The following is a 1153433-nucleotide window of genomic DNA, read 5'->3' as shown; positions in this document are numbered from 1 at the left end:
TCCCTGAGGGGTCCAACGGGGGCCGAACCGCACAATAACCCTGGGTTCGGTGTGGGGCGGCGGAGGGGTGAAGTGGACTGCGGTAGTCGTCGTGGGGTAGTGGACCACTGAGGCTGCGGCGGGGACGGAGCCTCTCCGTCGTTTCTAGGTCCCCGGTTAACATACAGTACAATATAGTACTAACATAAATGGCACATGCCTCGTTCGACCCCCATTATAAACGCTGTTCTTTTCTAAACACTTGGCCATCTGGAACTCCCACCTCTGAAACTTTCATTTCTGGACAAATCCATTTACCACAAAATTATACGAAATCGATGATGACAAGTAGGCACTGTACCCTTGTTAGGCAATAAATGAATATCATTTAGTCCCATTATGATGGTAGACGAATTATGGGCAAAGTTTAAATATAAATCAGGCTCAGGACAGGTATGTGCCGAATAATTGGATTAAAAACTGAAAAGATCCACCGTGTTTTTTTTTTTTCTCTTATGGGACTTAACTGCTAAGGTCATCAGTCCATAAGCTTACACACTACTTAATCTAAATTATCCTAATGACAAACACACACACGCCTATGTCCGAGGGAGGAACCGAACCTCCGCCGGGACCAGCCGCTCAGACCTTGACTGCAGCGCTTTAGTCCGCCCACTGTGGTGTAATAACGAAATTTGGGAAATGTTGAGGAAGCAAGGGTTGTTGTACTGTCGGTTCAAAAGAGAACGTGAAAATGACCATAGGCAAAACTTAGTAAAGATTCGTGCGTCTGTAAAAAGTTGGATGTGCGAAGCATACAACAGCTACCATCGTCATACGTTGGCAAAAGATGCTGCCGAAAACCCGAGAAAATTCTGGGCCTGCGTGAAATAGCTAAGCTGGTCGAAAGATTCCATACAGTCGTGGTGTCGCCATTGAGTGACCGTAGAAGGACATACGATGACTTACATAAAATTTCTAGTTTGTGTGATGAATGACAGCTATCTCTAAATATAGAAAAATCTGAAATAGTGCAGATAAGTACGAAAAAAATCCTGTAATGTTCAAATATCGTATTAGTAATGTGTTACTTAACACAGTCACGTCGATTAAATATGTAGGCTTAACGATTCTTCTCCCGTTAATTTACATTACGCGTAAGGATTATAAACATAATATCAGAGAAACTGCCGGCCTCGGTGGTCTCGCGGTTCTAGGCGCTCAGTCCGTAACCGCGCGACTGCTACGGTCGCAGGTCAGAATCCTGCCTCGGGCATGGATGTGTGTGATGTCCTTAGGTTAGTTAGGTTTGAGTAGTTCTAAGTTCTATGGGACTGATGACCACAGATGTTCAGTCCCATAGTGCTGAGAGCCATTTGAACCATCAGAGAAATTAGAACTCGTACGGAGGCAAATTGACGGTCGCGTTTCCCTAGTTTTGTTTGCGACTGGAACAGGAAGTTGTAAGAGGTACCCTCCGCCTAACACCATGCGGTGGCTTCCGGAATACGTATGCAGATGCAGATGTGGAGTTGCACTGCGAGCTGTAACTCCATTCATCAGTAATGTAAATCCCGTAACTGCCAAACGTAGTGCAGAAGCCGTGAAACTTGTACTACGGAGCGAAGGAAGAAAGACAGTTGGCCGGATTAGTATTGTTTTACACTGTTTCAAACTTCTGGCCGAGTTGCGTGCCAAGAGTGAAACATGGCGGGGATACGATGGTGAATTGGGGAGCCATATCATGGTATCGCATGGGCGCCCTGGGTGTTCTGCAAGGTCGCATTACTGTCAAGGATTATGCGACCATTTTAGGTGATCGGGTCCCTTCCAGGGTACAATGTTTACTCCCCAATAGGGATGCTGTGTTCCGAGAAAACACGGCTCAAGTTGACACAGCTCGCATAGTCCAGGACAGGTTTTATGAGCGCGAAGATGAATTGTTGAGACCACAGTTACTGGATCTCAGTATTATTGAGACTTTGTGGTGTACGTTGAAGAGAAGATAGGGTGATCGGAATCCACCATCACCGTTACCAGAACTTGCCACTATTTTGCAGAAAGAATTGAATAAGATTCCCTTGAAAACCATACAGGATCCGTGCTTATCGATTCGGAAACGACCGGAAGATGTTTTTGAATACCAAAGATTTTCCTGTATCGTATTGGGCATGGTGTCGCGTCCCAAGTTTGGGTTTTGCAAAGGGATTGAGCGACACGGTTCGTGAAAGGGATTTAGCCGGTTGACCTTAGTGAGAGGGAGACTTTGATCTGGCTAAGATGTTGAAATACCTGGTGTGAAAGCACAAGGCTAGGAAGTGGGTGGAATTAAACTCTTGCGAACGTCACGCAAGTTCTAGTTTATTTAAAAAGAAATACAGATCACCCTAACTGCGTAGTGATAGCACCTGCAGAATGGCCAAGTCTATTACAGAGACGGTGACTAACTTCACCGTTCCGACTGCTTGATAGAAGCTCTGCAGTAACTGCTGCCCACACTAGCACCCTACGTCAGAGTTCCGCGGCTACTGCCTAAACGCTCATCAGCGACTATTTCCAGCTGCCTGCCTACAGCCCGTTCCTCAACCAAAGTCGGCTGCTGCTATCCACACCGACTACTATCGCTACCGGGAGACGATATGAGAGCGCGAAGAGAAAGGGCGCGGAGCGGCGTGCTCTCGAGTTATGTTAGCGTTCCCCCTTCGACCCCGCCAGCGCTTGGCATGACGTAGCGTCGAAGGCAACTTGTGCTTATTTGCTATTGTTTAAGTACTAATTTCTTTATTTTTCTTCAGAAGCTGGGTGGAGGGATAGAAGTGTCTCTCCCTATATGGTCACGCACTGTCTCTTGAGCCCTTCATTGGCTTCTCATGACTTAATGCTGTCCCCACCAAGGGCCCTCTTTCTTTGTCTCTCCGCTCCCAGACTTCTCTCTCTAACCAGAAGTGCTTTCTGTTGATACTCTTAACTGATTGCTTATCACGGGTCCTTGCACAGAGCTTCTTTTGCATCTTTATAGCTTGGTGGCTGTTTGCTTTGTTATCAAGCGCAGCTGCCCGACAGTTCGAACTTCCGCCTCGGCTGACCCCTGTGTCACCCCCGGCGTCCAGCGCTATAGTTTTAACTCCTTCCTACGTACTATTCTCGGTGTACTGCCTGAAGACGACTGTAATTAGACTTAGCAATTCCTGCGGTTACAACAATGAAAATGTGTTGAGTTTTTGGTACTTCCATATTTTTGTCAAACCCTGCATAGTATAAAATAACTGCCGGTCAGCATTTAAATTTTGTATAAAGGGCTTGATATAGGTATAATTCCGTGCTCACTGCTGTTGTATAATTTAAAAAAAAAACTATACATTTCACTGTCGTTCGCTAAAAAGTTAAGTACAAGAAATCATACAGGCTATGAGTCACACGCGAGGAAGGCTGAACTCTTGACATTAAATAAGGGCATTATGCTTTTGCAATAAAATGTGTTTGTTCTCTCCAGTTGCCACCAAAAATTCCAAGCTTAAATGACACAGAAATAATCTGGTTCAAAAAAATGGTTCAAATGGCTCTGAGCACTATGGGACTTTACATCTATGGTCATCAGTCCCCTAGAACTTAGAACTACTTAAACCTAACTAACCTAAGGGCATCACACAACACCCAGCCATCACGAGGCAGAGAAAATCCCTGACCCCGCCGGGAATCGAACCCGGGAACCCGGGCGTGGGAAGCGAGAACGATGCCGCACGGCCACCAGATGCGGGCGAAATAATCTGGAGATTCTCGCAAAAAAAAAAGTTCGTAGTCGTAATGTGTCGGCTAAGAATCAGCGAGCGGTTCTAGGCGCTACAGTCCGGGACCCCGCGACCGCTACGGTCGCAGGTTCGAATCCTGCCTCGGGCATGGATGTGTGTGCTGTCCTTAGGTTAGTTAGGTGTAAGTAGTTCTAGGTTCTAGGGGACTGATGACCACAGCAGTTAAGTCCCATAGTGCTCAGAGCCATTTGAACCGTTTTTGAAGAATCAGCATTATAGTTGGTCACAGAAATGACACAAAATTTTCACAATTCTCACAATTTGTTAAAAAAACTGCCACTCTCTAGGAATTCTGTGGCTTAGATTGCGAAGAAGCCCACTTTTTCTTTTCTTTGAAAGCGGCGTCCGACCTCCCACTCTCTCTACTTTTTAGATACTCTCCAACCATCGTGTGTTCCACTCTCCTCTTCAGAAATTTGGTTAACAACCTATTTGGCCCCGACAACAGAACGTCACCCTGGCTTTTTTCAAAGCAGGTCCAGCCTTCCGCAAGTTTTTCAGTCCCATGGACCTGGCATGATGCTATCTGCCGTTCCGTCTGCCGGCACTCTTCTTTTATGACCAGAATCTGGCCTGTGTCCACAAACACAGCGGAGACCGCTTGACTGAACAGGACTAGGCGTAAAAAAATCCACATACCTTCCTAAGTTGCAGCTATTTATTTATTCCACATTGTGTGGCTCGTATGCTGCACAACTGTTTAGTTTCTACAAAAAAAGGTCAATGTGCTCCGCCAACGCGGCGGCTACAGTACAGTGATCAGTAGGGCGGTAGTCAAACCCAGGTGCAGGGTAGCTGCCCTCTGGCCGTGGTGGTGCTCTTAGAACTCGAGTCAGGCAGTCCCTAGCTGACCTCCACCTCGTAACCAACAGGACGGCCGTTGCAGCAATGATTTACCAGCCTAGGACAACACACAGGCAAAATACTCAAGTCATCGGATGTACATGTGCATCTACAATATTACTCTACAATTCGCAAGTAAGTGCCTGTCAGAGGGCTCAAAAAATGGCTCAAATGGCTCTGAGCACTATGGGACTAAACGTCTGAGGTCATCCGTTCCATAGAACATAGAACTACGTAAACCTAACTGACCAAAGGACATTACACACATCCATGCCCGAGGCAGGATTCGAGCCTGCAGTCGCGCGTTTCCGAACTGAAGCGCCTAGAAACGCCGGGCACCGCGGCCAGCATCAGAGGTTTCATCAAACTACCTTTAAGCTACTTCTCTACCATTCCACAATCGAACAACGCTCGGGAAAAAAGAACAGTTAAATATTTCCGTGCGAGCTCTGATTTCTCTTATTTTCTTATGCTGATCATTTCTCCATATATAGGTGGGGACCAACAAAATATTTTCACACTCTGAGGAGAAAGATGGTGACTGAAATTTCATGAGAGGGTCTTGCCGCAGCAATGTTTTAATGACCATCATCCCAATTCGTGTACAGATCCGTGGCACTCTCTCCCTTATTTCGTGACAATAATTACAGGGAAGTTATGAACACCCCAATCATCGGTGTCCCATTTGACTATATATCCTTGCCCACTGCTTGAATACTGATCAACAGTGTGGGATCCGTACCAGATAGGGTTGATAGACGAGATAGAGAAGATCCAACGGAGAGCAGCGCGCTTCGCTACAGAATCATTTAGTAATCGCGAAAGCGTTGCGGAGATGATAGATAAACTCCAGTGGAAGACTCTGCAGGAGAGACGCTCAGTAGCTCGGTACGGGCTTCTGTTAAAGTTTCGAGAACATACCTTCACCGAAGAGTCAAGCAGTATATTGCTCCCTCCTAGGTATATCTCGCGAAGAGACCATGAGGATAAAATCAGAGAGATTAGAGCCCACACAGAAGCATACCGACAATCCTTCTTTCCACGAACAATACGAGACTGGAATAGAAGGGAGAACCGATAGAGGTACTCAGGGTACCCTTCGCCACACACCGTCAGGTGGCTTGCGGAGTATGGATGTAGATGTAGATGTACTCGAGCAAGAGACAAAAATCTAGCTGAGGCTTGATCGGAGAGTGTATAACAGTAATAAAAGTAATGAAACGATGAATTTTATCATGATGTATTTCAAATGTTCCATTTGGAATCTCACAAAAATGAATTCAGCCGTAATTACAGCATATGGTACAGTGCTACAGATGCAAAACTGATAATGAGAAAATAATAGTAGGCACTTCAGTATACAGAAAGGTGTTCACTCTATATGAACTCAATTTTAAAAAATAACTTTGTCACTTCATACTTGATAAATCAGTTACCCATCATCTAAGCATATATTCGTAGGAAGAGCATATGCTGTGATATGCAAATGATTAGATTTTCAGAGCATTCACACAAGGTTGGCGCCGGTGGCGACACCTACAACGTACTGACATGAGGGGATTTTCCAACCGATTCCTCATACACAAACAGCAGTTGACCGGCGTTGCCTGATAAAACGTTGTTTTGATGCCTCGTATAAGGAGGAGAAATGGGTACAATCACGTTTCCGACTTTGATAAAGTTCGGATTGTAGCCCATCACGATTGCGGTTTATCGTATCTCGACATTGCTGCTCGCGTTGGTCGAGATCCAATGACTGTTAGCAGAATATGGAATCGGTGGGTTCAGGAGGGTAATATGGAACGCCGTGCTGGATCCCAACGGCCTCGTATCACTAGCAGTCCAGATGACCGGCATCTTATCCGCATGGCTGTAACGGATCGTGCAGCCACGTCTCGATCCCTGAGTCAACAGATGGGGACGTTTGCAAGACAACAACCATCTGCACGAACAGTTCGACGACGTTTAGAGCAGCATGGACTATCAGCTCGGAGACAATGGCTGCGGTTACACTTGACGCTGCATCACAGACAGGAGCGCCTGCGGTGGTGTACTCAACGACGAAACTGGGTGCACGAATGGCAAAACGTCATTTTTTCGGATGAATCCAGGTTCTGTTTACAGCATCATGATGGTCGTATACGTGTTTGGCGACATCGCTGTGAACGCACATTGGAAGCGTGTATTCGTCGTCGCCATACTGGCGTACCACCTGGCGTGATAATATGGGATGCCATTGGTTTCACGTCTCGGTCACCTCCTGTTCGTATTGACAGCACTTTGAACAGTGGACGTTATATTTCAGATGTGTTACGACCCGTAGCTCTACCCTTCATTCGATCCCTGCGAATCCCTACGTTTTAGCAGTCTAATGCACGACCGCATGTTGCAGGTCCTGTACGGGCCTTTCTGTATACAGAAAATGTTCAACTGCTGCCCTGGGCAGCACATTCTCGAGATCTGTCACCAATTAAAAACGTCTGTTCAATGGTGGCCTAGCAACTAGATCGTCACAATACGCCAGTCAATACTCTTGATGAACTGTGGTAGCGTGTTGAAGCTGCATGGGCAACTGTAGCTGTACATGCCATAAAAGCTCTGTTTGACTCAATGCCCAGGCGTATCAAGGCCGTTATTACGGCCAGAGGTGGCTGTTCTGGGTACTGATTTCTCAGGATCTAAGCACCCAAATTGCGTGAAAATGTAATCACATGTCAGTTCTAGTATAATATATTTGTCGAATGAATACCCGTGTATCTCTGCATTTCTTCTTGGTGTAGCAATTTTAATTGCCAGTAGTGTATTCCAGACCTCTACCGTGCATACAGAATGCATATAAAGGATGAAAGAAAACCAATTAAACATCAGAGAACAAAACGAATATCAAACTTAACAAACAAAGAACGGTCCCTGAATATGACCAAAAATAAAAGTTACTTGGTAATGACGACAAACAAGTTTAGCTGCGCCAGCTGCTTCTGACGTCCCACAGAATCACAAAATAGCTTTTCTCATACAAGCAAAAGCAGTGCCAAAACAAACTCTCCTTAGAAAGTTCCTCTAATTAAATCAGGCCTCGCCGATCCCAATCACTGGTAATGTGAAATGATGACAGAGAAACAAACAAATCAAAATAACACACTAACAAGCGTTTAATTTCAGACCAAAGCTACCAAGACAAAAATAAAATAGAACCCCACCGAGTCTGAAAATTCATCAGTAATAATACTAAAGGCGTATGAGACTCAGATGAAATAACAATGAAGAACATGCAGAAGTAACCAATTGTTATTGTTTTCCGAGTCCTTTGATATATTCCTCCCACCGTTCAGTATTCCTTTCTAATAGTTATGCACATATCTAAAGGTTTCCATTTTTCCTCCAGCCATAACGGCTTTGCATCTTTGTAGTTTCTGTGAATCTAATTTTGCCTGCATAATGTGCTGCATTTTTAAATTTTCTCCTTTCATAAGTTACAGTTAATGTCTTTTGTATTATCTCATTATTTATGATGGCTTTGTATTTTCCCTAGATTTTGCTCTGCTGCAGTACAGTATTTCAATCCTCAAAGATACCCATCTGTTTTCCATTTCATTCATCTCCCCTGTTTCAGTTTTACAGTCAGTCATAGCAAAATGCTCCATTTGAAAATCCCAATAGCCTTATTTCTTTCACTTATCCAGATCCCCTCTCCTCAATGTCCGATCTTAAAGGAATGTATCCAGCTTTCATCCGCATCTCATAACTAATAAATTAAGGTCAGAGTCCAGATTTTCTCCTGGAAATGTTTTGCATTTTAAAACGTGGCTTAGAAATCTCTGTCTGACTAGACATAATACACTACTGGCCATTAAAATTGCTACACCAAGAAGAAATGCAGATGATAAACGGGTATTCATTGGACAAATATATTATACTAGAACTGACATGTGATTGCATTTTCACGTAATTTGGGTGCATAGATCCTGCGAAATCAGTACCCAGAACAACCACCTCTGGCCGTAATAACGGCCTTGATACGCCTGGGCATTGAGTCAAACAGAGCTTGGATAGCATGTACAGGTACAGCTGCCCATGCAGCTTCAACACGATACCACAGTTCATCAAGAGTACTGACTGGCGTAGTGTGAGGAGCCAGTTGCTCGGCCACCATTGAACAGACGTTTTCAGTTGGTGAGAGATCTGGAAAATGTGCTGGCCAGGACAGCAGTCGAACATTTTCTTTATCCAGAAAGGCCCGTACAGGACCTGCAACATGCGGTCTTCCATTATCCTGCTGAAATGTAGGGTTTCGCAGGGATCGAATGAAGGGTAGACCCACGGGTCGCAGCACATCTGAAATGTAACTTCCACTGTTCAATGTGCCGTCAGTGCGAACAAGAGGTGACCGAGACGTGTAACCAATGGCATCGCATAATATCACGTCAGGCGATACACCAGTATGGCAATGACGAATACACGCTTCCAATGTGCGTTCACAGCGATGTCGCCAAACACGGATGCGACCATCATGATGCTGTAAGCAGAACCTGGATTCATCTGAAAAAATGACGTTTTGCCATTCGTGCACCCAGGTTCGTGTTTGAGTACACCATCGCAGGCGCTCCTGTCTGTGATGCAGCGTCAAGGGTAACCGCAGCCATGGACTCCGAGCTAATAGTCCATGACGTGGCTGCACGATCCGTCACAGCCATGCGGATAAGATGCTTGTCATCTCGACTGTCAGTGATACGTTGGGATCCAGCACGGCGTTCCATATTACCCTCCTGAACCGACCGATTCCATATTCTGTTAACAGTCATTGGATCTCGACCAACGCGAGCATAAATGTCGCGATACAATAAACCGCAGTCGCGATAGGCTACAATCCGACGTTTAGCAAAGTCGGAAACGTGATGGTACCCATTTCTCCTCCTGACACGAGGCATCACAACAATGTTTCACCAGGCAACGCCGATCAACTACTGTTTGTGTAGGAGAAATCGGTTGGAAACTTTTCTCATGTCAGCACGTTGTAGGTGTCGCCACGGGCGCCAACCTTGTGTGAATGCACTGAGAAGCTAATCATTTGCATATCACAGCATCTTCTTCCTGTCGGTTAAATTTCGCGTCTGTAGCACGTCATCTTCGTGGTGTAGCAATTTTAATGGACAGTAGTGTATATTTCACATCTCCTGGTCTCTTCCATCTGTTTAGTATTCTTTCTTGATTCCCATACCAAGTGCCAGCAATGGTCATATTGATCTCTGTGTAGAATGCTGTCAGGTGGCTTCCCCTTTCATTCCTTTACCGCAGTGAATGTTTTCCTAATATTTTTCAGCTGGCCGCTGTGGCCGAGTGGTTCTAGGCCCTGCAATCCGCAACCGAGCTGCTGCTACAGTTGCAGGTTCGAATCCTGCCTCGAGTATGGGTGTGTGTGATGTCCTTAGGTTAGTTAGGTTTAAGTAGTTCTAAATCTAGAGGACTGATGACCTCAGCTGTTAAGTCGTATAGTGCTCAGAGCCATTTGAACCAATTGAACCAAATATTTTTCATTTTCTCCCCCGCATAGAGATTCGAATGGAGGACTATTTTACCCCAGGAATTTTGTACACAGGACGATGCCATAGTCAATAAACCACGCAGGAGAGCTGTAAGTTTGCGTAAAATGTAGCTACTATATTTATCCGCTTGCTCTCAGCCATCTTCAGTACCAATAGGGCAATGCCACGTTGGCTAATGTTGAAAGTAAAATCAGACAATGATCCAGATTGTTTCTCTTGTAACTACTGAAGTGGCTGCTGCTCCTCACACATCCCTCCGATGTGGCTGCCACCTATGGTGCAGCTACTTACATTGCTGAGGCACAGGAGGCATCCTACTGCAATAAGATCCGTTGTTCAGAGGGGAGCAACCACACGTAATTTCACAAAGACATAAATCCGAGGCTATGTTGATACTTCAAACCCTTGAATACGATATAAATATTGGGTTGTGGGAAGAGAAGGAAATCCAACTCGAGTACATTTAAGACTGAAAGGTATTAAGACGCTATGGTTAAAGTGACTTGAATTGCATCAAAGACCAAAATTTTCAGTATGAAACAGTACTTTCAGGCAGCGAATATTGACGTAAAATTTCAGACTTGATATGATGCGATAATCTAGACACCGTAATATTACTCGTGGAGGGAAGATATGTTGTCGAGTGGTCGGGACATGGCAGCCTAAATCCAAGATCTAAATTTCATAAATATTTATACACCAATCGGACCAGCTTACAGAACAGAAAGTAGAGACTTATCCAGAGATAAAGTAACCAGACTACTCAACAGTTTACTTATTCAGATGCCGGCCGGTGTGGCCGAGCGGTTCTAGGCGCTTCAGTCTGGAACCGCGCGACCGATACGGTCGCAGGTTCGAATCCTGCCTCGGGCATGGATGTGTGTGATGTCCTTAGGTTGGTTAGGTTTAATTAGTTCTAAGTTCTATGGGACTGATGACCATACATGTTAAGTCCCATAGTGCTCAGAGCCATTTAAATCATTTTTGAATCACTTACTCAGATTAACATGGAGGGAGATTTTGATTATGTCTTGCAAAATTACGATCAGATCCCAAAAGTTAATTACTTCGAGGAATTCCAAATGTAAGTAGTGAGCGCACACAAAGCAATCGCGTGTAGTGAAATCCAATGTTAAGCGGCTTGAAGCTGCATAAAAAATATTCATCCCCCCCCCCCCCCCCCCCCAGTTAGGCACCACGCAATGGCAGCTTGGTGCCAACACCGACCGCAAGTGATACATTAGCTAGCCAGAATAAACGAGACAATGTCTGCCTACTTCGGTACGACAAGTGGTCAATGGCTAATGTAGAGGATCGGCAGTGAGGACGTGCCGGGTTTCCTGCTATCTTTCTCAGACGATTTTAAATAAACTATTCGGTAAAAATTTAGATTCTTTCTCACCTTGTAGCTTAATTCGTAATCTTCAGGTGAAGTACATACCATTCCTTTAATGATCATAGTTATTCTTACATTTTGCATTGATTCAGCACTGTGCGAGAAATTTGAATAGATTTCAAAGAAAAATTTGAGTCGCTAAGAGTTTACATTTGACATGTTAGATCACACACTGCTGCATATGAAACTTATCTAACATACTGAATTTTGCTTTAAACTTGGGAGGAGATGTACACGAGATGAACAAAAATATGGAAGCACCAAAAACACAACACATTACGATGCCTAACGTGGTGTAGGAAAACCATTGGCATTCAAAACAGCTTCAGCTCATCTCGATATGGATAAACAGAGGTGTTGTATGGTACGTGAGGGAATCTTATACCATTCTTCCAGCCAAATAGTGAAAATGATGGAGATGAATAGTGATCAAGCATCCATCTCTCCATAGTAGATAACAAAGGCTCAGTGATATCGAGATGTGGTGACTATAGTGTCCAGGAGAGATGCGACAGTACATACTTGTGCTCACAAAACCAGTCCTGGATTACGTGAGCCGTTTCGTCTTGGAACACAGCATCGCTATTGCAGAAAAAACACTCACTACATCGTGGGGTGGACTTGATCAGAAAAAAATGGTCGTATAATCCTTCGCAGTAATGCAGTTTTGGAGAGTACACCGTGATGCCCGTGGAATACTATGATATCGCTGCTCTAATCATCACCGAACCTCCACCATATTTTGCTCTTGGTACGTAAACTCCACAGGAAATTGAAATCAGTTTATAGGCAGATGACTTTCTTCCACTGCGCCATAGTTTGGTTGGTTTGTTAGGGTTGAAGGGACCAGACTACAAAGGCCATCGGTCCCTCCCCCCCCCCCCCCCCTCCCCTGCGCCACAGTCCAAATTTTATGGCTTGGGTACCACGTTTTCCTGTTAGAATCGTTTTCAACACCGATGAGTAGCATTGGAATTCCAATTCGCTCAATAATTCCCTGCTTATAGGCTCTCTTCGTGTTATTTTGGTGCTGACAAGGTTCGCGAGTGCGACATTTAGTTCTGCAGTGACTTTCGCAGTTGCTGTCCTCTTATTCTTCGACACTACATACTTCAATGACCGTCTGTCACGCTCACTCAACACACATTATGTGCATTATGATTTTTCGCATGATGTTTCTAACTTTTCCTGCTTGCCATATAAAATTTCAGTGTGGTGCCTCTTGAAAAATCAAACACCTTGATTACGGTACCTAGGTTACGGTAGCCATAGGTGCCATACGGGTACAAACAATTTGCCCACGTTCTAAGTCGTTTAGCTCTGACATAATGTGGTCAAAACTATCCAGAGCATTGCTCTGAGCAAGACTGACACTCGCAACGTATTGAGAATGTCCTAAACGCCTTGGAATATACTGCACCATATAAGAGGCACGTATTGTGTGCTGCCACCTCTCGAGGAGAACGTAAGTAAACAGCTCACATCAACATAATTCACAAAGCTGCTCTTTACCATCCTTCTCCAGCACGGCTCGAGCTGTTTATGTCGTAGCTCCACAAAGCCTACCCGGGTCTGGCGGTACAAATTTCGTCAATAAGAAGGTGCCTATCGCCGCAGAAAGCGCCGTTGTCAGGGCACTACTTCGTTATGCTACACCACGTTCCCACTCAGTGCTATGTCGGTGCCCTCCACTGGCGAGTATTTAGACTGCCACCGGGCCATGCTCTGGAATCTCACCTACTAATCGTCCAACAGAAAGCCTAAAACAGTTTAAGACTACTAACAGGCCGAACTTAAGGGTTACACCCTTCCACTATTCTCCACACCTACAAAATCCTGATCCGACACATCCGTTGTTATGCCAATGCTACGTGAATATCCGCACTACCAAAGTGCTGTAAGTCACTCCAGATCCTCGAGTTCGTCTCGCTTTCAGCATTTGTTTGGGTTCCCCCATATGTATCTTCTACCATCTTATCAAATTCCCACCCCTACTTACGCACACCGACCAACTCTGCATCTCCTATACTATGCATAAACTAAATTCTGATAACTTCATTATCTCGCCTCTGATCACCAATCCTGGTGTGTTGTCACACTTTCACTTACACATCCCTCCATCCCTACACCTATACACACTCCATACCCAATCTCAACGCAACGTCAGCCGACTCCCGCTCTCAGACAACGAGAGCAGCCCAGATATTTATTCCTCTTACCAACTTTAACCCTTCCACACCTAACGCACTCCACATCAGGGCTTCTCTCTCCTTCGCTTTCTGCACCGACCCCTATCCCTTTCTTCTTATGCCCATTCCACACACTAATACTCCGTCTCACCTTCTGTCTTTACCATAGTTTGTATTCCCATTATCTGCTTCACCTCCTACCTGTCATCTCCTTCGTTTCCCCATCTCCTTAGTTTCCCCATCTCCTTAGTTTCTCTTCGCAGAGTACTGTTTCACCCAGTGCAGGTCCTTCAGATGTTAAGGGAGAGTGCAGTGCGTCAGTGTTTTTTTCATAGAAGAAAATCACCTTATCGCAACCTTGTTTTTTTAAACTTTATATATCTTTCGGCTTTTTGGGTGTCCGTCATTAATCTTTTTAAATTGAAACGTAAACAATCCTCATATCTTTATTTTTGTATAATTTTTGTTTTCACGTTATGAACACTCTTGCTGAAGAGCGTAGTATTGTACCGCTGACAGTCCACCCCCGCCCATAACAATAAAGGAAAGAAAACCATCATGCGGCCAGTAGATAGCAGGTAGTTCTACACCACTCGAAAGCGCGGGCCACCGAAGACACGAACTTGACAACGCAGAAGGCATCGAATAGGAAAATCCGGGGTATGGACGTGGACTTCGGAAACGATTGTAGCACAGATTAGGCTGAAAAAATCATGGAATTAGAGGTCTCTGCCACGACCTCCAGACGCAAACGGAGTGACGCATTTATCACCAGCGAGGCACTTAAAACTTAAGCAGCAAGGGACGGCGAATTTGCGAAACCGCCGCAAAAAGAAGCAGTCAAAACCGAGAAGGCACCGTCAATACGGGTGCAAAATAACTTCACCGCCTTGCAAGACGGCGACTCTGGTCCAGCTAGCAACGTAGCAGCGTTATAGCAGCAGCAGCAGCAGCAAAGACACCACCAACAACAAACATAAAAGCAGCAGCAACAGCACAATCAGAAGATACCACCTATAGTTCTCCAGTATTCGGAAAGCTACACGAGCTTGTATGATTGGTTAAAGCAGGGTCTTCAACAGCCTTTCCCTGGCAATTAAACAAGTGGTTACAATCTTAAGCTGTTCTGCACTACTACCAGCGACTATGTAACAGTGATGAACATGGCGGAAAGCAATGGCATCCCACGCTACACGTTTCCTGCCACGAAAACGAATATCATTAAAGCAATTATAAGGGGAGTTCCAAAACCAGTGCCTCATGTTGAAGTGAAAGAAGCACTTAAAGAAATGGGCTTCGCCGCCTCGGTTGTCGACTATCACAGGGCTCCAGGTTCACAGAAGCAAACTCCATTGAGAGTGGTGGAAATGAGCGACTGGCGTCATTGGCCGGGAGTCCCGTTACGGAGCAGGTCCGGCCGCCTTGATGCAGGTCTTATTACATTCGACGCCACATTGTGCGACCTGAGGGCCGGATGAGGATGAAATGATGATGAAGACAACACAACACCCAGTCTCTGAGAGGAGAAAAACCCCGGCCCAGCCGGGAATCGAACCCGAGACCCTTAGGACTGCAGTCCGTCACGCTGACCATTCAGCTATCGGGGTGGACATTGAGAGTGGTAATTCTCTCTGATTCTGAAGGCCACAGGAAACTCTTCGATGTGACGCGCTTCTGCGAACTCATCGTCGCCATTAGAAGTTACGAACATGCAGAGGCTTCAGGTACGAGGGGCGCTAAACTGTGCCTCCGATGTGTGTGAAATGTAGCGGCGACCACGACAGTCGAGAACGCCCACAGTCAAAGAGAACTGTCACCAAATGCTGCAACTGCGGAGCCCAGCACCCAGCTAGCTACAGAGGCCGCATCGCACGCCTCTCAGTCCGAATACCATGCAGCCCCACAGACAGCTGCGTCAAGCAGCGACTTTGCGGCCTAACCTCCAGCGAAAAGTACAGCCAATCGTCCACCTGTCATGGAACGCCGTTCGGCTAGAATTCGGTAGGGATTCTAGCATCAGACTTTGTAAGGCGCCACATCCACCCGCTATCAGTGACAGAAGACACTCACCCCCAGTAAGGGCCTGCACTCAGAAGTACCGCCACACACTAACAGCCTCAGGATGTGAACAAACTATGATGCACCTCTCCGACACTGCGGAGGTAACACGCTCTCTCAAAACTGTCTTCGAAGAAGTCTCAAGACAATGACCAGCCTGCCGGCCGCGGTGGTCTAGCGGTTCTAGGCGCGCAGTCAGGAACCGCGCGACTGCTACGGTCGCAGGTTCGAATCCTGCCTCGGGCATGGCTGTGTGTGATGTCCTTAAGTTAGTTCGGTTTAAGTAGTTCTAAGTTCTAGGGGACTGATGACCAGAGTAGTTAAGTCTCATAGTGCTCAGAGCCATTTCTTGAATGACCAGCCTCATAGTTTCAGCATTCACTGCAGCGATAAGAAGCGCGATGCCAGTTGCCAGTGAACTAACGCAGACCGCACATGGCCAGATGCAGAGACTTCGCTATTGCAACCTGGAATGCCAATGGCATTTATTCGCACTTGATGGATTTCGGTAATTCCTACAGGATGAGAATATTGACATTTGTCTTATGTCTGGAAGTTATCTTAAGCCAGATTTGCGATCCAATGTCACAAACTGTACTTATTATCAGAATGATCGCTTCACCACTAGGGAGGCACAGCAGTTTATGTTCAGAACTGTCCGCAGCACAACCAAACACCGTCTCCGGCCCTCACCAACGTAGAACCCACGTCAGTCACTGTGGAGACCCGAGAAGGACCTGTAACATTCTTCATCGTCTATAGCCTACCTCGTGGACATCTCACATATGAAGATGCTGAATACCTGTTTCATCTCCGAGGAAAATTCTCAAAAGGCTCAAAGGGCTCAAAGCACTATGAGACTTAACATCTGAGGTCATCAGTCCCCTAGAACCTAGAACTACTTAAACCTAACTAAGCTAAGGACATCACACACATCCATGCCCGAGGCAGGATACGAACCTGCAACCGTAGCGGTCGTGCAGTTCCAGACTGAAGCGCCTAGAACCGCTCGGCCACACCAGCCGGCGGAGGCAAATGCTTTATCGCCGGTGACCTAGCCGTGAAAAATCCGATCCGGAACTCTAGGATGGCAACACGGAGTGTCCTGATTCTCCGACGTGCTAACGAAAGAGCCAATGCTCAATTGTGTGGTCCACTTGGACTCACAATTAATCCGCATGAAAGAGGAGCACCAAATGTACTGGACAGTGGTATCTTTAAAGGGATTCCAGGGTTCATCTCAGCAGAGGTTCCCCTCGAGTCACCTGACAGTGCTATTTTCAGCGATGCTCGAGGCCACCGCCAACATACTAAGATTCACCACTCTAGTGACCAACTGGGACAAATACCGACAGCACGTTCGCAATAAACTTGTAGAACACCCAGATAGCATTAACACGAGCGTCAATGAAGCAGTAACTCACTTCATCGACGCAGTCACGGAGGCAGTTCACAACGCCACTCCACCACAGCGACGTGGGGCAGGGTGAAGGCAGCAAACACTCCCTCTAGAAATTTTACAGATCATCAAGCAGGAAAACCAGCTGTCCAAGGAATGGTGCCTCACCAGATAGCGAGAGACGAAAGCTCTCATTAACCTCCTGCAACGCCAGACTAAAGCAGCCCTAACGGAACACCGCAACAAATGCTGCTCCGATACACTCGCGACGCTAGACGGGGGACGTTGTCTGCATCTTTAACAAGAGGGCCGCGACTGCCACCACTGAAAACGCCAGCTGATCAGGTGCACACACCTACAGACAGGGCGAATCACCTGGCTGATGCATTTGAAGCGAACTTCGACCTATGCAGGATCCAGTTAACCACTCTGACGTCCAGACGATTGATGAACGACTTAATGCCTTTCGTTCCGCTGATGGAGAAAACGCGAACAAGGAGCCATCGCAGAACCCGAAGTGCGCAACGCCTGAAAGGACTCCCAGCCAAGAAAGCCCTGGATCATGATGAAGAACTACGCCCGGAAGCCGTTGACTATCTCACCCGCACCTTCTCCAAGATACTGCGGCAGAGTCTACCCCACGACGTGGAAGCGAGCGGCCGTTGCCGCGGTTCCCAAACCCTGCGGGCCGGCCTGGATAGCCGAGCGGTTCTAGGCGCTACAGTCTGGAACTGCGTGACCGCTACGGTCGCAGGTTCGGATCCTGCCTCGGGCATGGATATGTGTGATGTCCTTAGGTTAGTTAGGTTTAAGGAGTTCAAAGTTCTAGGGGACTGATGACCTTAGAATTTAAGTCCCTAGTGCTCAGAGCCATTTGAACCATTTGAACCAAACCTTTCAAAAATCGGACAGATCCAAAGAGCTGCCGGCCAATAAGCTTACTACCAACAGTGAGCAAGGCCGTTGAGCACATTCCCCTTCACCGACTGAATCATCACCTTAACCAAGATGACATCTTACCTGCAGAGCAATTTGATGTCAGGCCTGGACACTGTACATCGCAGCAGCTACTCCGGATAGAAGAAGCCATACAAGCCTTCGACAACAGGAAATACTGTGGCATGATATTCTTAGACGTCATGCATGCATTTGACAGTGTATGGCATCGTGGGCTCTTGTTCAGGATTTACACAAAAGGAATGATGATCACTGTTGAAGCTACTCGCTGATTACCACGGAGGCAGAACCTTCGCCGTTAGGGCTCCTCGAGGTGAATCGTCACCTCTAGAAGTACGTGCAGGAGCACCTCCGGGTTCGGTAATAGGCCCTGTTTCTATAATGCCTATACCATCGACCTCCTTAGGCCGACACGTGTCGCCAATTATATCTATGCCGATGACACCGCACTCGTCTAGGGGAGAGGATGGGAGCTGTCAAGTGAAGACTACAAATTTCCTATACTAACATCGAACAATGGGCATGAGACTGGCGCATTCGAGGCTGATGGCCTTAGTTGTTTGGTCTCCTAAGGCGCTTACTCCGCTTCAGCACTATACTACATGAAACACATTGTTCATTTACGATTACTTCCAATTAATGTCCTATAGCACAAAAGGCAGTCAAATGAAAAAGGCACAGTTGGAAAAACGCAAGTAAACAGTTTATTATTTCAAAAGTAATCGCCGTAAGTGCTAATACATTTATCCTACTGTGAGACAAGACAGTCAGTACCTTCTTCGAAAAACGTTTGTGGTGTCCTACTCTAACAATACCACCACTTGCAAAGTAGGTTAGAAATCAGATTAATAATGTTGCTCACGCAGCATATGTTCGCTTTATCGGGCAACAACAAAAATATTGACTGTGGATGGTATTGTCAGAATGGAAACACTGAAGTCACTGTAAAAAGTTATTAACTTTTCCACTTACTTTGAATGGATTCCCACGTAGATTTTGTCGAAGTTGTTATGGCTCATCTTGTTGATTCTAGGGTGATTCCACTTTGACTGCTAGAAGGTTTAGATCTGTGCCTTAGCAATATTTAAAGACCTAACAAGTACGTTTTTCAGGAAATTGTTAATGATCAAACAATCCCAGATCAGAACAGTGGTATGGTAGAAATAACTTTTGACTTGGTATTCACGATCCACATTTTTATTAAACTTCTTGTAAATTCACATATACTACTTCTTAATTGTCACATCATCAAGGAAGCAGTTTTGTATCAATCTTCATATATTTAATTTCCACTTTAACCAAACGCCTGACTTTACTGTTCTTTTACAAAGCGAAATAACAACTTAACTTCTGCAAAGTAAAAGCCGGCCGCGGTGGTCTAGCGGTTCTAGGCGCTCAGTCCGGAACCGCGCGACTGCTACGGTCGCAGGTTAGAATCCTGCCTCGGGCATGGATATGTGTGTGATGTCCTTAGGTTAGTTAGGTTTAAGTAGTTCTAAGTTCTAGGGGACTGATGACCAGAGTAGTTAAGTCCCATAGTGCTCAGAGCCATTTGAACCATTTGCAAAGTGAAACAAAGACTGCTATGATCACATTCGCGTCAAGACGGTTACAAGTAAGTCAAAGATTATGACAGTCTCACAGAAATGGATACACACAAGAACCATATCACTGTAATATATCGATACCTCGGAGTACCTAAACGTTAATAAAACCAAATGTGAATATTGTCGGCCGGCCGGTGTGGCCGAGCAGTTCTAGGCGCTTCAGTCTGGAACCGCGCGCCCGCTACGATCGCAGGTTTGAATCCTGCCTCGGGCACGGATGTGTGTGATGTCCTTAGGTTGGTTAGGTTTAAGTAATTCTACGTTCTAGAGGACTGATGACCTCAGATGTTAGGTCCCATAGTGCTCAGAGCCTCTTTTTTGTGAATATTGTCAGAAAAATATGTCTGTTACTTCGCAGAAAAGTAGTACGATTTTACTGGTATCGAGAAATGGGGCTGGAGTGCCGTAACGGTCACGTAAATAAAGAACCATTACACTACGGAATCATAATGGTACTCAGGCGTGCACCTTTACGTTCGAACCGAGCGGGCTAGCACAGTGGTTAACACACTGGACTCGCATTCAAACCTGCGTCCAGCCATCCTGATTTACGTTCTGCGTGATATCGCTGTCGCTTAAGGCAAATGTTGGGATCGTTCCTTCGAAAGGGCACGGCCACTTGCCCTCTTCATCCTTCCCTAAGCCGAGCTTGTGCTCCGTCTCTAATGACCTCGTTGTCGACGGGACATTAAACACTAATCTCCTATTCTTCCTGGCAACGGCCTTGCCGCAGTGGATACACCGGTTCCCGTGAGATCACCGAAGTTAAGCGCTGTCGGGCGTGGCCGGCACTTGGATGGGTGACCATCCAGCCGCCATGAGCTGTTGCCATTTTTCGGGGTGCACTAAGCCTCGTGATGCCAATTGAGGAGCTATTCGACCGAATAGTAGCGGCTCTGGTCATAGAAAAACATCATAACGACCGGGAGAGCGGTGTGCTGACCACTTGCCCCTACTATCCGCATCCTCAACTGAGGATGAAACGGCGGTCGGATGGTCCCGATGGGTCACTTGTGGCCTGGAGACGGAGTGCCTCTTCCTCCTCCTCGCCTTCTTCCTTCTCTTCGGGGATCCAAAATTTACGGGAATCAAACGGAGAAAGATCGGGACTGTATTAAGGATGTGTAAGGGCTTCCCAGCGAAACTTCTGAAGCACAGTCGAAACGATCTGTCAACAGAAAGCCCGCCTGCATGTTGCCAAATTTGATTCTCGCATGTTGCAGAAGTTTCGTTGAGAAGCCCTTACTCATCCTTGATCCCTCCTCACGCGATTTCCATGTTTTTAGAGCCCTGAGGAAAGACATTCGTGGCCGTCGATTTGCTTGAGACGAAGTGGTGTACGACAGGATTCTGTAGGCGACCGCAAACATTTGTCCATCAAGGCGTTGGCCGTCTTGCCTCAGAGTGGGATAAATGTATTAACAGTTATGGTGAATACTTTTGAAGTAATAAACCGCTTACTCACTGTGTTTCCATCTGATTTGTTTTCATTCGAATACCCCTTATAGATATGAAAGTGTTTTGGGTGGAAATCGAAGACGGTGACATCTGATAGCAGAAATCATAAAACTGGCCCCGCCTTTTAAGTTAGCCCACCCAGACGAATAGTTCTGAGCCTAGATAATAATAATAATAATAATAATAATAATAATAATAATAATAATATTCGCCACAGTCCAGCAGAAAGTTGATCACCGAGAGATGTTTTTCCATCTACGCGAAATACGAGGGTTGTCCAGAAAGTAAGCTCCGATCGGTTGCGATATGGAAACCGCAGTGAAAACCAGAAATGTTTTATTTGCAACACTTAGGTATATCTTCTACCGACTTCTGTACATAGTCGTTGCTCCAAATTCGAGTGTTGTCGTAGAGTTGTATCAATTTTCCAATATCTTCGTCATAGAAAGCACCGCCTGTGCTTTAGGCCAATTATCTGCACTGGTCTGCAGCTCGTTGTAAGGGGTTCTTGTGAGCAGAGAGGAGACTCAGGGGGAGCCAATTACGGACTGTATTGTGGGTGATCAAACACTTCTCATCGGAAACGCTGCAGGAGCGTCTTCATTGCCCCTGCAGTGCGCGACCGAGAATTGGCATGAACAAGGAATTGCTCGACAGTTGTGTTATGTGGGCTGCATGACACAGGCGAAATCTCTAATCAGGCCCTCATACTTGATGGGAGACGCTATTCCCTACGCATCACTGCTCACTGCTCACTCAAAACTGAAAAGAGCGACACGACACGATCGATGGGCATACTAGAGACACTTCCCACTGCATCTGTGCAAAGCTTTACCGGATTTTCCCAGTCATTTCCTTTCCGCGATCGATCGGAAATTACTTTCTGGACAACCCTTATACTTCCCCAACGAATTTTGAACTGGCAGACTGTGCAGACCGCACATGGCGTGACGAGAGTGGTACTATTAACCTAGATAGACACTGAGATTTACGCATAGAGAACTCTCTCTCTCTCTCTCTCTCTCTCTCTCTCTCTCTCTCTCTCTCTCTCACACACACACACACACACACACACACACACACACACACACACATTGTTGAGACTTAGGTACAGCGTTCGTAAATTATGTATAGAACGACATTTGTGATGACAAAAAAATCAAACTTACTAACTCAATATCACATCGTAGGAGAGAATTATTCACTGTGTCATCGAGGCGATGATTTTTGCAGCATAATTTTGTCCTACTTCGGGAAGTAAGCGGAGTGTAAGAGAGGTGCCAAAATTTCTCGTGTTTCCAGGCAGGAACTATGTCAGCAGATGTTTCCGCAGCTCTAGCCTTGACCATCTTGGGCGTGGTCGTATTCTGCCGCTGCCCTTGTGGGCCATTTCAGACCATTTCACTCAGCACCGCGCTAATGAACAACGCTGCCGCTACCCTAGTAGACTATACTAGCTTTGTAATAAGTTCCATTAGAGAGAAAGCCACAGAAAAGTTTGTCAATGACACTTTTCAAAGAATTATTTAGCGGTTATTTGAAAAAAAAACGCCATGTTCAGTTCTGTACAGTAAATAGAGTAATACTAACAGTTCAAGTAGCATATGAACAGTGAGTGAATTGAGCAGAATGCTCCAAATTTTTGGATGTACATTGAGAAGCAAAAATATTGCCCGGCCCAAATAACTTAAAGAGTAAAAGAACAGAGCAATGCGCATGTTGAATATTACAAGGGCCAGTGTTTACATCGTCAAATAGAAGCAATATAATAGTTAGTATCTCGTATACATCGAGACGAATTGCAATTTAATTCATTATATAATTTCTTTTGAAAAACGTTGTTCGAGCACGTAGAAACAATAGAATATTTTCCGGTACGGTAGCTCAGCGTCTTCAGTCAGAGGGTTAGCTGTCCTCTGTCATAAACAGTCTGAGTGACTGGATTAACGATGGACTTGGGCGAGTATCATGGGACGTCTGCCCCGAACAAATGTAACGAACAAAATGAAATAAAAGAAAAAGAAGTTGTAATTTTTTTTCATTTAGACCTGTGCAGGTAATATTTTAAACCTTAATTCGTTACAAATAGTGCAGTTGTAAGCCTTTATAGCTTCCGCGTTGTTTCAAAAGATTCCACTTTATAATACTCTAATCTTTAAACAGACAAATGATCATAGGAAAAATACTGAAAGTGGATGTATTGAAGATGGAAATGCTGTGTGGCTAGGGCCTCCAGGCGGGTAGACTGTTCGCCTGGTGCAAATCTTTCGAGTTGACGCCACTTCGGCGACTTGCGTGTCGATGGAGATGAAATGGTGATGTTAAGGACAGCACCACACTCAATTCCTGAACGGAGGAAACCTCCGACCCAGCCGGGAATCGAACCCGAGCCGTTAAGTATGGCAATCCGTCGCGCTGAACACTCAGCTACCAGGGGCGGACAGTGGATGTATTTGTTGGTAATTACTTCGACCGCCTCTATAGTTTTCAGCTAAGAGAAACGTATTAGCTGACTGGCATACCTCATAGGCCTACTTCAAGATGGCTGATGTGAATATTCGCGAGCGAATAATTGCTTACTTGGAAAACGGTGTTAGTGCATCTGAGACAGGACATCGTTATGGTGTTCTGCATCTACATCTACAGCTTCATGGTTACTCTGATATTCACACTTAAGTGCTTGGCAGAGGGTTCATCGAACCATTTTCATACTACTTCTCTACCATTCCACTCTCTAACGGCGCGTGGGAAAAAGGAACACTGAAATCTTTCCGTTAGAGCTTTAATTTCTCTTATTTAATTATGATGATCATTTCTCCCTACGTAAGTTAGTGTCAACAAAATATTTTCGCATTCGGAAGAGAAAGTTGGTGATTGAAATTTCTAAATAGATCTCGCCGCAACGAAAACCGCCTTTGTTTCAGTGACTGCCACCGCAACTCGCGTATCTTATCAGTGACACTCTCACACCTATTGTGCGATAAAACGAAACGAGCTGCCCTTCTTTGCACTTTTTCGATGTCCTCCGTGAATCCTACCTGTTAAGGATCCCACACCGCGCAACAATATTCCAGCAGAGGATGGACAAGAGTAATGTACGCTGCCTCTTTAGTGGGTTTGTCGCATCTTCTAAGTGTTCTGCCAACAAAGAGCAGTCTTCGTTTCGCCTTCCTCACAATATTATCTACGTGCTCTTTCCAATTTAAGTTGCTTGTAATTGTAATTCCTAGGTATTTTGTCGAATTGACCGCCCTTAGATTTATGCGATTTATCGACACCCAAAATTTATCGGATTTCTTTTAGTACCCATGTGGATCACATCGCACTTTTCCATGTTTAATGCCAATTGCCACTTTTTGCACCATACAGAAATTCTCTCTAGATCATTTAGTAGTTGTAATTGATCGTCTGATGATTTTACTAGACGGTAAATTACAGCATCATCTGCAAACACTCTAAGGGGGCTGCTCAGATTATCACCTACATCATTTATGTAAATCAGAAACAGCAGAGGGCCTATGACACTAACTTGATGGAACGCCAGATATCATTTCTGTTCCACTCGATGATTTACCCTCTATCACTACGAACTGTGATCTCTCTGAGAGGGAAACATGAATCCAGTCACATAACTGAGACGATACTCCATATGCAAGCAATTTGATTAATAGTCGCTTGTGAGGAACGGTATCAAAAGCCTTCTGGAAATCTTCAAGGTGATTCATGGCGTTCGAGCACAGTATATGCTCCAATTTCCTTCTGCAAATTGAGGTCAGTGATATGGGTCTGTAATTCAATGGGTTACTCCTATTCCCTCTCTTGAATATTGATGTGACCTGTACTACTTTCCTGTGCTTAGAAATAGACCTTTCGTCAAGTGAGCGGTTGTATATGATTGCTAAGAAAGGCGCTATTGTGTCTGCATACTCTGAAAGGAACCTGATTGGTATACCAACTGGAACGGAAGACTTGCCTTTCTTAAGTGATTTGAGTTGTTTCGCAACACCTAAGATATCTACTTTTATGTCACTCATGGTGACAGCTGTTTTGGTTTCGAATTCTGGAATATTTACTTCGTCTTCTTCGGTGAAGGAATTACGGAAAACTGTATTTAGTAACTCCGCTTTAGTGTCACCATCATCGGTAACATTTCCATCGCTGTCGCGCAGTGACGGTACTGAGTGTTTTTTTTTTCCACTGGTGTACTTTACATACGACCTGAATCTCTTTGGGTTTTCAACCATATTTTGAGACAATGTTTCATTGTGGAAACTATTAATAGCATATCTCATTGACGTCCGCAATACAATCCGAGCTTCCGCAAAATTTAGCCAGTCTTCGGGATTTTGCGTTCTTCTGAATTTGGCATGCTTTTTCCGTTGCTTCTAAAACACTGATCTGACGTGTTTTGTGTACCATGGTGGACGAAAAAAGTTGGTTCAAATGGCTCTGAGCACTATGGGACTTAACGTCTGAGGTCATCAGTCCCCTAGAACTTAGAACTACTTAAAACGAACTAACCTAAGGACATCACACACATCCATGCCCAAGGCAGGATTCGAAGCTGCGACCATACCGGTTGCGCAGTTTCAGACTGTGGCGCCGAGAATCGCTCGACCACATGGTGGATCAGTCTCATCTCTTCTTAACTTATGCGGTATGAATCTATCTATTGCTGTCGATACTGTATGTTTGAATTTGAGCCATATCTGGTCTACACTTACTTAATTAGCTTGGAAGGAAATTTTATCTGCTTGTAAGGTGTCAGGCAAATCCAACACCTTCCATGAAAACCCTGACATGATAAGCAAATCCAGTAGTATGTAACATAGCTCCGAATAAATCCTGACATTGAATTAACCAAAGTAATACGAGTAACGAGTAAGCAAATGGAATACCACAGACTAACACAAGAATGCCTAAATGCATGTCATACCTTCCCACCGTGAGACAGACGCAGTTCCGAGGGGAGAAACGAGAACAGAAGCCGAGAGCAGAACCGTGTTAGCTGGAAGACCCTACGATAAGGGACGGACACCCATGTCGCCAGCTAACCGCTAGGACCACACCTCAGCCGCATGTTTTAGCGTGAGACTTTTTCGCGTCTATGTTACGTCATTACCATCCCCCAGCCCATGTTAAAAGCTAGACCCCTCGAGAAGAACAGTATAGATCTCACGGTAACACAAAAAGGGCCACCCCAACAGCAAGTTTTAGCGTGAGACTTTTTCGTGTCTCTGTTACGTTGCAAACTTTAAAAACATTGCCCCACCACCAAAAGTATAACGTTTCTCATTGGATAGAGAGAATTTTTGTAGGTGGAGCTTAAGGTTACCATTGAGAGTCTGATTGGTCATATGAAAACACAGCCAGATAGTTTTTTTAAACCAAATTCGGTAGACTGTAGTAAGGAGAAGTTAGGACGAGAGTTGCTTCCGAGATGGCGAGGTGAGCGGAGCTGTGCTGCCCGCCGCCCCCTGACGAACACGAACAAGGTAATGAACGCAAGCGATGCCGCTTAACAGCGCATAAAGCTTCACTCAGAACTGCAGAAGTCTCATCTGTTACACCCCCTTTTTGCGTAATACTAGTGTCGATCGTCAATTAAAGCTCATGGTGTTCACATTTGCTACTTGAAGTAAAAATCTGAAACGCGATGATTTTTCTGTTATATAGTTATTGAGAAGCCACATCAGTCACTGTAATTTACGAAAAGTTAGATATGTAATTGAAGATAATTGAGGGTCACTGTAGACCATTTCGATAGTTTTCTCTTTTGTGAAACTTAATTTAAACCTAGATTATAGATGTGATATGGCATAGGTCATCCTTGGAAACCCATTCAGGGAATATTCGTTCACATTTTTCTTGAACACAGTCGGTTTTTACCATCCTGTATTAAAACGTTTCCTTGGGCGAAAACACAGAGCGTAGGACGTCGGAAGGAAACGCAACAGTACCCACCAATCTGGCAGAATTATTACAACAAATTACGGAAACCATGACATGGCAAAATAAAGACATAGCGAACCAAATTCAAATTCAGAATGCAGAAACCACGAGACAAATGCGTTAGATTAAAGAACAAAACAAAAAAATTCAGTTACGCCTAAGTCGTATAGATGACGAGGCAAAAGAATCTCGAAAAGTGATAGGATACTTAACAACAGGTCACAATCAATTGAGAACAGACATTGACAAGGTACAAGCGGACGTACAAACATTGCGTAATGACATTCAGGACGAGATCAAAACATTACGTAACAACACCCAGGGAGAAGTCAAGAAACTAGAGAAACAGATAAACGAAATTAGTAGACAAGCAGCAGGTACAGCGCTTGAAGTTTTTGAAAACAGTGTGTTAAACAAACGTATCGCGAAGAGAATATGGCAATAACTATAATTCACCCAGGAACGGCAACAACTATTACAGAGGAAATAACGACAACCGGAACGGGTACTGGAGAACCAATAGACCGATAAATTATCAACAAAGAAACCACTATCAACGAGCTGAACAAGAAAAGAGAATACAGATTGAAGAGGTGGAGGTAAGACCACCAAACCCCCATAAACTTTCGAATTGACAGCTAAGCGCTCATGCCAAAGAGAATAATGCACCGACCCAGGACAATTGCAGCACCTTGAACAGAGAAGTAAAAATCTTATCACGAGAAGAGAAGAAGGAAGAAACAAATCCGCAGGGACCAGATAAAAACGAAGACAAGAAAATAACAATATCGTGTCGGGACGAAATTAATTGGGAGAATACTGACGAGGAAGATGAATTACCAGAGGCATGCACAACGAATGTAGGAGGAAAGGACAGAGAAATGAGTATTGCACAGCTATTTGAGAGGGAAAGCGAATTCAATGAGGACAATGCGCAGTCAACAGAAGCTAACAATAAGTTGCGTGTGTGCACACAACCCAACGTATATAATGAAGGAGGTTATGAAGCGATAGTTAGAGCATTTAGATGCGATTATGTGGAAGTAGCGACGAAGAAGAAGATACACGAGGATGAGGAAAAAGTAGAGGATGTTCAAGAAAGTGTAAATGAAGGAAGAAATAGAGAAGAGGAAATAAAAGAGAGAGCAGTAGCAGTCGAAGCTTATCCTACAGAAAGTTCGCATTCACAAGGGAAATGCCTAAAAAGACTCATGTATGATTCAGTGGAGGATTCGTTGACGCAAGAAGAAGAAGAACAGAACCAATCCTTTCAAATTCAACCAATTGTGAAGACCATGGTAAGGCATATCCCAGTCAATATTGTAATTGATAGCGGAAATGAACTGACTTCGATCTCAGAAAATTTATTCATGCAGTGTAATGCCAATGAGGAATTGCCAGTTCTGAAAACACGTAAGATTAAAGTAAGAGGTCCTATTAGAAACAAAGCTGCGGATGTTACGAGACAAACAAGGTTAACTCTTTCATGTCAAGGTCAAAAGACAGAAACCCACTTCGTGATTATACCAAAACTAACAGCAGTCTTGATTATAGGTACAGATTTTTTAAATGAGAGACGAGCGATAATAGGTATGGGGAAAGGTAGCGTAACATTCGGGAATGTCACACTTCTCTTTGAGCAAAAACTAAAATTAGAAGAAATACCAGTTATAAACAAACAATTAAGAATGACACAAGATAAAGAGGATGAAGAATTAGAGTGGTATGCACAAAAGGGGGAATCGCCTCAACTCATGTTAGAAGTTCATAAAGAAATCAACGAAAAAATGCAAGAAGTTCAAGGTATTTCGGAACACAGTAAAAGAGAATTAGATGGTATTTTACGAGATAAAGCAGAGGTATTTTACCTAAGACTGGCAGTATTAAGCACTTTCAGTACAAGTTTGAAGTAAAAACAGGCAAAACCTTTGGACTTCACCATGTGAGCCATATCAAAAAGTTTGAAGATTAATTCTATTACTGGTAAATAATCAGCACAATATTTCAAGATTATGTTGCAGATAAGATCGTCCAGAGAAAGAAGAATGAAGAGAGAGGAAGGTGGGAAAAAGAAAGTACTTACAAGAAAAGCAAAAACAAAAGTAACACCAATAGTACCATAGATTAAGGTGAAGGGATAAAGCGTAGATAGTCTAACAGCATGAAATACTAAAATGCTATACACCACGACACTACACAAAAATAAGAAAACAAATTTGAGGATTTTTGTAGAAAATAAGACTCAAAATATCGTAGAATTGTAACATGGAATGGGCGCCGAAATTTGTAAAGTTTTTTAAGAAGGCATAAAGCAATGTAGGTACTAGACATATGTTAAATGATTATAAGTAAAACTTTTTGTAAGAACCATTGTAAAAACTCCAACAAAGACCAGATGCAACGACCCACAAGTTGCAATGCGAGAAGTATCAAGAAAGAAAAGGACATAATTAGCAAGACACGATTCCTACAAGGCAGAAGCGTCGAGAGGAAGGAAAGGCCAGCGAGACCAACAGAAGGCCCTTGTATCGGAAGTGGGTCGTAAATCTATCCGCTAAGCGGAACACTGCTGGGACAGAACACAGAACCACAGGGTAGCGGAACCCTGCAGAGACACGACAGGACACCGAACGCCAGAAGGGTCTCGGAACGCCCCCACTCAGCGGAGCGAGCAAAAAACGGCCTGACGAGAAGACGGATTGGGCAATCTATCACTGGCAAAAAAAAATATGTGTAAAAATCACACTACTGCTATTAAACAGCACGCTGATGCACGAAACTGAAGAAAACTCCCACAAAGTAAATATGACACGCCCAAACAATTTATCAAACTGTTACTAGGAGGAGAACTTCAAAGCGACTAGTTATCAATAAATATTTCCATATCCTGAACAGAGAAGAAACCAAGAATCAAGGAAGAAGCAGGAAGAACAGAAGTAGAAGTTTCGCAAGACTGAGACCAAGGAAGAAGATGGGTGAAGAATAGACAACATACCTTTCCAAATCCCTATCCTATTGTAAACTAGTCGTCTGCGAAGTATTACAACGAAAAACGACCGCTTTCAGCGACACATAACGATGACTTTAATGCATACAAAGCCAGTAAACCACGAGATACTGCACTCACAGCTCCATTCCATTATAGGACCTCCACAACAGCAATACACACTTGCAAAGCCAACAAGGAACTACGAACAAAGCTGTACATCAAATACTTGCCCACATACATCTCCCTCAAGTCCATCAGCTCCATGCAAAAAACATTCGCCAATCTCATGCTTAAACATTCGTAGGATTGTGGGAATGTGGGAAATCAAATTACACTCCTGGAAATGGAAAAAAGAACACATTGACACCGGTGTGTCAGACCCACCATACTTGCTCCGGACACTGCGAGAGGGCTGTACAAACAATGATCACACGCACGGCACAGCGGACACACCAGGAACCGCGGTGTTGGCCGTCGATTGCCGCTAGCTGCGCAGCATTTGTGCACCCCCGCCGTCAGTGTCAGCCAGTTTGCCGTGGCATACGGAGCTCCATCGCAGTCTTTAACACTGGTAGCATGCCGCTACAGCGTGGACGTGAACCGTATGTGCAGTTGACGGACTTTGAGCGAGGGCATATAGTGGGCATGCGGGAGGCCGGATGGACATTTCCATTTATCAATAGTGCAATTTATAAACAATGTTTTGTGAGTAAAATAAAATTTCCAGTGGTAAACTTAATTGCTTTTTCGACGTTATTATACCAGCTAACTAAAAATAGGAAAGCCTTTAACCCCTTCCACTAAATTTAGTTAGTATTAAGATTCTTTTACAGGGAGTGCAGTGGAGCTGACGCTGAAATCATTAAGTATTTGGTTATATCATTGCTAGTCTCACTTAACTCTTCTCAACTCTACATGTCATGTGTGGTCTCACGTCTCCTTACCAGCAACAGGTCATAGGTTCAAACTAGTCAATTCCCTAAAAAAACCCGCTCAGAGCGTCGTTGCGCGAAAGTGGTAGGGAGACACGATATAGAACAAACAGACACCACGCAGAATGTTAGATGCTGTTTTAAATAGAAATATTTTGCGTTTATTTTTAGTGGTTTTGGTTGATATGATTTTGAGCCTCGCTACAATGACCTTGTGTTCACTAATCCCTGTATCCGTTTTGACGCTCTCTATTAGATCAGGATTATTTGTGGCTAAGAGGTCAAGTTTGTTTTTGCAACCATTTACAATTCGTGTGGGATCATGAACTAATTGTTCAAAGTAATTCTCAGAGAAAGCATTTAGTATCATTTCAGAAGATGGTTTCTGTTTACCACCAGCTTTGAACATGCTTCCACAGCAAAGAGATGGATTACATGATTAAGAGATAATGGTGAGGTAGTGATACGTCGAATAACTGGAAGACCACGAGCCTCTATACGGAGACAAAATGACGACTTGGTCACGGCGGCCCAGAATGCTCCTTTGACACTCATCCGGGATCTAAGGAGAGCATCACATTTCCCGGGCTCGTCTATAACTCCTCTCTAAAGATTAAAGGATCTTGGAATCAGGTTCCGTCGTGCTCTTATCAAAGAGCCATTGTCTGACGAACAGGCCATGTGTAGTCTAGCAATTGTGAGTTCCTGGGAAGATGTTTATCGAAGGAAAGTCATCTTCTCTGACGAGTGCACAACTGAGTTCGCGATCAGAGATCTGCCGTTGTTTGCAGCACAGATGGGCCACGGTATGACCCGCGGATCATGGCCACACACCCGGTAGGAGAGGACGCGTAAGTGTGAAATGTTGGGGCTGAATGTCTTACATGGGTGCAGGAACTTCAGAACGTATCAAAGGCAAGTTCAATTTAGCATGTCATGAACATTTTATTCAAAATGTAATCATCCCTGGAGCCCGACTTTGGTACCCCCGGAGGACGTCTCACTTACCAAAATGATAATCATCCATCAGACACTATTATTAGGATTCAAAGCTGGTTTCAAAGGAGGGAGAATATTTTTTCAATGCCTTCCGTGGCCTCGAAAGTCACCTGACCTCAGTCGCATAGAGCACGTATGGGCCCAACTTAAGAAGATTCTGCGGGACAACTGGTCAGAACCTCTCCCAGTAACTGTGAATGCCCTATGGGATTTGGTTCATTCTTCATGAGAGAGAATTGCCGTGGATGAGGACCTTTTCCATAGACTTGCCAATTCTATGTCCTGAAGGATCCAAGCTGTTCTTGATGCCAATGGCATGTGGTCAAAATACTGAAGCTATACGTGGCCTACTCTTCATTTCGTTTTATTTAAATTTTCAGTAAAAGGCCTACGTAGTTATTAGGGCAACAACATTAATTTCGAAATTTATTATTCATATTTTTATGGGAGGACAGATAACTATCAGCCTCGAAGGAAGATTAATTTTGGACATCAAATTCACTTGTAAACTGCACGAAAGGACTTAGAAAAATATGACAATCAGCTGATACGTTTCTCTCAACTGAAAAGTATGGAGAAACCAGGTAGCGTTCTAAGTATTTACAAATAAATACATCCGTTTTCAATATTTTTAGTATGTGCTTCGCCACGAATAGGTACAGGCTTGGATCTGGGGAATTGTTGTAAATCTCGCGCAACTATGGCTGGAAGGCATTAGTTAAGGGACCGACTAGCACATCAAATGGCAGGTGTGGGGGGTGCTGATATTTTGCAAACGACTCTGAGAGGCAGGTTTATGACACCGTTCGCAGGCTAGAAGGCACGGCCCGGCGGGAACTGTATACAAATGAGAAGTAATCAAGGCAGCCCAGGGTGCTGACGTGCTACGAAGAACCCATACGTTGTAGTCACAACAGCGCCTAGTGACTAGTGTGTAGGGACCGAAGCGGGCTGAGGAAAGCTGACGTTGTAATTATCAAAGAGCACACCACTTGTCCCCTAGAAAGGACCTACGTCAGAGGCCTAGGAAAAAGACGTATAAATAATCGAGCCCTGAGGCTCAAAGCACCCAGTCGTATCGCCAATTTGTCCGCATCTGGAACCGGAGAGAATGACGATTGTTTTAACTGCAGGCCAACCGCAACGACCTTTTGGTGATGGATATCGACGGCCAATCGGCCCGCTGAAGCTACCCCCAACCTCTACTGTATGGACGTGTAATTGTTGTGAAATGATAAGTAAATCAAGGCACTATGCTGTCGACAGTGGTTGATATTCATAACCGGGGACAGTTGAAAATGTGTGCCCCAACCGGGACTCGAACCCGGGATCTCCTGCCGGCCGGAGTGGCCGAGCAGTCTTAGGCGCTTCAGTCTGGAACCACGCGACCGCTACGGTCGCGGGTTCGAATCCTGCCTCGGTTATGAATGTGTGTGTCGTCCTTAGGTTAGTTAGGTTTAAGCAGTTTTAAGTCTAGGGGGCTGATGTCCTCAGACGTTAAGTCCCACACTGCTGAGAGCCATTTTAATCATTTTTTGAAGCGACACAGACCACTTGCGTTGTGAACACTAACACTTCAGAACTTGGGCATGCGCAGTGCTCTGTTATTGGACTCTAAATTATTTGGACCAGGGTATCTTTTTGCCTCTCACTGAACACACCACTCAAATATCTCTTATGGAATGATTTTCTGGAATAACTCACTACTTAGACCGATGGCCCTGGTAGTGTGGTCCCTTCAATCCCACAACCACAACTCACGACTTAGAAAGTATTGATTGCACAAACGTTGATGGTAAGAATAACATGTGGCATTCACCCGGCATCATGCAGGTACCTCTTAAAGTAATTAGGCATGTTAACTGCACCACAATACACATATTCGGCGATGGAATTTGTCACAATTATCCATCATGGGAAGAACAGTGATGTCTGCACTTACAAACCTAGAAGAAATAAGACATTCATTTTCTATTATTAAAGTTGTCAGAAACTCAGTAAGGAGCTTAGTAATCAGCAATAAAATTTTTAATCATTTTCCCAATAACATAAAATGTCTGACATGTAACAATGCAGGTTTTAAATCTAAGCGACAACTCCATGGACGAATTTCTATTAGAAAAAAACGACCCTTGGTTTTAAATGTGGTTGCGTGAGTAGGATTAAAAATTATGTGTTCATTAATGTTAACAATAATCATGAATGCGTATCTTCTAAACTGACTCGTTGCACATCATTTCGAGAAAAGAATTGTCCAAATGATCTATGGAACATGTAAGTAGTTAACTAACTATGTATGTCGTGGACTGAAATCACTAAGTCCTCGGTTTCTCAGAAAATCTTAACATGTGAGCATAATGAGTTCAAGCAAGTTTTTCCCTTTTTCAAGTATTCTATAGAAATCATCTGATAGGAAATGGATTGTTGGACCTCGATTCAGTACCTTGCAGAGGTAGTCGTACTTACCTCCTAAAGGAACACATAGTTGTTTCGCTAAATAGAAAGAAATATATTCCTCAAAAACGTGTGGAACAAGGCAGGTAGAAATTTAACAGGGAGGCCACGACCACCTAAAATGCTTCCACTGGTAAGAACTACCAGACATCACTGGGGAGGCAGGTGTGTTCCGAACGTCAGCTCTCCGTTGCACTAAGCGTTGAGCGTGATGTTGTTTGTGGGACATTAGGCATACCTCTCACTAACAATTATACATTTTGAGCTGTGGTACATTTTAAAACTACTGCTGTCCTAATTCAAGCTGAAAGAGCCGTATAGTAACAGTGCTAAAGCCGGCCAGAGTGGCCGAGCGGTTCTAGGCGCTACAGTCTGGAACCGGGCGACCGCTACGGTCGCAGGTTCGAATCCTGCCTCGGGGATAGATGTGTGTGATGTCCTTAGGTTAGTTAGGTTTAACTAGTTCTAAGTTCGAGGGGACTGATGACCTTAGAAGTTAACTCCCATAGTGCTCAGAGCCACTTGAACCATTTTTTGAACAGTGCTAAAGATAGAATCCTACTGCTCAAATGAAAAGAATGTGGCAGAGTTAGTTTCACCCTCCAGTGTCGTTTACCGATTAAAATAATTACCAAATCAACATAAATGCCATTTGGCCATAGAAAGGTTTCAATTAAAATATGCCACGCAAAACAAGTCAGTTTTACCTTAAAATATATTAGCGCAAGTTGTTTAATTGTCGAATGCTAAAAGAGAGGAAGTACTGAGCTGGTTTCATTTTGGTGCATTACTTGTAATAGACCTCCATTTAGTTTTCCTGTTTGGACGTCGGACACGAATGGAAGTCCTTGTCCTCACACACAAGAAAATTACTTCTTTTGTCAATACTGTCAAACTGAAAATGAATGAATATTTCTATCACTTTTTTTACTTTAAAATTCTATCTTCGTACAAAGTTGCAAAAATATACGTCAATTCCAGCAATACACTTAGACAGTAAGGTATTGGAGTTCTGGGACTTCCATAATAAACCACAGTAGTCCGGTACTGATAAGCGATTTCTTCTGCAGCAGGCTGACAATTGACTGTTGGTCTCCCAGTAAACTGTCAATGTTGTTGCACATGAAGGCAAGACTAGGCCCTATATGCCACATCTTCATTGAGACATGCTGAACTGTTGAAGTCAATATTTAGAACACAGTGTTCTTCGCTTCTATTTTTGCCACTATTTCCGATGAAACTAGCAATTAGTTTGACTGGGTGGAAATAAAATTTTCGTAATCAGCACTGAACTTTCTGCTAAGGTGTTTCGTTCCTTGCATTACGAGCAGTTGCTGCCAAAGCATATAATTATTTGAGGAGACAAAAGTATCCTGCTCCTCCTGTAGTCCACGGATTGTAGAAGATGTAACAATTTTGTATCAACTGGGGCAGATTTATTTAAATTCTTATCAGAAATATTTGTTCTATCGTCTTTTTAAAATTAACACAGATAGTCGGAAGTTACATCTGCTGATGTAATACTTTCAGGTGCTGATTTCCCGCAAGTTATTTGCGAAAGGGAAGCAGCCAAAACATTACGGCCTCTACGTCCCAATGCCTAGCAAGCTACTAAAAAGAACAATAAAAAGATCAAGAAGGAGCTAGACTATACATTGTAACCTTTGCTTGAGACATGGCAGCAAAACAATTGGAATTTTGGAATCTCGTCGGCTATTCACAAATAATATGTACACTCCTGGAAATAGAAATAAGAACACCGTGAATTCATTGTCCCAGGACGGGGAAACTTTATTGACACATTCCTGGGGTCAGATACATCACATGATCACACTGACAGACCACAGGCACATAGACACAGGAAACAGAGCATGCACAATGTCGGCACTAGTACAGTGTATATCCACCTTTCGCAGCAATGCAGGCTGCCATTCTCCCATGGAGACGATCGTAGAGATGCTGGATGTAGTCCTGTGGAACGGCTTGCCATGCCATTTCCACCTGGCGCCTCAGTTGGACCAGCGTTCGTGCTGGACGTGCAGACCGCGTGAGACGACGCTTCATCCAGTCCCAAACATGCTCAATGGGGGACAGATCCGGAGATCTTACTGGCCAGGGTAGTTGACTTACACCTTCTAGAGCACGTTGGGTGGCACGGGATACATGCAGACGTGCATTGTCCTGTTGGAACAGCAAGTTCCCTTGCCGGTCTAGGAATGGTAGAACGATGGGTTCGATGACGGTTTGGATGTACCGTGCACTATTCAGTGTCCCCTCGACGATCACCAGAGGTGTACGGCCAGTGTAGGAGATCGCTCCCCACACCATGATGCCGGGTGTTGGCCCTGTGTGCCTCGGTCGTATGCAGTCCTGATTGTGGCGCTCACCTGCACGGCGCCAAATACGCATACGACCATCATTGGCACCAAGGCAGAAGCGACTCTCATCGCTGAAGACGACACGTCTCCATTCGTCCCTCCATTCACGCCTTTCGCGACACCACTGGAGGCGGGCTGCACGATGTTGGGACGTGAGCGGAAGACGGCCTAACGGTGTGCGGGACCGTAGCCCAGCTTCATGGAGACGGTTGCGAATGGTCCTCGCCGATACCCCAGGAGCAACAGTGTCCCTAATTTGCTGGGAAGTGGCGGTGCGGTCCCCTACGGCACTGCGTAGGATCCTACGGTCTTGGCGTGCATCCGTGCGTCGCTGCGGTCCGGTCCCAGATCGACGGGCACGTGCACCTTCCGCCGACCACTGGCGACAACATCGATGTACTGTGGAGACCTCACGCCCCAAGTGTTGAGCAATTTGGCGGTACGTCCATACGGCCTCCCGCATGCCCACTATACGCCCTCGCTCAAAGTCCGTCAACTGCACATACGGTTCACGTCCACGCTGTCGCGGCATGCTACCAGTGTTAAAGACTGCGATGGAGCTCCGTATGCCACGGCAAACTGGCTGACACTGACGGCGGCGGTGCACAAATGCTGCGCAGCTAGCGCCATTCGACGGCCAACACCGCGGTTCCTGGTGTGTCCGCTGTGCCGTGCGTGTGATCATTGCTTGTACAGCCCTCTCGCAGTGTCCGGAGCAAGTATGGTGGGTCTGACACACCGGTGTCAATGTGTTCTTTTTTCCATTACCAGGAGTGTATTTATGAAATCCTGCGTGTCGTGACAGGTTAGCGTAGTTGTTCTGTAATGCACCCGCTATTGAAATAGTTAAGAAACTATAACACTACAGGAGGTTACTTATGTAGCAGTTTCACACCTAAAATTTTACCCCTTTGATATGATTTATAGTTGATCGTGTGTACCAAGGGAAAAGTAATCTGACTGTAATTCGTTTCCTGAAGGATTACCTATTAAAAGTAGTTCACCAGGTGTGCTAGAGGGGATTGAACCAAGAGCATTACAGCTGAAAGTTAAAGAAACAGTCATGTAAATCAAAGACGGTCACCAAACTAATTTGGCAAAGTGGTTTCAAGTAAATACACAGTAAGAAAGTAAACTAATAACATCATTAAACTCTACGTCAATGAGACATTTGCCTGCTATTTGGTTTCGAAAGAACATCAGCACATAATAATGTGTATTAGCAAAGTAACTAACCGTGAGAAATACACACATGCCTTTAAATGTATTGGCAACAAACTATTTGACACTAACGTACACTGCTTGCTATTTGCATCTACATCTGCGTGATTACTCTGCAATTCACAAATAAGTGACTGGCAGATGGTTTATCGGGTCATCTTTAACTTATTTCTCTACCGTTCCACTCTCGAAAAGCGCGCAGGAAAAAAGCCCACTTAAATCTTCTCTTACTTTATAACGCTGATCATTTCTCCCTATGTAGTTGGCGCTAACAAAATATTTTCACACTCTGCGGAGAAAGTTGGTGATTTAAATTTCATGAAAAGGTACTGCCACAACAAAAAACGCCATTGTACTCGATTGATCTGAGCAATAACGCAGGTCCTACCTCACTGACGGTCTAACCAACACTCTACAGTTTGTAAAGTATGATTGTAATTACAATGCATCACTTAACAGGGAGAATGCACCGATAATTGGGAGCTGAGATGTCCCTAAAAGTTCATTATTGATGAACAGCGATTTTGAAATAATTGTCAGAGTATTATACTAACTATGGTGGGCACTATTTGTTTTCATGGGAGGCATATAACCCTTTGAATTGTATAGGACGTGAGTGATGTCTAGGAATCCTCAATATGTTATAGTCTTGCTTACTGCCAGTTACATTTTAAAGTATTTTCAAGTTCTCTGATGTTTCTCGAACAATTAATGGACCTTGCAGAAACTTTCCCTGTAAAGTTACTCAGAAAAACTCAGTCTAGTGGGTCCCAGAAACTGTTCTGTCTACAGACTGGCTTTTGGACTAATACTTCCAACACGACACAGTAACAATACACACATAAACACAAAATACAAACAAAAGCTCTGTTACAAACCTGTAACGTAAATAAGATAGTTGTAGGCCTTTAAATGTTATGGCCTATGTGAAGTGCTGGACGAGCTGCTTTCATACCACCAATATGCTATAAGTCCGATCCCTGTTTAATTACACAGAATGGACTGTCCTCATAAAATAATGCAAATTTAAGAAAAATGTAATGTTTCAGAAGGGAAACGTCTCATTGAATGATAACTATTGCGGGAGACCCAATCAAGCATGAAAATGTTTGTGCCACACCACACATTGATATACACTCCTGGAAATTGAAATAAGAACACCGCGAATTCATTGTCCCAGGAAGGGGAAACTTTATTGACACATTCCTGGGGTCAGATACATCGCATGATCACACTGACAGAACCAAAGGCACATAAACACAGGCAACAGAGCATGCACAATGTCGGCACTAGTACAGTGTATATCCACCTTTCGCAGCAATGCAGGCTGCTATTCTCCCATGGAGACGATCGTAGAGATGCTGGATGTAGTCCTGTGGAACGGCTTGCCATGCCATTTCCACCTGGCGCCTCAGTTGGACCAGCGTTCGTGCTGGACGTACAGACCGCGTGGGACGACGCTTCATCCAGTCCCAAACATGCTCAATCGGGGACAGATCCGGAGATCTTGCTGGCCAGGGTAGTTGACTTACACCTTCTAGAGCACGTTGGGTGGCACGGGATACATGCGGACGTGCATTGTCCTGTTGGAACAGCAAGTTCCCTTGCCGGTCTAGGAATGGTAGAACGATGGGTTCGATGACGGTTTGGATGTACCATGCACTATTCAGTGTCCCCTCGACGATCACCAGAGGTGTACGACCAGTGTAGGAGATCGCTCCCCACACCATGATGCCGGGTGTTGGCCCTGTGTGTCTCGGTCGTATGCAGTCCTGATTGTGGCGCTCACCTGCACGGCGCCAAACACGCATACGACCATCATTGGCACCAAGGCAGAAGCGACTCTCATCGCTGAAGACGACACGTCTCCATTCGTCCCTCCATTCACGCCTGTCGCGACACCACTGGAGGCGGGCTGCACGATGTTGGGGCGTGAGCGGAAGACGTCCTAACGGTGTGCGGGACCGTAGCGCAGCTTCATGGAGGCGGTTGCGAATGGTCCTCGCCGATACCCCAGGAGCATCAGTGTCCCTAATTTGCTGGGAAGTGGCGGTGCGGTCCCCTACGGCACTGCGTAGGATCCTACGGTCTTGGCGTGCATCCGTGCGTCGCTGCGGTCCGGTCCCAGATCGATGGGCACGTGCACCTTCCGCCGACCACTGGCGACAACATCGATGTACTGTGGAGACCTCACGCCCCACGTGTTGAGCAATTCGGCGGTACGTCTACCCGGCCTCCCGCATGTCCACTATACGCCCTCGCTCTAAGTCCGTCAACTGCACATACGGTTCACGTCCACGCTGTCGCGGCATGCTACCAGTGTTAAAGATTGCGATGGAGCTCCGTATGCCACGGCAAACTGGCTGACACCGACGGCGGCGGTGCACAAATGCTGCGCAGCTAGCGCCATTCGACGGCCAACACCGCGGTTCCTGGTGTGTCCGCTGTGCCGTGCGTGTGATCATTGCTTGTGCAGCCTTCTCGCAGTGTCCGTAGCAAGTATGGTGGGTCTGACACACCGGTGTCAATGTGTTCTTTTTTCCATTTCCAGGAGTGTATTACCTTAGGTGTCATCTATCTACAAGAGGAACAACCGATTACTGTAACAATTTGGTTTACGTTTTATTACTGTAAAGCATCAACATGTGAATTACCCACTGAGGTAAGTATGTGCATATTTAACCAGCTAGGTTAGCCGAGAGCGCTAATGCGCTGCTTCCTGGACTTGGGTAAGCGCGCCGGCCCCGGATCGAATCCGCCTGCCGGTGTGCCGGCCAGCCTGGATGTGGATTTTAGGCGGTTTTCCACATCCCTCTAGGTGAATACCGGGCTGATCCCCATGTCCCGCCTCAGTTACACGACTCATTGACATTTGAAACACATCCGCACTTTTCCATAATTGACACTAGACACAGAAAGATGGGGTCCTGTGATTCCGTCTCTGGGGGTACAGGGAGGCGGCAGGAAGGGCATCCGGCCACCCTTTCAAATTAACATGCCAAATCCGATTTAACCACGCCAACCCCGCGAAAAATGCGGGACAAAGGCGCAAGCGATAGATAGATAAGTATGTGCATATTTAATAAATGGGCAATGGATTGTGATAGAGAAATCTAACCTTGGCACAGATGAATGAACACAGTAAAAGCATAATCACGAAGATAAATCGTGGATACGGCCATTGACTACAAGAATGGTCGATGTTTTAAAGAAATAACTTGTAAAAGTAAGTACACACACCAGCCGAATAACCAAAGTGCATAATGGAAGCAACTAACTGGCTGCAAACATTAAACCTGCACAATTAAACCCCGATGAAAGTTAAATAGCCTCTGTCACACTTTAATTCGGTGAGTGCATCGCAGGCTCATTCTTACCACTCACATACAGCGTGGAAGACAGCGGCTGTAAAGGTTGGAAATTCTGAAACCTCTGTATTCAGTACTAATATGGAGACATCCTTCTGTACGACAGCAAGTGTCATCTCACCCGCTGTCTGGCAGCAGGTGTCGTCTACTCTATAGTCTGGCAGCAAATGTCCTCTGACTTAACCCTTCCAAGCTTGGCTGTATCTACAAGTATAGGAACCATGGCAGCCAAATGCAGACGACTTTGAGTGTTCCGACCAATAATAATTTTGTAAATGAGTTAAAAAGATTCCCACTCCGGTGGATTTTGTAAATGAGTTAAAAAGATTCCCACTCCGGTGGATTTTGTCATGGTTAACCACTGATGGGCTGCAAGATGGGGAGGAAGGCAGAAAATCTCTCCCATTCCGTGACAGGTTCCTAACAATGGCGTCTCTAACGGCTTACACTTAGGCACACACGGGAATGTGCGTGTTCTACAGCCAGTCAGAGAAACGATAGCAAGAATTTCAACTTAACATTCTTTCATAGCGAGACTGCGGAGAAAAGGCAGAGCACACACTTCTGTTCTGGCGTCTGCACCTAACTTTACACATTATCTCTCCAAAAGGACTTCTTTAGACAACTCGTAGAATGGAATATTACACTGATGTGACAAATGTCATGGACAGCGATATGCATGTATACATGTGGTGGAAGTATCGTGTGCACAAGCCACAAAAGGGTAGTACATTGAGGAAACTATCAGTTTTACTCAGGCGACTCATGCGAAAAGGCTTCCGAAGTGATTACGATCGCACGACAGGAATTAATAGACTTTGAACGCAGAATGGTAGTTCGAGCTAGACGCATGTGACATTCCATTTCGGAAGTTGTTAGAGAATTCAGTATCCCGAGATCCACTCTGTCAAAAGTGTGCCGAGAATATCAAATTTTAGATATTAACTCTCACCACGACAACACAGTAGACGACGTCTTTCACTTAACGACCGAGAGCAGCGGTGTCTGCGTAGAGTTGTCAGTACAAACAGACATGAAAAAGTGCGTGAAATAACTGCAGCAATCAGTGTGGGAAGTGCGGCAAACGTATCTGTTAGGACAGTCCTGCGAAATTTGACATTATGGGCTTTGGCTACTGAAGACAGACGCGAGTGCCTTTGCTAACAGCGCGACGTTGCCCGCAACGTCTCTCCTGGGTTCGTAACCATATCGGTTGTGTCCTGGACGACTGGAAACCCGTGGCCTGGTGGAATTTGTTCCGATTTCAGTTGGTAAGAGTTGATGGTAGGATACGAGTGTGGCGCAGGCCCCTTGAAGCCATGGACCCAACTTGTGAACTAGTGCAAACATGGCTCAAGTGGCTCTGAGCACTTTGGGACTTAACTGCTGAGGTCATCAGTCCCCTAGAGCTTAGAACTACTTAAACCTAACTAACCTACGGACATTACACACATCCATGCCCGAGGCAGGATGCGAACCTGCAACCGTAGGCGTCGCGCGGTTCCGGACTGAAGCGCCTAGACCCGCACGGCCACCGCTGCCGGCTCAACTAATGCAAGCTAGTGGTGGCTCCATAACGGTGTGGGCTGTGTTTGCACGGAATGGACTGGGTCCTCTATGTTCGGCACTTGCAGACCATTTGCAGCCATTCATGGACTTTATATTCTCCAACCACGGTGGGATTGTTATAAATGACAATGTGCCATGTCACCCAGCCACAACTGTTCGCGACTGGTTTGAAAATATTTTGAGCAATTTAAAAGAATGATTTGACCACCCATTGAACATTTATAGAACATAATCGAGAGATCAGTTCGTGCACAAAATCTTGCACCGGCAGCACTTTCGCAGTTGTGAGGAGCATGGTTCAATATTTCTGCAGGGGACTTCCAACGAGCTTTTGAGTCCGTGCCACGCCGAGTTGCTGCACTAGACCGGTCACAAGGAGGTCCGATACGATACAAGGAGACATCGTATGACTTTTTTCATCTCACCGTATGCCAGTCTGAATCTTGAACCACCCAGAGTGCAGAGATGGAACGATGTGAATTCAAAACTGTCTACCTGCTCTGAAAGACAGTCCTCAGCTCTAAACATATTTACCACCTCTGCTGATCGTTCTAAGTAACCTTCTGTGTCGCTCGAGCCACCTAGAAAGAGCTCGCCAAGGGCGCAGAAAATAACAGGCCCCTTACCGTAATAAAAGGAAAGGAAGAGAAGACGTAACTAGCTGGACAGTGACTGAAAGTGTTGAATATTGTCTGTAGTTTTGATGCAGTGTTGAAGCATCGATTACAGTGTCGTGGAGATGTGCATATACCATTACAAAATATGTTGCAAGACACTTTGGGGATAAGCTGCCACGTAACACCTATATCTTATTTTCGGAACCACTGCTTTACTATGCAAAGTATAAGAACTTTGCATTGATTTTAATGTTAATTGAAATTATAATTAATTCGAATAATTACTTGAAATCAATAAAATCAGGTAAAAATTATTTAAACATATATTTGTTGCTGTACGTTGATTTAGGCATGATAATAACATGGAGCACTCCTTAGTAAAGTTTAATTAACCAACTGACAAAATTATTACTTCATAAAACTTAGCGGAAATTTTAAACGATATTGTTCATATAGCTCATCATTTATGAAAAAACTGAGAACATTTCAGTAACAGTAAAAGGAACTTGAAGATAAATGATTAAGGATAAATCAGGTTTCACGAGACAAAATTAAAACTAAAACACTTACTTTTTGTAGCGTTGGCAAGCTTCTGATCCGTTCGCAAAAATATAAAGTTAGTATCTACTTTTCCTGCAGATAATTGCAGTGGCGCTCTTCTGTGGCGTCAGAGAAAAGCCGCAGGATGCAATCACGACTCTTGATGTAATTATCTTCTTGGCCCCGGAATTACTTGTTTCTGTGCAACCCAATAAATCCCACGGTACAACGGCAAATAATAATGCACGTCGAAAACATATTTATTACACTTTGACTGCAATCTTTGCCTCGCTAAGCATTCAGGATGTAAGCTCGTTGGATGATGGTCACAGACTTATATGCTACAAAAGTTTCTCGTCCACCTTCGCGCCAAACAGCCCCTTCGCCGCCTAAGCTTTTTGGTTGCTCCAAGTCTTACATAATATACAATCTTAGAGTCCCTAAGCATGAACCAGTTATACATACAATGATTTATACATATACATCACATAAAATAGAGTTTAAAAAGGACATTTACAATAATGTTTCTGGTTATATAAAGTTACAGTGTTCGATTACGATAAGGAGGGATGAGATTTTGATGAGCTGGTAGAGATCCATGTAGGGAATGCTAAACGGATGCGGAAAGCAAAGTGGAGTGCATGACCTACACCCGCATCTACATCTACATCCATAATCCGCAAGTCACCCGACGGTGTGTGGCGGAGTGTACCTTGAGTACCTCTATCGGTTCTCCCTTCTATTTCAGTCTCATATTGTTCGTGGAAAGAACGATTGTCGGTATGCTTCTGTGTGAGCCCGTACCGAGCTACTGAGCGTCTCTCCTGCAGAGTCTTCCACTGGAGTTTATCTATCATCTCCGTAACGCTTTCGCGATTACTAAATCATCCTGCCGGCCGCGGTGGTCTCGCGGTTCTAGGAGCTCAGTTCGGAACCGCGCGACTGCTACGGTCGCAGGTTCGAATCCTGCCTCGGGCATGGATATGTGTGATGTCCTTAGGTTTGTTAGGTTTAATTAGTTCTAAGTTCTGGTCGACTGATGACCACAGATGTTAAGTCGCATAGTGCTCAGAGCCATTTTTAAATCATCCTGTAACGAAGAGCGCTGCTCTCCGTTGGATCTTCTCTCTCTCTTCTATCAATCCTATCTGGTGCGGATCCCACACCGCTGAGCAGTATTCAAGCAACGGGCGAACAAGCGTACTGTAACCAACTTCCTTTGTTTTCGGAGTGCATTTCCTTAGGATTCTTCCAATGAATCTCAGTCCGGCATCTGCTTTACCGACGATCAACTTCATATGATCATTGCATTTTAAATCACTCCTAATGCGTACTCCCAGATAATTTATGGCATTAATGCTTCCAGTTGCTGACGTGCTATATTGTAGCTAAATGATAAGGGATATTTCTTTCTATGTATTCGCAGCACATTACACTTGCTACATTGAGATTCAATTGCCATTCCCTGCACCATGCGTCAATTCGCTGCAGACCCTCCTGCATTTCAGTACAATTTTCCATTGTTACGACCTCACGATATACCACAGCATCATCCGCAAACTGACTGAAACGCCTAGAACCGCTTGGCCACTCCGGCCGGCGTACACGGGATGATCAAAAATATGGAGGCACCAAAACACAACACACTACGATGCCTAACGTGGTGTAGTAAAACCGTTGGCATTGAACGATTTGGAGTAAATATTCTTGCAACATTTGCATAGGAAAGGATGGGTTGGACGAAGGTTTTCTAGGTGTGGAGGACAGTGGAAGGGGATAATTCCCTAGGGCGGCCAGTTAGTAGTTTTAGTCTATTGTGAGCTTCTTGCTTGACAATTAGTAGGTTAGCTTTCCATGTTAGATGCCAGTTAACGGTTAATTCAAGATATTTTACTGTATTTATTAGCTAGATAGGTCGGCTCCTCCTCTTATTTTTTTAACATAAACAGTTGCTTCTACACTCCTGGAAATGGAAAAAAGAACACATTGACACCTGTGTGTCAGACCCACCATACTTGCTCCGGACACTGCGAGAGGGCTGTACAAGCAATGATCACACGCACGGCACAGCGGACACACCAGGAACCACGGTGTTGGCCGTCGATTGGCGCTAACTGCGCAGCATTTGTGCACCGCCGCCGTCAGTGTCAACCAGAGTGCCGTGGCATACGGAGCTCCATCGCAGTCTTTGGTAGCATGCCGCGACAGCGTGGACGTGAACCGTATGTGCAGTTGACGGACTTTGAGCGAGGGCGTATAGTGGGCATGCGGGAGGCCGGGTGGACGTACCGCCGAATTGCTCAACACGTGGGGAGTGAGGTCTCCACAGTACATCGATGTTGTCGCCAGTGGTCGGCGGAAGGTGCACGTGCCCGTCGACCTGGGACCGGACCGCAGCGACGCATGGATGCACGCCAAGACCATAGGATCCTACGCAGTGCCGTAGGGGACCGCACCGCCACTTCCCAGCAAATTAGGGACACTGTTGCATCCTGGGGTATCGGTGAGGACCATTCGCAACCGTCTCCATGAAGCTGGGCTACGGTTCCGCACACCGTTAGGCCGTCTTCCGCTCACGCCCCAACATCGTGCAGCCCGCAATCCAGTGGTGTCGCGACAGGCGTGAATGGAGGGACGAACGGAGACATGTCGTTTTCAGCGATGAGAGTCGCTTCTGCCTTGGTGCCAATGATGGTCGTATGCGTGTTTGGCGCCGTGCAGGTGAGCGCCACAATCAGGACTGCATACGACCGAGGCACACAGGGCCAACACCCGGCATCATGGTGTGGGGAGCGATCTCCTACACTGGCCGTACACCTCTGGTGATCGTCGAGGGGACACTGAATAGTGCACAGTACATCCAAACCGTCATCGAACCCATCGTTCTACCATTCCTAGACCGGCAAGGGAACTTGCTGTTCCAACAGGACAATGCACGTCCGCATGTATCCCGTGCCACCCAACGTGCTCTAGAAGGTGTAATTCAACTACCCTGGCCAGCAAGATCTCCGGATCTGTCCCCGATTGAGCATGTTTGGGACTGGATGAAGCGTCGTCTCACGCGGTCTGCACGTCCAGCACGAACGCTGGTCCAACTGAGGCGCCAGGTGGAAATGGCATGGCAAGCCGTTCCACAGGACTACATCCAGCATGTCTACGATCGTCTCCATGGGAGAATAGCAGCCTGCATTGCTGCGAAAGGTGGATATACACTGTACTAGTGCCGACATTGTGCATGCTCTGTTGCCTGTGTCTATGTGCCTGTGGTTCTGTCAGTGTGATCATGTGATGTATCTGACCCTAGGAATGTGTCAATAAAGTTTCCCCTTCCTGGGACAATGCATTCACGGTGTTCTTATTTTAATTTCCAGGAGTGTATATTAGCTTAGAGCTTATGGTCCGGCAGAGCAAACGAAAATGCACCCGTTTAACACCGCGTGAAGTCTGTTTGCAATTGACTGTTCGTTTTGAGCACGTGTGCTCTCAGCATGCGGCAGCTATGAGTAATACTGCTGACTCCTGGAGAGCAGTTCTTACACTTGTAGGACACTGACTGGCATGTCCACCCAAGAGAGGGCAGCACGGATATGCCTCGTATGATTCTCGAGATTCTTACTATTTTTCTTGCGACTCTCGAGCGAGATAACGTCCCATCCATAGCTGAACGTTCACGCTCACAGACGGCAATATAAGTAAACAGGTAGTGGAATCTGGTAACACTCGCCTGTCGGAGCCAGCATACATAAGACCGATAATTGATTGACTTATGCAGACTGTAAAGTCTTCAGCCTATAACCTAAATTAATATAATGTTTCAATTCAAATGGTTCAAATGACTCTGAGCACTATGGGACTTAGCATCTGAGGTCATCAGTCCCCTAGAACTTAGAACTACTTAAACCTAACTAACCTAAGGACATCACACACATCCATGAGCGAGGCAGGGTTCGAACCTGCGGCCGTAGTGGTCACGCGGTTCCAGACTGAAGCGCCTAGAACGGCTCGGCCACAATGTTTCAATTAAATATGCACATAACACAGTGCTGGCAACGCCCTAACTTTGCTTGTAACTTTTCGATTTGTTTGATAATAGACACACTACATACAACATATTTCTGGGAGATTCCAATACAAGTTCCATTACGGGTTTTGAGGTGTTGTATACGGGACTTAGTAGATAAGGTTTTGATAAGGAACTTAACGTCCGGTGAACTGAGAGCTCACGGCCCACCGAACATTGGCTGGAGTGAAGAAGCACGCTTCTGACGTTTGCTCTAAGTATAGCTATAGACATGGTACACATGTACCGTTTATTTTACCTTTCATGCGAGTCTCTTGCCCTTTTGGGCGTTCTGTATTTATGTTGGACCATGCCACTTTAGGTAGTTTGTAGTTTTAGTGTGTTCCGAAGGCGGCGTGGTTATCCGCACCGAAACCTAGGTCAACATCCGGTTTCTATTTGCAATCGAGGCGGATTCTTTATAATCATTAAATTATTCACGATTACTGACGCGCTGCAATGTTAAAAGTTCTCACGCTCAAGCTTAAGCGTTTTCTCCCACACCCCTCCCCCATCCTCCGACTACCTCCCACTCCTCGTTAACCAAAAAAATAATAGACTTTTCTTTGTCGCTAGAAGCTACTACTGCATGAATTTTCTTTGCTCTTTGAAGGTGCTCTATTTTAGTTCTGAGCTTTAATTTTCACAACGATCATGGTTCGAATCACAGTTCACGGAATTATCTGAGTTCTTTTATGTTTCTTCTAATGTTTCTAGAATTGCTAACGAAATGTCGAAATCATTCGAATGAATGTCCAAGAAATTAACCGATAAATAACACACATGTAAGTACTCAGGAGATGGAGGTGATTTGTATTGCATATCACGTTCTTCATATTTTATTTTTGCAAGGCTGAAAACATTATTTGGATTCTACATTATTGTCTAACTCTGAAACATACACAAAGACCGATGCTATTAGCAAGGATATACAAAGAAATCACAAAGAAAATGAATTCAGTTTTATCTCCAGTGTTCACACTTAGCCATACCGCCAACGCAACTGCTGATTGTTAAGAATATTAAATGAGTGGCAGAGTCGAGAAAATAGTAGATGTGAACATTTGTGTCATAGAAATTATCAATTGAAACTCAAATTCGCTATACAAATTACGATCGCGTTGTGCCATGTTATTTGTTTACCGATGTGCCGTCAACCATGAATATTTGACTGCCCTGTTGCACATGGGCTGTCTGCTACAGCTACAGCAGAGGTGCACAATTCTCCAATCACCTGGGGAACGACGAATTTATCAGTTACACTTTTGAAATACTTGCAGTGTGTCTTAGCAACTAAAATTATGACACTCTGTTTCTTTCGGTGGATTCTTCCTGTATAAAAATTTTCAGGGATGGTTTCGACATGTGTGACTGGACCAATCCCTTGTGAGAGTTGACGGGCTGTTGATTAATGGGTCAGCGTGTGACAAGAAGTGGCCAAAATTCAATGCGACCACAGGGATGCAGTCGCAGCTCCACGTCGGCAGAATTCTAGGTTCTGAGTGAAATAAAGTATTTATTTCAATTTCCATGCTGCATCTGGCCACAAACCCTCCCAGAATCCTCCGCCACTACCCATCCTACACTTCAGCTACCTCTGGGGCCAGCTACAATAGTTATAATAAATGCGATTATTATCACCCATATGATATTTACTTGTACACGGTGCATGTGTATAGTAATTTATTTGCAAGCCAGAAGTCATCAGTATAATTTTGCATATTAATAATGACTTTCTTTCTAACTACATGCTTTGGAAGAGGATGCAAGAGGAACCCCACATAATGAATCATATCCATGCACGTCAATGTCAAAATATAGAATTCTACTAAGAGTTCCAGCGGAATCTCTTGCTTTGAACAGGGCCTGAAACAGCTTCACGGTGAAGGCCTCAAATCACACAGTGATTGAAATGCACAATGATATCTTGCCTTTATGACTGTGCTTATGTATAGCTACATTTTCAAATACATCAGTGTTAGAGGGAAGAGCAAACTTACAGCACATTGTAATGCTGCACTTAGTGGCAAGGTGCAGCAGATCGTTTAGAATCTTGGAAAAATGCAAAAATGAGTAGACATGCATTTAGGAAAAGGATCAGATATCGATACTTTACCTTATTACAAAAGTGGGCAAGCAGTATCCTACTCCGAAGTGAAACTCTAATCACTGCATATGGTAATTCTGCGTGGGAGATCTAAACATATTTACCTTCACTATAACTATCAGAACAAACAGCAACTGCTGCTGGCTGATGGATGATCGTTCCAAAAATTTGGTATTTAATTTGTCAGTATTGTAGTGCATTGGATGAGTATACACGAATCTGCCACGGCCAGTGGGTGCAACGGCATGCGGTGGTGCATGGCTGAGAAAAGCAGTGGCATTGCTCTCACGCTCCTTTCTGTCACATTCAAACGTGGTGGATTAACATCAGTTTTGCAATCGGCGTGCACAAAGCCGGATTTACATTGTTTCTATTTGAACACCTGCAGTTCAAACTATTACAGGTGCAGGAAAGCATGATATGCCGTGTTAAAGAAATGGTTCAAATGGCTCTGAGCACTACGGGACTACGGGACATGTGAGGTCATCAGTCCCCTAGAGCTTAGAACTACTTAAACCTAACTAACTTAAGGACATCACACACATCCATGTCCGAGGCAGGATTCGAACCTGCGACCGTAGCAGTCGCGCGTTTCTGGACTGAAGCGCCTAGAACCGCTCGGCCACCGCGGCCGGCTGTCGTGTTAAAGAGAAGGTGAAAACGATTCTGCTGTTATGCAAACAAGCTCTGTAATTGATGTGTGAGGGAAGTTTCATTGCTGAGAAGATTTATTGAACAGAAATTTAATGATTAATTAATAACTTACACTATTCATTACACAAAAAAGATCAAGCTATCGAAATGGAACACTCGTCAATGCACATCGATAAAATTTATTTAGTTTTAGTGAGAAGTTTGGCTTTGATTAAGCGAGCAACAGAAAGCAAAAGAAAGTCAAAATAAAGAATGGATGAAACTGCAGTTGAAAATGAGGGCCTCAGAAAAGATTTCAGTGAACAGAACAAGAAAAAAAAATGTAATATCTTACAAGAGACTGGTATGCAGATTAGAGATGTAGAATGGAAATTAGCAGATCGAATTTATGTGGTGCGGAAGGATTTGCAGAAAATGGCAGATGCTGTGAGAAAAGTTTTCGATAATCACTGGCAATGCTGTAAGCTCCACGCTATGTGTTTCTGTATGAAAGTTAGCCCAAATTTACCTCCCACTCTATAAAAGTCTACGTATTTCCAAAACTACGTGCCCACAAAGTGTTATCCAACTTAAATTCGTATGCCAACCTTTAACTAAACAGAACCTAATTTGAATTCAGCTGTAACTGGTCTGAATAGAACTTATCTTTATACTAAATGCGTAACAGAGGCAAAACAATTATCTGGTCCCAACCAAAATTTCCACTTACCTCTCATCTTGTAAACATTGTTGCAGATTTCTCGAAAGCACAACAGCAAGCAGGCAGCGGATAAGCTAGACATCTATTCTTAAATAAAATGTCGACACAATATTCAATCTGTTGCATACCATATGGTGCAATGTGTTAATGCCTAAAGATAAACCTATAAACAGTAGAATGAGAAGAGTAACTATTCCTATGAAATGGCATTCCATGACACACTTCTAGAATGAAGTATTTATTCAGAAAGACAGTGTAAAACGTCTCGTGCTCTTCGCACATAACATTGGTCTGAAAAATATTATACTTAAAGCGAACAATGACTTAAAAAGGGTACAATGTTAACAGAGAATTTCAAACCAAACAGCTTCATTAGTTAATATGTTAATGAATGTCTCATGGAAGTGGGGGTGGTCTTTCTCTGGTGGTCAGCTTTGGGCAAGTGAACAAAGTTAACTATCTACCAATGATCATTTCTACAAATTATATGCGCAGTGCTATAGTCTTACCTTAAACTACTTCTCCTTAAAAAAATAGCATCATTCAAAATTTATATTCCTTTCACCTTTCAAAACGTACATCATGTTCATCCTTTCTGTCATTTATAATATAACTTCCTTTATCTAACGGATAGAATCACAAGTCAACATAGCACAACTAAATATGTCCATCACCTACCACACTTCAACTAGGAATGTATCAGACTGCGCGGGGGCAAACGCTGTGCCACTTCAAGACAAAAGATTATTTAACAATAATATAACTTGCTCTCTCTCTGACATCCACAACGATAAGTTACAAAAATCAAAAAGACATGCCCACTTCACAATGTCTCAAGTTGGGTTTGAAACTAGGTAGAATCACCTTCATTACTTCGTTCAAGCGGTGTACCTGGTTGAAAAAAATACACTGATGTAAATAAGAGGGTGAGGCATGGCGCCTTTGTATCGCTACTGTCTGGAGCCTGTATATCGTGAGAACGACTCATGCGTGGGCAGTGACAGATGGTCTGAAGCGGTTTCAGTCAAGTACGTAGTTCTAATTTTCATACAACAGAGTACAGTAGCGGACAGAGACATTCAAGAAACAGGCCAACAGAATGTTTTTGCGATTTTTTTCTGTTTATTTCTTGAAGGCTTTTTGTTTATTTATGTTTGTTCAGTTTTGTACATGCTTTTAGTAGTGTGAATGATGTATGAGTATGGTCTACAGTAAATATGTAGATCATTGTTACACTGACAAACGCTGTACGAGCTAGCGTGAGAAAATTTTGAGACAGTGTGAATCCAGACGACGGAGAATTTTGTATCATAATATGTTAAATAAGTTTATGGTGGAAGCTAATTCGAGAGAAAATGAAAATAGTTAATAACGTAACGTATAAATAAAATATCAGAATGTTAGATATTTAGTTCGGGAAAAGTAAAATCCGAAAGTGTGCTATTTGTTGATTGGTTAGTCATGAAAAGCGCGGACTATCGCGGGAGAATAATATTTTTCTATTGGCTTTATAGAAAACTGACCAATCAGAACGGAGTATTCTCCGTGCGTCTTTTCTCTTCGAGATAGAGAATACTTACAGTAGTCTGAAGTAGTCGGAGCCCAGCCTTTTAATGGAACGTTCGTGTGTAGTATGAGCTCCGAAGGAAGTTATAGTTTGCCGGTTTTAGTTCTGCTACCTGTCTAATGGATTAGACACCGATAATCTTAATAGTGTGGAGAGCATAAGAACAATCCGTGTTTAGTAGCTGTCCAGATTTCGGAAAATACGTTACCATAAGCCCCAGAAAGAAGCCGCGCCGCCGCAAGGGCTTCTGCGAATTGTTCATTTAAGAGATTTTTAGAAAGGTGTGGAAAACGCAACTTCCGGTAAAATTGTGGAGAATGTTACAGATCATCGCAAAATTCACTTAGTTACCAATTTGGAAGGTCGTTATGGCGCAAGGGATTATATCGCCAGGCCGAATTTTGAATTGGCTACCATCTTCAATAAAGAATATGTTGCTCTAGAGGTAGTCAAGTCTTTGATGGTGTTCACGAAACCCGTTTATGTTGCTGTGTACATGCTGGACCCATCCAAACTCCACGTGTGCCAGATCCATTATGAGTTTGCAGAAACTCATTTCACAGATCCAAAGCTACTTTATTTAGACGTAAGCAGCTTAATTTATTGGTTGAAGGTATGCAATTCCTATGAAGTAATCAGGTGTCACGCCGGCACATTAGACACTTCTGGATATACAGCCAATAATCCTTATGGCATAAAGCCTTCAAACAAAAGCATCATCGGTCTAATGAAAGACGAGGCAAGTGAGTCAGAGATTGTGGAAGTTTTTGGCCTTAGATCAAAAACATGCACAAACCAGAAAGTGACAGGTACTACCCTTCGACGGGCAAAGGAAGTGTATCGTACAGAGTCAGTGACTCTCACAGTTGATTACTTGGAATCTTAGAATGCCTGCTCGGTGGTGTTGACAGTTTTACACCTCCCTCTCCGCTTACGGTGCAACAAGTCAGCATTCAGTAGTGAAGACATGAGGTGCATACTGTATCACAGGTGACAATCCGCGTGTCACAACAATATGATAAGTAGGTCATTTTGTGTGTGTGTGTGTGTGTGTGTGTGTGTGTGTGTGTGTGTGTGTGTGTGTGTGTGTGTGTGAGAGAGAGAGAGAGAGAGAGAGAGAGAGAGAGAGAGAGAGAGAGAGAGAGAGAGAGAGAGAATGAGTATGGTTATACTGATAATATGGTGTCAATTACGTTGTAAATATAACATGTCATGTGTTATAACAGTCTCAAACTGTTGTACTTAAATCTGACACTGCAAAACCTGGTTAAAGATTTGATAACATGTATAAGTACGTCAACATATTCTGAGATTCTGGCTGAAGTGGTGAAGAAATATGATTGTGTCAACGTCACCTGCTTGACGGTATAAACTGTAGGTAACTTATAACAACAATTTGTTTGCAAAACAACAACAGTAAATAAGAAGAGTGCGCCAAGAAATGTAAGACAACTGAGTAAGATTTTCATGGGAAACTTGTACAATAATGTAGATATTGTATACTGAAAGATCTAGTCAAAAAACTTAATAATTTGTCGCCATACATCGTTGGTCTTATTTTACAACTTATACCATGACTCCTAAACCCTATCACAATAACTTATAAACTGATGTATTACCCTGTATTACTAGTTGTGAAAGTCAAATGTATGTGCTAAATGCAGTAGATGGTTAGTGGTGGATAAGCTGAAATATCTAGGGAGGTTGTCACGATATTAAGTGCCGTTCTCTCGATTCGTTTTGTTAGTGATGTTACGTTAGTGGAGTGTGATTTGTTGTGTACAAGTTTACTCCTTCAGATATCTTCAAATTTATTCTGAATGCTGTTAGTACTCTTTCTCAGTATCAGCAAGCTGATACTGAGAAAGTAAAGTGGAATTACTACATAAAGCAAATGCATATGCCTGCAACAGATTCATTGGCGGAGTCTTAAGGGAGTGTAATTCATCTGCGAAAGAAGTATCTTACAGAACTCTTATTCGATCGAGTTTTTGACAGTTACTCAGCAGCCTGGGACTTTCCCAGACTATATTACTAGTGCTGCACCTACTTGATCGTTTAATAAGCATTACTCTTATGGTAGATGCAATAAGAGCGAATCGCTGTGCATCTCGGAGACGTTTACTATTGAAGCTCTGAGCGAGTACGTTCTGTGAAACATATTACTTCCTTCCATATATGTCTCACAAAATGGCCATTACCATAAATTAGAGCTAATACGGAGGTTATCCAGCAATCAGTCTTTTCTTGCAAATGGAGCAGATATAAAATGCTACTATAAGGTGGCGTCTGGGCGCTACATATACAGGGTGTTACAAAAAGGTATGGCCAAACTTTGAGGAAACATTCCTCACACACAAATAAAGAAAAGATGTTATGTGGACATGTGTTCGGAAACGCTTAATTTCCATGTTAGAGCTCATTTTAGTTTGTTCTTCCACCTACACTCAATGGAGCACGTTATCATGATTTCATACTGGATACTCTACCTGTGCTGATAGAACATGTGCCTTTACGAGTACGACACAACATCCGGTTCATGCACGATGGAGCTCCTGCACATTTCAATCGAAGCGTTCGTACGCTTCTCAACATCAGACTCTGTGACCGATGGATTGGTAGAGGTGGACCAATTCCATGGCCTCCACGCTCTCCTGACCTCAACCCTCTTGACTTTCATTTATGGGGACATTTGAAAGCTCTTGTCTACGCAACCCCGGTACCAAATGTAGAGACTCTTCGTGCTCGTATTGTGGACGGCTGTGATACAATAAGCCATTCTCCAGGGCTGCATCAGCGCATCAGGGATTCCATGCGACAGAGGGTTGATGCATGTATCGTCGCTAACTGAGGACATTTTGAACATTTCCTGTAACAAAGTGTTTGAAGTCACGCTGGTACGTTCTGTTGCTGTGTGTTTCCATTCCATGATTAATGTGATTTGAAGAGAAGTAATAAAATGAGCACTAACATGAAGGAATGTTTCCTGAAAGTTTGGCCGTACCTTTTTGTAACACCCTATATAATAGTTTGTATAAACAGGAGGATTGTCTCCAAAAACTGTTGTCTTTCCTCAATGGAATGCTATATTAATGTCCATTAGTAGGCGTTTGGATTCTTTAGATGAGACATTGTATGTAAATTGTACATTGAACATCACTAAGCTGGAAGCAACTTCTTCCATAAATAGCAGAGACAGAATGGCGTTAGCAGTGGAAGTCTGACCCTGCACAAGTGATGTGTATACTGGTGGCGTCAGCACAGCATGGATGGATCAACCCACAGAAAATATCCTCTCGCAGTTTTGCTTCTTTATAATAACAACGTTATTACTGTTCATGTCCTATCGTAACGGTGGTGGTAGCGGCACAAGAATGGGAATCTGTTTAATTAGGGTAATTTAGCGATGTCTTGTGAGTGACCTGCATTGTGTGTACATTCCTTCTGTAGAAATGCATTACTTGGATTTCTTTTTTTTAATTTTCTGCTGTTATTTACAAGTCTAATACAGTTCCCTAGGGTAAGACCCCTTAAGGGCAGCCTTATAGTGACATAGTATATAGACCATTTTTGGGCCATAAATTACAGTAACTGCACTCTGAAATATGTTAACACACTGATACTCTGAGAACGAGTTCTGTATGTTTTATTTAAGAAGTTGTTATTCTACATTGGGAATGAAGGAACATAGTATTTAACTTCCCATTGACAGCGAAATCATTACAGATGGAGTACAAGCTCGGATGGTGTAAGGATAGGGAAGGAAATGGGCCGTGTTCTTTCAAAGGAATCATCCCAGCATTTACCTAAAGCGGTTTAGATAAATCATGGAAAATCTAAATCCAGATGGCCAGACATGGGTTTGAACCATCGCCCTCTCGAATGCGAGTCCAGCGTGCTGACCACTGCGTCGCGTCACTCTGTGCCTACATTAGCACTGTGCTTGTGGATGAGTGCTATATATAACTGAGATTTCATTCATCCACTGTAATTTAATAATGTCTGGGCAATCATGAAGTCGTTTTTATATGATATATTAATTACTATAATTTAACTGAGTCCACAAATCCGTTTATATGTCACCGATCTGGACTAGAGGGACAGGGAAAGAGTAGGAAGACGGTGACCATTGTGGGTCATAAATTATGGCCATTAATATAAGGATAAAGACAAACGATCATAAATTAAACAAAACAGCATAAGGGAGTGATTTGTTTACATAAGAAGGCTAGACCAAGTGATCAGTTTGTCGAAACAAGCATAACAATGTAGAACATTGAGGTAGAACCTACTGATCTCAACTACCGTTCGAATTTTCCTCCATTCTGGCTATGCCTATAATATAATTGCCCTTTAATGTACAGTGTTGGTTGCTTACCTACACTACCTCTGTGCTCTAACCCTCTTTCCTACATTATTAAAACTGCCTCACAGTTTGTTTTGAGGGCCTGCAAGACATAATACAGTAACAGAGTTACAGGGATACAGCAAGGTCGCTGCCTTCTGTCGCTCAGGTTGGACATGAGGACGTTATACCTCTCGACGGATAGCACATTTTCAGTGAATACTCGAATCATCCAAGGCACTCACAGTTAATGAAGTGTGTGTGTGTGTGTGTGTGTGTGTGTGTGTGTGTGTGTGTGTGTGTGTGTGTGTGTGTGTGTCTATTGATACACATCTGAAAGAACCTGTGCCCCCTCCAAGGGAAATAACAGTCCAATAGTTGCATAACGTGATATTTCGAGTCAAACTGGAAAGAGAAAAATTTATAATTTTGTGCGCTTGGATACTGACAGCATTTTCACATTGAGGGACTCATGTGAGAAAACAGTACCACGTAGAGAATTTTCTGATATTGTGGGGAGGCAAGGGATGGTTTGTGGCTTTTATCTGTCTACCTTTATACCATTTTTCCACTATCCGACACAGGGTGATAGACCCCATGGGGAGACAATTTCCTATCATCTAAGGTATTTGCGTAAACGTAGACTAAGTTTATTTTTCAGACGAGTGACACGTGGTAATAATCTGCAGCGTCGCAACAGTCTACTCTCACGCCGAGTCTTGGAATCTATTATTGCTGTAATTCGCAACACTATGGTACAATCTTCCATACGGTACGTCAATCTGTTATACAATGGAAATGGTTGAACGATGTGAATAATTTCGCCGCAAGAGCGCAAATGTGGGTTCCACGACTAAGTAGAGACCATATTTTGATAAAGTATGGTTAATACAGCGAAGATGTCCTCATAACTATGGACTATCAGACCAAATGTGATTGGATTGAAGAGTTCCTAGGTGACAGAACGCAGCATGTTGTTCTCAATGGAGAGAAGTCTTCCGAAGTAAGAGTAATTTCAGGTGTGCAGCAGGGGAGTGTCGTAGGACCGTTGCTATTCACAAAATACATAAATGACCTTGTGGATGACATCGGAAGTTCACTGAGGCTTTTTGCGGATGATGCTGTGGTGTATCGAGAGGTGTTAACAATGGAAAATTGTACTGAAATGCAGGAGGATCTACAGCGAATTGACGCATGGTGAATGGAATGGCGCCCGCATCTCGTGGTCGTGCGGTAGCGTTCTCGCTTCCCACGCCCGGGTTCCCGGGTTCGATTCCCGGCGGGGTCAGGGATTTTCTCTGCCTCGTGATGGCTGGGTGTTGTGTGCTGTCCTTAGGTTAGTTAGGTTTAAGTAGTTCTAAGTTCTAGGGGACTGATGACCATAGATGTTTAGTCCCATAGTGCTCAGAGCCATTTGAACCATTTTTTAAGGGAATGGCAATTGAATCTCAATGTAGACAGGTGTAATGTCTAGTATATGCTAGTAGATGCCACTTTCGCAGATTATCCGAAAGGTATTCGACACTGAGCCGTGGTGCGCCTTTTCTGGCACCCCAGCTCTTTGGCAAGACTGTCGATTACCCGGCTGTACTACGATCTTTGCCCCTGTTGTGGGCTGCCGGTGGGTATTTGCGGTAGTGAGGTTGGTCGTAGGACTTGCTACTAGGCGCTGGGACGTGCCTGAGGGGACGACGCAGCAAACACACGGGCGCGGCTAGCGATGGCGCGGCCGGTCTACCTTGTAAGACGGTCGCGAGTTTGTGGTGGGCCTGTCGGGTGCTGCTCGTCGCATTGCTTTGGAGCCCGTTTTCTCGGAGAGACTCGTCCCTCGAGACCATCTCGAACAATGCTCTCCATCGTATGTGTAAGAGGTTTTGGTGCCTTCCTTTCGTCAAACGATTTGCGTTGCCGAGAGTGTATTTATTGGTCGGTTGGTTCTAATGTCCGTATTGTCGACGTAAGAGCAGCCAGCAGAGTCTGTGTGACTGTATTCAGACCAGCAGTTACTATTTGCTTTGAAATCCGCTGGTTGTCGACTATTAAAAGTTAAAAGGCAAAGTAACACGCAGGCATGCGTGTGATTTTGGGTTATTGCCATCAAGCGACGTCACGGGTATATTGCTGGGAAAAAAAAAAATGCAACCACTTATTCTGTTATTAGTAAAACTTGTATTTGTAAAGCTAGTCATTTATATGTACTTCCTTATATAAATGCACTTATTGAATGCACTCACTCAACAGTAATTGGTTTGTGTATTTTGTTTATCAATTTCTTGAGGTATATTGATTGATGTTTGGTTGGTGTTTGCCGTGTCTTCTGCGCTCTGTTTGTGTTCCAGTTTCTGCGAGTTGGAGTACGTGGGTATGGCGCCACGTCCCGCTTAGGTGCACGGAACCTGTGCTGTGTCGTTTAATGGGAAGTGACTTCCGGTTGGGCCTTGGCGTTTAGGTGTTGTTTGGACGGCTGGTCTGCTGCTTCCGACACTGAAGTTAAAATTTGATGCAGAGGCGTTCCTCTTCTAGCTTTGCCGTCTCGAAATTCGCAAACTGAGAGACAGAACGTTCAATACAGCACTGAACAGTAACTATAGACACACAACAATGAAACTTCCGGCAGTTACACATTAAACACAGGTGTGTGCAGGGACGCTATTCGCATTTCACCCCAACACACCATTGGCGTGAAATTAAGAATATTTTGGAAATTTTTTGAACTGGCGTCGGGAATATGATGACAGACACAGCGGCAGATAGGGTTGCCTACAGGTTTATCAACTCTCTTTAAATGGGAATAGATAGTGTCCACAACAGAGTAAAAGAACCCCATAGCAGTCGATCACATGATCAGTGATAATCACCTAAAACATGTCCTATCATTTAAATATCTAGGGTAATAGCGTAAATCAATATGAAAAGTAACAAATAGGTGAAGTCAGCAGTGGTGAAGGGGAATAGAATGGACTTAGATTTTTTGGAAGGCTTCCGGAAAAGTTATTAGCATCTCTACCAGAAACCACAGAAAGACGTTATTGCAACTAATTATAGACTACTGCCCCAAGATTTACAGTCTGTGACAAATATGCTTGACAGTGAACTTCGAATGTATTCAGAAATGTACTGCTAGCGTCGTAAAAGTGTAGTACAGTCTTTACGAAACGGTGACAAAAATTCTCAGGAAACTGAAACGGAAATCTTTGGAAGGAAAATGACGTTATTTTCGTCAAACCCACTCACACAAATTTAGATATCCAGCATTTAAGGTGAGTGCAACTATGCTACTGACTGCGTTGTACTTCTAGCGCAGGCATCACTAGAACATGGGAAGATAGAGTTCCTACCGGGGCGCACAGTCTGGGGCAGATAGTAGCTATCACTAAGACGCTCCACAGTTCGCAATGTAGTAGTCTCATGATGCATGTACATGGAAACCGCAGGAAAAACTCTTCTTCACATATTGTGTTGTAATGAAAAAGCGTATCACTTTCTATTTTCAAATTCAGAGAACGAATTAATCTGACTAAACTAAGTGTATCCGGAAAGTGTAGAAGTACTTGAGCGATATGTGAAGCAACACGTCAGCTCTGCGTAATTCTGAACAGCATTCTCTATCTATCTGTGTGGTATATTACAGAGGACTTTAAAGTCAACATGCATTCTTACACAAGAGAGTGATAAAACCCTTTGCAAATGAGATTTACCTTGAATGTCACATCGACACCTACCACGAAGTTTTTATAAATAGCAGTGACAACTACCCGAAAGAACGAGAAGAGTGCATTTAGTACATGCCATTTATACCAGAGACAATTGCGTTGAATTTCGAGTAGAATATATGGCACAGTTTACTAACTCGGGTAATGTAGCTCTGCCTATTGTTATGGTTACATCTCCATTGCTTTCATTCACCATTCTCCAATGAAAACTCCATATTCATACAACATTTCGCTATTACAATTACAGTATCTTCGTGGAGGACGAGCTGAACTATCTTCATAGATTGCCTGTTGTAAAAACACCAATTATTGTAGTTTCACCGTGCGTTAAAGGTGAGTGAACTTAAAAGACTAAAAAAGTGCATTGTTTAAATAATAGATATTCATGTTTTTGTAGTTGTATTTATCAAAAAATTAAAATCATAAACCCTATAAAACAAGTAGAAGAAAATTTCCTTTACGAAACTTTCACCGAAAAATATACATTAAATGCGTTAAAACATTTAGGAACATTGCCATGAAGAAAGAACAACAATCGTACTTGCATATTTAGATTACAATATCAAAAAAGTGCATAGATACTGCTAATACTAAGGAAACCTGAGAAGATTAGTTAAAATAAGTAACGATGATTATTTCTTAAATAAGTTTTTCCTGTAGAATAAAACAGCATTATCTGTTTGTGAATCTACACGGACGAATCTTTATTTTTATTTTCAGAAATAATGCCCAAGTTTTCTACTAATTTTATTTCAAATGTTCTTTCTGAGATGGATCGGATTATTTCTGGAACAAGAATGTAGGTCACAAATTTCTGTTCACAGAACCTATCAGCTGTCCAGAAGGGCAGCAGGCTGATAGCCAAGAGACACTGCACCGCGATGTATCTTGTAACATCGCTTCCTTTCAAACTTTGCCGGGCAGAATCGATTTCCTCAGAACACAAAACTCAAGTCCCATCCATGCAGCCACACCAACCACGAGCAGGGCCATAATGACATAAATTTTGGCTGCGATGCACAGATAGTGGCTGTAGGAGAAGGCAACCACAAACCCAATGGACTGCCACAGTCGGAAGTTACTGTAAGCGGCATCTTCGTTGCCAGGGAACACTATGGCGTACAGTGCTGTGGAAACAAAACAGTTTAATTAGCCAATAAGATATCAATTTACATTTCATTGTGTTTTATAGAATGTATTATGTCTAACTTCACATGATATTAAGCAAAACGGAAGAGAGTATTGTGCTACACGATCGTGGCCAATTAGAGACGGCTGCCCATTGCCGATATGTCAAGAGGAGATCCCTGACAGCTGAAACGGGCTTGGCGCTGCCACTTCAACGAGCAATCACGTAACGCTATCTTGTTTAGATTTGTATAGCAACAGTGTTGCCACAGTGTTGGGCAGCTGTGGATTTGTGTTGCGGATGCTGTTTGCAGTTCATAGCTGGGAACAGCGCAGCTAGCTGTCTCCGTATAACTGAGTAGTAACCCCATCCGTTCTAACGCGCCGTGCTGTAACGCACGGATGTACGCTAGGAGCTGGGGCTGGGGATATCGTTTGATACCGTCTCTTCCGACTCCCCCTCCCACAAATATAACATATCGCCAGGCTAACTTTCAAAGTCCAACACGTGCATATGAATTTCACAATTATTTCACTAAAATTTTAATTTTCTTAATACAGGCTGATATAATTAAAGTTAAACTCTCAAAACACTGTAGAAATGATACAACTAGTCACAATGACGTCAAATAGCAACTGAATAATAATCACATAATACGTCAATTCGTGTTCAAAACCATAACTTCAATCCTGATCACGAACCGGTGCAGGGTCCTCATCTAAGTGCTACTGAAACAGAGTATGCTGATTTAAATGAACAATTCTGGCATTCGAGTATTTAAAAGTGTTTTTTGGTTTAAATTAAAAGAAGAAAAATGAAAAGTGAGAGAAATTTGGATGCTTTGTTTATAGACTACTCCAAGTGAAATTGTTAAGGTAGGAAGTTTAAGAACAAAAATTTAAAGATCAATCAATAGGAAAGTGAAAACGTTAATTATTTCTACGTCTACATCTACATCCATACTCCGCAAGCCAACTGACGGCGTGTGGCTAAAACCATAAAAGTTAGATAGGCTTTTGCTAGCGCCTCCTTAGTTTATTATAAAATATAGTAATGTAGTATTACAGTGCAAAATTGTGTAAATATTATTGCCACTAATACCTGCTTCACAGGTGATTAAAGTTCAAGTACATACAAATCTTTAATGAAAAGATTTACCGTAGTACTATTAGAATTGAAGTTATGCACATTTTCAAAGATAGTGTAGTTTTGGCACCCATCACGACTGGTTCGTTTTGAAGTTAATTAAGTCCAATGTTGTATTTTATTACCTTGCAAAGTAATTTAAGTGAATGGTTATCTTTTAGAGTTAGTTTTTACTATTGCCCACTTCCATATGACAGGATATTTCAATACACAGAGTTGTCGAATACGGGCAACGGAAAATCCACACGCAAATCAACCAGTACCACTTCATCCTGAAAAGGCCACTGTGTGGTGCGGGTTTACGGCATCGTTTATCATAGGGCCATATTTTTTCGAAGAGACAAGTGCTTCCGATCCTGTTACCTTTAGTCACTGTTAAGTACTCTGAGTGTCTTTTGCCCAACCACGTCATTCCAACTCTCTAACAGCGTATATGTGTGGATGCGATCATTTTTATGCAAAATGTCGCACCTCCGCACATTGCAGATTCAGTTAAGCAGCTGCTGAAGCGCCATTTCGGAAATGTTAGAATTACAGCCGCCATTTCCCTACCGCCCGGCCGTCCCAATCACCTGATCTTAATCCGTGTGACTCATGGCTGTGGGGCTATCTGAAAAAGTTGTGTTCAGTGTTACGATTGCAAACTTAGCAGCGCTGAAGGCACGCATTGCGCAACACATTCTGAGCGTGACCTCGGAAACACTTCGATCAGTAGTGGAAAATGCTGTTTCTCGATTTGAACTGAATGCAGAAAACCGTGGACAGCATATTGAACATGTTTTGCGCCAGTGACAAGGTAATTAATGATCCGCTTTGATTTTGAATGGTGCTTTTTATGCGGTTTTCGGCCTCAGGACAATTAAAAACCGATGTTAGTGATGTTTCTTATACGGTGTTTGGCCTCAGGACAATTAAAAACCGATTTTTCCCATCCGATGTAATATAACCTTGCCATGGAGGATGGGCTTACGTAACTAACAGTATCACACCTGTACACACATGCACACTGAGCAGTACTGTTTGTTTAACGCCAAAGGTATCCCTTAGGCATTGTTGTTTGATTCATTTGTCATTTGTAGTCACCCACTATTAAATTATGATATTTCGAGCGCCATCTATTACTAAATTTTGTAACTGTCTATTTTTCTTCTGCCATACGTTTTCCCCCTTATTTGATAATATTCCGTTGCAATTTGACATCATTCTGATCAGTGATGTTATTTCTACAGAGGTTTGGAAGATTAAAAAAGAGCAGAGAATTAGGGGGAAGTGCCTGGCTTTCGCGGACTATCTTGCCATTCTAACAAACAATAGAGTGGAAGCCAAAGCTGCATTGGAAAAACTACACTAAATCTCACAGAAAACTGGGCTACAAATCTCGTATGAGAAAATACAGTATATGGAAAACAACCCTGCAGACAATCTCCCCTTTGCCGGCCGCGGTGGTCTCGCGGTTCTAGGCGTGCAGTCCGGAACCGTGCGACTGCTACGGTCGCAGGTTCGAATCCTGCCTCGGGCATGGATGTGTGTGATGTCCTTAGGTTAGTTAGGTTTAAGTAGTTCTAAGTTCTAGGGGACTGATGACCACAGCAGTTGAGTCCCATAGTGCTCAGAGCCATTTAAATCTCCCCATTACTACTCAACACGGGAAAGTGGCACAAGTTGCCCACTTTAGACATCTGGGAGAGATAATCCAACCATCAGGACTGAACTCAGTAGCCAATAAAGACAGAATCTCCAGATTAAAAAAAGCATCTAAGCTCGCTTGGAATCAATATAATAAGAAATATACTTCTGTCAATGCGAAACTAAGGCATTATAACACGGTAGTCCAACCAGAAGCACTTAATGCTGCAGAAACTACAGTGATTCATGGTCATACTAAGATCAGAGAGACTGAAAAGGAGGAAAGAAAAATTCTGAGGAAAATATATGACCTAGTAGATAGTGTCGAAAGTTCCATGCGGCTTTTCGCGGATGATGCTGTAGTATACAGAGAAGTTGCAGCGTTAGAATATTGCAGCGAGATGCAGGAAGATCTGCAGCGGATAGGCACTTGGTGCAGGGAGTGCAGCTGACACCTAACATAGACAAGTGTAATGTACTGCGAATACATAGAAAGGAGGATCCTTTATTTTATGATTATATGATAGCGGAACAAACACTGGTAGCAGTTACTTCTGTAAAATATCTGGGAGTATGCGTGCGGAACGATTTGAAGTGGAATGATCATATTAAATTAATTGTTGGTAAGGAGGGTACCAGGTTGAGATTCATTGGGAGAGTCCTTAGAATCTGGTAAGCATGATAGCGTCACGGAGATGTTTAGCAAACTCAAGTGGCAGACTCCGCAAGAGAGGCGCCCTGCATCGCGATGTAGCTTGCTGTCCAAGTTTCGAGAGGGTGCGTTCCTGGATGAGGTATCGAATATATTGCTTCCCCCTACTTATACCTCCCGAGGAGATCACTAATGTAAAATTAGAGAGATTCGAACGCGCACGGAGGCTTTCCGGCAGTCGTTCTTCCTGCGAACCATACGCGACTGGAACAGGCAAGGGAAGTAATGACAGTGGCACGTAAAGTGCTCTCTGCCACACACCGTTGGGTGGCTTGCGGAGAATAACTGTAGATTTAGACCAGTGTTTCGGGAAGGAATTTGGATGAAGAGGCCAACTAGAGAGATTTACAAAGACATAAAAACAATAACAGACACCATTAGAAAGAGAAGGATGAAATTTTATGGACATATCAGCGAGATGACTAAAAGCAGGCTCACAAGAAAAATCTTCGAGATACTAAACAAGAGCGAAAACAAGACAAAGTGGATCACTGAAGTAGAAGAAGACATTTAAAGAACTGGAGATCACACAAGACAACATAAACAATAGAGAACAGTTTAGAAACAACATACAGAAACACACACTTAAACAAGAACATAAGGAGAACAGAAAGGGAAAAAGATGGTGGGAAGAACGTAAGAGAGAACACAGTGAATGTACGAAGAGAATTTGGGAAGAACGAAGAAACAAGAAGAAATCATAACTACTCAAGTTCAATTGCTCTCTCAAAAGGAAATAATCGAAAATAATAATAATATTAAATATACTCATTTGTTTACATCAGTGCTTAGTACATTGTTTTAGCATAATGTTCAAGAAATTGTATTTCAGGAGAGAAGGTTGCGTTTTCGCTAATAACCTCCGCGACAGACCTATGCTTCAAAATGAATGGAGACTCTAGCCAACCTTGCGTGTTGGGCCGTGTATTTGGTCAGAACGACGTCTGTGCAATGTCCACGTTGCACATGTCATTCGTGATCGGAACAGTCTTCTGTGTAGTTGTGAGTACATTTGTCGAGCAGACTGTTGGTGTTCGTACGATGTGACCGTGACACGCGGTTATTGAGGAGGACTGTGATGAAAAATAAGAAAACGACAGCTAAAAAAGTCACTACAGAACTGAATGCCGCACTCGCGAACCCTGTATCACCAAAACAACAGGAAGAGAGCTCCATAAGCAGTGAATAGCAAGGCGAGCCGCAATTCGAAAGCAAGTCATCAATGATGCAAATGCCCATAACAGGAGAAATGGAAGAAATTAATTTGGTCTTATGAGTCTTGTTGCACACTGTTTCCAGCTCTTAGCGGCGTTTTCGTCCCAAGATTGAAATATGGCGGGGGTTCGGTGATAATTAGGGTAGCGATATCATGGTATTCGACAGACACCGTGGTTACGCTCCAAAGTCGCGTTACTGCCAATGATTATGTGCTCCTTTTGTTCCATGGTACACTGTCCCTTCCTCAATGATGATACTGTGCTCCAATACGACACGGCGCATATTCATACAACTCGGGTCTTCTATGGCTTGTTTTTTGATCACGTGGATGAATTGTCGCGTCGTATCTCTTGTGGCCACGACAGCCACATAATCTCAATATTACTGAGCCTTTGCGGCCTACTTTGGAGAGAACGTTGCGTTATCGCTAGTCACCTCCATCACTGTTACCTCCATTTGCTAATATTTTGCAAGACGAATGGTATAAGAGTCCCTTGAAAACCATACATGACCTGTATTAATCCATTCCGAGATGAGTGGAAGCTGTTTTGAAAAAAATGGTTCAAATGGCTCTGAGTACTGTGCGACTTAACATCTGTGGTCATCAGTCGCCTAGAACTTAGAACTAATTAAACCTAACTAACCTAAGGACATCACACACATCCATGCCCGAGGCAGGATTCGAACCTGCGACCGTAGCAGTCGCACGGTTCCGGACTGAGCGCCTAGAACCGCGAGACCACCACGGCCGGCGCTGTTTTGAATAGCAACGGTTTACCTACACTGTGCTAGGCATGGGTAAGTTTTGGGTTTTTAGCTTTTCTATATTTTGACCACCCTCATGTAACACTGGAAAGGCATTCTTTAGAAAATTTGAAAGGTACCTTTGATTTAAGAAAATTAAAAGCTACAAACTCACACAACCCAGACAATTTGATAATTTATATGATATAAAATTGATGTGTTCACTCACTAGTAAGCACTACGATTATGAACAGGGGTCTGCTGTCTATCGTTATACAAGTGCTAAATTGGAAATTGCTGTTTCCCTCATTTGTTTCTGCCTACATTTGAGAAATGCAGTCCGTTTGTTTTTAAACTCTTTTCTTTATATCTACAGATAACTTACTGCGGTTTGCCAGTTCATCCTGTGGTCTCACGAATCATGTTAGATGTTTTGTTGACTGTCGGTACTATCAGCCTTGAAATTACGCTTATAGCCGGCTGAAATGTTACCTGTCAGGTCCAAATCTGATCCACTTGGCCAGCCCCTTACTTAAGCACCTTAAACGTGTCTAGAAATTTCTAGAATTCCTTGCCATTTTCGAGACGCTTTAGTTTTCATTCAATTTTATTCTACGACAGTTAACTGTGGAATTTAGAAGCTGACATATGTAAAAATGTAAACCCTTTTTATAAAATGTTGTGTGGAGGGACGGTCGTGACGAATATGAAACCCTTTCACGACATCGTTCACCCCTGCCTTCCCCTCCGCCGTGCACAGCGCTTGAGTGGTAAGGACCCCATAAGACACTCAAAATTTAGGGGAGCCTACCTGATCTGTGACCGCTAAAACGTCCGCCAGAACGTCGCCTAGTTTGGTCAGAGCTCAGAATTGTTTCAAAGGCGCGATCAGTCGAGTGTTTTTTAAACTAATCGGACCATTTCGGAGCAATGGCGTGGGTCATTGACTTGCTAAAAGTACATGCTACCTGCAGGGTGCTATCGATAAACCAACGGATTCACATGATCCGACGGTACACTCAGTTTCAAGTCTAGGAAATCAGCAGCACAGACGACGGAACCACCATGTGGTCCAACTAGCTTGGGCAGTGAGCTAGGCTCAAAACACTTGCGTCAATGTTCACTATGCAGGGATGACAAACAAAACAGTCAGCTGAACACAAATAGACTTCGATGGAATGCAGGAAGAGTTTTACAAAAATTAGTCTGTGCAAAACACACAGTTAGGCTGTCTTTTAGGAAAAGAACAGGTACATATTGTTTGCCGGCGTACACGATAGCAGATCTATCAGGTTCCGCCATCCCTTGTAAACATCCCTGCTGGATAATACATTCAGGCACCTGCCTTAACGGCGATGTGTTGGCAGATGGGCGCATCACCTCATGTTTTCGATATAATCACAGCCTGTCATTGCCAATGGCATTGCTGTGGTATTAACACCGGTTGCCGTCAGATTACAAAAGTTAAGCGCTGTCGGCCTTCGCTAGCACTTGGATCACGAAAGCTGAGAACGGCCGGGAAGCGGTGTGCTGACCACATCCATATCCACATCCAATGACGCCTATCGGCCTGCCATTTGCTTTTACCATGACGTATAGTGATTCATTAGTCCAAGATATTTTTCTATCTATTCCTGCGCCCGTTCTTATTTCTCTTTCCTACGATGTACTTTGAATATAGAGACACGAGTGGACTGCATTTTTTTTGTTTTATCTCATAGCGAAGAGGCTTCTTATAGGGTCCTTCAAAAAGTGCTCCAATTTTCATATATCATATTACGAATTTTAATTTTTCGGACATATTAACAAGATAGATACGGTTAGTTAGTTGGTTGGTTAGTTACGTGTTCCGTAGATGATTTGCACGGTTCTTCTATCGAAATGATTAATGAAATTAAAAATTAGATCGAGGAAAGTTAAATTACCAATACACTCGAATCCATGTATCTACAAAATTCATTGTAAAGATTGTGATAAGTTCTATATAGGTCAGACAGGCCGGAACTTTAATATCAGATACAGAGAACAGACTAGAAACACTGAACGCAACCCATCAACCTTCTTTCAACACCTACAGATAGAACAACATACCACAGCCAATGTAGAAAAAGCAATCCAAATTTCGCATGTAACACCTAAAGGTCGCTTACTCAATATTCTGGAAGAGGTCGAAATCTACACACATGCACACAAATATCCACAACAAATATTCAGCGAGCAATTAGATCTAAAACATAAACACTATATAGAAAACTTTATACAAATCATCCATCATGAAACGGATAAACAACCAAAGACATAAGCTAAGCCAAGGCAATAACATATTCATAGATAAAAATAAACAACACGGTAGCTAAGGGAAATCGATAAGTAACTGCTCTAGTGTAAACTTATAGTATCGTTGGTTGAACATCAAACAAAGAATTGTCACACACAACAAATAAAATTCAGGCTATAACTTCCAACAAATATAGCCTATGAAAGCTACGTCATAAAATAACTTTAAAAGACGTAAGAAAAACGCTTAACTGACGAACCATCGATGTTATAGGTAAGTTAAGAATTCCATAAATGTATGGTTGTCAATCTCATATATGACAAGTAGGCTACCGTCTGCTCTGGAAAATAATATGTAATAAAAACATTATTTTCAGATCGCCTGATGATGGCAATAGTGCTGAAACAGGCCTGTCGTGATTAAACAAACATCTCAAAAAAAGGAAGCAGCTTTTTGGACTTAATTCATAATGTCTTTACACGACTTACATAGAGCTGCAGGCCCATTGGATATAAAATATAGAGAAGAGTAAACTGCGCAGTCACCACGATTCTGCCGAATTGGAGAGGGTTGTGCCGATCGAAAAATGACGCACCGCAATACTAAATGAAATGTCACGCTGTACCGAGTAAATCTGAAAAGGAACGAGCAAAGCGGAGAGGCTGCATCGTGATCCACACACTCGGCCCATGTGAAGTTGGCACCTCGTAATTGGCTCTGATCTACACAAACTAACCTCTTGGAAAGATCACAAAAAGTACGAACTAGCGTATATTATAGTTTAATTCTTGTACTATTTGATGAGAATGTATAAACAGCATTCTCAGCAGAGCAACCCTTCTGTATGCCCTTTTGAGTACATTACTTTTTTGAATATTTTGGAAAAAGATGTCCGTAGGGAAACTGGACGATAATTGTTTAAGTCTGTCTTGTCACCTTTGTTGTGAAGTGGTTTAACAACTGCATATTTTAACCTGTCTGGAAAAATTCCCTGTGCCAGTTATGGATTGCATACATCATTAAGGACAGTATTTATTAAGCTGGAACAATTTTCAAGAATTATGTTTGAAATTTTTATAATTGTATTAATTTCAGTGAAGGATGTTGGTGCTACTTCTACTCACTTAAAGTTTTATGGAATGATATGTTTTTATGTATTCTCTTGCTTGTTCAACTGAACCATTTACTCTTATACTTGCTGCTACGTGTAGAAAGTGACTGTTAAACGTACTTGAAACTAGCGCATTATCTGTCGCGACATCATCATTCAGTTTAATTGGTTCAAATGGCTCTGAGCACTATGGGACTTCTGAGGTCATCAGTCCCCTAGAAAGTAGAACTACTTAAACCTAACTAACCTAAGGACATCACACACATCCATGCCCGAAGCAGGATTCGAACCTGCGACAGTAGCGGTCGCGCGGTTCCAGACTGTAGCGCCTAGAACCGCTCGGCCACCCTGGCCGGCTCAGTTTAATTGTTAAGGAATCTTATACACTGACTGGCTGTCCTATCTCCCATTTGACAATGTTTCATATCGTTTTAATCCCATTAGCCACATTCTTTATTTCCATCAGGACTGAATGCTTCTGGATATTTTAGTTACTTTCCTTGCTATGAAACAGAATTTTTGTAAATACATGTAATGTCAAATCTTGACTTACTCTATCTTTTACATAAATTTACCTCTTCCTCTTACATGAGATGTTAATTTCCTTAGTTATCCACAGCTTATTTTTTTAATGGTCTCCTAGATAATTTTTAGGAATACAATTTTGAAATATTGACAGAAATTTGGTAGAGAGTAAACTGAATCTGAAATTAACATCTCTTTCTATATACACTGTACCTCATCTCATATCACCCGTTTTAGCTTACTCTTAAAACGCTGTGTCCTGTTCTCATTAATAAGCCTCACTGTTTTGTATTAACCTGCCTCATACTTGTAAGATGCCATACCGTTTGTTTTCATTAATTGTGCATCATGATCAGATAGTCCCTTAACTACTGGGTATACATTAATTGTTTCAGACTGAGCATTGTGTATAAAAATGTTGTCAATCACTGTCCTGCTATTTGTGTTTCACACGATTTGAAAAGTTGGCTACTGAGATTAGCTTGAAACAAAATTTTACTGTCCGTATCTTTTAAGAAATCTGCACTGAAATCTCCACAAACTACTGTTTCTTCTTGTCTGACAGGTAGCTCATTGATGCGTTTAGATTTCTCATAAACAGTTGAAAGTATCTTGGCCGGCCGGTGCGGCAGTGCGGTTCTAGGCGCTTCAGTCTGGAACCGCGTGACCGCTACGATCGCAGGTTCGAATCTTGCCTCAGGCATGGATGTGTGTGATATCCTTAGGTTAGTTAGCTTCAAGTAGTTCTAAGTTCTAGAGGACTAATGACTACAGATGTTACGTCCCATTGTGCTCAGAGCCATTTGAACCATTTTTTTAAAAGTGTCCTAGAGGGGATCTGTAGACTTTTACAATTATCAGAGAAGTATTTTGCAGTAACGTGACCACCACCCTTTTCCACTTCAGATATGGAATGTGATGTCTCGCATATGACATCATCTACAGTGCTGTCACGCAAGAGCTCACTCTGTGAAATTCGCTGTGCCTGCCTCACGAGACTCCGCTAGTACTTCGTAAAATACACGTCGAATTTCTGCTATTAACTCGCGAATGCTGCGGAGTTCGTTGACATATACCAATGATTTAAGGTGACCCCAAAGAAAAAAAATCGCAAGTGGTTATGTCACACGACGTTGGTGGCTGTTCTTGTTCAACATTACGCGACAGGTCCAGAAACAACTCATGGAGCAACTCAATTGTTTCGCGGAAAGTGTGATAGGTGGCGCCATCCTGTTGAAACCACAACTCTAGAACGTCCATTCCATTTGAATGAGGGCACAAAAAAGTCTCTTATCCTGCGCTATCGGTTTTGCATTAATTGTCACAGTTTGTCCCACCTCACCTTCAAAACTTAAGAGCTCTTGATGCCGCCCACCCAAAAGCCACACCAAATTGTCACTCGTTGTGGACGCATTCCGCTCTCTTGTATGAATTTTCTGACCCACAGATATGGAAATTATATTTATCCACAAATCCATTTTAGTGGAAATGTGACTAGTCAAAAATTATGATGCTTCTCGAAAAATCTTCGTCTTCCTGTCGTTTTCTCAGAAACCAGCTGCTGCGGTAACTGAATTCCGTAAGGGAAATAATGGATATCATATCGGAGAATTCGCTGTACTGAAGAACATCCTACGCCCACTTCTTGGGAACAACGAAGAAACGCCCTCATTGGACTAACAGCCACAGCGTCACGAATCACAGCAATGTTTTACAGAGATCGACTACAACGAGAGCGCCCGGACCTTTAATGTTCACTATTGAAGCCGTTGCCGTTTTATTGAACTTTGCAACAACTCTGAACTGTTGAGTCACTCGATGCCTCACTGCGCCCTAGAGTCGTGCGAAAACGTCTCAAAATTGCTGCATCCGTTCTGATAAAATACTGTCACTATTATCACACGCTGAGTAGGAGTAAACGACTCCATGGTTACACACACAATGAAGAACTGCGTGAAATACAGAATGAAGCAACAAGAAAGGCAATAGCAGTAACCCACTAAATTACAGGCCCATACTATTAATATCGATATGCAGCAGGATTTTGGAACATATATTGTGTTCGAACATATGAATTACCTCGAAGAGAGCGGCTCATTGACACAGTCTACACCGATTTGGAAAACGTTATTCTTGTAAAACACAACTAGCTCTTTACTCACATGAAGTGTTGAGTGCTGTTGACAAGGGATTCGGATTATTCCGTATTTCTAGATACACGAGAGGCTTTTTTGACACTGTACCTCACACGCGGCTTGTAATTAAATCCCGTACTTGTGGAATATCGTCTCAGTTATGCGACTTGATTCGTGATTTCCTGTCAGAGAGGTCTCAGTTCGCATTAACGGACGAAAAGTCATTGAGTAACACAGAAGTGATTTCTGGCGTTCCCCAAGGTAGTGTTATAGGCCCTCTGGTGTTCCTTATCTATATAAACAACTGAGGAGTCAACCTGAGCAGCCGTCTTAAATTGTTTGCAGACGGTGCTGCTGTTTATTGCCTGGTAAAGTCACCAGAAATTCAAAACAAATTTCAAAAAGATTTAGAAAAGATATCTGTACGATGCGAAAATTGGCAACTGACCCTAAATAATGAAAAGTGTGAGGTCATCCACATGAGTGCCAAGAGGAATTTGACCCTCTCCCACACACTCTCTCCCACTCTCCCACTCTCCCACTCGCCCACTCTCCCACTCTCCCACTCTCCCACTCGCCCACTCGCCCACTCTCCCACTCTCCCACTCTCCCACTCTCTCTCCCTCTCTCTCTCTCTCTCTCACTCTCACTCTCACTCTCACTCTCAAAAAAACACACACACACACACACACACACACACACACACACACACACACACACACACACAGAGAGAGAGAGAGAGAGAGAGAGAGAGAGAGAGAGAGAGAGAGAGAGAGAGAGAGAGAGAGAGAGAGAGAGAGACTCTTCAATACATCAGTTACCTCTAATTAAATTTGGAATGTGTTTAATGTGTCCCTTTGAGATATAAATAAAATAAAACAATTATTTCTTGTAAACAAACAGTAGAGAAGCACTTTAGCCGTAAAACATCTGCGTTTTTATTCTTACACCCAAACATCGACTCATTTGCAATATCAGATAAGTTTTGGGATGCCAGCACTCTTATGCTTTGGCCTCTACGAGTAATAATAATAATAATAATAATAATAATAACGGCTACACCACTGCAATTTCATAACCACTTCTACAACCCTTTAGACCACATAACATCAACAGATACGAAGAAAGTAAGCTGGACAAAGAAAACACAACATGGCAAGCACCCGTACCATCCAACGCAGCCACACATCGATCAAGACGCATCCAGCATATGGCTACGAAAAGGCAATATATACGGTGAGACGGAAGGATTCATGATTACAATACAGTATAAAACGATAAACAGATATTACAGCAAGCATATTATTAAAGATCCCAATACCACAACAGATAAATGCAGACTTTGGAAACAACAAATAGAAACAGTAGCTCACATCACAAGCGGATGTACAATACTAGCAAATACAGAATACCCCACAAGACATGACAATGTAGCAAAAATAATACAACAACAACTTGCCATACAACATAAGCTAATAAAACAACACGTTCCCATATACAAGCGTGCACCACAAAATGTACTGGAGAATGATGAATACAAATTATACTGGAACAGAACCATTGTAATAGATATAACACCACCACATAACAAACCTGACATCATACTCACCAATAAAAAGAAGAAATTAACACAACTAATTGAAATATACATACCCAATAAAACAAATATACACAAGAAAACAGGAGAAAAAATTGAAAAATACATCCAACTGGCTGAGGAAGTAAAGGACATGTGGCATCAGGATAAAGTTGACAATATACCAATTATTCTATCAACTACAGGAGTCATACCACACAATATCCACCAGTACATCAACGCAATACAGCTACATCCAAACGTATTTATACAACTACAGAAATCTGTAATTATTGATACATGTTCAATTACCCGAAAGTTCCTAAATGCAATGTAACATATACCGTACAGTTAAAAGGAAGTCACGCTTGATCAAAGTCCGCGTCACTTTCCATATTTAACCAGATATAACGCCTGAGAAAGAAAAGAATACTAATCGTAATTCTGGCTTTTCTCTCTCATTATAGTGTCTCCATTTTTAGGTGTAGACTTCAATCTGTGTCACGACATTCACAACTTTCCTAGAAGTCTCTCTTGTGATTCAGGTAGTTTCACTGTACAGAGCGTCCAGTTCCAAATAATATCTTGTCTCCCACGTAATTTTCATTAGTGTATTCTGCAATTTGCAAGGAAAATTTGAATTCAACGTCTCGTTCGCGGAGAAATTATTACAGCCTACACACAGTTCAGTTTCAGATTGCAAGAATACATAGAAACTTTGTCTATTGAAGAAACCACGCTGAAACTGACTTGAAGTTATATTTTAATAACGAACAACGGACATCAGGATCGCCGTACCATGATCTGTGTCCAACTCTTTGCAAGTAGAAACTAATTTTGTTAACTTCTGCGACTTTACTGCTCATTCCAGGATTTCATTTATTCCCTGATGTCAGGGAAACATTTGTGACAGGACTATTAGTGCTTTAACTTACCACATCAGACACGAATGATCCCAATAATGTATTGTCAGTGATGGATAAGTCATCCGTGACTGAATCCTTTATTAGAAAACAGGATTTTCTGAGGAATGGTGTTCAAACTCTCGTCCGACTTCAAGTTTCTCTGAATCACTTGAGACGAATGACCACTAAATTCTATCATCCGTGCAACTCCTCCAGTGTTCTGTTATGAATGACCCCAATGTCGTTTGGAGCTTAGACCTTAAACATTTAACTTCCTTCGAAGGTGAATGATCTACAGCAAACAAAGTTATTTTTATTTATTGAGTTATTTATCGTGGCAAGATTAGCGCCATATCTTACCACCCATTCTACATATTTTACAATATGTTCACTTAATTCACATAACGACACACAAGTTACAAAAAGATATTTATTGTGCAATACAACACTTGGAAGCAACTGTAATATAAATAGTGAAACATAGTAATAGTTATTGGGAAAAAAGCAGAGTTTACATTAGTTCATGAAAAGTAGAACAACAAAAAAGTGACTTGAGTGACTGAGAAACGAAACGAGAGGAGTTTAAATGGAAGAAGATGAACCGATTTTCTTTACTGCTTGACAGAAAGAAAACTCGCCATATATGTTAATTTTTAGGGAAAAGTACGGGCTTTTGTTAAAGTTTCGAGAACATACCTTCACCGATGAGCCAATCAGTATATTGCTCCCTCCTACGTATATCTCGCGAAGAGACCATGAGGATAAAATCAGAGAGATTAGAGCCCACACAGAAGCATACGGACAATCCTTCTGTCCACGAATAATACGGGACTGGAATAGAATGGAGAACCGATATAGGTACTCACGGTACCCTCCGCCACACACCGTCAGGTGGCTTGCGGAGTATGGATGTAGATGTAGATGATGTTGACAAAACTAAATGCTTCTTCAGCCTCTCTCTTAAGAGCAAGAGGGCACCGAATTGTGTGCATAGTGCAGGGCAGCTTCTTACAAAGGTGTACAGCAGTAACAAAGACGTAGTTTGCGAATGTTTTTCTTTTATGGATGGGTATTAGGTAAGTGAGGCCTTGTCTTACGATGATGATGACGCGACAGGCGCCGGACCTTTTATGTGAGACACTGGGGCGAATGCACACTAAGAAGCCAATGAAGTAGACATGACGTATGGTAGATATGTAACATGTCTGGCCGTAACCATCCTTACTGCGCTTATGGAATACTGACATTATCAAATACATGGATGTTGCTGACGTAACGCACATGTATTGGACTACAGCTCAATAGCTGAGGTTAAGCAAAACGAGTGGTTGTACAGGCTGACACATCCTGTGAATAGGCAATGTTCGTGAATTTTTTCAAGTTTCCTGAGTGCGCGAGCAAAATTTCCGTTTCCTCCGATGGAAAGTGTAGCTCTAGCAATTATTCAAAACGGCGTTTGTAACTCTGTAACTGTAGCAGATTGCGTGGAAAAGTAGGGTGTGTAGAAAAGACATCATTTTTCATGTGTGTGGTTTCCAATGCGTGGATAACATTATGACCACTCATCCCTTAACACTTCCGAGCTGAGATACATACATAAAACTCTCCCCTGACGTTTCGCCTTCGACTGCGGAAGGCATCCTCCGAGGACAATGGGCGAACTGCAACGAGAGCGCGAGTGAGCGCCGTATATATAAGCCATCCAAAGGGCGCCGCTGTCAATCACATGAAGTCGGCTGTGCTATGATCTCTGATATTGCCAACTTTATCAATTGAAATTAATCGATTGTCACGCTGTTGCTGCAATGTTGACATCCATATCTTATCCAACTTAATGCCTTCATCGCCGGCCGGTGCGGCCGTGCGGTTCTAGGCGCTTCAGTCTGGAACCGCGTGACCGCTGCGGTCGCAGGTTCGAATCCTGCTTCGGACATGGATGTGTGTGATATCGTTAGGTTAGTTAGGTTTAAGTAGTTCTAAGTTCTAGGGGACTGATGACCACAGATATTAAGTCCCATAGTGCTCAAAGCCATTTGAATGCCTTCATCTTTTCTATTAAAATTATTGCAGTGTTTGGCAATCTCAGTGGCCTCACTGTACATTCGCGCATAATAATGCGACGTCTTTGCTATGACGGTCGTCTCACTAAACTTTATTTCATGATCACCTTCCTGAAACACCTGTTCCGCTACAGCCGATTTATCAATATGTCCGAGGCGGCAGTTCCTTTTATGTTCACCCAGACGGGTGTTGACGCTTCTTTTTGTTGTGCCTATGTAGACCTTTCCACAACTGCACTGAATTTTAGACACCTTTTGTAGCTGGAGGATGTCGTTTATCTTTTACGCATCTTAAACATTCTTTTATTTTCGTGGTGGGTTTGAAAACAGTTTACACATCGTACTTGCTTAAAAATTTTCCAATGCGATCAGTGACCTAACTGATAAATGGTAAGAATACTTTCCCCTTGGGTTGGCGTCGATCCTCGTCCGTCCTGGTTGTCAGTCTAGGGCGTAGTGCGTGATCTATCTCTCTGTTGGAATACACACTCTTCTTAAAAGGTCGCTCCACGGTGTTCAATCCCATCATCTAAGTGAGCTGGCTCACATATTTTGTGCGCCCTGTCTATTAGTGTTTTAATCACCCCTCTTTTATGTCTTGGGTGGTGGTTAGAATCTTTCTGCAGATAATGATCAGTGTGTGTGTCTTATCTGAAAACCTTACGACCCAATGATCCGCCCTCTCGTTTGACTACAATCACATCTAAGAAGTTCACGTGACCATCGATTTCCTTTTCCATAGTGAATTGAATTCTTGGATTAATACTATTCAGATGTAACAGGTAGGCATCCAGTTCCTCTTCCCCATGGGTCCTTATAACAAATGTATCGTCTACATAACGATACCATCTGGGTGGTCTTTTTCTAGATGTTTGCAGCGCCAGTTGTTCAAAGTTATCCATGAACAAGTTAGCCACAGCTGGACTAAAAGTTGCAGTTCGCCCACTGTCCTCGGAGGATGCCTTCCGCAGTCGAAGGCGAAACGTCACGGGAGAGTTTTATGTATGGATCATGGCATCTCAGCCAGGAAGTGTTAAGTGACGACAACACCTGCCCTGAAAGCCTTCATTCTATGATCATTATAACCATTGTCCACCGCGAGGTTAAATGATGCCTGGTGGCGCTGACGGCACGGTGACGTGGTGAGAGAAGTATATGAGCGTAGCAGAGACGAATGGATGATCATTCTAGCAACGATAAGTGGCGAAAATGGGGAAATCCGTCGACTTAAGACGGGTTGACAAAGGCCACATTGTTACGGCCCAGTTCCTGGGAGCGAGCGTCTCGGGAATGGCGAAGTTGGTCGGCTGTTCGGGTGCTTCTGTCGTGAGCATCTGTGGAAAGTGGTTTAAGAATGCTGAAACCACGGGTAGGCGATAAGAACACAGGGGTCAGAGGCTTGCCCGCTCTCCAAAGCGAGACAGGCCGCTGATCTGTGGCAGATCTGACAACAGAGTACAGTGCTGATGCAGGCACAAGTGTTTTGGAGCACACCGTTCAGCGCACAGTGTTGAACATGGTGTTCAGCAGCACAGGACCCCTACGTGTTGCCATGTCGACCCAACAAAATCGTCAGTTATGGTTATAGTGGGCGCAGGATCTTCAAGATGGGACTGCGGATCAATGAAATCGCGTCGCCTGGTCGGATGAATCCCGTGTATTGTTCAATTACATTCATGGTCGTGTCCTGATACGCCGTCATCCTGGGGAACAACTGCTCGAAACATGCAGCGCGCAACGGACAAAGACCGATCTGAGCTATATTAGGTTATGGGGGACATTCACCTGGGTGTCCATGGGACTTGGGGTTGTAGGCACCATGACAGCTGTGGACTACGTGAACATTATTAGGGACCACCTGTAACGCCTTATGCTTGATGTCCTCCTTAACAGCGATTACATCTTCCAGCAGGATACCTGTCCGTGTCACAAGGCCAGAATCGTGCTGCAGTGGTTTGAGGAGCATGATAGTGAAATCACGTCGATGTATTATTGTCTATCAAATTTGGATTATCTGAATCCGATGAAACCCAACCTATACGCTATCGGGAGCTAACTCCGCGTCCGCAAACCAACTGCCCTTAAATTACGGGCCTGTCAGTAGGATCTGGTGCCACAAACCTCTGGAAACCTATCAAGTGCGTGTCGAATCCGTGACACGCAGATCACTGCTGAATTGCGTTCCAGAATTGGACCAACACGCTTTTAAATAGATGGTCATAATGTTTTGTCTCTATCAGTGTATGTTACAAGATGCGTGCTGTCACTGAATTCATACCTGCAGAGACAGAAACTGTAGAGAGTATTCACAACGTTTGTGTGGAGTCTATGGTACCCGCGCAGTCGACAAGAGTGTAGTTGGTCACTGGGCACAGAGGGTGAGGCACAGAAGAAGGCTGTTCGGCAGAGCTTCACGATATGCAGTGAATGGGGAGATAATCCAAGCTGGCCCACGTGATATTTTGATCTGTGCTGACGTTCTTTGCAAAAGCATTTTCCGCCCAGCTGAAATTGTTATCCAAAGCTGTACCCAAATTCTTCACTGTTTTCTGATATGTTATTAAGATACCGACAACAAGAGCATGGGAAATTACTTGTGCCTTCTTCATATTTAAGTCAACCTCCCAGGTTAGCGCCTATCTGATGACTGAACACATATCATTCACATGAACGATGGCACTCACTGAAAGCTGGATGTTGCTCGGCATAGAAGTGATATTTTTTTGGAGGCCAGAGTCGACGAGATGTAGTTGACATACAAGGAGGACAGCCGCATCGCGAATGACCCATGCGGCTTCCATGACGTCTTTTCATTCCCACAGACAACACGCTACTGTGTTTCTCTAGCAGCTTTCAGACCACTGAAACGCACTATCTGAAAGTTTTATCTGTCGTATTTTTCTAAGCACCATGTCAAAGTTGACAGTATCAAATGCTGGGCCGCGAGGGGGAGCCCCTCGGTCTGGGGCGCCTTGCCACGGTTCGTGTGAGGTTCGAGTCCTCCCTCGGGCATGTGTGTGTGTGTGTGTGTGTGTGTGTGTGTGTGTGTGTGTGTGTGTGTGTGTGTGTGTGTGTTTAGTCTAAGTTTTGGTCCCATATGAAATTACCACAAATTTCCGAAATCAAATGCTTTTCTGAAGCCTAGCAGTGTTAATATTGTGGTCTGTCGCTTTCTATGACATGTTTCAGGTCATCTGTTACATTTATTAGTGCAGTGTTTGTGCTATGATGTTTCCGAAAACTGGATTTATATTTGTGAGGTAAGTTAAATTTGATTAAGTGTTCAGTCATTTGGAACAATATATTCCAGGGCTTTGTATCCTACAAATAATACTAATTCGCTCTAAACCTTTATGTGATTATTAGAGTTCATTATTCGGAATAGATCAGACCAAGATTTTCCATTGAGCAGCGTGTATTCCACTCACGAGAGAGAAGTCTTCGGAGGATGGTGCTACGCTATCCGCAACATTATTGACTACGCTAATGCTGGCCGGCGGGGGTGGCCGAGCGGTTCTAGGAGCTACAGCCTGGAACCGCGCGACCGCTACAGTCGCAGGTTCGAATCCTGCCTCGGGCATGGATGTGTGTGATGTCCTTAGGTTATTTAGGTTTAAGTAGTTCTAAGTTCTAGGGGACTGATGATCTGAGAAGTTAAGTCCCATAGTGCTCAGAGACTTTTTTTTTTTTTTTTTTGCTGGTATGTTCGATGCCTATCACCGCAGAAGAGATCTTTTCTCGTTGTGGTTACCTGTAACGTGTTTTAGGTGGAATGTGACAAGATTAGAGATACACTGATAAGCCAAAACATTACACCCTCTGCCCCCGGCGAGGTTGAGTGCCGCCTAGTGGCGTTAGGGGCATGTGACAGGATAACAACAGTATTTAAACGGAGCACACACGGAGGGGGTTCACCCTAGCAAAAATGTGGGCAGCAAATGGGGAAATCCTTTGGCAAAGGGTAGATTACTATTACGCAGAGCCTTTTAATGAGTAACTCGAAAACGGCGAAGTTGGTCAAATGTTGTAGTGCTGCTGTCGTGACATCTACGGAAAGAGTTAGGACAGTGAAACCACCACTAAGCGCTAAACGGTTGGACGTCCACGATTTTTCACAGAACGGGGGATTCGGATGCTTGTCTGCTCTGTAAAGTAGCATAGATGGTGATCTGTGACGACTGTGCCGAAAGAGCACACTGATGGTCCACGTACAATCGTTTCGGAGCACACCGTTCATCGTACATTGTTGAACATGGAGTTCTGCAGCTGACCATCCATACTTTTTTACATGTTGACCCAACGACATGGTAAATTACCATCAAAAAATGGTTCAAATGGCTCTGAACACTATGGGACAACATCTGAGGTCATCAGTCCCCTAGAACTTAGAAGTTCTTAAACCTAACTAACCTAAGGACATAACACACGTCCATGCTCGAGGCAGGATTCGAACCTGCGACCATAGCGGTGGCGCTGTTCCAGACTGAAGCGCCTAGAACCGCTCGGTCACAGTGGCCGGCCACTTATGTGGCACCTGCGGTAGCAATTGAAGACATGCTGACAGCTGCGAACCGCCTGCAACGCTTCATGCTTGATGTCTTCCCCGACAAAGCTGTCATCTTTCAGCAGTATAATTTCCAGTGTCTCAGAGCCAGAACGGTGCTACAGTGGTTTGAAAAGCGTGCAGTGAACTCACGTTGATGTCTCGGGCATTAGATTCACCTGACGTAAATCCTATGGACCCATCTGTGTCGCTATAGCGCATCATCTTCGCGTACACAAATCAGCGGCCTGTTATTTACGCGAATTACATGACCTGTGCTCAGACATCTAATGTCACATACCTCCACAAACCTACCAACAAACTCTCGGATCCGTGTTACTTAGGATCAGTTATGTATTTTGTTACAAACATGAACAAACAAGGTATTAAGCAGGTGGTCGTCATGTTTGGGCTTGCCAGTATACTAGCACTCTGGAGTTTCGAGTAGTCAACCTTTAGAGCTTCAGGATTTCCTTATTCTTTCATTGCCTAGCCTAATCCCGTCTATTCAAGCAGTCGGCATGTTCACCTCGATTTGGAATGTTAACTGTACAGGGTGACTGGATGTCATTCCTGTCACCACCCTTCCCTCCCCGAGGCGAGATGTGGGTATCAGTCCGGTATTCACCTGTTCGGATGCGTGTAACCGTCTAATAACCACATCCAAGCTGTCGGCATGCAGGCCCTCACCGTTAATCCGACGGACGGATTCGAAACGGTGCTCGCTCACTTCCCCGAACGATCACGTTTGGGTCAAAGTCACGATCTACACTGACGGAAAAATATCATAACACCAAAAAATAATACATTTGCCTAGGTAACATATCCAAATGATTAACATTTGTGAGATCACAGGTTAATGTAAGCGCGAGATAAGCCACTGCAAATGTGAATTGCTGGTACATTAATAACCGGTGAAACCGCCGCATTGTTGAACGCAAGTTTGCTTACGTGCATGCATTCTGTTGTACAGGTGCCGGACGTCAGCATGTAGGAGTGAGATCTCTGCCTGTTGTACTAGGTCAGCCAGTTCAAGGACGGCTAATGCTGTTTGTGGATGACGCTGGAGCGCACGGTCGGTTACAGCAGAGTTATGTGGACGACCGTTATCAAATTGGAAAGCACCCACTTGTGGCGGTACAAACCCCTGTTACTAGGTGAATAGGTCCAGTATTCAAGGATTGCTTTGTGGAGAGCGAGCGCGCGACATGGTGCGCGATTCGTGGAAGAGCGTGGCGCTCCTGCGCGAGATTTGAAACGATCGGTGTGATGTGTCTGCCGCCGGGCGTCCACGTGGCCCGCAGCTTGGGGCATTGTTTGGTTTTTCGCGCATTACGTGAAAACTATGTAACTTATGGTGAATAGCGACGCGGCAGTGCATTGTGGTCAGCAATATGCACCTTCTGAAAGATCGATCTTTATTTCAAGTCACGAGACGCAAAAGTTATAGTAACCTCAAAATCGGTTAATATCACGAATACTGAAAGATTAATAAAAATAGTAAATAACAACTTACAGTGATGAGTGAGCACTCATTAAAAACGTTTTGTCATAGCGGATAGTGTGTCGTAGTCATACGTTAAGATTCATAAACAATTAAGCCCGTAAAGAGCAATAAACAAAGTTTGATGAAAAATTGTTCATAAAATTCAATATTTTGGGTGGCATCACACGTATTTTAAACTAGTTAAGAAATACTATACACTTAACGTGCAATTGTTTCCATTGTTTGAAAATTATTATTAACATTTATCGCCCATAATTAATTAATTATTATAGATATGAAGATATTGAGCAGCGCAATGTGCAGATCGCTATAGATTGCGTCTAAAAACGGTGCTAAATGCAGTTCTATGTTGAAACTTTGCAGCACAGATGTAAACAAACAAATTTGCGCTAAGTGGCGAAATTTTACAAGAATTAAAACTTGATTTAAGGCCGAAAGAATAAGCCTAGAATTTAATGTAGCATATTAAATGAGATGTACTTTTAGCGCGGTTCCGATAGTGAACTTATTTCTGTCGAGGGATGTATGTATCAAAATTTGTAACCTTAACTGGTGAGATTGGTACTTGCATAACAAGGTGGGGGTTGATGTCGAGCCTATATAAGCGAGCGGCCGTCTTGGCCAGGGGTCAGACGTTTTGGAGGGTGGGTGGCGAGCAAGCCCATGTGGTCGTTTGAGAATTCTTTTTCCCGCCGATATATTTCGACAAAGAGTGCTGTTTAATAGTGCAAGTGTGCAAGCATGTATTTGGTGAACTGGAAGTGCTACGATTATTGGTGTGAGTACGATTTACGAGGTATACATCGTCGTAAGTGAACATATGGCGAACTGTGATTTAGCGCCAAAACTGTTGGAACAAAGAGGACAGTGGGATCTGTAGTTCTGTTCGAACTGATTAAGTAATTTTCGTTTATAGCAGCGTACATTACTGCTATTGGGGGCTCGAAGTCAATTTATTATTAAAGTAAAACCGTAAAACGTCTCACCAGTGCTAATTTCATTGTATGAAAGAAAAGGACAACGCCAATAAATAGTGATTGAACTGTGTCGAGAAAAACTGATTTTGCTCTAATAATCGCCTAATTTTTGTTCCCTAGCATAAGTCCTCACCCCCCCCCCCCCCCCCCCCCCCCCATGAACCATAGATCTTCCCGTTGGTGGGGAGGCTTGCGTGCCTCAGCGATATAGATAGCCGTACCGTAGGTGCAACCACAAACGTGGGGTTCCTGAAGAGGGGCAGCAGCCTTTTCAGTAGTTGCAGGGGCAACAGTCTGGATGAGTGACTGATCTGGCCTTGTAACACTAACCAAAAAGGCCTTGCTGTGCTGGTACTGCGAACGGCTGAAAGCAAGGGGAAACTACGGCCGTAATTTTTTCCCGAGGGCATGCAGCTTTACTGTATGGATAAATGATGATTGCGTCCTCTTGGGTAAAATATTCAGGAGGTAAAATATTCCCCCATTCGGATCTCCGGGCGGGGACTACTCAAGAGGACATTGTTATCAGAAGAAAGAAAACGGGCGTTCTACGGATCGGAGCGCGGAATGTCAGATCCCTTAATGGGGCAGGTAGGTTAGAAAATTTAAAAAGGGAAATGGATAGGTTAAAGCTGGATATAGTGGGAATTAGTGAAGTTCGGTGGCATGAGGAACAAGACTTTTGGTCAGGTGAATACAGGGTTATAAATACAAAATCAAATAGGCGTAATGTGGGAGTAGGTTTAATAATGAATAAAACAATAGGAATGTGGGTAAGCTACTACAAACAGCACAGTGAACGCATTGTCGTGGCCAAGATAGACACGAAGCCCACGCCTACGACAGTAGTACAAGTTTATATGCCAACTAGCTCTGCAGATGATGAAGAAATTGGAGAAATGTACGATGAAATAAAAGAAACTATTCACATAGTAAAGGGAGACGAAAATTTAATAGTCATGGGTGACTGGACTTCGGTAGTAGGAAAAGGGAGAGTAGGTGAATATGGATTGAGGGTAAGAAATGAAAGAGGAAGCTGCCTGGTAGAATTTTGCGCAGAGCATAACTTAATAATAGATAACATTTGGTTCAAGGATCATCAAAGAAAGTTGTATACATGGAAGAACCCTGAGATACTAAAAAGTATCAGATAGATTATATAATGGTAAGACAAAGATTTAGGAACCAGGTTTTAAATTGTAAGACATTTCCAGGGGCAGATATGGACTCTGACCACAATCTATTGGTTATGAACTGTAGATTAAAACTGAGGAAACTGCAAAAAAGTGGGAATTTAAGGGGATGGGACCTGGATAAACTGACTAAGCCAGAGGTTGTACAGAGTTTCAGGAAGAGCATAAGGGAACAATTCACAAGAACGGGGGAAAGAAATACAGTACAAGAAGAATGGGAAGCTTTGAGGGATGAAGTAGTGAAGGCAGCAGAGGATCAAGTAGGTAAAAAGACGAGGACTAATAGAAATTCTTGGGTGACAGAAGAAATACTGAGTTTCATTGACGAAAGGAGAAAATATAAAAATGCAGTAAATAAAGCAGGCAAAAAGGAATACAAACGTCTCAAAAATGAGATCGACACCATGTGCAAAATGGCTAAGCAGGCATGGCTGGAGGACAAATGTAAGGATATAGAGGCTTATCTCACTAGAGGTAAGATAGATACTGCCTACAGGAAAATTAAAGAGACCTTTGGAGAAAAGAGAACCACTTGTATGAATATCAAGAGTTCAGATGGAAACCCAATTCTAAGCAAAGAAGGGAAAGCAGAAAGGTGGAAGGAGTATATAGAGGGTCTATACTATGGCTGTATTTGAGGACAATATTATGGAAACGGAAGAGGATGCATATGAAATGGGAGATATGATACTGCGAGGAGAGTTTGACAGAGCACTGAAAGACCTGAGTCGAAACAAGGACCCGGGAGTAGACAACATTCCATTAGAACTACTGACAGCCTTGGGAGAGCCAGTCCTGAGAAAACTCTACCATCTGGTGAGCAAGATGTATGAGACAGGCGAAATACCCTCAGACTTCAAGAAGAATATAATAATTCCAATCCCAAAGAAAGCAGGCGTTGACATATGTGAAAATTACCGAACTATCAGTTCGATAAGTCACGGCTGCAAAATACTAACGCGAGTTCTTTACAGACGAATGGAAAAACTGGTAAAAACCGACCTTGGTGAAGATCAGTTTGGATTCCGTAGAAATATGGGGACACGTGAGGCAATACTGACCCTACGACTTATTTTAGAAGCTAGATTAAGAAGAGGCAAACCTACGTTTAGAGAAAGCTTTTGACAATGTTGACTGAAATACCCTCTTTCAAATTCTGAAGGTGGCAGGAGTGAAAAACAGGGAGCGAAAGGCTATTTACAATTTGTACAGAAACCAGATGGCAGTTATAGGAGTCGAGGGACAGGAAAGGGAAGCAGTGGTTGGGAAGGGAGTGAGACAGGGTTGTAGCATCTCCTCGATGTTATTCAATCTGTATACTGAGCAAGCAGTATTGGAAACAAAAGAAAAATTCGGAGTAGGTATTAAAATCCATGGAGAAGAAATAAAAACCTCAAGGTTCGCCGATGACATTGGAATTCTGTCAGAGACAGCATAGGACTTGGAAGAGCAGTTGAACGGAATGAACAGTGTCTGGAAAGGAGGATATAAGATGAACATCAACAAAAGAAAACTAGGATAATGGAATGTAGTCGAATTAAATCGGGTGATGCTGAGGGAATTAGATTAGGAAATGAGACACTTAAAGCTGTAAAGGAGTTCTGCTATTTGGGGAGCAAAATAACTGATGATGGTCGAAGTAGAGACGACATAAAATGTAGACTGGCAATGGCAAGGAAAGCGTTTCTGAAGAAGAGAAATTGTGTTAACATCGCGTATAGATTTAAGGGTGAGGAAGTCGTTTCTGAAAATAGATGTATGGGGTGTAGCCATGTATGGAAGTGAAACATGGACGATAACTAGTTTGGACAAGAAGAGAATAGAAGATACCGAAATGTGGTGTTACATAAGAATGTTGAAGATTAAATGGATAGATCACATAACTAACGAGGAGGTACTGAATAGGATTGGGGAGGAGTTTGTGGCACAACTTGACTAGAAGAAGGGACCGGTTGGTAGGACATGTTCTGAGGCATCAAGGGATCACAAATTTAGTATTGGAGGGCAGCGTGGAGGGTAAAAATTGTAGAGGGAGACCAAGAGATGAATACACTGAGCAGATTCAGAAGGATGTAGGTTGCAGTAGGTACTGTGAGATGAAGCTTGCACAGGATAGAGTAGCGTGGAGAGTTGCATCAAACCAGTCTCAGGACTGAAGACCACCACCACCACCACAACAACAACAACCTGAGTAGCCGGTCGGGATGGCCGTGCGGTTCTAGGCGCTACAGTCTGGAACCGCAGGACCACCACGGTTGCAGGTTCAAATCCTGTCTCGGACATGGATGTGTGTGATGTCCTTAGGTTGGTTGGGTTTAAGTAGTTCTACGTTCTAGGGGGACTCATGAGCTTAGAAGTTAAGTCCCATAGTGCTCTGAACCAATTGAACCATATCTGAGTGAACAATTAATTCTAAAATTATAACAAATGCGCGGGTGTGGAACAATGTACTAACGTAAGAACTTTCAGCATTGCAGCACGTCAGCAATCGTAAGTATCGAAATAATTATGAAAAATCCGCATCGATTGCACAAAAAGTGTCGTCGTAATTGCCGTCTGCTTCTTATCTGTTGTGCAGCGAGTTACATTAATTTATATATTAATTGTACACTCCTGGAAATGGAAAAAAGAACACATTGACACCGGTGTGTCAGACCCACCATACTTGCTCCGGACACTGCGAGAGGGCTGTACAAGCAATGATCACACGCACGGCACAGCGGACACACCAGGAACCGCGGTGTTGGCCGTCGAATGGCGCTAGCTGCGCAGCATTTGTGCACCGCTGCCGTCAGTGTCAGCCAGTTTGCCGTGGCATACGGAGCTCCATCGCAGTCTTTAACACTGGTAACATGCCGCGAGAGCGTGGACGTGAACCGTATGTGCAGTTGACGGACTTTGAGCGAGGGCGTATAGTGGGCATGCGGGAGGCCGGGTGGACGTACCGCCGAATTGCTCAACACGTGGGGCGTGAGGTCTCCACAGTACATCGATGTTGTCGCCAGTGGTCGGCGGAAGGTGCACGTGCCCGTCGACCTGGGACCGGACCGCAGCGACGCACGGATGCACGCCAAGACCGTAGGATCCTACGCAGTGCCGTAGGGGACCGCACCGCCACTTCCCAGCAAATTAGGGACACTGTTGCTCCTGGGGTATCGGCGAGGACCATTCGCAACCGTCTCCATGAAGCTGGACTACGGTCCCGCACACCGTTAGGCCGTCTTCGGCTCACGCCCCAACATCGTGCAGCCCGCCTCCAGTGGTGTCGCGACAGGCGTGAATGGAGGGACGAATGGAGACGTGTCGTCTTCAGCGATGATAGTCGCTTCTGCCTTGGTGCCAATGACGGTCGTATGCGTGTTTGGCGCCGTGCAGGTGAGCGCCACAATCAGGACTGCATACGACCGAGGCACACAGGGCCAACACCCGGCATCATGGTGTGGGGAGCGATCTCCTACACTGGCCGTACACCTCTGGTGATCGTCGAGGGGACACAGAATAGTGCACGGTACATCCAAACCGTCATCGAACCCATCGTTCTACCATTCCTAGACCGGCAAGGGAACTTGCTGTTCCAACATGACAATGCACGTCCGCATGTATCCCGTGCCACCCAACGTGCTCTAGAAGGTGTAAGTCAACTACCCTGGCCAGCAAGATCTCCGGATCTGTCCCCCATTGAGCATGTTGGGGACTGGATGAAGCGTCGTCTCACGCAGTCTGCACGTCCAGCACGAACGCTGGTCCAACTGAGGCGCCAGGTGGAAATGGCATGGCAAGCCGTTCCACAGGACTACATCCAGCATCTCTACGATCGTCTCCATGGGAGAATAGCAGCCTGCATTGCTGCGAAAGGTGGATATACACTGTACTAGTGCCGACATTGTGCATGCTCTGTTGCCTGTGTCTATGTGCCTGTGGTTCTGTCAGTGTGATCATGTGATTTATCTGACTCCAGGAATGTGTCAATAAAGTTTCCCCTTCCTGGGACAATGAATTCACGGTGTTCTTATTTCAATTTCCATGAGTGTATTATGATTCAAGAAGGATGTCTATGATTTTGTTCGATATGTCGTGCACTCTATAACTGATCGTACTGGCATCTTCCTTTATAGTACACTTCATTTTCCGAGAGCCCTTCCAGCAAATCTAAATATCAATGTCCTTCTACCATACTTAATACACTACTGGCCATTAAAATTACTATACCACGAAGATGACGTGCTACAGACGCGAAATTTAACCGACAGGAAGAACAAGCTGTGATATGCAAATGATTAGCTTTTCAGAGCATTCACACAACGTTGGCGCAGGTGGCGACACCTACAACGTGCTGCCATGACGAAAGATTTCAACCGATTTCTCATACACAAACAGCAGTTAACCGACGTTACCTGGTGAAGCGTTGTTGTGATGCCTCGTGTAAGGAGGAGAAATGCGTACCATCACGTTTCCGACGTTGATAAAGGTCGGATTGTAGCCTTTCGCAATTGCGGTTTATCGTATCGCGACAATGCTGCTCGAGTTGGTCGAGATCCAATGACTGTTAACAGAATACTGAATCGGTGGGTTCAGGAGGGTAATACGGAACGCCGTGCTGGATTCCAACTGCCCCATATCACTTGCAGTAGAAATGACAGGCATCTTATCCGCATGGCTGTAACGGATCGGGCAGCCAAGTCTCGATCCCTGAGTCAACAGATGGGGACGTTTGCAAGACGACAACCATCTGCACGAACAGTTCGACGACGTTTGCAGCAGCATGGACTATCAGCTCCGAGACCATGGCTGCCGTTACCCTTGACGCTGCATCATAGACAGGAGCGCCTGCGATGGTGTACTCAACGACGAACCTGGTGCACGAATGGCAAAACGTAATTTTCTCGGATGAATCCAGGATCTGTTTACAGCATCATGACGGTCGCATCCGTGTTAGCGACATCGCGGTGATCACCCGGCTTGATGGTATGTGGTGCCGCTGCTTACACGTCTCGGTCACCTCACGTTGGCATTGACGGCACTTTGAACAGTGGACGTTACATTTCACATGTGTTGCGACCCGTGGCTCTACCCTTCATTCGATCCCTGCGAAACCCTACATTTCATCAGAATAATGCACGACCACATGTTGCAGGTCCTGTACAAGTCTTCCTGGATACATAAAATGTTCGATTGCTGTCCTGGCCAGCACATTCTCCAGATCTCTCACCAATTAAAAACGTCTGGTCAGTGGTGGCCAAACAACTGGCTCGTCACAATACGCTAGTCACTACTCTTGATGAACTGTGGTATCGTGTTGAAGGTGTATGGACAGCTGTACCTGTACATGCCATCCGAGCTCTGTTTGACTCAATGCCCAGGCGTATCAAGGCCGTTATTACGGCCAGAGGCTGTTGTTTTGGGTACTGATTGCTCAGGATCTATGCGCCCAAATTGCGTGAAAATGTAACCACATGTCAGTTCTAGTATAATATATTTGTCCAACGAATACCCGTTTATAATCTGCATTTCTTCTTGGTGTATCAATTTTAATGGACAGTAGCGTAAAATCAAAGAACAATTCATATATGGAAGATCTCCGGATCTGTCCCCCATTGAGCATGTTGGGGACTGGATGAAGCTTCGTCTCACGCGGTCTGCACGTCCAGCACGAACGCTGGTCCAACTGAGGCGCCAGGTGGAAATGGCATGGCAAGCCGTTCCACAGGACTACATCCAGCATCTCTACGATCGTCTCCATGGGAGAATAGCAGCCTGCATTGCTGCGAAAGGTGGATATTCACTGTACTAGTGCCGACATTGTGCATGCTCTGTTGCCTGTGTCTATGTCCCTGTGGTTCTGTCAGTGTGATCATGTGATGTATCTGACCCCAGGAATGTGTCAATAAAGTTTCTCCTTCCTGGGACAATGAATTCACGGTGTTCTTATTTCATCTTCCAGGAGTGTATTTTTCTTACTTGTCACTTCTTCTTCCGTGTGGTTTTGCTTTAATTTTCGATTAGTAGTAATAGTATTCCATAGATTTCGTGTTTGAGCTGTAGTGCAGCAGCAGAGCAGTAGTGCAGCAGCAGTGCAGTAGGGAGTCGCATATTTAGCTTTCATATTTGTTTTGTAGTTTGATTCTTAATTTCTTTCCGACTGTGCGCTTGCATATTTAATTACATAAAATCCTTACGTATTCTAGTTTTGAGAGGAGTTATATTGGTTATTGATAGCTGTGAAGTATAAATTCGCGGAGTCGTTAGCTAGTTGTTTTGTTTCGGACAGCCAGTGCTTTCTGTTTATTTCGTAGAATCAGTTAACAGCAGACAGAGGCCAGTGCAGTTTCATCTGTGCTTCCAGAGTGACGTGTGCGAGCAGCAGTAGCAGAAACTAGTCGTATATTCAGTTTTTCGTATTAGTTCTGCAGGTTTAATTCAAATTACTTTGTGTGTTTATGTGCTTGCGAGGTGAAATTTTTCGAATCTTTGCGTATTTTCGAATTAGAAAGGGGTAGTATCAAATTTTAATAACGGTAGATTGTAACATCGCGTAGGCGGTTGTCATTTGTACTAAGACAGGGGCAGGATCGCATTGTAATATCTGTATAGTGGCGTAGTCGTGGTCATTTGATTGCTTAGTTCGTAAGTAATTGTTCTTATATCGCAGCTCAATCTGGCGCTGGTGACGCAACTGTGCAGTCGCATATTTCTGTTTTATTTGTCGCAACTCTATACGTCCAGATATTACCAGTAGGGTGGATAGGGTGTGTGCGTACTGTGTGCGGGCGCAGGAGGAACTGGCCGCGGTTCGCGAGCAGCTGAGCGTGCTGTTGGCCACTGTCAGTCGCCTTCAGGATGCTGCCTCGAGGTGCAGCGACAGCGGAGGGTCTGGCGCGTCGCTTGAGACAGCCCAGGTGTCGCTTGCTGCGTCCGCTGACTCAGCCGCCGAGGCACCTTCTAGTGTACGCGGCCGTTGGGGCCGCCCTCACCTCAGGGTGAGTGGCGGACTGCAACGCGTTCGCGCCGCTCGAGGCGGAGGCTCAATGAGGAGGCGGTCCGGCTGGCCTCGCCCGTTCATCCTGTCAGTGGGCAGGTGGCCAACCTTCAGCAGGGCCCGAGCAGACACACAGGGACAAAGACTTGCTGGTTAATGGGAGCTCCAATGTTAGGCGGGTGATGGAGCCCTTTAGAGAAATAGCGTACAGGGTGGAAAGAATTCCAACGTGCACTCGGTTTGTCTGCCAGGGGGCCTCATCCGAGATATGGAGGCGGCCTTGCCTGCCGCTATCGAGCGTACGCAGTCGTCTGCAGGTAGTTGCCCACGTCGGCACGAATGATGCCTGTCGCTTGGGTTTTGAGGCGATCCTCAATTCGTACAGGAGGCTAGCGGATTTGGTGAAGACTGCTGGCCTCGCGGGGTGCAAACAGACACCTCTATTTGCAGCACCGTTCCTAGAATGGATCCGGGTCCTTTGGTTTGGAGCCCAGTGGAGGGTCTCAACCAGCCGGCCGGTTTGGCCGTGTGGTTCTCGGCGCTTCAGTGTGGACCGTGTGACTGCTATGGTCGCAGGTTCGAATTCTGCCTCGGGCATGGATGTGTGTGATGTCCTTAGGTTAGTTTGGATTAAGTAGTTCTAAGTTCCAGGGGACTGATAACCACAGATGTTAAGTCCCATAGTGCTCAGAGCCATTTGAACCACTTGAGGGTCTCAACCAGAGGCTCTGTGACGGTCTTGGCTACAGATTTATAGACTTGCGCTGTTTGGTGGGGAATTGTAGGACGCCCCTTGATAGGTGAGGGGTGCACTACACAAAGGAAGCGGCTACTCGGGTAGCAGAGTACTTGTGGCGTGCACATAGGGTTTTTTTTAGGCTAGTCAGTAGTGCGAGGTGTCCTGAACACTCACCAGTCGACGTGCAGGCAGGGAAATCCGGACGCGCTCAGTGTAAAGACACTTCAGCTATCAAGATATTAGCAGTAAATTTTCATTGTGTTCGGAATAAAGTTCCTGAATGTACTGCCCTCCAGGAAGCGCGTGGCGCGCAAATTATTCTCGGGACTGAGACCTGGCTGAACCCTGAGATAGGAAGTTCTTAAGCATTTAGTGAGGGTTGATCCGTGTATCGGAAAAACAGATTAGACACCGTAGGAGGTGGTGTCTTCATTGCAGTTGACAAAAATATTGTGTCTACTGAAGTCGAAGTAGAGTGTGATTGTGAAGTTATCTGGACACGTTTAACAGGGCTAGGAGAAATAAAGTTAATTGTTTGGTGTTATTACCGGCCACCAGGTTCCACCGTGACAGTTCTAGAATCGTTCAAAGGGAGTCCACACTATGTATCGCAGAAGTACCCGGATCATGCTATATTAGTCGGAGGTGACTGCAACCTACTTAGTATAGACTGGGATGTCTGTGGATTCATTACAGGTGGTACAGACAAGCCGTCGTGTGAATTACTTTTGAAGACATCCGAAAACTGTCTTGAGCAGCTAAATCGACAGCCAACGCGTAATGGAAATATTTTAGATCTGATAGCCACGAACAGACCAGACCCCATCGACGATGTCAGTGTTGAGACGGGAATTAGTGATCATGATGTTGTCATTACGACTATGGTTACGAAAGTCGGTCAAGAAGGCTAGGACAGTATTCTTACTAGAAAGAACAGATAAGCAGTTGTTAGCATCCTACTTAGTAAATGAATCGACTTCATTTACTTCCGGTACGATGGACGTGGAAGAATTATGGGCAAATTTTAAACACATTGTAAATCATGCATTGGAGAAGTGTGTGCCGAAAAAGTGGGTTACGGACGGAAAAGACGCACCGTGGTTTAACAGCGCAATTCAGAGAATGCTCAGGAAGCAAAGACAGTTGCACTCGCGGTACAAGAAAGATCTGGAGAATGAGGACAGGCAAAAGTTAGTAGAGGTTCGTGCTGATTTATGCGCGAAGCATACAGCCACTACCACCGTCATACCTTAGCAAAAGATCTTGCTGAAAACCCAAGGAAATTCTGGTATTACGTAAAATCGGTAAGCGGGTCGAAGGCTTCCATCCAGTCACTCACTGATCAGTCTGGCCTGGCGACGGAAGACAGCAAAACGAAAGCTGAAATTTTAAATTTAGCATTTGAGAAATCTTTCACGCAGAAGGATCGTACAAACATACCGACGTTTGAGTCCAGTACACATTCCCGGATGGAGGACATAGTGACAGACATCCCTGGGGTTGCGAAGCAGCTGAATGGGTTGAAAATAAATAAATCGCCAGGTCCTGATGGGATTCCAATTCGGTGTTACAGAGAGTACTCTACTGCACTGGATTCTTACTTAGCTTGCATTTATCGCGAATCTCTTTCCCAACGTAAAGTCCCGAGCGACTGGAAAAAAGCGCAGGTGACGCCTGTATATAAGAAGGGTAGAAGGACGGATCCTCCAAATTACAGACCAATATCCTTAATGTCGGTTTGTTGCAGGATTCCCGAACATATTCTCAGTTAGAATATAATGAATTTCCTTGAGACAGAGAAGTTGCTGTCCATGCATCAGCACGGCTCTAGAAAGCATCGCTACTGCGAAACGCAACTCGCTCTTTTTTTCACATGATATCTTGCCAACCATGGATGAAGGATATCAGACGGATGCCATATTCCTAGACTTCTGGAAAGCGTTTGACTGGGTGCCCCACTGCAGACTCCTAACTAAGGTAGGAGCATATGGGATTGGTTCCCAAATATGTGAGTGGCTCGAAGACTTCTTAAGTAGTAGAACCCAGTACGTTGTCCTCGATGGTGAGTGTTCATCGGAGGTGAGGGTATCATCTGGAGTGTCCCAGGGAAGTGTGGTAGGTCTGCTGTTGTTTTATATCTACATAAATGATCTTTTGGGTAGGGTGGATAGCAATGTGCGTCTGTTTGCTGATGATGCTGTAATGTACGGGAAGGTGTCGTCGTTGAGTGACTGTAGGAGGATACAAGATGACTTGGACAGAATTTGTGATTGGTGTAAAGAATGGCAGCTAACTCTAAATATAGATAAATGTGAATTAATGCACACAAATAGGAAAAAGATTCCCGTAATGTTTGAATACTCCATTAGTAGTGTAGCACTTGACACCGTCACGTCGATTAAATATTTGGGCGTAACATTGCAGAGCGATATGAAGTGGGACAAGCATGTAATGGCAGTTGTGGGGAGGCGGCTAGTCGTCTTCGGTTCATTGGTAGACTTTTGGGGAGATGTGGTTAATCTGCAAAGGAGATCACTTATGAACACTAATACGACCTATTCTTGAGTACTGCTCGAGCGTTTGGGATTCCTATCAGGTCGGATTAAGGGAGAACATAGAAGCAATTCAGAGGCGGGCTGCTAGATTTGTTACTGGTATGTTTGATCATCACGGAAATGGTTCAGGAACTCGGGTGGGGAGTCTCTGGAGTAAAGGAGGCGTTCTTTTCGTGAATCACTACTGAGTAAATTTAGAGAACCAGCATTTGAGGCTGACTGCAGTACAATTTTACTGCCGCCAACTTATATTTCGCGGAAAGACCACAAAGATAAGATAAGATAAGATAAGATAAGAGAGATCAGGGCTCGTACAGAGGTATATAGGCAGTCATTTTTCCCTCATTCTGTGTGGGAGTGGCTCAAATGGCTCTGAGCACTATGGGACTCAATTTCTGAGGTCATCAGTCTCCTAGAACTTAGAGCTACTTAAACCTAACGAACCAAAGGACATCACACACATCCATGCCCGAGGCAAGATTCGAACCTGCGACCGTAGCGGTCAGGTGGTTCCAGACTGTAGCGGCCAGAACCGCTCGGCCACTCAGGCCGGCCGTTTGGGAGTGGAACAGGGAGAGAAGATGCTAGTTTTGGTACGAGGTACTCTCCGCCACGCACCGTATGGTGGATTGCGGAGTATGTATGTAGATGTAGATGTACCTGGTGTTTACCTAGGTTTCAGTGTGGGTAACCACGCCTTCATCAGAACAAATTTCAAACAGCTTGCCTAAATAGGCATAGTCAAAGGTTAAAATCAACACCTACAGCGGCAACACCCCATAATTATTTATTTTTTATTTTTTTTTTTTTTTTTTTTTTTTACAAATGCACGGTACATATGTACCAAGTCAACAATCTTACTTACCCCAACCCTGTGTGTGCTGCCTCGACCCAGCCAACGGCTCTCCACCGAACTGAGTTCATTTACTAATTGGGATGCTAACAACTGCTTATCTGCTCTTTCTAGTTGTACACGATCCAGGACGGGTCAATGTCGAGCGCGTCTATAAATACATCGCAGTCGTGTGATTCATGTGACCGGCAACTGATGGCAACACTCGCCCCTCCGATCATGGTTACCAATAGTGCTCGTAAGCAATTGGTATGGAGAGGTAGCTCTGTTAGCAATGTGGGGCATACATATTTAATAATGCATAAATCGTTGAATTAGGACGCCTATTTTCTATGGGTCCCAGTTATCATTCCTGCTTCGCAGTTCCTCCAAACAACCTCCAGAACTGATCATACTAGCTTCGTCTATGTTATTCCCATTATAGTACACAACAGCGCCCCACTTTAGACCAGTTACGAAGACATCGAACCAATTTGCATGCGTGCAGGCAGTTTTTTTTCCCGTGAGACATTTTTGAGAACGGTTAAATCGTAGATATGGGGGCAAATACGGCACAATCTTCAACAGCACACAAGTAATGCTACCTCGCACTGCCAAGATTATACACTGAGCAAAAACATCGGCGCAGGGAACAAGAACACAATGCACAGCTCGCACCACAAACTTCTTCACTTCCTCCAGTACACCGTCGAACCAAATGGGAGAATTTCGTGCTTAAAGCGATGAAAATTGTACTTAAGGAAGTGAATTTTGTTTCATACAGCTAGACTTCGTCTGGACTGCACATAAATGTCATGGTTCTAGCAGGATGTCTATTATTTCCTTCAGTATTTGTAGTCACACTTTGTAACTGATTGTACTAGCGTTTTGCTTTACAGTACATGAAATTTTCCGAAAACCCATGCAGCCAACTTAAATCTCCATCCACTTTTCCCGAAACTTATTGTGGTGTGCGTACTGTAAGACCTTCGGTACACACACCATCAGATTATTTGACTTGTCGCTCTAACGAAGTAAGCGAGTGTCAGTAATATGTCTCATGGTCTTATCGTGGCGTGTTTATCTTCTGCTGTTAGGTCAGACGACAGAAATGCCACTTTCACGCTTAGAGTAGAAGATTGACGGTGACCAACTTTAAACAGAACTTGATTAATTTTCACACACATTTATTAAAATAATAAAAAGCATAGATATTACGTAACTTGATTCTGGATGCTGTTTACGACTGACAATCTGAAGTTCCTTTGGTCTTGGTACATTAATCTTATTCTCACATATCTCTGATACTTTACAAAGTGTCTATTCATTTATCTTCATGGCTATGTACAGGAATGTGGTAATCTTATTAGGTGCAAACTGAAACTTGACTATAGACTGGTACAGACTAAAGCCAACAAAAGCAGACTGACTAATCGGAGGTCTGTACACTCTTTATAATAACTCGAGCGTTCAGTAATCACTGCGCGAGTGTGATCCGCGAGGATAAAAGGTTCTACGTTAGCAGCAATCTCATTGGCTCCGTTACATATTAATACGTGGATCGGCGGGAGCAGAATTTGGTCCGTCTCTAAGACAGCGCCATCTCGTAGTGCGGAGACGGACGAGCGCTGCGCCTGCGCTGTTGTGCTTAGCGGGGCGCGCTCTAGTGGGAAAGTTGTGTACGCGCTGACTACGCGGAACTATGTACACAACACTTATAGTGAATAACTATTAATATATTGAAACAGCTGTAGGGGACATTAGCAGACGGCGACATATATCGAAGTGCAGACGTGAGATCTCTACTATCATATACCGAACGCAAACGTCAGTAGCAGAACTGACCGCGCTTTAACCTGACTTGGAGTGATTGCCGCCGCAGGCTACAGTCGCTCCGCTAGTGCACGAGACACCAGCAGACGTCACTGGGGGCATCAAATACATCGGCACCTAATGAACGAACCGCACCGTATTGACATTCGAATGTCATGACTGCCTGAAAGCTGTAGGACAGACCGCGACCACATCACGATAGATCCGCGGCGCTCACACACCAAGTGGACAGATACGCTCTGTTAATAGTTATCCCGGCCACAGCAGTGCAGACAGCGCTACCAGACAGTCACTGTGTTGGAGAGTACCACTCTACGGATCAGAAAGTCTCGGTGTCTGATCCCTTGTCTGTTAGTCGTTGGGATTTTATCTGTCACCATTTCCTATGGCTCTGTTAGTGTTTATTCGTGTAGAGGCACGTTCTGTACTTATAAATCGTATCTCCTTCGTTAGTCGTACACTTTATAAATTCGGTAAGTCTGCTATAGAATCAGAAATAGGATACATCATACAGAAGCACATGGCATAGGATGCGTAACAAATACATGCGCATGAGAGTATTTTAGGCTATACAGTAGTTTCAGGTGCTCTGATGAACATTCGCCAAACGAAATGCAGGAATTGAAATGAAACAGCGTTAAGACTAAAGAAACTTCGACTGTCACAATTTTGTCAGTTAACTGTCGAAGTACCGGTATTCGTAAGAGAGTTCCCGAATTTACTGCCCTCCAGGAAAGTTCTCGATTCTTGGGACCGAGAGCTGGCTGAAACCCGAAATCGAAAATTCTGAGATATTTAGCTAGTCGTGTAACGAGTATGGGAAAGACAGATTAGTGGCCATAGGGGGGAGGGGGAGAGGGGGGTGTTGATTACAGATGACAAAAATATTGTCTCTATTGAGATCGAAGTTGAGTGTAACAATGAAGTCATCTGGTAGCGTACAACAGGTCTAGGAGAAACCAATTTAATTTTACCAGCCACCCGATTCCGCTGTGACGGTTCTAGAATCACTCAAAGAAAGTCTAAAGTTCTAAGGCGCTGCAGTCATGGACTGTGCGTCTGGTCCCGGCGGAGGTTCGAGTCCTCCCTCGGGCATGGATGTGTGTGTTTGTCCTTAGGATAATTTAGGTTAAGTAGTGTGTAAGCTTAGGGACTGGTGACCTTAGCAGTTAAGTCCCATACGATTTCAAACACATTTGAACATTTTTTTGTACTGGGCGCTTTTCTGAAGACAGACACGGGGAGGAATGGACACAGTGCGCGAAATGTTATCGCTGGGCTCACGGAGATTGCGGTGTCACAGAAGACAATTTTGTTTGCCCCGGATGTCGTAAATACAAACCTAAGTAGTGTGAAATGAGTGAAGGATAACAGAACTGAATGAACATGTAAAAACTGTATATTGATATGTCATATGACAACAACCCGTAAATACCCAGATCATGCAATACTAGTTGGAGGCGACTTTAATTTGCCCAGTATAGACAGGGATGTCTATATAATCATTGCGGGGAATACAGACAGACAGTCAAGCGAAATACCGTTAACACGTTTCCTGAAAATTGTAAGAAGATGAAACCCCTACAGCCGTCCTTATGATGTCATTTACTGTGCAGCTACCAGTTTCGGTGCTTCAGTGCGCAATCTTCAGGCCTTAGTTGATGCTGAAGGGATTATCACGATCCATATGTACGATGCTTCAGTGACCACCAACTGGTTTACGCACACTACATGTAACTGCTATCACAGTTACAGGTAGTCTGCGTAGCGCCGAAACTGGTAGCTACACAATAAATTACATGATATGAACGGCTGTTGGTGTTTCATTTTCTTACAGTAGTGAATGGCCGTAAGGCCCCAGACCTCCTGGCACAAGGAAAGATGTACAAAAACTTTTATGAAAATTGTCTTCAGCTAAAGCTCGGCAGCCCACAAGCAATGGAAATAATGTAGACCTTGTAGCTGCAAACAGGCCGTACCTTACCGACAATGTCAGTATAGAAAAGAGGATCAGAGATAATAATGTCATTATAGCAACTATGATTATGGAAGTTAATAAACCGGTCAGGAAGTTCATGAGAGTGTTTCTGCTAGAGAGAGCCAATAAGTGGTATAGCATCTCACTTAGAAAGTGAACTAGCATCACTTAATTCCAGTAAGATGGATGTAGAGGAGTTATGGGCAACCTTTAAGCAGATTTTAAATCGTGGTCAGAAGAATAACGTGCCTAGTAAGCGGATAAAGGATGGAAAAGACCAACCATGGTTTAATAACGAAAATCAACGGATGAAGCAGAGGCTGTTGGACTCTCGGTTGAAAAGAGAACGTTCAAATGAAGACAAGCGAAGGTTAGTAGATATTCCTGCGTCTGTGAAAAGATTTATGGGTGAAGCATACAACATCTACCACCGGCACCTTAGCAAAAGACCTCATCTACATCTACATCATACTCCGCAAGCCACCTATTGGTGTGTGTCGCAGGGTACTTTCGGCACAACTATCTGATCCCTCCAACCATATTCCACTGAGTGTCGATAAGCCTCTGTACTGGCTCTAATTTCTTGAATTTTCTCCTCGTGGTCAATACGCGAGATGTATGTGGGGGGGGGGGGGGGGGGGGGGAGTAATATGTTATTTAACTCCCCTTGAAAAGAGAGGTACCGCAATTTCTGTAGTAAAACTCTCCGTGATGCACAACGTCTCTCTTGTAACGTCTGCCAGTGGAGTTTGTTTAGCATCTCTGTAACGCCCTCAAGACAGCTAAACGATCCCGTGACGAAACGCGCCGCTCTTCGTTGGATATTCTCTATCAGCCCTACCTGATAAGGATCCCAGATAGATAAACAATACTCAGGTATCGGGGGACCAATCGCCTTATAATCAAAATATCCACAGGTGTACTGCCGGTCTACAGTGTCCAACGGGCACAATATTTGGGCGATCATACATGTCGCCATCATCAGTTGAACTGACGGACTGAGCTTCTGTGAACGTGCCGGTACGGAGATCCGTACGCTATGGCTGCTCAGGGGGAACTGGGTTCGGTCGCGGCGGCGGCCGATTTAAATACCCTCCGCCCGCGGCGCACTCCCTCCGCCGTCCGCGCCCCTTGCCACGGTCGCGCGGTGGAAGAGATTGCGACGGCGTCTGAGATTACGTCGGTGTGATGGCTCTGTCCGCCGTGGTCGTCACAACTATACGTTTGCTCGACTCCCTCCGTTTGTTCGTCATGGTTAGCCCACTCTCACTGGTGGTGAGAACTTCGAGGAGGAAGCCCTGTCGTCATCCGAATGGAAACCTACTTGCTTTTTCCGTTACGTGGACGACACGTTCGTCATCTGGCCACATGGTATGGATAACATCCTTGACTTCCTTACACATCTAAACTCAATACACCCCAACATCAAATTCACTATGCAGACTGAAACGGAGGGTAAATTAGCTTCCCTTGATGTCTTGGTCAATTGAAGGGCTGACGGCACCCTAGGTCATGGGGTGTATCGGAAGACAACGCACACTGATCTGTATTTGCACGCAGACAGCTGCCACCACCCTTCACAGAGGAATGGGGTACTTCAAACTCTAGTACATAGGGCGCGCACTATCTCTGACGCAGAGAATCTACCCCAGGAATTGGAACATCCGAGAACCGTATTTCGAAAAAATGGGTACTCAGAGTGGCAGATTCAACGTGCTCTCCGCCCAACCACTGCAGCACAACCTGTTGAGATGGATGAAGTCACGAGGGAGGAGGTAGGCACTGCATTTATTCCATACACAGGCGCACTTTCGGGGAAAATCGCCCGCATTCTGAAGAAACACCGGGTCGGAACTGTGTTTTGTCCTCGGAATAAAACTCGTGCATTGGTGGGGAGCGCCAAAGATGACCTCGGTTTGAGGAAGGCCGGCGTGTACCAGATTCCGTGTCAATGTGGCAAGTCGTATATTGGTCAGACGATGCGTACCGTCGAGGATCGATGCCGTGAACACCAGAGGCACACTCGACTGATGTATCCGAGCAAGTCGGCGGTCGCTGAACATTGTTTGTCGGAAAATCAGGCTATGGAGTATGACCGCACGAGGATTCTGGTACAGACGTCGAGATACTGGGGCAGCGTTGTTAGAGAGGCCATCGAAATTCGCACCAATGACCACCTCATGAACCGTGACTGTGGCTATAATCTTAGCAAGGCTTGGGAACCAGTGATTGGGTTAATCAATAGTAAATGGAGGAAACTTATAGTTGTGACGACCACGGCGGACAGAGCCATCACGCCGTCGCAATCTGTTCCACCGCGCGACCGTGGCGCGGGGCGCGGACGGCGTAGGGAGCGCGCCGCGGGCGGAGGGTATTTAAATCAGCCACCACCGCGACCGAACCTCCCCGCCGACCTCAGATCGGCAGCACAGCAGTCGCCTGTAGCAGCGACAGCCCCAGGGAAAACTGTCCCCCACCATGGATAGGAGACCTAATATACAAGGTCTCAAAATATGCGCGTTTAACGCAGACAACCTCACTCGCCAACCCATGGAGTTTAGAGAATTCATACAGGACGAAAACGTTGACATATGCCTAGTGGGAGAAACATTCCTCAAACCAGGACTAAGAGTTTCTGTACCAAACTACATTTGCTACAGAAACGACCGACCCACTCACGGAGGCGGGGGTCGCGGTATATGTCAAAAAAGGAATCAGACACCACCAAGTATACCCCCCAAATACAACAGAAATAGAAACGGCGGCAATCGAAGTGGCCACAGTAACTGGCCCCCTAACAGTCGTTGCAGTGTATCGCCCCCCTTCCCAAAGACTAGAAGAGGACGACATAGCTGCACTTAGCCGTATTAGAGGCAAACTGCTAATAGCAGGGGACCTAAACGCCAAGCACGCGGACTGGAACTCGAGACACCGAAACCAAGCTGGTCAACAGCTGCAACGACTCGCGCGCACACACCAGTTACAAATATGGGGCCCAGAGGAACCGACACACTTCCCAAAGAACGGAGGAAGACCGGACGTCCTCGACATAGCCATCACAAAGAATCTGGTGGGCTTTGTATCCGCGACATCGGTAAACAGAATGTCGTCGGACCACAATCTCGTGATCTTTGAGGTCGATATGGGAGAATGGCTCTCTATCCCACAACGGCATGCGACGTACAAGCGCATCAATAAAGAGCAATTCAGCAACGCAATAGCAACTGAACTTGCCCAGACCCCGCCTCCAACTGCAGAGACAGTAGAACAGGCACTAGACGACCTCACAAGAGCGATCCTGCAAGCTGCTGAGGGAGCCACACCGCCTCAAGCGGGGCCCCCCCGCTCCAGGCAACTCCCCCCGCACTTGCTTGCGCAAATACGGCACAGAAACAGGATCGCCAAAGAGTGGAAGCTCACCAGAAACAAGGTCACGCGGAGGCTACTCAATAGGCTACAGAGAGAGCTGAAAGCAGATCTCAATGAATACCGCAACCAACAATGGTCAGCAAGGCTCTCAGCTCTCAAACTAGAAGACAATAGTTTATGGCAAGCCACCAAACAGTACACAAAAAGACGCGCGAAAATGCCACCACTGCATGGCGAACGCGGACTGCAGTTCAGCCCCATTGACAAAGCTAACGCACTAGCCGACGTGTTCGAAAAACAGTTCAGACCAGCATAAGTACAGGACAGAGAACACGTTGCAACAGTCCGCCGAGAACTGGCCGCGTTCCTGGAAGCAGACGACGAAGATGACTACACGCCACTCTTCAGTACTGAAGACGTGGCGCAGTACATCAAGTCCCTGCCCACCAGGAAGACCCCGGGTCACGACCAGGTCACAAATGAATTGCTGAAACTCTTCCCGCCTCTGGCAATCACCCACCTGACCGATATAGTTAACGAACTGATGCGATCACAAAAATTCCCGGCGCAGTGGAAGCACGCAGAAGTCATTGCGGTCGCAAAACCAGGAAAAGACCCGGTGTTCCCGCAACACTATAGACCAATTAGTCTACTGCCTACCCTCAGTAAACTTTACGAGCGCCTCCTACTAACCCCCATACAGGACCATATCACAAGAGAGCAGATTCTGCCGAAATTCCAATTCGGATTCAGGCAAACACACTCCGCCCCCCAGCAAATTATGAGGGTGGTTGAAGCAGCTACGGACAGCTTCAACCGAAAGGGCTACTGCGGGCTTGTCTTGTTAGATGTAGCAAAAGCCTTCGACTCAGTCTGGCACACCGGGATACTACACAAGATGTACACCCTAGGCTTCCCCGGAAAGATCGTCAAAATCGTTAAAAACTATCTCTCCGGTAGGACTTTCTCAGTTAAGATCGATGGATCCCTGTCGACCAGGAGAAGAATCGGTGCAGGTGTGCCCCAGGGCTCGGTCCTGGGACCCATCCTCTACAGTGTCTACACTGCTGACATCCCTACGACTCAGCATGTACACACTGCACAATATGCAGATGACACTGCATTCTTCTCCTGCTCGACAAACAGGAACCTGGCTACAAGGCGTCTACAAACCGCCCTAAACAGGACGGAAAACTGGGCGAAGTAGTGGCGAATCACAATAAACACAGAAAAGACACAAGCCATGCTGCTCACCAGACGATACGGGAAACGCCGACCCCCAAGAAGACCCTACCAACTGCTGCGATTACAGGGGCAGAACTTGCCATGGAGAAATTCTGCGAAGTACCTCGGTGTCACACTTGATAAACGCCTGACATGGAAGTGTCACATAGAGGAACTTCGCAGAAAGACTCACGCCAGGATGCAGATCCTGTACCCTGTATTAAACAGCACCAGTTCCCTCGACCCCGCAACAGGAGTAGCGATCTATCGAAGTCTAATTCGACCGATACTGGAATATGCGTGCCCTGTATGGGGCTATGCAGCCAGATTGACGATAGATCGCTTACAGAAGGTCCAAAGCAGAGCGCTAAGACGGGCCTTACACGTCCCCACGCGCTTCCCCGCGGCGGACCTGCACGAAGCTGCAGACATAGAGCCACTAACAACACGATTCCGTGCCATGGCAGAAGTTTTCTACGCCACGGCACGGAATTCACAAAATGAGCTAATAAACACCCTTGGGGAATATGAACAGAATGGGGACAGATACAAAAGACCGAAGTCGCTACTCCTGCAGTAGCACAATCAGAAAATTGACACATCTCAAAAATCAGCTACGCACAAAAGCACAGCATTAAAAACAACACAAAAGAAAAGAGGAGGAAATGTCTAAATCCGACAACAACCTCCACCAACACCCCCCTCTAACAGTAGAGGACAAAAGAGAGAAGACACGACCGAACCCAGTTCCCCCTGAGCAGCCACAACGTACGGATCTCCGTGCCGGCACGTTCACAGGACCTCAGTCCGTCAGTTCACCTGATGATGGCGACATGTTTGATCGCCGAAATATTGTGCCCGTTGGACACTATAGACCGGCAGTGCACCCGTGGATATTTTGATTATCAAATACGCCGGGAGAAACTCAAGAATCACATCAATCGCCTAATAAGCTACTTCTTTCGTGGATGAGCTACATTGCCTTAAGATTCTTCCGATGAATCGGAGTCTTGTGTCTGCTTTTCCCACTGTCTGTTTTATATGGCCATTCCACTTAAGGTCGCTCTGGATAGCTACGTCTAGACATTTTACGGCAGACGCTTTCTCCAGCTGTACAGTAGTGGATTTATTTTCTTATGTATGTGAAATATGTTACATTTATTTACGTTCAGGATCATCTGCCAGAGTCTGCACTAGTCATCAATTCTCTGCAGGTCGTTCTGCAAATTCTTACTATCGTCTGGCGTTGCTACGTTGGTATAAACAACTGCATCATTTGCGAATAGCCTTAAAGAGCATCCGACGCTTTCTACTAGATCATTTATATATATTGCGAACAGCAACGTTCCTATCACACTTCCCTGTGGTTCTCGGGATATTACCTTTACATATGTCGATTTAGTTCCGTTAAGAGCTACATGTTGAGTTCTGTATGCAAGAAAGTCTTGAATCCAATCGCAGGTCTGCTCCGATACTCCGTAAGCTTGTATTTTTTCATTAAACGGCAATGCGGGACGGTGTCAAATGCCTTACTGAAATAAAGGAACACGGCATCAATCTGAGCGCCGTTGTCCACTGCGCTGTGAATCTCATGGAGGAACAAAGCGAGCTGAGTTTCGCATGATCTCTCTTTGCGGAATCCATATTGATTTTTATAGAGGAGCTGTTCATTTTCCAAGAATGTCTAAATTCTTTAGCATAAAACATGTTCCATAATTCTACAACAGATTGACGTCAATGATGTAGGTCTATAATTGTGTGGATCTGTCTTACGGCCTTTCTTAAAAACGGGAATGACTTGCGCTTTTTTCCAGTCGTTAGGTACCTTTCGTTGCTCAAGTGATCTACGATAAATTACTGCTATAAGGGAAGCAAGTTCTTTCGCATAATCTTTATAGAATCTTACAGGACCTCATCTGGTCTTGAAGCCTTTCCATTATTAAGCGATTGTAGCTGTTTTTTAATTCCGCGATGGGTTATCTAAATTTCTGCCATTTCGACGTTCGCACGACGATTGAAAGGAGGGACAGTGTTACAATCTTCCACTGTGAAACAACTTCCGAAGACCGAATTTAGTATTTCGGCCTTCTCTCCGTTATCTTCCGTTTCGGTGCCGGTGTGATCGCTGAGAGAATGCATAGATGATTTTGACGCACTTACTGATTTTACATACGACCAAAGTCTCTTGGGTGTTTTACTCAGGTCTGTTGACAACGTCTTACTTTCGAAATCATTGAACTCTTCTCTCATTGCTCTCCTTACGCTCATTTTCGCTTCGTTCAGCTTTTGTTTGTCAGCTAGGTTTTTACTTCTCCTGAATCTGAGATGAAGTGCTCTTCGTTTACGTAGCGCTTTTCTAACACGGCTAGTAAACCATGGTGGATCTTTCCCATCCCTTAAAACCTTACTCAGAACATACTTAGCCGGCCGCGGTGGTCTCGCGGTTCTAGGCGCGCAGTCCGGAACCGAGCGACTGCTACGGTCGCAGGTTCGAATCCTGCCTCGGGCATGGATGTGTGTGATGTCCTTAGGTTAGTTAGTTTTAAGTAGTTCTAAGTTCTAGGGGACTAATGACCACAGCAGTTGAGTCCCATAGTGCTCAGAGCTATTTTTGAACCAGAACATACTTTTTTAGGGAATATTGAACGATGCATTTGAATTTTTTCCATTTGTTCTCCACACCTTCGTCCTCGTTACCTAATATTTGATGCTGACTGCTGAGATATTATGAAATTTTTATCCTGTCACCCTTGCTGAGCTAACATGTCTTCCTACCTTACTTAACATTCCTTGTAGGATCCGTCGTCATAGATGCTGTCACAGCCTTATGATCACTGATACGAAGGCTGTCCAGAATGTAATTTCCTATTGATCTCGAAATGGAAACCACAGTGAAAATCAGAAATGTTTTATTTGTAACAATTAGCTACATCTTCGAGCTACTTCTCTACGTAGTCGCCGTTCTGACTTAGACATTTGTCGTAGAATTGTACCAATTTTCCATTACTCTCATCATAGAAGACAGCCGCCAGTGCATTCCACCAATTCTCTACGCTGGCCAACAGCTCGTTATCTGTGCCAAAATGTTGTCTTCGTAGCCAGCGGTTCATGTGAGCAGAGATGAAACTTAGAGGGAGACAATTACGGGCTCTATTGTGGGTAATCAAACACTTCCAATTGGTAACGAAGCAGGAGCATTTTCATTGCCCCTGCAGAATGAGGCTGAGAATTGTCTTGAAGAAAAAACCGAACGACAGTTATGTAATGTTGGCTGCATAGTTTCAGGCGAAATTTCTCACTAGGCCCTGCCCAACACATCTGTGTAAAGCTTTATCGGATTTTCATAGTAGTTTCCGTTTCGCGACCGATAGGAACTTACTTTCTGGACACCCCTCGTACCTTCCTCTACGTTAACTGATTCGATAAGTTCAGGTCTATTTGTTGCCAGGAGGTCTAAGATCATACCTTCACGAGTTGGTTCTCTATCTGCTCAAGGTAATTTTCGGACTAAACAACCAGAACAATGACACAAGATTCCCTGTCTCTAGCACCAGTTTTGATGCCATACCACTCCCAATCTATACGTGGCAAGTTTAAGTCACCCCCTATTATAACGGCATGATCAGGAAAATTACCAATGATATTCTGCAAACTCTGTCTGAAGCGCTCTACAACTACAGATCCTGACCCAGGTGGTCTATAAAAGCACCCGCTCACCATTTTTGACCGTTCTTTCATACTCAATTTCACCCAGATTAATACACATTCGGACTCCATGATAACCTCGCTAGACTTTATCGAATTTTTTACTGAAATAAACATGCCGCCACCATTGGCGACTAACCTATCCTTACGATAAACATTCCAGTCTGAACTTAGGATTTCGTTGTCATTGACGTCTTGCTTCGACCAGCTTTCTGTTCCAAGTACTATCTGTGCATTATGACCTTCGATAAGCGATACTAATTCTGGGACCTATCCTAGGATGCTCCTGCAGTTTACTAAAATCATATTAACCTTTTCTATCTCTGATCAGCGAGGACCAAGATTCTCTGAGGTCGCTGTCGCTGATTTAACAGGCAAATCGTGTTTGCTCTCAAGAGAGGGGTCCTCTAATCTAAGAAAGCCCCATGTGTACGCAACACGTACTCCGTTACCCTAGTACCCGCTTCCTGCGTATAGTGCACGAGTGACCTATTAAGGGGAACCCTACAATTCTGCACCCTATAGTGGAGGACGAGAAATTCGCAACCGATACCGTCGCAGAGCCGTCTAAGCCTCTGGTTTAGACCTTCCACTCTGCTCCAAACCAGAGGACCGTGATCAACCCTGGGTACGATGCTTCAAATAGACAGCTTAGCCTGCAGCCCGCGTGTGTTGCTAGTTGCCTTCACCAAATCAGCCAGCCGCCGAAAGGAGCTGAAGGTGGCCTCAGAACCCAAGCGGCAGGCGTCATTCGTACTGACATGTGCCACTACATGCAACCGGTTGCACCCAGTGCGCTCTATATCCGCCGACAGGGCCTCCTCCACATCACGGATGAGGTCTCCCAGCACACATATCGAATGTACACTGGAATTCTTTCTCGCCTTACCTGCTATCTCCCTGAGGGGCTCCATCACCCGCCTAACATTAGGGCTCCCAATGACTAGCATACCTACCCTCTGTACTTGTCCGGACTGGGCAGGAGAATCGACCGCTGGCCGAACAGGAGAAGCTTCCCGTGCTGGCTCAGAGTTATCATCAAAACTGGGAAGCACCTCGTACCTGTTGCTAAGACGTAGGCAACCAGCATCACGGCCTGCTCCCTCTTCCGCCTTCCGCCCACTGACACGCGAACCCACCACTGTCTGCCACTCACCCTAGAGTGAGGACGGACCGGTCAGATGTTGCGTATCGGAATCCGCAGCCACGTCCAGGCCACCAGGGGATTCCAGTGACCACAAAGGTGTCGCAGGTCTCATCACTGGCACCCCGACGTCACCACAACCTCGAGCATTAGCTAGAAGCTTGTCGACTGTAGCCAACGCAGCTTCCAGCTGTTTACAGACAGCAGCCAACTCTCCTTGGGCCCGCTCACAACAAGCACAGTCCCTAACCACATTGTACTGTGTGTAAAATACATATGAGGTCTCTAATGGTGAGACTGAGTTTGAAAATATACCAAAGGAAAATAAAGTAACACTAAAAGTTGGTGTGCAGATTTATCGCTGAACTTTGAGGCAGCAAGCTATTAAACAGAAATAAATTTTTCTACACAGAAAATTTACACTGGGAAGCCGCCCTACACAAGGATATGAACAAGACTTATGCAAAAACAAAATCTACGATTAATTTCTAACCACTAGTCTACACAGTAAAATACACAACTACAGTTCACTTCTTTGCAGAAGCACGAGAACAAAAAACAAAGACTAAATTAATTTACAGTTTGTCACACAAGTGCTGTTGCTGCTGCTCTGCTGCGTGTCCTCTCGGCTCGGCGGCTGCCGCTACTCTCTGTAGAGAACCCGAGAAAATTCTGATCTTACGCAAGATGGCTAAGAGGGTGTAAGGCTTCCATTGAGTCCCTTATTGAACAGTCTGTTGCGGCAGTTGAAGACAGGAAAACGAAAATCGAAGTTTTAAATTTCAAGATCAAGAAACCGTTCACACAGGATAATTATTCAAACACACCATCACCTTTTTATAGCTGCGCTACTTCAACATCAATACTATTTCAAGTTCAGAATCATGTTATTCAGTCACCTGGGTTGCAGCACAGTGAGCAACTTAGCACAGTAACGGTTCTCTTTGTCGTTACCCAACAGATACTAAACTGGCGCCCATGGTTTATAGATGTGAGTTAAGCTGCTATTTGCAACTTCTTTGTGCAGATACCACCCCCCCCCCCCCCCCTACACCAATAAACCATGGCCCTGGCCGTTGGTGGGGAGGCCTGCGTGTCTCAGCGATACAGATAGCCGTCCCTTAGGTGCAACCACAACGAAGGGGTTTATGTTGACAGGCCAGACAAACTTGTGGTTCCTGAAAAGGGACAACAGCCTTTTCAGTAGTTGCAGGGGCAACAGTCTGGATGATTGACTGATATGGCCTTGTAACACTAGCCAAAACGGCCTTACTGTGCTAGTACTGCGAACGGCTGAAAGCAAGGGGACACTACAGTCGTAATTTTCCCGAGGGCATGCAGCTTTACTGTATGGTTAAATGATGATGGCGTCCTGTTGGGTAAAATATTGCGGAGGTAAAATACTCCCCCATTCGGATCTCCGGGCGGGGACTACTCAGGTGGAAATCGTTATCAACATAAAGAAAACTGGCGTTATACGGGTCGGAGCGTGGAATGTCAGATCCTTTAATTGAGCAGGTAGATTAGAAAATTTAAAAAGGGAAATGGATAAGTTAAAGTTACATATAGTGGGAATTATTGAAGTTCGGTGGCAGGAGGAACAAGACTTCTGGTCAGGTGAATACAGGGTCATAAACACAAAATCAAATAGCTGTAATGAAGGAGTAGATTTAATAATGAATAAAAAATAGGAATGTGGGTATGGTACTACAAACAGCACAGTGAACGCATTATTGCGGCCAAGATAGATACGAAGCCCACGCCTGTCACAGTAGTACAAGTTTATATGCCAACTAGCTCCGTAGATGACGAAGAGATTGATGAAATGTATGATGAGATAGAAGAAATTATTCAGATAGTGAAAGGAGATGAAAATTTAATAGTCATGGGTGACTGGAATTCTATAGTAGGAAAAGGAAGAGAAGGAAACGTCGTAGGTGAATATGAAGGGGGTTAGTAATGAAAGAGGAAGCCACCTGGTAGAATTTTGCACAGAACGTAACTTAATCATAGCTAACACTTGGTTCAAGAATCATGAAAGAAGGTTGTATATATCAGGGATGCCTGGAGATACTGACAGGTTTCAGATAGATTATATAATGGTAAGACAGAGATTTAGGAACCAGGTTTTAAATTGTAGGACATTTCCAGGGGCAGATGTGGACCCTGACCACAATCTATTGGATATGAACTGTAGATTAAAACTGAAGAAATTGCAAGAAGGTGGGAATTTAAGGAGGTGCGACCTGGATAAACTGACTAAACCAGAAGTTGTACAGACTTTCAGGGACAGCATAAGGGAACAATTGACACGAATGGGGGAAAGAAATACAGTAGAAGACGAATGGGTTGCTCTGAGGGATGAAGTAGTGAAGGCAGCAGAGGATCAAGTAGGTAAAAAGACGAGGGCTATTAGAAATCCTTGGGTAACAGAAGAAATATTGAATTTAATTGATGAAAGGAGATAATATAAAAATGCAGTAAATGAAGCAGGCGAAAAGGAATTCAAACGTCTCAAAAATGAGATCGACAGGAAGTGCAAAATGGCTAAGCAGGGACGGCTAGAGGACAAATGTAAGGATGTAGAGGCTTATCTCACTAGGGGGGTAAGATAGATACAGGCCACAGGAAAATTAAAGAGATCTTTGGAGAAAAGGGAGCCACTTGTATGAATTTGAAGAGCTTAGATGGAAACCCAGTTCTAAGCAAAGAAGGGAAAGCAGAAAGGTGGAAGGAGTATACAGAGGATCTATACAAGGGCGATGTACTTGAGGACAATATTATGGAAATGGAAGAGGATGTAGATGAAATGGGAAATATGATACTGCGTGAAGAGTTTGATAGAGCTCTGAAAGACCTAAGTCGAAACAAGGCCCTGGGAGTAGACAACATACCATTAGAACTACTGATAGCCTTGTGAGAGCCACCCCCGACAAAACTCTACCATCTGGTGAGCAAGATGTATGATGCAGGCGAAATACCCTCACACTTCAAGATGAATATAATAATTCCAATCCCAAGGAAAGCAGGTGTTGGCAGATGTGAATATTACCTACGTAACTATCAGTTTAAAAAGCCACGGCTGCAAAATAGTATCACGAATTTTTTACAGACGAATAGAAATCTGATAGAAGCCGACCTAGGGGAAGATCAGTTTGAATTCCGCAGAAATGTCGGAACACGTGTGGCAATACTGACCCTACGACTTATCTTAGAAAATAGATTAAGGAAAGACAAACCTACATTTCTAGCATTTGTAGACTTAGAGAAAGCTTTTGACAATTTGACTGGATTACTCTCTCTCAAATTCTGACGGTGGGCAGGGTAAAATACAGGAAGCGAAAGGCTATTTACAATTTGTACAAAAAGCAGATCGCAGTTATAAGAGTCCAGGGGCATGAAAGGGAAGCAGTGGTTGGGAAAGTAGTAAGACAGGCTTATAGCCTATCCCCAATGTTATTCAATCTATATATTGAGCAAACAGTAAAGGAAACAAAAGAAAAATTTGGAGTTGGAATTAAAATCCATGGAGAAGAAATAAAGACTTTGATGTTCGCCGATGACATTGTAATTCCGTCAGAGACAGCAAAGGACCTGGAAGAGCAACTGAACGGAATGGACAGTGTCTTGAAAGGAGGGTATAAGATGAACATCACCAAAACGAGGATAATGGAATGCAGTTGAATTAAATCGGGTAATGCTGAGAGAATTAGATTAGGAAATGAGATACTTAAAGTAGTAAATGAGTTTTACTATTTGAGGAACAAAATAACTAATGATGATCGAAGTAGAAATGGTTCAAATCGCTTTAAGCACTATAGGACTTAACATCTGAGGTCGTCAGTCCCCTAGACTTAGAACTACTTAAACCTAACTAACCTAAGGACAGTACACACAACCATTCCCGAGGCAGGATTTGAACCTGCGACCGAAGTAGAAGCCCGGTTCCAGACTGAAGCGCCTAGAACCGCTCGGTCAAAACGGCCGGCGGTCGAATTAGAGAGGATAAAAATGCAGACTAGGAACGGCACGGAAAGCGTTTCTGACGAAGAGAAATTTGTTATCATCGAGTATAGATTTAAGTGTCAGGAACTCGTTTCTGAAAGTATTTGTATGGTGTGTAGCCATGTATGGATGTGAAACGTGGACGATAAATAGTTTAGACAAGAAGAGAATAGAAGCTTTCGAAATGTGGTGCTACAGAAGAATGCTGAAGATTAGATGGGTAGATCACGTAATTAATGAGGAGGTATTGAATGGAATTGGGGATAAATTTGTAGCACAACTCGACTAGAAGAAGGGATCGGTTTGTAGGACATATTCTGAGGAATCAAGGGATTACCAGTTTAGCACTGGAAGGCAGCGTGAACGGTAAAAATCGTAGAGGGAGACTAAGAGATTAATACACTAAACAGATTCAGAGGGTCTTACGTTGCAGTAGGTACTGGGAGATGAAGAAGCTTGCACAGGATACAAAAACAATAACAATTGTGTAGATAAGTATTTTTTACACTAAGAACCAGTATTTGTAGCTCCTCCTGTGCCATATGCTTCTACGTGATGCAGACTGTGTAACACTTCTGTTATTGTATATGCGATGCCTGTTCTTCCACAAAAAATAAGACACCACACAGTCACAGTCTGCGGCCACATATCTATATAATGAAACAGTAATACCAACGACAGCCGGCTGGAGACATTGTAAAAATTCAGCGGCGACGAGTAAAAATTTGTGCCAGACCGAGACTCGAACTCTGATTTCCTGTTGTACGCGAGCGACCACCTTAGCTAATTCAGAAATCCTAGCATGTCTCCCGTCCGATCCTAATTCCCAATCTGTGCACATACGCAGAACTCTATGATGTACCGAATGATGTCTCGTGCTCTGGACGATAGGGCTCAGCCTGCAGGGGCAATCACTCCAAGTCGTGCTTCCTCATGGCCAGCTGTGCTACGGATGGTCGCGAAATAGAGGAGATAGTGAAACAGACATGATACGTGATCTGAAATGGCACTCATTACAGCAAAGGCGTTTTTCATTGCGACGGTATCTTCTCATGAAATATCAGTCACCAGTTTTCTCCTCAGATTACGAAAACATGAGAAATGATCATCACGATAAAATAACAGAAATCAAGACTCGCTAAGAAATATTTAAGTGCTCGTTTTTCCCGCGAGCCGTTCGAGAGTGCAACGGTAGAGATACAGCTTGAAGGTGGTTCATTGAACCCTCTACCAGGCACTCTACTGCAAACAGCAGAGTAATCACGTAAATGTAGATGGTCGCGGTTAACCACACAATCGCTGAGTCCTCGCCTCTGCACATCGATGGGTCTTGGCAGTTTGCTGATGTACTCTACAGTTGTTTCCATATATGTATTGTTCTTTGATTTTACGCTACTGTCCATTAAAATTGATACACCAAGAAGAAATGCAGATGATAAACGGGTATTCGTTGGACAAATATATTATACTAGAACTGACATGTGGTTACATTTTCACGAAATTTGCGCGCATAGATCCTGAGCAATCAGTACTCAGAACAACAGCCTCTGGCCGTAATAACGGCCTTGAAACGCCTGGGCATTGAGTCAAACAGAGCTCGGATGGCATGTACAGGTACAGCTGTCCATGCACCTTCAACACGATACCACAGTTCATCAAGAGTAGTGACTAGCGTATTGTGACGAGCCAGTTGTTCGGCCACCACTGACCAGACGTTTTCAATTGGTGAGAGATCTGGAGAATGTGCTGGCCAGGACAGCAATCGAACATTTTATGTATCCAGGAAGACTCGTACAGGACCTGCAACATGTGGTCGTGCATTATTCTGATGAAATGTAGGGTTTCGCAGGGATCGAATGAAGGGTAGAGCCACGGGTCGCAACACATGTGAAATGTAACGTCCACTGTTCAAAGTGCCGTCAATGCCAACGTGAGGTGACCGAGACGTGTAAGCAGCGGCACCCCATACCATCACGCCGGGTGATCACCGCGATGTCGCTAACACGGATGCGACCATCATGATGCTGTAAACAGATCCTGGATTCATCCGAGAAAATTACGTTTTGCCATTCGTGCACCAGGTTCGTCGTTGAGTACACCATCGCAGGCGCTCCTGTCTATGATGCAGCGTCAAGGGTAACGGCAGCCATGGTTTCGGAGCTGATAGTCCATGCTGCTGCAAACGTCGTCGAACTGTTCGTGCAGATGGTTGTCGTCTTGCAAACGTCCCCATCTGTTGACTCAGGGATCGAGACGTGGCTCACGATCCGTTACAGCCATGCGGATAAGATGCCTGGCATCTCGACTGCTAGTGATATGGGGCAGTTGGGATCCAGCACGGCGTTCCGTATTACCCTCCTGAAGCCACCGATTCAGTATTCTGTTAACAGTCATTGGATCTCGACCAACTCGAGCAGCATTGTCGCGATACGATAAACCGCAATTGCGACAGGCTACAATCCGACCTTTATCAACGTCGGAAACGTGATGGTACGCATTTCTCCTCCTTACACGAGGCATCACAACAACGCTTCGCCAGGTAACGTCGGTTAACTGCTGTTTGTGTATGAGAAATAGGTTGGAAGCTTTCGTCATGGCAGCACGTTGTAGGTGTCGCCACCTGCGCCAACATTGTGTGAATGCTCTGAAAAGCTAATCATTTGCATATCACAGCTTGTTCTTCCTGTCGGTTAAATTTCGCGTCTGTAGCACGTCATCTTCGTGGTGTAGTAATTTTAATGGCCAGTAGTGTATTAAGTATGGGAGAAGGACATTGATATTTAGATTTGCTGGAAGGGCTCTCGGAAAATGAAGTGTACTATAAAGGAAGATGCCAGTACGATCAGTTATAGAGTGCACGAGATATCGAACAAAGTCATAGACATCCTTCTTGAATCACAATACACTCATGGAAATTGAAATAAGAACACCGTGAATTCATTGTCCCAGGAAGGGGAAACTTTATTGACACATTCCTGGAGTCAGATAAATCACATGATCACATTGACAGAACCACAGGCACATAGACACAGGCAACAGAGCATGCACAATGTCGGCACTAGTACAGTGTATATCCACCTTTCGCAGCAATGCAGGCTGCTATTCTCCCATGGAGACGATCGTAGAGATGCTGGATGTAGTCCTGTGGAACGGCTTGCCATGCCATTTCCACGTGGCGCCTCAGTTGGACCAGCGTTCGTGCTGGACGTGCAGACTGCGTGAGACGACGCTTCATCCAGTCCCAAACATGCTCAATGGGGGACAGATCCGGAGATCTTGCTGGCCAGGGTAGTTGACTTACACCTTCTAGAGCACGTTGGGTGGCACAGGATACATGCGGACGTGCATTGTCCTGTTGGAACAGCAAGTTCCCTTGCCGGTCTAGGAATGGTAGAACGATGGGTTCGATGACGGTTTGGATGTACCGTGCACTATTCTGTGTCCCCTCGACGATCACCAGAGGTGTACGGCCAGTGTAGGAGATCGCTCCCCACACCATGATGCCGGGTGTTGGCCCTGTGTGCCTCGGTCGTATGCAGTCCTGATTGTGGCGCTCACCTGCACGGCGCCAAACACGCATACGACCATCATTGGCACCAAGGCAGAAGCGACTCTCATCGCTGAAGACGAAACGTCTCCATTCACACCTGTCGCGACACTACTGGAGGCGGGCTGCACGATGTTGAGGCGTAAGCGGAAGACGGCCTAACGGTGTGCGGGACCGTAGCCCAGCTTCATGGAGACGGTTGCGAATGGTCCTCGCCGATACCCCAGGAGCAACAGTGTCCCTAATTTCCTGGGAAGTGGCGCTGCGGTCCCCTACGGCACTGCGTAGGATCCTACGGTCTTGGCGTGCATCTGTGCGTCGCTGCGGTCCCAGGTCGACGGGCACGTGCACCTTCCGCCGACCACTGGCGACAACATCGATGTACTGTGGAGACCTCACGCCCCACGTGTTGAGCAATTCGGCGGTACGTCCACCCGGCCTCCCGCATGCCCACTATACGCCCTCGCTCAAAGTCCGTCAACTGCACATACGGTTCACGTCCACGCTGTCGCGGCATGTTACCAGTGTTAAAGACTGCGATGGAGCTCCGTATGCCACGGCAAACTGGCTGACACTGACGGCGGCGGTGCACAAATGCTGCGCAGCTAGCGCCATTCGACGGCCAACACCGCGGTTCCTGGTGTGTCCGCTGTGCCGTGCGTGTGATCATTGCTTGTACAGCCCTCTCGCAGTGTCCGGAGCAAGTATGGTGGGTCTGACACACCGGTGTCAATGTGTTCTTTTTTCCATTTCCAGGAGTGTATTTATTTATAGTCCAGACGAAAATGTAGCTGTGGGACGCTAAATTTAGTTCCTTAGGTACAATTTTCAGCGATCTAAGCACAGGTTGGCCAATTTGGCATGACGGTGTACTGGGGCGTTTGTGTTGCTAGCTGTGCACTGTGTTCTTGCTGCTTGCATCGTTGTTACTGAACAACTTGTAGTCGTAACAGATGTGAGGTAGCATCACTTGTATGCAGGTGTCGATTGTGCCTTGTTTGCCCCCATATTTATTACCAAAACGTTCTCTGCAATTGTTTCAATGTCTTCGTTACTGATGCGAAGTGGTGCCCTGTTGCTTACTATAACTGGAAAAGCATAGAAGGCGTTATTATTATCAGTTTTAGAAGTTTTTTTGGAGTAATTGTAAAGCAGGATTGACAACTGGAATCGATCGAAAACAGAGGCGTCTTAATTCAACGGTCCGTTGTAGTACGTGTGCAGCATACTGTGTGTATTGTTTGTTGGTTGTTCGGGGAAGGAGACCAGACAGCGTGGTCATCGGTCTCATCGGATTATGGAAGGATGGGGAAGGACGTCGGCCGTGCCCTTTCAGAGGAACCATCCCGGCATTTGCCTGGAGTGATTTAGGGAAATCACGGAAAACCCAAATCAGAATGGCCGGAAGCGGGATTGAAGAGTCGTCCTCCCGAATGCGAGTCCAGTGTCTAACCACTGTGTGTATGTCCCACATTGTTAACAGAAGTACCTCACCATGCCAATCGCTTATGAACCGTGCATATGATGATCAAAAATTATCCTGGAGTCGAACGTCAGAGATAGATTGAAAACAGGCTTTCATAACCAATTGCCACGTGGGATTAGCCGAGCGGTCTCAGGCGCTGCAGTCATGGACTGTTCGGCTGGTGTCGGCGGAGGTTCGAGTCCTCTCCCGGACATGGGTGTGTGTGTTTGTCCTTAGGATAATTTAGGTTAAGTAGTGTATAAGCTTAGGGACTGATGACCTTAGCAGTTAAGTCGCATAAGATTTCACACACATTTAACCATTTTGAACATCATAACCAATTCCAGGCGGAGTGAGATTTCCTGCGAAAGACTTTCCAGAATAACATAGCTGTAATCAACAACGGGAAGTACAAATGTTTTTCCAAATTTGTGTGTTATGTCTAAATGGGAGAGCTATTTCTAGTTTTGTAGGTCATAGAGAGGTGCTGACACCTTCTTGCACACTGCAGCTATGTGCTCAGATTTTCATCTGTTATTGCTCCTGGACAATATGTCGAGAGAGAGAGAGAGAGAGAGAGAGAGAGAGAGAGAGAGAGAGAGAGAGAGAGAGAGAAGTTGATATTTGTCCCTATTAGGATTAAAGACGGTTTTGATTCCCGTCATTTCGGGCTAATGAGCCTAGAATGACTAACCAGGACCGCTTGTTTGAGCTTGAATGCTACATTCTATGTCCATTTCGATAGTGCACACAGTATTGAAATTTACCATATTGTCTACATTTGGAGGTCGACAGCATACATATAGTATTCACAGAAGGACAAAACCGATGACACATCGCTAAAGTACAACGAAAAGGTACAGGTCTTATTACCAAATCTTGAGGAATGCCTCATGCTACCTGTCTCCATTATAAATTTATGGGGCAGGTAAGGATGCACTACTGCCGAGACGTCAGGTATGAGAGAAATCATTAAACTTTACTAGGAGGGAAATTTTAGACTGCTAAGTTTGGCCAGTACAGTGTCGAATTATGTATTCGTTTTTCCCCCATTGTGCTCCACAAGCTGATGTTGCTCAAGTCTCGGTGTTGGTAATGCGTGCGTACGTTTTCGGCTGCAGCCCGATGGTATTACCGGTGTGGTGTGCCGCACCCAAATGCGGTTCTCTGAATCCCGATGGAACTTGTGATGGCGTCTACCCCCCGTGTCCTTTTTAGGCAGTGGCTTAACAAGTCCCTATTTACAAGCCTCAGGGAAGACACTTCTCGTTAAGGAGTAGTTGAAGATATCTGTTACAGAAATCAGTAGTGGGTTAATAATAAGCTTCATCACTTTGAATGTGATAACGTGGTTTCCAGTATATGATAATCCAATACGCGTGATGGCTTTTCGACGGTATTTGCAAGATTAAGCCAGAATTTCTAGGAGATAGCGTCGTTTATCTCCATGAAGTAATCAATAAGTATCTGTTTTGTTTGCAGTTAGAGAAACGTCAGTCACTTTTCATAACATAATTTCCGACATTTAAATGGTGACCAGGAGACTAATATCCTTCTCATCAAAGCACTTTAAGACAGAAAAAAAGGTTCAAATGGCTCTGAGCACTATGGGACTTAACGTGTAAGGTCATCAGTCCCCTAGAACTTAGAACTACTTCAACCTAACTAACGTAAAGGACATCACACACATCCATGCCCGAGGCAGGGTTCGAACCTGCGACCGTAGCGGTCGCGCGGTTCCAGACTGTAGCGCCTAGAACCGCTCGGCCACTCCGGCCGGCTAAGTCAGAGAAGGAAAAAACAACACCTTGAACGATTTGAGATAGGGCGTTCATATTCACAGGACATGTACCTGTGTTCAGCAGAAATGATTAGCATCTGAACCACGTCGGCCAGCGGGTTCAAGGTCAACATCGATATCGCTGCACACCACCACCTACTGGTAAAAGGTGCCAGCGGCTCTCGTTGTCTCTATTAACCGAAGGTAATGGATCAGTGTGACTTGAGGAAAAGTGCAGGATGCCTCGCATACGTATGCAGCAACCGTACCGTCAAATCAGTGAGTTTGAAAGAGGGCTCATTGTTGGCAGTAGAAAATGAGATGCATTCATCCGGGAAATTGTTACTCGTGTGGGACGAAGTGCTTCGGCAGTGCAACGGGTGTTTGCAGAATGGTTCACGGTAGGCTGTAGAACAAGACGAGGGGGGGGGGGGGGGTCAGCTCGCACCACCCAGACCACAGCCCGAGAACGAACCTCATCCGAATGACAATGCAGGACGGATCTGGCGCAACAGAGGAACAGTCTAACACGCCGTACACTATCATGGGTGACAGTCCGTTTATTACGGCATGGGTTGCGTGCACGTAGTCCATGTCTCAGCCTACCTTCGACGAATATGCAGACGCATGCTAGACGGCAATAGTGTATGGAACGACGTCACTGGGGACATAAATCAGATAGTGTATTCGGAAGAATCCAGGTTCTGTTTGTTTGAAAACTATGGTATCATTTTGGTTCGCCGCACATAAGAAGAACTGCAACACAGTGACTGCACTCGCACAAGGCATACAGCGCCAACTCAAGGCTTTATGGTGTGGGGTGTTATTGGGTACAACCACAAATCTCATTTGGTTCGTGTCCAGGGCACTGAACAGTGCCACCTACGTTAATGACATCCTGTGACCCGTATCCATACCCTTTCTACACAACACCCCAGACGCCAATTTTCAGGAGGAAAACGCATGAGCAAGTGTTGTTGCATGAACATGTCCTTCTTGGTGTCTCAGGATGTCATCCTTTTGCCCTGGCCGGCCAGATCACCACACTTTTCACCAATCGAAAAGGTGTGGGATATGGTGAAAAGACGGGCGTAGCCTTGTGACCCAGTGCCAATCACCACAGATGAAATTTGCAACAAGGGGAACGCAGCATGGATGGCTATACTACAGGCTATGGAAAAACTGAGAGAAAACTACTTTGGACGGCAACAACACTTGTGCCGTATCGATTAGCTAAGTTTCGCGACGGTGCGTTGTAGAAACTTTCATGCTCAACTGTAGTGCTCTTTGGCGGCAGTGATTAGGAAATTAACCAAACTAAGGCTGTTGTATAACATTTACCCAATGAGTGCATCCTTTATAAGATGGCATAGATTTGTGGTAGTTCCAATGACGCCTACTTTCTACTTCTACCGACAACTACCAATTAGCGTTAAAACAGTGTAGGTTCAAATGGCTCTGAGCACTATGGGACTTAACTGCTTTGGTCATCAGTCCCCTAGAACCTAGAATTACGTATACCTAACTAACATAAGGACATCACATACATTCATGCCCGAGGCAGGATTCGAACCTGCGACCGTAGCGGTCACGCGGTTCCAGACTGTAGCGCCTAAAACCGCAGGGCCACACCGGCGGGCAAACAGTCTAGGAAATGAGTAGAAATACTAATAGAATATGCTGCTTTAAACTAGCGCTTGACAGTTGTTGACCATTAGTTGAATACTGAAGGAGTAAGCTTTTGTCGAATGTTTTTTGTGCAACTGATTTGTTATAACAATAACCATTTGAAGTTTACGAACATGTGTGCAACTAGTGACGCAGGTACTGTGAGGATGACTTTCGTTCCCTAGAAAGGCCACATTTCCAAGGTGTAGCTCTCACCATGGAAATTCTTCTTAAAGAAACCGCGTACACATGTAACAGTTTCATCATTCAGTAGCTCGGCAGCATCATTTCATTGTATTATAGCTTCTTAGTATTGTCCGGAATTTGTTGACATGTACTCATTCTTTCCTTATGAGCTATGCATTGTTCACAAACACTAACATCCCGAATATTCTTGTTGTACAGATGTTAATTTTACATTTTTCGTCATACTGGTAGTGTACTTTATTTAATTTTTCTGCGATGTTGTCATTTTTAAAATTTTACTTCATTTTTAAATGTTTGTCTTTAACGTGTATTTATGTGGCAGCAATTCATTCCTGTAATGTCGCAAAGAACGAACAATGTAGTTGTCTCTAGGAAAAACGCACCGATGTTGCTCAAGAATGTATTAGCAAATGTTAATATACTGGTGGTTTTCTGATTATTTTCATTGTCACATCACTTATTGTTGTTCAGTTGTATCAGGTATGGGTACTTACATAGAGAGATTGTTATTTTGTATCGATATTGCACCAAATGTAATGTCCAGTTATGAAATATCGATATTCATTTTTTGGATTCGTGCTAGAAACTAAACGAAAATATTAAAGTGCATGCTCCAGTTGCCTCGACAAATGTTGAAAGATTTTATAACTGCCATCACATCTTGTCCAACACAACATACAACTCGCTTTAGAGAACTTCTGCACTGTGATTATTATACACTGCAATAGCTCTAAGATTTTTCAAAATTCGTATATCTTTTGCACATATTTAGTAAAGAACAATAGAGATTTAAATTTTAAATTACCATTTTTGTAGTTTCACTTCCAAGTTCGTATGAAGTTTTTCATTACACTAGCTCATTTTATAACACGCTATAGATATATTTCCTATTATTTTTACGCCTTTTTAGCGATAATTTCAGGTCGTTTTAGTGATAATTCTCCAGGTAAATTACGTCATAAAAATCCGGGCCCTGAACTGAACTGAAAGAATTGCCACTCGGGGCAATTACGCACACTGCCTCCCCCACCCTTCCTCCCCGCCATTTAAGCCCCTGGAAAACTGGGTTGGTGTGTGCCTCAGTATGTCTATGTTCATGTCTCTCATATGATGAGGTGCTCTTATTGCCACTGATATAAATGTTATTCCGATTGAATGGCAATCAGTGTGGTGATTTTTTGGTGGCCTATAGACGTCAATTAAACATTTCCGCAGGTGTTTCTTCGTTAGGGTTCAACGTGTGAAAGACCTTAGAACTCAGGTCAGAGTGTGTGTAAAAAAAAAAGTTCAGCACAAATTGCAGGACCAATTACTCACACATAGACGAAGAAACTATATTATATGAAAATTGGTCTAGAAACATTTGATTCCATGTTACAACTCATTTTCTCCAAGTCAATCATGGAGAAAACACACGAACAGAGCACACCAGCATACCACATGTAACTCTTTGTCATAGGAGATATTTAATATGCCCTCCGTCGGCATTGATACATGCATCATACTGCCGTCCTAGTGAATCTCGTATGCGCTGTTGTATCCCTGGAGTATTGCGTATGGTTTCGTAGCCTTTCATAACATGGTCACGGAAACTCAGAATATCTTTTGCTGGGGCTCCATTCACAATAGCTTTCGAATGCCTCCACAAATAAATGTCCAGTGGGTGTAGATCCGGAGAGCGTGGATGCCAGGCAATTTTTATCTCCACCTATGCTTCTGTTACCGTATCTGTTACGAGGCGTGTTTTTTTAAGTAAGTACGGTTTTGAAATTAAAAGACGTGCTAAGATATCTCAATAATTTTATTTTTACATGAAAGCCTGTACCTTAATCTAAGCTCTGACGCCATTACATTCTGATTCTTCCTTGTTTACGTAGTGTACTGAGTGTTTAAGACGCCTCCGATAATCGTGAGTGCCACCGACTGTGAAATACGGGCTGTTATAATATTTCTTAGTGCTAAAGGCCTAAAAGCGATCGATATTCATCTTGAGATCTGTGCAGTATACGGAGAAAACATTATGAGTAATGGAATGGTAAGAAAGTGGATGAGAGCATTTAAAGATGGCCGTACAAATGTGCATGATGAACAACGGAGTGGGCGTCCTTCGGTCGTTAATGAACGTTTGGTGCAAGAAGTGGACAATAAGGTGAGAGAAAACAGACGCTTTACGATTTCCTCCTTGCGGGATGACTTTCCCAATGTTTCTCGTATTGTTTTGTATGGCATTATGACCGAGCACTTTTATTACCGAAAATTGCGCGCAAGTTGGGTACCGAAAATGTGGACGGATGTGCACAAAACTAAAAGCTTAGACAGTGAATTGACTTTCCTTGAGCGGTACCACAACGACGGTGATGATTTCTTAAGACAAATTGTTACGGGCGATGAAACATGGGTGGCCTATGTCACACCAGAACAAACCAACTGTCCATGGAAGTTGAGCAGTGGCATCGTTTTGCTGCAAGACCATGCCCGTCCACATGTGAAGAATCAGACCAAAGATCTCATCACATGTTTTTGATAGGAAACTCGAAATCATCCCCCGTACAGCCCCGATCTTGCGCCCAATGACTACCATTTGTTTCTGCACTTGAAGAAACACCTCGGCGGTCAGCGTCTTAAAGACGATGAAGTCAAAACAGTGGTGATGCAGTGGTTAACAAGTCAGGCGGCAGACTTCTATGAGGAGGGTACTCAAAAACTGGTACAACGTTATGACAAGCGCCTCAATATTGACGGAAATTATGTAGAAAAGAAAACTAAGGTACAGGCTTTCATGTAAAAATAAAATTACTGTGGTATCTTTTTTAATTTCAGAACGGTCCTTACTTAAAAAAACACGCCTCGTGTATAGTAGCCGACAGACATTAACTCTAAAATGAGGAGCTGCTCCATCGTGCATGAAGTACATGTTTGTCGCACAGCTAAAGGCGCATCCGCTAACAGATCAGGCTGAACATGCTGTACGAAATTACGCTAACTTTGTCCGTTGAGCCTATGTGGAAGAAAGTGAGGCCCTATCGAATGGTCACCAACAATGCCGGCCCCAACACTGACAGAATCTTTATTGATGACTTGGTTCAACATTTGCGACAGGATGGACGTCTGCCCATACACGCCGATTGTGAAATTTACAATATGATCTCGCTGAAACGACGCTCATCTACGAACAGCACCGTTGCATTAAATTTGTGGTTGACTATTGAATAAACCATTCGCAGAAGAGTACCCATGCAGCAACTCAGCTGCTAATAGTGCCTGCAGACGCTGTAAATGGTATGGATACAGCTGCTCCTCCTGTAACACTCGCTAGACAGCCGTGTGGTCAACATTCAATGTTACAGTTACATGTTTTGTTCTGACACCAGGGTCGTTGTCAAATGCACGAAGAACTGCTGCCTTCCGTTGCTGTGTTCCCTTCGTTCTAGGCCTCACCAGCGCGAGTATCAAGCTCAAATGCCCGTTGTTCCCTGAGACAACGAACAGTGGCTTCAGACGTTTTCCTATCGGGGCACCTTCGTCCTGGAAATATCTCTCGGTACAATCGTTAGGGCGAGTGCCATTGCCGTCGGTTAATCCATACATCAAATGGGCGTCTGCCATTTCTGCATTAGTGTACATTGGCACTGCATGAGCCAAGTCTGTGATTAACTGTGCGTAGTAACCCGTGTGCTTGTAACTGTCGTACTGATCGCTGGAACAGTTTATCTGTAAACAAGCAATTACGTCAACAGGGACATGTAAAACAAAACACTGGCGCTGTACAACGTAATCAGACGTCACCAAAAGTGCATGTTCCCCACGGTTCTAACTATTTCTTCTCGTATGGTTTCCATGATTAATGAGTTGGAGAAAATAAGTTGTGACACGGAAGCAAAGTGTTTCCAGACCCAACTTCATCTAACATAATTTCTTCGTCTACGTGTGAGGAATGTGTCCTGCCATTTGTGCCGTCCACTTTTATTACAACCTGTATATGCACCGAGGACACCCATTTCTATTGCATGGCTTAACCCCAGAGGTATACAAAATCTCTTTCCAAGCCCGCCTGCCCTTTCCTCCGCCACAACCGTTGAAGCAGCTCAACCTGCCGCAACGGAGACGCAAGAATACTTGTATACTGAAGCACGGTGGTTAAAGCAGATCAGCTTGGATTTGTGCGAGCTTTCCAAACTTCACGGAACCAGGTCAGCCTGCTGCGAATGACAACAGGTTGTTCTATCGATCCAACGTGACAAGCCAGATATACATGAGCGTAGGTAGCTTCATTGCAGCTCATTTATCACAATGGCGAGAACAGCAAAATGAACAAACCAGACGTGAAGGAGACTGAGGAGGAATTGAGAATCGGGGAACGTATACCAGTCACGAAACAGAGCCTAAGTAATGCAAGAGAAAAATTCGTGTGTTTAAGAATGAGCTTCAAGCGAATCGGCACGTGTCTAGCAATGCAAGTTGTGTTAGTAGTTACTAAAATCTCATTCGGGAACCTCAAGTATGCTATACATGTTTGTAAATTTGACCAGTTGTTTCCTCACTCCACGAATATTTTGAAAGATGACAAAGCGGTAGCGGCTGACAAGTGTGAAGAAATGTGTGCCAAAGGTTGAAGCCATTTAGCAAAATACAGGCTTCCTAAATTTAGGGCTATCATTGACTGAAGTACGAAAAAAATGTGGCTCAGTGGATATTAAAGACCACACTCTGGTGGTATGCAAAGTAGAAGCTTACGATGAAAGAAAAGCTTCTTTCACAAATGTTCTTTTTAGATTAAGTTAGAATGAAAAGCGAACTCAGTGTTTGCTAAAATGCATTTTGGGAATTTAGAATAAACTGTTTAGGCCACTTAGAATTAATTCAGTGAAACCGCAATACACAGCTTGAAAAAAGTAATTAAAATTAGTATAATTGTGGTCATCTTTGGCTGAAACACGCTAAGGTTGAAGAAACTAGACTTTCGAAACCTTGCTTTAGTGGACGTTGCAGTGTAACAGATATCTTCAGGTTCTTAAGTACGAAGGATCTCGACTTTTCGAGATGGCACTGCCTATTACAGAAAATGTGTATTAGACGTGTCTGATGATAGTTAGACTGACAATAGCCGGATCTAATAGAGAAAGGGTGAAGTTTCAGGCAAAAACGTTCATTTTGAAATAAATAAGCAAAACCGAAATACGCGGAAAAGAAAAAAGGACAGATAGAATCCACCGTTCTCTGGCCTAGAAAGACCGGAAATGAATATATATTTCACTGAGACACGTTGTGTGATTTTCGGGTGAAATAAGACAATTCATCAAATTCCGAATCCTAAACCGAACACTTCATTCAAAGCGCACAGGATAAACTGCTACGCAGATTAGTACAGCGGGAAGACGGGCAGGGATGTAAGACTCCTTTGGACTGCTTGGGTTGGCATAGCTTGGCTTAAACACTTTGAAGAAAGTGCAAGTAAAGAAAATGAAAGCTTCTTGAATACAGCAATCACAAAAGAAAAATAACCAACACTCACTCAGCTTTTGTAGGAAAATCATCACAATGGACATAATACTATACCAGTCATCTAACCACCGCCGGCCGGAGTGGCCGTGCGGTTCTAGGCATGGATGTGTGTGATGTCCTTAGGTTTAATTATTTCTAAGTTCTAGGCGACTGATGACCTCAGAAGTTAAGTCGCATAGTGCTCAGAGCCATTTGAACCATCTAACCATCTACAGTTCCAAAAACAAGCAGATCTGAGATACATGTTCTACAGTCTGAACACAAAACCACTCGCTAAACACAGCTACAATAAGGAACTAGACGAAATAATACAAGTAGCAAAAGATAATCGATACAAAGAAGCTCCAGTTTTAAGACTGAATAAGAAATACATAAAAATGTAAAATTAAAATAAGAACACACAAGTCTTGGGAGCCACAATGCCCACAACACATCACCACCACCACCACCACCACCACCACCACCACCACCACCACCACCAGGGCGTAGCACAAAAACTCAACAGACAAGCTGGTACACACACACACACACACATTAGGAAACAAACTAACACACACAATTGTCAACATCTTTAAGAAACAAGGAATAAAATTAGCTTACTACAGCAATAAATCAATACAAAATGTCTAAGGAAAGAAGACTCTGATATACCGGGATATCAAAAAGTCAGTATAAATTTGAAAACTGAATAAATCACGGAATAATGTAGATAGAGAGGTACAAATTGACACACATGCATGGAATGAGATGGGGTTTTATTAGAACCAAAAAACTACAACAGTTCAAAAAATGTCCAACAGATGGCGCTTCATCTGATCAGAATAGCAATAATTAGCATAACAAAGTAAGACAAAGCAAAGATGATGTTCTTTATAGGAAATGCTCAATATGTCCACCATCATTCCTCAACAATAGCTGTAGTCGAGGAATAATATTGTGAACAGCACTGTAAAACATGTCCGAAGTTATGGTGAGGCATTGGCGTCGGATGTTATCCTTCAGCATTCCTAGAGATGTCGGTCGACCACGATACACTTGCGACTTCAGGTAACCCCAAAGCCAATAATCGCACGGACTGAGGTCTGGGGACCTGGCAGGACAAGCATGACGAAAGTGGCGGCTGAGCACACGATCATCACCAAACGACGCGCGCAAGAGATCTTTCACGCGTCTAGCAATATGGGGTGGTTCTAGTAAAACCCCATGTCATTCCAAGCATGTGTGTCAATCTTTACCTCTCTATCGACATTATTCCGTGGTTTATTAAGTTTTCAAATTTATACTGACTTTTTGATCACCCTATATATATATATATATATATATATATATATATATATATATATATATATATATATATATATATATACTCCTGGAAATTGAAATAAGAACACCGTGAATTCATTGTCCCAGGAAGGGGAAACTTTATTGACACATTCCTGGGGTCAGATACATCACATGATCACACTGACAGAACCACAGGCACATAGACACAGGCAACAGAGCATGCACAATGTCGGCACTAGTACAGTGTATATCCACCTTTCGCAGCAATGCAGGCTGCTATTCTCCCATGGAGACGATCGTAGAGATGCTGTATGTAGTCCTGTGGAACGGCTTGCCATGCCATTTCCACCTGGAGCCTCAGTTGGACCAGCGTTCGTGCTGGACGTGCAGACCGCGTGAGACGACGCTTCATCCAGTCCCAAACATATTCAATGGGGGACAGATCCGGAGATCTTGCTGGCCAGGGTAGTTGACTTACACCTTCTAGAGCACATTGGGTGGCACGGGATACATGCGGACGTGCATTGTCCTGTTGGAACAGCAAGTTCCCTTGCCGGTCTAGGAATGGTAGAACGATGGGTTCGATGACGGTTTGGATGTACCGTGCACTATTCAGTGTCCCCTCGACGATCACCAGAGGTGCACGGCCAGTGTAGGAGATCGCTCCCCACACCATGATGCCGGGTGTTGGTCCTGTGTGCCTCGGTCGTATGCAGTCCTGATTGTGACGCTCACCTGCACGGCGCCAAACACGCATACGACCATCATTGGCACCAAGGCAGAAGCGACTCTCATCGCTGAAGACGACACGTCTCCATTCGTCCCTCCATTCACGCCTGTCGCGACACCACTGGAGGCAGGCTGCACGATGTTGGGGCGTGAGCGGAAGACGGCCTAACGGTGTGCGGGACCGTAGCCCAGCTTCTTGGAGACGGTTGCGAATGGTCCTCGCCGACACCCCAGGAGCAACAGTGTCCCTAATTTCCTGGGAAGTGGCGGTGCGGTCCCCTACGACACTGCGTAGGATCCTACGGTCTTGGCGTGCATCCGTGCGTCGCTGCGGTCCGGTTCTAGGTCGACGGGCACGTGCACCTTCTGCCGACCACTGGCGACAACATCGATGTAGTGTGGAGACCTCACGCCCCACGTGTTGAGCAATTCGGCGGTACGTCCACCCGGCCTCCCGCATGCCCACTATACGCCCTCGCTCAAAGTCCGTCAACTGCACATACGGTTCACGTCCACGCTGTCGCGGCATGTTACCAGTGTTAAAGACTGCGATGGAGCTCCGTATGCCACGGCAAACTGGCTGACACTGACGGCGGCGGTGCACAAATGCTGCACAGCTAGCGCCATTCGACGGCCAACACCGCGGTTCCTGGTGTGTCCGCTGTGCCGTGCGTGTGATCATTGCTTGTACAGCCCTCTCGCAGTGTCCGGAGCAAGTATGGTGGGTCTGACACGCCGGTGTCAATGTGTTCTTTTTTTCCATTTCCAGGAGTATATATATATATGTGTGTGTGTGTGTGTGTGTGTCCTGATAATTGTTTCAACGTCGTCTGCGAACAGAGAGCGTAGTGGCGTAGGTACCAGAGCGCGGTCTACCCTTTAAGTGGGAATGCTCGCAGCCAGAAGGCTTAAAGAGGTGCCATCATGTAAGGTAAACAGGTAAGCATGCTACGGAGATGCACTCGTATTTTCTACAAACAACTGAGTGGGTTTGAATTGGGTCAAATTGAGACCTTCCGATCACGTGAAAATTTTCTCTCACTCAGAGGAGTTTCTGGACGCTCACGCAGCATGACAGCTTCGTCGTACTGTAAGGGCAGCGTTGACATCTACCACAGGGAAGATAAGAGGGCTTGTGAGCCCAGGTGTATCAATACCAACTGTTGCAAACTGGTTGTTAGCAGTGGCGCAATAGGCGTGCAGATCTCCAGTCCCCTTCCCACTCACGCCACAGCATCGACGTGCATGGCTTGACTGTGCCATCAGAGGCTCACTTCGAACAAGGAATGGCGCACCTGATATTCAGCGATGAAAGTAAATCCTGTCTGCGCGCAAGTGATGGTCGATTACGTTTGCAGCGTAGACTTGATGAGCACTGTCTCGTAGAGTGCATTCGTTCTGGACGCACTGGTCTCACACCAAGCCTTATGGTAAGCTGTAAATCTTTTTCACCTTTGATGTTTCTGGAGGGGACGCTAACCAGCGCACGGTACGTGCAGAATGAAGTTGGACACAGTATTTTTCCGCTCTTGAAACAATAACGTGATGTGTTGTTCCAATAGGACAATGCTCGCCTACACGTTGTTGTTGTTGTTGTTGTTGTTGTTGTTGTTGTTGTTGTTGTTGTCTTCAGTCCTGAGACTGGTTTGATGCAGCTCTCCATGCTACTCTACCCTGTGCTAGCATCTTCACCTCCCAGTAATTACTGCAACCTACATCCTTCTGAATCTGTTTAGTGTATTCATCTCTTGGTCTCCCTCTACGATTTTTACCCTCCACGCTGCCCTCCAACGCTAAATTTGCTACACACTTACCGTGAAACTCAAGGTGCAGTGCAAGACATGCAACAAATTCCCTGGCCAGCACGATCTCCGAATTTGTCTTCAATCGAGCACGCGCGTGATATGATAGGACGAGAAGTGACTCGTCAACCGTTACAGAACTACGTGAACAGGTCGAGAAGGCGTGGAGTAACGAATCCCAGGACAATATCTGCAAACAGTTCAGCACTGTCGCTGATAAACAAAGTAAGAGCCTACGGAATATCATACCAGCTGTGTGGCTGGATTGAAGAGTTTTTAGCAAACAGGGAATAGCATGTTGTTGTAAACGGAGAGACGTCTACAGACGAAGTAACCTCTGGCGAACCACATGGGAGTGTTATGGGACCATTGCTTTTCACAATATATATAAATGACCTAGTAGGTAGTGTCGGAAGTTCCGTGCGGCTTTTCGCGGATGATGCTGTAGTATACAGAGAAGTTGCAGCATTAGAAAATTGCAGCGAAATGCAGGAAGATCTGCAGCGGATAGGCAGTTGGTGCAGGGAGTGGCAACTGACCCTTAACATAGACAAATGTAATGTATTGCGAATACATAGAAAGAAGGATCCTTTATTGTATGATTATATGATAGCGGAACAAACACTGGTAGCAATTACTTCTGTAAAATATCTGGGAGTATATGTACGGAACGATTTTAGGTGGAATGATCATATCAAATTAATTGTTGGTAAGGTGGGTGCGAGGTTGAGATTCAATGGGAGAGTCCTTAGAAAATGTCCATCAAAAAGGAGGTCGCTTGCAAACACTCGTTCGAGTATCACTCATCAGTGTGGGATCCGTACCAGATAGGGTTGACGGAGGAGATAAAGAAGATCCAAAGAAGAGCGGCGCTTTTCGTCACAGGGTTACTTGGTAAGAGTGATAGCGTTACGGAGATGTTTAGCAAACTCAAGTGGCAGACTCTGCAAGAGAGGCGCTCTGCATCGCGGTGTAGCTTGCTGTCCAGGTTTCGAGAGGGTGCGTTTCTGGCTCTGAGCACTATGGGAATTAACATCTGAGGTCATCAGTCCCCTAGAACTTAGAACTACTTAAACCTAATTAACCTAAGCCCATCACACACATCCATGCCCGAGGCAGGATTCGAACCTGCGACCGTAGCAAGTCGCACGGTTCCAGACTGACGCGCCTAGAACCGCTCGGCCACCGCGGCTGGCTGGTGCGTTTATGGATGAGGTATCGAATATATTGCTTCGCCCTACTTATACTTCCCGAGGAGATCATGAATGTAAAATTAGAGAGATTCGAGCCCGCATGGAGGCGTTCCGGCAGTCGTTCTTCCCGCGAACCATACGCGACTGGAACGGGAAAGGGAGGTAATGACAGTGGCACGTAAAGTGCCCTCCACCACTCACCGCTGGGTGGCTTGTGGAGTATAAATGTGGATATAGATGTAGAATTGTACGGTAGACTGGATTCCACAGTCAGCGCCTGCACTGCTGCACTGCAAATACTAACATGGATGGTACCTCAGAACAGCTTGTTCTATTGATCTGTAATTGTAGCCATTTCATGTACTCCATATGCACTGTTGCAACAATAAAGGTTGAGTGAACTATAAACATTCTTCCGGCAGTGTATATATGCTACTGGTCACTAAAATTGCAACATGAGGAAGAATGAAAAATAAGTAAGTTCTAATTATTGTGCATATCAGCATAGTAGGAAAAGTACACGATTAAATTTGTAGGTGATTTGGACGTCTACAGAGTGCGAAAATTAGTACACAGAGCTGATACTTATAGCAGCAACCATTCCTTTAGTCTGGCTGGGCATCGAATCTATTTGAGCTTGGATGAAAGAATCGGGTGCAGTGCTCCATGCCACTTCAACTCTGTGCCAGAGTTCATCAGTCGCAGTCTATGACGAGCGGAGGTGTACTAGTCTCTCGGTAACCCACGACAACCGTCTTCAGTAGGCGAGAGATCTGGAGACTGTGCAGGACAGTGCACAGTCGAACACCCTCTCTATCGAAGCACGTCAGGAGGCACGGTCTATTCGTGGTCTTGCGTTATCTTGTTGACAGATGACTTTAAGGAGGTCTGGAAGATGTGTCACATATGTAGCAGCTACTGTCCAAATTTTGGGCTATGACAACCAGAAGCGTTAGTGTTTTGTACACATAGGCACCATATGTAATCACATAAGGTGGTGGGCCCGTATAACGGTGGCCAAGTTTGTTCTTCTCGAAGTCTTCAGATGCGGATACTTCCATCGTGATGGTGTAGGCAGATCCGGAACTCGTCTGAAAAGGCAACGTGGTCCCACTCCGGTGTCCAGTATTGTAGTTGAGCACATCACTGTTGGCGCACTTCTCTCCGCTGCCGTGTTGAGGGAATCCGGAACAATAGTCACGGTTCTGAGAGTCCGTAGTGAACCAGACGTCATTTCACGTCCACATGGAGATTAGTCTCGCTGTAAGCAAGCCATTTTCTGACTAAATGCGCGTGACGTTCCTGTGTGGTCAGAGGAACAATATAGTCTCCTCTCTCGCGCTGGTCTCTTGGAGCCCGTGAGATCCTGCAGGGAGTTGTGTATGGCTCTCCCGGAAACATCGATTTCATATTCATGTGACTGTCTGAGGATCCCAACCAAAGCGAGCAGCAATAATGTGGAATCATAAATCGGAGTGTTGACCAGCCGCGGCCCCGTCGATATCGAATTCCGACACCTGCTGGTAGAAATATCTCCTCACTCGAGAGTGGCCACTGTGACCGAGCGGTTCTAGTCGCTTCAGTCCCGAACCGCGCTGCTGCTACGGTCGCAGGTTCGAATCCTGCCTCGGGCATGAATGTGTGTGATGTCCTTAGGTTAGTTTGGTTTAAGTAGTTCTACGTCTAGGGGACTGATGACCTCAGACGTTAAGTCCCATAGTTCTTAGAGCCATTAGAAGCCACCTTACTCGAGAAATAATTCCATCTCCTCACAAACAACCAACATGGTGTTGCTATTTGAAGGACCAGTAGTGTATTAAGTTGTCTGAAGAGAGAAACCGCGCAAATGCAATATAAGAGCAGAGACAAAGGATTATCCTGAACATTCCCTTTTAATCTTAATAATTCGTGACTATACACGTGGTTGTCCAAGGTTTATGTTGTTCATTTAGAGACTGTTGTTCCATTGTTCCACACTATATTTACAGAATTGTAACAGTTTTGTTGGACCTTGTAGAGTTTCAGTATCCAGCATCATATCATAGACCTACGTTCTGTAATCTGCCCTCGCTACTCTTGGATGTAACCTCTGTTGGATGAGGACCTCTGACAATGTTTTAATGAAGAGTAAGATTTCCTGTCACAAATGTTATTCCTTATTACAGTCTTTCTGTTCCACCGGTTGGTCGTGTTGTTATATTTTGTTTCATTTCCTACAGCCGCTGTGATGAGTTTGTACATCAGTGGTAGGCGGGTATTCTTATATAATTTGCTGCATGCGCTATGGAAAGTAGTTACATCACAACAGAGCTCAGTCACACAGAAATCTACTTGTCCTTATTGAAAACATGAATTAACGCTGCTGTTAAGCATTAGTGCACAGGCGTCGGTTTTTTTTAACTACACAAGTTTATTTAATTTTATCGATTTCGGGGATTTCTAGTTCTCATATTATTTAATTCCTTCTGTAATCATATCCATTATGCCCAGGACCAAAGAAATACTGCAAATTGCATTTTGTTCCCATTTAGTTATATTGTTCAAGCTTTGAGAGTTCTAATTGTCTACCCAGAATTACTCTACCTCTTAAATGCGAGATAACTGACCTGGAAAAATCTCTATTAAGCCCGATCCTAAAAACCTGTTATGCTTACGGAACAATTGATTTGATTTGTATCTCCTAATTCTCTGAGCATACGCTACAAAGTTTTCATAATTTTTTCAGCAGCAATATTTCCATAATTACTTGTAGTAATATTATACGTTCGTTCATTATCCAGACCTTTGAAACTAGTTTTCATTGTAATACTAATGTCATTGATCCCTTCTGTTAAGAGGATTAAATCTTTGCGGATATTAGCGATACGGAAGGTAAGCCTCTTTACTCAAAGTGCTTCTTAATACCCTTTTCCACTGTATCTCTGCAGACGAGTAGATTCCATTTTCCTTAAACTCTGGTGACTTCTTATAGATCTCAAACCATATAGACACTTATTATTATTATTATTATTATTATTATTATTATTATTATTATTATTATTGTTTAATCAGTTTATACACCATTTAAACAAGGTTAGGTAGTTTTCTAATATTTATTTATTTATTTATTGTTCCGTGGGACTACATTAAGGATAAGTCTCCATGGTCATGGAACGAGTCAATATATCAAATTATAACACGATTGTAGAAACTGATAAAATGAAATATAAGAAACATATTCAGACCACAAGTCGTAAGTTTAAATAAAGAAAATCAACAATGCAACACTGGAATTTGCTTAATTTTTTAGCTCTCTCAGGAGCTCCTTGACAGAATAGAAGGAGTGTGCCTTGACGAAACTCTTCAGTTTAGACTTAAAAGTGTTTGGGTTACTGCTAAGATTTTTGAGTTCTTGTGGTAGCTTATTGAAAATCTATGCAGCAGAATACTGCACTCCTTTCTGCACAAAAGTCAAGGAAGTGCATTCCACATGCAGATTTGATTTCTGCCTAGTATTAACTGTAAGCTGCTAACTCTTGGGAATAAGCTAATATTGCTAACAACAAACGACATTAAAGAAAATATATACTGTGAGGGCAATGTCAAAATTACTAGACTATAGAGTAGGTGTCGACAAGAGGTTTTCGAACTTGCACCACACATAGCACGAACTGCCCGTTTTTGAGCCAAAAATACCCTTTTTGAATCAGAATAATTACCCCAAAAAGTAATACCATATGACATAAGCGTATGAAAATATGCTAAGTAGACTACTTTTCGTGTTGAAATGTCACCTATTTCAGATACTGTTCTAACGGTAAATAAAGCAGCATTTAGTTTCTGAACAAGATCCTGAACATTGGCTTTCCACAACAGCTTACTATCTATCCGAACGCCTAGGAACTTTAACTGTTCCGTCTCGCTTATAATATGCCCATTCTGTCTGATCAAAATATCAGTTCTTTTTGAATTGTGAGTTAGAAACTGTAAAAACTGAGTCTTACTGTGATTTAGCATCAAATAATTTTCCACAAGCCACGAACTTATTTCATGAACTACATTACTTGATAATGTTTCAATATTACACACAAGATCCTCGACTACCAAGCTGGTGTCATCAGCAAACAGAAATATTTTTGAATCACCTGTAATACTAGAAGGCATATCATTTATATAAATAAGAAACAGCAGTGGCCCCAGCACCGACCCATGGGGAACGCCCCACTTAACAGTGCCCCACTGGGACTGAACATCACTATCGCTCTCAATATTACGGAGAATTACCTTCTGCTTTCTGTTCTTAAAGTAAGAGGCGAACCAATTGTAAGCTACTCCCCTTACTCCATAATGGTCCAACTTCTGCAGTAATATTTTGTGGTCAACACAGTCAAAAGCCTTAGTTAAATCAAAGAAAACACCTAACGTTCGCAACCTTTTATTTAATCCGTCCAAAACCTCACAGAGAAAAGAGAAGATAGCATTTTCCGTTGTTAAACCATTTCTAAAACCAAACTGTACATTTCACAGCAAATTATGTGAATTTAAATGCTCCAGTAATCTTGTATATATAACCCTCTCGATAACTTTAGCAAACACCGATGGCATAGGAATAGATCTATAATTGTCAACATTATCCTTATCTCCCTTTATAAAAAGTGGTTTCACTACCGAGTACTTTAATCGGTCAGGAAACCGACCACTCCTATAGGAAAAGTTACAGATATGGCTAAGTACTGGGCTAACATACAAGAAGAATACTTCAGACTGGTTCTCTTACCAAACCAAAGTATGTTTAAGTGCCTCTACATTTAATATTGCTGTATTAAATGTTCGACACACATCAGTCATATTGTGTCTGATGAAATCAGAATTAGAGATGTATACAGAAAACATGCTGAACTGAGACTTGAATCTGACTTAGCTTACCTGCAGCATAGTAAGTAACATTTGCAAACACATCTCTCTTTCACAACGCTCCTATCCTCATACTTATTTTGCTCAAGCAGTCATAAATCCATTCTGCTGAAGACTATCTGATGACATAGCTGTTATTACTTAGGCTAATGAAGAGGCGGATATCCGTATTATTTCTCATTAATAAGGCTTAATGCTCCCCCCCCCCCCCCAATCAAGCCATGAACCATGGACGTTGCCTGTGAAGCGGAGGCTTGCATATCTCAGCGATAAAGCTAGCCGTACCGTAGGTGCAACCTCAACGGAGGGGTATCTCTTGAGACCCCAGCAAACGTGTGGTTCCTGAAGAGGGGCAGCAGCCTTTTCAGTAGTTGCAGTGGCAACGATCTGGATGATTGATTTTACTGGCCTTGTAACATTAACCAAAACGTCCTTGCTGTGTGGTACTGCGAACAGCTGAAAGGAAGGGGAAACTACAGCTGTAATTTCTCCCGAGGGCATGCAGCGGTATTCTATGACTAAATGGTGATGGCGCCCTGTTGGGTAAAATATTCCGTAGATAAAATAGTCCCCCATTCGAATCTCCGGACGGGACTACTCAGGAGGAAGTCGTTATCAGGAGAAACAAAACTGGCGTTCTGCGGATCGGAGCGTGTAATGTCAAATTCCTTAATCGGGCAGATAGATTAGAAAATTTAAAAACGGAAATGGATAGATTTAAGTTACACGTAGAGGGAATTACTGAAGTTACGTGGCAGACGGAACAAGACTTCCGGTCAGGTGAATACAGGGTTAGAAATACAAAATCAATTAGGGGTAATGCATGAGTACATTTAATGATGAATAAAAATTCGGAGCGCGGTTAAACTACGAACAGCTTAGTGAAGGCATTATTGTAGCCAAGATAGACACGAGGGCCACGCCTACTACAGTGGTACAAGTTTATATGCCAACTATCTCTACAGATGAAGAGATTGAAGAAATGTATGGTGAGATAAAAGAAATTATTCAGATAGTCCGAAAATTTAATAGTCATGGGGGACAGGAATTCAATAGTAGGAAAAGGAAGAGAAGGAAAAGTAGCAGGTGAATATGGAATGCGAGTAAGGAATGAAAGAGGAAGCCGTCTGGCAGAATTTTGCACAAAACATAACATAATCATAGCTAACACTTGGTTTAAGAATCATGAGAGAAGGCTGTATTCGTGAAAGAGACCTGGAGATACTGGAAGGTTTCAGATAGATTATATAATGGCAAGACAAAGATTTGGGAAATTGTAAGACTCTTCCAGATGCAGATGTGGACTCTGACCACAATCTATTGGTTGTGAACTGTAGATTAAAACTGCAAATAGGCGGTAATTTAAGAAGGTTAGGAAGGAGCACTAGGAAAAGATTGCCAAGAAATGGGGAAAGAAATACAGTAGAAGAAGAATGGGTAGTTTTGAGAGATGAAATAGTGAAGGCAGCAGGGTCAAATAGGTAAAAAGATGAGGGCTAGTAGAAATCCTTGGGTAACAGAAGAGATAATGAATTCAACTGAAGAAAGGAGAAAATATAAAAATGCAGTAAATGAATCAGGCAAAAAGAAATACAAAAGTCTCAAAAATAAGATCAACAGGAAGTGTAAGATGGCTAAGCATGGATGGCTAGAGGGCAAATGTAAGGATGTAGAGGCATATATCACTAGATAGATACTATCTACAGGAAAATTAAAGAGACCTTTGGAGAAAAGTGAAAAGCTTGTATTAATATCAAGAACTCAGATGGAAAACCAGTTCTAAGCAAATAATGGAAGGCAGAAAGGTGGAAGAAGATTACAGAGGGTCTATACAAGGGCGATGTACTTCAGGGCAATATTATTGAAATGGAAGCGGTTGTAGTTTAAGATCAAATGGGAGATACGATACTGCGTGAAGAATTTGACAAAGCAATCGAAGCCCTAAGTCGAAACAAGGCCCCAGGAGTAGAGAACATTCCATTAGAATTACTGATAGCCTTGGGAGACCCATCCATGGGAAAACTCTACCATCCGGTGAGCAATATGTATGAGACAGGTGAAATACCCTCAGACTTTAAGAAGAATACAGTAATTCCAATTCCAAAGAAAGCAGGTGTTGGCAGATGTGAAAATTACCGAACTATCAGTTTAATAACTCACGACTGCAAAATACTAATACGAATTCTTTACAGACGAATGGAAAAACCAGTATAAGCTGACTTCGGGGAAGATCAGGTTGGACTCCGAAGAAATGTTGTAACACGTGATGGAATACTGATCCTACGACTTATCTTAGAAGATAGATTAAGGAAAGGCAAACCTACGTTTCTGGCATTTGTAAACTTAGAGAAAGCTTTTGACAGTGTTGACGGGAATACTCTGTTTCAAATTCTAAAGGTGGCAGGGGTGAAATACAGGGAGCGAAAGGCTGTTTACAATTTGTACAGAAACCAGATGGCAGTTATAAGACTCGAGGGGCATGAAAGGGAAGCAGCGGTTGGGAAGGGAGTGAGACAGGGTTGTAGCCTATCCCCGATGTTATTCAATCTGTATATTGAGCAAACAGAAAAGGAAACAAAAGAATAATTTGGAGTAGGAATTAAAGTCCATGGAGAAAAAATTAAAAAATTGAGGTTTTCCGATGACACTGTAATTCTGTCAGAGATAGCAAAAGACCTGGGAGAGCAGATGAACGAAATGGACAGTGCCTTGAAAGGAGAATATAAGATGAACGTCAAAATAAGCAAAACGAGGATAATGGAAAGTAGTCTAATTAAATCAGGAAATTTGACACAAAGTAGTAGATGAGTTTTGCTATTTCGGGAGCAAAATAAATGATGATTGTAGAAGTAGAGAGGATATAAAATGCTGCTTGCAATGGCAAGGAAAGTGTTTCTGAAGAAGATAAGTTTGTTGACATCGAGTATAGATTTAAGTGTCAGGAAGTCGTTTCTGAAAGTATTTGTATGGAGTGTAGCCACGTATGGAAGTGAAACGTGGATGATAAATAGTTTAGACAAAAAGAGAATAGAACCTTCCGAAATGTGGTGCTACAGAAGAATGCTGAAGATTAGATGGGTAATAACTAATGAGGAGGTTTTGAACAGAGTTGGGGAGAAGAGGAGTTTGTGGCACAACTTGACTAGAAGAAGGGATCGGTTGGTAGAACATATTTTGAGGCATCAAGCGATCACCAATTTAGTAAAATGGTTCAAATGGCTCGTAGCACTATGGGACTAAACTTCTGTGGTCATCAGTCCCCTAGAACTTAGAACTACTTAAACCTAATTAACCTAAGGACATCACACATATCCATGCCCGAGGCAGGATTCGAACCTGCGACCGTAGCAGTCACGCGGTACCGGACTGAGCGCCTTTACCGCGAGACCACCAATTTAGTATTGGAGGGCAGCGTGGAGGGTAAAAATCGTAGAGGGAGACAAGGAGACAAATGCAGTAAGCAGATTCAGAAGGATGTAGGTTGCAGTAGGTATTTTGAGATGAAGAAGCTTGCACAGGATAGAGAAGCATGGAGAGCTGCATCAAACCAGTCTCAGGACTGAAGACCACAACAAAAACAACAACAACAACAACAACAACAAAGGCTTAATGGTTCAAATGGCTCTGAGCACTATGGGACTCAACTGCTGTGGTCATTAGTCCCCTAGAACTTAGAACTACTTAAACCTAACTAACCTAAGGACATCACACACATCCATGCCCGAGGCAGGATTCGAACCTGCGACCGTAGCAGTCGCACGGTTCCGGACTGCGCGCCTAGAACCGCGAGACCACCGCGGCCGGCAAAGGCTTAATGAAAAGCCAAGTTATCTCCTCAGCCTTTAGTAATCTTCGTTGATTTTAGACTGCAATTATTAATTGGTTATCGTTTCTCTTGTCTAGTTAGTAGCTTGTAAAAATAATTTAAGAAAAAATTATTCTACCGGCAGATATACTGTTGTGCGAACATTGCGAATAGTCTAGAAGGCACCAACCGTTTATTTGGACAGCCCAATGTCCGTCTGCTGCGCCGAGCAGTCCCGCTATGATGAAGTAGACTGCCGTGTGCGAAGCGGCCGGCTTCCAAAGCAGCATGGCAATCATTACAGCCAAGTGCGCCACGCCCACTACGCACACCAGGAGCAGGGAGCCGACCTTCTCCATCAGCCAGCCTGTGACCAGCGCGCCCCCAGAGTTCAGCAAGCCATACACAACGATGACGAAGCCAATCTGGGAGATACCCCACGCGCACGCGACGAAAGCCTGTAACACAAATAGTCACGTATGTGTATTTCCTTTGTTTCACTGTTATGTTTGATACGATCGACGTCACAAAATATTAACCCACAAAGCTATTATTTATCGTTTATTTATTTATTTCAACAAAGCGTATGACTCAGTGGTCAGAGATACATAATTCAACGTCACGAATTTATGACCTGTTATCCGGAAGCTCTAAACAGGTCGTACATATTCAGGAGTAACGGTAACACGCAGTGTTCAATATTACATACAGAGTATCCCAGAAATGTTGCGACCAACTCCTAGGGCAGGTGGAGCACATCATAAGGATTAATAATTGCATAGCAACCCATGGGCACGAACGCCAGGGTGGAGTGGTAGCGAAGTCTAAGGTTCACATGGCTCTGAGCACTATGGGACTTTAACATCGGAGGTCATCAGTCCCCTAGAACTTAGAACTACTTAAACCTAACTAACCTAAGGACATCACACACATCCATGCCCGAGGCAGGATTCGAACCTGCGACCGTAGCGGTCGCGCGGTTCCAGACTGAAGCGACTAGAACCGCTCTGCCACACCCACTGGTGGAAGTCTAAGATAGAAAAGAAAAAAAGACAGTGATTCATTTGAAGCATTTATCGGACATAATGAGTACACATGGTGTACGACATGAATACTGCTCTAGCATTACAACAAATGCTCAAAGTTTGCACCGTTACACGCCACGCATATCTCACACCGAGACTGAAGCGCCTAGAACCGCTCGGCCACAGCGGCCTGCAAAATTAAGACAAGAAAAGGCCTCTGTAACCTTAACCCGAAATGTTCCGAAAAAGATTTGTAAAAAAAAATTTGGACTTTATGGAAAATTATATATCAGATCCTACCGTCCCTGCTGAAGAAAGGAAAGGTTTTAAGCATATACTGTCTTACATAAAGTCAAAATCAACGAAACGATGGTTTGCTTCACGCAAAGTTGAAAACAGCTTCTTAAAAAAACAACCGTAAAATTCCATGTTGCAAAACTCGAGTTTGGAAACCATCAAAGTCGTTCGCAGATTTAAACGAACGCAGTAAAAGACTTAAGACAGAGCGATTGACAAACAGTTTTGGAGGCACAGAATTAACGTATGCCAGTCAAAAGAAGTTCCGTGAATCTGGAAATGTTGAGAATTCCAAAGTGGTTAAAGGTATTACTTCATCAACTATACTAGGAGCAAAATATGGTCAAGTATTAGATCTGAGCCATTGAGACTCAAAACAAAGAGGGCTTTTACATATCGAAACCTTATCAGTCTTTGGGCTATGTACTTGAGGACAATATTATGGAATTGGAAGAGGATGTAGATGAAGATGAAATGGGAGATAGGATGCTGCGTGAAGAGTTTGACAGAGCACTGAAAGACCTGAGTCGATACCAGGCCCCGGGAGTAGACAACATTCCATTAGAACTACTGACGGCCTTCGGAGAGCCAGTCCTGACAAAACTCTACTATCTGGTGAGCTAGATGTATGAGACAAGCGAAATACCCTCAGACTTCAAGAAGAATATAATAATCCCAATCCCAAAGAAAGCACGTCTTTACAGATGTTAAAATTATCGTACTATCAGTTTAATAATTCACAGCTGCAAAATACTAACACGAATTCTTTACAGACGAATGGAAAAACTGGTAGAAGCCGACCTCGGCTAAGATCAGTTTGGATTCCGCAGAAATGTTGGAACACGTGATGCAATACTGACTCTACGTCTTATCTTAGAAAATAGATTAAGGAAAGGCAAACCTACATTTCTAGCATTTGTGGACTTAGAGAAAGCTTTTGACAATGTTGACCGGAATACTCTGTTTTAATTCTAAAGGTGGCAGGGGTGAAATACAGGGAGCGAAAGGCTGTTTACAATTTGTACAGAAACCAGATGGCAGTTATAAGACTCGAGGGGCATGAAAGGGAAGCAGTGGTTGCGAAGGGAAAAAGACAGGGTTGCACCCTAACCCCGATGTTATTCAATCTGTATATTGAGCAAGCACTAAAGGAAACAAAAGAAAAATTCGGAGTAGGTATTAAAGTCCATGGAGAAGAAATAAAAACGTTGAGGTTCGCCGATGACATTGTAATTCTGTCAGAGTCAGCAAAGAACTTGGAAGAGCAGTTGAACGGAATGGATAGTGTCTTGAAAGGAGGTAATAAGATGAACATCAACGAAAGCAAAACGAGGATAATGGAATGTAGTCGAATTTAGTCGGGTGATGCTGAGGGAATTAGATTAGGAAATGAGACAACAGTAAAGGAGTTTTGCTATTTGGGGAGCAAAATAACTGATGATGGTCGAAGTAGAGAAGATATAAAATGTAGACTGGCAATGGCAAGGAAAGCGTTTCTGAACAAGAGAAATTTGTTAACATGGAGTATAGATTTAAGTGTCAGGAAGTCGTTTCTGAAAGTATCTATGGAGTGAAGCCATGTATGGAAGTGAAACATAGATGATAAGTAGTTTAGACAAGAAGAGAATAGAACCTTTCGAAATGTGATGCTACAGAAGAATGCTGAATATTAGATGGATAGATCACATAACTAATGAGGAGGTATTGAATAGGATTGGGGAGAAGAGGAGTTTGTGGCACAAATTGACAAGAAAAATGGACCAGTTGGTAGGACATGTTCTGAGGCATCAAGGGATCACAAATTTAGCATTGGAGGGCAGCGTGGAGGGTAAAAATCGTAGAGGGATACCAAGAAATCAATACACTAAGCAGATTCAGAAGGCTGTAGGTTGCAGTAAGTACTGGGAGATGAAGAAGGTTGCACAGGATAGAGTAGCATGGAGAGCTGCATCAAACCAGTCTCAGGACCGAAGACAACAACAACAACAACAACAACAAAACAACAACGACAAGAACAAAGCCAAAGAAAACCAGAAAAACTTTCTAAAAAGAAATATTACATTTTCTACTCTCAAGCGAAGGAAAGATTAGGCAGGTCCCCCAAACTGAAAATTGTGATGAACAGGTGTTCCCAATAAAAACATAGTTCATTGTCCGATGCATGGAGATATCGTTTGAATAATATATAGTATTGCAGCTAAGAAATAAAAAATCTAATGTAAATACTATAATTTTGTTTAATTTCATGTTAAAAATATTTAAATACATTATTACCCTACAAATATGTTCTATAAGGTCTCATAGTACAGAAAATACCAAATACTAATTTTTTAACAATGTTTTGCATGAAATACTCCTAGGTGCGGCGTACGACGTCGTTTACCACAATTCTCAATTCTTATAGTCTGCCCAACCTCCTCTAGAAGCTTGTCGCAACATTTATGGGACACACTGTATATAAATTACATTACCAGCAACTGTTTTTAATGCTGATGTAGAAGTAAAACAATTCAAAATGTAATCAAATGAAAACAGAAAAATAAAAGGAATTAATTCAAGTTCTCAGCGAATAACTCCCACCTTATATTACTAGGTATGTTACTGGAAGCTTCGTAAGAACTCGAGATTTGCCGAGTGACTGCAACTATACCCAGTTCTCTGTCTATTATTACTACACAATTATACATTGCCCAAACTGGTACATGCGTGACTCGCCAATCGTCGAGTCTATGCATACGCGTGTGAGTGGTGACCATTGTTTTTTTTCACAAATATGTATATATTTTAAAGTTTCTCTTGGTTTTATTTATATGTGCCTATTATTATCTTTAACGGAGCAAACACTTCTTATGATCTAGAGACACAATAGCGAATTCGGAGTCTAATTTTAATTAACAAAATAACGCGTGCTGCATTAACAAATGCAATATAATTTAAGGGCGAAATATCTGCTCCATTAAAAATAAAAAGACAAGGAGACCGATTATAATCTTTATTGTTTAAGTGTGTTTTAGAAAAAAGTATAAGGGTCCGGACTTTGGAACTCAAAAATCATAGAATTGAAGCAAATATTCTACGGAGTAAATCAAATGAAATCACGCTCAACTTTCTATCATCTGTAGCCGTCTTTGCAGTACTTTCAGCGAGTCTAACGGTAGCAGTACCTCAAGTATATCTTTTAGCGGAAATTCGAGGAACCTGTCTCAGAATTTCAACTGAAGAAAACTAAATTCATGACAAATTTTTAAAAAATTCACCAATATATGTAGAAAATCCGATAAGTGAGACAGACACAGTTAGTATGTTTAAATATCTTGGAAAAAACGTAATGAATTAGAGCGCTCAATGGTGGACGTAACAGTTACAAAATCAGGATAGCATACGGTTAACTAAAAAATTTACAAGGAGTGTATCTCTATAAATACGAAACTATGATGTTCAATCCAGAATGTTTGTATGCAGGTGAATGCTGAACACTGAACTACAAGCTGGACGGACCAGAGGTACTCTAAAGACGGATCGTTAGAAAATTAATGGACGCAATACAAACAAAACAGGATTAAATAATAAGACGCAATGAGGAGTTGTATACAGTGCGTTTCACAATTGGTATTGCAGAATTCTAGTGGTTTTAGAAGGGATTTAGCAGACAAGTCTTTGGTAAGGAACTCATATCTGGAAATGTAAAGTTTGCTAGTAAAATAAGTTCAAATGTTAGATTACTATTAAATCTCTCGTACACAAGCTGTTAATAGGGGTCCATCGTCGCTCCCTGTTGAAACAATGACGTTATATACCATGTTAGTCCGACGATAACGGTTCCGAGGAGGTGGCACATTTGCAACTAGGACGGTTGACTGTGGTACTCCACAGTATGTCTGTCTCATTGAACACAACGAGACGACAAGTCCTCGAAACGTTGTCCACGGTCCTGTAGAGTACGCAGTAAGTCTCCGCTGTGACGTACCGCGAAGCGGGAGATTTAAAAGTAATACGAACTTCAAACTCATTTACATCCAAACGGTACGTCTCCGGACATAAATTCCTTATCAGAACCTGACTGCTGAGTCTCCTCTACATGTTCTAGAATCTTTTAAGAGGTATTATGAAACGTCCTGTCTATACAGTATAAAATAATGAAGGAAATGGCAAAGCGAAGGTTATTCTTTTTTTTTGTGCATCTATACCGAATGGAAGAGGACACACTAAAACTGAAATATCGCTGTAGTTCTGCGAAGAGGAGTCGCCGATAGCACGTATCATAGAAATAAAGACTGAACTGGAAGCAAATGGCATCAAGTGATCATTGACAACATATAAGAACGTTTTCACAACTAAGACTCTGATTTGGAAGACTACCACGGGAGGAAAAATTAAGATAAGAACATTGACACAAAAAGCAAAAGGCGGTATGGAAAGGATGCAGTACCGGAAAAAAAGGAAACAACACGGGAAGTAGAGGGACTGAATCAATTGGGAGATCCCAGTCGGTCAATATAAACAAGAAGATGATAAAGTGTTGTATGAACAACAATAACAGCAGAAATAGAAGTAATAAAATAATAATAATAGCAATAATTGCGCTACGTACATCCACTATGAATTATCCCTGATTTCACGTTAGATTACTCGGAAAACTCCAGGAAAATACAAATCAGGATGACTGGACAAGGTGACAATCTTAAGTCGTGATTGCATGAAATTTCGCTTCAATAGCTTACTATAGCAACACGAGTAGTTAAATAATCATTTGGTAGGTAATCCTGCACCCAGAAAATCTTTCAAATTCAACTTGACAATATCAGCTAGTAAAACGCATAATTTTCTTAACGATAATTAGAGGCTTACTGGGATTTTTCGTATGTCGTTTGTTCGCCATTGGGTGTAGCAGTGTTTTGTCAAATTTATCTGTTATTCTACAATTATCCACCCAATGAATCTTTAGATTTTGTGTGATAGGCAGTTCAAGTAAAGTCGTGGGAGATACTGAACTAGCTGTAATTTATTTTCCAAGCTAATCCTGTATTTATTCATCAGAATCGAAGTCCATTTTTTATGTTATTCACATTCATGTCTTCTGGAACTGCTACATGGCATTGGTAATGGAAACACTCTACTCTAATCTGAACAGAAAATCTCCAGAAGTGCGACTATCGAGTGTTTGCAGAGTTACTCTGCGTCCTGTTTATGTTTTAAAGTCTTGCATTAGTAGATTCACGTTGAGTCAGGTGTTCCGAACGGCTGGCACAGTAGTACACACGACATTCGTCAGGTGAATGAAGAAACAGTGTATCTCTGTACAACTGATTTGTTTCCAAAAATTGGGAAGATAGTCTGATACCACAGATTTATGTTTTTCGCTGCATACCACAAAAAATAATTACAAAAATTAGAATACACTCTTGGAAATTGAAATAAGAACACCGTGAATTCATTGTCCCAGGAAGGGGAAACTTTATTGACACATTCCTGGGGTCAGATACATCAAATGATCACACTGACAGAACCACAGGCACATAGACACAGGCAACAGAGCATGCACAATGTCGGCACTAGTACAGTGTATATCCACCTTTCGCAGCAATGCACGCTGCTATTCTCCCATGGAGACGATCGTAGAGATGCTGGATGTAGTCCTGTGGAACGGCTTGCCATGCCATTTACACCTGGGGCCTCAGTTGGACCAGCGTTCGTGCTGGACATGCAGACCGCGTGAGACGACGCTTCATCCAGTCCCAAACATGCTCAATGGGGGACAGATCCGGAGATCTTGCTGGCCAGGGTAGTTGACTTACACCTTCTAGAGCACAATTCGGCGGTACGTCCACCCGGCCTCCCGCATGCCCACTATACACCCTCGCTCAAAGTCCGTCAACTGCACATACGGTTCACGTCCACGCTGTCGCGGCATGCTACCAGTGTTAAAGACTGCGATGGAGCTCCGTATGCCACGGCAAACTGGCTGACACACGGCGGCGGCGCACAAATGCTGCGCAGCTAGCGCCATTCGACGGCCAACACCGCGGTTCCTGGTGTGTCCGCTGTGCCGTGCGTGTGATCATTGCTTGTACAGCCCTCTCGCAGTGTCCGGAGCAATTATGGTGGGTCTGACACACCGGTGTCAATGTGTTCTTTTTTCCATTTCCAAGAGTGTATAAGTGCTTTACTAAGAACATTCTATTTGCCATACCAAGAAAGAGTGTTACTGAGCGCCGATAAGAATTTTTTTTACAAATTGATAGCTGGAAAGAAGGGAACAGCAGCAAGCCGCTGTTAACAATGCTATTTATTTACATAAATAGTGCTATTACCGGACCCAAATCGTCAGGTCATTCCTCAGACGACTGTTCACATTTATATAAAGTCTGGTGTTGTTTACTTTAATCGTTGCTTTTTTTTTCCCCAACAACTAATGTTCTTCAGATTTCTTAACAGGTAACAGCGCTATTTGTTTAAATAAATAGCGTTAAAACAGTGACTAATTATTGTTTTCTTCTTTGCATGAATCAGTTTGTATTTTGTACACAGCACCAGTCTCAAAAATTTCAGTTTTCGACAAAATAGCAGGAAGAAAGTTTTTGTTACAAATGCCCCTAATTGTGAGGCACTTCGTTTTATTTTTCATAATAGAAGTACAGAAATACAGTAATAAGTTTTTAACTAGTAGTCAACAAAAACCACTTCTCATATCTTTTAAATTTGGAAATTCCAAAGGAAAGAACTATTTGATACAAAGAGCGTGCATCGCCTACTGACGCACGTTGAAAGTATTTTTCCCTGGTTTGACATATGCATTAAATCTAGGGACATGTGGCAGAGTTCGGAGAACGCGATAGCTCTGAAAACGCGATTTGTAAAAATAAAAAAAAATATCACGAGGATGTTTTCCATTTCCACTCTTCAAATGTTATCTGTTCAGAAATTAATTACATTACGTGTCCGCCGTTTCTGAATGTATTTACCTGTCATCGGTACATTTCATTGATTCCATCTACCCTGATTCCACTCATTTCCATTAACTTAATTCAATTGCTAGGCAGATAATTAGCTTGCGCTCTGCCTCCGTCATTCGGCACGTGACCTATCTGTTATCTCTCCTAAAAGCTGGCAACGGTGGGCGATACACATTGGCTCGCTGTTTCTGCCTCTGAAATTATCTAGAATTTTTTTCACCTTTGCGCTCACAGAAGAGAACACCAGTACCGAACACCGACCACTGCTGATTTTGACCGCATTCTCCCTGCCAAGTATCAGAGTAATTGCTTATGGCGGTGAGTAAAAGCATTAGCAAACCTTTGACGGGACTCGACAATCAATGAAGCGTAGTAAAAGATAATCTGAAAAGAATAAAGAGTTTTGTTTATTATAAATGAAAATTAAGACTTACAAACAAAGGGCTGCTCACTAATTTGCGAAATCCGATCTTCACCGAGGATGTAGAGCATATATTATTACCACCAACCTTCAAATCTCGCAATGATCACCATTCAAAGATGAGGGACAATAGAGCTCTTACTGAGACGTTCACACAGTATGTATGTATGTAAATGTAGAAGAAAACCATTCTTGTTAGTTAGGATGTGATATTCGTTGAGTGTGAGGAAAACAGAGTTGTTCAGCAGAGACTGAGGAATCGACATTTTGTGAAAGTCATGGAAAAAAAGTATTTTACTATCACTCTGAAGTGATTTGATAAAAATCAGGACGAACCTGAATTAGCAATGAAGGAATGAAAGTTCGAGTATATCGTCTTCTCGAAGTCGAGTTTACTAGAGACTCAGAATCAGATAAATTATCCAAGAAAGGAAAAAGCAATTGGACGTCTCTGTATTCACCTCAAGTGATTTAGGAAAATCAGGTAGATACTACATTAGCACTGCAGGACGTGAAATTGAATGCCTTTTTTTCTTGAATACGAGAGGTTGTATGCTCAGCGAGATTTTGCACGGCCTTAATCAGGTCTGAAATCGATGCCTACAATTAAATAAAATGCCTACCTAGCCACTGAGACTATGGCAGCGAGTTTGTACAAGCGACTCTTAATTAAAACCACATATTTATCACCAGAAGAAAAAAATGAAATATCTCCCATCATCATTCAACCGTCAGAGTGGATTTCTTAAATAAATCAAGCTATAACATCCCTCTTCCTCCTTGCAGAAACAAATTTATACAACTTACAATCACGATATTTTTCAGTTTAAGATATTTAAATACGGACTTGTTTTAAACAAAAATACACGAGATACCAATTTTGTCTGAAGATATATATAAGATATCAATAATTAAAGAAGTATGAAGTATAAAATACTGAAATTATGACACTTACTGCAGAATACTCAGCTTCAACAAAAGCATAATCAATTCCAAGCCATAGGGAGATAGGTAAAATCAGAAGCATCTTCCGATCAACATGAAGTCTCAAGGTTGCTGTCACCTGAGACCAAACGCTTTTCTGCTCGTACCTGTAAAAGATCATTAAAAATCTCTGGAGCATAAATCAGCTGAGGCTGATATCAAACTAAAAAAATATTTTTGAGAAACGAATAACTTAACACATCAAGTATTTTCATCAACATTAGAAATATAACAAATGAACTAATGAATGACGCCTCAAAGTCTAACCTACGCGTTTTACAGTACTTTGAAATAATTGTCATCTGAGACAAAAATATTTTAGTTACTGACACCATACCAAAATTATCTTAAATAGGAACAAGAAAACGTAACTATTGCGAATATAATACAGTTAATTGCTTATAAGATCCATGGTAAAATTTAATAATACGTTGCATTTTTTTTATATTTATAGATGTTATATCATACTTGATTGTTAAAAAAGACGAATTATAAAATTTTATTTCATTTGTTGATGAAAAAAGGCAACAACAAGCATATTGCTCTACAAAGGCTGTAAACAGTTTTCGGACCTGCGTGTTGAAGTTCTGAGTGCCAGTTGATGTTACATACCTCTCATGTTGATCAATTCCAAGGAGAATAGTCAGCGCTGCGAGAACTATACAGCCGATGTATATATACATTATAATACTTATTTTGTCTTCATCTGGACGTGCCAGATTTGGATTGGTTTCAGTTTCGCCACTTCCTGGACAATAGTCTGCTCCGCATTGAAGCAGCTCTGATGATACGTTAGCACTCACACTGCTTGTCCCAGAATTTAACACTGAAAGCAAGAACATTTCAACTTAACATTTGGTAAGTACGTACGTTAACTGATTCACGCTTCATTTTTAAGGCTACATACTGAAGGCGCGTAATATGAGTGTCAGCGTGTGTTTGACCTCCAACCTAATCTTCTCACCCTCTGTGGAAAATTTTCTGTTCCTTATCTCAGCGAGCTCGAAAGAGTGATGTGAGAATTAGAAGATGCACAAAATAAAGTGGAAAACAGGATGCGAATAGACGTCAAATAAAAACACAGTAATAAAGTAATGTAAACTAAAATTTCTCAAAAACTGCAAGACAGAGGGTACACGTGAATGAAAGGAATTTTCTACCATTATCTACACTACTGACCATTAAAACTGCAACACCACGAAGATGACGTGCTACAGACGACAGGAAGAAGATGCTGTGATATGCTACTGATTAGCTTTTCAGAGCATTCACACAACGTTAGCGCCGATGGCGACACCTACAACGTGCTGACATGACGGAAGTTTCCAAACGATTTCTCATACACAAACAGCAGTTGACCGGCGTTGCCTGATGAAACGTTGTTGCGATGCCTCGTGTAAGGAGGAGAAATGAGTACCATCACGTTTCCGGCTTTGATAAAGGTCTGATTGTAGTCTATCGCGATTGGGGCTTATGTTATCGCGACTTTGCTGCGCGCGTTCGTCGATATCCAATGACTGTTAGCAGAATATGGAATCGGTGGGTTCACGAGGGTAATACGGAACGCCGTGCTGGATCCCAACGGTCTCGTTTCTCTAGCAGTCGAAATGACAGGTATCTTATCCGCATGGCTGTAACGGATCGTGCAGCCACGTCTCGATCCTCAGTCAACAGATGGGGACGTTTGCAAGACAACAACCATCTGACGAACAGTTCGACGACGTTTGCAGCAGCATGGACTATCAGCTCTGAGACCATGGCTGCGGTTACCCTAGACGCTGCATCACAGACAGGAGCGCCTGCGATGGTGTACTCAACGACGAACCTGGATGCACGAATGGCAAAACGTCATTATTTCGGATGAATCCAGGTTCTGTTTACAGCATCATGATGGTCGCATCCATTTTTGAAGGTTCGCAGGAGAGCTTCTGTAAAGTCTGGAAGGTAGGAGACGGATACTGGCAGAAGTAAAGCTGTGAGTACCGAGCGTGAGTCGTGTTTCGGTAGCTCAGATGGTAGAGCACTTGCCCGCGAAAGGCAAGGGTCCCGAGTTAGAGTCTCGGTCGGGCACACAGTTTTAATTTGCCAGGAAATTTCAGTTACGAAATTGTCTCGAATGAAAAACAGCCCACAGTTGCACTAAATTATGTTTATTTTTAACCTTGATCATGGTTTTTGCTATACCAATATAGCTTTCTTCAGAAATCAGACACACTTATAAACGAAAAATGTCTTAGCCCAGCGGCTGCATCAAGACCAATAAAATAACAAAGGTAGGGGCAGAGGACATACGGTGCAATATGTAATTTTACTTCTGTTCGAATCAGTGTTGAAGTGTTGACGTTATTTTATAGGTATTGACGCAGCCGCTGGGCTAAGAAATTTTTCATTTATTAGTGTGTATGACTTCTGAAGAAGGCTATATTATTACAGTAGAAACCATGGTCAGGGTTTTAAATGAACATAATTTAGTGCAACTGTGGGCTGTTTTTCATTCGAGATAAAATACTACAGATATATCAAGGAGGACTTATTTAAGATGAAGGTAATAAATCGTTAACTATTTCATGAATATTCATCACTGGCGTCTTTCAATGCCAGAAATAGCATTCACACACAAAATGCAACTGAATAAGATTTTACATGTAAATATTTTTATAGTTTTATATTTTGGCGGATAAGTAAAGCACTCTGTCTTCAGGCCACGAGTGGCCTACCGGGACCATCCGACCGCCGTGTCATCCTCAGAGGAGTATGCGAACAGGAGGGGCGTGGGGTCAGCACACCGCTCTCCTGGTCGGTATGATGGTATTCTTGACCGAAGCCGCTACTATTCGGTTGAGTAGCTCCTCGGTTGGTATCACGAGGCTGAGCGCACCCCGAAAAATGCAACAGCGCATGGCGGTCTGGATGGTCAGCCATCCAATTGCCGACCTCGCCCGACAGCGCTTAACTTCGGTGATCTCACGGGAACCGGTGTAGCCACTGCAGCAAGGCCGTTGCCTTTGGGGGATCAGTACTGTAGTTAAATGTCATCCACATTATTTTCTTGCACACACAGTTCGATTACATAGTTATCAATAGCAATTGCAAGCCGAAATAGCTAGCAGTCTGTAAGGGAATCTAGATAAAATTGTTGTCTTATTTAAGTCTGAATTTGGTGTTCAGCCAACAATATAGTTACTCGAAATGCCTTTTGACGCAAATGTTGATTCGGATAGAGATGTTCTTTCATTCAGAAAAATGAGCATTATTTATTAAATAAATGTCATATGATCCAGATGTGTGTCCGCTGCTTCCATCTGATAGATCGTTTTTCTTAGTAATTTTACGTTGGTGACATGTTTGCCATGTTGGTTTGTAGAGAGAGAGTGTGCTTCAAACATAATCACGTAACAAGTTGAAAGTGTTTCTCCAAAACAGAATTTACACTACTCAGTGGAGCGAAGAGGTAAGTATTTTCGTACTGAAGTCGGTTGCATAGTTTCATGTTCCAGGGATCATTTGCACTATCAATCGTAAAGATATGGACGAGACATTTTACATTCACATCACAAATTAATTTCCAAATATTGCTACATGCTGATCATTTACAAGCTTTTTTTATGTACAGGTGTGAGTTAGCATTTCCTTCCTAGTACATTTTAAACATTATAATAAAAATTGGCTACTGAGTAGTAGTAGTTGTCAAGGAGAAACTGCAGGATGGCTTACGAAGGCGCCCGGTTGGCGCCGCGTGTCGCGCCATGAGGTTGCCGGTTGTTGCTGCTGGCTCTGCAGTTCTCGGACACCAGTACTTCGTGCGTGCCTCCTACACTGTGCGACTGAGTGTACTGATATTTTCTTTTGCGTTTTTTGTCATGTTTAATCGCTTCAAATATTGTTGCTGGACGTCATTATTGCAGCTGAGCCGAGTCCGAGACTTTCCCTGCCCGTATGTCGTTGGGCGCGGTCCTGAGACAGGAACACCGTGCGCGTGTCTTCTATACTGTGCGACTGAGTGTTCGGGTATTTTGTTTTGAGTTTCCTATCCAGTTTCCAATCGATATAGTATACACAAAGGATCAACGAGTGTTTCTTGTGCTGAAGTATGCAAAAGCAAAATCGTTTGTGGAATGTCGGCTTGAATTCGTATCAAAATTTCCCAGTGTACATGTTTCCAATGATTCGATGATCCGCAGATGAGTGAAGGAATTTCGAGAGACTGAATTTGTGTTACACAACGAGGACCTAGAGAACCTAGCGTTTCAACCGAGATAGGGGAAGCCTTGGAAAGAAGTCCGAGAAAATCTCTGCGCCATTTGGCACTTCCGACTAGGGTGTCAAGAGCATCTGCTCACAGAGCAGAAATTGAAACCATACAAAATAACGGTAGTGCATCAACAGAGCAACTCAGATGCTGTTGCTCAAGTTGATCCTGAGATGCTTTCTGTTCTGATGAAGCATGGCTGCATTTGTCAGTGTACGTAAATTCTCAGAACAATCGACGTTGGAGCTCTGAACATCCTGAATGGTGCGGAAAGTGGCAGTTGACCATAATTAACGAAAAGTGAGAGGTCATCCACATGAGTCCTAAAAGGAACTCGTTAAACTTCGGTTACACGATAAATCAGTCTAATCTAAAAGCAGTAAATGCAACTAAATGCCGGCCGGAGTGGCCGTGCGGTTCTAGGCGCTACAGTCTGGAACCGAGCGACCGCTACGGTCGCAGGTTCGAATCCAACCTCGGGCACGGAAGTGTGTGATGTCCTTAGGTTAGTTAGGTTTAATCAGTTCTAAGTTCTAGGCAACTGATGACCGCAGAAGTTAAGTGGCATAGTGCTCAGAGCCATTTGAACCATTTTTTTTTTTCAACTAAATACCTAGGTATTAGAATTACTGACAACTTAAATTGGAAAGAACACATAGAAAATGTTGTGGGGCAGGCTAACCAAAGGCTGCGTTTTATTGGCAGGACACTTAGAAAGTGTAACAGACCTACTAAGGAGACTGCCTACACTACGCTTGTCCGTACTCCTTTAGAATACTGCTGCGCGGTGTGGGATTCTTACCAGATAGGACTGACGGATTACATCGAAAAAGTTCAAAGAAAGGCAGCAGGTTTTGTATTATCGCGAAATATGGGAGAGACTGCCGCAGGAATGATACAGGATTTGGACTGGAAATCACTAAACGAAAGGCGTTTTTCGTTGCGACGGAATCTTTTCACGAAATACCAATCACCAACTTTCTCCTCCGAATGCGAAAACATTTTGTTGACACCGATCTACTTAGGGCGGAACGATCACCACGATAAAATAAGGGAAATCAGAGCTCGTACGGAAAGATAGAGGTGTTCATCCTTTCCGCGCGCTATACGAGATTGGAATAATAGAGAATTGTGAAGGTGGTTCGATGAACCCTCTGCCAGGCACTTAAATGTGATTTGCAGAGTAGCCATGTAGATGTAGATCCTCATGAATTACATCAACAATCTCTGCATCATGTGAAAACAGGATTCTTGTGCAATTAGTGTGCAATTAGTGCACAATTAGTGGGGTAATCTTTTTCCACGAAACAATATGTTCTGACAGGTATGTGAACAATATACTGCATCGTTTTTCTGCGAGATCTAACCTCTAACGAAAATATATACGGTTATTTCCTGCAGGACAATGCAAGACCACACATCGCCATGCATTTATGACAGCAATACAATGTGTTTTTGATGACAGGATAGTTGACTGGCCTCCTAGTTCTCCAGATCTTAATACGTGTGATTTTTATGTTTGGGGAATGTTAAAAGGCAAGGTCTATTGCAACCAATCGCCATACGCTCTAAGAGGTGGAAGGCAGGGTTCGGCTAGTCAATTCCCACATTTCGGCAGCCGATATTCCCCGAATGTTTCTACATTCTACATTTATACTCCGCAATCCACCCAACGGTGTGTGGCGGAGGGTACTTTACGTGCTACTGTCATTACCTCCCTTTTCTGTTCCAGTCGCGTATGGTTCGCGAGAAGAACGACTGCCGGAAAGCCTCCGTGCGCGCTCGAATCTCTCTAATTTTACATTTGTGATTTCGTCGGGAGATATAAGTAGAGGGAAGCAATATATTCGATACCTCATCCAGAAACGCACCCTCTCGAAACCTGGACAGCAAGCTACACCGCGATGCAGAGCGTCGCTCTTGCAGAGTCTGCCACTTGAGTTTGCTAAACATCTCCGTAACGCTATCACGCTTACCAAATAACCCTGTGACGAAACGCGCCGCTCTTCTGTGGATCTTCTCTATCTCCTCTGTCAACCCGACCTAGTACGGATCCCACACTGATGAGCAATACTCAAGTATAGGCCGAAAGAGTGTTTTGTAAGCCACTTCTTTTGTTGATGGACAACATTTTCTAAGGACTCTCCCAATGAATCTCAACCTGGCACCCGCCTTACCAACAATTAATTTTATATGATCATTCCACCTAAAATCGTTCCGTACATATACTCCCAGATATTTTACAGAAGTAATTGCTACCAGTGTTTGTTCCGCTATCATATAATCATACAATAAAGGATCCTTCTTTCTATGTATTCGCAATACATTACATTTGTCTATGTTAAGGGTCAGTTGCCACTCCCTGCACCAACTGCCTATCCGCTGCAGGTCTTCCTACATTTCGCTGCAATTTTCTAATGCTGCAACTTCTCTGTATTCTACAGCATCAACCACGAAAAGCCGCACGGAACTTCCGACACTACCTACTAGGTCATTTTTATATATTTTGTGAAAAGCAATGGTCCCATAACACTCCCCTGTGGCACGCCATAGGTTACTTTAACGTCTGCACACGTGTGTCTATTGAGAAAAACATTGTGTTTTCTGTTTGCTAAAAACTCCTCAATCCAACCACACAGCTGGTCTGATATTCCGTAGGCTCTTACTGTATTTGTCAGGCGACAGTGCGGAACTGTATCGAACGCCTTCCGGAAGTCAAGGACAATGTCATCTACCTGGGAGCCTGTATCTAATATTTTCTGGGTCTCATGAACAAATAGAGCGAGATGGGTCTCTCACGATCGCTGTTTCCGGAACCCATGTTGATTCCTACAGAGTAGATTCTGGGTTTCCAGAAATGACATGATACGCGAGCAAAAAACATATTTAAAATTCTACAACAGATTCATGTCAGAGATATACGCCTATAGTTTCGCACATCTGCTCGATGTCCCTTCGTTAAAACTGGAACTACCTGTGCTCTTTTCCAATCATTTGGAACCTTCCGTTCCTCTAGAGACTTGCTGTACACGGCTGTTGGAAGAGGGGCAGTCCGCACCTCGTGGTCGTGCGGTAGTGTTCTCGCTTCCCACGCCCGTGTTCCCAGGTTCGATTCCCGGCGTCGTCAGGGATTTTCTCTGCCTCGTGATGACTGGGTGTTGTGCGCTGTCCTTAGGTTAGTTAGGTTTAAGTAGTTCTAAGTTCTAGGGAACTGATTACCATAGCTGTTAAGTCCCATAGTGCTCAGAGCCATTTTTTGAAGGGGGGGCAAGTTCTTTCGCGTACTCTGTGTAGAATAGAATTGTATCCCGTCAGGTCCAGTGCACTTCAATCTGTTGAGTGATTTCAGTTGCTTTTCTATTTCCTGGACAGTTATTTCGATGTCAGCGATTTTTTCGTTCGTATGACGATTTAGAGAAGGAACTGCAGTGTGGTGTTCCTCTGTGAAACAGCTTTGGAAAAATGTGCTTAGTATTTCAACTTTACGCATGTCAGTTCCATTATCATCCCAGAATGTCTGGATATGCTGTTTCGATCCACTTCCTGATTTAACGTAAGACCAGAACTTCCTAGGAGTTTCTGTCAAGGTGGTACATAGAATTTTACTTTCGAATTCATTGGTTTGATACTATTCTAGAATGCGTCACCTTCTCAAAAGTTTTCAAATATGTTAGTAGTGTAACAGGTCAGTTGTTATTGATGTCACTCCTATAACCTTTCTCATAGAGGGACTTAACAATGGCATGTTTAAACTTCTCAGAAAAAATACCATGAGTTAGTAATACGTTACATATTTCAGTGAATTCACTGAATACATGATTCCTAATGTATTGAAAAGATATCAGGCTGCTCTTGCCTTGACGTTGAGCACTCAATTGTCTATTGTATATTATATTTTGTATTGTAATATGCCAATTTTTTTATTCACTCAGTGTAATATTTATAGCAACAAACAACATTTATAAACCGATGCCTTAGTTAAAATACATAAACCATTTTGAAAGTCGTAATTTTGAATGTCATTTTTTCTGTTGTTATTGCAATTACGTAAATCGTTGTTCCTTTTCAAATGCATTGGATTATTTACAAAGAACTTCATGAGGACGTAAATGTATTGTGAAGCAGTAGTCAAAACGCCCACCTCTCAAAACAGATGTCTATAAGATGATCGTGGGTGAATGAACGTCACATATTATTCTTACAGTACGTTTCTCCGAAATGAAGTCGTTCTTAAAGATGAGTTACCAGGGAACATTATTCTTTAAGACATTAAGAGAAAATATGCACAATATCTCTACACACTGGTTTGTCTCTCTCACCAGGGTTTACAACGATTTGAACTGCACATCAAGCTGAACTAAGTTTTTTTAGGAGTCCAAGAATATGTGTTTTCCATGTTATATTCTCACCAACGTGGACACCTATAATTTTTGAATTTTCTGCTCTTTAATATTTCCTCAAAATATGTTACGTTTATGATTGGCGCAGTACGCTTAGATGTACAGAACTGAATATTTTCAAATAGCATATCACAATACTAATGTCAACTGCAAAAAGGAACAAATTCTAATTACAGGACGTATATACAGCCACTTCGGTTGCACTTTTTTTGTGCAGCCGAAGTGGCTGAATACAGGGTGTATCATAATTAAAACGCAAACAGTTGAAAGTACACGATACTAGAAGCAAAAAAGTCACAGTAAACATAGGGTCAAAAATGCACACCTTAAGAGGTACGAGCAATTTTTCATCTTCGATACTGAGAACCAAATCTCTTCTACTACAAGCTCTTTGCTTTCCATATTTTGGAAGTAGTAGTAGTATGGACCAAAACAAAAAAAATGTCCAGTAAACATTGCTCTAAAATGGATTCCTTAAAAGTAATGAGCAATTGTTCATTAGAAGAGTTGTGTCTCCAAGTAGCGAAGAGGAGCACGTGCTCATAGCTCTTAAGGTATGCATTTTAGAGCACATGATTACTGGACCTTTTTTTCTTGTTTTGATCCACATTACCATTTCGCCAAATTTGGAAAGCAAAGAGCTTTCAGTGGAAGAGATTTGCTTCACAGTGTCGAAGATGAAAAATTGCTCGTAGCCCTTAAGGTATGCATTTTCGACCTTATGTTTACTGAGACTTTTTTGCTTCTAGTATCGTCTACTTTCAACTGTATGCACTTACGCCATTAATTATGATACACCCTGTATACATACGTCCTGTAATTAAATAGCGTACGTGTGCTGGATCACAGCCAATCAAATCTTAAAAAAACTTCAGGGGCTAATTCTGATTGATGGGTGTTAGGCGGAAGATCGTTAACATATGTGAGGAACAATGGCGGATCTACGATGGAGCCTTGGGGAAAAACGTACGTTATTTATGACGGAAGAGTCTTCCCTGATTACATTGGCTGAATTACTAAGTACAGCTTTCTTAATTCCTTTGGTTAGATATGACATTTTCCACTGGTTGGCCATACAATCAGTTCCATAAAACCTCAGATTATCTAGAAGAGTATCGTTATTCACACAGTCTAATGCCTTCGACAGATCAAGGAAACCAGCAACCGGTGCTACTGTGTTCTTTACTACATGTAATTTTGTGAGTGAACTTGTAAACGGCATTCTCAGTAGAGCAACTCTTCTGAAATCTAAACTGTGATCTAGTGAGGATATTATTGTTGCTCAGGTGGTAAAGTATTCTAGAATGCGTCACGTTCTCAAAATTTTTGAAATATGTCAGTACTGTAACAGGTCAGTTGTTACTTATGTCTCTCCTATAACCTTTCTTATAGAGGGACTTAACAATGGCATGTTAAACCATCATCATCATCATCATCATCATCATCATCATTTAAGACTGATTATGCCTTACAGCGTTCAGTCTGGAGCATAGCCGCCTTATAAAATTCCTCCATGATCCCCTATTCAGTGCTAACGTTGGTGCCTCTTCTGATGTTAAACCTATTACTTCAAAATCATTCTTAACCGAATCCAGGTACCTTCTCCTTGGTCTGCCCCGACTCCTCCTACCCTCTACTGCTGAACCCATGAGTCTCTTGGGTAACCTTGCTTCTCCCATACGTGTAACATGACCCCACCATCTAAGCCTGTTTGCCCTGACTGCTACCTCTTATAGAGTTCTGGAAAAATGTCCTGTGTTAGTAATACATTACATATTTCAGAATAGATAGGGCATATCATATGAGAACATATTTTTAGTCCTCTGTTCGAAACACCATCAAATACACGTGAAATCTTATTTTTTGAGAGAATATATAGTTTTTTTAATTTCAGACAGAAGTTGATGACACATTCATACGACTAAATTTTATTAGAGTTGCTATCTCAACAAATAGATGTTATTTTCATTTGAACTGTTTGACTCTATATTATATGCTACGATTAAAAAATGATCATTAAACACATATGCTTCCTGTGACTCATTTATAGCACTTTCATTTAATTCGACAGACGTGTTATCCCGTTCTGTGGTCTATTGTCCTATCGCTCGTTTCACTACATATCATGTAGCCGTAAGTGTGTTGTCGCAATTACTTATTTCTGACAATGTGCAGGTTCCTTCATTGTTTTGATAACTTTTCTTAGTAATTTTGAGTAGTTTTTGCAGTATGCTGTTACTGCAAGATCTCTACTTGATCTTACCAGCATTTCAGCTGATACTTCAATCCCTCTAGTGATTCATGGTAGTTTACACGGCTCGTTACTGTCCTTTCGAATTAGCTTACGCCGAAAGTTATTTTCAAATAATGGTAATGGAATATATTAAATTTTAAGTCAGCGCTTGGTTCATTATAAATTTCATCCCAGGTCATCTCTTGTAAATTATTCTTAAAACATTTGTTTTGCTGTCGTTATTTATTCTGATTTCCACTGAAGAGTATCAATATCATAAAGCATTATCTTGTTTACCCTAACTAACTATACATTATAATTAGAGAGAGAGCATTTATTACCAAGTATGCAGTTATTTTCCTGTGTTGAGCTTCATAACAGGTAACATCTGTTAAGGAGCTACTCTTTTTCCGCATAAGGTACCACCACAGATTGCTGCTTGCTGCTGTCTGACATAGCACAGCAGGAATTCCCAATTTCTCATAAACAGTACAAAAAAGTTAACTATTTTTCAGCATTAACTCACAATTTTTCTTTAGGAAAGCAGTTCGCGTTCGTGCTTACTTGCACAATACATACACTTCGAAGTTTTTGCCTGAAGCACGTCTTCTCAACTAGCAAGGAGGTGTATTTTTCGCAAAAAGTCTCGAAAACGTAGAAAACAAACGTGAAACGTAAGCTATCTAACATAGCAGCGTTGGCAGAAAAAGTGATGAGTAGCTGCATCAACTTAAGAAGCAACGACAAACTGAAAAATCGTTCTAACACCAGTAATTTCAGTTTAGGATTACATTTTAGCTCCATAGAAAGTACAGTACTTTAGAGAAATCCTTATTAGTTGCAGATGAGCAACTGTGTTGGAATATCGGCTGTACTACCGAAGGTAAACAGCGGAATCAAAATCTACATGTGCTCTTTAGATATAACAGGTATAAGTTTAAAAAATATTCCTACAAGGGTTAGTATTGGTCAAAACTAAGAGGGCTGCCAAAAAAGTAATGCATAGCATTTTTTTTTCTCAGCCAAAAAAATGCTCCGAATGCGAAACGTTACCTATATGTTAACTGAAGTCTCCTAAGTGAGAGTGCCCAGTTTCCGTCACTTCCGACAGATAGCGTAGTTGAAAACAGTTTGAAAATGGCGTCTGCAGGTGATGTACGTTACAAGCAACGTGCCTCATTGAATTTCTCACTGCAGAGAAAGGAACTGGGGGGAATATTCACAAACGCTTGTGAAGAGTCAATGGAGCATCTGCTGTCGACAGAAGTGCCGCTAGTTGCTGGGCACGGAGGGTGAGGTCATCAGAAGGCGGTTCGGCGCATCTCAACGATTTGCAGCGGTCGGGGAGACCATCCACCTGTCACACCTGATGTAGCCCCCTCCGACATCCCCTTGTTAGGGCCATTAAAGGATGCCGTTCGTGGAAGAGGATTTGAGGACGATGAGCACTTGCTTCGCTACCAGAACAAGGATAGGTTCCGACAGGGCATACATGCCCTTGTTTCGCGCTGGAGGAAGGCCATAGAACGGGATAGAGATTACGTGGAACAATAGGGCGTGTAGAAAAAAACACCATTCTTTCGTGTGTGTACTTCTCATTATAGTCAATAAAGAATTGTCGAAGATAAAAAATGCGCTGCATTACTTTCTGGGCAACCCTCGCAGAAGAAAGTTCCTGTAACGATATGTCTGGAACAAGTACCTGTTGAGAGACGAGCCAATCTGCCCTTTCATTTCCATCTACATCTATATCTAAATCTATATGGTGACTCCGCAATTCACACTTAAGTGCCTGGCAGAGGGTTCATCGAACCATTTTGAAGTACTGCTCTACCATTCCGCTCTCGAATGGCGCGTGGGAAAACGGAATACCTAAATCTTTCCGTTCGAGCTCTGATTTCTCTTATTTTACTGTGATGCTCATTTCTCCCTACGTAGGTGGGTGTCAACAAAATATTATCGCATTCGGAAGAGAAAGTTGGTGATTGAAATTTCGTAAATAGATCTCGCCGCAAAGAAAGCCGTCTTTGTTTCAGTGACTTCTACCCCAACTCGAGTATCATATCAATGACACTCTCACCCCTATTGTGCGATAACACGAAACAAGCTGCCCTTCTTTGCACTTTTTCGATGTCCTCCGTCAATCCTACTGGTAAGGATCCCACGCCGCGCAGCAATATTCCTGCAGAGGACGGACAAGTGTAATGTAGGCTGTCTCATGAGTCGGTTTGTCGCATCTTCTAAGTATTCTGCCAACAAAGCGCAGTCTTTGTTTCGCCTTCCCCACAATATTATCTATGTAGTCTTTCCAATTTAAGTTGCTCGTAATTCAAATTATTAGTTATTTAGTCGAAGTGACAGCCCTTAGGTTTGTGCGATTTATCGTATACCCTAAGTTTATCCAATTTATTTTATTACACATGTGCATGACCTCACACTTTTCTTTGATTAGTGCCAGTTGCCACTTTTCGCACCATACAGAAATTCTCTCTAGATCATTTTGTAATTGGAATTGATCGTCTGATGATTTTAGTAGACGGTAAATTACAGCGTCATCTGCAAACAATTTAAGGGGGATGCTCAGATTATCACTTAGATCATTTATGTAAATCAGAAAGAGCAGAGGGCCTATGACACTACCTTTCGGAACGCCAAATATCACTTCTGTTCTACTCGATGATTTACCGTCTATCACTGAGAACTGTGACGTCTCTGAGGGGAAATCACGAATCCAATCACACAACTGACACAATACTGCATATGCACGCAATTTGATTAACAGTCGCTTGTGAGGAACGGCATCAAAAGCCTCCTGGAAATCTAGGAATATGGAATCGATCTGAGATCCCTTGTCGACAGCATTGATTACTTCATGGGTATAAAGAGCTAGTTTCGTAGCACAAGAACGATATTTTCTGAATCTATGTTAGTTATGTATCAGTAAGTCATTTTCTTCAAGGTGATTCATAATGTTCGAGTACAGTATATGCTCCAAAATCCTACTGCAAATTTCTTGAATATTGGTGTGACCTGTGCTACTTTCCAGTCTTTAGGAACAGACCTTTCGTCAAGTGAGCGGTTGTATATGATTACTAAGGTAGGCGCTATTGTGTCTTCATACTCTGAAAGGAACCTGGTTGGTATACCATCTGGACCGGAAGACTTGGCTTTCTTAAGTGATTTGAGCTGTTTCGCAACACCTAGGATATCTACTTTTATGTCACTCATGTAGACAGCTGTTCTGGTTTCGAATTCTGGAATATTTACTTCGTCTTCTTTCGTGAAGGAATTACGGAAAAATGTATTTAGTAACTCCACTTTAGTGGCACCATCTTCGGTAACATTTCCACCGCTATCGCGCAGTGACGGTATTGACTGTTTCTTGCCACTGGTGTGCTTTACATACGACCAGAATATCTCTGGGTTTTCCACCATATTTTGAGACGATGTTTCATTGTGGAAACTATTAAAAGCATCTCGCATTAACGTTGGCACTAAATTTCGACCTTCCGTGAAACTTAGCCAGTCTTGGAGATTTTGCGTTATTCTGAATTTGGCATGCTTTTTTCGTTGCTTCTGCAACAGTGTTCTGACGTGTTTTGTGCACCATGGTGGATCAGTCCCGTCTGTTATTAACTTATGCGGTATGAATCTATTTATTGCTGTCGATAGTGTATCTTTGAAGTTGAGCCATATGTGGTATGCACTTACATAATTAGCTTGGAAGGAATGGTGACTCTCTCTTAGGAAGGCGTCAAGCAGCAGTGGACCCTATAGACAGTGCTGCAGTTGGTCACCGCTCCCCTGGACACGTGCTTCAGCCATTCTTCAAGGTGAATCAATCACTGTTTCATATACACCTGGCTCCATTCGGACTGGACACATGCATTAGTCACACACTCCTGTAACGTCTGCACATGGTTGATGGGTTGTGCAGACACCAGTGCCTCTACCATGTTGACTGCCATATGGCCGCCGGCAGCCACAGCAGAGCAATACCCATGACACTGTGGCCTGGCCTGGCGTGGCAGTGAAACATCCATCACTATCTGTGCAGTGGTCATTCTGTTAAAGGTCCCCATAGCTATAAGTCCACCGGATTTATGTCCCACGAACGAGAAGGTCACGCTACTGAACCTCCTTGACCATCCATGAAACGTTTTGGCGAGGTGCTGCCTCCAACCCGCAGAAAACGGGGTATTGCTACGTCGTGTATAAACATCAGCCGTTGTCTTTCTGCAATGGTAAGTTTTTTCAGTAGAATAGGCAATTCATCACGCAGAAGTAATTGATGCACAGCACCTGTTAATCTGTCTGGTAAAGTATACTGCCCTACGTGTCTATCAACGACGGTTCGCACCCATACATTGCTCCTGAAGCGATCCTGATGCCCAACCTCCGTGATTGCTCGAGCATTTGCAACTTCGCACACTTAAGTGTAGTGGTGATTGTGCAATCTCTTGTGTATCATGGGTCATCTGCAAATAAAATACAGACATTGAACTGCGGATCTTCATGGGTAAGATGGCCCTTATCTCAAGAGGTATTGGCTTCCGGAAATAAAATTATAGAACTTTTATTCGAGTTTTGGCCAATATTACCTTCTGCAGGAATACATGACACATTTTTTGAAGACACTGTCCTTTTTATAATCATTTGCATATCACAGCATCTTCTTCCTGTAGGTTAAATTTCGCGTATGTAGGACGTCATCTTCGTGGTATAGCAGTTTTAATGGCCAGTAGTAATTTTCTGAAGTCACTATTAGCATAACTTAAGAGAGAGAAATAAGCTCGATTAACTGTCTGATCTTGAAGACTTCGGTTTGAAACCGGTAACAACGCTATTGTTTTAATAAACAGCTCTACAAGTGAATGGTTGCATTTTAAGTTTACAGCCTCGCCAGTTGTTTAAGAGCTCTAGGTTGTGCTTGTAATGGTATTTATAATTACCCAGAGACGAAATGAGATTTCCCCATACCATGGAGAAGAGAAATATCATGAAAAAGGAGCCGATGATGCGGTCGCGAGCAGTCTTGAGGTTGGCGCCGCTGGCGCGGCTGTACACGTCTGCGATGACGCACAGGTAGGTGCACTTGGCGCTCCACAGCGGCGCGGCCGCCAGGCCCATCAGCAGAGCGGCGGGAACCAGCGTGTAGGTGCGGGGGTAGAGCTGCGCGCCCATGTACGGCAGGTAGCACAGGATGCACACCGCCATAGTCCACTTGCAGCCGATGCGCCTGCAAAGCCAACACTCCTACAGCTGCACAAACTGACAGGCCGGGTACACAAGGAGGGGGGCCGCACTCACAAGGGGAGGCCACGACGTTTGGAACGCGGACTTACTTCACACTTCGTACACTCGTAGTACTCAATTAGGACAACAAAATGCGCAAGCAGTAGCGCGTACTTCTCAAGCGTTATCGCAAGACAATTTCGGTCGTCAAATATATGCATGTGGGTGGCTGTTTTTACCAGGAAGCGGTGGCAGCTGAGTGGGTAGCGTTCAAGCCCCGTAATCGCTGGATCGAGTCCCGTTCGTCAGTTTTATTTTTATTTTTAACACAGTTATTTTCTTAACTATCTACATTACAACTGATATAATGGGAAAAATACGTATTATTGGATGAACTGTTATTAAATTTACAATGTTATTAGGGAGTCTACAAATTTTTACTATCACAAATAATATAATATTTGTAACTATCTACATCCATACTCCGCAAGCCACCTGACGGTGGGTGGCAAAGGGTACCTTGAGTACCTCTATCGGTTCTCCCTTCTATTCCAGTCTCGTATTTTTCGTGGAAAGAAGGATTGTCGGTATGCCTCTGTGTGGGCTCTAACCCCTCTGATTTTACCCTCGTGGTCTCTTCGCGAGATATACGTAGGAGGGAGCAATATACTGCTTGACTCCTCGGCGATGGTATGTTCTCGAAGCTTCAACAAAAGCCCGTACCGAGCTACTGAGCGTCTCTCCTCCAGTCTTCCACTGGAGTTTATCTATCATCTCCGTAACGCTTTCGCGATTACTGAATGATCCTGTAACGAACCGCGCTGCTCTCCGTTGGAGCTTCTATATCTCTTCTATCAACCCAATCTGGTACGGATCCCACACCGGTGAGCAGTATTCAAGCAATGGGCGAACAAGTGTACTGTACCTACTTCCTTTGTTTTCGGATTGCATTTCCTTAGGACTCTTCCAATGAATCTCAGTCTCGCATCTGCTTTACCGACGATCAACTTCATATGATCATTCCATTTGTAAGGTGTCAGGCAAATCCAACATCTTCCATGAAAACCCTGACATGATAAGCAAGTCCAGTACTATGCCACATAGCTCCGAATAAATCGTGACATTAAATTAACCAAAGTAATACGAGTAACGAGTGAGCAAATGGAATACCACAGACTAACACAAGAATGTCTAAATGCATGTCATACCTTCCCACCGCGAGACAGACGCAGTTCCGAGCGGAGAAACGAGAACAGAAGCCGAGAGCAGAACCGTGTTAAGCTAGAAGGCCCTACGATAAGGGACGGACTGGACACCCACGTCGCCAGCTAACCACTAGGACAATGCCAGCTGCAAGTTTTAGCGTGAGACTTTTTCGCGTCTCTGTTACGTTGCAAACTTTAAAAACATTGCCCCACAATGAAAAGTATAACGTTTCTCATTGGATAGACAGAATTTTTGTAGGTGGAGCTTAAGGTTAACATTGAGACCCTGATTGGTCAGATGAAAACACAGCCAGGTAGTTTTTTTTTTTTAAACCAACTTCGGTAAATGGTAGTATGGTGAAGTTAGGAGAGGAGTTGCTTCCGAGATGGCGAGGTGAGCGGAGCTGTGCTGCCCGCCGCCACCCTCACGGTGCTTGAACACCGACAAGGTAATGAACGCACGCGATGCCGCATTTTTGAGCGCATAAGGCTTCACTCAGAACTGCAGAAGTCTCATCTGTTACACCCCCTTTTCGCGTAATACTAGTGTCCATCGTTAATTAAAACTCATGGTGTTCACATTTGCTACTTGAAGTAAAAATCTGAAACGCGATGATTTTTCTGTTATATAGTTATTGAGCAGCCACATCAGCCACTGTAATTTACGAAAAGCTACATAAGTAATTGAGGGTCACTGTAGACCATTTTGATAGTTTTCTCTCTTGTGAAACTTAATTTAAACCTATATTATAGATGTGATATGACATAAGTCATCCTTCGATCCATTGTAGAACTTGGAAACCCACTCAGGGAATATTCGTTCACATTTTTGTTGAACGCAGTTGGTTTTTTACCATCCTGTATTGAAACAATTCCTTTTATCAATAGTGCAATTTATAAACAATGTTTTGTGAGTAGAATAAAATTTCCAATGGTAAACTTAACTGCTTTTTCGACGTTATTTTACCAGCTAACTAAAAATAGGAAAGCCTTGAACCCCTTCCACTAAATTAAGTTAGTATTTAGATTCTTTTACAGGGAGTGAAGTGGAGCTGACGCTGAAATTATTAAGTATTTGGTTATATCATCGTTAGTCTCACTGAAATCTTCTGAATTCTACATGTCATGTGTGGTCTGGCGTCTCCTTACGAGCAACAGGTCCCAGGTTCAAACTAGTCAATTCCCTAAAAAACACGCTCAGAGCGTCGTTGCGCGATAGTGGTAGGGAGACACGATATAGAACAGACAGACAACCATGTATGTTAGACATTTTAAATCACTCCTAATGCGTACTCCCCGATAATTTAGGGAATTAACTGCTTCCAGTTGCTGATCTGCTATACTATAGCTAAATGATAAGGGATCTTTCCTTCTATGTATTCGCAGCACGTTACAATTGCCTACATTGAGATTCAATTGCCTTTCCCTGCACCATGCGTCAATTCGCTGCAGATCCTCCTGCATTTCAGTACAATTTTCCATTGTTACAACCTCTCGATATACCACAGCATCATCCGCAAAAAGCGTCAGTGAACTTCCGATGTCATCCACAAGGTCATTTATGTATATTGTGAATATCAAGGGTCCTACGACACTCCCCTGCGGCACACCTGAAATCGCTCTTACTTCAGAAGACTTCTCTCCACTGAGAATGACATGCTGTGTTCCGTTATGAGGAACTCTTCAATCCAATCACACAATTGGTCTGATAGTCCATATGGTCTTACTTTGTTCATTAAATGACTGTAGGGAACTATATCGAACACTTTACTGAAGTCAAGAAACACGGCATTTACCTGGGAACCCGTGTATATGGCCCTCTGAGTGTCGTAGACGAATAAGGCGAGCTGGGTTTCGACGTTTGAGATATAGGTCTATAGTTCTGCCCATCTGTTCGACGTCCCTTCTTTGAAACGGTTATTACCTGTGCTTTTTTCCAATCCTTTGGAACGCTACGACCTTATAGAGACCTACGGTACACCGCTGCAAGAAGGGGGGGGGGGGGCAAGTTCATTCGCGTACTCTGTGTAAAATCGAACTGGTATCCCATCAGTACTATCGACTAGTAAACGACCAAACGCATAAAGTGATACTGAAAATGTATGCTTGTTCGTGATTTGAAAAATCCCTTATACCTGGAAGGAGCCCGAAACTACTTGTTACCTCCAAGTTTTGACGGCTTTCGAAATATGTACAATTTGTCGTCGCTTTCGAAACTACGAGTACAATGGCAGGATGGTATTTTTCGTAAAAACATGGAAAACGTAAAGTTAAACGGCACCAGCTTCATAGAATAAATGCTGTTTCGGCATTCGGAAGGTCTTCTGAGGTTTCCCATGGAAAAACAAACTTAGTTAACATTTTAAAAACCCTCTCTTTCAGTCCATAATTTGGAAGCAAAGCATGCATAACGCAGCTTTTCGTCAAATAACGGCGCTGATAATTAATCATGCAGTATCGAGTGTATTTTAATAGCGTCTTCACGAGAAGCAATTTCTCGTTCTTTTACGATTAAACACGAACAGATTTGATGACACGGACAAGCATACATTTTCAGTATCACTTCATGCGTTTGGTCGTTTACTAGTCGATAGCTGGCCAGTGTGGCCAAGCGGTTCTAGGCGCTTCAGTCTGGAACCGCGCGACCGCTACGGTCGCAGGTTCGAATCCTGCCTCGGGCATGGATGTGTGTGATGTCCTTAGGTTTAAGTAGTTCTAAGTTCTAGGGAACTGATGACTTCAGATGTTAAGTCCCATAGTGCTCAGAGCCATTTTTGAACTAGTCGATAGTTATGAATATTATATTATTTGTGATAATACAAATTTGTAGACTGTCATATAACATTGTAAACTTAATAAAAGTTCATCCTATTACACGTATTTTTTCCCATTATATCAATTGTAATATAAATAGTAAAGAAAATGACTGTCTTAAAAATAAAAAAAAAACTGACGAATGGCACTCGATCCAGCGATTACGGGGCTTGAACCCTACCCACTTTTTTCAAATCTCTTTTTGCTCGTTTTAGTTCGTTGCATCTGTTCGGGGCGGAAGTCGCAAGACACCCGTTTCAGTTCATCGTTTATCCATTAACTCAGGGCTTTTTTTTTTTTCGGCTGCCGCCGCTTCATGGTAAAAATGGCCACGCACAGGTATATATTTGACGACCGAAATTATCTCACGACTTTCTCGGTAACGCTTGAGAAGCACACGCTACTGCTTACACATTTTGTTGTCCTCATGGAGTACGACGAGTGTACGAAGTTTGTAGTAAATCCGCGTTACAAACGTCGTGGCCTCCCCTTGTCAGATTACAAATATCTATGGAGTGAGTATTCACATGCGCAGTAAGCAGAGTTTCAAAACTACCATAGGATACCGTACACTATCATAAGTAAGCGTAGACTACGGTAGTGTTCCTAGTAGCATTGCTTAGTTAAGATCTAACCGCGTTACCGTATTCTACAGACTATAAGTTATACTTTTTTCTTTGAAAAATTGTCTCCAAAATTTAGGTGCCTCTCATAATCGAAGGTAATCTAAAAATATCGAGAGTTTGATTTAAAATTAAAACTGGTCATATATTAGATGCCTGTCGATTCCTATCTCTATCTGGCAACAATGGCTTCAACAGGCAGCATCAGTGTGCCGATGCGGTGAACATGAGTTGTGGGGATTCTCAAGTTTGCTAACACTGTCTCCCTCCTGTCCTGTCATCAGGAAGCTCAGAACACTGTCTAGCCTATGATGCCTCATTGCCGTCTACAGTGCCAGTAAACTTGAATTGAAAGTGACCTGTGTTATAGGTAACAGTAAAGTATTTTTCTTAGTAGCTAGTTTCGTAATGGAAAAAATAAAAAGTATTTGTCCGATTCGATCCATTATAAATGGTTCTGGAAGCCTTTGACTTTGAAAACAATAGGCTTATTTAAAAATAACTCATCTGCTACCAGTCACGATTTTCTTCATTTTATTTTTCGCACGACGCGTTTCGTGGAATGATTCCCATTTTCAAGACCGTTTTTTTGTGTTTGTTATGTCACTCCTATGTGATGCTGTCGATGTTTGGGATTCTGCTTCACTTCGTTGGCTTTAAGTTTTCTTATGGTCGAGTTGTGCGGACACTCACACACACTAAACATCACACACAACTTTTTGTACACTTCTAAACACCGAAAACATTTTACATAAACAAAACAGTTACACAGCATTATTCGATGCGGGCTATAAATTGAAAGTAATACCATATCTGGAAGAATATGGAAACAGAGCAACTGAATGGCATTCTGCTGCAGTCATGGACTGTGCGGCTAGTCCCGGCGGAGGTTAGAGTTCTCCCTCGGGCATGGGTGTGTGTGTTTGTCCTTAGGATGATTTAGGTTAAGTAGTGTGCAAGCTTAGGAACTGATGACGTTTGCAGTTAAGTCCCATAAGATTTCACACACACATTTGAACATTTTGAATGGCATTCTGGTCTTCGCCAACAGAAAAACCCATCCGCGATTGGTGGACTAGTAAAGAAGAACTGAAAAAAATGAGGAAGATTGAATGTGCAAACAGAGGAATGAAAGCAAAGTGGCCAAAACTAGAAAATGTATTGAAATACATTTAGGGAGGATTTACTTCACAATTGCAACCTCTTGATGTCTCGATAAATAAAAGATTTATAGGATAGCAGCAAATGGATGACAGATGAAACCTGACATGAATTCGTGCCGAAGAGAGCTTTAAAACCACCCACAATCAGGCGTGTGTGTCAGTGGATAAAACAGTCGTGGTATAAAGTGGGAGAAGACATTATTGTTAAATCTTTCAAGAAGTGCGGTATAATTAACGCTCTCAATGGCAGCTAATATCTTAAATATGAAGAAGACAGCGATGACGACGAAGAGGAGGGGGAGTGGGAAGAAGAAGAAGAAGAAGAAGAAGAAGAAGAAGAAGAAAGTTCAGATGACGATTTTAAAGGTCAGTTCGGTTTCATAAATTAAGAATTTTTTTAGTCTGTCTCTGCTACCCAATGATAAAAAACAGTAAAGATGTTCTTTTTTTTAAATAATTAGAAATTACGACGTTACGTCCAATAAGACGCACCTTATCGTCCGTAAAATACGGTGTCTGTAGGTTAAGTCTGTTGCACACCTATTGGTCGCTACCTGATCTCTATCACTTTGTTCATGTACGCGATCTTACTAGATTACTTTGAAAGAAGAAGCGATAAACCTTCCAAAAACTGGGTGGGGGTATATAAAGGGCTGCGTAATTTACTGAACTTTTTTGTTCTGCGTGGTTATCCTCCAGTCTGTTAATTAATAATAAACTGTATTTATAGCAAAATTTAAACTGAAAACGTATAATTCAGGTTTCATTTGAAAATTGCTGATTTGTAACGAAAGACAGACGGATGTTGTATTAAAAATAAAAAACAATACGGATTTATCACATAGCGCTAAAAAAGGCAGTTTTCTGAAAAAAGGTAAAATTAAAAAGAGCAAAACAAAAACTTATCAAACATCGCTTCAATACTTTGTCGAGGTTGTATAAAACATATTTTTATTATACATAAACAACTTTCACTCTTACCTTGAATCATGGTGATGAACTTTCTGTTCAGTAAAAAATAAGAATAATTGTACAGATTTTTATATATTTGTGCGTGTGAACTGTACTTGCATCCAAAATACTTGCTCTGGTTACATAACAGCACAGACGTTACGCGGTCAACTAAGTTTTATTACTTATAAAATACAATTTACATCTGGTAAGGATATAAAATACTCAACGATGTGTGGTTCTAATTATGTGCCAAACAAATAACAAAAAGAAGTCGTCAGCTCCCAATTTATCTCTCACACATTCAGTTGTGTTTCTTTCCCTGCCAATGTCACCAATACTACCGTTAATCCTGCTATGTATTGTATCACTTACGTACTGTACAAAAACCACCGAGACCTAGTTTTGGTAGAGCGCAGCTCTGGCAGTAAGACATTCGGCAGGTTCGTCAGGTGACGCGAATCCTGGTACAGGCAAGCGTAACTCGCGAGGAGGTAGCGAGTGGAGCTGTCTGCTAGATAGCAGACTGCAATTGGCGGAAAGACAATCCCCGAAGTAATCCGGCTAACAGAAAGGTAGCAGGTAGCCTGGAGAGTTACTGCAAATGGGTTTTACCCCAGCGCGTGGCCGTTGCTGGTTGCTCGTGGGGTGAGCGGTCCGGCAGGGAAACAATATGTACAATCTGAAGCAAGAAAGTTACAAAATACAAAATGATTCCCAATGAAAGATAAAAATGAGACGAAAAAGTGCGTCTAAACGCCCATTCGATAGACAGAATAGCACTTAAGATACTGAAGATGTAAGATTTGAAAATACCTATAGAAGTAAGAAACTAACTTATAAACGCCAGAAGAGATTTTAAAGAATGAAGTGTCCACAGATAATGCTAGAACAGCACTACTGAAATCCAGTTTCAGAATTTTTGTCAGTGTAATACGTTTTAATTGCAAGTCGAAGTGTTAATTGCGAGAACAAAAACATATGTGAACGCAAAACTATTCAAATCACTAAATTTAGTAAGAATTTGATTCATATCGTCATGCGTCTAAGATTAAAATACGATTTCTCCCACTTAAAATCAAAAAAGACAGCCAAGAACGTAATAAGGTATAACTCCACTACAGGCAATATTACAACACAAAATATAGAAAACGTTAGAGAAAAAAAGGAGACAACATAAAAAGGTGATTGCCATGAATTCCAGGTACAAATTACTGAAGCAGCACAGAAAAGTTTAGTATTGGCCAAGAATAAAAAGGAAACGTGGTGGAATGCTGAATGTGAAGAAGCATGAGAATAAAGAGCTCTTAAATGGAGAAGAACTCTTATAACAATTCAGACAAAAAAGGAAACAATTATAAAAAATAACCGAGTAAAATAAAAAGCCTTTGAATAATTTCAGATTATGAAAATACAAGAACATTTCGCCAGAAATAATAATAGAAACTTCTGTCCGACTTTTAAACATATAGTTGAAGAGTACCAACCAGCAAGTACTTGTTTTGAAGATGAAAATGAGAAGATAGGATTAAATTAATAAAGGAAATTGTGAAATAGTAGCAATAATTTTTACAGATTCAAAATCTGGAGAAATATTTCCCACCAAAAGAGCTAGAAATTCATGGGGTCATCAAAGCACTCAAAAACACCAAAGCAGGTGGTAAGTCATTTGAAATTAAAAACTGGTGTTAGACAAGGAGACAGTTTATCACTCTTTGCTTTTTAACTCCACTACAGAAAAAAACTGCAAGGATCTGAAATTTGGGCTAAAACCAATAATTCAGGGAAGGAAAGCAATTGGACTGAAAAACTGCTTGCTTTTCCAGATGATTTCCCAATGCTTTCAAAACATCTGACAATTGCAGTTATTCAGATAAATCATCTGGCAAGATAGCAAATGTAACAGATGTTAAAATTACAGCTGAAAAAACAAAATTCATTACAAATATAAAAAATGCTCCAAAATCAATAGAAACACACATAGGTAAAATAGAGCAAGTTTATTTTTAATGTCTTGGAGAAACTATACAACAGAATTAACTTAAAATAATTTGCGACGGACGTAAGGGTTAACAAAATGGAAAGAGCATAGGTTTGACAATGAATACTTAGAACAAGAAATGCATAGCCAGAAAAAACAAAACTAAAGTACCATACTGCAGTGGTACAACCAGAGTGTTTATAGGGATGTGAATGCCTCACGATGAACTATAAGTTGAACAGACTGTAAATATTTGAAAGACAGATTGTTCTAAAAATAGTGGATATGATACGAACTACAGCTAGTTGAAAATATAGTAGTAATGATGAGATCTTCAAAAATGTAGAGAAAGTATCAGGCCTAATGACTAAGTAAAGATTAATCTTATTTCGGACACCTCCACCAAATGAATGAGAACAGACCGACGAAACAAATAGTCTGGTATTTCTGGAAGAAGAAATCAATACTAGCATGTATTAGATGATTAAGATAAGAACTAGAAAGAAACATCATCAAGGAATTGAAGATAAACTTTTTTAAGAACAAAATACTTAACTTAGATGGTGTTCAAAGAAGAAGATATAAGAAATCCTGAACAACGTGGGAAGAAGAAAGCAAAAGACAACATGGGGAGAAAATGAGGTAGTACGGGTGAAACAAGGAAACAGCAACAAAGAAAGAAGAGGAATTAAATTTGTTATGTGATCTTGGTTGCTCAAAACGAAACTGAAAAGTAGTAGTGGCAGTACGTGGCAATATGAGACTGTAAACGGTCATAGTTATCTGTTAACATGTAAATTTCTTCATTTTGGTAATAATAAGTACTAGAAAATATAGATGAGTAAACACTGTTTAAGATGTAAATGGGAAACCCAAGAACTCTACCACACAATTTACGTGTAATATGTGTAGCAGCAGTATGTTAAACGCAAATTTTAAAATTTCTCTGCGACAGATTGCGTCGGCTCCAGTACAGTGGGCATGTCAGGTGTGGAGAGTTTGCTTTGCGAGTTGACCGAGGGTGGATGTATGGTTTGATGAACGGCATTTTGGTCGCAGTCTAAGTGGCAAATTTTCAGGAACAGTCTCTTTAACTTTAAAACTTTCTGCAGGATATCTGAAACTTCGCAAAGTTTCGACAGATAGCTTAAAAAAAGTTCAAATTTGTATGAAATCTCATGGGACTTAACTGCTGAGGTCATCACTCGCTAAGCCTACACACTACTTAACCTAAATTATCTTAAGGAACACACACACCCATGGCCGAGAGAGGACTCGAACCTCCGTCGGGACCAGCCACACAATCCATGACTGCAGCGGCCTAGACCGCTCGGCTAATGCCGCGCGGTGACAGGGAGCGTAGTGAACTCTGGGCAGAATGAAGTTTGGGCTAGTGAATTTTTCTATAGCTAGTTTCGTGGAATAACTCTGAGCAACAGTGCATTTGAACTAGACAGTTTTCCATCTACCTTTGTCAACTTCAGCTTTGAACAGTAAAGTGGTGTGCCGGACTATGTACTTTTGTAACCTAGCTAGTTATCATCAGTTGTTTATCTCACGAAAATTAAATAAAGGTTTAATAAACTTTGTTTTTATTACGGTATACTGATAATTTTTACTTACGGACCGTCTGACAGCAACTGAAAAAAAAAAAACACAATTTTAGAGCTATACGCGTTTCACCTTAATTTTCTGCAAGGCATCATCAGTGGCCTGGAATATGTACATTTGTTTATAACCTATAGGTACAGTGACGAAAATGTAAATTAAATAGCAATCATATGTACATATTCTAGGCCACTGAAGATGCCTTGCAGAAAATAAAGGCGAAACGCGAATGGCACTAAAATTGTGTTTCATTCAGTTGCTGTCAGACGGACCCTAATTAAAAATTATCAATATACCGTAATCTTACACGCAACTGAGGAAGACAGGACTACATAAGCTGAAACTTTGTCTTTAATTTCTGGTGCACCAAGGCTTCGCTGGGGGGGATGAACTTTTCTTCACTGATAAGAAGACATCTTGCGTCAGGTTTCTGTGGACATACTGATGCCCAGAGATGTGGCTTCCTCTAAGTGTTGCCTGTCAGATAGGTAAACCACTAGACAGCGCATCATGCACCCCTAGATCACCGTGCGTGACAATTTGCCCTCTGTCAGCAGCTCCACCTTTATAACTGACATGAATAAAGGACTGTTATAATGAGGAATATTTTACTGACGGTTCACCACAAGATTCCAGTCACCACCTGTAAGGATACAGGAATCATTATAACACTAACAATATCTTTATTACCAGGGTTAGTAAATTTAGATAATGCTATTATTTCATAAGTAGTGACATAAAGTGGACTTCGAGTAGGGTAGCCATATTAGCAGAACGTGTAAAAGCCTCGACATAATTGGAACTGCAAAGTTGAGTAATAATATATCGGTTATTTATAAAGCAAATGTTTATCTCGCATATTTATTTGTGTATTTGTATATCAACATCCTTATTGTTTCAGTGTTTTAAACCACGCCGGGTGACACGCCAGTACGATGATGAATACACGCTTCCAATGTGCGTTCACCGCGATGTCGCCAAACACGGATGCCACCATCATGATGCAGTAAACATAACCTGGATTCATCCGAAAAAATGACGTTTTGTCATTCGAGCACCCAGGTTCGTCGTTGAGTACACCATCGCAGGCGCTCCTGTCTATGATGTAGCGTCAAGGGTAACCACAGCCATGGTCTCCGAGCTGATAGTCCATGTTGCTGCAAACGTCGTCGAACTGTTCATGCAGATAGGTGTTGTCTTGCAAACGTCCCCATCTGTCGACTCAGGGATAGGGGCGTGCCTGCACGATCCGTTACAGCCATGCGGATAAGATGCCTGTCACCTCGACTGCTAGTGGTTCAAATGGCTCAAATGGCTCAGATCACTATGGGACTTAACTTCTGTGGTCGTCAGTCCCCTAGAAATACTTAAACCTAACTAACCTAAGGACATCACACACATCCATGCCCGAGGCAGGATTCGAACCTGCGACCGTAGCAGTCGCGCGGTTCCGGACTGAGCGCCTTAACCGCGTGACCACTGCGGCCGGCCCAAATATAAAGCTGGTATTTATTTGAGTACGAAATCGTTCGACAAATTGCTCAACGATTTCATATATAAATTATAAACCAGCCAAATTTTTAAATGGCTCAAGTATTTCGCTGTTGAGAAGATGTCATCACAAGGTAGAGTGCAACTTCTACTTCTTTTCTTCAGAGAAATGTGGTGGCTTGTGTACTTTGAAAATCTTAACCAGTGGCGCGTGAAGAAATCTGAGCTTTTGTAAATTAAAGTCAGTAACTGAGACCCATTATGTAATTTCTGATTACACACTGCTAAGTGACAATTTTTTTCATACTTTGTCTGAAATATTTTTATGATATTAACGTTAAATATTTTACCACCACAACAGATAAGTATCGTCAATGCTTAGCAGGTTAATTTTGATGATAAGTGCTGTGATACTAAAAGTAATTACTTATTTGTGAGTACAGGCACATTAATATTAGCCATTTCCGTGGATTTAAGTGCTCCATATTGAACTAACACCATATACGATCGTAACCTCAAAGGCAATTAAATTAAAATTACTAGGTTTCGTCTACGACCATTTGCTGTTAACATCTGTTTACTATTATTTAAACTGATTCGCGTGCTAGATTTCGAACTTTCACAGACAAAACAGACCGATAAGCCATCACATTGCTGAACATCTACTGCACGCGACTGTCTCCCGTAATTTACGAGTCAGATTGCCACACACGGTTAATAAATCAATCATTACGTCCTAATTAGGATAAACTAAATTGAACCGAACGGTGACATCACACACCACATCCACAGCCCACATCCAGCCAGAGGAACGCTGATTCGTCAGCAGCAAATTCACTCACCACTGTAGGGTCGCATCCCGACACCTACGCTATGTCATGAAGTGTCCGGACACCTGGCTGAAAATGACTTACAAGTTCGTTGCACCCTTTATCGGTGATGCTGAAATTCGGTATTGTGCTGCCCCACCATTTGTCTTGCTGACAGCTTCCACTCTCGTAGGCATATGTTCAGTCAGGTGCTGGAAGGTTTCTTGAGGAATGGCAGCCCATTCTTCACGGAATGCTGCACTGAGGAGAGGTATAAATGTCGGTCGGTGAGGCCTGGCACGAAGTCGTCGTTCCAAAACATCCCAAAGGTGTTGTATAGAATTCAGGTCAGTACTCTGTGCAGGCCAGTCCATTAGAGGGATGTTATTGTCGTGTAACCACTCCGCCACAGGCCGTGCATTATGAACAGGTGCTCGATCGTGTTGAAAGACGCAATCGCCATCTCCGAATTTCTCTTAAACAGTTGGAAGCAAGAAGGTGCTTAAAACACCAATGCACACCTCTACTGTGATAGTGCCACGCTAAACCACAAGGAGTGCAAACCCCCTTAGTGAAAAATGCGACCACACCATAACACCATCGCCTCCAAATTTTACTGTTGGCACTACATACATTGGCAGATGACGTTCACTGAGCATTCGCCATACCCACACCCTGCCACCAGATCGCCACATTGTGTACCGTGTGTCGTCACTCCACACAACGTTTTTCCACTGTTCCATAGGCCAATGTTTACGCTCTTTACGCCAAGTGAGGCGTCGTCTGGCATTTACTGGCGTGATGTGTGGCTTACGAGCAGCGCTCGACCATGAAATCCAAGTTTTCTCACCTCCCGCCTAACTCTCATAGTACTTGCAGTGGCTCCTGATGCAGTCTGAAATTCTTGTGTGATGGTCTGGATAGATGTCCGCCTAATACACATTACGACCTTCAACTATCGGCAGTCTCTGTCAGTCAACAGACGAGGTCGGCCCTTACGCTTTTGTGCTGTAAGTGTCATTTCACGTTTCCACTCACTATCACATCGGAAACAGTGGACCTAGGGATGTTCAGGTGTGTGAAAATCTCGAGTACAGACGTATGACATAAGCGACACCCAATCACCTGACCACTTTCGAAGTCCGTGAGTTCCTGCTGACAGCCCCATTCTGCTCTCTCACGATGTGTAATGACTACTGAGGTCGCTGACATGGAGTACCTGGCAGCAGGTGGCAGCACAATGTACCTAACATGAAAAACTTAGTTTTTTGTGGGTGTCCAGATACTTTTGATCACATAGTGCATATTTTTAAATGATGATCAGCTGGTGTTTAGAAGACCACTGACCACAATTATGCCTGCAATAAGTAATTTTTAGAAACTAACATAAAATTCACGTGGTATTGTGATAAGTGTGACATCCATTCCCTCATGTATCGCAAGATTTCTGTGGGACGTATGTTTACGCATGCAGATTACGTCACTACTATAGATAATCTTCAAAGGTAAAACGTATTTTGCACACGTGTGTCTTAAACACCTTAAAAATGTGCATCGGATACCTGGAACGAATGTGGCTCAACGCTTTGAAGACAGGCACTGATCAGCCAGAACATAATGACCTCCTTCATAATGACCGGTGTATCCACCTTTGGCACGGATAACAGTAGCGATGCGTCAGGGCATGGAAGCAATGAGGTCTTGCTAGGCTTCTGGAGGGAGCTGACACTACATCTGTACACACAAGTCACCTAATCCCAGTAAATTCCGGCGAGGGTAAGCAAATAGCTCTTATGCAACGTTCAGCCACATCCCAGATATATTCGATTGGGCTTTGGATCTGACGAGTTGGAGGGCCAGCACATCAACTCCAACTCGTCCCACTGTGTTCCTCTAACCACTCCATTACGATTCTAGCCTTGTGACGTGGTGCATTATCTTTTTGAAAATGCCACTGCCATCGGAAAACATGATCATCATGAAGTGATGTACTTGATGTGCAACCAGTGTACGACACTCCTTGGGTGTCATGGAGCTTTGCACGAGCTCTGCTGGACCCATGGGCGCCCAGGTGAATGTTCCACAGAGCACGATGGAGCCGCCGCCAGCCTATCTCCATCCCTCAGTACAGGTATCAAGGAGTTGTTCCCCTGGAAAACGACAGAATCGCGCCCTCCCACCTGCATGATGGAGACGGTATCGGGATTCATCAGATCATGCGCGCCCTGCCACTGCACCAACGTCCAGTGCCGATAGCCACCCACTACAAATTAAAGTCTTTCGGAAATGTTCTTCAAAACGCTTAAACTTCACTGTACGTGAGTTCACAAATAAATTACGAGCAAGTTCACATAACTCCATCCACAAGAAAATTTCCTAGCATTGCGACTGTTGTAGATATTTTCGGTTTTTTTGTCGTAAGTGTACTGCAAACTAAAAAAACTCATTCATCGGAAGTGATTCTCGTTTATAGCATCACCGGACGCTATTAACCTTTATTATGAAATAACATTAATTTTAATATGATACACTTAAAAACAATTTCATTAAGAATGTTAGCATTGGCACCATCTTTATTATATTACAACACATATGGAAAAAACATAACTCCGTTTGTGGATGTTGTCGTTTTGTAATAATATTTCATAAGCTGCGAATAACATAGTGTTTCACACCACAAAAGCAAAGTGCGCAAGAAAATCTTTCAGGACGAAGATAATTAAACAAGTGACTCATTGCAGTGCAAGTTCATTCTAGCCCCAGATAACGTGAACAAAGAAGCAGTTGTTGTGAGAATGTGAAACAAGGAACAGAAAGTGTCGACAGCAACGCGTTGGATGTGTCATTCTTAACCAAAACTGTCATTTACTTTATGTTAACCAAAGGGACAGAAAGTATCGTGTCCAAGTAACAACTATAATAGAATTGCTGATGATGCTTTGTTAATCAAAGAGAAAAGTGCACGAAGACTGAACTTTTCTACAAGAGACGACTTGAGACAGAGGAATCAAAGTAAGAAGAAGAGTACTATGTGGAGGGGGGACGAGAGAGAGAGAGAGAGAGAGAGAGAGAGAGAGAGAGAGAGAGAGAGAGAGAGAGAGAGAGAGAGAGAGAGAGAGAGAGAGAGAGGGGGGGGGGGGGGAGGAATTGGGACTTTATGCGGAATCAGTGACGACAGGTGAAAATGTGTGCCTGATTGGGATTCGAGCCTGGAACCTCCTGCTGTGATAGTTGGGGTTTGCATCCCACTGGGACGGGATGACGACACTCTACAATTCAGCCTCGAGTTACCAAAGTGTTTAAAATGACTCGAAGACGTCTTCAATTACATATAATTGGCATTTGTTAGCTGTGTAGGGGCTATTTCAAAACGGATCTGCTACGGAAGAAATGATTCAGTTTTCATCTAGAAATATTTAATTTATTTCATTAACTTCATTTCATCGAAATTAGTTGGCTTACTAAGGTTCAACGTTTTCAAGTTCACGGTGTTGTAAAGAGAGGAGTGTACAGTCTTCAAGCCTGTTTGTGCTCTGGTTGTACCCTATTTATGTGACCCTCAACTTTTTAGTTAAGCAAGACTCGATGAGCAATTATATCAAGAGAAAAGGTGTTAAAGGTGTTATTAAGCGTTTCCAGTAGTCTCGAAGATGAAATGAAATCACAGTTAGCGTTGTCCACTGAGTCAGATCCGGCCCCAAGTGGCACAATATTTAAAATAGCAGTCTGTTTTAGCAATCACTTCTCGATAATTTTCATATCGCTGTTATTATAGCCTAGAGGGATTGTTGCACAGAAATTCAGCCCCACCCTCACCTAGTGTAACTTCTTCTTACTTTGGTTCTTCTCTGTCTCAAGTTTTGTGTGACTGAAAAGCTCAGTCTTCAGGCGCTTCTTTCTGTTATTGGCTAAGCAGTATCAGCAGTTATATTTAAATCATTACTTGTCAATAGTACTTTTCATCCCTTTGGGTTTTACAGAATGAACTAGTTTAGCACCCGCTGCTTCAGTCAGGTACACTGCATGGTTAGCACAGACTTTTTTATTTCTCTTTTATCGAATTTGTATGTTGTGACGCCCATGGGTCACGTGTTAAGTTACATTCTGTGCAAATACTGTATAGAGTTACGCAAACTAAGATTCAAACAGGGTAGTAATATTTCATAAAACAGTTATTGTCCCTTCACTTGGCTACCACTCTTCGCAAAATTAAAGCGTTCCAACGAGTTTAATTTAATTTCATACAGCGAGCTAATGAAAGAAAGACAAATCCGATAAGTTTTTCTATAGTTATTAGCGCCAGTTTTACACCCAGTACTTAATCCTCTCAAACGGATATTGCTCTACAAGGAATCCAATTGAAACGTGGTACCTATTTTTCCATCAGTAATGATTAGTGTCCTTAGTCACCACAACAAAAATAATTTTATAAACGTATATTAGGCCCATTGAAACTTTCATATATTAAAGATTCCTTTCTTTTTCTACGTAATTCTGACAGGCTGATATGTCGTGGTGAGTGTTGAACAGCGTTCTTTGATTTAGTTCACAAATTGCAATACCAAACTTTTTCACGCTGATTAAGGCCATAGAAGCATGATCTTTTCGGAATGTTCTTCCGACAAAAAAGAAAAAGAACGATTATGGTAGCTTCTGAGTTCTTGCGATATTATTTCAATAGAAACTTTCACCCTGCAAAACGTATGTTCATTTCTAACTGAGAAGCCAAATACCATTTTTGTTAAATTCCAAGAACACGTTCAAACGATATTTAACGAACGCGGGACTTTCACTGCTCCAGATATCGATTTCGTTTTATGATACAGAATTTGCTGATAGCTAAATATCTGATTTCAGTAGTATTACAGAGATGAGTGAAGCCAGTGCAGATTCAATTTTTAATATTCTCAGACAGCATAAGCTGAGCACTGTGCAAAATTGTTTACAGTTCTGTTGGGAACAGCTTTGAAAAAAATGTTGAAATGTGTGTGAAATCTTATGGGACTTAGCTGCTAAGGTCATGAGTCCCTAAGCTTACACACTAATTAACCTAAATTATCCTAAGAACAAACATACATAATCATGCCCGAGGGACGACTAGAACCTCAGCACATTTCCTTTGATATACATAAAGATGACAATCATGCTTAAGAATGACATGTTCGACACATTACTCTCGGTACTTTTTGTTATTTGTTTCACATTCTCACAATAACAGTTTCTCCTTTCTTGTCATCAGATGTCATTAAACGTACACTGCAGTGATGCACTTGTTTAGTCACTTTCGTACCCTCCGCCACACACCGTCAGGTGGCTTGCGGAGTGTGGATGTAGATGTAGCATTCTCTCCTGCATAATAATTGGTAGTGTTGCGCCCGGTTCAGTTTTCTTGCTGACTCAGCTTGTAGCGGATGTGATACAGCGTTGTATACAATAGCACCGTATTCGAATAGAGAGCTTGCCGTCATGGTGTTTACTTATGGAAAGGAAATGTCAACGGGCGGTGGGCAGCAAGGTTGTATCAAGGGACGTACCTTCGCCGACAACAACCACAGCATTCAAATTTTGCAACAGTGTTTCTCCGTTTGTCTGAGACAGGGTCGCTTTAGGAAGCGGGAAATCATGATGGATGTACCAGAAATGGTCCGACACCAGACTTGGAAGAAAATCTGTTTGACACTGTGGAAGGCGACCGCCGTGTCACTACGTGCAGGGAATACTAGCAACAAACTTTCCACATCGGGAGCAGTTTAGTCACTGGTTTGTCCACCATTTGTGTCATCCATCTTATTCGTAGAAGAGGCCAGCTATACGTGGAGTGGTACCTTGAACTTTCATAACAGTCATCTGTGAGATAGTATGCTGAACTCCCATGGTATGGAGACAGCGAATCATCAGCATCGGTGCAGCCGGAATGTGTGGCCCGAGATAATTGACGACCGTATTTTGGGACCAGTCTTGGTTCCACGTTGCCTAACAGGCAGGAACTATCGGCGTTTCATACAGGGGACTTTGCCTCCCTTCCTGGAAGAAGTGCCATTGATTCGAAGGGTTAAGGAGCTGCTACACGATGCTGCTCCGGAACACTTAGCCGTTAACATCCGGATGCAACTCAATCGTATCTTTTCTTGTCGATGGATCGGACGAAGGAGGTCCAGTTTCGTGGCCTGCTTGTTCACCATATCTAAACCCGTAAACCCGTGCGATTTCTGGTTAAAGGTCCATCTCAAAAGTATCGTGTATGCAGAGCCCATTCCAGATGTGGAGACACCGGAGCAGTGCATTCGTGCTGCCTCTGACGCTGTTCCGATGCAGCCTGGACGATTTGAACATGTGAGACAGGATATGCCACAGCGCGTACACGCATGCGTTGAGGGACATGGAAACCATTTTCAACACATACTGTAACTGTTGCTGCATGGTACAACACATATTAGACCACAGTCTCTGTAACAATGTTGTTGTTGTTGTTGTGGTCTTCAGTCCTGAGACTGGTTTGATGCAGCTCTCCATGCTAGTCTATCCTGTGCACGCTGCTTCATCTCCCAGTACGTACTGCAGCCTACATCCTTCTGAACCTGCTTAGTGTATACATATCTTTATCTCCCTCTACGGTTTTTACCCTCCACGCTACCCTCCAATACTGAATTGGTGGTCCCTTGATGCCTCAGAACATGTCCTACCAGCCGATCCCTTCTTCTAGTCAAGTTGTGCCACAAATTCCTGTTCTCCCCAATTCTATTCAGTACCACCTCAATAGTTATGTGATCTACCCATCTAATCTTCAGCATTCTTCTGTAGCACCACATTTCAAAAGCTTCTATTTGTAGGGAAGCAGCCTACTTACGCCGTATAAAATTCACATCAGTCTTTCCAGTGTGTGTCATCCAGTCCGCTGTAACTAGCTCTGACGTCATAAATGTTGCGCAATACTTTAAAAATCAAGTAAATAACCTGAAACGTTTCTAGCATGTCAGGAGTAATACTAAATCAATATGTGTTGAATATAAGTTCAATAACTTTAACCATTTTCGAAATTTGAACGTTTTTCTGTAAAAATCATTGGCGCAACAGAAAAGAGCTAGAAACTTAAAAATTTATATTTAGATTCCTTTTGCACAATGACTTAGTAGAAACAGTATTCTGGATCTCATAAATTAAAATTTTAGTTGAAATTCATGATTTTCTGGTTTTTGTCTTAAAAATTAAGGAAGCAAGATAGATTAAGTAGGCGAATAAATAAAACTAGGATGTTTAAATTTAAGTAGAAGGGAGATCTGCTACAATCATAAAGATGTGAGAAATTTCAACTGAATAACTATAAAACTACAGCGTATCCAAAGGACAAGTTCAGAGCTCGTCTACTGCGTGTAGTGTAATTAAATTAATTCTCTCGCCCAAAATATTTGACTGAGCCACGTCACACTTTTATTATGATTACTTACTTGTGTGCTGATTGCACATTTAAATTGAGAGCTTCATTGGCCATCAGCAAAGGAAGCAATGATTTATTCGATAACTTAAAGTGGTGCATTACTAGCCCAGCGGCTAGTCGGGAGAGCGGATTTAATCAGGCGTTCCCTTAGCCGTCCGCACCGCGGCTTTATATACGTATAAGAACGCTGCGCGAGAGAAAAAAAGGCCCCAATTCTCTCCAGACGCTGATTGGCGCACCATCTGTGCCGGGAGTCGCGTCGCGTCGGTATCATTGCTATAAACAGCCTCAGATGCCGTAATAAGTTACTCGGGATACGCATAACCATGAAATAATTTTCGAGTTAAGTGTTAATTGTGGGATGACTTTAACGATCTATTTTCAGTTCACGTATGTCGTATTTTCACGTGGCACCGCGGGACAGACATTCTACCATTATTTAGCGTGGCGTTTGATGAATATTATCAAATTATGGCGAGCATCCACTTAAACATTTAATCTGAACAGTTATAGTTGCATCAGCGCATTAGACTCTGAACTGCTCTGGTAGTTGGATTGTGTGGATTCTTTTTGGTCTGTGACTTTCAGAATATACTGAACATTTTAGAGTGAATCGTTTTTGTTTATGAAACCCAGACAATCTCCTAATTCCTGAGAGCTATAAGCTGTAGCTATAAGTGTATTTATCAGATGAAGTGGGCACTAGGAATTCTAATTACAGGCTTCACGTTTTGCTAATCACTTTCTGGTTGCCAATATTGTAGTTAGAGACCCAGTGTTGAGAACGGCAAACAACAGCATTAAATAAATCACAGAAACATTTCACATTTTAATAACACCTATTTCCACCTGCCACCCCACATATTCTCTTCTTGTCCAAACTATTTATAGTCCATGTTTCACTTCCATACATGGCTACACTCCACACAAATACTTTCAGAAAAGACTTCCTGACACTTAAATCTATACTCGACGTTAAAAAATTCCTCTTCTTCAGGGACGCTTCAGTTGCCATTGCCAGTCTACATTTTATATCCTTTCTACTTCGACCATCATCAGTTATTTTGCTCCCACAATTCCCTCAGCATCACCTGAGTTAATTCGAATACAACACATTATCCTCGCTTTGCTTTTGTTGATGTACATCTTATATCCTCCTTTCAAGACACTGTCCATTCCGTTCAAATGCTCTTCCAAGTCCTTTGCTGTGTCTGACAGAATTACAATTCATCGGCAAACCTTATAGTTTTTTTTTCCTTTTTCATGGATTTTATTACCTACTCCGATATTTTTTTGTTTCCTTTACTGCTTGCTCAATATACAGATTGAATAACATCGGGGAAAGGCTACACCCCTGTCTCACTCCCTTCCCAATCACTGCTTTTCTTTCATGTCCCTCGACTCTTATACTTGCCATCTGGTTTCTGTACAAATTGTAAATAGCCTTTCGCTTCCTGTATTTTACCCCTGCCACCTTCAGAATTTGAAAGAGACTATTCCAATCAACATTGTCGAAAGCTTTCTCTAAATCTACAAATGCTAGAAACGTAGGTTTGCCTTTTCTTAATCTAGCTTCTAAGATAAACTGTAGGGTCAGGACTGGCTCTCCCAAGGCTCTCCCAGGGCCGTCAGTAGTTCTAATGGAATGTTGTCTACTCCCAGGGCCATGTTTCGACTTAGGTCTTTCAGTGCTCTGTCAAACTCTGCATTCAGTACCATATCTCCCATTTCATCTTCATCTACATCCTCTTCCATTTCCACAATAGTGCCCTCAAGTACATCGCCCTTGTATAGACCCTCTATATGCTCCTTTCACCTTTCTCCTTTCCCTTCTTTGCTTAGAATTGGGTTTTCATCTGAGCTCTTGATATTCATACAAGTGGTTCTCTCTTCTCCAAAGGTGTCTTTAATTTTCCTGTAGGCAGTATCTACCTTACCCCTAGTGAGATAAGCCTCTACATCCTTACATCTGTCCTCTAGCCATCCCTGCTTAGCCATTTTGCACCTCCTGTCGATCTCATTTTTGAGACGTTTGTATTCCTTTTTGCCTGCTCCACTTAGTGCATTTTTATATTTTCTCCTTTCATCAATTAAATTCAATATTTATTCTGTTACCCAAGGATTTCTACCAGCCCTCGTCTTTTTACCTAATTGATCCTCTGCTGCCTTCACTACTTCATCCCTCAAAGCTACCCATTCTTCTTCTACTGTATTTCTTTCCCCCATTCTTGTCAATTGTTCCCTTATGGTCTCCTTGAAACTCTGTACAACCTCTGGTTTAGACAGTTTATTCAGGTCCCATCTTCTTAAATTGCCACCTTTTTGCAGTTTCTTCAGTTTTAATCTACAGTTCATGACCGAAAGATTGTTGTCAGAGTCCACTGGAAATGTCTTACAATTTAAAACCTGGTTACTAAATCTCTGTCTTGCCATTATACAATCTATCTGAAACCTGTCAATATAACAATGTATGATTGAATAAATGGTATCTAGCATTGGAACCATGCATTTCTGCACTTAAGTTCATTAGACCTTTTTTGTTCCATATCCTCTCATCGATCAATCCATAGAGTTTGGGCAGGATGGCAAAAAAAAGCACTGTGTATTAGAAATTAGTTCAAATGGCCCTCGGCACTATGGGACTTAACATTTATGGTCATCAGTTCCCTAGAACTTAGAACTACTTAAACCAAACTAACCTAAGTACATCACAGAACACCCAGTCATCTGTATATTAGTGGTGTTGCCAATGCAAGCATTCATAAGGAAAACTCTCTTCAAGGATGTAATGGTAAAACGATTTATTTACTGATAAAACGTAATAGCATCTGTTAATTCTAAAAAATGATAATCGCTTTTGATGAACAAGTTTCTTAGTTTGCAGAAAGCTTAACAGAGTAAAACGAAAGTACCTACTATAGTTCCTGAAGGGAAGAACCGCCAAAATAATTTCTCCTGCTCTTTATTTATGATGTTCTAACTGAAATCGGTGCATCTGAATATCGTTCGTAATTAAATTACGCGTGAGATCTGAATAATTGTTATAGAAAAGCGTATAAAACTCGTTGGCCTACACTAGGTATTTCTGCTCCCCATCAGTGGCAGCCGGCGCCGGAGCGTCTTCGAAGAGCTATCTTCCCCAGCGCCAGCTAGCTGAAGAAACACGTCGACCCAAGCAGCTATGTGACTTACATTAAATATTCTGAATTAATCTCATTTAAGGGATGACTTAGAAGTAATAATTTATGTTTTTGAGTCCAAGATGCTCGTTCCAACGAAAACTGTGGCCTACTTCGCCATTTACTTTGCGAATTCTCCTCGTCTTATTTACGAGGGTCGGTCAAAAAGTAATGCCTCCCATTTTTTTCTACTTAAAAAAATTAAGTTAAGTGAAAAATTTGAATTTGGCGCCATTCCTCAAACCTTCTTCTGCAATCCACTGCAGTAGTAACTTTCTGTGTCAACAGGTGGCAGCACAGCAGAAGTTTGTAAGATGGCCGACATCGATGTTCGTTTGAGACAGCGTTGTGTGATTGAATTCTTGAATGCAGAAGGTGAAACGCCCATACGCATTCATGAAAGACTGAAGAAGGTGTATGGTATTGTGACAGTGGATGTCAGCACTGTTAGACGATGGGTTCGTCGTTGTAAGGAAGCTGAAGGGCAAACACCGTTGACTGACGAAAAGCGGAGCGGCAGGCCGGTGAGTGCAGTGACTCCACACAACATTCAGCAAGTTGATGACATCATTCGTGGTGACCGTAGGGTGACTGCAGATGAAGTGTGTCGCATTATTTCTCTTAGTAAAGGCAGTGTGATCACGATTATTAAACAATTGGGGTACTCAAAAGTTTGTGCACGGTGGGTTCCAAGAATGTTAACCGATCAGAATAAAGAGGCAAGGAAAACAATAGCCTCCCAACACTTGCAGCGCTTCCGTTTGGAGGGAGATGAGTTTCTGAAAAAAATTGTGACCGGGGACGAAACATGGGTGCATTTTTTTGAACCCGAATCAAAGAGGCAGTCAATGGAGTGGCGTCACACAAGCTCGCCGAGGAAGAAAATATTCAAAACTGTGCGATCGGCAGGGAAAGTTATGGCAACAGTTTTCTGGGATACAGAGGGTGTGATTCTGGTTGATTTTTTGGAGCAGTTGTTCAATACGTCACAACCCTCAAAAAACTTAAAGCACGTCTTCAGCGAGTTCGCCCATCAAAATCAATGGCAGATGTTCTTCTTTTGCATGACAATGCAAGACCACACACCAGTCGTCACACCTCTGACGAGATTGTCAAAATTGGATGGGAAGTTTTGCCTCATCCCCCATACAGCCCTGACCTGGCACCATCAGACTTCCATCTGTTTGGGCCACTAAAAGAAGCTCATCGTGGGATTCATTTTGAAGATGAGGAGGCCGTCAAAACATCCGTGCGTCAATGGCTTAGGAAGCAGAGCTGTGATTTTTACCGTGCTGGGATACATGCCCTTGTTCAAAGATGGACCAAAACTGTAGAGATGGGCGGAGATTACATTGAAAAATGACAAAATGATCCTCAATGTTGTGGTTTTCAACCTATGTAATTGCATTTAAATTTCCTGACAATTAAACGTAGAAAAAAAATAGGAGGCATTACTTTTTGACTGACCCTCGTATCTTTGGGACAACAAGGAAGCGCTGTTTGACGCAGTTTTATGTTAGCTTCGCGGTAGAGTGTTCGCCCTTCAAGCAAAAGATTGTTTTAGTTTTCGGTTCTAATCTCGCTAGAGACAAGATGTTTTACCTCTTCTGTATAAGAACTACTATCAGGCAGATGTACACTCAATAAAGAAATCCTAAGACAACTTTTCTCCCGTAAGTTTTTTCGCCACCTTGATTCTGCACCCTGTAGATCTGAAGGTGGAAACCTTGCTAGAAAGTACACTTGATAGTACCTGCTTCTGTCAATCGTATTGACGTAATTGTGGCACTCAATGGTTTGTTAGCGGGATTTCGCTATGTATCCATTCTTAATACTACATTTGCAAACTTTCTTAGTCCTGTAACGCTTCTTCAGTATGACTGTGGAATCAACGTATACATAGACCGTTTTCAAGCCTAAAGTGTGTATCAGAACGCTACGTCGTGACAATTTGGGATATTTTGTTCTATTAAAAATACTTTTTTCCTACAGTTACCGTGATAAGTTGTAATTCAATTGTATTAGTACAGTGCATACTAAACCGCGCTCTTTCGTTAGTACCAATATATGGTCTCACATTAACTAAAACAGCCTGACAGTGCACTGACAGTTTTTGGACTCAACATCTGTAGACGAAGTGTTAGAACCACTTAGTGTCCTTGCGTGTTATGCTGTATTAACAGACAGTACAGCTGTGCAGTTCGGCATAAGGATAAGACAAGTGATCTGGCGAATTCTGTCACCGGCTGTACGTGCAGCGCCTTGAGAAGCCTGGCTGTCCGCACGCCCCAACACCGCCCCCGACACTGCAGTCTGTCAGTCACAAAGTAATTTTAATCGGAGCGTAAGATAGCCTATTCCAGATTGAAATGCAAACCCCGTGCAGATTCGGAATAAGGCCAAGAAAAAGATGACTATTATGCCAGGTGAAAAGGATTCTTGTATTTCCCAAAGGGGAATATTTTTTTGAGGGCATTATTAGGGCCAGATCTGGTATTCGCCTTACAGCCAGGGGAAACCTTCGAACACATTGGCCAAATTTGCACGTCTTGCTTCCATGTTCCATCTTAAATACTTTATCTCCTCCACTAGTCAGAACACTTACAATTCGAGCTAACAAGCAGTTAACTTACCATGATTCTTGTATCATAAATCTTACATAAACCGAGCGAGGTGGCGCAGTGGTTAGCGCACTGGACTCGCATTCGGGAGGACGACGGGTCAATCCCGCGCCCGGCCATTCTGATTTAGGTTTTCCGTGACTTCCTTAAATCGCTCTAGGCATATGCCGGGATGGTTTCTTTGAAAGGGCACGGCCGACTTCCTTCCCTGTCCTTCCCTCACCCGACGAGACCGATGACATCGCTGTCTGCTCTCTTACCCCAAACAATCCAATCCAATCCAATCCAATTCTTACATAAAATTAAAACTATAAAACTGTACATGTAGGAATACTACATCTAACGATACCAAACACTAAATATGTATGATGCCTAATCTATTCTAAATAGGCAGTTGTAATGTTTCTATCATTATCAGCAAGTTTTACGTATAACTCTCTAACAAATAACAGCAAGTAATCATATGGGGTACCCACTTCATTGCATCTCTCCCCCTGCATTATGCACTGAATACTAATTATTGCCAATAATTGTATTTTAAGTGAGTTCTACAAATGCCATCAATGTTTACCAATAACAGTATGTTTAAATGTGTGAAATCTTATGGGACTTAACTACTATGGTCATCAGTCCCTAAGCTTACACACTGCTTAACCTAAATTACCCTAAGGACAAACACACACACCCATGCCCGAGGTAGGACTCGAACCTCCACCGGGACCAGCTGATAAAAGGAGTAACCTCTAACTAAACACAGACTCTAACCTATTTGGATAGGTTCATATTTGCTATACACTTGGGTCTTGTATTAAAGACTCATTAATGATAATTTTAAGAAAAATGCGCCTGGCGGCTAAAGAAATGTGCGTATATCTGCCTAATGAAATTACCGAGCGACCGCTACGGTCGCAGGCTCTAATCCTGCCTCAGACATGGATGTGTGTGATGTCCTTAGATTAGTTAGGTTTAAGTAGTTCCAAGTTCTAGGGGACTGATGACCTTAGAAGTAAAGTCCCATAGTGCTCAGAGCTATTTGAACCAATAATCAAATTACATCATAAGGTGGTTATTGATAAGCGTAGTCCATTAATACCTATCTGCCCGTTGCAAGTCATGTAGCGTGTGTTATTTTTACAGATATAGTCCTTTTAGTGTACTATTTCTCTGTCATAATGGGCATATATTTCACAAATTTGGACTTTGATTTCTGTTGCAGAGTGTGCTCTTTATTGTTAAATATATATTATGGTTGCGTTCCCAAGTCTTCATTATTACCCTAGGAATTATGAAACGTCAACATTTCCTTGTGTTCAAGTAAAGCGACCATCGTTACACGCGCCAACCGCTCTCGGCTTGAAAATACATGCAGTCCACTGGCTATTCGCTCACCACCCCGTCTGGGCTGCGTCCACGGCAGGTATACCGAGAAACTGCGCTGTGCATTCTGACTGCTGTTAGTCACTCCAATTTACCTAGCTGCGCTGCTTGTTTACCTCCACTGGAGCGCGCTAGTCTACCCTCGGATGGACACGCTCCCTTCCGACCGCCGAGAGCTAGAGAGAGAGAGAGAGAGAGAGAGAGAGAGAGAGAGAGAGAGAGAGCGAGCGAGCGAGCGAGCGAGAGAGAGAGAGAGCGAGAGAGAGCGCTAGTCACGTCACAGGCTGTTGCCATTTCTTTCTTTTTTACACAGAAGAGTACGGGATAGCAATCGTCATTTTGAGGTTTTATACTGAATTTGATAGTACTGTCGTATTGCGAAATGGCTTGCTGTCTGTAAGACAAATTTGGGAATGTCCAGAGAAACATCGAATTTCAAACTAATTGAAGACACTCTAGAATATATTTTTATTGATTTTTACACATTTCCCCCCCCCCCCCCCCCCACTCTCTCTCTCTCTCTCTCTCTCTCTCTCTCTCTCTCTCTCTCTCTCTCTCTCTCTCACACACACACACACACACACACACACACACTGGTCAATTGAACCTTATCTCAACATTCTCATGTAAAGCGTTTTAAGCTCACACTGGAATATCTTTAGCGGCAGCGTTCTCCCATTTTTATTTTCTGCTTCCATATTTGGAATTCCCGTTTATCCTCAGGGAAAACCAAAGTATTAATCATACAAACTTTCCCATGCCACTGATACTAGTAGAATAGTTTCCAGCTGTACTTCAAAAAACTTATATTAGTTTGGAAACTTGTATAATACAGAGGAAATGGCTTAGTCTGTTTTATGTAAATATTAACTGCAAATGAACATTGCTAGAAATGGATATACAACCGAGGAATTGGCTGGAAACGTACTCCCACACTACCTAATTTCTACAGCACTTTTGGGCAAAATCGAACTAGCCCGGAAAATATTTCATGCACCTAAAGATGGCAACTCATCTTACACCATCCGCAGCTGGTGCGAAAGATATAAGTTGGATTGCCTATCTTTAGGTGCATGAAATATTTTCCTTGCCTGTTTTATTACATGTCGCATAAACTGGCCTTTTGAGGTAACGCTTCCAGTTTCTAAAAACTCTATGTCAAAAATCAAGACGCCGGATCCGTTGCGCACCAAGTGTAATCGTTATAATATTCGAAAATAAATAAATTTTGTTATCTGCAGGTTTTGTAGAAATTTAAGAATTTGTGATTTCGAACCGCTGCAGGTTTAATTAAGAAGAAGAATCTATGTAACTGTAGCGGTGACGAAGTGGTGTAAGGTCCGCGTCCAAAAGACAGTCAGCTTACGTGAGTGTGCCTTCCAGTTGCATTTCTTGCCTTACTGTTTAGTCTTTGGCCAGGCAATAAGAACTGTCACTAAATTTGTATGTTGTTACTTTAAGAGAAATAATTTTTTTTTTGGGAAGAAGGTGAAGAAATTTATCAGGCATGTGATTAGTAACTTTTATGTCATGTGTTTCATCCTTGGTGTATACCGTGGATATTTTTCTGTTCTCACAGAATATGTGTTACGCAAGGTTATAGAAGACAGCCTGTTGATGTCCAAACATCAAATGTTAAAAACGTAATTACTATTGTGTCATTGGACGCCAACACACATCTTACAAGTCAGCTCTTTATGCTCCTTGCGTTCTATTTCTAAAACCATACATCAAAGGAACTAGAGACCATGAACCGATGAACTGCACTTCTACATCACGGTATAACATAGGCGGTATATTAATTTAACTAATCTGTGTACCACTCATTCGCCCGGGTTCGATTCCCGGCGGGGTCAGGCATTTTCTCTGCCTCGTGATGTCTGGGTGTTGTGTGTTGTCCTTAGGTTAGTTAGGTTTAAGTAGTTCTAAGTTCTAGGGGACTGATGACCATAGATGTTAAGTGCCATAGTGCTCAGAGCCACTTGAACCACTCATTCGAGGCTTGAAAAAGTAGGAGGAGATCAGGATTTTGTTTTACGCAGTTACTAGTCGTTAATTACCTTTCACTTCAGATGTTTTTTAATTATCAAGTTTTTAATGTCTGCTTCAAAACAATTCAGGCCCGGAGGGGTACAAGCTCGTCTGTTTTTGTTGTTGATTACCTTATTGTGCAAATTTTAATTTTTGCTGTGGTTCTCGTTTTTATCGATCTTTCATATGTAACGTAGGTCTTCATTAAAACAGTAAACCGAATAGTTGAATGAAAAAGAAATGAACGGAAGGTGTTTGTATCATCACAGACAGATCACAAGCTCAGCTTAATAATGGCTGTGCACGTAATCACCTATAGCCCACTCAAATAAACCGTGAAGACATTCACCTGAAGAGATTTAGGAAATCCACGCTAAAACTAAATCTGGATGAATGGTCAGGCACTTAATTCCAAATTTCCCCTAATGAGAGTGTGATTCCTCTGTAAGACTGAAGTACTCACACGAAAATTGTTAATCCTCTGGCCTGCTTATCTTTCAGTCTGATGATGGTTTCATTGTCGTATTTAATCTTCATAAACGACCGGAGGTACACTTATTTTTAAAATATTCTATTGTATATTTAGTATTCAGATGCTTTAAACACGGGGAAGCTGTGCAAATATCGTGGAAAGATGCAAAGGAACGTTCAGCAATAGCTGACTATTGACTACGAGGACACAATTTGTCACAGTTACGTTTTATTCTGCACAATGGCTGCAACAGATGCTATACTTACAAGGGAATGGTCGACTGCAACTTGTCCAACCTACCCCGAAATTTTTCGGGCAGTCAGAAATCAACCGTCAAAACTTTACCTGTTAAAGCGCATTGCAAGTATTTTTTTTAAGAGCTATTAATTTTTGCCGCACGAGGATTGCAAGTATTTTTTTAAGAGGCTATTAATTTTTGCCGCACGAGGAACCGCTTATAACGGCTGTTTGTCAAACCCTTCCTGCCTAGCGCTCGAATCGGCGAATTAGCGGAGGTAGCCGTGACAAGAGGACGTAGCGCCGCGAAACGCGAAACCCATTGTGCACCCACGTGAATTTGAAGCACTTAACCATACCAAAAATGTCTGAACTCGTTAACTTTTGGAATACGGAGGAGCAGATTAGTGTTCAAAGTCCCGTCGGCAACGAGGGCATCGAGGCAAACCGAATGGTCCAAGTTATTTCCTGTTCCTTCTAATATTCGCACAGTTTCTAGCGAAATCCCGACATCATTGGAATGAAAAAAAATGTTCAAATGTGTGTGAAATCGTATGGGACTTAACTGCTAAGGTCATCAGTCCCTAAGCTTACACATTACTTAACTTAAATTATTCTAAGACAAACACACACACCCACGCCCGACGGAGGACTCGAACCTCCGCCGGGACCAGCCGCACAGTCCATGACTGCAGCGCCCGAGACCGCTCGGCCTACCCCGAGCGGCTTGGAATGAACGTTCAGGAAATTAACTAATATGTAACTTCTGTAAGTATTAAGGAGACGTAGGTGGTTTCGATTGCTTAACATGTCATTTTATCTTTGTGGGGTTGAAAACATTAATTGGATGTCACATTACTGTGAAACTTCGGAACCTGCACAGAGATAGATGCTATTAGGAAGCATATACCAAGAAATCACAAAGAAACTCAATTCATTATTATCTCCATTGTTAACAATTAGCGATACCGCAAAGGCAACTGCTAATTAATGTAGAGATTTAATGACTTGCAAATTCGAGCGAACTTTATAAATTATGATTGCATTGTGGCATGTTTTCTGTTTACCAATATCCCACCAATCAAGGATATGGGCCCACTGCATTGTATATATGCTGTCCGCTAAGGTTGTGGCATGGGAGTATATTTCTCCAGCCGCCTAGCGAACTAGGAATTCGGAAAATTTCAACATTTAAAAAAATACTTTTTTGAGTGTTTTGACAACAGTTTGTTTTGGTGTATTCTTCCTGTATAAAAAGATTGTGGGCAGGTTTCCATACGTCGGATTGGACAGCTACTTTGTTAGAGTCCAATGACTGTTGGGTACGTTACTTGGAGCCGTGTCATTTCGAAGAGCAGTAGTGGACGGAAGTACATTTTGGTGCAAGACATTTCGTCAGCGTAACTTTTAGTTATCCATGGAATTGAATAAGATGTTGCTATATGATTACTATTGACACTTGTAAGGGAAATGGGTATACGATACAGTTTATATTAATGTATATTCACGTCTTCAGACATCTCTCTTAACCATAACCCAAGCGTACCAACTTTTCTTGTGACGTACTCATTGGAAGTGTTCTTTCGGACGTGTACGAAAGAAAAGACACCTCGCATTCGTATAACTCATTCGCCTCGATGAGCTATGAATCCACCACCTTCAGTGCGAATGCGCAATTATCTTCGACCTCCTGTGGGTATATCAAAGTAGCGAGTAAGGGGACACGGATGGGTCTGCGGATAGGTGGCATTAGGTGGGAATGTCGGTCGGCCGAGGGGCATACGAAGATAGTCCGCGAAATTGCGATAAACACTGTGTCCAGATAGCGCGATGGTTAATACAACTGCCCAACAAGCAGGAGATACTGGCTTCGAATCCAAGTCCAGTACTCATTTTCACTGGTCGCCGCTGACACCACATAAATCCCAATGCGGATGACAACATGAATTGCTTCCCTTTCCTTTCTCCCCTCGAATTCCTTCCCTTTCCTTTCTCCCCCTCCACCACCGGTTTATGTAATATGTACCACAGCTGCAGATTTCACGTGGTGTCTGTTGTTTTGGACGCGTCCGGAAAAAACAAACCACAAATTCATGTCGAATTAAACTGCGCAGGAGTTCTGACGCCTAGTAAAGTTTCAACGATTTTCTTGCTATCGCCTAAAATTAAGGGTAAGTCCCTCTGGAGATCAGAGACTTCCCTCTTATCAACTTACGAGTCCCACGACGTAAAACATGGTGTACTATGAGTGTGATGCTCCAAACATTGTATTACAGTAAGTCTTCATGCCGCAGGAGATAAGCATGCATCATTGGGCAGTGCCTGATATGAAGTCGAGGAAGGAACACATCTTGGAGTTCGAAAGAAAGTGCGCCATGGTCGAATAGTCGGTTTGACTGATGGCATCTTGTTGACGATTTCCAGATACTGCCTTTCCGACTAAGCCAACACACTCTTTGTCATTCATGACAAGTCAACCTGTTGTGGGACGGTAAGGTGAACTGCGGCTTTTTCCCGGTAGATGCTTTAGCTGATGTGTCAGCTTTCTCATTCCCCTTGATGCCCATGCGTCCAGGGACCCAGCAGTGTCCTGGACCATCTGATCTATCTTATCTGCTGGGAACATTTAGCCTGCAGAACACTAAGAGCGTCCATGCAGACAAGAAACTTCCCTCCAAGAAGTCTCACGATCTGTAACGCGTTTATGATCGTCCAGATCTGTGCATAACAGACAGAGAAATGTCTTGGTAGGCACATTTAATGATAAAATGTGAGAAGAGAAAAGAAAACCTGACATTGTAGCCTTACTTTGATACATCCGTGAAAACCATGTCCTGCTCGCGATACTGCGATAAAATTCTGTTAAAAGTGCGCTGGCGTAAGCTGACGCCAGCACACCAGGTGGCAAAGAGGTTGCGAGAAGATCGATAGAGACCAATGACAGAGTCGCAGGAAACATGACGCCAGCGCCCTCTCAGCCGCCAGTATTTATATCGTAAACACGGACCGGAGGGCAAGTCTGTCGCAGTCTCTCACACCGAGAGAGTTTCAGTCTGTCATCAGTCATATCCCAGTGGGGGTCGCAGTAGCAGTTAGCTCCGCCACAATTCAGAGACAGGCAGCACATAGCGACCAGGGGAGTATGCATAGTGGACTTTGTACTTCACCAGCAGTGAGGCTAACGTGGACTATTACAGAGAACTAGAACCAGAAGGACTATCTTAAGTTAAGCAATTTCTTATTCTTAGGAATAAAGAACCCAGTTTATATATGTATGCAGTTTTTGTTATAGAAAGAGGATACTGGCCACCAAACGACATCCTCTCCTTGCTCCCTTGGCACAAACCTTCAGAGACAGTGAGACAACACACACAAAAAATCGTTTTTAAAACTATAGGCGGAGTGGTGAGCTTGTTGGTTGGTTGGTTAGTTGGTTGGGGGAAGAGACCAAACAACGAGATCATCGGTCTCATTGGATTACGCAAGGACGGGGATGGAAGTCGGCCGTGCCCTTTCAAAGGAACCATCCCGGTATTTGCCTGGAGCGATTTAGGGAAAGCACGGAAAACCTAAATCAGGATGGCCGGACGCGGGATTGAACCGTCGTCCTCCCGAATGCGAGTCCAGTGTGCTAACCACTACGCCACCTAGCTCGGTGGTGAGTTTGTTGTACTCTGTGATGTCTAGGTTAAAAGTAGTCCCGTCAACCTCTGGGGAGGGCATTTGCTCCATCCCTGTTCAAGAGTTAGCATGTGTGTTACACCAGGTTGCTCGAAATAGTCCTTCGCACATACTGAAGAAGGCGTAGTAGCCCGGCGACTGGTAAGCCTTCGTCGTATGGGTTGTTCAGCCCCAATACCAACAACAGCCTAGTTGGAGATGGACTTCACTTTTTGTACATGTCGCACCATGAGCAGATCTCGCCGAATGGTAAGAGGCGGCTCACCAGCCTCTGCACAGAGGCTAGGAGTGTAATGCCTGCATGGTTGACAGCATCCTATATATTTAAATAGGAAGGCCTAGCCAAACTATGCAATATGCTGCCGTTGTCAAGCCACGTGCAGTTCTAAAGAAAGTGAGCAGACTGGTCTGATCTGTTCTCCAATTCTTACTCTAAAGACATTTTAAAATGTTTAGAGACTTCGGATACATTCGTTGTAGATCATGGACGTAACCATGTTAACATGTACTCAAAAGTGAGGCTCAAGAACCGCACTGAGGTGTTAAAATCCAAGATGGTGCTCCTCAGTTGGGGCTCTGGGAAGGTAAAAGATTGACACGAACTATTAAAATGCATACAAACAGCTTTTCCTTTAGTGAACTTAAAACCAGTTGTACCAGCCGAATCCTATAAGCTCTTAAGCTGCTGTAGTTGATCTACACCTTTCGTGAGACTGGAGAAGAGCAGAATTGCGAAAAGTCGACTTATGATCCTCTGTACGGTCTTTCCTACACAGTTATCTGGAGATAACATGTTCTTTCCTGAGTTGAGAAGTGGTATCAGAATCGCCTCCCACCACGGATCCGGATAATAGCATTCAGCCCGTAAGGTCACATGGCAAAAAATTAGTCATCCCCAGAAGTATTTTTTAGTACCGTGTAATTCCGCCCCTGTACTTGATAATCGCCCGGATTCGGTTAGGCAATGAGTCCACAATGTGATGCAGGTCTATAATGGAGGCGTCCGGATTTTCAAATCGTAATATACGTCCGTTTTCACCTAAGTACAGAGCGTCAACGTAGAATTTATTTCCTTGACCTCATTACATATTAAAGGGTTAACTGATACTTTGTATAACTGGGCAGATAACGAATGTTTTATGTTTGCAGCCAATTGCTACTTTTGAAATTGTTCCATCAACTACATAATATGACAAATATGGATGCTCAATACCGAAACGCATGAAGAAAGTCCGACAAATTTTGCAGGAGCAACTGGATTAATCAAAATGATTCACGATCCCAAATGAGGCATGGAAAGATGCTCGATTTCAGCAATGCGTTTACTCTCACCGATTTCGGTGTCTTATTTTTAGTGCTTAAACAACTGAGTTTCTCAAATAGTCATTTGTGCATTAGAGAAGTCATCATGAAAAAAATGTGCTCTGAGTATTCCCCAAGATTCAGTCCATAGACTAAGGCTTTCCTTCATGTATATAAATATTTTGTATGTTTGATTATTGTAAGTATAGCTTACATGCTGTCGTCAGTCAGCTGCTTCCAAGTGCCAGCCCCAAATATTGCTACTGTTATATCAGATATGAATGATGTGGTATGAACAGTATAGAGAAAATAACAACACGTGGTTTTCAAACTAGCGCTCAAAAAGTCACAGGAACGCAAACCGTTGATCAGCAAAGCCAAAACCTTTCTTGCTCCTTCAGAGTACCACATTTTCCTACCAATAAATATTAACCTATCTCTACATAATCTCTTTCTGAGTCTAACCCAAAAAATTAGAAAATATTTTCACTTAAAGAGAAACAAAAATAGTCCAGTCAGTACTTCTGCTAAATCGCCTTTGCTGTAACGTAGTTCAAAATGGTTCAAATGGCTCTGAGCACTATGGGACTTAACATCTATAGTCATCAGTCCCATAGAACTTAGAACTATTTAAACCTAACTAACCTAAGGACATCACGCAACACCCAGTCATCACCAGGCAGAGAATATGCCTGACCCCGCCGGAAATCGAACTCGGGAACCCGGGCGCGGGAAGCGAGAACGCTACCGCACGACCACGAGCTGCGGACTGTAATGTAGTTATCGCAGTACAAACAAAGACAACCTACAGACTTCTCGAGCTAACCATGAATGTTAACCCGACATGAAAAAAGCGCAACTGGTGCATGAAATGAGCGTTTGCTTCATAGTCCAAGATTAACGGTTATTATTATTATTGTTATTATTATAAATCACATTTAGCCCCTATCCGGACACGTGATGTATAATAAATGACGTTTTTGAGCTTAGTATTAGTTTTTATTTGTGACTATATTACTGTCTTTCATTTCCTGTCGATAGACCAAGTTGTTTCAGCTTTCTTAGGTTTTCCTGTCAGGCCAAGTGTTCGATTATGAGTTTGATGCCTTAAAATTGTTGTGTCTGTTGTATCAAGTTGTGTTGTATCTACATCCTTTAGGTTTTCTTCTATTGTAACGATCCATTGTATTGTTTCAGTTTTGGCTTTACTGCAACTTTCGTAGTATTCCACAGCCTGTGAATCTAATCCATCTGGTTTTATTCTTTTAATATCGAAATAGATTTAACCCTACGTTTTTATAACCTAATACATGTTGCTGTACTTTTCAGTTTCGTAATTTGCTATTAATCTGTGTGTTCGGTCGTCAGTATAATTTGGACATAAAATGTTCATTATGTCAATGTTTGTGATGAAAATTCTAAGAATCAAAGAAGTACGTGCTTTGGTGTATTCTTAAATGCAACAAAGTTTTGAATTTTGCGTGGAGTGCAGGGCTGCTGCTTCCAGAGGAACAGCAGCCACCGAGTCAGAGACTAATTTTGATTTTACAAGTGGATAAAGTTAGGTTAACAGTTATGAGAGAGACTGTACTGTGATTATACTGAGAGGATATCCGTTTTGTGTGTGATGCGAGATATTGAGGTGAAGCAAAGCAAGCGCTGTATCATGTATAAGATACAGAGGCGAGCGAGTGCACGGGACTTACCCTAGTTCACTGCTAGTAGCGTCACGTCATCGTAACGCGCCTGCATATAGTATTGCACCACATTTAACATAAAAGTAAAAATTAAGATTTGTGTGTAAAACTTTGTTAAAGTATAGTTCTATGTAATAATGTTTCAGGTAACAAATCTTAATGTTATAAAATTAGTAGTTTACGTAAAATTCACGTTTTGAAAGAAAAATAGGAGGCGCTAAATAATGACGCTAGGAAGCCAAAATTTGGTGAGAAGGTGCAGTAAGAAGTCATTAATGAGTGGTGCTGGTTTCCAAAACCATAAAACTAAAATTGACTCCAGAATCCGCGTTTTTCGGAAAAATCAGAGGCGCGAAATAATAGAGCTACAATATTGAAAATTGGTAGGATGCTTCAGTTCACCCTAATAATAATAATGGAAATACCACAATCAGTTACCTCTTCTAGTTTTTTAGTAATTTAGTAAAAACTACTTTTGTGAGTAAAATGTACATAAGCATTATAGATTAAGTACTTTAAATTTTAATGATAAAACAAATTCTTTAAGACCAATGATCAGATAGGACAATTAACAAAGCTACACCAAGTTTTAGTCTTGTAGCATAATTAACAGCTGATACAAGTCTTGATAAAGCTATGGTTCAGAGGTAACAATCTACCGATAGTTCCATTGTAAAAATTCTAGAGAGTAAAGTTTTAATTTTAGCGGGCTGAGATTTTCTACGTGCTTCTGTACTGCTCAGATGTATGTATACAAAAATTGAGAAGTTTGTAAAGCTATTATTAAATGTGATATTTAAGATTATGTGCCTGAGATAGCGATCATTTGGAGGCTCAGGCATCTGCATAGGAACGGAAAGAACAGATGTTCTCTTGGCGGTACGCGCCGGAGCTATATAAAAAGAGCGGCAGAGGCAGTAGTAAGCTCACTCCGCATTAGACCAACGCCTAGTTCACGCGAGCTTAACGTCCGATCGCGCCTCGCCTCGGGTGACGTCATAGCGGGCTGTGACATGCGCGTACTTAGCAATGTAAACGGACATTGAAAATCGCGAGGACTGTACACCGTCCTGGATCGTTTAGACTTCGGTAACAAACTGTTATTGTGCCGTCCGTGTGAAGTATAATTCCGCGTGGCAAGTGGTGACTAACTCCACTTTTAAGGCGAGCATTAATCTTTTTTTTAACATTATTGCGAACTATTAATATAGCACCGTTAGTTAGAGTAATGAACTATTCGGGAGGAACTTGCTGTAGAAGTCGCCTCTGAACTATTAAACGATTGGCTGAATTAACAATATTTAATGTCTAGCATTTTCAGAAGTTTCGAGTAATTTGTGTGAGCCTTTAAGATAATAAAATCTTGTTTGGAACTTTAAATTTTATTGAAGCAGCCCTAATCCCGTGAAGAACTATGGATATTTTTCGTTTAGCTGGGCTGTACAGGAATGTGGCCGTGCAGACTGGGAACTAAGGTCAGTAAGTTTCCCTTCGCTTTCTGACTGGCCACCAAATTAGTTGCCAGGCTCGCGTGATTTAAGGTGGCAATGTTCAACTTTCATTCAACATTAAACAACGACTTCTTCGCCGTCCCACATATGTTGCATCGGCAATAGTCTGTTACGTGAAATGAACGTTCAAACAACTCATTCGACGACTTCTTCGCCGCCCCACATATGGTGCTTATCGGCCGGGAAAACTGAATTAAAAGCAAATAAAAGTGCTCGATGTGTGAAAGCGATTGGTATAAATTAACGAACTCGGTAGGCAATAACAGGACACTGAATTGAACTAGTGTGGGAACAGTGTTACCAGTAAAGGCGGGTGTAGTGTATAACAATAAGTGTCTACCGCTGTACGTTGGTTAGTGACGATGGTGAGGAAGGCGACGATGCTGGATCGCGGCTGCCGACGGCGCTGAGACTAAAGGAAGACGGTGCGTCATCGCGGAGCTGCGCTGATCTGCGAGACAGCTGCCGGCTGCGCCGAGCGGTCAACGGTGCCTTGCTGCCCCCCCTGGAGCTATTGCAGTAGGCGATTCCTGTGGCGGTACTCGACGCTACAGCTGCTGCTGCTGCCTTCAATACGTCGCGACGCGTCGCATCACGATTGCTGGTACACCGCGACGACATCATTCGTCGAAATCAAGCATTTAAGTTAAGTCAAAGACTTTTAAAATATTTATTAACTGCTGCTAACAAACTAAAAGATATGGAAAGTAGTGTACATTTCAGAAGGGAACCGGTCTCTGACCAAGAATCCTCACGATCAGGAATTGAGTTTAATGAGGATGGTTCCATTAATCCCTCAAATATTGAACTAGAACGTAATTTGTCACCAGTAAATTATGACTTTAATTTAAATGGGAGTGCAGGGATGCAATCAATAAGTGAAATAGAAGTCAAAAGGGAGCCAGTAGAGTTGCTAACTTTGTCAGGTAGTGAAACTGAGCTCAATATATCTCCAGCTCAGTCAAGTCAAGAGATACAAAGTATCAAGGTAGAAGCTCCGGATTGGATGCAAATACTGTTTGCCAAACTCGAATCAAACCAAAATAAAATTGAGGCTAAAATTGAAAATAGTAATAAAGAGTTGGAGAATAAAATTGAGGTTAGTAATAAAGGGTTGGAAAATAAAATTGAGGTTAGTAATAAAGGGTTGGAAAATAAAATTGAGGATAGTAATAAAGAACTAAAAGAAGAACTACAATCAAAATGGAATAGTTTGAATTATAAGATAGATGCTATTCATCATGACATTCAAGTAAAAGTAGGGCAACAGTTAACTAAAATGCATAGTACTTTCAAATGTGAAATAGATCAAATTCAAAAAAATTATCAAGAGGCAGATGAACTTTTGGAAGTGAGGTTGTCCGAAAGATTGAGCAACGAGTCCAAACTTTGCTCTGACAAAGTTAAAGAGGTACAAATTAAAGTAGATACTTGTCAGAAAAACATTGAGAAAGTAAAAGAAACCTGTACCGAAATTCGTGGTGCAGTGGAACAAAGATGTTCTGCCAGGATAGAAGCAGTAGAGTCACAAGTAGAGGAATTAAATACTAACATTGCTAACCTAGAAAATAGAGTAACCTCTGTTAATTCTAGTCATTCTACTGTACAGCATGTGACTTCAGTTGACGCCGCTTTTAAAGGGTGTCGACAGTTTTTGCGCTTTGATCCTGATAAGTACATTCACCCTCTTGAATTTTGGAATGACTTTGAGGATGTTCTCCCCAACACTTGGTCAGAAAGAGAAAAAATTTCATTTATAAGAAGTCATTTGTCAGGTGATGCTTTGCGATGGTCAGCGGATGTAATGATCAAATGTAAAACTTTATCTGAATTTAAGTCTGCATTTCTCAACGAATACTGGTCACATAACAAACAAAATGATGTGTTAAGGGAATTCTGGAGTGGTAAGAAGTTTTTCCCAGGGCGTGAATCAGTAAAGGATTTCGCTAGGAAGTGGGTTTCAAGACTGTCACATTTGACAGAAAAGATGAAGCCAGATATGATCATTATGGGTTTAGAAGGTAAGCTGCCGTGGTACTGGCAGAAGAGGATCATTTCCGCCCCTAGAGATAATATAGACAAATTTATTGAATATCTGGAAAGGGTGGAAAGAGTAGCTGCTGCTGAGGAGCAGGTGCAGCAGAATAACAAATCTTCTAACAATCACGTACAAAATAATGGAAACGTGAACGTTAGAAATATGGAAGTTAGGCACACCAAAACAAACTATCGAAACCAAAGCCGTGGCAGAGGAAGAGGGGGTAGATACTCACCACGCTTTCGTAACAACTACTATGACGAAAGTGGAGAAGTAAATCCTATGCCATTAAGACAAGAAGGGAGTCATGATGCTACTATATCTAGTGGTGTCACAGATGAACACAACAGGCCGCGTGTGGGAAACTAAATCCCGTCTATGAGGAAACTGGCGCTCACCAGGCGGTAACAGTAACACAGCCAGTAACGGAAACACAGACAATCAGCCAACATACACAGACAGACAACATGGATGACGAAATAAATACAGATAATACCAGTGATGTGTTAAGCCACTCTCACAAAATAGTGGATAGTATTTTGGATACACTAGAAAAATGGGTCAAGGAAGAACAGGAACTCAAGGTAGATAATGGGGAAGAAATAGATAATGGGTTTGAGTCTGATGGGAATAATGATGAAGTAAAAGCTTACATCTTCGATGAAAATGGCAATCTAAAAGCTGAAGTAGAAGTAGCAGAAGTAGAATCAGTACTGCAAAACTTTAGAGAGGAGGAAATGATGAATGAAGGGGGTAGAAATAGTAACGAGGTGAAAGAATCTAGTAGCTGTGTAAACGTGCCACAAATGGTTGAAGGTGACGACATTCTTATGAACAGCAATATTGCGCAGGGACGCAGTTGCTCAGAGGTAGAGGATAGTTTGGCTGATGTGCAGCAAACAAAAGTAGAAAAAGTCGTCAGATGCTTCGATTTAAAGTTAGTGGACAGATTAGAGAAAGCAGCTAAGATTATAGAGCATAATGAGCCCCAGGATGTAAATGTAATTGCAACTGATCAGAATTACTTTAGCTGGAAGAACATAGAACGAGATTTATTAGACGAGGTGTGTGAGCAACCTGTTCAATGTAAAATAACTCACCCTGTTATCAAAGTAAACATATCAGGAGTCACTGTGCGTTGTCTGCTTGACAGTGGCAGTGAAGCAAGTGCTTTATCACAAACATTTTTTGACACCATACCCAATAAAGAGAAGTTAACAGTTATGAAAGTAAGTGGCTTAAAGATTATAGGTGCTACTGGAAAAGTCTCTAGACCAGTTCAACACGAAGCTTTGATACCCATTGGTATAAATGACGTAGTAATAGATCATCCTTGTTTGATTGTGCTAGGCTTAAGTGTTGATATGTTGATTGGTACTGATTTCTTATCAAAGTACCAGGGAAAGATCAATTTTGATCAGAACAACTTAATTTTAACTTTACCTGACTCTAAAGTAATAAGAGAGTCTTTTATAGGAAGTCATATAGGCGGTAGTAATGAAACTTGGGAACTGCCTATTAGAGTAATAAAGAATAAAGTATACTTGCAGGAAAATTTGGTTTTCAGTGAGAATGAGGAAAGTGCTAAGGTTGAAGAGAGACACATCCTAAAGGAAATAGAGGAAAAGGTACAATCAACAAAGCAAATTGCTGACGAACAAAGATCAGAGTTAAAGAGTGTGTTAACTAAGCATAGTAATGTATTCTCAAACGCACCTGGTGAAGTTAAAGGTTATGAATGCCATTTGAATATGAATCTAAAGGAATTTAAAATTAACAGTAATTAATTACTGTAGGGAGTCTGCCACTCTTTGGCGGATACACGGTTTGGCGTACCGTGCAGTCCCAGCTGGGTGAAACTTTATTTCCTTTTCAAGTTTCATTCCCTTCTTCTGGTCTATCATAACAGGTAAGAATCACATATGTCTTCATGTTGTATATATGCTATTAGGTTTTAAGTATTCTTAGTAAGGATCTACCTAGTGAATGGCAAAACAAAAGTCTGAGTACCAATAAGAGGCAAACATGGCTAAAATAAATAAATTAAAATATTTCATGTAATTGTAAAGGGTTAGAAACTACAACTAAGAGAGACACTTTGCAGTATACGAAGTACGGTATGAATATGAATAATCCATGAGATTATGCAGAAGGTAGTATGTTGCTAGAAATAAGGTTGTCTGAAGGAAAACAGCGTAAGAAGGTAATGCTCATAGAGGCAAGCAATGGCGTTTTAGAATTAAATAAATGGAGATGTGTGGAAGTGGTGTGAGGATCGCACCAAATATATAGAAACAGGACGTCAATAGGCTGACAAAAGGAAAAGGGAGAAAGAAGTGGAGAAATGAAGTATTTTGAATCTGGAAGAAAAGGGAGAAAATGAATAAGGTGAAGAAGTGAAGTAAGTAAATTGAAGTAAATGATGTAGGATTAAAGAATAATTCCCTCACGTCTCGTGAAATGGTGAAAAACGCTAAATCTTGCTTGAGGCAAATAAATAGTTAAACAGACAACAGAAACACACAAATATTGGAAAATGCAGAAATTTGGAATCGGTATACTGAAAATAACTAATTTCTTTAGTAATTCATACAATAAAGCAAAGTGCTGGTCAGCAAATGACTTCTTTGATGAACTAATCCATACGATAATTAAGCCAGAGTACATTAAAACTAAAAGGTTACTCAATTTTCTAAGTTGAAGCAAGATCTTAATATATTAATTTACTAAAAGAATTTTCACTATTTAGGAACCTAAAAGATTATTTATGAAAGAAGAAAGTAGGAGCTATTGTATCAGATACGACTTAGTGCTAAATGTCTTTCTGACAACTTCACAATTAGTAAAATAGTGCCAGAATATAAACTATAAAATGTACTTTGTCCTACCTTAGATATAAGTTGAAAACAGAAACTTAGACTGTATTGTCTGTTTCTCAGGGACATGCAGGCTGCATGAATGACTGACAACAAGCGGTAGGGAGATTGGAAGTAGAGACGCAAACCACAGTGAATACAATTTCCTCCCACAATTTTGTCAATTAGTGAAATTAAATGAGTGTTACAATAGGACACCCACCACAGTGCCGAGTATTATAGTAAAAGAAAAATGTGAGTGCGTTGCTGTGATAAAAGTCGTGTGTATTTTCTTTTTCAGGAAGAGACTGATTTTAAAGAAAAAAAAAATAACTATTTTGTAACCATTGAAAAATTTATATTTCCATGTAAATGTATGTAAATAATTTGTGAATATCTTCTGTACTAGGTTTTCTATGTGTATATGAATATGGTTATTTTGTGTATGTAGTAATAAGGAATTTCCTAAGAAGAAGCAACTTAAGTTGAAAGAGGTATACTAAAGTAATCCATCGCTTGTTTGTTCTTTTAGAAATTTAATTTTGTTCAAAAATAGATTTTCACGAAAATTAAAAAGGGGGTGATGAAGCAAAGCAAGCGCTGTATCATGTATAAGATACAGAGGCGAGCGAGTGCACGGGACTTACCCTAGTTCACTGCTAGTAGCGTCACGTCATCGTAACGCGCCTGCATATAGTATTGCACCACATTTAACATAAAAGTAAAAATTAAGATTTGTGTGTAAAACTTTGTTAAAGTATAGTTCTATGTAATAATGTTTCAGGTAACAAATCTTAATGTTATAAAATTAGTAGTTTACGTAAAATTCACGTTTTGAAAGAAAAATAGGAGGCGCTAAATAATGACGCTAGGAAGCCAAAATTTGGTGAGAAGGTGCAGTAAGAAGTCATTAATGAGTGGTGCTGGTTTCCAAAACCATAAAACTAAAATTGACTCCAGAATCCGCGTTTTTCGGAAAAATCAGAGGCGCGAAATAATAGAGCTACAATATTGAAAATTGGTAGGATGCTTCAGTTCACCCTAATAATAATAATGGAAATACCACAATCAGTTACCTCTTCTAGTTTTTTAGTAATTTAGTAAAAACTACTTTTGTGAGTAAAATGTACATAAGCATTATAGATTAAGTACTTTAAATTTTAATGATAAAACAAATTCTTTAAGACCAATGATCAGATAGGACAATTAACAAAGCTACACCAAGTTTTAGTCTTGTAGCATAATTAACAGCTGATACAAGTCTTGATAAAGCTATGGTTCAGAGGTAACAATCTACCGATAGTTCCATTGTAAAAATTCTAGAGAGTAAAGTTTTAATTTTAGCGGGCTGAGATTTTCTACGTGCTTCTGTACTGCTCAGATGTATGTATACAAAAATTGAGAAGTTTGTAAAGCTATTATTAAATGTGATATTTAAGATTATGTGCCTGAGATAGCGATCATTTGGAGGCTCAGGCATCTGCATAGGAACGGAAAGAACAGATGTTCTCTTGGCGGTACGCGCCGGAGCTATATAAAAAGAGCGGCAGAGGCAGTAGTAAGCTCACTCCGCATTAGACCAACGCCTAGTTCACGCGAGCTTAACGTCCGATCGCGCCTCGCCTCGGGTGACGTCATAGCGGGCTGTGACATGCGCGTACTTAGCAATGTAAACGGACATTGAAAATCGCGAGGACTGTACACCGTCCTGGATCGTTTAGACTTCGGTAACAAACTGTTATTGTGCCGTCCGTGTGAAGTATAATTCCGCGTGGCAAGTGGTGACTAACTCCACTTTTAAGGCGAGCATTAATCTTTTTTTTAACATTATTGCGAACTATTAATATAGCACCGTTAGTTAGAGTAATGAACTATTCGGGAGGAACTTGCTGTAGAAGTCGCCTCTGAACTATTAAACGATTGGCTGAATTAACAATATTTAATGTCCAGCATTTTCAGAAGTTTCGAGTAATTTGTGTGAGCCTTTAAGATAATAAAATCTTGTTTGGAACTTTAAATTTTATTGAAGCAGCCCTAATCCCGTGAAGAACTATGGATATTTTTCGTTTAGCTGGGCTGTACAGGAATGTGGCCGTGCAGACTGGGAACTAAGGTCAGTAAGTTTCCCTTCGCTTTCTGACTGGCCACAAAATTAGTTGCCAGGCTCGCGTGATTTAAGGTGGCAATGTTCAACTTTCATTCAACATTAAACAACGACTTCTTCGCCGTCCCACATATGTTGCATCGGCAATAGTCTGTTACGTGAAATGAACGTTCAAACAACTCATTCGACAACTTCTTCGCCGCCCCACAGAGGGATATGCAAATTGAGCGACCGATGAAGTGGACATAGCATGTGGTAATCATGTACAGTGTGTGATAGCAACCATCCAAATTAGGTGTATGGGGCACTGATATAGTCAAGTGGGTGCATTTTGCGTACGTAATGCACGCAAGAATATGTGCTTAGTCCAAAAAGTGTAGAGTTTCTATACTGTTGCAGTGACTGATTACGTTGTAATATTGGAGATTCTGCAGAAAGCGTTACTTACATTCTGTGGAAATGTGTATCGTGATCTTTGAATAAAGACGAAAGTGAAGATCTTTCTTCACGTGATGACAACGTTTTTTCCCAGTTAAGATTCTCATCCATAATAGGTCGTCATGTACGCCAGTTTGTTAGCACCTTGTTAATAGACTCTACTTGAAGTATGAAGCGTGAACAAGTAAGAGGATAATTTATTTAAAAGCTTGAAGATCTTGGTCGCACGGTAGCGGTAATGTCATTAATTTCGTTCGGAGCGTGGCTACATTATCACCTCCGGAAAAATCGCATCCCACACTCCGATGTACACAGTACCAGCGTGGTGGAATAAATACTGCAAAGCGGGGTTGAAGAGTAAGGCAGCCTTTAAAAACATAACCAGTTAAGGAGAACTAGAATCGTAACTCAGACTCTCACTTTAAAACGGGTAATAGTTAGGCGACTCTTCAAAAAAAAAAAATGGGAAGACAGGGAGTATTTCTGTGGCCGCTTTAACAGATATATCTCTACGATCCATGAGTGGTAAAGAGTACATGACGACATGATACCGTTGTTGCTATTCCGATAGAGCGAGTTAAAGCCTCAACGATTATCATCTCACCGCTCATCGGAGTAACTGACAAAAGATTTCCCAATTGCGTAAATTGAGAACTAAGTACACAGCGGCGCTTTTCTGTTTTTATACTAAGTTCTAAGACTTGCTTATAACAAAGATAGTTCCCCTGGAGCTAAAAATCTGTTAGGTCTTTTATTGGTAGTTGGAAACTATTTTTAAAAACTTTTAAATAATATGAGGACGTCAGTACCGTCAGAATACGTTTATCATACCTACTGCTGAAGGGCTTATGTGCCAACAGAAGTTTTCTTGTCTGATCAAAGAGATTTCGGTAATGGGCACAAAACAATTGTACAGTTCCTAGTATAAAATTGATTAAAACGTTTCCGGCCGCTGTGCCCAAGCGGTTCCAAGCGCTTCAGCCTGGAACCGCGCGACCGCTACGGTCGCGCGCTCGAATACTGCCTCGGGCATTGATTTGTGTGATGTCCTTAGCTTAGTTAGGTTTAAGTAGTTCTACGTCCTAGGGGACTGATGGCCTCAGATGTTAAGTCCCATAGTGCTCAGAGCCATTTCAGCCATTAAAACTTTAAACTAATTTGGTAATTTCAGTAACATTTCAACTGACCCTCGTTGAAACTGACAACGGTTAATTGCTAACAGTGTTGGTAGATATTATAAATGTTTACAACAGCGTATTGTCTAGTGTTGACTTGGACTAGTGTAGAGTGATTGCGTATTTGCAGTGACCGATCAAATGTGACAATATGACAATACGGAAATAAATGTATTTTGCTGGCATGTTTAAAATAAATCGACTTCCAGATCGTACATTTGTGCAGCTTGTACCTTCACGGGTAGAAATTGAGAGGCCCGCCGCCTTTTCGTTATGCTGGACTGCAAAGATGTGCTGCCTGTTACACGGCATAAAAGGCAAGGAGTTGCAGTGTTACCACCATATTGTCAAGTCACATGTGTCCCAAGTTTACGTTACAGGAAACAATGATATGTGAGCTGATACGAGTTAATAAATCACGAATTGTATTCACAGACATATTAGAAAGGTCAATTTTCTTCTGTCATTGCACGTGGAAGGAAAACAGTGATCTACAAGTATCACAGCCAGTAATACAACGTCTTTCGCAACAAGCGTTTTTTTTTCCTTTTTTTATGGCATGACCCTCGTAACGGATTTTCAACCGCTTTGCAATTTAATTTTTCCCATAGCGTTTTATGTGCTTCACGACAGACACATTTTTTCCAACATCCATGTTGTCGAAGATTCAGTGCACGAAGGCAGCAAAAACACTTGAGATGCTGCGGTAAGGTTACGTTAGTCAGACCACTCAATCATTGGACTGAATGTCTCTCCTAGTTTCAACACTTGTGGTTGATGTGGCAAGTAAAACAGTGTAAGTGGAAGAGGAATATAATCTTCAGAGACGTGGCAGTGGTATGTCTGTCCACTGTGCACGCACACCACACTCCCCGACAATAACTTAAGAGATTAAAGTAATTAGGGAAAGAAAGAATCTCGTGTAATCATATTTAGACGTATAGAAAATTTCATTACAATACGTTTGCTTAGAAACAGCTTATTGATCTCAATTCACGCGAACCAGAGGAAATTGTGGACCAGCACGGTCTCGCAGAAGGGCGATGTAGGCCACAAGAACTGATTACGTGGTCTAAGCCCACGCCGTCGGGAGATGTTCAGTGTTACTAGAGTTACACTGACTGTTCCGAAGCAAAAATACGTCATAGTTTACAGAAACGGACACCCTTACGGTACGAGCTGGTGGACGAGTCCAAGGGAGCGTAGAAGGCTAGAGGAAAAATAGTCCATTATAGAGTTACGTATTGTTTTAGTGAGCAGGTAGCAGAAATTCTGTCGCATCGCATTCCGAGAGTGTCTACGATGAAGCAATCAGTGTAAGCTATAATATCATTAAAATCATTAACCATCCTTAAAATGGATGGTGTGACATCATTGTTTCCCAGAACCGGAAGCAACGGAGGTGACGCGCCGTGGTGAGAGAGAACGCGGCTGACACTTGGAACACACTGACACGTTGCGAATGTCAGCTGCACAGTTACGGCTCAAACAGCTTTGTTATTGTGCATGTTAAGACAGTAATGTCTCAGCAAGTAAAGTCACGTACTAAGTGAAATTGTCTGGTGTTGCCAAAGCATATTTTGATTTGTGGCAACTTACGCAGATTTCGACAACGTCAAACAATGCGCATTGCTTATGCCAGGCGCAATGACATCACTAGAGTTCATTGTCGGTAAGTTGTTATTGCCTCAGTGTTGTGACTGTATCGTCGCCGATAACCACTTGGCTGCGACTGGGAGATTTTATAATTTTGATTTTGAGACAACTGCAGCAGTTTCTGGGATATCCTGGTGCTACGGTAAGAAGTCCCACGTGGCATTTATTAACTACTGTCTGCCACAAAGCACAGTAGATTTTTGACAGGTTTGCGATGTAATTTCGTGCACAAGTAACTTTCTCTTTAGTATAGATAATGTCGTGTCTAAGGTAAGATTTTACTGTCGCATAACATGAGCGTGCCCAAACCATCACGTATTAACAATTTGGATTCACAAATGGTATGCCTCTATGTAAATTCTGTATCGTGTTCAGTTAGCATTATAGTACTTCCACGGCAACATGGAAATGTGGCAGTGGGAGCAGACATATTACAGTACCTAATTAACAAAATACTTTACCACAGTTTGATCAATACAATTATATATTGTCGGCCAGTGTGGCCGAGCGGTTCTAGGCGTTTCAATCTGGAACCGCGCGACCGCTACGGGCGCAGGTTTGAATCCTGCCTCGGGCATGGATGTGTATGATGTCCTTAGGTTAGTTAGGTTTAAGTAGCTCTAAGTTCTAGGGGACTGATGACCTCAGATGTTAAGTCCCATAGTGCTCAGAGCCATATGAACAATTATGTAATTAACAAAAAACTAAAAATTATCCCAACAGAAGAAGAAAACTGCTGCCATTAACAAGTGCGCAATTCTTCAATATCATACACCTTTCACCTTTAGATCTATGGGACACTGACTCAAGTTAGCGAAATTACTTATAATGCACAATTTTTCTTAACATTTTCTTACTGAATATCCGTCTATCTGCCTGTTGCTCTGCTACAATGGAGAAACAAAAATCTTGTCTTCAGCTGGTTTCAAACCAATAGGTAACACGGCCTCCACGTTATAATGTGTCATTACCACTGAACTACGGAACAACCAGAACATTCAAAACCAGAAGATTCAATTCAATTATATATATCTCTCTCTGAGTCAGTTATGCCTAAGGCAGAAGCTCTATCTCTCTCTCTCTCTCTCTCTCTCTCTCTCTCTCTCTCTCTCTCTCTCTCTCTCTCTGAGTCAGTTATGCCTAAGGCAGAAGCTCGCAATGTAAAAGATGAGACTAGTTCTGGCTCCCAATCATACGTATAAAAACTGATGAGGGTAGCACATAATAAGATTTTTAGTTGTCTGCAGTGTTTGTTAATTTGAAGCATGGGTAACTGAGAATGAAAGAACAGCACAATGAAATTTCAGAATAAATCCAGTGAAGGTGTCTGTGTCTGTGGCATACAACATGAGAATGGCATCTATAGGTATCGTAAAAACGTGTGTGTGTGTGTGTGTGTGTGTGTGTGTGTGTGTGTGTGTGTGTGTGTGTGTGTGTCCCACATCTTCCCCTAAAAAACTGCACCGATTTAAACCAAACAACGTACATACAGGGTGTTACAAAAACGTACGGCCAAACTTTCAGGAAACATTCCTCACACACAAATAAAGAAAAGATGTTATGTGGACATGAGTCTGGAAACGCTTAATTTCCATGTTAGAGCTCATTTTAGTTTCATCAATATGTACTGTACTTCCTCGATTCACCGCCATAATTTCATACGGGACATTCTACCTGTACTGCTAGAGCATGTGTCTTTACAAGTACGACACAACATGTGGTTCATGCACGATGGAGCTCCTGCACATTTCAGTCGAAGTGTTCGTACGCTGAAACTTCCTGGCAGATTAAAACTGTGTGCCCGACAGAGACTCGAACTCGGGACCCGAGTTCGAGTCTCGGTCGGGCACACAGTTTTAATCTGCCATGAAGTTTCATATCAGCGCACACTCCGCTGCAGAGTGAAAATCTCATTCTGTTCGTACGCTTCTCAACAACACATTCGGTGACTGATAGATTGGTAGAGGCGGACCAATTCCATGGCCTCCACGCTCTCTTGACCTCAACCCTCTTGACTTTCATTTATGGGGGCATTTGAAATCTCTTGTCTATGCAACCCATATACCAATGTAGAGACTCTTCGTGCTCGTATTGTGGACGGCTGTGATACAATACGCCATTCTCCAGGGCTGCATCAGCGCATCAGGGATTCAGGGATTCCATGCGACGGAGGGTGGATGCATCTATCCTCGCTAACGGAGGACATTTTGAACATTTCCTGTAACAAAGTGTTTGAAGTCACGATGGTACGTCCTGTTGCTGTGTGTTTCCATTCCATGATTAATGTGATTTGAAGAGAAGTAATAAAATGAAGTCTAACATGGAAAGTAAGCGTTTCCGGACACATGTCCACATAACATATTTTCTTTCTTTGTGTGTTAGTAATGTTTCCTGAAAGTTTGGCCGTACCTTTTTGTAACACCCTGTATACGTCTTATTGTCAGGCAACAACCACTGTTGAGGGGGAAGGGAGGGAGTCAAGATCCACCTACCTATCACAGTTCAGGTGACAAACACTGAGAAGCGTGAAAAACTTCCGCATTATGTGTGAAGTTTTAATACATTTGTTCTTTGCTACTAAGACACTTCTACAGGTGAGTCAACTTACGGAAATCCCTGACATCTGGCAGGGCTTTTGACAGCTTTCACCTGCGTAGCGCTAACGGCTGTGGGCGAAAACGAGAGCTATAAAGAGGCGTTGCCATAGAGACATTTACAAAACCGTGTTGTAGACACGCGAAGCTGCGCCCAGCGTACAGAAACTGTGCGGGATCATGTTATTTGGATTATACACTCATACATTATACGTATTTGCTTCTACGACTGTTTCATAGCCACAATGGTGTTTTCATGAAAACATGGAAATGAATTTTTTTTCGATACTTCACTACAAACAGTTTAGTATTTTTTTTTTGTTTCTGATAGAAGATTGGCAAAAAGGATACCCGGGCAATACTGCGATTGTCAGCTAGTATTCCTCTTAAGTGTATGAAGAGTATTACAGATTGCTACGCTGTGTGTTTCTTAGTTGCATCAAACGTCCATGATGGCGGGCCCACGTGTGCGCCCACGCGCCCGCCCACACACAGACGAACTAACTCTCTCTCTCTCTCTCTCTCTCTCTCTCTCTCTCTCTCTCTCTCTCTCTCTCCCCCAACTAACATAGTATGACATTCACTTCCATTAAATTGATTAATCCTCCCTTTCAACTCATTTGTGCCTCGGGTTAAATATTGCGAGGAAAAATTCATAGCTGTTTATTATCCTAATGAAAATTGCTTTTAAAATAATTAGACTTCCTTGCAGTTTATCTAGCATTCTGCTGTGATGCTACGTTATCTAGCTATGAGGCGACCATTTTTACGGCATCAAACGCCATCTGTCGCACCCTAAGCACCTTCTTATTTTGCCACCGCTCTTTCTGTAAGCTGCGTCTTGCCGGGCAGCTGTTATTCCCTCCGTCGATCTTTACCTAGGTTTACCTTGTTTTTCTCTTCTTAGGGATCCATTTCCGGGTTAAGCCTTCCCTCCAGTAACTGCGTCACTTGAGCATTCCGTGATAATTGGTCTCCATTTGTTTTTCAATTACCACACTCCATAAATATTATCTAAGTTGCTTCTTCTTGTATTCATTTTTTTAAACCCATACTGAAAAAACTTTGATCGACTGACATAAGGAATCTCGTCTTTCCCCTGTTGATATTAGTCTAATACATAAATTAAAGTTCAACTGTTTGCACACGGCCTTTCCCAGTCGCACATTATGGAATACATCTTTTCATCTGCTCCTTCTGAAGTTAGTGTGACTCTACACATCTGAAGGTTTGGGCGTTTTATTTTCCTTTGTATTTGTCCAATGTCTTTTCCAACGTTTACAACTCTCAAATACGCAGACCAGATCTAAAAGCCCCCAGGGGACACGAGGACCATGCAACGCCGCCTCTATCCTTGATAATAGAGAAGAAGACATTTATTTTGTATCTTTAGGTAGGCTATATCCATTTGAAGCAACTCACTGATAGTTACATACCTTGGAGCTACTAAAATGCAGGGATGCTCATTTTCTATTATTCACTTGGTGCTACAAATAGTCTCAAACATTATTAATTTAGGTTGAGTTTTATCTGGCCGGTCCAGGTGCGATGCAGTACACGAGTATTCGACAAAACAAGAACGTGAACACGACTGTTGTTTATAATACGGAAATGTCTACAGCATACTCATCGTGAAAATGTAGAAGAAAGGGACATTCTTGATAACCGAGAACAGTGAAACAAACATCCGTGTTCATGTTCACAAGCGGCCGAAGTCATGCTGCGAAAAGCATCCAAAAACATCAGGAAACTACTTCCGGCTGGTACAACAACGTCCACACACTGCGGGTTAAACACCTCAATCGGCCTTCGAGGTACGCTGCGCGTGCCATCAATTAAAAAAAAAAGAGGCAAAATCACGATTCGGACCGCTTTACACACCTGGAATCAGTCACTGTCCAACATCTGTGTTGGCTGACACATGGAAGACGTGCAGCTTAATGTGGCGGCTGTTATCAATGGCCTTTTGCGAGGCATCCTGCTCAAAATGATCATTGCCAGAGGTTTCCTTCGCAACGTTCGCTCGGAAACTTGTTGAAATGAACCTGCATTAATTGACAATACCAATTACTGTCGGATTTTAAACCGACCGTCACTTACGGCGTGACCACTCGTTTCCGTTTTCTGTCTCCGGTTCGGATCATCTTACGACCACTGTTCTTATGCCATGATACAGACTTGCGATTGGTGACTCATTCCTCAGATGTACCAGGTGGTTATGATTAAAGTGTAGCTGCTCACAGAGCTCCAGTGTCGGTTGAAATTATCGCATGGTAGCGAAACTTGGTAGTTATTCTAATGCTTTGATGCGAAACCGATTTACACTGGAAAAAAATTAATTGCAGTTTTGGTCACCAGGTGTAAATTTGGCGCTGTGAATGCAAGGGAGACACACAAAAACAGCAGCATGCACTATCAGCTCAGAGACCACGGCTGTGGTTACCCTTGACCCTACATCATAGACAGGAGCACCTGCGATGGTGTACTCAACGACTAACCTGGGTGCTCGAATGACAAAACGTCATTTTTTCGGATGAATCCAGGTTATGTTTACTGCAACATGATGGTGGCATTTTTTCGGATGAATCTAGGTTATGTTTACTGCATCATGATGGTGGTATCAGTGTTTGGCGCCATCGCGGTGAACGCAAATTGGAAGCGTGTATTCGTCATCGCCATACTGGCGTGTCACCCGGCGTGATGGTATAGCGTGCCATTATTCACACGTCTCGGTCACCTCTTGTTCGCATTGACGGCACTTTGAACAGTGGACGTTACATTTCAGATGTGGCTCTACCCTTCATTCGATCCCTGCGAAACCCTACATTTCAGCAGGATAATGCAAGACCGCATGTTGCAGGTCCTGTACGGGCCTTTCTGGATACAGGAAATGTTCGACTGCTGCCCTGGCCAGCACATTCTCCAGATCTTTCACCAATTGAAAACGTCTGGTCAATGGTGGCCGAGCAACTGGCTCGTCTCAATACGCCAGTCACTACTCTTAATGAACTGTGGTATCGTGTTGAAGCTGCATGGGCAACTGTACACGCAATCCAAGTTCTGTTTAACTCAATGTCCAGGCTATCAAGGTCGTTATTACGGCCAGAGGTGGTTGTTGTGGGTACTGATTTCTCAGGATCAATGCACCCAAATTGCGTGAAAATGTAATCACATGTCAGTTCTAGTGTAATATATTTGTCCAATGAATACCCGTTTATCATCTACATTTCTTCTTTGTGTAGCAATTTTAATTGCCACTAGTGTACTTTTGTTACTGTCCCGCGTGCCCGCAACGGCACCAGTCGTCAGCCAACGTCGCGGCGGGCGGTGGTCGCAATGTTCTGGCTCGTCTGTGTACATAAGTACTCAGATGCTGTAAAGGCGAATGAGAGAGAAGCAGACGCACCGTATGAGGAAGACGGAGAGGAAGAGGCTGGAAGCGACGAGCGCGGCGTACTGCGCGGCAAGCGCTGCCGTGCCCACGCCGCCCGCCTTGTTGATCGAACTCTGCAGGTGCGTCGCGCCCAGCACCGCCGTGAAGTGCACCATGAACGACACGCCCAGCATCACCATGTTCTTCAGCATCCGCGCAGCGTCGCTCAGCTTCAGCCGCAACATTTTCGCCGTCTCTCACTGCCGCTTCTGCAACGCCAAGAAACGTAATTGCTAAATGATACAGTATGAACTACATTTGTTTTCTCGCGTAAATTCACGTCCGTCTACAAACAAGCAACTATACTTTGAAATGCTCAAAAATTTATCGGCACATTTGTACCGTAATTAGCGGTTATATTTATCAAGCTTGTAAGGAACCAGGGGAAATACTAAACTTCAATTGCGAGGTGTTCCATACTGTAGTACAAATGACTGAGCACTATGAGACTTAACATCTGGGGTCATCAGTCCCGTAAAACTTAGCACTACTTAAACCTAACTAACCTAGGACACCACACACATCCATGCCCGAAGCAGGATTCGAACCTGCGTCCGTAGCAGTCGCGCGGTTCCGGACTGCAGCGCCTAGAACCGCTTGGCCACCGAAGCCGGGTGTCCCATACTGTGTATCGTGCATATCTTTAGATACACGTTGATTGTAGAATTACGCGATACATTTGGACAGATATACCGGGTGGTTGTAATTAAAGTTCAGCTACTCACTGAGGTCCAGTGTGCGCTTTAATTATTGTTTGGTAGCGAAACTTTGTATATATATTTTAAAGCGTTAATAAGGAACTGATTTGAGCTGGAAACAAGATAGTTCCTATGTTGGCCACCTGGTGCAAATCTTGCGCTGTACAGTACCTCCTCGACGTCCCTGGTCTTCTTACTGAACAAATTCTTTTAGCGAAGATTAATAACAAAAAGGAACATTATGACTTTCTCACTTGTTTGATCTTTTCTGTCCACATCCCGTTCCTAATCCATTACATATGAGAATTTCTGTACGTTCTGCTTGCATCCACAGCGAAAATTTTTTTGCTGGTGACCGAAATTGGAACCAATTTTTTTTACAACTTAATTTGGTTCCACTATAACGCATTCGAATATCTACCAAGCTCCACTGCCATACGATAATTGCGGCCCACATTGGACTTCTGGGAGTACCTGCACTTTAATTATAACCATATGACAGTAAAACCTGTATCTGAAAATGTCAGCAATTAATGTGAGCATTCCTTTCAGTTAGTAATACGTAAACACAGTTTTTTTTGTTGAGCAAAGTTCGTCACCCTATTACTAATTTTGAAATAAACAAACACACTAAAAGGGAACAATAGTAAATGTCTCTGCAGTTAGTAATGGGTTTCTTTTGTCACACATTCTGTTAAATATATCATTAAGCACTTTGTGTTTAACGATTTTGTAAAAAATCGTAATTTAAACAGTATTAAGTAGAAATTTATTATTCGACAGTTCTGACAGCTTCCCGATTGGCATTACATAAACAGCTTTATTAAAACCAATTTACTGAAACAAATATAATCTAGAATCACAAGGTAAGCAAATCGTATTACGTAACATGTACAAAGTAAAATGTTATCTGAAGTAGTCCTATTATACACTAATCTCATTTTTCAGTTCCAGTTGCACACTTTTTAAATGTATGACTAGTTTCAATCTTCCTGGGTCATCTTCAAATGTATGTAGTTGCGTCAGCAAGCAGTCGTGTGTGTCACAACTACGCATCAGGATAAAAAGTATGGACATTGTCACACACCGACTTTGAAAATTCTGATCTGCTTGCAAGCAAAACTTTTGTTCTGTCAAAGAACTCTTATGTTTGGGGTTATATGGCTTTTAATACAGATTTTCTAATTAAAAAATGCAGTTAATTTGATAACCTAAGTTTTCTGCACAAGAAAATACGCACTTTTATTTAAACATATACATTTATTATGAAACTATCGTAATTAAGAGACTGTAACCTTCGCGAAGGTTCTGGAGCAAATACAGAAATTATAAATACGCGAAAAGCGAGCCAACTGGTTATCAGATGTTATTGTGATTAGTCTGCTTTCAGTTCTCATAAGTCCAGGAGCATTTTCAGTAAATTCTGGTTTGCCCATGTAAAGATTGTATTTTGTCATGTTCATAAGTCAGCACTGTAAATAAAATAAGTTTGTAAGGCTTTGTGAGGATACTATAGAAAAAACATGAAGAATAAATATCGAGAAACAAACAGCTGCTTGTTTCATTTAAATGGAGGATAGTTCATGTTACGCACTAGACGACGAGTGCTAGTCTTCTACTCCTACCCCCAAGAAAAGATCAGCATAAAATATTTACTTTTTGTGAACTTATCTTACCTGCTAAAATCATTGCGTGCTGTAATAGTTTTTAACTTGCTCCTAGAAGGCCACTTCCAAAATCTGAAATATACGTAACTTGTGAATATTACTGCGAAATTTTTTAACGTGTTGAAAATGTTTCGACAGTATTGCTAAGGGAAGAGAGTTTACAAGGAATTATTCTATAGTGTTTCCTGAAAGTATTTGTCTGGGGTGTAGCCTGATACGGAAGTGAAACGCGAACGATGAACAGTGCAGACAGCCGGCCGGAGTCGCCGAGCGGTTCTAGGCGCTTCAGTCAGGAACCGCGCGACCGCTACGGTCATAGGTTCGAATCCTGCCTAGGGTATGGATGTGTGTGTGATGTCCTTAGGTTAGTTAGGTTTAAGTAGTTCTAACTTGTAGGGTACTGATGACCTCAGAAGTTAAGTCCCATAGTGCTCAGAACCACTTGAACAGTGCAGACAGGAAGAGAACAGAATGTTTTGAAACTACAGAAGAATGCCGAAGATCAGCCAGCCACATCGAGTAACAAGTGAGAGGTACTGAATCGCACTGAGCAAAATCGAAATTCATGTTCCAACTTGATTAAAGGAAGAGATCGGATGATAAGAGTACATACTGAGGCTTCAACGAGTCAGCGGTCTGGTAATAAAGGGAAATATGGGGTGGCGGAGGGAAGACTTGCAGTGGTAGAGAAAACACCTTCCCAAATTGTTCGGTATGGGCTTCGAAGGGCAATGAAGCAAACAATATACATATGTCAGATTGTACGTAGGGAAAAATCATCTCTACCATTCGTGTCTGAATTTTCAGAAGAAAATTTCGCTTTCTTATCACATCGTCACACTGCTACAGTGGTCATTAATTCGGTTCGGGGAAACAGCTTAAGCCTACTGTTATGCTTTTGAGGAAAACTGGCAGTCGGTTCATCCGATAGCCTGTGCCAGCGTTCCACTTTCGACAATATCGCACTGTAACTAGTTTCTGCCTTAGTCTCCTTGTTAGATGTAAACACGGATTTACTGCCACACTTACCGGACCCACAGCAACCCGTGTCGGTTAGTAGGTAATTGGCTCAAATGATTCAAATGGCTCTGAGCACTATGGGACTTAACATCTGTGGTCATCAGTCCCCTAGAACTTACAACTACACTCCTGGAAATTGAAATAAGAACACCGTGAATTCATTGTCCCAGAAAGGGGAAACTTTATTGACACATTCCTGGGGTCAGATACATCACATGATCACACTGACAGAACCACAGGCACATAGACACAGGCAACAAAGCATGCTCAATGTCGGCACTAGTACAGTGTATATCCACCTTTCGCAGCAATGCAGGCTGCTATTCTCCCATGGAGACGATCGTAGAGATGCTGGATGTAGTCCTGTGGAACGCCTTGCCATGCCATTTCCACCTGGCGCCTCAGTTGGACCAGCGTTCGTGCTGGACGTGCAGACCGTGTGAGACGACGCTTCATCCAGTCCCAAAGATGCTCAATGGGGGACAGATCCGGAGATCTTGCTGGCCAGGGTAGTTGACTTACACCTTCTAGAGCACGTTGGGTGGCACGGGATACATGCGGACGTGCATTGTCCTGTTGGAACAGCAAGTTCCCTTGCCGGTCTAGGAATGGTAGAACGATGGGTTCGATGACGGTTTGGATGTACCGTGCACTATTCAGTGTCCCCTCGACGATCACCAGAGGTGTACGGCCAGTGTAGGAGATCGCTCCCCACACCATGATGCCGGGTGTTGGCCCTGTGTGCCTCGGTCGAATGCAGTCCTGATTGTGGCGCTCACCTGCACGGCGCCAAACACGCATACGACCATCATTGGCACCAAGGCAGAAGCGACTCTCATCGCTGAAGACGACACGTCTCCATTCGTCCCTCCATTCACGCCTGTCGCGACACCACTGGAGGCGGGCTGCACGATGTTGGGGCGTGAGCGGAAGACGGCCTAACGGTGTGCGGGACCGTAGCCCAGCTTCATGGAGACGGTTGCGAATGGTCCTCGCCGATATCCCAGGAGCAACAGTGTCCCTAATTTGCTGGGAAGTGGCGGTGCGGTCACCTACGGCACTGCGTAGGATCCTACGGTCTTGGCGTGCATCCGTGCGTCGCTGCGGTCCGGTCCCAGGTCGACGGGCACGTGCACCTTCCGCCGACCACTGGTGAGAACATCGATGTACTGTGGAGACCTCACGGCCCACGTGTTGAGCAATTCGGCGGTACGTCCACCCGGCCTCCCGCATGCCCACTATACGCCTTCGCTCAAAGTCCGTCAACTGCACATACGGTTCACGTCCACGTTGTCGCGGCATGCTACCAGTGTTAAAGACTGCGATGGAGCTCCGTATGCCACGGCAAACTGGCTGACACTGACGGCGGTGGTGCACAAATGCAGCGCAGCTAGCGCCATTCTTGGCCAACACCGCGGTTCCTGGTGTGTCCGCTGTGCCGTGCGTGTGATCATTGCTTGTACAGCCCTCTCGCAGTGTCCGGAGCAAGTATGGTGGGTCTGACACACCGGTGTCAATGTGTTCTTTTTTCCATTTCCAGGAGCGTATCTTATTGGCACTATAAACATCCTGTCACTTTTGTTCCTTGAGAATTTTCAAAAAAACTATTGTTGTTGGATTAACTTCCCTATGTAGTTTGTAATAACATGTGACATTTGTTTGAGTACAAAAACAGTTTAGTGTTAAAATTTGTGTATCATGGTCTGAAAGTCCATTCACCCTTTTACTAACAGAATGTCCATCTAGTAATGAGGAATGAATAAAAATATTGTCTATGGCTCTGCTACTGTTCCCATGCACCCCAGTTGGAGAAAACACAGTCTGCATCAGATCACATGAATTTAGGCGATTTACTAACATCCTTTCTCTTCCACCATCATATACAAAATTTATATTGACGTCACCACATGTAAGTAATTTCTGGTACTTCCTACAAAGTGAATCAAGACCCATCTCTAACTAGAGCAGAAATGCACTGAAGTCTGAATTAGGGGACCTATAAACAGAAACATTTAGGTTAGTTTCGCTAAATTCAGCTGCTTTTGCACAGCTTTCAAATATCTGTTCAGTAGAGTGCCATGATACGTCTATGGACTCAAATAGAATACTGTTTTTTATGTACATAGCCACTATCCCACCACGCAAGGAACTCCTTGAAAAACAGCCAGCTAATCTGTATCCTGGTATAGGAAGCCTTTGAATTGTCTAATTATTTAAGTTGTGCTCCGAAATATCTATAATTTCAGAGTCAATATCTTTAAGCATTTCACTAACTTTATCTCTAATATCTCTTATATTTTGATGAAATGTGCTAATTCATTCTCTATTTGGAAACATGACATCCTCTGAAGGTGAGTTGTTGTTAGAGGGTCTTCCTTTAAGCTGGTATACCTATCAGCTGACTTCAATTTAAAAAAAAGGTGCAGCTCTAACACCAACTACTACATGAATTTTTCCATGAGTGATCCCACCACCACCCTGTAATTGTCACCGATAGGCTCTGCCAGCCTCCCCTTCCCATACCTATTGAGCTGCAGGCCATGCCTAGGGAAATAAGTAATTACATGTTAGGACTCAAAACCAAAGTGAGAGTTTTAACAACTCTATATTGGAATGTACACCAAAAATTTCTTTGGTAGGACTTCATACTTTGAAAACAGGTATGCTGGAGGCTCTGCTATGTTTCAGTGATGGTGCACTAAATATGCAAAGAATTTTAATTGTCATTGACCGCACGAGACCCTTCCAAGCGGAGAAATCAGTGTTGGAAGCCACCAAAGAAGTAAGAATAAGAAGAACTCTAAAAATCAAAAACGAGGGAACACCACCAGAAACTAGATGACTAAGGACGTGGGACGCTAGTGTTACGCAGGGCAGGTAGAGAGAAAAGGTTGAAATTTTAACTTGAAATTCCAAGTAGTTCATTTTTTGATGTTTTGGTACACGCAGGTTAAAAACTACTAGGGACAGAGGACTGAAATTTTGTATACTGTCGTAAAACATACTTAAGGGGGGAACGAAGAAAGCTACGAAAATTGTGAAAACCTTTATTGGATCTTTATTTACTACATGGTATTGAAATTTCATATTCCAATTCCATTTGTAAGAGTGATAAAAATATTAACTAACAAAAGCTTGCACGAGACCACACCCTTTGTTGTTCTGTATTTCCTCACATTTATTCCTGCGGTGTTTTCTTCTAATTTTATGCAATGTGGGGAATATTTCAGTGTTTATCAGATCCAGAACTTCTACAAAAGTGTGTGAATGCAAAAATTCAAAATCTTAATGAAAATTACAACTCTCTGATAGGAAAACCATTCCCACAGGACAGCATTTGTTTCCGAAACTGCCGATGAAGTTGCAGTGTATGATCCTTAATTAGTTTTTAACTGTGCTAATCTTGGCAGACTATGGGCTCCACGAAGACTATCACTTGAACTAGAAGCTTTCACACTGTCGATATTGAAGGAAATCGTTAACAGGAGACTTGATGCAGTTGAGCATTATTGTTACTCAATTTGAAAATCAGGTTAACCCATGAGGGCATACGAAGAAAAGACTGCTTGAGGAGGAAGAGGACAATGCATATGGTTCTCATTAGTTCACACAGATAAGGTGAGGCCTAAAAGAAACACTGTCAAATCTTTGTTTCAGGTCTCTCATAACTTACATTTTGCCAACTTTGTGTACATGTTCCACACAAATAACTGACATTATAGTACTTAAATTTAGCATGCAGTTAGCTACCACTATAAATGAAACATTCTCTGGAAGGAAGTTTCATTTACTGCAATAGTGAGACATTTCTGTAAGAGAATGGCCCCAAGAATGAGTATTTTTTTTTCAAAGAAATTAGGAGAGCTGTAGAAATCTAGGAAAAGAAGATATAAATATTCTGTTCCACAGATATTTGTAAAAACGGTATAGCAAATTTTGTACAAAAATACATGAATTTCGTTCCGACAGATTTTTAAAAAGACGAATATTTGCACTCACTCTCTTAAAAAAATTATAATTGTTTATAATTAAAAACACCTAACTTCAATTAGCATGAAAACTTATGTATGTATCCATATAACATTCCTCAACAACTGTGCCAAATTTTGTCACATTGCCTTGAAAACTTACGATGTTATAGGTTTTCTTCCAAGTACTGCAGCTTCGCATACGTCCCCCCGTAAATAAAAAGCAGACGGTTCTTCTGACTTAAGTTTGAAAATTAAAGACCTTTTTAAGAAAATACAGAGTTAATTACTGATCTCCATTATTAAAAAAAATTTTGAACCCTAATTTATGAGAGCAACATCCTTTTGAAATCTACTTTAAACTTAATAGAGAAAGGAATTTCCAGAAAAAAATATCAAACTTCTACTTTGATTTTATTACGAGATATGTGCATCTATGCTTTACATAAATAAATAATTAACACGATTTATTTCACTTGCTACACAAAATACAATTCAGAAAAAAGTGTTTGACCAAATGCTATGACTCATATGTCAAATAGTTCCCAAAATATCTCATAAAAGATGTTCAGCGTTACGTGGGCTTACAACTCATATTCTTTGACTTACACTGGTTAGATAATTGACCAATTTTTCAAGATTTCCCCCTTGTGTTCACGAACCAGTCCCCTTAATCTAAATTCTACATGATTAGTCTGCAATTCACTATTAAGTACCTTGAGGACGCATCATTGAACCACGTTCAAGCTATTTCTCTACTGTTCCCTCTCAGACGCGGGAAAAACGAGCACTTGAACCTTTCTGTGCGAACTCTGATTTGTCTCACTTTATCGTGATAATCATTTCTCCGTATGTATATGGGCGCCAACAAAATATTTTCACAATCTGAGAAAGTTGGTGATTGGTATTTACGAGGAGATCCTGCCGCACCCATAAACACCTTTGTTTTAATTATTGCCATCCTAATTCACGTGTCATGTCGGTAGCACCCTGTCCTCTATTTCAGATAATACAAAACGAGCTGCCCTTCTTTGAACTTTTTTGATGTCCTCCGTCACTCCCAAGATAGCGAACAGGTTTGGTGTAATTCTCTTTAGTAGACCTATTGCATTTTCTCAGCGTTCTGCCAATAAATCGTAGTCTTTGGTTTGTTTTCCACACAACATTATTTGTGTGACCATTGCAATCTAAGTTATACGTAATTCGTAGAGAATAAGATTGTCACAAGCAGTTAGAAACAATGTCGCTGTGCAGTCTGCGTACGCGCGCACGAAAGACGTACACACACACACAGAGAGAGAGAGAGAGAGAGAGAGAGAGAGAGAGAGGGGGGGGAGGGGGGAGGGGGGGGGAGGGGGAGGGAGAGGGAGAGGGAGAGGGAGGGAAAGGGAGGGAGAGATCATTTGTTTAGTATATAAGAGAATGTCAGATACTGTATCACGCAGTAATTTACATCAGTTCGACACAGGCACGCCTTTCCTATCGCGTAGTGTCACAAGAACAAGGTTACCAAGCTGACGCCTGTTAATTCGCGTTACGAAAGAAAATGTCGAGGACAAACTGCGGTCTCTATTGGAAAGTAAGGGAGAAACGGTCTCGCATGTATACAAAGGACGTATCAAAACATAGAAGCTGTGCAAATAATGACGTCACTTAACGAGAAACAAAATCAAAACACGATTTCAGAAGATCCAGTGAGGTAGCAAAGAAACGTGAAGATCATTCTAATCGATTTAATGAGTCGACGCTAAGAGATCGTACAACCGAATATTTTCTACAAGCAATTGGACATTCGGTTTTTTTCGTTCAGTCGGTTTTTTTTTTCAGTTTAATGAAACAACCGAATAAAAGTAGCCTACGGCCTCGTCCCTCTCCAGGTTTGAGTGGTTTAACTTAATTTGGGGCAACCGATTGTCACAATTTTCTGTCGACTACGTTAAAGAGTTTAATATCTGTGGAATGAGCATTTGGCTGCGCAGAACGAAAGCTCTCTCCATAACATCTGCAGCTCAAGTCCCGTGATTTTGCAACGGTGCGTTTAAACCGGTTTAGCGCTTAGTGCATGCTGATTGTTATTACTTCGCTGATACAGATACATTCAGAAGTACTGTGAAACTTTGTATTGGTATTTTACAGACATCTTAATTTCACACCAGGAATTGATGAAGTTGGATTAAAGATGTGAAGAGCAGCGGTATTATTCTTTTTGCCACTGTATCATAGCTCCGATTTCATTTTATTTGCGTTTTTTCGGTAACGGGATAAGAAGTGACAGCCAACAATAATTTTTTCCGTTTTCTATTGCACTTAATCATATTATAGAATCTCTGTACTAATTAATTACGTTACAGTGATACTGTAAACGATGTCGAAGTGTCATGAAAAAACAACGCATTTGGAACCATGAAACTGTTACAGAAAATATGGTAAGCAACTTCAACATCTGCTTGTCCATTATTATTTCAGTTTTTCTTTACTTACATTCTGCTTCATACACAAGTAAAATATCTATTACATTTTTCCTCATCTCATTAGAAAAGTAGAACCATACTCTACGCACAATAAAGAAAATAAATAAAATAAAAAAGTAAAAGATGAATGGACAAATTTTGGAGTATAAAAAGAATTGACATATAACAATATATACATATTTTGCTGTTGCACCGATTCATGTTATCGAATCTGTTGTTATTAATTATGTTAAAATGACACTATATGGGAAACTGTCTGATGCAGAAATATGTACGTATTTTAAGACACACACAAGAGTTCGAGAACATGCATAAATTGAAATAAATTAATAAGACTGTCATGTACATATGTCATCTGCGTATAAACGTAGCATCTGACTGAAAGTTTACTTAAACACGCTTCCAAAATTTATCTAGCACATGTCTCATAAACATACGGTCAGAAAATCACAGCAGTTATCTCTGCAATACTGGACTTTATACATCCGTGTCTAGATATTTTACGACATACAAAGTTCCTCATATCAATATGACATTTGTTGTACTATGAAAAGTAACTAACTGGTCCTCCTTCGACATACTTCTCTTTACATCCGTAGTAACGCCAGTATTTCACCACAGCTGTTGCTACAACGAGTAGAAAAGTATATAAAATGAATAAGTCAAATTCAAGTTTCGCTATTATCGCAACAGCGTCCCAGTCCGGTTTGATGTTGAGAACACGTGCAGCAGACGTCGCTCACTTCATAGATACACACACATACTCTATGGCCTACGTCTGTTATATGAATTCCACTCAGCCTTTAAGGTGATTTACATTTTTTTTAACCTCTTTGCGTGGGGAGCGGCGGGTCGGTGCGCGCCCCTGCTGGCGACAAGCACAGGAATACAGCCGGTGCGAGGAGGTGGCGCGGTTTCCGGGGCCAGTGGAGTGTATTGGGACGTACCTCCTCCCCCTGTCTGCCACCCTGGCCCTGTAGGACGCCGAAATGGAGCGTGTGCGACGCAGGCGTCAAACACTTTTTAATTTTTTATTTATAATTAATTAATGAACGTCACTCACACCTTGTCATTAAAAAGGGTTGCAAAATTTAGCAATGTTCCTTTCTTCTTCATTTCCCCTTAAGTCCACTTTTACGCTTGCGCAACTTTGTACTCCCAGTGAGCTGGATGGAACTCTTTCTATATTAGTTATGTATGTGGGAACTGCACCTGGAACAATTTAATATACAGCAGTGTATTTGTCAATATTAATTGGTGACAAGAATGATAAATATATATATATTGCTTATTTTAACTTTGGCGTACCCATGTCTTTGTCTTCGGTTATAGCTGGGTGGTGCAGGTGGGGGGGAGGGGGGGAAGGGGGGGGGCGAGGGGGACCCCTCTGGCGTATATGTACCCGGTTTGTATTGCATTGTACTGTATACCACTTCTTTACTTCATCTAATGAAAGTACTACACAGACTGGTCCCACTCAGAAGAATAACTGAGTACCCCAGTCAACTAAACCACTCAAGAATGGTTTCAGTGGAATGAACTAGTGAATACATGAGTCAACCGACAGAAAAACTGAAGGAAGACTGGTTTTCACTTGAAAGACTATAACTCAGTCAGTACGCAATATGCACCCACCTTCTCATCACAAACTGAGAAACACTCGGCGCACATAAGTTTACTTATGTAAGTTGCCAGATTATCTGTCCTTAATTAATCCTGTTAACCACATGTAAGACGCCGCTGACGTACATGCGTGCACCTCTGACACAGCGCCATAAATCACAGTGAATTTCAAGAGCTGAATGGCTCCCCGGACCCTATGGATTCTCGAGGAGTGCATTTAATTATCTTACGACAATAGAATAATCTTTTCAGCGATATGTCTCACTTCGCTAAGCTGGAAGGAAGTTCCTCTAGCTACAGTGAGAAGAGTGTGACAGATCTTGAAAGCATCGCTCAGTATCATATACCACGCATTAGTCACATCTACGTAATTATAGTGCTCGCTCACATCTAACCAGACTTGTCCTATCTCACAGACCGTTGACGCTGTCAGATCGCAGCCTTATTAAATGATCTTAATACACAAAGAACTGCAACAACTGTTCAATGATCCTCTATTGAAACGACCGGTTTCGCAACTTAGAGCAGCATTCTCACGTATACATGTGAGTAGAAAAATGGGGGCAAAAATAAAAATAAATACTGTTTATAGTTCAAGTAAAAAAAACATAGAAAATAACGGACAAGACCAGGGTTAAATGGACGACGCAGTATTTTAAGGCCGGCCGTCGTGACCAAGCGGTTCTAGGCGCTTCAATCCAGAACCGCGCTGCTGCTACGGTCGCAGGTTTGAGTCCTGCCTCGGGCATGGATGTGTGTGATGTCCTTAGGTTTAAGTAGTTCTAAGTACTAGGGGACTGATGACATCAGCTGTTAAGTCCCATAATGCTCAGAGCCATTTCAATATTTTCAGTAAAATTAAAATAAAGTGTCACTTGAAATAACGGCAGTCAGGAAATAAAATCGGTAGAACGATGAAGTCTACCACTCCAGGTCCTATAATTAATATATTATGGAACGTTCTTCATCAGGACCAAAGGCAAGTGTTTCCTGTTAGTATTGGTAAGAGCGAAAGTTAGCCATAAAAAAAGAATGGTTGATTGTACAAGGTCGGCGAAGTATTGCAGCGATGTTTGATAGGCTTTTGTTTTCTCATCATCATCATCATCATCATCTAAGACTGATTATGCCTTTCAGCGTTCAGTCTGGAGCATAGCCCCCCTTATAAAATTCCTCCACGATCCCCTATTCAGTGCTAACATTGGTGCCTCTTCTGATGTTAAACCTATTACTTCAAAATCATTCTTAACCGAATCCAGGTACCTTCTCCTTTGTCTGCCCCGACTCCTCCTACCCTTTACTGCTGAACCCGTGAGTCTCTTGGGTAAGCTTGCTTCTCCCATGCGTGTAACATGACCCCACCATCTAAGCCTGTTCGCCCTGACTGCTACATCTATAGAGTTCATTCCCAGTTTTTCTTTGATTTCCCCACTGTGGACACCCTCCTGCCATTGTTTCCATCTACTAGTACCTGCAATCATCCTAGCTACTTTCATATCCGTAACCTCAACATTGTTGATATGGTAACCTGAGTCCACCCAGCTTTCGCTCCCATACAACCAAGTTGGTCGAAAGATTAAACGGTGCACAGATAGCTTAGTCTTGGTACTGACTTCCTTCTTGCGGAAGAGAGTAGATCGTAGCTGGGCGCTAACTGCATTAGCTTTGCTACACCTCGCTTCCAGTTCTTTGACTATGTTGCCATCCTGTGAGAATATGCATCCTAAGTACTCGAAACCGTCCACCTGTTCTAACTTTGTTCCTCCTATTTGGCACTCAATCCGTTTATATTTCTTTCCCATTGACATTACTTTCGTTTTGGAGATGCTAATCTTCATACCATATTCCTTACATTTCTGATCTAGCTCTAAAATATTACTTTGCAAACTGTCAATCGAATCTGCCACCACAACTAAGTCATCCGCATATTCAAGACTGCTTATTTTGTGTTCACATATTTTAATCTCACCCAGCCAGTCTATTGTTTTCAACATATGATCCATAAATAATATCAACAACAGTGGCGACAGGTTGCAGCCTTGTCTTACCCCTGAAACTACTCTGAACCATGAACTCAATTTACCGTCAACTCTAACTGCTGCCTGACTATCCATGTAAAGACCTTTAATTGCTTGCAAAAATTTGCCTCCTATTCCATAATCTCGTAGAACAGACAATAACGTCCTCCTAGGAACCCGGTCATATGCCTTTTCTAGATCTATAAAGCATAGATACAATTCCCTGTTCCACTCATAACACTTCTCCATTATTTGCCGTAAGCTAAAGATCTGGTCCTGACAACCTCTAAGATGCCTAAACCCACACTGATTTACATCCAATTGGTCCTCAACTAATACTCGCACTTTCCTTTCAACAATACCTGAGAATATTTCACCCACAACGCTGATTAAAGAGATACCTCTGTAGTTGTTACAATCTTTTCTGTTTCCATGTTTAAAGATTAGTGTGATTACTGCTTTTGTCCAGTCTGATGGAACCTGTCCCGACTCCCAGGCCATTTCAATTATCCTGTGTAGCCATTTAAGACCTGACATTCCACTGTATTTGATGAGTTCCGACTTAATTTCATCCACCCCAGTTGCTTTATTGCACTGCAATCTACTGACCACTTTCTCCACTTCCTCAAATGTGATCCTATTTCCGTCGTCATTCCTATCCCATTCTACCTCGAAATCGGAAACATTACTGATTGTATTTTCACCTACATTGAGCAACTCTTCAAAATATTCCCTCCATCTGCCCAAGGCATCCACAGGTTTCACCAGCAGTTTTCCTGACCTGTCCAAAATACTTGTCATTTCCTTCTTACCTTCCTTTCGAAGACTGCTAATTACACTCCAGAATGGTTTTCCAGCAGCTTGACCCATAGTCTCCAACCTGTTTCCAAAGTCTTCCCTAGATTTCTTCTTGGATACTGCAATTATCTGTTTGGCTTTGATTCTTTCTTCAACATAACTTTCTCTGTCTACCTGAGTTCTAGTATGTAGCCATTTTTGATACGCATTCTTTTTCTTTTTACAAGCTGCCTTGACTGTGTCATTCCACCAAGCTGTTTGCTTCTTCCTGCTTTTACACACTACTGTTCCAAGACATTCTTTAGCCACTTCTAGTACTGTGTCCCTGTACCTTGTCCATTCCTTTTCCAATGACTGTAATTGACTACATTAAACTACCTGGTACCTTTCTGAGATCGCTGTTATGTACTTGTGCCTGATTTCCTTTTCCTGAAGTTTCTCCACTCTTATCCTCCAACATATGGACTTGACCACCTGCACTTTCAGCCTCACAATCCCAATTTCACTGCAGATTAAATAATGATCAGTGTCATCAAAGAATCCCCTGAATACACATGTGTCCCTCACAGCCTTCCTGAATTCCTGATCTGTTATTATATAGTCAATGACAGATCTGGTTCCCTGCCTTCCCAAGTATACCGGTGAATGTTCTTATGTTTAAAAAAGGAGTTTGTGATTACTAAGCCCATAATGGCACAGAAATCCAAGAGTTGTTTCCCGTTCCTGTTGGCCTCCATATCCTCTCCAAATTTACCCAAAACTTTTTCATATCCTTCTGTTCGATTTCCAGTCCTGGCGTTAAAATCACCCATGAGCAGAACACTGTCCTTGTCCTTTACTCTAACAACTACATCACTGAGTGCCTCATAAAAGCTATCCATCTTATCTTGATCTGTCCCTTCACAATGCGAATATACCGACACAATCCTAATTTTCTTGCTAGACACTGTCAAATCTATCCACATCAGTCGTTCGTTTACATACCTTATTGCAACTACGCTGGGTTCCATTGTGCTATTTCTGCTTTGACTCCTGACAGGCAGACGTTGTATTCTCCCACTTCCTCTTCTTTCTCACCCCTTACCCGAATGTCACTAACAGCTAAAACGTCCACCCCCATCTTACTTGCAGCCTCTGCCAGCTCTACCTTCTTCCCAGAGTAGCCCCCATTGATATTAATAGCTCCCCATCTCATTACCATTTGTTTGCCAAGTCGTATGTTTTCTGTTTTAATTTTTTTCAATTTGACCTTCTTTTTGAGGAAATAACCTTTTCTAGCGTTACATTAGAAATCTGTATTGCTTTTTATAATTTTGCTCCAAAAACCATCTGTTTCACAATGAAAATCTTTTTTAATAAAACCTGAATTAATGTTATAAATATTGTTTATTTTTAAATAACAGACAAAAGGATAAACATGTAGAACACAAATGTTCCTTACGTTTGGCGGCCGTTTACATATATTCTCACTCAGTTTCTACACGGTTCACCGCTTCCGGTCTCTAGGGGAATCTGCTAAGACGCAAACAAAGCGATCGAAATGAGGTAACGCCTGATACACAAGCAACACAGCTAACATACAAGTCACGTGGTTATGATCTTAACAGACCAAGGCTGCTAGGAAATCTAGCATAGTCTACGCTCATTTTTGGTAGCTTCTGGTAGTTTTGCAACTCTACAGGTAGTGCAGAGGCTTACCGACTGTCATTCCTCCAACGTTCCATTTGCGAGGGAATCGGGTTTGGGGGGGGGGGGGGGGGGGGTTCAGTTACTGGTAGCAGCAGTACCCTCCGCCACACATCATCAATTTGTTTGCGAAATATTGATGTAGATGTAGAAGGCACATGCATACAGTGGTACTGCAGTGACGTCTAGCGCAAAACGTCGACAGCTCCCTTAATAAAAGACGCAATCGAAATCAACGCTGCTGACGGGCTTCTGAACGTTCAGTTGGACCGCATATGACATGTTTGAAATTTCATTTGCTGCTCTACAATGTCATCCACCACCTCTGTAATAACAGCAGATTGTAGGAAATACACAGTTACGTGATTTTCAAGCGTATGACAAAAGACACAGTTATGGCTTTAACTTTGCGGAATATTTTGGCATCTGACCTAGGTGTTTTCGTCAGATAATGCCATCAGAAAAGGCAGGCGTGCTCGTTGTCTGGACTTCGAAAAGTATAAAGCAAAAACAACGTCTGACGTCCCGTCGACGACGATGTCATTAGAGACAGGTTGTGATTCTGAAAAACTTGCATAGTCGTCAACAGCAACACCACGGAGTTCGACAACTTGGCTTCCGGCTAATTCTTAAGGATCTGTGAGTCGAATCCCACTCATATGTTTATTCAAAGCCCCATTAAAATTCCAACAGCAAAATGCATAAATGCTTTGAGAGATGACGTGGCTATTTTTAATGGACTCAAAAACTGGTTTAGTCCTGGCCAGTGTACTTATTGATTTTGTACTGCTTAACGTGTTTCAGTGTTACGCCATTCTTTAAGGCTCTACAAAAGAAATACATGAAAGGGCATCAGTGAAAAAAATTATACAATTACATAAAACCTCCTTCGTAGAAATAAAAGAAGCAAGAATTCAGTGAAAAAATCAATAAAATACATGACGCACATATCGTAAAAAAAGAAGAGAGATAGAACTAACGAAAACATAAGTAAGAAAGTCTTAGGTAAAAAGAAATTGAATTTGTGAAACATGGATACAAACTATCTGACCTACATTAGATGATGACGTTTCAATGCGAACTAACTTAGGTGAAGAAGGCCACCAGATCGCAGTAATATAGGATGTTAATGAAAAATTATAGGTTTTGAAATACCGAAGTACTCATTCATATGAATTATACAATGTAGCTGTTCAATAAAATAATAAATTACAAAATCTGCGTAATTTAGCGTCCAGAAATGCATATACAAAAACGTTAAAATCTTATATTGGTATTCCAACCATAAAATAAAACAAAATTTATAAAGTTACACGCAAAATGACAGGAAGCGTACTTAGTACGTCACAGTTTTGCAGAGACAGGCTTCAGTGTATAAAATAAAATACATACTGTAATATATCCAAGGAGAGGAACACACCAGTTAAGTGTGTACTTAACGCCGGCCGCAGTGGCCAAGCGGTTCTAGGCACTACAGTGTGGAACCGCACGACCGCTACGGTCGCAGGTTCGAATCCTGCCTCGGGCATGGATGTGTGTGATGTCCTTAGGTTAGTTACGTTTAAGTAGTTCTAAGTTCTAGGAGACTGATGACCTACAAAGTTAAGTCCCATAGTGCTCAGAGCCATTTGAACCATTTTTTTGTGTAACAATATTTCACTGATGATAGAACCAGCAATACATAAAAACCAAGGGTTGGGTTGATTTGGGGGGAAAGAGACCATACTACGAGGTCATCGGTCACATCAGATTAGGGAAGGAAGTCGGCCGTGCCCTTTCAAAGGAACCATCCCAGCATTTTCCTGAATCGATTTAGGGAAATCACCGAAAACCTAAATCAGGATGGCCGGACGCGGGATTGAGCTTTCGTCCTCCCGAATGCGAGCCCAGTGTGCTAACCACTGCGCCACCTTGCTCGGTCATAAAAACCAATGTAAGAGTATGTAGAAGCAGGATACAACAGAAGAAGCATAATGACAATATGCTGTATCATATACACTGATGAGCCAAAACATTATGATCACCTACTTAAGCCGGCCGCTGTGCCAGAGCGGCTCTAGGCGCTTCAGTCCGAAACCTCGCAGATTCGAATGCAGCTCGGACTTGGATGTGTGTGATGAACTTAGATTAGTTACATTTAAGCAGTTCTAAGTCTAGGCGAATGATGACCACCGATTTAGTTCAAAATGGCTCTGAGCACTATGGGACTTAAAATCTATGGTCATCAGTCCCCTAGAACTTAGAACTACTTAAACCTAACTAACCTAAGGACAGCACACAACACCCAGCCATCTCGAGGCAGAGAAAATCCCTAACCCCGCAGGGAATCGAACCCGGGAACCCGCGCGTGGGAAGCGAGAACGCTACCGCACGACCACGAGATGCGGGCCACTTATTTAGTCTCATAGTGCTTGGAGCCATTTGAACTACCTACTTAAAAGCGTGTTGATCCACTTTCGGAACGCTGTTCGGCAGTGATTCTACACGCCATGAATTTACAAGTATTTGGTGGGTTTTCAGAGGTTTGTGGCACCAGATGCCTACGCACACTCCACATACTTCCGTAATTCATGTGCGGTTGGTTTGTGGGCGCTGAGCTGGTGACCGAAAGCGTCCTAGTTGCGTTTCCTCGGATTCAGGTAAACCGAATTTAATGGCCGAGATATCAACATGAGTTTACTATTACGCTCATCAAACCTTTGCAGCACGAGTCTGGCCTTGCCACACTGACAGTTATCCTGCTGGAAGATGCCATCGATGTTGAAGAAGACATCAAGCATAAGGCGTTACAGGTGATCCCTAATAGTGTTCACGTAGTCCTCAGCTGTCATGGTGCCTTCGATTACAACAGAAAGTCATCACGGAAGCTCAGGTGAATGTCCCCCGTAAGGTGATCCTGCTCCCATCGGCCTGCGCCCGTGGCGAGCTGCATGTTCCCAGGAGCAGTTCGTCTAGATGGCGGCGTATCTGAACACATCTATCGACCTGGTGTAACTACAAACGGGATTCATCCGATCAGACGACACGATTCCACTAATCCGCCGTCCCATCTCGATGATCTTGTCTCCAGTGTAATCATAATTGACGATGTTGTTGGGTCAACATGTGAACACGTAGGGGTCCTCTGCTGCGGAACACCATGTTCAACTCTGTGCGCTAAGCAGTATGCTCCAAAACACGTGTGTGTGCCAGCACTGCACTCTCTCGTCATATCTGCCACAGATCACCGCCTATTCTGCTTTAGAGAGCGGGCAAGCCTCCGGTCCCTACGTTCTGTGATGAGATAAGGGCATCCTATTTCTTGTCGCCTGCTCGAGGTTTCAGCATTCTTCAACCACTTTCCACAGATGCTCATGACAGTAGCAGGCGAACAGCCCACCAGCTTCCGAGACGCTCGCTCCGAGGCACTGGGCCCAACAATCATGTTTTAATCAAAGTCGCTTAAGTCGGCGGACTTCCGCATTTGCGCCACTCATCATCGCGAGAACGATTCCCCATTTGCTTCTGCCCCGCTCCATCAGGTGTCCTCATCGCAACCAGGCAGCTTACGACCTCGCAGTGGGCAGTGGTCATAATGTTTTGGCTCATCAGTGTTGTTGTTGTTGTTGTTGTGGTCTTCAGTCCTGAGACTGGTTTGATGCAGCTCTCCATGCTGCTCTATCCTGTGCAGGCTTCTTCATCTCCCAGTACCTACTGCAGCCTACATCTTTCTGAATATGCTTATTGTATTCATCTCTTGGTCTACCTCTACCATTTTTACCCTCCACGCTGCCGTATAATATTAAATTGGTGATCCCTTGATGCCTCAGAACATGTCCAACTAACCGATCCCTTCTTCTGGTCAAGTTGTGCCACAAACTCCTTTTCTCCCCAATCCTATTCAGCACCTCATTAGTTATGTGATCTACCCATCTAATCTTCAGCATTCTTCTGTAGCACTACATTTCGAAAGCTTATATTCTCTTTTTGTCCAAACTATTTATCGTCCATGATACACTCCATACAAATACTTTCAGAAACGACTTCCTGACACTTAAATCTATACTCGATGTTAACAAATTTTTCTTCTTCAGAAACGCTTTCTTTGCCATTGCCAGTCTACATTTTATACCCTCGCTACTTCGACCACCATCAGTTATTTTGCTCCCCAAATATCAAAATTCCTTTACCACTTTAAATGTCTCATTTCCTAATCTAATTCCCTCAGCATCACCCGACTTAATTCGACTACATTCCATTATCCTCGTTTTGCTTTTGTTGATGTTCATCTTATATCCTCCTTTCAAGACACTGTCCATTCTATTGAACTGCTCTTCCAAGTCCTTTGCTGTCTCTGACGGAATTACAATGTCATCGGCGAACCTTAGAGCTTTTATTTCTTCACCGTGGATTTTAATACCTACTCCGAATTTTTCTTTTTACTGCTTGCTCAATATACAGATTGAATAACATCGGGGAGAGGCTACAACCCTGTCTCACTCCTTTCCCAACCACTGCTTCCCTTTCATGCCCCTCGACTCTTATGACTGCCATCTGGTTTCTGTACAAATTGTAAATAGCCTTTCGCTCCCTGTATTTTACCCATGGCACATTCAGAATTTGGAAGGGAGTATTCCAGTCAACATTGTCAAAAGCTTTCTCTAAGTCTACAAATGCTTGAAACGTAGGTTTGCTTCTTCTTAATCGAGCTTCTAAAATAAGTCGTAGGGTCAGTATTGCCTCACGTGTTCCCACATTTCTACGGAATCCAAACTGATCTTCCCCGAGGTCGGCTTCTACCAGTTTTTCCTTTCGTCTGTAAAGAATTCGCGTTAGTATTTTGCAGCCGTGACTTATTAAACTGATAGTTCGATAATTTTCACATCTGTCAACGCCTGCTTTCTTTGGGATTGGAATTATTATATTCTTCTTGAAGTCTGAGGGTATTTCGCCTGTCTCATACATTTTGCTCACCAGATGGTAGGGTTTTGGCAGGGCTGGCTCTCCCAAGGCTCTCAGTAGTTATAATGGAATGTTGTCTGCTCCCGGGGCCTTGTTTCGACTTAGGTCTTTCAGCGCTCTATCAAACTCTTCACGCAGTATCATATCTCCCATTTCATCTTTATCTAAATCCTCTTCTATTTCTATAACATTTCCCTTTAGTACATCGGCCTTGTACAGACTCTCTACATACTCCTTCCACCTTTCTGCGTTCCCTTCTTTGCTTAGAACTGGGTTTCCATCTGAGCTCTTGATCAGTATAATGGTTCAAATGGCTCTGAGCACTATGGGACTTAACATCTGAGGTCAGCAGTCCCCTACAACTTAAAACTACTTAAACCTAACTAACCTAAGGACATTACACACATCCATGTCCGAGGCAGGATTCGAACCTGCGACCGTAGCAGTCGCGTCGTTCCAGACTGAAGCGTCTAGAACCGAACGGCTCATCAGTATAAGTCTGGAAGGTTCCACAGACGAAGCTATTAATTTTTTTATTTATTTGTAATATTTCTTAAATGATGTCCGTACCACATAATAAATAATCTGTTCGTTGTCTTACGGCAAGCTAACCCTGAAAATATGGTTGTTGCAGATCTTATTAAGTACCATTGAAAGTGTCTCCAGCAGAGTTAAAGCTGTCAAAGGCGATGGTGGACACACCCAGCATCAATGTACACTAGTAGTTGTCCGGATACTTTGGAGGTTCGAGTCATCCCTCGGGCATGGATGTGTGTGCGTGTGCGTGTGTCCTTAGGATAATTTAGGTTAAGTAGCGTGTAAGCTTAGGGACTGATGACCTTAGCAGTTAAGCCCCATTTCACACATTTGGACATTTTTGATACTTTGGATGTGATAGTGTACAATTCTCGTGAACAAAATGTTAAAACTGTACACAATTTCACCGAGAAATTCTGGCGGTATATGAACCAAATGCATTTTCGAGTCTAGCCGTATGAAACTGTGCCAACGTTTTGTTGATGGTCACTGATGGGCTGATCGAGAAGGAAGGCTACCGATATCGACCTCAGACGACAATGTCTAGATAATTTTTTCTGAAGGAAGATTTGGGCGGAGGGAGATTTTCTAACGATGAAGACGTTCGCACAGATGTTCTCGATTGGCTCCGTGACCTAGATGCGGACTTCTACCGTCCATGAATTCAACGACTGATAGCGAAGTATCATCTTACTGAGTGGCTGGAGCACTGAAATGCACTCCTTGAAATAATAACTGTTTATGACAAGAGCCAGACTAAATACGATTTCTCACAATAATGGGTTCACAAATTGAGCATTGCCTCGAAAAGCAAGTAGGACTAACTACGACACAGTCCTAGGAGGCGCTGAGCTCGTTGGCAAATCCTGCGATGCGAGGCCCTCGGAGCGGCTGCGAAAGTGCAGCGGCGGACGTGGCTCACGGGAAGTCCGAGGCGACACCTCGCCGGGCAGTGGCAGGCCGGGATCCGCATCGGGGATTCGTAGGGAGACTTAGGGCGCCTGTTGGTTGCTCGGAGCCCGGTTCGTAACTGGCTTTCGAAGCGTGGAGCGCCGACCTAACGAGGAGAACACGGCGCATGCAACAATCCGATTTCCCAGAAACTTCGCTTTTTTCACTCCCCTTCCACCGAGCGAACACGTGTCCCGGCTTAACCGTAGATATTCGACCGTTTCAGATAAAGCGACGGTCAACATTTTCCAAGTACTTTATGTGCCTTTTAGCGCGCAATTATCTCGGACGAATTGGTGGCACAGTGACTATCTTCGTGGCTTCTCACTTTTGTGTCCCGTGTTCGAAAATCAATGACTGTTTTTATTTTATTTTTATTTGTTTCATTTATCTATCCAAGTCCGTAGAAGGTTACTACATCAGTGCTTCCTATCAGGTTAGCGGATGCAAGGCTTTATATTAAGTGTAAAACTACAACTGGATTTCAGAATAACAAGCACTCATTTATTATGGTATGCAGGGTGAAGAAAAAATACGCCCAGTCGGACTTCGCAACTCGATCCCTCACATACTACCAATAAAAAAATCTCTGACAAAATTTGATCCTGAGCATATTTCTGGCAGTAAACAGACGTCAAAGATTGGCTATCTTGCAACACTGTAATCACACATACCGCAACTACCTCTGTCAGCATATGGGAGTAGTACTGTACAGTTGGTGCAGTGGACAGCGTTTTAGGTTAGCATACAGTGTTGCCAGATTGCCAGTCTTTAACGTCCAATTACTGTCGGAAAGCCGGCCGTGGTGGCCGAGCGGTTCTAGGCGCTTCAGTGTAGAACCGCGCGACCTCTACGGTCGCAGGTTCGAATCCTCCTCGGGCATGGATGTGTGTGATGTCCTTAGGTTAGTTAGGTTTAAATAGCTCTACGTTCTAGGGGACTGATGCCCTCAGATGTTAAGCCCCATAGTGCTCAGAGCCATTTGAACCGCCGGAAAAATGCGCAGGACGAAATTTCGAAACACACATTTTTGTATTGCTCTCCTCATGAACGATGGATCTTGCCGTTGGTGGGGAGGCTTGCGTGCCTCAACGATACAGATAGCCGTACCGTAGGTGCAACCACAACGGAGGGGTATCTGTTGAGAGGCCAGACAAACGTGCGGTTCCTGAAGAGGGACAGCAGCCTTTTCAGTAGTTGCAGGGGAAACAGTCTGGATGATTGACTGATCTTGTCTTTTAACATTAACCAAAACGGCCTTGCTGTTGTGGTACTGCGAACGGCTGAAAGCAAGAGGAAACTACGGCCGTGATTTTTCCCGAGGGCATGCAGCTTTACTGTATGGATAAATGATGATTGCGTCCTCTTGGGTAAAATATTCAGGAGGTAAAATACTACCCCATTCGGATCTCCGGGCGGGGACTACTCAAGAGGACGTCGTTATCAGGAGAAAGAAAACTGACATTCTACGGATCGGAGCGTGGAATGTCAGATCCCTTAATCGGGCAGGTAGGTTAGAAAATTTAAAAAGGGAAATGGATAGGTTTAAGTTAGATATAGTGGGAATTAGTGAAGTTCGGTGGCAGGAGGAGCAGGACTTTTGGTCAGGTGAATACAGGGTTATAAATACAAAATCAAATAGGGGTAGTGCAGAAGTTTAATAATGAATAAAAAAACAGGAGTGCGGGTAAGCTACTACAAACAGCATAGTGAGCGTATTATAGTGCGTAAGATAGACACGAAGCCCATGGCTACTACAGTAGTCCAAGTTTATATGCCAACTAACTCTGCAGATGACGAAGAATTTGAACAAATGTATGATGAGATAAAAGAAATTATTCAGGTAGTGAAGGCAGACGAAAATTTAATAGTCATGGGTGACTGGAATTCGACAGTAGGAAAAGGGAAAGAAGGAAACATAGTAGGTGAATATGGTATGCGGCTATGAAATGAAAGAGGAAGCCGTCTGTTAGAATTTTGCACAGAGCACAACTTAATCATAGCTAACACTTGTTCAAGAATCATAAAAGAAGGTTGTATACGTGGAAGAATCCTGTAGATACTAAAAGGTATCAGATAGATTATATAACGGTAAGACAGAGATTTAGGAACCATGTTTTAAATTGTAGGAACTGTAGATTAAAACTGAAGAAACTGCAAAAAGGTGGGAATTTAAGGAGGTGGGACCTGGATAAACTGACTAAACCGGAAGTTGTACAGAGTTTCAAGGAGAGAATAAGGGAACAATTGACAGGAATGGGGGAAAGAAATACAGTAGAAGACGAATGGGTAGCTCTGAGGGATGAAGTAGTGATGGCAAAAGAGGATCAAGTAGGTAAAAAGACGAGGGTTATTAGAAATCCTTGGGTAACAGAAGAAATATTCAATTTAATTGATGAAAGGAAAAATATAAAAATGCAGTAAATGAAGCAGGCAAAAAGGAATACAAATGTCTCAAAAATGAGATCGACAGGAAGTGCAAAATGGCTAAGCAGGCATGGCTAGAGGACAAATCCAAGGATGTAGAGGCTTATTTCACTAGGGGTAAGATAGATACAGCCTACAGGAAAATTAAAGAGACCTTTGGAGAAATGAGAGCCACTTGTATGAGTATCAAGAGCTCAGATGGAAACCCACCTCTAAGGAAAGAGGCGAAAGCAGAAAGGTGGAAGGAGTATATAGAGAGACTATACAAGAGCAATGAACTTGAGGACAATATTATGTAAATGGAAGAGGATGTAGATGAAGATAAAGATGAAATGGGAGATACGATACTGCGTGAAGAGTTTGACAGAGCACTGAGAGACCTGAGTCAAAACAAGGCCCCGGGGGTAGACAACATTCCATTACAACTACTGACTGCCCTGGGAGAGCCAGTCCTCACAAAACTGTACCATCTGGTGAGCAAGATGTATGAGACAGGCGAAATACCCTCAGACTTCAAGAAGAATATAATTATTCCAATCCCAAAGAAAGCAGGTGTTGACAGATGTGAAAATTACCGAACTATCAGTTTAATAAGTCACGGCTGCAAAATATTAACGCGAATTCTTTGCAGACGAATGGAAAAACTGGTAGAAACTGACCTCGGGGAAGATCAGTTTGGATTCCGTAGAAATGTTGGAACACGTGAGGCAATACTGACCTTACGACTTATCTTAGAAGAAAGATGAAGGAAAGGCAAACCTACGTTTCTAGAATTTGTAGACTTAGAGAAAGCTTTTGACAATGTTGACTGGAATACTCTCTTTCAAATTTTAAAGGTGGCAGGGTAAAATACAGGGAGCCAAAGGCTAGTTACAAATGTACAGAAACCAGATGGCAGTTATAACAGTCGAGGGTCATGAAAGGGAAGCTGTGGTTGGGAAGGGAGTGAGACAGGGTTGTACCCTAACTCCCGATTTTATTCAATCTGTATATTGAGCAAGCAGTAAAGGAAACAAAAGAAAAATTTGTAGTAGGTATTAAAATCCATGGAAAATAAATAAGAACTTTGAGCTTCGTCGATGACATTGTAATTCTGTCAGAGACAGCAAAGGACTTGGAAGAGCAGTTGAACGGAATGGACCAGTGTCTTGAAAGGAGGATATAAGATGAACATCAACAAAAGCAAAACGAGGATAATGGAATGAAGTCGAATTAAGTCGGGTGACGCTGAGGGAATTAGATTAGGAAATGAGAAATTTAAAGTAGTAAAGGAATTTTGCTATTTGGGGAGCAAAATAACTGATGATGGTCGTTGTAGAGAGTATATAAAATTTAGACTGGCAATGACATGGGAAGCGTTTCTGAAGAAGAAAAATTTGTTGACATCGAGTATAGATCTAAGTGTCAGGAAGTCGTTTCTGAAAGTATTTGTATGGAGTGTAGCCATGTATGGAAGAGAAACATGGACGATAAATAGTTTGGACCAGAAGAAAAAAAATGGCTCTCAGCACTATGGGACTTAACATCTGAGGTCATCAGTCCCCTAGAACCTAGAACTACTTAAACCTAACTAACCTAAGGACATCACACACATCCATGCCCGAGGCAGGATTCGAACCTGAAGCGCCTAGAACCGCTCGGCCACACCGGCCGGCTTGCACAAGAAGAGAATAGAAGCATTCGAAATGTGGTGCTACAGAAGAACGTTGAAGATTAGGTGGGTAGATCACGTAACTAATGAGGAGATATTGAATAGGATTGGGGAGACGAGAAGTTTGTGGCACAACTTGACTAGAAGAAGGGATCGGTTGGTAGGACATGTCTTGAGGCATCAAGGGATCACCAATATCGTATTGGAGGGCAGCGTGGAGGGTAAAAAGCGTGGAAGGAGACCAAGAGATGAATACACTAAGTAGATTCAGAAGGATGTAGGTTGCAGTAGGTACTGGGAGATGATGAAGCTTGCACAGGACAGATTAGCATGGAGAGCTGCATCAAACCAGTCTCAGGACTGAAGACCACATTATGCGAGGAATCGCGTTATGATCTCCGAGTGCGCCAATTTTTCTTCACCCTATATATGTGTGTTTGTATTGAATTTTTCAGAGGCTACAAACATATTAAATTTTCGTATTCTCATATTACATTCCTACATCAACTCTCAGAGTTTGTTTTTATGTTTATTGTTCAGGAATACTTGGAGCGTTCCCTTGGATGATACCGATCGTAATCACATTCGGAACAGACATTCCGAACACCACGAGCATTGCGCGAAGGCAGGTTTGCCACTGTAATGTTTCTTCGTAAGGATCTTTCTGGGGAAAGAAATTTCGTTAAAATTGCTGATGAGTTTACGCGTTGGCAATAATTAGGCAATAACCCACTCTAACGGATCACTTTTTCGAAAACTGGAGCTTGAAACTGAATACTAATCAAGACACGCTACAGAAATTTAGCCGAAAACAATTTCGTATATTTTCGTCATTTACTGTTTTTCTTTTTTAATTCATTCACCAGACATACAATTAGTTGAACAATAAGGAGAACGTTATTCTAAAAGCCAGCGGAAAACATTCGTGCTGTGATCTTCCATGGACATGGGTCGATAAATTAAAAACAAAACTTACAATAATAATCGGGTGTCGAATATGGGGCGCTAAAGTATGACGCCGCAATGGGACTGATGTCCGCAGTTCGTGGTCGTGCGGTGGCGTTCTCGCTTCTCGCACCCGGGTTCGATTCCCGGCGGGGTCAGGGATTTTCTATGCCTCGTGATGACTGGGTGTTGTGTGACGTCCTTAGATTAGTTAGGTTTAAGTAGTTCTAAGTTCTAGGTGACTGATGACCATAGACGTTAAGTCGCATAGTGCTCAGTGCCATTCTTTTGGGACTTATGACCTCAGCAGTTTGGTCCCATAGAACTTACCACCACCACCACCACCACCACCACCACCACCACCACCAACAACAACAACAACAACGCCGCAATACTAACCACGTCGTCATTGCTTCAGTTTAACTGTTTACTCGATAAAAGGCACATTACGTAGCTGAAAAACTATGATCGTCGTATTTTTCGCTTGGGACACCCCCCTTCCCACACCCCTTCCCAGATTTAGTGGTAAGATGGCCCAGAACACAGCCCGCCAAAAACGGGACACAAATCAAGCATGAAAACAGGAAGAAGGTGTACTGAACTGTGAAGAAAGAACCAAAATAGAAACAGTGAACCGTCCAAACTCAATATGAGGAACATCAAATGGTTCAAATGGCTGAGGACTATGGGCCTTAACTTTTGAGGTCATCAGTCCCCTACAACGTAGAGCTATTTAAACCTAACTAACGTAAGGACATCACACACATGCATGCCCGAGGCTGGATTCGAACCTGCGACCGTAGCGGTCGCGCGGTTCCAGACTGTAGGGCCTAGAACCGCTCTGCCACTTCGGCCGGCTTTGAGGAACATCCAGCAAGTTTTGGCAGCCATTGTGTCGTGGTTATGTAGTCATGGTATTGGACTGCGAAGCGGGAGATCCGTGTTTGTGTCTGATTCGTGCCCCTGTTTTTTTGTCTTTTTTTTCAACAAAATTATGGACTGTACGTCGGGTCACTGAGGCGTCTGTTCGCTATATTCAAATTTGTGTCTGTGTCGTGGTGTAACGTCCGTTTGCAACAGTGAGGTGTAAGGAAGGGACTTCCAGACCTATTTGTTCTACACAAGTACCACATATTATGACTCTTGCGTTCCGTTTTGGGAGCTTTGACTCTTTAATTCCTGTGTTGTAACATAGTTCACACCAGTTTATTTGTTGTTTTCATTTCTGTGAGACGTTTATGCGGCATCTCGCCTGCCCTCATTATTCACCACATTTACTTGCGACGGTAATATATTCTTACCATATGACTGATATTTTATAACCAATGTATAACACGATAATTGCCAAGACTGCAGAAGAGTAACAGACATGTCAATGACAGGTCGGAAACTTCATAATTTTGTGAGCAAAAAAAGCGGGGGGAGGGGGTGGGGGCACGAGAGAGATATCGAACTTTGCAGTCCAACAGCGTCACCACATAACCACGACGCAATACTTAACCAAAGTCAATCGATGTTGCGCATCTTGACCTTGGACCATTACTGTTTCTATTTTGCTTCTTTTCTCAGATATCAGTACACAGTCTTCCTGTTTTTACGCTTGATCTATGTTTAGTTTTTGACGGGCTAACCACTCGATCATTTCACCACTAAACCTGACGGGTGTACGATGGGGAGTTTTCCTTGTCAGATATGGTCAAGTATCTATGTATAAGCCGAGACAAATGTCCACTTATTTTGACCCTCTTCCACTTACAAGAGGATCATACGAACTTTGAGGCGCCATGTCACGGACTACGCGGCCCCTCCCGCCGGAGGTTCGAGTGCTCCCTCAGGCAGGGGTGTGTGTGTGTGTGTGTGTGTGTGTGTGTGTGTGTGTGTGTGTGTGTTGTACGTCTTCAGGCTTTCGTGGCCGTTGTTGCTGAAGCTAAAATCTTCTGGGTTATTAGGCTGCGTCATGTTGTCCTTAGCCTAAGCTAGTTTAAGTAGCGTGTAAGTTTAGGGACCGATGGCCTCAGCAAAAAAAAGGGCTCTAAGCACTATGGGACTTAATTTCTGAGGTCATCAGTCCCCTATAACTCAGAACTACTTAAACCTAACTAACCTAAGAACATCACACACATCCATGACCGAAGCAGGATTCGAACCGGCGACCGTAGCGGTCACGCGGTTCCAGACTGGAGTGTCTAGAACCGCTAGGCCACCCCGGCCGGCAATGGCCTCATCAGTTTGGTCCCTTAGGAATACACACACATTTGAACATTTGAACTTCCCCTCACATATCTGATTCATATTGCTAGGGTGTCTACGGTACGACTAGGACTTCAACATATGATCAGGAAGGCGCAACTCTCAACCGGATGATTGTTCTTTCGGACAAGACACAGAGACCACGCATTCATATAACTGATTCTGTGGTGTCACCGGCAAACACCACACTTGCTAGGTGGTAGCCTTTAAATCGGCCGCGGTCCGTTAGTACACATCGGACCCGCGTGTCGCCACTGTGAGTGATTGCAGACCGAGCGCCGCCACACGGCAGGTCTAGTCTAGAGAGACTCCCTAGCACTCACCCCAGTTGTACAGCCGACTTTGCTAGCGATGGTTCACTGACTACAGACGCTCTCATTTGCAGAGACGACAGTTTAGCATAGCCTTCAGCTACGTCATTTGCTACGACCTAGCAAGGCGCCATATTCAGTATTTAGAATGAATTATGAACAGACAATATTGTGAATGATGTTCCGTCAAGAGCGACGTTCATCATTAATGTATTAAAGTTAAGTATCAAACTAATTACGTCCGCTTTCTGAATTCTAATTCCTTGTCATGTTCCAGACCTCACGTCAGTATAGTCCTTCCCTCCTCACGCCAGCCTGCGTGAGCTAAAACGCGTGCATTTCGGCGTCCTCTAGTAACACGGTGTTGGCTCTTCTCCCATCACTACAGAATCGCCTAGATGAGCTCGAATCCACCTTCTTCAGTGCGGATGCACAATTACGCCTGACCTCCTGCGAGAATCTCACAGTAGCGAGCATGGAAGACAAGGGCAGGGACTGCGAGTAGGTGGCGCTGGGTGATAATGTGGGTCGGCCGAGAGGGGTGTCGATGTAGTCCGCACGATTGCGATAAACACCATGTCCGGGTGGCGCACTGGTTATCTCAACTGACTAGTAAACAGGAAATCCAGTGATTGGGATGCCGGTCGGGCACACATTTTTGCTCGTCGCGGCTGCTTCTGTGTAAGGTCCCGATGCAGATGACATCGATAGTTCTTTCCTTTCCTTTCCTTTCCTACTCCACCCCCTCCCCCCACCATCAATTTAAACATAACGCTCTGCCCTTTTCAAGAAACGGAGTTTGAAAATTTTACACGTCTTCTTGTACGTTGTTGTGTCCCTAGTATTCAAAGGATCAGCACCTGCGAGATTAAGCTCTTAGTTTCCTAAGTGTGACGCCGCTGAATCGAACCCCGTTACCAGTAGTATGCTTATCGTGAGCTGTCTGCACCAACATTCTGCTTTCTGCCCCGATATAAGTGGCACGCTGCGAAATTGTCTGACCACGGAGAACTGTTAATAAACGTAAACCACATTTATTTTGCAATAGACACATTGGGAAAAAAACATGGACATGGGAAAATTCGGTCTTCAGTATATGTTCTATACATCGCAGTAATTATTTTTTTCCATGTTTCTGTGTCATCCTGTTTCGGGCAGTTATTAATAGGTTATATATTATACTTGTTACAAATGTACGCCCATGATCATAAATTAAGGATTATTGCAGAATGTGGTGCCACACAACGTGGCACTATACAAAACTGGTGCTAACAGCATACGCACATAGGGAACACACACGACACAGATCTGTAAGTCCAAGGTATTGGTGGTAAGTTGAGAAAACCATCCCGAAACAGATGTGCTGCAAAACGCCACTGTTTCCTGTGCATGTACACCGACATCAATATGGCAGATGATCGCCATGCACACGTACACGTACACAGGCCGCACAACGTGTTGACATCCTCTGGATAAAGTGGTCGAGCGGTTGCTGGGATATAGCCTCCCATTCTTGCACCAGTGCCTGTCGGAGCTCCTGAAGTGTCGTAGGGGTTTGAAGACGTGCACCAATAAGTCGACCGATAACATCCCAGACGTGCTCGATGGGGTTTAGGTCTGAAGAACAGGCAGGCCACTCCATTCACCATTCGCCTGATATCTTTTGTCTCAAGGTACTCCTCCACGATGGCAGCTCGGTGGGGCCGTGCGTTCTCATCAATCAGGAGGAAGGTGGGACCCACTGCACACCTGAAAAGGCGGACATACTGGTACAAAAAGACGTCCCGATACACCTGACCTGTTAGAGTTCCTCTGTCAAAGACATGCAGGGGTGTACGTGCACCAATCATAATCCTACCCCACACCATCATACCACGACCTCCAGACAGGTTACTTTCAAGGACATTAAGGGGTTGGTATCCGGTTCCTGGTTCACGCCCGATGAAAACCCGGCAAGAATCACTGTTCAGACTATACCTGGACTCATCCGTGAACATAACCTATGGCCACTATTCCAATGACCATGTATTGTGTTCTTGACACCAGGCTTTACGGTCTCTTCTGTGACCAGGGGTCAGTGGAATGCACCTTGCAGGTCTCCGGGCGAGTAAACAATGTCTGTTCAGTCGTCTGTAGACTGTGTGTCTAGAGACAACTGTTCCAGTGGCTGCGGTAAGATCCCGAGCAAGACTACCTGCAATACTCCGTGGCCGTCTGCGGACACTGATGGTGAAATATCAGTCTTCTTGTGGTGTCGTACACTGTGGAAGTCCCGTATTGTAGCGCCTGTACACGTTTCCTGTCTGCTGAAATCGTTACAATAATCGTGAGATAATTTGCACAGTCATAATAAAAGTGTTACAATTACATGGGAATAATTAAAAAAGATACCGGCGGTGACATTCGACTCAGGGACCTCGCGCCTACGAACTAAGCCCTTACTCTTATTTTGACCTCATTTCTATCTCATTTTGTACGTTATGGTTCATTGCATTTGTTCGGGACGGATGTCCCATGACACCTGTTCAGGTTCATCGTTGAAGCGTTCACTCTGTTTTTTTGTTACAGACAGCAGCTACCGATCTGACCGAATACGCTGAGCTACCGTGCCGGAGCGAGGTGCATAAGCATGTCCAAAATATTCAAACTTGGTTTTCTCGAAAACTTTTGAGATCTGCGTCTTCCTGTTTACATATGTTGAAGTTCTGTTGTGCTCTACACACTGTCTACGCGAATGAAGTCGGTGAGGGGAAGTTCGTACAGTCCCTCTTGTTAGCGAAGGAAATCAGTTTATGGTACTTGCCTTGATCTTCTCCCGACAAGGGGAACTTCACATCGCACCTGGATAGCCTGTCAAAATCTGAACACAGATCAAGCATTAAAACAGGGAGAAGATGTAGTGGACGCAAATAAAAAAAAATAGAAATAGTGAACGGTCGAAGAACAGGAAGTGCAAGAAAAAGCAGCGCAGATCAGTGACGGCGTCATGGTGTTGAATTACCAAGTAGGCGAGACGTGTTCGAACCTCCTTCCTGCGATTTATTTTAATTTTTTCACATAATTATGAACTGGCCGTCCAGTTATTGAAATGTTTCTTCTCTTTTTGTAGTCATGTTGTAAGAATACCTTACCGTCGCAAATAAATGTGACGAATAGTGAGAGCAGGGAACATACCACACAGACGTGTCACAGAAATGAAAACCACAAATAAGTGGGTGTGAACTATGTTACAATAATGGAACTCAAGAGTCGAGACTTCAGAAAGTTGGAAACATCAGTTTTGATAGGATACAGAGAAACTGAATGACTGTGGAACTACTGCGTTCATTTGTTGCAGCTTATGTGATAAACTATTATGTTTTCATCATTTCCTTGAGAGTGATTACATTCACGTTTATACGAACATCTATATCGGGTAAATAGGCATTATTTCACTCAACTACCAGCACAAATTAGGTGCGTCGTTGAGAGATTCCTATCATGTTACACGTACTGTCGCTAATGCCATAAATGTTTCTTGGTGGAGGTTTCGCAAGACTTGTCGCCTTGTTGTCAAACATTTACGGTTCCCATTCCAAAGCCACTTTCTTTCGGCTGCTAATAGAGCAGTTGTACAGAATCAACTGTCATTGTAGGTCCTCACCTTACAGCTAGCTGTCGCAAACGGACGTTACAGCCGACACAGACACAAATTTGAATACGGGAAAAAAAGAAGGGCGCGACGGAGGTTTGATCACTGCTCGACCGCTACCACATAACCACGAAGCCATTTATCTTCCCGTATGCTCTGTGTTGAACTTCTTGTTTTTGAACCGTTCACTTCCTATTTTGCTTTTTTTTCCACAGTCCAGTACACCATTTTTCTGTTTTCACGTTTGATCTGTATTCAACTTTTGACGGGCTGCCCACTGGGCTCTCTAACCACTAACCTACATCTACATCTACATCTACATCGATACTCTGCAAATTACATTTAAGTGCCTGGTCAGAGGGTTCATTGAACCACCTTCTCAATTCTCTATTTTTGCAATCTCGTATAGCGCGCCGAAAGAATGAACACCTATATCTTCCCGTACATGCTCTGATTTCCCTCATCTTATCATGGTGATCGTTTTCCCTATGTAAATCAGACGCACAAAATATTTTCGCATTCGGAGAAGAAAGTTGGTGAATCGAATTTCGTGAGAAGATTCCGTCGCAATGAAAAACGCCTTTCTTTTTAATGATGTCCAGCCCAAATCCTGTATCATTTTTGTGAGACTCTCTCCCATATTTCGCGATAATACAAAACGTGCTGCCTTTCTTTGAACTTTTTCGACGTGCACCGTCAGTCCTACCTGGTAGTATTCTAAAAGGGGACGGACAGGCGTAGTGTAGGCAGGCTGCTTAGTAGGTCTGTTACATTTTCTAAGTGTCTTGCCAATGAAACACCGTCTTTGGTTAGTCTTCCCCACATCATTTTCTGTGTGTTCCTTCCAATTTAAGTTGTTCGTAATTGTAATACCTCGGTATTTAGTTGAATTTACGACTTTTAGATTAGACCGATTTATCGTGTAACCGAAGTTTAACGGACTGCTTTTAGCACTCATGTGGATGACTTCACACTTTTCGTTATTTAGGGTCAACTGCCACTTTTCGCACCTTTCAGATATTTTTTCTAAATCGTTTTGCAGTTTGTTTTGATATTCTGATGACTTTATTAGTCGATAAATGACAGCGTCATCTGCAAACAACCGAAGACGGCTGCTCAGATTGTCTCCCAAATCGTTTATACAGATAAGGAACAGCATAAGGCCTGTAACACTACCTTGGGGAGGAGGGGAGCGATGGGGAGTTTCCCTTGTAAGCAGATGCCTGCGGAAGGCTACACCCACGTGGTCACATGACGGCGGAGGACACGCGACCGAAGCTCTGTGCCCTACCACTTACACGTCACTTAGTGACGAGGCTGGCTCCCGCAGACGCTGTGGTGTCTTCAGCTAGCTCGATTGTGCGCAGTACCGTGACTGTTCACGAACGACCACCGAGGTGCTGCATGGGCCGTGCCCGCCCCCCGAAACATGTGCTAAAATACTGTGGTCGACCATGCAGGGGGCCATCAGTCTTGCATATATCACAGGTATAATGTTCCGGTCGTTGTTTCGAGAGACTTTGCGACTCGGTAGAAAAATATTGTCGTCTATCTGTTCAGGTTTGAAGTGTACTGCATTATTCAGTAAAAGTTGCTGGGTCTGCGATAATACTTTTTATGTCTCATCGTAACTTTTGTATCCCGCCTGGAAGGCGGAGTGTGGGTCTGCTCCTGTAAACTGAAGGGTAGGCCGAATGTAGGAAGTGAGTAGGAGCAGGTGAGGTAAGATTCTCGATACTGCTCATAGAAATGGTTTTACTATGTCACAATATTAACTGAATACATAACGTTGCACTGAGGTGCAAAGTCTCTTTGCTGAAGCGAAATGTCCCGGCCATCTGCTCTTGAGGAAATGGAGTGAATCTGGAGCGGAGTTCGTAGATCTGAACAGCGCCTGCTAGAGGGCGCTGTCGTCAGTGCCTCGTAGTGCCAACTTAATGAACTTGCACCTACGCCGTGGCATCGTAGCTATCGATACCACAGTAACATATGTGGAATATTCTAAAACGAGTCATTTGTCCGTAAGTTCCTCCAACTGCAGAAACGATGTTGTTCGAACTTTCAATAGAGAGGGCACTGTTGGACACAAGTATGCTCCGAGCAATGTCTTAAGGGATGGGAAAAACCCAACGCGGTTTAATAACCGCATTAGAAAATTGCTACGTAAACAAAGAAAGCTTTATCATAGATTCGAGGGACGTTAAAACCCAGCAGACCAACGAAAGATGAACGGAGTGAAAATGAGCATAACGAGAGCAATGAGACAAACGTTCATTGATTCTGTAGGTAAAATTTTGCCAACCAACCTAAGTAAAAACACTAAGAGACTCTGGTCTTACATAAAATCAGTACTGGACTCTCATTCGGGAGGACGACGGTTCAATCCCGTCTCCAGCCATCCTGATTTAGGTTTTCCGTGATTTCCCTAAATCGTTTCAGGCAAATGCCGGGATGGTTCCTTTGAAAGGGCACGGCCCTTGCGCTCGGTCTCTAATGACCTCGTTGTCGACGGGAACACTAACCACCACCATAAAATCAGTAAGCGGTTCGATAACCGCCATTGATTCACACTATGACCGTACTGGCACCAAAACGGAAGACAATGGAGAGAAAGCCGAAATCCTGAATTCGGTCTTAAAAAAAAAAAAAAAAAAAAAAAAGTTCAAATGTGTGTGAAATCTTATGGGACTTAACTACTAAGGACATCAGTCCCTAAGCTTACCCACTACTTAACCTAAATTATCCTAAGGACAAACACACACACCCATGCCCGAGGGAGGACTCCAACCTCCGCCGGGACAATTCGGTCTTCCGAAACTGTTTCATCTTGGACGATCGTAAAACGATCCGTCATTTTAACTATCGTACGTATTTCGAAATGGCTGATCTTGAGAAAATCGATCGCAGAATAGAAAAGCAATTACAATAACTTAGTAGTGGGAAGGCGTCAGGGGCGGCTGAGATACCTGTAAGATACTGCAAAGATTATGCGAAAGAACTTGTTCACTTTCTAGCAGCAGTTTGTCGAAGGTCACTGGAGCAAACAAAGGGTACCTAGCGACTGGCAAAAGCGCAGGACATTTTCTTTTTCAACAAGTGTCGTAGGACAGATACACATAATTATAGGCCTATATCGCTTAAGTCAATATGCTGCAGAATTATGTCTGTTTTAAGATCAAGGATTATGATGTTTTTAGAGAACGAAAATAACCTCTATAAAACTCCTGTAATAGAGATGTGGAGGAACTCAACCCGCTCTATTCCTCCATGAGATTCATAGCGCTTTAGACTACAGTGCTCTGCTTGATGCCGTGTTCCTTGACTTCAGGGGTACGGAATCGGATTTTGGGCGAAAAAAGTCGATATTCGTTTTTTGGCTTATTAGATTCATTCAGGTTTCCTGTTTAAAATGTATCATACATGGCTCTTCCAGAATCATAACTATTTTATTTTTATAGATTTGTGAAATCTGGTATTGCGCTTTTGTGATACACTTCTGTCATGGCTTCCCATCAACTTTTTGGCAGTATATTCATGTGAAATGAATTCAGATATCCCACTTTCCAGTGACTATTTATTCACTATTTGTCCGAAAATGTTTGTCTCTGGTTTCACGAAGTTAATATTTGTTTTATGACTTTGGATTGTTTGTAAACAGTGTGCAATACGATAGTAGTTATGTCAAGTTTGTTCGTATTTATTTCGTCATTTTCCGCAGTGGAGACGCCTAGAGCTACGGCAACAGTGTTTAAAAAGCGTGTGAACTTACCAAAAAAAAAAAAAAAAAAAAAAAAAAAAAAAAAAAAAAACGATGATTCACTAGCAAAGTGAAGCATTTCATCATCACCATTGTTGGACAATCTGAGTCCACTTCTCATTTTCAGAACGAACTTACTCCAAATGAAAACAGTGCTTCTCATAGAAACTCAGAGATTTGGAGGAGCAATGTGATTGATTTGATAAAGAAAAGAAGTTTTTGAACTCATTGCATGAGCTTCGCACAATATACTCGTTTCAAACAGTGTGTGCTGCAAAAAATGTAAAGGAAATGTTTCTCTGGAAATAAAATTCCACGTTGGCCTTGCTTCCCAGTTTAAATTAATATGCATTATTTGTAAATACAGCTGTAAATTCCTGTTTCAGTAACTGTAAATAACGGATAAAAGTAAACTAAGCTTTATAGTGTAAAAATTAGCTTATTCCATCGGTTGCGAGCAATTCCTAAGGGTAAAGCAGCAGGTAATATGCAATGTGGTATTCTAAATCTTTCCGATGTACCCTCAAAGTTTGATGCTTACGGTTATGTACTAGAATCTGCAGTTGAAGCTTCAATCAGAAGTCAGCGTAGCAAGCTGTGGAACAAGCAGTGAAAGGAAATAATGAGAACCGTGACCTCACACTAGCTTTTGATGGCACATGCCAAAAAAGGTGCCACACCTCCAACAACGTTGTTGTCACAGCAACTAGTGTTGACATTGGTAAGTTTATTGACGTTGCAATAACCTCCAAACACTTTAGACGCATAAACAAGCTGAAAAATGAACATGGTGATGACTTTTCTGCTAATTATTACAATAGTAATAGTGGCATGGAGGTTACTGGGGTGAAAAATAGTTTTCATCACTCTTCTGAGTGGTATAATGTTCGCTATGTCCAGTATCTGGGAGATGGTGACTCTGAAGCATTCACAGAAGTTTCTGGAAAGCAAACCATATAGGAACAGTGTAAATATAATCAAACTTGAATGTTTGAGTGTATAGAACATGTGCAGAAGAGAATCGGTGCCAGGCTGAGAAGGTTGATATCAGTTATAAAGGAAAAAAAAATAGATGGGAAAATTTTGCGCGGATTTCAATGCGAGATGCTTATAATACTTTCCACAACGAAACTTTCTCTCGAAACCTGGTCGTATGTGAAGTATGCTAGTGGCAAAAAACCATCAATGCCTTCTCTGCGCGACAGCAACGGAAATACTATCGACTACAGCGCTAGCAAAGCAGATTTACTAAACACAGCCTTCCGAAATGCCTTCACAAAAGAAGACGAAGTAAATATTTCAGAATGCGAATCAATAACAGCTGCCAACGTGAGTAACGTAATAGTAAGATACACTTGGAGTAGTGTAGCAACTTAAATCACTTAATAAAAGCAAGTCTTCTGGCCCAGACTGTATACCAGTTACGTTCCTTTTAGGGTATGCTGTTGCAGTAGCTCCATACTTATCATATACAACCGTTTGCTCGACGAAAGATCCGAAGACCGGAAAGTTGCACAGGTCACACCAATATTGAAGAATGATAGTAGGAGTAATCCACTAAATTACAGGCCCACATCATTAACGTCGATATGCAGCAGGACTTTGCAAACATACACTCCTGGAAATGGAAAAAAGAACACATTGATACCGGTGTGTCAGACCCGCCATACTTGCCCCGGACACTGCGAGAGGGCTGTACAAGCGATGATCACACGCACGGCACAGCGGACACACCAGGAACCGCGGTGTTGGCCGTCGAATGGCGCTAGCTGCGCAGCATTTGTGCACCGCCGCCGTCAGTGTCAGCCAGTTTGCCGTGGCATACGGAGCTCCATCGCAGTCTTTGACACTGGTAGCATGCCGCGACAGCGTGGACGTGAACCGTATGTGCAGTTGACGGACTTTGAGCGAGGGCGTATAGTGGGCATGCGGGAGGCCGGGTGGACGTACCGCCGAATTGCTCAACACGTGGGGCGTGAGGTCTCCACAGTACATCGATGTTGTCGCCAGTGGTCGGCGGAAGGTGCACGTGCCCGTCGACCTGGGACCGGACCGCAGCGACGCACGGATGCACGCCAAGACCGTAGGATCCTACGCAGTGCCGTAGGGGACCGCACCGCCACTTCCCAGCAAATTAGGGACACTGTTGCTCCTGGGGTATCGGCGAAGACCATTCGCAACCGTCTCCATGAAGCTGAGCTACGGTCCCGCACACCGTTAGGCGTCTTCCGCTCACGCCCCATCATCGTGCAGCCCGCCTCCAGTGGTGTCGCGACAGGCGTGAATGGAGGGACGAATGGAGACGTGTCGTCTTCAGCGATGAGAGTCGCTTCTGCCTTGGTGCCAATGATGGTCGTATGCGTGTTTGGCGCCGTGCAGGTGAGCGCCACAATCAGGACTGCATACGACCGAGGCACACAGGGCCAACACCCGGCATCATGGTGTGGGGAGCGGTCTCCTACACTGGCCGTACACCTCTGGTGATCGTCGAGGGGACACTGAATAGTGCACGGTACATCCAAACCGTCATCGAACCCATCGTTGTATCATTCCTAGACCGGCAAGGGAACTTGCTGTTCCAACAGGACAATGCACGTCCGCATGTATCCCGTGCCACCCAACGTGCTCTAGAAGGTGTAAGTCAACTACCCTGGCCAGCAAGATCTCCGGATCTGTCCCCCATTGAGCATGTTTGGGACTGGATGAAGCGTCGTCTCACGCGGTCTGCACGTCCAGCACGAACGCTGGTCCAACTGAGGCGCCAGGTGGAAATGGCATGGCAAGCCGTTCCACAGGACTACATCCAGCATCTCTACGATCGTCTCCATGGGAGAATAGCAGCCAGCACTGCTGCGAAAGGTGGATATACACTGTACTAGTGGCGACATTGTGCATGCTCTGTTGCCTGTGTCTATGTGCCTGTGGTTCTGTCAATGTGATCATGTGATGTATCTGACCCCAGGAATGTGTCAATAAAGGTTCCCCTTCCTGGGACAATGAATTCACGGTGATCTTATTTCTATTTCCAGGAATGTATATTGTGTTCTAACATTATGAATTACCTCGAAGGAAACGGTCTATTGACACACAGTCAGCACGGATTTAGGAAACATCGTCCTTGCGAAACACAACTACCGCTTTACTCCCACGAAGTGTAGAGTGCTACCGACAAGGGATTCCAATTTGCTTCTGTACTTCTGGATTTCCGGAAGGCTTTTGACACTGCACCACGCAAGCCGCTTCTAGTGAAATTCCGTGCCTATGGAATATCGTCTCGATTATGTGACTGGATTCGTGATTTCCTGCCGGAGAGGTCACAGTTCGTATTAATTGACGGAAACTCATCGAACAGAAGTGATTTCTGGCGTTCCCAGCCAGGCCCTTTGTTGTTCCTTATCTACATAAACGATTTGGGAGACAATCTGAGCAGCCGTCTTAGGTTTCCCGCAGATGGTGCTGTCGTTTATCGAGAAGTAAAGTCATCAGAGAATCAAAACTAATTGCGAAACGATTTAGAAAAGATATATGTATGATGGGAAAATTGGCAATTGACCCTAAATAACAAAAAGTGTGAGGTCATCGACATGAGTACTAAAAGCAATCCGTTAAACTTCGGTTACACGATAAATCAGTTAAATCTAAAGTCCGTAAATTCAACTAATTACCTAGGTATTATAGTTACGAACAACTTTAATTGGAAGGAACACACAGAAAATGTTGTGGGGAAGGCTAACCAAAGACTGCGTTTTATTGGCAGGACATCTAGAAACTTTAAACGATCTACTACACTACGCTTGTCCATCCTCTCTTAGAATACTGCTGCGCGGTGTGGGATCCTTACCAGCTAGGATTGGGAGAGTACATCGTAAAAGTTCAAAGAAGGACATCACATTTTGTATTATCGCCAAATAGGGGAGAGAGTGTAACTGAAATGATACAGGATTTCGAATGGACATCATTAAAACAAAGGCGTTTTTCGTTGTGTAGGCATCTTCTCACGAAATTCCCATCACCAACTTTCTTCTCCGAATGCGAAAATATTTTGTGGGTCCGACCTACATATGGAGAAACGATCACCATGATAAGATAGGGAAACCAGAGCTCGTACGAAAAAGGTTTCAGTGTTCGTTTTTTCCGCGCGCTATACGAGATTGGAATAATAGGGAATTGTGAAGGTGGTTCGATGAACCCTCTGCCAGGCACTTAAATGTGATTTGCAGAGTATCCAAGTAGATGTAGAACTTGGACGGGAAAGGAAGATTGACTGATTCCATGACAGACGACATTCAAAGTTGCTATAGCCTAGCAATCAGGCAAAATACAGGAAATCTTGAAGAAATGAGGGAAGCTATATGGGCTTGGTATTTCTACACCGCATCCACAAACGAGCATCTGGAACACGGTTTAGCCACAAAGAGGAAAAGATTTGGTGTAAACACAATAGAGATCAGCAGTCCCCTAGAACTTAGAGCTACTTAAACCTAACTAACCTAAGGACATCACACAGATCCATTCCCGAGGCAGGATTCGAACCTGCGACCGTATTTGTCGCGAGGTTCCAGACTGAAGCTCCTAGAACAGCTCGGTCACACCGGCTGGCCAACTGGGGAGAAATACAGCCATAACCACATTCTACCAGCACCCACAATGGAAAAAATAAAGCCCATCTTCAGATATCTGACTGACAGAAGCCTTCTGATGAAATGTCTTCATGGAAGAACGCTGAACCCCAGCGACGTCTTTAATAGTGTGGTATGGCATAGACCCCCAAAAACAGTGTTTGTTGAAATTAAGACACTGCGTTTTAGAGTGTATGACGCTGTGACAACCTTAAATCTTGGCAACATTCCTATATACCAGGTCGTTGAAAAGTTGGGTTTGCGTGTTGGTTCCCACACAATACGTGCTATGTTTACTTTATATCGGCACAGACTAAGGCATGCAGACAATATAATCAAGACATTAGTGATAAAAGAGGGCAGGTGCAAAGGGATGCCAAAAGAGAACTTCAAGATGATTATGAAGCTTGTGAAGAGGATATTAACTATGATTCGGCAATGTTTTAAACTTCTTTCTCCGTTTCCCGTCAGTTTACTTTTTAATTCTTGTAGAAACATTATCTCAGCTACTGTTGAACCTAGAAGTCAAATTTTTTTGACGTAGTCACATGGGTTATTTGTACATACTGGAAGAACATTTTTTGGGATTAGTTGATTTAAAAAAGATTTAGAGGTAATAATGTAGTGAAAAGTGATGCAAAAAATTTACTTAAGGTAAATGTAAAGTACCTGTGTAAGTAGTTACTTTGACGAAAAACTATTGTTTCAGTATTGTTATAACATGTCAATGCACGTAGAGTAAAAAATCTTAATTCTCTAGGTCCAGTAGTTTGTGCCTATAGTAGGCATAATTTAACATTTCAGAGATGGGCGATTCCGTATCCCTTCAGGGAGACATTTGACACTGTCCCGTACTGCCGTTTAGTGAAAAAAGTAATTGGTTGCAGAGTATCGGACCAGATTGGCGACTGTAGACAAGACTTCCGTACGGATAGAACTCAATACGTTATTCTTAATGAAAGAAAATCGACAGATGTAAAGATAACTTCCGAAGTATCCCGAGTAAGTGTAATAGGACTGTTACTCTTACAGTGTGTACAAATAATCCAGTAAAAAACAATGAAAGCTCTAAGACTTCTCGCAGATGATGTGGTTGTCTGCAACAAATTATCAACGCCAGAAGACAACATCAATTTGCAATATGACCTGCAAAGAACTGATAAATGGTGCAGTCAATGGCAGTTGACCCTCAATATAAATAAATTTAACAATTGCTTACACGTAGGAAAAGAAGTCCACAACTCTTCAACTAAACTGTTAATGACAAATTGCTGGAAACAGTGCACACCGCAAAATATCTAGGACCGACTATCAACAGCAACTTTAAACGGAATGACCATCTAAAACAAATAGAAGGAAAATTAGCTGTCAGACAGATTCATAGGAAGAATCTAAAGGGAATGTAGCTCATCCACGAAAGAAGTAACTTACTAGACGCTTGTTCGATCGATAGATCTTGGGTGTTATTTATCAGTAAGGGATCCTTATCTAGTGGGACTTATAGGGATAGAGAAGATCCCAGAAAGAGATGCTCAATAAACTCCAGTGGCAGGCGCTACAAGGGAGGCGTTGTGCATCACGAAGAGGATTACCAACGCATTTTCGAGAGAGCGTTTTCCGGGAGTAGTCTGACAGCTTATTACTTCCTCCCACCTACATCTCGCGAACGCGAAATGACCACGACGAGAAAATTCGAGAAATTGGAGCTAATGTAGAGGCCTACCGACAGTCATTGTGCCCACGACACATTCGAATAAGGATTTTTTTTTTGAGGGGGGGGGGGGAGTAGGAGGAAAGGAGATTTAGTAAGTGATTCAAGAACTACCCACAGCCACAGACTGTTAGGTGGCTTGCAGAGTATGGTGCAGATGTAGATGAAGATTCTTTTTACACCTGCCGAGTGGTGTAGACCATATCATGTTTTTCAGGCTAAACGACCACCTACATCTACATCCATACTCCGCAATCCACCATACGGTGAGTAGCGGAGGGTACCTCATGCCACAACTAGCATCTTCTCTCCCTGTCCCACTCCCAAACAGAACGAGGGAAGAATGACTGCCTATATGCGTCCGCAGCTCGTGGTCGTGCGGTAGCGTTCTCGCTTCCCACGCCCGGGGTTCCCGGGTTCGATTCCCGGCGGGGTGAGGGATTTTCTCTGCCTCGTGATGACTGGGTGTTGTGTGCTGCCCTTAGGTTAGTTAGGTTTAAGTAGTTCTAAGTTCTAGGGGACTGATGACCATAGATGTTAAGTCCCATAGTGCTCAGAGCCATTTGAACCATTTTTTTGAGCCTATATGCCTCTGTACGAGCCCTAATCTCTCTTATCTTTGTGGTCTTTCCGCGAAATGTAAGTTGGCGGCAGTAAAATTGTACTGCAGTCAGCCTCAAATGATGGTTCTCTAAATTTCCTCAGTAGCGATTCACGAAAAGAACGCCTCCTTTCCTCTAGAGACTCCCACCCGAACTCCTGAAGCATTTCCGTAACCCTCGCGTGATGATGAAACCTACCAGTAACAAATCTAGCAGCCCGCCTCTGAATTGCTTCTATGTCCTCCCTCAATCCGACCTGATAGGGATCCCAAACGCTCCAGCAGTACTCAAGAATAGATCGTATTAGCGTTTTATAAGCGGTCTCCTTTACAGATGAACCACATCTTCCCAAAATTCTACCAATGAACCGAAGACGACTATCCGCCTTCCCCACAACTGCCATTACATGCTTGTCCCACTTCATATCGCTCTGCAATGTTACGTCGAAACATTTAATTGACGTGACTGTGTCAAGCGCTACACTACGAGTGGAGTATTCAAACATTACTGGATTCTTTTACCTATTCATCTCCATTAATTTACATTTATCTGTATTTAGAGTTAGCTGCCATTCTTTACACCAATCACAAATCCTGTCCAAGTCATCTTGTATCATCCTACAGTCACTCAACGACGACACCTTCCCGTACACCACAGCATCATCAGCAAACAGCCGCACATTGCTATCCACCCTATCCATAAGATCATTTATGTAGATAGAAAACAACAGCGGACCTACCACACTTCCCTGGGGCACTCCAGATGATACCCTCACCTCCGATGAACACTCACCATCGTGGACAACGTACTGGGTTCTATTACTTAAGAAGTCTTCGAGCCACTCACATATTTGAGAACCAATCCCATATGCTCGTACCTTAGATAGGAGTCTCCTGTGGGGCATCGAGTCAAACGCTTTCCGGAAGTCAAGGAATATGGCATCCGTCTGATATCCTTCATCCATGGTTGGCAAGATATCATGTGAAAAAAGGGCGAGTTGCGTTTCGCAGGAGCGATGCTTTCTAAAGCCGTGCTGATGCATGGACAGCAACTTCTCTGTCTCAAGAAAATTCATTATATTCGAACTGAGAATATGTTCGGGAATCCTGCAAGAAACCGACGTTAAGGATATTGGTCTGTAATTTTGAGGATCCGTCCTTCTACCCTTCTTATATATAGGCGTCACCTGCGCTTTTTTTCCAGTCGCTCGGGACTTTACGTTGGGCAAGAGATTCGCGATAAATGCAAGCTAAGTAAGGAGCCAATGCAGTAGAGTACACTCTGTAAAACCGAATTGGAATCCCATCAGGACCTGGCGATTTATTTATTTTCAACCCATTCAGCTACTTCACGACCCCTGGGATGTCCATCACTATGTCCTCCTGTACGAGACTCAAACGGCGGTATGTTTGTACGATCCTCCTGCGTGAAAGATTTCTCAAATGCTAAATTTAAAATTTCAGCTTTCGTTTTGCTGTCTTCCGTTGCCAGGCCAGACTGATCACATTTGAGACACGTCATTTCTTTTTGCACGTTTTATCTGCGCGTGAATGCCACATTTGTAGAAATGATTTACATTGTTTGTTTAACAATTCTTTTACCTTGCTATAATGTCGGCAGTCGGAAGTAGTTGAATTTGTGTGTGTTTCACTTACAAATATGAATTACATTCACAAACACGAAGTTGTTATGCCACTCTAAGATATAGAACTAAATAGTGCTCTGTGTAAATTTTTGTTGAATCTGGACGCAGTTCTCTAATAACTACTTTCCTCGAAAATATTGTCTCGAATGACAAGGAAAAATGGTGAACGCCTGAAGATTCAGTATTCTTTAAGATAATTCCTACTATTAAAGTCCTCGACAATCCTCGGAAAAATCCTTTGAATTCATTTCACTACGACCATTAGTAAAAGTAAGATATTTCAATACAACTGCATCAACGGACACTGAATTTATTTTATCTAACATACACCGTATGTGAACAAAAAAATTGAAAATTCTTTTGTTTTCCTATGTAGGACGCAGTGCAGTGCGCCAGTGAAGCAAGGCACGCTGCTCTGATGCTCCGGAACTTGTGTTATGAACGCAGTCACACCAAATAATGCAATTATCTCGCACATGTAGCCAATCTATCGAAAAATTATTAATCCCATGCTCTACAGCCGACAGACGTAACTTAGTTAAACAGCGGCCGATGTCAGTGACGTCATACGAACGAGAGCGAGGCTTTTAAAAGCGTTTACAGGCCCGGCAGGGCCATATGAGTCTTCTGTGGCAGGAAAACATATTGTGCTTGATTAATCGAGATATTTCAGTACTGTCGGTGGAAAATTCAGTATATCGAGCGGGATAACAATGTCACTGTAAACGCAATAGAGTTGAGAAACTTTATAAGGTCAGATTTTCAAACAAATTGACGACGGAACGTTCATTACACACAAAGTGCTGCAGTGCAGGTCACGTCTCGTTCCAGATAAATTAAAAACTTATGCTCTTCAGCATTTTAAATACAGATTGCTAAATACAAAAGTGATTCTGGAATATAAATACCGATAACTGGAGCCACTCACAGAAATATTAATTTATTTCAATTAACCTGCTTTCAAGACTTTTCAGCTTGATCTTCAGATGGGTCATGCAGAAGCTAGAGATTTATATTCGCAGTGTAATGCTGGATACTGAGACTGTTGACAATAAGATACACTCCTGGAAATTGAAATAAGAACACCGTGAATTCATTGTCCCAGTAATAGGAAACTTTATTGACACATTCCTGGGGTCAGATACATCACATGATCACACTGACAGAACCACAGGCACATAGACACAGGCAACAGAGCATGCACAATGTCGGCACTAGTACAGTGTATATCCACCTTTCGCAGCAATGCACGCAGCTATTCTCCCATGGAGACGATCGTAGAGATGCTGGATGTAGTCCTGTGGAACGGCTTGCCATGCCATTTCCACCTGGCGCCTCAGTTGGACAAGCGTTCGTGCTGGACGTGCAGACCGCGTGAGACGACGCTTCATCCAGTCCCAAACATGCTCAATGGGGGACAGATCCGGAGATCTTGCTGGCCAGGGTAGTTGATTTACACCTTCTAGAGCACGTTGGGTGGCACGGGATACATGCGGACGAGCATTGTCCTGTTGGAACAGCAAGTTCCCTTGCCGGTCTAGGAATGGTAGAAAGCTGGGTTCGAAGACGGTTTGGATGTACCGTGCACTATTCAGTGTCCCCTGACGATCACCAGAGGTGTACGGCCAGTGTAGGAGATCGCTCCCCACACCATGATGCCGGGTGTTGGCCCTGTGTGCCTCGGTCGTATGCAGTCCTGATTGTGGCGCTCACCTGCACGGAGCCAAACACGCATACGACCATCATTGACAGCAAGGCAGAAGCGACTCTCATCGCTGAAGACGACACGTCTCCATTCGTCCCTCCATTCACGCCTGTCGCGACACCACTGGAGGCGGGCTGCACGATGTTGGGGCGTGAGCGGAAGACGGCCTAACGGTGTGCGGGACCGTAGCCCAGCTTCATGGAGACGGTTGCGAATGGTCCTCGCCGATACCCCAGGAGCAACAGTGTCCCTAATTTGCTGGGAAGTGGCGGTGCGGTCCCCTACGGCACTGCGTAGGATCCTACGGTCTTGGCGTGCATCCGTGCGTCGCTGCGGTACGGTCCCAGGTCGACGGGCACGTGCACCTTCCGCCGACCACTGGCGACAACATCGATGTACTGTGGAGACCTCACGCCCCACGTGTTGAGCAATTCGGCGGTACGTCCACCCGGCCTCCCGCATGCCCACTATACGCCCTCGCTCAAAGTCCGTCAACTGCACATACGGTTCACGTCCACGCTGTCGCGGCATGCTACCAGTGTCAAAGACTGCGATGGAGCTCCGTATGCCACGGCAAACTGGCTGACACTGACGGCGGCGGTGCACAAATGCTGCGCAGCTAGCGCCATTCGACGGCCAACACCGCGGTTCCTGGTGTGTCCGCTGTGCCGTGCGTGTGATCATTGCTTGTACAGCCCTCTCGCAGTGTCCGGAGCAAGTATGGTGGGTCTGACACACCGGTGTCAATGTGTTCTTTTCTACATTTCCAGGAGTGTAGAAAACACATTTATGTACGGTGTCGTCATGGGTGATAGTCATATGAGAGGCTGTGACGAAAAACGAATTTCTTTCATAATTGCGGGAGAGTGGGCGGTGTTAATATTCACTTTGAAGCTTCCACTTTCATTCCTGCTAATTATCTTTACTGAAAGCTCGAATCAGTCGGATCCGTCTTTAAGCTACTTCGAATGCATCGGAACTTCACCAAATGTCGAATAGTGGAATCTTTTGTGGCCTTATCCCTTGATTTCGTGGATACTGTAGCAGCAGTACAATCCAGTATGCATCGGATCGACGATTTCCTCGCTGCTGCTTGGTCCGACGAATTAAGATTTCAGAAGGTGCTAGGTTATTGTATTGTTTAGTTATGGCTCTGAGCACTATGGGACTGCTGAGGTCATCAGTCCCCTAGAACATAGAACTACTTAAACGTAACTAACCTAAGGACATCACACACATCCATGCGCGAGGCAGGATTCGAACCTGCGACCGAAGCGGGCGTGCGGTTACAGACTGTAGCGCCTGGAACCGCTCGGCCACTTCGGCCGGCTGTTTAGTTATCGTGGCAGTTAATATTGCTAATGTCCACACGTCAGCTTCCACTTTGATTGCAGCCAAGTCAATATCAGAAACTATACCGCCGTCAATGCTGAACTATAGAAAGGAAATCTTATTTTGACTTAACGCCAGAATCTATCTACGAAAATAAAAACCTTCCACGTGTCGGCCTAGGTAGCTACACCGTCGGCGCAGTGAATTACCAAACGAAGGAGCCCTTCGATTCCCGGCCGGGTCGGAGCTTTTGTGCGCTCGGAGACTGGGTGTTTTCCTTACGTTCACCTCGTCATACTTGACATTCTACTGTGAGCTGACTGCATGAGAAGACAATAAAATGAAAAGCTTCCACATGATCCATCTGAAGGTGAGTTAAGAGGCTAGAAAAATCGTTAGCCGATGACATATCAGTGATTTATAAACAATGCGATAGTGTCTGAGACTTTGATCAGTGCAGTATCTAGGTATTTAGTTTGAACATTATGATCTCTGGAGGAACAGAGCACGTGAACACACAGAAAACAGGAAGTGCCAGTCAAATTTTAATGTATAAATAGCGAAACGCCCACGAAGTTTCGAATAGACCAAGACAATAACAGTGCAGTCAAATAGCATTTATTACATTGATCTAATGTAAAAACGAATCTCACATGTACAGTAAAACATTGTAAATGCAGGTGTTTCAAAAGATTTATTGTACTACCATAATGTGTACATGGTTCAAATGGCTCTGAGCACTATGGGACTCAACTGCTGTGGTCATTAGTCCCCTAGAACTTAGAACTACTTAAACCTAACTAACCTAAGGACATCACACACATCCATGCCCGAGGCAGGATTCGAACTGCGACCGTAGCAGTCGCACGGCTCCGGACTGCGCGCCTAGAACCGCGAGACCACCGCGGCCGGCGGTGAATGTGTACATAAAAAGGTCTGAAAATTTTGTATTTCACCTTTTGTTAATATCGTTGTACCTTCTAACGTAGGTAATGGTGCGATAACGAACGAAAATGTTCGAAATAAAAGTATTATATGCAACTGTGACGGAAACTTTAATAAATTAGAAATAGTTCGTAAGTGGCTGGTCGCAGTTATTTATATTTACATCCTGTTAATACACAGTCATGTGTTGTACGAAATTCGTAATGGATAAGTGAACTTAAGTTTGATCCTGTTTACTTTGCAGTGCGATATTTCTCTGGCTATAATTTTTAGAATCGAACAGACTGTAGAACATGACCTATAAACTGCCTCTTTGAAGTACCTTGTAATAGTTATTATTTATTATAAAGTCTTGAAACTTGATACAGCGATTTTAATTTATAAATGTAATCAAGTGCAGTAATTAGAAACTTCTATAACAAATACAAATGATACTTAATTTATCATGGGTAAAGATGATTTTGTTTCAAATTTGGTTTGTAGTAATCATCTTTCTAATATTTAGCGCTTTCAAATTTTCGTCAAAAAGCTGAGTTAAAACAAAATATTGCCCCGATAGGGTCGAGACCTGTAACTTTTGATTGTAACGTACATTTTCACATTCTGCATAAGTTTTAGGTATCTAGCTTCGTAATTTAGAGCTACGTTTTTATTAAAATAATATATTTAGCGAAATATATTCAGTAGATCATTCTGAGACTTCGGAATGTTAACATTAATATACTGAAAGAAACGCTGATAAAGTATGGAAAAGTTATTTTAACCTTTAGCTTCACTCTTAGATTATGGTGCAATCCTCTGTATGCTAAGCACAGGCTTGTTATGATGACGTGCCGGTGGTGGTGGTGGTGGTGGTGGTGGTGGTAGTAGTGGTAGTAGTAGTAGTAGTAGTAATCTGGGGTAAGACCCAGCACACTCACTCGCCTATGTATTCCTCACAATGATATTTATTTTTACGCAAAATTTTATTTAGCAGAATTAAATATTATAAACAAGTGATGTTACCACAGGTGACCTCTTTCAAATGAAAGTGATTTTAGCAGAATTTTTCGTAGTACTAGTTTTCGATTATTACAAATGATTTTACTTATTCAGAATTTTCAGTCTTTACCTGAAAGAGAAACACACAAAAACAGTTCACTTTTCGTGCTCAACTCATTTACTCACAACCATAGACACTGTTGTGTTTGTCCTTATGAACCACTTTCACTAAAACATTTAAGGTAGAGGGTGGGAAGTCACTATGCATAGCGTTCTTCACGGCACTATTACAAGAAAGGAAAGGTCAGAGGTCACTGTGCTACGTGTCGTCCTCTCTTCCTTCTCCATGAGCTTGTAGGCTGCCTTTCATGAAGCCTCTATATCCCTGAGAAACATAGCGTAAGCTTCTGTTCTCTACTTATATCTAAGGGAAGGCGAAACACATTCTATGCATTATTTTCCTTCTAAAATTTAAATAAACAGTTGATGTTACTAGAAAGAATTTCTTTTTTTCTTAAAATATTATTTGCAAAACATTTATTAACTTTTTCTAAATGATTAATAGCAATGTGTACATTCACAAACACATGACTTTAATTCACTTTTGATAACCACTTCATTATTAAGCTTGAATCACAAACTTTGCAATTTTTCTTCGCCATAGCTATTATGCTCTTAATATCAACAAACTTTTTAAGTAGTCACATTTTGGGCTCGTTTACAATTTATTTCATTACCTTAGATGTTTCTTTACACAAAAAATCGAGTAACCTTTGCCAATTCTACTTTCGTACGGCTCAGTCATTGTACAGAACAGTATGCTGAAGTCGTCATTTGTTCGACAACAGTTACTTTGCTTTGCTACACACACCATTTAAAACTTGTTGTTGTTATTATTATTGTAACATACCAATACTCTACAAACTGCATTTCTTAACCTCTTCGTTTATCTGTGTTGTTGTCTGTATGTGTCAATACCTATCTGTTAATTGACCATCTGCCTTAAGCAAGACAACGCGTTCCTCAACACTTTTTACTAAACGTGAGGAAATCACATACTAATTTTCCACCGTTTTGCTTTATACGTTAGTCCACTGACTTCATTTCTCCTATTTCTCCCTATTTTTATTTATTCATGTATTTCACTGTCCTACATATTTCGACGCTCCTTTCTCCCTTTTATCTTCGTCAGCCTACGGACCTCAGTATTTAGCTATATTTTTTATGTGATCCTGGCACCACTTTCACATACAACCTATAATTAATATCAATACGCTTCGGCTTGCCTATAGTGGCACCATTTTATTACCCTCTCTTACCTACAGACAATCTTACTTCCAACTGAAAATTATTAATTTGTGCAGAGTTTATTGTTTCAGATTTTAGGAATTTCCAGCTTCAATTACTTCTCTTAACGCAAAGTATCTGTAGTTTACTGTTAATAATCCTTTTTGTGGATCTCATTTCTTATTTGTTTACTTTAGCTACTATTTTTCTTTTATAGGTGCTCATAAGTTAGCCATCATTATTTTAACATTATGAATTTACTACCACAAACTACCGCTCATATTCTCTTCTAGGTCATCATTCAGCTATAGTCATTTTTGGGAATCATTCTTATATAGTAGGAAGATGTTGCAAATAAGAGCATATGTACAGGATGAAGGCATATATTTCTGACTTGCTGTAGACAGAACAGAAGAAGAGAATGAATCTTGAAAGGGAAGTAAAGTTTCATCCCGCTGCGTCTACACAGTACGCCAAACTGTGTATCTGCCAAGGAGTTGCTGTTTCCCTACAGAACTTAGTTACTGTCAGTTTTGAAAAGCTTCAGATCTACAATGTTTCGTAGACTTAGTTCTTTCTTACTTTACGGGTATTCCAGAGAAAATGACTTTGAATGAGGCTTACCTATTATCATGAATATTCCTTGATAAACATACATAAACTTCCTTGTTTCTGCTGAAATTTTCTTACATTTTTCCTTAGCTTTGACTAACACTACTTCACCAATTTTAAAACTAGTGAGGGTAGATTTTGCGTCATGCCACCTTTTTCTGTCCAAAGCTCTTTCGTCAGAAACTTGATTTGTTGACTGTACTTTAGATTATCTCTTCCAGGATACAGTTCTTTCTCGCATTAGCATGTTTTATATTATTCTCGAATTCAGTATCTTCTTCCAAGTGTCCCTTATTCCTCATTACTGTAATGGGCAGTTCCCATGCTTGTTTATTACTGCCTACGTAATTTACAATGAAAGTCTCTGTAATCACTCGAAAATCTGCTAAAGTTAATACTAAGTAGCTCTGATAAAAGTCATCTGTACCATTTAAGATTTCATTACTCAAACTGAGCAAGATTAAAAAAGAATGATATATTATTATGTTACCTATACCAATTGGTACCAAAGCTTCGTGCTGTACTGGCCTAGAAACTTTTCCAGTAGCACTTCTTAAACCACTTTCATGATAGTTAGCTCATTCTTATTAGGAATATAATCAAAAAATGCTCGGGAAAAAGCACTTGCTTCGCTGACACTATCAAGAAGACAACTTACTGTTGCTCTTGAGATTTAAGTTTTTATAATAGGGTGAGTTATTCTAGTCTGAACAGGCTTCTCATAAAAGTCTTCTAATAAATCCTTTTCAATCTGTTTCCAGCTATAGTAATTTTGTTCAGTTGCCAGAACATTTACACTTATATTCATTGGGTCAGCAACCTTTACATCCGCAGCTGCCTTTTGAAACCAGTTCACCAATTTTAAATTGAAACACATGACTACCTCCTCTTCTTTCGTTTGCTGTATATCAGCTAAACTACTCTCTACCTCTGCGTAACTGCGTCCCTGGATAACATTGCTATCTATAAATTGTCGTCTGCTTCTACAGTTTGTGGCAAGTCAGTACACCTAATAGGTTCCCTGACCTCATTATCTGTAAAGTCTTCTTTTTACTTCTTGACCCATTCTTCTAATGTATCCAAAATGTTGTTAGATATATAATGAGAGTGCTTTAGCACGTCACTACTACTGGTCTGTTCCTATTGCATCATTCCTGTTACTGGTTTACGTGTGTTGACTGACTGTGGTCTGTGTTTTCGTTGCTGGCTGTGTTACTGTTTCCGCCTTGTCAGCGCCAGTTTGCTCAATACGGGACTTAGTTTCCCACATGCGGTCTGTTGTGATCATTCGATTTAGTATCGGTCGAGAAGCATTCGGCTCTCCGTCTTGTCTCAACAGTGCATTGCTTATATTTCTGCCTTAGTCATAGTAATTATTGCGAAAGCGCAGTGGCTGTCTACCTCGTCTTCGTCTACCACGGCCTTGATCACGATAATTAAGTCTTATATTCCGAACCTCCATGTTTCTAACTTCACTTTTCAGTATTTTGGTTGTGTACAGGACCGTTAGAGGACCAATTATTCTCCTGCATCTTTTCCTCAACAGCAGCTACTCTTTTCACTTGCTCCAGATACTCAATGAACCTATCCACCGCAGGCTGGCGTGGCTGTGCGGTTCTAGGCGCTGCAGTCTGGAGCAGAGCGACCGCTACGGTCGCAGGTTCGAATCCTGTCTCGGGCATGGATGTGTGTGATGTCCTTAGGTCAGTTAGGTTTAATTAGGTCTAAGTGCTAGGCGACTGGTGACCTCAGAAGTTATGTCGCATAGTGCTCAGAGCCATTTGAACCAGTTTTTGAACCTATCCACCTGATCTCCAGGTGTGAAATGATACTTCTCTGCCAATACCGTGGCAGCTTACCTTCTAGTCCCATGATCATCATTTCCTGTTTCATCTTTTCAATAAGATGTTCAGCCGTGGAATTCGCCTCCTATAGAACACTTTAACTGATTCGTGAATGAACTTCTTATTACTCCAAAATTCTCTCACAACATCGTTTTGTTTGTTGTGTGACCAGCACTCATTACGAAATGGAGTTATAAATTCAGCTGACATCGCAAAGCATCTCCTGACAAATGTCTTCTTACGAAAGAAATTTTTTCGCGTTCTGACCATGTATTTGGCAAAAACATACTTAAAATGACATCCATTGAAAGCGGCTTCAACTGAAGCAACATACTTACAGTAGTATTACAAGAGCTACTAGAGGTTACTCTATTTTCTATGTTAGTAATACTAGTATTTAACTCCTCTAATTTTATTTCTACTCCCTCCACTCTGTCAGTTTTTTTATCAACGTCCTCACATTACATCACACAGTGAAATTTCACTTCCTTATCTCCTTCTGACAAGTATTTACTTTATTATTTACTTCCACAAATAGATTACAGCTAAGTTTGGATTCGTCGTCTATTTTTTCTGACGACCTCCCTTCCATAAGATCATCTGCGTCTTTGAAACCTCTGCGAACTTCACCAATTTCGGTTTTGAATATACTACGCAATGTAGTTTGCTGTTGCCTGACATTGACTCTCAGATCTTGGTGATTAGAATCGATTTTATAATTTAAGCTATTCAGTTTTGAGGCCATCTCATTTTTTAGTTCTTTACTGCTAGATTCAATGTTATTGTTCAGTTCTTTATTACTAGACTCAATCTTATCACTTAATTGTTTACTCTTGGATTCCATCTTATTGTTCAGTTCTTTATGATGCGATTCAAGGTTAAAAAACAGTAACTGCGTCGAATTTGGTGCCTCTACCTTTCCACTTGGTATTTCAACCAGTTTTAAAGGAGTTTCTAGCATTCCCTAACTTAGCTGAACTTCAGATATACTGAACTCAGTTTTACTATCTGATAACTCTTAATTCTACTTTTGCTCTTTTGGCTTCAGCTTAAATTACCTTATAGGCAGAAACTAGTTCTAAATTCGCAGTAACATTGAAATTTACCTCCGATTCTACTTCGGACAAATCACCTTAGATTTTGGATTTATTACTTTGACGAACAAACCTTGTTAATTTCAATTTCGAATTCTGATGATACATCGTGAGAGACTGGTTCCATCTTAACGTTCACGTCATTCTTAGCATTAGATTCCATTTTTAATAGCCTTTGAATACTCTTGGATTAACTTAACCTCGACGAGCGATGCCGATGCGGTGTACCAGCAAACGTGGTACGACGTCCAGGGCGCAAAGGGGGGGGGGGGGGGGGAGTTTAGCACCGTTGAACGTGCTCAATAATTTGCAGGTAACTTGCAGGTCATTGCAGCTCCGTGATGATGCCTGTCTTCTTCTAACGCTCCCCTCTGTCTCATTATTCAAGGCCACTGTGGCCAACACTTACAATTTAGTTCCCTCAATCGCGAGCAAATCTTAACAGTGTTACTTCGGTATGCTGTTAATGCCTACCGAGTTACTCACTTCCACAGTTCAGTTTCCTGACCGATTAAAACCATATGTAAGGCGGTGGGTAAGTTTATCTTCACCGTTTTGCAGGAGCCTGAAAACCATTTTTGGGGTCATCCTGACCATAATCTCCAGTCAAAGTCCACATTACTCATATTCACTGAATGAAAATATTCCTACTTGCTATTTACTCAGTAGGATTAGGAACTATGACTATAAATTAAAGTTTAGAGTTTTAACTGATTGATATATTCCGTAAAAGTTCACAAGCACAATGTATAATAATAATTTCCCTAATGGAACAAGCACTATTTGCAGTTCTGAGTCAACCTCTACAGGATGTTCCAGGTAAAATGGTCTATCGCCGTGACTTCTTGTCATCTACGGTAATTTTTCGCCTTATAAGTGAATATAATCTCACCGCTTGCCACCCAGTTTTGTTAACATAACGGGCGGCACACAAATAGTTACTTCCGTGAAACCTAAACAATTCCGGATGGTGTACAGTCTTCTCCAGTTTACTTCTTACTTTTACCGAAAACGCTCTTGGTAGCTATCTGGCTATGGCGTCATCCGAGGCGCAGCACACGCAGACGTTTAACTGATGCGGACAGGTTGTTATCTTGGTGCGAAGTGCCTTTTCTCACTGCCTCTCAGGCCGTATCTATACATGGGTGCAGCAGACCACCAAATGGAACGTTGGTATCAACCACTCTAGGCTCAGGTAGCAGCATCTAAATAGCCGCTTTCTCGGACATGTGTTAATTAATAACTCTGTCGTTTAATAGCTCACGATTTTCTTAACTTTTATATGAATGGAGTTAAGTTGGCTTTAGTTATTGTAAAAGTTTTAACTCGAGTGTATTTAAACTTTGCCGGCTAGAAATTTTAGAACGGAACCGACAGTAGATATGACCTCTTTAAGATTCCTTGTAATGGTTGTTATTTATAATTAAGAAACTCGGTACAGCTGTATTATTGTATCGGGGTAATCAAGTGCTGTAATCAAAACTTTCTGTAACAAATAAAAATGATACTTAATCTATTATGAATAAGAATGTTAATGTTCCAAATTTTGTTTTTAGTAAATAACTTAAAAACTAATACAGGTTGCTTGTTGATGGCATATAGTTAATATTTTTATATCTAACTGAGGCTACATACGAATTTTCATCTTTCTGAGTTGACCAAAATATTGCCCCGATCAAGTTCAGACTTGTAACCTTTGATTGTGACATACATTTGCAAATTCTGAACAACGTTTAGCTTTTTATCTTCATTACATACAGCCACTTATTTTCATCTTTAAATAATATATTTAACGAAACATATTCATTAGATCATTCTGAGACTTCTTAGTGTTGACATTAATGTACTGAAGCATACACTGACTGGAGCCGCGTGACCGCTACGGTCGCCGGTTCGAATCCTGCCTCGGGCATGGATGTGCGTGATGTCCTTAGGTTAGTTAGGTTTAAGTAGCTCTAAGTTCTAGGAGACTGATGACCACAGCAGTTAAGTCCCATAATGCTTAGACCCATTTGAACCATACACTGACAGAGTTTGAAAATGTTATTTTAATTTTTAATTTCCGTCTTAGTTTATGGTGCAGTCGGTTTTTATGCTAAGCGCAGGCGCGTAACGACGACGCAGTGAAAGTAGTAGTGAACTGAGGTAAGTCCCGGCACACTCACTCGCCTCCGTATCTCTCACAATGATACAGCACTTGCTTCGCCACAAGCTCCATGAGCCAGTTCACAGGAACTGACAGCTTATCGTCATCATGCACAGATAAACGTACTGCGCATAAATACGAGCAAACAGCCATTGTTACTTGTTTCTGAAGTACTTCTAGTGACTCTTGGACCTTCTGCAGGTAAGATTAACAGGGAGGGAGGGAGGGAAGGAGAGTGTACAAAAAGGAACAGAGTCATGGCTTCGTTTAGCAAACTTATGACCTCGCAGACGTTCTGCAACTCTTATGGCAGTCACCGCAAAAGGGAGTGTGCATGGTGAAGTGCCTTATTGTTAAAACTCAGGCCATATTAAAATCTTCCAAATGTATCTCACGAAATAACCATGACAGTAAAGCTACACAAATTCCGTTAATCGACAGTCGCTCTTGTTGGGCACCATTTACAAATGATACAGAAAGGGGTCGTGGACTGACAAAGGTGAACGTTGTCCCATCTGCCACATACCTTACATGATTGCCCGAGTAGAAGTGTAACATAAAGCATAGTAAGAAACAGGAAGTTGAGCCACATGGGAACTGGATTTTGCATCGTATCAAAAACTGTCTGTGAGGAGCCTCCGTAGCTTTCAAAAGACGGAAGTAGGACAAGAAACATGTAACTCCATAATTTTTTGTCGTGAAATGTGTAGAGGTAATGGCAACAAGTTGGGATAGTACGGTCGGGACTTCGTGTGCCCCGCGGTAAAAAAAGGTCAACGTCGCTGCCTTCGATGCGGAAGGCCCTGGGTTCTATTCGCGGTAAGACGTCTCTCTTTTTGTTTTTGAGGTCAGGGGGCTTGTAGTAACAGGGTCCACTCGACCTCGTGAGGCCAAATGAGGAGCTACGCGAATAAAGAAACAGCGGCACCATCGGGATTCCACTACGGGCAATAACGGCTGCAGGGATTGGAGATATGCCGATTATATAACCCACGACCGTAGATCAGTTTTCGCAGTTCCTCGCGGGCAGCAGTCAGCCAGTGGGAACAGTCCAAAAGGAGTGCACCCCAAGAATGCAGGTTACCCACGTTAGCAGACGCAAACGCGAGGCGCCTCGAAGCAGCTTCGAGAATATCTCCGTGTTACCTAATGGGGGTAGCAGACGACACGCGCCGGCAGGCGGCTCAGACCGCTGCAGACACGAGCCGGCCGGCCAGCGAACCAGAATCAACCGAGTATTCGTGGCCCACTTCGGCACAGCAGGTGACGTAAGGGAGGCGAGCGCACTCCAACTGTCCTGCAGTCGTACAAACATGCAGTCGCACAGAGTCACGTATGGACGGCATTGCTATGAACGTCCAGAAAGTTATTTTGAAAACAAATTAGTCGCCAAGTTTGTATCAGTTCGGTTTTAGAAAGAGTTGGTCCTTTACTTAGCTTACGATTGTCGCGAATCTCTGGCCCAGCGCAAAGTCCCAAGCGACTGGAAAAATGCGCCGGTTGCTCTCTTACATAAAAAGGGCAAAAGAACGGAACAGCAAATTACAGACCAAAGTCTTTAACATCGGTTTGCTGCAGAATTCTAGAACATATTATCCGTTCGAACATAATTTTTTTAAAATCGATAAACTTATTTATACACACAAATCAGTTCGGTTTTTTGAAAACATCGGTCGTGCGGAACACTGCTTGCCCTTGTCTCACATGATATACTGTGAACTACGGATGAAGGGAAACAGGCAGATTCTGTATTTCCAGATTTTCGCAAATTGTTTGACACGGTGTCCCACTGCAAATCTTAACGAAGGTACGAGCATATGTAATAGGTTTCTAGATACGTGAGTGGTCGAAGATTTCTCAGGTGATAGAACCCAGTATGTTGTCCTCAACGGCAAGTGTTCATCGGAGGCAAGGAAATCGTCAGAAGTGCCCCATGGAAGTGTGACATGACCGTTATTACTCTTCATACACGTAAATGATTTGGTGCACAGAGTGGGCAGCAATATGCAATGGTTTGCTTGGCGATTCTGTAGTGACGGCAAGGTGCCGAAGTAGACGGACTGTAGGATGTTACAGGATGGCTTTGACAAAATTTCTAGTTGGTGCGATCAATGTTAGCTAGCTCAAAATATAGAAAAATGTAAGTTAATGCGGATCAGTAGAAGAAACAAACCCGTAATGTTCGGACACAACATTAGTAGTGTCCTGCTTGACACAGTCATGTCGTTTAAATATCTGGCCGAACGTTGCAAAGCGATGAAATGAAACGAGGGAAAGGCGAATGGTCGACTTCGGTTTATTGGGAGAATTCTAGGACAGACTGCAAAGGAGACAACACTTACGACGCTATTCTTGAATAATGCTCGAGTGTCTGGGATCCGTACCAGGTCGGATTAAAGGAACACATCGAAGCAATTTAGAGTCGGGTTGCTATATTTGTTATCAGTAAGTTCTAACAACACGCAGTTATTACGAAGATGTTTCAGAAACTCAAATGGGAATCGCTGGAGGGAAAGCGATGGCTGCCCTTTTTTTTTTTTTTTTCTTCGAGGAACACTATTGAGATAGAACCTGGCTGCAAAACGATTCTACTGCCCCCAATATACAGTTCCGTATGGAGCACAAAGATAAGATACTAGTAATTAGGGCTCATACGGAAGCATATAGAGTGTCAGTTTTTCTTAACTATTTGCAAGTGGAACACTAAAGGAAATGCCTAGTAGTAGTAAAGTGTGCCCTACGCCCTACGCCCTACGCCGCTTGTAGAGTATGTATGTAAAGGTAGAATATGTCTCAAACAACTTTATAGAAACTATTCGATAAAAAATTGATTGTTTCGTTACTTAAAGCCTTGTCAGCTTCATGCTGAATGGCTGTTTTTTAATAGTCACAGGTATTGTGATACTTTTAAGTACGCCACGGTGCGAAATTCGAATAGTTGGCAATTAAAATTAGTGGCTGGTATGAGTTTACAGACTTGTATGGTCTAATATACACCAAATGCAAAGGAAATGTAGCTAACGTATTAAATTTTCCTTTAAGCTTGGGATGAGGCCTGTATCTGTCTCCAGTCTCGAGAAAAGGAATGTAATGCATCGCCCTCATATCCGCCAAAGTGTGCAATGTATAGTGAATTATTCTTAACATGTGTCATATTTCATAAATGGTTCAAGATATCGAAACGAGTCATTGATAAATTGTAGTACACAAAAGGTGAGTGTGTTTTGCACGTGGGTTATATAAAGAACTTCCATATCTATCACAATAAAGGTAACTACAGAGTTTTTCAATGCAATATTTTTTGACAGTCGATATCTAGTGAAACGGAAAATGTGTGGGTGTGGAAGAACATAAGTGAATAGATTAGAAGTTTATTTTTATACTGACAACGTTGTTTGTTTCCTAATAGACCATGATCAAGATATCGTTGCAATTACAACTACATGAGTGTCTTAGTGAAGCTAAATTGTGTGAACTGCACTATGTTTTGGTGAAACAATACGGATTTATCATGGTAAGAAGAAAAATGTGTTGGCAAGTCAAGCAGTACCAATTTATTACTTGTGTTATAATTGCGAGGGAATCCTGTAACCCAATGATCTGTGATGATGAACACATGAAACCGAAACTTGCTACAAAAAATTTCTTTCGGCAACTCAATGATCTGTGAAATACAGAGTGTTTATAAATTAGTTATACGAAAGTCACTTTTAATTCTGAAAAGGGAAAATACCTTACAGAAAAAAAAAAAAAGCAAATGCACACCCACACGTAGCGACATGTTTTCTGTACAGGCGAGCACGTGCTGATAACGATAACTCGTTAAAAGATAGATCCGAATCTGTCTACTTATACTCCACTATTCCGCTGTGTGTGATGGAATGTGTCCATTCTATCGGTATGGTAAGGTAAATGTTTTGGAAAGTAGTGAAATAAGAGATCAAAATATAGATTTTTTCCGATCATCAAAGATTCCTAATGCAAGCTCTTTTGCCACTTCCGCGACATATTTATTATTTATATATTTATTTATTCATTGCAAATTTAAAGACCTTTCGCCAGATATTTTAAAACAGGTCGTCTATATTAGTTTTTTAAATTTCCTGACCAATTAAAACTGTATGCCGGAGACTTTAACTCGGAACCTTTGCCTTCCACGATTTATGAAAAGGGCACAGGTCATCCCCGTTTTCAAGAAGGGACGTCGAACAGATGTGCAGAACTATAGACCTATATCTCTAACGTCGATCAGTTGTAGAATTTTGGAACACGTATTATGTTCGAGTATAATGTCTTTTCTGGAGACTAGAAATCTACTCTGTAGAAATCAGCATGGGTTTCGAAAAAGACGGTCGTGTGAAACCCGGCTCGCGCTATTCGTCCACGAGACTCAGAGGGCCTTAGACACGGGTTCACAGGTAGATGCCGTGTTTCTGGACTTCCGCAAGGCGTTTGACACAGTTCCCCACTGTCGTTTAATGAACAAAGTAAGAGTATACGGACTATCAGGTCAATTGTGTGATTGGATTGAGGAGTTCCTAGATAACAGAACGCAGCATGTCATTCTCAATGGAGAGAAGTCTTCCCAAGTAAGAGTGATTTCAGGTGTGCCGCAAGGGAGTGTCATAGGACCGTTGCTATTCACAATATACATAAATGACCTTGTGGATGACATCGGAAGTTCACTGAGGCTTTTTGCAGATGATGCTGTGGTGTATCGAGAGGTTGCAACAATGGAAAATTGTACTGAAATGCAGGAGGATCTGCAGCGAATTGACGCATGGTGCACGGAATGGCAATTGAATCTCAATGTAGACAAGTGTAATGTGATGCGAACACATAGAAAGATAGGTCCCTTATCATTTAGCTACAAAATAGCAGGTCAGCAGCTGGAAGCAGTTAATTACATAAATTATCTGGGAGTACGCATTAGGAGTGATTTAAAATGGAATGATCATATAAAGTTGATAGTCGGTAAAGCAGATGCATTGGAAGAATCCTAAGGAAATGCAATCCGACAACAAAGGAAGTAGGTTACAGTACGCTTGTTCGCCCACTGCTTGAATACTGCTCAGCAGTGTGGGATCCGCACCAGATAGGGTTGATAGAAGAGCTAGAGAAGATCCAACGGAGAGCAGCGCGCTTCGTTACAGGATCATTTAGTAATCGCGAAAGCGTTACGGAGATGATAGATAAACTCCAGTGGAAGACTCTGCAGGAGAGACGCTCAGTAGCCCGGTACGGGCTTTTGTTAAAGTTTCGAGAACATACCTTCACCGAAGAGTCAAGCAGTATATTGCTCCCTCCTACGTATATCTCGCGAAGAGACCATGAGGATAAAATCAGAGAGATTAGAGCCCACACAGAAGCATACCGACAATCCTTCTTTCCACGTACAATATGAGACTGGAATAGAAGGGAGAACCGATAGAGGTACTCAGGGTACTCTCCGCCACACACCGTCAGGTGGCTTGCGGAGTATGGATGTAGATGTAGATGTTATGAACATGTTCTGTATTTGTTCGTCGACTTATTTTACGGACGTGTCCATATTTAAACTTTGCCATGTAGTACGTGAGGAACAATGGATATGTGTTCATTGTTGTGGTGGTCACTTTTCTTAGTGGCGTTGGGGAGGTTTATTATCTGTTGGCTCAAAAAATTGATTTTTTTAAATTGCGTTTTTGGATCCATGAAAGTGTTTAGAATCCACCCCTGATACGGTTTTTCCGAATACGGAACGGAAATGTATGTTATTGGCGGTTGAACAAAAAAGTGCACCTGCCTGAAATTGGCCTTTATCACGCACCAGTGTTTTTCTTTCGGAGGACGAGTTATTGTACCGGTGCTTGGGAGGGGAACACACAAAATTCAAATGAAAGCTTGAACGCGTGTGTTTGGAAGTCAGCCCCCAAGCACTTGCATTCTGGTGTGAAGACTGTGGAGACTGCAACCATCCTGTCAGTGAGCAGCTTCAACGAAGAGTATTCAGCAATTCTGAAGACCATATGGAATAGGTACTCCATTCGACGCAGTTCGCCAAGCGTCCGGACGACCACCGGATTCAAGCGGCCGAAAACCGCTTGTCACCGGCTGTACGAGCGGCTCTGGAGCAGCGAAGGATGACCCAGATCGAGCAGAACGCCCTCTATGAGGAAGAGGAAGGACCAATTTATGGACCCGGAATAGCAGATTGAACGTACGTTGCATAATATTGCATTTATATGTAGTCAAAACTTCAAACGCGTTTTTCTCGAAATGACTTTTTTTATCGCGCGGTATGGTAACTTTAAATCAACTGAACCCATTGGCATGATTATTTGTTTCCGACGAAGCTAACTTAATTTTCTAGGTGTTGTACCACTTTTATTCCGATCCATGAACTATAAATATTTTTACATGGACGGCAAAGTCGAAAAATCGATGAATAAAATCCTATTTTTTTCAAATGGCCGCCATTTTGTTTCCTGTGCTCCAAATAACTTAAGCGAGGTACAACTCCTAAAGAATCTTACATACTTCGCTAAAGTTAACTCAATGTTGATTTCAGACTAGGCGGCCAACCTGTGTCATACCGCGGTGGAAGTCTACATCGAAATTTTATTTCGTTCCGACAGAGCTTCCGCCTTTGATCTTCGACATTTCCGGTCGAAAAAATTCCAGTTTGTAGAGGAAATATCAATAAATATTTTGACCAAATTTGACATTGATATCTGTAACACATCCCGAGAAAAAAATTATCAAAGACATGCTTTTTCGGGTCAAAGATAGTAAACCTCCTCTTAATGTTTTATCTCCAAGTTCTACACCGAGAAATGTTCTCATTCTGTAGTGTTTAATTAGTCTAAGGCGATTTTTACTGTTAGTCAGGCTAGAGCCCGCCTTAAACTGCAAGCTCACGTTACGGCTAGTATCCATTAGCGTACTCATAGTTCATCATAAGGACCCCCTGGCAAGGTTATAAGCGACGCCTGGCTCGTTAAGGTGGACTAATTGTGAGCGCTCCAGTTTAAGTAGCTTGGGAGTAGCTGCTACTGTGTCTACTAATGTCTAGTAACTATGTCACTAATTGGCGATGGATGCTCGCTTCTTACTGTGATCGTTGTTTTCATACTTGATATTTATTGAGGTCAGAATCTTATTAATTTTCTAGGGATTATTTTATAATAAGGCTCAACCGCTTGTTTTTATTCTTCTTTTTTGTCTGCCTTTAAGTGTCGTCGCTTGCAGTGAGACCTGGCGATTACTCAGATTTCTGTTGCAGAGGAAGAGTATTCAGCTTTCTTGCTCTCCCGTCAGACCGAGCGAGGTGGCGCAATGGTTAGCACATTGGACTCGCATTCGGGAGGACGATGGTTCAATCCCGCGTCCGCCCATCCTGATTTCGGTTTTCCATGATTTCCCTAAATCGCTTCAGGCAAATGCTGGGATGGTTCCTCTGAAAGGGCACGGCCACTTCCTTCCCCGTCCTTCCCTAATCCTATGAGACCGATGACCTCCTCCCCCAAACAACCCCAACAACCCTCTCCCGGCAGTCGATGAGGTGCGAGACGTCGTTGCTATAGACGCCACTTTGGTCCTGCCTGTAAGGAGCCACACTTCTGAAGTCTGACTCATTCAAGGGACGTCGGCCGTTCCAAATAGGAGTCGCATCCGGGGAACACTTTATGGAATTTGAGAAAATAAAAAAAAGATAATATAAAACTAAAAAATAAAGGAAGGTCAGCTCAAAAGAACAAGTGTTCCACTTCCGCTACCTGTCATTTCATTGACAGCGCACTCTCCACTGCAGAGTGAAAGTTTCATCCTGTCTAGGCGGCATTTATCGAGAATAACCCACATTTCACGCATCAAACAGCAAATAAATATTTGACTCAAGGACTGAGTTTTACTGTCCAGTAGAGTCTGAAGTCATCTAAAAAGTCTTTTCCATTTGTATTAGGCTGCATTTACGGTGTCACCCGCGAAAAGGATGATGCAACAGCTCACCACAGCCGTTATTCGTTATGCGTAGCAGTTTGTCTTCGCTCCATTTAACAATGAGTGCTGATTAAAGATCTCGTGTACCTTACGGTCTTTATCTACATACCCTTGTCCATTATAATTATCCGGGCTGTTATGCCGTGGTCGGTTGATGAATTCTGTGTCGATTCCCAATGTTTCGTCTCCGACTGCGGGAGACATGTTCAAGGGGGTCCGTAGCTCCGATGGAAGGTCCAACACACCCACTGGCTCGCTACTGACTGCCGCTAAATTCCGTGTCCGCGCGCTCCCACGCCGCGGCGCGACGTCACGTGTTTTGAAACCGTCAGTACAATTGGCCACTGTCCGTCGCCGTCGATCGCCGGTGCCATCACCCAGTAGTGGACGGGTGGTACACATCTTCTTTAGCACCGGCATCCATATACCGTTTAGTTTCACAGCTTCCTCCTTTCGGTTGAAATTATTTGGGTGTTTAGCGATTTCGATTGCCTCCCTGTAGAGCCTTTCGTAATATCCGCTTGTGGCCGCTAGTACTTCCGTCTCCTCGAAACCAATATTGTGGTTCCCTGGCTGGAAAGCATGCTCCGCAACAGCTGATAGTTCCGTTTCTCTTCTACAATTTCCCTTGTGCTCTTCCAAACGTTTAGAAACAGTTCTTTTAGTGGTACCCAAATAAACATCACCACAGCTGCATGGGATCCTATACACTCCAGCTTTTTTCCAATGTTTTGCGAGCGTCCTTGGCAGGCTTAAGATATTCCTGTATCTTCCTAGCGGGCTTGTAAATTACGGTTATATTCCGCTTCGTCAAGATCCTCCATATTCTTTCAGTTACATTTTTGACAAACGGCAGGAAAACCTTAGATTTTGCAGTAGCCTGTACGTCAGTATGATTTCTGCGTGGCTGCCTCAACGCACGTTTTATTTCGGCGGACGAATATCAGTTCTTCACTAGTGCATTGTGGAGGTGTTCCATCTCAGCGTCGAGCAACTCAGATTCACAAATATTTCTAGCTGTGTCCGCTAACGTCTTGATAACACCCAGCAGGCCAGTGTGGCCGAGCGGTTCTAGGCGCTTCAGTCTGGAACCGCGCGACCGCTACGGTCGCAGGTTCGAATCCTGCCTCGGGCATGGATGTGTGTGATGTCCTTAGGTTAGTTTGATTTAAGTAGTTCTAAGTTCTAGGGGAATGATGACCTCAGATGTTAAGTCCCATAGTAGTTTGAGCCATTTGAATGGCTGTCAGGATCTCAGGCAGTCCATCCTGGTCCTCCCCAAGACTCATGTCCTCACTACTTCCAGAAGGTTGGTGTACGTGGATGTTCTGCTGTGGAGCGTCTTGTAATCATGATGCACTGTCTCTTCTTGGCGGTCTTTCAGCAATGTAGGCTTGATGTTCATCTTAGCTGTTAGCGAGTTCAGCTTATGCCACAGTTCCTCATTCATTTTCATATTATGTACCGTTGCATTTCGAGATGCGTTCCTGTTCTGGTCTGTGACGTCTTGTCCAACGGCACACTCCTGGAGGATATGATCCGGGGTTCCGATTGCTGCACATTCACAAGTGTCTGTGGTGCGCTGTCGTATCTTTTGTAAGTAGCCGGGATACGGACCATGTGCCGACACACAGTGCACAGCGCCTTGGTATGTCATTCTTGTTCTTTATTTTACGTTAGGAAGTAATTGGTAGGGTCTCCTCCCTGTTTCTGCCCTACCCCAGATTTCTTGCCATTCTCTGTCAATGCATGCTTTTATTTTCTTATTCGATACCGCTTTTTTTTGCCCAGTGTCCTTCACCTTACCATATTCGTGCTTTTTGAGCCAACATTGCGCACCTCTCTCTGTTACTGCTCGCTCTAGTGGTAGCAAGTCTAATATCACCAGCAGCGCCTCAGTCAGGTGCTGGAAGGTTTCTTGGGGAATGGCATCCCATTCTTCACGGAGTGCTGCACTGAGGAGTGGTATCGATATCAGCCGGTGAGGCGTGGCACGAATTCGGTTTTCCAAAACGTCCCAAAGGTGCTCTATAGGAATAAGGTCAGGACTCTGTGCAGGCCAGTCCATTACAGGGATGTTATTGTCGTGTAACCATTCCACCACAGGCCGCGCATTATGAACAGGTGCTTGATCGTGTTGAAAGATGCAATAGCCATCCCCAAATTGCTCTTCAACAGTGGGAAGTAAGAAGTTGCTTAAAACATCAATGCAGGCCTGTGCTCTGATAATGCCACCCTACACAACAAGGGGTGAAAGCCCCTCTATGAAAAACACGACCGCACCATAACACCAGCGCCTCCGAATTTTACTATTGGCACTACACACTCTGGCAGATGATATTCACCGAGCATTCGCCTTACCCAAACCCTGCCATCGGATCGCCACATCGTATACCGTGATTCGTCACTCCACACAACGTTTTTCCACTGTTCAGTCATCTAATGTTTACGGTCCTTACACCAAGCGAGGCATCGTTTGTCATTTACCGGCGTGATGTGTGGCTCATGAGCAGCTCCTCGACCATGAAAGCCAAGTTTTCTCACCACCCGCGCAACGGTCGCAGGTTCGAATCCTGCCTCGTGCATGGATGTGTGTGATGTCCTTAGAGTTCTAGGGGACTGATGACCACAGATGTTAAGTCCCATAGTGCTGAGAGCTATTTGACCCATTTTTTTCACCACCTGCCTAACTCTCTTGGTAATTGCAGTGAATCCTGATGCAGTTTGGAATTCCTGTGTGATGCTCTGTATAGATGTCTGTCTATTACACATTATGACCCCCTCAACTGTCGGCTGTCTGTCAGTCAACAGACGAGGTCAGCCTGTACGCTTTTGTGCTGTACGTGTCCCTTCACGTTTCCACTTCACTATCGCATCGGAAACATTACACCTAGGGATGTTTAGGAGTATTGAAATCTCGCCTATAGACGTATGACACAAGTGGCACCCTATCACCTGACCACGTTCGGGGACCGTAAGTTCCGCGGAGCACCCAATTCTGCTCTCTGACGATGTCTAATGACTACTGAGGTCGCTGATATGGAGTACCTGGCAGCACAAGGCACCTAATGCGAAAAACTTACGTTTTTGGGGGTGTCCTGATCCTTATGAACAGACAGTGTGACTACACTGTGCACAGTGCAAGCATGTCCATTTGTTTTCCTTACAGTGCCTACAGTCGTGGCAGTTATAGCATTTGGTGACTACAACGTACTCCTTCACAGTGATTGATCGAAATCCAATGTACATTCGGTTCTGCGGAACCATTTGTGCTCCGACTTTTGTATTCACCTCCACTACATAATTTATTGTCAGCTTCTCCCGTGGTCCTGTTTTAAACCTGACTCCTACTTCTCCTAAGAATTGCTTCCAATCTGTCGTGCCCTCCAAGTTCTGTTAGTATAGTGACTCATGTTTCTGGCACGGTAACTGGGACGTCATATTATCACTTTCGGCCTACAGTTCCTAGGTGCCTCGAATATCACTTCTTTATTTAGCTCCGAATTCTGTTTCAGCTTCCTGATTTTTCTCTTCTGTGTGTTTCAATTGTGGCTACATTGTTTGATCTCTTTATTTCCTTAATTCTTATCTTTTCTTTCTTCGGGCCAATTAACTCTGTCAGACGTGTCTGCATTTCCCTGCTAAGCTCGAGTCGTCTCAATCTTTGATTTTGTGGCGACCGGCTGAACGAACGGACGGTCATGTTTTTGTTTTCTTCCTTAAACCTTGCATTTCCTTTTTCTAATTGTTCTATGCCCCCAGTAAGTTTTGCGTGTTATATTGCCCATTGAGTGAGTCTGTATTTCAACTCTAGTTGTGGTAGTAACCTTTGTGGTTACGCGGAATTCCTCATAGATGTAGTGTATTAGGTTCTGAAGTTCGTCCGACTGTGAATTACTTGTTTCTGAGTGCTCGGGGGTTTTGTAGAAGGCTTTGTTGCACTCTCTGTGTCACTTTCTGTCTCATCCTTATTTCATAATGCGTGGATGAGATAGCTAGGCCTTGCTGTGTTGGCACTCGTGTACACGTACTGACGCCGTTGTCGCCGACGCCTCTGCAGTCGCCGACGTCACACGCCGCCTCCGCCGTCGCTGCTTATGTAAGCTGCGCCCCACTTGGCCTGAACGCTGACGCTTCGCCATCTGACGTGTTGCGACGCGGCTCGGGCAGCGAACAATGACCGTTACACGCAGACGAACACACGAAGAGTATTCATACGTCTTATCACAGTAACGTCCGCAAGGATTACAATCACTCACAGCGATAATGATGCACTCACTAACCGAACGCGAACGTTAATGAATTCCGTTTTCCGCAGCAAATACGTAATATTAAGGGAGTGGACATTAGCCCACTACCGACACGGCGGCCATCTTGCCGCATACTGCTCATTGACACCGTAGATATTAAAACATAGTAAAGGGAGGGTGTAGTCAAATCTAGGCCTGTGGGACGTAACAGGCGCCGAAAGGTCATAGGGACGACCGAGATTTTAGGACTATGGAAGAGATCGGCCCTAATCCGTGACTTGGGCACCACAGTGCCATCCAAGGTTGAGTTCGCGAGAAAACACGGAAGGCATAGTCCAGGGAGGGGACACGGAGATCTTGGCAGAGGGAAGCGCGGCGCATTCCAACTGATAATCCCACCTGAGAGTGTTGTGGCAGAGATGTTCTAGGCGCTTCAGTCTGGAACCGCGCGACCGCCCCTGTCGCAGGTTCGAATCCTGCCTCGGGTATGGCTTTGTGTGATGTCCTTAGGTTAGTCAGGTGTAAGTAGTTGTAAGTTCCAGGGGACAGATGACCTCAGATGTTAAGTCCCATGTTGCTCACAGCCATTTGAACCACCTGAGAAAAGGTGTCTGGAGGACGAAAAAAGGGTTCAAATGGCTCTGAGCACTATGCGACTTAACTTCTGAGGTCATCAGTCCCCTAGAACTTAGAACTACTTAAACCTAACTAACCTAAGGACATGACACACATCCATGCCCGAGGCAGGATTCGAACCTGCGATCGTAGCAGTCCCGCGGTTCCGGACTGAGCGCCTGAACCGCGAGACCACCGCGGCCGGCGGAGGATGACACCCCGCATATGCAAAGAGAATGGGGTACGAGGGATGATCAGGGAATTGTCAAACAGTGATATAACATGAGGTCAACAGCTGGTGCCATCGAATGTGAAGAAAGAAGATCCCCTCTTAGGCGAGGAGACTGTCTACGGAATTAGTCCAAAAGGCACCTATGGCCAGACGCATGCTACAGTGGTGGACTGTGTCCAACAGTTTGAAAACTGAAGGAGCCACTGAGCTATAAAACTGGCACTCATCGTCCAGTCGGGATAAAACCAGAGCCAGGAAAATTGAGGCAAGAGTAGCATGATCCGCACTCCAAGATGTGTGGGCAACGAAGCGGAGAGCGTTAAGCTTTCACATGCAACTAGGCTTCAGGTGACGAATATGGGGCAGCCAAGTCAGCGTTTTATCAAAACGGGAGCCCAAGAAACGGGAATGTGCTACAACATCCGTGTGCTTGCTGCCTGAGTTCTGGATCAGGATGGACCGTGGTACGGTAACAGAAATGCATGAGCCACTTTTTTTTTTTTTTTTTTGGAGATAATTGGAAACCGTAGGAAACAGCCTATGCAGTGGCTGGCTGGATGGCTGGTGTACAACAGAGAACAGAGGCTACCCAGTGGGAGCTGTAACAAATCCAAAAATCATCGGCAACATCACTAGCTCACTTATAGCGATGAAGAGAGTGACACTCATCACACAGTCCTGTGGGATGCCGCTTCCTTGGACTCCTGGAGAGTTGAGCGAATTGTCGACTATCGCTGGAAACATCTGGTGAGATAAAAACTGATAAATAAAGATCGGCAGGGAGTCTCAAAAACCCCTGGTTACGAGGTGGGGGGTAAATAAAATGTGATCACGTCAAGCGGTGTCATACATCTTAAGTAGGACAAAAAAAATTGACAACGTGTTCACTTTTAGAAGAAGTCTTTCGGATTTCTGCTTCCAACTCAAGCAGATGTTTAATTATAGATTGTCCCTCCCGGAAACCACATTAATCAGGGGACAAAAGGCCACGAGATTCAAGAATACACCATAATCTGTGGGCAATCATTCTTTTAAGCAGCTTTCAGAGTACTTCGATGAGACTAATCGTCTGGTGGATGTCAAGAGAGGTTAGACTCTTGCTTCGTTTAAAGGTTGGGGCAACTACGCTACCTCGCAATTGTGAGAGGAAGACACCAGGGATCCAAAAGCTGTTGAAGACCCTGACTAGATGTTGGCTTTGGGGAATATAAAGCTGTTGCATCATCTCATTGTGGATTGAAGCAGGGCTTGGAGCTGTTTAGTGGAATGAGAGAAAAACCTGAAGTAATTATCAGTTACTAAAGGGTTCATTATAGCAATCAGCTTGGAGGGGAGTGAAACAAAATGTATGCCTTCAACTTGTCGTTTCTGCAATAGAAAGGCAGCTGGATAGGAAGATGGCCGGTCGCTGTGGCTGAGCGGTTCTAGGCGCTTCAGGTTCGAATCCTGCCTCAGGAATGGATGTGTGCTGTCCTTAGGTTAGTTAGGTTTACGTAGTCTAGGGGACTAATGACCTCAGATGTTAAGTCCCTTAGTGCTTAGACCCATTTGAACCATTTTTTTTATATATAGGAAGAGGATGCTGATGCTGTTGCAAATTGGGTCACAAGGGGTTCTGCAAGAACCGATCATTCGGTACGAAGACCACCCTGTAGGACATGACCCAGAACAACTGTGTATCGATGGCGGCCTGGAAGACTACGGAGCCTGGCACAAATCTGAGATGAAGCATACATCTTGAGGAAGGAGACATAGCACTACCAGCTACTGCGCTTGGTTAGATGGCGAGCCTTAGAACAAAGTCGCTTAAAAGTGATAAAGATGGTCTGCAATGTATGTCGTTTGAATCGTTGCAGGGCTCAAAAATGGTTCAAATGGCTCTGAGCACTATGGGACTTAACATCTGAGGTCATCAGTCCCCTAGACCTTACAACTACTTAAACCTAACTAACCTAAGGACATCACACACATCCATGCCCGAGGCAGGATTTGAACCTGCGACCGTAGCAGTCGCACGGCGTTGCAGGGCTCACAGGCGGTCCTGATTGTATAGCTATTGGAAAGTCTTTGGTGGAACACAGTACTGGCCAACGATTAGGGGCAGCATGGATAATTGCATCTGAGTCGTCTTGCACAATCTCATCAATACCATAAAACAGAGCTGTCGAATGTAACAGCAGAGGGATACAATGGCCAGTTGGCTCTATGAAGCGGCCAGCATGGAAGTTAGTTTGTCTGGCAGCGTCAAGGAAACGACAGTGGTCACTATCACAAAGGTCGTCGTCTAGTGACCAATATAATGAAGTCACAAGATTAGAGGAATAGATCATTAGGTCCATAACTCAAAAGGTGCCATGGGAGGCGCTTAAGTGAGTAAGAGAACCATCATTCAGGAGGCACAGATCATGATCTGTGAGAAACTGGTCAATCAAAGGCTCCTACCAGACGAAGTGGTATTCCCCACAGGGGGTGGTGTGCACTAAAGTTCCAAAGTATGCGAAAAGGGAGGAGGGAAGTAGTCGGATTGAGGTGGGAAATTCAACGTAAGTGGCTTGCCTGGAGGGAGGTAAACATTGCAAATTATTATTGCAGAGGTCCTTTGCACGTCCACTGCTATAGCTTCAAGCGTGGTGTGAAGTGAAATCAGTTTACTGACGACATCTGCGTCGTACAGACTCTTCCATATGCCCCACTGGGACCAGCAGAGTTCCAACAGAATGCACCATAGCCACAGAGTGCTGGAGAATGATCATCAGTGAAGTGCATTTCTTGGAGAGAAATGCAAACTGCAGAATAGGATGAAATAAGATGTAGTTCCTGTGGGTGACAGTAATACTCCTTACAATAGCACTGAATGATCACGTGACTGATAGCCAGACACTGCGTGTCGCCACTGGGAATGGAAGGACTTCCACAAACATCTGAGAATCCAACTGTATGATGGGGAGGGGTGGGAGGTGGGGCTGGTGGCTCTGGAGGAACCTTGTCCCAATTTGTATTCTTCTTCCTCTTCTTTCTTCGCTTTGGAACCTTTGGTGAGTCAGTTTCGTTCAAGGAGATATCTTAAATGAGCACAGGGACAGATGAAGAGCAGGCAATCCTGGATCCCTCAGACCATGGCTTCTTGAGCCAGTGTTTTGCATTGGGCCTCTGGTGTGGGAATAACCAGGAAGAGAGGACCCAAGAGGAGGGTCTGTCACTGGTGGACATCAAAGAAGAATGCTATCCCACCTGGGTGCAGGAAACAATTCCCAACGAAGGTGCCATGGGGACTATGGGAGGTCAGGGTGGTTGGAGTTTTGGTTTGAGGAAACTTGAGGTTGAGGTGCGATGGACATGTTTTTTTTTATTTTTTTATTTAAGTTTTTTTCTTTTTTTGTAATTGAACGTAATATCCACAGGTGTTGGGCGTTCATATTTCCCCTGTGTCTCGGTATACGACAGGCGGTCAAGAAATTTGTTTTCTTGGAACTTCTGTCCTTTCTTGAAAACTGTTCAAATAGGCGAACGCAAAGCATGATGTTCCATGCTGTTGACAAACAAAGGTGTTCACAAGGACTACCTTCATGAAGTGATCGTAAACAGTTGCCACATTTTGGGACCACTCTGTATAGAGTGACATATTTCCGAAGTGTAAACATTCGAAGCACCACATAGGCGGTGGGACTTACGGTTTCACATCACACCTGTAGACCATGACTTTAATCTTCTCCAGAAGTACATTCCCTTCAAAGCCTAAGATAAAGGCTCCTGTATCCGTATGATTCTGCTTCGGCCCTTTTGGTATACATCTGCTGGATATTAGCCTGGAGCTCCACATCTGTTTGGAACATAATATCTCTATGGAAGATGATTCTTTGGACCATGTTCAACGTTTTGTGAGAGGAAACGTTCACAAGAATGTCACCTAGACGATCAAATGCCTGAAGAGCTGAAGACTGGGTAGTAGAAGTAGTTTTGACTAATAACGAACCAATCTGCATTATTGTCAGACACCCAGCTTCGCCAAATTGGTCTTCAAAGTTTTCGACAAAAAACAGTAGTTTTGTTACAGTAAAAGTGTCCACGTAAGTCTGAGTACATGTCAAGTACTGGGTGAAGTGTTGCACTCCAGAATGTCTGGCTTGTCCTCCGTCCCTTGGCATTGTCAGGAAATAAAACGTTGTGGAGCCGTATCTCTCTGCATTGTAGTAATTTTTTCCATCTGCAGAGCATGCTGAGGCCTTGCGGCCACTGGCAGAAGAAAGTTTGAATCGCTTTACGGCGTTCCCATGAGCAGCTAGAGATGGAACTTCAACTCAGACAGAGACTGTCTTGACTGGGTAAGCCTTATACAACTGAGGTGCGGCAGGTTCCCCAGAGGTTTCCCGCTAACGACTGCTCCACCTCAACAGCCATACGTCTCATCGGCGCACAGCACACCTTGAGACTGAGGGCGGTCCAAGTGGCTAAGCAAGATGCCCATTCCCTGTGACACACAACGTACCACTGCATGCCGCACAGTGGTTACTGAAGCCTGCTCCACGCTTACGGTTAAAAAGAAGTGGCAGCGTCCTTCAGTCCCTAGCTCAGGGAAAACCCAGTGTGCCAAACCGAAAACTAAATCCAAGCAGGTTTGGCATCAAGACCATCTAATGGGAAGGCACAGGGGAAAGAAAGAGTAGTACAAGGAAAGACTGAGATGGTACATGCTAAAAAGACCTACGAGAGACTTTAACAACAAACACTACGGAGCGTTCGTGTCCTGTTGTAACACAAACAGCTGAATCGGCAGTCTTATACGGCAGCCAATGCAACGTGTTTCGACAGCTGTGCAGGGGCCATGCTAGGCTGGACGAGCTTTGGCGCATGGTCAATAGATGGCGCCACCATTGACGTGCTGTGACTGGCAGAGCTCACAGCATAAGAAATCCTGTCAATAAAATCGTTCTGGGTTTGTGACCATATTGTCAACTATAAAATTCCGACATTTCGGCGACTATTTCTAGGCGCCTTCCTCAGGGTGTGTTGCTAACTGCTGAATGGGCGCTAGTTTGATTACTTATATACTATGGACAATTTTATTGACTGTGGTAACGGCGGCGGCAGCCTATGTCTACATATACGAAATCCTGATTGCAGGTCAGCTAGCCGGAAACACAGGCCGCGTGGTGGAAAAAATCCGACCGTTTGAGTTGACCAGGGGAGGTAGCTTCCATGGCCAATCCTAGTGAATAAGGAAAATATGAATGACGAGAAACTCTAAATAAAAACCAAACCAAACCTGTCACAGAAACAAGTCACATGGTTTCAAAGACAAAAATTAGGCGAGTGCTTGAGTGAAGACGGGAATTGGCTCGGAATTTATTTTACAAGTTATTAATTGTTAAATGTTTTGGATATAAAATTTTCTTTAAAAGTTAATAGCTCATTAACGCCTTGAGCGATTCAGACAAACGCAGTATCAATGGTTACGGTTCAGTGACCCCTATCGAACACTTCTAAAAGATTGTTTTTTAATATTTCCTATTTCAAACTACAGACCATGCTTCATATTCCATACATAAAACAGTGAATTTTCTAGTAAGTAAGAGATAAGACAGTGAAAGTAGCAGCAGAATTAGTAAAGAGAGGTAATTAGAGATGTACAACCATGATTAGTTTAATTGTTTATTATTTACTAGTGGTATAACGACGCAAAATAGAGTCTGTATGAGCAAATACACTATTTGTGAGAACAAAATTAAAGCTGCGCAAAAACTATGAGGAGTAATGAAAAACAAACATTATCTTCATAATAAACTAATGCGAATAGTGTGAAAAGGTATTTCTTTTAAATTTTCTGAAATAAATTCAGTCTGCGAAAACTGAGAAGTGAACATTATTTCACCGCAAATTCCTACCTGCCATCATTTAGGGAAAAATATTTGTTAACATGTTTTGCTCACTTTGGATGATCCCAGACGACACCAACGATATGCGATGGTACGGAAATATTTGGGGATTTGACTTGTTAATACAATCTTCACACTACTGTTCTTGTTGCTTGCTTTCGGAAGACTAAATGACTAATGGTGAAGTTAGCCACAGTTGTTTCCACCAGAGATCGCGCGACTGCTACGATCGCAGGTTCGAATCCTGCCTCGGGCATGGATGTGTATGATGGCCTTAGGTTCGTTAGGTTTGATTAGTTCTAAGTTCTAGGGGACTGATGACCACAGATGTTAAGTCCCATAGGGCTCAGAGCCATTCCACCAGAGATCAACTCGCGAGCTCCCAGGCGCATCTGCAGGGATAGAAAACTGAATAACGCAAGAAAATCACTGTTCATAGGACCTCCTAAAAAAGGCTGGATTTTAAAATATTGACTACGTCAATTTCCAGGGACCAACCAATGCATACACCGCATTAACCCAAATGAAATCAGAAACAGGATTAATTTATTAAAGCTGTGACTGCTTTCATTTGAGTTAATGCGACGTACGCGTTGGTTAGTCCCTGAACAATGAAACAGTCACTATTTTAAAGTGGAACTACTGATTTGGAGGTCCTATGAACAGTAATTTCCTAGTATTATTCAATTTTTTATTCGTGCAGATGCACCTGGCGGTCCACGAGTCGATCTCTGGTGGAAACAACAATGATTAACTTCACCGTTAGTGATTTGTTCTTCTGACAGCACGCAGTAAGAAGAGCATTGTGAACATTGCATTAACATTCCATATCCCCAAAAATTTCCGTACTACAGCGTATCGTTGGTGTCGTCCCGGATCGTCCAAATCGAGCAAAACATTTAAACAAACATTTTCACCGCACAACACAACAATAACATCGTAACTTGCAGTACGGAAAGGGAAGCAACACTGCAAGGGCTGGGACCCGGTGTTGGTCATTGACGTACTCACAAAAGCTATGTGAGCCCCTGGGATGGCGCGGGTGGGAGGTGGGGGAGGGGAGTTGGCTTAGGGGTACATTATGCTGGCCAAAAATATCAGCAGTGACATGCTGGAGTTTAAAAAACGTGTCAGATTGCCGTCTCCAACTTAACCAGATGGTCAGTTCCGTATCGTTCCTCCTGTTCACCTTAATAGACACCGTAATATGAGAGCCCAGCATAATCGTCGTACTACCGTCCTTTCTGGAAGTTTGTAGAATACGTTGCCGAGCTTAGTTTGTCAGTAGCTATAGATGGACGTTCGGTTTTTGCCTGGCTTAAGGATTGTGACGTTGATACTATCTCGCTGTTGGGAAGGGAAAACATGTTCTAGTCAAATACGGTTGAAGACCCTGAAAAGATGGAATCTTTGGATAACATCCAAATGTTGGATCATCTTGTAATGTCTGTTGCAGCGCTCTCTCTCAGCGATATTTTCAGAAATTTTATAAATTATATAACTCAGTACATATCTCGAAATATCTCTTCTTATCTTACCGATTCCTAAACTTTAATATACGATGATTATCAATACAAAGTAGTTTCAAGCCCTTTTATTCCTTGGAGCGTGCATTTACTCCATGGAATATCTTCTCTGCTATCTATGTTTTCTCTTATGAAAAGAATGATTGAGATCTTGCCGATTAGCCGTGAAAGAACGAAGATGTATATGTATGTATTGTTGAGCTAGTCGCCATCTTGATGAGATTCTGTACGAGAAGGTATTTAATACATGAACTAAACTAAAGAAGTGCGTTCGCGTATTATTTAATTGATTATTATTGACAGTGTCTGCTTACTACGCTGTGTTGCACGGGATCAGTGGGGAACGTCTGATTTACACTGGACGAACCTGCCGTTTTGTATGCTCAAGATATCCAGTTTATTACTTTCAATAAATAGGCTAACACGGTCTTACCAGCAGATCTCCGGTCTTCCCCATGTGATCACCGAAAGTTAATAATTATTACAAATGTTTTCAGGAGATCGACTGACAATTTTTGTCGTACCGAGACTTTGAAATTGCTTCACTTCCTTATGGAATTTAAGTTAAGCTCAATTTAATCAGGATAGAACAGCATTGAACTGTGTGAATGTGATAAGCCTGCTTTGTGAATGAAAATTCCCTTAATATAAGCATGTTTTTTACCATCCTGATACGTGAAGCTAAATCAGGCCGGTGTGGGGGAGGTTTTTAAATTTCAGATCCCACAAAAATAATATTAAAATCTGATTATGTATCGAACCGGAGCCTGGACAGCTATGAAGTGGTAGGAGTACCGTCACTGAGGAGAGACAGATAAATATCAGAAAGAAACTGGACAATTAGAAGGCCACACCAGTTGAAATGGCACTCCCCAATAGAGGTAATGTGCGAGTAGTAGAAAAGGAGGTGGGAGGGGGGGGGGGGACTAGTTTGTTGAAAGTAATCATCTTAGGTTAAGGGACATACCTGGGGGGCAAACAAACGTTGCAAATGGCGATCGCTGAGGTCATGTACACTCGCACTGCTATTCCTTCCAATACGGTATGGAGTGGAATCCATTCACTGACGTCATCTGTGTGAGCCAGATGCTCTCTCTGGGTGATTTTGGTTCCAACAGAACTTACTGTAATCTCGAGGAGTTGGGGAATGGTCATAAGTGAAAGTTTGTCTGTTGGAGAGTAACACAAGTACCACAACAAAAGGAAATTAGTTGTTGTTGTTGTTGTTGCGGTGGGAGACTGTAATAACCGTTGCAGTCCTATTGGATCATCACGTTGAGGATGACCTAGTTATGTGTAAAGGGACCAGGAGGATAGGTAACGCCACAGGATCAGTGCCTGCCACTGTCAACAAACATTGGTTCGGAGTTTTACAGTGTAGAGGGAGCTGGCACCTCCGGATTCACCGAAGTAAACTTCTCCAGAGACTTCTTCGTCTCCTCTTTGTCAATTTTTGACAGGGAGGATTTCCGCAATTGACCCAGGCAGGTGGTAAGGTACACCGAGAGTTTTCTTGAGGTAGGTGGCCACTGTTTCCAGAAATCGGGTAGCATGTTGGCTGGGAAGACACATGCCCCATGTGCTGGAATTCAAAACACTGTATGGGATGGGGTAGGGGGAGGTGGAAAATACGCTCGGACATAGCTGCTTAACACATGATTTTTGACGTTTTCTGAATTCGAGTCCCCCTCAAAAGTGAGGATGAATATACCCATATTTACCTTCCTGTCCAGTGGACCTCGGCGTATGAAGTGGATCGCTAACCTCTGCATATGTTCGTGTAGCTATTCGTCTGTTGGCAGGATTGGGTGCCGATGGAAAATTAATCCCTGTGGAACGTTGAGGTTATTATGTGGTGTGATGTTAAAATTTACATCACCGAGGTATTTACAAAATAGTAATGCTTTGGATTCGGTAGAATTTGCGTTCTTAATTACGATGGAACTGCTTCGAAATTAGCTAAGGGAAGAGAGGTCGCCAAATGCGTTTTAAATATTCTACACAAAACATTGATTTCGTAGAGAGAAAAGACCCAAAACCAGGAAATGAGGGAAGCAACGGTCCGCAAGTAACTTTGTTGCGAGTTCCTTCCATGGCGCAGCCAAGTAGGGAAAGTTCCTAATTATAAAGAAGGGCACTGAATTGCGGTCTGTGTAAAGAGACTGCCGGGCACCAGCTGATAACTTTGATAGTTTCGTGACGTCAAATATCTGCCTAATGCCGTCTGTTCGGAACGAGGGAACCCTCCACGGACGCCACCCAGCCGAAATAAAGACCACCTGGCGTGATGGCCAGTGCCCGGGGTCTCGGTGCCCGCAAATGGACAGGGACCTATACCTAGGTACGCGCGAGATGGCAACAGTATGAACAGTGCTATCACAGTCTAACACATAGTCACGACACTCCTGTTCACTTATGATACGCAGCGACAGTAGCGCTCCAAGCGAACTGTCAACTACACTTCTGAATACGATATTGGACGAGTGACAGTTGTATCACTTACGTGGAATTGTTTTTACGAAGGGTGTCGTACGAAGTGAAATAAAAATCGACAACAATTAAAGAATTACACCAGACTTGTCTTTCTGTAGTTTCCTAAGGAACCTGGGAGGTATGAAACGGTGCGTTACAGAACAGTCTACATCGAGGTGACTAAAGTCACGCCTCCTAACATGCAGCAACTCGACGTGGCATGGACTCAAGTCATTGGAAGAACCCTGCAGAAATACTGAGCCACGCTGCCTCTATAGCCGTCCGTAATTACGAAAATGTTGACGTTGCAGGATTTTGTGCACGAACTGACCTCTCGATTATGTCCGATAAATGTTTGATGAGATTCATGTCGGGCAATCTGGGTGACCAGATCAAACGCTCGCATTGTCCAGAATATCCTTCAAACAAATGGCGAACAGCTGTAGCAAGGTGACATAGCACATTGTCATCTATGAAAAATACATCGTGGTTTGGGAACATGAAATCCATGAATGGCAATGGTCTCGAAGTAGCCCAACGCAACAGTTTACAGTCAACGATCGATTCAGCTAGGCCAGAGGTCCCAGTCTATTCCACGTAAACACAACGCACAACGTTATGGAGCCACCACCAGCTTGCACAGCGACTTGTTGACAACTTGTCTCCGTGGTTTTGTGTGGTCTGCGCCAAGTCCGAACCCTACCATCACCTCCTACCAACTGAAATCGAGACTCATCTGACAAAGCCACGGTTTTCCAGTCGTTCAGAGTCCAACCGATATGGCCATGTGCCCAGTAGAGGCGCTGCAGGCGATGTCGTGCTGCTAACAAGGGGACTCGCGTCGGTCATCTGCTGCTGTAGTCCATTAACTCTAGATTTCTCCGCACTATCCTAACATATACGTTTTCCGTACGTTTCGCGTTGATTTCTGCGGTTATTTCTTTCAGTGTTGCTTGTCTGTTAGCACTGACAACTCCCTGCAAACGCCGCTGCTCTTGGTCGTTAAGTGTGTTGGCCGTGGTGAGAGGTAATGGCTGAAAGGGAATATTGTCAGCGCTCTCTTGACACTGTGGATCTCGGAATACTGAAGTCCCTAACGATTTCTGAAACGGAATGTCCCGTGCGTGTAGCTCCAACTACCATTCTGCGTTCACAGTCTTTTATTCCCGTCGTGCGGCCACAATCACGTCGGAAACCTTTTCACGTGAGTCACCAGAGTACAAATGACAGTTTCGCCAGCGCACTGCCCTTTTTATACCTTGTGTACACGGTACTACTGCCATCTGTATATCTTCATTTCGCTATTCCATACCTTTCGTCACCTCAATGTATTTACGATTGTCTTTTAAGGTACAGGTATTTACTGTAGAATGTTGTTTACCCTAAATAACAGGAAAGTCTAGTAAACGTCGAATGAAGGAATATCGTATAAAACGCAATACCTACGTAACACTTTACATAATACGTTTGAAATAAGTCATCACAACTATAGCTGATAAAGAAACCACATCCAAGTGGTAATAAACTGAAACTTCCTGGCAGATTAAAACTGTGTGCCCGACCGAGACTCGAACTCGGGACCTTTGCCTTTCGCGGGCAAGTGCTCTACCAACTGAGCTACCGAAGCACGACTCACGGCCGGTACTCACAGCTTTACTTCTGCCAGTATCCGTCTCCTACCTTCCAAACTTTACAGAAGCTCTTCTGCGAACCTTGCAGAACTAGCACTCCTGAAAGAAAGGATACTGTGGAGACATGGCTTAGCCATAGCCTGGGGGATGTTTCCAGAATGAAATTTTCACTCTGCAGCGGCCGTGAGTCGTGCTTCGGTAGCTCAGTTGGTAGAGCACTTGCCCGCGAAAGGCAAAGGTCCCGAGTTCGAGTCTCGGTCGGGCACACAGTTTTAATCTGCCAGGAAGTTTCATATCAGCGCACACTCCGCTGCAGAGTGAAAATTTCATTCTGGTAATAAACTGTTTCCAGACAGAGAAGAAACCAATTCTGAAATTGTTGCTACCTCAGAACCACAAACGGGAAGGATCTTCATCTCAGTCGTATTTTTAAGATAAAGTAGTTGCATTTACAAAAATATTCGTGTATTAGAAATTCGAGCGGAGTGTAAGAAGGTGTGAATCATTTGACTCCATAAAAAATTGTTACGTGGCAAGAAAAATGTCTTATCATAATAAGAATAGAGAATAGCAGAAAACTATGCTTCTCACTCACGAAGTTCTGTATTTATATTTGATTGCTTTCAGAGGAGTAAGCTGCAATTACATACATATTCGAAAGTATTTCTTCATGAATAAATTGTTCCTCGTGTCACTGAATCAGTGACTTTTGGTTCTTTATACATTTGTTTGACGATCATTCACGTCTCTTTATAGTTTACTGATGCCTGGAAGACAAAAGCATAATAACTATTTCGTCATGAAATAGAAATACAGTTATCAACAAAGAATATTGCGGTTGGCCTCATCGCTGATAGGGCAATAGTGTCGTTACAACAGTCAGGCGATAACTTTCACAGTAGTGAGTATCGAGACTGTATACTGTCGCGAGTGTGGCAGACATGATACAAGAGTTGGGATGGAAGTCATTAAAGCAAAGACGTTTTTCGTCACGGCGAGATCTATTTACGAAATTTCAGTCACCAACTTTCTCTTCCGAATGCGAAAATATTTTGTTGAGCCCAACCTACATAGGTAGGAATGATCATCAAAATAAAATAAGAGAAATCACAGCTCGAACAAAAAGGTTTAAGTGTTCGTTTTTCCCGCGCGCTGTTCGAGAGTGGAATGGTAGAGAGATAGTATGATTGTGGTTCGATGAACCCTCTGCCAAGTACTTAAATGTGAATTGCAGAATAGTCATGTAGATGTACTGGACTTTAGTGCGATCCCCGCATGGCCAGGGGGCTACTTCCGAACCGTTGCCTGTCAAACTACCCCCTCCCCTCTTGAGTGCACACATGGACTGGCTTGGAGGCTTTCGCTGCACGGGCCACATATTCTATAGATCTTTTTTAAAAAGGTGGGGAGCAATCCAATGTGTGGGGCCAAGAATAAATTAGCCAAAATGTGTGATGTAAAATAAGGAAATGTTAGAATCTACGTCCTACGAGCGAGTTAGGTTATCAGCAGGGAATTTGTTCTATAGAAAAAACGTCCGATAGAAGATACAGTCAGAATGTAAAATTACTTCACAGAAAAGTAAGAAGTGCTGCAATGGATCGGGGCCGCATGCCCATCGCTCGCGTATTCACAAAAGAGTTGTGAACCATCATGAGAGCTAGCGTAGAGGGCAACACAATCTAAATAGAAAGCTCTGAAACTCAGCTGTATGTGTAGAAGATTTATATCTGGGGGATAGGAAACATTTGCAGTTTGTGCTTTGAACATATGTGACTAGTTTAGAGTGTCAATTGTCTCCAAGGTGAGGTCTGCGTGTATTTAATAGGATTCGCACTAAAGTTGCGCTAGCTTTACAAGTCGCACCAACTAGCTCAAAGTTCAGTATTGTCACTTGTTTCCCTTCATACTTCCCACGCTCCTGCTTTCAGCTTCGGTAGGCTCAGTGCACGGGTTCAAAGTTTGAAACACATATCTAAATTTTCATATCAAAAACTTTCTTATAAGCAGCATGCACCTATCTCTACATTGCAACGTTCTTCAAGTGTTAATGACAAGAAGAATGAAATATCTTATTTCGAGTTCAGGTAAATGCTTTCTAGTGTTCGTTCCACTCTTTTCAGGCCAGTTATTCAGGCTGGTTATTAAAGAAACCACAAACTATTTACAAGGGGAAAAAGTCGTAATTCTATCGTTTCTTCTTTTTCTTCACATCAGCACTTCACATTCTTACCACAAGCGCTTTTTATAGACGGGGTACTTACTCATATTCAACAAGAGTCGTAGAAGCAGTTGGCCCTAACCGCATTTCAACGACATCGACTCACTAACTCTTTGATATGTAACGACGCCCACACGATAACGCCGACAGTTGTGAAATACGAACACAAGATAGGCAATGGAAACACAGCTCAAACCCAGACGTGTTATGTTCCCATTTCACTAAATAAATGTCTCTAATATTTCTTCTAATTTACGGCGTGTTCTTATCGCCGACTATATGAAACTGCGAAAGCACTAAGGCACGACACTAACTGTTTGAAATTTATAAGTCAATCCAACCAGACTGTGACATGTAACAATAAGTAAGCCCAGCGGATAAAATATTACGTGCCTCATTCAAACAGTACGCTGATCGCATCGGGCGCTCCTGTTAATGTAGAACTGATGTCATGCGGCCATGTCGCCACCCACCACTGACGTAAGATATAGCAGTAAACTGATGTCTATGTGCCTCTCAGATTTAAGGAATAGGGGCAGTAAAATGAGACTGTGTGGAGTCGTGACAGCGTGGCAGAAAGGAACTATTGGTTCAAATGGCTCTGAGCACTATGCGACTCAACATCTGAGGTCATCAGTCCCCTAGAGCTTAGAACTACTTAAACCTAATTAAACGCCGGCCGCGGTGGTCTCGCGGCGGTTCTAAGCGCGCAGTTCGGAACCGTGCGACTGCTACGGTCGCAGGTTCGAATCCTGCCTCGGGCATGGATGTGTGTGATGTCCTTAGGTTAGTTAGGTTTAAGTAGTTCTAAGTTCTAGGGGACTAATGACCACAGCAGTTGAGTCCCATAGTGCTCAGAGCCATTTGAACCATTTGAATCTAATTAACGTAAGGACATCACACACATCCATGCCCGAGGCAGGATTCGAACCTGCGACCGTAGCGGTCGCGCGGTTCCAGGGTGAAGCGCCTAGAAACAGACATACTTGCTCCGGACGGAAGGTCGGCCACGGTGGACAAACAACTGCCGGCGAAGAGAACCACACGATCATTTCATTTTAGGCCGACCAAACTGGAAAGAGTTTCTTGTTTGCTCCAGCTTAGTTATATTGCGACCTTTATCTTGTAAATGAGTTATGACGTGGTCTAAATGGTATTGATGACTATGGATAGCATATGAGAGTGTCAACCCCGATATGAGCATAAAGCTATACTCTCGAACAGCACTGAGTCAGTCGCAGAGCCTGACATACCTGTCCAACGGGCAGATATGTTATCCAGTGACATTAACGTGACCATCGTCAAAATAACCACCTTTAGCAGCGCGTACCGCTGCGAGACGTGCAGGAAGTGAGCCAGTGAGGTTCTAGAAGGCACCGCCAGGGATGTGGAGCCATGCCTGCTCCAGTGCCATTATCAGCGGCGCTAGTTTATCGGTTGAGGATCCATGGCGCAAACACCCCCATCAAGGTGGTCCCATAGATTCTCGAGTGGAGAGTTTGGTGGCCAAAGAAGTGCATTAAACTCATCGGAGTTATCTTCGATCCACGCACGAACACTGCAAGCTGTTACACGTTGCACTTTCCTGCTGGTAGATGCCATCGTGCCGAGGAAAAACAAACTGCAAGTAGGGATGACCTTGTACCCAAGGATACATGCATGCTTGTGTTGATCCATTGCATCTTCCGGAGTGACAAGATCAGGCAGGGAACTTCACGAAAATATACAACTTACGACGATTGTGGCAGGGTGTCTGCTCACGTCGCACGCTTGATTCACCTGAAAAGGCCACCTGTCGCCCCGCACTGGACGTCCGGCTGAGGAACTGCGTGCAAATTCCAGCCTTTGTCACCGACGAATAGCAGTCAGAGTGGATCCACGAACTAGGCGCCTGCTGCTGAGGCCCATAGGCAGCAACGTTCGCTGAACGGTCGTTGAAGAGACACTTCTCGTAGAACCCCGGTCTCATCAGTTATATGTCTCCGCAGCAGCCATTCGTCCCTGTCATCTACGGCCCGTAGTGCACGACAGTTGCCTCGGCGCCGGTCATTTTGCCATGCATGGTATACTTTAACCACGGAGACACGCCAACAGTTTACAAACTTAGTGATTACGGAAATGCTTCCGCCAGTGACCTGAAAGCCAATGTTCATGCCCTTTCGGACGTCAGACGAATCGCTCCGTTTCCGCCTTACAACGACTGCAGCATTTTCGTGTCCCCCGACCCGCTTTATATACCGTCCACAGCTAGTGCTGCCACCTGTCGCCCGCGGGCGCAAGTTGATGTCGAACATAGGTGATTGATGAATTCGACTGGACCGTGTAATAAAACCACCAATGAATCATGACTTCCCCCCCCCCCCCCCCCCCACAAGGCTCTACAGAGAGGTACGAGATTTTACCAAGTCACTGATACAATGTCTGGTGATCTGAGACGTAACACCACCACCTCTCCTCCGCTTACTGGCCACCTACTACTTATAAAATTCGTTTCATCTTCAGTATTCGGACAGGTGTTGCATTAAAACTAATGTGTCTTAGTGATATCGGATACGTCGAGTGTGACTGACAGTTTCCTTAACGGTTCGAGTTTCGGTAGTAATCTGTGTTCCGTGCTTGATTTCAATAACAATACAATTTCTTGACAATACGTTTTATCCTAATCTGTGTCGTAGCAACCTAATATTAAGACGGAGTCCACCCCTGGTAGCTGAGTGGTCAGCGCAATGGCATGTCATACCTAACGGCCCGGGTTCGATTCCCGGGTGGGTCAGATTTTCTCCGCTCGTCGACTGGGTGTTGTGTTGTCCTTATCATCATCATTTCATTCCCATCGACACACAAGTCGCCGAAGTGGCGTCAACTCGAAATACTTGCACCAGGCGAACGGTCTATCCGACGTAAGGCCCTAGCCACACGGCATTCCCATTAAGACGGAAGGTAGTCACATGTGACGTAACAAACACCAATGAAGCACCAAAAAATGTGATTTCACAGCTTTGGATTCAATTCCAAAAAGTAGGGAAACTAAGGCGTATAGGAGGAGATCGTTCATTAGAATGTACCATCAGACGGCCGTTATTGAATATGCAGACTCTGCGCAAGCTTGACGTGAAGAGACGCTTTAAGTACTAGCCATCAGTTTACATGCTGGCTACATACTTATTGGTGGAAAAGACAACGCACTAATTACGCCGAAGAGTGTACCTTAGCAAGTAAGCGAAAGAATTACGGTGACAGACCTCGCAGTCAACAATGGCTGTCGGTCGACCACCTTATACGAGTTCAGAGATGCAGGAAAGTTGCAGTTGTCGTAAATCATTGCACGGCTGCGGTAATATTTTCTTTGAACTTATACTCATATACTAAAAAGCCAAGAAATTCTGATTAATAATTGAGTAATTACGACTCATCTAACTGGAGTGCAAAGTATTTATGACGAAGGCATGGGATAGAATATAAGACTAGGCATCTGTAGACCTAAAACTTGCTTTCACTATCAGTACAATACTAATAACTTACATACCGATTATCTTGCTTAATGAATCTGACACCTAGTTAATAACTTCCAAACCAAGTGTATAAAAAAAAAAAAAAAAAAAAAAAAAAAAAGTGCCACGTGCAAAAACAAGGTCCACCGATTCAGTTCTACGTGGCATGGATTTGAAAAATCCTTGGTAGGTTTATGAAGATATGTGGCACCATACGTCTGAGCACAGGGCACTGACTCCCGTAAATTACGGGCCAGCGGTTTGTGAGCGTGGAGCTGGCGCCCAGTAATGTATCAGATGTGTTCCATTAGGGTCGAATCAGGCGAATTTGGTGGTAAAGAATCAACGTGACTTAACTAACGTCCTCCTCAAACCATATGTATCACGATTCTGACGTCATTACTGGGGCAGTTATCCTGCTGGAAAATCACATTGCCATCGGGGAAGAGATGAAGCGTGAAGGATTTCCGGTGGTCCGTAGTGATGGTCACGTAGTCCACAGCTGCCATTGCCCCTTCGATTACTACAAGTCTCAAGGAAGCCCATGTGAATATCCCCGTAGCCCAATACTGCTCCCACCGTTCTGCATTCGTGGCGCGGTGCAGGTTTTGCGCAGTCGTTCGCCTGGACCACTGCGTATCCAGACATGAGCATCGGCCTGGCGTAACAAGTAACGTGATTCATCCTAACAGGCAACAGGATGCCATTGATTTACTGTCCAATATCGACGATTCAACGCCGAATGTAATCATAATTGACATTTCGTTGTGTCAACATGGGACACGGAGGGGTCGTCAGGTGCCGAGGCCCCTCTTCGACAATGTGCCAATGGTGTGCTCCAAAACACTTCTGCTTCCATCACCGTAGTACTTTGTAGTCAGATCTACAACAGGTCAGCGCCTATCTTCCTTTACAGCCAGGGAAAACCTCCGAACTCCACGATCTGTGATTAGGTGAGGCCATCCAACACTTTGCCGCCTAATGGTGGTTTCATTAATTCCTAGTATGTGCGCCATCTAGGCGGCGACTGACCATTCTATGTGTGATGCCTCGCTGGCTGGTCTGTGGCACCCTCACACAGCACTTCTATAGAATACTATCTGCGGTAAATCAAAGCCCTTTTTTTTATTACATAAGTTTACTGTGTCGGGTGATTCCGAAAACACTCTTCCTGAGTAGGGAGATAGGGTCGATTATTTCAAATGCGTAGTACATTGCTTATATTAGCCCTAATTCCTGGTAGCGAGTTCAGTTCACTTTCTATTTCTTCGTTAGTGTATTCTAAATCAAACTTTTTAATTACTGCTGTGAATTTGAGGAGTCGGCGTGGAGACTGTGGTTGTTACGACGGATCATTTTTAAGGGGAGCTATGAACGCATTTCCTCCAACAGATGGGATAAATCGAAATTTGAGTCATTAATATTGATGCTAACGATAGAGTCTCTTGTGAGGATGACATGCTATACAAATGGCGATTAAAATTGCTACACCATGAAGATGACGTGCTACAGACGCGAAATGTAACCAACACGAAGAAGATGCAGTGATATGCAAATGATTAGCTTTTCAGAGCATTCACACAAGGTTTCCGACTTTGGTAAAGGTCGGATTGTAGCCTATCGCGATTGCGTTTATCGTATCCCGACATTGCTACTAGCGTTGGTCGAGGTCAATTGACTGTTAGCAGAATATGGAATCGGTGGGTTCAGTAGGGTAATACGGAACGCCGTACTGGATCCCAACGGCCTCGTATCACTAGCAGTCCAGATGACAGGCATCTTATCCACATGGCTGTAACGGATCGTGCAGCCACGTCTCGATCCCTGAGTCAACAGATGGGGACGTTTGCAAGACAACAACCATCTGCACGAACAGTTCGACGACGTTTGTAGCAGCATGGACTATCAGCTCTGAGACCATGGCTGCGGTTTCCCTTGACGCTGCATAACAGACAGGAGCGCCTGAGATGGTGTACTCTACGACGAACCTGGGTGCACGAATGGAAAAACGTCATTTTTTCTGATGAATCCAGGTTCTGTTTACAGCATCGTGATGGTCGCATCCGTATTTGGCGACATCGCGGCCAACGCACATTGGAAGCGTGTATTCGTCATCGCCATAGGGGTGTATCACCCTGCGTGATGTTATGGAGTGCCAATGGTTACACGTCTCAGTCATCTCATATTCGCATTGACGGCACTTTGAACAGTGGACGTTATATTTCAGATGCGTTACGTACCGTGGCTCTGCCCTTCATTCGATCCCAGCGAAACGCTGCATTTCAGCAGGATAATGCACGACCGCATGTTGCAGGTACTGTACGGGCCTTTCTGGATACAGAAAATGTTCAACTGCTGCCCTGGTCAGCACATTCTCCAGATCTCTCACCAACTGAAAACGTCTGGTCAATCGTGGCCGAGCAACTGGCTACACGTCACTACTCTTGATGAACTGTGGTATCGTGTTGAAGCTGCATGGGCAGCTATACCTGTACACCTCATCCAAGCTCTGTTTGACTCAATGCTCAGGCGTATTTGCGGCCAGAGGTGGTGGTTCGAGGTACTGATTTCTCAGGAACTGCCGGCCGCGGTGGTCTCGAGGTTCTAGGCGCGCAGTCCGGAACCGCGCGAGTGCTACGGTCGCAGGTTCGAACCCTGCCTCGGGCATGGATGTGTGTAATGTCCTTAGGTTAGTTAGGTTTAAGTAGTTCTAAGTTCTAGGGGACTGATGACCACAGCTGTTAAGTCCCATACTACGCCAGTGTACTCAGTATGTTGTACTTTTAAAGTATTTCTTCTTCAGTACGTACAGGGAAAAATATTTACCTGACTTTACACAATACTTGATACGATCTGATCCTTAAATCTTTTGTGCGTGTAAATCCATGTAATTGATTTCTATACATACGTATCGTACTGTTCTTTTTCCTTCTTTAAATCAGAATTGTTAAGAGAAGGAAGATTAGTTATTAGGGTAACCGCAAACTGTTCACACAACGAGCAGAAGACCGCAGTTTTTATTGTACATTAGCGGTTGACTTCGCAACCGCAAGACCTTTTCTTATAGGCGGAGAGTTCGTTCGGGTCCTGTAATGGCCGTGACAGCAGTCGGTCACGACGCAGTACGAAGGACAACGTAACACCCAACTCCGTGACTTGTGATGCCGCCTCATCGATCATGAGTGAGGTCTCTGGTGCTGTAGGTATCCGTCAGTCGCGAAATACAAAACTCGCTGTCAGCGGATACAAATGACCTAATCGCACAGCTCAGCGCCCACCGGGTTAGCTTTAGAGAGAGAAAGAGGTGAGCCAGACCCAGATTAATGACCAGAGCTCTGCTGTACCGGCCAGTCCAGCTGTGTTAGAAAAACGCCGAGCTCATTCCCAATTTCCACCTCAAAAAAACCATACAAATAGTTATAATACTAATAAATATATTTGAAATACTACAACACACAGAATACGATTCAAAAACAGACAGAACACGACTTTCTATCGACACGTTCCGGAAAAGAACACGACTTTACTTCCATAGATCAACTGCCGACCGTGGCAGCACTTGGGGAATTCAGCTACAAAATTAAAACAACTAACAGCGAGCCCCTTTACAACTTGACAAAGCTAGGGAAGAAGTTGTCAATGGGTACAGTGCCGAAAAGTACTCCAGCTCGTCTACCCCTACACAAGCACACATATTTATTCCTCCATGCTTTTCGTTATACGCTTAATACCACGAAGCAATCCGGCTGATATATGGAAGTTAAAGGACAGGGAAAGCAACGTGGAACGTTTAAAGGGCCAATACAAAGCCAATAATGCATAGAACGGCCGAAAAGTAGCATATGAACAGCTGTCTCAGTTTTATTAGCATATAGCATTGCATATTTCGCAGATATGAAATTATTATCGGGTGCCCCCAAACAAGTCTAATAGGACCTCTAATGTTTTCAGTTTCCATTAACGATGTATCAGATAGGATCAGAAGTAGTATAAGAGCCGGCCGCGGTGGTCTCGCGGTTCTAGGCGCGCAGTCCGGAACCGTGCGACTGCTACGGTCGCAGGTTCGAATCCTGCCTCGGGCATGGATGTGTGTGATGTCCTTAGGTTAGTTAGGTTTAAGTAGTTCTAAGTTTTAGGGGACTAATGACCACAGCAATTGAGTCCCATAGTGCTCAGAGCCATTTGAACCATTTAGTAGTATAAGATTGTTTGCTGTCGATGCTATTGTGTACAGGAAAGTATCGACGTTGGACGATCATAAGGAACTGCAGAAAGATTTTGACAGAATTTTCACTTGGTGTAATGAATGCCAGTTGACTTTACATCTACATCGATGCTCTGCAAATCACATTCAAAAGTGCCCGGCAGAGGGTTCATCGAACCATCTCCACAATTCTCTATTATTTCAATCTCATGTAACGCGCGAAAAGAATGAACACTTATATGTTTCCGTACGAACTCTGATTTACAGTGGTAATCGTTTCTCCCTATGTAGGTCGGTGTCAACAAAATATTTTCGCATTCGGAAGTTAGTGATTAGAATTTCATGAGAATTTCCGTCGCAACGAAAAACGACTTTCTTTTAATGATTTCCAGCCCAAATCCTGTATCATTTCTGTGACACTCTCTCCCATATTTCGCTATAGTACAAAACGTGCTGCCTTCTTTGAACTTTATCACTGTACTCCGTCAGTCCTATCTGGTAAAGATCCCACACCACGCAGCAGTATTCTAAAAGAGGACAGAAAATACAACAGACCTACTAAGGAGACTGGCTACACTACGCTTGTCCAAGTGTCCTGCCAATAAAACGCAGCCTTTGGTTAGCCTCCCCCCCACAACATTTTCTGTGAGTCCCTTCCAATTTAAGTTGTTCGTAATTGTAATACCTAGATATTTAGTTGAATTTACGGCTTTTAGATTAGACTGATTTATCGTGTAACCAAACTTAACGAATTTCTTTTAGCACTCATGTGGATGACCTCACACTTTTCGTTATTTAGGGTCAATTGCCAATTTTCGCACCATTCAGATATGTTTTGCAAATCGTTTTGCAGTTTGTTTTGATCTTCTGATGACTTTATTAGTCGATAAATGACAGCGTCATCTGCTAACACACGAAAACGGCTGCTCAGATTGTCTCGCAAATCGTTTATATACATAAGGAACAGCAAAGGACCTATAACACTACCTTAGGGAACGCCAGAAATCACTTCTGTTTTACTCAATGACATTCCGTCAATTACTACGAACTGTGACCTTTCTGACAGGAAATCACATATCCAGTCACATAACTGAGACGATAATCCATAAGCACGCAATTTTACTACGAGCCGCTTGTGTGGTACTGTGTCAAAAGCCTTCAGGAAATCCATAAATACAGAAATAATTTGAAATCCATCGATGGCACTCAATACATAGTGCGAGTAAAGCGGTAGGTGTGTTTCACAAGAACGATGTTTTCTAGATCCGTGTTGACTGTGTCAATAGACCGTTTTCTTCGAGGTAATTCATAATATTCGAACACAATATATGTTGCAAAGTCCTGCTGCATATCGACGTTAATGATATGGGCCCGTAATTTAGTGGATTACTCGTACTATCTTTCTTGAATATTGGTGTGACCTGTGCAACTTTCCAGTCTTTGGGTACGGATCTTTCGTCGAGCAAACGGTTATATATATGATAAGTATGGAGCTACTGCATCAGCATACTCTGAAAGGAACCTAATTGGTACACAGTCTGGACCAGAAGACTTGCTTTTATTAAGTGATGTAAGTTGCTTCACTACTCCAAGGACATTTACTCCTACGTTACTCATGTTGGCTGCTATTCTCGATTCGAATTCTGGAATATTTGCTTCGTCTTCTTTTGTGAAGGTATTTCGGACGGCTGTGTTTAGCAACTCTGCTTTGGCAGCACTGTCTTCAATAGTATCTCCATTGCTATCGCGCAGAGAAGGCATTGATTGTTTCTTGTCGCTAACATACTTCACATACGACCAGAATCTCCTTGGATTTTCTGCCAGGTTTCGAGACAAAGTTTCGTTGAGGAAACTGTTATAGGCATCTCACACTGAAGTCCGCGGTAAATTCCAAGCTTCTGTGAAAGATCGTCAGTCTTGGGGATTTTGCGTCTGTTTAGTAGAAGGAGAGAAGGTACCCGACATGACATGGTGAACATACTGAGCGAATCACATCGTATTAATACACTTAAAGAAAAACACTAACAAACAAGCACCACAAAGGAATTATCCGAATTGGACGGAAACTGGTAGATTATATGTACATGTAAAGACAAAAAAAAAAGATTACAGTTTCAGAAAAATTATGTCATTTGCTGAAGAGAAAGAGCTTCTCAAATTGAAACGTGTTGGTGCACCCCTGGCCCTTATGAAAGCAGTTATTCGGCTTGGTATTGATTGGTAGAGATGTTGAATGTTCTCCTGGGGGAGGTATATCTATCCAACTCGTGGGTTAAATCGTCAGAGTCCTGATCTAGTTGGAGGATACTACCCGAAATGCTCCAAATTTTCTCAATCTGAAAGAGATCTGGCGAACTCACTGGCCAAAGCAGAGTTTGATAAGCCGAGGACAAGCAGTAGAAACTTTCATCGCGTGGAGGTGAGTATTATCTCGACATGAAGGGCAACAAAGCGAGTGTAGAATATCGTCGACGTATCTATGTACTGTAAGGGTGTCCTGGATGACAACCGAAGGGGCCGTCCTATCGCTTGAGCCTTGTCCCACAGTTACGCAGGGTCAGCCATCGTTAATCGGATTTGGCATGTTAATGGTTAAGGGGTGGCCGGATGCCCTTCCTGTCGTCACCCAGCACCCCCCTCCCCCCTCCCCCCTCCCCTCCCCTCCCCCCCCTCTCCCCCCCTCCCCCCCCCCTGGAGACAGAATTAGTAAACCCCAATTTGTCTGCGTCGATTTTAGTTTAATGCATGGAATAGCGCGAAAGTGTTCAGATGTCTGCGAACCGTGTAACTGACGCGGAACATGGGGACCAGTCCGGTATTCACCTAGCGGGATGTGGAAAACCGCCTAAAAACCACATCCAGGCTGGCCGGCACATTGGCCCTCGTCGCTAATCGATACGGGGACAGACGCGCCTACGTTCTAGGCTACCCTGGGGGGTTGAAGCGGTCGTCCTATGAAAGCGAATGACATCCCAGGCCATCGCTCCCGATTGTCGGATCGTATGGCGAGGGACAGTCAGCTTGGTATCCCTCCGCTGTCGGTGGCATCTCCAGACAAGCCTTCCACTCAATCTCATTGATTGGAGCAGAACTGGGTTTAGTGATGAGTCCCGCTTCCAAATGAGGCCCGATGACAAAAAGGTGTGTCTGGAGACGCCATGGACAGCGGCGGAATACCAACGTGATTGTCGCCCGCCATTCGGCCTGACAGTCAGGAGTGCTGGACAGGGGTGCCTGTTGTTTTCATAGCAGGACTCCTTTGGTTGTCATCCGCTACACCCTTGCAGCACAGCCGCTCGTTAACGATATTCTATGTCCCGTTTTGTTGCCCTTCATGGCATGCCGTACTAGGCTTGCATGTCAGCAAGATAACGCCTACACGCACGCGACGAGAGTTTATACTGCTTGCCTCCGTGCTTGTCAAACGCTACTTTGACCAGAAAGGTTTCCGGATCTATCCCCATTTGAAAGCGTTTGGAGCACTACAGGCAGGACCCTCCCACAAGCTCGGGTTTTTGACGATCTAACACGCGAATTGGACAGAATTGGCACGATATCCCTCAGGAGGGCACCCGACTGTAGCCAAGCAGAATAATTGCTTGCAAAAGAATCAACAGTGGACCTACGTGTTACTGTCTTGCTGAATTTGTGAAGCTCTTCCTCTTGAATGAATCATCCAATTTTTTCTGAAATTGTAATTGTGGTATCGATAGCAACGATGCCACGGAATTGTTTCTCAAGTTGGCACTACGAGAGACACAGACGACAACGCCCTCTAGACGGTGCAGTAGAGGTCTACGAGCTCCGCGAGTGCTTCAGCTCATTTCATCAGGTGCAGCCAGCCAGGACACTTCGCTTCAGTAACGCACCTACGTACAAAGTTATGTAATCGTTTGTCACCTTGTTTTTGCACCAGTATACCATTTTCTTGCAGTACCGACTTGTATTACCTTTTCCCGTTCCTACCCACGCGCCGCCTCCAAGACGGGATACAAAATTAATCATCTTTTTTTTCTGTAAATGTACAGGGTGTTTCAAAAATGACCGGTATATTTGAAACGGCAATAAAAACTAAACGAGCAGCGATAGAAATACACCGTTTGTTGCAATATGCTTGGGACAACAGTACATTTTCAGGCGGACAAACTTTCGAAATTACAGTAGTTACAATTTTCAACAACAGATGGCGCTGCAAGTGATGTGAAAGATACAGAAAACATCGCAGTCTGTGGGTGCGCCATTCTGTACGTCGTCTTTCTGTTGTAAGCGTGTGCTGTTCACAACGTGCAAGTGTGCTGTGGACAACATGGTTTATTCCTTAGAACAGAGGATTTTTCTGGTGTTGGATTTCCACCGCCTAGAACACAGTGTTGTTGCAACAAGACGAAGTTTTCAGCGGAGGTTTAATGTAACCGAAGGACCGAAAAGTGATACAATAAAGGATCTGTTTGAAAAATTTCAACGGACTGGGAACGTGACGGATGAACGTGCTGGAAAGGTAGGGCGACCGGACCGCGTACGGCAACAACAGAGCGCAACGCGCAGCTAGTGCAGCAGGTGATCCAACAGCGGCCTCGGGTTTCCGTTCGCCGTGTTGCAGCTGCGGTCCAAATGACGCCAACGTCCACGTATCGTCTCATGCGCCAGAGTTTACACCTCTATCCACACAAAAATCAAACGCGGCAACCGCTCAGCGCTGCTACCATTGCTGCACAAGAGACATTCGCTAACGATATAGTGCACAGGATTGATGACGGCGATATGCATGTGGGCAGCATTTGGTTTACTGACGAAGCTTATTTTTACCTTGACGGCTTCGTCAATAAACAGAAATGGCGCATATGGGGAACCGAAACGCCCGATGTTGCAGTCCCATTGTCCCTGTATCCTCAAAAAGTACTGGTCTGGGCCGCCATTTCTTCCAAAGGAATCATTGGCCCATTTTTCAGATCCGAAACGATTACTGCATCTCGCTATCTGGACATTCTTCGTGAATTTGTGGCGGTACAAACTGCCTTAGACAACACTGCGAACACCTCGTGGTTTATGCAAGATGGTGCCCGGCCACATCGCACGGCCGACGTCTTTAATTTCCTGAATGAATATTTCGATGATCGTGTGATTGCTTTGGGCTATCCGAAACATACAGGAGGTGGCGTGGATTGGCCTTCCTATTCGCCAGACATGAACCCCTGTGACTTGTTTCTGTGGGGACACTTGAAAGACCAAGTGTACCGCCAGAATCCAGAAACAATTGAACAGCTGAAGCAGTACATCCCATCTGCATGTGAAGCCATTCCGCCAGACACGTTGTCAAAGGGTTCGGGTAATTTCATTCAGAGACTACGCCATATTATTGTTACGCATGGTGGATATGTGGAAAATATCGTACTATAGAGTTTCCCAGACCGCAGTGCCATCTGTTGTCGACAATTGTAACTACTGTAATTTCGAAAGTTTGTCTGCCTGAAAATGTACTGTTGTCCCAAGCATATTGCAACAAACGGTGTATTTCTATCGCTGCTCGTTTAGTTTGTATTGCCGTTTCAAATATACCGGTCATTTTTGAAACACCCTGTACATGAGATCAACCGATTTACGTCCCATTCGGGTAATTCCTTCGTGAAGTGTCGTTTTCTTTTGTCTTAGAGCAGGCTAGGCCACGGCGTGCCATACTTCACAGGTAAAGCGTGTGCGGCCCCTTTCATCATTCGTATTTGCTCGGTCGTTCTCGGAAATAAGTGGAACAAAGTGACATTTCATTTATCATTGTCGTGTGGCATTTTGCGGTCGGCACAACTCTGAGTTGGGCAGTGTCGTGGTGTCAGCGCTGTTTACTCTTCACTATTTGTGCGTAGCATTAAGGACGTTCACAGGCTCAGTGGCTGTTTGCCCAAAAAGAGGCAGTCTGGCGTCACAACCCTTTGAAAATGAATGGGAATGGCAGGAAAGAGGGATGAGAGTCTCAGTCCGCATACGCGTCTGGTACCGCTTACTTGCTATGAAGCGACGTTAAGTTGTGATGCAGAAAGAATTTAAACTTTTAGACGACAGGAGACATAGTTCTGTACATCGAACACCACTTTGTGTTAATTTTCAGCCATGGAACAGCTGAAGAAACTAGTAGTACGAATAGTAACATTTCTGAAACCGCACTCATTATTCCATTCTCAGTTGCAGCAGTTTTCAGAGGAAACGAATGAAAAGTAAGGAGACTTCATATACACTCCTGGAAATGGAAAAAAGAACACATTGACACCGGTGTGTCAAACCCACCATACTTGCTCCGGACACTGCGAGAGGGCTGTACAAGCAATGATCACACGCACAGCACAGCGGGCACACCAGGAACCACGGCGTTGGCCGTCGAATGGCGCTAGCTGCGCAGCATTTGTGCACCGCCGCCGTCAGTGTCAGCCAGTTTGCCGTGGCATACGGAGCTCCATCGCAGTCTTTAACACTGGAAACATGCCGCGACAGCGTGGACGTGAACCGTATGTGCAGCTGACGGACTTTGAGCGAGGGCGTATAGTGGGCATGCGGGAGGCTGGGTGGACGTACCGCCGAATTGCTCAACACGTGGGGAGTGAGGTCTCCACAGTACATCGATGTTGTCGCCAGTGGTCGGCGGAAGGTGCACGTGCCCGTCGACCTGGGACCGGACCGCAGCGACGCACGGATGCACGCCAAGACCGTAGGATCCTACGCAGTGCCGTAGGGGACCGCACCGCCACTTCCCAGCAAATTAGGGACACTGTCGCTCCTGGGGTATCGGCGAGGACCATTCGCAACCGTCTCAATGAAGCTGGGCTACGGTCCCGCACACCGTTAGGCCGTCTTCCGCTCACGCCCCAACATCGTGCAGCCCGCCTCCAGTGGTGTCGCGACAGGCGTGAATGGAGGGACGAATGGAGACGTGTCGTCTTCAGCGATGAGAGTCGCTTCTGCCTTGGTGCCAATGATGGTCGTATGCGTGTTTGGCGCCGTGCAGGTGAGCGCCACAATCAGGACTGCGTACGACCGAGGCACACAGGGCCAACACCTGGCAACATGGTGTGGGGAGCGATCTCCTACACTGGCCGTACACCTCTGATGATCGTCGAGGGGACACTGAATAGTGCACGGTACATCCAAACCGTCATCGAATCCATCGTTCTACCATTCCTAGACCGGCAAGGGAACTTGCTGTTCCAACAGGACAATGCACGTCCGCATGTATCCCGTGCCACCCAACGTGCTCCAGAAGGTGAAAGTCAACTACCCTGGCCAGCAAGATCTCCGGGTCTGTCCCCCATTGAGCATGTTTGGGACTGGATGAAGCGTCGTCTCACGCGGTCTGCATGTCCAGCACGAACGCTGGTCCAACTGAGTCGCCAGGTGGAAATGGCATGGCAAGCCGTTCCACAGGACTACATACAGCATCTCTACGATCGTCTCCATGGGAGAATAGCAGCCTGCATTGCTGCGAAAAGTGGATATACACTGTACTAGTGCCGACATTGTGAATGCTATGTGCCTGTGTATGTGCCTGTGGTTCTGTCAGTGTGATCATGTGATGTATCTGACCCCAGGAATGTGTCAATAAAGTTTCCCCTTTCTGGGACAATGAATTCACGGTGTTCTTATTTCAATTTCCAGGTGTGTACAATATTATTACAGAGTGTATTGGTTAAGACAAGGGTCATACATGGAATGGCTGCTCGTTTTTTAGATTGCTAGTGTAGAATTTATGAGGGGAAGAAGGACTGCAGAAACGAAAATTAGACCATCTGGACTGGATTGTTGACTTCGCATTTTAAGGGGAGTTTACTGCTCACTACCCACAGTAAGACATTGCAAGTTAACTTCTTTCCCATTTCATGAAGACGCATTTAAAAGAAAAATTGCGTACTAGAACGTACACATTCTGACTAACGCTATGTATATTTAGGCGAGCTAATTGGCAGCCCAGTATTGGTACTAAGTACGAGGTACGATGAATTTCTTGCACGGCTGAACACTAGCACGACACAGGGCTTGCAGCGGCCAACCCGACAAGTTGACAATTTCCGGTCAGCCAAGTGCAGAGACGAGCAGCGTCACCCGAAACGGGAAGATCCCGATATGCAGAATCTGGATGACGCGTCGATCGGTTAGGACAGCCGGCTGTCCTCCCAGCAACGTTGGGCTTTGAGACAAACTGAAAGATAACTTCTTACAGCTCTTCAAGACTATAATACTTCAAATCAAGTACTAAAATAAATCTGAATACATCTGGGATCTCAGATAAACGAGGCACATCCAGTGACACGACAGTAATTTCAATATTTTTAAAACAACCAAAGTTATTAATTTACATGCCTAATATTTTCACAATGAACGTCTGAATTAACAACTATCAAACGCTTCATGCGATTTGAACAAACGATATCTCAGATGATACCATTGCGTTATAGCTATCATCCCTGAAAGCTGCATATCTGTATCTATTTTATTTATGGATTTATGGCATCTTTTATATCTGTTTCATTATGCAAATGTTCATCAGGGCATATTATCCACCACAATTAAAAGTAGCATCAATACCCCATTGTCATACAAGTGCAATTATTTAATGAACAGTTTACTATTTTGCCAGTATCTTTATTTAAATGTTGACTGCGAGTGCTATTAAAAAACTGTTCCAATTTATAAGCAGTCAGTCGCATGTGTTGGTGGACACCACAATTGGAAAGAGAACGGAAAAACACTTCTTTCAAGGGGGCATAAATAACTGTTTAAACAATATGTAAAGATAATCTGTTGGAATTAGCGTGAGCACATTTTCGCAAGAATGCTAGCTTATTTATTAATAAGCCAACTATTACTTGCCGGCCGATGTGGCCGAGCGGTTCTTGGCGCTTCAGTCTGGAACCACGCGACCGCTACGGTTGCAGGTTCGAATCCTGCCTCGGGCATGGCTGTGTGTGATATCCTTAGGTTAGTTAGGTTTAAGTAGTTGTAAGTTCTAGGTGACTGATGGCCTCAGATGTTAAGTCCCATAGTGCTCAGAGCAATTTGAACAATTTTTTTAACTATTACTTATATATATATATATATATATTGCAAATAATAGTAACTAAGTTTCTGACATTTATTTATTTAAATATTATTGTAATATATTAGTATAGTCTGGGAAGTGGTCATGTCGAGCCATGTCATGTCTGTAGATCTTAAGAATATGGTGTTCTTGGTGATGATGGCCTTCAGGCAATGGAAAAGCAGACAGTAGTTCAAATGGCTCTTAGCACTATGGGACTTAACATCTGAGGTCACCAGTCCCCTAGACTTAGGACTACTTAACCCTAACTAACCTAAGGACATCACACACATCCATGCTCAAGGCAGGATTCGAACCTGCGACAGTAACAGCAGCTCGGTTCCGGACTGGAGCGCGTAGAACCACTCGGCGACAACGGCCGGCAGAAAGAGTAGCGGAACACTATGGGAGTCAAGTGGAAACTGGGACTTTTCGAGTGAAGAGCTGAACGGAGCGCTTCTGGACACTTTGTGTCAAGTGCTGGAACAAGGTAGACCTACATATGGTAACATGTATGATTCAGTCATATAGATGATTGATCCTGGGCAATGAACTACCACTAAAATACTTTAACTTTTGAGGGGACTTTATATTTCGACATGTCTAAATGTGCTCCAGAGTAGTACTCTAACTTACTCCGTTTGTATTAAGGAACTGAGGACAGGCAAAGCATGAGTCACTGTTCTTTGAATAACATGGGTCAATGTGTGAAACATCATGTTTAATTCTGAAATTTTTTGAGCTCATGAATATTTCATGAATTGTGATCCAAATTGGATTTAGTTTTCGGTGCCTTTGATGATTATTTAGTTTGGGTATTTTGCTACCATTCTCGTAATGTCCTCGACATAACATTTCATAAGGATTTTTTGTCTGTATTTTAATTGAATATCGTAGGACCATTTCCGGTTTATTTGAGATGTCCCCCTTGAATAAACATAGTTCTCTGTGGTCCACATCAATTACAGACATTAGAATAGAACCCTTGTTATTAAATTATTTCTCTAACTTTTATTTTGTATTTCTGTGTATTTTATTAAGTCGCACTTCTAGCCAATGCATAGACAGTTTGATAGCAGGATCGCAACTACAGGTTATTACTTGCAGCGAATTACTTGCGGGGCATGAAAGCAGACTTGCACGGTTCGAACCTGTAACTATATCGAGCTATTATTTTGAAATAGAGCCGTACATAGCCCCCGTACCTCAGGAGCGAGTAATCACAGGTAGAGTGGCAACTGGTTTGCTCGTATGGGATGCTGTTAGGAAGAGCAACTACTCAGCAGTAATTGATAGGTACCGTCGCATGACAAAGACAACCCAGTTTCCTAAGTTCACTGGTGTTAAGGAAAGCACAAGGTTTGAACAATTCATTGTGGCCTTGAAAGAATTACAACGATAGTCTTATAAAGGTTTTGAGGACAGTGTCAATCTTACACCTTATTTTGAGATGTGTTCAGACCGTTTGCTGTTTCAATTGAAAGCGTCCCTGTGCATATGTTAATGTAACTTATCTTGCAGATCAATCCCAGTTTTAATTATAAATCTTGTTGCCTTCAAACTGTCCATGATGTCTACATTTCTTTTCTCAGGTAGATTATCCATAATGAAGTTGCAATGGTGCTGCAATATTTAGATAGACATATTTATGTGGAAGCCCTTTCTTCGGTTATGAAACTTATTAAGTCCCAATTATGTCGCAACTTGGATGCAAAACTCTATACAACTGTCTGCGTATATCCGTACGCCGACATATAAAAATTTTATTATGTTCCAGGGCTCCAAAAATAATTAATTAATACTGAAAACTTCTTTTGCTTGTGATCTGTGTTGTTGATAAATGTGGAATATCAAACCAAGTTGTACTGTACTGCCATTTATTTAAATGCGGTGCATTCGCTGTTTTCCCTGCTTCCCTCTCCTACCGCTCAGTCAGCCCGAGCGCGGCGTGGCGGTAGGGGAAAAAGCGAGGCGGAGCATTAGGGCACTCGGGCCCGCCTAAAAGCTGAAATCTTGGCAGAGAGTCTTAGAGTGTATTTAACGGTAATATTAAAAGGCGATACGAAGCAGGGCGACGACGTAAAATCAGTGTTAGGGAAGGCTAATTGAAGATTTCGAGCTGGAAAGGTTCTAGGTAAATGCAAACGCATGTGTTGATGAAGTCGCATACAAGACGCTGGTACGAAATATTCTAGAATATTGTTTTACTGTTTGCATGAGTTTTTAAATATTAATGATGACAGACATGGAAGGAATTCGCAGGAGCGCCATTAGGATCGCGAGAGGTCGGTGAAACCTATACGAAAGTGCAACAGAAATTCTCGGGAAACTCTAATGGGTAGTCCTGAGTGAATGACGACGTAGTTCTTGTGAATTTATGTTGGAAAATTTTAGAGGACTCGTATTCGAAGGAGACTGTGTGACTATTATGCTGCCAGCAGCGCGTATCTGACGTAGGGATTGTGAGCCATTGTGAAAGTTACGACTGCTGGAACTTTAATCAGAGAACACCCTAGTCTGACAGTAATTCTAACGACACCGCCACTAGCTCAGCTACGTAAGAAGAGCCCCCTGATGAAAGAGTTTAATTTAGACTAGCTGAGAATTCCGGTGTTTCTCCGGTATTTATTTATTGCTTCATCCAAGTCTTCGTACGTGTGTAATTTACTGTTAACTTAAAGAGCTTCATTGTATAAAACGTTTAAAGTAACAAGGTAATCCAACAGTATTTTCTTTCTGCGATTCCCATTTCTGTTCTCTGATCATTCTCTTATGAGCTGTACCGACATTTCACGATGATCTGCCGCTGGTCGCTTTAGTCTAGCATGTGGTTCTCTCTGCAGAGAACCAGACTCCTAGCTACACTCTATAGGGCAGTACTAAAAAGTTTACCTTTTTCCTGTAATCGGATACTGTTGAATTCTCTCTCATTCAGACAGCATTGCTTTGTATTTATTTATCTATACCGGTGTCAAAAATCAAAGCAACAAACCGCTACTTTCTATCCAGTGTCTAATTCACGATATGATCATACAAACTGTCAACAGATGTTCGTACGATCGTGTTCTGCACGGAAGATGGCATTTCGGCCATGGAAAACCATGCCAACAATGATGTCAGGGCACATATCAAACGGACTAGTGTGCCGTGTAGTCCCACATCCACAATCGCTGTGTAGACAGTCACAGACGGTGCAGTACAGGACAGAGGAGACTCCTACCAGACACTCCTTGGTTGGGGGGGGGGGGGGGGGGGGACGGCATAAGAAAAATGGAAGCAGGACAGTCGCAAACTCATTGGGCCCGATGGCTTAACGTGAATCGTTCTGTTGTTTCTCGGATGTGGCGACAATTGAGAGAGACCGAAACTGTATCCCGAAGAACAGGCAGAAAGAGTGGACGTTATTTGGCTGTAGGTGCACGACAATACCGCATTAGTACTGCGCAGCAACTGGAATCTGACGTCGCAGCATCCACTCTACGTGTTATATCGAGGCAAATGGCGTAAGAAGGCTGCGCCAGAGTAGCCTGTATTGTCGGAGACGCGTCTCCAGAGAAGAGAACATCTAGAGTCGTCAACATGCCAACTGGACAGTCCTACAGTGGTCCAATGTTCTTTTCACATGTAAGTCCCGATTTGACCTGAAGAGCTATTCTCGACGGATTCGCATCTGAAGGGAATGTGGAACACGATTTCGAGACTCGAGCATTTTGGAAAGAGGTCGATATCGAGGAAGATTGCTAATGATGTCGGCAGGGATTATGTTGAGCACTCTAACACCTATTCATGAAATTCTACGGGTGAATAGGATAGGTTTAACTGCTGTCAGGTATTGTGACAAGATCTTGAGACCTCATGTTCAGTTGCGGCGAGGTGCTGTGCGCCCAGATTTCTTATTTATGGAAGATAATGCTCGACCTCACAGAGAGCGAGTGATTGATGTTTTCTTGGGAACGGAAGATAAACGCACGGCGTGTCCTGCTCGTTCTCCCTATTTGAATCCCATATAACATGTCTGGGATACACCAGGGAAGCGGGTTGCATCACGTTAACATCAACAAACCACTCTCTGACATACAAGCAGCTAAGAATGGGTGTTATTGCCTCAACATGACATTGATGACGTTATTCACAGCATGCGTTCAAGTGTGTTAACTTGGAAAAAAAAAACGAAGAACATATTTGTATATATTTGTATAGATTTCCACATGAGTTCCAAAAGAAATCCGTTGGAATTGGATTACTCGATAAATAGTGCAATTCTCAAGGCTGTCAATTCAACTAAGTACCTGAGTGTTAAATTACGAACAACTTCAGTTGTAAAGACCACATAGATAATATTGTGGGGAAGGCGAGCCAAAGGTTGCGATTCATTGGCAGGACACTTAGTAGATGCAACAAGTCCACTAAAGAGACAGCTTACACTACACTTGTTCGTCCTCTGTTAGAATATTGCTGCGCGGTGTGGGATCCTTACCAGGTGGGATTGACGGAGGACATCGAAAGGGTGCAAAAAGGGCAGCTTGTTTTGTATTATCAAGTAATAGGGGAGAGAGTGTGGCAGATATGATACGCGAATTGGGATGGAAGTCATTACAGCAAAGACGTTTTTCGTCGCGGCGAGATCTTTTTAGGAAATTTCAGTCACCAACTTTCTCTTCCGAATGCGAAAATATTTTGTTGAGCCCAACCTACATAGGTAGGAATGATCATCAAAATAAAATACGAGAAATCAGAGCTCGAACAGAAAGATTTAGGTGTTCGTTTTTCCCGCGCGCTGTTAGGGAGTGGAATGGTAGAGAGATAGTATGATTGTGGTCCGACGAACCCTCTTCTAAGCACTTGAATGTGAATTGCAAAGTATTCATGTAGATGTACTGTTATGCATGATCCAATTGTTTGCATTCTCTATTCTTTAGATTGTTTCTACTTTGCTATCCCATGTTTGTACTGTTTTGTGGCTGGCCGGCTACTCCAGCCGGCCGAGCGGTTCTAGGCGCTTCAGTCTGGAACCGCGCGACCGCTACGGTCGCAGGTTCGAATCCTGCCTCAGGTATGGATTTTTGGGATGTCCTTAGGTTAGTTAGGTTTAAGTAGTTCTAAGTTCTAGGGGACTGATGACCTCGGATGTTAACTGCCATAGTGCTCACAGCCATTTGAACCACTTTTGTTTTGTGGCGAAATAAACGCAGCCTTGCAAAATTTCCGTTTATTGCTTCAATTTTGGTCACCCGAACTACTTTCCAGTACACCAAGATGAAATGCTTTCTATAGTGATGTGCATGTCCTTATAATCATCCAAAGACGATACTTTCATGTAGACATCAGCATATTCAGAGAAATAGATAGCTTTTAATTCTCTATACATGTTAGTTGATTAAAGATCCCCAGGGCGTTTTTCTGTACGTATGTGAAGGCCAATATCGGAAACTATTTCAGCGATTTTGACACGGTTTTCACTAATATACAGACTGATTCACGAGAAAGGTATATAATGTACATGTATTATTACCGCTTCGTCAGACAACTCGTCCGACTGTAGATACTTAATGGTTCCCCTTGCGAAGCTGGGGCAAGTCGCTAGTATTTGATAAATCGTTCGTGTATGTAGAAAACATTAGTAGTTCGGTTTCGCTTCTTTGGAGCAGACCCAATGACGTCTCCACCTCCGTTGAATATTCACCGTCCTGTGTACTGTACTATCAGTCAAATCTTCGTCGAGTGAACCATATCTGTGAAGGTACAATACGTGATTATACATTGTTTATAAGTCGACAGTGTGATGAAGTTAGCTATAAAGTTTATTTCAGTCAAATTCTAAGTTTTTAATGTCTTGTCTTATCCCGGCACAGGTGCACTTTCCCTGCGCGGAGCAGTCAGGACTTAAACAGCATTGTGGGTGTCGTTCGCTTTGTTATCAACCATTATAGTGGAGAGGGGGGGAGAAATCTTCCTGGCTGCGGAAGTGGGGGGGTTGTTAGGCTACAGTCAATTGGTGACTCGTGGAGTTGGCAGGAATCGTTTGCCAAAGTAGCAATTGATTATTCTTTCTTTAATCAATTTATCGTTCTAACAAACTCATTTACTTAGTCGTGTCGGCTGCTTTGAGTAATTACTAGGAAGGATCTCTGTCAGAGTTGAGTGCTTCACTGTCACTCCGTCTGCTAACATGGCCTAACGAATCAATCATCAACACTGAACTACTTCAGTAGTACTCATACGTCACTTTGCATTCCATGCAAGAGACAAGTACCAAGCAGTAACTTGTTCCTCCTATTCACTGAAATTCTACTATTCCAAGTCTTTGAGACAGAGACGGGTGTCAGTCTCTGTTCAGCACTATTCCAATGAACTTTGTAAAACGCTACATAGCTTGTAGTTACTGCGTGTCCACCAGAATCTGTCACCGTCTTCTCACGGTTGAAGTGTTTACTGTTCCATCAGGTGCTGCTGTGGAACGTCACTGCCCTCTGGATATTCGATACTGAAACTGCATACTCACTGTTACACGATTCTTTTATATCGTTCTTAATTGACTTGTTGTACAAGGACTTCTTAAATCTCTTTCTGGAAAATTCCCTTGCACCATTCCTCGACATGTGATCACCTTAATGTTTGATACCCTCTCTAAATTGTACTTGGGATTCTTCTATTACTCGTGTTGACCTAGACCCTCTGGGCAGTTTGCAAGGTGTCAAGTGTACTACTTGGTGGCGTGTTTAACCAGCATCGAAGAATCAAACAGTATCCACCTTTTTGAGAAGCATTATCTGCCCCTGTTCGGCTTCACTTCCGCCACGTTCGCGGGCCACCTTGCGTATGAAACCCGGCTCACTTCCTCGTTATGATCTGATACGCATTAAATTTTTTTTAAACATTTCTAAGGTTGCGAGAGGCTAAACCTGGGGTGGCTGAGTCAAGGCATCCTAGGACTCAATTTTCATGAAGCTTGCACTACATTCCCGTTACAGGAGCCTCAGGGAAATATAGCATGCTCTGAGGCCGAAACTAGTCTAGACTCGTGGACTACTAATACTGACTAGTGACAAAGTGCTCGTGTAGCGCAATGTGCAGCGTACTAGCTTCCTAGGCACGAAGGTGGGCCAGCCCAGGCTCGAATGAAATGATAATGAAATCAAGAGCCTAAGCTGTCGACAGGCGTTGATATAAATCAGTGGGTACAGTTGAAAATGTGTGCCCCGACCGAGACTCGAACCCGGGCTCTCATGCTTACATGGCAGACGCTCTACCCATTTGAGCCACCGAGGGCACAGAGGATAGTGCGACTACAGGGATTTATCCCTTGCACGCTTCCCGTGAGACCCGCATTCCCAACTTAATGCCCACACACTACATTCGTAGTGCCCCTGCCCATTACACTCATTACTTTCGGCAAACAATCTTACCGAGTCCCGTAAGAGTTCGGGCAATGCGTGTGCATCCAGCACAGAAGGAGGTCAATGGCCGAAAGAATAGATACCATCTTCCTATAGCCCAGGATCGTGTCCACGCGGCGGATTACCGACCGTGGCTGGTGCAACGGGCTGCCGTGATGAGGTTTTTAGGCGGTTTCCCACGCTTGTTTAGGAAAATTCTGTATTGATCTCCTACTTCTGTCTCAGAAAATTAAACAGACAAAAAAATACGGTCACACACAGTACAAAGTTTACACAATTCGTCAACAGTTGGTGCACACGGCTTGCCTCCCTGAGGTTTGTGACAACAATGGCAACAGTTAGTCAAATCTTGTGTACAGTAAAAGAAAAAACAAAGTAATGACTTTTCATTAGAAATGGGTATAGCCATTAAACAGTATATATAAACACTGACTGAAAAACTTTATAGCTTGCGACGTTACTGTTACATACCGTTATGCAACATTAATTCGCGTTCTCCCGCTATTTCGCAGTTTTTTTTCCTTTTTTTGTAAGAATACAGTATCTGTGTGCGTGGAAAGGTAGCCTTGCATTCTTCACGCTGTGGTGGTGTGTAGATGGAGATGCCTCTATGGCGTCTTTTGTCGGCAGAAGGCAGTTTGTAACTCATTACGTGAAGAGTACCTCCTTTGGGGATACTGGCAGTTTTCGCGGAAATCGAATAGCATCTGCTCGGCAATTTTTAAAACCTAGGCTGGCTCCTGCACCCCATGGGGTCAGTGAATGTCATGGTCACCCTGCAGTCCCCAGAAAATAACTTACTTCGACATTTCTGCCTTTCTCTGAAAACATCGAAGAGCAAGACACCGTGACGCCATCCATCCAATTTGGGAGAGTCAGCCAATTTCGCTCTGAAATTTTGGAGCGTCCAAGAGAATTCCTTGTGAAAAATATATTCCAGAATAGACGCTTTACTGTCCAGATAGCATTTGATGCATATCCTGTTTACTAGTTTCAGCAACGCTATATTTCCATCTTCAGATCTGTAAGTGTTGCAAAAAAGTTACAAAGTTTATAACTATCACACGTAACTTAGAAAAAAAACCATTAATTCAGTTTTACATACCATCAGATACGTGAATTTAAAGTCATCTGGCCGTTGGAAATATGTAGGTAAGCCGTGAAATTAAAAATATTACTTAAATGAGAGCGCTAAAAAAATTTATATCTCCAACCTCGTCGACTAAAATAATGTTTACCTCACAGAAAATACGCTCCCATGTAATACTAAGTACACTAAATGGGAAGCTGTAACTGTATCAACAAGGCAGAGGGATGTCAAATACATCAAATAGAGCACATACACTACTGTCATTCGTGTACGTTGATAACCGGCTCTGTACTGCCGAAATGTTGGCAAACGAACTACAGAGCCCCACCAAGTGTCAGCAGTCTCGACAAACTATATAATGTAGGAACAAAGATAAGCTGTATACAAAGTATATCAATTTCTTCATATCAACACCAAGCTTAAAAGATCATTGCTGGACTATAGAGCATGCAGTAATTGTTGCAATCATACAGATTGAAAAATATGTAAAGAAAATACTTTATGCTTTCGTGTTGCTTGAAAAGATGCGCCAGCATCAAGGAATAGCACAATCTGAAGATAAAATGCAGTGATAAAAGACTTCCACTGTTGCCGAGCGGTTCTAGGCGCTTTAATCCGGAACCGAGCTGCTGTCTACGGTCGCAGGTTCGAGTCCGGCCTCGGGCATGGATGTGTGTGATGCCTTTAGGTTAGTTAGGTTTAAATAGTTCTAAGTCTAGGAGACTGATGACCTCAGATGTTAAGTCCCATAGTGATTAGAGCCATTTGAACCATTTGAACAGTAATACAAATATATACACTACTGGCCATTAAAATTGCTGCACCAAGAAGAAATGAAGATGATAAACGGGTATTCATGGACAAATATATTATACTAGAACTGACATGTGATTACATTCTCACGCAATTTGGGTGCATAGATCCTGAGAAATCAGTACCCAGAACAACCACCTCTGGCCGTAATAACGGCCTTGATACGTCTGGCATTGAGTCAAACAGACCTTGGATGGCGAGTGCAGGTATAGCTGCCCATGCAGCTTCATCAAGAGAAGTGACTGGCGTATTGTGACGAGCCAGTTGCTCGGCCGCCATTGACCAGACGTTTCCAATTGGTGAGAGATCTGGAGAATGAGCTGGCCAGGGCAGCAGCCTAACATTTTCTGTATCCAGAAAGGCCCGTGCAGGGCCTGCAACATGCGGTCGTGTACTATCCTGCTGAAATGTAGGGTTTCGCAGGGATCGAATGAAGGATAGAGCCACGGGTCGTAACACATCTGAAATGTAAAGTACACTGTACAAAGTGCCGTCAATGCGAACAAGAGGTGACCGAGACGTGTAACCAATGGAACCCCATACCATCACGCCGGGTAGTACGCCAGTATGGCGATGACGAATACAGGCTTCCAATGTGCGTTGGCCGCGATGTCGCCAAACACAGATGCGACCATCATGATGCTGTTAACAGAACCTGGATCCATCCGAAAAAATGACGTTATGCCATTCGTTCACCCAGGTGCGTCGTTCAGTACACCATCGCAGGCGTTCCTGTCTGTGATGCAGCGTCGAGGGTAACCGCTGCCATGGTCTCCGAGCTGATAGTCCCTGCTGCTGCAAACGTCGTCGAACTGTTCGTGCAGATGGTTGTTGTCTTGCAAACGTCCACATCTGTTGACTCAGGGACCGAGACGTGGCTGCACGATCCGTTACAGCCATGCAGATAAGATGCATGTCATCTCGACTGCTAATGGTACGAGGCCGTTGGGATCCAGGACGGCGTTCCGTATTAGCCTCCTGCACCCACCGATTCCATATTCTGCTAACAGTCATTGGATCTAGACCAACGCGAGCAACAATGTCGCGATACGATAAACCGCAGTCGCGATATGCTACTATCCGACCTTTACCAAAGTCGGAAACGTGATGGTGCGCATTTTTCTCCTTACACTATGCATCACAACAACGTTTCACCAGATAACGCTGGTCCACTGCTGTTTGTGTATGAGAAATCGGTTGGAAACTTTCCACATGTCAGCACGTTGTATGTGTCGCCACAGGCGACAACCTTGTGTGAATGCTCTGAAAAGCCAATCATGTGCATATCACATTATCTTTTCCCTGTCTGTTAAATTTCGCGTCCGTACACTTCATGTTCGTGGTGTAGCAATTTTAATGGCCAGCAGTGTCCTTATACACTTTTTGTCAATTTTATATATACAATACTAAAATAAAGCATGTTAAGGCACATGACGTCATTCAGTTACAAAATCTTCAGGATGATAGAGCAGTAGGAGTATGACCATGTATATTACAATATTGACAATATGCAAGGACTCTAGATCCATGATTATCAGTGGTCAACATTTTATACCAGATGCAGCACGTTGTAATAGTTACCACAAACCAACGTTAGTCGACGAGAAAAGATTTTTAAAAATGGATTAATGCTCTTAACAGAATTATAACAGAAGCAGTAGTAAAGCAGGATTTGTTTCATAAAAGTCTTAACTGGGCTATGCTAATTTATCTAAATTGCTGAATATAAAATAGTTATTACACTTTATAAAATTGATATAAAACTGGTTGCTTACATAATAAGGGGGCGAAGTACACTGCATAACCAAGGTAATAATAAAACTTTGTTTGCAACACATAAATTTATAGGAAGCCAGTCTACAAAATACGCTGATACAGAGATCGCTCTCCTTCTAATAAACTTCGTGTTTAAAAATGTGTGTATTGTACACAAAAATTATGTGAGCTTTCCTCTACTTTTTCATGGATTTGACAACAATTCTCTTCCATCACACTGACAGCAGCATAGAGTCATCCCCTGCATGTAGAGGTTTTGAAATGGGAAGTTGGGAAGGAGGAAGTAAGTTGGTGGGGATCGGCGACTGGCTTCCGTAATTTGCAGGGGTCACATCCTAGCGGCTGTCTGATGCTATTCGGCTCACTTTCCTGTTCTTGAGGAAAGGTAAGTTTGCAATCTGCAGCAGCGTATTCCGTATTCTACTCTGCTCGCTTAGTTGTGTGTGTTTCTAATACGCAACTTGTGTTACTGACTTAATTTACTGTAAACTGTATTTTTGCGTTGTTTAACTTTGAATCTGCGAGCTGCACAATTAAGTATCTTGACGCTTTATTCATCATGCTGTCTTCCACGTAGATTTTTGTACTTCCCAACAGTTAGGGTCATTTTTTGTCAATTTCATTTAATATTCAGGTAACTTTGCTCTCTGACAATTTGGTGACAATTTCTTGAAGCATACAGAGCAAGTAAACTCCGGTTCTACTGTGCAAAGTGGCAACGTACGAGGATAATTCATTTATTGTTTGTGAAAGCAACGAGCATTGCAGTCACTCGTCTTGTATTACTACGATTAGATTTTATAAACTAGAAAGAGTTGAGTCTATTTCCCCTAGAATTATAAGTTGGTCGTGAGCTCGCATTAACTCACAATTTAACTACCAGACTAAGAACTTTTAGCTTAAGAGTAATTTGCTCACTGTTGCCCTCTGCCAATAAGACGGTAAATACGGACGATGTGTTATAGTGAGTGTTTCTTTCGGAACCTGGAAAGGCAGCATCTACCCGGTCACCTGCATATACATCGTACAAAATACAGTGTATGGGTGATCACTGACCCATGTGGATTCTTTATCAGGAACTTAGTAATGTTTGGACTTACAATACGGTCTATGATCCTTCAGGATGCGGACCTCATGCACAATGGTACGGAATTCTGCGAATTTATTCTCATAAACCGGAGTAATCTGTGCGAGACAGTTAGCCTCTTGGAAGATTGAGACAAGAAGGAATATTGGAATTTAACGTCCCGTTGACAGCATGGTCATCAGAGACGTAGCACAATCTCGGATTACGAAAGGATGGTGAAGGAAATCGACCATGCCTCTTCGAAGAACCATCCCAGTATTTTCTTCCAGTGATTTAGGGAAATCACGGAACACTCAAAACTAGATGACTGGACGGGAATTTGTATGATCGTTCGCCCGATTACGAATACAGTGTGCTAACAACTGCGCCACCTCACTCGGTGACATATGAGCTAGGAAACGGGATATTTCGTTGCGAGTTCAATGTAAAAGCTAGAAGAAGAACTTGTAGGAATTTCTAATAAATCTTTCGCCGGAGCAGGCTGTGGAAGTTATTGCATTTTTCACGTATAGCCCGTCTTATGGAAGCACGGGTTACCTTCAAGGTTTTTTTGTCATCTGTTTACCTGCATTATCATTCTTAGTGGGAATATAACAATCCCTTTATTTGCAACATTGTCCGAAAGCATTGAATTAACTTGGATCTGACTTATAACTGTCCTAAATGGGACACATTTATCTATTGTGAGATCACGTATTTGGGTTTTAACTACGAATCTTCTACGTTACTCGGATTTTAAATGCGTTTTCTCAATTACTTTACTTATTAGGATCGGAGTGTGAGTGTCACGAATCACTTTAGTATAATCAATTTTCCTCGGTTTCTTGGTGAATGTCTGTCACTGACAAACATTGTTATACACTGAAGCGCCAAAGAAACTGGTATAGGCACGCATATTCACATACAAAGATAAGTAAGCAGGCAGAATACGGCGCTGCGGTCGGCATGTAAGGCAAGTGTCTGGCGCAGTTGTTTGATCAACAAGTGTCATCGTTCAAACCATTCAACGGAACATCGTCGATATGGGCTTTCGGAGCCGAAAGCTCACTCGTGTACCATTGATGACTGCATGACACAAAAGCTTTACGCCTCTACTGGGCCCGTTAACACCGACATTGGACTGTTGATGACTGGAAACATATTGCCTGGTCGGAAGCGTCTCGTTTCAAATTTTATCGAGCGGATGAACGTGTACGTATATGGAGACAACCTCATAAATCCATGGACCGTGCATGTCAGCAGAGGATTATTCCAGCTGGTGGAGGCTCTGTAAAGGTGTGGAGCGTGTGCAGTTGGAGTGATAAGGGACCCCTGATAACTCTAAATACGACTCTTACAGGTGACATGTACGCAAGCATCCTGTCTGATCACCTGATCCATTCATGTCCATTTTGCATTCCGATGGACTTGGGCAATTCCAGCAAGACAATGTGGCAACCCACATGTCCAGAATTGCTACAGAGTGGCTCCAGGAACACTCTTACGTTTAAATACTTCCGCTGGCCATCAAACTCCCCGACATGAACATTATTGAGTATATCTGGGATGCCTTGCATTCACCCCCTCGTACTCTTGCAGATTTATGGACAGCCCTACAGGATTCAAGGTGTCAGCTTCCTCCAGCACTACTTCAGACAGTAGTCGAGTCGATGCCACGTCGTGTTACGACACTTTTGCATGCTCGCGGGGCCCTACACGATATTAGGCAGGTATACCTGTTTCTTTGGCTCTTCAGTATAGTAGCATGAAGCTCATGACTTTTTATGACACATTTAATTAATAACGCCCTAAAAATATTTGCGTGCTAGTGCACACACACTTACATGCACACACACACGCGTGCGAGCACACAGACAGACAAGAATACAAAAATCACGCACATCTTTAGATTGAAAACGTACAATAAGATGCCAAAAGCAAAAGAGAAAAATAAAAGGATACAGCAGACAGTTATCTCTCGACGATAGCTGAAACAAAAGTGATGGACCAGCCACTCCGCAACACACTAAAATCTCCACCCTAAAAGCTTATTCCGAAGTCCAGTCATACCACAGAAGTATAAGACCTTCACCACACTCGTCTCGTCATCAGGTGACATAGAAGGCAGATCCCCACCGAAATTCGCTACTGCTCTCTCATCACAATAGGAGATACACTCGGTTAAAATGTGGCGTACAGTGATTTTCCCCCCTCAGGCATCACAGAGTAGGAAGCTATGTGTTAGTGGACAGTGCCAAATTCAGAGGCGGATCAAGGACATTTCATCTCACCTGAGTGACAGGCATGAGGTCCGCTACGGCTGTGTAGCTGGCTTCACCAGGTGCAGCTTATTGTAGGTCACTGCCAACCCCTCCTTACCCCACACTTGCTTGGATCTCTGACGCAACAGTAAAATGACAGCCAGTGGGAAATGGCCAATTGTGTCACGTCACGTTCCCTACAGGCTTCCTTGGCTGCTTTTTATGTCTGTTCATGCCTCAGTACCTGCAGCAGAGTGACACCTGCTTCCCTCACCGTTGAAGGAAGTACAGTACGTTATGTATTAGCTGGACCAGCTTCCCTGCTGGGTACATGCACTGCAAGGCACTACGGCAATCAGAGCAAACGGCGACTGTAGAACTGTGATATACACTCCTGGAAATGGAAAAAAGAACACATTGACACCGGTGTGTCAGACCCACCATACTTGCTCCGGACACTGCGAGAGGGCTGTACAAGCAATGATCACACGCTCGGCACAGCGGACACACCAGGAACCGCGGTGTTGGCCGTCGAATGGCGCTAGCTGCGCAGCATTTGTGCACCGCCGCCGTCAGTGTCAGCCAGTTTGCCGTGGCATACGGAGCTCCATCGCAGTCTTTAACACTGGTAGCATGCCGCGACAGCGTGGACGTGAACCGTATGTGCAGTTGACGGACTTTGAGCGAGGGCATATAGTGGGCATGCGGGAGGCCGGATGGACGTACCGCCGAATTGCTCAACACGTGGGGCGTGAGGTCTCCACAGTACATCGATGTTGTCGCCAGTGGTCGGCGGAAGGTGCACTTGCCCGTCGACCTGGGACCGGACCGCAGCGACGTACGGATGCACGCCAAGACCGTAGGATCCTACGCAGTGCCGTAGGGGACCGCACCGCCACTTCCCAGCAAATTAGGGACACTGTTGCTCCTGGGGTATCGGCGACGACCATTCGCAACCGTCTCTATGAAGCTGGCCTACGGTCCCGCACACCGTTAGGCCGTCTTCCGCTCACGCCCCAACATCGTGCATCCCGCCTCCAGTGGTGTCGCGACAGGCGTGAATGGAGGGACGAATGGAGACGTGTCGCCTTCAGCGATGAGAGTCGCTTCTGCCTTGGTGCCAATGATGGTCGTATGCGTGTTTGGCGCCGTGCAGGTGAGCGCCACAATCAGGACTGCATACGACCGAGGCACACAGGGCCAACACCCGGCATCATAGTGTGGGGAGCGATCTCCTACACTGGCTGTACACCTCTGGTGATCGTCGAGGGGACACTGAATAGTGCACGGTACATCCAAACCGTCATCGAACCCATCGTTCTACCATTCCTAGACCGGCAAGGGAACTTGCTGTTCCAACAGGACAATGCACGTCCGCATGTATCCCGTGCCACCCAACGTGCTCTAGAAGGTGTAATTCAACTACCCTGGCCAGCAAGATCTCCGGATCTGTCCCCCATTGAGCATGTTTGGGACTGGATGAAGCGTCGTCTCACGTGGTCTGCACGTCCAGCACGAACGCTGGTCCAACTGAGGCGCCAGGTGGAAATGGCATGGCAAGCCGTTCCACAGGACTACATCCAGCATCTCTACGATCGTCTCCATGGGAGAATAGCTGCCTGCATTGCTGCGAAAGGTGGATATACACTGTACTAGTGCCGACATTGTGCATGCTCTGTTTCCTGTGTCTATCTGCCTGTGGTTCTGTCAGTGTGATCATGTGATGTATCTGACCCCAGGAATGTGTCAATAAAGTTTCCCCTTCCTGGGACAATGAATTCACGGTGTTCTTATTTCAATTTCCAGGAGTGTACATATAAAATGTTAAAAAAGAGAGATTGAAACCTAAAATCTGCAGTTCAATCCTCATAGTTCGTCAAGTTTAAAAAATTATGGGCCTCTGTAGGAGCCAGTTTGGAGATCTGCTCCAGTCTTGGTAAAAAACTTTCGAACAAGCCACACACATTTCTAGCAAACTACCTGTCAAGCCAATTCTATAGGGACTCATCGCTCCATGTCGATTATGTAAAAGTCTTTCCATTGGGTGCCGAACAAGATGCAAGTGTGTAGGGCATGGATAGAGTTTTATTGTCCTGTTAAGAATCAACAGATGTGAAGTGACAGCTCACTAGCCTCAGCGCAAAGGCACGGTATGGGTTTGGTCCTGAAGATCCCAGTGGCTAGCCGAATTCTTCATGGGGCACGACGTCCAACATTTTCAAAGAAGAGGACCATGCAGTCCTACACACCGTGCACCCATAATCAAGACGATATCGCACAAAGCAACTGTGAAACTGGAGCGCACAAATTCGATCAGTTCTCTACTAGTTGTAAGACATTTTGAAGTACTGAGTGATTTCAGGGACCCACTTTCAGGTCCCTAAGATGTGGCAACCATGTAAGTTTAGAGTCAAACGTTAGGCCCAGAAACCTGACCCTGTCTTTAAAATTAAGGGCAGTGTCGCCGATACCCAAATCAGGCAAGTTTAAAACATAACATGGAAGTTAAAAAAAATCCTCGGTGGAGAAATTAAAAGTTCTCTCTTCCGCCTGTTTCTTCAATCGTTGAATAGTCAGCTGCAACGAGTAGTTGTTGCAAGCCTCGAGGAGGAACAGAAGACAACGTCGTCTGGATAGGACGTTTAACGGTTCACTTGATACAATTAATACCTGCAGCAAGTGAAACATTACCTTGAGAGACACCGTTGTCGTTTCAAAAGCAGCCAGAAACAATGACACGGACTCGATAAGGATCGTGCAAAGATGGGGAGACATCACTGACACCCCATTTATGGAGCTGTCCAAGGATAATATGCCTCTAAGTACTATCGTAGGCCTTCTCAATGTTAAAAAATATACCCACTATGTAATACCAGCGCAAAAAAACCTGTTGTGTGGCCAATTCCGGGAGGACCAGATTATCAGACGAGGAGCGATATTTTCTAAACCCACAGTGACTGCAACTAAGGTGCTGCCTCGATTCTAAGATCCAGACAAGGCGGCCGTTGACCATCCGCTCCAAGATTTTTCCCACCCAGCCAGTGAGGGAAACACTACGGTAACTACTCGGATATGTGCGGTCTTTCCCAGTTTTTTAAAGTGAAATTAAAATTGTCTCTCGCCACGAGTCGGGAAAGTGTCCTGAAGCCAAAAGGAAGTTAAAAGGGACCATAAGGGTTTCTTTTCTTTGCCTTGTGAGGTGCTGTAACGTACTATAGACACTATGGACCCTGTCGTTACCAGGTTATGTGTCACGTGCTGTAGATGAAGCAGAATCGAATTCCCACATGGAGATGAGGCAGTTATATTCATCAGTAGCGGATCGTAGGTCCCAATGTCCTCTAAATAGCCACTCCATAGCGACGGGAAGGCAAGTCCTGACTGACTGTGACTGTAACTGTAACTGCGGGGAAAATAGGCCATGATGGTCTGGTCAGTGTTTCGCAGGTTTGTCTGTAGACTTCTGTTCTTTTGTTCCCCAGTACAGCAGCCACTGAACACCTCCCATACCCCCGTCCCCCTTTTCCCTTTACCAGATATCCTTCTGATGATCTTCCATCCGACTGTACTTTTAGTGGAACGGTTTATGATACGATGGCCAGGAACTGTTGCCACAATCTGTTCTTCCTGTCTCTCATATTTCGGCGACATTTCATGCCCCCCCCCCCCCCAACCCAAAAGGCTGCGAGGTTCTCTGCAATTGGCTGGGTCTTAAACCTATGCAGAACTTTCCACTTAGTATTGACTGCATAGCAGCGTTCGTGGCTCCACCAAGGGACAAACTGCCTTTTCAGCTGGCCTGAAGACAGCAAGATAAATGCTTCAGTGGCATCTCCGATCATTTTGGAAATGTGATCCACCTACTCATGAACGCTGTTAGGTGTTACGGTGTTCAAACGCAGGAAGTTGACTGTAAAGCATCCAGTCTGCCCTACCGAGTACCCATAGCGGCAGCTTTCTTTTGGGCAGGTGAATCCAGATCGGAAGGTGATCACTTGAGTGTAGGTCATCGACCACTTCCCACGGAGAACGGTGTGCGATGGCCGATAGTAGTGAACGATCCGGCTGCGTGTTCTGCCCCGTGATCAAGAAACGTGCTCATGAGGACATGAGTAGGCTCTCAGTTGCTCTACCCCTGCGCCAGTTGGTTGCAGAACACCGAAGCATATTGCGTATCCTAAAATCACACATAGGAGGAACCACTGGGTCAGTTGAATATGGAATATGCTCATTAACCCGAAGAGGTGTAGCACTTCGCGTCGGGGAAGGTAGATTGAACACATTGTCTACACCGATACAGCGAGTGCTTGTAGGCTTGTTGTGAGGGAGATAAGTGAGGAGTGGTAGGCGTTGTTTACGCAGCTAGCCAGTCCTCTAACTCTCTCCTCTTTTTCTTAGGGAATGTAGCCACGAAGTTCAGGGACGAAAATGTGTCTCTTGAAGACAATGAGCTAATGAACGTAGTTCCTCCAAATGTGTCCTGCACTCATTCAAGTTCCACTGAAGTGTGGAAACCATCTTACCGGTGAGGTTTTCTCTGTCTTTCCCCTGTCGTTCCTACGTGGTGGCGAGATCGGAGCTGAAGGGGGAGGGGGGGGGGGGGGGCGGGGGATGCTCGCCGGTTCCCTCATGTAGATGTCGACGTCCAGACCATCTATTGTATGGTCGTACTGATCCATCAGACTTCAGATTGTCTGATGGTTTCGGGCCTGTTTTGGCCTGTCAGTTTCCGTGCCCATCTTGGATTTTGGTGACAGTTGTAGGGCCATTTTAACAAATATATTTTTGGTTCCCTTCTCAGTCTCATGAGAGCCTTATTCTTTCGGACATTGGGTTTTGCTGCCACCATTATTTCAGATGTCTGAATGCTCGGTTGTTCCACTTGCTCTAGAGATTTGCGCGTACACTGACAACTGCACATTGTGTAGAACGTAGCTCTACAGAAAGATAGATTTGTAAATTTAGTTCTTGGTACAATTATGGTTCTGTTTACGTAATACAGTTATTATGATCGCCATTTTAGTTTGTTCTGATGTTGTAAGCTTCCTATTTATTAACACATATTCTGAACCCTTTTTCTATGGACAGAGCAATATAAAATTTTGACTTTTGTATTAAACTGTAAATCGATGTAACTAGAAACTTTGAAATTATTATGTGAAGTGAGATGCATAAGCGGTGTTTAACTATATCGATAGGTCGACAGAGAAAGGCACCAACAAAGAGTATGTTTGTGGCTGTTAAAAAATATCAGTGTTTGAACAGTGCTACATTTATGATTTCGATGTGTACCGCGATTAAAGAACTAGTGACTTTATGTGTCGCGCTGCTCATTAACCCAGAACTACGTTTTGTTTCATTAAGTTTAAAACTTTGGTGTACAGACCGGTAAGTTGTGTGAACACCGTAAATATGCTGTTTTCGACTGTAGACAGCACAGAGTATTTTTCTTACCACAGACTGTGAAATGAAATCGAAAATACGGTAACGCATTTTCATGTTGTATACTGATACAAAGAACTAGCTGCTTGTACGGTGTGCAGATCGCTGCGTGATTGAAGTGATTACGTAAACAATTGTGCACGGATCAGATTGTTCGGTATAAACGGCGGACTAATGATTCATTGTACAATTAACATGATATACTTCTGTAGAGCGGATGGTTACACTGTGAAAAGTGCCGCACCGCGATCTAACTGTAACAAAAAAATCTGTAAACTGTGACTAAGCTGTCTAAGAAACATTATAACGTTGGGTTACGTCACGCGTTAATAGAAGGAAGCGTGTCTTACCTTCGTCGTTGCATGCAGATACGCAAATTGGAAATAATTCTGCAGGCAAGGGGCGTTAATGTTACATGCGCATTTAGCGTCCACAATAAAGGAGATCCGCAAGATGACACTTGTTATGCGAATGTACGCTCAAGGTTCTCTAACGACGCGGACATCGACGACTCCGGACAGCATCAGCTAAGTGGAGTCTTTTCTAGAGGAACATTGCCTCAGAGACACCGCGATTTATACGGTTTTAATCAGTGATGTAAAAGCTCAATATGCCTAAGCAACAGTAACTTTTCATGGTCAATCTTACGTAACTGTAAACTGTCATGTTGCAACGATATATTGGTTTCTTTTCAATAATGACGTTCACAATAATAGTTAAAACCTGGTCTCATCCATTAATTATTTCTTTCTATAATCATAGTAGTTTTGCATACCCATTAATTTCCGGCAGTCATTATTGCGAACAGTTGCTATCGATACTAATGAGATAAACAGTTTTATTCCTTTTCATTTGGTTTTAGTTCCCAATCCATCTTTTTTTATAGTTTCTAAGTGTTTATTTACATTTTCACGTTTTGATGTTTTGCATTTAATCTCGTGTCGATTAATGTAATGTACCGATGGAGTATTCGCGCTATCCAATATCCCCCGTTATATTAGCAGACAGTAGGACATCACGAGTTGTTCAGTTTGTTAAAGAGAATATCTTACCAGTGACAATCTGTTTAATATGGAATAATGGTTTACCACTCAAAGTTATGGTTTTTCGTTAATTACATGTCTGCGTGAGTGTCTTAAGTTAAATTGAGAAAAAAGTAGACTGTTACTGGTTTCAGTTAGCTTAAAATTTCCGGGAGAAAGTGAAGGAGATAGATCGGTGTATTGTCAGTCCAAGTAGTTGAACACAGTCGGTTCTAGCTCAGTCGATGTTTGAGGGGTTATGTTTTGAGATGATACAGCCACACTTTGTTATACCACTGATCAGTTAGCTTCACAAGGTATGTGAGCTCTGCTTAGCTCTCAGCGTGTGGGTGCCAGCACCAGTCTTCCATACAGGCTGCTTCAACGCTGACGCAAACGACTGCACGAAAGTGCGTGGCTGTGAGACAAACATTACCTTCGCACCAGAGTATGAAATGCGTCGTGTCATTTTAATCTCTTGGATTTTCAAAAATGGCTCTGAGCACTATGGGACTTAACATCTTAGGGCATCAGTTCCCTAGAACTTAGAACTACTTAAACCTAACTAACCTAAGGACATCACACACATCCATGCCCGAGGCGGGATTCGAACCTGCGCCCGTAGCGGTCGCGCAGTTCCAGACTGTAGCGCCTAGAACCGCTCGGCCACTACGGCCGGCCTCTTGGATTTTCTTTGCTTCTGCGAAGACATGACATTCTTTGCTCGAAACTGGATGGGCTTGGAGGCAGTTGACAGACATGGGCGGGGCAGTGCATTGAATACCGGGTTCGTGGACAAGGAAGCCGCGTCTGGCACATGTAACCTGACTGTTGCAAATCATGGTGGTATGACTTAAGTGTTGAAAATTAAAGTAGTGTATTGGATTAGGTTGGTTGGTTGGTTGCTTGGGGAAGGAGACCAGACAGCGTGGTCATCGGTCTCATCGGATTAGGGAAGGATGGGGAAGGAAGTCGGCCGTACCCTTTCAGATGAACCATCCCGGCATTTGCCTGGAGTGAGGTAGGGAAATCACGGAAAACCTAAATCAGGATGGCCGGACGCGGGATTGGATTAGGTACATAGGGCCTAACTTAAAGGTGGATAAAGTCTGCCACAATATATTCAGGCAACTTTGGTAAATGGAATGTTAGGACAAACGTGGTCGACTTCTGGAGCACACCATCAACCCTTTTCATGGCATTCGTAACTCCAGTGACCCTATCTCTTTCCCATGTCTGTCTGAATTCTTGTGTGTCCATATCCATAATGTCGGGGCACCTTACAACTATTTTTACAATACAAATTATCTTGTACGAAGGACAACCGCAGCTATAAATAGACGTCTTGTATAATAACCGCTTGGCTCCTCTAGTAAATAATTTATTTAACCCGGTTTCGTAGCCTAGAAGCCACGTCATCAGATTACATATGCTAAGTAATGACAAACTTGCGACATTAACGGACGAAACATTTCTAGCCCATGTAAAAATGACGCAATTAGCGATTCGTCAGGTAAGCACAGAGCATGGGAACGCGATTTCTCAAGCATTCCATGAATCCGGAAAGGACGACAGTAGGCCCACATAACCGTTAACTATTAGACCGATCCATCAAAAGTGCCATAGGTAGAGCAGACAGCGATGTATGGACATGTTCAGCTACGGGCTCTAGAAACAGACTCGCCTGCATCTTCATGTATTGCGGTCTGCTATATTTATGGCACCGTTGATGGATTGTGACCTCTCTATGTAATTGTTAACCAGTTATGTGCGGCCTGCTATCAACCTTTCCGGATTCACTGCATGCTTGATCAACCGTGGACCCATGTTTCTGATTACCTGGTGAATCTTTGTTTGCGTCATTTATTCATATACAAGGAATGTTCGGTCCTGTCAGTGTTTAGAGTTTAATGTCATGACTTAAAATATGCAAAATGTATTCTAAGCTACGATGCAGGTCGTTAAATAACTGATTTCAAAGAGCAGCCATATGGTTATTATTCAAATGTGTCTTTTACAATAATTTAGCCCAGTGTGCAACTCACTGTTGACAGTAAATTCTCTAAGTGCCGGGTGATTATAATGAAAGTGCCACTACTCACACAAGCCAATATGGGCTGCAATTATCGTATGGCAGCGAAACTTGGTATTCGAGTATATTGTAATGCGTCTATATGGAACCTATTTACGCTGGAAAAAATCAGTTCAAATTTTGGTCACCTTGTGCAAATTTGGCGCTTTGAATGCAAGAAAAAAGTATAGAAATATGTCCATATCTATTGGACGAGGAACGGTCGCGGCAGAAAAGGTCAAACAACCGCGAAAGCCACAATGTTGATTTTATTATTAACCGCCGCTTATACAATTCGTTCAATACGAGCAGAAGAGAAGTCGACGAGATGCTTCATCCGTAAAATGACGTAATCAATAGTCGCTCACAGCAGTTCCGGTGGAATCTGAGCGACTTGTTCCTGTGTACCGGCCTGCAGACTAGGTAGAGACCGAACAACTACCTGGGTAAACGTGTTCTTTTAGATATCCCCAGAGCCAAAAGTTACATAGATTCAGATCAAGTGATTTTGTAGGCCATGCATCTGGAAAACCTCTGGAGATAGCACGTTCATGGAAGGTTGTACTAAGCAGATTTTTCACTGGAAAGCGACATGAAGTGTTGTCTCATCTTGCACGAAAACAATGGTCTCCACGCAGTTGCGCCCTTCCAAAGCAGAAACCATGTGCTGTAAATAGAGGTCTCGATAACATTGACACATCACAGTACACCTTGCAGGCCCTTTGGGTGTATTCTGTTCAAAGAAGCCTGGACGGAGAATAAAGCTGCTTGTGATCCATACCACGCAGTCACGTACGGCCATTACAAAGGCTCTTCGTGCATAAAACTCGGTTTAACAGCACCCCATGAAGCAAACCAAGCGCTGTATCGTGTGTGAGATACAGAGGCGAGCGACTGTGCCGGGACTTAACCCAGTTCACTGCTGGTAGCGCCACGTCACCTTAACGCGTCTGCACCACAATTAAGTACAAAATTAAAAATCAAAATTTATGTTTAAGACTTTGTTAAAATATAGTTTAGTGTTATAATGTTCCAAATATCAAGTCTTTATGTTCTAGACTTAACAATTTACGTAAAAATGCCGTTTTAAGAGAAATATAAAAAGCGCTAAATATTGGACTTAGAAACATGAAAATTTGCTTTATGCTTCAGTTCACCCCAAAAATAACTCAAATACCACGTTAAGCTGCCTCTTATAGTTTTAGTAATTAAGTAAAAAACCAATTTTGGAACTAAAATGTACCTGTGATTTTAATGATGGAGAATTTTGGTTAAAATGGATGATAAAACATACCAAGTGATGGGGCTATACAAAATTTGAGAGTTGTAGTATAAATAAGATGGAGGGTATAAGATGAACATCAACAAAAGCAAAACGAGGATAATGGAATGTAGTCAAATTAAATCGGGTGATGCTGAGGGAATTAGATTAGGAAATGAGACACTTAAAGTAGTAAAGGAGTTTTGCTATTTAGGAAGTAAAATAACTGATGATGTTCGAAGTAGAGAGGATATAAAATGTAGACTGGCAATGGCAAGGAAAGCGTTTCTGAAGAAGAGAAATTTGTTAACATCGAATATAGATTTATGTATCAGGAAGTCGTTTCTGAAAGTATTTGTTTGGAGTGTAGCCACGTATGGAAGTGAAACATGGACGATAACTAGTTTGGACAAGAAGAGAATAGAAGCTTTCGAAATGTGGTGCTACAGACGAATACTGAAGATAAGGTGGATAGATCACGTAACTAATGAGGAGGTATTGAATAGGACTGGGGAGAAGAGAAGTTTGTGGCACAACTAGACTAGAAGAAGGGATAGGTTGGTAGGACATGTTCTGAGGCATCAAGGGATCACAAATTTAGCATTGGAGGGCAGCGTGGAGGGTAAAAATCGTAGAGGGAGACCGAGAGATGAGTACACTAAGCAGATTCAGAAGGATGTAGGTTGCAGTAGGTAGTGGGTGATGAAGAAGCTTGCACAGGATAGAGTAGCATGGAGAACTGCATCAAACCAGTCTCAGGACTGAAGACAACAACACCAACAGTATAAATAACTGCTGACATAAGTTCTAGTAAAGATATGGTTCAGAGGTACCGATCTACCGTTAGTTCCACTATAAAAATTCTAGATGATTCAAATGGCTCTGAGCACTATGGGATTTAACATCTGTCGTCATCAGTCCCCTAGAACTTAGAACTACTTAAACCTAACTAAACTAAGGACATCACACACATCCATGCCCGAGGCAGGATTCGAACCTACGACCGTAGCAGTCCCGCTGTTCCCGACTGAGCGCTAAAAATTCTATAAGGCAAAGTTTTCATTCTAGCGAGCTGAAACTTTTTCGATGATTTCAAACAACTTAACTGAATACAAATAAAAGTGAAGAAGTTTCTGAATAATTTGTAACCATGTTATGAAAGTTTATGTGCCCGAGAGAGCGGTCGTTCGGAGGCTGTTGCAGTATGCAGAGAGCCGTAGACAACAGATGTTTCCTCGGCCGTCCGCTCCGGCACCTATATAAATGCAGCCAGAGAGGCAGTAGGAAGGTTCACTTTGCACTCAGCTACGGTAAGATCCACGCGAAGCGAAATGTAGTGTGAGGAGGGCTATGCGAGAGGCTTTCAATGAATTCGAAAGTAACGTTCTATGTACTGACTTGGCAGAAAATCCTAAGAAATTTTGGTCCTATGTCAAAGCGGTAGGTGGATAAAAACAAAATGTCCAGACACTCTGTGACCAAAATGGAACTGAAACAGAGGATGACAGACTAAAGGCCGAATTACTAAATGTCTTCTTCCAAAGCTGTTTCACAGAGGAAGACTGCACTGTGCTTCCTTCTCTAGATTGTCGCACAGTTGACAAAATGGTAGATATCGAAGTAGACGACAGAGGGATAGAGAAACAATTAAAATCGCTCAAAAGAGGAAAGGCCGCTGGTCCTGATAGGATACCAGTTCGATTTTACACAGAGTACGCGAAGGAACTTGCCCCCCTTCTTGCAGCGGTGTACCGTAGGTCTCTAGAAGAGCGAAGCGTTCCAAAGGATTGGAAAAGGGCACAGGTCATCCCCGTTCTCAAGAAGGGACGTCGAACAGATGTGCAGAACTATAGACCTATATCTCTAACGTCGATCAGTTGTAGAATTTTGGAACACGTATTATGTTCGAGTATAATGTCTTTTCTGGAGACTGGAAATCTACTCTGTAGGAATCAGCATGGGTTTCGAAAAAGACGATCGTGTGAAACCCAGCTCGCGCTATTCGTCCACGAGACTCAGAGGGCCTTAGACACGGGTTCACAGGTAGATGCCGTGTTTCTTGACTTCCGCAAGGCGTTTGACACAGTTCCCCATAGTCGTTTAATGAACAAAGTAAGAGCATACGGACTATCAGATCAATTGTGTGATTGGATTGAGGAGTTCCTAGATAACAGAACGCAGCACGTCATTCTCAATGGAGAGAAGTCTTCCGAAGTAAGAGTGATTTCAGGTGTGCCGCAGGGGAGTGTCATAGGACCGTTGCTATTCACAATATACATAAATGACCTGGTGGATGACATCGGAAGTTCACTGAGGCTTTTTGCAGATGATGCTGTGGTGTATCGAGAGGTTGCAACAATGGAAAATTGTACTGAAATGCCGGAGGATCTGCAGCGAATTGACGCATGGTGCACGGAATGGCAATTGAATCTCAATGTAGCGAAGTGTAATGTGATGCGAATACATAGATAGGTCCCTTGTCATTTAGCTACAAAATAGCAGGTCAGCAACTGGAAGCAGTTAATTCCATAAATTATCTGGGAGTACGCATTAGGAGTGATTTAAAATGGAATGATCATATAAAGTTGATCGTCGGTAAAGCAGATGCCAGACTGAGATTCATTGGAAGAATCCTAAGGAAATGCAATCCGACAACAAAGGAAGTAGGTTACAGTACGCTTGTTCGCCCAATGCTTGAATACTGCTCAGCAGTGTGGGATCCGCACCAGGTAGGGTTGATAGAAGAGATAGAGAAGATCCAACGGAGAGCAGCGCGCTTCGTTACAGGATCATTTAGTAATTGCGAAAGCGTTACGGAGATGATAGATAAACTCCAGTGGAAGACTCTGCAGGAGAGACGCTCAGTAGCTCGGTACGGGCTTTTGTTGAAGTTTCGAGAACATACCTTCACCGAAGAGTCAAGCAGTATATTGCTCCCTCCTACGTATATCTCGCGAAGAGACCATGAGGATAAAATCAGAGAGATTAGAGCCCACACAGAAGCATACCGACAATCCTTCTTTCCACGTACAATACGAGACTGGAATAGAAGGGAGAACCGATAGAGGTACTCAGGGTACCCTCCGCCACACACCGTCAGGTGGCTTGCGGAGTACGGATGTAGATGTAGATGTAGATGTAGATGTCAAACGTCGGATCGCGCTCTGCCTCTGATGACGTCAGAGCCGAACTGTGTCAAAGCGCGTATTTTGCGGTAAAAACGGATACTGAACTCTTGAGGACTGTACACCTTCCTCGATCGCTTAGAATTCGCCAGAGTAACTGTTACTGTGCCATCCGTGAGAATTACAATTCCACGTGACAAGTGGTGGCTATTTCCACTTTTATGGTGAGCATTGATTTGGATCATTTATTGCAAACTTTCATTGAGTAATTTTAGTCAGGGTGAAAGACAATCTGGTAGGAACGTACCGTATAGGTCGTCTCTGAACTGCTCAATGTACTGTTAGAATAGAAAGACTTGCTTTCAATTGACGATAGTGAATTTCTAAGTGTTGTGTGCGAGAAACTTTACGTAATATAAATTTTGACTGGAAATTTATACTTTTATTTTAAAGCATAGTCCTGATCCCGCAGAGAAATAGGAGAATAGAAACTTTTATTTCTGTGAGCTGGACCAGAATGTGGCCCTGCAGACTGGAAACTAAGGTCAGTATGTTTCCCTTCGCTTTCTGGCTGACCACAAAATTAGTTACCAGGCTCGTGTGAGTAAGATGGTATTAATAATTTTTAACCGCCGCCCCACACCCAGATTCGACAGTTCTGTGTATTTACTGCACCCTGTAGTGTAAAATATGCGAGTGTTCAAAATGTGTGTGAATTCCTAAGGGACCAAACTGCTGAGGTAATCGACCCCTAGTCTTACACACTACTTAAACTAACTTATGCGAAAAGCAACGCACACACACCCATGCTCGAGGGAGGACTCGAACCTCCGGCAGGAGGGACCGCGCAGTCCGTGACATGGCTCCTCTAACCGTGCGACCACTCGGCGCGGCTGTAAAAATGTGCCTCACCATTCCACAAAATATTGCCCGGCCGCATATAATCAACTTCGATCCGTGCCAGGAATCGAAGAGCAACTTGAGAACGTTGCTGTGGATCACGATGTTTCAGTTGCTGCACCGTCTGGATCTTTTATAGATACCAGTGTAAAATAGACAGCAAAACTTTCCAGTATTGCTGACCAAGGAATGGGCTATTCTCGTGGCACGGTCAGTTATAGCAACAGCTACCTCGTCAATAACTTCCACTGAACAGGACGCCTTCCTCATTCAGGTACCACACCAAACTTACCAGTGTTTTCGAATTTTATTATCATCATCTTTAAACCATTTTATGACATCCAGCCTCTCCACAGACCTTTCATTCGGCGATACTCTCTCAATGCAGCACTGTAATTTCTGAGGTTCGCACTAAACAGTTTCACTAAAGGTGCACGGTCTCTCTTCCCGACAGACATACTATTCACTCCCATTATAATTTGTCAAATGACAGTGTAGATGTCATACCTTCACACAAACACTATAAAAGCACCAGGTTTTGCATCTGGTAGCCACAACTGGAACTAGTTTTTCCCTGCGTAAATCGGCTCCTCAATAACGCATTAGCACATCTGTCAAGTTCCGCTGCCGTACGATAATTACAGTCTACTTCAGTTCTCAGGAGTAGTTGTACTTTAATTATAACCACCCGGTAGCTTGACATTTAACAATTTGTTTACTTCGGCATCTTTCAGTGTCTCGGGGACGAGTATAGCAACCTGCATCCGCTTAGTAGAATTAAGATGCCCTGCAAGTCCCTCAATAGCTTTATGGACGTAGAAAGGCGGCAGTTTTTTAAAAGACCCTTCAGTACGTTTAATAACAATAAACACCTTATTTACAGCACAGTGTGGTTCGTTACTACTACCGCTGTCACCCATACTCACAGACGTCTCTGGTGGACTTGCCACATGAGATCTCTTTGGGGTTTTGGTACTAATACTGCCTAACGGATCACTGAAACCACTGAGAAAAGGGAAAAAAAAGATTTAGGCTTCATGGAAGGCCCACGAACAGCTTGGTAAGTAAGCGTCCTCTTACCTGTGTCAGCCTTATTCAGCTGAGGCGCTACCCATCCTCCCGAGGTTGGCCACTAACGACTGTTTTGCCTCGACATTTATCTTAAGCGCATGCAGCACAGATTGAAGGATTTTTAGAGGTTTTTAACATCCTCGTTCTGTGACACACAATGGTCCATGTCGCACAGCACGATGGTCGCTGAAGCATGCCTTGTGTCAATGCCCAGCGTTACACAGGACTAGAGGTGCTCACCAGCCCCAGGTCAGGAAACCCTGGTTTGCCAAGCACTACCCAGCAAACAAATCCTGAGTTCCCTGAGGGGTTCACCATTTACAAAAACCCGTGGGTTCGCGTGCGGCTTTATCGAAAATAACACGAACTTCGACAGCATTGACACCACCCCCAGAAACTTTCGAAAATATCCGGTCTCTTTATAGGTCAGGAAATCTAAAGTATTTCTCGCATGTGTGAACTAACGGACTAATTACTGGAGATGGTAATGTGTTAACGTATTTAGTATTACTTCACAGGATCTTTTGTTTTTAGAGGTGGCCATGTATGAGTTGCTCTCCCAGTCTGTACCAGGCAGGTTTAAGTAATCCCCATTGTCGTTGCTGTTGTGGTCTTCAGTCCTGAGACTAGTTTGATGCAGCTCTCCATACTACTCTATCCTGTGCAAGCTGCTACATCTTCCACTACGTACTTCAGCCTACATCCTTCTGAAACTGCTTAGTTTATTCATCTTTTCTACTCCCTCTACGATTTTTACCCTCCACGACGCCCTCCAATGCTAAATTTGTGATCTCTTGATGCCTCAGAACATGTCCTACCAAACGATCCCTTCTTCTAGTCAAGCTGTGCCACAAACTCCTCTTCTCCCCAACTCTATTCAATACCTCCTCATTAGTTATGTGGTCTACCCATCTAATCTTCAGCATTCTTCTGTAGCACCACATTTCGAAAGCTTCTATTCTCTTCTTGGCCAAACTATTTATCGTCCATGTTTCACTTCTATACATGGTTACACTGCATACAAATACTTTCAGAAAAGACTTCCTGACACTTAAATCTATACTCTATGTTAACAAATTTCTCTTCTTCAGAAACGCTTTCCTTGCCATTGCCAGTCTACATTTTATATCGTCTCTACTTCGACCATCATCAGTTATTTTGCTTCCTAATCTAATTCCCTCAGAATTACCCGAGTTAACTCGACTACATTCCATTATCATCGATTTGCTTTTGTTGATGTTCATCTTATATCCTCCTTTCAAAACACTGTCCATTACGTTCAACTGCTCTTCCTAGTCCTTTGCTGTCTGACAGAATTATAAAGTCATCTGCGAACCTTATAGTTTTTATTTCTTCTCCATGGATTTTAATACCTACTCCGAATTTTTCTTTTGTTTCCTTTACTGCTTGCTCAATATACAGATTGAACAACATCGGGGAGAGGCTACAACCCTGTCTCACTCCCTTCCCAACCACTGCTTCCCTTTCACGTCCCTCGACTCTTGTAACTGCCATCTGGTTTCTGTACAAATTGTAAATAGCCTTTCGCTCCCTGTATTTTACCCCTGCCACCTTCAGAATTTGAAAGAGACTATTCCAGTCAACATTGTCGAAAGCTTTCTCTAAATCTACAAATGCTAGAACCGTAGGTTTGCCTTTTCTTAATCTAGCTTCTAAGATACGTCGTAGTGTCAGTATTGCCTCACGTGTTCCAATATTTCTACGGAATCCAAACTGATCTTCCATGAGGTCGGCTTCTACCAGTTTTTCCATTCGTCTGTAAGGAATTCGCGTTAGTATTTTGCAGCTGTGACTTATTAAACTGATAGTTTCGTAATTTTCACATCTGTCTCATACTTTATCATTGTCATATGATCGAGATATTTCTGTAACATTGAAATAATGCTCTCATTGAGTTACTCTCCGACTAATGTGCGACACTGGCGGTCAGTACAAATATAAGATTATACAGGATTATTCCACATCTTTCTATTCTTTGTTTTTTGCCAAAACATTTCAAAGTCTGGTTTATTTAGTATCTCGCTAGACCTAATCTCTCGGTTATTGCTTCATGTACATCTCCTGAGTCATCTTTCTTTTTCATGAATATTCCAAACACTGACAATTTACGTCTCTACAGTCGGATTCGACCAGCTCTAAGTTCTTAGTATTATGTGAAAGGGACTGCTTTTTTTTTTTTTTTTTTTTTTTTTGGGAGATGATTGTGTCCGAAATTTTACTGCGAACTTTTCAGCAGTTAAGAACTAGAGTATCAATATTCTCAGTCTCCTCATTTGTTATCCGACCAGTAGTAATACATTGTTTCTTAGGTGGCGGGTTTCTTCTTTGGATATCTGGGTTTGGCTAATCCTGTAACTATCCCCTCTCCCCTTCACTTTCCTGTGTGTTACGCACTTACTCTCCAATCAAGTGTTTGCTTCGCGTATGTAGTGCGCACCTGACATGTCAAGGATGACTCAGCAAGTTTCCATCTGTAGTGCAAGTCGGGGAATTACAGCCGAGCTCGGCACAGGACTGATTATGCCTCTGATTCAGACCCCTCTGCTTTGCTGCAGAGCAGAGGACTACTGCCAGTCTCCGATATGACACTGCATATCGACATTCGAGCTCAAGGGAGAAGGAAATTAAGGGTTAAATGTACCCCCGATGACAAGGTCACTAGGCAATGGAACACAAGCTCGAGAGGAGCAGGATGGGGAAGAAAATTGGACCTGTCCTTCTCCTTTCTTTCTTTTCAGAGAATACATTGCGGCATTCGTCTTAACTGACAAAGCAACCATGGAAATCCTGGATCAGGTAGGCCGAACCTGTTGTGAAACCCGCTCCTCCGAATGCGAGTCCAATTTGCCAAGCAATTTGTCCTGTGCTGAAACCCCACGAGATGGGCTTGCTCTGTTCACCATGATCTTCACCTGACTGCAACCTGTTCTTTCCATTGATTCCGGGGTGGTCTCTTATCTGATGGACGATTCCTCTATGGATAAACGCGCAACACAAACTTCTTTGCTTCTCCACATGTGGTACTGTTTCCCTGAGGCAATCCAATTACTTCCCTGAGGAAATTACTTTCGTGAATGATGATGGAATGATGAGGACAACACAAACACCCAGGTCCCGGGCAGAGAAAATCCCCAACCGGGTCGGGAATCGAACCCGGGACCCCGTGATCCAGAGGCATCAACGCTTATCAGTAGACCACGAGCTGCGGACCGTGGCGTTAGATCTGCATACAATTAGCAGCCCCGTCTTTTTCTTCTATGACTGCCCAGACCTCGACCATTGGTTGGACAGGAGAGGCAACGCCCGCTGGCTCTGATTCATTATTATCAACGGGAGGCAATGCCTCAAACCCATTCATTAAATGCATTGCTTGTAACAATTAGGCCGCAGTCCTCATACTTTTTTTTCCTGCCACATTTGGATATGAACCATCAGTCACCCACAGGTGACAGTGTAGTGCCAGTTTCGAGTTTTCTTTAATATATCACGTCATCAAAAGCTTATGGGGCATCCAAAGATTACCTTACCATTTCACCACCGGCGCAATGCGCAACAACCATATGAAGTCTCTAGACACTTCTCAGCGCAGCAACCAGACATCAACCAACTCTCAACAATTTCCGTCAGCGATCAGAATCTTCAGCCACAAATACTGGAGATAGTTACATGTGATCTTAACTCTTGAAAATACACAAATACGAAACGAAATTAAGAGTGCTACTGAACGTACTCAGGAGCTAGTTCTTCTTTTCAAAACACGTTAAGTACCGGCACGTGAAGCAGTATCCAAGCTAAACGCAATGATGAGACCAAGTACTGCAGCTGTTTTAAGTGACTAATGATCGAAAGTTGCGGTGCAATTCAGAAAAATGCTAAGTATAAATCAACATACTTTCGGGAAGATCTTTATTGAGGGTAATGGCCACACGTAAACCATTACCAGCAATAATTTAATGAATATTGAACTAAATATATTTAATTTCAAGGGGTTTCCAAACTTAATGTGTCATTCAATGTACAACTCTTCTACATATTTTGGTGCAGTTTCTAAGCCGTGCTGTTGTGTTGTTCGTCAGGGGAAAGACTTATCACGCAACTTATGTACCTGAAGCAATTTTTCTCGAATTTTTGTTAAATGACTGGTAGACACACTGTAACACTACTGCAGGCATTTATTCTCAACGGTTCTGAACAATCCGAGCGAGATGATGGTCCACGGGTTCCGGAGGGCCAGGGTTCAAATCCCGATCCAGCCATCGAGATTTGGATTTCGATACAGACAAATTCTACACTAGCGCCCTTTAAATATTTTTTCTCCCATATTTGTTTTATCCGACCTTGTGCTTTGTCTCTGATGATCTCTACGTCACTGGGTCACTAAACCCCATCTTCCTTAGACCTGCTTATTATACTGTATTTAAACTGTTCCCTAACAGTGTCACTGTCAGTTTATCTTGAAATGGCTCGTTTCATACATCCTTCTTTCCCTTATGGTTTAACTACACATCGGTATACAAGCGATCATAGAATTTTAGAAGCATCATGTTACGAGGATCCCGATCGGCAGTAGGGAACACTTTGCAGTATGCTACTCGCAAGAGAATAGGAGGGCTTCAAAAAATAAACTTGCATTATTAACAACGTAGCGTGAGAAGTTCCGAGAGAACTAACTTTCAACATCTGACGACTGCGATTCTGTAATTAAAGTGTGAGAAAATAACAGCAACAAGCCAAAAATTACCAGTGTTACCCATCTTCTGATGAAAAGCAGACAACTCACAAGGGAAACTCCTCATCCCATCCCCCTCAGATTCAGAGGTAAAATGGCCCATTGGACAGTCCGTCAAAAATTGAACACAGATCAATCATGAAAACAGGAAGGTGTACTGGACTGGACTGTGAAAAAAGAAGCAAAATCGAAACAGTGAACGGTTCAAACTCAAGATTTACAACATCGAGACAACTGCAGAATAACGGCGTCGTGGTTTTGTGGTCACGGTGTTGGACTGCAAAGCGAGAGATGCGTGTTCCAATCTCTCTCGGGCCTCATTTGCTTTTACAAACTTATGAACTATCCGTCAGGTCTCATTGACGCGTCTGTTCTCCTCCTGTAGTCTTGGCAAAATTGTCATACTATACATTGATTGTGGAATAAGAGTCATGTGGTAAGAATATTTTACCGTCGCAAGCAAATGTGACGAACATTGATAGCAGGCGAGATGCCGCATAGATCTCTCATGGAAATGATAAACAACAAATAAACGGGTGTGAACTATGTTACAACAAAGGAATTCACGAGTCAAAACTTCCAAAAGTGAACGTAAGCTTCATAACATGTGGTACATGGTAGAACAAATGAGAGGTGCGTATGTCTGGAGGTCCCTCCCTTACACCTCGCTGTTGCAAACGGACGTTACCTCACGACACAGACACAAATTTGAACAAACACATCAATGACCGGACATACAGTTCATAATTTTCTGAAAAAAAAATATGGGGCACGCGGGAGATTTGAACATGGGGAAATTTTGCGGTCTGACACCGTGACCGCATTTTTTAACAGCTCAGTCCATCTTTTTCCTGTTTTCATGCTTGGTGTGTGTTCAGCTTTAGACGGGCTATAGTTTTAACGGGCTATCCACTGAGCCGTCTTACCACTAAATCTGAAACCGGCCGCTGTGACCAAGCGGTTCTAGGCGCTTCAGTCGATAACAGCGCTGCTGCTACGGTCGCAGATTCGAATCCTGCCTCGGCCATGGATGTGTGTGATGGCCTTAGGTCAGTTAGGTTTAAGTCGTTCTAAGTCTAGGGGACTGATGACCTCAGATGTTAATTCCCATAGTGCTTTTAGAGCCATTTGAACCACTAAATCTGAATGTGGTGTGACGGGGAGTTTTCATTGTCACAAAGCGAGAACCCAATATGGAACAAGTTACTTGATACTTCGTCATCATGTGAAGTGGACAATGAGGAATGATGCATCGTGAAGGTATCGTCGGTTCAAATGGCTCAAATGGCTCTGAGCACTATGGGACTTAACAGGTGAAGTCATCAGTCCCCTAGAACTTAGAACTACTTAAAACTAAGTAACCTAAGGATATCACACACATCCACGGCCGTGGCAGGATTCGAACCGGCGACTGTAACAATCGCGCGGTTCCGGAACCGAAGCGCCTAGAACCGCTCTGCCTCTCGGCCGGCTACAAAAATACTGCAAAGGCTTTTCTTATAGTACTTTCTTACTATCGGGGTTGAATCGAGATTTTTCAGGTAATTATTAAAATGAAATAATCAGTACGACGAAGTCAATTATACTTAACGCAAACCTTTGTTTCGCACATTTAACCGGCGAAATTGACAGAGATAAATAGAGAATCCAAAAGTAGTGTTTAGTAAGAAGTACCCACCACTTTCATATCGTGCTTTTGATTTGACATGTCTAAGATCATGGAAGGCCTAAGCGTATGTATCAGCGCAATTAATTTGAGATTACCATTTGTTGTAGGCCCAGTCAATACGCTGATACTCAGGAGATACAAAATAACGGTGACGTAGAATATAAATGTGAAGCTGCCAGTAAAGTCTTTATTGACCAACCACCGTTATATGCAGACATATGAACGGAAAAGGCTGTTAGGGATGTATGTCTTTCCGATTTTTGTACAATACTACGATGCGCACATTCTTTTCCCTTTTTTTTCCAAAAAAAAAAAAAAATGATGTTGCCAAAGGATACATGAAAATATGATCGGGTTAGATTTCGTTATGCTGAACTGGTACAAGAAGGAACACTTTCCTGAAAGGTTCCAGCTTGTATTATGCAACCCGGATGACTGCCGTATGGGAAAGTTGTATCTGATATATTATGAAAACTGTAGTAACTTAGGCGCTGTAAAATTTAGTTGAATTGATAGTGCAATTATCAGCTTATTTAAAGAATTAATTGAAAACATTAACTTCAGATCTAGTAATTTAAAACTGAAAGACGTTGTACCCAAGTAAAGTAATAGAACTGATAGTTTCGTAATTTTCACATCTGTCTCATACTTCATCATTGTCATATGATCGAGATATTTCTGTAACATTGAAATTATGCTCTCATTGAGTTACTCTCCGACTAATGTGCGACACCCTGGTTTAATGGTACCGTTCGTAGAATGCTGTAAAAACAAACATTACACTCCCACTGCAAAACAGGTTGTTGGGATACTGATAGACAAAAATTAATAGTAACTCGTTCTTCCGTAGGAAGGAGTATAGCATAGTCAAATCCGGTGACAGACTGACCAGAGGGCCAAGTCGATTAAAAAATGGGCAAAATACAAATAGCCAAAGTTGTGCGTACCAAATCCATGGTATTGATGCACACTTACCGAGCGCTGTGGTGGCATTTCAGTCAAGTCGGTATGGAACGTGTCGTGGAGGTTGCCGGTAAACAATGAATCTGACGACACATTTTTCAGATATTGATTGTGTGGTCTGTTTAACACGTGACAGAAAGATTTCACGGTTTTCCAGATAAAAGTACATATGGGGCACGCCAGAAGGTCTGTTTATGAAATTTTTAACCAGTGTAGTCACGTATGTCGACTTAAAACTGTGCTACTACTGATACTAGCCAAAGCCGTTGACTACAGAATGTCCTCTGCGCGGCTCCACGTTTGTAACTGACTCTCCTACTACCATGATAGTATAGTTCAGGAGTTCAAATGCATTTGCGTCAGATATTTGCTCGTTCTTAGCAGACGACCATTCTTCTACCCGGCGGCAGTGCCAAGCAGTAGACAACTATTGTGCAGTAATGCACAATATTCAGCAATAATGCGCGATGTTGTGGACGTTTTGTGCAATAATACACAGCAGTTAGTAAATTAACAATCAAACATTTGTTTAGCTACTGAACTGAAATTTAATCAATGAACACTGTATTGTCGATAGCTCTCTGATGAACATTTTGATTTACGTCTATTTCAGGATCTACTTCCCACTCAAAAACCTACACACACTTAGGCAAATATTTAACTTTGTGCTAGATGTGCGGGCTTCAGGTAAAGACAGCCAAGTCGCGGCTGTACGATCAAAATTGTCTGAGGACGTAGGCAATCCGTTTCAGCTGACTGCTGCTAATGAAAAACAAGTTTGATTAAATTTGTCGGATTTGTGGATGACGTGAAACAAGGCCCAACTGAAATGCGACGTATCTGACATTGGAAATAAACAGTGGTTGGACGAAAGAATTACATGTATGGAGAGTACCACCCGTGTTGCCCGCCTGGCTAGCCGCGCGGTCTAACACGCTGCTTCCCGAGTAGGAAGTCATGCCGAGTAGGAAGGAGTGCCGGCAAGCCTGTGGATCCCTTTTAAGGCGGTTTTCCATCTGCCTCGGCGTATACGGGCTGGTTCCCCTATTCCGCCTCAGTTACACTATGTCGGCGATTGCTGCGTAAACAGTGCCCCCATATGAGTACACCATCATTACTCTACCATGCAAATATTTGGGGTTACACTCGTCTGGTATGAGACGTTCCCTGGGTGAGGGGTCCACTGGGGGCCGAACCACACACTAACTCTGGTTTCAGTGTGGGGCGGCGGTGGGGTGGTTGGACCGCTGTGGCCTGTTGTTGAGTTGTGAACCACTGAGGGCTACGGCGGGACGAAGACACTCCGTCGTTTCTATGAAGATTCTCGGTTCAATACACACAGTACGCAATGCACACACCACCGGTGTTCGTAATATCGCAGGCCGACTGGCCGAGCGGTTCTAAGCGCTTCAGTCTGGAACCGCTCGACCGCTACGGTCGCAGGTTCGAATCTTGCCTCGGGCATGGATGTGTGTGATGTTCTTAGGTTAGTTAGGTTTAAGTAGTTCTAAGTTCTAGGGGCTGATGACCTCACATGTTAAGTCCCATAGTGCTCAGAGCCATTTGAACCATTTTTTTTTTTTTTGTATTATCGTTCACTTCAACACCTTGTGCTTTAATTTAGTGTGGTAATATTAATTATGCATTTTAGAATGGCTCGCAATAACAATATGCGATGTTGACGAGAAAATTTTACGCACAAATACTACAGTGAGAAAACGATGCATGACGTGTACTATTGACTTCTGGCACCTTCGGATCTAATAGTCTCGAACATCCAGAAAACGACAACTGAAGAAGATAACAGATGCCAACTAAGTAAAATACCCTCGATTCGAACCATCCCTCAGTGGAAACCTGACAGCGACCCTTCTCATAGCGACAAATAGTTACAAATGTGACTACGACTTCCACATCTACATGACTTCTCTGCTATTCAGAATAAAGTGCCTGGCAGATGGTTCAGTGAACCACCTTCAAGCTGTCTCTACCGTTCCACTCTCTAACGGCGCGCGGGAAAAACGAACACTTAATTTTTTCTGTACGAGCCCTGATTTCTCTTATTTTATCATGATGATCATTTATCCCTATGTAGGTGGGTGCCAACAGAATGTTTTTGCAATCGGAGGAGAAAATGTTTGATTGAAATTTCTTGAGAAGATCCCGTCGCAACGGAAAACGCCTTTGTTTTAATGATTACCACTCCAGTTCTCGGATCATGTCTATGGCACTATCTCCCTTACTTCGCGATAATTCAAAACGAGCTGCCCTTCTTTGTAATTTTTCGTTGTCATCGGTAAGTCCCATCTGATGCGGATCGCACACCGCACAGCAATACTTAAGAATAGGGCGGACAAGAGTGGTGTAAGCAGTCTCTTTAGCAGACTTGTTGCACCTTCTAAGTGTTCTGCCAATGGTTCGCAATCTCTGGTTGGCTCTACCCACAACATTATCTACACTCCTGGAAATTGAAATAAGAACCCCGTGAATTCATTGTCCCAGGAAGGGGAAACTTTATTGACACATTCCTGGGGTCAGATACATCACATGATCACACTGACAGAACCACAGGCACATAGACACAGGCAACAGAGCATGCACAATGTCGGCTCTAGTACAGTGTATATCCACCTTTCGCAGCAATGCAGCCTGCTATTCTCCCATGGAGACGATCGTAGAGATGCTGGATGTAGTCCTGTGGAACGGCTTGCCATGCCATTTCCACCTGGCGCCTCAGTTGGACCAGCGTTCGTGCTGGACGTGCAGACCGCGTGAGACGACGCTTCATCCAGTCCCAAACATGCTCAATGGGGGACAGACCCGGAGATCTTGCTGGCCAGGGTAGTTGACTTACACCTTCTAGAGCACGTTGGGTGGCACGGGATACATGCGGACGTGCATTGTCCTGTTGGAACAGCAAGTTCCCTTGCCGGTCTAGGAATGGTAGAACGATGGGTTCGATGACGGTTTTGATGTACCGTGCACTATTCAGTGTCCCCTCGACGATCACCAGAGGTGTACGGCCAGGGTAGGAGATCGCTCCCCACACCATGATGCCAGGTGTTGGCCCTGTGTGCCTCGGTCGTATGCAGTCCTGATTGTGGCGCTCACCTGCACGGCGTCAAACACGCATACGGCCATCATTGGCATCAAGGTAGAAGCGACTCTCATCGCTGAAGACGACACGTCTCCATTCGTCCCTCCATTCACGCCTGTCGCGACACCACTGGAGGCGGGCTGCACGATGTTGGGGCGTGAGCGGAAGACGGCCTAACGGTGTGCGGGACCGTAGGCCAGCTTCATGGAGACGGTTGCGAATGGTCCTCGCCGATACCCCAGGAGCAACAGTGTCCCTAATTTGCTGGGAAGTGGCGGTGCGGTCCCCTACGGCACTGCGTAGGATCCTATGGTCTTGGCGTGCATCCGTGCGTCGCTGCGGTCCGGTCCCAGGTCGACGGGCAAGTGCACCTTCCGCCGACCACTGGCGACAACATCAATGTACTGTGGAGACCTCACGCCCCACGTGTTGAGCAATTCGGCGGTACGTCCACCCGACCTCCCGCATGCCCACTGTACGCCCTCGCTCAAAGTCCGTCAACTGCACATAAGGTTCACGTCCACGCTGTCGCGGCATGCTACCAGTGTTAAAGACTGCGATGGAGCTCCGTATGCCACGGCAAATTGGCTGACACTGACGGCGGCGGTGCACAAATGCTGCGCAGCTAGCGCCATTCGACGGCCAACACCGCAGTTCCTGGTGTGTCCGCTGTGCCGTGTGTGTGTGATCATTGCTTGTACAGCCCTCTCGCAGTGTCCGGACCAAGTATGGTGAGTGACACACCGGTGTCAATGTGTTCTTTTTTCCATTTCCAGGAGTGTATATGACCGTTCCAATTTAGGTTATTTGTAATTGTAATCTCTAAGTTGTTGTTGTTGTTGTTGTTGTTTTTGTTGTCTTCAGTCCTGAGACTGGTTTGATGCAGCTCTCCATGCTACTCTATCCTGTGCAAGCTGCTTCATCTCCCAGTACCTACTGCAACCTACATCCTTCTGAATCTGCTTAGTGTACTCATCTCTCGGTCTCCCTCTACGATTTTTACCCTCCACGCTGCCCTCCAATGCTAAATTTGTGATCCCTTGATGCCTCAAAACATGTCCTACCAACCGATCCCTTCTTCTAGTCAAGTTGTGCCACGAACTTCTCTTCTCCCCAATCCTATTCAATACCTCCTCATTAGTTACGTGCTCTATCCACCTTATCTTCAGTATTCTTCTGTAGCACCACATTTCGAAAGCTTCTATTCTCTTCTTGTCCAAACTAGTTATCGTCCATGTTTCACTTCCATACATTTACTCGAATTTACAGCCTTCAGATTTGTGTGACTTATCGCGTAATCGAAATTTAGCGGATTTCTTTTAGTACCCATGTGAATAACTTCACACTTTTCTTTATTCAGGGTCAATTGCCACTTTTAGTACCATACAGATATCTTATCTAAATCATTTTACCATTCGTTTTGGTCATCTGATGACTTTACAAGACGGTAAATGACAGCATCACCTGAAAACAATCGAAGACGGCTACTATGTCGTTAATATAGATCAGGAACAATAGAGGGCCTATGACACTTCCTTGGGGAACCCCGGATATTAATTCTGTTCCACTCGATGGCTTCCCGTCTATTACTACTAGTTGTGACCTTTCTGACAGCAAATCACTAATCTAGTTGCACAACTGAGGCGATATTCCATAGGCACGCATCTTGGTTAGAAGATGCTTGTGAGGAACGGGGTCTAAAGCCTTCTGGAAACCTAAAAATATCGAAAAATGTTAAATATTGAATAAAACATTTCAAAACGGAAAAACAGACTTCTAATTTGTTGTTAGCGACCTCAGAACACATTATCTCGATGTTTTACTCAGATCGGCTAAACCTATAATTTTTGATCCGCCATATTAGTTCAGTCGTTTTGAGTTTTGTAATTGCAACCTCAGATTCATAATCAGCGACCCCAAAAATCTAAAATAGCACAGTTTTTGTAGAGTTAAATGCCCATTTTTTCTATTAAGAACTGGTTTCGAAGCTAATCGCACAAACGCGCACGCACGCACAAACTCAGAAATGATAGATAAAGCTATTAGTATCCCCGGCACTGAGAAACAAGTAGGACTACATAAAATGAACAACGCACTAGGCTCTGTCCTAATTCCAGTCAAATTTTACATTGAATACACCGCGGAATTAGGTCCTTTCTTCTGGCTCATATTTATCGAGAACCTTTTGCTTGCTACGGTCGTAGGTTCGAATCCTGCCTCGGGCATGGATGTTTGTGATGTCCTTAGGTTAGTTAGGTTTAAGTAGTTCTAAGTTCTAGGGGACTTATGACCACAAATGTTAAGTCCCATAGTGCCCAGAGCCATTTTTGAACCTTTTGCTTAGCGAATCGTCCCGTATGATTGAAAATGAGACAGAGTGTCTCCTGTTCACAAAAAGGCTACTGGGTAGAATAGACAGTATTATACCTGATGACCGCCTGCTGCACAATCGTAGAGCTTATTCTAAGCTCAAACGTTATAAGAAACTTGAAGCAAATCAAGTTTCTCTCAAAGAATTGGCATGCATTTACAAAAATCGACTCATGTGAATAACAGCTTGCTTTGTTTACACACGACATCTTCCAAACTGCACGTACACAGATTCTATCCTCCTATATTTTCGAGAGACGTTCGACACTGCGCAAAAACGTCGACTAAGGAGTAGCTTCGCAAATATCTGATTATCTAGAGGAATATTTGACTAATAGAGCCCAATACGCTATATTTGACAGCGATTGCACGTCCCCCAGGGACGTGTAGCATAATCTCCAATATTAACAGTTTAGATAAACTGATTTATTAGATAGGATAAGCAGTAGTATAAGATTATTCGCTGTCAATGCTGTGATCTACAGAAAAAGTAGCGTCGTTAGACGACCGTAAAGACTTGCAGGAATGCTTCGACAAATATTCCACTTGGTTTAAAGAATGACAGCTCTTTTTAAATTTAAGGTAATGCTTATGACAAAGAAAAAGAACCCAATAAATCGGATTCCAAGGTAGACACTGAAAATCTCGCTCATATTACGTGGCAAAAGGATGATATTAATAAGTGATACGAAACGGGACGATTGCACAAATCAGTATTAAAGAAAGCGAAGGAAGGGAAGACCTCGATTTATTGGAAAGGTTCTGGGAAAATACAACACACCTGTTAAGGAAATCTCATGAAAGACGCTAGTGCGACCAATTCTAAAAGCATTATTCCAGTGCGTGGAGTCCTTATCAAGTAGGCATCACAAGGAACGTCGAATGAATTCAGAGGGGCGCTGCTGGCATCTTATACACTCGGCATAGGCAATACGAAAAATTTAACAGAAATTCTCGTGCAACTTAAAAGGGAATCCTTGGAAGAAAAACGTCCTAAATCTCTCGAAATACTGCTGGAGAAATTTAGAGAATTGTCTTTTGCGCACATGAGTCCACAGCCGCTGCAAATTTCTTGAAGGAAGTCATTGTCCTGCGTAGGCTATTTTTATTTTTTAACTAAACATTTTATTTCCTTCCTCTTTTACTATTATCTGATTTTGCCCTGTTTGGCATTTTCAAGCTACCTCCGTCAAATTGAAAAACTGTAGTCACCTATCTTCAACACATTAGTACGGAGGGAACTTATTCTAATGATTTGTCTAATACATGTTACTTAAGACATAGTGATAACGGTCACAACACACACGTGAATTCCATATGTAAAATGATAAAGTGGACCCAAAGCGCGAGTCTGTCACTTTGCCTGCGAATATTAAAATTAATAGTTCATATTTCAAACTTCCTGGCAGATTAAAACTGTGTGCCCGACCGAGACTCGAACTCGGGACCTTTGCCTTTCGCGGGCAAGTGCTCTACCAACTGAGCTACCGAAGCACGACTCACGCCCGGTACTTACAGCTTTACTTCTGCCAGTTCCTCGCCTCCTACCTTCCAAACTTTACAGAAGCTCTCCTGCGAAAGTTTGGAAGGTAGGAGGCGAGGAACTGGCAGAAATAAAGCTGTGAGTACCGGGCGTGAGTCGTGCTTCGGTAGCTCAGTTGGTAGAGCACTTGCCCGCGAAAGGCAAAGGTCCCGAGTTCGAGTCTCGGTCGGGCACACAGTTTTAGTCTGCCAGGAAGTTTCATATCAGCGCACACTCCGCTGCCGAGTGAAAATCTCATTCTGGAGTTCATATTTCAAATAAAAAAGTCTAAAAATCATTTTACATACAGAATTCACATCTGTGTTGTGCCCGTTAACATCACTTTCATAAGTACAAGTAGCCTTTATTAGAGATGCCATTGCACGGAGCTTCCTCCCACTAATGTGTTGAAGATAAGATACGTGATCACAGTTTTTTCACTGTGACTGAGGTAGCCTAAAAATGCCAAACTAAGCGTAAGTTGCTAATAGCGAAAAATCATGAAATGAAGTGTTTATTTTAAAAATAAAAGGAGCCTACACAGTCCAATGATTTCCCTCGAGAAATTTATAGAACCTGTATTCGAAGCTGACTGTGCGAACATCATCCTGTCGTGACCGTGTATCTCGTATAGGGATCACGAGGAAAACATAAGAGATAAGGACGCTTACAGGAGCATACATTGAAGTGACAGCAATCATGGGTTAGCGATCTGCAAATATACGGGTGGCGATAGTATCGCGTTTGCGTGGTACAGAAGGGCAGTATTGGCGGTTCAAAAGGCTCTGAGCACTATGGGACTTAACTTCTGGGTTTATCAGTCCCCTAGAACTTAGAACTACTTAAACCTAACTAACCTAAGGACATCACACACACCCATGTCCGAGGCAGGATTCGAACCTGCGGCCGTAGCGGCCGCGCGGTTCCAGACTGTAGCGTCTAGGACAGCTCGGCCACCCCGGCCGGCAGTATTGGCGGAGCTGTTATTTTTACTCAGGTGACTCATGTGAAAAGGTTTCCGTCATGATTATGGCCTCACAACGGGAATTAACAAACTCTGAACGCGGAATGGTAGTTGGAAACACGGGGCATTCCATTTTGGAAATCGCTGGGGAATTCAATATTCCGAAATCCACAATGTCAAGAGTGTGCCGAGAATACCAGATTTCAGGCATTACCACTCACAACGGACAACGCAGTGACCGACTGCTTGGGCTTATCCACCGAGAGCAGCGGCGTTGGCGTAGAGTTGTCAGTGCTGACAGACATGACAGTACTGCGCGGAATAACCGCAGAACTCAATGTGGGACGTACCGCGAACGAATCCGATTGAACAGTGAGGCGAAATTTGGCGTTAGTGGGTTATGGCAGTAGACGAGCGATGTGAGTTCCTTTGCTAATAGCACGATATTGCCTGCAGCGCCTCTCCTGAGCTCATGACCATGCCGGTTGGACCCTAGAGACTGGACGACCATGGCCTGGTCACATGAGTCCCCATTTCAGTCTGTAAGAGCTGATGGTAGGGTTCGAATGTGGCGCAGACCCAACGAAGCTGTGGACCCAAGTTGCAACAAGGTGCTGTGTAAGCTGGCGGTGGCTCCATAATGTTGTGGGCTGTGTTTACGTGGAACGGACTGAGTTTTCTGGTACAACTGAACATAACATGGGCTGCAAATGGTTATGTTCAGCTACTTGGAGAACATTTGCAGCCATTCATAGACTTCACGTTCAAAAACAGCGATGGAATTTTTATGGGTGACAAGCCACAACCGTTCGAGACTGTTTTGAAGAACATTCTGGACAGTTCGAGTGAATGATTTGGGCACCCAGATCGGCTGACATGAATCTCATTGATTATTATGGTATATAATCTAGGTGTCAGCTAGTGGACAAAATTCTGAACCAACAACACTTCCATAATTGTGGAAGGCTATAGAGGCAGCATGGATCAGCATTTCTGCTGAGGACTCCCACTGACATGTCGAGTCCATGCCATGTCGAGGCGGGCAAAAGGAGGTCCGACACGACATTAGGAGGTATCCCATGACTTTTGTCACATTTTATACACGGTGTCCCAGGAGGAATGATTAGTATTCCAGGATATGACAGGAACGACCATTCGAAGCAAAAATGTCTAGTAAACATGGACTCTAAAACGCATACCTTAATAGCTACAAGCATCTGTTCATTAAGAGAGATGTTTTACAGTAGCGAAGATGGCCAAGTGCCCATAGTTGTTAATGTATGCATTTTAGAGCTCATGTTTACTAGTCTGTTTAGCTTCGAATAGTGTTTCCTGTCATAGCCCTGTATATTGGCCATTTCTCCTGGGGTGCGCTGTATAGTAATTTTTCAAAATGGTTCAAATGACTCTGAGCACTATGGGACTCAACATCTAAGGTCATAAGTCTGCTAGAACGTAGAACTACTTAAACCTAATGACATCACACACATCCATACCCGAGGCAGTTCGAACGTGCGACCGTAGCGGTCGCACGGTTCCAGACTGAAGCGCCTAGAACCGCCTAGACACACCGGCCGGCAGCCATTTTTCCCTTGCTCCATATGCGAATGGAATAGGAAAGAAAATCAATAATACTGGTAGGGTTTAACCTCCCACGCAATGTACAGAGGTGTGGGGAGGAGATACGGTGATTTACATCTACCGTGAGTTGTAAATACAGATATAAGAAAAGGCAAGTATACATTACTGTGCTCTAAGTTCTGCTAGAAATTTTAAATCATCTATATTCTCAGTAAAACAAAAAAAGTCTCTCAGAAATACAGCTTAGCAGTCCATGAGCATTTTAGATCACGTTGATGACTCCTATTCAGGGTAAGAAACGAAAGAGAAGAACATTAGAAAATTGGTAATTTGTGGTAAGGTCTTATGGGACCAAACTACTGAGGTCATCGGTCCCTAAGCCTACACACTACTTTCCCTAACTTTGAATTACGCTATGGACAACACACGCCCATGCCCGAGGTAAGATTCGAACCGCAGACGGGGGTAACCGCACGGACCGTGACAAGGCGCCTAAGACAGCGCGGCTACCACGCGCGGCGAAAAACTTTAATCCAAAAGTTTGTTCGAAAGCTTCAACAGTTTGTAGAGTGGTAGGAATGTTACAGACTGTTGAAGACATCATCGTAGCGAATACGTGTATCCTTATGTTAGTGCAACTGGCGGAATACGAAACAATTCGTACAGAAATGAGATAGGGAAAGAATGAGGTAGAAGGGAACTACAGCGGTAGAACCAGACATGGATAACATTCTCCTGATAGCAGAAGGTAGTTGGAAAAGAGTTTGTTTATTTTTTAAGAAATTGATGAAAAAAGGTGAGGCTACAGTAGCCTTGTGAGCATTAAGCACACTGTGTTGATTACGACACGAAAACTCTTCGTCTAGTGGTTAGGGCTACTGGTTACTTACGTGTAGGTCCCTGGTTGGATTGTTAGTGGTCGCCCCTGGACAGAGAGTGCTGGAAATGCGTGACACGGGTCCACTCAGGCTACTGGGCCCAAGTGAGAAACTGCTCGCGTAAATATACAGTGAACTTGACACGCAAATCGAATAGTGACGTTGAATGGAAAGTCTTCCAAGAGAATGTGAGACATGCAACATTTTTCTTGTTTCCTTTAGGACATGAAGCCACAAAGCAGACTTTGTATGATGCTTATTTCTAACATAATTATACTTCTCTTACCTTTCGTTCGAACGAGAAAATTGATGTATTTGGGACAGCACAAAAAAATTAACGAGTTTTGTCCTAACCACAAAGGTCGAAAAACATATCAAGGAAGGCTGAGACACAAAAAAGAACGTATGTGGCGTTCCTTTGTCGTGCTTTGAGTCTGTTGCAAGCCTCGCACTTATTGCGTGCCTCTTACACCCACGAAAGCACGTGACCTGCCATACAGCATTCCACTCAGTTTCAGATAACGCATGAAGAGACAAGCGACAGGCAGTCAGTAAGAAAACGGCGCAGTAGCGGCACTCAGGAACGGAATATAATAAGCGTCTCTACTAGCACCTAGTGTTTCTCAGGCGGTTTTCAGGTATCATCGCCACCTTAGACATTTTCCGAGCACAGGATGAGAGGAGATTACTGTTTAATGTCTCGCCTACAACGTGATTATTGGAGTAGAAGCTCGGATTAGGGAAAGCTGGGAGAGGAAATCGGGTGTCCCCTTTCAAAAGAAGCATCCAGGCATTTGTCTGAAGCGTCCTAGGGTAATCACGGAAAACATAAATCAAGAAAGCCGGACGCGAGTTTTAGCGGATGATGCTGTAGTATACAGAGAAGTTGCTGCATTAGAAAGTTGTAGCGAAGTGCAGGAAGATCTGCAGCGGATAGGCACTTGGTGCAGGGAGTGGCAACTGACCCTTAACATAGACAAATGTAATGTATTGTGAATACATAGAAAGAAGGATCCTTTATTGTATGATTATATGTTAGCGGAACAAACACTGGTAGCAGTTACTTCTGTAAAATATCTGGGAGTATGCGTGCAGAACGATTTGAAGTGGAATGATCATATAAAATTAATTGTTGGTAAGGCGAGTACCAGGTTGAGATTCATTGGGAGAGTCCTTAGAAAATGTAGTCTATCAACAAAGGATGTGGCTTACAAAATACTCGTTCGACCTATACTCGAGTATTGCTCATCAGTGTGGAATCAGTACCAAATCGGGTTGACGGAAGAGATAGAGAAGATCCAAAGAAGAGTGGCGCGTTTCGTCACAGGGTTATTTGGTAACCGTGATAGCGTTACGGCCGGCCGCGGTGGCCTCGCGGTTCTAGGCGCGCAGTCCGGAACCGTGCGACTGCTACGGTCGCAGGTTCGAATCCTGCCTCGGGCATGGATGTGTGTGATGTCCTTAGGTTAGTTAGGTTTAAGTAGTTCTAAGTTCTAGGGGACTAATGACCACAGCAGTTGAGTCCCATAGTGCTCAGAGCCATTTGAACCATTTGATAGCGTTACGGAGATGTTTAGCAAACTCAAGTGGCAGACTCAGCAAGAGAGGCGCTCTGCATCGCGGTGTAGCTTGCTCGCCAGGTTTCGAGAGGGTGCGTTTCTGGATGAGGTATCGAATGTATTGCTCCCCTCTACTTATACCTCCCGAGGAGATCACGAATGTAAAATTAGAGGGATTCGAGCGCGCACGGAGGCATTCTGGCAGTTGTTCTTCCCGCGAACCATACGCGACTGGAACAGGAAAGGGAGGTAATGACAGTGACACGCAAAGTGCCCTCCGCCACACACCGTTGGGCGGCTTGCGGAGTATAAATGTAGATGTAGATGAACCGTCGTCCTCTCGAATGCGAGTCCAGTGAGCTAACCACTGCTCCATCTCGCTCGGTACTTCTCCGAACAGTCGTCTCTATGGTAGTTACGTAAATCTCCTCCCCCGTCAAAAAATAAATACATAAAAATCCTTAATGTAAGCTTTATACTAATCAGTAAATCGCGGACACCTTTTGTAACGTGAAAGGTCGCGTCTCATTCCTATTACGGTGTTGAGTCGTCTCGGTTACCCCATCATCTGATTAGCACTTATGGATGCGGTGGAAGGAAACTTCTAGGCGATTGCATCATTATCTTCCTTTTTCAGATGGAAAAATGCTTCACGTCGAAAGAAATGGAGTTTATTTAAGTACCGTATCTCCGGCCTCCAATTTGCTACCTGTAACTGCTACAGAAGACCGACACAAACTATTATGTGTACGCTACTGCTGAGCATACATAGCGCTGAAACCCAGGTTATTTCGTAGAACAAAATTTGCTGGATACACTGGGTGATCAAAAAGTCAGTATAAATTTGAAAACTTATTAAACCCCGGAGTAATGTAGATAGAGAGTTAAAAATTGACACACATACCTGTAATGACGTGGAGTTTTATTAGAACCAAAAAAAAATAAAGTTCACAAAATTTCCAACAGATCACACTGGACAGAAAAACTGCTACCGTGACGGGTGACAGGTACGTCGATATGTTACAGAATCGCATCATCCCCAGCCTGGCTGATAAACATCTGCTGGAAAGTAAGATGTTTATGCAGGATGGCGCACCACCCCATATTGCTAGACGGGTGAAAGAGGTCTTGCGCGCGTCGTTTGGTGATGCTCGTGTGCTCAGCCGCCACTTTCGTCATGCTTGGCCTCTCAGGTCCCCAGACCTCAGTCCGTGCGATTATTGGCTTTGGGGTTACCTGAAGTCGCAAGTGTATCGTGATCGACCGACATCTCTAGCGATGCTGAAAGACAACATCCGACGCCAATGCCTGACCATAACTCCGGACATGCTTTACAGTGCTGTTCACAACATTATTCCCCGACTACAGCTATTATTGAGGAATGATGGTGGACATATTAAGCATTTCCTGTAAAGAACATCTTTGCTTTGTCTTACTTTGTTATGCTAATTATTGCTATTCTGATCAGATGAAGCGCCATCTGTCGGCATTTTTTGAACTTTTGTATTTTTTTGGTTCTAATAAAACCAGATGTCATTTTAAGCATGTGTGTCAATTTGTACCTCTCTATCTACATTATTCCGTGATTTATTCAATTTTTCAAATTTATACTGACTTTTTGACTACCCTGTATATTCCTACCTCACACCAATGGGATGCTATCGAGCGCCAGTACATATCCTATAAAAACCCTTCTAATCTAGCGAAAAATTATCTGTGGAACTTACCTCCACGAATGTATAAAGTACACTCCTGGAAATGGAAAAAGAAAACATTGACAGCGGTGTGTCAGTCCCACCATACTTGCTCCGGACACTGCGAGTGGGCTGTACAAGCAATGATCACACGCACGGCACAGCGGACACACCAGGAACTGCGGTGTTGGCCGTCGAATGGCGCTAGCTGCGCAGCATTTGGGCACCGCCGCCGTCAGTGTCAGCCAGTTTGCCGTGGCATACGGAGCTCCATCGCAGTCTTTAACACTGGTAGCATGCCGCGACAGCGTGGACGTGAACCGTATGTGCAGTTGACGGACTTTGAGCGAGGGCGTATAGTGGGCATGCGGGAGGCCGGGTGGACGTACCGCCGAATTGCTCAACACATGGGGCGTGAGGTCTCCACAGTACATCGATGTTGTCGCCAGTGGTCGGCGGAAGGTGCACGTGCCCGTCGACCTGGGACCGGACCGCAGCGACGCACGAATGCACGCCAAGACCGTAGGATCCTACGCAGTGCCGTAGGGGACCGCACCGCCACTTCCCAGCAAATTAGGGACACTGTTGCTACTGGGGTATCGGCGAGGACCATTCGCAACCGTCTCCATGAAGCTGGGGTACGGTCTCGCACACTGTTAGGCCGTCTTCCGCTCACGCCCCAACATCGTGCAGCCCGCCTCCAGTGGTGTCGCGACAGGCGTGAATGGAGGGACGAATGGAGACGTGTCGTCTTCAGCGATGAGAGTCGCTTCTGCCTTGGTGCCAATGATGGTCGTATGCGTGTTTGGCGCCGTGCAGGTGAGCGCCACAATCAGGACTGCATACGACCGAGGCACACAGGGCCAACACCTGGCATCATGGTGTGGGGAGTGATCTCCTACACTGGCCGTACACCTCTGGTGATCGTCGAGGGGACACTGAATAGTGCACGGTACATCCAAAGCGTCGTCGAACCCATCGTTCTACCATTCCTAGACCGGCAAGGGAATTTGCTGTTCCAACAGGACAATGCACGTCCGCATGTATCCCGTGCCACCCAACGTGCTCTAGAAGGTGTAAGTCAACTACCCAGGTCAGCAAGATCTCCGGATCTGTCCCCCATTGAGCATGTTTAGGACTGGATTAAGCGTCGTCTCACGCGGTCTGCACGTCCAGCACGAACGCTGGTCCAACTGAGGCGCCAGGTGGAAATGGCATGGCAAGGCGTTCCACAGGACTACATCCAGCATCTCTACGATCGTCTCCATGGGAGAATAGCAGCCTGCATTGCTGCGAAAGGTGGATATACACTGTACTAGTGCCGACATTGTGCATGCTCTGTTGCCTGTGTGTATGTGCCTGTGGTTCTGTTAGTGTGATCATGTGATGTATCTGACCCCAGGAATGTGTCAATAAAGTTTCCCCTTCCTGGGACAATGAATTCACGGTGTTCTTATTTCAATTTCCAGGAGTGTACTTGCAGAACCAGTGCCTTGACGAATTTTCAAAGTTTTGCGTCCCAACTTTTGGCAGACATACTACTGTTTGTATGATCATAATGTTCTGTTCCTGTCAGAGAGAGATTGTCAGACTTTTAGATCTTCAGAAAGCAATGATACTGCAAATAAGTTTCCAATTACTGCAAACGAGTAAAGTACTTAAGAGTGAAGAGATTAGACAAATACAGGAACAGTAGGACTCAAATTTCAGTTCGTCCTTGTCCGTTCCAGCTTTATGCTTCGTCTCTAATGATGTCCCAGTCAGCGGGACATTATTCTAACACTAATTTTGCTGGAAAAGCGCAAACGTAACTCACTCTTAATTAATTTACCTTTTCTGTTGATTCTGTTAAAAGTTACGGGACTCGAACCCGGAACCTTTGCCTTTCGTGAGCAAATGCTCTACCGGCTAAACTGTCCAAGCAGGGTTCCCATACCTTTACTGCACGTCTCTCCTACCTCCCAGACTTCACATAATTCACAATTCCTCCCGCCCACCTCACATGATTAGTACTGCGGTCTTACACGCGAGAAGCTAAAGTTCTGGGTTCGTGTCCCGGTATGGCAGTCAGTTTAGCTGGTCACTTGGTGGCCATGTGGTAAATGCAACCAGTCTTTTCGAATTCGAGAAGCAGAATCTTACCACTGGACCACTTCCCTAGATTAAACACTGTAATTAGATATTTTATTTATCGCCTATTTCACCAATTTCATATCTGTTCGCGAATGGTACCTGGGACAAGAGATTTTCAGTACTCCTCGCTATTCGCCAAAATTTCTTTAATATTTGCCTCTGACCATTACTCGCGATGTAAATTGGAGGATATAATACCCGTTTCTTTCCCCCCTCCCTTAATACAGCTAGGTAATGATCCCAGAACAACCTACAGTTCTCAAGAAGTGGTCGAAAGAAGAATTACAAAGTGGCCTCCCCAGCCGATGAGTTGCTCGTCTCTAGGATTTTTCCGATAAATTCGTACTTTGTATATGACTCTCTTACAGCTAGATTTGCAGCATCACCAACCGAAATTACCGTATTCTAAGAAAACACGGTGTGAAGTATGTTCCATCTCAGATTTTTGCCCTTTTATGTCCTATAAAGGATGATTTTAGTTTGCATAATGTGACTGCCTTCCCTATCCCGTCACACAGATCAGACCATCAGGACCTTGGAGGAGCAGTTTACAGAGCATAAACATTACACAACTTCTAACAGCCGGGCAATACTGGTTCCGCAGAACATTGCCTTGCGGTCATACTCGCTTGCACTTCCAGCTGTTGGGGTGGTGTTATTAACAAAGCTGTTGAGACTAAATTAGCAACTGACCTTATTAAGGGAAACGTAGGTTTTGCTTAATTCTACTTGGGATCTCCCAGGTCAAAGAACAGTGAGACAGAGTTAAAGCTTGCGTGTGTGCTCGGGGCAGGGTCGGGAGGATTCTGCGTATGCCGCATTAAGGTCGCTTCACAGACATCAGTGACGCAGCACTGCCGTGACCGGTCCGCTATACCGCCGACGCGTTTTAGGATATTGTTCTAGGAATTTAAAGGACAATGCTAACAGTGCTCCCGCTGACGGCTACAGTGATGGCCGTATTTAGTGCGGACGATATTTTCTCACTTCATGGCCACGGCACGGTCAGGTTGTTCAAATGGCTCTGAGCACTATGCGACTTAACTTTTGAGGTAATCAGTCGCCTAGAACTTAGAACTAATTAAACCTAACTAACCCTAACTAACCTAAGGACGTCACACTCATCTGCCCGAGGCAAGATTCGAACCTGCGACCGTAGCAGTCGTTCGGCTACAGACTGTAGCGCCTAGAACCGCACGGCCACTTCGGCCGGCGGTCAGGTTGTTATTGTTGCCGCCCTGTAGTAGTTTATCATCATAAACATGGATGACGAAAAACTTGCTGAATTAGTGAGCAACTATCCTCTGTTGTATGGTCTCTGCAACCCCAAGTACATGGAAACAGAGCTTTCTTTCTTTCTGTCTTTCTTCCTTTCTCAGGGCCTTTGTCCCGCTCCAACGCGGGTTCGGGTTTATTAGTATGGATTTGGCAGTGTTAATTGCAGAGGGTGGCCGGATTCCCTTCCTGACGCCACGGCGAACCCCCAGAGAAGGAAGTAGTGTACCCCAGCTGTCTGCGGCTAGTTTAAGTCATGAAATGGTGCGAACGTTTGCAAATGTCTGAGTCGTGGAACTGAGGCGGAGCTTGGGGACCAGCCCGGTATTCACATAGTGGGATGTGGAAAACCGCCTAAAAACCACATCCAGGCTGGCCAGCATACCGGCCCTCGTCGTTAATCGGCCGGGCGGATTCGATCAGGGGCCGGCGCGCCTACCGGAGTCCAGGAAGCAGAACATTAGCGCTCTCGTCTACCCTGATGGGTACATGGACACAGAGCTGAAGAACAGAATAAAATACGCCGGCCCTGTGGACGAGCGGTTCTAGGCGCTACAGTCTGGAACCGCGCAACCGCTACGGTCGCAGGTTCGAATCCTGCCTCGGGCATGGATGTGTGTGATGTCCTTAGGTTAGTTAGGTTTAATTAGTTCTAAGTTCTAAGGGACTGATGACCTCATATGTTAAGTTCCAAAGTGCTCAGTGCCATTTTTTTAATAAAATACGATTAGAAATGAAAACTGGGAAGTACATACGTGTATATTCCTGATTTTACATCAATGAATAAAACCACCTACGTAAAAGATTACAGCCAGAGTGCTGCCTATAGCTGTAACATTTTCTTCCTAAATGCCCAGACATCAAGAGCAAATTAGTTACATTTAACGCCTGCAAGTGGAAACAAACTTATGGAGAATTTCCTTGTATAATTAAAGAACAGTGATTCGGTGTTCGAAGGAACTAGAATAGAAAAGTGTTTCTCATACAAAGTTCCTATAATGCACATTTCATAAGAACCTTTAGCGATGTTCTTACGGATTTCGTCTGTCGGAGTAGACGTCAATTCATCCATCGTATTTACTGTAATTATCTTGCAGGTCTCTCGTATTATCTTGTGAACTGTACTATGCCGCATGCGATAACTAAGGGAAATCTCGTTCATTGCCTCTCCACTGGCCAAACATCTTTAAAAAAGGTAGGCGGTAGGTATGTAACAAAGAAAGATTTCACATGTGGTCTTTGTGGTCATGAATCAGTATCGCGCCAATCAGAAGAGAACACTCAATACTATGCAACAGCAGTCAATGATGGATGTTTATTTCATATATTTAGTTACCAATTAACTGTCAAAGTTATACACTAACCAACCTCAAGCAAACGGCGAGCCTTCCTATTGATGTGTTGGCTTTTCTCCGATGTGTGTTTAGCTTTTTCAGATGAACTTCCAACTTGTTCAGTAGTAAGAGGAATGAATTTTCTGACATTCTGAAATATTCATAAAACTTTGTTCCATCGTCCATCAATTTACTGTACAGAGTTGCAAAAAATGGTTCAAATGGCTCTGAGCACTATGGGACTTAGCTTCTGAGGTCATCAGTCCCCTAGAACTTAATACTACTTAAATCTAACTAACCTAAGGACATCACACACATCCATGGCCGAGGCAGGATTCGAACCTGCGACCGTAGCGGTCGCGCGGTTCCAGACTGTAGCGCCCAGAACCGCTCGGCCACCCCGGCCGGCTACACAGTGGCGAGTTTCCTTTCTGTTGCTCTCTTTTTCCACGCCTGAAGAACCCACTTCCGTTTTTTCACTTGTGTTTCCTCTCCTTCATCCAGAATCGCAGCAACCAGTGTGAGATCGTCGTCCGAGAACTTCGCCATCCAGGCCGCTATGAATAGACGTCACTGTGGCATCATGGGCGGTACAATTACGGGCCACTTACGGAACTGTCGCGTCACTGATATAGACTATGTGAAGCGGCTTTTATGGTCGTAGGCCGGCGTAGCCCAACCTACCGAGGATTTAAATTTCCTTGCATGTGTCTAGTAGCATCTGCGCCTTGCAGTGGAAATAAGACATCGAACACAAACGTCAGCTAAACACTTGGCGCTTGTGTGTCTGGCAGCGGGAGTGGGACCAAAGTAATAAAGGCCATAGAGTGCACCCCTCTTTTGCCCAACATCAGGGGAAGGTTACGGATGAATATGCCAATCTTGCTCTTGGCATTGTTCATTTCCTCATTGGTCATGGCCAGTATCTAGTGGACCTATAGAGCGTATCGCTTCCTGCGGGCGGCAACTACCGAAAAAGTGGGTTACGGGCGGAAAAGTCCCACCGTGGTTTAACAGTGCAACTCGGAGATGGCCCAGGAAGTAAAGCCAGTTGCACTCGCGGTACAAAAAAGATCGGCAGTATGAGGACAGGCAAAAGTTAGTAGAGATTCGTACTGCTGTAAAAAGAGCGATGCGCGAAGCATTCAACCACTACCACCGTCGTACCTTACCAAAAGATCTTGCTGAAAACCCAAGGAAATTCTGGTCTTAAGTAAAATAGGTAAACGGGTCAAAGGCTTACATCAAGTCACTCACTGATCAGTCTGGCCTGGCAACGGAGAATAGGAAAACGAATGCTGAACTTTTAAATTTAGCATTTGAGAAATTTTTCACACAGGAGGTTGGTACAAACATACCACCGTTTGAGTCTCGTACAGATTCCCGTATGGAGGACATAGTGATACACATCCCTGGGGTTGTGAAGCAGCTGAATGGGTTGAAAATAAATAAATCGCCAGGTCCTGATGGGATTCCAGTTCCGTTTTACAGAGAGTACTCTACTGCATTGGCTCCTTACTTAGCTTGCATTTATCGCGAATCTCTTTCCCAACGTAAAGTCCCGAGCGACTGGAAAAAAGCGCATGTGACGCCTGTATATAAGAAGGGTAGAAGGACGGATCCTCGAAATTACAGACCAATATCCTTAGCATCGGTTTGTTGCAGGATTCTCGAACATATTCTCAATTCGAATATAATGAATTTCCTTGAGTCAGAGAAATTGCTGTCCATGTATCAGCACGGCTTTAGAAAGCATCGCTCCTGCGAAACGCAACTCGCCCTTTTTTCACATGATATCTTGCGAACCATGGATGAAGGGTATCAGACGGATGCCATTTTCCTTGACTTCCGGAAAGCGTTTGACTCGGTGCCCCACTGCAGACTCCTAACCAAGGTACGAGCATATGGGATTGGTTCTCAAGTATGTGAGTGGCTCGAAGACTTCTTAAATAATAGAACCCAGTACGTTGTCCTCGATGGTGAGTGGTCATCGGAGGTGAGGGTATCATCTGGAGTGCCCCAGGGAAGTGTGGTAGGTCCGCTGTTGTTTTCTATCTACATAAATGATCTTCTGGATAGAGTGGATAGCAATGTGCGGCTGTTTGCTGATGATGCTGTGGTGTACGGAAAGGTGTCGTCGTTGAGTGACTGTAGGAGGATACAAGATGACTTGGACAGGATTTGTGATTGGTGTAAAGAATGGCAGCTAACTCTTAATATAGATAAATTTAAATTAATGCAGATGAATAGGAAAAAGAATCTTGTAATGTTTGAATACTCCATTAGTAGTGTAGCACTTAACACAGTCACGTCGATTAAATATTTGGGCGTCACATTGCAGAGCAATATGAAGTGGGACAAGCATGTAATGGCAGTTGTGGGGAAGGAGGATAGTCGTCTTCGGTTCATTGGTAGAATTTTGGGAATATGTGGTTCATCTGTAAAGGAGACCGCTTATAAAACGCTAATACGACCTATTCGTGAGTACTACTCGAGCGATGAAACTAAACTGGAAATCACAACAAAATAACTAACAATCAGGGACTTACACAAATGGGGAAAATTAAATGAACTAACAGGCCACACCTCCAAAACAGAATGCACGATCTATAAACAGAAGAGGCCTTACAAGCATCGTAGCAGTCGTCGAGGAGACGACTGAGTTAGTCCAGATGACAAGCCCAGTACAACGGAATATTCCAACACCGAAACAGTGGACATAACACACGAATAAGATGAGGTAGACATCCAACTATAAGAGCATTAAACACCGATCAAACCACATAGCCGTATGTTATATAACCGTTGACGATTATTGTATCAGGCGCCACGTGAAACCTGTTACTGTAATGACACAGATTTTTAGCGCATAGCGTGGTTAAAGAACAACCGAGCTAGGTGGCACAGTCGTTAGCACACTGGACTCGCATTCTGGAGGACGACGGTTCAAATCCACGTCCAGCCGTCCTGATTTAGGTTTTCCGTTATTCACCTAAATCGCTTAATGCAAATGCCGGGATGGATCCTTTTAAAGTGCACGGCCGACTTTCTTCTCCATCTTTTCCTATTCCTGTGGGACCGACGGCCTTTTTGTTTGGTCCTCTTCCCCAAATCCATCACCGGCCGGAGTGGCCGAGCGGTTCTAGGCGCTACAGTGTGGAGCCGCGCGACCGCAGGTTCGAATCCTGCCTCGGGCATGGATGTGTGTGATGTCCTTAGGTTAGTTAGGTTTAAGTAGTTCTAAGTTCTAAGGGACTGATGACCTCGGAAGTTAAGACCCTTAATGCTCAGAGCCATTTGAACCATTTTGAACCCAAATCAACCAATCAATAAGTGTGCAGCATACACAACATACATCAATAGTAGTCATTTATCACACAGTATGCAAACACCAAGTAGAACCTAGAATGAAGTAGACTAGCGATCCAACATACCTCAGTAAGTAATCTTGGGAGGCACTGCACGGGGTTGTGGGACTCGAGATGACATTTCTAGATCTCTTCCCTGGGCAGCGTAGCTAAAGGGACCTCCACTACTCAATTTGTAGATGATGGAAAAGAGCCACCGTGATACAACAACCGAGTTAGAAAACTGCTGCGGAAGCAAAGGAAACTTCACAGCAAACATAAACATAGACAAAGCCTTGAAGACAAACAAAAATTACACGAAGTGAAATGTAGTGTAAGGAGGGCCATGCGAGAGGCGTTCAGTGAATTCGAAAGTAATGTTCTATGTACTGACTTGGCAGAAAATCCTAAGAAATTTTGGTCTTATGTCAAAGCGGTAGGTGGATCAAAACAAAATGTCCAGACACTATGTGACCAAAATGGTACTGAAACAGAGGATGACAGACTAAAGGCTGAAATACTAAATGTCTTTTTCCAAAGCTGTTTCACAGAGGAAGACTGCACTGTTGTTCCTTCTCTAGATTGTCGCACAGATGACAAAATGGTAGATATCGAAATAGGTGACAGAGGGGTAGAGAAACAATTGAAATCGCCCAAAAGAGGAAAGGCCGCTAAACCTGATGGGATACCAGTTCGATTTTACAAAGAGTACGCGAAGAAACTTGCCCCCCTTCTTGCAGCAGTGTACTGTAGGTCTCTAGAAGAGCGTAGAATTCCAAAGGATTGGAAAAGGGCACAGGTCATCCCACTTTTCAGGAAGGGGCGTCGAAAAGTTGTGCAGAACCATAGACCTATATCTCTAACGTCGATCAGTTGTAGAATTTTGGAACACGTATTATATTCGAGTGTAATGAATTTTCTGGAGACTAGAAATCTCCTCTGTAGGAGTCAGCATCGGTTTCGAAAAAGACGATCGTGTGAAATCCAGCTAGCGCTATTCGTCCACGAGACTCGGGTTTCCAGGTAGATGCCGTGTTTCTTGACTTCCGCAAGGCGTTCGATACAGTTCCCCACAGTCGTTTAATGAACAAAGTAAGAGCGTATGGGCTATCAGACCAATTGTGTGATTGGCTTGAAGAGTTCCTAGATAACACAACGCAGCATGTCATTCTCAATGGATAGAAGTCTTCCGAAGTAAGAGTGATTTCAGGTGTGCCGCAGGGGAGTGTCTTAGGACCGTTGCTATTCACAATATACATAAATGACCTTGTGGATAACATCGGAAGTTCACTGAGGCTTTTTGCAGATGATGCTGTGGTGTATCGAGAGGTTGCAACAATGGAAAATTGTACTGAAATGCAGGAGGATCTGCAGCGAATTGACGCATGGTGCACGGAATGGCAATTGAATCTCAATGTAGACAAGTGTAATGTGCTGCGAATACATAGAAAGATAGATCCCTTATCATTTAGCTACAACATAGCAGGTCATAAACTGGAAGCAGTTAATTCCATAAATTATCTGGGAGTACTGTAAGTAGGCTGTTCACATTTTCTTATTGGTAACGCCACGTAGCGCTCTGTATGAAAAATCACTGGCTGTGCTATGCGCAGTCTGTGGCTGGTTTGCATTGTTGTCTGCCATTGTAGTGTTGGGCAGCGGCAGCTGGATGCTAACAGCGCGTAGCGTTGCGCAGTTGGAGGTGAGCCGCCAGCAGTGGTGGACGTCGGGAGAGAGATGGCGGAGTTTTGAAATTTGTAAGAATTGGTGTCATGAACTGCTATATATATTATGACTAGTGAGGTAAATACATTGTTTGTTCTCTATTAAAATCTTTCATTTGCTAACTATGCCTATCAGTAGTTAGTGCCTTCAGTAGTTTGAATCTTTTATTTAGCTGGCAGTAGTGGCGCTCGCTGTATTGCAGTAGCTTGAGTAACGAAGGTTTTTGTGAGGTAAGTGATTTGTGAAACGTATAGGTTATTGTTAGTCAGGGCCATTCTTTCGTAGGGATTTTTGAAAGTCAGATTGCGTTGCGCTAAAAAATATTGTGTTTCAGTTTAAGCACAGTCGTGTACAATTTTTCTAAGGGGACGTTTCATAGTACACATTAGGAGTGACTTAAAATGGAATGATCATATAAAGTTAATAGTCGGTAAAGCAGATGCCAGACTGAGAATCATTGGAAGAATCCTAAGGAAATACAATCCGAAAACAAAGGAAGTAGGTTACACTACGCTTGTTCGCCTGCTGTTTGAATACTGCTCAGCAGTGTAGGATCCGTACCACATAGGGTTGATAGAAGAGCTAGAGAAGATCCAACGGAGAGCAACGCGCTTCGTTACAGGATCATTTAGTAATCGCGAAAGCGTTACGGAGATGATAAACTCCAGTGGAAGACTCTGCAGGAGAGACGCTCAGTAGCTTGGTACGGCCTTTATTGAAGTTTCGAGAACATATCTTCACCGAGGAGTCAAGCAGTATATTGCTCCCTCCTACGTATATCTCGCGAAGAGACCATGAGGATAAAATCAGAGAGATTAGAGCCCACACAGAGGCATACCGACAATCCTCCTTTCCACGAGCAATGCGAGACTGGAATAGAAGGGAGAACCGATAGAGGTACTCAAGGTACCCTCCGCCACACACCGTCAGGTGGCTTGCGGAGTATGGATGTACATGTAGATTTGTCCTATCTTCTTTTATCGCTCTTCTTGTCTCAATTCTTTTTCCGTTTTATAATTTCTCATTTACAGTCTGAAGTATAATAGTTTTATAAGTATGACACAGCTCCCATTTACATAAGAAAGAAGACAAAAAATATCCATTAGTCTCCTCTTCCCGTCGTGCTGCAAGGGCAACAGAGCCCGCGGCCTCAGCCACGTAGAATAAGAGCTGCACTGGGGGTGGGGTTGTTGGTTCCGGCTAAGTGGACTGAGTGGAGCACTACGGTCTGCGCAAAACTTATTAGATGGCGCGCCCTAGTAGGCCAGCTGCAGCGTGCAGCATGTCGAAATATCGGCGCTTCTATAAGACAATCAATCAACTGCATTCCAGTAAGTCGTATGAAAATTTTATACGCTGGGAGAAACTATGTTGTAGCAATGGCTTTCCCAAAATCAACAATACATGGAATTAATCTAGGCAACCTTTTGGATCTCGTGAACGAATTGAAAACTACGTTCCACCCAGTCGGTTGGTTGGTTGGTTGATTGGGGTTGAAGGGACCAAACAGCAAGGTCATCAGTCCCTTGTTACAAAGACGGTCAGTTCCGACAGAGGGACAGCTCAGGAGAGTCAAAAAACGATAAAGGTAAAAGGTAAAAGGTAAAAGGCTAAAAAAGTGCAATTGTGTCGTCAATGATAAAAACACAAGTAGGGAAGTCAGTAAATGGGCAAACTCAAGAGAGGAAATATCCCACCTGTGAAGCAGTACAAGCAAGACCACATGCTATTTAAAAGCGTTCAACCGCCAGAGTGTAAAAGGGCGGATTGTAAAAGGGATTAAACAAACCTAAAAAGCGATAAAAACAGTAAAAGGGAAAAGAGAAGGAACATGGCCAGGGAGGGGAGTCAGGAATCTCCAAGCACAGCCTACAGTGGGAGACATCCCAACCCTCACCGCCCTGCCCCTACTCCAGAGGGAGATGAAAATCCTTAAAACTGAGAATAAAAACCACTTTCACGGAGGAAACTGAGAACCAGTTCAACCATCCGGGAATCGTTTGCTAATATTAAGGGTAAAGTGCAGGGAAGTCTGTACTTAGTACGCAGAGCTAAAAGAAGGGGGCATTCCACCAAAATGTGGGCCACTGACTGGGAAGCTCCACAACCACAAAGTGGGGGTGGCTCACCACGCAAAAGAAAACCATGGGTCAGCCTGGTATGGCCGATGCGAAGACGACAGAGGGTGGTTGAGTCCTTTCGCGAGAGGCGTAAGGAAGAACGCCATGGGACAGGTGTCACCTTAATCGCACGAAGTTTATTAGACAAGGAGGTAGCCTCCCAGGATGTGGCCCATGATTGCGCAAAGTGGGATTTGAGATGAAGCCGTAAATCCGCCACAGGAGGGGTGACAGGGAATGGGGGGTAAGTGACTGCTCCCCCAGCCAAACGATCAGCAAGCTCATTTCCTTGGATGCCCACATGGCCAGGGACCCAAAGGAAGCTAACAGAACAAGCAGCATGGTGGAGATCAGCGAGATGGTCATGGATGGAGGAGACCAAGGGATGACGGGAGAAACACTGGTCAAGTGCCTGAAGGCCACTCATTGAGTCTGTACATAACAAAACGCGATTGAGCTTGGACTGTTTAATAAAGGCCAGGGCCCGGGAGACCGCCATCAATTCTGCAGTGAACACCCCACATGCATTTGGCAGGAGATGATTTTCCATGCCTACAGAGGAGGTGAAGGCATAGCCCACACGATCAGCAGATTTAGAGCCATCAGTGTAAAAAACAACAGCATCCCGAAACTCAGATAAAATGCGGCGGAAAAAACAACGGAACACCATCGGGGGAACGGAATCTTTCGGACCTCGGCAGAGATCCATCCGAACTCGGGGCCGAGGAACTAACCAAGGAGGTGTGTTGGGGAGGGAACGTGGGATACAGGAAAAGGAAGGAAGCTGAAAATCACGGCGAAGAGACGCTAGGCGGAGCCCAACCGGTAAACCCGCCCGAGGGCGGGAGTCAGGTGGGCGACTTCCTTGGGCAGGGAACAGGATAGAATAGGAAGGATGAGTGGGAGAGGAACGGACAGCGATTGCATACGAAACCAGAAGCTGGGAGCGCCGAACGGAAAGGGGGGGGATCCCAGCCTCAACCAGGAGACTATCTACAGGGCTAGTCGGGAAGGCACCGATGGCCAAACGGATACCACGATGGTGGACCGGATCCAAGAGGTGCAATGTAGAAGGGGCAGCTGAACCGTAAACTTGACAACCATAGTCCAAGCGAGACAACACTAAGGCCCGATAAAGGTGGAGGAGAGTGGAACGGTCAGCACCCCAAGAGGTGTGGGCAAGGAAGCGAAGGACGTTTAGTTTACGGAAACATCCTATCTTCAGGCGTCTGATATGAGGCAGCCAAGTGAGTTTGTTGTCGAAAAGAAGGCCAAGGAAACGAAACTGTGGGACCACAGGTAATCGTTGTGCATTGAGATAGAGCTCTGGATTGGGGTGGACTGTCACACGGCGACAAAAGTGGACCACTCGCGATTTTAAAGGAGAAAACTGAAATCCGTGTGAGATGGTCCATGCAGAGGCACGCCGTATAGCACCCTGGAGCTGACGCTCTGCAGCGGCCATCGAAGAGGAACTAACCCAAATGCAGAAATCATCCACATACAGAGCAGGAGTGACCAAAGGACCGACGGAGGCCACAAGTCCATCTATAGCAATGAGGAACAGAAGTACACTCAATACGGAACCCTGAGGGATGCCATTCTCCTGGGTTCGCGGAGAACTTAAAACTGTACCAACCCTAACCCTAAACGAACGATGAAACAAGAACTGGCGGATAAAAATCGGGAGTGGGCCCCGAAGACCCCACTCATGAAGTGTAAGTAAGATATGATGGCGCCAAGCCGTATCATAGGCCTTGCGAAGGTCGAAAAATACAGCAACCAAATGGCGGCGCTGGGAAAAGGCCTGCCGAACTGCGGATTCCAAGCGAAGTAAATGATCGATCGGAGACCGTCCCTCTCGGAAGCCACACTGGTAAGGGGACAACAGACGCCGAGATTCGAGGACCCAAGTGAGCCGACGGGCTACCATCCGTTCAAGTAACTTACAAACAACGTTCGTCAGACTAATTGGCCGATAGCTGTCGACGAACAGGGGGTTCTTACCGGGCTTAATGACGGGAACCACGATGCTATCCCTCCATTGAGAAGGGAAGTCACCCTGGAGCCAAATACGGTTAAATACCCGGAGAAGATGTCGCTGTTGTGGAGCACTGAGATGTTGAAGCAGTTGGTTATGAATGAAGTCTGGGCCAGGGGCCGTATCATGAGAAAAGGAGAGTGCGGAAAGAAGTTCCCATTCAGTAAAAGCGTCGTTGTATGATTCTGACTGGCTGGGGGTAAAACATAAGGCGGAAGCTTCGGCCCGCTGTTTCTGGGGAAGGAAAGCAGCCGGATAGGAGGCTGATGCCGACACTGTTGCAAAATGGGTCGCAAGGTTTTCCGCGAGAATCAACGGGTCCGTGCAAAGGCCATCCGGGAGGTGAAGACCCGGGAGGGTAGACTGCCGATGGCAACCTTGGAGAGAGCGAAGTGTAACCCATACCCGCGACAGAGGGACAGCAGAACCGAGGGAAGAAACAAAGCGTTCCCAACACATCCGTTTGCTCCGTTTGATTAAGTAACGGGCCCTTGCGCGAAGGCGTTTAAAGGTAATAAGATTGGCAACGGATGGATGCCTGTTAAGGTGTTGCAAAGCTCGACGGCGATCACGGATGGCAACGGCAATGTCCGAACTCCACCAAGGGACCTGCCGGCGGCGAAATGGTCCAGATGAGCGCGGGATAGCAAGGCTAGCAGCGTGAACAATCGCGTCAGACATGTCACGTATGACATCATCAATACCATCCGACAATGAGGGAGAAAAAACGACCTGTGCAGTATACAGAGGCCAATTGGCACGTTGGAAGGACCAACGAGGTGATCTGTCCATGGGGGAGCGGGAAGGGAGCGAGAGAATCAACGGGAAGTGGTCACTATCGCAAAGGTCGTCGTGCGGTGACCATTGTAGGGAAGGGAGGAGGGAGGGAGAAGAGAGAGAAAGATCAATGGCAGAAAAGCTACCATGACCGGCACTGAAATGGGTAGGGGAGCCATCGTTAAGAAGGCACAAGTCGTGGTCGGTAATAAACTGGTCAATGAGATGACCCCGACTAGATGGAAATGCACTGCCCCACAAGGGATGATGTGCATTAAAATCGCCAAGTATAAGGAAGGGAGGAGGAAGTTGCTGAAGGAGGGCACTTAAGGAGGCAGGTGTAGGAGTTCTGTCAGGAGGGAGATACAGATTGCAAATTGTGACTCCAGAGTCCAGGTGGATCCTAACAGCAACTGCTTCCAATGTAGTTTGGAGCGGAATCCACGTGCTGGCAATGTCCGTTCGGACCAACGTGCAAACTCCGCCAGACGCCCGTAGGGGGCCGACCCGATTTCGACAGAAAGCACGGAAGCCACGGAGGGTTGGTGAGTGACCACCAGTAAAATGAGTTTCTTGTAGAACCACACAAGCCGCAGAGTAAAACGAAAGAAGGGATTGCAACTCCGGTAGGTGACGGTAATAGCCATTACAGTTCCATTGGATAGCCAAAGAACGATGAGTCAATTGGGTGGTGAACAGGCTAATGTCAGTCATGCCGGTGGGTCACCACCCGTCACCGACAAGGAGGGGGCGACATCCATGAATAACAGGTCAGAGTTAGGTTGTGAAGATGGGGACGAGACCTCTGGCGATACCAGAGACTCCTTGTCCCGGGACTTGTGCTTCTTCTTTCTCTCTGTTTGGGATCGTGGAGGGCTGTGCAACAAAATGGAGCCAGCCACAGCAAGATCGGGAACAGAAAGAGAGCGGGCGATCTGGGGGCCCGCAGACCGTGGTTCTCGTGGTGGCCGCGTGGCAGCAGACCTTTGGCCTGGAAGGTGCCGGGAAGGGGGATCCCGCGAGGGGCGCCCATGACCGGCAGACGCCGAAGAAGCAGGACACTTCTCCAGCCGGGGAGAGGAAGCGGTGCCCGGGGGGGATGGTGTGGGAACCGCAGCGGGAGGGGGGAGGAAAGGGGTTCGGGACTGGGGTAAGGAATGAGGAGGAGGGGGTGGAGATACTGCTGAAGCATAACTAGTTGTCAGGGTCACTGGATGAAGGCGTGTATACTTTTTACGGGCCTCGGTATAGGTGAGACGATCAAGAGTCTTATACTCCTGTATCTTTTTCTCTTTCTGATACACTGGGCAATCCAGTGACCATGAAGAATGATTTCCACGACAATTTACGCACACAGGAGGGGGAACACAGGAACTTCCCTCATGGAACGGATGTCCACAGTCACCACAGAGTGGGGCCTGCGAACAGCGCGAAGACATGTGGCCAAAACGCAAACACTTGAAACATCGCATAGGTGGTGGGATGTATGGCTTCACGTCACACCGATAGACCATAATCTTGACCTTCTCAGGGAGGGTGTCCCCTTCAAAGGCCAAGATAAAGGCACCAGTGTCAACGCGGTTGTCCTTCGGACCCCTCTGAACCCGCCGAACCAAGTGAACCCCCCGCCGGCTTAGATTGTCCCGAAGTTCCTCATCAGATTGAAGGAGGAGGTCTCTATGGAAAATTACACCTTGCACCATGTTCAAGGACTGGTGTGGGGTAATTGACACAGGAATCGTACCAAGATGGGTACAGGCACGGAGAGCTGCAGACTGGGTAGCTGAAGCGGTTTTAATCAACAGCGACCCAGACCGCATCTTGCTGATAGAGTCCACCTCGCCAAACTTGTCTTCGATGTGTTCAACAAAAAACATAGGTTTCGTATGAGTAAAAGTATCCCCATCAGTTCTGGCGCAAACCAGATAGCGAGGGAAAGGTTTCGCCCCCAGCCGACGAGCCTGGCCCTCCTCCCAGGGGGTAGCCACGGAAGGGAAGGCGGAAGGGGCAGAGGAAGCAGCATGTGAAGAATCTTTTCCAGTCAAAGAGACGGCCGGAGAACGGCCAGAGTTGTGGACTCTTATGCGTTTCATGAGCATAGTGTCCGCCCTGATACCACCCACTCCGATCAGGGGCTCTCCTCATGGGCGCCACCCAGCCACAGCAAGGGCCGTCTGGCACGGCGGCCATTGCTGGGAGTTCCGATGCTCCAGGACGACAAGCAACCACTCCTAGGCTTACATGAGGAGGTCACAGCTCAGGTATCAGACGTGTGATCCCTGTGTTTTCAGGGGGCTCAACCAAAAGGGTACATAGCGACCCCACCACACGGGATGGCTACCGTGCTGGCTATGGACCCTAGCGTCAAACAACGACGTAAAGGAAACGATGGAATCAATGATGATGGCACACGCCGGAGACACTAGGTAAGGTGCTCTTCCCCAAATGGCTCACACTACGGAAGAAAATTTAGTGATGGAGGTCAAACCCCAGAGGGGACCAGAGAATACCAAAAGGATGAAGGAATTACAGAACAAGGCCGAATTGCAAGGTCAACAGAACCAGGAGAATAGCAGGGCCAACATAAGGAAGGACACCATAAGTAGGGACACCAAGAGAGGGAGAGGAGAGGTCGGAGGGAAGGATGAAGGACAGGAAAGGAGGGGAAGGGAAAGGAAATGCAGCCCGGAAAAAGAAGGAAGGCTGCAATAGCTCGGGGCCCCGTGCTCGCCACGCACGTACTCACGAAAGGACCGCGAGCCCCCTGGGGGGCCACCCAGTCGGTGCTTGCAGAATCTGCCTTGACATTTTCTCATGTTGCTCCAAATCGTTAGACTGTCACTGATCAATATGAAGGAGTCAAGTGATGGATTGATACTGTACTCAAAAGTGTATGGATATTTTTTGTGATATTCGTTCTGAATTTACCTACGACTACTTATCCAGGATTACTATTACTACTATTACTATTATTATTATTTTCGTCAAGATCCTGTAGGATCACGCACAGTGTTCTGTTTCATTTCAGTACTCTTTCTGATATTATACGATTCTTTCTTTTCACCAGTGGAGTCACTTTCTGCTTTTAGTCCACTTTGCCCCTACTTTCATTGAAACTTCGTTCTCTGACATCACATACCACTTGTATACCATATCGTTGTATATTTTTCTGTCTTCACTTTCTAGTGGATCAATCTGTGCTTTTTCTAGGTCAAGTTTGACCTGTGTGATTCATTATATTTTTGACTTGACCCCTCATATGTATGTCAGAATTCAGATGGTGAAAATTGTTGCTGGCAGCTTTATGACGTGCCTGTAGAATTGAAACCTTCTTTTACAACTGCTGCTAGGTTTGAAATTTTCTCTGTGGTTTTTCTAGAGTGTAATCTATATCCCCTCTTCTGTCAGAATCATGATTTTTAGATCTTCCTTCAGTATGCTTTCCATATCGCTTTCCGCATGGAGTGTTAATGTCTCGCTTGCATACATTATTTCAAGCTTGATTACTGTGTTGTAGTATGTGATTTTTGTGCGAATGTATGAAATGATCTGTATTTCTTACTAGCCTATACATGGTGTAACATGAAGCAGTGCAGATATTTGTATTGGTGACCGAGGACGGTGCGCTGAACAACATTACATCGGTATTTACTTCGTCTGCAGACTAATAATTATGTATTTAGGTTGGTTAGTACCTTTGAGTACATGTGGGGAAAAAATGGTTCAAATGGCTCTGAGCACTATGGGACTCAACTGCTGTGGTCATCAGTCCCCTAGAACTTAGAACTACTTAAACCTAACTAACCTAAGGACATCACACACATCCATGCCCGAGGCAGGATTCAATCCTGCGACCGTAGCAGTCGCGCGGTTCCGGACTGCGCGCCTAGAACCGCGAGACCACCGCGGCCGGCACATGTGGAAAGAGCAAACCACTAGTGCTTATTGTCGCCTGACCATCATATCAGGCGTTTGAAGCGTGGACGTGAACACTTGAGGATGCAAAACGGTGAGTCTATACTGACAGGCGTAATCCACTTTGTGTTGCAGTACGACTGTGCAGAAAACATCAGGTGGCAAAGTTTGTGATGTGTTTGTGGGAATATTGTTGGGCACAGAGAAAAGACTACCAGTACATGGTGTGTTTAAATATTAAGGTACCACAAATAAAAATACATGCACTTATACCCTGTATACATTCATTGTCTTTACGTCTGCTCTCTCTCTCTCTCTCTCTCTCTCTCTCTCTCTCTCTCTCTCTCTCTCTCTCTCTCTCTTTTTTTTTTTTTTTTTTTTTTTGTAGTGGTAGAGTTTTCTGTGACATCTATCCTCCTCCCGTAGGTTCGAATATTTAACCTAGATATTTCAAATAAGCAGCTCTCTTTATCTTGCCATATTTTGTGATTTTACTTTTTCCCGTTCGCCAGATATTCCGATCGCTCGACGGACGTGACTCATTGTCACAGCTTATTGTTGCAATTTTTAAAGGTATGTTCTTATTTTAAATAATATCATGTTTTCTTGTAATACCTTAGGTTGTCTGGTGAGGAAGACACAGCAATCTGCATTACTTATTACAAATTTTAATGGTCACGGTAGCAATAAAATTTGATCACAATTTGACGATAACTGGTTTCGGCTGACTAGCGATTACCCTACGTTCTACGCAAATAAACAGAAACATAACCTTTCAGTTAATACGAAAACCAAACAATATAGATAGGACAGGTGTGTGATCTGGAAACGTAGTCGAAACTAGGTAGCCGAAAGCACAGTGAAACCCTTTACGTACCTATTTTATCGAAAAATTCTTCAGGTTTCAGAATTTTCTTTAAGATACTCGCTCCTTGTGAGGGGAATTCTTAAACTTAACATACTAGTTCGGTCATATAGGTAAGAAACAAGGGTTACTATACTTTCAGCTCCATAGTTTCGGGTTTTTGCCAAGATCACGCAAACTACCCACTTCCTCCATCCGAAATACATGTCCACAGATCATCATAAATAGTAATTCTTAGGTTTTTCATCGGTTGACAAATAAGACAAGCAAATATTCTGGTACAAAATCTTTATCAATTTCTACATATATATTTACACACAAAAAATCCTTAATTGTGTTTGTTTGGTGTGGTTTTTATGACATCAGGCTTAATTTTTAACTTTCAACTACTGTTATAACAAAAAAAATGGTTCAAATGGCTCTGAGCACTATGGGACTTAACATCTATGGTCATCAGTCCCCAAGAACTTAGAACTACTTGAAGCTAACTAACCTAAGGACATCACACACATCCATGCCGAGGCAGGATTCTAACCTGCGACCGTAGCGATCGCGCGGTTCCAGACTGTAGCGCCTAGAACCGCTCGGCCACCCCGGCCGGCGTCTAATTACACTTTATATGCAATAGGTACAGGATGTTGGTATTTCCTTCAAATGGTTTCTAGTGCTTCCTTGCCGAATTTTTCCAGTATGCCTCTTGCTGGCACACTGTTGTTCCCTTGTAGGAGGAAAGGTAGCTTCGCTGTGACGCCATGTCTTGCAGTTATGAATGTGGAGGATTTTCTGCAAAGAATCATTACGTGTTACTAATGTCTTCATCTTTAACATTATAGACCTCCCCTTCTCTAATAGCTCGTACCACTCCGCTTGCTCTGAGATTTTAGCAACTATAACGTTGTCGCAAAGCAGTTCTGTAAGAGATGTAGGTACACTCAAAATATTATCAATAAGCGTGCCATTTCCGGTGTAATTTATGCTACCAATATCAGTAAAGAGATTGTCTAAGTTCTCTATTAATAAATACAAACCTAAGAGCTCGTCAGTTGGCCTTGCCTTCCTCCCAAATAACTGAGGGATGCTTAGAACTCTGGAGGAATCTACATCTACATCCATACTCCGCAAGCCACCTGACTGTGTGTGGCGGAGGGTACCTTGAGTACCTCTATCGGTTCTCCCATCTATTCCAGTCTCGCAATGCTCGTGGAAAGAAGGATTATCGGTATGCCTCTGTGTGGGCTCTAATCTCTCTGATTTTATCCTCATGGTCTCTTCGCGAGATATACGTAGGAGGGAGCAATATACTGTTTGACTCCTCGGTGAAGATATGTTCTCGAAACTTCAATAAAGGCCGTACCAAGCTACTGAGCGTCTCTCCTGCAGAGTCTTCCACTGGAGTTTATCATCTCCGTAACGCTTGATCCTATAACGAAGCGCGTTGCTCTCCGTTGGATCTTCTCTAGCTCTTCTATCAACCCTATGTGGTACGGATCCTACACTGCTGAGCAGCATTCAAACAGCAGGCGAATAAGCGTAGTGTAACCTACTTCCTTTGTTTTCGGATTGTATTTCCTTAGGATTCTTCCAATGAATCTCAGTCTGGCATCTGCTTTACCGACGATCAACTTTATATGATCATTCCATTTTAAGTCACTCCTAATGTGTACTCCCAGATAATTTATGGAATTAACTGCTTCCAGTTTCTGACCTGCTATATTGTAGCTAAATGATAAGGGATCTATCTTTCTATGTATTCATAGCACATTACGCTTGTCTACATTGAGATTCAATTGCCATTCCCTGCACCATGCGTCAATTCGCTGCACATCCTCCTGCATTTCAGTACAATTTTCCATTGTTACAACCTCTCGATATACCACAGCATCATCCGCAAAAAGCCTCAGTGAACTTCCGATGTCATCCACAAGGTCATTTATGTATATTGTGAATAGCAACGGTCCTACGACACTCCCCTGCGGCACACCTGAAATCACTCTTACTTCGGAAGACTTCTATCCATTGAGAATGACATGCTGCGTTCTGTTATCTAGGAACTCTTCAATACAATCACACAATTGGTCTGATAGTCCATATGCTCTTACTTTACTCATTAAACAACTGTGGGGAACTGTATCGAACGCCTTGCGGAAGTCAAGAAACGCGGCATCTACCTGGGAACCCGTGTCTATGGCCCTCTGAGTCTCGTGGACGAATAGCGCGAGCTGGGTTTCACACGACCGTCTTTTTTGAAACCCATGCTGGTTCCTGCAGAGTAGATTTCTAGTCTCCAGAAAAGTCTCCATGTCGACATTTCCAGCTACCACGGAAGACTGATCAGTTACGGCTACCAGACCTCCTTTTAATCTTTGAAGATACATGATGGTAGCAGGAGTCACTTACGCTTCTGAAGATGCCTCCTAAATTTGGTAGTACTTGCAGTCCGTGGATCCCAGTACACTACATTGTGTCTCACTTTCTCGTGGGGGCCTACATTGTCTGGAGTACGTTTGGAGGATAAATGTAAAGAAGTCGTCCAAAGGCAGATGCACCAGCGTTACATCGGAATACTGCTGATCACAGATCCACCGACGTCAAGTCTAGGGTAACGTCCGGCGGTGGATCCACATTGGGACGATACTTGTGATCATACGTAAATGGACCCATCCCGCAGTGGGTACGAGATGGAGTCTGGAAGTGGGTCTACTCATGTATGACCCCGGGTAGCGATTAAGCGAACTATCAAGAGCTATTAGAGAAGGGACGGTCTGTAGCATTAAAGAAGTACATGCGTTGATCGTGTAACTTATTTACGTAGCGAATTCCCCAAGATCGTCAATGCGAGACATGGTGTCGAAGCGAATATACCTTTCCTCCTACACAAGAATTACAGTATGACAGTAAGAGGAATGCTAGAAAAATCAGACAAGGAAGCGCTAGAAACCATTTGGAGAAAATGTCAATATCCTGTACCTATAGCATATAAAGTGTAATTAGACTACATTAAATGGAATGCTAAGTGAAAGATATGCCTAGAATACAGTAGAAGATACGTGTAGATGACTATCACTTTTTGGATTTGGATATAACGAATATTTTGCAGAATGTTTGATTAAGTACAGATTTACGACTTTATTACCAGGCTGGGGGCTCCAATATACAGCTACAAAACATATCATGGGTTTCACTCTGTGTAACACTGTTTAAGTGCATTACACTCTAACAAACTGCATTTAAAGTGTGCTCCACTGTACTCTGTTCCAAACACATTAGTTTGGTGTCAGCTAAGAAATAACTTGCAGAACAAGTGTAGTGTGACGTTTAACAAACTTCTGAAGTTTGTTAACTGGGGTAATAACAATATCCGAAAATCGACTGGTTCACACATAAACCTCCAGGACACTCGATAACGAGAAACGGTTTCTGTATAAATTATGCCCTGTCCGCATAAAATTTTAGTTATTTACCTGTAAACTACGTGGAGATTCTTAACACTGACTCCAAGAAAGGCGATATAGATATTACACACAAGTTCTACATTAAAGTAGGAGAAACATATTTCTCTCAATCCGAGACACTGTTGTTCACAAAATTGGAAGCCATAGGTATCACTGAATTAGGACTGGCACCAACAAACAATATTATTCCACAAGTGCTAAGAATAATCACAGACTTAAGACGTTCTGCAGCTGCGGAAGGTAAAATATATGCCTTTACTGTTAATAGCAATGGCAATTGACCATATGTTGGAGTCCTGACCAAACTCTTTAATTGGAGCATATTTATTCCATTAAAAGACACACAAAAAATCTGTTTATGAAGTTCCATTCCCACCTGTATCTGCTTAAAAAGGGTGGTTACTTAGTATCTAAATGCACTGCACTGGATGTTGTGCATCTACCAACAGAACATCCGTTTGCAGAGCTCAAAACGAAAGGACCATCAACTGTTATTGGTAATTCGTTTGTAAAAGTTGTACACTTAAAGTTCTATGCTGACATTTCACAAGAATGTGCAGCAGAAGAGTTGGTGGAGCACACACAGGAAGATGTTGGCTATTATGGCAATAGTATTGTGAAGGAAATAAAATGTAAAATTAAGCTCCCCGAGTGCTCATGCCTTGAAGATTTGCAGCAAGAAATGGAACTAATTGATAAATCCATAGAACAGATATTTTCGGGTAAAAAATTAGATACATATTGGCATTCGAGGACATACTTTCTTTGTGCCTATGAAAGTACTGGATGGAGAAATTATTAGAAGATTACCATGTAGATTTAAATTGTAAGTTTATGTCATTAAAACCACACCAAACAGACATATTTAAAGGTTTGCTTTTGTATTGTAGAAATTAGTAAAGATTTTGTACGAGTATATTTGCTTCTCTTATTCGCCAACCTAGTAAAAAACCTAAGAATTTCTCTATTTACGATCTACGTGCATGTATTTTGGATGGGAATAGTGAGTTGTTGGGTGATATTGAGAACTGCCTGAAACTAAGTAGCTGAAAGTTTAGTAACCCTCGATTCGTACCTGTATGAATACAATACGAAATATCAAACAATATTTGCTAGTAGGTTAGAAAGTTACTAGCAAATAGCTTCTTCAAAATATAGTTACATGCTCAGCTTCAGAGAATATTGCTACTGCTTCTAAAATTGGTGCAGTGTTCGCAGAGCTGTCCGCTCGTGTGTCTGTGCTCGGTCTGGGCGTTTGCCTACACAATAAGCCACTGTGCAGTTTCAAAATTAAGCCCGGATTAATGTAGGAACGTGTCTGAGTAGCGTCTGCAAAGTGACGTCTTCTATTGAAAGGTAGTGCATGCCGCAAAACGCCGGAGAGCCCGGGATAAATACACAGTGACGGTACTGATACGAGCAGACAAGGGGACGCAGAGGACTGAAGGCAGTCGCGGCATGTAGTAGTCTTCACGCTATGGAATTCTCCAGCTATGGAATGTCACAACTTTTGGCGAGCACATGCCTGCACTCCCAACTGCATGAGGCGGCGCCGGCCAGTTCTCATACATATATATCGCAGGTGAAACCAGCCTCTCTGTAACAGTGGATTCAGGGATCGTGTGACGTCGTGTGATGCATTCCGAGCGATACCTGTGCAGAGTTACATGCGGTATGTCAACCTGGGAGAATGCCTGCGGAGCGTGAGCTGATCCGGCATGCCGCAGCACAAAGGTGACACCGAGTTGCTTTCCGCTGCCCGCGACTCGACCGCCTTTCAGAACAACGCGGCATGGGTACAGCGGTGCCTAAATAAAGATTCAATTGAATACCTCTCCCATTCCTCCCCTCCCCTCCCCTCCCCTCCCCGCTAACTACATAGGACGGTGGCGAGTGTTTGACAACCATACAGACTGCATCAGTGGGCAAGTCATTTTTATAAAGTTACTGTCAGTCCGCTGTAGTTTTACAGCCGGCAGACTCTCCATCATTTTTAGCTTCGGGTAAGTGCATTTTCTCACCATTCTGAACTTATAGTAACTGATGCGGAGGAATGAACTGTTTAAACAGTAATGTCAGAAGAGGAGGGCGGGTTGTTTAAGCGTAGCACCAATACACGACTAGCCATTAAAATTGCTACACCACGAAAATGACTCGCTACAGACGTGAAATTTAACCGACAGGATTAAGACACTGTGATATGCGCATGATTAGCTTTTCAGAGCATTCACACAAGGTTGGCGCTGGTGGCACACGTACAACGTGCTGACGCGAGGAAAGTTTCCAACCGATTTCTCATACACAAACAGCAGTTGACCGCCGTTGCCTGGTGAAATGTTGCTGTGATGCCTCGTGTAAGGAGAAGAAATGCGTACCATCACGTTTCCAACTTTGATAAAGGTCGGATTGTAACCTACCGCGATTGCGGTTTATCATATCGCGACATTGCTGCTCGCATTGGTAGAGTTACAATGACTGTTAGCACAATATGGAATCGGTGGCTTCCGGGGGGTAATATGGAACGCCGTGCTGGATCCCAACGGCCTCCTATCACTAGCAGTCGAGATGACAAGCATCTTATCTGCATGGCTGTAACGGATCGTGCAGCCACGTCTCGGTCCCTGAGTCAACAGATGTGGACGTTTGCAAGACAACAACCATCTGCACGAACAGTTCGACGACGTTTGCAGCAGCATGGACTATCAGCTCGGAGACCATGGCTACGGTTACCCTTGACGCTGCATCATGACTGGAATCATGTTGCCTGGACGGAGGACTCTCTTAAAATTGTGCGGTACTCCTGCACATGTGCATGTCCATCTTCCGGGTCACAGCGTGCACGCCAAAGCCGTCAGCTTGCAAGCCAAGGGAAGGTATTTCGCGTATTAAACATTTAAAATACTGTCACAGTCTACTCATTGAGACGTCTACTTTTATATTAACAGTTTAACCCAGTAAGTCAAGTAATACAGTTAACAACCGTGGGTTTTTATTAAGGCAGCTTGACTGAAGGCACGTAAATACGCGTAACTTTTTTGATCTAGTATTTAAGAAAGAGAGCACTTAGCGACTTCCAACGAACCTTATTCATGATTTCAAATAACGTTAAACTAATGCAAGGTTTCCTATAACTAATTCTCGGTGCCCTCAGTTACACCCACATAATTTCTGTTTCACTGACCTCTGAACAGAATGATAACCACAGACCTCTCGATGATCACCTGTTATTTCCATACCATTATTGCTATATCTTTCATCAGTTCCTTCTGAAACCTGTATAATAACCGACATTAGATGAATGTTATGTTTTATCTACTTCAGCTGAGCGTAGCCCTTCACACATTAAAAAAAAACCTATATGTAAGTATACATTGGAACAATCGGGTTAATAACCAATTTTCCTGATAATATAACATGTAACAGAATGAGGCAATTATGAACAGTTAGTAAACAATAATTGTTAATTATTAAAGGATAATAAATCCAAACACGTTTATCACTGGTCATGAGAAATGATATAGTTAATATATGGCACAAAAGCACGGCTCATTGACAAACGCAAGCAGTTGCGAAGATTTTCATCACTTATGCTTGATCGAAACCTTGATTTATTCATTTTCATTACCGTGAAAAATCTTTCACAAACATATGTCGACCCGAACATGGACATAACATAACATGGCTTCTCGGTGCAGGCGTGAAAATTCTTGTTGTGAAAAATTTTCGTAGAATTCTTTTGTACTTCGCACTGCAAAGAACTAGGCCTTCAGTCTTGTATTCCACTGTAGGTCGATGAGTTCCATCTGTATATAATTCGGCGCATCTTCATCTGACGACGAGAACGGTCGAGCAAAGAGGCGAATGACTGGAGACAAACTCGTAGCATCTGCAAATAGTGCTCGAAATTGTTCCTTAATTTTTACAATTATTGACAGGTATTCTTGAAATCTAGGACTTTCATGGACCAGTCCAAGAGTCGGGAAGTGTGCAGTGTTTTCTGTCAATAGCTGGCTCTCCCAAAGCGCAAGCTCCCCTTCAAATGCATTTTCACCTTGCAAACTGAAGTTCAGGCTGTTCATGTGAGACATAATGTCCACGAGAAATGCAAGATCTGATATCCAACAAGGGTCTTTCAACACAGGTTCACTTTTTCCCTGGTCATGTAAGAATATTACTATGACCAAACTTAAATCAAAAAAATATTTTCAGCATTTTACCTCGACTGAGCCAGCGTACTTCGGTACAGTAAGGTATGTTGCCGTACTCCGCTCCTAATTTTTCTAAGAACCGCCGAAACTCGCGATGCGTAAGCCCATGTGTCTTAAAATAGTTTACAGTATGCCCAATAATGTGCATGACATTTGCTAACGATACTGATTTTGCACAAAGCGCCTCTCGATGCAGAATGGAGTGAATTCCATACAACGTCTCGTCTGTGCGCCCCAAGTTTTGGCGCATCCGTGCTATGAGTCCTCTCTGATGGCCTTGCATTGATGGAGCTCCATCTGTGATCACTGAGACTAACCGATTCTAGTCCATACCGACGCCATCAATCGCTTGCTCGAGAGCTTTGAGTACGCCCGCACCTGTAGTAGTCCCTTTCAAAGGTACTAAGTCCAAAACGTCCTCTGTTACACAAAGTACGTTATCGACACCTCGTATATATATATCACAACCTGGATTGTATCTGTAAGATCAGTTGCTTCATCGAGCGCAACAGAGAAGGCAACAAAGTCTTTAGTCTTATTTATTAGCTGCCTGTGCCCATCGTCGGCCATAGCACTGATACGTCTTGTCACTGTTTGTTTGGATAGACTGATGTCTTGAAACCTGCTAATGTTCATGGGACACATGTTCTGCAGCATCAGACACCCTTTCACAAACTCCCCTTCGGAAAACTGTTTCCCAGATTGTGCAGTTCTTAATGCGATTTTAAAACTTGCTCGCAGTGACGATTTAGCGTGGTTATCATTCTGAAAAATTGAAAACAGTACATTGTGCAGCGTACAGTAAAATAGACATAAATGTAACACAAGAAACTAAGAGTTCAAGACGTATCAGTTACTTTGACGTACAGTAAACTGGAGTTGATGTGTCTCGTTCATTTTCTTAAGGACATTTAACTTTGGTTTCCGTTCTTCACTGTTGAGTACACTACACTCGTCTTTGTGATATGTATTGTAGTGTCTTTCAATTGAAAACTTACGCTGGGCGCCTATTATTCGGCGGCATAGCAAACAGTTTCCGCCAACGGCTACAAATAAGAATTTGCAATTCCCAGTCATTTTTAAACGGCTGAGAACATAGATCTCCCGTCCTTTGCTTTTTCACAGTATCTGCCATTTCTCAGTACTTCAGACATCAGTTGAGTCCACGTCACATGGTGTTGCGGCACTTCTGGGTGCTCCCGGGGAGCCTAAACGTTATTAGTCAGCTGTACCAGTTTCTTTGGCTCTTCAGTGTATATCTCATTTGTGCGACCCATTCTTGAGTACTGCTCCCGAGTTTGGGACGCTCATCAGGTAGTGTGAAAGAAAGACATGGAAACAATTCATAGGTGGACTGCTGTATTTACCGGTAGGTTGGATCAACACTCGAGTATTACGGAAATGCTCCGTGAACTCAAATGGGAATCCATGGAGCGAAGACGACGTTCTTTTTTGCGAACCACTTTTGAGAAAGTTTAGAGAACCGGCATTTCCTAGTGAATACAGAAGGATTCTACTGCCACCAACGCACATCTCGCGTAAGGGATGCGAAGACAAGATAGTGAAATTAGGGCTCATACGGAAGCACATAAGCACTCGTTTCTCCCTCGCTTCACTTGTGAGTAGAATAGGAAAGTGTATGACTAGTGGTTGTATAATGTGCTCTCTTCCATGCACCGTAGAGTAGCTTTCGGGGTATGTATGTATATGAAGATTTGTATTTTAATCACACTCCTCCTAATGCAAGTCCAAATAATAGCTCCATCACTACATCACCCTCATTCAATTCTACACAAAAAACGCAAGCTTCGTTGCGCAATGACGGCACATTCATTACCTGTTTTGATATCTATAGAGGTGTTGTCCTCACCGTACAGGTGCTGGGCAAAAATTAAGGAAACATCGCTCTAAATGCATGCTTGAACATAACTTTGCAGGTTGTGCTGTTTTACTTAACCACGAACAGCATCTGTGCAATGTCCTCAACGCGTTGCAACTATCAGTGGTGGCCAGAATCGTGTTCTTTGTTGTTAAGACTGCATTATATCGGAGATCAATGAATTCTAAGGCGGGAAAGTTGTTGGTGCTCATATGGTGTATGCTTCCGTAACTAGAGGAGCCGAAGTGATTCGTGATTTAAGAAACAGTTTACCGAAGATCTATGCTGCATTCAGGGAGATCGGAAAAACATATCCGCTAATCATAACGCGGACAAAAGTGTATGTTGAGTGATCTTAGCAGGTAGTCATTGAAGAAGATAGTGACGAAAAATAAGAGGACAGTAGGTGCAGAAGACACTGCAGAGCTGAATGTCGCATTCACATACCCCGCCAGAGGGAAAAAAAATCCACGATAGGAGCTCCGAACGAGGGAATTGCAAGGCGGGCTGAAATTCTGAGATCACTCTCCAGTGGTGCAAATTCCAGCAACAGGGAAATGTTGTGCGGAAGCCAAAAACCTCGACTATGGATCAATAGAAGGAAATCGTTTGGTCGGATGAGTCTTGTTGCACAGTTCCCTAATTCTGGCCGATTTTACGTCAGAGAGTGAAATATGGCTAGGGTTCGGTGTGATTTTGGCAGCCATATTGTGGTATTTCATTGGTACCATTGTTACTCTTCAAGGTCACATTACTGGCATGGATTATGCGACCATTTTAGCTGATCAGATCCGTCCTATGTACAATGTTTGTTCCTTAATGGTGATGCTTTGCTCCAAACGATAGGGAACCCGTTCACACAGTTCGCATCGGCCAGGACTGGTTTTATGAAGGCGAGAATGAATTATCGCATCTCCCCTGACCACCACAATCACCAGATCTCAATACTATGGTTGTGTGATAGTTATACACCTCTATCATCATTACATGGACTCGCCACTATTTTGCAGGAATAATGATATAGGATTCCCTTGAAACCATACAAGTCCTGTACTTATTCATTCAGAGACGACTAGAAGCTGTTCTGAATCCCTTGATAGGCGTTTATGGTGTTTCCATATTTTTGTCCAACCTCTTTACATAGCAGACTATGTTTTAGTATGCTGAAACAGATAGAAAGTAATGTCACTGATCTATAGCACTGCCCATTTGTTGTTCTACCCTTCTTATACATTATGGATTAATCGTTTTTGTTATTGCGGAAAACAAATTTAAAACGGAACCTAGAGTTGCACAAGTCAGATATACAGCGGAGGGGGAAGTGGCTTGCAAGCACGAAATAAAAATGAAAGTTGCATCAGACAGTTACTCCTTATATAAGCAGAGCAATAAAACACTCGTCTCCGGTTCGTATGTCTCTCAGGAATGTCCGTTGATACTGCTCTGTGCCAAAGGACATAATACTGTTCACTTTTTCTTCATCTCAGCTGTTATCCCAGTGACTACTTGAAAAAAATAAATAGGTGCACTTATTCAGTGAATATAAAGATAATTACTGGATAACTGGAAGCAAAATGTTCAAGTTGTCACAGATGGGATAGTCAGCCCAGAAACTAAGAAATTTGAAATATGTGTTAGAGTTATTTTTGGGTTACCTCATCTCAGTAAGATAGTCTTTAGACCAAATGATGCACGAACTTTATTATTTGAAATGGATAGCCAGTCGCGTTCTAGAAGCCTTACTCTGACAACGGATGCGATGAAGTAAGATATTTTAACTAGATAACTGAAATGAAACTTCCTGGCAGATTAAAACTGTGTGACGGAACGAGACTAACTTGGAACCTTTGCCTTTTGCGGGCAAGTCCCGAGTTCGAGTCTCGGTCCGGCACACCGTTTTAATCTGCCAGGACGTTTCATATCAGGATACACTCCGCTCCGGAGTGAAAATCGCATTTTCGGTAACTTAAACATTGGAAAATTAGTTAAACCTCAGCATAATTTTTATCTCTTGTTGACAAAGTAGCCAGAAAACATTTAAAATGGTTCAAATGGCTGTAAGCACTATGGGACTTAACATGTGAGGTCGGTCATCAGTCCCCTAGAACTTAGAACTACTTAAACCTAACTAACCCAAGGACATCTCACACATCCATGCCTGAGGCAGGATTCGAACCTGCGACCGCAGCAGCAATGCGTTTCCGGACTGAAGCGCCTAGAACCGAATACATTTACAAGTTCTTAATTAAAACAATGATTTCTTGAAATCTCCACATAGATTTCAGGACAACGTATTTTGTAAGGATAACTGGAATTATCGGGCACTACAAAGAAATTAGTATATTTTAGTGATAGGCAGAGAAATATTTATCGAACGGAAGACATGGGTTACTGGCAACACTAGACTCAATATAACGATAGGTACAATATTGTTAAGGCCACTCGTGCTGGCGAAACGTCAGAAAAATCATTAGATGAACGTCGGCCGAAGAACCCGAGACAGAAGCCAATAGACAGTTTGTCATAACGATAGGTCTTAATATATTTCTATGTCTACCAATTCAGTGATGTTTCGTTTTTAAAATTCTGTGTGTAAACTTCCCATACGATTCAAAAGCTTGACAGAGCGATAATTAAAACATCACTTAAGGACTGCTGGAGATAGCTGTCGCTTTACGTCTAGTTAAATTCCCTGTAAGGATTAGTCCATGATTTAGATATTACAACTCTAGACCAACAGATAATCTCTGTAACGCTATAGCCTGACGCAACTGTAGCTGCTAGGGTGCTTTCCGTTTTTATTCGGCATTCACAGTATGAAATCAACACTGTTGACCGTATCTGTGCGATCCTTTCAACTCACTTCGCTAGATTCGCTGTTAGTAGTTCGATTAACGATGTCTGCCAGGAACAACAGTGAAACGCATGGAAACTAATAGATATGCGATGTGCCTAGAGGGTCTTTGTCATTTATTCTATTTTATATCTAGTCTGAAGAGGGTAATAACACGGACTGATATAGATCATACTAATAATTTGGTTTTTAATTTGACCTGAGTTCCAACTGTGAAACTACAGCGGGCACTGCTCAGAAAACACCGTCTGGGAATGCCCTTCGCGATAGGCACACCGTTTTTCTGTACAGCAAGATTTTAATGACGTCGAGTAGGCTATTTAAATACAAGACAAATGCACGATACATAAACCTGATGCAGAATTCGCCGTTGTCGAAGCCCCAGCTGCAGGTTGGTTTAGGTGAAAATATGGTTGCGAGTTGGTGAAGACGACGAATCAGAGTACCATAAGAAGGGTGTGGTAAGAGACTGTAGCACAGCCCAAGGTCTAAGCTCATTCTGTAATGAATCCACTTTTCAATCCCTACCAAACAAAAACTAGGTAAAAGTAAAAAAATAGAGAAAGAGGAAAGAAGAAATAAAAGAAAACCTCAGCTAAAAATCCTTAGAAATATGTTACATATTCTGCTAAATCTTGCCGCGAATAGAGAAGTTTGGGCAAAAAAATCACTGATTCTAGTTTTTTCTGATTAGGTACATCGCCAACTTTGTTCAGAAAAGTTAAATCCATTGTGTCTCATCATTGCAGAGCAACATGCAGAAAACAAGCATTTTGAAAATGATATCTGTCGGACTACAGACTAATCGTGCAGCGCTTGCCAGTAGCCACTTACTTGGGTCAGGCACTAGCAAGTATAAAAGCTTCGGGCTAGCTCTTCGCGACCTGTGCTGCGGCGGCCGGCATGTAGGTGGGGGAAGCGGCTGTTAAGGCGACCCAGTTGGCCGCTCTCTCCTCCTCTCATTCTCTCGCTTCCTGCGGCCTCGCTGCTAACACTACGGTTTTGCAACCCACTGTGAGAGTAATTGAGGCAGCTAAGAGAGTACGGCGGAATACGGTCCTATGCAACAGGCGTTTTCGAGCCTACAGAAGGAAGCAGCGAGGTGATTATGCCATTGTAGGAATGGTGTAGAAATCCCTGTCTAGGAAGCAAACTTTAGCTCTCTGGAGTTTCCCCTCAATTAATTAAGGCGTTGGCCGGGAGTGTTCTTTTGAAAACAGACTCGACAAAACTCCTTCCCTAATGTAATTGTTTCAAGGGTTGTGTTCCGTTTAAGACGACATCCAGGTCAATGAGAGAATACCTTTGTCCTCCTACTTTTCAGTTCATCTATATCTACACACACTCTAAAAAAATATAAATGAATAAATACACTCCTGGAAATTGAAATAAGAACACCGTGAATTAATTGTCCCAGGAAGGGGAAACTTTATTGACACATCCTGGGGTCAGATACATCACATGATCACACTGACAGAACCACAGGCACATAGACACAGGCAACAGAGCATACACAATGTCGGCACTAGTACAGTGTATATCCACCTTTCGCAGCAATGCAGGCTGCTATTCTCCCATGGAGACGATCGTAGAGATGCTGGATGTAGTCCTGTGGAATGGCTTGCGATGCCATTTGCACCTGGCGCCTCAGTTGGACCAGCGTTCGTGCTGGACGTGCAGACCGTGTGAGACGACGCCTCATCCAGTCCCAAACATGCTCAATGGGGGACAGATCCGGAGATCTTGCTGGCCAGGGTAGTTGACTTACACCTTCTAGAGCACGTTGGGTGGCACGGGATACATGCAGACGTGCATTGTCCTGTTGGAACAGCAAGTTCCCTTGCCGGTCTAGGAATGGTAGAACGATAGGTTCGATGACGGTTTGGATGTACCGTGCACTATTCAGTGTCCCCTCGACGATCACCAGAGGTGTACGGCCAGGGTAGGAGATCGCTCCCCACACCATGATGCCGGGTGTTGGCCCTGTGTGCCTCGGTCGTATGCAGTCCTGATTGTGGCGCTCACCTGCACGGCGCCAAACACGCATACGACCATCATTGGCACCAAGGTAGAAGCGACTGACGGCGGCGGTGCACAAATGCTGCGCAGCTAGCGCCATTCGACGGCCAACACCGCGGTTCCTGGTGTGTCCGCTGTGCCGTGCGTGTGATCATTGCTTGTACAGCCCTCTCGCATTGTCCAGAGCAAGTATGGTGGGTGGACACCGGTGTCAATGTGTTCTTTTTTCCATTTCCAGGAGTGTAAATGACACACCACGAAGAAATTATCTGAATTGGACGCAGATCATAGAATGTGCTGTATATGTACATACAAACCGATGATAGTAGTGGAGCAAAGACAGCATCACCCCACTCTGCGTTGCTGACAAATTTATTCAAGGTAGCGAATCCAAGATGGCGGCCATGGATGTTCCAATGTTGTACTGATGTCATTGTGGGAAACGCAATTTTTTTTGGGGGGTGGGGGGTGGGGGAAATAGTTCAGCTGGGCTACTTCCACTAACCTCACTCCACTCCACCCCCATCCCCACCCCAACTCCACTCCTCACCCTCTCCTCCACTCCCCTCCCCACCCTCACCTGCCATCTAGAAATTGGCAGGAAAAGGACTCAGACTGTGCTGGGCTACCGGATAGGTTGGATGTAAGTCTTTACTTTGGATGCAGTAAGGATATATTGCTTATTTAAATAATCTGAGTAGCCATTGATCGAGTGCTATGTAGTAGCTCCATCCAGTGTGTTCACCTTGAGGTCTGGAGGCCGAATGACCTAGTTTACATCACCACCTGCCGTCACCCTCACCCCTCCCCCTACCATAACGCGATCCAAGATGGAGGCCCAGGGAAAAATGAAGGAAATTTGCTCAGTGTGTCTAGCTGCTGGACTGGGAGGATCTCATGACGGTATGCCAATATAGCGTGCACAAAGCAATGTTTAAATGATTTGTTTCAGAATATTGTTTACTTATATCTGAAATCGCAATACATCTCGAAATTGACCCTGGTGTATCAGACGATGCTAAACAATTGTGGTACTGTGATTCTTGAGTTTCTCCCGGCGTATTTGATAATCAAAATATCCACGGGTGTACTGCCGGTCTACAGTGTCCAACGGGCACAATATTTGGGCGATCATACATGTCGCCATCATCAGGTGAACTGACGGACTGAGCTTCTGTGAACGTGCCGGTACGGAGATCCGTACGCTATGGCTGCTCAGGGGGAACTGGGTTCGGTCGCGGCGGCGGCCGATTTAAATACCCTCCGCCCGCGGCGCACTCCCTCCGCCGTCCGCGCCCCTTGCCACCGTCGCGCGGTGGAACAGATTGCGACGGCGTCTGAGATGACGTCGGTGTGATGGCTCTGTCCGCCTTGGTCGTCACAACTATACGTTTGCTCGACTCCCTCCGTTTGTTCGTCATGGTTAGCCCACTCTCACTGGTGGTGAGAACTTCGAGGAGGAAGCCCTGTCGTCATCCGAATGGAAACCTACTTGCTTTTTCCGTTACGTGGACGACACGTTCGTCATCTGCCACATGGTATGGATAACCTCCTTGACTTCCTTACACATCTAAACTCAATACACCCCAACATCAAATTCACTATGGAGACTGAAACGGAGGGTAAATTGGCTTTCCTTGACGTCTTGGTCAATTAAAGGGCTGACGGCACCCTAGGTCATGGGGTGTATCGAAAGACAACACACACTGATCTGTATTTGCACGCAGACAGCTGCCACCACCCATCACAGAGGAATGGTGTACTTAAAAGTCTAGTACATAGGGCGCGCACTGTCTCTGACGCAGAGAGTCTACCCCAGGAATTGGAACATCCGAGAACTGTATTTAGAATAAATGGGTACTCAGGGTGGCAGATTCAACGTGCTCTCCGCCCAACCACTACAGCACAACCTGTGGAGATGGATGAAATCACGAGGGAGGAGGTGGGCACTGCGTTTATTCCCTATAGAGGCGCACTCTTGGGGAAAATTGCCCGCATTTTGAAGAAACACCGGGTCGGAACTGTGTTTTGTCCTCCGAATAAAACTCGTGCATTGGTGGGGAGTGCCAAAGATGACCTCGGTTTGAGGAAGGCCGGCGTGTACCAGATTCCGTGTCAATGTGGCAAGTCGTATATTGGTCAGACGATGCGTACCCTCGAGGATCGATGTCGTGAACACCAGAGGCACACTCGACTGATGTATCCGAGCAAGTCGGCGGTGGCTGAACATTATTTGTCGGAAAAATCACGCTATGGACTATAAACGCACGAGGATTCTGGTACAGACGTCGAGATACTGGGACAGCGTTGTTAGAAAGGCCATCGAAATTCTCACCAATGACAACCTCATAAACCGTGACTGTGGCTACAATCTTAGCAAGGCTTGGGAACCATCAATTGGGTTAATCAAGAGTAAATCGAGCAAACGTATAGTTGTGACGAAAACAGCGGACAGAGCCATCACACCGACGTCATCTCAGACACCGTCTCAATCTGTTCCAACGCGCGACCGTGGCGAGAACTGCGGAGGGAGTGCGCCGCGGGCGGAGGGTGTTTAAATCGGCCGCCACCGCGACCGAACCCAGTTTCCCCTGAGCAGCCATAGCGTACGGATTTCCGTACCGGCACGTTCACAGCAGTCCGTCAGTTCACCTGATCATGGCGACATATATGATCGCCGAAATAATGTGCCCGTTGGACACTGTAGACCGGCAGTACACGCGTGGATATTTTGACTAATTGTGGTACTTTTTTTTATTCCGATAGAAAAGGGAACCACGTAGCTACACTGTCGAGGATCGCTCTAAACATATCTGAAAAACTCTCTGACGTGCGCTCCCGCTGTAAGAAGCCATGGGGCGGGCTCTTTCCTACAGACGAGAAAACTGGCTGGAATTTTCGGGGCCACCCTGTGGCTGAGCGGTTCTAGGCGCTTCAGTCTGGAACCGCGCGACCGCTACGGTCGCAGGTTCGAATCCTGCCTAGGGCATGGATGTGTGTGATGTCCTTAGGTTAGTTAGGTTTAAGTAGTTCTAAGTTCTAGGGGACTGGTGACCTCAGATATTAAGTCCCATAGTGCTGAGAGCCATTTGACCCTTTTTTTTTTAATTTTCGGTGCCCTAAGACTGCTGTTCTGGAGATGCTCTCATGTCACAATGGCGGGTGGGGACAGCTTCCCACCTGTCCAAACCAGTAGAGAGTGATCTGCTTGGACTTTTGTCTGAACGCTATAACAAAGAAGACTGCACAAATAATGTCTTGTGACTCTCCGATGTCATGGAACCTCCTGTGAATGGAGCACTCCGATTGGTTCTTACTGAACTTACTCACCAAATTGCTTCTGCCGGTGTGGGAGCACTGTCCTCCACTTTCTGCAGTTGGACAAATAACGAGACTTTCAGCAGAAAACTTTTTTTTTTAGATCAAAAAACGTACAGTAGTTATATTTCACTGATAGTTAAACCCCTTAAAAAACTCTACAGATTATGAAATACGCAAACTACCGCCAAAACGGAGCGAGGTGACGCAGTGGCTAGCACATTGGACTCTCATTCGGAGGACGGCGGTTCAATCCCACGTCCGGCCATCCTGATTTAGGTTTTCCGTGATTTCCCTAATGGCTTCAGGCAAATGTCGGGATGGTTCCTTTGAAAGGGCACGGCCGACTTCCTTCCCCGTCCTTCCCTAATCCGATGAGACCGATGACCTCGCTGTATCGTCTCCTCCCCTAACCAACCCAACACAACACACCCCAACCGCCAAATCACTTCCTCTGTTACACTTATCTGCTGCTGTCGAGAATAGCTTGAGTTTTTTGGCGTGAAAGCGAACTCCAACCTGGAAATAACACCACAAACGACTGTACCACCCCACCACATCGATGTACTAACCACAATCCGTATCGTGCACCATACAAAAGCATCACTTCTGCATCCTGCATATAGCGATCGACCACCAGACGCTCATACATGTACCACGAAGACAGACAGATCCCAAAAAATCGGAAGCATATGCACCGTATATAGCACTAGACACTTCCCATGAGGTTGAGCGGTCATCCGCTGTGGCCAACGGTCACGAGTCAATGCCCCCCCCCCCCCCCCCCCTCAGCACATGCTAGCCTGGTGAGTTGACAGAGCCTCCTCCACAGACAGCAGCCACACTCTGAACTGGTGTACATGGGCTGGGCTGGTTCCCGAGCACAAAGGCTTCTGCTAATGGTACTTTTTCCAATACGGCCTGCTTGATACCATGTTTCCTGCAATGTGTTGTTCTCATCTTCAGACACTGGGATTACAGGATCATATGTATTTTCACGTGATTTGCCAGAATATCATACCATTAACACGGCAGCTCTCCATATCAAGCACGTAGCAGTATGTTAGCAAGCGCTTGCTCATTATAAATGCGAAGATAAAGATTGGAAATTATATCTCTATAAATCCGGAACTTTAGCTAGGTCACTATGTGGGATGTGCTAAAAATCGCTGAAACTTACCTCATCTGTGAAGATCCTTACATGAAAACTCGAAAATAGAGGAAACTGGTAATCTTTCTCATATTTTTTAATGAATACCGATGTCAATGATCTAACAGATTCCAAATCACCCTTGTACTTAACAAAGTCAAATACGGTTCTACGAGGATAACCCCAATAGTAAGGTCTCCTTTTTTTTATAAGTACGTAGACCTGTTTATTTCTACAATGGTTTACATCAGTTTACAGCTTAAACATTTAGCTATTTGTCGACATAATCACCATTTCCGTCAATGCAGTTTTGTAGACGCTGTGGAAGTTTTTGTATGTTCATCTCCTATCAGCTCGCCGCCATTTTGTTCAGAAAGTTACGAACCTCTTCTTTCATCTCGTCGTCGGAGCCAAATGTTCTTTTAACCTAGGGAACAGGTGATAGTCACTGGGCGCCAAGTCAAGACTATAGGGTGGGTGGGTGATTATGTTCCACTGAAACGGTTGCAGGAGAGCAACGGTTTGCCGAGCGATGGGTGGGCGAGCATTGTCATGGAGAATGTGTACGTCCTTGCTCAACAATCCTCCGGTTCTGAATTGCCCGTTTGAGTTTCTTCAGAGTCTCACAGTATCTGTCAGTGTTAATTGTGGTCCTCAGAAATTGACGGTCTCCCGCTCCTTTGTTCGTCGTGAATTTCGGTCCGACTAGCTGCAAACTCTCTACACCACTTACGAACATTTTTGACATCCATGCACGCCTCACCATACACTTCCATCAGTGCCCCCGGCATTCAAAAACCGAATAACTGCGCGCAATTGGCACTTGGCGGTAACATCCAACGGGTGCTCCATTGTCAACGGCTGCCAAGCCACGACTGAGCGCATCAGCGCGGCGTGCACATGTTTACACAGAGCGCGTGAAGCACTCTTCATAAAAGAGTGACCAACTGCCACACACAGTTCTGTACTTATAAAAAAATAGGAGACCTTACTCATGGTATTACCCTCGTAATACTTATAATCGTATGTCTCTTCCACCTGTTTTTCACCAGCTATATGCACACGACAAACATCACATGCCGTGTTCTCTCAACCAAATAGACAGGAAATGTGCAGAAGGGCAGTACAAAGCAATCAACCAGTCAATTTACATGGGAGGGAATAATTGCCCAGCTTAAACACTTGTCCATATTGAATCTTCTCAAATTTCCACAGAGGATACTCACAACAAACGGGATTAGAAGGCGTGTCCAATAAATACTGAGTATTAGTTCGCTATTCGCCCCCCTAGAGGGCGACATGGTTAGGCCAGCTGCACGATGTACCCCAGCCTGTACAGTTCAGGCGATTCAATAATGACGACTCATAACTTACGCTGGACACGCCAGGTCGTTCCGGCCACCAGCTACCTCCGTGACGTGCCTTCTATGCCGGGCAGAATCGTCCTAGGCAAGCAGCCACATATTTAACAGTGTAATTACAGTTAAATATTACGATCGTAGCGCCAATATGGCGACATTCTACAATAAGCGGTGTATCATAAATACCCCCTACTGACAGCTGTGGCTCTGGAAGTACAAGTTTCTACACTTCCAACACATACTTTATAAGCCTGCTGATCACAGAGTGTCTATAACACATCAACTACGAACAATGCTTGGCCAACAACTGAATGCTGCTGACACCAAACAATACTGAGCGAAAACCTGCGATGGATGGACATGTCTCATTTGTTTTTCTTGCCAGTGGTACCAGTGTGTCTTAGGAAGAGAGATGAGATCGTCTTATAAACGACCAGTTATTGAGAACACGATCGCAACGAATATGTTACTGTCACCCTGCATAAAAAGCGCTCTTGTTTCTACAGGCGCACACAAAAGTCGCTAACGGTACCCATGTTAAAAACTAAACAAGCTTTATAAATCAAGGTATTGGTTTCCGAGTGAAGTAGTCTTCCACACAAATATCGCGACTTTGAATATGGACAATGATCGCAGGGGTGTGTACTAACAGACAAAGCGCTTTTGTACGCCACTGGCGGTGAAAGATTGTAATAAAATCGCCATTTTCATCGAATTTACGATTCGCCTAAGGAACGTGGTACTAAGCTGATATTTGTAACTCCCTCATACCACCACTAGATATTTCTCACACTAACTAAGGGTGTTTCTAACACATGCTGTCTCAGTGACATGTTCGAGGTACTGCGATATATCATCGCATAAGTAAAGACAGCTATCGTTATGATGTACCGAGCGAGATGGCGCAGTGGTTAGCAAAGTGGGCTCGCATTCGGGAGGACGACGGTTCAAACCCGCTTCCGGCCATCCAGATATAGGTTTTCCGTGATTTCCTTAAATCGCTTAAAGGAAACTCCGAGACGGTTTCTTTGAAAGGTCGTGGCCAATTTCCTTCCCCTTCCTTCCCTAATCCGATATGGAATGTTAAAAACTAATCTCCTCCTCCTCGTTATGAAGTAACGCTCGATAGATATGGAACACACCCAACTACAGGAAACGCCGATACGAACTTAACTAACCAAAGATAATTCTTCATCTCTGCTACTGTGAAACATCTAAATATCTTAAGTTTCCTTAAATTTACGTCTATGGTCACAAACTTTTTGTTAACAGATTTCCGGTTTCGGTCTATAATGACCATCATCAGATCTGTTTATAAAAACGAAGTCCTAATGTAATGCAGCCATAGTGGCATCGTCAAATGTTAAACGCTCTTTGCAATCACTAACGACCAACAGAATGCTGTAAACACATTAGTCTATTACTGTAAAAAAAGGGCTAATGTAATCTGCTTGCTATCACACACTACCTGCACTTGTGAGGCATCGCTAAATTCATTCACTGTAATCTATGCTTCTGTACAATGTTTTAGGGAATCTCACATTCTCTGAAAATCTTCAGGTTGGTCACGGATACGCTGGCAAACATTGATGACGCGTTTACTGTAGTGTTTGTGCGTGATTAATTGGGACTGCATATAGCAAGATTTCAAGTGTCCCCACAACAAAAAGTCCAGGGAACTAAGATCGGAGAAACGAGCTGTTCAACGTACGGATTGTACAACGTCCGTCCGTCCAATCCATTGGTCATTAAATGAATGTCTGAGAAGTTCTAGGACATTCGTCAGAAAATGTGTTGATGCTCCATCATGCATAAAACACATCGCCATTCGTCGTTAAAATGATACCTCTTAGTAGACAGTCAAGTCGTTCGTATTAACTGAAGATATCTTGCACCAGTCAACCTCTTTGATAGTCGGTTAGGTCCTGAAGTTGTGCTGCACTTACTCCTCAACCACGATAATACTGTACGTGGCCTCCAGCGGTCGTAATCGGAAACATGCAGTGTCATTACAGTGAAAAAGTACAGTGATGAGCAAGGAAAACGTGTTGCAGAGCGAATGATTTGAAGACCATTGTGCAATCCTAAAGTGTTACAGCGTCTTGTCGTGAAATATCACGATAAAAACTCAAGGTATGGGAACTGGAACGCCCACGCTACCAGGTCCATTAATATTGTAGTCGACTAATACGCGAATCTGTGAATACGGTTTACAGTAACAACAGGAACAGATTTTTCCTGCATGCTGTATCCATGGACAGTAACAGAGGAATGTGTCTTCATTCGCTTCTTGCATTCTATAGGTCATTTTTAATAGCAAAGAGACTTCAGTAGAAGATCTGTATTCAACAGTATCGAAGATGAGAAAGCACATATTGCTCGTAAGTTGCACATTTAGAGCCCATGTTTACAGGACATTTTTGTATTTTTTGGTCCTCTGAAGATATCGAATAATTTTTTAACATTCTACATAGGCAGATGCACTGCTTAATACTCAGTGGTTAATAACTACGGGAAAAGCCCTTCTTTGAGAGAGTTAGCATTGCTGCCAATCTGGAATGCCTGCACCTGATACGTGTGAAGCTCAGTTGGCAGCGACGTCTACAAGTTTTCTCGCTTAGCTTGGCTTCGTAGGACTCAAAATATGCAGGAATTGTAGAAATTTAATACGTCGATTGTGTAAAACTTTCCATAGCCAATTTGAAAGCTGGTCATCTTTATCCCACAATCTTCGTCTGACAACTGCTCAAATGGATCTAGAGCTCATAACGATGGAGCCAAATGATATGGAAAAATGCTGGATATCTTTTACTACACACACTACATTACCCTGAGTATATAGTGGCTTTAGTTCTTTCTTTGAGTTTTCGGGGACTGTAAGTACTGCATTAATACTAACTCATTATATTTATAAAATTGTGCTTATTTCAGGCTTTATATTTCGGTTGACACAAACCGCGAAAGACAGGGCATTCAGTTATATCTGACTACGACAAGGAAAAGCATTGTTATGTTCCATTCCGACGTAATTTACAGTGTAGACGTCCTATAAAAGTAAAAACAGACTGGAAAGTTGGTACCAATACAATACAGTTTTAGTAAGTACAAATACCATTAGATAATAAATTTTTAATCTTAATATTAGCAGGTAAGGGTCAGTGTTAATTCTTTCTCAAACAAAGTTTGTTTGATAAACTCAGTTCTCTTTTATTGTGGACTTTGGAAGTAGTTTGCATCGTGCCAACATCCTTTATACGAAAAGAAACTATCAAAGAACAGCACCGTGCAATGTCCTTCAGTTTCGCAACTGCGGCCGCCCTTGGCATGCATCAGTATCAGCACATTTACAAGCCACAACACGTAACCCGGTTGTACAAGGAATACTGAGACAATCCGCCATGCTTCCTCAGCCACGTTATTCCTGCGTCACATCTCTCGTGCCACCACATTAACAAAATCGAGTACAACTCGAAAATATCATAGAAAATTAATTGATCGCGCCCTCCAGGATTTCACTGCCAGAATTTAATTATTTTGTGACACACGGTTTCTGAAATTTTAGTGCGTAACTTAAGACTTACGGTGTTGCTTTCGTGCGCGGGATTGGCCGCGCGGTCTGAGGCGCGGCAGTCATGGACTGTGCGGCTGGTCACGGCGGAGGTTCGAGTCCGCTATCGGGCATGGGTGTGAGTGTCCGTCCTTAAGATAATTTACGTTAAGTAGCGTGTAAGCTTAGGGACTGATGACCTTAGCAGTGATGTCCTATAAGATTTCACACACATCTGAACATTTGTTGCTTTCGTGGCTAGCTGCTATTACTTGTGGACCGGCTGAAATATTGATTTTAAAATTATAATACGTGTGTACAAATATGTAGTTGGAATTTCAAATTATTTTTGGGTTTATTAGACTTTCTACTTTAAATACACGTATCTTGGTACTGCTAATATTAAAACCGAAATAGCTAATAAAACTTCAATTTGACAGTAATCACAGGAAAATTTGAAAGCGGATTCTAGTATTCAAATATGTAAACTAGGATGGGATCTTTTCTTTATATTTCTTTTACAGCCAATTTACATCTAAATAAACATACAAAACACAATATCAAAGCAAAAGATTGCATTAATAGTGGAGTACAATGCGACGCAAGTTGAAACAGAGATATACGCATTCAGACATTACATTCACTGGACTCCTATGCTCGCATTCATTTCCTGATGCAGTTGAAGGATATTTTTTCATAAATATGCTGCAACCCATCTTCAAAAACTACAATTTTCAGATGATGTGATCTGAATCGTCATCAAATAGTTCGTTTCCATCATGTGTAAACTCACCAAGAGCTTTTAAATCATTTTCCCCAAACGTTACTCCTCTTCACTGCACATTTTGAACGCAACACCAACAGAAAAGCACAAAGACGGACGAAACAGAGAGAACTCTAACATCACCTAATGCCTACGAAGCAAGAGACAGTAACAAATGTTTGAAAAGGACGAATTGTTCGAATGATACCGCTACTGTCATCTACGAAGCCTCCAAACCTCGCGGGTGATTCTGGGAGCCGTAAAAAGTACGTTCGAAATCGCGGAAAATCATCGCATACAATGCATCCGCCGCACATTCTCATTTCCTGCAAACGCCACAGTATTACGTCAGCCGCACGCTAAGTGTTACTGCACGTGTGTCGTCTATTTCACCAGGATACACGGTCAAAAGCTGTGGCTGCAGTTGGCTAGCGTCTGTGATTTACTGCTTCGAAAAGCTTGAAATACATCACCCGTACAGAGATTTGATTAGCCCTTTGACTGCGGCAAACGTGCTCGCTACATTCCGTAGAGAGCGCCGCTTTGTTGTCGTCCTACACTGCTGCCGGTACCGAGAGACCACGTTCGGGCCGCTACCTGTGAACTGTTTCTGCCACGAGGGCCCCTTCCTCTATGCTCAACATTCCAGGAAGCCTGGGCGTAACAATTTCGTCTGTCGCTCTGTGTTTCGCTGCACCCGATTCAGAATAAATACTGCTACTGCAAAAACTTAAGTTTTTCATTTTTAAACTCCTGTATAAACGAATCACTGCATAGAGAAACACACAGGTACGTCAATATTGTTTCACGCCTCAGACCTGCATCTTTCCTGGAGTTATTACTAACATGCTAGAAGACTATGACGAAAGCAAAGTGTCACTTTCGATTCCTCCCCGTAAACTAGTGTTTTTCATAGTTTCTCTTTCATAAAACCATTGACATACATACACTACTGGCCATTAAACTTGCCAGGTGATACTCCTGTATGACGATAACGAATACACGTTTCCAATGTGCGTTCACCGCTATGCCGCCAAACTTGGATGCGACCATCATGATACTGTAAACAGAACCTGGATTCATCCGAAAAAAATGACTTTTGCCATTCGTGCACCAAGGTTCGTTGTTGAGTACACCAAGGAACGTTGAGTACGCGAAGGAACTTGCCCCCCTTCTTGCAGCGGTGTACCGTAGGTCTCCAGAAGAGCGAAGTGTTCCAAAGGATTGGAAAAGGGCACAGATAATCCGCGTTTTCAAGAAGGGACGTCGAACAGATGTGCAGAACTATAGACCTATATCTCTAACGTCGATCAGTTGTAGAATTTTGGAACACGTATTATGTTCGAGTATAATGTCTTTTCTGGAGACTAGAAATCTACTCTGTAGGAATCAGCATGGGTTTCGAAAAAGACGGTCGTGTGAAACCCAGCTCGCGCTATTCGTCCACGAGACTCAGAGGGCCTTGGACACGGGTTCACAGGTAGATGCCGTGTTTCTTGACTTCCGCAAGGCGTTTGACACAGTTCCCCACAGTCGTTTAATGAACAAAGGAAGAGCATACGGACTATCAGTTCAATTGTGTGATTGGATTGAGGAGTTCCTAGATAACAGAACGCAGCATGTCATTCTCAATGGAGAGAAGTCTTCCGAAGTAAGAGTGATTTCAGGTGTGCCGCAGGGGAGTGTCATAGGACCGTTGCTATTCACAATATACATAAATGACCTGGTGGATGACATCGGAAGTTCACTGAGGCTTTTCGCAGATGATGCTGTGGTGTATCGAGAGGTTGCAACAATGAAAAATTGTACTGAAATGCAGGAGAATCTGCAGCGAATTGACGCATGGTGCACGGAATGGCAATTGAATCTCAATGTAGACAAGTGTAATGTGATGCGAATACACAGAAAGATAGGTCCCTTATCATTTAGCTACAAAATAGCAGGTCAGCAACTGGAAGCAGTTAATTCCATAAATTATCTGGGAGTACTCATTAGGAGTGATTTAAAATGGAATGATCATATAAAGTCGATCGTCGGTAAAGCAGATGCCAGACTGAGATTCATTGGAAGAACCCTAAGGAAATGCAATCTGACAACAAAGGAAGTAGGTTACAGTACGCTTGTTCGCCCAATGCTTGAATACTGCTCAGCAGTGTGGGATCCGCACCAGGTAGGGTTGATAGAAGAGATAGAGAAGATCCAACGGAGAGGCTCTGAGCACTATGGGACTCAACTGCTATGGTCATTAGTCCCCTAGAACTTAGAACTACTTAAACCTAACTAACCTAAGGGGGACATCACACACATCCATGCCCGACGCAGGATTCGAACCTGCGACCGTAGCGGTCGCGCGGTTCCAGACTGAAGCGCCAAGAACCCCTAGGCCACACCGGCCGGCGTCGGAAACGTGATGGTACGCATTTCTCTTCCTTGCACGAGGCATCACAACAACGTTTCACAAGTCAACGCCGGTCAACTGCTGTTTGTGAATGAGAAATCGGTAGGAAACCTTCCTCGTGTCAGCACGGCGCCAACCTTGTGTGAATGCTCTGAATAGCTAATCATTTGCATATCACAGCATCTTCTTCCTGTCGGTTAAACTTCGCGTCTGTAGCACGTCATCTTCGTGGTGTAGCAATTTTAATGGCCAGTAGTGTATATTCATAACTAATAACTCTCGGAGAACATGAACCTATTAGTGATATCACTGTAACACATCGGCAGGTTTGGGAACCATAGTAATAACTTTTCTGTCCTACGTTTGTTGATTCGGTTCACGAACTGTTAGCAACGCTGCTGAGCAGATATGCAGACCACTAATGAAATACTTATCATAAAACTATTATGTGAAAAAATTTGATTCTTTCACATTTTACAGTGTGATACGTTCTCTCGTTAAAGAACTGAATTTCTTTTCGTTATTCGTCTAACAGTGAAGCGCCAAAGAAGTTGGTCTATGCATGCGTATTCAAATACAGAGATATGTAAACAGACATAATATGGCGCTGCGGTCGGAAACGCCTATACAAGACAACAATTATCTGCCGCAGTTGTTAGATCGGTTACTGCTGCTATAACGGCACGTTATCAAGATTTAAGTGAATTTGAAGGTGGCGTTATAGTCGGCGCACGAGCGATGGAACACAGCATTTCCGAGTTAGCAATGAAGCAGCAATTTTCCCGTACGATCATTTCACGAGTGTACCGTGAATATCAGGAATTCGGTAAAACATCAAATCTCCGACATCGCGACAGAATTGCAACCCTTCCACAAACTGCTGCAGATTCCAGTGCTGGGTCATCAACAAGTGTCAGCGTGCGAACCATTCAAAGAAACATCATCAGTATGGGCCTTATGAACCTAAGGTCCACTCGTGTACCCTTAATGATTGCACGACCCGGAGCTTTACGCCTCGCCTGGGCCCGTCAACACCGACATTGGACTGTTGATTCTTTGGCTCGTTAAGTGTAGTTACTGTAGTGCATCCAGTGAAGTGAAACATTTAACAAAAGCTTAAGATTTTCGCAGAGGTAGAAGCACAATGCATAGACTTTCCGTATGGTTCCATTTACGTCAGTGATTTCCGTGTATAAAATGTAGTTAACATATCGAAAGTGTCAAAAGCCAGAGGCTGCATTTTTATTTGGCAACTTAATTACTGTTGCTGAAACAGGTCGTAAAGTGAGTGGAGAAACATATTGGAATTGTTTTTAAAGCTGAGTCGAAGCTATATGTATCACCATTCTCAGGATATTGGTTTTTGTATCTGTGGGAAGGTTAGGTGTGCTGCGTCCAGCGTTCTGGCGATGCACAACGTGAATCATGTAATCATTTCATAAACGGTTCCGTACACGGAAAAGATGATTCTTGGAAATGATAGCACGCAAAGAGTTTCGTATATTTTCGTTATGGTTATTACTCTAAGCTTTTATGCCTGTCGAAATACGGTTATAACTACGAGTTTTTCGATGGAAAGATGTATTTCTTTTAACTGCCTTTAATATCTCGTCCCAAAAGTCCTGTAGCATTGCAGACATTAATATTTAATATATTCTATGCGGGACACTCAGCTTTAATCGAAATCCGTTTGTTGTTATATCACAAGACGTAATCGTGAGTAACTAAATGTTTAATTATTTCAATTTCCTTCGAGACCTTTTGTTTATTTTCAACCTGTAGAATGGATTATAGGTATATGTAATGATATGAGCTTGTAGCTCGTCTCTCAAGCAAGAATACTGCAATGGTCCTTGTAAGGGGGCATTTCATACTCTACTTCTGTTTCTTTTGTCCAGCGACTCCAAGTACCAGGCATAATTCCCTGTCACCATCTTCATCACTTCTTCCTTTGTACAAGGACTATTCGGAAAGCAAGGACCTATCGGTCGCGAAATGGAAACAACAAAGATTTTATTTGCAACAGTTTGGTATACCTTCCAGCTACTTCTCTACACAGTTGCCGCTACAACTGAAACATTTGTCATAATATTGTACCAACTTTCCAATACCCTCGCAATACAAGGCAACTATCTGCCTGTGCTTTCCGTCAATTTTCTACCCCGATCTGTAGCTTCTTGTCTGTGCCAAAATGTTGTCTTCATAGCCAGCGATTCCTGTGAGCAAAGATAAAAATTAGAGAGCCAAGTCCCGGCTATACAGTAGGCAATCAAACACTTCCCATCGGCTGAGAATTCTCATGAAGTAAATGCATAACAGGTACGTTGTGTGGGCTGCATGATATCAGGCGAAATCTCTCACAGGCGCTCATACTTGGTGAGAGGCACTATTTTCTAGGTATATTTACGTGCTCACTGTGCACTCAGAACTGAGAATGGGCACGTGACGTGACCGACGGGCAGACTGGAGAAACTATCCAAAAAGTGTGTGCAAAGCTTCACCGGATTTTTTTGTGTTGTGATTTCCATTCCGTACCCGATTGGTTCAAAATTGCTCTGAGCACTATGGGACATCTGAGTTCATCAGTCCCATAGAACTACTTAAACCTAACTAACCTAAGGACATCACACATACCCATGCCAGAGGCAGGATTCGAACCTGCGACCGTAGCAGCAGCGCGGTTCCGGACTGAAGCGTCTAGAACCGCTAGGCCACAACGGCCGGCCACAAGTAAGATCTCAGTAGTACATGCACACAGGCCTAATGACGGAAAGCTGCTGCCGTTACTTGCGTCGAGCGTTAACGCTCCCGCAGCTGTCAGAGGATTAGAAATATACTAAGAATGAGCGAAGGAATTCTATAACCTGTTTTAGTAGGGTATGTGGAGGATAAGAGAAAACAATGACGGAAGAGATCTCAGATCTCTGACGATCTGCACAAGGGATGTAAGCACAAACTGAAATAAGTGATCGACATCAAAAAGTGGAGGAAAAAAGATCACAGAACATAAAACTGGTAACGAACATGCTGGTAGAGATAGTCGAAAAAGCAGAACTACATTGAGGGTACGAAAGTCGTAGGATATTGATATGCACATATACAAATAACACAAATGGACAGGTAGGAAGGTATGAAACGGTAACACATTGGCGGAGCTATGATTTGTACACAGGTGATTGATGTGGAAAGGTTTCCGACGTGATTGTAACCGCACGACAGGAATTAATAGACTTTGAATGGGGAGTTGGAGCTAGATGCATAGGACATTCCATTTCAGAAACCGTTAGGTACTTCAGTATTCGGAGATTCACAGTGTCAAGAATGTCCCGAGAATACTCAGTTTTAGCCATTACTTCTCACCACGGCCAACACACTTAACGACCAAGACCAGCGGCGTTATCGTAGAGTTGTCAATGCTGACAAACAAACAACACTGCGCGAAATAACCTCAGAAATCAATGTCGGACATACGACGTATCCGTTAGGACAGTATGGCGTTAATGGCCTCTGGCAGGAGACGACCGACGCGAGTGCCTTTGCTAATAGCACGACGTTGCCTGCAGCGCCTCACCTGGGCCCCTCACCATATCGGTTGCACCCTAGACAACTGGATCACCGTGGTCTGGCCAGATGAGTGATGATTTCTGTCGATAAGAGCTGATGGTAGGTTTCGAGTGCGGCGCAGACTCTACGAAGCCATGGACCCAACTTGTCAATAAGACCTGCGCAAGCAGGTGGTGACACGATAATGGTGTAGGCTGTGTTTACATGGAATGGACTGGCTCCTCTGACCCAACTGAACCGATCGTTGACCATTTCGAGCCACTCATGGAATTCATGTACCCAAAAAACGATGGAATTTTCATGGATGACAATGCTCCATATGACTGGGCCACAATTGTTCGCGACTGGTTTGAAGAACATTCTGGACAATTCGAGTGAATGATTTGAGCATAAAATATCCTTCACCAGAAACAGTTTCGCAACTGTTGACGACTATAGAGGCAGCATGGCTCTGAAAGGGATTTCCAAAGACTTGTTGAGTCAATGACTCATCAAGATGCTGTACCACGCCGGAGGAAACAACTTCCAGCACAGTATTAGGAGGTATTCCATGGTTTCAGTCACCTCAGTATATTTATTGATAATCCATTACGGGTATCGTTCAGTGGCATCAGAACACTGTAGAAGATCGCCCAGAACAGCACGGCATTCCGTATTACCCTCCCGTACCCACCGATTCCATACTCTGCTTACAGTCATTGGATCTCGACCAACGCGAGCAGCAATGTCGCGATACGATAAACCGCAATCGCGATAGGCTACAATCCGACCTTTATCAAAGTCGGAAACGTGATGGTACGCATTTCTCCTCCTCACACGAGGCATCGCAACAACGTTTCACCAGGCAACGCCGGTCAACTGCAGGTTAGTGTATGAGAAATCGGTTGGAAACTTTCCTCATGTCAGCACGTTGTAGGTGTCGCCATCGGCACCAATCTTGTGTGAATGTTCTGAAAAGCTAATCATGCGCATATCACAGCATCATCTTCCTTTCGGTTAAATTTCGCGTCTGTAGCACGTCATCTTCGTGGTGTAGCAATTTTAATGGCCAGTAGTGTAGTTTAATTAGTGTGTAAGCCTAGGGACCGATGACCTCAACAGTTTAGACCCATAGTCCTTACCACAAATTTCCAATTTATATTTAAATGCTCTCCGTGACTGAACATTTATTTTCTTAAACACACGAGTCAGGTGTTCCAGACGGCTTTTAATTATCATTTACTGAAAATTTCTTGCTCTGTGGTGAGATTTGTCACAGCAGCTGGTCTTTTCTACCTTAAATTATGAAAACATCTCGAATTTTCTGTGAAACCCTACATGAGTAAGTTTTCGAAACTGACACTGCATCTTTCAGCTATATACGAGAATTTGGGACCCTATTTGGCCTTTAATGATATCGCGGTCGATAAAAATTTCCTTGACTAATTATTTTATACATTGCTCCAGTATATGTTTGTGTATACGAATTTCTGGTCAGACTGTCATCTGTACTGAAGCAGTAATCGTAAACTTAAAATGTTTAGTACACGCGTCCGCGTACTAAAACGCCATGTTCTGCTTCATACTGCCATACAGCGCCACAGATAACCCAGAAAAATCGCAACCAAAAATCAGTTATGTGACATTTCTGTTTGGAAACATATCATGGGGGTATAATTATTCGATCGTGTTGCGGTACTATAAATAAAACAGCTAATTACAGAGATGTATGTACACTCCTGGAAATGGAAAAAAGAATACATTGACACCGGTGTGTCAGACCCACCATACTTGCTCCGGACACTGCGAGAGGGCTGTACAAGCAATGATCACACGCACGGCACAGCGGACACACCAGGAACCGCGGTGTTGGCCGTCGAATGGCGCTAGCTGCGCAGCATTTGTGCACCGCCGCCGTCAGTGTCAGCCAGTTTGCCGTGGCATACGGAGCTCCATCGCAGTCTTTAACACTGGTAGCATGCCGCGACAGCGTGGACGTGAACCGTATGTGCAGTTGACGGACTTTGAGCGAGGGCGTATAGTGGGCATGCGGGAGGCCGGGTGGACGTACCGCCGAATTGCTCAACACATGGGGCGTGAGGTCTCCACAGTACATCGATGTTGTCGCCAGTGGTCGGCGGAAGGTGCACGAGCCCGTCGACCTGGGACCGGACCGCAGCGACGCACGGATGCACGCCAAGACCGTAGGATCCTACGCAGTGCCGTAGGGGACCGCACCGCCACTTCCCAGCAAATTAGGGACACTGTTGCTCCTGGGGTATCGGCGAGGACCATTCGCAACCGTCTCCATGAAGCTGGGCTACGGTCCCGCACACCGTTAGGCCGTCTTCCGCTCACGCCCCAACATCGTGCAGCCCGCCTCCAGTTGTGTCGCGACAGGCGTGAATGGAGGGACGAATGGAGACGTGTCGTCTTCAGCGATGAGATTCGCTTCTGCCTTGGTGCCAATGATGGTCGTATGCGTGTTTGGCGCCGTGCAGGTGAGCGCCACAATCAGGACTGCATACGACCGAGGCACACAGGGCCAACACCCCGCATCATGGTGTGGGGAGCGATCTCCTACACTGGCCGTACACCTCTGGTGATCGTCGAGGGGACACTGAATAGTGCACGGTACATCCAAACCGTCATCGAACCCATCGTTCTACCATTCCTAGACCGGCAAGGGAACTTGCTGTTCCAACAGGACAATGCACGTCCGCATGTATCCCGTGCCACCCAACGTGCTCTAGAAGGTGTAAGTCAACTACCCTGGCCAGCAAGATCTCCGGATCTGTCCCCGATTGAGCATGTTTGGGACTGGATGAAGCGTCGTCTCACGCGGTCTGCACGTCCAGCACGAACGCTGGTCCAACTGAGGCGCCAGGTGGAAATGGCATGGCAAGCCGTTCCACAGGACTACATCCAGCATCTCTACGATCGTCTCCATGGGAGAATAGCAGCCTGCATTGCTGCGAAAGGTGGATATACACTGTACTAGTGCCGACATTGTGCATGCTCTGTTGCCTGTGTCTATGTGCCTGTGGTTCTGTCAGTGTGATCATGTGATGTATCTGACCCCAGGAATGTGTCAATAAAGTTTCCCCTTCCTGGGACAATGAATTCACGGTGTTCTTGTTTCAATTTCCAGGAGTGTATTTAAACTGAAACACAAGAAACTTATGGAATTGTTTAATATTTTTTGAGACTGCTTCATATCTGTTTGAATCTTATTAATAACGCTGTGGTCTTTCAGTAGTTTCTATTGCTTTGCAAAAAAACAAAGGTTCAAATGGCTCTGAGCACTATGGGACGGCTTAACATCTATGGTCATCTGTCCCCTAGAACGTAGAACTACTTAAACCTAACTAACCTAAGGACATCACACAACACCCAGTCATCACGAGGCAGAGAAAATCCCTGACCCCGCCGGGAATCGAACCCGGGAACCCGGGCGCGGGGAGCGAGAACGATACCGCACGACCACGAGCTGCGGACATTGCTTTGCATATGCGGTCACTTCGAATTCTGATCGAGTATGCAGCCATACGCTCGCAAGTAAATTGGACTGTTTCCCATTTCCCAAACTTCGAAAATGCTTTACCTTCCGTTCACAACAACTATCCCGTACAGCCCAGACCACACAACTTTACTTCTTTCTACTACTAATTCTTGGGCTTACAATTCAATCAGGCATGCTGCAGGACTCCTAAGAGCTCTATATGACAGTCTTCTCTGTGCTATATATCTTCCCAGTACTGTCTCACTCAGAAAATTCGACACTAGTTAGGGAATACGAATATCGATATTGTTTATGAAACAGCAATAAACACAACAGTTTGCAGTACGATCGCCAAGACCAGCTAACCCTTTAGCAACATCTAGTCTCTCTACATTCGCTATGAGAAATTCCCGAACTGGTCATACCAGCAAATTTATACTGTATATACTCCACCAGGAACATTCTGGACAAATAGACCAAGTACTTATCACCAAAAAGGCCACTGTATTCTATTGTCTCCCTCCACTGTGTCATTAGGTCCATACAACTGCTACCACACAATACGCAGCTTAGGAATTATCCCACTGATAAGCGAGCGGCGTGGGTTGCTATCACCAAAGCTCCTGCAGCGCTTTTTAGGACACGTCACAGCTGATAACCGAGAAATCTTTTGTAATCGCTGCAAATACGTTGAACTGTGATACACGCTGTGAGAAATCTCGCTGGTACTATGGACCTGTTGCGACTCCTACAAGCTTCAGCATCATGTTTGGATACGCGTGATTGTTATTTAGAAAGGGCACTGTCACTGACTAGATAAATAGAAGGTACCTAGCGAGTAAAATACAGAGATGATGTTGAAAGATATGGCTCAGTAGTGCCTTATGAGTTGTTTGATAGAAGGAAACCATGGTTTGCAATGGCTTGTTAACAAATGAGTTCATAGTGATGTGCTGGAAACCTAACATCTCTGCCCGGGGTGGATGGATTTTTGTATTAAAAGTAAATCAGCTACCCATTATGTGATATGTTTGCAGAAGGAAATAACCAAAACTTGCACAAGACATTAATTGTTTAATGATTAATACATATAAATAGCCTCAGGTAAAACATGTACTTTCCACGTGTCTGTTTCAATTCTGTCTATAATCAGTCTGATTATAAACACAATCAGTTCAGCAAATAAAATCAATAATAAGAACAGGAATCAACAATTCCCAATAACATTTGAGCGTGCCATTGAAAAGCAAAGATAGCATGCATTCTTATTTACCGTAATGTTTTTAAGTCTTTAAGGACATAGGGCGTTGAACCTAAGCTAATATTAAAATATTTCAGTGCAAAGTGAGGTATTTTGTGTTAAAATATATGAATAATGCTTTCACATGCCTGTCGAGCATTCGATGATAAGGCGAAACATCACTGAATTACTGTTTGTGGCGGTATTAAATTTGCATAAATGGGTCTGCGGTATTTAAAGAAACGTTTCATAACACATTAACTAACATATATATTGCACCCTCCACCATGTACAGCACGATGGCTTGTGGAGTATGCATGTAGATGTACTACAGTTGAGGATATTAATGTTTTGAACTGCAGCAGAATTCTGCTAACTGCATTAACCTTTTTTGCGTTGAGTCGGGTGTCTGCCGACATTATATATTCACAAATAGGATTTTAAGCCACAAATCAATTAATTTTGATATTTAATCTGCTACTCATTTGAAAATATTGCTTAAGGGAAGGAAATTAGTGAAATATAGATGCAGAGGCAGGGAATGAAATTGTAGGTTCTTGTCAACCTACTGACTTTGTTGCTTCCTGGAAGAAGAGAGACCATACATCGATGATTGGAGTTGTCACACTTACCTCTGTAGATACAGGAAAGGTGCTGGACTATGAATGTCTGACAAAACACTGTCAAGGTTGTACCAATAAGGTAAATGAAAACAAATGTGACAAAAAATTTGAAGGTTTCAGTGGTGGTGTGGAAAGCAAGTGGTTAGCCTCTATCTTCAGTATGTCAATTGTTAGATGTGGTGTGTGATACACTCGGTACCTTAGTGTTGGTGACTCTGAAGTCTTCAGTAGTGTTGTGGCTGCCGAAGCCTATGGTGAAACTGAAATAAATAAAAAAAAAGGGATCTATAATACATGTGCAGAAGAGAACGGGGGCAAGACATAGAAAATTCTGCATGGGCATGACAGGGAAAAAACACTCTTGTAGAAAGCAATTGGTGGACAAGGCAGACACACCAAATCAGAAATAGAAAACTTCACAGGATATTATAATCTAGACTGCAGGAGAAACAGCGAAAATGTCAGTGACACGAGAACAGCAATTTCGGCGACTCTGTTTCACAGAATATCCACTGATGAGCATCCACAGCATGGATTCTGTCCAAAAGGAAACAGTTCAAGGCGCAGGTATAATAGGTGTGAAGCAAGTGGACAAAAACACACACATTCGCACTCCACACCAGAAACTGTTATGGCAGAACTTAAGTCATGTACCGTATAGAGATCTTTCTGATTCTAAGTTCCTGGAAAAATATAAGCATGGTAAAGTACAGAATCCGAATGAAATCAACAATACTTGCATTTGGGAATGCTTGCCAGGAACTGTTTTTGTTGGCATGTCAACTTTCCAGATTGGTGTGATGGATGCTATAATATGTTTTAAATAATAGGCATCAAAACTGGGAACAATTTGAAAAGTGGGCTGCTCCGAGTGGACAGGCAGCGTGTTGCTGAATCTTAAAAAGCTGTTGAAAGCTTTACAAAGGAGGCCAGAACAACAAATACAAGAAAGAAAACTAATGAATATGAAAGGACACTCAAAATCCAAGACTATGGAGCTGAATGTTTTGACACGTTATCATTGAGATGACATTCAAATCTTTAGTTTCAGTTTCCTGTAATCAACATTCTGCGTACTTAGGTATTATTATCTCATCCAATATTAAAGCTACAAAAACAAATTTTCGCATGAATAATAATGTAGTGCTAGCCTACACAGCGAACCACATTATTCAAGAATGTATTACGCATTTTAAGCTGGAGTGTGTCATACAGGGTGTTTCAAAAATGACCGATATAATTGAAACGGCAATACAAACTAAACGAGCAGCGATAGAAATACACCGTTTGTTGCAATATGCTTGGGACAACAGTACATTTTCAGGCATACAAACTTTCGAAATTACAGTAGTTACAACTGTCAACAACAGATGGCGCTGCGGTCTGGGAAACTCTATAGTACGATATTTTCCACATATCCACCATTCGTAGCAATAATATGGCGTAGTCTCTGAATGAAATTACCCGAAACCTTTGACAACGTGTCTGGCGGAATGGCTTCACATGCAGATGGGATGTACTGCTTCAGCTGTTCAATTGTTTCTGGATTCTGGCGGTACACCTGGTCTTTCAAGTGTCCCCACAGAAAGAAGTCACAGGGGTTCATGTCTGGCGAATAGGAAGGCCAATCCACGCCGCCTCCTGTATGTTTCGGATAGCCCAAAGCAATCACTCGATCATCGAAATATTCATTTAGGAAATTAAAGACGTCGGCCGTGCGATGTGGCCGGGCACCATCTTGCATAAACCACGAGGTGTTCGCAGTGTTGTCTAAGGCAGTTTGTACCGCCACAAATTCACGAAGAATGTCCAGATAGCGTGATGCAGTAATCGTTTCGGATCTGAAAAATGGGCCAATGATTCCTTTGGAAGAAATGGCGGCCCAGACCAGTACTTTTTGAGGATGCAGGGACGATGGGACTGCAACATGGGGCTTTTCTGTTCCTCATATGCGCCAGTTCTGTTTATTGACGAAGCCGTCCAGGTAAAAATATGCTTCGTTAGTAAACCAAATGCTGCCCACATGCATATCGCCGTCATCAATCCTGTGCACTATATCGTTAGCGAATGTCTCTCGTGCAGCAATGGTAGCAGCGCTGAGGGGTTGCCGCGTTTGAATTTTGTATGGACAGAGGTGTAAACTCTGGTGCATGAGACGATACGTGGACGTTGGCGTCATTTGGACCGCAGCTGCAACACGGCGAACGGAAACCCGAGGCCGCTGTTGGATCACCTGCTGCACTAGCTGCGCGTTGCGCTCTGTGGTTGCCGTACGCGGTCCGGTCGCCCTACCTTTCCAGCACGTTCATCCGTCACGTTCCTAGTCCGTTGAAATTTTTCAAACAGATCCTTTATTGTTTCGCTTTTCGGTCCTTTGGTTACATTAAACCTCCATTGAAAACTTCGTCTTGTTGCAACAACACTGTGTTCTAGGCGGAGGAATTCCAACACCAGAAAAATCCTCTGTTATAAGGAATAAACCATGTTGTCCACAGCACACTTGCACGTTGTGAACAGCACACGCTTACAGCAGAAAGACGACGTACAGAATGGCGCACCCACAGACTGCGTTGTCTTCTATATCTTTCACATCACTTGCAGCGCCATCTGATGTTGAAAATTGTAACTACTGTAATTTCGAAAGTTTGTCCGCCTGAAAATGTACTGTTGTCCCAAGCCTATTGCAACAAACGGTGTATTTCTATCGCTGCTCGTTTAGTTTTTATTTCCGTTTCAAATATACCGGTCACCTTTGAAACACCCTGTATGTTCTTAAATTATTAAGAGAATAAACTGGCTTCTAAGAAACATTTTGAAAGTAAGCATGTAATTCAGTGTGTAAGATAAAAATCAGTTTTCACTCCGCTGTGTATTCCACAATTTTTTTTTCACGTTAGCATCACAATATACTAATTATTTGCTTAAAGTGTCATTCCAATACCTATTAAAGTTTTGAGTTATTAAATTTCAGAATACTAGTGAAAACTACAAGGCACGACCTCCAGGTCCCCTTCATAACTTCGTACAAACCATCCAAATGCTGAATAATTTCTTCAATAGGAATATCTCCTACTTCAATCCCTTCCTCTTCTATAAAGGCTTTTATTCTTGAAAAATTTTACAAAATTCTTTTTGTTCAGTACTAGTTTTTTTTTCTTCATGAGCACTTAATTCATTTATTTGTTTGCCCCTAAGGGTGCACTGAGCTTTGTAGAAACGTTACTTACACAAGCAGTTTGAGGCATTCAATTTCTGTCAAATAACTGTCCTTTCGATTCTAAATTGTATTCTCAAAAGGGAGTACAATCCTCGTCCTTCGGCTCTGAGATACGAGTTATTAACTTTCCTCTAGATAACCGTCTGATCACAGTTTGCAAAAGAAGAGATGTGTCTACACTTCCCACACCCGTACATTATTTTGTGCAGTCGTTTCCTCATTTCTGGGTTTGCCTTCTGGACTCCGATAAATACAGTTTTATTTTATGTTGGTGTCACATTCTTAACAGCTACCTGAACTAGTCTGTAAAAGCTAGGATTAGTTGTTACACTTTAATTTCACAGAGACGTTAATTTTTACTGTTTTTTAAGTTACTTTCTCGAATGTTGTGAAAAAGGCAAGTACTTTTCGCGGTACATTTGAGCGATCTCGACAGAACACCAGGGTTCCGCAGAACACAGTTTAAAAAAGGCTAGTTTAGAGCATCACATTCACGTTCAGTGGAATTTAAATCCAGTGAGTGACATTGAGGATGACGACAGTTCAAATTCGGGTCTTTTGGTCTTCTGTGATTTTCCTAAATAATGTCTGGATTCGTTCCTATGAAAAGGGTATGGCAAATTTCCTTCTGTAACGTCACACATGTTTAGGCGACCTATTCGGCCGCCTAGAATTGGTACAACGTAAGATAAATTTGTCTGTGCAACTGAGCGCAAGCCAGTGTGCCCAGTCCCCATGGAGCGCCACGGCCGACCCAACAAAGCAACCGGTAGGTCCCCTCTCCAAATATGATGGCAGTTAGTGTGGCTGGAAATGGGAAAATTCCCAGGGCAGGGAATGCGGACAGCAGTTGCTCGCTCACCTGAAGAACAGGCGATACACCAGAAATGGCTGATTGTTTGATATATGGCTCCTTACAACTCTTTGAAACTATATAGTAAATAGCCGCACGGGATTAGCCGAGCGGTCTAAGGCGCCTCAGTCATGGTCTGTGCGGCTCGTCCCGGCGGAGGTTCGAGTCCTTCCTCGGGCATGGATGTGTGTGTCTGTCCTTAGGATAATTTAGGTTAAGTAGTGTGTAAGCTTAGGGACTGCTGACCTTAGCAGTTAAGTCCCATAAGATTTCACACACATTTGAACATTTTCTATATTAAATCACAGTTACGTATTAAGCAAATATGAATGCATCAGCGATCTCAGAAATATGAGGCACACCCAGTGAAACAATAATATGTTCATTACCTTAAAAAATAAATTAATATTTTTACAGTGATTAAATATTTTGACAATGAATCTTAAAATTAACTACTTTTAAAAGCTTCGTGCGATTTGACCAAACGATATCTCAAATGATAACATTGCACCATAGTTATCACCAATGAAAGTTATGTATATTTTATTTATTAATTACGTTGTTATATTCCTTTCATTATGTTAATGTTTGTCAGAACGTTGAATTTATGAACAAATCCCAATCTGCACACATCAAAAAAAGTTTTCCATCACTCCCGGTTTCCAGAACTCCTAAAGATAGATGTTGACTGTGGATGTTGTATCACAGACACAGTCCCTTTGACTGTTTAGAGATGTCACAACCCGCCCAAAGATGTTAACAATCATGCATGAGCAGCGCCTGTTAGATGGAGTGGGTCCGACAGCCGATCAGTTCCAGTCATTCCACCAGGAAGGAGGTACACGGCTTGTGTTGTCTGTTCTTCAACAATACTTAGATGGTCAATACCGCGGTTCGATGGCATCCGCATTGCTACTTTGTGCCAGGAAGGGCTCTCAATAAGGGGAGTGTCCAGGGGTCTGAGTGAACCAAAGCGATTTGTTCGAACATGGAGGAGATACAGAGAGAGAGGAACTCTCGATGACTCGCCACGCTCAGACCGCCCAAGGACTACTACTGCAGTGTATGACTCAAATTGTGCGCAGTAGGCTGCATGATGCGCAACTACATTCCCGACGTCCATGGCGAGGTCAATCTTTGCAACTACGACACCATGCAGCGCGGTACAGATGGGTCCAACATAATGCTGAATGGACCGCTCAGGTTCGGCATCAGGTTCTCTTCACCGATGAGTGTCGCATATGCCTTCAACCAGACAATCGACGGAGACGTGATTGGAGGCAACCAGGTCAGGATGAACGCCTTAGACACATTGTCCAGCGAGCGCGGCAAGGTGGAGATTCCCTGATGATGTGCGGTGGTATTATATGGGGCCGACATACGCCGCTAGTGGTTATGGAAGACGCCGTAACGGCTGTACGATACGTCAATGCCACTCTCCGACCCATAGTGCAACCATATCGGCAGTATATTGGCGCGGCATTCGTCTTCATAGACAATTCGCGCTCCCATCGTGCACATCTTGTTAATGTATTCCTTCAGGATAACGACATCGCTCGACTAGGGTGACCAGCATGTTATCCAGTCACGAACCCTATCGAACATGCGTGGGATAGATTGTAAAAGGCTGTTTATGGACGACGGGACCCATCAACCACTCTGAGGAATCTACGCCGAATGGCCGTTGAGGAGTGGGATAATCTGTACCAAAGGTGACTTGATGGATAGTATGCCACGAGGAATACAGGCATGTACCAACGCAAGAGGACGAGCTACTGGGTATTAGAGGTACCGGTGTGTACAGCAATCTGGACCACCACCTCTAAAGGTCTCGCTGTATGGTGGTACAACATGCAATGTGTGGTTTACATAAGCAATGAAAAGGACGGAAATGATGTGTATGTTGATCTCCATTCCAATTTTCTATACAGGCTCCGAAACTCTCGGAACCGAGGAGATGCAAAACTTTTTTATGTGTGTATGTGAATTGTCTGATTATAGCATTTCTTTAATTATTGTTATAATACCCTGAGATAAGTCATGGAATAGCGATATGCACGTATACAGCTGGCAGTAATGCCGAGTACACAAGGTATAAAATGTGAAAATGTTTCTTCCGCTGTTATGGGTGCATGACGGGAATTTACATATTCCATCGGAAACCGTCAGGGAATTCAATAGCGTGAGGTCCACAGTGTCAGTGTGCCGAGAATACGAAATTGCCGGGATTACCTCTTACCACGGACTTCACTTAACGACCGAGAACATTGTCATTTGCGCCGAGTTATCAGTACTAACAGACAAGTAACACTGCGTGAAGTAACCGCAGAAATAAATGTGGGACGCTACTAAGACTGTATACGTTATGACTGTGGCGTTGATGGGCTACAGCAGTGGACGACCGATGCGCGTGCCTTTGCTAACAGCATGACATTGCCTGTAGTTCTTCTACATCTACACCTACATTCATACTCCGCAAGCCACCCAACGGTGTGTGGCGGAGGGCACTTTACGTGCCACTGTCATTACCTTTCTTTCCTGTTCCAGTCGCGTATGGTTTGCGGGAAGAACGACTGCCGGAAAGCCTCCGTGCGCGCTCGAATCCCTCTAATTTTACATTCGTGATCTCCTCGGGAGGTATAAGTAGGGGGAAGCAATATATTCGATACCTCATCCAGAAACGCACCCTCTCGAAACCTGGCGAGCAAGCTACACCGCGATGCAGAGCGCCTTTCTTGCAGAGTCGGCCACTTGAGTTTGCTAAACATCTCCGTAACGCTATCACGTTTACCAAATAACCCTGTGACGAAACGCGCCGCTTTCTTTGGATCTTCTCTATCTCCTCTGTCAACCCGACCTGGTATGGATCCCACACTGATGAGCAATACTCAAGTATAGGCCGAACGAGTGTTTTTTAAGCCACCTCCTTTGTTGATGGACTACATTTTCTAAGGACTCTCCCAATGAATCTCAACCTGGCACCCGCCTTACCAACAATTAATTTTATATAATCATTCCACTTCAAATCGTTCCGCACGCATACTCCCAGATATTTTACAAAAGTAACTGCTACCAGTGTTTGTTCCGCTATCATATAATCATACAATAAAGGGTCCTTCTTTCTATGTATTCGCAATACATTACATTTGTCTACTTTAAGTGTAAGTTGCCACTCCCTGCACCAAGTGCCTATCCGCTGCAGATCTTCCTGCATTTCACTGCAATTTTGTAATGCTGCAACTTCTCTGCATACTACAGCATCATCCGCGAAAAGCCGCATGGCTTATGACTTTGTCAGATGAGCCCCCATTTCAGCTGGCAAGAGCTGATGGTAGGGTCCGAGTATAGATCAGACTGCACGACACCATGGATCCAAGCTGTCAATATGGCACTGTGTAAGCTGGTGATGACTCGATATTGGTGTGAGCTGTGTATATATGGAATAGACTTGATTCTGTCGTCCAAATGAACTGATCATTGACTGGAAATGGTTATGTTCGGCCACTTTGAAACCGAGTACAGCCATTCATGGACTTCATGGTCCCAAACAACGATTGAATTTCTTTATGGATGGTAATGCACCGCGTCACTGGACCGCAATTGTTCGCAATTGGTTTGAAGAACATTCTGGACAGTTTGAGCGAATAATTTGGCGACCCAAATCGCCCAGCAGAATTGCATCTAACATTTATGAGACATAATCGAGAGATCAGTTAGTGCACAAAATTCTGCACCAGCAACACTTTCGCAACTAGGGACGGCTACAGAGGAAACAAAGCTCAATTTTTATGCAGTGGACTTGACTCTTTGCCACGTCCACTTGCTGCATTACGCAAGGAAAGAGAAGGTCTGACACGATATTGGGAGGTATCCGATCACTTTTCTCACTTCGGTGTATATTAGTTTAGTGCGTAAAGTGCTCATGTCGAGTCAAAATAATGTCTTTAAAACATAAGAAAGACCTAAGTTTGGTGGGAATGACCTCCATCCAGTGAGAGACAGTGGCGGAACACTGCTCGACTCAAGCGAAGACAGACAGTTTTTGAGAGGAGCGCTCAAGGAAGCGATGCTGAACACTCTTTTTTCCTTCACAAGAAGTTTTGTTAAAGGAAGACCTATCTGTAGTATAGTGCGGTAATCAGTCTCATAGGTAATAGATTCTGGGCGGTGAACGACCGCTACAAGACTAACTTTTGAAGCGAGATCTGAATGTACCCCGGTGCAGGACTAACTTTTTCTGATTGTATTAAGCAACTGAGAATAGACAGGGTGAGTTTCCGTTCGTTGTATCTCGTGTGGTATTATACGAATGAAAATGCCGTGTGGCTAGGGCCTTCCGTCGGGTAGACCGTTCACCGGGTGCAGGTCTTTCGATTTGACGCCACTTCGGCGACTTGCGTGTAGATGGGGATGATAAGGACAACACAACACCCAGTCCCTGAGCAAAGAAAATCTCTGACCCAGCCGGGAATCGAGCCCTGGCCGTTAGGTACAACTTTCCGTCGCGCTGACCACTCAGCCACCAGGGGCGGACATTATACGAATTGCCATACTGAATTTGGAATTATTTTGAGCCGGTGAATATTTAGTGAACCGTCATCACGATAGTTTTTCACGTATCTTTAATGACATTTTAGTTTGGGAATTTTGTTACCATTCTAGCAACGGTCTCATCGTAGCATTGCTGCATTTAATAAGGTTATTTTCTGTGTGTATCATAATTGGTTATCGTAGGACCACTTTCAGTATATTTGAAATTTACTTTGTTGAATAAACATTATTCAACAGAATTCTCTTATGACATATAAATCAGTTACTGACGTTAGAATAGTACTTCTTTATTATTCATTTGCCTTTTATCCAATACTTCTGTTTATTTTGTTAATTCGCAATTCTAGCCAGTGCATACACTAATAGACTGCTTAACCACAGCTACAGGTTAATATTTACAGCGAGTTAGGTGCTGGGTATGAAAGCAGACTTTAGCACCTCGACCGTATGGGATCATCGAGTTACTGTTTTTAAACAGAGCGCTGCATAGCCCTTTTACCTAAGGTGCGAGCAACATCAGGTAAAGTCTCAATTAGTTTACTACCTCATCCTTTCGTAATCTGAGCTTGTGCTCTGTCTCTAATGACGGCGCTGTCCACGGGACGTTAAATTCTAATCTTGCTCCTTTCTTTCCTGTGAACGTGCTAGCTTATGATGTGTTCTGGAGACTCGTCCACATAAAGCCGCTCACGACTAACACCTACACTTGAGTCCCTAATTAAAATACTGCCTGGATTGCAACTAGTGCTAGCGGCGCGCCAAACAAACAGACGGAAGCAATATCGAGGCTCATCTCCGCCTCCTTTGCGAACTGAACACTACCGCACTGTGTACAGAGTGTTACTAAAAGGTACGGCCAAACTTTCAGGAAACACTCCTCACACACAAAGAAAGACAATATGTTATGTGGACATGTGTCCGGAAACGCTTACTTTCCATGTTAGAGCTCATTTTATTACTTCTCTCCAAATCACATTAATCATTGAATGGAAACACACAGCAACAGAACGTACCAGCGTGACTTCTAACACTTTGTCACAGGAAATGTTCAAAATGTCCTCCGTTAGCGAGGATACATGCATCCACCCTCCGTCGCATGGAATCCCTGATGCGCTGATGCAGCCCTGGAGAATGGCGTATTGTATCACAGCCGTCCACAATAAGAGCACGAAGAGTCTCTACATTGGTATATGGGTTGCATAGACAAGAGATTTCAAATGCCCCCATAAATGAAAGCCAAAAGGGTTGAGGTCAGGAGAGCGTGGAGGCCATGGAATTGGTCCGCCTCTACCAATCCATCGGTCACCGAATCTGTTGTTGAGAAGCGTACGAACACTTCGACTGAAATGTGCAGGAGCTCCATCGAGCATGAACCACATGTTGTGTCGTACTTGTAAAGGCACATGTTCTAGCAGCACAGGTAGAGTATCCCGCATGAAATCATGATGAAGTGCTCCATTGAGCGTAGGTGGAAGAACATGGCGCCCAATCAAGACATCACCAACAATGCCTGCCCAAACGTTCACAGAAAATGTGTGTTGATGACGTGATTGCACAATTGCGTGCGGATTCTCATCAGCCCACACATTTTGATTGTGAAAATTTACAATTTCATCACGTTGGAATGAAGCCTCATCCGTAAAGAGAACATTTGCACTGAAATGAGGATTGACACGTTGTTGGATGAATCATTCACAGAAGTGTACCCGTGGAGGCCAATCAGCTGCTGATAGTGCCTGCACACGCTGTACATGGTACAGAAACAACTGGTTCTCCCGTAGCACTCTCCATACAGTGACGTGGTCAACGTTACCTTGTACAGCAGCAACGTCTCTGACGCTCACATTAGGGTTATCGTCAACTGCACGAAGAATTGCCTCGTCCATTGCAGGTGTCCTCGTCGTTCTAGGTCTTCCCCAGTCGCGAGTCATAGGCTGGAATGTTCCTTGTTCCCTAAGACGCCGATCAACTCCTTCGAACGTCTTCCTGTCGGGACACCTTCGTTCTGGAAATCTGTCTCGATACAAATGTACCGCACCACGGCTATTGCCCCATGCTAATCCATGCATCAAATGGACATCTGCCAACTCCGTATTTGTAAACATTGCACTGACTGCAAAACCACGTTCGTGATGAACACTAACCTGTTGATGCTACGTACTGATGTGCTTGATGCTAGTGCTGTAGAGCAATGAGTCGCATGTCAACACAAGTACCAAAGTCAACATTACCTTCCTTCAATTGAGCCAGCTGGCGGTGAATCGAGGAATTACAGTACATACTGACGAAACTAAAATGAGCTATAACATGGAAATTAAGCGTTTCCGGACACATGTCCACATAACATCTTTTCTTTATTTGTGTGTGAGGAATGTTTCCTGAAAGTTTGAGCGTACCTTTTTGTAACACCCTGTAGAGGCTCATCCCCGCCTCCTCTGCGAACTGCCGGTCGCGGTGGTCTAGCGGTTCTACGCTCTCAGTCGGGAACCGCGCGACTGCTACAGTCGCAGGTTCGAATCCTGCCTCGGGCATGGATGTGTGTGATGTCCTTAGGTTAGTTAGGTTTAAGTAGTTCTAAGTTCTAAGGGACTGATGACCACAGATGTTACGTCCCATAGTGCTCAGAGCCATTTGAACCATTTTTTTTTTTTCCTCTGCGAACTGAACACTACCGCACTGTATATTTGCCCCTTCACAACGGACAAAACACCACATTCGCTTTGCCACGCGGTGCCTCCGCGTAAACGAAATACATTTGGCAGACTGCAGAGAACATAAAGCATAGTTAGAGGCCAACGATTCCCATTCCTGTTCGGAGATGTATGAACAACAGCCCGATGTGAGGCCTCTAGGCGGATCAGGTGCTTTGTTGGTTGGATATCCTACCTCTGAGGCACGACCCTAGCACTAGGTTGCAACATATGGTTGACATAACCCAATTTACCGTTGAAAATTCTTTCCCTTCTGGAAGATTCTGGTCTAAGGCGCTGCTGTCATGGACTGTGCGGCTGGTCCCGGCGGAGGTTCTAGTCCTCCCTCGGGCATGGGTGTGTGTGTGTTTGTCCTTAGGATAATTTCGATTAATTAGTGTGTACGCTTAGGGGCTGATGACCTTAGCAGTTAAGTCCCATAAGATTTCACACACATTTGACCATTTTTGGAAGATTCTCCGCAGCTGCGATATGACACTGCTGTTGTGGTCTTTAGTTCAAAGACCGGTTTGATGCCGCTCTACATGCTAGTCATCCCAATTCAAGCACCTTCATCTCTGTACAGCTGCAACTCACACTTGAGCTTGCTTCCTCCCCCCCTCCCTCCACACACACACACACACACACACACACACACACACACACACACACACACACACATACTCCCCATTAACAAACTGACTGTTCCTTGATGCCATGGTAAGATGTGTTCTACCAACCGATCCTTTGTTTTACCGTGACGTTGTGCCATAAATTTCTTTTCTATCCATTTCTGTTCACTACCCCATTATTAGTTATTCATCTAATCTTCAGCCTTCTTACCTATCGTCATACATCAAAACCACCTATTCTGTTTTTGGTTCAAATGGCTCTGAGCACTATGAGACAACTTCTGAGGTCATCAGTCCCCTAGAACTTAGAATTACTTAAACCTAACTAACCTAAGGACATCACACACACTCATGCTCGAGGCAGGATTCAAACCTGCGACCGTAGCGGTCGCACGATTCCAGAGTGAAGCGCCTAGAACCGCTCAGCCACAGCGGCCGGCGTTCCAGTTCACATAAATTGCTCAGTATGACGACCATATGCATCGACGACAGCTTGGAAACGTACTGCCCGAAACAACGGTGGACAATGGAAAGTTCAGCTCCTGCAGTGCTTTAAGATCGCACATCGAGTCCAGCATTCTCAGTCATGCCAACAGTGACTCCTTCCACAGTTTGTGGCGCAATTGGTCGTCGGCGTGTCCCAGGAGCAACTCCCAAATCGCCAATTAATTCGAAATTCGAAGTCATATTTTTCAACCTCGATGCGGAAAGACGTCGATATTCGCGAAGAAGAGCAGCACTGTTGCTGTTGCTTGGATAGAACAGCTTTACGAGTGAAGCCCTGCTCACCTTGTCCAGATCCATGTGACTGTCTGCAATTGTAATGCACACACCGCTTCTGTTTCAACCCTACGTCGTCGCACTGGTGTCCGCGCCTAACGGCATGTCATTACGCTAACACTACTAACTATGCAAACCCTGCAGCAGACGATTTCTAATCGTCTGACAGCTCCGGGAGCGTTAACGCTCGATGCAAATAACGGCAGCAGCTTTCCATCATTAGGCCTGTGTGCATGTACTACTGTGATCTTACTTGTGGCCGGCCGTTGTGGCCGAGTGGTTCTAGGCGCTTCAGTCCGGAACCGCGGGACTGCTACGGTCGCAGGTTCGAATCCTGCCTCGGGCATGGATGTGTGTGATGTCCTTAGGTTAGTTAGGTTTAATTCGTTCTAAGTTCTAGGCGACTGATGATCACAGATGGAAAGTCGCATAGTGCTCAGAGCCATTTGAACCATTTTGAAACCCTGCAGAGGGCAGTCTGAACGTCATTCCTGTAACGTTTGGGACCCACGCGGTAAATAGCTCTTCGTCCACACTCGCTCATGTAACGGAAGTTTAATTATAACCACTCTGTACTTTGCCATATCTCGAGGAATTACAATATTTTTGTTAAACATCGAAGATCTCATTTCTTCTCCCTGAAGTTTCAGGCCTTTTCCAATTGTCTTCTCAGTTTCCATTACTGCTTGCTCTAGTTGAACATTAATAAACATGAGGAATAGGCTTCAACATAGTCTTGTTCTCCACATAGCAACGGTCTCCTTTACACGCCATCCCGTTTCTATACAAATTACATATAAACATTCGTTTCCTGTGTTTTTCCCTCATAACCTTAGAATTTCAAATAGTTAATTACAATGAACATTGCCGATGGCTTTCTCTAAATCTTCTAATACTGTAATAATAATAAATGGTTTCATACACAGTGAATGAGTGTGGTGGAAGAAGATGCAGGAATCTTACAACGCCGCTCATGGCACGGTCCTAATGGAGAATGTTCACTGTTGCCTTCCTCCTACCCGTTGTAAAGTATCAACTGTACATCTGTGTCGTGTTGATGACTGATGAGTACCTGTACAATGTAGTGTTGGCTTTGTGTTATTATGGGTCAAGGGAAACGAGAGCGTAAAACCCGGTGTCCACACATAGCCTACTCCTCTCGAAAAACACCAAGGAGGATGCCGAGCTTAACGACGGATCACCATCAACAGTGTCAAATGCCCTCACATCATGAGACGCTACGGAGAGGTTTGGAATTTATTTCAGGACGTTGGGCGGTGGTCAGAAACCTTACGCCACCAACTCTCCTCCCCTTGCTGGCTAAATACTGGTCATGAAAATTTCATCCACCACCAGCATTCGAACCAACTTACCTTCGAGTCGAACGCTACCACAAAGGCGTGCGTCAGTGCCCTCGGCGGGTGCAGTTAGTGTAAATGCGGGTTTATCTTTCTTTCTAAGATACTTTTTAATGGCTGTATTGTCCCACGTGTTCCTACATTTTTATGGAATCCAAACTGAACTTCCCCGAGGTCGGCTTCTGCAGGCATTTTATTTTTCTATGGATATTTCTTTAGCGCCTGACCCACACTCGCGTTGACTGTGGTCAACCTCTGATCTACCGACAATTTATCAGCGTAATGTTATCCTCATGTTTTAGCTGTGACAACCTGCTTTCCAACACACGACAAGCAATTATTTTTGAATACATTGTGGGAGTATACAGTGATCAATATTTACTACAAATATTTACTATCAAAAACCGTCTTGATCACAAATTATTTATTCCCGTGCCCGGTTTCGACCACAACTGTGGTTATCTTCAGACCAATGAGTAAGAACCTCCTTCTGGTGGTAAATCACTTGTGATTTACCACCAGTGTCAATCACTAGTGATTTACCACCAGAAGGAGGTTCTTACTCATTGGTCTGAAGATCTACATCTACATCCATACTCCGCAAGCCACCTGACGGTGTGTGGCGGAGGGTGCCTTGAGTACTTCTACCTGTTCTCCCTTCTATTCCAGTCTCGTATTGTTCGTGGAAAGCAGGATTGTCAGTACGCTTCTGTGTGGGCTCTAATCTCTCTGATTTAATCCTCATGGTCTCTTCGCGAGATATACATAGGAGGCAGCAATATACTGCTTGACTCTTCGGTGAAGGTATGTTCTTTCAACAAAAGCCCGTACCGAGCTACTGACCGTCTCTCCTGCAGAGTCTTCCACTGGAGTTTATCTATCATCTCCGTAACGCTTTCACGATTACTAAATGATCCTGTAACGAAGCGCGCCGCTCTCCGTTGGATCTTCTCTATCTCTTCTATCAAACCTATCTGGTACAGATCCCACACTGCTTAGCAATATTCAAGCAGTAAGCGAACAAGCGTACTGTAACCTACTTCCTTTGTTTTCGGATTGCATTTCCTTAGGGTTCTTCCAATTAATCTCTATCTGGAATCTGCTTTACCAAGGATCAACTTTATACGATCATTCCATTTTAAATCATTCCTAATGCGTACTCCCAGATAATTTATGGAATTAACTGCTTCCAGTTGCTGACCTGCTATTTTGTAGCTAAATGATAAGGGATCTATCTTTCTATGTATTCGCAGCACATTACACTTGTCTACATTGAGATTCAATTGCCATTCACTGCACCATGCGTCAATTCGATGCAGATCCTCCTACATTTCAGTACAATTTTCCATTGTTACAACCTCTCGATACACCACAGCATCATCTGCAAAAAGCCTCAGTGAACTTCCGATGTCATCCACAAGGTCATTTATGTATATTGTGAATAGCAATGGTCCTATGACACGCCCCTGCGGCACACCTGAAATCAATCTTACTTCGGAAGACCTCTCCATTGAGAATGACATACTGCGTTCTGTTATCTAGGAACCCTTCAATCCAATCACACAATTGGTCTGATAGTCCATATGCTCTTACCTTGTTCATTAAACGACTGTGGGGAACTGATGACCACAGTTTTGGCGGAAACCGGTCACCGGAATAAATAATTTGTGATCAAGACTGTTTTTGATAGTAAATACACGAGAATCAGTCAGAACAATTATGACAAATCCTATCCAAAACGCACTGCCGTATGCACATTAATTAGCGTCGACCTGGTATGCCGTGCGTTATGTTCCTGTGTTACACCGCCACTGCTTAGTCGTCGCAACAAGTAACATTTTCTTTACCCTGCAATGTCCCTTAATTTATGGACACAAGTAGTTTACCACTCAGTAAACAGGCCTGAACACATGACCTAAGTTTATCTACATATTTCTGACTCAATCTGGACAAATATAACGTCGGAGAGTGTTATGATCTACGAATACCTTAAGAACACTCCCTGAAGGAAAAAGTAAAGTACCCAGAAAACATGGTCGAAAGGCAACGTAAATGAAGCACTAAGAGGAGACTACCAAATAACACATTTACCTTCTGTTCCGGTTCTCAGTTAATTCTTAAATTCGTTCCGTGTTTTTGTGAGCTTGCAATGTTTGATTCTTAAATTCATTGCGTGTTTTTATATTTGGGAGGTATAGCAACGCGTCTTTTTGCCGCGCTGTGTAGCCGCACGGTCTTGGGCGCCTTGCCACGGTCCGTACGGCTTCCCCCGTCGGAGGTTCGAGCCCTTCCTCAAGCATCGGTGTTTCGAGTTGTACATAGCGGAAGTTAGTTTAAGTTAATCGTCTTGTGGTGCAGTTCTTCTTGTTGTGTTGCTTGCTAGAAAATGGGATGAGAAGTTTCGCCTTATGCGAGATACCTTTGGCTCTGAGCACTATGCGACTTAACTTCTGAGGTGATCAGTCGCGTAGAACTTAGAACTAATTAAACATAACTAACCTAAGGACATCACACACATCCATGCCCGAGGCACGATTCGAACCTGCGACCGTAGCGGTCGTTCGGTTCCAGACTGTAGCGCCTAGAACCGCACGGCCACTCCGGCCGGCGAGAAACCTTTTTTCTGTTTTGTTTCACCCATACATGTTTCAGCACTTTTGTGCTATCATCAGTGGGTTTAACTTTTTTATTTTTAACTGTAAAACTGCTGTTACATATTAACACTTGTGTTGTTTATTACATTACGTCAAAGTTCCATTTATAGCCTAATCGGCAAAAAGTGGATGTATGCATTCGTTAGCATACCATACGTGCTGTTAATGTCCATTTATTTTTGTACCTATTCTGCCACACAATATACAACTTGTCATCTGCAAACAGCAAAACGTAATTTATTTTTCTGTTAGTTATGCATTTGCGAACGGAAATCAGTCTATATCATGTTTTTCGTCTGTAACTTACAGTTTTGAAGTTGTGGTGCGTTCCTATGCTGTTGGCGAAGTAAATAGGCTTACTTTGTGACCTATGGTCGCTTGGCACTGTGCGTTTTCGACTTCTCAAAACACAGGCGGAGTTTTCGCTGCCATTATGGTTCGTTGTGGCTGTGTGGTGTTCATTTGTTTCATAGCGTGTTTGGCTGGGTGAGGTGCGCGAATTTGAGTTGTATTTGGCGTCAGTGGTGTATGGTTTGTGTGGTTTTGCGTGTGCGTGGAGAGAGAGAGAGAGAGAGAGAGAGAGAGAGAGAGAGAGAGAGAGAGTGTGTGTGTGTGTGTGTGTGTGTGTGTGTGTATTGAGTACTGGGGCAGAGAGAGAGAGGGAGAGAGGTAGATAGAGAGGGAGAACGCAAACCCACATAAACCACACACCACTGACGCCAAATACAATTCAAACTCGCGTGCCTCACCCAGCCAAACACGCTACGAAACAAACAGAAAAAAGGTGTCTTTCATAAGGCGGAACTTCTCATTCCGTAGTTTAAGTTAGATTAAGTAATGTGTTGACTTAGGGACAGATGACTTCAGCAGTTTGGTCCCATAAGATCTTACTACAACTGTACAAAAAGTAACGCATTTTAGTAACGGCCACGTCCACATTCGAGCAATCTTCATTTGTTTATTGCTTTGGACGGGCAGTAACCGACGATCACAGACAATCATCCGTTTCCCTTCGTGAGCGAAACACGAGCAGGCTAGAAAGTAGCATAGCTTTTTCTGTTTGTTTTCATACTTTAATTCTCAGCTTACTAGTAGTAAGATGGATAGGGTTGTGCGTGCAGGAGGAGCTGGTCACAGTTCGTGAATACCTGAAGACGCTTAAGGCCACGGTCAACCGTCTGCAAGCTACTGTTTTGGGGTGTGGCGGCAGATGAGAAACTGGCGAAGCGCATGGGACACCTCTGGTGTCCCTTATTTCGCCCACGGGCTCTGCTGCCGACGCAGCTTCCCGTCTAACCAACACAGATCTACATTTGCATGGATACTCTGCAGATCACATTTAAGCGCCTGGCAGAGGGTTCATTGCACCACCTTCACAATTCTCTATTATTCCAATCTCTTACAGCGCGTGGAAAGAATGAACACCTATATCTTTCCGTACGAGCTCTGATTTCCTTTATTTGATCGTGGTGATCGTTCCTCCCTATGTAGGTCGGTGTCAACAAAATATTTTCGCATTCGGAGGAGAAAGTTGGTGATTGGAATTTCGTGAGAAGATCCCGTCGCAACGAAAAATCTTTTAAAGATTTCCAGCCCAGATCCTATATCATTACTGGGACACTCTCTCCCATATTTCGCGATTGTACAAAATTCGCGCCGACTGCAGTGAGAGTGGCTGCCGGTTTCTCGAAGCGGAGAGTGAATGTGGCAGCGAACCGCCTGGTCTCACCCATTCACTTAAGGAGTGGAAAGGTGACCGCTCTTCAGCAGGATCCAAGCATGCACATTGGGGGAGAGGTTTACAAGTTATCCGGAGCTCCAGCGTCAGGTACGAAATGGAGCCCCTTAGGGAAATAATGTCAAGGGCCAGCAAGAACTCCAATGTGCAGTCTGTATCTGCTGGAAGGCCTCATCCGAGACCTGGAGGAGGTCCTGCCTCCAGCTATCGAAGGTGCATGGTGCAGCAGTCTGCAAGTTGTTGCACATGTCAGCAGTAATGACGCAAGACGTCTGGTTTCTGCGGACCACCTCAGATTCTACAGGCTGCCGACAGAAATGGTGACCGCTTCTAGACTCTCTCGTGGGGTGCAGGCAGAGCTCACAGTTTTCAGCATCGTACCTGGAGTCGATCGGGAACCTTTGGTTGGAGCCGAGTGGAGGCTCCGTCGATTCTGTGCCGGTCATGGCTCCATATTTGTGGACCTGTGTTTTAAGGCGCAGACTTGTAGGACTCCTCTTGAAAGGTCATGGGTGCACTACACAAAGGAAGCAGCTACTTGAGTAGTGGAGCACTTGAGGAGCGCACTTTTATATACACTTTTTTTTTGGCTAGGCGGTAGTTTGACGCCCACTGATGAACCAGAGAGCGAATTCCGATCGCGTACAAAAGTGGAGACACTTTCTTGACTCTCTTGACCGAGAGCTGGGGCAAATTCGAAGTAGATACTCTGAAATATTCAGTGATTCATGGAACGTGTGTCGGAAAGACATATTAGATGTCGTAGGAGGGAGAGTGTTCGTTGCAGTTGAGCAGTTGACAAAAATATGGTCTCTATTTAGGTCGAAGTGACCGTGACAGTGAAGTTGTCTGGTCGCGTGTAACAGGCCTGGGTAAAACCAAGTTAATTGTCGAATGTTTTTATCGGCCACCGGATTACACAGTGACAGTACTAGAGTCATTCGAAGTACGTCACGTTCAATACAGCGTAAATATCCGGATAATGCAATACTTTTTGGAGGCGACTTTAACCTACCGAGTATAGACTGGGACGTCTGTGGATTCATAAAAGGGGGTGGGTGAGTGAGAGAGAGAGAGAGAGAGAGAGAGAGAGAGAGAGAGAGAGAGAGAGAGAGAGAGAGTGTGTGTGTGTGTGTGTGTGTGTGTGTGTGTGTGTGTGTGTGTGTGTGTGTGTGTGTGAGAGAGAGAGAGAGAGAGAGAGAGAGAGAGAGAGAGAGAGAGAGAGAGAGAGTGAGTGAGTGAGTCTGTTTTTGGAGATGATGGGCGCTCAAGAACGAGATTGTCAGTGCCCTTACCCTCGAAAAACAAACTATTGTGGATAAAACTTCTATAATTGTTCTACACAGTTAGGAGGAAATCTAAAAAGGACATCCATTGCAGAGGGTACAGACAGTCCTGCGAATACTTTTGAACACGTTTACCGAAAACTGTCTTGCAGCAAGTTCGGCAGCCCACATGCAATATAAATATCTTAGACATTATACTTTCTGGCAGATTAAAACTGTGTGCCGGACCGAGACTCGAACTCGGGACCTTTGCCTTTCGCGGGCAAGTGCTCTACCAACTGAGCTACCCAAGCACAACTTACGCCCAGTCCTCACAACTTTATTCCGCCAGTACCTCGTCTCCTATCTTAGACATTGTTGCTACAGATGGGCCAGACTGTATCAAAAGTGTCAGTATAGAGAGAGGGATTAGTGCTCACGATGTCATCATAGAGACCATGGTTACCAAAGGCAATAAACCAATCAGAAAGACTAGGAGAGTGTTTCTGCAAGAAATTACAGATAAGTAGTTGTTGCCACCTCGCTTAGGTAATGAACGGACATCATTTAGTTCCAGTAAGATGGACGGAAAGGAATAATGGGGAAGTTTAAACAGATTGTAAATCATACTATGGAGAAGTATGTGCCGAGTAAGTGGATTAAAGACGGAAAAAAGCCACCACGGTTTAGTCAACGAAATTCGGAAAGTACTGAGGAAGCAAAGGCTGTTGCTCTTTCGGCTTAGAAAATAGGTCGCAGATGTCGACAGGCAAAAGTTAGAAGAAACTGTTGCGCCGTTAAGACGAGCAATGCTCGATGTACAGAACTTCCACCGTTAACGAAAGATATTGCCGAAAACCCTAGAAAAATCTAGTCATACATAAAATCACCAAGCGGGTCGAAGGCTTCTATAGAGTCACTCATCGACGAGTCTGGGCAGGCAATAGAATATAGCAAAAACAAATGTAAAGTTTGAAATTTCACCTTAAGACATCACTCACGCACCGGGATCATGCAAACATAGTATCGTTTGACAGTTGTACAGACTCCCGCGCGGAGGACATAGAAATTGGCATCGGTGGCGTTGAGACGCAGCTGAAAGAGCTGCAATCAAGTAAGTCGCCAGGTCCAGATGGAATCCCATTTCGGTTTTACAGAGAGTACTCTGCGGTATTTACCCCTTACTTACGTGGCATTTATTGCCAATCTCTCGCCCAGTGAAAAGTCCCAAGCGAATGGAAAAAAGCGCAGGTGTCTGCTGTATATAAAAAAGGGAAAAGAACTTACCCGCACAATTACAGACAAATATCCTTAACATTCGTTTACTGCAGAATTTTTTAACGCATTCTGAGTTCGAATTTACGAAATTTCCTTGACATAGAAAATCCAATGTTCAAAAATCAGCACGGATTTAGAAAGCATCGCTCGTGTGAAACTCGGCTCGCCCTTTGCTCATGTGATGCAGTGCGAACAATGGGTGAAAGGTAATAGACAGATTCCATACTTCCACCTTTCCGGAAAGCATTTGACACGGTGACTCACATCAGACTGAAGATCCAAGTATACGGTTTAGGCTCCCAGCTATGCGAGTGGCTCGAAGACCTTTTACATAACAGAACCCAGTACGTGGTCCTCGACGGCGAGTATTCAGAGACAAGGGTATCGTCAGGAGTGCCACAGGGAAACGCTAGAGGACCGATTTTATTCCCTATATACATAAATGGCCTGACGGACAGGGTGAGCAGCAATTTACGGCAGTTTGCTGATGACGCTGTGGAGTACGGGGTGCTATCTTCGTTGAATGACTGTAGGAATATGCAAGATGACTTAGACAAAAATTTTACTTGGTGTGATGGCTTGCAATTTGCTCTAAATGTAGAAAAACGCAAGCTAATGCGTATGAATAAGAAAACAATCGTGTAATGTTGGAATACAACAGTAGTAGGGTAGCTTGACATAGTCACCTCGATTAAATATCTACGCGTAACGTTGCAAAGCGATGTGAAATGGAATGAGTGGGAGAATTTGGGAAAGTGTAGCTCATCCATAAAGGAGATGGTGTATAGATCGATAGAGCGACCCATTCTTGAATGCTGTTCGAGTGTTTGGGATCCGAAAAAAGTCGGATTAAAAGAAAATGTCGAAGCAGTTCAGAGGCGGGTTGCTAGATTTGTAACCAGTAGGTACGATCAGCGCACAAGATGCTTAGTGAACTCCAATGGGATACCCCAGAGACAAGACTGTGCTTATTCGGCAAGGCAGCAGTTGAGGGCGACTGCAGAACGATTCTATTGTCGTCAACGAACATGTCGTCTAAGGACCGTAAGATAAGATGCGGAAAACTAGGGTTCGGGTACAGACTATCATGTGTAAATGTTACCTAACTATCAGTTTAATAAGTCACAGTTGCAAAATATTAAGACGAATTATTTAGAAAAGAATGGAAAAACTTGTCGAACCCGACCTCGGGGATGATCAGACTGGATGTCGGAGAAGTGCAGGATCACGCGCGACAATACTGACCGTACGACGTGTCTTAGAAGATAGGTTAAGGAAAATCAAAGCTACGTTGATAGCATTTGTAGACTTAGACAAAGCTTATGACAGACTCCCTTTGAAATGTTGAAGGTAGCAGTGGTAAAATACAGGGAGCGAAAGGCTATTTACAACTTGCACATAAACCAGACGGCATTTACAAGAGTCTAAGGGCATGAAAGTGAAGCAGTGGTAGAGGAGGGAGTGAGACAGGGCTTTAACACATCCCCAGTGTTACTGAATTTGACCATTGAACAAGCAGTAAAGGAACAAATAAAAAATTTAGAGTGGGAATTAAAGTTCAGGGAGAAGTAATAAAACTGAGGTTTGCCGATGACATAGTAACTCTGTCAGACATAGCAAAGGACTTGGAAGAGCAGTTGAACGGAATGGACAGTGCCTTGAAAGGAGGGTATAAGATGAATATTAAAAAAGCAAAACAAGGTTAATGTTTCAAATGGCTCTAAGTATCATGGGACTTAGCATCTTAGGTTATGAGTCCTAACCTAAGGACATCACACACATCCATGCCCGAGGCAGGATTCGAACCTGCGACCGTAGCAGCAGCGCGGTTCCGGACTGAAGCGCCTAGAACCGCTCGGCCACATTGGCAAGCATGGATAATGGAATGTAGTGGAATTAAACCAGATGATGCTGAGGGAATTAGAGTAGGAAACGACTCAATGTAGTAGATGAGTTTTCCTGTTTGGGCAGCAATATACTTCACGATAATCAAGAAAGAGAGCATATAAAATGAAAACTGGAAATGCCACCAAATATAGATTTAAGAGTCGGGAAGTCTTTTCTGGAAGCATTTGGTGTTTATTCGTGTATGGAAGTGAAGCACGGACAATAAACAATTTAGACAATAAGAGAATAATAGTTTTTGAAATTTGGTGCTACAGAATAATGTGGAAGGTTAGCTGTGTAGATGACGTAACTAATGAGGAGATACTGAATAGAATACGGGACATGTGAAATTTCGAACACAACTTGACTAAGAGAAGGGATCAGTTGATAGGACACTTCCCGAGACATCAGCAGATGACTAACTTAGTACTGGATGGAAGTGTGTGTGTGTGTGTGTGTGTGTGTGTGTGTGTGTGTGTGTGTGTGTGGAGTAAAAATCGTAAAGGAAGACCAAGTGAAGTGATGAATACGGTAAGCAGATTCAGTAGGATTTAGTTTGTAGTAGTTATTCGGAGATGAAGAGGCTTGCACAGGATAGAGTGGCATAGATAGCTGAATCAAACTAGTCTCCAGACTGAAGACCAGAACAACAACAACAACAACAACAGCAACAAGGAGGCTTTTAGACAGTCGTTTTTCCTGGATCTTTTTGCGAGTGGAACAGGAGGGGAAATTAACAGCTGTGGTGCAAGGTACCTATACCATGCACCATAAGGGGGTTTGCACAGCGCGTATGTAGACGTAGATAACTTTATACAGGCAGACATCTTTGGCGTTTATGTAAATTGTTACAGTTGAAATTTTCTATGACAGATCGACCACCACAGTTCATTAGTGTTGTTCCCGTTTATTATTCTTATCAGACCTGGTCAGGTATATAAGGGGAATGAACAGCGTCAGTTGTTGAGAGATCGCAGCGAAGGACAAGTAGATGATGCGTACTGGTATAAGATGGCGTTATCAGCACCTGAGAGGATTTGAAAAGGGCTTCATTGCGGCTCTCCATTTGGCAGACTGGTCAAATCTTGCAATATCTAGAGTTCTGGGGCAATCGGGTTCGACACTGGCCCAGCGTTCCATCGCACGGCATCGTGAGGTCAGGCATAATCGTCCTCAAGATTTCGGTCGATTATGTTGACTACAACGAGGTAGAATCGCCATATTGTGCACGAAGCACATTGTAGCCCCTTCACATCAGCGCCTGTCATCAGAGAACAAGTAATGGTCTTCCCGCACCGTTGGTCGAAGACAGGCAGCAGCCAAACTAGGGAATTATCGTCTCTGGCGTAGGCAGTCGCTGACAAAACGCAAACGGCTATGTTCGGAGTGGTGCCATGGGCGGGAAGCATGCACTACTGATGAAAGGCGTCACACTGTCTTCAGCAATGAATCGTGGTTCTGCACTATCCCATACGACTGTACTCGCCAGGCTTTAGCACAATTTTAGGCCCTTCAGTAAAAGTCCTATTTCCGATGACGTCTACATGTACACGTTTTCTCTCAGCTTGAGGATGACGCTAAGGTGGTTGGATCGATCGGCATACTTACTGTATTCGTGGACTTACAGAACTGGACTGAATCTGGCAGACAGTTTCGGCGGTTGTCTTTACACGGCAGAGATGCGATTAGGTCCTTTTACTATTTCAGTAAGCAGCTATTTGTCTGACGCGAGCAACCTATGTCGAATATTTGATTTCCAAGGTTTGTCAATCACTCAATATCCCATGATCGATATCCCGCGTATGATGTTACAGTCCTACTCACTCTTTACAATGGCATGATTCGGTCTATACTGGATTATTGGCGACATCTCTGCTAGGCAAGATCGATACTCAGCTGTACCGTGCCATACGCATCTGTCTTGGGGCAATGAATTCTACACCTGCGAATGCGCTTTTGTTGGAAGCAAGGGAGATGCCTCCTTAATTCCGGATGACTATCTTGGCTCAGACATTCATCCTCCGTAGAGCAGCACAAACAGTTCATCCTCTTCTGCAAAATGTTAACTGCTTCATTGAGGACAACTGGTACGTCGATAGGGTTCAAAGGAGGAGGGTACCCCTCCTAGCTCAAAGCTTCAGGCAGCAAAGATATGTGATACCCCTCGCCCTGAAAGACTCTCTGCCTCCTGCGTTTAGTGTGGAATATGACGTATTAAACCACCAACCCAAAATCTTCTATCAGCCCGAAGGATCGAATCGAACTTTCACCACTTATACTGGCGCTTTCCATTTGACTGCATCAGCGTGTCCCTCATCGTGCAAAATATTCACTGAAGGTTTGCATACTTCGGCGGAGATCCACTATATTGGGATATGTTTACGCTACCGACAGAAACCAGCATCTTCACTGCCGAAGTCGTTACACTTAAGGAATCTCCTCAATATGCGGCAAATCAGTTCGACATCCCTATTGCCTCAGATTTGAGGAGTGCACTGGAAAACCTGGAAAGGAGCAGTGGGGCTCCAACACCAGTGGCCATGTACTCGATGTAATTAAGTTTCTCTATCAGTATGAAAGTAAACATAAACGTGTCCATTTATTATGGATCAAGGGACACACTGGTATCTCACGTCACGAAATGGAGGACCACCTAGCAAAACAAAGTGTGACTGATGGCCAGCCTTATTACACCTGCCTTCGACATACAGATTTTGTTGCTGGCCTGAAGAAAAAGGTTGTCAAGAATGGTCCCATACGTGGGAGATCTCACAATAGTCCAAAGGAAGACACTATGCTATATACAGCCGAGTATTCCATGAGAAATCCTGATTTTCCCAAATCAAGCTATCTAGACGTCATACCACAACCGTAACGCGCATCCACATGATCACGGCTGTTATCCTTCCCATCTTTATAAGATGAAAGTTCAGCCATCTCCATACTGCCAAGACCACCCAACTGAAACTGCAGACCACAACCGTATGATACAAGAAGTTCACGATATGGGAGACAACGCCGCAGGTTTCTGAAGGCCATGATGAGAGCAGGAATTCCTCAAGCTAAATCTGTGACGGACCTGTTTCGAAAGCCGACCACAATGGACTATGTCTGTGTTGCCCAGTTTCTGCAAGAAGCATATGAGTCAGACCAAAAAGTTCCAGCGTAAGAAGCTGTGATAGGCGAACTGTTTTGAATGAGTGAATGTACAGAATGTACCATGAAGTTTACCTGAAATTAATGTAATTTCTAATGTGTATGCTGTATATGTGATATAGTACACCTGGTCTGCAATTACTCACTTATCTGGCTAAATGGTTAATGCCAAAGGGCAATAAATTATATGCAAAAGATATACCACATGACTATGGTCAGCGAGTATCGTCGTGACCTGAAGATATGTCCCATTCTTCCATTGTTTTGGACAAGCATATCATGTTACCCTTGGCGTCATGGGGTGGAAAGCCATCGGTTATGACTTCGGGTCACGACTGACAGTGATCGAGAGCACTGACGACACAATGGTACGTTACAGACATTCTGTGTCCACAGTGTTACCTCTCGTACGATAGTATCATGGTACCGCTTTCCAACAGGATAATGCTCGTCCACGCAAAGCACGTCTCTCTAAACTGTCTGCGTGACGATGATGAACTCACGCTGTCCGCAAGACCCCCAGATAGAACAGGCGTGGAATCAGCTCAGAGGCCGGCCGGTTGGGGCCGAGCGGTTCTAGGCGCTACAGTCTGGAACCGCGCGACCGCTACGGTCGCAGGTTCGAATCCTGCCTCGGGCATGGATGTGTGTGATATCCTTAGGTTAGTTAGGTTTAAGTAGTTCTAACTTCTAGGGGACTGATGACCTCAGATGTTGAGTCCCATAGTGCTCAGAGCCATTTTTTCAGCTCAGACGTCAGCTACACCCCGTGTCAGTATCCAGGATATCGGTCCAGATAATAAGAGTTGTGGGACAGCTTACCACCGGAGAGGATAAAAATGCTTCCCTACAGAATAAGAGTATGCGTCCTTGCTAGAAGGTGAGCAAAAGTATCATACTGATAAATGGGCTAATGCTGCCAATTTTTTTTTTAATTTGACTCGACTTTTTAGTCGCCGAAATAACGTCACGTACACTCTTAAGCCGTGAAGTTTCATTTCGTTCCCTGCTACCCTTCTGGGTGCTCCATTGTTTTTATCAGGCATCGTACATGCTTGAAGACGTTCAAAACTCGATATTTACTTCTGTGTGGTAGATAAAACTAGTACTCTCCTGAGATACAATATCAGTAACGACGGGAGCCCACTAGAACTTTTGATTTCTTGAATACGAAGTGTGTTAGGCCACTGCACGTTTAATTTAGCGGAAGTACTCTACAATATTTTCCACATCTAGGAAAGAACAGATGCCGCTTCCTTGTTTTTGCGGTGCCTTATTCCATATTAGGTTTTCCAACGGCTTCTTGCTTGTGAATTGAGAGCGAGGGAATGCCTCAGCGGCAGTTATCTGCACGAAGTGACAAGACCGGTATAGAGCCAGCAGTAATCGCGGCTAAAGACTAGCGGCCTTGCCAACAGCTGCCACCAACTCAAAGCCAGAGATCAGGCGTTTACGACTTCACTAAATGAGGGCGCTTGTTCAGAGCCCTGTGTCTTCTGATAAATCACTGCAGCAAGAACGTGTTCTACTTACAAAATTATTAATGTACTGTCTCAATCGCGTATGTCACGATTTTACAGCACTAGTCCTCTAAATTATTAAATAATAATAAGTAAGTGTGTAAATATGTTGCAGCGAACTCTGCTTCTTTGTAGATGAAAGTTATATTAAATAATGTTTCCTTTTAATCTCAAGGTCATTAATTCGAGCAAACTGTGAGCGGTTCCTCCTGTATTCTAACGTAATGGTCTGATAACTTCTATTAGGACATGGCTTTAACCTATCTTTTTTTTCTTTCTGCTAATATGCTATACCGCAGGTCTTATGCGACATGCCTCATTTTCATCGAAGAGTTTATCGTATCTACACGTTTCGGCAGCGTATAATACAAAGTATTGATACTCGTTCGACGTTGGAAATATGAGTTACGGTTTTGAAAGATCACTTGATATTAACATCGGAATAAATACTAGAGTAAAAGTATGGTCGACTGCCATAATGTCTGTCTGGATGAACTGATGGTCCGTCTATTATGATTTTCTCAAACGATTCTTAAATAATAATAAAAAAATTTGCACCTTAAAAAATGACCTGATTACACCAGATACAGCAGCGGAAACTTCAGATTACCGTGAAAATTAATCTTATTATTATTATTATTATTATTATTATTATTATTATTATTATTATTATTATTATTATTATTATTGTTTATCCCATTCCTGAACGAAACTTTTTTGCGTTGCAGGAATATTTATTAAATTTCCCCTTTTTCTAAGACGTTACCCTACCGGATATATAACGTACCACGTTAGCCCATCCGGTTTTGAAAGGTAAATAAATTAACGATGCGATACTTTGTATTGAATAACATTTTATCATTACTATTTTCTGTCTACAGTCGCTTTCAAAGGTTTTTATGCAGATATAAATGAGTAGCCTTGTCTGGCTGTCCGATGTCGTCATACTGCGGGCATCGTCGACTGGAAAATGGTTTCGTCTACACTTGGTATCCGAATGCTGTTCACTCTTGCCATGAATTCACATTTGTATCAACTTTGTCAGGAAACATTTAATAACTTCTTATTGTGAACTGATACTCTCTCTTCTCGCTGATTCTCAACGTCTAAAGTGTGTTTGTAAATACAGACGAAGTCTTCTCAAAGGTTAGTATTCGTTCTCGCTTAGTTCGCGTACATTCATTCTCTTATGAACGCATTTAGTACAGAGAAACATGTGAATGATGCACTTAGTTGTAAATCAAAACGTCAGCTACTTCCTATTTTTATTAAATTTCCTGTGAAATGCCCAAATCCCAAGTCACGAAAACAGCTTTTTGGTACATCCTCTATAGTGAAACAGCAGTTCCTGATCTCTTCCGTCCTCTAACATCAAACCGAACGTTTTCTGAAAGTGTCTAAATATCTGTCAACTGCACGAAGGGTTTACTATCAAAACTTGCTCTATGACCGGAAAAAAAATAAAATCTTGCCGCAAAATCGTTCAGACAATAGTTTCGTACAGTGAACAGCTGATAGCTGCCAATGTTTTGAAAACAGCTGTTTGTACCTCAATTCTTAACCGCAGCCGGTATTATTTATCGTTGTAATGATTATTAGCTACGTAGTTTCATCATGGCTGAAGGTCCACTTGTTGCCTATTCACGTATGGGGTATTTTTCTTTTGTCACTAACACAACATTATGCAGTAGTTATAATTTAGTATTCGTCTTAGCACACAGAAAAAAGACGTAGGTGAACTGTTGTAACAATGCTAACACGGTGCAGCGGTTCTGAGATAAGCATTATCGGAAAGTAGTAAAAACAGGTTTCCAGTCTTGTCCATATTATTACGTCATGCTGGTCAAGCTGTTGTAAAGTTTCAAACCGTAAAAAGTTGCTCAGGCAATAGCTATTATTTTCCTTGTGCTCAGAGAATACAGTTCTTAAACAACACAGATATTCTTGTAAACTGCAAAAGGATAAAGAAACTGACAGAATAATAACAGACGCAATGTCCAATAACACACTACCAACATGTATGCCAAACGGTCTGATCTGGATGTCACCTGGGAAACTTATAAACAGGAACTGATCGAAATGCTTAACACAGAGAACATTTCACGTAGTATGAAATATCTCACAAGGGAATGGTAAGATTGATCTAGTGTTAAGAACAACATAGATCTTCGGAATGTAGGTACTCAATGGAGTATAAAATCAGTATTTTATAACATATGTTGCGTCATTCTAAACGAAGCACCAGCACAATTAGACGAAAGTCGTAGAGGAAATAAATTGTAACTTCGTTCAAAGAACTATCCCAGCGTTCGTTTGAACTGAGTCATGCAGTCCATGAAAAACTTATACCAAGACATCTCGACTGGTATCTGATCCCGGTCGTAGCATTAATTAAATATAGTAGGAGTTTCCCGACAGCAAAATGGTGACGGACACTTCCACTCCAGACCAGAGAGAGCGCCGCCTGGCAGATAAAAACTTTATGCTAGGCTGCGGATCAGACTGCAGATTCAAGCTTGAATTCGGCCGTCTGCCCTACTCGAGTGGCAGTCGCCCGTGAGTGGCGGACAGCCACGTTCGAGTCCGTTTCCTTGTCGATCCATCACATTTCGAGTGTACAGCCGCCGAAACCGCGTTTCTTCAACTGACATTTCGGTCGGATCCCTTTCTCTCATCTTCCGAATGAGCTGACTCACTGATGCCACAACGACCGCTTCCGTACAGTTTTTCAGCTCACTCTGAACGTGTCCGCAATGTATACGGCTGAAATGTCAGTTGAATTTCTGCGGCATCACGCCGGAAATCTAATGGATCAATCAATACGCCGCGAAAATATGACGATACACACCATTACTCGCACTGACAGTTTGATCCGTAACATGTTTCACTTATTCTTTTAGCAGCTTTTATTATAAAGACTGTTGTATATGTTTGATTATTGTGTCGATATTTATTATTTGTTCCTCTCTCCTCGTGATTAGTGGGTTTCCGTTAAGGAATTATGACAACGCTCTCGTATTTTAGTACCAATAACGTTTATTGCGATTTTTCTAATTTGTGGAGCTAAGTAGCTCACGACGGCTGAAGTAAACAGGATAAAAGATGGAGTCTGGCAGTAGTAAGAAAAGCTTTCCCCGAAAAATAGAAATATGTTAACAACGCATACAACGCCAACTGTTAGAAGACATTCTGATAATTTTTGTCTGACTTTCAACATTGTACGGAAGTAAAACGTGGCCTGCAAACTGTGCAGACAAGAACGGAATAGCAGGTTTTAAAATGTGGTAGTACTCAAGAATACCGAACATTAGATGAGTCTCTCGGGTTACTTAGGAGGTGGTACTGAACCGAAATGGGGAGAAAAATTTATTACACAACATGACTAGAGGACGGGATCGGTTAGTAGAATACATCCTGAGGAATCAAGGAGTACTTAAATTGGCGATGGCGAGAAGAGTGGTACGTTAAGATTTTGGAGACCACAGCTTGTTTGCAGTACGTAGGTTCAACTGGATGTAGTCTGCCGTAGTTATACGAAGAGATCTGCATAGGTTAAAGTAAAGTGACGAGTGGTACCAAACAAGTCGAGACAACAACAACAACAACAACAACAACAACAACAACAACAACAAGACTTGAAAATCAAATGGATGAAGATGTCAGCGAATACGTAGTGTTTGAAACTTTCATACGATAACAACGATGTTCTGAAACATTCTGAAAATTACAAACTGTGGTTCGCAAAGACAGCAGATAGAAGTTTTACAGAGTGGCTTACATTAAAATACGTTTTAAAATTGCAGTATTTATCGTTTTTCAAAATTTTCAGGTGGTGTATTACTCATTCTCAAGATCAGTGTGTAAGCGTTTGTGCTGAACATTTGAAATTCCCGTGCTGTATAGGAATATTTAATCGCATCTCTAGATGTTTCCGGTTTTTTTCGGAAGGCGTAATCCTCATACAGTACACACACTTAAGTTCAGATCGAGAAAAAGATTGTCATACTAATAACAGAAAAACGTCCTCTTCTAATGAGTAAGCAACTCTGGCGCGCATCACTAGACAGACATGTGGTATAATCTAGTGTGTGTCAGTAATGAAAAGTCATAGAAACACTCACCAACTGTGAGTATTCGTTTGTTGTTCCAATACTCGGCCAAGATGCGCGACAGTTGTTACTTGTGCTCGGGACTCAGGGGGGCGTACCATCTGTCGCAGGAGACGATGTTCAGCTAGGCGCGGGAGACGTACTCACCAGCAGCAGCAACTGAGCCCAACTGTGACTTGCGCAGCGCAAGCACGGGCCCACTGACCTTCGCAGGCCTCGTCCTCCTTCTGCACACGAGTAAACGCCACCTGCCGCACGTTTCACGAAGGACGCGCAGGCGCTCATCGCTGTCACCAGCATCTATCTACCTTACAAGAGGAAAAAGCTATATACCTTAACAGAAGGGAATTCTCGTTCGTCGCTCCAGTCTGCAGATACAAGGTGGTCCATTGATAGTGACCGGACCAAATATCTCACGAAATAAGCATCAAACGACAAAACTACAAAGAACGAAACTTGTCTAGCTTGAAGGGGGAAACCTCCTACATATATCTCGCGAAGAGACCATGAGGATAAAATCAGAGAGATTAGAGCCCACGCAGAAGCATACCGACAATCCTTATTTCCACGAACAATACGAGACTGGAATAGAAGGGAGAACCGATAGAGGTACTCAGGGTACCCTCCGCCACACACCGTCAGGTGGCTTGCGGAGTATGGATGTAGATGTAGATGTAGAAACCAGATGGCGCTATGGTTCGCCCGATAGATGGCGCTGCCATAGGTCAAACGGATATCAACTGCGTTTTTTTAAAAATAGGAACCCCCATTTTTATTACATATTCGTGTAGTACGTAAATAAATATGAATGTTTTAGTTGGAACACTTTTTTCGCTTTGCGATAGATGGCGCTGTAATGGTCACAAACGTATAAGTACGTGGTATCACGTAACATTCCGCCAGAGCGGACGGTGTTTGCTTCGCGATTCATTACTCGTGTTAAAATGGAGGTTTACCAATTGCGGAAAACGTCGATATCGTGTTGATATATGGCTATTGTGATCAAAATGCCCAACGGGTGTGTGCTATGTATGCTGCTCGGTATCCTGTACATCACCCAAGTGTCTGGGCCGTTCGCCGGATAGTTTCGTTATTTAAGGAAACAGGAAGTGTTCAGCCAAATGTGAAACGTCAACCACGACCTGCAACGAACGATGATGCCCAAGTAGATGTTTTAACTGCTGTCGCGGCTAATCCGCACGTCAGTAGCAGACAAATTGCGCGAGAATCGGGAATCCTAAAAACGTTGGTGTTGAGGATGCTATATCAACATCGATTGCATCCGTCCCATATTTCATTGCACCCGGAATTGAATGGCGACGACTTTGAACGTCGTGTACAGTTCTGCCACTGAACACAAGAGAAATTACGGGACGATGACAGATTTTTTGCACGCGTTCTATTTAGCGACGAAGCGTAATTTACTAACAGCGGTAACGTAAACCGGCATAATATGCACTATTGGACAACGGAAAATCCACGATGGCTGCGACAAGTAGAACATCAGCGACCTTGATGGGTTAATGTATGGTGCGGTATTATGGGAGGAAGGATAATTGGCCCCCATTTTATCGATGGTAATATATATGATGCAGTGTATGCTGATTTCCTGCGAAATATTCTACCGATCTTACAACAAGATGTTTCACTGCATAACAGAATGGCGATGTACCTCCAACATGATGGATGTCCGGCACGTAACTCGCGTGCGGTTGAAGCAGTATTTAATAGCATATTTCATGACAGGTGGATTGGTCGTCGAAGCACCATACCATAGCCCGCACATTCACCGGATTTGACGTTCCCGGATTTCTTTCTGTGGAGAAAGGTGAAGGATATTTGCTATCGTGATCCACGGACAACGTCTGACAACATGTGTCAGCGCATTGTCAATGCATGTGCGAACATTACGGAAGGCGAACTACTCGCTGTTGAGAGGAATGTCGTTACACGTATTGCCAAATGCATTGAGGTTAACGGACATCATTTTGTGCACTTATTGCATTAATGTGGTATTTACAGGTAATCACGCTGTAACAGCATGCGTTCTCAGACATGATAAGTTCACAAAGGTACATGTATATGTCTGAGACTATTATAGCGCCATCTATCGCTAAGCGGAAAAAGTGGTCCAACTAAAACATTCATATTTCTTTACTTACTATACGAATATGTAATAAAAAATGGGGGTTCCTGTTTAATAAAACGCAGTTGATATCCGTTTGACCTACGGCAGCGCAATCTAGCGGGCCAACCATAGTGCCATCTCGTTTCCCCCTTCAAGCTAGACGAGTTTCGTTCTTTGTAGTTTTTTCGTTTGACCCTTATTTCGTGAGATATTTGGTCCGGTCACGACCAATGGACCAACCTGAATACATCACAGATGTCTGATACTTGAAAAGATCCCTGGAACCATATACAGAGGGGTCCAGAAAAATGTAGACATTCGTTGGTAGTTAATATCTTTGGAACAAAATGACATATCGTTGCAGTTTTCAAGGTAGCGTGGCTCATTTTTTCTTCAACAGGTCTTGACGAACGTTTTCCAGCAGACGACAGTGCAGCAATGAATGAAGTCCGGTAGTCGATTGAGCAACGCAAGGCACTATTGAAGTGCTAGTAGAAGTACAGAAATATGATGAGGGTACAACAGCAATGGCATAGTGTGTACGGAACTCAACCACCAACATATTCAACAATTTATCGTGTTCGGACGAATTTGAAGCCGACGATACTGTTCAGGATGTGCATAAGTCAAGATTTGGCCGACCAAAACATCAACAGGTCAAGCTTCCAGTGCTGCTGTGTTGCAACATTTAACGAGGTCACCTCAAAAATCTCTGAAGCAAGGTGCACGTGAAAGCGGGGTAAGCCGATCAAGCGTACGACGAGTTGTGAAGGCTGCAAAGTGGAAAGTGTACTTTTCAAGATCTCTGCTCGGTATGAACGAGGACGACTCGGATCGAAGGATGGAGCTCTGTGAGTGGTTTGAAGGCATGCTTCGCGAGGATGAACGGTTTGCAGGGATGGTTATCTAGTGTAATGGGGCGTAGTTCAAACTTGAACGGTACTGTATGCCGTCACAACTGCGTGTACTGGGCTCCTGAAAATCCTCACGTTCACGTGGACAAACATGTTAACCTACCGGGCGTTAATGCGTGGTGTAGTCAGTCATCGCGTGGTTTGATTGGACCATTCGTCTTTGAAGCTACCGTACCTGGTGAGGTGTATCTTAATATGCTGCAGACATCGGCTTTACTTGCCATCCGAGAGGTGTTCGGAAATGAAAGATTTTACCTACAACAAGCTGACGCTCCGCCTCACTAGCAAAGAGATGTCAGAGCCTACGTCCGCCTGCTAAAAAATATTCAAATGTGTGTGAAATCTTATGGGACTTAGCTGCTATGGTCATCAGTCCCTAAGCTTACAAACTACTTAACCTAAGTTATCCTAAGGACAAACACACACACTCATGCCCGAGGGAGGATTCGAACCTCCGCCGGGACCAGCGCACAGTCCATGACTGCAGGGCCTAAGACCGCGCGGCTAATCCCGCGCGGCCCGCCTGCTTATGTGGGTGGTAACATGCTCGCCTCCCTTGCAGGCGGGCCCAGTTTTGATTCCCGGCCGGGTTGGAGACTTTCTCCGCTTGGGGACTGGGTGTTGTGTTGCCCTCAACATCTTTCATGCTCAGCACAGTGTGTCGTCGATTGAAATAAGACTTGCATTTGGCGGCCGAACTTCCCCCGATGGGGCCTCCCGGCCATAGATTCCATACTCTCATTTCATTTTTGTCAGAGTCTACTTTGATGAAAATTTATCTGGATGATGGATAGGTCGAAGAGCAGCTGTCGAGCACCAACCGCGGTCTCTAGACCTTACACCTCTTGGCTTCTACCAATGGGAGACCTTTAAAAATGAAGTTTATCAACAGAAGCCAGCTACACTGAAGAGCTAGGAGAAACCACCGAGGCATCTTGTGCAGCTATCACACTGGCAACACTGACAGTCGTAGTTCTGTCAACAGTTCAGCGGCATCGATGTAGTTTGGCTGCTAATGGGGTTCGCTTTGAAACACACAAAATAACCTCTCGCCCATGTAAGAATTGTAACGGTATGTCATTTTATTCCACTAATATTGACTATCAAAGAGTACCTAGATTTTTATTGGCCCATCTGTGGTTTCATTTGACGAAAACAGGCGGGATCCCTCGTTTCGTTCGATGCTGAGGTACTATTCTAATACGGTTCCAGAGCCTCTGGAGTGCTGTTCGAGTTTATGGGGAATACCAGGTGGGCAACTTAATCATAGCTAAAACTTGGTTTAAGAATCATGAAAGAAGGTTGTATACGTGGAAGAACCCTGGAGATACTAAAAGGCATCAGATAGATTATATAATGGTAAGACAGAGATTTAGGAACCAGGTTTTAAGTTGTAAGACATTTCCAGGGGCAGATGTGGACTCTGATCACAATCTATTGGTTATGACCTGTAGATTAAAACTGAAGAAACTGCAAAAATGTGGGAAATTAAGGAGATGGGACCTGGATAAACTGAAAGAACCAGAGGTTGTACAGAGTTTCAGGGAGAGCATAAGGGAACAATTGACAGGAATAGGGGAAAAAAATACAGTAGAAGAAGAATGGGTAGCTCTGAGGGATGTAGTAGTGAAGTCAGCAGAGGATAAAGTAGGTACAAAGACGAGGGCTGCTAGAAATCCTTGGGTAACAGAAGAAATATTGAATTTAATTGATAAAAGGAGAAAATATAAAAATGCAGTAAATAAAGCAGGCAAAAAGGAATACAAACGTCTCAAAAATGAGATCGACAGGAAGTGCAAAATGGCTAAACAGGGATGGCTAGAGGACAAATGTAAGGATGTAGAAGCTTATCTCACTAGGGGTAAGATAGATACTGCCTACAGGAAAATTAAAGAGACCTTTGGAGAGAAGAGAACCACGTGTATGAATATTAAGAGCTCAGATGGCAGCCCAGTTCTAAGCAAAGAAGGGAAGGCAGAAAGGTGGAAGGAGTATATAGAAGGTTTATACAAGGGCGATGTACTTGAGGACAATATTATGGAAATGGAAGAGGATGTAGATGAAGACTAAATGGGAGATACGATACTGCGTGAAGAGTTTGACAGAGCACTGAAAGACCTGAGTCGAAACAAGGCCCCCCGAGTAGACAACATTCCATTAGAACTACTGACGGCCTTGGGACAACCAGTCCTGACAAAACTCTACCAGCTGGTGAGCAAGATGTATGAGGCAGGCGAAATACCCTCAGACTTCAAGAAGAATATAATAATTCCAATCCCAAAGAAAGCAGGTGCTGACAGATGTGAAAATTACCGAACTATCAGTTTAATAAGCCACGGCTGCAAAATACTAACGCGAATTCTTTACAGACGAATGGAAAAACTGGTAGATGCAGACCTCGGGGAGGATCAGTTTGGATTCCGTCAAAATGTTGGAACACGTGAGGCAATACTGACCTTACGACGTATCTTAGAAGAAAGATTAAGAAAAGGCAAACCTACGTTTCTAGCATTTGTAGACTTAGAGAAAGCTTTTGACAATGTTGACTGGAATACTCTTTCTCAAATTCTAAAGGTGGCAGGGGTAAAATACAGGGAGCGAGGGGCTATTTATAATTTGTACAGAAACCAGATGGCAGTCATAAGAGTCGAGGGGCATGAAGGGGAAGCAGTGGTTGGGAAAGGAGTGAGACAGGGTTGTAGCCTCTCCCCGATGTTATTCAATCTGTATATTGAGCAAGCAGTAAAGGAAACAAAAGAAAAATTTGGAATAGGTGTTAAAATTCATGGAGACGAAGCAAAAACTTTGAGGTTCGCCGATGACATTGTAATTCTGTCAGAGACGGCAAAGGACTTGGAAGAGCAGTTGAACGGAATGGACAGTGTCTTGAAAGGAGGATATAAGATGAACATTAACAAAAGCAAAACGAGGATAATGGAATGTAGTCAAATTAAATCGGGTGATGCTGAGGGAATTAGATTAGGAAATGAGACACTTAAAGTAGTAAAGGAGTTTTGCTATTTAGGAAGTAAAATAACTGATGATGGTCGAAGTAGAGAGGATATAAAATGTAAACTGGCAATGGCAAGGAAAGCGTTTCTGAAGAAGAGAAATTTGTTAACATCGAATATAGATTTATGTATCAGGATGTCGTTTCTGAAAGTATTTGTTTGGAGTGTAGCCATGTATGGAAGTGAAACATGGACGATAACTAGTTTGGACAAGAAGAGAATAGAAGCTTTCGAAATGTGGTGCTACAGAAGAATACTGAAGATAAGGTGGATAGAGCACGTAACTAATGAGGAGGTATTGAATAGGATTGGGGAGAAGAGAAGTTTGTGGCACAACTTGACTAGAAGAAGGGATCGGTTGGTAGGACATGTTTTGAGGCATCAAGGGATCACAAATTTAGCATTGGAGGGCAGCGTGGAGGGTAAAAATCGTAGAGGGAGACCGAGAGATGAGTACACTAAGCAGATTCAGAAAGATGTAGGTTGCAGTAGGTACTGGGAGATGAAGCAGCTTGCACAGGATAGAGTAGCATGGAGAGCTGCATCAAACCAGTCTCAGGACTGAAGACAACAACAACAACAACAACCAGGTGGGCTGAGTCGTGAATGAGTATCTGCGTGCTAGGGCAGTCCGTGCAGTTGTGCAAAACCATTGTGCCAGCATGGCGTAGTGGTTAACGCATCTGTGTAATTAGCAGGACACCTGGGTTCTGATCCCAGCCTTGGTACAAATTTCCATTCGTTGCCTTAGTCTGCATGTATACATCATGGAAAGAAAAGCGTCAGCAAACTTGTTCTCTGTTCCAAATGGTCTCTGTGACGATTCCGGGGCTGTGCGATGAAAGGCAGAGCACAGATAGTTACTTGTGTTTTACTGTCAGTTTCTCTCTGTAGTTGTTGCAGAATGACACCTCCAGCTTTAATGCGATTTGCAGTTCGTGCATGCAGATACAGTATTGTGTCGGTAACTGCAGGTGGCGTTTACACTCTGTAGACAAGTTACTTAACACTTTGCCGCCCGCACACCTCGTACAACTTTATTCGCTTAGCGCCGGCAGCACTAATTTGTATTACTTGGCTTGTCGCCAGCCGCTTGTCACCTTTCCGTTGATGACAAGCTTCAATCACATTGACATTTTTACACTTTAATTTTTCCGGAAATCCTCTTTTTTCGGTATCGTTCCACAAACACGAATTTTCTTTTCAAGTAGCTTTTCTGCAAGTTCTACACTGTTATAATAATTATCGGTGAAGAGGTGATGTCACTTTTCGTAAGAAGGTGTCAATAGTTCCATCACTGCTTTTGCCAAAGACTGTACAGCGCCGGAATATATCTTGAATGAGGAAATGTATCCCGTACTCGAATCATACAGCATTGGAATGAGTATGCCTTATTTCCTAATTTTCGACGGATTGTAAACTTTAAAATTTAACCATCCGCGTCATGGTATCATTCCTTCATCAATCGAGATGTTATGACTTGGATTAAACGTTTCTTTAAACTTTTTGGAAAAATAATCAATTACGAATTCCACTTTGAAAGTCCGGTTGTCATTATCCGGTTTATTGTTGTTTTCCGAAAAATGTAAAAATGATAATATATGCTTGAATCGGTGTTCTATCAACGGATTCGTTGACCAATAATCATCGATCCTTGCTTTTTTTTTACAGTTTCCGTAAGGATAGCGAACCTAAATCATTTTCTAAGTTCGGGTCCCGTAATGTCGGCAAATTTCGCATTTTCTTCCAGTTTCCTTCTATTGTAATTTTGACTGTAGTACTTGTTCGTCTCGTTGGTAATACACTCCTGGAAATTGAAATAAGAACACCGTGAATTCATTGTCCCAGGAAGGGGAAACTTTATTGACACATTCCTGGGGTCAGATACATCACATGATCACACTGACAGAACCACAGGCACATAGACACAGGCAACAGAGAATGCACAATGTCGGCACTAGTACAGTGTATATCCACCTTTCGCAGCAATGCAGCCTGCTATTCTCCCATGGAGACGATCGTAGAGATGCTGGATGTAGTCCTGTGGAACGGCTTGCCATGCCATTTCCACCTGGCGCCTCAGTTGGACCAGCGTTCGTGCTGGACGTGCAGACCGCTTGAGACGACGCTTCATCCAGTCCCAAACATGCTCAATGGGGGGACAGATCCGCAGATCTTGCTGGCCAGGGTAGTTGACTTACACCTTCTAGGGCACGTTAGGTGGCACGGGATACATGAGGACATGCATTGTCCTGTTGGAACAGCAAGTTCCCTTGCCGGTCTAGGAATGGTAGAACGATGGGTTCGATGACGGTTTGGATGTACCGTGCACTATTCAGTGTCCCCTTGACGATCACCAGAGGTGTACGGCCAGTGTAGGAGATCGCTCCCCACACCATGATGCCGAGTGTTGGCCCTATGTGCCTTGGTCGTATGCAGTCCTGATTGTGGCGCTCACTTGCACGGCGCCAAACACGCATACCACCATCATTGGCACCAAGGCAGAAGCGACTCTCATCGCTGAAGACGACACGTCTCCATTCGTCACTCCATTCACGCCTGTCGCGACACCACTGGAGGCTGGCTGCACTATGTTGGGGCGTGAGCGGAAGACTGCCTAATGGTGTGCGGGACCGTAGCCCAGGTTCATGGAGACGGTTGCGAATGGTCCTCGCCGATACCCCAGGAGCAACAGTGTCCCTAATTTGCTGCGAAGTGGCGGTGCGGTCCCCTACAGCACTGCGTAGGATCCTACGGTCTTGGCGTGCATCCGTGCGTCGCGGCGGTCCGGTCCCAGCCCAGGTCGACGGGCACGTGCACCTTCCGCCGACTACTGGCGACAACATCGATGTACTGTGGAGACCTCACGCCCCACGTGTTGAGCAATTCGGCGGTACGTCCACATGGCCTCCCGCATGCCCACTATACGCCCTCGCTCAAAGTCCGTCAACTGCACATACGGTTCACGTCCACGCTGTCGCGGCATGCTACCAGTGTTAAAGACTGCGATGGAGCTCCGTATGCCACGGCGAACTGGCTGACACTGACGGCGGCGGTGCACAAATGCTGCGCAGCTAGCGCCATTCGACGGCCAACACCGCGGTTCCTGGTGTGTCCGCTGTGCCGTGCGTGTGATCATTGCTGGTACAGCCCTCTCGCAGTGTCCGGAGCAAGTATGGTGGGGCTGACACACCGGTGTTAATGTGTTCTTTTTTCCATTTCCAGGAGTGTATATTCAAATAGATCATTCCCAATACATAATTCTACGATATCTTCGATGCTCTGTGTATCTTTGGGAAATGTGTTTGGACCCGGAGATCCTTCATATTTATTGTTGGTCGTCGGAAAATCAAAGTCTGACCACTGTGCACTGTCTTCTCGTCTGATTCATCCGAACCTGTTGGCAACCGTAGCGTTCACCGAATTCTTCTTGGACGTATTTCAATATCTTCCTACGATTCTGCTTCACTTTCTTTTTTTGATATCCAGTGTCTTCTTCCCAATCAGCCAAGTCGTCCGGAACGTCAGACAAGACGTCCGCACATTCATCGGAAACAATCGTATTGTCTCTTTCGTCTGCCATGATGAAAGAGCACAAGTACTTATAGAAACAAATAACTTGTTGACGTGTGTAACTTACTGTTACCTAAACAAAACACCAACAGAATACAAAAGATACTAAAGTGCTGTCGCCGACCACTGCGCGATATTATACTCACGTCACCACTCTGGTGTCGCCGACCATTGAGCGATACTAACAAAGACCGTGTAAAAAATAACTAGACTCATTGATGGTGCTGCAGTCGTGGGATAATTTGAACATTCGGCTGGACGCCATTATAGTGTTTGTAGTCTGATGTGTTGTGTAGTATTGTTGTTTATGAAGACCCTGATTCAACGTTGTATATTTGTTGGGGCATACATACAGTATTTCTTACTCGTAATTCTAGTGTCTGTAGGTTCCAGTCAAAAGAAGTACAATGGTGAAGAGTTGTGCACCGATTAATTATACAAATAAATTCGAGAAAGGTACGAATATTAGATTTCACAGGTGTGTGGATGTTTTAAGTTATTTGTACGTCAGTGCACTTGCTTAATAAATGTCTTTGTAACACGGTATTAGCATAATGTCTGTACATCTATTTGTAGGTTTCCTTTCTCAAAACCACAGCTGTTACAAAAATGGTTACACGCTGTCAGGAGGCGAGATTTCCGACCGACAGAATACCATTTTATATGTTCCGATCATTTTGAAGAAAGTTGTTTCCTTGCAAATTACGTAAATCGCACAAAGCTGAAAGATGGTGCTGTTCCATCCATCTATCGTTTTTCAAACCATATACAGCAAAAGGTAAATTTTTCTTTGTGAACCATATTTTATTTTAACTATAAAAGTTTTAAAGAGGTTGAGTTGCAAGCAACACGAAATTTGAGTTAGCAGGCTTTTTATCGTTATAAAATGCAACTGAATGTGTCTAATTGTAATCTGATTTCACAACTTCTCTCGATGGAACAGTTGTTGAGTTTTATTTTTTCATGCATTTTCTGGGACAAATGGAAATTCAACACAATAAGGAAAACACAATGTAGGCACAATATCATCAGTTCACTGTCTGAGAAATCTGTAAAATAGTTGGATACAATATGATCCATAGCCTACTAAGTGTAACAGTGTGCTTTAAAGTAAACATATTACCAAATAGCTTATCTTCATAAGCTGTTTGGTAATATCTTTAAAGTCTCTGTAGTATAGTTCTGAACAAAAAAGTAAGTGTGTGTGTTTTGAAATGTGCTTTTTTCTGTAAATACTCAGCATCTCAGCATATAGTTGAAGTTATAATCGTATGTGTAGTATAACCTTGTACTTTGCTTATCATAATGTTTATTGTGTTTAAATCATGAAACAAGCAACTAACTAATTATCATAAGACTGTTTTGTTCTTCACTCTCCTATTTTAGTAATGTTGATAAATATTTCTGTTTTGGACAAATACTCCACGTACCTCGAAAACTTCTACTAAAGCAGCTAGCTCCACTGCCACAGCTGAACAAGAAATGGAAACAGAACCCACAACAAGTACTGGTAGTGTTAACAACCATCACATTTATTCACTGCCAAAAAGTCCAAGGACATACAAAAGACAGTGTAGTGAAATAATAGAAAAGAAAGATTGTGTGATTAGAAGCATACGAAAACAATTGTATGCAAAGAAAGTGAAGTGTGGAAGGCAAGAAGAGGAAATAAAGTGTTTAAAGGAGCTTGTGACTGATTTGCAAGCCAAAACCTTAATCAGTGAGATAACTGCTGGCTTAATTGAAGTGACTTTTTCCGATGTCTCTGTAGAATTATTTAGGAGAATGTTTTCTGACAAAAACAATGAAAACTCTGAAAAACTGAAGCCATTTCCATTAACTTTGTATTTTTATTTTCCAAGTGCATATGAATACGTGTGTGACTCATTGGACTTAGTTTTGCCACATCCAAATACACTAAGATGCTGGTACAACTCTTTAGATGGAAAGCCAGGGTTTACTGCTGAAGCATTTTCAGCAATTTCAGAAAGAGCAAAGCAGATAAATGGTGATGTTTACGTTTGTTTAACATTTGATGAAATGTCGATTAAAAAAAAGATTAGACTGGGATGGGAATCAGTTCATTGGTTATGTTGAGCCGGCCGGTGTGGGCGAGCGGTTCTAGGCGCTCCAGTCTGGAACCGCGCGCCCTTTACGGTCGCAGGTTCGAATCCTGCCTCGGGCATGGGTGTGTGTGACGTCCTTAGGTTAATTGGGTTTAAGTAGTTCTAAGTTATAGGGGACTGATGACCTCAGATGTTAAGTCCCATAGTGCTCAGAGCCATTGGTTATGTAGACAGAGGTTTTGGGGTTCACAATGAAGAGTTAGTGGAAGCCAAAAAAGCATTAGTGCTTCTTGTTGTGGGTGTAAACACTAACTGGAAAATCCCAATTGCATATTTTTAGTTAATAGCATGTCCTCTGAAGAAAAGTTTGGTGTGGTGCAGAATGCACACAGACTCTTGCACGAAGTTAATTTGAAGGGTGTGGGCCTCACATTTGATGGTCTAAACGCTAACTTTACACTTGCCTCAAACCTAGGAGCAATTATAAATGTTAACCATTTGCAGCCTTACTTTTTGCATCCCAGTACTGCCGAAAAAGTATTTATATTGCTTGATGCCTGTCATATGTTAAAATTAGTAAGAAATTTATTTCCAGGTGTGAAAGTGATGATAGATGTGCATGGAAATGTCATCAAGTGGAAACACATAGTTGCATTAGAAGAATTACAGTGCCAGGAGGGCCTAGTTTTGGGTAACAGATTGAAAAGAAATTATGTTGCATTTCAGAGACAAAAGATGAATGTAAAGTTAGCTGTACAAGTGCTTAGTTCCTTAGCTTGTACAAGCCTAAGGTACTTAAGTGAAGACCTACAACTTGATACCTTTGAAAATGCTAAAGGTAGAGCAGATTTTTGTGATATGTTTGATAGGCTATTTGACATTTTCAATTGCAAAAGTCCATTAGCAGTTGGTTACAAATCTGCTTTAAGGGGCTCAAACAAATCCATCTGGGAGCCTTTTCTATCAAAGGCAGAGTATTATTTATTGGGTTTGAAAGATATTACTGGAAAAGTGATCTATACGACACAGCATAAAGCTCCAATAATAGGATTCTTATGCATCATCCACAGTAGTAGGGGGCTGTTTGTTGATCTTATTGAGACTGATTACCTCAAATATTTGTTAATGTATAAATTCAGCCAAGATCATATAGAGATGTTTTTCTGCATGATACGAGGTAGGTTTGGTTGGAATAATAATCCTTCTGCTTTGCAGTTCCGTTCTGCTTACAGGCAACTATTAGTGAGGAATGAGATAAAATGTAAAAACACTAGGAACTGTTCATCAGAATCTGTAACTCCATTATTGTCTTGGAACAAGGATATGTTTCAAGAAATATGGTTTGATCCCGTTATATTTTCAAAACGTCGAGTGAATAATATTGATATAGGCCTTGTATCTGACTTGAATGGAAATTGGTCTGACGTACCAGACCATGACTATATTAAGTCAGCCTCCATCCTGACGGAATATACAGAAAATATTGTAGTGTACATAGCTGGCTTTGTTGTGAAGCATTTGAAAAATGTTGTAATGTGTTCAACATGTATTTCTTCCCTTTTTGGAACTTACAATGATTTAATGAATAACAAGTTTTAAGAAGGAAAAATAATGGAGGTTTGACAATACCTTCACATAGTGTTGTAATAGTATGTTCTGAGTGCGAAATTATTTTAAGAGAAATACAAGCTGTAAATGGAGGGAAGCCACCTAGAGGCAATATTAAACTTGTAGTGGAAATTAAAGTACTGGAGAAACTGCAGCACTTCAGTGTATTTGAAGATATAATGTCCATGCCAGAGACAATTTACTGTACTACTATTAAGGGCCACATTTTCATGTTATATGAAAATCAGATTGCATCATGTAGCAGGTAGTTACAGTTTTACTGTTCACAAAGAAATGCTAAGGCAACACTTCAGTAAATCTGTTTTGTTCCTTAATCAATAATAACGTGGTTTAAAATTAGAATGCTTTTCATTTGTAAACTTTGAATAAAAAATCTTGAAGTTTCATGAAACAGCTTGCTGCATTTGTCTGGAACATATTACAAGCTTTTGACTGAAAACTTTGCTGGTTATAACTTAGTAGCAATAACAGCAGGGTTAATTTTTCGCTGGTTGAACTTTGATTCATTATTCAGAGCAGTCACTTTTTCTGTAATACTATCAACTACTGTTTGACTACCACTGTGGATGACCTTTCTCTTACCAAGGTAAGTGAGATGTTATCATGCAGTTAAGAAATGAAAATGTTTCATAGGCTAAAATTGGATAGCCTTCATAGGGAGGTGGATATTACTGTTGTTCAGGGACAGTAGAAAGTAAATATTGCTTGTGTGCTGTAATTCTAACCTTCATAGAGGGGAAAATATGTTGATGTATAACAAAGTGTAAATTACTCAACATGCTGTAACTCTAGATTAGATCAGGGACTTACATTTTCAGAAGTGATACGTTACTGCCTTTATATGTTTGAACAGCAACTGTTATTTTTGACAGTACTTGTGCAAATGTTTGTTTATTTCACATGTTTCATTCTGTGGGGTTATGAAGTTGCTCAGAAACTGATGAAAAAACCACACATATAAACTATAATGTACATATTCGAAAGTAAATATTGTGACTAGTGCGATACTGGATGCCTGCCTTAAGTCTTGTTTTTGTAGCTGGCTGATCGGTAGTGTTTTCATGGTCTAGATTAGGTTGAAACTTGATAATTTGGTCGTGAGTTGCCAATGCCAAAGCACTCTGCCATATATAACGGACTTCTTGTCATAAAATCTAAAGCAAGGTAGAGTCAGAAAATTCTGTTAACGTAGTGGGCAAATCTTCGAGTATTTTGATGCGTTTTGCGTACATCTATCGTAAATGAACTACGAAAAATGCTAGGGGTCCAGTACAAAACTTTTAGCTACGGCAGATATCACGTAGTACGTAAGATAAATTCATAAACACTGACTAGTTGCTGTTTGTTCATAAATCAAAAAGTATATTGTAGTAACGTATTTAAATGAGGCATTATGTTTGTCACCTAACTCAAGGGAATGCATTTTATAACCAAAGGCGATGCCTAAACATTCGAACTCCGCGCGTCAGTTTACCGCTCTAATGGCCGCCGGCCAGCTATTCAATTTGTCCGCTCTTCACAGTCGACCACTCGTGCGGTTGTGGGGGCCTGGATACTATGCACACGGCACCACTGTGGTGTCGCCGGCCGTTGACCACTATTTCGCGCAAGACACCACTCTGGTGTTGCCGGACGGCAGAGTGTTAATTCAGATAAGGGGTGAAGAAATCGCATAAAAGAGGAAAAGACGGTGAGACAGCAAGAGTTGTTCAAAGTTTCAAACAGATTGGCTGGCAGAGGCGAAATATAAATAATGAGAGATGAATGTACAGCTTTGAGAGGTGAAATACTGAAGGCAGCACAGGAACAACTAGGCAAAAAGACAAAGATCAGCAGAAATCCTTGAGTAAGACTCGAAGTATGTTCAATTCACAACAGGAGAAAATATAAGAATGTAGAAAATCGAGCATGTAAAATTGAACACAAATGAATAAAAACCATTTTTTAAAGCATGACGTCCACTTGCTTGATTTCTTGCGTTATAACTAGCGGTTTCTGAGTACATCACCACCACCTCGTATTCTATTGGTTCTGAAATGTTAGTACTTACCTTTTCATTACAATCTTGTACATGTGACATGCAATTAAAAAAAATTATTCTCTTTTTAGCTCTAGAGTCAACGTTTTATATAACATGGTGTATAACATTAACTGAATTTTCCGTCGATACTTGACGGAACATGACAATAATTTTAAAAAAGCAAAACACTTCCTAATGTTCTTCGCAGAAAATGAGGGAGTGTTTTCCTCGTTTATAATAACATACAATAATAACTCTTACCACTAATTTCATAAAGAAGCAATACTCATGTATTTGCTTCTATTTTTTCTTCATAACAAAAATCCATGGTTGGCTACTCTCTAATGACGATCGATTATAGCCATGATTTCAAACTGGCTACACTATCTCTTGCGCAATGATATCTGTACATGTTTGGCAGTTCAGATATGGACTGCCACATTGATATGATATGCTATGACATATAATTAACATGTGATCTTTAGTAAGTACTAATCTATACCACCTATGTATAACTGATTGAACTTTAAGCCTTTTTAGGTGTTTCATTGCTTACAAACTGCCTGTTGGCTTCTGTCTCGGGTTCTTCGGCCGACGTTCATCTAATGATTTTTCTGACGTTTAGCCAGCACGAGTGGCTGTCATTGTCAAATCTGCACCCTCTGCAAGTCTTCTGACACGTTTGATGCGGCCCGCCACGAATTTCTCTCCTGTGCCAACCTCTTCATCTCTTAGTGTAACATTTGCACTCTACGTTCTCAATTATTTGCTGGATGTATTTCAGTCTTTGTCTTCCTCTACAGCTGCCTCAAGTACCATGAAAGTCAGTCCCTGATATCTTAAAAGATGTCCTTTCGTCCTGTCCCTTCTCCTTGTCTGTGTTTTACACATATTCCCTTCCTCTCCGATTCTACGCAGAATCTCCTCATTCCTTACCTTATCAGTCCACCTAATTTTCCACATTTGTTTGCAGCACCACGTCTCAAATGCTTCGATTCTCTTCTGTTCCGGTTTTCCCATAGTCCATGTTGCATTAACATACAATTCCGTGCTACAAACGTACATCCTCAGAAATTTACGTACGCCTCTGTATGGGCCTAAATTTCTCGTATCTTATCGTCGTGCTCCTTACACGCAATATATGTTGGCGGCAGTAGAATCGTTCGGCAGTCAGTTCAACAGCGTTTCACGAAAAAAATGTCCTCTCCCCTCCAGGAATTCCCATTTGGGTTCCCGAAGTTTCTCCGCAATACTTATGTGTTGTTCGTACCACAGGTAACAAACCTAGCTACACCAGGCATCATCAGCAAACAATCGCAGATTGCTGCCCACCCTGCCCGTCAAATGAATTATTTATGTAGAGAACAACAGCGTTCCTATCACACCTCCCTGGGACACTCCTGACGATACCCTTTCCTCCAATGAACACTCTCCATTGAGGAATTGAGGACAACATACTGAGTTCTGTTGCTTAAGAACTTTGGTCCAGAAAGGTGTATATTATTCAGAAACACACATTTTCGTAACCTGCAAGCAGTCATAAAACGTTTAGCTGCTAAAGAAGTTCCGTTTAAAAAGGAACGTTAACGATTTATTGCTGGTCAACATCTACTTCATTAACCAATTTCTTAGTGAACCACTTGATTTATATGTTATTAGTAATACCAAATAACGAGAATGCTATCTCAAATCTAACTTCTGCATGCGTTCAGTGCAGTAAAGTGATGAATGTAAATACATGTTCCAAACTGATTTCCTGTTTGATGATGCATGGCCACAATAGCATTACAGTTATCATATGGACCTTAGTGTATTGTAAATTTACAATTTTAGTGACAAGTTTTTTTAGTTCTTCTTAAAAGAAAATATGTTTCAGATTCTCTTTTTATTTATTTTTAGTTAGTTATGTTTTTTTACTTATTCCACATACATGTGGGCCCTTTAACTTAAGACCTGTGGAGGGATATAAGTATATCGCTTTCCTTGTAAATATTTATTTCATATTCTTGTTTATGATATGTTTTGCATCCTTGAGTACATCCTCACTATGTATCTATTTCAAAGAAGTATATGTTTTCGCAGAAGAAGCTGAGTAATGTAGTGGTTATGATACTAAACTGTTGAATGGAGGGTCGTGATTTCAAAACTCGCCTAGACTACACCATTTTAATTTCTACATTCGGTTCGAGTGCATTTTAGAAGTATCCACAAATGTCAAGAGTCATTGTACTGGAATGTTCTGTAGCTGTATATATACTGTATGTGTTCTGGCCGGAGGCAGTTCGCTCCGCGCTCTTGTATGTGCAAGTGCTGAATAAACCTTCGTTAAGTGAAGTTAGTGTTCGTCATTCATCTAATTACACCTTCTTCTACGTGACAATATTATGTAACCTACCGCAATCACTATCCACGCGAACAGACTCGGCACTATGGATAGTTTGTGAGGTGCAGGACGCATTCCATGTAACAGAAATGTATATTATTTTCTCTTACGAAGTCTCATCATCATTATAACTTCCGTATTTACGAGTTGTTATCAACATGGCAAACGGAAGATAATACAACAAGTTGTGCATACAGCCATCTAAAGTAGCAATAGGAGTTACATATATTTTTGTTGAGAAAGTACTCGTTGACAGAGTCTTTATTGTCATTAGTGAGTCATCTCACTGGTTTTAAGCTGCCCGAGACGAATTCAGCTCCTGTACCAACCTGCTGCATCCGACTTCCTCAATTAATTGTTGTATATAATGTAATCTCTGACTTGCACTATAGTTCTACAACCTCCTTAAGTACCAATGATGTGTCAACACATGTCCTATCATCCTTCCACCTAATTTTCAACATCCTTCCACGGCACCACGTCTTAAATACTTCGATTCCCAGATTTTCCGGTTTTCCCACAGTCTGTTATATACTTCCATGTAATGCTATGCTCCAAACTTACATCTTCTGAAATTTCTTCGTTAAATCAAGGCCGATAATTGATCCCTTGTGACACTGACCATTTTCCGGTGATCCTGTCACTTCCTTGTGACCTCCCGCTGGACCAATTATCACACTGAGCACCTCGAAGAACCAACTGGCAATAGTTCTCCTCACCTGCCACTTTCTTACTCTGTCAGATTGCTTCCCCCCCCCCCCCCCCTCCGCCCCCCCCCCCTTCCGACCGTTGGATCAAAGCAACACGTTTTCACGATCGAGGTTCCTCAAGCAACTTCCTTCACGGACCACTCAGCTCACTTTTAACGGACTTCGCACAAAGGCTCGCTACATAAAAAAGTGCAGTAAGAACGAACGCTGGGAGTGCTACGTGCCCTCCGTGGGAACGTATGCCTCTGCATCCCAGGTGTGGACCAAGCTCTGTATAGACTTCTGGGCTACCAAAGATCAGCAACTACTCTTGTCTAATTGTGAACTTATTTCTTCTATTTCAGTTGATGTGGTGAAGAAGAACGGTACAGCACAAGGGACTTTTTCGTAGAGAATTTTTACAAGGAAGGAGTGGAGATGAGACTCCGCTATAGGACATTTCATCATGGCCACACTTTCAACGCTATTTAAGGACACTATTGAACACGGAAGGCTCCATGTCTTCCATGAAAGCAATATCATGAACTGCTGACTTTAAACTAGAAAGCCATTTTGTACCTGATGTACCAAAAGAAGAAGAATTTGTGCTTGGTACGCCATATGCATCTCCAATGAGAAATGCGTCTACGTCATTTGAAGGTTCGGTGCAACAGCACGTCGCCAACAGATTGTTCTCGGCCATCAATTTCGGTGCCGAGAACCATGGAAGTTCCACTTAATCGTACGACACGAAATGTCAGCAGCAGACGAGGACCACAGCTAGATACATGTGATGACCTATTCCTTGCAATAAAGCAGGAAAATCTGAAATTGTTTGTCAGCAGCGCTGCTTTGAAGGACGACAGCGGTTACATGTTTTTGATGAGCCAGCAGCTGTTTTAAAGAATGTAACTTGCAGTTCGTCATAAACTGCATCAGCCTCTTCTTGATGAACAGCGTGTTGTGTTTACCAGCGATCTATGTTTACATCATTTTTCTTCTATTATTAACCATTGAATGTTCTGTATACACATCTCCTAGGGGCATTGTTTTGTCAGGAGGAACAGTTTACTCCAAGATAACACGATAAAAATGCTACAAACGTTCATTACACTGACGCAAATGAAACGGTCTTTATACCGACTTGGGTCACCTACCTGTCGAATTTCGCAGGCAACAGTACAGATTCATAAACGGAATCGCTTTATCTGTTGCGGTTGCAGGTACTGCAAAGAGCTCTCCTTTGTTACATATTTTTCGTGAACTATTTTTTAATACACTTTCGGGATATTATTACAAGACTACTGTTGTACAGTATTTTTTTCATTTGTAACCGTTAAATGCGTATGCAAGTTAAATAAATGTTAAAGAGAAATCTTCCACAATTTGTATAGTTTCCCTGAAATTGCATGCTGAGTAGCTGTAACGATGTGCTGAACTGTATCCATATTCATCCTGTGGTAGTTCAAAAGCTTTTACTGTGTCCCTCCTCAGTTGTTCACGTAACTGATTAAATTCTCCTAGACGGATTAGTTTGCTTGGTATAGGACTGACCCAGAATTCATTTTGCTTTAGCGTCGTTCTTTGTGTCGTTTAGGTACGCATTTTCTAGAAAGTACTAATCAGTGTCCGTTGTCCAGTCCAGCAGTTAAGTTGCCTCGCGACTGATTAACGGCTTGCCGTCTGTCGGATGTTACTCGGCTGCTGTGGACAGGCTTCAGCGGTCGGCCAAAGTGAACGACGATACGGACAATCTGTTAGTCGGACGAATACGGCCCCAATGGACGTCCTGGATACCTCCTTTGTTGGCTGCCTTTTTCATTCCTCTTTTACTCTGTTTTAATTGCTTTTAGATTCGGTTTGCCTCTTTCTCTGCCGCATCCTATTTTCCGTTTTCAATGCAGCGCTCTGTTTAACAGTGGATGCTACGCCCCTCTTAAAGGGGGACGTAGACGAAAATGTTGATCCTGCTCTGATCGATGACATAGAAGGCTTTTGCAGTAAACACATTTGCATTCGCACCCACTCCTTGCAACACGTCAATTCTGCCATTATTTACCTGATTCGAATATAAAACTGAACCTTAGACATCAATTTATAGTATATTTAGACCACATAATGTCCCATATGAACATCTAATGCAAGTTCAATTATTTAGGCTTTCATTGGCATTCTCAATTTTCCCAGCAAGACACTTCTACGTCGACGTCAGTACTCCGCAGTCCATCTCATTAACTTCTCGTATCTTTTCTTCGTGATCCTTCGTGATCCAATATACACTACTGACCATTAAAATTGCTGCACCAAGAAGAAATGCAGATGATCAACGGGTATTCATTGGACAAGTATGTTATACTAGAACTGACATGTGATTACATTTTCACGAAATTTGGGTGCATAGATCCTGTAAAATCAGTACCCAGAACAACCAGCTCTGGCCGTAATAACAGCCTTGATATGCCTGGGCATTGGGTCAAACAGAGCTTGCATGGCGTGTACAGATACAGCTTCAACACAATCCCACAGTTCATCAAGAGTAGTGACTGGCGTATTGTGACGAGCCAGTTGCTCGGCCACCATTGACCAGACGTTTTCAGTTGGTGAGAGATCTGGAGAATGTGCTGGCCAGGGCAGCAGTCGAACATTTACTGTATTCAGAAAATACCTACATGCAGTCAGGCATTATCCTGCTGAAATGTAGGGTTTCGCAGGGATCGAATGAAGGGTAGAAAATGGCTCTGAGCACTATGGGACTTAACATCTGTGGTCATCAGTCCCCTAGAACTTAGAAGTACTTAAACCTAACTAACCACATCCATGCCTGAGGCAGGATTCGAACCTGCGACCGTAGCAGTCGCGCGGTTCCGGACTGAGCGCCTAGAAGCGCGAGACCACCGCGGCCAGCGTATGAAGGGTAGAGCCACGGGTCGTAACACATGTGAAATGTAACGTCCACTGTTCAAAGTGCCGTCCAATGTGCGTTCACCGCGATGTCGCCAAACACGAATGCGACCATCATGATGCTGTAAACAGAACCTGGATTCATCCGAAAAAATGACGTTTCGCAATTCGTGCACACAGGTTCGTAGTTGAGTACACCATCGCAGGCGCTCCTGCTGTGATGCAGCCTCACGGGTAACCGCAGACATGGTCTCCCAGCTGATAGTCCATGCTGCTGCAAACATCGTCGAACTGTTCGTGCAGATGGTTGTTGTCTTGCAAACGTCCCCATCTGTTGACTCAGGGATCGAGACGTGGCTGCACGATCCGTTACAGATGACTGTCATCTCGACTTCAAGTGATACGAGGCCGTTGGGATCCAGCACGGCGTTCCGTATTACCCTCCTGAACCGACCGATTCCATATTCTGCTAACAATCATTGGATCTCGACCAACGGGAGCAGCAATGTCGTGATACGATAAACCGCAATCGCGATAGTCGGAAACGTGATGGTACGTATTTCTCCTCCTTACACGAGGCATCACAACAACGTTTCACCAGGCAATGGCGGTTTATTGCTGTTTTGTATGAGAAATCGGTTCGATACTTTCATCATGTCAGCACGTTGTAGGTGTCGCCACCGGCACCAATCTTGTGTGAATGCTCTGAAAAGCTAATCATTTGCATATCACAGCATCTTCTTCCTGACGGTTAAATTTCGCGTCTGTAGCACGTCATCTTCGTGGAGTAGCAATTTTAATGGCCAGTAGTGTATCTTGAAAGCTACAGAATTCTTATGTGGCCACCTACAGTCGCCAGTTCTCTAAATTTCCTCAATAGTCTTCGTCGGAAAGAACGTCGCCTTCCTTGCAGGGATTCTAATTTGAGTTCCCGAAGCATCTTGCATGTTGTTCGTACCTACCAGTAACAAATCTAGCATACAGCCTCTGAATTTCTTCGATGTCTTACTTTAATCCCAAACACACGAGCAGTGCTCAAGAATAGGTCGCACATGCGTCTTATAAGCGGTCTCCTTCCTAGATGAACCACAATTTCTTAGAATTCTTCCAACAAACAAGTCGACCATTCGCCTTTCCTACCACAATCCTCACATGCTCGTTCCACTTCATATTGCTTTGCAATGTTCCGCCCAGATATTTAAACGAGTGACAGTGTCAAACAAGACGCTACTAATGGTGTATCCGGACACTACGGGTTTGTTTTTCCCTATCCGTATCAATCTTCCTTTTTCTTCATTTAGAGCTAGCTGCCATTCATCACACCAACTAGAAATTCTGTCTAAGTCATCTCATATCCTCCTCCAGTCCCTCAACTTCGACACCCTACCGCACACCACAGCATCATCAGCAACCAACCGCAGATTGCTGTCCACCCTGTCCGCCAAATCATTTATGTATACAGAGCACACCAGCGGTCCTGTCATACTTCCCTGTCTCTGATGAACACTCGCTGTCGGGAACAACGTACTGGGTTCGGTAACTTAAGGAGCTTCGAGTCACTCACTTATCTGTAAGATTATTGGGTATATTCGTACCTTCTTTGGAGGGGGGGGGGGTTGTTCTGAGGGAGGAGACCAGACAGCGAGGTCATCGGTCTCATCGGATTAGGGAAGGACGGAGAACGAAGTCGGCCGTGCCCTTTCAAAGGAACCATCCCGGCACTTTCCTGGAGCGATTTAGGGAAATCACGGAAAACCTAAATCAGGATGGTCGGTTGCGGGATTGAACCATCGTCCTCCCGGATGCGAGTCCAGTGTGCTAACCACTGCGCCACCTCGTTCGGTGTACCTTCTTTAACAGCCTGCAATGGGCCACCGTGTCAAACGCGTTCTGAACAACTTAAATTGGAAGGAGCACATAGCAAACGTTGTGGGGAAGGCAAACCAAAGACTGCGCTTTATTGGCAGAACAGTTAGAAAATGTAACAGATCTAATAAGGAAACTGCCTACACTAAGCTTGTCTGTCCGCTTTTAGAATACTGCTGCGCGATGTGGGATCCTTACCAGATAGGACCGACGGAGTACATCAAAAGTTCAAACAAGGGAAGCACGTTTTGCATTATCGGGAAATATGGGAGAGAGTGTCACAGAAGTGATACAGGATTCGTGGTAGACATCATTAAAAGAAAGGCGTTTTTCGTTGCGACGGAATCTTCTCACGAAATTCCAATCACCATCTTTCTCCTCCGCATGCAAAAATATTTTGTAGGGAGAAACGATCACAACGATAAAATAAGGGATCATACGGAAAGATAAAGGTGTTCGTTATTTCCGCGCGGTATAGGAGATTGGAATAATAGAGAATAGTGAAGGTGGTTCGATGAACCCTCTGCCAGGCACTTAAATGTGATTTGCAGAGTATCCATGTAAGTGTAGATCTAGAAATATGGAAGCTGTCTGTTGCCCTTAATCGACAGTTCGCAGTATATCATGTGAGAAAAGGGCAAGCTGATTTTCGCACGACCGATGCTTTCTAAAACAATACTGGTGCGTGGACATAAGCTTCTCAGTCTCAACAAAGTTTAGTACATTCGAACTAAAAATATGTTCATGGATTCTGCAGCGAACCGATGTTAGAGATATTGGTCTGGTCACCCATCCAAGTGCTAGCCCAGCCCGACAGCGATGAACTTCGGTGATCTGACGGGACCGGTGTTACCACTGCGGCAAGGCCGTTGGCCCTTAGTCTACTTACTTGACACTTAACTACCCAGACGACGATTTACTATCTGCTTAAACTTTGCCCATTATTCCTCTAGTCCACCTTACTGGAGCTAAGTGATTTCACTTCACTGTGATATGCTAACAACTGCTTAGCTGCTCTTTCTAGTAGAAATACTACCCTAGCCTTCTTAACTGATTTACTAACTTTCGTAACAATAGTTCCTATAACGACATCATGATCGCTAATCCCCGTTTCTATACTGACGTTATCCGTAAGGTCCGGTCTATTTGTAGCTATAAGGTCTAAGATCTTTCCACTGAGTGTAGGCTGCCGAACTAGCTTATCAAGACCGTTTTCAAAAGTACTTCGCAAGACTCTGTGTCTGTGCCCCCAGCAATAAATCCATAGACATCCCAACCTATACTCGGTAGGTTAAAGTAACGCCTACAGCTAGTAATGCATGATCTGGGTATTTACGGGCATTCCTTGAATGACTCTACAACTATCACAGCAGAGTCAGGTGGTCGGTAAAAACATCCAACAGTTAACTTAGATTCACCTAGATCTGTTATATTCGACCAGGTAACTTCACTGTCTCGCTCAACTTCGACCTCAATAGAGACAATGTTTTTATCAACTACAATGAACACTCCACCTCCTATGGCCTCTAGTCTTTCTTTCCGATATACGTTCCATTACTCGCCAAATATCTCACAGCTCTCCACTGCGGGTTTCAGCCAGCTCTTGGTCCCGAGAATAATCTGAGCATGCGAACTTTCTTGGACGGCAGTACATTCGGAAACTTTGTTGCGAATTTTTCGACAATTTATCGATAAAATTTTGACAGCCGAAGTGTCTTTACTCTGAAGCGGTTTGACTTCCCTTGCTGCCTATTGACTGGCGAGTATTCGCCAGAGTACCTCAAACTACTGCCTAGCTGAGTAGCTGCTTCCCTTGTGTAGTGCGGCCCTGCCATATCAAGGACAGCCCTACAAATCGCCAAAAGATAACGCAGGTATAGAAATCTGGATCTAAGACTGTCACAAATCAGCAATTCTTTGGTTGAGACGCTACACTCAGCTCCAAACTAAGGACCCAGAAAATCCAAAGAGATTCTGGTCGTATGTGAAGTATGTTAGCGGCAAGAAACAATCAATATCTTCTCTGCGCGATAGCAATACTATCGAAGACAGTGCTGCCAAAGCAGAGCTACTAAACACAGTCTTCCGAAATGCCTTCACAAAAGAAGACGAAGTAAATATTCCAAAATTCGAATCAAGAACAGCTGCCAACATGAGTAACATATAAGTAAATATCCTCGGGGTAGTGAAGCAACATAAACCACTTAATAAAAGCAAGTCTTCTGGTCCAGACTGTATACCAATTAGGTTCCTTTCGGAGTATGCTGATGCATTAGCTCCATATTTAACAATCATATAAAACCGTTCGCTTGACGAAAGATCCGTACCCAAAGACTGGAAAGCTGCACAGGTCACATCAATATTAATGAAAGGTAGTATGAGTAATCCGCTAAATTACAGGCCCTTATTGTGAACGTCGATATGTAGCAGGATTTTAGAACATATATTGTGTTCGACAATTATGAATTACCTCGAAGAAAACGGTCTATTGACACATAGTCAACATTGGTTTAGAAAACATCGTTCCTGTGAAAAACAACTAGCTCTTTATTCACATGAAGTGTTGAGTGCTATTGACAAGGGATTTCAATAATATTCCGTATTTCTGGATTTTCGGAAGGCTTTTGACACTGTACCACACAAGCGGCTCGTAATAAAATTCCGTGCTTATGGAATATCGTCTCAGTCATGTGACGGGTTTTGTGATTTCCTGTCAGAGAGGTCACAGTTCGTAGTAACTAATGGAAAGTCATCGAGTAAAACAGAAGGGATTTCTGGCGTTCCACATGGTAGTGTTATAGGCCCTTTGCTGTTTCTTATCTATATAGACGATTTGGGAGACAATCTGAGCAACCGTCTTAGATTGTTTGCAGATGACGCTGTCGTTTATCGACTAATAAAGTCATCAGAAGATCAAAACAAATTGCAAAACGATTTAGGAAAGATATCTGAATGGTGCGAAAAGTGGCAGTTGACCCTAAATAACGAAAAATGTGAGGTCATCCACATGAGTGTCAAAAGGAATCCGTTAAACTTCGGTTACACGATAAATCAGTCAATTCTAAGGGCTGTAAATTCAACTAAATACCTAGGTATTACAATTACGAACAAATTTAATTGAAAGGAACACATAGAAAATGTTGTGGGGAAGTCTAACCAAAGACTGCGTTTTATTAGTATGACACTTGGAAAATGTTACAGATCTACTAAGGAGACTGTCTACACTACTCTTGTCCGTGCTTTTTTAGAATACTGCTGCACAGTGTGGGATGATTAACCGATAGGACTGACGGAGTACATCGAAAAAGTTCAAAGAAAGGCAGCACGTTTTGTATTATCGCGATATATGGGAGAGAGTGTCACAGAAATGATAAAGGATTTGGCTAGAAATCGTTAAAAGAAAGGCGATTTTCGTTGCGAGGGAATCTTCTCACGAAATTCCAATCACCAACTTTCTTCTCCGAATGCGGAAGTATTTTGTTGACGCCGACCTACATAGGGAGGAACGATCACCACGATAAAATAAGGGAAATCAGAGCTCGTACGGAAAGATACACACTACTGGCCAATAAAATTGCTACGCCACGAAGATGACGTGCTACAGAAACGAAAGTTAACGGACAGAAAAAGGTGCTTTGATACGCAAATGATTAGCTTTTCAGACCATTCATACAAGGTTAGCGCCGGTGGCGACACCTACAACGTGCAGACATGAGGAAAGATTCCAACCGATTTCTCATACACAAACAGCAGGTTGACCGGCGTTACCTGGTGAAACGTTGTTGTGATGCCTCGTGTAAGGAGACGAAATGCGTACCATCACGTTTGAAACTTTGATAAAGGTCGGATTATAGCCTATCGCGATTGCGGTTTATCGTATCGCGACATTGCTGCTCCCGTTAGTCGAGATCCAATGATTGTTAGCAGAACATGGAATCGGTGGGTTCAGGAGGGTAATACGGAACGTCGTACTGCATCCCAACGGCCTCGTATCACTAGCAGTCGAGATGACAGGCATCTTATCCGCATGTCTGTAACGGATCGTGCAGCCACGTCTCGATCCCTGAGTCAACAGATGGGGACGTTTGCAAAATTACAACCATCTGCACGAACAGTTCGACGACATTTGCAGCAGCATTGACTATCAGCTTGGAGACCATGGCTGCGGTTACCCTTGACGCTGCATCACAGACAGGAGCACCTGCAACTGTGTGCTCAACGACGAACCTGTGTGCACGAATGGCAAAACGTCATTTTTTCGGATGAATCCAGGTTCTGTTTACAGCATCATGATGGTCACATCCGTGTTTGGCGACATTGGAAGCGTGTATTCGTCATCGCCATACTGGCTTATCGCTCGGCGTAACGGTATGGGGTGCCATTGGTTATACGTCTCGGTCCCCTCTTGTTCGCATTGGTGGCACTTTGAAAAGTGGACGTTACATTTCAGATGTGTTACGACCCGTGGCTCTGCCCTTCATTCGATCCCTGCGAAACCCTACATTTCAGCAGGATAATGCACGACCGCATGTTGCATTTCCTGTACGGGCCTTTCTGGATACATAAAATGTTCGACTGCAGCACTGGCCAGCACATTCTCCAGATCTCTCATCAATTGAAAACGTCTGGTCAATGGTGGCCGAGCAACTGGCTCGTCACAATACGTCAGTCACTACTCTTGATGAACTGTGGTATCGTGCTGAAGCTGCATGTGCAGCTGTACCTGTACACGCCATCCAAACTCTGTTTGACTCAATGCCCAGGCGTATCAAGGCCGTTATTACGGCCAGAGGTGGTTGTTCTGGGTACTGATTTCTCAGGATCTATGCACCCAAATTGCGTGAAAATGTAACCACATGTCAGTTCTAGTATAGTGTATTTATCCAATGAACACCCGTTCATCATCTGCATTTCTTCTTGGTGTAGCAATTTTAATGGCCAGTAGTTTAGATGTTCATTGTTTCCGAGCGCTATACGAGATTGGAATAATAGAGAATTGTGAAGGTGGTTCGATGAACCCTCTGCCAGCACGTAAATGTGATTTGCAGAATATCCATGTAGATGTAGAACTTTGGGAACAGTGACGCTAATTGCGAGCTCTTCTTGCACCCCACACGAGAGGGCGGCGCCATTTACCATTTTCCGCTAGCCGACTGTATGAACTGAGGGTGGACACAGAACCCATGCGACAGGCGTCGTTGGTGCCGAAGTGAGCCACAACTTGAAGACGACTGCACCCTGCACGTTCGATAACCTCAGGCAAGGCAGCCGCCACATCTCGGATGAGGCCCCTCGGCGAACATACAGAGTGCACATTGGCTTTCTTTAAAGCCCAAAACGTTATCTGCCTAAGGGGCTCCATAACATGCCTAGCTTTGGAATCCCGATAATAGTAAACTCCTCCACCACGCACCTGCTTGGACCCTACTAAAGGAGCTGCCTCCTGTCCACTCACAGGGTGAGACGACCAGTCTCCACAATGGCCCTCCGTCTCGAACCAAGCGAACTTTTTATCACCCGCCACTCTCTCTGCTGTGAGGGCGGATCCACCACGTGGGCTACACTAGCAAGCGCCTCGGTGGCAGATCCCATGGGAAACAAGCGATATCTGAGGTGGTCCACGCGACGTACCAGATCCTCCGCCAGCGCTACTCTCCGAGGCAGCTGCCTGAAGGTGAGTGGTCATAGCCAAAAGGCCATTCAGTTGTTCGCAAACTGCGGCCAGCTCTTCCTGCGACCGCACGCAACATGTACCAACCCTACATATCCTAGCAAGACTAGCTACAGACATAAACTATAGAAGTAGACAACGTTCAGTCATTATGTTGTATTTAGTTGAATCGTCCTCCATGAAAATACAATGTACTGCTATTTGGTCGGTTGATAGTTTGCGAAAATTGCCTACACAATATGCCTGATTGCCTGTGCATTGTTCCCATGAAGTCTACGTTTCTCACACGCAGTTTTGCTACCTCCTGTGTACCGAAGTTAGCAGACTAAGTTAAAGATTTCATCCAAAAATAAAGCTGTCAGCGAAAGATATCTGGATGATAGGTTCTTTACAGACACAATAATTCCGCTGGAGCAAGCAGTTTCCCAAATGTGGGTGTGACTACGAGTACAGAGTGCATTTTAAAGCCATTTTGAGTCCCGTTGTCAGGATAAAATTTATATACGGCCTAGCTTAAACTCTATGGATTAAAAAAAATAATTGTTGAAAAATCGAGTTTTAGAACTCTAATTCATGACATCCCCCCGCCCCATCCGTTGAGGATGGATTGGCTGATGGAGGGATGACTCTCATCTCGTGCAGAGCCCCAAGGGCGACTCGCCTGACCCATAGACTTCTGCTGCCTTCATTATTTCTCCCGCGAATCAACTGGTGCCCATTATATTTTTACCCTGCTTTTACTAGTATGAATCTCCCAACTAGAAAGCATCCTTTATTCTGTAACTATCTTCCCCTTTAATTGTTTCGGCAGGGGTTCGTTTGCGGCAGGGTTTTCCATGATTTCTCTAAATCATTTAAGGCAAATGGTGGTATGGTTCCTTCGGAAACGGATCAGTTTCGTTCCGCATCCCTTCCTAATGCGAGCTCTTACTCCATATCTACTGGCGTTGTTATCGACGGGACGTTAAACTCTAATCTTCCTTCCTTTCTTTCCATTTCCACAGACGAACCCTTGGAGGCCTCTCGTCTGCTCTGACGTACGTATCGGCCTGATCTATATACTTTTACTCCTCCACAAATTATTTCTAAGCATCAGCAGTTTCTTCAGCATCTCAATTTTACCACTCCTACGTACTTCCATCATCCAATCGCTTTTCTGGCGGACATCATAACTCCAGATGAAATACCTCTTGACCGAGGGACTGATGACCTCGCCGTTTAGTCCCATAGTGTCTCCATACGCTTCCTCGCTGGTCATCGGTCTCATTTCGAAGCGGGACTCATCGCTGAAGACAGTTCTTCTCCAGTGAATGAGATTCCAGGTGGAAGACGTGTCTGGAAACGGCCTGGACAGCGGTGGGACACCAATCTGACTGTCACCAGCTATGCGACCCGACAGCCAGGAGTGATGGTCTGAGACGGCACTTCATTTCATAGCAGGACCCCTTTGGTTGTCATTGGGGCACCCTTACAACACAGCGGTAAGTCGACGATATTCTACGCCCCATATTGTTGCCCTTCGTGGCAAACCGTCCTGGGCTTACATTTCAGCAAGTTAATGCCCGTCCGCTCACGGTCAGAGTTTCTGCTGCTTGTCTTTGTGCTTCCCAGACCCTAACTTGGCCAGCAAGGTCGTCGGATCTCTCCCCAGTTGAGAACGTTTGGAACATTAAGGGCGGGGCCCTCCGACACTCTCGGGATTTTCACGATCTAACGCACCAATTGGACAGAATTTGGCACGATATCCCTCAGGACGACATCCGTCAACTCTGTCCATCAGTGCTAAGCCGAATAAAACTTCCACAAGGGACAGAGGTGGACCAAAGCGTTATTGATTTGCTCAATTTGTGAAACTCTTTCTCTTGAATAAATCATCCCATTTGAATGAAATTTTAATCATTTGTTTTTCTGTTCATATACATTATATCTGCCAATGTACGTGGCATTCCGATAATTTTATGAGTAGTGCATCGTTTTTTCTTGTCTTAGAGTGCATAAGATGAAACTCGTGTGTTGTTATGCATTTGTAATATGTAAAATGCTTGACACGAGGTCAGTGCCCTTTAAAAAAGGACAATTATGCGTTGATGCACTTTTAAATAAGTAAATAAACAAAAAATCTATATAATAAAATAAATAATAAAGACTGACTGATAGGAAGATATAGAGTTTTTTCAAACGTTAATTTGGTTTCTACAAAGAATTTTGATAAGATAATGTGTTCTTAAAGTAGAGCTGGGTCTTGAGGAATTTATGTTGTTACAATCATCACTTAAAACTGGCGTAATAGACTGAAAACACGACTGTGAATAAATATATTGAATAACAGTCCTTATTGCAGGACTGTGGATGCTAGCAATCAGAATATAATCAAGATTGTAAGATTCGGCAGATATATGCAGTAAATTGTCTGATCACTTCTCTAAGCAGACACTTAGACTTAGACTTCATGCATCACACAAAGTCAGACAGCTCTTGCCCATCAGACCTCAAAGGGTTAGCTGACGTTTCAAGTGTCAAGGTGAAAATGTGAATTACAAGTTTTCGTATGAATAATCGTTACTTCATTATATCTTAGTACGTTTGGGGGCACTTCGGTATGGTCTTAAGCACTGTAATTATTGGATCGATCATTATATGCGGTTTTGCCGATTGTACAGTCGTAGAAAATCATAAAAGTAACACGAAATTCATACATGCTGAACCTGAATTCACAAAAGTTACAGAGGCACCTCAATAACACAGCAGAATGCCCAATAAACTGGCGTTGCCAACATTCTCATCGTTCTCGTATAGATTAGGAAGTCAAAATAGCTGTAGAAAACTAGCGTCATTTCCTCATTCTACTGACTATCGTTTTTCCCTCGCCGTCAGCCTACTCATATTTTGGTAAGCGTGTAAATAGCTCCAGCAGACAGGGCGGTCCAATCTTTTTGGCTATTCTAGACAGTCGCAAAACACACAGCGGTCGGACCTGTCCACACCGAGACCAAGTAACGTTATGCGTCTGCAGGCGAGCTAGTTGGCCGCTTAGAATCTGTACGGGTGAGGCGAATTTGTTGCGTGGCTGAAAGCTAGCAGGGCCAGTGCACACTGCATAGGGCGCGCCGTGGCCAGCCCATTTCCGGCCAGCCAGGTGCAGGGACAATGAGCACGTCACCGGAAACCAATAAATCCCAGAGCGGGAAATATGGACGGCTGAAGCTCGCATTGCCTTTGTGCAGGACATGCTCCAGGAAATGGAAGAGTGTCAGACGCATGGAGGTAAAAATAAGAGGAGTTGTCATGACGTCACAAACTTGAAGCCGACCCAAGTGCAGACCCGCCATGTTAGCTACCGCAAAACATTCGCTTCTGGTAGTTTGATTCCGTGTAGTCGTGAAGTGTTTTGATAAAAAAAAAATGCCAGCTTGCGTCGCTCACTGCTGTACTAATTGTTCTGATTGTAGTGTAATGTTTAAACAAATCACATTTCATTCGTAAGTGGATTTATTTAAGCACTATTTTCTTATATATACTTCAAATTCTGATGCACTGTAAAGTTTCACAGTATGGTTTTATTTCTGCGATTTGACTTTAGATTTCGTATCAATCCAACGCGAAGAGCTCTCTGGAGGTGAGCAATACACTTGGTTTACATTGTTTGGTTATTCCCATGTAACTGAAAAGTCCTGGCTAGAAATATTCTGGAAATGGGGACTGATAATTTAAATTGCGACAATTTAATATAAAAGTCATGTAACTTCATGTAGTCAATTAAATCTTAAGTAAAATGTGTGGAAGACCTGTCATAGTGGTTAAAATATAACTACTTAAAAGGCTACATATTTGTTAAAGCAAAGTTCTCTATCTATGTCCAGGCTATTTAGATCATTGCATTAATCACTGTGTTACCCTGTAAATTGCTGTTATTTGCCACACTGAATATCACTTGCTAGGTTTAATTTAAAAACAAAGCAGATATGTAAACTACAATGGTCCTGACAATCTTAAATTCCATACTTTTCCTTCGTAATTTAACAAATCTTTCACTTTGTTGACATGGCAGCTGGCTTGTTTATATCATATCTGCATACAATTATGGGACACCAAAGGAAATAAGGCAAGTTTCTTGATAACTTGAACATTGAAAATTTGCATTTTACTTCAAAATGCAACAAATACAAATCGGTGCCTCTAAACTATCAATCATTGCTTTTGGAATTCTGGCTTTATGAATTATCGACACAAACACTATGAAAGTGAATAGAAATGGATTATGAAACCACGATTTTCATAGTACATACTTCTCTTCTCGGTTATTTGAAGTGCATAAACAAAAAGGAATTACAGTACTGAGACCAGAAGGGTCATATTTTCGTGTCATATTGCTGTATCGAATACGCAATTAAGACCAGAAGAACGTTTGAAGTTGCCTTCCTTATGCTGGGTTGTTCACTAAAACAGAGCAACATTTACTACATAAAATAAATATCGCGTGCACACGACAGAAATAACGAACAAGAAGAAATTGCAAATAATGGTCTGCTAATGTTTTCGGAGATCCAAGATGGCGGCACGCCCCGCCCACTGGCTTCAAAACAGGGTACAGCGTAAGTATGTAGCGCCATCTCCCCTTATTCTACCTCCATGGTCAGACGCCCTTAACGATGGCCAAGTTACGACTCTTAGTGATTCGACAATAACTCACATCAAATATTAATGCAAATCTGATTACATCTACATCTATGTACATCTACATCTACATGACTACTCTGCAATTCACATTTAAGTGCTTGGCAGAGGGTTCATCCAACCACAATCATACTATCTCTCTACCATTCCACTCCCTAACAGCGCGCGGGAAAAACGAACACCTAAACCTTTCTGTTCGAGCTCTGATTTCTCTTATTTTATTTTGATGATCATTCCTACCTATGTAGGTTGGGCTAAACAAAATATTTTAGCATTCGGAAGAGAAAGTTGGTGACTGAAATTTCGTAAAAAGATCTCTCCGCGACGAAAAACGTCTTTGCTGTAATGACTTCCACCCCAATTCGCGTATCATATCTGCCACACTCTCTCCCCTATTACGTGATAATACGAAACGAGCTGCCCTTTTTGCACCCTTTCGATGTCCTCCGTCAGTCCCACCTGGTAAGGATCCCACACCGCGCAGCAATATTCTAACAGAGGACGAACGAGTGTAGTGTAAGCTGTCTCTTTAGTGGACTTGTTGCATCTTCTAAGTGTACTGCCAATGAAACGCAACATTTGGCTCGCCTTCCCACAATATTATCTATGTGGTCTTCCCAACAGAAGTTGTTCGTAATTTTAACACCCAGGTACTTAGTTGAATTGACAACCTTGAGAACTGCACTATTTATCGAGTAATCGAATTCCAACGGATTTCTTTTGGAACTCATGTGGATCACCTCACACTTTTCGTTATTTAGCGTCAACTACCACCTAACACACCATACAGCAATCTTTTCTAAGTCACTTTGCAACTGATACTGGTCTTCGGATTACCTTACTAGACGGCAAATTACAGCATCATCTGCGAACAACCTAAGAGAACTGCTCAGATTGTCACCCAGGTCAGTTATATAGATCAGGAACAGCAGTGGTCCCAGGACGCTTCCCTGGAGAACACCTGATATCACTTCAGTTTTACTCGATGATTTGCCGTTTATTGCTACGAACTGCGACCTTCCTGACAGGAAATCACGAATCAAATCGCACAACTGAGACGATACCCCATAGACCTGCAGCTTGATTAGAAGTCGCTTGCGAGGAACGGGGTCAAGAGCTTTCCGGAAATCTAGAAATACGGAATCAACTTGAAATCCCCTGTCGATAGCGGCCATTACTTCGTGCGAATAAAGAGATAGCTGCGTTGCACAAGAGCGATGTTTTCTGAAACCATGCGGATTACGTATCAATAGATCGTTCCCTTCGAGGTGATTCATAATGTTTGAATACAGTATATGCTCCAAAACCCTACTGCAAACCGACGTCAATGATATAGGTCTGTAGTTCGATGGATTACTCCTACTACCCTTCTTAAACACTGGTGCGACCTGCGCAATTTTCCAATCTGTAGGTACAGATCTATCGGTGAGCGAGCGGTTGTATATGAGTACTAAGTAGGGAGCTATTGTATCAGCGTAATCTGACAGGAACCTAATCGGTATACAATCTGGACCTGAAGATTTGCCCATATCAAGCGATTTGAGTTGCTTCGCAACCCCTAAGGTATCTACTTCTAAGAAACACATGCTAGCAGCTGTTCGTGTTTCAAATTCTGGAATATTCCATTCGTCTTCCCTGGTGAAGGGATTTCGGAAAACTGCGTTCAATAACTCGGCTTTAGCGGCACAGTCGTCGGTAACAGTATCATCGGCACTGCGCAGCGAAGGTATTGACTGCGACTTGCCGCTTGTGTGCTTTACATACGACCAGAATTTCTTCAGATTTTCTACCAAATTTCGAGACAATGTTCTCGTTGTGGAACCTATTAAAGGCATCTCGCATTGAAGTCCGTGCCAAATTTCGCGGGTCTGTAAATTTTAGCCAATCTTCGGGATTTCACGTTCTTCTGAACTTCGCATGCTTTTTCCGTTGCCTCTGCAACAGCGTTCGGACCTGATCTGTGTACCACGGGGGATCCGTTCCATCTCTTACCAATTTATGAGGCATGAATCTCTCAATTGCTGTTGCTACTATATCTTTGAATTTGAGCCACATCTCGTCTACATTTGCATAGTGAGTTCGGAAGGAATGGAGATTGTGTCTTAGGAAGGCTTCTAGTGACGCTTTATCCGCTTTTTTAAATAAAATTATTTTGCGTTTGTTTCTGGTGGATTTGGAAGAAACGGTATTCAGCCTAGCTACAACGACCTTGTGATCACTAATCCCTGTATCACTCTTAGAAAATCTTTAAAACTGTAGAAGTTAATATATCGCACTGCTTGAACATTTATACGATGAAAATCTGAATTAACAACTTTTGATCGCTTCATCCGATTTCAAGACGATATCTCAGGTGATACCATTCCAATATAGTTACCATCTCTGGAAGCTACATATCTGCATCTATTTTATTTATTTATTTACGACGTCTTTTATAGCTGTTCCATTATGCAAATGTTTGTCAGAACATCGTCCTCTCCACATTAACACCGCAAATGAACACCGTACCAGTAGCTCATATTTTGTCATACTTGTGTATTTATTTAATGAACAGTTTAATATTTTATCAGAAACTTTATTCAGATATTGAGTCCAAGTACTATTAAAAAACTGTGCTAATTTAAAAGTGGTCACTCATATGTGTTAACGGACACCACAATTGTAAAAGAGCCAAATGACGCTTCTGTTGAGAACGCATAAATAATTGTTTTAACAATACTTAAAGACAATCTGTTGCCATTTCATCGTGAGCTCAGTTGCGTGAGAATGCTGGCTTATTTATTTGTGAACCGACTATTACTTATATTGATTGCAAATGATCCAAGTGTAACCGAATGTTTATGATATTTATTTATTTAAACATTGTTATAATATATTAGATTAGTCCGGGAAGTGGTCAGCTTGAATCAAGTCACGTCATGTTAAGGACGACGTATTTTTGATGGGATGGCCTTCACCCAGTAGAAAAACAGTTAATAGCGGAGCACTAAGAGAGTCAAGTGGAGACTAGGACTTCTCGAGGGAAGAGCTCGAGGGAGCTCACGAATCACTGCGGGATCGCACGGCCGTGCATAGTTCAGTACCTAATGTACGAGTAACTTAAAGTTACGCCACTAGTTTGCTCGTAAGGTCTGCCGTTTGGAAGAGCAACTATACCGTCTGTTTCAAAAAGCACTTTACAGCTTTAAAAATTCATATAAATTTATTGAAAGAAGATATAGAGCTCGGTTTAGTGTTATTTAGCAGGGAAACACATCAAATCTTTTTTACCTTAAACTATAGATGTTGTACGTGGCTTCCGTTAGTTATCCTACACACATCCCAGCGGAAGTCAGTTTCTTCCCAAACTCGCTGTAGCGTTGCACGTGTAAGTTGCTCAATGGCGGCGTAAATTCTTGCTCTAAGTTCAGGTACAAACATGATATACTTGATGAATCCTTGTAAAAAAAAAAAAAAAAAAAAAAAAAAAAAAATCCAGTGGTGTCAGGTCTGGAAAGCAGTCACTGAGAAAATCCCAGACATCAACCAGGTAGTGAGTTGGTGCACCATCTTGTATGAAGTAAACATTTCATCCTTGGTCATCGTCATCGACTTATGGTATCAAAAATTGTTGTAACATATCCAGAAACACTATCCCATTGATGGATCTCTCATGGAAAAAAAGGGGCCATACACTTTGTTCTTGCTCAGTGCACAAAAAAGTACAGTTTCGGGCTATCACGAACATGTTGCAATGTTTGATATGGATTTTCACTGTTGAACTGTTGTCGCCGACTTCGATTCTTCAAATCAAAACATACAGCTAGCACGCTCGGGTCCAGTGAAGGCAGCCATCTTTAACGCAACTACCGCTAGATTTCCTTACGGTGCGATTCGGCACTAGCGAGCTATGCGAGGCAAAACGTGATGTATTTTCCTACAAATTGACACTACAATCACCTCTGTAAGTACTATGAATTGATTTATATAAACTTTCAAAGTTGTAAAGTCCCTTTTGAAACACCCTATACTAGGGTGACCAAATTATTTTCGGTGGAAACTGGGACACATTCACCCGGGTGCCAATGGACATCTCATTCCCCATGTACCCAGGTTTCTTAATTTTAAATATTAATGTTTTGTTGATACATTTTGTTAACCCGATTATTATAACTAATAAGAGGATACTAAAGATTGATATAATCTAGATTATCTGTATAATTAATGACATTTAATAAACGCATACAGTAATAAAGAAATGTATTACGATTTTACAAAATTTTACAGCCATTCAACTTTTAATCAATTAATAACATGAGCTTTAATATTACTGAGCACTTGTAGATAGAATTGACTGTCCTTGGGGAAAAGGGTATTTTTCACTGCCTCCAGCCTTCTTGATCACGTCTTTGTTCTCTGAGACACAGTGATAAAACTCGGCACAATCCATTTTGTAGTTGTATAGGATCTGCAGGATTGCTTCAAGAGAGTCCACCTCCATACTGTTTCTTTCATCAGTCCACTGGGTATTCATGAACGAAAATATTCTTTCCACATTGGCATTATGGGCTGGGATTGCAAATAAATACCTTGCAATTATTACCAACTCAGAGTAATGCTGAAGACAGTCACAGCTTTTAAAAAAACTCACCAACTTCTCATGACATTCCAATTGTGTTTTTTTTCAACATTCCACTTGTGAAGACTTTCCTCAACAAAATTTGTCAGTATGCCGAACTGATCAAAGAGAATGGAATCATCGATTTCAATCTCTTGACTCTTCAAATAAGAAATTGTCTCTTCAACACTTTCCCATTTTGGCACTCTCTTCAGTAACATCCAATCAAACACCGGCGATGAGGGTTAATATGAGGCGCTCGACTTGCTGAGATATTCTACACAAGTGTCATAAAACTTGTTAACTTCTTCTCTAAAACTCCTTTCCGCTGTTTCTGATACCTCGCCTCTTTTAAGGACAGATTTAACATTAAAAGAAATGAACTGCTGTCCTCTCCTCTTAGTAACAGTTTCCAGATTATTTTTCAAAACATCATTTACCTCTATTACACTTTTCGTGCTTCCCTCAGTTTCCTTTATCTCATGCTGCAAAGTGCTAAGCTGTCTGTGAATGAACCATAAGTAGGATTCACTTAAGGGTTACAGAAAAACTGAACCAATATTGTGGGGGCTTTGTCTTCATTTAGGAAAAAATATTTTAACGGTTCAAACAGGCGGATTACCCTTACAACTGCTGGAAACAGTGATAACCAGCGAGTTTTCGAGTGACACATTACATTCATATATTCAGTTCCCACATAATCACAGAACTCCTTAAGCCTCTCTGTTCTAACAATATATACATAAAAGTGTGAGTATACCTTCATGACGATAGTTTCAACATTACAGCTTAAACTGTCAGCAGATGTCTGCACGCTATTGTGTAAGACATGTGCAATGCACCCTATGTCTTCAATGTTTTCATGCAATGTTGCCTGTAATTTGGTAAATACGTTGCAGTTGCCTTGCCTTTTTAAACCACCAAAGTTTGTGTTGATGTTGTCTCCACAAAATGCCACACATTTATTTTTCTCAAAATCAAACATTTCAATAGTATTCATACAAAATCTAGAAATTTCGTCAGATGTTTCATTAGGTAGGGACCTCACCTTCAAAAGTTTGGTCTCAATTCCCTGATTAATGTCGAAAAATTGAACAACAAACGGAAATATTTTAGTGGCCTTATGATTGCTGGCGTCAGTGGATATCCCGTAGGAAGAAGACTTTTTGATGTATTCAAGGCCTTCCTTTACACTGTGGGGAGCAATAACTCCTTTCACTAAGGCTGACACTTTAGTTCTTGCTGAACTAAACTTTTTTGCAATGGAAGAATCATCAAACATAATGCTGTTAAGCTTATTAGCACAATCACTAGATCTGTAAGTTTGGTGATGTTTTACCGTGTGGTAGGCTAGTGTAAGCTCGGCTGCTCGAACTTTCGTCTCTTCACTTGACTGATGTTTCAGAAAATAATTTTGTAGAGTTTCACTGCAGCTCGGTGCACTGTATCTGTTAATGTGTTTCTTTGACCTGACGTGATGAACTATGTCGGAACGTCCACCATGACTTACACTAATAAAACAGTTACATACGGAACACTCTGCTTCGTAATCAAAACGACCTTTCTAATGAAATTCCATTCCTTGGAATAACAGTCACTGAACTTACAAGCACGTTTCGGCATTGCGTTTCACAGTACTGCAACAATAATACCACTAATATGAGAAAAAACTATTGCAGTTTGTCTGACAACATCAACTACTTACTACACTGTTCTGACAATGAGTGTGTGAGTAAGTGGCGCGACAATCGGACGGTTTCATAGCTCTGTTACAATAATAAAACTTACTACTTGTTGGCCAAATTACCGCTCAAAGTAAATTATTGCCTCAGTGTATCAATACTGAGACTGTGATTACTAGTATGGGACAATGGAGGTTTTAGACAAATAAGCTAAAATATATTAATTTCTTGTGTTGTATTTCCTTTAATATAGCGAAATCCCAAAAATTTGAGAAAGTTTCACGAAATGTATTTAAAAACGGAATTCCGGAACTTTTGAGCGTCCCGAAACAAATTTTCGGGACATCGGAACACAGGGATGAAAACCGGGACAATCCCGGTTTTCCGGGACGTTTGCTCACCCTACCCTATACTAACAGTAACCGGTAGGTACCGTCACAATCAATGCGTGTGTATCGTTGGAAGCGGGTCCACTTCGCTGTTTTTTGTCAAAGAAAGCACACCTACATGTTCAGGCATGCTGGAAACCAGTTGTCAGTTTCGATGAATCCAGTATTTAACCGGAGACGGCGTTGTAACAAAAACTGCTTCTTACGCTTTACATACATGCACACCTTTGAAATTCTGCTTACAGATACTGGTGCATCGTATTCCTTAATTAATGTCAAAGCATACAGTAAAGTATGCTCTTCGCCACTACAAATAACTGAGAAATTCTTCCAGAACTGTAAAAAGGAGATTCCTCCTAGTGCACAGATATTACTCCATCAACTGATGCTCTGTTAGCCAGTGACAGTTGTAAATTATTCATTATTCCTGTAGCAAAGAAGTGTGTCAATTAAGTAAATCTTTTATTCAGTAAAAGTGAAGTAATATTTCATGAGTTACAATTGCTATGTGCCACTTCACCAAGCAATCAAAGAAACCACAGTTATGGCCCGACGAATGTAGCTTCATCTGCTCACGACAGTAACCAACATGCACTTTGGGGTTTATCAGTATAGTCGTCTTCCTTTCTGGAGTTGCTAGTCTGCCAACTATCTTACTATCTATCGAACATTAACGTCCATTAGCTTGCAGTGTACACATGGACCCAATGTGATGAGGTCATGAAGGCAATCAATGAACTGGGGGATGTGGTTAATAGATTGATCCAAATCAAGCTCTGATAGGTAGTTGTCAGGCTAGCAACTCCAAAAGGAAGACAACTATACTGATTAACCCCAAAGTGCATGCTGATTACTGTTGTGACCAGATGAAGCTACTTTCGTCTGGCCATAACTGTGGTTGCTATTTTGTCTAAAGCTGACATGGTGAGACCCAGGCTGTGTACAATTAACGTAGGTTGATTCTTACACAGAAGAAGACAGCAACCAGCCACTGTTAAAAATGCTAAATATTTAAGTAAATAGCGCCACAACCGGTTTCGAACTGACAAGTTCATCATCAGACGGCTTTTTACAAGATTCACAAGATACACTTTACATAATCGTCACTTTTCGGTTTTTATTGTACCACTGTAGCGAAATATTCTTGATGTGTTGGTTCCCTACGGTAGGAAACAATGTTAGAAGCGCCCTATGTGAACATAACTAACCTCCAAACGATGTAATACAGAGTAAACAAATATGTGAGGTTAAGTGGTTATGGTACTTGCATCGAAATTCCGCGAAATTTTGTTGCAAAGTTGCAGGATTGTATTTTTGAAATATTGCAAAGTACATGCATCACTTAAATAATTTGTATATCACCATAATGTGCAAAGCACCAGACACACACACACACACACACACACACACACACACACACACACACACACCGAAAAGTATTTGCCACATGTGGAGTTGACACAAAGATAGCGGTACTGTTGTATTTGTGAAACCGCCATCTTTGTGCCAACTTCGCATATGGCTTCTTAAAACAGGTACTACTTTTCTAAATAATGATTTGAATATTCTGAAAATTGAAAGAAGATTGGGATTTAGCGGTATGTTGATCACGAGGTCATCAAGTACACAGTACAATTTCAAACTGAGGAAGGATGTGGAACGGAATCAGCAATGTACTTAGCAACGGAATCATTATGATATTTGTTTTAATTGATTAGTGAAACCTGTAAGACAGGAGACCTTCAGGTGACGAAGATAAAAGTTTTGATACATTTCTTAAACATTTAGTATTTTATCCATCTTCAGCAACTATATTTCTATTTGTTGAAATAATTAGCAACCAGCTACACAAAGAAATTTTATTTCCTTTACCTGTTTCAGCTACACTCCTGGAAATTGAAATAAGAACACCGTGAATTCATTGTCCACGGCAAACTGGCTGACACTGACGGCGGCGGTGCACAAATGCTGCGCAGCTAGCGCCATTCGACGGCCAACACCGCGGTTCCTGGTGTGTCCGCTGTGCCGTGCGTGTGATCATTGCTTGTACAGCCTTCTCGCAGTGTCCGGAGCAAGTATTGTGGGTCTGACACATCGGTGTCAATGTGTTCTTTTTTCCATTTCCAGGAGTGTAGTTTGGACAAGAAGACAATAGAAGCTTTTGAAATGTGGTGCTACAGAAGAATGCTGAATATTAGATGGGTAGATCCCATAACTAATGAGGAGGTACTGAATAGAATTGGGGAGAAGAGAAATTTTTGGCACAACGTGACTAGAATAAGGGATCGGTTGGTAGGACATGTTCTGAGGCATCAAGGGATCACCAATTTAGTATTGGAGGGCAGCGTGGAGGGTAAAAATCGTAGAGGGAGGCCAAGAGATGAATACACAAAACAGATTCAGAAGGCTGTAGATTGCAGTAGTTACTGGGAGATGAAGAACCTTGCACAGGATAGGGTAGCATGGAGAGCTGCATCAAACCAGTCTCAGGACTGAAGACCACAACAACAACAACAACCTGTTTCAGGCACATAGTGCCCTTCTTCAGAAGGCTATACTGAAAAATATACCACACATAAGCATAAGTTACATAAGAATATTAAAATTTAAGAACGAAACGTTTAAACATTTTTAAAATTTAAGGATAAAACAATAGTACATACTTACAATTACCGCATTATTTGCGAGGGTCAAACATAAGATGTACGCAGTATAATGCTGTCGTCCTAAAGAAATACAAGAACAATGTATAATATGTTAATGAATCAATTAATGCAAAAAGATATAGTAAACGGTTACATGTTGTTCATAGTGAACGCACAAAAATTGTGTAAGTAAACCAAACAACAAGTGCAGTCATCGTGTCAGAACGGGAGCTAATTAGATAATGACACGAATATCTTGAGGTGGTTTCAGGAGGAGGTGGTTAAAAGTAGGATAAAGTAATAAAACAAAACCTTTACAACTGTAGTTGCAATAAGGCATAAACAAAAATGTAAGTGTGCATAAGCAGTGTAATAAATAATGTATTAAACCATAATTATAAATAAAACAATTTAATGTCAACGGCAACGATGGAAAATTTGGGAATTAATCTTCGAAACAGCTGTAGAGAGGTCAGCAGCGTGCTAGGAAGTAAGCTGTCTGCAAAAACTAAGCGCGAAGTGCATGACGGGGCTGGAAACTGTAACTGGAGTAAGTGGAGAGACCAATGATTAGCTACATAAAGTGATTAGCTACATAAAGTGTCAAACAAATTACTGCAGAGTAAAGGAAGCGTGGGCATAATTGTATAAACTGATGAGCCAAAACATTAGGAACACTTACTTAACAGCTTGTCTGCTCGTCTTTGGCCCCAATTACATCACTAATTCTGCGTGTTAGGAATCCGACAGTTTGTTGGTAGTTCGTGGACGTATGCGGCACTAGATGGCTACGCACAGGTCAGTTATTCCGTAAATGACGGGCCGCTGATTTGCGTAAATGGTGATAGCACACGATAGCGACCCACGAGGGTTCTTTACGATTTACAAGGGGCAAATTTGGTCGCCGAGACATCAACGTGAGTTCATTATAGTGTTTCTCGAACCACTGTAGCACGGCTATGGTTCCGAGACACGGACAGTACTGCTGAAAGATGACATCGCCGTCGGGGAAGACATGAAGCGTTAACGGATGGAGATGGTTCGCAGCTGTCAGCTAGATTTCGATACAGCTCCAACCAGCCTGCGCCCGAGGCGCGCTGCACGTTTCGAGCCGCCGTTCACCTCGATGACGGCGTTTATGTTGACGACCATCGACCTAGCGTAGCAAAAATGTGATTGACCCGAAGAGCCGACACGTTTCCATTTATCAACGTTCGCATACCGATAGTCCCGTGTCCACTGCAATCGTAACTGATGATGTCGTTGGTCAATATGTGAACACGATGGGTGATCTGCTGCGGAACTCCATATTCTACAGTGTACGACGAATGGTGTGCTCCGAAGTACTTGTGCGTGCACCAGCAATGTGCTCTTTCGATAAAAGTGACACTGGTCTACATTTACATCTAGATCTACATTTATACTCCGAAAGCCACCCAACGGTGTGTGGCCGAGGGCACTTAATGTGCCACTGTCATTACCTTCCTTTTCTGTTCCAGTCGTGTATGGTTCGCGGGAAGAACGACTGTCTGAAAGCCTCCGTGAGCGCTCGAATCTCTCTAATTTTACATTCGTGATCTCCTCGGGAGGTATAAGTAGGGGGAAGCAATATATTCGATACCTCATCCAGAAACGCACCCTCTCGAAACCTGGCGAGCAAGCTACACCGCGCCGGCCGTTGTGGCCGCGCGGTTCTAGGCGCTTCAGTCTGGAACCGCGTGACCGCTAGGGTCGCATGTTCGAATCCTGCCTCGGGCATGGGTGTGTGTGATGTCCTTAGGTTAGTTAGGTTTAAGTAGTTCTAAGTTCTAGGGGACTGACACCATAGGTGTTAAGTCCATAGTGCTCAGAGCCATTTGGGCAAGCTACATCGCGATGCTGAGCGCCTCTCTTGCAGATTCTGCCACTTGAGTTTGCTAAACATCTCCGTAACGCTATCACGGTTATCAAATAACCCTGTGACGAAACGCGCCGCTCCTCTTTGGATTTTCCCTATCTCCTCCGTCAACCCGATCTGGTACGGATCCCACACTGATGAGCAATACTCAAGTATAGGTCGAACGAGTGTTTTGTAAGCCACCTCCTTTGTTGATGGACTACATTTTCTAAAGACTCTACTAATGAATTTCAACCTGGTACCCGCCTTACCAACAATTAATTTTACGTGATCATTCCACTTCAAATCGTTCCGCACGCATACTCCCAGATATTTTTTTCAGAAGTAACTGCTACCAGTGTTTGTTCCGCTATCATATAATCATACAATAAAGGATCCTTCTTTCTGTGTATTCGCAATACATTACATTTGTCTAAGTTAAGGGTCAGTTGCCACTCCCTGCACCAAGTGCCTATCCGCTGCAGATCTTCATGCATTTCGCTACAATTTTCTAATGCTGCAACTTCTCTGTATACTACAGCATCATCCGCGAAAAGCCGCATGGAACGTCCGACACTATCTATTAGGTCATTTATATATATAGTGAAAAGCAATGGTCCCATAACACTCCCCGGTGGCACGCCAGAGGTTACTTTAACGTCTGTAGACATCTCTCCATTGATAACAACATGCTGTGTTCTGTTTGCTAAAAACTCTTCAATCCAGCCACACAGCTGGTCTGATATTCCGTAGGCTCTTACTTTGTTTATCAGACGACAGTGCGGAACTGTATCGAGCGCCTTCCGGAAGTCAAGGAAAATAGCATCTACCTGGGAGCCCGTATCTAATATTTTCTGGGTCTCATGAACAAATAAAGCGCGTTGGGTGTCTCACGATCGCTGTTGATTCCTACAGAGTAGATTCTGGGTTTCCAAAAACGACGTGATACTCGAGCAAAAAACATGTTCTAAAATTCTACAACAGATCGACATCAGAGATATAAGTCTATAGTTTTGCGCATCTGCTCGACGACCCTTTTTGAAGGCTGGGACTACCTGTGCTCTTTTCCAATCATTAGGAACCTTCCGTTCCTCTAGAGACTTGCGGTACACGGCTGTTAGAAGGGGGGCAAGTTCTTTCGCGTACTCTGTGTAGAATCGAATTGGTATCCCGTCAGGCCCAGTGGACTTTCCTCTGTTGAGTGATTCCAGTTGCTTTTCTATTCCTTGGACACACCCTCTGTACTACTTTACACAGCAAGTAAGCCTCCGAGCTCCTCGTTCTGTGAAGAGTCGTGGACGTCTAACCATTCAGCGCCTAGTGGTAATTTCACTGTCCTTCTACATCTTTACGTAGATGCTCACGACAGTAGCATGGGAACATTCGACCAGCTTAGCCAATTTCGAGATACTCGTTCACAGGATCTACGTTATATTAACCTGTCCTTTGTCAATACAGAGCGCTGTTGCACAGCGGTTAGCACACTGGATGCACATTCGGCAGGACAGCGGTTCAAACTCTCGTCCAGCCATCCTGATTTAATTTTTCTGGGATTTCCCTAAATCGCTTCAGGCAAAAGCTGGGATGGTTCCTTTGAAAGGGTATGGCCAATTTCCTTCCTCATCCTTCCCTAATCCGAGCTTGTGCCCCGTCTCTAATGACCTCGTTGTCGTCGGGACGTTAAACACTACTCTCTTCCTCCCTCCTTATCCTTTGCAAAAGTTGCTTTTCTCAATGTATTTCCCCATTCGCAGGCCATATCTTCGCTAGCGTGGCCCCCGTCCACGTCTGCTTCGCTTACACACTTTTGCTAACGCGTCACGTGCCCTCAACGCCACCAGGCTGCATCCAACGTCGCGGTGAGCAGTGTTCATAATGTCTTGGATTATCAGTGGACTTCTATTTTAGTGAAACAACTGGTACTGGGATATATGCATGTCGCATGTAAGTACAACCCGTGAAAAAATTCTAACTAAAGGCATTCGCACAAATTCTATGGTTTCGTATGTTTTAGAACATAGCGCTGTACTGGTGCAGAGATGATAGCGTGCTAGAAAAAATACGGCTGCGCTAACAGAGCACAAGGGGCGAGAAGCAACAACTGGAGTAAATAGGGAAACTGTTCCTCGTCAGTAGCCAAAAGGAAGGGTCGAGAATAACTATAGGACAAAGGTAACGTGGGCATCATTGTATACTTCCGTAACAGTGGAATAACTAGTTCAGAAATTTATAGGAAGTCTTAAATATGCTTCGTGAGGTAAATATAAGAAGGGACCTTCACATTAGTTGCATGAAATAAGTGCAATAGGTTTGGCTACCTGCCCTGAATGACTAAAAGTGAAACATCCCCTTTGCAAAATTACGAATGGCTGTGCTGGTAAACTTCTTACGTTATTTGATTTTCAAACAGCTGGGAAAAACTGAACGTACTCAGACATTTCTCTCTTTACTTATTCTGATCATCATTAAACTGACATACAATATTTTTAGTGCAACACAATCTTTCAATAATACCTACAAAAGAATGGCCCTGACTAACAATAACCTATACCTTTCATGAATCACTTACCTCATAAAAATCTTCGTTACTCGAATTACTGCAATACAGTGAGCTTCAATACTGCCAGCTAAATAAAAGATTCCACCTACTGAAGGCACTAACTACTGATAAGCATAGTTAGCATATGAAAGATTTTGATAGAGAACAAATAATGTATTTACCTTAATAATGTTCAAAAGTCATCATATATATATCAGTTCGTGATATGCAGTGTTACAAATTTCCTCTTTCTGACGGACACACGTCCATATCGTCCGCTCTCAAAACTCTGGCATCTCTCTCCCCACATCCACCACTGCTAACGGCTCACATCCAACTGCGCAACGCTACGCGCTGTTCACATCCAACTGCCCAACACTACACAAGCGAATATTCCAAAATGAGTCCAACCAGCCACAGACTGCACACAACACAGTCAGTGATTTTCATACAGTGCGCTACCTGGCGTTACCAACATAAAAACCTAAACAGCCTACTTGCAAAAGTTTTTATTAACCGTAAACACTAATTGTAACTGTAAAGTAGAGCATCTGTAACAAGAAGAATAGAATGTATGTAGATCATTTTTAATACAGAGTGAGCATTAACAAGACCGACAAACCACAAGGACGTATTCCTGACTGGAAATCTGTAAATGAAGGAAAAAGGTCCTACGAACATGTGTCCCGAAGTGGGCAGAGTGTAACGACAACAGATCGCCCCAGAACACAAAACAGAGCTGCGTCGCATTCACGCCACAGCAGATGTTCAGAGTGGCCTTCGTGGGATGCAATGCACACGTTCACACGTCGCATCACGGACTGCCGCAATCTTTCTTACGTCGTAGCTATCCTCCGAATTGCCATAGACGTCGTGGACACTCTGTTGAAGGGTCTGCAGATCAGAAACTGATTCAGCATACACAGCGCTTTGCAGATGCCCCCAGAGATAAAAATCCAGGGTCTCCGTGTCCTACCAAACGTGTGGAGAAGATGTTATACAGGTGTCGGCAAACTGTAATGCGGACGTGGTGCGGTGCTCCTTCATGCAGAAACCAAATAACCTGTCGTATTGGCAAAGGCACATTCTCAACAGCCCATCCCCCGCAGGGAGTCCGGTACGTTCCTCCGTCGAGGCGTTGTGCAATAGTAACCGGTCCAAGTATGTGGTCCTCAAGAATCCCTGCCCACACATTCATGCTGAACCAATGCTGATGAGACGCCTCAACCATTCCCCGATGATTGTAAACCACAGATGACTATTATACAGATTGATGATGAAAGTTCTGGTAAAGTTTTCTTCGTCAGTAAAGAATACTGATGTCACAAATCCTATAATTGTGATGGTCCGGTGCAAAAGGCATCAATAAAATCCGCTCCTGATAATCCTTCCACTCGTTGTAAGTGATAGGGATAGTAGCGTTCGTCATACAGAATACGCATAATCATACTTTGGTTTACACCATGTTGGCGGGCCACTCTCCTGGGGCTTGTACTAAGGTTCGCCTCAATATCCAGTAGAACCCGGTCTGTGTACGCACAGTCCGTCGCCTCTCGGCACGTTCGCCTGTCTGAAAGGATACACGCTCAAAGAAACGCCCAAAATGGCTTGAAATATTGTGTGATGTGATTGGTATCTATGAGGATACTTGTTTGGGCATAGCCGTACTTCCTCTCCACCGCTTCCATCTGCGTGACCGTACACAAACACCATCTCGACTTGTTCCCAATAATGATACCGGACTATTCTGCTGTTTAGAATACGCTGCGTCAATCATAGAGCCTGCAACCCACAAGGAACACACGGCATGTGGTCAGAGTACCTTTCATTCGTTAGTGCCATCTACCATGGCAACGATACATTTGCAGCCACATGTTCACAGGACCTTTTCTCCTCCATTTCTAGTCAGGAATCCGTCCCTGCAGTCTGTCAGTTTTAATAATGTCCATAGATATGAAGGGCATATTTCAATAGTGGTACAAGTATATTTTTGTTCATTCTGAGATACAGAGTACTAAAGTTGAGTGAGCGCTGAAAAATCTGGAGTTGAGATTCCAGAAATATTCACGTATATGTACTTGAATATTTCTGGTATCTCAACTGCAGATTTTTCTGTGCTCATTTAACTTTAGGACTCTGTATCTCAGAATGAACAAAAATGGACCTATTCCACTATTGAAATAAACCCTTCACATATAGCGAATCACTTGTCGCAGAAATGAATCACTACCTGTAGATTGTAGTTAGCTTGGTATCTGCAATGATAAATGGTTAAGTGCCTGACAACGTAAGTGGGTAACCACTTAGAACTGAAAATATTTGACTACTTATAACTGTAGGTGCCGAACAACCTATCACTATAGATCAGTATTTTTTAACTTGTGTGTCGCGATCCCCAGCGGAGTCGCGAAGTCTTGCTTCGAGGATCGCGGTCGCCGGAACGATTTCAGTGATAGAAATACCACAAGGAGGTGAAAGGTTTCGTGAAAGCACACTATAAATGTCGCTCAGGTTCAGATGTGGTATTTATTTGTAGTAACGAATATGAATTTAATTTGAACCCATTGAACAATTTAAACATGCAGACTTGCAGCGGTGAGAAGTGACACGATGTATATCGAACTCTTCTGATACGTGCGGAAAGGAACTAGGACGTGGAGGGTAACTAAGTGCTGAACAGACTGTATTCAACGATTCACCTCTGAGAGGCTTGGGTTGGGTTGTTTTGGGAAGGAGACCAGACAGCGCGGTCATCGGTCTTATCGGTTTGGGAAGGTTGGGGAAGGAAGTCAGCCGTGCCCTTTCAAAGGAACCATCCCGGCATTTGCCTGGAGCCATTTAGGGAAATCACGGAAAACCTAAATCAGGATGGTCGGAAGCGGGACACCGCGCCACCTCGCTAGGTCTGAGAGGTTTGATGGGAGAAGGGAAGGACCGCATTATCTTCCAGGTAGGAAAGGCGGTGCGGGGCCAGCGTCGTGTGCAGCACTGACAACGCATGTTTCATGCCAATCGTCGACTGTGATAAAAATATCACACGGAACTAGAATCATTCGTGAAAGCGCATTGAAAAGATGTTCGCGTTGAAATGTGATACACAGTGGTTGCAATAATACACAAGTAGTTCACGTGCAAGGCTTCGGACTACGGATACTAGAGTGCATTTAAGTAACCGTGCTTCGAACCAAGCAGTAGGTCGCTAGGATTACATTACATTGTACTGATACTTGTTCCATAAATTAGGAACACAACATTTCGTAATGATGTGAAACGTGACAGTTTAACATAAGGTTTCATTATACAATATAATTAAATTTTTGTGTCATTTTATTTAAGTATAATTTTTGCACAACTTCAATCTAAAACTTCATCTACTGCGTAGAAGTAGTTGTCATTCAGAAATTCCTTTAATTTTTTTAAATGCTGGTTGGCTGTGTATAAGATTTTTGATGGTATTTGGTAAATGACCAAAGACCTTTGTGACAGCATAATTCACACCTTTCTGTGAAAAAGTCAGATTTAACCTACAATAATGAATATCATCTTTTTTTCTAGTGCTGTAGCTACGCACTTTGCTATTATTTTTGAGCTGAGATGGGTTATTAATAACAAATTTCGTAAGTGAAGATATGTACAGCGAAGGTACTGTGAATATCTCACGTTTCTTAAATAAATGTCTGCAAGATGATCTTGGGTAGATTCCAGCTATTATTCTGATTTTCTCTTAATGATCAATTACCCCAAAACATGACGCCATATGAAAGCAATGAATGCAAATAGGCATAGTAACTCATTTACTGGCGTGTTTATCACTGAAATTCGCAATAACCCTAATAGCATAAGCAGCTGAACTTAAACGTTCCAGCAGGTCATCAATGAGTTTCTTCCAGTTCAATTTCTCATCAGAAATTTTGAATGCTCTGCCCTAGCAACACATTTCTGTTCAAAGTCTATATTTATCAATGAGGTTACGCCATTTAATGTACAGAACTGCATATACTGTTTTCTCAAAATTTAGTGATAGTCCATTTGCAGAAAAGCACTTAATAATTTTCTGAAAGCCATTATGTACAATTGCCTCAGCTAATTCTTGTTTCTTGGGTGTGATTACTATACTTGTATCATCAGCTAAAGGAACTAGCTTTGCATCTTCTTGAGTATAGAGTGGCAAGTCATTAATATACTTGTATATTGAGAACAGTTAGGGAACCAAGGCTGAAGCTGGTGGGACACCGTTCTTGATTCCGTCCCACTCTCTTGATTTTTGCAGACAATCTGTACTGTTAGTTACAACCTTCTACATTCTTCTAGTTAACTATGAACTGAACTATTTGTGCACTGTCCCACTCATACCAGTATGCATAAGCTTATCTAAAAGAATCTCATGGCAGCAGTGACAGAAGACACGAAATACACCAATTTCAACTGAGCGAATCTAGGACAAGTGAGCTCACTTCATATTGTAATTGACACATCGAGTGTTGACGTTGTTACTATTTCCATAGCTCTGTGGCTGGATCTGGATTCCCACAAAACCGTCATTTCCTTTCATAGGGTTAATGGCTCATTTCCTTCGTGTTGTTAATTGCGATTGCCATGAAGTGAATTATTGTTATTTTGGTAGTCTTATATATAAGGGTTTACAATACCTTATAAGAAACTAGTACAATAATTTGAATTAAAATGCACCAAATATTGTCATAATTAACTAAGACTAAATGTTGGCGTCGTTTGAAAGTAGATGAAAGTAAACGAAATAACCAGCCCAGCGCTTGCATGAATATTAGCGGTTCTTCAATGCAAAATCATAGACTAAAACAATTAAATTTATTTTTTATTAAAATTACTTAATTCCTTGTTTAAAACTGGTTCTGTGTGAATAGAAGGTAGAGAGTTTTGTAATAAATACATCGTATTAACGACGAATAAACGCAAAGCCTGAAAATTGTTTTCAGGAACCGATCGACAGCTAAATGAACAAAATCCAGCAAGTAACTATGAGAAATTGGAAAAAGGATGTACTTATTTACAAATATGACTATACAGTGGGACCTCGCTGATCGAGCACAATTCGCAATGCGAAACACTCGTTATGCGAAACATAATTTTCTGCAGAAATTTGCGTAAAAATAGGGTAATGCACTCCGTTCAGAAAAAATAGTAATATGATGTACAATGCTCTACACCCTATTTTACAAGAAAGTTGTCTAAAGACGTTTATTTTTGTCTGGCCTCAAAACGAGTGCTAAACACAGAAGGTGACTAGTTGGATGAAACAACTCTGTACGAAATGGTTAATGGGCAGCTTTATTGAATTCGTCTTGGTCAAATACGACAAATAAAAAAAATTGAATTCAAAACAGTATTTTCAAGGCCATGAATTAACATGAGTCTTCTAAGTTGGGAGAGCTTGCAACATCGTCATAAATAACTGAGATTTGTCGAAATGGCCGGCATTGTCATTTATCGGAGTTTGTACTCCACATGATGGAAGATCGTAGTTCAGCAAGGGATTTATTGCCCAAGTGTAGCAGCTGAAGAGGTACTTTTACAGAATTACGTTATGTATTGCTCGTCATGCAACTCATTTTCATCTACATCTACATGACTACTCTGCAATTCACATTTAAGTGCTTGGCAGAGGGTTCATCGAACCACAATCATACTATCTCTCTACTATTCCACTCCCGAACAGCGAGCGGGAAAAACGAACACCTAAACCTTTCTGTTCGAGCTCTGATTTCTCTTATTTTATTTTGATGATCATTCCTACCTATGTAGGTTGGGCTAAACAAAATATTTTAGCATTCGGAAGAGAAAGTTGGTGACTGAAATTTCATAAAAAGGTCTCGCCGCGACGAAAAACGTCTATGCTGTAATGACTTCCATCCCAACTCGTGTATCATATCTGCCACACTCTCTCCCCTATAACGCGATAATACAAAACGAGCTGCCCTTTTTTGCACCCTTTCGATGTCCTCCGTCAATCCCACCTGGTAAGGATCCCACACCGCGCAGCAATATTCTAACAGAGGACGAACGAGTGTAGTGTAAGCTGTCTCTTTAGTGGACTTGTTGCATCTGCTAAGTGTGCTGCCAATGAAACGCAACATTTGGCTCGCCTTCCCGACAATATTATCTATGTGGTCCTTGCAACTGAAGTTGTTCGTAATTTTAACACCCAGGTACTTAGTTGAATTGACAGCCTTGAGAATTGTACTATTTATCGAGTAATCGAATTCCAACGGATTTCTTTTGGAACTCATGTGGATCATCTCACACTTTTCGTTATTTAGCGTCAACTGCCACCTGACACACCATACAGCAATCTTTTCTAAATCGCTTTGCAGCTGATACTGGTCTTCGGATGACCTTACTAGACGGTAAATTACAGCATCATCTGCGAACAGTCTAAGAGAACTGCTCAGATTGTCACCAAGGTCATTTATATAGATCAGGAACAGTAGAGGTCCCAGGACGCTTCCCTGGGGAACACCTGATATCACTTCAGTTTTACTCGATGATTTGCCGTCTATTACTACGAACTGCGACCTTCCTGACAGGAAATCACGAATCCAGTCGCACAACTGAGACGATACCCCATAGCTCCGCAGCTTGATTAGAAGTCGCTTGTGAGGAACGGTGTCAAAAGCTTTCCGGAAATCTAGAAATACGGAATCAACTTGAGATCCCCTGTCGATAGCGGCCATTACTTCGTGCGAATAAAGAGCTAGCTGCGTTGCACAAGAGCGATGTTTTCTGAAGCCATGCTGATTACGTGTCAATAGATCGTTCCCTTCGAGGTGGTTCATAATGTTTGAATACAGTATATGCTCCAAAACCCTACTGCAAACCGACGTCAATGATATAGGTCTGTAGTTAAATGGATTACTCCTACTACCCTTCTTGAACACTGATGCGACCAGCGCAATTTTCCAATCTGTAGGTACAGATCTATCGGTGAGCGAGCGGTTGCATACGAGTGTTAAGTAGGGAGCTATAGTATCAGCGTAATCTGAAAGGAACCTAATCGGTATACAATCTGGACCTGAAGACTTGCCCGTATCAAGCGATTTGAGTTGCTTCGCAACCCCTAAGGTATCTACTTCTAAGAAACTCATGCTAGCAGATGTTCGTGTTTCAAATTCTGGAATATTCCATTCGTCTTCCCTGGTGAAGGAATTTCGGAAAACTGCGTTCAACAACTCCGCTTTAGCGGCACAGTCGTCGATAACAGTACCATCGGCACTGCGCAGCGAAGGTATTGACTGCGTCTTGCCGCTTGTGTACTTTACATACGAACAGAATTTCTTCGGATTTTCTACCAAATTTCGAGACAATGTTTCGTTGTGGAACCTATTAAAGGCATCTCGCATCGAAGTACGTGCCAAATTTCGCGGGTCTGTAAATTTTAGCCAATCTTCGGGATTTCGCGTTCTTCTGAACTTCGCATGCTTTTTCCGTTGCCTCTGCAACAGCGTTCGGACCTTTTTTGTGTACCACGGGGGATTCGTTCCATCTCTTACCAATTTATGAGGTATGAATCTCTCAATTGCTGTTGCTACTATATCTTTGAATTTGAGCCACATCTCGTCTACATTCGCATAGTCAGTTCGGAAGGAATGGAAATTGTCTTTTAGGAAGGCTTCTAGTGGCACTTTATCCGCTTTTTTAAATAAAATTATTTTGCGTTTGTTTCTGATGGGTTTGGAAGAAATGGTATTGAGCCTAGCTACAATGACCTTGTGATCACTAATCCCTATCAGTCATGATGCTCTCTATCAGCTCTGGATTGTTTGTGGCCAAGAGGTCAAGTGTGTTTTCGCAACCATTTACAATTCGCGTGGGTTCGTGGACTAACTGCTCGAAATAATTTTCGGAGAATGCATTTAGGACAATCTCGGAAGACGTTTTCTGCCTACCACCGGTTTTGAACAAGTATTTTTGCCAACATACCGAGGGTAGGTTGAAGTCCCCACCAACTATAACCGTATGAGTGGGGTATTTATTTGTTACGAGATTCAAACTTTCTCTGAACTGTTCCGCAACTGTATCATCGGAGTCTGGGGGTCGGTAGAAGGAGCCAATTATTAACTTAATTCGGCTGTTAAGTATAACCTCCACCCACACCAATTCGCACGGAGTATCTACTTCGACTTCACTACAAGATAAACCACTACTGACAGACACAAACACTCCACCACCAATTCTGCCTAATCTATCTTTCCTGAACACCGTCTGAGACTTCGTAAAAATTTCTGCAGAACTTATTTCAGGTTTTAGCCAGCTTTCTGTACCTATAACGATATCAGCTTCTGTGCTTTCTATTAGCGCTTGAAGCTCAGGGACTTTTCCAGCGCAACTACAACAATTTACAACTATAATTCCGACTGTTCCTTGATCCAAGCACGTCCTGTAATTGCCAGGCACCCTTTGACATTGCGGCCCATCCCGCACTTTCCCGAGGCCCTCTAACCTAAAAAACCGCCTAGTCCACGCCACACAGCCTCCGCTACCCGTGTAGCCGCCAGCTGAGTGTAGTGAACTCCTGACCTATTCAGCGGAACCCGAAACCCCACCACCCTATGGCGCAAGTCAAGGAATCTGCAGCCAATACGGTCGCAAAACCGTCTGAGCCTCTGATTCAGACCCTCCACCCGGCTCTGCACCAAAGGTCCGCAGTCGGTTCTGTCAACGATGCTGCAGATGGTGAGCTCTGCCTTCATCTCGTAAGCAAGACCGGCAGCCTTCACCAAATCAGATAGCCGCTGGAATCCAGAGAGAATTTCCTCAGATCCAAAGCGACACACGTCATTAGTGCCGACATGTGCCACCACCTGCAGCTGGCTGCACCCTGTACTCTTCATGGCATCCGGAAGGACCCTTTCCACATCAGGAATGACTCCTCCCGGAATGCACACGGAGTGCACACTGGATTTCTTCCCCTCCTTAGCCGCCGTATCCCTAAGGGGCCCCATTACGCGCCTAACATTGGAGCTCCCAACTACATGAGGTGCTCTTAAGCGAGGTCTGAATTTAATTTACGCTATTTATTCTTTCACGCTTTCTGTTATCTCACTGTCGTTTCTTTCCCGCGGAGCATATAAGCCATGCCATCAAGATCAAAGTCAATAACAAGAATGGTACGATTCAGCGAATGTACGCAGATGCACAGTGGTTTATCTGTACAACTGCAATTTGATGATAAATAACTAATGTCTCTCATTTGTATTATTTAAAATTATACTTGACGTTTATCACAATTTTATTGTTTTTAACAGATTTTATTCATAGTGTAACACCAGCGATGGCTGTCACGGGTGCCGCTTAGCCAGATAAAACTGTTTTATGTGCTGTACTACAATAGAAATACAGTTTCAGCGAGAGGGCTGTGCATGTTTATTTATTAATAATTTATCAAATCGTGGTTCTGTTTCTGAGGCACAAATAAAAAAAACCATTTTCTAACTGAAGCCTAATTCTTTTCTTAGCTTTTACGTTCATCATTGATGAGAAGGCTAATTCACATAGGTGAGAAGTGGCGAATGGAACTGACAATTTCAAAGCTTTCATTGCCAGTTGTGGATAACCTTCTTTCTCTTCATCCAGAAGACATCAGTCTTTTGGGAATTCCATTTTAAGCATGCCATCAGCAGAAAAATTTGTAAGGGTTTTTTTTTCATCCTCGTGCTAAGATCATCCAGTTGTACTGACGTACCCAAAAAAATTCGGGTGAGTGCGAATACGACACGCTCACGAAGGGTACCGCACAAATTTAATTATGTATATAGACAGTTCATCTACGCGGAGATCTAGAGTTTCGCCGATTTTTGTCTGTTATCTAAATCGGTTCTGGCAAGCTATCAAAATATGTGACATAAATAGTCTTATCATTTGACTGCATTGACGTAGAAACTTAAACGTTTTATATTGCAAAGGGACCGTAGATCTTAGTGAACGTGAGACAAATTTCAACTTCACACGTCTACCTGTTCCTAAGAAAAAGAGGTCTTAACAGGCAGACAGACAGACAGGTGAATAACAAATGACAATTTTTTCCTGTGGAATGATTAGAGATTAACAATTTTCGGATTTTTCCTCTGGCTTTATCGTGAGACTTTGATTATTGCCAAATTTCAGACCCTATGCAAAAGGAAAGTACCGTGTAGGTTTTGATTAGTGAGCTTGCGAGTATCATAGTATGTGACACAATTGGACGAATCTTTTGATTGCATTGACTTAAAGCTTACGTTTTTTGCACCGCCAAGTGAATATAACCTTTAGTATGTGACGTAAGTTTCAACTTCATACGTTTACCCGTTCCTGAGAAAAAATGGTCTTAACGGACTGACCGACAGACATAATCGGCTAACAAATTACAAAAAGAAGTCCTAATTTAGGAATTTTTCCATTAGTTTTTGTGTGAAAGATCCCTGAGTCAACAAATGGGGACATTTGTAAGACAACAACCAGCAGCACGAACAGTTCGACGACGTTTGTAACAGCATGGACTATCAGCTCGGAGACCATGACTGCGGTTACCCTTGACGCTGCATCACAGACAGGAGCGCCTGCGATGGTGTTCTCAACGATGAACCTGGGTGCACGAATGGCAAAACGTCATTTTTTTCGGATGAATCCAGGTTCTGTTTACAGAATCATGATGGTCGCATCCGCGTTTGGCGACATCGCGGTGCACGAACATTGGAAGCGTGTATTCGTCATCGTCATACTGGAGTATCACCCGGCGTGGTGGTATGAGGTGCCATTGGTTACACGTCTCGGTCACCTCTTGTTCTCATTGACGGCACTGTAAACAGTGGACGTTACATTTCAGATGTGTTACGACCCGTGGCTCTACACTTCATTCGATCCCTGCGAAACCCTACATTTCAGCAGGATAATGCACGACCGCATGTTGCAGGTCCTTTCTGGATACAGAAAATGTTCGACTGCTGCCCTGGCCAGCACATTCTCGAGATCTCTCACCAATTAAAAACGTCTGGTTAATGGTGGTCGAGCAACTGGGTCGTTACAATACGCCAGTCACTACTCTTGATGAACTGTGGTATCGTGTTGAAGCTGCATGGACAGCTGTACCTGTACACGCTATCCAAGCTCTGTCTGACTCAATGCCCAGGCGTACGAAGGCCGTTATTACGGCCAGAGGTGGTTGTTCTGGGTACTGATTCCTCAAGATCTATGCACCAAATTGCGTGAAAATGTAATCTCATGTCAGTTCTAGTATAATATATTTGTCCAATGAATACCCGTTTATCATATGCATTTCTTCTTGGTGTAGCAATTTTAATGGCCGGTAGTGTAACTTAATATTTCCTCCTCCAAATTATGGCAGCTCTGTATCACGCAAGGATATTAGGTCTTAACTACCACTTACTGACCCATTGCAATTTCTTCTACAATCTTCTCAATGGAAGGGAAAGACTCAAACATCAACTTTTGTAAAGACGCTGACCACAAGTTTTGCGAGGAATCTCTGGATTTTGTTCTTGACCGTTATAATGTTTTCTTCTGTCACTTGAAGATTCTCTTTTAAAATGTTTAACTCGTTAAAAAAGACGAACGAGAAATGCTAATTTTAGTAGCAAAATAGAGTCACGAAAATTATTCGCACATCCAAGGTTAGAATACTGTAGAAACATTAACAATCCAGCTTTTAGTCCTAGAAGTCGTGTCAACACCTTTCCTTCGGAGAGCCAGCTGACCTCTGTGTGGTAAAGGAGATTTTGATGAAACAAAGCCATGCCTTAGTAGGTGATTCCAAACAGTCCGATTCGCAATGCTTTGTCTAATAGAGTTCACGACTTTGATCTCCTCTTTAAGCACATCATTTAAATCAGAAGGTAAAACGGTGACTGCCAGAGCTTGTCAGTGAAGAAAGTAGTGTGTGAGTGAAACAAGTGAAATTATTGATTTTAATTTCGCAACGATCTCACTTTTATTGTCAGTCATAGCTTGAGCACCATCACTATAAATTGCGATACGTTTTGTCCAATCAGTATCGTCGTTGCGAGTGCTTTCTAAAAACATGTTGCACCAACACTGGTCAGTAGGATTCGCAGGAACTGCTTTGCAAAATAAAATGTCTTCCATGATACAATCATTTCCTTCAAAGCGCACAAAAGCCATAAACTGTCCACAATCTGAAACATCAGCAGATTCGTCAAACTGCAAAGCAAAATGTGGGCTCTTCCTTAGTTTTCGACTAACTGTTCGCGTACGTTATCGGCCTTATCGTTTGTCCTGTGTTCAGTGGTATTATCAGAAAGTGGCATGCTTTTTAACTGGTTTTCTCCTGATTATCTAAAATATTTTCTACCGTATCGAGGGCTGCTGGCAAAATAAAATTCTCAGCATATGTAACGGTTCTCCGACCTTAGCGACTGAGTATGTGACTTTGTAGTTAGCTAATAACGCTTTCCTGTTGACACTGGATACCTAAAATAAGATAAAAATATTGTTTAACCAGAAAAACAAATAAAGAGTCAATATCATATTATTTTTTATCAAAAAGTAAAAAAAGTATTTTATTGGCGAAATCATAGCAGTTTGCAGATGTCTAAGGGTTATCAGTCTTCTTTCGAAGAAATCCAAAGTTTTATCAGATTCCTTGGAATATTTAGTTGGGAGGGGACGCATAAGCTTTATGATTTCATTCTCTCACGTGACAATACTTCGCCGCAAAATTACGCATTGAGGTTTATTATTCATGACAGTAAAACTATACTTGAAATAACTGTCGTCATATATTCTAGGTATTGATTCACTTCTGCCACAGCTACTTGTGTCAGACGTGGATGGTGGCGCAGATCTTTTGAAAAACTTTTCCATTTTGTCGGAACGAAGCGCAGAGACACAATAATCACGCCCGTTCTCGCTGACGTCCTCTGACAACTGATCGAAGCGAGCGCCTACGCGCCTGGTGACCCCTTCCTGCCCCCACGTATCCACCGCGGCAAAGATTGAAACACTGCCCGCAGAGCGCTGCAACTAAATGCACAGTGCACTTGATTTCTCGATTAGCGTAGCACCAACAGCAAGAAAATTAAATTCGTTGTCTTTGAAATCACTGGCGCAGTTTTATTCTCGTTCTGGTGGGTCGCCAGAATTTTTATACTTGGGAAGTGGGTGCGTAATCAAAAAGGTTGAAAAGAATTGCTATATATTATCAACTTGGTAAAAAAGCTGTGTAAAAAATATAAAAAACTAACTGTATCTAACAAATGTATCAAACAGTATAGTATGAAACAGTATAAATACGGGTTGTTAGGCATCTACAGTTACAAGTAGTGAAGCATTTTCAGTGACTACCTACTTACATTACCGGATAGTTAACCATTTATTATTGCAGATACTAAACCACCTACAACCTACTGATGGTGATTCATTTTTGCTATAGGTGGTTAGTTATATACGACCAATGACCTATAGACATTCTGTACTTAAAGTTACATATTTTCAACTTTGTAGTTAAAAGTAGGGCTTACGGTTAACGAGTACTCTTAGTCAGTAGTTAAACATATTGCATTTATTTCATACAACTTCCAGTTATCACAGGAATGTTACAGAGTTTTAAGGGAATGAATTTTCTCATGTTGAGAAATTCGGAGGAGAGATATGTTTTACTTGGCAAAAAACAGCCAAAAGCAGAGTAAAGGAAAACAGAGCCAAAACAGAACAGTTTTTAGTTGAAAATAATGTTGTCACAGTGAGAAATATCCCAATACCAAATTTAATAATGGTCTGAAGAAAAAATGAATCACTATAATTTCCTGTTAAACGATGAGGGCAATTTTGTAAAAAAAAAAAAAACGAATTTTAGAATTCCCACATTACGTGCACATATTAAGACATATAAGGATGAAAAAGGCATTCGTCCGACTGTGCATGGCAGATATGCTTCAAATTATAAGCTAAATAAATCCTTAAATAAAAAATTAAATAAAAATTTGTTTTGGAAATAGTTGCAGTTCAAAAAATACTCAAGAATAGGCAACATTTTTAAAAACATTGACATTTCTGGGATATTTACTCCAGTTTCATTCGACATAAAAGACTTATACACAAATATCTCTGTACAAGAAACTGTTACACCTCTCGCTGGCATATAACTACACTGACGGAAAAAAGTTAACACCAAAAAAAATAATTAATGTAGAGTAATGAAATTTCCTGGAATAAATTTGTCTGCGTAACATATTTAATTGAATAACGTTGAAAGATCACAGGTTAATGTGAGCGCGAGATAAGTCAACGCGAATGTGAAATGCTGGTACATTAATAACCGGTGTGACCGCCAGAATGTAAATGTGAGCAGACAAACGTGCATGCCCAGAATTGTACGGGTGCCGGACGTCAGTCTGTGCCTGTTGCTCGTGGTCGGTCAATACAGGGACAGTTAATGCTGTTTGTAGATGATGTTGTAGTTGTTGTCCTTTGACGTCTCATATGTGCTTGAGTGAAGACAGATCTGGTGATCGAGCAGGCCAAGGTAACATGTCAACATTCTGCAGAGAATGGTGAGATTCAAAAAAATGGTTCAAATGGCTCTGACCACTATAGGACTTAACATCTAAGGTCATCAGTCGCCTAGAACTTAGAACTACTTAAACCTAACTAACCTAAGGACGTCACACACATCCATGCCCGAGGCAGGATTTGAACCTGCGACCGTACCGGTGGCGCGGCTCCAGACTGAAGCGCCTAGAACCGCTCGGTCACAACGGCTGGCCAGAATGGTGAGATGCAGGAGTGGTAAATGGGATGGCGTTATCCTGTTGGAAAACGCCCCCTGGAATGCTATTCATGAATGGCAGCAAAAAAGGTCCAGTTTCCAGACTGACGCACATATTTTAATCCAGGGTGCGTGGGAAATTGCTCCTGCTCTCACGCGACATCGCACCCCAGACCAAAACTCCAGGTGTACCCAGATCGTAACTCCAAATGTGCCCAGCACAAGGACGGGTTGGTTGGAGGTCCTCAACTGGCCTCCTTCTAGCCAACACACAGCCATCACCGGTACCGAGGGAGAACCAGCCCTCATCAGAAAACGTAACAGATCTCCACCGTGCCCTGCAATGAGCTCTCACTTGACACCACTGTTGTAGCAAATGGCGGTGGTTTGGGATAGGTGGAATGCACGCTACAGTGTGCCTGGCTCGGAGCTGTCATTCAAGTAACCGATTTGTAACAGTTCCTTGTGTAGCTCTGCTGCCAAATGCTGCTCATATTGCTGCTGCACATGCAGTACGAAGCGCCAGAGCCACATGTCGAAGACAATGGTCTTTCCCCTCGGTAGTGCCATGTGGCCGTCCGGAGCCGGGTCTTCTTGTGACCTTACTAATCCGTGACCATCGCTACCAATAACCATGCTCATTCCTGCCTAGTCTTCCTGCAATAGCACAGAAGGAACATCTAGCTTCCCGTTCGAACTCAGTGAGGTGTGGATAATAGCGTCTCTGGCACCCTAAAGGCACTCTTGACTTTTTAATTGGAGATGGGGCCATCCACGCCCGCACCAACGTGGTGACCGAACCAAAAGTTCTACTGTCACCTCCGTCACCATGTTAGTTGTCTATTAAGTGGATTACAGGATGCTGGGTTGTGATGTTATCCGTGTGTCTGGGTAAGACTACGCATTAACACGGTCCATTAAGTTATAGATTGTGAACGAAACACGAATGGGAGTAGCGATTTCAAGAACAGAGGGAAAAAGGTGCCAAGAACCGTGCCGAGGGAAAAAAAAACTCTGCGACAGTAGGATGGTTCGTAAGAGCAGTAGTGGCTTACTAGCTGCGATAGTTCATGCAAGGTTGGGTCTGTTAGTGTGGGTATCATGCATCATTACCGTTGCAGGCAATGGCGTTGTATCCCGGTTTGCTGCTGCCGCTGCATTCCTGGAACAATCAGGATCGTCTTACGCTACTGGCCATTAAAATTGCTACACTAAGAAGAAATGCAGATGATAAACGGGTATTCATTGGACAAATATATTATACTAGAACTGACATGTGATTACATTTTCACGCAATTTGGGTGCATAGATCCTGAGAACCCAGTACCCAGAACAACCACCTCTGGCGGTAATAACGGCCTTGATACGCCTGGGCATTGAGTCAAACAGAGCTTGGATGGCGTGTACATGTACAGCTGCCCATGCAGCTTCAACACGATACCACAGTTCATCAAGAGTAGTGACTGACGTATTGTCACGAGCCAGTTGCTCGGCCACCATTGACCAGACGTTTTCAATTAGTGAAATATCTGGAGAATGTGCTGGACAGGGAAGCAGTCAAACATTTTCTGTATCCAGAAAGGCCTGTACAGTACCTATATGCAGTCGAGCATTATTCTGCTCAAATGTAGGGTTTCGCAGGGATCGAATTAAGGGTAGAGCCACGGGTCTTAACACAACTGAAATGTAACGTCCACTGTTCACAGTGCCGTCAATGCGAACAAGAGGTGACCGAGACATGTAACCAATGGCACCCCATGCAACCACGCCGGGTGATACGCCAGTATGGCGATGACGAATACACGCTTCCAATGTGCGTTCACCGCGATGTGGCCGAACACGGATGCAACCATTATGATTCTGTAAACAGAACCTGGATTCATCCGAAAAAATGACGTTTTTCCATTCGTGCACCCAGGTTCGTCGTTGAGAACACCATCCCAGGCGCCCCTGATGTGATGCAGCGTCAAGGGTAACCGCAGCCATGGTCTCCAAGCTGATAGTCCATGCTGCTGCAAACATCGTCGAACTGTTCGTGCAGATGGTTGTTGTCTTGCAAACGTCCCCATCTGTTGACTCAGGGATCGAGACGTGACTGCACGATCCGTTACAGCCATGCAGATAAGTTGCCCGTCATCTCGACTGCAAGTGATACGAGGCCGTTGGGATCTCGAGAAACGCGAGCAGCAGTGTCGCGATACGATAAACCGCAATCGCGATAGGCTATAATCCGACCTTTATCAAAGTCGGAATGTGATGGTACCCATTTCTCCTCCTTACAGGAAGCATCACAACAACGTTTCACCAGGCAACGCCAGTCAACTGCTGTTCGTGTATGAGAAATCGGTTGGAAACTTTCCTCGCATCAGCACGTTGTAGGTGTCGCCACCGGCGCCAGCCTTGTGTGAATGCTCTAAAAAGCTAATCATTTGCATATCTCAGCATCTTTTTTCTGTCTGTTAAATTTCGCGTCTGTAGCACGTCATTGGTGTAGCAATTTTAATGGCCAGTAGTGTATTATAGAAATCATGAAGGTGTGCATAATATAACATGATGACATAGCTCTAAGTACATCTGAGCAAAAACGTTATAGTAAGACACTGCAAAGTCAGAAAGGTGTATTAGTATATCACCAAGGATATTAACATACTTCTCAATAGGAAGCTATGTTAAGTATATATTGTACTGAAATACTAATAAAGATTAACTTCATGTTCAAATGAGAATAGTGTAAGTTAGTCTCATGAAGTAAAACACCATAAACACAAGTACAAACTACACTCCTGGAAATGGAAAAAAGAACACATTGACACCGGTGTGTCAGACCCACCATACTTGCTCCGGACACTGCGAGAGGGCTGTACAAGCAATGATCACACGCACGGCACAGCGGACACACCAGGAACCGCGGTGTTGGCCGTCGAATGGCGCTAGCTGCGCAGCATTTGTGCACCGCCGCCGTCAGTGTCAGCCAGTTTGCCGTGGCATACGGAGCTCCATCGCAGTCTTTAACACTGGTAGCATGCCGCGACAGCGTGGACGTGAACCGTATGTGCAGTTGACGGACTTTGAGCGGGGGCGTATAGTGGGCATGCGGGAGGCCAGGTGGACGTACCGCCGAATTGCTCAAAACGTGGGGCGTGAGGTCTCCACAGTACATCGATGTTGTCGCCAGTGGTCGGCGGAAGGTGCACGTGCCCGTCGACCTGGGACCGGACCGCAGCGACGCACGGATGCACGCCAAGACCGTAGGATCCTACGCAGTGCCGTAGGGGACCGCACCGCCACTTCCCAGCAAATTAGGGACACTGTTGCTCCTGGGGTATCGGCGAGGACCATTCGCAACCGTCTCCATGAAGCTGGGCTACAGTCCCGCACACCGTTAGGCCGTCTTCCGCTCACGCCCCAACATCGTGCAGCCCGCCTCCAGTGGTGTCGCGACAGGCGTGAATGGAGGGACGAATGGAGACGTGTCATCTTCAGCGATGAGAGTCGCTTCTGCCTTGGTGCCAATGATGGTCGTATGCGTGTTTGGCGCCGTTCAGGTGAGCGCCACAATCAGGACTGCATACGACCGAGGCACACAGGGCCAACACCCGGCATCATGGTGCGGGGAGCGATCTCCTACACTGGCCGTACACCTCTGGTGATCGTCGAGGGGACACTGAATAGTGCACGGTACATCCAAACCGTCATCGAACCCAGCGTTCTACCATTCCTAGACCAGCAAGGGAACTTGCTGTTCCAACAGGACAATGCACGTCCGCATGTATCCCGTGCCACCCAACGAGCTCTAGAAGGTGTAAGTCAACTACCCTGGCCAGCAAGATCTCCGGATCTGTCCCCCATTGAGCATGTTTGGGACTGGATGAAGCGTCGTCTCACGCGGTCTGCACGTCCAGCACGAACGCTGGTCCAACTGAGGCGCCAGGTGGAAATGGCATGGCAAGCCTTTCCACAGGACTACATCCAGCATCTCTACGATCGTCTCCATGGGAGAATAGCAGCCTGCATTGCTGCGAAAGGTGGATATACACTGTACTAGTGCCGACATTGTGCATGCTCTGTTGCCTGTGTCTATGTGCCTGTGGTTCTGTCAGTGTGATCATGTGATGTATCTGACCCCAGGAAAGTGTCAATAAAGTTTCCCCTTCCTGGGACAATGAATTCACGGTGTTCTTATTTCAATTTCCAGGAGTGTAGTTCACACAATCATAAGATTATATGACAATTGTGAGCCAGTTACAAAGATGAACATAAGGTATCATAAAGGCAAGCTCATGTGAAATAATCACAAACGTATGCTGTGGTGGGTGGTGAACAAAAAACTCCGACCTCGCAGGGCCCAACGCCACTGAGCGACCGGCGTGTCACCCTCAGCCTATAGGCGTCACTGGATGCGGATACGGAAGGGCGTATGTTCAGCACACCGCTCTCCTGGCCGTATGTCAGTTTCCGAGACCCGAGCCGCTATATTTCAATCAAGTAGCTACTCAACTGGCCTCACAAGAGCTGAGTGCACCCCACTTGCCAACAGCGTTCGGCAGACCCAGACGGCGACCCGTCCAAGTGCTGTTCAAGCCCTAAAGCGCTCAACTTTAGTGGTCTGACGGGAACCAGTGTTACCACTGTGTCAAGGTCGTTGGCACTGGTGGAGAAAACCTGATTTACAATTCACTGTGGAGATCAAATAAGGGGGAGTCATGTACTGCATTAACACCAGAAGTATTACTTACAATATACATTTGTTACATCTAGCTTCAGTGGCTTACAGCGTACATGTAAACGTGGATGTATTATAGTGAAATTATGTATGTTTATACTTACGTTGTAGCCTGTTTCTGCGTGTCATGTGACATAATATAAGGCAAAAGAAAATACTTTGAGGATGGGGGGAAGATGGTACCGTATTCAGTATGGGAAATACAAAAAGAATATTAGTACACAATATGAGGGCCCTTTTTAAAACGACATATATACCTCACTCTTTTAAGTCTGTCATGTATGAACATAAATGCCTAAGAAAATGGATCCAATACGTCACCAATATTATAAAATAATAAGGTAGAGATATATATGTCACAGTCTGTTCCCTCTGAAATTGTTATAAATGTAAACGTTACACAAACATTTATAGTTTATAGGCGATCCTTTTAGAACAATAGCGTAAAATTTTCATGTTGTGCTGCGTATTGACTATACTATGACAGGATTGCCTTAAGCTATCACCATTTCTAAGAAGAAATGCAGATGATAAACGGGTATTCATTGGAAAAATATATTATATTAGAACTGACATGTGATTACATTTTCACGCAATTTGGGTGCATAGATCCTGAGGAATCAGTACCCAGAACAACCACCTCTGGCCGTAATAACGGCCTTCGTACGCCTGGGCATTGAGTCAGACAGAGCTTGGATAGCGTGTACAGGTACAGCTGCCCATGCAGCTTCAAGAAGATACCACAGTTCATCAAGAGTAGTGGCTGGTGTATTGTGACGAGCCAGTTGCTCGGCCACCATTGACCAGACGTTTTCAATTGGTGAGGGATCTATAGAATGTGCTGGCCAGGGTAGCAGTCGAACATTTGCTGTATATAGAAAGGCCCGTACAGGACCTGCAACATGTATTGTGATTTTTAATAATTAACAGTCATCTGTGAGCGCTAAGTACACGGACATGGCCACGTGCGCAACGTGCCTTTTAACTGTAAATGTTTTATTTCTGACAAGCTTTTGCATAATGTGCTGTATTTTGTGCACCTCAGTGACACCCTGACATGAGGTTCGAACTCAGAATGAACACGTTTTGTAAGAAAAATTATTCGAAGATGTGTTAGTTTACAGTTCCCATTTTCCGTCGTTTCAAAGCCACACAAAACTATTTTCTGAAATATTACGTCATATATCATGACAGGAGATGTATTCCATGTATATGCATTATGTTACTAACCAGAAGATGACAGGCATATCTGTCGAAAACGGTTGCCAAAAACGAATTTTTTTTACTAGTTTTTGAGCCTTGGTTTGCTTTCAGTACTAGATTCAGCATTATCCGATAGTGGCTCACTTAACCTTAGAAAAGGAAACATCTCTAAATGGTAAACTTCCCAGAAGAATTTATACAACAGCTAAAACCCATCCCTTATACAAAGAAAAGCTAATTGCACTAAAACTGACTGTTTTCGTACCCCGAAAGAGGCTTCAAAAATAATTTACAGGTTGAAGAAGCTCTATGCCTTTTGCAGGATACAAAATTCAGTTTAGTCACGGATCATAAATGCCTGCTGCTTTCTGATCCAACCAATTTTTTTTTTCATTGAGATAAAAGTACTTGAAGACTATAGGAACGTGCAGTATCTGTAAATGATTATATTTATAAAATGTAGTACCGGTGCAGAAGAATTAGTAAGTATACTGATAATGATGCAATATAAAATCAACAATAGATTCAACCCCGGATTTTAATAATCAGTAAATGATGTGTTTTCGGTTAGACACAGGCTTGAAAAACTCATTTGATGGGTTTCCCGAGATTGCCCATGCCGTAGCGCGGTAACAACCTGTCGAATAAACCTGCGCAGAGCAATGTTCTGCGCAATGTAATCTGAGTTTTTATGTTTGCATGCATATACCCTTACGGCATTAAAGTTATCTGAAATCGTTGGAAAGTATGGAGCATAGTATTCATTCACGTGTACTACTACAACAGCTATATATTTAAATGACGAACACACATTTGTGTACACCCACAGAGGGTAATGGTGTAAATTTAAAACAATAAGAGGATTGACTCATCGATGGAATCAACTGATCGTTATTTAAATGACAATGATTGTATAACTACAAATATGGAAAGCAGAACTGTCTTTTAATACAGCGCTGTCTCACTGCGAGATAATGTGCTTCGTGCAGCAGAGTAGAATTCAGATGCCTTCCCTGGCAACGCAAGAAGGCGAGGAAAGCGGGCCAAGCCATAACAGACGGGAGGAATTTCAATAAAGGACGTTCGCTGATATCGCAGTACTACAGCCGCACCAGTGAGCTGGTTACTTCACACTATGGTCAGACCAGGGAATCCAAGATGGGAAAATACGGACACAGCAGAAAGACGGAGTGCCTATGACTCAGATGGCCTGATTTCACCACGTCCAGTCTGCAGCTCTGTTATGGGGTGAGGTTGAAAAAACAAATACGGTAGCGTAACAAGCGTGGGCCAATTCCGTGTAAATATTGCTCGTTTTCAGTAGAGGTACGCACAGTTCGTTGACGACCTGCATCGAGGAGGGGCCTATGTCGTTCTGGTGTCCACTCACATAGCCATTTACATGTTTACATGTCGCTGCACGTCGTACCCTGGGGGCTTGGGCGCTATTAGCCGCAGCGCCACCCTTTCATGCTGAGTCTGATGTGGAGAACTTATGCACCTGAGAGCAGCGGTCCAGTTGGTAGCCTCCGGCACGAGCCTGGATGTGTAGCCAGTCTTCCAGCATAGCAAGGGTGAACAGCCTCCTTGCTGCTCGCCTCTGCTGTTGTAAGCAGACTCCGCTGCTACTAGCTGCCTCTCCTGTCCAGAGGCAGCAACGTGAATCGGCACGCCACGGAATACCCTGTGCAGGACTGTCCAGCCGCCACCACGCAGATTAGCTGACGTATGGTGAATGACCTGCCACCTTAGCGGTCTTGACTAGTTGCCTAGGTATGCTGCCATCACTGACGCCATCACCTTCCTAGCTGGCCATTCCCTGCTAATCCCTGATGCCACAGACAGTCTGGAACGTCGCTGCGTCATCTGTGAATTTTACAAAAAATACTTTGTTTTTTTACTGCCCATCGATCGTCAGACAGGTTCACCAAGCAACTGCTCAGTCACGCCAAGGAGTTGTAGTCCATTAGCATCCTAGTCTCGGCCTGCCGCAGAAACCACTCAACGTTCAACGTAACGTCTGCTAACCCCTCCCCCCCTCCCCCTAGTTAAACCTGATGACAGAAGTATCGGCATCTGGTACGATTGCAGCTGGTTGCAGAAATGGTCATTGGGTCCAGGACCGTACATTCAGCAGCAGCGAACAGTACAGCAGTGAGTGACTCTTTTGTTTTTAGGTGTGCAACCACAGCCAGTAAGCAGGACATTCATAGACATTCGAAACAAACACTTGTGAAGTCGCAAGAAACTGCGGATCTCTCGTAATTTAGACGTAACTGTAGGGAGTTCTACACTACTGAACATTAAAATTGTTACACCAAGAAGAAATACATATGATAAACGGGTATTCATTGGACAAATATATTATACTAGAACTGACATATGATAACATTTTCACGAAATTTGGGTGCATAGATCCTGTAAAATCAGTACCCAGAACAACCACCTCTGGCCGTAATAACAGCCTTGATATGCCTGGGCATTGGGTCAAACAGAGCTTGGATGGCATGTACAGGTGCAGCTGCCCATGCAGTTTCAACACGATACCACAGTTCATCAAGAGTAGTGACTGGCGTATTGTGACGAGCCAGTTGCTTGGCCACCATTGACCAGATGTTTTCAGTTGGTGAGAGATCTGTAGAATGTGCTGGCCAGGGCAACAATCGAACATTTTCTGTATCCAGAAAGGCCCTTACAGGACCAGGCAACATGCAGTCGTGCATTATCCTGCTGACATGTAGGATTTCGCAGGGATCGAATGAAGGTTAGAGCCACGGGTCTTAACACATCTGAAATGTGACGTCCACTGTTCACAGTGGCGTCAATGCGAACAAGAGGTGACCGAGACATGTAACCAATGGCACCCCATGCAACCACGCCGGGTGATACGCCAGTATGGCGATGACGAATACACGCTTCCAATGTGCGTTCACCGCGATGTCGCCAAACACGGATGGGACCATCATGATGGTGTAAACAGAAGCTGAATTTATCCGAAAAAATGACATTTTGCCATTCGTGCACCCAGGTTCGTCGTTGAATACACCATCGCAGGCACTCGTGTCTGTGATGGAGCGTCAAGGGAGACCGCAGCCATGGTCTCCGAGCTGATAGTCCATGCTACTGCAAATGTCGTTGAACTGTTCATGCAGATGGTTGTTGCCTTGCAAACGTCCCCATTTGTTGACTCAGGGATCGAGACGCGGCTGCACGATCCGTTACAGCCATGCAGATAAGTTGCCTGTCATCTCGACTGCTAGTGATACGAGGCCGTTGGGATCCAGCACGGCGTTCAGTATTACCCTCCTGAACCCACCGATTCCATATTCTGCTAATAGTCATTGGATCTCGACCAACGCGAGCAGCAGTGTCGCGATACGATAAACCGCAATCGCGATAGGCTACAATCCGACCTTTATCAAAGTCGGAATGTGATGGTACGCTTTTCTCATCCTTACAGGAGGCATCACAACAACGTTTCACCAGGCAACGCCAGTCAACTGCTGTTGGTGTATGAGAAATCGGTTGGAAACTTTCCTCGTATCAGCACGTTGTAGGTGTCGCCACCGGCGCCAACCTTGTGTGGATGCTCTGAATAGCTAATCATTTGCATATCACAGCTTCTTCTTCCTTTCAGTTAAATTTCGCGTCGGTAGCACGTCACCTTTGTGGTGTAGCAATTGTAATGGCCACTAGTGTAGTTCGTAGTGGCTCAGAGCGCACACCCCTGTCGTCCTCAACTGATCCTGAGAAAGCTTTAATGAAAGCCTTGCATCTATCTCTAGAGTGTCGAATACTTTAGTGAATGTAAACTTACTGTTTATTATGAAACGCAGATATTACGTGCTGAAGTTTTTTGTTCTTAAAGTAAATGCTCCTTTTCTTATGAAGAGTACAACTTTTGATTTCTGTTCGTTGAATCGGAGTTTGTGTTATCGACCCACCAAGCGATTTGTTACGCAATTGTGTTGTATATGTTCTCAGTTTGCAGAGTGGTCCTTTCTTTAGTTAGTAGAATTGGATGGTCCACAAAAGCAATTGCAAGAGAGTGCTTTGTGTAATCCAGGCTAATTAATCAGTTGTATAACATATTCCATAGATCTGGAATTACATCGTCCGCAGAAGCAATTACAAGAGATTGCCTTGAGTAACCCTAGCAAAGCAATCAATTTTATAGCATATTACATAGATCTGGACCACAAACAGACAGTTGTGGATATCTGTTGGTTTCTGTTCCTCTTAGGGTTGCTAATAGTTAACGTTGCGGTTCTGTGTCTGAAGTCAAGTTTTACATACTCCCAGGACGTTCGGATTCACGCAACATTTTTAATATGCTAGACTAACAAGATCCGTCGAGGCCCCATTGTACATCTAGACCCACCATGATTACACAAATATTGACTGTGAGATTGCTATCTACTTTTTTTTTACTACCGTTAACGCGACAGTCGTTCTTTCTTGTGACGTGGCAACGTATTCATTTTTATGTAGTAGATTCTTGGAGTAGATGAACTGCATTATTTGATTTATTAACAGCGTTTTCAGTATCTTTTCTGTGTGTAGAAGACTTATTGGGCGGAACGTGTTGATTTATATGCTATCGTTATTATTTAAGCGCATTTCCACAGCTTTAGAAAGATTGGGTTTTAAGGCAATGATTGTGGACTGTTGTAACAAACTGAGAAAACATGATGAATATTCTGAGTAAAATTATACATGAATGTCATTTTCTCATGGCGTCCTTTGGGATTCGTATGTCTTAGCACTTCACGAATTTCCAGTTGCATGAAATCCTCATCGTCATATGTTCTTCTAGCTGTAGCAGTAAATTGCCAAACCGCTCTGTGGTATTCGTTATCTTCTCCTTCTTTACCTACTGGTATGATGTAGTCTACCATGCAGTTCAACATACTTTCTAAGTTTAATGGCCTCATAGCGGCTTGTTTTTGTAGAGTCGTCATGGAAGAGGTATTCTTTACTTTACCTGAGTTGTTTCCACACTTGAAACTACAATATTTCCACGATTATTGTAGTTTTTCTTCACGAACTGTCTCTATATATTCTTTCGTCCACTTAAGATATAGCTGTCTACGTTGAGTTCTTTGTTAAAACCGCCTCCCAGCATTGCCTTTCTTCCTCTGGATTGAGAAATAGCCTGTTCACCGTGGAACTGACCACCTTTCAGGCTCGTAATGGTTCTTTTGCTACGAAGGTCTTCATGCATACCATGCCAACAATTGTTTCGTAGTCTGTCACGAATCTTTCAATGTCAGTTTCTTTTTCCATCAACCTATTCACTCCTGTGTCCATGATTTTAAAGTCATTGTGCAGTTGGATTTAAGTTTTTGTTTGAATATGTTCTTCAATATCGTTAAACTTTTCTCATTGACTATGCACTTAATACTGTCTCAATCATTGACGCTGTGATGTAGTGACGGTGATCCTATAATAAAAGTCATAAATCTACAATCCGAGCAACTTTCTTTGTCTCAGTGTTTCCAAGCATTCAATGATTGTGCGAGACAGTCAGTAGTTAATCTGTATTTCGTTTTCCAGTACTGCTCTCGAATGTAGTAATGTTACGCTGTTCGTTCACGTTAAAAAATTATTAACACTAAGATATGCTCTCCCTGATATAGCAATTTTATCGTATGGTATTTTTGACTGAAATCTTAAAACTATGTCTAATTTCTCGAAGTCAGTATTTATATCTCATGTTATGTCCAAATACTTACTGGCTGGTTGAAATTTATAAGACCCTTCGGTGAGATCTAAGACCACCGTGTCTTTATCTGAAAGTTAATGCAGATTATGACATCTATTAATTTGTTGGCAACGATCATTGCTGCTCTGTACCTCGAATTTTTTACTCTAAATACTTTATAGTTTCTTCCTATTCCAACGACATAATTTTTTAAACAGTATGGTTCTCGGAAAAATATTGCCGCGAACTAAATTGTGCTGCAAGACAAGTTGCATAACATTGTTTGTAGGCGCTCTAAAATGCTGCAGAGCTACTTGCATATAGGTAATGTATTGTCGAGGGTTCCGTGTAGTGTTTGAAGAAATTGTGTTACATTTGTTGGAGCTCAGCCTGTTAATTATTTGTGTTCTGTTGTTATTTTATGATAGAAGCTACGTCCACGCAATTCTGCATCGTGTTTCCTTTTCTAGTGCTAATGAACTCTTTCAATTTGTTTCGTCTTTTTGCCCTTTTCTAGACAAGGTTTTCTCCGGTCATTTGCCTCAAGCGTTCGTAATGCTCTGTATATTTTTGGCGGTGGATAACACTTTTTATATATTCTGATTGCCTTCACGAACGATTTGACTTGTTCCACTGACAAAGGGTCTTCGTCAGGTAGTTCAGGAGCACAATCGGCTCGAAGTACTACAGTTGTAGACTGGAGGGGGCTATGGTTAGACTCTGCAGAACAGAAAACTTAGTCTGCCCCACATAAGCTTGATTCAAACTGAAAATGATCCCTAGATAGTGAGAGAGATATTGAAACAGACTGCGGATAACTGACTGACAAACACATTTTGTTGTCGCTTGTAACGTCGGAACTTTGATCATCAAAGTGCGATACACGTACTCCTATCTCCACAAGCGTCAAATGTGTACGCCTCGCTAATTAGCTCCATAGCACCAGTTGGTTATGACCGCAAGACCCTGTCATCCTTTGCATATAACGCTTCCTTCCAGCGCAGAGAATGGTAACAGACAGCCACAGCTAAGCAGCCGTTGACAGTCTTTTTGAAAATCATAGTAATTATAAGACTGCATCTCCAGTCATACGCAAAGGACTCACTGAGTAATCGAGTTATCGCAAGTTCAAACTCTGAAGATATCCTCGGATTCTCGAATAGAGACCAGCGTGACCGAGCTCGCCACAAGGTTCCGCCGCCTTGACTCAACTGTGATGGAAAATACTTCAAGTTTTGACGAAAGCATCCATCATTCTGATATGGTGTACGTGATACCGACGCAGCCGCGGCCTCTTCAATCATCTCCACCAGTCCTCTAAAATATTCCTCAATATACCCGGTTCATTACATGAGGACTTTCCACAGTTTTCGCCTCGTGAGGCTATTCACATTCTTAATATTCCAAAGTTAAGGACTAATCCTTCGGTAATGACAATTCCCTAAGCACCAATACTGAAAATACATAGGCAAGTCACTGGAGCAATCTGTCTTGCAAAACCTACCCACTGCCGACTGAACTTGCCCCGATCCTGATGTTCTAGTAGAGTATCTGTCATTCAGAATTATCAGATTGTGTTCGTCTACAGCCGTGAGCAGGAGACCACCTTCCCAGTCTGTTTTAGAACTTCCACGCATCACTCTAAAGTCGTACGTGGTAATTCCTGGATATGTGATCTTATTACTCAATTTAAAAAAAGATGTTCAGTGCTAAGAGCGTTCAGTAGAGCTGCTAAAATGAAAAAAAAGTGAAAAATTACTTACGTGTAAGTTCAACCAAAACTGAAAATTATAATTCTTTTCTTTTGGCTGCTGATGTACCAAATGAAGAGAACAAATGCGGTTGCAAAATACACATCACATACATCACATACATGAATTACGAAACATAGGTATAAAAAGAAAACAATAACAAATCCGAAGAGTCTTGAGATAAAATTACATATTACTGACGATAATAAGGCAACCAGGAGCAGATTACTAAAATACATAGCACAAAACAGATAAAACTAAACTTTATCCACATAACATAATTGCATCAGATAAAAGAATATTATCTGCGGACAGTTTCTCAATCATTACCGCAAGAACCGAACGCGGCAGCTGCTTTGTTGAGCTTATTAATACACAAAACCACCATAACCTCAGTCGGCTCTATATAGCAAGTATGGAGCACCTGCCATGAAGTCACATTTTTTATCTGAGATAATTACATGAAGCAGTCCATCATTTGACGATTTCTTGTTATTGAATGTAAGGCACGTGTTTTAGTGATATTTTTATTGATTGACGACTCCATAGAGTGCTGTGTGCACAACGACCATATACGTGAAATTAAAAGGAAGGTCAGCGTTGGCCATAATTTTGATGGTTTATTGACAGCAAAATCTATTTTCAATCACATAGTGATCATCGTCAGTGCTGTAGTGTACAAATTAAACTCATAGGCACTGGTTTCAAGTTATTATCAGTAACCAAAGCTATGAAACGATCACAATAATGATATTTTTTCTCAGCACTAGATGCCGCAGGTGAAGGGCTGCCACAAAACTACTTTGGAAATAGTAAGAAACTACACTAATGAGTCAAAAGGTTATGACCACGGCCCACAGCGAGATTAACTGCCGCCTAATGATGATGCAAGCACGTGACACGCTAAGGAAAGTACAGCGTCCGGTCACATTATGATAACCTGTCAAAACCCTTAATAACCAACTTTTGCACGAGGACCACTGTGAGACTTGCAGAAAGAGAGTCAGTGAGGTTCCGCAAGGTACCGACAGGGATCTGGATCCATGCCGACTCCACTGCCGAGGCCAGCTATCTTAGGTTTCTCGGTTGAGAATCCATGGCGTAAACAGAAGACGGATCGAAGTCCATAGATTCCCGATTGGGTTTAAATCCGTGGAGTGTGGTGGCCAGGGGAGAACGGTAAACTCACCCTGGTGCTCTTCTAACTGCGCACGTACACTGCGAGCTGTGTGACACGTTGCATTGTCCTGCTGATAGACGCCATCATGCCGAGGAAAAACAAACTGCTTTTAGGGGTGGACATGGTCCCCAGCAACAGATGCATACTTGCTTTGATCCATTGTGCCTTTGAGAATAGAGATCACTCAGAGAATGCCACAAAAACATTTCCCAGGCCACAACGCTCCCTCCTTCGCTTTCAGACGTTTCTCACCTTACCCGCCAACGGCCATCTGTCAGATGGAGCATAAAACGTGCATCATATGAAAAGGCCATCTTTCGCCACTCTTTGTATATCCAGTTGCGGTACTGGTGCGCAAATTCCCGCCTTTGCCGCCGATGGACAGCAGCCAGCAGACTGTCATGGCAAGGAGCCTGCGAACCGAAACGTTGAAGCTGTTTAGTTATTGGCATGCTACTGTTTCGAAACTTGTTGAAACACGGTGTAACCACGTATTTTACAATAGTTAGACGTCTGAGCCGAATCAGAGATCATGGAGGTCAGAGGTTTGCCTGTTCTGCAAAGCAAGGTAGGTGGCGATATCTGGCAGATCTGACAGCAGCCGCCACAGATGATCCCTACTTGTTCCCATTACGTTTTGTTCTCCCCCAAAAATCTCGAAAATTCGATGTAATAGGCTCACGCCGGTGCAGAGTCGGAGAGTACACCATCTGATCAGAGTTATCTAGGCACCTCTGTGTAATGCTGAATTGACCACTCTATGTCACGAGAGGCGGACCTGACATTATAAATGGAGGTGGCGAGTATTGGAGGTATTAGCAACCGCAATGTCGTTGTGGCATCTATGTCAGTGGAAGTTGTCAAAAATAAATAAATAAATAAAATAAAATAAAAAAACAAGAAAAAAACCGTAGAGTTTTCTTGTTTGCGAAAGCAAAAAAGAGTGTCATTAATGAATATCTTCATAGTCAGCTCCAAGCATTCACCACGGGACACAAATATATTGACCATCTTTGGTCGGAATTTAAAGGTATTGTCCACCATGTGCTAGAGAAGTATGTGATTAGCAAAAATACCGGGGAGGAAATGGATCCACCTTGGTACAACAAACATATTAGGAAGTTGCTGAGAAAGCAGAGAATTTTGCACAGTCGTTTTAAACGTAGTCACTGTCCCACTGACAATCAGAAATTATGCGAAATGAAAGCAGCTGTCAAAAGGTCAATGAGAGATTCTTTTAACGAATTTGAAAGCAATATTTTATCTGCAGATTCTAAAAATAAACTCAAAACATTTTGGCCATACGTAAAATCTCTGAACTCTACAAATAGTTCAATACCGTCTCTTGCTGACAGTACGGGTAATGTAAGTGATTATGATAAACAGAAGGCCGAAATTCTAAACCTAGCTTTCAAAAACACGTTTTCGTTAGAGGACTGCAGCACCATTCCCCCTTTCAAAAATGGTTCAAATGGCTCTGAGCATTATGCGACTTAACTTCTGAGGTCATCAGTCGCCTAGTACTTAGAACTAATTAAACCTAACTAACCTTAGGACATTACACACATCCATGCCCGAGGTAGGATTCGAATCATCGATAGTAGCGGTCGCTCGGCTCCAGACTGTAGCGCCTAGAACCGCACGGCCACTCCGGCCGGCATTCCCCCTATCAATTACCGAACAAACGCAAGGATGGCTGACATAGTATTTAGTGTTTTCTAACAGACAGGGAGCAGTATGTCGTCCTGAACGGGGTGACTTCAACAGAAACAAGCGTAACTTCAGATGTGCCCCAGGACAGAATAATAGGTCCGCTGCTTTTCACGATTTACATAAACGATCTGCTTGATGGTATTGACGGCGGCATTAGACTGTTTGACGATGATACTGTAGTCTACAGGAAAGTAGTATCACACGAAAGTTGTGAACAAATCAATGGGGATTTGCAGAAAATGAATGGGTGGTGTAATGACTGGCAGTTGTCTCTCAATATTAGTCAGTGTAACCTACTGCGTGTTACAAGGCGAAAATCAGCATTAATGTACGAGTACAAAATAAATGCCCAGTCTTTGGAAGCGGTAACATCCTTCAAGTATCTGGGTGTGACTATTCGAAATGATCTCAAGTGGAACGATCAGATTACACAAGTAACGGGCAAGGAAAACTCTAGATTGCGGTTTATTGGTAGAATCCTGAAGCGATGAAGTCCTTCAACAAAGGAAATAGCTTAGAACACGTTAGTTCGTCCAGTCCTCAAGTATTGTTCCTCTGTATGGGACCCTTGCCAGTTGGGTCTGATTCAAGAGATTGAGAAGGTCCAAAGAAGGGCGGCAAGAATCGTGACTGGTACATTTAGTTATCGCGAAAGCGTTAGAATATCGTAGAAAGTCTGAAGTGGGACACAGTTGCAGATAGACGGCGCGCTAAACGGAAGGGGCTGCTCACTAAATTCCGAAATCCGATCTTCACCGAGGATGTAGAGCATATATTATTACCACCAACTTTCAAATCGCGCAACGATCACCATTCAAAGATAAGGGAAATTAGAGCTCGTACTGAGGCGTTCAGACAGTCGTTTTTCCCTCGCGCGATCAACGAGAGGACCAGAGGTGGGAAATATCACTTTGGCGCGAATTGTGCCCTCCGCCACACACCGCTTGGTGGCTAGTGGAGTATATAAGTAGATGTAGATGTGTTGTCACTCGAGAAGCAGAAACAGAATAGGTCGGTCAGGAGAGCTCAGTGTCTTCGAACGTAGCCTAGTCATTGGATGTCACATGAGCGACTAATCCATATGTAACATTTCAACCCTTCTGAAGCTGCCCAAGTCGGCTGTTGGTGACCTGATTGTGAAGTGGAGGTGCGAACGAACAACCACAGCTAAACCAACAACAGGCAGACCTCATGACAGGCAGAAACAACCGAGGATTGCTGAGCTTGATTCTAAAAAATCACATGAAAGTATCTGAAGGAATCACTCTTGAGTTCTAAAGTAGTACCAGCAATCCACTTAGCACAATGACTGTGCGTACGGTGTTAAAATGAGTGGGATACAATATTCGAGCAGCTCCTCGTAAGCCACACGTTTCTGTAGTCAATGACGGATCGAGGTGGCACAGTGGTTAGCACACTGGACTCGCATTCTGGAGGACGACGGTTCAAACCCGCGTCTGGCCATCCTGATTTAGGTTTTCCGTGATTTCCCTAAATCGCTCCAGGCAAATGCCGGGATGGTTCCCCATACTTCCCTAATCCGATGAAACCGATGACCTCGCTTTTAGGTCTCTTCCCCAAAACAACCCAACCTCAACCCAATCCTCAGTAGTCAATGCTGAGCGACGATTGAGGCGGTGTAAAGATAGGTGCCACTGGACATTGGATGACTGGGAAGGAGTGATTCGGAGTAATGACTGACACAATGCGCTGTGGCAATGCGATCAACGGGTGCCAACAGGGAAATATGGAGGAGGCGGTGTTAGGTATTGGGGGTGTTTCTCATGGTTTTGGTGTGGTGCCATCAATCAGCTTCAGAAAACGCTAAATTCGGAAGTATATGAACACACTTTACAGTGTTGTGCCTTGTGTACAGTAGAGGAACTGTTCAGGGGCAATGATTGTTTATGACAATATACACTGTTGTTAATTAGCATCTGTGATGTAGTAGTTTGTGGACAGTAACGTTTCTGAGATGGAGTGGCCTGCCCAGAGCCTCGACCTGAACCAAATGGAACATCTCTGGGATGAGTTAGTACGCCGACTCCGGTCCAGGCCTCAGCGCCCAACATCACTACCTTCTCTAGTTTCGGCTACTGAGGAAGAATGAGCTACCATTCCTCCACAGACATTCAGACACCTCATTCAAAGTTTCCTCAACATAATTAAAGACGTTATGAAGGCGAAGGCTGTACACACCGTTAATTAATGTCCACTTTCAATGAGACAGTGCATTTTCTAGTGTCACTTTCTGGCCTCCATCCTTTAGTTATGGAAGAAATAACAGCCGATGATTTGTGGCCGCCACGTTTAGACAGCAGCATTTCGATCATTGGATACAGATCAGTGAATTATGTGCAGGAAGCAGAGCCGTCTAGAGATTTTATGGCGACGTGACGGAAGGCGGAACGACTAATGGTGGCGTTCCTAGCCACTAATTCTGCGTTGTTAGAAAAGCGACGGTAACAAAAACTCATCATATTGTTACACTGAAGAGCTAAAGGAACTGGTTCACCTGCCTAATATCGTGTAGGGCTACCGCGAGCACGCAGAAGTGCCGCAACACGTTGTGGCGTGGACTCGACTAATGTCTGAAGTAGTGCTGGAGGAAACTGAGACCATGAATCCTGCGGAGCTGTCCATAAATGCGTAAGAGCATGAGGGGATGGAGATCTCTTCTGAAAATCATTTCCCAGGCATTCCAGATATGCTCAATAATGTTCATGTCTGGGGAGCTTGGTGGCCAGCGCAAGTGTTTAAACTCCTGGAGCCACTCTATAGCAATTCTGGACGTGTGGGTTGTCGCAATGTCCTGCTAGAATTGCCCATGTCCGTCGGAATGCACAATGGACACGAATGGATTCTGGTGATCAGACAGGATGTTTACGTACGTGTCACTTATCAGAGTCGTATCTAAACGTATCAGGGGCCTCATGCTGTCCCTGCTGACAAGCAGAAACGACAACAACATGTTTCCAGTCAACAACAGACCACTGTCGTTGTTATCAGGCCCAGGCGAGACGTAAAGCTTTGTGTCCTGCACTCATTAAGGGTACACGAGTGGACGTTCGGCTTCGAAAGCCTATATCATTGATGTTTCGTTGAATGTTTCGCACGGTGACACTTGTAGATGGACCAGCACTGAAATCTGCAGAAATTATCGGAAGGGTTGTACTTCTGTCTGGTTGAGAGTTGTGTTGTTTTGTGGGAGGAGACCAGATAGCGAGGTCATCAGTCTCATCGGATTAGGAAAGGACGGGGAAGGAAGTCGGCCGTGCACTTTCGAAGAAACCATCTCGGCATTTGCCTGGAGCGATTTAGGGAAAACACGGCAAACATAAATCAGGATGGCAGGACACGAGATTGAACCGTCGTCCTCCGGAATGCGAGTCTAGTGTGTTAGCCACAGCGCCACCTCGCTCGGTTGTTACGTTGAACGATTCTCTTCAGTCGTCGTTGGTACCGTTCTCGCAAGATCCTTTTCCAATCGCAGCGATGTCGGAGATTTGATGTTTTACCGGATTCCTGATATTCACGGATGCTTGTGAAATGGTCTTAAGGGGAAAATTCTCACTTCATCTCTACATCGGATATGCTGTGTCCCATCGCTCGTGCACCGACTATAACACCACGCTGAAACTCACTTAAATCCGATAACCTGCCATTGTAGAAGCAGTAACCGATCTAACAAGTGTGCCAGACACTTGTTGCCTCATATAGGTGTTGCCGACCGCAGTCCCGTATTCTGCCTGTCTACATATATATGTTTATTTGAATACGTACCCCTATTCAAGTTTCTTTGGCGCTTCATTGTATTTATCTTGTTGTGGATGGTGCGATGAATGACTTTCTGGTCGGCCGTGGTGGTCTCGCGGTTCTAGGCGCTCAGTCCGGAACCGCGCGACTGCTACGGTCGCAGGTTCGAATCCTGCCTCAGGCATGGATGTGTGTGATGTCCTTAGGTTAGTTAGGTTTAAGTAGTTCTAAGTTCTAGGGCACTGATGACCACAGATGTTAAGTCCCATACTGCTCAGAGCCATTTGAACCATTTCTTGAATGACTTTCTTAACACACGGTGCTACAACGCACCTCGTACCCATAATCTGTGTATCACGGAAAGACTGTGGCCAACGAAAGCAATTCTAGTCAGCTGTCTCAGGAAATATTTAATCATCCCATTTCGTGAGTCCTTTCTCAAGACACAACGTACGTCAGTAGTTTATACTTCTGCTCCCATTTCCCCCGCCTGCTCTTTATCGGTTAGATTGGCATCTATGTTTCGAATCAGAACTTTTCTTGTTCACGCATAATGGCTCTATGTGAAACTCTAAAGAGTTTTGCTTCCAGCTGCTCATATACTGACCATCCACAGTGATAATTTGATCTTAGTCTATTCACAGTTTTTTGCCATTTCTGAATATTTTGATGATGGACCTATGACTTCAGATACGTCGTCACTGAGTAATTTGGCTTCCGACATTAGATACATTCGGCCATCGCTACGCTTGGAATTGAAGTTGAGGTATATTTCTGGCGTATACAAAAAAAAAAGACCAGATAACAATCGTACCGATCACTTATTTTATTCATGCAGATTACTCGTTCGTAAAGTTACTTTTCAGATTCGTTAACACCTTCAGTACCCAGCAGATGAGCGATTACCACCATTAATTGCGATATGACAGGTGCTACAAGATTCATGATCTCGCATTCTACCTGAAATGTCAGTGTCCATTCTATTGTCAATGTATGCGGCCTTAGCATAAAAAGAACTACAATGCTCAAATTTTTGAGGTACTGTTTGTCATACTGTATTAATGCTAGGCCTTTTTAGGACATTAGTAAGGTGGAACAATCTCCGTCAAAATGGTCATCTCAGCGACAGAGGAAGAGAAAAAAAAAAGTTTAAATGGCTCTGAGCACTATGGGACTTAACATCTGTGGTCAACAGTCCCTAGAACTTAGAACTACTTAAACCTAACTAACCTAAGGACATCACCCACATCCATGCCCGAGGCAGGATTCGATTCTGCGACCGTAGCAGTCGCGCGTTTCCGGAGTGTGCGCCTAGAACCGCTAGACCAAAGCGGGCGGTGAGGAAGAGGAAATTACTATGGCGAGCGCAGATTAGTCAAGGCAGAAATGACGGATCTACTTTATGGCCTTACGGAAAGCAGTAGTAGAGATGTTTTGAGCGATACAATAAAGTAATGAGGACGTGTGTGAGACAACTTTGAATGCAATCACCATAAACTGAACATACGGTGTGGTTATAATTAAAGTGCACAGAGTTCTAGTACGTGCTGTAATTATCGTATGGCAGCGAAACTGGACAGATATGCCGAGGTGACCGAGCGGTTCTAGGCGCTACAGTCTGGAATCGCGGGACGGTTACGGTCGCAGGTTCGAATCCTGCCTCGGGCATGGATGTGTGTAATATCCTTAGGTTAGTTAGGTTTAAGTAGTTCAAAGTTCTAGGGCACTGATGACCTTAGAAGTTAAGTCCCATATTGCTCAGAGCCATTTGAACCATTTTTTTATGCTAATGCGCTAATGCGGAACCGATTTACACTGGAAAAAATTAGTTCCAACTGTGGCCACCAGGTGCAGATCTGGCACTGTACGCCGCTTGTATGACGGTATGACATCCACGCTGTCATTTGACAGACCATAACATGAATGGACCGTATGACAATCGAGAGGAGAGACCATGCGCTGTTAGTGCAACTGTTTTTATGCGAACGGCAGCATTTACCGTGCTGCACTGCGAGAAAGGTCTGAGGAGGGGCCCGACGTCATTAAATGGTTTAATGAAGATGAGAATGAAATTTGAAAAAGCGGGTGAGGTTGGTGTGGCACCTGGAAGAGGAAAGCGTCCTATCGCGGTGGAAATTATTGATGAGAATGTGGTTGCTGTGACTGACCGTGCAGCGTGCGCCCCGGTAATGTTTTTACTCGTGCAGTGTCGCGAGAATCGTCCCTCCCATGGTAAACAGAATGGAAAGATTTGCGGTTTATTTTACACTGGTATCGTACAAGATCCAGACGATGCAGCAACTGGAACCTCGTGATCCGCAGCTACACCCTGAATTTGCTCTTTGGTTTTTGGCACATATCGAAGCTGGTGGCATGTGGCGGGGCAAAATTCTATGGAGTGACGAGGCGCATTTTACACTGCAGGGGCCAGTGAATGCACCAAATCGCCGAATTTGGAGTACTGTTAAATCGCGTGTTGTGAACGAAAAGCCATTGAACTCGCCGTATTTGGCTGTGTGGTGTGGATTCACAAGCAAGTTTACTCTCGGTCCGTTCTTGTTTGAAGAGAATACACCTAGAGGGTCTGTGAGATGCACCGTGATGTCTACACGTTATTGAGTCATCCTTGTACAGCATGTGATTCCTGTTTTGGAAGAGCGCAACTGTGTGGAGACCACTGTTTTCATGAAAGACAAACAAAGCAAGAGCATGTGGACTATCAGACAAATTGTGTGATTGTATTGAAGGGTACCTAGATAACAGAACGCAGCATGTCATTCTCAATGGATAGAAGTCTTCCGAAGTAAGAGTGATTTCAGGTGTGCCGCAGGGGAGTGTCGTAGGACCGTTGCTATTCACAATATACATAAATGACCTTGTGAATGACATCGGAAGTTCACTGAGGCTTTTTGCGTATGACGCTGTGGTATATCGAGAAGTTGTAACAATGGAAAATTGTAGTGAAATGCACGAGGATCTGCAGCGAATTGACGCATAGTGCAGGGAATGGCAATTGAATCTCAATGTAGACAAGCGTAACGTGCTACGAATACACAGAAAGAAAGATCCCTTATCATTTAGCTAAAGTATAGCACTTCAGCAACGGGAAGCAGTTAATTCCATAAATTATCTGGGAGTACACATTGGGAGTGATTTAAAATGGAATGATCATATAAAGTTGGTCGTCGGTAAAGGAGATGCCAGACTGAGGTTCATTCGAAGGAAATGCAATCTGAAAACAAAGGAAGTAGGTTACAGTACACTTGTTCGCCCACTGCTTGAATACTGCTCACCAGAGTGGGATCCGTACCAAATAGGGTTGATAGAAGAGAAGATCCAACGGAGAGCAGCGCGCTTCGTTACAGGATCATTTAGTAATCGCGAAAGCGTTACGGAGATGATAGATAAACTCCAGTGGAAGACTGCAGAAGAAACGCTCAGTAGCTCGGTACGGGCTTTTGTTAAAGTTTCGAGAACATACCTTCACGGAGGAATCAAGCAGTATATTGCTCCTTCCTACGTATATCTCGCGAAGATACCATGAAAATAAAATCAGAGAGATTAGAGCCCACACAGAGGCATACCGACAATCCTTATTTCCACGAACAATACGAGACTGGAATAGAAGGGAGAACAGATAGAGGTACTCAAGGTACCCTCCGCCAAACACCGTCAGGTGGCTTGCGGAGTATGGATGTAGATGTAGATGTAGATTTAGATGAAGAACACATCAAGTCGCCTGTCCAGTGAAAAATCTGTTTAATGCAACTTTCCACGAACGTGTTGTCTCCAGAGGTATGCCAGATGCATAGGCTGTAAGATCACTTGATGTGAATCCATGTGACCTTTGGGGATATCTAAAAGAAAACATTTACCAGGAAACTTTCGCTCTACCTGATGTGCAGGCCAATATACGAAACATGTTGCTCAGCTGCGAGCAACTGTTTATTGCGTCTTTTCACAGATGCAGCATCTCGTGGACGTCTCAGATGCTAATATTCAACAAATTGTGCAATCGGTAGTTAATAATAAAATCAACATTATGTATTTCTCACTTGTTTGACATTTTCTGCCCATGGCCTGATCCTAATCCATTACATATGGGGACATTTCTATATATCTATCTGACATTCATAGCGCCATATTTGCACCTGGAGGCCAGAACTGGCACACATTCTTTTTTTTTTCAGAGTAAATCGGTTCGCATTAACCCAATAGAATATCTACAAAGTATCGCTGCCATGCGATAATTACAGTCCACAATGAACCTTTGTGAGTAGCTGCAATTTAATTATGACCACCCGGTATTTGCTAAGTACACAAATGTGCTGAATCGGTCTCGTTTATTTGATATTAATTCCCACACTCGACATTTCCTGGCACAGCGCACGAACATGACGAACATGTCTGCAGTAAGCTGCTCAACCACCGCTACTGAATTTATTGACTCTGATGAAACTTGTCACTGCGTGATCAATCACTTTAAGATCGATAAAGTGTCGCGCACTAATAGACGACGATAAATAGTTCCTCAGTTATGTGAGCAATCTAGTTCTTTTGTTCCGAGGTAGTATGTTTATTGTTAGACCTGTTAAAGAGACTGCTTCACCATCACTCACTACTGTAGCTTCGACGTGCTGTATTTTACTTATTTTATGTTCATAATTACTTCTTGCTTATGAGCCTTCTTAATCTTTTTTAGCACAGTGCGAACTCATTTTATTTCTTTTGTAACTTTATTTCTGCTATCTATTTTGGTGTACACCCATCCCTAAACCGATACCTTCCATTTTCGTACTACATAGCCGTGTGACTAGGGCCTCCCGTCGGGTAGACCGTTCGCTGGGTGCAAGTGTTCCGATATGACGCCACTTTGGCGAATTGCGCGTCGATGGGGATAAAATTATGATGATTAGGACACTTTTTTTTCAGTACAACACAACACCCAGTCCCTGAGCGGAGAGAATCTCCGATCCAGCCGGGAATCGAACACGGGCCATTAGGATTGACATTCTGACGCGCTGAACACTCAGCTACCGCGGGTGGACATTTTCGTACTTCTGTTATTGGAACAAATAAGGCGTCAGAGCTGTTATATTTCACTGATAGTGAATTACCTTGTGTGGGTTTGTCCAATACATATCCTTGACTGTCCCACGTCATTGGTAGCTCTAGCGGTATCGTCAAGTCTTCAGCTTGTAATGGTACTTGAATTACGTAACCATTACGGCAGCTCACCTCAACCTCTCGATACCAGCAAATAGTCTACTTTGTTTCTGTGAAGTAGTTAACATACTCCTGAGACAACATGCAGATTTGATTTCATTAATGTAGACGTACTTTGATACATCGACATGTTTATGTTGCAATGATATTATTCTTATGTGTATTCTTTCTTTTTGTCACTATGGTCTTTGTCGTATTTGTAACTCTGATTTTTGGGCGCTTAAGTGGTTACTAGAGGCAAAGTCAAGTCCTGGACGTCATGTTGGAAAGACGCAAATTGTAGTCAGTTTATAAAATGTGAACTTTAACAGTGAGGAAGATGTTTTCAAGGTTAGTCTTCAAGAATGGTTTGTGAAACACATCTATAAAACTGTTGAATATCGCAGAATAACACCTAGGCCTCTTTGCATCCGAGCTTGGAACCGTCACTACCTAGATTTTCGACGATAGAGCCAGCGTGGAAAACACGAAAAGATGAGTGCCTAGTTTATCCATTATTTCATGAAATGACTTTATTAACTGTGCTCTAATGACACCTGCCACATAATGTAACTTTGTTGTTGCCCGAAAATACAATATTTAGCAGCGTGAGCAACACTACAAATCATAATTAATTTCTGACCTTTGTTGTGGTAGGGTTTTTAGAAGCTGCACACGTTTTCTTAGATTGTTCTAACACTAGTATATTTTACTATTCAATCTTTATTTTGTCCCCTATTAACAACGTACTTAAAACACTTTTTCGTGCTTGTAGTCAATCGGAGTAATCGCCCAGTTGCCATGATGACGCGGTGAAAATTGTATACAGACTGTAATTAATGCTTAAGTACACATTATGACCACTCACACACTGCGACGTTGGATGTAGCCTGGTGGCGTTGCGGGCACGTGACGCGGCCACTGAAGTATGTAAGCGGAGCAGACACGGACGGGTGATCACCCTAGAGAACATATACGGTGCAAATGGGGAAATCCATTGGAACAAGCGACATTCGCAAAGGGCAGATTAGTACTGCGTAGAGCCTGTGAACGAGTGTCTCGAAACTGGCGAAGCTAGTCGAATGTTCACGTGCTACGGAAAGAGGTAGAAAGACAGTGAAACTGGCATAGGCGCTAAATGGTTAAAAGTCCACGTGCTTTCACAGAACGTGTGACTGGATTGAAGAGTTCCTAGATAACAGAACGCATTATGTCATTCTCAATGGAGAGAAGTCTTCCGAAGTAAGAGTGACTTCAGATGTGCCGCAGGGGAGTGTCTTAGGCCCGTTGCTATTCATAATATACATAAATGACCTTGTGGATAACATCGGAAGTTCACTGAGGCTTTTTGCGGATGATGCTGTGGTATATCTAGAAGTTGTAACAATGGAAAATTGTACTGAAATGCAGGAGGATCTGCAGAGAATTGACGCATGGTGCAGGTAATGGAAATTGAATCTCAATGTAGACAAATGTAATGTGATGCAAATACATAGAAAGAAAGATCCCTCATCATTTAGCTACAATATAGCAGGTCAGCAACTGGAAGCAGTTAATTGCATAAATTATCTGGGAATACGCATTAGGAATGATTTAAAATGGAATGATCATATAAAGTTGATCGTCGGTAAAGCAGATGCCAGACTGAGATTCACTGGAAGAATCCTAAGGAAATGCAATCCGAAAACAAAAGAAGCAGGTTACAGTACGTTTGTTCGCCCGCTGCTTGAATACTGCTCAGCAGTGTGGGATCCGTACCAGGTAGGATTGATAGAAGAGATAGAGAAGATCCAACGGAGAGCAGCGTGCTTCGTTACAGGATCATTTAGTAATCGCGAAAACGTTATGGAGATGACAGATAAACTCCAGTGGAAGACTATGCAAGAGATACGCTCAGTAGTTCGGTACGGGCTTTTGTTGAAGTTTCGAGAACATACCTTCACGGAGGAGTCAAGCAGTATATTGCTCCCTCATACGTATATCTCGCGAAGAGACCATGAGGATGAAATCAGAGAGATTAGAGCCCACACAGAGGTATATTGGACTGGAATAGAAGGGAGAACCGATAGAGGTACTCAAGGTACCCTCCACCACACACCGTCGGGTGGCTTGTGGAATGTAGATGTAGATGTAGATGATGGTCGTCTCCACAAGCCCCGTCATCGAGATGAACGATGGCTCGAAACGTGCAGCGCGCCGCGGGTGTAAGCTAATGGGAGCAGTATTATGCTGCGGGAGACATTCTCCTGCTCTTATATGGAACATGTGGTAGTAATCGAAGACACGCTGACAGCTGCGAGCCATCTGCATCCCTTCATACTTGATGTCTTGTCCGACGGCGATGTCATCTTTCAACAATCTAATTATCCATTTCTCGGTGCCAGAACCGTGTTACAGTCATTTTGAGAAGCATTTCAGAGAACTCACATTGATGTCTTGGCGACAAAATTCACCTGACGTAAATCCTATAGAAACCATATGGGTTGCTATCGGGCACTAACACTGTGTACGCAAATCAGCGTCCCGTTATTCGCGCGAATTACGTGACCTGTGACACTTCCACACTTCCACAAACCTACCAACGAACTGTCGGATCCGTGATACGCAGAATCAGTGATGTATTTCATTCCAAAGACGGAAAAACAAGCTATTAAAGAGGTGGTCATAATTCATCATGGTAAAATCGCGTTACTGGCTATGTGGCTGTGTTCGAACGGCACCGAGCTAGAGACTGCAGTTCGGTCTTGTAAATTGTTAAAAGGAACTTCTCTGGTTCTTGGCACACTACCTTCTTCATCATTTTATAATTAATGAAACAGGATTAAAGCACATAAAAAATTAAACCAAAAGAAAAATATCTGATCACATACGTCGCCAGAAAAAAGAATACAAAATATAATCAATACTATCCCCTTATTGCCGTTTCATCCTCTTCTCTCTTGGTAGGAGAAGGGGAAAGGGGGTGATGGGGGAGGGAGTGAAGGCAGTTAGCAGTACAAGTTCTTTAGCTCGAGAGATTAGAAACGTAAAAGGATTCAATATCGAAATATGAAAATGATTCAAGAATTTTCAGTTCTCTGCATAATAATCTGATGACTTTGAGTTTAATTTTAAAGTTAAAAGATTTTGTTGATGTTTTACAATATAAGCATAACGAATAGGAGGGTTACTTTAGATCTAGAGGAGCCAATATGGATGTAAGGAACATTTACATGTGGTTGGTGGAGGTATTAGAAGAGCAAGAACGGTGTTGATACACTGAGGTGACAAATATCGTGGAATAGCGAAACGAACTTATACAGATGCGCCGTATCACCAGGCCACAATTGTTCGCCATTGGTATGGAGAATATTCTAGACAATTCGGACGAATGACCTGGCCACCTAAATAGTCCGACATGAATCCCATAGAACATTTATGGGACATAATCGAAAGGTCAATTCATACACAAAATCCTGCAGCGTCACCATTGTCGCGATTATAGATGGCCATAGGGCAGCATGGCTCAGTATCTCCGCAGGGTATTTCCAACTACTTGTGCAGTCTATGCGAGGTCGAGCTGCTGTACTACACTGGGTGAAAGAAGGTCCAACACGATAATAGGATGTATCCCATGACTTCTGTAACCTCAGTGTCCATAGCTGAAAGCGGGAGTGTTTGTTTAGGTGAGTTGCTGCACCTACGTTGTAAATTTAATGGGGGAGAGCAGGTTGTTAGAAAAGGAAGAGTGGTGTTAACGTAAATTTGAAGGGGTGGGTATTTGCGTAGGTGGAATATAACACCCGTATCGTAAATTATATGGAGAACGATTTGTGTTAAGTCTCCAGAATTCCTAAGTGTTCACAGTTGTCGAGGATGGATAAGAATTTACTAAGTTGGTCGGCGATTGATGGTGGTTGAGGATATGCATATGCCGTAAGTAAAACGAAGTGAATGGCTTCCAGAGGTTTGGAGAGTGGTAGAACTCTGGAGGACTGAATACAAGCAAACAATTAATTAGTAACTTGATTTGTTCGAGGTGATAATGGAAACTCTATGACTTCCCCTCGTAATTCTCCCAATAGGAATAAGACTTCTGTATAGGTTTCCTCAAAAGCGTCACACGTTCTCGACACGGCCATTAGATTTGGGATATAATCCTGGCCAACAGTGGAAAATTTAGATATTAGAAAATTTAATTTCGTCAACACTTCACCTCGCCCTACAGGTCAAATACTTGTCATTAAAGTTTCCTCCGCCAACCAGATTCGAACTGGTCTCACCCGGATAGTGTGCCACCACAGTAGCTTACGCTAGAGCCTACTATCGTATTTCATGTCCTGTTAAACGCGAATGAAAAAAGAAGGAAGGCTAGGGTTTAACGTCCCGTACAACAAAAAGGTTATTAGAGATGAAGTACAGTGTGGGGCAAATAAATGTGGCCCGGACGAGTGGATACGATTTGTGGCAGCATTAACGAAGGACGAAAAGACCTACAGTTACTCTCAACAGGATGGAGCAACTGCCCGCACAACGGCCGAACCTTGGAGCACATTTACACAATCTTCACGCATGACAGAGTTTTTAGAAGGTCACCTGATCTCTTGTGTGCGATTACTTTCTGTGGGAAGCCCGGAAATCTAAGGTGTATCGCAACAGTCCTAACAGACTTCAAGAATTGCAGCAGAACATTTCGAATGAGATTAGAGCAACTCCAACAGTGCAGCTATGATCCGCCTTCAGGAACTTGCTGACCAGGGCGCAAAAGAGCCAAGAGATGAATGGTGGTCACTTTCAACATCTGCTATAGTCATGTTAGTACTGTATTACTTTCCTCTGCTGTGTTTCCTTATACCGTGGAACTCTGTTCTCCATACCACTTTTGTTTGCCCCACCCTGTACAAGCTCGAATAAGTTAATGATAAGGAAAGGACTCTAGTACCTTCTTTGCGAAGCATCTATCCTATCACTCGCCATAATAGATTTGGGTAAAGCATCGTAAACCTCAATCTCGATGGCGGTATGGGGGTTTAAACCCAGCTCCTCCATAAAGCGAGTAAAAGGTGCCAACCACTTCGCCATTTCGCTCACTATTAAATACTCATGCATAGATGCACCACTGTCATCATCTTTCACGACTGGATACACTGGTTAGCAATAGATTTATTCCTTAAAGCTAAAAAGTCATTCTGGTGTCTTTTTGTTTGTTGATTTCAGGTAAAGTACGTAAAATATTCAGTTACATGCTGCTTTTACAGAAACTGAGAATTTCTTTGAGGTATGCAAAACGTAGCTACGCTATCGTCATAACAACGTCAGTATCCTTTTGCGGTGTTTTGCAGTGTTACCCGCTACAAAAATGTGTTCTATTTTATAGTCTGTAACACAACTACCACGCTAAGGAAGAGTCGTGCAACAGACGGGCACTGGATCTAGAAAATCTGTCCAAGTAGAACGCCAACAGATGGAGGGAAAATGCACTATTCGACCCTTTCGGTGATCCCACACGCACAAAAAAACTAGCCTCCGCTTTACATAACACCTGTAATTATAAAACAATTTCTCTAAGTCTTACTGAAAAATGCTGACCCATACAGGTACCTGACAAGTAGGTTTCCGAGGCTATCAGGAGTCAAACTGGAAGTTTTCGTGCAGCTCGTGGTCGTGCGGTAGCGTTCTCGCTTCCCGCGCCCGGGTTCGATTTCCGGTGGGGTCAGGGATTTTCTCTGCCTCGTGATGACTGGGTGTTGTGTGCTGTCCTTAGGTTAGGGTAGGTTTAAGTAGTCTTAAGTTCTAGGGGACTGATGTCCATAGCTGTTAAGTCCCATAGTGCTCAGAGCCATTTGAACCTATTTATTTTTTTATTTTTTATTTTATTTATTTATTTATTTTTTAAGTTTTCGTCACCCATGACATTCGGAGTCTAGCGAGAGACGATGATTCATTTGCAGATAAAATTAAAGACGTTTAAATATCAACTGTAATATCCTTTAATGAGGTTATTAACAAGTTTCATGACAACTACAAACATCCTGATTTCTATAATATAGTAAAAAAAGATGCTGTATAACATTAAAGTACTGGATGCCTCAAAGAGCTGGAATCTGCATTTCCTCGACTATTACACCAGTTATTCTCCAGAAAATCTAGATGTTGTGAATGAGAAATAGGGGGAAAGGTTTCATCAAGAGATTAAAGAAATGGAACAAAGGTATCAGGGCCGATGAGATGTCCATAAGAGCACATACGTTTGTTTGTCCTCTGCATCAGATGGCACTGACGATGACCTCGATGCCCGAATAATAGTTTGGTAACCAAACATTTCAGATGCAGCTCATGACGTGCAGCAAGGTGTCTTCTAATAAACAGCTGGCTAATGCTGGAAGCTGCACAGGGATTGTCCTTAGAGCACGAAATGAAAACTTTGAGACTGGGTTTTGAGGGACGAAGAAGAGATAGTAAGATTTGTGGCTTCGTATTTGTAATGAAGAATATAATAAACCGTTGTAATGTTAGGAGTACGTTATTTTAGTATGTTCTTTGCAAGAAATGTTTAGGTGTCCGTGCCTCAGTCTGTAAACACGGAACTCATGTATAATGATTCAAATGGCTCTGAGCACTATGGGACTTAACATCTGAGGTCATCAGTCCCCTAGAACTTAGAACTACTTAAACCTAACTAACCTAAGGACAGCACACACACACACCCATGCCCGAGGAAAGATTCGAACCTACGACCGTAGCAGTCGCGCGGTCCCAGACTGAAACGCCTAGAACGGCTCGGTCACAGCGGACGGATTATATGATGGCTTTGCTGTCCGTCTGTCTGTCAGACTGTTTAGAACCCATTTTCTCAGGAATGGGTAGGCTTAAAAATTTCATATTTATGTCACATATTAAGGTCAATGATTCCTTGGCAGTGTAAAAATTTTAAACTTTTAAGTCAGTTCAGTCCAAATATGCGTTCATTTATGTCACATATTTTGATACTCGAAAACTCACTCATCACAACCTATAGGGCACTTCCCGGTGAACAAGATTCATAACATTTGCCTAGAAGTAACGTTTCACAGTACAAATAAAGAAAAAAAATCCATAAATTGTTGATTTATAATTACATAAAAGGAAAAATGTATTTTGTCATTTTTCATCAGTCTGTCTATTTGTATGTCCATCTCGTAAGATCTCCTTTTCTCTTGAATCGTTTCGCGTATCAGATTCAAATTTATGTTACACACTAAGGTCTACAGACCCTTGGCCGTGTAGAAATTTTAAGCTTCTAAGTTAATGCAGTCAGGAAGATACTGCCGTTTGTGTCACATGTTTCGATACTCGAAACCTCACTCAACAAACTCTGTTGGGTACTTCCCGTTGACCTAGAATCACGAAATTTGACAAGAAACAAGAGTTCGCAGTACACATAAAGGGGAAAAACCCGAAAATTTTTATTTTGTAATGATATCACGCGGGAAACTTATTTATTTTGTCATTTGGTAACCGACGTCAAATTTGAAAATAGAACAGTCAGTAGTTGTGCACACAGTTGACTAGGTCGCGATGATAAACGTCAGACATCAGGAAAGGAATGACTTTATTGCTCATACGACGCGTTTCAGAGTGCATTCATCATCAGATATTCAGGAAAGATTACTGCACGTAGTTCTGGCGTTTCAAGTTTTATGTAAAATAAACATTCGCAGACTAATGAGACCGATATCTTGCTAGTATCAATGTAGATAACAAACAATAGTGGTCGAGGTTCTCGACACGGAATGCTCAGTGAGCTTGTACCTGGTCAGTTTCTTTAATATAAGCGATTGCAACGAATTTTCTGAATCTTCATTAATTCTTTGTGAAAGACCTTAAGTAGTATAGAGAAAGCCTTGGCATTTCCGAATTTACCATACTAAAAAACATTTGGACCACCTAAATTGATTTTAAAAATTTTCCGAAGTATAAATTTGTTGACCTGTGATACCAGCATTGCGTAACGGCACTTATTTTCTGCAAGTTGTGAGGATGTCTGCTTAATACGTCAGACGTGCTATTTAGAATGCAATCCGTATTTTGTCGGTCGCGATCTTAGGAAAAGCCAAATCAGTTCTCGTGAAGGGAAGTAACAGCAAATAGTTGCGCAGCGTGTGACGCCTCCCTGTGCAAAGGCCACAGTTTCTTGTTCCGCTCGCTAACGCAGCGGCAGGTGGATGAACCTGGCTCCTCCGCTATTGTTCATCAGGGACCAATGACGGGGTAACTTCTAAGGCTGGGCCAATAGCCGCGAATGCACAGCTGCAATAAGACTACATCTGCGTTCCTGCGGCGCTGTGGCGCTTGCCTGCTACCAGTAGGACGCAGGCGGGCTGACGCGCAGGTAAGCATGTTGGTTACAGTAGCACTAAACATGTTCTTCGTAAACATAGTACGAAACTAACTTGATAAATGAACTGATCACTTTTAGGAGATTGTGTTCCACTACTGTCGAAATTTTTAGTAGCATTGATGAGTCTACAGTAGCGTTCTTCAGAAAATAATGTGATATTATCCCATTTCTTGATTAAGAATATCTCACTATCGATATAAAAAAATTACTAAACATACCTCACGTGTTGTTAGTAACCGTAAGTTTCCGGTTACTCGGAAGGAACACTTATGTTCCAGCGGTGTTGAATTATAGTTCAGTTCATAATCATTACAAGAGTAGAGCATGAATTGTGTGTGTGTGCGTGTGTGTGTGTGTGTGTGTGTGTGCGTGTGTATTGTATGTGTGCCTTCGTATGCGTGCATATGTTTATGTGGAAGCAAAATTACAGAATGTCAAGAAAAGTGTTTTTTTCCTAGAACCTTTTATTGATTAAAGTTTGAGACGTTTCGTAAACATTGGAGAAAATACGAAGGTCTCATCAGTGGATATTTTAAGTGTCCAGTTATTTCTCGGGTATCACATATACGTCAGATTTTAAAAGGAAGGTATCTAGGAGTACTTTCTTTGTATTCCCCTAGAATTCACTTAAGAAACTGTAGGCGGAATAACCAGGGTAACAGGGCAACGGTGATGAATCCGTAGCGCATACATCATCGGGGTATATCCTATTTCCCTGTCTGCCGGATTACGTAGTAAGCTATACTAACAGGTGCTTACTCTAACTTTATGTAGACAAAAATTCGACATGAACTAACGCACAGAGCTAAAACTCATTGTTTGCGAAAGTATTCGAAGTTTCCACATGCATATTGTTCACTTTAACTCAATCAATGCTCCATAGGCAGTCTTCAGTCTTCAGAACCAAAACATTAAAGACTGGAAAACTGCTCAAGTCACACCAATACCCAAAAAGGGAAATAGGAGTAATCCGCTGAATTACAGGCCCATATCACTAACATCGAATTGCAGTATGTTTCTGGAACATATACTATGTTCGAACATTATGAATTACCTCGAAGAAAAGGATTTATGACACATAGTCAGCACGGGTTCAGGAAACATCGTTCTTGTGAAACGTAACTAGTTCTTTATACTCATGAAGTGATGGGTGCTATCGACAGAGCATGTCAAATTGATTCCATATTTTTAGGTTTCCAGAAGGCTTTCGACACCGTTCCTCACAAGCGTTTTCGAACAAAACTGCGTGCCTATGGAGTATCGCCTCAGTTGTGCGACTGGATTCGTGATTTCCTGTCAGAAAGATCACAGTTCGTAGTAATAGACGGAAAGTCATTGAGTAAAACAGAAATAATATCCGGCGTTCCCAAAGGAAGAGTTATAGGCCCTTTGTTGTTCATGATCTATATTAACGACATAGGAGTCAATCTGAGTAGTGCTATTAGATTGTTTGCAGATGATGCTGTCATTTACCGTCTTGTAATGATGTCAGATGACCAGAACGAATTGAAAAATGATTTATATAAGATATCTGTGTGGTGCGAAAAGTGGCAATTGACTCTGAATAAAGAAAAGTGTGAAGTTATTCACACGAGTACTAAAAGAAATACGCTAAATTTCGATTACGCGATAAGTCACACAAAGCTGAAGGATGTAAATTCAACTAAATACTTAGGAATTACAATTACAAATAACTTAAACTGGAACGATCACATAGATACTGTTGCGGGTGGAGCAAACCAAAGACTGCGATTCATGGGCAGAACACTTAGAAGGTGCAACAGGTCTACTAAAGAGACTACTTACGTCACACTTGTCCGCCCTATTCTGGAATATTGCTGTGCGGTGTGGGACCCGCATCAGGGGATATTTTAAGTGACATCGAAAAAGTTCAAAGAAGGGTGGCGTGTTTTGTATTATCGCGAAATAGGGGATCATTAAAACAAAGGCGTTTTTCGTTGCAGCGGGATCTTCTCAGGAAATTTCAATCACCTCCGATTGCGAAAACATTCTGTTGGCACCCACGTACATAGGGAGAAATGATCATCACGATAAAATAAGAGAAACTGGGGTTCGCACAGAAAAATATAAGTGCTCGTTTTTCCCGCGCGCTGTTCCAGAGTGGTTCATTGAACCCTTTGCCAGGCACTTTATTGTGAACAGCAGAGTAATCGCGTACATGTAGATGTAGATAGATTACATTTTGGAATATTTTTCGTAAATGTACAAATACATTTTTTCTGCTTCTTCTTCTTTTCCTCCTCTTCAACAAGAGGGTTACAGGCTCTCTCATATTTCCTCCCTTCTATCATCTAGTCTCTTTCTGTTCCCGTATTTTCTAGCAGTTTCAATCTCCTGCATGAATACCTATCGTGGCCGTACACTTTGTTTCCTTCCCTCCATGAAACTCTCAATCAGGATTGGGTGAAATGACAGAAATCGCGAAGTACGTGCTTAACTGTGCTGTTTGCTCTGACGGTAATTGTTTTGAGTAAGCTCTTGTCTCTCGTGCTCTTCGCAGTACTTCGACTGAGAAACTGTCTGCCCGCTATATCTTTAAATTTTTATTTATGCGCCACATTTCAACAGTATTTTCTTTTCCACCTTCCTCACCGTCCAAGTCTCTGACCCATACAAGCATAATTGCCGGCCTGTGTGACCGAGCGGTTCTAGGCGTTACAGTCTGGAAACGCGCGACCGCTACGGTCGCAGGTTCGAATCCTGCCTTGGGCATGGATGTGTGTGACGTCCTTAGGTTAGTTAGGTGTAAGTAGTTCTAAGTTCTAGGGGACTGATGACCTCAGAAGTTAAGTCCCCTAGTACTCAGAGCCATTTGAACAAAGCATAATCTCCACATGGTAACACCTTGAGAACTAGAAAACATGGTTGACTGCGCGATCAATACTAGACTGTAATAATTTACGTCCTTTAGAATCGGTTCCTAGTATATATGGTATCCTTGTTTTGATGTCAATAGCGTTGTGTTTGGGGGGGAGGGGGGTTGCGTATTTTTTTAAAGAAATAATTATTTTGCTTTAGCAATTTTTTTGTTGTCCATCCTTTGTAATTCTTCTTTTTTTCTTTCAAACTTAGTTTCAACTGACAGTTTTCCGCAGTCAAGATACACCGTTGAACTTCGTTGTCCACTTTTTATTCATCTCAAATTTTTGTTTTTCTCCTATTTACTAACGCGCTTTTCTGTTAGATCGTGCTTTCCATAGCTATTCCGTTTCGTCCGAATGTCTTCTGCAAAACGGAACATTATAAATCATTCCCATGAACCGTTGTTCCACTGGTACCGAGTACTGAGAATTCGTTCACTCCATTTGTATGCAGAAATCAGATAATACAATGGATAAGCAACATCCCTACCTAACTCCTTTGCCACATCCTTGCCTGTTGACCTTTCTCACCTATGCAGTAATCATGTCTTAGCAATTTTAGGATCCTTACTTACAATTCTATCAACTGCAAGAAGTCCAACCTCCATGGACACGCGACAGTTGATGGTATTGTGTCCTACAACACCAGTGGTAAGTGAGAAGATGTCTGTGAGATCAGGAAGAGAATAGTGTTGCGTAAATCAGTCCACCAATTTTTTCGAATCACTTGTAGCCCTTTTAATCCTTGATTCTCTCACAACCACACGTTGTTCTGAACTAGTGAATGCTACTTTACACATCTTATGCGTTTCCCCACAAATGTTTTGAGGGGAAGTCATTCCTTTAGTCCACCTGCATTAGCTCCACTACCATGAGTCATTTTTCATTATCCTCATTACGGACTGGTCAATGGTCATGTCGGTCCAGGTTCCACACCAGAATTTGTTTGTTCTTCGTACAGTGAACCCGCCATTCATGAACATTTCGTATCCCTGAGCGCCCATTTTATCGTTCAATCTGTGCGTGACTTACAGGTAGAAGTGGCAACATCTTGCATACAAAAAAATGTCCGATGTCATAGAAGTACGTAGCATTTTGGAGATAACTTGGAGATGGAGGTTCCACATGCCTGCTCTTTAGGCTTCAATGAATAGCTTAACAAGTGTACACTAATGATGACAATTAAAATCTGGCTCTCCCTGTTGGGAAGCTACTATAACCCGTGCCTTTACGTAGAGAGACTGGTCGAAGCTGTTATCAGTTGCTTGTTGATTCATCTATTTGCTCTGTTATGTGGAAGTGAGTAACGATGTACGTACTGTATTTTGACTAGATGGTAGGGCATTGGCAGAAAAAGCAACATAATTAGTCTCAAAGGGAAGACCACTTACGATTTGCTCCATGAAACCACTCGATGTTGGTAACTCGAGCACTTATTTCCCCTAGCCATAAAGCCAAATCAGTTCTACCAAAGAGGGTGTGATGGTATCAGGTGAAACAAGCAGTTGTTTGAGATCCTGAGTGTTGACCGTGATTAAGCCAAGAGAACCTGCTTTCGTAAAATGTTTTAAGGCAACAGTTCGCATCTCACCAACTAGGTGAGCTGGTATTGTTTTCTTTACTAGGACAGCTCTTTGATCTGGAGAAATAGCATCCTTTTTTTTTTCGTCCGAACAGGCGTTGGAAGGCCCAACGGTAACGACCGGCCGCCGTGTCATCCTCAGCCCACAGGCGTCACAGGACGCGGATATGGAGGGGCATGTGGTCAGCTCACCGCTCTCCTGGACGTATGTTAGTTTACGAGGCCGGAGCCGCTACTTCTCAGTCAAGAAGCTCCTCAGCTTGCCTCACAAGGGCTGCGTACACCCCGCTTGCCAACAGCGCTCGATAGCCCCATCCAAGGGCTAACCCAGCTGGACAGGGCCTAACTTCAGTGATCTGACGGGAACCGGTGTTACCACTGCGGCATGGCTGTTGGCAATAGGATATTTAGGTGTATTCCCCTCATTGCATGGAAGCTATTATATCCATCCAATGTGTGAGTGCTAAAATCTACGTTGTCATGAACATATTGAAGGAAAGCTGTCGGGTCCATTTGTTGTGACGGTCTCATGACTGCTGGCACTTCAAGACAAATAGCTTCGGAATAAGAGGCGCAAAGTCCTATGGATGACACAATATCAGTCAGTTGTCCTGACCTACACCTTCTATATAAAAAAAAAGATGGCCTAATTTGTAAGGCAGAAAGGAAAGAAGTTGGCATTCAGCGCTAATAACATTATGCGAAATGGCTAAAACAATTTTCTTTCCACTTGTCAGTGTTTCCTTGCTTCTTCTCGAGTATCAGTCTTTCTAAGAATACTTTGAGAACCTCTGGAACAAGGCTTCGCTTTCGTCCAAGATAGAATCTGAAGAAGGATAGTCATCTTTGGTGTACGGTATTGATCGTAACTGTTCAAAAATTACACCAGCTATTGTCTCAACTAATCGAATACGTTCTTCAACGTACCACACATCTGTCAAAACCTTATTGCCAGCATTTTCGAAACATAAGATTGTAATGTGTCTCAACTTTGATATGATAACATCTTCCCCACACCTCTCCAACAAATGTTGTATTACAGTTTTTCTTTGAGGAATGTAGTCGCCCTCTATCAGAGGCATTAGCTGGTCGAATAAAAACTGACTTCCCTCGTCAGTGCTTTCCATAAAAGCGAAAATGTCATTCATAGCCCTCTCAACCTCTTCAGCTTAAGGGTCAATTATTTTTTTCATCAACCTTGGGCCTGCTAACGTACAGTTTTTTTCAACATTTAGCATCACTATGTCTGTTATCGGCTGGATACTGTTGATAACTGCTGCACCGAAATCATCTCCAAGTAGTTGAGCCTGTTTCGAAACTATATCTTTCATCTCTGTTTTCGTCATCTGATGTACCAAATTACTTGTATGAGGAGGTAGTCGTCGTTGGGACCCTTCGTAATCTCCAGAAAAACCTGTTCCACATGCACAAAACAATGTGTTTTGAAATAAAAATACTCGGTGGTTATTTAACTTTTCCTGAAGATATTTGGTTCAGCAGCTTTCTTCAGGAGAGTAGCTATCATTCTTTCATTTATGTAACTATTATGACATGAAGCATGTACGCTAACAGGTGTTTCACAGGCCAAAACAGGTACTTTCTTATCATTTATTTTCTTACTAGTGCCACGTAATGTTTCTATGCCTTTTTCCTTGACCACCTTCGCCACACCCTTACTCAAACCAACTTTGTAAGTAAACCACTTATCACTGGCCATCAAGACCGAGTTGTTGGGTTGTGTTCCAATGAAAACACACAGAAACGAAATTAAATACACGCCGTTGAAGAGAGAGAAAAATGACACGACTGCGACAGTCAACCTAAACGAACTGGGGAAATAAGGATAGGCATAAAGACCCCCTCCCTCTGTGATTTAGTAAAGGTGGAGTTCGAGATCACAAAGGACCAAAAGAAGGGCTTCGTCGGTTTGCCAGGTAACCGATGAGTGGCAGCGAAGAAGGGGGAAACAGGGCGCGCCCCAAGTAGGGAGAGAGACAGAAAGGGAGCGCAATTGAGTTTCAAGTCACAAAGGAGACAAAGAAGTGCTTCTTCCATAGTCTGCCAGGTAAACATGTTGAAAGGCTGCGAACTGCAAAAAAAAGGAATAATAATAATTATTATTATTATCTTGGAGGTAAAATTGCATTTTTTTCTATTTTGCAAGGTTCGAATTTTCCGATATTTCGCTCTTTTGCGTGGAAACCATATGGCGTACAAAAAAATGTTACAATCATAAATTGTAGGTAATTTTGTACTCTTTATTTTACTACCAGATCACTTTTTGCGTAAACAGCTTGCTTTACAAGTTATAAGCAGTAAACCACTAAAATATTATTTAAACGACTGTTTCAAGATTTGGCATATTTGTGGGAAAAAATTTTGCTGGAAAACTTCAGATTCGTGTGCACCACCCAAAAAAACAACCTAGAAGCATATTACCCCAAAACTTTCCACTTCGAGCCGTTTTTCTGCACCATTTTGTTGGATTAGCTCTGTGATTAGGCGTGGGCGTCTAGCACGTTGTCGCTTACTTGTGGTACCAGCATCCTTCAACCACTTTCGATAGACGATATTGCAGTGCATGCATGCATGTCCGAAGGAACAGGAACTGTGGTGGCTACTGTCCTGGCGTAACCACAAGCGCCAGAATGAAGATGAGTAACGCAAGATAAGAGAAGCAGGTGAAACGACCTCGGCCAATAGCGCGCTGACCATGAAATCACCACGATAGGAGCGGCCTCTAGCCGAAATGAATACAAGTGCCGCTCCTGACAGCCTCGGGCGGACATTAGTGGACAGTATTCGCAAAGTATCAGCACAGCCTAGCAGAGAGTGCAACGATTGCAGTTAGCAGTGATCTACAAACTGCATGACAAACTTTCATAAACATTGTACATAGCAAAGGACTCGGGTTTATGTTGTTTGTCGCCCGTCGCTTGCGACACCATTGTTTTTTCAAAGTTAGGTATCGTCAATCTGCTTTATTGAAACAATACTATTAATTTTATTTGCTTGAACTGCTGTGTAGCATTTCGAGAACGCAGCATCCCTACCGATATTGATACTGGCAAGATATCTGTGTGGGTAGTTCTGAGACTTTCCAAATTCATTTCATATTTGATAGGATATTGAAACCTCATCCCAAACAATGGAAGTGCAAATGTTCATGAGTTGGGAGTATTACTTTGCTCTGAAACATTACAAATGTCGTACGTGTGGTCAGCATAGATTGTCAGGGATGTTTGTAAGGAGAGTGAGCCGGCGTGCTTCTCGTTTATTTTATGTTTTTTTTTTTGGGGGGGGGGGGGGAGGGTTTGCACACGACAGCAGCGTAATGCAAGCTACAGGGCGTCTGGCTCTAAGCTGTCCTTAAAATAACCGGTTTGTAACAGTTCTTTGCTCATTGCGGTGCCAATTGCTGCTGCAGATGCAGAACGATGCGCCAGAGCCATACACCGAACACGACAGTCTTCCATCTCGGTAGTGCCACGTGCCCGTCCAGAGCCCGGTCTTCTTGCGACCGTGCAGTCTCGTGACAACAGCATTCATGTACAAGGGTTACATTCCTGCCAAGTCTGTCTGCAGTATCGCAGAAAAAACATGCATCTTCTTGTAGACCCTATTATTCGACCTCGTTCAAATTCAGTGAGCTGTTGATCATGGCGTCGTTGTCGCCTTAAAGGCATTCTTGACAAACATCAACTCACCACGTCCGATATCATAGGTAAATGACGCTCATGACGGTTACAGAGTGTATTTAAAGCAGACCTGATTTGCATAGTTTTTGTGGCACTATTAACGCTACCATTTGAGACTGGCGTGAAATCTGAGTAGACATCATCTTTCAGATGTAGAAGCACGCCTACCAACATTCGTTTATGTCGCGTAACTCCTTTGTGTTGCGATTTTTTTCTGTCAGTGTAGTACTCGGCAAGTACTATTTGGTTAAAATACATTGTTTCAAGAAAATGTTTAGCTTTTTGTCAAATAGTACGTTATTTATAGCTTTTGCGCAATTGCTGGTCATAATTGTCTGCTACAGGGTACTCAGCTATTTTAGAGTCTTTAGTCTTTAGATTGGTTAACTTTCAAACACCGATTTAAGTAGCTGTAGAGTTCTGTAGTTAAATGATGTTGATGGATGACGGAAAGCACATCTTTGTATTTTAAATTTCTGTTTATTCCGTTTAAGCCGTAGAGCTGGGGTACTTCCATTTTTAGTATGTGAAATTAAAGTGACTGAAAATGATTCCTTTAGCTTATGCGTTTACTATCAGGGGGTTTGTCTCCGCCCGAAGGAGAGAGAGTGGCGGTTCCATTAGAGCAAACTTCAAGAGGTGCAGGTTGAAAATCCATGTCCTGAAGTCCAGATTTAGAATATCCATGGTTTCCCTAAATCGGTTGAAGTGATTGCCGGTGAGAGCCCTCTGAAAAATATACAGCCAATTTCCTTCCTCAAACTTGTAATATCGCAGCTTGTACTATGTCTTTAATGACTCTTCGGCGGAGGGTCGTTAAATCCTAAGCTTGCATTCTTCCTTCATTGATTCGACTCTAGACAATATCTAAATCCAAACGACCTTGAAAATCGATTTTTTTAATGTAAGAATAGGCAAAGTAAAGGTTAATTTTGTTACCACAGGGCGTTACTAATTTTGTTACCACAGGGCGTTACTAATTTTGTTACCACAGGGCGTTACTAATTTTGTTACCACAGGGCATTACTACAAATGATTCTATTGGTTCATAAACCTAGAATGTGAACTAAGGTTGAAGCTCAAACTTTTTTACATGCAGAAAGCGTTTCAACGTGTAGAAGTCACGCAAAGTGCCAAGAAAAGCCCTATACCCAACCGGAAATCCGACCAATATCTTCGAATTTCTCGTCAACCACAATGGTTTGTACAAATTAGTAACATCTCACAAAATATCAATAAGGGAAGAAAACATCAGATAACTAGAGAATAGGTTGTTACTCCACCAAGATACCACATGCAAGCGCCTCTGTAGTTCTTGTTCGTAATAGTATAATTGAAAAGAGTATGGCACCTGGTGCTCTGAGTGTGAAAGACGAAGGCTGGGATGGCTTTCTTGGCTGAATGGCATCATTTCCTGGACGAACTCTAGTGGAAGGCGGTAGGAGGTTCAAGTGGCTCTGAGCACTATGGAACTTAACATCTGAGGTCATCAGTCCCCTAGAACTTAGAACTACTTAAACCTACCTAACATAAGGACATCACACACATCCATGCCCGAGGCAGGATTCGAACCTGCGACCGTAGCGGTCCAGACTGTAGCGCCTAGAACCGCTCGGCCAAAGCGGTAGGAGGATTGAAAGCCGTTCAAATGAGCAAGGGTAGCCAGGTGGTTATTCAAAGGCTGTGGCAACAATGTCTACCCAGCGATGCGTCATGCAGAAAGTTTAATGCGGCTAAAGGCTGAGCCGTCCGCCCATGACCCACATACACAGCTACGCATTCAAGTGGATGGTACCGTTGCCTGTGCCAGCTATCTGTAGCAGATACTGACATATTGATATCACCTAGCTCTCCGCTTAGGCTGTACATGTGAATAGGCAGCAAGCAATGTATATATCAGTCGCCGCTCCTCGAAGGAGCGAGTGTCTGCAACGGACACGCTAACGTGTTCAATGAACTCCAACTGAAAGGAGAACCGTTTTCCTCACGGATGAGGACCGGTTTAGCTTTCAAAGTGCCAACGAGGAGCTGCGTCACGCACTGATGACTGACTACATTCGAAGAAAAGGACCTGTACCGAACAGAACACCATGTCTTGCACATGTGGTGCTCTGTATCTTGAAAATATGACAAATACATTATATATAAGAAATGAGAAACACAAGAAGTGCACTCTACAGAGTGCTCAGTAAAGTGCAGTTTTTGTGTTTTTAATTTTGTATCCGAAAAATATAAAAGATCGGACACATGACCATGTTCAGCGGCATCTACATTACAGAAGACAAAATATAGTGTTTAATATATCTGTCTTTATGGTATAGTCTTTTGTACGAGCTCACGTGCTTGATGTCTCTTCACATGTCATAATTTCACTGGTTTCTTGGCATACGCTAAAGACATTTGATCATAATAATCGTGTAATTCTTCAACGTAGAATAGTAATCAGAATATTAATTCTCATTTTGTGCAAATGGCAAGGACAATGTTCTCCCTATGAAATTATCATTGATTTTTTGATATAACTCATTATATAACTTCATTTCTAGTTTTTTTTCGTGTTTTAACTAATACACTGACGGGTAAAGTCCCAACATCGAGAAATATATCATGTAGAGTAATGACAGTCTGGAATGCATTTGTCTAGGTAACATATTTAGCCTAGATTATGAACGTTGCAAGTTCACAGATTAATGCAAGCGCGAGAAAAACCAATGCAAATGTGAAACTGTGATATATTGGTTCAAATGGCTCTGAGCACTATGGGACTTAACTTCTGAGGTCATCAGTCCCCTAGAACCTAGAACTACTTAAACCTAACTAACCTAAGGACACCACACACATCCATGCCCGAGCCAGGAGTCGAACCTGCGACCGTAGCGGTCGTGCGGTTCCAGACTGAAGCGCCTAGAACCGCTCGGTCACTCCGGCCGGCTCTGATATATTAATAAATGGTATGACCACCAGAAACTTGAATGAAAGCATGCAAACGTGCATGTTTTGTGTCACACAGGTGCCGCACGTCAGTTTTTCGAATGGAATTCCACACCTGTAGCACTTGGTCGGTCGATAGAGGGACGGTTAATGCTGGTAGGTGACGGTGAAGTTGTTGTCCGATGATGTCCCATACATGTTCGACTGGGGACAGATCTGACGATCGATAAATCCAAGGTAACACGTCGACACTCTGCAGAGTACGTTGGGTAACAACAGCGGTACATGGGTAAGGGTTATCCTGTTGGAAACAGTCCCCCCTCCCCCTGGATTGCTGTGCATGAATGGAAGTACAAAAGATCGCATCACCGGACTGACGTACAGAGTTTCAGTCATGGTGTGTGAGATAACCGCCGGACGGAGTGACCGAGCGGTTCTAGGCGCTACAGTCTGGAAACGCGCGACCGCTACGGTCGCAGGTTCGACTCCTGGCTCGGGCATGGATGTGTGTGATGTCCTTAGGTTAGTTAGGTTTAAGTAGTTCTAAGTTCTAGAGGACTGATGACCTCAGCAGTTAAGACCCATAGTGCTCAGAGCCATTTGAACCATTTTTGTGCTCCTGCTGTCATACGAAATCGCAACTCACACAATAACTCCAGACGTAGGTTCAGTTCGACTAGGCTGCGGACAGGTTCGTTGCGGGCACTCATCTGGCCACCTTCTAACCAACACGCAGCCGTTACTAGCACCGAGGCAGAGCCGATTTACATCTGAAAACGCAACAAACCTCCACTTCGATCTCCAATAAGCTCTCGCCTCACACCACTGATGTCGCAAATAGAAATGGATGCCACAGAACGTCCTTTAAGTAACCGATTTGTAACAGTTATTTGTGTCACTGTGGTACCCACTGCTACTCGAAGTTCTGCTGCAGACGCAGTACGCTGCGCCAGTGTTATATGCCGAATACGACGGTCTTCTCTCTCGGTTGTACCACGTCGCCGCCCGGAGCCCTGTCTTCTTGCGACCGTACTATCTCGTGACCACCATTACCAGCAGTCATGTACAGTGGCTACATTCCTGCCAAGACTTTCTGAAATATCGTGAAATAATATACAGCTTCTCGTAGCCCTATTACACGACGTCGTTCAAACTCAATGAGTTCTTGATAACGGGGTCTTCATCGTATTAAAGGTATTCTTGACTAACATCAACTCACCAAGTCTAATCTGAAACGTAACTACTGCTCATGACCGTTACAGCGTGTATTTAAAGCAAACCTGATTTGTGTCCTCATAGCGGCGCTGCTAGTGTCACTCCCTTGCGACTGGAGCGAAATATGAATAGACGTCACCTTTCAGATGTAGAAATACGTCTACCAGCTTCGTTTATATCGCACAATTCCTTGTTGGCGATTGGTTTTTTTCTGCAGTGTCTGTAAAACAAATTACTGTACTTTATGATTGAAGGTTTATAAGAATATCCCTGAAATTTTCGATGAATAGTATGTTTCTTAAACCTGTCTCTTCTTTGAGAATAATGTCAGGATGAGAAAATTCTATTTATTTTAAAATATTTACTAGGTTACGTTTTTCAGTGCAGTATAGAAGCGCCATGTACCGCTTTATGTCACTAGCTGTGTGTTCTCGTCTTTAAGATGTCAACTAAATGAATCTAGGTTGTTACCAGTGGGAATCTAATAGTTTTTGTATCTTGTTTTAAAATTTATTCCTCTCTGTTCTCTATATATATTCTCACTGTTACCACAGTTAACACCTGAATACGTAAGTGTGTTGTGTTGTTCCTGAGAATAACAAATTTGAGATCGTATTGCTTTCACCTTATGAAGCTTTCTCTCAGTTTGTTTTTTGAAGCGAAAGTCTGATTTTATCTGGAGTTTTCCCCCCATACGAAGTGACGTATTTTCTTATCGCATGTCTTTTCTAGGGATATGCTTTCCTGTACCCTGTTGCCATTGGTGTGTAACGTTTGTGTATACATTCTGCCGACTATGGTGAGACCTTTACCGTCGTTATTTGCTATTTTTGCCAATGTTTATAGTTTGGATGCAATAGTGTTCATTATCCCCCCGACCTCGAAGTCGAGGTCAGAAGGGAATGAGCACTAAATCAGTTGGAAAAGTGTAAACAAGGTACATGGTTTATTGCCATGTTGAAGGAACCATCCTAGTATTTCCCCGGAGTTACTTAGGACTTAAGCCTAAACAAGTATGACCAGGTAGGTATTTCATTCCCCCTCGTCCCGAACAAAACTTGCATTTTTTCGTGTCTCGCTGGTTTAACCTAGCTTAGCTGACATTTGTCTGCGAGATGTGTATCCTGTAATTATGTGTAACTGTGTCATTATGTCTGACCACGAGAAATGTATTTAAAGGAAACCTTGGGGACAGATGGTGTGTTCGAGCATAGGTAAAACTCGCGGCAAGCGTGTGACGAAAGTGTCGCTAGAACTTTTATATAATTCTTCAGAAAGAAGCCCATCAGGCACTGCACCACCTTTTGCAGTGAATATGGAATATGCACGAGAAATGTAATAATTGATAAAAAAACACTACACTCTTGTTCTCTCTTGAATTCGGATGGCTGAAGTATTCCCACAGGCTCATGAGTGACAGTAGTACAGTTTAAAATTTAATCAATTCCAGTTCACTTTCTCTATGCAATACTTTATGTGATTTCGTCACTTTTTATATATTTCTTTACGTAAATATTCTTTCTTAGAACATGGCAGTAGACATCAATAAAAATATTCATTTCTGAATTTTATTACGCTCCCAGTTTGACCTACGAAGAGTGCTTTACATGTCCTACATACTACACTGCTGGAAATGGAAAAAAGAACACATTGACACCGATGTGTCAGACCCACCATACTTGCTCCGGACACTGCGAGAGGGCTGTACAAGCAATGATCACACGCACGGCACAGCGGACACACCAGGAACCGCGGTGTTGGCCGTCGAATGGCGCTAGCTGCGCAGCATTTGTGCACCGCCGCCGTCAGTGTCAGCCAGTTTGCCGTGGCATACGGAGCTCCATCGCAGTCTTTAACACTGGTAGCATGCCGCGACGGCGTGGACGTGAACCGTATGTGCAGTTGACGGACTTTGAGCGAGGGCGTATAGTGGGCATGCGGGAGGCCGGGTGCACGTACCGCCGAATTGCTCAACACGTGGGGCATGAGGTCTCCACAGTACATCGATGTTGTCGCCAGTGGTCGGCGGAAGCTGCACGTGCCCGTCGACCTGGGACCGGACCGCAGCGACGCACGGATGCACGCCACGACCGTAGGATCCTACGCAGTGCCGTAGGGGACCGCACCGCCACTTCCCAGCAAATTAGGGACACTGTTGCTCCTGGGGTATCGGCGAGGACCATTCGCAACCGTATCCATGAAGCCGGGCTACGGTCCCGCACACCGTTAGGCAGTCTTCCGCTCACGCCCCAACATCGTGCAGCCCGCCTCCAGTGGTGTCGCGACAGGCGTGAATGGAGGGACGAATGGAGACGTGTCGTCTTCAGCGATGAGAGTCGCTTCTGCCTTGGTGCCAATGATGGTCGTATGCGTGTTTGGCGCCGTGCAGGTGAGCGCCACAATCAGGACTGCATACGACCGAGGCACACAGGGCCAACACCCGGCATCAGGTGTGGGGAGCGATCTCCTACACTGGACGTACACCTCTGGTGATCGTCGAGGGTACACTGAATAGTGCACGGTACATCCAAACCGTCATCGAACCCATCGTTCTACCATTCCTAGACCGACAAGGGAACTTGCTGTTCCAACAGGACAATGCACGTCCGTATGTATCCCGTACCACCCAACGTGCTCTAGAAGGTGTAAGTCAACTACCCTGGCCAGCAAGATCTCCGGATCTGTCCCCCATTGAGCATGTTTGGGACTGGATGAAGCGTCGTCTCACGCGGTCTGCACCTCCAGCACGAACGCTGGTCCAACTGAGGCGCCAGGTGGAAATGGCATGGCAAGCCGTTCCACAGGACTACATCCAGCATCTCTACGATCGTCTCCATGGGAGAATAGCAGCCTGCATTGCTGCGAAAGGTGGATATACACTGTACTAGTGCCGACATTGTGTATGCTCTGTTGCCTGTGTCTATGTGCCTGTGGTTCTGTCAGTGTGATCATGTGATGTATCTGACCCCAGGAATGTGTCAATAAAGTTTCCCATTCCTGGGACAATGAATTCACGGTGTTCTTATTTCAATGTCCAGGAGTGTATTTTGTCAATGCCTTATTGTGTGTGTTCATCTGTCTGTGTGTTTATGTTATGTCTCAGTGTGTCTGCGAAAGACTTCTAAAAAAGACACAACGATCACACACGTACCTACCACACAAACAGTTATACTAAATCAGAAACAGCTACCACGCATAAGGGACACTTTGCACCCATTACACATCACGAATGGTCTTCATGTAGTGTGTGAAACGGATAAGGCTCGCCAGGTGGACTTGTATGAAGAATTATAAATTTTCATTCATGGCACTGAACATTGTGACAGGCTGCTAAACGATTAGCTAGTAAGTAACGATATAAATTTCTTCAAAAATTTCTCCAATATCGAAAGCTTATTTTATTAGAAAAATTGTCTAATCAAATAATTGTGTTATGTAATATGTTCCATTACGTAAATACATCTATATAGAAAAGGTTTCATCTTCATATACAACCTTAGCAATTAAAATTAGTTTATCTCAGCAGTTAAGAGTCTCTGTAATGATGTAAACATGTGAATGTGAAGGTGGTAAGTTGTTATAAGTTTGTTTCTGTACACTGTGTGCTGGACAACCAAGCTTCCAGTTAAAATGTAAGCAAACACACTAAAGAAATGATTTAAAACCTACAACCGACTTACAGCACACATTTAAATAAATATGTCTTTCTGTGCAGGGCTGTATTTCGATATATAACCTCACTGGCACACCTAGAAAATGAACCTCATCATAATAGAGAAGTAATTGTAATGCACCTAATGATGATGCGGAAACGTGTTGTGATAATTAAACATTAGTGAAAAATTACTGAAGCAATAGAAATTATTTCATAAATATATATTTTCATCTGCTCGCTGTCATACTCCACTACAATATAATGTGACCTCTGGTATCTCTGATAATGAATGCGGTAAGATGAATACATCACGGAAATGACGATAATTATGGGGCTTCTCTTATTCAGAACATGAGATGTCGAGAGATATGTAGGTGCCTCCAACTCTGTAATAGCCGACTACCGAGAGGTATATCTCATCATAAGAGTGAACGTTAATCATACAGGCTCCTAGGGCGGCGTGTCGAATCCCAGCGCTTATCACTGTATTTTTGGTTTGTCTAAATATAAACTTTCTGTCGTAAGCATACTCTGCGACGACATGAAATTTTCAGGAATAAGAATGAAACGCAAATGAAAGTTTTCGTGGCATATCCGTCCAACAAAATGTTTTCGGGGTTCTTGCCATGTAAATTCGCTATCCAGCAGCGACATTTCTGAAGCCATACACTATCCTTCCATGTTCTGGTACCTTCCAGAACTTCGCGGACTGATTATGAATTGACACGATAAGAAATCTGAGAAAACTTCATCGTACTGAATTGAAATGAAGTTTGTCTCTTCGGCAAGAGGATCACTAGAGACGTAACTCTATCTAAGCTATATTGGTAACAAAAGAAGAAATCGAAATCTCGAGTTCTAGTCCAATATTGTATTTGCTGCAGTTTGTTTTGACTTAGTATCTACGTTTCTGTAGTGGGCCATGTTATGTCACACATGGTTACAAGTACAATATCAGCTTAATAATATAGTGTAAATAATCAGTAGTCAGTGTATTGTTCATCTTCCTCTATAACTACCGCACTAAATAAAACTAGAATAACAAAAAGTATTACTGTTGAATTTATTTACTAGTTGATAAAACAGTGATAATAACGTCAAGTATCTCACAGGCTAAAACCTGTGGACCAACAGTATAATCTGTCTCGTATAAGAGTCAATGTAGCGTTCGCGTCACAGTAGGTCCTATCTTGGCTGTTTTAATCAGCGATGATGATGATGTTCCCGAAGACTGTAACTGCTGCTGTAGTCCTTTATTACAGAAGGAAGGCGATAGTTAGGAGGGATAGGGGCGGTAGGATAACGATGGTACGATCATTGCGGCATAACAGGTGTGGCTGTTTACAACGGCGAACATCCACACTATTAGCGCACTCTTTGCGGGAGACAATACGCTATGCGCATGTGCACGTACTACACGGTAACATCAAAACCATCAGTGGGTACATCATGTTCACACGAATTTTCCCGAACATGTGACTGACCATTCGATTCATTTCGGTGCATAAGGAAAAATTCAGAAACATCTGTTCTGAGTCTGCAATGCTGTCACAGAACTGAGAGGCTAGCTAACTTCCTTTGAAAGTAGTATAGAGTTGTACACGCGCGATATTTCACACGTTGAACTTCAGTATCTTCTGAGGTTCCAAACAGTCCTCAGTCACATTGTCTTCTATGTCGTTCCTGAATTCGACGTAGATTTTGTGGCTAAGGACTGTGGCCAGTCATAAAATGAACCATTCACCGCCTGGTAGAGAAACAATCCATTTTTAACCATTCGCTGATTAGAAGAGCGGAACTTTAAAAGTTTGTGAGCACACTTTGTATGAAATTTTCGAGGCATGTTAAAACTCAGTGCCACAGCTCAACGTGGCGAGTCTACGAGGCGCTAAACACTAATCTTTCTTTATCTCTTTTTTCACAATTCCGAATAACCAAACTTCCTGAACGCTGACTTTATTCAAATACGGATATTAAAGGGGGAACAAGGTACACTTGTTACAAAAACTGGTGTTTACGCGTTTCAAAGATGCTGTATACAATTTAAAGGATCTGCAAGATAGTAACCTACTACGTTATGCACATCAAACTGCGTGCGACGTAAATTACAGTGATTTCAAAGACAGCAGTGACTGGTTGCATAACTTCAACCAGTGCTACACAATTAGAGGATGTAAGATAAAGAAAGTTTAAACAAAACTTTAACTTGACGATGCACAGCAAACTGCTGAATCGGCCCGAAAATTTGTAGATGAAATAAACGTATCCCATCATTCTTTAATGAATTTGTTTTCAACTCCAACCAATCGGGATTGCAGAAGAAATGCATATGAAACGAACCCTGGAAATTAAAGGTACCAAGAGAGTTATACCCTGATCAGCTAAACTCAATACCTTAACACATTCGTATACAATTATGCCGACTATTAATCTAGATGGTAAATTGACTAGAAGGTCATTTATTGTGCTGCGAGAAGTTGGAGGTGCTCTGCCCCCTATGATTCTTTCTCGTGTGCGTGATGTTGCAAGTGCACTAGGGAATATTTACGTCACAGCAACCAAGAGTAGGAAAACGGGTGTAAGAGAACTATAACTATTGTATAATAGCTGCTCAAAATAATTTGCTTTTGCGTGATTCCTGGTCTGCGCATAAAAATCCTACTTCTTTAGACATAGTAATTCATACCACCAGGAATCACTGGACAAACTCAGCTTCTGGATGGTTTTCTCCCGTGCCTCTAAAATGTATTATCGTAATGTCTGCAGCTGCGCCTTAAAGGATAGCCAGTTTCAAGATAAGTTCCAGGACGTTCTGTTTCGAATTCAGTTGCATACCATCAAATTCCATCATTTCCCATCACACTGTTACACCAATATAGTTCTATACGCATTCTTTAAGAATGGATACATAGCTTAATGTCCTACACGGAGTGTAACTTCAAATGAGATCGCCTTCGATCTTGACGGTACGAACCTTTGCGACCACTGTCGCGCGACGTTTTTCATTCGGTGTTCATGGTGAAAGTTAATGGTTTGCTTTGAAAATTTCTTGAATGTAGACGATGTCCATTTTGTGAAGTGTAATACATACATGCCATTTACGTTTGATCTCTGCAACTTCCGGACACTCATTTTCTGTTACCCTCTGATACAACATAGTGAGACACTACCAGCTAATAAATGGAAATGCCGTCTGGTTAGGGCCTCCCGTCGGGTAGACCATTCGCCTGGTGCAAGCCATTCGAGTTGACGCCACTTCGGTGACTTGCGCGTCGATGGGGATGAAATGATGATGAGGAGGACAACACAACACCCAGTCCCTGAGCGGAGAAAATCTCCGACCCTGCCGGGAATCTATCCCGGGCCTTTAGGTTTGACATTTCGTCACGCTGATCACTCAGCTACCAGGGACGGACTACCAGCTAATAATTTTCCTATCGTAACTGTTAACACAGCACTTCGAAAAGGCCCTTACTAAAGACTTGTGACCTCTCACTCAAGGGGTTCCTTGTGAGCCTCCTGGTTGTGAGCATTACCTATTAAAGGGTAGACAGGAAGGGTGCTTTGGTTACTATGCCACTACGCTATCTGTTGGTGGAAGACGTTGAAACCGTTATCAGTATATCTAATATCCTCCAGGTGGCCTATGCCGTCATCGGATGTAAATCGATGTCGTCTTTCTAGGTGCAATGTAGGTCCCACAAACTTAAGAGATGTTATTCTAGGATGGGAGGCACAAGATTTACGTAAGAATTATAGGACTGCAAGCATTCGGAAAAGAACTCGGATATGTAGAGAAAGGCCGGCAGAGGCCAGCGTACAAGTGTGACTCATTAAATATTTTTTGTAACTGAGAAAGATTAACTATAAAAAATTACAAAATTTACTTTGAGCAAAAAAGAAAAGTTAGAACCAAATCTTCAAAACAAGAACCGTCGACAAAACATGCGTAAATTACTTTGCATAATGTGGAAAAGTAAAAAAAAATGGTGTAAGGTAATAATGCAAAACTTAGTTGTCCCAGTTACACCATCTCTGTCGCACATTCAGATATCATAAAAAGAACATATATAATGACTGTTTCAGGATGGAAACATTATGTCGGTCTTGACAACATGATAGGTTCCTTTCCGAGTGTGCTGATGCATTAGCTCCATTCTTAACAATCATATACAACCGTTTTCTCGACGAAAGATCTGTACCCAAAGACTGGAAAGATGCGCAGGTCACACCAATATATAAGAAAGGTAGTAGGAGTAATCCACTAAATTACAGGCCCATATCGTTAACGTCGATATGCAGCAAGATTTTAGAACATATATTGTGTTCGAACATTATGAATTACATCGAAGGAAACGGTCTATTGACACACAGTCAACATGGGTTTAGAAAACATCGTTCCTGTGAAACACAACTAGCTCTTTATTCACATGAAGTGTTGAGTGCTATTGCCAAGGGATTTCAGATCGATTCCGTCTTTCTGGATTTCCGGAAAGCTTTTGACGCTGTACCACACAAGTGGCTCGTAGTGAAATTGCGTGCTTATGGAATATCGTCTCAGTTATGTGACTGGATTTGTGATTTCCTGTCAGAGAGGTCACAGTTCGTAGTAACTGACGGAGAGTCATCGAGTAAAACAGTACAGATTTCTGGCGTTCCCCAAGGTAATGTTATAGGCTCTTTGGTGTTCCTTATCTATATAAACGATTTTGAAGACAATCTCAGCAGCCATCTTCAGTTGTTTGCAGATGACGCTGTCGTTTATCGACTAATAAAGTCATCAGAACATCAAAACAAACGGCAAAACGATTTTAAAAAAATATCTGAATGGTGCGAAAAGTGGCAGTTGACTCTAAATTACGAGAAGTGTGAGGTCATCCACATGACTGCTAAAAGGAACTCGTTAAACGTCGATTACATGATAAATCAGTCTAATCTAAAAGCCTTAAATTCAACTAAATTCCTAGGTATTACAATTACGAACAACTTAAATGGGAAAGAACACAAAGAAAATATTGTGGGGAAGGCTAAACAAAGGCTGCGTTTTATTAGCAGGACACTTAGAAAATGTAACAGACCTACTAAGGAGACTACTTACACTACGCTTGTCCGTTATCTTTTAAAATACTGCTGCGCGGTGTGGGATGCTTACCCGATAGGACTGACGGAGTACATCGAAAAAGTTCAAAGAAAGGCAGCACGTTTTGTATTATCGCGAAATATGGGAGACGGTGTCACAGAAATGATACAGGATTTGGACTGGAAATCATTAAAAGAAAGGCGTTTCCGCTGCGACGGAATCTTCTCACGAAATTCCAATCACCAACTTTCTCCTCCGAATGCGAAAATATTTTGTTGACACCGACCTACATAGGGCTGAACGATCACCACGATAAAATAAGGGAAATCAGAGCTCCTTCGGAAAGATATACACTCCTGGAAATGGAAAAAAGAACACATTGACACCGGTGTGTCAGACCCACCATACTTGCTCCGGACACTGCGAGAGGGCTGTACAAGCAATGATCACACGCACGGCACAGCGGACACACCAGGAACCGCGGTGTTGGCCGTCGAATGGCGCTAGCTGCGCAGCATTTGTGCACCGCCGCCGTCAGTGTCAGCCAGTTTGCCGTGGCATACGGAGCTCCATCGCAGTCTCTAACACTGGTAGCATGCCGCGACAGCATGGATGTGAACCGTATGTGCAGTTGACGGACTTTGAGCGAAGGCGTATAGTGGGCATGTGGGAGGCCGGGTGGACGTACCGCCGAATTGCTCAACACGTGGGGCGTGAGGTCTCCACAGTACATCGATGTTGTCGCCAGTGGTCGGCGGAAGGTGCACGTGCCCGTCGACCTGGGACCGGACCGCAGCGACGCACGGATGCACGCCAAGACCGTAGGATCCTACGCAGTGCAGTCTATGTGCCTGTGGTTCTGTCAGTGTGATCATGTGATGTATCTGACCTCAGGAATGTGTCAATAAAGTTTCCCATTCCTGGGACAATGAATTCACGGTGTTCTTATTTCAATTTCCAGGAGTGTAGGTGTTCATTCTTTCCGCGAGATTGGAATAATAGAAAACTGTGAAGGTGGTTAGATGAACCCTCTGCCAGGCACTTAAATGTGATTTGCAGAGTATCCATGTAGATGTACATGTAGATGATCACCCAAGAATCAATACTGGTGATCTACAAGACATCGAGAGTACGAGGGCCGTTCAATAAAAAAGATACACATTTTTTCTCCAGTCAGTTTTGGTTGAAAAATTGCAGAATTTGTTGTGGGACATCTTGGAATATTCCCTCTTCAGCTGCTATTGCTTCATGACGTTCCAGTATGTGGCGGCGTTATATACAGCCTTCAACATGGCGTCTGTAACGGAAGTGCTTTCAGAGCAAAGTGCTGTCATTGAGTTTCTTTTGTCGGAAAACCAGAGCATCGCAGATATTCATACGCTCTCGCTGAATGTCTACGGAGACTTTGCAGTGAACAAGGTCACGGTGAGTCGTTGGGCGAGGCGTTTGCCAATCATCGCAACAACGTGGCGCAAAGCTGGGCCATCTCCCGCGTGACGGCTGGCAGTCGTGGACACTCATTCGATATGACTCACCGACCACGATCAAACATCTTACTGCTTTACCAGATACCTCTGTTGGCAATGCTGACACACTCGCCCACCAGTTGGGGTTCTCAAAGTTTTGTGCCCGCTTGGTTCCTCGTTACCAAACAGAAGACCATGAAGAGTAACGAAGGACCATATGTGCGGAATTTCATGCGCTTGACGAGGCTGATCGTGACAAATTTTTGTCGAACATCATCACAGGCGGTGAAAGATGGGTTCTTCACTTCCAACTGGAAACAAATGAATGGTTTTATGTCCTCCCCCATGGTGCAAAGATTAACTCTGAGGTGTATTGTGCTACCCTCAGGAAACTGAATAAACGACTTCAGCTACTAAAATTCGTAAAAGACGCTATGCCTCTCATAAGTCTGTGCACCTGAGAGGAGCTCACTAAACTTCATTGTACTTTTCTTCCTCATCCACCCCATAGCCCGGACATCGCCCCTTCCGACTTCAGTTGAGGCGTAGCGCCTTCACATCGCTCCTGCCACTTGTTAGGATGATATCGTTATAGGCATGAGTCATCGACAGATGTCACCAGCTGACATAGGCCTGAATTACAGAGCTGCACATAGTTGTACTAGTAGGCGGCAGAGGTCAGCAGCTGACGGACAGTGCTAGCAGTCGTAGTCAAAGCAATGTTATAAAGTTATGTTTGATTAATATTTAATGTATTTGCATAATTATAATTGTTTTATATGTGTAGCAATTAGCAGTGTGCGTGTTGTATGAGTGAAGGAGAACAGAAGTAAATGAAAATTGTTTTGTTTATTCACGAAGTACCAGTTAAACTATACAGGGGATTTACTATAATTAAATGTGCAGTCAGTTTATGGTACTAATAAATCGTGAGTAGAACACAAATTTATTTTTTTATGTATGATACTTTTCTAAATTTATTTATTTGGCATTTGCCACAGAAAGAAATGTCTTAACTATGATTGGTCATTGAAGTAAAGCGCGGGTTATCGCGGGATAATACTGCAACCTGATTTGCTGTTTGTGATATCAGCCAATCAGAAAAATGCAGGCTCGCGCCAATCTATGCTGGGAACAATGCCTTTGGTGTGATCTAGGGACGTCGGGGCTGAGGGTACGAACTAGTAACATATCATTGAAAGCAGCTCCAACGAAAGTACTGTAAAATCGCAGAAAAATGCTAATTACGAGTTCGTGAAGTAGTACAAAGTGTATTTAAGTGAAGGGTATAGTGAAAGTCGTGAGGAATTTCGGACGGAATATCAAAATTATTGCTTTTGACTGTTAGTTAAAACCGCGTGGCGTGTTTTACGATCTAAGACTGGAACAGGTATTACGTGTGGAGCACAGCGCACAACATTTCAGCGAGCATTTTCATAACTAAACGATCTAGTGAACTCTATTAACTTCGGTAACGGGTGTAAATACCATAAACTGGCAACGTGTGTGATTGTGGTGTTCGTGGGAACTTTACATTGTGTAGACACTTAGTACGGACTTGGCAGTATTAACTGTGATCTGTATCGTAAAAATACACCTGAAAATTTACATTGCCAAGTTAAAACTTTTATTTCAGTACTAGGCACATCCCGTTTACCGGACAATTCTATGTATGTTGCGACCTGCAGTAGACAGTAGTGGTCTAGTATTTTCTACTACAGCTTTTAGCTAGACAAATGAACATTACTGGGCATTGGCAGGGCGGTAAACAAGTAACGTGCAGCGCCGCACAGTCTGTTTGGCCCAATGAAGGACGACTCTGCGGAAAGCAGTACGTGGATGACGGGAGGTTATTGATGCAGGCACACAAGCCCTCCCACTAAGGTTACGTTGAGAAATAGGGTTTTGTAGCCAAAACAATGGTAAATAATATGGTGTATTGGAGTCCTGAGTAAAATCAACGAACGATCCTGGTAGGCACCGATTAGCAACCAATATCGTCTGGGTGGTTGCCATCCCAGTCGTATAGCTTCTGAAACAAACATTAAAAATGGGATACATATTTATTTCATTAACAGTACAGAGTAACCCACCGCCTTGAGAGGTAAGGTGGGTCGGATGATTCTGAATCTAATAGCAAAGACTTCTCATTGTTACGGTCTTATTGGTATACAGTCGTTAATGCTTCTTTTAAAATAATATAAAGAACATAATATATAAAGATTTCTCTGAGGTTACAGTGAAATGAATGCTTAACAATTGTTGAAATGGTTCCATATAATTTGTTACTACCTAGTTGATGAGAATATAATTTATACAATGCAAATGTCAAAGAAAAATAAAAAAAATTTAACACAATGAGCATGGTTAAGAATAATTTGTAATATATAGAGGGAAGTGATATGCTGTATTTGGATGAGTAATACAGTCTAAGAAGCATGTTGGTTAGTAACGGCTTATTTCTGTCTATTTCAGATGAGAAGGTCTCGGTACAACCTCGACCTATTCTCATCTGAAATGGTCTGCGCTAATGTATGTTTACACAGATTATAGAGATTAAATGCTGACTGTGCACTTCATACATGGAATACACGAATTTTAGCTTCATATGAGAAATACACTTATGTTTGTAACTTGTTAGTTGAAATAGAATATAGTTCATTGCTACTTTAATGCATTATTTCTTAAATAACTTAATACATCTCTGATATATGAAACAAACAGTAGTTATGTTAGTGCCGTGCTTCGGAATTTGGTTTACGAAATGATAACATTGTTTATTGAAAGGTGTAGGTGCAAAGACACTACGCTGCCATGTAGCACTTAATTTGTAAACAACTGGATTCTACGGAGTGATATCCATTTTTAAGCGAAAACTGAATAACAAGCTAAGGTCATATAAAGCCATTTAAACCCATTCATACACAAATCCAACTTATATTACAAATCAAATGTATAGCAAGCAATGTCAATCGCTTTAGATAAAAGTTCTGAGCACCTCCGCTGCGCTGTTAACACAGGATACACAAGAAGTAATGCAACCTTCTAAGGGAATGATTAAGACAAAATTTGATACAAGTGGCCTCCGTTATGTGCTTCAGCTAGCTGCATCTGACGTTACAAGACCCTAAATACATATTCTAACGTTTTTTTGGAGAATTGTAGTAACACATAGTTTACACTATTTCTGTAATTCTAGAATAGTCTCGACAATGACTTTTGTATGCAGCATCCTTAAGATATCCCTACATAAACAAGTCAGGTAGGGATAAGTCATGAGATCGAAATGCAACAATACCTCCAAAATCAGCAGTAAATGAAAACGGAAGTCATTGTGCTGTTGGCTGTATGAGCCGTAGAATTTCCCTGTTGGAACCACTTGTACTGTAGCTGGTAATCCGGTAGAATGTTTAACAAATTATTGCATTACGTATACATAGCAGTCACAGTTTATTGTGACATGAAAGAATGGATGAAGATTCCCCTGCGTGACATAGCACACCACACGCCTACATTTGTGTGTATAGAGGGGACTAGTGTATTTTCCGCTGCTCAGATAAACGAATTCTGTGCAGTAACATCTCTTACCAAGCCTCGTCAGGCTAACATCAATCACACAGTTCTTCCACATCTCGGACGACCGGTGACACGAATCATTAACAGAAGGCTACAAACCGAGCGAAGTGACCCAGTGGTTAGCACACTGGACTCGCATTCGGGAGGGCGACGGTTCAAACCCGCGTCCGACCACTCTGATTTAGGTTTTCTGTGATTTCCCTAAATCGTCTTAGGCAAATGCTGGGATGGTTCCGTTGAAAGGGCACCGCCGAGTTCCTTCCCAGCCCTTCCCTAATCCAATGGGACCAATAACCTTGCTGTTTGCTCCCCTCCCTCAAATCAACCAACCAACCAAGGCTACATGTTTTCCCTTGTCTACAAATAAAAACTCATTAACAGCACGAATTCTATAATGGTGCATTTTAAAACTCTTTTCCAGTTCAGTGTAGGCACTACCCAAAAAGAGACGAGACAGGGTATATAGGTGTCGTACATACTTCGTGCTACTCAAAGCGAATGAAACTTGCACGTCTATTACTTTCAGGCTCTTACCACTTTCGGTCGACCTCTTTTGGCTCGATTATTCACATTTTTCACCTTCAGGAATTTGTCGTAAAGTTGCTAGATGGTGGAGTTGATTAGAGCGTCATTTCTAACATGCATTCCTTTGAAGCATCACTGAGTCTTGGCATAACAGGCACATGTAATGTACTGGCATACTCTCTGCTATAAGGTGTACGCCATTTATTCCTCGATTAAATAATGATTGTAGTTGCAAGAGAAAGATAACTCTTCTATAAAGTTCTTAACACTTTGTAAAGCCCGGGGAAGTAGTACGTCCGAACCTGTATTTGTAGATACCTCGCGAACGGTGACAGAAGGCTGAGAATGGACTGAACACGAGGCTTTCTGCGTGTATGGCGTGGGTGTAAGCGCAGCAGACCGTCCGTATTCGAATGTCAGGTATGGATCGATAATGGATCTCATACTTGCTGATATACAGAGCTGCAGCCGTTGCACCATTTTCTTTGGGAGCTTATTGTAGAGGCAAAATACAGAGCTCAGTGACTCGTGATCAGTTGACAGTAGGAACTTTTAATATTACAATGATACCCGGTGTTTTTCTACGCCATAAAATGATACTAACGCACCTGTTTCAATCTGTGAATAGTTCGTAGGAGCTATCGCTGTCAGGTGTCCCGTGTCATCGGGAAGTTTGTGGAGCAACACGAGTCCCAGCTGTATTGGGACGAATGGGTCGTTAGAGTCAGTCGCGTACCTGACGTGGAAGTTGACAGACAGGGAACAGATAGACTTTTTTCTAATTTGCAGAAGGCTTGATGACGGCTGTCAGACCACTTAAGCCTCATGCCCCTTTCTAGGAGACTGTTCAGTGAATATGTCATTTGATCAGCTTCAAGTAGTAAGTAATTTCCCTAGTAATTAATTTTGCTAAAAAAAAGAATGAATTTCTTACAGTTTTTGAGCAGTGGTGGTAATTTGATGAATTCCTCCACATACTCAACCATAGACTTGAGACCTCTCTTGCTCAGTATTGTAGTAGGGCAACAAGGACATCACCCCACTCTCCACTGTTGCCAGATGTATCCAACATGGCGGTGTGTAGACTTAGAATCAGTGCATGGCGTCATCAAAGATGGTGGCCATGACATCACTCAACATGGTGGCTTTTGGCGGGCAGTTTGAATTTTTGCGGGAAGATAGGTGGATTGGGCTACCTCCTCTAATCTAAACCCCCCACCCCCTTCCCCAGAAAAATGATGGGAAGTTCAAATTCCAAGAGGATAATGCATCACACCTCTACTAACCTAAGAAAATCGCTGAAGATAGGTCACTTGGGCTACCCTCACTAACCTAAGTCACCCAACTGCCACCTCTTCCTGGGAACTGGCACCAAGTTTGAATTTTGGTGTAAAAGAAAGGTCAAAATACGTGTATCTCTATTAAGCTAAAAAATGGCGCAAAAGAAAGGACACTTATACTACCTCCACTAACCTAAGTCACCCGACCGTCACCTCCGCCTAGGAATTCGTGGGAAAAGGACTCAGCCTGCACTGGGTTGCTGGAGAGAGGAAGGAGTGTACTTTATTTATTTTGGAACACTTTATTTAGCGATGGAGTATATTTATCACAGTGATATAGAACACACACTCTGACATGCAACACAGCATACAGACCTGCAAACTACTCCTAAATGACTCATGTATAATTCTCTACACACACACTTGCTAATTGCAAACTGTCAAAATAACGCATTGCACAGCCTGCAGACATGCAAACCACTCATAAAGAATGCAATACATTAACGTCCAGAGAACCAAACAACTCGTAAATTGTCAAAATAGTAATCCATCTAAAAGACTCAGCAAACATGCTTGCTAATTGTCAGCTGTCGAGATCATGCACCAGGCTTTATTTAAACAATTAGAGACACTACCACCATCCAGTGTGTTCGTCAGGAGGTCCACACTCCAAATGACCTACGTAGTACACAGTACCACCACAGGGCGCTGTCGTCCATTCTGTGACATAATCCAAGATGGCAGCCATGATGTCAGGTGATGACGCAAGTACTGTTATCCAAGATGGTGGCAAACAGTGTGTTAACCACGAGGTCAGGACCTAGTACACAGTACCACCACAAGAGAGTAATGTAGTCCATCTTGTGACGTAATCCAAGATTGGGGGGGGGGGGGGGGATGGTGTGAAAACGACTCTGCCTGTGTTGGACATAAGTTTTCATTTTGCATGCAGTGTCTCCACCACGAGATGTAGACTCCAGCTGACCTAGTACACAATATTGCCACCAGAGGGTGCTGTCAAACCCCCTGTGACATAATCTAATGTGGATGACTGGTGTGGGGGAAAATGGCGGGAAAACGAGTCTGCCTGTGCTCCTGTGCTGGACATAAGGTTTTTTTTTTCATGCAATGTCTCCACCACAAGATCTAGACTCCAGCTGGCTAAGTTCACAATACTGCCACCAGAGATTGCTGTCATCCCTCATGCGACATAATCCAAGATGGTGGTCTGGAGGGGGCAAATGGCGCGAAAATGACTCAGCCTGTGCTGGGCTGCTGGATAGAGCACGGAAGGAGTGTACTTTATTTATTTTGGAATAATTTTTTTAAGGATGGAATATATTTATTACACTGCTGTGCAGACCTCGTGAAATGTCCAAATAATGCATAGTTCAGCCTACAGACCTGCTCACAAAATAATGCAAACATCACGCAAACAACATACGCAGACATGGTCCACTATCGCCTGTCCAGTAGATCGCACAGGAGGCTACCTGGAGCCCCACTAAGTGATATGTCAAACCACACACATATGCCCGCATGCATGAGACAGTGACATCCCTTTCATACTTGATACCTGAGAAATTCCTCTCAAAATACATGTTCACCTAGGCACCATTCCTGATACGACAGAGTGGGAGAACAGATGCTTCAGGGCGCGCGCACCTTCACAGTTGCGAGCCACTGTCAGATGCAGGTGAAAGTTGTTTCTGTTTTCGAGTATACACTCAGTGTTATATTGACATCACACAACTCCAAGGCATGCTCACGCCAGTCTCATACGTAAGACACCTCTTGGCAGCATGTGTCTTTACTGGTGATGACAGAGTTCCACAGGGCACATTAATCCTAGCTCAACATGAGAGACATGTGTAACCCTGCTTAACAGCTCAGTGTAACTGACACAATACCGTGAAAAACGCGTGGATAGCTACAAATCTTCGCAAGCCCATTTAACAAGGTTCTCAATCTTATAATGATGTCACATGACTATGTAAAAAGTAAGAACCGAGTAGACCTCGCGGAAATTGTATAGCGTCAAGAAATAGTTAACGCTCACTTTCTTGATGTCTCAGCTTGTGTGCACGGAAATTCTTGCCCTAACTGACCCTGTTTACGAAAATAGCGCAGTCCAACGTCGAATGCAGTCTTCCTCACGGACCTAACATGGTACCCAGTATATCACGTGTTACCCTTCCTGCTTTAAACACACAAAAACGTTCCCTCCGCTATGTAGAGGCTCCTATATCCCAGAACAAAGAATGTGAATGAATCGAGCATTATGATTGGCACTTATCGAATTTACCCGCCGCATTACTGTTGACACCAGTATCAAAGCACCTTTTTACCTTCTGCAGATGAGGCTTTCAGTGGTTATTTTACACAGATCACCATATTGCACTAGCAATTAAATCTTACAAACTATCACACATATCGTCAAATACGGAAAGACTGTTACTCATTTGCACTGCTCTCCCATCGAGGACAGGCTCTTGAGTATTAGAACATGAAACTAACCTCTGACCCATCAATATATCACTGCATACCATACATAATGTCAAATACAGAAAGATTCTTACTCAACTACATTGGTCTCCCACTGAGGACAAGAGCTTGAATATTAGTGGGCAAAACCGATCTCCCACTCAGCAATACATCACCACGTACCATGTTGATGTAGTAAACATACAAATCGTATCCTGTGCCAAACAAAATCATCCATTTTACATCATTTGTACATATACCGTGAAGACAGACAGTACTGTATATACTCCTCACAGCACTAAATATTGTCCTGCAGCCAACGAACCCAAGTCATCCACCCCCAATGCACGACCAGAGCACACTCAGCAGACTGAAATCGCTCTCAGAACTGTTCTACAAATTCGGGCTCGTTTCCCCTTGGCACAAACACGTTATTGTTTCTGGTCTGAACCTGCTTCCTTACTTGCTCGCTTTTCTGCACACATGTCCAGACTTGGGGATTACAAGAACACACTATTTTCGCATGGTTCACCATAATATTATACCATTTTCGCGTTACTTCTCGATATCAAGCGCTGGGCAGTATCCTACCGATCGCTAGTGCAACATAATTCCCAAGATATGGACTGAAAATTATTACTCTACAAACCCGAAACTTTAGCTAGGTGTAAACCACTGATTAACTAGAAACTTGTCACATATGCGGAGACTTTTACTCGGCAACTCGAAACAAATAGAGGAAACTGATATTTCCGCTCTTGAATACCGATGTCGGTGGTGTAGTAGATTCGAAATCATCCCTATAATTTACAAGGTCAACTAAAGTGTTTCTCATGTCTAGAGAACCGGAAAACATGTCTTCCACACACCACAATCGCTCTTCTCTCAACTAAATAATGGCACGAAATGTGCAGAAGCAATCAACCGAACAAATTCCAGCACAAACGCACCTCCATATTCAGTCTTCTCAAATTTCCACGCAATCACGAAAGCTATCCAACACATACTAAGAATTAGTTCGCTATTCGGTCGTCTAGATAAGAACACAATTAATTCATCTATGTTGCTGAACTCCAGCAGGCATCTCCAGTCTGACAGCTCCTACCGTTAACGGGAAACATGAATCACCACCGCACAGGTCACCTGTGCTGCAGGCTGACAGCACCCTCTGTCGGTGGTACTGTGTACTAGGTCAGTTGGAGTACGGACCTCCTGGCGAACACACTGAATGGTGGTGGTGTCTAAAACTGTTTAAATAAAGCCTGGTGCATGATTTTGACAGTTGACAATCAGCAAGCATGTTTGCAGAGTCTTTCAGATGGATTACAATTTGGAAAATTTATGAGTTGTTTGGCTCTCTGGACATAAATGTATTGCATTCTTTTCGAGTGGTTTGCATGTCTGTAGGCTGTGAAATGCATTATTTTGACAGTTTACAATTAGCAAGCGAATGTGTAGAGCATTACACATCAGTTATTTAGGAGTAGTTTCCAGGTCTGTATGCTGTGTGGCATATCAGAGTGTGTGTTCTGTATCACTGTGATAAATATAGTCCATCCCTAAATAAATTGTTCCAAAATAAATAAAGTACACTCCTTCCTCTCTCCAGCAACCCAATGCAGGCTGAGTAATTTTCCCACAAATCCTTGGGAGGAGGTGGCTGTTGGGTGACTTAGGTTAGTGGAGGTAGTCCAAGTGACCTATCTTCCCACAATTTTCTTAGGTTAGTAGAGGTGTGCTGTATCATCCTGTTGGAATTTGAACTTCCCGCCATTTTTCTGTTGGAGGGGAGGGGTGTTAGGTTAGTGGAGGTAACCCCATTGACCTATCTTACTGGAAAAAATTCAAACTTCCCACCAAAAGCCGCCATCTTGGATAACGTCTTCGCCGCCATCTTGGATACATCTGGCAACAATGGAGAGTGGGGTGACGTCCTTGTTGCCCTGCTACTCGGTATATGGTTTAAATACTCAATGGTCGGTTCAAAACACATGTAACAAATGGCGTTCCCAAAGAAAGTGTTATAGGGCGTCTGCTGCTCCAAATCTACATAACCGATTAAGGTGGCAATCAGAGCAGCGCTCTTAGATTGATTGCAGATGATACTGTCATTTACCACATTGTAAAGTCATCAGATGATAAACACCAATTAAAATTTTTTTACACAGATATCTTTATGTTGCGAAAAATGGCAACTGACGCTAAAAAATAAATGTGTGAAGTCATCCACATAAGTACTAAATTTCGGTTACACGATAAATCACACAAGACTAAATGCTATAAATTCTACTACATACTTAAGTATTATAATTATGAATAATTTAAATGGAACAATTACATTGATAGTGTTGTGGGTAAAGCAAACCAAAGACTGCGATATACCGGCAAAACACTTAAAAATGCAACTAAGTTCGTCCGCCCTCTTCTGGAGTACTGCTGTGCCGTGTGGGATTTGCACCATATACGATTGACGCAGAACATTTAAAAAGTTCTTGTACTATCGCGAAATAAGGGAGAAAGTGCCATGGATGTTACACGTGAATTGGGGTGCAGTCATTAAAATGAAAGTGAAAAACGTTGCGGCAGAATCTTCTCGCGAAATTTCAGTCTCCAAATTTCTCCTCAGAGTGTGAAAATATTGTGTTGACGCCCACCTGCATAGGTAGAAATGATCATCATAATAAAGAAAGAGAAATTAGAGCTCGCTTGGTAAGATTAAAGTGTTCGTTTTTACCCCACTGTTCGACAGTGGAACGGTAGAGAAACAGCATGAAAGCAGTTCGATAAACACTTTGCCAGGCTCTGAATTGTGAACTGAGAGTAATTATGTAGATGTAGACGCAGAAACTATAATTGTCTAGCTGGTAGAGCAAACCGCTGTGCTGTAAACGGGTGAATAGCAACTGAAAGTTTTGCACGTGCTGCTTCTACGCTGCTCCTCTTACAATAATACCGCCTAAGTAATTAGCGCCATTAGGAATTTACGTGGATCAGTTGCTGTAACAGCGCTGGAATATGAGCGGCGCGCTAGCCACACCAAAGGGTAAACGGCTATACTCGTATATCTCATACCGTGTTCAATACGAAACTTGCGTCTAGTGGCAACTGCAAATCCTCGTCCGTGAGGTCCCTTTGGGGAAAATACTAGCACAAGCCAGTCTCTTCGATACCCTATTGGACTCAGAAATGGATACAGCTTGATCTGTGATTGTTCACTGATGACTCTTTTTAAATCATCGCTAAATTGCTTTTTACCATTAAGTTTTTTTTTGTGAATACCATGAATGTGGCCTATTGACTTGCTGATGTGGGAATAGCATCACCAAACCCACGCAGTGTATCTACACTACTGGCCATTAAAATTGCTACACCAAGAAGAAATGCAGATGATGAACGGGTATTCATTGGAAAAAATATATTATACTAGAACTGACAGGTGATTACAATGTCACGAAATTTGGGTGCATAGATCCTGAGAAATAAGTAGCCAGAACATCCACCTCTGGCCGTATAACGGCCTTGATACGCCTAGCCATTGAGTCAAACAGAGCTTGGATGGCGTGTACAGATACAGCTGCCCATGCAGCTTCAACACGATACCACAGTAGTAGTGACTGATGTATTGCGACGAGCCAGTTGCTCGGCCACCATTGACCAGACTTTTTCAGTTGGTGAGAGATCTGGAGAATGTACTATCCGGGGCAGCAGTCGAACATTTTCTGTATCAAGGAAGGCCCGTACAGGACCTGCAACATGCGGTCGTGAAATGTAAGGTTTCGCAGGGATCGAATGAAGGGTAGAGCCACGGGTCGTAACACATCTGAAATGTAACGTCCACTGTTCAAAGTACCGTCAATGCGAACAAGAGGTGACCGAGACGTGTAACCAATGGAACCCCATACCATCGCGCCGGGTGATACACCAGTATGGCAATGAAGAATACACGCTTCCAATGTGCGTTTACCGCGAGGTCGCGAAACACGGATGCGACCATCATGATGTTGTAAAAGGTACCTGGATTCATCCGAAAAAATGACATTTTGCCATTCGTGCACCCAGGTTCGTCGTTGAGTACACCATCGCAGGCGCTCCTGTCTGTGATGCAGCGTCAAGAGTAACCGCAGCCATGGTCTCCGAGGTGATAGTCCATGCTGCTGCAAACGTTGTCGAACTGTTCGTGCAGATGGTTGTTGTCTTGCAAACGGCCCCATCTGTTGACTCAGGGATCGAGACGTGGCGGCACGATCAGTTACAGCCATGGGGATAAGATGTCTGTCATCTCGACTGCTAGTGATACGAGGCAGCTGGAATCCAGAACGGCGTTCCGTACTACCCTCCTGGCTCCACTGATTCCATATTCTGCTAACAGTCATTGGATCTCGACCAACGCGAGCAACAATGTCGCGATACGATAAACGGCAATCGCGATAGGCTACAATCCGACCTTTATCAAAGTCGGAAACGTGATGGTACGCATTTCTCCTCCTTACACGAGGCATCACAACAACGTTTCACCAGGCAACTCCGGTCAACTGCTGTTTGTGCATTAGAAACTGGTTTGAAACTTTCCTCGTGTCATCTCGTTGTAGGTGTCGCCACCGGCGCCAACCTTGTGTGAATGCTCTTAAAAGCTAGTCATTTGCATATCATAGCATCTTCTTCCTGTCGGTTAAATTTCGCGAATGTAGCACGTCATCTTCGTGGTGTAGCAATTTTAATGGCCAGTAGTGAAGGTAGGAACTAACCTCATCACGAAACGGAATGGAACCGGACGTGGGAAATAGTAAAGGTTTAATTATGTGTGTGCCTGTAAATTTTTGACACAATCCAGTGATGACTCGAATTGTTGTAGCTGTGCCCTCGTGTAACTTCTTGTGGCTCCTGGCTGGATGAGGAGAGGTCGGTATGATAGGTTGGTGCCCGTTTTCCCCTCACTACAACACGAAATGCACACGTGGTTAAAATACACTTTATTGCAAGAACCAATGGAGTACTTAACTTCAATGACATCCAGTCTGAAATTCTGTGGTTGACAGCAATCAGTTAACCTGTACTAATTCTTGAATCTTGTCCATATCACAACTACATACAGTGACTAACGTTCCCTCACAGCTAGCTAAGGTACGAGGCGACGACTATCACCGTGGCAGGCTAGAGCACAGTGCGACGTATTGAGGTGCAATGTGAACTGATGCGACGTACCGAGGTGCTGACATTGAGAGATTGATAGACTGAGACAGCTCGGTCGGCGGTGGCGGCCTATATGCACGCTGCCCATGAGGCGTTATCGGCGCGTAGCCTGGGGCGTGTCTTGGTCTTCTCCTGTCATAGACGCGCCTAGTTCTGCTCCTGCTCTACAATGTTTCCTAATGCCGACCGGAGTGCTGGCGACGGCGTAAGCTAGCACACGAATCATTGCTCGTATTCCCGTAGAACGCACCAAGGTCTTTAAATGGAGAAGTAGAGAGCACCAGATTTTTTTGTCATGCACAGCAGGGTAGGCAACCACAAAGCCTTCACGATCTACTTTTAAAAATTCAGTTGCTACAGTTTTAATTTTTAGATACCAGTACTGTAAATCAACTATTTAAAATAAAAATTTTAAATCTTCACTATTTACTCGCAACATAATAATTTAATTTCACATTTAATGTGAAATCTGAGTAGCTGTTTTGTCAACAGTGACCTTCAGATTTGGTGTATAACTTGTTGCACTTAGTCGAATACACGAGTCCAGATGTTCATCAGTCAACCTTGTTCCGTGATTATTTTTAATAAAGTTCCTATTTGAAAACAGTGATTCACACAGGTAGGTAGAAGCAAACAAGGCCTTTAGTCTAAGAGCAAAGTTAACTAAGATAGGTTATTTCTCCCGAGGAATTAGAGGCCAACAGGTTTTGGGTTCTGCAACAAGAAAACTGGCGTTCTACGGATCGGAGCGTGGAATGTCAGATCCCTTAATCGGGCAGGTAGTTTAGAAAATTTAAAAAGGGAAATGGATAGGTTAAAGTGAGATATAGTGGGAATTAGTGAAGTGCGGTGGCAGGAGGAACAAGACTTTTGGTCAGGTGACTACAGGGTTATAAACACAAAATCAAATATGGGTAATGTAGGAGTAGGTTTAATAATGAATAGGAAAATAGGAATGCGGGTCAGCTACTACAAACAGCATAGTGAACGCAGTATTGTGGCCAAGATAAAATACGAAGCCCACACCTACTACAGTAGTACAAGTTTATATGCCAACTAGCTCTGCAAATGACGAAGAAATTGAAGAAATGTATGATCAAATAAAAGAAATTATTCAGATAGTTAAAGGAGACAAAATTTAATAGTCATGGGTGACTGGAATTCGGTAGTAGGAAAAGGGAGAGAAGGAAACGTAGTAGGTGAATATGGACTGGGGCAAAGAAATGGAAGCCGCCTGGTAGAATTTTGCACAGAACACAACTTAATCATAGCTAACACTTGGTTCAAGAACCATAAAAGAAGACTGTATACATGGAAGAAGCCTGGAGATACTGACAGGTTTCAGATAGATTATATAATGGTAAGACAGCGATTTAGGAGCCAGGTTTTAAATTGTAAGACATTTCCAGGGGCAGATGTGGACTCTGACCACAATGTATTGGTTATGACCTGTAGATTAAAACCAAAGAAACTGCAAAAAGGTGGGAATTTAAGGAGATGGGACCTGGATAAACTAGAAGAACCAGAGGTTGTACAGAGTTTCAGAGAGAGCATAAGGGAGCAATTAACACGAATATGGAAAGAAATACGGTAGAAGAAGAATGGGTAGCTTTGAAGGATGAAGTAGTAAAGGTAGCAGAGGATCAAGTAGGTACAAAGATGAAGGCTAGTAGAAATCCTTGGGTAACAGAAGAAATATTGAATTTAATTGATGAAAGGAGAAAATATGAAAATGCAATAAATGAAGCAGGCAAAAAGAAATACAGACGTCCCAAAAATAAGATCGACAGGAAGTGCAAAATGGCTAAGCACGGATGGCTAGAGGACAAATGTAAGGATGAAGAGGCTTATCTCACTAGGGGTAAAATAGATACTGCCTACAGGAAAATTAAAGAGACCTTTAGACAAAAGAGAACCACTTGTATGAACATCAAGAGCTCAGATGGTAACCCAGTTCTAAGCAAAGAAGGGAAAGCAGAAAGGTGGAAGGAGTATATAGAGGGTCTATACAAGGACGATGTACTTGAGGATTATTCCATTATGGAAATGGAAGAGGATGTAGATGAAGAAGAAATGGGAGATACGATACTGCGTTAAGAATTCGACAGAGCACTGAAAGACCTGAGTCGACAACATTCCATTGGAACTACTGACGGCCTTGGGAGAGACAGGCCTGACAAAACTCTACCATCTGGTGAGCAAGATGTATGAGACAGGCGAAATACCCTCAGACTTCAAGAAGAATATAATAATTCCAATCCCAAAGAAAGCAGGTGTTGACAGATGTGAAAATTACCGAACTATCAGTTTAATAAGCCACGGCTGCAAAATACTAACGCGAATTCTTTACAGACGAATGGAAAAACTGGTAGATGCAGACCTCGGGGAGGATCAGTTTGGATTCCGTCGAAATGTTGGAACACGTGAGGCAATACTGTCCCTACGACTTATCTTAGAAGCTAGATTAAGGAAGGGCAAACCTACGTTTCTAGCATTTGTAGACTTAGAGAAAGCTTTTGAGAATGTTGATTGGAATACTCTCTTTCAAATTCTGAAGGTAGCAGGGGTAAAATACAGGGAGCGAAAAGCTATTTACAATTTGTACAGAAACCAGATGGCAGTTATAAGAGTCGAGGGACATGAAAGGGAAGCAATGGTTGGGAAGGGAGTGAGACAGGGTTGTAGTCTCTCCCCGATGTTATTCAATCTGTATATTGAGCAAGCAGTGAAGGAAACAAAAGAAAAATTCGGAGTAGGTATTAAAATCCATGGAGAAGAAATAAAAATGTTGAGGTTCGCCGATGACATCGTAATTCTGTCAGAGACAGCAAAGGACTTGGAAGAGCAGTTGAACGAATGGATAGTGTCTTGAAAGGAGGATATAAGATGAACATTAACAAAAGCAAAACGAGGATAATGGAATGTATTCGAATAAAGTCGGGTGATACTGAGGGAATTAGATTAGGAAATGAGACACTTTAAGTAGTAAAGGAGTTTTGCTATTTGGGGATCAAAATAACTGATGATGGTGAAGTAGAGAGGATATAAAATGTAGACTGGCAATGGCAAAGGCAAGAGTTTCTGAAGAAGAGAAATTTGTTAACATCGAGTATAGATTTGTCAGGAAGTCGTTTCTGAATGTATTTGCATAGAGTGTAGCCATGTATGGAAGTGAAACATGGACGATAACTAGTTTGGACAAGAAGAGAATAGAAGCTTTCGAAATGTGGTGCTACAGAAGAATGCTGAAGATTAGATGGGTAGATCACATAACTAATGAGGAAGTATTGAATAGGACTGGAGAGAAGAGAAGTTTGTGGCACAACTTGACCAGAAGAAGGGATCGGTTGGTAGGACATGTTCTGAGGCATCAAGGGATCACCAGTTTAGTATTAGAGGGCAGCGTGGAGGGTAAAAATCGTAGAGGGAGACCAAGAGATGAATACACTAAGCAGATTCAGAAGGATGTAGGTTGCAGTAGGTACTGGGAGATGAAGAAGCCTGCGCAGGAAAGAGTAGCATGGACAGCTGCATCAAACCATTCTCAGGACTGAAGACCACAACAACAACACTGTTGAGAAACAAATCATTTTTAATGATATTATTTCAAGTTCAAGAGCTGCCCTAACTATGTCAAAAACTTTTTCAATGGAAGAAGATGCATTCAATAGTTTAATGTTAACCCAAGGGAAAGATACAAACTGGGTTACCACTCAAATCTTTTTGAAGTCTGAAAACCGATCAGTGAAATCATCCCTCAAATTGGAGATCATTTTTACGTGACATTCACTACTGTAAGGTATCTCACTTATTCTATTTGTGTCTTCAGAGTTGGAAAAGGTCTTAATTAACCCCTCTTAAGGCAGCACTCCCACAAAAACAATTTTTCAGTAAAATAAATTACTTCGGATATTATTTCAGCAATGTCTTTGTCATTGCCTCGAAATTTCAAATTCAGCTCATTAAGCTTTTCTGTTAGGTCAATTAAGTGAGCAAAATTCATAAGCCAGAGAGGATCTTCAATACAAGCTGACAGACTATTCTCATCTTGTTCTTGCAAAAACAGTTTGATAGCCGGTAAAAGCTAGCACTGTAGTTCCCTCGCTAGATTGTCGCACAGATGACAAAATGGTAGATATCGAAATACACGACAGAGGGATAGAGAAACAATTAAAATCGCTAAAAATAGGAAAGCCCGCTGGATCTGATACCAGTTCGATTTTACACAGAGTACGCGAAGGATCTTGCCCCCCTTCTTGTAGCGGTGTACCGTAGGTCTCTAGAAGAGCGTAGCATTCCAAAGGATTGTAAAAGGGCACAGGTCATCCCCGTTCTCAAGAAGGGACGTCGAACAGATGTGCAAAACTATAGACCTATATTTCTAACGTCAATCAGTTGTAGAATTTTGGAACACGTATTATGTTCGAGTATAATAACTTTTCAGAAGACTAGAAATCTAGTCTGTAGGAACCAGTTTGGATTTCTAAAAAGACGATCGTGTGAAACCCAGCTCGCACTATTCGTCCACGAGACTCAAAGGGTCATAGACACGGGTTCCCAGATAGATGCCGTGTTTCTTGACTTCCGCAAGGCGTTCGATACAGTACCCCACAGTCGTTTAATGAACAAAGTAAGGGAAAATGGACTATCAGACCAATTGTGTGATTGGATTGAAGAGTTCCTAGATAACAGAACGCAGCATGTCATTCTCAATGGAGAGAAGTCTTCCGAAGTAAGAGTGATTTCAGGTGTGCCGCAGGGGAGTGTCGTAGGACAATATACATAAATGACCTTGTGGATAACATCGGAAGTTCACTGAGGCTTTTTACGGATGATGCTGTGGTATATCGAGAGGTTGTAACAATGGAAAATTGTACTGAAATGCAGGAGGATCTGCAACGAATTGACGCATGGTGCAGGGAATGGCAACTGAATCTCGATGTAGATGCTGTGGATACATAGAAAGATCCTTTATCTTTTAGCTACAATATAGCAGGTCAGCAACTGGAAGCAGTTCATTCCATAAATTATCTGGGAGTAGGCATTAGGGGTGATTTAAAATGGAATAATCATATAAAATTAATCGTCGGTAAAGGAGATGCCAGACTGAGATTCATTGCAAAAATCCGAAGGAAATGTAGTCAGAAAACAAAGGAAGTAGGTTACAGTACACGTGTTCGCCCACTGCTTGAATATTGCTCACCAGTGTGGGATACGTACCAGATAAGTATGATAGAAGAGATAGAGAAGATCCAACGGAGAACAGCGCGTTTCGTTACAGGAACATTTAGTAATCGCGAAAGCTTTACGGAGGTGATAGATAAACTCCAGTGGAAGACTTCAGGAGAGACGCTCAGTAGCTCGGTACAGGCTTTTGTTGAAGTTTCGAGAACATACCTTCACCAAGGAGTCAATCAGTATATTGCTCCCTCCGACGAACATCTCGCGAAGAGACCATGAGGATAAAATCAGAGAGACTAGAGCCCACACAGAGGCATATAGACAATCTTTCTTTCCACGAACAATACGAGGCTGGAATAGAAGAGAGAACTGATAGAAGTACTCAAAGTACTCTCCGCCACACACCGTCAGGTGGCTTGCGGAGTAAAGATGTAGATGTAGATGTAGAAACGTTGCAGCACTTTCCCCTTGCTGAGACAACGCACTTCATTGTGGAGCAGTAAATCTCCATACTGTTGTTCTTTAAAAAGTCTTGTTTGAAGAGAGTGAGACCTAACTTTTTAGACTAACTTTACAACAGTCATGTGCCATTTCTTTATGTTACGAAAAATTCTTGTTCCCATTCGTAATGAAAATGGTAACTTTTACGTTTTTTTTATACACAGCGTGAAGTCGCTGCGCTGCACTGCTCGTACGTTCTCGAAAAGTGTCAACAAGGTATGCAACTACGCATGCTCAGTGCTGAGTATTGACGGCACAAAAAAGTTCTACCTATGTCCTTTGCACGCTCTATTACATGGCAGAAGTTGGTAGTACACGGCTCGAAACTCACGGCCCTCTCCTGACACCTATCGAACACATTTCACAAAGATGAGTTAAACAGTGCACCGACGAGTGGCGCGCAGGTGGCGGCTGATTTAACTAATGAGGCCAAAATTTTTAAAGGTTCAAGGTAGATGTTGGTACCAGTTCTATGTTGTTATGAACAAACAAAACAATTTGTGTCGAACGAGCACGCATTTTTAGTGCTGCGGAAAACTATTGACGATTTTATTCAACAATTTTTCTTTTGAACTCTATGTACTCAGCCCATCTACCAAATAAGCACTCGCGATCTACCAGTAGATCGTGATCGACGTGTTGCCGACCCCTGATCTACAGGGTGATCAAAAAGTCCGTCAACATTTGAAACTACACTAATTCACAGACTATATAGGTATAGAGGTGAAACTTGTCCCATATGCCTCAAATGATATGGGGTTTTCTTGAAATAAAAAACAAGTGCAAGAAACGGCCACAGATGCCGCTGGACAGCCCGTCAGCAACGGCACGTGAGATTCTGTCAGCGTGATGGGTGTGAGGTACGGTGATACACACTATTGGCCATTAAATTTGCTACACCACGAAGATGACGTGCTACAGACTCGAAATTTAACCGACAAGAAAAAGATGCTGTGATATGCAAATGATTAGCTTTTCAGAGCATTCATACAAGGTTGGCGCCGGTGGCGACAACTATAACGTGCTGACATGAGGAAATATTCTTTACTATTTATATTACAGCTGATATAACGGGAAAAATACGTGTAATCAGATGAACTTTTATTAAATTTACAATGTTATTTGGCAGTCTACAAAGTTTTATTATCACAAATAATGCACTATTCATAACTACCGACTAGTAAACGACCAAACGCATAAGTAGTAGTAGTAGTATGGTATTCTGCCTTGCGGTAGGTCTTTTTTTTCTTGGACTTCACGGAATTGGTCTTCTTTGTCTACTTCATCAAAATGAATAAGGTCCTCGTCAATGATGAGTATTTTTTCTCCTAATATTTCCATGGTAGCCCGATACAGCTCTCCAATCATCATTGCATCGACAGAAACCGTTGCTGATGCTTCTGTATCAATGACGTCCGCTTCTTGAAGAAGACTCTCACAATATACGAACGCATCTTCCAAACGACGTTTGGCAACTGCACTATGGACTGAATATTCATGACATTCCTCCTCCGCAGTTCTCGACGAACCGGGTGTCACTTCCATTTTTCTAGTCACGATGCAAGGTTTTATACTTCGCGAAGAGTTCGCACGTACGTTATTCCTTCCTGCTACATAAGCAAGGTCTCACCACTGTGCGAGTCAATCGTCGAATGATCCCATTCTACCTCGGTTCGAGCCTGGCCCTCCCGTCGTTGGTCGTTTACTAGTCGGTAGTTATGAAAATTATATTATATGTGATAATAAAACTTTGTAGACTGTCAAATAACATTGCAAATTTAATAAACGTTCATCTGACTATACGTGTTTTTCCCGTTATATCAGTTGTAATATAAATAGTAAAGAATATGACTGTGTTGGAAAAAAAGAAGTGACGAAAGGGACTCGATCCAGCGACCAACGACCTATGACTACGAGGCTTGGACACTAACCACTCAGCTGCCACCGCTTCGCGATATTAACGGCCACGCACAGGTACATATTTGATGACTGAAATCTTGCAATTTTCTCAATAACGCTTGAGAAGTACGCGCTGCTGCCTACACATTTTGTTGTCCTCATGGAGTACTACGAGTATACGAAGTTTGCAGTAAATCCGCATTCCAAACGAGGTGTCCTCCCCTTGTAAGTGTAGGGGACTGATGACCTCAGATGTTAATTCCCATAGTGCTTGGAGCTATTTGAACCACTTTGAAGATTTACTACCAGACATGGTAGTTTAAATTACAAACTTTTACACATTACTTAGGCAGTGAGTTAATCTCTTACTGAAATTTTGTAGCCTCTTCAAGCAACCACTTGCCGTAATGGACGTTGAAACGGTGGGATTTCGTACAATGATATGCGTCCAGGCTTATGTGGGACACATGCTCCTAAGAGAACCTGGAACTCCGCTTGCTGGTTATCGATGATTAATGAGATCATCAATTTGGTCGGAGTCCCGTCAGCTGCAGGCACCGCCGTAATAAGGTGCAAAGGTGGGGCGCTGCATAATGTTGGCACCTGCCGACCGAGAGACACGATGAATTTGGACAAGATGATAAAGTTGTGGTGGCAGTGCGACTCTGGTCTGTCGCTCGCGGTACAGGTCCACTACATTGTTTCAGTCCCGATTCATAAGAACCGCCCGACAGTATGTATGCCATATCCGGAACTAATCTACGCCTTAACACTTTAGCGCCGGTCACAGCCACACGGCGTGGACTCACATGATACGAAATCGTCCGTACGGGTGAAGTCCTCTGTACACACAAATAATTGGTCAGAGAACGGACACAGGACACGAGATTAGACGCTATGAAATAAAGTACATATTTTCCTTCCCTCTTCTGTATCAGGGTTTTAACTGATACTGGCTTAGTTAGCAGTAGGCATTCCTGTTGAAAGATGGATTTTAACTTATAAATTACTGGTTATTATTACTTTTCACTTGAAATATATAATTGCGTTTACATAACAAAGGCTAAATCTACATTCTGTAAATAAACATCCTGCTATGCTCCACAATAGATACGCTTTTCCATACTACGTAAAGGGTAAAAAGAAGCAAAAACATAAGAAATTCTTAGTGCTGCAGAACAACTAAAAATTAGACCAAATTATCAGTGTCTAGTGTAGAAAGCCGGCCGCTGTGGCCGAGAGGTTCTGGGCGCTTCAGTCCGAAACCGCACTGCTGGTACGGTCGCAGGTTCGAATCCTCCCTCGTGCATGGATTTGTGTGTTGTCCTTAGGTTAGTTAGGTTTAAGTAGTTCTACGTCTAGGGGACTGATGACGTCAGATGTCAAGTCCCATAGTACTTAGAGCCATATGAACCATTTTCTAGTGTAGAAAAACAACAATGTGCTATCAGACAGCATTCCTCGATGTAAGCGAGAAATCAAGCGAAAGCCACCGTAGGTACAAATCAGCACATACATAACGAACTGTTTTTCGATCTAAAAGCAAATGAAAATGTAAGTAACTTATTTACAGACAACTGATGATGCTTTACCTCAATATAGCGAAACGAGTCTGGTGAAAATATCACTCATTTTTTTTAGTTGCAACGATGAAATCAAAAATAAGAATTGTAAAGCAACTACGGACACTATGTAGACACAAGTGAAGAATTCATTGTTTTTCTGTGTTGTTATCGGTACTCTCTTACTATATAGGGTGATTCATCTAAACTGCTTATCTCCGATACTTCCTGCTCCGTTTAAGTTATCGAAGCTGAGGTTCTACCCGAATGAGTAGTGAAACAATTCTCACTAAATGAGGTATGACCTTTCCATTGCGCGTGTTGTGTGATGTCCTTAGGTTCGTTAGGTTTAAAAAGTTCTAAGTTCTAGAGGACTGATGACCATAGATGTTAAGTCACATAGTGCTCAGAGCCATTCGCACCTTTCCATTGCTATATTAATTACAGAGATACCGGTATCAGCTTCGCTTTCTGAAACAGAATTACAGTAACTTCTGCTGCTAGTGTAGTAGGTGTTAAAGAGATGAATTCAATGGATTTTCACGAGTAATTCTGAAGAAATTATTATACTTAGAACTCATCTCCTTCCATCACGGAACCGATTTTGTCTCACGCTGAAATTCGTGTTGTTATAATGAACTGTCGCTTCCGAGTAATGGGGCCATGGACGTATCCAGAATTTTGTTTGGGGGATGGTCTCTTTCCATGTTATAAAGATACCATTTTCTTATTTAATTTCCGCCCAAATAATTAGCATTACTACTCATAAGGTCAAACACAGTAAAGTTGTTAGCTCTTTCCTTTAGGCAGTTTAATGAAAGCGACTTAGTACTTCCTCTGGAAGAACTGGAAAGCTGCGGTGCACAGAAAGGAAGACAAGACAACTCAGTCTGTTTTGATTTGCACTGTTCCTTAGGCAGGTTGAATTGAATATGTATAACGGTGCCAAAGCGTTCTCTGGTCCTGTAGTTGACTCTTCTTTAAGGCTTTTTTCTGGATGGAAAATTCTCCAACTGCAGACGAAGTTTCTGGTGACCGACTACAGTATATCTCCGGTACTGCAGTTCACGCATTTTCTGGGAATTATGCTCTTAAGGAATTTAATTTAATTTTGATGCCTCTTAATCCTAGCGTGGAACTACACTCCTGGAAATGGAAAAAAGAACACATTGACACCGGTGTGTCAGACCCACCATACTTGCTCCGGACACTGCGAGAGGACTGTACAAGCAATGATCACACGCACGGCACAGCGGACACACCAGGAACCGCGGTGTTGGCCGTCGAATGACGCTAGCTGCGCAGCATTTGTGCACCGCCGCCGTCAGTGTCAGCCAGTTTGCTGTGGCATACGGAGCTCCATCGCAGTCTTTAACACTGGTAGCATGCCGCGACAGCGTGGACGTGAACCGTATGTGCAGTTGACGGACTTCGAGCGAGGGCGTATAGTGGGCATGCGGGAGGCCGGGTGGACGTACCGCCAAATTCCTCAACACGTGGGGCATGAGGTCTCCACAGTACATCGATGTTGTCGCCAGTGGTCGGTGGAAGGTGCACGTGCCCGTCGACCTGGGATCGGACCGCAGCGACGCACGGATGCACGCCAAGACCGTAGGATCCTACGCAGTGCCGTAGGGGACCGCACCGCCACTTCCCAGCAAATTAGGGACACTGTTGCTCCTGGGGTATCGGCGACGACCATTCGCAACCGTCTCCATGAAGCTGGGCTACGGTCCCGCACACCGTTAGGCCGTCTTCCGCTCACGCCCCAACATCGTGCAGCCCGCCTCCAGTGGTGTCGCGACAGGCGTGAATGGAGGGACGAATGGAGACGTGTCGTCTTCAGCGATGAGAGTCGCTTCTGCGTTGGTGCCAATGATGGTCGTATGCGTGTTTGGCGCCGTGCAGGTGAGCGCCACAATCAGGACTGCATACGACCGAGGCACACAGGGCCAACACCCCGCATCATGGTGTGGGGAGCGATCTCCTACACTGGCCGTACACCTCTGGTGATCGTCGAGGGGACACTGAATAGTGCACGGTACATCCAAACCGTCATCGAACCCATCGTTCTACCATTCCTAGACCGGCAAGGGAACTTGCTGTTCCAACAGGACAATGCACGTCCGCATGTATCCCGTGCCACCCAACGTGCTCTAGAAGGTGTAAGTCAACTACCCTGGCCAGCAAGATCTCCGGATCTGTCCCCCATTGAGCATGTTTGGGACTGGATGAAGCGTCGTCTCACGCGGTCTGCACGTCCAGCACGAACGCTGGTCCAACTGAGGCGCCAGGTGGAAATGGCATGGCAAGCCGTTCCACAGGACTACATCCAGCATCTCTACGATCGTCTCCATGGGAGAATAGCAGATTGCATTGCTGCGAAAGGTGGATATACACTGTACTAGTGCCGACATTGTGCATGCTCTGTTGCCTGTGTCTATGTGCCTGTGGTTCTGTCAGTGTGATCATGTGATGTATCTGACCCCAGGAATGTGTCAATAAAGTTTCCCCTTCCTGGGACAATGATTTCACGGTGTTCTTATTTCAATTTCCAGGAGTGTAGTTTCTTACATGACGCAAGAATGATGAGGCTATGTTTTTTTCTGTAATACCCTTCGAGTATTTTAGCAGGACTGTGGTTCCGATATTTAATTGTAGACGCGAACCTTGCTACTGTGATTGTTACTTCGACTTCTGCTTGTTTTGAGGACTCACGAAACAGAAATTTCAAATATCTATCACTTTTATGTGTCGTTGCAAGCCTAGACAACAGTTCAATAGTTTTGTTTCTTGGGAGGATCGTGTAGACGCTGCAATATACACTAACGGATGAAAATCTCAGCACCAAGAAGCAGTTGTGTGACGTAAGTGGAAGTTGGTAGGCGTGTTTCTACATCTGACAGATGATTTCTATTCAGATTTCGCACCAACCACATAAGAGTGGCGCTAGCAGCGCCACTATGAAGATGCAAACCAGATTTGCTTTGAATACACGCTGTAACGGTTGAGAGCGTTAGTTACCCTTTAGATTGGACGTGGTGAGTTGACGTTAGTAAAGCATGCCTTCATGACGACAAAGTTGACTTTATCAACACCTCACTTAGTCTGAATGACGTCGTATAATAGGGCTACGAGAAGCTAGATGTCGGCCTGCGATACTGCACAGAAACTTGACAAAAATGTAATCACTGTAAATCACTGCTGCCAGCAGTGGTCACGGGAAGGTACGGTCGCAAGAAGACCGGTTCCTGACGGCTACATGGCACTACCGAGAGGAAATACCATTATGTTCGGCTTATGGCTCTGGCGCATCGTAGTGCAATCTGCAGCACCAATTTGAGCAGCATTTGGCACCACAGTGACACAAAGAACTGTTACAAATCAGTTATTTCAAGGGCAGCTCCGAGTCATACGCCGTGTAGCGTACATTCTACACTCTCCAAACCACCGCCATTTGCGACTTCAGTGGTGTCAAGCGAGAGCTCATTGGAAGACAGGGTGGAAATCTCTCAGGTGAAAGCTGGTTCTGCCTCGGTGCCATTGATGGACGTATGTCGGTTAGAAGGGGCCCAATTGAGGGTCTGCCTGGAGTTATGGTCTAGGGTGCGATTCCGTGCGAAAGCAGTAGCAATCTCATGGTTACCCCATGCACGCTGACTACAAAAAGTACGTCAGTCTGGTGATTCGCCTTGTTGCGCTGCCATTCGCGAGCAGCATTAAAAGGGGTGTTTTCCAACAGGATAAAGCCCGCCCAAAAACCACTGCTGTAACCCAACATGCTCTACAGAGTGCCGACATATTGCCTCGGCCTGCTCCATCACCAGATCTGTCTCCAGTCGAGCACATATGGGACATCATCGGACGACAATGTCAGTATCATACACAAACAGCACTAGCCGTCCTTATACTGACCGATCAAGTGCAACAGGCATGGAACTCCATCACAAAAACTGACATCCGGGACCTGTACAATGCAATGCATGTACGTTTTCATTCTTCGATTCAGCAGTCTGGTGTCTACGCCCGTTATTAATGTGCCAAAATTTTACATTTGCAATGGCGTATCTTGCGCTTACATTAACCTCTGATCTGACAACGTTAATCAGTTTGACATGTTACCTAGACAAGTGTATACCCGAAAGTTCATTACACTACATTAGCTATTTTTTGTTGATACGATTTATTTTCTTCGGCGTATGATGATCATTAGGTCACATTCAGTAAAACACTTCAATACAGGATACTTAACTTTGGTAGATATCCATGTCAATATTGCTGTGGCCGGCCGGTGTGGCCGAGCGGCTCTAGTCTCTTCAGTCTGGAACCGCGCGACTGCTACGGTCGCTGGTTCGAATCGTGCCTCGGGCATGGCTGTCTGTGATGTCCATAGGTTAGTTAGGTTTCAAAAATGGTTCAAATGGCTCTGAGCACTATGCGACTTAACGTCTGAGGTCATCAGTCGCCTAGAACTTAGAACTAACTAAACCTAATTAACCTAAGGACATCACACACATCAATGCCCGAGGCAGGATTTGAACTTGCGACTGTAGCGGTTGCTCGGTTCCAGACTGTAGCGCCTAGAACCTCCTCCCCAATTATACTCAGTACCTCCTCATTAGTTACGCGATCTACCCTTCTAATTTTCAGCATTCTTCTGTAACATCACATTTCGAAAGCTTCTGCCTTCTTCTTGTCCTTGAGGGATGAAATACCTTTCATACCATCGTTGAACGCAATAACTTTATTATGTTGAATAGTTCTGAATGACGGTCAGTTACCACTTTACATTTAACTATGATCTTTGGTACACAGTTCTGAATAAGCTAGTGCCGTACTAGCTCGCTCCTGGATATGAACTAAGATGAGGCTGCTATCAGAGTGGATATCAAAGTAGGTTGTCAGAGAGTGAGCTGAGCAGCGCTGAGTTCTGAAGTTAGAGGCCTTTCACCAGCGGCAGCTGACGGCACTTCTTGAACTGTGCTTTCGTTGACATCTTCCATTCGTGGATGCGGCTGCCAGCGATTGTCTTTAGCTTGTGGTTCCCCCGTGCGGTACCGACTTTAACATGGAACCTCACTCTTCAGAGGACACTACATGCCTGCCCCGCCCACTCCCCAAACATCTGCAACGTTATCCTGTAGTGCTTGGTCACGTGACGACGCCGGAGAGAAGGCAGGGGTCATGAATGCGGACGTAGTTGAGGAGACGGAGGCTGAAGCGACGGCTGATGGCAGCTCCCTGTCGGCACCCCGGTATCCATCTTGCGAGTGACCGGGAACACCGGCTGAAAAACCGGCAACAGGGTGAACTCCCACATACAGAGACACAAACGCTATAGTCGGGAGGACAGCAAACGGAACTCCAGAGGCGTCGTGACGGCTGTCAAAGAATGTGCCTTCACGGACTTCGACTCTGGCTGCGGGATCTTTGGCGATGTCGGCGGTTGCGAGACGGCACCGCGCAGTACGACGCCGCCCGCGACCGACGGAGAGGGGGAGATAGGTGCTTTGCAAGCTCCTGTGGAGTGCTGGGTCTAGAGGAAAGAATTCTGTGACAGAATCAGTGATCACCGAGCACCGCAGCTGATTTTGGTGACGCCGGTTTAGCCCACAGGAACTTTCAATGATGTAAGACGAACGGCCCAATACTTGTGTGATGACACCGTGCTCCCACCGTTGTTACTTGCTAAAAGCTTTGAGCCGGCCGCTGTGGCCGAGCGGTTCTTGGCGCTTTAGGCTGGAACCGCCTGACCGCCACGGTCGCAGGTTCGAATCCTGCCTCGGGCACGGATGTGTGTGATGTCCTTAGGTTTGTTAGGTTTAAGTAGTTCTAAGTTCTAGGGGACTGATGATCACAGATGTTAAATCCCATAGTGCTCAGAGCCATTTGTAATAATTCTGATTTCGACTTCCTTTCATGTCGCAAGCAGCGGTAGGGGGAGAGAAAAATCCTTAAAGCCTTCTCCCCTGTGCAAGAGAAACGGAATTCCTCTATGTGACTTTTGAAAGCTCGAACGAACCGTTCAACTTTTCCGTTAGACTGACAGTGAAAAGAAGTTGCAGTTACATGATGCATGTCATTGTCAACACAAATAGAAAATCGAGTGACGTGAACTCTTTTTGATTTTCCGAGACAGTAGCCTCGGGGAGACCTTCGAGGGAGAAAACGGAGGACAAAACGGACACAGTACTAATATTAGTGGTGGGTGTCGTGGGGACGACAAAAGGAAATTAACTGTACGCGTCTACCTCGAACAACCAACACGTGTTCCCGAATAGACCCGCGAAATCAATATGCAAGCGTTGCAGCGGTCCGTGCGGACGTGGCTGCTGAAAGAAGCATTCAGAGCAGGGTACTGACGCTCCGCGCAAGCGGACCAACTAGAGGTCATAAGCTGAGTGTGGGCGTAGATGCAATGACGTCAGCCGAGTTGCTTTTGTGTGTGCTACGCGCTAGCGACCTTACTGTAACAAAGGCAAAAGTTCCGACTGAGGGGACTGAGAAATCACAACCCATGGATCTTCATTCGCTGTATGTAGCAGCAGCACGCCCTGACCGCACCGGCAGCGTTACGAAGCAAAAAGTAGAGATGCGCCACTGGGTGGGGAATGTCTTTCAAACTATGTAGCCACCACTGGCATACATATTGCGAAACTAACAGAAGAGCTGCCGCGGAAGCAGTTGCCCCACTAATACGAAGAAGGTCAAGAGGAAAATTGTCAAGAATTTCAAAATCTGCACTACGGTTTGATAACAAGAATCCTCAAACGGAGCAAACGCTGTGTCGGTACCGACCAGTAACCAAGAGCCGGCCGCGGTGGTCTCGCGGTTCTAGGCGCCCAGTCCGGAACCGTGCGACTGCTACGGTCGCAGGTTCGAATCCTGCCTCGGGCATGGATGTGTGTGATGTCCTTAGGTTAGTTAGGTTTAAGTAGTTCTAAGTTCTAAGGGACTAATGACCACAGCAGTTGAGTCCCATAGTGCTCAGAGTCATTTGAACCATTTGAACCAAGAGAACAATTCACAGTGGGTCTGTACAACACCCGTATTGATAATTACACAGTCTTTGCAATTTTTGCGGTGTGGGCTGTGGGACAGGCCTGGCTGGATTGAACAAAGCCATTAAAATCCGATGATCCGTAATCAGATAGAACTTTCGATCGTACAAGTATTTGTGGAACTTGGTAACATTACAGACAATGGCCAGCGTCTCTTTTTCAAGCTGACTGTGAGTTCACTGCACTTTATTGAGAGTTTCTGAGGCAAAAGCAGCGGGCCTATCAGCCCGTTCAACTCTGTGGCATAGCACTACCTCAGTCCTGTAAAAAGATGCATCCACAGCTGATACAATAGGCTTAGCTGCATCAAGCTTAGACAACGACGACTTAAAGAAACGTCCTTTAATTGCTTAAATACATCCTGGCATTGATGGGGCCACGCAAAAGCAACACCTTTCCCGCACAGCTAGTTAAGCAGAGCAGCAATTTGCGCACCATCTCCAATATACTTAATGTAATATGACAATTTCCGCATGATGGCCTGAAACTCCTTGACATTAAGGCGTGCCGTCAAATCTTTGAATTGCAGACAAGTGGGAATCAGCAGGACGAATACCCTGTGCATTTATAAGACGTTATAAACATTCAAGTGCTCCGTGGAAGAAGGAGCACTTTTCCTTGTTACACAAGACAGCCTTTGGGAGCACTTGAAATACACATTCTGAATTTTCCAAATGGTCAGCAGGCGTATGAACCACTATGACTATAACATCCAGATAGTTCATCCATGAAAGGACTTCAGCTGCTAATTGTTCCAGGAAACGTTGAAAAATAGTAGGAGCTGAAGCGTATCTGAATGGTAGCCTTTGAAACTGGAACAATCTCAGGTGAGTATTGATCACAAAATACTGATTGGACTACTCGTAAAGTGGTAACTGTAAATATGTCTCACTGAAACCAATTTTCGAAAAGTATCTACCCTGCTTCAGGCAGCCAGCCTGTCCATCAGCTGCTCCAGTCGTGGAAGAGGAAAAGGATCTATGACACTTTGTGTGTTAAAAATTCCTGACAGATTTGAAACTGTGTGCCGGACCGAGACTCGAACTCGGGACCTTTGCCTTTCGCGGGCAAGTGCTCTACCAACTGAGCTACCCAAGTTCGACTCACACCCCGTCCTCCCAGTTGGTAGAGCATTTGCCCGCGAAAGGCAAAGGTCCCGAGTTCGAGTCTCGGTTCGGCACACAGTTTTAATCTGCCAGGAAGTTTCATATCAGCGCACACTCCGGTGCAGAGTGAAAATCTCATTCTGGAAACATCCCCTAGGCTGTGGCTAAGCCATGTCTCAGCAGTATCCTTTCTTTCAGGAGTGTTGGTTCTGCAAGGTTCGCAGGAGAGCTTCTATTAATTTTGGAAGGTAGGAGACGAGGTACTGGCAGAAGTAAAGCTGTGAGGAGTCGTGCTTTGGTAGCTCAGTTAGTCGCCGGCAAGGTAGCTCAGCGTGTTGGGTTGGAGGGTTACGTGCCCTCTGTAATAAAAAAACGGAGTTAATCGATCAACAACGAACTTCAATGGATGTCTTACGACGTCCGCCCCGAGCAGATGCAACGAACAAAAGCGAACAAAATGAGATCCAAATAAAAAAAAAAAAAAAAAAAAGAAGGCACACAGTTTTAATCTGCCAGGAAGTTTCATATCAGCGCACACTCCCCTGCAGAGTGAAAATCTCATTAAATTTTGTGGGTTTATCGTGGCTTTAAAACCCATGCACAGACGTAAATCTCCTGGTGGCCTTTTAATTATTTTTAAGTATTACCACGAGGGGAGGAGGGAGGAGTGGGGGGCACCCACTCGTTTACAGAAACGGACGTGTTGTATCACCCCATTCTCTTTCCGTCGTTGTAGTTCCTTTGCAGTCAGCTCACTTATAGCGTGAAGGACAGACCTAGCACTATAAAATAGTAGCTGCGTATTATCTTTAACAGTAACTTGCATCTCAAAATTTTTAGCATTTCCTAATCCTAGTTAAAAAAGACATAAACATGGGTATGAGGCATGGAAACACTGATTTGTAACGATTTTTATTGTATGCACGGATTGAAAAAATCAAACTAGTCTAAGCCAAAAATTTCGCACTGTATCTGGAACATAGTACATGGAATGAAACACACCTTGCAAAGCCACGAAAAGTTGGTGTCAAACTTCACACGGTAAGCGCTGGTATTTCGTGCCCTTTATAAGGAGACAAAACAGAAACGTGCTTTTGTAGACGTGGGATACCGACCACGTCATAGGTGTCTATATTTATGAGTGATACAGACGCGTCTGTGTCTAACTGAAATTTAGCTGTCTTGTTAGCTACTCTTAATTGGACAAAAAAGTTTGTTCGTCTGTTTGTGGACTACAGCGGGAGTCTCTGCGAAGCGGAAAAGCGAGACTTAATTTGTGCTTCCTGCATTGTCTGAGCCGAGACAATACGCACGTGGTGAAAGTTACTCTGTGGCTTCGCGTTAGACTGGCGCCGAACGTGGTGGCACAGAAACGGATGATTTGAATAGGACCCTGGTTACAACTAAAGTTGTGCTCTACAAAAACCACGGTTTGGTAGTTCTGGTTCGGAAAGAAAAGTAAATGAATGTGTGAGAGAGAAACTGGGGGCTGACGACTTTTCTGTGGATTTTATTTGTTTGATAGATTAACACGTTATTACTACCGCACATCGTTCAGCGCTAATCCTTTGTGTATTTTATATTCTTACGAAAAATAAATTGCATTTTAAAAGTAATAAAAATTAGTTGATCACTTAATTTCCGCCGCGGGGGATTAGCCGAGCGGTCTCAGGCGCTGCAGTCATGGACTGCGCGGCTCGTCCCAGCGGAGGTTCGAGTCCGCTCTCGGACATGGGCGTGTGTGTTTGTCCTTAAGATAATTTAGGTTAAGTAGTGTGTAAGCTTAGTCCCATAAGATTTCACACACATTTGAACATTTTGAACTTAATTTCTGCGCTTTCATGAAACCAAAGCAATTACCACTAATGAAATTACAGATTACGTGCACAAACACAGAAAGATCTACTAATTATTTTTTTTGATTTTGTACTCAATGGAAATTTCTTCATTATGATCAGAGGCAAGAGTTTCCTGTTATTATTGATGAATGCTAAAGTTGTCTATGTATGTTTTATATAATCTCGATGAGATGTCGAAAACATGTTTTAAATGTTTCTGTTTTGCAGTTTTTTTATTGCATCCTGTTTTAGGAACTTGCGTTTTCCAGCGCTATATGATAATTCTGTAATTTCTTTTAGCCGGCCGGTGTGGTCGTGCGGTTCTAGGCGCTTCAGTCTGGAAAACTACGGTCGCAGGTTCGAATCCTGCCTCGGGAATGGATATATGTGATGTCCTTAGGTTAGTTAGGTTTAAGTAGTTCTAAGTTCTAGGGGACTGATGACCACAGCTGTTAAGTCCCATAGTGCTCAGAGCCATTTGAACCATTTTTGTAATCTCTTTTATCTCCGATACAACAGCCCTCTGCTACACATTACAAATAGACAATTTTCGAATCAAACCTGAATTAAACACTGATAATTTCAGTTTTACTATAAATAATTTTTGTTTTAGTAACAGACAGGAGGATAAAAACGTCGAAAAAAATGTTCCGTGGGTTATACAGAGACACTGCAACTGACAAAAATGTTTTCTGATCCAAGTCTGGCAATTTTGTCCGCAGAAACACTTGAACCTGCAATGTCTCGCTAGTCCTTTAAGTTGAGGAATCCACTACTTTAATGACTGTTCGTTGTGCTCCTTTAGATGAAAAAATTAAATCTCGCCGCAGCGACATTAATCTATGCCTCGTGATGCTAATCGATTTTCCTAACGAGGGTCTGGAAACAATTTGAAACACAGACGATAGACGTCAGCTCAAACAGTAGACAGAAGGAATGCAATGCATGTCGTACTTTTCATACTGTAATTAAGAAGTACACTTCCAGCTGAGCGCAGTATTCCCACCGGTCTTCTTCCTTGCAGTTAAACTGACGAAAGTTGGGTGCAGCAACCAGCCGTGGTGCTTGTTGCGGCAATAAATTCGTCGTAGGTTACAGTACGCTTGTTCGCCCACTGCTTGAATACTGCTCACCTGTGTGGGATCCGCACCACATAGGGTTGATAGAAGGGATAGAGAAGATCCAACGGAGAGCAGCGCGCTTCGTTACAGGATCATTTAGTAATCGCGAAAGCGTTACGGTGATGATAGATAAACTCCAGTGGAAGACTCTGCAGGAGAGACGCTCAGTAGCTCGGTACGGGCTTTTGTTAAAGTTTCGAGAACATACCTTCACCGAAGAGTCAAGCAGTATATTGCTCCCTCCTACGTATATCTCGCGAAGAGACCATGAGGATAAAATCAGAGAGATTAGAGCCCACACAGAAGCATACCGACAATCCTTCTTTCCACGTACAATACGAGACTGGAATAGAAGGGAGAACCGATAGAGGTACTCAGGGTACCCTCCGCCACACACCGTCAGGTGGCTTGAGGAGTATGGATGTAGATGTAGATTTGGTGAACACTGAGCATGAAACTGAACAACTTCGTTTAGTTATAGCTCACGTGGGGGCTTAGATATAGTGAAACACTTCGGACTAGATATAATAACATAGGAAAATTATTACCGCTGTGACTAGCGAAACACCAAGCACGGTCACAAAGACAGCGAAGATGGAAGACAAGTAAAAAAAGACTTCACGCCATTTTTTATAAGTTGAACGGGAGATGAGGAGACACCTCCAAACACACTTGAACATATGTGAGAATCAGACTCGTCGCCATTTTTATATGACATAGCAAGCCTAGACAATAGTTCAGTAGTTTTACTTCTGGAGGAGGTCGAGTAGACGCCACAACATATAATGAATATTAGATCAATTACAGTAAAACACTTTAATATGCAAGATACTTAACTTTCTCAACTTCCATGTCCATATAAGGGAAAATATACAGGGTATTTCAAGATTAATGTTACACAGTTCTAGAGGCTGTACAGGAGATCAAGTTTTACATAGGAATCCATGTCCGAAAAAACGTAATCCAACAACGCTATAGAACCACAACGTTATAGGCGCCGGCGCTTGTAAATGCATGTGCAAACGATGCGATTCCGTGAGGATGTTACAGACTTTCTGTGACTAGGGAGTTGAATAAATGTATCAGTTTGAGGTAAGGGTCCCTATACCGGAAACGAGTGAGTCGAAAGTTATAAGCGAAAAGCGTTCTGATACCTCTGTGGAATACATGTACTGGTACTGTTGGCCGGCCTCAGTGGTCTCGCGGTTCTAGGCGCGCAGTCCGGAGCCGTGCGACAGCTACGGTCGCAGGTTGGAATCCTGCCTCGGGCATGGATGTGTGTGATGTCCTTAGGTTAGTTAGGTTTAAGTAGTTCTAAGCTCTAGGGGACTGATGACCACAGCAGTTGAGTCCCATAGTGCTCAGAGCCATTTGAACCATTTGGTACTGTTGTTGCTACGATTGTAGGGTAGGTAACTTACAGAGATGGTAGTATGGATCAAGACAATAAAAAACGGGCAGCAAACATGGGTTATAAAATGCATACCTGACGAGCTGTGAGCACTTGTTCATCTTCGCTAGTGTGATGTCCTTAGGTTAGTTAGGTTTAAGTAGTTCTAAGCTCTAGGGGACTGATGACCACAGCAGTTGAGTCCCATAGTGCTCAGAGCCATTTGAACCATTTGGTACTGTTGTTGCTACGATTGTAGGGTAGGTAACTTACAGAGATGGTAGTATGGATCAAGACAATAAAAAACGGGCAGCAAACATGGGTTATAAAATGCATACCTGACGAGCTGTGAGCACTTGTTCATCTTCGCTAGTGAGAAACACATCTCCTCTATTGAACTCTTATTGTATACATTTTAGAGCTTATGTTTACTGTACATCTTTTCCTGGTCCATACTACCACCTCAGAGTTGCCCACCCCACAATATTAGCAACAACAGTAATAGAACATGTAGTCTACAATCAGAGATAACAGAAGGATTTTCGCTCATAACTTTCGACTTGTTTGTTTTTGGTACAGGGATCCTCAGTTGAAATTGATACATATATCCTTCTCCATCATCCCAGAAAGTCTGTAACATCATAATGTAACCACCCTGTATATATAAATACTTTTATAGGAGCTGTCACCTTTAACTTGGACGCTCCGTAGCGTGGTTAGATGACGTTTCCGGTCATGGGGTCCTATGTAAAAATTGATCTACTAAGTCCCCTCTACAGCTCTACAAGTGTGTAACAAGAATTGTGAAACACCCCGTATATTTCATACTATCGCAGAACACAATGGTGACTGTTTATTACTTTGAATACAGTCAGTGCCACAAGAAAGTGTACGCCATAATTTTTATTGCAACTTCCGTAGCGACATTTCCGGAAGTGGTCTCGAATCTGTACTGAATGGACTTTTGCACAGTGTATAAATAAACAATGTAAGAGTTGAATGTTTTGTTTTGTCGGTTGCAGTTTTGGCTATTTCCACTTATTTATAGCTAATTTAAATGCTGAAAAAATGTGCAGTATTTATCAAAAATGCCTTCTGAGGTCAGTTAAGAAGCTACTTTATTCGAACGAGCTGCGTGCTTCAAGAGGATAATGATCCGAAACATCGCAACTGTTTCTGTACAGCGTGGAAAAAAGATAATGAGGTGTCCACGATGGATTGGCCTGCAATGTCTCTGGATTCAAGTCCGATCGAAAGTGTTTGGTCTATTAATAAGATTTAGCGTAAATGAAAGCCAATATATACATTGAAGCAGCTGTCCTACAAAAGCAGGACGATATCGAGATCGTTACAGAGAGAATATGCAGAAGATCTCGTGAAAAGCATGCCAAAAAGATGTCAAGCTATAAAAGATAACAGCAGTGATTGGATTAACTATTAGATAATTGTGCAGTTAGCAATAACATTTATTTTCATGTAAATATATATTTATGATAACGTCTTTTATTTTATACAGATTACTGTGTACACTTCCTTGGGGAACTGATCGTAGTACTGGACTGTGCGGCTGGTCCCGGCGGAGGTTCGAGTCCTCCCTCGGGCATGGTTGTTTGTGTGTGTGTGTGTGTGTGTGTGTGTGTGTGTGTGTGTGTTTGTGTTTGTCTTTAGGATAATTTATGTTAAGTAGTGTGTAAGCTTAGGGATTGATGACCTTTCACACATATTTGAACATTTTTGATTGTAGTACTGAATGACAGTCAGCTATCACTTTACATTTAACTATGAACTTTGATAAAGTATGAGTTCTGACTATTGATACTAGCTCGCTCCTGGATCTGAACTACTATCAGGCTGCCATTAGTGTGGCTATCAAGTTAGGTTATGAAAGAGAAGGTCAGAGGCACTGCGCTCTGATGTGCACTACTGGCCATTAAAACTGCTACATAAAAAAAAGGTAGATGATAAACTGGTATTCATTGGACAAATATATTGTACTAGAACTGACATGTGATTACATTTTCACGCAATTTGGCTCCATAGATACTCAGAAATCAGTACCCAGAACAACCACCTCAGGCCGTAATAACGGCCTTGATACGGCTGGACATTGAGTCAAATAGAGCTTGGATGGCGTGTACAGGTACAGCTGCACATACAGCTTCAACACGAGACCACAGTTCATCAAGAGTAGTGACTGGCGTACTGTGACGAGCCAGTTGCTCGGCCACCATTGACCAGACGTTTTCAATTGGTGAGAGATCTTGAGAATGTACTGGCGAGGGCAGCAGTCGAACATTTTCTGTATCCAGAAAGGCCCGTACAGGACTTGCAACGTACGGTCGTGCATTATCCTGCTGAAATGCAGGGTTTCGTAGGGATCGAATGAAGGGTAGAGCCACGGGTCGTAACACATCTGAAATGTAACGTCCACTGTTCAAAATTCCGTCAATGCGAACAAGAGGTGACCGAGACGTGTAACCAATGGCACCCCATACCATCACGCCGGGTGATAAGCCAGTAAGTCGATGACGAATACACGCTTCCAATGTGCGTTCACAGCGATGTCGCCAAAGGCGGATACGACCATCATGATGCTGTAAACGTAACTTGGATGCATCGGAAAAAATGACGTTTTGCCATTCGTGCACCCAAGTTCGTCGATAAGTACACCACCGGAGGCCCTCCTGTCTGTGATGCAGCGTCAAGGGTAAACGCAGCCACCGTCTCCGAGCTGATAGTCCACGCTGCTGCAAACGTCGTCGAACTGTTCACGCAGATGGTTGTTGTCTTGCAAAAGTCCCCATCTGTCGACTCAGGGATCGAGACGTGGCTGCACGATCCGTTACTGCCATGCGGATAAGATGCCTGTCATCTCGTCTGCTAGTGATACGAGGCCGTTGATCCAGCACGGCGTTCCGTATTACCCTCCTGAACTCACCGATTCCATATTCTGCTAACAGTCATTGGATCTCGACCAACGCGAGCAACAGTGTCGCGATACGATTAACCGCAATCGCGATAGGCTACAATCCGACCTTTATCAAAGTCGGAAACGTGATGGTACGCATTTCTCCTCCTTACACGAGGCATCACGACAACGTTTCACCAGGCAACGCCGGTCAACTGCTGTTTGTGCATTAGAAACCGGTTTGAAACTTTCCTCGTGTCATCTCGTTGTAGGTGTCGCCACCGGCGCCAACCTTGTGTGAATGCTCTTAAAAGTTAATCATTTGCGTATCACAGCATCTTCTTCCTGTTGGTTAAATTTTGCGTCTGTAGCACGTCATCTTGTCGGTGTAGCAATTTTAATAGCCAGTAATGTCACTAGCCTTCCAGCAGCGGCGGCGTTCCGAACCTCTTCAGGGCGTTTCTTCATTGACGTCTCTCATTCGTGAATTCGAATAGCAGCGACTGTTTTTAGTTTGTGGTTCCGTCGTGAGGTACCAACTTTAACATGGGACCTCACTCTTTAGACGACACCACAATCTCTATCCCGTACCAATTATTCTAAGACACTCTGATAACGTATTTTAATGCTGCAACAAACTCACAGTCAACACTATTATGCGTTCTGGAAAGAACACCAGAGCAATGTTAGGACCATTTGGAAGATTCCTTTCCGAAACTGTATCAGCAGATTCAGCTCAGAACCTCAGGATAGAGGTGTGATGAATTTCCAGAGTCGTGGTTGCCGCAAAGAACCAGTTCCTCCCAGCCACAAAAGGTTACAGTTTCTATAATTGACAGAAGCATCGTTCTGCGATTGGTCCTTTCACTATTCAATTGACGCACAACAGTTTTTTTCCCATTAATCTGCTATCTTCAAAAACTATTGGGCCATTCGAAACATTTTAGATGATTCATTGTCATTGCATGATCCTAAAAATTCCTAGAGATTGATTATACTTAGTGTGGTTGTTGTACTAAAAGGCCCAAGTGTTGATGTCGAACTTTCCCTAGAGTGTCCGGCTTGAGAAGGACGAAAACATTTACAAAACGTTCCCTGCATGTGTCCTGACTTCGCCAACCAGCGGTACCTGAGAAACCATTATTTTTGAAATGCAAGTTACTCTTGGAAAGTAGCAGGAATACATAGTCTTGAGGCGATACCCGCGGGGATTTCAATAACTGTTGTTTACAGAAGGCATCAATATGTCCTTCGTTCACATATCACCCTGTATTCCGTGTACTACTGCATCTTACTGCATTCACTATAACGTCACTTGACTCTAGTAATTTGGAATGTATTAGTATCAACAGAAACTAAGTTCGCAGTTGCTTTAGAACTTACTTTTTATTTTATGTTCATTAGAGATGAGCGGTTCTCTCCCACGTGCTTCATTTTTATTCCGATTACAACACTGATTTTATGGCGTTAAACGCATTACATCCAAAACTTGAAATTTGAGCCGGCCGCTGTGGCTGAACAAAAATTGAAATTTAGACAGATATTTGGAGGCCACGCGAGTTTTACTTGCAACTGAGCCATGGCAGAACTGTCAGAACGATGACGATTAAACGTGAAAGAGACAATCAACGAATGAGTAAGCTAGCAAACGAAAGATGACGTCTCGTAACTACATACAATGCTTGGAGTGTGTGCTCATTGGCCAATTTACACATCATATACAGAACTCAATAAAAAGATTTTCTCTTTCGTTCGGCTGGCCTTGTTGCCTAGCGGTTCTAGGCGCTTCAGTCCTCAACCGCGCTGCTGCTACGGTCGCAGGTTCGAATCCTGCCTCGGGCATGGATGTGTGTGATGTCCTTCGGTTAGTTACGTTTAAGTAGTTCTGAGTTCTAGTGGACTGATGACCTCAGACGTTAAGTCCCATAGTGCTCAGAACCATTTGAACCATTTGACGTTTGAACACTTGCGAAAATCCGACACTTACACATATAGAGGAAGTACATTCTTTCTTCCGCTCCATTCAGTGTTAACACAATGAACATAAACACAGTATAACATCGGCAGTACCGAGCACAAAGGCTACTAGAAATATAGACCATTAGGGAACACGTGTTGTCGTTAGGTAGACAACATAAACGCTCCTTTGTATTAAGAATGTGATTGGAGCTGTGCCAAATACGAAGGAACCGACATGAGTGTGAACGCAAAGGATCCAGGGATTCAACATGCCGATCCTGTACGCAGGGCGGCAGGTTTCTGATATTATTTAGAACCCCCAAAAGTGAACAGCTCTCACAACTGCATAAAAAATGAGATGCACCATCATTTTCGTCATGGACTAAAACTGAGTGTAGTGAACTGGAGATTTGTGGTAAGGACTATGGAACCAAATTGCTGAGGTCATCAGTCCCTAGGCTTACATACTACTTGAACTAACTAACGCTAACGACAACGCATGCCCGAGGGAGGACTCGAACCTCCGACGTAAGCAGCCGCGCTAACCGTGACAAGGCGCCCACAACCGCACGGCTACCCCGCGCGGCTCGTGAACTGGCAATGTTCCCTTTTTTACAGCCACAGAACAGCATCCGATTGGCTGATTACGTCACAATGACGCGCACAGAGGGAACCTTGCCACTTCACGCAGGTTAGTTTTTCTCCCAGACGAAGATGATGGTGGATATCATCGAAAGCTTGGAATTTTATCCGAATTTGACGCGGCAAGTGAACTAAGAAATTTTTATGCAAGGACTCGCATAGTTAATGATAAAGTAGATATACATTGAGACCTCTTTCAACATTCGAAATTTCATTTAAGATAGATACTCCGAGTTGTTGGGGACAAATACACCCACACACACTCACACACAAAATGGTTCAAATGGCTCTAAGCACTATGGGACTTAAATGTGAGGTCATCAGTCCCCTAGACTTAGAATTACTTAAACCTAACCTAAGGACATCACACACATCCATGCCCGAGGCTGGATTCGAACCTGTGACCGTAGCAGCAGCGCAGTCCCGGACCTAGAACCGCTCGGCCACCGCGGCAGGCGCGCACACACACACACACACACACACACACACAAATGAGTACGTAACACACATCTTATTTCTTGAAAGGTTCCAGGCATCGAAACGAGGTTTTCCGCAATTGATAGTGCGCTGAGGGGCACGTAATTTTCTGTGAACAATGCTCTGAACTATGGTATCAACCGAGATTTTGAAACAAGTACGGATTTTTTAATGAAACCGTATACTTTTCATAATTAAATTCAATAGCTCTTGGACAGACAATTACGGTGAGATAAATCACTCCGCCTTCAGGCCATGAGTGGCCTACCGGGACCATCCGACCGCTGTGTCATCCTCAGTGAAAGATGCGGATAGGAGGGGCGTGGGGTCAGCACACCGCTCTCCCGGTCGTTATGATGGTATTCTTGACCGAAGCAACTACTATTCGGGCGAGTAGCAACTCAATTGACATCACGAGGCTGAGTGCACCCCGAAAAATGGCAACAGCTCATGGCGGCTGGATGGTCACCCATCCAAGTGCCGACCACACCCAACAGCGCTTAACTTCGCTGATCTCACGGGAACCGGTGTAGCCACTGACGCAAGGCCGTTGCCACACGGTGAGATAGCACTTGTTAATATTGACATTGAAACCTTTCGCAAAAGAAATCGAGAAACGTACTAAAATTGCAAAGCAATGCCACCAGGGTCGGCTTACTGCGATGCAATCACCACCAGCCGGAGTTCTCATTTCCTATACGACATAGACACGGAGTCAGCTATAATTTTTTGTATCTGTGATTCCGGCATACGCTAGTGTCTGTAGCATGATATGGGACTTACGAAAACTATTTCGTTGGGCAGTTTTTCCGCTACTGCTTACTTGTCAAAGCCGAAACAGAAACATCGCTCCTTCATACTTCACAGCGATAAACAGCCCTAGTCACAGACAAAAGAAACTGAACTAATTTTCTTAGATTTGGAAAAAAAAGGCCAACCAGCTCTCTGACCGAACACGCTGAGCTACCGTGCCGGCGTACCACTGAGTTACCGGGGGCGGCCAAGTGAACAGTTGGAACTCGTGACACATCGACATAGCCTGGCATGAGCGTATTTACAACGCAATAATCGATTCCACCCAACTTGCCTTTTAGTTTTAGAATATTTGTCGTATATTTCGCAAAGGGTTTCCAAATCAAAATTAACACTGTACACGTATTTTCAAGCGCTTTCGGATGCCGTTATAAAATTATATAATTATGTTTAAAAAATCATACTTACTCCTATATATCGATCGATATAATAGTTAGGACCCTTTGTCACATAACAGAACTACGTGCCCCGTAGCGTCCTTTCGTTTGCCGAAAACCTCTTTTCGACATGGGTCTGTTCATGAAACAAAAAGGGGTGTTACAACTTACGTGATCCACTCTGTATAAAGACTAAGAAGATGCTATAATGGCAGGCGGGTAGTGTGAGTATTTGTATCAACACAGTTCCTACATATCGAATGTTGCCCTTATCTATGTCCACCAGACTTAGTCCACAGGCGGCGCCGGGATGCCCATCATCTCAAAATCAGGCAATAAGCAAGCTGTACTTCGGCACTACCAAATGTTGGCATTGGCTACGTCACCGTTGCGTAACTGGCGGACGAATTTCACTTAACTTCGCCCCAATCGGTTTATTTCTACACCTAATTACTATTCTGCTGTGCAACAAAATGTTTTTATGGCTGCTGATTTGGAGTGCGGCAGTTGGTGTGAGGGGGTTCGCATAATGAAGTGCAGGCGAGCACGCTGTGTGCAGCACGAATCAGACTGTGAAAAATAGGCGCGAGCGTTAATAATTGTTGATTCCATTTAGTTTTATATCAAGTGAGACAAAATATTTTACGGCGGCCAGAAAAGTTTTGGCTAACTCGAATGGAGTCGTGAAATCGTGTGAACGCTACCTGATATACTGTAAATGAACTTTTAGACATTGTAGTGATGTTTTCTATGAACTGAAAGTATTCAGTGTCTAGTACAACATGTTCTGATATCAAGACTCGAAATCGGGACCTTTGCCTTTCGCGGGCAAGTGCTCTACCAACTGAGCTACCCAAGCACGACTCACGACCCGTCCTCACAGCTTCGATTCTGCCAGTACCCAGTCTCCTACCTTCCATACTTCTGCGAAGAGCTTCTGTGGAGTTTGGAAGGTAGGAGACGAGGTATTAGCAGAATCGAAGCTGTGAGGACGGGTCGTGAGTCGTGCTTGGGTAGCTCAATTGGCCGCCGGCACGGTAGCTCAGCGTATTCGGTCAGAGGGTTTCGCTACCCTCTGTAACAAAAAAAATGAGTGAACGGATCAACGAACAACCTGAACGAGTGTCATCGGAGGTCCGCCACGAACTAAGTCAAAGCACAGTATATAACAAAATGAGCTTAAAAAAAGGGTTGGTAGAGCACTTGCCCACGAAAGGCAAAGGTCCCGAGTTCGAGTCTCAGTCCGGCACACAGTTTTAATCTGCCAGGAAGTTTCAACTTTCTCATCATTTTTCGTCGGTTGTTCACTTCGTTAGGAATAGTAGTGGGAGCAGGAATTTGTAGGGCGCATATCAATTAGACACACGGTTAGAAACTTGATTGCCATGATATGTGCACCTTGGGAGTACAGCTGCTCGCTAATTCTGTGAAGATCAAGCATTGATACCAAACCAATGCGACGCCAAACTAAAGAATTCAATAGTTAAGAACCGATATTAATCTAAAACCGGCGCGGGGCTTTACAGTAGCGATGGGCTGATCATTTATAACAGTTATAAATAAATGCCAAAAATAACTTATTCGGATTACAAAATCCCTCGCCACCCGGTATAAGTTATTGTGGGTGCGGTTATCTATCAGTGTGGTAGTCACAGAACACGTAGCAGTTACTGCAGTTATTATTATTAACTGGCAGCAGTATCTACTCAACTGTGGCAGTATTACCATACTGTGAAACTGAACTGCCTATATACTGCATATGTAGAAATCTTAGGCTGACTAGGTTTCCAGAACTTTCATGTAATGATGTTTCAGAGGTTATTGGCGTTTCATACAAGATGAGCATCGTGACCTAATGTGAAATGTAGTTACCTAAGCAACTTCAGAAAGTTAATTTCAAAAGGACAGTGGGTGAAAAATTACATTGCGTTATTAACAGAGAAAGTTTTAGTAACTGCTTTTTCAAGAATGATTAATAGGCTGTGTAAGCAAAATCCGAAGCTTAATTTCTGCTGTTTAGTACAGTGAAATTCTACACATGTAATAGTGCTAACGAGGTTGCAGAGTCGTACATTCATGTACAAGATTTGCGTTCGAGAAAAACTAAGATCATGGCGATAAAGGTTTTAGTAAGGTTTTAAAAACAGCTCACAATATTATTTCACCTGGTGATTTATCAAATTTTTGTCTGTCGAGAGTACCATCAGACCTGTTAATCACGGATTTTGATGAGTCTTAGGTACGTTGCAGAGGGGCCTGATTACGTTCTAGCGGCTTCTCATGCAACGGCTCAAAGTTTCTAAGAAATTCGATGTTGAAGTTCCACGCGGGTCGCTTACACGAGTATCGTTAGTTATGTTACGGCCGTGTGAGCTTAGCGCAGTGACTAACATTTAGGACTACAACGCTGGTGGTACCGGTTCAAATCCCTCCCGCGTATTTTTATTTCAATTTCATCGTACAGAATATCATTAAACAGTACATGTCACGCAGAATTAATAAAAAGGAGCTAACCCAAATTTATTCCACTTCGTTCATCCCATGGTGTTTATTTTTACAGGCAGGTTGAAAATTTTCACGAAAAAAATTCATATGATCCCGACTTGCTCAAGACTGACAGAGAAATCGCTTCGAGGGAAGGTTCCATAAAAATACATAATTTAATTCTGCGTCAATTTAATCCACCGGCTTTCACAGGAATAATCAAATATGCGTGGGTTGCATCGCAAATGACCGAAGAAAGAACAATTGTTTTAAATTTAAACGAAATCTTTTTTCCAGTGCCACTTCTGAATAATCCTTATGGCTACAAGGCTATAGCTTCCATTAATTGTGCTTGGTGTTCTACGAATTTGTTTTTAGGTTACGTCTACAGCAAATATCATCCGCTATTCTTTTCTAGCACAGCAACCTATGCAAGCGATAGCGAGTAAGACTATTCTGTAATCCAATCTGTAACAAACGGAATACACATTTGGAGAAAGTTTACTGTAATAATTGCTTTATTAATGAAATTACTACTGCAAAAATGACTAATTTTCTATCATTTTGCGCGACACATACTATTTAATGATATTATATATGATGAAATAGATGTACATTTCGCTAGTATGGAAACCGTACGTTAGCTGCCGCACTAGGCTCGGTTGGTGGAACAGTCACAAACTTTACAACTATAGCAGACGTGCATGAAACTTCAACATCGATTTTCTCGGGAACTAGGGCCGTTCGCAACAACAGACGCTAGACAAGTACGCAGGACATGACGTTACAACAGGCCTGGCCAAACAGAGGCCCGCGAGCGCGAGCGAACCGGCCGTGCTCTTGCGTAGCGCTCCGAGCGCAGCAATGGGTGGGGCTGTGGGAGAGGAGGAAGCGAACAATGAAGGCTGCAGCCGCACTCCGCTACAGCTGGACAGCCACCTTGTCAGACGCCAAGCAGATTGCTGAGTAACTTGCGTTAAATTAGATTTACGTTCTGCATTAGGAGTATTATAGCGTCCACGCACCTGTCCAAAGAACAGTGGACAAGCCACTCGTTCAATGCCGAATGGAAATTGCCTTTCTTTTCGTACCGTTTATAAGAGCCACGCAAAGGGCTTAATATGCCATCGCACTATAATCTGCTGGAAAAGCATTTATCGGATTGTCATTTATTGGAACGTCATTACAACACCGTCAACAAAGATGATACGATGCACTTGTTTTCTGACGAACGACGGTGAATGCTGGCTGAACTGAGAGGCGCCATTAAGGAATGAAACTAAAATAAGCCTTCAGACTTTTCTTGAGGAAGGAAAATTTTTCTTCGTGTGGTAGTGCTCTTAGGTAGTTTTTTAATAATTTTGAAAGCAAGATTTATAGAAAACTACCTACCCGTTTCCAAAACATACTTTGCACATTTCATGGACTAAAATAAGTACACTACTGGCCATTAAAATTGCTACACCAAGAAGAAATGCAGATGATAAACGGGTATTCATTGGACAAATATATTATACTAGAACTGACATGTGATTACATTTTCAAGCACTTTGGGAGCATAGATCGAGAAAAATCAGTACCCAGAACAACCACCTCTGGCCGTTCAAATGGCTCTGAACACTATGGGAATTAACTTCTCAGGTCATCTGTCCCCTAGAACTTAGAACTACTTTAACCTAACTAACCTAAGGACATCACACATATCCATGCCCGAGGCAGGATTAGAACCTGCGACCGTAGCGGTCGCGCGGTTCCAGATTGTAGCGCCTAGAACCGCACGGCCAGCCATGCCGGCCCTCTGGCCGTAATAACGGCCTTTATACGCCTGCGCATTGAGTCAAACAGAGCTTGGATGGCGTGTACAAGTACAGCGACCCATGCAGCTTCAACACGATACCACAGTTCATCAAGAGTAGTGACTGGCGTATTGCGAAGAGCCAGTTGCTCGGCCACCATTGACCAGACGTTTACAGATGGTGAGATATCAGGAGAATGTCCTGGCTAGGGCAGCATTCGAACATTTTCTGTATCCAGAAAGGCACGTACAGGATCTGCAACATGCGGTCGTGCATTATCATGCTGAAATGTAGGGTTTCGCAGAGGTCAAATGAAGGATAGAGCCACGGGTCGTAACACATCTGAAATGTAACGTCCACTGTTCAAAGTGCCGTCAATGCGAACAAGAGGTGACGGAGGCGTGTAACCAATGGCACCCCATACCATCACGCCGGGTGATACGCCAGTATGGCGATGACGAATACACGTTTCCAATGTGCGTTCACCGCGATGTCCCCAAACACGGATGCGACCAAAAAAATGGCTCTGAGCACTATGGGACTTAAGATCTATGGTCATCAGTCCCCTAGAACTTAGAACTACTTAAACCTAACTAACCTAAGGACAGCACACAACACCCAGTCATCACGAGGCAGAGAAAATCCCTGACCCCGCCGGTATCTTCTTCCTGTCGGTTAAATTTCGCGTCTGTAGCACGTAATCTTCGTGGTGTAGCAATTTTAATGGCCAAGAGTGTAACTACGAAATATTATCCATTGAAATAAATAGCAAAATGTCATTCAATAGTTACCAGGCAAAATAGCAATAACAATATTCAATTTATATTGGCGTAGAGCGAACCAACCGCATCCGTGTATTCTGGTGGTCACGAGGTCCAGCAGGCTGCTACGTTGACTTGCTCATATTGTCATAGTGACTTGTGCATGATGAAAAGGTTGAACGTTTATAAATGTATCAAATTAATTCGCAATTGCGAATTAGGAGTACCATCAACTTTAGAATGAAATAACAACAATAAAAATTTGTGCCTTACCGGGACTCGAATCCGTATTTCCCGCATATCGAGAGCGGTCGTTTTATCAGTTTCGTTTAATCTCATTTTGTTCGTGAGTGTTCGTTCTATTTGTTATTGGGGGGGGGGGGGGGGCATGTCCCATAACGCTTGTTCAAGTTCATCGTCGTGTGGAACCAAATTAAGTTATGTGCAGCTAGAAACGAAAGTGCCGTGTGGAACCGAATGCATTCTTGCGCAAGCCGACCAATTAGAAACGAGAGTGTCGTGTGGAACCATGGGCATTCTTGTGCAATCCGATCACTTATAAATGAAAGGGTCGTGTGAAAAAAATTAACTCGTGTGCACCCAAGTACATGAGAAACGAAATAAAAGGCCAAGCAGCGGAATAACTAGAGGCAGAGATTCAGATGCAGATTCTGAGCCAGTGCCGGCAGTTTGGCGATTCCGCAGCGAGACGCCAGCGGGGCCGAGTAGTGCCATAGCAGCCGATACAGCTGATAAAGACTTCAACTACGAGAAGAGGGTGATAGACTCTGGTGGAGACTCAGGAACAGCAGGTCAAGTAGGATTTTTAGAGTTTCATTGGAATAGTGTTGAACAGAGGCTGTCAGTCTTTGTCTCAATTACTTAGAGAGATATCAGTGCTAACCAAGAACAAGTGATTGCTTTGTACTTGTTTCTTATATGTACCGGCAATTAGCTTTGAAGTAGGAAGTCCGAGTAAATAGACAGAATCTTACTAAGGGGTTTATGATCCAACACCTCACATAAGTATATGTGAGAATAAACTTGATAGAAACTAACCAATCTTTTTTGCTTATTGCAATTTCTGTAACCTATTTTCAGGAAACTTATTCGCTTCAAACAAAGGAGATTCTCTCCCTCTCATCTCCGATATAAAGATTGACAGCAATTTAAAACTAACCCATTGTCGTTAACGTCCCGATTGCGCTACGCAGTTCGCACTTACTTCATTCTGGTATAGTGAGCCTGTGCCGCGACACGACACCGTGGATTCTTAGTTATGTCTTCCACTCAAGTTAATTTTTGCCACCTCTACTTTACAGTAGATGACGTTAGAAAGCATGCATGCATTCATGAATGCGAAGAAGGCTGGAGCGGAACTATACCAAGTAGTGTATTTCAAATAACTGATGATGAAGATATCCTCTGTTAATTTAGTAATAACGCATTCCATAGCATCCAAAAAACTGGCACGAAATTTAGTACGAATCATATCTGTAGCCTAGCAGCAAATGTCTGCGAGGAATATTTGAGGACAGATCCTCACAAAAAATTCTCAGGAGAAGAATCTTTAACTTTTTTCCCATCATTCTTCTGACTGGTTTGGTGCGGCCCGGCAGGAATTCCTCTCGAGATCCAATATTTTCATCTGAAACTAGCAGTTGCAACGTACTTCCTCAATTATTTGCTGGGTGTATTCCAGTCTCTCTTTTTCTCTACAATTTTTACCCTCTACACCTCCCTCTGATACCATGGAAGTTATTCCCTGATGTCTTAACACATATCCTTTCATCCTTTCGCTTCCTCTTGTCGGTGTTTCCCATATATTCCTTTCCTTGCCAATTCTGCGAAAAACCTCTTCATTCCTTACCTTATCAGCTCACCTAATTTTCAACATACTTCTGTAGCACCACATCTCAAATGCTTCGATTCTCCTCTGTTCCGATGCTCCCACAGTTCAGATTTCTCTACCATACAATTCTGTGCTCCAGACTTACATTCGCAGAAATTTCTATGCTTGACACTAGTAGACTTCTCTTGGCCAGAAATGCCCTTTTTGCTATTGATAGTCTGCTTTTTATGTCCTCCTTGCTCCATCCATCATGGGTTATGTTGCTGCCTAGTTAGCAGAATTCCTTAACTTCATCTACTCCGTGATCCCGAACTCTAATGTTAAATTTATGGCTGTTCTCATTTCTGCTACTTCTCATGACTTTCGTCTTTCTTCGGTTTACTCTCAATCCATATTCTGTAGTCATTAGACTGTTCATTCCATTCAACGGCTCCTGTAATTCTCTTTCAATTTCATTGAGGTTAGCAATGTCGTCAGTGAATTTTATCATTGCTATCCTTTCACCCTGAAATTGACTCCCACTCTTGAATTCTTCTTTTATTTCCGTCATTGTTTCTTTAGTGTATAGAATGAACGGTAGCGGCGAAAGATTACGTGTCTTGCACCCATCGTAATCCGAGCGTTTAGATCTTGGTCTTCCAGTCTTATTATTACTTTATATCTGAAGTTAATATTCAGACTCATACGCCAGCTTTTAAGAAAAAATAGGAAGGGCCATTTCTAAAAGCAGCTAATCAAGACCTTCGTCTGTACTTGAAACCAAAATCGATAGCTTGGAATTCGCCCATAGATGTGAGTCTATGTTTTAGAATAGTGCTATGCTCTGAGACTTCATAGTATATGCTTCTCTCTACGGGACAGATTCATTCTCCCCGCGGCAGATGCAGTCACGAACCAAAGAGAGTGTCTGTACGTTCCCGCAGGCTGGCCGATAATAGCGAGCGCAGCCGCAGGCGTTGAGTGCTTCTGCTCGTACTGTTTTCTGTTCCTTACAGCAAAGCCTCGATCATAGCGCTGGTCTGGGTCATTGGCCATCTGCTACCATTATCCAAGAAGCTCACGTCTTCTGTATGTTGACCCTAAGGTCCCTTAACGCTTTCGTATGGTACCTGTGGACGCTGCTTCTATACATCCGATGGTATCGCCGTCGAGTTGGATTTAATACCTGCGCTAATTGATAATACAGCTCTTACTTAGGGTATTAGGGAAGGGAATGCTTGAATCCCAAACCAACCCCCTTCCTATATACAAGTGGCCCCTTTGTGAGACCAACGACTTCTGTGAGCATTACCTTTACTGGCCTTACAAATCTCTCTCAATGTGTTGCCCTGCAAAAAGGATTGCTAGCATACTGTGCACCTCACTCAATGCTGTCACGTGGTATACTTTTCTCAGATGATGCAGCTAACTGAAAAAGTAGCCTTCTAGCATCTTCGAAAAACGAAACAACAATCGACCCCAGCTATCCAGTATTCCGATTACCAATAACCTCTAGTATTTCTACATCTTGAGGCAGCTAATACGGAGAGATCCCCAGCTATGGGATTGATTTTTTGAATCTATCTGTGCGGTATTGTAGGCTGATGTCTCAGGTGTTACACTCTGCAACCATTCGCCTTGGTGGGCCCTTACTTGTGAGCAATCGACGATAAACATTTTGGAATTTCGCGTGATGCTCTAGAACTTTAGAAAAGAAATATTACTGAAAGTGGTTGCGTACCGTAATGGCGTACAATGAGCCCGTATACAAGAAGTGGTGTGCTCGAATATCGTCTGGTATTTTGATTTTTTTATTTTTAAATCTTTATCACAATGACTTTAATCATTATTTTTATTCATTTAAAGTTTTGTTACTTTTTTTTTACTTGTATTCCTTTGTCACATCGTTTTAATCGACATATTAAACCTTTTCAATTGCTATAATTTTTTCTTCCCGTCTTTCTTTTTGCAGGAGGAATCTTTGTGCATGTGACTTTAATTATTTTTACTTATCTATCATAACGTTTAAGCATTTGGAAATGCCAATCTATCGGTTAAAAAACAAAATACGAAATAATATATTTATATGTGTAATTGTGTCATAAATGTAATTTTGGTTAGAAGATGTACATTTTCTTGGAGGGTTATCGTCAACAAACATTGTAACATAAATTGTTGTTGCTTTATAGACAAAATAATGCAGATGAAGATTTAAATGAAAGAAGGGATGATAAGTGAAACAAAAGTCAAATAAAATGAGGAATAGAAATAATGAACTCAGTAACAGGGACGAAACTACAGAATGATGAAACGGAAGAAATTAGATAAATATTAATACATGGAAATAATAAAAAATCGCATGCACAAAGGTTCCAACTGGAAAAAGAATGACGGGAAGAAAATGTCAGAGCAATTGAAAAAGTTAATACGGTGATTAAAATGACATTACAAAGGATTAGAAATAAAAAAGACATTCAGACTTATTAATTGAATAGAAAAAGATCAAAGTCATTTCGACAAAGATTTTAAAATAAAAATTCCTAAGCTCCAGACGAGATTTGAAAGCAGAAACTCTTGCACATGTGGCTTGTACTACAACCATTACGCTACGTAACCAGTCCAGATAACAATTTTTAAAACTATAGAGCTTTACGAGAAATTCCAAATACTTTCTTGCTGATTACTCGCAAATGAGGGCCTCCAGATTGAACGGTCGCAGGGTGTAATACAGGGGATCTTAAACTACATCACCCTATAACTGGTTTAAAGAAGTCGATCCCACCCCTAGGGAACTCTCCTTGTAAGAGAATCTACTTAAAAACACGGAATAATGGAGAAAAGTTTAATTTAAAATTGATACTAATCACAATTGGCCTCATGTACTTGAACTGACACACCATTTTGAAGGCCAAGGACCTGGCATCTAAGGATAGTTCACCACTTAACTATGGTAATAGCTCTGTTCTTGTTTCTGCAAGAGCCTTGACAGAAATGTGAACGCCAAAATTTAATGGATCTATAAAACAGAATTGCGATATAAGGACTGTTAAGTAATAAACTTGCATCATGAATTTAATGTCAAGATACACACTTACATCGCAACATTACAATAGCAACAACAAAAAAAATGAAATAATAAAAAAGTGATCATAAACACTTCCTTAAAATTCCATTCATGCTACACTGTGTTTGAAATGCACTCCGTCTACTACACTACACATTAGCAGTCGCTGGTACAACGACTTCTGAACCGACTGAAGGGATTCCTTCGATATCATTGCTCATAGTGTAGTAATGCGATGTTTCAAATTCTCTTCGGTTGGCGGACCTTGTACATAGACTTCGAGTTGAGTTTACCCAGAGAAAAGCTCAGTAGCATCAAAATAGCTGTACGAGTAAACCAACTGGTAACGCTATCAGGTCCTTTCCAGCGTATAGGGAAGAGCTGGATAAACGCTTTCCTGGCCACAATTGATTAGCGAGGAAGGCACACTCCGTGCTGGTACCATACGCATCTATGTGCTTCAAATGGTACTTCCTCTAGGAGAGCCGCTAGCACCTAGGGAGGAAATTATGCTTATATTTTATCCGTCAAGTTTTTTTCACGGAAGTGAGGACCAAGCACGTAGCCTCAAATAATTCTGAATCAAACCTCACGCTCCAATACCTCTAGCCGGGTGCTGTGACCGTGCGGTTCTAGGCGCTTCGGTCCGGATCCGCACTGCTGCTACGGTCGCAGGTTCGAATCCTGCGTCTGGCATGGATGTGTGTGATGTCCTTAGGTTAATCTGCATCTACATCCATACTCCGCAAGCCACCTGACGGTGTGTGGCGGAGTGTACCTTGAGTACCTCTATCGGTTCTCCCTTCTATTCCAGTCTCGTATTGTTCGTGGAAAGAAGGATTGTCGGTATGCTTCTGTGTAGGCTCTAATCTCTCTGATTTTATCCTCATGGTCTCTTCGCGAGATATACGTAGGAGGGAGCAATATACTGCTTGACCCCTCGGTGAAGGTGTGTTCTCGAAACTTCAACAAAAGCCCGTACCGAGCTACTGAGCGTCTCTCCTGCAGAGTCTTCCACTGGAGTTTTCTATCATCTCCGTAACGCTTTCGCGATTACTAAATATAACGAAGCGCGCTGCTCTCCGTTGGATCTTCTCTATCTCTTCTATCAACCCTATCTGGTACGGATCCCACACTGGTGAGCAGTATTCAAGCAGTGGGCGAACATTACCAACGATCAAATTTATATGATCATTCCATTTTAAATCACTCCTAATGCGTACTCCCAGATAATTTGTGGAATTAACTGCTTCCAGTTGCTGACCTGCTATATTGTAGCTAAATGATAAGGGATCTTTCTTTCTATGTATTCGCAGCATATTACACTTGTCTACATTGAGATTCAATTGCCATTCCCTGCACCATGCGTCAATTCTCTGCAGATCCTCCTGCATTTCAGTACAATTTTCCATTGTTGCAACCTCTCGATATACCACAGCATCATGCGCAAAAAGCCTCAGTGAACTTCCGATGTTATCCACAAGGTCATTTATGTATATTGTGAATATCAACGGTCCTACGACACTCCCCTGCGGCACACCTGAAATCACTCTTACTTCGGAAGACTTCTCTCCATTGAGAATGACATGCTGCGTTCTGTTATCTAGGAACTCTTCAATCCAATCACACAATTGGTCTGATAGTCCATATGCTCTTACTTTGTTCATTAAACGCTTGTGTGGTACTGTATCGAACGCCTTGAGGAAGTCAAGAAACACGGCATCTACTTGGGAACCCGTGTCTATGGCCCTCTTAGTCTCTTGGACTAATAGCTCGAAGTGGGTTTCACACGATCGTCTCTTTCGAAACCCGTGCTGATTCCTACAGAGTAGGTTACTTAGGTTTAAGTAGTTCTATGTCTAGCGGACTGATGATCTCAGATGTTTAGTCCAATGGTGCTCAGACGCATTTGAACCATTTGAAGCATTACCTCTATATTCAGCCCGTTGTTACCACCCGCGCCGCTGTCGCGTTGTCATTAGGGGGTCGAGCGAAGAGCTGAGGTGAGTGACCCCTTAAGCACCGGGGCGCTCATGAAACATCGTCCAATTAACATTTACTGGGGAGAGTTTTACAATCACTGCGTCGTCTTCCCTGCGCTGGCTATAGCGACCCTGTCGAGTCCGCGCTGCTTGAAAGCGGGTATGTGGTATGTTAGTGCCCGGCGAGGAATTAGCTGATCACATGTCCTGCGTTGCCTGTGGTCATTGCTGCTGTCCTGTCATAGGAGGATGCTGTGGCTGTGTGTCCCATTAGCCTGGCGTGACTGTGGACGTCCGTCAGAGCTAGAGTTGTCCTCTACCAAAACAAGGGTTCGGTGGTTTTGTTACACTACATAAATGACGTAATAAATGGGAGGATTACTGGTAGTATTGGCTGGGAAAGAAACATTAAAAAATGTGAAAGAGCTGACTACTTCTATTTTTTGACATAATAAGAACCGCACATGATTCAGTGTTAGTTCATTGTGTATTATGTATCCTTACAGAATGTAAATTGCATTTTATAAGTAATAAAAATTAGTTGATCGCTTAACTTCTGCGCCTTTATGTAACCAAAGCATTTACTTTTAATGCAAGTACAGTCTACAAGCACAAAAATAAAAAATACATAGAATAGTCAAAGAAACTGACACACCCTCCTAATATAGTATAGGGCCCCAGCGAGCACGCAGAAGTGGCACAACACGACGTGCCATGGACTCGACTAATGTCTGAAGTAGTGCTGGAGGGAACTGACACCATGAATCCTGAAGGGCTGTCCATAAATCCGCAAGAATACGAGGGGGTAGAGATCTCTTCTGAACAGCCGGTCGCAAGCCATCCCAGATATGCTCAATAATGTGGCTAGCGGAAATGTTTAGACTCAAAACACTCTGTAGCAATTCTGGACGTGTGGGGTGTCACATTGTCCTGTTGGAATTGCCCAAGTCCGTCGGAGTGTACGATGGAGATGAATGGAAGCAGGTGATCAGGCAGGATGCTTATGTACGTGTCACCTGTCAAGAGTCGTATCTAGACGTATCACGGGTCGCCCAACTGCACACGACCCACACCATTACAGAGTCTCCACCAGCTTGAAGAGTCCCCTGTTGACATGCAGGATCCATGGATTCATGAAGTTGTCTCCATACTGATACACGTCCATCTGCTCGATACAATTTGAAACGAGACTCATCTGACCAGGCAACATGTGTTCAGTCATCAACAGTCCAGTGTCGTTTTTGACGGGCTCAGGCGAGGGGTATAGCTTTGTGTCTTGCAGTCATCAAGGGTACAGGAATGGGCCTTCGGCCCCGAAAGCCCATATCGATGAAGTTTCGTTGAATGGTTCGCACGCTGACACTTTTTGATGGCCCAGCAATGAAATCTGCAGCAACTTGCAGAAGGGCTGCACTTCTGTCACGCTGAACGATGCTCTTCAGTCGTCGTTGATCCCGTTCTTGCAGTATCTTTTTCCGACAACAACGATGTCAGAGATTTGATGTTTCATCGGATTTCTGATATTCACGGTACACTTGTGAAATGGTCGTACGGGAAAATCCCCACTTCATCGCTACCTCGGAGATGCTGTGTCCCAGCGCTTGTGCGCCGACTATAACACCGCGTTCAAACTCACTTAAATCTTGAAACCTACAATTGTAGCAGGAGTAACCGATGTAACAACTGCGCCAGACACTTGGCTTATATAGGCGTTGCCGACCGCAACGCCGTATTCTGCCTGTTTACATCTCTCTGTATTTGAGTACGCATGCCTCTAATTGTTATTGTTGTTTCGTACTCAATAGAACGTTCTTCATCATGATCAAAGCCAAGAGTTTCCTGTGTTATTGATAAATGTGAAAGTTGTTTATGAATAACAGAAACTTGGTTTATATAAGTTCGACGAAGTACTGAACCGATGTTTTATACATTTTTGTTGTGTGGTTTTGTTTATTTTACCACTTTGTTGAAACAAAAATGCGTTTTCAAGTGCTATACGATAAATCTGTATCGCTTTCTTTATTATTTGCTACAAAATCTCTTTGTTTCAAATTAAAAATCATCAATTTTCAGACAAAACCTGTAGTAAGCCTTGACAATTTTAATTTTGATATAAATACTATTTACTTTTAAGAAACAGATAAGAGGATAGCTATGTAGAACAAAAATGTTCCATAAGTTACCTGGCCCTATAAATATCCTCAATCAGTTTATAGGCGGTGCACTGCTTCTGGCTTTTAGAGGACTCCAGTAAGACACTGCTCGCATATGTAAAGAAAGCAATCGAAATGAGGTAACTCTCGATAGCTATGTAATACACCTAACGTACAGGTAATGTGGGTACGACCTTAATTGACCAGAGTTGCTAGGAAAACTACCGTAGTCTACGCTTTCTTATGATAGTCCACAGCAGCCTACGGTAGTTTTACAACTCTAGTCAGAGACTCCGCGCTCTCGATGAGTGACGCTGCGCTTACGCTCGGCCCCAGAAATCTACGTACCCTGTTGTCGGTTATCGAAATGGCATGTACACGGAAGACGCAGTAGCAAAACGAGGAAGAGCCCGAGTGGCGGTCGCAGCATACAGCCAGTAAGGCGATATTTGTATTGCCCAGATAGCTTCGACACAGGCGCCCCAGCGCCCAAGTTGAACAGCTTCTAAACGGGCAGATCGGTTCTTCACCCACGGAAGATCGCCCCGGCCTCATCCTCAGTCAATCACAGTTGTGACTAGCAGGTATGCGACTTGCAGATCAGAAGTCCCATCTACAACCGGACGGATGTGTGTTTGCAGCAATGTAGACACTTGTTAAATTCACCGGAGCATCCTGCAACTTAATACAATTGCTCTTCGCTCGGTATTCATTATGCAGATGGAATAGCCTAACTCTGAGAATTAGCTTGAGGAGGGCGGAGGTTTTATAACAGGCGATAACGTTATTCCCCCCGCCCCCTGGTGACAGAATGTGCTGTAGTTTTCTGAACCTGTCAGCGCACTCGGCTGCTCTAGTGGTTAACTTCAGGCTTTCAGAGCGTTCCTTTATGCGAAGATTGCATCCTGAAAGGTGTTCTAATGGCATCTGTGAGAGAAGTTGCTGCATTCAGCCTCGTTACAGTAGCACATTCTGTTCCGCACTGTTGTCGTGAATCTTGTCTTCCTTGCTTGTACTTCGGGCCCCTCTTGTTGAAATTCAGCTACGACACCATTGCGCAGCCGGCAAACGCGCCCCACTTAGCCTTCTCCGTTAGTTCTTTAACAAAATTTTACTCGTGCACTTACAGAGTGCAACACTTACAATGTGCAACACTGCCTCAGCCAGTGCGGCTTCTCAGTGGGCCGATAGTGCAAATTTCTTACATTCAGCGTTCGGTGATTTGTAAAGGTAATTTCGTCGGTAAATGGAATTCTTTGAAGAAATAACCTACTGTCCTCATGTCGCAGCGGAACCGAACGACAAAACTCCATGCGTCTTCTAGAATTCCGCTAGTTAATCTGCTGGTGAAGGGGAAGCCGTCTGCGCGTTAAATGCGAACAACGATGGGATCACTTATTCCAGAGGCATTCGCAATTACTCTGGAGCTAACATGTGGATTATGAGCAACAGCTGCCAGAACATCTATGTCGTTCACTCCGCGCGTTGCAGGCTTGCTTCTTACTCTCTGCAGAGCATTTTAGATCCCACTCAATAACATTTTTTTGCCTATTCGCTCAATTGGACACCGTTCCTCGAACCTCATTTGTGTGTTCAACTCAATCATTCTCTTCGTATTCCTCCTACGTTCACCGTGTGGAACTAGCATATCTAGTTTATCTTTGCTTTCGGAAGGCATTTTTTTTAAATCTAACCAGCACTCGACACAAGCGAACGACACAGACAGAGTAAAAGCTGCGTTTCTTCTCTTCCCCTTTTATACTGGTGTCGCGGCAGTGCAAAAAACCGTTATGACCGGCCCGGAATATCGCCGACGTGTTTGAAGGTTTTCTCGTAGGAATTTAATGGGCATTGTTCACACTAGCCCGTAGCGTGATCGTTAAAGTGCAAACCATGCTCTCGCCGACGCTGTACCGTGATCGCGGTATTTCTTGTGGTCGATGTTTTCTCACTTCACCGTCGCGACACAGTCAGTTTGTTGCGTTGTCGAGTAGTAGGTTATTATCATACACAAGAATGACAAAAAACTTATTAAATTAGAGTGCAACCATCCTGTGCTGTTTGATCTACACAATCCCAAATACATGGGCACAGAGGTAAAGAATACACTTTGGAATAAAATAGGAGCACAAATAAAAATAACCGGTAAGTATGTACGTGTACCTTTCTGATTTTACATCAATGAAGAAAACCAGTTAGGTAAAAGATCATTGTTTGAGAATGTTGGCGACAGCTGCAACATTTTTTCCCATTTGCCGTGACATCGGGTGGAATAAAGCTACATTAAACGTTTGGAACAGTCAGCAGAATTATGGGAAAAAACGCCTTTTTGTAATTAAAGAATAGTGATCCAGAGTTCTAAGGAGCCTGGTTAGAAAATCTCCACATTTCATAAAAATTCTTAGCATTTCTTCTGTCACAGTAGGCATCAATTCGTCCATCACGTTGTCTGTAATTATCTTGCAGGTTTCTTGTACGATCTTATGAACCGTACTATGCCCCATGCGATATTTAAATGAAATCATGCTTAACGAATCTCCAGTGGCCAATTATCTGAAAAAGGGTGGACAGTAAGGATATAAAAAACGAAGATTTGGCAGGTGGTCTTAGTGGTAATGAAACAGTATCGCACAAAACAGAAGAAAATAATCAACACCATACAACAGAAGCCAATAATGAGGAATGTTGATTTCATATAACTCAATACCAATAAACTTTCAAAATGAGTGTCAGTTGTATTATGTTTTAACTAACCTCAAGCAAAAGGAGAGCCTTCCTCTTTCTGTGACGGCTTTTCTGAAGTTCGTGTTTCACGTTTTCAACTTCCATCTTGTTCAGTAGTAAGTTGATGATATTTTCTGACGTTCTAAAACATTCATAAAACTTTGCTTCATCGTCCATCAGTCCACTGTACAAAATAGCAAACTCCCCTTCTATTGCTCTCCTTTTCCACGCTGATGAACCCACTTACGTTTTTTCACTTGCGTTTCCTCCCGTTCATCCAAAATCACAGCAATCGCCGTGAGATCGTCATCCGAGAACTTCGCTCTCCCGGCTCTAGTGCACTGCCACAAGCCGGAAGAAACATTGACCACTGTGAACAAGCCTCACTGTGGCATCACGGCCAGTGCAATCACGGGACGTAATGACACTGTCACGTTACTGAGGTAGGTGAAGCGGCGTTAAAACGTCAATCAGTTTTATGCTCAAAAGACATAAATCCTAATATAGTCATATTCTAAGTACGTCGAAAGTACTAACCGGACTTTAAAAGAGTAAAACTCCGTTCAATCCGTCTCTTTCAGAACTAAGATACTAACACCAGAAGTTATTATAGTTTAGTTTGAACAAGTGAAGTTAATACCGATATCCGCGCAATCAACATAGCTATAAAGAAAGATTATACATCGTTTAGTGAAGTCTTTCTCCACGTCATCTGCGTGAAAAGCGAATTATAATATCTTAAAGAGTTTCAAATGTGTTTGAGGTGCTCATCTAAACTATTTTGAAACAGTTTAAGGATTTAAGATATCGTAATTCTGTTTCCACCCAGATAAACTGTGAGAAAGAATGCACTAAAAACAACGAATAGTTCCTTTCAATAACTAGGTTCATTACAGAGATATCGGTATCAACTTCACTTTTTAAAAATGAACTACCGGGTGGTAATAATAAAAGTGCAGCTACTCGCAGAGTTTTAGTGGGGGCTCCAATTATCGTATGGCTGCGAAACTGGGTAGATGCTCTAATGCCTTAATGCGTAATCAATTTACGCAGGAAAAAAGTTAGTTCCAATTTCAACCACAAGGTGAAAATCTGACGTCGTGAACGCAAGAAAAACGGAAAAAACGGATGGAAATGTTTCTATATGTAATAGGTTAGCAATGTTACGTGGACAGTAAAGATCAAATAAATGAAAAAGGCATAATGTTGATTTTATTATTTACCGCTACTTACACAATTTGTTCGCTGTGAGCACGAGAGATGTCGACGAGATGCCATACAGCACCTATTTCTTACTAGTGGTCAAAATTAGAATTAATTTTCTTTTTAAGTAGCATACAGCAAAATGGCTCTGAGCACTATGGGACTTAACATCTGTGGCCATCACTCCCCTAGAACCTAGAACTACTTAAACCTAACTAACCTAAGGACATCATACACATCCATGCCCGAGGCAGGATTCGAACCTGCGACCGTAGCAGTCGTAGCATACAGCAGTTTCGCATTAACCCATTAGAATATCTACCAAGTTTCTCTGCTATACGATAATTACAAACCATACTGGACCTCCATGAGTAGTTACACTTTAATTATAACCACCCGGTATAATAATTTCTATATACACGGTGTTTCAAAATCTTTGCATCAAACGTCTCGAGTTGACATTGGGAATAACTTTTGTTTGAGACGAAAGGTTCGCTGACGCTTCCGAGCAACACTAGGAGTCTTTCATTAGTGCTTAACCCTCCTAGTGGAGTAAGGGTGCAGGTACTCTGTGGCATAAATCTGAATTGATACTTTGGCTACCAAGTAGCTTAAAATTTTGTTTTTTTTCGTAGGGAGGGCACACGTTTATTGGTCCTTCAGACTAAGGGTCTAGACGTTAAAGGGTTAATATACCTCAAGCGTAAGAATGCCATCCCAAGGTGGGCTCTGGGATGATAAATGTGCAGTTTTTCATCTTCTGATTGTTGGTGACTGTGTCGTCTACTGGACATATTCCTGGAAAGCTTGTTGTACATGTAAAGCAACTATAAACGATGTAGCTAACTGAAGCACATCGTTGAGGAGAGTGTCAGATAAACTAAACATCTTTGATAATATTTCTCTATTGGAAGCTCAACAATTAACCCCTCTGTGAGCAATTCAGAACAGGATTCGTTCCACGTTTTACATGCCAAGTTACATTGCTGGGATCAACTTTACAGTTCTGTGGCCTATGCTGCATGAGCCTGATCATGTCGCTTGTTATACTTATTACATTTCAGCGTTGCGGCTACTACCTGAGTTTGCTGACTGTAGTGATGAACCCTTCTTGAAAACGTGAATGATCTGCGCTTTTTTCCAGTCGATTGATACCCTTCATCTACGACATACTGTCACCAGAAGGGGAGCAAGTTCTTTCATGTAGTTTTTGTAGAATATCACAGGCATTTCATCTTGTCCTGATGTTCTTCGATTTATATACGATTAATTGGAAGCTGTTGCCGTATCTTAACAATACATGAGGTTTTTGAGCTCCTTTCTTCAACTAAATATACTGTAGCGGTCAAGGTATGAGCAGTGAACTTTTCCCTCTACTTCTGCTCAGCAGCAGGTTTGTCTCTGAGGAGAACGAGTCGAAAAATACTTTTTATGACGAGAATAAACAACAGTTTTCGTGTTGTTGTCATTTGTTAACATCCACTGGATAAGTTTTGCTGTTCCTGTTACGACAATGAACTCAAATATCTAGTTTTATCGGAAGTGGCTTTAAACAGATCATTTAGAGTCCTAAATAGCATAAGCAAAAGGTGGCCGGTATTAAGTAGGAAAGTATTGTTTTTCAAGGAAAAGTTAAAGCTTCAGGGCAAACAACGGAAGTCTGTAGCAGTTTGTGTCAAAAAAATTGTAAAGCAATGGCATAAAATATACCATTTACTAGTACAGAAACCATGCTTCTCCGACAGATAGGTTTATTTAATGGAGCAGATTAAAGGTCCTGATGCCTTTCCACTACAAAGCGATTGAAGTTGTTTTTCTCTTACGCGATCGGTTATCTCAGTATCTGCCATTTGACGTTTGTAGGATGATTGAAAGGGCGACGGCGTTACGACCTTCCGAGGTTAAACAGTTTCGGAGGCCCGAATTCGGTATTACATGAACAGAATTTTTTAATTCCTCAATGTTTTACAGTGTTTCTATGTTAAATTAAAAAAAATTCAAATGCAAATACTAGACAGTATACGTGCGTCATACAATGTTTGTTGTATATTTTTGATGAAAGTTTAGAATCTAAATGCAGTGGCCTGTAGATGATTTATATATTGGTCACATTTTACACTGCAGTTTGAGATATGTATGTGTGGGTGTCAGCTATCAAACAAGGATATTATGAATGTTTCGTGCTTGGAGAATACGTGACCCATTACTCATAAGGTATTTATGTAATGCACAATAACTTGCTTCAGTAAAAGTTTCTGCCAAAAATACAACAATATTAGTACGTATGGTATGTAATTCACTGTGATTCTGTTAGGGTAAGAAATTTGAACCTAGGATAGTACTGCAATAAGAAACCTTGTAGGCGAAAAACTGAGCCACTGTCACAGTCGATGCTAAATTTTAGTGCGTGACTGACGCAGACCTGTACTGTGTCTTTACGCTGTTAAAAGTTTCATCAAAATCGATCCCTACAGTGGCACTGGATGAGCCGTTTAATACGGGCATAATCTTACGCTCCGCCGGAATTGTCGCGTTCGGAGTTTGCAGCAAAAGAATCGAGGCTGGTGCAGCAAGTTCGTGTACATGAGATATGTATGTGTATCTACATCACTGCCGCAACGGTGTGTGGCGGGGAATGCTTCTGGTACCGCGAACTGATCCCTCCCTTCTCCGTTCACCTCGCGAATGGCGTATAGGCAGAATGATTATGTGCACATCTCTGTATTACCTCCAATTTCTCAAATTTTTTTGTCGTGGCTATTTCGCGAGATGTGTGTGGAAGGAAGTAATATGTTGTCTGACTCCTCCCAGGACGTTCTCTCTGAATACTTCGTAGTAAACCTCCACGTGATGCGCATCGCATCTCTTGTAACGTCTACCATGGGATTTGTTGAGCATCTCTGTGACGCTTTCGCGCGACTAAATGATCCCGTTACAAAACGCGCCGCCCTTCCTTGGATCTTTTCTGCCTCTTCTATCAGTCCCACCTGGTAAGGATTCCAGGATTCCAGATTGATGAACAACACTCAAGAATCGGTAGGACAAGTGCCTTGTGAGCCATTTCTTTCGTAGATGAGCTATTGTTCCTTAAGATTCTTCTCGTGAATCTAAATCAACCAGCTGTTTTTCCTACTGTTTGTATTACATGGTCATTCCACTTAAGGTTGCTCTGGATACTTAATCCTAGATATTTTACGATAGCCACTGTTTCCAGCATTTTGTCATCATGAGTCTAGTCGTAAAGTAGTGGATTTTTTTCCCTATCTACACGCAGTATGTTACATTTATTTACGTTCAGGTTAAACTGCCACTCTCTGCAATATTCAACTATCCTCTGCAGGTTATTCTGAAAATCAATACAGTCTTCTGGCATCGCTACTTTGTTATAGACAACCGGATCGTCTGCGAACGGTGTTAAAGAGCTTCCGACGATTTCTACTAGATCATTTATACACTCTGTGACCAGTAACCATCACTTTTCCTTGCTGTACTCACAAAATTAGAATTACATCTGTCGATCCTATTCCGTTAAGAGTGACATTTTGAGTTGTATCTGCCAATAAGTCTTGAATTCAGTCGCAAATCTGGTGCGATACTCGGTAAGCTCGTATTTTCTTTTTTTCTGTAAGCGGCTCTAAACGGTGTCAAATGCCTTCCTAAAGTCAAAGAACATATCGACCTACGCATCGCTGTCTACAGCGCTATGAACCTCATGGAGGAATAGAGCGAGCCGAGTTTCGAAATATCTCTGTTTGCGGAATCCATGTTGATTTTTATTGAGGGCATTTCCGTTCTCCAAAAACGTCATAATTATTGAGCATAAAATACTTTCCAGAATTCTACAACAGACTCACCTCAACTACACTCCTGGAAATTGAAATAAGAACCACAGGCACATAGACACAGGCAACAGAGCATGCACAATGTCGGCACTAGTACAGTGTCTATCCACCTTTCGCAGCAATGCAGGCTGCTATTCTCACATGGAGACGATCGTAGAGATGCTGGATGTAGTCCTGTGGAACGCCTTGCCATGCCATTTCCACCTGGCGCCTCAGCTGGACCAGCGTTCGTGCTGGACATGCAGACCGCGTGAGACGACGCTTCATCCAGTCCCAAACATGCTCAATGGGGACAGATCCGGAGATCTTGCTGGCCAGGGTAGTTGACTTACACCTTCTAGAGCACGTTGGGTGGCACGGGATACATGCGGACGTGCATTGTCCTGTTGGAACAGCAAGTTCCCTTGCCGGTCTAGGAATGGTAGAACGATGGGTTCGATGACGGTTTGGATGTACCGTGCACTATTCAGTGTCCCCTCGACGATCACCAGAGGTGTACGGCCAGTGTAGGAGATCGCTCCTCACACCATGATGCCGGGTGTTGGCCCTGTGTGCCTCGGTCGTATGCAGTCCTGATTGTGGATCTCACCTGCACGGCGCCAAACACGCATACGACCATCATTGGCACCAAGGCAGAAGCGACTCTCATCGCTGAAGACGACAGGTCTCCAATCGTCCCTCCATTCACGCCTGTCGCGACACCACAGGAGGCGGGATGCACGATGTTGGGGCGTGAGCGGAAGACGGCCTAACGGTGTGCGGGACCGTAGCCCAGCTTCATGGAGACGGTTGCGAATGGTCCTCGCCGATACCTCAGGAGCAACAGTATCCCTAATTTGCTGGGAAGTGGCGGTGCGGTCCCCTACGGCACTGCATAGGATCCTACGGTCTTGGCGTGCATCCGTGCGTCGCTGCGGTCTGGTCCCAGGTCGACGGGCACGTGCTCCTTCCGCCGACCACTGGCGACAACATCGATGTACTGTGGAGAGCTCACGCCCCACGTGTTGAGCAATTCGGCGGTACGACCACCCGGCCTTCCGCATGCCCACTATACGCCCTCGCTCAAAGTCTGTCAACTGCACATACTATTCACGTCCACGCTTTCGCGGCATGCTACCAGTGTTAAAGACTGCGATGGAGCTCCGTGTGCCACGGCAAACTGGCTGACACTGACGGCGGCGGTGCACAAATGGTGCGCAGCTAGCGCCATTCGACGGCCAACACCGCGGTTCCTGGTGTGTCCGCTGTGCCGTGCGTGTGATCATTGCTTGCACAGCCCTCTCGCAGTGTCCGGAGCAAGTATGGTGGGTCTGATACACCGGTGTCAATGTGTTCTTTTTTTCCATTTCTAGGAGTGTATATAGGCCTATAATTATCTACGATAAACTGCCGCTAGAAGTGGAGCAAGTTTTTTCGCATAGTCTTCGTAGAATGTTTCAGGTATCTCATCTGGTCCTGAAGCCTTTCCACTACAAATCGATTGTAGTTGTTTTTCTCTTCCGCGATTGGTTATCTCGGTATCTGCCATTTTGGCGTTCGTAGGATGACTGAAAGGAGGGACGGTATTACGACCTGAGGCGGTTAAACAATTTGGAAGACCGAATTCAATATTTCGTTCTTCTCTCTGTCCTGTTCCGTTTTGGAGCCAGTATGGTCACGGAATACGGGACTTCAAAAGGGTTGCTGATTTTAAGTAAGGCCAAAAGCTCTTAGGGTTTTTAGTCAAACTGATTGACAATATTTTAATTTCAAGCTCATTGAACGCTTCCCTCATTGCTCCCCTTATGCTCATTTTCCCTTCGTTCATCTTTCTTTTGTCAGCTAAGTTCTGACTTCTCTCGAATCTATGATGAAACTCTCTTTGTCTATGTAGCAGTTTTCTAACACGACTTTTAAACCAAGGTAGGTCTTTCCCGTCGTTTCCTTCACGGAACGCACTTGTCTAAGACATACTGAAAGATGCTTTTGAATTTTTCCATTTGTAGTCCTCTTCTTTGTTATCATTTGATACTGATTGCTCAGATACTCTGCAATTTGTACCACGTTACTCTTGCTAAACACAAATATTTACTGCCTTTCTTAACATTACTTGCAATGCCTGGAGTCATAAATACTATCACAGCTTTATGATGACTGATACCTTACTCTGCATTAACTGATTCGATAAGTTCAGGTCTGTGTGTTGTTAATAGGACTAATTCGTTACCTTCACAAATTGGTTCATTAATTATCTGGTCGAAGTAATTTTCGTACGAGACGCTGATAATAATGTCACACAAGTCCGTATCTCTGGCACCAGTTTTGTTAGCGTGACTCTCAATCTACACCTGGCAAACTAAAGTCACCCCCTATTACAACGGTATGACCAGGAAAGTTCCTAACGATATTTTGCAAGTTCTCTCTGAAGCATTCTACACCTAAAGCTGCTGACGCAAGTGGTCTATAAAAGCATCAAATGGCTCTGAGCACTATGGGACTTAACATCTGAGGTCATCAGCCCCCTAGAACGTAGAACTACTTAAACCTAACTAACCTAAAGAGATCACACACATCCATGTCCGAGGCAGGATTCGACCTGCCACCGTAGCGATCGTGCGGTTCCAGACTGAAGCGCATAGAACTGCTCGGCCACACCGGCCGGCTATAAAAGCATCCGATAACCATTTTTACCGACCTTTGACACTTGAATTCACCCTAATTAATACACATTCGGAATCCGTAATGATCTCGCTGGATGCACTATGTGATCAAAAGTATCCGGACACCTCGCTGAAAATGACTTACAAGTTCGTGGCGCCCTCCACCGGTAATGCTGGAATTCAATATGGTGTTGACCCACCCTTAGCCTTGACGACAGCTTTCACTCTTGTAGGCATACTTTCAATCAGGAGCTGGAAGGTTTCGTGGGGAATGGCAGCCCATTCTTTACGACGAGGAGAGGTATCGATGTCAGTCGGTAAGGCCTGGCACGAAGTCGGCGTTCCAAAACATCCCAAAGGTGTTCTATAGGATTCAGGTAAGGACTCTGTGCAGGCCAACCCCATTACAGGGATATTATTTTCGTGTAAACACTCCGCCACAGGCTGTGCATTATTAACAGGTGCTCGATCGTGTTGAAAGATACAATCGCCATCCCCGAATTGCTCTTCAACAGTGGGTAACAAGCCCGTGCTTAAAACATAAATGTAGGCCTGTGCTGTGATACTGCCACACAAAACACTGTTCAGTCGTCCAATGTTCACGCTCCTTACACCAAGCGAGGCGTCGTTTGGCATTTACCGGCGTGATGTATGGCTTATGATCAGCCGCTCGACCATGAAATCCAAGTTTTCTCACCTCCCACTTAACTGTCATAGTAGTTGCAGTGGATCCTGATGCGGTTTGGAATTCCTGTGGGATGGTCTGGATAGATGTCTGCCTATTACACATTACGACCCTCTTCAACTGTCGGCGGTCTCTGTCAGTCAACAGACGAGGTCGACATGTACGCTTTTGTGCTGTACGCGATCCTTCACGTTTCTACTTCACTATCACATCGGAAATAGTGGACCTAGGGATGTTTAGGAGTGTTGAAATCTCGCGTACAGACGTATGACACAGTGACACCCAATCACCTGACCACGTTCGTAGTCCGTGAGTTCCGCGAAGCGCCCCATTCTGCACTCTCATGATGTATAATGACTACTGAGGTCGCTGATACGGAGTACCTGGCAGTAGGTGCCTGCACAATGCCCTTAATATGATAAACGTTTATTTTTTGGGGTGTCCGGCAACTTTTGATCACATAGTGTATTATCGAATTCTTCACTGCAACAAATACGCCGCCACAATTGACGACTAAGCTATCCTTACAGTAACTATTCCAATATGAACTTAAGATTTCATTGATGCTCACTTCCGGTTTCAACCAGCTTTCTGTTCCTAATACTATCTGGACTTCATAACCTCCAACTGATTCTGTAACCTTTCTGTGGATGTTCCTGCAATTTACTGCTATCATATTAACCATTCCTATATACGACACCAAGGTGAGCATTCTCTGACAATATTGTGGCTAAATTATCTCAGATTTTGGTACGTTATTAGTGTCTGATCCCGGGGGAGGAGAGTTCTCTAATCTGAAAAAACCCATGTGCAAGCTACAATTACTCCGCTACCTTATTAGCGGCTTCCTCCATTTAGCGCACGTCTGGCCTATTAAGAGGAACCCTACAATTTTCCATCTAATAGAGCAGGTCGGGTGATTCGCATCCGATACCGTCGTAGAGTCGTCTGCGCTTCTGGTTTTGATCTTCCATTCTGCTCCAAAATAGAAGAGTGCGATCGACCATTGGGACTGTGCTACAAATACCCCACGTGCGACGTCTGATCAAAACTGCTGTAGGTTTACATACAGGGTGGTCCATTGATAGTGCCCGGGCCAAATACCTCACGAAATAAGCATCAAACGAAAAAACTACAAAGAGCGAAACTCGACTAGCTCGAAGGGGGAAACCAGATGGCGCTATGACTGGCCCGCTAGATGACGCTGCCATATGTCAAACGGATATCAACTGCGTTTTTTAAAAATAGGAACCAACATTTTTATTACATATTCCTGTAGTACGTAAAGAAATATGAATGTTTTAATTGGACCACTTTTTTCACTTTGTGATAGATGACGCTGCAATAGTCACAAACGTATAAGTACGTGGTATCACGTAACATTCCCCCAGTGCGGACGGTATTTGCTTCGTGATACATTACCCGTGTAAAAATGGACCGTTTACCGATTGCGGAAAAGGTCGATATCGTGATGATGTATGGCTATTGTGATGTGTGCTCGGTATCCTGGACGACATCATCCAAGTGTCCGGACCGTTCGCCGGATAGCTACGTTCTTTAATGAAACAAGAAGTGTGGAGCCACATGTGAAACGTCAACCACGACCTGCAACACAAGATGATGCCCAAGTAGGTGTTTTAGCTGCTGTCGCGGCTAATCCGCACATCAGTAGCAGACAAATTGTGCGAGAATCGGGAAATTCAAAAACGTCGGTGTTGAGAATGCTACATCAACATCGATTGCACCCGTACTATATTTGCCTGCCGCGGTGGTCTAGCGGTTCAGGCGTTCAGTCCGGAACCGCGTGACTCCTACGGTCGCAGGTTCGAATCCTGCCTCGGGCATGGATGTGTGTGATGTCCTTAGGTTAGATAGGTTTAAGTAGTTATAAGTTCTAGGGGACTGATGACCTCAGATGTTGAGTCCCATAGTGCGCAGAGCCATTTGAACCATTTGAGAGAATGCACTTCTGTAAACTGCCCATATCAAATGGTTCAAATGGCTCTGAGCACTATGGTACTTACCTTCTGAGGTCATCAGTCCCCTAGAACTTAGAACTACTTAAGCCTAAATAACCTAAGGACATCAGACACATCCATGCCCGAAATTTGAGTCAAATATGAGCCTCAATTGTCCCCTTGCATGTCAACTACTAATGGAAAATGGCTCTGAGCACTATGGGACTTAACATCTATGGTCATCAGTCCCCTAGAACTTAGAACTACTTAAAGCTAACTAACCTAAGGACATCACACAACACCCAGCCATCACGAGGCAGAGAAAATCCCTGACCCGCCGGGAATCGAGCCCGGGCGTGGGAAGCGAGAACGCTACCGCACGACCACGAGATGCGGGAAACTACTACTAATCGACCGCCCGCATAGTTTTGTTACGAGAAACAGACTGCTAGGTTTGTAATGAAAGTGTTATTAAATTTTATGAACCGCCTACTTACTTCTAATACAATAAAAATAATATTATGCGTGTTTATCAGGGCGTGAAAACGTATCTTAAATCGGCCAACCTCTATTGTGAGAAAGAATAAAAGCAGTACAAAAAGCAGGACCTCTGTATTGCAGCAATTATATCGTAAAAAATAATATTTAATCTGTACGATACAAACTGAATTTTGTCACGGTCCGCGCGGCTCCCCCTGTCGGAGGTTCGAGTCGTCCCTCGGGCATGGGTGTGTGTGCTGTCCTTAGCGTAAGTTAGTTTAAGTTAGCTTAAGTACTGCGTAAGTTTAGGGATCGATGACCTCAGCAGTTGGGTCCCATAAGACCTTACCGCTTTACCTTACAAACTGAATTCATGAGATGAACGTCACGACTGAACTAGTTACTAGTAAGTACTTTTTATTAGAATTTCGCAACTTATTACAGTTTAATAACTTGCAGCTGAATCCACCTGTGCTCCATTTCTGTGGTGATGATGGAAAAATTCCAGACATCACTCTCTTCGCTAAGGAATATGGTTGCAGTGTCACTGTTATTGTTGTCACCTAAAGAGATGATCATCTCTTCCTCTGAATTTTCCAAAAGAGCTTCATGCTGACAAGCTCTCTTCATGATGCTCTGCGTATATTTGACGGCTTTTTTCCAGTCTTCGGAGGTGACGTTAATAACAGCTTCTTTTGTTAGTGCTTCGACAACAGAGAGGGTAAATTTATTGTTGTTCCTGGCAACGTAACCTTTCATCTTAGGCTTTATTAACTCATTTGTGTTCAAATGGCAGTGTTACGTCTAGTCTGCCCACGTGTCTTTACTAGATCGTCGATTTCCTATGATGGGAGCTGTGGTTTGTGGAGAGATATTTTTTCCATAAGATCCATCTTTTTGAGGCCAGCACTCACATCGACGTTACGACGTTGAAACCAATGAATCACATTCTCTTTCGGCTTTGCCGTGCCCTAGGGCCTAGTCAACAACAACTTGATGATAAGGAGCATTATCTAGAACGATTGTTGACGGTTTCTCAAGATTTGGTATTAGCGATTCTACGAACCACTTTGTAAATGTAATGTGGTTCATTTCTTCGTGATAATCTCCTGTATTATTTGATTTGAAAATCAGCACATTACTTGGGAGAAAACCTTGCGATGTGCCTAAATGAAGAAGCATAAGTCTGCCCCACTCACCGGAAGGGTATTGACATTGTTCCTTTAGTCGCATCGTTTGCCCAGCCCTGTTTGACAACGTGACCGGAATCGACCCACGTTTCTTCAAATCACACCACTTCGTTGACATTCATGCTATTGATCTGCCTTAAACATCGGCATTGCAATGCAGCTACATTCTCTCTCTCTCTCTCTCTCTATGCCACAAAATTGTCCATAGTGAAAGCCTAGGTTGTATAAAACTGTGAATAACGATGTGCGGCTCCTGTGGAAAAGATCCGATTCCTCAAGTGTTACCAATAACTTGCAGAGTATCGGATGTTCCTTTCTGAGATAACAATCATAGACACGAGATGAATCGCATTCTCTGCAAGCGAATGTATAATAATGGTAACCGATTATCCATACGACGTTTCTTCCCAGTGATTTTAAGTTTCTACGTTCCTCCAGTTTCCTTTCGTTTCACGTATATTTCCTTCCCAGTCTTCACAACAGTGTCTTTGTCTATATTCAGAGCTGCAGCTGTTCTATCGATTACCTTGTTAACGGAGAGCAGCGAGCCACCATTACGTTTTTCCGTGTCAAAGAAGATACACACCATGCAAACTATTTCCCTCGACTATCGTCGTATGACAATTCCCCGTCCGAGAGAACGACGTCTGACTTTTTCCCTCATACCTTTTGACGAACTTCGTGCTGACCTTGTTCAGTACCGCAGAACAAATAACAATAGCAACAAATAACAAGAACAACAAAACAGAATAACAAATAAAATAATAACTCCTAAATAGGTAACACAGAACGCAGACAAAGTCACAAGGAGCAACGATAAGACAGGGCAGCAAGCTGACTTCAACTGAAACACGCACAGCGCAGTTGTGATGCTGGGATTTGGCGTAACGCGGACCGTACCTACCGCGTGAGCTTGCCCCATACTATTTCCACCGCAGCTGTCAATCCTAAAGTAATTTTGAGCAAGCTGTTGCTACCTTAACCAAATCAGCCATCCGCTGAAAGGAACCGAATTTGGCCTCCCAGCCCAGGCGGCAGGCGTTATTCATGACGACGTTTCACCCAGCGCTGTAGATAGCCGGCGGCAGAACCTCCTCTCCGTCTCGGACGTGACCCCCCGACAAACATGCCGAATCCGCAATGGCATTCTTTCACGCCTTGCCTGCTATTTCCTTGTGGGGTCCATTATCCGCCTACGTTGGAGCTCCCAATGACTAGCATACCGATCCTCTGCACTTGTCCGGACTGGGCAGGGAAACAGGCCGCAAACATTTGTTATTATTGGATTTCACCTTTAATGTAGAACGCAGTAAATGCGTACAAATGTCTTTCACTGCCTGCACTGCTCTAAGGTCTTCTTCTTATCGTTTTACGTGAGGCTGAGCAGGAACTCTGCCGTTCCTGCCTTCCTGTGGGACACCAACCACACGTATGGCAAACTGCTCGTCCATCATTACTGAGATGGAGGATTTTGGTGGAAGGTGTCAGGGCACAAGTGCATGTCTTAACAAATTCAGAGGCAATGATAAACAGTTCCTTGGTAATGCAGGCATTCTAATTTTTTAAATTCGCAGGTGGTACTTTTTTCGTCGATAATGTAAGCAGAAACTTATATATGAATGCGTGGTGCTTGTTCTTTCGGACATGTCCGAAAGAATAGACACCTTGCGGAATCTGCATCTATGACACGTATTACATAAACTGAAAGTGGAAGAAGGAGAAAGAAGAGGAAGGGGAAGGGCAGGAACTATTGATGCTAGTGCCATCAGGATTTTATGTGGAATTAGCAGCGACGACTGGGAATGTGTGCCGGATCGAGATTCGTAGCCGGGATCTCCTGCTTACTAGACAGTACATAATATGTGTCACAGCTGTGGACTCCACTTGGCGTCTGTTTCTTCGAACATTTCCGAAAGCTTCCGAACATTTCCGAAAGAACAGACACCATGTATTCATATACAGGGTGTTACAAAAAGGTACGGCCAAACTTTCAGGAAACATTCCTCACACATAAATAAAGACAAGATGTTTTGTGGACATGTGTCCGGAAACGCTTAATTTCCATGTTAGAGCTCATTTTAGTTTCATCAGTATGTACTGTACTTCCTCGATTCACCGCCATGATTTCATACGGGATACTCTACCTGTGCTGCTAGAACATGTGCCTTTACAAGTACGACACAACATGTGGTTCATGCACGATGGAGCTCCTGCAGATTTCAGTCGAAGTGTTCGTGCGCTTCTCAACAACAGATTCGGTGACCGATGGATTGGTAGAGGCGGACCAATTCCATGGCATCCACGCTCTCCTGACCTCAACCCTCTTGACTTTCATTTATGGGGCATTTGAAACCAACCCCGGTACCAAATGTAGAGACTCTTCGTGCTCGTATTGTGGACGGCTGTGATGCAATACGCCATTCTCCAGGGCTGCATCAGCGCATCAGGGATTCCATGCGACGGAGGGTGGATGCGTGTATCCTCGCTAACGGAGGACATTTTGAACATTTTCTGTAACAAAGTGTTTGAAGTCACGCTGGTACGTTCTGTTGCTGTGTGTTTCCATTCCATGATAATGTGATTTGAAGAGAAGTAATAAAATGAGCTCTAACATGGAAAGTAAGCGTTTCCGGACACATGCCCACACAACATATTTTCTTTCTTTGTGTGTGAGGAATGTTACCTGAAAGTTTGGTCGTACCTTTTTGTAACGCCCTGTATAACTGATCCGCCTCGATGTGCAATGAATGCACCACCTTCAGTGCGGATGCAGCCCACCCCCGGTAGCTGAGTGGTAAGTGTAGTATATGTTCTTATCAGCTTAATATCTCATTTTTGGCTCATGACGGAGTGCTAGGGGCTTGCTAGACTTCTGTCGCGGGTTGGCCCGGCATTGCAGTACCGCCGGGATCGGCCCACCCAAAAAAAAGGTGGTCAGCGCGACAGAATGTCAATCCTAAGGACCCGAGTTCCATCCCCGGCTGAGTCGGATTAGATATGTTATTGAGGGAGATAACATTAGAAGCGAATCTAATGAACCCCAAGAAACTTAAACAGGAACAGCTTGAACTAAAGCGAGAATGATTTTGGCCTAGCCTCTCGTACCTTCAGATATTTTGACTTGTTTACGTTTTCTGTACTTGAGAAGTAGACAGACCATTTCAATATCTACTTAAAGGGAAATCAGGACAAATATACGTACCAAACCCATGCTACCCAGTGTGCCACAGCGTTAGTCATTTTGTTTGTAGACCAGCTCCCTAGCTGCAAGTGAGTGGTCAGCGTGTTTCGCTGTCAAAGAAGGTCTTCATGTTTCAAAAATTGTTTTCTTAATATCCTGGCCACGCCACGTTCTAGGAGGTACCAAAGAATCTACTGAAACTTAATTCGCTCTAATTAGCGTGAAAATCATTTCGTTGCTTGAAAATACTTAATTTATTTCTACCCCCACGATCATTTCTCCAACCCGCTGTTCAACGTATCTACATCTACATCGACATGGATACTCTGCAAATCAAATTTAAGTGCCTGGCGGAGGGCTCATCGAACCACCTTCACAATTCTCTATTATTCCAATCTCGTATTGCGCGCGGGAAGAATGAACACATATATCTTTCCGTACGAACTCTGATTTCCCTTATTTTATCGTGGTGATCGTTCCTCCATATGTAGGTCGGTGTCAACAAAATATTTTCGCATTCGGAGGAGGAAGTTGGTGATTGGAATTTCGTGAGCAGATTCCGTTGCAACGAAAAACGCCTTTCTTTTAATGATGTTCAGCCCAAATCCTGTATCATTTCTGTGCCACTCTCTCCCATATTTCGCGATAATACAAAACGTGCTGCCTTTCTTTGAACTTTTTCGATGTACTCCGTCAGTCCTATCTGGTAAGGATCCCACACCGCTCAGCAGTATTCTAAAAGAGGACGGACAAGCGTAGTGAAAGCAGTCTCCTTATTAGGTCTGTTGCATTTTCTAAGTGTCCTGCCAATAAAACGCAGTCTTTGGTTAGCCTTCCCCACAACATTTTCTGTGTGTTCCTTCCAATTTAAGTTGTTCGTAATTGTAATACCTAGGTACTTAGTTGAATTTATGGATTTTAGATTAGACTGATTTCTCGTGTAACCGAAGATTAACGAGCTTCTTTTAGTACTCATGTGGTTGACCTCACACTTTTCGCTATTTAGGGTTAACTGCCACTTTTCGCACCATTCAGATATCTTTTCTAAATCGTTTTGCAGTTTGTTTTGATCTTCTGATGACTTTATTAGTCGATAAACGACAGCGTCATCTGCAAAAAACCGAAGACGGCTGCTCAGATTGTCTCCCAAATCGTTTAAATAGATAAGGTACAGCAAAGGGCCTATAACACTACCTTGGGGAACACCAGAAATCCCTTCTGTTTTACTCGATGACTTTCTGTAAACTACTACGAACTGTGACCTCTCTGACAGGAAATCACAAATCCAGTCACATAACTGAGACGCAATTTCACTACGAGCCGCTTGTGTGGTACAGTGTCAAAACCTTCGGGAAATCCAGAATTACGGAATCGATCTGAAATCGTTTGTCAGTAGTGCTAGTTGTGTTTCACAGGAACGATGTTTTCTAAACCCATGTTGACTGTGTGTCAATAGACGGTTTCCTTCGAGGTAATTCATAATGTTCGAACACAATATATGGTCCAATATCCTGCTGCATATCGACGTTAACGATATGGGCCTGTAATTTAGTGGATTACTCCTACTACCTTTCTTCAATATTGGTGTGACCTGTGCAACTTTCCAGAGTTTGGGCACGGATCTTTCGTAGAGCGAACGGTTGTATATGATTATTAAGTAAGGATCTAATGCATCAGCATACTCCGAAAGGAGCCTGATTGGTAAACAGTCTGGATCAGAGGACCATCTTTTATTAAGTGATTTAAGTTGCTTCACTACTCCGAGGATATTTACTTCTATGGTACTCATGTTGCAACTGTTCTCGATACGAATTCTGGAATATTTACTTCGTCTCCTTTTGTGAAGGCATTTCGGAGGGCTGTGTTTAGTAACTATGCTTTGGCAGCACTGTCTTCGATAGTATCTCCATTGCTATAGCGCAGAGAAGGCACTGATTGTTTCTTGCCGCTAACATACTTCACAGACGACGAGAATATCTTTGGATTTTCAGCCAGGTTTCGAGACAATGTTTCGTTGTGGAAACTATTGTAAGCATCTCGCATTGAAGTCCGCGCTAAATTTCAAGTTTCTGTAAAAGATCGCCAATCTGGTCTACACTTATGGTGGAGTGTAGTTGTGTTCAGTTTTATATTTTAATAAGACGAAAAATGATTAGCTCCTTTGTCATGCCATTGTGCCCCTGATGTGAGATGCATACGATTACAATATAATGGAAACGCTGATTAGTCTGCAGCAGCTAGGTGGTGAGTTCTATCAGATATGCGAGAATCCTGCGTTGCAACGATGACTCACGCTCCTAGCGAGCCAAGTGTTACGTGGACATGGGGTGAAAATTATATAAACCGACGAACTCTGGGAGTGTGCATGGGACACCAAAACAAATGTCTTTCTCTAATGTCATATTTTCCTGTGAAGAGTGTCTAAACCGGCAGAAGGAGTTTTTTCTGCGAGGAAATTAATGAAACCGACAACGTCTGGGAGGTTGCATGTGACATTGAAAACAGTTTTTCTAACCTGTTTTCCTATGAGATACCATTTTATGAGTACCCCAAATCTTTCTTACAGTAGAGAAAAAGTAACACAAACAATTTTAAACTTTTTCACAAAGAGACAACAACATTAACACAAGACAGTAACTTCAATTACGGTAGAGATTCAAAAATGCCTCCATTGACTTGTAAAAGAAGGTTACATCGGCGGGACATGTTCTGTCTAACACGGTCAAAGACTGCAGGAGTCCTCGGGCATGGATGTGTGTGATGTCCTTAGGTTAGTTAGGTTTAAGTAGTTCTAAGTTCTGGGGGACTAATGACCTGAGAAGTTCCATAGTGCTCAGAGTCATTTTTTTGAACTGCAGGAGTGTCCTTAATTTCTCCTGTTGCTGCTACTATCCGGGCAACCAGATCCTCTTCTGATTGGACAACAATTTTGTAAACAAGGTTGCGTATCTCTCCCCATACAAAAAAGTCCAGAGTAGAGTATGGTACAGGACCACCTCTGCCAGTTCACTTTCCTGGAAACTATCGGTTCAAGAACCGATGCACTGGGTGACTGAAATGTGCCAGCTCTCCATGATGCTGGAACCACATGGGCTGTCTTGCAGCGAGCGCTATGTGATCCAGCAATTCTGGCGATGCTATGCGAAGAAATTGTAATAATGCCTACCATGTAATGGCCTAGATAGGAGATATGGATCAATTAAACAGTCACCAACAACCCCTGCCCACACATTGACGTAGAAACGGACTTGATAAGCGCGAGTAAATGTGACAGGTGCATTATACTCAATCCAACATGTCGATTGTGAATGTAGAAGATCCCATTGCCATTTAGTAAAAAATACTGTGCTGGGTCAAAACTTACAACTAAATGTGAATGTGAAATAGCTGCTACAAATGAAGAGTGAAGTACGCCGTCTACCGGTGCAACAGGAACCGTTAGAACAACAAATTATTCATTACAACTGAAGAGTAATCACGCCCTCTACCGGATTAAATTATGCTTACAGAAAATTATAACACAAGAAAAAATATTTGTTTTGGTGTCCCATAAAACCTCCCAGAGGGTGCCATAAATATGGTGGACCTACAGAAATCCTCAGCGATTATTATTGCTGAAGAGCTAAGATAGTTATTGGAAAGAATCGTAACTCCAATGCAAAACAAATTAATGCACATCTGTATCTCCTGCAATCATAGCCAGTTCAGAAACGGAATATCCACGTATGAACAGTGTAAGAGCAGAGTATCTTTAACACTTTTGCTCTTTGGATTAGCATGCGCTAGTCGGTCAGCCTTAGCTTCTAACATTTTTTGCTGTTACGTGTCTTTCCTGGCGGCCGGGACATTGCCGTGTTTACAGTAGCAAGCACGCGGAAATTTCTGGGAAGAGATGTTAACATACGTAGTTCCTGTGGAGACTTATTGACAGCTCGGAAACTGTTACGCAGAATAATTTATAGGCGACCTATCTACAGTTGTAATCAGTTTTTACTGAACCAACATGATCAAAGAGGTCTTCTCTGGAAAAGATCGATTTTTCTTTGTGAATTGTCAGTACGAATGCGAAGAAGCGTATTATATTGTCTGGAGATTACTGAACTAAGTCAATGGACAACATCTGTCACCACCGGATATTAATTTTGTGTGGCAGTTAATTACAGACAAGTCGCGAGCAGTTGGCACACGGTTTTATCTTTTGTCGAGTGTGATATGATATTAAGTTGTCTCTCTTCGAATGATCCGATTACCTTCCAATTAAAGGAATTGTGGGACACATTTCGAAAACGGATGGCAGCTTACAGCAGCAATCTCCGAACTTCTTATCACTACCAAGACCAAGGAAAATGTAAGGCCGAAACCAAACAACACGTACCAAAAACAATTAGACATGAGTAATATGTTTCGATTTATCATCTTTGCTCCAACAGTGGGTTGGAATTCCGTTAACATACGCTCACGAGAGCTTAAGCGCTAGACTATCTACTTCCTGTCGCTAAACGTGAAGGTTGCGTTATGATGGTGACATTGCATTCGTGGTATTGTTACGATGGACTTTTCTAACCTCCAGTTCACACTGCTAGTTCAGTTGTGGTGATTGTTTTCACAGGTACAATAATACTCATAATCAGTCATGTGGCATTCACTGCCAGATAAAAGCCTCCTCCATTACGGTTTTCAGCGTTATGCATAAACGTAGGTTTTGTAATGTTACCGGCCCACCTTTCATTCAGTTGTCTTCTCGGCCTTTTCCCATCTTTTGGAACGCAGAAAAATACTTCTTTGGCCCATGACCTTCCATTCCCCTCGCTATATGTTCAGCTCACCCCCATTTCATGTTCTTCTTCTTATGCACTTCGTTGTCTAGGCAAAATGCCTCTTCTTATTCCCTGTTCAGAAATGTTCCCGAGGCCTGCCGCTGTGACCAAGCGGTTCTCGGCGCTTCAGTCTGCAACCGCGCGACCGCTACGGTCGCAGGTTCGAATCCTGTCTCGGGCATGGATGTGTGTGATGTCCTTAGGTTAGTTAAGTTTAAGTAGTTCTAAGTTCTAGGGGACTGATGACCTCAGATGTTAAGTCACATAGTTGTCAGAGCCATTTTTAAATATTCCCGTGTTTTCTTAGTCATTTCAGCTTATAAAGCTTTATCTATTTTGGCAATCTATCTTCACTCGTTCTCTTAATATTTTTTCTCCATTTTCTACCGTAATCGTTCACCCATTCCTGAATATTACAAACATTATGTTCTGTTAACAAGTCTCCGTTACATGTTCTGTCTAATCCTGAGCATCCTTTAATCTTTCTTAGAACTCTCTTTTCTGCTGATGGATCTTATTCTTGTCCTCCTGTATAGGCACACAAATCTCAATTCAATGTATTAAAACTGGTGTTGATATTATTTTACAAATTTATATTCTGGTGTCTTTTCTTGTCTTGTTATTCAACGTTCTGTTTGTAGTACCACATATGTGTGCAAAACGTTGAACCTCGGCTTATATTTTGATCTGTATTGCAGTTTATATCTGCTCCCAGGTAGCAGAAATGTAAGATTTGTTCTGTTGGGTTTCTATTGATAATTGTCTTTGAACAGACTACATGTTTTCCTTTAAATGCCAGCACTCTATTTTCAGGTACCGAAATTTCTAAGTTATATTCTTTTACAATTTTTTCAAGTCTATACATGGATCTTTGAAGATCATCTTCTCTTTCTGCGTAACTGTCAGTAAAACATTCATTGCTGTATACCATGATTTATTTTATCTTGTGTTTTATCTCTATTTTCCATTTTTGAACAATATGGCAATTGTATACGTTGAATAATGAGGGTGAAATCCTACACCCTTGTCTTATTCCTTGAGTTGTTGTTAATTCAACATTCTTAGTCCTCCCGGTATTTATTAAAACATCAGTTGTTTGAATTATCATTTTCAGTATTTGAATTACATTGCGGGGGTATTGCTTGTGACGCACAGTTTCTCGTAGTTTAGATCTTTCTTACTTTATCGAAGGCATTTTTCAAGTCAATAAATGCAGTTTGAGTCTCCAAGTTGAATTATGTGTATTCTCTATTATTTGTCTTAGAGTGAAAATTTTATCCATGCATAAACGACACATTCTAAATCCTGCTTGTTCATCCTCTTACATTACATCATTTACTATCTTGGAATATATTCTACAGGGATTTTCTTTGCAGTTTTCCACTCAGGTCTATTCCCGGATCCATTTGTTTGTCTTACCACCGCTCCCAGTAATTCTCAAGGTGTGTCTCTCTATTTCCCTCTCAGCAGCCCTCAATTTTTGATCGACTTCGGCGTTAAAAGTCTGTGTATCATAGCAATAAATCAGAACTGCTAATATGCACTTTCTGTGTACAGTCTGTTTCACACACATCACAGGCCTGGCTTTGAAAATGCTGTTTAGTAATCCAGAAGCGGTGCGAGCCATATTTATGCCGTTAATTTACTCTGGTCTTCCTACACTCGTTGTCCTCCGGTAATCTAAATACAAAAACTCATATGACGGATCTATGACTTCATTGTTATTTTGTACTATTTTCTTTTCGAGGCGTAATTTCATCTCTTTAAAACTGAATTTCAGGCATGTTGGAAGACTTTCTTTATTAAATTCTTCCAGTACTTGTAGATGAAAATGTGCAATGGAGACAAACAGCAGAGCGTCACTAGTAGAATGAACGTGGCAGAAATATGTTGTATTAGCACATATTACTTCTTCATTTTCACAACATAAGGATAGGAAGTTTCTATAGAGGTGCTGGGAATAGTCCTCTTCCAATTCCAAATTTGCTGCTATCGCGACGAATTCTAATGAAAGCTGTAACACATACATATGTACGCTTCACTTTACTAACGTATGTTGACTCAATTATTTTATCCTCAAGAACTATTAGTGCCTTTAGTTAACGGAATAAAATGCTTTTTCAAAAAATCTGTGACTCACAGGCAGTGTAGTAGTTCATACTCGTTGTTCAATTCTATAAAGTCGTCTACGATTCGTAACTGATCCATCACGCCACATCCGCTTCAAAATCCAACAGACGAGGCTGCAGTATCACACTGCCCGCTCGTTATAGCTATCGGAATGGCAAATAATACAAAATTCCGCGAGGTTAAAAAAGTATTAATCCATCGCGCAGATAGTCAGAACTGCTAGAGAGGCTAAACAGAGGTTTTTCCACTACTTTAACATAGGCAGTGGAGCCGTTTAGCCTGTATCAGGTGCTAGCATTGGAAATACTCCGCTGTAGACATTCGACGTTTGCCTCCGGCACTTCGATTTCGATATCACCCATCGGATCAATAACATTCACAGACTGGATGAACTGTCTGGCATTTATTAACCTGTGGCACGCCCCTGAAGTGTAAATAACAGTTGTTCGGTTTTATGTAAGTAATACCCGTAATGTTTCCAATTAAGACGCAGAATGCTCCCGTTGAACATCATGACGAACCTTCTCCCACAACAATGTACAGATCTTTGCGGAGGCACTACTGGCTAGTAACACCTCGGATGACATGCTAATGAACGTCATGGGCAGAAAGTATCTCTAAGGATCTAACTGTAGATGGGGAAATAGTCCTCAAGAAAAAGAAAACTTGTTAGGATGATAAATGCCGTTATCGTGCAGAGCTCGGCAGGTGGCTGAGACAGGAGTGTGTAGATGAGGCGGCAGAGTCACGCTGACGTGCGTGTTCCAAGCGTGCTCCCGAGGGCATCGACCTGCCACGCCTGGTCGTTCACCCCAGTGCGAGCTCCCTCTGTCTGCTTCACAAAAGAAAAATAACAACAATGATTCTCGCCGCCGTACAGTAATAACTTTTTTCCTGGTTCCTCTTCGGGAGAAAGAAAAGAATCTCGCAGATATCAAAAAACTTATTCGTTTACACCATTATATCTCAGCCATGAGACACATGTAAGTTTGCCACTGTCAGACGCCTTGTCATTGCATCACACCACCAAAATTTTGAGTTCACAGGCAACTATCGCAGAAGAAACTTTGTGAAACCGAATTAACAGCTTTCCTCCCTTACCTGTCACCCTCAGCAACGCCTTACGTTTCCCACATAGCATTTCACAAGTTACTGTATTCTGGGATACCAAACGCGAGAAGCCTTTAGCTTTCCGTGTTTATTTTGTACTCTAATTATATTCCGATCAAAATTGCTTTGTGGCAGACGTTTCAGCGAGTTGAGTGGAAGAGGCCAGCCGCCATTCAATCGTAGTTCTTTCTCGAGCGTCACTTGCTCGCTGAATTGCCTGTTTTGTAGATATATGGAGCGCCTTTAGTAGTAGCTTGGCTATTGCACATCGCCAATACTGCCCCCAACCGTTGCAATAAGTTAATCATAAAGTATTGGTTAAAAACAGTCTTGGTGGCAATTTAAGTTTTTTTTTATTTTTCAACGACGCGTTTCGCCTTATTTAGGCATCTTCAGGTTATCTTTTCTGGATGGACGCGAGAGGCACCAACATCTGCATAACTCTTTCCAGTTCACGGTTACTCGCACCTGAGAACGGGAACGACTTCAGAGCATTTCTGCTCAAGCTAGAGAGGTTGGCTCTGAGCACTATGAGACTTATCATCTGAGGTCTCCAGTCCCCTAGACTTAGAACTACTTAAACTTAACTAACCTAAGGACATCACACACATCCAGGCCCACGGCAGGATTCGAACCTGCGACCGTAGCGGTCGCTCGGTTCCAGACTGTAGCGCCTAGAACCGCACGGCCACTCCGGCCAGCGAGCTAGAGAGGTCTCCTGATTCACTTTGTAGGAAGTACCAGAAATTAGTTATATGTGGTGACTTCAATATTAATTTTGTATATGATGGTGCAAGAAAAAGGATGTTGGTAGATCTCCTAAATTCATATGATCTGATGCAGACTGTGTTTTTTCCAACTAGGGTGCAGGGGAACAGTAGCACAGCCATATACAATATTTTTATTCATTCCTCATTCCTAGATGGGCATTCTGTTAGCAAAAGAGTAAATGGCCTTTCAGATCATAATGCACAAATTTTGACACTAACACGCTTTTATACTCAAACCAGTGTCATATTTAATTCCAAACAATGTAGGAAAGCTAATCCAACAGCAATAGAGAGTTTTTTAAACCTTGTCAAGGAACAAGTGTGGCAGGTTGTTTATAGTGCCGATAACATAGATGATAAATACAACGCTTTCCTTAACACATTTATCATGCTCCCTGAGAGTTGCTTTCCGTTAGAACGTTCTAAACGGGGTACTAGCAGTAATAGGCAGACCAGGTGGCTGACTAGGAGGATAAGGATATCTTGTCGAAAAAAGCGGGAATTATATCAAAATGTTAAAAGTAGTGACAATCAAGCTAGTGTAGCCCATTACAAACAGTATTGTAAGGTGCTTAAAATGCTATTAGCAAGGCAAAGAGTATGTGGTATGCAAATAGAATAGCTAATTCACACGATAAAATTAAAACCATATGGTCAGTTGTGAAGGAAGTGTCTGGTCAGCAGCACAAGGTCGACGATATAAATCCAGTTGGCAGTAAAAATATTTCTGTTACTGATAAGTCAGATATATGTACAATATTTAACAATCACTTTCTGAGCATTACTGGTGAATTGAATAAAAATTTAGTTTCTACAGAAAATCATATAACTTCCTTGGCAAATGCCTTTACGAGATTGATGTCTGAAATACGCCGGCCGCGGTGGTCTCGCGGTTCTAGGCGCGCAGTCCGGAGCCGTGCGACTGCTACGGTCGCAGGTTCGAGTCCTGTCTCGGGCATGGACGTTTGTGATGTCCTTAGGTTAGTTAGGTTTAAGTAGTTCTAAGTTCTAGGGGACTAATGAGCACAGCAGTTGAGTCCCATAGTGCTCAGAGCCATTTTTTATCTGAAATACTCCTCTGAGATACGGACAAGAGGGAGATTGAGTCAATAATTAAATCACTGAAAACTAAGGACTCTGATGGTTATGATGGATTGTCTAGCAGAATATTAAAGTACTGTGCTGCACATGTTAGCCCTGTATTTAGCCTTATTTGTAATTTTTCCTTTAGGAATAGTCAGTTTCCTGAGCGATTAATGTACTCAGTAGTAAAGCCGCTTTATAAAAATGGAGAAAGGGATAATGTAGATAATGTTAGACCTATTTCTATGCCCTCAGTTATTGAAAAGGCTGTGTATGTAAAGATAATGGATCATTTTATGTCACACGATTTACTATCATATGTAAAGTTCGGCTTTAGAAGTCGCTAAACAACTGAAAATGCTATATTTTCTTTTCTCCGTGAGGTAGTAGATGGGCTAAACAAAAGGTTTCGAACGCTTGGCGTATTTTTTGATTTAACTAAGGCATTTGATTGTGTTGATCACAAAATATTGCTCCAAAAGTTGGACCGTTACAGGAACAGAGATTTCTGACTTAAAGTTTATTGCACCTACTAACTTTTATAGCCCACGGATGAAAAATATACGATATAAAAGAAAATTATCGGATGACAGGAAAAACACGCAATCGAATCTTTCGTCACCACCGCAGAGATATATAAAGCTTCCGTTTGTGGGGAAATTGTCGTATCAAATAGCTAAGTTACTCCAAACTCTCGGCATCCGTGTAGCTTTTTATCACATAATAAAGCTCAGAACTCTTACGTGCATAATGAGACGCCTAATAAAGATTGGTATGCTTCTTCTGGCGCTTAAGAATTGGAATGACGTATCTGCCATCAATTCTATATTGGTCAAACTGGTAGGGCCGGCCTCTGTGGCCGAGCGGTTCTAGGCGCCTCAGTCCGGAACAGCGCTGCTGCTGCGGTTGCAGGTTCGAATCCTGCCTCGGTCATGGATGTGTGTGATGTCCTTAGGTTAGTTAGGTTTAAGTAGTTCTACGTTCTGGGGGACTGATGACCTCAGATGTTAAGTCCCATAGTGCTCAGAGCCATTTGAACAATTTTGTGTGCGAGGGGCATATCGGACAGGTTTGCGAGACCTCGTTGCAATGACGACAGACACTTCGCCCAACGACTCAACGTACTTTGTTACTGCTGGGTCTCCGTAGACATTCTGGAGGCGTCTATGAATATCTGCGTTTCTCTGCTCCATACTGGGTTCGCTAGACAAACAATCAAACAATTCGTATTCATGAGTTTCATTGCAACAAGACGAGTACAAATTCTTACCTTTGATACATATGTCGCAAGCAAAGGGCGACATACAAAATAATCAGTCTTCTTCAGAACAGACAAACACAAGTCTGCGCTACGTAGAGATTGCTAATGATAGAGGCTACGATGCATCGGTAACGAAGTGGCTAACGTTGAAGCTGCTGTGGAAGTGGGCTGCCACCAGACGGGCGCGGAGCTTCTGTCGTCTTCATCTAGGGGCCGCTACTGTCGTGTTGTCGTCCTAGAGGGAGGTTGGTCAGCCTTCTCTTCTCTGTATTCCCGACTGGCGTGCCGGCGCTGACTTTACGCCTTAACAGGAATATTCCACGATGTCCCACAACAAATTCCGATAGTTTTCAATCGAAACTGGTCAAGGAAAAAAAATTTGCATTACTTATTGAACACTTCTCGTAGTAGGGAAGGGTAATACACGCTGCATCTCTAGAAAAAGGGAAAAAAGCCAAGTGGCAATTTTGGAAATTTGTGGTAAGTTCCTATAGGACCAAAGTGCTGAGGTCATCGGTCCCTAGGCTTACACACTACTTAATCTAACTTAAACTAACTTACGCTAAGGTCAACACACACACATCCATGACCGAGGGAGGACTCGAACCTCCGACTCGGGCAGCCGAGCGAACAGTGGCAATGCTCCCAAGACCGGATGGCTACCCCGCGCGCCCCAGGTGGCAATCACCTCAGGTATCTTTACCAGGCTTGTGCGAAACTTAGGTATTACAGGTCCAGTCCGATGAGTCACTTCGAGTTGCAATATTCTGGGCACACCACCACGTTACACAAGGGCCAGGCGAGATGCGACAGATGCGTTTTAACTACCCACGAAACAAAACCCAATTTACTGCGCCACTCATCTGTGCGTATTGCTCCTGAAACATCCAAGTCGGAAAAGAAAATATCAAGTCTTCATCTAAGAGCAAAATATGCCAAAAATTGTGGCTACTCAATGTATGCTGTATGCTGAGTCTAAAAAGACATTCGAGTTCACATACCCATTTAAATCTGTTAACTCATTCACTTTAGAAATGAAGCATCCAGATCCAAAGACCAATGTTAGCACTCGGGCTTAAAGCACTAAAAGGTACATCTGCACATAAAAGTTTAAACCTGTACTGATTGACATACAATCAAGTATACCTAGAATAAATCCACAAACGACGATAGAATACAATGCCAATAAGTACAGTGCATTTACTCAGCAAGCAAACAAGGAGAAACAAAAGATTTCCGCTTGTAAAACAGTATTGCCAACATCTACAAACTCGGAGCAATGCATCAAGAACTTCACGCTATAGCGCTCGGTACAAATCAGTCAGGACATATAACTCTGGTTTTTGTCTCATGGTTCCGATTATTAGCGCAGCCGTAGCTTTTGCATGCCGCAGTCGGTATGAGCAGTACACGAGCTAATTATTTGTTGGCTTGACTTTTCTTTCCGTCTGAGGGGTCGGTCGTGAATTATCGCTTGAAAGGCCGTATATTAAACACAGAACTAATCCTTAAACCCTGTCTTGGCAGCCAAGGAAATCAGAGAAATACAAATAGGAAAAAGCCTTGGTAAATCCCATGGCAATAATGACGCTCTCGAAAATAGTGTGTCATGTTTTAAGCTAAGTAAATATTTGTTTAACTGCTGTTCACACATATGAGAATAAGTCCTCACATGGATTTGCGAATTCAAAGAATGTTGTTGTTGTGGTCTTCAGTCCTGAGACTGGTTTGATGCAGCTCTCCGTGCTACTCTATCCTGTGCAAGCTTCTTCATCTCCCAGTACCTACTGTAACCTACATCCTTCTGAATCTGCGTAGTGTATTCATCTCTTGGTCTCCCTCTACGATTTTTACCCTCCGCGCTGCCCTCCAATACTAAATTGATCTACCCATCTAATCTTCAGCATACTTCTGTAGCACCACATTTCGAAAGTTTCTATTCTCTTCTTGTCCAAACTCTTTATCGACCATGTTTCATATCCATACACGGCTACAGTCCATACAAATACTCTCAGAAACGGCTTCCTGACACTAAAATCTACACTCGATGTTAACAAATTTCTCTTCTTCAGAACCGCTTTCCTTGCCATTGCCAGTCTACATATTATATCCTCTCTACTTCGACCATCATCAGTTATTTTGCCGGAGTGGCCGAGCGGTTCTAGGTGCTACAGTCTGGAACCGCGCGACCACTACGGTCGCAGGTTCGAATCCTGCCTCGGGGATGGATGTGTGTAATGTCCTTAGGTTAGTTAGGTTTAAGTAGTTCTAAGCTCTAGGGGACTGATGACGACAGTAGTTAAGTCCCATAGTGCTCAGAGCCATTTGAATCATTTTTAAAGTTATTTTGCTCCCCAAATAGCAAACCTCCTTTAGTGCTTTAAATGTACCATTTCCTAATCTAATTCCCTCAGCATCACCCGACTTAATTCGACTACATTCCATTATCCTCGTTTTGCTTATATCCTCCTTCCAAGACACTGTCCATTTCATTCAACTGCTCTTCCAAGTCCTTTGCTGTCTCTGACAGAATTACAATGTCATCGGCGAACCTCAAAGTTTTTATTTCTTCTCCGTGGATTTTAATACCCAATCCAAACTTTTCTTTTGTTTCCTTTATTGCTTGCTCAATATACAGATTGAATAACATCAAGGATAGGCTACAACCCTGTCTCACTCCCTTCCCAACCCCTGCTTCCCTTTCAAACCCCTCGACTCGTATGACTGCCATCTGCTTTCAGTACAAATTGTAAATAGCCTTTCGCTCCTTGTATTTTACCCCTGCCACCTTCAGAATTTGAAATAGAGTATTCCAGTCAACATTGTCAAAAGCTTTCTCTAAGTGTACCAATGCTAGAAACGTACGTTTGTCTTTTCTTAATCTAGCTTCTCCCCCCTGTGAACCATAGACCTTGCCGTTGGTGGGGAGGCTTGCGTGCCTCAGCGATACAGATAGCCGTACGGAAGGTGCAACCACAACAAAGGGATATCTGTTGACAGGCCAGACAAACGTGTGGTTCCTGAAGAGGGGCAGTAGTTTCAGGGGCAACAGTCTGGATGATTGACTGTTCTGGCCTTGTAACACTAACCAAAACGGCCTTGCTGTGCTGGTACTGCGAAGGGCTGAAAGCAAGGAGAAAGTACAGCCGCAATTTTTCCTGAGGGCATGCAGCTTTACTATATGGATAAATGATAATGGCGTCCTCTTGGGTAAAATATTCCGGAGGTAAAATAGTCTCCTATTCGGAAAAAATTGTTCAAATGGCTCTGAGCATTATGGGACTTAACATCTACGGCCATCAGTCCCCTAGAACTTAGAACTACTTAAAGCTAACTAACCTAAAGACAGCACACAACACCCAGTTATCACAAGGCAGAGAAAATCCCTGACCCGGCCGGTAATCGAACCCGGGCTTGGGAAGCGAGAACGCTACCGCACGACCACGAGCTGCACACCCCTATACGGATCCCCGTGCGGGGACTACTCAGGAGGACATAGTTATCAGGAGAAAGAAAACTGGCGTTCTACGGATCGGAGCGTGGAATGTCAGATCCCTTAATCGGGCAGGTAGGTTAGAAAATTTAAAAAGGGAAATGGATAGGTTAAAGTTGGATATAGTGGGAATTAGTGAAATTCGGTGGCAGGAGGAACAAGACTTTTGGTCAGGTAAATACAGGGTTATAAATACAAAATCAAATAGGGGTAATGCAGGAGTAGGTTTAATAATGACTTATTAAACTGATAGTTCGGTAATTTTGACATCTGTCAACACCTGCTTTCTTTGGGATTGAAATTATTATATTCTTCTTGAAGGGTATTTCGCCTGTCTCATACATTTTGTTCACCAGATGGTAGAGTTTTGTCAGGACTGGCTCTCCCAAGGCCGTCAGTAGTTCCAATGGAAAGTTGTCTACTCCGGGGGCCTTGTTTCGACTCAGGTCTTTCACTGCTCTGTCAAACTCTTCACGCAGTATAGTATCTCACATTTCATCTTCATCTACATCCTCTTCCATTTCCACAATATTGTCCTCAAGTACATCGCCCTTGTATACACCTTCTATATACTCCTTCCACCTTTCTGCTTTCCCTTCCTTGCTTAGAACTGGGTTTCCATCTGAGCTGTTGATATTCATACAAGTGGCTCTCTTTTTTCCAAAGGTCTCTTTAATTTTCCTTTAGGCAGTATCTATCTTACCCTTAGTGAGATAAGCCTCTACATCCTTACATTTGTCCCCTGCTTAGCCATTTTTCACTTCCTGTCGATCTCGTTTTTGAGACGTTTGTATTCCTTTTTGCCTGCTTAATTTACTGCATTTTTTTATTTTCTCCTTTAATCAGTTAAATTCAATATTTCTTCTCTCACCCAAGGATTTCTACTATCCCTCGTCTTTTTACCTACTTGATCCTCTGCTGCCTTCACTACTTCATCCCTCAAAGCTACCCATTGTTCTTCTACTGTATTCCTTTCCCACATTCCTACCAATTGTTCCCTTATGCTCTCCATGAAACTCTTACAACCTCTGGTTTAGTCAGTTTATCAAGGTCCCAACTTCATAAATTCCCACCTTTTTGCAGTTTCTTCAGTTTGAAGAAACATCCTCTTCCATTTCCATAATATTGTCCTCAAATACATCGCCCTTGTATAAACCCTCTACAGACTCCTTTCACCTTTCTGCTTTCCCTTCTTTGCTTAGAACTGGGTTTCCATCTGAGCACTTGATGTTAAAAATTCAAAGAAAAACAAATAAATAATCATAAATTTATGAAGTGTGAAGTATATAAAACGAGCGTTCAATAAGTAATCAACTCATTTTTTTCCCGGAAGCTATTAGTTTTATTCAGGATTCCAATGCATCATATTAGTGCCCACTCTTTCGGCTACAAAAAGATGTTTTTCAGCGTAATCTTCATTCAATGCGATGGCCTTTCGCAACCTTACTGGGAGAGCCTATACGCCCACATGTTATCACTCTTCTGGTTGACATCAGAGCCAATGCCTTGGTGCATCAATAACCTCCTTATCATCCACGTACTGCTTTCCGCAGAGTGAATAGCTCATTGGGCCATACAGATGGAAATCGGGAGGTGCGAAAACAGGACTGTAGGGTGGATCAGGGAGAACAGTCCAGTGAAGAAGTTTCTCGGGTGCGCAGACTCGTGTGAGGATTTGCGTTGTTATGGAGAAGGAGAACTTCATTTGCATGCTTGTGGCGACGAACACGCCGAAGTCGTTTCTTCAGATCTAAGGGTAGCACATTACACTTCAAATTGATCGTTGCATCATCGGGGAGGGTATCATACAGAATATCTTCGCCATGACTTTACCGGCTCAAGGTGTGTCTTTGAACTTTTTCTTCAGAGAAGAGGTTGTGTTGCGCCACTACATTGACTGTTTCCGGCCGGCCGGTGTGGCCGAGCGATTCTAGGCGCTTCAGTCTGGAACTTGCAGGCCATTGTGGCCGAACGGTTCTAGGCGCTTCAGTCTGGAACAGCGCGACCGCTACGGTCGCAGGTTCGAATCCTGCCTCGGGCATGGATGTGTGTGTGATGTCCTTAGGTTAGCTAGGTTTAAGTAGTTCTAAGTTCTAGGGGACTGGTGACCTGAGATGTTAAGTCTCGTAGTGCTCAGAGCCATTTGAACCGTTTTGACTGTTTCCGGTTCGAAGTAATGAGCCCATGTTTCATCGCCTGTAACGATGTTAGACAAAAATTTGTTACGATCAGCCTTGTAACGCGTTAGCAATTCCGCACAGATGGTTCTTCATTGATCTTTATGGTGAGAAACCCCATGGGTACACAACTTTGAGTTCCCAACGGAGATATCCAGTTGAGCAGCGGTATGTTTGATTGTGATCTGTCGATCACCTAGAATGAGTGTCCGCACGTTCCAACATTGCAAGAGCCACAGTTGTGTGCGGCAGGGCGGCACCCGGAGTATCGGACAGGTTTGCGCGATCTTGTTCCGGTGATGACAGACGCCTCGACCAACGTCTCACCGTGCTTTTGTTCAATGCCAGTCTCCGTAGACATTCTACAAGCGCCTACGAGTATCTGCGATGCTCTGGTTATCCAACAAAGGAAACTCATTGACAGATCTTGGAACGCATATCCACTGCAGACGCCATTTACCGAGCGAGGAGGCGCAGTGGTTAGCACACTGGACTCGCATTCGGGAGAACCAGGGTTAAAATCTGTCTCCGGCCATCCTGATTTAGTTTTTCCGTGATTTCTGTAAATCGTTTCAGGCAAGCGCCTGGATGGTTCCTTTGAAAGGGCACGGCTGATTTCCTTCCCTAATCCGAGCTTGTGCTCTGTCTCTAATGGCCTCTTTGTCGACAGGACGTTAAACACTAATCTCCTCCTCCTCCTCCAGACACAATTTCGAAGGCTAATTATAGAGACGCCACTTACCATAACTATAGGGGCTAAGGTAGGAATACTCCAAGAAGACCCACTAACAAATTCTGCATTTTCTCAACATACACTGGCGAGAAAAAATACGTTGCTTTACTTACTGAACTCCCCTCTCCTCCTCCTCCCCCCCCCCCCCCCACATGCGCTATAACACAAACAGAACGTTGAATAGAGAAAACATGTGCAAGAAAAGTTAATTAAACTGTACTGTACTTCGAGAGAACCGTTGAAAGTCCGAATGTGCAGGTCGCACTTTCTCTTGATGTAAACTAAAGTTCGCTATTGTGAATAATGATAACGAAAAACATTCAGTAAGTTAATTACGCATTAATATAAGTATGAACTATAGTAACTAATCACAGTTCACAGATGCCTGAAGTCCCATAAAAAAAGTAGCGCAAAATCAATCAATAAAAAACGAAAATGTAAAGCCTCAATAAAAGTTACTCTGTAACTCACGATCAGGAAGTTGTTCTATGTCCACACTCATTTTAAAGTAGTTAACCCACGCGCTGATACGTTGTGCTCAGAAGTCCAACGAACACTAGTTTAATACATGCGGTACGTAGGCCGCTCAGTTCAGTCACCAACCCGAGACTACCAAAAGGTGGTCCCGTTTCCCTCCCGCTCCCTATGATCTCTATGACATCATACACTAAAGAATCCAAGTTAGGTACTTAAATAATAACCATCCCTCAAATTTAAAGATATATGATGTACTACATAACAGAAAATTATTGCAGTCATTTTGTGACCTCTCATTAAAATATCGACACAACATTAAACAAATTATTAATAAAGTCCACGAAGTATGCCTGTATCTAGTTTACAATATGGTAAAAACTTACGAAAAAATACAAATACTTATGAAATAATAAACTGTGATTCCTCATCCATTGGGAATTTATAAAAAAAAAATGGCTCTGAGCACTATGGGACTTAACAGCTGTGGTCATCAGTCCCCTAGAACTTAGAACTACTTAAACCTAGCTAACCTAAGGACATCACACACATCCATGCCTGAGGCAGGATTCGGACCTGCGACCGTAGCAGTCGCGCGGTTCCGGACTGCGCGCCTAGAACCGCGAGACCACCGCGGCCGGCTGGGAATTTATAGATTGGTATTCTTGACCGAAGACGCTACTATTCTGTCGAGTAGCTCCTCAATTGGCATCACGAGGCTGAGTGCACCCCGCAAAATGGCAACAGCGCATGGCGGCCTGGATGGTCACCCATCCAAGTGCCGACCACGCCCGGCAGCGCTAAACTTCGGTGATCTCACGGGAACCGGTGTATCCACTGTGGCAAGGCCGTTGCCTAATAATACGTATAAATAACAAATAAAAAATGTTTACAAGATTAGCAGCCATGCATATTAGCCATACATACTATACAAATATTTTGATGTAAGTATCAACGTCAGTGTACAAATATACACAAAACTAGGTACATAGCAAATGCTGAGAACAGTCTGGGTGAGTTCTGTAATTATACAAACAACTGAGGCGAGTAGAGGGCACTAATGCTAGGGTACATGAGTAACCAGTCTCGCAAGTTAAATCGTCAAAATGCAATATGCCTAGTCATTAATTAAAATTATTTCATTTGGTAAAATAAGCGTATGACAATAAAATCCATACTTAAAGTCCACATAAAGCGTGTGAAGGTTAATACTTGAAAGTTCCTAGTTTGACAAAGTAAACAACACATAACTGCTGCGGTCAAGCACAGAGGCGTATTATGCTATTTCAGACGTTATAAAAGAAAAATTTTAAGGTTAATAACAATTTCTTATTCGCATATAAAATCGTGCATGCTACGACCACACCCTAATTTGTTGTTTCTATAGACAATGTAAAAATGCCCCACGAAGGCGAAACTCGTTGTTAATAAAAGAATAATTGGAACCAAGAATGTTTTCATTCAAATATTCTACACATGGTTGTTGTACCAGACGGCTAATGGAGTCGACGATATTTTTCGACAAACTGTGTAGTTGGGCAAAGGAGTTGGTCTACTGATTCTACAAAACAAAATTTAAAATTATGCGGCCATCGATGAATATCAAGTTCAACAAGCAATGTTTATTTGGTAAGTTAATACCTCTGTATATTCTGTTTATTCGATAAGTTAACACCTCTGTATATTCTGAAATACCTCAAGTTACGTAAGAATCAGGTTCCAAGTAATTCGATGTTGAAATGTACAAGAATCTTCATTTCAAATGAGACCAGACAACTTCTTAAATTGAAGGGCAAACTGAATATAATAGTGCTTGATCTTAATTGTAGTTCATCTAAAATTTCAGCTTCTGATTTTTTAGATGAAATGATGGGGCTATTGAATATCGTCTTGCACGAAAATAGCCAGCTGATCGAGCGCACACACCTAATCAAACGCTAAAGGCTACGGAAAGCTTACTCTCAACCTCAACGTGATGCAGGGTATGCAATAGTTAGTCCGCAGTTCGTCGTCATGCGGTAGCGTTCTTGCTTCCCACGCCCGGCTTCCCGGGTTCGATTCCCGGCGGGGTCAGGGATTTTCTCTGCCTCGTGATGACTGGGTGTTGTGTGATGTCCTTAGGTTAGTTAGGTTTAAGTAGTTCTAAGTTCTAGGGGACTGATGACCATAGCTGTTAAGTCCCATAGTGCTCAGAGCCATTTGAACCATTTTTTTGCAATAGTTATCCCATTGCCCTTTGCTAAGCGTACTGCAAACCTCACCAATATTCAGTTCGATGCACAGTAGACCTGATTGCTAAATAAGAATCTTAAATGTAGTATTCAGCTCCAGTTCTATAAGCAGCTTGTAGCTTCTCTAGTGGCAGACGTTAAAATAGCCTTGGTAGAATATCATGTGGCAAATCCGAGAAATTAAAAATAGCCTGTAAGAGCTGTGATTTGATTGAAAAAGCTGAGTGTGCACAAACTAGCAGCAGCTACGCTCCCATTCTTTACTCCTTCAACAAAAAGTTGCGGGATAAAGAGTGCCTAGTTACCTGTGCAGACGAAAACAATACGGCTGTTATTTTATAGAAGATGAACGACAATGAAAAAATTATCCACTTTTCCATGAAAATAACATTCAACAAATAAATATTGATCCTACAGCTGATTATGCCAAACAAATTGAAGGATGCTTTGAGAAGTGTAGTACTATCATCAGACCTGACCTTTTATTTAATGAATCCCAAAGCACCAGCACCCAGAATTCAGAATAGTTTTGATACAGAAACTCTTTCTTTAAGCCCGGTTGTTAATAATATTGTGAACACCTGCTGAGCCGTCTTCAAGTACGTCTGAAAAGACCACGCGCAGAATCTCGGTTTGGAAGGATGTTGGTGTTCAGTTCCTCTTTAAGCTTCGAACATGGGGTAATAAGTTTTTAGTTTAGCCTGGACCATTACCCATTTGTATAGCCATTCGAACATTTGTCTTGCTGTAGCTATGTTAGGGCGTATTAAGCAGTGTTTGAACGACGAGCCGCCGGCCGCGGTGGTCTCGCGGTTCTAGGCGCGCAGTCCGGAACGTGCGACTGCTACGGTCGCAGGTTCGAATCCAGCCTCGGGCATGCATGTGTGTGATGTCCTTAGGTTAGTTAGGTTTAAGTAGTTCTAAGTTCTAGGGGACTGATAACCACAGCAGTTGAGTCCCATAGTGCTCAGAGCCATATGAACCATTTTTTTTTGAACGACGAGCCGGAGCTGGAGCCCATGTAAACTGTGCGAATCGATTAATTCTTTTTGCAAAAGCATTTAATTGGGCTGAAATGAATGCTTAGCTAATGGTAGCACTTCTATATGCACCGCTCGGATTTTACGTACAGAAATACTCAGTATTACATCACTCCGGACAGGAGCGAAATGGGTGTATTGCACTTTGGTCTAAGATAATCTTTAACCATTTGAAAAATCTTGCTTATTTTGATTTTACCCATAAAAAAAGCATTTTTCTGGGAGATTTTTGAAGCACGTCACTTCCATAATTTAAGCTTACACGAATTAATCCAAACTTTCTGCGAAGGTAGTCAAAAAGCGTAAAAACTAAGTTCTTTTTATCCAATAATTTTCATCCGGTGTCGCGGTACGATGGTTTAACTTCCAGCTAAATGTAGCGCTCTCAAATCGTTCTTACGTGAACTGAAGACGGAAACAGTTTAAAATGAATCAAATAAATGTGTTCTTACGATAAAATTGAAGAAACGTTTTCAAAAATCTGGATTCATTCGGATTTTACGTGCTAAAACATGTTTCTTTGAGTTTTTTTTTTTTTCGCGCTCTTCTTCTATGTTTCTCACCTCTGCGAATAGGTATAAATTTTGTAAGAAGGTAGACAAATATGTGTAATTAATGGTCGTCCTGTTTTGTGAAATCCTTATCTGTTGCCACGATATAAGCAATATGCTTCGCAAGGCAAAAAATCCTATACAGGATCAATCGTCGCCGAGTTAACAAATATCTACGTCGGTTGCCAGTTTATGCCGGTAAAGGTTGGAAACCAAAATAAAAAGTGATCCTGTCATAGCACACAAAAGATGAATATGTCTTGGGCAGAATTGAGGATTTGCCGGCCGGAGTGGCCGTGCGGTTCTGGACGCTACAGTTTGGACCGAGCGACCGCTACGGTCGCAGGTTCGAATCCTGCCTCGGGCATGGATGTGTGTGATGTCCTTAGGTTAGTTAGGTTTAATTAGCTCTAAGTTTTAGGCGACTGATGACCTCAGAAGTTAAGTCGCATAGTGCTCAGAGCCATATGAAGAGAATTGAGGATTTAAAAGAAGACAACTGTCAAAATATCCTGACATATTCGTGCTTTTTTACAAGTTAACCTACTTCCCCAACGTAGTGAGCTCTCTTAGATCCATCCTCTGTCACATGTTTGGAGAGGGGAATAAATAGACAAAAATTTACATGCTTCTATAGAGTGGGATGCATCTGCAATAGGGATTACTCGAGAATGGGGGTGCATGTGTAATAGAAAGTATCCCAGAGTGGGGATGCATGCATCCTAAGCTTGCATGACACGTGGGATGACATGATGGCATTTGTGATATTATATGACATGACGTCATCTTTGTAACTTTGCTTGACACTATCCTCTATATTACATGAGATGGGTAGTAATGCTAACGAGTAAAAAAGCGCGAATATGTCAAGTCTTTTTCATTTGATAGTCTTTGAAGCTGTCAGATAAGTAGAAAAGCAAGTTCTCTTCTTTGACATCCCTAACTCTGCCCAGGACATATTCACCTTTTTTATGCTACTATAGAAGTATTTTTAATTCTCGTTCCTTTATATACGAAGAAAATCATTCTATATATACTCGTAATAGAAATGAGCTAATTCAGCTCCTTAAGGACAGAAATTTCCCTTCCATGAGTTGCATGTGGTCTCTTGATAATAAATTTTTATAGAAACATCCCTTAGATGATTCTATTGCAATTAGCAAAGAGAATCTCTTTACATACGGTCGTCTCACAGCTGATGAGACTACGGAGGTTGTATCTTCACTGGGGAACCGTTTGGCTACATGCCTTGCGGCCGTATTTGTGAATTCGCTGGAGCAAAAATACTTCAAGGAAAAATTCAATTTACGCCATAAAATATTTGTTTATCGGCGGTATTTAGATGACATATTTTATAATAGACTATTCACTGACACAAATTTTTCTAGGTTAACAACTGAATTTAATACTTTATATTCCTGCATCAACCCAGTCTCAGGACTGAAGACCACAACAACAACATATTCCAACATGTCCTTTACGCAGGAGGTTATGAAACATGAATTAATTAGATTTACAAATGCAGTTTGAGAACAGTACTGTTCATTTTAATATTTTTAGAAAGCCCACAGACAGTAATGCAACTATCCATGCTTCATCATGTCATTCGTAGGAGCTCAACTAGTGTTCCTTTAGATCAATAATTGGCCTCCTCTGCAACGTTCCCCTCAGCACTTTATCTGTAAACAGAGAGCTTGCTAACTTAAAGTTTATTGCAACTACTAACTTTTTATAGTCCACGGATGAAAAATAGACGATACAAAAGAAAATTATCGGATAACAAGAAAAACACGCAATCGAATCTTTCGTCACCACCCAGACTTTTATAGCCCACGGATGAAAAATAGACGATACAAAAGAAAATTAACGGATAACAGGAAAAACACGCAATCGAATCTTTCGTCACCACCGCAGATATATATCCATTTGTGGGGAAATTGTCGTATCAAATAGCTAAGTTACTTCAAACTTTCCACGTCCGGATAGCTTTTTACCGCATAATAAAGCTCAGAACTGTTACGTGCATAATGAGCTGCCTAATAAATATTGGTATGCTTCCTCTTGGACTTATAAGTTCTGTACTGGTCAAACTGGAAGGACGTTTAGAACTAGGTTTAGCGAGAATTTCTTAACCAAGAAAGTTCAAGTAAAGCAGCACTCCGCATTTGCTGAATACCTGAAGACTATAGGCCACCAGCCACCTACGATCGACGACTTTGCATCTTACAGTGACCTCGGAAAGGTGAAAACTAGACTTACTGGAAGAGTTGGTAATCCTTAAACGTATGCGTCCAGTCGACGAAGAATCGCTAACTATCAGTTCACTAGTAGAAACCAAGGCTATTATGACTTAGTGACGCTAATTTTTAAAATTTTTACTTGATTTTTATTACTCTCTCCTCTCCCCCCCCCCCCCCCTCCCCTCCTTATTCATTCCAAGACATTATATGTACGTCTCAAGTCGAGTCGGGACTTGATGTTTTAAGAATTTGTTTCATCCCTGGTTATCGGGATTACGCCAATCTCTGGTGGTTATCTTTCGGTTTTATTTAGTTAAGACTGATGTTACTACACTACTGGCCATTAAAATTGCTACACCACGAAGATGACGTGCTACAGACGTGAAATTTAACCGACAGGAAGAAGATGCTGTGATATGCAAATGATTAGCTTTTCAGAGCATTCACGCAAGGCTGGCGCCGGTGGCGACACATACAATATGTTGACATGAGAAAAGTTTCCAAGCGATTTCTCATACACAAACAGCAGTTGACCGGCGTTGCCTGGTGAAACGTAGTTGTGATGCCTCGTTTCCGACTTTTATAAAGGTCGGATTGTAGACTGTCGCGATTGCGGTTTATCATATCGCGACATTGTTGCTCGCGTTGGTCGAGATCCAATGACTGTTAGCAGAATATGGAATCTGTGGATTCGGAAGGGTAATACGGAACGCCGTGCTGGATCCCAACGGCCTCGTGTCACTAGCAGTCGAGATGACAGGCATCTTATCCGCAAGGCTGCAACGGATCGTGCAACCATGTCTCGATCCCTGAGTCAACAGACGGGGACGTTTGCAAGACAACAACCATCTGCACGAACAGTTCGACGACATGGACTATCAGCTCGGAAACCACGGTTGCGGTTACCCTTGACGCTGCGTCACTGACAGGAGCGCCTGCAATGGTGTACTCAACGACGAATCTGGGTGCAAGAATGGCAAAACATCATTTTCTCGGATGAATCCAGGTTCTGTTTACAGCATCATGATGGTCGCATCCGTGTTTGGCGACACCGCGGTGAACGCACATTGGAAGCGTGTATTCGTCATCGCCATACTGGAGTATGGTATGGGGTGCCATTGGTTACACGTCTCGGTCACCTCTTGTTCGCACTGACCGCACATTTCAGATGTGTTACGACCTGTGGCTCTACCCTTCATTCGATCCCTGCAAATACCTACAGTTCAGCAGGACAATACACGACCGAATGATGAAGGTCCTGTACGGGCCTTTCTGGATACATAAAATGTTCGACTGCTGCCCTGGAAAGCACATTTTCCAGTCCTCTCACCAATTGAAAACATCTGGTCAATGGTGGCCGAGCAACTGGCTCATCACAATACGCCAGTCACTACTCTTGGTGAACTGTGGTATCGTGTTGAAGCTGCATGGGCAGCTGTACCTGTACACGCCATCCAAGCGCTGTTTGACTCAATGCCCAGGCGTATCAAGGCCGTTATTACGGCAAGGGGTGGTTGTTCTGGGTACTGATGTCTCAGAATTTATGCACGCAAATTGAGTGAAAATGTAATCACATGTCAGTTCTAGTATAATATATTTGTTCAATGAATACCCGTTTATCATCTGCATTTTTTCTTGGTGTAGCAATTTTAATGGCCAGTAGAGTATTGTATCTGTTTGGAGTCATTCAAAGGTTTCCTTTATGGGCGACTATCGGCTGATTAATTGTAATCTTTGTTTGTTTGTTTTGTAAGCACTAAGTATGCTGTCATATAACTGCTTTGAGCCACACCTATGTGTGTCCTCTGCAGTGATCGTACGCAAGCCTTATTCCAAATTCCATTGCGTGCCCGCTTGACGCTCTGCCATCAAGTTGCGGCGACATCTCTGTGAATTACCTTTAAATGTGAACACTTCTTTGTGAGTGTGGTCTTGCCCCTGCGGCCTGCTAGCGCGAGTTTATTAAGGTATGTTTCATTCAGTTTGATTATTTATTTAACATTCTATCTCGCGCTTTAACGATGTTACACTGACGTGACAGACGCCATGGGACAGCGGTATATGCATGCAGAAGGCGGTAGTGTCGCGTACACAAGGTACAAGAGAGGAGTGCATTGGCGGAGGCGACATTTGTACTCAGGTAATTCATGTGAAACGGTGTCCAACGTGCTATGATTGCACTACGGGAATTAACAGACTTTTAACGCGGAGTGGCATTTGCAGCTAGACGCACTGCACATTCCATTTCGGAAGTCGTTAGGCAATTCAGTCAATCGACAGTGTGAGGAGTGGCCTGAGAATACAAAATTTCAGGCATTACATCTCGGCACGGACAGTGCAGTCGCCTACGGCCTTTGCGTAACGATCGAGAGCAGCGGCGTTTAAGTAGAGTTGTCAGTGCTAACAGACAAACAACACTGCGTGAAATAACAGCATATTTCAATGTGGCATGTGCGACAAACGTAGCCCTGAGGACAGTACGACGAAATTTGGCATTAATGGGGGTATGGCACCAGACGACCGACGTGAGTGCATTTGCTAACAGCATAAATGTGCAAAAAGTCAGAATACAATATTCAGTACTAAAATCACATCAAGAGTAAAAAAAACAAAACAAGACAATAACTGTTAATTAAAAGGTTGGTAGGGGTTGATCCATTCGCAGTGGAATGTAAGTGGCGCCGGCTTGTTGCTTCTTTGCGAACTCCGCCACAAAATAACAAAAACTTCTTACAGAGAAGGCACGAGGTGGCGCCACTTATTTTCCACTCCGCGAGGTGGCGCAGTCATTCTCTTGTTAATTATCTTACACTTACGGTTACATTTATTTATGTTTCTCAATCTTCTAGGTTACATTTATTTCTTGTTTTTAGAAATACAGGACTCACCCAGGCCATCACCAGCACTTTCTCTGTAGATAGGTATAGTCGTGGACAAAACGAGCGAGACCGCTCGCCTTTTCGTTATGCTGATCCGCACAGCTTTAAAGTCTGCCACACAGCATAACAGGCAAGGCGACGAAGTGCTACCAACATACTATGCACAGGCATCAAATTGACAAACTATCCGAACTTTGTCAGACTGATTTCAATCATATGCATGACTATATTAATGCTGATTAGTGTGTTAAACACAACACGTAAATATAAGATGTAAATGAAAGAAGAAACGCTAATTAGTATGAACTATACTAATAAAAATGAATTTAAGCTTATCGAGAAAACATATCTATTTTAGTAAGACAAAGTACCCCAGATCGTTACGAATTAGCAAAATATTATGCGTATTTGGCTGCAAAACGGTCTGTGTCAACGTTCTGACCAGTCATACTGGATTATCGTTGCTGACCTACCATAAAAATGTGCAAATTTAGCAATGCGTGAATATTCATAACGAAATTCAGTTAAAAATCATTCAATGCCACACATAAGTCAATTCAGTTATTGACAGAAGCGGAAAAAGTAATCAGTAAGCGGTATGAAATTCTACAAGATCTTCATATTTACATCCATAGGGCGCCGGTACAGAATCAAGGCAGCAATAAAACGTATTGCGGGCGCGAGAATTTCTTAAAATTGCTTTCCTGCTAGTCTGTCTGCCTCCATCGAGATTAGAACCGAAAAACAAACCAGACCTCCCTTGCAGTAGCAAACACCTTTCATTACTCTAGCTGACAACCCAGGCAAACAGCCCTCTTTTATTACCCTAGACTTCAATAAGCCGGCAAGTTCGCAATGAAAATGGCAAAATGATCTGCAGTTTCTGTTGATTGGAGCTTTCTGGATTCGAAAACAAGAATTTTCTACCTTTTGTGTCATTGCTTATGTGTCAATCATTCGGGATGTTTATCGAAATAACAAAATACTGTTATTAGCGAGTAAATTTAGTAGGATAACTCTGTCTACATGCTGCCAAACGTGTTCTACAATGTTTCGAATTATCCATTAGATTCGCCACAGCCAGAAAACGTTCATTAGCCGAAGTGTTTCCTACGCTACCTAGCATTGGGAATGCTCGCACTTCTAAAACGCAGTGGCATTAATACTGGGATCTGAATTACCACGTGTATATGCAAATGGATCTTAGTTGCATTCCTGTAAACGTGATTTGTATCGAAAGCATAGCTACGAGTAATATGCTGATGTATCTCGACTGCAACTACAACATTTCCAATAAAGAGTAGGGGGAATTATTTATGCGGCCCTCATCTTCAGTAACTGTCGTAGCTATTTTCGTCGTTCGGATTTCGTGACCTACATCGGTAAAAATGGAACCCTAGTAGTCTCACTTTCCTGACCGTCTATCTGTCTACCCAGCCCTTAAAACCGGTTTTGCTAATTCGTAACGATCTGGGGTACTTTGTCTTACTAAAACAGTTATGTTTTCTCGATAAGCTGAAATTCATTTTTATTAGTGCAGTTCATACTAATTAGCGTTTCTTCTTTCATTTATATCTTAGATTTAGGTGTTGTGTTTCACACACTAATCAGCATTAATATAGTCATACACATGATTGAAGCCGGCCGGAGTGGCCGAGCGGTTCTAGGCGCTACAGTCTGGAACCGTGTGACCGCTACGGTCGCAGGTTCGAATCCTGCCTCGGGCATCGATGTGTGTAATGTCCTTAGGTTGGTTAGGTGTAAGTAGTTCTAAGTTCTAAGGGACTGATGACCACAGATGTTAAGTCCCATAGTGCTCAGAGCCATTTGAACCATTTTTTGATTGAAAACAGTCTGAGAAAATTCGGATAGTTTGTCAATTTCACGCCTGTGCATTGAATGTTGGTAGCACTTCGTCGCCTTGCCTGTTATGCCGTGTAGCAGACTTTAAAGTTGTGCGGATCGGCATAACGAAATGGCGAGGGGTCTCCCTCGTTTTGTCCACGACTGTACATACACTCATCAGCCGGAACATTATGACCATCTACCTAATAGCCCATATGTCCACTTTTGACACAGATGCCAGCGGCGACGCGTCGTGGCATGGAAGCAATGAGGACTTGGTAGGTCGCTGGAGGGAGTTGACAGCACATCTACCCACACAAGTCACCTAATTCCCGCAAATTCTGGAGAGGGGGAGATGAGCTCTGCCGCCACGTTCAGTCACATCCCAGATGTTTCGATCAGGTTCAGATCTATCGAGCTGGGGGCCCAGCACACCCATTTGAATTCTCCACTGTGTTCCTCGAACCACTCCATCACATTCCTGGCCTTGTGACATGGCGCATTGTCTTCTGAAGAATGCCATTGCTGTCGGAAAATATGATCCGCATGAAGGGGTGTACGCGGTCTGCAACACGTGTACGATACTCCTTGACCGATATGGTACCTTGCAGCAGCTCCACTTACCCATGGATGTCAACGTGAATGTTTTCCAGAGCATAATGGCGCCGCCGCCAGCTAGTCTCCATCCCGCAGTACGGGTGTCAAGGAGCTATTTCCCTGGAAGACAACGGATTCGAGCCGTCCTTTCGGCATGATGAAGAAGGTACCGGGATTCATCAGACCATGCAACGCTCTGTCACTGCGCAATGGTCCAATTCCGACGGTCACGCGCCCATTTCAGGTGTAGTTTACCGATGTCGTGGTGTTAACATTGGCACATGCATGGGTCTTTGGCTGCAGAATATTAGATGCACTGTGTTCAGATATACTTGTACCCTACCCAGCATTAAAGTCTGGTATTAGTTCCGCCACAGTTCGCCACCTGTCCTGTTTCACCCGTCTGCCCAGCCTACAAAGCCGATATCTGAACTGAGGAGTGACCGCCTCACGACATCTGGACGTGGTTTCACCTTGGTTTCTCCACGTGTTGAAGACACTCACCACAGCACTCATCGAACACTCGACAAGTCGTACAGTTTCCGAAATGCTATTACCAAGCCTCCTGGCCATCAAAATAAAGATCAGGAGCCTTTCCCATTCCACACTTGGACAGCACCCCCACTTTTACGACATTCAGCGTGTCTGTATCTGACTAACACACATTCTTCGCCAGGTGATGCTGCTATCACCTGGACGGTTTACATCGATATTAGATCGGTGGTCATATTGTTCTGGCTGATCGGTGTAGACGCTGGCGTTGATACTCATATCAGAATATATTTATGGTCTGTATGGCTGACATGCGTGGCTTTTTATTTGTTGTTTCTATGTATTACTAGGACTGTTATGGATTTAGCTTCAGCAAATTGAACTTGGTATAGCACATCACTGTTTTTCTATTTGTAACCTCGAGTCCTTTTTCTTTCCTCTCCACTGCCTTCTCCACTCCTTCTCGCGTGGGCCCTGCCCGCCCCTTTTCACTGTCCTCTCCCTCCATCGGCTCTCCCTTTTTTCCCCCTCATTTGTCCGGGTCCCCCCCCCCCCCCTCTTATGCCTTCGTACTCCATAGCGCAGTGTATCCGCGAGTATTCAGTGTTGTGCGTCCCCTTTTTAAGTGTTGCGAACAGCCCCCATACTGTCGCTAGGTGTGCTTTCAACTGTTGCGAACAGAAACTAGACCTTCGCCGTGTTTTTTTCGATTGTGCTTGTCCATTTACTATGTGTTTTAATCAGCATCACCTACCTTTGTTTTTATATTTTCATCGCAACTTTTTCGCCATGTTTCAATCTTTAATAGTCACCGTTTTATCGTCTGCTTTTATTGTTATGATTTCCCTTGAATTGCTTTTTAACTTTGCTGTAGGCTGCAGAGCGGTGTATTATGCTGCTGCCAGCCCGACTGCCTTCTGGGGGGGATCGAAATCCAATAAAGAAAAATAAATCTATTTGTAACTGATCTGAATATGGGACTGGCCGAAACCGGTAATCGTGATTAGTAAACTCGTCTGTAAATCTTTATAGACTACACATACCTGGTTTGAAAAAATAACCACTTGCGCTGTTCATTGACATCGTCAGCTTTCATATGGTACATCATATGAGCATATTGTTTCAGTGGTTCAAGTGTTATAAATTTTACAAGCTATTGTAGCTGAAAACAATTGCAAGTGTCATAATATTGAAGCTACAATTACTCTTCAAGTTGCAGTGAATTCGCTTCATTGCTGCGAGATTCCGAACGTATTAGCTTTTTCTGTGGTTTATTTGTGGGATCTGTAACGTAATTTTCATAGAAATATAATATCCATGTTATCATTTCCATCTTACCCCTGCAGACGAGAGAGCAAACTCCTGCCACTCGCGAAAAACTCTTAATTAGCCGCTCACGGCCAAAGCTGCGTAGATTCGTTGCGCGCCTCGCAGTATCCAGCCAGCTACTTCTCCCCAGGCAGGCCTCAGCGACCAGCCTCATCTAGTGTCACAAGATGAAGATAATTAAAGCATTCATACCGGAGCCGATCTCTGCTTGAGGGAAACAACAAGTCACTCAGGTAACCATATCTCCGCCGCAAACTCTTCACCTTGACAGGAAGCCTGGATACAGGAAGAGATTAAACTCACCACTAACGTAGTGTATTACAGCGGCACATCAGTGCGTTCAAGGTACATACGGTTTAACTAAAATATCTATAATACGTAATGCCACATATGTACGGCACCAGGAGACACATTTTAAAAATTTTAACGCCCACGTACTACACTACTGGCCATTAAAATTGCTATACCACGAAGATGACGTGCTACAGACGCGAAATTTAACCGACAGAAAGAAGATGATGTGATATGCAAAGGATTAGCTTTTCAGAGCATTAACACAAGGTTGGCGCCGGTGGCGACACCTACAACGTGCTGACATGAGGAAAGTTTCCAACCGATTTATCATACACAAACAGCAGTTGACCGGCGTTGCCTGGTCAAACGTTGTTGTGATGCCTCGTGTAAGGAGGAGAAATGCGTACCATCACGTTTGAAACTTTGATAAAGGTCGGAATGTAGCCTATCGGGTTTGCGGTTTATCGTATCGCGACATTGCTGCTCGCGTTAGTCGAGATCCAATGATTGTTAGCAGAATATGGAATCGGTCGGTTCAGGAGAGTAATACGGAACGCCGTGCTGGATCCCAACGGCCTCGTATCACTAGCAGTCGAGATGCTAGGCATCTTATCCGCATGGCTGTAACGGATCGTGCAGCCACGTCTTGATCTCTGAGTCAACAGATGGGGACGTTTGCAAGACAACAACCATCTGCAGGAGCAGTTCGACGACGTCTGCAGCAGCATGGACTATCAGCTCCGAGACCATGGCTGCGGTTCCCTTGACGCTGCATCAGAGACAGGAGCGCCTGCGATGGTGTACTCAATGAGGAACCTAAGGGCACGAATGGCAAAACGTTATTTTCTCGGATGAATCCAGGTTCTGTTTACAGCATCATGAAGGTCGCATCAGTTTTTGGCGACATCGCGGTGAACGCACATTGAAAGCATGTATTCGTCATCACCTTACTGGCGTATCACCTGGCGTAATGATATGGGGTGCCATTGGTGATACGTCTCGGTCAACTCTTGTTCGCATTGACGGCACTTTGAACAGCGGACCTTACATTTCAGATGTGTTGCGACCCGTGGAGACCCTTCAAAATGGTTCAAATGGCTCTGAGCACTATGGGACTTAACGTCTGAGGTCATCAGTCCCCTAGAACTTAGAGCTACTTAAACCTAACTAACCTAAGGACAAGACACACATCCATGCCCGAGGCAGCATTCGAACCTGTGACCGTAGCGGTCGTGCGGCTCCAGACTGTAGCGCTTAGAACCGTCGGCCAGTTCTACCCTTAATTCGATCCCTGCGAAACCCTACATTTCAGCAGGATAATGCACGACCGTTTATTGCAGGCCATGTACGGGCCTTTCTGGATACAGAAAATGTTCGACTGCTGCCCTGGCCAGCACATTCTCCAGATCTCTCACCAATTGAAAACGTCTGGTTAATGGTGGCAAAGCAATTGGCTCGTCACTATACGCCAGTCACTACTCTTGATAAACTGTGGTATCGTGTTGAAGCGGCATGGGCAGCTGTACCTGTACAAGCCATCCTAGCTCTGTTTGACTCAATACCCAGGCGTATCCGTATCAAGGCCGTTATTACAGCCACAGGTGGTTGTTCTGAGTACTGATTTCTCAGGATCTATGCACCCAAATTGCGTGAAAATGTAATCACATGTCAGTTCTAGCATAATATATTTGTCCAATGAATACCCGTTTATCATCTGTATTTCTTCTTGGTTTAGAAATTTTAATGGCCAGTAGTGTAAGTGGTTACAGCCTTAGCAAACCGAACAACAAAGGTGGGGAGGAGGAACATAGGAGTGCCATTTTCATAAATAAAGCCTACTCCTAATCGCCTCTTCCATTCACGACCAGCTTATAAATAATATTTGTGCATTTTCAAAATAGGATAATCATGAATACTCTACACCTGCCCCCACATGACGGCCTAGAGCAACAGGTTTTCGTTAAACTCTTTGTCAAACTCCCCAATAATTTCCCTTATGTGAGAATTTTAACGTATAAAGTGTGCTACGCGACTCAGTTTCCACCTGTTCCTGGGGCCGAGAATTCAGACCCACTTACACTTCCAGTCACGTCGATGTGAGTACATGTCAAATGCCTGAATAACCACGTGCAGGAGGAGAGTCAATGACTTTCTGCAAAGTACCACCAAGAATGTGGTTTTTGGCCAAGCCTACTCCAGCCACCATCGTGACCAGCTGGTCTAGGTTTCTCGATTGAGGATCCAGCCCGATCGAGATGGACCCACAGACTCTCGATGGTGTTTAAAGCCACTGAGTTTTGTGGCCAGGGGAGTAAGGTTAACTATTTTGCTGCTCTCCGAACCATGCACATGCACTGCGAGCTGTGTGAGACGTTGCATTGTCCTGATGGAAGACGTCATCATGCCAAGAAAAAACAAACTGCATGTAGGGGTGGTCGTGGTCCTCAAGGATAGATGCATACTTGTGTGGATCTATTGTGCCAGCGAATTCCACGAAATCATTTATCAGACATAACGCTCCTTCCTCCAGCGTGGAGCATTTCGATGATTTTTGCAGGGTGTTTGTTTTCAGAAGTTTCATGCCGCACATGCCAACGGCCATTTGTCCGTTGGAGCACAAAACATGATTCATATGAAAAGGACACCTGTCGACACACAGTTGCCACAATGGGTTGAGTAAGCTTCCCCCCAACTTTGTGAGCATCTTCCTCCAGGAGGACAGGAATCAACCAAATTGAAAGGTTTGCGGGATTTGCTGAGAGAAATCCGACTGCTCGTGCCTGCGACCAGTTGAAACTTGCAGTTCTTCATCGCACGGACCCTCCTCACACATTGGATGTACTCGTGCGGGCTGCCGACCAAGGACTGGGCAGTAGACTTGGCTACTGTTTCTATGTTTCTATACAGTGCATCGATACGTGGAACTGTTTCAGTGTTTCGGAAAGGCTGTGGTTCACTGTTCCGAAACAGTGGTGCTCCATTCCGCCCCTGTCTCGGATAACCGGACCAGATTCGATCTCGAGTCAAACACAGAAACTGTATCGTTGTTTCAAAGTAAGGCTGTTTCAGTCCATCCGTGCTTGGAACGGACTAATTGTATCGAAACACTGATTTTTCATTCCGCTCTCTGTCTGACAAGATTCGGGTTCGGCACAGATACTGAAACACAACATACCACTTCATGAAACACTTTCAAGAGTGTCGAAATCTTTTTGACAGGCAATAGCATGAAGCTTAAGATATACGAAAATAAAGCTTCGTTTCTAGCTGACTGTCCTATTCCGAATTGGCGTAACATCTGCTTTATAAACACTATCCAAACTACATAACAACGTATACTATTCACATTCAAAATAACAAATATGTGAAAATCATTCCGTTAAATTACACTTTTTTTTATAACATCCGCTTCTCTGTTCATGTACAGTAATCATATTAAGAAACGCAAGTAAACCTACAACATTTTGAATAAAAAAAGGCGTAGAGTGACAGTTATTAGACATATACATAAATTTGATGTAGGTGTAATTGCAAGCAATCTGTTTGACGTATCACTTATAGTGTAATGGTGAACGGGAAGGGCTGGGGAGCATGGTGAGTTTATAGTAACGGTTCGAATCACCTTGAAAGACGAACATTTTTTCTGTTATATTTTGTTATTTATTCGAATTATTTGGTGTTATTTGTGAGTCTATAGTCAATGTGCCTATTATCCACAATGATTCCCTTTGTGTGCATGGAAATTAGCAGGATGGGTATATTACCCATACTAACGGAATGTGGGAATCCCAGTAGTATATCCGTAGTTTCTGCAGTTTGCTCCCACCTCCAGTTCCGTTCGTGGTGGTTCTTCTGTCTTCAGCTATGGCTGTCCTCAGCCAACTGAAAAGTATGAAAGTCACACGACACGAAAGCGGTGCATTTGCTGCAGGAAATACGAAACTGCCAATGCGCTTAAGTGATAGTTTCATACTTTCTGCGATATGATTAGCACTCTCGCATCTCATTTGTGTTTATATGGACATATTTATACAGTAGACATTCAAGATAATGAAATGTGTAGGTTTATTACACTACAAAACGCAAACTGTTTCACTGTTTCGAAATAGCGTATCGAAACATTACATTGTACTGTTTCATTTGTTTCGAAACAGTTACGTGTTTCTGTTTGTCCATCTCTACTGGGCAGGCTTTAGCAGCAACGATTCTACCACATTGTTGACAGCATGCCAACAATGATCCACTGAGTGGAGTAATGCGGTACTGAATGTTACCCAGCAGCAGGTATGGATTTCACAGATGTGCACTTTCGAACAGACTACTTTTATTTTTCATCTTTTTTTGTTTTCATTTCAAAGAGAAGTTTATTCTTTAATTTCCTACTCTCCTTGAATTAAACACCCATACACGTTCGTAGATATGCTGATCGTGCAAAACGTTTTTGAGCAGCGTATTTCTGTTCCGCTGTTCAAGCTTGTGAATGAAAGTATACGGCCAAACAGATGCCATAGTGTTGTCCTTGACAGTTGTGAAGTTACGACTCCTGAGTGGATAATTGACAACCACACTGTTTGAATCTTAGAATCCAGACAACTCCTTGATCGTTTTCCTGTGTATTCAGATAATTGACTCCACCATTCGCAACGTGGTGCCATTGCAAAAGACTTCCTTGTGCGGCCATCAAATATTGGGTATTTTTTAATGTGAAGAATGTCTTGGAAACTGCTTAGAGCTCTGCAAACGGGAACTCCGAGGACGTATTTCTATCTTTCTACGGCCCTTCCTTTACCTGTGTTATTTTAAATATCGAATCGGCAAAATCCTATCTTGGCGCTTTAAACAAGAGAACGGTGTCCGCCCAAGGCAGTTTTTAAGTGCGATTTTCTTTGGTGTAGCTGTTAAGTTTAACGTCCACAATGAGAAGTCATCTGCAGTGTTCTTTATTAGTAGACGATTTCTCTGTCCTTAATTATAGATGCTGCTTCACAAGAATAACTCGTCATTTGCAAGTAACAATATGGATGCTGTAAGCTGGAAGGATGGCCGAATAATATTCGTTTCAGGATCTCAGCTGAGAAACGATTTTAACCTTACCTTGTTGTAACACCTTAATGATCTGAGACTACCGCCCCTAAATTTTCTAGATATTTTAAAACGCGTTAGTCATAGTTAATGGAAAGTAGATACAGTACACTTGCTCCAATTTTACAAAAACCTTTGTGTCATCTCTGCTTGATTGTGGATCAAAGGGCTGTGGGTTAGTCAGATCATACTGTTTGAAATGTAATTAATAGGAGCGCCGGGACTCTGAGGACCTGTCCTTTTCCCACACTCCGTGCTGGAGCTATTGAGCTGCCGCTTAACAAGCGACAAACCCCAAAGAAGCGACAACCACATAAAATATTAATCACACTACAATACCTGCTATCGTACCGTTGACGGCCCGTGAATGGAACGACATTTTAATAATCACCAACGAGCAAGGAAGCGTCCAGGCTTCCTAGAGAGGGGCAGCCTTTATAAATATGAGAAGCTCATTAAATAAAATGTTCCCGGGCTTCCAGCTGTGGCAACTGGTGAATGGCTAATGATGATGTTGTGCGACATGTGTGGAATCTTCAGAAAGCAAAATTTACTGCATAAGACCTGAAGTGCTTTGTGAGGGACTTTTTGCGTTGTCATGTTACTATACATGAAACGTCGATGGGTCATTATGCTACGTAGACATACCGTATATGCATCAAATTAGTGGGTGCATGAAGATGAAAGCAACGATAAAATACAAAACCGTTTTGTCGATGTCGGCTCTTTCTCGGGACTCAAAGGATATCCTCGTGACTGCATATCTGGAGTACACTGAAATAGTGGCTGGCCGTGATTATTCAACGTCATTGTGCTATATCGATAGTGAGTTGAAGTGGAACCGACCACAATAAGCTGAAAGAACACCGCTCTTGAAGTAGGACTGCGCGCCTGGCCACACATTGACCACTGCGAAGGTAAAAGTGGTACTACGAAATAGTTTCCCAGTGCGACGTGATTGGTATTAAACAAAATATGATTGCTTCAAAAATAGTTGTTTTAGCTCTTGCGACTGGCGCGACTGCACGATTTGTTATCTGAAATAATGAAGTTTCTGTGTGTTAGAATGCGTCGTTGGATTTTTATAATTGCTGTCTAGGGGCCAACCAAACGCATTTGTCATATTTACCCTGGAAAACTAATCGCAAAACTTCAGAAATATGCAGGCAGGAATATGCGGTGAAAAATATTGCTCACAACTCGCGGTATGTTGTGATTTAAATAAAATTGAGTTTATTCGCTGCCTTTTAGCACTGTATCAACTTTGTAATTGCTTATCACTGAATTAAAGTAAGACTGTGCGAGCAAACTAGGGCAGCATCCCACCTTAAGAATCGCAAACACCTCTGCCAGAATCTCGGAATAAATTGAAGTTCAGTCAGCTGAAGTTTTAAATTAAAGTTCTCCATTCGCGAAAGAGTTAAAAATGACAAGTTCAGATCACTCGCAAATAATCGCGGAAAAGTTCCAGAGTTCATCTGACGTGAATTATACTGAGTTCTCAAGCTGAAATAATTCGAAGTATTCGCTGCCGACACGAGCGATAAATCTCAAGTCTCCGGATTAACACGTAGAAAATTTCCGGACACTATGGAAACGCGACGCTCTCTTCGCTCTTCGCTCGTATCTGCTTCACAGCTCTGTCTTTAGTGGTGTAAGTTGCGTGAAAAGTTTCTCAGCTTCCCATTGCTACTCTAGGTCTTTTCGTAAGTTAAACACTTTGTTGGATAATTAAGATTTTGTTATCGTAAATGTTCCTTTATACTGCTTTGTTGGTAACAAACGTAAACAAATAAAATTAAATACATTTATACATCAATATCTTACTTTAATCTACTACGCCGCCGCTTCTTTCAATTTTTCATTAATTATTTTGGCGAAAATGCACGTTTCTATGCAAGGAATGTGTATACCTGCGTGTATTCCATGCAAATAGTGCGACTGGATTCGTGATTTCCTGTCAGAAAAGTGACAGTTTGTAGTAATAGACGGAAGGTCATCGAGTAAAACAGAAGTAATATCCGGTGTTCCCCAAGGAAGTGTTATAGGCCCTCTATTGTTCCTGATCTATATTAACGACATAGGAGAAAATCTGAGTAGCCGTCTTATATTGTTTGCAGATGATGCTGTCATTTACCTACTTTGTAAAGTCATCAGATGATCAAAGCGACTTGCAAAATGATTTAGATAAGATATCTGTATGGTGCGAAAAGTGGCAATTGACCCTGAATAAAGAAAAGTGCGAAGTTATTCACACGAGTACTAAAAGAAATCAGCTAAATTTCGATTACGCGACAAATCACACAAATCTGAGGGCTGTAAATTCAACAAAATACTTAGGGATTAAAATTACAAATAACCTAAATTGGAACGATCACAGATAATATTGTGCGTAGGGCAAACCAAAGGCTGCGATTCATTGGCAGAATACTTAGAAGGTGCAACAGGTCTAACAAAGAGACTGCTTACACTACGCTTGTCCCCCCTCTTCTGAAGTACTGTTGTGCGGTGTGGGATCCGCATCAGGTGGGACTGAAGAATGAAATTGAAAAAGTACAAAGAAGGGCAGCTCGTTTTGTATTATCGCGAAATACGGGAGATAGTGTCACAGACATGATAGGTGAATTGGAGTGGCAATCATTCAAACAAAGGCGTTTTTCGTTGCGACGGGATCTTCTCATGAAATTTCAATCACGAGTTTACTCCTCCGATTGCGAAAACATTCTGTTGTCACCCACCTCACATAGGGAGAAATTATCATCACGATAAAATAAGAGAAATCAGCGCTCGCACGGAAAAGTTTAAGTTCTCCTTTTTTCCGCTTTCTGTTCGAGAGTGGAACGGTAGAGAGACAGCATGAAGGTGGCTCATTGAACCCTCTTCGAGGCACTTTATTGTGAATAGCAGATTAATCACGTAGATGTAGATTGAAAAATTATAAAAATGGATATATATGTGCATGCATGTGTGTAGGTATGTTCGGATGTAACGTGCATTCTCGTAAACCACTGGACTGATTTCAGCCAAACTAGATACACCTATTATTTTCTATCTGCAAAGAACAACAATCACCCACCTATAACAAGGATGAGGGAGAAAAAGCAGCGCAGCCCACGATGTGTTAATACCCATATATTAGTTATCCAATATTTGAGAATGAGAGCACTTAGACACTTGCAACAAACTTTACACATAATTTCAAAACCTTTAACCAACTTTTTCTCGCTGACAACCTTCACAAAATGAGGAAAAATTTGTCGTTTACTAATTTTCGCTGTTCGTGCAGTAAAATGGTCATATGAAGCACGAAGTTCTAATTTATTGCTTCTTTACTATAAAGTTTATTCGTGATACATTCTGCAGACAGTATTCAGATATACCACTGATCCTACCAGAACAATTACATCGCTGTACGATCCTTAATTCAGGAGGTACGGCCGGCCGCTGGTGGCCGTGCGGTTCTAGGCGCTTCAGTCTGGAACCGCGCGACCGCTACGGTCGCAGGTTCGAACCGTCCCTCGGGCATTGATGTGTGTGATGTCCTTAGGTTAGTTAGGTTTAAGTAGTTCTAAGTTCTAGAGGACTGATGACCACAGATGTTAAGTCCCATAGTGCTCAGAGCCATTTGAACCATTTTTTCAGGAGGTACGACGTCACAAACACTGAATGAGTGAAAAATTACCGCATCGTAGAAAACGTTTAAATTTATTACTTCATTGCTACTAACTCTGTTTGCAAGAATCCACGCACACACTATCTGAATTCACCACTGCATGTATCTACAAAACTATATCACTGTACGACACATAGTTCAGGAGATATGAGGTCTAATACTGAGATGCGCGAAAAAAATGTCGCATCATGCATGACGTTTTAATTTATTATTTCTTGACTACATACTCTATTCGCAACACGCTTCGCAGACAGCACCCTCATTTGCCTCTGAATATTCCCAGAAAAATACAGGGTGAAAAGTATTTAAACCGACAAACTCTGGGAGGTTGTAGGGGACATCAAAACAAATATTTTTCCCTAATGTCATTTTTTCCTGTGAGAATTATTTAAACCAGTGGAGGTCATCTTATGCTCTTCAGTTGTTAGGGGCCGTATTACTGTTGTTGGAGGGCGTATTACGCTCTTCAGTTGTAGGCAACTGCTGTCCACCAGTGCAGTAGTGCATTGTCTCTGTTTACTAATGGATCGATACACCTGGAGTGAGTACACTGATATGGTTGGTGAGTACTACGTAGCACACCAGAACGGACGAGCTGTACAGCGGGTTTATCAACAACAATATCCTAATCGCCGTATCCCGCATCATACAACCTTTGCTGCTGTGTACCAACGTCTGCGTGAGACCGGGTCATTTAGCAGATTACCTGGATAGGGACGCCGTCGCACAGCAAGAACGCTGCAATTTGAGGAAGTTGCTGGAAGACGTCCCGCTCCCTACAAGCCCACACATGTGGTTCCAACATGACGGGGCGCCGGCAAATTTCAGTCGTCGTGTGCGTCGATTCCTGGACCGACGGTTCCCGGAAACGTGGATTGGCAGAGGTGGTCCTGTATCATGACCTGCTCCATCGCCAGATATGTCTCTTCTGGACATTTTTGTGTGGGGAGAGATGCGCAACCTTGTTTAGGTAACTCCTGCTGCATCAGAAGAGGATCTGGTTGCCAGGATAGTAGCAGCAGCAGGAACAATTCAGGATACTCCTGGGATTTTTGCCCGTGTCAGACAGAACATGATCCGACGGTTTAACCATTGTTTACGTGTCAATGGAGGCATTTTTAAAAATCTACTGTAATTGAAATTGGATTGTGTTAATGTGTTCTCTCTTGGTCATAAAAAAATGGAAAAGTGTTTGTTGGTTTAATTAATTTGCCGCCAGATACATCTTCCTCTATAGGTTTAAATACTCCTCATAGGTAAAAATGACATTAGGGGAAAATATTTGTTTTGATGTCCCCTACAACCTCCCAGAGATTGTCGGTTTAAATACTTTTCACCCTCTATACATGGATTTCATCAGTATTATCGAGGAGGCTAGTAGACCTCTGTCCGCGGATTCTGCAGGCGAAGTTCGACGGGAATCGTGTCGTATGTTGCTGAAATGTGCACCGCAACGGAGTAACATTTCTCCGATGGAAAGAGCTGCTCTTCGCAATGTCCGTGAAGACATTGGTACTCCCTGCTGATAAAGGTAATGCTACGGTCCTTTTGACAAGGAAAGCCTACAACGATATGATATATAATCTACTAAGTGATTCTATGTACAGCAAAATCGATAAGGACCCAACGAACCGTATGTCCAGAAAAACTGCTACTCCTTTAAACGATAGTTCTTTACCTAAACAAGTTATCGAGAGGCTGAGACCACACAATACTGTTCCACCAAGACTGTATGGGCTGCCCAAGATTCACAAGGATGGCGCTCCACTACGACTGATAGTAATATTGGTACTTCTACATTCAAGCTCATAAATTAAGGATAATTGCACAATGTGGTGCCACACAACGTGGCACTACATATAACTGGCGCTAATAGCAGAGGCATGTAAGGAACACACACGACACGGATCTGTAAGTCTACGGTATTGGAGATAAGTTGAGAAAACAGTCCCGAAACACATGTGCTACAAAACGCCACTGTTTCCCCCGACATCAATATGGGATATGATCACCATGCACACGTACACAGGCTGCACAACGGGTTGGCATACTCTGGATCAAGTCGAGCAGCTGCTGGGGTATAGCCTCCCATTCTTACACCAGTGCCTGTCGGAGCTCCTGAAGTATCCTAGGGCTTTGAAGATGTCCGACAATACGTCGACCGAGAGCATCCCAGACGTGCTCGATGGGGTTTAGGTCTGAAGAACAGGCAGGCAACTCCATTCGCCTGATATCTTCTGTTTCAGAGTACTCCTCCACGACGGCAGCTCGGTGGGGCCGTACGTTATCATCCATCAGGTGGAAGGTGGGACCCACTGCACCCCTGAAAAGGCGGACATACGGGTGCAAAATGACATCCTCATACACCTGACCTGTTACAGTTCGTCTGTCAAAGACATGCAGGGGCGCACTGCACTAATCATAATCCCACCCCACACCTTCAAACCACGACCTCCATACAAGTCCCTTTCAAGGACATAAAGGGGTTGGTATCTGGTTCCTGGTTCACGCCAGATGAAAATCCGACGAGAATCACTGTTCGTCCATGAACATAACGTGCGATCACTGTTCCAATGACCATGTACTGTGTTCTTGACACTAGGCTTTACGGGCTCTCCTCTGACCAGGGGTCAGTGGTACGCACCTTGCAGGTCCCCTAGCGAATAAACCATGTCTGTTCAGTCGTCTGTAGACGGTGTGTCTGGAGACAACTGTCCCAGTGGCTGCGGTAAGGTCCCGAGCAAGGCTACCTGCAGTACTCCGTGGCCGTCTGGGGGCACTAATGGTGATATATCGGTCGTCTTGTGGTGGTGTATACTGTGAACGTTCCGTACTGTAGCGCCTGGACACGTTTCCTATCTGAGAGAATCGTTGCCATAATCTTGAGATCACACTTTGTGGCACATGGAGGGCCTGTGCTACGACCTGCTGTGTTTGACCAGCCTCCGGTCACCCTAGTATTCTACCCGTCATAACGTCATCAATATGTGTTCTTAGAGCCATTTTCAACACACAGTCACCATTAGCACGTCTGAAAACGTCTGCACACTTACTCGCTGCACCGTACTCTGACAGGCACCAACACACCTCTGCTTATGTGGACTGCTGCCAGCGCCACCGTGCGACGACTGCAGGTCAAATGCACCGCATGGTCAAACCCCGAGGTGATTTAAGCCCGCAAACCGCCCACCAGAGCGTTGTTTCACTCTGTATCACCATTGTCCTTAATTTATGAGCATGAGTCTTCTTATTCGATTGCAAAACATCTGGCCTCCTTACTCAAGCCGTAAGTGCTACCACCATACACGTAATTCCAAGGATTTTATCAATAGTTTGAATTCTGTTAAGCTGAGCAGCTCGGATTTACTAGTTAGCTTACGGTCACACCTTTCAGCAAAGTGCCTTTATTTGCGTCGTTACATCTTATTGGTAACTTGTTCAGTGATACTATGACGGCTATGTTTGAAAACATTCTCGCCTCAACTTATTTTTTATTTAACACCGAATTTTTGAACAAACTAACCGTCTCGCCATGGGGATTCCCTTGTCCCCTGTGACGGCCAATCTTTTTATGGAGGACTTTCAGGGGAAAGCTCTTGAGTCGGCCGTCTTAAAGCTTACAGTTTTCTGGCGCTACGTAGATGATACTTTCGTTCTATGGCCTCATGGCAGACAGCTAGAAAAATTCCTTTGTCATTTAAACTCTTTACATAAGAACATCAAGTTTAGTATATAGATTGAGAAGGATGGGACTTTACCCCTTCTAGATGTGTTAGTACGCCGTAGGAATGACGGATCTTTGGGACATTCGGTGCACAGAAATCCACACATACAGATCTATATCTCCAGGCGTCCAGCTGCCATCACCCCGCACAAACCGCCGGTGTTCTCAGCACTTTAATTCATCGGGCGCATGTAATATTGGATGCTGATAGCCTTCACGAAGAATTAGTACATCTGGAGAAGGTTTTTAAAGAGAATAGCTATACTTCGCGTCAAATACGGAAGGCCATGCACAATTATAATAACAAGAAGCAACGTTCTGAGGACACTGATGACAACTATAAGTCAACTACATTCCTTCCATACGCGGGGAACATGTCTTCTAAAATAGGCAGATTGCGTAGGAAGTATCATATTAATGTCACCTTCTGTTCACCAGCAAAGACCAGGGCCTTAGTCGGATCCGTTAACGGTAATCTGCAATTACGGAAGGCGGGTGTTTATAAAATTCCCTATGAGTGTGACTCTGTATATAGGGTATTACAAAAGAGTACGGCTAAACTTTCAGGAAGCATTCCTCACACAAAAATAAAGAAAAGATGTTATGTGGGCATGTGTCCGGAAACGCTTAATTTCCATGTTATAGCTCATTTTAGTTTCGTCAGTATGTAATGTACTTCCTCGATTCACCGCTAGTTGGCTCAATTGAAGGAAGGTAATGTTGACTTCGGTGCTTGTGTTGACATGCGACTCATTGCTCTAGAGTACTAGCATCAAGCACATCAGTACGTAGCATCAACAGGTTAGTGTTCATTACGAACGTGGTTTTGCAGTCAGTGCAATGTTTACAAATGCGGAGTTGGCAGATGAGCATTTGATCTATGGATTAGCACGGGGCAATAGCCGTGGCTCGGTACGTTTGTATCGAGACAAATTTCCAGAACGAAGGTGTCCCGACAGGAAGACGTTCGAAACTATTGATCGGCGTCTTAGGGAGCACGGAACATTCCAGCCTATGAATCGCGACTGGGAAAGACCTAGAACGACGAGGACATCTGCAACGGACGAGACAATTCTTCGTGCAGTTGACGATAACCCCAATGTCAGCGTCAGATGGTTCAAATGGTTCAAATGGCTCTGAGCACTGTGGGACTTAACTTCTGTGGTCATGAGTCCCCTAGAACTTAGAACTACTTAAACCTAACTAACCTAAGGACATCACACACATCCATGCCCGTGGCAGGATTCGAACCTGCGACCGTAGCAGTCGCGCGGTTCCAAACGGTAGCGCCTAGAACCGCTCGGCCACTTCGGCCGGCCAGCGTCAGAGGCGTTGCTGCTGTACAACGTAACGTTGACCACGTCACTGTATGGAGAGTGCTACGGGAGAACGAGTTGTTTCCGTGCCAAGTACAGCGTGTGCAGGCACTATCAGCAGCTGATTGGCCTCCACGGGTACACTTCTGCGAATGGTTCATCCTACAATGAGTCAATCCTCATTTCAGTGCAGATGTTCTCTTTACGGATGAGGCTTCATTCCAACGTTATCAAATCGTAAATTTTCACAATCAACATGTGTGGGCTGACGAGAATCCGCACGCAGTTGTGGAATCACGCCATCGACACAGAATTTCTGTGAACGTTTGGGCAAGCATTGTTGGTGATGTCTTTATTGGGCCCCATGTTCTTCCACCTACGCTCAATGGAGCACGTTATCATGATTTCATACGGGATACTCTACCTGTGCTGCTAGAACATGTGCTTTTACAAGTACGACACAACATGTGGTTCATGCACGTTGGACCGAGCGGTTCTAGGCGCTACAGTCTGGAACCGCGCGACCGCTACGGTCGCAGGTACGAATCCTGCCTCGGGCATGGATGTGTGTCATGTCCATAGTTTAATTAGGTTTAAGTAGTTCTAAGTTCTATGGGACCGATGACCTCCGAAGTTAAGTCCCATAGTGCTCAGAGCCATTTGAACCATTTTTTTGCTCGATGGAGCTCCTGCACATTTCAGTCGAAGTGTTCGCACGCTTCGCAACAACAGATTTGGTGACCGATGGATTGGTAGAGGCGGACCAATTCCATGGCCTCCACACTCTCCTGACCTCAACCCTCTTGACTTTCATTTATGGGGGCATTTGAAAGCTCTTGTCTACGCAGCCCCGGTACCAAATGTAGAGACTCTTCGTGCTCGTATTGTGGACGGCTGTGATACAATACGCCATTCTCCAGGGTTGCATCAGCGCATCAGGCATTCCATGCGACGGAGGGTGGATGCATGTATCCTCGCTAACGAAGGACATTTTGAACATTTCCTGTAACAAAGTGTTTGAAGTCACGCTGGTACGTTCTGTTGCTGTTTGTTTCCATTCCATGATTAATGTGATTTGAAGAGAGGTATTAAAATGAGCTCTAACATGGAAAGTAAACGTTTACGGACACATGTCCACACAACATATTTTCTTTCTTTGTGTGTGAGGAATGTTTCCTGAAAGCTTGGCGGTACCTTTTTGTAACACCCTCTACATAGGACAGACGACACGAACGATCCAGAAACGCTGTGTAGAACACGAGAGACACGCCCGTCTGCGGCGACCTTTAAGATCAGCAGTAGGAGAACATTGTATTTCCATGGGACATTCAGTGGAATACAATAATACCAAAATTTTAGCACCGGTTTCCAGCTTCTGGTACTCTGTAATTAAAGAATCCGTAGAAATACGTCTTGCTGATAACTTAATAAATCGTGTTATCGGCTTTCAGCTAGATCAAAATTGGAATCCATTTGTTAAAATTATGCAGTCACAACGGAATCGACATGCTCAGTCGATACTCAGCGATTAGATTGTTTTTACTTCACCAATGAGGGCAGCACATACAACTTGGCAGGCTCGCGCATGTCACCTCCTAACGCATGCGCTGTAAACCGCCAGTACGATTCGCTATAAATACCATGACTGCATCAGGTATCTTCCAACACCCAGGCCATCATCATAGGCCGCACCACTTGCTCCTTCCGCCTCCATGATTTCTACATCACCATTTATGGCCATCCTATCCACCTCACTCCTACCCTCAAATACTTTGGCCTGACAATCGACCGCCACCTCACCTGGACTCCCCATCTCCTTACCATCCAAAACAAAGCTCACAACCGCCTCCGCCTCCTGAAACTCCTGTCCGGCCGGACGTGGGGTCTGCATCCTTCCACCATCCTTCACACCTACAAATCCTTGATCCGTCCCATCCTCTGTTATGCCAGCGTCGCTTGGATTTCCGCCCCTCCCCGGTTCTATAAAGCCCTCCAAATCCTAGAACGCTATGCGCTCCGCCTCGCCTTCCACATCTGCCTTCCATCCCCCATGCACATCCTCTACGACCTCATCCTCTTCCCCCACCTTCTCCTTTTCCTTGAACACATTCGCACACTATATATTGTCCGCCGCCTTGATCCCCCTCACCCCATGGCTTCTCCCATCCTCTCCACCCCCAACCAGTTGCCGCACCTTTACCGTTGTGTCCCACCCTCTCTCCATCTCCACACCCTCCATCTCCTCTCCCAACACAACTTCTACCGTCTACCCCTCCCGGATGATGAGCTTCGCCCTGACATCTACCCTTCCTACCAAGTCTAACCCCTTCTTCCTGCCTCCTCCTCTGGGCTCCCTTTCCTCCTCCTCCCTCCTCCTGAGCGGCGTCCCCCTCCTACTCCCCCTCCATCTCTTGTGCCTCCTTCCAGTGTCTCTGCACTCTCTCCTGCCCTGCCTTCCCTCTTCCTCTCCCGCCTCACGTGTCTCCAGCCTCACCGTGAACCCACTGATGCCCCTTCTCTCTTCATCCCACCGTTCCCCAGTTGCCCCATGCTCTCCCCTCCTTTTCCATACTCTGTGACCTTTTCCCTCGGCAGGTCCCACCTGGCAGTTTTATTGTTCGCCGTGTGTGCTCCAAGTGGGTTTTAAGTGTGTTGTTCCGGAGTGTTTTTACTACTGTGGCCGACTTTTAACCTGTGCCTGTGCATTCAGTGTCTTCTCTGTGTTTTAAGAATCGCCAACTGTGTTTCTTTAACTTTCTGGAGACTTTTTAACTGTCCCCCATGAACGTCTCCATGTCAGTGTATATTTTTCCTCCATTTTCTCCCCTTACTCTGTGTTATGATCCCCCTTTTTATCTCCTTATGTATGTATCATTTTATTCTTGTTTTAGTTGTAGTGTCACTCGGTTGAAGAGCGGCGGATTGTGCCACTGACAGACCTCCCCTGCCCATATGGAGCAGGGGAATGAAATCACAATAAAGAAAAAAAAAAACAGGTATCTTCACTTCCGAACAGGACTAGCACTTGGCATGTCACGCCTATAACAGCTGCCTCTTTTGCCAGGACTCGCCCTCCATTCCACGTCCACGGCTTTCCAATCTTATCTGCTCATATCAGACTATGTTTTTATGCCGGACAGAAGAGTACTGTCACCGTTGCAGGGTGGTATGGGACTCCAAGTCCCACCAAAACACCTCCAAAGTGTATTGCAGTGACGCACTGTGACTGCCTTATGGTTTATACTTACTGGCTCGCCAACACAGTTATACCGCAGAAGGCTGGTGATGCTGTAGTGTAGGTCTCTTCAGTACTTCGTCTACTCACCTGAGGATGGCTGCACGTCTCTTTGCCGAAATATCTTGGCAGAATGTTGACGGGATCCGGTTGCAAACCCGAAAATTACTGGAACAAGAAATATGCCAGGAAAATCTCAGAAGTCACAGCGTGAAATATGTTAAATATGTGTGAAATACATTTGCCATGTGCGTATGTGAATAAAGCTGCGGGTAAAAATGTCATTCTTCACATTTGGAACGATTTCAATCAAATTTGGACAACGTATTAATTACCATCTGGAAAGAATTAATGTAAGGGTAACATTGTAATGTTGTTGCAGTAATTTGTTCTGATAGCGGTGCTGACATTCAAGACAATAAAAGCGGGTTAAAAGCTGTGAGCTATCTGGGGAAGTTAACCTTGCATTACTGAGCAACTGTTTCACCAGGTATCCAGTCTAGCTTACCAAATTCCTAACCAGACTAACATTAATTATAATCTTTTACTAGTCAACTTAAGATAACTAATGATATACACTCCTGGAAATGGAAAAAAGAACACATTGACACCGGTGTGTCAGACCCACCATACTTGCTCCGGACACTGCGAGAGGGCTGTACAAGCAATGATCACACGCACGGCACAGCGGACACACCAGGAACCGCGGTGTTGGCCGTCGAATGGCGCTAGCTGCGCAGCATTTGTGCACCGGAGCCGTCAGTGTCAGCCAGTTTGCCGTGGCATACGGAGCTCCATCGCAGTCTTTAACACTGGTAGCATGCCGCGACAGCGTGGACGTGAACCGTATGTGCAGTTGACGGACTTTGAGCGAGGGCATATAGTGGGCATGCGGGAGGCCGGGTGGACGTACCGCCGAATTGCTCAACACGTGGGGCGTGAGGTCTCCACAGTACATCGATGTTGTCGCCAGTGGTCGGCGGAAGGTGCACGTGCCCGTCGAACTGGGACCGGACCGCAGCGACGCACGGACGCACGCAAAGACCGTAGGATCCTACGCAGTGCCGTAGGGGACCGCACTGCCACTTCCCAGCAAATTAGGGACACTGTTGCTCCTGGGGTATCGGCGAGAACCATTCGCAACCGCCTCCATGAAGCTGGGCTACGGTCCCGCACACCGTTAGGCCGTCTTCCGCTCACGCCCCAACATCGTGAAGCCCGCCTCCAGTGGTGTCGCAACAGGCGTGAATGGAGGGACGAATGGAGACGTGTCGTCTTCAGCGATGACAGTCGCTTCTGCCTTGGTGCCAATGATGGTCGTATGTGTGTTTGGCGCCGTGCAGGTGAGCGCCACAATCAGGACTGCATACGACCGAGGCACACAGGGCCAACACCCGGCATCATGGTGTTGGGGAGCGATCTCCTACACTGGCCGTACACCTCTGGTGATCGTCGAGGGGACACTGAATAGTGCACGGTACATCCAAACCGTCATCGAACCCATCGTTGTACCATTCCTAGACCGGCAAGGGAACTTGCTGTTCCAACAGGACAATGCACGTCCGCATGTATCCCGTGCCACCCAACGTGCTCTAGAAGGTGTAAGTCAACTACTCTGGCCAGCAAGATATCCGGATCTCTCCCCCATTGAGCGTGTTTGGAACTGGATGAAGCGTCGTCTCACGCGGTCTGCACGTCCAGCACGAGCGCTGGTCCAACTGAGGCGCCAGGAGGAAATGGCATGGCAAGCCGTTCCACAGGACTACATCCAGCATCTCTACGATCGTCTCCATGGGAGAATAGTAGCCTGCATTGCTGCGAAAGGTGGATATACACTGTACCAGTGCCGACATTGTGCATGCTCTGTTGCCTGTGTCTATGTGCCTGTGGTTCTGTCAGTGTGATCGTGTGATGTATCTGACCCCAGGAATGTGTCAATAAAGTTTCCCCTTCCTGGGACAATGAATTCACGGTGTTCTTATTTCAATTTCCAGGAGTATATATATATATATATATATATATATATATATATATATATATATATATATATATATATATATATAAGAGAATTTAAATAAGAAGAAATAAATCAGTTTATATTTGGACATTTATTTTAACATTGATCATTGTTCCATTAAAATTTCAGCATATTAAACTTGATACATAACTAAACTGGTGCCTTATTTAGGGTTGTGAAAATGAGAGTTAGTTAAAATAACACACGAAGAACGTTGAAACATATGCAAGAGGAAATTGACCACAACCAACCGATTCAATTTTCACCCAAAGAAGTTACGTTCATAGCACAATCCTGTCTGTCATGAAATTACCACTCACTGGTATACTAAATTCATACTAACTCTCTGTGAAATCTTCCCGAAAAGAATAGCTGAGGGCTACTTTGCAACCTGATGGGTCAAACAATTGTATAAGCACGTGGTACTGGCCTCACAAAGTACACCCCACGTGGGTTGAACATAAAGAAAAGTTGCTATATTAAAAAATATTGTCAAGACGAGACGTTATAATCTCACACACATTCGCATTTAAGATTGATGATCTTAGAGTTACGGATCTTCAACACGTGGTTCCACTTTACTCACAAAGTAGTGACAAAGCAACTACTGGAAGATATTCTGAACTTCACACTCGAATTACACTGCGTTGCAATTTAAGATAACATACGGTATTTTAGATCTAAACCTGAAATAAAGGTGATTAAATTTTCAGTTGGGCTGAACTTAAGGAATCCATAGTCCTACGGACTTAGCAGACACGCGCTTAGCCGGAGATCTTACCACTTCAGACGCTCGCCGCGGACAGACTGCCATGGGCCCCTGCCGAGGGTGCTTAACAGATACAAACGGAAGTGACCAGAGAGGCAGCTTCCTATGCCAACATGACAAGGGACGGACAGGACCATACTAAGAGTAGAAACCTCTTTGCTTTTAGAATGCGTAGCTATCTCTTCCGACGTTGTTCCTACTGTTCTCTAGCAGACAGGCTTGCCTGCTACCATCAAGCATGCAACTAGAAATACATTTGCTCATTCATCCTTTCACACAGAAGGGAAGGGGGATGACAGTATCTTATTATATTCACTATATAAAAGAAAGCGGATGTAGGTTCAATATGAGACTGTGTGAATTGAATTACATATAAAATGTGTTTTAAAGTGTAGTAGTGTGACAGATCGTTCTTGTTTATGTGTAAAAGTAATACGTTCCACTGCTCAGTCTCCTCCCAGATGGAGTCAGAAACACCACAGTAAATTTAGAAGTGGAATGTATGCCATAAATGACAACAGTTTTAAGAAATTAACATGAAAGGAATCCAACAGAGACCTTTCAACATCTATCAGCTTCCTGTTGCGTTAAGTGTGATTACATGGAGAGAGAATGGAGGACGAGGTAATGGACTGACAGCGACGGAGGAGGAGGAAATAAGCTCAGATAGAAGCAGGAGGAGATGGACAGAAGGGTGATTCGACAGAGAGAGGGGATAGTAGGAGATGGACAGCAAAAAGAGACAGGGCGATAAGGAGTCAGGCAGAGAGATGGGGAAGGAGGAGATGGAATTAGATTGGAGAGCCGGAGTTGGACAGAGTGGGAAGGAGTAGATGGACAGAGGGGAAGGGGCAGACTGGCGCAGAGAGTGGGTAGGAGGAGATGGACAGAGACAGGGAGTGCTGCAGATGAACAGAGAGAGGGAAGAGTGGAGTTGATGGAAAGGGACAGGGAGGATAGGTAGAGAGATGGGGGGAAGAGGTGTTAGATAGACAGAGGGGAAGAAGATGATAGACAGAGATACAGGGAGTCGGGGATGGACAGAGATAGGGTATAACACTACATCACTCTTCCCTAACAACCGAACCTCTAGTCCTGTCACGGGAAAAGCCACATATAATACTAAGGTGCCGTGATACACGCTAATGTTACCGTCTGAGAGGATTTTGAAGTTCGACCGGGCGTGTGTCTAATGTACAAGGGATCGGACTGTAATTTTGAATTTGGTGAAATAGCAGAAAAACCAAACGGGCTTTAATCTTGGGAGGAAACGAAAGTGGTAAAATCATAAATGAAAGAGAAAAATGAACGGTCGCCAGGCCAATTAGGCATATTAATTTGTAAATATATTTTTGAGAAAACGGAGTATTGGTTATTGATGTTACTTTTGTTGAGATTTCCCTGAATAACAAACGGGATACAAACTGACACCGTGCACTCTGTACTGTGTGGACAGCAGTTACCAGATTTCCCTGAATAACAAACAGGATACAAACTGACACAGTGCAGTCTGTACTGTGTGGAGCAGAAGTTACCAATAGCACACACACCATTAAATTATAGGGAGTAATTTGCAGCAAACTCATAATAATGACAGCCACACTCAAGAGCATTACTTAATCAAATACTGAAATGTCAGTGCATGAAGTAGAGAACTAAATTTGGACATGACGGGCTTCTATCTTGACTGATATGAAAAACACAAATAAAGATGAATAACATCATAAATACACTGTTTAAGCTCCTCTACATATATCACCTTTCTTTAGCAACAGTAATAGTTCAGTTTTTTTCTAATAGTTGGAGAATATGATGGGGACCCACAAACTAGTATAGTTCCACTAGTCAACGCTCTTTGATTATTACAATAGTAAAGTCTAACTCTAAAAGCTAATCATTCATTTCACTTGAACAAGTTCATAAATTTCTTTGCAAGACAATAAAATACAACGCTGGGTTTAACTAACTTCCAAAAAGGAACCTATCGTGATGAGCACCTTCTTTAAAATTGTGCACAATCTTTCTCCTAACAATACTATCGTAAATCTGTTCATTAAAGATTTATATGTACTTGAACTTTAGTTACCTGTGAAGCAGGTATTCTTTTCAATATCATTTACACAATCTTGCACTGCAGTCCTACCAAACTATATTTCATAATATCAAAGCATAATTTAGCTAAAGCCTATCCAACTTCACATTTGTGGTTTTAGCTTTAACCTTTACTACTCCTTTTACTTTAGACAAAAAGTTATTTTTAGACACACGAATGCAAGAATTGTTCATATAAATCAAGAGACTCGGTTTTTGTAGCACTTAGGTGAGGACCATACGTAGATTCGTCATCAGAATTGAAAATATGGTTCCCGACACGAATTCATGTCTCGTATGATTATTATTGAAACAACACACAAATTAACTGGTCCATGCCCATATACCTTACTTCACTGAATGTATGAAGTTTGTGAAGCAGTGGCGAAGATTGGTGGCAGGCGACATGGCGGGTAACTATACTCACGGCTCTTGATATACGAATGCTCTATAAAACATCTTCTTGGCGTCGGATTTTCAACATATTGGAACCACTCCATTATGACGTGAATACCAAATAAGAGCCAGATCCACACCCGAGGCAAATCCTTTATAATGCAGCTTCCAAATGCCTCTCTTAGAACCGTCGAAATGTACCGTACTAAGGCTAGCCACATACTGCGTGTTATTCACACAAAGGAGCCGTTCAGATCGACCGCCAAACCCAACTTTTACATCGCACCATGCCACTTCCGTTGCGGAGGGACTTCCCTACAGCGTTTACATGTTGCAAATACAAGTGCCCTAAGCATGAACCAGCTTTTAACAAACATTTTCTTTTTATAAATATATTCATATTATTATAATTTACCATTCCAACATTTTCTTTTCCTTTTTTCTTATATACAGTACAAAACTCTAATTTCCTTGCCATAGATCAAGAAGTTTAAACAATACAGAATATACCATTCGTAAATTGCAGATACAAAATTACATAATATAAACCTACATCTGAAATGTAACTTCTAATCGATCTAAGTGTTACAAGGGGGATGGAGAGACGGGCAGAGAGAGGGGAAGGAGGAGATGGACAGAGAGTGGAGGGATGAAGAAGTGAACTAGTAGAAGAATGGAATAAATAAATACCTGGACAATGCTGGGTTTCTCAGCCAGTTCAAAGTACATAATACACTACTGGCCACTAAAATTGCTACACCACGAAGATGACGTGCTACAGACGCGAAATTTAACCGACAGGGAAAAGATGCTGTGTTATACAAATGTTTAGCTTTTCAGAGCATTCACACAAGGTTGGCGCCGGTGGCGACACCTACAACGTGCTGACACGAGGAAAGTTTCCAACCGATTTCTCATACACAAACAGCAGTTGACCGGCGTTGCTTGGTGAAAGGTTGTTGTGATGACTCGTGTAAGCAGGAGAAATGCGTACCATCACGTTTCCGACTTTGATAAACGTCGGATTGCAGCCTATAGCGATTGCAGTTTACCGTATCGCGACATTGCTGCTCGCGTTTGTCGAGATCCAATGACTGTTAGCAAAATATGGAATCAGTGGGTTCAAGAGAGTAATACGGAACGCCGTGCTGGATCCCAACGGCCTCGTATCACTAGCAGCCGAGATGACAGGCATCTTATCCGCATGGCTGTAACGGATCGTGCAGCCACGTCTCGATCCCTGAGTCAACAGATGGGGACGTTTGCATGACAACAACCATCTGCACGAACAGTTCGACGACGTTTGCAGCAGCATGGGCTATCAGCTCGGAGGCCATGGCTGTTGCCCTTGACGCTGCATCACAGACACTAGCGCCTGCGATGGTTTACTCAACGACGAATCTGGGTGAATGAATGCCAAAACGACATTTTTTCGGATGAATCCAGGTTCTGTTTACAGCATCATGATGGTCGCATCCGCCTTTGGCGACATCGTGGTCAACGTACATTGGAAGCCTTAATTCGTCATCGCCATACTGGCGTATCACCTGGCGTGATGGTATGGAGTGTCATTGGCTACACGTCTCGGTCACCTCTTGTTTGCACTGACGGCACTTTGAATAGTGGACGTTACATTGATGTGTTGCGACCCATGGTTCCACCCTTCATTCGATCCCTGCGAAACCCTACATTTCAGCAGGATAATGCACGACCGCACGTTGCAGGTCCTGTACGGGCTTTTCTGGATACAGAATATGTTCGACTGATGCCCTGGCCAGCACATTCTCCAGATCTCTCACCAACTGAAAACGTCTGGTCAATGGTGGCCGAGCGACTGGCTCGTCAGAATACGCCAGTCACTGTTCTTGATGAACTGTGGTATCGTGTTGAAGCAGCATGGGCAGCTGTACCTATACACGCTATCCAAGCTATGTTTGACTCAGTGCCCAGGCGTATCAAGGCCGTTATTAAGGCGGGACGTGGTTGTTCTGGGTACTGATCTCTCAGGATCTATGCTCCGAAATTGTGTGAAAATGTAATCACATATCAGTTCTAGTATAACACATTTGTCGAATGAATACCCGTTTATCATCTGCATTTGTTCTTGGTGTTGCAATTTTAATGCCCAGTAGTGTATTTACAAGAAATCTACAATCGTATTCTTATAGAACTCAATTAGTCCTATCCATGGGCACTTAGTTGATGAAAATCGCATAAGGCGTTGTTAAGACACTAATTTTCAAAGTTCGTTTTACAGTAGTTGCAAAACTTGTGACCTTAATTAACTTACTAAATACTTTTCTGATCGAGGCGCGTTTTAACCCACAAATTAGTCTTATTTTTCTCTTTATAAAGATGGTATTGCCTTTCCTGTAATGAGTCTGGATTAATCTGGATTGAATTTAGCTTTATATAAATCCTGTGGTTGCCATTCAGTTCAGCCTCAAGGGTTATCGTTTCCAAGCCGTCCGGTAATGGCTGGGGAGCACGGATATTTCCCAGCTGCGTGTCCAAGTATGCGTTTACCTCCTCTCACTTTTGCAGACATATTATTTCTCATATTCACGGCATGTGCTAATCACTGACAAGGGGACTGCACCTGCTTATCATCAGCCATTTCGTGCAAATTTTATGGTATACGCAAAGCTTGGCCGTAAATGACTGTGACAGAAGTGATAACTACGTACAGATGACCTGGTGTTTAGAAAAAATAGCAGTTTTGACGCTGGTTGGGGGAGGCATCACCTATTTATGGTAGTGTAGCTTTCTGCCAGCACTTGGAGCAGTGGCAAGAAGGCGAAACGATGAACCGACGATTGTGGGTGCCAGTACCTACACTGTGTGAGCAAAAGTACCCTGACAAATGGCTGAAAATGACTTACACGTTCTTGGCGCCAGCCATCGGTAACGCTGGAATTCAATATGGTGTTGGCCCTCCCTTGGCCTTGATGACAGCTTCCACTCTCGAAGGCGTACGCTCAATCAGGTGCTGGAAGGTGTCTTGGAGAATGGCAGTCCATTCTTCACGAAGGGCTGCACTGAGGGAAGGTATCGATATCGGTCTGTGAGGCCTAGTGCAAAGTCGGCATTCCAAAACATCCCAAAGGTGTTTATAGACGATTCATGTCAGGACTCTGTGTAGGCCAGTCCATTACTGGGATGTTATTGTCTTGTGACCACTCCGCCACAGACCGTGCATTATGAGCAGGTGCTCGATCATGTTGGGAAACACAATCGCCATTCCAGAATTGCTCTTCAACAGTGAGAAGCAAGAAGGTGCTTAAAACATTAATGTAGCCCTGTGCTGTGATAGTGCCGCGCAAAACGAGGAGCGCAAGCCCCCTCCATGAAAAACACGACCACACCATAACGCCACCACCTCCAAATTTTACTGATGGCACTACACACGCTGGCAGGTGACGTTCACCGGGCATTCGCCACACCCAAACCCTGCCATCGGATGGCCACATTGTGTACCGTGATTCGTCACTCCACACAACGTTTTTCCACTGTTCAGTCGTCCAATGTTTACGCTCCTTACACCAAGCGAGGCATCGTTTGGCATTTACCGGCATGATGTGTGGCTTATGAGCAGCCGCTCGACCATGAAATCCAAGTTTCCTCACCTCCGGCCTAACTGTCATAGTACTTGCAGTCGATCCTGATGTAGTTTGGAATTCGTGTGTGATAGTCTGGATAAATGTCTGCTGTTAGACATTACGACCCTCTTCAAATGTCGGTGGTCGCTGACAGTCAACAGACGAGGTCGGCCTTTACGCTTTTGTGGTGTACGTTTCTACTTCACTATCACATCGGAAATAGTGGGCCTAGGGATGTTTAAGAATGTGGAAATCTCGCATACAGGCATATGACACAAGTGATACCCAATTACCTGACCACGTTCAAAGTCCGTGAGTTCCGCAGAGCGCCCCATTCTGCTCTCTCACGATGTCTAATGACTACTGAGCTCGCTGATATGGAGTACCTGGCACTAGGTGGCAGCACAATGCACCTAATATGAAAAACGTATGTTCTTTCTTGTGTCCGGATACTTTTGATCACATAGGGTGTGTGTCAACCTTTTTATTTTCAGTTTTTCGTTACTTACGAATATTCTGCAAATAAGCGGAAACAATACTCAGCATGTTTTATTCATTCAAATTTTCATAAGGCACGAAAAGGAAAGGCAAAAGAAAATTTGGGATTGCAAATAAATTTCCAGTAAGGGCTTTTAAGGCGTACATGAGAACTTCGTATATAAAACAATATTTCTACTGTCGTGCAGTTGATGATTTACACGTTTTGTATTTTATTCACCGTAAAAACAGCGTAAGCAGTAATTTTCTCGGCATCTTGCACCGGGCATCTGTCGTTCTCGTGCATCTGCTGAGCGCTGCTTGAAGGTCAACATGAAACTAACGGAATACGGAGGCCTGTACGTTTTGATTACAATACCCTCGTGCAAAATTATTGGCATAGTCGTCGTGTATGCTGTAGGTACAATCCTTACTTGAAAATTTGTTTGCAATCCCAAATTTACCTTTAATGTAGATATTAAGAAATGCAATATATTGAGCGTTATTTCGGTTTATTTGCACTTTAGATAACGTAAACTTTGAAAATTAAAAGAAATTTCCTCATAGGCACTTGACCCCACGGCATTCTAATTAGCTACTTCCACTCTTTCCGCAGCGCTAACCGCTGCCTGGAAGGTAAGCTAATATAAATGGGTCGTGTGTAGCCCGACCTACGACAAAAATGTCATTTTTTGATGAATGTTTGACCATCTGGAGCTCCCAGTTCTGCCACTTTCGTATCTGTCCAAGCCATGCATACACCATACATCTGGATGAAACTGGTGATGACATACAGGCGCAGTGTCCGTGTGAGGCTCAATGCTTGCGCCATCTACCAACAACCGCTAGCCCCCTCTGAGCACAGCATAGCAAGGCCGGCACGCCTTTTTAGCTGTCAAAACGCGTACTCTCTGCCAGCTGACAGCTTTTGCCCGTCAGACAAAAGATGCGCGCATAGCCGCCTCTGGTTTCTACGGTTTGCGGTCGTTCTTGTAGGGAAGTACCCTTTCACCAACCATCTTATTTCCCCTGTTTGGCCATGTGTCACGAAAAAAGCGATTTGAAGGATGACATTTAATCTAATGCAGAACTTATCAGTGTTGTAAATGACGTTTGTACAGAACTAGAAACAAATTTGCTTTCTAATGTAATAATAAATTACAAATTCGCTGGCTCAAATGCATTGAATTCAAAGGAGGTTATGTTCACAAAACAATTCATGTTCTTAAAAAAATCGCTTTAGAAAAAAGTTTTGCTGCAACTCATATGCGAAGGAACGTAATTTGTAACCCTTACATTTACAAATGGTAAGTAAACGAAAGTATCTTATTTTTCTAGTTAAAATTTATGTAGGCCACTACCTTAATAATCCAGTAGCATCAGATTCAGTACACTGCCAGTCTGTTAAAGTATGTGACGTAGCCACCCATGTTTTACATATTCCATTGTTTCCTTGAATCATTTTCAGTAAGTGTCGTAGTTACTTTCCCTACTGAAGCGGATTTACATACTTCCGAAAGGATATAAAACACACTTCCTGATAAAAGTGAAGCACCGAGATGGGGAAGAGAAACGAGATTAAACATCATGGTTTGGGAGGGTATATGATATTATTTCAGTGATTACAAAATAGAGTCAAATTTGTAAAGAACGTGACAATATGAGATTACTTATGAGTATGATGCTGCACCCAGTCTGGTCTAGATGCAAGCACTGATTCGGTTGAGAAGTGTCATAAGGACATTTTGCCCTCCCCTGAGCCAAAATTATCTGCAACTGTTGCAACCGGTCCATAATGTCTGGGATACTACCACTGGGGCGAAGTTAACGTCCCAGCTGGTCTCAATCATGGTCTACCGGACCCAATCTGAGGATGTTGCTGGCCGCAGAAGTGCCTCAACATCACACAGACATTTATAGATATGTGTGCCAGGTGTGGCCGAGCATTCTCCTGTTGAAGAAAGGCAACGTGATACTTTCGCATGATAGGTAACACTTGGTGATGCAGGATGTCCGTGACGTATCGTTGTGGCACCAGAGTTCCCTCAATCAGCACCAGCAAAAATGGTTCAAATGACTCTGAGCACTATGGGACTTAACATCTGAGGTCATCAGTGCACTAGAACTTAGAACTACTAGCTAACCTAAGGACATCACGCACATCCATGCCAGAGGCAGGATTCGAACCTGCGACCGTAGAGGTCGAGCGGTTCCAGACTGAAGCGCCTAGAACCGCTCGGCCACAACGGCCGGCTCAGCACCAGCTGTGACCTGAAGTCTTACCCAGTGGTTCTCGAGTAATACCACTGCACTTCTTCAAAACATTGGAAGAATGGGACCTCTCTGCAGGTGCTACCATAGTCGTTGACGATGGTTATCTGGGGTGTCGCAGAACCACGATTCAACGCTGAACACAATGCGACGTCATTCATCAGCAGTCCTTACTTCCAACTCACAGCACTGCAAATGCATCGGTTTGTGTTTCAGTTTAATCGACAGCCTACGCATGGGATAGTAATTCCCAATTACGGCTGCTGCCAGTCCCCAGCCAATGGTGAGAAATGACACAGATGGCTGTAGGGAGTCCATTACTTGTTCTCGCACGGCAGTCGCAGACGTGAAGTGGTTACGGCTTGCTTGGTGCATAATATGGCAATTCTTCCCTGTGGTGGGCAGGTATGGTCCGGCGGAACCTTGACAACTACTATGCCTGCCCTTAAATTCCCATACAGACCAACACTGGGTCACTGCCACATTCTAATGCCCAAAAAATCCGGATATTGCACGATTCGACCAGGCTGTCAAGTGGAGACCCACAATGTGGCATCTTTCAAACTCTGCCACGCTATCTCTGATAAAGCTTACAATAGTTCGCAGCATCTCCATATCCTTCGCAGTGAGGCTGCCTCACGGCCATTATATACCCCACCAGCCATGTGTTAGATGGAATTTGCATATCTGGATTCTTACATCAGTTCAAACTTCACTTCCAGTCTTGATAATGGTTTTTTCAGAGACTGGAGATAATTTCCGACCTACACCTCACAGTTAGACAGCTGTTGAAAAGACATGCAGATTAAATGTTTTCTTATCGTTCAGAAAAGAAAAGGTCATTGTAATGTAATGTGCATAAACAAGACCAGAGTTAGTAAATAGGAGACAAAAAAGTCGTGTAACATTTGAATGTTTCATCGATATAAACTCCTGGAAATGGAAAAAAGAACACATTGACACCGATGTGTCGGACCCACCATACTTGCTCCGGACACTGCGAGAGGGCTGTACAAGTAATGATCACACGCACGGCACAGCGGACACACCAGGAACCGCGGTGTTGGCCGTCGAATGGCGCTAGCTGCGCAGCATTCGTGCACCGCCGCTGTCAGTGTAAGCCAGTTTGCCGTGGCATACGGAGCTCCATCGCAGTCTTTAACACTGGTAGCATGCCGCGACAGCGTGGGCGTGAACCGTATGTGCAGTTGACGGACTTTGAGCGAGGGCGTATAGTGGGCATGCGGGAGGCCGGGTGGACGTACCGCCGAATTGCTCAACACGTGAGGCGTGAGGTCTCCACAGTACATCGATGTTGTCGCCAGTGGTCGGCGGAAGGTGCACGTGCCCCTCGACCTGGGACCCGACCGCAGCGACGCACGGATGCACGCCAAGACCGTAGGATCCTACGCAGTGCCGTAGGGGACCGCACCGCCACTTCCCAGCAAATTAGGGACACTGTTGCTCCTGGGGTGTCGGCGAGGACCATTCGCAACCGTCTCCATGAAGCTGGGCTACGGTCCCGCACACCGTTAGGCCGTCTTCCGCTCACGCCCCAACATCGTGCAGCCCGCCTCCAGTGGTGTCGCGACAGGCGTGAATGGAGGGACGAATGGAGACGTGTCGTCTTCAGCGATGAGAGTCGCTTCTGCCTTGGTGCCAATAATGGCCGTATGCGTGTTTGGCGGCGTGCAGGTGAGCGCCACAATCAGGACTGCATACGACCGAGGCACACAGGGCCAACACCCGGCATCATGGTGTTGGGGAGCGATCTCCTACACTGGCCGTACACGTCTGGTGATCGTCGAGGGGACACTGAATAGTGCACGGTACATCCAAACCGTCATCGAACCCATCGTTCTACCATTCCTAGACCGGCAAGGGAACTTGCTGTTCCAACAGGACAACGCACGTCCGCATGTATCCCGTGCCACCCAACGTGCTCTAGAAGGTGTAAGTCAACTACCCTGGCCAGCAAGATCTCCGGATCTGTCCCCCATTGAGCATGTTTGGGACTGGATGAAGCGTCGTCTCACGCGGTCTGCACGTCCAGCACGAACGATGGTCCAACTGAAGCGCCAGGTGGAAATGGCATGGCAAGCCGTTCCACAGGACTACATCCAGCATCTCTACGATCGTCTCCATGGGAGAATAGCAGCCTGCATTGCTGCGAAAGGTGGATATACACTGTACTAGTGCCGACAGTGTGCATGCTCTGTTGCCTGTGTCTATGTGCCTGTGGTTCTGTCAGTGTGATCATGTGATGTATCTGATCCCAGGAATGTGTCAATAAAGTTTCCCCTTCCTGGGACAATGAATTCACGGTGTTCTTATTTCAATTTCCAGGAGTGTATATTGTTACACTGACTAAGTATTTTGAAGTTTTCAGCTTCGCACAATATTACAACGCTTTTACCAACATGATTATTTAACAACAAATTCACCCGATCTGTAGTTTCCATACTTATTGTATTCGGGACTACATTAACCTTCTGAACACTAATTGGTAATTTCGGCAGAATTTTCCGTCTAGCTTTGTAAGCGGATTAATATAAACTGTCGACATTTTGATGGTGATTTCTTGCATATGGTCCCCTTTTTCTGTAGCTTCCTCTTCAGATCGCAAACTATTTTCTGCCTCTAAATTTTGTTACCAACTATTTCTGTGTGGATGTGGTAGTTTTGACGCTCGATTACATCTGTGTCTTCAGTGGAGACCGTTTTAATAAAATTCTTTGTGATTCTTAGTGTTGCACATCCAATATGCTACAGGTTTTGGAATCAGAAAATGTATCGTTTCTGAATCAGCATGTTCCTTCACATTCTACTCACTGTAGCTGTCCAAGTTGATGCTCCAGGCGGGTGTAAAATGAATGTGCGAGTGGAAAATAATAAACTCTAAACTGAAGATTTGGCCCTGTCCGACTACCCCCCGAAAGCAGATCTTAGGATCTCTTAATGGACTTTAACATATAAATTACAATCTAAATATAAATGAATGATGAAGGCAACTAATCGTACTAAACGATAAACGTTGTTCCTACTTATATATTTATTGTAGATTAAAAAACCCTTTATATTACAAAGTTTACATTTCCTAAGTAAAATTAGTGATCAATTGCCCAACTCTGCCCCTTACTATGACTGCGCGGTCTGATATCAATAACGCGGAATGACTGACATCATCTACGTACCAAACACTAGAAGACACTACTTTCAAAGATGATCTACGGTGGTGTGGAACCTCAGTGGAAATAAACTAACGTGATCACAGCAGTTTAGCTTTTATAGCCCTAATAAACCGAAGCAATTTGCTATATCACCGTATGTACTGCGTCCAGCGCGTCTAAGTGATGGTTCTCGTACTCGTCTGCGACGATGGCAGTACTCCAGCCACAAATAAACTCTTTCAAACACTAGGACGGCAGAAGGTGGTCCTCTGACTAATATACTCTAATACTGTCTTCTCCTCTCTTTGTTCTACAGACGAGAAACGCGAACTCCCAACCACAAGGACGGGGTTCAGATAATGTCTCAACGTAAGTATAGGCAGAGGAAGTGTTCTCAATTACTGCGTACTCAACGACGACTTCCAATCCGGAGTTAAAGTCCAGAATCGTATGGGTTCGCAACAGTACATTTCCTAACTGTTCTAACTATAAATCCTCCTGAGAGCAAAGACAGCAAGTCCGCCTGTACCAACAAAAGCTGATATCGAGCGACCGTCACACACAGGCGTTCACAACGGAAGACCTCTTCTCTCCACCGCTGGCCTCCCCAGCAAGGCTTGATTATCTTCCCGAAACCACTGAATATTTTCCCTTCTACTGATTCTTCCGAACGCCGACCAACCATATTTTAGTCTTTTGTCGTCCAGCACGGAAATTTTGAGAAGAAAAACCTATACTCGTACAATGGTACACTTCTGAGTAAAAATCCTTAGAAATAACCCCGCATGCATGGTTTCCGAGGTGCCGCTTCTTCGTTTATCTCATCTGCGTCCAAGATTTCCGTAGTTTCCAAATTATAACCCTTCTGGTTCGGCTAGACCGGCCGGTCGCGACTCTATTGTGCTCCAGCGCTTAGGGGCTACGACATCCGTCTCCTAATTCCTGTGTTTAAGCAGGACCAACACACCTGTGTGGGCCTTCCACCCAGAGCTTGAGTTCTGCCTGCCGTTTCATATCCACTGGCGCTCCAACCTCTACTAGTATAGGCAATTATTCATTACGCCGTTTTTATAATAAAGACACTCCGTCACCTTTCATGCAATAAGCGTTAACAATTACTTACAAGATGTACGTGACAATGTCAGTCTCCTTTAAATATTCATACATACGCTGTACTACCTATCAAATAATACCTAATGTGGTTGTAGATCATGGCAAAGTATGTGGATGAGTGCTTGTAAGGTGCGAAATTATAGCCACCTTACAGCTGCAGTCACATCATAGGATATGTTCACTATGAAATGATCCATAGCAGACTGAAACGTGAGCCCAGAACTGCTATCACCCACGCAAAAGCCTCATGAATGTTACCATATACGTGGCTGAAAGTTTTATAATTCTGATATTAACACAGAAAAAGGGGAGAGATATTAAATGATAGACCATGGGCATAGGCTCCACATGGATCTTTGCTAAGCATGTGGCTATTTCTCCCTCACAAAAAAACAGATTCATAACATACACAAAATTCACACAAGTTCAAAATCAAAATGTTCCAAACTACTTTAAATACGCGCTATGACATTGTGTTATTAGCTGACTGTCTCGTTCAATACACTGCCTACTACTTGCATAGACGTGGGCGACATAATGCATCCACTGAGCGAGGTGGCGCAGTAGTTAGCACACTGGACTCGCATTCTGGAGGTTCAAACTCGCGTCTGGCCATCCTGATTTAGGTTTTCCACGATTTCCCTAAATCGCTGGAGGCAAATGCCAGGATGATTCCTTTGAACAGGCACAGCCGACTGTCTTCTCCATCTTTCCCTAATCCGATGGGACCAATGACTTCGCTGTTTGATCCCCTCCACCAAATCAACCAACCAACCTTAATGTGTCTACCACGAATCACAAAGAGATTCAACACAACACTCAAGTTAATCGAGTAAAATATCTATCCTGCAATTTATACTACCTCTAATAACTCCTGACTATCGTTAAACACTCACCAACCATGATATTCTGACAGGTACTGATTACTGCTTTCTTTCGTAAGTCGCGTGCCTGTTAGTGCGAACAAAAGCTGCAAACAAAGTGCCAAAAATTAACTAAAAGCATTCTAGCCCACTTTCAATTAAATGTTCGCTACCATTGACCTACTTCAAACCTCTATACGAGAGTTGCCCAGAAAGTAAGTTCCGATCGCTCCCGAAATGGACACCACAGTGAAAACCTGATGAAGCTTTGCACAGATGTGTTGGGTAGTGTCTCTAGTATGACCGTCGATCGTATCAAGACGCTCTTTTCAGTTGTGAGCGCACTGTGAGCGAGTAATGGCGTCTAGAACAACGATGTCTCCCGCCAAGTAGGAGGGCCCGCTGAGAGGCTTCGCCTTAATGAATGCAGCCCACCTAACACAACTGCCACGCACTTCCTTCTGCATGGCAGTTCCCAGCAGTGTCAATGAGGATGCTCCCGCAGCCTTTTCGATGGGAAGTGTTCGATCACCCACAACACAGCCCTAATTGGCTCGTCCTGAGTATCATCTCTGTTCACATGAAACGCTGGATACGAAGACAACACTTGGGCGCAGGCTACATGCTATATACCAGCGTAGAGAATTACCGGAAAGCACAGACAGCTGCCTTCTATGACAATAGTCGGAGCGGCGACTATGTAGAGAAGTATCTGGAAAGTGTAGCTAACTCTTGCAAATAAAATGTTTCTAATTTTCACTGCGGTTTCCATTTAGCGAGCAATCGGAACTACTGTGCCATCCCAGGAACGACGCGAGCCGGTGGCCAAGACCCCATTACGAAGAACCCTACTTCAAAATCTACCTCCATAGAATAAAATTATGTTTGCAAAGGAATATCTTCACCCGCTTTCGTAAATACCATCATTAAATCCTCTGAAGCTCGTCGTGTAAGGTGTAAGACTGGTGGTCAGCACAAGTACAAAGGCGGTTCCAACTACCACTCTCCCATCGCATTATTTCGCCAAACTAATGACAATTAAACCTAAACTTGACACTTCACTAATCAACCCAACCATAAATAACACACCAGTTCTGCTATCTACGATGATGAAACTCATTTTTCGGCTTCTTACCATGTACCAACATGAGCTAAGCTGCAGCACTTCTCTTCAGCTCGACCCCACTATTAGTAGTATTCTTAACGTGGCTGCTTTCCAGAGACAACAGTCCTTCGTTCAAACCACTGGTCTCCAATTGGCTGAAGGCCAACCACCGTCCTCTACTCTCGTTCGACTCGATCTTTCTACAACCCCCTGAGACAAACTCTGTGCTTAGCTTTCTCATGGTATGCTTTTTGGCAAGCCTGCTGTTTTCTAAATACCCCTAGGTTAGTCCTTCACCTACCTGCATTCCATTATATTCTCATATGATGCCTTCATATACACTAGGAAAGATACAGATTGGACGAGGAAGCGTGTCACACAGGAATACTTAAAAAGAAAAACAGTGGTGCACAATTGGCCGAGGTTTATGATTGCAAGAGAAAACCACTCTTGTCATGTCATAGGTTACTGTAAACATTACCTAATTTGCTTTCTGATGTCGACAATAGTCGTGGAGCGTACTCTAATATGCCTTCTGGTATGATCTGCATATCGACTATAGTTGTGAAGGTGACAAAACGCATGGGATATATATATATATATATATATATATATATATATATATATATATATATATATATATATATGGCGCTATCATCGCGTGCACAAGCTGTAAAATGGCAGTGCATTGGCGGAGCTGTCAGTTTTGCTCAGTTGATTCACGAGGAAAGGTTTCCGACGTGATTATGGCCGCAGGATGGGAATTAACAGACTTTGAACGCGAAATGATGGTTGGAGATAGACGTAATGGACATTCCATCTCGGAAATGGTAGGGGAATTCAGTATTCCGAGATACACACTGTCAAGAATGTGCCGAAAAAAACAAATTTCAGCGCGTTACCTCAGACCACGGACAACGCTGTGGCCCAGGGCCTTCGGTTAACGACCGAGAGCAGCGGCGTTTGCGTAGAGTTGAGAGTGTTAACAGACAAGCAGAACTGCATGAAATAGCCGTAGAAATCAATGTGAGACATACAACAAACGTATCCGTTAGGACAGTGAGGCGAAATCTGGCGTTATTGGGTTATGGCAGCAGACGACCGATGCGAGTGCCTATGCATGTGGTTACACGGCATTGCCTGCAGCTCCTCTCCTGGGCTCGTGACCATGTCGATTGGACCGTGCACGATTGGAAAACCGTGGCCTGGTCAGATGAGTCCTGATTTCAGTTGGTTTGATGGTAGGTTTCCAGTGTGGTGTAAACCCCATGAAGCCATGGGCCCAATTTGTCAACAAGGCACTATGCGAAATGGTGATGGCTCCATAATGATGTGGGTTGTGTTTACATGGAATGGACTGGGACCTCTGGTCCACCTGAACTGGCCACTCAGAGGAAATGTTTATGTTCGGCTACGTGGAGACCGTTTTCTTCGTGGACTGCACCGGGCTACAGCTGTTCGCGATCAGTTTAAAGAACACTCTGGACAGTTCGAGCGAATGATTTGGTCACCCAGATCGCCCGACGTGAATCCCATCGAACACGTATGGGACATAATACATTACTGGCCATTAAAATTGCTACAACACGAAGAAGACGTGCTACAGACGAGAAATGATTAGCTTTTCAGAGCATTCACACAAGGTTGGCGCCGGTGGCGACACCTACAACGTGCTGACATGAGGAAAGTTTCCAACCGATTTCTCATACACAAACACCAGTTGACCGGCGTTGCCTGGTCAAACGTTGTTGTGATGCCTCGTGTAAGGAGAATAAATGCGAACCATCACGTTTCCGACTTTGATAAAGATCGGTTTGTAGCCTATCGCGATTGCGGTTTATCGTATCGCGACATTGCTACTCGCGTTGGTCCAGATCCAATGATTGTTAGCATGGGTTCAGGATGGTAATACGGAACGCCGTGCTGGATCCCAATGGCCTTATATCACTAGCAGTCGAGATGACAGGCATCTTATCCCCACGGCTGTAACGGATCGTACAGCCACGTCTCGATACCTGAGTCAACAGTTGGGGACGTTTGCAAGACAACACCCATCTGCACGAACAGTTCGACGACGTTTGCAGCAGCGCGGACTATCAGCTAGGAGACCACGGCTGCGGTTACCCTTGAAGCTGCATCACAGACACGAGTACGTGCGATGGTGTACTAAACGACGAAGTTGGATGCACGAATGGCAAAACGTCGTTTTTTTTTCGGATGAATCCATGTTCTGTTTACAGCATCATGATGGTCGCATCTTTGTATGGCGACATTGCGGTGAACGCGCATTCTAAGCGTGTATTCGTCATCGCCATACTGGCGTATCACCCGGCGTGATGTTATCGGGTGCCATTGGTTACGCGTCTCGGTCACCTTTTGTTCACAGTGACGGCACTTTGAACAGTGGACGCTACATTTCAGATGCGTTACGACCCGTGGCTCTTCACTTCATGCGATCCCTGCGAAACCCTACATTTCAGCAAGATAATGAACTACCGCATGTTGCAGGTCCTTTACGGGCCTTTCTGGATACAGAAAATGTTCGACTGCTGCCCTGGCCAGAACTTTCGCCAGATCTCTCACCAACTGAAAACGTCTGATCAATGGTGGCCGACCAACTGCCTCATCACAATACGCCTCTCACTACTCTTGATGAACGGTGGTATCGTGTTGAAGCTGCATGGACATGTGTACCTGTACACGCCATCCACGTTCTGTTTGACTCAATGCCCAGGCGTATCAAGGCCGTTATTACGGCCAGAGGTGGTTGTTCTGGGTATTGATTTCTCAATATCTATGCACCCAAATTGCGTGAAAATGTAATCACATGTCAGTTTTTGTATAATATATTTGTCCAATGAATACCCGTTTACCATCTACATTTCTTCTTGGTCTAGCAATTTTAATGGCCAGTAGTGTAAAATGGGCACAAAATCTTGCACTGGCCACACTTTCGAAAATTTTTGGACTTCTCTAGGGGCAGCAAGGCTCAATATTTCTGCAACGACCTTTTGAGGCTATGCCACATTAGTTACTGCGCTACGTCGGGGACAAGGACGTCCGACACGATCTTAGGAGGTATCCCACGACTTTTGTCCCCTCAGCGTTAAATTACAACGATCCTGTTCTCATCCTCAAATGGCACCAAGTCTCTCCTATCTGTAGTTTTGACAATTAATGTATTGAGAGCAAAATGAACATCGTCGCAGTTCATTTTTGCAAAATATTCCACAAAGCTTTGTAAATCGATTTACGAAAGTTCTCGGCATCTTTAATAGTTTAGTCTCTCGTGTGTTCTCCTTGAAGTTGATTATACATAAGTTCTAAACGTCTCTCAGATATTTCTTCTGTCAACTTTCCTATTTAGACCACCAACTATTTTCTGCATATGAATTTTGTCGCCAGCTATAAATGCGTTCTTGTTGCCGTCTTGAAGCTCGAACATACCTGCGTGTGCTACGGAGACTCAAACATGAACCCACAAACTACCACTTCTAAGAGGCAGGGAGGGCTCGGGGCTACTATCTGCTGGCAGACTCGTTCGCGAGGTGTGAGCCCTGAGCCCCGCCCATGCACTCCGGTTGCCGTTCTGCCTGAAATTCTAACAATTTACGTACCCGCCGATGGTATGTATGTGTATGTCTACGCAGTTACTTTGACAACCGACCATGTCTTTTTGATACTTCACTTTTTTTGACAGGCAGTGTATTAACAAAGATTAGAAAAAAAGACATTTCTACATCTACATGACTACTCTGCAATTCACATTTAAGTGCTTGGCAGAGGGTTCATCGAACCACAATCATACTATCTCTCTACTATTCCACTCCCGAACAGCGAGCGGGAAAAACGAACACCTAAACCTTTCTGTTCGAGCTCTGATTTCTCTTATTTTATTTTGATGATCATTCCTACCTATGTAGGTTGGGCTCAACAAAATATTTTCGCATTCGGAATAGAAAGTTGGTGACTGAAATTTCGTAAAAAGGTCTCGCCGCGACGAAAAACGTCTATGCTGTAATGACTTCCATCCCAACTCGTGTATCATATCTGCCACACTCTCTCCCCTATAACGTGATAATACAAAACGAGCTGCCCTTTTTTGCACCCTTTCGATGTCCTCCGTCAATCCCACCTGGTAAGGATCCCACACCGCGCAGCAATATTCTAACAGAGGACGAACGACTGTAGTGTAAGCTGTCTCTTTAGTGGACTTGTTGCATCTGCTAAGTGTCCTGCCAATGAAACGCAACCTTTGGCTCGCCTTCCCGACAATATTATCTATGTGGTCCTTCCAACTGAAGTTGTTCGTAATTTTAACACCCAGGTACTTAGTTGAATTGACAGCCTTGAGAATTGTACTATTTATCGAGTAATCGAATTCCAACGGATTTCTTTTGGAACTCATGTGGATCATCTCACACTTTTCGTTATTTAGCGTCAACTGCCACCTGACACACCATACAGCAATCTTTTCTAAACCGCTTTGCAACTGATACTGGTCTTCGGATGACCATACTAGACGGTAAATTACAGCATCATCTGCGAACAATCTAAGAGAACTGCTCAGATTGTCACCCAGGTCATTTATATAGATCAGGAACAGCAGAGGTCCCAGGACGCTTCCCTGGGGAACACCTGATATCACTTCAGTTTTACTCGATGATTTGCCGTCTATTACTACGAACTGCGACCTTCCTGACAGGAAATCACGAATCCAGTCGCACAACTGAGACGACATTATCGTTGACCTTACAACAATATGGGAATCATGTGGTCGTAATCTTTCTTTATTCGTCCGTATTGACTGCAGTGGCAGCGTCACGATATCCTAGTTGGACGAGCACACGTCACACGTGCAGAATGGCTAGAAAGGCGCTCAAGTATGTGAGATGAGACTGGAGGGCGAATACGAGATTTTTTTCCTCGGTTGGTTGGTGCATCTTAACAACGAACACGTTATAGAACAATTGCAACTTGTGTATTGACTAAAACGCTGGTAGGTGTCGTCCATCACATTGCTTTAGAAACTATCATGGCATGTGCTTGATGTAAAAGTCATTTAGAAAAACTTTCAAAAGAGGTCTACTACACGCTCATTAAAAAAGATAATGTAGGGAAACTGGCATGGAAGACTTAATGATAACTCATGCATCCGTAAAATGGATATGCATGAAAAGTAAAACAGTTTTCACATTGACGTCCTCCTGTAACGTCTACACAAAATTCTAGAACGTTTTGATTCTATGTAAGGACAATGAATGCAGTGAAACCCTCAGTCCAGTCTGTCATGCTTCCCTCTGATCGAAACTAAACAAAACGGATAGAAATACCAAGTACTAAATCCTGCTTTGAAATGTCTATCCAATTACCAGAATCCACACCCTTGTCACAGTTAGACCATCTCGAAAACCAAAAAATTTGGGGGGGGGGGGGGGGCTTGTTGAAATAACTGTTGGTGTCATTCTAAAATAAATGAGACTGCTCAAACGGAAGAAGACTCCGAACTATGACGGAAATCCGATGAGAGTTGACTACAAATACACGCAGGGTTAGTCCCTCGCCTAGTTTATATTTCTCGAAGTGGTAGCGCAATAAACTAGAAAAGAGTGAAGGTCACTCCGGTTTATGAAGAGGGTCAAAGAGCGAAATAACTGAATTATGGACTAATACGCATAACATCTATTGGGTCGATGACAGAATCCATACCAGAGAACTGTAATGTCGAATTTATAATAAGACAGAGTAATGTATCATGGGAATTGTGCATCTTCAGACAAATACATAGTAAGGATTCAAATGATTCTCGTCGCAGACTACCATAAGTAAGGGTAGACTACAGTAGTTTTTCTAGTAGCTTTGGTCAGTTAAGGTCGTACTCGCGTTACCTGTACGTTAGTTGTGTTGCATTGCCATTGGGCGTTACCTCATAATAATCGCTGTCTTTGCGTGTCGATCAGTGTCTTATTAGATTCCTCTAAAATCAGGAAGCAGTAAACAGTCTATAAACTGAGTTAGGATATATAATGGGCCACATAACCTACGGAACATTTTGTTCTACATAGCTATCCTCCTGTATGCCACTTAAAAATAAACATTATTTATAGCAAAACTGAACATGTCGATATTTAATTCAGGTTTTATTCGAAAATTGTTGATTTGTAACGTGAAACAGAGGGAAGTTGTAGTAAAAATAAAGAAAACAATACAGATTTATCATATAGCAATAGAAAACGCAGTTTCCTCAACAAAATTAAAAATTGCAAAACAAAAATATTTCAAACATCGCTTCAATACTTCGTCGGACTCGCATAAAGCATGTTTCTGTTATTCATAAACAACTTTCGCATTTATCAGTAATAACAGGAAACTCTTGACTTTGATCATAATGAAGAACGCTCTACTGACTATGAAATAGCAATAATAATTATATATAGTTTTCTGTTTGTGCATGGAAACTATACATGTATCAAAAGTAATTCTTCTGGTTACATAAAAGCGCAGAAGTTACGTGATCAATTAATTTTTATTACTTAAAAAAATCAGTTGAATAATATGCTGGTGTAGTTGTATCCAAAACGACCAAAAAAATGGAAGTCGTCGCTCCCAGTTCATCTCTTACACATTCGTTTACGTTTCTTTCCCTGCCAATGCTACCAATACTACCCGTAATCCTACCATTTACTGCGTCGTTTATGTACTGTACCAAAACTACCGAACCGTAGTTTAGGTGGAGCGCAACGCTACGCAGGAGCCACGGCACGCATTTAACCAATTTCACGACACCTGTTGACATCGCAATCACCAGCAGTTGTCAAAACTTCACTCCCACAAATACGAAACTTCCACTATGTACAGTATTTCAGTTTCAGGCAGTGTGCCGTTCAGTTGTTCCGTTCGTTGCGAGCAGATATTTTGTCTTTTTGCTCTTGCATTTCTGAAGAGGTGTCGTGCGGAGCATGTTGTACTGAAATTTGCTAAGGTCACGCATTACATCGATTCTGCAGCAGCCAGGAGAAATAAGAAGCGGGCCGGCATTGCTTAGATACGTGACAGAGTGCACTTTACCCGCCGGCCGCCGGAGACTTGAGTACAACTCGCAGGAACTGTTTAGACTACATTTACAACTGACCAATCATTTTAATTCCTGGATTTGGACCTGGGATTGGATTGTTGGTTTCACCTGGGGGCCTGCCGATTCCGTCCATAGAAAGGCCACAGGACGTCAAATATCAAAATTCTCACCTCTCTCTGATAAACTGTCACTGGAGGCCCCATGCAAGACGGTGCTCAATCTCACAGACATGGAGCTGAGTGACGATGCAGTTTCATAGCTGCTGGTAAACCTTTCGGGATATGAGTTCGTGGTCCAAGAAACTCTTCTGCTCCTGACGTTTCGTCCACGACTGTGCTGGACATCCTCAGAGGTGCTCCTCTGCTGAAATTTGCTGACTGACCGGTCGGACGTCCGAGAGCGATATATATATACTGTGGAAAATCGGAACATGGTCGAAGTAACACGTGATGAGCAGAGATAACACTTGTCAAAGATAAAACTTAACTATGGATTGTCGTCTTGTCACTTGTGTCACACGTCTCTACGTTAGAGTTCCACAATCCTAAACATCCCTAGGTCCACTGTTTCCGATGTGATAGTGAAGTGGGAACGTGAAGGGACACGTACAGCACAAAAGCGTACAGGCCGACCTCATCTGCTGACTGACAGAGACCGCCGACATTTGAAGAGGTTCGTAATGTGTAATAGGCAGACATCTATCCAGACCATCACACAGGAATTCCAAACCGCATCAGGATCCACTGCAAGTACTATGACAGTTAGGCGGGAGATGAGAAAACTTGGATTTCATGGTCGGGCGGCTACTCATAAGCCACACATCACGCCGTTAAATGTGGCACGACGCCTCGCTTGGTGTAAGGAGCGTAAACATTGGACGATTGAACAGTGGAAAAACGTTGTGTGGAGTGACGACACACGGTACACGATGTGGCGACCCGATGGCAGGGTGTGGGTATGGCCAATGGCCAGTGAACGTCATCTGCCAACGCGTGTAGCACCTACTGTAAAATTCGGAGGCGGTGGTGTTATGGTGTGGTCGTGTTTTTCATTAAGGGGGCTTCCACCTCTCGTTATTTTTGCGTGGCACTATCACAGCACAGGCCTACATTGATGTTTTAAGCACCTTCTTGCTTCCCACTGTTGAAGAGCAATTCGGGGATGGCGATTGTATCTTTCAACACGATCGAGCACCTGTTCAGAATGCACAGCCTGTGGCGGAGTGTTTACACGACAATGTAATGGGGTTGGCCTGCACAGAGTCCTTTCCTGAATCCCATAGAATACTTTTGGGATGTTTTGGAACGCCGACTTCGTGCCAGGCCTCACCGACTGCCATCGATACTTCTCCTCGTCGTGAAGAATAGGCTTCCATTCCCCAAGAAGCCTTCGAGTACCTGATTTAACTTATGCCTGCGAGAGTGAAAGCTGTCATCAAGACTAAGGGTGGGCCAACACCATACTAAATTCCAGCTTTACCGATGGAGGACGCCACAAGCTTGTAACTCATTTTCAGCCAGATGTCAGGATACTTTTGATCACATAGTGTAAATCGGGCGGGTACCCTTGCTGGCCGCGGTGGTCTAGCGGTTCAGGCGCTCAGTCCGGAACCGCGAGACTGCTACGGTCGCAGGTTCGAATCCTGCCTCGGGCATGGATGTGTGTGATGTCCTTAGGTTAGTTAGGTTTAAGTAGGTCTAAGTTCTAGGGGACTAATGACCACAGCAGTTGAGTCCCATAGTGCTCAGAGCCATTTGAACAATTTTGAACTAAAAGTGTATTGTGTTACATCTTAATCAACTTTTGACATGTGAAAAGTTTGGTAAATGAAACATAGAATTTCCAATCGGAAGCAGTCGTCAGGTATTGATTATCTGGCATTGATCTTTCGCTCTTAAGGACCGGAGAATTCAAAATACTTGGAATCGTATGATTGTATTACTTACGCAAAGCAGAATTAATATTTAGAGATTTTCTAAATACTAACTAAAAAGCAATTTTTCTCGTTTTGACATCCTGTATGTGAAACGGTTGTTTTAATTAATGTTCCATGTAACGAGTAGTACGATAACATGCAAGAAAATATTTTATTACATACATTATACTGGGGCCATCCAGCGACCGCAGTACACCTTCATAAACGCGCAACTACGTCAACCATACATTAAAGAATTTGAGTAGAGCAACTGTAGTGGGGACGTGACTAGATACAATGAAAGTAACGGGTAGGTGTGCTTTGATTTATTCATCCTATAAATTTTGTGTTATTGTTAGCAGTTTCACACTGTCGGTCTACACGATTTTGTTACCAACATGTGCTGATGTCCTGTTTCAAACGTTCAGTTTTGGAAAGCTCTGCAACATTATTGCGATGTTGGCTGTAGGTTATAATAACGTGCAATTACATATTATCGCATGATCTTATCCAGACTTTGTGCCATCATCTGACCTTCATAACAAAAACACAGACTATCTTTCTCCACTAACTGCTGCAGCAAGGTTAGCGTATAGTTAAGAACTGCCCCTTGAATCTGTCCAACTACTGGCATCGTAGATTGCGCCTCAGCCTTTGATCTTCCTTAGTTGAAGCTTCTTGGTGTCGAACCTGTGACCAGAGGTAACTGACACAGGTATGGACTGACATACGAGGGCATGTTGAAAAGTAATACCTACGAATTTTTTATTCTGCTCTCAATTTCGGTTGAGGTATTACATGTCAGGCACGTTATTCGATCGACTTTCCCGCCTCGCTCACGTAGCTTGCAACCCTATGCCGCTAGAGGGCTCCGAACTGAAGAGCGTAACGTGGCGGTGGGTACGTAAGTATGTCGGAGCCTCAGAAAACTGAAAGCACGAATTCGAAGAGTTCGTCCACACGCGGAGCACCCTCTCTTTCAGCATGACAACCCTAGACCACACACGAGCGCTGCAACAATCCGAAGCTTTGGGTTCACTGTCATCGATCATCCTCCATACAGTTCAGATTCGGCCCCATCTGATTTTCATCTGTTTCGAAAACTTACAGAGCACCTTCGAGAACTTCACTTTGATAGTGATGAAGCGGTGCATCTGGCTTCGTCAACAGTGTCAAACATTCTACCGTGGCGGAATCAACACACTGGCCTCTCGTTGAGAGAAATGCGTTCGTCACCAAGGTGGCTATGTTAAGAATAAAGATGTAGAACGTTATTAAAGTCTGTCTGTCTATTTAAAAAACTTCAAGAGTTTTCAAATAACCAATTGGCAGGTACTACTTTTCAACATGCCCTAGTACATTCAAGTATCTGCTACGTACAAATTACGAAAGCGTACTGCAACAGTACTGCTGTTGTGGAAACATACTCAGCTCCTGTGTCAATTTCTTTCATGATTTACAGAGTTGCTGCTGTTTTGCGATTCTTATAAAACGAAAGTAGCATTAATTTGGGACAACCTGAAACGGGCGTTACCAATAAAAAAACCTACACAGCCTACTTACAAACCCAACACTGTACCGAGCAGAGAGACAGGGATGTCCTCGTCGCTGTGTCCGGCGACAGCGACTCCATCAGTCGTTTAGTCCGTATTGTGGCAGGCTCGGATGTGGCTTGCAAAACCGAGCTTCGCTTTGACGACCCGGTCGCACGAAGTTCAGTACGGTTGTCCGGTTGAGTTATACGTATAGATGTAATTAGGTTTGGGCTTAGATTTGCGGAGCTTTCGTTTATCGTCCAGGTTCTTTAGGCGGATATGCCCGAACTGCTCCACAATCTTGTGTACAGTTGCGCCACTCTGATCGGTGCAATGCAAGCTCCTCCCAACGTTTGCTCGGAATGCCACAGGCTATGAGGTGTCGTTTGATAGTGACTTTATATCGCAGTTGTTGGCCACCTTGCCGCCGCTTTCCACACGAGAGCTCTGTGTAGAACGCTGCTTTTGGAAGTCTACTGTCGTCCATGCGTATGATATGGCCACTCCATCTCAGTTGGTGTTTCGTTAAGAGACCTTCAAAGCCGGTCAGTTCAAGCGACGCAAAATCATTAGATTAGATTAGGTTTTCGTTCCATAGATCCGTGCTGAGGAGATCCTCGTGGATGTGGAACATGTCAATTACTTTTTTTAAAAAAAAAGCTGAAATAACAATACTGTTGTGGTTGGCAGGAGAGCCAACACCGTGTTACTAAAGGAGGCCGAAATGCACGCGTTTTAGCTCACGCAGGCTGGCGTGAGGTCTGGAACATGACAAGGGGATTAAAATTGAGAAAAACGGACGTAGCTGGTGGAATACTTAACTTTAATCCATTAATGATGAACGTCGGTCTTGACGGTACATGATTCAAGATCAATAATAACTGATAATTTCGCCTTGCTAGGTAGTAGCAAATAACGTAGCTGAAGGCTATGCTAACTATCGTCTCGGCAAATGAGAGGGTATTTTGTCAGTGAACCATCGCTAGCAAAGTCGGCTGTACAACTGGGCGAGAGCTAGGAAGTCTCTCTAGACCTGCCGTGTGGCGGCGCTCGGTCTGCAATCACTGATAGTGGCGATACGCGGGTCCGACGTATACTACCAGACCGCGGCCGATTTAAAGGCTACCACCTAGCAAGTGTGGTGTCTGGCGGTGACACCACAAATACTAATAGTATGAATATATACAATACATCATTTGTTTCTATTAAAAAATTCGTCAATGAAGTAGAAGGAGTTGGCCACTAGTAAGTCTTTCAGTCTCCTTTTAAACTGATCTTTATTTGTAACTAAATTTTTTTATGTTTGCTGGCAAATTATTGAAGATAAGTGTTCCTGAGTAGTGGACCCCTTTTTGAACTAAAGTAAGTGCTTTTAAGTCCTTGTGCAGATCATTTTTGTTCCTGGTATTGTATGTATGAATTGAGCTGTTTGTTGGAAAAAAAGATATATTATTTAGGACAAGTTTCATTAAAGAGTAGGTATACTGAGAGGCAGTAGTTAGTATACCCAGTTCTTTGAAGAGGTTTCTACAGGACGTCCGTGAATTTACTCCACAAATAATATGTATTACACGCTTTTGGGCTCTGAAAACTTTTGTTTGACTTGAAGAGTTACCCCAAAATATTATACCATATGACATTATGGAATGAAAGTAGGCAAAGTATGCAAGCTTTTTCACTTTTATGTCGCCTATGTCTGCTAACACTCGAATTGCAAATACAGATTTGTTAAGGCGTTCCTGCGGTTCTGTGGTGTGCTCCTCCCAACTGAATTTATTATCAAGCTGTAATCCCAGGGCCGGCCGGAGTGGACGAGCGGTTCTAGGCGCTACAGTCTGGAGCCGCGCGACCGCTACGGTTGCAGGTTCGAATCCTGATTCGGGCATGGATGTGTGTGTTGTCCCTAGGTTAGTTACGTTTAAGTATTTCTAAGTTCTAGGGTACTGATGACCTCATTAGTTAAGTCCTATAGTGCTCAGAGCCATTTGAAATCCCAGGAATTTAAGACTGTGAGCCTCTTCTATCTGCTCTTCTTCATACTTTATGCATATGCTGGGTGGAAACCTCTTACAGGTTCTGAATTGCATGAAGTGAGTCTTTTCGAAGTTTAATGTCAGTGAGTTGGCTTTAAACCATTTATTAATATCCATGAAATATCATTAGCAAATCTTTCTAGAACTACACTCGACATACTATTTATTGGAATACTTGTGTCATCTGCAAACAAAACGAACTCTGCTTCTGGCAGTGTAACTGATGAGAGATCATTAATGTAAACAAGAAATAGTAATGGCCGTAAGATGGATCCTTGTGGGACATCACATGTAATTTCTTCCCATTCTGATGATGACTGATGACTTAATTCACTAGTCCCTTGCACTGACAGTCTTTGTTTCCTGTTAGCGATGTATGACTTGAACCATTTTGCAGCATTGCCCGTCACACCATAGAATTCTAATTTATTTAAAAGGATGTTGTGGTTCACATAATCGAATGCCTTTGACAAATCACAGAAAATACGTGCTGCTTGTAACTTGTTATTTAATGAATTAAGTACATTTTCACTGTTGGTGTAAATAGCCTTCTCGATATCAGAACCCTTCAGAAATCCAAACTGTGCTCTTGATAATATGTTATTTGTGGTCAGATGGTTGAGAAGCTGCCTATACATAACTTTTTCTAAAATTTTTGAGAATGCTAGCAAAAGTGAAATAGGTCTGTAGTTTGATGGTGTCTCTTTGTCCCCTTTCTTGAACACCGTCTTCCCATTTCATGCGGAGAATTGATCTCAGACAGCGAAGATGAATGGTGTCTAGCCTCCTAATGTCAGCCTTATAACAGCACCAGGTTTCTGAGGCATAAAGTTGGTAATACTATTGCTTTGTAGACCGCAATTTTAGTTTTTATTCTGAGATCATGTGATTTCCATACTCGGTGATTCAGTTTGTCGAAACCTGAGGCTGTGTTGGCTATAAGAGCTGCAATTTCTGTCAGGCTGTTGTCGCTTCTGATTTGGTTACCTAGATACTTAAAGTGTGACACGTTTTCCAAATGTTTGTTGTCCAACTTAATACTGCAGTCGTCTGGTTGTTGAAGCACTTGCGTCTTTGTGATGCTTATGACTAAACCAAATCTTCTGTAGGAGCCATATAGCAGGTGCATGTATGTTTGGAGAGATTCAGGAGAATTAGCCATCATGCACACGTCGTCTGCGTAAAGAATTTCTAAGATAGATATTTTATTCACGCGATTTTTTGCTCTGAGGTGAGAGATGTTGAAGACACTTCTGTCTGTTCTCGAGTCAAGACCTATTTTACCACTGCAGACTTTGGTCGCGTCTCTCATTACGAGAGCAGAGCAGAGAGAACGTATGATGCGACCGTGTCAGAACTCCCAAATGCCTGAGAGAGGTGGGCTATATTTTCTAACGAGTTGCTAATAATTATTTATAACGATTTCGTCACGTGGCGCGTATCTTGTATCCACGCAGTGCATCACACGGTGATAGCGACATAACTACGTGAATGTGCGGATCACGGCTTTACGCAGTCGTCGCAGGCTTACGGCGTTAGCTCAGCAACAGCCTTGCAGACATTGTCCTGTTTATGATAAGAGCTAAGAACTGCAAAGGCTGATGCGAAGGTCTAAACTGGAGATTTAACCAGGAAAAGGCGGTTTCTGTGGCCTCGAGGACAACAAAATAAAGAGAATTCGTTTACACTCCACGTGGGCGGCTGAGTCTGCAGATTCTTGAAGGCACGTGTCGTCAAAGATAACACACACTCGTGCAATTAAGGCACACCTTTCAGAAAGTAATACTCGAAATTTGAGAATACTTTGTGAAATAAAAAGAAAACTGAAATTATTTCACGTGAAATATTTCTGTAGTTTCACTTTCCGCCTCGAAAACGACCAAGGTCAAGGTGCTACCATTATATTCTAGAAAAATTGTTTGGTTTGTGATTTGCGATGACAAACTTTGTTAAGCAGTCTTAGTACTTGTCTTTTCATTTTCGTGAAGAAATTAATTGCTTACGTTTAGATCTAATCTACGAAAGAGTCAATTGTCGCTGTCCACAGTAGCATTTTGTGCTCGAGTAGGAAAAAGCCCAGCAGCATGGCAGTGGTGTTAGCAGTAAATACGGAACTCGTTGGACTTAATCAAGTTCGAATCTTCACTCTGTAGTGGAGCGGGCGCAGTTTTGAAACTTCCTGATAGATTAAAATTGTGGGCCAAATTGCAATCTCCAACCGAAACCTTTCCCTACCCGGCCAATGCTCTTACCGTCTGTGTTATTCAGGCACGACAGTGCTGTCAGAAAAACAACTTAATTAAATTAATCTTCTAAAACGAAACATGTTCCAGTTACAAACAGAATGAGTTATATATTATTTTGATTTATTCCTTGTTTTTAATTTCAAAGCAATTTTTTTTATCGCGAGGATTTTACATAATGGAATAGGAAAAAAAGAGAAATGCTATGTCGGCGAGTCATTTTCTGATTCGGTTTTCATTCTGAAACAGAAAAATGCTGTTCAGTTCCACTAAAGCAACAGTCAGCATGTACCGTCATCAGTGGAGTTAAGTTATTAGCCGTACTGTCGGTTTCCTCGTGACTACCGACTTGTGGTGTCAGAATCGCAACACATCGACAGACCAGCTGTTACCGAAAACGGAAGGTGCCCAGTACAACGAGGAATGAATTGTTCCTCAGGTAAGTCTAGCAGTATAAATGGACCACTCAAGAAGCACTATCTGGCCAGAAGTATCCGCACACCTATTCGTGGAGAGTAATATGGGGTGTGTCTACTATTCGCCGTTACGACGCCTTGAACTCTGGTCAGGAGTAACCAGTGGCGCCACTCTTTGTACCAGCCTAAGAGTCGCTCTGCACTTACAGCACAAACGTGTGGCTTATAAGGATCTCCTCCATCACTGTACCTCACTCATCTTATTTACTCCATCCAGTCATTGTACTAACTGTAACTTCGGAATCTACGAGTGATTCCTTGCCCTGATGTCCGTCAGTACATGAGCCCTGCCTGGGCTTGGTTTAGCTGTGAGTGCTCCTTGGCGTTTCCATTTTACAATAGTATTACCGGCAGGTGACATTCCAAGATGCTACTCCCGGCGGGTGTGCGCAACGGACAGTAATAAACGCTAAAGTGAAGATTTGGCCCTGTCTGGCTACACCCTGAAGCAGATCTTAGGATCTCTTAAATCTCTAAATTAGAATCTGAACATAAATGAATGATGAAGGCAACTAAATAATAAACGTTGCTCCTGCTTATATACACTACTGGCCATTAAAATTGTTACATCACGAAGATGACGTGCTACAGGCACCAAATTTAACCGACAGGAAGAAGATGCTGTGATATGCAAATGATTAACTTTTCAGAGCATTCACACAAGCTTGGCGCCGGTGGTGACGCCTACAACGTGCTGACATGAGGAAAGTTTCCAACCGATTTCTCATACACAAACAGCAGTTCACCGGCGTTGCCTGGTGAAACGTTGTTGTGATGCCTCGTGTAAGGAGGAGAAATGCGTACCATCACGTTTCCGACTTTGATAAAGGTCGGATTGTAGCCTAACGCGATTGCGGTTTATCGTATCGCGACATTGCTGCTCGCGTTGGTCGAGATCCAATGACTGTTAGCAGAATATGGAATCGGTGAGTTCAGGAGGGTAATACGTAACTCCGTGTTGGATCCCAACGGCCTCGTATCACTAGTAGTCGAGATGACAGGCATCTTATCCGCATGGCTGCAACGGATCGTGCAGCCACGTCTCGATCCCTGAGTCAACATATGGGGACGTTTGCAAGACAACACCCATCTGCACGAACAGTTCGACTACGTTTGCAACAGCATGGACTATCAGCTCGGAGACCATGGCTGCGGTCTCCCTTGACGCTCCATCACAGACAGGAGTGCCTGCGATGGTGTATTCAACGACAAACCTGGGTGCACGAATGGCAAAATGTCATTTTTTCGGATAAATCCAGGTTGTGTTTACACCATCATGATGGTCCCATCCGTGTTTGGCGACATCGCGGTGAACGCACATTGGAAGCGTGTATTCGTCATCGCCATACTGGCGGATGACCCGGCGTGATGGTATGGGGTGCCATTGGTTACACGTCTCGGTCACCTCTTGTTCACATTGACGGCACTTTGAACAGTGGACGTTACATTTCAGATGTTTTACGACGCGTGCCTCTACCCTTCATTCGATTTCTACGAAACCCCACATTTCAGCAGGATACTGCACGACCGCATGTTGCAGGTCCTGTACGGGCCTTTCTGGATACAGAAAATGTTCGACTGCTGCCCTGGTCAACACATTCTCCAGATCTCTCACAAATTGAAAACGTCTGGTCAATGGTAGACGAGCAACTAGCTCGTCACAATACGCCTCTCACTACTCTTGTGAACTGTGGTATCGTGTTGAAGCAGCATGGGCAGCTGTTCCTGTACACTCCATCCAAGCTCTGTTTGACTCAATTCACAGGCGTTCAAGGCCGTTATTACGGCCAGAGGTGTTTGTTCTGGGTACTGATATCTCAGGATCTATGCACCCAAATTGCGTGAAAATGTAATCAGATTGCGTGAAAATGTAATCACATGTCAGTTCTAGTATAATATATTTGTCCAATGACTACCCGTTTATCAACTGCATTTCTTATTTTAATGGCCAGTAGTGTACAAATCCCAGTAGACTGGATCCCTACAGCAGGAAAGCGGACGAATGAGCTGTGTAAAGTGAGCCGCTGGATATTTGTGAAATAGAAATTTATGTGTACACGTGATATACTGTGTAGCCCAGTCTTAAAGAACATCTGAGAGGTCAGGTCTTTTCCATGGAGCGAGAGGGGGCTACCATAGCGCCGCTACCATTTTAAGGGCAAAATATGTACTGTAAGAGAGTGTGGCAGAACATTGCTTTTGCTGGGGATTTCTCCATAGTCAGGGTGTCGGTGGTGTCGCAAATTACGCGACCAGAATTAGAGCATCGGCATAACAGGTGTGCTGGTATCTGGAATAAATAGCCGTCGATTTTGTAACTGATTCATGGGCAGCCCACAGTCTGCCAGGACAACGGAGCTACGCCAGACAAGAACGCGACATGGAGCTACCAGCAGCAGCCACGGGTTCGAGTCTTCGTCTTGACACCAGATTCCCACACAGAGTCTGCCCTCCAGACTTAGCACGGCGGGTCTTCCCGGCTCATTTCAGCAGCAGCCAGATACCTCCCCAGGGGCAGCGGGACACCCGAGACACAGCAGCCCACTTCCAATACCGTAGCGTGCTTGGCACACTGCCTCTGCATGTTTCGGACGCCCACGTGCGGACATTCTTTGTTGGGTTGGCTACCTCTGAAAGTTTCCTCTCTGTCTTTATGCGCTGCTGTGACTCGCACAACAGGGTCACATGTCACGCATCTAGTGCAGGCGTCGCTGGCCGGTGGTCGATAGAAGCCGCCTGGCCGCCAACCGGACGTTTTTCCATGGGGCGTGGGCGTAGTCGCCACCCTATATTGACGTAGTGCTGACCTACAAGTAGAAAATAAATTATTGATTTGGACAGCTGCTTCTCTCTGGGCCTCCATGGGCCTACCACCCAGTCTCAGCCTTCAGCCGTTCAACATCATGACAATGTAGCCACTCCCAGGGTCGGCTGTACTACGATGCAGGAAGCTTGCTGCCAAGATTGAAAAATGGTGGAGATTTTGAAATTGCTTCGAAGCCGTGTCGTGATATTCCGTCGTCCTTATGGCTACTCTAAAAGGTACCACTACTGTCAATGATTATGTGGCTATGTTGGCTGATCCCATGGCACAACACTTGTTCCAAACAGTGACGACTGTTCCCCGACATAGCCGCTGTGCACAGCTCACATCGCCAGGACTGTTTATCTTAGCATGCCGATGAATTGTTGCATCTCACTTAGCCACTAGTCTCCAAATCTCAAAATTATTGAGACTTAATGGTCAACTTTGTAGGGTAGGGGTCAGAAATGGCTCTGAGCACTATGGGACTTAACATTTATGGTCATCAGTCTCCTGGATCTTAGAACTACTTAAACCGAACTAACGTAAGGACATCACACAACACAAAGTCATCACGAGGCAGAGAAAATGCCTGACCTCGCCGGGAATCGAACCCGAGAACCCGGGCGCGGGAAGCGAGAACGCTACCGCACGACCACGAGCTGCGGACTGTAGGGTAGGCTGCATGATCGCTATCCACCTCACGTTTCCATTGTTTTGCAGGAAGAATTGTAAAATATTCCCTCGAAAACCATACAGGAGCCGTATTTATCCAATCCGAGACGACTGGAAGCTGTTCCGAACGTCAATGGGTTCCCTACACCGTATTAGACATGGTAATGTATTGTTTTTGGTGTTCCGACATTTTTTCCACTCCCTGTAATTGTAAATTAGCAGATTTCTAGAACTATTTACATGCGATAGTTACGTTTATATATGTTCATGTCTACTGACAGTCCCTGCACCAATGGAAGATTATACACAGGCCTTCCTGCAGTTCGCTGTGGTCATCTTATAAACAACTGTGTACAGGGTGGTCCAAAAGTCCGGAAACACCCTCATAAAATTCAAATGGAGTAGCAAACGGGAAGAGGGAAACTATAGGCTATGCCACCAGCATGGCGGCCATCTTGAACGCCACCATCTTGGATTCAACTCCAAAATTTCAAATGAGAATGTGGTCATGTGACATATGAAACAGATAGAGAATATCACCAGAACAACAATGCCATTGTTATTTTAAACATAGCTTTATTCATTCTCGGGTTATAGCCAGTTACGTGTGCCTGCGGTGGGACGCTCGGCAGCATGTGTGTTATGTGCCGAAGAGACATTACGCCGATGTTACACAGTCCCGAGGGACCACCAACACTCATAGGAACAGCTTGATATGTTGTCCATTATGTTGGATTGTTAATGCTATCCTCCGAACCCAGTCCTGATGAACTTTGACCAACACATCTGACTGAATGTGACCACACGCATCAACAATGCGCTGCTTTAGATGATGCAAATCCCGTATTTTCACAGAATAAACCAGTGCTATGACACGACCCCAAAGATAAAAATCCAAAGGAGTCAAATGTGATGAACGTGGTGGCCACTCCACAGCACCCCTACGACCAATTCACTTTTGAGGGAAGTGCACATCCAGGTATGCTCGCACATCGTGCCCATGATGTGGTGGGGCTCCATCATGCTGGAATAATTCCGGAAATGTCCCGTCCTCCGCTAACAATGGCGGAAACACTTCTTCATCCAATAACCTCAGATAACCGTTGGCTGTTAAGGTACCATCAATAAAAAAAGGTCTAACGACTTTGGTACCCCACACACCGCACCAGACCATCACTCTTTGTGAGTCGACCGTTTTACAAGCATTAATCCAGTGCGGATTTGTGTCGGACCATTTTCTGTGATTCTGCTTGTTCACTTCACCATTGATAAAGAAATTGGTTTCATCACAGAACAGCACCTGATAGGGGAAACGTGGGTTTATCTACAGCTGTCACTCATTCTGCGAACTGTACCCGACGGTCTGGGTCATCCTCGTTCAGGTGTTGGAGCAGCTGAATTTTGTACGGGTGCCATTTGTGCTGCGATAAAATTCGCAGTATGGAGGTACGGCTAACCTCACATTCTCGTGACAGGTGACGAGTACTCCGTTGCGGACTCTTGCTATACGATGCCAACATGCTCACTTTTGTTGCTTCATCGGTAGCAGAGTTAGGTCTTCCAGCCTTAGGTTGGAAATTGAAATAAGAACACCGTGAATTCATTGTCCCAGGAAGGGGAAACTTTATTGACACATTCCTGGGGTCAGATACATCACATGATCACACTGACAGAACCACAGGCACATAGACACAGGCAACACAGCATGCACAATGTCGGCACTAGTACAGTGTATATCCACCTTTCGCAGCAATAAAATCTGCTATTCTCCCATGGACACGATCGTAGAGATGCTGGATGTAGTCCTGTGGAACGGCTTGCCATGCCATTTCCACCTGGCGCCTCAGTTGGACCAGCGTTCGTGCTGGACGTGCAGACCGCGTGAGACGACGCTTCATCCAGTCCCAAACATGCTCAATGGGGGACAGATCCGGAGATCTTGCTGGCCAGGGTAGTTGACTTACACCTTCTAGAGCACGTTGGGTGGCACGGGATACATGCGGACGTGCATTGTGCTGTTGGAACAGCAAGTTCCCTTGCCGGTCTAGGAATGGTAGAACGATGGGTTCGATGACGGTTTGGATGTACCGTGCACTATTCAGTGTCCCCTCGACGATCACCAGAGGTGTACGGCCAGTGTAGGAGATCGCTCCCCACACCATGATGCCTGGTGTTGGCCCTGTGTGCCTCGGTCGTATGCAGTCCTGATTGTGGCGCTCACCTGCACGGCGCCAAACACGCATACGACCATCATTGGCACCAAGGCAGAAGCGACTCTCATCGCTGAAGACGACACGTCTCCATTCGTCCCTCCATTCACGCCTGTCGCGACACCACTGGAGGCGGGCTGCACGATGTTGGGGCGTGAGCGGAAGACGGCCTAACGGTATGCGGGACCGTAGCCCAGCTTCATGGAGACGGTTGCGAATGGTCCTCGCCGATACCCCAGGAGCAACAGTGTCCCTAATTTGAGGGGAAGTGGCGGTGCGGTCCCCTACGGCACTGCGTAGGATCCTACGGTCTTGGCGTGCATCCGTGCGTCGCTGCGGTCCGGTCCCAGGTCGACGGGCACGTGCACCTTCCGCCGACCACTGGCGACAACATCGATGTACTCACGCCCCACGTGTTGAGCAATTCGGCGGTACGTCCACCCGGCCTCCCCCATGCCCACTATACGCCCTCGCTCAAAGTCCGTCAACTGCACATACGGTTCACGTCCACGCTGTCGCGGCATGCTACCAGTGTTAAAGACTGCGATGGAGCTCCGTATGCCACGGCAAACTGGCTGACACTGACGGCGGCGGTGCACAAATGCTGCGCAGCTAGCGCCATTCGACGGCCAACACCGCGGTTCCTGGTGTGTCCGCTGTGCCGTGCGTGTGATCATTGCTTGTACAGCCCTCTCGCAGTGTCCGGAGCAAGTATGGTGGGTCTGACACACCGGTGTCAATGTGTTCTTTTTTCCATTTCCAGGAGTGTATATATATTGACTGGCGAACAATACGAGCCCCTGAGTACCAATCCATTTCGTGAAAACCACACATCAATAGCACTTTCCATTTCCGCAAAGTTTGCGGTGCAAGTTTTTGATGTTGCACCCTGCCTGCTCCCCCACCAGATGCTACCTACCAATCGTGATACTCCACGTCTGTCTGGAGGGTTACCAAGATGAAACCTGTCGGTCCAGGACGCGCAGGCTGGATAAAATGAAATGGTATGGAGAAGTACTATTTTGAATTTCCAGGATGTAGTGCTTGTCACAGGAAGAAGTATGCCATAGCTTAAAAGTGGAATTGAAAGTAGGTCTTGATCTGCTTTTATAACCAAGAGAGGGAGAGAGACAGAGAGAGAAGGGTGCTAATGCTACGCAAATAATAGTACAACCATGGTTTACTTCGATTCTTGTAAGGAAAGTCAATTGTACAGTATAAATTTTTTACCGTAATGCCCAAACTCTGACAGTAGGTGATTTTGCCAAGCAGTACTAGTAGACCCTAGCAAACTGCAGAGTAACCGAGGATTGGTGCAAAGAGTACCGGATGTAACATGTGCACACATAGCGGAAGAAATCCAGTACTGTTCTAGCATACTTTCGCTGGAGACAGTAATTGCCGTAAAATGCCTAGAAATAACTGACATAGAATGCAATGGATAGATAAAACAGAAGCGGATGCTGGGCAGAGAGAAACAGAGTTCATCCATAAAAGATGTGGTTTGCAAAACGCTACTATTGAAAAGACTGCATTACGTGATTGGTTGTGTCGGACCTATGAAGTAGCTACATTACGTAGCTATTAGGATCACATTAGGCAGGTATATTCCATTCAGATACGTAGCAGATAAAGCTCGGGGAGTCCTTGGGGAAAAGACGAGGTGTTTCTCGTGAGATCGGGCATGTACGGCGATATATAGTCACTCATTGTTTTCACTCTATCAGTGTGTGAGAATGAAATGGAAGAGGAAATTGATAATGCTGCTGATATGTACCCTACAAAGGCTTAGGGGTTTAAAATGGCTCTGACCACTATGGGACTAAACTACTATGGTCATCAGTCCCCTAGAACTTAGAACTACTTAAACCTAACTAACCTAAGGACATCACACACATCCATGCCCGAGGCAGGATTCGAACCTGCGACAGTAGCAGTCGCACGGTTCCGGACTGCGCGCCTAGAACCGCGAGACCACCGCGGCCGGCAAAGGCTTAGGGGGTATTTGTTTAGATATCCATGGTCTATGTAGGTTGTTCTATGGTGACGCAGTTGTTCATAAGCAGACAGTAACGAAATGCAGAAACACCTCTGGAGGATCTGTGGTTGTTGCATTGACTGGAAAATGACTGAAACGTAAATAAATGAAACTATTTCACATAAATATGCCTGTAAATCCACTACTGTACAATTTTACTATCACTCCAACCATGAGCTATTCAATATTTAAAAGGGACTGTTATTAATTTGGAAACTGATGTATTTAATGTAATATGATGGTCTGAATCTAATACATTGTGTCCACTATCAGATGATGTCGTAGGCTTCCACTGGAGAAAGCCACGTTTGCACCACGGTTACAGTGGCGTTATTCTGGGTCTACTGGTACGTTTTAGCTATGCTGAGTGGCTTATATTTTATCATTACTGCTCACTGAGTGTGTCTTTACGTCACAATTTTAAATGATAGTTTTTATAATTGGTCACTTAAGTCAGAAGGATCGGGAACCGTATTGTAACAGGTTACTAAGGTGGACAAATTGGTGACCTGTTGGTATCTATTGCTTGTTGCATTGTGTGCCATGATTGGTGGTCATCGGCAAAAGAGGTGTGGGCTCCTGTTTTCATCCTACTGGACGCAGGCCCTACAGTGGGGTCTCATGTAGTTGAGGCGACCTGTTGGTCTCTGCGTGCTGGCAGCCAGGAAGGGGCAAGGCTGAGCCAATCGTTTCTGTTCATGTTATTCGGATGTTTTAGTATTTCGATGGGTTTTCTGATCTTGTATTTTACCAAACCTGGATGCTTAGCAAGTACGCAGATTTCGTTACATTTTATTTCCTTGCCACAGTCTTGCTGGTGTTGGCCACTGTAGATTTGCTGTGTTGCCCTAGGCTCTACAGCTCCCTCTAATACCATGGAAACTATTCCCTGATGTCTTAACATGTATCCTGTTATTCTATCCCTTTTTCTTGTCTATGTTTTCCACATCTTTCTTTCATTGTCGATTCTGTGGAGTTCCTTCTAATTTCTTATGGGCTATTATCAATCCTCATAATTTTCAGCATCTCTCAAGCTCTCCAATTCTCTTATTTTTCGGTTCCCCTCTGTCAATGATACCTTTTCATACAATTCTATATTTCAAACTCACATTCTCCTAAATTTCTTATTTATATTAAGGAAAACACATTGAAGCGCTAAAGAAACTCGTGTAGGCATGGGCATTCAAATACAGAGATATATAATTAGGCAGAATATGGTGAAGCGGTCGGTTACGCCTATATAAAACAACAAGTGTCTAGCGCAGTTGTTACATCGGTTACTGCTACCACAATGGCAGGTCATCAGGATTTAAGTAAGTTGGAGCATTGTATTACAGTCAGCGCACGAGCGGTGGGACACAGCATCTCCGACGTTGCGATGATGTGTGGATTTCCCCGTACGACCATTTCACGAGTGTACCGCGAATGTTAGGAATCCGGTAAAACATCAAATCTCCGACACTGCTGCGGCCGGAAAAAGACCCTGCAAGAACGGGACCAACGACGACTGAAGAGAATCATTCAACGTGACAGAAGTGCAGCCCTTCCACAAATTGCTGCAGATTTCAACGCTGGGCCATCAACAAGTATCAGCGTGCGAACCATTCAACGCGACATCATCGATATGGACTTTCGGAACCGAAGACCCACTCGTGTACCCTTGACGGCTGCACGACGCAAGGGTTTACGCCTCGCCTGGGTCCGTGATCACCGACACTGGACTGTTGATGACTAGAGATATGTTGCCTGGTCGGACGAATCTCGTATCAAATTGTATCAAGCAGATGGACGTGTAGGGGTACAGAGACAACCTCATGAATCCATGGACCCTGCATGTCAGCAGGGTACTGTTCAAGCTGGTGGAGGCTCTGTAATGGTGTGGTGCGTGAGCAGTTGGAATGGCATGGAACCCCTGATAGGTGTAATTACGTCTAGATACGACTCTGACAGGTGATCTTGTCTGATCACCTGCATCCATTCATGTCCATTGTACTTTTTGACGGACTTGGGCAATTCCAGCAGGGCAATGCGATACCCCACACGTCCAGAATTGCTACAGAGTGGCTCCAGGAACACTCTTCTGAGTTTAAACTCTTCCTCTGTCCACAAAACTCCCCAGATATGAACATTATTGGGGGTATCTGGGATGCCTTGCAACGTGCTATTCATAAGAGATCTCCACCCCCTCGCACTCTTACGGATTTACGGACAGCCCTGCAGGATTCATGGTGTCAGTTCCCTCGAGCACTACTTCAGACACTAGTCGAGTCCATGCCACGTCGTTTTGCGGCTCTTGTGCGTGTTTGTGGGGGCCCTACAGCATATTAGGCCGTGTACGCGTTTCTTGGGTTCTTCAGTGTATTTATTACTAGTAAATTCTTTTGGTCAAGAATGCGCTCTTTGTCTGTGCTAGCCTGCTTTTTATGTCATCCTTGCTTAATCTGTCGTACGTTATTTTTCTTCCAAGGTAGCAGAATTCATTTACTTCATCTACTTTGTGGTCCCCAATTTTGATGTTAAGTTTGCCCCTAATCACATTCCTGCTACTTCTGATTACTTTCGTCTTCCTTCTGTTTACTCTCAGTCCATATTCTGTCCTCAGTAAATTGTTCATTGCATTCAGTAAGTCGTGTAATTCTTCCTCCCTTTTACTGACGATAGCAATGTCGTCAGCGAATCTTATCATTGGCATTCTATCACCCTGAATATTTTATCCCACTCCGGAGCGTACCTTTTATATCCTGCATTGCTTCTTCGATATAAAAATGGAACAGAAGAGGAGGAAGATGCATCCCAGTCTATCTCCCTTTTTAATCTGAGAATTTTGATCTTTGTGCCTACTATAAAGAACAAATCTAGGTAACTGTCACAGGGTGTTGGGAAGCGCTGTATCAGGCTTTGCGTGGTAATCAGTACCATGAAGATACCGATTGCCACATGCACTTGGTCTGTGGGAGGTGGCATACAGATTTTGTCGCACTGTACGAGTTATGGGTTTCCTTGGAAAGAAGTTCGAGAAAGGTGTTGCGCCATTTAGTGGTTGAGACTGGCGTATAGGTTGCATCTCGTCACAGACCTGCGCGTAACCTTAACTTTCAAACCTTAGGAACAACAGTAGTGCTTTGACTGAGTATTTGAGATACTGTTGCTCCACGTCAGTACTGCAGTTGGCTATTCCAGTCCGTGCATGATGGAGAGATTGAACCTGAAATGATCTTTCCTGATGAATCATGGCTGCATTTGTGGGGGTACTCGATCACGGCCGCGCGGAATTATCCGAGCGGTCTTAGGCGCTGCAGTCATGGACTGTGCGGTTGATCCCGGCGGAGGTTCGAGTCCTCCCTCGGGCATGGGTGTGTGTGTTTCTCCTTAGGATAATTTAGATTAAGTAGTGTGTAAGCTTAGGGACTGGTGACCTTAGCAGTTAAGTCCCATAAGATTTCAGAAACATTTGAACATTTGAACTCGATGACGCAGGACACTCAGTTAAGGACTGCACAGTGCAATTACTGCAGAATCAATTATTTTACCTTGCTTTTACATGTATTTCACCTGGTGACCTTAAGGTATGTGGTGGGCGTACTTAGTATAACACTATATTTTCCCGATTCCTTATTCCATTTGCAAATGGGGCTTGGTAAGAACGATTGTGAATAAAACGCCTCAGGAGATCTAATTTCATTCGTCTTCTCGCTGGCGTATGTGTGAGGAAATACGAGGGCGTGCTGAAAAGTAATGCCTCTGAATTTTGTAAGTGGAAACCCTTAACACTTTTTAAATAAAGTAAACTTCATTAAAATTCAACATCTTTATTCTTCATGTCTACATATCTATTTCCCAACATAGTCGGCCCGGCGACGAACACATTTTTACCAATGAGAGACCAGTTTGTTGGTACCGTCACTGTAGAACGTTTCAGTTTTTTGACAGAGCCACAACCTCACCTCTGCCTGCACCGCTTCATCACTATCGAAGTGAAGTCCTCAAAGGTGTTCTTTAAGTTTTGGAAACAGAGGAAAATCGGACGGGGCCAGGTCGGGACTGTATGCAGGATGATCTATGACAGAACCCAAGACGTCGGATTGTTGTAGACGCCGCAGTGCTCCTGTGTGGTCTGGCGTTTTCATGCTGAAGGAGAGGGGGCTCCATGCGTGGACAAACTTTCTGAATCCGTGAAACTCGATTACAGTATGCTGTTTTTCACGCACAGCAACGTACCTACGTTACACACCATGTTACACGCTACAGTTTGCAATTCTTTAGTGGCAGAAGGTTCCAACTTGCGTCAGAGAACGGAGAGGCACGACATGCAATATCTCAACCGATATTGAAAACGGAATAAAAAATTCAGAGGTATTACTTTTCAGCACGTCGTCGTAATATGTTGCCGGATTCTTCCTGGAATATACTCTCTTGGAATTCAATAGTAAACCTCTCCGGGATGCACAATGCCTCGCTCGTTACGTCTCCCAATGTAGTTCACGCTGCAACTCTCTCGCGATGACTAAACAACACCGGGATGAAATGCGCCACACTTACCACCGTTTAAACTGTGATAGGTAAATGAACAATACGTTGCAAACTTTTCAGTTGATAAGTAATAACTAACAGAAATATACAGTAAATTACAAAAGCACACAGCGTCAACACGTCCATGACACAATTATGACGTATTTTTGATGGCAGGAACCGTTGCTTTACAAGATATACTTCGGACGCATCAGTTAACGGCGATAAACAGCACAACGATTTTCAAGGACTTATTTTCACGGTCGCTCCTAACTCACTAAAGCCGATATGCTATATACCACAGTACGAGTAGCGAGCGATAGCGTATGGGTTGACCAGAGGCTGCCTCCCAGTCGTTCGTTTCTGCCCCACACCGAACACAGTGCTTTTGTTGTTGGTGAAACCCCTGTGGTATTCAACATGAAGTTTACAGTGGATTCGGAAACAGAAAATTCGAAGAAACGGAGGTAGTTAGTAGGAAGTAGACGTCATGGGGTGCGTATTATGGTTCAAATGGCTCTGAGCACTATGGGACTTAACTTCTGAAGTCATCAGTCCCCGAGAACTTAGAACTACTTAAACCTAACTAACCTAAGGACATCACACACATCCATGCCCGAGGGAGGATTCTAACCTGCGACCGTAGCGGTCGAGCGGTTGCAGACTGTAGCGCCTAGAACCGCTCGGCCACTCCGGCCGGTGGTGCGTATTTCATATAGCAAGACATACAGCGATGGGGCAAAACATTGTACTACCACTGCCCACCGCGGGATTCAGTGTAGCCTAGTTTCATTGTAGACACGTGACACTGTTAGGAAAGTATGCAGAGTGTTTGTTTTAACTTGGAGACAACTAAATATCCCGGAAATGATACATCGTACGAAAAAAATGTTCTAGGTGAAAATTTGATATTAGTAAAGGGGACATCTGTCTGTGCTACAACCGGCACATCTTGGTATTTTCAAATGGTAACCCTTCCCCCCCCCCCCCCCCCCCGCCGCGCCCCATCTACCATTTTATTGCATAATGGGATTCTAGACAAAAATACACACAGTTTACTCAAACTATTTATTTCTATTTGTGTTAGATGGCGCTGTAATCGACAAATATCAAGTGTACCTGTTTCTGCAATCAGGAACCGACGCATTTGAGTATACATTCCATTTATGACGTAAATGTAAACCCCTGCGTTCTAACGTATTTATGTTCGAAATTTACCTTAGTATTGTAAATTTCATGGTACAGTACGATATGGCTCGCCGTTTCAATGTCTGATTAGAAACTGCGTCTAGCGAGATCCAGGGGCAACGAAGTGTATGTAATAGTTTTCTGTTCCCATCGGGATGCTTGATATCGATGAGTCCATTTGCCTCTCACCACTGGGGTGCTTGATTTTGATGAATATCTATCGTAGGTGCGCCTGTCACTGTCACTCCAGGGACATTTTTCCTCATCAGAGTGGTTGTGGTTTGTCTTCCGTTGATGCAACGTAAAGGCCAGTGCGAGAGCTATGGCGGTTGGAGGGAATCACACATCGAAATCAAAAAAATGGTTCAAATGGCTCTGAGCACTATGGGACTCAACTGCTGTGGTCATTAGTCCCCTAGAACTTAGAACTACTTAAACGTAACTAACCTATGGACATTACACACATCCATGCCCGGGGCAGGATTCGAACCTGCGACCGTAGCGGTCGCGCTGTTCCAGACTTAAGCGCCTGGAACCGCTCGACCACATGGGCCGGCCAACCCGTAAGGAACAGAAAAATTCGTTACCATGTAAGTAGTTTAACTGCCAAAAATTTCGGTGCCTAGCCATATTATTTGTACTGTACAACCACATTTGCAACACTCAAATACCGTTTGAACATCAGTATCAACAGTTAGAAAACATTTACATCGTAAATGATATGTAGAATTATGTAGAATCAAATACATCGCTCCTTAGTTTCAACAACAGGTACACTTGATATTTTTCGATTACAGCGCCATCTACCACGAATGGGAAACATGATTTGAGTAAACCGTGCGTATGTTTTGGCGTAGAATCCGAATATGCAATGAAACTGGTGGGGGAGGGGTCCCATTTTTAAATAAGAAGCTGACTTTGCCCACCAGAAGGGGTCTAAGAGTTGGTCAGTTGTAGCACAGCAGACTTCACCCTTTATTAATATTAACTTTCCACCTAGAACAAATTTTTTTCGTACTATGCGTCGTTTTCGAGATGTTTGGTTGTCTAAAGTTAAAACAAACACAGGGTGTAAGCGGAGCAGAGACGAATGGGGAATCAGTCTAGTGACGATACTGTCCACAAACAGAAAATCACTCACATAAGAGACAGTCACAAAGGGCGGACTGTCGTGGCCTGGCACCAGTGAACGAGCATCTCTAAAACGGTAAAGCTGGTCAGCTGTCCGCGTGCCTCAGTCTTGAGCATCTATGGAAAGTATTTGAATGACTGAATGAGACAGCCGGCCGGTGGTGGCCGAGCGGTTCTAGGCGCTTCAGTCTGGAACCGCGCGACCGCTACGGTCGCAGGTTCGAATCCTGCCTCGGGCATGGATGTGTGTGATGTCCTTAGGTTAGTTAGGTTTAAGTTGTTCTACGTTCTAGGGGACTCATGACCTGAGATGTTAAGTCCCATAGTGCTCAGAGCCATTTTTTTTTTTTAATGAGACAACCACTCCTCGCCGCAGAAGGTGAAGGTCGGAAATTTAGCCGCTCTGTAGAACAGGTTAGGTGGCAGATCTTACGACAGAATATAATGCTGGCGCAAGCAAAACTGTTTTGGAGCACAGCGTTCTGCACACATTCTTCAACGTGGAGCTCCGCAGCAGGCGATCTTTACATGATCTAATGTTAACCCAGCGACATTGTCAGTTATGATTGCAGTGGGCACCGGATCACCGACATTGGACTGTGGATCAATGGTAAAGTGTTGCCTCGTCGGAGGAATCGCGTTTATTGTTACACCAGTTCGATGGTCACCTACGGATACGCCGCCGTCCAGGCGAACAGCTGCTAGCAACATGCACCACTCCTCGGACCCAGCCTGGTGAGGGCAGTATTATATTGTGCACTGTAGCCGAGTTAAGCGGGTGTGCTTCTTGACAGGAGGAGGATTTAGGGGTAATAAGAATTCATACTTAACACACAAATGGTTTATTTACATATGAGTACAAGGGCCTTACAGAGCGGGAGTCATAATGGAATACTTCAGTCTCTTTGATGTCAGGATTTGGGATCGAAGCGAGTGTTTCAGCCGGGACGAGAACCACAGAGGGCGAGCGGCGTCCCAGGCCTGCTATACGTATACCTCGCATAATCTGATTGGGGCAGCTGATTGGTCGCCTGTGTAACACCGCACCGCAGCTAATTGGTCGCATGTGTGACTCTGCATCACAGTGGACACTGCAGCGTCAGCACTGGCGGTTCGACGTGGGGATCCCCGTTCCCTGCCCCGGCCTAGGAAGAGGCTTCGGAATGTATCTATACACTTCAAAGTGTTGTTATTAATAATTATAAATTGTACACAACGTGACGTGGTGATTTTTTCTCGTATCGGAGAATTTTAATTAGTGGTGGAAGGACAAAGGAAAAAAGAAAAAGGTTGACTGCCTTACATTCGATTGCAATATAGTTTGAGAAGGCCTTTAAAAAAGGACAGTAACAATAGCAATTAAGTAATTGGCCTTCCGATAAATAGTGATTGTGGTTTGGCAACGGGACAGAGCTGGCGCAGTAGACAGCGTAGCTGGCAGACTGGAACTGGTGGATAAGCGAGATGAGCTAAAACTTGTATGACTCTTATGAGCATACTAACCGAGGAATAACTACATTATCTCTCTGCATCTACCTACATACTCAGCAATCCACCGTACGGTGCGTGGAGGGTGGTACCCTTTACCATTACTATGAATTTTCTTTCCTGCTCCAATCACAAATGGAGCGAAGGAAAAACGACTGTCTGTATGCTTCCGTATCAGCTTTAATTTATTTTATCTTAACTTATTGTCCTTAAGAGAAATGTACACTACTGCCCATTAAAATTGCTACATCACGAAGATGACGTGCTACAGACGCGAAATTTGACCGACAGGAAGAAGATGCTGTGATATGCAAATGATTAGCTGTTCAGAGCGTTCACACAACGTTGGTGCCAGTGGCGACACCAACAACATGCGGACATGAGGAAAGTTTCCAACCCATTTCTCATACACAAACAGCAGTTGCCTGGTGAAACGTTGTTGTGATGACTCGTGTAAGGAGGAGAAATGCGTACCATCACGTTTCCGACTTTGATAAAGATCGGATTGTAGCCTATCGCGAATGCGGTTTATCGTATCGCGACATTGCTGCTCGCGTTGCTCGAGATCCAATGACTGTTAGCAGAATATGGAATCGGTGGGTTCAGGAGGGTAATACGGAACGCCGTGCTGGATCCCAACGGCCTCGTATCACTAGCAGTCCAGATGACAGGCATCTTATCCGCATGGCTGTAACGGTTCGTGCAGCCATGTCTCGATCACTGAGTCAACATATGGGGACGTTTGCAAAACAACAACCATCTGCACGAACAGTTCGACGACGTTTGCAGCAGCGTGGACTATCAGCTCCGAGACCATGGCTGTGGTTACCCTTGACGCTGCATCACAGACAGGAGCGCCTGTATGGTGAACTCAACGACGAACCTGGATGCACGAATGGCAAAACGTCGTTTTTTCGGATGAATCCAGGTTCTGTTTACAGCATCGTGATGGTCGCATCCGTGTTTGGCGACATAGCGGGGAACGCACACTGGAAGCGTGTATTCATCATCGCCATTCTGATGTATCATCCGGAGTAATGGTATGGGTGCCATTGGTTACACGTCTCGATCACCTCTTGTTCGCATTGATGGCACTTTAAACAATGAACGTTATATTTCAGATGTGTTACGACCCGTGGCTCTACCCTTCATTCGATCCTTGCGAAACCCTACATTTCAGCAGGATAACGCACAACCGCATGTTGCAGGTCCTGTACGGGCCTTTCTGGATACAGAAAATGTTCGACTGCTGCCCAGGCCAGCACATCCGCTAGATCTCTCACCAATTGAAAACGTCTGGTCAATGGTGGACGAGGAACTGGCTCGTCACAACACGCCAGTCACTACTCTTGATGAACTGTCGTATCATGTTGAAGCTGTACACTCCATCCAAGCTCTGTTTGACTCAATGCCCAGGCGTATCAAGGCCGTTATTACGGCCAGAGGTGGTTGTTCTGGATACAGATTTCTCAAGATCTATGCACCCAAATTGCGTGAAAATGAAATGACATTTCAGTTGTAGTATATTATATTTGTTCAATCAATACCCGTTTACCATCTGCATTTCTTCTTAGTGTAGCAATTCTAATGGCCAGTAGTGTACTTTGGTGGAAGTAGAATCGTTCTGCTGTCAGCTTCAATTGCCGTTCTCCAAATTTTCTCAGAAGTGTTCCTCGAATCTGTTCAGGGATTCCCATTTGAGTTCCCGGAGTGTTGTTTGAACTCACCAGTAAGAAATCTAACAGCCCGCCACTGAATTCTTTCGTCGTCTTCCTTTAACATCGATTCCAAACATTTGAGCAGTACTCAAGAGCAGGTGGCACTAGTGTCCTATAAGCCATCTCATTTAAGATTAACCAAACTTTCCCAAAATTCTCCCAATATACCGAAGTAGACTTTTCGCCTTCCCTACTACAATCCTTACACGCTTGTTCCACTTCATATCGCTTTGCAAACGTTACGTCCATATATTTAAATGATGTGACTGTGTCAAGTGGCACTAACGCTGTATTCGAATATTACGGGTATGTTTTTCCTACTCGTCTGCAATAACACACATTTTTTCTGCATATAGAGCAAGCTCCAATTCATCTCCCCAACTAGAAATTTTGTCTAAGTCATTTTGTATACTCTTAGAGTCGCTCAACGACGATACCTTCCAGCACACCGTAGCATCATCAGGAAACGACCACAGACTGTTGCCCACACTATCTTTTGTGTATGTATAAAGTAATAGCGGTCCTGTCACACTTCCATGGGGCACCCCTGACGATACCCTTATCTCTGATGAACGCCGCCGAGGGTAACATATTGGGTTCTGTTACTTAAGAAGTAACTCACATATCTTGGAACCTATTCCGTATGTCTGCAGTGGGGCACCGTGTCAAGTAATTTTTGGAAATATAGAAATACGGAGACTGCCTGTATCTCTTCAGCCATAGTTCGCAGTGTATTTTAGGAGAAAAGAACAACCTGAGTTTTTCACAAGCGATTCTTTCTGAAATCTTGCCGATTCGTGTACAGAAGCTTTTACGTCTCAAGGAAACTTATTATATTCAAACTGAGAATATGTTCAAGAATTCTGCTGCAAACCCATGTTAAGCCTATTTGTCTGTAATTTTTGGAGTCTGTTCTTCTACTCTTATTACATATAGCAATTATCTGCGCTTTTTTACAGCCACTTGAGACTTTTCTCTGGGCGAGAGATTCACGACAAATGCTAGCTATGTAAGGAGCCAATTCCATTGAAGAGTCTTTGTAAAACCGAACTGGAATACTATCCGAACATGGCGACTGATCTGTCTTCAATGCTGTCACGTTGCTTCTCCAAGGCAGGAATGCCCACTACTGTGTGGTCCACGCGGGAGTCCGTGCGATGGTCAAATGACATGTTTGTACGACTCTCCTGAGTAAACTCTTTCTTAAAGGCTAAATGTAAAACTTTGGCTGTCTTTTACTGCCACACCAGACTGGCCACCGAGTGACTGGATAGAAGCCTTACACTCGTGAGCGATTCTACGTAGGACAGAATTTTCTGGGATTCTCGGCAATATCTTTTCTTTAGATATGACGGTGGTAGTTTTTGAACCCTTGGCACATCGATCTCTTTACAGACACACGAGTCTCTACTGATTTTTGGCTGTCTTAATTTGCGCGTTCTCTTTTGAACGAGATATCGGAGGCAACCGCGTATTCACTGCTTATTGGCAAACAAAATTTATCCAAAGGCATTTCGAAAAAATTTTGTTTCAGTGTTCTGTCTGCTTTCAAAACTGCCAGTTCCTCTCCTAAGCCAAAACCTAAATTATTCGGAAAATGTTTCGAATTCGTGAATGGATCTCAAATCCAGTCAAAATGTTTAATACTCTCTCCAAAACAGTTTTTTAAATTCTTTAATCAAGTCCATCAACATCTTATTACGGTCAGTAAAGGGCGATACAGTTGGGTACGTATCACACGATCCATTTTCAATTTTCTGTATCCAAAAATTTTACTTATTAATAAACCATTGAATATTATCCATATCAGTCAGAATATTTTCGTTTCTGTCTTGTATTTTTCTTTTTACGTCATTAAAGCGTACGAAAATATCGAAAAGACATGCCCATACTCATTGGCATCAGTAGTCGAAAATGCTTCTGCTTCGTCTCTCTAAGATCAAACATTCACGTTAACACTTAACCTCTAGAAAGAAATTCTACTTTTGTATGTAGCAGAAGTGTAGCGTCCTGTGATCACATTTCTTGGCACAAAATGTTAAAAAGCAGCAATTTGATGAAGTTCACAGCATTTTACTACTTCCCCCACCACAGTTTTTAGAGGTTTGGTAAACAGCCAGCCGTTGTGGCCAAGCGGTTCTAGCCGCTTCAGTCCAGACCCGCGCTGCTGTTACGGCCTAAGTTTCGAATCCTGCCTCCGGCATGGATGTGTGTGATGTCCTTAGGTTAGTTAGGTTTAAGTCGTTCTAAGTGTAGGGGACTGATGACTTTAGATATTAAGTCCCATAGTGCTTAGAGCCATTTGAACCATTTTTATGGTACAGACTTAGCTACCAAACCTTCGCGATGACTGAGACAATGATCGGTTCATAAGTTAGGATTTACTTCGCAATGAGCAATAAAGCTTAAAAGCGGCTACGAACTGGAACAAATATCAAACAAAACAATAAAAATAATAAGCCATTTGAAATAAAAACTGGTGTTAGACAAGGTGACGGTTTATCACCTTTACTGTTGAATTGTGTTCTAGAAAAAACTGTAAGGATCTGGAATTCGGATCTAAACAATCACAAAATTCAACCAATAACTCTGGGAAGGAAAATAAATGGAATTTAGGTATACTGCTTGGCTTTTGTGAATGCTCTTGCAATACTTTCAGAAAACCTGACAGAAGCAGTTATTCAGATAAACCTTCTGGAAAAAATAGCAAACAGATCTGCTTTCAAAATTTCAGCTGAAAAAACAAAATTCATGACAAATATAAAAAATGCGCCAAAATTGATAAAACAACAAAAAGGTAAAATAGAGGGAGTAAATAAATTTAAATACGCTACTGGCCATAAACGGGTATTAACTGGACAAATATAATATACTAGAACTGTCATGTGATTACATATTCACGCAATTTGGGTGCATAGATCTTGAAAAATCAGTACCCATAACAACCGCATCTGGACGTAATAACGGCCTTGATACTACTAGGCATTGAGTCAAACAAAGCATGGATAGCGTGTACAGTTACAGCTGCCCATGCAGCTTCAACACGATAGCACAGTTCATCAAGAGTAGTGACTGGCGTGTTGTGACGCGCCAGTTGCTCGGCCACCATTGACCAGACGTTTTCAGTTGATGAGGGACCTGGAGAATGTGCTGGGCAGGGCAGCAGTCGAACATTTTCTGTATCAAGAAAGGCCGGTACAGGACCTGCAACATGTGGTCGTGCATTATCCTGCTGATGGATCGAATGAAGGGTAGAGCCACGGGTCGTGACACATCTGAAATGTAACGTCCACTGTTCAAAGTGCCGTCAATGCGAACCAGAGGTGACGGAGACGTGTAACCAATAGCACCCCATACCATCATGCCGGGTGATACACCAGTATGGCGATGACGAGTACATACTTCCAATATGCGTTTACCGCGATGTCGCCAAACACGGATGCGTCCATCATGATGCTGTAAACAGAACCTTGATTCATACGAAAAAACGACATTTTGCCATTCGTGCACCCAGGTTCGTCGTTGAGTATATCATCGGAGGCGCTCCTGTCTGTGATGCACCGTCAAAGGTAACCGCAGCCATGGTCCCCGAGCTGATAGTCCATACTGCTGCAAACGTCGTTGAACTGTTCGTGCAGATGGCTGTTGTCTTGAAAATGTCCCAATCTGTTGTCTCAGGGATCGAGACGTGGCTGCACGACCCGTTACAGCCATTCGGATAAGATGCCTGTCATCTCGCCTGCTAGTGATACGAGGCCGTTGGGATCCAGCACTGCGTACTGTATTACCCTCCTGAACCCACCGATTCCATAGTCTGCTAACAGTCATTGGATCTCGAGCAAGACGAGCAGCAATGTCGCGATACGATAAACCGCAATCGCGATAGGCTACAATCCGACCTTTATCGAAGTCGGAAACGTGACGGTACGCATTTCTCCTCCTTACACGAGGCATCACAACAACATTTCACCAGGCAACGCCGGTCAACTGCTGTTTTTATACGAAAAATCGGTTGGAAACTTTCCTCATGTCAGCGGGTTGTAGGTGTCACCACCGGCGCCGACTTTGTGCGAATGCTCTGAAAAGCTAATCATTTGCGTATCACAGCATGTTCTTCCTGTCGGTTAAGTTTCGCGTCTGTAGCACGTCATCTTCGTTGTGTAGCAGTTTTAATGGCCAGTAGTGTATGATGGTGAAACTATACAACAGAATGGACTAGAAAAATCTGCAATAGATGTAAGAATTAACAAAATGTAAAGAGCATATGGTATGACCAAAAATATTTACATCAAGAAATGTATATCTAGGAAAACAAAACTAAAACACTACACGACAGTGGTACGACCAGAATGTTTATATGGATCTGAATGCTTTACGATGAACTATAAGATGGACAAACTAGAGGTACTGGAAAGAAGGATTTTTAGAAAAATAATGGGTGCAATGAAAACTGCATATGGTTGTAAAATAAGCAGTAATGAGTAGATCTACAAACATATAGAATGAAGTAATGGCCAAACGAAAATTAACCTTTTTCGCACATCTCTACCGAATGGATGGAAATGGACTAACAAAACAAATACTCCTATATTTCTGGAAGAAGAAATTAATAATCGCGTGGATTACTGGAGTGGAAAGATACAGGGAGAAACAACATCAAAGAATCAGAAATAGCAGAAAGAAACCGTTTTAAAAATAAAATACTAAATTTGGAAGGCTTTCAAAGCAGAAGAAACTAAAAATCGGGAAAAACGTGGACAGAAGCAAGGAAGAGACTTCCTGGGGAGAAAATGAGGTTATACTGGAAAAATAGGAAACAACAACAAAGGAAGAAGGGGAACTGAAGTTGTTAACGTGATCCTTGTTGCTCAATACGATTTAAAAAAAGAGAGAGAGAGAGAAAGACATTTTACTAAGCTCTGGAATCCTAGGGAAAAGCTCGTACAGCCAGCCGTACACGAAAGATGCCTTGTTTCGAAGTAATCGCACCCTAGCGACATAGACGGTGCTGCGTTAAAGGCGAAGATACAGTTGATTTAAATAAGCAAATTACAGCAATAATACTGAGTACACGAATTACATTTAATTTATTTGAAACTATAATAGCTATCAGCATGTATTAAAGAACAAATAAGTACCTTCTTACTTAAAATAGGAGAAAATAAATTACATTTAATTTCTTTAATAACAGAAAAATTGGCAGTATGTCTAAAATAGAAATCCCTTAATTTCTTACACTAATATGTGAACGTTCGCGTCACACCCTTCACTTTGTGGCGATACACCAGCGTGCCACAGCTCACCCCTTGCGAACCACTACTGTAGAGGATGAAAAGTGGAAGAGAAGATAAAGATTACAATACATCCAACAAACACGAATAATTGAGGGGATTGGCTGAAAGTGTTACTCTCACATGAACGGCTTGGCACAAGGGAAGAAGTCCACAGCGAACTAATCGGAGCACTGGTAACACAAAGAAACAAAAATAAAAATAATAACAAAAATTTTGACTGTTCCTTATGTGTGACGACTAGCACTTCGTTTCCTAGTTTTGTTTTGTCTGGCAGTGGCCTGTGTATTGCCAAACTGTACTGTTCACTAGGTGTGTTCCTTACCAAACGCAGCGTAGACCCCTCCCCCCCAGTAGCGAAACGGACTGCTGTGAGCCAGCAAAATACGTGGTATCTCCGTGGGTATGCTACGTGGGAAGGGCAAATACAGCGGATTGAGGCAGTAAACTTCTTAACAGAAACGACTGAGTCGACAGCTTGTATCTAAATTCAGAATATTTAAAATTTACGATTGATTTCCTGATAACGACAAAAAATCCAAGTAGACACTTTTGTTAGTTATTCATTCAGTTTTCCGTCACAGTTGCATATAAGCCTTAATTTATCATGCGACTGTGACGGAAAACTAAATAAATAATGAATAAGCTGAGCTGCTGGTACTTTCTGCCAACGCAGTGTTGGACTAGCACACCTTTGGTAATAATTTATGTATTTGCTCAACTCGCACAAGTAGGTTACTTGACAATGATTGTTCAGAGCTTCTATGCAGGTATGGTATCGTCGCCCCAAATTCTGTTGTGGCAGCGCCATCTAGCGGGCCAACCATAGCGCCATCTGGTTTTCCCCTTCAAACCTGACGAGTTTGGTTCTTTGTAGTTTTTTCGTTTGATGCTTATTTCGTGAGATATTTGATCCGGCCACTATCAATGGACCACCCTGTATTTCCAATGGTACATTGTCTACAAAAATGGGAAGTACTTTGATAAGACTCTCTAATTACCTGCCACCCGTTAAAGTTCTTCAGTTAAATAAGGACCAATTGCATAGTCATTAGTAATCCCACATTAAACGGTCATACTCCACTACCTTTAATGTTCAACAGCCCTCACGCAGTACATAGTCTGAGCAGCCTAATAATCCATTCTTCTTACACTGAGTTTTCCATTTACTATAAATACTGCTTCATCGGTAAAGAGAATTGTTTGAAGAAAAAACCTACTGTCATGATGTCACATTATAACCGAGTGACAGAATCCCACCCACCTTCTGCAGTCCCGAAGATTCATTTGCTAGTGGAATGATATGTGAGAGGGATGGTATCTGTTTGAGGGATTCACAATTTCTCTTGAACTAGTATGTGATTAATGAGCAGCAGCTGCCAGAATATCCATTTCGTTCACTCCGCTCGTTGGCCATTAAGTCACGAGCTCCCGTATAATAAAGCAATTAGTCTAACTTTCAAAACAGATGCGTCTCAAGCTCTGAATATTGTAATTTCTCCAGAACTAGATTTCTTTGAAATCTACAATACTAGCTACAAAAAATACTATAGTTTTTCATCTCCTTCACGGAGGTAACCACACCCAAATGTTTATTGAATGAACTTTTTTCTACTTAGGCTGTTATTCAATCGTTCTTTCTTTTCGCAACCGGTTTCGGTTTATAAAGCCATTCTCTAGCATGCTATGTTACCAAAACGAAATGAAACACAGTGGTGTGATGCAGTATTTTAGTTAGAATAGAATATTTATGAGAACTGATTTATAGGCGTGGCAACAAGAATGGAGTTAACACTAGTGTAGCTATGGTCCCTCTTGGGCAGCTATTGACTGTAGTCGTGGAAAAACAGACGTTTCTTTGCACTCAATGAATTTCATGATTGTTGATTGCAATTATATATATATATATATATATATATATATATATATATATATATATATATATATATAATAAGTGTATCTGGGAACGCCGTTCCCACCCAACTAAGGCACTGATGTGAAGGTAAATTAGTTACCTTTAAATTTGCCAACTGTCTAAATTGGTAGCGTCTTCAGAATCCGTGTTTCCATTCGTTGGTTTACAAACTTTATCTGCAATTGACGTTTTGACGCTGTGCTTCTGCATACAATACTTGAAACTCGCAAAAATATAATTTGTTTGTATATTTTGTCTTTACCGAAGAATAAAAGAGTGGCTGTCTAATAATCTCAGCGTATACCTAAACAAGGGACTAATAAAATAATGTAAAACAAAATTAATAAAAACTGTTACAAAATAGGAAGTACGAAAACATAAATTTCACTTAGTATTTAAATAATATGAACTATTTTATTTGTCAGTGCGGAAATTACGTATGACTAATCTAATCTCAGTTTCTTTATGCATACGCTTATCTGATCGATTTTTATATTTGCTAAATATTTAGATTTCTTTCAGAATATCCGTTTTCTTTACTGTCTTTATCTGATGAAGTATTTCTAATTTTTCGAAATTGTATCCAGATGTGTGTGTGTTGTGTAGTAGATGAATAGCAGAGGTACTTGTATTAAACTGTACAGAAGATGATGCTACTAACATGCATGCATAACTAAATAGTATGCATGGTAAGATCACATTCACCAGTGAGGCAGAAGAAGGCAACTGTATTAACTTTTCAGACGTTAGAACAAAGAGAATGGATTCAAAGCACAAACCCACAAATACAGACACAGTAATCAAAATAATACAAAAGAGCATACTTCTACACAGTTTTATTGACAATGACAATTTTCAGCTGGATGAGGACGAAATAACAATTTTTAGCACAGAAATCAGCCACCAACGACATTACTCTAGAAAGAGAAATGACTAAACAAAAGACTAATTTTGCAGTTCCAGACCTAAACAAGGGACTAATAAAATAATGTAAAACAAAATTATTATTTGACAGTAATCAAAATAATACAAAAGAGCATACTTGTACACAGTTTTATTGACAATGATAATTTTCAGCTGGATGAGGACAAAATAACAATTTTTAGCACAGACATCAGCCACTAACGACATTACTCTAGAAACAGAAATGACTAAACAAAAGACCAATTTTGCAGTTCCAGACAAAACAGCCAGAAATATTCAACATATAAAATTTGAAATAGGATTTCTCACAGAAATGGCATTTTTAATGTTGTAACACACAGCCCCCACAAAACTGAACAGGGATATACAAAACTAGCAAACTAGGCAATGCTTTGTAATTGCTAAATACGTATGAGAATTGGATGTACGTCCTAATATCCCTTCATCTCCTCTTCCCCCCGGTCTCTGTCCTTCACCTCCTCCCCCTCTCTTTACCTCTTCTTCCCCTCTGTCTCTCTCTTCTTCCTCCTTCTCTCTCCTCTTTCTTTCCATCTCATCCTTCCCCATGTCTATGCCAATTTCCTTCCCCCATTTCTGTCAATCCCCTCTTCCCCTCTGTTCTGACGTAACCACAAACGCCGGAAGGAAGAGGCGGAGCGCAAGAGCAGAGAAGGCTGTGAGTAAATGGTGCGTGGCGTGAGACCGCGACGCCTCAGGCGCGCCCCCTGCAACAAGTGCATATAATCGCCGCTCCTGCTAGCCTCGGCCCCCCCAAATTCTATAAGTCCCTCCAGATCCTTGAGCGTCATGCACTCTGCCTTGCCTTCCGTATACGCCTCCTGTCCCCCACGCGGATCCTCTATGACCTCATTCCTTTCCCCCATCTGCTCTTCTTCCTCGAACATATCCGTATACTCTACACCTCCCGCCGCCTTGATCCCCATCACCCCCTGGTTGCTCCTCTCCTCTCCCATCCCCGCCCCCTGCAACGTCTTCACTGTTGTGTCCCCCTTACCCTCCATCTCTACACCCTTCACCTCTTTTCCCAAGGTGGCTTCCATAAACGCCCCCTCCCAGATGATACCCTCTCTCCCCCCATTTATCCCTCCTATCAACTCTGATCCTGACCCCCCCTCCTTTCCTCCATCCTTTCCCTGGGCTCCCTCTTCACCCCTTCCATCCTGTGTTTCTCCCCACCTAACCTCTTCTCTTCCTCTGCCTTCCCAACTCCCTGTCACATCTGCCCAGCACTCCCCACCCCTCTTATGGGTCCTCATCCTCCACTGGCTCCTTTCCCCCCTTCGCTTTTCCTCACCTTCCCCACCTTTTTTTATCTTCCCCTCATCTGTCCAGTTTCCCCCATTTCGAGAATGCTGCATCCCATAGGTACCCTATAAGCAACGAGTGGGCAAGACACCACACCCTCCATCTTTCACCTTGAGCCTTGTTTACTGTTATAGCCAACGAATGCTTGATTTGGAACTCAAGTCGCTTAAAATGAATAGGTAAATCGATTGGTCTCATTGGTACACGGGATATGAGAGACCTCTTCCATCGCTGAGTCTGTGAAGATAGTAGCTTCATTGACAGTTTTCTGAATAATTTTAATCTGGAGACAAGTAAGATTACGAAGTTTCCGACGATTCAGATTCCATAAATAGTATTCTAATCATCAACTAATAAATCACGAATACAACACTTCTGTTTCGGAGTAAAAACTAGCCGGCCGCTGTGGCCGAGCGGTTCTAGGCGCTTCAGTCTGGAACCCTGCTGCTGCTACGGGCATGGATGTGTGTCATGTCCTTAGGTTAGTTGAGTTTAAGTAGTTCTAAGTCTACGGGACTGGAGACATCAGATGATAAGTCTCATAGCCATTTGAACCATTTTTTTGTTAAAATCTACTGTCACGATGAAAACAAAACAACACATAGTTGTGCATAAATTTTTATATGAAATTATAGGTATATAAGGAGGAAGAAAATATATATGGGAGAAACAATCTGTCAAATAGTTCAAATACCGTGCTATTTTGGTTCAACTAACTGCAGAAAAAAATAGAAAAAAAGAAACAGCACATTTTGACTGTACAGCATTTCCTTTCTCGCAGTCAATTTTAACAGAAAACGTGTACATTCTTGTTTAAAAAGGGAGAGGGAAGTAATGTCCGGATCGGTGGATTGGAAGGAACGGTCCAACACCCTGGCCACCCTGCTCTCCAGACATTACGCCCCTTGACCTTTTTTTCTGGGGGTATATCGAGGACAGAGTCTTCGTCACACCAGTTGCTGACGTAGTCGAACTGAAGGCTAGGATACAAGCTGCTGTGGGTACTGTGACAGAACACATGTTACGAAACACCAGGCGGGAACTGGAATACCGCCTCGGCATTCTCCGAGCTACCAGGGTAGCACACGTTGACGTTTACTAACGTAAGTGGTCTTAAAAAAACTAGTAACCGCATCAAATGTAACTTATTATGTCAAACGGTTATTCTGTTATAATTTTTTATAATCAGGGCAAGACTTTGTGCTCACCCTGTAGATCAGGCGTTTATGAAACATCTTCTCCTGATGGCGGGACAGTGATGTCGGGCGCTGTTATTTGATCAAGTCCCATACACGCTACGTTCAAATGGTTCAAATGGCTCTGAGCACTATGGGACTTAACATCTATGGTCATCAGTCCCCTAGAACTTAGAACTACTTAAACCTAACTAACCTAAGGTCATCACACAACACCCAGCCATCACGAGGCAGAGAAAATCCCTGACCCCACCGGGAATCGAACCCGGGAACCCGGGCGTGGGAAACGAGAACGCTACCGCACGTCCACGAGATGCGGGCCACGCTACGTCGCTGAAGTTCTCACAGCAGTTTCTCTCAAATGCCACAGAAAAAATATATAAACGATAAAAGTTATTTGTGAACGTCAGGAAATTCATTCTACTGTCCGCTATAACTTGGGGAAACCATACCTCGATATATTTATTCCTTCTGGATTTGGCGTGGCCTGTCTGAAAATTTCTTGGTCTATTTATTTCAAATTTTTACACGCTGCTCTAATAAATGTTCTTACAGATACAGCCTATATACTCTAATAAATGTTGTGTAAGGACATTTATTAGAGTATAGCGTAAAAATCTGAAATAAATGTTTCAAGAACTTCTCGAGATTTTTGGTTACAATGTTAAACGAATTGTCTTTATTAAAATTTTATACATATATTTATAACCCATAAGCATTTAAAATGTGTAGCGTACGTCTGCCTGAACTTTTGTTACTGCACCGTGTAAAAATTTGAAGTAAAACAGTGAAGAAAGTTTTCGAGAATTTTTCTAACAACGCTTCTCTGTTATATGGTTCAAATGGCTCTGAGCACTATGGGACTTAACATCTATGGTCATCAGTCCCCTACAACTTAGAGCTATTTAAACCTAACTAACCTAAGGACAGCAGACAACACCCAGCCATCACGAGGCAGAGAAAATCCCTGATACCGCCGGGAATCGAACCCGGGAACCCGGGCGTGGGAAGTGAGAACGCTACCGCACGACCACGAGCTGCGAACTTCCTGTTATATATTATAAGCAAAAACATATAACCTACATACGTCCAAATGTTTATTAGAGCATCATGTAATTACTTGAAGAATATTGCCCAAGAACTTGTCGAGTTGTTTGGTAATAATATTTACTCTTTATGTTGTGGGGAATCGTTCAGAGCTCTGTGATATAACATATCACGCAAAGTTACAATGATACCCCGATGCGTTGGCGCAAAATGTAGTGAACTGTTAATTCTGTGGTAAGACGTGCAGATTACTAATGACGTCCGCCCTTCCTGGAACCCAATAATTAAGTTTGTTAGGTAGTCAGTGGGTTAGTTTCATGTTCCATGGAAAATTTGCGCTATAAATCTTAATGATATGGGACGAATCATTTTACACCCACATCGCAAATTAATTCGTAAATATAGGTACATAACCAACATTTATAAGGCTATTTCTTAATACACAGATGTGAGTTAGTAATTCCTACCAGATTTTACACACTACAAAAATAGCAATTCTTCTTGCAGGCTACAAGGAGGTGACAAGGAAACTTTTTCAGTTTGTTTTCAGATTTTAGATGCTGTCTATCTGTCATTTTATATCCCTAGGCGAGTTATAATAATAATGTCGTGTGACTAGGGCCTCCCGTCGGGTAGACCGTTCGCCTGGTGCAAGTCGTTCGAGTTGACGCCACTTCGGCGCCTTGCGTGTCGATGGGGATGAAATGATGATGATTAGGACAACACAACACCCAGTTCCTGAGCGGAGAAAATCTCCGACCCAGCCGGGAATCGAACCCGGGCCCTTAGGATTGACATTCCGTCGCGCTGACCACTTTTTTTCCCCCTCATTTTGTTCGTTGTTGATCGCTGTGTTTGGTCGTTGCGGACGTCACATGACTTCCGTTCAAGCTCTTTTTTATTGATCCTTCCAATCAGTTTTTTTTATTACAGAGGCCAACCGGCTCTCTGACCGAACACGCTGAGCTACCGTGCCGGCTCATTACCGGGGGCGGACCCTGGACAAGTTAAAAATTTTAGATAGAGCGCTGTGCGCACCCCTTTACTTCTCAATGAACTGCATCTGCTCTTCGTCCTCCTCCTGCAGCTTGTAAGCTCGTCCACCTCGATTCTTTTTCGGTAGGACACCATCCATCTTATATCTTTTGGCAATACTCCTGAGTCTGTCTCCGAAGACTCCTGGAAAAATACGTATGAAATAAATATAATCTGTCCAGACAATTATTTCCGTTCTACAAACTTTCTGTTTAGGCTACAAATATAATCAGACGTATCTGTCACTTTTCTGAATTTTGAGGAACGTACAGGAATCTGTCGGCCTTTTTCTCCTCTTATATACACTGAATAACCAAAGAAACTTGTACACCTGCCTAATATCGTGTAGGACGCAGAAGTGCCGCAACACTATGTGGCATGGACTCGACTAATGCCTGAAGTAGTGCTGGAGGCAACTGACACCATGAATCCTGCAGGGCTGTCCGTAAATCCGTAAGAGAACGAGTTTTTGGAGAGTTTTTCTGAACATCAGATTGCAAGACATCCCAGATATGTTCAATAAATGGGTATTTGATGGCCAGAGAAAGTTTTTAAACTCAGAATAGTGTTCCTGGAGCCACTCTGTAGCAATTCTGGTCGGGTGGGGAGTCGCATTGTCCTGCTGGATTTGCCCAAGTCCGCTGGAATGGACAATGGTCATGAATGGTTCAAATGGTTCAAATGGCTCTGAGCACTATGGGCCTTAACATCTGAGGTCATCAGTCCCCTAGAACTTAGAACTACGTAAACCTAACTAACCTAAGGACATCACACACATTCATGCCCGAGGCAGGATTCGAACCTGCGACAGTAGCAGTCCTGCGGTTCCGGACTGAATCGCCTAGAACCGCTCGGCCACCGCGGCCGGCGGACATGAATGGAAGCAGGTGATCAGATAGGATGCTTACGTACGTGTCAGCTGTCAGTGTCCTATCTAGACGTATCACTCCAACTGCACATGCCTCACACCGTTACAGAGCCTCCACAAGCTTGAACAGTCCCCACTGACATGCAGATGCCATGAATTCATGAGGTTGTCTCTATACCCGTACACGTCCGTCTGCTCGATACAATTTGAAAAGAGACTCCTCAGATCAGGTAACATGTTTCCAGCCATCAACAGTCCAGTGTCGGTGTTCACAGGCTCAGACGAGGCGTAAATCTTTGTGCCGTGAAGTCATCATGGGTACACGAGTGAACCTTCGGCTCCGAAAGCCGATATCGATGATTTTCTGTTGAATGCATTGTTGTCTAACAATCGTTTAATAAACCATTGCTTTGTCTTTTACGATATTACATAATTGCCCGCCAATTAACACGTGTGATTGTAAAGGCTAATTAAACTTTTAAATTTTTTTGTTCATAGTCAACCAGGCACTATAAAAGACGTGTTAGTGGAGTTTTGAGGAACATTGAGAAACAGAGATGTCGAGTTTTGTGAAAATTTGCGATATCCAGGCCTTTTCTATAACAGCATATATTCAATTTTGTCTCACTTTCTTATAGCCATTGTGTTAGGCTCATGTTAAAGTACCAGAATCTGTGGAAAAATGCGTTTTCAAAAAATGGTTTCTGTTGAGTTTTGTTAAAAATGTTCTCAGTTATAATTAGTCACCTGCACCAAAATGTTTAGAATCCTTTACAATTCCCACTTAAGCAATATTGTACTGATTTACAGGTACACTAAAAAAGAAGCAGTAGATACAGAAAGTAATCTAAATTTGCAACAGAAGCTGTGGGGCTTGAACGTAAACCCTAGATATAATAGGAAGACCACACAATACATGTGTACTTCAATAGGGGGAGGACGAAATATTCTAAGTTATCCATAGAATAATACAGTGGGGAAGTCGGATAAACAATGTAATCACATGCTGTCAAGTGAGATTAAATTACAATATAAGAGGAATATGACAGCACATTTCAATAGTTCAACAGAGGACTGACAAAATATTCTAAGTAATACTTCAAATTACGTATGGAAAGAACAAACTGCCAAATAAGATTACAGTGCAATATAAGAGGATGATGATACCACATACAATTCTTTGATAGAGGAATGCCGAAACTGTCTAAGTTACACATTATGTATTACACGGATTGAGTAAATTATACTACTGGCCATTAAAATTTCTACACCACGACGGTAACGTGCTACAGAGACGAAATTTGACCGACAGGAAGAAGATGCTGTGATATGCAAATGATTAGCTTTTCAGAGCATTCATACAAGGTTGGCGCCGGTGGCGACACCTACAACTTGCTGACGTGAGAAAAGTTTCCAACCGATTTCTCATACACAAACAATAGTTGACCGATGTTGCCTGGTGAAATGTTGTTGTGATACCTCGTGTAAGGAGGAGAAATGCGTACCATCACGTTTCTGACTTTGATAAAGGTCGGATTGTAGCCTATCGCGATTGCGGTTTATCGTATCGCGACATTGCTACTCGCATTGGTCGATATCCAATGACTGTTAGCAGAGTATGGAAACGGTGGGTTCAGGAGGGTAATACGGGACGCCGTGCCGGATCCCAATGGCTTCGTATCACTAGCAGTCGAGATGATAGGCATCTTATCCGCATGGCTGTAACGGATCGTGCAGCCACGTCTCGATCACTGAGTCAACAGATGGGGACGTTTGCAAGACAACAACCATCTGCACGAACAATTCGATGACGTTTGCAGCAGCATGGACTATCAACTCGGACACCATGGCTGCGGTTACCCTTGAAGCTTCATCACAGACAGGAGCGCCTGTATGGTGTACTCAACGACGAACCTGGGTGCACGAATGGCAAGACGTCGTTTTTTCGGATGAATCCAGGTTCTGTTTACAGCATCATGATGGTCGCATCCGTGTTTGGGGACATCGCGGTGAACGCTCATTGAAGCGTGTATTCGTCATCGCCATACTGGCGTATCACCTGGCGTGATGGTATGGGGTGCCATTGGTTACATTTCTCGGTCACCTCTTGTTCGCACTGACGCCAGTTTGAACAGTGGACGTTACATTTCAGATTTGTTACGACCCGTGGCTGTACCCTTCATTCGATCCCTGCGAAACCCTACATTTCAGCAGGATAATGCACGACCGCATTTTGCAGGTCCTGTACGTCCTTTCTGGATACAGAAAATTTTCGGCTGTTGCCCTGGCCAGCCCATTCTCCAGATCTCTCAACAATTGAAGACCGCCGGCCGCGGTGGTCTAGCGGTTCAGGCGCTCAGTCCGGAATCGCGCGACTGCTACGGTCACAGGTTCGAATCCTGCCTCGGGCATGGATGTGTGTGATGTCCTTAGGTTAGTTAGGTTTAAGTAGTTCTAAGGTCTAGGGGACTGATGACCTCCGCAGTTAAGTCCCATAGTGCTCAGAGCCATTTGAACCATTTGAATTGAAGACCTATTGTCAATGGTGGCCGAGCAACTGGCTCGACACAATACGCCAGTCACTACTCTTGATGAACTGTGGTATCGTGTTGAAACTGCATGGGCAGCTGCACCTGTACATGCCATCCAAGCTCTGTTTGACCCAATGCCCAGGCATATCAAGGCTGTTATTACGGCCAGAGGTGGTTGTTCTGGGTACTGATTTTACAGGATCCATGCACCCAAATTTCGTGAAAATGTTATCACATGTCAATTCTAGTATAATATATTTGTCCAATGAATACCCGTTTATCATATGCTTTTCTTCTTGGTGTAGCAATTTTAATGGCCAGTAGTGTATATAAACGTCGGCTGTCGAATAAGATGATGCTACAATGTAGAAGGGAGATGACACCTATGAGGCCTCAGCGCATTTTCTCTGGTGTTTCAACAGATATCTGCAATTTAGTTTCATGCAACGTGTAGCTGGAGGCAGCCCAAATAAATCCGGCTCATCATGTTTTTCATTGAACTCCCAGAGTCGGCGGAAGGCGTCGATTTGTTTCCCATTACAAACAAAATTGTTTTTAAATCGAAATTTCACGTGGTCATCGATAGAGCTGTCCCACATTAGTGTAGTGTGTTATTCTTTTTATCGATATGTATTAACAGGAACAGTAAAACACGAAGAATAATCATACTCGTGCAGAGAGTTCTGCATGGTGGTAGCAGTCAGCGTGGGCCACGGCGGTGCCGGCCATGCTGGATTACTGGTTATTCTCCATGTTTTACTGTCCCTGTTAATGCACAGGGATAAAGCGAATATCACAATAGACTAATTTGGGACCGCGTTTTCGAATGCCAGCGTAAAATTTCACTTTAAAAATAATTTTGTATGTAACGGGAAACAAACCGACGCTTTTCATTTGCGCTGTGCGTTGCATGAAAGACGTGATTAGCAGTATTTGTTTGGGCTGACTCCAGCTACACGTTGCAAAATCGAAATTGCAGAGACCTACCGAAACACAAGAAAAATATTTCTGACGGCTGTTAAGAGGGACTCCCTATACATTTTAATAAATATACGAGGCTAAAACTTCCTCCTCCATATTCTGCAAAAATATGACAGAACTTGAGAGCAGCAAACTATTAAGATTTAAAAAAATCTTTATCTCCTGTCATATAAATTGTTAACATTCAAATATTAGGCGCAACTTTAAATGTGAGCATTTTAGGTTAGGCTTTACCTTGACTATTAATGACATTAAACGAAACAACAAGTTTACTGTTACCATTCACTGTTTATTTATCTCTACGACACGTTTCAAAGGTTTAAACCTCCATCATCAGGTGTATTTACATATGTGTAAATGTATTTATGTGTATTTATCTCCACGACACGTTTCAAAGGTTTAAACCTCCATCATCAGGTGGATTTACATCTGTGTAAATGTAAATCCACCTGATGATGGAGGTTTAAATCTTTGAAACGCGTCGTGGAGATAAGTAAACAGTGACTGGTAACAGCAAACTTGTTGTTTCATTTAATATTAGGCGCAACTTGAATCGCCGTTTTCTTCCGAAATTAGATCCAGATTAATGCCTTCTTGGTGCTCCTGACTTAATTTAAGCCTCTTTGCTGATGTTTCAATCATCATTAAATGACGTGCTCCTACAGTCATTACAGTAAAAATCAAGGGAATGTCTATAAAGACTTTTACCTGACGATGAGTGTAGATGTGCAGTCTATATATTTTCCGATTCATCATACTACATACATCGAAGATTTACTTCTCTTAGAGAAATAGCTAAAGATCACTAACGGAGATATTTTACTAATATTGTCCATATGTAGGAGAAGTGGTATTTTTGCCTTGACACCATATCTCACGGAGATAAACATGAAGAATCTGACACATAGATACTGTTTCAATACACCGCAAATTTCCTTCTTTAACGCTACATCTGTTTGACTGAACTGAACATTTCTATGTTGCTGTACATACTATGACGGCAAACTCGACGTCTGGTGCTATTCCAACATTCGTGCAATTCGATCTTCAGGCAGTCGGAAGCAACACAGTGTAGAAGCTAAGGTGATGAGTGAACCGTTGGATTTACATACACATGTAAAAACCCCAGCCCCAGTTGCTGTCAACCAATCATAGTAGTCGACAACACGCTGGACTGGTGTAATCCAGTCAACGAAGGATAATTAAGGTAAAAAATCGTTTAGTTGTAAATTTTTTGAGCAATACTAGGAGAGAGTGTCCTGAACAACATACTAAATATCGTGACAGGTTGAGTGTGAACGTTGGTGTGAGATTGGCTCAAAAGGTCGCTTTTTTATGTTTTTCTCGAATAACTCGAAAACCACGGTTTCTAGCGAAAATGTTTCCCAGTAGGAAAATAATCCACATTAAATATCCTATAAGAAAGGTCTTATTAATTTTATCTCTAGGAGTAATAGTTGCCACGTTGCATGGGTGGAGAAATCGCAGTTTCTTAAAAATATTGTTGTAACGGAATAAAATTTATATTTATCTTTAAATGAACGAGTTTAAAACAAATATTAAAAGTGTGTACCGCTTCTAAGTGCCGTATATCCGTATTACCCTTACACGGATATTCCTTCTTTAACACTACACTGTGTTTGACTTAACTGTACATTTCTATGTTGGTGTACATACTTTAGTTCAACTATGACGGCAAACTCGACGTTTGGCGCTATTCCATCATTGGTACATTTCGATCTTCAAGCACTTCCCCCACTACGAGCACTGCTCGATTTTCACTTCGCGGACTGTACCTCTCCAGCGTTTCCTGTCGCGCTCTCTTACGCGAGTAGACAGAATAACTTCGCTAAGCTCGAGTTTATATAGTGCAGTTATTTTCAGATTATTAAATGAGTACTTATTTGCAGTTGGAGCTGTCAGTTGTACACTGAAGAGCCTCAGCTCTCCCAACTTCAGAAGAGGCCCAGAGGCTTAAATCGCCTCCCACTGCAACAGAAGCTGGCCACTTAAGGGTTATACAATTTCAGATATTTCATCATAAATCAAGCAATGCATTGCAGCAGAGTACCGTGCTAGACTTGCATATGATAAGCCCCATTCCATCAGACATATTCACACCCATCTACGAAGATATACTGTGGCTGTATGGTACGTGGCTCCACAAAGCGCAGACCATTCTACAAGTGCCAGCAATCCCTGAATGGAGAAGATTTATGGAGTGTACCAGTAACACAGTTAATGGTGAGAGGACTGCAGAAACTTTCTGTCATTCACTAATTCAACATCAAGTGACTACAACACAAGTACAAGGCTTAACAATACGCCGTCAACGATAGACAGCAGCAAGACGCCACATTTACCAATCCAATCCATATCTCACCAAGGCTACAAGGCTCACTAACAACATCCCAAAACACTTCTCGGCCATTGTTTACAGGAATGTGTTTTACAAAAAATGGTTCAAATGGCTCTGAGCACTATGGGACTTAACATCTGTGGTCATCAGTCCCCTAGACCTTAGAACTACTTAAACCTAACTAACCTAAGAACATCACAAACATCCATGCCCGAGGCAGGATTCGAACCTGCGACCGTAGCAGTCGGGTGGTTCCGGAATGCGCGCCTAGATGTGTTTTACATAAAGGCTTACTTAACAGTTGCAAATACACTCCTGGAAATGGAAAAAAGAACACATTGACACCGGTGTGTCAGACCCACCATACTTGCTCCGGAAACTGCGAGAGGGCTGTACAAGCAATGATCACACGCACGGCACAGCGGACACACCAGGAACCGAGGTGTTGGCCGTCGAATGGCGCTAGCTGCGCAGCATTTGTGCACCGCCGCCGTCAGTGTCAGCCAGTTTGCCGTGGCATACGGAGCTCCATCGCAGTCTTTAACACTGGTAGCATGCCGCGACAGCGTGGACGTGAACCGTATGTGCAGTTGACGGACTTTGAGCGAGGGCGTATAGTGGACATGCGGGAGGCCGGGTGGACGTACCGCCGAATTGCTCAACGCGTGGGGCGTGAGGTCTCCACAGTACATCGATGTTGTCGCCAGTGGTCGGCGGAAGGTGCACGTGCCCGTCGACCTGGGACCGGACCGCAGCGACGCACGGATGCACGCCAAGACCGTAGGATCCTACGCAGTGCCGTAGGGGACCGCACCGCCACTTCCCAGCAAATTAGGGACACTGATCTCCTGGGGTATCGGCGAGGACCATTCGCAACCGTCTCCATGAAGCTGGGCTACGGTCCCGCACACCGTTAGGCCGTCTTCCGCTCACGCCCCAACATCGTGCAGCCCGCCTCCAGTGGTGTCGCAACAGGCGTGAATGGAGGGACGAATGGAGACGTGTCGTCTTCAGCGATGAGAGTCGCTTCTGCCTTGGTGCCAATGATGGTCGTATGCGTGTTTGGCGCCGTGCAGGTGAGCGCCACAATCAGGACTGCATACGACCGAGGCACACAGGGCCAACACCCGGCATCATGGTGTGGGGAGCGATCTCCTACACTGGCCGTACACCTCTGGTGATCGTCGAGGGGACACTGAATAGTGCACGGTACATCCAAACCGTCATCGAACCCATCGTTCTACCATTCCTAGACCGGCAAGGGAACTTGCTGTTCCAACATCACAATGCACGTCCGCATGTATCCCGTGCCACCCAACGTGCTCTAGAAGGTGTAAGTCAACTACCCTGGCCAGCAAGATCTCCGGATCTGTCCCCCATTGAGCATGTTTGGGACTGGATGAAGCGTCGTCTCAAGCGGTCTGCACGTCCAGCACGAACGCTGGTCCAACTGAGGCGCCAGGTGGAAATGGCATGGCAAGCCGTTCCACAGGACTACATCCAGCATCTCTACGATCGTCTCCATGGGAGAATAGCAGCGTGCATTGCTGCGAAAGGTGGATATACACTGTACTAGTGCCGACATTGTGCATGCTCTGTTGTCTGTGTCTATGTGCCTGTGGTTCTGTCAGTGTGATCATGTGATGTATCTGACCCCAGGAATGTGTCAATAAAGTTTCCCCTTCCTGGGACAATGAATTCACGGTGTTCTTATTTCAATTTCCAGGAGTGTAAGTACTCACTTAGTAAACTGAAAATAACTCCATCATATAAACACGAGCTCAGTGAAGTTATTTTGTCTATTGGAATAACACAGGGACGGCCACGACGTGCCAGACTTCATGCGTGTGCGAGCCTAGGCCTGGCGTGTCACTGTCTTTGCTCCGTGTTTCTAGGAACTACCTGGAGCAGCACGATATTTTATTCAGCACTGTGGTGCGGCTCGTTTCGCTCGCCGAAACTCTCTGAGTTTGGCAGAATCCTTCGCTATTTCTTCGTAGTATGAAGGACGTTCGTAGGTCCAGTGACCGTCTGCACAAAAAGAAACTGTCTAGCGATCTACCGTCACAATCTTTTAAAATAAATGAGAGTGATAAAAGAAAGGGATGTGAATTCTCAATTCGCATAAGCGAAGGCACCGCATTTTTACTATAAATGACATTACTGTACTACGCGCAATAATTTGAAGATTTAGTTGACAGTGAAAGAGCAAAAAATTACAACCATCGACAGACGGTATTCATTGTTCTGCACGTCAAGAAGCACTTTGCGCTATATTTGCAGTCATGAAGCACTTGAAGAATAGCAAAATTTCTAAATTAGCATGCATTATGCCATTGTCATTTGCAACAGTTTTCATGAAACTGAATCAAGAGTGTGGAAACTCTGTATATGAATGCAAAGTACGTTGGTTACGTCAAAGGCTATGCTTGGAACGATTTTTCGATTTAAAGCTCGCTGTTGTTCAATTTCTGAAAAAAAAGGAGTGAACAAAAATTCAAATGGCTCTAAGCACTATGGGACTTAACAGCTGAGGTCATCAGTCCCCTAAACTTAGGACAACTTAAACCTAACTAACCTAAGGACATCACACACATCCATGCCCGAGGCGGGAAACAAACCTGCGACCGTAGCAGCCGGGTGGTTCCGGACTGAAGTGCCTAGAACCGCTCGGCCACAGCGGCCGGCGGAGTGCAGAAACGAAAAATAGAACATCCGCAATGCATTAAAGACATCCCATTTTAAGTGGATTTGACTCCACATTGCCCACAATAAGACATTGCAAGGTAACTTCTTTCTGATTTGATGGGGATGAATATAAAAAGAAAATCGCGCTGTAGAAGGGACACATTCTGGTAAAGGCAGTCCGCTGCTCTAAGCTCACTAGCGTTAAAGAAAACTCAAGATTTGAAGAATTCGTTGTGGCCTTCAAAGAATTACAAGGATGTTGTATGTATGTACTATGTTAACCAAGGACCTAGAAACGACGGAGAGGCTCCGTCCCCGCCGCAGCCGCAGTGTGGTCCACAACCCCACGACGACTACCGCAGTCCACTTCACCCCTCCGCCGCCGTTATTGTGCGATTCAGCCCCCGGTGGACCCTTCCCCCCCCCCCCCCCCCCCCAGGGAACGTCTCACACCAGATGAGTGTAACCCGTATGTTTGCGTGGTAGAGTAATGGTGGTGTACGCGTACGTGGAGAACTTGTTTGCGCAGCAATCGCCGACATAGTGTAGCTGAGGCGCAATAAGCGGAACCAGTCCGCATTCGCCGAGGCAGATGGAAAACCGCCTAAAAACCATCCACAGACTGACCGGCTCACCGGACCTCGACAAAGTTCGCAGGACGGATTCGTGCCGGCGACCAGTCGCTCCTACCCGCTCCGGAAAGCCGTGCGTTTGATCGATCGGCTAACCAGGCGGACTTACAATGTTTTAAGGACATTGTCAGTCTTGCAACTGTTTTCGAGGCCACTTGCAGTTTCAGTCGAAAGCACCCCTGAGCATGTGCAGATGTCACTAACTGCCGTGTAAGGTAATTCCAGTTTTAATGACAAATATTTTTATATTAAAACTGTCCCTGACATCTACGTCGCTTTCCTCAGGTAGAAATTACGTGTGTCCATAATCAGGTTGTAAAAATGCTACAGTAATTCAGTCCACATGTTTGAGTGTAGGACCTTTTTCCGATAGTGAAACCAAATAAGTCACGATTACGAGGCAACTTTAGAGTGAAAAAGTGTGGCATTGTCTTCGTCTGTCCATATGCTGACATTTTGTACCACAAAAATTAAATTATGTCTTCAGTGCGCCAAAAAATGACTCTGAGCACTATGGCACTTAACATCTGAGGTCATCAGTCCCCTAGAACTTAGAACTACTTAAACCTAATTAGCCTAAGGACATCACACATATCCATGCCCAAGGCAGGATTCGAACCTGCGACCGTAGCAGTCGCGCTGTTACGGACTTAATCCCCTAGAACCGCTAGGCCACAGCGGCGGCTCAGCACGCCAAAAATAATTAATAAATACAGAAAACATGTTTTGCTTGTGATCTATGTTGTTGAGAAATGTGAAATGTACAACCAAGTCGTATACAGTTGGATTACACTGCCATTTCAATGCGGCACTTTCGCAGTTTTCCCCTCTCCCCCTCCTCCTATTCAATCAGACTGTATGGCGTGGCGGTGGGGGAAATGTGTACCGAGGCTAGACGCTTTGGCACTCCTACACGGGCATGGCCCACGAGCCTAAATCTTGACCTCCCCTGACATAACAGAACTGGAAATGCTGGAGTGGTAGAGTCCGTAAACTGAAAATCCAGCACCGCTCGTGGTGGAGGGGAAGTGGCATTTCTCGGAAGAACACTCCAGCCTACGTAAAGGATGACTTACAACCAATTTCACCTGTAGCAGTATAGAACAATGTGCAGAGATCTATGCACTAGTAGGCTGTATACCCATGGGCGATTTATGATTGCGAACTCGCAGCGGCAGGCTGCTGTGGCCGAGCGGTTTTAGGCGCTTCAGTCCGGAACCGCGCTGTTACTACGGTCGCAGGTTCGAATCCTGCTTCGGGCATGGATGTGTGTGATGTCCATAGGTTAGTTACATTCAAGTAATTCTAAGTCTAGGGGACTGAGGGTTCAAATGGCTCCGAGCACTATGGAACTTATCTTCTGAGGTCATCAGTCCCCTAGAACTTAGAACTACTTAAACGTAACTAACCTAAGGACATCACACACATCCATGACCAAGGCAGGATTCGAACCTGCGACCGTAGCGGTGACGCGGCTCCAGACTGTAGCGCCTACAACCGCTCGGCCACTACTGCCGGCTAGGGGACTGATGACCTCAGATGTTAAGTCCCATATTGCTTAGAGCCATTTCAACCATTTTGAGCTCGCAGCATCATTTTCTCACTCGTTTCAGCAGTGCATGGGAAAGAATGGAGCTGCACACACTAGGGCAGGGACTCCGCGAATTCGCCACTATAAGGTGGCCACTGATGCATCGCAGTAATCTCGCCGATCGCCGCGAAGCGACAGTCGTGGTAGGTGAATGGGGCAGCGCACACTCGTTCGCAACCACAGCAACAGCGGCCGTCACCCTGGAAGGATGCAGCCTGTTTGGACGTGGTATTGTTCATTTAAGCGTTGAAAAAATATTAAGAAATATGGGACATATCTTACCACGATAAGATTAAGAAGAAAGACGCTTGAAGTGTGTGCTACGTTTAGTAAGGGTTTTGCTTCGAAACCGAATCAGGAGAGAAATGGTGCAGTTTCACAAAACTGTTAAAGTATATTGTCTTTGTGTTCTAAGGGTGGTTTACCCGAATGAGCCCTCTTAAAACTCTAGCTCTAAGGAGCAGATGTTTTGGTTCCCCCTGGCGAGAGCCCTTTGGTCCGAACGAACAAATCTTCAATTAAAAACATTTTAAAACAAATTCCGTTATCTCGCCCAGTTCAATGTAATCAACGGCTTTTTCTTATTGCAGCCACAAAATACTTAATTGCTCACATTCCAATAGTAATATAAAATGATTAGACTTTGACACTCAAGTAAATTGATCCAGTGATCTCTCTTGCTACCGTGCTTTGTCAGCATTGTCTTTGAAGTAATCAGCGAAAATATTTCTTCTACTGTTGCGTGAATTTCCCCCTTGGGGTATGGGATTTGATTGTGCAGATCACATAACGTGCGTTTCAAATGCCCGGGCAGTTTTCAGCCGCCTTCCTTCTGTGCATTTCGTTATGTGCAAGACTTCCCATGGAGATTTACAAACGTTCCTGTTTTACGTAAAGTTGTGGGATCGAAACTGTTCAAATGGCTCTAAGCACTATGGGACTTAACATCTGCGCAATGTTGTGGGATCTATTCTGTTCAGATGGCTCGAAGCATTATGGGACTTAACATCAGCGGTCATCAGGCCCTAGACTTAGAACTACTTAAACCTAACCAACATCCATGCCGGAGGCAGGATTCGAAATGGTTCAAATTGCTCTGAGCACTACGGGACTTAACATCTGTGGTCATCAGTCCCCTAGAACTTAGAACTACGTAAACCTAACTAACCTAAGGACATCAAACACATCCATGCCCGAGGCAGTATTGGAACCTGCGACCGTAGCGGTCACGCGGTTCCAGACTAAAGCGCCTAGAACCGCACGGCCACACCGGCCGGCTGCAGGATTCGAACCTGCGACCGTAGCAGCAGCGCGGTTCTTGACTGAAGCGTCTAGAAGCGCTCGGCCACAGCGGCCGGATGGATCGATTCTTTAATAGTAATACGGATTAATTAGAATGCTACCACTACGCAGATATCTGGAAAAGATGAAAAATTGGCACTATAGCTAATGTTTTACAGATACATCGTCAAGCGACTGCACATACATTTGAAAATAAAGAATAAGCTTTGAACTTCTCTTAAATCCATAAATAGTGTCACGAACACTCCTATTCAGTAGTCATGAACAAATCATTGTGTGAGTCCAAAACCTCCTGTTGCGTTTCTTACTGTATTCATAAGCAATCTCTTCCTGCATTCTTCTGCCTACGTGCATACTGGTCGACTTTTAATATAGCGGTGCTGCGCTATTATTGCTGCTAGGCAGCCGTGTGTGCTCTGAAACTATTGCTGACACCCCGACTCTTTGCCAGCACGAGCGGCTGATCCCCCTCGTATGTATCGAGCCGTACATTCTGTTGATATGCGTTTCTTTCGCTAGTATTAACTCATATCCACATTCCAAGTAGCGTTAACGCTCTTTTTGCAACACTCTTCGGGCATGTCTGCACACGGGGTCGGCAGTGATTCACTGGTTTCGCTGTGGAAGGCACGTATAACTTCCTGAAACACCCTATAATTGCTTTTTGTGAGAGCGGTTGATAGAGCGCAGAATCACCCGCCCGCTCTTCAGATTCCAGACATATAAAGGAGGAAAATGCTAGGACGCAACCTGGTAGTCTACCTTCCCTCGCGCTACAATCCCACAGCTCTTCCTCTCCACAGTATTAAACTCACGGAACACAAATTATCCTTAATATGGCTGTACTGCACTTGGATGCTCTACACTCATTTAATACACTCCTGGAAATTGAAATAAGAACACCGTGAATTCATTGTCCCAGGAAGGGGAAACTTTATTGACACATTCCTGGGGTCAGATACATCACATGATCACATTGACAGAACCACAGGCACATAGACACAGGCAACAGAGCATGCACAATGTCGGCACTAGTACAGTGAATATCCACCTTTCGCAGCAATGCAGGCTGCTATTCTCCCATGGAGACGATCGTAGAGATGCTGGATGTAGTCCTATGGAACGCCTTGCCATGCCATTTCCACCTGGCGCCTCAGTTGGACCAGCGTTCGTGCTGGACGTGCAGACCGCTTGAGACGACGCTTCATCCAGTCCCAAACATGCTCAATGGGGGACAGATCCGGAGATCTTGCTGGCCAGGGTAGTTGACTTACACCTTCTAGAGCACGTTGGGTGGCACGGGATACATTCGGACGTGCATTGTCCTGTTGGAACAGCAAGTTCCCTTGCCGGTCTAGGAATGGTAGAACGATGGGTTCTCTGGCGGTTTGGATATACCGTGCACTATTCAGTGTCCCCTCGACGATCACCAGAGGTGTACGGCCAGTGTAGGAGATCGCTCCCCACACCATGATGCCGGGTGTTGGCCCTGTGTGCCTCGGTCGTATGTAGTCCTGATTGTGGCGCTCACCTGCACGGCGCCAAACACGCATACGACCATCATTGGCACCAAAGCAGAAGCGACTCTCATCGCTGAAGACGACACGTCTCCATTCGTCCCTCCATTCACGCCTGTCGCGACACCACTGGAGGCGGGCTGCACGATGTTGGGGCGTGAGCGGAAGACGGCCTAACGGTGTGCGGGACCGTAGCCCAGCTTCATAGAGACGGTTGCGAATGGTCCTCGCCGATACCCCAGGAGCAACAGTGTCCCTAATTTGCTGGGAAGTGGCAGTGCGGTCCCCTACGGCACTGCGTAGGATCCTACGGTCTTGGCGTGCATCCGTGCGTCGCTGCGGTCCGGTCCCAGGTCGACGGGCACGTGCACCTTCCGCCAACCACTGGCGACAACATCGATGTACTGCGGAGACTTCACGCCCCACGCGTTGAGCAATTCGGCGGTACGTCCACCCGGCCTCCCGCATGCCCACTATACGCCCTCGCTCAAAGTCCGTCAACTGCACATACGGTTCACGTCCACGCTGTCGTGGCATGCTACCAGTGTTAAAGACTGCGATGGAGCTCCGTATGCCACGGCAAACTGGCTGAAAGTGACGGCGGCGGTGCACAAATGCTGCGCAGCTAGCGCCATTCGACGGCCAACACCGCGGTTCCTGGTGTGTCCGCTGTGCCGTGCGTGTGATCATTGCTTGTACAGCCCTCTCGCAGTGTCCGGAGCAAGTATGGTGGGTCTGACACACCGGTGTCAATGTGTTCTTTTTTCCATTTCCAGGAGTGTATTTGTTTTTGAGCCACTTCATGTAAAGATAAACATTAATCTTATACTGTTAGAATAAAATTTTTAATATGCGATTTTTCCACCCTTTCAACGCAGAAACTATTAGTCCTAGAGAAAAAATGAATAGGACCTGCTTCACAGGAAATTTGGTGTAGTTTGTACTTGGAAACATTTTCGCCAGAAGCCGCCATTTTCGAGTTATTCGGGAAAAACAAAAAAGTGAACGTCTATCATACCACGAACAAATAGCGAATGTAAAATGCGCTGACACCTTGACTCTGCTGAACTGAAGAGAGTAGTACAGGCCGGAAATGCCGCATCGCAGTGCTAACTGAAACCTCGGGCTGTACCGCGTACTTCCGGTAACTAACAAGCAAAGTTTGCCTGCTAAGTCTTGGCCTGCCAGCGGCCCGCACACCACGTCCACGTGTCGTATGGTCCTTGTCTGAATGTATTAAAAGGTGACAAGCAATGTCATTGTGTCAAAATACCCCCACGCACCTCCCATAGCTTTGTCATCACTGCCGCCGCCTGTCTGATATTCGTCTAACCGCGCTTCTGATTTACTTTAAGAGTCTGTTTGATGCTAACTTCGTAATTTTGAGCTATTCTGCTTTTCTGTGACAATTTTCCTTTGGAACTTTATAACGGTTGTTAGTTGTATGGTCCTTCTAACTCAAAGCCAGAGTAAAGAAATAAAAAATACCCCAGCACAAACATCTGTCATCATATGTCTGACTATATTATAATTCTCATACGTTTTGGTAGTAGAATCTTCATCCGAACACCTATAAGTCAGCGTCACCCTCTCTCTTTAAAAAATTGAGTAATTGTTGTTTTTATAAGCAAGGGAATCAGTGGGAGGGTGACAAAGCTTCGTAAGTATAAAGTGGTATTGGTTCACTTCCATTCTTGAAAGGAAGGAGCGTTCTACAGTAGAAGTTTTTTTAAATATGCTACACAGTCCAGAACACGGATGCGTGAGCCAAAATTCTGAACAGCAGGTGTTTTTTAACGACTGAACCGTCCTGCGGAGACTTCGTCAGTCAGACAACTATTCCTGTATGAGGGAGACACGCTTTGTAGTACTTCGTAATTAGACTTGGTTGCAGGAAGACAAGCAGTGGATCAACGATAGGTACATGGACTGGACGTTGACACTGAATGTAAGTAAATCTAATGGTGTGGAGATTACTGTACGATTACACTATCGATGACAAATTACTAGAAACAATAAGACTCATAAAATACTCTAAAGTAACCATCCGGAGCGACCTAAAGTGGAATTACCACAAAAAACAAATTGTAGGGAAAATCAGATGGAAGGCCCAGATTCAATGGAAGAATCTTAAGTAAATGTAATTCATCCACGAAGAAGTGGGTTAGAAAACACTTCTTTGACCAATTTTTGATTACTGCTCGTCAGACTCGGACCCTTACCATGGCACGATAATAGAAGAGGTAGACAACATCCAACGCAGAATGGCGCGCAAGCAGTTGTTTAATCAGTGCGACAGCATTATGGAGATGCTAAACAAAATCCGGTGGCAGACGCTTCAAGAGAGGCGTTGTACGTCACGGAGAGGTTTACTGATAAACATTCAAGAGAATACTTTCCGAGAAGAGGTGGGCGACGTATTACTTCATCCCTTCACATACGTCTTGCGAAATGACAACAGTGAGAAAATACGTGATACAAAAGCTCATATGGGAGTTTACCGACAATAATTCTTTCCAAGTGCGATTCGCAGATGGAATAGGGACGAGGATTAAATGACAGTAATAGCAGAAGTTCCACCTTCGTAACGAAATGTAAGTAACGGAGTTGTCTATAAAAATTACCTTTTTATACTATCAGTGCAGATTTTCTTTTCCAGATACAGACTACACAGCAATGGCAGATGCATGACATTTAAAAAGAAACGTCAGCATCACCCTCTTTGTTTGTAAAAGAATCACTGACAGGGTAGTATAATAACTTTTCTCTATTGACAGACACGACTTTCCTTTAAAATACGGTGTGCATTTCACTGGACACACGCCATATTAATGTCACTACCAGGTATCTACATAATTTTGATCAGATAGTGAACGCAGAATGTAGAACACACAGCGCACTGCCAGTATCTAAGAGGAGAGCAAGTTCGCTCATGTCCACTGCCCAATCGGTGGTAGGTTTACGCTACTCCTATCCGAAAACCGATATCACAACCAGCCATATTGACCATTAAACTCTCTAACAGCACGTGGGAAAAATGAACAAGGCATGTATTAAACACCTAAATCTTTCTGTACTCTTAAAGCAACTCTGCATTGTGTGCTGTCATCTCGTAGGAAGATGTACAAAGTAATGGTGGCCTGCGGGTGGGACAAATGGTTCAAATGGCTCTGAACACTATGGGACTCAACATCTGTGGTCATCAGTCCCCTAGGACTTAGAACTACTTAAACCTAACTAACCTAAGGACATCACTTCGCGCGGTTCCAGACTGTAGCGCCTAGAACCGCTCGCCCACAACGGCCGGCACCGGGTGGGACACTAAGCGATGTACAATTATTACTAACTTAATTCTTCTAAACAATTCACTACTGAAATCAGCAGCCCAACAGATAGCGTAACAGCCTGCCATTTATACGTCACCCAACTGGCCTACAGGGAGAGGAAGAAGGGAGAGGGGAGGAGGAGCGGTTTATAGATCATCCTGGACCCTCACGTTCCAGACGTAGACGGGGTGAAACGTGTTCCAGGACCAGCTCTGTCTCATTACTGGGCTGTAGAGCATACCGATAATTCTTTAGCAGTGAATACGCTGCTGCATTGCTGAAGAGCAGGCTTTGCCTCCTGTTTATAAGACGTGAATATGGTGACGATAAGTTGCTCTCAGCTATTCTACACATAGGGCATGTAGTTTCTGGGCCTCATAGCACCTTGTGTGCGCCAAAATCTTTAGATAAGAGGAAAGGTTGGGGAAGCAGCATAATGAATTCTGTGAGAGTTTTTTGATCTAGAAATTCACGTAGGGGCAAGTAAGGAGAACAAAGCGTTAATCTATGATAAACATGTACTGATGCGGTGACTGCCCGTAATCTGGTGTTGTGAGGGAGCGCCGAGTAGTTGTATGAAGTATTCACAAAAATAGCTACCCCTGCTTCAGCTCTCTCCCATCTAATAACGTCCTTTTTGTTGTAGGTGTAACGATGTAGTACAGATATGTCAGGAGCTTTAACATGTGCCTCTTGTAGAAACATGAGTTAGTCTTCCTTGCGCTAGAAGACGTAGTTCGTCCACATATATTCCACTGCAGTAGGGGAGCCACGTTTCGTCGAATTTGCAGTTGAAAAGTGGGAGGGGACGGGTGGATATACATAAGCTGAGGGAGTTGCTGGTTTCGTTAAGGAAACATCGTATGTTCGGTCGTCATCTGATTCATCAGACAAGGTCAAAATCTCAAGGTCTGCAATTTTGAACCAGATCTGAGAATCTTGGTACACTGATTGGATTTTAATGGCTTTACTAAGATTAATAAAATTTTGTCATATGATGACATGGTTCGAGACCGTGGTTGTTATTTGAAAACAAATGTTTATGGTGTTGAGAGAGCAACCAGCCACAAATTTATTTTCGGTTCCTTTATTCAAAAGGTACCGTTACCGGTTTCGAATCATTACTATTCATCTTCAGACGGTTTTCATGCTCTCATTAGAACATGTGGTGCGTTTTTTTACAGATTAATTGTCCTAAAATATAAATAATACATAATCATAAGCACGCCACACAAATGGTTCCGTGACAGATTTGCATTGGATATGACTTACGTGAAATGTCGGTTTGGAGTATTTGTTTTCATAGTTTTCGTCCAACAGATGTGAATACATTCCCAATACATTCATATCGTTGCACACGTAAATTTTTCTCACTGAACACTTTACATTTGTCACAGAATAGGTTTCTAACATGCACCACATGTTTTGATAGATACAAAGTGCATCTTTGACACTCATATGTTTGTAAGCACTTTGTACGTATCAAAACATGTGGTGCATGTTAGAAATCTATTCTGTGACAAATGTAAAGTGTTCAGTGAGAAAAATTACGTGTGCAACGATCGAATGCAGTGGGAATGTATTCACATCTGTTGGACGAAATCTATGAAAACAAATACTCCAAACCGACATTTCACGTAAGTCACATCCAATGCATATCTGTAACGGAACCATCTGTTTGGCGTGCTTATAATTACGTATTATTTGTATTTTAGGACAATTAATCTGTAAAAAAACGCACCACATGTTCTAATGAGAGCATGAAAACCGTCTGAAGATGAATAGTAATGATTCGAAACCGGTAACGGTACCTTTTGAATAAAGGAACCGAAAATAAATTTGTGGCTGGTTGCTGTCTCAACACCATGAACATTTACTAAGATCGTTTTACCTGTCCCGTTCTTCTTTCTCCCTTTTTCTGGCGGAAAGACGCATGGTTCTTCTGAGCAACACTTTCTGTTACCACTATTATTTCCGAAAAGAATAAAAAATACGCTTGAGTTGCCAGTCATTTCTTATTTATTGAACGAGTGGTTTCGAAGCCTAAAGCTTCACCTGCAGGTGCAACCAGATGCGGTTGCTGGTCGTGCAATCCCATACGTTTGGTTCAAATGGGTGTAAGTCCCCATGTCCGCCTGGCCCAATCACCAAACATTTAGGTCTCCATAATTATTTGGTGTCACCTGAAGATGAAGCTTCAGGCTTCGAAACTGGTAGTGCAATAAATATGAAATTAATGGCAAATGAAGCGCATTTATTTATTCTATTAATATGTTCCTCAGTTGCGGGTGTTCGCCTGATCAAATATTTTATACCATTATTTCTGTTGTATGTGTACTTTGCTTAGTCTATAATGCAGATTTGCATCTGCATTTACAGCTTCAGTTTTTTGTGCTTTCACCATCTTTTATCGTCTAGAAGCCAACACTGTTTTTCGATACAACAATGATGCAGAGGTGAATGGCTTGATGACCGTAGGGGGCTGGATGGTTTTAATGCCTTTTCGTCTTAGACTATACAGAGTGAGACTCTATTCCACCTCGTAATTGAAAACGGAAGCCACGTGTGTACGTTTACCTCACACCTCATGGTAATGTACATGTGCGTCAGTGAAAAAGACTAATAAAAATGTGTTAGCATATGGACGTAATGTGTTGTTCCAGTCTCTTCTGTACCTAAGGTTCATCACCGTTCCCTTTGGATCCCTACGTAATTCGGTGCTCTCCGATACACACGATCATACAGCGGAGGAGTGGTACTCAAGCGTCAACTTTAGGTTACAATATCTCCGGATGTAATTAACATTTTACAATGCAACAAACGGCACTGATTACGTATTTGTTTATATGTTCAGAAGTGCTAATAAAACTAACGGGGTTCCATTTAAAAAAACGTAGGTTTGTGTTAAAAAACATACTTCCGTGCATTTTTTATGGTTTGTATTAACCAGTTACACTAGCCCCTCTCCTCAGGTTAGGTCTGTGGAATCGATTCGTCAGTATGGTGGTTTACGAAATAAATCCAGCGGTAACGTTAGGTGACTCACCCTGTATATTACGGTAGGTGATCTTGGCTTGTTGCATCTTTTTCTCCTCTATGAATACCTGAAATTCCCTATGCCATACATAATATTGTTGCGAGGAATTCACACACGGGGGTGACACTACACAGGGAATATTACCAATTGCGGATAGCTAAACCACATATGTCACACGTCGCCTTCCCTTTGTACCCGATGGCGGTATGCCCAAAATGTTGGCATTTAAAGCGCTGTATGGAGATATGTATATACCAGCTTATATACCAGCTAACAGGTAAATGAAACCGCCGCCGTGAGTCTGAAAATTACGGTTAAAGGTTAAAGCTGCCATCTTTTCTAGCTCGCCATTTACTGTCTTCATATTTCCGATTTTAGTCACACTTTAATTTTGCCACACTTATTGCAGGTATTTGGTGTCGAAGCGCATTATGTCTCTGCAGCTGACTACCCCTTAACTACGATTTCAGGCTGGGTGTAGCTCTGTAATTACGGCATACTCTCCTAGCGATTTAGCGTTAAACAACTTGTTTACGTGGCAGTTATTGGTATCTCGTCTAGGAGAGTGCTATTTCACAGTTTCTTTAGTGACCCTGCAAGCCCCTCTAAAGCTTTATGTATGAGGAGGGGCTACAGTTTATGGAATGTACCTTCAGCACGTTTAGTTATAATATATACGTTGTATTCCACCAGAAGTGGATTATTACTGACTGCAGCTTGTCCACTGTTGAAATACTTCTTAAATGGACTAGCCAGGTCTTTTTGTTGTAAGAGTATATGGGTATCATTAGTGCCAAATGAACTAAGCTATTGGGAGTTTTTGTAATCTATGTAGTATCAATATGTTGTTTTGGAGATAAGGGTCAACCCAGACACCGCTAGGCCGGTCGGAGTGGCCGACGGGTTCTAGGCGCTACAGTCTAGAACCGCGCGACCGCTACGGTCGCAGGTTCGAATCCTGCCTCGGGCATGGATGTGTGTGATGTCCTTAGGTTAGTTAGGTTTAAGTAGTTGTAATTTCTAGGGGACTGATGACCTCAGAAGTTAATTTCCATAGTGCTCAGAGCCATTTTTTTTTACCAGACACCGCTACGCTTGTCTCTATAAGCCTTTTGCAGCTGAGGTCAAGCAAGTAGACCAGAGTTTATCCGCCAGCTGCGCCTCAGCCACCTATGCCATCGACTAACGCACAATTAGAGGTATTTATTTTTGTTATTATTTTTATAGTGGTTTGTACTATCTTCGTGAACGGGGCTATTAAACCAAGATCCTCGTTCCCTATCACAAAACGTTCCACCGCCGCGCCGCACGGTGGTCGCTGAAGTATGCAAAGAGGTTATGGTTACAGAGGACTCAGGAAGCCCGGTTTTTTCTGACCCGTGCCCAGCCAACTAACACCGTTTCCCCGAGATGCTCGCTACTTCGTATGTGATAGGACCCAAGACGCAAGTGCACCTAATAGAATTGCACGGACGCAGCGACCACTAATCCCTCCCTCCCCTGACCAGAATGGTTTTTTGCGTTGTTTTCTAAAGAGACGTAATGCGGATGGTTCCTTTGTGGAGGAAACCGCCTGTTTCCGTACTCTTCTTATCTTCTGCTCTGTTTCGTGTGACCCTGCCACCACTGCGGCATTAAACATTAACAGGAACCGCTTGCGTGCGAGGTTGCAAGTTTAATCATTAGTAAGACTCATTTGAAAGTGTTGCGTTAACAATTATGACAGGAAAAATATTAGCTGCTAATGACTCACCATGTGCGTCTGGAGGGCGACAGAAAATGAGTGTCCGGAAGGTGCAGAGATCAACCTTCTAAGAGGATGTATGTATTACACATCACAAAATGGACATTGTCGACATTCAAGAAACGTTCAAAACAAATCATTAGCTTCCACTATAAACATTGAATGAAAAACGGTGCGCCACAGCGATCATAGAGATTCGCATAATCAAGATCGAACTCAAAATCCATGCGAGTTACAAATCGTGCAGTACGTTCAGCTGATATCCGCTCTTAAAGAATGCATATAGAATCATATTGATGTAACGAGGTGACGCGAACTGATGGGAGGCGATGACGTGCAACCGAATATGAAACAGTCTGTCTTGGTGCTTGTCGTGAAAGCGGCTATCCTTTAAGGCGTAGCTGCAGATAGTGCAATAATGTTTTATAGGCACGGAAAAAGACAAACATCCAGACGCTGAATTTGTCCAGTGGTTCCAGGTGGTATGAACTGCAACCTAACACACTTTTCAGGAGAGACATTTTGCTCTAAAGGAGTATGATTTTTATACACAGATCAGAAATCAAGCAAAAGCTAGTTATTTTGACCCGCTGTTAGACAATAGTAGTGCTCATACCATAGTTGTAGTTCTCTTACGGCCATTTTCCCCTTTCTTGCATGCTATGACGTAAATATTCCTTAATGCCCTTCTAAGATCACACACACAAGTAAGAATCGCAGGAGGTAGAGCATGTCTAACTTTTCGCAGCACAGCCAATCTATCATCAAGATTGACAGTCTGTATAATTTTATACGAATGTGTTAATGCATTTATGTTATCTGATACTGATACACCTCTCTTCGTCTCTCTAATTTACATGGTTCCATTCATATGCATTTCCTCTCCGAATCCCGATAGGTCGGAGTAGAAAACAAATTCTTTACTGAACGATGGGATAAGTTTGTTTATCTCATCTATAAATTTTTTGACCAATTTTGCAGTTTGCTGAACATCGTCAAGTTAAAGATTTGGTTGAAATTTCGTTACCTCACCTTTTCCAGTCTTGCAGCACCACTATGAGTTATGCAACCACCCACTGCTTCGCTTAAAATCACTATAATCTACGTCGGGTGCAGTTTGATGTGCACGGCGTGGTAGCCCACTACCATGTGCATCCTGCAAATTGTACCGAGCATCCTTGAAACGCGCAAACACCAGTTTTTGTAACAATTGCGCCTTGTCCTCCCTTGGATATCCGTACCTTTTCTTATGCACTTCCCGATCATATTACTGCGGACTTATTCGATATCTGTTCACAATCTTTTTATGCTATGCTGTGAATGATCTTCCACTTTTAGTACTCGCTCCGTGGACAACGATTGTCCTTCACTGCTGTGGTGTGCTTACTGTAAACCTTCAGTACACACACCATCAGATTATTTGATTTGTCTCTCTAACATAGTAGGCGAGTGTCAGCAATATGTCTCGCGGTCTTATCGTGGCGTGTTTATCTTCTGCCGTTAGGTCAGACGGTAGAAATGCCACTTGCACGCTTAGAGTAGCAGATTGACGGTTACCAACTTTAAACATGATTGATTAATTTTCACACACATTTATTAAAATAATAACAAGCATAAAAATTACTTAACTTGGGCCGGCCGCGGTACTCAGTCCGCTCAGGATCGAATCCTGCCTCGGGCATGGATGTGTGTGATGTCCTTAGGTTGGTTAGGTTTAAGTAGTTCTAAGTTCTAGGGGACTGATGACCACAAATGTTAAGTCCCATTGTGCTCAGAACCATTTGAACCATTTGAACTTAACTTGGCTCAGGATGCTATTTACGATTGACAATCTGAAGTTCCTTTGGTATTGGTACGTTAATCTTATTCTCACATATATCTCTGATACTTGACAAAAGTGTCTATACATTTATCTGCATGGCTATGTACAGGAATATGGTAATCTTATTAGGCGCAGACTGAAACTTGACTATAGACTGGTACAGACAAATGTATAACTCGTACAGACTGGTACAGACTAATGCAGACTGACTAATCGGAGGTTTTAAACTCGTTATAATACTTCGCGCGTTCATGTATCACTGCGCGAGTGTGATCCACGAGGAGAAAAGGTTCTACATTAGCAGCAATCTCATTGGCTGCGTTACATATTAATACGCTAATCGGCGGAAGCAGAATTTGGTTCGTCTCTATGGCAGCGCCATCTCGTAGTGCGGAGACGGACGAGCGCTGCGCCTGCGCTGTTGTGCTTAGCGGGGCGCGCTCTAGTGGGAAAGTTGCGTACGCGCTGACTACGCGGAACTATGTACAGAAACTACGTTTCACTGTAGACGGGATTTATGGCTCCTTGTCTGACAAAGATGATGAACAGTTGGCTCTACACCTGTTTCAGCATCACTTTCACTTGTTAAGCACGTATCGTCATCATTGTATTCCTCATGTAGGCCTACATTGCCCGCACACAGTCGGGCGTACGGGATACCACACATTCCACGATTCACCTTGGAGGAACGTTAATATTTCATCAGCTTCTTCTTTCTCATTGCGAAATTCCTTGGTTTCTTTCTGACGAAATGTCCACTTCGTCAATTGTTGACGTAGATATAATGCAATGTCTGCTTTGTTTATCGTTTCCATTGCTCTGCTTTGTATCAACACCACTAGCACTGTAGTCGCACTGTTGTGAGCTACTCGTTGACCAAGCAGTTCATCACGCTGTCTCGCAACTGGATACCTCCAGTCCCGCTCCCTTAGCAGCCAATATTGTGGTTGCATGGTAGACAATATGCAGGGCGTCTAATGCTGTAAACATCATTGACCTTTTGCTACCTCGCACTCTAGGGATTCCTTGTAAGTTTCTTTCTTTTTGTATTATGAGTATTACTTTGCTTCGCAATTTCGTTCTCTACTCGTCAAGTGTTTCAAGGCGGAAGACTTTAGACACACTTCAGCAGCAGTGAATGTATCGGGTAAACAATACTTTACCAGAGGAACAGCCACAGTGTCATTTTTAATTCGAAATTTTGTGAAAAAATATTATGATACAGTAAACCATCCTCCACATCTGATAAGTTGTAAGGCAATTTCATCTTTGATCATGCACAACATTTGTACAGTCGTTAACCCTTTCAGTCTCAACAATATAAAAAAAATTGTTTTAAAATTTTTCACAGAATTTTCCTGAATCATCATAGGAAGCAATGAATACAAAAAGAAGTTGGCAAAAAGTAAACAATCAATTGTTTTAGGAAGAAGCGTTCGGGCATATAGTTTCCGACCACCCTCCATTTCATGAGATATATCTGAAAGCAATTTCACATTTATACAAGATACAATTCGACATCTAGAAACTTCCATGGACTGATAATGGATAAAACAAATTATAGTCTAAAATAACAAGCAAAAATGGGCCTAAAATTTAATTAATTTGTATAAAAAGTTCATACCGCTCCAGTGCTTTTATTTCGAAACCATTCGTAAAAGACATAGTAGAAACTCAAATGTACGTTAAAATAACTTTGGATATACTTACTTTGACTGTCAATGATATCCTTAATATGATCATTATAAAAAAAAAACACATGCACTACGTTCGTAGAAGTATCTCAGTGTACCACTAGATGTTTATGTCCTGTAATAGCATAGGTGATTACCTGTGAAAGGTGGTACTTCAAAAAAAATTGCTAAAACGGTGGTTTCGGGCAGAACCCACTGGTACTCAAAGGGTAAAATCTTTATGCAGTGGTTCTTGGAGACATCATTACATGAGGGAAGGGCAGTTTACTCCCTAAAAGCCGTAGCACTCACTGCGCACGTAAGGGCTTATTTTCACACATCCCTGTACCTCTTCTCTAAAGTCGGCTGAGAAGATCTTAGTGGATAGTAAACGACAAGTCATTTCGGGCTTATGCTGATTCTGAGTAAGTGTTGAAGGTTAAGATCATCGGTCTCCTACTCTACTCCGCCCCCCCTCCCCCCCCCCCCTCCCGCCTGGTCAGGAGCAGTCTACCTAACCTGTCTGTGTAGAGTAAATTTTGTGTGAATGAGGGAAGGAGTGTTGTAACTGTTTGCGGAGTTCGTTTCTGAGACAGAACATGGGAACCAGCCCTATACACACCTAGTGGGACGTGGGAAATCGCCCAAAAATCGCGTTCAGGCTGACCGGCACGCTGACCCCTCGGGCCCGCCGGGCTGATTCGATCCAGGGATTATACCTCCCCATCACAGAAACTGTCGCGTTCACAAGCGTATCTACCACGCGGGTTTCTGATTTATAATTTGATCTATCTGCCTGAAACGGTTTATTGGGCTTTTGTTATTGCTAGAGGTTGCACAAACGCTAGTCGACAAAAGTATCTTCTATTGGAAGACCACCTGATTGAAGTAATACTAATAGCTAACCAACCATATTTGCAGGACGTACGACATGGGAGCTATACTAGGGCAGTCTGTAGCGTGTGTGCTCGTGACTCTGCTGTTCCTGAGCGCGGCAGACGATCGCCAGCGCAGACAGCATGGTAAGTAGCACTCGTCTTCCTGTTACAGTGCTTTTTAAAATTAAGTTTTGGCATTTGGTCAATATGCATGTAACTGGAAGTCAGTAACTATGGTTCCAGTCCAGTGTGTTTAACAAGTTACATTCCTTCGTATTTATAGTACACAGCATATAGATTTAGAAGCCAACATACATTATTGAGCATATAGATTGTATTTACAGGACTGTAATAGCGCCGTGTTTATGTTGACCGCATTTCTGACACCAGTATTGCAGGGCGGCCACATCTGCCCATAAGCATCATGTGTGGGAATCTGTGAGAGGTGAATGAGGAATCGAGAATATTGGTTCATTATAAAATTCTTTATTATTCGACGATTCGCATACAGTAGGTTCTAATCGTGGCTAGTGACAGTATGTGAGTCCGCTGAGGCAACGGAATGCTGAGACGGCGTAACCAGGGCTGCTGGCAGTGGCAGTCACCTCACAGCAGAACTGGGTTTCTCCGCCTGTAGTACGAGATGGCTGGCAGGGGCATGGGGATCACCGGAGTCCAACCCAGGACTCGCGAAGCCTGGCTAGTGTCAGGCAGTGCCACACAATGAAAGGTCTGGCCTATTCAAAGCCTGGAACCATCAATCCTAGCTGATACCTCATGTACCAGCGGCTTCCCCTAGTTGATGGTGCTGCTCGATGAATCTACAGATGTTTGCTACACATCTGGCTGAAGACTGGAGAAGAGAATGTACCAGATGTAAGTGTGATAAAGATGGAAGGAAGCTACTGGCTGAACTGGGTATATAAATGCTTTCTGTGGCTAGGTTTGTTGTGACATGAGTGCAGCTCCCATCACGTAGCTGACTGTAAAACGTTACTTGGTGCTACAGCATGTAATAATCCAGCCCAGTTCTGCAATAGGCACTGCATTGCAAATGATATGCCAGGATTACTGCAGCACTCAGCTGCAAAATTACACAAGTGACTCGCGCATACATCCATTGGCTAGAGGCCGTGGCTTGGCTGAGACTAAGCTCAAGACATGGCATACACAGGAAAAGCATGCATAAAACATGGAGCCAATAACAACGTATTGTCCATTGTGGTGGGTCGCGACATTGTTGGTCAGTCAGGCGAAGCTCCCTCATTCATGGCCTTGTGTCTGACGATGGCCATGGTGGCAGTGTGACATTAAGCATGCAGAGATGGCGATGGAACCTTGGTCCCTGTTGGCCCAGTGACCTCAGCATATGAGAACAATAGCCCTTCCAAAGTGACCCTGGTGCAGAAGAACAATAAGCTTTTGTCCAAATGTCCAAGTACCGTCCATGTTGTTTGATGACCCACAGTGTGCCTGGAGGAAGGAAAGGGGAGAATGGCGCTTATATTATCGACGACCTTGGCATACAAGAACAATGGGCCCTATTGAGATCGAACTCCCCTTGTGCTACTACTGTTGGTTCACGTCGACCTATCCACCTTTCACCAAATGTTTGGTTGAGAAGCTCACAGATGTCATGTGCAAATTGCGTGAGTGCTATGTTAGAACCACATTTCATGGTGGATCGACAGTGGCAAATTTTTCAGTAACACCACCAATTACAGTTGAAGGAATGCCATGTATCTGGGACCTGTTAGGCAATAAGCCCAATAAGACCATTGGTAGTACCAGCACATACACTGACACAGAACTGTTGCTCAAATCCACGAGAATTTTTGGTATAATTATTTTCTTCATCCCAAATGTGGCTGTTTCAGCAGCTCAAAACAGCCTCTCTGGTGAAGTAAGTTTTATGTGTAAAAAGAATGTGGCATGGAAATACGGGCATGTCTGCACTATGATGCATAAACCACGTACATAAATTATACATAACGGAAAATGCACCAGATTCAATGCATGCACGTTCTGTAGGTGATAAGGATACGTTTGCGCTACAGCCTCGCTGCTGGCAGTTCGCTCCTCACTGCTGGCACATCGTTGCTAGCTGGCCGTGCAGGCTTCTCACTTCTCGCCTGGAACCTTTAGCTGGTGGCTGTTCACATCTCTAGTTGACTGGATTCCTTCCAATGTGTGAAGCAAAAAGTATGTGATATCTATAGTCCAAAGATAATAATAGTGGTCTGTTCATACCAAAACTGTGGTTATTGATAGTTAGAAAAAGGAAGAGCTATGGACAAACCCTTTGAATGCAAATTGTCCACACTGTATATACTGTCACCAGTTCTAAGAAGAACTTAATAAAATTAGCCAGAGCTCTTTGTCAGACTGTTACGTACATTGTAACAAACTTTCCCGATTATCTGAAGTATTATTAAACCATAATAGTATAATATATGAAGATTCGACCCAAAACTAGTAAGGTAATTTCTGTTGGAGAGCATTTCCTTGACTTAATCACTCTGAGTTAATATTTCGTCTGTGTTTACCTACATTTACTTCACACACTACATCTGCCACTTGTAGATTTTAGTAATGAAATGCTAACGAAAAAGAGAAAACGATAGATTAAGTGAAACAGGACAACGAATGTTCAAAAACTATTACACGTAATGTTATCCTTCATGAAGAGTTTATGATGATCGGTATGTCCCTGATTCCAGAAATCATTGAGTCCAGAAACGGTTCACATAAGTGTCTGTTTAAAATAGTCACTTGTAGTTCCTACAACATTAGTCTCACTATGGTGGTTCCATTGGTGGGATACTGGGGAAATGCTGTCTATCTACAAAAGAGATTGCTTAAAAAACATTCATACAGCCCATGCTACAATACAGCTAAAGTGTGTGGGATCCATACTAAATAAGGCTCTCAGCATAAACTGGTGAAGGACAGCAACAATAGTCACATGTTTGTTTGATCATGAGGAAGCATTACGGAAATAGAGAAACACCCGAGATGGAAGATGTTTCAAGTTGGATGCAAACTACTTCTCAAAAGTGGATGTACACTCCTGGAAATGGAAAAAAGAACACATTGACACCGGTGTGTCAGACCCACCATACTTGCTCCGGACACTGCGAGAGGGCTGTACAAGCAATGATCACACCCACAGCACAGTGGACACACCAGGAACCGCGGTGTTGGCCATCGATTGACGCTAGCTGCGCAGCATTTGTGCACCGCCGCCGCCAGTGTCAGCCAGTTTGCCGTGGCATACGGAGCTCCATCGCAGTCTTTAACACTGGTAGCATGCCGCGACAGCGTGGACGTGAACCGTATGTGCAGTTGACGGACTTTGAGCAAGGGCGTATAGTGGGCATGCGGGAGGCCGGGTGGACGTACCGCCGAATTGCTCAACACGTGGGGCGTGAGGTCTCCACAGTACATCGATGTTGTCGCCAGTGGTCGGCGGAAGGTGCACGTGCCCGTCGACCTGGGACCGGACCGCAGCGACGCACGGATGCACGCCAAGACCGTAGGATCCTACGGAGTGCCGTAGGGGACCGCACCTCCACTTCCCAGCAAATTAGGCACACTGTTGCTCCTGAGGTATCGGCGAGGACCATTCGCAACCGTCTCCATGAAGCTGGGCTACGGTCCCGCACACCGTTAGGCCGTCTTCCGCTCACGCCCCAACATCGTGCAGCCCGCCTCCAGTGGTGTCGCGACAGGCGTGAATGGAGGGACGAATGGAGACGTGTCGTCTTCAGCGATGAGAGTCGCTTCTGCCTTGGTGCCAATGATGGTCGTATGCGTGTTTGGCGCCGTGCAGGTGAGCGCCACAATCAGGACTGCATACGACCGAGGCACATGGGGCCAACACCCGGCATCATGGTGTGGGGAGCGATCTCCTACACTGGCCGTACACCTCTGGTGATCGTCGAGGGGACACTGAATAGTGCACGGTACATCCAAACCGTCATCGAACCCATCGTTCTACCATTCCTAGACCGGCAAGGGAACTTGCTGTTCCAACAGGACAATGCACGTCCGCATGTATCCCGTGCCACACAACGTACTCTAGAAGGTGTAAGTCAACTACCCTGGCCAGCAAGATCTCCGGATCTGTCCCCCATTGAGCATGTTTGGGACTGGATGAAGCGTCGTCTCACGCAGTCTGCACGTCCAGCACGAACGCTGGTCCAACTGAGGCGCCAGGTGGAAATGGCATGGCAAGCCGTTCCACAGGACTACATCCAGCATCTCTACGATCGTCTCCATGGGAGAATAGCAGTCTGCATTGCTGCGAAAGGTGGATATACACTGTACTAGTGCTGACATTGTGCATGCTCTGTTGCCTGTGTCTATGTGCCTGTGGTTCTGTCAGTGTGATCATGTGATGTATCTGACCCCAGTAATGTGTCAATAAAGTTTCCCCTTCCTGGGACAATGAATTCACGGTGTTCTTATTTCAATTTCCAGGAGTGTATATTGTTTCAGGTGTCAGTACTAAGTGAGGAATCTATTTATATACTACAGTTCCCTACACATCGATCTTACAGATATCGCGAAAGTAGGATTAACCTAATTACAACTTGCACAGTGGTATTTCAGAAGTCATTCTCCCACACTTTGTACCTTAATATACGGTACAATGGGAAGAACCTTCTGCCATGCACTTCACAGTAGTTTACAGAGTATGGATGTAGATGTAGATGTAGAAATAGATGTACGCTGTGTAAGAAACTGTGCAACAAGGAACAGTCAAACAAAGCTTCGCTAGAGTAACCTTGAAGCAGCAAACACAGTACAAGTTTCAGAACATGTGATGGTCACGGCACGAACCACAAACCAACTTGGTACCGTCACCTGTTATAGATCGTAGCGAGCAGCGAGGAGAGCAGCGATGGTCCAAGTTAAATGGGCCAGTAAGACTCAGGAAGCTTGTTTCATCATCGCCGGGCCATTCTGGCGGGCAGCCAGTAATGAAGTGGCAGCGTAAACGCAGCCTAAGGAAGTAGTGCGGCAAAGCAGATATGATGGCTCTTCTGACATCAAACTGTCATCCAAACTGATTACATTGTGACAGCTGATTGATTTATGACCTTAACCTATTGTTCTACTCAGTGGTTATTCATGTAACACTCACCCTTCCTCACCACAGAGGCCCCTTCAACTATTATTCTGCTAAGTGATTTCCCCTTCACCCCCTCCCCTCCTCCTTCCCCATTCTAGGAAAATGGACGTTTGCTCAGTTCTGAGCCACTTGTCCCCCTCCTGAGAAGTCTCCCAGCCCTCTCCTCCTCATCCTTACCTCCCTCCTTGTCTGCCCCACATCCCCTCTCCTCCTCCAGTCGTGAAATGGTGTGAAAAAGACTCAGTCTGTGCTAAACTGCTGCAGAGGAAGGATTTAAGGTAATGTCTTTATTTATTTAGTGTATTTATTTTTGAGTGTGTTGGATTGTGCTCCATGCTTCACCGCAACCTGCACCCATTTTCGGTCGCCCCCACCCCCACTTTTTCGTATTCTGTGTGTGTATGTTTGCCTTGAAAGTTTGAAGACCGGCTGCTCTAGTTCACAATACTGCCATCACAGCGAGCTCTAAACTGTCCTACAGCCGCTCCAACCCACCCCCACTTTCTTATGCTGCCCTGCCCCCTATTGTGAAATGGCAATAAAATGGCTGGAATGGACGGTACTGTCTCTATTCAATTGACGAGATGTTGGTGTTGGACAGAGAGGAGTTTAGTAAGTGTTATTACCTGCAAGCATACAGCTGAGAACTGCGTCCATAGCCTCCTACACAGGTAATGGAAGAAGGTGATAATGGACGAGTGTAGGGGGAATAGTTTTCAGCAAATAATGGTGCTATAGCGGGAAGGACTGTGGATGTATTTCGCAACTCATAGAGACTACTGCCTGTGCTGTGGCTGTTCGTGTTCTTTCAAATGACCAGTTAGTCCACAGCACAGGAGACAATTTCGTCCTATTCCAGTACCTGAGACTGAAAGAACCAGACGTCATCAGTTCCCTAGAACTTAGAACTAATTATACCTAATTAACCTAAGGACATCAAACACATCCATGCCCAAGGCAGGATTCGAACATGCGACCGTAGCGGTCGCGCGGTTCCAGACTGAAGCGCCTAGAACTGCATGGCCACATCAGCTGGCCACTAGCCAGCACCAGCATCTCGGCAGTTCAATACATTTCCCACCAAAAATAAAGACAGTACCTTCCATTCCAGCCTTTTTCCTGCCAATCCACAAGTGGTGCTTGGGGTGGATGTAGAAAGTGGGGACAAGTGGGGGCTGCTGTAGGATAGGTTCAAGCATCCCCTGGTGGCAGTATTGTGGACTAGAACAGTCAGTCTTCAAACTTTCGAAGTGAGTGTACGCACACACACACACACACACACACGGGGTTGGGGGCCAGTGGAATGTGGGGTGGTGGAATGTGGAGGACAATTCAGCACCTTCAAAAAGAAATACATTAAGTAAATAAATGAAGACACTACTATACCTTCTTCCTCTGCATAGACTGAATCTTTTTCCTTCACAAGTGGAGGAGTGGAGGGGAACTGGGGGAGGCAAGGGGGAATGGGGAGAGGGGAGGGCTGGGGGATTTCCCAGAAGGGAAACAACAAGTGGCTCAGAACAGAACTAGTGTCCCTTTTTCTAGAGGGGTGGGTTAGGACGATAGGGAACTGGAGGGTTAGGGGATGGGGGAATGACTTAGGAGAACTCTAGCTTAAGGGACCCCTGAGGTGAGGACAGGGATGGGGGGGGGGGGGGGGTTACACGAGGAACCACTTAGCAAATCAGTTGCTTCAGGTCATAAATATAAATCAATTAACTGCCACAATTTTGCTAATTTTGCACATCAACTCGATATCTAAAGAACCCTCGTATGCTCTTTGCTCCACTACTTAAGGATACTTTACACTGCAACCCCACTACTGTCACTTGCTGCTTGTTGCTGACGCATCGCCCCTCGCTTCTCGCTGTGAGCCTTCTTATATTACACTGCAGCCACGCTGCTCGCTTCTCGCTAGGGTAATTACTCTGCAGCAATTAGTAAAGGTAACTTTGGAGGTACCCAGGACTGTTACTGTTTACAATGTATATAAATGATCTAGTAGAATGTGTCGAAAGCTCTTTAAGGCTGTTTGCAGATGATGCGGTTGTCTATAAGACGGTAGAAACGCTAGATAACAGTAACGATTTGCAGCAGAGCTACAGAGGATTGCTGTATCATGAGAGACTGGTAGTTGACGCTGAGCATGAGTAGATGTAACATATTCTGCGTACATAGGATAATAAATCTGTACTACTGCTCGGTTAGCCGTTCGGTCTAATGCACTGCTTTCCTAGAGCGAAGGCGTGCCGGTCCCCGGCACGAATCCGCCCGGTGGATTAGTGTCGAGGTCCGGTGTGCCGGCAAGTCTGGAGATGGTTTTCAACCCTTTGACTGTTGAAGGAGCGCCACCTGCTTGGCGCTCTGAGGCGCCGCGGCCTGCGGCGTAATCCGTGTACCTGCGCTGCGTGCCTGTCTCTCAGAGCCATTGCCGGGACCGGATTGGCCCGCGCTCCTCTACCCGCCCTGTGCTGAGTATTTCTCGGCTGAATACGACTCGCTTACAGCCGCGTGAATTTTTGGCGAATTTCAGCGTTAATATCTCGGGCAAAAGTTTTTGTAATGAAATAAAATTTGGCCATCTTGTACAACTTTATGCGTTCTCTTAAGAATGATAAAGAAAAGAATTTTACGAGCCATATTGAGCCAGAAAATTGTAGGTAAATCGGCCAAAAAAAAAAGGCGCCCGAAAAAAATTTCGAAGTTTACCTTCTTGCATCTCCTGAACTAATGCTATGACGAACGTTAAACTTGGTATGTAATAACCTAACAACACAAGGTTCTTAAATATAAAGTTTCATTTCCATAGCAGTTTTCAGAACTGAATGAATTAAGCACAAAATTGAAAATTTTGTGAAAACGTCAAAAATGAGGTATTTTCGTTCCGATTTTACTAAAAAATTTATGCTCCATAAAACATACCAAGTTTTATAACTGGAATGAAAGTTGGCCGCGAAAATCAGGCCCAGAAACAATGTAAACTTCGGGTTAGCATCTTTAGTAGTGTAAACGCATGATGAAAATGAAATGTAGAGTGCAATAGATTGACTGCACAACGATGTTGTTGTGATCTTCAGTCCTGAGACTGGTTTGATTGCACAACGATAAGGAATAAAAAATTTTATTCCCCTACTATTTTACAATAATCTACGAATTAGTCGGAAAGATGTTGATTTTTATGAAAACATGAAAGCAGGGTGTATTCGATACTTCCTTTTCAAATACCGTTTTCTATTAACGCTTTAAAGCCAGTGTGATTAGAACAAAAAATTTTAAGCCCTCCACCCTCCCAAGAACAAAGAATTCAATTTTCAATATTGGCTAACAACAGAGGCAACGTAGCAGTAAAAATCGCACTGAGAAAATAGTTTCGTACTTTGGCATGTTGTTTCCGTTGATCAAAGGCGTTTAAATCGGTTGTGGAAAACATGTATTTTACAAGTAGACCCTGTGTGATCTACATTTGTACTACTAAGTATAAAACAATATAACTGTCCATGTTATGTGTCAATAGTTTAAATTTATCGTACACAGATTAATAAACGGGTTTTGTTATACTGACGTAATGTACTCGGCGTGATTACATTTGCCACAGGACAGATATAGCGCCATCTCAATCACCAAGTCTGTTCATTTGCCAGTAAACAGCTACATATGAAGAAGTCAGTCTTCGCATTTTCTTTAGTTATTCATTTAGAAGCGTCAAAAAATTTTCTAAGATTTGATTCCCAGTGATTAGTAATGTTTCTATGTATGATAAGTCTCAAAGCAGGGTGCAAAGCATAATGGAAAGTTGCAAGTTTTGCATTAGTATCTAGTTTACCGGTGCACTTTCTGTTTCGTGAAAACCACGCATCTGTGCATTAGCGTACTTTTCTGCGAATGTTTACTCACGATAACAGCCGGAAAATGTCTCCCTGTGAATTACAGAGGATTCTCGCCATAGTAGCGACTTCCCCTACCAGCTTTTCTCCTTTCGGTAGCATATTTTTCTACCATATCCCTTGCGACAGATAGGTGAAACTCTGCGAGTACCATTTTTCGCCCTGTTACCGACCGGTGGAGAGCAATGAGCATTTAGAATGTGAAAAAAGTATTTCTTATACCATATCACAGTCTTACGCTCTGATCCGACGGAGCTCAGTAACATTTCACAACGGTCAACTACACCCATACTCGAATTGTAATCTACAATACATTGAGGTATCTTTACTTTTTCGCAAGTATTTCTGTCAGTCTTCTCTGTTTCAACCATTTGTGTTGTGTGACTTGTGGTCAACATGTACACCTCTCTCAAAAAAAAAAAAAGTGTTTTAAATCTTATGTGAATTAACTGCTAATGTCATCAGTCCCTAAGCTTACACACTACTTAATCTAAATCATCCTAAGGACAAAAACAAACATCCATGCCCGAGGGAGGGCTCAAACCTCCGCCGGGACCAGCCGCACAGTCCATGACTGCAGCACCTGAGACGGCTCGACTAATCCCGCGCGGCGTACACCTCTCTCTTATTGCATCACTTGATAGCAGGGACCTTGTCAGTGGACCTAAACTCAGTTTCACCTCGCTTTAATTTCTTCTGCAGTTTTGGCATGCTGCGCCTTTTCTCAGGAACAGTGCCACACGCGGCTGTTCCATTATTGTGAAGCCAGAGGAGCAGGTCCGGGCTGGAGTACCAGTTATCGACATATAGAATTTGACCCTGTTCCAAATATAGTCCCATAAGAGTTGCCACTACGCCGCCAATTTTTCTCAAATTGTGGAACCCAATTTCTGTTGTTGCACCTGTATATACAATAAAATCTAAAATATACCCACTCTGACAGTCACACAGTACAAATGTCTTTATTCCGAAAGTACTTCGCTTGGTTGGAATAAATTGCTTAAAAGATAATCGTCCTTTGAACAGCAAGAGATTTTCATCTATACAAAGCTTGAGATGTGGGCGAAATGAATTACGAAACGTCTTACGAACTGTGTCAACAATCGTCCTAATTTTAAATAGACTGTCGCCTCCAGTACTCGCAGAGTTATCACTGAAGTGTAACATTCTCAGAAGTAGTCAAAAACAGTCTCGTGACATAATTTCTCTGAAAACTGGTGTGTTCAAAAGTGTACCTCTGGACCAATAATCACTTAATTTTAACTTCTTCACTTGCGCCATTAGAAGGAAAACAGCAACAAAACAATACATTTCCTCAAATCCAGTGTCTTTGCACTTTGACAGTCGAGAATTCAAAGATTCTGTAGTATTTTCTCTGGTGTAAACGTAAAAAACGATTTGTTTCGTCTGCAATAAATTGCAACAGTTCTTGAGACATAAATATCAGACAAAATGAAAGAATGCTTGGGTCAGTATCTAATTGACATTTGTGTCCTGAACTCGAGTAATCGAAGTAATGGTTTAACGGCTGGATTGGTTCAAATGGCTCTGAGCACTATGGGACTTAACATCTATGGTCACCAGTGCCCTAGAACTACTTAAACCTAACTAACCTAAGGACATCACACACGTCCATTCCCAAGGCAGAATTCGAACCTGCGACCGTAGCGGTCGCGCGGTTCCAGACTGAAGCGCCTATAACCGCTCGGCCGCACCGGCCGGCGCCGAGTTTCATCATCGGAGACGGCATGAGAGCGTTACAGAAATGCTCAACAAACTCCATTGGCAGGCGCTAAAATATATACATTGTGCGTTATGGAGAGGTTTACTGTTCAAATTTCGGGTGAGTGCTTTCGAGGAAGAATCACACAAAATACTACTTCCGCCCACATACATCTCGTGAAATAAGCACTTCGAGAAAATAGAGCTAATACACAGGCTTACCGACAATCATTCTTCCCATGCGCAGTTCGCGAATGGAACAAGAAGGGTGGATTAGTTAGTGTTACCAGAAGTACCCTCTGCCACATGTCAAAAAAAAAAAAATGGTTCAAATGGCTCTGAGCACTATGGGACTCAACTGCTGAGGTCATTAGTCCCCTAGAACTTAGAAATAGTTAAACCTAACTAACCTAAGTACATCACACACATCCATACCCGAGACAGGATTCGAACCTGCGACCGTAGCGGTCTCGCGGTTCCAGACTGCAGTGCCTAGAACCGCATGGCCACTTCGGCCGGCTGCCACATGTCGTCAGGTGGCTTGCGTAGTATTGATGTAGATGTAGCAGAGTGCTAGCAGAGCCAAACACACAGCACTGCTGGAGTGGCCTTGAAGCAGCCAATCTCGGCTCAAGTTTCAACACATGCGGCGATGGTCGTGGTGCGACACACAAACCAGCTTGATACCATCGCCTGGCGAGGATTGTAGCGAGCAGCGGGGTGAACAGCCGTAAAATGGGACGATGGGTAGATAAGACATAGTGCGTTTAAAATTAGTTGCGACTTTTGAGGTTTGGCTCACCGAAGGTAACGTGACGCCGCTGCCCATGTAAGACTATTGCGAGCCGGCTTTCCCTACCACGCCACCAGTTAGTAAAGCGCCCCTGTTGCCAAGTCGTGGAAAAACAGTACCCTATGGTCACGCCATTAGATGCATCTACGTTCGTCAGTTCTCGTTGTAAAGAGGTATTTTCTGGCGTCGAAGTGTTCTGCGAGCGTCAGCTATTGTGCACATGGCTTTTCGTGTTGCCGTTGCATTAATAATAACCGTACAATACGTCTGAATGCGAGATTCGGAATAAAAGTGTCATCCAAGAACACGTCCACCTGTTGTGAAGACAATGTTCTGCTGCAAAATATGTCTCCGGATTCGATAATAGTAATGGACAGTAAGCCATACCACTCTGTTGTTATGGATAAAGCTCCATCAAAGCAGTTTCATCCTGGGTGCAAAGAACTATTCCATTGGGATAAATTTGAACGTAACTTATATAAGACGAAGTTAATGGAATTTTTAGTACTGTACAAGCCACAAATTGCATGCTAACAGGCCGACGAACTGGCTAACGCTAAAGGACATCTTTAAACAGGTTTCCTCCCTAAAATGCTCCTTTAAATCCGACTGAGAAAATATGGGCCTAGGTGAAAAGTAGTGTGGCAAAACACAACAAGAAGTTTACGCTCATCACAGTTGAAATGCTGACAAAAGAAGCCATTGCAAATTTTACCCCAAAGGACTAAACTCGAGCTGTCAGCCATAGCAAAAAGTAGTTGCGATGACATGGATTCATAAAGACATGCGACGAGTTTTGAGAAGTACGTAACTTCTCTTGTTGTCATGTTAAAATCTGCTTCTTTTTCCGAAACACAGTACATTTTTGAAATATTCATCTCACTAACATTCTAATGCAGTGAAAATTGTGACAGAATCCTCAAAGTGAGTGTTATTAAACTAGGAACTGAGGGTAAGACAGGCCAATAGCTTCTGAAAAAGCGCATTCTCAGTTAAAAAAATTAATCTATAACCTCTTCACTTAATATTGTTGCAAAACTCCCAGTAATTCTCGAATTAATCTATAACCTCTTCACTTAATATTGCTGCAAAACTCCCAGTAATTCTCGTTTCACCAGCAGTGGATGGCCCTCAATAATTATGCTATTTTATTGAAAAAATCTGCAGTTGCTTGAATACGGTAGGTCTCTAGAAGATCGAAGCGTTCCAAAGGATTGGAAAAGGGCACAGATCATCCCCGTTTTCAAGAAGGGACGTTGAACAGATGTGCAGAACTACAGATCCCTACGTCGATCAGTTGTAGAATTTTGGAACACGTATTACGTTCGAGTATAATGACTTTTCTGGAGACTAGAAATCTAGACTGTAGGAATCAGCATGGGTTTCGAAAAAGACGGTCGTGTAAAACCCAGCTCGCACTATTCGTCCACGAGACTCAGAGGGCCATAGACACGGGTTCACAGGTAGATGCCGTGTTTCTTGACTTCCGCAAGGCGTTCGATACAGTTCCCCACAGTCGTTTAATGAACAAAGTAAGAGCATATGGACTATCAGACCAATTGTGTGATTGGATTGAGGAGTTCCTAGATAACAGAACGCAGCTATTCACAATATACAGAAATCACCTGGTGGATGACATCGGTAGTTCACTGAGGCTTTTTGCAGATGATGGTGTGGTGTATCGAGAAGTTGTAACAATGGAAAATTGTACTGAAATGCAGGAGGATCTGCAGCGAATTGACGCATGGTGCAGGGAATGGCAATTTAATCTCAATGTAGACAAGTGTAATGTGCTGCGAATACATAGAAAGATAGATCCCTTATCATTTAGCTACAAAATAGCAGGTCAGCAACTGGAAGCAGTTAATTCCATAAATTATCTGGGAGTACGCATTAGGAGTGATTTAAAATGGAATGGTCATATAAAGTTGATTGTCGGTAAAGCAGATGCCAGACTGAGATTCATTGGAAGAATCCTAAGGAAATGCAATCCGAAAACAAAGGAAGTAGGTTACAGTACGCTTGTTCGCCCACTGCTCGAATACTGCTCAGCAGTGTGGGATCCGTACCAGATAGGGTTGATAGAAGAGATAGAGAAGATCCAACGGAGGGCAGCGCGCTTCGTTGCAGGATCATTTAGTAATCGCGAAAGCGTTACGGAGATGATAGATAAACTCCAGTGAAAGACTCTGCTGGAGAGACGCTCAGTAGCTCAGTACGGGCTTTTGTTAAAGTTTCGAGAACATACCTTCACCGAAGAGTCAAGCAGTATATTGCTCCCTCCTACGTATATCTCGCGAAGAGACCATGAGGATAAAATCAGAGAGATTAGAGTCCACACAGAAGCATACCGACAGTCCTTCTTTCCACGAGCAATACGAGACTGGAACAGAGGGGAGAACCGATAGAGGTACTCATGGTACCCTCCAATACACACCGTCAGGTGGTTTGCGGAGTATGGCTGTAGATGTAGATGTAGAATATTGTGGTAGGTATGAAAGTTTCGCATATTAATCATAGGGAAAAACACTCTCCTTTTTGTGTGCTACGATTTCCCAAAATCGTGTTTCGATATCTCAAACCGTTCATGTGATACGAGGGATTTATGAATATTTCATTCTGGCTTTTCTACTAGCGCACACGTTCCTGACGGAGCACTTTACATATGTAACATTAACATTGATACCATTCATAGTTTAAAGACTAATTGAATGTGTTATCTACATTTCATATGTGGCAAAATATGAATTAACACGCACCAAAAGTAAATTGGTAGCGACACCTATTTTTCACTACAAACTTTAACTATTTCTTGCAGTAGTTTACCTAAAACTGGAATATCACAATACCTATGACCTTTAACGAAATGACACGCAGTTCATCATGAAGCTGACGAATTAAGGGGAGGTTTACTATCTTTGGCCCGAAAAAAGCATGTTCTTTGAGAATTTGTTTCTCTGTATGTGTTACAGATATCAATGTCAAATTTGATCAAAATGTTTATTGATATTTCATCTTCAAACTGGAATTTTTTCGACCGGAAATGTCGAAGAGCAAAGGCGGAAGTGCCGTCGGAACGAAACAAAATTTCGATGTAAACCTCCACGCGCGGTATGTCACTTGTCAGCCGGCTCGTCTGAAATCAAAATTGAGTTGACGTTAGCGAAGTATGTAAGATTCTTTATGAGTTGTACCTCGCTTAAGTTATATGGACCATCGGAAACAAAATGGCGGCCATTTGAGGAAAAAAATGGGTTTTTTCATAGATTTTTCGACTTCGTCGGCCAAGTAAAAATATTTATAGTTGATGGATCGGAATAAAAGTGGTACAACTCCTATACAATTTAGTTAGCTTTGTTGGAAACAAAGAATCTTGCCAATCGGTTCAGTAGATTTGAAGTTACCCTACATATAAATGCAATATTATGCAACTTACGTTCAATCTGCTATTCCGGGTCCATAAACAAGTCCTTCCTCTTCCTCATAGCGGGCGTTCTGCTCGATCTGGGCCATCCCGCGCTGCTCCAGACCCGCTCGTACGGCCGGTGACAAGCGGTTTTCGGCCGCTTGAATCTGGTGGTCGTCCGAGTGCTTGGCGAACTGCGTCGAATAGAGTACCAGGGTGACGTCCATCGTTGTCATGGTATTCAGAATTGCTGAATACCCTTCGTTGAAGCTGCTCACTGCCAGGAATGTCGCAATCTCCACAGTCTTCGCACCAGAATGCAAATGCTTCGGGGCTAACTCCCAAACACACGCGTACAAACTTTCATTTGTATTTTGTGTATTTCCTCCGGAACAATAAAAAGAAAAAAAACTGGTGCGTGAAAAAGGCCAATTTCAGGCAGGTGCATTTTTTTGTTCAACCGCGAATAACGAACATTTCCCTTCCGTATTCGGAAAAACCGTTTCAGGGGTGGATTCTAAACACTTTTATGGGTCCAAAAATGCAATTTAAAAAGAAATCGATTTTTTGAACCAAAAGATAGTAGACCTCCCCTTAAGCTACAAGACGCGCAAGACGCAGTGTTTATTAGAGAACAATTTCTTTAAACTCGTTTGAGAAAGACTATAGATTGGCCAGCTTGCACGACTTGCTGCTCACGCAATCAAGCGAGCATGACAGGTTTCTCGCCGAGTAGGTCCGGCATTTTTACCGTCACCTACTAACCCTCTCATCACATGCTGGCAACTACGCTTCCCTCCACTTCCTCCTTGCTGAACTCTCAACAGTCGTAAATTATTTTAAACGCGCTATAGTACCCTTGTTTCTTCATCGGCGGGCGAAGTCGCCCAGCAGCGAGCAGCGAGGTGACAGCATAAACGCAGCCTGGAGTTACTGGCCATGCAAAACACGCCAGACGCTCGAGAAGGTGCTATCCACGCCATAACGTTTCGAGTACACGTCATCGGGTTCTCTTCTAAGTGATGAAGACCATCCTCTTCAAAGTCGGGATGCCGGGTATCCGTGGAGCACCACAGTCAACCCTCCTAGTTTCAAACGTACCATCTTCTCACAGCTTCTGCTGTAGTCGGAACAAAATGTAATGTGACGGACTGAGAGGATCCGGATAACTTTCCCGATTCATGCGTTGTGCAGCTCTACCATTACATACAGCTACATCATAAATTAACAACCATTCTCTACAGTCTTCAAATGTATATTCGGATATCCTGAATGTCTCAGTTGTCCTTTCTGCTCAATGGCCGTCTGACAAGAGATCTGAACGCTGAAACAGTGAAAACGCTGACGAAACAGAGACTGTTGCACTCTCGGTTCATAAACGAATGAGCAAATGTCGACAGGCAATAGTTAGTAGACATTCGTGCGTCCGCAATATGAATACGTGAAGAATACAACTTCAAACATTATACCTTAGCGAAAAATATTGCTGAGAACCCAAGAAAACTCTGGTCATACTTAAAATCACTAAGTGGGTCGAAGTTTTCTATCCAGTCACTCGCTGAACAGTCTGGTGTGGCAATAGAAGACAGCAAAAGGAAAGCTGAAGTTTTAAATTTCACATTGAAGAAATTATTCAATCAGGAGAGTCGTATGAAAAATCGTCTTTAGGTTGTTCCACAGACTCGTGGATGAAGGGCATAGAAATAGGCATCTCTGGCATAGAGAAGCAACTGAAGAGTTGAAAACAAATAAGTTCCAATTTGGTTTTACAGAGAGCATCCCGCGGCACTGGGCCCTTACATAGCTTGCTTTTCTAGCGAATCTCTCTCCCAGGGCAAAGTCCCAAGCGACTGGAAGAAAGTGCGGGTGACTCCCGTGTATAAGAAAGGTAGAACAGATAAATATCCTTAACATCGGTTTGCAGCAGAATTCTTGAACACATTTTGAGCTCGAATGAAATAAATTTCATTGAGATAGAAAAGCTTCTGAAACTTCCTGGCAGATTAAAACTGTGTGCCGGACCCAGACTCGAACTCGCGACCTTTGCCTCAAGTGCTCTAGCACTTGCCCGCGAAAGGCAATGGTCCCGAGTTCGAGTCTCGGCCCGGCACACAGTTTTAATCTGGCAGGAAGTTTCATATCAGCGCAGACTCCACTGCAGAGTGAAAATCCCATTCTAAAAAAGCTTCTGTCCATGAATGAGCACGGATTTAGAGAGCATCACCCGTGCGAAATTCGGCTTGTCCGTTTGTCACATAACATCCTGTAAACTATAGATGGAGGCCAACAGGCAGATTCAATATTCCAAGATTTCCGGGAAGCGTTTGACACGGTGTCCTACTGCAGATAGTTGACAAAGGTCCGAGCATACGGTTTAGGTTGCCAGTGTAAGTAGCATGTTTATGTGTTTATATGTTGGCAGCGCTATGTAGCGCTCTGCGTTAATAACTCTGACAGCGTTGTGTGCACTCTGTAAGACACTCTGTGGCTCGTCAGACTAGCAGTTGGAGGTGAACAGCCAGCAGCGATGGAAGTTGGGAGTGAGTAGTCGGCAATGATGGAGGTTAGAGGTTAATAGCAGTGTTGGAGCTTTGCAGTATTAGCGCGAGCGGACTATCTGGACGTGTCCGACTTCGAGACTGAATATTATTGATGATTCTATAACTTTTGGAACTTGCGCGACTGCTGCGGTCGCAGGTTCGAATCCTGCCTCGGGCATGGATGTGTGTGATGTCCTTAGGTTAGTTAGGTTTAAGTAGTTCTAAGTTCTAGGGGACTGATGACCGCAGATGTTAAGTCCCATAGTACTCAGAACTTGCCCTGACTAACAGAACTCAAACATTTCCTATTCATTAATTACTCACAATATTCAAGGATAACGCGATCTGACTACTGCAAAATTGATAACCTGACTTCAAATAATTAATACAAAAGAATGGTCCTGCATTAGAAGAAATCCTAACAATCACTCAGCAGTTTCAGAATTAAATAACGTAGAAGTTCACCCTGTCAGTGATTTCTGTTTAAGCAAAACCTATTTTATTAAGAAGTTTCACCAGATATGTGAGATGACTTTTTAAGTAATAGTAGCCAGCGCGTTGTCCTCGACGGCGGGTGTTCATAAGAGACAAGTGTTTCGTCAGGGGAAGTCCAGGAAGGTGTGATTGGACCGTTCTTATTCTCGATATACATAAATGATCTGGCGGACATGGTGGACAGTAATTTACGGCTGCAAGCTGATGGTATACGAAAAGACCACGTTCTTGAGTGGCTATAGGGAGATACAAAATGACTTTGAGAGAATTTCTAGTTGGTGTGACGAATAGCACCTTCCTCTAAATGTAGAAAAATGTAAGTTAATGCAGATGAGTAGGAAAAATAATCCTGTAACGTTCGATTACAGTGTTAGTAACGTGTCTCTTGACACACTCACATCGATTAACTATCTAGGAAAAACATTGCAAAGCGATAAGAAATGGAATGACCGCCTCAGATTGGTGGTCTGGAAGAGGAATGATCGAGTTCGTTTTATTGGGATAATTTTGGGAAAGTGTAGTTCATCTATAAAGGAGACGGCATGTAGAACTGTTGTACGACCCATGCTTGAGAATCACTCGAGTGTTTGGGACCCCTACCAGGTCGGATTAAAGGAAGATAGCGAATCAATTCGGGGAATGCTGCTAGATTTGTTACCGGTAGGTTCGATCAGCAAGAAAGTATTACTGAAATGCTTCGTGAACTCAAATGGGAATCCGTGGAGCGAAGACTACGCTCTTTTCGCGAGACACTATTGCAAAACTTAAGAGAGCTGGCATTTGAGACCATCTGCAGATCGATTCTACTGCCACCAACGTATATTTGGAGTTAGGACCACGAATATTAGATGGGAGAAATTAGGGCTCTTACAAAGACTTATAGACACTCGTTTTTCCTCTATCTGCAAATGGGTCAGGAAAGGAAATAAGTAGTTGTGGTACTTGGTACCCTCCGTCATGCACCGTATTTGGTTGGGGAGTATGAATGTAGATGTAGATTTAAACTGTAAACAGAGGGTACATTAAGTCTGGGGACTGCTGAGGCGACCGCCCTGAACTCAGGTAACATGTGTACCGTGAAGCGGCAGGACGAAAGTGATCCGATCTTCAAACTTATTTTAGAACCAAACGGTACTTTCACAACTTTATCTGTTACGTTCTCTCTACAGCCCCCAGAAGCCTCTAATAGGAATCGTGAAACACCCTGTATAAGTTATTTACTGGATGTCATTTTTTGCATGATGATGCGAGGAAACGCACAGAAAAAGGTATACCGTCATCTGGGTAATCTAGTTGGAACTTTGCACTTGTTAATGTGTGTAATATCTCTGACTGTGTGACTGTGCCATGATCTCGCAAATCAAGTCATTATTTGTAACTATTAAGTGTAATACTAAAGAAAATTTTGTTCTTTATCTGTGAATTTCTGCCCATTCTAGTTGAGTGACTGAGAATTTCACTTTATAATTTGTATTTTTTTTAATAACGTATGATTTTCGTATCACACACACTCATGTCTAAATCTACAATTTTCGCTGTGTTTTTGTCTTAATAATGGTATAAATAAGGTGCTATTCAACTTATTTAATTGGTTATTATAAACATTTACTTTTATTAGTTGGTGTAGATTTTCATATAGTGGAAAATTAGTTCTGGGGCGCACTGCGGCTGTTGTGATGCCTTCTTTGCGAGGAATGCAGTGGGATGGGAAGGAGTGGATTGAGCGAGACAGGAAAAATTAGGGCCCTTAAAGCGGAGCTGGACAGTGCGAGGAAGGGACAGGAAAGGTTAAGGCAGAAGAAGGAAAACGAGAAATGAAAAGTATTAACAGTAAACAGGTACCACAGCAATAGAACAGTATCAGAATGTTTTGTCATTAGCACAAAAAATGGCTTTAATGTGCTACTACAGTTGGATAAGAAAGAATTTCCAGTATAAATAGAGGAAGCCAAGGAACAGCAGGACTTCGATAGGAAACTAATGGTTTCAGATAAAAAACGCAAGAGGAGGGATGTCTCGTTTATAGGTAATGTTCGAAGAACAAGTATGGGCCAGTTGTTGAAGGGAGAATTAGGGAACATGAATCCAGTCACAAGTTTCTTCAAGCAAAGTGCACAACGTAGCCAGGTAGCAGAGGGTGTAAGCTTTCAGTGCAAGATTTTGGTAAAGAACAGTATTGACTGGGATCAGAGCCACAGTACTAAAGAGTGACCTGGGAAAGACAGCTTAGTCATGAAGTATTAAATTGTTGAGATTATTGCTGTTTTGAAGTCTTACGGTCACCCCCAATTGCATAAATGTTTGAGTTTTCTCAGCATAGAATGGAATGTTTTCCTCAGTTACACAGTGTCAAATATTGGTTCGCTTTCAGTTGATGCTATTGGTAGACGGGATTTTAGGTCTCACGGGCTATATGTTACTATGAATGGGAAAGATAAAGTGACTGAATTGATACGAGAAGTTCTAGGGAAGGAAGCATGGAAGGGAGGCATTTATGTGAGGAAATCTTTTCTTTTTTGTGGTGTACCCAGGTTTCAGGCCACAAGATTTAAAAGAAGTAAATGTAAGTAAAAATTTTGTACTTGAAGCATGTGAAGACAAAAAGATTAAAGTAAACGAATTACACCAAAACATTCGACGACTAAAAAACAAAATAAATAAATTTCTAATTTATTCTATCGGCTTTTGGGCATGCATTCTGGAAAGTAATGATTCTTCTTCTGATATTTCGGCTGTTACTGCACCACCATCTTCAAAGTAAGTAGTTTACTAAATTAAAACCATCTGACACAACGATATACTGTGGAGTATCAACCGAAATCTCAGAAGAAGATATATTGCTATTCTGCATACACTCCCGATGATGGAGTGTTCTATCCACCAAGAAAACTTCAAGAAACTTCCAGTTTGTGTAGATGGACTGAAGCCTGCAAATTTTGCAGATGAAATATTTCTTTCAGAAAATAATTTGAACGCTGAAAAGAGAATAACGAATATGAATGGATATAATATAGCATTTTCTTATTGCAATCCACATATAGATTAAGGAGGAGTTGCCATTTACATCAAGAATGGAAGCAAATACAGAAACATTGTCACCTTTCTATTTTGCAGTGATTACAGTTTTGAATATCGTGCTGCATAAGTAGAATTTCATGGAAAGACAATAGCAATCGTCACAATGTACGAAGCTCCATCCGAAAATTTGGACTTAGTGATGAAACAACTTGGTACATTATTAAACTTGCTATCTTAGAAACCGAATGAGTACAGATTTATTTCAATGTATTTATAACATACGTACTCTAGGACCATACTTGAGGTCCTTTTGATTTCATATAATCTAACTCCCATCCTACAATTTTTAAAATGTTGTAAGAAACAATAGCACTGCTACTGATATCTTTTATAGATGCACCGAAACCATCTTTACTTAATATCTCTCCAATCACGACAGGCAAGAGCTGGCGTTTCATATGAGAAAGCGCGACGAAAATAAAAAGTATTGGAGATATGTAGGAGCAATAAATGAAAAAGGAGTTGTGGAACTCAAGAAATATCTGCAAAATACATACTGGAAAGATGAACACAAACGCTTGCTGCTAACGAATAAATGCTGCATACTCTGCAATATAATTATAGGTGATTTTGAAAGTTGTTTCCCTAAAAAATTAACATGCGTAAGTAGATTAAATGCTCTTGTAGTCTGGGCTAAAAACAGAATAAGTATATTACGAAAAACTAAGAGGATATTCTACCTTAAAATTACACAGACGATGACAGGATTAAATCGCTTTATAAACAGCACTGTAAAATCCTAAACAAATCATAAGAATATCAAAATGCATGTACTTTCAACGACAAATAAATTTCTGCATTAATTAGATCAAAACTATTTGGAACACAACAATAAATTAAGGAGAATAAACGAATCAAGATAATTAGGAAATTTTAATAAAGGTAGATAATGAACTTATGAAAAGTAGTCCCAAAATTACAAACTTTTTAATAACTTTTTTGTCAGTAGCAGATAATTTAGGCCTGAACACTTCTTTACCAGGTAGCTTACAGCTTAGAAGAAAAGCATTCCAGAACAAGTTCCACAATATTCAGCTGTATCCTACATCTCTGGTTAGTGGTTTTTATATTATTTTGGTGACAGAAGGCAGAAAGTGTAAATCCATGTCGATCACAAAGAAGTAGAATTGTGACTGGTGCGCAGGTGGCATGGATGCCGTGGAGTTTCCCTACTGCATCCCGTAAAAGACTGTTTCTGACATAGATGTTATTGTTTTTGCACGTTATAACAAGAAGAACCTCAGAAGAAAACAATTCGTTGCCTTGTGCAGGGCAGACATTAAACAATGGTGCAAGTTTCGTCCTGCCAATACCGAGGCTACGCAGTTCCTTACAAAATTTGGGGATTCATGTCACTATGCAAACGAGAATGGCTGTATCTCAGGTACGTAACTGTCGCCATCACATGCACACTGCGAGGTGACACGCCTTCCCGCCGACACATCTACTGTGATTTGCTTACTTTATGTTCAATCCATCGTGCCAGGCGATAGCAGTATTTTAAACATTTTTATAAGACTAACGACAAATCCATGTATAAAATTAAGACTCAGAAATTTACATGTGAAAACTCTTAAAGCTTTTTAAATAAAACAAACTTTATTAACATTCTAAAGCTGTATTCTTCACGTCTACATATTTATTTCTCAAATAGTCACTCTGGCGACAAACAAATTTCTCCAGACCAGAGACCAGTTTGTTGATGCTATCACTGTAGGATGTCGTACTTTGTTGACAGAGACCCAACCTCAACTCCGCTTGCACCGCTTCAACACTTTCAAAATTAAGTCCTCTTTAAATCCTGGAAGCAGATGAAAACAGTAAGGGGGCCAAGTCGGGATTGCAAGGAGGTCGAAATGGCTCTAACCACTATGGAACTTAACATCTGAGGTCATCAGTTCCCTAGACTTAGAACTATTTAAACCTAACTAACCTAAGAACATCACACACATCCGTGCCCGAGGCAGGATTCGAACCTGCGATCGTAACAGCCACGTGTTTCCGGACTGAAGCGCTTAGAACCGCTCGACACAGCGGCCGGCGACTGCATGGAGGACGATCGATGACGGTAAACCAAGGGGTCGGATTGTTGCAGATGCCGCAGTGTTCGTATATGGTATTGTCATGCTGAAGGAGAGAGTGCTCCTTGTGTGAACGAACTCTTCTGTTATACAAGTATACCCGACAGTTTGAGCCACACAAACAAACGGGGCTCAATATACCCAGTTACTGACATCGTACGGAGATGGCATACACGAACGACGAGTTCGTTGACGTGTTGCTGATGCCACTGAAGCAGCCATGGCGTGATGAGTCCACGTTCACAAATCATGGTGCAATGAATCGTCATAACGTGCACTACTGAGTCGCAGACAATCCTCGGTGGGTATGACCTATCGACCGTCAACGTACGTGGTCTATTAATGTATAGTGTGAAATCCTTGGGGATGAAATCATCGGTACACACTATTTTCCAGGTACACTGACATGTGAGTTATATCGCTCGTTTATAGTCGATAGTTTGGGTGGTCTCCTTGAACATGTGTGTCTACACACGAGAGTCCATATATGGATGCACCACGATGTTCACCCAGCCCATTCTGCGCGTGCTGTTGTGGAAGAATTAAAGCCGGCCGGAGTTGCCGAGAAGTTCTAGCCGCTACAATCTGGAACCGCGTGACCGCTACGGTCGCAGGTTCGAATCCTGCCTCGGGCATGGATGTGTGTGATGTCTTTCGGTTAGTTAGGTTTAAATAGTTCTAAGTTCTAGGGGACTGATGACCTTAGAAGTTAAGTCCCATAGTGCCCAGAGCCATTTGAACCATTTTTGAAGAACTAAACAACAGGTTTGCAGGAAGGTGTTTGGGGCGCCCTGGTCCTCATTCATGACCCGCAAGGTCGCCCGATTTAACATCATTAGATTTCTTTTTGTGGGGATATCTAAAGGATCGTGTTTATGTCACTGAGCCCACATCCCCAGATGATCTAAAACGGTGCATCTAGGACGCATGTAGCTCCGTGACACCAGCGATGTTACATCTCGTCCGCAGACCCTTTAGAAGGCGCATTGCAGTGTGCATTCAGGAACATTGACACGCATTTGATCATCTCATTTAAATCAACTTCCCACCGCCAGAACATCTATCACTGACCACACAGTCATGTATTATGTACAGCGTGTGGTATCTGCCCCTAAAACGTTGAAGGGTTGTAGCTCCCAAACTAAAAGTGATAGGAATGTAATTTAAATTGATGTACTGGGTGATCAAAAAGTCAGTATAAATTTGAAAACTTAATAAACCACGGAATAATGTAGATAGAGACGTAAAAATTGACATTCATGCTTGGAATGACATGGAGATTTATTAGAACCACCCCATATTGCTAGACGCGTGAAAGATCTCTTGCGCGAGTCGTTTGGTGATGATCGTGTGCTCCGCCGCCACTTTCTGCACGCTTGGCCTCCCAGGTCCACAGACCTGAGTCCGTGCGATTATTGGCTTTGGGGTTACCTGAAATCGCAAGTTTATCGTGATCGACTGACATCTCTAGGGATGCTGAAAGACAACATCCGACGCCAATGCCTCACCGTAACTCCAGACATGCTTTACAGTGCTGTTCACATTGTTCCTCGACTACAGCTATTGTTGCGGAATGATGGTGGACATATTGAGCATTTCCTGTAAAGAACATCATCTTTGCTTTGTCTTACTTTGTTATGCTAATTATTGCTATTCAGATCAGATGAAGCGCCATCTGTCGGACATTTTTTTGAACTTTTGTATTTTTTTGGTTCTAATAAAACCCTATATCATTCTAAGCATATGTGTCAATTTGTACCTCTCTATCTATATTATTCCGTGATTTATTCAGTTTTCAAATTTATACGACTTTTTGATCACCCAATATACACAGCTGGTGTTACTGATACCAGTGCACAATAGAAACAACTATTGTTCCATTTTTTTAAAAAAAAATGTATCTTTGTGTTGTAACTCTTTGGATAATAACACAATAAACTATGTTCACAGCTCCTCAGGCAAAAACATTTCTTGAAAGACCCTGAATACATAAGGGCTTCAACTGAAGGCCAATATGGCGCCTCGCGATTGATGCTAGATATTGCTTTGCACGTTTAGAAAGACTCCCCAACGTGCTATTCGACACTATGACATCAGAATCTGGGCACTCTCACCGCTCAACGTTCGAAAGCGCGGTCCGTGTGCCGACGGCTTACGTCGTAGTTGCTGCCGCGTCGTGCCTGCAAACTGTCAAGCCTGACGCAGCTGACATCGCTTCTTCCGCAGGCGCCTGTTCAGCCTGACGACTCTGTGCCACTGGCTGCGTCTGCTGCCGCATGCTGTGCAAAGCAAACCCCACCGCGTAGGGTCAGCCTGAGCTACTGATACACTGACTACCATACTGCGAGACGGAGCTTCCAACTGATGTACGAATTATGATAAATATAATTGTTGTTATTCTCTCACTGTCTCTGTGACTCCACGATAGCCAACCACCTAGTTCTACGTACCTGCTGCACTGTCAACAATACTGCAACGTCATTGTGACCTAATTTTTTGGGGGAGTCATCAGTCTTGTGACTGTTTTGTTGCGGTTCGCCACGAATTCCTCTCCTGTGCCAACCTCTTCATCTCAGAGTGACACTTGCAACCTGCGTCCTCAGTTACTTGCTGGATGTATTACAATCTCTGTCTTCCTCTACAGTTTTTGTCCTCTATAGCTCCCTCTAGTACCATGGAAATCATTCCCTGGTGTCTTAACAGATGTCCTATCATCCTGTCCCTTCTCCTTGTCAGTGTTTTCCACACATTCCTTTCCCCTCCTTCCTTAATAGCCGTCAAGCCATCCTGACACCCGCTTTATTACGAGGGTTTGCTGAAAAGAAACACTTTCCAATTTTTTATGTGCCAACTCTTAAAGCTTATCAAATAAAACAACCGTTATTAACATTCTACATATGTATTCTCCATGTCTACATATTGGCAGCCCTCTGCCGCTGGAAGGCTGAAGAGCATCCATAATATCCTCATCATCGTCTTCACATAACGAGAGCCACACACCGTTGGGTGGCTTGCGGAGTATAAATGTAGATGTAGATGTAGATGTAGAAGGCTGCGAACGGTAGCGTGTAACATGGCGGGGTGTAACGTAACTTTGTCGGTGCATGAGAAACAGAGTTGTTTTGTTGTTATTGGTCTATTGAATCTAATAAAACATATCCCAGACGTGGATCTGCAGTAGTTTTCCAGAACATCCAGAGAAGCAAAGAAGTAATTTGTAAAATTTCTAATTTATTAACTACCGCGCCCAGTTAGTTTTTTAAATTCCAGACAATTGCACGAAGTTTTCAACAGAACCTGCAGAGAATTTAATTTTTGAAAAATGATGGTAATAACGTTAACCGAAACAGTATGAATGTGTCAGATAATCTGCTTTTATTAATTCTACAACACACGTGAATTCATGTTAAACTGGAGAAAACAAAGCTCAGTGTTAAGGAAGTCGTACAGTGTACTTACAGTTTCACAATATATTCACAATAAATGTTCGAATACATCTACACCGAGTTCAATGCATTTAGCTGCACGTGTATGAAACGATTTTGTTGCTCGTTTCAGTTTCACAGGGTTGTTCTTAATTTTGTCTATTGCATTCACAATGCGAGCAAGTAATGCCTGACGTGTATTGACTTTGTCCTCATAAATTATGACGTTCACCCATCCCCGTACACAAAAATCCATTGTTGTTAAATCGGGCGATCTGGGTGGCCACAGACGTGTAGCACCACGACCAATCCATTTCCGGCGAAAATGTTCATTTAAATGTATAGTAATGGCGTTGGTGGAATGTGGAGGCGCTCCGTCATGTTGAAAATTCATTTGTAATCGCGTAGCAATTGGAACATCTTCGAACAAGCCGGGCATTTCTTCTTGAAGGAATTGTAAGTGCATCTCGCCAGTTAGACGTCCTGAGAAAATGAATAGTTCAATAAAGTGTGTGTTGGTTATACCACACCACACATTTATGCTAAATCGCTGCTGAAAATTGCGTTGCACTGTTGCATCTGTGCTTGCTTCAGACCATAAGTGCTCGTTATGTAATTTGTTTATACCATTTCGAGTAAACTATGCCCCATCAGTAAATAAAATGCATTTTTGTAACTGCCGATTAGTATTTAACCAGTTGCACAACTCCAAGCAAAGGGCAGGATCTCCCGGACGTAAATGATGCACTTTTTGTTTATGGCAAGCATACAGATTATTGTACTTCAATGTGCGCCATACCTTAGACTGTGAAATGCCTAATCATTGAGAGATACGTCGTGTATGGTACCCGGGCTACGTTGAAGAGCATTCATAATATCCTCATCATCGCCTTCACATAATGAGCGCTCGTACTGATTATGAACGCCAGGTAGAGAACCTGTCTCCCGTAACATTCGAAATACTCCACTAATGGTGCGGCATTCGGAATCCTCTGAGCTGGATAACGTACGCGATAGTCGTTAACTGCAGCCGTAGCATTACCATCACATTTGCCACAAACAAACTCCATATCCGCGTACTCCTTTGTCGTAAATTTGAAAGGCATACCTATTTCATAAATAATCCAAAAACTACAACAGTTACTAAGTGGTTCCACTTAAATACACTGTTGTTATTATGTTCTTTCACTGGACAGTACATAAAATCAACTCGTTTCAAGGTTAGGAAACGACTGAAACAACTCACTAACGGTTGCCAACAATGACATAAACGTTTCTACATACTTAATGGAAAGTAAGCAAATTTACTTGTAAAATAATCTTTGCTTCTCTGGACGTTCTGGAAAACTTCTGCAGATACACGTCCGGGACATGTTTTATTAGATTCACCAGATCAACAACAACAAAATAAATGGAAATCGTACTGTACTTTAATCCCCTACAGTTTTGTGATGGCTTCATAGTAGCTAAATTTCAGGCAATATCTTTTATTAGGCGTAACTCCGCAACTAAACATTTGCGTACCTATGTTTATATGAACTTTTTTCTTTAATTTTACTTGTAGAATAACATTAAAATATTTGCATATCTTCGTGAGTCACCTTCTTTGATGTTGTTGTTATGTGAATATAAGTCCACTTTTTTGTGGAGCGAGTTTGTTCGATTGACTTAATCTACAGGATAGCTTGCAGTAGTATATTTTACCCTTTCTTCTTTTCGGTTTTGTGTTTCATATGTTGTAAAAATTCTGCTACTAAATAGGTACAGTGATCAATGTAAGAATGACCTTAGGGTTTTATTAAAAAGTATGAAAGAGGAAATAATGTTTACCTCATGAGGAGAACTATTGTAAAGTTGTATCGCACTATTAATAATGGAACTTTTATAAGCCGAATTCCATACTGGCTGCACGTGGTAGTTTCCTTTTTGGCTTATAACACTTTCACGGATAATGAAGTTTTTATTTACGTATACTTCAGGCAGAGCAACCTGACTATCATATGGACAAGGGAGGGCTAATGTATTAATTTTACGCCAGTCCATTTCGTAAACAGTGTGATTTACGAGCCAGAAACAGCCGACAAATGCCGCTGGAGCGCGTTGCTGTATATCACGTTGGGGCCCACGTACCACGGACAAGTCGCATCGTTTCTGAGCGTTCGGCAGCACGCTGAACTCGTCACGCTCAACGTTGACGTTCAAAAGCACGGCCTGTGTGCCGCCGGTTGGAGGTCGGTAACGCCGTTTAGCGCAAATGTGTGACCAGCCACCGGCCTGTGACCGGTCTAGTGCAGAAGGCACTCGAGCACGGCTGCGAACCAGGGTTCCCCGGCGTACGATGCAGCGTCCTTGTCACATGGACACAAGTTTGCGGTATGACAGAGCGTGTGTGCAGGGCACGCAGCAGTTCAGTGACAAATGAGGAGCGCGTGGAGCCTCAGCATATGGTTCAAATGGCTCTGAGAACTATGGGACTTAGCATCTGAGATCATCAGTCCCCTAGAACTTAGAACTACTTAAACCTAACTAACCTAAGGACATCACAACATCCATGTCCGAGGCAGGATTCGAACTTGCGACCGTAGCGGTCACGCGGTTCCAGACTGAAGCGCGTAGAACCGTTCGGCCACCACGGCCGGCCCTAAGCATAGGTTGCGACCAATGCATCTCTGGAAGGCACCCTGAACTCACTTGAAGTCAGGTATCATTTGGCCCTTTTCTGGAAGGCACCAGTTCAATTCGCGGCGCAGCAGGGCTAGGCAAAGCCCCCCAAAACCTTAACTAGCAGAGTCAGCGACTAGTAGTAACTGAATCTGGATGACGTACATTAGGCCGACGAAAGGTGTAGAGTACTTTGCAGTGCTGGCTGAGGACCATGCGTAAATGGAGCGGGCGGCATTACGGCGTCCCTAACTGGCTCTTTTGTGGCAGAAAATCTCCGTTGATCACATATACCCAGGAAGGGGCACCGCGACAGGCCCAGGCATGCTGTAATCCAGGTCCCCACTGCGACGGCCTCACCCTTGCACCATGCTGCATCGAAAATGTTCCAGCTCCGGAAGCCGCCAGCAAGAGTAGGTTTGTGTCAACCAATCTCGCTTCATTGGCAGGGTGGAGACTTTGATCATATCATCTCAGTCATTTTAGAGGTTCTGGAAGAGGAATATGAAGACTGTCTCCTGTTTGCTTGGCTACAGGACACAGACATCGCTTTGGAAAGGTGATGGTGCAACATTTCCCTCCCCCATTTACTCCACTGGATCGTAGACTGGTACCACTTCTCTAAATCGCTTAAACAATACATCTTGCATATTTTACATTTGAGTATACTTCTCCTTCCTATTTCTCTTATGATAACGTCCAATCGCTAGTATACTTAACCACTAATTATTCTCTAAAGATGGCCCACTCGGCTGCTACGTGGTGTACAGTGAGTTCAGAAGGATGGGCAGTTTTCCGCCGTAAACAGATACAGTCTCCATAGATTAGAGTCAAAATCAACCTGTGGTTGGAACACGTACTGCCACAACTTTGTGGTGGCAATTACTGCGGTATTGGTGCATGTGCTGTAGTGTTTGCGCCAAATTAATTCTACCCTTCGGCGTTATCAAATCACCCAGTGCGTTAAGTAGGTTGGGTTCTAAGGTGCCATCAAGGAAGGTCAAGTTGTGGGCAGGTAGCATATCTGGAGGCTTGTAAGAGCAGTACAGTATCAGATATGGTATGTTTGGAATCGTAGCTCCTTTTATAGTTTCTGGAAAATGAAAGTTATACCGAAATATCACAAGCTTTACCAGTATTCCCAATATCTTCTGCCTCCAATAGTTCTGTACATTGAGGTCGCCCTTGCTTGTAGTAGTTCACGATAACCACTATGGATGAAATATGTAATACAAGATGTTCGGAAAATACCATTACAAACTTCTAGGACTTGCAGAGGGGAGTGAGTACATAATACTTCGGGTAGGAACACATGTTCAGAAACGTACCGTTTCCGTTCTACGACGGTTCCAGTTCAGATGTTTAACTCATCCACTTCTGTTTGAGGAATTCAATTAGGCGTGACGCAGTACAATTATCAAGTAAGAATTCTAAAGAAAACATAACGAAACATCTATTTATTACTTGTTTGTATTATCACTTAAACAGGATAGTAGTGACGCATTACAGTAGCGGCTCGATGTGGTGACCACCAACGTTGTTACAGACATCGTACCTACGAAGCTTGTTCTGGTACACTCTCTCCATCCCATCTGCTGTCCTTTCAGTTTCTAGTGCAGCTGCCAAAACTCGTGCCAGCAGATCTTCCTCTGCCCCTCCAGGAGTCTCGTAAAGTAAACTTTGCTTGCATAAAACCCCACATCAGGTTACCATCTCACGTAATACACGTCATCCTGTGTAGCCTATTGTGTACCAGGACAAGCAACTCTGAGACTTTCCTCTTTCCCTCAGCAGAATGGACGCGTTACACATCTGAACTGAAACCGTCGGGTTCCTATTTAAAATATTATGAATAACTTCCCCCTACAAGTCCAAAAAATGGTTCAAATGGCTCTAAGCACTATGGTACTTACCATCTGAGGTCATCAGCCCCCTAGACTTTGAACTACTTGAACCTAACTAACCTAGGGACATCACACACATCCTTGACCGAGGCAGGATTCGAACGTGCCATCGTAGCAGCCGCGTGGTTCCGGACTGAAGTGCCTAGGACCGCTCGACCACAGCGGCCGGCTCTACAAGTCCAAGAAGTTTGTAACGGAAATTTCTGAACTCCCTTTATATCCAATGTAGACCTGCTTTCTGAAAATAGAGTTGCGGCGCCAGGATGTTCCGCGGGAATCCTTCCGATCCTGTTCTTCCTAGCAATAAGTGTACCTCATGTTATACTGTGGCGATCTGAATCACTTGGGAAGAGCATATGGTGACCATAGTTAGATGGTTGCCTCACTTAGTTGTCCTGAATCCGGTGGCTAGGCGAGTGGCTGGTACCTCCTTACGCCGTATAACGTCTACGTCGTGTTGGGGGCGACGTCGTTCAGGCTACGGCAATGGGCTTCTTCCCACAGGTTGACAGGCGTTAGAGGACTGTTGTGATGGTTGACGTCTTGTGGTATAACAGTCGCTGAATGCTCGTCTTCACTCTCTGCAGTAGCGTACAATGTGTCCGGGGCGTCCACAGTGGAAACATTGTCCTTCGTCATCTGACTGCTTGCTCGTCTGCAAAGGTATTGGCTGAAAATGCGTTGGTCGGATTCTTGGTTGTCGTTTCACGGCTGCGATGTAAGTACGAAATGGCCGAGTCTGGTCTTCATGGAGCATTAGACTGATGGCAGAGAGTGGTACTAATGATCGACACACCTCTGCTTCAGTACTTTCTATTATCTGCTGATGTGTGGCGCCGACAGTCATGGCTGCAGTCTCTTGTCCTGTATCCAACGTTTCTGGCTGCCAAAAACTTCTGTCTCCCTTCTCGTACCACATGGTGTATGAGGGAGGACCATGGAGTTCTTCTACGACTGCATAGGCACCACATTAGCGAGTCGGTCATACGTCTATCGCCCGACTTTTTTCTCTGTAACATTACCTTGATGCGCTGCCACCGCTTTATGGATTCCTCTGTCGTTGTGACATCCTTTACCAGAATTGCTTTGTACAAGTTTTCTATGCCTCGTTTCGTCTGGTGTGAGATTTTGCCGGCTTTTATCATATTCGGATTCACAATGTGGCCAAAACATTCTTTATGTAAGGCTCTTTGGCTTCTATTGTTCAGGTTTTCTTCCCTTCCGGGGGCTTGTTTCTGACTGTCACTAATTTTTATTTTTTTCAGTTAGGTCCGGAATTTCTTCCAGCTATTGAGCTGCTTTTCGTTGTTGTAGAGCCACTGCTGGGCTGTGCCGTCCAAGTAAAAGTATACGTTTGCCAAACACATCATCTCATTGCGCCTGTTGTATTTTGTGATTGTGTCGAATCCTTTCATCCATTTTGTAGCGTCTTGACCAGCGTCTCTAGAAAACGCTGACGGATGCCTGATGCGCATCTCACTTACTGCTCTTTTGGAATCAATCATTCTCCTGGATGTATGGACCTTGGGGACGATTTACTGCTCAATCCCGGTTGCTGTTCGTGCAGGCGACACCTTTTACGTTTCCTAATTGGAGTGATGGTGCTGTAGAAGTTTCGAAGTACCCGAAGTCTTCATCAAACAATGGCACATGGTTACCACGATCAGTTCCAAATCCGGAAGCTGGATCGTCAATGAAATAAAACCTTCAGCACTGATTGTATGAAGATCAACGTATATATGGAACTGCCTCTTGGGCGGAGAGCGCTGCTATTTATAAGGGGGCGATCGAAAAGTTTCCGTTCGAAGGCCGTACAGTCCAGAATAGGTATTCCAATGAGGCAAAATCACCGTCAGCATTGAGGTAATCATCCCATCAACGCTCCAGATGGCCGGCCCGTGTGGCCGAGCGGTTCTAAGCGCTTCAGTCTGGAACCGCGCGACCGCTACGGTCGGAAAGACACGAATTCCACGCTAATACCATGCCTACATGTCAGTACTTCAATACCCGCATCGGGGTCTCGCTATGTTGCATATACGAGGTGTTCGAGAAAAGTAATGAGACTGACAACACTGCCAGAAATCGGGCAACGCTGTGTTGTTCTACTTTTGAGAGCGTCATCAGTGAAGTTGACTTTTTGTTGTGTGTTACGCAAATTGAACAGCAGGATTTTGAGTACCATTATGCCAACAAGTTTTGTGTTAAATTTGGAGAATCCGCGAGGGTGACCTTTGAAAAGTTGAAGCAATCCGACGGAGAACATTCCTTACCAGAGCACAAGTTTTTGGCTGACACAGATCACTTTTGGAAGGCCGAAAACACTGACCTTCAACTTCAAAAACTTACGAAAACGTCGAACGTGTTGGTAATCTCGTGCGATTGTTCTTCCAGGTGAAACTATCCACAAGTGTTTCACAAAGGTGTTCTTGATAATCTCAGGAATAGAGTGAATCGAGTGTGACCGGGCATTGCAGACAAGTGGATACTGCATCATGACAATGTCCTATGTCAGATGGCCACATCCATCACGGACTTTTTGACCTCAAAAGGCAGTCCTTGGTACTTTTATCGTTTCCCGAAATTGAAAAAGTCTTAAAAGGACGTTACATGTGACCGACATGTTAAGGGCCTTACCAGTTGCAGCCTTTCACACTACTATCAAGACTGGAAACAACGACTCCGCCGGTGTATATGGAACTATTTCGAAGGGGATAATTTTGTTGTTTGGAAAAAAAAGTATTTCTGTAGATAAACAATCAGTCTCATTGTTTTTCTCACACACCTCGTCCGCTATAGCAGCGCTCTCAAACGGAAATTTTTTGATCGTACCTTGTATACAAACGTCGAATATTCCGGAATACGCTAACATTACACCCATAAGAAATTTAGACATCCTTCTATAAATGATAAAAATTTAGTAATAAATATTTGCTGGTGATTAGATTCCAGCTAGTGGCACGCAGCAGGCCAGCCAGGTACTCTAACAGCAACTCTAAGCGGCTTGCAGCATAATTCGATGCAATACTTATCTAACGGAGGTATAAAATGAAGCGCTAACAAAAGGCAGGATACTTGTAACAGGGAAAACTGTAAAATACCGAATTAATCCAAAAAAGGCGAAGACAAAGACCGCATGCAATAGATAGAGAAACCCTGAATGAAGCACGGTTAGCTGTCAAGAGATCAGTGCGTGAAGACTTCAATGACCACCATGGCAGAATACTGTCGAAAGATCTCTTGCAAAACCCAAAGAAATTCTGATCGTATGTAAAGGTTATCAGCGGCAGCAAAGTTAATTTTCAGTTCCTCACGGACCAGGCAGGAACTGAAACTGAGAATTGCAAAACAAGAGCAGAAATGCTTAACTGTTTTCAAATATTCCTTTACAAACGGAAACCCAGGAGTACTGTCGCATTTTAACTCTCGAGCCACCGAAAAGATGAGTGAAATACATATTGGTGCCCAAGAAAGGTGATGTTCCACCATGTATTGACGTTGCTGAAGAGTGCTGCAAAAAACCCTCCATGGGAAACAAACGATTTCGTCGTTACACATATGTTTATTTGATTTCGTGATTTAGACACACTGACAATAAATATACAGAATGATTCAGCTGCCGTTACTGTTGCCGTTCTACTCAACCCGCAGTTTCATATCTGCCATTCCAAAACCGCGAACGACATTTTCATATTCTCTCGCTCGCTACGCGCAAACTACAGTCCAAGAGAGAAAAAAATGAACAGGACCTTCTTGGTAGGAAATTTAGTGTAGCTAAATTTTGTGCAGGGATACGTTTTCGCTAGAGGCCGTAGTTTCCGACTACAAAAATAACGTTCAAACGCACCCCCACTACCACATCTAGCCCCCACCGGTCAGGATTTCTAGTATGTTGTTCATTGCACTACCTCCTACCATCGCACAAAAATTTTTCACTGCACGAATTATTTCCTACATTCGATCTTTTTGCCATTCATTGATTGGCCTTATCACGACACCGGCTTAGTCGAGCACTTACAAATTGTAAAACTGACGTTTGTGTAAAATTTACTTAACAATTTGTTGAATTTTAATAGCATAAAATAAACAATTACATCGTTGCATTCGTCATGCCTTCTGACTACGAAACTACTTCACTTGTAAGGGTGAAGTTTGTATCGAATTGTCAACGTGATTAGTTTTACTATAAAGTTCGCAAAATTCGTTTCTCTTTCTTTACACTCGCAAGCACGTTTAAATTAATAATGTTAACGAAATAGCTAACTATGCTGATGACGATATAGCTCAACCAATAGAGACCGAAAAAAGTCGAATATCGGCTTAGTTCGTCTAGTAGGAAATTTTTGTACGGTAGTAGGGGGGAGCGTCATGAACAAAGTATCAGAAATACTAACTGGTAGAATGGATGGAGGTGCATTTGAAAGTCACTTTTGTAAGTTTTTCTCTAATAACTCTGAAAACCGAGGCCTTCAGCGAAAACGTATCCCAGTACAAAATTTAACTTCATTAAACTTCCTACAAAAATGATCCTGTTCATTTTCTCTGTCAGTCTAATACATCGCTCGTAGCGAGCGAGATAATATGAAAATCTCGCGCGTGGTTTTTTAACGCCAGGTTTAGCATTACGGGTTGCATAAAAGGACAGCAGTAGGGGCAGCTGAATGATCCTGTATGCGCAAGCCTCACAGTCAGTTTCTTTTTGTTTTCCGTGCCATGAATTTAGAAAACTTTTGCTGACGTGTGTAATATTTAAGAACCAGTGTTGAAACTATAAGAAGGGTAGAAGGACGGATCCTCAAAATTACAGACCAATATCCTTAACATCGGATTGTTGCAGGATTCTTGAACATATTCTCAGTTCGAATATAATGAATTTCCTTGAGACAGATAAGTTCCTGTCCATGCATCAACACGGCATTAGAAAGCATCGCTCCTGCGAAACGCAACTCGCCCTTTATTCATACGATATCTTGCGAACCATGGATGAAGGGTATCAGAAGGATGCCATATTCCTTGACTTCCGGAAAGCGCCCCACTGCAGACTCCTAACTAAGGTACGAGCATATGGCATTGGTTCACAATTATGTGAGTGGCTCGAAGACTTCTTAAGTAATTGAACCCATTACGTTGACCTCGATGGTGAGTGTTCGTCGGAGGTGAGGGTATCATCTTGAGTGCCCCAGGAAAGTGTGGTAGGTCCGCTGTTGTTTTCTATTTCCATAATGATCTTTTGGATAGGGTGGATAGCAATGTGCGGCTGTTTGCTGATTATGCTGTGGTGTGCGGGAAGGTGTCGTCGTTGAGTGACTGTAGGAGGATACAAGATTACTTGGACAGGATTTGTGATTGATGTAAAGAATGGCAGCTAACTCTAAATATAGATAAATGTAAATTAATGCAGATGAATAGGAAAAAGAATCCTGTAATGTTTGAATACTCTATTAGTAGTGTAGCGCTTGACACAGTCACGTCGATTAAATATTTGGGCGTAACATTGCAGAGCGATATGAAGTGGGACAAGCATGTAAGGCAGTTCTGGGGAAGGCGGATACTCGTCTTCGGTTCATTGGTAAAATTTTTGGAAGATGTCGTTCATCTGTAAAGGAGACCGCTTATAAAACACTAATACGACCTATTCTGAAGTACTGCTCGAGCGTTTGTGATCCCTATTAGGTCAGATTGAGGGAGGACATAGAAGCAATTCAGAAGCGGGTTGCTAAATTTGTTGCTGGTAGGTTTGATCATCACACGAGTGTTACGGAAATGCTTCAGGAACTCGGGTGGGAGTCTCTAGAGGAAAGGAGGCGTTCTTTTCGTGAATCGCTACTGAGGAAATTTAGAGAACCAGCATTTGAGGCTGACTGCAGTACAGTTTTACTGCCACCAACTTACATTTCGCGGAAAGACCGCAAAGATAAGAGAGATTAGGGCTCGTACAGAGACATATAGGCAGTAATTTTTCCCTCGTTCTGTTTGGGAGTGGAACAGGGAGAGAAGATGCTAGTTGTGGTATGAGGTACCCTCCGCCACGCACCGTATGGAGGATTGCGGAGTATGTATGTAGATGTAGAAGCTGCTTCCAGGTTCTCAAAAAGCCGGTGTCATCATTTTGATGAAATCGCAGAGGTCTATATTTCTCTTCTGGGTCTTTCGTTTACATCTATCGCCGTCCCGTCTGAGGTCTGACAGGGCTGCGTTTTTTAAGTCAATACTTACGTAGATAGTAGTTTAGCTGAAGACCTGTTTTCGTTGCAGGTATGTTCCTGTACCAGACCTTGTTTTCCCCGCCTCAGCCCGCGAGGAATCCAGAGCAGCCCAGCGTGGTCGGGCGCAGTAACAGCGTGCTGTGCGATTCTCCAGACGGCACGACGGGCGTCTGCTACCCGGAAGAGGAGTGTGAGCAGCTGGGCGGGCTGTCGCTGGCCTCCTGCGACGACCAGCACCGCGTCTGCTGCCTGGGTGAGCTACCGCTTCTGTCGATTTAAGTTTTTCTTTTCTAGGTAAAAAAGTCGGTAATATTTTGGAAACAGATATATAACTGAGCTGTTCGTGGAAACAAAATAATAAGCGTCACAGTGGGAGTTACGAGGTACAGCGCATCAAAATTAGCGATTGATCCACAAAATTGGAATAATTTTATTCTAAAACCCATATTGTTCTGAATGCCCTTTAACATTTATATTCATTTGTGAATGACCTTCCACTTAACATTCACAAGCAAAACTGGTACTCTTCAAATGGTTCAAATGGCTCTGAGCACTATGGGACTCAACTGCTGTGGTCATCAGTCCCCTAGAACTTAGAACTACTTAAACCTAACTAACCTAAGGACATCACACACATCCATGCCCGAGGCAGGATTCGAACCTGCGACCGTGGCAGGTGCACGGTTCCGGACTGCGCGCCTAGAACCGCGAGACCACCGCGGCCGGCACTGGTACTCTTGCAGACGATTCTAGTGTTAAAATACACTACTCGCCATTAAAATTGCCACACCACAAAGATGACGTGCTACAGACGCAAAATTTAACCGACATGAAGAAGATGCTATGATATGCAAATGATTAGCATTTCAGAGCATTCACACAAGGTTGGCGCCGGTGGTGACATGACGAAAGTTTCCAACTGATTCCTCATACACAAACAGAGCTTCACCGGAGTTGCCTGGTGAAACGTTGTTGTGATGCCTCGGGTAAGCAGGAGAAATGCGTACCATCACATTTCCGACTTTGATAAAGGTCGGATTGTAGCCTATCGCGATTGCGATTTATCGTATCGTGACATTGCTGCTCGTGTTGGTTTACATCCAATGACTGTTAGCAGAATATGGAATCGGTGGGTTCAGGAGGGTAATACGGAACGCCGTGCTAGATCCCAACGGTCTTGTATCACTAGCAGTCGAGATGACAGGCATCTTATCCACATAGCTGTAACGGATCGTGCAGCCACATCTCGATTCCTGAGTCGACAGATGGGGACGTTTGCAAGACAACAACCATCTGTACGAACAGTTCGACGACGTCTGCACGAACAGTTCGACGACGTCTGCATGAACAGTTCGACGACGTTTGCAGCAGCATGGACTATCACCTCGGAGACCACGGCTGCCGTTACCCTGACGCTGCATAACAGACAGGAGCGCCTGCGGTGGTGTACTCAACGACGAACCTTCGTGCACGAATGGCAAAACGTCATTTTTTTATCGGATGAATGCAGGTTCTGTTTACAGTATCATGATGGTCGCATCCGTGTTTGGCGTCATCGCGATGAACGCACATTGGAAGCGTGTATTCGTTATCGCCATACTGGCGTTTCATCCGGCATGATGGTATGGGGTGACATTGGCTACACGTCTCGGTCACCTGTTGTTCGCATTGACGGCACTTTGAACAGTGGACGGTACATTTCAGATATATTACGACCCGTGGCTCTAATCTTCATTCGATCCCTGCGAAACCCTACATTTCAACAGGATAATGCACTACTGCTTGTGGCAGGTCCTGTACGATACTTTCTGTATACAGATAATGTTCGACTGCTGCCCTGGCCAGAACATTCGCCAGATCTCTCACCAACTGAAAATGTCTGATCAATGGTGGTCGAGCAACTGGCTAGTCACAATACGCCTGTCACTACTCTTGATGAACGGTGGCATCGTGTTGAAGCTGCATGGGCAGCTGTACCTGCACACGCCATCCAAGTTCTGTTTGACTCAATGCCCCGGCGTAACAAGCCAGTTATTAAGGCCAGAGGTGATTGTTCTGGGTACTGATTTCTCAGGATCTATGCACCCAAATTTGGTGAAAATGTAATCACAAGTCAGTTCTAGTATAATATATTTGTCCAATGAATACCCGTTTATCATCTGCATTTCTTCTTGGTGTAGCGATTTTAATGGCCAGTAGTGTAAAATCAATATGAGAGGGTGCAGCTGGAGGGTTAGTAAATGATATTTTACAAACAATTATTAAGTGGCTCTCTGAAAATGGACTCTCCATGAATTAAAAAAAACATTACATTCAGTTCTATACAACAAATAAGTCATATCAACATCTGATGTAGCACATGAGGAGGACTCTGTAAGTAGGGTTGCATGCTCCAAATTTTTGGGTGTACATACTGATGGAAACTCAAACTTGAAGAAGCATATAACTGAGCATCTCAAACAATTCAGTTCCGCTACTTTTGCTCTTCGAATAATTGCTATCTTGGAAACAAACGTATCGACCTCCTGATGTATTTAGCATATTTCCACTCTATAATGTCTCACGGATTTTTTTTCTGGTGTAACTCATTACTTAGAATGTATTATTACTCAAAAGCGAGCAGTAAGAACTTTATGTGGTTTTCACTCACGTACATCATGTATGTACCTCTTAGAGCTAGGCATCAGAACTGCGCTGTCGCAATACATGCAGTATATTCGCTATCGAAATTCGTCATAAATAATCCATCATAATTTTAGATGAACAGTGATACCCACACCTACTACGCTAGAGGGAAAATGACCTCTATTACCCATTGTTAAAGCTGTCAGTGGCTCAGAAAGGAGTTCAATATGCAGCAACCAAAATTTTTGATTATTTTTCTAATAACATAAAATGTCTGACACATAGCGAAGCCAGTTGTAAATCTAATTTAAAACCATTTCTCCTGGATAGCTCCTTTTATTCCACTGACTTAAAAACTGCGTAGTTGTATGATTAGGGCTATAAATAACGACGTGTTAGTTGCTGTTAACACTTATCACGTACACATATCCTGTAAACTGACTCGTTCCACATCATTTCGGTAAAAGAATCGTTCAGATGATCTATGGAAAATGTAACTAACTAATTAGCTTATACAGACATAAAAAGACCAAGAGACAGTCCATAAAATATGAAATATACTAAAATAAGCGCATTACTGTAGTGGAGATACCCCTATGTTACCCAAACCACATAGGCCGACAACGAAAAAAAAATATAGATAATCATATAAGAACATTTACACAGAGTTACTAGAAGGCTAAACTACACAGCTAATTGCTTGAAAGTATTTAGTCACTCATCACTCTATCACGGATGTGTCCAGTGTCCAGACATGCTGGTTTTAGTGGCGAGAAACATCCATTATGAACAGAGGGGATGTAATCTAAGATGGAAAGAACGTGAGCAGCTTTCTTCTTTACAGTGAGTCTGGGTCCGTCACATTTAAATGGAAGAGTATGGACTCTATTTGGCATCCCACATTTCCTAAATCTTACTTTGTGCCAGATGTCATGAATATAGTCTCGCTGATGAATAAAGATTGTGGGTATTCAGAAGTCACCTCCCACCTGCATAGATTCATTATGTAGACAGCTAGATGCATTCTGACATCAGTCACCAATTTCCCTGAACGTTTTGAACGTTTTCGAAACATTGCTTACGCCTACTTTCTCAGAACATTTCAAAGGACTGTGGCGATTAGGTATTTCATACTTTTTATGCACAGTTTTTTCACAAATAGACACATACACTACTGGCCATTAAAATTGCTACACCACGAAGATGAAATGCTACAGACGCGGAATTTAACCGACAGGAAGAAGATGCTGTGATATGCAAATGATTAGCTTTTCAGAGCATTCACACAAGGCTGGCGACGGTGGCGACACCTACAACGTGCTGAGATGAGGCAAGTTTCCAACAGATTTCTCTTACACAAACAGTAGTTGACCGGCGATGCCTGGTGAAACGTTGTTGTAATGCCTCATGTAAGGAGGAGAAAGCGTACCATCACGATTCCGACTTTGATAAAGGTCGATGCCTTGTGAAACGTTGTTGTGATGCCTCGTGTAAGGAGGAGAAAGCAAACCATCACGTTTCCGACTTTGATAAATGTCGGATTGTAGCCTATTGCGCTTGCGGTTTATCGTATCGCGACATCGCTGCTCGCGTTGGTCTAGATCCAATAACTGTTAGCAGAATATGGAATCAGTGGGTTCAGGAGGGTAATACGGAACGCCATGCTGGATCCCAACGGCCTCGTATCACTAGCAGTCGAGATGACAGGCATGTTATCCGTATGACTGTAACGGACCGTGCAGCCACGTCACGATCCCTGAGTCAACAGACGCGGACGTTTGCAAGACAACAACCATCTGCACGAACAGTTCGACGACAGTTCGACGACGTTATTACGGCCAAAGGTGGTTGTTCTGGGTACTGATTTCTCAGGATCTATGCACCCAAATTGAGTGAAAATGTAATCACATGTCAGTTGTAGTATACTATATTTGTCCAATTAATACCCGTTTATCATCTGCATTCTTCTTGGTGTAGCAATTTTAATGGTCAGAAGTGTATTTTTGTCTTCTTCTTGAAATTCCATCGTGAATTGCATCTCAGTGTTTTCCGAGAAAATCCCTTCGTCTGTTCATCTGCCCCTTTATGACAGGTTTCTGAGACAGTGACAGGCTGCGCGATATTAAGGCCAATTTGAAATCCTTCGCAGCTTACCTGAAAAGCAACATGATTGTTTACTATTATGATTAGTTGTACCAATTTAAGTGATGGAAATGCATATACACACAATTAAGATCTCAACACAAATCATTGAGTAATAACCTCATATTTCATTCGTTTCAGAAACACAATTGTATGTATATGCACTTAACATTATGTTCCTGAAACATACTAAGTACAACAGATTTGCACATCTAAATACCTCTGCGTCACTGGGAATTTACTCAGGATCCTGCTTGGATATATCAGGATCACTAAAAACATCTCCCTTTCCTCGTCAGATACGGCTATAGTCCCGGAAAACGTACACGGGTGCATCTTACAGTCCCTTACCATTACGTCCCTGCGGCAGGCAGCCACTGGCAATTACCATAAAGCATCGCCCTGACTTCCGCTGAGTGAAATTAGAAATTTTTCGTGGTATATTGTACACTGAGGTGCCAAAAGTCGTGGTATATCTTCCAATATCGCGCCGGACCCCCTTTTGCCCGGAGTAGTGCAGCAAATCGACGAGGTCTTGGAAGTTCCCTGTAGAAATATTGAGCCGCCCTGCCTCTACAGCTGTTCGTAACTGCGAAAGTAATGGTGGATAGGATTCATGTTGGGCGCCCTGGGTGGCAAGACCATTCGCTCGAATTGTCCGGAATCTTCTTCAACCCAGTCGCGGATAACTGTGGCCCGCTGGTATGGCTCACTGTCATCCTCAAGAAATTCCATCGCTGTTTCGGAACATGAAGTGGATGAATACCTGAAAATGGTCTCCAAGTAGCGGAACATAATCATTTCCACTCTATCATCGGCTCTTACCAACTGAAATCAGGACTCATCTGTCCAGGCCACGGTTTTCCAGTAGTCGAGGTCCAACTGATATGGTCACGAGCCCAGGAGAGGCACTACAGGCGATGTCGTGCTGTTAGGAAAGCCACTCTCACGTTGGTCGTCTACTGCTATAGCCTATTAACGCCAAATTTCGCCGCACAGTTCTAAAGTATACGTTCACTGTACATCCCACATGGACTTCTGCGGTTATTCCACGCAGTGTTGCACATCTCTTAGCACTGACAACCCTACGCAAACGCCGCTATTCTCGGTCATTAAGTGAAGACCGTTAGCGACTGCGTTGACCGTGGTGAGAGGTAATGCCTGAAATTTCCTATTCTCGACAACTCTTGACACTGTGGATCTCGGAATATTGAATTCCCAAACGATTCCCGAAATGGAATGTCCTATGCGCCTAGCTGCAGCTACAATTTCGCTTTCAAAGTCTGTTAATTCCCGTCGTGCGGTCATAATCGAGCCGGCAACTATTCACATGAGTCATCTGAGTATAAATGACAGCTCTATCAATGCACTGCTTTTTTATACCTTGTATACGTGATACAAGCGCCATCTGTACATTCACATATCGCTAGCCCATGACTTTTGTCACTTCAGTGTATTCTGCTGCCCATAGGCAGCGTCGATTACCTATAACAAAATACACGGCAGTGGCGCTTGCCATTGTGTACCCCCGAGCCGCTCAATTATCTACGTATATATTTAAAGTTGTCCGGCCCACAATTTAATGGTTTAATGGGAAACTATGGAATGCAATCAAACCTGTACAATACGGTAACAAGATATCTCGAAACCTCCGTGTTGCTCCTCCTTTCGCCCAGATGAGGGCAGTATCCCATCGTGTCACGATTGTAACTTCGCTGCTCAAATGTCGTGGGGTCACTGAATTCATTAAAGCAGTGGGTCGTGTGTGTGTGCAGCTGCTGCCGATACAACATTGGGTACTTAAGCAGAGAACATCAAAGTGACACATATTTTCCCCTGGAAACATGTTTCGGAAATTAGTTCACTAAGACAGTCTTTTAGTTATTTAGTAGTTTATTTGAACTACGATTGTAAAAAGCTGAAATCATTAACTCGTGAAATGAAAGTAACTCTAGGCAGTGCCCGCCCGGTTGGTTGTGCGGTCAAATGCACGGCTTTCCGGGCGGGAAGGAGAGCCTGGTCCCCGGCACGAATCCGCCCGGCGGACTTGTGTCGAGGTCCGGTGAGCCGGCCAGTCTGTGGACGGTTTTTAGGCGGTTTTCCATTTGCCTCGGCGAATTCGGGCTGGTTCTCCTTATGCCGCCTCAGTTACACTATGTCGGTAACTGCTGCGCAAAAAAGTTCTCCACGTACGCGTACACCATCATTACTTTCCCACGCAAACACAGCGGTTACACTCATCTGGTGTGAGACGTTCCCTGGGGGGGTCCACCGGGGCCCGAACCGCACAATAACATCCTTGTAATTCTTTGAAGGCCACAACGAATGCTTCAAATCTTGAGTTTTCTTTAACGCTAGTGAGCTTAGAGCAGCGTACTGCCTTTATCAGAATGTGTCCCTTCTACAACGCGATTTTCTTTTTAAATGCATCCCCATCAAATCAGCAAGAAGTTACCTTGCAATGTCCTATTGTGGGCAGTGTGGAGTCAAGTCCACTTAAATGCCGGCCGCGGTGGTCCCGCGGTTCTAGGCGCGCAGTCCGGAACCGTGCGACTGCTACGGTCGCAGGTTCGAATCCTGTATGATGTCCTTAGGTTAGTTAGGTTTAAGTAGTTCAATGTTCTAGGGGACTGATGACCACAGCAGTTGAGTCCCATAGTGCTCAGAGCCATTTGAACCATCCACTTAAACTGGGAATAGAGATTTCAGGAATAAAGGTACTTGATGCCGAAAAAAATCTAAGAGACTTTCTGAAATGGTAGATATTAAATACGACCATACAGTCTTAATCCAGCTCAGGAGTTCTCCAACAAAAAATCCAAACCGTCCGAGCAACTGCCAGTCGCACTGAACCAGGTTGTTCAGCCAACAGGCAGCCACTACTCCCCCCACCCCTCTGGAAATATTACCCAATATTATATGAACTGAGCAAGAACACAGTTTATGTCATGAAAAGATAGCTTCCTGAGTGTAACTGATCTTACGGCATTACTGATAACACTATTTAGCTAGAATAATCATCAACACTCGAGCTCATGCTCCTGACGTTTATTTACGATAGTCTACCGTCGCCCACGATAGTTTTACGTCTCTAGCCTGGTGTCGAAACTCGACGGCGCTGTGGTCCGACGTACCTTGTCGTCATGCCAGGTGATTTCGCCAGCAACAGGAATTTCACTGCACACATTTGCTATGTCCGTGTGGCACTGTGGCACACTTGTAAAGTGTCGGTGATTCTCCATTACGTTTTCACAAACTATGCTGCCAACTCGAGCCAGTTTATTGATTGACTAACATAAAATACATTTTGTTATTCACTTATCTGTTATATCGTTCCTTAGAAGGTTTCTACAAGATTCAGGAAACGTACGGATGTCGTATTTACTCATGGCAGCTCAACAGCCAAGAACAACTTACGAGGACTGGTCGGGCCAGTTTCTAAAACGCTCACATCATTCTCGGCGAAATCCCAGACGTGGTGATTTCAAGTATGATCAGGTGACTTCGCGAAGACCCCATTAACAAGCTCAGTAGAACACAGTTCAGAAACGATTTGTTGGTGAAAGGTACTGGTGAAAGTTCAGAATTCTATCAGGAGGATACAGGCGAACGAACGGTTGCATGATCTGGCAGCACATGCCTCTTACGTTCTCCTGTGAGAAACGAAGCGATTTACGATATTTCTTCACGAAAGAAGAAAAAGTAATTACTCCATAATTCGTATCACGAACAACTGCCAACATGAGCAACTTAAAAGTAGATATCCTCTGTGTAGTGAAGCAGCATAAAATACTTAAGAAAGGCAAGGCTTCCGCTCGATATTGTATAGCAGTGAGGTTCCTTTCAGAGTATTCTGATAAAATAGCGCCATCCTTAGCAATTATATACAACCACTCGCTCGTAGAAAGATCCGTACCGAAAGATTGCAATGTTGCACAAGTCACACCGATATCCAAGAAAGGAAATAGGAGTAATACGCTGTATTACATACTCATCTCACTAACGTCGATTTGCAGTAGGGTTTTGGAACAAATACTATGTTCTAACTTTATGAATCACCTCGAAAAAAAACGATTTATTGACAAATAGCCAACACGGATTCAGAAACTATCGTTCTTGCGAAACACAACTAGTTCCTTAAACTCACGAAGTAATGAGTACTATCAACGGGGGACGTCAAATTGTTGCCATTATTTTTATACACTCCTGGAAATGGAAAAGAGAACACATTGATACCGGTGTGTCAGACCCACCATACTTGCTCCGGACACTGCGAGAGGGCTGTACAAGCAATGATCACACGCACGGCACAGCGGACACACCAGGAACCGCGGTGTTGGCCGTCGAATGGCGCTAGCTGCGCAGCATTTGTGCACCGCCGCCGTCAGTGTCAGCCAGTTTGCCGTGGCATACGGAGCTCCATCGCAGTCTTTAACACTGGTAGCATGCCGCGACAGCGTGGACGTGAATCGTATGTGCAGTTGACGGACTTTGAGCGAGGGCGTATAGTGGGCATGCGGGAGGCCAGGTGGACGTACCGCCGAATTGCTCAACACGTGGGGCGTGAGGTCTCCACAGTACATCGATGTTGTCGCCAGTGGTCGGCGGAAGGTGCACGTGCCCGTCGACCTGGGACGAGACCGCAGCGACGCACGGATGCACGCCAAGACCGTAGGATCCTACGCAGTGCCGTAGGGGACCGCACCGCCACTTCCCAGCAAATTAGGGACACTGTTGCTCCTGGGGTATCGGCGAGGACCATTCGCAACCGTCTCCATGAAGCTGGGCTACGGTCCCGCACACCGTTAGGCCGTCTTCCGCTCACGCCCCAACATCGTGCAGCCCGCCTCCAGTGGTGTCGCGACAGGCGTGAATGGAGGGACGAATGGAGATGTGTAGTCTTCAGCGATGAGAGTCGCTTCTGCCTTGGTGCCAATGATGGTCGTATGTGTGTTTGGCGCCGTGCAGGTGAGCGCCACAATCAGGACTGCATACGACCGAGGCACACAGGGCCAACACCCGGCATCATGGTGTGGGGAGCGATCTCCTACACTGGCCGTACACCTCTGGTGATCGTCGAGGGGACACTGAATAGTGCACGGTACATCCAAACCGTCATCGAACCCATCGTTCTACCATTCCTAGACCGGCAAGGGAACTTGCTGTTCCAACAGGACAATGCACGTCCGCATGTATCCCGTGCCACCCAACGTGCTCTAGAAGGTGTAAGTCAACTACCCTGGCCAGCAAGATCTCCGGATCTGTCCCCCATTGAGCATGTTTGGGACTGGATGAAGCGTCGTCTCACGCGGTCTGCACGTCCAGCACGAACGCTGGTCCAACTGAGGCGCCAGGTGGAAATGGCATGGCAAGCCGTTCTACAGGACTACATCCAGCATCTCTACGATCGTCTCCATGGGAGAATAGCAGCCTGCATTGCTGCGAAAGGTGGATATACACTGTACTAGTGCCGACATTGTACATGCTCTGTTGCCTGTGTCTATGTGCCTGTGGTTCTGTCAGTGTGATCATGTGATGTATCTGACCCCAGGAATGTGTCAATAAAGTTTCCCCTTCCTGGGACAATGAATTCACGGTGTTCTTATTTCAATTTCCAGGAGTGTATTTCCAGAAGGCTTTTGACGTCGTTTCTCACAAGCGACTTTTAATTAAACTGCGTGCCTATGGCTTACAGCCTCGGTTGTGTGACTGGATTCGTGGTTTCCTGTCGGAAAGGTCACAGTTCTTCTTATCTGACGGAAAGTCATAGAATTAAACAAAAATATCTGGCTTTTCCCAGGGAAGTGTTATAGGCCTTCTGTTGTTCCTGATCTACATAAACGGTTTAGGAGACAATCTGAGCAGTCCTCTTAGGCTTGTGCCTGTCCTGCAATGTTTTACCCAAAAAAGACGACAAATCGCCATGTAAAAGAGTTCAAGGAACAACAATAAGGGAAAAACGAAAAAGAAAAGAATATACAAACGAAAACCAATAAAACGACAGTGATGTTAACCAACTCTAGGAATATAATAGGTTAATAGAAAGAAATGTTTTTTTAATGTAGCGTTGTTATTAATTTAAATAAATATATATGGTTACAAATAAAAGGTTCGATTCCCGGCTGGGTCGGAGATTTTCTCCGCTCGGGGAATGGGTGTTGTGTTGTCCTAATCATCATCATTTCACCCCCATCGACGCGCAAGTCACCGAAGTGGCGTCAAATCGAAAGACTTTGACCCGGCGAATGGTCTACCCGACGGGAGTCCCTAGTCTCACGACATTTACATTTATTTTTACTATGAATTGCAGAGTAATCATGTAGATGTAGAAGCAGATAGGCTCAACGTACGATGCGCCATGATCTCCTGGGCTCCTGGTTAGCGCCATGTGGAGCAGATATCATTGTGATCAAGACATGCAGCCACGAGCTCTTCAGTGGAAAGGTTTCTCCAAGGATTTGCTATTACTGTCGGGACAGAAAATGAAGTAAATTATCTCTGAGCTTCCAACAGATTGATATTGTTGGCAAGCAAACGAGGTGTGGCATACTAAATAACGGAATCGGGATCAATAACTTAGCTTTTCTTTTGCACTATACGATGCTTACCACGAATAGATAGTACAGCAGTGTAGTGCAAATGAAAGGTAACACTACCCGTAGAAATGTCCGTTGCCTACAGTGTTAGCAGTCTTTGAAAATGGCCATAATATGTATTTATTTCACTGATTACAAAATGAAATAGAATGTACGCGCTGCGTAGCTGAAGAGCTGGTTAATGGCGATTCAGTAGAACAAGGACATGAATGTATTGAACATTCTGTAATCCACTCCAGGGAGTTATGGAGTCAGAAATCTTGTGCAGGGTGGGGCACCCGCGTTACGGCAAAATCACGACGCTGCCACATGTGGAGTTTGGAGATTTGCTGGATTGATGGTAGGTCCGTGTGAGGTTTGTGTACTTAAGGTCTGGGTTCGATTCCCACTTCAGGTTATGATTTTTAACAGGCAGAAACAGATCCTATTCACCCGCCAGGGTAGCCGAGCGCGCTAACGCGCTACTTCCTGGACTCGGGTAGGCGCGTTGGCCCCAGATCGAAGCCGCCCGGCGGATTAACGACGAGGGCAGGTGTGCTGGCCAGCCTGGATGTGGTTTTTAGGCGGCTTTCCACATCCCGCTAGGTGAATACCGGGCTGGTGCCCACGTTCCGCCTCAGTTACACGTGTCGCAGACATTTGAATCACATCCGCACTATTTCACGACGAAGACTGGTGGAGTACACTGATTCCGTCCTGGGAGGTACGGGGTGGCGGCAAGAAGGGCATCCGGCCATCCCTAACACTAACACTGCCAAATCCGTTGTAACCACGCCGATCCTGCGATCGCTGTGGGACTATGGCGTAAGCGAAAGAAAGAAAGAAACAGATCCAATTCACCTCTGGTAACGCCAAGTGAGCAAAGTAAGTCTGTACCGTGGTTCTCAACTCACATTAAACGTGATTTCCTGTCGCTACCGACTAGATGTTAGGTTTGGCCACGAAAACGGCGAAAGTGTCAGCATGTAGAAACTCTGTCACTAGCAATCTTTCTTCACTTGCAACTTTAATTTGGGTAATTAACCAGACGCCATGCAACGTCACAGGTCAGATATTCCATTTTTATTTGAGCCTGAGCTGCTGAGTGTATCGCTTCTGGACAGTGATTCGAACTTGGATCTTCCCATTCGCTGCATTTGATCCCTTCAAGACAATATAGTTCCATCAATTCCTTGCCTTGTCAAGAATACAAACTCCTCAATGTTTCCACGTAAGGTGTGAATCTGGGTTCGAATCCCATTCCAGCACAAAAATTTTCATCATGCGTTTACAAACTCTAGCGTGAGTACACCTAACTGCTGATGGAAAATAATTTCGACTTTTAACATCTTTTCGGTCGTTATCAACTGTAACGATGTGAGACGGTTTCGAACTACAATACGAGACAGAACGTTATGTCACATCAATTCTAGTTCATACGTGCCACTACTAACGACTGGTGAAAAAGAATTTGATAGTTACCGTCTCTTCGAGTGTAAACAAAGACGATATGTGAGGCGTCCTATCCCCAGTCAGCAGTGAACTCTTAATCACGGGCCGGCCGGTGTGGCCGTGCGGTTCTAGGCGCTTCAGTCTGGAACCGCGTGACCGCTACGGACTCAGGTTCAAATCCTGCCTCGGGCATGGATGTGTGTGATGTCCTTAGGTTAGTCAGGTTTAAGAAGTTCTAAGTTCTAGGGGACTGATGACCACAGATGTTAAGTCCCATAGTGCTCAGAGCCATTTGAACCATTTTTCTTAATCACGTTATTTCTAGTTCAACCTTTCGCATATGTCGCTAATGGTGAAAGGAAACTATTTAACAGTCCACTTTCACTAGTAAGCAACAACGGTAGGTGCCAGGTTCGAATCATGGGAAGGCAAAAACTGTTCATTCATCTCGTCATTGCAGGTTCGAACATTTCGCTGCAGCTGAAAAAGAAACAGTATCTAACACCTGATTGTGCTTCGTTAACAATTCTATTAGGTGCTGGGTTAGAATCCCCGTTTAACACAAAACTTAACGTCACGTCATTTCAAGTTTGTTGCCAATGGCCTTTCCACAGTGGTATCATTGGTTCCCGTCAGATCCCTGAAGTTAAGCACTGTTGGGCTCGCCTAGCACTTTGATGCGTCATCGTCCGGGACTGCAAATCCTTGTTGTGGGGTGCACTCAGTCCTTGTGAGGCTAATTGATCAGCTACTTGATTGAGAAGTATCACCTCCAGTATCTTCAACTGACAACAGTGACAACAGCCGGGAGAGTGGTGCTCAGACTACTTGCACCTTCATATTCGCATGCACTGATGCCTACGTCAGGAGGATGAAACGGCGGTCGGTCGGTACCACTCGGCTCTTAAGGCCTCTTCCGACGGGGTTTCAGTTAATTTCTAGTTTATTACAATATTTAACATATTTTATGATTAGTTAACAATGACAATAGTTTCAGGATAGGAGTCCCAGACCATTACAAATATTGCAGTTATCATAATAAAATAAGGGATATCGGACTCGCACGGAAAGATATAGGTGTTCGTTTTTTCCGCGCACTCTGTACGATATTGTAATAATAGAGAACCATTGTGAAAGTGGTTCGATAAACCCTCTGCCAGGCACTGGTGATTTGTAGAGTATCCATGTAGATTTAGATGTAATTTCAAGTTCAGATTTACTAACCGATATTAGTAATGGTTCAAATGGCTCTAAGCACTATGGGACTTAACTTCTGAGGTCATCAGTCCCCTAGACTTAGAACTGCTTAAACCTAACTATCCTAAGGACATAACACATATCCATGCCCGAGGCAGGATTGGAACCTGTGACCGTAGCGGTCGCGCGGTTCCAGACTGTTGCGCCTAGAATCGCTCGGACACCAGCGGCCGGCGATGCGGCTTCAAATGGATCAATAGGTGTCTCGCAATGCAAATTGTATAAAAACTTACTAACCACTCATTAGGAACCACGAATATATTACGACATGACTGTAAATCTGACCAGCTTTTTCCTCACTCCATAAATATTTTGAAAGAGGACTAAGACTTAGTGGCTGACAAGTGTGTGGAGGTGTGTTCAAATGGCTCTGAGCACTGTGTGACTTAACTTCTGAGGTCATCAGTCCCTAGAACTTAGAACTACTTAAACCTAACTAAGCTAAGGACATCACACACATCCATGCCCGAGGCAGGATTCGAACCTGTGACCGTAGCGGTCGCGCGGTTCCAGACTGCAGCGCCTAGAACCGCGGCCACCCCGGCCGACTGTGGAGATGTATGCTAAGGTCCTGATGCACATTAGCTGTATATGGACTTTCTAAATTTAGGGCAAACATTGATTGAAATAGGAAAAAAATGTGGCTCGGTGGCTATTACATGCTACATCCTGTGGTATGGAACACAGTGCGGAAAAAGCTTAGTAAGAAAGAAAAGCTTCTTCTTTCGCACATGTACTTTTTAGATTAGCATAATATGAAAAACGAAATTCGTTTTTGCTAAAACGCATTTGGGGAATTCAGAATGAACTATCTCGGCCACTTAGAATGAATGCTGCAGCGAACCCGAAATACACATCCTGCAAAAGGTAATTAAAATTGTTGTAACCGATGACAATTTGGCTGAAGGTTACAGAAACTAGACTTCCAAAACTTTACTTTAGTTGGCTTTGAAGTATAATAGACATCTTCAGGTTCTTATGTGCAAAGGATCTCGACTTTCAGAGATGGTTCTCATTACTACAGACACCGTGCGTTAGAAGTGACCTGATGATGGTTCGAACTGAGAACAGCCAGTACTAATCGATAGAGAGTGAAACTGTAGAGAGTGAAATACATACCAAAATAAATAAATCACCCCGAAATACGCCGAAACTCCAGCGTTTTCTCGCACACAATGACACAAAATGAATATGTATTTCACTGAGCCTTATCTTGTGATACTCGGGTACGTTCATCAACTTCCGAATTCTACATATAACACTACAATAAAGCATATAGAATAATCTGGTACGCATTGTAGCACAGAGGGAAGACGGGTAGGCAGGCAAGACTCCTGTAGCCTGCTAGGGTTGTCACAGCTTCCCTTGGGTGGGAGTAAAGCAGCCAGCCCTTTCTGCTGCTAATGTGCAGCAGTTTGGCTGCCTGGCTAACAGGCAAGCATTGGAAGGTTAAAAGCGGAAGGGGTGCACCTCTGGTTGAGTTAAGGGCATTATTTGTCTCAGATACTAATGAGAGTTGTAACATTTTAGAAATGTCATGTATGGTAATAAATTTCAGTGTGTTAAGGACGTCACAGCTCTACTAAGGTGTTTGCTGACATCTGTTCAAATGGATCTGAGCACTATGGGACTTAACATTTGAGGTCATCAGTCCCATAGAACTTAGAACTACTTAAACCTAACTAACCTATGGGCAACACAAACATCCATGCCAGAGGCAGGATTCGATCCTGCGACCGTAGCGATCACGCGGTTCCAGACTGAAGCGCCTAGAACCGCTCGACCACACCGGCTGACATCTGTAGTATCGTGCTAATAATTTACTTCTGGAGTTATTGCCATACAGATCAGTGTTCTCTAGCTTCATCTACATCTACATCTACATCCATACTCCGCAAGCCACCTGACGGCGTGTGGCGGAGGGTACCCTGAGTACCTCTATCGGTTCTCCCTTCTATTCCAGTCTCGTATTGTACGTGGAAAGAAGGATTGTCGGTATGCTTCTGTGTGGGCTCTAATCTTTCAGTTGTCATAACCATTTCACATAGTCAAACAACTGTGCCGAAAAGATACCAAAAACCTGCAAGCCATTTACGTTACGTGGGTTGCATGCAGACCAGTTGGAGGTAAGGCGGTTCGAATCCTGGTGGTAGACGAAATTTTCACTGCGCCTACTTGGTTAGTAAGGGAAAAAGCGTGGTGGCGTAAATTCACTGTGCACCAGTCTTTGAGCCAATGTTCAACATTAAATTCCAAACCTGTCTGCCGTGTCTCATGAATAGAGGGCATGTGACATATTTGATGGTGATTCGTTCGTCGGAGGCTATTTTACCTGTACCAGGTTAGACCCTCTCACTTCTCTCAGCATCGCCATCATACAATACAAACTCCATACTAAACACGTATGTCTTCCACTCACCTACACTCTATAAATACTCATACGACCCAACTCTCACATATCCCCAAGGAAAGGCAGCCTTTCCGACAAGCGGCTGAAACCACTGCGTTGGATATCCCAGCTAACAGTGCCAACGATATCTGCATTTTTACATTGTTACATTTAGCACTTCAGACTGGTCTGTTAGTTTTCTGAAAACAAGAAAAGAATGCAGTGTCAATGTATGGTTCAGATACCCACGGCCGTCCGCAGGAATCAGAAATTTTTCTATAGTGGTGGGAAGGTAATGGAGGGGGGGAGGCAAGACTATCTGAAATTTCTATTTTTGATATAAATGAATGCCTCACTTTCGAGACGTGTTATGCCAGAAGAACTAAATGTCATAGGTGACACAAAACACTCATTATACCCCAGAGAATTAATGGTTATCCTCTCACTTCTAGAAATGTATGATAATTCTGTAATGAAAGACCTTCTAGTCTAGATTGGAGGGAGGGGTGAGGGTAAGTGCCCCCTCTTATGAGCGCCATTGCACTTTTCTATCAACAATTTCGTCTGGGTGGGGATACCTATTAACAGTTACAGGGTGGTGAGGGAAGGTTCCAGTGATAAAAATATCTCCACTACCGTGACTCGAACAGGTCACGTCCGAGCCGAGTACCACGACATTAATGCATTTTCCTGACACGATATAGGAAGCATATAGTAGGAAAATGATTTATTGCAACCGTAATCCATAGACAGGTATTTGTATGAATATCTGTCATCAATATTTCGAGGCAGAAACGCCTTGCAACATTCGTTGTCGATAAACTGTAAATAATTAAATTATCAGAGATTACCTCTAAATGACAGATTAGATTCGTTTTGGATCATGAAGACACAAGAAGATGGTGATCCCACTTAAAATTTGTAATTGGTCTGCAGCAGAGCCCTATATGACCGAGTAAATAAGCACGAAGAGCGAGTTGGGACGTGAACTGCTTAAATGGATGGGCTGCTTGCACCACTTACTTTGGCCGAGCAAAAAAGTCATGACCCAGTCTTAGGCGATGGGTGACTCCAAAGACCAAAAATGTGTATTTACCCGTGCACTACATCCAGCACAGGTTTCTCATTCGTATATGCCTGTAATTAGGCACCGTGAGATAGCCAGTGCAGCAAGAAGTAAGAGTGAAACCAATAAACACCCTTTGACAAAGCGGAGGGTCTAAAAAGTGAAATATGGTATAAATTTCTGTTGGTTGTAGACGAAAACGTCAAGTCTGCTGAGTACGTATCGTGCATAAACTTCCCTGAATTATTCGTTTCCTATTTGGGAACGAATCATTTACAGAAACACGGTTGTAAGAAATCCTACATAGACAAAGGTCCTTCAGGTTTACCGGCAGTGTTAAAAATACGTATAGCAGAAAAGTGTGTTCCAGTGTGTGCTGAAGATATGAGGACCTTTTAGTACTACTTCTGGTGAAGAGTTCGAAGAACTAGATCAAGATTTAACTGATCTAGATGCGCATTGTGGTGGATTTAAAACATAAATATTTCGTACATAATTTTATTGAATTCCTAACCAAAGATAACGGGTAACACAAACAACTATCCACTGACAGATCAATTACAAAGATCATATACATGGAGCCCTAAATTATAAACCGAGCGAGGTGGCGCAGTGGTTAGCACACTGGACTCGCATTCGGGAGGACGACGGTTCAATTCCGTCTCCGGCCATCCTGATTTAGGTTTTCCGTGATTTCCCTAAATCGTTTCAGGCAAATGCCGGGATGGTTCCTTTGAAAGGGCACGGCCGATTTCCTTCCCAATCCTTCCCTAACCCGAGCTTGCGCTCCGTCTCTAATGACCTCGTTGTCGACGGGACGTTAAACACTAACCACCACCACCACCACCACCACCTAAATTATAACATCAACACACCACAGCATCTGTAACCATACAGCATATCTGGCGAACCGTCAAAACTGTCAGTCTGTCAAATATGACAATAAAACGTCAAATTACAAAAATTAAGAGACAGGACGATTAACAGCAGCAAAACACAAAACAGCTTATAACATAAGAGTACTAAATCTACATCACGCTGTAATAGAATACAGAGGGACAACAACCACAGATGATATATGGACGAAAACAGAAAATGTGTTTATTTGAAAATACGATAACCAACATCATAATAAAATAAAATACAAACCTTATGTAACTTTCGCATATGGTCTGAAGATGACAATCCAGCCGAAATGGATCCATCACAATGAAACACTAAACTCCTATAACAGCAATATGAATTTGATTACATAATATTATATTTACAACTAAATTTCTGGACGTTAAAAAGGCAATAATAAGTTTTATGAAACACATAGAAGAGTCAAGAGAGAATGGCTGTGTGAAACATTTCACCAGGTATATCGTATAAAGTTTCATTTTCGTCTCCGCCGAGGAAGCCAATATAATGAAAGCTTTGGAAAATCACTAAAGACTTCCTTGTGCTGCTCATTGTATAAATAGAGCACTTACCTACTCTTTCGATAAAGACTGATTCCTGTTCAATTACGTTCCGAACATTACAAAAATAATAACCAGTTTAAAATGTGGGTATGGTACATGAAGAAAAGTGGTCTCTGCATATCATTGAAACAAGAGGTCAGCACTCCTTGGAACAGCTTGTACACTGGGCTAGAATCCTCACATACTCTGTATAACTAAGTTGCTGCTGTGCTGACAGAAAATAATTCTGTTTGCAGGTTACAATGATATGATAATGAGATTGCAGGAAGAATAGTGGATATCTTGAAACCATTTAAATAGGTCACAGATGAATTGGAAGGCGAAAAAGAACCAGCAGTCCAGTTAGTTCTTCTCTGGTTTCACAAACTTCAATAACTCCACAGTGTCAATGATAATATGTGTGAGGTAAATTTAACAACTGTAGCTACAAGTGCTGTTTCATTTTGGTACAAGGAAAGGATAATTTGTAATTAACTAGCACAATTAATGTATATAACAGAAAAAAATCTTTAACGGTAGGTACAAGGTGCCGAATTACTGTCACATATCACTATGTGATATTGATTCATTTTTGCCAACATTTTGAGGTTAATTTTACGTATTTAGGGTGTGTTGCGAACATTTTCTAGGAGGAAAGCTTAGCTTTTTCTGGCTGGGAAGGTTTTGTGCCCGTGTGATCTCTGTGTCCCCTTTGTTGACACCAGGCGATCAGTGAATCTCATTAGGAAGGCAGAAGGTCCCCTGGGAGCAGGGCTGTTTTTGCGGAAGTAAGGCTGTGGCCGGCTTTGTGCTTCTGTTAGCAGAGACAGAGCCTCCCCTAGACGTGAGCAAAAGGCGGCGGGTCGCCAGTGCCATCCCCAGAGAATAGCTGATCACGACATTGTTACCTATTCTGTTTGGACATCAAAGGACGAGACACCGAAACGCCTACCGGCCAGCGCGGGAAGATGCGTTACTTACGCTCCGAAAATTGATGTACTCAATCGAATTGAGTCGCCCTGCCACCGTGTTAGGCGCGAAGAAGCCGACTAATCTATGAGACACTGCTCCATCCCAGTACCAACCTAATATTTCTTATGGTGCGTTTTGTACGCCAAGAGTGGGAAGTACTGTAGCGTTTCCCTATTTTCTCATGAAATAAGTGATACTCTTGTACATCACATTGTCAACAGCATTCATTCGTCTCCTCCATGTAGAATGTTTTTGAAAGTAGAGAGTATTGGAGCGAGATCTTTGTTACATGGTCATTAAAGCGGTGCTTGCGTGAGGATCTCCCATTTCCCAGCTGCCTTTTGTTAGTGATGAGTGTACCGTTTGCTGATTTAGGAGATATGTAAGTTTCGCAATTGCAGTAGCGCAATCCACATTCTGAGTAGTTCTTCACTAATTTTGCCACGCAACTTGTGTTGCTTAATTTTGTTATAATTTTTCGCAACTTGTTGTCTCATTGATTCTGATTTCACGAGCTGCCCAGATATGGCAGATCTTATAGAACCTTCTCCATAGAGCCGTCTTTACGTTTTGGTACCTCCCCACACTGTTAGCATCATTTCGTAATTTTATTTGAGTTTAAGAGAACTTTGTCGTGTCTTAGTTTTTGCTGTGGTTTTCGTCAGTCATTTGAGCAAATAATTATCTATTAATCTCAGTCTTGACATAGATTTCAAGATCCTTTACACTTTCCTACAACTTTCAGGCTACAAACTAGTAATATATGCAACCTGGTGTACACCTGAGATTCTTGTCATTGTGACGGTATTATCATTGTGCACAATGGCCAAATTTAACGACCATTTATTCTAACAACTGGAAGAAAAGAACGAGCATTGCACTTGCTCGTTTTGTATGGTCAAAATTTGTTTTATAAGGAGCCTTACACATACTTTCCTCGATTCACATCAAAACTTGGACGTAACTTTCCTAGGAATTAAAGATCTAGCCCTACCTTTTCTACATGAGAAGGCTGTAATTACTTCCAAAAATTATACTGCTACATTACTTTGACCATCTTTCCGTGGTGTCAGTATCGTTAACATAAATGAAAAGCCGGAACTTTTCAGCTCAATGCAACAAATGAGTGTACGTTATTCAGGTACACCATGAAACATTTCATTTTTGTATAGTTAGTACACACTGTATTACAGCTATACAGAAATGTTATAATTAGTATAATATTTCCTCACATAAAACACATTTCTTTCCGGGTACGCCTTCATGCTTTCCACATCATTGTTGTACTACTCCTCTCTTTCTCGTTTATTAACATTAAATCTTCAAGTGCTGAGCCACCGTTACCCAGAAATAAAGATCCTTTCAGGGACTAGAAGAATAAAAAATCTTACGCAACAAATTAAGTACATCTCCCAGTTTCATGCATCACAACGATGATGATGATGATGATGATGATGATGATGACTTGAAACAATGGAGTGCCCCTGAATAGAATCTAGCAGAGCTGGTCCCAGTTGCAAGACGTACTCAGCTTTGGACTTTTTCAATGTCCACCGTCAACGCTATCTGGTAAGCATCCCATACGGCACAGCAAGCGTAGCATAGGCAGTCTCTTTACTACATTTTCTGCATCTTCTAAGTCTTCTGCCAGTAAAACGAAATTTTGGTTTGTATTGCCCGCAACATTTTCTATGTAATGGTTGCAATTTAAGATATTAGTAATTGCAATCCATAGATATTTAGCTGGATCGACAACATTTAAATTTATATTATTTATCGTGTAGCCCAAATTTAACGCAGTCTTTTTACTACTCATGTGTAGATCCTCATACCTTTTAGCGTTCAGCTTAAATTACAACTTTTGGCACCACACATATATGTTGTTTAAATCATTTTGTAATCCCCATCGTTCTTTTGATGACGATACTAGACGGTAAACGACAACAACATCAGCAAAAAGTGTAAGAGGGCTGTCCACGTTGTCTCCCAAATCGTTTACATAGATCAGAAACAGCAGAGGACCTATAAAACTTTCCTATGGAACCATAGATATAAATTCGTTTTCACTGGATGACATCCACTCAATTACACCTATTAAGAACTTTGTCCTTTCTGAGTGGAAACACCAAATCCACTCTCACAACTGAAACGATACTCAATAGGCAGGCAATTTGACTTGAAGTAGCTTGTGAGGATCGGTGTCGGAAGTCTCCTGGAATCCTGCTACTGTCGCAGGTTCGAATCCTGCCTCGGGCATGGATGTGTGTGATGTCCTTAGGTTAGTTAGGTTTAAGTCGTTCTAAGTTCTGGGGGACTGATGACGTCAGATGTTAAGTCCCATAGTGCTCAGAGCCATTTGAACCATTTTTTCTCCTCGAATATATGAAATTAACTTTACGAAAAAACTATCGTAGTTACGATATTTACTGCGTCAAAGAGCATAGCGCTGCTGTCCTTATGTCAAATCTGTCAAAACGATATAAACAGCAGACGCCTACTGCCCATCATCCCCAGTGACTTCCTATAGATTGTGATACTAGCCTCTGACTGGAAACCAGTGTTGTTGCTGTCCGTTTTCTTCACAGGATTTTGAAAACGATTGCTCGATAGTAAAATTGCATCGATATTACACGGAACCTCCACTCCATAGTGATACTTCGACGATTCTTTTTTCTTTCGTTACATTGAAAATATGGCGAAACTGGAAATTTTTGTGAGACGTGGATATAAATCATGCTGAATGATCGTACTTCCAAGGAAATGAGACAGTACTGGTAATCAAGCAGCCTTCGTGTAAAAACTTGTCACAGAAAAGATACTCGTAATAAGTATCTCGTATGTGTCTTCCTATGAATTTTTTTTAAGGTGCAAAATATTTGCATTAAATAACGTTCCCTGATACAAAGGATGGGATTCGAAGTAGCCCATAAATTCATTGGTGGCGTGGCTCATAGTAATGCGTATACAGCAGAAATTTGTAGATGTGTTACATTATATATGAATACATATAACCATAGGTCATTTAATAAATTTTTTTTAAAAAAATCTCTCAGTAGGGTTACTCAAGACAATATGTACAAGGTACATCGGATTTCAATTAAGAGATTGTTTTAGAACTAAAACTCATGACGTGATTTCCAGTCTTCTCAGCCTACATACCAGAAACGCAGTTTTGTGAAAGCGTGAAGGCGTTTGTCAATCCATAATTGTCGAGCAGTCAGTACGTACCGAAGCGTTGGTAAAGATGCTGTTCAACTGCGATTTTAGTGTAGGTCAACAACGAATGTAAAGTACAATGAGCAAAATTCTCTGTGTTACATGTGAAAATCGATAACGTAAAATTATGGGTATGTATTCCATTATGAGTAAAGTGTCGTGATGGAATTCGTTGTGTAAGACATCTGAGCGTCTAAATTTCTTGTCATACTCTAAGAAAGCGTCTACCTGCTTGGAAAAACGGATTGTGGGTTCTTTGCTTTGCTCCAGGAGGAGACTGGGTGAACTATAACACACAAACTATTTGTTCACTTTATTGGAATATAGGTATGAAGATTTACTAAACTTTTGCACAAACCCTTTCCACAGGAGTGCTCTTATTACTCGTATTTATAACTGTCTTTGGATATTAAAGCATCGCTTGATACAGACAAATTGACGAGACTCTTCACTTGAAGTATAACTGACAATGTTCGCATTAGAGTTCTGCCCTAGGCATTTCATACACTGGCGGTCTATCTACGACAATTCTTTCGTCTTGATTGGTGATTGTGAACCGAGGCGGGCGTTCCTCTGCTCAGCCGTAACTAGACCATCGATTGAGGAGGCACAGCGGAGCTCTATGAGGCCGGCGTTTCTCGTTTGTCGGTGCAGCATGTAGCGACTATCTACATCTACGCCATACTCCGCAAGCCACCTTATAGTGTGTGGCGGACGGTTCTTTTCGTGCCACTAACAGAGCCCTCCAACTCTGTTCCACTGATTGTCGGTAAGCCTCTGTAGTGGCTCTAATTCCTCGAATTTTTTCCTCGTGGTCATTAAGTGCGACGTATGCGAGGGAAAGTAACATGTTGCCCGACTCTTCCCGTAAAGAGTTCTCTCGAAATTTCAATACCAAATCTCTCCGTGCTGCCCAACGCCTCTCTTATTTGTTGAGTATCTCTGTAACGCTCTCACGCCGTCTGAACGATCCTGTAATGAAACGCGCCACTCTTCATTGGATCTTCTCTATCTCTTCTGTCAGTCCTACCTGGTAGGTGAACAACACTCAAGAATCGGTGGAACAAGCCTTATAAGCTATTTCCTTCGTGAATGAGTTACACTTCCTTCAGATTCTTCCTACAAATCTGAATCCGGTATCTGCTTCTCCCACTATTCCTTTTATGTGGTCATTTCACTTAACGTTGCTCTGTATAGTTACTTCTAGATGTTTCCAGCTGTTTGTCATCGGTGGTGCAGCTGTACAGTAGGGGATTTCTTTTTCTATGTATGCGCAATAGGTTACATTTATTTATGTTCAGTATCAACTGTCAAAGCCTGCACCATTCATCAATTCTCAGGAGGTCATTCTTCAACTCTTTGCGGCCGAAGTGGCCGAGCGGTTCTAGGCGCTACAGTTTTGAACCGTGCGACCGCTACGGTCGCAGGTTCGAATCCTGCCTCGGGCATGGATGTGTATGATGTTCTTAGGTTAGTTAGGTTTTAATAGTTCTCAGTTGCCGGCGACTTCCCATCACGTGGTAAGGAACGTTAGGAGGACATAAAACTTTTTTTAAAACTCTCTCCCCTTTTAGGGAGGAACAGGGTTTATCCTCGTGGCTTCTGAACGTTCGAACGAACCGTTCAGCTTGAATTTAGTCGCAAATCTGCTCCGATAGTTAATAAGTTCGTTTTTCTTTCACTAAACGACAGTGCGGAACGGAATCAAATGCCTTCCTGAAGTCAAGAAACACTTCATTAACTTGAGCGCCGTTGCCTATGGCTCTGTGGACCTCTTTGAGGAACAGAGCGAGCTGACTTTCGCAGGATCTCTGCGAAAACGATGTCGATTTTACAGACGAGATTTTCGTTCTCCTAAAAGTCATAATTCTTTAGCATAAAACATGTTCCATAAGTTTACAGAAGATTGACGTCAACGATCTAGGTCTATAATTGTGTTCATCTGTCCTACGGCCATTCTTAAAAACGGGAATGACCTGCGCTTTCTTCCAGTCGCTTGGTGCCCTTCGTTCTCATGCGATCTACGATAAATTACTGCTAGAAGGGGAGCAAGTTCTTTCGCATAATCTTTGTAGAATGTAATAGGTATCTCATATAGTCCTGACGCCTTTCCACTATTAAGCAATTGTAGTTTTTTTCTGTTCCGTGATCTGTTATCTCAATATCTGCCATTTCGACTTTCGTACGACGATTCAAAGAGAAAACTATCGTTTTCTGTGGTTTCGTTGCGAGATGCCAACCTTGTTTTGACACCACGTTCTTCGAAAGATACCACATTCCTCGCCCACAAACCTACATCTACATCTAACTCCGCAATCCACCATACGGTGCGTGGCGGAGGGTACCTCGTACCACATCTGGCATCTTCTCTCCCTGTTCCACTCCCAAACAGAACGAGGGAAAAATGACTGCCTATATGCCTCTGTACGGGCCCTAATCTCTCTTATCTTTGTGGTCTTTCCGCGAAATGTAAGCCAGCGACGGTAAAATTGTACTGCAGCCAGCCTCAAATGCTGGTTCTCTAAATTTCTTCAGTAGCGTTTCACGAAAAGAACTTCTCCTTTCCTCTAGAGACTCCCACCCGAGTTGCTGAAGCATTTCCGTAACACTCGCGTGACGATCAAACCTACCAGTAACAAATCTAGCAGCCCGCCTCTGAATTGCTTCTATGTCCTCCCTCAATCCGACCTGATAGGGATCCCAAACGCTCGATTAGTACTCAAGAATAGATCCTATTAGCGTTTTATAAGCGGTCTCCTTTACAAATGAACCACATCTTCCAAAAATTCTACCAATGAACCGAAGACGACTATCCGCCTTCCCCACAACTGCCCTACATCCTTGTCCCACTTCATATCGCTCTGCAATGTTACGACCAAATATTTAATCGACGTGAGTGTGTCAAGCGCTACACTACTAATAGAGTATTCAAACATTACAAGACTCTTTTTCCTATTCATCTGCATTAATTTACATTATCTATATTTAGAGTTAGCTGCCATTCTTTACACCAATCACAAATCCTGTCCAAGTCATCTTGTATCCTCTTGTATACTCGCCGTCTAGGACGCGTAAAGTGAAAGGGGAGGCGGGAAGGGGGGGGGGGGGGGGGGAAGGATCGAATGAGGATGCATGCGAGGGAACAAGGAAGGCAACTCCCTTACCGCATCCCGGTATAGGTCTTGGAGTAATCTGGAACAACAGCCGAAAAAAGTCCCGGGTACACGCCCGCATCCAGAGATGCAGACTCTGTGATCAGTTGAACAGCTACGCGATCTTCTGGAGGGGCGCGGTGACCATCCGAGGGTAGTGCGTCCACGGACATTTCAAGCTGCTGTACGGGCGCCAACGAAGGCGGGGCTTCGACCACCACGGGCATCACAGTGGATGGTGCCGACCTCGACGCGACTGACGCTGTGGACACAGCGACGTGCTGGGCTGGTGGACAAACATGCAGCAGAATCACTGACATAGTCAGAATCGCATCGCAACTGGTTCTGGTGGCCCCGCTCCAGCCCTGCAGAACCTTGGGTGGCTTTTGTAACGACTCCGTGCTCCCATTGCTGTTTCTTTCCAAAAACTTTGTAGAAGACTTCATCTTGCGACTGAAACTTTGTCTGAACTGGCAGAACGAGTTGTGTCTACGGCCATGTAAAAATTCTGCCGGCGACTTCCCGTCACGTGGTAAGGAACTTTAGGATGATAGAACACTTTTTTTAAAACTCTCTCCACTTTGAGGGAGGAACAGGGTTTTATCCGTGCGGATTCTGAATGTTAGAACGAACCGTACAACTTCACCATTAGACTACGTGGAAAGGTGGAGTGGTCACATGATGTACGCCACTGGCAGCGCAAAACTGCTGGGAATCGGCTGATGAGAATTGTGGTCCATTGTCTGAGACAACGTCTAACATTCTGCGTGGTGTCTGTTTGTTCTAAGTCGTGTCTCCCTACCACTTTCGCGCAACGACGCTCTGAGCGTGTTTTTTTAGGGAACTGACTAGTTTGAACCTTGGACCTGTTGCTGGTAAGGAGACGCCAGACCACACATGACATGAAGAGTTCAGTGAGACTAGCGATGATATAATCAAATACTTAATGATTTCAGCGTCAGCTCCACTGCACTCCCTGTAAAAGAATCTTAATACTAACTAAATTTAGTGGAAGGGGTTCAAGGCTTTCCTATTTTTAGTTAGCTGGTAAAATAGCGTCGAAAAAACAGTTAAGTTTACCATGGGAAATTTTATTCTACTCACAAAACATTCTTTGTAAATTTCACTATTGATAAAAGGAAATTTTTTAATACAGGATGATAAAAACCAACTGCGTTCAACAAAAATGTGAAAGAATATTCCCTGAATGGGTTTCCAAGTTCTACAATGGATCGAAGGATTACCTATGCCATATCACATGTGTAATCTAGGTTTAAATTAAGTTTGTCTACAGTGACCCACAATTATCTTTAATTACTTATCTAACTTGTCATAAATTACAGTGGCTGATGTGACTTCTCAATAATTATACAACAGAAAAATCATCGCGTTTCAGATTTTAACTTACGTAGCAAATGTGAATACCATGAGCTTCAATTGACGATCGACACTAGTGTTACGTAAAAAGGGGATGTAACAGATGAGACTTCTGCAGTTCTGAGTGAAGCCTTATGCGCTCAAAAATGCGGCATCGCGTTCGTTCATTATCTTATCTGTGTTTAGGCAGCGACAGGGGCGTCAGGCGGCACAGCTCCACGCACTTCGCCGTCTCGGAAGCAACTCCTCCTAACTTCTCCTTACTACAATTTACCGAAGTTGGTTTTTAAAAAAGCTGTCTGGCTGTGTTTTCAACTGACCAATCAGGGTCTCAATGTTAACCTTAAGCTCCGCCTACAAAATTCTGTCTATACAATTACTTACGTTATACTTTTCTCGGTTGGGCAATGTTTTTAACGTTTGCAACGTGACAGAGACGCAAAAAAGTCTCATGCTAATACTTGCAGCTGGTGTGGCCCTTTTAGTGTTATCGTAAGATCTATACTTTTCTTCTGGAGGGCTCTAGCTTTTAACGTGGGGCTGAGGAGTGGTTCTGGCAGTCGGCTGGCGACGTGGGTGTCCGTCCCTTATCGTAGGGCCTCCTAGCCTACTCGATTCTGCTCTCGGCTTCTGTTCTCGTTTCACCCCTCTGAACGGCGTCTGTTTCACGGTGGGGAGGTATGAAATGCATTTAGGCGTTCTTGTGTTAGTCTGTGGTATTCCATTTGCTCACTCGTTGATCGTATTACTTGGTTAATTTAATGTCAGGATGTATTCGAAACTATGTGACATACTGTCGGATTTGCTATCACGTCAGGGTTTTCTTAGAAGGTGTTGGATTTGCCTCACACCTTACAAACGACCTCAGGAAGATATTCGAGACAAAAAATAGAAGTTAATATTGAAATTGAAGGTTGAGGGGGGGAGTAATGAAAGGGAAGGGAAGGAATCGGCGGCGATGGGTGAAAATGTGTGCCTCGCCAGGACTCGAACTCGGTGTCTCCTGCTTACTAGGCAGTTGCGTTGGGAAAGAACAGACACCACGCATTCATGTGATTGATTCACCTCAAGGAGGCAATGGATACACAAGCTTCAGTGCCGACGCACAATATCGTTCGACCTCCAGTGGGAATCTAAAATTAGCGATCATAGAGAACATGGGCGAGGACTGGGGGTAGGTGGCGCTGTGTGGGAATGTGGGTCGGCCGGGCAGCGTGTCGAGACAGTACGTGCATTTGCAGTGAACACTGTGTCCGGATGGCAAAGTGGTGCCTCGTAAGCAGCCAAGTGCTAGCCCAGCCCACCAGCACTTAACTTCGGTGATCTGACGGCAACCGGTGTTGCAACTGCGGCAAGGCCGTCTGCATCATAGTAAACCACCTGTGTTTTCAGAGCTTTGGTTATCATTGAGTGTTCCTATATGAGAACGACACGTATGGAAGCGAACATATAATACGTAAATACGAGAGAGAAAATAAGGTACAAACTTTTACATAAACAATATTTAAAATGTATTCAATATGTACAGTTCTTTCGAAAAATGGTTCAAATGGCTCTGAGCACTATAGGACTCAACTTCTGTGGTCATCAGTCCCCTAGAACATAGAACTACTTAAACCTAACTAACTTAAGGACATCACAAACATCCATGCCCGAGGCAGGATTCGAACCTGCGACAGAAGCAGTCGCATGGCTCCGAACTGCGCGCCTAGAACCGCGAGACCACCGCGGCCGGCTACAGTTCTTTATTACAAACTTTAAATACACTCCTGGAAATGGAAAAAAGAACACATTGACACCGGTGTGTCAGACCCACCATACTTGCTCCGGACACTGCGAGAGGGCTGTACAAGCAATGATCACACGCACGGCACAGCGGACACACCAGGAACCGCGGTGTTGGCCGTCGAATGGCGCTAGCTGCGCAGCATTTGTGCACCGCCGCCGTCAGTGTCAGCCAGTTTGCCGTGGCATACGGAGCTCCATCGCAGTCTTTAACACTGGTAGCATGCCGCGACAGCGTGGACGTGAAACGTATGTGCAGTTGACGGACTTCGAGCGAGGGCGTATAGTGGGCATGCTGGAGGCCGGGTGGACGTACCACCCAATTGCTCAACACGTGGGGCGTGAGGTCTCCACAGTACATCGATGTTGTCGCCAGTGGTCGGCGGAAGGTGCACGTGCCCGTCGACCTGGGACCGGACCGCAGCGACGCACGGATGGACGCCAAGACCGTAGGATCCTACGCAATGCCGTAGGGGACTGCACCGCCACTTCCCAGCAAATTAATGACACTGTTGCTCCTGGGGTATCGGCGAGGACCATTCGCAACCGTCTCCATGAAGCTGGGCTACGGTCCCGCACACCGTTAGGCCGTCTTCCGCTCACGCCCCAACATCGTGCAGCCCGCCTCCAGTGGTGTCGCGACAGGCGTGAATGGAGGGACGAATGGAGACGTGTCGTCTTCAGCGATGAGAGTCGCTTCTGCCTTGGTGCCAATGATGGTCGTATGCGTGTTTGGCGCCGTGCAGGTGAGCGCCACAATCAGGACTGCATACGACCGAGGCACACAGGGCCAACACCCGGCATCATGGTGTGGGGAGCGATCTCCTACACTGGCCGTACACCTCTGGTGATCGTCGAGGGGACACTGAATAGTGCACGGTACATCCAAACCGTCATCGAACCCATCGATCTACCATTCCTAGACCGGCAAGGGGACTTGCTGTTCCAACAGGACAATGCACGTACGCATGTATCCCGTGCCACCCAACGTGCTCTAGAAGGTGTAAGTCAACTACCCTGGCCAGCAAGATCTCCGGATCTGTCCCACATTGAGCATGTTTGGGACTGGATGAAGCGTCGTCTCACGCGGTCTGCACGTCCAGCACGAACGCTGGTCCAACTGAGGCGCCAGGTGGAAATGGCATGGCAAGCCGTTCCACAGGACTACATCCAGCATCTCTACGATCGTCTCCATGGGAGAATAGCAGCCTGCATTGCTGCGAAAGGTGGATATACACTGTACTAGTGCCGACATTGTGCATGCTCTGTTGCCTGTGTCTATGTGCCTGTGGTTCTGTCAGTGTGATCATGTGATGCATCTGACCCCAGGAATGTGTCAATAAAGTTTCCCCTTCCTGGGACAATGAATTCACGGTGTTCTTATTTCAATTTCCAGGAGTGTATTTTGAAGTCTTATGTCCATAAGTGCGCTTCTGGCGCTGCAGTCCGGAACCGGGGGGCTGCTACGGTCGCAGGTTAGAATCCTGCCTCGGGAATGGATGTGTGTGATGTCCTTAGGTTAGTTAGGTTTAAGTAATTCTAAGTTCTAGGGGACTTATGACCTAAGATGTTGAGTCCCATAGTGCTCAGAGCCATTAGAACCATCTGAACCAAGGGATGTTGTCGACATGTACTTTGTCAATAGCAGAGAGCGTCTTTCGTTTTGGAATTTCAAATTCTTTCCCTAAGTGAACCCGTTTTTAACAGTATATAACATCGTCTGGTGGTTCAATGTTTTGTTTTGACCTTACTTCATCTTGTTGTGTTTAACAATTTTTCGTTACGCATTCCTCTATTTCGGTTACTTCACGATATTCTTCATCTGAACTATCTTCGTAATCTGACCACTCCAGCTCACTGTTCGAATTTAACAGAAATCCTTTTATTAGACAGCTGTTAATTTCCTTATCTGAGCTTTTGTCTGATCTTAATTACCTAGGGCTGCTGTTTTCTCCTAACGTTAGTAGTTCTTACGGGCTACTGCCAGCAGTTTTTTTTCTGTTGGCTATTCGTTAGTGAGGAATACTTCGTTTAAACTACTGAGGATTTCATTTTCTTCCATTCTCCTTCTTCTAGCGACCGTATTTTTTATTACTCTCAATATTATTGGCAGCTCGTGTCCGTTGCGCGTATCCTTTTTCCTCACTATTTACCGCCTCTTTAACAGTTGCTGCTCGTGAACAATGCGTACCGCTAACTGCTTCCATTTCCTCCTTACTATTGAGCCACGTGCTATTTGTCGACGTTCGTTTTCCTCCCTTCACTATCACTTAGTCTACTGGCCGCATAATTTCTTTTCAGAGCCTCCCACTCGAACTGCTTTAGCGCTTAGTACAGATGATCGATCAATTCGCACCAACTAAAAACTCTTACAACTCATTTTCACAAATTTTATCGTTATTTAAACTGTCGACGGCGATTTGTTCCTCTCCTACGAATATGTTCACGTTTTCTCTTGCCCCGGTGTCGTTATTTACCGTAGGGGTTCGTTGCATTCTATTATGACGTCCTCATTCTGTTGCGCTACCATAAATACCGCGTCTACAGCACGGGCGGCTGATCGATCTGATGTATTCAATGCTGCGGGGCTCTGTCCGCAAGTTAGTATTCGTTCAATTGCCTGTTATGCCATGAATCATTACTGAGCACACCTGTCGCTAAGCTAGCATCGGCCTTCGGTGCTTTGCAGTCGCTCTCTCGTACTAAATGCCTTACTTCTACACTGGTATTGCTACTTACGTTTGGGTAGTGAAAATCTGTCGGTGTTAGTTTAACCCCAACATACACGGTCCTCCATTTTCCTCGTTGCTGCTCAATTTTCCTCGATGTTGCTGTTGGGGAAATTTGGCAGTGCAAATCCTCACCTCGAACTGCTGAAGTACCTCGACATCTGCCCCTATCTCGATGCACCATGTTAACTGTTACTTATCACAGATATTCCGCCGGCCGCGGTGGTCTCGCGGTTCCTGGCGCGCAGTCTGGAACCGTGCGACTGCGACAGTCGCAGGTTCGAATCCTGCCTCGGGCATGGATGTGTGTGGTGTCCTTAGGTTAGTTAGTTTTAAGTAGTTCTGAGTTCTAGGGGACTAATGACCACAGCAGTTGAGTCCCATAGTGCTCAGAGCCATCTGAACCATTTGAACAGGTATTCCGTTCATCCGTTCACTGTCATTGTGATTACCTCTACACTTGTTCTTATTTTGACTATAATCATGATTTACTGTCCAGCGATCTGCATCCCCTACTCTTCCTAGAAACACAGAAAATCATTTATGATTGCTTGCTACGTACCTCTTCGAATCCTCTGGGCCGGCCCGAGTGGACGAGCGGCTCTAGGCGCTACAGCCTGGAACCGTGCGACCGCTACGGTCGCAGGTAGGGATCCTGCCTTGGGCATGGATGTGTGTGATGTCCTTAGGTTAGTTGGGTTTAACTAGTTCTAAGTTCTAGGGGACTGATGACCTCAGAAGTTAAGTCTCATAGTGCTCAACGCAATTTGAATTTTTTTGGATCCTCTGGTAGCTTTTTCCATAGCTCTCAATTAATCTTGGGTTCGGATTGTCTACTTCTTAAGTGTGTCACTTCTCGGTACCAGGATTTGTAGAAATGTTTCATGGAATATCTGCCCCTATTGTCATATAATCTGGCCATTATAAATTCTTGCCATTAACAATCCTGTTTTTGCTCGGAGTATTCCTCGATAAATTTTTAATCAAACTCGTAGAACGTCATCTGATCTGTATTCAGATTTAGTCCCCATCGTTTAGAATCACCTGCTAATTCACTGATAACTCCTTAAATCTTTTCCTGATCTGTCAAATATTCAGGAAAAATCCTTTCGTAAATTTTTCAGGCAATCAGATGGCTGCCAACCAGTATGTCTTTTGGCAGGATCAAAGGGTTCTTCACCTTCTCTAATAGTTTACCACGAGGTTCTCTATCAGCACATAACTAGGCTTGTCCCTTATCTTCTTTTCAAGAGCGCAGATTTTACCTTGAATTTGTGAAGTGTCTTGTTCACACTTATGTTCGCAAATATTTACCTGTTCACTTCCTTCTTTCTCAGAGTCAAACACTGTATTTCTCCAGTGTGAGATTTCATTTCTACAGAGTGACAATTATTGACCTATATGAAATGAAATCTTCATAACCTCTGAACGGTTTGCGTTAGGACGTTCAAACATCACGGTTAGTATGTGCTGTATGATTCGGTTTAGCGAAAAAGCCCATTTTCATCTGGATATGTTCATCAATAAGCAATATTGGTGAATTTGGAGGACTGAGAATCCGTATTTCGTGATCGAGAAGTCTCTTCGCCCTCAACGGGTGACTATGTGTTGTACAATGTCCGGTCACGGAGTCATCAGTGCGGTATTCCTTGATGGCACGGTGACTACCGAACGGTATGTGAAAGTTTTGGGAGGCGATTGCGTCCCCATTATCCAAAGTGACCCTGATTTCGACAATATGTGGTTCATGCAAGACAGAGCTCGACCACATCGCAGCAGGAGAGTCTTCGATGTCCTGGAGGAGCACTTTGGGGTACCTAGATGCCAATGGCATAGGCCTCGATTAGCCGCCCGCCATATTCTTCGGATCTGAACAGATGTCACTCCTTTTTTGAGACTATATTAAAGATAATGTGTACATCAATAACCACAAAACCATTGCTGAGCTGAAAAAAGCCATTCAGGAGGTCATCGACAGAATCGGTATTCTGACACTTCAGCGGGTCATGCAGAACTTCGCTATTCGTCTGCGTCACATCATCACTAATCATAGCACACATATCTGACATGTCATAAATTAAAGCCGAATATCTGTAGTGACGTTTGCTTGTTGAAAAAAAAATGTGTGAACGTCGTAGTTTGTAACTAATTCACCTTTTTTTTCATATAGTTCAATAATTGTCACCCAGTACATTCGTCAACAACTTTAGTTTTCAGACCGAAGACCGTTTCGTCCACTTTCGTTACTACTAAAGTTTCTGCCATTTCTTAGCTCTTCATAATGTCTGAATCGAACCTTTTGTTGATATCATTGATTTGCCCCTGCGTAGAGGCCATATTGGTATTTATGGTATCTGCTTTAGATTTCATGTCCTTGATTGGAGTCTTCAAAGCATCTACTTTTTCGTCTATTTACTGATTTTAACTCCTTGTGTTTTACGCTGATTACTGATCCTACTTTCCAGTGATTTCATTTGATTCTCAGGGTTACTAATACCACTTACCTGTGTTTTTAGTTAATTGATAACGCTGCTATCTTGTGCTTCAATTTGTGTAGGTTTATTTTTTAACGGATGTTCTTTCACTGTCCTGCTCTGACGTATTTTAATGCCCTGATTCTGTATCATGTGTTTAGATTGGTTCTTTCTCTATTTGTGGCACACTGAACATATCAACCGATTTATTCGCATAACGACTAAGTTCCACGTAATTCTTCCATGGTGTTCGTCGGTACGGCATATACTGTCTCGTTTTGTCCGCTTTGCTCTACTACTGTTTTTGTACCCGTACTATCGTTTAACATGAATTACTGTTTACTCTCTAAACACCCATAACATTTCTTATTAATGTCTTTGTTGAATTTGCTGCAAGTTCAACCCGCTGTACATAAGATGCTCGTAATGCGTTCGTTTCGCGCTTAGTACATATGCTGCAGTCTGTGTTTGGTGTGTCACAAGCCACAAAAGTCCTGTCATGCGGCGACAGGTATCACACTTCTCTCGAACAGAACTGTTAGTCCTGTGACAGTCACCAATTATAACGCTACCGGTTCTTACTGAATTAGCAATTCGCCGATAATGTTATTCTCGGGGAAGGACTTGGAAAGCCTCGTGACTGTGGTTAATGGTTAAAGTATCGGACACAATTAAGTTTCGCAAAAGATTTATTTTGAAAGGAAGCAATCTAAAGAAACGGGAATCGAACTAAATTTCTATTCATGCTAACGTAAACTGTAATTACGTAGAATAAAACGGTTGACAGCCTAATTAGGCAAAGTTGTGCCTTGTTCATAAACAAGGTGAACTATTGAGACTGATTCTACTAGATACTGAAATCCTTTTTCGCAGTAATGTGACAGTGGTTTGGCACGAACATCTCAGGAGGAATATTAACCATTTTTTTTCACTCCTGACTCCCAATAACACTTACTATCTGTATGTTAAAGCATAAAGATAATGATCATTATGAGTAAATGATTTGTAATGGTGAAGACCCACTGCATTCGACCACGGGTTATTTTAACAGTTTAATTATTGGAATTTGCTGACACATAAATAGTTTTAGGTGATTGTAATCTATATTCTGATTAATATCTATATCCTCGCGGAGCGTTCATTTCTTTATACTGTATGCCTGAAATGGGAATTGTGATACGTGGATATGGTGTAGTTTTAATAGTTACAGCCAGTTACGTATTATAGCACACGAATGTTACAGAATTGGCAAGTGCACTTCATTGATGCTGTATTTGTATTATGAAATTTGAATATGGGTCAACTAGTAGCTCGGGCTTCCAGAAACTGATCAGTCAGCAGACTCAGATATAAGGTGAACATTTAGTCACAACATAATATGATAAACACTTAACTACATTCACATGAATTTGTAAACACTGTTACCTCAAAAACTGCACAATAATTAATCCTTGTGCTGGCCCTTCAAGTGTTCTAGCCAGTAACTATTATGAACCATCACAGCTTCTGCAGGTAACTGAAATACTCTACTGAGATTTGAAAAAGAACAATCTTTAAACTGAATACTTTAAATCTTTTCTTGGCAGTTATACTTTAGAGAAACTTTAACTGCCCTTCTGTGAAAAATGCGATGAGTACTTCAAAACTAAGGCTCATTGAGTAATTAACAAATTGACTACTTCACAGTATTTACTACATTTTGTTAAATAAGGCAATTACTTTTCAATTCAATGAAATAAGACACTCGGAAATATTGCAGCACTTGGAATAGGATCCTGTCTAGGTAAATGTCTGTGGATAAATAACGGTGCTCAACGCAAAGTTTAAAAAAACACAAACTTATTAGTGAAAAGGAAACCACGTAACTGGTCCATGCAGTTATACAGTACTCAGCTGATTCTTTGAGATGAAAGTGGTGGCAGCGTCGATCTCATATGGCTATTGAAAAAAGGCAGCAGAAGTTTTCATGGCTCTTGCTGTGTAACAAAGTTTGAAAATTTTCTTCTTAATGTCGAACTTTGGTAGTACAGAGCTAATCAAAGAATGCTATAAATAGAAAGTCGAATTACTTCCACATTCGAGGCTATGTACCCTTGCTGCTTTTTTGGTCCCGTTCAGTTCACAAGATACGAATACTTTGCCTGCTTGCCACTGACTGACTCTTGCCAAAATGGATCCTTACAGTTGGATCACAAAATACACCTATTGCATTTCCACCAAGTCAGTTTCGTTATGGAGGGGCTAAATTACATGTTTTTTTTTTTTATTACAAACCTAAACACCCTATGCATGAACCAGTATTACAAGCAAAGATTTGACATTTCCATCTTTTTTAAAGAACGTTAGTTTTAAAATTACATCCATAAATTAATTACAATTACATAAATGGTTATAAATAATGAATAAAGTATTTACATAGGTGTTACGTCAAGGAGAATGGTTATACAGAAGTCACATTAAGTAAAACAGACAAATAAGTTACATGAGATAAGTGTAGAAATATTAATATCGGTGTTACACGGTTGCCAGAGACGCAGGAGAAAATCACTGCATCCTTTCGTCTATTTCTGTTAGCATCTCAAAAGCATGTCAAAATTTCTTTGCAAACATTTTGTGAAATGTTTACCACATCGCCTCTAGCCCTCCCTTCAAATTCTGGATTGAATTCAGTTATTGCGCCGCCCCTCCCGCCGGAGGTTCGAGTTCTCCCTCGGGCATGGGTGTGTGTTTGTTGTTCGTAGCATATGTTAGTTTAAGTAGTGTGTAAGCCTAGAAACCGATGACGTCAGCAGTTTGGTCCCATAAGATTTCACACACATTTGAACACGTTATTAAACCAGTCAATCTGTTACCACAGCACATGTTGGCCGTATAGTTAATCTAAAATGAGTATCCTCCAGACTAAAGATTTAGAGCACCTAACATGAAACCCTCGCGGAGTCCAGACCACAGGTAGACGCAGCGCGCAGCTCTGATTTTCGAGGGTGGCTGATTATGTATTAACTTTCATTTGAGGAAATTTGTCGTTAAAGTGATCAAGGTGTTCCTTATCTTGATCCTGACAAGCCTGAGCTTCTGCGTCAGCACAAAATTCCAAAATGTCTCGAGCAATGTGATAAAGAATGCATCAAATTCAAAACGCCTCAAGAATTTGTCAGGAAATCATGCTTTGAAATTTTCAACCAGTTGATCGTGTTACTCAAGAATAGATTCGACAATTATTCTGTAAATTTTTTTAAATCGTTGGAAAAATTTACTCTTGGACAACCTACAGGCGTTAGTAATATTGATAAATTAAAATAATGATTTTCATGGAGTAAGACTGGTTGTTTCTGTAGCTTTTGAAGAGACAAAATGAGGAAGAAAAGAACACGAGGTGAGTTGTGGAGTTCTTAAAAAAACATGAATGGACAAGAGGACTAACTCAGAGTCTGTGAACTTTGTTCGCTTGCTTACTACAATTCCTTTATCATCCTGTTCTAATGACCGACGTTTTTCGTTTCTACGTCCATTCAAATCTTATTTAAGATCAACAGTATTACAAGATCGAGCCAATCATATTGTTATTTTACATGTTTACTGCGATACTACCGATAAACTAGATCTAGATGATATGTTAACTATATTTACTTCGTGACACGCAAAGCGCTTCACAGTTTTTATATCATGCAAGTGTTTTTGTACTGAATAGCATTTCACAAAGTAAATAATATTTTATGAGTCATTTTGAAATGTATTTACAAAGGGAGACCCTTTTTTGGAGAACTATCCACTCACACAAAACACGAACCGCCCGACATGACATATTGTGCTTCCAAGTGACTGTAAAAAGAACTTTGCTCACAAGTTTTTGAGCTTTAATTTTTCCATCAGTGACTTCCCACTTGTATAGCAAAATATCCTTCGCTATTGGCTGTTTCCAAACTTTCTTGGTGGGCCTCATGCATTCGATTAGAGCATATTCGTCTTCTATTTGGTAATTACTCGAAAATCTTTCAATAAACTGTATTTGACCAACAGCAGTCACGTTTTGCAAATCAGTTTATTTTATGGACAGCTTGAGCTCACAGTAATATCACATTTGATGATTAGAAATGTAATTCAGCGTCACTCAAGCCCCACCCATGCGACAAAAACAACGGGTTAAAGTAATCTACTTTTGCATGTTATCTTGACAAGTTTTTAATTCAATGTGTTTATGTGGTTTACATTACAAAAACATTCAAATATGTACAGTTAAAGTTGTAAAAGGCTGAGATTTGAGGAAATCACTCACCAACAATCTGTATCCTTTCACGGTGCCTACAGAGATGAAAGTTTTTATTTTATTTATTTAGTTAACGCAATTAATCAGGGCCATCTGGCCCATTCTTACATTGGACCACTGTTTCACACATGCAGTACCTGTTTTTACAGCTTAGTTTTGTAAAAAAATAACATTTTTTACATCCGAAATAGTATTAAAATGATCTGAGCGTCTGAAGTGGCAATGTGAGTAAATCATCTAATAAAGTTAATATTATTAGTACTTCTAATAAAGCAGCCACTGCCACTACTGATGTTGAGTAATAGTAATAATAATAATAATAATAATAATAATATTAATAATAATAATAATAATAATAATATAATTATAATAATATAATTATAATAATAATATAATAATAATAACAATAATAACAATGATGATAATTTAAGATGTAAAAAGAGTTTATAGGTGTACAAGATAGATCTTTTGTGGTATAGGGAGTTCTGAGGAAAGGAAATTTAAGGAGACTGCATCTGCTATGAATGCTGGGAAAAGAGGAAAAAGTGGTTGGAAATAAGTATATACAAGGGTAACGAGTACGTACAGGGCAGTGGTAATCCTCACTGATTCTTTAGTAGACATGTTATTAATTGTCTTTTGAAGCTGGAGATGTTGTTCAGTTCTCTAATATAATGCGAGAGGTTATTTCAGGGTCGGGTTCCTGCTACTGAGGATGGAGTGGGACAGACGGGATTTAGTTGTGGCGGGAACGTGTGTTGTTCGTATAAGAGCTCTAAGGCCGAGGAAAGATATGAGGGACAGTGTTTGTCGATAAGACAGTTTGCACCCAGTCAGGATAGCTGTGCATATGATAATGAAATATTATCAAATAGTCGAACATCACAGATATAACGAACACAGTCATTCATAACCAGTTACAGGCACCGTAAGCTTTCCTGAGAAAGGCCATGCGGGACAACATCGCTGTAATCAATTAATGGAAGTAGGGTAAACTTGCTTAACTCAATGACATACTTTACTTCGTGATAGCAGCTACATTTTTTGTCCATAAGTAAGATATGCCTCCTGTACACAGTTCCAGCCGTCCTCAACGAATGAAAGGAATATTTTCTCATGGGAAAGACATTATGGCTGGGAATAAACTCTGTGTGAAGAACAGGTAGTTTATTCTCCGTAAGTCCTTCTTTATAGGATACAGTACTCTTTACGTTAAATCTTACAACTCAATTTTGAACTACATCCATTTGTCCAGTTGCATTCGGATTATGTGTAAATAGCCATATAGTCCGAATGACAATGCATTAACTGACCTAATGAGAATCCAGGCAGGATTAACCTGCATCGCAGCTTACTGACTCCCACTCATCTGTGTCGCCCGGGGCCACGGCCCACGCAGCACCTCCCACGCTACGCCGCTGTTGCGAGTTGTGACATTTCTTTCACACAAACGGTGTTTCTTTTCATGTCCTCTAAAAACTATAAATTTTTGTATACGTAGTTTTTTTTACATACCCCACTATGAACACACTCTGGTGACCAAAATTAAAGCGGCAAATCGCTATTTCCCCGTCCTCTGTCTAATTCACAATATAATCATACAAATTGTCAATAGATGTCCGTACGATCGTGATCTGTACGGAAGATGGCACTCCGGTCAACGGGCAACCACACCAACGATGACGTCAGGGCACCTATCAAACGGGGCAGTGTTTGCCGTGTTGTTTTACATCCACAGTCGCTGTGTACACAGTCACAGACGGTACAGTATGGCACAGAGAAGATGTCTACCAGGCTCTCTGTGGTCGATTGCCATTGGAAGATTGAAAGCAGGACAAACACAAATTGATGTGGCCCGATAGCTTCATTTGAATCGTTCTCTTGTTTTTCGGATGTAACGACAATGTATAGAGACCGAAACTGTATTCCGAGCACTAGGGCAGAGCCGACCACGTGTGACATCAGAAAGAGAGGACCGTTATTTGGCTGTAAGGGCACGAAGGTACCGCCTTGGTACTGCATGGCAACTCATATTTGACCTCCCAGCATCCACTGGACGTATTGTACAGAGGTAAATGGTGTACAGAAGGCTTCGGCAGAGTGGCCTTTATTGTCAGAGACATGCTGTATGTGTACCTCTGACGCGCTTTCACAGAAGGGAACGTCGAAAGTTGTGTCTTTCACATGCCACCTGGACGATGGAACAGTGGCCAATGTTCTCTTCCCAGATAAGTTACGATTTGGCCTGGAGAGTAGTTCTCGACGGATTTGCATCTGGAAGGAACGTGGAACGCTATTTCGGGACACAGACATTGTGTAAAGAGACCGATATCGAGGAAGATCGCTAATGGTGTGAGCGGGGATTATGTTGACCACTCGAATGGATCGCCATGAAATTGTACGTGTGAATCGGAAAGGTTTAATTGGTGTCAGGTATCGTGACGAGATGTTAGAGCCTAATGTCCGGTTACTCCGAGGATCTGCTGGCCTAGACTTCGTATTAATGGACAATAATGATCGACCTCATAGAGCATGGGTGGTTGACGCTTTCTTGGAAACGAAAGATATTGCGCGGATGGCGTGAGCTGCTCGCTGTCCCAATTTGAATCCCATAAAGCATGCCGGGCGTGCACCTGGGAGACGGGTGGGTTGCACCACGTCACCATCCGCGAACCACTCTCAAAGACTTGCGAGCAGCTCTGAGTGAAGAATGGGCGTTACTGCTTCAACATGAGATTGATGACATCATTCACAGCGTGCCCTATCGTTGTTATGCCTATACTGCTGCCAGATGAGGTCAAACTCCTCACTGAGCACATTAAATGTATGTGCAAATCCGTTAAGTTGGAAAAAAACGAATATCATTTTTGTCTTCCGTTATGCATGTTGCAGCTGTTTTCATTCTGTATTCTTTATATTGTTTCTACTTTACTGTCTCCTGTTTATACTGTTTTCTGGCAAAATAAATGCAACCTCACAAAATTCCCGTTTGTTGCTTTAATTTCGGACACCAGTGTATGTTCCAATCAGAACACTTATCCACGAAGTCCGTGATACAAGGAACACCACTATAAGTATTTCGCCTTTGGTTAACAGTATTGCTAAGACTACAGAATAATTAAGATATGTTACGTAAATCAACTCTGAAATGATATCGCACAAAAGAAAGGAAGATGAACTGCTGTTGATAACTACAATTCTATGCAGCTCATATTACAATAACTCCTAGAACATATTGTGTGTGCCTGCGTAAAGATCTGCAACACTGGCAATTAAAATTGCTACACCACGAAGATGACGTGCTACATACGCGAAATTTAACCGACAGGAAAAAGATGCTGTGATATGCAAATGATTAGCTTTTCAGAGCAACCACACAAGGTTGGCGCCGGTGGCGACACCTACAACGTGCTGACATGAGGAAAGTTTCCAACCGATTTCTCATACACAAACAGTAGTTGACCGGCGTTGTCTGGTGAAACGTTGTGGTGATGCCTCGTGTAACGAGGAGAAATGCATACCATCACATTTCAGACTTTGATAAAGGTCGGATTGTAGAGTATCGCGATTGCGGTTTATCGTATCGCGACATTGCTGCTCGCGTTGGTCGAGATCCAAACCAAGCAGGTTTGGTTGATACTGGATCAACAATCTGACTGCATTCTATGAAATTAATTTTTGAGACTGATTGGGAGATCAGAACACCAAACAATACCGAGACAATAGCTATGGAGCTTAACAACATCAGAGCATTAGACGTTTGAGAAACAAGATAGATGAGCTCATTGTGTGCCCAGAAAATGTCGAAAATTCTCAAGTGATGGATGATCTGTGCGTCTCTGAACACCATGTAATCACAGTTAAATATCAGGGATCAAAGATGTACATCATTTTCGTGTAGACTTAGCATGGAAAAGAGATGAGTTGCAACATATGCAAAAGTTGGACACAAAGTCAAAAAGTGTGGGAACAAATTGTTTTTGTGTTGATCAGAATCTAGAAGCATGTTCTTATGAGTTCTTACCACAGAATACTTTTCTGATATTTGTCAGATAAGAGCTACTTGTCAGATAAGAGGAATCAGTTAGCAGTTTGTGGAGATTTCAATGTAGATTTCTTAAATGACACAGGTAGGAAAAATGAACTAGAATTACTAGTTGAGTGGTTCAGTTTAATTTTAGTAGTCAGTTTTCCAACTCGTCTGCAGAAAAATAGTAGGACACTGATTGATAACGTTTTAATAGACAGTGATCAGGCTGAAACAAATAATGTGTACCCAATTACTAACAGACTATCTGATCATGACACACAATTAATGGAAATAAATAGTATGGCATCTTACAACCATGAGGCAGGTTCATATGAAGTAGTTAGGCTAATTAATAACAACAGAACACAATGTTTTCAGAGTAAGCTAAACGGGGTGGTATCAGATGACATCTCGTATGTAGAAAGAATGCTAATGTCAGATTCAATTTATTCCATAGTAAATTTGTGTCAATATTTGAAAGTTACTTTCCTAAAAAAAATATCAAAAAATACTATTAAAAACAAGTAAGCCATGGATGCCTAAGGGAATTAAAGTGTAATTTAAGAGGAAGAGGGAAATACGTGTAAAGGCCAGCATAAGTCAAGTTCGACATTACTCGCACATTACAAAAAATACGGTAGCGTTTTAAGGAAGTCATTAAAATGTCCAAATGTATGCATGTCCTGAAGGAAATAAATAATACAGATAATATGATTAAAACTATATGCGACATTATCAAGCAGGAGACAGGACAACCAGTCAGTGTACAAGATTCTGTAACAATAAAACTAAATGACAGTGTTGCGACTCATAATTCACAAGCTGCAAGTATTTTTAACAATCACTTTCAAAACGTAGCAGCAAATAGAGCATTAAATGGTTCAGTTGATGAAGCAAGAGAATATATTAAAAATGTCATTATACAAAACTTCAATTAACTACAAGTAGTAGCAACATCCTTCACCGAAATTAATACAATTAAGAGGGTTGGAACTTTAATAGTGGCAATTATTTATTTACAGCTCGCACAAAATAGATACGTGTTTCAAAGTTTTACTGACCTTCAAAGTAGCCACCAGTATTGCGTATAACCCGTTTCCAGCGATGTGGAAGTCATAGGATACTCTTAGCAGTGCCAGTAGTGTTGACAGGTTGACAGTTCCAGGTCTATGGCCTGACGAATTTGTAGCAGTTCTGAAGCGAATGCATTGAAGAGTTTCCTTCAGTGTAGAAATCGAGTTGAACTCACGAGAGCTTAAGTCAGGGGAGTGCAGAAGGTGGTATAGCATTTAGCAGCCCATCAGTCAAACAAATCAGTTACAGCTTCCACTGTATGTGCTTGAGCAAAATGATGGTCAAGTCCTGCAGAAAGTGTCATCACTTCTGTCTCTAAGCTGGTCGTAGGTTCTGTTCCAAAAGTGTCCTTACTGATATTTGCAAAGCATCGCTTGTACAGGGAATTTTTCCAGACAGGTTAAAATATACAGTTATTAGGTGGTGATTAGTGTTTAACGTCCCGTCGACAACGAGGTCATTAGAGACGTAGCGCAAGCTCGGGTTAGGGAAAAATTGGGAAGGAAATCGGCCGTGCCCTTTCAAAGGAACCATCCCGGCATTTGCCTGAAACGATTTAGGGAAATCACGGAAAACCTAAATCAGGATGGCCGGAGACGGGATTGAACCGTCGTCCTCCCGAATGCGTACAGTTATTAATCCACTTCATAAGGAAGATGATGAGACAGACTTAAACAGTTACCGTCTAGTCTGTTTCCTGTTTCTTTTTCCAAGATATTCGAAAAATTCATGTATCCAAGAGTGGTACCACGCTTAAGTGGAGGAAATGTACTTAGCATTTCACAGTTTGAATTCCAGAAAGTTTGCTGCACTTAGAATGGTATTTATACATTCACTCATCAAACATTACAATAATAATATATCGCTAGTAGGCAATTTTTTTAATATTTCAAAGGCCTTCGATTGTGTAGATCATGAACACTCTTAGAAAAACTCAAGTTTTATGGAATTTATGGCTTTACACACAGCTGGTTTGAATCGTACTTGACAAACAGAATGCGAAACGTTGTGCTGAATAATTCAGACAATGTCATAAAGGCTGAAAATTTTAGTGACTTGGGTAAAAAAAATTACAATGTGAGTCCCACAGGGTTCAATCTTGGGTCTGCTCCTGTTCGTCATATATGTGAATGACCTTCCACATAACATTCAACACGCAAAATTGGTACTTTTGCAGACGATATTAGTGTCATAAAAAATCCAATTAGAGAGATCGCAACGGAAGAGTTAATAGATGATATTTTCCAAAGAATTATTAAGTGGGTCTCAAAAAATGAACTCACCTTAAATTTTTTTAAACAGCACACTACACTCAGTTGTATACAATAAATAAAGCCATAGCAACAATTGATGCAGCACATGAGGAGGAGACTGTAGGGGTAGAATGCTCCAAATCTTTGGGTGTACCTATTGTTGAAAACTTGAGGAAACGTATTACTGAGATTCTCAAACAATTCAGTTCAGCTACTTTTACTTTTGCAATAACTGATAAGCTCGGAAATAATCATAGCAACATACTGACATATGTTGCATATTTCCACTCAGTGATGTCGCACAGAATAATTTTCTGGTGTAACTCATCAGTTGGAAAGAAAGTATTGATTACACAAAAGCGAGCACGAATAATATGTGATGTTCATCCACGGAAAACATGGAGGAACCTCGTCAAGGAGCTAGGCATTTTAACTGCGCTCATCACAACACAAACATTCGCTAATGAAATTCGTAATTAATAATCTATCACAATTTGAGAACAGTAACGTACATACCTACAACAGTGAAGGGAAAAATGATCTTTGTTAACCATTGTTAAAAAAGTCAGTAGCTCAGAGAGGAGTTCAATATGCAGAAACTTAAATTTTTATCCTTTACCCAATAACATAAGTTGTCTGAAAAGTAGAGAAGCAAGTTTTAAATTTAATTTAAAATCATTTCTCCTACAACGACTTCTATTCTGCGGACGAGTTTCCATTTAAAAACCGGTTGCCTGCAAAAAGGATTTGTTTTTAAGAGTAGTTGCATGAGTAGGGCTAAAAATATTTTCATTTTTGTTGGCAATAATCATGTATTCATATCCTGTAAACTGACTCGTTCCAGAGCGTTTTGATTAAAGAATCGTTCAAATGATCTATGGAACCTGTAACTAACTAAGTATACTAACAACGGCTATTATCATTCTTCTTAACACTTTTGTAAGTTACAAGACACTGAATTTAAAGAGAAAAGCTGTTTAATAAGAGCAATGATGTATCCATGAAGTTATGGAGTAGTTCTTCTGAAATATAGTCGCAATGATATGTTGCAAAACACTTCGTTCTATTAAAACTTAAAATTTACGTAAGGAACAAAAAATATACTGAAAAAATGTATGAGTTAATCATTTTAATTGAAACGTCCCCTTAGAAAAATTTATACTAGACTGTGCTTAAACTGACACACAATATTTTTAGCACAACGCAATCTGACTTTCAAAAATCCCTACAAAAGAATGGCTCTGACTAACATTAACCTATACGTTTCAAAATCACTTACCTCACAAAAATCTTCGTTACTCAAGCTACTGCAATACCGCGAGCGCCACTACTGCCAGCTAAATAAAATATTCAAACTACGGAAGACACTAACTACTCATAGGTATAGTTAGCAAATTAAAGATTTTAATCGAGAACAAACAATGTATTTACCTTAGTAGTCATAATATATATATCACTTCATGACACCAATTCTTACAAATTTCAAAACTCCGCCATCTCTCTCCCTACGTCCACCACTGCTGGCGGCTCACCTCCAACTGCGCAACGCTACACGCTGGTAACATCCAGCTGCCCAACACTACAATGGCGAGTATTACAACAATGCCAACCAGCCACTGACTGCACACAGCACAGCCAGTGATTTTTCACACAGCGCTATGTGGCGTTACCAAAAAAAAAGCTAAACAGCCTACTTACATAGCCCCCATGCTCCCCACAAAAAGTTTTACAAATTGTTTTGGGCACTGGCCAATAATGATTTGATAACATTTTTCATAGATACAATAACAAAGATATCAAATGCACACACTTATTGATACAATGTTGGTCAAAAGTTGAAATTTTCTCACAGTCCATAAAGACAGTCCTGATCGTTCATCACAGTAAAATTGAAGAGTTTTTCTCAAACTCTGATGCAGCAAAAGAGAATGCACAAGGAAGTAGTGGATTTCCATTCATTCTTGAAGGAGTACTGTTGTCCTTCCAACGGAAAGACAGTGCTGACTCTTGACATGCAGACAGGTAATGGGCCACAACAGAGTAAACCCGCAGCAGAGTCAGTCGCAGTTTTGAAGAATATTGGTAGGTTGGTAATCACAGAGCAGACCCACTGTAGTCCTGGTAGAGACGGCCAGCAGCCATCTGTTGCAACTGTGCAGGTGCACAATCGCCATCGAAGAGTCTTGCAGAGAATATAGCAAGTCCATGAACCACCACTTGTCCACTCACAAAGAACTTGTTTGAAATGTCCTTAGAACCAGCAATGCTGTTATCCAGTTCCTTGCTGAATTATTAACACACGTGTAAACACTATCAGTCCCTACTTCTCACATATTGTCCATATAGTATGACCAACAGAAACGTGTGCAGTGAAATGTAATTTACAAGTTGCTTAATTTGATGAACTGGTGTCAATTACAATTTTATAACATGAGAATACAATAACAAAGGTACAAAGTATGTCATAAAAAACATAATAGTACAGATAACATTTGCAGTAATACAGGCTTTACAAAATAATCGAAATAACATATACATCAGTGTTACAGGAATTATGACATAAGTACATACATAAAAGATCAGAATAACTTTTGAATCATCAACTTCACAAATGAGCATTAGAACAAAACAGAATAAATAATGTGTAAACATCTTTATGAAGTATATAACGTGTTATTAATGCAAATTATATTTGAGGATAACAGTAATCCTCATCATAGTGAATGTAGCTTAGTATTAGAAGAGAATAAATTCTATGAAACAGTACACAGAGACAGGAAGAAAATAAATACACAAGTGTACACAAACACATAGTGGGATAACACAAAAGGAAAGGACAGGGTTTGTTTTCAGGGTAACATTTGGTACTGCAGTCCAACCCAAAACTTCATAACATAGATCGTCCCTCTTATTTCAACATTTGCTCCAGCCAAAAAAAATCCTATCCAAGCTTGCTTTCTGTATTCTGATCACATCCTCTTTCAAAAATAGTTTTTCTCCACTGTACACCACTTTTTTGACCAAACCATTTTCTTATAGCTTCTCAATGCTTTTCTTCCAACTCATCCTAGTTAGTTTCTTATATAGTCTACCCCCTCTTAAGCTAACTTAAACCTACTGAGCTCAGATGCTAAACTAAGGGACGAGGCAATGCAGCAGCACAAAACAATTAATAAAAACAGCAATGACAAAAAAATGCAAGTAAGCATAGCGAGCAGCAATAAATGTAATAATTTATATCTAAACATGACAAAGCTGAAGCAGAAAAAATATTACAGTAAAAATGTTTAATACCTATGTCACATCTTAACACTAGAGTGATGCATCACGAGAACATACGCTAGCAGATAATTTACGAAAGCGTAAAAAAATTATTTTTGCAATTCCCGTGAAGGAAAATGTCTATTTTCCAAGAAAGTAAATCATAAAATGATTCTTTACTGGGTCTGTAGACAGAAAATAGTGATATTAGTACAGCTATTAAATTTTATTTTAACCAATGCTGCAGTGCAGATAGAAACTGAATATTAAACAAAATAAGCAATCTCTCAGCTACAAAGACAATAGATATAAAATGTTTCTCATCATTTCATTTCAGTAAATATCATAAATTAAGAACTCTACAGTGTAATCATGTTTTCAAGTTTGAGTGTGTCGTATTTACGATGCTTTCTACAAAGGAATGTCAATAGCGAGGATAATGGCCTCTTTTTTTTTTTCTCCACCTGTGTCTCTGACAGGCACACACTGGCTTTCTTTTGTCAGGTGGTTGTCGCGCAGCTGGGTGCCCACGACGCATTACGTGCAGGTGGTCACTTAACTGTCTTATCGAAATATTTATGACACCAGTTTCAGCTACAGTGGCAGCTTCATATAAAAATATTTTCACAGGTTGAGAATTTGCGTTACAAGTGTATAGAAAATAAAATACTATAAATATAACAGCGTCCAAAAAATTTTCGTCGGCATTGTAATACATTCACGCATTTACATACATTTCATAACTCTTAAAGTACGATTCTTGGTGTCCAACAACCTTTTTCACAAACCAGAGTCCCTAACCACTACTCATTATTCCCTACTTTATTCGTCGACACTTCTTCAATATTTTATCACAACAGATACGTAGCATAATCAAATAACTCATATAGCATAAGCTTATTGACCATAAACATATCACAACAGCATAATACACATAGTCATCGTAATGATAACATCATAACACCTCAGTCAACTCTCAAAATCGTCGTAGCTTCCTCCAATAATTTCAAAACCTAAAAAAATTTCTCTGCTCATGTCAAAAGTGTCATCTACCTCAAACGTACTTTAAAAATCATATATGTCATTCGAAGCTCTCATAGTATCACAATGGTTCCGAAAAGGTATGAACAGTTCACAAAGTACAGACAAAATACAATTTTGTAAGTGTGCAGTTATCCAACTGTGTAATTACGTAAACGTCTGTCACTGATGTAGTATAACAAATGTTTGTTTCTCTCAGTTAAATGATCAGATAGCTGTGTAATTTATGTGTTAGAGAAATATGGTACCGATGTGTAAATTTGTATAAGCAAATACCATATTAGCTAGGGCTCCTTGTGCTTGCCATACACATGGTACACAAAGTAAGCGTGTACCCCCTTGAGGATTAATGTAATTATATCCTCAGATGTTACAGGTTACAGCAATGGAATGAAATGTATCACGGAAAACATTTGTATCATTGTACTTCAAATATCTTTAAAAATAAATGTTTTCAGTACAAAATTAATCACTCAACTACATGTACTGTAGCGCTAAACTGTGCGTCGTGTTGTAAGATAATCTCTGTGGAAGTGTCTTAGTTATCGTCCTCCGAAAGCTAAGTTCTGCAGAAGTCAATGTACTCACCTCATGACAAGCAAAAGTGAAATGCTTTGCGTATAGATATTATAGTTACTACGCTTATTGCTGTGATGAAGTAAGTACTGTACTGTAACGTATTGTTGTGCTACAGAAAAGGCTGTCTCATTGTAGATATACCACAAAGTTACTACTAAAACATGTTTTCCTTTCCAGAAAAATTCAGAAAAACTGTGCAGATATAAAACAGATACACCGCAAAAGCACAATGTAAATTGTGTCACACATTAGTAGCGTCGTGATATAATCGTGTAGCTATCAAAGAAACCAAATGCTAAGTCATCTTTAATCTCACAGAAAGTACTTCAAATAAAGAATGTCTTTTCAACTAAACCAAAATGTTGCATTAAAATCTCATTAACAGTATATGTTCTAAGTATGTAAGCCTTATAGTCGTTACGTAATCGTGCAACTAACAAGCAAGAATGTACAAATAACAACACTGTGTCGTCTGTTCACAATAACAATGCACTCGTAAATACTCTCTAAATAAGTGCTCTAAGTTCTAGACTGGATATTTAACTTCAAACATTGTTGCATAGTAACAGATTCTCAGTGTGACAAAGCATACTAGTAGCGTGAAGTGAAATGTTTTATGGCAAAGACAAACTTAAAAAGCAGATTATCTCTTAATAAACGGTTTTACATGTAAAATGTGGTGTAAACCTTTACTCTTCCTAGTACGCAGACTGTCAACTGAAACGCAATTATCATGTGGTATACGTCGGTAAAGAATACTGGAATTTTTCTCAAGGTTAGCGTCTGTTATTTTTCGCTGAGCCAGCCGGCGCACGCGGCTGCCTGCGGTGGGAGTCATTGTCTGTCTCTTCGTTGGCGCGCGTCGTTATTGGGATTTGGAGACCTAACTTCTACAAATTCACCTTGTTGAGAGGGCCCTGCTGTATTTGAACCCTGCCAGTTCTGCTGCAATTCAGGTCTGTCGTTACGATTATATCGTCTGTCGTCATGTCGGTAGATTCCATAGTTTCTTCCTTGTCGGTCACGTGGTGGAGAATTTCTCCCTGAATCGTAACTGCGTGCTGGACCGTTGCGTCTGACGTTATTCTGTCTCCCTGGATAATAATTATTTTGGTTTCCATATTGTCTGTTACTCTGATAGTCTCTGTGATAGTCATTACTACGGAAATGCGATCTTTCTCTGTAACTATTATTACTCCGCCAGTGGTTGTCATATGGGTGGTGTCTGTTTTGGTTACGATTTGCGTTATAAGAATAGACTTGTCGTGTCCAGTTATTGTTTCTGTCGTCACGGAATTGTGACGGATGTGAACTGTAGTAATTTTTTTCCTGTTTTCGCATCCCGCGACTGTCTGTGTTAATTTCTAATTCTTGTAAGAGTCCCTGAAAAGCTTCAATGTCGTCTTTGCAACGCCCTGCCAAAATAATATTCCTTAAATGTTCAGGCAATTTCATTATGCAAATGCGGATGAGTTCTGAAGGGCTATATGGGTTTGAAAGATATTGATTCTTATGCAACATGTCTTCAAAATATTTGACGAGACTGGAAAATTCAGATTGTTCAAAGTGTTTCATCATCATGATGCTATGTTTTACTCGGTCTTGTGTAGCTTGAGACCAATATGCTGAGAGGAAGGCATGATAAAATTCTCCTTCACTGTGACAATCGTGAATGACCGATCGCATTCTTACCGCTGGCTAATTCTCCAAGTAGCCACACATAAATTCTAATCTGTGCTCTAAAGACCAGTTGGGAGGAAAACAATGAGAGAATTGATGGAGCCACGCTTGTGGATGAATGTCGTTGCCAGAATTCTTAAATGTTTTGAATTTACGTGCAGTAATGAACAGCTTATAGTCAAAATCATCGTGTCGGCGAGTAGCATATCGGTCATTGTTACGTCGTGTCGGCGGTTACATCTCAATATTCGGTGCACCTTGCCAATTTCTTTCATGATTTTCGATATGCCCTGTGTTATTATTTTGTGGCTTTTCCGTATTTCTAAGTTCCTCTTCCCGAGTCGGAGCGCGAGTGTCCTCTGAAATATGTAATTTTTGTATTACCGGCGTCAACTGATCTTGTACTTTCCGGATTTCTCTTTTGTATTGCGTATTAATTTGTTTCTGATTTTGTTTGAATTTCTTAATTTGTTCATACTCTTCTGTGTCAGTGATGGCTACAGGTCTTGTGTCATTCAGATCATCATCTACCTTTGCAGATAAATTAGTGAACTGATCCGAAAGTTCGGCTACTTTCTCCGATAGTGAACACATTTCCTCAGTGTGTTTTTCTGAACCAAGTTTCAGAGTGTCCATTTGTGTTGAAATCGAATCTACTGTGTCCTTTAAGTTTTCCTGAGTTCTTGCAAGTTGCGTAACCGAATCGGTGGATGCAACTCAGTCCATCTTAGCTTGCAAGGTGTCGTGATTTTCACGAACAATAGTTTGCAATTCTTTTATGGCTGCTTCGTGATTCTGTAATGCGTTTTCATGCCGCGAAAAAATAGGTTGGAAATGCTCACAAATTTGTGTTTTTACGTCATTACAGATTTTTTGACATTTCGATTCAATGTTATGTAACTCAGTAGTTAAATCTTCACGTGTTTGTTCAAGTGTGGTGTCTAACTTCCGAAGATTTTGTTCCATTGTGACTAACTTTTGAAGATTATGTTCCATTGTGTCCAACTGTTGCTGTGTTTGTCTCTGGTGTTGTTCCATTGTGTCTAACTTTCGAAGATTTTGTTCCACTGTGTCTAACTTTTGAAGATTTTGCTGTGTTTGTCTCTGATTTTGTTCCATTGTGTCTAACTGTTGCTGTGTTTGTCTCTGATTTTGTTTCATTTGTTGCATTAATTGCAATAATAATGTATTAGTGTCTGGAATCTGTTCCTCTATGCTTTTCGGCAGTGCATTTGAACCGCAACATTCCCATTTTGACAAGCAAAAAATGTGTCTTGACTTATTTGAGAAAACGGTAAGGACGCAAAACCTGAATGTACAGTACTTGCAAGATTGTGCCCTATCATTTCGGATTCCTGACGCAAGCTGTTGCCGACCGATCGATCGATAATGCTTCCCTGTTCACTAACTGTTTCACTGTCTACACCATTGTTTGCAGCCCACTCAATTTCCCTATGTACAATTACCAAATTACTACTTTGAACATTAGTTAATTCATTACTCGGTAGCGCTAACACACTGCTTTCGTCTTCACTGCCATCTCTCAGTTTACTTTGGAGCCTAGTATTACGTTTTTCACACGCCATTATTGTCACAATATTTCACACGACAACATAGAAAAGTACAATTTGAAGAGCAAAAATAAGAGAACACATTAACGTAGCACTGAAAATAATATCTAGTTAATTGCAAGCGCAGCTGCGAAATACTTGGTGCAACTCTACATGCATGCCACAACTGTTGTACTGTACAACAATGAAAGACTACAACTACAAAGGAGATTCTCTCTACAATTACGCAGTAGCAATAAACAAAATCTACATTAATTACACAAACTACAAGAAAAAATCAGAAGTTTCCATGTTTGAATCCTGGCAGGGTCGCCATATGAAACGTCCCCTTAGAAAAATTTATACAGGACTGTGCTTAAACTGACACACAATGTTTTTAGTGCAACGCAATCTGACTTTCAAAAATCCCTACAAAAGAATGGCCCTGACTAACATTAACCTATACGTTTCAAAATCACTTACCTCACAAAAATCTTCGTTACTCAAGCTACTGCAATACCGCGAGCGCCACTACTGCCAGCTAAATAAAATATTCAAACTACGGAAGGCACTAACTACTGATAGGTATAGTTAGCAAATTAAAGATTTTAATAGAGAACAAACAATGTAGTTACCTTAGTAGTCATAATATAGATATCACTTCATGACACCAATTCTTACAAATTTCAAAACTCTGCCATCTCTCTCCCCACGTCCACCACTGCTGGCGGCTCACCTCCAACTGCGCAACGCTACGCGCTGGTTACATCCAGCTGCCCAACACTACAATGGCGAGTATTACAACAATGCCAACCAGCCACTGACTGCACACAGCACAGCCAGTGATTTTTCACACAGCGCTATGTGGCGTTACCAAAAAAAAAACCTAAACAGCCTACTTACATAATTTCTCCGTGATTTGCACTAGACATTACATTTTTGAGTTAGTTATGGAGCTGAGTTGATACACAGAGTTAGTAAAACAGTATTCTTTGGTGTGTTTACGTTGAGCACCTTTCTGCCGGGTGAAAAATGTGGGTACATTTCCATTAAGGCTTTATTTAGATCACTCTTCCTGGGTAAAGATTTAGCTGCCATGAAAAAGTTCAACAGTTTTGTTAAGATCTAGTATACACTTTGGCAGCTTCAATACAAACCGAAGAAGGGCTATAAGTGAAAAACTCCACATATGGTCATAATTTTCCAATTATCGTAAGTAGACTAATGGTTTTTCCATGTGTGTGTGTTTTTAGCTAATCACGTGAAAGATCTTGATCAGTGGTCGTCAAACTGCGGACCACAAGCCACATGCGGCCCTAATCAGGTTTTCGTGCACCCTGTGATTTTCAGCCATATTGTATGCACGGCTAACACTGAGTATCTACTGGTAGACGATTTGTTCCCAGTAGCGGTAATTTTATATGTTTGGAGGACATCACGTAGATTCACCGGTATGTTTACGAACCTGGGTGCACGAATACGAAAACGTCGTTTCTTCGGATGAATCCAGGTTCTGTGCACAGCATCATGATGGTCGCCTCCGTGTTTGGCGTCATCGCGGTGAACGCACATTGGAATCGTGTATTCGTCGTCGCCATACTGGCCTATCACCGGGCGTTATGGTATGGGGTGCCATTGGTTACACGTCTCGGTCACCTCTTATTTCCATTGACGGCAACTTTGGACAGTGAACGTTACATTTCAGATGTGTGACGACCCTTGGCTCTACCCTTCATTCGATCCCTGCGAAACCCTACATTTCAGCAGGACAATGGACGACCTCATGTTGCAGGTCCTGTACGGGCCTTCCTGGATACAGAAAATGTTCGGCTGCTGCCCTGGCCAGCACATTCTCCAGATCTCTCACCAACTGAAAACGTCTGGTCAATGGTGGCCGAGCAACTGGCTCGTCACAATACGCCAGTTACTACTCTCGATGAACTGTGGTATCGTGTTGAAGCTGCATGGGCAGCTGTACATGTACACGCTATCCAAGCTCTGTCTGACTCAATGCCCAGGCGTATCAAGGCCGTTATTACGGCCAGAGGTGGTTGTTCTGGGTACTGATTTCTCAGGATCTCTGCACACAAATTGCGTGAAAATGTAATCACATGTCAGTTCTAGTATTTGTCCAATGAATAACGGTTTATCATCTGCATTTCTTCTTGGTGTAGCAATTTTAATGGCCAGTAGTGAATAATTGTTACTCAGAACCTGTTATCATTTTTACAAAGAACTAAATAGCTTGCGAGGTATGTTTTCCAATTTTTCGCACGAGGGGAGATCTCTTAACCATACATGTGTGCTCTCAGTGACAGGACGTGAGTCGGATCCCTTCTACAAAAGCTCTTTAACATTAGGGGCGCACCGACGGAGAACAGCACGAGGGAGAAGCCGAGGACGGGATCGCACCCGCCACCTCAGCTTTGTCCTGTCCCTCAGTGTCAGCCTCCACAAGGCTTCGGAACTCCTGAGCGTTCGTCGCCTTGAAAGTATTTGTACTCGTTTGGCGTGTGATTATCTTTATCGGAATAAATAACGTTTGATGTATCGTCAAAAATAGTGACTAAGAGGAAGATAAGTGAAGACTACAAGTATCCAAGAAATATGGGAAGAAGAATTAAATTTTATAAGTGGTCACAAAGAACGTACTTCTATTTGCTTAATATGCCGGGAAACGGTTGTGGGAATGAAGAACGGAAAAATTGCTCGCCTAAAATCAACAATTCAACGTCAACAAAACTTCATGTTAGCAGCAGTTGAGCAAAATGTGGCTATCACGAAAGCATCATATGAAGCACGTAATCTTCTTGCAAAAATTATGAAACCTTTCAGTAATGCTGAATTAGTGAAGCAATAACTGATAACTCTTTCTCAAACTTTGTTTCAACGTTTCCCAAACAGTAAACAAATATTGGCTGAGACAAATAAGTTTACACTTTCAGAATCTACGTGTCGCTGCCATATAGAAGACATTTCAAAATATACGGAATGATTCAGCTGCTCCTGCTGATAGGTTTTATGCAACCTGCAACACCTTCAAAACCCACATGTGAGATTTTCATATTTTCTCGCTCGCTACGCGCAAACTATTAATCGAACAGCAAAAATGAAAAGGACTTTTTGTAGGAAATTTAATTTAGTTAAATTTTGTAGCGAAATATATTTTAGCTCGAGGTCACGGTTTTCGACTCGTGAAAGGAAAACGTGTTTGAAGGTCACTTATGTACATTTTTCTTTAATGATTCGAAAAATAACGGAAACATATCCCAGTACAAAATTTAACTACATTTAATTACCTACAAGAAGGTCCTGTTCACAATTTCTGTAGGATCAACAGTTTGTACGTAGCGAGCGAGAAAATATTAAAATTTCGCACCTGGTACTTGAAGGTGTTGCAGGTTGCTTAGGAGTCATAGAGAGGCACAGCGGAATCATTCTTTACATCTGAGGGAGTAATTAATAAAGTAAAAATGCGCAAAAGGCAGTAATTCCAGCACATATTTAGCTCTGATGGTTCAATTTTCGTTATTTGTGTATTGGTGCTTAAATGATGGGGTAACAGAAGAAGACTTTCTGGCAGTTATAACCATGAGAGGTCAAATGAAAGGTTGTGATTATATGTATGCAGTTAAAGATCTTGTAGAAAAATAATGTCTTCCCTACAACCAATTTACTATCAATGTTTATAGACGGTTGCCTGTCAATGATGGGCATAAAAATGGTTTGATAGCATTAGTTAAGAGAGAAAGGAACTTATCGGATTTACTCTCCATTTAGTGCTTACTGCATCAAGAAAGCAACTGAGTTTGGCATGTCAAATTTCAAGTAATAAACTGAAGGATGTTATGGTAAGAGTCATAAGCGTTATAAATTCCATTTGGCTAAGCAAAAGGAAAGTGCTAGAACGGTTTGCCAGTTTGAAATGTGGAAATATTTTATTCTTACAACATAGTGATAAATATTATGCTGAAGAGGATAATGATGAATGGTGGGCACTTCCAGCTTTTTTGTCCGATATTGCGCAGAAATTCAACAAATAGAATTTCAAATTGCAAGGACCAAACAAGATAAATGGACAAATGACTAATAAAATATTTTTATTTGAAGCCAAACTGAGACTGCATACAAATTAATTTGAAGAAAAACATTTGTCTAATTTTCCAGCTGTTGCTAAGATCCCATCAGACTTAACTATCTCCACATGTATTGGCCCAGGCTTGACGTACTATTTGAGAGAATATTTGGAAGAAATAAAAAAGAAATTTTCAAACCTTAGAAATATTGGCGGCTGTTTCATTCTCGTAAAGAACCCTTGGCACGTTATCCATGTCGATCTCAAATTGTTCTGCCAACCTGGGTTTCATAAAACTCATTTGATAAATGGAATGTTCGAACTTCAACACGACACACGGTTTAAAACTCTTTCATTCTCGTAGGTAATCCTTGGGGTGTTAAACATGACGATCTCAAATTATTCTGCCAATTGGAGTTTCATGTAGCTGATTTCATAAATGAAATATTCGAACGACACACAGCTTAACGTTCTTTTTACAGAACATCGTGAAACGCAGACGTACACTGAACTTTGGAGATATGTGTCTAGCAGTTATAAAAATTTGCTAGATTGTGCACAGTTTATTTCAAAACTAATTCCTTCAATTTATCTCTGAGAAACTTATTTTCAAAAATGAACTACTTGAAAAACAAATATCGTAATCAGTATCCAGTCATTTAAAGTATTCAGTGAGGATTGCATGCAGTCCAAACGATGCTAATATGGACGAGAATACCAAAAACCTACATCAGAAGTCACATTTATTAACAGTTCTATTTTTGTCCTTAAACCTTTTTGCAATTAGAAGAACAAAAATCCATATTAGATAACAAACCTGTAGCTTTCTTATAATGCCTTTGGTATGTGAAGGGTGTATGCCAGTCGCCGGCTTCTAGCCATTTTGAAAGTTTGAGATTGACGGCATTAGAGTAAAGATTATGTGGCCATTTGAATAATTTTTCATAATTTTTTAATTATACAACTGGCTGATGCGGCATAAAAACACTTTGAAATCAACTTCAGGAACAAAATACACTGATCCCTGACCCGTTTCTGATAGTGACACTAAATGATCAAATTACTTATGTGTCCCTTCCTTTCCTGCCCCCTTCATACGCACCTGTCAACCGACATGAACATTATAAGACTACGCAAATCAGGGTGAACTTTATTTTCACAGAGATAAGGCACATTGGTCTCAATTAGACTGGTGCACTGTATTCTTTCTTTTAGTTGACTGCAAATTGATCAGCATCTCTTTCCGTCATTTTCTACACTCGCAAATATGGTGGCAGTCGTTCCGTGGAATTCTGTTAGTGGCGAATCATGTCTTTTGCTCATGTTACCACAACGAGTATGCCAGTCAGAGATAACACTCGACTTCCATCATTCCCATGAATACTCACCAAAAAAATGTAATTGTTGTTAATAGGGCGCATACCTACTCTCGATTCCCATGAATACATCCGGTGCGATGATTTAAAATTCGTATGCCCTGTATAGCAGAATTTTAATATTGTAAACACGGCTGATCATTGTCAGCAACAGCACACAAAGAGATAAGGTACAGCCAATTGCAGCAGTGGCACGTAAAAAATTTTACCAATGAACTGCAATAATTTTATAATTAATAGTTTAGCATTGCGAGGAATAAAATAATATGAAGGAAAAAAGTATGGTAGCAGCGAGAATCGAACCTAAACCAACAAATTGCCACCTAGTGCGCTTGATCATTGCGTCAAGACACCCATAGGTCTACGATTTCGCCAAAGTCCTTTATACTTTATGCCTAAATCTTTAGAGATCCTTTTACCTTTTCCTTCCTATAGACCATTCAGATAAAATGTTCTAAGAACTTGAAACGGGCATCTACTAGCTTTCTCCTCCAAAGATCTACTGGAAAATGGCCTCTTTAACAGATTATCTACAGAATTCGCCATGTTGCTTGCAGATTACTTTATACGCACTTCCGTAGAAAAATATTGACCTGGTGCTGTGAGCAATGTAGCGCCCAGTGCCGGAAAGGGATGACGTCACATCAGATCATGCACAGTCGAAATGAGACATCTGCGCTCCTCTCAGAGTTGACCATCATTTCATCACTCGACACTTGTTTATAGTTATCGCGAAGAGAGTGCTAGAAAACATGTTTTCGTCCTTTTTTAATATTAGTTCGCATTCGAAGAGAAATGGCGTACTTTTAATGCGATTGCAAGCTCTCTTTCGAAGAGAATTGGCGTACTAATGCGATTTCCGGCTAGCATTCGAAGAGAAATCTCATAATTTAAGTACGATATTCGCAGCTGCTGTAACGCACTAGCGCATGATAATTGGTGCCACTGGGCAGTACTTGCGAATGCTAAGTATTTATTCCTTACAGATTTCTAATTACATTTCGATTTGTTACAGTTGTTAAGGTTTAATATCTTCTGAACAAGGGTGATTTATATTCGAATCCTATCAATAATAAAAACTTACGATGTTCAGCCCAGAAATACACTGGAACAATAGTAGTAGGCGCGCGAAAAGTTGGGTGTGTGTGCCTCGTATCAGTCACATGTTACGGTATAAATTTCAAACGGAAGTACACGGATTCATGAATGCGCGTTATAGAGACAGTCAGCTTCAAATGCAGTACATATTTTTAGAAAGGAATATGAAACAAAGTTAAGGCTGTTGTAGGAAAATGCAATGAGTAGAAGAAAAATGACTTTTAAATACACTGACGGTAAAAGAAATCGCAAATCAAAGAACGAATTGTGCCACGTAAACGAAAGTGGATAGGCATGTTTCCACATCTGAAAGAAGATGTATGTTCAAATTTCGCGCCAGTAGCATAAGAGTGGCGCTAGTAGTGCCACTATGAGGATTCAAATCAGGTTTGCTTTAAATGCATGCTGTAACGGTCGTGAGCGTTAGTTATCTTTGAGACTGGACGTTCTGAGTCGATGTTCGTCAAAAGTGCCTTTAAGACGACAAAGACGCCATTCAACGCCTCTCTGAGTTTGAACGAGGTCGTGTAATAAATTACTCCGTCATCAGGCCACAAGTGGCCCATCGGGACCATCCGACCGCCGTGTCATCCTCAGCTGAGGATGCGGACAGGAGGGGCGTGTGGTCAGCACACCGCTCTCCCGGTCGTTACGATGGTTTTCTTTGACCGGAGCCGCTACTATTCGGTCGAGTAGCTCCTCAATTGGCATCACGAGGCTGAGTGCACCCCGAAAAATGGCAACAACGCATGGCCGCCCACATGGCACCCATCCAAGTACCGGCCACGCCCGACAGCGCTTAACTTCGGTTATCTGGCGGGAACCGGTGTATCCACTGCGGCAAGGCCGTTGCCTCATGTCGTGTAATAGGACTACGCGAAATTGGATGTTCCTTCTGCGATATTACAGAAAGACCTGGCAGTAATGTAGCCATGGTACATGACTGCTGGCGGAGGTGGTCACGAGAATGTACGGCCGCAAGAAGATTGGGCTCCGAATGTCCACGTGGCACTACCCAGAGGAAAGACTATCGCGTTCGGCATATGGCTCTGGCGCATCGTACTGACTGCATCTCCAGCGTCTATTTGAGCAGCAGTTAGCACTAATATGACGCAAAGAATTGTTACAAATCTGTTACTTCAAGGAAAGGTCCCAACCAGACGCCCATTAGAGTGCATTCCACTGATCCCAAACCACTGCCATTTGCGACTTCAGTGGAATCAAGCGAGACTTAATTGGAGGACACGATGGAGGTCTGTTGTGTTTCCTGACGAAATATGGTTCTCTCTCGCTGCCAGTGATGGCCGTGTGTTGGTTAGAAGGAGGCCAGGTCAGCCTACAACCAACCTATATGCGTGATGGACGCATTGGACCTACACCTGAAGTTATTGTCTGGGCTGCGATTTCATATGATAACAGGAGCACTCTCGTGGTTATCCCATGCATCCCGACTACAAATTTATTCGTCAGTCTGGTGATTCGACCTGCTGTGCTGCCATTCATGAACAGCATTCCAGGGGGTGTTTTCCAACAGGATAACGCTCGCCCACTGCAGCTGTTGTAGCCCAACATGCTCTACAGTGTCGAAATGTTGCCTTGGCCTGCTCAGTCACCATATCTGTCTCCACTCGAGCACATATGGGACATCATCGGACGACAACGCTAGCGCCGGCCTGGTGTGGCCAAGCGGTTCTAGGCGCCACAGTCTGGAACCCCGCGACCGGTACGGCCGCAGGGTCGAATCCTGCCTCGGGCATAGATGTGTGTGATGTCCTTAGGTTAGTTAGGTTTAAGTAGTTCTAAGTTCTAGGGGACAGATGACCGCAGAAGTTAAGTCCCATAGTGCTCAGAGCCATTTGAACCATTTTTTTGACAACGCTAGCGTCATCCACAATCAGCATTAACCGTCCCTGTGTTGACCGACCAAGTGCAACAGGCATGGAACTCCATCTCACAAACTAACAACCGACGCCGTCCGCCCCGATAGCTGAAGTTCGGCGCTAGCGGCCGTGCGAAGCGGAGGTCCGATACTTCCGCCTGTGCGGCGTGTGCGAGTGTTTGTTTAATTGTGGACTTAGTCTGCGCGCGGGCTAGTAACAACGATCATGGCGAACAAGCACAGGAAAACTACATTACGATTCAGTTTCTGCAAATACTACGAAAGACCAAAGGCTTTAGCAGTGGAACGATTCATTCGAGAGGACGTCAAGATAACGCCAAACGATATTGTCGGCATTCACCTGTCCATCGGTAGTCCCACGGTGTATGTTAAGATGGTAAATGTCGTGGCGTGTGAGAGAATTCTACAGGCAACGAAAGCAGGTCTCCGATTTTGCCATAGCGACGGGAATGTCGGCACGGTAACTGTAGAACATGCTGTTCTGGGTGTACGGACAATATGTGTTTTTGATCTACCGGCTGAGGAAGTTATCGAGGCTTTTAAGCCATACGGCACGGTACATGGTCACATGGCAGAACGCTGGACACAATTCGCCACGTACCCCGTTCTTAACGGAGTACGACAGATCACTATTGATCTTCAGAAGCATGTACCGTCCTATCTGACAATTGGTGGTTGTCGGGCGGTGGTGATTTTACGATGGTCAACCACGTACATGTTCTGGCTGTGGCCAGGAGGGACACCTCAGGTCGAACTGTATGCAGCGGCGGATTACGCAACTGCCTTCAGATGTGCGGGAGCCGTCGCCGGCGATGACAGTACTACCGATCACCTATGCCAAATCCCTCACTGCGTCCGCTGATGACCGAAACTACACAGCCCCGGTGGAAGATCAAGATGGCACTCTCCGAAACCTTGTAGCAGACGTCGGGATGACAGAGGATGCTGCTCCATTGAGCGTACAATCTACGGCGACAACGTCAGATGAGACCGAACTCCGACCAAGCACACCGATAGTACACGAAGTAGTTCCAGCCACTACGGATGCTGTGCCGTCTGGAGCGCACTCTGTGACTACATCATCAGTTTCGACCGAACTTCCGCCAAGTACAACGATGGGACTTGAAACTCTTCCGGTTCCTACGGATGCTTTTCTGTCGGGCAGCCGTGATTCCCTACAATCTGAGGACACGGAAGGAAGATCACGCAAACAACGTTCCCCGAAAAGGAGGAAACGGCGTCGTCGCACGACATCTCCTAGGGATGACTCCCTTTGCCCCGACGACGATGTGCCTGTGGACCGAGATGACACAACAGCCTCTACGAAACAGGATGAGGCAATGGAAACTGTTCGATCAGACCCGCAGCGGTCTGTCACATTGACGGTACCGGGACGTGGCGATGCTGAAGAGGAATCACAACCAGTTGGCTCTCCAGACGCAAATGCTGTGGCTATGGACACGAATATATCACTGCCTCCAAAGATGTGGTATGAGATATTCAGGAGGCGCCGGACGTCATACAGAGGCAGCCGGCACTCACGAAGACGGCCTAATAATTGCTGAAGGTGAAGCGAGAGGGGCGAGAGAACGTCTTCTAACTCAGCCCCCAGCGCCGATGCAGGGAGATGTTGTTGCGCCTCGACAGAATGGGATTCAACGCCATGCAAACCGTATTGCGACATTAAATATAAATGACGTTCGTTCACCGGCCAAAATACACCTACTGAAGGAAACGATTTGGGCATCTGATGTGGATATTGCTTTGCTGCAGGAAGTCCACATAGCTGCACTCCCATACATCGCAGGCTACCAATCCTATTCGTCACATGGAGATCACAATGGGAGTGGGATGGCAGTTTACGTGCGAGATGGCTTCCCAGTGGAAAACGTGTGTTACCTTCCGTCGGCCAGGGGAATGGCTTTCACGACGTTTGGGACACACATCATCAATCTTTATCCACCGTCGGGAAACAATCGGCGGCGAGAAAGGGCGCGATTTTATGCACAAGACATTGCCCCACTTTTCCATGGACGTTATGAACGTGTAATAATTGGTGGAGATTTCAACTGTGTTCTCAGCCAGAAAGACCAATGGCCGCAAGCAAACATCAGCCAAGAGTTGCGAATCGTTGTTAACGACCTTGTACTTAGTGACACGTGGGAATTACAACATAGAGATGCGCCGGGATACACCTATGTGACAAGTCATTCAGCGAGCAGGTTAGATCGCATTTATATCTCACGGGCTCATGCAAATGATGTCCAGGACGCGGAACGCTGGCCATTGGCATTTTCCGATCACAGCGCTTACATCTGGTAGGGTGCTTCTTCCCCGTAAAGAGGTGTGAAACAGTAAGGCCCTGTGGAAATTAAACATTCAACATCTACATGATCCTGAATGCCGTCAACGGATCCTTGAGACATAGACGATGTGCGAGCGAAGGGTTGGAAGGTATGCGACAAAGCTTGATTGGTGGCTGACTTGTTCATCTCATATAGCAGGGAGATGGCAGAATGGCGCCGCCGTACGATCGACTTTTATTTTGCAGCGCTGAGCGATCTGGACGATGGTCCGCCGGGACAGGACGTCTGGATCGAACGCAAAAGGATAAAAGCTAAACTAGTGGCTTTAGCTCGGAAATATCTTCAGGGAACCATGGTGCGCGCCAGATGTCACGATACGATAATGCACGAGATTTCTTCCATGCACCACGTCGTGAATGAACGAAAGCACCGACGACGCGTTTTGGTACGGGAATTAATTACCCGCGAAGACCGAAGAGTGACGCGTCAAGCGGACATTGTCTCTGCATTCAACGACCATTACCAACACATCTATCGGGAAGAAGTCGCCCCTGTCGATGACCTCGAACGTATAGCCACGTAAGTCTCCCGTACACTGACGGTGGAAGCCGCGGGAACCTTACTGGAAGCCATTAGCTGTGAGGAAGCACATGATGCCATCGCAAAGGGTGCGTTGAACCGGTACCCAGGCATTGATGGACTTCCTGCTGAATTTTATCGAGAATTTCGCAACGAAATGGCACCGCGATGGACGGAAATGTACAACGAGATGTTAAATTCCGATGCGCCTATTCCACCGGCTTTTATGGAAGGCTTCTTGGTGCCATTACATAAACCGAAGCCAGGAATTACGGTCACACATTATCGCCCCATCACCCTACTTAATGCCGACTATAAGATCTTTGCACGGTTGATAGCGTCCCGATGTCGTATGTTAATTCGTAGCGTTCTCTCTCCAGAACACCGGGTGTATCGGTGAATGTGCAAACAGCTACTGGCGAATGCCGTGATGTGATAGCGCTGGCGGAGAAGTGCCGGCTTAAAGCGGCGATGGTGGCGGTTGACTTTGACAGTGCTTTTGATAAGGTGCGCCACAACTATGTGTACGCTGTACTGGAACAAATGGGATTTCCAGACCGTTTTACTGGTCTCATTAGAAGGATTTATGGGAGCGCACAATCCTTGGTACAGGTTAATGGGCGTATAGCAGGGCCCATTCAAATTCGACGATCCATTCGCCAGGGCTGCCCTCTTTCGATGCTGCTGTTCGCGATAGCGTTGGAACCGTTGATTGGGAGGCTAACAAATTCTCTTTCTGGGATGGAACTGCGGGGCTACACCTTCAAATGTCGTGCCTATGCGGACGACCTCCTGCTGCTCGTTCGTTCTGAGGAAGCTGTGAAGACGGTCCTTGAACTGTTGTTGGACCACAGTGTGACGGCGAGTAGTGCAGTGAACATTAACAAATCGGCAGCAATGCCGGTTGGAAGGGGCCTTACGCCGGAAGAAATCAGACCGTTTCCTTATGTGCAACGATTCCGCTATCTCGGCATAGACTTTCTCATCTGTAAAACATACTGCGGCAGTTAACTACCGACGTGTTTTACAGACAATACGTACCATGCTCCGACAACATCTCCTACGGTGCCATGATCCTTTGCAGCGAGTCGAATATCTGAACACTTATGTGGTTTCTCGAATGGTGCATATTTCGCAGATCCTGCCGCTACCACTCACGCTCGGACGTCGACTTCAATCAGCACTAGGCTACTTTGTGATGATTGGGTCGCCCCTCAAGGTGCGATACGCAACGCTCACGCTCCCTACGGACAAGGGGGGACTCGGACTTACGAATGTTCACTGCCGAGCGACGGCGCTCCTTCTAGCCACGGTGTACAAGCAATGGCGTAGCGGGCGTGATTCCCTTACATCCCGCCTACTGGATCTCCTAGTTCCAGCGTCCCTCACACCTCCGATGGCGGTGGGCAACATTACGCCACATTTTGCGCATGTATCAACATTTATCGTGGAACTTAGTTATATCAGAGACGAGCTTCCGCGCACGAGGCCGCCATGCGCGAAGGATTTTTATGTTTGGCTGCTACGACGGATAAGTCGCAATGTCATTGAACTCAAACACCCCAAGTTGCACTGGCCGAAGATTTTGAGACATGTGCACCAAAAATTCCTTCCTTCCTTCCTTCGTTCGGGCACTGTGGTTCTCTGTCACCTGTGGCAAGTTCAACACCAACCAACGACTCCATGCAATTGGACTAATGGACACTCCACTGTGCCCGAAATGTCGCCAAGTGGATGACGACCATCACCGCTTAACTTGTATCGCGGTGGAGGACGTATGGCTCCTAGGAAGACAGATGGTGGCTTGCTACCTCCGTGTGACCCCGCAACATATTACACCTGCTTCCTTTTTACATCCGGAGAGTGACTACTTTCCGGCGACTAAATCACAGCCGATCATCTGGGTCAAAGGTTGAACGATCGCGTACCTCTATGGGGATGCTGCCAAGTCGCGACTCGACTTTTGGTATTTCTTGCAGCAAGCCCACAATGAGGTTCATAGATGGTCACACTATCGGAAAACCTTTGCCAACTATCTTCAGGCAGTCTTCCTCGACCCCCTACGCAGTTGGGATGTGCATGGTGCAGTCGGTGTGCACATTTGACAGCTGATAATGAACCTCAAGCTTCTCTCACTGCTCCATATGTAATGCACATACCATACCATGAAATGATCTACATGTTCCTTTTAACAGTGATATTTATGGAAAATAAATAAATAAATAAAAACAACATTCCTGTATCCCTGTTCCTTTACATTTATGATTCGAATCCTCGTAACGGCAAAAGGTTAACATTTTATGAATAATGGCGCAGTTGCACTAAACTAATCGATTGATACATTACTTTTGTTTGCAAATAATTATTAGAAAATTTTAAAAAAATGGTCAGCGTGACGGACTGCCGTCCGAAGGGACCCGGGTTCGATTCCCGGCTGGGTCGGGGATTTTCTCCGCTCAGGGACTGTGTGTTGTGCTGTCTTCATCATCATTTCATCTCCATCCGGCGCGCAGGTCGCCCAATGTGGCGTCGAATGTAATAAGACCTGCACCAAGGCGGCCGGACCTGCCCCGTAAGGGGCCTCCCGGCCAAAGGCGCCCAACGCTCATTTCCATTTCCACAACCGGCTCGTGTGCAACACAAGTCATGCGCGTTAGCATGCTGGAATGTAACATTCTGGCGATCACGCTGGTTATAATGTACCTCCATTTCACATTTTGCAATGCCTTACATCGCGCTTACATTACCCTGTTATCTTGCAGTATTAATCATTTAAATAATTTAAATACGTTATCCAGACAAATGTATTCCTGAAATTTCACTACTCTACATTAATTATTTTTTGGATTTGCGATTTTTTCCGTCAGTCTACAAGTATTTTATTACTGCTATTAACCAGTTAATCACCTGCTCACAGCCGGCCGCGGTGGTCTCGCGGTTCTAGGCGCGCAGTCCGGAACCGTGCGACTGCTACGGTCGCAGGTTCGAATCCTGCCTCGGGCATGGATGTGCGTGATGTCCTTAGGTTAGTTAGGTTTAAGTAGTTCTAGGGGACTGATGACCACAGAAGTTGAGTCAGATAGTGCTCAGAGACATTTTTGAACCACCTGCTCACAATGACAACACAACAATACTTCGTCAGGCAACTACAGTGCTACGCTTTTGAGTTCAGTGAGGGTGGCAGAAATCTACGAGTAAAACAGAACAGTCAACACGAAGTCTTTCGAACGGCGCCGACTTTTATGGACTAGACTTGGAGGTCAGCGGCAAACCTATCTCTCCGTTACTATAGCTAGTCTACTGCGGGCTAATAACATGCTAATCTACAGGGTGTTTCCATAAGAGAGTGGAAAAATTTAACAGGACATAGAGGACGCTCCACTGAACAATTTGAGGTAGGAAACATAGGGTTGGAGAAGCCAAATTAAGGAGATAATAGGAATAAAATCACAGTACTGTGAACTTTATAATTTACATTAGTTATAGTTAACTGCAAATACCATCACTGACACAATGAACGTACCACTTGTACTGTATCTTACAGAATGTGCTGAGACTGACGGCCTTCAACCTCAATGCAAGCATGACATCGCCGAACAAGATTCTGCCGCAAACTGACAAATATACATGGTGTGCTTCTAATCACATCTCAGGCAACTACAATTCTGGCAACTAATTCCATCTCCATATCTACTGGGTCTCATACACAAGTGACTTTAAATGCCTTCATAGGAAATAATCAAGGGGATTCAGGTCAGGTGACCTTGCAGGTCATGATGTAGCACCTCTCCTTCCAATACAGCGACCAGGGAATACTTCCTAGTAATCATGCTCGTCGTCCACTTTTCCTTGCAGGAAATAAAGAGTGTATATGCAAATAAATAGCACAGTACGTGTAAAATTGTACGAACAGAAATGCTAAACAAAGCCATAGACAAGTTTACTTCCATATCTCCTTAAGCTGGCTTCTCCGACCCCAGGTCCCCTACCTCAAATTTCTTAGGGGAGCATTCTCTATGTCCAGTTATATTTTTGCACGCTCTTACGGAAACACCCTGTATGTAGATTACCTGTTAACAGTAAGATCGGTACTTATGCTGCCTGAGGTGCCGCCACGTAATGTCAGTACTAGCTCTTGAGCAAACAAGTTTGACGAGCACTGATCCAGATCTTTTACATTAAAATTCACAGAATTCCTCCACATGGCCCGTCCGGTAACCATTTTTCACGAAAAGGCTGAAGTGGTTGAAAGGCTGCGTGAGGATTAGACAGCAGTTTATTGTCTGTGGGACTGAAAAATAGGCCGGCCGTTGTGGCCGAGCGGTTCTAGGCACTTCAGCCTGGATCCGCGCGACCGCTACGGTCGCAGGTTCGAATCCTGCCTCGGGCATGGATGTGTGTGATGTCCTTAGGTTAGTTAGGTTTAAGTAGTTCTAAGTACTAGGGGACTGATGACCAAAGCAGTTAAGTCCCATAGTGCTCAAAGCCATTTGAACCATTTTTTGAACTGAAAAGTAGTCCTAGAAGTCAATTCTCTAAGAAACGCTACTCGGGTCAGTCATGGGACAACTATTGTTTTCCTTGTACGTCAATGACATCTCGTCACTACCGTCCTGCTATAAATTTCATTTGTATGCTGACGCTTCCACCTTACCTAAGTGCCAGATTTGTTGATATCAACACTGCATCGTCCACATGAATGGCGATCTGCCTTCATTGTACAGATAGGTGCAAATCCATTGATTTAAACTAAATGCGAAAAATCTCAAGTATCTTAGTATCGCAAAAGAAATTAATTGGTTCAGATTTACGCGAACAGTTGCCTGCTCTTTTTCTCAATGGTATTCTAATGACATATCAGAAGGCAGTAAGCACTTGGGCGTAACTTTGGATAAACATCTCAACCCGACGAAAAACACCGTCGACACATGCAGGAACACTTCCTCTTGTTTCTATGCCTTCCATAAGATTCGGGACATATTTCCACAGCACATGGAACGTAAGCGTGTTTAATTAATCGTTTTTTCAAAACTTCTCTATTGCGATATAATACAAGACATTACAGGACTATAAACTAGACTATAAACTATAGACCGGCGGTTCCCAGCCCATGGCAGAGAGGCACCTGGCTGCAAACGCTGAGCGAGAGTCGAAGACAAAATAAAAATTGTCTCGTATTTCAGGGTTTCCAGTCATCAGTCATTAAGGTCGGCAGATACGGAATGAGATTAGAGTTGAAATGATCTATCGTTATCCTATTCCACTCATAATGGAATGATCCCTTCTATCACATAAAAAACTTTCTTTTTTGTACGCACAGAAAGAATACATCAAAAGAAGCTGCTAAGACAGACTGCCAGTATTTTTTTTAATACTGAAAATTACCAATATCAACCACGACCTGCAACAAATGACGATTCCTAAGTAGGTGTTATAGATCCTGTCGTGGCTAATCCACACATCAATAGCAGACTAACCGCGCGAGAATCGGGAATCTCAAAAACGTCGGTGTTGAGAATGCTACATCAACATCGATTGTACCCGCACCATATTTCTATGCACCAGGAATTGTATGGCGACGACTTCGAACGTCGTGTACAGTTCTGCCACTGGGCACAAGAGAAATTACGGGACGATGAAACATTTTTTGCACGCGTTCTATTTAGCGACGAAGCGTCATTCACCAGCAGCGGTAACGTAAACCGGCATAATATGCACTATTGGGCAAGGGAAAATCCACGATGGCTGCGAAAAGTGGAACATCAGCGACCTTGGCGGGTTAATGTATGGTGCGGCATTATGGGAGGAAGGATAGCTGGCACCCATTTTATTGATGGCAATCTAAATGGTGCAATGTATGCTGATTTCCTACGTAATGCTCTACCGATGTTACTATAAGATGTTTCACTGCATGACAGAATGGCGATGTACTTCCAACATGATGGATGTCCGGCACATAGCTCGCGTTCGGTTGAAGCGGTATTGAATAGCATATTTCATAACAGGTGGATTGGTCGTCAAAACACCATACCATGGCCCGCACGTTCACCGGATCTGACGTCCTCGGATTGACGATATTTGCTATCGCGATCCACCGAAAACGCATGACAACATGCGTCAGCGCATTGTCAATGCATGTGCGAACATTACGGAAGGCGAACTAATCGCTGTTGAGAGGAATGTCGTTACACGTATTGCCAAATGCATTGAGGTTAACTGAAATCATTTTGAGCACTTATTGCATTACTGTGGTATTTACAGGAAATCACGCTGTAACAGCATGCGTTCTCAGACATGATAAGTTCACAAAGGGACATGTATCACATTGGAACAACCGAAATAAAATTTTCAAACGTACCTACGTTCTGTATTTTAATTTAAAAAACCTACCTGTTGCCAACTGTTCGTCTAAAATTGTGAGCCATGTGTTTGTGACTATTACAGAGCCATCTATCACAAAGCGAAAAGAGTGGTCCAACTAAAACATTCATTTTTCGTTACGTACTACACGAATATATAATAAAAATGGGCGTTCCTATTTAAAAAACGCAGTTGCCATCCGTTTGACCTATGGCAGCACCATCTAGCGGGCCAACCATAGCGCCACCTGGTTTACCCCTTCAAGCTAGACAAGTCTCGTTATTTGTAGTTTTTTCGTTTGACGCTTATTTCGTGAGAGATTTGGCCCGGTTACGATTAATGGACCACCCTGTCTAATACAGGTACGAATATAGGTTAAGCAGCAGCAGCAACAATATTTGGAAGTTTGGCCGTGGCTGGGATTCGTTCAAGGATGGCCAAAGCGTTTAAGGCGACCACTCCCGTAAAGCGGGAAATCTCGTTTCGAGTCCCGTTTCAGCACTAATTTTCACTGCCGTCATTCCCTTTTACAGCTGATGGTTGTTCGTATTCGCAGCTACGAATACATTTCATGTATTCTGGGACTCAGTTGTTCACGAGAGCGACTCGCTTGAATCTGTTCATTTAACACCCACGCAGTATGAAATAAGGACGGAAAATTGGTGTTTTACGTTCCGTCCACAGCTAATATCATTAGAGATGGAGTTTTCTCGAATTTCTTACTGCCGGAGAGGAAATAAGCGGCCATGGCCCTTTTGAGGAACCATCCTGGCATTTTTATGGGTGTCCGCATTAAACCGATGTCGGAATGGCCGACCCAAGAACTGAAATCAGGTCTCTCGGATACCAGTTTAGAGCATTAACCCCTACATCACCTCGCTCAGTTCCCTTGAAGATAGTGCTCAATTAGTATTCAGAGTTTTCTTCGTATTTGGCTGCTAACAGAATATGTATTTGTGCTGATTTTTAGAACTGATATTGAGATTCAGGTATTTCGCCACGTATACTGGTTTTTATTGCCACGTTGTAGCAAAATACACAAAGAGAGAGAGAGAGAGAGAGAGGGAGAGAGAGAGAGAGAGAGAGAGAGAGAGAGGAGAAAATTTTTATACTGAGTATTGTCTGTAATTTTTTCAGGTAAAATTACAGAACACATCGAAAAGTCAGTCTGTATATTACTTATGCACAGTTATAGCTGACATAGGACATTCATTGCCATTGACAGTGTTATACGAAACTCCAACGGAGGAAGCGTTAACGCCACCGTATTCTATTTGCTGTCACGGATCTAATAATATTTGGAGACATACACTAAGATAACAAAAGTCATGGGATACCTCCTCACGTAGTGTCTAACCTTTCTTTGGCCGGCGTAGTGCAGCCCTCAACGTGACATGGACTCAACAAGTCATGGAAGTTCCTTGCAGAAATACTCTCTATAGTTGCCCATAATTGCGAAGGTGTTTCCGGTGCAGGATTTTGTGCACGAACTAACGTCTCGATTATGTCCCATAAATGTTCAATGAGATTCATGTCGGGCGACCTGGGTGGCCAAATCATTCACTCGAATTGTACAGGATGTTCCTGAAACCAATCGCAAACAATTGTGGGCCGGTGACAAGACACTTTGTCATCCATAAAAATTCGATTATTATTTGGGAACAAGAAGTCCACCAATGGCTGCAGATGGTTTCCACGTAGCCGAACATAGCCATTTCCAATCAATTATCAGTTCAGTTGTACCAGAGGACACAACAGTCCATTCCATATAATCGCAGTCCATACTATCATGGAGCCGCCACTAGCTTGCACAGTGCCTTGTTGACAACTTGGGTCCTTGGTTTCGTGGGGCCTGCGCTACTCACAAACCCTACCAAACAGTTATTATTAACTGAAATCGAGACTCATCTGATCAGACGATGGTTTTCCAGTCGTCCTGTATCCAACTGATATGGTCACGAGCCAAGGAAAGGAGCTGCAGGCGATGTGCATTCGCGTCGGTTGTCTGCTGTCATAGCCCATTAACCCCAAATTTCGCCGCACTGTCCTAACGGATACGTTCGTCGTACGTCCCACATTGACGGTTATTTCACACAGTATTGCTTGTCTGTTACTACTCACAACTCTAGGCAAACGCCGCTGCTCTCGGTCGTTAAGTGAAGATCGTCGGCCACAGTATTGTTCGTAGTGAGAGGTAATTCCTGAAATTCGGTATTCTCGGCACACTCTTGACACTGAGCATCTTGAGATACTGAATTCCTTAACGATTTCTGAAATGGAATGTCACATGCTTCGAGCTCCAACTACCACACCACATTCATAGTTCGTTAATTAGCGTTGTGCGGTCATACACACGTCGGAAACCTTTCACATGACTGCTCCGCCAATACACTGCCCTTTTATACCTTGTATACGCGATACTACCGTCATATTGATATGTGCACATCGCTATCCCATGACTCCTTGTCACATCACTGTATTGTAGCCTCTATGGTTGAGTGCAATGACTGAGCTTGTAGTGATTTGTAATTACTATTTTCCCCGTTATTTTCCTTAAAAATGCCTAAGTCTCACGAATAATAACTAACAATGAGGACAGAAAAAATTCTGAGACACACTTGACCCACAATTAGTATTTAACGTCATAGTTTCCCAGTGTGTCAGAAATACATCTAACAACAACACAGAATTTTTGTGACAATTTACGAAAACTCGTTATAGAGAGATATGTTGATATGAAACCGAAGAGAATGAGTGCCACGTAGATACTGCAATGGCGGAAGCATGGTTTGCACTGCCACGGTCACGCTACGGGCGAGTGTGAACACTGTCATTTACATGCCCACCACGTCGGTGAAATCACGGGCCAGTGCAGTGCTGCGTCACGCATACGTGTAAATCCACCTATAGTCAGTGATTGCGCATTGTATCGTAGGGTTCTGTCCCCTATACTTACTGCTACTGCACGTCAAATACTGATTCTTGTTTTCGGACTGGCGTTGCCGTAAGACGAAGCAGCGAGATGATGAAGAACCAACCACATCATATACTGTAAATAGTGAGATTGCCAATGCTGAATCCAAGCAATGCCAAAACAGTAAAAGAACCTAAAACACATTTTCGCAAATATAACTCTGATTTTTAAAACTCGTATTTGTGTATTCTGGCGCCGAAGAAGAGCCTATGACTCAGTGGGTGATTTGTTTCGAAACGCTATCCAATGAATGTATCGAACTATCAGAAATTGAAAGCATGTATCAACTGAACATCCTGAATATGTGGGGGAGCCTATAGATTTCTTTCAACAAAAGAATAATATTGCTCTAACTAAATGCATCATGAAAAAGTCTTCAAAGCTGAACGTAGAGTTTCTTATGGGCTGTCTTTGTTAACTGCAAAGAAAAGGTCAACTCACACCATGGGAGAAGAATTTCGCCTACCTGCAGCAAAAGTAATAACTACACAAAAAATAAATGAAATTCCGGTATGAAATAAAATTGCGAAGAGAAGAATTGATGACACGTCGAAAAATGTGAAAGAAGCTGCCATTACTGCTTTGGAACAAAGCGGATATTTTTCGTTCCATCTTGATGAAGGTAGACTCGTTGCTTGCTGACCAGGCTAATTTATTTGCTTTTAGACGTTATGAGTTGAGTGACAGTACAGAAGAAAAACTGTTGTTTTGCTAGTATTTTCCCACAATAACAAGCGAGAAGAGATTTTCAAATCTGTTAACAAATTTATGAAGGAAAATGAAATAGACTGGTCTAAATGTGTATGTTTGGCAACTGATAGGGCACATACTATATCTGGTCTTCATAGTAGCTAAGTCGCCAAAGTTAGGTGAGTTAATTAATGAAAAGCACCAGTTTGCTTTTGTTGTAGAATATTACATTTATTGTTAATCGGTTTTCGGCTTACAAGGCCATCTTCAGACATTTACTGAGTATTATAAACCGGTTAACAATAAAAGTAATATTGTAGAACAAAAGCAAACTGGTGCTTTTCATTTATTACAATGTTGTTCTACCAAGAACCGACGGAAGATTCTGTTAATTAGGTGAGTTACTTCCTTGGTTCAGTAGACAAATTGCAGCATATATAGAGAGACTCTAACAGTTACAGGTTTGGAAAAGTGCCCCTAAAAGCTCTTGACGATGCAGTAGAAATCGTCACCTTTATTAAAGCAAAACCTAAAAACTCGAGACTATTTAGTGTTTTGCGTGATGAACAGGGGAGTGTATATTGCAGTGGGATGAAGAACCGGAAATGACAAAGAATGTGTGTAGAAATCGTTCACAACAGATGTCACCCGAGCAGGAGGACATTTATAGCCGAGAGTGGAAAGTTACGAGAAGATGGTGAACGAGTTAATATTAGAATAGAAACTGAAATGGCGTGGGATCATGTGAGAGACATTTTGTCAATAAGCACTCATGAAATTGTCCGATACACGGATACTTCGAAGAACACAACATGGAGGGTTCTGGTGGAGCACCAAGTACCGCAAACAGCGTACAACAGGCCTCAGCCTAATTGGAAGATATTTATCACCGTGGAAAGATACGAGTAACTGGGTCGTCCAACACATGGAAAGCAGGACAAATATTTGAGATCAGTAATTGTTGGCACACCAGTATAAGAGAAAATGGTGTCGCATCGCTCGATTGAAGAATATGAACACGACGAATGCCACTGTAATGCACATACCGATGAACAGTGTGGAATGTAGTGATTTATCTGTAATCATACATCCTATTATAGCCTACGTGTGTCTTCACTTAGACCAAATGGTTTTGAACCCAGACTTCAGTGCCGTCAATAGATTATACGGAACAGTGACACAGTGCGGGACTAGCTACAGTTTTTTTTGTCTACGAATGACGTCGGTGACAGTGTTTACAGCTGGCGCAATAGCGAATCCTAGAGAGATGAAAATCCGTACGCCAAAGTCGTCTCGGATCACTAACAACGATTCTACAACTACTTGTTGGATAGAACTGTACAAGATAAACTAATAACAATCACCTCCTGTCGCCTCATTTGAGTGGTGTTCATTTCAGTTGTGATGCAACGATTGTTGAAGAAAGGAAGAAAAGAAAATTAGGGTTTAACGTTCCGTCGACAGGGAGGTCATTAGAGACGGAACACAAGCTCGGATTGTTTTGTAAAGGATAGGGAAATAAATCAGCTGTGCCCTTTGATAGGAACCACCTCGGCATTTGCCTGGAGCAATTTAGGAAAAATACCGAAAACATAAATATGGATGACTGGAGGCGTATTTGAACTGCCGTTCTCCCGAATGCGAGTTCGCTGTGCTAACCGATACTTCTTGTTAGCCTCGATATGATGTGTTTCCAACGCGACAGGTAGCCAGCCCCCTCCAATATGAATGTGCGTGAGCACCTGAAGAACAATAACCTCATCTTTTGGTTGGCAAAGGCCCAGTCTCAAGTTCAGTACGATCGACAGACCACATTTCCGTGGGTTTTTTGTTACGGGGTTACATTAAATCGTTGGTGTGTAATTTCCCAGAAGAAACTGAAGAGGAATTGATCGGTAGGATTCTAGTTACCTCTCTCATCACTCAACAGAAAACAGGGATGTGATCTTAAGATTTCTGGCAAATCAGCTGTTTGTATTGTTCTTGGGTGTCTAGATGGGTTCAGTAGTTTACCTAACACGAAATGTTGAAAGCGTACCTCGGAATCATCTTCAGATGATACCTGTAGGATGAGCTTCTTAGATGCAAGCTCTATTCGGAAAGTAAGGAATGATAGGCCGCGATAAGGAAACCACGGTGAAAATCAAAGCTGTTTTATTTGCAAGTTATCTTCAACTTCCAGCTACTTATCACCATAGTCGCCGATTCGACTTAGACGTTTGTCGTAGCGTTGTACAAACTTTCCAATACCTTCGTTATAGAAGGTAGGCGCCAGAGCTTTCCGCCAATTCTCTACGCTGGCCTATAGCTCGTTGTCTGTACGAAAACGTTGTCTTCATAGCCAGCGGTTCATGTGTGCAGAGATGAAAATCTGAGGGAGACAATTACGGACTGTATTGTGGGTAATCATACATTTCCAATTGAAAACTATGCAGGAGCACCTTCATTCCCCTGCAGAATGCGGCTGAAAATTGTCTTGAAGAAGAAAACGCACGACAGTTATGTAATTTTTGCTGCATAGCTCCAGGAGAAATTTCTCACCAGGCCCTCGGACTTGGCGGAAGACACCATTGTTATAGGTATTTTTATGTGCTCCCTGTGTGCTCAGAACTAAAAAGAACGACGTAACGCGATCGACGGGCGTACTAGAGACACTGCCCAACACATATGTGCAAAACTTCACCAGATTTTCACTGTGATTTACATTTCGCGACCAATTGTTCTTTACTTTCCGAACAACCCTCGTGCATCACGCCTCGTTTATACTCTTATCGCTCTCCACGTTGACGTTGACGACAAGGTATGTTGTGGAAATAGCGTGTCACGTAAACGACTGCAGTAAGCCTGACACTCGAGAAAAATATAAACAGATACACTACTGGCCATTAAAATTGCTACACCACGAAATGACAGGCATCTTATCCGCATGGCTGTAACGGATCGTGCAGCCACGTCTCGATCCCTGAGTCAACAGATGGGGAGGTTTGCACTGCAACAACCATCTGCACGAACAGTTCGACGACGTTTGCAGCAGCATGGACTATCAGCTCGGAGACCATGGCTGCGGTTACCCTTGATGCTGCATCACAGACAGGAACGCGTGCGGTGGTGTACTCAACCACGAATCTGGGTACACGAATGGCAAAACGTCATTTTTTCGGATGAATCCAGGTTCTGTTTACAGCATCATGATGGTCGCATCAATGTTGGGCGTGAACGCGCATTGGCAGCGTGTATTCGTTATCGCCATACTGGTGTATCACCCGGCGTGATGGTATGGGTGCCATTGGTTACACTTCTCAGTCACCTTTTGTTCGCATTGACGGCACTTTGAACAGTGGACGTTACATTTCAGATATGTTACGACCCGTGGCTCTACCGTTCATTCGATCCCTGCGAAACCCTACATTTCAGCAGGATCATTCACGACCGTATGTTGAAGGTCCTGTATGGGCCTATTCTCCAGATCTCTCACCAACTGAAAACGTCCAGTCAATGGTGGCCGAGCAACTGGCTCATCACAATACGCCAGTCACTACTCTTGATGAACTGTGGTATCGTGTTGAAACTGCATGGGCAGCTGTACCTGTACATGCTATCCAAGCTCTGTTTGACACAATGTCCAGGCGTATCAAGGCCGTTATTACGGCCAGAGGTGGTTGTTGTGGGTACTTATTTCTCAAGAACTATGCACCCAAATAGCGTGAAAATGTAATCACATGTCAGTTCTAGTATAAAATATTTGTCCAATGAATACCCGTTTATCATCTACATTTCTTCTTGGTATAGCAATTTTAATGGCCACTAGTGTATTTCAATGACTGCGTTAAAATTATGTGTTGTAAATTCAAGGTGGACGGGGGAGGCGGGGGGGTGGGGGGAGCAGGAAAGGTAAATCAACGGAACGAACTATTGATGTTAGGTGCATCGGGACTTCGTTTGAAATCAGCGGCGACGAGTGAAAATGTGTATTGGACCGAGATTCGAACCCGGGACCTCCTGCTTGTTAGGCACTTGCATTGCGAAAGAACAGATCCCAAGCATTCATGTATTTGATTCGCCTCAATGGACACTGAATGCACCACCTTTAGTGCGGATGCACAATTACGAACGACTTCCTGAGGAAATCTCAAACTAGTGAGCCTGGAGGAAATGGACAAGAACTGCAGACAGGTGGCGGTAGGTGGGAATGTGTGTCGGTCGGGAGTCTTCCTAGTAAGCAGGAGATGGTGGGTGCGAATCCCTGTGCGACACATATTTTTCATTCGTCGCCGCTGATTACGCATAAATTCGCGATTCAGCTGACATCAGTAGTTTCCGTTTCCTTTCGTCTCTCCCCCCTCCATCTTCAATTACATAATATGTTTCACAACTGCAGATTCCTCGTGGTGTCTGCTCTTTCAACATGTCCAAAAGAAAAGGCACCATACATTAACAAAACTATATGTGCCGTTGCATTGAGACTGACGGCTTTAATTTTGAACAGTTGCTATGAGCACATGTTTCAGCTATAGGATGGGAGCTGTTCATGTTAGTTATGCGCAGTACTCGCAGTACTTAGTTTAGAACCATCTACCTTCTGCACATGGGTCATCCTGCACATCCCTAGCAAAATTGTCTAGCGTTCCTAAGCACGTGTTCAGTGAGGTGCCTGGATATTTTATGTGACATACTATTTTACAATGAAATGCATCAGTGTGGGTAGTGAGATAATTTTATTCGTGACTAACTCCGTGAAACATTCCGTTGTCCTAAGAAAATTGTGCTTAAACAGCTGAATTTGGTTACATGTTACATATTAATTTAGTGCTCAAAAATCACTCACAAGAAGAGATTGTAAGGTGTCAGGTAAATCCAACACCTTCCATGAAAACCATGGCATGATAAGCAAATCCAGTAGTATGTCACATAGCTCCGAATAAATCGTGACATTAAATTAACCAAAGTAATAAGAGTAACGAATGAGCAAATGGAATACCACAGACTAACACAAGAATGCCTAAATGCATGTCACACCTTCCCACCGTGAGACAGACGCAGTTCCGAGCGGAGAAACGAGAACAGAAGCCGAGAGCAGAACCGTGTTAAGCTAGAGGGCCCTACGATAAGGGACGGACACCCACGTCGCCAGCTAACCGATAGGACCACCCCCCAGCCCATGTTAAAAGCTAGAGCCCTCCAGAAGAACAGTATAGATCTTACGATAACACTAAAAGGGCCACACCAGCCGCAAGTTTTAGCGTGAGACTTTTTTGCGTCTCTGTTACGTTGCAAACTTTAAAAACATTGCCCCACCACTAAAAGTATAACATTTCCATTGGAAAGACAGAATTTTTGTAGGCGGAGCTTAAGGTTTACATTGAGACCCTGATTGGTCAGATGAAAACACAGCCAGATAGGTTTTTTTTAAACCAACTTCGGTAAATTGTAGTAAGGAGAAGTTAGGAAAGAGTTGCTTCCGAGACGGCGAGCTGGATGGAGCTGCGCCGGCCGCAGCCCCCTGACGAACACCAACAAGGTAATGAACGCATGCGATGCCGCATTTTTGAGCGCATAAGGCTTCACTTAGAACTGCAGAAGTCTCATCTGTTACATCCCCTTTTTACGTAATACTAGTGTCGATCATCAATTGAAGCTCATGGTATTCACATTTGCTACGTAAGTTAAAATCTGAAACGCGATGATTTTTCTGTTGTATAATTATTGAGAAGCCACACAGCCACTATAATTTACGACAAGTTAGATAAGTAATTAAAGATAATTGTGGGTCACTGTAGACCGTTTGGATAGTTCTCTCTTTTGTGAAACTTAATTTAAACCTAGATTATAGATGTGATATGGCATAGGTCATCCTTCGATCCATTGTAGAACTTGGAAACCCATTCAGGGAATATTCGTTCACATTTTTGTTGAACACAGTTGGTTTTTACCATCCTGTATTGAAACACTACCTTTTATCAATACTGCAATTTATAAACGATGTTTTGTGAGTAGAATAAAATTTCCAATGGTAAACTCATTAAGTATTTGCTTATATCATCGCTAGTCTCACTGAACTCTTCTGAATTCTACATGTCATGTGTGGTCTGGCGTCTCCTTACCAGCAACAGGTCCCAGTTTCAAACTAGTCAATTCCCTAAAAAACACGCTCAGAGCGTCGTTGCGAGAAAGTGGTAGGGAGACACAACATAGAACAACAGAAACCACGCAGAATGTTAGAAGATCCACAGAGGTGGGATCGATATTTTTGAAATCATCTATAGGGTGACGTAAGTTAGGGTCCCATGTATCATACCCTGCAGCCATTCACCCTGGTGGACCCTCGTCAGTTCACGTAATCCTCTAGAGCATTAACAATAGAGACTTTGCACGGGTTAGTAGTGTATTGGTAGGTCAAAGTTACATTTTTCGTGTGGAGGAAGTTGTGGGTTCGAATCTCTTTACGTTCTCTGCAGTTTTTATTTTGTAATCTTTAACGAAGTGATTTTGATCATTAATCTTATTCAATTAATTGGTTTAAATGCATTTTTTATTTCTAAAAAATTGTCACGCCATTTTAATCATCGTTCTGCTGTCATTTTCTTCCCTCCGTTCTTTTTCCGTTTGGCATCTATGTGAATGTGAATTTGTTTTTATTTTTGTATCATAAGATTTAAACATTTGAACATAATGAACTATCGGTTGAAAACAAAAGACAAAATAATGTATTTTATTGACTGTGCAGTGGAGTTAGAGTGCATTTTTCGTTACACGCGCAATATAATAAGAGTATTGCATCCCAAAATATATGCGTATTTCATCACAAAAATGGATACATTTTTTGTATTACATAATAAATACCTAAGGTGGGCAGAGCCAGAGTCCTGTAGTGTACTGACGTTTTGGACTCTTGTTTACGTTACGGGGATTCTATATGTACCATAGATATATTAAAATACCCAGCCACCTGCCCACACACCTTCCTTCATGTGGTAGCGTCGCAAACGTGACACGCTGCAACAGCGCGAGTAAGTGAGATGTTGAGTAATGACACAACCAAAGTCACGTGGTTTCAAAGACAACATACACTAAAGATATACCTACTGATATGCATACGCCTCTCTGCTGTTGGCGAGATCAAAGTGCAGTATCAAGGAGGAATTTACACATACGAAGAGTACGAATACATATCGGTTTATCAATAAAAGAAACTACCAGAAATGTCTGTATGAGTCAAGCTTCGGCTAAAAAGGCATGAAACTTCCTGTAAGCGAGAACATTAATAGCTGGGAAACTCCCCAAACTATTAGCCAATTACCGCAACGCTGCATCAACACGTCGCGGTTCTAGGCGCGCAGTCCGGAACCGTGCGACTGCTACGGTCGCAGGTTCGAATCCTGCCTCGGGCATGGATGTGTGTGATGTCCTTAGGTTAGTTAGGTTTAACTAGTTCTAAGTTCTAGGGGACTAATGACCACAGCAGTTGAGTCCCATAGTGCTCAGAGCCATTTGAACCATTTGCACCATCAACACGTACAAAAGCATCCATAATTTTCATTTCGATATCTGCTAAGGCAAAATCAAATCTGTCACCACGAAAAACACCTTGTCCATGCAACATATAGACCCTTTTGGATGGTGATCGTCGTACAGACATTTAAAGCATAAATTCTTGTTGCACTTTGACAAAATAACTCAGATAAAGATTTAAACGAAGGGAGAAATTATAAGTAAATTCAAGCAATATGAGGAACAGAAATAAAGGATGTAATAACATGGAATAAAATATAAGATGATGAAACGGAAGAAATTAAATAAAAAATAATACGTAACTTAACAATAACTAAAATTATATGAACAAAATTCCAAATGAAACAAGAATGAAAGGAAAAAATGAGAGCAAATTAGGAAGTTAATACGATGTTTAAAACGCCGTGAATGTTGATTCGGAAAGTTACTAATTACTTGAATAAAAATAACGAACAAAATCATTACGGTAAAGAATAAAAATAAAAAGTTTCAAAGCAGCTGAGAAGACGCGAACCCACAACCCTCCATATGTGGGACTGCATTTTAACCACTAGGCTACGCTGTCAGTCGGTGTGTGGCTCCTACATTTAAAGCTCTACAGTATCACGTGAAATTACAAAATATTTTTTCGTCGACTACTCGCAAACGAAGGACCACTAGTGTGAATCGCTGCAGGGTGTGATACCTGCGATCCTAACCTATACAACCAAATACATAGTTTCAAAATTTGATGCCACCCGGGGGAAATTCCCCTTGTCTGTTCACTTTATATTGACTTATACCTCATATTATTTACAACTTTTTCATTTATTTGTTCATAAACAATTTTTGGCGATGCAGACAAAAGTACATGTGCAGAGAAAGAAACGCTCCACTATAAGAAAATAATGGTTAACCTGTCGTTGTCACAGTTTACGTATTATGCTTCAGTTTAGCTCCTCTGTAATTTTAGAATTCTCATCAGACATCTAACGGCACAAATTTGTGATAGCTCATTATATTTCTCCGCTGATTACATTTTCGAGATGCAAAGAGACTGATGCAACCGCACAACGAATACAGATCGGAGGCATGCCACGCCCTCATGTACCTCTTGTTAACAAAATTGTGGTTTTAAGTCTAAACTTCGTAGTGTATTAAGTATTTTGTTGTAAAACACAGATCTGAAGAAATAAAGCTGTTGTCGGCAAGCCTGTATGCGCTGGGAGACGATGCAACGGCGGGCAGGATATTTGATAAAAGGTATGCGTTTCCACCCAACGGTTACCAAGTTACTACCTGAAGGCCAGCCAAGGCGCCATTACGTGGTTACCACTTGTCAAACCGCCAACAAGGCGACGGTTCGACGCCTTGACGCGCATGATAAGAAAAATCCGACTAAAAATTTTCTTATTATTAGATAATTAACCGCTTCAGTTGTAAATAGTTTTATTGGTTCAAAATCACGCCCATTTTCGGGCTATTCTAATCCCATCTTCAGGTGCACAACACTGAAAAAGGGAAATGAAATTATAATAAGAGACTGTGTAACATTTTTTGTTGTAATAATAGTGGGGATTCACTGTCCAGTTACAAGTATGAAGTTCATACGGTCGGGCTAGTTAGAAAGAAACACTGGAGAAAAAAGGGAGAAAATACTAAGATAACATCAACAAATATCGTAAGAGGACTTACACCGAGAGGCACTTGGACGCCGCACACTGAACACGAGGCTGTGGGCAGGTGATAGCCGCACGTGAAGCCGAGATAGGGAGTGACGTGTTGGTAGAAGGCAGCCGCGCCAGAAAACTAGCGGTCGTCATATTACAGGAAAAGTACAGCCATGTAGAGCGTAGGAATTGGCTGACTGGCCCGATCGTGATAAGTAACTGAATAAAATATTGTTAGATGTACATCGTCAAAATATAAAACTAATGAAAAAATTACTTACTTGGGCATAAATAGTGAAAGTGCCAAACAATCTGTTAAAAATTATATAAAAGATCAAATTTAAAAAGCTATAAACGAGACAAAAGTGGTAAGTTGGATAAAAATAAAATTAATATAGCAACATAACATTGATGTTTATGTCAGTTGCTGCTTAGACCCAGTGTAGCGAAGTTTAAAAGCTATGATTTGGTCATCTATTCTATTCCACAACCATATTAAGTGGAGAAGTCATGCCAATTGCCAATAAATTAGCCTGTTAAACAAATGTTCTCGCGTTTACTTTTGCCAAAATTGATTTGTATATACATGTTTTTACAATGACTTGTGTTCTAATCAAGTTCAAATGGTTCAAATGGCTCTGAGAACTATGGGACTTAACATCTGAGGTCATCTGTCCCCTAGAACTTAGAACAACTTAATCCTAACTAATCTAAGGGCATCACACACATCCATGCCCGAGGCAGGATTCGAACCTGCGACCGTAGCGGTCGCTAGGTTCCAGACTGTAGCGCCTAGAACCACTCGGCCACCTCGGCCGGCTCTACTCAAGTCTAATGTTTTATATATATATATATATATATATATATATATATATATATATATATATATATATATATATATATAAACGTGTTATACTTTCAAATGGCGATTATATCTTTCAGAAAGTTTTATATGACTGTGACTCCACACCAAAGTAAAATCATTACAGTGTAGAGAGGTTTCTAATTTGACGCAAGACATTGGCGCAAGGTCTGATGATGAGGAACTTGACGACCCAACCACTCCTGCCTTTGCCGCCCAAATACTATCAGTGCTGACTACGAGGGTGAGTCAATAAATAGATCGCAGACGCCAGAGTACGGCATATCGTTTTAAATTTCGCGTCTATACATGGCTAGCAGTATGCAGAGTGGATGGTAGCTAATACACTGTATGCCACGATCAATGACTAATGATCTGCAGTCAGACCAAGATGGCACGAGTACTATGAGTGTACCCGGCAAGAACAACGCGTATTTTGTGAACTGAGGAACTATCCGCAGAGCAAGTCCATAGCGAAATTCGTCCCGTGTGTGGTTAAAAATGTATTTAACGGAAACTTTGTTCAATTTCGTTTGACTCATATTTCGTGAGATATTTGGCCTGGTCACGATCAATGGACCACCCTGTATATCGAGAGGTCAGTCTTTCGACGCGAACGCTGCCACAACAATTCTATGCTGCACGCTTTTAACGCTTTGTCGAGCGACGGAATAAATGTTCAAATTTGGGAGGTGGTATATTGAAAACAAAAATAAATTTCAGGCTGGTACACGAGGCTGTGGTGTCTCTATCCCAGTTTGATACTTATTTATTGACCCACCCTCGTACTTCCTAAATGAGGACTCTATGGCTGCCTCTACATGGAGTGTTGTTCATTAGCTGTCTCGACTACGGAGGGACGTAATAGAGTGATGTGCTAACCACATGGCCCTCCGTACTGGCGTCCATTAACGCCGCCATTGCCAGTCGCAGTTTACGAGCTGTAATTGCGAAGTTTTTCAGCTGAGTCATTGCCAGGAGGCACGAAAGTATCCTAGGGTGATGAGGTTACAGTTCAGACGTTAAGAACTCGGCCGAGCATTCTTTGTCTCCGTGTACGCACGCTAACCCCACATGTAGGACTGGTGCTTAGGCCCCTTCGCTAACTGCCCAGATTCCTGCCAGCCTGGGATCACGGAATTGCGGAACTCGAACAGAGCTGTAGAAACGCAGAAAGTTGTTTGTAACACTGGAAATTGCAGGCGGAGAGGCGAGCAACGGAATGCCACAATCAGCGAAATGACAATAGTCCCTACAAGTGACGCCGTAAGTAGGCATTCCAGGCGAGGCTTCTCCTCTCCTGCGGTCACTTCAAAATAGCCACACCGCTATTCCAACGTCTCTGTGCAACTGGACGACCATAAAAGTTCTCAAGCGACAACAGCAGAGCCACATTCCTTTATTTAGTCGTGTAGAACTGGCAGGAAAGTAAGTCTGGTTATCTATAAAAATTCAAATGAACATTCCTTTTTATTGCCTCGTCGTTAACAAAGATATGTGCACGTCTTGCCTCACGATACCATAGGAGTAAATGTGGGCTTTAGGAAACAACTTCCTTCACCAATACGTTGATGTGCTCACAGAATGATGGCTACAGCTTTCGTTGTTGCTAATATGCGAATTCCCTGTTTGTCTACTACTTCAGTTAAACAGTTCTCCTGCTCGTTAACAAGGGCCATTTCAGCATCAGTCTCATAAATATTTTCCGGACCAGTTTTATTTTGCCACCCTGTACTACTCGTAAAAAGATGACCAAATTCATCAAATGTGGATGTTGGAAAAGAACACAACACAAGTTTATCGCGCCGTATAGTCAGGAATATGGTTCTGTACGGCGCTTAATTAAATGTTGTTGTCATAACCATAGAGTGGCGACAGATGGGAATATAGCTGACAAAATAATTCATGATTGTACGGTCGGATTTCTGTGTCTAGCTGGCAAAACGTTCCGGCAAATGACCACATTACAATCAGAAAATACGCTTAATTATGAAGATAAAAATGTCAAATTTTTATAACAATCCACTAACTACTCACTTCTGTATCAAAATAAATCCATGGCTTCGTTATCTCTTGGAAGTAAATAATGTAATAGCGTAAACTGATGAAGCCACTTTACGCTTATTACTCATCTAAAAAGGCAATTTTCTAAAAGAAACCATTCTGTGTGTAACTGTGTGGCTGCAAATGAAATGGCCGGCCGGTGTGACCGAGCGGTTCTAGGCGCTTCAGTCCGGAACCGCGCGACTGCTACCGTCGCAGGTTCGAATCCTGCCTCAGGCATGGATGTGTGTGATGTTTTAGGTTAATTAGGTTTAAGTAGTTATACGTTCTAGGGGACTGATGACTTCAGATGTTAAGTCCCATAGTGCTCAGAGCCATTTGAACCATTTTGCAAATGAAATAACGCAGTTTTTGTCAATTCTAAAAGTGTCAGTCATTAGTAGATCTGCCGTGTAGTCCCACCGTTTAAAATTTCACTACGCCTCACGCAAGTGTTGCTTGGATAATTCCTAAGCAGGAATTTTGTATATATCCTTAATTATAAATCGTGGGGTAATCAATATTATACACACTGCGGTATCAAATGTCGTTTTTATCCGTGTCGAATAATTATAACGAAGCAGAACAAAAAGCTGGTTTGCTGATGCATAATAACCAGACTGCCTTAACTCACTGTGTTTGCAACATTTAAAAACTGAACAGCAGCCGATCTCGATGGCTGAGAAACTGACTCCCGTTCGGAAAGACGGTCATCCAGGTTTATCTTTTCCGTGGTTTCCATAAATTGCATAAGCAAATGCTGCGACGTTTCCCTTGGAAAGGCCAAGGCTAATTTCCTTCCCTAATTCGACCTTCTGTCCCGTTTCGAATGACCTCGTCGTCGACAGGATGCTAAATCCTAACCATGCTCACATTTTTAATCAATCAGAGAGTTCAGAATGAGATTTTCACTCTGCAGCGGAGTGTGCGCTGATATGAAACTTCCTGGCAGATTAAAACTGTGTGCCCGACCGAGACTCACGAGTCGTGCTTCGGTAGCTCAGATCAGTCCGGCTTTCGCCGCCGTGCAGTGCGGACGTGTTGTTGTTTCCGCCTGCGGAGCGCGCGCGCTCGCTGTTGTTTACATTTCAGCGGCCGTCACGTGTCGCTTACGTGCACTAGAACCATGGCCAACCGCTTTAGAAAATCAACATTACGATTCACCTTCTGCAACGACCTTGGAAGTGGACCGCTTCCTACGCGACGTTGCTAAGATCTCAGCTTCCGACATCTTGGACATCCATTTGTCCATATTAAGCAGTACTGTGTACGCCAAAGTCGTCAATGACGCGGTATGTGAAAGAATACTTCTTGACACCAGCCATGGATTACGCTTTTGCCACGTCCACGGCAATGTCGGAGCGGTCACTGTCGACCATGCCGGCTTAGGAATGCACACCATACGAGTTTTCGAACTCCCGTTCGAGCTCCCGGCGGAAGACGTTATCGCGGCTTTCCGCCCATATGGCACTGTACATGGCTACACTGCCGAACGCTGGGCGCAATTCCAAACGTACCTCGTTCTTAACGGTGTACGGCAGATCACCATCGATCTCCATCGCCACGTGCCATCTTACCTGCAAATTAGCGGGTGCCGCGCGGTTGTCATATACGACGGTTCAAAATGGTTCAAATGGCTCTGAGCACTATGGGACCAAACAACTGTGGTCATCAGTCCCCTAGAACTTAGAACTACTTAAACCTAACTAACCTAAGGACATCACACACATCCATGCCCGAGGCAGGATTCGAACCTGCGACCGTAGCAGTCGCGTGGTTCCGGACTGAGCGCCTAGAACCGCTAGACCACCACGGCCGGCTATACGACGGACAACCCAAGACCTGTTCCGGGTGCGGCAAAGAAGGCCACCTCAGATCTGAGTGTCTTCAGCGACGAATCACCCAATTGCCAGCCGCTACCATGGCATCTCCGGCTCTGACGACGGTTTTACCGATCACCTACGTATCGGCGCTCTCTTCTCCTCCCACCGGCCGCCTCCCGTCGGACAATGTACCGGTGACTCTTCCAGCTGCTACGGATACCGCCGGGGCCGACAAGTCGCGCTCAAAGCCTGACGCTACTCCGGCGCCACTACCAACAGTGACGACTTCCGATCCCCACCCGCCCGATCATATGGACGCCCCTTCATTTGACGTTCCCGCGACGGCCTTCCTCTCAGAGTGACGCGACTCCCTTCCGTCTTCCGACACGGAGGGACGAACCCGCAAACAACGTTCACCTAAGAGGCGCAAGAGGAGGCGCCGTACGGTCTCGGAACGAGGCGGATCACCTCCCCCCGATGCACCAAAGGCCGTCCGACCCGACGAGGCCTCGGAGAACCTACACGACGATACGAATGACGACAACATGACTCCGACTGTGGCTGTGTCGATGCCTACTCTACTGGGTCGCCCAGGTGCTCCTGAACCAATGGACTCCACCGCTGCTACTGCCGCCGAGACGTCCTCCGCCCCTACGACCGACGTGGAACGTACGACCATCACAACGACAGCGCCTTCAATGGTGTGGAGTGAGGACGTCGATGAGGACCCGGACCACACGCTGGGGACAGAGTTACCCCAGACGGAAGCATCGTTACGCCGCTGGCAACGCCGTCAGGTGGCGAACGGCACGACTCGCCGTTGCCTCGCCCCTCTTCATCCTCCGCCGGTGGAGTTCCCCTCCACGGCGGGGTACGGCTCCAAACCTACCGAATAGCGACGATCAACACTAACACCATTAGCTCACCCATGAAACTTCAACTGCTGCGAGAGATGATATGGGCGTCGGACGTCGATATCGCACTACTACAGGAAGTACATTTGGCCACACTTCCAGACGTCGCGGGATATAACACTTATCCTTCTCCTGGTGACCACCTGGGACGCGGCGTAGCTATCTACGCCAGAGAAGGCATTCCAGTGACCGACATCACATACCTTCCATCTGCCAGAGGCATGGCCGTCACCGTCATGGGGACGCGTATCATCAACATTTACGCTCCGTCAGGCTCCACCCGCAGACGCGACAGGGCACTCTTCTATTCAGAAAAAATCGCTCCTTTGTTTCTTGGACGCTGCGACTATTACTTGCTTGGGGGTGATTTTAACTGTGTCTTGCACCCTAAAGATCAAGTGCCCCACTACAACACCTGTCAAGAAATGCGTCTTGTCGTCCGAGATCTTTTGCTCCGCGACACTTGGGAAGTTCAGAACGGCGACGCGCCTGGACATACTTACCAGACGAGTCACTCCACGAGCCGCTTTGATAGAATTTACGTCTCTCGGGAACTCACACCTGCATTCCAAGGTGCATAACTTTGGCCCCTGGCCTTTTCGGACCACTGTGCCTACATTTGCAACATTCTCTTCCCCAAGCAAGTGGTCTGGCGTAGTCGTGCACCGTGGAAGCTAAACACCACCCATCTTCATGATCCCGAATGTCTTCAACGTGTTACCGAGACATGGGCCACCTGTGAACGTCGCTTACCTACATACTGCACGACCTTGACCTGGCGGCTGGAATGTGCCAAACCTGCCATTCGACGTACTTTGATTCAGTATGGAAAGGAAGTAGCTGCGTGGCGCCGGCACACTACCGACTATTTCTACGCCGTTCTCCGCGACCTGGACGCCCAACCGCCCACCCCCGAGACCCAGAGGGAACGCAGCAGGATTAAGGCGCAAATATTAACGTTGACACACGGTAGACTGCAGGGGGCTATGATGCGAATCCGATGTCAAGATTCGGCGGAACAAGAACATCCCACCATGCATCATATCGCCTCCGATAGGAAACATCGACGACAAGAACTCATCACCGAGATCAACACCTGTCACGGCCAGCACGCCACTTGCCAGGCTGGAATCGTCAGTGCCTTTGTCGACCACTACCGCACAATGTACCAGGAGGAGACTACCGACAACCACGCTGAGGAGTCTGTGTTACCACACGTAACTCGCACCCTCATCAACGACGAATCGGACGAGATGATGGAGCCCATTACGCGTGACGAAGTCCACGATGCAATCAAAAAAGGCGCTCTGAATAAGTCACATGGTGTCGACGGGTTGCCGATAGAATTTTATCGCGCTTTCCTCACACTAATTGCGTCACGGTGGACAACGATGTTCCACGAACTGCTGACGATGGGGAACGCCGTACCGCCGTCCTTCGTCACGGGAATTATTATACCCATCCACAAACCGACACCAGGTGTGACGACAGCACATTACCGTCCCCTGACCTTGCTTAACGCAGACTATAAAATTTTTACACGCCTACTGGCAACGTGATGCCGCAAGGTCCTGCCTAGCATTCTGTCCCCGGAACAGACAACTCCCGGCGGCTCATTTAATATACAAACGGCCACAGGAGAATGTCGCGATTTAATTGCTCTGGCAGCGGCGTGCAGACTCCGCGCCGCAGTGATTGCCATTGATTTTGACAGCGCATTCGACAAAGTGCGGCATCTTTTTCTGTTCTCAGTGATGAACCGCATGGGTTTTCCACCAGCCTTTATCGACGTTATTCGACGCCTGTACGGCACCGCCGAATCGCTGATTGAGGTTAATGGCCGTGTGGCGGGACCAGTGGCGATCCGGCGTTCCGTACGCCAAGGCTGCCCACTTTCGACCCTACTCTATTCCGTAAGCCTGGAACCACTCATCGGGAGTCTTACGAGCCACCTTTCTGGCCTCACTTTGCGACAGCACAGTTTTCTATGTCGTGCGTATGCGGACGACCTCCCCCTCTTGATCTGCTCACGGAGTGAAACACACACGGTACTTGATTTGATATCAATCTACGGCACTGCAGCGGGCAGTAACATGAATGCGGCTAAATCCGCGGCGATAACTATTGGACGCGGCCTCTCACACGACGACTTAGCACCTCTCCCGTGTGTACAAAACCTACGATACCTTTGTATTATTTTCGCCTCCACCGCGCGCCGCTCCGCTGCCATCAATTTTCGGCGTGCACTGCAAACTATCCGCACGACGTGCGACAAAATCTTCTCCGACGTCTCGATTCTTTACAACGTGTCCAATACCTCAATCAACATGTGGTGTCCAGAATGGTCCACATTGCACAGGTCCTCCCGCTACCATCAACAATTGGACGCAGCCTTCACGCTGCCTTCGGATACTTTCTTACGGCCGGTACGCTCTTTAAGGTCCACTACGACACGCTCACCCTTCCCACGCGAGCGGGAGGCCTCGGCCTTGTCAATGTGCGACTCCGAGCGGCGTCCTTCTACATGTCCACCATGAACAAGCAGTGGCACGGGGCACCTCCCTTACGCGCAGCTTGCTGGAAATTCTTGTGCCCGCAACCATAACACCACCAGTACCAGTCGGACACATCAAGCACCATCAGACGCACATTTCTGATTTCATCGTCGACTTCAGTTATGTTCACACACACTTACCAACCACGCGTTCTCCTCGACCTAAAGATTTTTACACCTCAATGCTTCGTTCCATATCCAGCAACAATATCGAAGCGAGACATCCGTCCAAGCGGTGGCCCACTGTTTGACGTCACATCCACCAGACTTTTTCTTCCCTCCAACGTCCGGGCCACATGGTACCAAGTCGCAAATGAAAAATTCGCCACAAATCATCGTCTTCACGCCATCGGACTAAAGGACTCTCCACTTTGTTCCATTTGCCACCACGTGGATGACGATGTCCATCAACTGACTTGTGCTGCCACCAGTGACGTCTGGAAACTAGCCCGACAGTTCGTTCCCTGTTACCTCCGCGACTCGATTGACCCATGGACTTTTATCCATCCTGAGAATACTTATTTCCCCGCCACCAAAAATCATGCGATTGTATGGGTCAAGGGATGGACGATCACCTACATGTATAATGATGGCGACAAATCACGCCTTGATTTCTGGCAGTACTTACAAACCGCCCACAGTCAAGTCGAACACCGACCACGCTACCGCGCCTTATTCGCCAATTACCTACATGCGATCTTTACGTCACCCCCGCCCAGTTGTATGGTGCCACACGCCGACAACACTCCCCCCCCCCCCCCCCCTTGCTGACATTTGAGACTCCCGCGTAACCCACATTGGAGTAGGCGCATGGAAACGCGCCTCCTTTCTTTTATGCACTATACCAGAGCACACTGGTTTTTCCCTCACTCCACTGTATATTGCTTCACACCTCTTAGCTTACATCAGTATTATTATTCTTATTTTCCTACACCTTGTTCATAAAAACAAAAAAATGCTCGCCTTGTACGAGTATAAGGTCTTGTGTTATTTTCGCCGGAAGGATGGCATTTCTGTTGTATTTAAGTTTGTACCAATAAAGATCTTTTGTTAATTTACCCTGTTCCTGGTTAAAAAAGCATAATACTAAAATAAAAATAAATATAAAAGCTACTTTGACGGGAGGGGGGAGACATCGCGGCCAGGCCTCGGGTTCCGGCCCCTGCCCGCCTTGTCTCCACCTACTCATAACTGAACTCTCTTGATAAAGAAAAAGAAAAAAAAGAAGTTGGTAGAGCACTTGCCCGCGAAAGGCAAAGGTAAAAAAAAGGCAAGAAAAAGAAAAAGAAAATGAAAAAGAAAAAAAAGATGGTAGAGCACTTGCTCGCGAAAGGCAAAGGTCCTGAGTTCGAGTCTCGGTCGGGCACACAGTTTCAATCTGCCAGGAAGTTTCAATCAGTGAGTTATTGTTAAGTTTTACATTTTTTTGGACTCGTATTTACAAATTTAGTCAGCACCAGAACTGTGTTTAACAACTTTTTATATTGTTATGTCTAATTTTTCTTGTATTTATCAAAAACCCCTGTTTTGGATTTTTCGCATAGCAGTTCCGAGTCTTGGTGGCGTAACAGTGAGCCTTCATGGTTGCTAAATGGCTGAGAGGGTAACAAGTCGATGTGGGTGAAAACGGGTTGTGAATGTTACCTTGTTCATATGCAGTGGTATTTGAAAAAATTGAATGTAATTGTTTGATGGAAATTGATATGACTTACCCTAGCGGCAGAATTTTGGAGCCAGGTCGGGCTCTAAATAACGCAGTGTGCTTGGAAATGAGAGGTCGAAAGCGCTTATTTCTGTAACAAAAAAACGAACTTGGTAAGTGCCATATAATCTTGAGTGCTCGGAGGTAAAAGTATTTTTATTATGACATAATTAACAATGTCTATAGCACGGCAGCTACGATCATAATGTATGCGTTATGAAGTATATAGCTTAAAACCAGACCGTTTTGAGACTGTGCGAAGTAGTCATACCAAGACGCCATATTTGAAAATCTAAGCGCTTCTGATGAAAGAAGACGCCGAAGGCACGTAGGAAGTACCGCTGTGGCTAAAGCTGCTAATGGCGACAGCTTCATTAGTGGACGCCCACATCGGAGCAGATGTACTAAAATAATAATTCCCAAGAAGTTTTAATGACATTCTAACGTATTATTGACAGTTCTGTTAGGGAATAGGTGAGCTCACGACAGTTACTCACCAGATTTTCAGCGAGATAGTTAAACAAAATACCAATCAGAAATTTCTCAGATACACTCAAAGAGACAGTAAAGGAGATGGTACGAAAACAGTCCTTGCTTTTTATTCGATGAATTATGTGATAAAGGGATTTAAGCTTATTAATGAACAGTATCCTCAATTCTATTTAGACCTATAAATTCCACGTGTCTACCCGTGTAATGAAAGGAAAATACAGAAAAAGTTTCATTATAATTGATAACGACACTTAAATAAGAGCACAGGAACAGCTAAACAAAAAAAATGGTTCAAATGGCTCTGAGCACTATGGGACTTAACTTCTGAGGTCATCAGTCCCCTAGAACTTAGAATTACGTAAACCTAACTAACCTAAGGACATCACACACATACATGCCCGAGGCAGGATTCGTACCTGCGACCTCAGCGGTCGCGCGGTTCTAGACTGTAGCGCCTAGAACCGCTCCGCCACTTCAGCCGGCCGTACAGCTAAACAGGGGAAAATGTAATCATCATCACGAAAGCGTGTTCACAGCTTGTGATTATGAAATACCCACAAGTATCCTTTTTTTTCATACCACGTTCCATGCTGAAAACATTTTCCTGAAGAAAAACATCTTTTAGTTTTCCTTTCGTTACATTTTGCAAAGAGATTAAAAAATGTGACGAAATTATTAGATGAGAAACATACCTGAAAGAGGTACATTGTTTGCAACTATAGGAACATTGAGGAAAGGTTTACACCTCAGATTTGGGCAGTCTATTTTGGAAAACTCTTAGTATTCGAAGTGCATCTTCAAACGATGTACAGTACCGCAAAAGTGGCACCAAATCTCTAATAATTCAATTTTATCTAACCTCAAGTGTAGTCCAACACAAGACGCGAATCGAGACAAGAACAATAAGAAATTTCCATCATTATGAGTCTGCTTCTGTTAGCGTCGTTAATTTCAAGCTCAGACAGAGACACATTGAGACACATTGATTCATTTCAACATCACCATTTATGCGATATTTGCTATACGATATATACGATATTGCAGTGCCTATTTTATTCTTATTACGATGCAAAAGAGCTTTGCGTCGTAATCAGAATAACACAGGCACTGCAATAGCGTATTTATCTGCTGATACCAAGCAAGCGACTATAAGTACAACGTCTAACCTGTACGGAAATATACATAATGGACGTACGAGCCGCGCGGAATTAGCCGAGCGGTCTTAGGCGCTGCAATCATGGACTGTGCGGCTGGTCCGAGCGGAGGTTCGAGTCCTCCCTCAGGCACGGGTGTGTGTGTTTGTCCTTAGGATAATTAAGGTTAAGTAGTGTGTAAGCTTAGGGACTCATGACCTTAACAATTAAGTCCCATAAGATTTCACACACATTTGAACATTTTTGACGTACGAGTACTGATCGTAGACGCATGGTTGACGACATATGAAAAATGGTTTCTGGCCGTGGGTCGTGTATGGATAGCCAAATGGTGAGGTACCACTCGCGATAAGCGGGAAATCCGGGATCGAGTCGCGGTCCGGCACAAATTTTCCATTGTCGTCATTCCATTCTACAACTGATGGTTGTCCTTACTTGCAATTGCGAATTCATTTTATGTATATTATCATTTATGTGTCTCAGCCGACTGGATAGCTGATGCAACACAAAACACTTTCTTTGATTTTAACCTTCTTCTTTGGCCAACACACCGAAGTGCAGCAAATTACTCTCAGATTCAATGCCAGACACCAGCAACCGATGAACAGTCATATCAGCTAGAACCACCTCCTCGCTTTTGGATGTAAGTAACATGAGGAGATGCTGCCCGCTTTCCAGTAGGAGACCCTTTATGTAGGTGCTAGAGGTACCTTCCTGTTACAGATATTTATAATCAAATGGATAGTGCCTTTAATAAGTATGTCATCGTCTCTCACCGGACACCGATACACAGGGATCCAGCGTCGCCTATATTCGTTCACCTACAGCTCCACGCAGGCACTGCAGCAGAAGTATCAGAATTCTAGAATGAAACTTCCACTCTACGGCGGAGTGTGCACTGATATGAAACTTCCTGCCAGATTAAAACTGTGTGCTGGACCGAGACTCGAACTCGGGACCTTTACCTTTCGCGGGCAAGTGCTCTACCAACTGAGCTACCCTAGCACGACTCACGCCCCGTCCCCACAGCTCTAATTCCGCCAGTACCGTTTCTCCTACCTTCCAACTTGCCCGCGAAAGGCAAAGGTCCCGAGTTCGAGTCTCGGTCCCGCACACAGTTTTAATCTGCCAGGAAGTTTCAGTATCAGAATTGTTTGAAGGACACTTCACAAGCACGAGGATGCTTGTATGTCTTCCAAGTCATCTGACTCAAACAAATGCAGCTCGTATGGTAGACCACCGAGTGTCAGTTGCATGTCTTACATCTGGCTCTGACCAGTCTTCGTGAGCTTGTTTGTCCCATGTGACTGATGCCACGAGTGTCATCACCACCAACACAGCGACAGCGAGTACGGATGCTACACTCTACTAAAAAGAAACGCTCCCTGATGGGCCAACCGGTGCCGACCAACCGCCGCGTCATCCTCATCTAACAGCGTCAATCGGTTGCGGTACGGAGTGGCTTGGGGTCAACATACAGCTCTCCCAGTCGTTACCGGCTTTGCAGACGTTTCAGAAATTATGAAAGTATAATTTCCTTAGCAACTAAAATGGTTTACAATTTTATTTGGCATTCAGCGCTGATACCGTTATTATAAAACAGAAATGCAGTTTCTCTGGACTTGCATTATTTATTACATACCACCTAAGTTTAAATGGACAGACCTAATAACTAATGAGATGGTATAATCGAATTGGGGAAAAAGAAATTTGTGGCCCAAATTGACTAAAAGAAGGGACTGGTCGATAGGACACATTCTGAGACGTCAATTAATAGTGTGTTCGGTAATGGAGGGAAGTGTGTGGCGTACAAACTGGCCATGAAGGTTGACATGGATGTAAATATGCAGCAGTTACTCAGAGATGAAGCGATTTGCACAGGAAAGATTAAGAGTCGAGAGCTGCACCAAACTAGCCTTAGGACTGAAGATAGAACGAGTCGGTAAAATGTTATACCTTTGACTACCAACGGGGTACGTGACCCCTTGATAGGGTATCAGAGAACCAGTTGGAATTTGTTGCATGTTGGAGTTTTCTACTGTTATGTATCAGTTTTCAACTGCACCTGTAGGTTGTACTGTCCTCGTCACCGTATTGTCACACCATACAGACAAGTGACCCAATTACCAGATTCGCAAAGCGGGCTGCCGGACACACAGCGGCAACGACTTGCACCCACGAATTGACACTTGCCGCATCACAAAACAAGCCGCCATTCAGCAACTGCAGTGTGGTTACAATATGCCCCCCCTCCCTCCTCAACTCACTTGGAAAACGAAACGGTGGGGAATATTCTTTTCATATTGTTACTTCTGACTAAGCAATTAATTAAAATAACCATACGTTAATATTTTTGATATAAAATTGGTAGCCAATAAGTGAAAGGTTTAATGACTAGTGATTTAATGACTAATGGTTTAATGACTAACGGTTTAATGACTAACGGTTTAATGACTAACGGTTTAATGACTAACGGTTTAATGACCAAAGGTTTAATGACCAAAGGTTTAATGGCTAAAGGTTTAATTTTCCGCCATAACTGTGTAAGCATTCGCTGGAAAGATGTAAGACTATCGTCGCACCGTGAGGTGTGAGAGGAACAGCGTCAGGTCAATACAAGATGGACGGTGAAGCCCATCGGCTATCAAAGCACATACATCCCAACATACGCCTCAAGTAACTTAGGAAACAACAGAAATTATAATTAAGATGGACGCATGGTGATTCTTAATCTCTGTGGCATAATGGCGATAGCATTTGCAACCCTCATACCGTGAGTTCGCCAGGAAAGGAATTCTGTAAGTATGGTAACCAGTTGTCAGAATCTCCTCTGAAATGGTTTGAAATGAGATTCCACACAAAGGTATGATAACAAATGGTTACGGAACCAACATCGTGGTTCTAAGTGATATGTTCAGGCGTTTTCCCTAACGTATATACTTAACACAATGGAAAAGAAAGTTTAATATTTGTAATATATATATTGTTTAAAAAGGAGCAGTGAAAAAGATGGCAGCGTTTACAAGTTCATCAGATGTTTACGTATTGTGTCTGAAGCTTTGGACTGTATTTCGAATAATCAGATGACTGACTGATTTTATGAACTTAACTTCGTCGATTAAAATTAGTTGGGCTTCGAAAAACACTATACAATAAAAAGAGGGTAACCAAGGAAAATCTCTTCTGCTGTCTTATGTACGAGGAATGAATTATATTCGGTACCACAGCGTATTCGGAACTGGAGTCTCAGAATGTATGCGAATGTGTTGCGGTGGATTTTAACATGTTTCGTAAGTTTGTCACTCAACATTTCCACGAAGGATATCTTCTTCGCTGCTCGAAAGTACCGTTTCGTCAAAGAGGGCAAACTAAACAATCACAAAATTAACTTATCCATTATCGATGTTCTACAACCCGTGACGGTGTACTGAATAAAAATGTAGGAAACGAGCCAGTTTCTGAAAGATTTGTTTATACCAAAAATTAGTTTTCGAGTTTTTTCATGCTAATCTTCAGATGTGCCCATATGGACTTTGCATTTTTATTTCCGTAGCGTGACGCTCGGTACTGGCCCACGACAATGTGGGCGTCATTGTGGTTACTATCTACCTGGTAGCTTTCATTTTAATTGCTTATTGGCCACAGGTTAATCACTTTTCACTAAAAATGTAAATACATTCGTCGCCATAAATCCACCAGAATGTAGCATGTGCTGTCATCTCATAATACCGAACATTCTGTTATAAGCTTGTACCAGCATCACACTACAGAATACGGAAATAAAGATGGAAATTTCGTTTGGGACGCATCTGAAGACGAGCCTGAAAAGGCTCGAAAACTAGTTTGTGGCAGTGAACCAATGGTTCAAGAAAAAACTGCATGTGGTTTGCTGCATTTATATTAAGTCATAAAATGTTGGGAAATTTCTCTCGCCGATGTGTTTCTCAAAAATTTTGTAACATTTTTCCATTATGCCTATAATACAACCTTATAGTCACTGGATCTAAGGAATCTCTGCTTCTGTGTGGTAATGCAACATGGTACAACTCCAGATGACCAAATCTAGCCACGACTGCTTGCACCGACCTTTGCTGACAGCTGTGAGATGAACATATAACTCATAAACTAGAACCCCTAAATGAACGCGACTCGTACTGGGCCCAAGTGCCAACTGTGCTAATATAAAACCTATTCTAGTAGAAGAAGTGGCACAGCGGTTAAGACAGTAGGCTCACCTTCTGAAGGAAAGCAGTGCAAATCCACATCCGCCATACAGATTTATATTTTCTGGGGTTTCCCTAACTTTCATAAGAAAAATGCTGCTTATTTCGTTCTCTCTAACGCCAGCCTGTGTTCGGTCTCGAATGATCCCGTTATCAAACGGACGTTAAACTCTAATGTTCCTTAATTCTTTTCTTTCACGACTGCTTATACAAGCCGTCTACGCAACTTCAGTTAATTTCCCCGCGCTAAGAGACCGTGGTTGATACATAAAATTATTCCCTGACGCTACGTCTCCGAGTGTGGGTGAGAAATCTTCGGACGTAAAAGGGTAACTGCAAAAAGGGCTCGAGGTGCTCCCAAACTTAGCAGCGTCACAGCGAAATTACCTCTTTTAGATAGAACTGAACTTTCATATTTAGTTGATTCCCTACCAGAAGAGCTAATCGCGGATCAGAAATAGTCAGCAATTAAACTTTCTGATTTGTTCTTCTGTAAGCTAGCATACGTCCTTTTCTGTCTATTAACTGACACCTCTGCACTGGGTTCCATAGTTCTGAACGTTAGATTCCCGCGGAGAACATTTTAGGAGATGTCGAGGTAAGAATCCTTATGTTAGCAAAACGGTCCGCTGACGAAATTAAGACAAATATTGCTAGAATATTGTTTAAATCCAAGTCATCTAACGGTACTTCGTCAAATCTGGAAAGGAAGGCGCTGAGGGATATCAGTGCGGGTAATATTGTAATTACCGCTGACAAAAGTAACGCCAAGGTTGTGATGAAGAGTTAAGATTATCGCAAGATTAATGATATTTTGGATATGACCACTTATAAGAAGCTTCGGAAACATCCTAGAACAAAAATTTTAAGAATTACCAATAAGCTGAAAAAAACATCTTTTTCTTCTGACGATGCGAAATAACTCTACAGGACAAAAGCTTACCCATCCTGACTGTATGTCTTACCAAACGTGCACAAGCCAGAGCTCCTGTGGCGAAACAAGCGCTGTATCATTGTGAGAGATACAGATGGGAGCGAGTGTGCTGGGACTTACCCCAGATCACTACTAATAGCGCAATGCCATCACAACGCACCTGTATCTAGCATACAAAGTATTGAACCGTAATTGAAGAATGAAATTAAAAATTAAAATAACTTTCACAAACCTTGGCAGGGTATGCTTCAGTATATTAATATTAAAACTGTTAATTCTCAGAATGAGCAGATGAATACGTTTTGCTAAATATATTGTTTTAAGAAAAAAGTAGGTGGCGCTAAATAATGAAGTTAGGAAGCTAAAAACTGGCCAGAATGTGCAAATGTATATCACAACCAAAATTTTCAAGTCTCAGATGGGTTGTACCAATATTTTGGTCAAAATCAACGTTTCTACGAAAATTAGAAACTCACTCAATATTAGACTTAAAAAGACGAAAATTCGTATGCAGCCTCAGTTTGACATAAAAACGTCAAATATGTGACTGCATTAAGCTACCTCTATTACCTTTCAAGTTATTTACAAAAAACCAAATTTGAAACTGAAACGTCCTCATTCATAACAGATTAAGTATCGCCGGCCGATTGTGGCCGAGCGGTTCTAGGCCCTATAGTCTGAAGCCGAGCGACCGCTACGGTCGCAGGTTCGAATCCTGCCTCAGGCATGGATGTGTGTGATGTCCTTAGGTTCGTTAGGTTTAATTAGTTCTAAGTTCTAGTCGACTGATGACCTCAGAAGTTAAGTCGCATAGTGCTCAGAGCCATTTGATCCATTTTTTTTTTTTTAATTCTAGCTGGCAAAGTTTACACGCAGTCAAGCTATAACTTTTTCAGTAACTAATACAAACTTTAATTATATAAAAATTATGAAGATTGTAAACTATTAAATGACAGTGATATTAATTATTACGCGTCCAAGAAAGGGGTCATTTAGATGCTGCTACCTGTGCCTAGAGCAGTTGATAGCTGATGTTCCGATCGGCGGTCCACTGCTCTCATAAATAACAGCCAGTGAGGCAGTGAGAAGCGACGCTTCGCACCGAGATATTAATTTGTCCGGGCCAGTCAAAGATGACGTACGTTGCGCTTCGGATGACGTCAGAGCTAGGCACCTACCAGAAGCATTTCCGGTAAACGTAGGAAGTGAACTCACGAGGACTGTACACCATCCTGGCTCGCTTAGATTTCACGGAAGTAACTGTTTGTGTGGCGTCCGTAGTGTTGACAAAACCGCGTGGAAAGTGGTGAGATTATTGTCCACTTTTGTGGCGAGCAGTTAACTTTGATGATTAGAAGTGAGGCTGATAGATCATTTTACTTGGAACTTCCCGTAGAGGTCATATCTGAACTGTTAAAAGTGCTGTTTCCGAAAGGGACATTATTATTACCAGCAATGTCATTATGTTTATGAATGTGAACTTCTACTGAATATGTCAATTAGTTAAAGCTCAAAACTTTTATTTTTAGTCATAGATCCTGATCCCGCTGAGTAAATAGCAAGTAGAAGCGTTTTCATTCAGTGAGTACGAAGAGTAATGTGGACTTGTAGACTGGTATTTATGGTCAGTATGTTCTCCATCGCTTTCTGGCAAACCGCAAAAATAGTTTTCAGGCTCTTACAGACGGCAGAGATTTATATTTATTTGCCCGCCGCCCCACAGATCCTTTGAGACCTGTTGTGAGTGCTATATGGCCTCCCACCTACGAGGTGGCCAGGTGTTTTGCCTCACTGCTGAAGCCATACATTGGTAGAACCGACAGTTATATCTACAACTCATCGCATTTTATTGAAAAACTAAAAGATATGAACGTAAGCTCAAATGGTATTCCTGTCAGTTTTGATATTGTGTCCTTATTAAAATGATTCAAATGGCTCTGAACACTATGGGACTTAACTACTGTGGTCATCAGTCCCCTAGAACTTAGAACTACTTAAACCTAACTAACCTAAGGACATCACACACATCCACGCCCGAGGCAGGATTCGAACCTGCGACAGTAACAGTCACGCGGTTGTGTCCTTATTAATGACGACTCCTGTGAACGAAGGTGTTTTATATGTACCACATATTTTTCAGATCGATATTGTAGCTTTATTCAGACACTATATCACTGCAACCTGTTGCCGGTACAGCAATGCATTTTAGGAGCAAATTAATATGGTGCCAGTGGGCAGCTCTTTTATAAGGGGGCCATCAGACCCGTTAATTATGGATTTTGATGAGTCCTACGTATGTTGTAAAGGGACATGTCCTGAGTATCATGCTGGCGACCTTTCATGCGACATTGTCTAATTTCCGAGGAAATCGATGTTGAAATTTTATGCGTACTTTTTATATCCTTAACTGTAGTCATCTGCTGAGGTACGAGGGTCGTTCGATAAGTAAAGCCCCACATTTTTTTAAAAAAAATCCATTAATATACATAGACAAACTTCCTTATTGGTGCTTCACATTTGATGTTTGTTCTGTACGCCAGTTGCGAACCGTTCTGACAGATGGTATAGCCGTAGTACAGACTCAAAATGGCGTCTATATACGACTCACAAGCAGCGTGCTGCTATAGAATTCTTGTGAGCGGAGAAAAAAACCGTAGTGAACATCCATAAATGTTTGTGTCTAGTGTATGGCGATGCTGCGGTTGATAGCAGTACAGTTGGGTGATGAGTAAGGAAAGTTACAGCCTCAAGAAATGCGAAAACAGATCCGTGATCAGCCACTGCCCCAGACATGCTGAATCGTGCGGATGGCATTATTTGTGTCGACAAGTCAACAGTTGGTTCAAATGGCTCTGAGCACTATGGGACTCAACTGCTGTGGTCATCAGTCCCCTAGAACTTAGAACTACTTAAACCTAACTAACCTAAGGACATCACACACATCCATGCCCGAGGCAGGATTCGAACCTGCGGCCGTAGCAGTTGCACGGCTCCGGACTGCGCGCCTAGAACCGCGAGACCACCGCGGCCGGCAGTCGACAGTTGGTTCTACAGTTGTCGATCAGCATTGGAAGTGCGTCTGTAATGATCGAGACTCTCGGATATTCGAAGATGGGTTCCACGAATGCTCACAGCGGACCAAAAGATTCAAAGAAAGACCGTTTCATTTGAATTGTTGGAGCGTTTTGAGATCGACGGAGACGCCTTTCTGTCACGGATCGTTACGGGAGACGAACGCTGGGAGCACCACTTTGCGTCGGAAACGAAATGGCAGTCCATGTAGTGGCATCATCCCCATTCAACACAAAAGAAGAAATTCAAGACAACCCCCTCTGCCGGAAAAGTCATGGTGACAGTCTTCTGGGACTGTGATGGCGTCATTATCGTGGATGTGATGCCAAGAGGGTCAACCATCAACTCAGGGGCATACGTGTAGAGTCTGAATAAACTCCAGAACTGTTTCCGACGTGTTCGATCTGACAGGAATCCAGCAGAAATCTTGCTGCAACACGATAATGCACGCCCACACACAAGCCTGAGTACCCGGGAACACATTGCCAAATTGGGTTGGACATCATTGACTCATCCATCCTACAGTCCAGACCTGGCACCGTTCAACTTCTATCTCTCTGGGCCGCTTAAGGATTCTCTTCTGGAAACACACTTTGAATATGAGGAGAGTATCAGTCATGTAGTGGAAACATGGCTACGCCTAAAGGAAAAGAGCTTTTACCAGCAGGGAATACATGCTCTTTCACAACGTTGGCGTGCGGCCACAGAACGTGATGGATACTACGTAGAAAAAAAGGACAAGATATGTTGATGTATATTGTCACCAAATTCTGACTTAACAATAAATATGTTCTGAGAAGAAAATGTGGGGCATTACTCACTGAACGACCCTCGTAGTAAGCCTAGCGTAGCGCCTAAGTTCACGGCTACCACGCTGGCGATACGACTTCAAATCCTGCTTCGTGCGCTTCTTTCCCCCCAATTGCATCGTTCAAAATATCTGTGAATATTATATTTGATGCAATATTATTCAAAAATAGTCCTTTCCGGTGTAGTAATTTCATTAATAAATCAATCATTACAGCAAACTTTCTTCAAATGTATATTACGTTTGTTGCAGAAGAGATTAGAGAATCGTCTTACTCGTTATCACTCGCATCGTTCACTATGCAACAACAGAATTCCGGATAGTATTTGTCGTAGGAGGAACCGAAACACAAGTTCGTAGAGCAGCACGCAAATTTAATGAAAGTTACTGCAATTTGAGCACATGGATTTTTCAGAAGCGATATCGGAAAACACAGTTCGTTTAAATTCAAAAAGAGTGTCCTCCTTCAATCAACGTCGATGAAAACCACGTGTATTTGACCATTTCTGTGAAAGCAAGAACTAAATTGATGCAGACTCAAATAATGTATTTTTATGGACTCTTCCCTCTACGCGATTTTTATTAGTCTCAATCAAGTTTGGAGTATTTTGAATTTTTTTTCATGAAAATTGTAGCCTGCCTGTAAAAATAAACATCACAGGGTTGAAAAAGTGGAGTACATGTGGTTGGGATGATTTTTACAGCGCAGGTGCAAGTGCTTTCCTTTTATCTTCAAATACTTAATCATAAAGCTTATGATTAGTCTGCCCTCTCCACGAATCAATAATGGGAAGAAACTTTACTTGTCCCACACACGGAGGAATGACAGATTTTAAACTCTCTTCGCACAGCACTTCCGTGAAATTCTTTATTGTCGTGCAGGTCGCAATTAAATTTTTCAGTCTGTGAGTCTGTTCGCCAACTCTTTTTTGAAGAATCCGATCAACTTTCCTGAACGCTTGTTGTATATACTGTGTAAGCAAACGTAAGGAAATATCTTTACTGGAGCAGTTATAGTATGCTGTGCTGTGAAGGAATGACTAATCTTCTTCAGATCCTTTTTCTGCATGGGAACGGTTGACGCTCCTTGTTCCACAAGGGATCTATTAGGACTGGAAGCAGGTTTGATCGGTAATAATAAGAAAATCTAGGTCAAAATTAGGATTGAGTACTTTCGTCTGTATCTGAAGTTCTGACACAGCTGCTACTGCTTTGTCTATCGTTACGAACTCTTCGCGGCTGTTCAAATATTTCGAACTTAAACTACGAACACAAAGAGAATACAAATTTAAAGAAAGTGTGCTGTAATGAATGATTTATTAATGTAATACTATGACGGATGTGACTTTTTGAATAATTTTGCATGATATATACTATTTAATAATATTCTGTATGATGAAACTGAAAAAAAAGAATCAGTGTAGGATGTGAAAACGTACCGCCAACGTGGAAGCCGTGAACCTTACCTGTGGCGCTACGCTCGCGTGGTCGGAACGTAATTCAATATTACAGATATAGGTAGTACGCCTTGAAATCTAGGAGCCATCGTACGATAAGTCACTAACCAGGTACTCAGGGCACGTCCCTCTACAACATACCTAAAACTAATGAAGATCCGTAAGTAACAGATCTGATGGTCTGCTTGTTACACAAGGTGTTGCCAGTTTGTTTACGGAGATTTTCGAAGGACGGGCGATGTAGGCGGTCAATAAAAGACCAGCTTAGTGGTACATCCATGTGGGTGATATTTTTTTAGTACGTAGTCACCGTGAAAATAAGTTGAATGTCAATAGTGTCAACCCAAAACTTCAGTTTACGATGGAGGACAGCAATAGGCAACTTAATTTTCTGTATGTATCTGTGATCAAACTCGCGACTCTGGACCATAAGGTGCACAGGAAAGCTACACGCGCTGATTGATAAGGAATCCAATCATGACCCAATGCTAAAAAGAGGTATATTTTAACCTTGGTAATACGACCGATAAAACTTGCGAGTCGGTTTCTTTACAAGATGAGCTGGAAAAATGTTTACTCTAGTAGGGAGATGAATCGAACACTATATCCAAGATGGTAGGGAGTTAGGACTGATGAGCGACAACGGCCGTCAATTTGTGGAGTTTTCGTATGGCTTTACAAAAATACAGAAAGGGGGACTCCTACGCAAAAAGTGGGACATGAGAAACACAGTAAATAAAGATGATGGGAGTTAAAATATACACTAAAACGTGGTCATGCACTGGAGAAAGCGTTGAAGCAAAGAACTCATGTGTGGAGGGTACATGAGCCTAAACATCATAATAATTTTAACAAAATTGAAGCAGGTGTAAAATTAGGTAAAATATGAGTGTCGATTTTTCGCCAACAGAATGACGATCGAATACTTTAAACGAGCAGAATGGCGCCACCCAGATTAACAATCACACAGACGGCATCGTGTGTCGAATGGTGGTGCCCTCTATGTGACTACAGTGCCGTTTGTGAAAAGTGCAACACCAAGAAGGAATTATCTGAATAGCGCCACACTTGGTGTCCAAGCAATACGTGATACGTTTTGCAGCAAGATGGGGTACACGCAGGCCTAGCAGAGCCCTCTCGTGTCTGTCCGACAGGGTCTGTGTTGCGCCTAGTGCAGTCGGTGCAGAGCTGTCACACAAGGTGAAAACAATACAGTGGGTGCCAGCATGCCTCGTCGACGTCAAAGGGAGCCATATCGGCATGTGAGCGAGTTCGAACGGGGCAGAATGCGCGGTCTCCGGGAAACGGGGTTGTCGTGCCGTGACATTTCGGCTCGCACAGGGCATGCTGCTACGACAGTGATGCGTGTGTGGAAGCAGTGGATACAGGAAAGTCGTACGCAGCGACGAGCAGGAAATGGACCACGGAACACGATCACAGCACAGGATGACCGTCATCTTGTCCGCATGGCCATTACGGACCGTACAGCGTCATCTGCAGTGTTGGCTCGTCGCTGGAGCACTGTAACAGGTGTGAACTTGTCTGCATCGACGGTTCGTCGCCGCCTGCTGCAGGTTGGACTGGGTGTACGCGTGCCATTACGTAGGCTTCCATTATCCAGAAACCACAAGCTCCTCCAGTTTCAATGGCCACGTGAACACCGTCACTGAGGTGCTGAGTGACAACATGTAATCTTTTCAGATGAGTCCCGCTTCAACGTGTCCTACAGTGATGGCCGCATACGTGTCAGGCGGTACAGTGATGAGCGCAACCTGGAGGGCTGCATTGTGGAGCGGCATAGCGGACAAACACCAGGTGTGATGGTTTGGGGCGCCATTGGTTACAACAACCGATTTCGCGTCGTACGTATTCCGGGCACCTTGAACAGCAACCGGTACCTAACGGATGTTGTGGAACCTGAGGTACTCCCCCTGCTTAAGGCACCTCCACAGGCCACATTTCAACAGGACAATGCCCGGCCATATATTGCGAGAAATGTACAGGCCTTCTTCAAAGACCGACGGATACCATTGCTTCCCTGGCGTGCGCATTCGCCAGACATGTCGCCCATCGAACGTGTCTGGGATATGGTTGGTTGGCACCTGGTGTGTCACGGTCCTCCAGTAACTGGTGCCACGGATTTGTGGACTCGGATGCAAACTGCATGGAGGGAAATCCCTCAGGAACGTATTCAGAACCTTATTGATTCAATGAAACGGCGTATAGCTGCTCTAATTGCGGCGCGTGGTAGCCACACGACATGCTGAATAGTGGGGCTCAAAGGACACTTACAGATTTTAAAAGGTCATCATTGGTTACTTGTCATGTATCTAACCTGTGGTATTAAATAAATTAAATTGATGAGTTTCCCTCTTGATGCTGCAGTTTCCACAAACGGTAGTGTATAAATTCTGGAGGCACGCGAGTCATTGCTGCAGTTGTTTTACCTCCGATGATGTCTCCCACAGTCGGAGATGAAACGTAAGGGAGTAGATTTATGTATCAATCACGGCTCTCAGCCCGGAAGTATTAACTGAAATAGACACCGGCCATGAAAGCCTAAACTGTAGATCTATCTATGTAGGTCTCAGTTCCAGAATCAGCCTTTCACTGCGCAGTAGAGTGTACTCTGGAATGAAACAGTGACGGATGCAATGGGGTGAACAAAAATATGGGAACACCAAAAATACGTTACCATGCCTAATACGTTGTAGGAAGCCCGTTGGCATCCCAAGAAGGTTCCAGTCGTCTTGTAGTGGATAAATATTGTCCTGTATAGTTTTCAAGGGAATCGTATACCACTGTTCTTGCAAAATAGTGGCAAGCTGAGGTAACGACTTTGGAGGTAGGTAGCAACAAGTTGACCACTTTATCAGCCACAACGGTCAAATAACCCTGGGCAGTAATGTGACCTTGCAGAGTACCAGGGGACCCATGGAATACCATTATACGGTTTCCCAAATGATCATCGATCAGCGCTAGTTTTCACCCTCAGCAGCAAGCAGTCTGCATCGTAGGCTCAGGACGGCGTGCGCCAGACGTAAACTAGTCCACAAGTCGGAAACAATGTGAAGCAAGACTCTTCCGACGACATGACTTTATTTCATTACTCAGTAATGCAGATTTTATGGCTTTTGTACAACGTTTTCCTGTTACGAGTATCTACACCGCAGTTCTTTTAATTCAAGCTCTCTGTACAGTTCCCAGCTCACGGAGCTTCCACTGTGGTGTTCTGATGTTGACAGGGTTCGCGACTGCGACATGCATTTCTACAGTGACTTTTGCAGCTGTCGTCTTCTTATTTCTCGTCGCAATCCTTTTCAGCAACCGTCTGTCACGGTCACTCAATACCAACTTTCGTCGGCGTTGTTACTTACCGGATGAGGGTTTCCCGCTTTCCCCGTATGCGTTTTAAATCTTCGATACGGTGGCTTTTGAAACACCAATCACTTCGGCTGCCTTGGTTACGGAAGCACTCTTCAGACGAGCTCCAACAGACTGCCCGTGCTCGAATTCACTTAGCTCAGACGTAATGCACTCACAACTACACAGATCACTGTTCTGACCAAAACAGACGCTTGCAATGCATTGGGGACATACCGCAGATGTTGTTCGTGCTCAGATACAACAGCGCCACCTGCAGGCTTAACTAGCATCTGCGCTTATGTTCTAGCTTTTCTCCCAATGTTTCCATACTTTTTGTCCAGCCCCTGTAGAAACTGTGAACTACGCCGAGAGTCATACTAACAAGTGATCTGTTCGCGGACTCAAAGCATCAACTCAAATCATCAAGCTGTCAGTAGCTCCTTCCCTTTTTTATAAAGAAAGTCTCCTGCAAAATTCTTCTGGGGAGAATGAACATGGCGGGTAAGGGCCGTAAGGTGCCAGGACATAGAAACTTACACGTTAGCTTACCACTATTAGTATTAATAATAAAGGGACTGGCAAGGGCCGGCCGCGGTGGTCTAGCGGTTCTAGGCGCTCAGTCCGGAACCGCACGACTGCTACGGTCGCAGGTTCGAATCCTGCCTCGGGCATGGATGTGTGTGATGTCCTTAGGTTAGTTAGGTTTAAGTAGTTCTAAGTTCTAGGGGACTGATGGCCTCAGATGTTAAGTCCCATAGTGCTCAGAGCCATTTGAACCATTTTTGGACTGGCAAGGGCATCAGATCATTGGTTCTATTGAATTATGACAAATATGAGGCACTCTCTAGCAGTATTCCCTGCATCTCTGCATGATTAAGTCACTAACTTAAAGCGTTGGTGAAAAGTGTCGAAAGTTGAGAATTGTGGAGTATGAAGTCTGCAGCTGGCCGTAGCTCGCCGGGCCGCCGTGGGCGGCAGGTAGCGGGACAATGCTGTGCTTTTGTGAATAGCCCGGCATCCGGAGCCAACTGTGCTGCGCAACACGTGGCAAAGACGGGAATTTCGTTTGCCTAGGGGCGTTATGGCCTACTCGATCATAGGGTAGATCTCAGAAATGACGTTGGAGGGATTTCGGCGATGATAGAGTGTTCGACATTGGCCGAAACTGAGTATTCTTCCTCCGCGTTCTCGTACACGTGGGAGACGGGAGAATTGTGGAGAGAGTGGACTTCGCCTTCAGCCATCGAGCGATACGGTCTTCGAGACGGCGTCTTGGCCATCGTCTTCGAAGGGAGATATACTGTCTGTATCGCAGCACTGCACCAACGCGTGTTCCGTACAGAGTTCTGCAGTTAGAGCTCTTTGTGTGCTCAGAAGCGAGATTTTCACCAACGCTTAACCATTTCCAACAACTTACCTACTATTCTTGATCTGGTAGTTATCCTTGCGAGGTGCCGTGTATTTATCAACGTAGCTGCCGGTAATAGTGGTGCTTAATTGCAAATTGTTAATGAGCCATTCTCAGGAGTGTGTGGGTGGACAAGGAAATTCACATGTTTTTGTAAATTTTGTCAGTTGTGGGGGATATCAAATTAAAATGCCAGTATTACAACCAAATTATCGACTTCATTGTAGCTAACATTTACCCTGTCCCAGTAAGCTTTACATGTACTCTAGTCACTGCACAGCTTGCCCAGACGGGAAGGAAAGAAGGTTTGCGGTCTTCTATGTCAGCGACGGACAAATAAGTGTACAGGGCCAGATCACAGTTTAGTTCTCGTCTCCAGACTGAATGTTTCACTATGCAATTCAATGTATACTGTTACCAAAATTTCTCGTAGAATTAGAATGTATACTGAACCAGGACTCGAACCCAGAACTTCGCCTTTCCGAATTAAAGTTTCATTTTAGAAACACACTCAGATTAAGCTTAAGCTCTTCTCAGTCATATCGTTGTCCAGGACCGCTAGCTAAGAAGGAACTGTGGGAAAGAGAGAACCATTTTTAAAATTTTTAGTTTTTGCCTCTCAAGTTCAGTTAATGGAGAACTACGGCTAACGACTACGGTCACGCTACGAACTGTTCACGTGAACACTATTCAGCTATTAATGGGTAAAAATGCTGAGCGCATGACGCTACTAATTCCGCGGTCTGCCCAGAGGGAACTACACTCCTGGAAATGGAAAAAAGAACACATTGACACCGGTGTGTCAGACCCACCATACTTGCTCCGGACACTGCGAGAGGGCTGTACAAGCAATGATCACACGCATGGCACAGCGGACACACCAGGAACCGCGGTGTTGGCCGTCGAATGGCGCTAGCTGCGCAGCATTTGTGCACCGCCGCCGTCAGTGTCAGCCAGTTTGCCGTGGCATACGGAGCTCCATCGCAGTCTTTAACACTGGTAGCATGCCGCGACAGCGTGGACGTGAACCGTATGTGCAGTTGACGGACTTTGAGCGAGGGCGTATGGTGGGCATGCGGGAGGCCGGGTAGACGTACCGCTGAATTGCTCAACATGTGGGGCGTGAGGTCTCCACAGTACATCGATGTTGTCGCCAGTGGTCGGCGGAAGGTGCACGTGCCCGTCGACCTGGGACCGGACCGCAGCGACGCACGGATGCACGCCAAGACCGTAGGATCCTACGCAGTGCCGTAGGGGACCGCACCGCCACTTCCCAGCAAATTAGGGACACTGTTGCTCCTGGGGTATCGGCGAGGACCATTCGCAACCGTCTCAATGAAGCTGAGCTACGGTCCCGCACACCGTTAGGCCGTCTTCCGCTCACGCCCCAACATCGTGCAGCCCGCCTCCAGTGGTGTCGCGACAGGCGTGAATGGAGGGACGAATGGAGACGTGTCGTCTTCAGCGATGAGAGTCGCATCTGCCTTGGTGCCAATGATGGTCGTATGCGTGTTTGGCGCCGTGCAGGTGAGCGCCACAATCAGGACTGCATACGACCGAGGCACACAGGGCCAACACCCGGCATCATGGTGTGGGGAGCGATCTCCTACACTGGCCGTACACCTCTGGTGATCGTCGAGGGGACACTAAATAGTGCACGGTACATGCAAACCGTCATCGAACCCATCGTTCTACCATTCCTAGACCGGCAAGGGAACTTGCTGTTCCAACAGGACAATGCACGTCTGCATGTATCCCGTGCCACCCAACGTGCTCTAGAAGGTGTAAGTCAACTACCCTGGCCAGCAAGATCTCCGGATCTGTCCCCCATTGAGCATGTTTGGGACTGGATGAAGCGTCGTCTCACGCGGTCTGCACGTCCAGCACGAACGCTGGTCCAACTGAGGCGCCAGGTGGAAATGGCATGGCAAGCAGTTCTACAGGACTACATCCAGCATCTCTACGATCGTCTCCATGGGAGAATAGCAGCGTGCATTGCTGCGAAAGGTGGATATACACTGTACTAGTGCCGACATTGTGCATGCTCTGTTGCCTGTGTCTATGTGCCTGTGGTTCTGTTGGTGTGATCATGTGATGTATCTGACCCCAGGAATGTGTCAATAAAGTTTCCCCTTCCTGGGACAATGAATTCACGGTGTTCTTATTTCAATTTCCAGGAGTGTAATAGTGTGCAAGGGCAGTGTTACGTGAGGCCCTGGGGAGACCATCAAGAGACGTAACCACGAAGGCGACGCTCTCTTCTCGACTGGCTAGCGAACCGAACAAACGTGTCTACTCCGTATCCTGATAGCTTCTTCTCAGCCCCCCTGTTTCAACAATTCTGTACCGGCGGTTTCCTCCTGGTGACGCTGTATACGGAAGGGGAATAAATTTTCATTAATGTTTTTTGCCTCAAAACGAAGGAACGCCTCAAGCTCACCCTTCCGCTCCTGCCCGTCCTGAACAATTTGGTGTCGGGAGTGGGATGCTTCCCCACCGTTCGGTTCCCTCGTAAGCAAAATATACGACAAATTATAACCGGGCGCCGTGACGTACGACCAATACTAGTTGTGTGCCAGACGTTGTAGTCCAGACCGTTAGTCCTTCTTCCACTACCACAAGGTAGCGTCATACGCCAGAACAGAACACTGAATGTCAGGCAACGTGCTTACGTACGTTGACGCGCCACGTCGCACCAGCAGTGAAGTTACGGCGTGCAGTCCACGCATGTAATTGCGATCTCTGTGCCAGAGCCGCTTCTTGCCACACTATGCAGAAACCTTCTCTCGTCGCAGCGAGAATTTATGCTTACCATCAGCCGCGTGAAGGTCGCGGACGATGCTATAGTTTTTGTGGAGTCCGTAGAAGTGTTAAAAAACTCATGGATGTTTGATGTTCAGGCACGCAGATAGCAGAACCGAACGGTATTTCCACAAGAGTGGTGTTAGTTACGATCGTTGTAAACTGTTCACCCTTCGACAAAGGTCTGTGGAAGATTTTGAACAATTTGACGACTGCATAAGAACCATCTAATGCAAGACTTACGAGGTGCGACAATAAAGTAATGAGTGATTTTCTTCGCAAGATGTGGCAACCTTGCAGGCTTGCGTAGGCACAATGTCTTTGACCTTGGTCTACAAGCTGCTTCTAGTCCAAGTGGCACATCGATGCAACTGCCCAGTCGTGAGTTGTGCTGCAATAACTTAAGACGTGTTTGTGTCTCTCGTCACGGAAATGGTATGCCATTTATTTTTGCGTTACATTGGGTGAAAACCCGACGACAACTTACAGTAAGCTTCAGAAGGTTTTTGGAGAGGGGGTTATGTCAAGGGCTCAATGTTTTCGGTGACATAAATTGTTTAGAACGAATGTTGAAGATGAAGACCGCAGTGGACGACCATCAACCTCACGGACGAATGTCAACTTGGCCAGGGTGCGTGAACTCATACTATCTGATCGAAGATTATCCGTGAAAATGATTGCAGAAGAACTGAACATCAATCGAGAAACGGTTCGTCTAATAATAACTGAAGATCTGCATCATGATGATGCACCATCCCTGCTTTGTCAGTAGAGCAATTTTTAACCTCAAAACAAATTTCAGTACTACCCAAGCCACCTTATTCACCAGATGTCGCTCGATGCGACTTTTTTCTATTTCCAGGAGACAAAACGGCGGTCAAGGGACACCATTTTCAAACAAGACAAGATGTGCAAAAATCTGTGACGAGGTTCATGGAGGATATTACAGGAGTTCCAGAAATGTTATCATTAATGGCAGAAGCGCTGGACAAAGTGTATGCAATCAGAAGGGAACTACTTAACACTAAACTTGACTAAAACGGTAAGCAACATTTTTTTTTCAGGTCAGTCTCATTACTTTGTCGCACCTCGTATACCATTATCAAAGGGATAAGCCCTCACATAGGGGTTCAGCTTAAGGTTGACTCCCGCACCTCCCTGGATGAATTTATCAGAGTTCTCTGCCTTTGGGACGAGGCTTATAGAATTGTGGCCCCACCCACACGGAGGACTTACCTACGGCACGTGTTTACGGAACTTGTACTGTAAATAGCTGCGTATGCAGCCAGACCGGCCACGTCGCTGGACATTGCCCGGCTCCTTATTGTCCAACATACTGTCAATTCAGCCATATGAGGAGGCACTGTGCCCAGATACAAGGTCGATAACATTTCGGCCATGCGCCCGCAACCAACCAAATCAGAAAAACAGATGGAGCAAAAACGCAGCCACCATTGTTCAACTCTCGAGGAAGCCACGTCAGGGTTTTAGTACTTACAGAAAGAGGAAGTATAGCAACCAAAACAATCCCAAAGCCAAAAATCCGAGGCAAAAGGGCAAGGAAAATGTTTCCGCACCACATTTTGGCCAGCTGAGCGAGGAAGTAGTAGAAAAGGCAACTCACCCCTTTTACTGCCCGCCATCGAAGCGAAGAGTAATGCAAATCTCAGCAGGAATTGATGAGATAATGAGTGTCTGTGAGGAGATACTTCTGTAATACCGAACGCAATAATTACAAACGATTAAAAATTCCACACTGCAGAAAATCAAAACGGGTGTTCTACATCTACATCTACATCCATACTCCGCAAGCCACCTGACGGTGTGTGGTGGAGGGTACCCTGAGTACCTCTATCGGTTCTTCCTTCTATTCCAGTCTCGTATTGTTCGTGGAAAGAAGGATTGTCGGTATGCTTCTGTGTGGGCTCTAATCTCTCTGATTTTATCCTCATGGTCTCTTCGCGAGATATACGTAGGAGGGAGCAATACACTCCTTCACACTTCGGTGAAGGTATGTTCTCGAAACTTTAACAAAAGCCTGTACCGAGCTACTGAGCGTCTCTCCTGCAGAGTCTTCCACTGGAGTTTATCTATCATCTCCGTAACGCTTTCGAGATTACTAAATGATCCTGTAACGAAGCGCGCTGCTCTCCGTTGGATCTTCTCTATCTCTTCTATCAACCCTATCTGGTACGGATCCCACACTGTTGAGCAGTATTCGAGCAGTGGGCGTACTGTAACCTACTTCTTATGTTTTCTGATTGCATTTCCTTAGGATTCTTCCAACGAATCTCAGCCTGGCATCTGCTTTACCGGCGATCAACTTTATATGATCATTCCATTTTAAATCACTCCTAATGCATACTCCCAGATAATTTATGGAATTAACTGCTTCCAGTTGCTGACCTGCTATTTTGTAGCTAAATGATAAGGGATCTATCTTTCTATGTATTCGCAGCACATTACACTTGTCTACATAGAGATTCAATTGCCATTCCCTGCACCATGCGTCTATTCGCTGCAGATCCTCCTGCATTTCAGTACAATTTTTCATTGTTGCAACCTCTCGATACACCACAGCATCATCTGCAAAAAGCCTCAGTGAACTCCCGATGTCATCCACCAGGTCATTTATGTATATTGTGAATAGCAACGGCCCTATGACACTCCCCTGCGGCACACCTAAAATCACTCTTACTTCGGAAGACTTCTCTCCATTAAGAATGACATGCTGCGTTCTGTTATCTAGGAACTCCTCAATCCAATCACACAATTGATCTGATAGTCCGTATGCTCTTACTTTGTTCATTAAACGACTGTGGGGAACTGTGTCAAACGCCTTGCGGAAGTCGAGAAACACGGCATCTATTTGTGAACCCGTGTCTATGGCCCTCTGAGTCTCGTGGACGAATAGCGCGAGCTGGGTTTCACACGACCGTCTTTTTCGAAATCCATGCTGATTCCTACAGCCTAGATTTCTAGTCTCCAGAAAAGTCATTATACTCTAACATAATACGTGTTCCAAAATTTTACAACTGATCGACGTTAGAGATATAGGTCTATAGTTCTGCACATCTGTTCGACGTCCCTTCTTGAAAACGGGGATGACCTGTGCCCTTTTCCAATCCTTTGGAACGCTTCGCTCTTCTAGAGACCTACGGTACACCGCTGCAAGAAGGGGGGCAAGTTCCTTCGCCTACTCTGTGTAAAATCGAACTGGTATCCCATGAGGTCCAGCGGCCTTTCCTCTTTTGAGCGATTTTAATTGTTTCTCTATCCCCCTGTCGTCTATTTCGATATCTACCATTTTGTCATCTGTGCGACAATCTAGAGAACGAACTAAAACGGTAAGCAACATTTTTCTTTTCTTCAGATCAGTCTCATTACTTTGTCGCACCTCGTATACCATTATCAAAGGGATAAGCCCTCACATAGGGGTTCAGCTTAAGGTTGCCTCCCGCACCTCCCTAGATGAATTTATCATCAGAGTTCTCCCGCTTCCACTCATGCGTTGCGGGTTTTTTCGTGTAGGGAATGCTATTAAGGGTTGAGTTATTCGAACCCACAAATTATGTACCTATATGTTTTGCTGCTCACGTTGTACATTACTGACATGGAGCCTAGAGGCCATTTCCTGCATGGATTCATAGTGTTTCGTTGTTCTGTCATGTCTACGTTATATCTACCCCGTCTTAGTACAGAGTTACAGTGAGACAAGTGAACAGCGTGTCTTATCTTGCTTTCCCCTGTAGTCTACTGACAACACTAGTAAAAGGACAGCACACGTACCCACAATGACATGGTTGAGAAACACTAAGAATTAGAGCCCACCCTGTTGTGTACAACATAATATCGTGTTTTATGAACTGCAGGCATTCCATATCTAACCGTAGATTACTAAATCCTCATGAAATTTACGATTGCAGTTGGTACCAATTCGCCATACCCGCGTAACGAAACATCCTCCTCTAACATTACAGTACTTGTCGATACCAATATTATTTTTCGAATTTTCGACAGGTCAATATTATCTCAGTTGCTTTTCTGAAAACTTTCATCTAATTTTACATATCAGTCGGCAGATGATGGATGAAGTGATCGCTAGAGCAAGCAGAAATCTACTAATACTAGTATTGCTGGTTCCTGTGTTGATCAGAACCGAGGTGGAATCTTCCTAAATGTCAGTAAGAAGCAAGTTTAGAAACCAAAGTTACTTGGAAAAGAAAGGAGCTTTAGAAAGCTTTACGAAAGTTTGTTTGGAGACACGGGAACCTACACCGAAGCCATCACGTCTCAGTTCTTCAGAGGCTTGTGCTGATCAAAATCAAAAAGAAATGGAAGTCGTACAAGTAACCTACACTGATGACTTGCTCGGACCTGTAATTGATACTAAGAACTGTCAGCTTCGCCTCCTTACGATGTGATTGCTGAAACTGCGATACCAGAAAAAGCTGTAACCACATCGACTGAGTCAAATATCTTCGGAAACGATATCGGAAAATAGCCTGAAAATATACAATAATGTTCAGAAGAAACAGAATGACTTGGACGACTAGAGATACGACGTTCATATTCATAGGCCATGTACATTAATGTGTTCTGCAGAAATGATTAGCATGTCACCTCGCTTCAGTATGTGTCTTGTAGCCAAATAGGTACAGAGTCCGCTATGGACCGCGATAACTTGTTCCATGCGTGATTGTACCGACGCGTATGAGGTGCGAATGGCGTCCTGTGGTATATCCATCCATGGTGCATTCATCTGGTTCCAAAGTTCATCTGCGCTGCAGGCGTCGTTTCACCATATCTCACACATTTTAAATTGGCAACAAGTCTGATGATCTGGCGGGCTAGGGCAATAGGCTGACATCCTGTGACACCAAAAGGACACGGGTTCGTGCAGCATGTGGTCGCCGGCGGGTGTGGACGTGCGGTTCTGGGCGCTACAGTCTGGTGCCGAGCGATCGCTACGGTCGTAGGTTCGAATCCTGCCTCAGGCATGGATGTGTGTGATGTCCTTAGGTTAGTTAGGTTTAATTAGTTCTAAGTTCTAGGCGACTGATAAGCTCAGAAGTTAAGTCGCATAGTGCTCAGAGCCATTTGAACCAAGCAAGGGGTCGTGCATTGTCTTGCTGAAAAATGGCTTCTGGTGTGTTGTGCAGAAAGGTTATGGCTGGAGCCGCAGGATGTCATTCACGTAGGTCACACTGGTCACAGTGCTCTGGACAAGCACCAACTGTGATTTGTTGTAGTACCCAATAGCACCCCACACCATAAGGCCTTGAGTTGGCACTGTATGTCTTGTGCGAATACAGTCACCGTCATGGCGCTCCCCCAGTCTGTTGTGAACTAAAATGCGACCATCACTTTCAACCAAACTGAACTTGAATTCGTCCGAAAACACTGTCTGATGACATTCCTGTCCCCAGTGACGTAGTTCCATACTCCATTCCCGTCTGGCATGTTTCTCCACACTCGTCAAAAGTAGGCGAGCAGTGGACGACGCGCACTGAACCTATGTCGTAATATACGGCGACGAACTGTCACCCCTGATAGTGTACGATGTGGTAAACTGTTCCACTCTTGCGCCAGAGCCGAGTAAGGCTCAGATCTGTCTTGCAATGCCATTCTGATGAGGTGTCGATCTTTTCGGGGTGTGGTCTGGGTGGTGCGACCTGGTCCATCTCGTCTTGTTCTATGGCCTTCCTTGCACCACTGTGCACACACCCGTTGCACTGCCGAAACACATCATCCCACACGAGAAGCAGTTTCCCGGATGGATGCATCACAATAACGCGCCCTCTCACAAACTCACTGAATTACGTCTGCGAGGCATCCTGTACATCTCAAGTCACACTAATCCATTATCTTCGGTTTCTAGAGACAAAGAGAGACTCAGGCACGTTTTACCGGTATGCGGTGTTGCGTCGAGATATCGGTGTTGACCCTGAACCAGTGGCTCGACATGGCTCAAATGCTAATCGTTTCTACAGAACATATTAATGTGTATGTTCTGTAATTATGAACGTCATGTGGCCGAGAAGTTCTAGGCGCTTCAGTCCGGAACCGCGCGACTGCTACGGTCTAGGTTTCGAATCCTGCCTCCGGCATGGATGTGTGTGATGTCCTTAGGTTAGTTAGGTTTAAGTAGTTCTAAGTTCTAAGGGACTGATGACCTCAGATGTTAAGTCCCATAGTACTCAGAACCATTTCAACCATGAACGTCCTGTCTCTCTAGTCGCTCAAGGTCTTCTGTTTTCTCTTAACATGAGTGTAGATTCAAACATGTGATTGGTACTAATCCGACCTGGTTCCGGAGCTTGCAGCACATTAATACAGATTTCACTGAAGAACCAACAGTACCACGCACGATTCAGAGTCTGACACAGACTATCACGCCGAAAATATTCTCTGGGAGACGGCTAGTGCGAGAATGGTTTTGGCGCACATTGACAAGTGGTGAAAATGTTTTACGCCCTGGGATAACTTATTCTCCTCCTAAAGTTCCATTATTTTGCTTCTGGTGTCGTTTGTTTGAGAACACAAACTCATTGAACACATCGAAGCTTTACTCCTCCGACGGGTTTAATACTTGATGGAAACTGAGCCCTTCAGTCGCCAACCATGAATAAAGCGCTATATACAACGAAAACTTTACCAAATGGAAGAAGTTGGAAAGAAGACTTCAAAAACGCAGACTATTGACAAAAAAGTGCAAGAAGTCGTGGCAAGAGGAATAAAAATACAGTATCAAATACTATCCAGAATATTTGATGTAATAAGTTTCCTGTAAAAACGATATTTGGTGTCACGTGACCACAAGGAAAATTACACCAGAACCGTTAGAGCCAACTTTTTAGATTTAGTTCATCTACTGGCAAAGGACGATCCTGTTTTCCGAGAACATCTAGTAAGAACAAAAATTGGCCAAAAATTTGTTCTACTTATGTCACCAGAAATTCAAAACGGGTTTATTAAAATTTTAGAGGATACAGTTCGCCAAAAAATTATAGGTCAGGTTGAAAAGGCAAGTATTGTTCCACAATATTGAACAGCGCCCCGACTATTTCCCACAAATATCAAAGAAACCAAGTGCTACGAGACGTTATGATTGACAATTGGCACCACGAGTAGTGTAATCTTTAATATATTTCAACGAAACGAAAAACAAAATAGCCGAAGGTATTAGTGAGTCTTTCAGATGATACTAAGCACGCTCAACGCAGATGGGCTCCACATTATGAACTGCAGAGGGCAAGCTTGTGCAGTGCTGCTAAGGTGACCAGCAGAGACAAAGGTGTGCAGCAACGAATAAAATACAGGGCGTTACAAAAAGGTACGGCCAAACATTCAGGAAACATTCCTCACGCACAGAGAAAGAAAATATGTTATGTGGACATGTGTGCGGAAACGCTTACTTTCCATGTTAGAGCTCATTTTATTACTTCTCTACAAATCACATTATTCATGGAATGGAAACACACAGCAACAGAACGTACCAGCGTAACTTCAGACACTTTGTTACAGGAAATGTTCAAAATGTCCTCCGTTAGCGAGGATACATGCATCCACCCTCCGTCGCATGGAATCCCTGATGCGCTGATGCAGCCCTGGAGAATGGCGTATTGTATCACAGCCGTCCACAATACGAGCACGAAGAGTCTCTACATTTGGTACCGGGGTTGCGTAGACAAGAGCTTTCAAATGCCCCCATAAATGAGTCAAGAGGGTTGAGGTCAGGAGAGCGTGGAGGCCATGGAATTGGTCCGCCTCTACCAATCCATCGGTCACCGAATCTGGTGTTGAGAAGCGTACGAACACTTCGACTGAAATGTGCAGGAGCTCCATCGTGCATGAACCACATGTTGTGTCGTACTTGTAAGGGCACATGTTCTAGCAGCACAGGTAGAGTATCCCGTATGAAATCATGATAACGTGCTCCATTGAGCGTAGGTGGAAGAACATGGGGCCCAATCAAGACATCACCAACAATGCCTGTCCAAACGTTCACACAAAATCTTTGTTGATAACGTGATTGCACAACTGCGTGCGGATTCTCGTCAGCCCACACATGTTGATTGTGAAAATTTACAATTTGATCACGTTGGAATGAAGCCTCATCGATAAAGAGAACATTTGCACTGAAATGAGGATTGACACATTTTTGGATGAACCATTCGGAGAAGTGTACCCGTGGAGGCCGTTCAGCTGCTGAAAATGCCTGCACACGCTGTACATGGTACGGAAACAACTGGTTCTCCCGTAGCACTCTCCATACAGTGACGTGGTCAACGTTGCCTTGTACAGCAGCAACTTCTCTGACGCTGACATTAGGGTTATCGTCAACTGCACGAAGAATTGCCTCGTCCATTGCAGGTGTCCTCGTCGTTCTAGGTCTTCCCCACTGTATATCAGTCCTAATTCGAATTTGTGACCTTTTTAAACCACTTATTTAACCTTGTTTGCGTGCATGTGGCTTTGGTGGAGGTGACTTTAGGGGATTTTCTTCGACACGTTGGAATGTTGTTGTGCTTTGTTTTCTGTGTCCACTCATCGATGGGAATTTCTGATTGCTGTTCCAGGCAAGAGTTTGAAGAGGGTTCAAGATGCACGTTGGAGCGCAAGAGGCGATACAGTAAACATGATATGAAATCATTACACAGAAATTTCGACAACGCTAGAGAAGCTAACAGAAACAGACGAAGGTTTGAACACGCGAAAGGATGCAGGAACTTTGTTGGTCGTGAAGCTATCACTTTCATCTCTGTGTATCGTGGGTCTTCGACAACCACTGCTGGGCGAAGTGAATGATACTCAAAATCATTTGCAAACGGAGATATTTAACCTACATCACTCTGTTCAGAAAGTAGGCGCCCTATAGACGATATTGGGAGATAAAGCAGAGGATTTCGTAGACAAGACTTTAAATTACTTTTGAAGTTTGTGTGAAGAACTTGACATTTCTATTGAACTTCCAAGTTGAATTAGGAGGATTTCTGGAGACGGGAGTAGAGATGTCGGCTTATCGCACGAAGACAAGTTAAAACGAAAACTGTTCTCTCCGTTAGTTAGAGTAGCCGCTGAAATTCGAGACAGGTTGGAGCCGCTCAAGAAACTGCCCGAAAAATATGCCTTCGTAAGAGCTACAACAATAGTGGGTGTCGATTATGAGGAATGCAACCTCGACCAAGCTCCTCAAGATATTGACAAAGAAGAGTTTAAGCGTGAGTGCGTGCGAATACTGGCTTCCGTAGCTACAACAGATACTCAAAAAAATAAAAAAATAAATAAAAACTTATTGACTCTGGTCCACCGTGTTTATCAAAAATTATTTATGAGTCCAAACTTGAAGATTACCTAACATAAATTTATAATGCTGAGAATATTCTTCACAGTTGCCATACGTGACGCTAACAATGAGAGAACCTTCTCTAAGTTGAAACTGATAAAATATTATTTAAGAGCCACATTGTTCACGTTGAGATTAACAAATCTAGCTATTTTGTCAATCGAACAAGAGGTACAAGTCAACATTCACGAATATATTAAAGAGTATGCGTTGCAAAAAACATGCAGAATAAAATTTCAATTTAAGGAAGATGTTTTATACTAAACCCATTTGAAATACTAGCAGAGCATCACGATTTTTTCCTTTCCAATTCATTACACGTATTTTGCTGTCGATATATGGTAATTTGTGAAAGGACAGCTGTTATTTTCTATATACATTGAAGCGCCAAAGAAACTGGTATAGGTATGCGTATTCAAATACAGTGTACACAGGCACAAGACGGCGCTGCAACGCCTATGTAAGACAACAAGTGTTGTTAGATCGGTTACTGCTGTTACAATGGCTGATTATCAAGATTTAAGAGAGTTTAAACATGGTGTTATAGTCGGCGCACGAGCGATGGGACACAGCATCTTCGAGGTAGCGACGAAGTGGGGATTTTCCAGAACGACCATTTTACGAGTGTACCGTGAATATCAGGAATCCGGTAAAACAACATATCTGCGACATCGCTGCCGCCGGAAAAATATCCTGCAAGAACGGGACCAACGACGACTGAAGAGAATCGTTCAACTTGACAGAAATGCAACCCTTCATCAAACTGCTGGAGATTTCAATGCTGGGCCATCAACAAGTGTCAGTGTGTGAACCATTCAACGAAGCATCATCGATATGGGCTTTCGGAGCCCAAGGCCCATTCGTGTACCCTTAATGACTGCACGACACAAAGCTTTAGGCATCACCTGGACCCATCAACACCGACATTGGACTGTTGATTACTGGAAACATGTTGCCTGGTCGACGAGTCCCGTTTAAAACTCTATCGAGCATATGGACGTGTACGGGTATGGAGACAGCCTCATGAATCCATGGACCCTGCATGTCAGGAGGGGACTGTTCAGGCTGGTGGAGGCTCTGTAATGGTGTGAGGCGTGTGCAGTTTCAGTGATATGGAATACGTCTAGATACTACTCTGACAGGTGACATGTACATGTAAGGATCCTGTCCGATCACCTACATCTATTCGTGTCCATTGTGCATTCCGACGGACTTGGGCAGTTCCAGCAGGACAAAGCTACAGAGTAGCTTCAGGTACACACTTCTAAGTTTAAACACTACCCCTGGGCACCAAACTCCCCAGACATGAACATTATTGAGTATATCTGGGATACCTTATAATGTGCTGTTCAGAAAAGACCTCCACCACCTTGTACTCTTACGGATTTATGGACAGTCCTGCAGGATTCATGGTGTCGATTCCCTCTAGCACTACTTCATCGAGTCCATGTCACGTCGTCTTGCGGCACTTCTGTGTGCACGCGGTTGCCCTACACGATATTAGGCAGGTGTACCAGGTTTCTTTGGCTCTTCAGTGTACATCAATTGTGCTGGCGTAAGCTGTCGCCAGCACACCCGTCGGCAAAGATGTAGCGCGAATATCGATAGTAGGCGCTGGATCAAGCGCGCCTATCACGAGAGAGGCCAGAGACACACAGATAAGCAACAAGCCGCCAACACCCTCTCGACAGCATGTATACTCCTGGCCATTAAAATTGCTACACCAAGAAGAAGTGCAGATATTAAACGGGTATCCATTCGACAAATATGTTGTACTAGAACTGATATGTGATTACATTTTCTCACAATTTCGGAGCATAGATCCTGAGAGATCAGTACCCAGAACAACCACGTCTCGCCTTAATAACGGCCTTGATACGCCTGGGCACTGAGTCAAACAGAGCATGGATGGCGTGTACAGATACAGCCGTCCATGCAGCTTCAACACCATACCACAGTTCATCATGAGTAATGACTGGCGTATTGTGACGAGCCAGTTGCTCGGCCACCATTCACCAGACGTTTTCAATTGGTGAGAGATCTGGAGAATGTGCTGGCCAGGGCAGCAGTCGAACATTTTCTGTATCCAGAAAGGCCCGTAAAGGACCTGCAACATGCGGTCGTGCATTATCCTGCTGAAATGTAGGGTTTCGCAGGGATCGAATGAGCGTTAGAGCCACGGGTTGTAACACATCTGAAATGTAAAGTCCACTGTTCAAAGTGCCGTCAATGCGAACAAGAGGTGACCGAGACCTGTAACTAATAGCACCCCATACCATAACGCCGGGTGATACGCCAGTATGGCGATGACGAACACACTCTTCCAGTGTGCGTTAACCGCGATGTTGCCAAACATTGATGCGACCATCATGATGCTGTAAACAGAACCTGGATTCATCCGAAAAAATGACTTTTGCCATTCGTGCACCCAGGTTCGTCGTTGAGTACACCATCGCAGACACTCCTCTCTGTGATGCAGCGTCAAGGGTAACCGCAGCCATGGTCTCCGAGCTGATAGTCAATGCTGCTGCTGCAAACGTCGTCAAACTGTTCCTGCAGATTGTTGTTGTCTTGGAATCGTCCCCATCTGTTGACTCAGGGATCGAGACGTGGCTGCACGATCCGTTACAGCCACGCGGATAAGATGCCTGTCATCTCGACTGCTAGTGATACGAGGCCGTTGAGATCCAGCACGGCGTTCCGTATTACCCTCCTGAATAAACGGATTCCATATTCTGCTAACAGTCATTGGATCTCGACCAACGCGAGCAGCAATGTCGCGATACGATAAACCGCAATCGCGATAGGCTGCAATCCGACCTTTATCAAAGTCGGAAACTTGATGGTACGCATTTCTCCTCCTTTCACGAGGCATCACAACAACGTTTCACCAGGCAACGCCGGTTAACTGCTGTTTGTGTATGAGAAATCTGTTGGAAACTTTCCTCATGTCAGCACGCTGTAGATGTCGCCGCCGGCGCCAACCTTGTGTGAATCCTCTGAAAAGCTAATCATTTGCATATCGCAGCATCTTCTTCCTGACGGTTAAATCTCGTGTCTGTAGCACGTTATCTTCGTGGTGTAGCAATTTTAAATGCCAGTAGTGTATTTTGGCCGCCGCCGCCGCCGCCGCCGCTGACGGGGTAAGCAGGTTAATCAGCAGTCTGATGGTTGCTGATGCTGCTGTAGTATTTGGGAAGCTGTCGTCTTTGAGTGACTGTAGGTGGATACGAGATGACCTAGACAAAATTTCTACTTGATGTTGTGAATGGCAGCTAGCTCCAAATATAGAAAAATGTAAGTTAATGCGGATGAGTAGGAGAAACAAACCCATAATGTTCGAGTACAGTATTAGCAGTGTGCTGCTTGACACAGTTACATCGATTAAATATCTAGGCGCAACGATGCGAAGCAATATGAAATTCAACGAGCATTTAAGGATTGTAGTAGGGAAGGCGAATGGTCGTCTTTGGTTTACTGTCGGAATTTTAGAAAAGTGTGGTTCTTCTGTAAAGGAGTCCGCATATAGGACATTAGTGCGATCCATTGTTGAATACTGTTAGAGTGTTTGGGATCCACACAGGTCGGATTAAAGGAATACGAAGCAATTCATAGGTGGGTTGCTGGATTTGTTACCGGTAGGTTCGAATAACACGCTAGTATAACGCAGGTACTTTGGGAACTCGAATGAGAATCAGTGGAGGGAAGGCGACGTTCTGTTCCAGGAGCATTACTGACAAAATTTAGAGAGCCGTCATTTGAGGCTAACGATTATATTGCCACCAACGTACGTTTTGCGTAAGGACTATACGATAAGATTAAAGAGATTAGAGCTCTTACTGAGGCATACGGACAGTCACTTTTCCCTCGGTCTGCAAGTGGACCGGTAAAGGAAATGACTAGTAGTGGGATAGGGTATGCTCAGCTAAGCACCATACGGTGGATTTTGGAGTACGTATGTAGGTGTAATTTGTGCTCCCGTAAACTTGGTGACTTCACGCTGATCCCGAATACGTTTAGAGCGATTACTACGTTTCAGATTCATTTGTGAATACGTTCTAGTGTTTACAAAGTGAGATCTTATATCCTCATATCATGTGTCCTCTCTGTAAGAAACAATAAGTAACTTATAGATTTTGCCTAGAAATGAGAAAGTATGAATATAATGTTGCAGTCAGATAAAATTGTGTTCAGGCTCCTCTTAAATTTTTTGTTGCGCTATGAAAACACCTGCCACTTCTCAATATGCCAATCAAATCGAAGACAGAATGCGTTTATATTCGTTCTTGGGTAAAAACTTTGTGTAAAAAGGGAAATGTTTCCAGGTACTTTTCAATGAGGTCGTATTAGTCACGTGCTCAGGATTCTTCAAAAAGTAATATGAGGCTTTCAGACTTTAAAATGTATTTGCCAATAACAGACTGGAAGGATGTTCGCAACATACCTAATGTCAATGGAAAATGTAATGTATTCTGCAAGACATCCTACAGTTCTCTATAAAAGAGTTCCATAACAGGTTTAATAAATGTCATTCCGTTTACTAGTACTTCTTGCGTGTATTAGTCAACATACCGAGATCAAGGCACCCGCTCCTAAACGCAGCAGTACATTTTCCATGACAGAACTTCAAGATAGAGTGACGTTAGAAATAATGATTGAAACAGCTTGCTAAATCTCTCGTGTGTGATAGGTCTGAGGAAAGTTACCAATTGCAAGCAATGCCGCTGGCGTGTTGAGGGGCTCTAACGAATTGTTAATATAAAGCACAAAGATGTTACAAATAATAAAACACTTTAAGAGGTACTTATAGACACAATTTTCTTGATTTTGACGTCAATAGTGAAGCTTTATTTGAATTCATTGTTCTGTGAGTGCCAAGATATCCAGGGCGTTGAAGACGATCGAATTCAAAACGTAGTAAAGTTGCAACGTTCCTCTTCCTGTTCTTGTGACGTCCGTGAGAACATCCGTTGCCTTCGTTCGTATAACGTGAGACGCACTCTTATTTCGTTACGCGAAGCAATCTTAACTACATTTTATCAATGGTTCTAGCAATAATTAAAGATTTGCTTTAACTAGATAGAAGATAGCCACTTTTTAGCCCTAGCTAAAACCCTCTAAATTGAAAGCTTTCTTCAATAAACTATTAGCTCTACAACCTAACACATGGCTATCACAAAAAGACAAAGGTCATGCTTAAATACCATAACATTGGAAGCTGAAGAAGTGAATTAAAATTTGTGCTGCAGCCAATACTCAAACCCGGGTCTTCTTGCTTACTAGGCAGATATGCTGACCATTACACGACCACAGCATTATGGTCAACATAGATGCACGAACTACCCAAGTCAAATACCCTCCCCAACACAAACCCCAATTCACATCTCCTCTTATTTTGTCACTATTACCAGGGCTCTCCGAGATTGGAATAGCACCCCAGCATCACATGTAGTGCAGCACTTCCCCATCACGTCCATTGCTGGGCTGCTATTCCAATCTCGGAGAGCCCTGAGAATAGTGACGATAAAAAGGGCGATGTTAATTGGATTTTGTGTTGGGGAGGGTATTTAACTTGGGTAGTTCGTGTAACTATGTTTACCATAATGCTGCGGTGGTTTAATGGTCAGCATATCTGCCTAGTAAGCAAGAAGACCAGGGTTCGAGCCAGCCGGCACGGTAGCTCAGCGTATTCGGTCAGAGGGTTAGTTGCCCTCTGTAATAAAAAAACTGAGTTAATCGATCAACAACGAACTTAAACTGATGTCTTACGACGTCCGCCCCGAGCAGATTCAACGAACAAAAGCGAACAAAATGAGATTTTAAAAAAGCGTGTTCGGTCAGAGGGCCGATAGTCCTCTGTAATAAAAGAAATTGAGTAAAAGAAGCAACGATCAACTTGAACGGACGCCATGTGACGTCCGCACAGACCAAACGCAACGAACTATTCTGACCAAAATGGAAAAAAACAGTCACGGCCACAGCACAAATCTTAATTCATTTCTTCAGCTTCCAACGTTATCGTAGATAAATTACAGACTTAAATGTTTCAGGGCAAGTTTATTTTAAGGTCATGCTTAAGTTTATATATAAACACTCACCCTCGAAAATCACAGCTCTCAAAAAACCTGCCACCTGTTCCCCAAACCAGGCAGGATGCCCACCTGTGCTCTAGACTCTGCAGGGGTTTCTTATTAGGTCCTCTAAATCTCTAGTCTGGAGTCTTTGTGTCGCTTCCTGGCATGACCACTCATTACTACTCTTTTCACCTCAACGTTACGAATCACTGAAATACGTATACGTCAAAGTAAGCTCTTGAGTAGCGGAATTCCCCAGACCCCAACAAAGTGTGCTTTAACGGAGTTCATTCCGTCAGCTAGTGGTAAGAGGACGAAATGTAGCGTGCTTGTCCACACGCAGAATGGATGCACCTCGCGTAATGAGATTATGAAAATGCATACAGAGGTCTCACGACTTGGAGTTAAAACAGACGTAATACACGTTAAAGTTCTCCCCAAACTTAAATCAGAGTAGCATAATTTATTGCTGTGAAAGCCTATTCCCAAAACAAATAAATTGTATCTTACAGTTTATTTACTTCTCAATACATGAATGTATTATTTGTTTTCTTTGTTGAAACTTTCTTAAATACGAAGGGCGTTCAAAAAGTAATACAACACTTTTTTTCTGAAAGCAGGTTGGTTTTATTCAGGATTCCAATACACTATATTACTCCCCAATCTTTTGGCTGAAAACCCCAGTTTGTCAGTATAATCTCCGTTCAGTGCTACGACCTTACGCCACCCTACTGGGAAGGCCTAAATGTCCACATGGTACCACTCTACTGGTCGACATCGGTGCCAACGTCTACTGCATCAATAACCTCCCCATCATCCACATACTGCTTCCCGTGGAGTGCATCCTTCTTGGACCAGATGGAAGTCGGAAGGTGCGAGATCCGGGCTGTAGGGTGGATGAGGAAGAACAGTCCAACGAAGTTTTGTGAGTTCCTCTCAGGTGTGCAGACCTGTGTGGGCCCTTGCTTTGTCATGGAGAAGGAGAAGTTTGTTTGCATTTCTGTGGCGCCGAACATGCTGAAGTTGTTTCTTCTGTTTCCTTAAAGTAGCTCAAATGGTTCAAATGGATCTGAGCACTATGGGACTTAACATCTGAGGTCATCAGTCCCCTAGAACTTAGAACTACTTCAACCTAACTAACCTAATGACATCACACACATCCATGCCCGGGGCAGGATTCAAACCTGCGACCGTAGCGGTCGCGCGGTTCCAGACAAGCGCCTAGAACCGCTCGGCCACACCGCCCGGCCTTAAAGTAGCACAATATACTTCATAGCTGATGTTTGCACCATGATGGAGGACATCAAACAGAATAATCCCCCCAGAGTCCCAGAAGACCGTCGTCATAACTTGACCGGCTGAGGGAACGACTTTGAACCTTTTCATCGGAGAGGATGTTGTATGGCGCCACTCCATGGAATGCCATTTTGTTTCATGTTCGAAGTGGTGAACCCATGTTTCATCGCCTGTGACGATGTTCGACAAAAAATTATCACGATGTGCCTCTTAACGTGCAAGCAACTCCGCACAGATGATCCATCGTTGCTCGTTATTCGTCTTCTGGTAGGCGTCGACGAACCAAGTGGGCACACGGCTGAGTACCCTAACTAGTGGACGAGTGTGTCAGCATTACCGACAAAGACGTCCAGTTGTGCAGCGAGGGGTTTGATAGTGATGTATCAATCACCTCGAACGAGAGTGTCTGCGCGTTCCAACATTGCAAGAGTCACAGCTGTTGCGATGATGGCAGATGCGTCACCCAACGACTCTCCGAGGTTTTTGTTCACTGTTAGGTTTCCGTAGACATTCTGCTAACGCCTATGGGTACCTGCGATGCTCTGGTTTCCCACCAAGGGAAACAATGCTTGGAAAGCACCTCCGTTACAGAAGCCATTTTTAAAGCTGCGTATAGCGCCGCCACCAATGGGAGGTTCATGAAACTAAAGGGGCTGAATATTCCACGATGACTCACAACAAATTCTGCATTTTTTCAACCGAAGTTGGCAGAGAAACGTTTTGCGTTACTTATTGAACGTATGTATGGAGTTTTTCTTTGCATTTATAGGCAACTCACGCAGATAAGTCATACTCATATACTCTTCGAAAAAGATTTGTTTAGCATAACGGAAAGCATAGAGGAGATCCAAAAAGCTATGCACAGAACATAAATGGCAACGTCTCTATTTATTTTTACAAGCTTTAAGAAAATACTGCTGCGCGTTGTCAGAGGTCTCTGTTGTTTTCTTCCCATTCTGCTAGACAAGCTCAATCAAGTATTGTGGCATGACTGGGACAGTGCACAAATGGTTTAATTCGTACCTAACTGGAAGAGTGCAGAAAGTTGAAATAAGCAGTTCTCATAATATGCAAAGATCAGCACATTCCTCAAACTGGGGATCTATCAAGAATGGGGTTCCACAAGGGTCGGTCTTAGGTCCTTTGTTGTTCTTAATATATATTAATGACTTGCCATTCTATATTCATGAAGAGGCAAAGTTAGTTCTCTTTGCTGATGATACAAGTATAGTAATCACACCTGACAAACAAGAATTAACTGATGAAATAGTCAATAATGTCTTTCAGAAAATTACTAAATGGTTCCTTGTAAACGGACTCTCACTGACACAGTACATGCAGTTCCGTACAGTAAATGGTATGACGCCATTAATTAATATAGACCTTAATCAGAAGCATATAGCTAAGGAAGAATATTCAAAATTTTTAGGTGTGTCCATTGATGAGAGATTAAATTGGAAGAAACACATTGATGATCTGCTGAAACGTTTGAGTTCAGCTACTTATGCAATAAGGATCATTGCGAATTTTGGTGATAAACATCTTAGTAAATTAGCTTACTACGCCTATTTTCACTCATTGCTTGCATATGGCATCATATTTTGGGGCAATTCATCACTGAGGAATAAAGTATTTATTGCACAAAAGCGTGTAATCAGAATAGTAGCTGGAGTCCACCCAAAATCATCCTGCAGACATTTATTTAAGGATCTAGGGATATTCACAGTAGCTTCTTAGTATATATACTCTTATGAAATTTGTTATTAACCACCAAACCCAATTCAAAAGCAATAGCAGTGTGCATAACTACAATACTAGGAGAAAGGATGATCTTCACTATTTAAGATTAAATCTAACTTTGACACAGAAAGGGATAAATTATACTGCCACTAAAGTCTTTGGTCGCTTACCAAGTAGTATCAAAAGTCTGACAGATAACCAACAAGTATTTAAGAAGAAATTAAAAGAATTTCTGAATGATAACTCCTACTCCATAGAGGAATTTTTAGATGTAAATTAAGAAAAAAATTATTTAAAAAATTTAAAAAAATAAGAAAGTTATATTAACTTAATTATGTTTCTTAAATTAACTTAATTATGTCATGTATTGGAAGATTTGATTCGTTCCACATCATTACGAAATATCGTATTCATGATCCATGGAACTAGTATTAATCTAATCTAATAAATTGCGAAATTATGGGGCGGCAAGTTTAGGGTTCGCGCCGGTTGGCAGATATCCACGCTACGCCACTGAAACGCTTTCGTACTTACTACATTAGCCAGATGGGTACATCTCATTACGTCGCTCTGTAAATCAGTAAAAACGAAGTCCTGGAAATATATTAATATTACCATTGAATTTATTTCAACTTGAGTACCAAAACAAAGAAACCAAGGCAAGTATCGTAATAGCCAATAATTCTAACATATTGACTACCGAAATTTTAAATACAGCGTTATATTTTAGTGTCACTTACTTGCACGCAATGCTGTTCATAAAACTATCTTGGCAATCAAATAGTTAGAAACATATTTTGTGATTCATTCCATTCAACTATAAGCAACATTTTTGTATGCTGCCAGACTGTCAGTTAAAGGAGAGACAGTTGAGGATGATTAGAAAAGCCTGTGGCGTCATTTTGTCCTTAAAATTAATTAATAATTCGACCAATGTTGCTACTGCCAGATCACCGAATGAGGCGTTAGTGCGGCAGCTGTCAGACTCGTACTTCGCTACCATACTGCAAAGACGGGCTCAACCCTGTGTCCCACCCTTCCGCTCCCTTCCCGGTCTTCGGGCGCCTCGTGTACGTGTCTTGTGGGTGCGCTCCCGTCTTTTCCCCTCTCCGCACACCCGATAACACACCCCTGAGCCACTATGTGGAGCCGACGCATTCATTTCCTCCCGTCTCTCTCCCCTCGCCTGCAGTCCCAGCTGTGGTGCCACCGTGACGTCAGTCCCTACCATACGAAGCTGTGTGCCCTTCATAAATCTGTGCTCACGCCGGGGTTAACTGAAGCCTAGAGCTGGCACTACGAGAGATGGTGTGCTCGATCACGGATTTGTGTGATAGCCACCACGCAATGATTGATCTATGCATCGATAATTAGTAAGCTGACAGGTGTCCGACTGTGGAAACTAAATTATGAATAACCATACAGCACGAGTGAGTTCGAGTTGTTTTAACATTACAACCACTACTTCGTGTAACCTTTCGTTCTGTTTTTCCTCTCTGTTGAGCCATCCATATTCGTCCGCTTTCATACCCTGCACACGAAGATCGCACTGCGCGTTATGCTACACTTGTCGTCCCGTTACTTAACACGTGCTTACACCGACGTAATGTGTCGTGTAGATTTGCCATGCACATTGAGTGACGCCTTGTATTCCGAACCTGCCTCCCCCCTCTCTCCCAGCCGCTAAGGGAAATTTTATTCATACCGCCAATGTACACACGTGTGTGGAGTGTATGAATGGAAGACCACTTACAGCTGTTAGCAAGCCTACTGCCGTCAATGGCAAAGCTCAGTCGAAGCAGATGTTTTATGCACCAGAACTGTTTTCGATAGAGCACGCCAAACACAGTTTTCACCGCAGCTCAGTTTACCCGTCCTGCGCACATAGTAAACACTCTTTCACCATATGTTCCATCACCCTGTAGCTATAACACACTGTTAGCTTCAGTGGCTTCAGACAAGCGATGTTTATAGTGAAACTCCCTGGCAGACTAAAACTGTGTGCCGGACCGAGACTCGAACTCGGGACTTTTGCCTTTCGCGGGCAAGTGCTCAACCAACTTTTTTTTTTCCTTCCTTCATTTTGTTCGTTGTTGATCGTTGTGTTTGGTAGTTGCGAGCGTCACATGACATCCGTTAAAGTTCGTTTGTTGATCCTCCCACTCAGTTTTTTATTACAGAGGCCAATCAGCCCTCTGACCGAACACGCTGAGCTACCGTGCCGGCTTCCAACTGAGCTATCCAAGCACGACTCACTCCCCGTTCAGGAAGTTTCATATGAGCGCACACTCCGCTGCAGAGTGAAAATCTCATTCTGATATTTATAGTATCCTATTATCCAGGTAGTCACAGCCCGCTTTCACGAATAGTGAGCCATCACTTACGTAACAAACAACCCCGACTATTATAACAGCATTCAGCTTTACATCCGATCTAATATGAAGATAACTTTTCAAAACTCGGGCCCTATAACGTCTGGCATTCCCGTTTCCCACAATTTCCAGGTAAATACAACCAAAGGTAAGTTTTATTCGGCAAGGAATCAACACCGCTACTGCATTCTTCCGGCCTGCCTCCGAAACCATAGTCATCATCAACTGTCACCACGATTTTGCTAGTAGCTAGGATACAGCCGCCAGGGAAATAGGACACAAAGTTTATCATCTGCTAGACCAAGAAGGTAGGAAACAATTTTTAAGTTTTTCAAAATGGTTCAAATGGCTCTGAGCACTATGGGACTTAACTTCTAAGGTCATCAGTCCCCTAGAACTTACAACTATTTAAACCTAACTAACCTAAGGACATCACACACATCCATGCCCGAGGCAGGATTCGAACTTGCGACCGTAGCGCTCACGCTGTTCCAGACTAGCGCGCCTAGAACCGCTCGGTCACCCCGGCCGGCGTGTTACGTTTTTACAGCCCCACGTGTCTACACAGACTTTCTTAGCGAAATCAGGATAACCCTTACACAGTATTAGTTACTCCATTAATCACACATTGTCTTGTTGACTTTTAGAGGACCAAATGAGTCAAGATACAACTAGTGGCACGTTCAAGAGCTTTTCACACTTTCATTGCAGTCGCGCTACCACTCCGTATACCGTATAACGAGAAAAGCGTTTCATTCATTCACTTTATTCCCCATAAAATTCACCTGCTGAACTCGTGCAATGTTGTGGAGTACAGTTTATAAACAGTTAGCTTACCTCGTCCTATCCACGTAGTTGAGAATTCATACACCATTTAGTACACTTTTATCGCTATTTTTCCATTATTATTCAACTATTAGTAAACCAAACGCACTCACATAACTTTACACAGACACCAGTTCCTAATAAACACATCTGCAAAGCAGATAGAATCACTCACAACTATCGACTATTTCCGAGCTGTGGAATTCGATTACTGCCTTAATTATAACTTCCTTCACACCAGCTAGCAGTAACGTTCTGCCGCCCTCACCAACATTACAAATAGTTCAGCTAGGACTTACTTGCGCCTCTGAACTCCATTACCTCTGCCACACAAAGACGTGTGATGTAGCGATAAGACTATGACATTACTGTTTCGCTTTATCACTGCATCTATCCCCTTGTATTATGGCCTTTATATTTCTTCTTGATATGCTTACTGTGTGTTCTTTCGTAAGATGGGGTTGGTTGGGTTGTTTGGGGAAAAAACTAAACAGCGAGGTCAACGGTCTCATTGGATGAGGGAAGGATGGGGAAGGAATTCGGCCGTGCCCTGTCCAAAGTACCATCCCGGCATTTGCCTGAAGTGATTTAGAGAAATCACGGAAAACCTAAATCAGGATGGCCAGACGCTGGATTGAACCGTCGTCCTCCCGAATGCGAGTCCAGTGTGCTAACCACTGCGCCATCTCGCTCGATTTTCGTATGATGTTATTGCCCGTTTACTTTATGTTATTTGAGATGCCATGCCTAGTTTCAAATTTATTTTATTATTATGTTGCCTACGAGTATGTCATTATTTTGCCACTGTCAAACCCACTGTCATCGCTTTACTGCCAAGACTGAATCTGACAATACAGAGGACCGTTGGAAAGTCTTTAAGCCAGAATGTGACTAGCAATCTACCACAGACGCCACATGGAATTATGAATGACTTTCATGTCAGGATGGGGAGATGGCTATTTAACCGGACAGGCAGAGTGCCACGGATATGATACACGAATTGAGTGAGTCATTAAAACAAAGGCGTTTTTGGCTGCGGTAAAAACTTCTCATGAAATTTCAATCACCAATTTTCTCCTCAGGGTGTGAAAATATTTTGTTGGCATCCATCTACATAGGGAGGAATGGTCATCGTCATAAAATATGATAAATCAGAGCTCGCACGGAAAGATTTAAGTATCTGTTTTTCCCGTGCGCTGTTCGAGAGTGGAACGGCAGAGTGGAAGCTTAAAGGTTGTTCGATGAATCCTCTGCCAGAAACTTAATAGTGAACTGCAGAATAATCATGTAGATCTAGATATAGATGTAGAAACGCCAAACTGAAATAATTCCCCGCAGTGACTTTTGCTGTCATCTTAAAACTACACTGTGCAAAAAAATTAAATTGAAAACCCACGATTGTCTCCCAATGCGACAAAAAGTTTGAAACGTGGCTCAAAGATGCCTAAAACCTTCTTCTGTAACGGAGCAAAAGGTGGCGCCCTGTGACGTCACGGTCGGGCTCAGCGTCGCGTCAGACAGCAAGATGTAGACACATGTGAAAAAAAAAAAACACAGCTCAGAAGTTCACGTGGGCTGTAAGGTTCGTTAATGATTTCGCGTAGACACCAAATTTCACCACAGTTCTGCTCAACGCCACCACTTAAATGTCACACGATGGGCAGTCGCACTCCCTCTTACCCACATTCACCCCTTCTTTTGACGGCTCTGCAACTGAGGCCAGAACCGTGACAACCAGTGGTTTTCTTGTGGGTGGCTGAGAAAAACATTTCAGACACACCGCTGTTGAGAATCGGCACGAACAGGTCTCAGCGGGTGGCATAAAGTGCGTCAATGAAACCATCTTTTTCTTTGGGACGTTGGCTCCCACACATTGCGCCGGTCGAAAACGACAGCTCGCAGTGTGATAAGCAACAGGACATCTACATCTACGTGACTACTCTGCTATTCACAATAAAGTGAAGGGGAAAGGGTTCAATGAACCACCTTCATGCTGTCTCTCTACCGTTCCACACTCGAACGGCACTTAAATTTTTCCGTGCGAGCCCTCATTTCTCTTATTTTATCGTGATGGTCAATTCTGCCTATGTAGGGGTGCCAACAGAATGTTTTCGCAATCGGAGGAGAAAACTTGTGATTGAAATTTCATGAGAAGATCCCGTCGCAACGAAAAACGCCTTTGTTTTAATGATTTCCACTCCAATTCACGTATCATGTCTGTGACACTATCTCCCCTATTTCGCGATAATACAAAACGAGCTGACCTTCTTTGTACTTTTTCGATGTCATCCGTCAGTCCCACCTGATGCGGATCCCACACCGCACAACAATACTCCAGAATAGGGCGGACAAGGGCAGTGTAAGCAGTCTCTTTGATAGACCTGTTGCACCTTCTAAGTGTTCTGCCAATGAATCGCAGTCTTTGGTTTGCTGTACCCATAATATTATCTATGTGATCGTTCCAATTTAGGTTATTTGTAATTGTAGTCTCAAACTACTTAGTTGCATTTACAGCCCTGACTTATCGCGTAATCTAAATTTAGCTGATTTCTTTTACTACTCATGTGAATAACTTCGCACTTTTCTTTAGGCAGCGTCAATTGCCACTTTCCGCACCATACAGACATCTTATCTAAACCATTTTGCAAGTCTTTTTGATCATCTGATGACTTTACAAAACGGTAAATGACAGCATCATCTGCAAACAATCTAAGACGGCTACTTAGATTGTCTCCTATGTCGTTAATATAGATCAGGAACAATAGAGGGCCTATAACACTTCCTTGGGGAATGCCCGATATTACTTCTGTTTTACTCGATGACTTTCCGTCTGTTACTACGAACTGTGACCTTTCTGCCAGGAAATCACGAATCCAGTCGCACAACTGAGGCGATACTCCGTAGGCATGCAGTTTGATTAGAAGACACTTGTGAGGGACGGTGTCGAAAGCCTTCTGGAAATCTAAAAATATGGAATCAATTTGACATGCCTTGTCGATAACACTTATTGCTTCATGAGTATAAAGAGCTAGTTGTGTTTCACAAGAACGATATTTTCTGAATCCGTGCTGACTATATGTCAATAAATCGTTTTCTTCGAGGTACTTCATAATATTCGAATACAGTATATGATCTAAAACCCTACTGCAAATCGACGTTATTGATATAGGCTTGTAATTCAGCGGATTACTCCTACTTTCCTTTTTGGATATCGGTGTGACTTGAACGATTTTACAGTCTTTAGGTACGTATCTTTCTGTGAGAGAGTGGCTGTATATAATTGATAAATATGGAGCTATTTTATCAGCGTACTCTGAGAGGAACCTACTGGTATACAATCTAGACAGGAGGCCTTGCCTTTCTTAAGTGATTTAAGCTGCTTTCTTACACCGAGGATATCTACTATGTTTCTCATCTTGGCAGTTGTTCTTGATTGGAATTCAGGAATATTTACTTCGTCTTCTTTGGTGAAGGAGTTTCGGAAAACCCTGTTTAATACCTCTGCTTTAGTGGAACTGACATCAGTGACTTCACCGTTGTTATCGCTCAGTGAAGGTATTGATTGTGTCTTGCCACTGGTGTGCCTTATGTATGACAAGAATCTCTTTGGGTTTTCTGTCAGATTTAGAGACAGAAATTCGTTGTGGGCGACGTTCTTGGCAACATTCGACACTGCTACCACCCTTTCGGCGTTTCTACGCTACTCTAAGGACATTGTGGGGCTGCTACCCATCTGAATGTCAACTGACCCGCAACCTTACTGAACGTGATTTCACCCCTTTTGAGGGCAGTACGAACGCAATTTTTGCTCTAGTATATGGAGTGCGACGACAAGGGATCGTTCAGAACCAATTCATGAAGTGTGAATGTGAACCGAAGCAGTGTAACACGTCCACGGTGGCGTTGTGCAAAATTATGGTAAAATTTGGTGTCAATGTGACATCAACCCACTTTTCTCGTCACATGAACTCTTGAGCAGAGGCCTTTCCTTCGCATGTATCGACAGCTTGCTGTTTCAAGCTTCGCCGAAACCGACGGTAACGTCGCAGGGCACCACACTTTTGCACCATTACAGGGTAAGGTTGTAGAAGCCTTTGAACCAAAGGCGTCGTAATGGTAGACAATTACGGGTTTTCGAAAAGTGATACTTTAAATTTATTGCGCAGAATATTAGTTCACTTCCCTGCTAACATCTGTAGCGATTTGTGTTTGTAAGCCTTTTACAGACCGCAATTATAGAACTATATGAAAGAAAACGTAAATTAGTTACAAACTACGCCGTGCACATAGTTTATTCAACAAGTAAACATAACATCAGATATTCGGATTTAGGCTATTACGCTACTGGCCATTAAAATTGCTACGCCAAGAAGAAATGCAGATGATAAACGGGTATTCATTGGACACATATATTATACAACAACTGACATGTGATAATATTTTCACGCAATTTGGGTGCATAGATCCTGACAAATCAGTACCCAGAACAACCACCCCTTGCCGTAATAACGGTCTTGATACGCCTGGGCACTGAGTCAAACAGAGTTTGGATGGCGTGTACAGGTACAGCTGCCCATGCAGCTCCAACACGATACCACAGTTCATCAAGAGTAGTGACTGGCGTATTGTGACGAGCCAGTTGCTCGGCCACCATTGACCAGACGTTTTCAATTGGTGAGAGATCTGGAGAATGTGCTGGCCAGGGCAGCAGTCGAACATTTTCTGTATCCAGAAAGGCCCTACAGGACCTGGGACATGCAGTCGTGCATTATCCTGCTGAAATGTAGGGTTTCGCAGGGATCGAATGAAGGGTATAGCCACGGGTGGTAACACATCTGAAATGTAACGTCCACTGTTCAAAGTGCCGTCAATGGGAACAACAGGTGACCGAGACGTGTAACCAATGGCACCCCATACCATCACGCCAGGTGATACGCTAGTATGGTGATGACGAATACACGCTTCCAATGTGCGTTCACCGCGATGTCACCAAACACGATGCGACCATCGTGATGCTGTAAACAAAACCTGGAGTCATCCGAGGAAACGACGTTTTTACATTCGTGCACCCAGGTTCGTCGTTGAGTATACCATCGCAGGGGCTCCTGTCTGTGATGCTCCGTCAAGGGTAACCGCAGCCACGCTCTCCGAGCTGATAGTCCATGCTGCTGCAAACGTCGTCGAACTGTTTGTGCAGATGGTTGTTGTCTTGCAAACGTCCCCATCTGTTGACTCAGGAATCGAGACGTGGCTGCACGATCCGTTACAGCCATGCGGATAAGATGCCTGTCATCTCGACTACTAATGATACGAGGCCGTTGAGATCCAGCACGGCGTTCCGTATTATCCTCCTGAATAAACGGATTCCATATTCTGCGAACAGTCATTGGATCTCTACCAACGCGAGCAGCAATGTCGCGATACGATAAACCGCAATCGCGATAGGCTACAATCCGACCTTTATCAAAGTCGGAAACGTGATGGTACGCATTTCTCCTCCTTACACGAGGCATCACAACAACGTTTCACCAGGCAACGCCGGTCAACTGCTGTTTGTGTATGAGAAATCGGTTGGAAACTTTCCTCATGTCAGCACGTTGTAAGTGTCGCCAACGGCGCCAACTTTGTGTGAGTGCTCTGAAAAGCTAATCATTTGCATATCACAGCATCTTCTTGCTATCGGTTAAATTTCGCGTCTGTAGCACGTCATCGTTGTTTACCAATTTTAATGGCCAGTAGTGTATATGTTCGATATGCCTGTCATCATTGGCGATGATGTGGCGCAGACGAATAGCGAAATTCTGCGTGTTCCGTTGAAATATCTAATATATTCGATGCTGTCGATGACCTCCTGAATGGCTGTTTTCAGCTCAGTAATGGTTTTGGCGTTATTGCCGTACACCTTGTCTTTAATATAGCCCCACAAAAAGGAGTAGCTTGCCTTCAGATCCGGAGAATATGGCGGCTAATCGAGGCCCATGCCAGTGGCCTCTGGGTACCCCAGAGCCAGAATGCGGTTCCGAAAGTGCTCCTAAAGGACATCAAACACCCTCCTGTTTCGATGGAGTCGAGCTCCGTCTTGCATGAACGACATCTTGTCAAAATCAGGGTACGTTGGATAATGGGAATGAAATCATCTTCCAGGACCTTCATGTATCGTTCGGTAGTCACCGTGCCATGAAGGAATATTGCACCAATTATTCCTTGACTGGACATTGCACACCACACAGTCACCCGTTGAGGGTGAAGAGGCTTCTCGGGCGCGAAATTCGAATTCTCAGTCCCCCAAATGCGACAATTTTGCTTATTGGCGAACCCATACAAATGAAATGGCCACCAACAACAAGGCACATGTGCATGCACATATTAATTCTCATCATGCCCCACGGCCAGCCGTGCAGTTTGATCGTCCTAACGCATACCTTTCAGAAGTTGTGACGATTTGATTTCTTATAGCCCAATAATAGTCATCTTGTATATGTACACATTGCCTAGCACTAGATATTTGATCCATATATCTGTATCTTGGCCTCCTCCGAGCACCTTGCTGAGTTTTAGAAACTTAATGTTAATGATACCCCATTCAGCTACCCCTCGTTGAAGAATAGAAGAGAGTGAGAACTTCGAACTCCGTAAATCCTGATTTTACTATTCAAGTCTGCCCGACTTCTAATTTATAACGGCCCCTAAACCCCTTTCTGTGTCCAGAGAAGTCGCTGAATTTATACTAATTCTGCAACCGCCGAAATTTGCCTCATCTAACTTCGAGCTGAGCAGACAACGTGCGCAATACGTAGGTTTTTCTGGAAACAGTCGATTGGAGATTAAATTCCATGCTTCCTATCTGTATAAACCACCCTCCCCAAAAGCATGCAAGCACCTTCGATTATACCTATTGCCAGTCTATATCGAAGTGAGAGAATTTTTATGTATTCCTTGTTCTGCACATTCCAGACGTATAGGAGAAGCCATGTTTCATCGCGTTACGTGCCAGCAATTCATACACCTTCCCTGCGGCAAGTGTCCGCGTCATCATAATTGCACCCGTCACTGCTGAAGCACTTCACAATTTCTAAGAGATTATTTCCCTTTCTACATTACGTATTGCAAAGCTGTGTGTTTCGCCTTCCTCGTCACGTAGATCGCCGAGCGAGACAGTTGAATATTTTGTGTAATCCTTGCCCCTTATTCCTGTCAGACTAAGTTTTTTCCCGAAAGCTGGAAATTCCATGCTGATGTATCAACTCTAAATCTTAAATAGCTAGAAGCAAACTAAAGAATACCGAACGTCTTCTATCATCCTCTGTCGCCAAACCAGCCCGCCGAGTATCCGTTTGGGAATACTTGCAAACGACAGCTTGCCACCACGGTCTCATAATGAACTTTAGCACTGTACTAGTCAGTATTAGATTCAGTTAGTGTTTTGCCTTGTACTGTTCCCGTGACTGAGTACAACCATGTGAGAAAGTGATACTGCCACTCATGGGGAATTACTACGAGTCATTGATGTCCAAAATATGCAGATACAGTCACCTATTACTGCCCAACATGTCAACTTGAATTCTACCAACTTTATCCTGTTGGGTAGAAAATTTTATAAAAACATGTTATCTGGCCAACGAGCCCCCTTTCAGGTACAGGGTGTTTAAAAAATGACCGGTATATTTGAAACGGCAATAAAAACCAAACGAGCAGCGATAGAAATACACCGTTTGTTGCAATATGCTTGGGACAACAGTACATTTTCAGGCAGACAAACCTTCGAAATTACAGTAGTTACAATTTTCAACAACAGATGGCGCTGCAAGTGATGTGAAAGATATAGAAGACAACGTAGTCTGTGGGTGCGCCATTCTGTACGTCGTCTTTCTGCTGTAAGCGTGTGCTGTTCACAACGTGCAAGTGTGCTGTGGACAACATGGTTTATTCCTTAGAACAGAGGATTTTTCTGGTGTTGGAATTCCACCGCCTAGAACACAGTGTTGTTGCAACAAGACGAAGTTTTCAACGGAGGTTTAATGTAACCAAAGGACCGAAAAGCGATACAATAAAGGATCTGATTGAAAAATTTCAACGGACTGAGAACGTGACGGATGAACGTGCTGGAAAGGTAGGGCGACCACGTACGGCAACCACAGAGGGCAACGCGCAGCTAGTGCAGCAGGTGATCCAACAGCGGCCTCGCCGTGTTGCAGCTGCGGTCCAAATGACGCCAACGTCCACGTATCGTCTCATGCGCCAGAGTTTACACCTCTATGCAGACAAAATTCAAATGCGGCAACCCCTCAGCGCCGCTACCATTGCTGCACGAGAGACATTCGCTAACGATATAGAGCACAGGATTGATGACGGCGATATGCATGTGGGCAGCATTTGGTTTACTGACGAAGCTTATTTTTACCTGGACGGCTTCGTCAATAAACAGAACTGGCGCATATGGGGAACCGAAAAGCCCCATGTTGCAGTCCCATCGTCCCTGCATCCTCAAAAAGTACTGGTCTGGGCCGCCATTTCTTCCTAAGGAATCATTGGCCCATTTTTCAGATCCGAAACGATTACTGCATCACGCTATCTGGACATTCTTCGTGAATTTGTGGCGGTACAAACTGCCTTAGACAACACTGCGAACACCTCGTGGTTTATGCAAGATGGTGCCCAGCCACATCGCACGGCCGACGTCTTTAATTTTCTGAATGAATATTTCGATGATCGTGTGATTGCTTTGGACTATCCGAAACATACAGGAGGCGGCGTGGATTGGCCTCCCTATTCGCCAGACATGAACCCCTGTGACTTCTTTCTGTGGGGACACTTGAAAGACCAGGTGTACCGCCAGAATCCAGAAACAATTGAACAGCTGAAGCAGTACATCTCATCTGCATGTGAAGCCATTCCGCCAGACACGTTGTCAAAGGTTTCGGGTAATTTCATTCAGAGACTACGCCATATTATTGCTACGCATGGTGGATATGTGGAAAATATCGTACTATAGAGTTTCCCAGACCGCAGCGCCAGATCTTGTTGACAATTGTAACTACTGTAATTTCGAAAGTTTGTCTGCCTGAAAATGTACTGTTGTCCCAAGCATATTGCAACAAACGGTGTATTTCTATCGCTGCTCGTTTAGTTTGTATTGCCGTTTCAAATATACCGGTCATTTTTGAAACAACCTGTATAAGTGTACAAACTAAACAGTTGCATCTATGCCATAGATTACTTCTGTTCAGACCTTGATATTAGTTGGAGTACACCCAGCGCGATATAGTACGTTTACTAGCGGAAAAGCCGTCTTTCACCTTAGTTGTGTCAACACTTAGTCTGCTAGTCGTTACACCCATAGATAACAGCTGGTTATATTCCAAGTCATAACCCTATGTTGACTATCAGCCTACCTAGCAAATTCTTTTTGGTGTGTGTGTATGTGTATGTGGTGCTTTGCACAATATGGTGATGTACAAATTACATAAGTGCTGGATATATTTTGGAATATTTGAAAAATACAATCCTGCAACTTCGCAACAAAAACGCGCGGAACTTTCGACGGCACTAACACACCAAGAATATTTCGCCACAGTGGAAGAATAAAAATCGAAAACTGATGATTATGTAAAGTGTATCTTGCAAATCGTGTGAACAGCCGTCTGATGATGAACTTGCCAGTTCGAAACGGGTTACGGCGCTATTTACCTAAATAAATAGCAGTATCTGTAGTGGCTGGTTGCTGTCTTCTTCTTTGTAACAATTAACCTACATCTACAAGGCTCTTTTTCCACCTTCATGATTTGAATTGTAACACTGGGAATAATTATTTCCGAGACGTGGACATCCACCCGTAGCATAGAACTTCGTTTGTAAGGGGAAGATATCAAATGTTATGTCAAACACTTTGCAACGTTCCTTTGCCTTTTGAGCCCTATCAGAGTCAGTAGAGTTAAGTGTAAAATGTAATTTGGGTTTTCGTTATATACCTAATAGCTTATGGCGGAGAATGCATACACCCAATATTTTATGCTACTGTAGAGAAAGACTCAACACATATTTTACCTATTTATGTAAACTCCGCCTAGGATGTTAGACCCCTAGAAAAATTTTAACATTTTGTTACCTCAGTATTAAGTACCCCTTTTATATGTACCCCTGTTGCTTTTGTAAGCACTCCCCCAGGGCCTGTACTTAAAGCCACCTGTGGGAGAGGTCCACTTGATTGGCTGTTACGTGCACCACCTACGAGCCGCTGACAACAGTTACGTGGCTGCAGCCATACCGCCACAGCTACCTCGTCGTCGCCCAGTCCCACTCGCCGCCCAGCTGCAGTCGAGGGCAACAACCTCAGTGTTTGTAAGGCCAGTCCGACAGCCATCATGCAGCAGCAACTGATAATTACCAGTTTACTGTAAACTCACCGTCACAGAATGCCGTTACAAAACAGCTAAGTAAAAGTAGATTCTTTCCCTTCTTTTAATCTTTAAGGCCCCCTATGCCCAATGCGAACCTGTCTGGGGGAGCTACTTCACAGTTCTTTCAATAATTTTAAACTGTAATTGCTACTCCTGGAGAAGGAGGAGGAGCGTGCAGGGACGCTAGTTTAGAAGAAATTGTGATAGGGAAAAAACAATTTTTTACAATTTTTATTATGTGGCGCTCAGTTCCAATTATCGTAGAAGTCTTCCTCGGATATGGCTTGTCCTGGCCAACGACTACGGTCACGCCACGAGCTGTTCACGTGAACACTACTCAGCTATCCATGGGTAAAAATGCTGAGTGCATGAAGCCGCTAATTTGACGGTCCACCCAGAGGGAACCAATGGCGTTAGGGGATAGTAGTACTTGAGGTCCTGGGGTGACTACCGAAGACACGTAGCCACCACGGTGACGCTGTCTTCTGTGCTGGCTCCCGAAACTAACTGGTCCATCGACCCTGAACTCACTGATGGCGTCCTCTCAGCCCCCTGTTCAACACTCCGGAGCTGGCGGCGTCCTGTTGATGCTGTATACCGAACCTGAATAAATTTTCATTGTGGTTTAACCAGACATTTTGCTTCAAAAAGAAGGGACACCCCAACATCGCTTGTCCGCTCTTGACAGTCCAGAACATCATTTCTACAGGGAGTGCTAGTCCCGCAAAGGTCACTGCACTTGTGCGGAGTTTGGAAGACGAAGAGGAGCTAGTATGGTGAAGTTAGATCTACGTGAATCGCGCGACAATGGCTCAGTTGTGAGCGTGTCCTGCGTATGGTAAATGTCAGAGTGTGGCGTGGCGGAGTTTGAGATAGGCTGTGTGCTGTGCAGGCTGCAAATTAGTATTCACCTACTTCAGATCGGCGTCTGCTGGATGTCCCTCCACCCGGCAACGTACATACTTACAAGATTATGTAAAAGCAGCTTTGATAAAAAAAACACACCATCTAATCTCTACAATAATTGAGGCCGCGCAACTCTAGTAATGAAATAAAGTTCTGTAGAAAAACTGTCATTAAAAAATTTATCGGGCGATAAGAAAACGGATTGGCTAAAATGGTTCAAATGGCTCTGAGCACTATGGGACTTAACATCTATGGTCATCAGTCCCCTAGACCTTAGAACTACTTAAACCTAACTAACCTACGGACATCACAAACATCCATGCCCGAGGCAGGATTCGAACCTGCGACCGTATCAGTCGCACGGTTCCGGACTGAAGCGCCTAAAACCGCGGTCGGCAAAAATGAATTGGCTTCTGGAAAATAATGTCCGAAATTTCCACACAAAAAGGTTTATTTTGTCCGTATATCCAAAGAAACGGTACTATTCAGTCCACATTTAAACTATTGGTTATTTTCTTCACGTTCATAATTCGTACACTCATTTCACATGCACAGAAGCCAGAAATCTGTCCAAACCCGACCCGAATTAAACAATTCTCACAGTCATTAATTTCACCACTAACATGAGTTATTATATTCGGTCCTTCTTGTGGATTTCTCAAAAAACGAACTGCTCGCCAGAAAGTGTTCAGTGGTTGAATACTGCAAAATTGCCACGCGGATACTATGAAGGCCAGATTTTTACACGCGAATATCATTCCAAAAAAACAGTTCAAAAACTTCCAAACTTCACAAAACTGCCCGTAACTGCATCAGAGTCAGTAACGACACGAATCCAACGCGAGGAACTCAATATTCCTTCATTTCACACATTATTTTGACCGGCACTAGTAACATAACCGTCTGTGGCCTCATTCTCCATATAACTATCCGGTAACGAGCGGGAATCGCCTTAATTTTGATTGGCTGACCATACTGACTGCCAATCGGATTCCTCGCTCATGATCATACTCGAGCCAAAACTGGCCTGCACCAATCCTTATACACAGACGCATTTACGTCAATCTGACCTGCAAATACTAAAGTAATGTTTAATAAACGAAACTAAAAGGCAATAAATCTGGAAATATCCTTTAGATACAGATCGTACTCCGGCTGACTTTCTGGCTGCTCCGTCACAATAGCAATCACACCTAGACATATGTCATAAGCAAAGTGGGTAATTTCCCTCGGATCAGTTTCCCACGCCAGGCTTGTGTAACTCTTGCAGGTTACTTAAGACGGTATATAATGCAACATTACAGTTTGACGAATGTCCCAGTACACACTCCTTCACTGACATTTATTCCCACAACAATATTAGACACAAATAATAATTTTGTCTGATTGTTGTATTACGACAACAACAAAATAATTAAAGTTTTAATATGGAAATCTCAATCAATTAATTCTGCACAATGAGAGTTCTGCTTATGTTTTCCAATTATACCAAAAGATAAACCATTATATTTCCTAACTGAATTTAGTTTCCTAAGTGTCAGTTTTTCAGTTTTTTAGCAATTTCTTCTCTCTGAAACTATGATAGTTATAAATCTGAAATTTGGATACAGTCTTCTCCTGAATGTTGTGAGCGTGGGGTTGATCTGCTATTCTGCGCAACGGATTAATCTGAAATGTACCCTTTACCCTGCGGCTCCTGCAAGATGCAATTTCCACCCCCACACTACTACAGAAGTCAAACAGATGCTCCTAACATTCTAAAGAGAAATGCCTGAAAAACTTTCAGCTATAAATATCTTCTGGAGTCGTCCACTATAAGGAAATGACACAAAAATTCACAAAATTTCTTACGTAACTAGTGGGGTACTTGGGTACCGGAGTAGTGCTAGTTAGTGTAAGAAAAACATGAAACTAACGAAAATTATTATTTATTTTGCAAAAATTCTGAGAAATCGCAATGGCACTTTTAGTTATGAATTGAACAAGTTATATCCTGGTTCTTTTCGGAATGTGAAGTTACCTCTCAAGGATAAGATTCGTTAATGAAATTTCTATGCAAAGTTTAAGATTCTTATTGACTTGGCAGAATGGCTGAGAGACGCGCCTACCCAACTTGAATAATTATCCTTTAGAATGCTGCTAGGTACGGTCGAGGCTGTCGTGTTTGAAGTGCAGTGAAGTGTACTGTTGTGGAGGAAATATGGGGCTCGCAATAGCTGTAGCGCACAATACCGTAAGCTGCGATGACTGCTGTCTGCGCCGCTCGTTGCTGACAAATAAGATAACTCTCGTTCTATCGGGATTGACCTTCGCCAATCAAACTCTCCCTATGCCTTGATGAAGTCAAGGATTCCTATTCGCCCCTAGTCTAACTATTGGCGTGGTACACCGGTAAGATAACAAGTCCACCACGATGCCACTCAAAAATTCGCTCGCAGGCGTTTAACTATAACTCTGTCCGTTCACACCGCACAATAACTGTGTCGGCCAACACAGTGGACAACGCTTAATCGCAAGGACTCAATACAGAGTCGCACTTCGATTCGCACTCGACAGAGGTGCTCTCCCAGTGAAGTACTGAGGAGAGACTTGTTCCTCGCCTCAAGAGCGACAATGGAACGGCGCCTCTCCACGCCAGACGTGAATGGGTATATCTTTCGGTCTCTTCCATTACTCCTTCAGCTCAAGGCGTCAGAAATATCGTCTGCCAGTCAGCATTGCTCTTCTAAAACGGGAGAATGACGTTCCGTTGAAGGCGACCAATCAGGAAATCTGTAGTATCGGCCTTTGGCGTTTGCTGTCTCCCTGTGAAAATCTCTGAAACTGCGTGCTATGTGTAAAGAATGCGTATGTTGGACGCTCCCACACAGTGTAGCGGAATTTGCTTTTAAGCCGAACACGGGGTCGTCCCCCCTTTCACTCGGGCACACGCTGTCTGCTCGACGGGCGGCCGAGGTTGACTCGTCCTCTGAAGGGACCGGCCTCCCAGTGTGTGGTCTGCCTCTCTCGAAATAAAAGCTCCTGTGGCCGTCTTGTCTGGAATGTATGTGTGTACGCCAGCCTCGAGTATTTCATTATTTGCATATCGTTTACATGAATTCATAGAACATTGACTTTATCTTATCGAGTTAGACTGTGAGGGCGGAATATGTAAGCAATGAAGGTCAGGAGACCACGACGTCTTACAATGTCAAAAGGTAGTGTACCGATTTTTAAAATGATTGAATAATATTTAATATCATTTATTTAGGTTCTTATAAGTGGTGAATGTACAGTTGCTAAGAAGTGACAGAGGAGCCGTTATCACGCTGCCGTAGTATCAGGTGTACATGACTCATTCGCTAAGACACAATTGGCGGTTTCTTTCATAGCCTCCGGCTCCAGTACTGCGGGGTGCATAGCAACGAATGTTATCGCTCATTAACTCGCGACGTTACACTAGGTTCAATACCGGTCCGTGCAGTGTTTCCTTCCGCCAGAATGTGTTAGCTGTTTCATTATGCCACTTCCTCTTAAAATAAGCTATACTGACTGTGACCAAGCAAGTGACGTTGTTTGTATGCACTGCTTCTGTCTTGACTTCCTAGAACTGCACCTACATCTGTGTACAATCTCCGCAAACCCATCTACAGTGTATGGCGGAGAATTCTTTCTACCACTGCCAGTCACTTCCTATCATTTCTCACCATAAAGGAGCGAAAGAAGTGTTTGCCCATATATGAGTCCTACTGTCTCTTATCTTGTTCTTCTCTCCTTATGCGAGATATATTATCAAGCTCAAAAGTACCCAAACGACCTGAACTGCGTTCTGCCTAAATTGCAAGTATCCCACGTAACGTAACTGTCTTTCGGTGTCTCTGATAACTTTTCGGTTACCATACGTGACCACTACGGAACAATGCCCTGTGCGGCAGTAAATAAATACCACGATAATACTGGTACGTCATTTCTTTTTGAATTGCAAATTCCTTAACCTTTACTATAAAGGGAGTGGAAGGACTTGACCCATACAGTGACCATATCATTTCAATATATTTATTTGCATCATAGATAAATCATTAAGAGATTTACAATCATAAATCAGATAATTTCTTTAAGAAACACCACTCAGGCAAACTTTACAAACTGCTTGTTATAAAACCACAAATGAATCAATCTCTTTGCAAGCATTAAAAAAAACTGCCATTCAGGCCAAGTAAATCATTTAAAATAAACTTTATTATTTCCAAAAAAGATTGAAAAGCAACCCCCCCCCCCCCCCCGGGCGAGATATTACTAAACAACTTTACAAGGTTATAGACAGCTTGATCAGTAATAACCCAATTATTTCCCCATCAAAATTGACATACACCACTAAGGCTGAATTGCACCGCAATTTTAAGAAACGGTTTCAATTAAGACACATTCTTCTAAAAATCCCTCAAAATTCTTTAGACAAATATTTAAAGCATTTAACCTGGGCAACCTTGCAGAGTCACCACAAGCTTTAAAGTAAACTGCAGCTTGTACAATTACTGAGGTCCAAGATTGTGAGACCACGGCTTGGCCACGAACGGTGGAGGCGACTGAGTACTTATTTTCGAATTAAGATGTGGACTCCGTTTATACTTCCACCCTGTTCAGAACTCCGAAATCGGGACCAAACACGCGAGCTCAGGCGAAGTCCACCGCCCGTACGCGCATTAGTAATTTAAAAGGGGAGGCTCTGCACTTCGGTTGCCCACTGCTTCCGGTCTCTGAAACATAAATCGGAAGCGACAACAGGGAATCAAACATACCTTCCTTCTCTAATACTCAAACTTATACAGAAAACTACTTCGATAAAATTGTCAATAACCACACTAATTTCATTCCTTTAAGCAGAACCACGTACACTAATGATGCAAACGAAACTGGCTCATTAAAACCCAAGCATCACATGGAGCACCTTATGTGGGCCTGTAAGGTACCACACAGCAATCTTAAGACAAAGAATATCGATCGCTCGGTAAGGCTGCGTACACGTATCTATATACACTCCTGGAAATTGAAATAAGAACACCGTGAATTCATTGTCCCAGGAAGGGGAAACTTTATTGACACATTCCTGGGGTCAGATACATCACATGATCACACTGACAGAACCACAGCCACATAGACACAGGCAACAGAGCATGCACAATGTCGGCACTAGTACAGTGTATATCCACCTTTCGCAGCAATGCAGGCTGCTATTCTCCCATGGAGACGATCGTAGAGATGCTGGATGTAGTCCTGTGGAACGCCTTGCCATGCCATTTCCACCTGGCGCCTCAGTTGGACCAGCGTTCGTGCTGGACGTGCAGACCGCGTGAGACGACGCTTCATCCAGTCCCAAACATGCTCAATGGGGGACAGATCCGGAGATCTTGCTGGCCATGGTAGTTGACTTACACCTTCTAGAGCACGTTGGGTGGCACGGGATACATGCAGACGTGCATTGTCCTGTTGGAACAGCAAGTTCCCTTGCCGGTCTAGGAATGCTAGAATGATGGGTTCGATGACGGTTTGGATGTACCGTGCACTATTCAGTGTCCCCTCAACGATCACCAGAGGTGTACGGCCAGTGTAGGAGATCGATCCCCACACCATGATGCCGGGTGTTGGCCCTGTGTGCCTCGGTCGTATGCAGTCCTGATTGTGGCGCTCACCTGCACGGCGCCAAACACGCATACGACCATCATTGGCACCAAGGCAGAAGCGATTCTCATCGCTGAAACTCACGTCTCCATTCGTCCCTCCATTCACGCCTGTCGCGACACCACTGGGGGCGGGCTGCACGATGTTGGGGCGTGAGCGGAAGACGGCCTAACAGTGTGCGGGACCGTAGCCCAGCTTCATGGAGACGGTTGCGAATGGTCCTCGCCGATACCCCAGGAGCAACAGTGTCCCTAATTTGCTGGGAAGTGGCGGTGCGGTCCCCTACGGCACTGCGTAGGATCCAACGGTCTTGGCGTGCATCTGTGCGTCGCTGCGGTCCGGTCCCAGGTCGACGGGCACGTGCACCTTCCGCCGACCACTGGCGACAACATCGATGTACTGTGGAGACCTCACGCCCCACGTGTTGAGCAATTCGGCGGTACGTCCACCCGGCCTCCCGCATGCCCACTATACGCCCTCGCTCAAAGTCCGTCAACTACACATACGGTTCACGTCCACGCTGTCGCGGCATGCTACCAGTGTTAAAGACTGCGATGGAGCTCCGTATGCCACGGCAAACTGGCTGACACTGACGGCGGCGGTGCACAAATGCTGCGCAGGTAGCGCCATTCGACGGCCAACACCGCGGTTCCTGGTGTGTCCGCTGTGCCGTGCGTGTGATCGTTGCTTGTACAGCCCTCTCGCAGTGTCCGGAGCAAGTATGGTGGGTCTGGCACACCGGTGTCAATGTGTTCTTTTTTCCATTTCCAGGAGTGTATATATATACTTTCCAGCTGAAGTAAGAACAATACTATTAAGGAGCGAAGCACACAATAAGAGGCATGAAATATCACATCACAGTCCTTGCAACACTTTGCTGCCTCAAGAGCAATCATCCTTATATTTCACTAATCGTTGGTAGGACTTGAATTAGTTAACTTGATGCCAGCTGCTGGATCGATGTGGCGAAGTCACCAGACGTTGCTTAGTCCGATAGTAACAGCGTGTTCCTTCACGAAAGCGAGCACATGCATAGCTCCACGAGGTTGCCAAGAAGCCACTGCGCCGGCCCGCTGTTACTGACCCCAGTACGATCAAGCGCTAACTGCCGCCCGTACTCAGGCACACCGTGCCCGCTATCGCCTATCCAACGTCCCGCTATTACGCGCACTTCCTCGTGCCATGCCCAACGTTGTTCTCCCCCTTCCACTCGGTACTGCCCGCTATACCCTCAGCCGGCCCAGGCTCCAAAGACAAACTTCTGCCAGAGGGAATCGATAGTGCCTGAGCCAAAGATATTCCTGGCGTCAGTCCTGCCACGGCTCAAATACAAATAACAAGTAACATGTTATTAGAGATGAGACAGTCCTTAGCGCTTGTAAACTCAAATTTTATAATAAGTGATGTTTCTAAAATGTTACTGCTCTCATTCGGATCTGAGACAAGTAATGCATGTAACTCTACCACAGAAATAATTCCTCAGTCCTTACTCAAAACTAAAATCATTTTCGAATAAGAGATTTTTCAAGGAAGTGTGAATAAAAATTGTGTGGGGTCACCGCCAGACACCACACTTGCTAGGTGGAAGCCTTTAAATCGGCCGCGGTCCGTTAGTATACGTGGGACCCGCGTGTCGCCACTATCAGTGATTGAAGACCGAGCGCCGTCACACGGCAGGTCTAGTCTAAGACAGACTCCCTAGCACTCGCCCCAGTTGTACAGCCGACTTTGCTAGCGATGGTTCACTGTCTACATACGCTCACATTTGCAGAGACGACACTTTAGCATAGCTTTCAGCTACGTCATTTGCTACGACCTAGCAAGGCGCCATATTCAGTTACTATGAATGTATTCTAAACAGATAATATTGTGAATCATGTACCGTCAAGAGCGACGTTCATCATGAATGGATTAAAGTTAAGTATCAAACTAATTGCGTCCACTTTCTGAATTCTAATTCCTTCTCATGTTCCAGACCTCACGTCAGTATAGTCCTTCCCTCCTCATGCCAGCCTGCGTGAGCTAAAACGCGTGCATTTCGGCCTCCACTAGTAACACGGTGTTGGTTCTTCTGCCAACACAACAAATTGTATGACAATTCTAGCTATTATTGCCCTCTAAAAGTTTTCCCAAACAACTTTTAATTGTCACTCGCCTGGCGAGTGGTTTTGTATAAGGTGGTTGATAAACTAACGAGTTAGAAAAATCAGGATTAACAGTGTCAAGCTATCTATCGTCACCATCAACAAGTATCACTAGTAATTTCACTATATTCATGATGGCATGTGGATCTATGTGCTGTTAGAAAGTCACCTTTCGCCCTTGTTATCTAACAAAAACTGACATTAAAAATCTAAGTTATTCATGAGCAGTTAGTTGTGCATTTGTTTTAACTTTAAAGGACACGACGAACTGTTTCGTCCAGGATCAAGATTCAAACCCAGTACCTACAAGCGATACAACTGACCGGAACTCGAACACTGGACTGACTTTCACTACTGACTAGACAGAAAGAAATGATACACCCAGAGGTGCGCTCGTCTAAAACTACTGTTCGGTAGTTTTGTTACCGTACATAAATGACGTAGTAAATAGAATTATCGGTAGGATTGGTAGCATTGGCAGGTGAAGAAACGAAAATGAATGTATGTGAGAGAAATTGGGAACCGATGACTTCACTTTCTTTTGTTTGTCTGTGTGTTTTTTTTTCACGTAATTAGAATCGCACATCGCTCAGTGTTAGTCCATTGTGTATTTTATATCCATACAAAATATAAATTGCGTTTCATAAATAATAAAGATTACTTTATCGCGTAACTTCTCCGCTCTTAGTAACCCAAGGAATAACTTTTGCTGCAAGTACAGTTTACAAGCACAAACAAAAAAATCTATAAAATTATTATTATTGTTATTTTGCACTCAACGAAACATTCTTCCTCATGATCAAACGCAAGATGGTTCAAATGGCTCTGAGCACTATGGGACTTGACATCTTAGGTCATCAGTCCCCTAGAACTTAGAACTACTTAAACCTAACTAATCTAAGGACATCACACAACACCCAGCCTTCACGAGGCAGAGAAAATCCCTGACCCCACGGGAATCGAACCCGGGAAAGGCAAGACATTCCTGTTAGCTTTCGTAAGTGCGAAAGTTGTTCATAAATAACAGAAACATGGTTAATACAAGCTCAACGAGGTATTGAAGCGATGTTTGATAAGATTTTGTTTGTTGTTTCTTCTTTTCTAATTTTACCTTTCTTGAGAAAATTGTGTTTGCTAGCGCTACATGATAAATCTGTATTTTTTTTTATTTTTGCTACAATATCGCTCTATTTCACGTTACAAATCAACGATTTTCGATTAAAATCTGAATTAAACATGGACAGTGTCGATTCTGCTATAAATACTGTTTATTTTTTACTGTTGTTGTGGTCTTCAGTCCTGAGACTGGTTTGATGCAGCTCTCCATGTTACTCTATCCTGTGCAAGCTTCTTCATCTCCCAGAACCCACTGCAACCCACATCCTTCTGAATCTGCTTAGTGTAGTCATCCCTTTTTACCCTCTACGCTGCCCTCCAATACTAAATTGGTGATCCCATGATGCCTCAGAACATGTCCTACCAACCGATCCCTTCTTCTGGTCAAGTTGTGCCACAAACTTCTCTTCTCCCCAATCCTATTCAATACTTCCTCATTAGTTATGTGATCTACCCATATTTTTTACTAGCTGACAAAAAGATAACTAGGTAGGACAAAAATGTGTCGTGTGTTACGAGGCTCTAATTTGTAGACGATTCACCGCTTGCGGTTTCTAGAGGAATCTAACAAGACACTGATTTTATACGCAAAGAAAGCGATCGAAATGAGGCAATGCCCTATAAGTATGCAACACACCTAATGTACAATTAGGGCAGTTTTTGTTATTTCAGTTTTTTCGACTTTCTGGGGGTGCCCATTCATACAGCTCAACAGTGAAATGTCAGTTATAACGATACGAACGTAAGGGCAGAGAAAATCTCTGATCCAGGGGAGAATGGAGCCTGAGGCTCTTCTAGTGACAATCCGTCACTCTGAGCGCCCAGCTACCGGGGTGGACAGTAACGCGCATACGATCTTAACTCACCAAGGCTACTAGGAAAGCTACGTTTCCTTTTGATAGTCAACAGTCCCTTACTGAAGTTTTACAAATATGGATTATACAGTAAAACCCCGTTATACGCGGATTCGTTACCCCCATTTACGCAAGTACGCGATTTCAGTTTTAGGTTCAGTGCTGCCATCTGTTAGCAGTACACGGAAGCAGTAATGCAATAGCACATCACAACGCGCATCTTCTGTCGTGTTTCTCGAGAAGTGAATCATCAGTACGTGACAGCAGAGCTGTGAAATTGCACTCGACAGGGTATGTATTTAAAATTTCGGGTAAAGGGAATGAAAGCGTGCCTGCCGAGGGAAAGATCATATTCATTAGAAGCAAAGAGGGAAGTTTTGAATCGTTATGAAAAAGGTGAGGGACACTGACATTCAGCATTCCTTAGGACAGTGAATCCACTGTGAGAAATGTTCGTGACAAAACGGAATCGATTCGAAAAACTACTCACTGTTCAACTGACTTAATTGCGACTGTCGTAAACAAATTTCGGTCGGAGGCGGTGAAAAGAATGGAAAAAATGCTGAGATATTTGACTGGGCACCACGACCAACAGCACGTGAACCTCTCTTGAGCTGCTATTCAAGATACAGCTAAGAGCTTGTATGCAGATTAACCGAATGAACATGACGATTCAACACCTACCTCGGCCAGCTCAGACTGGTTTGATCGCTTCAAGCATCATTTTAACTTTCACAATATTAAAATGATAGGAGAGAGCAGCTGCGGCAGACGAAGTCGGAGGCGATGAATTTAAAAAGAGGTTAAAGAAACTGTGACAGAAAAAGGCTATACAGCGAAGCAGGTTTTCAACATTGATGAAACAGATGTATTTTGGAAACAAGTGTCTAGTCGAACTTTTATTTCTACTGAAGAAAAAACAGCACCTAGTTTTAAGGCTGCCAAGATCTAGTGCAGCTTTTTTTCGCAGAGGATGCTGCAGAGGATTGCAAATTAAAACCGCTTACGATCTACCATTCTCAAAATCATAGGGCGCTAAATGGTTGTGACAACAGCAGGCTGAGAGTTCGTTGGAGATGAAATAACGATTTTTAGCAAATAGCAGTCAGCAAATATGATCTTGATATTATTACAAAAATTTTATACTGATGGGACTCCTATCCAGTAACTATTGTCCCAGTTAACTAGCCACGAAAGATATTAAATATGGTTTGATTCACAAGTAAATTGAAATGACGTGACGTAAAATACTATGTAGGACGGGGTTTAGAACCCAGTACCTAATCGGATTGTTAACTAAGCGCAATCAAATGTCAGATATCGAATGTTCGTATCAGTAGCGAGATGGCTGTTCTGAAACGAGGAGACCAACGAATAATTTCTACCCTTCCGGGATTCGAACCCGCCACTTATCACAGTTTCTTTTTTCTTGCCACAAATGGACATCAAACAAAGGTTTCTTTCACCAGTAACGAGATGTTCGCATTTTTGAACTAGAAATAACGTGACGAAGAGTTCAGTGCTAACTTGGAGTCGAGCCCCTCACATAAGGTTTTTGACTGCAGTCGAAGAGATGCTAACTATCGAATTCTTTTTCACCCTCGACTAGGAATAGTATGTTTATACATGAAATGATGTGACGAAAAGTTCTGTGTCTCACTGGGAGTTGAAAACGGCGCACATCTTTATTGCAGACAGCCAGTGGAGAGACATTTAAAATAAAACTTATTTTCCACCGGCAATTAGATGTGCTCATGCTAGAGCTTGATGAGACATGATGAAAAATTTCTTTTTATTTAAGGACTTACTGTCATTGAGCTGCACATTGGAATGAGCGCTAAGTTATTTTATTATTTACTTTTAACGCAGCAGTCTATTCTAACAATTACTTCTCGATAATTGTCATATGAATATTCCGATAACATAGAGACTAACACAAAAATAAAATAATAACAGCTATGAAAAGGAAGGCCGTCTAGTTAATTGCCCTTAATCTGTAGTTTTTCGGTTGTCTTATACAGATTATGAAGCGCAAACTTTACTCCCACTAGCCTGCTCTGGATTCACATTGGCTGTGGAAACGTATTCCTTCTCGCTGAGAGGATGAGTGGAACTTGGCAACATTGCAGAATATGTCTGTCAACCCTGCGATAGTCGAGTTACTTCCTAGTGTGTGACAGAATTATCCTGTTAAATTGACGTGATATTTTCTCGATATTTCAATTAGATATCCTAAATGATTAGCACTTGCGGTGTGTCGTCTAGTTATCAAATGTATGTTTTTAGTCCAGGAAGGTCATTACACGCAGAAACTACAACTAATTTTGTGGTGTCACTGCCAAACATCACACTTGCTAGGTGGTAGCCTTTAAATCGGCCGCGGTCCGTTAGTATAGAGCCTAGAGGCTTCCTAGCACTCGCCCAGTTGTACGGCCGACTTTGCTAGCGATGGTTCACTGACTACATACGCTCTCATTTGCAGAGACGACAGTTTAGCATAGCCTTCAGCTACGTCATTTGCTACGACCTAGCAAGGCCCCATATTCTTAAATAATGTATTCTGAACTCATGACATTGTGAATCATGTACCGTCAAGAGCGACGTTCATCATTATAAAGTTAAGTATCAAACTAATTAAGTCCGCGTTCTGTATTCTAATTCCTTTTCATGTTGCAGACCTCACGTCAGTATAGTTCTTCCCTCCTCACGCCAGCCTGCGTGAGCTAAAACGCGTGCATTTCGGCCTCCATTCGTAACACGGTGTTGGCTCTTCTGCCAACACAACAAATTTCATGTTTTCATTGCAGTTTTTCTGTCTCAGTGATCAGCAGGGCAATAAGGGAGGAATGAGTGCAGCAGTGACTGCCGCAGTTTCTCGGTGGGTCTGCGGAAACGACATTGCGCTGTAAAGCCAAATCTGCGTTGGTTCTAGTCTCGCAACGTTTCATGTCTCATGTGACAGAGCTTCAGCGTTTGGCTCTTGAGTGTGGCGAATAGTTCATGTCAGTATGATCCTACATGAAACGATAAAATTATTTTCTGAGGTGGTTTCTTCGATAGCACTCACCCCACCACGGCACAAATGTTTACGCTCCCTCCACTTCCTTCAACCCTCCATTAAATCCAAGCAAAACAAAATGTCATAAATGTTAAACTTTTTTCCGTTTTACCCTCTGTTTTTAACCCACAAACAAAGCTACTCATAAGCTTCAAATATGCAACGTCCGAGATGTCATCACATGAACCATATTACAACCTCAAATAGTAAAATTACGATTGATAAATACGCTCATAACAACCTGCGTGCCATCACGCCAAACAAAATAGCCACCAAACACCTTTTTTCGGTTAAATTTTGCCCGCAACGGCAGATTACGTACTTAGTATTCGCTACGTAAAGTTCTGCGTGAGCACTGGTTTCAATGTTTTTGTCACTACATGGTGTACCATCAGTTTATCGAAAATATTTCACGCTGAAGTGCGTGCCCTGTCGAACAAAAATTGATCAGAACAGGCAGCCACAGGCTCTTTCATGGAAATGTTTTCCCGAAGTTTAGCTCTTATTGGTGGGTTAGAAAATGAAGTAAATTATTTCTGAATTTCCAACAGATTGATACCAGTAGCAGACAGACGGGGTGTGGTTTACTAAATTAATGAAAACTCGGGTACAGTGACTCAATTTTCTTTTGCACTGCGCGACGTATGGCACGAACACGTCGCTCAGCGGAGTAGCTCAACGGAAGGCAACAGATGCTGTGGAAACTTCCACACCCTAAATTTTCGGAAGTTTGTGTATTTGGTCGTAACGTGATTTTATTTGACTGATTACAAAATCAAGTCGAATGTACACATTGGGTAGCTAAGGCACCAAAAATGGTTCAAATGGCTCTGAGCACTATGCGACTTAACTACTGAGGTCATCAGTCGCCTAGAACTTAGAACTAATTAAACCTAACTAACCTAAGGACATCACACACATCCATGCCCGAGGCAGGATTCGAACCTGCGACCGTAGCAGTCGCACGGTTCCTGACTGCGCGCCTAGAACCGCGAGACCACCGCGGCCGGCAGCTAAGGCAGCAGGTTAATGGTTTTATTTATTTAATCGTTTCAGAAACATCGTACATAAAATCAGAATGATTAATACATACATATCAAGTATATAACAAATACAAAAAGAGTATAAAAGTATACAGATATAAGCAGGGCCAAGTAGTTTTATTTTTATTTTATGAAGTCTTGGACCAGAACCTGGCCACGTCCAGCGCTTCCGGGGTGGCATTCATCAAATCCTACATGGTGCAGGTGCTTGGGCGCAGCACACACTGCGTGACGTGGATAGAGGTTTGAGTGTGTCCACAGTCACACAGCGCCGGTTCATTTGAGAGGCCTCATTTGGGCATATTCTCTTTGGATGGTGTGACACCAGAGCGCAGCCTATTAAAAGATTTCCATGTCGCCCATCCTACCATATGGCCGGGAGGGAGTTCTTCGTTTGAGTCTAACCATTCTTCTCGCCACATTGCCAGCCTCACTTGCTGCGGTGTTCCGACGATGTTTTCTGCTGTGTGCAGCAAGCTTTTTCTAGATTTTAGTCGACGGCGGGCTGGCTGGTGCTTGTACAGCGGGTGGGCAGGTGAGGTCAACGCCTTTGTCTTTTCCTTCCTGGTCGCTACTTTCCTTCTAATATCTGTTGGGGCCACGCCTGCCAGACAGTACAATTTATCAGTCGGGGTTGGTCTCAGACAGCCGGTGATGATGCGGCAGGATTCATTAAGCGGTATGTCCACTTTCTTGGGGTGGCTAGAATTGTACCACACTGGGCACGTGTACTCCGCTGTTGAATAGCACAAAGCCTGAGCTGTGGTTCTCACTATTCCCGGCTGTGCCCCCCATGTAGTGCCCGTTAGTTTGCGCACAATGTTGTTTCTCGCAGCTACTTTGTGTGTAGTGTTCATTCAGTGCTTTTTATAGGTGAGTGCTCTATCCAAGGTGACGCCTAAGTATTCTAGTGTTTCGCAATATTACAGGGGCACTCCTTCCCAGTTAAGTTGTAGTCTTCTTGCAGATTGTCTGTTCTTTAGGTGGAAGGCGCAGGTTTTGGTTTTCCCTGGGTCGGGTTTGAGATGAATCCCGCAAGCTGTTCGAGGCCCTCTGACATATTCTGTTCAACAGTTTCAAAGCTGTCTGCTTGAGCGGTAATGGCGCAATCATCTGCATATTTGAAGATTTCGGTGCCTTGGGGGAGGGGCTGGTCATTAGTATATATATTAAAAAGTGTTGGGCCAGTACGCTTCCTTGGGGGAGGCCATTTTTCTGTATCCTCCACCGGCTTTTCTGTCCCTGAAAATCTACATCTACATGACTACTCTGCAATTCACATTTAAGTGCTTGGCAGAGGGTTCATCCAACCACAATCATACTATCTCTCTACTATTCCACTCCCGAACAGCGAGCGGGAAAAACGAACACCTAAACCTTTCTGTTCGAGCTCTTATTTCTCTTATTTTATTTTGATGATCATTCCTACCTATGTAGGTTGGGCTCAACAAAATATTTTCGAATACGGAAGAGAAAGTTGGTGACTGAAATTTCGTAAAAAGGTCTCGCCGCGACGAAAAACGTCTATGCTGTAATGACTTCCATCCCAACTCGTGTATCATATCTGCCACACTCTCTCCCCTATAACGTGATAATACAAAACGAGCTGCCCTTTTTTGCACCCTTTTGATGTCCTCCGTCAATCCCACCTGGTAAGGATCCCAAACCGCGCAGCAATATTCTAACAGAGGACGAACGAGTGTAGTGTAAGCTGTCTCTTTAGTGGACTTGTTGCATCTGCTAAGTGTCCTGCCAATGAAACGCAACCTTTGGCTCGCCTTCCCGACAATATTATGTATGTGGTCCTTCCAACTGAAGTTGTTCGTAATTTTAACACCCAGGTACTTAGTTGAATTGACAGCCTTGAGAATTGTACTATTCATCGAGTAATCGAATTCCAACGGATTTCTTTTGGAACTCATGTGGATCATCTCACACTTTTCGTTATTTAGCGTCAACTGCCACCTGACACACCATACAGCAATCTTTTCTAAATCGCTTTGCAACTGATACTGGTCTTCGGATGACCTTACTAGACGGTAAATTACAGCATCATCTGCGAACAATCTAAGAGAACTACTCAGATTGTCACCCAGGTCATTTATATAGATCAGGAACAGCAGAGGTCCCAGGACGCTTCCCTGGGGAACATCTGATATCACTTCCATGAAGAATCTTCGATTCTGGAGTAGGTTTCCTATCAGTAAGGTTAGTCTGTAGTCCCTACTCATTGCGTATATTTTCCACAGGAGCAGTCGGTGGTTGACTGTGTCGTAGGCTTCTGAAAGGTCTAGGAAGACAGCCCCGGTGATCTCCCTGTTCTCGAACCCATCTTCTATGTATTGCGTTAATTTTAGCACCTGTGACGTGCAACATTTGCCCTGTCAGAAGCCTGCTTCTTGTAGGTTCAGGACAGGCCCGATGGCGTCCGTGATTCGATCGAACAATGAATAGTATGTATCGAGCAGCATGTGATGCACTCTAGCGAGTCAGAATGCCCACTCAGTGTGGCGCAGCTGAGTTACGGCAAAGTCGTGACGCCAGGCGTCGAGTGGTCTTTAGGATTGGAGTAGGAAATTAATGTTAATGTCCCGTACACAGCGAGGTCATTAGAGACGTAACACAAGCTCGGATTATCGAGGGATGGGAAAGGAAACTGGCCGTGCTCTGTCAAAGGAACCAGCCCGGCATTTGCCTGAGGCGATTTAGGGAAATCACGGAAAACCTAAATCTGGATGGCCGGACGCGGCTTACAACCGTCGTGTCCCCGAATGCGGGTCCAGCGTGCTGACCACTGCGCCATCTCGCTCGGTCGTGTTTAAGACTGATGCTTTGATGATATACATAAAATCAGGATTCGAATCCTACTTTAAATTTTTGTGTATTATGTTGTAATATAACTAGACAGCTCTGATCTGAGTCTGCTGGTAGATTAGTTTCTGCATCCTCATGCTAGCTGTTTAGCCAGCTTTAGTTTCTACATTACAATAACAGTACAAATGAAAAGCAGTTACGAATCTCATAACATTTCTGTGCTACAGAAAGTAACTGGTTATCACTGTTCATACTACTACAGATTCAGGGACTTTTATCTCTTACTTGTGCTCTATGTAGTATACACAAGTATTTGCTCCCTAGTGAAATCAATAGTAATCAGAACAAATAACATAATTATCTGAAAACCATTTCAGTTTCCAATGATAACCTGATAAAAGGACCTCTTGTCCAAGTTAGAAATGATCCAGTATTAGGAATGATTTACCTGTAATGATCATTAACTTTGTGCTTTTAACATACAGATAGTAAGTGTCGCTGAGAACCAGTTTTTCTCCAAAGTGTCTTAATATCCCTGCTGCTTTGTTCATGTCAGACCACTGGTCATTTGCTTGCTAAAGTGTAATACACCATCGCAAAAACAGTATTTCATTACCAAGTAAAGTAAATACCAATAGTTAACTTTCTTTATGAACAGTGCAACTACTTGGTACAAATTTGCCTAATTAATCTGATGACCGTTTTCTTTTCTACTTTATAGCTTATATAGCCTTGTTTCGAATCCTGTACGATTTGATATTGTTTTCTTTCACTTGTAATCTTTCGATAAAGGAAAACAGTCCATACCTTTCCATTATGTAACGATCACGGTCAAATTAAGATCCTTTTATAGGAGTAACATTATTGTAAAGTTGCTAATTTAGTGGTAGCCGGTAGTGTTGTAGCCCCTTCGTATGTAGTCAAAACGATATGTGAGGGTTTTGATCCCCAATCAGCTTGACCTCCTCGTCACGTCACTTCTACTTAAAAAATTAACACATTTCACACTGCCCAAAGAAACCTATCTTATAAGTGCATTCGTGGCTAGAAAACAACTGTGATAGGTGTTGGATTCTAATCCCAGGAAGGCATAAATTATTCATTTGTCTAGTCACTTCAGATTAAAATTCATCGCTACTGTTGCGAAGATTCTATATCCTACATTTGACTGTGCTTGTGTAATACGATGAGACTCTGTTTTCGAAACCCCTGTTCAGCATAGTACTTCACGTCACGTCATTTCAAATTACTTACCTGTGAATCAAACCATGTGTAATATCTTTCGCGGTTAGTTAACAGAGACAATACTTGCTAGACAGGGGTCCCGCTTCAGCACAAACATTTTTGTAATGTCATAACAAGATCATACTTGATAACTGATACTGGCTAAAAAGAAGGCATATCTCTTTTCTTTATGCCTAGTCATCAGTGAAAATTAGTCCTGAGTTCGAGGTCCGGTCAGGTACAATAGCTTCGCATAGCTGCATTACCTATAGGTGCTTACTTTGATTCCAGATTCAGAATAAGATAGGTTGTCGCTTCCTTTAAAGTTCAAAAACATGCACATCTAGCAGCTAGTGAATAACGCAGATTTTCTTTTTGTAACGTTTTGTTAGATAAAAAGGGTGATAGGCGACTTTCGAATTGCGTATATATCCACTTGCCATCAAGAATATAGTGAAATTACTAGTGAAGCGTTGTTGATGGTGACGATAGACCGTTTGACGCTGTTAATCATGGTTTTTGTAAGTGGTTAGATCATTAACCACCTTATACAAAACCACTCACCAAACGAATGACGATTAATAGGGTTTGGGAAACCTTTTAGAGAACAAGAATACTTCGGATTATCATATAACTTCATTCAGACATTCTTGAAAAATATCTAACTCTTAAACAAATTAATTTTGAATAAGGTCCGAGGAATGATTTGTGTGGTAGAGTGAAGTGTTTAGTTGTCTCAGATCCTAATGTTAGTTAGTTAGTTACATGCTCCAGGAATCATTTTGCACGATAGTTCGTAATGATGGGGAATGTGCCATTATAGATTCACATCACAAATTAATTTGTACATACGGTTACATTCAGAAGATTTCTAAGTTTTTTTTTGTTACAAAAAGAAAAAAAGATATACAGATGTTAGCAATTCCTACCCACCACCTACCCATTACAGTAAAAGAAATTCTTCTATGGAATAGGACTTTTTATAAAAATTTTCTTTGCTGTCTGTGAGACATTTTATATCACTGCGTAAGGGAGCAAAAATTTTTGTTGCAGCATTCTGTGCCCCATGTTGTGCTAAAGATAACATTAATGCTGAATTTCATTTATCCTTCTGGTATCGTAATTGTGAACCTCACTGTAGTGGATTATTTAAAACAAACTTCATGAGGGTATTCTTACAGCACGTTTACCCTCAATGAATATTTTTTTCTTGAAGATGAGTTACCCCAGAATATTATTTCATACGACATTATTGAATGAAAATATGCAAAATATGTCAACTTCCTGATTTTTCTCTCCCCAATATTTACAATGATTCTAAGCGCAGATATGACAGAACTAAGTTGTTTTAGAAGTTCCAAAATGTGTTATTTTTTTCCAGTTTAAATTCACATCAGTACGGATCCCCAAGAATTTTGAAGTTTCAACCCTGTTTATTATTTCCTCACCATGTGTTACACTTATCATTGTTATAGTACCTCTAGATATGCAAAACTGAATATGATGTGACTTTTTAAAATTGGAAATGAGACCAGTTAGTGATACTTTTAAGAACTTTGTTTAGCATTTCTTCTGTTTGTGTGCGTGTGCTTGGATTGATTACAATACTATTGTTACCTGCAAAAAGAACTATTTCTACTTGTTTAATACACGAACGATCGTTTACATACATGAGAACAGTAGTGGACCTAAGATTGAACCGTTGTGAACGCTGCGCGTGATTTCTCCCCAATCAGAATTATGTCCCCCCATGAACCATGGACCTTGCCGTTGGAGGCGAGGCTTGCGTGCCTCAACGATACAGATAGCCGTACCGTAGGTGCAACCACAACGGAGGGGTCCAGAATGAGATTTTCACTCTGCAGCGGAGTGTGCGCTGATATGAAACTTCCTGGCAGATTAAAACTGTGTGCCCGACCGAGACTCGAACTCGGGACCTTTGCCTTTCGCGGGCAAGTGCTCTACCAACTGAGCTACCGAAGCACGACTCACGCCCGGTACTCACAGCTTTACTTCTGCCAGTATCCGTCTCCTACCTTCCAAACTTTACAGAAGCTCTTCTGCGAACCTTGCAGAACTAGCACTCCTGAAAGAAAGGATATTGCGGAGACATGGCTTAGCCACAGCCTGGGGGATGTTTCCAGAATGAGATTTTCACTCTGCAGCGGAGTGTGCGCTGATATGAAACTTCCAGGCAGATTAAAACTGTGTGCCCGACCGAGACTCGAACTCGGGACCTTTGCCTTTCGCTGGCAAGAGCTTCTGTTAAGTTTGGAAGGTAGGAGACGAATACTGGTAGAAGTAAAGCTGTGAGTACCGGGCGTGAGTCGTGCTTCGGTAGCTCAGTTGGTAGAGCACTTGCCCGCGAAAGGCAAAGGTCCCGAGTTCGAGTCTCGGTCGGGCACACAGTTTTAATCTGCCAGGAAGTTTCACAACGGAGGGGTATCTGTTGAGAGGCCAGACAAACGTGTAGTTCCTGAAGAGGGGCAGCAGCCTTTTCAGTAGTTGCAGGGGCAACAGTCTGGATGATTGACTGATCTGGCCTTGTAACATTAACCAAAATGGCCTTGCTGTTCTAGTACTGCGAACAGCTGAAACCAAGGGGAAACTACAGCCGTAATTTTTCCCGAGGGCATGCACCTTTACGGTATGATTAAATGATGATGGCGTCCTCTTGGGTAAAATGTTCCGGAGGTAAAATAGTCCCACATTCGGATCTCCGGGCGGGGACTACTCAAGAGGACGTTGTTATCAGGAGAAAGAAAACTGGTGTTCTACGGATCGGAACGTGGAATGTCAGATCCCTTAATCGGGCAGGTAGGTTAGAAAATTCTAAAAGAGAAATGGATAGGTTAAAGTTAGATATAGTGGGAATTAGTGAAGTTCGGTGGCAGGAGGAACAAGACTTCTGGTCAGGTGAATACAGGGTTATAAATACAAAATCAAATAGGGGTAATGCAGGAGTAGGTTAAATAATGATTAAAAAATATAGGTGTACGGGTAAGCTACTGCAAACAACATAGTGAACGCATTATTGTGGTCAAGATAGACACCAAGCCCTCGCCAACTACAGTAGTACAAGTTTATAAGCCAACTAGCTCTGCAGATGACGAAGAAATGGATGAAATGTATGATGAGATAAAAGAAATTATTCAGGTAGTGAAGGGAGATGAAAATTTAATAGTCATGGGTGACTGGAATTCGTCCGTAGGAAAAGGGAGAGAAGGAAACATAGTAGGTGAATATGGATTGGGGCTGAGAAATGAAAGAGGAAGCCGCCTGGTAGAATTTTGCACAGAGCATAACTTAATCATAGCTAAGACTTGGTTTAAGAATCATCAAAGAACAACAACAATAGTCCTTCAAATTAAAACTGCTACTAACGAACGACAAACCGATCGCTAAGGCAATGCTACCTTTGTTGTATGGAAATCTGTTCAGAGTGCATTACCATTGTAAGGTCCAAGAAATTGTACTTTGTCTCAGATTTCAGTAACTGAAAAATTCCTTCATTCACTGAAACTGGTCTTGCAGCCCAGGTCAGATTTACAAATGTGAAAAAATAGTTACTTTTCGAAGTTGTTAATGATGGAAAGTGATAAATGGATGGACAGCAAAAGTATTCATTAGACGAGTAAAGCTGACCTTCAGTGCTGTTGGTAAAATAAATACATTTTTAAAATTAAGCTTTTAATGTGTGTGAAACTTACCGTTACCAAGCACTTCGTATTAACAGTTTTGAGTCATGAAAGTGAGACGATTTTTATACACAAAAACCACAAAAAATTTGAGAGTGGGTCATCGACTAACATTACTGCTGAACATTACTGGGAGAGACAGAAGGCAAATTAATAGAAATGGTTGAAATGGCTCTGAGCCCTATGGAACTCAACATCTAAGGTCATTAGTCCCCCAGAACGTAGAACTAGTTAAACCTAATTAACCTAAGGACATCACACACATCCATGCGCGAGGCAGGATTCGAACCTGCGACCGTAGCGGCCTCGCGGTTCCAGACTGCAACGCCTAGAAGCGCACGGCCACTTCGGCCGGCGGCAAATTAATAGATTCAGAAATGTATTAGAGTGTCACACAACTATAATAGTGACTAGAAAATGTTGACGTGGCTTATACATTACCCAGGAAGATGGGTGGTAGATGACGAAAGGAAATTCTTGCCTCTATTCCATGGAATACGAAAATACTACGAAGACAAGTTTATGGTAGTTAAGAGCGAGTAGACGGCATGCCAAAATATGCATGGAAATATCTACAGTAGACTTTTATCAAATATTGATGAGAATCATGATGACGACGATGTGTTATAGAGTCTACAAAAATTATGATAACACAGATTACTTTTAGGAAATTAATTTAGTGTGTTCCGTACGCTTCATGGAATCCATTTTGTTTTTACCCCTCAGAAACTTTTACTTAATTATCCCCAGACTGGGAACCAATTATATAGGCAGACTGTCACACAGCACACTGTCCATTTGCAAAGGTGCAATATGTACCGCCGATAGAGGGGAACGGGTACTATTAAGTCACGCCGTCATCGGACACAGATGTTTGCCCGTGGACTTCTACATCTACATTTATACCCCGCAAGCCACCCAGCGGTGTGTGGCGGAGGGTACTTTACGTGCCACTGTCATTACCTCCCTTTCCTATTCCAGTCGCGTATGGTTCGCGGGAAGAACGACTGCCGGAAAGCCTCCGTGCGCGCTCGAATCTCTCTAATTTTACATTCGTGATCTCCGCGGGAGGTATAAGTAGGGGGAAGCAGTATATTCGATACCTCATCCAGAAAGGCACCCTCTCGAAACCTGGACAACAAGCTACACGGCGATGCAGAGCGCCTCTCTTACAGAGTCTGGCACTTGAGTTTGCTAAACATCTCCGTAACGCTATCACGCTTATCAAGTGACCCTGTGACGAAACTTCTTAGGATCTTGTCTATCTCCTCTGTCAACCCGACATGGTACTGATCCCACACTGATGAACAATACTCAAGTATAGGTCGAACGAGTGTTTTGTAAACCACCTCCTTTGTTCAAAAAATGGTTCAAATGGCTCTGAGCACTATGCGACTTAACTTCTGAGGTCATCAGTCGCCTAGACCTTAGAACTAATTAAACCTAACTAACCTAAGGACATCACACGCATCCATGCCCGAGGCAGGATTCGAACCTGCGACCGTAGCGGTTGCTCGGTTCGAGACTGTAGCGCCTTGAACCGCACGGCCACTCAGGCCGGCCCTCCTTTGTTGATGGACTACATTTTCTAAAAACTCTCCCAATGAATCTCAACCTGGTACCCGCCTTACCAACAATTAATTTTAGATGATCATTCCACTTCAAATCGTTCCGCACGCATACTCCCAGATATTTTACAGAAGTAACTGCGACCAGTGTTTGTTCCGCTATCATATAATTATACAATAAAGGATCCTTCTTTCTATGTATTCGCAATACATTACATTTTTCTATGTTAAGGGTCAGTTGCCACTCCCTGCACCAAGTGCCTATCCGCTGCAGATCTTCCTGCATTTCGCTGCAATTTTCTAATGCTGCAACTTCTCTGTATACTACAGCATCATCCGCGAAAAGCCACATGGAACTTCCGACACTATCTACTAGGTCATTTATATATATTGTGAAAAGCAATGGTCCCATAACACTCCCCTGTGGCACGCCAGAGGTTACTTTAACGTTTGTAGACGTCTCTCCATTGAGAACAACATGCTGTGTTCTGTTTGCTAAAAATTCTTCATTCCAGCCACACGGCTTGTCTGATATTCCGTAGGCTCTTACTTTATCAGGCTACAGTGTGGAACTGTATCGAACGCCTTCCGGAAGTCAAGGAAAATAGCATCTACCTGGGAGCCTGTATCTAATATTTTCTGGGTCTCGTGAACAAATAAAGCCAGTTGGGTCTCACGCGATCGCTTTTTCCGGAATCCGATTCGGATAGAGAACTAGGATGCGACGGACCCATGCACTATATAGGAAGCACTCAGTTGCACGCGAGCTTCGAAAACGTTCAGGAGTATTGTAACATTAATGCCTATACGAAGCAGCATTGCTGTTGTACAGCCTCAGAATAAATCCTAGTGCTTCACGTCTAGTGTTAGGTTTGTTATGGTACAGCTATTCTGGTGTAAATTTTTGGTAAATGCACCAAAATGACTGTGTTGTAGGTATATAAAACTCTGTCCGAATAGACATCGAAAGGCCCAGAGTTACCGACCGACTGCCGTGTCATCTTCAGACGATAGGCATCACAGATTGTGAGTGTGCAGGGCGTGTGGTCAGCACACCGCTCTCCCGGTCCTCGCCAGCTTTCGTCACTGGAGCCGCTAGTTTTCAATCAAGTGATTCCTTCACTGGCCTCACAAGAGCTGAGTGCACCAGCCTTGCCAACAGCGATCGGCAGTTTCGGACGGTCACCAATCCAGCCAAGCCCTTCAGTGCTCAACTTCAGTGATCTGACAGCAATCGGTATTAGCACTGCGGCAAGGTCGTTGGCGGGTATAGAAAACAAAAGCAAAATTCCTACCATTCTGGTATAGATACGAATGAATGTGGCTGCATACAGGACTTCCTAGCAGGCTGAACACAATGCGTTGCTCTTAACACGACGAAATCAACACATGTGATGGTAATTTGTAGATTACCCCCAAGGGACTGTCTTTTTTTTTTTTTTCCTTCATCATCAGTCTACTGACTGGTTTGATGCGGCCCGCCACGAATTCCTTTCCTGTGCTAACCTCTTCATCTCAGAGTAGCACTTGCAACCTACGTCCTCAATTATTTGCTTGACGTATTCCAGTCTCTGCTTTCCTCTACAGTTTTTGCCCTCTACTGTTCCCTTTAGTACCATGGAAGTCATTCCCTCATGCCTTAGCAGATGTCCTATCATCCTGTCCCTTCTCCTTATCAGTGTTTTCCACATATTCCTTTCCTCTCCGATTCTGCGTAGAACCTCCTCATTCCTTACCTTATCAGTCCACCTAATTTTCAACATTCGTCTATAGCACCACATCTCAAATGCTTCGATTCTCTTCTGTTCCGGTTTTCCCACAGTCCATATTTCACTACCATACAATGCTGTACTCCAGACGTACATCCTCAGAAATTTCTTCCTCAAATTAAGGCCGGTATTTGATATTAGTAGACTTCTCTTGGCCAGAAATGCCTTTTTTTCCATAGCGAGTCTGCTTTTGATGTCTTCCTTGCTCCGTCCGTCATTGGTTATTTTACTGCCTAGGTAGCAGAATTCCTTAATTTCATTGACTTCGTGACGATCAATCCTGATGTTAAGTTTCTCGCTGTTCTCATTTCTACTACTTCTCATTACCTTCGTCTTTCTCCGATTTACTCTCAAACCATACTGTGTACTCATTAGACTGTTCATTCCGTTCAGCAGATCATTTAATTCTTCATCACTTTCACTCAGGACAGCAATGGCATCAGCGAATAGTATCATTGATATCCTTTCACCTTGTATTTTAATTCCACTCCTGAACCTTTCTTTTATTTCCATCATTGCTTCCTCGATGTACAGATTGAAGAGTAGGGGCGAAAGGCTACAGCCTTGTCTTACACCCTTCTTAATACGAGCACTTCGTTCTTGATCGTCCACTCTTATTATTCCCTCTTGGTTGTTGTACATATTGTATATGACCCGTCTCTCCCTATAGCTTACCCCTACTTTTTTCAGTATCTCGAACAGCTTGCACCATTTTATATTGTCGAACGCTTTTTCCAGGTCGACAAATCCTATGACCGTGTCTTGATTTTTCTTTAGCCTTGCTTCCATTATTAGCCGTAACGTCAGAGTTGCGTCTCTCGTGACTTTACTTTTCCTAAAGCTAAACTTATCGTCACCTAGCACATTCTCAATTTTCTTTTCCATTCTTCTGTATATTATTCTTGTAAGCAGCTTCGATGCATGAGCTATTAAGCTGATTGTGCGATAATTCTCGCACTTGTCAGCTCTTGCCGTCTTCGGAATTGTGTGAATGATGCTTTTCCGAAAGTTAGATGGTATGTCGCCAGACTCATATATTCTACACACCAACGTGAATAGTCGTTTTGTTGCCACTTCCCCTAATGATTTTAGAAATTCTGATGGAATGTTATCTATCCCTTCTGCCTTATTTGACCGTCAGTCCTCCAAAGCTCTTTTAAATTCCGATTCTAATACTGGATCCCCTATCTCTTCTAAATCGACTCCTGTTTCTTCTTCTATCACATCAGACAAATCTTCACCCTCATAGAGGCTTTCAATGTATTCTTTCCACGTATCTGCTCTCTCCTCTGCATTTAACAGTGGAATTCCCGTTGCACTCTTAATGTTACCACCGTTGCTTTTAATGTCACCAAAGGTTGTTCTGACTTTCCTGTATGCTGACTCTGTCCTTCCGACAATCATATCTTTTTCGATGTCTTCACATTTTTCCTGCAGCCATTTCGTCTTAGCTTCCCTGCTCTTCCTATTTATTTCATTCCTCAGCGACTTGTATTTCTGTATTCCTGATTTTCCCGGAACATGTTTGTACTTCCTCCTTTCATCAATCAACTGAAGTATTTCTTCTGTTACCCATGGTTTCTTCGCAGCTACCTTCTTTGTACCTATGTTTTCCTTCCCAACTTCTGTGATGGCTCTTTTTAGAGATGCCCATTCCTCTTCAACTGTACTGCCTACTGCGCTATTCCTTATTGCTGTATCTATAGAGTTAGAGAACTTCAAACGTATCTCGTCATTCCTTAGAACGTCCGTATCCCACTTCTTTGCGTATTGGTTCTTCCTGACTAAAGTCTTGAACTTCAGCCTACTCTTCATCACTACTATATTGTGATCTGAGTCTATATCTGCTCCTGGGTACGCCTTACAATCCAGTATCTGATTTCGGAATCTCTGTCTGACCATGATGTAATCTAATTGAAATCTTCCCGTATCTCCCGGCCTTTTCCAAGTATACCTCCTCCTCTTGTGATTCTTGAACAGGGTATTCGCTATTACTAGCTGAAACTTGTTACAGAACTCAATTAGTCTTTCTCCTCTTTCATTCCTTGTCCCAAGCCCATATTCTCCTGTGACCTTTTCTTCTACTCCTTCCCCTACAACTGCATTCCAGTCACCCATGACTATTAGATTTTCGTCCCGCTTTACATACTGCATTACCCTTTCAATATCCTCATACACTTTCTCTATCTGTTCATCTTCAGCTTGCGACGTCGGCATTTATACCTGAACTATCGTTGACGGTGTTGGTCTGCTGTCGATTCTGATTAGAACAACCGGGTCACTGAACTGTTCACAGTAACACACCCTCTGCCCTACCTTCCTATTCATAACGATTCCTACACCTGTTATACCATTTTCTGCTGCTGTTGATATTACCCGATACTCATCTGACCAGAAATCCTTGTCTTCCTTCCACTTCACTTCACTGACCCCTACTATATCTAGATTGAGCCTTTGCATTTCCCTTTCCAGATTTTCTAGTTTCCCTACCACGTTCAAGCTTCTCACATTCCACGCTCCGACCCGTAGAACGCTATCCTTTCGTTGATTATTCAATCTTTTTCTCATGGTTACCTCCCCCTTGGCAGTCCCCTCCCGGAGATCCGAATGGGGGACTATTCCGGAATCTTTTGCCAATGGAGAGATCATCATGACACTTCTTCAACTACAGGCCACATGTCCTGTGGATGCACGTTGCGTGTCTTTAATGCAGTGGTTTCCATTGCCTTTTGCATCCTCATGTCGTTGATCATTGCTGTTTCTTCCGCCTTTAGGGGCAATTTCCCACCCCTAGGACAAGAGAGTGCCCTGAACCTCTATCCACTCCTCCGCCCTCTTTGACAAGGCCGTTGGCAGAATGAGGCTGTTATTGCACCGATATTACTTACAGTGTTGATAAATCATTTAGTGGGTAACGTCTGAAACAGATTTGCGCTCTACCAAAACTATGGTTCGGTAGTTTTGGTACAGCACATAAATGACGTAGTAAATGGTAGAATTATCGGTCGTATTGGTAGCATTGGTAGGGGAAGAAACATAAATAAATGTATTGAGAGAAACTGGGAATTGACGACTTCTTTTTGTATTTTGTTTGTTTTCCACATAATTAGAATTACACATCACTCAGTGTTAGTCCATTGCGTATTTTATATCCGTAAAAGTATAAATTGCATTTTGAAACCATAAAAATTATTTGATCGTATAACTTCTGAAGTTTTATGTAACCAAAGCAATTACTTTTGATGCAAGTAGAGTTTTTTTGCACAAACGTAATACATCTATGTAATGATTGTTGTTGTTTGTACTCAACGGAACTTTCTTCAGCATGATCAAAGGCAAGAGTTTCCTGTTATTATTCCTAAGTGCGAAAGTTGTTCATAAATAACAGAAACCTGTTTTATACAAGCTCAACGAAGAGCTGTTGTGCTGTTTGATATGCTTTTTTTGCGTTTTTTTTTAATTTTACCGTTTTTTGATGAAATTGCGATTTCTAGCGCCACACGATAAATCTCTTTTCTATTTTGTTTATTTTTTTCTACAGCATCTCTCTTTTTCACTTTACATGTCAACAATGTTTGTATAAAAACAATTTTGCTATAAATACTGTTTAATTTTAAATAACAGATAGGAGGTCGACTAAGTAGAACAGAGATGTTAGTAGGTTACACAGCCTTTTATATATCTTCACTCAGTTAATAAACGATTCATCACTTCTGGTTCTAGGCGAAAATGCTAAGACATTAATCGCATATGCAGACACAGGGATTGAAATGAGATTAACATGGTTACGGTCGTAACTGAACAAGGCTATTAGGAAAAGTACGATAGCCTCGCTTACTTCTGAAAGTTTACAGTAGCCTACGGTAGCTTTACAACCCTAGCCTGAAGCTTCATGAGGCTGTTGGCAGACGGTGCTGTTGTCTTTAGGAAGATTGCAACGTTAAAAGACTGCAGCGAAATGCAGAAAGACCTGTGGAGGATCGATTATTGTGCCGGGACTTGCAGTTGAAATTAAAAGCAAACAAACGAGACGTACCGCTCATAAATAGATGAAGATATCAATTTTTTCTATAATGCTGTTGTCGATAAGTCACTATAAACATTAACGTCATAAACTACCTAAGAGTAACTGTCTGGATCTACCTAAATTGGAATGAGTACGCACAACTAATTCTAAGAAAAGCAGGTGCCAGGCTGAGATTTACTGGAAGACTGAGGAAATATAATTCATTCATCAACACGCAGGTCGCCGAAGTGGCGTCAACTCGAAAGACCTGCACCAGGCGAACGGTCTACCCGAAGGGAGGCCCTAGCCACACAACATTTCATTTTATCAAACAAGTGACTTTCAAAACAGTTTTAATACCGATTCTTGATTACTGATCAGGTTGGATTAATATAAGATGCGATCAAAAAGTTTCAGTTTGAAATCCGTACACTCTAGAATCGGTATGCCAGTTAGGCAAAATCGCGGTGAGCATTGAGGCAATCATCGCGCCGACGGACCAGGCTGAAGATGCCCCTATGGTGAAACACCGTGTCCTGCTTCGAGAAGAAGTCTGTAACCGCGTGCAGCTCATCTTCGTCCCACAGGAATCGTCGTTCCTTCAAGGCCTTTTACAAGGGACGAAGGCGTGATATCACGTGGAGAGAAACTAGGATTATAGGGCGGGAGCTAAAGGATCTCCCACTTGAGGTGGCGTAACTTTTGCGTTATGATATAGGGACGGCATCTTGTGTCGATGATGATGATAGTGATGTTTGGTTTGTGGGGTGCTCAACTGCCCGGTCATCAGCGCCCGTGCAAATTCCCAGTCCGTACACAGTTCAGTCTAGGCACTTCCACGAATGATGATGGAATGATGAAGACAACACGAACAACCAGTCTCCTGGCGGAGAAAATCGCCAAAACGGTCGGGAATTGAACCCGGGACCCCGCGATTCAGAGGTAGCAACGCTAGCCACTATCGAATCGCGGCCAGCACGGAACATGTCGCACCGTTCCACAACGGTGGTTTTCGGTAGACAACTTTCCCCATACACAGTTTTCATTCTCTGGTGTATGTCTACCAGTGTGTTCTTTGGCAGCCAAGGAAAAGGCAACAGCACTTTGGTCCTGTTTGGTCACATTGGATAAAAACGTCGCAATAGTTCGCGCTTCCTCATTTACCACACGTACTAGAAAGACACAAAAGTCACAGTAATTCCTTGCTTGCAAATATACCCGAATGGGAGTTGTGCTACTTTGCGTATACTCTGCAGCAGCGCCCTCAGACGGAAAATTTTTGAGCCCCCCTTGTAGAAGAATAGAGAAACCCAACGTTTCGTCACGAGATCGTTTACTAACCGAGAGAGTGTTACGGAGATGCTCAACAAAAACAACAAATGGCTCTGAGCACTTAACATCTGAGTCAACAGTCCCCTAGAACTTAGAACTACTTAAACCTAACTAACCTATGGACATCACACACATCCATGCCTGAGGCAGGATTCGAACCTGCGACCGTAGCGGTAGCGCGGTTCCAGACTGAAGCGCCTAGAACCGCTCGGCCACTCGGGCCGGCAACAAACAACGGTTCTAGCCGCTCCAAGAGAGGTGTTGTGTATCACGGAAAAATTTACTGTTGAAATTCCGAGTGCGTTTGCTCCAAGAAGGTTCGTAAAACATGTAACTTTCTCCCACATAGGCCTTACGAAATGGCTACGACGAGAGAATCAGGGAAATTTGAACTCGTATGTAGGTATATCAGCAGTTGTTTATCCCACGCACCATTCATGAATGGAACAGGGTAGGGAGAAATTGTTGTGCTACCAGAAGTATACATGCAGATGTAGATTGACCCGAAATAAAATTAGAGGAATGGTGGGGTTTATAACGCCAAGGCTATTGTCTATGTAGTCAATCACCGGATAGCAAGATATGGGCGCGGAAAAAAACAGGGCATGCCCCTTGGTCCGAACCTATTTCCTTAATCCCCTTAGTCCACTACAAATATTCTTTCACCTGGATGTCACTGTAATCCGCATACGTTAGTAGAGCCTCCGACCACCCTACGCGTGCTACAATAGCCTATCAGGAGCCCAAGAGTTTCGTGAGAGACTAGAATAGTGTTACGCAGAGTAGCCAGAAACATTCAAACTTGTAAGCGTGTTGCAGGATATGTTGTGCTGAAAAATAACTGTTCAGAAAAAAAATTCGATACGTTGCGCCGTTTCCGCTTTAATTAGAATTGAAGTTAGCCAATCAGGCCGTTGTGCGCGCAAATGTGGTCCGTCAGATACAATTAGTGTCAGTTGTTCTCACAGTATAGATCAGGCCTGTTCATCGATCTACCCGTGCAAGCTGGCTCGCGCTCACGGGGCAGTGACAAATCAGCTGACTCACCGCGACATATGGTGACGAATGGAGGGGCGAGGGTAAGACAGGGGAGGGAAGGATCGGAAGAAGATTGCTCAGCAACGAGAATACACTGTACTACGGAGATGCACTGCTAAACGCTGGCTGATTAATGCGTTTCGTGGAAAATTTATGTTCTAAGGCTTAAGAAGTCAATGAATACCACTTATTTTGCTATTCAGTAATATATTAATGTCTGATACCACTTATTGAGCACCGCTGATTCGAAGAGGTCAATAAGTAAGCTTATGTAGGTAGATTTCCTTTCCTTCAATACGATAAAAATTTGCTCGCACAGGCATGTAGATCGAAAACCTGCAGACTTGTTAATCGTGGAAAATTATGTTGAAGAAATGAAAGTTTGCGACGCTAAGATTATTATGAAACTTATCACGCATCTGTCACGGTTCTGACTGTAGCTCAGTTTCCATAATGTCTGCATCAACTGAAAATCAGTGAAACCGTGCAACGCTTTGCAAACTGAAAGGCAATGTAAGTTGCTTGAACTACAGATTCATTTGTTGGGTGTTCCTCCTCAAAATAAAAATCATAGGGGAAATTCAGACTAAGATCACTCAGATGTTTATTTCTCCGCTCGCATTATGAGGAATATTTTCGTCAGCCGCATCGCTTAATAGGATTTTCTTAATTTTTGCGCTTTCACTTCTCGCTGTTCGCCTTCCAGTTGCCCATAATCTTCTGTATGGAAGATATTGTAATGTAGTTGTGATCTGACTTTTCTCTCTGTGTTCACACACTAACCATGTCAGGGCGCCATCGCATACTACTGGCGATAACATATTAGACCTTCTGGTGACAAACAGACCCGAACTATTTGAAACAGTTGACGCAGAACAGGGAATCAGTGATCATAAAGCGGTTACAGCATCGGTGATTTCAGAAATATTAAAAAAGGTAGGAAGATTTTTCTGTTTAGCAAAAGTGACAAAAATCAGATTTCAGAATATTTGACGGCTCAACACAAAAGTTTTATCTCAAGTACAGATAGTGTAGAGGATCAGTGGACAAGGTTCAAAACCATCGTACAATATGCGTTAGATGAGTATGTGCCAAGCAAGATCGTGAGATGGAAAAGAGCCACCGTGGTACAACAGCCGAGTTAGAAAACTGCTGCGGCAGCAAAGGGAACTTCGCAGCAAACAGAAACATAGCCAAAGCCTTGCAGACAAACAAAAATTACGTGAAGCGAAATGTAGTGTGAGGAGGGCTATGCGAGAGGCGTTCAATAAATTGGAAAGTAAAGTTCTATGTACTGACTTGTCAGAAAATCCTAAGAAATTTTGTTCTTATGTTAAAGCAGTAGGTCGATCAAAACAAAATATCCAGACACTCTGTGACCAAAATGGTACTGAAACAGAAGATGACAGACTAAAGGCCTAAATGCTAAATGTCTTTTTCCAAAGCTGTTTCACAGAGGAAGACTGCACAGATCACAAATTGGTATATATCGAAATAGATGACAAAGGGATAGAAAAACAATTAAAATCGCCCAAAAGAGGAAAGGCCGCTGGACCTGATGGGACACCAGTTCGATTTTACACAGAGTACGCGAAGGAACTTGTCCCCTTCTTGCAGCGGTGTACCGTAGGTCTCTAGAAGAGCGTAGCGTTCCAAAGGATTGGAAAAGGGCACAGGGCATCCCCGTTTTCAAGAAGGGACGTCGATCAGATGTGCAGAACTATAGACCTATATCTCTAACGTCGATCAGCTGTAGAATTTTGGAATACGTATTATGTTCGAGTATAATGACTTTTCTGTGGACTAGAAATCTACTCTGTAGGAATTAGCTTGGGTTTCGAAAAGGACGATCGCGTGAAACCCATCTCGCGCTATTCGTTCACGAGACTCAGAGGGCCATAGACACGAGATCCCAGGTATCGGCCGTGTTTCTTGACTTCCGCAAGGCGTTTTATGCAGTTCCCCACAGTCGTTTATAAACAAAGTAAGAACATATGGGCTATCAGACCAGTTGTGTGATGGGATTGAAGAGTTCCTAGATAACAGAACGCAGCATGTCATTCTCAATGGAGAGAAGTTTTCCGAAGTGAGAGTGATTTCGGTTGTGCCGCAGGGGAGTGTCGTGGGACCGTTGCTATTCACAATATACATAAATGACCTTGTGGATAACTTCGGAAGTTCACTGAGGCTTTTTGCGCATGATGCTGTAGTATATCGAGAGGTTGGAACAATGGAAAATTGTACTGAAATGCAGGAGGCTCTGCAACGAATTGACGCATGGTGCAGGGAATGGGAATTGAATCTCAATGTAGACAAGTGTAATGTGCTGCGAATACATAGAAAGAAAAACCCTTTATCATTCAGCTACAAAATAGTAGGTCAGCAACTGGAAGCAGTTAATTTCATAAATTATCTGGGAGTAGGCATTAGGAGCGATTTAAAATGGAATGACCATATAAAAATAATCGTCGGTAAAGCAGATGCAAGACTGAGATTCATTGGAAGAATCCTAAGGAAATGGAGTCCGAAAACAAAGGAAGTAGGTTACAGTACACTTGTTCGACCACTGCTTGAATACTGCTCACCGGTGTGGGATCCGTACCAGGTAGGGTTGATAGAAGAGATAGAGAAGATCCAACGGAGAGCAGCGCGCTTCGTTACAGGATCATTTAGTAATCGAGAAAGCGTTATGGTGATGATAGATAAACTGCAGTGGAAGACGCTGCAAGAGAGACGCTCAGTAGCTCGGTACGGGCTTTTGTTGAAGTTTAGAGAACATACCTTCACCGAGGAGTCAAGAAGTATATTGCTCCCGCCTATGTATATCTCGCGAAGAGACCATGAGGATAAAATCAGAGAGATTAGAGCCCACACAGAGGCATATCGACAATCCTTCTTTCCACGAACAATACAAGACTGGAATAGAAGGGAGAACCGATAGAGGTACTCAAGGTACCCTCCGCCACACACCGTCGGGTGGCTTACGGAGTATGGATGTAGATGTAGATACTATAAACATAAAGCACCCTGCACTGACCATATGTCATGCCACTTTTCATAAACTGAAAAAAGGTTGCTCTCCATTTAAAACACTGTATGTTCGTGACTAAGGCTACCTCGAATGTAATTACTGTTGTGTTACCGCCAGAAACCACACTTGCTAGGTGGTAGCCTTTAAATCGGCCGCGGTCCGTTAGTATACGTCGGACCCGCGTGTCGCCACTATCAGTGATTGCAGACCGAGCGCCGCCACACTGCAGGTCTAGTCTAGAGAGACTCCCTAGCACTCGCCCAGTAGTACAGCCGACTTTGCTAGCGATGGTTCACTGTCTACATACGCTCTCATTTGCAGAGACGACAGTTTAGCATGGCCTTCAGCTACGTCATCTGCTACGACGGAGCAAGGCGCCATATTCAGTTACTGTAATTACTATCTTCAAGAATGTATTCTGAACAGATAATATTGTGAATCATGTACCGTCAAGAGCGACGTTCATCATTAATCAATTAAAGTTAAGTGTCAAACTAATTACGTCCGCTTTCTGAATTTTAATTCCTTTTCATGTTCCAGACCTCACGTCAGTATAGTTCTTTCCTCCTCACGCCAGCCAGCGTGAGCTAAAACGCGTGCATTTCGGCCTTGACTCGTAACACGGCGTTGGCTCTTCTTCTAACACAAAAATTACATTCATCCCTTTGAAGGCTGCGCTTTTGTTGCCTTTCCACTGCTCTTCATAATGTCTGACCACTCTATTTTACTTCGAGCGCTTACTCCCCAAGCGTCCGCATCTCGTGGTCGTGCGGTAGCGTTCTCGCTTCCCGCGCCCGGGTTCCCGGGTTCGATTCCCGGCGGGGTCAGGGATTTTCTCTGCCTCGTGATGACTGGGGGTTGTGTGCTGTCCTTAGGTTAGTTAGGTTTAAGTAGTTCTAAGTTCTAGGGGACTGATGACCATAGATGTTAAGTCCCATAGTGCTCAGAGCCATTTACTCCCCAAGCGGCAAGCGAGCGGCTCACCTAGCCGCATCCTGAACAGGTCTGGTGTAGATGATAGGGCACGAGACTTCTCAGACTTTGGCTCGAGTTCGATCCTCTCTACCATCCCTTGTCCAATCTTTGTCTTGTTCTCTTGTTCGCATCTAGGAAACCAATCGAAGAACACGTTTGGCGACACCGTCTCTGGTGGGTCGCTTGAATTTGGCGCGTGCAACAGCCTGAGTGGCTAACTTCAGTGCTAAATAACTCGAAAACGGTGCAACGTACCAAATTTCTTTCTGAACAGTTATTTCTCAGTAGAAACTATCCTGCCACACTCTTGCAAGATTTTCAGACTGATTCTGGCCAACCTGTATACCGGGTGTTCCTTCTATGAGTCGTCAAGCACATTTTCTCTGCACTTTTGACAGCTGCAGTTACGTTTTTTTTTTTTCAATGTGTAGCTGGAGTCAGACCAAACAAATACTTTTCATCACGTGCTTCATCTCTGTGTCGCTGGGGGAAGGGTCGGTTTTTCCCGTTAGCGAAAAAATTATTTCAAAAAGGGAATTTTGTGTGTCCATTCTATAGAGCGGCCGCAATGTAGTCTAGTGAGATATTTGTCTCATCGATATGTATCAAGAGAACCAGTCTCCATCAGCGACACCACTGCCCTGGCCCACACTGAGTGCTACCACCATGCAGCAGCTCTGCTCGGTCGCTGCTGGAGAAATGATTATCTCGATAAAACAAATATCGCACCAAAATTAATTCTCGGCCGCTCTATAGAATGGGCACGTAAAATTCTACTTTTCAAATCAGTTTGTGTTTAGAGGGAAACAAACCGACGCTTTCTGTCGACAATGAGCGCCGCATGAAAAACATCATGAGCAGTATTTGTCTCGTCTACTCCGGCTAAACTAATGCAGAAACTAAATTGCAAATATCGGCCGAAATATCAGAGAAAAGGCGCCTGATGTCTCTTAGGAGGGCTACCCGGTAAATGCAGAGCTAGGCACACAGCAGTCTATTGACAGGACCTGAGTCCTAACTCTCGGATCTTCGCGAGCGTATTGCTTGCTAGCAGAGCCATCACGTCTGCAGTCAGAATCTTCATTTGGCAGTCAGTTTTTGTGTTCCTCGATACGAATTCAAGTCTAGTCTACAGGGCTGCAAACATCGGCTCGCACTGCCAATTGGGGAGCAGCCCATTGACGTTTGTTCGCACACATAAGGCGTTCCATCAAGATGGGTATCTTATGCGTATTAACAGGTGCACGGTGCGACCTTGAGGGCTAGGCATTCGGATCAACCGTGGTCGCTGCCTTCAACCTCCACTAAGATGTAGCTCAAATGGTTCAAATGGCTCTGAGCACTATGGGACTTAACATCTTAGGTCATCAGTCCCCTAGAACTTAGAACTAGTTAACTAACGTAAGGACATCACACACATCCATGCCCGAGGCAGGATTCGAACCTGCGACCGTAGCAGTCGCGCGGTTCCAGACTGCACGCCTAGAACCGCGAGACCACCGCGGCCGGCTAAGATGTAGCTAAGGGATTTCCTATCATTTATGTCAGATAATTTGCGACGACGATAACTGTGAGATAAAGCCCTGTAGAATAGGGCTTGTCTATATTGCCTTCCAAACACACGAATACCTGCCACGAGTTCCCAGTGCAAAATGTGACTCGTTGCTGAGTCCCTACAATTTTCGACGATGCTCTTGTCTGACGAAACAACAAGCTAAAATGCCAACGTTCAGAATTTAACAGAATACCGAGCAGAACACATAACTATAGCATGAATTTTTGTGTAGCCGCAACAAATTTTAATTGATTGAATTGATTGCATAACAAAGGCTACTCATCAGAGTTCTCTTCAAAAATGAATTAAATGTGTTTACGGTAATGAGTGAAACTGTGTTAAAATAACAACATTTTAAAATTCACACATTCATTTTTCTCCCATTTTACAAGTACTTTGTATTGATCATAATGGCATTATACAAATTTTTGTATGGAATTATTTTCAATAACTACACTACTGGCCATTAAACTTGCTACACCAAGAAGAAATGCAGATGATAAACGGGTATTCATTGGACAAATATATTATACTACAACTGACGTGTGATTACATTTTCACGCAATTTGGGTACATAGATCCTGACAAATCAGCAGCCAGAACAACCACCTCTGGCCCTAATAACGGCCTTTATACGCCTCGGTATTGAGTCAAACAGATGGCGTGTACAGGTACAGCTGCCCGTGCAGCTTCAACAAGATACCACAGTTCATGAAGAGTAGAGATTGGCGTATTGTGACGAGCCAGTTGCTCGGCCACCATTGACCAGACGTTTTCAATTGGTGAGAGATCTGGAGAATGTGCTGGCCAGGGCAGCAGTCCAACATTTTCTGTATCCAGAAAAGCCCGTGCAGGACCTGCAACATGCGGTCGTGCATTATCCTGCTGAAATGTAGGGTCTCGCAGGTATCGAATGAAGGGTAGAGCCACGGGTCGTAACACATCTGAAATGTAACGTCCACTGTTCAAAGTGCCGTCAATGTGAACAAGAGGTGACCGAGACGTGTAACCAATGGCACCCCATACCATCACGCCGGGTGATACGCCGGTATGGTGATGACGAATACACGATTCCAATCTGCGTTCATCGCGATGTCGCCAAACACGGATGCGACCATCATGATGCTATAAACAGAACCTGGATTCATCCGAAAAAAACGACGTTTCGCCATTCGTGCACCCAGGTTCGTCGTTGAGTACACCATCACAGGCGCTCCTGTCTGTGATGCAGCGTCAAGGGTAACCGCAACCATGGTCTCCGAGCTGATAGTCTATGCTGCTGCAAACGTCGTCGAACTGTTCGTACAGATGGTTGTTGTCTTGCAAACGTCCCCGTCTGTTTACTCAGGCATCGAGACGTGGCTGCACGATCCGTTACAGCCATGCGGATAAGATGCCTGTCATCTCGACTACTAGCGATACGAGGCCGTTGGTATCCAGCACGGCGTTCCGTATTACCCTCCTGAACCCACCGATTCCATATTCTGCTAACAGTCATTGGATCTCGACCAACGCGAGCAGCAATGTCGCGATACGATAAACCGCAATCGCCATGGGCTACCACCCGACCTTTATCAAAGTCGGAAACGTGATGGTGCGCATTTCTCCTCCTTACACGAGGTATCACAACAACGTTTCACCAGGCAACGCCGCTCAACTGCTGTTTGTGTATGAGAAATCGGTTGGAAACTTCCCTCAAGTCAGCACGTTGTAGATGTCGCCACCGGCGCCAACCTTGTGTGAATGCCCTGAAAAGCTAATCCTTTGCATATCACAGCATCCTCTTCCTGTCGGTTAAAATTCGCGTCTGTAGCACGTCATCTTCGTGGTGTAGCAATTTTAAAGGCCAGTAGTGTATTTTGGGAGCTCGGGAAAGACTACGATGACCAAATTGTTATCATAGCGTTTTAAAGAATTCTCTGAAATTTCTGTTTTAGTGGAAAAGAGTTGTCGAAATGTAACAAGTGAAGTGGTATCATACTTCGTGAATCCCAGCTACCCAAACCCAGACAGAGCTGGGACATTCTGTGACTTCAGGATTGACGTACTGGATGAAGATATCTGTCAAGTACGGTAAGAGGACATTATTTACCATCATTTTTACTTTAGTTAATCGGTCAATGACTAAGTGTTTGTAACAGTTTGTAGTGCATAAAAATTTAAGTGTATTGTATCTAGACACCTTTGATAAATAATGGAACTTTCATTCTGCAGCGGTGTATGTGCTCTTTTGGAGCTTCCTGGCATTAAAACTATCTGTATTCTTTTCTTAAATTAAAACTACGTGCCGGACCGGGAAACGAACCCGGCTGTTACTGATTGAGCAATCCAGGCATGACCCAAAATCGCCCTCTCAGCTTCATTTCTCGTACTTTCCAAATACCACAGAAACTTTCCTGCATTCTTTTTGGAATAGGACGTCGGGAGTAGCACTGCACGATATCGTTCCTTCAAGACGATATGGAGTAGAGCTACTGTGAAGTATGGAAAGTATGAGAGAAGTCCTAGCTATGAGGGCGTTTCGAGAGTCGTGCCTAGAAAAGTCATTCAGTAAGCGCACTGACCGCTAAAACCGAGGTTCCAGGTTCAAGCCCGGGCCATCATAAGTATGTTAGGAAGTTTCATACATATCTAACATCTTGGAAAGTGTATTTCAAAATACTCGAACTCTGTATGCAAAGTATACATAATTATAAACTATTTGATACTGTTGGAAATTGCATAACTTTTCATATTCGAAGTGAATGGTAATTTGCAGCAGAATTCTTTAGTAATACAATCTTTATACTTGGAATAAGACTGAGCGAGGTGGCACTGTGGTTAGCACACTGGACTCGCATTCTGGAGGACGACGGTTCAAACCCACTTGTGGCCACCTAGATTTAGATTTTCCGTGTTTTCCCTAAATCGCTTCAGGGAAATGCCGGGATGGTTCCTTTGCAAGGGCACGGCCGACTTCCTTCCCCATCCTTCCCTAATCCGATGGAACCGATGACCTCGTTGATTGGTCCCCTCCCCCAAACCAACGAACCAACCAATCTACTTACACATGGCATAAGATAAGAAAATATACACATTTGCATAAACTACTGACATGTATCCCTTGTCTTAATAAGACAGCACAACGTGTCTGGTCTTATATACATACATTTTTCCACAGACTAACAGTAAAACAATAATGATGCCGAAAAGGCTCGCATTAGCGGAAATTAAACTAAACTAAACTCCACCCGAACAGGCCATGAAGGCCCAACGGTACCGACCAGCCGCTGTGTCATCCTCAGCCCACAGGCATCACTGGATGAGGATATGGAGGATCATATGGTCAGCACACCTCTCTGCCAGTATGTCAGTTTACGAGATCGGAATCGCTACTTTTCAATCAAGTAACTCCTCAGTTTGCCTCACAAGGGCTGAGTGCGCCCCGCTTCCAACAGCGCTCGGCAGACTGGATGGTCACCCAACCAAGTGCTAGCGCAGCCCGATAGCGCTTAGCTTCGGTGGTCTGACGGGAACCGGTGTTACCACTGCGGTAAGGCCGCTGGCATTAGCAGAAATTTATAATTCCTTTTACGCTTATTACTTACATGTACTTGACCGCCATTGGCATTGGCAAAGAATGAACGTGAAGAAACTGGTAAGCTCTCAGGCTGAAATAGATATCACAATGCCGTGGGAAAGCGAAATGCGATGTACTATTAGTTATGTCAAGAGTGTAAACTAAGTTCATGGCATCGGAAAACTAAAGATCCTATTTTCAGCATAAAGAAACAGGGAGCAATGTGAAAACTGTGGTTCTTTAATGTTATTAAACCTCGACAGGTCTTGGATAAAGCACATTGAAATTTTCTATGGAACAAAAAGAATTTAAGACGGTAAACTGCTTGAAGTTGACTTGTTGAAGACACTGACAAGCCTCTGCCCAGCAGTAGATCAGCGCAGTCGCAGCTCTCACATACCAGGAAAAAATCCAAGGCAGTCAGTCTGTAAACTACGACAGCAGGAGACTGGGGAGGCCGGAAGCAGCGAGTTATAGTACGATAACGCTGCATACCGCTGGTAATCTAGTTATATTGGTAAAATGAGTCAGTTGACCGATTGTGATCGTGGGAGTCTAGCTGGACAGCTTAAGGTGGATCAGAGTTTCACGTCTGCTTCGAGCGACAAAATGTCAGCACCTGACAGACCAGGTGAATCAAGGGGCTACCGACAGTGTCTCCTGAACGACTGTTCAGTGAACGTTGCTGCTAATGGGCCTCCGCAGCAGGGGCCATTGATCGATGATGTAGACTGGAATCTGCACGCCACCGTAACTGGACGCCCACTGAGTGGCGACATATTGCCTTTTCTGATGAATCCCATTTTATGCTCCATGGAACAGATGGTCGTTGGAGTGAATGGTCCTGCAACAATCGTCAAAAGGTTCCAAGCCAGAGGACGGAGCGTTATAGTCTGGGGTATGTTTCCGTGGCATTGCCTGGGTGATATCGTCATTCTGGAAGGCACAGTAGATCAACACATCGTATGCCTCTAGCTTTGAAGACCATGTTCACCCCTACATGCGAGTGTTTTTCCTCAGCACGGTGACATCCACCAGCAGATCAATGCAACGTGTAACGTAGCTCACGGTGTACGTGCATGGTATGAAAAGCAGCAGGATGAGTTTACCGTGCTCACCTGGCCACCAAACTCCGCTGATTTATACCCAATTGAGACACTGTGGACCACCTTCATCGGTCCGTTACGCCTCATTCCTCAACTGAGATACACTCCTGGAAATTGAAATAAGAACACCCTGAATTCATTGTCCCAGGAAGGGGAAACTTTATTGACACATTCCTGGGGTCAGATACATCACATGATCACACCAACAGAACCACAGGCACATAGACACAGGCAACAGAGCATGCACAATGTCGGCACTAGTACAGTGTATATCCACCTTTCGTAGCAATGCAGGCTGCTATTCTCCCATGGAGGCGATCGTAGAGATGCTGGATGTAGTCCTGTAGAACGGCTTGCCATGCCATTTCCACCTGGCGCCTCAGTTGGACCAGCGTTCGTGCTGGACGTGCAGACCGCGTGAGACGACGCTTCATCCAGTCCCAAACATGCTCAATGGGGGACAGATCCGGAGATCTTGCTGGCCAGGGTAGTTGACTTACACCTTCTAGAGCACGTCGGGTGGCACGGGATACATGGGGACGTGCATTGTCCTGTTGGAACAGCAAGTTCCCTTGCCGGTCTAGGAATGGTAGAACGATGGGTTCGATGATGGTTTGGATGTACCGTGCACTATTCAGTGTCCCCTCGACGATCACCAGAGGTGTACGGTCAGTGTAGGAGATCGCTCCCCACACCATGATGCCGGGTGTTGGCCCTGTGTGCCTCGGTCATATGCAGTCCTGATTGTGGCGCTCACCTACACGGCGCCAAACACGCATACGACCATCATTGGCACCAAGGCAGAAGCGACTCTCATCGCTGAAGACGACACGTCTCCATTCGTCCCTCCATTCACGCCTGTCGCGACACCAGTGGAGGCGGGCTGCACGATGTTGGGCCGTGAGCAGAAGACGGCCTAACGGTGTGCGGGACCGTAGCCCAGCTTCATGGAGACGGTTGCGAATGGTCCTCGCCGATACCCCAGGAGCAACAGTGTCCCTAATTTGCTGGGAAGTGGCGGTGCGGTCCCCTACGGCACTGCGTAGGATCCTACGGTCTTGGCGTGCATCCGTGCGTCGCTGCGGTCCGGTCCCAGGTCGACGGGCACGTGCACCTTCCGCCGACCACTGGCGACAACATCGATGTACTCACGCCCCACGTGTTGAGCAATTCGGCGGTACGTCCACCCGGCCTCCCGCATGCCCACTATACGCCCTCGCTCAAAGTCCGTCAACTGCACATAGGTTTCACGTCCACGCTGTCGCGGCATGCTACCAGTGTTAAAGACTGCGATGGAGCTCCGTATGCCACGGCAAACTGGCTGACACTGACGGCGGCGGCGCACAAATGCTGCGAAGCTAGCGCCATTCGACGGCCAACACCGCGGTTCCTGGTGTGTACGCTGTGTCGTGCGTGTGATCATTGCTTGTACAGCCCTCTCGCAGTGTCCGGAGCAAGTATGGTGGGTCTGACACACCGGTGTCAATGTGTTCTTTTTTCCATTTCCAGGAGTGTATTTAGTGCAGCCGGTCATGGCACTCGAGTCAGCATCTCTCCACATTCCTGTTGGTACCTCCCAGAACTTCATTGACTCTCTTCCTGCACATAGGCGCTGCAAAATCTGCTTACACAGGCTTTTGACAGATGGTCACATTAATTTAGGAGGAGGAGAAAATCTGTGTCCCATTCACAATGAGGTCATTAAAGATGAAGCACAAGCTCAGATTAGGGAAGGATGGGGAAAGAAATAGGCTATGCGCTTTCAGAGGAACCATCACGGCATTTGTCTAAAGTAATTCAGGGAAACCTTGGAAAACCTGAATCAGAATGGCCAGATGAAGGTTTGAACCGTCATCCTCCCAAATTCGAGTCTAGGGTGCTAACCACTGCGCCACCCCACTTGGTCACATTAATGTGACAGACTGTGTATGTGTATCTTTGACTTTCACAGAAATAATGTAACATGGCATAATTTTTACACATCATTTTAATGTAATACTGATTAAATACCGAGTTATGTATGTGTGTGCAGTTATCTTTGACTTTCAAAAATGTTCAATAGTGTGTGGAATCTTATGGGACTTAACTTCTAAGGTCATCAGTCCCTAAGCTTACAAACTACTTAACATAAATTATCCTAAGGACAAACACACACACCCGTGCCTGAGGGAGGACTCGAACATTCGTCGGGACCAGCCACACAGTCCATGACTGCAGCGCCCTAGACCGCTCGGCTAATCCCGTGTGGCTTTGACTTTCACTGAACAGTGACTTGACACAATTTTTATGCATAATTTTAATACTACAATCTGACTGGATAGAGAGGAGGGGGATGTGGCATGAGGTACAAAGCACAACTGGGATAGTTCTTCTACTTTGCATTTTTTTTTTTAAATTTGCTCACTAGCACAACTGTGCTAGTACAGCCATCTTGGATTTTGATTGCTTGAAGACAGGGGAAGAGAGGGGTTTGGCTTGATGGCATCACTAATAAGGAGGGAAGGAGGGGTGGGATTTCCCCTATCTTGATGATGTTATATGTTCAAGGTCATTGCCCCTGGACCTGTATGTAGGCAAGCTGCATTATAACTTGCACTTTTCAAGGTCATTTAAGTGCAAAGTGGTCTGGGTATTTAGTACATATACTAAAAACGTGTATTTCACCCTCTAAGGTGGTCATTTGCAAGCTCAAGTTCAGCCCATTCTTGAGGCTTGTTCATCAGACTAGTAACCTATCAAGTTGGGTACATTATCTGATCAGAAATATGCTACTTTGTTTGCTTGTGTGTGTCTGTGTGTGTGTGTGTGTGTGTGTGTGTGTGTGTGTGTGTGTGTGTGTGTGTCTTGGTTTTCTTTTTGGTGTGCATCTGTTGATGACTCAATGTTTCTGCTATTTGCTGGGTAGTCTCCTTAACCCCAAAATCGTTTACATTCTACTAGAGGTTTCCTATTATATTTATCTTCATGAAGTAATAGGCAAATCCTGCATTCCCTGAGAAGAGGATTCATTATTCAGTAAATCATTTAGCTTATGACATACCAGTAATTTATAAAATAGTGTGATAATGTCTGTTAAAAGTATTATTTGCAAATCTGATGGAAACAACACTTAATACATTACAAACATTTAAGAAATGAAAGCAAAATGCCATTACAAAATGCATAATGTTAAATTGTTTATCCAAAAAAATTTAATATATCTTTTATCAAACCAGTTCACAAATGCAGTTACCTGCTAATTATTTGACAATTTGTCATATTACTGAAAAATCTAAACATACTGTGTACCATATGTAGCAGGAAAAATTCCTAAAATTTTGAATACAATAATGTACTTAGTTTTACATAGTATTAATGCCAGTTCATAAAGTCAGACAGTGTCACAAAACGAAGAATACAAATAGTTAAACAAGAAAAACCTTTTTTTTTTTTTTAATTTCACGAGAGGTTATCAAACCTTTTGATTCTATAACACATAAAAATTTACTTGGTTAACTAACACTTTTGATATAAATGACACTTTATGTGTGTGATTGGAATCATAATTTAATAACAGGGATATGTGGTGACTATAACAGGCTGCGCCAAAGTTCGGAGTGTAGAAAAACTCAATTATAGAATTACACATGGTTCAGTATCCAACACACTCACAAGCTGCAGAAGTGGTTTATCAAAGTAAAATGCCCTTCAGAACAAAAATAATAATAAAAGATCTGTGCTCATACATACCAAACACAGCAAAGTGTTTTGCTGAACAGTTTATCTGTTGGTTAATAGCAAGGAGTTTAACTTTTAATCTTATAAAAACTGTGTCAGCACACAAATGTGGGGATGACTCCTGTGTAAATGTTCACAGAAAGGTCTATTTACTCAACATTACATAATGAATAAATGGTACTATGTCAGGATAGTGAATCTACTGAGTTCAGAGCCTTCTGCACATATGCTATCTATTTTCAAACAGTGAAAACACCAGGTTGGAATATTAACAATATAAAGAAAAGGATAAATCACTATTCACCATAAACATATATTTTTTATTAATTTATTTATTTATTTTCGAGTTCCGTGGATCCTTAATGCAAATGTGTCACTAGGATGTAGAACATGTCAGGTTATTACAGTAATAGCAACATGTAGACGATCATGAGGCAACCAGTTTAACATATATAAGCAGATACATGAAAAAGGACATCCACATGTCAAATAGTTACACACAAAAATTCAGATAACAACACAGATGATACTACAGTAATGACATAGATGACTGCATAAATAATAGTGCATTAATGACATAGATGATTACATAAACAAATTTAAAGTAATTCATCTAAAAATATTCTGTCAAAAAGTGATATGCTAATCTATATAATCAGTTCTATTAGAAATGCATGAAATTAAACACAAATTCAAGAAGTATTACACATTATCAAAGAATTCCTGTAAAGAATAGAAAGAATTATCCAAAAGAAAAAGTTTTAGCTGTGTTTTGAATTCAGTAAGATCCCCAATGACTGATTTGATATCGACAGGAAGTTTATGGAACACTTTTATACTTGAATAATGAACTCCTTTCTGTACCATGCTGAGATTTTTTCAATCATTGTGAAGATCATATTTTTTTCTTGTATTGTGATCGTGGTATGTACTATTCATTTTGTAAATTGCATAATTTTTGAAACTTCCTGGCAGATTAAAACTGTGTGCCCGACTGAGATTCGAACTCGGGTCCCGAGTTCGAGTCTCGGTCGGGCACACAGTTTTAATCTGCCAGGAAGTTTCATATCAGCGCACACTCCGCTGCAGAGTGAAAATTTCATTCTGGAAACATCCCCCAGGCTGTGGCTAAGCCATGTCTCTGCTATATCCTTTCTTTCAGGAGTGCTAGTTCTGCAAGGATCACAGGAGAGCTTCTGTAAAGTTTGGAAGGTAGGAGACGAGATACTGGCAGAAGTAAAGCTGTGAGTACCGGGCGTGAGTCGTGCTTCGGTAGCTCAGTTGGTAGAGCACTTGCCCGCAAAAAGCAAAGGTCCCGAGTTCGAGTCTCGGTCGTGCACACAGTTTTAATCTGCCAGGAAGTTTCATATCAGCGCACACTCCGCTGCAGAGTGAAAATTTCATTCTGCATAATTTTTGTTCACAAAGCACATTAGCGACAAGATGTATTGACAAGTCATGCTGAGAATCCCCAGATGTTTGAATAAATTTCTGCAAGAAGATCTAGGATGCACTCTACTCATAATCCTGATAACTCACTTTTGTGCAACAAAGACTTTATTTGCTTGTTGTTGATTTCCCCAGAATATGATGCCATATGTAAAATACAGGGAGTGGAAGGCTATTTACAATTTGTACAGAAACCAGAAGGCAGTTATAAGAGTCAAAGGGCAGGAAAGGGAAGCAGTGTTTGGGAAGGGAGTGAGACAGGGTTGTAGCCTATCCCCGATGTTATTCAATCTGTATATTGAGCAAGCAGTAAAGGAAACAAAAGAAAAATTCAGAGTAGGAATTAAAATACATGGAGAAGAAATAAAAACTTTGAAGTTTTCCAATGACATTGTAATCTTTCAGAGACAGCAAAGGACCTGGAAGAGCAGCTGAATAGAATGGACAGTGTCTTGAAAGGAGGATATAAGATGAACATAAACAAAAGCAAAACAAGGATAATGGAATGTAGTCAAAGTAAATCGGGTGATGCTGTGGGAATTAGATTAGGAAATGAGATGCTCAACAATTTGGTACTGGAGGGCAGTGTGGACGGTAAAAATCGTATAGGGAGACCAAGAGATGAATACACAAAGCATATTCAGAAGTATGTAGGTTGCAGTAGGTACTGCGAGATAAAGAAGCTTGCACAGGATAGAGTAGCATGGAGAGCTGCATCAAACCAGTCTCTGGACTGAAGACCACAACAACAACATGTCATAAGTGAATGGAAATAACCAACATATGCAGTTTTGATTGTTTCCGTGTCACAAAAAGATGCAATTGAGCGAATGGTAAATGCTGCTGAATTCAGTCTTTTACATAGGTCAGCGATGTGGACAGACCAGTTTAGTTTGTTATCAATATGTAAACCCAGAAATTTGGAAGATACAACTTTCACTATTGCTTTGTCTCCACATTTTATTTCAACATTTTCCAATTTTTTGTTTACTGTTTGACACTGAATGAAATGAGTCTTATTAACATTGAGGGACAGACCATTTTCAGTGAACCAATCTAAAACTTCTTGGAATATACTGATCACAGTGTTCTCTAGACTGCAATTGGATACCTTGTCAGTCATAATGGTTGTGTCATCTGCAAACAGGGTGAAGTGTGCTTCTTGGGTCACACACCATGGGAGGTCATTTACAAAGATTAAGAAAAGTAAGGGACCAAGCACCAAGCCCTGCGGCACTCCATATTTTAATGTACCCCAACCAGAGCTGGCAGGTGCCATTGCACAATTGTTTAATACTACCTTGTGATTTCTGTCATCTAGATATGGCTCAAACCACTTCCTTACTTTATCTTTTAAGCCATAATGCTCAGTCTTTCTTAATAGAATCTTGTGATTTACACAGTCAAATGCTTTTGACAGATCACAAAAGATTCCAACTGGTGAGATTTTCTTGTTTATTGATTCAAGGAGTTGGTTGACAAATGAGAAAATGGCTTGTTCAATTGAATTGCCCTTTTGGAATCCAAACTGATTTTTATTGAGGAGATGATATATTTATTAAGGTGAGCCATGATTCTACTGTGCATAACTTTCTCAAGGATTTTTGAAAGACTTGTTACAATGAAACTGGGTCGTAGTTAGAAATCTCTGCTTTATCACCCTTTTTGAAGATTGGTTTAAAAACTGCAAATTTTAGTCTATTAGGGACAGTACCTTGATTTAGAGATTCATTAAATATGTGACACAGAACCTTAAGAATATATTTGTGGCAATGTTTTAGTACTTTGATAGATATATTGTCCACACCAGTGGAATTTTTGTCTTTTATTTGGCATATCACCTTCTCAGTCTCATCTGCTGTGATGTAGGGTACATACATCAGGCTAATTTTTCTCTGCACTGCTTTTTGTAGAAGGGTCATGGCTTCATCCATAGACCCTTTATATCCAATTTGATCTGCTGCTGTCAGAAAATGATTGTTGAAGATATTGGCAACTATTTCCCATTCATGTACCATGCTCCCATTGTGACACACTTGGATACTGTCTGTATCCTCTGAAACTTTTCTTGTCTCCCTTGTTACCACCTTCCACATTGTTTTTATTTTATTATTTGATCTTTCAATTTCGGATTTGATAAACATACTCTTGGATTTTTTAATAACATTCTTTAGGATGTTACAGTACAATCTGTAGTGTTCCCTATCCTGTGGTTTATCAGAATTTCTGAGTGAAACATAAGGCATTCTCTTTTTTCTAGATGAAGTTTTTATTCCCTTAGTGAGCCACTGTCTCCAACAATCATTCCGGTTTGTGCTTTTGGAAATTTTCTTAGGAAATACAGCTTCAAAAAGGATAAAAAATTCATTTAGGAAAAGGTTGGATTTATGATTTACATTTTTAGCCTGAAATGCTGCCTCCCAATCTAACTGCTCCAAATGCCTACTGAAGGTTTCCAGATTCTCACTGTTGATTAACCTGCATGGTGTACTGATAGAACTGCTCTTGTTAGCAGGGCTTACATCGTATATTTCCAACAGCTGCCCATCGTGGTCAGAGAGACCATTTAAGATTTTTGTTACAAATATATTTTCGATTCTATTATTATCTACAAAAATGTTGTCAATCAGATTTGTACAGTTCTTTGCTACCCAAGTGGGAAAGTCAACAACTGCCCTCAGATTGAAAGAATTCATTACATTCTCAAACTCTGCTGTATCATTCTTCCAGGTAAGAAACTGTACATTAAAACCACCAAGCATTATTATTTCTTTGGTTTTTAAATACAAGTAAGTTAAAAATGAAACTTGCTTGAGGAATACACTGACCTTTCCTGAGGGAGCTCTGTAGACACAAATAACATAAATAGGCAGTGTACTGACAAGGACTTCAATGCAACAAGCCTCAAAATGCTGGTCAACACAATATTTTTTTACATCTATAGATTTGTACACTATATTACTTCTAACATACATTATCACTCCTCCTTTGTCCATTTTACTTCTAATATAAAAAGTTGCTAAGGTTTACTTGTCTAGTTGCAGCATTTCAATCCTTTCCTTCATATGATGTTCAGTAAAACATAAAATATGGGCATTGTTTATTGCATCACTGTCATAAATGCAAACAGACAACTGGTCCAGTTTGTTCCTTAGACCTGTTATATTTTGATGAAATAAGCAAAGTTTGTCATTTCCTAAACTCTTTGATTCAATGGCACTTCTTTGTTGTGAACTGCAATTAGAGATTATAGCAGGTCTACCTGAAGGTGTCTGCCTTATGTTAGTATTGGAACTGAGGCCGGGTTCCAAAAATCCAGCAGAGTTGCATGTTTCCTGGTTCTTGTGCTTCTTCTGTTTGCTTTTGGTACTGCTGATGATGGTGAAGCTGCTGTAAAGTCTTTCACTGTTGAAGACTGAGGAGGGGCCAATACTTATGAAAGGTCCTGAGCCACTGATGAAATATCAACAGCAGATGGCACGTTAAGTTGCAGACAGGCACAAAGAAGAGATTCAGCTTTTGGGCAAAGCCTTCTACAGAAAAGAAATCACACATACACACATATTCATATGAGCAAGCACAAGCTGCCAGAGATGGCAGTCACATGTGCATGAGGTGTACTTGCTTGTATGAATGTGTTTTCTGATGAAGGCTTTGGCTGAAAGTTAAATGTGCAACAGTCTGTTCATTGTACTTGTCTGCAACTGAGTGTTTCATCTTTATGGTGAGTAGCAACCTATCCTTTTACTAATATTATTCTATCTATTTTGCTTGCCTTGCCCTGTATAGCACCTCATTATAGTGTCCACCAACATTCAATAATTTTTCATCAGTAACATGATCTTAAACAACATTTGCACCCATCTGCCACATAGTTTAGTTTGATGGGAACTTAATCTTGGAAGCTAAAAAGGAACTACTGAAAAAAATATGTATGCATATTATTGACAAAATATGTAGATATGCAGTGAGAAAATAAATGGGATCAAAATGAAGTAGAAAGGGATTAAGTGATTGACTGATTTTTATTTGGTTGCATTTTACTACATTATGAACAGAGTATGCACTTGTAATATGATAGGTCACCTTAATCTAATGTCTTAAAATATTTAACATAGATATTAAAATTTAAAATAAAAAATGTGCAAATATGACAGTAATTTTGTACACATTTATCTCTCTGTTTATACACTCCTGGAAATTGAAATAAGAACACCCTGAATTCATTGTCCCAGGAAGCGGAAACTTTATTGACACATTCCTGGGGTCAGATACATCACATGATCACACTGACAGAACCACAGCCACATAGACACAGGCAACAGAGCATGCACAATGTCGGCACTAGTACAGTGTATATCCACCTTTCGCAGCAATGCAGGCTGCTATTCTCCCATGGAGATGATCGTAGAGATGCTGGATGTAGTCCTGTGGAACGCCTTGCCATGCCATTTCCACCTGGCGCCTCAGTTGGACCAGCGTTCGTGCTGGACGTGCAGACCGCGTGAGACGACGCTTCATCCAGTCCCAAACATGCTCAATGGGGGACAGATCCGGAGATCTTGCTGGCCATGGTAGTTGACTTACACCTTCTAGAGCACGTTGGGTGGCACGGGATACATGGGGATGTGCATTGTCCTGTTGGAACAGCAAGTTCCCTTGCCGGTCTAGGAATGGTAGAACAACGGGTTCGATGACGGTTTGGATGTACCGTGCACTATTCAGTGTCCCCTCGACGATCACCAGAGGTGTACAGTCAGTGTAGGAGATCGCTCTCCACACCATGATGCCGGGTGTTGGCCCTGTGTGCCTCGGTCATATGCAGTCCTGATTGTGGCGCTCACCTGCACGGCGCCAAACACGCATACAACCATCATTGGCACCAAGGCAGAAGCGACTCTCATCGCTGAAGACGACACGTCTCCATTCGTCCCTCCATTCATGCCTGTCGCGACACCAGTGGAGGCGGGCTGCACGATGTTGGGGCGTGAGCGGAACACGGCCTAACGGTGTGCGGGACCGTAGCCCAGCTTCATGGAGACGGTTGCGAATGGTCCTCGCCGATACCCCAGGAGCAACAGTGTCCCTAATTTGCTGGGAAGTGGCGGTGCGGTCCCCTACGGCACTGCGTAGGATCCTACGGTCTTGGCGTGCATCCGTGCGTCGCTGCGGTCCTGTCCCAGGTCAACAGGCACGTGCACCTTCCGCCGACCACTGGCGACAACATCGATGTACTCACGCCCCACGTGTTGAGCAATTCGGCGGTACGTCCACCCGGCCTCCCGCATGCCCACTATACGCCCTCGCTCAAAGTCCGTCAACTGCACATACGGTTCACATCCACGCTGTCGCGGCATGCTACCAGTGTTAAAGACTACGATGGAGCTCCGTATGCCACGGCAAACTGGTTGACACTGACGGCGGCGGTGCACAAATGCTGCGCAGCTAGCGCCATTCGACGGCCAACACCGCGGTTCCTGGTGTGTCCGCTGTGCCGTGCATGTGATCATTGCTTGTACAGCCCTCTCACAGTGTCCGGAGCAAGTATGGTGGGTCTGACACACCGGTGTCAATGTGTTCTTTTTTCCATTTCCAGGAGTGTATTTAGAGCTTAAAGTTATTTAAATAATGATTGAATCAGGTGATTACCGCATAAAAAATACAAGAACATATGATACGTACAATAATTTATATCTATGTGCAGTTTTATATTTTGTTATGAATATTATTTCCATAGTCATTTTGCCACAGATAACGATAACACATATATAATGATAATAAAACTTCCAGAATGATATTTTCACCCTGCAGTGGAGTGTGCACTGATATGAAACTTCCTGGCAGATTAAAACTGTGTGCTGGACCGAGACTCGAACTCAGGTCCGGCACACAGTTTTAATCTGCCAGGAAGTTTCATAATAAAACTTATTCTCTATTCATATATTCATTCTTCTACACTATAAAATTCTTACTGTACAATATAATCCTTAAAACATTTCTGGAATGCCTTCTTACTCGTACTATCCCATAGTTTCTTAGGTAGACACTTTACCAGTTACCAGTTGTATGCCTGAGTACTGAGTACTTGCGTCATGTGAATGGACATCTGTCTTTTTTTCTATTTATATACAAAACTGTTATCCTGATATGTAGCCTACAGAGATGGAAATATCAGTATTTTTATATACTCCTAAAGCCTTTCTTTAGCAATACAAAAATTCCTTTTGGGTTACTGCTGAAGTTTCCTCACACACTAATTCCATACTGTTGAGTATAGTTTAAAAAGACCATGGTACACTTTACACAAAAGTTGTTTACTGGCATAATGTGCAAGTTATTTCATAATAAATATTATGGAACTTAATGTTAAGCACATATTGTCTATAGGTTGTCTCCATTGGAGTTTATTGTGTAACACTATTCCCAAAAATTTTACAGAAGTTACTTCTTGCCATCTTGTTTCATTTGTAAACAATGTATATGACCTTCTTTTTCTTTATTAGTGAGCACCATGAATATTGTCCATTTTAGATTTATGATTAAGTCATTCTCTGTGAGCCACAACCATGTTTTTTGTTGAAATAAATTTGCTTTTATGAGGTGTTTCCAGACTTTTTCTACTTTTACTAATGTCATCAGAACAAAGAATTTTCAGTTTCTTTTTCACTGAAATTAATACAGTTTGTAATGAGGTTGTGTCCAGATTCTGTCACCACATACTGATTGTATTATTGCACTGCATGTCCACTTAAGAAACATAGCAGACAGTCTGCAGCTTGTGGTCTAGTGGCTGTTGTTGCTGCCTCTGGATCAAGGGGGCATGGGTTTGAACACCCGCCAGGTCAAGGATTTTGTCTCCCCAGGGTTGGGTATTTGTGTGTCCTCATCATTTCATCATCATTTGGAAAAAGTGGTGAGACTAGACAGTGAAGAGATTGTGAATTTGTATGGGTGCTGATAACCATGCACAGCTGCATATCCCACAAACCAATTATCATTATCATCATAGCAGATACAGAGTTTCTTTTGTCCAGTGCTTCTGTGACAAACTCTGTTAGTCAATAGCTGTTTCTGTAGATTTCCCTATCTGGGCACTTTGTTGTGACAGTACCAGAATATTGTCTTTCTGTAAGAATTTAATCAATCTCCTCTGCATAAGCACCCATAATATTTTTGAGAAATCAGTTATTAGGGATGCTGGTCTGGAATTGTTTGACTAATCTTTGTCACTTTTTTGTGTCTTGGCACTACTTAGTTAATTTTCATTTTTTCACGGAAACAGTCCACCTCTGAATGAGCAGTTTGCAATATCAAAAAGTGCTTCATTTATTTCCACACCCATATGTTTTATTAAATTATTAGATATGATCATATCCCTGTGGAAGACCCAGATTCAAAATCTGCCCAATTAGCCCACCCAGCACGTCCTAGTCCATTCCTATCACAGGCTTATCCTATCCCATCAGAGGCAGGGTCACTTGTGAAAACAGCAATGTCATATACAAACTCTGCTGCAATCACTCCACAGCTTTTTATGTTGATATGACAACCAACCAGCTGTCCACCAGAATGAATGGCCCCCACCAAACTGTGGGCAATGACAAAGTTGACCACCCAGTGGTAAAACATACAGCTGAGCACAACATGCTTGATTTCAACAGCTGCTTCACAACCTGGATCCTCTCTTCCACCACCATCCTTTTCTGAACTATGCAGATGGCAGTTATCCATCCAACACATCCTTCACTCCCAAAACCATCATGGCCTCAGTCTCTGTTAACCTACTGTCCCCACACCCTCCATTCAGCAGTTTCATCTTCCTCTGTCCTGTCAACCCATGCAAATCCTTGTCTGCAAGTCACCTCCATCGTGCGCCACCGCCCACTGCTCCAGCGCCTATGCATCACAGACCTAGCCTATGCACCTTCCACTCCTCCCCCCCCTCCCCTACACACATCCCCAGCTATATAATTATATCATTCAAAACTTCCAACTTATAAATGTAGAGCTAAAAATGGTGTAATGTAGTTATCTCATGCATATCTGAAAACTGCCATTCAGAGATAAATTAATGATATTTTTAAAAAATTAAATTGCATTTACATGATACCACAAAAGTAATGGCTGAAACTTACTTGCAGCATGGATTTTGAACAGTTTTCTCTCAGTGGGCCACACAGAACACTTGGTATATGCCGTAATGACCGTTTTATTGTGACCACCTCACTACCAAATGGCATCGGATTATCAGAACTATGTGGAGAAAATGGTGGACAACACAGTAAGTAATGATACTGTCATGGTTTTAACTGTTTATGCCAATACGTTTGAGTACAGGTAATAAGTGTTCTCACAAATATCAATACTAACATCTCACATGACTCTAGAAATTCAAATAAAAATATTTCAGTAGTGATTTATTGTTATGAAGTCATAAGACTTCCATACAAACAGCTTTATTTTTTAGTTTTACTCTAAATCACCACACTAATACTTCAATGACATTTTATTCATGTACATACTACAATGAAAACCCTTCCACATGATCAAATTCTCATGTGAGGTAGTGCAGTTGCTACAATGCTCTACTTGCAAGCTAGGTGGGACTGGGTTCCCCATTTGGTCATTATGAATTAGTTTTCCATTATTTCTTACACCACTTAAAGTGAATGTCAGGATGATCTCTATGATGAGTCAGTGGTTCATTTCCTGACAATACTTCCAATCTAAATTTGTGATCTATCCGTAGTGATCAACAAGAAGTAAAATTCATATCTCATTTTATGTTCACACATTACTGTAACAAGAAGAAAAGTGTTTCATCCTGGCACCCAAGTTACACTGATAGCAATAAACTTTTGTTTTTGTTATGTTAGCACATGTTTTTCAATGCAGTAAGTCAAGTGCCATCATAATGAGCAAAATCATTCTTTTTATACAGCTTTATAACCGAGTTAAGTTGTGTATGTTTGTTCAGACTGATAAATAGTAATACTGTGCAATGATAACTTTTTGGGTTTTGGTTGATTTATTCACCCAAAGTTGATGGGGGCTTATAAGGAACCCACATCAACATTTTCGATAGTTACAAAATGTGCAATTGAATTCAAAGGTGCCTGTACCTGTCCTAGAAATGAAATCCAAAAAAAATGCCGCCTAGCATTTATTAAATACCTGAGACCAAAGGCATGGCAGAAAAGGGAATAATACATTTGCATGAAGAGTTAACTATAAGAAAGTTTTGTGTAAAATGAATGCTACACATGCTGAATGTTGACTTAAAGCAAAAGCAAAAGTTTTATGAGTGATGTTTCGTTGATTTTGAAAAGATTCAGGTGAGTTTGTGAACCAGTTTATAACTGAGGCTGCAATTTGCATGAAAATGCTTTGAGATGAAGTGGCTATCTGTATGCACTTCAATAACTTTCTAATGTCTTCACCACACTTTTGATTATTTCCAAAACTGCCTTATGCACTTTGACATTATGTCAGTTTCAAAGCCTATAAAATACAACACAAAACTGGTATCATATTATATGTAAAAAGGTTGTATTTGACAATTAACTAGAGATATAGTATCATGAGTAGACTATGGCTTTCTAGCATACCATGTAAATCATAAAATTGTTCATTAATATGTTGTGTCTTGTCAACAGTCTAAATCATGAGACTAGTGCAAATTGCTACCAAGGGACAAATTGGAAAACAAGTGGACAAAACCACTAGACTGTGCTGGATACATGAAACATGCTACATTTATTTGTTTACAACTACATTTTCATCATTATATCTTATAAAACAATTTCATCAAGAAACAATTCATGGAAATCACTGTACAATGTTTTACAAAAAGGTATTTCTTTACAAAACAATGTGTAACAGGTCTATGAATGCTTGAAAATAATGCACTGGAAGAGCTCACTGGGTAGCGTAAGGGTACATGAGGCCTACTGCCTTTCAACGAACAATTTTTTGACAACTTACAGCATGTAAATTGGTAGCAACCATAAAAGTTCATAAGTACCTAGAAATACCAGTTGGGACAAGCACTCACTTATGAAGAACAGCTGGCACCCATGCATTGTCATTCCTGCCAATGGAAACAAAAGCTTAAACACCATATAGAAAATTCAAACAATTTGAGAAGGCACTATTTTGGAACCCCATACATCAGTTCCCTCAATAGTATATGGCAACCATCCCATGTTGCCTTATCTAATTAAAATTCCTTAACTTGCAAACATCAGTTTCATTAAAGCACCATCCAAAATACAGTCATATAAAAACCAGTGCAATATTACTGCTAATGGTACATTGTCAATTATGCTATGTTACATAACTTGTTTCCTTTTACTTACATTACATGTCACAGTTTTTTCCAGCAATCAAAGATAACTCTTACAGAAATAGGTATAACTATATAACAAACCACAAGCTGTAATTGTACATATGCCAATTGATAAAAATTAATAAAAATTATAGAGATCAATAGAAAACAGGAAGGGTTTAGTTTACAACTGGCACACTTAAAATAATGTACATAAGAGCTTCTGTGGTCCTATGACTACAGAATTGTTTTCTGTGAATAACAAACATTGTCAAATCCCATGCAGCAATTAAAAGGGGGGAGGGGGGGGGGGAGGGTAAACAAGATAAATCTTGACATACTGAAAAATCCTTTAAAACTGTTTGTAATCCTGTGACTACAAGTGTTTTAATAAATGACTTTGAATGAAATAATGCAAAAATGTTGTGGAATAGCTGTATTAGCACTGTTGCGGAGAGTTTTCAATTTGTGTCACGCAATGTCAAGCACTGAGCAACAACTTACAAATACCTTCATCAGCCTATAACCAATACAGGCGAATGACACTATATGTGTAATTAATGATCAAACTTTTACTCATCTTGTGTAAAAAGCAAAAGACACTAAAGAGCCACAGAAAGGTGTACAGCTTTATGGGTAAAGTACATAATGATAAAGTGTTTATCACAAAAACAATACCATGTAGAGGCAAACTATATTGAGTTTCCATCTACCAAGGACCTAGGATGATTGCAGAACTATATAGTAGAACTTTAAGTAGACTGAAAAACAGGTTTTGGTGAAATCTGTTTGTTTGTTTAGTATTTCTGATGAAAATTTTGTTTTACTCTGTTGTTGTTGTTGTGGTCTTCAGTCCTGAGACTGGTTTGATGCAGCTCTCCATGCTACTCTATCCTGTGCAAGGTTCTTCATCTCCCAGTACCTACTGCAACCTACATCCTTCTGAATCTGCTTAGTATACTCATCTCTCGGTCTCCCTCTACGATTTTTACCCTCCACACTGCCCTCCAACGCCAAATTTGCGATCCCCTGACGCCTCAAAACATGTTCTACCAACCGATCCCTTCTTCTAGTCAAGTTGTGCCACAAACTTCTCTTCTCCCCAATCCTATTCAATACCTCCTCATTAGTTGCGTGATCTATCTATCTTATCTTCAGTATTCTTCTGTAGCACCACATTTCGAAAGCTTCTATTCTCTTCTTGTCCAAACTAGTTATCGTCCATGTTTCACTTCCATACATGGCTACACTCCAAACAAATATTTTCAGAAATGACTTCCTGACACTTAAATCTATATTCGATGTTAACAAATTTCTCTTCTTCAGAAACGCTTTCCTTGCCATTGCCAGTCTACATTTTATATCCTCTCTACTTCGACCATCATCAGTTATTTTACTTTCTAAATAGCAAAACTCCTTTACTACTTTAAGTGTCTCATTTCCTAATCTAATTCCCTCAGCATCACCCGATTTAATTGGACTACATTCCATTATCCTCATTTTGCTTTTGTTGATGTTCATCTTATATCCTCCTTTCAAGACACTGTCCATTCCGTTCAACTGCTCTTCCAAGTCCTTTGCCGTCTCTGACAGAATTACAATGTCATCGGTGAACCTCAAAGTTTTTACTTCGTCTCCATGAATTTTAATACCTACTCCAAATTTTTCTTTTGTTTCCTTTACTGCTTGCTCAATATACAGATTGAATAACATCGGGGAGAGGCTACAACCCTGTCTCACTCCTTTCCCAACCACTGCTTCCCTTTCATGCCCCTCGACTCTTATGACTGCCATCTGGTTTCTGTACAAATTATAAATAGCCTTTCGCTCCCTGTATTTTACCCCTGCCACCTTTAGAATTTGAAAAAGAGTATTCCAGTCAACATTGTCAAAAGCTTTCTCTAAGTCTACAAATGCTAGAAACGTAGGTTTGCCTTTTCTTAATCTTTCTTCTAAGATAAGTCGTAAGGTCAGTATTGCCTCACGTGTTCCAACATTTCGACGGAATCCAAACTGATCCTCCCCGAGGTCCGCATCTACCAGTTTTTCCATTCGTCTGTAAAGAATTCGTGTTAGTATTTTTGCAGCTGTGACTTATTAAACTGATAGTTCAGTAATTTTCACATCTGTCAGCGCCTGCTTTCTTTGGGATTGGAATTATTATATTCTTCTTGAAGTCTGAGGGTATTTCGCCTGTCTCATACATCTTGCTCACCAGCTGGTAGAGTTTTGTCATGACTGGCTCTCCCAAGGCCGTCAGTAGTTCTAATGGAATGTTGTCTACTCCGGGGGCCTTGTTTCGACTCAGGTCTTTCAGTGCTCTGTCAAACTCTTCACGCAGTATCGTATCACCCATTTCGTCTTCATCTACATCCTCTTCCATTTCCATAATATTGTCCTCAAGTACATCACCCTTGTATAAACCTTCTATATACTCCTTCCACCTTTCTGCCTTCCCTTCTTTGCTTAGAACTGGGTTGCCATCTGAGCTCTTGATATTCATACACGTGGTTCTCTTCTCTCCAAAGGTCTCTTTAATTTTCCTGTAAGCAGTATCTATCTTACCCCTAGTGAGATAAGCTTCTACATCCTTACATTTGTCCTCCAGCCATCCCTGTTTAGCCATTTTGCACTTCCTGTCGATCTCATTTTTGAGACGTTTGTATTCCTTTTTGCCTGCTTCATTTACTGCATTTTTATATTTTCTCCTTTCATCAATTAAATTCAATATTTCTTCTGTTACCCAAGGATTTCTAGCAGCCCTCGTCTTTTTACCTACTTTATCCTCTGCTGCCTTCACTACTTCATCCCTCAGAGCTACCCATTCTTCTTCTACTGTATTTCTTTCCCCTATTCCTGTCAATTGTTCCCTTATGCTCTCCCTGAAACTCTGTACAACCTCTGGTTCTTTCGGTTTATCCAGGTCCCATCTCCTTAATTTCCCACATTTTTGCAGTTTCTTCAGTTTTAATCTACAGGTCATAACCAATAGATTGTGGTCAGAGTCCACATCTGCCCCTGGAAATGTCTTACAACTTAAAACCTGGTTCCTAAATCTCTGTCTTACCATTATATAATCTATCTGATACCTTTTAGTATCTCCAGGGTTCTTCCACGTATACAACCTTCTTTCATGATTCTTAAACCAAGTGTTACCTATGACTAAGTTGTGCTCTGTACAAAATTCTACTAGGCGGCTTCCTCTTTCATTTCTTAGCCCCAATCCATATTCACCTACTATGTTTCCTTCTCTCCCTTTTCCTACACTCGAATTCCAGTCACCCATTACTATTAAATTTTCGTCTCCCTTCACTATCTGAATAATTTCTTTTATTTCATCGTACATTTCTTCAATTTCTTCGTCATCTGCAGAGCTAGTTGGCATATAAACTTGTACTACTGTAGTAGGTGTGGGCTTCGTATCTATCTTGGCCACAATAATGCGTTCACTATGCTGTTTGTAGTAGCTTACCCGCATTCCTATTTTCCTATTCATTATTAAACCTACTCCTGCATTACCCCTATTTGATTTTGTGTTTATAACCCTGTAATCACCTGACCAGAAGTCTTGTTCCTCCTGCCACCAAACTTCACTAATTCCCACTATATCTAACTTTAACCTATCCATTTCCCTTTTTAAATTTTCTAACCTACCTGCCCGATTAAGGGATCTGACATTCCACGCTCCGATCCGTAGAACGCCAGTTTTCTTTCTCCTGATAACGACATCCTCCTGAGTAGTCCCCGCCCGGAGATCCGAATGGGGGACTATTTTACCTCCGGAATATTTTACCCACAGGGTGCCATCATCATTTAATCATACAGTAAAGCTGCATGTCCTCGGGAAAAATTGCGGCTGTAGTTTCCCCTTGCTTTCAGCCGTTCGCAGTACCAGCACAGCAACGCCGTTTTGGTTAATGTTGCAAGGCCAGATCAGTCAATCATCCAGACTGTTGCCCCTGCAACTACTGAAAAGGCTGCTGCCCCTCTTCAGGAACCACATGTTTGTCTGGCCTCTCAACAGATACCCCTCCGTTGTGGTTGCACCTATGGTACGGCCATCTGTATCGCTGAGGCACGCAAGCCTCCCCACCAACGGCAAGGTCCATGGTCCATGGTTCTCTCACAGAACTGTCAGCTGGTATGAAGCTTGCATTGGGAAATAATTTACAACTTTTCATAGTTTTATGTAGGTATTCATGATTTCATTTTACTCTGTAAACTGTCCAAGTTCTTAAGCATGTTTAACAACAGCGCCTTAGGAATACTGTGCAGAACTTTAAGGTTAATTTGAATTTTGCCTAATATGTGATTGTTTCATAAAAGATGCCTTTTTATATAGCCTTCATTGCTGTCATATGCGTGCTCTCCAATATGTTTTATGAAGATCCTATGAGTCTGTCCTACATAAAATTTTCCACAATCACCACACTTAATCCTGTAAGCTCCCATGCCCTCATACTTTTCATGCCTGGCCTCAATTGAGTGTCACAATGTGTTCCCTAATTTCCTGTTATTTTTTACCCCCAAACTGATATTATGCGTCCTGAATCTGTTTATTATGTGTTCAGTGAATGTTCCTTTGAGTGGTTCTGTACAGTAAGCTTATAAATAACCCACAAACCACCCACCAGAGCATTGTTTCACCATGTATCAGCATTATCCTTCATTTATGTGCACGAGTGTAGTATAATAAGCTGCTAGACTGTGCTTATATAGTTGCACCATTTCAATACTTTCTGTCAAATGATGATCAGTAAGGTATAATATATGGGTATTGTCTATTGCATGAATGTCACTAATGCAAACAGACAACTGGTCCATTTTTGTCATTTCCTAAACTATTTGTTCTGATGTCACTGTTTTGTTGTCAACCGAAATAAGAGATTATAGGCAGTGTAACTGCAGATTTTTTACTTAAGTTAGTCCTGGAACTGAGGCTGGGTACCAAAAATTCTGTAGAGTTCTGCATTACCTGCTTGCTTCTGTTACCACTGATGATGGTGGAGACACATCAGGTGGAGCAGGTTCTTGTGCTGCTGTAGATTGTGGAGGGACTAAGACTGATGAAGCATCTTGAGCCACTGATGGAAGGTCAACAGTAGATGAAATTTCTACCATTGCTACTGGTAAATGCATGGGACAGCAGTTGCAGGTTTGATGGCTACATTTTGAAATTCCCCTGTTGCTGCATCTGAAGCTTGTGATTGTGTTCCTGTTGAGTAAGCTGCTGTTTGGACAGTTATGGTTGGGTCTTCAATACTTGTTACCGCTGGCAGGGGAATTGAGATACTTGGCATCTTTACCCTGCTATTTTGGTTGAGAGCATGTTTTGTAAAGTGCTCTCTCACAGAACTGTCAGCTGGTATGAAGCTTGCATTGGGAAATAATTTACAACTTTTCATAGTTTTATGTAGGTATTCATGATTTCAATATTAACAAACAACATTTCTATTAAATCATGCCTCCATGGAATAGCAACAACAAAGAAGGTAATTTGTGGGTTATTTCTAAGTTTGTCTTTCAGAACCCACATTGCCCACCCACTTTCATTACAGTAGATATTGTTTTTTATTGATCATCCATTTTATCATGTAAAATGATATAGGACTTGTCATATGTTGACATGAAAAAGAAATTAAATAATAGTGTCTGTATACAACTCATGCAAATAATTAAGTACATAAACAGAAGCAAATCATACGGGTACATATAAAATCATACAGATAACCAAATACATAAACCAAACAAATTCTAAGTTTACATTATGTTCAGTGAGATATGGCTAAGTTTAACTGTAAAAGCTTTCACTTAAAAGTATTTTGTGAAGCTCATTTTTAAAAATTTGCAGCTTTCGTATATTTTTAACTCTTAAGGGAAGGGCACTAATAAGAATTTTGGTATGATATATCACGCTTTTTTGATACAGGGCTTTCTTATGTACTTCTCAATGGCAGTCAGTTTTGTGTGTAGTTTCATAGTTGTGGTGATTACTGTTCAAAGAAAAGAGCTGAGGATGGGAGTTTAAAAAGCATATACTTTCATAGCTATAACTAGATGGAAGAGTCATAACTTTCAGTTATTTTAATTTTTCCCTACAGGACTCCCTAGGTGCAATCCCTTTTATGGTTCTTATTGCTCATTTGTGAATTACTAGACTCAAAAAACCCCAAAATATGACACTACATTGCAGTAGAGTATGCTTAAATGCATAATAGGCACTCATCACCGTTTCTTCACTGCAGGAATTTTTTAGCATTCTTATAATACGTAACAGCATTTAATTAGTTTGTATTGAGCCATTATATATGTTTACCTCATTCAAGATGCTCATTTAACCAAATTCCTAAAAATTTAGTATTTCAAGTTTTAATTATTTTCTGTTTGCCTAACTTCACTGTTATGTTAGGGATTACTTTATTTGAAGTATCCCTGTAATTCATCCATATCATTTTCTTCTCATTAACAAATGGACTCTTTTCTCAAAACCATTTAACTACTTCATCATTTGCTATTTCTATTTTTTGTGTTAAGGCACTCACATTCTGAGCTTTGACAAAGAGACTACTATCATCAGCAAATAGTACAGAATCAGCTTGTGTTAAATAACTTGGTAAGTCATTTATGAATATCAAGAACAACAGGGGTGCTAACACTGATTCTTGGTGTACTCCATGAGTAACTTTCTCATATCCAGAAAAGAAGGATGTACCTTCATTAACTATTCCCACTTTCTGGTATCTATCAGGTAAGTATGATTTAAACCACATATGAACATAGTCAAGGACTTCATAGCAGTATAGTTTGTCAAGCAAAATTTTATGATCCATAACATCTATTGCCTTAAATAAGTCTAAAAACAATCTACAGTTTATTTCATTATGATCAATGGAATTTAGAACAAGTTTTAGGAAATTATAAATAGTGATTTCTGTTGATCTATTTTTTCTAAAGCCATTTTGTTCACTGACAAATATTCCACATTTGTTCAAAAAAGCAGAGAGTCTTTCGTACATTATTCTTTCAAAAGTTTTTGAGAGAAGAGACAACTTTGACAAAGGTCTGTAGTTTTTTACATCATAAGGATCACTGTTACTATATACTGGTGTGGGAGTCATCAGAAAAACATCTGTGAATGCACAATTAAGCACAGAATTATTCTATGACAATGAGCGCATGGACAATCTGCTTTACTCATTGATTTTTATTAGTATTCTTTGTATTGACTTAGATTTTTCAGTTGATTGGTGTTAGATATTTAGGAAACAAAAAGTTAGTGCCTGACTACTACGTCGAATCTCTTTAGCAGATGGAGGTAAGCTGTAGTTGGCTAAAGAGAAGACCCTGTATACTGAATTCCATTTTAGACGAGCAAATGCAGCACCATTTGGTATCGTCTACTGCAAGAGTCGGCGTGTCCGCGTGACACACAGAGTACTATGAATCGGCACGATGCTTTGTTGAAACACATCAAAGATTGATGACGTGACATTGAAGACAAGGAAAGCACTGTGTTGAAACTTTTCTATTGCATCTGCCATTTGGCAGATAACACTAGCAAGATGAAGATACGCCCACCGCAGTTCATTCCTGATAAACCGGAATTATGGCTTGCGATTCTCGATATGACTTTCCAGCACCATGGCATTGTAAATGAAGTTACCAAATTTATGATCGCTGTTACTGCGTTCGACAGTAAACAGCAACAATCAGTGCAAATATAATCCTCCACCCACCCAACACACAGAAGTATACACATAAACAGTTACTCCTTGAGCAACTACATTGGCCGCTGGAACAACGTATCCAACAGGCACTTCAGGATTTTGGTGGCACCTTTGAAGCTTAGTCGATGACACCGAGTTGCCAGCTATGACACTGCAACATGTAAGGCACATACAGTTGCCAGAGACAGTTAGAATGGGTGTAGTGCTTTCTGACGCAGGCAATATTTCATAATTGCTTTCACTAGCGGACAAGATCTATGCCTCATTAGATGTAGGACAAGCATCATCTGTGACTTTCAAATGCAGCAGTACAGACGTTCAGGAAGCTGCAGCGATACAATGACGCCAACAAATGGATGTTACTCAACAATTGGACGAGCTACAAAATCACATTGACGACTTTCGGCAACAAATATCAGGGTTCCTCAGAGGCAAAGCAGCCACATACAGGAAGAGTGAGGGAGATAGCAGTGTGTCTATGGCACATATCGGCTGGTACCACCGCAGCTTCGGAAACAAGGCGACATGGTGCACATCACCCTGCACTCCCCTAAATGGCGACAGCAGCTGGCCATAGGCGCTGCTGGTTGCGAGTTCAAGCACCAGCACCTACCACTGCAAGGTTAGAGCGTTGACAGGAAACTACTGGTGAGTAACCTTTCTTCTTTACCTTCGCTGTCCCACCGACTTTTTGTTACAGACGCTACTAAATCTGGCCATGCTTATCTAACTGACTCAGGCTCAGATGTCAGTGCACTGCCTGTTGGAAGTTTCGATGTTAAGCTTTTTGCAGTTCAATTGAAGCTCACATCAGCAAATCAGACTTCAATAATGACTTATGGAAAATGCCAAATAGACGTAGACCTCAGTTTCCAAGATCGTTTACCATGGACTTTGGTGATTGCCGATGTGTCAGATGCAATACTGGGTGCATATTTCTTGATTCATTACGTAGTTGAAGGAGATATTGGCTTGTCAAGCATCTGCTGGGATAAGCAGAGCATTAAAGGCACCCTAGGACTAGGTTCTCTGACTAAATTTGATGACAGACAGGGAGTGATGCCACACGTAGCAAACTGTGAATCCATGCTGTGTGCTCAGACAGTTAAACACAACACGGTCCACCACATCAGGACCACATCTGGTCAACCAGCTTCTCAGTTCCCACACCAGTTAGCTCCTGATCGTTTCACCGCTGTGAAGGCAGAACTCAAAGAATTCTTGCACTTGGGAGTCATCCATAGATCTGACACCCCATAGTCATCACCACTTCATCTAGTAGACAAGAAAGACCGGTCCTGGAGACTACTGAGCACTCAATACCCATGCTATTCCCAATTGCTATCCAGTACCATTATATTAGGTATTTTACGCATTTACTGGCAGGTGCAACCATTTTTAGTGTCATTGATTGTCAGAAAGCATGTCATCAGATACTAATAGTGGTTGCTGATATACCAAAGATGGCTGTCATGACACCATTTGGCTCATTCGAATACCTCCGTATGCTGTTTGGTTTGAAAAATGCAGCACAATCTTGGCAGTGGTATGTCGATGAAGTACTAAGAGGTTTACTATGCTGCTTTGCATACCTCGATGATATCCTGGTCTTTTCCACATCTGAGAAATTGCACAAACTGCATCTAAAGACTGTTTACTAACACACTGATGCATACCCAAGGTGTGTCTATGTCAGGCACTGAAGTTAGCACACTTGGTTCCTCAGGCACAACTGGCAACTGTTGTGGATGCTAGCCAGCTAGCCATTAGCACAGCTCGACACCAGCATGTCAAAGGCCACTGGCAGCCCCTGGGCTTCTTCTTCTACAAGCATACATTATCACAAGTTAAATGAAGCACTTACAATAGGGAATTTCTGGCAATTTATGAAGCTGTCAGACATTTCCAGCCAAGTGGATGCCAGGCCATTCACAGTTTTCACAGGCCGCAAGCTGGTTACTTTTGCCTTCAGTAGGAACAAGGATGGCTGCTCACCACGACAATTTAGACAACTTGAATTCATTGCTCAGTCCATGACAGACCTGCAGCATATAAAAGGAGCTGAGAACATCATGGCAGATTTCCTGTCTTGGTTGGAATCAACCTCTCAGGCTATTGACTATAAGGAGCTAGCTGCTGTGCAAGAGACAGACCAACAACTCGCTAAATTTCATTGTGACAGCACAGCCACATTATGTATGCAGCATATACAACCTGCTGGTAAACGTGTGTAAGTTTGGTACAATGTATCACAGGGAAAACTGAGACATTTTGAACCTAAGAAATTGCGACAGCAATTATTTGACAGCATCCATGGGCTGGCTCATCCAGAAATAAATGCCAGCATCAAACTGATGACAGATAGATTTGTGTGGCCCAATATAATGAAGGTCTGCTGCAGTTGGGCAAAAACATGCTTAGATTGTCAGAGGGCCAAGGTTGGATGATGCGTGCACAAAGCAGTAGGAGACCTCCTACTTACAATGTAACATTTCACATATGTGCACCTGGACATCGTGGGACCTGTATTGCTGTTGGAAGGATACTAAGGATACTGTTACCTCCTCAATGCAATGGAGCCCCTCGTTATATGGGTGGAGTCAGTTCCATTATTGGACATTTGTGCAGAAACAGAGGCATGGGTATTTCTTTCATCATGGATCACATGTTTCGGCTGCCCTTTACACGTCACCACAGACAAGGGGCATCAGTTCGAATTGTGGCCAACCTCTGTGGTTTCCACCATCATCATACCACAGCTTACCATCCAACAAGCTACAGAATGGTGGAATGCTGGTATAGGATGTTACAAGCTGTTTTAATGTGCCTCACACAGTTTTGGTCATCAGCTTTGCCACTGGTTTTGTTGGGCCTTCGTATAACATTAAAAGCAGATTTAGGAGCATCCACTGCAGAATTGGTTTATGGTGAACCCTTAAGACTGCCCACAGAATTCTTTGCTGATCAAACTGGGGCACGACAGACCAAATTGCCTTATGTACTGCAAATGGTGCTTCAGCATTTGGCCAGACTTCACCCATCTGCTGTCTTCAGACATGGTGCGGTAACAACATTCGCGCACAAAGATCTACAGTCATGTACCCATGTGATGCTAGAGACAGATACTGTCAAGTCACTGCTACAAGCCCCCATATTCTTGGCCCTGCAGAGTTCTCTCCTGAGACAAACATGCCATGCATATAGACCAAAATGGGGAGACCCAAGTGGTATCATTGTAACGTGCCAAACCAGCACTTATGTTAACGACTGAAGACGATGAACACACTGAACACAATGTGTCACCTACCACACTACTGGACACAGATGACATTGTCTCAGTGCCACAAGAGGACATAGCACTGTCACTGCCCCAGCACTGGAGGCTGAAGAAGTCCAAGCAATGCCTTCAGTACACACAAGAGAAAATCTGTGAATGCACACAATGAAACACAGCATTATTCTGTGATGACGAGCACACGGACACTCTGCTTTACTCTTTTATTTTTATTAGTATTCTTTATATTAAAATAGATGTTTCAGTTGACTGGTGTTAGAGCTTTCAGAAATAAAAAGTTATTGCCTGACTACTCTGTTGTATCTCTTTAGCATATGGAGATAAGCTGTAGTTGGCTAAACAGGTTTTATTATTGACAGCTTAAGTTCTCTAGGGAAACAACCAGTGCTGAAAGAAGCATTAATTATATCATTGAGTAGAGGAACAATATACTTGCGGTGTTCAGTTACTTTATCAGGAGTGCCATCCGTACCACAGAAAAATTTTTTTTTAGTTTTCTGATTGCATTCTCTGCCACTTGTACTGTTACAGGATACAAAATATGGCTTTAGGATTTACAAAGGTGTTATGATTACCCATTATGTGAATTTGGTTTCTTACAAGATTTTGTACTGAAATTTTATAGTGGCTATTGAATAGAGTGGCAATTTCTAAATGATAAATTATAGTTTCGCCTTCACTTTTAAGAACAATGTTGATGTTTATTGCTTTGATTCTGCATAAGTTTTCATTTATCACATTTCAAACTGATTTCTTTTTTCTTCCTACCCTTGTTTCTGTTGATGTATGAATTGTTGTTTAATTTTTTTGCTGCTGGAATGACTTTCTTATACACTTTCTTTACATACTGTTTCAGAGCTGGATTTTGCCTAGCTCATTTAATGAACTTCCTAAGCTGCTCTGAAGATTTTCTTATCCTTGTGTTATCCAAGTGTTAATTCTGGTTTTTACTTTAATTTTCTTTAGAGGGAATGCAGTTTCATAGTTATGCTTGTAAAAAGCTAAAAAAGACTCAAACTTTATATCTGCATTGTCATACTTATCCAAACCCCAGTCTGAATTTTTTAACATGAATTAAAAATCCTAATGTTATCCTCATTTACAAAATTGTTAAGGCTTTTGTGGCCACTTGTTGACAAACTGCCTATTGGCTTCTGTCTCAGGTTCTTTTGCCAACGTTCATCTAATGATTTTTCTGATGTTTTGCCAGCCACTCGTGATGGAAAATATCAGAAAAATCATTAGATGAACGTCGACCGAAGAACCTGAGACAGAAGCCAATAGGCAGTTTGTTATCCTCATTTATAATCTTCTGTAGAAATATTTCTCACTTCCCTTGGAATTTGTGCTGAGTTCATTATTTATACTAAATTTTATTGCTTCATAATCTGAGAATCCAGTCTCAATCACTTCTACACTATTCTCAAATGTTTTCAAGTACAAAAAATATTTGATCAATTATAGTTTTAGTGGTCTTGCACCACCTATCACAATACAGTTGCTTCCAGACTGCAAGGAGCTTTTATATTTTTTTAGAATTTCAGATAAGTGGGCTCCTGGTTTGACAGTGCCAGTTACATCAAGTTTTTGGTGACCATTACGTAAAATTTTGGGGAATCCTTTACCACGGCTATCTGCAAAAACATGTATTTTACTATTTTTCTTTGATATGTGGGTATATGCACAGTTTACATGATTTATGTTTTTTTTTTTTTTTTAACAGTGTGTTTCACATTCATTTCATTACTACATATAATGGATGATATGCATAGCTTCTCACCACCACTGCTTTTCCTAATGCTGAATTTAGATGATATTTCACCATTGTGTCAACACAGTGGTTTTGAATATTCATTTCCACACACTGGTATTGGTTCGTCTCTTCATGCATGGAAAAAGCTTGAAGTTTGTTTTTAAGCATCAGTTGTTTGATATTTTCACTTTCTAGTGATTTTTTTGTGCTCGAACTTTTGTTTTTATATGGTACGTAGGGGAGTTGGAAAATAAGTTTCCCCTGTCGACTGTTGCCAGAGTTGTGTGTGAAAAGAATAAAAAGAGAATGAGACATTAAAGATAAGACATATCTTTATTTTTCTACAAAATTTCCAAGCACTTTGAGACATTTGTCTTACTGCTTTATAGGTTTCAAAAAGCCTTCCAGGAAAAAATCAGGGCATTGCATATGGAAGAAGCATTGAACAGCTTGTTTGATGTCAGCATTGCTACCAAAGCGCCTTCTGCTGAGAGGAAACAGATGGAAGTCACTTGGTGCAAGATCCGGACTGTAAGGTGGATGGTACAGGCACTCCCAACCAAGATCTGCAATATACTTTTGCGTTGCCATCACCTTGTGTGGTCTTGCATTGTCATACAACAGCAGAATGCCAGATCTGAGAAGGCTAGGCCACTTTTTCCAAATCACTTCTTTCAATTTCGACAGAGTAGCACAGTACCGCTCAGCATTGATGGTTGCATCCTCCAGAAAGTCCATCAGCAAAACTCCATTGGCGTCCCAGAAAACAGTGGGTAGCACTTTACCTGCAGATGGAATGATTTTGAACTTCTTGGGGATGGGTGATTATGGATGTTTGTTTCTACTCCATAGGTGCAGCCTTCAATTCAGGTGTGTAATGGTGGACCCACATTTCATCCCCCATCACAATCCGAAACAGAAGGTCATTGCCAGATTCATGGTAACACATGAGCTGTTCCAGTCTGAATGCTATGTGTTGTTCCGTGTGTGTCGGAGTCAGTGGGGCACCCATCATGCTGACACCTTCTTGTATCAAAGAATGTTGTGGATGATCTTGTGAGCTCATTCATATCTGATTTCAAGTTCTGCTGCTACTCCATTGATGGTGATATGCCAGTTCGCTTTAATCATGTCATCCACATTCTTGACATTTGCATCTGTAGTGTCCATGTGCATCCATCCAGGTCTCGGTATGTCCTGCACTTGCTGACATCCATCACTGAATTGCTGGCACCATTTCCACACCATTTGCCTCAACACCACACTTGACCCATACATCTCAACAAGGCAGTTATGAATTTCTGTGCCTGATACTCCACATGCCCATTCATAGCGGATAACAGCTCTCACTTCACCCTTTGACCACGACTCCAAAACACACCTTCTCTCCATATCTCTGGGAAAAGGCTGAGCAGTGGGTCTCCACTTTGCACAGGCACTGCAACAGTGCTATCTGCTTGATCGCGGTCGACCTCTACCAAATGGTGTATTGGTGTCTTGCACGTATGTATTCACCTGCCATGTCGTCTTTCGCCGATATCACACAACTCTGCCCATAGTGGACAGGGGAAGCTTATTTTCCAACTCCCCCTCATATTTTAGTCCACTCATTTGAATTTTTAAGTGGAAAAGAAGTGGACCTTTGTTTGCCTAATGATTTACTCATTTCTTTTCAAAGTTCAGAGGTATAACTACTCAATGCACTAATGATTAACTGAAGGCTAGAAACACGCTCAGTTAACTTTGTGATTTTGGTTATTTTTACTGTAATTTTTTTTTCGTTTTTTGCAGGAACACATTCATTTGCAAACACAATGTCACAATTTTGATCATGGAAGAGTATGTAGTTTCAATCATACCTCACTAACAGGAGGCAGACAGTTGAATACTCGAACAAAGATGGTATTAAAGTTCCAACCAATGAAACTATGGTAAATTATGGTGTCCCTCAAGGTTCAGTTCTAGTGCCGTTATCTTTCATATTATTTATCGACCACCAGCATCTGAAGCTGCCTAATGCCATACCTGTATTGTTTGCAGATGACACACACCTGCTTTTCTGAACTCCATCTCTTCAGGTTGTAAATGACAGTCTACCAACAGGCTAATTTTCTGAATACACAAAAAAATTATTAATAAACAGAAAGAAAACTGCTCATCTGTTTTTCACTGCATCCAAAAACCGCCCTGCCTACTTGAAGCCCATGTTAGTTGGTGATGAAGCAGTGGAGCAAATCTGTGAGATTAAAATTCTTGGGGGATGGACAGACAAATTCCAATGGAATACTCACAGAGAGAAGCTGCTAAAGAAACTGAGCAGTTTGTGTTATGCTTTTCAGAGTCTTGGTCAGTCCTGTGATATCTCAACCATAGAAACAGATTAATTTGCTGTAGTAAACTCAATTCTCTGCTATGGAACCCCATTTTGGGGGTCAGTGTCCAGTAAAATTTTTATGATGCAAGAAAAAGATCTTAAAGATAATGACACAGATGCTTCCACATATCTCCACTAAGCCTGTTTTCAAGGAATTGAAAATATTTAGAAAGTGTGACTTTCGTTGATAAGAATTTGAATACATTCAAGACCAATGAGTTTATTGAGGGTTGTAATACACATTCTAGTGCAGACTTTCACCTTAATAGTCAAATACTGACCAAAAGTTTACATGGTGTAAGAAAATGGGCAATTTGGTAGTGTGCTTTACAGTAACTTACCCTTATCAATTAGAAAATGTAGGAATGTATTTAGGAATAAAGTAAAACAAATCTTACTTGCACACCTTTTTATTCTGTTGACGAGTGCCTAAAATCCAATTTGTTGAAACAATTCTAGTACTTTTAGTCTACAATGTGACTGTACTATATTACGTCTAAATCTATAAGTTTAATTGAATAGTATGAAATTGGTGTGAGTTGTTCTACTATGATTTTGTGTTTTATTTTTAATTTTTAGTGTTGCTAATTGCAGTTTCATGGAGATTCCATGATATTTTAGTGATACAGTGGTTTTTGTCTTCTGGTATAACTGGATGGAATTGTAGTGGTGAACCATTTATATAATAGTTTAAAAGAAAAGTGTGGGTTCCAGGTGGGAGGGAGGGGCAAATATATCTGCATCTATATGGGGGAGGAGGGTGGGGGGAGGTTGGATCCAGATGGCTGGGGCTGTGAAGCAATCAACAGTCTATGGCGTTATGGTGAGCAACATGCTCTGCCATAGGGTGGTGACACAGGGTCTTAGCCTGATTTGGTGGTCATTCCTATTATTTACTTTTATTGCCAATTCTGTGTTATTCACCAGCCACACTGGACGGACAACATCAAGATACAACGTTATCAAAATATATGACTACAACTCTACTATGATAGTAATTTAATACCGCAAGACATATTTAAGCTATAAATTAGATTGCAATAATATCACATCAATCAAATAGATACATAACGGTTGCTGTTGGAGTCATGGAACTGAGCTGCAGCTCAAGTAAACACTATGTTATTACTAGAGAAGAATTCTTCAATATTGTAGAAGGGTTGCTCTTTTAGCTTACACAAAATAGTAGTTTTAAACTGCTCCCATGTAAAGACTGAATGTCATAAGGTAGAGCATTAAACAGTTTTAGGGCCACCATCGGGAAGCTGTTTTGTGTCTTTGCTAATCAACACCTTGGCATGTCGATATTGTCTTTTTTGTGAGTGCTGTATTTGTGAACTACATTTCTCTTTCTGTAGATATTGTGGTTTCTCTTTATGTGGAAGAGGCAGTTCAATATATACTGGCTGTAAACATCAGAACTTCTAACCTGGTGAAAACTGGTTTACAGTGGTCTGTTTTTTTGCTTAAAATAATTATCCTCATTGCTTTCTTTTGCAGTAAAATCACATTCTTGCAGCCTGCAGAATGGCCCCAAAACAACAGCCCATAGCTGATGTGGCTGCGGAACATTGCATATTACACAGTTAGCAGGTACTGTTCTGGTACTATACTTTTCACATTCCTCAATAGGTACAGGACCTGTGAAAGTTTGGAACATACATGTTTGGTGTGCTGTTGCCAGGTTAATTTGGTATCAATGAGAAAGCCCAGAAGTTTAACATCTGCTGCGCTGCCCAGAGCTCCAGTATTGCTGAGGCTGCATATCATCCTCTGAGGTTTTTCTTCATTAATTTTCATTTTGTTCATGATAAACCAGACCTTAGCTTCATTGAACAAGACTTGTGCTTGTTGGACTGCCTGTACAACATTCTCTCCTTTTGAAAACAAGGTTGTATCATCTGCAAACTGCAAGGTGTGCCCATTGGAGCCTATGTCATTTACAAAGATAAGAAACAGCAGGGGCTCTATTACCGATTCCTGTGGCACACCATGCTGTAGCTTCTTCCCACCTTGCATGGAGACAATCTGTTGTCTGTTTCTCAGGTAGGATTGAAGAGTTTGCAGGACAGATCCCCCTACATTATATGTTTTTAGCTTTCTGAGCAGGTCCTTATGTGGCATGCAGTCAAATGCCTTACTAAGGTCACAGAGTACTAGTGCTATAGACTCTTTGTCTTCAAAACCCTGACTTATGTTTGTAACTAAGTCAAGTACAGCTGTAGTTGACCTGCCATTCTGAAAGCCATGTTGAGCATCATAAAAGAGACCATTTCCTTTGAAGTAACTTAGTTGTTCTTTCATTATCGACTCCATCACCTTTGCTAGTACTGGTATTATAGATATGGGCCTGTAGCTTGACACTTCATGTGGACTGCCTTTTTTGTAAACAGGCACTGTGCATGCTGTTTTCAGGAAGTCTGGAAATTCTCCTGCACGGAGGCTTTTATTTATTACTACTGTTAATGGCTGTGACATTTAACTGATTATAGTTTTAACATAGTACAGGACATGCCATAAATATCAGGGCTCCCTGAAGATTTGTAGCTTTTTACATTTTAGTATTTCCTTTGGGATACACTCTCTTCCACATTACCCTGCTGCATTTATTCTCAAATTTCACAGCAGCTTCAGGATCTATTCCAAAGCCAGGAATTTCATCTACTGTGTTTTCCACTATTTTTATAAAATAGTCATTAAACTCATCTGGACTGCAAGAATTAGAGCAAGAGGTGAGCTTTTTCCTGTGCTCATTAACCAGATCCCATGCTGCTTTACAAGGATTGTGAGCTGCTTCAATAAATCTGGCATTGCTTTCCATCTTTGCTTTTTCTACTTCCTTTCTGTAGATCCTTTTGGTCTGTAAATAACTAGAGTACAGTCTATCCTTAATATCTATATCTTTAGCAGCTTTGACCTTGTCATTTAGTATTTGGACAATACATTTTATTTTTGCTAGTCTAGAAGTACACTACCTCTTTACTTTGTTAGTTTTTTGTCTAAATTTTGAAGCATTTGAATATCTCTTATGTTTTAATGGAAAATGTTCATCAAATTTCACTTTAAGGGTTTGGAAAATGTGATTGAATGCAGAATTTGGTGGCAATTCATCAATTATTTGGTGCCAATCTATAGAAGACACTGTAGTTTCGAAATCTAAGCTTTTCTTTGTAATAACTCTATTTCTGAATACATAATTTGAATGCCAGCTGGGAATTTGTTGTGTATTTACTGAGTTTGTCCATAAGTTCATGATTACTGCATGGTGATCTGCTAGTGTAGGGTACACCACACTTACTTTGTAGTCCCAACTATTTAGGTTTGTCACAATTGTGTCAAGACAAATAGCTCCTCTTGTTGGTAGAGATTTTCCTACGAATAGCCCATTGCTGCTTACTAAGTTCATGAAAGTTCTTTCTTTATCATTATCTTCTCCAATATGAATGTTGAAGTCTCCACATAAAGCAATTTTTGTCCCTAAGTGCACTAGGTGACACAGACAGCTTTCCAACTGGTCAAGGAAATTTTCGAAATTTCCATCTAGGGAACAGTACACAAAAACAACAATTAAGTTGGCATCTGACAGTCCCAAAGCAGCTAATTCTAGGTCTAGATCTACAAAAATTTTACTTAAGTCAATTTTATTGGCATTGAGTTTACTATTTACATACACAGCTACACCACCATGGATAGTAGTTTCTCTACACCATGCAATCACCATTTCTATATATTCAATCTTTCTGTAGTATTCTGTTTCTGGTTGGGCTAGCCAGTGTTCACATATACATAATGCATCAGGCCTCACTTCATCAACAAATAGTGATAATGCATCAAGTTTCGTTCTGAGGCACTGCACATTTACACTTGCTATAACTAAGACAGCATTTTCTTCAATGATACCATTTCCTTTTTCACTGGAATGTTCTTGGTCTTGGGAGTTTATCACACTGGTGCACTAGGCATCCTCCAGAATAAACATTTTATCACAATATTCTTCGGCCATATACTGTTGTCCATTATTTTATCTTTTAGGTCGAAATCAACTCCAATTTTGAAGCTATTATTTATTTCCTTTGTTTCCAGTTTTTCAACTGTAAAAGTGTTTTGCAAGAAATGGCTCTGAGCACTATGCAACTTAACTTCTGAGGTCATCAGTTGCCTAGAACTTAGAACTAATTAAACCTAACTAACCTAAGGACATCACACACACCCATTGAGAGTATAAAAATATTTTTACAGATTGAACATACAGAAAACATTTCTTAACAAAAATCTATCAGGGAGAGGATGTCAGGGATTTCAGCATGTGTGTTATTTAAAGCTTGGGCATGCATAATGAACAGCAAGAAGTTTGTTAATTCTTTAATATTCAGCAGGTTGAGTGATTCACAAGATTTATAGCAACCTACAAAACGTTTGAGGTCCATGAAATGAATAGCAACACATGCAGGCTAGAGGTACAACATTTCAGATAGAAAAAAATTGTATAGACTCAAAAAGTAAATGTCCTTCACATGTTGTCTGAAGCAACTGCACAGTACTTTTAGAGCTAAAATAAAAGAGGACAAAGAAGCTTATCTTTTAAATATGTTAGAAGAGACTATGAAATACATAATACCAGAAATCATTCACTGTTTACATAACAATAAATAATATAATCATTGTTTCTTACCAAAGCCATGTATATAAACTGTTACCTACTCTCTGAACTTGCCCATGATTTGCTACTTAAAAATGACTCAATATTTATTTTAAAATGTCAGACGTTATCACTGAATTATTTGCTTTGCAGTATATGTCCCTGTTGATGCAGCCATTGGAAGTGCTTCTGTTTCCATTATGATAATGACCTCTGGCATAAAACCATATCAATGGAGAATACGAGCTACACAAATCAACTGTAAGGAAAATGTCAACCTTGCAGGTATGAATAACAATGTATCAGATTAAAATTTGGGCAAAGAATGTGAACAAGAGATATAAGTATTGCATTTTGATTTTTGTAAAAACACACACACACACACACACACACACACACACACACACACACACACACACACACACACACACACACACAGACAGACAAACAGACAGACAGACAGAGAGAGAGAGAGAGGTCTTTATAAGCATCAAAAGAGTCAATCACACAATTTTTTTTGAAAAAATTCCTATTACTAATACATGAATTATCACATACATGAGAATTGCTTACAGATAAGCTGCCTTCACAAGGAACCATGTCTTACCAACATATATTCATACAATGTTTCGAGGCTAGTTCTGTGAAATACCATTTCAGAAATTGGACAATGGATTTGTCACCTCCAGAGATGCCTTTGTGCAAAGTAATAATCAAGTGCTGCCCATGATGGTCTGTATTTGGACCCAACTTTTGGGAAATTAACTGCTCTTGGAAATCTTAGTAAATGAGGACATAATACAAAATAGTATATCAACAATCTACTCTTGTTACTAGCTGAATCCTACAATGGACCATGAACCTAAGTTAGTTATTTTATAAACTTATTGGTATAGGGCAAAACAATTTATACTTTCTTCAGTAGTATATTATGGCAAGAGCATATGGGTCAACAGGCTTTATACTTGCCAAGGCCATAAGAAGAGTGAAAAGAAATATTATCTCCTCATTTTTTGGGGGCATTTTGGTTCCCTCCAACTGATGAATTACTAGAAATAATGGCCTGTGTCCATTGGACTTAGTAACTCAACAACAAACTGCAAGTTATTGGTCAAAGAAATGAGAATTTTACAAAATTAGACAAATAATAGCAAACAATATCTAGCAAACAAGAAATTAAGAGTACTACACTTCACACTGGGAATGTGGAAGTGTCAATTTACTTAATGGCCATTATCTCTATCCATCATTTTCATGCAGTGCAGTTAAAAAGTTGCCACAAACGTGATGCTGTTGAATGGAAACCAGATCACATAGTATTTGAATGCCCAGATGATCACAGCGAACAGACAGTCAGTGTTTGGTAAATATATAAGTGAAACAACACCAAAATGCACACACCCTGGTCATTGTTTGTGTGTGTGTGTGTGTGTGTGTGTGTGTGTGTGTATGTGTGTGTGTGTGTGTGTGTGTGTGTGTGTACTATTGCTGTGAAAAGAGCTACTGTCCAAAAGCTAGTTTGAATGCTGTTTTATGTTATGCATTACTGTGCTCCATGTATTTATTCTCTAGGTGAGTGGCTGCCTTTATCTTACATTATATATTGCTCCATCATGGAATTTCCATTGTTGTTATATAAGTAAAACAGTTAGAGACTGACATAGTTGAACCATACTTAAAAGTATCAACAAAAGTTCAGCATCATTCTATTAGACATGGACATTAAGTAAAATTGATGACACCTGCTTGAGTATGTATGTTTGCTGCAGCAGGCCACACACCAAAGTCAATGGACGATCAGGAATGGCAAGATCATTAACCAGTGGCTTGGAATTACCAGAGATGGACTGTATTCAATTGCCACTATGATTTGGGCTACATCCAAATACATACGGCCCAGCCACTACATGGTGGCTGGTGGAGAATACCCTGTACCACTGCTGGTAATTACCTTTCCTGTTCCACTTGTAAACGGAATGAGGGAAAACTATTGTCTATAAGCCTCTGTATGAACCTTAATTTCTCTTAACTTATATTTGTGGCCCTTAAACTATATGTACATTGGTGGCAGTAAAACTGTACTGTGGTCAGTCACAGATAACAGTTCTCTAAACTTTCTCAATACAGTTTCTCCAAAAGAACAATCTTCCCTCCAGTGACTGCCATTTGAATTCATAGAGCATTTCCATAATACTTTCATGCTGATCAAACCTACTGGTAACACATCTAGCAGTATGCTTCTGAATTGCTTTGATGATTTCCTTTAATCCAAACTGATGGGGATTCCAGACACTCAAGCAGTCAAACTTCCTGGCAGATTAAAACTGTGTGCCTGACCGAGACTCGAACTCAGGACCTTTGCCTTTCGCGGACAAGTGATCTACCATCTGAGCTACCGAAGCACAACTCACGCCCAGTACTCACAGCCTTACTTCTGCCAGTATCTTGTCTCCTACCTTCCAAACTTTACAGAAGCTCTCCTGTGAACTTTGCAGAACTAACACTCCTGAAAGAAAGGATACTGCGGAGACATGGCTTAGCCACAGCCTGGGGGATGTTTCCAGAATGAGATTTTCACTCTGCAGCGGAGTGTACGCTGATATGAATATCAGCACACACTCCGCTGCAGAGTGAAAATCTCATTCTCGACTCAAGCAGTATTCGACACTGTGTTGCAAAAGTGTTCTGTATGCAGTCTTGTAGATGAGCTGCACTTTCTTAGAATTCTCCTAACAAACAAAAGTTGACCATTTGCCCTCCCTTCAACCAAAATTATCTGCTCATTCCATTTAATGGTGCTTTGCAGTGTTACACCTAAATATTTAATCTACATGATTGTGTCAGGTAACACAACACTGAGACCATTTAGTGGTCAAGGGAATGCAGGATTCGGTTACGATTGTGGACGGGGTCATAATCAGTTACTATTGGTTGCATTTTACAGTTACACACATTTATTTTTAAAACAGTAATCCCAGACTCAACAATGAATTTAAAAATTACCACATGTTATTAATGAAGGAATAAACAAGTGTGTAAATAAGTGTTTTCAGTGTGTTACAGTTTAGCAAATCACCATAAAATACAGATACAAATAATGTTTAAAAAAAGCCACTGTGATCATGGCTGAAGGCTTTCATGCCAAGAATGGCAATAAATTATGAATTTTTAAGAACTTGCTGCAATTTACAGCTTACAGGTATTGAAATATTAAAAGGTAAGTGGCCACAAACGCAGAAGAAGGTATCAGACAACAGGAATGGCAGTGAATAAGATTTTCAAAGCAAATAACCATAATCATGGCTGAAGGCCTTACATGCCAGAAATGGCAATTATATATAAAAAAAATCTAGAAATCTGCTGTAAAACAGCAAATACAAGCAAAGGTTAATTAAAAGAAACAAGCAACTGACCACCAAATGGGTGAAATAAGATGATGGTAAACCTTGAAACACATCCCTTACACTGCTAGATTTATTCCAGAAGGCAACCAGAACTATTAACTAGACAGACATAACCTTTAATGTAGGCATTACAAGGTATGGTAATAAATAATACAGTAATAAAACACAAGGACCAGTCACAGACGGTGCTCCAGGAATTGACCTCTGAGAATGTACGGCAACAAACTCTTTCTATGAGATAGGCAGCCAAGAGTTGCATTCACTTCACAAGATGGTAACTCAGACTAGGGGCAGTCTAACAAATTATTAATGATAATCTTGCTGCAGCTACCTGATGTCCAACAATCCAAATGCAATGGTGAAGCAATATGCCAAAGCTGGATCCAGTGGTCTGCACTACATCCAGAATACCCTGTTTAGAGTCCCCAGAATGAGAAAGGAATCATTACCACCATATAAGAGGAATCACCAACTGGCCTACAACCAAGAAAGCTGTCAAACTACACACCTTACCAGACAGCAGCGGGAAGGTGAAGAAACGTACACTGTCGTTACATACACTAACCCTCAAGGCAGGTTACTTGGGTGTTAGCAGCCATCAGACAAGAAAAATTACCGCTGGTTTAACTTAAATTGTAACACATTGCACACAGTAAATAGCAATAAGAGGTCAAGGAAAGCTAATTAGAACCGCCCTCCCCAAGCACTGCACTCGCTGCTCTTCATCTCGGCGACACTACAAGCAGCAACATGAAGTCAAGTCACTGGAGAATTGTGAGATATCACAGTGGTGGAGGTTTCTCTACTTGAATTAAAATGCACTCAACCTAAAGCTTGCTGGATCCGGTTTACGTCATCGTCGTGCACCCCTCGTGACCACAGCCCTTCCATCCGGCAGTCCATGTATGCTGCCAGCAGTCCCGGCATTTTCTTGCCCTGCACGGGGCCTGACTCCTCCTGAGTCCCAAACGAGCTGCCCACTCACATGACCTGGAAAAACAACGACGTTGCCACAAAGATTGGGCAACAGTACTAGATATTGATAATTGCCACTGCTGCCACTAGCAGACAGGCAATGCTTGCAAAACCGAGTGGCACCAGCCAACATGAGAAGAAGACAACTAACCACAACAGTGCCAACTAAACGATACCGTCTGGCCTGCAACAGAGGGTGGAAACCTACAGACAGCACCAACGCAAGCCGCAGTGCAGCTCAACCACTAAATACAATATTCAAACATTACAGAATTGTGTCTACTACTCATCTGAATTAGCTTACATTTTTCTGCAATTAGAGCAAGCTTCCATTCATCACACCAGAGAGAAATTTTCTCTAAGTCACCTGTATGCTACTACTGGCACCTTCTTGTACACTACAGTGTCATCAGCAAACACCTGCAGATTTCTGTTCACAAAATCCACCCGATTGTTTATGCATATAGAGAACAAGAGCTGTCCAATCACTCTTCTCTGGGCTCTTCTGATAATACCCTTGTCTTTGATGAACACTCAATGTGCTGGACAAAATATTCAGTTCTGTCACTTAAAAAGTGTTCAGATCACTCACATGTTTTAGAACCTAATCCATACATTAGGACCTTTGTTAGCAGCCTGCACTGGAGGACTTTCTGGAAATCTAGAAATATGTAATGTATCTGTTGCCCTTCATCCACAGTTTGCAAGATATTGTGTGAGGAAAGGGCAAACTGAGTTTCAGTTTTGCACAAGTAGTGCTTTCTAAATCCGTGCTGTTTTCTGTCTCAAAGAAATTTGTTATGCTCAAACTAACAATATGCTCAAGAATTCTGCAGCAAATTGAGTTTAAAGACACTGATCTATAATTTTGAGGGTCCATTCTTTTACCCTTCTTATATACAAGAGTCACCTGTCCTTTTTTCCATCTGCTTGGGATTATTCTCTGGGCAATAGATTGATGATAAATGCAAGCTAAGTATGGGGACAGTGCTAAAAAGTGGTCTCTATAAAACTGAACTGGCATTCCATTCTGACCTGGTGACTAATTTGTTATCATTTTTTTCCAATTGCTTCTCAGCACAAGGATTGCCTATTTCTATGTCATCCATATGGACATCTGTGTAATGGTCAAATGATGATACATCTGTAGGATCCTCCTGCAGGAACAATTTCTTAATGTGGACTTTAAAATTTCAGCTTTCCTCTTGCTGTCTTCTATTGCCACACCAGACTGGCAGACAAGTAATTGAATAGAAGCCTTTAGCAGTTTTATGTTGGATCAGAATCTTCTCTGGTTCTCAGTAATATTTTTCTCTAACATATGGCAATGGAAGTTGTTGTATAGTAGGTGCATTGATTATTTTATAGATACACAAATTTCTGTTAACTGTAGCTTGTCAGCATTTCTGTGCTCTTTTTTGAACTAAGAGTGCAACACTTTCTATTTTCTCAGTATTTTCTGAATTTTGTTATTAAACCACCTGAGATGTCTAAGGCGCTGCAGTCATGGACTGTGCGGTTGGTCCCAGCGGAGGTTTGAGTCCTCCCTCAGGCATGGGTGTGTGTGTTTGTTCTTAGGATAATTTAGGTTAAGTAGTGTGTAAGCTTAGGGACTGATGACCTTAGCAGTTAAGTCCGATAAGATTTCACACAAATTTGAACATATTAAACCACATTGAGTCTTTTCTGTCCTTAATCCACTTATCAAGCACATACTTCTCCAGAGGAAGAATTACAGTCTGTTTAAACTTTCCCTATAATTCCTCTACATCTGTCATATTGGAACTAGAAGATATCCATTCACTGTCTAAGTAGGATGCTAACAACTGCTGATCTGCTGTTTCCAGCATAAAAACTCTCCTAGCCTTCTTGCTGGATTTATTGACTTCAGTAATTATCATCACTATAATAACATCATTATCTCTAATCCCTGTCTCTATACTGACATTGTTCATAAAGTACAACTACAACTTTGAAAATATTTCCATAGTGTATTTGTTGTCAAACTATCTGCTCAAGACTGTTTTCAAAGAGTATGTTCAGAACTACATCTACAACTGTATGACTACTCTGCAGTTCACACTTAAATGCTTGGCAGATGGTTCACAGAACCCTTTCCATTTCTCAACCAATCTGTTCTCAAATAGCATGTGGGAAAAATGAACATCTAAAACTTTCTGTGCAAGCTCTGATTTATCTTCTTTTATTACAATGGACATTTCCACCTATTTAGGTGGGAGTCAACAAAATATTTTCACATTCAGAGGAGAAAGTTTGTGATCAAAATTTCATGAAAAAATCTCACCCTAGTGAAAAATTCCTTTGTTTTAATGACTGGCAGCCAACTTGCATATCATATCTGTTACACTGTATCCTCTATATTGTCATAATATAAAATCAGTTGCCCTTCTCTGGACTCTTTTGATATCCACCATCAATTATATCTGGTAAGGACCCCATACTGTGCAACAATACACCAGAAAGTGATGGACAAGTATAATCTGGGCAGTACCTTTAATAGATTCGTTGCATCTTCTAAGTGTTCTTCCAGTAAAATGCAGTATTTAGTTTACCTTCCCCACAACATTTTATGTGCTACAGTTCCAATTTAAATTGTTTGTAATTATAATCCCTAGGTATTTTATTGAATCAACAACCTTTAAATTTATGTGATTTAATTTTTGACCAAAATTTAACAGCTTCTTGTTAGTACTCATGCAGAGGACCTCTCGCTTCTTATTGTTTGGTATAAATTGTCATTTCTTTACAATGTACAGATATCTTGTCTTGTCTTGCAAGTCATTTTGATCTTCTGAAGACTTTACTAGATGGTAACCAACAGCAACCTCTCCAAAAAGTCCAAGATGGCTGCTCAGATTGTCTTCTAAATTGTTTATGTAAATCAGGAGAAGTAGAGGGCCTATAACACTTGCTTCAGGGAATGACAGATATCACTTATCTTTCACTTGGTGATTTCTTATCAGGTACTATAAACTGTAGCCCTTCTTACAGGAAATCATAAATCCAGTTATACAACTGAGACACACCTCCATGGGTACACAATTTTATTAGAAGCCATTTATGAGGATTGGTACCAAAAGCCCTCTGGAGTTCCAGAAATCAGCTTTAGATCCCCTGATGATTGCACTCATTACTTAACATAAATAAAGAGCCAAATGTGTTTGACAAGACTGTCTCTCTGTACCACCTGCAAAGAATCTGTACATATCATAGTATCTGCTTGCTAGGTTAAATTCATCTCCAGCTATGAGGAGCGATCAAAAAATTTTCATTTGAGGACGTTGCTCCAGGTTATAAGCAATGGAGCTCGACTCCAGTGTGGGTAGATAAGCACCAACATGTAGGCAAAAGATTAGTGGGGTATTCATGTCTTTCCAATGTGCATACGATAAATGCCAAAACATGAACTATGGTGATATTATTACCAAATACATCCAAACAGGGTCATTCTATTCTTGACTGCTAAAGGACAAACACCAGTAGACATCCACTGAAGAATGAAGAATATACATGGGACAGCATGTCTGTTGAAAATCACTGTTGTGGAATGGTGCAACAATGGATGCTGCTGCTTCATGATAATACACATTTTCATATCACAAATGTTGTAATGCAGACATTACATTGATTCAAGTGGAATACACATGAGCAGCTACCCTGTAGTCCTTATCTCTGTTCATGTGATTATCATGCTTCTGGTCCCTTAAAAAAAGCCTTGGAGGGGTGACAATTCCTGTCTGACGAGGATGTGCAGCAGGCAGTTATAAACTACTTCACACATTAGGACACAGTATTTTACCAAATGGGTATCTTCAACCTGGTGCATCAGTGGGATGTTTACCTCAGTGCTCACAGTGATTTTGCCTGACTGGCATACTGATTCTAAACCATATGGCCTTCAAACAGAAACTTTTTGATGGCTACTTACAATATTTCACAATCAGAATACTTCCACTCTTCTGAATGTGGTTTTTATGCAAACTGTGTTAAATTCCCCTGACAATGAAATGCAGAGGAATATAAGTTTTATTGATTGTAATAGCTTGTTTTGTAGTCAATTTCAGTTGGTGGTGGATTACAGGGTGAGATGAAGATGTAGATTTAGTGTAGTGGTAGCAACTTGTAGTAGATACTCTCCATGGTAGGAATGGAAATCATCCACCTACTGTGAAGAATAATAGCAGGAAACACAGAGAAAAATTGGTATGAAATAGAATTACTTATTGTAGCAAAGTTAGGTAACATCATGAGGTAAAAAATACATAGCACTGTACAAATGTAACATTATCACAGCCCCTTTAGGTACTAGGTAACACCACTAGTAAATAAAATGAATAAATGAATAACTCCCAAAAGGTCTCCTTCTTCTGAGTTAGATTCTCCACTTTGAAGAAGAGAAAAATGGGAAGAATTAATATTGTACATAAATATTTCACATACTCCAGTTTAAAATTAAAGAGTACAGTTCCACATGAAGAAACTGAAACATGTGGCAGTAGTCTACAGGAAATTGTTTAATCCTAATGGTGCATGTGCATTATACATTAACAGTCTTCATCAACCAGATGACTTCACTAGAGATGCTGCTAAAGGTGGAATAGCAATCTATGTGAACTATGAATACCATCCCATGTCTGTCCACCTATCAGTAGTTGCTATAAAAGCTGAAATGTTCATTTCATCTCATCCTTAGTGCTTCTGTGGCATCATGCAAAGTTCACCCACAATTGCTGTCAGATTCTATGAATCCTTGACAACGTGTGGCACGTGAGACAAATTACATGATATATAGCTCTGCAAATTAACACTTCAAATCACCAGTGGAACAAACGAAATTTATTGTCTCCTATTAGACCAAACCAAGCCCATCTAATTCATTAAATGACTTCTCCAGCTAGCTAGTTGCTCTGTCTGTTATGTGGCCCCTTCCTACCATGTTTGTGAATTCTCACTAAACTGCAACACTCGTTTGTAAAAATGGCAAATGACTAAGCCAGATTACATGCCCACAAATGGGAATGCAGTTCCAAACTCTATCAAAGCTTTCAGCACAGACAGAACAACTTCACTGATCACAGTACATTCCTTACTTTATATATTCAATAGTCTTGAAACATCATCTACATCCCACAGGCACCACAACTGCTCCATTCTTTCCCAGAGGCCAACAACAGACTCCAGAATTACACTTTGAAATACCTGCTCTGCTCCAGATGCCACAAAATTTGCCTCCAACAGACCATGAGGGCTGCTGGCTGACAGTGATTTCTGTGAGTTCCAAACTGCTTCACAAAGTTATTTTGCATCCAGACCACTCCGACAGTCAACTTCTGGAACTGAATACAAGCATTTAAATTCATCATTTCCTGCTCTCACTAATACAGTACTAAGTAAAGTGCTACTCCTGCCAGGACTTAATGAGTTCCTTTCCAGTAGGTGCCAGTAAGCACCAATCACAACCAATTTAGAAAACATGCTGACTGACCAGCCTATCATCTTGAGACTGGGCAAAAACACCTTCTCCCAGATACTGGAAACCAGCTGAACAGGATGATCAGACAGGTGCTCTTGTGAAACACAGTCACCTATTTTTTCAGCAACAAGTAAAATTATTTATGATCCAAACTAAAACTAAACTCTTTCCGAAGGTCCAGTGGTAAGGATCAGCTGCCATGTCATTCTCAGCCCACAGACGTCACTGGATGCAGATATGGAGGGGCATTTATTTTTTTATTTATTTGTAAGTCAAGTTCCATAGGACCAAACTGAGAAGCAAATCTCCAATGTCATGGAACATGTCAGTATATGAAATTATAACATAAAAGTAATAACTGATAAAAATAAATGTTAATGAACCCAAAAGAAGTCAGTCCATAAGTTTAAGTAAGTGCAATCAACGATTCAACGAGAATCAGCTTAATTTTCCAAGGAACTTCTCAACAGAATACGCATGACCCACAAGGGAACTCTTCATTTCAATTTGAAAGTGCATGGATTATTCCTACGATTTTTGAATTTGAGTGGTAGCTTATTGAAAATGGATGCAGCAATATACTGCACACCTTTCCACACAAGAGTTGAGGAAGTCCCATCCAAAGGCAGTTTTGATTTCTGCCAAGTATTAACTGAGTGAAAGCTGCTTATTTTGAGAATACGCTAATTTTGTTAATAAGAATATATTGGGAGGCCAGTGTCAAAATACCCAGACTCGTGAACAGGGGTCGACAAGAGATTTGTGAACTTACACCACTTATAGCCCGAACCGCCCCTTTCCGAGTCAAAAATATCCTTTTAGAACAAGAAGAGTTACCCCAAAATATAATACCATATGACATAAGTGAATGAAAATAAGCAAAGTAGACTAATTTTCATGTCGAATTGTCACTCACTTCAGATACCGTTCAAATAGTAAAAACAGCGGCATTAAGTCTTTGAACAAGGTCGTGAACATGGGCTTTCCACAACAGCTTACTATCTGAACACCTAGAAATTTCAACTGCTCAGTTTCACTAATCATATGCCTATTCTGTGAAATTAAAATCTCAGGTTTTGTTGACTTTGTGTTAGACACTGTAAAAACTGAGTCTTACTGTGATTTAGTGTTAGTTTATTTTCTACAAGCCATGGACTTAGGTCATGAACTGCACTATTTGGAACTGAGCCAATGTTGCACACAACATCCTGTACTACCAAGCTAGTGTCATCAGCAAACAGAAATATTTTGGAGTTACCCGTAATATTAGAAGGCATATTATTTATATAAATGAGAAACAGCAGTGGCCACAACACTGATCCCTGGGGCAACCCCCACCTGACTGTACCCCACTCAGGCCCTACATCACAGCCATTCTAAACATTGCGAATAATGACCTTTTGCTGTCTGTTGCTAAAGTAAGAGGTGAACCAATTGTGAGCTACACCCCATATTCTGTAATGGGCCAACTTCTGGACTAATATTTTGTGATCAACACAATAAAATGCCTTAGTTAAATAAAAAAATATGTCTAGCATTCAAAACCTTTTATTTAGCCCATCCATTACCTCACAGAGAAAAGAGAATATAGAATTTTCAGTTGTTAAATGACTTCTAAAGCTGAACTGTACATTTGAGTGCAAACAATGTGATATTGAATGATCAATTATCTTACATTCACAGCCTTTTCAGTAAATTTAGCAAACACTGGCGGCATAGAAATAGGTCTAAAATTATCTACATTATCCCTTTCTCCCTTTTTATAAAGTGCCTTTACTATTGAGTACCTTAATCGCATAGAAAAATACCATTCCTAAAAGGAAAAATTACAAATATGGCTAAATACTGGGCTAACATTTGCAGCACAGTACTTTAATAGTCTGATGGGCACTCCAGCATAACCATGAGAGTCCTTTGTCTTTAGTGATTTAATTATTGACTCAATCTCCCTCTTCTCTGTATCACAGAGAATTATTTCATACATCAATCTTGGAAAGGCATTTGCCAAGAGAGTTATATGATTCCCTATAGAAATTAAATTTTTATTTAATTCGCCAGCAATGCTCAGAAAATGATTATTAAATACTGTACATATATTTTATTTATCAGTAAAAGAAATATTTTTACTGCAAACTGGCTTTATATCGCCAAACTTGTGCTGTTGACCTTACAGTTCCTGCACAACTGACCATATGGTTTTAATTTTATCCTGTGAATTAGCTATTCTATTTGCATACCACATACTCTTTGCCTTCATAATAACATTTTTATGCACCTTACAATACTGTTAGTAATGAGCTACTGTAACTTGATTGTTACTGCTTCTAACATTTTTTTATAAATCCCTTTTTATTCTACATGATATCCTTATGCCACTATCCAGCTACCCCCAACTGCCTGTTACTGCTAGTACCACATTTAGAATGTTCCCATGGAAAGCAACTCCCAAAGAGCATGAGAAATGTGTTAAGGAAAGCATTATATTTATCATCTATGTTATCAGCACTATAAACATCCTGCCACTCTTGTCCCTGACAAGGTTTAAAAAAACTCTCTATTGCTGTTGGATTAACTTTCCTACATAGTTTGTAATTAAATGTGACATTTGTTGGGTAGTAAAGCTTTTTAGTGTTAAAATTTGTGCATCATGGTCTGAAAGACCATTAACCCTTTTACTAACAGAATGCCCATCTAGTAATGAAGAATGAATAAAAAATTTGTCTGTGGCTGTGCTACTGTTCCCTTGCACCCTAGTTGGAAAAAACACTGTCTGTATCAGATCATGTGAATTTATGAGATCTGCCAACATCCTTTTTCTTGGACCATCATATATTAAATTTATATTGAAGTCACCACATATAACTAATTTCTGGTACTTCCTAAAAAGTGAATCAAGACCCCTCTCTAGCTTGAACAGAAATGCTCTGAAGTCAGAGTTAGGAGACCTATAAACAACAACAATTAGAAGTTCAGTTTCACTAAATTTAACTGCCCCTGCACAACATTCAAATATCTGTTCAGTGCAGTGCCTTGATACGTCCATGGACTCAAATGGAATACTAGTTTTTAGGTACATAGCCACTCCCTCACCCCACATGGTACTCCTTGAAAAACAGCCAGCTAATCTGATAAAGCTATGAATTATCAAATTATTTAAGTGGTGCTCTGGTATACCAATAATTTCAGAGTCAACATCTATAGGCAGTTCACCAACTTTATCTCTAATACCTCTTATATTTTGATGAGATATGCTAATGCCTGCTCTACTTGGAAACATTGAATCCTCTGAAGGTGAGCCCTTAGAGGTACTTCCTTTAAGCAGGTATACCTATCAGCTGACTTCAATCTAAATAAGGTGGAGCTCTAACACCAACTACAACAGGAATTTTTCCATGAGTGTTCCCATCACCACCACCTACTTCACTGTCATCTATAAGCTTTTCCAACCTCCCCTTTGCATACCTACTGAGGTGCAGGCCATGCCTTGTGAAACCCGATCTACTGATAGACCCAACTGGCACCACCGAGATGTGACCCATGCCCTCTGCCATCAGTGCCCTCCCCAGCCCCATGTTAACACACGTAACAGCCACATTAATGTGAGGCTGATCATGACGCTGAAACAATTGCATGAAATGCACATTAGTGCCACCAGTCTAAGTAGCTGTCTTTACCAGGTCACCACATACATCTTATTCCCCTTCCCTGTCAAGCCTGTTCCCTGCCTCAGCCACTATCACTATCTGATCCTCCTTCATAAAATTCCTACATAACTTCCCTATGTTGTCAGTCACTTGAGCCAATCCTGCATTAGGCTTCATAATGCTAGTGACCATGTGGTGAGCACACCACTCTCCTGGCCGTATGTCAGTTTACAGAACCGGAGCCAGTACTTCTCAATCAAGCAGCTCCTCAGTTGATCTTGCAAGAGCTGAGTGCACCCCGCTTGCCAGCAGTGCTTGGCAGACTGGATGGTCATACATCCAAGTGCTAGTCCAGCCTGACAGCGCTTAACTTCGGTGATCTGACGGGAACCAGTGTTACCACTGTGGCAAGGCCGTTGGCAATATTTATTATCAGGGTGATTAAATTTTTGGAGCTAAAAAATCTGTACAACCAGCTGGAGCAATGGCTAACTGGTTTGTGTTTACAGAGTACTCATCTGTCTCTCTCAGTAACTACTGGTAAAAAATGGACATTTGACATCAATCCTAAATTACATATGTCATGCAATGGAAAATCTGGGATGGAATAACGGCAATATGAATTAGGATAGATTGTCACTCATTACATAGAGGAAATGAAATAATCATATGGTACTGCCAGCCGGGAGGCCCCGTCCAGGGAAGTTCAGCCACTGAGTGCGAGTCTTATTTCAGTCGACGCCACACTGGGTGACTCGTATCCCAGTGATGAGGATGAAATGTTGATGAGGACAACACAACACCCAGTCCATGAGCAGAAAAATTTCCAACCCGTCCAGCAATCGAACCCGGGTCCACTGCCTGGGAGGCAAGCATATAGCCACTCAACTAAGCACGTCGACTACATAGAGGAGACATTGAATAGCAGATGATCACATTTAAAAATATAGCAAGTTATCAGACACAGTCCTCCTTCAGATTTAGAAGGATGTGCACAGCTCACACATACATGGCTACTGTTCTCTGCCCGCATCTCATGGCCGTGCGGTAGCGTTCTCGCCTCCCGCGCCCTGGTTCCCGGGTTCAATTCCCGGCGGGGTCAGGGATATTCTCTGCCTTGTGATGGCTGGGTGTTGTGTGTTGTCCTTAGGTTAGTTAGGTTTAAGTAGTTCTGTTCTAGGGGACTGATGACCATAGATGTTAAGTCCCATAGTGCTGAGAGCCATTTGAACCATTTTTTTACTGTTCTCTCTGGATGCAGAGGCCCAGTTCACACCATGTTTTCAAATACCTTATAATTAGTTAGTTTCATTTCAATAATAAATAGCAATTCTATGGAAAATCTCATTTTACAGTCATCATGACTTAATTTGTAAATATGGCTCCATGCTGAACATTTTTTTTAAAAATACACATGTGTTCATTACGAATTCCTACCCACTACCTTTACCTCATTAAAACATCAGAAATTCTTCTAAAGAATGGAAGGAGCTGTGAAGTACAAACTTTTTTAGTTTCTTTTTATGTGTCTGTTAGGCACATTATACAAAAAATTTTATTGTAGCATTGTGCTCCCCTTTTTGTGATAAAGATAACCTTAAGTGCGGAGCAATGTTTCTTATTTTTCCTTCTGGTACTGTAATTATGGACATCATTGTTCCTTTTGAACTACAGTGTATTATTAGCAAAAACTTCATGAGGGAATAAATATACTGTGAATCAGTTGTCAGATTGACCAACTCCTGGAACAGATTTCTACATGATGATAGTGAGTGAGCACCATACATTAGCCTTTCAACACATTTTTGAGAAATGAAGACTTATTTTCTTAAAGATGAGCTACCCAAGAATATTATTGCCTATCACATTATAGAATTAAAATATGCAAAATACATCAACTTACTGATTTGTCTCTCCCCAAGATTTGCAATGATTCTGACTGTAAAACTGGCTGAACTACTAAGTTGTTCTACATCTACACCTACATCTACATCCATACTCCACAAGCCACCTGACGGTGTGTGGCGGAGGGTACCCTGAGTACCTTTATCAGTTCTCCCTTCAATTCCAGTCTCGTATTGTTCGTGGAAAGAAGGACTGTCAGTATGCTTTTCTGTGGGCTCTAATCTCTCTGATTTTATCCCCATGGTCTCTTCGCGAGATATACGCAGGAGGGAGCAATATACTGCTTGACTCTTCGGTGAAGGTATGTTCTCGGAACTTTAACAAAAGCCCGTACTGAGCTACTGAGCGTCTCTCCAGCAGAGTCTTTCACTGGAGTTTATCTATCATCTCCGTAACGCTTTCGCGATTACTAAATGATCCTGTAACGAAGCGTGCTGCACTCTGTTGGATATTCCCTATCTTTTCTATCAACCCTATCTGGTACAGATCCCACACTGCTCAGCAGTATTCAAGCAGTGGGCGAACAAGCGTACTGTAACCTTCCTCCTTTGTTTTCGGATTGCATTTCCTTAACATTCTTCCAATGAATCTCAGTCTGGCATCTGCTTTACCAACAATCAGTTTTATATGATCATTCCATTTTAAATCACTCCTACTGTGTACTCCCAGATAGTTTATGGAATTAACTGCTTTCAGATGCTGGCATGCTATTTTGCAGCTAAATGATAAGGAATCTATCTTTCTATGTATTCACAGCACATTACACTTGTCTACATTGAGATTCAATTGCCATTCCCTGCACCATGTGTCAGTTTGCTGCAGATCCTCCTGCATTTCAGTACAATTTTCCATTGTTACAACCTCTCGATACACCACCACATCATCTGCAAAAAGCCTCAGTGAACTTCCGATGTTATCCACAAGGTCATTTATGTATATTGCGAACAGCAATGGTCCCATGACACTCCCCTACAGCACACCTGAAATCACTCTTAATTCAGAAGACTTCTCTCCATTGAGAATGACATGCTGTGTTCTGTTATCTAGGAACTCTTCAATCCAATCACACAATTGGTCTGATAGTCCCTATGCTCTTACTTTGTTCATTAAACGACTGTGGGGAACTGTATCGAATGCCTTGCGGAAGTCAAGAAACACGGCATCTACCTGTGAACCTGTGTCTATGGCCCTCTGAGTCTTGTGGACGAATAGTGCAAGCTGGGTTTCACATGACCGTCTTTTTCGAAACCCATGCTGATGTCTACAGAGTAGATTTCTAGTCTCCAGAAAAGTCATTATACTCGAACATAATACGTGTTCCAAAATTCTACAACTGATTGACGTCAGAGATATAAGTCTATAGTTCTGCACATCTGTTCTACATCTACATCTACATTTATACTCCGCAAGCCACGCAATGGTGTGTGGCGAAGGGCACTTTACGTGCCACTGTCATTACCTCCCTTTCCTGTTCCAGTTGCATATGGTTCGCGGGAAGAACGACTGTCTGAAAGCCTCCGTGCACCCTCTAATCTCTCTAATTTTACATTCGTGATCTCCACGGGAGGTATAAGTAGGGGGAAGCAATATATTCGAGACCTCATCCAGAATCGCACCCTCTTGAAACCTGGCGAGCAAGCTACACCGCGATGCAGAGCACCTCTCTTGCAGAGTCTGCCACTTGAGTTTGTTAAACATCTCCGTAATGCTGTCATGGTTACCAAATAACCCTGTGATGAAACGCGCCGCTCTTCTTTGGATCTTATGTATCTCCTCCGTCGACCCGATCTGGTACGGATCCCACACTGATGAGCAATACTCAAGTGTAGGACGAACGAGTGTTTTGTAAGCCACCTCCTTTGTTGATGGACTACATTTTCTAAGGACTCTCCCAATGAATCTCAACCTGGTACCCACCTTACCAACAATTAATTTTATATGATCATTCCACTTCAAATCGTTCTGCACGCATACTCCCAGATATTTTACAGAAGTCACTGCTACTAGTGTTTGTTCCGCTATCATATAATCATACAATAAAGGATCCTTCTTTCTATGTATTCGCAATACATTACATTTGTCTATGTTAAGGGTCAGTTGCCACTCCCTGCACCAAGTGCCTATCCGCTGCAGATCTTCCTGCATTTCACTACAATTTTCTAATGCTGCAACTTCTCTGTATACTACAGCATCATCCGCAAAAAGCCACATGGAACTTTCAACATTATCTACTAGGTCATACTCTTCAATCCAGCCACACAGCTGGTCTGATATTCCGTATGTTCTTACTTTGTTTATCAGGCGACAGTGCGGAACTGTATCGGACGCCTTCCGGAAGTCAAGAAAAATAGCATCTACCTGGGAGCCTGTATCTAATATTTTCTGGGTCTTATGAACAAATAAAGCGAGTTGGGTCTCACACGATCGCTGTTTCCAGAATCCATGTTGATTCCTACAGAGTAGATTCTGGGTTTCCAAAAAACGACATGATACTCGAGCAAAAACATGCTCTAAAATTCTACAACAGATCGACGTCAGAGATATAGGTCTATAGTTTTGCAGATCTGCTTGATGACCCTTCTTGAAGACTGGGACTACCTGTGCTCTTTTCCAATCGTTTGGAATCTTCTGTTCTTCTAGAGACTTGCGGTACACAGCCGTTAGAAGGGGGGCAAGTTCTTTCGCATACTCTGTGTAGAATCGAATTAGTATCCCATCAGATCCAGTGGACTTTCCTCTGTTGAGTGATTCCAGTTGCTTTCCTATTCCTTGGACACTTATTTCAATGTCAGCCATTTTTTCGTTTGTGTGAGGATTTAGAGAAGGAACTGCAGTGCGGTCTTCCTCTGTGAAACAGCTTTGGAAAAAGGTGTTTAGTATTTCAGCTTTATGCGTGTCATCGTCTGTTTCAATGCCATCATCATCCTGGAGTGTCTGGATATGCTGTTTTGAGCCACTTACTGATTTAACGTAAGACCAGAACTTCCTAGGATTTTCTGTCAAGTCGGTACATAGAATTTTACTTTTGAATTCACTGAACGCTTCACACATAGCCCTCCTTACGCTAACTTTGACATTGTTTAGCTTCTGTTTGTCTGAGAGGTTTTGGCTGCATTTAAACTTGGAGTGAAGCTCTCTTTGCTTTCGCAGTAGTTTCCTAACTTTGTTGTTGTACCACGGTGGGTTTTTCCCGTCCCTCACAGTTTATCTGTCTAAAATGCATTTTACGATTGCCTTGAACTTTTTACATAAACACTCAACATTGTCAGTGTCAGAACAGAAATTTTCGTTTTGATCTGTTAGGTAGTCTGAAATGTGCCTTCTATTACTCTTGCTAAACAGATAAACCTTCCTCCCTTTTTTTATATTCCTATTAACTTCCATATTCAGGGATGCTGCAATGGCCTTATGATCACTGATTCCCTGTTCTGCTCATACAGAGTCGAAAAGTTTGGGTCTGTTTGTTATCAGTAGGTCCAAGATGTTATCTCCACGAGTTGTTCTCTGTTTAATTGCTCGAGGTAATTTTCGGATAGTGCACTCAGTACAATGTCACTCGATGCTCTGTCCCTACCACCCGTCCTAAACATCTGAGTGTCCCAGTCTATATCTGGTAAATTGAAATCTCCACCTAAGACTATAACATGCTGAGAAAATTTATGTGAAATGTATTCCAAATTTTCTCTCAGTTGTTCTGCCACTAATGCTGCTGAGTCGGGAGGTCGGTAAAAAGAGCCAATTATTAACCTAGCTTGGTTGTTGAGTGTAACCTCCACCCATAATAATTCACAGGAACTATCCACTTCTACTTCACTACAGGATCGACTACTGCTAACAGCGACGAACACTACACCACCGGTTGCATGCAATCTATCCTTTCTAACACCGTCTGTACCTTTGTAAAAATTTCGGCAGAATTTATCTCTGGCTTCAGCCAGCTTTCTGTACCTATAACGATTTCAGCTTCGGTGCTTTCTATCAGCGCTTGAACTTCCGGTACTTTACCAATGCAGGTTCGACAGTTTACAATTAGAATACCAATTGCTGCTTGGTCCCCGCATGTCCTGACTTTGCCCCGCACCCATTGAGGCTGTTGCCCTTTCTGTACCTGCCCAAGGCCATCTAACCTAAAATACCGCCCAGCCCATGCCACTCAACCCCTGCTACCCATGTAGCCACTTGTTGCATGTAGTGGACTCCTGACCTATCCAGCGGAACCCGAAACCCCACCACCCTATGGCACAAGTCGAGGAATCTGCAGCCCACACGGTCGCAGAACCATCTCAGCCTCTGATTCAGACCCTCTACTCGGCTCTGTACCAAAGGTCCGCAGTCAGTCCTGTTGACGATGCTGCAGATGGTGAGCTCTGCTTTCATCCCGCTAGCAAGACTGGCAGTCTTCACCAAATCAGATAGCCACCGGAAGACAGAGAGGATTTCCTCCGATCCATAGCGACACACATCATTGGTGCCAACATGAGCGACCATCTGCAGATGAGTGCACCCTGTACCCTTCATGGCATCCGGAAGGACCCTTTTCACATCTGGAATGACTCCCCCAGGTATGCACACGGAGTGCACATTGGTTTTCTTCCCCTCTCTTGCTGCCATATCCCAAAGGGGCCCCATTACGCGCCTGATGTTGGAGCTCCCAACTACCAGTAAGCTCACCCTCTGCGACTGCCCGTATCTTGCAGACTGAGGGGCAGCCTCTGGAACAGGACAAGCAGCTATGTCAGGCCAAAGATCAGTATCAGCCTGAGACAGAGCCTGAAACCGGTTCATCAGACAAACTGGAGAGGCCTTCCGTTCAGCCCTCCAGAATGTCTTTCACCCCCTGCCACACCTTGAGATGACCTCCCACTCTACCACAGGTGAGGGATCAGCCTCAATGCGGGCAGTATCCTGGGCAACCACAGTCGTAGTCTGATCGGAGGATGCGTGGGACGAGCTGGCCGTCCCCGACAAACCCCCATCCGGACCCCTACAGTGATGCCCATTGGCAACAGCCTCAAGCTGTGTGACCGAAGCCAACACTGCCTGAAGCTGGGAGTGAAGGGATGCCAACTCAGCCTGCATCCGAACACAGCAGCTGCAGTCCCTATCCACACTAAAAACTGTTGTGCAAAGAATGTCTGAACTAATCTACAGAGAGCACAAACAAATCGACACAAAATTTAAACAGTTATTAAAATACAAGATTGCCTAGTAAATGCAGTAATTCTGCTACTTGCGCACTGCTAACACACTGTTCAGCGGCAGAAGGAGACTACGCGATTTTACACTATTCAGGTAGTAAAACGCGTTGCTACAACTCTCAAATACTATAATACGCCCGAAATTTATGAATTAAACAATGCAAGTACCAAAAACATGCAAAGAAATTAAGAATTAACTATGTAACAAATGAGTGAGCTAGGAGTATATGACTTGCTGCTGCAGCTGCTTATCCAACGGCGGCAGGGAGCACACCGTTCTTGATAACAGGGATGACCTGTGCCCTTTTCCAATCCTTTGGAATGCTAGGCTCTTCTAGAGACCTACGGTTCACCGCTGCAAGAAGGGGGGTCACGTTCCTTCGTGTACTCTGTGTAAAATCGAACTGGTATCCCATTAGGTCCAGTGGCCTTTCCTCTTGTGAGCGATTTTAATTGTTTCTCTATCCCTCTGTCATCTATTTCGATATCTACCATTTTTTCATCTGTGCAACAATCTAGAGAAGGAACTACAGTGCAGTCTTCCTCTGTGAAACAGCTTTGGAAAAAGACATTTAGTATTTCGGCCTTTAGTCTGTCATCCTCTGTTTCAGTACCATTTTGGCCACAAAGTGTCTGGACATTTTGTTTTGATCCACCTACGACTTTGACATAAGACCAAAATTTCTTAGGATTTTCTGCCAAGTCAGTACATAGAACTTTACTTTCGAATTCATTGAACACCTCTCGCATAGCCTTCCTCACACTACATTTCGCTTCACGTAATTTTTGTTTTTCTGCAAGGCTTTGGCTATGTTTATGTTTGCTGTGAAGTTCCCTTTGCTTCTGCAGCAATTTTCTAACTTGCTTGTTGTACCACTGTGACTCTTTTCCATCTCATACGATCTTGCTTGGCATATACTCATATAACGCATATTGTACGATGGTTTTGAACTTTGTCCACTGATCCTTAAAACTTTTGTGTTGAGCTGTCAGATACTCTGTAATCTGGTTTTTGTCACTTTTGCTAAACAGAAAAATCTTCCTATCTTTTTTAATATTGCTATTTATGGCTGAAATCATCAATGCAGTAACCACTTTATGATCGCTGATTCCCTGTTCTGTGTTAACTGTTTCAAATAATTCAGGTCTGTTTGTCACCAGAAAGTCTAATATGATATTTGCCATGAGTCGGTTCTCTGTTTAACTGCTCAAGGTAGTTTTCAGATAAAGCACTTTAAAAAATTTCACTGGATTCTTTTTCCCTGCCACCCGTTATGAGCATTTGAGTCTCCCAGTCTATATCCAGCAAATTAAAATCTCCACCTAGAACTATAACATGGTGGGGATATCTACTTGAAATATTTTCCAAATTATCCTTCAGGTGCTCAGCCACAACAGCTGCTGAGCCAGGGGTCCTATAGACACATCCAATTACCATGTTTGAGCCTGCTTTAACCGTGACCTTCACCCAAATTATTTCACATTTCGGATCTCCGTCAATTTCCTTCGATACTATTGCACTTGTTATCGCTATAAACACGCCTCCCCCTTCACTGTCCAGCCTGTCTCTGTGGTATACATTCCAGTCTGAGTTTAGGATTTCATTACTGTTTACGTCTGGTTTCAGCCAACTTTCTGTTCCTAGTACTATATGGGCGTTGTGACCATTTATTAATGAGAGCAGTTCTGGGACCTTTCTATAGACGCTCCTGCAGTTTACTATAAGCACATCAATATTGTTATTCCCTGTTGCATTTTGCCTACTCCTACCTTCCCGCGTCTCATGAGGCATCTTTTCGGGCCTACGGAGGGAATTCTCTAACCTAAAAAACCCACATGTGTACTCCACACATACTCCACTACCCTTGTAGCCACTTCCAGCGTGTAGTGCACGCCTGACCTATTCAGGGGGACCCTACATTTCTCCACCCGATAGCGGAGGTCGAGAAATTTGCACCCCAGATCTCCGCAGAATCATCTGAGCCTCTGGTTTAAGCCTTCTACTCAGCTCCAAACCAGAGGACTGCAATCGGTTCTGGGAATGATACTACAAATAGTTAGCTCAGATTCCACCCCACGAGCGAGACTTTCCGCCTTCACCAATTCCGCCAACCGCCTGTATGAACTGAGGATGACCTCTGAATCCAGACGGCAGGAGTCATTGGTGCCGACATGAGAAAGAATTTGCAGTCGGGTGCACCAAGTGCTCTGTATCGCCGCCGGCAGGGCCTCCTCCACATCTCGGTTGAGACCCCCCAGCAAGCAGACAGAGTGAACACTGACCTTCTTCCCCGACCTTTCCGTTATTTCCCTAAAGGGCTCCATCACCTGCCTAACGTTGGAGCTCCCAATAACTAATAAGCCCCTCCCCCCGTGTACCTGCTTGGATCTTGCTGAAGGAGTGGCCACATGTCCACTCACAGGCAGAGCGGGCAATGCTACATGGCCAGCCTCCACATTGAACCACTGAACCCACCACTCCCCTTGGGGACAGGGCGGCCCAACCGCGCCCGGCACCCACGAAGATGTCTCAACAGCAGGGACAGTGGGTGAAACATGTAACACCTGGGGTGTACCATGTGACGCACCAGACTCCCCACTGCCACTACACTCCAAGGCAGCAGCCTGAAGATGGCTGACCGCAGCCATCAACACATTCAGCTGTTCGCAAACAGTGGCCAGCTCCTCCTGCGTCCGTACACAGCAGTCACACATCCTATCCATCCTAAAAAATCAATTAACTGCAAAGAGTTAATCAACTTTTAACTAGACTGCTAATTCACTAAAGGCGGCTGATTGTTGACTAAACTGTGGTTGCTAGACACTTCTTGTGGAAAACAATGAAAATAGCACTACCTGTCTCTGGACTGTATTGAAAACAAACACTACCACTACTGGTACTATGGTTGACTAAAGGGACTCTTGCTGACTGTATTCAAAACAAACACAAAATCTATGCAACACTATTACTAGCACTCAACAATTAAAGCTTCCTAAAAGCAAAAACACATGGAAGAAGAAGTGACAAGTAAGAAAAATACAGTTAATACTTAAATTAACGTAGCTCGCTGCACAGCAGATGTGAAGCAGACGGCAGAAGTTCCAAATGTGCTTTTTCCAGTTTATATTCTCATTAACATATATGAGGACCAATAGTGGACCTATGATTTAGCCTTGGGGAAACCCATAATGATTTCTCCCCAGTCAGAATAATGTCCTTGGACTACACTGGTTGAGTTACTAAGACGTTATCAATTGGTTGACTATACAATCAATCCAATAAAACTTCAATGTATCTAGCAGAATTCTGTGATTCCCACAGTCAAATGCCTTAGATAGGCAGCAGAAAATGCCGATTTGCACTATTTTATTATTTAACACTTTCATAATTTGGTGAATAACATGTAAATGGCACTCTCAGTAGAGCAACTCCTCTGAAATCCAAACTGTGATTTACTGAGGATACTCAGGTGAGATACTTTAGAATACTTCACCTCCACAATAATTTTGGAAAAAGATATCAGCAGTGAAACAGGTTGGTAGTTATTGGTATATCTCCTATCAGCTTTCTTAATGTGATATTTGATAGTGGCCTATTTCAGTCTGGAAAAATACCTTGTGTTAGTGATGCATTACATATTTCACTTATTACATGGAAACAAATCTTTAGTGCTCTATTCAAAGGACCATCAAAACCAAATGAGCTTTTATTTTTGAAAGAATATACTAGTAGAATTTTCTTAATTTCAGGAGGCAATGTTGGTGATACATTCATATCACTGAATTTTATGAAAGCTGCTCTTTCAACATACTGTTGTGATTTTTCTCTTGATCCGTTTGTCCATATAATTTCTACTATATTTGTTCTGTGATTGGTTGTCCTGTCTCTCATTTCACTACATTCCATACACTCTTAAGTCTGTTATCAGAATTTCTCATTTCTGACATTTGGTACATGTTCCTTCACTTTTCTTAGTAATTTTGCATAGTTTTTATACTGTGCAACTACTGTAGGATTTCTGCTTGTTCTGTCCAACAGATACATTTCCCTTTTCCTGTCACAAGATACTTTAGTGATCTTGATTTCTTACATGGCTATTTAATGTCCTTTCTGATTATCTTATGCCAAAAGCTATTTTCAAATAATGATATCAATTTAAAATGGAAGAGATTAAATTTTATGTCAGCATTTGGTTCATGATAAATTTAATCCCAGGTATTCTTAAAAAATTTTTCCTGGAGTCCTTAATTATCCTAACTGATTTCCACTGAGAACTGTCCATACTGTAGGACACTATGTTATTTATCATATCTAACTGTGCATTAAGATCAGAGAGAGCATTAGTTACCGGGTAAACTGTTATTTTCTTGCTTTAAGCTTAGGTAAAGGAAACAGTATCAGTTAGGTCCCTACTGGCTTTATCCACCCATGTTGAAAAGTTAATGATTGAGATTATATTGTAGGATCCAAGGTTTCCATATCACTTTTCTTATCAGAATTATTTTCTAAATCTCCATTGAAGTCAACACAGACTGGTCATGGTTCAGTAGGCCCTCCATAAAACTCACATTTGGGTGTGTCATTGCTACTCCTGTTTCATCCAGGTCACCCTCAATGCTGTTCCCCACTCCACCTGCTACAACAACCTGATACTCTTTGTCAAACTCTTTACACAAATTCTATGTGTCCTCTATCAGCTGAGTAAAGCTATTACTTGGTTCCACAATGCATGTGACCTGCTAGCCTGTTCCCAAACATAAATAATTTTTGAAAAAGAGCAATTTTAAAAAGACTAAAAAGACACTTAGGAATAAAATTTACTATGTTCCATGAAATTGCCAATGGCCTTGCCCCAGTGCTAACATCAGTTCCCGACAGATCACTGAAGTTAAGCACTGTCAGGCTGGGCTAGCACTTGGATGGGTGAACATCCGGTCTGCCAATTGCTGTTGGCAAGTGGGGTTCACTCAGCCCTTGTGAGGCAAACTGAGGAACTACTTGATTGAGAAGTAGCAGATCCAGTCACAAAAACTGACATACAGCTGGGAGAGTGATGTGTTGACCACATGCCCCTCCATATCTGCATCCAGTGATGCCTGTGGGCTGAGGATGACACGGTGGCCAGTTGGTGCCATTGGGCATTCATGGCCTGTTCGGATGGAGTTTAGTTTAGTTATTTTTCATAAAATCATTGTCCATAAAACAAGGCAAAATACAGCAAATCAACATAGTATAAATAACTTCTACTGTACTTCAGCTATTAAATCATTAGGCCTACTAAGAAATGAACAAAATAAGAAAAGAATTCTCCATCCAACATGAAAATTAATCTAAAGTTGCAACTCTGTTTATGAAATGCTATTTTGACTAAAAAAAGTAAGAAAACCAGAGAGTATACAGCCCTTCTAAACCACAAGATATAACTGATTTAAATCCAAGATCTTTTTAAACTGAGAGGTGATAATTAAGGATCAGTTAACGGAAAATCAAGTAATATGAAGATGGAGTAATCCACAGGTAATGAAGCTCAGTAATAAATAAAACAGGAGTCACCAAATTAAGTCATGAAATATGTAAAAAGGAATGGAATGTACATGTAGAATGTGAATCAGAGGAATTAGATTGAAATTTAATGGCACTAGGTGGGAAATAAATTTGTGACTAAAGCTGAAGATATTTCCCAAAATAAGCTAGAAAATTATACTGTTTTATCCATGTGAGGAGTGGATGAAGCCCTGCTTCTTGCTTCTAATGTCGAATGTTTGGAAACTGAAGGGGAGAGAGAGAACTACCAAAATCACAGGATCACTCAGAAGAGATGCAATCAAATTCTTAAATCATTGTGGGGCAGTTTGTTATTACTTAAGTGCCAGCAATGACAGGTAGTGAACTTTCAGAAATAAACTCTCTTCCAATGCGAGAACTAGAAGATGAAAATCCATATCATGAGATGGAAAAGATGATAGTGATTATGACATAAATTCTGAAGATCTTTCCTAACCTAATCCAACTACAATAACAGTAATGGTTTATCTGGACAAGAAACAGGTAAAGTATGTCTCTTGCCTCTAATATTAAATATTTGCAAACTGGAGAAGGGAGAAATTTTCAAGGATAAGAAGAAGATACTGAAAATTTTGATGAGACAACATTTACTCAGTTGTTTAACATGGGAAGCATCTGTGACAACATTCTATGATTCAAAAAATGCAGGAAAGAAGACATAGAAAATCCATGGAACAGGGTCAAAAATTTTCTGTGAGTGGAGAAGTAGAAGATGCAAAGTAAACCTAGTGAGACCGTACAGTTCCAGTCACACAATGTTACTGAGAGCAGTTGACAGAACACAGGCACCAGTGCAGCTTACTCAAATTTTAGCATGACTATGATGTAGGTAACACACAGAACAGAATGGAGATCATAACTGAAAGAGGTTGGAAATGGTGATAAACCTGAGGTAGACCAAATTGCCTGTGGTGCACCACTTATCAAACAAAAACACAAGATCAAGACCAAATTTCTTGGCCAGTATATGGAACATGGTGGTGCAAGTTCTACAATTGTAGTATTACTTGGGAGTAAAATGCCAGGACCAGTGACACTTTTTTTTACCACTGACAATGGTACATGTCCATTGACATGCTCTCATGACAACAGACATACAACCACCGGGCAATGGCCTTGGAGGCTGAAACCACTCATGGTAATCAAAATTTAAAATAGAAGTGCAACTAGTGCAGGCATTTTATTTCCAAGATTCAAATCCTTCATGATGTCATTTCTGACCTGCACTACACCAGACTTTGGGTTCACTGAATCCTCCTCAATGGTCTCAACTAGTGAGTTATATGTCCAATAGAGTTGCAGTGATTATATTACTGATATTAGTATCCTATCAAATGCTCAAATCATGGGAACATGTTGTGTTTAAAATGTTCAGTAAGAATGCATGTATATCACAAATACTGTGTGTTCTAGAGGCTTAGGATTACCTTTGTGTCTGTGCTGAAAAGCTGTTTCATAGATGATATTCAGAAATGAATATTGTAGTCCTTTGTTGTGTTGATATGCTCATGTGCGACCATAAGTGTTAACCCAACAGCTATCACTTTTGATTAAATATGTAGTTTTTATTGTAATTTTGTTTCAGATAGACACCGTATCCTATTTTAATTATTATGTACTGCTTTTATGTGCTTTTTTCTGATGTAATATATGGGAAGATATCAAAATTTGATGCTTTAGTTACTCATGCTTTCTTCTGTATAGCATCAGAGTTAGTGCTTTATTTTAATTTGTTGGAGTTTTAAATTCATTTTACTTAGGTTGCTTGCCTCCATATAAATTTAAAGATGCACTACATATTTGTTTATTTTAGTTTAGTGTTGTTTTGTTTTGCAAAGAACAATTGTAAACACTAATTGCTAATTGCAAATTCTGCTGGATTAGAGGTGATTTCACCCTACAGTGATACGGCAGTGTCATCATTCCAGGCAAAAAAAACAAGTTTCAACTGATAGATATAAACAAATCAACCTCACAAATATCCTACACAAATTGCTGGAGATGATGCAAACCTGTAAATTGTCCTGGGTCCCTGAGGTCTCTTGGAAGATATGTGTAGTGCATGAAAATTACTTTCAGGTTATTCCAAAAAATGGAGTGTGATAGTGTTGTGACCAAGTCAAGAGAACCACATGAAAACAAAATGTCTTTGTAAAAGAGACGGAACAAGGAATATTACGCCATTATTTAAGAAAACAAATGTGAGAGTGGTCTCAATAATTTGTCAGCGATAAGTTGTTCTTCTGAGGCACTATCAGATTCCCTTAATGAAAAGTAAAGAAAACACAGTGGAAAACCAAGACCTTGTGTACTGCAAAGGGTAACCAAAACTAGGTGATCTCAAAACACCATCTACAACTACATCTACATCTACATCTACATGACTACTCTGCAATTCACATTTAAGTGCTTGGCAGAGGGCTCATCGAACCACGATCATACTATCTCTCTACTATTCCACTCCTGAACAGCGAGCGGGAAAAACGAACACCTAAACCTTTCTGTTCGAGCTCTGATTTCTCTTATTTTATTTTGATGATCATTCCTACCTATGTAGGTTGGGCTCAACAAAATATTTTCGCATTCGGAAGAGAAAGTTGGTGACTGAAATTTCGTAAAAAGGTCTCGCCGCGACGAAAAACGTCTATGCTTTAATGACTTCCATCCCAACTCGTGTATCATATCTGCCACACTCTCTCCCCTATAACGTGATAATACAAAACGAGCTGCCCTTTTTTGCACCCTTTCGATGTCCTCCGTCAATCCCACCTGGTAAGGATCCCACACCGTGCAGCAATATTCTAACAGAGGACGAACGAGTGTAGTGTAAGCTGTCTCTTTAGTGGACTTGTTGCATCTACTAAGTGTCCTGCCAATGAAACGCAACCTTCGGCTCGCCTTCCCGACAATATTATCTATGTGGTCCTTCCAACTGAAAATGTTCGTAATTTTAACACCCAGGTACTTAGTTGAATTGACAGCCTTGAGAATTGTACTATTTATCGAGTAATCGAATTACAACGGATTTCTTTTGGAACTCATGTGGATCATCTCACACTTTTCGTTATTTAGCGTCAACTGCCACCTGACACACCATACAGCAATCTTTTCTAAATCGCTTTGCAACTGATACTGGTCTTCGGATGACCTTACTAGACGGTAAATTACAGCATCATCTGCGAACAGTCTAAGAGAACTGCTCAGATTGTCACCCAGGTCATTTATATAGATCAGGAACAGTAGAGGTCCCAGGACGCTTCCCTGGGGAACACCTGATATCACTTCAGTTTTACTCGGTGATTTGCCGTCTATTACTACGAACTGCGACCTTCCTGACAGGAAATCACGAATCCAGTCGCACAACTGAGACGATACCCCATAGCTCTGCAGCTTGATTAGAAGTCGCTTGTGAGGAACGGTGTCAAAAGCTTTCCGGAAATCTAGAAATACGGAATCAACTTGAGATCCCCTGTCGATAGTAGCCATTACTTCGTGCGAATAAAGAGCTAGCTGCGTTGCACAAGAGCTATGTTTTCTGAAGCCATGCTGATTACGTGTCAATAGATCGTTCCCTTCAAGGTGATTCATAATTTTTGAATACAGTATATGCTCCAAAACCCTACTGCAAACCGACGTCAATGATATAGGTCTGAAGTTAAATGGATTACTCCTACTACCCTTCTTGAACACTGGTGCGACCTGCGCAATTTTCCAATCTGTAGGTACAGATCTATCGGTGAGCGAGCGGTTGTATATGAGTGCTAAGTAGGGAGCTATAGTATCAGCGTAATCTGAAAGGAACCTAATCGGTATACAATCTGGACCTGAAGACTTTCCCGTATCAAGCGATTTGAGTTGCTTCGCAACCCCTAAGGTATCTCCTTCTAAGAGACTCATGCTAACAGATGTTCGTGTTTCAAATTCTGGAATATTCCATTCGTCTTTCCTGGTGAAGGAATTTCGGAAAACTGAGTTCAATAACTCCGCTTTAGCGGCACAGTCGTCGATAACAGTACCATTGGCACTGCGCAGCGAAGGTATTGACTGCGTCTTGCCGCTTGTGTACTTTACATACGACCAGAATTTCTTCATATTTTCTACCAAATTTCGAGACAATCTTTCGTTGTGGAACCTATTAAAGGCATCTCGCATCGAAGTACGTGCCAAATTTCGCGCGTCTGTAAATTTTAGCCCATCTTCAGGATTTCGCGTTCTTCTGAACTTCGCATGCTTTTTCCGTTGCCTCTGCAACAGCGTTCGGACCTTTTTTGTGTACCACGGGGGATCCGTTCCATCTCTTACCAATTTATGAGGTATGAATATCTCAATTGCTGTTGCTACTATATCTTTGAATTTGAGCCACATCTCGTCTACATTCGCATAGTCAGTTCGGAAGGAATGGAAATTGTCTTTTAGGAAGGCTTCTAGTGGCACTTTATCCGCTTTTTTAAATAAAATTATTTTGCGTTTGTTTCTGATGGATTTGGAAGAAATGGTATTGAGCCTAGCTACAATGACCTTGTGATCACTAATCCCTGTATCAGTCCTGATGCTCTCTATCAGCTCTGGATTGTTTGTGGCTAAGAGGTCAAGTGTGTTTTCGCAACCATTTACAATTCGCGTGGGTTCGTGGATTAACTGCTCGAAATAATTTTCGGAGAAAGCATTTAGGACAATCTCGGAAGACGTTTTCTGCCTACCACCGGTTTCGAACAAGTATTTTTGCCAACATACCGAGGGTAGGTTGAAGTCCCCACCAACTATAACCGTATGAGTGGGGTATTTATTTGTTACAAGACTCAAACTTTCTCTGAACTGTTCAGCAACTGTATCATCGGAGTCTGGGGGTCGGTAGAAGGAGCCAATTATTAACTTAATTTGGCTGTTAAGTATAACCTCCACCCACAGCAATTTGCGCGGAGTATCTACTTCGACTTCACTACAAGATAAACCACTACTGACAGACACAAACACTCCACCACCAATTCCGCCTAATCTATCTTTCCTGAACACCATCTGAGACTTCGTAAAAATTTCTGCAGAACTTATTTCAGGCTTTAGCCAGCTTTCTGTACCTATAACGATATCAGCTTCTGTGCTTTCTATTAGCGCTTGAAGCTCAGGGACTTTTCCAGCACAACTACAACAATTTACAACTATAATTCCGACTGTTCCTTGATCCAAGCACGTCCTGTAATTGCCAAGCACCCTTTGACATTGCAGCCCATCCCGCACTTTCCCGAGGCCTTCTAACCTAAAAAACCGCCCAGTCCAGGCCACACAGCCTTCGCTACCCGTGTAGCCGCCAGCTGAGTGTAGTGAACTCCTGACCTATTCAGCGGAACCCGAAACCCCACCACCCTATGGCGCAAGTCAAGGAATCTGCAGTCAATACGGTCGCAAAACCGCCTGAGCCTCTGATTCAGACCCTCCACCCAGCTCTGCACCAAAGGTCCACAGTCGTTTCTGTCAACGATGCTGCAGATGGTGAGCTCTGCCTTGATCTCGTAAGCAAGACCGGCAGTCTTCACCAAATCAGATAGTCACTGGAATCCAGAGAGAATTTCCTCAGATCCAAAGCGACACACGTCATTAGTGCCGACATGTGCCACCACCTGCAGCTGGCTGCACCCTGTGCTCTTCATGGCATCCGGAAGGACCCTTTCCACATCAGGAATGACTCCTCCCGCAATGCACACGGAGTGCACACTGGATTTCTTCCCCTCCTTAGCCGCCATATCCCTAATGTGTTAGAAGTGAAAAAAAAATGGTGGGGCAGGCATATTTGTTAAAGAGGATACAATATTTACAAAAATTGATATTAGCTCATACTGTCCTGAAACAGATGAGGAATTCAGCTGTGTAAATCTTGTGGAGTATAACCTAACTATTATAAGTCTCTGCAGATCACCAAGTGGTGCCATGGTTATTTTCTTTCAGAATTTTGAATTAATAATGAAAAAGTTGTTAAAATCTAAAAGAGAAATTGGTGTCAGTGGGGACTTCAATATAGAAATGGGAAACAAGAGTGAGCAAGTCACTACATCATTTTTCAGTCTCTTCAGAATGTAGCAACAGAAATTCCACACATGGTGGAGCATGTATAGATAACATCATTGTTAACTTCAAAGCGATTTGAACACTATCAGTATGTTGTTGGGGGATTTGCAGACCATGATCCAGCAGTCCTTAGGCTTAACCAAAACAAAACTGAAAGACTCCCCTCTAATGCAGGTGCCAATGCTATGGAAAAGATGACATGAGTTAGGCAGCAGAAGGAAGAGGTGGTAAACCAATTCATTCAGAAACTTAGAAATAAGTGGGACTGTATATACCAGTAGCAAATAGGAATAAATGAAACTGAAATTGTTTTTGAGAGCTTCATTAAAATGTATGTAGATTTGTGGTATATGTATCCTCCTCTTTTAAAAATTAGTCATAAAAGCAAGCCTATAAAGAGGAAAATTAAGTGGTACATGGATAAACTTAACATCATCAGGTAAAATATGTTACCTTCGTACCATATGTGTAAAGCTTCTAAATATTGAACTGAGCAGAAAGATGAATTGTACGAAGCTTATCTGAAACATAAGAGAACCTACAGAACTAAGCTCAGAATGTCAAAAAGAACAACATACTAAAGGTAAATTGTAGGTGCTCATAAATGCAAAGCTGCATGAAATGTTTTTGCACAAAAGCATTGTATATATCATGAACATAACATAGCTCTTGTCATGGATAAAGTTAATCTTTTTTTAATTGATTCTGTAACCAATATTAGGAACAAAATTAAAACAGCAAGTACTAATGCAACTGATCTACTTAAGCAACAACAACATGGGAACTATAGATTTAAGGGGAGGACAGTCACAACCACTGAGATTACAGATGTAGTGCCCAAATTCTCAAACTCCAAGAGCATGAACTACTCTTGGGTGTCAAATTGTATAACTAGGAAAACAGTATGTGTGATTAGTGAACCATTGGCCTTTCTTTTTAGTGGGTATCTATAGAGTTTGGCCTGCTTCTTATAATACCAAAAATATTGACAGTTATTCCAGCTTACAATAAAGGAGCAAACATGATCTCAAAAATTATCAACCAGTTTCATTAGTTCCTATTTTCTCCAAAATATTTGAATTTCTTTTTATCCTCAACTAAACAACTGTTCTGAGTCACATAATTTACTTTCTAGTAGTCAATTTGGCTTCCACAAAGAACGAAATTGCTGTTATCTCAATTATGAATGAAGTGATAACAGTTTTTCAGAATAAAAATAAAGTTTCACTTCTTTTGTGTGATTTAAGAAAGGAATTTGACTGTATTTCTCATGACATCTTATTTGTTAAACTTAAATTCTATGGTGTACAAGGCTCTGCATTCGCAGTAATTGTATCGTACATAAACAATAGGAAACAATTTGTCTCTGATAGAAACAGGCACTCACAGCTGCAAGATGTTAAAGCAGCAGTTTCACAAGGCTCCGTCATTGAGCCCTTCTTTTTTTATAACTGAAGTCGATGATTTACCCCACTGTGTCCCCAACTCTGTTGTTAGCCAATGACACAACTCTGCTAGCTCAGCATGACAATGCATTAGTTCTGCAAGATACAATGCAAGATGGCTTGGAATTAGCACTAAATTGGTTCTCATCAAATGCACTGCTTTGCAACCCTGAAAAAAAACCAACATATTATACTAGGATTATCAAAAGAGGTAGAACTAAAAGCAGTTAAAATTCTAGGAAAATTCATACAGACTCAGAAATGTCAAACAAACTGGCACAGGCATGCATATTCAAATACAGAGATATCAAAACAGCCATAATAAGGTGCTGTGGTCAGCAATGCCTACATAAGACAACAAGTGTCTGATGAAGTTGTTAGATTGGTTACTGCTGCTACAATGACAGATTACAAAGATTTAAGTGAGTTTGAATGTGGTGTTATAGTTGGTACATGAGTGATGGACACAGCATCTCCGAGGTAGTGATGAAGTGGGGATTTTCCCATACGACGATTTCATGAGTGTACCATGAATGTCAGCAGTCCAGTAAAACATCAAATCTCAGACATTGCTGTGACTGGAAAAAGATCCTGCAAGAATGGGACCAATGGTGACTTAAGAGAATCATTCAACATGACAGAAATGCAACCCTTCCACAAATTGCTGCAGATTTCAGTGCTGTGCCAGCAACAAGTGTCAGCGTGCGAACCATTCAATGAAACACCATCAATATGGGCTTTTAGAGCTGAAGGCCCTCACATGTACCCTTGACAACTGCACAACGCAAAGCTTTATGCCTCAGCAGGGTCTGTCAACACCGACATTGGACTGCTGATGTCTGGAAACATACTGCATGGTCGGATGTGTCTCATTTCAAATTGTATCAAACGGATGGACATATATGAGTATGGAGATGACCTGATGAATCCATGGACACTGCATGTCAGCAGGGTACTGTTCAAGCTGTTGGAGGCTCTGTAACAGTATGGAGTGTGTGCAGTTGGAGTGATATGAGACCCCTGGTACATCTAGATATGACTCTGAAAGGCAAAATGTACATAAGCATCCTTTCTGATCACCTGCATCCATTCATGTCCACTCATGTCCAACAGGCTTGGACAATTCCAGCAGGACAATGCAACACCACACACGTCCAGAATTGCTGCAGAGTAGCTCCAGGAATACTCTTCTGAGTTTAAACACTTCCGCTAGCCATCACATTCTACAGTCATGAACATTATCGAGCATATCTGGGATGCCCTGCAACATGCTGTTCAGAAGAGATCTCCACCCCCTCCAGATTTATGGACAGCCCTGCAGGATTCATGGTATGAATTTTCTCCAGCAAACTTCAGACATTAGTCGAGTCCATGCCACATTGTGATATTTAATAAATTTCCATTTTCTGCTCAGTCAGCTCACATAACTAGCTTCAGATGCAAGCTATTACATTGGTTACTTATTAATCCTTTTTTAAGGTATAACTGAACGTATGAATGTAAAATCAATTGACATTAATTTTTAAAGTTTTCATTATGTGATTTCATTGATTGTATTTATTTATTGTTTTATTGTCTATCCTATCATTTGTAGGTTCTACTTGAAATATGTACTGCTCATTTAGTTTAAAGGTGCTGTTGAAGGGAAATGTAAGGTGCTATCAATGTAAAATGCCTATTCCACCTCAGGTGGTCAAGGGTAAATAAATAATCTGTGGCTTCTGGGAAGGGCAGTGCAAAACTGATCATCTGATGCAGTTGGAAACATCAATCTAGCATGCTTTTACCAAGTACCAACAAATTACAGCTGTCCCTTTTTACACACATAAAGTATACAATACAGCCTGGTACTGCCATACACTAACCTCACTCCACTATTTTATTGAATTGTAACCACAACTTTCTGTCACCATAATTGTTTAAGTCTAGAGTCAGTGCTTTGCTAAATTCTTCGCAGTCCCAAGAAATGGCATCCCTCCGAGCTTATAGCCACTATCAGACTGTGTATTCTGTGGGTGTGATAGTCACTCCTGCTCTTTATGTTGATGAGTTACACATTTGGTACTGCTCTGTCTGTGGCCTTAGCCAAGCATCAACTTCAAGGTGCCACACAATTAATGTCTTCTTTGACATTCTACCATGTCTTTTAGGAGTCCCACATTAAAACATGGATCATGAATTTTTGTTACCATACCATGGTCCATTTAGAGCCAGACCTCTACTTGATGAACACCTTGACATCATTGCAGTCCCATTCTTCATAGGAATCTCCACCTTTTGCCTCTATGTACCCATGAGGTGATACTTACTACATGTTCCTCCTAGTACACTAATCAGACCTATTTCAAGGACTTAAAATCTGTCACCCCTAGTGTTTTCTGATGTACCTTCCTCTCAGTCTTCTAGGACTACCAAGGAACTGAAATCATTTATACAGATTGTTCTAAATTAGCAGAAAAATGGGATATGCTCTCACACTTTATGACGGTCAGGAACAATACTATTTACCAGGTGACTGTAGTGTCTTCACAGAGAAACTGGTAGCTATTACTAGAGCCCTTTATTTAATCAAAATGAAAACTCACAATAAATCTTTGGTATGCAGTGACACAATGAGCAATCTGAGGCTACTGAGCAATTCTGTCCTCATCTCCTCAAACTGTCCACCATCCGTGACTCTCTTTATGATGGCAGCCATACTCCTTGGTGGTTTTCCTCTGGATCCCAAGTCATATAGAATCCCTGGGGAATGAGGTAACTGGTTGCTTAACCAGGAAAGCAACCATATGGCCAACATTGGCAATGTGGATATCAGTCACAGATTTGCGAGCACAGATAAGAGTTGAAATCCACCACAGCCAGAGCAAGGAGTGGTGGGACACTACTCCCTCCATCAAACTGCAGGCCATCATGTAGATCAATACAGTGTGGCATTCCTCTTTCCATTTGTCCTGTAAAGACTCTTCTGTCTTATCTTGGCTTCAGATTGGTCATCCCCATCTGAATTTTGGTTTTCTCCTGTGTGACTATCCAACCTCCTTCTCCCAAATATGACTACAATGCTTCACTGATGGTGGCTCACATCACTGTGCCCATCTCTACATCACACCAATGATCATAGGGGCTTAGGGACTACTTATATTCAATTTGTTTTGTGCATGTCTTGTCTGGGCTGAGGTTCAAAGTAGAATACCATTTATCATTGAGCTTGTGCTAGAATGTTATCTGTCCTTCGTCATCTACTTTTTTAAAGAAACAGTTAAAGTACCAACTGAACAAAGTAAAGGTATTTGTCCAAGAATGAAAAGATAGAGTGGATTGTAGCTATTACTGTGATAACCAAAGAGAATTAGTTTCAAATAGGTGCTTAAACTCACTCTAATAGAATTTATCATTACACTGTTTCCCAACGTAAGTCTGCTGACAGCCACAAATACACTTTAAAAGCTACTTTATTTCATGATCACTGTCAGCAGTACACTTCTCTGGAGATGGTTGAAGCACACAGTCTTCATTACTGCTATTTTCAAGTAATTTTGCATTGCAGATTGCGTAATGTTCTGCAACAGCGCATTCAGCTCCCTCTTTATGCTCTTCAGGTGATTTTCATCTTGCAGTGAGTCTTGCTATGGAAATTGAAAATAACATTTCATTTCATTGTTAATCAAACTTCAGAATTCCCATATATATAATAAAAAATAAATTTCCTACTTACTAGCAATGTATCAAGTACTGGAATCTGTGAAAGCATGAAGGATATTATCTTATGTCATCCTCTGGAGCATATTTGGTACTGCTTTCATCACCACTGAAATCAAAAAGAAGTAATTGTTACAGATGAGCTGAATATCATGAAGAATGTCAGCACCATTTGAGAAAGAGTTATAAGTATACAAAACAAGTTTTTCTAGCTCCATTGCATCTGCTACATAGCTCAGAAACCTAAACAGAAAATCAGAAACTTCCTCATTGCATTATGATGGCTTACTAGCCAACATATGGCTTTGGTATGCATCCAAATATTTAAAATACAGGACAGTAGTATCAGATGTGTGGTATGTATATTGTTATTTAGCATTACATTGTAAGAAGTTAACACTTGAAACTCAATAAACATTAAATTACTTACATAGCTATAACATTGTGAGTTTATGTTATGGTCTTGTGTGTTTAACCTGCTTTAAGGGACTTTTTGAAGGCTTTCACAGGCCCAAAGAGTGCTTCCACATTGTAGTTCAAAATCCCCTCCAACAGACGGAGCTGAAATCTAAAAGTAAATATTTTTCACTCATAGCGAATTTTTCGCTCATCCTGTAAAATCTTGCAGAGCAACATAAGCTTTGATTTTTTAGATACAGTCACATATAATATATGTTATCTTTAAATATTTTCAACATGCAAATTGTCACACAGATAAGTATATAAACATGCCATCCATTTTTAGTTATGTATATAAATTTTTACATTTCACCATAGGTGATCCTCACATAGTACTCTGTGTTTCAGTTTAATGGCATAGAATATACTGACTTTGTTCATTTGTATTGATGTTTCAAACATCACACTCTTAAAATACTATGTATTTCTTAACACCACCAAGAAAACCTTATCTTGTGTATTTAAAGAAGTATCCTGAAGCTTGGCAAAAGATTTTGGGGAATGGTGGGGCGAGGGTAGAGTAAAAATTAAATTAGCTGTGAATTAGATTGCTTAGTCTATACTTGTGCCATACAGTAGCAGACTCACAATCACACATATCTGTAATAGGATAAACTTAACTTGTGCTTATTGCTTAAAGTAAATTTCCATACTAGTGCTCAACTGTATGGCTAAATGTGAGCAATAATTTCATGTTTAATTTAGTGACTGTTTTATTTTTCAGCTCCACAAGGCTGTTTGCAGTATTACACAGAGCTTTCTGGAAGCATCCAAAGTTTTAATTATTACCATGGGCAGGGACACTACCAAAGCAATCTGGATTATTCTATTTGTATTCTTCGATCACCAAATACATGCCGTGTTGAGTACAGACAAGTAGAGGATTCAATATTTTGGATAAATTCTGCAGACAGTAAGTTCCTTCCTCCTTTTGAAAACCCTGTGTATACTTTTTCCACTTATCCACTCTCTCTTCTGCTTTTAACAGTGGAATTCCCTTTGCATTCTCATCTTGCAATCCTTGCATTTAATTTCACCAGCTCCTATTTTAACTTTTCTATGAGTATAGAATGGACTGAATGGCATTCTGGATCTATCCTGAACATTCCACTGTTCCCTTGCTGAAAACCACATGTGTACAATATTGCTGCAGGCTATGGATCTGAACACCATGATGACTGAAACCATTTTGTGTTCCAATGCCTAATATGAGCATAAACAAAAAAGTCGTGGGCTGGTACAAAGATGTCACTGATATTAATGAAGTTTATTTTTTTGGTAAACAGTGCATAAAAATGTAAGTCAAGTATCAAATAAATTTGCGTATTTATTTTTCTTATACAGCTTATTAAAATAATATCAAGTGCAATGGATAAACTGCCACCACAAAGGAAAATGTCAGGAAAGTGCACAATAAAGAACTGGAAATCGGTACATAAAAGTGTATGAAATAATTGACATCAGAGACATGTCACAAGAAATTCTTAATACACTTTTAACTGAATAATAACTACGAGAAAGTTTTGTGCAAATGGGGGCTGCATTTGTAGAATTCTGATCAAAAGCAAAAGCAAAACCTAGTTTCTCAGCAATGTTTGGATCATTTTAAATAGAATCAAACTAATTTTGTGTGTTGGTTTCTTACAGTGGTTTAGACAGAGATCCACTACTTCATACTATTGCACGAAATATTGATCAAAGCAGTAGGTGGAAGTCAGTAGCCCTGAAAAACGGGATGAAGTCTATTTCATTTGGCAGCAAGAGAAACATGGACAGTGTTTTCTAAGATTCTTCTTCGCTAATTGCACAACAAAGGGCTAAATGATAATTGGTGAATACTACGTAAGTCTTCTGGGCCAACTAATTGATAAATAAATAAATACATGAGCAGAGGCATACACTGAAAAAAAAACAATAATAGTCTTGTATTAGAACAATGCATCTTCCTATAAATTTTCACAGATTCCTAGAAAATCCATCCTATTTCCCAAATATTGGACTGTTTCCCATCTCTCTGTCTCTCTCTCTCTCTCTCTCTCTCTCTCTTAGCAACTAGAAAATGTTTTGAGAGCAATGAAAAGGCAGCCATAAATGGATATTTTGCAGACCTAACAGAATTATACTTCAGGGATTGAATCTACTCACTGGAAAAAGTGGAACAAAGTGTACTAACCAAAAGGTAAGTGCATTTTAGATATTGAAAACACTGTCTTTGACTGAAAGGCTCAAAAATTCACCTTGCTCTCACACATTGTAGTAGTGACCACTTTCCCAGTCATCACTATACATACATTCGTTAATTCCGCAGGCTATATACAGTTGATTTTCCAAAAATTTTATTATTTTGTGGGTACACATGTTCCCATTGTATGTTTGCATTTTCAGCTGTTTTGAATATTTAGTTTATTTTTTACAGTCAAAAAGATTATATGTGTTTTCGAGTGCTCGGCAAATTTTTATGTGAGGAAAAGGGGGATCAAAGAATTTTCATTAGATTTTGATTGAAATATACAGTAAAGTGCAGCACCACATTCAAAATGTTGCCTATGGTTTTTGGCAAATCTGTTTTGAGTAAGACAAGAGTTTATGGGTAGTATAAATGCTTCAAAGAGGACTGAGAAGTCATTGAAGATGACAATCATCCTGGATGCCCTAGCACATCAATTACTCACAAGAGTCAAAGCACTAAAGAAAATGGTTTTGAAAAATCACTGTATCACCATCAGAGAGATTGCTGCTAACCAGTCTTTTTTTTTTTTTTTTTTTTTTTTTTTTTTTGGGCATGAAGTGAGTAGCAGCAAAGTTTGTTCAAAAATTGTTGAGTTTCAACCAAAAATGATGTTGTATAGACACCACTCAGGAATTGCTTAATGAAGTCGACAATGATCCAGAACTTATAAAGAAGATTATAACAAGTGTCAAAACATGGGTGTATGTCTATGACATTGAAATTATGGTCCAGTCATCCCAAGAGACAGAAAATAAGTTTGACAAGTTTGATTACATGTGAAGGCTATTCTCGCTGATTTTTTTGATTACAGTGAGATAGTGCATCATGAGTTCCTTTCTCATGGCTATACAGTCAGTAAAGAAGACTGCCTGGAAGCTATGCATCATTTGCGTGAAGCAGTCTGAAGAAAATGACCAGAAGTTTGGGAAAAAGACTTGTGAAAATCGTATCGCAATAATGCTCCCTCTCACAGCTCGATACTTGTTCATGATTTTTTGGCAAAAAAACAGAAGTGTTATTTCACATGGGCCCCAGCAACTTCTTTCAATTCCTGAGGTTAAAGAGAATTATGAAAATATGTCTTTTTTCATCATTGACGAGATAAAAACATAATCACTGACCAACTTGAACACCATAACAAAAACTGAGTTCCTGAAGTGCTTCCAAGATTGGAAAACCCACAGTCATATGTGTATTATACGAGGGCTGCTATATATATTTCTGGCCTAATAATGAAAATACGAATATTTATCAACGAAAATGGTTTATTGTTTTTCAAAATATTCTCCATCAAGATTTATACACTTTTGCATGCGCTCAAACCAATTTTCGAAGCACTTTTTCCACTCCGATCGAGACACCTCCAAAACATGGTTTTTGAATGCTGCAACAGCATCTTCTGGCGACGAAAATCGTTGACCACGCATTTTTTTCTTGATGTGTGGGAATAAAAAGAAGTCATTGGGTGCCAAGTCAGGGCTGTACGGCGGATGACCCATCACTTCGACGTTTTGGCCGGTCAAAAAGGCGCTGGTTTGAGCCGATGTGTGACAGCTCGCATTGTCATGGTGCACAATGATTCGTCTTCTCTTGTTCATTTTTCGAATTTCTCCGAAGACTTCAGGCAAACAAATGGTGGTGTACCACTCAGAATTGACCGTCCTACGTTGCTCAAGCGGAACAGTCGCCACATGACCAGTTTTGCTGAAGAAACAGGCGACCATTTGCTTCGAAGTGCTTCTTCCACGAACAACTTTCGTTGGATTTGGCTCGTCTTGGAAGACCCACACGGTCGATTGCTGTTTTGTTTCGGGCTCATACGCATAGATCCATGATTCGTCACCTGTGACGATCTTATAAACGTCTTTTGAAGCACCGCGATCGTATTTTTTCAGCATTTCTTTACACCAATCCACACGAGCTTTCTTTTGAACGATTGTCAAATTGTGCGGGATCCAACGAGAACAAACCTTTTTTACGGCCAGGTGTTCATGCAATATCGAATGTATGCTGGTGGGAGAAATGCCTAGGCATGCCTCTATCTCACGGTATGTCACATGACGGTCTTGCATTATCAGTTCACGTACGGCATCGATGTTTTCTGGCACAACGGCTGTTTTTGGACGACCTTCACGGAATTCGTCTTTGGGCGAGCGTCGGCCACGATTGAATTCGTTGTACCAGTTTTTCACAGTGTTATAGGATGGTGCTTCGTCGCCATACAAAGATTTAAGTTCATCGATGCACTCTTGTCGTGATAATCCACGTCGAAAGTTGTGAAAAATGATCGCACGAAAATGTTCACGAGTAAATTCCATTTTTGTGCCAAATTGATTTCTTCAAGTCCCTGTAAAAGAAAAAAAAATTGTCGTAAGTCAAAAAGTTCTGAGTACATTTATGCTAAAAAATGTCAAACTTTCCAATGGAAATGTCAGATTGCACCTGGCAACACTTAGTGTTGCCTAGGCCAGAAATATATATAGCAGCCCTCGTATCTGAGGGGATTCATTTGAATGGCTACAAAGTTGATGAATAAATAAAGATTCTTTAAGAAAAACAAAATTCCCATTACTTTTTGAGCACACCTTATATGATCACCATTGAGAACAGAACAAAATCTGATTCACCCCAAACACAATCTTACACTATCTATCTGTCTCCTACAATTGGAGGTAGGTGCACAGGAATGAGATAGGAGTGGAAGTCTTTTGATGAAGTCAGCTTCAGCAAATATTTCTTAGTGGACTTAACAAAGACTGTGAGTGCAACATTGGTCCCAATTTTGGTTGCAATTCTATTTACATGTCCAAAGGAACGGGGACTGTGGCGATTACAGCCATTATGAAATACATGAAATGTATTCGCAGTTGTGAGTATGACCAACCATATGTATGCATGCATGTCCAAAGAAACATTGCATCACAATTTGGAATAATACAGGCACTGCAATATCACATTTATCTGCCAACACCAGGCGAGCAACTTTAATGTAAAATGTCTCATCTGTACAGGAATATCCATAATGGATGTATGAGTACAGGTGTAGACAGAATGGTTGATGACATATGGAAGCTTGGGTCTGGCTATGAGTCATGCTCAGATGGCCTAATGGTAAGGCAACTGCTCAGCTCATGATAAATGAGAAATCTGGGTTCGAGTCCTAGTCTGGCACAGATTTTCATTGTCATCATTCCATTATGCAGCAGATTTTTTTCATATTCACAACTGTGACTACATTTCATATATTTCATAACGGCTGTAGTTGCTGCAGAGCTCTCTTTTTTTCTCTTTCTTTTTTTTTCTTTTCTCTCTCTCTCTCTCTCTCTCTCTCTCTCTCTCTCTCTCTCTCTCTCTCTTTTTAATGCCCAAAAGAACATTGCATCTACATTATATTAGATTTACTTTCATACCAATTGATCCATAGTGAGGAGGTACTCCAGGATATAGAAAATGTTAGAAATACAATAATACATGACAAATATTTACAACTCAAACAAATAAGCTAATGTACCATTCCACAGGTCCCAAGTGGAATGATCGTCATTGCTTTTAATGAACACTATATGAAAGAATCACTTTACAAACACTAATGCACTGAATTTAAAATAAAAAAGGTTTTTTTTTTTATTTATAAGGTAATAAACATGTAATAGAACTACTATAATACTTATTTACAATGAACACATTACTACACTGAAATGGTGTAGGAGTTAGATTGTACTTACACACACACACACACACACACACACACACACACACACACACACAAACACACACACACACACAAATTCAGAATAACACAGGCATTGCAATATTGTATTTATCAGTCGACACCAGATGAGTGACTTTCATGTAAAATGTCTCATCTGTACAGGAATATACACAATAGGTGTATGAGAACAGGCTGTAGACAAAATTATTGATGACATATGGAAGTTTGCATCTGTATGTGAGTCATGCTAGGATGGCCTAATGGTAAGGCAACCATTCACAATCAGCAAGAAATCCGACACAGATTTCCTTTGTTGTCCTTCCATTAGGCAGCTGATTGTCATTCATATTTGCATGTGCATATTCATTTCATCACTTTGAAAGTGTTCTGTTCTCATTTGGCAGTACCATAGTTTGGTGAAAATGTTGAGGCTCTCAGCTTTTTCCTCAAAAAGTATCTTTTGACAAATAAGACTTCAATCATTTCTTTTCACCTATCCAAATAGTCATAAGGGGCTTACAAAGCAGACACCAATACGTTTTTGTAGCTTTATGAAACAAAAATAGGATGTTAGCTTTGCGGATGATGTCACTTCTTGGTAACATACCACACAACCTGCACAGATACAAAGGAATCCTAATTTTAGATGCAACTTACTGCATAAATTCTTTTTAGGCCTACAAGATAGATATATCACTGAACTTTTCTCATAAAGAGCCACAAGCTGAGAAGGAATATCCAACACAGATCCAACAGTTGTTATCTTTATCTTCATTATTAATAAGGATATGAAAATACATAGATCATTATTTTACAAACATGCTCTGACTGCTAGTCTAGGTAAAAATATATTTTCAATATATTTAGCATGTCAAAAGATACACAAGGTGAAAGACTGGGACCCCCATCCTTTATTTATACAGCATGAACTTAGTTATTGCCATACTTTTCAATGAATAATACTTGAAATACTGTTCGTGTGGTGTGTTAGTAATATACCTCACATAGCACTACCGGAATATTAAGAAACACTTTCAGCACATGCTATTCTTTATGTATGAACTGTTCTGATGACAACAGATTTGGGAACTGAATAATTCACTTTTTAACAACATGACGGCGTCCAGAGCACTACATGTTATCATTGAAATAAATTATTGATGTATCACTTCATGCGGCTTGTGGCTTCTCATGACTGAATAAACTCCATGACAGAATTTTTACAGTATTCAGATTCTCCATTCTATAATTATGACAGATAATAAAATTGAACTTTTGCACAGGTAAAGTTTTTCTTCTTAGCCTTAACAGCATTTAGCAATCATTTCTTTCATATGCTTAGGCTCTTTACTTGTTTATAATTCTAACAATGTATGAATCTCTGTTGTAATACTTAACTTATTTTGTAACTTGTTGGATATAACTTTAACAGTACTAAAAAAGTTTAACTTTTGGTGCCTTAAATTCTTTTTTAATAATGTGTGTATTATGGGCCAGAGGGGAGTGACTCAAGACATTTGTATTTACTGCCTATCACATGCTTTTATTTGTGATGATGAATAGATAGATATTAAACTACATGTGTAGAGAGGTGTTTGTCTGCTATTCTGGTAGCTGAATACTTGTGGAGTGCACATGGGTTTTTTAGGCTAGCTGGTAGTTTGAGGTACTCTGATGAACACATACTCACTAGAGAGAGAGAGAGAGAGAGAGAGAGAGAGAGAGAGAGAGAGAGAGAGAGAGAGAGGAAAGTTCCCAAATTTACGGTCCTCCAGGAAAGTTCTCATGCTAATCTCCGAGATATTTATTTATGCATTTATTTTACCTGGCAAGATTAGGGCCTTCAGGCCCTCTCTTACACCTAACCAGGCACACTCAGATTGAACGAATTTCAGTTTCTACAGAACATCAAGGACATATTTAGCAAGTCATGGAACACTTTCCAGATAGACAGATTAATTAGACACCACAGGAAGTGATTGTTTTGCCACAAGTTTTTAAAATATTTTAGAAAGAACAGAGGGGAAAGAGAAAGGCTGGTAGTTTCCCATATCTTCTGGCTTAATCTCTGCATATTTTAGGACATCTGGGAAAGACCCATGTTCAAACGACTGGTTTACAACAATAATCAGTGGGTACGAAATAATATGGCGTACTGCCTTGAATACCATGGAAAGTATTCCATCCCATCCAGCTGAATTTTTGTTTTTTAATGATAATCTTGTGTCTTCCACAGATTCCTGAGTGATTTTTCTGAATTTTTTAAAACAAATGTTTTGTATGTCATTACTATGCCTGAAAATCATATTGTCCTGATGGGCTGTCATGTCTATGTGAGATTTTGCCATATTGACAAAGAAATCATTGAAACAGTTTGACATTTGAACATGATTTACAATAATTTCACCCTGAAATGTAATTTGAGAATGTTCTTGACTTTAAATATTGACTCCCAAGTCTGATTTCACAACAGACTGCCTTTGTTTTATTTCTTTGTTTGTTTATGAATATACTATTTGCCAGTTTTTTGCTGCCAGTATCACTTTTTTAATATAATCTTATAGTGCTTAACATAAATTACAAAATTAGGGTTTCTATTTACTTTGAGCACATTGTGCAGCTGTCTTTTTCTGCCACTTGAAATCTTTATGCCTGGTGTAATCCAATTTCGTTTATTCCTGACTCTCTTTTGATAAGATTTTGGGGGAAATGTTTCACTGAATACACCCAAAACACAATTTAGAAATAAATCAAAATTTTGTTGCTTGAATCACAGTGGTCTAAAGGCCAGCTTATAACACTTAACTTATCACAAAACAACTCTAAATTTTCTTTGCTAAAATTCCTTCTTATATAAGGTTCAGATTTTAGTTTCTCTGTTTTGGGTAACTCTATAAAGAAAGCTGAGTGATCAGATATCCATAGATCTAACCGAAACTTCCTTGTATCATCAAACTGATAATCTGTAATAATACTATCTATGCACGCTGCTGAGTGGAAGTTTTCTCTAGTGCACATAGTAGAGTTTAACTTGAAACCAGATTTTTTCATTAAATTGTGAAATTTTTCAATGTCTCAGCTTTCAATTAATGTATTTAAGATGAAGTCTCCTGAAATCTCAATCTTTTTATTGCATTCTTTTTTTAAGTTTATCTAAGAGATATTGTAATTTTTCTAAGAACAATTTAGTAGCAGAACTCCCAGAAATTCTGTAAATTGATATTATCACAGCTCTACACAACAGCTTTTGAAAATACATTCTTCAGTTAGATAACTAAAGTCATTCACTTTAATGTTTAAGGAGGCATGCAGTAAGATACAGGAACCACCACGAGATTTTTTGCCTCTACAAAAGCTGCTGGCAAGTTTTAAATTAGTAATTTTATTTAGAATGTCTATGCATTTTTTGTGAGCCAGTGTTTGTTTAAGCAGACTACCTTTATGTTTGCCAGTTCTGAAAGTATAATTTGCAGTTCATCAATTTTAGAGTAACCTAGATTTGGACGTTTTTCTGCTAAACTGTTTATATTTAGATGCATCAAGATATAGTTTTTGAGTTTGTTTATACTTTGAAGAGCTTCACTTGTTCCATTATATTTAAAGTTTCCATTTTGGATCACCACTTTTGTTTTCTCACCCCTTTTGGAAGTTTTCAGTTTCCCTTGCTTTCAATGATTCTGCAGATGTCTACAATTATTTTGCTGAAAGTTATTGAACCTAACCTATTCAAATGTAGCCCATCCTTTCCCAGACACTTAGCACTTACAAATTTATTTGAGTCTACAAAAATTGCACCCAGCTTGTAGCACTGTTCCCTGATTCCACTGTTTATTTTATTTATGTATGTATCACTTACTGATCTTCTGTGTAAAATTGCACTAATGACAGTTTTTGAATTTGCAAATATAATTTTTTCTGAAGGGATCAAGCTCCATGTTTCACTGGTTATTTCTTCCTCCTTGCTGATCTGAATGGAATTTGTTCCAACATGAATGAAAGCACCTTCATATTTGTTCTTTTTTTTTCATTTCCACTTTCAGATCACATCGTTTCAAATTGAGAATATTTTGGAAGTGTCTGCTGATCTGGTGCCATCGGGTTCCAGGACGAACATCGATTTCACAGCCTGGAACTGCAACATTTTCCAGTATGGAGTCGGCAATAACAAGAAAGTCCATTTTTTCAATTGGTTTTGCTGCAGCACTTCCATATTTCACGTTCGTCCTTTTTGTAGGTCACTGTTTTCCATTTACATTTGTTTACAGATAGTTCGGTGAGTGGGTTTTTGATCACATTTCGCACACCATGTGTATTTTGAAGGTTTTGTTTCATACTTGGCTGGTGTTTATCAGAAACCCTGGTTTCCATTTCGTTTATTTCCATTTGATAGATAACACACACATAAATGTTTTTCTTGAATTAATCTATCTTTTTTTTTTTTCTTTGTAGTCAGTAATTCAGTTTTCAGTGGTTCAACGTCCGTGTGTAAGTGCTTTATAATTTCGTTTTTTGTACCTTCTTTTAGCTTCATTTCACATGCACAGGCCTGTTTTTCCCATATTAATCTATAATTTTCTTTTTTGCAGTCACTATTTCGGTATTTAATGCCTTAATGTCCTTTTGCAGCAACTTCATAACTTCATTTTATGAGTCCACTGTACTTACTATATTGGCTGTTTCAACTCATAAGCAAAGATCACATGTCCATTTAATATCATCACTAATGAATTTTAGGTTCACTTTCATGCACTGTTTGTTCAACTGCACACAAAGTACCCTTCATCACTCGCTTTTCACATTCTTTACATGAAAAACTGTTTGTTTTTTTACTTTTTTGATGAGAGTGAAATGTTGCTATACTTGAATGAGATTTTCACTCTGCAGCAGAGTGTGCGCTGATATGAAACTGTCTGCCAGACCGAAACTCAAACTCGGAACCTTTGCCTTTCATGGGCTTGTTCTCTACCATCTGAGCTACCCAGGCATGACTCACGAGCCATTCTCACAGCTTCAACTCTGCCAGTACTTTGTCTCCTACCTTCCAAACTCCACAGAAGCTCTTCTACGAACCTGCAGAACTAGCACTCCTAGCTGTACTATTAATCCCAGTAAAATGTTGCTTTTTGTCTTTATGCTTGTTATTATTTTAAAAATAATGTCATTCAAATGCTTATTGTTTCAATTTACCACACGAGCAGGCTTCAAAATGCAACATTTACAGGTGAGTACCTGGAGGAGAATATAGGACGTGCAGGCACAGCAAGTTGTGATCTAACAACCCATGATTACCTTCACATTCCTGATGGACGGGGAGCAACTAGTGACGATTATGATGATGAAACACAGCTCCATGATGATCCTAGTAGTTTCTCTACCTCATCAAGTGATAAATTCTGTGGGAGAAGTCTATCTGGTTTAGCAGTTATTGAAGAGGCAGAGCATTTGAAGTCTGGATATGTTTTAGACCCACCAGAAAATACATCAGTTTCATCAGCAGTTACAAGTAAGTTATCTTGAAAAAGCTATTATAGCACACAAACATGCAAACATTCTCATTCACACTATACCCACAACTGACAGTTATTGTATATAATGTACCAGATTTATGTGTGCATTGGTTTACTTTCAGATGTATTGTTTGTATGACTGTGACAGCAACCTTAAATATGAAAGATTTCTTTTTGATAAATGTGGATAGACTATTTGCAGAGAAACACTGTCATTCTAAGTTTATTATTATCATGGTTCTGTCCGATTTTGTGCAGTTGAAACCCTTGATAAGGATGCTTGTACATCAAAGACCACAAGAACCCAAAATATGAAACAAATCCCTAATACAGCAGTAAGAATGAAGTGTATGTTACTAGTAGGAATAACATTACAATAGTTAATTCTTATTCAGAGTATCATAGAACTACAACAAAGATAAGTATTAATTTTCTCACGCTACTTTTACATAGATCCCATTTAATGAAAAGCTAAACAACCACAATAAACATGTGCAAATACGTATGATGGCTTAAATGAATATGCTAAGATTACATGTGTAGAGATAAGCACTTTAATGATCAGCTTGATATTGCTATGGGGGGGGGGGGGGGGCGGAGAATGACATAGTCCTAATGCCACATGGGTGGGCGTAATAAGCGGACCGTGTATGAGTGGGGTGGACCATCTGAATTTGTCAGGGGGGAAGGAGTGAGTGGGATGGTGACAGTTAGGAGGTGTGTAGCATCAATGAAAGAAGAGATCGCATTAATCTCCACACCTGGGGGGAGTTGGAGGTTTTTGATGATAGAAATGGAAGAAGTGGGAGGGTTGTTGGCTGAGCAGGGAGGAGTGTGAAGGATGAAAATGCAATTGTCACATACCGATAGAGAGATGTCATCTGGGGCAAAACAGGACACATCTGTTTGGAGGGTGAAAGAGTTATGAGGGGAAGGGGAAAAGTGGGTAAGTGGTGAGGAAGGGAAACCATCGCCATCAGGGCCAGACTCAGGCAGGCTGGAGATGGAGCCTGTGCCGAGCAACCATCAAGCGTCAAGACATCAGTGTCGGTAGAGACCTCTTACGGGGAAGTAGGCAGCACGACAGGAGCAGGCTCATCCACTTTGTCATCCACAACGGCCCATGCTGGCTTCAGTTGATGAACTGAAATGGTTAGAGGTTGATCATGTAGGAGGACATCAAATGTGTTCGTTTCACATGCTAACACTTTATGGGGGCCGGAATACGGGCACTGAGTCATTGCGTAACATCACATAATCACTCTTGTTTAGTTCCTTGTGGATAAACACGGACAGAGTGGAGTGAAAACTGGAAGGTGGCATAAGCTGTCAAGAAATATCGGAGTGCACCTGCTCTACTAGGTGAGGGAGTTCAGTGTCTGCAAGTGGAGGTGAGTCCTCAACAAACTGGGCCAGAAGGACCAGTGGTTTGCCATACAATGTTCCAGCCAGGGAAGCGTTGAAGTCCTCCTTGAAGAATGCATGGATACCCACAAGAACCTAGAGTAATGCGTCACACCATGAGGAGTTGTGGCACAGTAGAAAAATGATGAAAGTTTGTGTTCGGAAGTTCTGATTGTATAGCTGGAAGCTACGATGGCATCTGGTTCACTGAGAAGTAAGGTGCTTGAGTCACAGCAGGCAAATGTAGATGCCTTTGGCTGTTAAAAGACCACATGGCATAGCAACAAAAGATGATACAAAAAACACAAAAACAGTTTGAAGTGCTTGTTGTCGGGGTCACCAGTGTGGGAATAGGTACGATGGTTTAAATGAATACGCTAAGATTCCACATGTAGAGATAAGCACTTTAATGATCAGCTTGATATCACTATGCATAAACACACAATCATTCCAATTCAAATGTTCACAACGAACTGAAGGTCCATGCGCTATCGATCGCAAACTTCAAAGATGGCAGTCCAAAGATAGTTCACTCGACTGTTTGCATGCTACCACAAACAGTTAGTTACACACTACGTAGTTCATTTGAACAATTCTTTTATTGAAATGATTTGGAATTATGGGAAAGGATATGTATGTATGATTAATGTAACTGCTAATTTATATATTAGTTTTTGCTCCTACTAATCCAATGACACTTAAAAATAAGAATTTTTAGGGGCTACCAGTTTTTAAATAGAAATTCATCCATGGAATGCAAGGAGTTGTCCAAAAGAAATGATTTAATGTTAGATTTGAAACTTGCTTTGCTATCTGTCAGATATTTTATGTTATTGGGCAAATGATCAAACATTTTTGTTGCAGCATATTGAACTCCTTTCTGAGCTGCTGACAGCTTTAATAATGGGTAATGAATGTCACTTTTCCCCCTAATGTTGAGTCCATAGCTGTTCTTCTAAAATTGTGATGGATTATTTATGATGAATTTCATTGGCAATTATATATATATTGTGATGGTACAGTTAAAATGCAACACCACATATTATTTTACTGCTCAATTTTGTGTAATCTATTCTAAGTGATGAGTTACACCAGAAAATTATTCTATAAGAAATTACTGAGTGGAAATAAAGAAAATATGTTGGGGCTGATTCATTACTTTCCAAGACTAGTAATTATGAAAAGAAAAGTTGTTACTCAATATAGTGGAGATTCTGATTTGCAGATAGGCACAACAAAAACACTGTTACATATAAGAACATGACTGCAATCTTCAGCAGCTGAAGCCCCTGCCAATGTCATTGCAGTCATGTGTGTGTGTGTGAGTTACATTTGTCAGTGTGTGTGTGTGTGTGTGTGTGTGTGTGTGTGTGTGTGTGTGTGTGTGTGTGTGTCACAGTGCCATTGCAGTCATGTGTGTGTGAGTTACATTTGTCAGTGTGTGTGTGTGTGTGTGTGTGTGTGTGTGTGTGTGTGTGTATCACAGTGCCATTGCAGTCATGTGTGTGTGAGTTACATTTGTCAGTGTGTGTGTGTGTGTGTGTGTGTGTGTGTGTGTGTGTGTGTGTGTGTCATCTATTTTTGACATTGGCCTTGCTGGCCAGAAGCTTATTTGTGGCAGTGTTTTTGTTGTGCCTATCTGCAAATCAGAATCTCCACTATATTGAGTAGCAACTTTCCTTTTCATAATATTGTTACATTCCATAATGGGTTTTCTACAGTTTCATTCAAGACTAGTAATTATATGAAGAGCACAAGAAGCTTAACATAACTGTTTGAGAAGCTCAGTGATATGCTTCTTTCAGTTCAAGTTTTCGTAAATAGGTAAACCCAAAAACTGGTAGCATTTTTACCCCAAACAATCTTACATGTAGCTTCAATTTCTGTCTCAGTGGATCTGAGTTTCTCGTCTACTGCAACAAATACACCACTTCCATTTTCCATTTGGCTATCCTTTCAATGCTCATTTAAATTTTCCCCAAAAATCTCACTAATATCAACTTCAGGTTTCAACCAGCTTTCTGTACCTAGCATTATTTGAGCTTCACTGCTTTTCATGAGTGCTTCAAATTCTGGCACTTTGTTGTGAATGCTTCAGCAATTTACTATTAGTATTTTAATACTCTTCCCTGGGGTAGGCATTTCTTTTGATCTTACACTGATACTTCTGGGTTTCCTACAGCTATCGTTATCTGGAGAGTTGCTTAATATAAAAAAAACCTTGTGTGCACCCCAAATACCCACACACAGTTCTCAATCATATTGTACAAGTCCAGGAAGTCACATCGTAGCTTTTAACCGAACTTTTGAAGTCTCTGGTTCAATCCTTCCACTCAACTCAGAACCAAGGGGCCACGATCATTTCTGGGGACAATGCTGCAAATTGTGAGCTTCATTGAAACTCCATGTGCAACACTGGTCTTCTCAACCTTTTCTGCCAGTCACTCATAATGAACATAATCTAAATCATTTGATTCAGGTACAGAAGACACATCAAAATTAGGATAAAATTTCACCATAAATTTAGAACACCTAGTGTCAACAAACAGCATAATAATAATAATACAATTTCATTACATATATGTTCAATAAAATCTAACACTTACTTACACATTGCTCAAATTATCATTTCATCCTCTATGAATTCTTCTATTGAATAGTAGCATTTCTCACACAGAATCAGCTGTTGCCCCATTTTTAAAATTTCTGGCTTCACATTAAATATGTTTTTGTCCATTAACTTGTGATATATTGTCATCCCTATATACTGTGGAGTCTGTGCATATAAAATCAACTTGTGTGTGGGTAGCATACAATTATTTTTATTTCTCGTCTTATATGTGTTGTTAAAATGATTCTCCACAAATAATTTTTGTCTGCTGAGTAGGAAGATTATAACTTCATAAATGTATGTGGAGGGAACAGTAGGGTTTGTAGTTTCTGAAATAATGGGCAACAAGACTGTGTTTGCTGTGCAGTGCACATGTATGTGACAAATTTCTTTTGCAGTGTCAGTATTTGAGATACACTACTTGAACTTCCCCACCCCAGAAAATTATACCATATTTAGTAACATTCAAAATAACTATGATAAACAATTTTTTGTGTACTCAAGTCAGTGGAATTTGCTGGTATTTGCATTGAAAATGCAACACTGCATAGTTTATTTGATGGGAAGTCAACATGTGTATTCCAGCTAAAATTTTTTCCACATTTAGGCCTACAAATTTGACCATGTCAACTTCTTCCATAAATTTATTGTTTTGTTGTCTTTTAAGTTCCACAGATTTAGAATGTTTGGTTTTGAAATGAACCATATGGGTTTTTGCAAAGATCAGTTTCAACCCGTTTAACTGAAACCAGTTTTCTAAGGTATCCAGTGCCCTTACAATGGAGCTAAAAATGTTTTCTGCATCATGATCTTCAAGTAAAACAGAAGTATTGTCTGCAAACATAACTGGTGGGGAATTTATATTTATGGGTACGTCATTTATGTAGAATAGGAACAGGATAGGCCCAAAAATGGAGCCTTGAGGCACATCGTGTGATACTGTACTTCATTTAGAATAATAATTCATTGCATCTGAAGTGACAGTTACCCTTTGTTTTCTGTTGTGTAAGTATGATGTGAGCCATTTAAGAGCATTTCCTTAATCCTGTATTTATCTAATTTCTTAATAAGCAAGTCATGGTTCAGAGTCCGATACTCTTGTGAGATCACGTGGATACCTGTAACTTTACTCTTCTGGTTCAATGATTTGTTTGTCTTTACAGTAAAGTTATTCAAAACATCCAGAGTGATTGTTCCTGACTGAAATCCAGATTAGTCACTTATAATCATTTCATTTTTACAATAGAATTTTTGCTCCAGTTTACAGCTATTTAACACTTTTGACAGGACTGGAAGAATATAAATAACGCAATAGTTACCCATGTCTTCTCTTAACCCTTTCTTGAACAGAGGTCTAACTTTGGCATACCCCAAAACATCAAGAAAGCATCACTGTTCAAAAGATTGGTTGAATATTTTAGTTAGGGGAGGTGCTGTTATGTCACACATTGTTTTAAACACTTTAGTAGGTATCCAAAGCCACAAAGCAGAGTTTTTATTTTCAATCATAATATAACATTTTCCACATCCTTTACTGTGATTTTTTTTTTTTTAATCTGTAAGATACTCAGCTTCATGGTGTAATCCAAAGATATTTACTTCACTCTGATACTCTGCTACATCACCATCTGACTTTGCACATTTATGAAGAATTCTTTTAAACACTGTGATACTTGAGCTGGGTTTACAATAAAGCTATCATCTAGACCCTAGATATTTCATTATTGCTAACTCTAAGAACTATCTCTGATTGGACAACAGGCCACACTGCTTTTGTCTTACTTTTATGTTGTACAATGAACTTATTGTTTACCATTTGTTTGGCTGCCTTCATAACTTCTTTAAATATTGCTTTATAATGCTGAAAATACTTAGTAAAGCATTTGTTTTTATTATATTTCAGTTCATTGTGAAGTTTCCTCTTCCTGGTACTAGAAATTTTTATACCCAGAGTTCTCCACTTAAGTTTATTAGTCGTTTTGTTCATTGTTTTCTGAATGGAAAAGTTTCATTAAACATTTCAAGAAAACTACTTAAAATTTTGTTAAAGTTACTATAACTCAGAATACAGATGTTTCTAAATGTAACTGAATTTTTTTCATTGAAGTTCCTTTTCCTATAGCTTTTGTTACATGAAATTCCTTTGTTAATATTTGGTAGTTCAGTAAATAATGCAGAGTGGTCAGAGATTCCCAAATCTAAAAAAAAAAAAAAAAAAAAGTGAGTTGGTGTCATTGGGGTAAATTTTGTAGGTTAGAATCAGGACTGAGGCTCCTTGTCTTGAAAGAAGTTAAAATGACACTAGAGTTCCACAAAATGCTTAAGAATGCATGGAAAATTAAGGTTAGCTTTGTTCATCAGAATATTAGAGGGTTGAGTAAAAAGGTTCAAGAGCTTCTTGTCTCCTTGGAAAATTTAGAGAGGTACAAAAAGATAGGTATCCCATGCCTATCTTAGCACAACATAACCACTGGGTTAGAAAATTTAAATATATATGATAACACACTAACATCTTACTCATGAAGAACTAACAGGGGGAAAGGAGGAATTTTTACATATATTAATACTGTGTTCAAAAACAATGAGACAAGTAGATTTTGCAGTGATCAGTAATAGAATTGTATTCTTATGAATTAATATTGAGCAATAGTTCCGTTATTAATTGTAACTGTATGCATCATGTCCCATGAGGAAAGGCCAGTATTCAGGTCTATGACAGGGATGATTATTCAAAGCAAGAAAATCTGATAGACATGAACTCTAAAACGCGTGCTTTAAGTATCTTTGATATTATGTAAAAGATCATTTCTACTGCAAGCTATTTGGTGTCCACATTTTGGGAGGAGGTAGTATCAACCAAAAATGGAAAAAATTCTCCCATAAACATGGACTCTAAAATGTACGCCTTGAGATCTATGAGCAGTTGTACAGTAGAAAATATATGTTTCATAGTAACAAGAATGCATTTATTCATTTATTTATTTATATATGTTCCACAAATTTATTAATTTATTTATTGAGTCTTTTGATCATATGAAGTACAATGTACAGGATGATATTGGACCTATTACTAAGTTCAAAATGATACATATTTAAATAATCATTTTTCAACATGCTACCAATCTCAGCAGTTGTAGTTCTTACAATGATACAATGTTACAAATTACAGTAGCTTTAGTTCTTATCAGGTATTCTGGTCCAAGTATTCCTTTACTGAGTAGAAACAGTCGTACTGTAGATATTCTCTGACAGATCTTTCAAAAGCACTAATATTTTGTAAGCATTTTATACTATTATAGAGTTTAATACCCAGATAGTATGTACCTTTCTGATACAAACTGGTACTGGCTGAGGGTACATGCAAGTTATATTTTATTCGAGTATTATAATCATGTATATCTTTGTTTTTTAAAGTATTATCATAATTTCCAATCATATACTTTTTTACGTACATGAGTGTGTCAACAATAAATATACATGGTAGAGGTAGTATATTCAGTGCTTTAAATATTGGTTTGCAGGACTGTCGAACACCACTCCCTGTCATAATCCTAATGGCTCTTTTTTGTATTCTGAAAGTCCCTTGAGCTGCAGGGGAATTTCCCCAGAATATGAGTCCATACCTGAGATAAGTGCTCATAGCTCATATGGTAGGCACTTTAACAATACCACCTCTCAAAATATGGAAATCAAAGAGCCTGCAACAGTGTAGATTTGTTTCACAGTTGGAGAAGTGGTCGTAGCTCTTAATGTATGCATTTTAGAATGTATGTTCACCAGACTTTTTTACTTTGAATTATCATTCATGTTACACCCATGAATATTGACTGTTTGTCTTGTGATACCATGTAGCCTACACAGGGTGGCCAGAAACAATCTGAGAGAGTGTTGCAACGTAGATTGTGCTTAGAAATAATCACAAAGCAAAAGATTTGATACATTGCACTGTTTACAAGTTAATCAGCATTGAAGTTAGCAAGTCAGGCTGTTGCATTCACAAATTCAAGTGGCCTGCCGCATACAGTTGGTGTTGGTTGTTCTCACAGCAATGGTGCATGAGACTGCTCAGCCTTTGGCTTGGATTCAATCCTTTCTACCATCCCATGTCCAGTTTTTGTATTGCTCTCTTATTCACTTTTAGGAACCCAAATGAAGAACACATTTGCTGACACCATTTCTGGTGGGCTAATTGAATTTGCACAAGAAACAGCCTGCTTGGCAAATTTCATTGCTAATTAATTAGAAAATGGTGTAACATAGTGAATAATTTTCTTAACAATTATTTCTCAATACAGCCTAACCTGCAATGCCCTGACAATCTTTACAGGATGTTTCAGACCATCCTGTATATCCACGCTGGGAAATTTTGAACTACTGATGATAGTTATAGAGTTCTCCTTATTTGCTGGACAGCAGCAAGCTGTTTTGATGATTTTTGTTTAGATTTTCAGAAGGATTCTGATAGGAAAAATGGTCTTGAAATCTTATTTGCATCCTAGAATTTGATCTCAGTAATTAACTTTGTAAAATGGGTGGATAAAGACAATAAGACCCTAATTGATAATGATTTCTTTGATGAAGCTCAAACCAAGAAAACATACTCAGTAACAAATACTCTTCCTCGCCCTGTTAGTTAGGATATATAAAATAGTATGTTACAGTATAGTTACTCCTCAGTGGAAATCAGTTAGAATAATTAATGACTCTAGAACAAATGCTTTTGAGAATAGTTTACAAGAGATGACTGGGACAAAATTCACAACTAACCAAATGCTGACACAAAATTTAATCTATTCCATGATAAATTCATATTGTTATTTGAAGACACCTTCCTGCATAAGCTAATCAGAAATGGCATTAAACAGCCATGTAAAGAAACATGGATCACTAGAGGGATTAAAATATAATGTGAAAGGAAAAGGGAATTGATCTGTTGGCAAGTACAAGTAAAGGTCCTGCAGTAGTTGCACAATAAAAAAAAAACTAATCAAAAGATTTGTTCCCATATACTAAGCCATGTATTATCTGAAATATGTAATGCATCAACAACTCAAGCCATTTTTCCACAGAGAGTGAAATATGACATTGTTGAACACCTCTATAGAAAAGGTGATAGGAAAGATATAAATAACTACTGACCTGTTCCATTACTGGCATTATTATCCAGCGTTACTGAGAAGGTGATTTACTCTAGAAAAGCATCCCATTTGTGCAACAAAAATATCCTATGTAAATCACAGCTTGAATTACAGAAGAGTTACTGTTCTTAAAATGCCATTACTAAATTTTAATTTTACAAGCATTAAATAATAATATAGCACTGATTGGTACTTTCTCTAACGTATCTAAGGCACTTGACTCCATGAATCACAATATTCACCTAGATAAGCTGAGGTTTAGTGGAATTGATGTTACAGCCAACCAATGGATAACATAATATGTAACCAAAAGAATGCAGAAAGTTGTACTTAGTAATTCAGCCAATGTAGTTTGGGAACATTATTCTGGCTGAGAAGGAATCCTATATGGGGTTCCCAAGTCTCAATCTTAGGTTCACTATAGTTCCTCATATATGTAAATAATCTTACAGCTAGTATATAACAAACAATATTAGTTCTTTTCACAGATGGCACTGGATTTGTAATTACATTAGATTTACTTTCAATCCATAGTGAGGAGGTCCTCCAGGATGTAGAACATGTCAGAAAAACAACAATACATGACAAATATTTACAACTAAAACAAATAAGCTAATGTACCATTCCACAGGTCCCAAGTGGAATTATCGTCATTTTTAATGAACACTATATGAAAGAGTCATTTTACAAATAGTAATGCACTGAATTTAAAATAAAAAAGTTGTTTTATTTATTTATAAGGTAATAAACGTGTGATACAACTACTATAATACAATGGACACATTACTGCACAGAAATGGTGCAGAAGTTAGATTTATATTTACAATGAGCACATTACTGCACTGAAATTGTGCAGAAGTTATATTAGTTGGTTTTACTGAGAAATTCATCAATGGAGTAGAACGAGTTGGCCACCAATAAACTCTTTAGGCTTCTCTTAAACTGAATTTCATTGGTTGTAAAGCTTTTTATGGTTGCTGGCAAGTTATTGAAAATATATGTTCCTGAGTAATGCACACCTTTTTGTACAAGACTAAGTGAATTTAAATCCTCGTAAAGATTATTCTTATTTCTAGTATTGATTCCATGAATTGAGCTGTTGGTTTGATAAAGTGATATATTTTTAATGACAAATTTCATTAAGGGATAAATATATTGGGAAGCAGTAGTTAGTATACCTAGCTTCCTAAACAGGCTTCTGCAGGATGTTCTTGAGTTCACACCACATATAACTCCTACTGCACGTTTTTGTGCCCGGAAAACTTTAGCTTGGCTTGATGAATTGCCCCAAAAAACTAATCCCATATGACATTATGGAATGAAATTAAGCATAGTATGCCAGCTTTTTTCATTTTTATATCCCCTATGTCTGACACAATTCACACTGCAAATAGAGATTTGTTAAGACGATTCAGCAGTTCTGAATTTATTATCAATCTGTAATCCCAAGAATTTAACGTTGTCCACTTCTTCTATCTGCTTGTCATCGTATGTTAGGCATATACTCGTGGGACACCCCTTACAAGTTCTGAACTGCATGTAATGTGTTATTTCAAAGTTTAGTGACAAAGAATTGGCTAGGAACCAATGATTAATGTCCACAAATATTTTATTAGGTGACCTTTCTAAGACTACACTTCATTTGCTATTTATTGCAATGTTTGAATCATCATCAAACAAAACGAACTAGGCATCTGGTAATGTTAGTGATGAAAGGTCATTGATATACACAAGAAAGGGTAAGGGCCCAAAATGGAACCTTGTGGGACTACACATGTAATTAGTTCACAGTTGGATGATGCCTGATAGCTTGATACATGTCTCTTTCCTAATAACACCCTTTGTTTCCTGCCAGAAGTATAAGATTTGAACCATTTTGCAGCATTTCCTGGGGTCTACTGCCGGTCTACAGTGTTCAACGGACACAATATTTCGGCTATCATACATGTTGCCATCATCAGGTGAACTGACATACTGAGCTCCTGTGAACGTGCCGGCACGGAGATCCGTATGCTATGGCTGCTCAGGAGGAACTGGGTTCGGTCGCGGCGGCAGCCGATTTAAATACCCTCCGCCCGCGGCGTGCTCATTCCGCCGTCCGCGCCACGGTCGCGCGGTGGAACAGATTGCGACGGCGTCTGAGGTGACGTCGGTGTGATGGCTCTGTCCGCCGTGATCGTCACAACTATACGTTTGCTCGATTTACTCTTGATTAACCTAATCGCTGGTTCCCAAGCCTTGCTAAGATTATAGCCCCAGTTGCGGTTTATGAGGTCATCATTGGTGCGAATTTCGATGGCCTCTCTAACAATGCTGTCCCAGTATCTCGACGTCTGTACCAGAATCCTCGTGCGTTCGTACTCCATAGCGTGATTTTCCAACAAACAATGTTCAGCGACCGCCGACTTGCTCGGATACATCAGTCGAGTGTGCCTCTGGTGTTCACGGCATCCGTACTCGACAGTACGCACCGCCTGATCAATAAACGACTTGCCACATGGACACGGAATCTGGTACACGCCGGCCTTCCACAAACCGAGGTCATCTTTGGCGCTCCCCACCAGTGCACGAGTTTTATTCGGAGGACAAAACACAGTTCCGACCCGGTGTTTCTTCAAAATGTGGGCGATTTTCCCCAAGAGTGCACCTGTATATGGAATAAACGTAGTGCCTACCTCCTCCCTCGTGATTTCATCCATCTCCACAGGTTGTGCTGTAGTGGTTGGGCGGAGAGCACATTGAATCTGCCATTCTGAGTACCTTTTTTTTCTGAATACAGTTCTCGGATGTTCCAATTCCTGGGGTAGACTCTCTGCATCAGAGATAGTGCGCACCCTATGTACTAGAGTTTTAAGTACCCCATTCCTCTGTGAAGGGTGGTGGCAGCTGTCTGCGTGCAAATACAGATCAGTGTGTGTTGTCTTCCGATATACCCCATAACCTAGGGTGCCCTCAGCCCTTCCATTGACCAAGACGTCAAGGAAAGGTAATTTACCCTCCGTTTCAGTCTCCATAGTGAATTTGATGTTGGCGTGTATGGAGTTTAGATTTGTAAGGCCGCCGCGACCGAACCCAGTTCCTTCTGAGCAGCCATAGTGTATGGATCTCTGTGCTGGCACATTCACAGGAGCTCAGTCCGTCAGTTCACCTGATGATGGTGACGTGTATGATCGCCGAAATATTGTGCCCGTTGGACACTGTAGACCGGCAGTGCACCCGCGGATATTTTGAATATAGTATTCTAATTTATTTAAAAGGATATTTTGAATTACACAGTCAAATGCCTTTGACAGATCACAAAATATGCCAGTTGCCTGCAATTTTTTGTTTAATGAATTAAGCACATTTTCACTGTAAGTGTAGATAGCCTTCTCAATATCAGAACCCTTGAGAAATCCAAACTGTGACTTTGACAGTATGTTATTTGAGATAAGATGGTTATAAAGCCAATTGTACATTACTTTTTCTAAAATTTTTAAGAATAGGCAACAGTGAAATTGGTCGGAAATTTGATGCAGTTTCTTTATGCCCCTTCTTTAAACAGTGACTTGACTTCAGCATATTTCAACCATTCAGGAAATATTCCACTGATAAACAACTGGCTACACAGATAACTTCATATGTTACTTAGCTCATAATCACATTCTTTAATGAACTTTGTTGCTATTTCATAATATACACTAGATGTTTTTGCTTTTACAGATTTTATGATGGACATTATTTCTGCTGGGGTAGTGAGGGTCAAATTCATGTTATGTAAGTTACTTGAAATCCCTGGTCTGAGGTATTCCATAGCAGCATCTACTGAACCTGACAACCTCATCTTTTCAGTAACAGTTATAAAATGTTTGTTAAAAAGTTCTGCAACACTGTACACATCTGTCACCAATGTATCATTTACTCTTAATGTTATTTGTTCCCCTCCATGTCTGGTTCTACTGGTCCTCTCCTTCACTATATCCCATATTGTCTTTATTTTGTTATCCAATATAACTATCTTTCCCTTGTAATATATTTGCTTTTATGTCTGTATTACAGCATTTAATATTTTTTGCAGTATTTCTTGTAATGTGCTATAGCATCAACATCGGAACTGTTTCGGACTGACAGATACAGTTTTCTTTTTGTTTTACAAGATAGCCCTATTCCTTGAGTAATCCATGGCTTCTTTGTAGACTTTGCTCTAACCTTGGTAAGTTTTGGGGGAAAACAGTGTTTGAATAAGGTAAGCACTTTATTAGCAAAAGTGTTATATTTTTCGCTTATGCCATGAGCACTGTAAACATCAGTCCAGTGAATGTCTCTGAGGAGTATCCTAAAATAATCTATTTTTGGCTTATTGATTACCCTCTTGAGCTCAGATTTAACAGATTTTATATCCTGCTCAGTATTAACATTTAACAGAAGGAACTGCATGTCATGGTCTGAGAGGCCATTGACTATTGGTTTTGTAATATAATTTTGTTGTCTGGACATTTCTATAAAGATATTATCAATGGCTGTTCGAGAACAATTGGCTACTCTAGTGGGGAACTTAACAGTGGGAATTGAGTTGAATTATAGTGTTACTAACTCAATAAGTTCTTATTGGGAGAGTCTTTAAGGAAATCTACATTGAAATCACCAGCAACCACTATTTCTTTGTTTTTGGTTGTTAAATGGGCCAGTACAGCTTCAAGGTGGTTTACGAACAGATTAAAGTTACCTGCAGGTGCTCGATAAACACTTAATATTATGAAGGATTTTTTTGTGAAATTCTACTTCTGTTTCACATGCTTCCATATGCTGTTCTAGGCAAAATTTATGAATGTCTATGTTCTTAAATTTATGACAGTTTCTGATGAATGTGGCAACTCCTCCTTTCTCCATTTCTGATCTACAAAAGTGAGATGCTAAGCTAAACCCTGTAACACTTAAAAGTTCTATACCTGTAGTCACATGATGTTCAGAGAGGCAGATTATGTCAGCTGGGTTTGAAGACTCTAATTCATCTATGCAGGTAGCTAATTCATTAATTTTATTTCTCAGTCCTCGAACATTATGATGCAATAAAGATAGCTGACATTTCACATTGACTGAGTTAAAATTGGGTAGAGTTAAAATATCTGTTGACTGTTGAAAATTCTTAACCAATAGCTGTTTATGCTGATGTAATAAGCTAGAATTATGTTTTTTGGTTTCTTTCTCAAACTGAAGGTTTGTCTCAGTTCTAACCTCTCCTAAAATTTGGTTTCTTTCTGTTCTCCCTACCCTAAAAAAGGGTCTTTTCGGAGCCCTATAACCACTGGTATTTTACCACTCATGACAATGCCTCCCCCCTTTAACTTTCCTGCTATTTTCCCAGCCAATTTACCCTTCCTCTTCCTGTTGAGGTGAAGGCCATGCCTAGTATAATCCCGCCTATTGAGAGAATCAACATGAACCACACGAATGAGTGACCCTGCACCAGCCATTCCAGCTCCAAATGAACTCTCTTGACAGAAGAGTTCAAATGGGGTCGGCCATGGTGCACAAGAACAGATACAAACTCAACACTAGTATGCTTTGATTCATGAAGATCCGAATTGTGAAATGATTTGGGTGAAGGTCACGATTAAAGAAGTCTCAGACATGGTAATTGGATGTCTCTATAGGCCCCCGGGCTCAGCAGCTGTTGTGGCTGAGCACCTGAAGAATAATTTGGAAAATATTTTGAGTAGATTTCCCCACCATGTTATAGTTCTGGGTGGAGATTTTAATTTGCCGGATATAGACTGGGAGACTCAAACGTTCATAATGGGTGGCAGGGAAAAAGAATCCAGTGACATTTTTTTAAGTGCTTTATCTGAAAACTACCTTGAGCAGTTAAACAGAGAACCAACTCGTGGCGATAACATATTAGACCTTCTGGTGACAAACAGACCCGAATTATTTGAATCAGTTAATGCAGAACAGGGAATCAGCGATCATAAAGCGGTTACTACATCGATGATTTCAGCCGTAAATAGAAATATTAAAAAAGGTAGGAAGATTTTTCTGTTTAACAAAAGTGACAAAAAGCAGATTACAGAGTACCTGACGGCTCAACACAAAAGTTTTGTCTCAAGTACAGATAGTGTTGAGGATCAGTGGACAAAGTTCAAAACCATCGTACAATATGCGTTATATGAGTATATGCCAAGCAAGATCGTAATAGATGGAAAAGAGCCACCGTGGTACAACAACTGAGTTAGAAAACTGCTGCGGAAGCAAAGGGAACTTCACAGCAAACATAAATATAGCCAAAGCCTTGCAGACAAACAAAAATTACGCGAAGCGAAATGTAGTGTGAGGAGGGCTATGCGAGAGGCATTCAATGAATTTGAAAGTAAAGTTCTATGTACTGACTTGGCAGAAAATCCTAAAAAATTTTGGTCCTATGTCAAAGCGGTAGGTGGATCAAAACAAAATGTCCAGACACTCTGTGACCAAAACGGTACTGAAACAGAGGATGACAGACTGAAGGCCAAAATACTAAATGTCTTCTTCCAAAGCTGTTTCACAGAGGAAGACTGCACTGTAGTACCTTCTCTAGATTGTTGCACAGATGAGAAAATGGTAGATATCAAAATAGATTACAGAGGGATAGAGAAACAATTAAAATCGCTCAAAAGAGGAAAGGCCGCTGGACCTGATGGGACACCAGTTCGATTTTACACAGAGTACAAGAAGGAATGTGCCACCCTTCTTGCAGCGGTGTACCGTAGTTCTCTAGAAGAGTGAAGTGTTGCAAAGGACTGGAAAAGGGCACAGGTCATCCCCATTTCAAGAAGGGACGTCGAACAGATGTGCAGAACTATAGACCTATATCTCTAATGTTGATCAGTTGTAGAATTTTGGAACACGTATTATGTTCGAGTATAATGACTTTTCTGGAGACTGGAAATCTACTCTGTAGGAATCAGCATGGGTTTCGAAAAAGGTAGATGCCGTGTTTCTTGACTTCCGCAAGCCGTTTGACACAGTTCCCCACAGTCGTTTAATGAACAAAGTAAGAGCATACGGACTATCAGACCAATTGTGTGATTGGGTTGAGGAGTTCCTAGATAACAGAACGCAGCATGTCATTCTCAATGGAGAGAAGTCTTCCGAAGTAAGAGTGATTTCAGGTGTGCCGCAGAGGAGTGTCATAGGACCGTTGCTATTCACAATATACATAAATGACCTGGTGGATGACATCGGAAGTTCACTGAGGCTTTTTGCAGATGATGCTGTGGTGTATCGAGAGGTTGCAACAATGAAAAATTGTACTGAAATGCAGGAGGATTTGCAGCGAATTGATGCATGGTGCAGGGAATGGCAATTGAATCTCAATGTAGACAAGTGTAATGTGCTGTGAATACATAGAAAGATAGATCCCTTATCATTTAGCTACAAAATAGCAGGTCAGCAACTGGAAGCAGTTAATTCCATAAATTATCTGGGAGTACGCATTAGGAGTGATTTAAAATGGAATGATCATATAAAGTTGATCGTCGGTAAAGCAGATGCCAGACTGAGACTCATTGGAAGGATCCTAGGGAAATGCAATCCGAAAACAAAGGAAGTAGGTTACAGTACGCTTGTTCGCCCACTGCTTGAATACTGCTCAACAGTGTGGGATCCGTACCAGATAGGGTTGATAGAAGAGATAGAGAAGATCCAACAGAGAGCAGTGCACTTCGTTACAGGATCATTTAGTAATCGCAAAAGCGTTACGGAGATGATAGATAAACTCCAGTGGAAGACTCTGCACAAGAGACGCTCAGTAGCTCGGTTCGGGCTTTTGTTAAGGTTTCGAGAACATACCTTCACCGAAGAGTCAAGCAGTATATTGCTCCCTCCTATGTATATCTCGCAAAGAGACCATGAGGATAAAATCAGAGAGATAAGAGCCCACACAGAAGCATACCGACAATCCTTCTTTCCACGAACAATACGAGACTGGAATAGAAGGGAGAACCGATAGAGGTACTCAGGGTACCCTCCGCCACACACCGTCAGGTGGCTTGCGGAGTATGGATGTAGATGTAGATGTAGATGATGCAATCTTTGCCAGGGTACACTCTATACTGTACCCAGGATCTCTGTCAATACTGTTACCTGCCCCACCCACTATAACCACGCTGTCTTCTTTAGTGAAATCTTTGCAAAGTGATCCTAAATCCTCTGTCACCTGCTCCAGACCAGCTCTAGGTTTAAAAAAATTGATGACCTGGTATTCTGATCCTAGTTCATCCTACAAAAGTTGGCCAACACCTCTTCCATGGGAACTACCATCAATCCAAGCATTCATACAGAAACAGAAGAAATGGTAAATACTGTTCTTAAAAGTGTCATTGACAGGTTTTCTGTGAATGGTTTCATGCTCAGTTTTAAAAGAGTTATGATATATTAAATTCTGCTCATCTAGCAGTACTACACAAATGACAAATGTAACAAATGGTTAGGAAATAATAAATTGGGTGGAAACTTCAAAATTGTCAAGTGTCCATATTAATGAGAACATACACTGGAAAAAGAACATTTTGGAAATCCTAAAACAACTCAGTTCAGCCACATTTTCTCTTATAATCATTCAAATCTTGGGGAGACATTTATTATTTTGCATATTTTGATTCATTAATATGATATGGAATAATATTCTTTGGTATCTCAACTTTAAGAAAGGAAGTCTTCATTGCCCAAAACCATGATATAAGATAAATATGTGGTGCTCACCCATGATCATTTTGAAGACATTTGTTTAAGGAGTTCAGCAATCTGACTACTGCTTCACAGGATATTTATTCCCACATGAAGTTTTGTTGTAAATAATCCACTGCAGCACAAAAGGAACAGTGATGTACATAATGACAATACCAGAAGGAAAAATACAATCATTACACCAAATTATGGTTGTCTTTTTTCAAATAGGTGTGCGTAATGCTGCAACCAAACTTTTTGATCAATTTCCCAGTAATATAAAATATCTAACAGACAACAAAGTAAAATTTGAAAACAAACTGAAAAAGTTTTTCGTTGACAGCTCCTTCTATTCCTGAGAATAATTACTATTGTTGTAATGTGTGAAAGGTGGCAGACAGGAATAACAAACTCACATCTGTATATTAAAGAAAAAATTATTACATAAAAATAAAATAAAAAAATTATTAGCATGTAGACAAATATACATCTTGATTTGTTATCTGAATGTAAACTGACTCATTTCACATCATTATGATTTATCCTGCAAATGATGCATGGAACATGACACTAACTGCTAAAACAGCTATGAACATCTGACAGTTTTAGTTGCAAGGAGAATAGTGGCAAACAGCAATATAGTTTTGGGAGTTCTTGAAAAAGATTCGGGGTACACTTGCTACTTGTCAGTACTCAGTATATACTCTGGCATTCATGATTTGACACTGAATTATTTCATGTGCGTGTGTGGTGAGGCAGGACATGAATTTGGTTTTTAAAGATCATTATATTTTCTGAGAAGCAGGGGGTCGGGTAGGAGGGGGGATGGGGAGGGGAGGATACAAATGCCCACTATGTGGGCATGTCCTTGATTGCATCACGAGCCAGCAGAAGTGAGGTAGAGTCAGAATTCAGGGACACAGATTTTTCTTTATATCTTGTAACTGTAAAATCCACATATCCCCTCTAGGGAACATTCACCTGTTTTTAAGAAATCTAGATGCATAATTGAGCTGCCTGTCAGAGAAGAAGAAACAGTTAAAAGTTTGATATTTCAATGTTGATTTTTTACAAGACACAGACAAGAACAATTAACTTGAATCATTATGTGGGTATTTCAATATAATTTCAGTGGTTAATTCTCCAACTCTGTGTAGCAAGCTAGTAGGGCTCTGACTGATAATTTTTTTTTCCCCAGTTGCTAGTGGACTATCTACTAATTATGCACAATTTATATAAATAAATGGTAGACCTTCTACTCCTAAGGCAGGTTCATGCAAAGCACTGTGCCTCATTAATGAAAACAGGATACAATTTTTTTTATTTAATTAATAAAATTGTAGCCAAATAGCCATATACAGTTAATTTGCTTAACATTTTACATTTATCTTTACATTTTACATTTTTGCATATTCATTTATTGATGTCAATCTTTTATTGTACAGTTCTATGTGTTACCGTTCACAGGCTTTGTTACACAGTTCACATACACATGTTGTGGTTGGGACATGATAAGTTTTGTTTTTGCAAATTAGATGATGAAAGCCATGAATAGAAAGTCTAGTTACAACATGTCGCAGCTCAAAGCTTGGTGCTGTCCATAAGCAGCTCATCATTGCTTCAGTGCCATAGAACTCTTGCCATGCTTTTTCTCGTTTGTCCTCCATGATCTTCAGTTGCTTTCTGGAAGCCCTTGTGTGTGGCATCATATATTGAAGTTTGATGTCTTCAATTAGGAATGTCTCTCTTGCTAGCAGGTACACTAGTCTAGGTCTTGTTGTCTTTGAGAGACCTAGGGCTCCTTTTAGATAAATCAGTTTTACCTTTTCTAGTGTTTCTAGATTTTTTTCTGTCAGGTGGTCCTATATAACCTCCATCCCATAGGTCAGGATTGGCAAGATTTTTGCACTGAATAATTTCATGGCTGTTTCTAGACTGAGTAGGGGGATGTTTTTGATGTCCTGTATTGCTATTATTGCTTGGGCTGCACGTTCTGTTGTATGTTTTGTGAAGTATTTGGCTGTTGGTTGCAATGTCACCCCTAGGTATTTAAAGTCTGATGAGATTTTTATTTTTTGTCTTCTGATGTTGATTTCTGCATTCTTGGGTGTCTTGCCTCCTTTTCTGAAAATCACCATTTCTGTCTTTGTTATGTTTATGTGTAGTTTGTGTTCACTGCACCATTTGCCTATTTTCTCAATTATTTTCTGCAGCTTCTGTATATCTGTTGAACCTACGGCAATGTTATCAGCGTATGCATATACATATACATCTTCTTCATTTTCTCCAATTCGGAGTAATTCTTCAGTGGCAAGAATGTAGAGCAAAGGACTCATTGGGTTACCCTGTAAGACTCCGTTCGATTGCAGAATGAGGTTCGAAAAAGAAAAGAGAGGTTGTCTGATATTGTGATTAAGTTGTATTCGAGGATTGACTTGATTATTCTTGGCCATATGCCATCTTCTCCCATTGTGTTTTCCAGTTTTCGGACTATGACATCTCTTTCCAGTAGGTCAAAGGCTTTGTTAAGGTTTATGAACACTGTGTAGAACAGTTATTTCTTTTGTAGCACTTCATCAATGTTGTTTAGAAGAAGCCTGACTGCTGTAAGTGTTGATCTTCCAGATCTGAAACCTGTTTGTCATTCTGGGAGATGACTGTCCTCAGAGGCTTTGATTTTTTGTGTAATTATCTTTGAAAACATCTTGAACTGAGTATTTTTCAGGGCTGTGCCTCTGTACTTGTTTGAATCTGTTGGGTCTCCTCTACCTTTGTAGAGAACTTTTATAATCGAGTGTCTCCATTGTGTGAGAATTCTTCCCAGTTGTAGGCATTTGTTAAATAGTTTGATCCATACACATTGGAGAGCGTCTTTTGCATCTTTTATATGTTCATTATATATATTATCAGTTCCTGCTCCTTTCTTTTTCTTCAGTGCTTTTATTACTTCTTTTACATCTTCTTCATTCAGAGGTTTCCATACATTGTCTTTTTCCTTAGTTTGATGTTGTTTCTCTTTCTTTGGGGGTGTTTTGATTCCTCGTTTGTTCAGTATCTTACTGAAGTGGTCTTCCCATTCCTTCACGTCTATATTTGGTGCATGAGCCAGTTTTCTTGGTCTTACTGCTATGTATGGGTCTTTCTCTGCTTCATTCACTTCTCTTCTTGCCTCTCTTTCTATGTATTCTTTTTTCTTCTCTTCTATTAGTTTCTTGTAGCTTCTCCTCTCTTCTGCGTACAGTTTGCCTGTTTCCTTGTCGTGCTGGTTTCTTAATGTGTGGAGCATTCTTAGAACAGTGTTCCTTTTGCTGTAGCATTCAGCATCAAACCATCTTTTTGCCATCCTTGTTTTTGGATTTGATTGTATCACTGAATTTTTTAGGAGGTCTTCTATTTAGTCTGTTGCTTTTTCAAGGTCTCCTTCCTCCATTAAAGTTTCTATTTGTGTTATTGGTTCTTGCTGCTTTGTTAATTTTTCTATATCTGTTTTTCTTTGTGCGATTTGGTGGGTCTTTCTTGCCGGTGGTGACATGACGTTATTTATTTTTACCTTCATTGGAATGTGCTTTCATATCAGAGTAATGGAGTCATGCCATATTGGTTGAATACTTCCTTTTATTTCTCCTCTTGTTAATGCGATATCAATGGTGCTTTTCCCATTGTGGCATATGTATGTAGGTATCTGTCTGTCATTCAGTAGGGTGAAACAATCTTCTTATAGGGTTTCAATGACTAGTTTTGTTCTATAGTTCTCCATGTCTGTTCTGCAGCTGAGATTGCCTGCAATAATGGTGGGTTTGCTGTCGCATTGTTTGATGAGTGTGACTTTTTCGTCAATTATTTCTACAGCATTTGTGTGTGGTTTAAAATAGGCTGCAATTATATTTATTTTTCCTGCTTCTACTAACATACTTTTTTTTGTGGGTGTCAACCAGGGTTTCAGTAGGAAAGATATTCCTCCCATGGGTCGTCCTCTTTCTCCCTTCTTTATCATTAGGTGACAATTGTAGAAATCTTTATGTTGCCAGTTGTCTATCAGGAAGGTTTCTGTTAGAATTGCAAGATCCAAGTTTTGCAGAATGTCTGTTGGTGTTAGGTTAAGAGCACTTTTTATTCCCTCTGAATTCCACAAGACTGTTTTTATTTCTTGCACTTCTGGTTTTCTTCTTAGTTTAGTTGAGCTTTGCTCCCTCTTCCATTGATCGTCTTGGGAAACGAAATTGATGTACTTTTATGTTTTCTGGCCAGAATTCTGGTTCTTGTGTGATTTGTAGCTTTTCAAACGGAAAGTTTTAAGATTAAGTTAAAATACGTGGTCTGGGGTCAGGTATATATGGAAAGAGATGCTGATGTCAAATTCAGTAAATTCCATAGTACATGTTTGTCAATATTTCCTAGAAAAATTAGCCAGAAGAAAAAACCATTAAAGAAAACAAGGAAACTAAAATATCATGTAAGAGGAAAAGGAAAATTTATATAAAGGCCAGAATAAGTCAAGATCTGACATTACTTGCATACTACAAAAGTACTGTTATATTTTTGGGAAAGTCATTAAATTTACAGATTGATGCACATCCTGACAGAAATTAATAATACCAATAATAAAATGAAAACTTTATGGGATATTGTCAAATGGGAGTCAGGGTGGCCTGTCAGTGAACAAAATACTGTAACAATTATATTAAATGACAATGTTGTGACTGATAATTCACAGGTTGCAAGTACTTTTAAGAATCATTTTCTAAATGTAACAGCAAAAGAAAAGATTAAATAGTTCAGATGAAGTAGTAAGAGAGTAGACTGAAGATGTCATTCCACAAAACCTTAAGCAACTAGAAGTAGCTATAGTAGCCTTCAATGAAATTAATAAAATTATAAAAATTCTTAGAAACAAAAGCTCTGCGGTATTGATGAAATTTCAAACAGAATTCTGAAAAGTTTTTCCAACTTAATGAATAATGTCTGTAATAATAATGCAATGCATCACTGACACAGAGAATTTTTCTAGACAGGAAGAAATATGTAATTGCTAAGTCTCTTAATAAGAAAAGTGACAGATAATAAATAAATATTGCCCAATTTTCTTACTGAAATATTTTTTCTGGAATATTTAAAAAAGTAATGTCCTTCAGAGTTGTCTCACATTTAAGTGAAAACAACGTACTTAACATATCACAGTTTGGAATCCATAATGATTACTCATCTGAGAATTCCATTTATACTTTCACTCACCATATATTACAAGCCTTAAATAATACAGTATCACGAGTTGATATTTTTTGTGATCTTTCCAAGGCATTTGATTGTGTAAATCATGTTACTCTATTAGAATAGCTCATTTTTTATGGAATTTACGCACAACTGGTTTGAATCATACATAACAAACAGAATGCGAAAATTTGTGCTGAATAATTTAAACAATGTTAAAAGGTGGTAAAATTTTAGTGACAGGGGAGAAATGACAAAGGGAGTCCCACAGGATTCAATTTCAGGTACACTCCAATTATTAAAATATGTGAATGATCATCCACTTAACATTCATCAAGTAGATCTGGTACTTTTTTGAAGATGATCCTAGTGTTACAATAAATTCCATTGAAATTGAAGCTTTCAGTATGTGGTGCTCTATAGAAGAATATTGAAGATTAGATGGGTATATCACATAACTAATGAGGAGGTACTGAATAGAACTGAGGAGGCAACATCCCATTTCATTAACATCCTGTTTCTCAAAAGTAATAGAAAAAAATATGTGTAGTATGTTGTTAAAGTTTATAAACAAAAATAGTGTGCTATCTAATACTCAACATGGCTTTAGAAGCAAGAAAGCAACAGAGACATCAATCTATAAATGCATATCTACTGTATTAAAAACAATAGATGAAAAACAACAAACAACAGGTATATTTTTGGACCTAACCAAAGCCTTTGATATGGTAAACCACAAAACCCTATTGAAGAAGCTAGAGCACTATGGAATTAGGGGGTTGGCAAATGACTGGATTCGTTCATTTCTCAGCGACCATAAACAAGAAGTATCCATCAGACATATAGATGATAAAGCACGAATAATCACAGAATATGTATCGTCAGAAATCCCAATCACTTACGGGGTATCACAAGGATCGGTAATGGGACCCATACTTTTCTTGTTATATATCAATGATTTGGATATACATATCGATTTCCACAAAGTAATACTGTTTGCTGATGACACAAAAATACTGATAAAACCAGCAAAAAGTGAAGATATACAGAAGAAGTAAACACAGTCACAAAGCATCTAAGTAATTGGACAGCAGAAAATCAGTTGATAATAAACTACAACAAAACAGTAGCCTTAAATTTCCATAACCACCAAAACACCACATTGATATATCCAGAAATAAAAATCAATCAACACCCTATTGCAAATGATGAGGCTACAAAATTTCTCGGCATCTGGATACAAAGAGACTTAAAATGGGACAAACACATAGAACAAATTAATTCCAGGCTGAGCACGGGCTGTTATCTTCTTAGGGTTCTCAAACAATGCATAAAAGAACAGGCATTATTGTGTGCCTATAATGCATACTTCAATTCCCATCTCAAGTATGGACTCATATTCTGGGGAAATTCCCCAGCAGCTCAAGAGACTTTCAGAATACAAAAAAGAGCCCTTAGGATTATGACAGGGAGTGGTGCTCGACAGTCCAGCAAACCAATATTTAAAGCACTGAATATACTACCTCTACCATGTATGTTTATTGTTGACACACTAATGTATGTAAAAAAGTATATGATTGGAAATGATGATAATACTTTAGAAAACAAAGATATACATGATTATAATACTTGAATAAAATATAACTTGAATGAACCCCCAGCCAGTACCAGTTTGTATCAGAAAGGTACATGCTATTTGAGTATTAAACTCTATAATAGACTATCAAATAGTATAAAATGCTTACAAAATATTAGTGCTTTTGAAAGATCTGTCAGAGAATATCTACAGTACGACTGTTTCTACTCAGTAAAGGAATACTTGGACCAGAATACCTGATAAGAACTAAAGCTACTGTAATTTGTAACATTGCATCATTGTAAGAACTACAACTATTGAAATTGGTAGCATGTTGAAAAATTATTATTTAAATATGTATCATATTGAACTTAGTAATAAGCCCAATAGCATCATGTACACTGTACTACATATGATCAAAAGACTCAATAAATAAATTAATAAATTTGTGGAACAATTTGACCAAAAGAAGGGATCAGTTGATAGAAAACATTCTGAGACATCGAGGGATCACCAAGTTGGTATTGGAGGGAAGTGTGTATTGGAGGGGGGAGGGGTGTAGAAATCATAGAAGGAGACCAAGATATGATAACAGTAAGCAGATCCAGAAGGATGTAGGTTGCAGTAGTTATTCAGAGCTGAAGAGTCTCACACAGCATAGAGTGGCATGGAGACCTGCATCAAAACAATCTTTGGACTAAATACCACAACACAGATGGATATCAACAGAAGAGATTGTTAATGGTGTTATACAGAGAGTTATTAAGTGGTTCTCTGAAAATGGACTCTTCCTGAATTTTGAGAAAATACACTATATTGAATTCTGTTCAACAAATGGTCATACCAACAACTGATGTAGCATATGAACAGGAATCAGAAGAGAGAATAGAATGCTCCAAATTTTTGGATGTATGTCTTGATGAAAACTTGACCTGGGAGAAGAATGTTACTGAACTTCTCCGACAATTAAGTTCAGATACTTTTGCTCTTCATGTAACTGCTAGTCTTGTAAACACATGAATCAACCTTCTGACATATTTTGCACATTTCCACTCAGTAGTGTGTTATGGAATAATTTTCTGAGGTAACTCATCACTTAGAAAGAAAGTACTGATTGCACAAATGTGTGCAGTAAGAGTAATATGAGATTTTCATCTCTTCAAGGAGCCGGGCATTTTAATGTTCCATTACAATACACACATGCACTAACAAAATTTGTCATAAGTAACTGGTCCCAATTTGAGAAGAATAATGATATTCATATCTTTGACACAGGAGGAAATAAATGAGCTTCATTACCCAATATTAAAGCTGTCAGTGTCTCAGAAAGGAGCGCAATATGCAGCAACAAAGTTTTGGTCATTTTACCAATACCATAAAATGTCTGATAGTTTGCCCAGTAAGTTTTAAACCTAACCCAAAATCAGTTCCCCTGGACATCTCCTTCTAGCCCATAAATGAATTTCTATTTAAAAATTTGTAGCCTGTTAGAAAAATAAAGTAAAATACCAAATAGTTTCTAAGTGTAGAGGCATGATGATCACTAAAAAATAATGTCTTCATTAATGTTAACACTAATCATGAATATCTGTTAACTGACTCGTTTGAAACCAGTTTGATAAAAAGAGTCATTCAAGTGATCTACAGAGCATGTTATTAACTAACTGTTATTTTATTGAAACTAGCTGGTAATCTGAAACCCTGAATTATGTACTCCTGATTTCATGGACATTTTACCTGCAGCTGTAATCAAAATACTGGTATCACGCAAAAATAAAATCTGGTGTCTTTTTTTTTTTCTCTGTTTTGATGTAGTCATTCACATCACCACTGGAAACAAGAAAAAAAAAACAGTTACAAAATATAATCATTACAATTAATCATTACCTATATCTACAAAGACTGCCTTGCACAAAAGAAATGAGACAGTTCACATTGTTAAGCAACTATTTGTCATGGCATGTTGGCATATGACTACTTTCTTTTACTTGAATTGTCTCCTGTGACAAGTTTCATCAAAATCAATCAATTCAGTAGCAGTTGAAGAGCAGTTTACTACAGATATGTTCCTGTGCTCCACTAGAATGCAAAAAGAACAAAACACTATGCAGTCCCACAGAAAACAATATATAGGTACATTTATGTGAATTTGAACTCCTCTTTTGAAGTGCACAACTATTAATTTAACATATTTAGTAAGCATCAAAATTGCAGCATAAGACTCTTTCTTTCATTAGTTTCCTCATTTCAGAGGCTGTTGTTGTCTAGCAACTGTACATTCAGTTAATGAAAGGCCACTCCAATTTCCGATACATGCATTATTTAAGTCCTTGACCTGTTCTGGCATTCACATTCAGGCCATTTTTACATGGATCTGAAACTGCCAGTCTTAATGCAAAATATGATGGAACATAAATATTTTGCATAGCATGAGTCGAAAGACAAAGCTCGCACTTGTACAGTATACATACATGAAGACTGCATAATTTACACTCGGCTGTTGTGAAACAACATCAAATAAAAAGAAGTAAAAGTCTGGTGGATTTAAAAGTTATGTGCCCAACTATATCATGAGAAGAAGAGTTGTTTCATTATCATGGAAACTGAATAATTCAGTACGTTAAAAGTATTGACATGCTTTAGCTTGAGAAAGAGTAATATTCTCACACATTCAAAATTACAGTTTGCACACTTAGCCAATAACTAGCTAAAAATAATTCTTAGATTTAATAAAAATCGAAAATAGTTGCTGTTATGTCCACTAGCATAACTGGGTAAAAGTTAACACAGGGTACTGCAAAGGGCACTAGTGTGTCTTGGACACAATGTGGACTACTTACAGGAATATGTTGCTAACATCTAGGTGCAATCTAGATGCAGCTACAAACTTGCTGAGTATCTTTAAATGAAATTGTCAGTAATGCGGTGGTATATGTCAATGAATATGGAATTTTAGTGTGAGCACATAGCTTTTAAAGCCATTAGACTTTTACTTTTTTATCATTTGATGTTGCTTCACAGCTGCACAATGTATGTTACACAATCTTTTTGTACTTATTCTGTACATGTTTAAGCTTCATTTCCTATCTCTTTTTATGTAAAATATTTATTTTATCCATCATGTTATGCATTAACAATGGCAGTTTCAGACAACTGGAAAATGGTATGGATGTGAGGGCTGAAAATGGTCATGGAGTAAAATGAACTACATGTCAGCAACTGGAGTGGCCTATGATTGAAATTTTTTCGTTTGTGTCAGACTGCATACATGGCATTTTCCAATGGGGTGCAGCAAAAAGGTCTGTAGTAAACTGTGCATCCACTGTCACCAACATGACTGATTTTGATTCCTCACAATTTCCTGGCATATTGAATATTCTATGAGGTTTTGGGATTGCAGACAGATCATGTTGACTTCTTGCCTCAATATTTTGGCTGGCAACCATCCAGCCATTTTCAGGTGAGTGTCTGTCACTGGAGACTGCTAATTCAAGGTGTTGGCTACATAGCAAAAATTGGTGCGGATACGCATGTGCATTGGCTGCCATCACTGGAGTGTCCTCTATCAAAACTGGACAAGCCTTGGGACCTAGTGATCTCTTTAATTTCTTCTGAGAGAAAACAGTTTATTGATAATGACATGTGTGGCAACATCTGGCATTTGTTTTTAGCACTCCAAGCACACGTTCTGACAGAGAGCCTGCATGCCACAGATGGAATGGTATTTGCAGAGGGCGTGGATTTTGATTGAAGATGCTCCTGTGATGACCAGCAATGTGCATGTGTCTCCATGCCAATTTTTGCTATATAGCTAACACCGTGAAGTAACAGTCTCCAGTGGCGGACACTGGCCTGAAGATGGCTGGATGGTTGCCAGCCAAAATATTGTGGCAAGAAGTCAGCATGCTGTGGCTGTAATCCTGAAACCTCATATGACTGATTTTGACAATATTGTCACAGCAAAAGGATACAGGTCTATGTCATAAAACAGTCATACACTAATACATCGTGCTAAATATTTCCTCAGTAGTAAGAAGTCTTGTTTCTTTCATATCTTAGTAATAAACTTATTTACAGAATATCTCTGAATAAAAGATTTAATTACTAAATAATTAGAAATTTTAATCTCCAGTTTTTCTTATCATTGTCTATAACCTTATTTATTTTCAGGTTTTGCATCTGGACCTATAGTGCTCAGATTTCATAGTGATGATGTTACAGAGCCTGAAAAAGAAACGGGATTTCACATTACTTACAAGCAACTAGGAACAGGTTGCATGCGGTCCCTAAGATAAACATTCTGCTCAACAATTACCAAGAAAATTTATGTATTTATTTATTGTATTTATATAAGAGTAAGGTGTATTTAAAATCTCTAACAAAATCCACAGAGCAGATACTCATCAAAGTGATAGTTAACTAGATATTATAAATGAGAGTCATACTTCAGAAACACTAAAGGCCTATACTTTGACCCATAACCCTAGACAAAAATAACAAAAAAAATGATGAATTAGACTGCTTACTGTAGCATATGTGATTTCCTTGCTGCCAATCATTAGAATTCATTAAATTGCAAGCTAAACTTATGATGATGAACCAGAATTGTTATCAAAACATAACAAGATATCATATAGCAGTACTCTACTAGAGATGGCTGCTATTTTTGCCAAATGTTTCAAACATTAAGATACAGCTGGGTTATGAGATTCATGGTTGTATGGTGCAGCGGTGCTGAAGGTCAAATAAATAGAGACTTTATGAAGTATTCTTATTAAGCCCCATAACCCATGAACAGCTTCACAAAAATATCATATTCACCTGGTAATCATTGCTGCTTCTAGTATCCTGCACATGGAAATTTACACACCAAAAGCTCATTCTGCTGATTTTTAACCTGTCGGTAATGTATGTTGTTAGCTTAGGGCACACAAGATTACAGTTATCAGCAGAAATAATGTATAATGGAATATTTTGTGTTCATTAGTTGGTTACCAATTGCGTAAGATTCCATTATTGTTCTGGTGTAACCACAAGCATTGGAACAAAGACGAAGAACGCAAGAGAAGAGAAGGCTGTGAAACGACATTGGCCAATAGTGCGCTGACCAGGATGTCACCACAACTGGAGCAGCATCTAGCCAAAGTGAATATAAGCGCCACTCCTGCCAGCCTTGGCCGGATATTAGTGGACAGTATTAGCACGGCCTAGCAAAGAGTGCTACAGTATCAGTTATTAGTAATCCGCATCCATTGCTTGTTTGGACATTGTCTATGGCAAGGAGCATTACTGTTTGCACGTTGCCTATCACTTGCAATACTTGTTCTAACTACAAAGTTAGGTATTGTCAATCTGCTTTATTGAGCTAAAACTATTTATGTTATTTATGTTAAAACTATTTATGTTATTTGCTTAAATTGTTGTATAGCATTCCGAGAACACAGCATACATTTAGGCACCCTATACAAGACGAGTGGTCAGGACTCCACAATTATGTAGTTCAAAATACAAAGTAGAGCTCGATGAAGAGGTAATCATAATATCTGGCAATGGAATAAATAGTAGTATCCCACTGAATGAACCATGCTCACACAAACATCTTGCAGTTCCCTGTTACAATTATTCCCTATGCTCATCAGTGTCATTTGGTAACCTATTCGTTCTACACACAAAATGGCTAGTAGGACAATTTAAAAAAGTAAGCTTTAATGATATTTTACACAGCTGGCAAAACATTATAGCTAGGAGACAACTAACATACGCACAGAAGATATAACAACTAGAAAGCAATTTTTTCAATATGAAAGGAAAGGTAAGATGTACAGTTGACATGAGGGTGGGACAGAGGTTTCAAATATTGAATCATTAGACAATTATATTAATAATAAACTGTAATAATCAAAATAAAATTATAAGAATTTCAATTAATAAAATTTCGCATCTGCAAATGAAAAAATACACATATAATTGAGACAAAGATTGGAGGAGGAGGTTGATGAAGAAGATATAAAAAAAATTAAATGAGGAGGGGAATATCAAGGACAAAAAAATGGAAAAGAGAGAGAGGTGTGATTTCAAAATAGGAATGAAAGAAGACTCTGAAAAAGAATCAAGGATAGGAGAAGGGAGGGAAAGAGGCAGCAGTAATAGCATAACTCATGACCAGCTACAAAAATACAGATGTTGAGGAAAGAGATGAGGGAAATACAAATAACATTCAGGTTGCTGCAGCTACATTCTACAGTATCTTCAGCAAGTAGTCACTGAGCACTGATAAGTCATGGCCTTTATAATATGAAATGCCACAAAAAGCTTGCAAGATTAGTTAGCTGGTTTCGTGCTGCGTAGAGCATATTCATGATCAGCCTTGAAATGTGGAATATATCTGTTGAACAAAAGTCTGCATAAACAATAAAAAAACAATAATTATATGGTTAAAAAGTGCTCATTTCCCAGTTTGTAATTGCCTACTTATTTCTATTCAAGAATTCCTCTATGGTACAAAAGGAGTTGTTAAGGATAAACAACTATCATCTATATCTGAAGACATTTCTGCTTTATATCTTGCATTTCATTTCTATGGGTTGAAACTCAAAGAGTTTTGTAGATAATATAAAGTTCTTGAGTTTCCAGCTCAGTGAATTCATCAGAATGGTGAGGTTTTGATGCTTGTCAGTCCCATTATCTTCTGGTAACATGTCAAAACAGCATCTAGGTAATCTTTATGTAGGCAATCTAGCAGGCCAATCCATTCCTTTCCAGTGTCATAGAGTTGGTGAGTTGGTGAGAGTAAAGAGAGGACCTGCAATTAAGCCTCACCATGGTCAGTTACGGTCCACCAATGTATGTTGTCTGTATGTCTCTGACTGATCATGTGTATGTCTCTGACTGACCATGCGATCCCATGGCATTGGGAGAGGAAGTATTGCCCTAAGGTATTGGCCACATAAAAATGACCCACAAAACATTTCAACACTTTGCCAGAAGATGATGGTAGTAACATCCAATCACTCTGATGAACTCACAGTACAAGAAATCCAAGAACTTTATACCAGTTCAACATGCTGGGAAAGATAATGGGGTCATATCAGTTTTATCACTGTATATTTAACTCCATTTTTTGCCAAAGTTAGATTTGCTAGAGGGAATCGCACATAATTTTTATGGGATCTACCTCAGTTGGTGAAAACGGAACCCTTATAGGATTACTTTGTTGTCCGCCTGTTTGTTAAGATCCATTTTTCTCAGGAATGGGTGCCAGGTACGAACTTGGAATTTTTGTCAAATACTCAGGTTTATAGTCTCTTAGCAGTGTAAAAAATTTAAGCTTATAAGTCAGTGCAATCAAAAGATATGACCATTTATTTCACATATTTTGATAGCTGCAAACTCACTCATCAAAACCTATAGATGAACTATCTATATATGCATAGTTAGTGTGTGCAGAACCCTCAGAATGAGAGTCCTATTTGTCTGCACTGTTCCAGTTTTTCCTTCTAGTTGCACACCTCTTTCTTGCACTTATTCTGTGTTACATGACCAGCATAACTAGCACTTCTGCAATGCAGTATGTAAGTGGAGTGGGAAAAGCCATTTAGCCGTCGTGTGCAATAGCCAAGAAGTGCAGGAATTCTCAGAAGATTCATCCATCAAAATGGACGTTAATACACCAGGAGACAAATATTATTCAGGTTCAAATAAACCCTATAAAATATCAATGAACCTAGTTATAAACCAGCACTCAATGAGTTCAGTAGTCAATGCCAGTACTGCAGTCACTTCAATCAATTTAGAAACTGGTCACTGAATCAGCCTCCCACCATTGTCCATTGTTTGGTGCCACATAACACACAGAGCATTTTAATCATTGGCAGTTCCACTGCTGAGGTGAAATGCAAGCAAGTGACTGATGAAATGCTTGTTCTGGTAATGATTCAAAATGGAGTAGCAAATATTTTTGGTCTTAGCACAGTTACAGCTTTTGATTCACTATACAGAATGCAGTAAGCTTAATGAATCAGGATAGTTCATTAAATGCCCTAGAACACTTATGTAAGGAATTAGAGCTGCTATTCCCACAATTATGTAAATTGAAGGAAGAGAGCACAGAAAGGAAAGCAAAGGGAAGGAATTAACAACAGCAGTTGCATTGAGACTGTGTGTTCAATAAGCAAGGATGAATGAAAATCTGTGCAAGACCAGGACTTGAACCGAGGATCTCCTGCTTAGTAGACAGTTGTATTAACCACTGTAGCACCTGAACACAGTGTTTATTGCAAATGTGCAGACTATCTCAGCATGCACCCTGGCCGACCTACATTTTCACCTTGAGCAACCTATCCACTGTCTCCATCCATAGCCTCTGTACTCTCTGATTTTAGATTCCTGCTGGAGGTCAAACATAAACGTGCATATACACTGAAGGTTGCAGATTCATTGCCCATTGGAGATGAATTAGTTATGTGAATGAGTGCTGTCTGTTCTTTCAGACATGGATGAGCATGGAGGACATGGATGGCATCTGCAGATAGGTGGTGCTGGGTGGGAGAAGCCGGCATGCTAAGACAATCTGTGCATTTGTGATAAACTCTGTGTCTGCATGGCACAGTGGTTAACACTACTGCCTAGTAAGCAGGAGAGCCCAGGTTCGACTCCTGGTCCAGCACACGTTTTCACTCACCACCACCGATACCACACATTCCTGATGCAGCTGATGTCATTAATTCCTTCCCTTTTCTTTCCTTTCTCCCCCCTCCCCCTTCATTTACATAATACATATCACAGCTGTGGATCCTGCATGGTGTCTGTTCTGTCACACATGTCTGAAAGAACAGATGCCTTGCATTCAAAGAAATATTCCCACAATGCCTAGGATAAGCTAATAATTTCACAGTGCATATCACTCTAAAACCTGCAGTAACACCCAAACTCTGTAGGATGTGCCCCATGCAGTAATAATATAAGCAAAGAACAATGACACTTCGTACAAAGTTTGGAGGCCACTGAACCTATGCAATCAAGAAACTGGTCAAAACTAGTAGTAGTAATAAAAAAATCAAGCTCATCACTAAGATTTTACTTAACCCAATTAACTGGCAAAGAGATGATTAAAGTCATTCCAATAAAGATTTAAAAATGATAAACTTCAAAGCATCTGACAAGCCTCATTGGCTTACACGCAGAGGTCCCCAGCAATGTGATCGACATTTTTAAATGATTTGCACTCTGATGTAGGTTAAGGTTCCAAGTTTCATATTGTGTAACTATTCACTATGGTGGGCCCTCGTTTGTGAGTAATCAACCAAAAATCAGATTTTTGCCTCGCCCACTTGAACGTTTCAAGGATGCAAATAACAAATTGATCGCTCACAGTAACAGTCAAGGTACAGGATTCACGAACTAGGAATCGTGGGTACATATCTAGCCGCTTGCTATAATTTTTTAAAATCTTCATAGAAATGATTTTAATCATTATTTTTATTCAGTTAATTGGGTTAGCCAGTATGGCAGATCAGTGTGTTCAGTCAGAGGGCTGGCTGCCCTCTGCAATAAAAGAAAATGAGTGAAGTATTCAATGATTAGCTTTAACAAGTGTCATATGATGTCCTCCCAGACCATATGCCTGGATTCTAGAGAAAAGAAAAAGGGAGAGAAAACAGTATATGACTCACATGCAAGAGGTCGTTGGTTTGTATCTTGTCAGTTGCTTTAAACTTTTTATCTTTCAAATCTTAATTGAAATGATTTAATTGTTATTTTTATTCAATTAATTGGGTTAGTTGTATTTTTTATTTCTATTCCTTTGTCACAACATTTTAATGAACATATTAATTTCCTCAATTTGCTCTCATTTTTTCTTCCTATCATGCTTTTACCACTTGTAAACTTTGTGCATGTGGTTTTAATTATTTTTATGTATTAACTTTGATCTAATTTCCTCCATTTTATCATTCTTTATTTTTGTCCATGTTACTGTCTTCATAATTCCCGTTCCTCATTTTCCTTGAATTTCATTTTATTTATATCTTACAATGAAATCTCCATCTGCTTTACTTTACCAATAGTGAAATAATTATTAATGTTTTAAACGTTTTTATGACATTAACCATAGAAAAAATGTACAGCTTGTAATGAAAAATACTTCTCTGACACAACTGCACAGCTAATGCAAATATATTTTTTCCTCTTTTGTCTTTTAGCCAATACATCGGCAGTTTCAAATGTTTTGATATTATGGCCAGATAAATAATAAAATGTATATGCACAAAGTTCTCAAGAGGAAAGAGCAGGGTAAGAAGAAAAAATGAGAGCAATTTGAAAAAATTACTTTGATTAAAATTGCGTGACAAAGGAATACAAATTAAAAACATATTTAACCCAGTTAATTGAAAAAAATTATGGAAGTCATTTTGATAAAATTTTAAAATGAAAAAATTTGAAATACCTGAAGAGATACGAAGTCACAACCTCTTGCACATGAGGCCAGTTAATTAACTGTTAAACCCCAAAACCAGTATGATTTGAGTCACTTTATATAAAGAAGAGAGATTCATGTCAAATTCCAAAATTTTTTTTGTCAGTGTCACATGCTTAGTGAATATGGCCTCACCCATATGGACAAGCACATCAAAGCTATTGTAAACCTTTTGGCAGCCAGAAACCTGAAGAACCCCCAGTATTTTTTGGGCAAGATTTCCTGTTATGTCAAGTTCATCCCCCAGGCCACACACATCTGCCATCCTCTTAACCGGGGTCTCCAAAATCTCATCATATTTGCATGGTCTGCAGATTGGAAATGACCTTTTCAGTCCCTCAAGCAGTATTTGTGTTATGATCCATTTGTATTCTTTTATGCTGAGTAAACCATTAACTATGGCTGCTGACACATTCCATTGTAGCATAGGTGTTATGCTGTTGCATCAGAGCTCAGATGTCATCGAGTAGTCCATCACCTATGCTTTGAACCTGCATTCAGGGGTGCAGTATCAAATACACTTTCAGTGGTGCAACATGATTATTCACAGGTAGAAAAGGAGGCACTGACTATCATTTGCATTAAAAAGTCTCATGTTTTTTTTTATGTAGAGAGAAGTTTCCATGCATCACCGACTACAGGCTGCTGGTTTCCTTATTAGGACCTCATTGCAACCAACTAGATAGGACTGCCCACCAGTTGCAGAGGTGGGTGCTCAATTTCAGTGATTACTGCTATGACATTTGGTACCAGCCCACCGCCCATCATGTTAATGCGGATGCACTGTTGTGGTTGCCATGGGACCAGATTTGGAATTTGACCAACAGGAGATCTCATTTTCTCATTGGGTGATACCTTACAGCAGAAATTATTTGATTTTCCTTTGGCAATGCCAGACATCACTGTGGCCACAGCTGTCAACCCATTTTTTGAATGTCATTTCAACAGGTAATCCGAGCGCACACCTTCGGGAGATGAGTTAATGTGGCATTCGTTTCTCCTCTTATGCAACCGCCTCATAGTGGTTCTAGGGGTCCTCATACTAAGCACAATGGAGCAAAGCTGTTGAATGGACATCTCTCCAATGTTGTGTCCTTGCCTACTCCAGCTGCTCCTTGTCCCATACAGGGGTATATCTCGTACAAAGGGTTTGCCATTGTTTCACATCTACTGGCTGGCAGTGTATTGTGATACTGAACATCTTGTGTGAGCTTTTGTAACCTGTGCACAGAGCTACACTGTGCTGCTGAGTCAATCTTTCCCTTGGCCAGTCCTGGTCAGCATCAGGACAGGGTGCACATCAACTTTGTGGGTTGTTTGTGGAGGATGAGTTGTCCTATTTCCCATATGTTGCCAAACTGTCTTCCAAGACATCAACAGCTGTTACTTGTGCATAGTCCATAATTTTTGCTATCAATGTCCCTCCCTCCCTCCCTCTCCCCCCCCCCCCCCCCCCCCCACCATGTCCAACAATAGTCAGAATTTTTTTTCACTGGAATTTGAAGATTTTTGCATTTGTAGCTGTAGTCAGCATCTGACTACAGCCCCATTTCACACAGCTTCTAACTCTGAGGAGAAGCACTTGGTACGACAATCAATATGTGTCTGCCTGTACAATATGCTGACTAGTTTTCTAGACGCATACCGGGTGACACCAGTTAATAGGAACAGTCTGGGAGGAAGTATATGTGGGCACCAGCTGCGGGGTCTTTTGCATTTGCTGCACTCCAAATTGCATGCCCTGGATCATCATTGCCTACCACACTCTCCTCTTGGGGCTGCTGTACAGGGCCAGTCTTTCAGACAGCAGCAGCAGTAAAGGTGGCTGCTGGGTGTAGTAGTGGGCCATGAAGGTTGGAATTTGTTTGTTGTAGATGTCAGTCAGGAGCAGCTGACCCAACATTCCAGTCAGTGGCATCAGTGATCTGTTGAATCTGCTGTGCTGCTGCCTCTGTGCCACATGGGTGACAGTGTCAGTCACAGAGTTTTCCCAGCAGAAGGCTCCCAATTGTGGCAGCACGCACACCCACAGTCATCCCCACCATACCATCTGCATTCCCAAAATTTCCCCTGTACAACAGGCCACTGGCAGTGATCAATCCTCTGACATCCACTGGAATTTGAACCGTCTCTCCTCTCCCCATTTACCTGTGCAGAAGTCCTCGCCATCACTGATGCACATGGACCAACTGTTACACCAAATTTTGCATTCTTCCACTGCTTCGGAGGCATCAGCAATGTCAGCGTTGTGTACTTCAGGGGTATGTCTGCTGGTGTGGACTCTTATGGCCTCTCCACTTCTGTGATGGAGGACACAGCACAAACATGGCCATTTTCATTCCTACATGGCCTTCCCAGTAGGGAGAGATTTAGTATCAGCCCAGCGGATATCAATATGGATGCCAATAAGATAACATAGGCTTTGCAGCCGAGTGGTGTGGTAAGCTGTCATTGACGGGGTGCACAATGCTGAACCACTAATCTAGGTGTTTACCTGTCAAGACTGACAGGCCAGGCTCATCAGTTCTTATGCTGATTTCAACTACCTTGGACCTGGCCTTCACCTGGTGTCGTGCTCTGTGTCCACATTCGTAAGTTGTTCAGTTACATTTGTTGTGAAAATATCAGTTTTGCACCATTGTCTTGACCTATGCAGGTACAAGAAAAATAAACAAAATTATGTGCTTTGGTAAAAAGACACCAAATCCAGGTCAGTAAGTCATATGAATAAATATGTAACACATTTTCAAAGTTGTTAAATCATTTTAGAAACATCCCGTGTATAATGCATGCATTATAAAGTACTATCAGATTTTCAAACCTAGCAACAATATATATACTTAGATATATTTAAGTATTGTTCATCTGTTTCCCATTTCATTATCCAATATATTTATTCTAAATCATCTGTTGATTATCTACATTATGTCAGCTAGAAGGAATAAGAAACTAAAACTGGCCTGAACCCAAAAGTTGGATTGAGCACTAAAGTGATATGCTAGGCAAGACCTTATTGGAGGTGGTATACTATTGCCTTCCTCTGATTTCTGAGCTGGCTTACCCAGCCAGTTATTGCAGAACCTATAGTTATAAGGTGGACTCTGTGTCACTTCGTAACTAACCATTTTTCATGAATATACAAGGGCCATACTGAAAGTAATCGCCAACAAATTTAAAAATTTTAATCTTTATTTTTTAGGTAAATCCAAGTGCATTGCCCTAATCTACATACTTTCTGTCAATTTTCAACACAGTCTTAATTTCTTTGCTCACATTTTCCCATCACTCCGCAAGTTTGGAAATATCCTTACGACAGAACTCTTTACAGCTTCCCCAAGACAGTTATTGTGGTGTCACCACCAGACACCACACTTGCTAGGTGGTAGCCTTTAAAGCGGCCGCAGTCCGTTAGTATACGTCGGACCCGCGTGTCGCCACTATCAGTGATTGCAGACCGAGCGCCGCCACACGGCAGGTCTAGAGAGACTTCCTAGCACTCGCCCCAGTTGTACAGCCGACTTTGCTAGCGATGGTTCACTGACAAAATACGCTCTCATTTGCCGAGACGATAGTTAGCATGGCCTTCAGCTACGTTATTTGCTACGACCTATCAAGGCGCCATGATCAGTTTATATTGATATTGTGAATCATGTACCATAAAGAGCGACGTTCTCCATTAATGGATTAAAGTTAAGTATTCCACCAGCTATGTCCGTTTTTCTCAATTCTAATTCCCTTGTCATGTTCCAGACCTCACGTCAGCCTGCATGAGCTAAAACGCGTGCATTTCGGCCTCCTTTAGTTATACGGGTTGGCTCTCCTGCCAACCCCAACAGTTATACTCTGCCCACCAAACATCCTCCATTACCATGTAGCAATGGCCTCACATCTGTTCTTTAACAGAACTGAAAAGATGATAGTCAAAGAATTCCATGTCAGGACTGTAGGAAAGATGTGCAAGAGTTTTGGACCCGAATTCCTGATCTTCTCCACAGTGACATGAGCAGTGTGAGAACATATGTTATCTTGTTGCAGGATGATGTTCTTCACAGAGCACTTATTGTACAATGCAGAATGTGGCTTCAAATTTGTCTGCATATAGTGGGCAGCATTTATGCTTAGTCCAGATTTAAGAAAAACAGCCAGAATTTTTCCTTCTTGGATTCTGTGGAGGCCATTAGGTGGCAACTGCTGTGAGGGTACTTTTGAAATGTTTCACACATCTCCTAACATTGCTGATTCCCATGCAGACATCTCCATACACACATTGAAATCTGAAGTGATGCATGCTGCTGGAACGAAACATTAGAGTTGGTCGTTTTGAAAGCACTGCTTGTGGTCAGGTGATAGACTTAAATGACATCATCATGATATGGCCACATGTAGTATGCAGACTGTAGATTACGATCCTCAGGGAGTTTTTGTTACATTGATGGAATTGAAATTTTCACTGTAGTCTTCAAGGCTGTCAGCAGTAAATCTTATGTAATGCTCTCTGCAGTGGTTAAATTAAGTCTTAAATCCACAAAATCTCGTTTAACTCAGATGTTGGTATGACACATTGTGACATTATGAATGGTAAGTCTGCTATGAATTACATGAACACTGAGTACCTGGTTAAGCGGTTACTGGCTGGTAAGTTGGCATAGAGTGGCCATGGAAAGTGAGTCAGGCTGGATGCAGGGCACAGCAGCTGGACAGTTGTAGCAAGGGTTGGTGCAGGCCATGACACATTTCTAATATCCTCTCATAGTCAGATTAATTCTTCGTCTGAATTTAACAATTGTGTTGCTCATGAATACAACAGAAATACATCAGCTGACTCAGAGAGAAATTAGAATGTTAAATACTAATTGAGAATGTGCTGTTGGATGTAATGTACTGTTGCAGTAAGTGGCAGTTTACAGGAGTGCCTGATACTATATTGACACTGATCTACCTGCCAGTCCCCAAAGGCCAACCACACTTCCTCAATCAAGTCAAGCTCACCTGATCTTACTTCCAGTGCAGTTATCAGTACACTGCACTCCACTATGTGAATTATGCCTAATTAAGTTTTCAACTCAACCAGACTTGTGAAATGTCCATTAAACCTACAAATAGAGAGATACTAACTACGGTAAAAGTCATCTATATTGTGGAGGCCCAGTGTCCTCACAATAAGTGATTGTACATTCGTAATTACACTTCAACCAAATCAAAGACGGAACCAATCAGAATTCACCAATCTTGTTTAAATGCGAGTGTGCCAGTACCATTGGCACAAAAGCCAGACATGACAATTTCATTCATGTAAGTGTTTATTACAGTTTTGTACATGGCTATCTTTCAGCTACTGTATATAAGTTTCAATAGAGAAATGACACAGCCAATCGGTTGCAAATAAAAACTGTATATAAGTTTCAATGCAGAAATGATGCAGCCAACGAGCTGCAAATAAACCACAACCGGTTGGCTGCATTAGTTCTCTATTGATAAACTTTTATGTTTTATGCATGCCACAACACAGCTAATCTATATTAGGAAGATTCAGTTAATGCTATTTACCATGATGGACTTGTCACACCTCACCAGGGTAGTTAGGAAAAGCTGGAACTAATTAATTAGATATTCTCCATGTTGGCAAAATTCAACTCAGTTACAAGCTGCAACCAAAAGGTCACCAGTGATGACAACGTCAGAACATTTAAGTAGTTAAAAGCTTAATAGTATGCCACACAGAACATATTGTCATACTTGGGAATGATGCACCACACACATAATAAGCTTCACTTATTAATACTTGTGTCTAAGCCTCAGCAGTTTGTCACCCGCAGAAGTATTCTTCAAATACATTCACAAAGTTCACTGGCTACGTGACTTTACTTAGACAACATTATTCATCCAGTGTGAGCATTAGCAAAGCTTACTGCGCAATCAAGATGGAGTGACACTTGGTGCACGGGTCCAGTACAACTTCCAAGATGCGTCTCTCTGAACAATGGCATGTCTCCCCGCTGCTCACAGTTCTTGGTGGCAGTGTTATCAGATGCTACAGTTTACCAAATGCTAATTCTGCTTCTAATTATATCATTCTCTTTGGTTGACTGACATGAAGACAAGCTCTAAATGTTACTTTAATAAATGCCGCAAATTCTCTATGACTCACAACAATAAAATTTAAGGTGCACTATTTTTCCCTTGGGCTGGGTCTGCTTGTTAACTCAGTCACAGTGAAGCAGTGTCTGCCCCTGGAAACTACGCCTTAACTTTTACTTTGGGTCCTTTTTCAGTATCCATGCACCTACTGCTCCACTTTCCAGACCAGGCTGACATAGCCCACCATACTGACTTGCAATATAGAGGGCTGCCGGTTTCATCTATGGCCAAAAATGCTGTCTTGCCTCCCCACACTTCAGTTGCTACTGAGTAAATTCTGATAGGCTCACTGAATTAAAACTTTTCACCATCCTTACTGTAATAAAGTACTGCATCAATTAACATGTTTCCAAATAATTACTTTTCTTAATTATTATGCTTCATTATCAACTAGAGAGTGCAGTGTTATGACAGCACACTGTGTCTCACCCTACCTCCACTGTTTTAAAATGTTTCATGAGTTTCATAGAATAATACCATGAACTACATTTTTGATAATTGTAGCTAATACGTATTTTTTTGCCCAACCTTCCTCTCACTTACGTTACAATTTATAACCTTTTTTGCCACAGATTCCAGATGTTTTCACTACTTATCCCAATTATGGCTTCATTTTTCCATTAAGGATCAAGAATATTTCTTGCTATCCAATCAAAACACTTATTTACTATTTAAAAAATTTTGACTCTTATCATTTACTAACATATCTAACATATAAATCTAATTCTAATACATGATCTTTCTGATAGGGCTGTTTCACTCTGCCATGTACATGCTTTGCTGAGGTGCCGCATTGTTTAATCTTTATCCTCTCCATTCACCTCAACTCACTTTCCCACGTGTCCCATTACTTTACTGAGTAAACATAACTGGGAAGGATGTTTATTTCTCCACCTTGTGGTCTACCAGACTCAGGGGACATGAAGGACAATGTTGATTGTCATATCAATGTGACACTGTCAAATTTACATCTACATATATACTCTACAAACCACCATATGGTGTGTGCCCTGTGCCACTACTACTCATTCACTCTCCTATTCCACTCACAAACAGAGCAAGGAAAAAACTGTCTACACACTTCCATGTGAGCCCTAATCTCCCATGTCTTTGACTGATGGCTGAACAACAGGGAACTGACACATTGAGACTAGAAAATAGTGCATTGATAATGGCTAGGCACTAGCCAAAATTTGGATTTGCCAAATAAAATCCACAAAAAAAGATACTGATTGCTATGCTCTGTCATTTATAAATCAGATCATAGTTGATGAGTGCACCCACGTTCATAATGGAAGATAACCTGATGAACTTGTATATTGTTCGAACATACCAGTAACATATCTAGCAGCCCGTCTCTGAATTGCTTCGATGTCTTCCTTTAATATAACCAGGTGCAGATCCCAAACACTTGAGCTGTACTCAAAAATGGGTCACACTGATGTCCTATATGTTGTCGCCAATAAGCTGAACCACAGTTTCCTAAAATTCTCCCAAAAAACTGAAGTCAACCATTCATCTACCCTACTACAATCTTTACATGCTCATTCCATTTGATACCATTCTGCATCATTTTCCTAGATATGTAATCAACATGACTTTGTCAACCAGAACACTACAAATGCTGTAGTCGAACATTACGGGTTTGTTTTTCCTCCTCATCTGCATTAACTTGCATTTTTCTACATTTACAGTTAGCTGCCGTTCATCACACCATACTACAAATATTGTCTAAGTCTTCTTGTTTCCTCCTAGAGTCACCCAATAATGACATCTTCCCATACACCACAGCATCATCAGCAAACAGTCACAGATTGCTGCTCACCCTGCCTGCCAGATTATTTATGTCAATAGAAAACAACAGTGGTCCTATCACACATCCATGGGGCACTCCTGATGAACACTCACCATCGTGGACAATGTACTGGGTTCTGTTACTTAAGTAGTCTTTGAGCCACTTACATTTCTGGGAGCCTAGTCCGCATGCTCATACTGCTATTCCCAGTCTGCAGTAGGGCACCATGTCAAGTGCTTCTCGGAAATCTAGGAATATACGAGGGTTGCCCAGAAAGTAATACACATTTTTTCCTTCAACAATTATTTATTGAACATCATGAGATTTACACACACAAAAAATGGTGTTTTATCTACACACCCTATTTTTTCACATAATCTCCATCCCGTTCTTTGGCCTGCCTAGCGCGAAACAAGGGTGTGCATGCCCTGTCGGTACCGATCCTTGTCCTGGGAGTAGAGCTAGTGCTTCACTGCATGAATCACCTCCTCACTGTCCTCAAACTATCTTCCACAAATGGCATCCTTTAATGGCCCAAACAAGTGGAAGTCTGAGGGGGCTGCAACATGTCAGCTGTGACAGCCATGGAGGGTCTCCCCAACCACTGCAAATTGTGAAGCTCTGCCGAACTGCCATCTGATGACCACACCCTCCATGCCCACAGACTAACTGTACTTCTGTCAATGGCAGATGCACCATAGACTTTACACAATGTTTGTGAATATTACCCCAGTTTTTTTTCCCCCTCTACAGTGAGAATTTCAATGACGGCACATTGCTTGTAATGTACAACACTTACAGACACCATTTTGATACGGTCCTGCAGCTACACTTTCTGTCGGAAGTGGCAGAAACTTGGCATGCTCACTCAGGAGACTTAAAATAATACATATGTAATGTTTTGCATTTGTAGCATTGTTTTTGGCCGAAAAAAAAAGTGTGGTGCATTACTTTCCAGACAACCCTCATTGAATCTACCTGTATGCCAAGTGAAAGAGAGAGATAGTGAGAGGGATTTGTGTGTTTATGATAAATCCTTTCCCTTGAAATTTTCTTCCTTCATATTTCCTCTGTGATATCACAGATGGTGTGTCACTGATCTCATTTGCACAAATATTGCAGTATACGTGAGGTGCCTAGTAGCTTCCACCACCCTGAGTGGAATGCCCAAGTTCTGAATAATGTTCGCCAACCTGCAGTGTTCTATAATTGTTGTGCATTGCACAGAAAACAGCATGTAGGTCATAAATCGTTATCTTGAGGCTGTAATAAGCTATTAGTGAGGAACTGGTATTGCATAAATAATTAAATTTTGAATTGTTTTGTTTAAACAGGAAGCCATTCACTTTTTATTAGCAGAATATGAGAAACTGCACAATTATAGTCCACTTTATGAATCACAAATAATCTCCTTTCTTCACACATTCACAGGGGGGGGGGGGGGGGGGGGGATAATGAGCTGCATGTTTGTGTAATTGTTATCAAACTAGTTATCAACTACATGTTCAAAAATCAGAGATAGCTAATTAAATTTTTAACCAATATTGACCTCAGGACACGCTGAGTCTTTCCTCCTCAACTGCCAATCGAGCTCTTACATTTACGAATGAGAGATTGCTAATTAAGTCTTAACTGATGCCGACTGTGGCAGACAACACGTCTGTCCTCCAATACAGCCAATCGAACCCTGATGCGATAGCTAGACCACCTCGCCTGCCATCCAAGTTAGGAGTGAGCTGAAGATCTCTGAAGTGATTTAACTGTCTTTTTATTTTGCAATTATTCTGACAGTAATTAACACTGTTGAAATGATGGAACGATAGCCTGCTAGTGAGAGATAATTTTATGTGAAATGTAAGTAAATGCACTGTTAAGTTTTTCTAATATAAATAACAGAAGTTTACCATTTTGGCATGCTACTTTTGAACACAGCAGCTGATCGCGGAGAAGGATCACAATTTAGGTGGTATTTTTCATGATACATATACTGAATAAACCACCTGTCACCGACACCTCCCATTACATTGCATCATCTTCCTATTGCTGACTCCTCAAGTGTCCTAAGAAGAGTTTCTTGTAGCTGAATATGGTAGCTGTAAAGCTCAAAATATTATACCCATTGCCCTTCATTCATAGGTGTGAGTATCATGTGAGAAAAGGGCAAGCTGAGATTCACATAAACAATGCTTTCTAAACCTGTGCTTACTTGTGGACAGAAGGTTTTCCGTCTCAAGAAAATTTATTATATTTGAATTGAGAATATGTTCAAAAATTCTGCAGCAAACTGATGTTAAGGATACTGGCATGTAATTTTGTAGGTCCTTTATTTTCCCTTCTTAGATACGGGAGTCACCTGAGACTTTGCACTGTGCGAGACAGTTGTGATAAATGCAAGCTAAGTAAGGAGCCAATGCCATGGATTACCCTTTGTAAAACTGAATTGGGATACAATTTTTACATTCTCCACATGGGAGTGTGTGAGATGCTCAAACAACAGTATGTTTGTTTGATTCTCTTGTGTGAATGAATTTAAAACTTCAGGCTACCTTCTACTGCCACACCAGACTAGTCAACATTGGAAGCTGTTTGCTCACATCATCTGTAGTATTTACACTAAGAAATCCACATATTTTGTCTCCCTGAACAGTTTGGCCTATAAGTTTATTACTACTGGGCCTCGAATTACTGTATGTTGAACCTTCTGGAGAGTGTGACTTTTTCCACTATCTCTGTGCACCTATATTTATATACACCATACTTACTTAAAATGTTCTCTCACTGGCTCACATGGCTAGTCAGTCTCTGTAAACACATATCATAATCCTAAGTGTACTTCTCTCAACATGCAAATTTTACACTACCCTGGAGCCCAAGGCATCTCAGTCCAGATCACACCATTTTTTGTTCACTTACTTAATCTAATATCAGCTGGCCCATTATAAATCACAGCTTTATTGTTACATCCTGACTTTAGAGCAAATTGAGGGAAAAGGGTGATGCAAGTCAAGCTAGTGTGCCTCTAAAGGATAAAGTACGGAATAAAGAAGTAACTAACCCAGTAAATGAATAGCATGAACAGAGGGTGTGAATATATGAATAAATTGGGAAATATATTTTATAGTTGGAGAGTTGATGGGGTTGCGAGGAGGTGAGAAAGGTGTGGATGCTGAAGTATTGGGGGAAGGGTTCGTAAGATGAGAGCACTGGAACTGTTTTGATTTAAGTGATAGAACTAGGTAAGGAAGTCTGATAAAGAACTTGTACATAATGTGAAGCAGAAGTAGGTAACAAAAAAGCTGTGATTTATAATGGGCCAGCTGATACATGAAGCGGCGGTATATCAGCTGGCCCATTATAAATCACAGCTTTTTTGTTACCTACTTCTGCTTCACATTATGTACAAGTTCTTTATCAGACTTCCTTACCTAGTTCTATCACTTAAATCAAAACAGTTCCAGTGCTCTCATCTTACGAACCCTTCCCCCAATACTTCAGCATCCACACCTTTCTCACCTCCTCGCAACCCCATCAACTCTCCAACTATAAAATATATTTCCCAATTTATTCATATATTCACACCCTCTGTTCATGCTATTCATTTACTGGGTTAGTTACTTCTTTATTCCGTACTTTATCCTTTAGAGGCACACTAGCTTGACTTGCATCACCCTTTTCCCTCAATCTGCTCTAAAGTCAGGATAGACTAAAAGTGAGAAACTCCCTACACTTCTTAGAACATAGAAAGAAAATATATCACATAAGAGACTAGCATAATGAAAAGCATAATTTTTCTAGACAGCTCAAAAGCACACTGTTGCCATGCTGTGAAGTCTCTCAGAGAGCTCCATCAGGATTTTTAAATCCATTATGTTTCTTAATCTAACCACTAGTTTTGATTTTGGGTACACAAAGTGATACACATTTGTGTATGGAGAACTCTCCACTAGAAATGGCCCAGGATATGCCAGTAAACATTATAATTTCTTGCGAAATTTTTTTAGATCTCTTTTTCATCTTTACTAACACCAAGTCACCAGGCTGAAAATCAGTGACTTTTTGTCTCTCCTTTGCCCTCTTTAACATTCGTTCCTTGGCCAGTTTCTCAATTTCATTTTGAATGAGAGTCTTACTCACTGGAAAGCCTTCTTCGTCAATGTTCCCACTTTTTTGCCCAAACATTAGTTCACACAGTGCAAAACCCATAGCTTCATGCCAGTGTTGCACTTGTGACTGTTTGACACAGCAAACTTAATTCTTTCATTACTCACTCACTTGAACTTTCCTGAGGGAAATATTGTGAAATCTTTACATGTCTAACCCAATTGCTTTCTAACAGTTCTTCAAACCAGTGAGTAGTAAATTGGGGACCACTGTCAAGACAACAACACATCTGGTTTACCTTCTTGCCCAAAGTAGTTTTTCTCCAGTTTGTCTATGAAAATTTTCACCTTCAGTAGTCTGACTGGATATAACCAAACATATTTGGAGAATGCATCCAATGCTACAAAAATGTATGTACACTCCCCTCTAGATATCGGCAGTGGACCAAATAAATCCACTGCCATTAATTGCCTAGTGGCATCTGTGGCGGCACGGTTTATTTCGCCCATTACCTGCACCTACCTGTGAACTCGTTGCAGTAGACCGCTGGTAGGAAAGCTGAGCACAAACCAACTGTACTGCAAGGTTTTAATTTTGAAGAAAAGCTGGAAATACTGACAAAACTTTGGTATAGTCTGAACCTTGATAATGTACACGTTCACTGCCAAGCCTGTGCTAATCTTAACACAGTCATGCACAAACCCTTTCATTCACATTAGCAAGTTTATGGTAACGAATTTCCAGGAATCTGAACAGCTACTAAGCATGGATTGTTCTTAAATGGAAATGCTTGCCATACTATCAAGTTCGTCAGTGTCTAATGCACTCAAGTTTTTAGTCAGCGATCTGCTCAATATGCCACATGGAATTACTGTCTTTTCTCATACACAAAATTACTTAAAAAATCTGTAATTTCTAAAAAACACACCAAAACAAATGTGCCTTAACTTTAAAACACTTTTGAAACATGTAGTTTAACTGAAGCTGGCAAATTATAACTTCATTCGCAGATCGTACTACACGCGGCCATATCATTGAAAGGCTGGGCTCCGACTACTTAGCCTGCTGTAAGCATTCTGTATCTCCAAGAGAAAAGACGTGTGAAGAATACTCCATTCTGATTCATCAGTTCTCTTTCAGGCCAATAGAAAAAACATTATTCTCCAACATTAGTTTGCACTTTTCATGACGAAACAATCAACAAATAACACAATTTCAAACTGTACTTTTTCCTGAAGTAAATATTTAACATTCTGATATTTTGTTTATACTTTATGTTATTAACTATTTTCATTTGCACTTGAATTAGCTTTCCTTTTACCATATACTTACTTAACACATAATACAAAATTCCCTGTTGTCTGCATTCACACTGTCTTTAAAACTTTTTCATGCTAGTTCGTACAGCATTCATCAGTAGAACAATGATCTACACATTTACTTTAGACCACATCATGTATCATTCACACCACTAAAAATATATACAAAACTGTACAAACATAAATAAACAAAAAAGTCTTAAAAATAAACAGAAAAATTGATTATATTAACTTCAAAATTTGAACTGTTTAGATATATTTAAAGTTTAACTCGAGCCAATAAATTACCAGTCAAAGTTCTTAACCACTGGGCTATCAGACCATTATGTGAGCTGCTACTCACAAATTCCTCATACTCCAAGTGTAAATCTTTAAAGAGCATTTAACTTTTTCCTACGGCTCACTCAGGCAAAATATTCTAGAAATATGAAAGGCACATCAACGTGCTTCTACTCTCATAGTTTTATTTTATCTTTAGTTTCTGTCAACGGAATCAGTGGCCTTTTGAAAATCAACAGACATCTTTTGAATTCAGTAATCTGTGGCAAATGATTGACTTCAGTTTAAATACTTGTTCAGAGCTTGATATCCCCTTCCTAAAACCACACTTATATTCATCTAAATTATTCTCCAGTGTTGGTTTCTACTCTGGTTAGTACAATCTTGGAAAATATGTTATATGCAGTTGGTTGTATGGAAATTCCTCTGTAGCTGTTAACATCTTATTTCTTATGTAGTGAATGCATCAAAGCCTCCTCCTACTCCCCTGAGAGTTTTATTGTTTTCCAGCTTTTTTCAAAGATTATTTCAAAAGTTCTGCTGTAATAGAGCCTTCTCCACTAGTTTTATCAGGTTTTAACAACTTTTTCAATTTTCTAGGTTGTTATGAGTATTATTTGAGCTTATGGATTGGTTCTAACAATTTAGAGGCAGATCAAAATATTTTGCAAGTATTTTGAAATTTTCAGTGGTGCACAAGCCAAATCAGTGAGCCTCATACCATGCCTCTCTATCATTACATTTACATGTGAATTAGATCTGTATGACTCTTAAAATCTCACTTTCTCAAAATATCTAGTGGAAAAGGGTCTCTTTGCAAATCATCTACAGATGATCTACAGAAAACTTTGATACTAAATTACCTCACATACTCACTTCTTTTACCACCATCCAGTGCATAGCCTTTTGACTTACAATAGTAGTAATCTCAACTAAAGTGAATATATTTAAATTTATGCATGTGAACTGAAATTTTGAAATATATTTAAAGTTTGTAGATAACACTTTAGCGTAGCAAGGAATAAAATAAAATGCAAAAAATATGTGGGTAAGACTGGGAACCAAACCAGAGTCGACAGATTACCAGTCCATGCACTTGACTACTCAGCCAGGGCGCCATTAAAACAGTTCCTCAAAAGGTTTCTGTATGTCCATATTTAATAATGAATAAAAAAATAGGAGTGCGGGGAAGCTACTACAAACAGCATAGTGAACGCATTATTGTGGCCAAGATAGATACAAAGCCCATGCCTACTACAGTAGTACAAGTCTATATGCCAACTATCTCTGCAGATGATGAAGAAATTGATGAAATGTATAATGATATAAAAGAAATTATTCAGGTAGTGAAGGGAGATGAAAATTTAATAGTGGCTGGAATTCGAGAGTAGGAAAAGGGAGAGAAGGAAACATAGTAGGTGAATATGGATTTGGATAAAGAAATGAAAGGGGAAGCCGTCTGGTTGAATTTTGCACAGAGCATAA

General features: G+C 42.9%; 2 protein-coding genes and 4 pseudogenes across 4 annotated transcripts; 3 read left to right on the top strand and 3 right to left on the bottom strand.

The window, feature by feature from the left end:
- Window positions 1-20494: 20494 nt before the first annotated feature.
- On the top strand, window positions 20495-20611 carry LOC126299925 (5S ribosomal RNA; annotated as a pseudogene).
- A 41464-nt stretch (window positions 20612-62075) lies between these two features.
- Window positions 62076-462378, bottom strand: LOC126299177 (UNC93-like protein). 3 transcript variants are annotated; one of them, XM_049990944.1, is made up of 8 exons: window positions 462159-462378; window positions 430658-430718; window positions 223275-223510; window positions 168538-168824; window positions 153316-153529; window positions 152675-152810; window positions 143214-143481; window positions 62076-62530 (listed from the first exon to the last, which is right to left on the bottom strand). In XM_049990944.1, exons 3-8 carry the CDS (start codon window positions 223484-223486, stop codon window positions 62310-62312), a joined length of 1338 nt encoding a protein of 445 aa, XP_049846901.1. In that variant the 5' UTR covers window positions 223487-223510; window positions 430658-430718; window positions 462159-462378; the 3' UTR covers window positions 62076-62309. The 3 variants fall into 3 exon arrangements, with proteins under 3 accessions (XP_049846901.1, XP_049846900.1, XP_049846902.1); XM_049990943.1 differs by lacking the exon at window positions 430658-430718 and having other exon boundaries at window positions 462159-462375; XM_049990945.1 differs by lacking the exons at window positions 430658-430718; window positions 462159-462378 and adding an exon at window positions 371829-371915.
- A 95316-nt stretch (window positions 462379-557694) lies between these two features.
- Window positions 557695-1132607, top strand: LOC126298360 (uncharacterized). Its single transcript, XM_049989660.1, has 9 exons — window positions 557695-557739; window positions 793331-793431; window positions 830666-830869; window positions 1015917-1016052; window positions 1031952-1032091; window positions 1054079-1054210; window positions 1092499-1092687; window positions 1102938-1103219; window positions 1132013-1132607. Exons 2-9 carry the CDS (start codon window positions 793341-793343, stop codon window positions 1132135-1132137), a joined length of 1299 nt encoding a protein of 432 aa, XP_049845617.1. The 5' UTR covers window positions 557695-557739; window positions 793331-793340; the 3' UTR covers window positions 1132138-1132607.
- On the top strand, window positions 653723-653863 carry LOC126300015 (U2 spliceosomal RNA; annotated as a pseudogene).
- On the bottom strand, window positions 672907-673024 carry LOC126299886 (5S ribosomal RNA; annotated as a pseudogene).
- On the bottom strand, window positions 891294-891410 carry LOC126300103 (5S ribosomal RNA; annotated as a pseudogene).
- Window positions 1132608-1153433: the final 20826 nt, after the last annotated feature.

Source organism: Schistocerca gregaria, chromosome X, assembly GCF_023897955.1.
Source record: "Schistocerca gregaria isolate iqSchGreg1 chromosome X, iqSchGreg1.2, whole genome shotgun sequence".
In the NCBI taxonomy this organism is placed as follows: domain Eukaryota; kingdom Metazoa; phylum Arthropoda; class Insecta; order Orthoptera; family Acrididae; genus Schistocerca; species Schistocerca gregaria.
The sequence above is the reverse complement of the archived record's forward strand: the minus strand, read 5'-3'. Positions and strand labels throughout refer to the sequence as shown.

What these genes read in the sequence shown, in the direction of transcription:
- LOC126299177 (XM_049990944.1), bottom strand. Translation starts at nt 223,486, where the DNA reads ATGTTGCGGCTGAAGCTGAGCGACGCTGCGCGGATGCTGAAGAACATG. An exon ending in AAATCTCATTTCGTCTCTGG is followed by an intron (nt 153,530 to 168,537) that starts GTAATTATAAAT and finishes TCTTGCTTTCAG; the next exon opens with TGTTAAATTCTGGGACAAGC. An exon ending in TTGAAGCTGAGTATTCTGCA is followed by an intron (nt 143,482 to 152,674) that starts GTAAGTGTCATA and finishes TTTGTGTTACAG; the next exon opens with GCTTTCGTCGCGTGCGCGTG.
- LOC126298360 (XM_049989660.1), top strand. Translation starts at nt 793,341, where the DNA reads ATGGGAGCTATACTAGGGCAGTCTGTAGCGTGTGTGCTCGTGACTCTG. An exon ending in TCGCCAGCGCAGACAGCATG is followed by an intron (nt 793,432 to 830,665) that starts GTAAGTAGCACT and finishes TTTTCGTTGCAG; the next exon opens with GTATGTTCCTGTACCAGACC. An exon ending in GGAAAATGTCAACCTTGCAG is followed by an intron (nt 1,054,211 to 1,092,498) that starts GTATGAATAACA and finishes TTTATTTTTCAG; the next exon opens with CTCCACAAGGCTGTTTGCAG.